Source organism: Ahaetulla prasina, chromosome 7, assembly GCF_028640845.1.
Source record: "Ahaetulla prasina isolate Xishuangbanna chromosome 7, ASM2864084v1, whole genome shotgun sequence".
NCBI classification, from domain to species: domain Eukaryota; kingdom Metazoa; phylum Chordata; class Lepidosauria; order Squamata; family Colubridae; genus Ahaetulla; species Ahaetulla prasina.
Window position 1 is genome coordinate 52,274,322 of NC_080545.1, and position 837,829 is coordinate 53,112,150.

The following is an 837,829-nucleotide window of genomic DNA, read 5'->3' on the forward strand; positions in this document are numbered from 1 at the left end:
TTTGAGTATTTGATCAAAAATATTCTAGAATTCTAGATTCTAGAATAAATATAGTAGTGGACCATAATGGTTGCTCAGTAAATTAAGATTCCTGCACAACTAAGATTATAAACGCTGAAACATTGGCATCATAGTCAAACCAGATGTTAATGCAAATGAGTGTCTAAATACAAAGCTTTGAACACTCATTGACAGGTTATTTAAAATTGACAGGTTATTTAAAAATTGACAGGTTATTTAAAAAACTGCTTTAAGATTGGAATACATGCGGTAGCTAAGGAAAAGCAGTCGCCTAAGCCAAGAGCTGTTTCACAGTAAATGGTAGCATTTTAAGTTGTGCCTTAGAAAAAGGGAACCCTCTCTGTGCCAAATAACTAATGTGTCACTGAGCGTGAACAAGAGCACCAGCGCCTTGGCCATAGCCAAATCCTTTGGGGCCAAAGTTCTTTGCATAACAACCTGAAAAGACAAAGAGTAAACTATTAGTTCCATTCAACTATAAATATGGTGTTTTTAAAAATAAAATCAGGTGCATAGAATATTAGTTTACAATGTGCTTTTACAGTTGCTGATGTGTACCAATCTCCCTACGTGTGTATCTTGTGCAGATGTTACATAGAATATACATTATATAGAGATTTCTCACCATTCAATAAAGCTGTCTCATATGACAGTGACTGGAGCATACTGTCACTTACATTTTCATCTGCTTAAACTAAATCAGTGTGATAAATGACATTAAACTAGTGGCAATCCCATCTCCTTTTTCGATTTAAAATTACATATCTTACACCAGAACAATTCTAATATTCTACCTTACCTTTGCAATAGATTTCACCCTCCTTCTCTGTCAGAGTTGTTGATTCAAGACTTTTACCACACTTGGCACAGCGAAAACAATTTTTGTGCCAAGGCTAAAAAGAAAACAAACTATTTCAGACTTCTGTGTTTTATCATTTTCAGTAGATGCAAATCGTCTTTTTCATGGAGAAAATCTATGTAGTCACTAAGAGGTCTTGATACCAACTTGATGGCACATAATTAATCACTCTAGTCTTCTAGAGATAATTATGTTTTTCATGTTAGATAGCTTCTTTTTAGTAGAAAGCATTTACCACAGATACAGGTTTTCTTTTTTACGAAATTCATTTTAAAACCAATCCAATTCTAACAGGTCAAGGTCATCACTTTCAATTAAATCACCAAGCAAGTTCAAAATAGTTTGCCAGGGCATTTGCAAACTATTGCATGTCACCTTACCTTTCCAGCTCCTATTACTTTCTCAGCTGCATACACAGAGTCACCGCATCTGGAACATTTTTCTGCCCCTCCAAATTTCTGAGCAAATTTTGAAGTATTTGGACTTGTTGTCGGTCGATGAGAAGGTACGCTAGAATGAAAACTGCTGAAATGAGTGCCTTTCTGAATCAGCAACCAACAAGTAGGCTAGACTGAGCTCTCATTAACAGGGTGCAAAATCATGTTATTTCTTCCCCTAAGAGCAACTATAGCTTTACAAAGAACCACGGCAAAGGAAGGGTATATTGTTGAAGTCTAGCTGCCTTTATCGGCCCCAGGAGGGCCATAAGTTGACTTCAATTGTGACAAGAGAAAAAAGGAATCTTTAGATCTTGAGCAAAATGGGCGGCAAAGGATATAACACATTGATCTCTTGACATAGTTCAGTAAATCTTTCCTCAATTAGGTTGTTGTTGGCAAAATTTAGTGAAGACACATTTCCATTGTGATATCCTCTCTGGAAATCACTTTTTCCACATTAAAGCTTAGCTATATCACTGCATAACTTTTAGAAATGGTTTTGTTTTTTATTTTTGTATCAGTTTTTGTTCAGGTACTTAAATTGGATTCCATGCTTCAATTTAAATTATTTTATATAATACCATAATTGTGTACAGTATCAATATGTTTCAGACTTTTCTAAGATACTATCATGTTTCCAATTTTGAAATTCATTGGATTTACCAATTATAAGTTGAACAGGGAAACTCTTGAGCTCAATTCCACACTTAGAGAAGCTAAATTATGTATTCCTTCATCACTGAGTATATTCTGTATATTTTAGAAATGTATTCCTTCTTGATGTTCAGTTTTGTAAAATGTGAAGAAGCAATCCTGAAAGCAAACTATAAAACTTGCTTCTATTTAAATGTAACTCATAAAAATTCCAAATTCAACTTTCTGTTTGTTTTTTTTCCTTTTCTTTTATATCAGTTACAATTAGCATTTATCAAATGCTGATGAGGTGTCATGAACAGTTCTGTACTGTACTGTACTGTTCATGATACCTCATCAGTCAATTGTTTGAAATAATTAGAAGATACAAAAATTCAGCATCTTAACAATCTGCTAAGCTGAACAATTGTATCAACTTTGTTCTTAAAGACATTCTACAACCTCTGGCAAAGCCCAAGAGAATTTTGTCTCCATTAGGCTAAAATGAGAAAATTGATTACTGTAGATCACATCATTAAGTTACTTGATATAAGCATTGAATGCAATCAAACTAGTGAATAATTTCTCAAAATGATATTTAAAATGTAGATTTCTAAAATAGCGTGCCAAATGAGAACTGCATCTTGATGGAATAATTCTGTATTCTGCTAGCACATTTTTGTCAAGAGAATAAAGCTGAGTTAATAAGCTTTTTATTTCAAGTTGTCTAAATGGATCAAAATGACAATCTTGTGTATCATTAGCAGGAATGATGATCTATTTAAAAATTATATTCTTTTAAACCTGCCAAAGTTAGTCAGAGCTAAATGACTATCTGAAAGCATTCTTTTAACCATACATTTGTTCTGCAAAGTTAAGAGTCTGCATGAATCACACAGGAGATATGGAATACGAACTTGCAAAATACAACCTTATATCATTTTACATTCTGACCTTTGTTCTTTGAAGCTTAAGGTGGCAACTGTATAGCTCAATGCTAAATTTAGGTTCTTGAGATTTATAATCTTATAATCCACACTGCTCAAATTCTGGCAATTCATTGAAAAAAAGTTTCATAAGTACTTACTATATATATATATATATATGCTTATACTTCCTTGTTTCTCCCCATATATATGTTTATATATTATATAATCTTTTTGGGTGATGCTTGTGTATATTGTTATGACAAAATTAAATAAATAAATAGCAGGAACTGATCTTGGCAAAAATATAACCTTACTTTTTTGAGCTTTGCTCTCACAGGATGTAACAATCCATTACATACAAATAAAAAAAAACTGGCAATTTTCTAGAAACGCTGGTCTCTTGAACAGCCTCAGCTCATGAACGCTCAATACAGAACCAGAGTGATCTTTCCCCCCCCCCCCATTTTTATTTAAGGTGGTCTTGATAGTTTGTATTTAATAGGTAATACATCTAATGTCTCAAGATAGACCTAAGGCAAAGAGATGGCTATTTTCTACATCCAGTTATTTGCTACAGTTCAAACTGCAGCCAGCTAGAGGTAAATAACTGCTGTACCTACTTGTCATGCTTTATGCCAAGCCTTTCTCCTCTGTCCATGTTGAGAGTGCCTGCTCCTTGCCCATAGCCATATCCTTTGGGGCCATATTTTTTCCCATAACAAGACTTGCAGTATATTTCTTCATCATGCATGGCCACAGTTGTGCTATCCAGGTTTTTCCGGCATACCACTAAGGAAGAAATTAGATATGTTTATTACTAAAAGTAAGTTTCAGTAGCTATGTCTACTGAAAACTGAGGGGGCTGGTTCTTTGAATAACAGTATTGAATTCTGTTCTATTAATACGTTCTGTCCTCTTTGGCTTTTATGATTTGCATTTGCAGAAGGGAAACTTGACTAAATTTAATTTCATGAGGCTATGAAAGAAACATTTTTTTCTTTGTTTCAAACTTCATAGAACTATTTAAGTCAGTGCCAATAAGTTTAATCATGCAAGAGTTTCTAAGGACACATTACCTTTATAAAACATCTACAACTTTATGCCAAACAAGGACTGTTTTCCTAGCTCTTTCATTAATACTTTTGTATGAAACAGCTAAAATATATAGAGAGCCAATTTACACCCATGTCCATACTAGCTTATTACTTATTCCTCTTTTAGATGTATATTACTTGTTTAGTTGGCTGGGAAACAAGCAAGTATCTTAACATTAATGAGCAAATAAAAACAATCACTTTTATACAATCACCTATGGTTTGCATTATACACATTTTATGAAAATTACGAGTAATTTTCCATTTAGACTTGTTGAAAACAGTATTGCTTTGAGTATTTGATCAAAAATACTCTAGAATTCTAGATTCTAGAATAAATATAGTAGTGGACCATAATGGTTGCTCAGTAAATTAAGATTCCTGCACAACTAAGATTATAAACGCTGAAACATTGGCATCATAGTCAAACCAGATGTTAATGCAAATGAAGATCCATTCTAAATTTTCAAGCTAAGGGGATGGAAATAAGTGGTGTGAAAGAATTAACTCTTTATGGAATTAGATCTATCTCTGTCTCCTTTCCTCAATTAGGTTGTTGTTGGCAAAATTTAGTGAAGACACATTTCCATTGTGATATCCTCTCTGGAAATCACTTTTTCCACATTAAAGCTTAGCTATATCACTGCATAACTTTTAGAAATGGTTTTGTTTTTTATTTTTGTATCAGTTTTTGTTCAGGTACTTAAATTGGATTCCATGCTTCAATTTAAATTATTTTATATAATACCATAATTGTGTACAGTATCAATATGTTTCAGACTTTTCTAAGATACTATCATGTTTCCAATTTTGAAATTCATTGGATTTACCAATTATAAGTTGAACAGGGAAACTCTTGAGCTCAATTCCACACTTAGAGAAGCTAAATTATGTATTCCTTCATCACTGAGTATATTCTGTATATTTTAGAAATGTATTCCTTCTTGATGTTCAGTTTTGTAAAATGTGAAGAAGCAATCCTGAAAGCAAACTATAAAACTTGCTTCTATTTAAATGTAACTCATAAAAATTCCAAATTCAACTTTCTGTTTGTTTTTTTTCCTTTTCTTTTATATCAGTTACAATTAGCATTTATCAAATGCTGATGAGGTGTCATGAACAGTTCTGTACTGTACTGTACTGTTCATGATACCTCATCAGTCAGTGTTTGAAATAATTAGAAGATACAAAAATTCAGCATCTTAACAATCTGCTAAGCTGAACAATTGTATCAACTTTGTTCTTAAAGACATTCTACAACCTCTGGCAAAGCCCAAGAGAATTTTGTCTCCATTAGGCTAAAATGAGAAAATTGATTACTGTAGATCACATCATTAAGTTACTTGATATAAGCATTGAATGCAATCAAACTAGTGAATAATTTCTCAAAATGATATTTAAAATGTAGATTTCTAAAATAGCGTGCCAAATGAGAACTGCATCTTGATGGAATAATTCTGTATTCTGCTAGCACATTTTTGTCAAGAGAATAAAGCTGAGTTAATAAGCTTTTTATTTCAAGTTGTCTAAATGGATCAAAATGACAATCTTGTGTATCATTAGCAGGAATGATGATCTATTTAAAAATTATATTCTTTTAAACCTGCCAAAGTTAGTCAGAGCTAAATGACTATCTGAAAGCATTCTTTTAACCATACATTTGTTCTGCAAAGTTAAGAGTCTGCATGAATCACACAGGAGATATGGAATACGAACTTGCAAAATACAACCTTATATCATTTTACATTCTGACCTTTGTTCTTTGAAGCTTAAGGTGGCAACTGTATAGCTCAATGCTAAATTTAGGTTCTTGAGATTTATAATCTTATAATCCACACTGCTCAAATTCTGGCAATTCATTGAAAAAAAGTTTCATAAGTACTTACTACAAAGAAAGCAACATCTATGGAAGCTTCTCCCATCACACTGGACTTCTTCTGCATGGTACACTATTCTGCCGCAGGCTCCACATTTGTTTCCACCTCCCCAGTTTGGCATTTTGAGTCTGCAGAATAAATACCAACAATTAACAATAGAATAGAATAGAAATAGAATAGAACTTGATTGTCACTTTAAATGTACACTAATCAGCATACGTTAAAATGAAATTTAGTTGCATTCAGCTCTTACAAGATAACCATTATGCATATACGCCCCCCCCCCACCTATATGACACTGAGAAACATCACAGTCTAGTTCAAATGTATATAGGGGTGTGGAGGAAAAAGAATCCTGTGAATTTACAAGACAGACGGCATAGGGAGCAAAGCTGTTACAGAATCTAGTAGTCCTGCTATAAATACTTCGAAACCTCTTCCCAGAGGGGAGCCACAGAAACAGGCTATGAAGTGGGTTTGTGGGGTCTCTAACAATGCTTCAAGCTTTCAGCACATAGCTTAAAATGTGCCTTTCTGCCCTAACCCCCAAACATTATAATCCATGCTGTAAACTGGCTTAAAGAAGTGCTGACCATACTTCCAACCCTTATTCAGTCTCAGTAACAGAGAAAGTGGCTTCTGTCTACAAAAGACATTGAGGGAGGAGGGAAAGTGTTGATCAATACCTTTTCTGGTGCCAATCAATTACTGGCTGCTGAAAACCCACTTGATAGATGGGTAAAGATGAGTCCATGGGAGACAGAGGCTTTAGTTACATTTGCCCACACTGGTAGGTTGTCAATGGAAGAGTGGTAAATTTGTCTCCTATTCATTTGGAAGACTGGTAAACCTTTGTCATATGGTGAGTGCAAATGTTAGGATGAAGGAACAGTGCTGGATGAAGCTTCCAGCTATCCTACACTCAATTGTTCTTTCAGCACAGAGGCTCACCAGTATTACAGGCATCTGGTAGACATGTTTACTGTTCTTTCTGTTGCTTAAGTGAAAAATAATAGACTAGTCTGATAGTGAGGTTCAGTTTATGATTTACTTTTCCTGTAGAACTTATATAGAGGAGCTGCTAAGCAATGGTTGCTTAGATGTAAACATTATTGGAATATGGCTAGGATTAATAATTAATCCCAAATAAAACATATTCACCCATTTGTTGCATTGCAGCACATGCATAATTTAGTAGTAGCATGCCAGTAGTGCTATATTTTTGAGACTCTTAGATAACAGCATAGTTTTTTGCATTATGTAATGATTAAAAGGAAGTGAAAAATGACAAAGTGCTATATACTTCAAATACATGTACTTTTTCATAACTTTACATTAAAAATGATATATTTATCCTAGTTAGTTTTGTTCTTATCCTTATTTATCCTTATATTTTTGTTTTACAGTATTACTCTTCAAAAACTATTCAAAGTATGAGCCAAGACAGGCAAATGTGTTTCAAAATCTTAACATTAAAAGACTCCTACATTTCTGTTCTGGGAAGTCTCAGGGGGAAAATGGGGAGGAAGGAAGATTATAAATTGATTGACTGCCATTGTACAGAAATAATGGTAGAATTAAACAAGTTGGAATGGTGTAAAGACGGGGCTGCTCGGTAACCACTCCCGAAGGGAAAGGGTAGAAGAGGAGTAAAGAAGGAAGAAAGTATGTAAGTAGGTAGGTAGGTAGGAAAGAAGGAGGAGAAGAAAGGATAGGAGGAGAAGGAGGAGGAGAAGATAGAGGGTTAGAAAGGATGGTAGTGAGAAGTGGGGAAGAGGAGGGGAAGTAGAAAAGTGAGGAGAAGGATGGTGGGGAAAGTTGAAAGGATGAGAAGGGTAGAAAGGATTAAGGGAGGGAGTGGCGGTCGAGCAGCCCGGATTGAGCATAATTTGAGTATAGGATCGATTGTTGTATAAGTGATTGTATTGTACACTGGTTAAACTGTGGGAACTATTATGGAAAATAAAAAAATTTGTAAAGAAAAAAAAAGACTCCTAAAGATTAGCAGAAGCTGTTATTTGTTTTGACAACAAAGTAACCAAGAATTATAAACAAGTTTTACTTTCGTTTGCAACAGTAATTCATTGATATTATTACAAATAATTAAAACTGGTGTTCTTGCACATTTGCTGTTTTTATTAGGAATATTTGTTCCTTTTTTTGGCAAGATATCACAATCTCTCTAATTCTTCAGAGTCTAAGAATCTAGATATTTAACACTTTAGAGATCCCTTAATCCGCAGCAGTGTTTCACAACCTTGGCCACTTGAAGAAGTGTAGACCTCAACGCCGTTGAAGTCCATACCTCTTCAAGTGATCAAGGTTGAGAAATACTGATATACAGTATTCCCCGGATGGTTTATAAATGATTCCTTTCATTTCTGTGACACAGGCAAATGCATGTTAGATTTAGTGATCCAGTCTGTCTTGGTGTGTTTCAGAAAACTGCTCTTCATGAAACAATTTAGAAATACTATGATTGCTCCTTATGGTGTTTCACTGCAGAATCCATATTTATGTTTCACCTTTTAAAATTAATATAGTATGACAACTTGAAGAGTTTAACTTTAAATGCAGTTGACCCTCAAATTTCATGTAATACATCTAATAGCTTGATTTATATACAAGCTTCACACTTATAGTAATGTGTAGTCTGTTTCCATTTTAGACTTGCCTTTGGGTTTAGCATCATAAATGACTTGTCAGACTTTTCTGATTTAATCAGAAAATTGTTATCACCAAAAGCTTTCTATAAATAGGAAATATCCAAGTTGTAAGAGGCAACCAAGATGACAAATGCTTTAGTCAATGAACTATTACAATATTGTATCCAGGTTCCACGTTACCATTCACCTAAAAAGTCAAAGTCCAACAGCATTCTGTCAAGCAGCATTTAGTACAATTCTGCATGAAACAAAAGGACAGAATTGGAAACCCTTTCAGTGGCATACCTAGAATCCCTTAGAAGTATTTTTTTTTAAATTTTGTCTTTGGTGCTGCCTGATTCCAGACAACTCACAGTGTAAAAAACAAGACAAATACAACAAAATAAATAAAAATACAGAAAGGGAAACATAGAAGCAAATCCAGAAAACTTTATCACAGTTGTCATTATGTCTTATGACATAAGATAAATGTAAGATAAGATAAGCGTATCTAAGAAGAAGGTTCTATTCCCTGTATCCCCAGGCCTGGGAGAACATCAGAGCTTTTATAGCTTTCTGGTATACCATCATGGTGGGACCTGTCTGGATCTCAGGGAGAACCTCATTCCAGAGGACAGGTGCCACTTCAAAAAAAGTGTGCTTCCTGGGTGCCAGACTGAGAGGACCTAGCATGTGCCCACTCTGTTGGCTCCTACTAGCTGGACAGAAATCACAGGAGACAGGCAGTTCTTCAAATGACCAGGCCCTATGCATATAGAATATTATAAGTGATAATCAGCACTTTGATTTGCACTTGGAAGCATTCTGGCAAGCAGCTCACAAATCAGGAGTATTATGTAGGCATGCTGAGTAGGCCCAGCACTGTTCATTCTGCTGTATTAAGGGCCAGGTGAAATTTCCAAGTGATTTTCAAGGGCAATCTCCTGTTGTTTTGGATAATAAGATAGTAAGCATATAAATTTAATGAATAAGTAACAGTTGAGCCATGAGGCAACAAAGGTATCAGTGACCATCTATAGCTGTGATGAACCTATGGCACATATGCCAGAGGTGGCACGCAGCGCCCTCTCTGTGGGCACACGAGCCATCGTCCCAGTTCAGCTCCGACGTGTATGGACGCGCACCTCCTGCCAGTCACCTGGTCTTCAGGTCTCTGCCATGTATGCACGGGGGGACGGGGCATGCACAGGTGGCCGTGTGTGCATGTTTGGGGAGGGCAGGGTGCATGCAGGAGCCGAGCATGAATGCATGGGATGCACAAATACATGGGGGCTGCATGTACATTGGAGTTTGAGGGCACATGCATACATGCGTGCATGTGTACAATTACGCATTCGCACACATGAGCACATGCTTTGGACACTCAGTCCAGAAAAGGTTAGCTATCACTGGTCTATAGAGTGACCAGTGATTCAGGAAGGGTTGCAACTAGTGCACTACTTGAAGTTGTGCAATGTCTGCCTTGGCTATTGCTGCTCCTTGAACAGGAGTGGTAAGTCAAGGAATACCTCCAGATTGCAGATCACTTCTGAATGGGGAAGTGCAACTCAGCCAGAAGTGAGGATAGAAAAATCTCACTTTAGGTGATCCTAAGAATCATAGCCATTTGGTTTTAGTAGAATTGAGACAAGATCAATTCCTTCCCTACCAGGCCCACACATATTCCAGGCACTGAAACATTACTTCAACAACCTCACTTGGTTGTCCTGGAATTAAAAGATATTATTGGTTATCATCAAAATACTGAAATTAGACACTAAGATGGCAGATGCCCCAGCAGTTTCATGTGGATGTTAAACAAGAGGAGAAAACATTGAAACTTGTGGCATTCCATAAAGGTATGAGGAGCACACTCTTCCCCACCTCACCAACACTGACCGAAACAAGCCTTGAAGAAAAAAGAGAACCACTGCAATATGGTGCCTTCAATTCCCAAACCCCGGGGTCAGCCCAGGAGGATACCAGAATTGACAGTATCAAAAGCTGTTGAAATATGAAGGATAGATTCACTAACTGCTTTCCAGCTTTGCTCCAGATCAACAATATATGTGACCAAGACCACCTCTGTACTGAATCTCAGCCTGGAACTCAGATTTATTTATTTATTTATTTATTTTTTCATATTTATATACCGCCCTATCTCCCTAGGGACTCAGGGCGGTTCACAGGCAATTAAAAATACATATAAATACAAACTAAAATGACAATTAAAAAACTTATTCTATAGCCGAATTATTAAAAAACAGTATAAATAATAAAAACCCATTTAAAATCAGTAAATTTAAAATCTAATCCAGTCCCGCGCAGATGAATAAATGTGTTTTAAGCTCGCGATGAAAGGTTCGGAGGTCCGGAAGTTGACGAAGTCCTGGAGGGAGTTCGTTCCAGAGGGTGGGAGCCCCCACAGAGAAGGCCCTTCCCCTGGGTGTTGCCAGACGACACTGCCTAGCTGACGGCACCCTGAGGAGTCCCTCTCTGTGAGAGCGCACGGGTCGGTGAGAGGTATTCGGTAGCAGTAGGCGGTCCCGTAAAGATTAGAATGAATCTAGCTTTCTTCAGTTATCTGCAACCACACCATCTAGTCAACAACTGTCTCTAAGAAGCGAAGGTTGGTGACTAGAAGGTAATTGCTAGTTGGGTCCAAGATTAGTCTTTTGAAGATGAAACTTCTTCAAGGTGGAAGGCACCACTTCTTCTCTCAGAAAGGTTGACACTACCATGTACACCCCATTGCTTGGCTGCCTTAATGATCTCAGAGGGATTTGGGTCCAAGAATCAAGTGACCAAGAAATAGTGCAAGGGGCCCTTATCTGTTTCTTCAATACTTAATATCATACATTCATCCCAGATAATACCAGACTAAGCCCATAGCACTTCTGCCAGACACGCTTAGTTCGAGTCCAACACATTGCAGATTTGATTAACTTTAATTATCCAAAATAGTCTGTGGCCCCTGCCTGACAGAGAAAGGTCACCCTAAAAATGATTGCTTTTAATCTGACATACAATCATTTAACATTCTAGCATTTATTCATGTTTCGAAAAAGGAAGTTTTGAAAAATGTTATGAAAAATGACAAAACTGATTCTGGTCATACTTGAGTAGGATCTAAACTTTGGGATTAGCCCTCTAACTCAATCCTCAATGGTACAAAAAACACACAGCAATTAAATATGAAAGGTAACCTTGTAACATAGTGAGTCACCAGTTCAGTTCTTTATAGTTTAATAGATAAGAAATAACTAGGCTCAGATTTTACATCATGAGAAGAAAATGTACACATACCTGGAGAATGACAACACAGAAAGGCTGTGTTCACACAACACTCCGTACCCATGCTTAATGGAATTAATCAGATTTTCTAGGTTCTCACACCATACTGAACCATAAACTAATGACATTGAACCACAAACTGGTCAACACATTTTAACTTACAATATTTTGTGAATCCAGGCAAGAAAACATATTTATTTATTTATTTATTTATTTATTTTATTTTATTTTATACCGCCCTTCTCCCGAAGGACTCAGGGCGGTGTACAGGCATAATAAAAAACCAACAATACAATATACAGATTTAAAATACGATTTAAAAAACTTATTTAAATTAGCCCAGTGATTAAAATTTACCATACTAAAACCCCGTTTAAAATTAATAAATTTAAGATTAAAATCCCGATTTAAGCCAGCCCTGTCAGGATAAAAGGTGAGTCTTGAGTTCGCGACAAAATGTCCGAAGGTCAGGTATTTGGCGTAAACCCGGGGGAAGCTCGTTCCAGAGTGTTAGGCCCCCCCACAGAGAAGGCCCTTCCCCTGGGGGCCGCCAGCCGACATTGTTTGGCGGACGGCACCCTGAGAAGTCCCTCTCTGTGGGAGCGTACGGGTCGGTGGGAGGCGTATGGTAACAGCAGGCGGTCCCGTAAGTACCCATAAACTGTAAAACAATGCTTGAGAAAGAGAAAGGTTGATTACATCTGAAACAATATCTTACTAAGTATTTGTTATTGTTCAGACTTCACTACTTGCTGTTTTAAGGCATTTTGAAAGTACAGGTAGTCCTTGATGTATGACCACAATTGAGCCCAGAATTTATTTTGCTAAGTGAGAAATTTGTTAAGTGAGTTTTGCCCCATTTTACAACTTTTCTCGCTACATTTGTTAAATGAATAACTGCAATTGTTAAATTAGTAATATGGTTGTTAAGTGAATCTGGCTTCCCCATTGATTTTGTCTGTCAGGAGGTCACAAAAGGGGATCGTGTGACCCTAGGACACCACAACCATCATAAATATGAACCAGTTGTCAAGCATCCGGATATAAATCACAGGACCATGGGGATGTTGCAACAGTCATAAATGTGAAAAATGGCCATTCATTGCCACTGTAACTTCAAATGGTCACTAAATGAACTGTTGTAAGTCGAGGACTACCTGTACTATATTAAATATCTTTAATCTTTAGTCAATGACAATCTTCATTTTAAATTTTTATAATTATCTTAAATTTTAAAGCACACAACCTAATAATAGTGTATCACGTACCGGTACTTTGGCCCTAAATCTCAAAGGCTCTTTTAGAAAAGTAAATCGGTGCATGGCATTCCATAAATTGTAATGAGCTATAAAAGTATACATAGCTAATGTACTATATTTCTCTTAATATGGATTTTTATGTTATTCCATCTACTTCAAAAATGACTAGTTTACTAGTTCTATCTGCCTAAAAACGTGTTCAGGCCATGTTTTTTCCAAAGTTTGATAAAGTATTTCTATAATAGGATACTTTCATCATGATTGTAAAGCAAGATAAAATGTATTTACATACTACACAATTTTACCTTGAATATAACTCATCACAGTAAAGGCAAATAGGATAAAATAAATTTTAATAAAATATCTAAAATTAGCTTCTATTATCCAATCTTTTCCATGCTATTTAACCCTCCAGCCTATAAATTTTTTCTATAGCCCAATTTGGAGGCTGTAGAACAAGTTCTGTGAATCAGATAAGACGGCTACATAATTTTTGGGATCTACCGTAGGAAAGCAACAGCATTAGATTTTCCATCTTTCCTCATTTTACCTTTATGACAAAACCTGTGTGTTAAAGAGTAAAAATTCAATCTAAAAATAAAATAAAATAAAATAAATATTTTGATGGAAGAAATTATAAAACAGAATATATATTGCTTGTTTGAGACTATTCAAGATTTCCTGAGAAGTTTGTAAAAATTGCACAGACAAAAGTTAAACGAAACTATTTTGAAATATAGATGACAGCGTCAGATTTACAAATCCATCCAACAATGGACAGCCATTTTCAGTAAACATTTAAATTTTTTGTTATATTCTCAATGCGTTCTCATTCATTTTCAAGACAAGAATTTCCATTATTGCAACCTTTGAGGACAGGATAGTCAACATCAGCAAGCCAACCGTGTAGACCAAGAGTGTCAAACTCGTGTCGCCACAGTGGCACACCGTGACGTATATGGACTTTTTCCCCCTTCGCTAAACCGGGCGTGGGTGTGTCCAGCATGTGATGCATCCGGCTCATGGGCCGGAAGTTTGACAGCCCTGACATAGACTGTCAATGAATGTAATTAAGCTACATTACATGCATCAATTAGTTTTATATTAAGAGGTTTACCACTCATACTTTTACTAAGGATCATTTAATGTAAAAAAATCTCACAAAAGAGAAATATGGGAATCTCCAGCAGATAGGCTGCATTTTTTTAAAAAAGGACAGCTATCCTGTAATCACTTCCATTTTAAATTAATATTTAACCCCAGTGGGAATCCATTATAAACCAAGAAATCTCAAACATTTCCTTACTAGCACACCCACATGCACTAAAGAAGATGGTGTTTTATTGAACTTTTAACATGTCTATTCTCAATGATATAATCCAATATAATCTATATTATATGAGCAGTGTACCTTTTAATACCAATATGCTGGCAGACATAAACTTGATGAGCAACAGTTCATGAAAGTGGATGCCTTTTAATAAAAAGTTTGATTCTGAAAAGGTGTTACTAAACTCTCATTTTTTAGCTAGAGGCTAAAATTTCATATATAATCTCATAAGCAACAGAGTTTACGGCGATTTCATAAATGGGATCAAGCTAAATTAGAAGACAGAATAGCTCGGAGGTCTTTTAGTCCAACCCAGTGATCAAGCAGAAGACCCTATATACCATTCCAGACCAATGGTTTGTCCAATCTCTTCTTTAAATTTTTGTTTTTTCATTCCATTAAGCTATATATTCATAGCCTTCAGGTCAGGATACAATAGATTCCTTTAAGCAGATTACCACTTCTCAATTAAAAATGACATCCCCTAAGAGCTTGATCTAAGAGAGCTTGATCTAAAAGCCAACCAAAACAAAAGTTCAGCATCCTCTAGTCTAGAGCAAGTGGGGCCAGGGAGGACGCTGAGATCCTGCAAGCTTTTTTGGAAGGCAAGCTTGTAGGAAAAAAAAAAAAAGTTAAGCAAGACATCTGGGTTGAATGAGTTCCTTATTAGTACAATTAATGAAAGGTGGGAGCCGGAGAGAATGCAGGAAAAGGAAACAAAGACAATTACCTACTTAAGGGAGGAGACAGGATGTAGAAAGATCAATCCTAGACAAATCACGAAACTCCACAGACACTGATGTACAGAGGTTCTTTCAGCACCCACCCCGTACTTGGTTACGAGGGTGTCAGTCTTCCAAGCTAAATAAGTAATTCATTTCAGCAGACGCTTAAAAAAAAAACAACCCTCGCAAAACCTTCCATTTTGGAATAAGCACCTTTGGAAACGCCCCCGCTAGAGGTGGTCGCGTTTGACGGCCTTTTGCAAAGGCGATTCCGTCATTGCCACCGGTCTGAGCCGAGCGAAGCCTCCCCGCAGAATCCCTGGGATTGGCCAGGCGGGTGGCAACTAATTTCAGGAGCCTCCAAGCAGAGCTAAGGCACAAAAGCGAAAGATGGTCGAGGCGGCTGAGAAAAGCAAATCGCGGGGAAAATCCCGGCATTGTTCCACTGGCTTCTCTATGTAGCGCGCTACGCGCACCTCACTTCGCCACTTACCTGCCGGTTGCCGCGAGAGGCCCACCCCCGTAACTCAGCTGCGGGTCTCGAATAAACGAAGCTTAGAGCCTCCTTGGTGGCTGTTTATAGGCTTTCGCAAGGAGGTGGAGCAATCGGACGGCTTCTCCAACCGAGTCCCCGCCTCCTCCTGACGTTCGCCAGCTGCAGTAAAACAATTCTCTCGTGCTGTCTTTCGTGGTCTTAGTGGCTTTGGGTCGCCTTTTTTTGTTTGGCCGCTTCGTATGTCCCCTCTGGAAGGCCACCCCGCTTGCATTTCATCAGAAGAGTAGGCAATCTTGGAATTCAATAATCTTGGGTAAACTTGAAATATGAAATCCCTAGCTAGAAATATTTCTAGATATTCTCTCAGCATCCCAAATAGGAATATATTTAATAAAGGCTATTTGGCAGTGGTGGGATTCAAGTAACTTAACAACCGGTTCTCTGCCCTAATGATTTCTTCCAACAACCACTTTGCCAAACTGCTCAGAAAGTTAACAATCGGTTCTCCCAAAGTGATGCGAACTGGCTGAATCCCACCACTGGTATTTGGGATATACTGGTAAGCTTGTATTTATCTTTGAACAGTGATGGAATACGGAGATTGCACTAATTATTAGAAAGCAATTACAAGGAAGGGGGATATAAACTTCTTAGTTGTATTTAGCAATGATAAAGTAGACCATAACCTACTACTAGATAAAGTAGAAAAATGTGGGTTAGACAGCACCACCACCAGATGGATTTGTAACTGCCTGACCAACCGCACTCAACGTGTAGTCCTCAATGGAACTACATGCACAGGGAGGGAAGTATGTAGTGGCGTACCCCAAGGCTCTGTTTTAGGCCCAGTATTCTTCAACATCTTCATCAATGACTTGGACAAGAGGATAGATGGGGAACTCATCAAATTTGCAGATGACACCAAGCTGGCAGGAATAGCCAACACTCCAGAAGATAGGCTCAAGATACAGAAGGATCTTGACAGACTTGAACATTGGGCGCTAACTAACAAAATGAAATTCAACAGTGAAAAAAGTAAGGTTCTACATTTAGGCAAAAAACCCAAAATGTACAGATACCGTATATGTGGTACCTTGCTCAATAGTAGTAACTGTGAGAGGGATCTTGGAGTCCTAGTGGACAACCATTTAGATATGAGCCAGCAATGTGCAGCAGCTAATACAGTTCTGGGCTGCATAAACAGGGGGATAGAATCAAGATCACATGAAGTGTTAATACCACTTTATAATGCCTTGGTAAGGCCACACTTGGAATATTGCATTCAGTTTTGGTTGCCACGATGTAAAAAAAAATGTTGAGATTCTAGAAAGAGTGCAGAGAAGAGCAACAAAGATGATTAGGGGACTGGAGGCTAAAACATATGAAGAACAGTTGCAGGAACTCAGTATGTCTAGTTTAATGAAAAGAAGGACTAGGGGAGACATGATAGCAGTGTTCCAATATCTCAGGAGTTGCCACAAAGAAGAGGGAGTCAAACTATTCTCCAAAGCACCTGAGGGTAGAACAAGAAGCAATGGGTGGAAACTAATCTAGGAGAAAAGCAACAATATATACTTCCTTGTTTCTCCCCATATATATGTTTATATATTATATAATCTTTTTGTGTGATGCTTGTGTATATTGTTATGACAAAATCAAATAAATAAATAAATAAAAACTTAGAACTAAGGAGAAATTTCCTGACAGAACAATTAATAAGTGGAACAATTTGCCTGCAGAAGTTGTGAATGCTCCAACACTGGAAATTTTTAAGAAAATGTTGGATAACCATTTGTCTGAAATGGTGTAAGGTTTCCTGCCTGGGCAGGGGGTTGGACTAGAAGATCTCCAAGGTCCCTTCCAACTCTGTTATTATGAAATTATGAAATGTCCATTGTGACAATCAGGTCCTGAACACAGATAGATCTTTAACTTAACCATTACAGCCTTCCTTCCTTCCTTCCTTTTATTTATTTTTTGTTCTATGTATTGCCTGCCTTGGAAGTGTATATGGTATCAACCATTATTTATTTCCATAGTCCTAAATCAGATTAAAGAAGTAAAGATCACTCCACCTAGTGAACATCATTATCAAAACAGCATTACTTGAAGTGCCACTATGCCTTCATCTATCCACAATATCCCCAGTTAAAAAGTTTCTCTTATCCTGGCTTGCTCCATGTCAGAACATGGAAAGCCACTGTAGCATATTAACCAAGTTGTATGTCCTGCTACCCCTCATCCACAATGGACATATCTCAACCTACATGAGAAACTATAAACTGCCATTTTGGTCTGCAGAACTAAAAACAAAGCTGCTCATTGACTGTTCAACTGGAACCGTTATACAATCTTGTGGTAGAGAACAACCTGCATTGGTTCACTTTATACAAATGTTAAGTGTGCCTCTTGGCAGCCCATGGTTATGAGGGCTGGGATGGCCTCCCTATACAGTAGAACCTCTGGTCATGACCATATTTTGTTCCATAACTTTGGTCGCAACCTGATTTGGTCATGATCCGAACCTAATTTTGAAAATTTGGTGCTTACAAAAAAATAGTGCAGAAGAAAAAATTGGCTATGAAAATTTTTTTGGTGAATTTTTTGGTTGGAACCCGATTTGGTTTGTGACCAGATATATTTCCTTCATCCCAAGTAAACTTTTCTAGTTAAATGTGAGTTCATGGTGGCTCCCCCATACCCCATTCTTGGCCTTAAGCTTTTTAAAAGATTTTTTTTAGTTATAATTAAAACACAGAACTTTCATTGTGGTCTTTGGAAAATGGCAACTATTAGCAAGATTATTTTTCTCCCCCTGAGAAAAAATTTGCCTTATTATTTTACAAGTCTTTTGCTAATTATAATTTAATTTAGTTTTGTGAAACATAAGTCTCTATCCATACTAGATTAAAGATTTGCAACAGAGAATTGGTTTTATATTCTTCCTTGACTATACATTCAGAAAAATACTTTCCTGTAGCAAAGCTGCCTTCTTAATTAGACTAAAAAGCATTAATTCAGTTTGCAAGGGGAGTGCCAGTTGAACTTTTGAGGATCAGTGTTTGTATCAGCTGAGTAGTACTTCGAAACACAAGGCTCTCTTTGTTTTGTTTTGTCATTTAGGCATAACTTCCAAATAACACTGTAATAGAAAACCATTGTTTTGATTTGAAGGTAGGCTTTCAATTACTTTCTATTTTTCTGTTGTAAGTTTGAATTGTAAAGTTCCAAATATGCATAGTATATACACAATTGCATACTTTAAAGTTAGCCAGTTTAAAATTAATATTCAAAAAAATAAATATTGTATAATTCAAAGGTCCAAAATGAAGCTGTTCATTAGTAATCATCAGCCAGGGTCAATAGGAACCAGTGTAAGGACCAGAGCCTTAAATCAAGAAGTTTTAAAAAAATAAATATTGGAAATTAGTGAATAGGGCTTACTTACGAATAAGGCTTATAGAAGTTTGTTGACAATTGGAAAGGGCATTGCTTTTTAATATAAATCAGCATTCTTAAACATGGTACTCTTATACTGAATTATATTTCTTTCTTTCAAAATTCCTGTCCGTCAGAGCTATTTGCCATACATTCTACAGATTGTAAATATTGAAAATCCTGCATTTGTGCTGGATACCAGTTTGGAGAAAATGTAGATTGGGTTCACACATCTTATTGAGTTATAATATTATTTGTTTGATCTGGGCCTAGTCTCTTTATTTATAAATGATGATTTATGAAAGCTTGTAGATATAGGACTACAACTAGGAAAACTCAGGTTTAGGACAAGAAGCTAATAATAATGCTTTTGGGATAGTCATTATCTCTAATCCATACATCTCACAGGGTTTCTGATGGAAAAAAATTAGAGGAAGAAGTGTTAGGTTTTCTTTACTTCCAGAGTAAAAGTGATGTAAGAGAAAAATAATAATATGTGAACTTAATCAATTGTAGTTTATTCTCTATATAACAATTTCAGTATGATTTTAAAGTTCATCAATTAATGTGATGTTGTGATTGTAAGGTACTTGAATGTTGTATTGCACAGTCTTTGATTAACTTGCCGTATATCTAATTACTTAAAAATTGTGCTAAAATTTCTGCTGTGGAAATGTGTAATAAGAAATTTGAAGAATTTTAAATTGGCATTGGCTCCAGATTGTCTTACAGTTTTGCTTATATTAATATGGCACTCCTTATATGTATTTAATTTCCTCCATGAACTATTATGTATGATAACAGTGTCTAATGAGTTTAAAGGGACTCTTAATATAACCTTAAAAGTGAGTGATTACATAATGTCTAGTCAGCAAAGTCTACAGTCTTATTATGAAAGTGGTTGTTCATTAGATAGGTGAACATAGAAGTTTTTTTTTAAAAAACCTTTAAGCAATTACAAAAACCACAATCAGAAACATAAGATCTCTTTTTTAAAGCAAGTTTCTTTTACTCATAGTTATGACTATATGGAGGTGTTAAGCAGATGTATCTAAAGCAAGGACAAAATACACAGTTTCAATGTAGTCCTAAATGTAATTAGTGAAAATGTGCAATACAAACCACTGATTGCTGATGCTTCTTTTCCCTGGTCATCAGTATGACATGCTATATTTTTCCAAGGAAATCTGAGCCAAGATAGACCTTTTTATTTTTGCCATTTCTAGGCTGTTTTAATGGGCTATTCAGATTCTTCTTTTCTAGCTTTCTGAATAATACCACATGAAAGTGCTGTGTTGTTGCAGCCAACTAGAGCTGCAGGTACAACTGAGCAGAAAAGAAATGTGGCTGTTCACCACCACTAAATAAACTGACCTTTTATGTGCACTGAGAGCATATCCACCAAGACAAATTCCTTGTGTGTCCAATCACACTTGGCCAATAAAAATTCTATTCTATTCTATTCTATTCTATTCTATTCTATTCTATTCTATTCTATTCTATTCTATTCTAAAGATATAATCAATGGAGAAGGAATAGAAGAAGAGAGAGGCTAGAAACAGAAGAGAACAAACAAACCTTTGCTAGACAAGTTTTAAAAAAGGCCAGGTAGGAAATTTGGGATGAATCTATGAAGAGATTCATCATTCTTAGATAATAATAATAAACTTTCCTCATGCGCCAGAATGAAGGCTGTAACAATTGAAGTCCCATCATCTGCTGTATATATCATCCCAAACTAATGTTTATCTCAGGCAAGACTTTTTTGCCCTAATACTTAAACACCTGTGGAACTTTTTTAAATCATTACCCCACATAGGTCATTCAGTTTTTATAGTGTTTGTAATTGCATCATTCTCCTTGCCTCCACTACAGTGCTGAGAGACAACAACTTTGTACCTAGTGGGCTACTTGTTAAAACACAGCCCTGGTAATAGTCCCCTCTCCCTGAATAGTAGAAGAATGACAAAGACACTAAGAATTTCTTAAATACCGATGACAATCTGTTATCAACATTTGCTCAGTAATTGTCCCCAGCAATGCCACTTATAAAAAACATGGTTATGTCACACAATGACAGCATCCTCAGACAGACAGAGAGCATAGATTAAATTTCTCTTCAACTGGAAAAACTATATATAGAAAAGTAAAGTCAAACTGTGCCTGAATTCTGATTTGACTTAGAATGTTTAAACTAATCAGAGAGAGAGAAGAAAAAAATAGTGGTATTACATGCCAGGAAGCCCTGGATTAGTGCTGAAAGAGAACAATTTAAAACATGCAATTCTTTGCCATAGGCTATGCTTATTATCTACCTGTCAATCTACTTGTACTTGGCGTGGCCTTTTACAGAATACAAGTCCCTGTTCCTGAGAACTTTTAGTTTTCTGAGAGCTTACAAAGTTAATATAAGTAGTGTTTGCTTAGCAGTAGTAATAGCAACAATACTTAGACCTTTATCCCACCCCATAGTGCTTTACAGCACTCTCTGGGCAGTTTACAATGTAAACACATTACCCACAACAATCTGGGTCCTCATTTTACTGATCTCGGAAGGATGAAAGGCTAAATCAAACCTCAAGCCCAGTCAGTTTAAACTCCAAGCTGTGGACATACTGCATTTTAAGTATTGCAGTTAAATACTTAAGTACTTAAGTACTACAAAAACATATGGACTACCAACCTTGTTCAAGGAAAAGCAATAAATGCAATCTACATAGACTTCTGCAAAGCTTTTGATTCAGTAGTACATGATAAACTACTCCTCAAACTAAAATCCTACGGCATTTCGGGACCTCTTCACAATTGGATAAAAGCCTTCCTGTCAAACAGACAATAAGTAGTCAAAATTGGCAACGCTATATCAAATCCTGTTTCTGTCAAAAGTGGCGTTCCCCAAGGTAGCATTCTTGGACCAACACTCTTCATACTATACATAAATGATCTCTGTGACCTCATCTCAAGTTATTGTGTTCTCTTTGCTGACGATGTCAAACTATTTAATACCACTAATAATACTTCTACCTTTCAAGAAGACCTCGACTTAATTTCCGACTGGTCTAAAACTTGGCAACTCCAAATCTCAACCAGCAAAGGCTCAGTCTTACATATTGGAAAAAAGAACCCTAACATCAAGTACAAACTTGATGGACATTACCTTACTGACGACCCCCACCCTGTTAAAGATCTTGGAGTTCTCATATCAAATGACCTTAATGCCAAAGCCCACTGCAACTACATAGCAAAAAAGGCCCTAAGAGTTGTAAACCTAATTTTACGCAGCTTCTTTTCTAAAAACTCTACACTACTAACTAGAGCATACAAAACATTTACCAGACCTATTACAGCTCATCCGTCTGGAACCCATACCCTGTCTCTGACATAAATACAATAGAAATATTGAAATATCCAGAAATATTTTACTAGAAGAGTTCTTCACTCCTCTGAAAACAACAAAATACCTTATACCAACAGATTTGAAATCCTGGGATTAGAAAACTTACAACTCCATCGACTTCGACATGACCTGTGTTTAACACACAAAAACATCTATTGCAATATCCTTCCTATAAAAGACTACTTCAGCTTCAATTGCAATATTACAAGAGCAAAAAATAGATTCAAGCTAAATGTCAACCGCTTCAAACTTGATTGCAGAAAATATGACTTCTGTAACAGAGTTGTTAATGCTTGGAACTCACTACCTGACTCCATAGTCTCTACTCAAAATCCCAAAATCTTCAACCAAAAACTGTCTACTATTGACCTCACCCCATTCCTAAGGGGACTATAAGGGGCCTGCATAAGAGCACAAAAGTGCCTACCGTTCCTGTCCTATTGTTCCCTTCATTATATCAAATTAATATAGTTGATGCATATTTTTTTTACACACACACACACACACACACATATATATATATATATATATATATATATATATATATATATATATATATATATATATATATATATATATATTTCTTCAAGTTGTTTTATCTATGACAATTGTTTGTGTATACTGTTGTGACAAAAAGAAATTAAAAATAATGATAATTGGGACAAGGAAGTCCACATATATCAAATGAAATTTTACACATACACACACACACACACACACACTGAAAGTATAGAAATACATTGACATGCAGGCAGAACAAAGCTTTTTTTTAAAAAAAAAAAACCCTTTCTTAACTGCTCTATTATTTTTTAATGTCTTTTAGAACCTTACCACAAATTTTGTAACTACACAATGATTACAATACTTGTATAACTAGAAGCTTGCTAATTGCTAACTTGCATATTTTTAAATTACTATTTTAAAGTACCAAAGGGATAGCGTGGAAAAGTCCAGAGAAAAGTGTGGTAAGTGAAACCCCTTCCCTGCATTTTTCTGGACAATTCTACTGAAATATGTTCACTTTAATAAGAAATATATATGGACAGCTGTATAAATAGCAATAGCACTTAGACTTACCATATATACTGCTTCACAGTGCTTCACTTAGAGACCATACTGCTCTCTAAGTGGTTTACATATTGCCTCCAACAACCTGGGTCCTCGTTTTACCAACCTCGACAGGATGGAAGGCTGAGTCAAACTTAAGCCACTAAGATTCGAACTGTCAAACCCCTGGCAGCCACAGTCAACAGAAGTCGCCAAAGAGTGACTTGTGTCCTTGCTTGCTTTGTTTTTGTCCAATGCTCTTGTTCTTGCTCTGGTGTTTTGAGCTTCTTATCTGAAAACAACAAGGTGGTCACTTAAGTCCCGGTTTTATTATTTTCTATACATGAGGAATAAATGTTTTCTTTTAAAAAAAGAATACTGCATTACAAAGGATTGAAATAAAAACTAATAAATCCAACCTAAGATAAAGCTGGGTTTATTGGGGGGAATGGCTAAAAATGTTTTTCAAAATAATAGACAAATTATAAAAATGTTTTAAAAATTAACATATCAATCAATATGCAAAAATACCCTCCTTTTTTGAATTAGGTACAATCAATATTTCATTTTTGTTTTACCCAATCCTCCAACTTAACTTTTTTGATTGTTTTGACAAATAAACTAATATTTCCCTTGTCCTATTACAGGTAGTTATTGTTTTATGACCACAATTGAAGCCAAACTTCCTGTTGCTAAATGGAACATTTGGTAAGTGAGGTTTGTCTCATTTTATGACACAGTTAAGTGAATCACTGCAGTTGTTAAATTAGTAACATAGTTGTTAAGTGAATCTGGATTCCCCATTACTCTACTTGCCAGAAGGTCACAAAAGATGCCCATATGACTCTGGGGCAATGCAAGCATCATAAATATGAAGTTAGTTGCCAAGCATCTGAATTTTGATCACGTGACCATGGGAATACTGCAATGGTCGTAAGTGTGAAAAACAGTCATAAATCACTTTTTTCAGTGTTGTTGTTACTTTGAATGGACACTAAAAGAACTGTTGTAAGTAGAGGACTATCTGTATACTACAGGAGAATAACTTTAAATGGTTCATTTTTGTTTTGCAAAGACAGTACACAGAAGAGTTTTTATTTCTAATTCAGAATTCTGCTTGCTTGCCTCAAATCATTTGAGGTTCACCTCAAAATCTGGATGGCCCCTATCCTGCTGGCATTCTGAAGAGCCATAATGAGAAGAAGTGACCACAGAATTATGAAAACAACAGATTCTTAGTCCACCATGTTAAACAGCCTGGGAAAAAGAAATGAAAAAAGTTTCAAAGAAACCCATCCTTAAAGGTAAAGGTAAAGGTAAAGGTTCCCCTCACACATATGTGCTAGTCGTTCCCAACTCCAGGGGACAGTGCTTATCTTCTTTTCAAAGCCGAAGAGCCAGCGCTGTCCAAAGACGTCTCCGTGGTTATGTGGCCGACATGACTAAATGCCAAAGGTACATGGAAAGCTGTTACCTTCCCACCAAAGGTGGTCCCTATTTTTCTACTTGCATTTTTTATGTGCTTTCAAACTGCTAGCTTGGCAGAAGCTGGAACAAGTAACGGAAGCTCATTCCGTTACGTGGCACTAGGGATTCGAATCACTGAACTGCCGACCTTTTGATCTACAAGCATTGTGTAGCTGTAACCTGAGTCTAGCTGTTATACATACAATTTCTATATTTATTTCTCTACAAAGATATGTGTTTTGTTAATTCCATAAAGTTAATTTTTATTAATTGAATTGATACATTCCAACTTTGATATATTGTTATTAAAATTATCTCATCCCAATGTTGCGCTTTGATTTTATTAGCAAGCTATGGCTCAATTCTACAGGAAGCTGGCAGAGCTGTTATTTGGTGCCTCAGTTATTCTTCCCGAAGGAGGAAATAAAATGTGTCACTATGGATTTTGCAAAAAAATAAAACAAAACTCTCCATCACCTTCACTGTACAATATTTTGTGAATACTTGCTAGTTGTGAAAATGGGAGTATTTGACTTATGCAAACACATGTATACTAGCTTTAGTCTTTAAGATTATTTAGCATTCTATTTTTTTCATTCCTGTGCTCAGGGTTTTACCTTCCTTTGAGCCAAAATTAAAAGCTGTTTTTCATTGCTGAGAGGATTAAGACATTACATGAGGCTATAATGTGGCTGCTGGTTTGTTGTTTAATGAGACATGTCAATCTAATCAATTGTAGTTTGTTCCACGAAGTATACTTAAACAAAACATAGCTTAACAATGATTTCTGAACCAAGCAACGCATTGATTAATGCAATTTGTAAACCAAGTCCTTGTTTCTTCTCTAGTAACTGTTATTCCATAGTATGTAGCGATTCCTCTAATTTATTTTTAAATATCCTGATAACCGTGTGATATTAAAACATAGATTTTGGATTGTGTTTGAAATCCTATGCATGCTTTCATGAATTGTTCACCCACTGGATCAATGACATTTCCAAATTAACACGCATAGAGTTCTGTCATAACTAGTGCCCTTCAGATAATTGAATTTCAGCTCCAGGAATTCCAGCTAGTGTTGTGTTTGATCAGGGGTATCAAAGTGGTGGCCTGTGGGCCGGATGCATCATGTGCAGGCCATGCCCACCCCAACTTCGCAAAGGCAAAAAACATCGTAATACATTGTATTACAGGATGTCATGTAATACAATCAAGTGTGACACTTGTGTAATAACAACAACAACAACAACAACAACAACAACAACAACAACAACAGAGTTGGAAGGGATCTTGGAGATCTTCTAGTCCAACCCCCTGCCCAGGCAGGAAACCCTACACCATTTCAGACAAATGGTTATCCAACATTTTCTTAAAAATTTCCAGTGTTGGAGCATTTACAACTTTTGCAGGCAAGTTGTTTCACTTATTGATTGCTCTAACTGTCAGGAAATTTCTCCTTAGTTCTAAGTTGCTTCTCTCCTTGATTAGTTTCCACCCATTTGCTTCTTGTTCTACCCTCAGGTGCTTTGGAGAATAGTTTGACTCCCTCTTCTTTGTGGCAACCCCTGAGATATTGGAACACTGCTATCATGTCTCCCCTAGTCCTTCTTTTTGTTAAACTAGACATACCCAGTTCCTGCAACCGTTCTTCATATGTTTTAGTCTCCAGTCGCCTAATCGTCTTTGTTGTTCTTCTCTGCACTCTTTCTAGAGTCTCAACATCTTTTTTACATCGTGGCGACCAAAACTGAATGCAATATTCCAAGTGTGGCCTTACCAAGGCATTATAAAGTGGTATTAACACTTCATGTGATCTTGATTCTATCCCTCTGTTTATGCAGCCAAGAACTGTGTTGGCTTTTTTGGCAGCTGCTGCACACTGCTGGCTCATATCTAAATGGTTGTCCACTAAGACTCCAAGATCCCTCTCACAGTTACTACTATTGAGCAAGGTACCACATATACGGTACCTGTGCATTTTATTTTTTTGGCCTGAATGTAGAACCTTACTTTTTTCACTGTTGAATTTCATTTTGTTAGATAGCACCCAATGCTCTAGTTTGTCAAGATCTTTCTGTATCTTGAGCCTATCTTCTGGAGTGTTGGCTATTCCTGCCAGCTTGGTGTCATCTGCAAATTTGATGAGTTCCCCATCTATCCTCTTGTCCAAGTCATTGATGAAGATGTTGAAGAGTACTGGGCCTAAAACAGAGCCTTGCGGCACTCCACTGCATACTTCCCTCCATGTGGATGTAGTTCCGTTGAGGACTACACGTTGAGTGCGGTTGGTCAGGCAGTTACGAATCCATCTGGTGGTGGTGCTGTCTAACCCACATTTTTCTACTTTATCCAGTAGTAGGTTATGGTCCACTTTATCAAATGCTTTACTGAAGTCCAAGTAAATTATATCGACAGCATTCCTCTGGTCTACTAATTTTGTCACTTTGTCAAAGAATGCAATAAGATTAGTCTGGCATGATCTGTTTTTGACAAACCCATGTTGGCTTTTGGTTATTACTTTGTTTGCTTCTAGGTGTTCAGTGATTCGTTTCTTGATTATCTTTTTCAGAATCTTCCCTGGTATTGAGGTCAGGCTGATAGGTCTATAGTTTCCTGGATCTGTTTTTTTTCCCTTTTTGAAGATGGGAACTACATCAGCTCTTTTCCAGTCCTCTGGAAGCTCCAGGATCATTGAAAGATATAGTTCAGTGGTTCTGAGATTTCATCTGCCAGTTTCTTCAGAACCCTGGGGTGTAATCCATCTGGTCCTGGTGATTTGAACTTGTCTAGGGTAGACAGATGTTCACGTACCACTTTTTTCCCTATTTGTCTTTGATCATACTGGAAGTATTTAGTTTGACATATTTTAAAGCTCTTAGTTGAGAAGGGCAGCACAGTGGCTCAGTGGTTAAGACACTAGACTTTTCGGCTGAAAAGGCGGTAGCCCAGGTTCGAGACTCAAGTTCCATGTTACCGAGTGAGCTCCCATCTTCGCCCCAGCTCCTGCCAATTTAGTAGTTCAAAAACATATAAATGCAAGTATATAAATAGGTACTACTTTGGTGGGAAGGTAACAGCACTCCATGACAACATGCTGGCTACATGATTACAGAAACATCTTTGGACAGTGCTGGCTCAATGGTCTTGAAATGGATATGAGCACCGTCCCCTACAGAAAGCAATGACTAGCAGGGTAAAACCTGCAGGGGAATCCTAGATCAGAAAGGCAATGCTTAATGTTTAGTAAGAAGTACTAGTAAAACCAAGAAGTTGATTTCAATAGGACTTATTGTCATGTGTACATGAGATCAAAGTATGTATTGATGATAGTGTAGACAAAATGTCTCCCTGAAGCAGATGGGCAGTTAAGAAATATGTAATATAAATACATAAAGTGGAAACAAGGTTAGCTCTTGAAGGAGAAAATGCATGTTCATTAAAAAAGGCTGCTTTTTTATTTCTGTTTCCTTTCTCTTCATGCATTCTTTTTCCCAATGACATTATTTCCTGCTCTATCTCAAGTGACCTTTATTTTGTTTGAAAATGCTATTGGTTTTAGGTATTTTTTATGTAGGCGTCCACTGCCATCATTTTTTGTCCTCACTGCTTTAGCCAAATGTACCATATTCACAGATGCATTGGAAGAGTGTTCCCATGGAGGGTTTTTTTTTTTTGCCTCAGCGAAACTGAGAGATTATGCCTAAAGAAATTTGAACATAGTTTTTGTTTGGATAAGGAATTTCCCTGTCTTGTTGGATAACAAGAAATAAATCTTTATTGTCATAAGGATTCAGTTACAACTTGAATATTCTTGTTGAAGAATGTCGGTAATGAATCTAATAATGAAATCTTACACACATCTACTTTGAAATATATCTACATAGCACACAGAGCCAAAAATGAACTCTTGAGACTTAAGAAACAGTATGAATCCAGCAGTAGATTTTATAAATACAATTTATTGCAACAATTCATGGTTCAAATGAACATAGTTTAGTATGGCATAATCAAAGGTTAATGTAACTGATATCTAGTAGAACATATAAATATCATTATATAGTGGTACTTGACTGCTCCAACATTTGTTGAATTTGGTTCACAATGCATTTTGATGTGAAAATGTTGTCCCAGTACTCATCCTTTGTTTAGCAGTTGATGTACTGCTATAGGAAGAGTCAGCCATGCTGGGAAGGTCTCTACAAAAGTAGTAGGACAGCTACAGAGGACAGATAGGAAGACAGCCATGCTGGGAATGTCACTGACATAGGAAAATGAAAAGATAGAAAGTTCTTCCGAGCCATAACAAACAGTTACATGTAAGTCATATGGTTTGTTTGGGACTCATCCTTTTTAGTACCCATTGCACCTCCCAGAATGAATTAATGCTGAGTATTGTGGTACAACTATATTGTGAAGGAAATATATGAACATTGGCTCACCACATAGATAATTTATGAAAACCTACTGCAGCTTGTATTCCAAAAACAATTCTTTATTCCATTGATTTCTCACAAAGCCAGTTCTTGCTTTCTTTTTTACTTAACATTCTCTTTTTCTGATACACTAAAAGATTGATAATCAATCAAAATCTCTGGGTTGTATACATTCACTTTAGCAGCACATTATTGATAAAAATGTATGGTTTTTTTTCAGATACAAGGATTCAATAATCACTGGACAAGCAAATACATTATGAAAAATATTATGTATGGAAAGTATTATGGAAATATTATACAATAGGGAATTGTTATATAATTAATGGTTATGTAATTAAACCTATACAAATTCACAGCATTTTGTTGTAAGTAGTCATAAGATAAATCTGGGAAGACATACTTGATTAAAAGTTCATATTATTGTTGGCAAAAATTGTATGCACTTTTCAGTACTGCTCAAAATATAGAGAAGTTTGGAAAAATAGATAGTTTTCCATAATTTTTTGGCATCAATCACAGCTATTTAAAAGTCTCATTTTCTCTTTCTATTTTGTTTAACTTTCTATGGACTTTAGCTTTATTATGATATGTAATGGTTCTAGTTATTTTAAAAATAGCCCCTTGCAAAGTCAAAAGCATGTATTTATTGAACTGAAATGAAATTTCTTTGTTCTCATTTAGAACAATATAACAATATATCTAATTCAAAAATGTCTACAATTATATTGCTCAGTAAAGGTATTTGGCAACCTAGTGTCCCTTAAAAATACTGAACATCAAACTTATTTGTATGGCCTTGCCCTCGCATCCTGGACATAAACTGTTTCAACTCCTACCCTCAAAACGATGCTATAGAGCACTGCACACCAGAACAACTAGACACAAGAACAGTTTTTTCCCGAAGGCCATCACTCTGCTAAACAAATAATTCCATCAACACTGTCAAACTATTTACTGAATCTGCACTACTATTAATCTTCTCATAGTTCCCATCACCAATCTCCTTCCACTTATGACTGTATGACTATAACTTGTTGCTGGCAATCCTTATGATTTATATTCATATATTGACCATCAGTTGTGTTGTAAATGTTGTACCTTGATGAACGTATCTTTTCTTTTATGTACACTGAGAGCGTATGCACCAAGACAAATTCCTTGTGTGTCCAATCACACTTGGCCAATAAAAATTCTATTCTATTCTATTCTATTCTATTCTATTCTATTCTATTCTATTCTATTCTATTCTATATAAGCTATTTAATTGGGTTCTTGGGGATGTTAGGTACAAGATGTTCACATATCATATATAATAATGTACTTGCTTTGTTGAGCATCAGTATTTAATGCTTGTAAAGGAGGGACTGTCAGTCTTGTAATCACTTCTCAGAATCAGGGTTTCATTTAAAGTATTTGCAGATATTTTAGCTGCTATTGCTTTAGCATGAAACTTCGTAGGTGTTGTTTTCTATTTCACATGCAGTATTTTCATAACTTTCAAGGAGCGTTAAACCTGAGAAGTAGAACAGACAAGAAGCACAACCAAAAATATTAGCTCTATCTTTATTGTAAAGTTCTTTTTGACTTTTGTTCAGTAGTGGGTTCCACTTACCTTCGCTACCGGATTGGAACTGTGAGCGTGTGCATGCGTAGAACTTTCTGTGCATGTGCAGAGCGCCCGTGATGACGTCCGAGCAGAGCCCTGCTGCCACCACTACCAGTTCACCTGAACCATGCTGGATTCTTGGAGACTACCTGGACAAGTTTCTGAAGTTTCTTTGGCAAGGTTTATTTAGCAGTGATTTGCCATTGCTTCCTTCCTAGGGCTGAGAGAAAGTCACTGTCTCAAGGTCAACCAGCTGGCTTTCTGCCCAAAACAGAAAAATAAGAGGGTGCCTTCTAAAATGCTTCCCATGCTCTCCCTCCAGTGGTCTTAGACAGAGCTGCCCAGTCTATGGCTTTCCCTACTATCTCCCAAGGTTATTCCCACATACTATTACAAGGAGAACATTCAGATAAGAACCTACTAGTATGATGAATATACTTGGACCTTCTTAGCTGATAATCATTATGGAAAATAATCCATAATGCTAACTAAAAACTATTTCGGAGTGTCTTTGAACTTTGCCTTGCAAATATCAGCCAAGTACTCATTATTATTACTATTCCCAACTATTAATCATGGATATCCAAGCAAAAAGCTGTTTATATCAAATCAAAGCAATATATAAAAGTTATAGAAAAATACATATCCAATTAATCATAGGTGTTAGCAATAGCTATCTGCTTCTGTCCCCTTCCTGATAAGATGCTAATTAATTAATAGTAGTTTTCCTACATACATGTTCTGCCAATGACCAGAAATATGAAAGTTATGTAAATCTCTGAAATGTCAGCAGGAACATGCACTTCCTTCCTTCCTTCCTTCCTTCCTTCCTTCCTTCCTTCCTTCCTTCCTTCCTTCCTTCCTTCCTTCCTTCCTTCCTTCCTGTTCTTCAACAATTCCAACAGTGCCCTTATCACCACTGTAAGTGAGTCCATCCACTTTGTGGGTGGTCATCTGCACATCTCTTCTGTTTTTCTCAGCATTAGAGCCTTCTTCAGAGACCTAGGTCTTCATGAAATATGTCCAAAGTAGGATAGTCTGAATTTGGCTATTTGTGCCTCAAGTGATTCATTATTCAATGATCCATTTGTTTGTTTTCTTGGCCGTTTATAATATGTCAGGAGTCTTCCTCAACACTGAAGTTCAAAAATGTCAGTACTCTTCCTATCCTGCTTCCTACTATGGCTTGCCTGATTCTGGTCTTTGTAGGTATAGACACATCATTGGGTTTTAATACCTTTTCTCAGGTCTTCATGGCTGCTCTACCAACTGTGAGTCTGCAGTGTACTTCTTAATTGCTTGTTCCTCTACTGTTGATTATACCTAGATAATTCTTACTAAAACTACAGCAAACATGTTTTAACAATGTTCACTCAGAGTTTATAATTAATGAAGTCATTTCCTATGTGACTCACCTTTTAAACTGTGAATATTTTTTTTTGCAAAAGAACACCCAATTGCTTGAGATTACATTGTTATTGCTACAGTGGTTATAATAACTAATTATGTACTTTTGGATTAACATTCATTTTTTTATCATTTCTTTTCTCAAACTTACTGTTGAACTCTTCATTTTAAAAAACATCATATAGTTTGCATTGATTTTAATCTAAATATTAGTAATAATATATGTAAATACATTTTTAGAAATGAAAATAATTTTACAATTATGTTTGAAAACTATATTTTGTGAAATTTACAGGACTAAGCTTCACAGATTCATCCATCTATAGTTTAGCTAAAGAAGATAGACACAGTGGCAAATTTAACCGATTCTCTATTGTCTATATTCTGTTTTTCTTTGCTTTTTTAATAGTTATAGGGATAAAACATTTCAGCAAGGATTGATTAAATGATAACGGTTAAGATCAGTTTTTGATTTCTATACAGTGTGTGTATGTATTTTATGCATATATGTATGAATAGAGACTAAGAAATGAGATGGCAAAATTACCATATGTGTCTGTCTGTCTGTAATTTTGCCATTTCATTTCTTAATTTTTATTCTTAATTTCTGCAAGCATGGACTCTTATTTGAAATTAGATAATAGGGTTATCCTCTTAGTCATGAGGCATACTCTAAAGCTAAAATATTGCCATGATCAGATGATGTTGCATGCTGTTTTTATGGATGTTCCATCAGTTTATTCCAAAGCACAAAATGAAAGGTAAACAAGTTCATAAGTTCCAGAGTCAATTATTTTGAAAATTGTTATTTCAGGGCTTTTGAGAGGAGATTCAATTTGTATCCATAAATGGACACATAACAAATCAATTATCTAATATGCCATCATACAATCATGTGTTACATAATTGTATCCAATTACTACCAGAAACTCATTCTGATTAGCAGCAATTTTTTATAAGTTATTACCATTCATTAATTTTGAAGCTTCAGTGACAGCTAATCAAGAGTACTTCAGTGCAAGAGTGCAAGCCTATTCTGGATTACATTGCTGTCCTTTTTTCACATACATTTATAGTCCATGTACCTCAGATCACTGTGTATAAAGAGTGTATTCCGAAATACTGAAAATAAATTCATTTTCACTTTGATTTGATAAAGCAAATACCCCCTTCTATTCTGCAGTGAAAGATTGAATTGCTGGCTTTGAAAGATGTGGGTAAAGGGATGAGGGTGGAGAAATTATTTCAAAATCACACCTCATCAAATTGTACAATTTTCTATTCATGGGTCTGCACATATGCTCTTCTTGAATAACACACAGAAGGCTCAACTAATCTATGTAGTAACATATAATCGAAATTGTGAAAATTGCTCTCCAGGCCAGTAGTGATGCAGGATTTCAATTCTACCAGTTGAAGATTTAAATTCTGAGCAGAGTTTCAACCATCCAACATTATGTTATTTTATGAAAAACAAGATGGCAGAGTGACAAAAAAGGTATCTCAGTAAAAAAAGAAGACAAATTTGAAATTATAAATTACAAATACTTTTATTGCTGCACCAGTTAAATCCTTTTTGACAACTCATTTTTTTCTGTTCAGTTGAAGTATTGAATGTAACTTCTTATGTAGAAATGCATCTTAAATTTATTTTAGTGTTTTGATTCCAATTAATTAATTTTAAATTAAGTCTCAAGGGAATCCATGTTATAATCAGCAGGATAAATGTTGGGTAATTTAATTTATTCTTGATTTTATTTATTGTTTTGCATGTTGAGATGTAGAGTAGATCATAATTTCAGCAATCTTCAAACACTGAATTTGCTCAGCATAATTTACTCCACTGATTTCTCTTTGCCTTCAAGCTCAATGGGTCATCTTAGGCCAGTTATACATTCTGACTATACCTATATCATAAGCCGCAGATAAATAAAAACTTGGAAAGAATATGTGTGTATGTATGTACATGTGTTTGTAAACAGATGCAGGTTTAAAAGTGGAACTGCCATTGGCTTCCTCCTTTATATGTATGACATTAAGCTGTATGCTAAGAGTAAACAAGACATCAACTCACTGATCCATGCAACACAGGTCTACTGTAAGGACATTGAGATTTCATTTGGACTGGAGATGTGTGGCTGGATGGTACTAAAGAGAAGGAAGGTAGTTAATAAGCACTGGGCCACATAGCAGACGTATAAACCACCTGAAAATAAATCTCACAGTCACATGGGAACCACAGTGATGAATCAAGGAAGACAACAACATCCAAGTACCACTAAAGAATAAGACAGGTCCTGAAGACCCAGCCTAATGAGAAGTGCAAGGTCCATGTCATCAACATGTATGACCTGCCAATCACCAGATACTCTGCCAGTATAGAGAGTTAGTCAAAAGAAGAGATGGAGGCTGCTGTTGTGAAGACCTGGAAGCTCCTCTCAATGCACAGAGATTTTCAACCCAAATCTAACACCCAGAGACTGTACATCAGCTGGAAAAACAGCAGGGTATGTGTGTTCTGGTGAGTGTCACTGTCCTGGACAGCATCCAGGAGTACATCATTAAGAGGCAGACAGTGATGACCTGCTGTGAGAATGCTTGAGGCAACAGCAGACATGGGAGGAAGATCAAGCAGAGGAAGTGCCATGGCAAGACAAGACCATACATGGGAAGTACTATCAATAGATAGCTGAGGTGGCTGACATTGGGAAATCCCACCAGTGGCTGGAAAGGACTGGACTAGCACCGAAGCATTGATTATAGCAACACAAGGACAGACATTACGTACCAGATCTATAGAAGTAGGGATCTCTCACACTAGATAGAATCTATACACTGTAAGCTGCCCTGAGTCTTCGGAGAAGGGCGGGATATAAATGTAAATTAAAAAAAAAAGTTGCAGACTATGCAGAGAGATCTCAGAGTCAGTCCAACATATAGTGTTAGGATGTAAAATGCAGGCAGGTACAGCATACATTGAATAGCCCAACCAAGTAGTTGGCATTGTGTACAGGAACCTCTGCACAGTGTATGGGCTACACTTTCCCAAGTGTAGCCCAGATGGGAGATTGCAGAAAAGGTCAAGGAGAATAATAGCCCTGTGGGACTTCCACATTCAGATAGACAGTACTAGACAGTACTAGCCAATCAACCAGACCGCATACTAGTAGGCAAAGGCCAGAAGACAGAGGTGGTGATAGATGTAGCAGTACCAAGTAACAGCCAAAAACCAATTCTTGATTATGGCCTGAATTAAATCACTTTGCTTCCTAATAATCACTGTCCAAATGCTAGTAATTCTAGAACTCTACATCTATCAGTCCAAGAAGAGTTGTGTACTTTTATTATACACTACAGAAATTTCCCAAACCCTGACTGCAGCCCTTGTACTTTTTGCTATAGCCACAGAAACAATACTGGATAGGAATTTAATGGATTGAGCAGAAAATGATGGGTGAGCATCAAGGTTAACAGATTAGCTACTGGGTTTAATTTACTTAGAAATATAAATTGCATTAGGTTTGTTGATATACTTCACAGGATACGGACTATTTCATTCATTTCAATTTGTCAGATTCTAAGCTGATGGCCCTTTTATTACACAGGGCAATCTTTCTTAGTACAGTTGCTTAAACAGTAAATGCTGGCCTTTAGCATTCACTGTGAGAACAGATTTTCCATACATGACAGATTTTCCATGTCATAGTTATATTCACAATGTCCAACTTTATTAATAGTAGTATTGTTACATAAATTCTGAGGGAGTTAATAATAATTTGCCACAAACTGTAAAGTGCCCCGATCCAAATACATTGATTCTCAGAAACATATTTTCCATAGACTAGATGGTAAATTTTAGTCAGAAAACAATATGACTATTAACAGTAATGTCAAATGCCATCTATAGTAACTCATTTCACAGCTCCATTTGTACCAATTTTTATAACTGTTTGATGCTTCAGTTGATGGTACTTTTAAAGGTAAACATGCTCATGAAAAGGAAGTGAGATCAAAGTACAGAGTCTTAAGGACCATGAACTAAAATTATGCTTATTTCATTTGTTGTTTATGTCACTTCAAAGATGGCATTCATCATTACAGACATTCATATAAGAAACGGAATAAAGTGAGACAATATGTGTTTTTTAAAAAGTGACATTTAAAGCGTTAATTTTGTAAAGCACCCATTGGGTCATCATATTCTCTTACCATATTCTCTTCCTGAATGCTAGGGGTGTCAAACTTGTGTTGTCATGGTGACATCATGTGATGTATCACAACTTCCCCCCCCCTTTGCTAAACTGCGCATGGGCGTGACCAACTTGTGACGCATCTGGCCCATGGGCCACAGGCTTGAAAAGCCCTGCTCAATGCCTTTAATGGTGGCAAAGCTTTTTATGTACTTGGCTAATTCTTGAAAATTCAGGGAGATATTCATAGATATATCTGCCTTGAAAGTACTGTTGAACTGCACAGCACAATCAAAGCTCAGCAATTGACCACAGCAAATGTTTTATGGCTTTTTATATTATGTCATAAAATACTTTATGACAATTTTTATGTTAAAAATTTATAAATTATAAAATTTTCCAAATTTAAATTCTACACATGAGCTATGGATTTTGGATGCATTGTATAAATCATCCCATTTGAGGTATTTGATTGAAAAGGTTTTCCCTATGATACGCCTTTTTGCCAGTTATAGACTCAAGAGCTTAGTAATATATAGATATATATAAGCACAAATGCTTATATGTATGCAAACATGCACACTTAAATTCCATTGAGTTCAATGGGACTTATCCCCAAGTGTGCCTGATCAGATGCAGACATGAGATAAAATTCAATGCCATTTGTGTAGTTATACTAATGAAACTATATTTTTCTTTTCTGTCCCTGCATCCCTTAAAGAGTTATTGTGGAAGAGGTTTCAACAGTGAGTTGGCAGGAAAAAACCAAACCAAACATTTATTTAGTATATCTTAGAAGACATTTTCTTTTATGGAAAGTTTTTAATGAGATTCTGCAAAACTGTGCCTATTTATCTATAAATAGATACTGTATACTCTATAAATCTATAAACGTAATCTGTTTATTTAATGAAGATAAACTTATGGTTTTTTAAATGATGTGTTTTGAGTAGGTTTCCATGTAGACAAAGAAACATTTTTAGGAAGTAAAGATGATGGGCACTGGCAGCTTCCATTTCACCACAGAAAGCAACAAGATCCCATTATCACTATCTGGTAGGAGGAAAGGCTTAGAAATGACTGGGGAACTTAGTGAAAAACTAAAAATCCAGCACAGTGGTAGGAAGAAGAAGAGTTAATATGAATGCAACAAAATAGGATAGGAGGAGGAGGAGGCAGAGACCAGCTTGGGCATGGGAAGAAGTGGCTAAGGGTTACAGAGAGCAGGAGGATAGACCTGGGCATAAGAGTAGGGGTTCTGTGAACAACTCAAAGTTGTAAGGAATATAAGTGTCTTGGCTGTGTGTCTGTAAGATACCAGGAGACTAAGAGGGTGAGTGGGAGATCTGTTTCCAGAAAAAAGAAGAAAACAATTAGTATGAGTGGGTTGAATGTACCAGAAATGAGATGCAGTGAGTTTGGGATTTGATTCTGAATGAGAGTTAGAACTTTATTCAAATATTGTATGAACATTATATCAATTCTAGTTCTGTTACTGTATGAGCTGAGGAAATACATAGGAAGCATTATATTCCTAATGGAGAAGTGGTAATTGGACAAATTTCTTGAATTCTTCACAAAAAATAAGTAAAAAAAATATTAAATTTTGGAATACTAACTTTATTGTACTCTATTCCATGAATTATAGTCTCCTAAAAAGATTAGTTGATGTTAACTAAATTTTATTTGTCATTTTGCATAGATTCTCCTTATTGTAATAGAACAGTAATCATGTGACAACTATTACAAATATGAATTGTTGGCTTTTGAAACTCTGAATTTGACAACCATCCAACTTTCCTTGCCTTTGGCCTTTTCCGACCTTCAGTGGGCTCTTTTAAAACGGAGATAACTGAGAAAGCCATAGGAAGCAGCGGATGTCAAATAAAAAGATCAGAGTGGAAAGTCCTTCAGGATCATACATTGAAACTCTGTTTAGGGAAATATCAATGACAGAAAGCTAGAAAAGGTTCTGAACCAGATTCTTTATAAAACGCTAGAGGACTTATATGTCCATCTTGATTAGCAGAGTCCTACACTGAGTGCCAGGAAATAGTTATTCAGGATTTCAGGTGGGAAGCTTTCTGAGTTCTGGAGATTAAATAAACTGGACTAGGAACCTAATATTATGTCATCTACTATTAGCTTGCTTTTGCAATGCCTCTTTTGCAATAAAATTTAATATATTAATCTAAACATTCATTGCATCTCACTAAAAAGACATAACTCATGAAATTACTAGCTTCTTTTTTTGAGTGTCTTTTGATGGTTTTTAATAGATGTGTATAAACTATAAGTAGCAGATGAAATTTATTGATTTTCTGCAGTAGAAGATATAAGTTTTGCCACAGAATAAGCAAATTCTGTTTCTGTAATTTGGCCTGCATAATTTCTCATGTGGAACATTTGGGAGCTTATATATTTTTGGTGAGAGTTCACCCCCCCTCCCGCCTACCACATTTGCTTAGGTGTGGTTCAGGTTAATCTCCTTAGTCTGTGTTGAGTATAGCCTGTTTGTTGACATAGAATGCTGCTTTCATGTACAAGTTTTCTTGACAAAGTACAGATAAATAAAAAGAGGATGAAAGAGATGAAAAAAGAAATGGTTTAATTTCTATGGCCTTGAAGGCTCCATTCCACAAGTGCTAAAGTTGCAATAAGATGCTTCCACCCTTTTGTGGCTTGGAAAAGAGAATATGGTATAGGCCTGTAGGTATTTCTAAGTCTTTACTAAAGAGGCTTACTATAACCATTTGTCATGACTAAGAGTGAATTCTTGGGATCAGACTTTGAAATGATAGGCTACAGCAATTTCAACCTGTGATATTTCTCTCATTCTAGAATAGTGATTCTTAAACTAGGGGTAATTATCCTCAAGGAGGTAGTTAGGCTGTATCCTAGAAGTAATGGAACAATTTGTATTTGCTTGTTTGTGAATCGAAGATCCAGTATGGGACTGTGGCTGCTAGATGTTCATGTAGAATAACATAATTTGATTTTTTGGTAAGGATGATGACATTATTTGAGACCAAGGAAAGGAGTAATTGTATCAAACAGTTTCCACTGGTCTAGAGTATCTACCACGTCTCAAAAAACATTGTTCATCAGATGGTTTTTATGCATATTGAAATCAATATCGTCCTGTAGGATATTTACTTACTTACTAATTCCAAAGTGCAAAACCAGGGAAATCATTGAAAAAGCAATCAAAAACACCAAAACAGTCATGGTAAAAAACAAAAGAAGACTACATGTGATTTCTATCCCATCTTGTGAATAAGCACTATATATCAGGCCTCTTTGTCAGAGCAGTCATCTCAGGTTGTAACCTGTGCTTTTTCTCAAAATTGCCGAAGTAGACCCTTCCATTCTCCAATTGACAACTAAATAAACCAAGGCAATATCTTGAAAGGAAAGATTCTGGAGACTTTTCGCCGTGAGCTGAAAACGCACCTATTTATTCAAGCGGGACTGGCTTAGATGTTTTACTAAATTTTAACTGGGGCTATTTATATTTTAGGGTTTTAAACTGTTTTAAATTTTGGCCATCTGTAATTTGTAATATGTTTTGTTTTAGTCTTGTTTTAAAGTGTATATTGTGGATTTTTAGTTGGCTGTACACCGCCCTGAGTCCTTCGGAAGAAGGGCGGTATAAAAATCGAATTAAAATAAATAAAAAATAAAATAAATATAAGAGTAAACTTGGCTGGGCAGCTGCCTGAGTTCAAATATTTTATGTTTATTCATCACCAGTGTCTAGTCCTGCATTCTCAGAAGATACATCTTCAAATAATTGTCTTCCATCGGGTAAGGCACTGACTACTCAGCAATATACAATGATTACAATGAAGAAAAAATTGAAGTTTTTCAAATAGCCATCTGTGAATCAGGGGCGGGTTCCAAATCCGGTCACTACTGGTTTGCTCATGTGCGCTCATGCATTCGTGCAGAACTTCTGCACATGCACAGAAGCATCCCAGCGGGTGGGTAGAGCCTCCCACTGCCACTGCTACTGGTTCTCCTGGTAGCAACCAACCACTGTTGTGAATTCATGTAATGTGTCCCGCATTCCTTTTCTGGTTTTGGTTACATTAGTTATTGTGATTTAGGGATATTCTTGATATTCTCAGAAGCTAAGAGGGTTAGTGGAAACTTCACATGCTATGCATGACATGTAGAGAAGGCAAAAAAATCTGTAAACTCTAGAAAATTCTGAATATGGTTTTGTGTAATTGCACAAGTGACCACTTAAACAATGTCAGATATACAGAAGGAATTAACTCTCCTTCAATATGGATTTATCTAGTTTGCTTTTATTTTAACTAACACTTTCTTCTAAAGTGGCTTTCTTCTGAATATCCTAATAACAGGATATCACTGTTTCTTATTTAATTTAATCTCTGTTAAAAGGATGTATTGCTTTGGAGATGGATAGAAGTTGTAGCATAGACCAACAGCTGCAGAATTGTCCTTTAAATTTGTTTGATAATAATATCTCTTTTGATTAGCTCTATCAAAGCATTCTTTTCTGCATTATGATACAAAAAGACACACAAATCTCCTGTGGTTATATGAAACCAGTCTTCTTATGGTCCAGTTAACAATGCTCCTAATGCTGTAACCATTTACCTCACAAACTGCTAAAATTTCCCCAAGATGTGCTGCTGAAATAAAAAACTTGGATGTTAATTCATTGGCATCCTTCAGTCTCAAAAGACTATGGGATCGTGCTCTAGAAAGAGATCCTAAAACAGCATTTAGTGTGACTAAAAAGGCCAATTTGAGAGTGGCAATTCCTTCCACACTGAGGACAGATACATTCTGTCCCCTGCCAGCCCCCAGATTTCGCTGGTTCCGGGACTGCCTCTTTACCTCAGCCTGCTGAACAAATGTCTCTTCGAATTGGAGAAGGCCATGCTGTGTCTTTAGCCTCCAAGCTGAACGATTGGAGGTCAAGATTTCCCAGTTGTTAATGTCCATTCCTAGGGCCTATAGGTCCCTCTGGCAGATATCCTTTTATCGCAGCTGTGGTTTCCCTCTGAGGTGTTTTCCCTGCACTAATTCTCCATACAGGAGATCTTTTGGAATCCGACCATCAGCCATTCTCATGACATGCCCAAGCCAGTGTAGACGTTGCTGTTTCAGCAGTGTATACACGCTAGAAATTCCAGCACATTCCAAGACTGTGCTATTTGGAATTTTGTCCTGTCAGGTGATGCCAAAAATACGTCAGAGACAGCGCATATGAAAGGTGTTTAACTTTCTCTTCTGCCATGCGTAAAGGGTCCAAGACTCACTGCAGGACAAGAGTGTGCTCAGGATGCAGGCTCTATAGACCTGGATCTTTGCATGTTCTGTCAGCTTCTTATTAAGCCATACTCTCTTTGTAAATCTGGAAAATGTGGTGGGTGCTTTACCAATACATTTACTCAGCTCAGTATCTAAAGAGAGAGTGTCAGAGATAGTTGAGCCGAGGTACACAAAGTCACGGACGACCTCCAGTTCTTGTGGAGTTCTTGTTCTTGCAAAGATTGTAGTACAGGGAGGTGAATCCACGTCCTGACCCATGACTTGTGTTTTTTTCAGGCTGATTGTTAGTCCAAACTCTTGGCAGGCCTTGCTAAAACTGTCCATAAATTGTTGAAGGTTAATTACACACTTGAAATATACTAAAATATTCAGTAATGCTAGAATTTTGTATGTTATTAGCAAAATTGCATTTTATATATATGGAAAGTGATTTGAAGCTTGTACTAAATAAACAATAAGAATTATTATCTTTATGAACCACATTTAATGGCAAGCTCTTGAAACAAAATTTGAAACAAAATTTGTAGGTTTGCGAAGTGTACCCTGTTTTAACATATACACATATAAACAGACTTTCTATATAAAGTAACTTTCCTTTGCCTAAGTTTGATCCTTTCCACAATATTCTTAATTTTCTAATTAGATTCCCCCACTGCATGTGTAATTAAAGACAAGCCAGATTAAGCTGATTAGCATAAATTACAGCCATTTTACTAATTTGTGAGGGCATATCCCTTTAAAGGATAACGGATACATTAAAGGCTAATTAGGCCAAAATTGTTTGCTAATGAATCTTAGCATTAAATCCTCTTAAGAAGGGACCTTTTTGTATAATAAGTGTGAAGGTGTAATTCATTTTTAAAAAGTGAGCTAGCTATAAATTCTCAAAATTTAAAGATTATACAAGAAATTTTATCTTGATTTTTTTTTCTCTAGGTATAGAAACATAAATTAGAGAACACTTTTTAGTTGAAAAACAAATATGGTAAAGGGAAATGGGGAAATGGGTGTTGTTTAAACACTGAGAAGACAAAATTAATGTCAACCTGCATGTTCAATTAACTCTCAGTTAATGGCAAAGAAATGTAGTAGATAGTTAATTTTCTTAGGCTTAAGAGCAGTTAAAGTATGCTGATAAAGTAAAAAGCAGATTAATCCTAAGAAGGACAGCAGTATACACAGGGTCTTGAAGAACAAAGATGGTTCTATAATGAGAAATAGCATAACAGTTAAAGCTATGTTTTTTCCCCCTATATTAATGAATGGCTGTGGGTACTAGGCACTGAGAAAGATCTATAGAAAGAAGATAAGTACTTTGGAATTGTGGAACTCTGGGCAGCTACTAAAAGTACCCTAGAGTGAAAGAAGAATCAATCAATTGTTCTTGGATGAAATAAGGGTTATTTGCTTCCTTGAGGTAATGATCAGCAAACAACAGAAACTCACATATGTTGGCAAGCATATGATAAACAAAAAAACAAAACCAAAAGCAAACCAAGAAACTGTATGCTTGGTAAGGTCTAGGGAAGAAAAGAAACACTAGATAACTGGATGTAGTGGTCTACTGGATCTTATCCACTGAATAAGGTAGACAAACAAGATCAAGGAAAACATAGAATGACTTTGGAAGAAGTAAGGATTATTGCCTATAATGGGTCAAGATGACAAATATTGGTCTACATCAGGGGTGTCAAACTCAAGGCCCGGGGACTGGATCTGGCCTGTGGGGTGCTTAGATCTGGCCTATGGGACTGCCCTGGAAACAGTGAAGGACCGGCCCACGGTGCCTCTGCCAGTGAAAATGCATCTAGCAGAGGGTTGCAGGAGGTCACTGCAGCCAAAAACGGAGCTCATGGGGGCTGCAGGTGACCTTCCAGAGCTCCATTTTCACTGGCAGAGGGTTGCAGGAGGCAGTCACAACCAAAAACCAAGCTTGGGAGCCCATTTTTGCTGGCAGGCACCTCTGGCACGAGAGACGTTGAGCTGGCCATGCTCACCCCAGCCATGCCTACCCTGGCCCCTCAAGGTCAAACACAACCTTGATGTGACCGTCAATGAAATCAAGTTTTACACCCCTGGTCTACATAGTAGAGGTCTGGCTTGATTCAATTGCACCTAAATGAACTAAAGTGATACAGTGTTTCATCTCTATTCATTATGCAGCATTAAAATAGAACTCAACAACCCCTGCTTTTACTTCTTTCCCTGGCGATGCTCACATTTAGCATATGAGACCCTATAAACGTGTTTATGTATTCTTAGTTGATGCATCATAAACTCAAAATCTAAAAGTTTGTTGTAATTATAGGAATTCATGTACTACCCATTAGATAAATAGGCAGTCTTTCTTAAGAATGACTCTACCCAGAGTTTTCTAAATACAATAAGATCATATTTTAAAACAGCAAATCTAACATTCTAGCTACCCAACAGGAACAGCCTGGGACCATGAACACAATTTTGATTTAATGGAAGAATGCCATGGGATAATAGGGAAACAAACCTTTAAAGCAGGGTTGTCAAACTCATGGCCCATGGGCCAGATGCATCACGTGCTGGCCACCCACAACCCCAGTTTAGCGAAGAGGAAAAAAGTCGCAATATGTCATGTGACAATGCTAACCCTAACCCTAACCCTAACCTTGCCCTAAAGGAATTCCTCTGATTGTACAAACTGTTATTTAAGACTAAACATACAGAAGTCCCTTACAACCTAAAGAAATATCAGCCAGCCCATTTGACATGTATTCTACGCAATTTCTCACATTTTAATACAATTCCTAATAACACTAGCAATAGACTTATATACCTCTTTACAGTGCTTTACAGCCTTCTCTAAGCAGTTTACAGAGTCAGCATATTGCCCCCAACAATTTGGGTCCTCATTTTACCCACCTCGGAAGGATGGAAGGCTGAATCAACCTTGAGCCTGGTGACATTTGAATTGCCAGATTGCAGGCAGCCAGCAGTCAGCAGAAGTAGCCTGCAATACTGCACTCACTAAAAGAGGTTTGTTCTAGTTTTCTCCCATTCAAACGTTCACAAAGCAGTACTTATACGTTACAGCTCACACACTGTGCTGAATCAATGTAAGCAACTCACAGTGCCGCCCATGTAGAAAATGGTAAGCAGCACTGGAAATTGTGATTTTAATGATATGAATGTACATTTCAAAGTTAAAATCAAATGGCCTGTGAACTGAATGAACTAAATGTCAAAACATACATGAGAAAGGGTTCTGCTAAATTTTCTTATGTAAGGGTTTTCAAAATCATTTCATTTTTATTTAGATTATGTGATACGAGTTCTGGCTCTGTAAGCCATGATGAGTAGGGTAACAGATCAGTCATCAATTATTCATAATTATAAATTAATAAAATTGTAAGGCCATATGCCCAATCTGACGTGATCATTTGCATGTAATTTTCATAGGGTGATGACAAATTTGTCTGTCTCTGTGTGTATAAATATATATGCTAAACATAGTTACATAACTTCATAAAATGATAGAAACAAGAAGCAAGTTTTCCAATCATGTGAGACCCTGAAAATGTAGACTCTATTAGCAACATGTAGGCTGGGATTTAGGTATAGAAAACTGATATATGTAGAAAAACCAAGGCAAGGTCTGTCAATGTAATTCCAGTGCCATTTTGATGCAGTTTATTTCCTGTGTTTAATCTGTGAATAGACCTTTTGTCTCCTGTGGGCTTGCAAATTATTTTTAATTACAGTGGGAAAACAAAATAGAACCTGCCAATTGGTTATGCTGAAAACTTGTTTTGAAGAACAAGTGTACTATTTAAAAAGAAGCTTGAAAATCCAAAGAAATGAGTGTCAGGTGCCTGTGTGATTTCACAGATCTAAAGGAACTAAATTACAGGCAAACATGCTCCTAAATTCAAAAAATTGAATATGTTGTTGGAGCTACAGGGGTACAGGAAGAAATTGAGCCAACAAAGGTAGCTCTGTTAAAAGGCTTTCAGACGAAAAAGTTAGGTTTTCCTGTTTTCAAGCTGCAAGAAACCTCATATATGACGGTAACAGATTTTTGACTACCTATAGCAGTGAAGGCTAACTTTTTTGCCATTGCATGCCAAAAGCAGGGGGAGCACGGGGCAGGGGCGGTGTCACATGCATGCGTGCCCACACCCATAATTCAATGGCCCCATGCCCCGCCCCCCCTGTACATGAGTGTGCAACACACACACCCCACGCTCCCTCCGCTTTTGGTATGCAATGGCAAAAAGATTACCGGTGGGCCAGGTAGGCCCGTTTTTTTACCTTCCCCAGGCTCCAGAGGTTTTCTTGGAGCCTGGGGAGGGTGAAAACAGCCTTCCCCACCCCCTGGAGGCCCTCTGGAAGCTGGAAAATTCCGGTGGGCCTGGAAGGCCCATTTTTCGCTCTCCCCAGACTCCAGAGGGTAGGGAGGGTGAAAACAGCCTTCTCCACCCTCCTAGAGACCTTCCGGAGGCTGGAAACGACCCATTTCCCAACTTCCGGTTGGCCCAGAAGGCCGAAAATCAGCTGGCTGACATGCACATGCATACTGGAGCTGACCTTTCTGGTCTCTAAATAGTTGGAAAACAAATAGTCTGAAAACAACCTGCCTGTAAATTTCAAAAACTGCAATTCTGCATATTAATAAGAACAGACCAAAGAGCTGCAGTATTTTGACTATTTGTTTAAAACATATTTTTCAGGATATATGGTATTTCTCTGTTCTTATGACAAATTACATATTACTACTGCAGTTTACAGTGCATTTGAACCATATTTTCTTTGCTTACCAAATTTATATTTTTAATTTTTAAAATAACCTCTGTTAATAGAATAAACTTCCGTTCTAAGTCTCTTTTATATGTTTGTTTAATTAAAGTGTGAAGCTGTGAGAGACAATAAAAAACATGCTTGATTTTCTTTTAACCCTCTTCGTTTGCTTCCAATTGTTAAGTGTTTAACTAAAACTAAGGCAAAGAATAATATTCCCCCTCTCCTTCATTCAATGGTTACAAGCTGACCAGACCGACAATTGCATCATACTTCAATACAGATGATGGGATGGCATCTTCCATCATACTTGAATCTATCTCTCCTTGGTTTTGATAATCCTGAATTGGTTGCCTGGAATACTCAGAGCTGTCCTTGAAAAGTGGGAATGTGTAGCCACTTTGTCATGAGCTATGTGTGACCTTCAACAGCACATTTCTGGCTTCCAGAGCACAAGTCCACACATCTTAAAGTCGCCAAGGTTGAGAGACACTGAAATGGAGAAAACTGGAGGTACATTGACCTGCTTTAAAAGAAGGACATTCTATATTCTCCTGCTAGATTATTTTATAAGGCTGCTCCTTTTGTGTACTTAGTATACACATCTTTGGAGACAAATTTCCTGTCTCCTGGTGATGCTTTGATTCTTCAGACAATGAAAGAGGAAGAAAAAGGTCCTTGGGATGTATTTTCCTAAGATCATATTGATTTGTTTGTATCTTCAGCCACAAAAAGGTCACTGTATTTAACACTGGTAATTATTATAACATCAGCGATTTATGAATGGTTATAACAGAAAAAGCTGGTCAGGAAAATTCCCTGCAAGAGTATGACTGCTTTAAGTGGAGGAAATGTTTGTGGCTGTCCACGTCAAGAGCTCCTGATGACATCAGGGACTTGTATTTCTGCAATAACATTCCTTTCTGTCTTCTGTTTCTTTTGTCTGACAATAGCAGGAGAAACACCTTAGCTAAAACAACAGTATGAAGACAACAAAGAAGTGAGGGAGTGGGGAAGCACATTCAGACTTGCGGGATTGATATCAGCCCTTCAAGAAGGACCAGGTTAGAAAACCAAAGTCATGCATGCTAAGACTACTTTTATGATAAGGTTATAGCAACATACTCTTGCAAAATTGTGTTCTCGTCAGTCTGAAAATAAGTCTTATTAACATCTGCTGAAAATTCATCACTACTCTGTAATTTCCAGACTGAACAAAACAATTATGGGTCAGTGACAAAAGACAAAATATAAATGACATATACTACCCAGCCCCATGTTTCTTTGTCACACATCTTTGGAGACAAATTTCCTGTCTCCTGGTGATGCTTTGATTCTTCAGACAATGAAAGAGGAAGAAAAAGGTCCTTGGGATGTATTTTCCTAAGATCATATTGATTTGTTTGTATCTTCAGCCACAAAAAGGTCACTGTATTTAACACTGGTAATTATTATAACATCAGCGATTTATGAATGGTTATAACAGAAAAAGCTGGTCAGGAAAATTCCCTGCAAGAGTATGACTGCTTTAAGTGGAGGAAATGTTTGTGGCTGTCCACGTCAAGAGCTCCTGATGACATCAGGGACTTGTATTTCTGCAATAACATTCCTTTCTGTCTTCTGTTTCTTTTGTCTGACAATAGCAGGAGAAACACCTTAGCTAAAACAACAGTATGAAGACAACAAAGAAGTGAGGGAGTGGGGAAGCACATTCAGACTTGCGGGATTGATATCAGCCCTTCAAGAAGGACCAGGTTAGAAAACCAAAGTCATGCATGCTAAGACTACTTTTATGATAAGGTTATAGCAACATACTCTTGCAAAATTGTGTTCTCGTCAGTCTGAAAATAAGTCTTATTAACATCTGCTGAAAATTCATCACTACTCTGTAATTTCCAGACTGAACAAAACAATTATGGATCAGTGACAAAAGACAAAATATAAATGACATATACAACCCAGCCCCATGTTTCTTTTTGAAGGGATAACTTTTGGGACTCAGGATTTGTCCACACATCCTCTAAACTGCAACTCAAGCATGCCTCATTGATTGTCCTCCCATTGCCTTCAACTCACCCCAACCCATACTTAACACATTTATCTATCTATCAGATGTTAAAATCATGTTTTCTATCTTTTCCTGGTACAAGCCTTGCCATATGCATGATATCTAATGCTTTGGTGATGACTATGGTGACAGTGTGGTCAGGAATTGGAATCTGTCCAGCTCCTATTGGCTGTTTGGGTTGCTGTGGACACCCTTTTTTCAGTTCAGAAGTGCACTTTCATAAAGTGATTAATGCTACAGCTTTTGATTGTCATTCTGGCAGTGGGAGTAGCAGAGATGACAAGCTATAAGGCTAGGATTGGTGTGTGTGTGTGTGTGTGTGTGTGTGTGTGTGTGTGGCATGAGGAGTAGGGAGTCCACCCGACAGCTTTTGTGTCAGCTGCTCTGGGGAATGAAAGATTGAGGGAGATAGTGTGCAAGAGACACAACCCTGAATGACTGGGTGAGAAATAGAGAGGAAAGGCTGTCTAAAAGAGCTTATAAGTGTGAGAAAGACAGAAATGACCCAGGAAAATCTTGGTGTATTGGTGATGGAGTTTCACAGTAAAGCAGGACAGGCAGACCAGCTCCCCAACTGTTCATGTTCTGATAGATGACTTGCATGCAGACCTAGTCATCTGCCAAATCTTTCCTCTTCCATCAGCCCTACCCTGCATTAAGGAAAATAACTGTCTTTCCCACCCACAGAGAATCCATTTATTCTCTCCTTAAAACTGTCAAGACAGCACCATTTTCTGTTTGATAGAGCAGAGTCAGAGGCATTACTGACAGCAATCAGATACCATGGACCAGGATTCAGATTCTCAATCTGATTTTGAAGAGGCTGTTCCAGGAGTACCTGTGGAATGACAGCCTCAGGAGATACAAAGCCAAGAATCACCGGAATAATAGAATAATAGAGTTGGAAGAGAGCTTGGAGGTCTTCTAGCCAAACTCCTTGCTCAAGTAGGAGATCCTAATCTATTTCAGACAAAGGCTGATCAAACATAAGAGCAGTCAGTTGATGACAATTCCAGGCCTCCCAACTCCTGCATCCAGTGAGAACAGAAGAGCAAAACAAAAACATTCTATGAAGTTCCTTCCAAGCAAGGGAATAAATGTTTTGATTAAAGACAGCAGGGTGTAGCATGATTTAAGAGGGAGCTCTGGCCCATGTTTCTTTGTCATACCTGTAAATCCTGCCTATGAAACTCTGACCTTGGGCTGGCGGGACAAACCTGACTTCCCTATCTGAACTTCAGACGAGATTTGACTACTTTGCTGTAGGTTCCTACTAAAAGAAAAACTACACCCAGGCAAGGGTGTAGTTCTTTCTCAGAGACTTATTTTGATTTACATTCATTGGCAGCTGGTATCTCCTAACCTAAAGTAAATTGCTAATCTCCATAGCAACTCTGTTTCTGTAATGAAACCTAAAGCAGGACACTGAAGTCCAGTGACAAAGGAAATTATTCTGGGATTCTTTAGTGCCAGGTCAAGGACTGGAGAAAAGCCTATTCAAGCAGCTGCTTGGATGATTCCTAATTTGCTTGGGAAATCCTGGGTTCAGGTCCTTCCTCAGGCTTTGGAGTTTCCTGGGTGCTTCTTGTGGCCCACCAGCTGCCAGCGGAGCTTTGGCAGACTCAGATGATGAGCGGGTTGGGGAGGAAATTGGGCCAGTCCTGGAGTCTGGGGAAGACTCTGATGGATGCTCTGTGCTGGAAGCAGAGATAAAGCCAGGGCTGTCTGACATTTCCAGACTGAACAAAACAATTATGGGTCAGTGACAAAAGACAAAATATAAATGACATATACTACCCAGCCCCATGTTTCTTTTTGAAGGGATAACTTTTGGGACTCAGGATTTGTCCACACATCCTCTAAACTGCAACTCAAGCATGCCTCATTGATTGTCCTCCCATTGCCTTCAACTCACCCCAACCCATACTTAACACATTTATCTATCTATCAGATGTTAAAATCATGTTTTCTATCTTTTCCTGGTACAAGCCTTGCCATATGCATGATATCTAATGCTTTGGTGATGACCATGGTGACAGTGTGGTCAGGAATTGGAATCTGTCCAGCTCCTATTGGCTGTTTGGGTTGCTGTGGACACCCTTTTTTCAGTTCAGAAGTGCACTTTCATAAAGTGATTAATGCTACAGCTTTTGATTGTCATTCTGGCAGTGGGAGTAGCAGAGATGACAAGCTATAAGGCTAGGATTGGTGTGTGTGTGGCAGGAGGAGTAGGGAGTCCACCCGACAGCTTTTGTGTCAGCTGCTCTGGGGAATGAAAGATTGAGGGAGATAGTGTGCAAGAGACACAACCCTGAATGACTGGGTGAGAAATAGAGAGGGAAGGCTGTCTAAAAGAGCTTATAAGTGTGAGAAAGACAGAAATGACCCAGGAAAATCTTGGTGTATTGGTGATGGAGTTTCACAGTAAAGCAGGACACTGAAGTCCAGTGACAAAGGAAATTATTCTGGGATTCTTTAGTGCCAGGTCAAGGACTGGAGAAAAGCCTATTCAAGCAGCTGCAGACTCAGATGATGAGCGGTTGGGAGGAAATTGGGCCAGTCCTGGAGTCTGGGAAGACTCTGATGGATGCTCTGTGCTGGAAGCAGAGATAAAGCCAGGGCTGTCTGACATTTCTCAGCCTCTATCATTGCCCCACCCCAGTGCTTGAATGTGACTTGGTGCTTGCTGCCTGGTTAAGCTAAAGTTGAGCTCGTTCTTTCTGTGACCCTGACCTATCTCTTCAACTTCCGCTGCACCCCCTTTGCTACAAAGTAATTCCTGCCATTGCAGCCAGCCCTTCCTGTATCTCTGCTAGCCAACCCTTACTTCCGTCAAAGGATCTCTTCTGCAGATCTCTGCCAGCCAGATTAGAAGTCGCTCTGTCACCATCTCTTAATGACCTGCATTACATGACCTAGTAGTTGAGTGCCATCTCCTCTAGACTGCTTGGCATCTGACATTTGGGCCATCTGACATTTGGGCCATCTGACATTTCCCAGCTGCCTTCAGAGTCAGAGGCATTACTGACAGCAATCAGATACCATGGACCAGGATTCAGATTCTCAATCTGATTTTGAAGAGGCTGTTCCCAATGTCTTCCACATTGATTCTTCCTACTCCAGCGATCATGACTCTACCTAAAGCTTGGGCTTATCTTAGCTATCCCTTTCCTCCCCATCTTTTACCCTATCTTTTACTATCTTGTTCCAGATCTGTCTCTTGCAGGTAGCCTTTGCTACCACTGGGGAATGCTGGGGTCAGACTAATGACTAGTTTATTTCTTTAGACTTTCTCTTCCCTTGGACCATAACTCTGGGAAGGAAGAACAGTCTGAAACTGCTGCTGATCTCTGCTGCCCCCTCTATCATTGCCCCACCCCAGTGCTTGAATGTGACTTGGTGCTTGCTGCCTGGTTAAGCTAAAGTTGAGCTCGTTCTTTCTGTGACCCTGACCTATCTCTTCAACTTCCGCTGCACCCCCTTTGCTACAAAGTAATTCCTGCCATTGCAGCCAGCCCTTCCTGTATCTCTGCTAGCCAACCCTTACTTCCGTCAAAGGATCTCTTCTGCAGATCTCCGCCAGCCAGATTAGAAGTCGCTCTGTCACCATCTCTTAATGACCTGCATTACATGACCTAGTAGTTGAGTGCCATCTCCTCTAGACTGCTTGGCATCTGACATTTGGGCCATCTGACATTTCTCAGCCTCTATCATGACTCTGAACTGGCTGCCACAACCTCTCCATGTCTATAAGGCATACCGACATGGCAAACTCAATGGGCACAGTTTCTTGTCTCACTTTTTTTCTTTCTGCAGTTATGTTGTGTTGTTGGGACAGAATATTTGCAACACAGCCACATGTTTAAAGTCATTTTGTTCCTCCAAATTCTTTCCATAAGAGCAGAATTAGCACACTTTTTCTCAGTCTTGCATGCAATCTGGCTACATTGGGCGTTAGCACACCCAGAAAGAACTTTTGGATGATTTTTTTGCGTTCCTAATTGGAGGGCCTGGATGTTTGCAAGATCAGCTAAATCCATATGATTATGAGGCTCAAGGAGTTTAAAGGAAAAGATTGGAACTGTAAAAACTTGATTATGGTATGTCAAGTTATTAATCAATTAAAAAGATATCAGTATGATGATAACAGTTCCAAGAAGGCTGAAATTTGGCTTACATTGTAAACATTCCATACCATTGTATATTTTTCTTATAATTCACATTCAATATGTTTAGTGGGAAAGTATTATAAAGCCATAGGTATTTGGAAGCCTAAATGCATTCTCTTATTGATTCAAAACATAACTGCCTATTTCATGGTGGGGCTATTTCTTTTAATGGCTTCATGACTATGGACTCTTAAAATACATGTCAGAAAAAGAAGAAGATAATTTTGAAAAATTGAATGTTGAATTGTTCACAATGGCATATTTCTTGTGAAATAGAACGATAAGAAGGAACCACTGGGATATGTTCTCGTTACTGGTATGTTCAGAGAGACATTAATGCTTATAGGAATATTTTACCTTAGTAAAAGTAGCATATTCATCATCAGAATGTGTCCACACAGCCAGACAATGGAGTTCACATTCGTTTGCCTCTTGTTCATAATCTAGAAAAAGGTCTGGGTAGAAAATGCCTGTATGTCAGACAGCTGTACAAAAATGAAGATAAATATAGGTAATCCTCAGATTGCAGCCATTTGTTTAGCAGCTGCTCAAAGTTATAATGACAATCAAAAAGCTGATTTAGGACCAGTTCTCACACATGTGACTGTCACAACATCCTCATGGTCATGTGATCACAACTCAGGTGCTTGGCAACCGGCATGTATTGAAAATGGTTGCAGTATCCTGGGGTCATATGGTCACCATATGTGTCCCTCCCAGTTGGCTTCTGACAATCAAAACCAATGGGGGCAGTTAGATTTGCTTAATGGCTATGTGATTCACTCAATAATTGCAGTGAATTACTTATCATCCATGGCAAGAAAGATCAAAAAGGTCATAAAATGAGGTGCTACTTACTTAACAATGGCTTTGTTCAGCAGTGGAAATTCTGGTCCCAATTGTAGTTGTAAGATTTGGATCCCATCGCCATTCAAGATGAACATGCCTATCTTCATTGCAGAACAATTGAAAATGTTGCCTTTACATTTCTGTTTTTTAAGTGGCTCTTTCTCAATAACTAGTTTTAGCTACAGCTTGGAAAACAGTTACAATACTTGGTTAATTTATTATATTTCTGTCCTGTATTAACTCTGAAAGATGAAGGGAACTCTGCAGGATGAAGCGTTTTCCCCAATTCCTTGCAAGAACTTGTGACATAAATTGGCTAAGAGACAGTGATTGGTATCAAGTACTATCCACTTCCTGTTAGAAGGCGTAAACCATGCCTGCATAAAATGTGCTGCCCTGATTGCTAAGCTCAATTCTGTGACAGTAACAAAGCTGAAGACTTGTACTATCTTTAGTGTTTTAATGTTAAAAAGGTTAAGGGAAAAGATTGGTTGATTCTACTGGTATTGTTTCTTCCTGTATGAAGCATGGAAAATCAACCATGAGCCACTTTCCTTAATGTGGGATGGATAGGGTCAGGAAAGTGTAGGTGTGCGCTTGGAATGGCATGTTTGGCAACTTGTTGAAAATGAAGATCACATGACCACAGCAGCAACACAGCAGCAGCCAATGACACTGAAGCAGCCTCGACTCCCCCAAATTTCATTCCCTTGGGAGTCATGGATCCCAGATTTTGGACACATTCTGCAAGTCAGCCCATTTGACATGGTTCAAAAATCGGTGTTCTCTGATGCACCATTTTGTTAAAGATCATAACAACAAGAGTTTTTGTAGCATGAAGATGGAGATACAAAATTCCCTATTGTAGAATTGGCAGAAAACCTACAATGAAGCCAAGGTTGACATAATCAGGAACATCCAACAGGCAGACCTCACTGCTTTCCTGATTTCAATTGACCTACTGTTTGAGACAGGCCTAGCATTATATCAAAAAAGCTCTTTTTGGCAGCCAAAGCCAAAATGGTCATAGAAGGTGGTTCCCAGGACCACATATTGTGCTATAGTATTTATTTCTTTTAAAAATGTACTAACTCATAATTCAGTAACCTTTTTAACTGGTAACCTCCTAGGACAATAATTTGAACCAATTTGGTGAATAGTAAAGTTTAGAAAAAGTGCACTAAAGTCTGCAACAGACAGTCTTGCAGTGGTTTGGGGATGTAGTCTTAAGGTATCTCATGTATATGTGTCAGGAAATGAGGAGATCACCCGAAAAGAAATCTCAAAATACAAACAGCAATTTGTCCATGCATTTTTAAAAAAGCATGCAATTATAAGTGTGTGGTTTGTCACATAAACACTACTGCCATCGTGTGGTGAGTCCAAGCACATCCTTTGTATGGGAATGGTACAACAGAATGGGAACCACATTCTTCAAAAATTTGTATTTGAGAATAAGACAAAAGAAACTTTTTATTTTTGCTTCCAGTTTCTATAGGCACAACAACAAAAACTTAGCCTTGATAAAGACTAGGAGACTTTGGCTTTGTACTTTGTACTTACAAAAATTAACCAATTTAATTAGAACTTTAGGTATTTTGAAAAACTACCTTTGGATATTCCTAAGGAGGAATGATGCAGAAGCTGCATAGAATAAAGTAAAATTAATTATGTTCCAAATTACCACAGAAATCTCAAGTACCGTATTTTTCGGAGTATAAGATGCACCTTCCCCCCCTCCAAAAGGGTGAAAATCTGGATGTGTCTTATACTCCAAATGTAGCCCTCCCCCAGCTTCTCAAACGGAGGTTTCAGAGACTGAAAAAAGCATCAGAAACGAAGCCCCCAAACAGAGCTTCAGAGGCTTTTTTCTGAAGCTCTGTTTCAGAGGCTTTCAGAGGCAGAGGCAAAAGTTTTTTCTGAAACAGTTTCAGAGGCAGAAAAAAAAGCAAGGCAGAGAGCTAACAACCAAGGAACCTGTTGCTAAAATTCACCTCTGGGAACAGCTGATTGGGGGGTATTCCGGGAGGCCAATCTACCTGCCAATCAGCTTTTTATTTATTTATTTATTTATTTTATTTTATTTATTTATTTTGTCACACAGTATATATAGGCATAAGCATGAAATAACTATACAATATATAAGCATATATATAGGTAGTATGTAATAACTATATTAATTGGATATAATGAAAAGAAACAATAGGACAGGAACGGTAGGCACGCTTGTGCTCTTATGCACGCCCCTTACAGTCCTCTTAGGAATGGCTTTTTTCTTATTTTTCTCCCCAAAAACTAAGGTGTGTCTTATATGCCGAAAAATATGGGTAGTTGTGCTAATGGGAAATATGTACAAATAATGATTGGTGGAATTATGAAGTGAATTTATTTATTTATTTAATTTATATAACAATGTGGTAGGTATGTGAGTCTCCAATATGAAAACCATGTTTGTTTTTGTTCAGAAGTGGAGGTAGAATCTGTTTCATAGTGCTGCTAAAATGACTGTGGTACAACCTGTGGTAATTGTAGTGTTTCCAATTGTTAATAACTTCAATTTCCATTATAATCAAAGGCTATCGCTCTCTTTTTGGATGAGCACTCTCCAAAACTGCAAATTTTTTATCAATGTTATAGCAATTATAAGCCAGCTGGTTTCTCCCTCATGCTATCAATTGTTAGCTGTTAATTCTCATAAGTCTTGGAATTGTTGATTTTATTTACTGTATTTTTTAATATATTTATTGTATTGTTTGTCTTTTTGTTCAGTTTGGTCTTAGAGTATAAACAAACTTTGTATGTTGAAATTGGTATGGGTCAGGATCAAAATTTTAAACTAATATAAATAAAAGTGAATGGTTGACAAAAAAACAGAGAAAGCTATCACAGGCAAAAATCAATGACCTTGGAAAAGAATGAAGTTTAAGAACAAAAGGCAACATGTGTGGTAGGATTATATAAATTGGAGACAAAGATGGTTTGCAAGGATAGAAAATATGGAGAATATTTTGGTGGAAACTAAATTTAGATCTATTTTTTATTCTATGTTGCAGTAAAACTGCTCACCTCAAAAGTGAATAGCTCAATATATTTGTCAGGTGGTCTCATTTGAAAATAATTTCCTTCATTTATATCTGAGTGAAGCCATGCTGACCTCCAGCTCCGATTGTCCTTCAAAATACTTGGGGGTGTGTGTGGTGGCAACACGGGGACATTTTCAAGGCTTTGTACTACCCCGTTTTCCCCAAAATAAGATATCCCCTGATAATAAGCCCAGTCAGGCTTTTGGGTGCATGGCAATAAGGCCAAGTGCTTATTTCAGGGTTCAAAAAAAATACAAGACAGGATCTTATTTTCAAGTAAACACGGTAGCCAAGTGATAGCCTTCCTACCTTAAACATTTATGATTGATTTCATGAATCCAGAGGATTAATTAGTAACTCAAGTTATTGTAAATGGGGACAAAAATGTAGATTGCTTCTTTGGATATTTTTTCTTAAAGAGAAGCTGATTTGGATTAGAATAATAGATGGCAGTTTTATTTTGATTTGTATTGTTTTCTGGATTTTATATTGCACTTCATTGTTTCTCTCAGGTGGTTCAGAAATACGGGAACTCTTGGGATTAAATCTGTGCACTAGCTCTTTCAAGCTTTCTTACACTTAGGCAAGAAAACCCAAAAGTACACATATAGTCTGGGTGAAACCAGACTTAATAGCAGTAACTGTGAAGGATCTAGGAGTCTTAGTGCCCAACCAGTTAAATATGAGCCAGCAGTGTTTGGCGGCAACCAAAAAAGCCAATGCAATCCTAAATTGCATTAACAGAGGTTAGTAAAACCACATCAATAATACTGCATCCAGTTTTGGTCACACTATAAAAAAAATGTTGAGACTAGAAAAAGTACAAAGAGCAACCAGGATGATTAGGGGACTGGAGATTAAAACATATGAAGAACAGTTACAGGAACTGGGCATGGCTAGTCTAGTGAAGAGAAGGACCAGGAAAGACATGATAGCAGTGTTCCAATATTTGGGGGGTTGCCACAGAGAGGAGAAGGTCAAGCTGTTTTTCAAGGCACCTGAAGGGCAGACAAGGAATAATGGATGGAAACTGATCAAGGAGAGATTCAACCTAGAAATAAGGAAAAATTTTCTGACAGTGAGAACAATCAACCAATGGAACAGCTTGCCTTCACAAGTTGTGGGAGCTCGATCACAGAAATGGTGTAGGGTCTCCTGCTTGGGTGAGGGGTTGGACTGGATGACCTACAAGGTCCCTTCCAACTCTGTTAATCTGTTAAGGCACAGCTGTCTTTTTGTAATCAACCTCCATTTGCAAAATATTAAAAACACAACTTCTTAAATTCTTGGCTTTATTTTTTATTATATTATAAAGATTAGTTCTATAACTGAAAGTATAAAAATATGCTTCCCCAACAATAGTGTGTGTTCTTAATAGTCTTATATGCGGAGTGTAGCAAGGAACCTAAGAGAGAAGTAATTTCTGTTCAGTGAAGGAAATCCATAAGCAGTTGTAAAGTTAATATCAAGATAATAAACTAGCAGTGCAATGTTATAAACATAAAGCAGCTTTACATTATAAAACACACACAGCTTTTAAATACAGGAATAGCACCTTTTACATAAGTTGAGAAATGTAAACGTGGTATGTAGATTCAAGTATATAAGTTATACATACCCTCCTTCCCTCCACATCAAACCCTTGTGTACCAGAACATGGTTTTAAAAGCCCTGAAATCCTGTATGCAATACAGTGCTGTACGCATGCCCTCGTATCAGTCTTAAGCTATGGAGCCCTTTATCTTGAAGCGGTTTTGCCATACCTTTATGGGAAATAGTTATTGCAATCATAATCACCTTAGCATCCTATTAAGCAAGTCACCAAGCTGCATTCCTGCATTTCCGCTTAAGAGTTAATCTTACCAATCCTTTTGATAAAAAGAAGCCTCAGTGTACATTTCACCTTCCACTATTAACCTGGCTTCTGCTTTTGCTCACTATATGTGAAAATCTTCAACCTCCTTATTTGACTGAACAGATAGAAACTGCAAGACCAGCAGAGATTGTGTTGCTGGTACACTTAGGAGAGGGTGAAACAGTTCAAATGCAGAAGGAATTTCCCATCTCTTCCTGGGAAATGATGCCCTTTACTCATTCAAATGTTCATGGCAGCATTTCACAGGCGTGTAGGCCCCCGAGGTTCATTCCATTTGCACCTAAGAGTTTTGCGAAGCTGGATGTTTTGAATAAATATAACTGAAAGAAGCTGTGCCAGTGAAATTATTTCACTTTCAGTTTCCTTATTTAATTAGTTTAATATAACCAACTTGTTCAAGAAGCAGGAAACATAAAGAGATAATCAATTATGAAACAAAATAAAACAAACACATTGACATTATATCTGAGAGCTTTAACCCACCCTTGGTCTTTCTCTGTACTGAAAGACTCATAAAGAACAGGGGTACTGCATTGTTTTCTGCTAAAATTAAGTCTATTTTGAGTTGTCTCCTGCTGCAGTAACTGGGAAAATTCATTCCATTGGGCCACACTTGAATGCACACATATGTACCAGGATCAAGGCATATAAGCCTGCGAATTCTGTAGTGTAAAGTATTTTTAAAATTAACAATAAATCTCCCAAAATGATTTTACTATTGAGATTTAAGAAATGTAAATCTTATCAAATACCTTCCATGTAAGGTTCTTACTGATTTAATGTAACAGGAAGTTATTATATTCTCAATTTCAGCTCCACTAAAACTGCTCATCTTTAACCTCCTTTTGGTAACATATTCCATTATTCAAAATTAAACACACTAAAGCCATAATTCCTTCTAAAACTTAATGAAATGATAGATCAGAAAAATGTGTCTGACCTTAAGAAACATACATCATGAATTCAAAGTCATTCCAGGTTAAAAAAGGCCATTTACTTGATTATAAACTCAAAAGTAACATGATAATTTAAAAAATCCAGTATCTGTGCCATTTAAAGTATTTTAATCTATTAATTTTTTGAATATTATAGTAATTACTTTGTGAATATGAATTGCCCTCAAGTGTCAATTTCATAAACCTGCGGACTACAAGTTTTTCCTTCTGTTAATTAAAAAATGGTGCATTGATTAATTTAACTCATATTTAGGCTGCAGGTCATCCATCTCCTACATATGTTCCTTCTGACCTCAATGGTCACTCATGCCATAAAATACTGTGCTTAAAGTGTTTCTTAATGAACATTTAGGAGTATTAATTGTGAAATTCATACAACTATACAATACAGTCACATCAGTCAAAGATAATTCTTTCAGTTCCTTTGGCAGAATTGCAGTTAAGATGAGCTCTGTATAATGCTGTAAAAGAAGTCCTGGCTCAAGAATTGCAGCTTCCTCATATATTTAAACTAGGGAAGAGCTACAGTTTACTGTAAACATTTTAGAGGCTGATGATTCTTGAAACAACCTTTTTGCCTCTACAATTTTAGGAAAAAAAAGTTTTTGTGACAATTACTAACAACCTGAACATTTTGTGCAGGAAAAAACGCACAAGAGAAACTACAAAGTTCATTAATACAAAAGTAAGTTCACAGTTATTTTGGCCTTAAAGTAATTTATGTGAATACATTCGTTCATTACTGTAAATTAGGCTTTTTCTTAACAAGTGCAGGAAAAAGTGTACATCTGTCAGTCACATTCAAGCATTCTGGAAAAGTCTGCTTTGAAGTTACAAATGTAATTCGATTAAACCAGTCTCAGCAGACTACGCTGTTTCTTGCTGCCCTTCCAGCCAATCCCCCTTAACACAGGATAAATAGAACCCTTGTAAAGAGTGTCCCCACTATTTAAGTGCTAGCCAGCCCCCCGCCTCCAAAGTTTTGGACTTTGGGTCACAGTTAAACTTGTTCAACTCTTTGATACATTATATTTCTTTTTCAACCCTGGAATTAAAATGTTTATATTTGCATAATTAGAATTCTACTCAAAATTGGTATTTACACAACTAGGGTATTCATGAAGGAGAAAGATAAGTAACGGGCAAATGCACAGTGGACAAATGTACCTATGGAACAATATTTAACACATTTTCTCTTTTTAATGCAATAATTGGGGTTTTTTTCTATAATAAGCAGAGACTCTTTTCTTAGCTACCCATATTGCAGTAATAGGCTGCATTAATCAGAGCTTTTGCTGGAGATTTCTAATCTTCTTTGAACAGAACTTGATGTTCTGCTCTGGTTGCCTTCATTTTTCCTCCATATAATAGGATCTTCTAGACTGCCAGGTGTCTTGAACAATGTTTCTTGAGTTGTTGGACGCATATTCTTAGGAGTTAGTGGAGTTGTAGAAGGCTATGCACAAAATGAGACAGTACAATTTAACAGAGATTTTTATATATCATTTCATTCCTACTCAACAAAACATTTAATATTGTAAAACAAAAATTAGCATTGTAAGAGATGCTCAGTCCCATAATAATGAATGCAGTGCTGATTTGTTAGACGTGAAACAATGGAACAAAATTCTTACTAGAGAAATTGATTTGAGAGACCTTACTCTGGTGGTAGAACATCTTCAAAGATCACTATCTGAAGCTCTTGTGTTAATGATATTAACAAAAACATTTCCATTGGACAATTGCAAAAGGCCACAGTACTTGGATCCACCAATAGATTATGACATCCTGGATTCTTGGGAAGAACTACATCCATATGAACCCCAACACCACCCAAAGAACTGGCAGCTATGATTTCAGTGATAACGATAGACTGATAAAAATGCCAAATCCTATCTAAACATGTAGCTGATTGTGCAATCAACCATAATAATAATATAAGAGTGTCCGCAGCAGTGTGGATATACATGCACTGTGGAATGCATGGATCTAAAAATGAAATATTTCAAATATACACAACTAAGTTCAAGTTTTGGCCTTCATATATGAGTAATCACCTAAATGGAGGCCTTGTAATAAAAACTTGTTTACAACATAACAAAATACTTAGCAATAACCTTATGAAAGTATCTATCTTAAGTAGAATTGATACTATTCTGCTCTATCTTCTTGTGAATGTTTCCTCCTTGCTTTATGATAAAAATTCCCCTTCTTACCTGTGGTAGATTGAGAAGGGTGACTGGATGTCCCATGCAAATCGATGAGTCTGTTTTAACGGAGTTGCAAGCAGATCCAAGGAGAGGATTCAGATGTACAGCTGAATGAAACTGCTGGTGTGGCTCCAGTGTAGGTAACTGAGATGAATTTGGAGTTAGCACAGTAGGGGTCCCAATGAAAACAGGAGTTGTAGAAGTCAAGCCAGGCATACTAAAATTCACACAAGCGACATTTGGGAAAGAGGCAGAAGATGAAGAATGAAGTTGGCTTGTTCCTGCTGAGGAATAGATAAGAGGGAATGGTGCCAATGCAGTAGATGGAACCATCATACAGGGAACATTAAGTGAAGACAAGCGGCTTGAAGGTAGGCTGACAGGAGCAGGGGCTTGGTTGGTAGGAAACAGGAAATTTAAACCATTTAATCCTAAAATAAAAGAAAGAAAGAAAAAGATACCAGATACAGCAAAATCCTGTCTTCTCAAGGATAAAGACAAAATAGCAATGACCTGTAAATTTTCGCATTCAACACGTTGAGCTCAAAATACCATTTGAACTTCACTGAATATCACTGGATGTGTTTGAGCCTTCTCAGAAATAGCATAGAGCTTCAGGCATGGTTGTATCAGAATTAGAACACTCCTGGAAGCGTTACGCTGAAATGTATCAAGACATTCAGTTATATATCTGCCATATTTTATATCTATCTGGACTTTTTATCATTTTTTAAAAAAGGGTTGATGGCATTTTACTGAAAATCTCTCTCGGAATTCATGGCTGTGGTGAAAATATATTTTATCTAAATGCCAAGTTAACATGCATGTTTTTAGTTTAGCCCTTACCAGCTGCAGGTTGTACGTAGAGATACTGTGGTAAAAAAGAGGGTTTGCTATTTTCCTGAGAGGTTTGTTCCTTTTCTTTCAAGTTTTCTTTTACATTTTTATTCCGATGTGATTCTTCATGGTCCTGGGTTTCTTTTATGACAGTTTCCAGAATTTCAGAAGTCCCTGATTCAAACTGAAAGCCTTTCTGTTGGTCAAGGGAACTGCAGTTATTGTCTGAAGAAGACTTTGTGTCAGCTGGCTGAATGGTTTTCTAAAAAACAAACAAACAAAAAAAACCCCACAAACAACTTCAGCTTGGAATATACATTATTGTGTGAGACTCTGCCACAAACACTCTGGATCTAGTTGTGAAAGGTTAAACTGCTCCTTTTGGAGTCTTTCACCTTAACTTTAAGGAAACTTTCATAGAGTGCTAGACCAGCAGCAGTTAATTCAAAGAACATGAAGAAAGGAGTAAGAGCCAATATTCCCTTTCTAAATAAAAAATCAGCAAAGATAGTTACCATAAAAAGACAACCACGTGATATATGAGGGAGATGGAATATACTATTCATAAATACAACAGCTATTCTTTCGGATGACTCCACAAAATAGTTTCCTACAGATTCTGAATTTCTCTCACCTTGGATACTACTAATGAAATGGGACCATCGCTCTGCTCCAGGCTTTGTCTTTTGGCTATAGGTGCCTCTTCAGATGGAACTGCAGTGGGAGATACACACTTCTGGGAACTCCGTTTGCGAAAGTTAACTGGAGATTTTGCGGTTTCTAATGAGCAGGGAGAAATGTCGCCTTCTGCGTCTTCACTTCTTTTTTCTGGAAAATTTTCCCGTGAATGACTTTCAAGAAGTTTGCCACACAGCATATAAAGGGATGGAGATGGCAAGTAAACAAAAGGTTGGCTGGGGAGTGCATTGGTTTCCCCAGTCTCAGTTTTGGAAGCTGATACAGCAGAAGATGATATATTTTGATTGCTTATTCCATTTGGTAAAGACCGATGTGATGCATCTGAGTTGGTCTTTTCAGGAAAGCAAGGGAAGACATTAGCACAGTAGTCTGAATCTTCTGGAACAGGAAAAACTGAGAAGGAAGAAATGATGCCCAGATTTCTTGCTGCTTCAATATTTCTATTAGAAAGATGAAGGAAAATTGAAATGTGTTTGAATATTAGTAGCTCGGGTTGGTAGCTAGGCTGTTGGTCTGAGCTTGGCAATTTGGTTACAAACATTTCGTCAGCATTTGAGTCATCGTCAGTGCGTTTTGAATTGTGACAATTCAAAACACACTGACGATGTTTCCTCAAATGGTGATGAAATGTTTGCAACCAAACTGCCAAGCTCAAACCAACAGCCTAAATGAATGAAAATAATTAGACTACATTAAAGTATTCCTATTCTAACATCATCATAGAGTGCTGGACCAGCAGCAGTTAATTCACAAAACATGCAGAAAGGAGTAAGAGCCAATATTCCCTTTCTAAATAAAAAACCAGCAAAGGTAATCACCATAAAAAGACAACCATGTGATATACAAGGGAACCATTTTACTCTCCACGCGAGTTTTCCTCATTTCTACTAATTGATGTTTATATCCCCTCCACAAGCCTGTGTAAACAAGGCATTGCAAACTCTAGCTGACCAAATTATGGAGGCTGAAGCCAAATACCCTGATTCACTGTCCATTATTATGGGAGATCTAAACAAAGCAAACTTAAGGAAAGAGCTACCAAAATTCTTTCAGCATGTCAATTGTGCCACTAGAGGCAAGGATACTTTAGACCATTGCTATACAACACTAAAAGATGTTTATCGGTGTTTACCACAAGCAGCTGTGGGACACTCTGATCATTGCATGATTCATCTCGTACCTGCTTAAAGGCAAAGACTTAAAACCACAAAACCAACAATTAAATCAGTGAAGACTTGGACTGAGGAGGCAAAGTTAAAACTACAGGCCTGCCATGACTGCCATGACTGCACTGATTGGAATGTTTTTTAAAGTACCTCTGCAGACTTAGATGAACTCACAGATACTTTAACATCATATGTCAGATTCTGTGAAGACCTATGTGTACCGACCAGGAACTTGCAAATACACAGTAACAACAAACCTTGGTTCACAGCTAAACTTCAGCAGCTACATCGTTCCAAAGAGGAAGCCTTCAGAAAAGGTAATAAAATGCTGTACAATCAGGCCAGAAATGTATTAACAAGGGAGATCAGAGCAGCAAAAAGAAGCTATTCTGAAAAGCTAAAGAATCCGTTCTCAACAAATGAACCAGCAAACATGTGGAAAACTCTTCAAAATATCACCAGTTATGGCAAACCTTCTTCCCAGGCTGAAGGAAATCAACAACTGGCAGACGACCTGAACGTTTTACTGCAGGTTGGAAAGGAAACTAAAGCCACCTACCTCCACAACCCCCATCTCAGACACACTAACAGCCAAGCCTCCTACAACTGACCCCATCTCAGGCACACCAACAACAGCCAAACCTCCTACAACTGAGTTCTGCTACAATTGGGTTCACAACCCCTAGTTCACAACCCCTAGTGATCATAGAAAAGGAAGTTCAAGACCTATTTCACAGACAAAAACCTGGAAAAGCTCCAGGCCCAGACAAGATAACTCCTTTTTTGCTTAAAGGTCTGTGCTGACCAATTGGCCCCCATCTTCACCCGTATCTTCAATAAATCGCTAGAGATGTACTATGTTCCTTCTTGCTTCAAACGCTCTACGATCATCCCAGTGCTGAAGAAGCCCACCAACAAGGAACTGAATGACTACAGACTAGTTGCTCTAACATCTGTAGTTATGAAAATGTCATGTCCCACTCCTCCTCTGACGGCCGGGTCTGGGAAGTCTGTATCAAGCGTGGCCACAAAGCCTCTGCAGCTTTGCCAAATTCCTGTCAGAGTTCTCAGGGCAGGCAGGAATCCAAGGTGTGACTTCAGCAACCAGATTAGACTTTGCCTGACTCAAGGAATGCCAGAAAGCAGATCGTTTATATAGGACATGGGGTGTGGCTCCATGACTCAGCACTTATCCAGGCCTGCCCCTCCCTTCCTTTTGCTGATGTCGCCTCTCCATTTCCGGAAGCGGGGATCTGTCCACGTTTTGTCAGCTGCCGGCAATTCTAGCTCGTGGCTGGCTTCTTGCTCACACGCTGGGGAGTGGGTGGGTTATTTGCTCAGTCTGTCCGGGCATGGTGCCAGGGCTGGGGGTTGGAGGCATGCCAGGCCATTCTTCTTCACTATCAGTCTCTGGCTCAGATAACAGGAGATATGAGGGGCCCGGCTGCGGAGAGCGGGGCGGGCGAGGCACAACAGAAAACCTTTGAAAGGCTAGTGCTGTCCCACTTGAAAACCATCATGAATCTGCTGTTAGACCCCCTGCAATTTGCATACTGAGCAAATAGATCAACAGATGATGCTGTTAATATGGCTATGCACTACATCCTACAACATCTTGAATCTCCAAAGACCTAAGCAAAGGTCCTCTTTGTAGACTTTAGTTCAGCATTCAACACCATCATTTCAGACATTCTTCTAACTAAGCTAAACCAGCTACAGGTACCTGAACAGACTTGTAAGTGGATCATAAGCTTCCTAACAGACAGGAAGCAGCAGGTGAAGCTAAGCAGAATCACATCAGATACCTGTACAATTAGCACAGGGGGCCCACAAGGCTGTTTGCTCTCTCCACTTCTCTTCTCTCTATATACCAATGACTGCATCTCAAATGAAGTTAAACTACTGAAGTTCGCAGGTGACACAACAGTGATCGGTCTCATCAAGACAATGATGAATCCGCATACAGGCGGGAGGTTGAACAACTAGCCTCATGGTGCGACCAGAACAATCTGGAACTGAACACACTCAAAACCGTAGAAATGGTGGTGGACTTTAGGAGAAACCCTTCCATACTTCCACCTCTTACAATACTAGACAACACAGTATCAACAGTAGAGACCTTCAAATTTCTAGGTTCTACCATATCGCAAGATCTAAAATGGACAGCTAATATCAGAGGGCTGTGAAAATATTTACAGACCCATCGCATCCTGGACATAAACTGTTTCAACTCTTACCCTCAAAACGATGCTATAGAGGACTGCACATCAGAACAACTAGACAAAAGAAAGGTTTTTCCCCAAACACCATCACTTTGCTAAACAAATAATTCCCTCAACACTGTCAAACTAGTTACTAAGTCTGCATTACTATTAATCTTCCCATTGTTCCTATCACCCAACTTCTTCCACTTATGACTGTAACCTTGCTGCTGGTATCCTTAAGTTTTATATTGACTGTTTCCCTATGACTATCATTAAGTGTTGTACCGATGATTCTTGATGAATACATCTTTTCTTTTATGTACACCGAGAGCATATGCACCAAGACAAATTCCTTGTGTGTCTGATCACATTCGGCCAATAAAGAATTCTATTGCTATATCTTTGTCAAACAGCTTTGGATGCAACCCAAATGTCTAGAGGTTTACATAAATGAGACTTTTTCATTTAGTTTATGATGGGAAGAAGATATGAGGAACTGAAAGAGATTCAGATAAGTAGCATTTAAACAACCGAATTAGGCCTGAAAAGGGCCTCTGGTAAATTGCAGACACAATGTGAATTAATATACCTACTAGTAGAACAAATCAATTCTTTCACACAATGGTTAATCACCCTAATTAAAAATATCTCATTCATGCATTACATCTTTATGTAATTGACGTGGTTTCTATATATCATAAATATAGTTAGAAGTAAAATATTCTAGGAGTTCATTTCATTCTAAAGACACTTTATGTTATGATATATAGCTACAGTACTCCAATGCTTCATCAAACACAGACATCTGCCCTTTCCACAGTAGATTATAAACAAGTTTAAAACAGAATGTTATTTTTTTATAAGACATGAGATTTGAATTTCTATGTACCTTTTGTTATCTTCCAAATTCTGGCAGCAAACAGATGCTAGGTTTATCATTTTGGAACAGTAATCATCTAAGGAAAATCAGAAAATCAAATCAATTATCAATGTATCACCGTAATACAGTTTTTACATCTATCATCTATGCATCTATCATCTCTCTCTTTTTATCTATTAATCTAATCTAATCTAATCTATGCCTTTTTTAGTTAAACATGGGGAACATATAGGATTAGGATTGTTATCTTCCAAATTCTGGCAGCAAACAGATGCTAGGTTTATCATTTTGGAACAGTAATCATCTAAGGAAAATCAGAAAATCAAATCAATTATCAATGTATCACCGTAATACAGTTTTTACATCTATCATCTATGCATCTATCATCTCTCTCTTTTTATCTATTAATCTAATCTAATCTAATCTATGCCTTTTTTAGTTAAACATGGGGAACATATAGGATTAAGTGAAAAGTCAGAGAAAAACATCTCACAATCTCTTTGGTGAGCTCTGTCACTAAGGATCTAGAATATAACATTTTATATATATTTTCAAGACTTGTGTTTATAATGTGGCATTCAAGAATGCCAATACACCAGTGGTGGGTTTCAAATTTTTTTACTACCGGTTCTGTGGGTGTGGCTTGGTGGGCATCGCAGGGGAAGGAAACTGCAAAAACTCCATTCCCACCCACTCCAGAGGAAAGTTACTGCAAAATCCCCATTTCCTCCCGATCAGCTGGGACTTGGGAGGCAGCGAATAGATGGGGGTGGGGCCAGTCAGAATTTTTACTACCGGTTCTCCGAACTACTCAAAATTTCCACTAGCGGTTCTTCAGAACTGGTTAGAACCTGCTGAAACCCACCTCTGCAATACACCCATAAAACACTTCTGCATTTAATCCACCTGACTTTTTGTAATTTAGGAAAAATGTTTAATTGAAGAAATTTCAGATTCCTGCATCCATTTTATTTTCATGAATGTCTCTGGGCCCTGAATAGTTGTGTAAACATGTTTAAAAAATAGAAATAGTAGTTGACCACCCCATGCTTTATTTGGAAATATGTCCAGTAACTTGAAAAAAGGATAGAGATAAACAAAGATAGGATATAGAATTGCAAAAGGAGAGAGATGGACTATTAATAATATATTAAGGTAACATATATCTGGTTATGTTACTCAGGTCAGACATTTTGGAATCAACCAAGTATTTTATGACATGCCCATAAAATGCCCTCCCTGCAAATTTCCATTTGTCCATTTGGACTCCAAACTTGCAGATCATCATTTCTAGTCTTTATGACATTCTTATTGTCATTTATTATCCTTCTTTTGAAATTTCACGATTCAATTTCTAGGTAGTTTCTGCCCCTTTTCACCATCATCACTCCATTTCTAGATCAGTATTCATTGATCAAATTTGCATGCTGCTATAATCTGCAAATATAGATATATTGTTCCTTTATCTGATCCTTCTCTTACAATTTCATTCATTCAAGATCATATGCTAAGACAATTTAAAACATTAAGTTTAGCTTTACTAAATATCTAGAGAAAAGTATTCATACATTTTATCTCTATTAGTTAACTAGTACGTGTGGTTCCTAGAATACTCCAACAGGGTTTGAGACAATCCAAGCAAATTACAAATTATAGCATGAAATGGAAGTTTCAATGGCTTTATTCATCTCAAAATTTGTGAAAAATTGCACATATACTCCTGAAAATTCATATAATACTATATATTATGCTGTATCTTGGTTTTTTTATGAAACAATGAAGGAAATATATAGTATTGCCCTTGAAGTTGCCCTGTACTTTATTGATGCTTACGGTAGCTTACTTCTTTTCCTCCAAGTTCAGCAGTAGGAAAGGATTGCTGACATTTGTCATGTCGTGCTAACTACCAAAGGAATGAACAATCAATATGTGGATCTTTCTGAAGCTATTGCCTTAGCATTCAGAATAAATGTTCCATTTCTATCGCTCAGGCTCATTGTATCTAACTTCAGTGGAGATTTGCATTCTAAGATATGTAAAATACCCAGTTTTCTCTAAGGTCAGTCACTCTCTCTCAGCCCTAGGAAGAAGGACATCGCAAACTACCACCAAAGTCTTGCCAAGAAAATAAAAACTGTATAAACTTGCCGAGGTAGTCACCAGGAATCAACACTAATTTGAAGGCCCAAATAAATAACATTATAACTAAGAATTAAAATCAATCAATCGTGGGGTTCGTTGTTCTCTTTGAACTTGGATGTTTGCTTTCAGACATTTCATTGCCCAGCTAGAGAACAGTAGATGATTATGTTGCCTAGTTGGGTAATGAGATGTTTGCAAACAAACAACCAAGCCAAGACAATGGCTTCTGAGTTTTTTTTATGCAGAAGAGGTTTTTCTGGAACCTTGACACTCAGATAGCACCAAGGACTCCAAAGTTCAACCTTGAGCTACAAATATTCTGTTTATTAATTGATGGTCTAATGTTCGTTTATAGACAGAAATTGTGTTACACAAAAATAAACACACAAACATTTAGCTATTAATTGAAAGCTATTAGAAGAGCTAAAATGCTTGTCCCAATATTTACCTTGTCTCTCTTTGTGTGGGCTGCTTGGTTCAGAACTAACTTTCCTCTTGACCATTTCAGAAGGCTGAGGAATGCTAAAAGAAGCATGGCGTGATAGTCGATCTTTTCTATTAGAGCAAGCTTGATGTGGAATACGGGTTGGTCTTTTCACTTCAGTAAGAGTAGCACAGGTTCGAACTTCCATTTTTATATCACCTAAACAAATACACTTGTGTTAAATTGGTTACTCAAAGGATAACCTACTTAAGTATTTACTAGACCATGAGTCCTATAGCAAAACATATAGTTGCTTTATTGCTTTTTCTGCTACATTGTCTTTAAGGGAAAAAAATGAACTCCCCCTCCCTTAACAGTCTTTTTACCATAATTCATAGTTCTGCTTCCTAACTATTTGCTCATCATATATAATAGTAAAATTAAGGAGTAATTTTCAGAATGTCATTGACGTGCTAACAACTTATTTAGTAGAAGCATATTTACTGAACAGTGTGTGTACATCATTCCTCCATATCGGTTCTGTCATGTCTCGTTTAGAGATTTCCATGTTAAATATTTATATGTTCACAAATTATTCACCCCTGATGTAGCCTTGGCACATCATGTGGACACTAAACCAGTCAGATTAATAAATAGATACTTGGCAAAATAAAATCATAGGCAGAACTGTTTCTATCACCTTATAATGCCTATTGAATTTTTTACAGGTTCCTCTGGATATCCTCAGTTTTCTTCATAAATCCAATAATTGATGTAAGGCTATCTGAAAAATGAGTTGTTGGTAATGCAAAAACAGAAAAGTACCATTATTTCCAGTGAATTCCACAGGCCCAATCCATTTGAAGGCTGGCTTACGACCTCTTTCTTCTGTTACATGCACTTTCTTGATGAGCCCAAGACTTGTCAAGACATTAGCAATATCATACAGTCTTCTTACCTTTGCTGAAAGGAAAACAGCTTTAATTCAAATGTAGTGAACTATATGTCCTCATTCATTACATACAAATATGTAACAAATTAGAAGAAAAGCACTGTTGCTGAAAAGCTAAAATTATGGGGAATTGGCACAAAGTAAAATGTCCTGCAAAATGTTGAGGGTCATTTGAATGAATAAGTAAGTGGATAGAATCTCTAAAAAAAAATCAATATGGTGTATATATTAAAGGATTTATCAGTGAGTAATGACAGTTGGATACTTTTGGACTTAACCTCCGTAGGTTTTTTTAAGTTTTATTGATAGCAAATCATCTCATTTCAGTAAATATCACTAGTTATTGTTGCATAACAAAGTTCGAAAGAGGTTTCCTGATATTTGTATATTATACTTCTTTTCAAATTGAAATTGCTCCAAAGACTTTTAAAAATTATATATGTTCTCTAGTTCTGCCAATATAACCTTTTCTTGCTGACTCAGAACATTTATTCCCCAGAAGTGATTCTTACTTTTAAACTTGCTGTGATCAGCAGTATCCTGGCTTTCTTCTATCAATATTTTTGCTGCTATGTCAAGAGTGACTATCTTGGTCTTGGAGACAAGGAACAGCATGACAAATTTCTGGCTCATAATCCTCAATGACTTGTCCTTTCTGCTGTTTGCAGACGCTGTATTACAAACAAAACCCAAGTCTCAACATGTTACAATATTAACAGCCAAGAAAATATTATGAAGACTTATGGAAGAAAAAAAAGTGAAAGAAACAAAACTGTTGTTGAAAAGCATGTTTTTAATGAGCAGAAAATAATTGCCTATAACAGATGGATAGCTGCACTTTAACTATCTCCAGGACAGATGAAAGGATTATAAAATTATATTTTGAACAAGTGAAGTTGGAATGATTATTCATTAGGGATATGCAATGCTTTGAATCCAAAGCACCTTGTCATTTTCTTGCTAATTCCTCAATTCAAACATATATTTCTCTGGGATGACAAAAGTACTGTACATGCCTATGAAAAATCTTCATTTCTTGAAGGAGGATCTGAAGGTGTCCATACCTGTTTAAAAACACCAGTTCTGCTTCAGATCTGAATTACTGCCCTTCCCTATTCTCCATCAATTGTACCAGAACATAGAAGTATGGTATCAAGTTATGAAGCAATAGCCATATATTGTATGGGTTGCATCTTGAGGGCAAAACACAAGAGTTGTTTGACATGTGATTGACCACTTGAATCTAAAGAAAACGATTATTTGGATCTAACGATTTATTTAAAAATGTAAAATAGAATAATACAGCATATCTTCTTACATACATTTTTAAAACATTGCCAGTTCTCTTCCTTAACTTACCAGATGGACAATCTGTCTCTGAGAAGTCAAGCAGCTGTCGATCTTGGAAATCTACAAAGCTCTCTTTTTTGTGTTCTCCAAATCTACACTCAAAGTCAAGTTCTTTCTGCTGGAAAGAAGTCATGAGTTCTTCATATTTTTGAAGCTCTCCTATTTCTTGAAGTTTTTTCAGAGTCTGGCTCAAACTGTGGCGACCATGCCAACAATACTGATTCTTAGCCACTCGGCTAACAAGATTAAGAGATTCCAGGACATTCACTATATCATAAATCCTCCTGCGTTCGACTCCTAGATGTAGGAAACCAAAGCATAAGACAGAGAACATAATCAAGAAATTATAGCAATAAAAGTTCTGAGAGGAAAGACAAATGATGGCATTTTACTTCTAAATGCAGGGATCCCAATTTTTTGTTCTTAGTATTTATTACTTCTGTAGATAAGAACTAACAGAAATGTTACAATTTTGATGAGACTGAAATTGCAATAATTTATATAAGACAAAAAATATGGTAATGTGATAGAAACGTTTTAGGAACTATTTGTGGCACTATAAATTTTAAAAAATACTTCTTAAATATTCCGCACTACTCAACAGAATGTGCAGAAGATGCATCAGAAGACCTGTAGATCATAAATTGTCCCCATACCACTAATACCGGTTGCAAGAGAGAGCTACAGTAAATTCTAGATTATGCCTTCATATCAGAGTGGCATTTTGATTTCTCATGCCCAGGAATTTTATAAATTCAGAAGATCTGGCAGTAATTCTATTTATGTCAATAAAGGTTTATATCATTAATAAGAAGTGATGGGGAATCAAAAACTGCAGAAGTTAATGTATTTGTGAGGAACATTGTAAGGAGCTATAAATATGAAGGTGCAAAGGCATTGTTGTTGTTGCGAAGTCGTGTCCAACCCAGCATGACCCCATAGACAATGTTCCTCCAGGCCTTTCTGTCCTCTACCATCCTCTGGAGACCATTTAAGCTCACGCCTACTGCTTCAGTGACTCCATCCAGCCACCTTGCTCTCTGTCGTCCCCTTCTTTTGCCCTCAATCTTTCCCAGCATTAGGCTCTTCTTCAGTGAGTCCTTCCTTCTCATTAGGTGGCCAGAGTATTTGAGTTTCATTTTCAGGACCTGGCCTTCTAAAGAGCAGTCAGGGTTGATCTCCTCTAGGACTGACTGGTTTGATCGCCTTGCAATCCAAGAGACTTGCAGGAGTCTTCTCCAGCACCAGAGTTCAAAGGCCTCAATTCTTTGGCGCTCAGCCTTTCTTATGGTCCAACCTTCACAGCCATACATTGCAACTGGGAAAACCATAGCTTTGACTATACGCACTTTGGTTGGCAGGGTGATGTCTCTGCCTTTTAGTACGCTGTCTAGATTTGCCATAGCTTTCCTCCCCAGGAGCAAGTGTCTTTTAATTTCTTGGCTGTAGTCCCCATCTGCGGTGATCTTGGAGCCCAGGAAAATAAAATCTGTCACTACCTCCATTTCTACCCCCATCTATTTGCCAGGAATTGAGAGGGCCGGATGCCATGATCTTAGTTTTCTTAATGTTGAATTTCAAGCCAACTTTTACACTCTCCTCCTTCACCCGCATCAGGAGGCTTTTTAGTTCCTCTTCGCTTTCTGCCAGTAGAGTGATATCATCTGCATATCTGAGGTTGTTGATATTTCTCCCGGCAATCTTAATTCCAACTTTTGATTCATCCAGCCCTGCCTTTTTCATGATGTGCTCTGCATATAAGTTAAATAGGCAGGGCAATAGTATACCTTACTAACCTTGTCAGACTCCTTTCCCAGTTTTGAACCAATCAGTGGTTCCGTGTTCCATACTAGCCCTCTTCTCTTCCCCAGTAGCATATTGGACACCTTCTGACCTGAGGGGCTTATCTTTCAGTATCATATCTTTTTGCCTTTTGGGGTTTTCATGGCAAAGATACTGGAGTGGTTGCCATTTCCTTCTCCAGTGGATCACCTTTTGTCAGAGCTCTCTGCTATAACCTGTCCGTCTTAGGTGGCCCTACGTGGCATAGCTCATAGCTTCATTGAGCTACGCAAGCCCCTTCACCACGGTAAGGCAGTAATCCACGACAGGGCAATAATCCATGAAGTGGGCAAAGAAATTATTCTTCCTTAATAATAGCCTGTAAAGATGAAGTGAGGAAAGCTAAGGCTCACAATGAACAAAGGCTAGCAACAAAAGTAAAAAATAAAAAAAGCTTCTTCCAACATGTTAAAAACAAGAAAAAAGTCAAGGAAACAATTGGCCCATTGCTGGGAGAAAGTGGCAAGAAGATGACAAGCAACAGGGAGAAAGCAGATCTACTTAACTCATATTTTGCATCTGTCTTTACACAAAAGGAAAAAACAATCCAACCTATCAAAAACAGCACTACAAAAAACAGATTAGAAACACAAGTTAAAGAGGGAAGAAAATGGTAAGTGAACACCTGTCTACCCTAGACGAGTTCAAATCACCAGGACCGGATGGATTACACCCCAAGGTTCTGAAGGAACTGGCAGACGTGATCTCAGAACCACTGAACTATATCTTTCAAAGATCCTGGAGCACAGGGGAGCTGCCAGAGGACTGGAAAAGAGCTGATGTAGTTCCCATCTTCAAAAAAGGAAAAAAAACAGATCCAGGAAACTACAGACCTATCAGTCTGACCTCAATACCGGGGAAGATTCTGGAAAAGATAATCAAGCAACGAATCACCGAACACCTAGAAGCAAACAAAGTAATAACCAAAAGCCAACATGGGTTTGTCAAAACAGATCATGCCAGACTAATCTTATCGCATTCTTTGACAAAATGACAAAATTAGTAGACCAGAGGAATGCTGTCGATATAATTTACTTGGACTTCAGTAAAGCATTTGATAAAGTAGACCATAACCTACTACTAGATAAAGTAGAAAATGTGGGTTAGACAGCACCACCACCAGATGGATTCGTAACTGGCTGACCAACCGCACTCAACGTGTAGTCCTCAACGGAACTACATCCACATGGAGGGAAGTATGCAGTGGAGTACCCCAAGGCTCTGTTTTAGGCCCAGTACTCTTCAACATCTTCATCAATGACTTGGACGAGGGATAGATGGGGAACTCATCAAATTTGCAGATGACACCAAGCTGGCAGGAATAGCCAACACTCCAGAAGATAGGCTCAAGTTACAGAAAGATCTTGACAGACTTGAACATTGGGCTATCTAACAAAATGAAATTCAACAGTGAAAAAGTAAGGTTCTACATTTAGGCCAAAAACAAAATGCACCAGTACCGTATATGTGGTACCTTGCTCAATAGTAGTACCTGTGAGAGGGATCTTGGAGTCCTAGTGGATAACCATTTAGATATGAGCCAGCAGTGTAGCAGCTGTTAAAAAGCCAACACAGTTCTGGGCTGCATAAACAGAGGATAGAATCAAGATCACGTGAAGTGTTAGTACCACTTTATAATGCCTTGGTAAGGCCACACTTGGAATATTGCATCCAGTTTTTGCCACGATGTAAAAAAGATGTTGAGACTCTAGAAAGAGTGCAGAGAAGAGCAACAAAGATGATTAGGGGACTGGACGATAAAACATATGAAGAACGGTTGCAGGAACTGGGTATGTCTAGTTTAACAAAAAGAAGGACTAGGGGAGACATGATAGCTGTGTTCCAATATCTCAGGGGCTGCCACAAAGAAGAGGGAGTCGGTGTTGTGACCCAGGTTCCTGGACCCAGACTCCTGGACTCGGATGATTCAGAAAATGAGGGAGAAGACCTGGCAAGCCCTGCTTCTCTTGAGCCCTCTCCCTCCCTGGCACCCACTCAAAGGGAGGGGCCGGCAAGGCCTGATTCTCCCGGGCCTTCTTCTGATTTGGCAACACCCCAAGAACAGTTTTGGAGGGACGCAAGATTACGAAGGCTTGATCGGCGTGCGCAGCAGCGGAAGAGTTGGGACAAAGCCAAGTCATAATTGTCATGCAGTGACATCTGCAGAGACTATAAATAGGAGGCGGGACTTCCTGGTTTTTTGTCTTGGACAAAGCAATGAATTTGGCGCAAGCTAATTCATGGAGGGAAGAATATATTCGTGAGTAATTCTGGCCTTATCTATAATTTCCTCGTTATCTCCAGAAACTTGGCAGGCCCGTGGGTAGACGTGGCCAGGACATGTATCTATGTAAATAAATAGGAAAAAGGAAGGCCTCTGACGGACTCTTTGCTGGGAGTATTGGGGGAAGGGAAACAGAACATTTTGTCCAAGACCTGACTAAAACATCTTCCACCAAAGATGGATCAGCAGCAGGTACAGCAGCAGTTAGAGCAGCTACAGCGGCTAATCAACAGCTCCAGCAGCAAGTGGCTCACTTGGCAGGCCAACTTGCTGCCAGGAATGTGCCTGCAGCCCCCCATCCTCCCACCTCCTCCTCGCCGCAAGTGCCCGATAACCGTGCGGATAAGTTTTCTGGGCAGCCTGAGATGTTCCCGACCTTCTTGGGACAGTGCCAGCTCTACATGGCTATGAGGCCAGAGGATTTCCCAGACGACCGGGCTAAGGTGGCCTTCGTGATTAACCTTCTTTCCGGCTCGGCTGCTCGATGGGCCACGCCCTCTTGCTCCAGGACAGCCCCTGCTGGCGGACCAACAGCGCTTTTGGCAGCACCTCGCACCATGTATGAGGACCCGTTCGAATGCTGACGGCAACCAGGCGCCTTAAGGAACTCCGTCAAGGGAAACGCCCCTGCAGGAGTACATCGCCAATTTCGTCTTTTGTGCCAGGACTCTGACTGGAATGATGCAGCGCTGGTGGGCGCGTTCAGGAGGGACTCTCAGAGGAATTGCAAGACGAGCTGGCCCGCATGGGCGCGCGGACCCTCGACAACTTGGTGCCCTTTGTCTCCGCCTCGATGCCCGTCTGCAACGGCGACCGTCCGTCGCACCCCGGGACCCTCCGTCGACATCTGCACCCCACTTCCTGCACCACCAGCACCCAGGGTCGCCCCACGTTTTGTAACCGCTGCGGAAGAGCCCATGGAGTTGGGAGCGGCCAGACCTCGCCTAACAGCCCAGGAGCGGAACCGAGGCGCCAAGGGGATTGTGCCTGTACTGTGGGGAGCCCGGCCGCCCGCGCTTCTTGCCCCAAGCGAAGTGGGGCACGACGCCGTCCCGAATCACAGCGTGACCAATCGGAAGCGGGCAGGCCCGACCTTGGGGAAACCCTAGGTCGGGCACGTACTAAGCCCCCACTGGACGTTGCGGAAGTAGACTCTGGGCCCCCTCGGCATCTGATTCTGGACACACGGATATGGTTGGGGAACCAGTCGGACGGGCTCCAGGCGCATGCACTGGTGGACTCAGAGGCCACAACAAACTTTATGGATCAGGCCTTTGTGACCCAGTTTGCGGTCCCCATGGTTCCGGTGGACCCTCCGATGCGGGTAGAGACAATTGATGGACGAGAACTGGTGTCCGGCCCCATTAAATTCACCACCCAGTCTTTGCGCCTGGCTATTGGGGACCATGAGGAGGTGATCCAGTTTTATGTCACGGCGGACCTTCATTTTCCCTTGGTCCTTAGGTTGGCCTGGCTTCGGACCCACGATCCTCAGGTGGCCTGGTCGCGGAACGCCATCTCTTTCCCGAGTCTGCAGTGCGTCAACCACATCCGCCACACCTGTGCCGGCCAGAACGTCCCCACCGCCGCCATCATCTTGCCTCCTGAGCTGATGGACTTCGCTGACGTGTTCAGCGAGAAGGAGGTGGACCGACTACCCCCCGCATCGGCCCTACGATTGCCCCGTGGACCTTCTGCCCAACGCATCACTGCCTGTGGGACGCCTGTATTCCATGTCAGAGCCCGAGTTGGCCGCCCTCAGGGACTTCCTGGACAAAAATCTGGCCCGAGGGTTCATCCGGCCTTCAAAGTCCCCTCTCTCGGCCCCAGTCCTCTTCGTGAAGAAGAAGACAGGGGACTTGCGCCTGTGCTGTGATTACCGCCGGCTAAACGCCATTACGGTGCAGAATCGCTACCCCCTGCCGCTCATCCCGGAGCTGCTGGAGAGGTTGCGGGAGGCCACGATCTTCACCAAGCTCGATCTCCGAGGGGCCTACAACCTGGTGCGGATACGAGAAGGAGACGAATGGAAGACGGCATTCGGCACCCGATACGGACACTACGAATACACTGTCATGCCATTTGGGTTGACCAATGCTCCCGCCGTTTTTCAGCACTTCATGAACGACGTGTTCCGAGACATGTTGGATCGGTTCGTGGTTATCTACCTCGACGACATCCTGATTTACTGCCGGTCCAGGAAAGCCACCTTCGACACGTCAGTCTGGTTCTGCAACGCTATGGAGCAACAACTCAATGCGAAGCTGGAGAAATGTCTTCTTCCGGACTTCCATAGAATTCCTCGGGCATATCATCTCGCCCGAGGCATAGCCATGGACCCATGTAAAGTAGAAGCTTTGTGTAGCTGGGAAGCCCTCGTCGGGTGAAGGATGTTCAGCGCCTGCTGGGCCGCCAACTACTACCCGACCTTCATCCCGGGCTTCGCCACACTGACAGCTCCACTTACCCAGCTCCTCAGGAAGAAGGTTGCATTCCGGTGGGAGCCCCCGCAGCAAGAAGCATTCACAGCCCTCAAGAAAGCCTTCGTCACGGAACCCGTCCTGAGGCATCCCGACCCGCTCCGGCCTTTTGTGGTGGAAACGGACGCGTCAATGTGGCTCTGGGAGCGGTGCTGCTACAGGCTCCGGCGAATGGTGGCACACTTTTCCCTGCGCTTACTACTCCCGGAAACTCAACCTTCCGGCGCAACTACACTATCTGGGAAAAAGAGTTGCTGGCTATCAAGGCTGCATTCGAGGCTTGGCGACACCATCTGGAGGGGCCCGACATCAGGTGGAGGTCGAGCGGACCATCGGAATCTCGAGCACCTCACCACAGCTCGGAAGTTAAACCAGCGGCAGATCCGGTGGTCGTTGTTTTGCCCGGTTCAACTTCCGCGTGACCTACATTCCCAGCGGTCACAACCGGAGGGCGGATGCCCTGTCCCAAGCCAGAGTACCTCTGCGCCAAGGACCCCTTCCTCCACGGACAGTGCTGCGGCAGAAGCCTTGGCCGCACACGGAGCCAGTGGACTTGCGGGCCCAGGTGCGAGGCGCAGCGCCAGGACGCCTGGTCGCAGCAAAGGAGAGCGGAGGTGGGCCCCACGCCTCCTTGGACCTTGGAGGAGGACTTACTCAAGTTTCGGGCGATTATATGTGCCCACAGGACCACTCCGAGCCCTCGTCATGACCCAGTGCCACGACAACCCTGCAGCAGGACATTTTGGGTTCTTCAAGACCCTCCACCTGGTGACACGGACCTTTTGGTGGCCCAGTGCGGCATGATATACATGCCTACGTGACATCCTGCGTGCCGTGCCGGCAAGCCAAGACCGCCACGGGGCCCCTCCGGGCTCCTCCAGCCCTTGCCGACACCCGACAGACCCTGGGGCGATCTCTATGGATTTCCTGACAGACCTGCCGCCGTCCTCTGGGTTCACCACGGTGCTGGTGGTGGTGGACATGCTCACCAAGATGGCACACTTCATCCCATGCCGCGGACTGCCCACAGCCGCAAAAACGGCCCGTCTCTTTCTGCAGCACATCTTCCGCCTCCATGGTCTACTGGACAGGGTGGTTTCGGACCGCGGAGTTCAGTTCACAGCCCGCTTCTGGAAGAGCCTGATGAGGTGCAGGTATGTCTGTCGTCATCGCACCATCCGGAGACCGACGGGGGTACAGAGAAGGTCATCGGTATACTGGAACAGTATCTCCGTTGCTTCATCAACCAGCAACAGGACAACTGGGCCGACTACCTGTCTCTGGCGGAGTTTGCTTTTAACAACTCTCAGCACACCTCTACTCAGATGACCCCGTTCTTTGCCAATGTGGGGTACCATCCGCGGCTCTTCCCTCTGGCACCACCGGACTCTCCTGTTCCCGAAACGCAGACCTTCCTGACGGAATTGCATGCGGTCCAACAGTTGGTACGTCAGCAGCTGAATCGGGCAAAGGAGGACTACAAACGGTCCGCTGACCGCTCCCGACGGGCAACGCCCCCGCTGGCAGTTGGAGACCGGGTGTGGCTCTCCACCAAACACCTCCCGTCCGACCGGCCGGTAAAGAAGTTGGACCACCGATTCATCGGCCCGTTCCCTGTCGAGGCAGTCATCAACCCGGTAGCCTACCGACTGACCCTGCCACGATCCATGCGGATCCACCCCGCTTTCACGGGTCCCTTCTGGTTCCTGAGGCCACACCGAGTCCCCTTCGGTGCCCAACAGCACCCGTCACTGTCGCCGAGGACGGGTCGGAGGAATACGAAGTCCACAGCGTACGAGACTCTCGCTGGCTAAAGGGTCGTTTCCAATATTTGATCGCGTGGAAGGGATACGGGACTGATTTCTCCTGGGTAGATGCCTCCGACGTTCATGCCCCTGACCTGGTGCAGGCCTTCCATGAGCAGAACCCAGCCCGACCGCATCCCGATCGTCAGCCCCGGGGGAAGGGCCCTGCGGTGAGGGATAGTGTTGTGACCCAGGTTCCTGGACCCAGACTCCTGGACTCGGATGATTCAGAAAATGAGGGAGAAGACCTGGCAAGCCCTGCTTCTCTTGAGCCCTCTCCTCCCTGGCACCCACTCAAAGGGAGGGCCGGCAAGGCCTGATTCTCCCGGCCTTCTTCTGATTTGGCAACGCCCAAGAACAGTTTTGGAGGGACGCAAGATTACGAAGGCTTGATCGGCGCGCAGCAGCGGAAGAGTTGGGACAAAGCCAAGTCATAATTGTCATGCAGTGACATCTGCAGAGACTATAAATAGGAGGCGGGACTTCCTGGTTTTTTGTCTCGGACAAAGCAATGAATTTGGCGCAAGCTAATTCATGGAGGGAAGAATATATTCGTGAGTAATTCTGGCCTTATCTATAATTTCCTCGTTATCTCCAGAAACTTGGCAGGCCCGTGGGTAGACGTGGCCAGGACATGTATCTATGTAAATAAAAGGGAAAAAAAAAGGAAGGCCTCTGACGGACTCTTTGCTGGGAGTATTGGGGGAAGGGAAACAGAACAGTCGGGCTGTTCACCAAAGCACCTGAGGGTAGAACAAGAAGCAATGGGTGGAAACTGATCAAAGAAAGAAGCAACTTAGAACTAAGGAAAAATTTCCTGACAGTTAGAACAATTAATAAGTGGAACGACTTGCCTTCAGAAGTTGTGAATGCTTCAACACTGGAAATTTTTAAGAAAATGTTGGATAACCATCTGACTGAGATGGTGTAGGGTTTCCTGCCTGGGCAGGGGGTTGGACTAGAAGGCCTCCAAGGTCCCTTCCAACTCTGATGTTATGTTATGTTAATGTCTCTAAGTTTTCGTCACAGATTTTATATATTATAGTTATATCCTGAAACCAGCTGTTGTTGATATATAAGCATAAACCTCCTCCCTTCTTTTTACCAGATGTTTCTGCAATTCTGTCTGATCGTTGAATCTGAAACCCTGGGATATGCAGGCTGCTATCTTCAATTGATTCATTTAACCAGGTTTCAAAGAAGCATAGGGCTGCTGAATTGTAAAAATCAGAATTGTATCTGTTTAAAAGAAGTAGTTCATCCATCTTATTAGGAAGTGAACGTAGGTTGGTTAGGAAAATTGAAGGCCGAGGAGTTTTATTTCTCCTATTTCTTAACCTTTTAAAAATTCCCATCCTTTTACCTCTCCTTCTCAATTTCCTCAGGTTTTTTTTGGTAATCCATGGCTCAGGGGAAATTGCTTCTTCCTGTGTTAGAATCTCCTCTGCGTTTGTAAAGATGGGGGGGGAGGGTGAGGTCATAGAAAGCTGCTCTTTAAAGAAACATTGTTTAATTTTTAGCAGATTGTCTCGTATGAAATCCATACGCAGAGAAGAGTCGCAGAGAATAATAAAAAATAAAAAACCCATTAGAAAGCATTTCAGTGAGGCAGCCTTCGGCGGTGCTATCTTGGATAATACTGTGTCAATAAAAGTAAGTATTCACCTGGAAACCAGTAGTATATTCAGTTTCTGAGATACTTCATAACACTAGTTAAATTTTGTTAAATGTTTTAAAAGAAAATAAAAACAACCCCTATTTAGATTATACAATATAAAAGGTAACGGTAAAGGTTCCCCTTGCACATATATGCTAGTCCTTCCCAACTCTAGGGGGTGGTGCTCATCTCCGTTTCAAAGCTGAAGAGTCAGTGCTGTCTAAAAACGTCTCCATGGTCATGTGGCCAGCATGACTAAACGCCAAAGGCGCACTGAACATTGTTACCTTTCCACCGAAGGTGGTCCCTATTTTTCTACTTGCAATTTTTACGTGCTTTTCGAACTGCTAGCTTGGCAGAAGCTGGGACAAGTAATGGGAGCTCACCCTGTTATACGGCACTAGGGATTCGAACGCTGAACTGCCGACCTTTCGATCAACAAGCTCAGCATCTTAGCCACTAAGATGCTGACATTATACAATAGGTTAAAAAAACGGTGATTGTAGAGTTCCGTGTTGTATTTTTTTCACTTTTTAAAAAAGTACTCTGTATGGGGCTTTTTTTTACATTGTATGGGGCTTTTTTTTTACATTGATTTATTGTATTCAAATTATTCTTGGGTTTCTGTTTTTTCCCTTTTTGTCATTATTTTATAAGTAATGATGATAACAATAAAAAAGAATTCAACTGGGAATACATTACTTATATATTGTGGTATATAAACTTACTATTTATTCTCCAAGCAGATTTACATTTGGAATAAAAGCATTCTTTCTATGTTTCACTATCCATGAGTTAATCTGAAGATGGTTGCATTAATGTGAGTTTGGGGAACTATAAAAAGTGTAAGTTGAGAGATCTGTAGTTACTTTGCCTTAACAGCAGATCTGGGGGATATAAGTCTTCACTGAAAATAATTTACTGCTCTTATCATATTTCTTGAGACTTTATTCCTCATTATATTTTTCATTAAACTTCCTACAGAAGAGAAATAAGTTTGCTATGCAAAGCAACTATTTTAAGGAAATATGCTATACAAAAATGAAACAAAGCATATAATTATGAGGTCAAAATTTACATCGATAGTCTAGTAATACCAGCTCATCTATAAAGACTTAGTAGCCAATTTTTGTTCAATATAGTCTCCCTGGTTTCCTCTTGCTGGATATGACTACAACTCAAGCCAGCAAGGTGTTTCCTATTCAGTCTTGGGTGGCAATATATTTTGTGGAAAACTACCAACCTATCTTTGCCCTTATTATTGGTGTAGGCCCAAACTAGCTTCATATCCCCATATAAATACATTCATTCCTTGTCTTTTGCTAGCATTGTATAAGTGATCACTGCTGCCCTTTCTCTCTTCAGTAAACGAAGGGGAACCCTGGAGTACAAGTAGTTCTTGATTTGTAACTACAGTTGAGCCAAAATTTCTATTGCTACATAAGGCAGTTTTAAAGTGTGTTTTTCCCTATTTATGATCTTTTTTGCCACAGTTGTTAAGTGAATCACTGCAGTTATTAAATGACTCACATGGTTGTTCAGTGAATGTGGCTTCCTCCATTGACTTTTCTTGCTGAAATTCAAGCTAGGAGGGTTACAAATGGTGATAAGACCCCACAATAGTGCAACGGTCATAAGTACATTCTAGTTGCCAAGTGCCCGAATTTTGATCACCTGAACATGAAGATGCTGCAACGCTCTTAAGTGTGAAAACTGATGATAAGTAACTTTTTTCAGTGCCATTGTAATTTCAAACAGTCACTAAATGGATGGTTATAAGTTAACGGTTACCTTAATGAACAGAAAGCTTCTCTGGGCCAACCTCTAGGTATAAAACTCAAGGCCTGTGGGCCGGATCACAGGAGGCGGGTGCATGTGTGCACGTCAGGATGGTGTGGGTTGGGCCTGTGCATGCATGCACACACCACCTCCTGCACACATGTGCGCCCCCCCCCAATGAGCTGGGCTGAAGCGATGCGTGCCAGTCCCTTACTGTTTCCAAGATGGCCGCACTTACTGGTCTTTCAGGTGTGTGCGGCGGGAGGTGTCTGGCAGCAGGGGCTCTGCAGCTGGCCATCCAAGAAACAAGCGGCAGCGGCACTAGGCAGAATTGGGGGTGGAGGCAGGTGATGCATATCACTGGGCACACCTGCTCCATCCCATATGGCCAGGACAGGGCAGGTGGCTGCCCAGCTACTGCTGCGGGTTAAGACAAGGTTAGGAGGGTGTGGGGCAGCTGCTGCCAGATAACATCGGCCCGCCTACACTGTCCCATCTGTTTTTGCTTGTGGTTGGACAGCAGGTCGCCACTGGTCATCTCTTCGTCCCCCTTGCGGGTCTTGTTGTTCCCCTCACACTCCCGACACACCTCAGCATCTGTGGGCCACTGCCACCACTGAGGCTGCCAGCAGCTCGTGCAGGTCAATTAGGCCTCTGCAGTTGCCACCCAGAGCACCAGACCTGCCCAGTCTGAAGGAGGAGAAGCGGCCAGCTAGAAAGGGATCTGGTGGTAGAGTACGCCCAGGCCCAGCAGGCAAAAGACAGCCACCCTGAGCAGGGAAAGCCAGATCCTTATCAGTGCCATGGCCACCCAGGCAGGATTGTGTGCCTCACCCCCATCTCTGCTGGACCTGGGCAGCCATGGTGCCGATGAGGATCTGGCTTTCCCTGCTTGCGGTGGCCGCCTTTTGCCTGCTGAGCCCTGGAGCGCTCTACCACCTGCACTTGGCCTTTCTAGCTGGCTGCTTCACTTCCTTTGGGCTGGACAGGTCTGTTGAGTGGTGGTAGCACAGGGCGGCCGACTGTTTCTGGCTGTAGCTGCTCCGGAAACTACAACCCTTCCCTTCCCAACCCCGCCCGGTCCCCACAGGCACCACCCATGTGAGTGACATCAAGCTTGCCATGCCCAGTTGGCTGTCGGCTGTCCCGACCATGGGCACGGAGGACAACTAAAATGCTGATCTGGCCCTCAATTAAATCGAGTTTGACACCCTTGCTCTAGAATATGGAAGAATACAAATACTGAATATAATACTTTGGTTTCTTCCATACTCTAGAGCAGGGGCGCAAACTCACGTCGTCACATGATGTATTGGGACTTTTTCCCCCTTTGCTAAACCAGGCGTGGGCATAGCCAGCATGTGACACATCCAGCTCCCTGGCAGGGAGTTTGACAGCCCTGCTCTAGAATTTGACCAACTGTGTGTGTGGAACTGCTCATGAAATTTCTGGCATATTTCCCAATGATCCATAGGCATACTGAGTGCCCTAATTTAATGGGTTCTCACCCCTGCAGAAGCTGGTGATGTGCACAAGCCTCAAAGTTATGAGAAAGAGATCTTTTTTTGACAAGAAGCTAGTGGCAATATCCTCCAGAAGATCATAACTCTGAGGTAAATGCAAAATCAAGTGTGGGCTATGATTACCTGAGCTTAACCCACTTTTGTCATGGTGGTTATGAAGTTCTGACTGGATTCTTTTGGGAGAAAGTTAGAAAATCCTCAGCACTTCAGTTACAGAAAACCAACTACATATCCAGCAATGATTTTAAATGGCTTGGGAAGGGAGGCTGATGAGAATCAGGCAGGCCAATATAACAGCATCATTTCAAATTTATCACTCAACTCAGCTTTCACAAGTGGCAATTTGTGAAGCTGATCTTTTGTTGACAATCAAAATACTCTGCAGCACTATTTCAATGACCTCTCCCCAGTCTTAGAATTATAGGTAGCAGAATAATTTCTTTCATGGTTTTACTGATAAAGAATATTCTGAAGACTAAAGTTTGCATCAAGAAATAAGGAGATATTAATTGAGTTGGCTTAAACATGAACCATATGAAATCCCACCCCACAAAGAAATTTGCTAGTTCTATAACTGATTATAAACAAATTATGTGATTCACATTTTAAAGCAAACCACCCATTTCATATTTTTAAGGTATTAGGTGGGTTGAAATAGTTTGGTTTTAATGCTTGTCTAAATTAGCAATGCACTTATTAATTTCAAAACATACTACAATTCACACTATATAATGCATGATATTATGTGTTGAAGTGGAAGCGAGGCGGCATGGACGTAAGAGTGAATACATGACTGTGAAACTAACACCATGAAACAAACTGATCTGATACAGACTGTTTCAGCTATGATGTTTCCTACTGGAATGCGTTTTTGGATCAATTCCTGTGAAGGAATCACTTGGCAGCATTACAAAACAATTCAGCAGCACCTTCTGGGAAAGCTAAATGGAACACATGCAAATTACACAGTAGCACAATACATTTAAATAGGGCATATTTACAGCACTATGTCTCATGGACTCACATTAAGGTCAATATTAAGTTTATTAGGAACATTCATTTTCGCAATCAACCTTATTTTACTGGCATACATACCAAGGCTGGAAGCCACTTCATCCAAAGAAATTGTTGTCTTCTCTGCTGATAAAGGGTAACTAGGATAGCGAGCTAAAAATTTTTGGCACAGCAGTCCTAAGCTTTTCTGTTTTCTGCTGGGTCTTTGCTTTTCATATTCATCTGCAGTTCCATCATCTGCGGTATCACACTAGAAACAGAGAGAATGGTTCTTTATGGCCATCTGTTACATTATGACAAAGCAGTCATTACATATAGCTGTTTACACATACAAACTATTATATATGTTTTAGAAACTCATTTCTGAAAACTAGATAACCTGTATTGCTTTCTTATTACAAACTGTATTAGTATTCAGAAAAATATAATTTAGAAACATGTTATTATACTTCAGATAGTAAATGATTTGGTTTAAAGAAGTGCTGTTTGAAACAAAACCTTGCTCTGAAAAATCCAGGGATAATACTTCAGTAAGAGTAAGAACCATCAGCTAATCTGGTATTCATATATTTTTTCTTTCTTCTGTGGAAGCTTCTATGTTACACATTTTGTTCTCACTAGAATGAGTGAATAATGTTTTTAATTCAACTAGTTACTTCTTTTGGAGCAACTGCTCAAATATTTCACAAGTAGGTCCAAAGTTTAGGGACCCCCCATTTAGACTGTGTTGGGGAAGATACCTATGCAATGCTTGAAAATCTATATTGCATATTAAGTTGTCTTTACTGTCTGTTCCTGCTCAACTTCCTAGTCTCATATCCATATCCATATCCATTTATTATTTATTTATTTATTTATTTGTTTGTTTATATTTCTATACCGCCCTTCTCCCGAAGGACTCAGGGCGGTTTACAGCCATATTAAAACAATTTTTACAAACATTAAATTATTTAAAATGAAATATTTAAATTTAGGCTGACTCCTTAAAACCCATTTAAAATTCCCAATTAAAACTATCAGGCCAGTCCTGCACGATGAAACAGCCATGTTTTCAGCTCGCGTCGGAAAGTCCGGAGATCAGGGAGTTGCTGAATACCTGGTGGTAATTCGTTCCAGAGGGTTGGGGCCCCCACAGAGAAGGCTCTCCCCCTGGGGGTCGCCAGCCGACATTGTCTAGCCGACAGCACCCCGAGGAGTCCCACTCTGTGGGAGCGCACTGGTCGCTGGGAGGCCGTCGGTCGCAGTAGGCGGTCCCGTAAATAGCCAGGTCCCATGCCATGAAGCGCTTTAAAGGTGGTAACCAGTACCTTGAATTGCACCCAGAAGATCACCGGAAGCCAGTGCAGCCTACGCAGGAGTGGTGCTATATGGGAGCCTCGATTTGCTTCCTCTATCACCCGCGCGGCTGCATTCTGGACCAGCTGAATCCTCCGGGTGCTCTTCAAGGAGCCCCATGTAGAGAACGTTACAGTAGTCCAGATGGGAGGTGGCAAGGGCATGGGTGACCGTGCATAGGGCATCCTGGTCTAAGAAGGGACGCAACTGGCGAATCAGGTGGACCTGATAGAAAGCTCCTCTGGCAGCCGTCGTTTGTTCTTCCAACGACAGCCTTGCATCCAGAAGAACGCCCAGATTGCGGACCTTCGCCGTGGGGGCCAATGACTCGTCTCCCACAGTCAGCGATGGAGTCAGCTGATTATACTGGGATGCCGGCATCCACAACCACTCGATCTTGGAAGGGTTGAGCCGGAGCCTGTTTCTCCCCATCCAGACCCGCACGGCCTCCAGGCAGCGGGACATCACTTCGACGGCTTCATTGGGGTGGTTTGGGGTGGAAATGTACAGCTGCATATCATCAGCGTACAGATGACACTGCACCCCAAAACCATGGATGATCTCGCCCAGGGGCTTCATATAGATGTTGAACAAGAGGGGTGAGAGGACCGACCCCTATGGCATCCCACATAGGAGGTGCCTCGCGGTCGACCTCTGCCCCCCCACCAACACTGTCTGCGATCGGCTCAAGAGGAAGGAGGAGAGCCACCGAAAAACGGTGCCTCCCACCCTAACCCCTCTAGCCGCCGCAGCAGGATACCATGGTCAATGGTATCAAAAGCCGCCGAGAGATCCAATAGGACCAGGGCAGAGGAACAACCCGTCCCGGGTCCTCCAGAGATCATCCACCAACGCGACCAAAGCCGTCTCTGTGCTGTACCCAAGTCGGAAACCGGACTGGAACAGGTCCAGATAGACAGTTTCCTCCAGGTACAGAGGGAGCTGGTATGCAACCACACTCTCAACAACCTTCGCCACAAAGCGAAGGTTGGAGACCGGACGGTAGTTCGCTAAAACAGCCGGGTCCAGGGAAGGCTTCTTGAGGAGGGGTCTCACCACCGCCTCTTTCAAGGCAGTCGGAAAGACACCCTCTCTCAAAGAAGCGTTAATAATTCCCTGAAGCCAGCCTCGTGTAACCTCCTGTGTGGCCAATACCAGCCAGGAGGGACACAGGTCCAGTAAACATGTGGTTGCTCTCAACCTCCTCAGTATCCTGTCCATGTCCTCGGGAGCCACAGGATCAAACTCCTCCCAGCTTACAACCTCAAGACCTGCCCCCGTCCACCCGTCTGAATCTACCCAGTCTGTGTCCAGCCCCTCCCAAATCTGAGCGATTTTATCGTGCAGATACTGTCCAAAATCCTCAGCACAACCTTGCAAGGGGTCCTCCCTAGCCCCCTGAGAGACAAGGGAGCGGGTCATCCTAAACAAGGCGGCTGGGCGATTATCTGCCGATGTGATGAGAGCAGCGAAATATTCCCGTTTTGCCGCCCTTATCGCCACTAGATAGGTCTGAATATGAGACCTTACTAGTGTTCGATCCGAGTCAGAACGGCTGGCTCTCCAGCCACTCTCCAGGTGTCTTTTCCGGCGCTTCATCTCTCTCAGCTCCTCGGAAAACTAAGGAGCCGGTCGAGAACAGCGCCGGGTCAGAGGCCGCAAAGGCACGACACGGTCCAAGGCCCCCGCCGCCCTTTCCCAGGCGGCGACAAGTTCCTCAGCTGAGTCGTGGGCCAGGGCCTCAGGAATAGGCCCAAGCTCCGTCAGGAACCTCTCCGGGTCCATCACGCGCCTGGGACGGAACCAACATATTGGTTCCGACTCCCTGCGATGGGGATAGGAGGTTCAGTTGAAGAAGAGAGTGATCCGACCATGACAAGGGTTGAACGACTAATTCCCTTACATCTAAATCACTCAGCCACTGTCCAGAGACAAAAATTAAGTCCAGCGTGTTTCCTCCAATGTGAGTGGGACCCTCAACTAATTGGATCAGGTCCAAGGCCGTCATGGAGGCTCTGAACTCCTGCCGATGCCTCGCTGAGCGATGGCAGGTTGAAATCCCCCATAACAATAAGTCTGGGGTATGAACCGCCAGCCCGGCTATCACCTCCAGCAGTTCAGGCAGGGCCACTGTCATGCCGCAAGGAGCCAGGTACGTGATCAGCAGGCCCACCTGTATCCCTCGACCCCACTTCACAAAGAGGGATTCACAGCTGGCTATCTGTGGTACAGTGGCCTCCCTCGGCCGCAGACCCTCATTAATAACAACCTCCACCCCCCCTCCCCTACCCTGGGTCCTCGGCTGATGGAACACACAGAAACCCGGTGGGCACATTTCTATAAGGGGTACCCTCCCTTCCGTGCCCAACCAGGTCTCTGAAATGCCAATAAGGTCCGTACCCCCCTCCTGTATGAGATCGTGAATGAGGGGGGCTTTATTTACAACGGACCTGGCATTGCATAGCATCAGCCGGAGAGCCAGGCTCTGAGGCTCCTAGCCACCCGGGATCCATATCCATCCATACATATGTATTCTACAGTACCAAAATTATTAGTTAAACTATTGATAGATATCATGAGACACTGATACAACGTAAGCAGGGATGTTACAGCAAGTTGAGATTTTATTGAAACGATGAAATGTTTCCCATAATGTCACAATGCAAGCTCTACCTCTTATACATTTGCATGCAATATTGCAGTACAAAAGAGGGAGACTGATTTTTGACTCTACACCACTAACAGTATATATCTATCACAGTAAGTGGCGATTCCTAAAATATCATTGAAGTAAAAGTGAAGCTTTGTCAGGCTTAATTGAATCAATATGTTAATTATTATTGGGAATGTTTTGTTTGACCTAGGGGGGCTGGGGTGGGCATGGCTAGTTTGAGGTCACTCATGTCAGGGATGCCTGTGGGGGCCCAAGTGCTCTGCCAGTGAAAACGGGCTCCCAATCTCTGTTTTCAGCTGGGATGGCCATCTGCAACCCTCTGCCAGAGAAAACAGAGCTTGGGAGGGCTGTGCAAAGGGCTGCAGGAGGATGTCCCAGCCTAAAACAGAGATTGGGAGCCCGTTTTCACTGGCAGAGGCACTGGGGATGGCCCTTCACTGTTTCCAGAGCGGCCCTGTGGGCCAGATCTAAGCACCCTGCGGGTCGGATCTGGCTCACAGGCCTGATCTAAATTGATCAAGCTTTTTATGACCTTCCTTATACTTAAATTTTACTTAGCATTCTACACCAATTAAATATGAAATACAGGAGGCATTGGTCGGTTTGCACAGGGGAACTTGCAGTGAAACAAGAAAGGGGAGAAATTAGAAATACTGGAAGTCTTTGATTTACAACCACAGCAGGGATTGGAATTTTGGCCATAAATTGTTGCAGATGTACGTCAAGGCATCATATCACCGTTGAAGTTTTGACAGTTTTTTATGGTGGCCATTAAATGAATCATGCGGTTGAAAGTCCAAGTCCAGTTGCCCAAATGGGATTTTTTGGCTGGAAATTGGCAAAAAATGAAATAAACTGCAGAAACATTATGGTGAGACAACACAGTGGTTATAAATATGAGATAGTTGCCAAGTGCCCAAAAGGGGATCACATGACTGTGGGAAAGGGCACGTTTTACAATGACTGTAATCATTTTAACTTCAAACAGATATTAAATGACCAGTCATAATAGGAGGATTATCATTATTCTCAGCATCAAAATTCCATGTTTAGTATCAAAAGAAAGTTATGAGATCTTCACCCAGGGATCCTGCAATGCATTTAAAGGCTTAAAAAAAACCCTACTTTCATTTTCTTGAAAATTTATTAATGCATTTCTCACAATGGGTGGTTTGGGAGTGACAATTCTCAATAGGTTTAACTACTTATAAATCATTACATTTAATAAAATCTATACAATATAGGTTGATTGGTTAATATCATTTCATTTTAAATAAATTATAGAATAAGGACCAACTTTGAAATTACCATTCGTGAATATAGTGACTGACATACGGTACATAATTTATTATACAGTGTTAATAGAGTATCCACTATATTTTAATCTTTAAAAAATGAACTAATTCAGATCAGTTGGGTTTGCCTTTTCTGACAAGTACTTTTGTGTTATAGTTTACATTCAAATCTATCACCATGGTGTCTGTGACATCAGTTGAAGAGTCCCCGGAGTATTCCACCCATTTTAAAGAACATAAAAACATAGATTACTTAAAAAAAATTAAAGATGGTAAAATATCTATGAGAAAACCAAGACTTATTAAGTCAACACATTCAGAACTTGAGATCTCCTTCATTTGAACCTGAAAAGGTTGTTGCCCATTGTTCTAAAAGTGTTTTAGGTCTTTCCTAGACCATCTATTGTATTGTTAGGATCATATTTATCCTAGGCTCACAAGATAGTTATATGCCCCAGCTTTGAAGCTTTAAGTTCAAAAAGTATTCAGATGGCAACAGGTTGTCATTGTCCTATGATTTCCTTAATCACACATATTTCTGACCCTCCCATGAAAGCCCAAGAAAAGATAAGATTCCTTTAAGCAGCTGTCAAGAGATACATCAAAAACATACTAGATACTCCTGAAACACACTTTGCTTGTTTCAGATCTGAATACTGCTGGCTAATAATGTAAAATAAACTATATAGAACTAGAGAGAATAGAATGCAAATGAAGGTTACCGAGATTGTGGATCTTAAACAACAGCTATCTACATGCTTAAAGAGATGTTTATATCATTAAAATAGGTAGCCGTTTAATTGTGACAATTTTCCCTGTGAGAGGTGAGTTACCTGTGAGGAATCGGGGAGAGCATCGCTGAATTCATTGTTCTCAATTGGTCTGAAGAGTTCTTTTTTCTTTTCCCTGTCCCGCATGTCAGGACTAGCAGCACTAATAAGCATCTTTAGGTTAGCTGTTGGAGTCCATGGGTCTGCAAGAGGCCTATCTGTCAGCTTCACAGGTGTAATTGGGTTTCTCTCTGGAGTACAGGTTTTTTGCTTGGACAAGTCAATGGGCTCATTTTTCATGGGAGTCTTTGGGGTCATTCTGGGTCGATCAAATATATTTTCCTGTTAGAAAGAAGGCAGCCAATTAACATATAAATATAGAACAATTCCCGGGTTGTATAACACTTCAGCTTCACACCAAGAATTACCTGCTCAGGACTCAAGACTATCAATGGCTCCTAGCCAAGATGACTAGACATTGCTTTAATATCAAGGGTAGTATACCACTCAGAAAGGGTGATACTGTGCTCCTATATTTCTCATGGGAACAAATGTGAAATAAGATAGTTCTAACCACATAAGGCTCTTCAAATAGCTTGCCTTGACTTTTATAGGAAGGAAGAGATTACAATTTGGAAAGGTGAAACAGAACTGACTCAACCTAGCCATCAGAACACTTAAGTCACAAAGATTGAGAATCAAGTTTATTCTCAGAACAGCACTTTTCTTTATCTATATTGGGAAGGAAAGAAACTTCAAAGAGTCAAATAAGAGCAAACCACTATTTAGCGTCTTAGACTTTCTAGCTTCTTCTTCATAGAGGAGATGCAATGTGTAAGGGAACATCACATAACTTTCAGATACAAGATGACCCACGACTTACAACCAGTTACTTAGTGACTGTTCGAAATTATAACTAATCTGAAAAAGGGAATTTATAACCCAGATTTGAGGTTCCAATGGTTGGGTCCCTTCCACAGAGACATAACTGAACTTTGGATGGTTGGCAACATGGCCACATTTATGACAATTTGCAGCATCCCATGGTGACTTGACCACATTTTGCAATGGTTTGCCAAAAAACCAGCACTTCTGGTTTTCAGCAAAACTGCCCCATAGGGAACAACTGTGGCCATCGCTTTACAGCTGTCACCAAAAAGATAGTAAAAAACATGTTATATTATGGTTGTATGAATTATGATCGTATGTTAAGGACTACCTGTATATGAAGGCCTATATTTAACAAACATGGGACTTACTCAAGCGTTGTGCTTGATCATAAATTGGCTATAAACCAATTTACTGTGATTAAAGTGGTAGGCACCAGAATATTTATAATGAGAGAGCAATGATTAGTCTTTCTAAAATTAATGCCATATTTGAATAAACAGTAAAGATTCAATGACTTATTTTTTAATAAGTACTGTTACAGGTAACAGTTACAAAAATATGCATAGATATCAACAAAACATTCTGATGAAACTCTCTGATGTAGTAGAGACTCATTCTTGTTATATATGGCATTCACATCACATCTTGCATTATTTAATGTTTGTTGTTGTTAGTTACGAAGTCGTGTCCGACCCATCGCGACCGCATGGACAACATTCCTCCAGGCCTTCCTGTCCTCTACTATCCTCTGGAGTCTATTTAAACTCATGCCTACTGCTTCAGTGACTCCATCCAGCCACCTCGTTCTCTGTCGTCCCCTTCTTCTTTTGCCCTCAATCTTTCCCAGCATTAGGCTCTTCTCCAGTGAATTGTCTTTCTCATTAAATGGCCAAAGTATTTCAGTTTCATCTTTAGGATCTGGCCTTCTAAAGAGCAGTCAGGGTTGATCTCCTCTAGAACTGACTTGTTTGTTCGCCTTGCAGTCCAAGGGACTCGCAGGAGTCTTCTCCAGCACCAGAGTTCAAAGGCCTCAATTCTTTGGCACTCAGCCTTTCTTATGGTCCAACCTTCACAGCCATACATTGCAACTGGGAAAACCATAGCTTTGACTATACGCACTTTGGTTGGCAGGGTGATGTCTCTGCTTTTTAGTACGCTGTCTAGATTTGCCATAGCTTTCCTCCCCAGGAGCAAGCATCTTTTAATTTCTTGGCTGCAGTCCCCATCTGCGGTAATCTTGGAGCCCAGGAAAATAAAATCTGTCACTACCTCCATTTCTTCACCATCTATCTGCCAGGAATTGAAAGGGACGGATGCCTTTCATGTAACCTTTTAGTAACCTTTAATTTGTATAAATTGTATATTCAGTTTGATCTTAAGGACAGAGATGTGTAGAATAATCACTTGATTTGCCACTTCTTCTATCCAAGAAGTTGTTTTTTCTTTAAAGAGTGCAAATCTTTGAGGAGATATGAATTAGAAGTTCCATTTTTCCTATCCATCCTTTTGTGATTCAACTGCTAGCAAGACATCTTCGTTTAGGCTGAGCCTAAGTACTAAATCTTATTTATTAAAAACTCACATTAGTACAAGTGGCAATTGCAATACAATGGCTTTCACTTAAGTATTATGCAACTGCTTAGAATGGTGGAACTTTACAAAGACGAAATGTGGCTGAATTATTCTTATTAAGATGTCCAGCTTTGTTGAAGGGAACATTGCACAGCAGTGAACAAGCATTTAGACTTGTTTTGCCTGCTTAGTTGGTTAGAGATCTAGAGATTTATTGAAGATAACGAGTGTGTCAAAGGACTCAAATCTGCTTATCTAATCTGAATGGGTTGAATAGAAGCAGTTTGATAAAGAAAAAGCAGATTATGTCTGCATTTTTATATATTCATATTTTTGTTTTTTTTCCTCAGCTTTACAAATAATTTTCTGAGCTAATAGTTCCATCAGATATTACATATTTTTAAGTACTACTTAAAAGGAGTGGCTTATCCCTCCTCTTGAAATTTAAAACTATTTATAATTGATATTTTATTACAAACACACACACACACAATTTGCCTATGTTACCTTGCATAACTAAAAGCGTATTTGTAAAATCAAAATAATTCCTTTCATTGGTGAAAAGCAACTTCAAATACCAAAACAGGAAAAAAGTTACGCATCCAGGTTTCAACACTACTGAATCAATAAATCTTACTAAATCAATCAATCAATCAATAATCAACAAATCAATAAATCTTACTGAATCAATCAATCAATCAATCAATCAATCAATCTTACTAAATCAATAAATCCAGAGGATTCATGTCATTGCCCAAAGGATCATTGGTTGCCCTCTCCCCTCTTTGGAAGAGCTTTATAGCTCCTGTTGCCTTAAGAAAGTTTAAAACATTCTTAAAAGATCCATGGGCACTCTTTTTTTGAACTATTACCATCTGGCAGATGGTACAGGATAATAAAAACAAGGACAAATAGACTGAAAAACAGCTTCTATCCCAGGGCAGTAACTATATTGAATTCTACTATTTAGTGCAATATTATTGCAATATCTGGTTTTCAATTCAATTGTATAGAATGTGAAGGATGTGTGTTTATGTTTTATTTTTATAGTTATAATGTACACTGAAGATGGCATTTAATTTCATTGTACGAGGTGCAATGATAATAAACTAAACTAAACTAAATACAGATCCCCATGCACAACCTTCATGAAAACATTGGTATTTCCAGTTTGGTCTGGTTCAAAGAAACTACTAATTAAAACTCTTGTTTATCAGGAGAGCACCAGGAAGCCTTCATCTTTGGTTCGTTAAGTTTTACATATAAATTGGAATTTCAAGTTGATTTTTTCCAAACAAGCCAGAATCAGTTCTCAAGTCTTTTGTTACACAGTGCTCTTCCACACACAGTTGGGTCCAATATTTTCAAATAAGCAGCACAGCAATAAAAGAATTATAGAAACAAAGAGCAATGTTGTGTAAGTTTATTGAACTTAAAAATCTTACAACTCATAACACTGAACATATTATTGGGCACAATTTAGAATCCATTAGTAAAACATAACTCAAAATCAACAAATTAAAAGATTGTATGATTAAATGGTTGCAAAATTCGAAAACAGTAGAGATGAGGCAGTAGGAATTTCAATAGAAAAACAATAGTACATTCACCTTAAATATTATATTTAGAAAGAACTGGTATGTTTCATTGCAATATATTACTTCAGTCATGATTGCTAAAATGACTAGTTCCTTTTCTCTAAAAAGGTAAAAATGCAATAAACAAAGCAGATCTTCCATTTGTTGTAGGAATGTTGTAACACTCAACAATTTTAGAAATTAATTTATGGTAGAATAAAATAATTTTTGAAACTTGTAATATCAACTTTTTATAAATTTTACCAAATAACATTTTCCTTTCAAATATGTCATACTGACCATATGTAATATATAATAAGAGCTGCAAGGATTTTTATATGTTTTTATTGGAAAAGATCTTTGACCCTGTCTATGGAAGAATGGTTAATTAAACCATGAGAATATACTTCGATATCAAGAATAACTTCGGTCTAAAAACTGATGTACAATTTAATCTTATTGGAAACAATTTCTAGATTACAATACTATACATGGATTTGTGCCACACCTAACTTAATCTGACATATAATCTATACATTATTTATATTATTTTCCAATTTATTGTTTATTATTTGTGGCCTTTTCTTATTATTCATTTAAATTGTAATAAAGAGACAGGTCTTAATTAGAAATTGGGTATGAAATATTTGTATTTTAAAGTATCTATTAGCCATTTGATATTTTAGATTTGCTGGTTATTTTAGATTTGTTGGTTATTCACCCATTTTCTATTGCTTACAGGTAGTTCTCAACTTACAACCATAACTGTAAGAGAAGAATAGATAGAATGGGGAGGGGAAGGGCAGAGCTAAGCATGTCATTAGAATAGTCATTACATTGCCAGAAACGGTCCAAGTCCAATCTCTCTTGAATTCCATTGATCCTTATCTGGTGCCAATTTAATACTGAAGTTTAGTTGGCTAGATTCTTGTGTATAGGCTTCAGCAATACATCTTTTGAATTGTACCTTAACATGTGCCTGACATAATTAGGACCAGAATTTCCATTGCTAAGCAAGGCAGTTAAGTGAGTCATTCCCAATTTAAAAAACATTTTTTTTTGCCACAGTTAAGTTAGTCACTGTAGTTGTTAAGTGAATCCTGCAGTCATCAAACAAATCCAGCTTCTTCTACTAACATTGCTTGTCAGAAGTTGACTGGGAAGATTGCTAATGGCTATCACATGACCATAGGATACTGTAACTGTTCTAAATATATGCTGTTTGCCAAGTGCCCAAATTTTGATCACATGACTGTGGGGTGTTGTGATGATTGCAAGGATTATTGTAAGACACTTTTTTCAGTGCTGCTATAAGGTGAGGATTACTTCATATTGCTTTCCCTCACTTCCTTACTATATTTTTCATATTCTTTTAAACATGCATTTGTATCAGTACTTTACCTTTTTTTTAAAATAATAAAAAATTAAGAATAAATAACTCAAAATTATCTGCTCTGCTTTGTTTTCTTTCCTTAACTTTCTTTAACTAAAACTTTCCTTTATGTTTGCCAGAAGCACCTCTGTAGATTCATTTTTATTAAAATTGCCTCCAAATATTGGTCCACAAAGATTCATTTCCCAAATAATGGAAAAATTAGTGACTGCATTTTAATAATAAGAACAATACAACATTAAACTTGTATATTGCCTGATTTCCAACAACTCTGGGAAGCTCATTTACAATGAAAGAAATTACAATAAAACAAATAAAACATAAAAAGCAAAGTTAAAAGTTGACCCTAGGCTTGGGTGAAGAACCAGATCTTCAGAGAATTTCTGAACAATAGCAGAGTGGGGTCCATCTGGACTGGAGTAGTGGTGGCCTCATTCCAGAGATCGGTCACTATCCTGCCCAGCCATGATTATTGAATAACCCACAATGGCCCAATTCACATGTTCCACTTTGTCAGGTTAATTATGTGATCTGCTATCAACATTTGGTAGCAAATTATAGTGCTTTGTTTTGTATTATTTTAAAAAAATTGACACAACAAATATATTTTATTTAACCCATAATCCTTTGACTCACTCCCAAAGTGCTGAATTTTACTTTACTCAACTATATAACTTCCAGACTTCAAGTGGCCTTTGGAACCTCTTCAAAAGTTTTTAAAACGTCCTTCCTGGTTGCAATAGTTGTATCATTCCTTCACTAAATCACTAGATGTGTTTAGTTAACTCGGTAAACCCAAACCAAACAAAGAATCTCAGCCTGGAGTAAATTATTTCCTAGCTCCCTAATAGAGTAGAGATGGCAAACTGATTAAAAATACATAGAGCTAATGCCAAGCTGAGATGCATTTTAAGAGAAATGTACCCAACAGAAAAACAGTTGCTGATATATGTGGTGGATTAGGACTACTCTTCCTTATTTTAATGGTAGAGATAGTTAATAATTTAATGTAAGAATAATTATCCACACAATATTGCTATAAATCCCTTCCTCTAGCTTTTTTGTTTGGTTTTTTTCATTTCTGAATGTATCAATCTCACTAGAATTTGAAACTTTAGAGTATAAGAAAAACAATTTAAAGAAAGCCTTATCACTGCCAACAGATTTTAAAGTCAAGAACTCCAGGTTTTGGAATCCAGCTCTGCCTACTTACCTTTTGTGCACTGTCCCCATCTTCGTGTATGTAATCTATCTTCCCATGTCTCGGGCTAATCAGGTCTTTTAGTGTTAAACAATTCAACTCCATCTGTAAAAGTAAAAGTTGCTCAACCTCTTCAGCATCTTACAACACTCCCCCTCCCAATAAATTTCAGGTCCCGTATCCCACCTCCTCCCGCGAAATTATCCGAGCAAAATTTAGGAGAAGGCGCGCTCCCTAAACGCGCAGGATTTATAACAAACCGACCACAAAAAGTTTTAACTTCAGCAGAAGACGGCCGAGACTGAGCAGCCTTGGCGAATCTGTCATTGACGTTCAGAGTTACTCAGCCGGGATCGGTTACTTTTGGCGCAAAGAACCTGGACGAGGAATCCCGGCTTTGAAAGGAGCGGGATTCCCAAGGACTCACCTCCCAGATCAAGGCGGGGACAACCCAGCTCGGCCCCGCGCCCTGGAGCGGGAGAAGGACCCCTCTCCCGGCTTAACCCCTCTCCCTGGGGCAGGAAAGGCAATTCCCCGCTCTGCGAGATGGGAAAGTTGTGGGGGGGGGGGGAAATCAAGGTAAGAGGGCCCCGTAAAAACAACTGCAGAACTTCTCTCTGCAGACCCCCTCCGCTCCTCTCTCCTTCCCGCCCCCCCCCCCCGGATTGTAAAGCCTTACGTTTCTCGACATTCTTTCTCAAAGGGATCCCTGGGTTTCGGGCTCGGCGTCTCCAGGCTCGCTAAGGTCACCCCTGAGGGGCATCGGAGGTATTCCAAAGGGAAGAGGGACCCCGAATCCCACCTGCAGCTTCTACCTCTGGCAGCAACTCGCCTCTACCGGCCACTTCGCTACTGCCCTGGAGACTCCACTAGGCGCTAAAGCTTCTATTCTGGCGCCTTGGAACATATTTTTACAATCCGACCAATCAGGACTTTACAGTGGGGGCGTCCCTCTAACCTTCCCGCCAATCAGCTTAAAGCTCTGTTGGGAGAATTGGCGCTAGACTCGGCGCGCTCTGTCTCAAGGTCCCGCGTCTTAGTCCTGGCATCTTGGGAGTTGTTTCCCCGCCGCCGCTGCCGCCCTCGCCTCCTCCTCCTCCTCCTCCTCTGGGGTACCTGGGAAGCTCGAGGCGTAATTTAACAGTAAGGGGGGAGGAAAGGGCCGCCCAGCTGCTTTGTTCGCCAGGAGCGGGTAGCTCAAGTGTAGCGCTGCAGAATAGGAGGTGGGGGGGAAATGAAGCGCACAGATGGAATTAAGAAACTTGAAACTCCAGGACGCTGTGGAAGGTGGCGGCGACCCTCTGGTTTCCCCCTCTGCTGAAGTCTGCTATTTTGGCTTAACTTTTGCGCTTCCTGAAAATAGCTTCGGAAAGTTCAGAAAAAGCACGCCCGGACACGTCGCGCTTTGCCAGAGGCGTGCCTGTTCCCTGAATAACCCTTAATAAATGCTAATCTCCTTTACTGACGAGATTCCTAAAAGAAGGGAAATTCATGCATGCATTAGTTTTATGAGATGATGGAGGAGAGCAATTGCATTTAGATTTATGTACTGCCTCATAATATATAAAAAATGTACAGCACTTTTTGGGTGGTTTGTAATGTTGGCATATTGTCCCAACAATCTGGGTTCTCAAGCTGATGGGGAAAAAGGGAAAATAACCTTCAAAATAGACCCATGATTTTATTTCTTTCATACTTAGGGAATAATATTTACTTCACATGCTACCAAGTTACATTGATTGGAAGAAAAAAGCCATGAGTTATAGACCAGTGATCAGCCTGTTGTGTGGGCAAGTTTCATTGGAATATACTAGTTGTGCTTTCTGAACACCTGCATATTGTGTGTACTCAAATGACAGAAACTAACTGAACTGCCACAATTGCAGTTAGTTCCCAGTAGTTTTCCAAATGGCCATTCAGCAGTTAAGTGGCAGATCTGGTTTAGAATGGATTTGGGATGGGGTAGTGGCCTCACTAAGGACACGCGGTGCCTCAGTGGTTCAGACGCTGAGCTTGTCGAAAGGTTGGTAGTTCAGTGGTTCAAATCCTTAGTGCCACGTAATAGGGTGAGCTCCCATTACTTGTCCCAGCTTCTGCCAACCTAGCAGTTTGAAAGCACGTAAAAAATTCAAGTAGAAAAATAGGGACCACCTTTGGTGGGAAGGTAACAGCGTTCTGTGCATCTTTGGTGTTTAGTCATACTGGCCACATGACCAAGGAGACGTCTTTGGACAGCGCTGGCTCTTCAGCTTTGAAACGGAGATGAGCAGCACCCCCTAGAATTGGGAACGTCTAGAACATATGTGCGAGGGGAACCTTTACCTTTACTACTGGCTTCCACTGAAGAATACAGTAATATGTTTGCTAATCATTTGTATAAATTGGAAAACAAAGTCTTCAAATAAGTGTGAAGTAATTCCAAAAATTAATTACATGGGTATTTTAGAAACTCTATACTGCATGCGGTATCCTGATATTATCAAATTGTCAGATAAGGGCCTACTTCTATAGGTTCTATAGGTCATTTAAAGATAAAATTTGCTTTCCAACTGTATTGGTAAATCAGACCAAAAACAGTAGTGACTTAATGCATCATAATGACACAAGGTTGAAGACAGTTACACTGTACAATAAAACAAATGTTGAGTCTTAAGTTCAATAACTGAAAGACATTATAAACCTGGACAATGCCAAGCAGATTAACATTTAATGGCACTTCTACCCACTTAGGCAACATTTGTTCTTCTGCCCATGGTATGTAGTGGATACGAGATATCTTACAGTCCCCTCTTCTCAACTTTGTTTCTTAACTCATTTTCAGTCTCTTAAAAAAACCCCTCTTCATTGGGAATCACTGTAAAGTAAATCTCAATATTTTATCTGGTTGAACTTAAATTTCTAATTTAATTTCTAATTTATTTTTTTAATTAAATTAAATTAATTAATTAAATAATATTAATTTAATTTAATTTTAATTTAATTTTTAAGAAACTTAAATTTCTATTCTATTCTATTCTATTCTATTCTAATGGTAGAAACAAATGTTAAAAGTAAAGCCTCATTTATGATTTGATTGATTATGTACCATCAAGTCATTGTTGACTTTTAGCAACCACATAGATTTTTTTCTTCATGTCAGACCTCTAGTCTGGCCCTAACCTGGTCCTTCAGGTCTTCTAAAAGTGCATCTATCATCAATGTAAATTGAGTTCATCTACTAGATGCTGGTAATCCTTTTTTCTTCCACATTTTATTTTTCTCCATTTGCTTCTATCTGTGCTGGTCTTGCTAATGTAGTTTCTTTTAGTCAGCAATTTACAGTACAATATTTATTGTACAATAAATATAAACTATTTGGGGAGGAAAGGTGGATGTCTGTTAAAATCAATTGTCTGCTAAATCCAAATTTACATAACTGATATCATTTGCATCATTCCTATAATGACATAATAGATGTTTTTATACCATTTGCACCAATTTGATCATGTATGTAATAGCATAATTGACATTTTGATGTTTAATTATGCAGAAGATATAAATCAATGCAAATGACAAAAATCAATTGAAATCAAATTTACATTCTATTTACATCATGATATAATTGGTACTTTTACATCATTTGCATCAGTTTTGTCACTTGTGTAATGATGTAATTGAAATTTATGCAAAAGACTCAGATTGATGCAAATGACATTAAAGATGTCAATTATATCATTACACAAAAAACAAAAATTAACACAAATGCACAAATGATATAAATTATATAATTACATAATAAATAAAGTTGATTGTCCAGTCGGACCTTGGAAACAATTAATTCTATTATTCTACAAAATTATATATTATTTTATTATATAATATCTATTATTTTGTAGGTGTACTTGAAACTTCAAATCCATTGATTAAATATCATTGTAGAGAAAACAGATTTAAATTTTTTTTAAAAGGAAACTGAAAAAAGAGAAAAATCAGTAAAAACAATATTGGGAAAACTGCATAGTCTTAATTTCCCTTGGATTGCACCTGACCAATAATTGCATCACCATATTTATAAAGACAGAAACAGAAACAGTTTCTAATTATTATCTTTATGTCACTTATTTCCCCCTTTTAAAAACTAGTCTAAGGTCTGAGTTTGCCTTGCTGTGTGACATAGGATACTATATATAGGAGAGATATTTCTGCTTAACTTCTGGATGTTCTGGATATACACTTAAATTTGCCATTGCTGCATATTTTCCAAGTTTGGTTTTCTAATCTGATATTGTCTGTAAAGTGTTTCTTTTCCAATGTTGAGCCGAATTTGTCCTTGTGATTTTTTTCATAAGTCTTCCCATTGTATTGTAAATGTTTCTTTACAATTTTGTATTCACTTCAAAAAATTTTCTTGTTCTCTGTGCCATGATTTAACAGTTCTCTGTCCGTCTCTCTCTCCCTTTCCGTCTCTCTCTCCCTTTCCCTCCCTCCCTCCCTCCCTCCCTCTTTCTCTCTCTCTTTCATTGTGTTTGTGTGTGTATGTGTGTACTAGTAGGTAACCTTGGCCTCCTTTTTAAATATTGATTTTTTTCTTTCAGATGATTTTTAATTGGAATTTTTACATAAGTGAATTTTAGTGATTCTTAATTAATGAATAAAAGATCCTATCACTTAAAATTTCAACTAAATCAAAAAATTATTCCAGCTATATTTTAAGCGTACTGAATCCCAGGTACTGTTACCGTGGCTTATTCAAGGTTGCATAGTTAAACATTGTCAGCATATTTAACATATTCTATTCTATTTTTATTTTTTAATGTAGTTTGTAGTGGTATGAAAAGGTTTTAATGTTGGGGAAATTCAGGATGGTTACAACTAGAAAGTGGCCTATGCTCGAAGAACAATGATTGCACTTCATCATTTGGAAGATGGTGAAGACAACTTAATTGTGGAATGAATTAATGAATTATTCAGTGATCAAAAAGTAAGTTTATGACCAATCTTCTCATTTCCCACTTTTGCAGGAAACAGCATAGTTTTTTAAAGAGCTTATTTTCATGTCTTCTTTACCATTTTGCAAAGATGCTTTATTATTTCTGAGGGACATTGCCTCTTTCATGCAATGTGGTAGAGGCAGCCTTAATTTGATGGCTTGGGCAGTGCTCTTTTCTATCTTCTGATAGCAAACATTCCATGCGGATAATTTAGGATGCCTTAGTGCGGACCTTGCAATAATGCAGACAGGGTCACCTAACTCCTCACTTGGAAGGATTATCTACTTCCTGTCTTTGATAGCTGGTTTCCTACTCCAGGAACTGGGGATGGATGTAGGCCAACCTATCCCTGCATTTCCTGAAAAAGGTGAAGTTTATGGATGGAGGGAAGAGACAAGGAGGTGATAGACATACCACAGGGAAGGTGAAGGCTCAAGCAAAGTAGCTGCCGCTCCAGGCTGGCATGGGTAGAACTGGCATAATTACTATGTTATATAAAGTTCTTCCAAGTGACCAAAATCATTAGGAGAGACAGCCATTCATTAGCTCAAAAGAACAGGAATAGCTCTTTCGTTAGCTTTTAGTCACAATGCTTGCTTTTCAATGAGGCATTGATACAAAATAAATGGTACAAGAGGAAAAGCAGGACCGAAACTGTTCACCCCACCAATGGGGAAAAGTACCACAATGAGGAAATGTGTCTCCTGCTCCACACTTCCCGCGTTTCTCTGGGCTGATCATTAATTTTTATTTTTTCCATATTTTCCTTAAAAATAGATTGAAAGAAGAGTAGGGACTGTGCGCGGCACCTCTGGAAAGAATATTGATCTCTTCATCTTCCGTATCTTTCAAGAAAACATCCATAAATATATAAAGACAACAATATTCCCACAGCAAATGTAATAAAAAAAATCAAGCCTCATACTTCAAATAAATAATCACTCTGAAAGACCCTTAATCTCTCCAATCTATCCCATCACGTGCTCACGTGATCAAATGGTAATTGTTTTTGCTGGCAGAAAATCTGAGTAGGAGGGGAAAAAATGCCACTGAAACCACTGAAGCTGCCCTGAACTATAGTGCATGAAAAAGGGTAAGGACACTCACAAAGTCCTGCCTCATTGGTGAGGTGCAGTAAAGCTCAGCCATGGGTGCAGTGCAATTTATACCAATGTATTTTTCTGCTAATGACAGGAAGAAAGCAGTTGAGAGTGGTGCTTATGGCAGCCAGTCAGTAATAGTCTCCCTAAGCCTAATGCTGATTGGGCATTCCTTCAATTCAAACAGCATCTGGCCAGCTTTGAATGTAAATGCTCTGCTTCAAAATCAGCATGGTCTGCTTTGGTGCCAGCCCCAAGTCACGTAGCAACCCTAGGGCACTTCGACTGATGGCACCATCTCTCACCAATACAAAGATTTTCCTTTTTAGAGTGATTTGGAAAGAGAGGTGGTATTGGTGCCCCCTAAGCATTGGCAACCTAGGTCCATCCCTATTTGTCCTTCCCCTAAAGCCAGCCCTGTTCTACTTTCAACAGGCCAGGGCAGTGGATTGTGTTCCTCTCCTCCATTGTAAACTGTAATATCTCTGTTTCTTGTGAAGCAGCTGAATTAATCGAATATTACAAAATTACCAACCTAGCCAATCCATTTTTCCATTCCTGACGCAGCAGATGGATTGAATGTTCACCCCTGCAATCTGAGTATTTCTGGCTAGTAACTGAGTAAACAATTGAATTCGTTGAGTAATAATTAAACAACTGTGATGGGATAGTAATTAACACAGCTGTGCTACTAAATAAAATATTGCACTTTAGGGTTTTTTTTTGAGCAGCAGGTGATTACACTGAATATAAATCTAATAAATAAGGTAGTTAGCATGACTAATGAAAAGCATAGAACAGATAAGTTTTTGGTTGGCAGAAACAGAAGGAGTTATGCTTGTCAGCAAAGCAAGTCAGCACAAGTGTAATATATGTATCGGGTGGGTCCCACTTACCTTTGCTACTGGTTTGCAATGGGAGTGTGTGTGCGTGTGCATTTGCTTTGCTCATGCATGGCGCTTTTGTGCATGTGCAGAAGCTTCTGCGCATGCGCAGAGCGTCTGTGATGACGTGCAGGCGGGTGGACGGAACCTCCCGCCGCCATTACTGCTAGTTTGCAAGATCCGGACCAAACTGGTAGCAGCCCAGCACTGATATGTATTACATATTTATTCATTTAGCTAATTTACGTTTATTATTTATTTATCTATTTTATGTAGCCATCCATTTAACAAGAAAGTGACTCTGGGCAGCGTACATTAAAACTAAAACAATAAATACATAAAATGTCCTTCAACCACTTCTGGATTGCACCAAATATCTCCTTAAATTTGATATGTTATGAATTTATCTGTATATCCTGAATTGTACTACATATATGTGTGAATTTTTAACTTACAGCTAGAAATGTAACGTTTGATTGTCTATTATAATGTATCCATTGTATAATGATATCAGTCTGGTTTTTATACATGTAAGTTAATGTTTTCTATGGATTTCTAAGTAATACTTGAGATTTGCAAAATTGTTTCAAAATATATCCTGAAAGAGGTCCAAAAGAAATATATATTTCTCTCCCTCCCTCCTTTCCTTTCCCTTCCCTCCCACTCCCTCCCCTCCCCTTCCCCCTACCTGTCCTCCAGAAGCTTAAGTCAATGTCCATAATACTTGTCTTCTAATTTTCCTAGAGGTAGCCTAATTGTGGCTGCCTCAAGTCTTAACAATTAAAAAAAAATAACTAAAGCATGATGAAAAAACTTTGAGTCTAATGTGTGCATTCTAAAAATAGCTTAACTAATTAACAGATATAAAGGGTATTAAGCATAGAAGCCAGTTTAGAGTTATTTTATACCATTTGTCCTTCATGGAAAAAAAAGTCCCAGTATTATAGTTTTCTACTTTATTGTGATTTCCTATCTTTTCTCCACTTGCCCTTTATAAAATCAAATAAAATATTTTGTAGCATTATATTGTAGACCCCCTGGATGTGGGACAACAAGTTTCGACTGACCCCTGGCAAGACTGAATGGCTTTGGGTACATGGGACCCTGAGATCTGGGACTTTGTCATCTTTGACTCTGGAGGGGTGGCACTACCCCAGACAGATAATATAATAATAATATAATATAATATTTTAATTTGTATACCGTCCTTCTCCCGAAGGACTCAGGGCGGTGAACAGGCAGATAAAATACAAACATACACAATAGTTAAAAACAACCCTTAAAAAACTGATTTAAATTTGCCCAAAAATTTAAAATAACAATACACCCCATAAAATTACAAAAATTTAAAAACCCATCAAATTCAATTAAAATTTAAAAGTAAAATCAAGCTAGTCCAGCCATACGAAATAAATAAGTTTTAAGTTCGCGGCGAAAGGTCCTAAGGTCAGGTAGTTGTCGAAGCCCGAGGGGAAGTTCGTTCCACAGGGTCGGAGCCCCCACAGAGAAGGCCCTCCCCCTGTGGGCCGCCAGTCGACACTGTTTGGCTGATGGCACCCTGAGGAGTCTCTCTGTGGGAACGCACCGGATGATGGGAGATAGAGGCCGGCAGTAGACGGTCCCGTAAGTAGCCCAGTCCTAAGCCATGGAGCGCTTTAAAGGTGGTAACCAATACCTTGAAGCGCACCCGGAAAACAACAGGTAGCCAGTGCAGTCTGCGCAGGATAGGTGTTACGTGGGAGCTCCGAACCGCTCCCTCAATAACCCGCGCAGCCGCATTCTGGACTAGCTGAAGTCTCCGGGTGCTCTTCAAGGGGAGCCCCATGTAGACAGCATTACAGTAGTCCAGGTGAGAAGTTACGAGAGCATGAGTGACCGTGCATAAGGCATCCCGGTCCAGGAAGGGACGCAACTGGCGGATCAGGCGAACCTGATAAAAAGCTCTCCTGGAGACGGTTGCCAAATGGTCTTCAAAGGACAACCGACCATCCAGTTGCGTACCTTCTCCATCGGGGCCAATGACTCACCCCCGACAGACAGCTGCATCTGCAGCTGACTGTACCGAGGTGCCGGCATCCACAGCCACTCCGTCTTGTTTTTTTTTTTTTGTTTTTTTTTTATTACTTTTTTTACAACAAACAAACAAAAAAAAATACATTATTACACCCTTGTGCTATACATAAAAGGAAGATTTGGGTCTTCGGATATATCCTCATGATTGCCAAAATCCACGTTCTCGAGGTACAGGTACTGAAGCGTCCAATGTTCCAAGCGCAAAGTCCACAAATGGTTTCCAAGTCTTCCAGAAAATATCTTCTTTATACACACCACTTCTAATTTTAATATCACATGTCATTTTATCATTTAAAGCTAATTTCCACATTTCAGAATTCCACTCTTCTATTCTAAAAATCACATCTAGTTTCCAATATCTAGCTATTATAATTCTACCTATTATAATCATAATTCTAATCAATTCTTTTTCATATTTTGTTAATTCTATTTCCTTAATTACCAACAATAATATAGTTTCCACTCTCAATGTTATTACTTTCCCCATCATTTCAAATATCATTTTCTCCAATTGTTGCCAAAACCTTTTAACCTTATCACAATTATACCACATATGTTCATAAGTCCCCAATTCCATCTCACATCTCCAACATTTTTTACTAATTTTTTTATCCATTTGTGACAATCTTACTGGAGTCAAATACCATTTCCAAACAACTTTATAATTGTGCTCTTTAATCCTTATAGATAAAGTTCTCATAATTCTACTCTTCCAATTCACATTCCAATCTGACTCTGGTATTTCAATATTAAGATCTTTTTCCCAATTTGTCCTCATCACTCTTTGTAATTTTTCATCAGAATTTATAATCTTATAAACCCTACTAACGAGTCCCTTTAGCCCAATTTCATCTTTCATAATCCGAGATACTAAATATTCAAATTCAGTTTCACATCTATTTATCGAATAATTTTCCTTTAGTTTTTTTGTCCATTTTTCTATCTGTATTTTTTCAAACCAACTTAACCCTAATTTTTCAATAATTTCTTTATTCCTCCTTTCATTTCCCATAACTTTTATCCAATCTCTAATAATTTCTATATTTTCCTCTTTAATCACTTCATTACGTTTTATATTATTTTTAATCGCCAAATTCCAGTTGTCTCCCCAAAAGATTATATCCGAATTAAAATTTTAACAAATTTGTTCCACATTTTTACTTAATCCCTTTAACCAATAACTTCTACTTACACATTTTAAATTTGCTTTATCTAAAAACCACCTTGATCCAAATTTCTCTATATCCCTTAACTCTAAATCTCTCCAATAGTTATCTTCACCTTTAAGTATTTTTACCACTATCCGGATACCATACGCACAGTAATAATTAAATAATTTGGGGATTCCTAATCCACCTTCCTTTTGATTTTGATACCACATTTTCTTCACTAATCTAAGTCTTTTGCCACCGTTGCAAAATTTATCCAGTTTTTTCTGATATCCTTCAATATCTTTCTCTGTCAAATTTAGTGGTAGCATCTCGAATAAAAAGTTGAACTTGGGCAGCAACATCATCTTACACATTGCAATTCTACCAAACCAAGACAACTTTAAAATTTTATATTTATCTATCTTCTTCTCAATTTCGTTAATCACCACATCATAATTAAGTTTTTTCAATTCTTTAACCTTAAGTGAAAGCACTATACCCAAATATTTCAATGTGTTTTAATCCTTATCCCAAATTGCTCTTGCATATTCTCAGACTCATTACCATTACTATCCATCAATAATTCTGACTTTGACCAATTTACTTTCAATCCTGTCATTTCCTCAAATTCTATCAAATGCTTATATATCTTTTCAGATCTTTCTCTACATTTTCAAAATAATTAAAGTATCATCCATACAAATTTATCTTATACCCTTATATCCTTCTAATTCTTCATCTTTTCTATCATTTTGTCAATATTTCCATAGCCAATAAAAATAATGTTGGGGACAGGGACATCCTTGTCTCGTACCAGCTTCTAATTTTATCTCTTCAGTTAATATTCCATTCACCTTCACTCTTGCACTGCTCTTTTGGTACAATTTTGAAATAACATGTATAAACTTATTACCAAAGCCTAAAGCCTCCACAATTACTTTAATTGTTTCCCATTGTACAGAATCAAAAGCTTTAAAAATATCCAATGATACTATACCAATTTTATCACCATTATATTCAGCTACATCTATAATATTTAATACTCTTCTAACAATATCACTCATGTATCTACCCTTCACAAAACCTACTTGATTATAACTTATATATCTATCTATAAATCTATTTAATCTATTACTTATAATAGCAGTAAATATCTTTGCATCCTGATTAATTAAAGAAATGGGCCGATAGGACTCAATCCTTTCTAAATCTTTATCTGGTTTAGGAATTAGGGATATCACCGTTCTATTCCATGACGAAGGTACTTCCCACCATATAATATTCCATTGAATAATTTTTGCAATCTTGGTATTATTAATTCTTTAAATTCTTTATAAAACTCAACAGGTAATCCATCCTCACCTGGAGCTTTCCCTAATTTTAATTTTTGTATTATTCCATTAATCTCATCTTGTGTTATATCTTCTTCCATCAATTCCTTATATGTTTGATCAATTTTCACCACATACTTTTCTAAATAACTTTGCAATTTTCCCCGATTAATTGGTTTCTTTGAATATAGATTCTGAAAAAAATTTCTAACCACTTCACATTTCTCTAATTTTTTATAACATCTTATACCTCTATCATCTATCAAAACTCCAATTTCTCTCTTCTCTCTTTTATCTTTCGCCATCTTTGCCAATAATTTAGAATTTCTATTACTAAATTCAAAAAAATTCCTATTTAAAAATCTCAAATTTCTTTTACTAACTCTGTATCTTCTTCTATCATTTTATTTCTTAACATATTAAGCTCCTGAAGAATTTTTTTCTTTAGTAAGCAAAATTGATTTTCCAATTCTTTAATCTGATTTTATCTCTTTCCATTTTAATTTTATAATTTTTATATTTCCTACTTGATAATTTAATACTCTCCTCTAAACACCGCTTTCATCGCATCCCAAACAATTTCAAATTTAACCTCCCGTTATCATTTAATCTCCAACTTTCCTCCAGTTTTTAAGTATCCATTTTTATCCTTTTCATTTTTATACAATTTCGTCATATCTCCAATAGCTTCTTTTTCTCAAAATTAAAATCTAAGTCTACCATAACTTCTGCATGATCAGAATCTTTAAAAATTCCCACATCTACCTTATCCACATTATTCAACAAATCTTTAGAAAGAAAAATATAATCAATTCTAGAATATGTATTATATATCTTAGAGAAAAAAGTGTATACTCTCTCAATTCCTTTAACCTCTCTCCACACATCAACCACGCTTTGAAGCATCCACATATTTAAAATCCCCATTTTATTTGCTCCTCCACAGCGGTGGGATTAGTACTATCTATTTTATCTCTGATTAAATTAAAATCCCCAGCCACAATTACTTTCCCTACACTTTCATTCTCCAAAATTTTGTTATTTTTCAAGAAATTCTCTTTGTTTTCATTCGTAAATATAAATTAACAAGTGTCACTTTTTCCTCATTAAGATTTCCAACAATTATTACATATCTTCCATCTTCATCCAAAATTACCTTATGTTTTCAAAGTACACCCTATCTGATATCAGTGTTGCAACTCCTCTAGCTTTTGAAGTTCCAAATGCTTTTTCATATATTTACATACCTTTTATATACATTCTATTTGAATCTTCAGATTTCTGATGGGTTTCTTGTAAAAATAAAATGTCTGGTAAATCCTTTTAATCTTAAGCTCCAATCTTCTTCTTTTAATCTGATTCCTGTACCCTTCACATTCCATGACATTATTTTTATAACTCCCATTTAAAATATAAATTTTTAATCCTATCCCGCATCTTCCTTTCTGTGCCCACCACCCGACATTAAACTACCATATTTAACATATAAACAACAATAAGAAAACAGAAAAACAAAACAAAACAAACAATAAAGTACAAACAATCTTCTTCCCCACATCCTCATCGATTTCGCCTCTATAAAGAGAATGGGGAGAGGGATGCCAATGCCCGGCCACTTCTTTCGGGCTGTCTATTTAAATTCATCACTCAAAAAAAAGATAGCGATGACCCGCATTCAGCTTCATATTTTCCAAGACTCTTATCTGCTTCTTCTCTTACTGTATCCTCACGACTCTTCTTCTGTTCAACCAACACAGGTGATATTTCTTTCCTCTTTAACCCTTTGGAGTCTTGCCCTCCAATAGCCCCTTTTTCTTCTTCTGGGATTGATGTTTCCGTATGTTCCACCCATCTGAAGCATTTGATCTTTTATCTCCATTAAATCCTCCATCTCAATCAGTCCAAGCTCCGTAAATATAATAATGCATCTATATCTGGGGTGATTGTACGCATCCTTCCTTTATAAAAAAATTTCAATTGTTGTGGTGGCCTCCAATTGTATTTAATTCCATTATCCCTCAAAACTTTTGTGATTGGTTTTAAAAAAAATCTCCATGCCCTTTCTTCTCTTGATATATCCGGGAAGACTTGAATAGTCTTCCCTTCAAACTTCAAAGCATCTCCCAACTCTCTCACCTTGGCCATAACTTCCAACTTATCACCAAGATTTGCGAACCTGACAAGCACATTCCTGTTAGAACCATTTTGCCTTCTATATCCAATTCTATAAACACTTGCCAGGTCTGCTATTGTGAACGTAAGTTGCGTATCCAAATCATTAATCCATTTCAGAACCCGCTGTTTCAATTTATCCTCCTTTTCTTCTGAGATTCCTCTGATAACTAAATTATATTTCCTCATCTCTTCTTCCAAAAGACAGATTCTCTTATCTTGCTGCTCATTTTTATAAAATATTTTACCAATTTGCCGATCTACTTTTACCTCATGCACATGCATCTGCTCCATTTCATCTTTAATCATTATCATTTCCTCTTTTTGTTTTGCAAAGTTTTCATTCATCTCTTGCTTTAAATTCTGCATTTCAGATGTCAGTTTCAATGTCAAATTATCTATACGCTCTGATAGTCCTGCTATTTTTTCCCCAATTTTATTTAAAGCTGCAGCAAGTTGCTGCGTTTCTGAAAGTTGTTGAGTCATTTTGAAAAAAACCAAAAAATTTCCCAAACTAAGATTCCAAACCAATTTTACAGAGGGTCTTAGTTTACAATTTTACAGAGGGTCTTAGATCAAAGGACGACTGTCTTTTAATTGAAGCGAAGCGGCTTATTTGCACTGTTATCACTGTTTTAAGTTCGCGGCGAAAGGTCCTAAGGTCAGGTAGTTGTCGAAGCCCGAGGGGAAGTTCGTTCCACAGGGTCGGAGCCCCCACAGAGAAGGCCCTCCCCCTGGGGGCCGCCAGTCGACACTGTTTGGCTGATGGCACCCTGAGGAGTCTCTCTGTGGGAACGCACCGGATGATGGGAGATAGAGGCCGGCAGTAGACGGTCCCGTAAGTAGCCCAGTCCTAAGCCATGGAGCGCTTTAAAGGTGGTAACCAATACCTTGAAGTGCACCCGGAAAACAACAGGTAGCCAGTGCAGTCTGCGCAGGATAGGTGTTATGTGGGAGCTCCGAACCGCTCCCTCAATAACCCGCGCAGCCGCATTCTGGACTAGCTGAAGTCTCCGGGTGCTCTTCAAGGGGAGCCCCATGTAGACAGCATTACAGTAGTCCAGGTGAGAAGTTACGAGAGCATGAGTGACCGTGCATAAGGCATCCCGGTCCAGGAAGGGACGCAACTGGCGGATCAGGCGAACCTGATAAAAAGCTCTCCTGGGGACGGTTGCCAAATGGTCTTCAAAGGACAACCGACCATCCAGTTGCGTACCTTCTCCATCGGGGCCAATGACTCACCCCCGACAGACAGCTGCATCTGCAGCTGACTGTACCGAGGTGCCGGCATCCACAGCCACTCCGTCTTGGAGGGATTAAGTTTGAGCCTGTTCCTCCCCATCCAGACCCGTACGGCTTCCAAACACCGGGACAGCACTTCGACAGCTTCACTGGGGTGGCCCGGGGTGGAAAAGTACAGCTGAGTATCATCAGCGTACAGTTGGTATCTCACCCCAGAGCCACTGTCGTGTCCCACTCCTCCGCTGACGGCTGGGTCAGGGAAATCCGAATCAGGCTTGCCTCTGCAGCTCTGCCCAAAGTCCTAGCAAAGTCTGCAGAGCAGGCAGGAGACCAGTAAGTGACTTCAGCAAGATAAGTTCGACTTTTGCCTGACTCAGAGACTGCCAGAAAGTAGATCCTTTATATAGGCCATGGGGTGTGGCTCCATGACTCAGCACTCATTAAGGCCTGCCCCTCCCTTCCTTCTGTTGCCTCCGCCTCTCCAATCTTCTGATGCGAGGGTCACTCCAATCAGCTGTTGTTGGGAGTAAACCCTCCTCAGGCTCACCTGCTGTGGAGGAGGGGGAGGGGTCTAGCTGCTCCGTTTGCCTGGGCATGGAGTCAGGGCTGGGGCAGGGAGATGCTCCTTCTTCTGCAGTTTGTGTGGGCATGGAGCCAGGACTTGGGCTGGGAGGCATACATTCCTCCGTGTTCGGGAGCAGGTAAGAAGGCCCCGGCTGCTCTGAGGGCGGGCAAGACACAACAGCCACTGATGATCTCACCCAGTGGCTTCATATAGATGTTGAACAGGAGGGGTGAGAGAATCGACCCCTGCGGCACCCCACACATGAGGCACCTTGGAGTCGATCTCTGCCCCCCTGTCAACACCGTCTGCGTCCGGTCAGAGAGGTAGGAGGAGAACCACCGATAAACGGTGCCTCCCACTCCCAACCCCTCCAACCGGCGCAGCAGGATACCATGGTCGATGGTATCAAAAGCCGCCGAGAGGTCTAATAGGACCAGAGCAGAGGAGTAACCCTTATCCCTGGCCCTCCAGAGATCATCCACCAGTGCGACCAAAGCTGTCTCCGTACTGTATCCGGGCCGGAAGCCGGACTGGAACGGGTCTAGATAGACAACTTCATCCAGGTGCTGGGGTAGCTGACATGCCACCGCACTCTCTACAACCTTCGCCGTGAAGCGAAGATTGGAGACTGGCCGGTAATTCCCTAAAACAGCTGGGTCCAGGGAAGGCTTCTTGAGGAGAGGGCTCACCACCGACTCTTTCAAGGCAGCGGGAAAGACCCCCTCCCGCAAAGAAGCATTTGTAATCCCCCGGAGCCAGCCTCGTGTCACCTCCTGAGTAGCCAGTACTAACCAGGAGGGGCACGGATCCAGTAAACATGTAGTGGCATTCAGCCTACCCAGCAGCCTGTCCATGTCCTCGGGAGTCACAGGATCAAAATCATCCCAAACCACCTCAACAAGACGGGTCTCGGAACCCTCGCCTGGATCTACCCAATTTTGATCCAATCCGTCCCGAAGCTGAACGATTTTATTGTATAGATAACCGTTAAACTCCTCGGCACGCCCTTGTAGGGGGTCCTCCTGCCCCTCCTGTTGAACGAAAGAGCGGGTAACCCGAAACAGGGTGGCCGGGCGGTTATCTGCTGACGCAATGAGGGAGGAAACGTAGAAACGTTTCGCATCCCTCAGTGCCACTAGGTAGGTCCTGCTATAGGACCTAACTAGTGTCCGGTCAGCCTCAGAACGGCTGGATCTCCAGACACTCTCTAGGCGTCTTCTCCGGTGTTTCATCTCCCTCAGCTCCTCGGAGAACCAAGGAGCTGGTTGAGACCGACGCCGGGTCAGAGGCCGCAAAGGCACGACACGGTCCAAAGCTCCAGCCGCGGCCTGTTCCCAGGCCGCAACTAGTTCTTCAGTCGTGTCGTGGGCCAGGTGCTCGGGAAACGGCCCAAGCTCCGTCAGGAACCTCTCCGGGTCCATCAGGCGCCTGGGGCGGAACCAGCGCATTGGTTCCGTCTTCCTGCGGTGGTGGGTAGCGGTCAGAAAGTCTAGACGAAGGAGAAAATGATCTGACCATGACAAAGGTTCGACAACTAAATCATTTAAAACCAGATCATTCAACCACTGGCCAGAGATAAAAATCAGGTCTAGGGTGCCTCCCCTGACGTGGGTAGGGCCGTCAATTAATTGAGTCAGGTCCATGGCCGTCATGGAGGCCATGAACTCCCGAGCCGCCGAGGATGCCACGCCGGTTGATGGCAAATTGAAATCCCCCATGACCAGCAGTCTAGGGGTTTCAACTGCCAACTCGGCCAGCAGCTCCAACAGCTCAGACAGGGCTGTTGTCACGCAGCAAGGAGCCAGGTATGTGATCAGCAAGCCCACCTGAGTCCTACGACCCCACTTCACGTAGAGGGATTCACACCCAGCTATCTGAGGCACAGTGGTCTCCCTCGGCTCAAGACTCTCCTTAATAATAACCGCCACCCCGCCACCCCTACCTTGGGCCTCGGCTGATGGAATGCTCGGAAACCTGGTGGGCACATCTCCAGTAGGGGAACCCCCCCTTCGGTGCCCAACCAGGTCTCCGTAATGCCCATAACGTCCGCGGTCCCCTCCTGAATAAGATCTGAAATCAGGGGGGCTTTATTAACCGCGGACCTGGCATTACATAACATCAGCCGAAGGCCCAAGTCCCGAGTACTCTGGCCACTCGGGTCACGGGAAAATCCTGGGGGGCCGGAGCACGCAATCTCTCGAACCCCCGAAACCTGATGTGCCCCCCCCCTCCGTCATATCTGCCTCTCCCACTTACTGTTTTAATAGCTCGACCCTGACAAACTGGAACGACACCCCTCTCCACAACCTTCGGACCTATTAAGTTACCGCCGCGAACACGTGGTGGACCTAGCACCCTCCCTGACGAGTTCATAACTTGGGTTCATAACTTGGGGTTGGCAGTCGCAGCTAGGAGAGCCTTTCCACAACTTTGGGTTGTGTGCCAGTTGTGGCCCTTCCTAGATCAGGAATCCCTCCATTCAGTTGCTCAGGCCCTAGTCATCTCACAGTTGGACTATTGTAATGTGCTCTACATGGGGCTACCCTTGAAGACCATTCAGAAGCCACAGCTGGTGTAGAGTGCAGCAGCATGGACAGCCTGAAGAATGGCTCCTGTAACATCACTGCTCTGCAAGCTGCTTTGGGTGCCAGTGTGCTTTCAGATGCAGCTCAAGATGTGGGTAATCACCTTTAAAACCCTTCAAAGCATGAGTCCAAGCTATTCAAGGGACTGCCTCATCACAGTGAAGGTGATTGAGTTAACAACAGATCCAACCTCCTCCGATCCTACCCCCACCCTTCCCATCCGTAATTGGATTTATATATATAATTGTAAGCCACTCAGAATTACCCTGTGGTAAAATAGGAGGCCAATAAATTGTATTAAATAAATAAATAAATAAAAACATACATACATACATACATACATACATACATACATACATACATACATACATACTACAGTGGGGAGATGGAATGAAGGACATAAAGGGTTTAAAGAATAAAATCATATATCATAAATTAATTCCATAGCTATTATTCAACCTGCCCTTTCCTAACTAACATTTTCTAAAGTGTATTCTTTATCATTCATGATTTTTGTACAAAAAAATCAGGTTGTATAAACTTTTGTACAAAGGTTAATATATAGGAAACTAGCCAAACCTGGCATTTTCCAGTATTTGTAGGAAACATGGCAAGTCACCTGAGTGCTTAAATGTATAGTAGACTCAATTTTGGAATTAATGAAAATCTCACATATCATTGATGAAAGACAATCTGGGAAACAGCAAGAATTTTACCTTCAGATTTGGTTCCATGAGTTCAACAATGTTGTTTCTATGTCAGTGGATATTAAAGTTAGATGGGGGAGGGATTGACACAAAAATATGTTTCATTTCAAATTTGAAAGAAAATTGTTATATTTTGGAAAGTTCTGCTAAATCAGTGGAAACTGAGTGAGGTTTAGTAGAATAAAGCATGAACTGTTTTATCAAAAGAAAACTTAAAATGACTTATGGTTTTGGTTATAGCAATAGCAATAGCACTTAGACTTATATACGGCTTCATAGTACTTTTGCAGCCCTCTCTAAGTGGTTTACAGAGTCAGTTTATTGCCCGCAACAATCTGGGTCCTAATTTTACCCACCTCAGAACGATGGAAGGCTGAGTCAACCTTGAGCCGGTGAGATTCGATCTGCTGAACTGCAGCTAGCAGTCAGCTGAAGTAGCCTGCAGCACTGCACTCTAACCACTGCAGCACCTCAGCTCTATTATGGGAAATCTTGGGAAGTCAGACCCAGTTTATTGAGTTATGGTAATCCAAACATTACATTGCAAAAAAGAGACACAAAATCTCATTCTTTCCTGCCATCTTGTGGCCACCCTAATTTTTTACAGCCCAGATATGGTAGCCCTAGCTCTAGCCTTCCTTAACTCAAAGCAACACTATAGAAACATATTAATTGAAAGAAATAGGAAGCTAGAGATTACTACTTGGCTAAAACTTGAAATCTCAGATTAATTTCCCTTTGCAATGCAGAAGACATCCTGGTAGAAAATACAAAATACCAGTCAATCCTTTTCATATGGCTGTAAAGTAAGAACTTTGCCTTTGAAATCTCACCCCAAACTTTTCCTTAGACTGTTCCTAGTTTTGCAAGAATGAGTTCATGGTTTTTCAACCTTAGCAACTTTAAAATCTGTAGACTTCCATTCACATTTGCATGATGCCTACACGATGCCTCAGCATTACTTTCCAGAGTTTGTAAAAAAAATAAGATTTGAATTCTAGGTCTCACAGGAAGATGTTGATGGAGTGTGTGTGTGTTGATGGATGTGGATGTGTGCAGAGATTATAAACTGAGGCTTCTCCTTGTGTAGAATGCACGTCCTAAATAGCTAGAAAGCAGATGACTAAGAATGAAAATTGAGAAAGCAATAAGCAGGGAGAGTTTCAGGGAAGAAAGAAGGCAATGGTTGAAACTAACCTGCAACCTAAGTTATACTCAATGAAGACAACTGGACAATGCTGTATATACATATTTCTATAAGTTACAGAAGAGGCCATTCATTTCCCCAAACTATAGCTATCAAGCTCAATTGTGAACTGAGAGGATTATCGAAACACAAAATGTTACACTTAATGGGAAACTGATCATCTATTTGTTTGTGTTAAGTATCTTCAAATGCAAAGTACATATTATCCCATCTCTTCTGTTCAATAAATTTCTGCTAAACTGTGTATGATGGCAGCCTGATTCTCCCTATTCCAATCGATTGAGGCTGCAACTTGAGCACATTTGAATTATGAATTTGACTGACAAGAACAAATGCTTTTGTTTTAAGGATACAAAATTGGAAATATAGAGGACATTCAAATTTCTTGATCTTCTTGACACTGGATGTACAATTATTTCATAACATTTTCATAATGTTCTTTGTAATGTATCTTTAAATATTTTGGCGGGAACCAAGCACGTTGCTGATTGGTTAAAGCCGCCGGCCAAACTGTATATAAGGAGAGGTTTTTCCCCAGCCAGGTTGCTGGGTTCACCCTATATTAAAGAGCTGTTGTCACTACCCTGGGTCTCCAGCCTCGTTATTGCCCGAACTTAACACTGGCGACGAAGGTGGGATCTCGAGGCTAAGAGCACCAGGTACGAGCTGAACGCACGAAAGAACCGAACCCAGCAAACTCAGGGCGAAAACACAGCGATGGCCAGCTACACTCCGCCCGCACCGTTTGACCCATCCAGGGAGAAATGGGGAACGTACATGACCCGTTTCGAGAGCTTCCTCGAGGCAAATGAACTGCAAGGAGTTCCAGACAACCGCAAAAGGGCATATTTCCTGAGCCACTGCGGTCCCAAGGTCATCGACATCGCGGAAGCCCTGGCAGAGCCAACGCCGGTACAATCAGTATCGTGGCAAACTCTGCAAAATCTTTTGAAGAACCATTTCGCGCCAACACCGTCCAAATATGTACGGCGTTTTGAATTTGGAGAGCGCAGACAGCAAGAGGGCGAATCCATCAGCGATTACATGGCCGCCCTGAGGAAAGCCTCCAAGGATTGTGGGTACCGAGACTTGGATGAGGAGCTGTTGGAGCAACTCATCCGTGGGGTCAGAGACATTCGGTTGCGGAGGCGACTGCTATCAAAAAGCAATCTAACGCTGGCAAACGCTCTGGACGAAGCCAGAGCCCATGAAATGTCCACCCAAGCGGCGGAAACCCTACAAGCCACTCACGCCACGGCAGCAGCAAAACCCGGTCCAAGCAGAAGAAATCCAGACCGAATCAGACGGCGAGGATGAGGAAGGAGTTTGCCACACCGGGAGAAGGGGCAAAGAAGACCGATGAATGCGGAAGTTGCGGAGGGCAACACCAGCGCCAACAATGCAAGTTCAAGGGCGCTACATGTCGGCGGTGCGAGAAGGGGCACCTGGCTCAAGTCTGTCGAGCACCCCAACCTTCCCGCCGAAAATTCAAACCAACCAATCAGAGCGCAGGATCGGCTAGGCGACCCGTGATTGGTCAAAACAAAAAAGGCGCAAATTCAAATCGAACGACCGTGATAGTAGGTCGAGCAGCAACCCGCGTTGAGAAGAAAATCTTCACAAAACCGAAAATCGAAGGAGTGCCGTGCCGACTAGAAGTGGACACAGGGTCAGCAATCACAATCATGTCCTGGGACACTTTTAAGCTTTGACGAAATCGCCAAACGCAATCTGCAAACACAGCGGCTTGAAGTCCAAGACTACCAAGGGAATCGCATCCCTGTTCGAGGGACCACCTCCGTCCGCGTCGAGTACGGACCACACAAGAAGACCCTGCCCATCACAATAGTCGAAGGGACCCTGCCAAGTTTGTTGGAACTAGACTGGTTCCGTGCGTTGGGCATGGGAGTGACTGGCATCTACCAAAATGACTTTAACCTAAAGGACACACTCATGGTCGAATTCGAAGATGTCTTCAAGGACTGCCTGGGCAAGTACAAGGGGACCCCTATTTCTTTCAATTTAGACCCCCAGGTAGCCCCTATACGATTAAAAGCAAGGTGGGTCCCTTTTGCCCTTAAACCCAAGATTGACAGGGAGATAGACAAGCTCATCAGTCAGGGGATACTGGTGCCAGTCGATCACGCAAAGTGGGAGACGCCAATCGTCACCCCAGTGAAACCAGATGGGTCAGTTAGAATCTGCGCTGACTACAAGGCAACGTTAAACAAAGCCTTGCAAAAAAGCGCCTACCCGGTCCCCGTGGTGCAACACTTGCTGCACTCGCTGGGGCAAGGGCAAGTTTTTGCCAAATTAGATTTGGCCCAAGCCTATCAACAACTGCCGGTAGACGCCAACACAGCCGAAGCCCAGACAATTGTGACTCACAGAGGGGCTTTCAAGTGTACCCGGTTACAGTTTGGAGTGAGTGTAGCCCCTGGTCTTTTCCAAAATTTAATGGAGCGACTTCTGCAAGGGCTCCCGGGTAGTCCCTATTTTGATGATGTATTGGTATCAGCGAAAATTTAGAAGAATTGGGGCGTTTGAGAAAAGTTCTGGGCATTTTCCGGTCAGCGGTCTAAAGGTTAAAGTGAACAAATGCCAAATAGGGGTAGAATCCGTAGAGTTCTTGGGCTACAGAATAGACAAGGAAGGAATCCACCCACTGAGAGCAAGGTCAAGGCAATAAGAAAGGCTCCAGCGCCCAAAAACAAAACAGAGCTACAGGCATTCCTGGGTCTAGTGAACTTTACGGGTCTTTTTAAAAATAAGGCAACCGTTGCCGAGCCGCTACATAAGTTACTGGGAAAGAATACTGTTTGGTCTTGGGGAAAGACGGAAGCTAGGGCTTTCAAGGCAGTAAAAACCTACTCTCGGCGATAGCTTACTGATCCAGTATCATAGCACAATGCCATTGGTATTAGTTTATGATGCTTCCTTACGGGTGGGGCTGTGCTCAGCCACAGGCTTCCAAATGGCACAGAAGCCCCAATAGCCTTCTACTCCAGAACGATGTCCTCGACAGAGAGGAACTATAGTCAGTTGGATAAGGAAGCTCTAGCTATAGTTTCAGGGTAAAAGTTTCACGAATCGTTTTGGTAGAGACTTTGAAATTGTTACAGACCATAGACCACTGTTAGGTTACTGGCTGGCGATCGCCCAACGCCTGTGGCACTTTCGCCCGATTGACCCGATGGACTATCTTTCAGCCGCCTACTCCTATAAACTGCAGCATCGGCCAGGAAAAGAGTTGGGGCATGCGGACGATTAAGCAGATGCCCACTACCAGGGCGATCGAGACCCCACCCGGGACGCCCATACTGTTAATTGACTCTCTGGACTCTGGCCCAGTCACATCTAAGGAGGTGGCTCGGGCGTCATACCGGGACATTATTTTGAGAACTGTACTTGGTTGGGTACAAGAGGGTGGCCGCTGCGCCGCGAGCGCTTTAAAGAGTTTGTAAAGAAACGTGGGGAACTTCGGCTCAAGGGGTGCCTGCTATGGGGGATCGAGTGGTGATCCCAGAGAAATTGAGGAAAAGGGTGTTGGATCTCCTCCACGAGGGTCACCCAGGGATCGTAAGGATGAAGGGTCTAGCGAGAAGCTATGTGTGGTGGCCTTAATGGACTCGAAATTGCTGAAAGGGTAGGGAAATGCCAGGCCTGCCAGGAGTCCAGACCGCTACCCCAACGGCCCCGGTTCGGGAATGGGAGAGACCCCAAGGGCCCTGGTCTAGAATCCACATTGATTTTGCCGCCCTTCCACGGCCAAACCTTCCTGGTAGTAGTCGACGCCTACTCCAAATGGCTGGAAATCATTCTCATGAGATCCATGACAGCCGAGGCCGTGATCTCAGTCCTACGGCACCTATTTGTAACCCATGGGTTGCCCGACACGTTAGTATCCGATAACGGCCCGCAATTCACAGCAACCCAGTTTGAGGAGTACTTGGCAGAAGGGGGCATCCGGCATGCCCTCGGCGCCTTTCCACCCTGCATTTAATGGCCTTGCAGAGCGTCTCCGAGCGCAAAAGAGGCATTGTCCAGACTCAAGCCAGGCGACTGGCAAACAAAATCGATGTTTTCCTGGCCGTCCAACATAGAACCCCCTGTGTCACAACCGGCAGAAGCCCAGCAGAATTATTAATGGGCCGGAAGCTCAGGTGCCCACTAGACCGCTTAAATCCAAACTATACACCGGAGGGTTACAAGGGGGGACTCGAAAAACAAGAGAAATGGACATAGGCGACCAAGTGTGGGCACACAACTATGGTGAAGGCCCAACCTGGGTAGCAGGAAAAATCCTAAACATAACAGGTCCAAAATCATACTTGGTAGAGATAACAGACGGCCGAGTATGGAGGTGACACATAGACCAATTAAGAAAACGCATAGACAAAAAACCCGAATTAGACGAAACAGGCCCTGACTATACAATGTTTGAATCCACAGCTGACTCAGACCCGGGAAAAGCACAGGACTTATCTGAGTTCCCGGAGATCCAGCGACGCCAACAGGTTCCATTAAAAAACAGCAGGGACGATTCTGCAAATAATCCAGGGCCAGATGGCCTAGAGGAGGAGCTGAGAGGAGCAAACAGCCCCTCCGGTCAGCTCAACCCACTCCCAGGGAATGAACTACGCAGGTCTGAAAGAATCAGGAGACGCCCAGTCTATTTGCGTGATTACGTTGAAAAATAATATGTAAATATCATGTAAATAGGGGTAAAGTGTTTTCTGGGAGGGAAGGAGTGTAATGTATCTTTAAATATTTTGGCGGGAACCAAGCACGTTGCTGATTGGTTAAAGCCGCCGGCCAAACTGTATATAAGAAGAGGTTTTTCCCCAGCCAGGTTGCTGGGTTCACCTGTTGTCACTACCCTGGGTCTCCAGCCTCGTTATTGCCCGAACTTAACATTCTTAAACTAACATGTATACTCCCCAAACCCGACAATCTTTTTCATTGCCAATCGCTTTTAAACTTCATGAAAGATGGCAAAAGCATATTGAAAATCTGTTATTTTATTAATGCTATGAGGAGTCATTGCACTAGTGAAATATTTAGAGAAACAATAAAGAAAAAACAGGTTCAATTAAGTTCCACAATATTTTAATATTAGTTAATTATCACAGCCTACAATTCATGTATTGGCATAGCCGTTCTGACCAGCAGCATCTGCAAGTTTTTCTTCTTCTTTTTTGGTCAAAAATAGAAAACAGTGTAGTAATCTTGTACCACAAGCTCCACCCCACAATTGCAATTCCTTTCATGTAGAAAAGATTGAAGATTGTATGGTGATGGTGTTTCTTTTACTGTGCTCCTGCAGAAGTTGCTGCCTCTGAATTTATGCCTACGCTCACACTTTGCATTAAAATGTGAAATGTTGATTATTTCACTATGACTGGGTACACACACACTGGTAAACCATAAATTTGTTTACAAGCCACAATGGTTGGGTTTGCTCAATCAAAATCAGCTCACACCTTAGGTCTTAGAGTGATATGTGAATGCAGCTTATCTCATCTAATTTGGTTTTAATATGTCTTGATTGTATGCTTACTTTGTAGGGCCTGATTATATGGCTAGATCATATCTTGATATGACCAAGTGAAAAGGATATTGTTTTAAATGATAACCTTTTCATTGAAAGCTGTTTAAATAGAACTTTGTGTTTTATAATATATTGCTGTAAGATTTTAATTTAATAGAATAGACATAGAATGATTATGAAAAAGCTAATAGCTGCAAAGCATTGGCAGCCTGTGAGTGATTAAATTCGTATATCTTAAATTCGTATATCACTGTAATATTAAGAAAAAGAAACTTTTAGTGAGTCTCGTCACAATATTACCAGTGTTGTGGTTGCATGTATTTTCTGGTGTGTGTAAAAGGCGTTGATAGTGGTATCTTTTCATTAGTCACCCAAGACACAGTTCTAGCCATGTTATAATGTAATAGATAGGTATATTATGTTTAATTGGCTGTCCTCTCCTCATCCTTAACAGAACATAAGCATCTGATTTGACCAGCTGTGAAGCTTTTCTCTTGTAAGGCTGTTATTGTAAAACCATTTCACACTGAAGGTTATTTGTAGTAAGGTTGGAAAAAATAAGGGTTCATGTCTGGAATTCTGATCTAGGATTTAGCCTCTAGGGTGCTAAGGCTACCATTTGAATTGCAGATATAAACTGCATAATTATGCTACAATCGTGTTTTTTCTAGTCTGAGTGGATGAGCTGTAGAATGTGCAATCCAATATTCTAAGTACCTTGGGGAATTGGTTTAGAGCTTAAAATTAATCTTTTACAGCTGCTTTGCTAAAGCAGGTGAAATGTAAAAATAATTATGAAGCTCTGTAACCTCCAATAATTGTGTGAAATCTTCAGAATATAAGCTGACAGAGGTCACTAAGTAAGTTGCAGTTTTCTGGGGGAAAAACTTGCTTCTCGAGAAGAAAGCACTGTCTTTTTCTTTTGAAAAAGGGGGTAATGAATTTTATAGGCTCTTTTCAACCTATGCCTTGAATGAATGGCTCATGAAACAAAACCAGAATGTTAAATTCAGTCAAGGGTCTCCAGGCATTTGGAGGCATATTTCAAATTGGTATAGAAAAATCTGAAGTTGGGAGAAGACTTCAATATGATCACAGGAATTAGGGAAAAATGAATATTTTAAAAATTAAGTGAAACTGTTCACTATATAAACACCTGTAGAAAGACTCTAGAAAGAGTGCAGAGAAGAACAACAAAGATGATTAGGGGATTGGAGGCTAAAACATGAAGAACGGTTGCAGGAACTGGGTATGTCTAGTTTAATGAAAAGAAGGACTAGGAGAGACATGATAGCAGTGTTCCAATATCTCAGGGTTGCCACAAAGAAGAGGGAGTCAAACTATTCTCCAAAGCACCTGAGGGTAGAACAAGAAGCAATGGGTGGAAACTAATTTTTTTTTTAAATTTACATTTATATCCCGCCCTTCTCCGAAGACTCAGGGCGGCTTCAGTGTGTAAGGCAATAGTCTCATTCTATTTGTATATTTACAAAGTCAACTTATTGCCCCCCAAACAATCTGGGTCCTCAATCAAGTCAATCAATCAATCAAGGAGAGAAGCAACTTAGAACTAAGGAGAAATTTCCTGACACTTAGAACAATCAATAAGTGGAACAACTTGCCTGCAGAAGTTGTGAATGCTCCAACACTGGAAATTTTCAAGAAAATGTTGGATAGCCATTTGTCTGAAATGATGTAGGGTTTCCTGCCTGAGCAGGGGGTTGGACTAGAAGACCTCCAAGGTCCCTCCCAACTCTGTTATTATGTTATGTTATGTTATTTAGCAAGTGAAAGAATTAATATAGTATATGTGAGATTATGAATAATCACTCAGAGCTTTACATATCATTCCAATAGATATGGATCCAATTCAAAAATAAGCTATTTGAATATTAATTTAAATTAAGAATTGCAAGTATACCGCAATCTCTGCAGGATCTTTCTGATTTATTAGAAGGATGAAAGCAGTTATGCAAGTTCCACTTACAATTAATTTCAATCCACCAATGAAAGACAATTTTTAATGAGTGCTCAAGAGATTATAGTCAAAAATGATATTCCATCTTTGGTGGCACTGTGATAACTTTTCAAAGTTTTAGAGGAATGATTTATCAAAATTAGAGGACTGGAAAGGAACCAAATGTTTGGTTCGTTTTGTCCATTTTTTTCAGGCTGACGTTTTATACAAAATAGGATCTTTAAGTATTGCAGAGGCACAACAATTTATTTCAAGCTAAAACAAAACAAAACAAAACAAACCGGCTTTGTGGCTGTTGGAGTGTCAGGGGGAAGTTTAGATACCACAAAATGGATTTTAAATATGGCTTTCAGGTTGTCCCCTGTGGCCTTTTGTATTATAGGAAACGGTTTTTCAAGTGACCAAGGTAGCAATGGACTAATGTTTTTCTCCCATCCAGGATTTAATGTGTGACAATCCTCCTCTTTCCCATGTCATGTTGACAACCCAAAGGACTGCTTTCTCCTAGTCACACAATCTCTTCCTTCACTTCACTTGGCAAGAATCCATCTGCAGTGTTAATCAAGGCTCTGGGTAGCAGTGAAGGAGGTGGTGGGTACACCTGGTGTTGCACTGGGCACCCAAATTCCTTAAATTAGTACTGTATGTATTGAGACAATCATCTCTTGGGCCAAAGTACAAATGTTGTGTCTCTTTGAGGTTTACCCTGTTAGGATATTGTAAACCATGAGTCCCACACATATATTATCAAAAGAAATAAAAGCTGCGCAGCACCACTGTTGGCTGAATTGCATGCTTATGCTATCCAATTTCATTACCCATTTTGTATTGAACCAAATAAAGGGAAAAAATGAGAAATCAATTAGTCCTTTTCAGAAAATCTACAGAACTGCCAAATACACATTCAGTAGCATAATAGATGTCCTTAATATAACTCTGTGAATAAAATATGAGTCAATAATAAGCAAAATAAATGTTATTGCCTCCAATCAGCCTTTTGATTCTGAGCACTAGCCCTCCCCATCTCACACTGACCTAAAGAGAGAAATTTGACTGAAGTGTCATTAACTTCTTATTTTCCTGAATATTTTAAGGGAAAGCAGTTATCTTTTATAACAGAAAGTAGTCTCTTTTATATTTCAATTACTGCTCTTGAATTGTCTGATTGCAAATATATGAGATTTACAGAACAGGTAACAACTTAAATTAATCTTACTTTCAAGATTACAGATCAATAATTCCAACAATAAAATAAAAAGTAAAGTTACTTCTATATAACATACAAAGAAGATCTTGCTGGAATTTGAATGGTAGTTTTCCACTTGAGGTTTTTTTTTCCAATTGTACGAAATTACAGAATAAAATCTGTGTATTTCTAGACTTAGTATTGAAAAACCTTAGAGTCATCTTCACTATTTCCACATCATCTTACTAAATAGATGCCTTACTAAGACTCACTCTCCTCCCATTTAATCTTTGGTAATACATTCCTCATCATGGCAATCACTCTTTGATGACCAATGCACACTGTAGCCTTTAGGGAAATATTAATGAATTTCCAATTACAAGTCGATCTGAAATAACCTTCCTACTAATTAAAGGGGTAAAAGTAGGAATCCCACAGATCACTTGAAGAGAAAAGTTTTTATTTATGGCTATACTTCATTGGGCCTCATTGATGGAAATGTATTTCATAATATACTCTCCCTCAAGGATTTTAAGCCTTGATTGGCATTACTGTTCATTATGATACTCTGCCTTGAATGAAGTTTCCTTCCCAAAATCATTATATGATCACTATCCTAATTTTAGAAATAAGTTTTCATGTATTGTAAATACATATGAAGTAAATAAGGGGTAGGGAAATTTGTGGTCCTATTTCCTAGACCTTGACATTACTACAGGCCATTGTTGCTGAAAATGAGATAATGTATGTGATTTTTTTTTTATCATTGTGGTAAGAATCACAAAACTGAACAGGGAGGTCTCAGATAAACTTAACATAATATTAAAGATGCTTCCCCTTCTTAAAAAAAATCAGTTTTTTTGTGCATGCAAAGTGGGAGCACTGTTAAAACTCACTCTCTGCTTTGGTCGTCATTTTATCTGCCCAACCCTGCAATAGGCCTACTGTATATTGTACTATACTATATATTGTACTATGCCGTTATCCTCTCATCTTCCTGGATGACCTCAACCTACCTCTTATTAATTGAAAAACAAACGAATATACAACTGAACTCATCCATACTACTCTGTACAATGCTGTTACAAATCTAGGTCGATCAACTAGTAACTAACAATACAAGACTCAACAACTGCCTTGACCTGATCTTCTGCAACAACGCAAACTCAATTTATGGACTACAAATAAAAGAACCCTTTTCCAACAGTGACCACAGCATGATAGACTTTTGTCTCAATATATTCCCTTACAAAAATCTCCATAATAATGGTATACCAAACTACAATTTCAAAAAAGCCAACTATGATCTTATAGACACCGACCTCTCATCTTTTGACTGGCAAATTCTATTCTCTAATTGTATCACTGCTGAAGACCACTGTAGTGTTTTCCTACTTGAAATCAATAGAGTCATTAAACTACACGTACCACAAATCACCACCAAAATCAAGAAAAACAAATTACCCATATCAATAAAAAATCTCCAATCCAAAAAAAAATCCCTCTGGCGAAAAAACAAAACTGGCTATGTAGCCAACTTTAAAAACTACTACAAAAATATATGCCATCAAATAAGGATTGAATGCACCAATTACCACATCAAACAAGAAGAAGACCTTCTGCGCACAAAATCTAATTGTGCTTTTTATAATTTTGTAAACAACAAACTTAAAGACGTGAGAAAAAAAGCCAAAAGACGTAAAAAAGCCAACACAGTTCTGGGCTGCATAAACAGAGGGATAGAATCAAGATCACGTGAAGTGCTAGTACCACTTTATAATGCCTTGGTAAGGCCACACTTGGAATATTGCATTCAGTTTTGGTCGCCACGATGTAAAAAAGATGTTGAGACTCTAGAAAGAGTGCAGAGAAGAGCAACAAAGATGATTAGGGGACTGGAGGATAAAACATATGAAGAACGGTTGCAGGAACTGGGCATGTCTAGTTTAACAAAAAGAAGGACTAGGGGAGACATGATAGCTGTGTTCCAATATCTCAGGGGCTGCCACAAAGAAGAGGGAGTCGGGCTGTTCTCCAAAGCACCTGAGGGTAGAACAAGAAGCAATGGGTGGAAACTGATCAAAGAAAGAAGCAACTTAGAACTAAGGAGAAATTTCCTGACAGAACAATTAATAAGTGGAATGACTTGCCTTCAGAAGTTGTGAATGCTCCAACACTGGAAATTTTTAAGAAAATGTTGGATAACTATCTGACTGAGATGGTGTAGGGTTTCCTGCCTGGGCAGGGGGTTGGACTAGAAGGCCTCCAAGGTCCCTTCCAACTCTGATCTTATGTTATGTTATGAGATCCACCCCACCCCTAAAAGGATCTAACGGTAAAGAATGCAATGATGAAACAGTTAAAGCAAACCTCTTTAACACATTCTTCGGCTCAGTCTTTGTTAACAGTAGTGGCTCATACCCAACATTCCCCAGTCGTACCAACAATGATTACAACGATCTAACACAAATAGATTTCACAGAAGATAATGTTGAAAAGGCACTTCGCAGACTGAAACCATCTCTATCTATTGGACCTAATGGTCTATGTGCATACTTCTTAAAAAAGCTTTCCACTGTTATAGCAGAACCCCTAAGCATAATCTTTGAAAAACCTTTCAGGACCAGTTCCCTTCCCAAACTATGGTCACTAGCCACGGTCATCCCTGTCTTCAAAAAAGGAGACCCCAGCCTAGTTGAAAATTACAGACCAATTTCTTTGGTGCGTCACCTGCAAAGTAATGGAATCAATCATCAACCAATCCATCACCCTCCATCTAGAAACAAACAACCTACTCTCTAATAAACAATTTGGTTTAAAAAAAAAAATCCTGTAATTTACAACTTCTTCACTGCAAAAACATATGGACTACAAATCTTGATCAGGGCAAAGCAATAGATGCAATTTACATAGACTTCTGTAAAGCTTTTGACTCAGTGGTACACGACAAACTTCTTCTAAAACTAAAATCCTACGGCATCTCCGGACCCCTCCATAATTGGATAACTGCGTTCCTGTCAAACAGGCAACAAGTGGTCAAAATAGGCAGTGCCCTATCAAATCCTGTTCCTGTTAATAGTGGTATCCCCCAAGGCAGCGTTCTAGGTCCAACACTCTTCATATTATACATTACGACCTCTGTGACCATATTATAAGTAATTGTGTTCTCTTCGCCGATGATGTTAAACTATTTAACACTACCAACAATGTGGCTACCCTTCAAAAAGACTTTGACTTTGTGTCGGAATGGTCAAAAATTTGGCAACTCCAAATCTCAACCAACAAATGCTCTGTCTTACACATTGGAAAAAAGAATCAGAAAACTAAATACAAGCTTGATGGACATGACCTTGTAGATGACCCTCACTCAGTCAAAGACCTTGGAGTTTTCATATCAAATGATCTAAGTGCCAAAGCCCACTGCAACTACATCGCCAAAAAGGCTTTAAGAGTTGTTAATCTTGCGTAGCTTCTTCTCCAGAAAGATTACACTACTAACCAGAGCATACAAAACATTTGCTAGACCAATTCTCGATTACAGCTCGCCTGTCTGGAACCCACACTTCATTTCGGACATTAATACAATTGAGTGTGTCCAGAAATATTTTACAAGAAGAGTTCTCCACTCCTCTGATCACAACAAAATACCTTATGCCACCAGACTTGAAATCCTGGGTTTAGAAAATTTAGAACTCCGCCGCCTTCGCCATGACCTGAGTATAACTCATAAAATCATCTGCTACAATGTCCTTCCTGTTGAAGACTACTTCAGCTTCAACCACAACAATACACGAGCACACAATAGATTTAAACTTAAAGTGAACCGCTTCAATCTTGATTGTAGAAAATATGACTTCAGTAACAGAGTTGTTAATGCAAAGAATGCACTACCTGACTCCGTGGTATCTTCCCAAAATCCCCAAAGCTTTAACCAAAGACTATCTACTATTGACCTCATCCCATTCCTAAGGGCGTGCATAAGAGCACCAGCGTGCCTACCGTTCCTGTCCTAATGTTCCCTTTGGTTGTATCCAATTAATATGGTTGTTTCATGCTTATACTTATATATATTGTTGTGTTTGACAAATAAATAAAATAAAAAATAAAATAAAAATAAAATAAATAATGTGGGAGAAATTTTATGATGCATTGATTAAAAATAAATTTCTAAATATTTCTTGCCTGATTCTTAAATAATTAGTTGTGCTCCTGCAGATGTCAACTCGCGAAGCATTCCTGACCTGCTCTTTAGTTGCTATAGGCAGGGGATGGGAAAACCGAGCCTCACAGCTGCATCGAGGAACTTGCATTTCAGTCAAAATAAAACACATCCCAGCAGCAATGTCAAGGTCATCTCCAGGAGGAACCACTGTAGCCAGAGGGAGTGACTTCTACAATAATAGGGGCCGGTTTAGCTCAGGCTGGTAAGGCCTGTTATTAAGAACACAAAGCCTGCAATTACTGCAGGTTCGAGCCCGGCCCAAGGTTGACTCAGCCTTCCATCCTTTATAAGGTAGGTAAAATGAGGACCCAGATTGTTGGGGGGGGCAATAAGTTGACTTTGTAAAAATATACAAATAGAATGAGACTATTGCCTTATACACTGTAAGCCGCCCTGAGTCTTCGGAGAAGGGCGGGGTATAAATGTAAACAAACAAACAAAAAAAAATAAATCCACAAAATTGCTTCATTGGCGAATGTGACTGATGACACCTTGGGGGGAGGGCAAAACAGGGTCAGAGCCAAGGCGCGAATTAAGTGAGGTCAGAGTTGGCTTCACTTGGATCCTGCCGACATAAAGCTCCTAATAAATAACTGGATTTCTTTTGAAGCTTGGCTTGATTTAATTAGGGCATCGGTCGGAACCCTGACAGCAGATTTATTATTTTAGGGGAGCCCATTGCCACAAAGTTTGAGAATCACTTTTGAATGGTTCAAGGCATATGGGAACTTTCTCTGAAGTCACTGGTCTGAAGCATAAATGGATTTGATTAATCATCCCAAATAAAACATGAGAAATATTCAGTTAGTATAATGAGAAGTAAATCAGTAATTTTAGTAATTTTCTTGCCATTTCAGCAAAATTGAAGAATTTAAATGTATGTGTTTTTTAACCTGGAGTTCCTAGTCTATTGCTACTTATATTAATTATTTATTTGTTTATACATTCAAATGCATTATACTTATCACTCTCAACTGCATAATCTTTTTTTTTTATTCAAAAAGTTTTACAAAAAATTCCTCCCCTTTCCCCCCACCTCCCCTCCCCCTCCCTTCACAACCTCTCCCCCTCCCCCCCCCGACTTCCCGGAACGAGCACAAGGTATAGTTAAAAATAAAACAAACATATGCTAAAAAATTTCATCCCAACTTAATTATACTCCTACAATTCTCATCAGTTCCTAACTTCCCCCGAAAACAATCAAAAATAATACATCATAATCATTCAAAAGCAGTCTGATAACTCTTAGTCTGATATCTACTTTGAATATAGTCAATCCATTTTTTCCATTCCTTTAAGTATCTTTCTTGCATATTGTCTTTCAAAAAGGCTGATATTTTCGCCATCTCAGCCAAATTGGCAACTTTCAATATCCATTCTTCTATTGTAGGTACTTCTTTTTTTTAATTTATTATTATTATTTTATTATTATTATTTTTCACATTTATATACCGCCCTATCTCCCTAGGGACTCAGGGCGGTTCACTTTTTTCTTCCAATACTGTCCTATTAGTAATCTTGCTGCTGTTATTAGATTTAAAATCAATTTAGTCTCAATTACTGTACAGTCCATAATAATTCCCAACAGAAAAAATTACGGCAGGAACTTTATCTTCTTTTTCAGAACATTGTGTAAAATCCACCAAATTTTTATCCAAAAGGTCTTTATATCCTTACAAGTCCACCAAATATGAAAATATGTAGCGTCATCACAATTACATCTCCAACATTTTGCTTGCATATCTGGATACATACACGATAATTTCTTTGGATCTAAATGCCATCTATAAAACATTTTATAAAAATTTTCCCTCAAATTCTGTGCCTGCGTGAATTTAACATTTCTAACCCAAATTTTTCCCCAAGTTTCCAATAATATTGGCTCCTGAAAATTTTGTGCCCACTTTATCATACAGTCCTTTACCAAGTCCCTTTCAGAATCTATTTCAAGTAACACATTATACAATCTCTTTATATGTTCCTGAGACTGATTTCTAATTTGCTTTACCAAATTTCCCTCGTTCTGCTCTATACCAATTTTCTGATCTTCCTTCCATTTAGCACGTAGTTGCTCATATTGAAACCAAGTATAATTTTTCCCTTCTTCTTTTAATACGTGCAAAGATTTTAATTGCAAATTACCTCTTTCAGTATACAAAAGATCTTTATATGTAATCATTTCCTGATTCTGTTCTATATTTATATTCTCTATTGTAAGTCTAGGACTTGCCCACATAGGAACCTTATAATTTAGTTTATAAGAGTATTTTTTCCAAACACGCAGAAGAGCAATTCTTAACAAATGATTTTTAAAGGCCTTATCCACTTTTTTGTCATAAATTAAATATGCATGCCATCCATATAGCAAGTCATAACCTTCTATATTCAGGATTCTTTCCTCCATTAAATTAAACCAATCACTTATTGCAGAGAGAGCAGCTGCTTCATAGTATAATTTAAAATTGGGCATTTTTAAACCTCCCCTTTCCCAAGAATCTTGAATTATTTTCATTTTAACCCTAGCTTTTTTACCTTCCCATATAAATTTGTTAATTCCCATCTGCCATTCCTCAAGATTCTTATCTTTCTTAATTATTGGTATCATCTGAAAGAGGAATAAAAATCTAGATAAAACATTCATTTTAATAGCAGCTATTCTCCCCAACAATGATAATTGCAATTTTTTCCAAACAATCAACTCCTTCTGAACTTTTTGCCATAAAACCTCATAGTTATTCTTATACAATTTCACATTTGACGATGTAATAAATATTTAACCTTCTTTACAATTTCAAATCCTGTTATTTCCTCTAATTTTTCTTTCTGTTGTCTGGCCATATTTTTTATTATCACTTTTGTCTTTTTCTGATTTACCTTAAACCCTGAAACCTTCCCATATCGATCAATTATTTCCAACAAAGATATACTAGAATTTATAGGGTTTGTTAAAGTAATCACCAGGTCATCTACAAAAGCTCTCAGTTTATATTCATGTTGTCTAACTTTAATTCCCTCTATCTCCTTTACTTCTCGTATTTTATCCAATAATGGTTCTAGAGTTAAAATAAACAATAATGGTGATAAAGGACATCCCTGTCTTGTTCCTTTCGCAATCTTAAAAGGTTCTGTTACGCTACCATTAATTATAATCTGTGCTGTTTGCTCTCCATAAATTGCCCTAATTATTCTTGTAAAACCATCTCCAAATTGCATCTTTTCTATTAATTTAAATAAAAAATCCCAATGCAATCGATCAAAGGCTTTCTCTGCATCAAGAAAAATAAATGCTGCTGGAATAAAATTTTTATTTTCTAAATACTCCAATAAATTAACAATCTGCCTAACATTATTCCTCATCTGTCTCCCTTTTATAAATTCAGATTGATCATTATGAATTCTTCGCTGCAAAATTAACATTAATCTGTTAGCTATTATTTTAACAAAAATCTTATAATCATTATTTAAAAGTGAGATTGGCCTGTAATTCCCAGGTTTAGAACAATCCTGTTCCTCTTTTGGTATCCATGAAATAAAAGAAGTTCTCCATGAGGGGGGGAATTCCCCCTCCTAATTGTATCTGATTAAATAATTCCTTAAGTGGACCTAACATCTCATCCTGTAAATTCCTATAATAACTAACTGTAAGCCCATCCATACCAGGAGTTTTCCCCATTTTTAATTGTTTAATTACCAAAATAATTTCTTCAGAGGTTATAGGCCGGTTCAGTTCATCCTTTTGTTCTAAAGTTAAATTTTTAACCTTATATTCCTTCAAATAATTATCAATATCCCTGTTCAATATATTATCTTTAAGGTATAAATTTGTATAATATTCTAAAAAAGCTTTTTTAATTTTATCCTGTTGATATCTCTCTTTGCCTTTATATTCTATTTTTTCTATAGTACGTTGTTTTTGTTTTTTCCTTAAGGTATGCTAACCACCTACCAGGTCTATTTGCATTACAAAAAGTATTATGTTTGGCATATTGTATATTTGTTGCCACCTGATCAGCCATTATCATATTAAATTGACTCTGTAATAACTTTATTGCATCTTTAAGTTTTTGATCATGCGGGTTATGTATTAATAATTGTTGTTTCTTATAAATTTCCTCTTCTAGATACCTACGCTGTTTTTGTTGCTTATTTCTCTGTCTATTATTAATATATATTAATACACCTCTCATAAAAGCTTTACTGGTGTCCCAAACCATTTCTATCGATGTTTCCTTATTCAAATTATAATCAAAAAATTGTTTCATCTGCTTTTTACATTGATTTACATTATCCTGATATCTAAACAAATTTTCATTTAATCTCCATGTTCTTTTACCTTCTTTTCCATATTGCAATTCCATCCAAACAGGACTATGATCAGACAAACATCTTGGAAATATCTTAATTTTCTTCACCCTAGAAAGCAAATCATTAGAAGTTAAAATAAAATCAATATGTGAGAAGGATTGATGCCTATCAGAGAAAAAAGTATAGTCTCTTTCCTCCAAATTCCGCAGTCTCCATACATCTCTCAACTCAAAATCTTCTATCATCTCAAAAAAGGATTTAGGCAGCTTTGCATGTGCAGGTATCTTCTAAGAAAAAATTCTCTTGTCCTTTCGTGTATCTATTACTCCATTCCAATCTCCTAATATAATCTTTATAATCTTTAAACTGCATAATCTTTACTTTTAAATCAGCAAAGATTATTCTTGGCCATATTATATTATAAAAATATTTTTAAAAAATTCTTCAAAAAAGTGTTCTACTGCACAGCTGGTTTGTGATAAAGGGCACCAAGGAGAAGCAATTGCTAATGTTTCATTGGATGAGTCTTTGATTCCTGCTTTGGTATAACACTTTGCAAGTAGAAACGGGCTTGCTCATTATAATGGTTCTCTTATCTATCTACGGCACTTTTTAGATTTTCCTTAGCATTTATATTAGAAAGATAACTGTTAACTAACCTATCCTAAGAATATTCAGCATAATTGCAGCAATTTTGGAATATTCAGATCATTTCAGAGGCAAAAATAATGTGTTCCCTAAGGATAATCTTAAAATATAAGGAAGGCAGTGCTGTTATAATTGCATTTTGGACAGAGGTAATAAGGCTGAGACATGAGCCAGATTCCCACAGCCACACTGGTTGTTATTTAGGATGACTTATATGAACTCAGCTCCTATGATTTGTAAACCATAGTTTATAGGCTTTACATTGTAGTTTACAAATCCTGGTTTATGGTATAACTTGTTATGAAACCATATCCAATTGATGTACACAATAATAATTAACTAAACACATTTGTGAACATAGTTGTAGTGGCTGTAGGCATAGATTCAGGCAAAATTTGGTTTAGGAACATCTTCATAGCTGCTTTCTCAGAAGTCCTTTTAACATGCTTTTTTGATTATCTGAACAAATGAGTACCAATAAAGCTAATGTGCTGTCTCTGCTTTCAAGAAATTGCTATGCTTATATGTCTTCTCTCAAGCCATTGATTTTATAATCCTTCAAATGTTGCTGAATGGAAGCTTCCAGCTTTCTTCAACACTGGCCATACTAGCTTAGTATGCTGACAATTTGACAACATTTGGCTACTGGTTCCTTATTTATTTATTTATTTATTTTATATTGCTGCCTATTTGCCCATGGCGAACCAAAGTGGCTTACAGAATATAAAACCACATTTAAAACAATAAAACTAATAAAAAGAATAAAATAAATTAATATTATAATAAAATCACCCCCACCCCCTGCCCCGGTGACAGCAGATCACACGAGCCATTTAATGGGCTCCATATCGCTCTGGGTTCCCCAGGCCCGCTGGCAGAACCAGGTCTTCAGTGCCTTCCAGAAGAGAATTAGAGTGGGGCCATTCTAATCTCTGGGGAAATGATGTTCCAGAGAGAGGGAGCCACTATGGAGAAGGCCCTTCTGGGTCCCACCAGGTGTATCTCCCTTGGGGATGGGGCCCACAGCATTCCCTGCCTCCCCACTCTGATGGGTCAGGTAGATGTGACTGGCAAGAGACGGTCTCTCAGATAACATGGGCCCAAGTCATGAAGGGCTTTAAGGACCTTGAATTGCACCTGGAAACAAATCAGCAGCAAATGCAGTTCCCCCAGGAGAGGTGATACATGTGCACACCGGGATCTGCATAAAGCCATGTGGGCCAGTGCATTTTGCACCAACTGGAGCTTCCAGATGCTCTTTAAGGGCAGCCCCATGTAGAGCGTGTTGCAATAGTTAAGACGGGAAGTGACTAGGGCATGAGTGACTGTGCGTAGGGATTGTTGGTCCAGGAAAGGGCGTAACTGGCGCATAACCTGCAGTTGTGCAAAGGCCCTCCTGGCCGTGACCGCCCCCTGCTCTTTGAGCAGGAGTTGTGAGTCCAGGAGAACCCCAGGAGATTACGCACAAGGTCTGTTTGGGGTAGTGCGGCCCCATCCAAGACGAAAGATGGCAATTTTCCCTGAGCCAACAAACCCCAAACCCAGAGCCATTCAGTCTTGCCAGAGTTTAGTTTCAACCCATTGCTCCCCATCCAGCCCATTGCTCCCCAACAGCCTCCAGGCACTGTGACAGGGAGGACATGGCATCACTTAACCCAACACGGGCTGAGACACACAGCTAGGTATCATCAGCATATTGGTGATACCTCAGTCCATGGTGATGGATGATCTCACCCAGCTTCATATAAATGTTGAACAGGAGTGGTGAGAGTACTAAGCCCTACAGAACTCTGCAAAGCAGTGGGTGGGACTGGATCTCTCCCTTCTATCAACACTAATTGAGAGCAGCCGCAGAAGAAGAACGTGAACCAGGATATCACAAGGCCTCCCACTCACATCCTCTGAAGCCACTGCAGAAGAATATCATGGTATCAAAAGCTGCTGAGAGGTCAAGTAGAGCAAGGATGGATGCATTACCCCATCCCGCTCCTGCCAGAGATCAATGCTTCTTTCTGTCCCAAATCCAGGCCTGAATCCTGACTGGTAGGGATCAATATAATCCATTTCATCCAGAAACCTCTGGAGCTGCCATGCAACCATCTTCTCAACCACCTTCCCCAAAAAGGGAAGATTGGACATAGGTCAGAAATTATCCAATTGGGTGGAGTCCAGCAATGGCTTCTTAAGAAGACAGTGGACCACAGCCTCCTTAAAGTGCTGGGGCACTGCACCCTCCTGTAGGGAAACATTAATCGCCACCAGAGTCCACCCGCCTGTCACCTCCTCAGAAGCTTTCACAAGCCAGGAGGGACATGGCTCTAAAACAGAGGTTCTTGCATGCATACTCCCTAGGATCCTGACCACTTCCTCAGGAACAACAGGGTCAAACTGTTCCCAGATAACAGGGCAAGAACCTGCCTCAGGGTCTTCCACTGGACCAGCAATTATGCCGTCATCTAAGTGGGAACAAAGTAGAGTGATTTTGTCTTCCAGAAAATCTGAAAATTCTTCAGCGCAACCCTTCAGGAGGACCTCAATGTCCTCCTTCCCCAGGAGGAGGAATTCTTATTATAGAATTCATGGAAGTTCACATTTACTTCACCATATATGTGAAGAATTTGAAGAACTCTGTATTAACTTCAGTTTGTGTATACTGTCCAAATCGGAATAGGACAACTCACTGTGGCCATTTTGCCATGGCCAACTTGCCATGGTATGGTAAATGATCTTGGTATAAAGTAGATTATTTCTTTATTTTATAGTAGTTATTACCCAAGTGAATCCCATAGGTTTCTGGGCACTGTCAAAGAAAAGAAAAACAACATTACCACAAGAAAAGCAAAGGTAAAACCCAAAATAAGCACAGTCAGCTTCTTATTATGAAGGCGGCTTGCCAGTTGAGTCCCACCCATTTTTTCTTACTATTTCTTGCATCATTTCTTTTCTTTTTGTGTGTGTATGATTTTGAGTCGGTCTTGACTCCTAGCAACTACATAGCAGTTCCTTTGACAAGATTTTCTGAAATAGTTTACCACTGGCCTTCTTTCTGGGGTGGCAATGATCACCAGCTGGTTTCATGTATACTACAGGACTAGAACGCAGTCTTCTGGTTTTTAATGCAGTGCCTTTACCACTATATCAAACAGGCTCTCCTCACTTTCTGTGCTTTTTGCAAAGGCAAATAACATGATGGGTATGCTTTCTTTAATTCATCATATAACAATAGTTGATCAAAGGAAAACAAAATGAACACACTTTCCTCCCTTAAACATGCTGGTAGAAATTATGTCTTTCTTAGGTAGTTTTAAATACATTCTGTAATCTCTATTATTTTGCATACAGTATATTTCAGAATAAACAGATTGCATAGCAAGACAGATTAAGACAGAGCAGAGTAAACAATCGTTCATGTAAAATATAAAAGTAATTTCAAGGAGATTCAATAGCTAATTTGGCAAATACAAAGTGTGTTGCTCTAAATATTAAGATGGAGGATTGGATTGAGGTCCGTTTAAATTCAGTTTTGCAACTGACAAAATCCATGGTAGATTTGTTGTCTGATTCATACATTGCACTTAGTTGATTAAGCCATGGTTTTATCACAATTGTTTAGATTATCAAAACAACTTTTTTTTTTTGCAATTTACAATAGTTAGCGTGCTGTCAGCACGCAAAGACCAAACCACACAATCTACTTGATTTAGACAATGTATGACCTGAACTATAGTCACTGGTGCCAAATTAATAATAATGTTTATAAACCATTAAAAAAATAAATGAAATTTAGTTTTAAGGAGGAAAAAAGTGTTTTACATTAACTATGTCTTCACCACATTTCAGGTGTGATAGTAATCGTACCATGTTATTACAGCAGTTCATTCAAGTTTAATGGCACTGAAAAAATTGACATGATCTCCTATGATGCTGTAACATTTACATGTCCAGTTCCGTGAAACTTTACTTCCTCCACTTCAAATCACTTAATCAGAACCATCATGGGGGAGCGGGGGAAAAGAGAATTTGGCCTTTCTTGAGCAGTAATGAAATTTTAGCTATCACAGTAATAATAAAACGAAGCCTTGGAAAAGTAGTACCTACAACACAGCTGTGATGTACACAGGCTCCCCAAGGACTCTTGCTTCCTGCAACTGGAACTCAACCAGTTTCCTATATTAGTACATACTGCCACCATCTGACAAATATTATTAACTCAAAGCCACATCAAAAGGTTAGTGGAAGTTGTAGATTATGAGAAACAGACTAATCACTAAACATATTCAAGAAGACATGTCCCACAAAGGCCACACTCACTGACTGCAACTGATCCAACTTAAATTCTTTGAATCATGTTTAAATATTTAAATGGAATGTTTATCATAATTATAATTCCACCTTTGCAGTACTACTAGAACTCCAAATATAATAGTGTTATAGATTTAAACATTGGTCAAGATGATCTCAGCCTTCAAAATTTTTCTGTGAATAGAACTTTCCTTGAGAAAAGCCTCAAGTGGTCCCTATTAAGTCTTGAAACAAGAGATGGCTACTAGTATCCTGGTATACTTTGGAAAGCTGGATTTTTGAAGAAAGCATTAGAGATAAGCAGATACAATTCATTTCTTTATTTCATATGTTTTTAAATTTTTGATTGGAAACCACCCAGAATTAGTTGAAGATGGGCAACTATATAAATGTTTTGAAAGAATAAATAAATAACTAAAATCTTCCTTACTAGTACAGGAGTGAGTGGGTGAAATATATATAAAAAATATTGGGACAGATGGAATGAAAATCTGTGCTGGAATTTTGCTGCTTGCAGGAAATCCTGTAATACTCTGGGTTCCCCAGAAACTTGATAGGAACAGGAACCTGTTAAGCTGTAAATACTTATCCGTCAGATTGCTTATGAGTACCAAAAAAACCAACAAACCTTGCATTGCAAGTGTTTCTTCTAGGAAAATTAAACCTCGTTAACAAGGCTTTTAATATTTAGTTTAAATTAGCATTAAGTTGGCCTCTCTTATCTGAGGCAGGGATGAAATCTAAAAATTTTCCCTACCGGTTCTGTGGGTGTGGCTTAATTGGTGGGCATGGCTTGGTGGTCAGATGATTGGGTGGGCGTGGCCAATAACAATAAATAATAAAAATAATAAACAAAGTATAAAAAATAATAAGAGGTACCAAAAACCAACTTTCACACTTTACACACATGCAACACAACACAACACAACTGACTCACATACAATGTACAAGCAGCTGCATTTCACACTTCACACAGCCACAAAAAGCTCAAAAATCAACTTTCACACTTTACACACACACAACTGACACACACACACACACAGACACACAAAATGCCACATACAGCTTTCTGAGATTTTGTGTGTTTGTGTAGTTAGAGTGAAACACTACAGAAATACACCAAATCTCAGAAAGCTGCACAAATATTTTATTTTATTATTTTATTTTATTTTATTGTGGACTTCAATTCCCAGAGTTCCTCAGCCAGCAAAGCCAGCCAGAATTAGTTGATCACGAGGAAATAGATTAGCTAAGCAATTGATTCTGTCTGGCTGAAAGTGAAACTGGGGCTTTCGGGCTGGAAAAAAAGCCATGTGCTCATCAGTAATCAGGTAAATGCCTTAGAATCTCCACTCTTACTTGTAGAAAACATGTTTTCTACAAGTAAGAGTACAAGTAAGTTTCTGCTGATGAGAAACTCAGGTGAGATCGCCAGAGGGGACTTTAATTTTTTTTTTTAAGTTTAAAGGCTCTGCCAGTCTTAGCTGAGGGACAGGATCCTCAAAGGCTATTTTTTACTTTTAAAGGCATTTTTCGGCTGAAGAAAAACCGGCTTTTAAAAGTAAAAAAACCCCTCTGCTGATGGTGTGGCTCAGCAGAGGTGGCGGGGCGGGCCAGGGATTTTTGCTACCGGTCCTCCGAACCGGCAGCCGCCATCGCTACTGGATCGCGTGAACCGGTCCAAACTGGGAGCATTTCATCCCTGATCTGAGGCCACAAGAAGCTGAAAGCAGCCGTCAAAAATTTCTCACCAGACATGTCTTGGTTTTGTTGGGTCAGAGAAAATAACCTTTTTTGAGTCATTTAAAACAATGACAGTCACTGATGGAAGAACACAGCCTCTGAAATCACTAGGTTCCAAGTTTATGTTATAACCACTACAACTGATTGGTGTCTTGAAATAGAACAATATATAATGAAGTTATAAGAAAGAGTAATATCTTCTGTAGTAACACTGGCTGAAGAAGTTGGGCAAATTGAAATTACTGAACACAGTTTAACAGCAACTCTATTGAAAGTGTTAACAGAGAGGCAAGCAAGATATTGATCATATAGCTTTGTCCTTTATTTCTAAGAATGGGTGCTATAAACATACTAATACCAAACCCATCAGATCATGACTATAATATTGGCACTGCTGACCCTTTATTTCTACTTGTTACTATTACATATTACATATTGAGAGATAGTTTGGTGTAGTGGATGATGAGCTAGTTTGATGTAATACATGAGGAGCAGGAAGACACCATGCAATCAGGAGATCATGGGTCCTGCCATAGGCTGGGTGACCTGGGGCCATCACACCCATTTAGCCCCAGGAAGGAGGCAATGGCAAACCACTTCTGAAAAATCCTGCCAAGAAAACCTCAGGGATTTGTCCAGTCAGTGTCCAAGAATCAGATATGATTGAACAGAAGAAAACAAACAAACAATTATAGAACCCAAAACATCCTTGATCAATTATAGATCTCAGGGGCATTTCCTTTGATAATGTCACCAAAGTAGGGTATTCATATCTTCAGAACATTACAAGAAGCCAATAAGGATGGCAGTAATTTCTTTTGGCGATTTTAATTCTTTACTAATAGTGCAAGGATACATTTGGCAGATTAGTATATTTTAGCTTGGAAATTATTTCATAACATTACTGCCCCAACTGAGCAGAAACCTCACAGTGAGATTCAGTGACAGACTGGAGGCACAATATTATATATTGTATGTCCTGGCAATTGACTGATCAGCTAAGCTCCCAAGTTTTATTGTTGGCGCTGATTCAGAACTGTAATATTGTTTAAAATCTTTCCTTTTCACCATCAAGTATCAAAGTGCCGTGAACATTACCCTTTCAATTATTGTTTATAGAATCAGGTATGAGGTCACAATCTGTTCAGAGCTATCACATTTTAGTGTGGGGAAAATATAAGAAGTAGTAAAGTCATGCACAAACATACAAAATCTAGCTCTTGAAATACCTTAAAAAGTTAAGATATGAGATATCAGAGACTATATTCTGGTTGCTATGTATTATTCAAACAATTATATCACTCTGCCTTCTGTTACCTTTTTTCCCCTTTGGTGCAATTAGAATAAAAAATTTGGGAGGATTCTGAGCTTTTGGGGAAGAACTGCTTTCGAAGAAGAAAATTGCAGGCACCTGAGAAAAAGAGACATCAATTTGAAAGCTAGTTTATATAGGTAGTCCTCAATTTATGACCACAACTGAACCTGGAATTATGGTGGTAGGTTGTGTCAGTCATCATCACCTAATTGATTTCACTATATATATTTTTTGGTGATTATTAAGCCAATCACCATGGTTGTTAATTGAACCCGTTGTCTGCAATGGACATTTTTGCTGGAAACTGAAAGTAAAAGCCAGTTTCCAGAAGCAAACACCATAAATCATAGTCATATGACCACAGGATGCATATGCATATGACCTAAATGCAAGCTGGCTATCAAGTGGGATGACGGTGATGGCCATCAGAACTAATTGTAGTAATGTATTTATTCTTTAAATAATCTACCCCTACTTTGTATAGTTTCTTGTCAAATTGCTACTGGTGTTTTTTTTAAAAAAACACAGGAAAATACCTGCACAACAACATATGAATTATAGGAGAATGTAATGGTATGTAGGAACAACTTTGGGAGACATGGGAAGATATGTTGTGTAGGGAAGGTCAGATAAGAGGAAGCAGAGCCCACAGGTGCATAATGATAAGAGAAAGAGTTTAGGCAGAATCCTCCCTAAATTATTAGGTTGTAAAGATGATGGCGGAAGAATTGTATTTTTAGACTTGCAAGATTCTGTTACGGTAGCTTTACAATAAAGTAAAATTTACCTATCTCGCTGTATTTCCAATCTGATCTACCTGATAAAGGAGAAAGAGCGAGTGAAAGTGTGTACAATGTATGCAATTTTATCTGTGATGACCCGGGACAAGGCATGAAAATCACTCAGCCAGCTCCTTTTTTTAAAGTTTGAAGGGAGTTTGAAGGGAGCTTCAAACTCCCTTTTAATGCTCCAAATTTTCCCCCAAACACTCACATGTTTTGGCAAGTCCCAGAGCAACATGCACACACACACACATATTGCAGCCTCTGGCTGCACCCAGTCCAGCAAAACAAGGGAACAGGGAAATGAGTCATGAAACAAGGAACAAACAAGAAGTCCACAAAGTAGCAATAGCAATAGCATTTAGACTTATATACTGCTTCACAGTGCTTTACAATCCTCTCCTAAGCAGTTTTACAGAGTCAGCATATTGGGTCCTCATTTTACCCACCTCGGAAGAATGGAAGGCTGAGTCAACCTTGAACCTGGTGAGATTCAAACTGCCAAATTGGAGTCACCTGGTAGTCAGCAGAAGTACCATGTTTCTCGAAAATATGACCTACTCAGAAAGTAAGCCCTAGCTTGATTTTTACATGTGCGCCCAATATAAGCCCTACCCCCAAAATAAACTCTAATTAAGATCCCGCCTACTCCCGGGTGCATGGGTAAAAATTATGCTATGGTGCGGATGGGTGCGTGTGTGGAGCTCCCCTACTACTTACGTTTAGACAGTTTCAGCCAGGCCTCACCCACCTCGGCCCATTTCATCTGCAGCCAGCAAGGCTTTCCTGAAGGCCTCTGTAGCCGATAACAGAGCTTTGGATTGATCCGGAGCTCTGTTATCAGCTAGAGGTTTTCCTAAAGGCCTTTCCTGAAAGCCTCTAGCTGATAACAGAGCTTCGGATCAATCTGGAGCTCTGTTATTGGCTGCAGAGGCCTTCAGGAAAGCCTTGCCAGCTGAAGAAGTTCCTGAAGTCCTCTGACAGCAAAAAGGAGGCCGGGGGTGATGCTTGCAAGTGAGGTGAATCAGTGGATGACATCCCCCACTCAAATAAGTGCCTTTTTTGGTGGCAAAAAAACAATAAGACAGGATTTTATTTTTGGGAAAACATGGTAGCCTGCAGTACTGCACTCCAACCACTGTCCACAGTCAGGAAGAAGCAAGCAGTCCTGCAAACTCCTCAGTGCAATGCCTGTATTGGCACACCAAACTCTACCAATTCAGCATTTGTTCCTGACAAATGCTCCTCCCCACAGTGTCTCCTTAAATCTCAGTCCCAGGTGTGCCTTGTGAAGATGGGTGAGGCACTCTCCTCCCGAATCATCGGGTTGGCCTGCATTATTCTGCCCTTTTTCCACTCTCAGTGCTCAGGGATCAGGAGGGGGCAGTCCTTGCTATTGCCTGAACTCCATTGTTCCTCATATCCACTGCTTGCCCTCTTCGGTCATCCTGCCCCCATTCCTCCCTGCTAACAAGCCATTCCAATCCTGTGGGGCCCTGGGCTGCCTCAGCTTACTCCTCCCCACATTCCTCCAAAGCCAACAAAGCCGCCTCCTTGATCTCTGTCAGCTCCAGTTCTGGCTCATCCTCCTCCATAGATTCAGGCTCCAACAGGGGCATGACATTATCTTTCTGTTAGTGGAGAGGAGAAAGTGTTTAATTATTAATTGAATTATATAGACACTTCTCTCAATATATGACACTGGATTGCTAAAAACAACTAAAAACAATATAAAACCAGGCAAACAATGAAACAATTCAAAACAATAAAAATTATATTAAAAAAAAATTACAAAATTCAAAATTCATAGCCCAGGTGAACACATCCACCAACAGTAGTCAATACAACCATTGTATGAGCTTTAGTATACTTTTAGATCTCCATCTCCATTGGCAAAGCCATATCTTCAGGGCCTTGTGAAATGCCAGCAGAGTTGGGGCCATTTTGATCTTCAGGAGGATGGTGTTCCACAGGACAGAAACCATGACAGAAACATTTTCCTCCTGGCCATGACTCTCCTGAGGGGACCTGGAGTACTTAATTGTGGAATAAATTTAATAAAAATTAAGAGGGCAGGACAAGAAACTCAGCTGCTGGCTGCAAAAGTATATTAAATGAAATTAAATTTCTGATTCAGTTTCCATTTTTTTAAAAAGTGATGCCTAACCATAAAAATGGCTAGCCTCTGAAATTCAGAACACTGTTTATTTGTCATAATATGCTTAATAGGGGTTTAGCCTATATGAATTGCAATAAAAAAGTATCACATTAAGAAACTTTCAGTAAGTTTCTGGTGTGTCATTCTGCGAGATAAATCTCTAGTGAATTTTGTTTTTCACCCACTATCCATATTCTTATTTTTAAATGATCATTGTGGCTTATGTCCTGAGGGTGAAAAAAAAGGAAGAAAAACTATTTGGAAGCTTGTAATTCAACTATTACAATACATAATTTTGCACTGCAGATGCAGTCAACAAACTACGTTGATTCCCAGTGTTCAAAACTAAAAAAATTTATAATCCCACTGTGTGTTAAAGGAATACAGATGCTATGATAAATCCATTAACTGGATCATAAATAATTTCATGATGGTGCATATTTAGTCTGTGCACTTTCCTATTTGCATGAACATAGTGTTATAATAAAAACAAATTTCAGATTTTTTTCTTTAGGGTTTGCAAGCTAGATAAGAATGGTGGATTGTTTACTGGGTATTTCATCAACCTGATTTATCCTCATGAAGAATCTTTTGAAACTAAAACAATTCGAAGAGATCAGTTCAAAATCAGGTAAGACATCTCATTCCCTGTTTATGTCAAGAGAAATATTTCTCTGATGAATGTCAAATGATTAGAGAGAAATGTTGCACCTGCCAGTGATCTAGGATAACCGGCAAGAAAGGACTACCAAAATATCATTGAATCACATAGACAATGTTTATTATGCAACCTAAAGATACTGACTCCAACTCATCCGTGTGTGTGTTTGTGTGTGTTTGTGTGTAAATAAATACATTTGAAAGGAGCTAAATATAAATCTTACATATTGTCCAACATTTAAATATTTTCTCCCAAATAATCTAAATCATCTCATTCCCAGTGGAAGCCGTTTCTGAGCTAAGGGACAAAAGATGATAAATCATCTTGCCTTTAACAGGAAGTTCAAGCATCAGCATGATTCTGACTGCTTTGAAGAAAGCAGAGAATTAATCTTCCTGTAGCTCTGTATGCAAAGCACCAGCAGAGAAGGATATGCTGAAAAGCTTTGTCTTGACAGACTATAAATGTGGGGGTCACATAAAGATTTGGAATCTTTGTCTCAAGGGAGCTATAAGATGGTTCAGGTCTTTCTGGCATTTAGCGATGGCAACAGGCAGAAAACAATACAGAAATGCAAATAGGCGTATGAAGGGCCAGCGCTGAGGATTAACAGACAAGGAAAATACAGATAAAAATATACAAGCTCAATTCTTGTACATCTTTGGTTCCTTTTTCTCAGAATGAATACAAGGTTGCACCAGTTACTCATGTGACTACATATTAGGTTATTAACAGCATTTTTATACCACTCATGAACAACTTATGATTTAATGATGTATACTAAAAGAAGCAGGAAATATAGAAAAAATAAAAATAGCAATTTTAGGATAAACATGAGTACATCTTAATAATACAAAACAAGCATAACATTCAAAGTAAATTAAAACAAAATAAAAGTAAATGAAAGTAATGGTAACATTCAAAATCTAGCAGCCCACGTAACATGCTTTTAAAACTGAAAAGTCAGAGAAATTACAATAGAACATCTTCATCTGGTGCTGAAGAAATATTTACACAGGATTCAGATTTTTGTTTCTGTACTGTGGACACTCCAATTGGCATGAATGTTATACTGCAATAAAGAACAAAACTATCTGAGTTTTTGTTGTGTATTGCAGTATAACACTTATACTGCATACTGAGTTCCAATATATAACAAAAAGTCTATCTGAATTTTTCAAGTCTTTTATGGATTGCCTTTTGTTTCCTTATTTTATGCCTTTTTAAATTGCATTTTTATATAGCAATGCTAATAAAAATACATCACTAAAAATTTTGATATGATGGTTTATTTTAGTAATTGTTCAAACCTAGGACAAAATTTAAAAATAAATAAATAAATAAATAAATAAAATAAATAAAACTCTCTTTACTATTTGGTATGGTAATTTATGAAGATTATTCTAAGAGCTATTTTTCAGAATACTGTTAATTGAACTGACCTTTACAATAAAAACAGCATTCTGTTGTTACAAATAGGAATATTCAGTGTATCTATTATTATTATTATTATTATTATTATTATTATTATTATTATTATTATTATTATTTGCATTTATATCCCGCCCTTCTCCGAAGACTCAGGGCGGCTTACAATGTGTTAAGCAATAGTCTTCATCCATTTGTATATTATATACAAAGTCAACTTATTGCCCCCAACAATCTGGGTCCTCATTTTACCTACCTTATAAAGGATGGAAGGCTGAGTCAACCTTGGGGCTGGTGGGACTTGAACCTGCAATATTGCAAGCAGTTGCTGTTAATAACAGGCTGCATTAGCCTGTTGAGCCACCAGAGGCCCTACTTGGAGGAAAGTTTGATTTTTCCCCTCCCCTGTGCCATCAAGGATCGGAGCGCGTGATCTGCCCACCTCCTGGGGTAGGTTAACAGGAACACAAACCGAGTTGGGAGGTACCTTGGAGGTCATCCAGTCCAACCCCCTGCTCACGCAGGAAATCTCTACTAAGGATTTGAACCGCCAAACTGCCGGCCTTTCTGATCGACAAGCTCATCATCTTAGCCACTGAGCCGCCTAGTCAGGCATTAGGTTGAGGAAGAAGAGGAAGTCAGGTTGAGGACGAAGAGGGAAAAAACGAACCGTTTTCAGGAAAGACACATGAAAAGAAAAACCACTCCCGGGCACACTCACTAATTCTGAAGTTTGTTGATGCAAACAGTAAATTGCAGCCGAAGTTAAGGAATCGCATAATGCTTTTATTAAATCAATAAATTACCATGAATTTTCCCATTATTTTCTGTTTTCTTATTCAAAAATATTGCAGCTTGTTCCATGTAGGCCATTCCTATCCTACATCCAATTTTCAGTTCTAGCTTCCTATTTCTTCTTTATATGGATTCCTTAAAGCTGTTAATAAGATTTAGGCTCTATGAACAGATTTATACATAGTAATATTTTGGATTTAACCATTATATCAACCATAATTATCTTCCTAGAGTGCCCAAGGTAGTTGTCAAAGGGTACTTCCCACCCGTCCATCCATCCATCCATCCATCATCTTGGAAATCTTAGTTATCATAGCTGAGTATCAATTTTATTAGAAGATACAACTCCCATGCAAGCTATGGAATAATGTTGCTATAACCCTGAAGCATGTAAACTCTCTAGAAAATGGAAAGAAATCCAGAACATGAAATAAAATCTAAGTGAACCACAATGGATTTGAACATAGTATATTGGGTTTACTATAGTAGAATGCATACAGAATAACTCCATGGTCTAACTGGATTCTCAATAGATAACATGGGAAAGAAAAAAATAAGAAAATGGTAAATGTACATTATGAAGTGCTTACCTAGGAGGGGCAGATAATCACTCAGTCCTGTAATCTACCAAATGAGCACTTAGAAAGCACTGTGGGTAGTTCCAGGTGCAAGGGTCTTCCTATACAAAAGACCCTTCCCTTTTTAAAAGAATAGAACAGAATTCTTTGTTGGCCGAGTGCGATTGGACACACAAGGGATTTTTTAAATCAGAACAACAGTTCCATCTTGACTTTGGGACTCTTCACAAAGTAGGAAGTGGATATATGACTTCACATGTGGAAAGTATCAGACTCAATATGCCAGTACCAAAAGTCAATAAATTATTCCTGTCTTGAAAATGTAATTGAGAAAGAATATCTAACTTTTTTAGAAATTCAAGATATGTATTATATTATATGAGAAAAGTACAGTCAGTGAGGCTTGCGAAGAATTAATTTGTGATTGAAGGGGAGAAGTAAGGGAATAAGAAAGAGATAAAACAAATAGTAATTTTAACTGCAAATCCAAATGAACTTGACCAGGATTTTTACTTTGCAAGGTGAGAAAGGAATGCACCACAGCAGCTCTTTAAGAGAATATTCTGTATAAATCAAGTAAAAGAGTGTTGCTGGTTCCTTTTCCTTTATTTCTGGTTCTTCTTCACAATATCCATGTCTCTGGCTATTAAAATAAAATCTGGCAGGAGCACAGCATTAATGCAGTATATTGAATATAGTTCCAAAGCAAATAGTTTGATTTGCTGCAGTCTAATCCAGTTGCATAGAAGAATTGTCCACAGAATTATAGAACTGGAATTCGAATTAACTGCAAGCTCATTCAGGCCAAGATCCCGAGATCCCTGACAGGCAGCTGTCTGTTAGTCTGTATCTAAATACCTCTAAGAAAGGAGTCTTACCATCTCTCTAAGTGATAGGCTCTGTGGTCAAATCACTTTTACTGTTAGGAAGTTTTCTCTGTCAGTCGATATCCGTCTTCCTGTAACTTAAATCCATTATTCTATTCTGAATGTTGAGCAGATACAGTATCTTAAAGAACAGATCTTGATCTTCTTTTATAAGATATCCTTTCAGGCACTGGAAGATAGTATCATGCCCTCAAATTTCGCTTGTCAGGGCTAAGCAATCCTTTTCCTTTATTTCTGGTTCTTCTTCACAATATCCATGTCTCTGGCTATTAAAATAAAATCTGGCAGGAGCACAGCATTAATGCAGTATATTGAATATAGTTCCAAAGCAAATAGTTTGATTTGCTGCAGTCTAATCCAGTTGCATAGAAGAATTGTCCACAGAATTATAGAACTGGAATTCGAATTAACTGCAAGCTCATTCAGGCCAAGATCCCGAGATCCCTGACAGGCAGCTGTCTGTTAGTCTGTATCTAAATACCTCTAAGAAAGGAGTCTTACCATCTCTCTAAGTGATAGGCTCTGTGGTCAAATCACTTTTACTGTTAGGAAGTTTTCTCTGTCAGTCAATATCCGTCTTCCTGTAACTTAAATCCATTATTCTATTCTGAATGTTGAGCAGATACAGTATCTTAAAGAACAGATCTTGATCTTCTTTTATAAGATATCCTTTCAGGCACTGGAAGATAGTATCATGCCCTCAAATTTCGCTTGTCAGGGCTAAGCAATCCCTTTTCCTTAAATTAGTTCCTGGCATTCCGATCATCATCTTGTGTTTCTTCAAAACTAATGCAATTTGTCTAAACTATTCTTAAAATATATTGCCCAGAACTGGCCATAATATCTAGGGTAGAGTTTGACCAGAATAAAATAAATTTATACCGTTACTTTCCCATGATTTGGACAAAACCTGAACATTTTCTTTTGGGCAACAACTTCACACTGCTAACTAATAGCTGATTAGTAATCAATTGCTATTCTAATATCTTTTTCATGAGTGCTTTTGCCAAAGCAAATAGTTTGATTTGCTGCAGTCTAATCCAGTTGCATAGAAGAATTGTCCACAGAATTATAGAACTGGAATTGAATTAACTGCAAGCTCATTCAGGCCAAGATCCGAGATCCCTGACAGGCAGCTGTGTGATCGCAGCTGTTTCTTCCTTTTAACTGCTAGTGGGGTTTGAACTGATTGGGTGGGAGCTTGGCTGTGCTCTGATTGGATGGGGTTTTTCTGTGCTCTGATTGGCTGGGGTGTGTCCTGTGTTGGTGGGGGCTTGGTTGTGCTCAGTCTAGTCTGTGCTGCAAGGATTTGAGCTGGTGAGCTGCATAGCTGTTGTTTGGCTTTGTGGTCGTGCTACATCTTCATAGTGGGTGTCAGTCTGCTGCATGAATGGATTGGAGGGGTTTGAAATGGCTAATGTTGCAGCTGTGGTCTGGCTTCTGGTCCTTGGTCGTGCTTCATGATCAGTGTGGGTTTGGGTCTGCTTTCTGGGTGGATGTGCGGTGGTGACATCCTGTGTGGACCTTGTGAGTGTGGGTCTGGTGTCATTCCTCGTGTTAGGGACTCGTTTGTCAATAAGGGCGGGTTTCCAAATGGCTGGTAGGCGGGAGGTGTCATCTCGTTTGTTCATGCTGTGTGGGCGTTTTTCTATCTCAATGGCTTCTCTGATTATTCTGTTGTATATATATTTATATATATATTTGTTTTCTGAGGTTTTCACGGGTGTTTGTATGTAGGTCTTTGGTTGTTCGGGTTTTCTCCCGTGTAAAACACAACATCAAGACAGCATTCTGCACAAATCAAAAAATATCCACCATCCTAAGAAACCCCAAAGACAAAATTGAGTTAGAAAATCAAGGAGTATATGAAATCCCATGCACCGCCTGCCCTACCACATACATCGGACAAACCAACAGAAGAATAAGTACACGCATTGAAGAACACAAGAACTCAGTCAAAAAAGAGGAACCAACTTCTTCCCTGGTCCAACACTTTAAAGTCACAGGACATGATATTGACTTTAAAAAGACCAGAACTATCGCCAAAACTGAACACTTTAACAACAGAATAATCAGAGAAGCCATTGAGATAGAAAAACGCCCACACAGCATGAACAAACGAGATGATACTTCCCGCCTACCAGCCATTTGGAAACCCGCCCTTATTGACAAACGAGTCCCTAACATGAGGAATGACACCAGACCCACACTCACGAGGTCCACACAGGATGTCACCACCACACATCCACCCAGAAAGCAGACCCAAACCCACACTGATCAGGAAACACGACCAAGGACCAGAAGCCAGACCACAGCTGCAACATTAGCCATTTCAAACCCCTCCAATCCATACATGCAGCAGACTGACACCCACTATGAAGATGTAGCACGACCACAAAGCCAAACAACAGCTATGTAGCTCACCAGCTCAAATCCCCCTGCAACATAGACTAAACTGAGCACAACCAAGCCCCCACCCAAACAGGACACACCCCCAGCCAATCAGAGCACAAAAAAACCCCCCATCCAATCAGAGCACAGCCAAGCTCCCACCCAATCAGTTCAAACCCCCACTAGCAGTAAAAAGGAAGAAACAGCTGCGATCACACATTGCTCCCAGAAGCACGAAGCTGAAGCCTGAAGATGAAGAATGAGACTTCGTCGAAACTTCGCCAAGACACTTCCAATTTTACACGGGAGAAAACCCGAACAACCAAAGACATATATATATATATATATATATATATATATATATATATATATATATATATACCTCCTAATATTTACTCATATATATGTTTATATACTATATAATCTTTTTGTATGATGTTGTGACTAAATAAATAAATAAATAAAATAAACTTATTCCTTAGCTGTATGTGTGATTTCTGTTTCATGAGTGAAGAACTTTGCATTTTCCTCTGTAAAATTTCATTTTGCTACCTCCATCCCATTTCTATCAGTATCATTTTAAAATTTATTTGTGTCAGCTGGAATATTAATCATCTTCTTGACTATTGTGTCCTCCAAAAATTTCCTTGTCCTCTTTGTCCATATCATGAATAGGAATGTTGAAGAGCACAGGATGAGCCTGTATAACATTCCATTCATTACCTGCCCTCTTTTTGATAAAGAAACATTAATGAGCATTCTTGGCTATTGTTCTGAACTAACTATCTGTCTACTTAATTGGCCCATGCTTTACTAGCCTTTCAGTTAGAATGTCATGCAGTCCTTTGTGGATACTTTGTTAAAATAATTATGTCTATAGCATTCATACAATTTATCATGGAAGTTATCTAATGAAAATATGAGATAAGGAAGGCCTGGCAAGAACTATCCTTCACAAAACTTTACTTAGTTTTTGTAATAACTCTATATTGCAAGGTGAGTACAGATTGATTGCTTTATGAGTTGCATGAAAATTTTCCCATGTATTTGTATCAGATTGACTGATGTATAATCCCCTCGATATTCCTTACATCCCTTTAGATAATATTTGTACTTCTCCAGTTGTCCCGCACTTAACCTATGCCTAAGATCTTTCAAAATAATGGAACGAAATTTGACTGGACCATCTGCTAGCTCTTTTAGTACCTTAAGATGCAATTCATCTAACTCTGATTTTAACTTATTCAAAGTAAAGAAATATTCTCTGACTGTTCTATTCGTTTTAAGTCCTTTTTTAAAAATTTTGTTCTTGCAATTACTTGGTAGAATGGAAATATTCTTCTGGAAAAAGATTGAGGCAAAGCACAAGTCTACTGATTCTTCCTTTTCTTTCTTATGTATTAGAACAATACAGTCTTCAGTGAGATGCTAGGACTAAATTTTACTTGCCTGCCTTTATTTTGAAAATTTCTGAAGAAGCCCTTTATATATTTTTTAATAATAAGCACCAGATGAAGGATACTTCATTCTCTTGTTCCTTCTTCCACCTTCTGAAAAAGTTGTGAGCACACCGAGTAAAGATTTTGTAGAATGGCCATCCATGATTAGCAAAATTATTTTCCCAACAGATATCAGATCTTTTTTCTTTCATGCCTCTCTGAAAGACCTTTATAGGTTAAGGTCAATTCTTTGGTGCTGGGTTACATCTCTTTACTAAAGTTGGCCTGAATCACTTCAGGAGAAGCAGCTGGTTCTCTTCCATTTTCAGGGTACTGCAGGGCCAAAGCCTGGAAGCATTGTTTTTCAGTGATGGGGCCAACCCTCTGGAATGTCCTTCTGTTGGAGGTTCATTTCTGCCATTATCTGTTTTCTGGGGGGGGGGAATGCCAATACAGCTTTTCTGGAAAGTTTCTGGGGTTTGACATCATATATTATTTTGAATTTTTAAAACTTTTATTTACAAAATATACGCATTCCATCTTCTTACTGTACATTTGTAAGTCACTCATAGTCTTTTGGCAGGATATAAATTGGATAAATAATTAAATATAAGCAAAGCATATTCTATGCTAAACTCCTTTATGTAGAACCACTAGATAGCAGCCACATGTGAAAAAATGTCAGTAAAGTGATGCTTCAGAAGCATACAAATTCTCACTTCTGGGGCAGCAATGGTGGACTGAGTTTGTCTCAATGTTTTGTGGAGCTGACAACCGTGGCAGAAATAGGAGCCAGTGAATGAATTAGTTCCTGGGAATTCCTCTCTAGATGGAGAGAAAGAGTTGCCCATATGTTCCACACATATAGTACAAAATCCACACAGAATATTCCTGCAAAGAAATAATACCGCATCGTTCTCTCTGGTGGGCTTGAGAGGTCTTAGACCCAGGGGAATAATCATCTTGCGTAAGCCACAATTCATCACCTTTCAAAGAGACACTGAGCTACTTCCTCTCTTAAAGGACTTTAGGAAGCTGCTTATTACTAACTTCTTCTTTTTTTTAATTGAAAAAGTTTTACAAAGAACAAATTTTTAAACCATTGTTCCCCCCCACTTCCCCCCTCCCTCCTCCCTCTCCACCCCCCAACACCCCCCCCCCCCAGACATCCCAGAACAAAATGCAGGGTATAACACTTATTACTAACTTCTTTAAGAACCTTCCAAAGGCTTCCAATTATTACATCATCAGGAAAACATCTGTTAGCTCCTCAGGTAATCAGGCAGGAGACATAACTATATGATCTAATTCTACTTTATTGTAAGGCTACATTAATAGAATTTTGCAAGTTGGAAAGTACAAACCTCCTGCCATCAGTTTTAACCAGATGAATGGGGTTTTGAAAAACAGCAAAAGGTGGATTAGAACGTGGATTTTTGATAGTTAAGGGGCTAGATAGACTCAAAATAATATTTCCTGTGGAGAGTTTAACATTTTATATGAATATTTTGAAATTAATATGTAAAAAAAATTCTCCTGTGAGAAAGTTTAATGGATTTGAAAATAAACATGATAAAAGGGGACTTGAAGGTTGACTAGATGGAACAAATAATTACTCTAAAGGAGAACAAACCCAATAGAGCAATAATATTTGGCTATAGAAGAAATCAAGGTTGCTTGGGAACAAGTACTCAGAAGCCACTTACAAGAATGTTTGATACCATAGTAAATGATATAGAGGGACAATAGATTTTACTGAATAAAACAGAAACTGTTGTAAATATGGATTTGGAGTAAAAAAATGCTGGGTTAAAGAAGAGATATGGAAAAAGATGACATGTATCTGAAAATGATTTTAAAATGCCAGAGGATAAGAGTGATATAGAAAAAGATGCCAAAATGAAACCATCTTAATAATTAAAGGGGACATACAAATAATAAATCAGAAGAGGGAAAGCCCTTTTTATCTCAGATTTACAAAAGGAAACCAAGGAAACCATTTATACTTGTTTGTAGCGAGGGGGAGTAATCAACTTGGGGAAATAGTGAAAATGGGACGGGTCTTGCTTGTAGAAGGAGGTATATATGATTTTGGAACAATAAATAATAATTTAAATAATTTCAAATAATAACTTGGACAATAGCTACCCTATCACTTACGTTATTTAACTTAAGAATCTTAAGCACATTTTATATCATACGACCAAAGGGATGGAAGGAAGCTTATTTGATTTTATTAAGTTTAGGATCATATTTGTGCATTCCTACAATCTCTCTCCTGCTGTATATTCAAATTCAGTCATCTCTGTGTTTAGTGTAAACATATGCAAATACACAAAATAAACTTAGTCTTCTGTAATTTAGTTTTATTACAAAAGAGGAGGATATTAATTATTTGGGAACCAGTTACTTTGCTATTTTGTAAGAATCAGTTCCTCACTTGAAAACATTGATAACATTCAGAATCTATTGTATAAAATATGCACAAAAGCGGGTAGGCTATTAAAAATAATGTAAAAAGGAGGGCTATGTGGTGCCTTTAACATAATATAATTAGATTTTATGCAGTTTAAACATGAAGGAGCTCATTTTTGACAATACAGTTTTAAAATTCAAGTTCTACCTGTTTCAGTTCTGTCAATTTATTTCTGCATACAGATAGGATGGATGCATAATTTGTTGCTAGAGAAATTTAATGATGGCTTGAGTTCTAGAAATAAGCTTCTGCTGTTTCCACTAGCATGCATCCAACAGTCTATAGCAGTGATGATGAACCGTTTAGAGGCCGAGTGCTCAAATTGCAACCCAAAACCCACTTATTTATCACAAAGTGCCAACATGGCAATTTAACCTGAATAATGAGGTTTTACCACCTAGAATAATGATAAACAAGGCATAGTTCAACTAATTGTTCATTTTTTCCTGCTTTTGAAATATTACATTTAGCAACAATAAGAAAAACTTTCTTATAAGAAAGAAAAACAACCAAACAGAGGAAGTAGATGAACTTTTTGCTAGTCAGCTAAGGTATGTAGGAAGCACATACAGTAGTAATGGGGGATATTAACTACCCTGACATCAACTGGGAGACAAACTCTGCACCAAGTGGAAGATCCAACAGGTTCCTAACAAACCTAGCAAACCTGTTTCCCAAAAAGTAGAGAAGGGAACAAGGGGATCAGCCATATTGGACTTAATTGTCACTAACAGAGAGGAAATGATAGAAGGTGTTGAAGCAACAGGAACCTTGGGGGCAAGCAGGGGCAAGTGATTACGCAATATTGGAATTTGGCATTTAGCAAATACAAGTAGTAGAACAAAGTCAAACTAGAGTCTTGGACTTCAAGAGAGCTAATTTCAATAAACTCAGAGAGAGCTTGAGAAGGATTCCATGGATGAGAATCCTCAAGGGGAAAACAACTCAAGAAGCTTGGGAAATTTTGAAAAGTGAGATTATAAAAACCCAGTCTAGCACAATACCATTGAAGAAGAAAAATAATAGATCTCAAAAGAAACCAGCATGGATGCATAAAAAACTATTTGACAAATTGAAAGACAAAAAGGACAAGTATAAAAAGTGGAAAGAGGGGCAAATAACTAAGGCAGAATATCAGCAAATAGCCCGAGCCTGTAAAGATGAAGTGAGGAAAGCTACGGCTTATACCGAACAAAGGCTTGCAACAAAAATAAAAAATAACAAAAAAAAAGCTTCTTCCAACATGTTAAAAACAAGAATAAAGTCAAGGAATCAATTGGTCCATTGCTGGGAGAAAGTGACAAGAAGATGACAAGCAACAGGGAGAAAGCAGATCTACTTAATTCATATTTTGCATCTGTCTTTACACAAAAGAAAAAAACAATCCAACCTATCAAAAACAGCACCATAAAAAACAGATTAGGAACACAAGTTAAAGTAGGGGGAAAAATGGTAAGTGAATACCTGTTTACCCTAGACGAGTTCAAATCACCAGGACCGGATGGATTACACCCCAAGGTTCTGAAGGAACTGGCAGATGAGATCTCAGAACCACTGAACTATATCTTTCAAAGATGCTGGAGCACAGGGGAACTGCCAGAGGACTGGAAAAGAGCTGATGTAGTTCCCATCTTCAAAAAAGGAAAAAAAAACCAGATCCAGGAAACTACAGACCTATCAGCCTCACCTCAATACCGGGGAAGATTCTGGAAAAGACAATCAAGCAACGAATCACCAAACACCTGGAATCAAACCAAGTAATAACCAAAAGCCAACATGGGCTTGTCAAAAATCATGCCAGACTAATCTTATTGCATTCTTTGACAAAGTGACAAAATTAGTAGACCAGAGGAATGCTGTCAATATAATTTACTTGAACTTCAGTAAAGCATTTGATAAAGTAGATCATAACCTACTACTAGATAAAGTAGAAAAATGTGGGTTAGACAGCACCACCACCAGATGGATTCGTAACTGCCTGACCAACCGCATTCAATGTGTAGTCCTCAACGGAACTACATCCACATGGAGGGAAGTATGCAGTGGAGTACCCCAAGGCTCTGTTTTAGGCCCAGTACTCTTCAACATCGTCATCAATGACTTGGACAAGGGGATAGATGGGGAACTCATCAAATTTGCAGATGACACCAAGCTGGCAGGAATAGCCAACACTCCAAAAGATAGGCTCAAGTTACAGAAGGATCTGGACAGACTTGAACATTGGGCACTATCTAACAAAATGAAATTCAAGAGTGAAAAAAGTAAGGTTCTACATTTAGGCAAAAAACCCAAAATGCACAGGTACCGTATATGTGGTACCTTGCTCAATAGTAGTAACTGTGACAGGGATCTTGGAGTCCTAGTGGACAACCATTTAGATATGAGCCAGCAGTGTGCAGCAGCTGCGAAAAAAGCCAACACAGTTCTGGGCTGCATAAACAGAGGGATAGAATCAAGATGTTCCTAATCTGTTTTTTTGTGGTGCTGTTTTTGATAGGTTGGATTGTTTTTTTCCTTTTGTGTAAAGACAGATGCAAAAAATTAGTTAAGTAGATCTGCTTTCTCCCTGTTGCTTGTCACCTTCTTGCCACTTTCTCCCAGCAATGGGCCAATTGTTTCTTTGACTTTATTCTTGTTTTTAACATGTTGGAAGAAGCTTTTTTTGGTTATTTTTTACTTTTGTCGCTAGCCTTTGTTCATTGTGAGCTTTAGCTTTCCTCACTTCATGTTTACAGGCTCGGGCTATTTGCTGATATTCTGCCTTAGTTATTTTCCCCTCTTTCCACTTTTTATACTTGTCCTTTTTGTCTTTCAATTTATCAGATAGTTTTTTATGCATCCATGCTGGTTTCTTTTGAGATCTATTATTTTTCTTCCTCATTGGTATTGTGCTAGACTGGGTTTTTATAATCTCACTTTTCAAAATTTCCCAAGCTTCTTGAGTTGTTTTCCCCTTGAAGATTCTCATCCATGGAATCCTTCTCAAGCTCTCTCTGAGTTTAATGAAATTAGCTCTCTTGAAGTCCAAGACTCTAGTTTGACTTTGTTCTACTACTTGTGTCTGCATAATGTTGAATTCCAATATTGCGTGATCACTTGCCCCCAAGATTCCTATAGCTTCAACACCTTCTATCATTTCATTTCTGTTAGTGAGAATTAAGTCCAATATGGCTGATCCCCTTGTTCCCTTCTCTACTTTTTGGGAAACAAAGTTGTCTGCTAGGTTTGTTAGGAACCTGTTGGATTTTCCACTTGGTGCAGAGTTTGTCTCCCAGTTGATGTCAGGGTAGTTAAAATCCCCCATTACTACTGTAATGTTTCAAGATCAAATTTCAAGATCAATGTATTCAAATCATCAAATAATTTCTTTTCAAGTTTAATAGGTACTGTTTGGAACAAGAAAAGCTGGGCTGCTGCGATGGCACGCATGCCCACCAAGAGGGCTCTGTGTGCCACCTCTAGCACGTGTGCCATAGGTTCGCCACCAGGGGTCTATAGAAATATTATGATGTATTTATGTATGGGTGATGGACGTTATTCCAATCTTCCACATACGTTTCCCAAGTTTTCTATCCTTGTCCCTTACATTCTGTTTTCACAGTGAGATAACTACAGTCATTTACCCTTGTTCTTATCCTTTACCCATTTACTCTTAATTCTAATTATTCTGGATGGTTAGAAATTACAACTAAGTGTGCTTAGAATAGCAGCTGAAATATTTTTTTTCCGACTCTAATTTACAATTATTTTGCATGGCGAAAAATAAAACAAAGCTAAAATCCAAAAATTTATAAAAAGAAATTTAGAAATGTTCCATGTTAAAGTTAATTTTAAGGTAAAGTTAATTAAGATAGATTGTAACCTAAGTTTCTAATACAGTGATTCTGAAAGTGTGGTCTCAGGTTCCTGGGGTTACATAATCAATTTTTTTTGCTAGATATTAAAGATACGAATTGTTTTTAAAAATGTCACTCCTCTTAATATTTTTATTTGTTAAAAAATAGAGTTTTTCATGAAAAATACTTATTTATGATAATATTTAATGGATTTGATATTGTTGTTTTTACATTTTAACAAATAAAAATTCTATGAATAGATCAATTTTAATTATTAATATAGTAAATGCTGATAAATACTACATATACAAATGAAAACTCATTTGGAGTTCTACATAATTTCTAAAACTGGAAAGGTGTGGTGGACTCACTGGTTTAAAGAGAGGGGTTCCTTTAGATTAGAATTGTTTATCATCTTACAGTGATTACTTACATTCAAGTATAAGTAATTATACTCAAGTTTTTACATTATGTCAATTATTAATGTACTATGTCAATTATGAGCTAAAATAGATTATTCATTCTTTCTTTAATTTAAATGTCAGTTATTTTAAAATATGTTTAAATTATACACAATTTACCTCTTTTGAAATAATGATTATTTATTTATTTATTTATTTATTTATTTATTTATTTATTTATTTATTTATTTATTTATTTATTTATGACATTTATATAGTTGCCCAACTCACTCATGGTGATTTTGGGTGACTAGAGGAATAAAACTCTAAATAGAAAACCCAATACATTCCTACCTCCTGGTGACAATTTTCAAACAAACCACTTAATTGTGCTCCATATGATCGTAGGATCCACAGACCTTCTAGCAAAACCATCTCTTCAGCACCTTTTAGAAGAGTATCAAAGTTGGGGCCAGTCTCCATCTCCATAGGGATGATATTCTACAGGAATAAACTACAATGGAAACTGTCCACCATTTTGTGGTCTCACTAGATAGACTTCCTTGATGAAGGGAACATGTAACATACCCTGCCTCCCTGATCTGGTGGATGGGGTTATGAGTAAATCCTTGAGTAACCTAAACTTTGGATAACCATGTCAGGATTTAATCACCAGCATCTTGAATTTGACCTGGAAGTGAATTGGCAACCAATGCAGTTCCTGCAAGTGAAATGACACATGTACAAATCTAGATTTGCAAAAAACCATGTGGGCTGTTGAATTTTGAACCAACTGAAGCTTCCTGATATTTTTCAAGGGCAGCCACATGTAAAGTGCATTACAGTAGGTAACTAGGGGCATGGGTGAATGTGATTAGGGCCTGTTTGACAGGAAAGGGTAAAAATGATGCATAGCCCACAGGTGTGCAAAAGGTCTCCTGCTATTTGAATGAACCCCAAGATTAAGCATCAGCTCTGTCTGAGGTAATGCAACCCCATTCAAGACCAAAGATTCTCCAGGGGTAAGAAAACCTCAAATCCAAATATTTCAGGTAACCCTACCTAGCCTTTAACAGGGGATTAGATTAAATTATGAGGAAAATATTAAAACACCATAGTCTGTTTCTTGTAGCTGCTGATCAGTAGCTTCAAGAATATCCACAGATACAGTGAGAAGACTGTCAAATTTTTAGAGAATCAGACAATGATAACTATTTATATTTCAGCAGCATTTGATTTGTAATATAATCAGGGGTGGGCTTACTGCATGTAAGTACACATTTGTATAGAACTTAAATATGCATCTAGCATTTGTTTAGCTTCACATAATATGACAATCCATAATGTTTCATTTTGGCTGGAAAAAATCTGGATAATCTGAATATGGCTACAAATTAAATTCTAACTTTATCTAATGTGCCAATAAAGGAGAATATTTGTAGCTCTGGGTTGAAATGTGGAGTCCTTGGTGCTTTCTGTATTTTTTTGTTTTCTTGCAGACATTTCATTACTGAAACTAGGTATCATCATCAGTTTGGGTAATGAAACATCTGCAAGAAAACAACCAAGCTCAGAGAGCACCAATGACCTCCCGTCTAATGTTTTATAGCCCAAATATGATTCTATTGGAACAGATGATATGGCTGTTAAAGTGTGGTATATGAAAGCAGAAAAATTCTATTAATTTTTGTAGCTCATAGTGCATAGCCAATGATTGCTGGCTGCCAAGCAATTTTAGGGTATCAACCTATTTTATATATTACAGCACTAAATTCAATTAACCATATTAGCTTCGTTTTAAGTTGCTCCCAGCAGTTTCTTTCATCAGAGAGACAAAAGCAGCATCACACCTCAAGCCCTTTTGTGTGTGAATACAAAAGGAATGTGGCTTCTGTGAGTACAGTAATACTGCAATGCTGCTGTCACCTTGCCCCCTCTTGCCCCCCTCCAAAGAAGCTTAGAGACATCTCATGCTATTTGATCCCTTTCCATCAATTAACATTGCACTGACAGGATTCAAGCTCTCCTTTAGTCCTATATGTTTTGTGTTGTCACATGTACATATGAAAGGAGGAGCTTGTATGGAAGAGCTGTTTTTCGCTGTTTTTCACTGTTTTGACAAAATGACAAGTAAAAACTTTGTTTGCAGGAAGCTGTCAGTAAGCATTGGAAATGACAATCACATGGCCACAGCTGATTGCAGCAGTGCTGAAGCAATTAGCATCACAGTGGTGCTGAAGTGGCTATAACTTCCCTAAATTTCATTCCCATGGCAATAATGGATCCTGGAATTCTGTAAGTTATCCCATTTGAGATGCCTTGGTTGAAAAATATTTGCCCTATGATGCATCGTTTCATCCAGTTGAAGGTATCAAATAAGCAAAGAGACATGAGAGTTTTAGGAATATTTATATGGCCACCCATCTCATGGAAAGTGACTCTGGGTAGCATGCAACAATAAATAAATGAGTAAAATAAATAAAATAATCATTACTTAAAACATGTAACTATTATTAAAAGAGCATTAAAATGATAAGAACTGAAGCAGGAAAAGAGAATAATAGAAGGAGAGGTGTTAATAATAATGGAGCCACCTCATGAATTCACTCATCCCCTAGGGTCTCCAAGCCTGCTGGTATAACAAAATCTTGAAGAACCTTCAAAAGCCCAGGAATGATGAGGTTAACCTCATCTCTAAGGGGAGAAGATTCCACAACGTGTATATGTTGTGTACACACACACACACACACACACACACACAAACAGATACACAGATACATAAACAGATTGAAAATAACATATGTCTATGTCACCCCCGCATACAGTAGAACCTCTAGTCACGAACGCTTCTGACCATGACCAAACTGGGTTCCGACCAAAAAAATTCACATTTTTTTCCCAGCAGCCAATTTCCCCTTCCGCGCCATTTTTTTTTGTAAGCGCCAAATTTTCAAAATTAGGTTCGGGTCACGACCAAATTGTATTGTGACAAAGTTATAGAACGAATTATGGTTGTGACCAGAGGTTCTACTCTGTGTGTGTGTGTGTGTGTGTGTGTGTTTGTTTGTGTGTGTGTGTATATATATATATATTTTCTGAGGTTTTCGCGGGTGTTTGTATGTAGGTCTTTGGTTATTCGGGTTTTATCCTGCGTAAAATTGGAAGTGTCTTGGCGACGTTTCGACGAAGTCTCATTCGTCATCTTCAGACTTCAGCTTCGTGCTTCTGGGAGCAATGTGTGATTGCAGCTATTTCTTCCTTTTTAACTGCTAGTGGGGGTTTGAACTGATTGGGTGGGAGCTTGGCTGTGCTCTGATTGGATGGGGTTTTTTTTGTGCTCTGATTGGCTGGGTGTGTGTCCTGTTTGGGTGGGGGCTTGGTTGTGCTCAGATTAATCTGAGTTGCAGGGGGATTTGAGCTGGAGAGTTTATTATTTATTTATTTATTTATTTATTCGTATTTGTATACCGCCCTATCTCCCGAAGGACTCAGGGCGGTTCACAGGCAAATAAAAAACATTTATGTACAAATTAAGATAACCATTAAAAAACTTATTCTAAAAGCCAAATTATTAAAAATAATATAAATATTAAAAGCAGTTTAAAACCCCTATAAATTTAAAATCTAGTCCAGTCCTGCACAGATGAATAAATGTGTTTTAAGCTCGCGACGGAAGGTTCGGAGGTCCGGAAGTTGACGAAGTCCTGGGGGGAGTTCGTTCCAGAGGGTGGGAGCCCCCACAGAGAAGGCCCTTTCCCTGGGCGTCGCCAGACGGCACTGCCTAGCTGACGGCACCCTGAGGAGTCCCTCTCTGTGAGAGCGCACGGGTCGGTGAGAGGCATTCGGTAGCAGTAGGCGGTCCCGTAAGTAACCCGGCCCTATGCCATGGAGCGCTTTAAAGGTGGTTACCAAAACCTTGAAGCGCACCCGGAAGGCCACAGGTAGCCAGTGTAGCCTGCGCAGGATAGGTGTCATACGGGAGTTATAGAGGGGCTCCCTCTATAACCCGCGCAGCCGCATTCTGAACTAACTGCAGTCTCCGGATGCCCTTCAAGGGGAGCCCCATGTAGAGAGCATTGCAGTAATCCAGGTGAGGCGTCACGAGGGCGTGAGTGACCGTGCATAGGGCATCCCGGTCTAGATAGGGGCGCAACTGGCGCACCAGGCGAACCTGGTAAAAAGCTTTCCTGGAGACGGCCGTCAAATGATCTTCAAAAGACAGCCGTTCATCCAGGAGGACGCCCAAGTTGCGCACCCTCTCCATCGGGGCCAATGACTCGCCCCCAACAGTCAGCCGTGGACTCAGCTGACTGTACCGGGATGCCGGCATCCACAGCCACTCTGTCTTGGAGGGATTGAGCTTGAGCCTGTTTCTCCCCATCCAGACCCATACGGCTTCCAAGCACCGGGACAGCACTTCGATAGCTTCATTGGGGTGGCCCGGTGTGGAAAAGTACAGCTGGGTGTCATCAGCGTACAGCTGGTACCTCACACCGAAGCCACTGATGATCTCACCCAGCGGCTTCATATAGATGTTGAACAGAAGGGGCGAGAGGATCGACCCCTGCGGCACCCCACAAGTGAGGCGCCTCGGAGCCGACCTCTGCCCCCCTGTCAACACCGTCTGCGACCGATCGGAGAGATAGGAGGAGAACCACCGATAAACGGTGCCTCCCACTCCCAATCCCTCCAACCGGCGCAGCAGGATACCATGGTCGATGGTATCGAAAGCCGCTGAGAGGTCTAATAGGACCAGGGCAGAGGAACAACCCCTATCCCTGGCCCTCCAGAGATCATCCACCAACGCGACCAAAGCCGTCTCAGTGCTGTAACCGGGCCGGAAACCGGACTGGAACGGGTCTAGATAGACAGTTTCATCCAGGTGTAAGGGAAACTGATATGCCACCATACTCTCTACAACCTTCGCCGCGAAGCGAAGGTTGGAGACCAAACAATAATTACCTAAAACAGCCGGGTCCAGGGAAGGCTTCTTGAGGAGGGGTCTCACCACCGCCTCTTTCAAGGTGGCCGGGAAGACTCCCTCCACCAAGGAAGCGCTCGTAATTGCCTGGAGCCAGCCTCGTGTCACCTCCTGAGTGGCCAGCACCAACCAGGAGGGGCACGGGTCCAGTAAACACGTGGTGGCATTCAGCCTACCCAGCAACCTGTCCATGTCCTCGGGAGCCACAGGGTCAAACTCATCCCATAAAATGTCACCAAGACCACCCTCAGCTGTCTCACCCGAGTCACCGCAATTTTGGTCCAGACCATCCTGAAGCTGAACGATTTTATCGTATAGATAACCGTTAAACTCCTCAGCACGTCCCTGCAGCGGGTCATCCCGCTCCCCTGGTGAAGGAAGGAACGAGTCACCCGAAACAGGGCGGCTGGGCGGTTATCTGCCGATGCAATGAGGGAGGAGGCGTAGCTACGCCTCGCTTCCCTCAATGCCACTAGGTAAGCCCTATTATAGGACTTCACTAGTGTCCGATCAGCTTCCGAACGGCTAGACCTCCAGGAACTCTATAGGCGTCTTCTCCGGCGCTTCATCCCTCTCAGCTCCTTGGAGAACCAAGGAGCCGGTTGGGACCTGTGCCGGGTCAGAGGCCGCAAAGGCATGACACGGTCTAAGGCCCCCGCCGCGGCTCGTTCCCAGGCCGCAACAGTGAGCCAGCCACTCAGGAAGTGGCCCAAGCTCCGTCTGGAACCTCTCCGGGTCCATCAGGCGCCTGGGACGGAACTAACGTATCGGCTCCGTCTCCCTGCGGTGTTGAATGGCGGTCAGAAAGTCCAGGCGAAGGAGAGAGTGATCTGACCATGACAAAGGTTCAATGACTATTTCCTTCAAGTCCAGATCTCTCGACCACTGACCAGAGACAAAAATCAGGTCCAGAGTGCCACCCCCAATGTGAGTAGGGCCATCAACTACTTGGGTCAGGTCCAAGGCCGTCATGGAAGCCGTGAACTCCTGAGCTGCTATCGATGACGAGCCGGAAGATGGCAAGATAAGGCCCCCATGACTAAAAGTCTGGGGGTCTCAACTGCCACCCCCGCAAGCACCTCCAGGAGCTCGGGCAGGGCAGCTGTCACGCAGCAAGGAGCCAGGTACGCGACCAGCAAGCCCATCTGACACCTATGACCCCATCTCACAAAGAGGGATTCGCACCCGGCAATCTGAGGTACAGTGGTCTCTCTCGGCTCTAGGCTCTCTCTAATCACAACCGCCACCCCCCCACCCCTACCCTGAGCCCTCGGCTGATGGAATGCACGGAAACCCGGCGGGTACATCTCAACAAGGGGCACGCCCCCTTCCGTGCCCAACCAGGTTTCCGTAACGCCTATAAGGTCCGCAGCGCCCCCCTGAATAAGATCGTGTATTAGGGGGGCCTTATTGACTACGGACCGTGCATTGCATAGCATGAGCCGAAGGCCCAGGCTCTGAGAGTCTTGACCATCCGGGGAACGGGAAAAGGACGGGGGATCGGGGCACGCGATTGCTGTTGTTCGGCTTCGTGTTCATGTTCGTGCTACATCTTCATAGTGGGTGTCAGTCTGCTGCATGTATGGATTGGAGGGGTTTGAAATGGCTAATGTTGCAGCTGTGGTCTGGCTTCTGGTCCTTGGTCGTGCTTCCTGATCAGTGTGGGTTTGGGTCTGCTTTCTGGGTGGATGTGTGGTGGTGACATCCTGTGTGGACCTCGTGAGTGTGGGTCTGGTGTCATTCCTCGTGTTAGGGACTCGTTTGTCAATAAGGGCGGGTTTCCAAATGGCTGGTAGGTGGGAGGTATCATCTTGTTTGTTCATGCTGTGTGGGCGTTTTTCTATCTCGATGGCTTCTCTGATTATTCTGTTGTTAAAGTGTTCAGTTTTGGCGATAGTTCTGGTCTTTTTAAAGTCAATATCGTGTCCTGTGGCTTTAAGGTGTTGGACCAGGGAAGAAGTTGGTTCCTCTTTTTTGACTGAGTTCTTGTGTTCTTCAATGCGTGCACTTATTCTTCTGTTGGTTTGTCCGATGTATGTGGTGGGGCAGGCGGTGCATGGGATTTCATATACTCCTTGATTTTCTAACTCAATTTTGTCTTTGGGGTTTCTTAGGATGGTGGATATTTTTTGGTTTTTGCAGAATGATGTTGTGTTTGTGGAGGATCTTGCTAATTCTGTCTGTGGTGCCTTTTATATATGGGAGGAGGGCTGTGCCGTTTTCTTGTTCTCTGTCTTGGATTTTAGTGGGAGGCTCTCTTTTTTTTTTTTTTACATTTATATCCCGCCCTTCTCCGAAGACTCAGGGCGGCTTACAGTGTGTAAGGAAATAGTCTCATTCTATTTGTATATTTACAAAGTCAACTTATTGCCCTCCCAACAATCTGGGTCCTCATTTTACCTACCTTATAAAGGATGGAAGGCTGAGTCAACCTTGGGCCTGGTGGGATTCGAGCCTGCAGTAATTGCAGGCTGCTGTGTTTTAATAACAGGCTATCTTACAGCCTGAGCCACACCGCGGCCCGTTCCGGTTATGGATTAGTTTGGTAATTTTATTTCTCTGGAATCCATTGGATGTTAGTACGTTAGTGAGAGTGTGTAGTTCGGTTTTTAGGTGTTGTTCATCAGCTAAGCGTTTTGTTCTGGAGATGAGTGTCTTGGCTATGGAGTTGATCTGTGCTGGGTGTTGGTGTGAGAGTGCGTACAGATAGCAGTTTGTGTGTGTTTTCTTCTGGTAGATGGTGTGTCCTAGGGAACCATTGGGTTTCCTGTAGACTAGGACATCTAGGAAGGGAAGTAGGTTGTTAACTTCTGTTTCCATGGTGAACTGTATTTTGGGGTGTAGGCTATTGAGGTGTGTGAGGAAGTTGTCAAGTTTTTCTTTCCCGTGTGGCCAGATTATGAAGGTGTCATCACAAACCAACAGAAGAATAAGCGCACGCATTGAAGAACACAAGAACTTAGTCAAAAAAGAGGAACCAACTTCTTCCCTGGTCCAACACCTTAAAGCCACAGGACATGATACAAAGACCAGAACTATCGCCAAAACTGAACACTTTAACAACAGAATAATCAGAGAAGTCATTGAGATAGAAAAACGCCCACACAGCATGAACAAACAAGATGATACCTCCTGCCTACCAGCCATTTGGAAACCCGCCCTTATTGACAAACGAGTCCCTAACACGAGGAATGACACCAGACCCACACTCACGAGGTCCACACAGGATGTCACCACCACACATCCACCCAGAAAGCAGACCCAAACCCACACTGATCAGGAAGCACGACCAAGGACCAGAAGCCAGACCACAGCTGCAACATTAGCCATTTCAAACCCCTCCAATCCATACATGCAGCAGACTGATACCCACTATGAAGATGTAGCACGACCACGAACACGAAGCCGAACAACAGCAATGCAGCTCACCAGCTCAAATCCCCTTGCAACATAGACTAAACTGAGCACAACCAAGCCCCCACCCAAACAGGACACACCCCCATCCAATCAGAGCACCAAAAAACCCCATCCAATCAGAGCACAGCCAAGCTCCCACCCAATCAGTTCAAACCCCCACTAGCAGTTAAAAAGGAAGAAACAGCTGCAGTCACACATTGCTCCCAGAAGCATGAAGCTGAAGCCTGAAGATAATGAATGAGACTTCGTCGAAACGTCGCCAAGATACTTCCAATTTTACGCGGGAGAAAACCCGAATAACCAAAGACCTACATATATATATATATAACCTTTACCTAGAAGGTAGAGAAAAACTCAATGTTTTACCTGTAGAGTGAAATAATCTTATCTGTGGTTGCAGATACAGACATTTTGAGGGGATGTGAAACATAACCTTTCTGCTACCACTGGTATCTTGATACCCATCTGCCTTTGCCACATCTGTGCAATTGTTTCTTTTTTGTAGAAAAATGTATTCATAATTGCTGACTAAAGTCATGAAAGAAAATTAGCAATATAACTGGCAACTAGGTGATGGGCAAAGTGAATGACAGCTGCATTGCTTTTCTATTTGTTGCTTGCTTTTCACTCCTAAAAAAATATCACTGTGGTTCCTATTTGAGAAGACCATTCTGTCAGAATCAATTATATCTGTGCAGTGGACCATGTCCCCATCTGAATAAAGAGGAAGTTAATTAAAAAGGTGTGATTACCGAAAAGAGAAAATTATGTTTTGTCACACAACAATAAAAAGGCTATGTATTTTGTCAAAAAAGATGCTTTGATTATTCCTGTTCCATATGCCAACATTATGAGGGTGCATCTGCTGAATATCTCATGAACATGTTTCTATTTCTTTAGGGTAGGAGATTTAAAAGCTTGTACAAATGATATAGTGATGGTTCTGGGGAAATGTTCCAATTTCTTTGACAGTCAAACTTCATTCCCAGACACTAAAATATAGATGATAAACAGTGGCTTGGTGAACCTCTCCTGGCCTGAGGTTAAGTGGACCTGAATCAAGGAAGTTGGAGAAAGAGATGTGCCTAATTACCACATCTAGTATGTAAGCAATTGTTTGTTCAGTCTGTTTTATGAGTAGAAATTGCACATCACATAAAAGTCCAGGTTATGGTAGTGGGGAAACCTTTGAGAGCTGAAGGCAACTTACAAGTCATGCTTGATGCTGGAATCACCCACAATTTTATTCAATTTTATGCAGCCTGTCTTGACAAAAACTTGTGCCTTTAGACAATGTCAACAGTGATTCAGTTCTTACTATTCCTGCCTGAAGCCAGATGTCGTATTATCAGTCAAAAAAAATAGACTGCTGTATATTAATGCTGATTGAATTTTCATTTAGAAAAGGAAAGAAGGACACAAAGAAGCCTTTTTCCAGAATTATTTGTGGCAGAAGCATCTCTCATCTTTATCTCTCAACATTTCATAGAATATAGAGAATATTTTTGTGTTAACCAATTTTAGTAGTCTCACTTTGTTTTTTATGTCTTACCAGCTATGTATCTGTCAAGAGATTGAAGATGGAAATAAGATTGACACCTGCAGCTTAAACACTAATTTGGAACAAGTCTCACTGAACTTCACAAGAACTACTTCTGAAAAGCCTTGCAAAGGATAACTGGTCAAATGTTATTATCCTCTGCATTTTCACCAGGTGGAAATGCTACTTGTGATTCTGCGTGAAACATTATGGAACTTTTGACTTAGGATCTGTTTTAGCAGTAGGAATATTATAAAAGAGAGTCTTCATTAATTTTAACTTAATCTATGTACTGATCCAGGCACAGTGATTAGCTGGATAAAATAATTATGTAGGCATTTTAGAACAGGATGACTTCACCATGAAGCTTCTTTGACAACAATAAACCAATTATGGTCTGTATCAGCCTGATCCTATCATAACATCATCATCATCATCATCAGCAGCAGCAGCAGCAGCAGCATCATCCATCAAACTGTAGAAGAAGAAAAACGAAGTTTGAACGATTATGTGAACCAAAGTACAGAAACATTGCTGCAGGCTGTGAAAATGGAGAACATTATAAAAACAACAGAAACAAAGGAAGAATATAAGGAAGAACAGCTAGATGACAGATTAAATAGAAGGAAAACCAAAGCTTTGCATGGACAGCACTTGAAAAACACTGAAGGAAAATGTGATTGCAACTGCACCTGGGCATGGCTTAAAATGGGAACCATCAAGAAAGAAACGGAAGGTTTAAGACTCGCTGCTCAAGAACAAGCACTAAAAACTAATGCCATGAAAGTGAAGATACAAAAATCCACCGACAATCCAAACTGCCGACTTTGCAACAACAAAGTCAAAACTGTTTCACATTTAATATGTGAATGCAGCAAAATTGCACAAACTGATTAGAAAGCTAGACATGACCGAGTTGCTAAATTAATCCACTGGTCATTATGTAAAAAATACAACTTACCTGTATCCAAAAAGTCATGGGAACATAAAGTGAAAAAAGTTATAGAAAATGAGAAGGTGAAGATCTTATGGGACTTTTGAATACAGACGGATCATCATTTGGAACACAACACACCAGATATCACAGTTGTCAAAAGCCGAAATGTACAATTTATTGACATCGCAGTACCAGGAGATGCCAGAGTCGAAGAAAAAGAACTGGAAAAAATCATGAAATATCGCAACCTGGCCATTGAAACTACACGGCTATGGATGAAACATGTAACAGTGATATCCATTGTCATCGGGGCACTTATTTATTATTTATTTATTTTATTTATTTACATTTATACCCCGCCCTTCTCCGAAGATTCAGGGCGGCTTACATTATGTTAAGTAATAGTCTTCATCCTATTTGTATATTATATACAAAGTCAACTTATTGCCCCCAACAATCTGGGTCCTCATTTTACCTACCTTATAAAGGATGGAAGGCTGAGTCAACCTTGGGCCTGGTGGGACTTGAACCTGCAATAATTGCAGGCAGCTGTTGTTAATAACAGGCTGTTTAGCAGCCTGCGCCACTCAAGGACCCATCAAGGACTTGATGCCATGTCCATGAATTTTATAAGATACATCAGCAAATTGCAGCTTCCTGCAATAATGTCAGCAGAACTGCAAAAAACTGCGCTACTTGGAACATCGTACATCTTAAGAAGGTACTTGGTTGATACCTAGGATGCTGGCAGCAACCCGTATCAACCATTAGCACCAGTCAATGCTATTTGTGATGTATTTTTGAATGTTCAGTTGACTGAGTTTCATGTTTAATGAATAAAGTAAATAATAATAATATCTCTGAGTCTCTGAAGCACAGAGTGTAATAGTGATGTAAATGATATTTTTTTCCTGCCCTTCTTTGAGAAAAATGTATTTTCAGAGAGGGAAGAAACAAAGAACAATATTTTCACTGTAAAAATTGGACATAGATTTTCAGCCAAAAATGTATCTTGTAATGTGATTGTTCTTTAAGTATGCTTCCGACATCAGTGGCATACTATAAAGAACATACTTCTGTTCCAGATGGAAATATAGCTAAATCCTATAAGAGAGGAAATCTTATTCTGCAGCTTCCAGTATGTAAATACTTCAGACATATACAGAATGCCTTTTGTAATGGTGAACTTCTGCAATGAATATACTGAACGCCATCATTTGGAGCTCTGCCACACAATGAAAAAAGACCCAGAGACCCAGAGGCCTTTGTTTATGGAAGATAGTACTTGTCTCCATCATGCCTTCAGATTTAAAGTGATGCAGAAGTTTCACCTTGTCATTACAGTATCTTTTCCATATCTAGTTTCTTTTTAACATGTATTTACAGTAGAGATCTTCCTTCCAATCTCTTTTTCAAAAAAAGGGGAGGTAGAGAAAGAGATTGTTTAAAGTTAGGACAACTACTAAGGATTAAATTTAACTGCACCACCTCTTTTAAAAGTAACAAGTGCATATTAAAATCCTCTTCAAAGTCCTTATTTTGAAAAAAACCCAATAACACTAAAAAGAAGCTGGAAAGTAGGGAATGGAAATTAAAAAAGAACAAAGCACCTGGAATTTTATTTGCACTTTTGGTGATGAAAGGAGGACAAATTTGAATTAAACTATAGGTAGACATTCCACAATCAGATGTTATACTAAGAATCTTTTTTGATCCTTGGATTCTTGCTTTTCTTGTTGCTTGTTGTAAGAAAATTCAGTCTGATCAAACTTGACTTTCAGCAATGGGAGGTTTATACATCTTCGCAGGTAAATAATATGCTAGTGGGGCTTCTTCACATATTGCCTGTGTGCTTAAATTGTCTCATATCACTTGGAAGTAGATTGCCAAAACTTGGCTAGATCTATTAGCTGCTGCGTAAGTAATGGCAAGAATGTTAAATGAGAGGTTGCTAAGTTACAAATCAGGTAAAATAAAAGCATGTTACCAGATGCGTATAAATATTCTGTCTTAGTTTCAACAAAACGATGTAATGCATCCTTAACTGAAGATGCTACCCCATAGTTTAATTTATAATATGGATTTATCCCTTGCTCCCTGCTGGGCCTTACCTCCAGCTATATTTCAGGGAGGCATTACTGCATTCAAATCTTATTACGACGTATCATGTATGAGAGAAATAATGTCTAATACCCAGCATGGTTTTTTTTTAATGGTAATACGCTTATCGTACAAGCTCCTCCCAAGACAAGCTGTGCTGGCCTAGAGTATGAGCTCCTGGCAAATACACACAAATCTTAATATCCCGACAAGGAAAACAGCTTCCTTTTTGCAAGTCTGTAGGACAGAGATGCCTTCGTATGCTCAGATAATGTAGACATTAATCCACTGGCTGTGGGAATGGGATTTGAACTGTGCAAATTCTAGTTCAAAGGAGAAAGCTTTCTTAGTCATGATGTCTTTGTTATTGGTGTTTAACTAATACATGATTTAATAAAAACTACACGGCTCTGATTGGCTTACTAAATGGATTTAGATTCCTTGAAAAATGCAGCTGGCACCATGCAAGGCTGATTGGGAAAAAGGCTCAGCATATTCAGGACTGAAAGTCAACCCGGCTTTTAATATAGGCACCAGTCATCTGTCTTCCTTTAGAACATAGCCTTAAAGGCTAGCTAGTGGCACTAGGTTATATGCAAGGCTATCAGTGTCCACCATAGTTACTGGCTTCTTGATGATGGTATCAATGCTGAGAATTTTAATTATTCTTAATTGCCAATTTCTGCATCAGTCTATGAAATACCTTGACAATACACAGATCTCTAATGCTATAAAATCATGAATAATTGTAATGCATTAACATAATCTTTATGGTTAGTCAAATTCATGTAAGTGTCTACACAACTTGGAAATCCTTTTTAAAGGCTAGAAATACAGGCAAAAGGAGGACTTAGGTACAAGTAGTCCTCAACCTATGACCACAATTGAGCCCAAAATTTCTGTTGCTAAATGAGACAATTAAGCGTGTTTTGCCCTACTTTACAGCTTTCTTGCCACAGTTGTTAAATGAATTCCTACAGTTGTTAAGTTAGTAACACAGTTGTTAAATGAATCTGACTTTGTTTATCAGGAGGTCCCAAAAGCGGATCATGTGACCCCAGGATACTGCAACTGTCATAAATATGAGTCAATTGCCAAGTGTCTAAATTTTGATCATGTGACCAGAGGGATGCTGCCCAACAGTCATAAGTGTGAATAACAGTCATCAGTCACTTTTTTCAGTGTTGTTGTAACATCAAACAGCGATTAGCTCCATTTCAAAGTGCTCTTTTTGCAAGGAGACAAAGCTTCCAGTCTCCCTCTGGGCAAGAAGTGCACTGCGGAGCCAGGCAGAGACAAAGGCACGGGGAGAGGCAGGTGATCCCAACACAATGTCCACTTTATCCCACCACCTCTCAGTTTTCCTGTGACTGTTGGGGCAGGTGCTCGCGTGGCGGATTGGAATAGCTTGCGTCCCCCTTATGTCTTTGCCTCTGCCTGATCCCAGTGCCACCGCACAAGCCTCCCACAGGCAGCCATGCAGCATGTCCAGATCACCTGTATCCCCCCGACTCTGCCTCTGCACTCAGACTTATCTGCGCTGTGCCAAGGGGCCACACCCATCCCCGGGTTTATTTTTGGGGTAGGGCTTATATTAGTCCCACCCCCAAAAATCAGACTAGGGCTTATTTTCAGGGTGGATGTTATTTTTGGAGAAACACAGTACCCATATTTTATTTCACAGTTTTTTGCTTATACGATGCTGCTATTTATTATTCTATTTCTGTTTTAATTTAAAGTTCGTCTGGGAGAAGCCCTCATTTAGGATAGTTTGGACACATATTTCCATTCTAAGGACATTTCAGTTCTAAATTACACAAAATATACTTTACAGTTTTGGAAGACAGAAAATGTAAGGCAATAATCCATCTTCCCTCAACAGTGGAAAAATCTTTGAAGGGAGTAAGGGATGGCTTGCAGATTGAATGAGCTGTGGTATGGCAGGCTTAGGAGCCCAAAAATCCTACCCTATAATTTTATCAGAAGAAACGCAACAAAACTATTCTGATGGACCAGCCTCACTCCTTATTATCCTGGAAAAGATGTACAATTAGCTTCATCTCACCTGAGGCTTTGCCTCCTTCTCCCCATGTTGCTTATACATAGAAGAAGTACATGTGCTTGGCAAAGCCAGGATTATCCATGTATTTCATATCAAGCTTTCAGCATAAACAGCTCACCCTCGCATTGTGGTCACAGCCCCAGCCAAGGAAACCTTGTCATAATTCCCATGTCTCCTAAAGCAGAACAAATGCAGTTTGCTTATCCAAATCCAATTTGATCCAATGATCCCAAGCTGTCATAGAGAAATTGCTGCTGCATGTGATTTTAGGGTTCTAGGCAGAAATCTGTTAGAGTCTCCTTAGACCAGCTGCTTGATTCAAGCTGCATCCCATATGACTTTAAATCTTGTTTTCAATCAAATCAATCAAAATCTTTTCTGGCTTTAGGCCAGAGAAATCTATAATACAAGTGCATAAATCTGTAATTAATAATAAAACTAGAAAGGCAGAGAGTCTTCATAAAAATCATAAAACTTCATAAAAATTAATATAGCAATGATCACACAGATAACAGCACCAATCACCAAAATTTGTACTAATCTTCACTCATAGATAGAATGGATAGAACAAACTGTGGTCAAAATCTGGCAACTTAGATATTTAAAATTTCAAGGGCACTTGAATATCATGTTTAAAATACAGTACAGGGCACTCACCACTATTAATTATATGTTAAAATACATCGCTAATAATATAATCAACAGACATGGTCTCATTTAGACACCTAATTTCTTCTAGCAAGTCAGAATTCTAAATCCTTTTGCAGTTCATAAATCAGTTATTATTTTAGAAAACTTTTTTCTTATGAAGTGTATGTAACTTTAAAAACTGTTTCAGAGATTTCATTTCCAAGAATATCTTTCAGCAGCTTTCACATATCTCTAGTGCCTCCTTACTGAGTTATTTGCTGGAAGGAAAGGAAAATCTTCTGTAATTTTAATCCTTTTGCTCATGGTTAATAGAGCTATGACGGGCAAGAAAAAGGTTTTGAATTTTATCCCGTGTATATATACACCTATATTACATTTCCCCTTTCAAATCAATCCTGTATATAGCCTGGATGTCTAGCTGAAGGCTTAAATGCAGTTTAAGTCTTTTAGTTTATTTGTAGTTACACAATGTCAGTCAGTTGGTGTTTATATGATCAACAATGAATAACCGTCCTCTTAGCTATAGCAGCCTATTACACATTTTCTCCTTATATTCCACTACTGGAAATCACAGTTCTGTCTATTTTTTTGCATCTGAAAACTTTCTATAAGCATTATTTCACTTGAATTTTTCATTTTGATTATAATCAAAACTCAACTATTATTGACCTCCAGGGCCTCAGTTCAGCAACTCTACAACCTGGGGGGGTCCTATATGACTGCCCAGGCAATAGCAGCTAACAGGACAATAGCAAACACACCTAGCTTCAGTTCCTAGATTGATACAAGCTTATTAGCCATTTTATGGCAACCAACATACTCGTGCTTGCTTTGCTTTGAAGTGATACTCACTGTTTCAGAAAGAAATGTGAAAGTACACATTAATGTGGTTAGATTTCAGGGCAGGCACTGAAGGATACATGCTGAATTCCATGTGCCTTGGATTGTTAAACCAAGAATTAAGTACTGAGGAAAACATTTTATACCATAAAGTTATGTTTCGTGGCTTACAGCAAGACAGGCTGAGCTAACTGCTTGACTTTTCCCCAAAGAATAAGTATATTCTTAGGGGTAAAGAAGATGATTCAGTTGAAAAGACTGTTTTCATCTCATCTCCTAATTGCTACCTTTCATATTTTGAAGCAGTGCAGTGAAATATGCCAATAAGAAAATAGATCCCATAGTGTTGTAGTAAGTCTTTCTTTAAGTCTTTCTTTCTTTATTCTATACTGTTGTTACACTAGTTTATTAATATTATTGTGGTATAGTCTATCAATTAATATAATGCAGGAACTTTTTCCACCAATCAAGCAATATAATTTGTGCTCTATATTATGATACTGTACATGGAATTGTATAGAAGTGCATTTTACTGAAATTAATGGGACATTTTTTCCCATTATGCAACAGACTTTTAAAATTCTCCTTGAAGAATTAGGGGAAAGCAGTTGGTATTCAAAAAGAAATATGTGGGAATCAATTAACCTATATTAGAATAATCTGTGGGAAGATGGGATTGATAAGCAAGACCTAGTTCAAATAATTGGTAAAAAGATGGAAGTGTTTACAAGTAAATTATTCTTGGATTCCAGTTTTTACCAATGTGTGTTTAATATGAAAACTCTGTTCACTTAAGCATTGATACACTCATCATGAGGAAAAAGTTATTCAAGAAGTGTCTTACCTTGGCAACTTTAAGACTTGTGGACTTCAACTCCCAGAATTCCCACTTGGCTGGAAAATTCTGGGAGTTGAAGTCTACATGTCGTAAAATTGTCAAATTTTGATATCTCTAGGTAGTTCTCTGCCTCTAGGCCCTACATATGTTTGCCATGAAACGGATTATACTTATGCATAGACAGTACCCAGTCTAATACTGTTTCAGGTAGCTCTCAGAATTTTATCTAGCATGTCTACAGAATGATTGATTCAGCCACTTTTGAGATAACAACAACAAAAAAATTGCAACTGTTCACTTGTCTGTTATTAGAAGTCTATGTTCTCAGATTCCAGCCTGCGTTTATTTTGTAAAATGAACATCTGCTGAATTGCTTATATTTTCATTCCTAAACTCTTACTAACATCCCATACTAATATTCTTTCCCCACTGGATCGTATATTGAGTCTTGTGTTATTTCTCTGCTATGAATTCTGTTTGCCACTACCATGCATCATAATCTCAGCTGTGGTTATGCAGATATGACATGGGATGACTATCTTCTCTGCAGGACTATGATTGACTCTCAGAAGGAGTCTCTGCACTATTGATATATTCAGTGTGGTCACCTCCTGTGTGTCTTAAGAGCTGCTTTCATACAAAAAAGATATCGTGTCTATAAAACTGCCAGTAAATGTGTATTTGGTCAACAGATTTATGTGGAAACTTGTTTTATATTACAAATTATCTAAAAGATGAGCAGATAATTAAAAAGGAACCCTTTTCTTTGATCATTTCTTTAGTAAATATGCTCACTTACCTAGTGTACTGACTGAAATCTCTTAACATGTGGTCTTTAAGAATCATTTCTTTTAAGAACTTTCCTATTGCTAATGGCCCTGTTCTGACCTCATCAATGTAGGTGAATGGAATAGAAAGGAAACATATCTGATCTTCTGTAAATGAATCTGGTTACTAATGAAAATTTCATACTGATTCCTCACTTTCTTCTGTAGGTGAAGCTGCTTCTTCAATTTTGCTGTGCATTTCAGGTAACCAATTAAAGTCTCTTTAGAACTCAGTGTTTACATATAGGTAACAAAGTGCAACTGCCTTAGCTGTAATGTGTAAATCACTATAGATTTCAAAAATGAACTAGATTGTAAATATATGCTCAGCATTATATGGATCTCACAAAGCTGGATGGAAAAGGGAAGTCACATTTAGATCAATGATCAGCTTTTTTCATTATAAAGAGTGTGTACATGTGGGAAGCGATTTTATATCCCCATGGAATTCTTTTAACAGTTTGGTAAACACTAAAAATCTGTGTTAACAGTTTGGTCAACCTAGCCAGCATAGGTCTCAGTACTGGGAATTACATTCCTAACATATCTGCAGGATTCTTGTTAGGAAGGCTGACCTAAAGCTAGAACAAGATAGCAATCCTGCTGTTACATGACCCTAACCAAAGCATTTTACATTTCAATAGATTCCAGGTTTCATATAAAACTCGCTGTTCCAGGATGAAAACTATCATTGCCATCCTGATGAGCCTGAACTTCTCTTTCGTCTGTGCATTGTAAAGCATCAACTATTCCAGACCCAAGCAGGGTGATGGAGCTGTCTTCTGAAGTTCATTGTTAACACTAAAAACCTAAATTTTTACTGCGCACTACTATGAGATGGGTCTGCAGTGAGAAATAGAGTCGTAATTCAGTCTCAGATAGCACAACTGGGCCCCATTTTATCTCCTCTATACAAGAAGGCCATTAATCAGGCAATTGATAGGTTATAGAGGATTTCATATATGTTGAAATAGATGTGGAGATACAGATGACAAGAAGGAGGATTTTGTGGCTGTACTCAGTAAAAAAATCAATTTGATATCGTTCTTCCACCTTAAGGTTAGGAAGTTTAATTTCCAGTAGGTATTTAACATGCCAAGTTAAAAGCTTTTTTTCTCACCCTCTGTTTTTAAGCTTGTTTTTTTTAAGCGTATCTTGCTTTGTAATTTGAATGTTTATGATATTGATCTACCAACTGCCAGATGTAATGGATTTTAATTCACATAGCTTCAAGCATACAGATTAAAAATAATTCCAGAGTCAATATCCAGTTGTGCATATCTTTTTACCTGATGATATTATGGCAGCTGTCTATGGTGGCCTTGGATTCCACAGACTTTAACTTTTGTAAATAGGAATGTTTGCTTCTCCACCAATGTGCCAATACGTCTTAAACAAAGAATAAAGTAATATAGTAATTGTGCTACAACTAATCATATTAATTTACTTTAGCATGAACAATAAATACCAGTATTATGGATGCACCTATGCTTATTATGTTAATTTAGTTACAATTACTTCAATTTCAAAATATCTTTTGGGCTAGACTTTTTGGTTAAACACCAGTTTTGAACTAAATTCATCAGTATGTATTTATTCTCAGAAAGGAAACTTTTGAATTATGCTTTCCCTTCATTTGTTTTTAGAAATATTATTCAGTAACACTAACAATTAGAATTTGGTGGTGTAGCTTGAGGAGAACAGAGAAATTAGTGTGCAATATTCTGAGAAAATAATAGAAAATGAATCTTTGCCCATTGTTGGGTGAAGAGAATTCAGAAAACTGATTTTAATAGCTCGTTGCAGGTGCTTAGTCCCCAAACAACACTGCCAGATTATGAGAATTTCCAACAAAACTCAGAAATGCTTGTTGATGTTTACATTCAAGGTTCATCCAAATAAATCAATCCAATTTTGCCGACAAACAAGTTTCAAGGTACTTAGTAATTGATGGAGAAAATAACCACTCAAGTATGTATATCTGCAATTGGAGATTCTATAGTGTTTTCACTGTATTAGTTCCCAGAACTGAGGACTAATTCTTAGAAGTCATTTTTAAAACTGTCATGTTGCATGGAGAAAGCATATTTTGGAATTGACAGAAGGGGATTTAAATGTTTTTACGATCATGGAATGACAGGAGTGTAACATTTCCTATATATTAGTCTGAAGAAGTATAAATGCTGATTTCTAATATTTCTAATTGCCAACCAGTATGTTATATCTATATTGAAGATGAACCATTCAGTATAGAAGAGACAGAAAAGTTGGCAGCACTAATGCTAGTTACTGGTATTTGTTAATAGTTAATTGCTATTTACGGCATGCCTTCATATCTGTCACAATGGATATGTACTATACAGTCATGCAGTCTCAAAAGCCCCCAAAGAATGAAAGTAATGTTCCTATTGAAAATAAGTTCTTATTTATTCATACGTATATAATACTGGAAACTGAACTGAATCGTATTTGCCATTGAAACTGCTTTGAATGTCACCCATATTTTTTTCCCCTCCCCACTCAGAGTGCCAGATGTAAGTCTATAGGGATCATACTTTGTGCTGACATAGTTTTGAGAAAACATACATTTCTGAATACTGTTACATTCATCTCACTTCTTGTCTTGATGAGATATTCCTGAGAATGTCATGTTTTTTTTTAACCAAATAGCACTTTCAAAAGTATAGCTTCCTTAAAAATATATCAACTGAGCATAAATAAAAGCATCAAGAACCATAGGGTTCAGCTTCACAACAGCTGCTCCATATCATAGCAGCCCAACCCTGCTAGGATTTCAGAAGATCATCAAAACCTGGATTTTTTAATTAATTAATTAATTAATTTATTTATTTATTTATTTATTTATTTTGTCACAATAGTATATATAAGCATAAGCATGAAAGTAACTATATAATATATAAGCATATATATATATATAAGCATAAGCATGCAATAACTATATTAATTGGATATAATGAAAGAAAACAATAGGACAGGAACGGTAGGCACGTTTGTGCTCTTATGCACACCCCTTACGGACCTCTTAGGAATGGGGCTCTTAGGTCAATAGTAGACAGTTTTTGGTTAAAGCTTTGGGGATTTTGAGAAGAGACCACAGAGTCAGGTAGTGTGTTCCAAGCATTAACAACTCTGTTACAGAAGTCATATTTTCTGCAATCAAGATTGAAGCGGTTAACATTAAGTTTAAATCTATTGTTTGCTCTTGTATTGTTGTGATTGAAGCTGAAGTAGTCTTTAACAGGAAGGACATTGTAATAGATGATTTTATGAGTTAAACTCAGGTCATGTTGAAGGCGGCGGAATTCTAAGTTTTCTAAACCCAAGATTTCAAGTCTGGTGGCATAAGGAGTGGAGAACTCTTCTTGTAAAATATTTCTGGACACGTTCAATTGTATTGATGTCTGAAATGTGGTATGGGTTCCAGACAGGCGAGCTGTATTCAAGAATTGGTCTAGCAAATGTTTTATAAGCTCTGGTAAGTAGTGTGGTGTTTCTGGAGAAGAAGCTACGTAAGATTAGGTTTACAACTCTTAAAGGCTTTTTTGCGATGTAGTTGCAGTGGGCTTTGGCACTTAGATCATTGGATATGAAAACTCCAAGGTCAAGACAGAGCATTTGCTGGTTGAGATTTGGAGTTTTCTAAGGCATGATGCAAATTTTCGTTACTGTTGATTGTTGCATTGTAAATCTGATTGTTATGTTATGGTAAGTGTGTTTCTGTACATTTATGTGTGTGTGTGTGTGTGTGTGTGTGTGTGTATGTCAGTTTTGACTGATTATTGAATTGTTACTCTGGTTGTTACAGTACATTATGATATGTAATATTCCAGTCAAAACAACTCTGATAGCTTACATTTTACATATACATATATAGATGATCAGAGTTATTTTTGATTGGGATGGTTTTAAGATGCAGCAAATAAATACATAGCAGACTATAAAATTAATTGATATTCTGTCAGTAGTAAGAATCAGCCGATCTGCAAAATACAGAAACCAGATTTAGTTTTCTGAATCTCTGTGCCTGATTCAGCATACTTCTATTATTTGTTATTAGCTATAGATAATTTGCACCCTGGCTAAAGAAAGACTATCTGGATGCATCACATCTTCCCATAGCCCATTTGGCTACCAGAGAGATTCAAGCCTTGCAATATCATAGGCTATCAGCACCCTATTGTTAAATTCTAGTATTCCCTATTTATAATAGAAAGGACAAAGAACAGAAAAGGATAAGGTAATTCAACTGTGTATTGTTTAACTAAATAAACAACCCAAGACATTTTACTGCTCCAGTAAAGGATGAGACAGTTTCCATCCCATTTACAGATGCTGACCAGACCAGCAATGAGTTTTATCTCAACAGAAGAGATAAGGCAGCATTCTCAACCTCTTCTGAATGCAACAGGTTATAGGAGGGTCCAGAACTCTGGTCTGCAGCAAAGGAAGGCTTGCTGCTTCATCTTTCACATTGCCTATCAACCAGCCTTGGAATGAAATTATGCCATTGTAATGAACAGTATTTTTCAAATGGCTGTGATCCATAAACTGAACATTGAGATAGGACTACTAAGAACAGCATTGAAATTAATAACTTTTGACAACTTAGATGATGAGAAACCATCCTTGTTGACTGCATTGTTTGCCAAGGAAATTTCAAGCAACAGCAATCTGTTGTTTTTGCTGCATTGTGTTATTTAATATGTGAAAGACATGGTGATATCCAAAGGGGGGGAAGGGCTACAGTGTTCTGTGATTGCTGTGCATTTGGGATAATTAGCTTAATCCCACTAGCCTATTTTTCTATATTAATTGTTTTACCTCAGTGTGAAACACACAAAGAGTGAGACATGCCATTGGCTGCTTTAAGTAGCCCTTGAGTAAAAAGGCCAGCTGATCATAACTATTCCATCATTGATTTCATTCAGATTACATTTTATCAGGCTCTAACTAAGGGGCAAGGGACGTAGTGGCTCAGTTCCCTGAGGTTGACAGTTCAGCGGTTCGAATTCCTAGCGCCACGTAATGAGATGAGCTTCTGTTACTTGTCCCAGCTTCTGCCAACCTAACAGTTAAAAGCACGTAAAAAATGGAAGTAGAAAAATAGGGACCATATTTGGTGGGAAGGTAACAACATTCCATGCACCTTTGGCATTTAGTCATGCCGGCCAAATGACCAGGGAGACGTCTTCGGACAGCGCTGGCTCTTCAGCTTTGAAACGGAGATGAGCACTGCCCCCTAGAGTCAGGAACAACTAGCACATATGTGTGAGGGAAATGTTACCTTTACTAAGGGCCAGTTTGGTGTAGTAGTAACATACACCAGTATGGTGCTGGCAGAGTTACCAGAAGATTGAGTTATTGTGCCTGCTTTAGGCATGAAAGCCAGCTGGTTGATTTTGGGCTGGTCACTGTCAGCCCAATCCCAAGGGTTGTTGTAGGGAAAATAGGAAGGAGTATTTTGTGCATTGCTGCCTAGAGTTATTTAATAATAAAGTAATAAATAAATAATAAAGGCAGGATAAAAATCTAATAAATAAATCCTGCTTGATGGTTTGAAACATACTACTGTATGTTTTAGTACGAACAAACGGGTTGTGTTCTGAGGAATGAGAGTAAGGAGCACAGATATGAACTAAAAGTCTGTTGCAAAAGACAAAAGTGCTGGCAGAGGAAGCCGGTTCACCAAGAGCTGTGATTTTTATCTACAGTTGCTGTTGCTTTGACTGATATCCCATCTCTAGAGGTTCTGGGAATGAGTCAGTGAGTAAGAAAGGACTAGTAAGGTCAAATCATAATTACTGCAGCTTTGCATAGCAATGATTAATCATTTAGATTTGCAGAAGCAGCAAAATTTCTTCACTCTGTGTGTCCAGTCTGAGACACACACATCATAGTAAGCACGCCCAAAGAAGCTTGCATCATAAATAATTCATTTTCAAAATTGCAATAATTATACAAAGTATTAATAATAGTATATCTATGATGCTTCATTTCTGGGTTGTAAGGTAGAGTGTGTACTATGGCTGGGCAAATTAGATTTAAAGTTAGCCACAGGAGGACTGAATGAAAAACAGTGACAGAACAAGGAAACAAAAACTAAGAGAAATAAATGAAGGGACAAGAGTGATGTGGAGGCTATAGAGACAGATAGAAAAAGGACAACAGACTATGGGTAGTAGAAGATGATGTGGGGTTTCAGTCAGAAAAAGAAACTGGGATGGTAGTGATGTAAATTGATGATGATCATGGTAGCAGATTGGGTTGATATCCATGACAGAGAAACAGCAGCAGCAGAATTTGTTAACAATGGTGGTGGAGGAAACATGGAGGTAAATATCAGAGAGAGATGAGTTCTGAAATAGTGACAGACTGGAAGAAGAAGCTGGAGGAATGGGAAGAGGAATTCAGAGAAGTGATAGGAACAGAAAGAAACTTGAGCCAGAGGAAAAAGAAAAGATGCAAAAAAAGAAAAGAAAAAAGGAAGGGGGGCTGTTGCCTGGACCAAAGGGGTTTGGAAGAACAAAAAAGGTATGAAAGGATCAAAGGGTCCAAAGGTATTGGAGAATTATTATGGGTAACTTCCAGCTTAATATGTCCCTAGTGCAATTAGTCCATGGTTCTGGATCAGAGCAAGTATATGTACCATTCAGTTAACTTATTTACTTATTAGTGGCCCATGTATATAGGAGTATCAAAACAGAGATGGAAGGTAGAATACCAGATGATTCTACCTCTATTGAGGGAACAATTTGATAAATGGGTTTATCAACAAAATGCACTAACAAATACGACAAACAGGCAATCTTTATCAGAATTCATGGATAACATAATTCTCAAACCCAAGGACTTGAAATTAATAGAGGAGTTATATATGTACAAAGGAACATGGGTAAATGCACATGCACAAGTGCACATACAATTGTTAACAGTCATATCTATTAAAATACAGAACTAGGTTTTGGTTTTGTTTAAAAAAATAGTTTGAAATGCTAAAGAAAGAATTATATCCGCAGAGTTGATTAGAACACACATATGATAATTGTTCACACTATAACAAGCATTTTTTGGATGATTATAGCATATACTTAGATAGCTTCAAACTCAGGCTCTTTACACAATCATGTACACTAAGTGCACGAAGTAGTTGGAACTAGGTTGGTTATATAGTGTGAGACTGACTATGGTTCCAAGTCTTGTGCAAGTCTGCAAAAGTGGATTAATTTGGTAAACCATAGTTCAGTTAATCACAGATTAATGTGTTTTGGTATTATAGTGTAAGTACTGTAAATCCATAATCACTCCTGTAATAAACTAATCCATTAATGATGAGTGAGAGGGTAGCTGAGCCAAATCATATTTAATTGATTACATTTTTCCCTTTACAATTCTTTGCTTAAAGCAACATGGCGAAAGAAAGTTACAAAGAACAAGTGCATTTAGAAACAGGACAATATCAGTCAATTTCACTGAAATCTTGAGGATCCACATATTATCTTTTTCATTCATAGCAAAATAAATTAGCAGAGGAAATTATTAATAATTAGTATTAATAATTAATAACAATTAATAATTCATACTTAGGAATTATACAGAACACAATATCTTCAGTATCAATAAATATTTTGGCTCTGTATTAAGCTTAGAGATAATTTTTTCAAAATAATTCATATTTTTGTGAGTTGTGAATCCTGGTTTTTAGCATAATCTACTGTCTTTATTTTAACTGAGTTTGTATAAAGACAGGTTTGTAATGGGAAATAAAAATATAAAGGTGGTTAAAGTTACATTTGCCATAATAACCAACTCCAGACAGAAGATAATATAAACTGATTATTAATGAGCTGTCTTATTTTCTTATTTTCTTTCTTGTCTACAAAATTGCACAAAGGATGGAAATTTTCCAGAAAAGTTCAGATCGTGTCAGTTTATTTTCTTCCATCATTTATCCTAAGATTATATCAAAGAAATCAATTGTTTTAACTGGAACACATGAAAATAGTTGATAAAAAAAATTAAATACCTCATCCTCCACCTATTGACTGTTGACATTAAAGCGAGCCTAGATTCTGAAACAGAAAAATAAAATAATCTAGCAACATTGTTAGGTTTTCTCTGATATTTGCCATATTATTGTTTGAGAAAAGGTGCTGGGAAGTGATTTCATTTAAAATGCAATAATTCTGCCAACAGATTTGTCATGGAAATTTACTGATTTAATTTTATGAAGTAAAAAAAATAATAATCCAGTTGCTTCAATTTATTTGGCAAAGTTATGGCAATGTTATTCCCAAATACTTTACTATTTTAACCCCTATCTTATAGTGAGTATATACAATTTTGACTCTCAGAATTAACAATAATATACATAATTTCTGATTTATTCAAATTAATCCTAAAGTCATTTCTCCAAAAATAATATTTTGATTACTGCAGAAATGTGTATGACTATGCAGATCTAGGCTAAGAATTGCAAATATAAGAATCGGCTATCAAAGTTTCTCATCAAAATTGTTTGAAAAGCCCTCATATATTAAGAAATGGGAATCATACAGTTTCATGGCCTACTGTATACAGATCATTTTTGTATCAGTGGTATTGATTCAATCAATATCACTGATCCAAAAAATCATCTGTATACAGTAGGCCATGAAACTGTAGTTTTTCTAATTCTTAATATATGAGGACTTTCCAAACAATTTTGATAGAGAAACTCTGGTAGCCAATTCTTATATTTGCAATACTTAGCCTAAAACTGCACAGGAATAGATACAGTGATTTCTGAATAAGTTATTACAAATTATGGGCAATTTGCCAATATTTGGACAACACATTTTATAAATGAGATGTGCTTGTACTTCTATTATTACTGTAACTAATATGTGGCAGCTAAATTAGCACTTCAATCAGTATAATGTGTTTATTATCTTAATGACACAACATTAATAGATCCTACCATGTTATCAACAATTTCAATTTGCAATAATTTCTTAATCTGACTTTATTTAGATTGACCATATATCTTCCCATCAAATGCTTCTTCCATGTACAGCCAAAGCAAGGAAAAGCTAAAAACTCATTGTAATGCTTTCTAGCATTGACCTGCAACAAAAGAACATGAAAAAGCTGGAGCTAGTATAGAAGCCAATTTGATCTAGTGGTTAAAGTGGTGGCCCAGAACCCAAAAGACTCTGAGTCTAGGCCGCCTTTAGGCACGAGAGAAGTTCGTTTCCACAAGCCCAGGTGCAAATGGCAGATAAACCCTCCAAGCTAGGAATTGTGAGTGTGACTGTGAGTGTGTAAACAATGATTTCTGTTCAGCCCATCTTTCAATGGCAGGGAGACACTTGAAAGCAAGGTGAGGAAGCCTTTGGAGAAAGAGTCGAAGCTGGTGGGAACGTTTGCCTCCCTGAAACTGGCCCAGCCTTGGAAACCAGAGTGGAAGGCCCAGATTCACAGTAAGTTGTCCCCATGACAAGTTGCCTATGGCCCTAGGCTAGCTACAGGAGTGCCTAAGGCAGCGGTCCTCAACCTTTGTGGCTTGGCAGCCCAGCTGGGGGGGTGGGGGAAGGGGAATTGGGCCTTGCACAAACGGTGGGCTGGCACACATGCATGCATGCACACCATGTGAGCTTCCTGAAGTTTGGAAGGCTTTTACCTTTTTAGCTTTCTGTAAGGCTTTAAAGAACTGCTTTTCGACTTCTGAAAAGATCTCCACCGGCCAGCCAGGGGACAATCCAGTGCCATATTTTGCAGCCAGCCACCCAGCCAGCTAGCTACGAGGTGTGGCCCTAAATAGGGAAGGTTAAAGAATCCTTTGTGTAAGGACAGATTGGACATCTTCTCACCATGGCTTCTCAGGTCAATGATCCAGATGACTCTGAGCTTGACTTCCCACTGCATCCATACAAGGTTGGAGATTTGGTTGTTGTGAAGTGGTGGTCAGATGATTCCACTCAGCACAGATGGAATGGTCCTTTCAAAGTGAAGGAGTTCACCTATGTGTCCCTGAAGGTGGATGGACTGAAGAAGTGGGTCCACCACTCCCAAGTGAGGAGATATGCTCTACCCCCTGAGGAAGAGGAAAAAAAAGAATCAGAGTGACCAAGTGTCAAACTTGTATACCAAAACGATCAATCGTTTTCCTTCTTTCTTTGAATATTATATAAAAGGATAACGTGAAGAGCAGTTAACATGCTCCCAAAAATCGATACTTCTTTATTGCTGCAATAATAAACAATTGGATTGGCTTTAAAAAAAAAAAAGACCTGCTTTTCCACTCATGCATTGGGAGACGATTAGATGATGGGAGATTAGCATGGATTGGTGCGAGGTGGGTTTTTTTATGTTTTAATTGGTTTTGTTTTAAAGTTTTTAAAATGATTTTATATGTCTTTTCATTTTTGTTTGGGAGCTCCCAAAGATGGTTGAAAGATGGGCAGCTATAGAAATATTTTAAATAATAAATAAAATATTTAAACTGAATGAAAAAACAAAATCAAATGTTTGTGTGAAATTGTAATATTTTCTTTCATATGCCAATATAACTCTTACATCAGCAGTCCTCAACCTTGTGGCTTGGCAGTCCGGCTGGGGGTGGGTGGCAGAGGCGAACTGGGCTGCACGAGCAGCGGGCTGACATGCATGTGCCCACATGCCCACACAGCCCTTGCTCAAGCAGCAGGCTGGTGCAAACGCATGCAGCATGTGGGTGCCCACTGGCCAACTGCTTGTGCAATTTGAGATGTGTGTGTGCATGTATGCTCCAGCCAGCCATTTGTGTGGCCCAATTCTGAATAGGCCATGGCCAGTAATGGGCTGCAGCTCAGGATTTGGGGACCCGTCTTACAATATTTCAGATTCCTGTTTAAGACTCTGAAAACTATTTCTTTCAACCTTTGTTCCTCTTCTTTCAGAATAGTCTTATACAGTGGTGGGATTCAAGTAATTTAACAACCGGTTCTCTGCCATAATGATTTCTTCAACAACCAGTTTGCCAAACTGCTCAGAAAGTTAACAACCGGTTCTCCCGAAGTGGTGCGAACTGGCTGAATCCCACCACTGGTGTTATACCATTTGCAGCATAGTAATTGACAAGAATGCCATGATAACTTTCCAAAAAGACCTCTCATGTCATGAACCCATTCCTAGAGACAACATTTAAACTGCCAAGGGGAAAAAGATAAATATGTTTAAAAAAATTTCACACCACAATAGGTAGAATAGAATTTGCAACCTCTTGCTGGTAAATTGAAATCTTCCAAATTCAATAATTGTAGCCAGAAAAATTGCAACAATCTCATACAATTGCTCCATCTCTAGAATGTTAAGTGAAAGCACATGAAATTTCAACATTTTCATATAAGATCTCAGAGGCCTAGAATATTGACTAATCTCTGGGTCTCCCATTTTATGGAACTGTCTCATCAGCCAAAGTAGACAATACAGGTAGTCCTCAATTTATGACCACAATTGAACCAATATTTCTGTTGTTAAGTGAGACATTTGTTAAGTGAGTTTTGTCCCATTTTATGATCTTTTTGCTACAGTTGAAACACTGCAGTTGATAAGTTAGTAACTTGGTTGTTAAGTGAATCAGTCTTCCCCATTGACTCTACTTGTCAGAAAGTCGCAGAAGGAATCATGTGACCCGGTGATACAGCAATGGTCATAAGTATGAACCAGTTGCCAACCATCTGAATTTTGATCACATGATCATGGGGATGGTACAAAGGTTGTAACTGAAAAATGGTCATAAGTCACTTTTTTCAGTGCCATTGTAAGTGTGAGGCAGATAAATAATCAATTGATTAATCTTATGACCATATAAAAAAAATAAAACAAAAATAAAGTACATGATCTACTTTCAGTGTAAAATAGATAAAAATGCAATAATAAAATATATCTGTGATAATTACAAAAAAAAAAGCTTTCAGATAAATATATTATTTTTACATGATGCCCCAATTTGTTTGGTGTAATAGGTTCTTAGCTCAACTGCCTTAACAATACTGCTCACAATGTATCAATTAGAACCCAGGAGGGAATAGGACAATCTGCAATTCATATTCCAGGGATTGTACTTGCTCTTTCAAGTAGGGATGTTAGATATCTAAGCCTGTGATGTCTCCCTTGGACGACTCCTCAGATTCTTCCTCGGAGGTCAGCTCAAGGGAAGATGAGCTCATTCCTGGCACATCAGGAACTGGGTTAATTGATGATTCTGAATGGCCTGCTGAGATTTAGGGGAGGCTTTGGCTGGGGCAGAAGCTTGCAGGGATGGACGGTCAGTGAAGAGGAGGAGGAGCTGCCTTCTGTGGTGGATCTGAGAGCACACAGGGCGGCTAAAAGATAAGAGCAACAGAGATCTGCCAGCTGCACTGGAAAGCTATTTATTGCAGCAGGCAGAGGAAGGCATTGCTGGAAACAATGAGTTGGGTTTCTGGCTGTGTGTGTTTCCTGCTTGACTTTGTGCCTCGGAGACGCTGAACTTCTCTTGCCAAGTGAGCTTTCTTGTGTGCACTTTAGTTTCACCTGGTGGATTTAAGTTTGTTTGGCTGACTTATTTGTTGGAGCAACTTTCCATTGTTGTTTCCATCCATTCCCTTACATACCTCTTAGGAATGGGGTGAGGTCAACAGTAGACAGTCTTTGGTTAAAGTTTTGGGGATTTTGGGATGAGACCACAGAGTCAGGTAGTGCATTCCAGGCATTAATAACTCTGTTACTGAAGTCATATTTTCTACAATCAAGATTGGAGTGGTTCACTTTAAGTTTAAATCTATTGCGTGTTCATATATTGTTGTGGTTGAAGCTGAAGTAGTCTTCAGCAGGAACGACATTGTAGCAGATGATTTTATGAGTTATGCTCAGGTCATGCAGAAGGCAGCGTAGTTCTAAATTTTCTAAATCCAGAATTTCAAGTCTGGTGGTATAAGGTATTTTGTTGTGATCAGAGGACTAGAGGATTTTTCTTGTAAAATATTTCTGGACACGCTCAATTGTATTAATGTCTGAAATGAAGTGTGGGTTCCAGACAGGCGAGCTGTAATCGAGAATTGGTCTAGCAAATGTTTTGTACGCTCTGGTTAATAGTGTAATCTTTCCAGAGAAGAAGCTACGCAAGATTAGGTTTACAACCCTTAATGCCTTTTTGGTGATGTAGTTGCAGTGGGCTTTGGCACTTAGATCATTTGATATGAGAATTCCAAGGTCTTTGACAGAATGAGGGTCATCTACAAGGTCATGTCCATCAAGCTTGTATTTAGTGTTCTGATTCTTTTTTCCAATGTGTAAGACAGAGCATTTGCAGGTTGAAATTTGGAGTTGCCAAATTTTTGACCATTCCGACACAAAGTCAAGGTCTTTTTGAAAGGTAACCGCATTGTTGGTAGTGTTAAATAGTTTAACATCATCGGCGAAGAGAACACAATTACTTATAATGTCACAGAGGTCATTAAAGTATAATATGAAGAGTGTTGGACCTAGAATGCTGCCTTGGCGGACACCGCTATTAACAGGAGCAGGATTTGATAGGGCACTGCCTATTTTGACCACTTGTTGCCTGTTTGAATGCAATTATCCAATTATGGAGGAGTCCGGAGATGCTGTAGGATTTTAGTTTTAGAAGAAGTTTGTCGTGTACCACTGAGTCAAAAGCTTTACAGAAGTCTATGTAAATTGCATCTATTGCTTTGCCCTGATCAAGATTTGTAGTCCATATGTTTTTGCAGTGAAGAAGTTGTAGATTACAGGATAATTTTTTTCTGAAACCAAATTGTTTATTAGAGAGTAGGTTGTTTGTTTCTAGATGGAGGGTGATTGATTGGTTAATGATTGATTCCATTACTTTGCAGGTGACGCAGCATAAAGAAATTGGTCTGTAATTTTCAACTAGGCTGGGGTCTCCTTTTTTGAAGACAGGGATGACCGTGGCTAGTGACCATAGATTGGGAAGGGAGCTGGTCCTGAAGGATTTTTCAAAGATTATGCTTAGGGGTTCTGCTATAACAATGGAAAGCTTTTTTAAGAAGTATGCACATAGATCATTAGGTCCAATAGATAGAGATGGTTTCAGTCTGCGAAGTGCCTTTTCAATATTATCTTCTGTGAAATCTATTTGTGTTAGATCGTTGTAATCATTATTGGTACGACTGGGGAATGTTGGGTATGAGCCATTACTGTTAACAAAGACTGGGCCAATTAATGTGTTAAAGAGGTTTGCTTTAACTGTTTCATCATTGCATTCTTTATCATTAGATCCTTTTAGGGGTGGGATGGATCTCGAGTCTTTAAGTTTGTTGTTTACAAAATTATAGAAAGCACGATTGGATTTTGTGCGCAGAAGGTTTTCTTCTTGTTTGATGTGGTAATTGGTGCATTCAATCCTTATTTGGTGGCATATATTTTTGTAGCGGTTTTTAAAGTTAGCTACATAGCCAGTTTTGTTTTTTCGCCAGAGGAATTTTTTGGGGGGGATTGGAGCTTTTTTATTGTTATGGGTAATTTGTTTTTCCTGATTTTGGTGGTGATTTGTGGTACGTATAGTTTAATGACTCTATTGATTTCAAGCAGGAAAACACTACAGTGGTCTTCAGCAGTGATACAGTTAGAGAATAGAATTTGCCAGTCAAGAGATTAGAGGTCAGTGTCTATAAGAATATACTATATATTCATTAGCTCTTCTCCTATCAGGTATTACTAAAGCTAAAGACTGGGGCAGTGATAAAGAGAAAGTAATTCTATTCAAAACATCAGTATTGATGTCAAAGGTTAAGAAAAGGTTAAATATCTCCTTAATTTGGATGGAAATTATTAAGATAGCAACCATGTCCATCTTGAGATGTTTTACAGTCAGAAGGTGAGATTTCCCTACATCAGCTTCATATAAACATCTGTCTTGTTAATAGGACTGTAATTATATTTTCCCATCTGATCGTCTTCTGATTGGTGGTAGCAAGACTTTAGAGGACTGAGCTGTGTGTGCCATTCAGTCTTCCATTTATATAGCTCAGTCCTCTTGCTATAGTGGTTTTGTGACCTTCTTGATACTACAGCAGGTGAGCCAAAGGAGATTACAGGCTGACAATTTCCTCATTCCCCATGACAAACTATCCTTATCGTTTTGAATGTCCTGTACTAACTGCTGGTGCCAAGTAAAAAAAAGAGCCAGTCTGGCCTAGAAACTGGCAGACTGTGAGTTCTAGTCCTGTCTTATCCATGAATATCAGCTGGGTGACTTTGGGCCAGTTGGTCTCGCTTAGCCCTTCCCACCTCACAGGGTTGTTGTTGTGGGGAAAATAGGAGGAATATTTAGTATGTTTGCTATCTTGAGTTACTCCCAAGGCAATAAAGGCAGGCTAACAATAGAAAAAATCCAGAGCTGTATCATCTATTTGCAATTCTTCCCTAGCTACTACCCTCTCCACTCCACAGAGAAGGCCAGTAGTGGCTACTTGCCAGTCATCTTCCCAGGGGTGAAACCCAGCAGGTTCTGACAGGTTCTGGAGAATCGGTAGCGGAAATTTTGAGTCGTTCGGAGAACTGGCAAATACCACCTCTGGCTGACCCCAGAGTGGGGTGGGAATGGAGATTTTGCAGTATCCTTCCCCTGCCATGCCTACCAAGCCACGCCCACAGAACCGGTAGTAAAAAAAATTGGATTTCACCACTGCATCTTCCCCCTGTCAGGCCACCCCGCTCTTCCTAAAGATAACCAGAGAACTATTTTTTTGGCTTTCTCTAGAACTATGTTATTACTACTCAGAGCACTTCCACAATGCCACTGCTTTCATTCTTCATCTGTGTCAAGGAGTGTGAAGGTGATATGTGATTGTTTTATTTCTGCTTATTTAAAATGCCAAGAATACGGACTGAACAATCACTCTCCCACCCAAAGCTGTTAAGGTTCCTGAGGCTGTAAACTTCTCCTCATCTCACTGGTGTACACAATAGAGAAACAAACAAACAAAAGCATTCAGATAATGTGTAAAAATTTACATGCCTGTTTTTGTGCAGAAGACAGGATGAAACTGACAAAATTCCTGTCACTTTCATAACGACGGTTTTGAACAAAGGAACTATGAGCATTTTCCTGTAAATGTGGAAGGATATGAAACTCAAAAGATGGGGGCAGATATTCCCTCTAATGGGAAAAATTTGTTTTTCAGTAATTTTCACTACACTGCAGCTGTGTTGGACATGCATCAGCTCAATTTTCAATACAGATAACATCTTAGGAGCACTGAAGTCTGGAACCACTTGCAAATTGACACAGAAACCTTATCTGAAAGCTCTCTCACAGGAAATGGAGGCATTGATAGTATATTCCTATGCATGCCTCATTGAACTCAGTGGGGCTTACTCTAAACTGGGTGAATATATGATTACAGCCATCATAATCAGAGAAAACAAGGCACATCCTATGATGATACTGACTTCTTGGTTTTTTAATAAGCCTCATATCTATTGCACAATCTTTTTTTATAAGGAAATGAGCAGTTAAGCTAATATGCTCAGGAGAAATAAGACTAAAAGAAATATTTGAAATTGAGAATCCATTGCTGACATCCTGAGGGGCATCTTATTTTCTAAGATGCCAAGAGGGCTTTTTTTCTGATGGTATTTTATGTAGCTACAGTATTTTATAGCTAATTTGTATTTACCTATTCTTGTCTCTTTCTAGAACACTGACACCTCAATTTTCTAATAATTTATGAAAATGTGTGAAAAAGGGAAGCATGTGTAGTAAGTAGAACTTCCAATTAACATTTGCCTTTCAGCAGATATATTTTTAATAGTTTGGCTTGTAATACCAGGCCAGAGGTCAGCCTTTCTTTTGCCTTGTATTCAATTTCCCCCCTGTTAATATTTTTTATTTGCTCCAGTGTAGATTTATTAATATATTACAATAGGGCTATGACTATACAGTTTTCAAATGTCCATGGAGACAAAATAATAATAATAATGATATATTTAAGCTTCACAAAGTTCTCCTATTGGCTGGTGTGGGTGAATAGTTATAGGAGATTTTATTAGTATATAATAAAAATTTACAATCCCTGCTATAACTACCAATATACTGCAAAGTAACAGCAAGATCTTGTATTAGGTTTCTGGAATTTTGCTTTTTTCTATATTCTTTAGCTGAACAGCAAATATTGTAAGTGCAAAACAGTAAGACTTTATCCTCATTAATTTCATAGTTATAGGCAAATGAGGACACATGAAAGTTGCCATCCTACAATATTACAGTTGTGTTACATGATGGTGGTTATACAATAAATATTTATTTTATTTTATTTATTTATTTATTTTGTCATACAGTATATATAAGCATAAGCATGAAATAACTATACAATATATAAGCATATATATAAGCATAAGTATGTAATAACTATATTAATTGGATATAATGAAAAGAAACAGGACAGGAACGGTAGGCACGCTTGTGCTCTTATGCACGCCCCTTACAGACCTCTTAGGAATGGGGTGAAGTCAATAGTAAGCAGTTTTTGGTTGAAGCTTTGGGGATTTTGGGAAGAGACCACAGAGTCAAGTAGTGTATTCCAAGTACTCTGTTACTGAAGTCATATTTTCTGCAATCAAGATTGGAGCATAAATACATAATATAATTTACCCAACGTCTGGCCAATCAGTTCAAAAGTCCTGGGACACTGAAAACTATTTCAGTCCACTTCAAACTGTTAACTTGCTAATGTATAATACAGTATAAATATGGCAGAAACCATAGTAGATGGAGCTCCCTTCCTCCCACAGAAATCCAAATAAACAAGATACATTGAAATAGAGTTTCCTTATTTGTTACAAAAAGGAAAAATGAACTTGGCATCCTTCAATTTGATGCTCAGATTGTGGAAAGAAGATCTAGCTGCTAGGAAGAAGAAAAGCCAGTTTTTACCCTTTGTTTTTTTCACTTGTATGGAAAGGATCATTTCATTAGGGACTGGCTGAAGAGCTAGTTTGAAGTTTATGGCTTTGTTGCTCTTAGTGAATTGTCTGCACTCCTTGATGATGACAAAGCTTTAGAGTTATTATGACTGAATCCACCAGAGAACCACACATTTTCCACTTATCATAGTCATGAGAGACTCTATAAAGGTTTTCTTACCTATGAATTAATGGGAATAACCATTCACTGTGGCTAATATGTTAAGAGATATGGTTGTACTGCATGCCTTTTTATATGTACATCTTACAGCAATGCAACTATTTTAGGCTTAAATGTTATAACTGGATCTCTCTTAGCTTTTAAAGCAACATTTTTTACAACTGAATCAACCTTGTGGAACAATCTTTCAAATTATAAGTGCTTATATACATTAACAGAAAAACTAAAATTATTTTTTTTAATTTAAATTAAAATTCAGTCGTTCAGAGGCTGATCGGACACTAGTTAGGTCCTATACTAGGACTTACCTAGTGGCAATGGGGGAAGCGAGACGTTGCTACGTCTCCTCCCTCATTGCGTCGGCAGATAACCGCCCGGCCGCCCTGTTTCGGGTAACTCGCTCCCTCCTTCAACAGGGGGAGCGGGATGACCCGTTGCAGGGACGTGCTGAGGAGTTTAGTGGTTATCTATACGACAAAATCGTTCAGCTTTGGGACGGTCTGGACCAAAATTGGGTAGATCCGGGTGGGATGTCTGAGAGCCGTCTTGTTGAGATTGTTTGGGATGAGTTTGACCCTGTGGCTCCCGAGGACATGGACAGGTTGCTGGGTAGGCTGAATGCCACCACATGTTTACTGGACCCGTGTCCCTCCTGGTTGGTGCTGGCCGCACAGGATGTGACACGAGGCTGGCTCCAGGGGCTTACAAATGCTTCTTTGTTGGAGGGGGTCTTTCCGGCCGCCTTGAAAGAGGCGGTGGTGAGGCCTCTCCTCAAGAAGCCTTCCCTGGACCCAGCTGTGTTAGGTAATTATCGTCCGGTCTCCAACCTTCGCTTCGCGGTGAAGGTTGTAGAGAGTGTGGTGGCATGTCAGCTGCCCCAGTACCTGGAGGAAACCGTCTATCTAGACCCGTTCCAGTCCGGCTTCCGGCCCGGTTACAGCACTGAGACGGCTTTGGTCGCGTTGGTGGATGATCTCTGGAGGGCCAGGGATAGGGGTTATTCCTCTGCCTTGGTCCCATTAGACCTCTCAGCGGCTTTTGATACCATCGACCATGGTATCCTGCTGCACCGGTTGGAGGGATTGGGAGTGGGAGGCACCGTTTATCGGTGGTTCTCCTCCTATCTCTCCGATCGGTCGCAGACGGTGTTGACGGGGGGGCAGATGTCGGCCCCGAGACGCCTCACTTGTGGGGTGCCTCAGGGGTCGATTCTCTCGCCCCTCTTGTTCAACATCTATATGAAGCCGCTGGGTGAGATCATCAGTGGTTTCGGTGTGCGGTACCAGCTGTACGCTGACGACACTCAGCTGTACTTTTCCACACCGGACCACCCCAACGAAGCTATCGAGGTATTGTCCCGGTGTCTGGAGGCCGTACGGGTCTGGATGGGGAGAAACAAGCTCAAGCTCAATCCCTCCAAGACGGAGTGGCTATGGATGCCGGCATCCCGGTACAGTCAGCTGCAGCCGCGGCTGACTGTTGGGGGCGAGTCATTGGCCCCAATGGAGAGGGTGCGCAATTTGGGCGTTCTCCTGGATGGACGGCTGTCTTTTGAAGACCATTTGACGGCCGTCTCCAGGAGAGCCTTTTACCAGGTTCACCTGGTTCGCCAGTTGCGGCCCTTTCTAGACCGGGATGCCTTATGCACGGTCACTCATGCTCTTGTGACATCTCGGCTGGACTACTGCAATGCTCTCTACATGGGGTTCCCCTTGAGGAGCACCCGGAGACTCCAGGTAGTTCAGAATGCAGCTGCGCGGGTGATAGAGGGAGCCCCTCGTGGCTCCCATGTAACACCTCTCCTGCGCAGACTGCACTGGCTGCCTGTGGTTTTCCGGGTGCGCTTCAAGGTTTTGGTAATGATCTTCAAAGCGCTCCATGGCATAGGGCCGGGTTACTTACGGGACCGTCTGCTGCCACCGGATGCCTCCCACCGACCCGTGCGCTCTCACAGAGAGGGACTCCTCAGGGTGCCGTCGGCCAGGCAGTGCCGACTGGCGACGCCCAGGGGAAGGGCCTTTTCTGTGGGGGCTCCCACCCTCTGGAACGAGCTTCCCCCAGGACTTCGTCAACTTCCTGACCTTTGGACCTTCCGCGAGCTTAAGACACATCTATTCATTTGCGCAGGACTGGACTAGGGTTTTAAATTTTTAAATGACTAAATTTTAGCTTTGGTTTTAAATTGGGTTTTATTATTTATATCTTATTTTAAATATTTGGCCTTTATAATAAGTTTTTTAGATGAATGTTTTATTTTGTATATTTGTATGTTTTTATATGGCTGTACACCGCCCTGAGTCCTTAGGGAGATAGGGCGGTATAGAAATACGAATAAATAAATTTAAAAAAAAAAAGCTTTTATAAGCTTTTGAACAGTAACTCTGGTCATGGGCAAATGTATTTGGATGTTCTCTAATCTGCAGTGTCCTGGATCTTTATCCTCTTTATAAAATTCAGCTGGCTTATATAAAAATAGATTAATAGTTTTGACAATAGTTTTGTCTTAACCTGCAGTTAGAAGTTGATAGAGATTAACAAAAGATAAAGGCACAAAGATAAGGAATGACATAAATAAAGCTTGACTAAAATAATCTCAGCGGGACAATCATAACTGGTGACATAGAGATCTTGTACATTTGCAGTTACAGATGTTAAAGGTAAAGGTAAAGGTCAAGGTTCCCCTCACACATACGTTCTAGTTGTTCCCAACTCTAGGGGGCGGTGCTCATCTCCGTTTCAAAGCTGAAGAGCCAGTGCTGTCCAAAGACGTCTCCATGGTCATGTGGCCAGCATGACTCAATGCCAAAGGCGCATGGAACACTGTTACCTTCCCACCAAGGTGGTCCCTATTTTTTCTACTTGCATTTTTATGTGCTTTCGAAACTGCTAGGTTGGCAGAAGCTCACCCCATTACACGGCAGCACTAGGGATTCGAACCTCTGAGCTGCCGACCTTTTGATCAACAAGCTCAACGTCCTAGCCCCTGAGCCACTGCGTCCCTTCTTACAGATGTTAGAACATAATTATTGAAGTATTATTGCCCTCTTTGATGTATTTTTTTTAAAATTTAAGCTATATTTTAAAGCTGTGTTCTGTATAAAAGATAAGAGGTAATCCTAGGTAATCCTAGATTCAGAATAAAATAAGAAAAGGGTGAAGAGTCCAAGAATATTTTAAATTCTAAGTAGCTTTTCTTTCCTATTCTATTCTTCTTCTTAGGACAAAGGAATAGTTGTCTGAATTCTACATTTTGAAGTCAACACTGAACCACCCATCTCAATAACTTCCTTTGCTTCCTATTTGGTGGAAATGGATTCGTCTTTACTAGCATTCCCTGTGGTTAACCAATGATAAGTTTTAGTCCTTTGTCAAATATTTAGCTATAGTCACCTTATATTACATTTACTAAACTCTCATAATCTGCAAAAGAAGTTACACAAATGAAATGGAATAAAGTTAATCTGATAAAACAGAGTCAAAAGAAGAGTTGAGCAGTTCTGCTTTTTTACTTGTTAGCATTTTCTTATCTTCACTAAACAGCTGGTATAATAGTGCTTCATTATGTATATCTGTGGAAGGCCCTTTTGTTGTGCTTAGTATTAATTAACAATATAAGCCCATTGTAAGATTTCATTATTCTAATGTCATCTACATAATTCCACACTACTTCTGGGTGCTCTGATTGTATGACCTCTGCTCTTTCTACCTCTTACACGTACAACATCACTCCCCCCTTCTTGCTTCTCCTATGGATGGACTCAATTGTTGTTACCCACCAGGATCTCTTCCTGATTTAGCCTCCAGTGGAGGATTCCTCATCTGAAGAAGAGGAAGTGGAAGATTAAAGTTAAGAGAAATCTGCAGGCTCACAAAACACCAGGCAGGGAGGAAATCAGATAAAGTGGTGCTATGGAGAATACAATATTTGAGTCAAATGAACTAGTTATTATGGATTAATAATGCACCAAGGACTTGAACATTCAGGCTGTGATGTGCACAGCCCACTAGAGGAAGAGATTTTATAGGCTCAGGTATTCCCATTGTTAAATAACTAACACCTGTGTCAATAAGGAAAATGCATAAATCTCACAATTTGAGATGAGTTTATAGTTTGAGGCTTTATCACTCTCAAATACTGGAAGTAGTTAATATATTTAGTAGGAATATTAGATCTGGACTGCAAAAATCCAGTTAAGTCTGATTTACTGTGGCAATATAATAACTTTCTGAATTTTTGCAGCCTAGATATGAAAGTTCTTTACTGCTCAGTCTCTACTTTTTCTCACCCCTTTTTGATTTTCAGATTCAAGATTTAACTTGAAGAGTGACTAATGTCTTGACTTTGTCTTGGTGCTTATATACCTGGAACAGATTTACAATCATATAAATATTGACTGCTATCTAAGGACTATAAACAGGATACTGTCTCCCTTTCAAACATGTAATGCAGGGGGGGCGTGGCCATGACCGTGGTGGGGTAAGGACCTTTCCTTCACTTCACAGGGCTTATTAATGAAGATTTATGAGAATTTATGCCGTTTGGAATGCACTGTTATGGATGAAAGTTAATAAATCATGAACTGAAAGTGTTAACAGCCCAGCAGATTGAATTTAAAACTGGTAGGTCATCTGAAACGGCTTGAATTAAGGAGTTTCTACAGCGTGGGTTGACCGAGCCGGCAGACAAGATAAGTTGGAATAAATTGCTGTGTTTTGTTTTTCCAAAATTAACTATCGTGTTCTGTGTTAAAAAATTTTTTTCTATTGCTGAGGCTAAGGAGTGAATATTAAGGCCTGAATTTGATAATGAGAAGAATTTTTTTTTGACTAATTCAGCCAAGAAGAATTTAATTGAAGAGAAGAGAAACTGACTTTTATTGGATTGTTTGGCAGTAAGAGGATTTTACTGATAATTTTTCTTTATTTTTTTTTTTGAGAGCAAATTAATAGCTTGTTTATATTACAGAAAAAAAGGATTTTGTTTTAAGTTGGTTTGTCTTTTTCTGCTTTGCTGACGTGGAGGAAAATGGCGCTGATTAATGTTAGCTGTGAAGTTTTGTGTTTCTTTGTGGAGTATCCTTGAACTTGAGAGATAACAGTGCAAATAAGCCGCTCGCTTCAATTAAAAGACAGTCGTCCTTGATCTTCACTAAGACCCTCTGTAAAATTGGTTTGGAATCCTAGTTTGGGAAATTTTTTGGTTTTTTTCAAAATGACTCAACAACTTTCAGAAACGCAGCAACTTGCTGCAGCTTTAAATAAAATTGGGGAAAAAATAGCAGGACTATCAGAGCGTATAGATAATTTGACATTGAAACTGACATCTGAAATGCAGAATTTAAAGCAAGAGATGAATGAAAACTTTGCAAAGCAAAAAGAGGAAATGATAATGATTAAAGATGAAATGGAGCAGATGCATGTGCATGAGGTAAAAGTAGATCGCAAATTGGTAAAATATTTTATAAAATGAGCAGCAAGATAAGAGAATTTGTCTTTTGGAAGAAGAGATGAGGAAATATAATTTGTTATCAGAGGAATCTCAGAAGAAAAGGAGGATAAATTGAAACAGCGGGTTTTGAAATGGATTAATGATTTGGATACGCAACTTACGCTCACAATAGCAGACCTGGCAAGTGTTTTAGAATTGGATATAGAAGGCAAAATGGTTCTAACAGGAATGTGCTTGTCAGGTCCGCAAATCTTGGTGATAAGTTGGAAGTTATGGCCAAGGTGAGAGAGTTGGGAGATGCTTTGAAGTTTGAAGGGAAGACTATTCAAGTCTTCCTGGATATATCAAGAGAAGAAAGGGCATGGAGATTTTTTAAAACCAATTACAAAAGTTTTGAGGATAATGGAATTAAATACAATTGAGGCCACCACAACAATTGAAATTTTTTATAAAGGAAGGATGCATAATCACCCCAGATATAGATGCATTATTATATTTACGGAGCTTGGACTGATTGAGATGGAGGATTTAATGGAGATAAAAGATCAAATGCTTCAGATGGGTGGAATATACGTGAAACATCAATCCCAGAAGAAGAAAGGGGCTATTGGAGGCAAGACTCAAAGGGTTAAAGAGGAAAGAAATATCACCTGTGTTGGTTGAACAGAAGAAGAGTCGTGAGGATACAGTAAGAGAAGAAGCAGATAAGAGTCTTGGAAAATATGAAGCTGAATGCGGGTCATCGCTATCTTTTTTTTGAGTGATGAATTTAAATAGACAGCCCGAAAGAAGTGGCCCGGCATTGGCACGTCCCTCTCCCCATTCTCTTTATAGAGGCGAAACCGATGAGGATGTGGGGAAGAAGATTGTTTGTACTTTATTGTTTGTTTTGTTTTTGTTTTTTCTGTTTTCTTATTGTTGTTTATATGTTAAATATGGTAGTTTAATGTCGGGTGGTGGGCACAGAAAGGAAGATGCGGGATAGGATTAAAAATTTATATTTTAAATTCTAAGTAGCTTTTCTTTCCTATTCTATTCTTCTTCTTAGGACAAAGGAATAGTTGTCTGAATTCTACATTTTGAAGTCAACACTGAACCACCCATCTCAATAACTTCCTTTGCTTCCTACTTGGTGGAAATGGATTTGTCTTTACTAGCATTCCCTATGGTTAACCAATGATAAGTTTTAGTCCTTTGTCAAATATTTAGCTATAGTCACCTTATATTACATTTACTAAACTCTCATAATCTGCAAAAGAAGTTACACAAATGAAATGGAATAAAGTTAATCTGATAAAACAGAGTCAAAAGAAGAGTTGAGCAGTTCTGCTTTTTTACTTGTTAGCATTTTCTTATCTTCACTAAACAGCTGGTATAATAGTGCTTCATTATGTATATCTGTGGAAGGCCCTTTTGTTGTGCTTAGTATTAATTAACAATATAAGCCCATTGTAAGATTTCACTATTCTAATGTCATCTACATAATTCCACACTACTTCTGGGTGCTCTGATTGTATGACCTCTATCTTTCATCTTACAGTACAAATCACTTTCTTGCTTCTCCTATGGATGGACTCAATTGTTGTTACCCACCAGGATCTCTTCCTGATTTAGCCCAGTGAGGATTCTTCTGAAGAAGAAAGTGGAAGATTAAAAGAAGAAATCTGCAGGCTCACAAAACACCAAGGAAATCAGATAAAGTGGTGCTATGGAGAATACAATATTTGAGTCAAATGAACTAGTTATTATGGATTAATAATGCACCAAGGACTTGAACATTCAGGCTGTGATGTGCACAGCCCACTAGAGGAAGAGATTTTATAGGCTCAGGTATTCCCATTGTTAAATAACTAACACCTGTGTCAATAAGGAAAATGCATAAATCTCACAATTTGAGATGAGTTTATAGTTTGAGGCTTTATCACTCTCAAATACTGGAAGTAGTTAATATATTTAGTAGGAATATTAGATCTGGACTGCAAAATCCAGTTAAGTCTGATTTACTGTGGCAATATAATAACTTTCTGAATTTTTGCAGCCTAGATATGAAAGTTCTTTACTGCTCAGTCTCTACTTTTTCTCACCCCTTTTTGATTTTCAGATTCAAGATTTAACTTGAAGAGTGACTAATGTCTTGACTTTGTCTTGGTGCTTATATACCTGGAACAGATTTACAATCATATAAATATTGACTGCTATCTAAGGGCTATAAACAGGATACTGTCTCCCTTTCAAACATGTAATGCAGGGGGGGCGTGGCCATGACTGTGGTGGGGTAAGGACCTTTCCTTCACTTCACATGGCTTATTAATGAAGATTTATGAGAATTTATGCCGTTTGGAATGCACTGTTATGGATGAAAGTTAATAAATCATGAAGTGAAAGTGTTAAGGATTGAATTTAAAACTGGTAGGTCATCTGAAACGGCTTGAATTAAGGAGTTTTACAGCGTGGGTTGACCGAGCCGGCAGACAAGATAAGTTGGAATAAATTGCTGTGTTTTGTTTTTCCAAAATTAACTATCGTGTTCTGTGTTAAAAAATTTTTTTCTATTGCTGAGGCTAAGGAGTGAATATTAAGGACTGAATTTGATAATGAGAAGAATTTTTTTTTGAGCCTTGAAGTTCAAGAGAATTTAATTGAAGAGAAGAGAAACTGACTTTTTATTGGATTGTTTGGCAGTAAGAGGATTTACTGAGCTAATTTTTTTTTCTTTATTTTTTTTTCTCTTGAGAGCAAATTAATAGCTTGTTTATATTACAGAAAAAAAGGATTTTGCTTCGTTTTAAGTTGGTTTGTCTTCCTTTCTGCTTTGCTGACGTGGAGGAAAATGGCGCTGATTAATGTTAGCTGTGAAGTTTTGTGTTTCTTTGTGAGTATCCTTGAACTTGAGAGATAACAGTGCAAATAAGCCGCCGCTTCAATTAAAAGACAGTCGTCCTTTGATCTTCACTAAGACCCTCTGTAAAATTGGTTTGGAATCTTAGTTTGGGAAATTTTTTGGTTTTTTTCAAAATGACTCAACAACTTTCAGAACGCAGCAACTTGCTGCAGCTTTAAATAAAATTGGGGAAAAATAGCAGGACTATCAGAGCGTATAGATAATTTGACATTGAAACTGACATCTGAAATGCAGAATTTAAAGCAAGAGATGAATGAAAACTTTAAAAAAAAAGAGGAAATGATAATGATTAAAGATGAAATGGAGCAGATGCATGTGCATGAGGTAAAAGTAGATCGGCAAATTGGTAAAATATTTTATAAAATGAGCAGCAAGATAAGAGAATTTGTCTTTTGGAAGAAGAGATGAGGAAATATAATTTGGTTATCAGAGGAATCTCAGAAGAAAGGAGGATAAATTGAAACAGCGGGTTCTGAAATGGATTAATGATTTGGATACGCAACTTACGTTCACAATAGCAGACCTGGCAAGTGTTTTAGAATTGGATATAGAAGGCAAAATGGTTCTAACAGGAATGTGCTTGTCAGGTTCGCAAATCTTGGTGATAAGTTGGAAGTTATGGCCAAGGTGAGAGAGTTGGGAGATGCTTTGAGTTTGAAGGAAGACTATTCAAGTCTTCCCGGATATATCAAGAGAAGAAAGGGCATGGAGATTTTTTAAAACCAATTACAAAAGTTTTGAGAGATAATGGAATTAAATACAATTGAGGCCACCACAACAATTGAAATTTTTTATAAAGGAAGGATGCGTACAATCACCCCAGATATAGATGCATTATTATATTTACGGAGCTTGGACTGATTGAGATGGAGGATTTAATGGAGATAAAAGATCAAATGCTTCAGATGGGTGGAACATGGAAACATCAATCCCAGAAGAAGAAAAGGGGCCATTGGAGGGCAAGACTCAAAGGGTTAAAGAGGAAAGAAATATCACCTGTGTTGGTTGAACAGAAGAAGAGTCGGAGGATACAGTAAGAGAAGAAGCAGATAAGAGTCTTGGAAAATACGGTTGAATGCGGTCATCGCTATCTTTTTTTTGAGTGATGAATTTAAATAGACAGCCCAAAGAAGTGGCCGGACATTGGCATGTCCCCTCTCCCCCATTCTCTTTATAGAGGCGAAACCGATGAGGATGTGGGGGAAGAAGATTGTTTGTACTTTATTGTTTGTTTTGTTTTTTGTTTTTTTTCTGTTTTCTTATTGTTGTTTATATGTTAAATATGGTAGTTTAATGTCGGGTGGTGGGCACAGAAAGGAAGATGCGGGGATAGGATTAAAAAATTTATATTTTAAATGGGAGTTATAAAAATAATGTCATGGAATGTGAAGGGTACAGGGAATCAGATTAAAAGAAGAAGATTGGATTTAAGATTAAAAGGATTTGCCAGACATTTTATTTTACAAGAAACCCATCAGAAATCTGAAGATTCAAATAGAATGTATATAAAAGGTATGCAAATATATGAAAAGCATTTGGAACTTCAAAAGCTAGAGGAGTTGCAACACTGATATCAGATAGGGTGTACTTTGAAAACATAAGGTAATTTTGGATGAAGATGGAAGATATGTAATAATTGTTGGAAATCTTAATGAGGAAAAGTGACACTTGTTAATTTATATTTACCGAATGAAAACAAAGAGAATTTCTTGAAAAATAACAAAATTTTGGAGAATGAAAGTGTAGGAAAGTAATTGTGGCTGGGGATTTTAATTTAATCAGAGATAAAATAGACAGTACTAATCCCACCCGCTGTGGAGGAGCAAATAAAATGGGGATTTTAAATATGGATGCTTGAAACGGCGTGGATGATGTGGAGAGAGGTTAAAGGAATTGAGAGAGTATACTTTTTCTCTAAGATATATAATACATATTCTAGAATTGATTATATTTTCTTTCTAAAGATTTGTTGAATAATGTGGATAAGGTAGATGTGGGAATTTTTAAAGATTCTGATCATGCAGAAGTTATGGTGGACTTAGATTTTAATTTTGAGAAAAAAGAAGCTATTGGAGATATGAGAAATTGTATAAAAATGAAAAGGATAAAAATGGATACTTAAAAATTGGAGGAAAGTTGGAGATTAAATGATAACGGGAGGTTAAATTTGAAATTGTTTGGGATGCGATGAAAGTGTTTAGAGGAGAGTATTAAATTATCAAGTAGGAAATATAAAAATTATAAAATTAAAATGGAAAGAGATAAAATCAGATTAAAGAATTGGAAAATCAATTTTGCTTACTAAAGAAAAAAAATTCTTCAGGAGCTTAATATGTTAAGAAATAAAATGATAGAAGAAGATACAGAGTTAGTAAAAGAAATTTGAGATTTTAAATAGGAATTTTTGAATTTAGTAATAGAAATTCTAAATTATTGGCAAAGATGGCGAAAGATAAAAGAGAGAAGAGAAATTTTTGATAGATGATAGAGGTATAAGATGTTATAAAAAATTAGAGAAATGTGAAGTGGTTAGAAATTTTTTTCAGAATCTATATTCAAAGAAACCAATTAATCGGGGAAAATTGCAAAGCTATTTAGAAAAGTATGTGGTGAAAATTGATCAAACATATAAGGAATTGATGGAAGAAGATATAACACAAGATGAGATTAATGGAATAATACAAAAATTAAAATTAGGGAAAGCTCCAGGTGAGGATGGATTACCTGTTGAGTTTTATAAAGAATTTAAAGAATTAATAATACCAAGATTGCAAAATTATTCAATGGAATATTACATGGTGGGAAGTACTGTCATGGAATAGACTGATATCCTAATTCCTAAACCAGATAAAGATTTAGAAAGGATTGAGTCAGACGACATATCAGCGGAGCAGATCTGGAATTTGCCTCAGCGGAATAAATAGATGTTAAAAGGACACCTGAGAATATAGTCTAAGACATACAGGACTGTGGGGACCGATGCTGGCGCGTCTAGGCTTAGGTACACAGCCATTATTTTAAAATGCCTGGGCGCTGTGATGAAGCATTATTTATCTGCAGCAGCCTGGTGGTGAACAGAGCGGAGAATAGGAGAAAGAATATACTGGTGGACTGCTCCGGATTTTTCTCCCCTGCGGTTGGAAACATTATTCTGGAGGAGAACTTAAAATAAGAAGATTACGGTTTTGGAGCTCTGGAGAGAAGAGGTGATGGAGAAATTTAGGAGGGAAGGTTTGAGGCCCCCTCCTGACAGTGGTGGCGTCCCTTGCCTTCACTATGAGAATTTTGATGACATCACTTCCCTTGACTTCCTGGTTGACTAACTGTACTCTGGACTCGTTGCTCCTGTGAGTGCCCCTGGTGGATCCAGAAATTACAAGGATATGCCTGCCTGAGGATTTTGTATTTTTTTCCTTAATGGCAAAGGTCAGAGACCAACTGCTGGAGAGATGGAAGAATTTTGGAAAAGTTATCTAATATGGACAAGAAATTGATGAAATAAGAGCAGAAATTGTGACTATCCAAAAGGATTTAAAGGATACTCAACAAGTTTCAGCAGAAAACAAGCAGAAAGTGGAAGGTTTGGAGGGTGAGATCGGGCAGTGCAGAAAAGAGAGAGCGACAGGCAATGCTGTGCTTGGACTACAGATGGATAAAATGTCTTATTTCCTTAGGTTTCAAAATTTGGAAGAAGTGGACCAAGAAGACTTGAGATGTTGTGACTAAATTGTTGGGAGAATTTCTTGGGAGAGGTGTTGATTTCATGAATTGGGATGTGGATCGAGTTTATAGAGTTAATTATATGTACGCATATGCAGTTCCCAGAGAGGTTCATGTCAAATTTGTGAGAAGAGCGAGATGAAATTTAGAAAACATAGGAGTGGGGCACTGATTTACAGGGGCAGGAGATAGCCATTCTGAGGCAGATTCCAGACAGGTACGTGAAAAAGAAAGAAATATTATTTTGTCAAGCAAATTGTATTTTCAGATGGCTGATGCCAGAGGGATTGATGATTCAGGGCATGAAAAAAAAAATCAGTATAACATGGAGGCTACGGCCTATGTGGAGGAACACAAAGCCTTCCTGGAATCAGATGACCCAGGAATTGAAGAAGGAGGTTATAGATCATGGGGCTAGCGGCTGCCGCTGTTATGCCCTGGAGTTGGGTCATTGAACCCAGAGTTCTGAGATCCAAAACTAGGAAGTGATAAAGATATTTGGGATTGTGTTGGTTTTATTCTCTTTGAATATTCTGTTTATTTTGACTCTTCTATTACATTTAAAATTTGCAAACTTAGCTACCAGGTCACCTGCTTGCCTTATGGCTGTTGTATGTGTTAAAAATTTGAGTAAAATTTTATTTTAGATAAGAAAATGAAAATTTATACCTGATATGTATTTGTATAAACCTTTTGACTAATAAAACTTTTGAATAAAAGAAAGGATTGAGTATCGGCCCATTTCTTTAATTAATCAGGATGCAGATATTTACTGCTATTATAAGTAATAGATTAAATAGATTTATAGATAGATATGTTATAATCAAGTAGGTTGTGGGTAGATAAATGAGTGATATTAGAAGAGTATTAAATATTATAGATGTTGAATATAATGGTGATAAAATTGGTATAGTATCATTGGATATTTTAAAGCTTTTGATTCTGTATAATGGGAAACAATTAAAGTAATTGTGAGGCTTTAGGTTTTGGTAATAAGTTTATATGTTATTTCAAATTGTACAAAAGAGCAGTGCAAGAGTGAAGGTGAATGTTATTAACAAGAGATAAAATTAGAAGCTGGTACGAGACAAGGATGTCCCTGTAACATTATTTTTATTGGCTATGATATTGACAAAATGATAGAAAAGATGAAGAATTACAAGGATATAATATAAGATAAATTTGTCATGATACTTTAATTATTTTGAAAATGTAGAGAAGATCTGAAAGATATATAAGCATTTGATAGAATTTGAGGAAATGACAGGATTGAAAGTAAATTGGTCAAAGTCAGAATTATTGATGGATAGTAATGGTAATGAGTCTGAGAATAATAAATTTGGGATAAGGATTAAAACACATTGAAATATTTGGGTATAGTGCTTTCACAAGGTTAAAGAAGAAAACTTAATTATGATGTGGAGATTAAGAAATTGAGAAGAAGATAGATAAATATAAAATTTTAAAGTTGTCTTGGTTTGGTAGAATTGCAATGTGTAAGATGATGTTGTGTTCAACTTTTTTATTCGAGATGCTACCACTAAATTTGACAGAGAAAGATATTGAAGGCAGAAAAACTGGATAAATTTGCAATGTGGCAAAAGACCTAGATTAGTGAAGAAAATGTGGTATCAAAATCAAAAGGAAGGTGGATTAGGAATCCCCAAATTATTTAATTATTACTGTGCGTATGGTATCCGGATAGTGGTAAAAATACTTAAAGGTGAAGATAACTATTGGAGAGACTTAGAGTTAAGGGATGAACTTCGCACAGAACTTAAAAGAAGACAAGACAATGGTGAATCCAACCTATACATCGACTACCATGCTGATTGCATAAAAAATAAAACCTGCAATCAAAAATCATAAAATCACCCATAACAATCAACCAGCCATCCAAGCAGCCATCCAAACAGCCATCCAAACAGCCATCCAACCAACCATCCATCCAAACAGCCATCCAAACAGCCATCCAACCAACCATCCAAACAGCCATCCAACCAACCATCCAACCAACCATCCAAACAGCCATCCAAGCAGCCATCCAAGCAGCCATCCAAACAGCCATCCAACCAGCCATCCAAACAGCCATCCAAACAGCCATCCAACCAACCATCCATCCAAACAACCATCCATCCAAACACCCAAACTACCATCCAACCATCTATACAACCATCTATTGTCCACAAAACCTACTAACACCAAAACTAGGTATGCACGCCTTACCTCTTCAACACCAATCATATCAGATCTCAAATGCAAATTGATAAATGCAAGAAGCATAGTCAACAAATTACCTGAATTTATCCTCTTATTAAACAGTGGCACATTTGATATCATTTTGTTTGTGAAACATGGCTGAATTCATCCTTCCTGACTCCATTATCTCAAACAAAGAATATCAAGTCTATCGATCAGATCAAAACCAAGAGGTGGTGGAGTGGCTATCTTTACAAAAGACACTGAATCTAAAAATATCCAAGTAGCACAAACTCTCTCTTCCTGAAAACTATAGTATGACCTATCCCTTGACACTATTTTGATTCTTACTATGCTACAGAGCCCCGACTATGACATTACCCACGCAAATATGCTAACCTCAATGCTAACATGGACTACCTCTTGCCCATACCTCTTATCTTCCTTGGTGACTTAAATCTACCTCTCATTAACTGGACAACCAATGAATGTTCAACTGACCCAATCCATACTACACTATACAACGCTGTTACAAACCTAGGTCTTGAACAACTTGTAACTAACAATACAAGACTCAACAACTGCCTTGACCTCATCTTCTGCAACAATCCAAACTCAATTTACGGAATACAAATTAAAGAACCTTTTCAAACAGTGACCACTGCATGATTGATTGAATATACGTCCATACTTAAATCCATAACACCAGAACTCCCAACTACAACTTCAAGAAAAGCCAATTACGATTTTATAAACAACGATCTTTCACTTCTGAACTGGCAAAATCTGTTTGCAACCTGCATAATGATGACCTCTATAGAATCTTCCTACTTGAAATCAATAGAGTCATTAAATTATATGTACCACGAATGACTACCATGTCCAAGAAAAACAAACTACCCATATCAATAAAAAGCTTCAATCAAAAAAAATCCTCTGAAAGAAACAAAAAGGCTATGTTACAAACTTCAGAAACCGTTACAGAAACATATGCAACCAAATAAAACTGAATGCACAAATTACCACACCAAGCAAGAAGAAAACCTTCTACGACAAATTCCAATCGTTTTTATAATTTTGTCAACAGTAAACTTAAAGATTCAAGATCCATCCCACCACTAAAAGATTCTAACAACAAAGAATGCAATGACGAAACAGTCAAAGCAAACCTCTTCAACATTTTCCTTGGCTCAGTTTATGTTAACTCCGATAACACATATCCAACATTCCACAAACGAACCAGCAATGACTATGATGATTTAACTCATATAGATTTCAGAAGACAACGTTGGTAAAGCTCTTCACAACTTAAAACCATCGCTTTCTATTGGACCTGATGGTCTATGTGCATATTTCTTAAAAACTTTCCATTAATATAGCTGAACCCTAAGTATTATCTTTGATAAAGCTTACTACCAGTTCTCTTCCCAAACTTTGGTCACTAGCCACAGTCATCCCATCTTCAAAAAGGAGACCCCAGCTTAAAACTACAGACCGATCTCCTTTGCTGCGGCCACCTGCAAAGTCATGGAATCTATCATCAATCAATCCATTACCTCACACTTAGAAACTAACAACCTACTCTCCAACAAACAATTTGGTTTCAGGAAAAGTTATCATGTAACTTACAACTTCTCCACTGCAAAACATATGGACTTCAAATCTAGATCAAGGCAAATCAATAGATGCAATCTATAGACTTCTGCAAAGCTTTTGACTCAGTAGTACACGATAAACTTCTCAAACTAACATCCTATGGCATCTCAGGACCCTCCACAAATGGATATCTGCTTTTCTGTCTAACAGACAACAAGTGGTCAAAATTGGCAATGCTTTATCAAATCCTGTTCCTGTCAAGAGTGTCCTCAAGGCAGCCTTGGACCAACACTCTTTATTCTATACATTAATGATCTTTGTGACCATATCTCAAGTAATTGTGTTCTTTGCTGACGATGTCAAACTATTTAACACCACAGACAACACTTCTATCATTCAAAACGACCTTGACCATCTAACCGCTTGGTCTAAAATTGGCAGCTCCAAATTTCAACCAGCAAATGCTCAGTCTTACATAGGAAAAAGAACTCTAAAACTAAGTACATACTAGATGGACATTACCACAGACGAATCCCGTTAAAGACCTTGGAGTTTTCATGTCAAATGATCTATGCCAAAGCCCACAACTATAGCAAAAAGCTCTAAGAGTTGTAAACCTAATTTTGCGTAGCTTCTTTCCAAAACACCACACTACTAACCAGAGCATATAAAACATTTGCTAGACCAATTCTAGAATACAGCTCACTGTTTGGAACCTCACCACATCTCTGACATCAATACAATTGAACGTGTCCAGAAATATTTTACAAGAAGAGTTCTCCATTCCTCTGAAAACAACAAAATACCTTATCCCACCAGACTTGAAATCCTAGGCTTAGAAAACTGAACTCATTCGACAAGACCTAAGTTTAACTCACAGAATCATCTATTGTAATGTCCTTCCTGTCAAAGACTACTTCAGCTTTAATTGCAATAATACAAGAACCATGATTTAAACTTAATGTAAACCGCTTAATCTAGATTGCAGAAAATGTGACTTCAGTAACAGAGTTGTTAATGCCTGAATGTGCTACCTGACTCTGGTCTCTTCCCAAAATCCCCAAAGCCTTAACCAAAGACTATCTAGTATTGACCTCACCCCATTCCTAAGAGGACCATAATGTATAAGGAAAAAGTGATCCTGTCCTATTGTTTTTCTTTTCTTCTTCCTATATATGTTTATATGTGTATATACTATATAATCTTTTTGTATGATGTTGTGACAAAATAAATAAATAAAAATAAATAAATATAGAGAAATTTGGATCAAGGTGGTTTTTAGATAAAGCAAATTTAAAATGTGTAAGTAGAAGTTATTGGTTAAAGGGATTAAGTAAAATGTGGAACAAATTTGTTAAAATTTTAATTCCGGATATAATCTTTTGTATGATGTTGTGACAAAATAAATAAATAAATAAATAAATAAATAAATAAATAAATAAATAAATAAATAAATAAATAAATAAATAAATAAATAAATAAATATAGAAATTATTGAAAATTATTACCGATACTCGAGTATGATCCGAATATAAGCCGAGGCACCTAATTTTACCACAAAACTGGGAAAACTATTGACTCAGTATAGAGGTGGGAAATGAGGCAGCTACTGGTCAATGTAAAAATAAAGATAGAGCCAAGTAAAATAACATGAATATTTATTTGAACGAAAACAATAAAAGTGCAAAAGGGGAAGGAGGATTCCCAGCTTTAGAAAATTTAGAACTACGCCACCTTTGGTATGACCTGAGCATAGCTCATAAAATTATCTGCTACAATGTACTTCCTATCAATGACTACTTCAGCTTCAACCACAACAATACACGAGAACACAATAGATTCAAACTTAAAGTGAACCTCTCCAATCTAGATTGCAGAAAATGTGACTTCAGTAACAGAGTTGTTAATGCCTGAATGTGCTACCTGACTCTGGTCTCTTCCCAAAATCCCCAAAGCCTTAACCAAAGACTATCTAGTATTGACCTCACCCCATTCCTAAGAGGTCTGTAAGGCGTGCATAAGAGCACCAGCGTGCCTACCGTCCCTGTCCTAATGTTCCCTTTAGTTGTATTCCTTTATGTATTCAATTCATGCTTATATTTATATAATTATTTAATATGTATTTGACAAAATAAAATGAATGAATGAATGAATAGAATAGAATAGAATAGAATTTTATTGGCTAAGTGTGATTGGACACACAAGGAATGAATGAATGAATGAATGAATGAGTGAGTGAGTTACTTCAACAACATTGTCTCACAGAAATTGACAATACAACTGCAAGCATGAAAATGAGTCCTCCTTTAGCTTCCAAGGGACCAGGGTGCCTCTGAAGGTCAGTGCTCTAAGCACTAAGAACCCAGCACAAATCTAAGCCTGTATGCACACCAATAGTGAAAATACCCTGCACAGTGTCTCTTGGCAGAGAAGGTTAATTTTCATAGACGTTGGGTGGCTCTTTTTTTTTTTGGCAGGGCAATAAGGATCTCTAATATCATTAAACCCAAGTGTGAGGAAAAGACAGCAGCTAAAATGTTAAGGCCAGTTGTGTGACCTTCTCCAATACAGTTGGCCTGGCTGTTTGCCAAAACTTAAAACACCCTCCCATCCCCCTCCTGCTAAAGCTTCTTTCTTAAAACAATTGTGGTCTTTGCCTTCATGTCGCTCAACCTTTCACCTGCCAGGTTCCTAGCTCTTCACCCTTGACCCACTGCTGTGTTTGCTTAGCATTGTGCCAATCGACTTTAGAAGTCTGTGTGTGTGTGTGTGTGTGAGAGAGAGAGAGAGGAGGGAGGAGGGAGTGCAAAGGGGAAGGAGGATTCCCAGCTCTAAACAAAGGAAATCCCGGAATGCCAGCCTTGAAAGGCTCGCGTTCCTCCTCCCTTGCTCAAAAGCCCCAATAACCTTCACCAGCAAGGCAGACCCCACGGAAGGAAGGGACGGCTGACTCACCGAGCATCTGGCTGAAGAGCAGCTGCTCCAGGTCGCCCAGCACGGTGAAGCACGGAGGAGAAGAAAGAATGAAAGAAGGGAGGAACGGCCCTCCTTTCTCTCTCTCTCTCTTCCAGCGCCACGGAACAGAAGGGGACTAGGCGCACACACGCCCAGCTTCTGAAGCACGGAGGAGAAGAAAGAATGAAAGAAGGGAGGAACGGCCCTCCTTTCTCTCTCTCTCTCTTCCAGAACGCTCTTCTTGGGGGAGGAGGAGGAGGAGGAGGTTGGCTTGCTTATTCAACCCTTCCCGGCTAGCCATCCAGCCCTTCCCAGGAGAAGGCGAGGAGTTTTGGGCGAGCGACCTTTTGCTAGAAAGCGCAGCTGCTGCCCCAACACCACCAGTTGGGGCGGGGTGAGCTGCAGTAACTCCGCCAGGCTATGCATGCGGTGCAGTCCTTGGCTGAGGAGGGTTTCTCTCTGTTGCCTGAACATCTGTAGCAACAATGACGACAGGAGAATTTTTTCTGGTTGACTTGGCCATTGCTCTGAGTTGCTGCATTGTTTGTTAATTAAGAAAGCAACATTTGATCATATCGCGACAGATTAAAGCAGAAGAAAAGGTCATTCCATGAATCTTTAATGCTTGAGCTGGCTGCAATGGTTCCTCAGCCTTGTTCAGAAGCTCAGGCACTGGCAGTATCAGATTTGAGGATTCAGGAATCTTTGTGGCGGTGGTGGCGGCGGCGGCGGCGCCACCGCCACAGAGCGAGCCCGACTCCTCCTGCCCGAATCGCGCGCGCGTGATGAGCTGCGAGTCGGCCTGAGCGGCTGCTGCGCGGCCCGGAGGCTGAGGAAGGAGCGGCGGCGGCAGCAGCCCAGCGGGCTCAGCAAGCGGAGAGGCGCCATCTCGATGGAATGACCTCTGACACTGAGCTCTCAGCGCGGCGGTGATCGGAAACCCTCCCTCCCTCAGCCGAGAAGGCTGGCGGCTCCCTGCCCAGCCCTCTCACTGCACCACCAGGGCTTCCCGCCAATGCACAGTCCGCCAAGTTTGCGCGTCCGCCCACCAGACACGGGAATGGGGCGGCCTGGGCGACAAATCCCGCGAGACCTCGGCGGGCCCGCTCCCGTCCTCCCATGGGAGTCCGTTCGGTACCCCTCCTGTGCGGGGGTTCCGAGGCGTGAACTCAGTATAAGCCGAGGGGCGTTTTCAGCACAAAAGCGTGCTGAATGAAAAAATACAGATAGAAAATGGACAAAAACTAAAGGAAAATTATTCGATAAATAGATGTGAAACTGAATTTGAATATTTAGTATCTCGGATTATGAAAGATGAAATTGGGCTAAAGGGACTCGTTAGTAGGGTTTATAAGATTATAAATTCTGATGAAAAATTACAAAGAGTGATGAGGACAAATTGGGAAAAGATCTTAATATTGAAATACCAGAGTCAGATTGGAATGTGAATTGGAAGAGTAGAATTATGAGAACTTTATCTATAAGGATTAAAGAGCACAATTATAAAGTTGTTTGAAATGGTATTTGACTCCAGTAAGATTGTCACAAATGGATAAAAATTAGTAAAAATGTTGGAGATGTGAGATGGAATTGGGGACTTATGTACATATGTGGTATAATTGTGATAAGGTTAAAAAGTTTTGGCAACAATTGGAGAAAATGATATTTGAAATAATGAGGAAAGTAATAACATTGAGAGTGGAAACTATATTATTGTTGGTAATTAAGGAAATAGAATTAACAAAATATGAAAAAGAATTGATTAGAATTATGATTATAATAGGTAGAATTATAATAGCTAGATATTGGAAACTAGATGTGATTTTTAGAATAGAAGAGTGGAATTCTGAAATGTGGAAATTAGCTTTAAATGATAAAATGACATGTGATATTAAAATTAGAAGTGGTGTGTATAAAGAAGATATTTTCTGGAAGACTTGGAAACCATTTGTGGACTTTGCGCTTGGAACATTGGACGCTTCAGTACCTGTACCTCGAGAACGTGGATTTTGGCAATCATGAGGATATATCCGAAGACCCAAATCTTCCTTTTATGTAAAACACAAGGGTGTAATAATGTATTTTTTTTGTTTGTTTTTTGTAAAAAAAGTAATAAAAAAACAAATAAAAAAACAAACAAACATGTAATGCAGAATTAGGACAGGGTCCTTCTTGGACGCACATAATATGGATAGTGGAGCCACTGACTGTGGTACAGATTTATGTTTTGAAGTTTAGGTCTTTGTCTTGTACTTTTGTTCTTGAGACAATTATTTTTCTTTTATTTTCACCAGTTTCTCTCTTCATAAAGGAACATTTTGTGACTGGTCATATATATTTTGACTGTGAGTTTGTGAACAGGCAGTCCTGTTCAGTAGACCAGCCACTTTGAGTGTCTAACCAGGATAAAAATTTGAAATTCTAAATATACCTATGACTCCCAAAAGTTGCTTTATTTATTGCATTGATTTCATTTACATCCCACCTTTTCTCTAGGAAAAAAGCATATTAGTACTTCCTCTGTGTTTCCTCCCCCACCCCAGCTATCAACTTTGAGGATACATTAAGCTTAGTTTGTCACTACATCAAGGCTAATAATTCCTGTCCAAAGCAGATAAGCTTCCCCTGCCTTTTCTTTCCATGATAAGGGATAAATGGCTCAGTTGCATTTCTATCAATCTATTTAAAAATATTATTCAGGAAGTCAGTGTGGGACAAATGAAAGTAAAAAATGGTAGACAGGTGTATAGGAAGGGATGTACCTGGAAATAATCTCTTTTTAGTTAGTGGTACGTGTGTGTGTGTGTGTGTGTGTGTGTGTGTGTGTGTGTGTTTGTGTGTGTGTGTCTTTTTAAATGATTCTTGCATCAAGGTATCTGCATATGAACAAGAAGATAAAAAACAGCTACATTGTAGCATGGGCCTAGTTCACAGAACACAATTAATTATATCAAAGATAATGGCACAATAATGGATAAACATGCTAGTTCATGCTAACAACATCCTAATCAAGGAACTACCAAGGAGAAAAACAACATTTTACCAACATTGGCAAGGGAAGCTATAAACAGAGAGCAAACCCCACTCTTTTTTTAATACTGAAGAGCTTATCTACTTGGATAATGAAATGTCTGCAAGCAAGAAACCAAGCTCACAGAGTATGACAATGTTAACTCAGTCAATATTATGGTAGGACAAAATTGTATTTGGCCACTAGTGCAATTCTGTCCCTCACCCTCAACCAATTACACTATGCAAACCTGAAAATCTGGTCAATCAGAATATAGAATTTGAATGTTGCCCACTCAGAAAACAGAGGGAAAATTTGGAAAAGCCAAGTGTACCACAGCACTCTCTGCAAGTGTCTGCACAAACACTGCTTAGCTATATTGAGCAAGTTAAGCCCATTTCCATCTGCCTAAGGGTGAAGGGACCAGTGATATAATTATATCTTGCCAGGATTCTCCTGGTTACAAAGACTGAAAAAAAAACCAGGCAGAATCAGAAGAATTTCAGAAGGATTTTTATCTTCCCAAATAGCAACCTTTGACCTCATCTGACTCCCTTAGGATTATGATTTTTGATGATCTGTCATTTTATTATATTGCATTGATTAGATTTTATTCCGATTCTGCTTTTGGTGTGCCCCCCCCCCCCAAGTGACATTGGGTATGTCGGGAGAAATGTAAAAGCAAATTGAATGCAAGAAAAATGGATTATTTAAGTATGTAAGATAAAACAAAAAGAGATAGGATCAAGAATGAATAGCTAATAAATGGATGTGGATTGAATCCAAAAATGAATAACTAGTATAAGTAATACCGTGTTTCCCCGAAAATGAGACCCTGTCTTATATTTTTTTGAACCCTGAAATAAATGCTTGACCTTATTGCCATGTGTTCAAAAGCCCGATTGGGCTTATTATCAGGGGATGTCTTATTTGGGGGGGAAACAGGATATACATTACTGGAAAATACAGGAAAGAAGAGCACATGTGTTCAGTGGAAAGGGGAAACTGAGACAGTTGCAACTATATGAAATAGAAGAGATTCTGAAAGAGAACAAGAGGAAGAGGAAAATGAGAAACCTGACTCTGTGGTCTCTTCTCATAATCCCAAAAGCTTTAACCAAAAACTTTCTACTATTGACCTCACCCCATTCCTAAGAGGACTATAGGAGGCGTGCATAAGAGCACAAACGTACCTACTGTTCCTGTCCTATTGGTTTTTTTTAAATTCTAATACATATATGCTTATACTTCCTCATATTTCCTCATTTATATGTTTATATACTATATAACCATTTTGTGTGATGTTTATGTATATTGTTGTGACAAAAATAAATAAATAAATAAATAAATTTAATGAATGAAAGGTATTATCTGAATCCATATATGGATGTAAAAGAAACAAGCTTGTTCTAAAGGTAGAAAAGTATAGAGAAGTAGTTTTGGTGTAGCAAAATTTACATTTACTTTCCTTTACTTTACAACACCGATGCAGACGGTGTTGACAGGGGGGCAGAAATCGACCCCGAGGCGCCTCATGTGTGGGGTGCCGCAGGGATCGATTCTCTCGCCTCTCCTGTTCAACATCTATATGAAGCTGCTGGGTGAGATCATCAGTGATTTTGGGGTGAGATACCAACTGTACACTGATGATACACAGCTGTACTTTTCCACCCCAGGCCACCCCAATGAAGCTGTCGAAGTACTGTCCCGGTGTCTGGAAGCCGTACGGGTCTGGATGGGGAGGAACAGGCTCAAGCTTAATCCCTCCAAGACGGAGTGGCTGTGGATGCCGGCACCCCAGTACAGTCAGCTGCAGCCGCGGCTGACTGTTGGGGGCGAGTCATTGGCCCCTATGGAAAGGGTGCGCAACTTGGGCGTTCTCCTGGATGGACGGTTGTCTTTCGAAGATCATTTGACGACCGTCTCCAGGAGAGCTTTTTATCAGGTTCACCTGATTCGCCAGTTGCGCCCCTTCCTGGACCGGGATGCCCTATGCACGGTCACTCATGCTCTCGTAACTTCTCGCTTGGACTATTGCAATGCTCTCTACATGGGGCTCCCCTTGAAGAGCACCCGGAGACTCCAGTTAGTCCAGAATGCAGCTGTGCGGGTGATAGAGGGAGCGGTTCAGAGCTCCCATGTAACACCCATCCTGCGCAGACTGCACTGGCTGCCTGTTGTCTTCCGGGTGCGCTTCAAGGTATTGGTGACCACCTTTAAAGCACTCCATGGCTTAGGACCAGGATATTTACGGGACCGTCTACTGCCATCTTCTATCTCCCAGCGACCAGTGCATTCTCACAGAGAGGGACTCCTTAGGGTGCCGTCAGCCAGACAATGTCGACTGGTGGCCCCCAGGGGGAGGGCCTTCTCTGTGGGGGCTCCTACCCTGTGGAACGAACTTCCCCCTGGACTTCGTCAACTAGCCGACCTTCGGACCTTTCACCGCGAACTTAAAACCTATTTATTCCGTTTAGCTGGACTGGCTTGATTTTAAAATTTTTAATTTGTTTTTATGGGTTTTAAATTTTTGTAAATTTTTTATAGGGTGTTATTATATTTTAAATTTTTGGCCAATTGAATAAGTTTTTAAGGGGTGTTCTTAATATTATATGTATTGTTTTTCTTTGTATTTTTATTCTGGCTGTGCACCACCCTGAGTCCTTCGGGAGAAGGGCGGTATACAAATTAAAATATTATTATTATTATTATTATTATTATTATTATTATTATTATTATTATTATTATTATTATTATTATTATTATTATTATATTACTTTTTTCTTAAAACCATTTTTTCTTACTACCGCTTACTATTTTCCTATACTTTGCATATTGTTACTTAAGCTGAAATGGAATAGTGCAATGGCATGTATGCTCAATTCACACTTTGTTTTAAGCCTCTGCTGGTAGATAACATATGAGTAATGAAATTTATTTATTTATTATTTATTTATTTATTTTATTAGATTTTTATACCGCCCTTCTCCCGAAGGACTCAGAATATGCAGACTCACCTTTAGTTTATAATTGCCTGAGTAAAAATGCAAGTATAAATAACTCCTTATATCAAAGAGAACAGTATTTTCTCTGTAAGATAAGATTTTAAAAATTAAATATCACAAATACCTAACATCCCTGGAGTTTTAGAAAAATCAAGGAACCAAATACCAAATTGGTCTGCTTGTAATAATCATCCTGGCATTTGTAGAAGTTACAGTAAAAGTGCATCTAAAGTGTTTCAAAAAAGCCAAATCAAAAAGTTATCAATTTGTATTGATACAAATTTTATAAAAGTTATTGCCTTTAATGTATATATATGTGTATACAGGCAGGCAGGCAGTTCACATATCTGAATAGAAAATAAAACACCTAATATGGCTTTGTCTCTTATTTAATCATCATCATCATCCTCCATCATCATCATCATCATCATCATCATCATCATCATCTAACAATATCTCCCAATCCTAGGTCGTTAGGAAGGATTCAATAGATGGATAAAAATGTCAAATCCAGTCTAAACATCTAGCAACGAATTATAATAATGATAATAATAATGTGGACAGGTCTCATCAGTGGAGCCAGATGAAGAGTATCTCTCCCATAAACAATATGGTAAGATATAAGTTATAAAAACAACTCACAGAAACTCATACCAAATCAGTTGTCACCTGGGTCACCAAGAACTGTGCTTGGTGTTGGAGGTCCTGGGCATCTGATAACAAACAGACTGCAAGACTCAGGACTGCTGGCTGAAGCAGGATCAGGAAAAACTGGAAGAAAAATTGTTCAGCTGTCATACATATATAAAGACTGAAAACCAAGAAATAATAATGTATTAAGTTTGTATGCTGCCTGACTCTCAATACTTGGAATGGCTCATTATAATTAAACAAAGAAATTACAATAACATTAATAAAACAAAAAAGATAAAGAAAAATGATGACAAGCCTGATGGAATGAGGGGTTTTACTCTTGACAAAGGCTTGAATAAAAGGCCAGGTGTTTACAACTCTTTCAAACTTTTCCAATATCCAGGGGGTCATCCCACAGGGCAGGGACTGCTATAGAGAAAGTGCACTTTGGGATCATGATAGCTAACATTTTTTAATTGAAGGAATCCAGAACTCACCAATCCCACAGGATCAAATTGGTTAGGCAAGTGCTATGGGAGATAGGTGGTTTTCAAGTAACCAGGCCCTATGTCATGTAATAAAGTAAAAATTATCTTTGCTTAGATTGATGTGAAAAATTAACACCTGAATGTGCTGCACATATGTATATTCGTAATGGTCCTTTTAACCCAATGTCAGATGCACTGACATGACTATATAAAGTATTGAAGGTTTATAATCTCATTATAAACATTATGTTACTGATGCATTTCATAGGTGCTTGCTTTATTCTGAGAAAAAACCCCATTCTATTACAGATATTGCATATTTGGAATTGAATGCAAGCATTGGAATAGTCAAGATAATTATATGCCAAATGGAAATCTTTATAAAGATATCAGACTCAACTCATAATTAGGAAGGTTCTAACCACAGTATAGGGACTCCAAACCATTATGGTTGCTAACTCACTTCCCTTTTGCTACAGTCATGTATTAGTAAAATACATGATACACTACTCTATTCAGCTGACATTTTCATATTTTTCTGTGATGCTCTGCTAGAATATTATATAGTTTCAGATGGTTGATTTTTTTTGCTCAACAAATAAGTAGCTTTTTTTTCAGATTGTATGCTGCAGAGGCAGATTGCTCAACTCCAAAATTAATCATCTTTGTCAATTTTCAGTTGCCAGTTCAAATTCCTTTCTCCTTTTTACTTAATGCAAAAGTAAAAGGATGAAGAGCTGGTGTGTTTGTCCATTCTGGGACTTAAACTGTAGTTCCCATCCACCCTAGCAAGATCATTTTCTACTGGTAATTATGGGAGGCAGAGTAGAATGAAGGCAAAAGTTGTTGGTCAGAATTTACAATCAAGACATTACAATCAAGTATTAGGGGAGAATTAGGCAAAGTGGCTTAGTTAAGATGAATTGCAACCTCCTTTCAAATTCTCCTTGCAGAAAATTAGCAGGAATAACACATTATTGGGATATCATTTTCTTTGGTGCGTATTTCCTTTGTTATATATTGTCTGTTTTCAAGCTATATTAAAAAGAAAGCTTCTTATCACATACTATATATTTTTTACTATTTTTATTTGCTAGTTCTTAAAATCTAGCATATGATTGTTGTTTACAAAGACATTAATTAAAAAATGTTTTTGGGATTGGGAATCTTGAATGTATTATACATTTTGCTAGAGATTATTAAACTGTCATTGTATTTCATCAGATAACTTGAGGATAATGTCAGTCAACCATTTCAACAAGCAACTGAGCCATATGAACCAAATTATTGAAGAACCCCAGGCGAACTGTGCTTATAGCTTTTGAGAAACAGGCACACTGATTTAGAATTTTGTCTTTATTACCTCTCATTCTGTAAACAAAGAAGAACCAGTGACATTATTAATGAACTATGGATTATGTAAGGAAATACAAAATCCCTGAATTTGCTAAGCACCTCTAATAATGCACTCTTTCAGAGATCCCTGTTAAGTCAGAACATGCACACAATTGGCCTGCAAACCAATCCCTTCTTTCTCTAGTCTAGAGTAAAGCCATTGAGACCTGTTATTTAAAGTTTTGAGCATGGACAATACTTATTCAGGTTAAATAGAGATTTTGCTGGAGGGTTTTTGTTACTCTGCATTGCTGAGAACCAGCCTGGAAGGAATAAAAACCCTTCCCAGGTTATATGACTAAATTTTTGAGGACAGAAGAAAGAATCTAATCCATATAGACTGTAAACTGATAACTTGCCTCAGAAGGTCTAGGCAGATTGACTGCCCTATTGATTACCAGGTGCTGAGCTTAAGGTGTCCTTGGTTTCTCCGTTAGCAAAAAAAAAAAGAAACCATTTTTCTTATTTTAGTTTTGTTTTTGGTTGAGAGTAGCAGGAAACACCAGCTAAAGGCAATAGCTGCTGTAGCACTTTGGGATGTCCTGGTTGGATGGGAAAAGGAAAGGAAAGGAAAGGGGTGGGGGGAATCCCAACAATTTGGCAAATAAACATCAGCAGAAAAAAACCTGAGGGGAATGGCACTGACAATGGCAACTAACATTAATAGAATTTGAATAGCTTTCCTATGAAGAAGGATTCATAGATTTGTTTAAAGGTAAATACTATTTAATTCAGTGGTAGCTGCTTTTGAGAAATTATGCAAATAATACTATATAAATCTCTCTAAACAGATGGCAACAAGGTTTTAGAACATTAAATAGTTGTGTTGTTGACAGATGTAAGATATATAGTAATTCTTTCCATGCCGTTTTAAAAGTGTAAGGGCTCTGTCCTCTATCCTCAATTGTATCATAAAATTACAGAGCATTTTAAAATCATGAAAGAGAAAGAAGTTCAGGATTGACTTGATACCCTCTGGAATTCTCCAAGCTTGGTTGTTTGCTGGCAGATATTTCATTACCTGAATAGGTAACATAATCAGAGCAAGTGGGGTTTTCTCCCTTTTTTTATATACAATATTATAAGTAATATTATATATTATATACCATATTATAAGTAATTGTGTTCTCTTTGCCAATGATGTTAAACTATTTAACACTACCAACAATACGGCTACCCTTCAAAAAGACCTTGACTTTGTGTTGGAATGGTCAAAAATTTGGCAACTCCAAATCTCAACCAGCAAATGCTCTGTCTTACACATTGGAAAAAAGAATCAGAACACTAAATACAAGCTCGATGGACATTACCTTGTAGATGACCTTCACCCCATTAAAGACCTTAAAGACCCCCACCTCATTTCGGACATTAGTACAACTGAGCGTGTCCAGAAATATTTTACAAGAAGAGTTCTCCACTCCTCTGTTTACAACAAAATACCTTATGCCACCAGACTTGAAATCCTGGGTTTAGAAAATTTAGAACTCCGCCATCTTTGACATGACCTGAGTTTAACTCATAGAATCATCTGTTACAATGTCCTTCCTGTCAAAGACTACTTCAGCTTCAATCGCAACAATACACGAGCACACAATAGATTTAAGCTTAATGTGAACCGCTCCAATCTCGATTGCAGAAAATATGACTTCAGTAACAGAGTTGTTAATGCCTGGAATGCACTACCTGACTCTGTGGTCTGTTCCCAAAATCCCCAAAGCTTTAACCAAAGACTATCTACTATTGACCTTACCCCATTCCTAAGAGGTCTGTAAGGGGCATGCATAAGAGTGCCAGTGTGCCTACCGTTCCTGTCCTAATGTTCCCTTTGATTGTATCAAATTCATATAGTTATTTCATGCTTATGCTTATATATATGCTTATATATTGTATAGTTATTTCTTGTTTATGCTTATATGTACTGTTGTGACAAATAAATAAATAAATATCTTGCCCTGCCAGTGGGAATGTGGTTTTCTCCTTGATAATTCCTTCATGAAGATATTGTTTACTGCTTGATTATATAGTATGTCTGGTGTTAATCCCTGCTTATCTGGGTGTGGGCTTCTGAAGAACATATGTTCTGGTTTTTTTGTTTCTTAGCTTTTTATTGCCTCTTTTGAATGGTATATAAATGTGATTTATCTCTATGTGTCTATAGATGGCTGATTTGAATGCCAAACTTCGAGGACTTCCCTAGGGTTTTTGAATTTAGCTTGATCTAGGATGCTCACAGTTTCCCTGTTGAAACTAGGTTGTGAGATTAAGTTGTTTTCATTGAGTTTCCTGAGTGCTTGTTGGTATTCATGGATGTGCTTTGTTAGCTTTCTGCCTATTTGTTCCACATAGTGGCTATTGCTGTCCTTACATTCATGTTGTAGATGACCCTTGTTTCTTCTTCTTGGACTATTAGGTGTTTTGCTTTAGTTAAGATGTTTTGGAGGGTGTTAATAGGTTTGTGTACTATAGTCATGCTGTAATACAAGTAGTTTGTTTATTATGAAAATAAAATGGAATGAGCAATCAGGATTAATGTTGACAAAGAAGTGAAGGAGGTAAACAATTTTGTTTTCTTGGATTGAAGAATAGATAGAAATGGACAGAGTCCTGAAAACTGGAAAAGGCATCAATAAATTTAGAATACTTCATGAAAGGCAAAGCTATTTCTAAGAAACAACAATCGGAATAGTTAAAGCATTGCTTTATCCAGTGCTATCATACAACTGTGAAACCTGGACTTTGAGAAAGGTTAACATAAATTATGGATTTTGGAATGGTTAATAAGAGTACTATAGACTGCTATAGTACTATAGAAGACTCAATCACTACCAATGAAATAAAGATTGAGAATTCCCTTGAAGGGAAGTAAACAGAAACTTGTATATCTCTGGCATATGATTACAAGTTCAAGTTCAAGTTTCAGTTTATTACAGCCATAGGCCAGAACAAATAAAAAACACTCAGTAAATAAACAATTAAAAATACAAGAATAAAATAATACATAGCAGATAAAATCTATGATAAAAACCAGTTATCTGTTATGTAACTTAAAATTAAAATACTACTGACATCTATCGTGTATAATACCATTCCTATAATTAAAATACATGATTTCAACCAATGGGGTCACTTCCTAATTTACATGTGTGGAGACCCGTCAAGTATGTGAGTAAATGTATTTTTCCCATAACTGTTATATATATCTCCAAAAAGTTGGCATCAGTTGACATCTATAATTCGGTAACCATTTTTTTTCTTGTGGACATTGCAGCGACACAAAATTTTGCCACTGCACGTGTGGTAACCAGATTTGAATCTTGGAGGAGAAAGTCTACATAAAAGTCGTCTATCCTCCCTGGCAATCTCTCTAGTAAGGGGAGAATATATATATTGACCTATGTATTACTCACAGTACAATAAGACATGTGAGATATCTTCGACATCTCCTTTACCACATATACATAGCCGTTCTGCTATTGGTGTTTTCTTGTACCTACCCTGGAGAAGTGCTGAGGGGAGAATATTAAATCTGGCTCTGAATAAAGTTATTCTTTGTTTTGGGGAGGTCAGATCATTCAGATATCCTGCTGATTCCCACACACCTTGTCTGATTTTGTTCCTATTGTGGAGAGGCAACCTATTTAATTCTTCTTGGAACTCCATATCTTTCGTTCTATCGATTACCACTTGCTTTGCTTTGTCAAAGCCTAGGGATATTAAGAATATTGGTGGGAGCCCGTAAGAGCCCAGCTTGTGATCTATCGCCTGTTTCCAGGGGGAGGGGAAGTTGTCTATCAGCACTAGCAGGGGCAGTGCCTCTGGAAAGAAATGAATCTTTAGCCAATAGATGATCATCATCTTCCAGGCTCTTACCTGAATATGAGGCATACCTGATGATATAAAAAACAACAACTTTTTTCAAATTGGAGAGAATTAGAAGGGGACGACGATGGAAAATGTAGATAAAATCAAAATGTTCAGTGCAATGTTTTTGGAATAACTGAATTATTGACAGATAAAATTTGAAATATTAGTTATATGTCTTTACAGTCACTAAAGTTAACTTATCTATCTTTATATAGATATCTCTATCTCTATTCTTTCTATCTATCTATCTATCTATCTATCTATCTATCTATCTATCTATCTATCTATCTATCTATCTATCTATCTATCTATCTAGGCTCAAACTTAATCCCTCCAAGACGGAGTGGCTGTGGATGCCGGCACCTCGGTACAGTCAGCTGCAGATGCGGCTGTCTGTCGGGGGTGAATCATTGGCCCCGATGGAGAAGGTACGCAACTTGGGCGTGCTCCTGGATGGTCGGTTGTCCTTTGAAGACCATTTGGAGACCGTCTCCAGGAGAGCATTCTATCAGGTTCGCCTGATCCGCCAGTTGCATCCCTTCCTGGACCGGGATGCCTTATGCACAGTCACTCATGCTCTCGTTACCTCTCGCCTGGACTACTGCAATGCTCTCTACATGGGGCTCCCCTTGAAGAGCACCCGGAGACTTCAGCTAGTTCAGAACGCGGCTGCGCGGGTTATTGAGGGAGCGTCTCGGAGCTCCCACATAACATCTATCCTGCGCAGACTGCACTGGCTACCTGTTGTTTTCCGGGTGCACTTCAAGGTATTGGTTACCACCATGGCTTAGGACCGGGCTATCTACGGGACCGCCTACTGCCGGCTTCTATCTCCCATCGTCCGGTACGCTCCCACAGGGAGGGACTCCTCAGGGTGCCGTCAGCCAAACAGTGTCGACTGGCAGCCCCCAGGGGGAGAGCCTTCTCTGTGGGAGCTCTGACCCTGTGGAACGAACTTCCCCTCGGACTTCGACAATTACCTGACCTTAGGACCTTTCGCCGCGAACTTAAAACTTATTTATTTCGTATGGCTGGACTAGCCTGATTTTTATTTTTATTGGATGGGTTTTTAAAACTGTGCTATTTTAAGGGGGAGTACGTTTTTTAACATTTTGGGCACTTAAATTAGTTTTTTAAGGGATGTTTTTAATTATTGTGTGTATTTACATTTTATCTGCCTGTTCACCGCCCTGAGTCCTTCGGGAGAAGGGCGGTATACAAATTAAAATATTATTATTATTATTATTATTATTATTATTATTATTATTATTATTATTATTATTATTATTATTATTATTATTATTATTATTATCATCATCATCTATCTTTAGATGAAGAGGGAGAGATTAGTGGGGGTGTTGTTTGGCATAAATATGTATCAATATTATCAGATTTCTGAGTGTCCAGGAAATCAAAACGCAAATGATATTATAGATGGTGCCTTCTAGAGGTAGCCCTCATTACTGAAAGAGTGACAGTTCTCTCAAAAGCATGGAGTAAATAGTAAAAAATAGGCTAAATAAAAATGTATGTTATTATAAATAATAAATATTAAGACTTGGAGCATCATCATTCTAACCTGACATATGTTCAGATAAGCAATTGTTGGATGGTACTCCTACTAGTATGTAATACTAGATTGGAAGTGAATTTTGACAGGAATCCATGGACTGCTATCCTGAAATTGTATTGCAATAAAAACTAAGGGCAATTACGTCGTCCAGCATAGTTACTCAGATACGGTAAAGTTCAGGCACAAGGGTAATATAATTTAGGCCTATAGATTTTCTTCCTTACTTAAGGATGGGAGGAAAGTATGTTAAGAGCCTTTGAGCCTCTTTCTAGTTTTCTATTTCTTCCCAGAGATTTAATGATGTGCCATCTTCTTTGCATGATTAAAAGCAGAAAATATCTGTAATTTGTTTGATGAAGGGTTAATGGGAGATGTAGTTAGTTTTGCCTTTGGGTAAATGTACTGTTCTAATTTTTTCTGCTGGTTGAGGATTAGATTGTGACCAGGTTGTATCACTATTAGCTGCAGCAGAGCAGGCACCATAATTATTTATGTCAGGGGTCCTCAAACTTTTTAAGCAGGGGGCTGATTCACAGTCTCTCAGACTGTTGGGGGCCCTGGATTGATTGGGTGGGCGTGGCTTGGTGGTCATGTGACTGGGTGGGTGTGGCTTGGTGGTCATGTGACTAAGTGGGCGTGGCCAATTTAACAGTCCATTTTTTTCCTTTCTCCTTCCTAGCTTCTGTTGAAATTGTTTTCAAAGACTTTTAATTTAAAGCACTACTTTAAAAGCCAGAGCTGCTTTTCAAGGCTGCACCACCCTCTCCCCTATTCAAATACGGGCCCTTGGTTCACATGGCTGTGAAAAAGACTTTTAATTTAAAGCAGTACTTTACAATCCCAGAGCTACTTTTCAAGGCAGCACTGGCGAGATCACCCCTCAGCTGGCCCTCAGCTGGCCCACTGGAAGATAAGGCCCACAGCAAGGAGGCGGGGCTTAATCACCACTCTGTGGGCTGGATACTTTGCATTGGTGGGCCATATCTGGCCGGTGGGCCGTAGTTTGAGAATATCTGCTTTATGTATTCAAGTTGATCTAAAAGTGATCTGGAATGGGCACTTGACACTCATTTACACTCTGGTTATGTGCCTGGAGAGGACATCAAATGATCCAGTCAATTACTATGAATAATTATATGAATAAATAACCACACCTGCAAACTTTTCCTCTACTATAACTGCCTAAATGTCACTTGAATTAGATTCAATCTTTTGTTCATCCAACTGTTCTTGATGAAGTAGTCCTTGATTTGCCCTGTGGCATATGCAGTTTTAGCTACCTTTGGTGGTTGGAGCTGCTCTAGAATTTCATAAACCTATGCAAGCAAGGCCATATAAATTGGAAATCTGAGATGGGCTACCCAGAATTCTAATGTGGCTTCTTTCTATTACCTTTGTTTGGTTTGGTTTTCATTCTGGTAATTGGTAAAGGATGCATACTTAAATGACAGTAAATTTCTGTAGAAGAAGGAGACGAAAAGAAAGAAGAAAAAGATCTCTACTTTTGACTCAAACCAGGAACTCTTTTTTAAGATGTGCTGAACACTAAGATGGTGTGTTCAAATGTGGATATGTACTGTATGCGTATGTGTGTAGGGAGAGGAGGACGAAGATGGAAAAGGATCTTGTGTCCTTGGTTTCTACATTTTTACTTTACCCAGAAAGGTATCTTTCAAAACTGAGTTTAATAATAAATACAACCTTTTCATTTTGTTTATGCCAACTCTGATATCTCCCCTATGTATTATATTTTAGTAATTTGCAGTAGAATACACAGACTCTTCATTACTGAAGTTTTGTAAAGAGATGTTGCCAGTTTCAGAAGCTAGCAAGTAGAGCACACAAGATTAGATGGTTGTTAAGACAGTTATTAGTTTTGTAGTTTCAAGGGGAGTTGACATAGGATTCCTGTGGATTATCAAAATCCAGGATTCAGTACTGATTAAAAAAAAACACCCTATAGGCTTTTGGTTTGAAAAAGGTGAGGTGACCAGTGATGATAATGGTTTATTGCTCTAGGTCAGCAATTCTCAAACATTTTGGTCATAGGACCAATTTAAAATGATAAACCAAAGTTGTATATTGGCTACATCTATCAATATTTAATGTCATAAAATTAAAATTGAGATTTTGAAATATATTTAGTATATTTTAATATATTTATTTGACTTTATTGACCCTCTGAAAGACTCCCAGGGATCCCCAGGGCATCCCAGCCCATATCTTGAGAGCTATTATTGCAGGTAAAACCTGAAATGAATTTTGAAACAATGATCAATGCATGTTCAGCTTTAGTTTCTAGAGCAAGTCTGCTTATTTACTTGAACCAAAATATAGAATTATTGAATCATAGTATTGGAAGGAACCTTGGAAATTTTCAAGTTCAATTGCTTGCCCTGTGCAAGAATCCCTGCACCATTCTGGACAAATATCTACCAGTCTTTTCTGGTACATTTAAAATTTTAACTCAGCTCCTTGGAAATAAATCTCACTGAACTGAACTGAAGTAGATTTACTTCTAAGTAAATATGTACATAAACCAATTGTGTGAATGTAATCTTCATGCTTCCTTAGTAGCAAATCTGTACTGAATCCCACATGAGCTACATAGAGTCAGGCTATAGAAGGATTTGCAAGGATCTGACTGTAAAAAAGGATCAAAAGGATCATTTAGTATATGAACTTAAGTTGATAAAGGTAGTTCTCAATTATCAACTGCAATTAGGACTGGCAACTTTGTTGCTAAGCAGTGTGGTCATTAAGCATGATGTCATGTGATTTGAAATTGTCTGTTGGTTTCCCCATTGACATTGCTTATCAAAATCTAGCAGTGAAGCTTACAAGTGCCCATTGCATGACCATGGGACACTGCAATGGTTTTAATTGTGTACTGGTTGCCAAGCACCTGAATCACAATTGGATGACTGCAGGGATGCTGCAATGGTCCAACTTTGAGGACTGGTTGCAAGTCTTTTTCAGCATCCTCATAACTTCAAGCAATTGCTAAAATGAATGGTTGGTAAGCAAGGACTACCTGTATTTACATATCACATTTTTATGCCTGCCAAGTGAGCTTAGTGTGAACATATTTTGAATAATCTTAGAGCTTTGGAACTGATGGAATTGCAAATGACAAGCATAATAAATCACTACTACCATACTCACAGTCAAAAAAACATCCACAGTGAGCCTTGCACAGGTGATTGCTAGTCTATACAAGATCTCAGGTTCAGTATATACCACATAGGAGCCATCACAGAAAAGTGAGGGTAATACTAAGCTCTTGCATTAGAAGAAAATGTTTATAGACCTGACCCTTATGCCTTTAAACTATTGTATCAAAGAATCCCACTTTTCCCAGGTAAAATCCTTCCAAAGAGAGTGGCTTGAAGACTCCGATTTGTAAGTATTTGGTATAGCAGAAGGAATGATATATTGAGGAGGGTTTGACTTAGTCTTTTTTTCCTCTAAGGATTCCTGTTTTGCATTTCCATGCTCTAACGATAGCAGGCAATGCAGAAATAAATAATCCTTTTATTCTTGTATGCTGTACTACAAATGCATTTATATAGAGGTTAGATTAACTGACATCAGTATAATTTTATAGTAAATATGTTTTAAGAATCAGATCGAAGACAAGGTGTTGTTTAGATAATATACATTTAAAAAAATACTTCGGTGTCATCAGGAAATCCATAGCGTAAGAAAAATATTACTAATTATATCATCCCATTTCTGCATTTCCTCTTCTGTACTCAGTTTGATTGCAGTGGTGACTAAGGATGTTTTTACTTTCCTAGTTGCTGTTTTCATTTCAGGTTTTGTTTGAAATCATGTTTTTCATAATTTAGGAAGGGATGGATTAATATATATAGAAAGTAATGCTAATCTTGCTTTTATGCTTTGTGATATATTCCTCTAGGATTTGAGAAGAAGGTCACATGTTGAACCACAATGATGTCATTTGAACTGAGTTGACTGTATCTTCTCCACTGGGATAGATTTATTATTTTGTAATTGTAAGGTTTTCTTTGTTTTGCCACTCGACTTACACAAGTATATATCGTCGATGATGCGTTTGCTCTTTTAAATATCCCAGAAAAGTACTGAAATTTTATATTAAAATATCATTCTTACTCACCCAAAATGTTGCATGACACTATAGCCATGTAAATAAATTCCTACTTTGCATGAAATATTTGCAGTTTTTATCTCATGGGAAAGACACACATTGTAAAATCTGCTTAATATTTTCCTATTCAGAACTTTGTACAGTTGATTTACAAATGTGTCAGGAGAACCTGGAAATGTGCTTTGCCCTGTTCTGTTAGGTAATTTTTCTTGTTAGAAGAATAAACTTTAAATCAAAATTGCCTGCTTGTGTAGCATTTTTTTATTTTAAAATGTTTTAGAAGTACATTACTCTTTTAACAGAAATCCATATCGTTCATTTAACATTTTACATATAAAAAGAAAAGAATTACTTACTGAAGAGTTAATCTCATTACAAATTTTGGCTGGATAAACATTTGAGAGAATGGCAGAAGATGCTATAGTACTTGTGAAAATAATGTTGTAGACTCCAAAAGCTATCATTCATTCGTTAGGCAGAAATGAAATAGAAGCTTAAATAAGTAATTTTAAAAAATCTGATGATTACAAATATTCAATAATAGCTCAATAATATTGTATTTACAATGTTATAGAAATATGTATATCTGTATTATTAGTGGAAAAATATTATGCTCATAAGTAAAGAAGCTATTTATTTTTGAGCAAGGCAGCTCTAGATCATTTACCATAGATTAGTTTCCCCTAATGATTTTTAACTATCCTGTTGTCACAATCAGGATAATTAAGGAATGGCTCCGGTGTTACTTAGCTGTGTAAATGCCAGTATTCTAACCTCTACTGGTGATTACATATTTGATTTGGACTAATGCAAAATATAAGGTATATTTATATAACAAGAGACTTGTGAAAAAATTTTCTCCTTTAGGGCCAAACTAGAGAAAATATTGTGTTCTTGCATTATCCATACAAGGTTTTTTTCCCCTCCAAAATACTTTGCATCAAATTGATTGGCATTCCCCAAGGCAGGAGTTGCCGCAAAGGATTGTTAGATTACTATTTTGTTTGGCCATACTAGCTGGAAGATTATGAGAACTGTAGCCAAAAATATCTGGAAGGCACCATATTGGGGAAATCTGAGTAAAAGTGATTCATATCATTCTTCTCCCAGCTATTGTTCTGGAGAAAAGCAGTCTTTTGAAACTGTTATTTTCATTGTAGGATAACTCACAACCAATATATTTTGCATATAATATGTGCAGATAAAACATACTTTTAAGATCCTATCAAACTGCCTACATATTGTACAGTATAAATTTATTTTGCAATTTTTATAACTTAATGAGATCAAAGGTCCTGGGTAAGTTATAATGTCTTAAATGTAACAGCAACAATACCCATAAATCATGTTGTAGAGAAAGCAACAGAAGCAATCAATTATGGTAGCAAAAAATCAACCTCCTCCAAAATGTCACTAATAAACCTAGCTAGGCTTGCAGATCTTTAAAAAAGAACCATAAGTGAGGGAACTTTATGCACCTCTAGTGGGAAAGCAATCCAAAATGTGGTGCAGCCACAAAGAAAGATATGTCATCATCTATTGTCCACAACCCCCAACCTACTAACACCCAAAACTAGGTATGCACGCCCCTTACCTCTTCAACACCAATCATATCAGATCTCAAATGCAAATTGATAAATGCAAGAAGCATAGTCAACAAATTATCTGAATTTATCCTCTTATTAAACAGTGGCACATTTGATATCATTTTTGTTTGTGAAACATGGCTGAATTCATCCCTTCCTGACTCCATTATCTCAAACAAAGAATATCAAGTCTATCGATCAGATCGGGAAAACCGAAGAGGTGGTGGAGTGGCTATCTTTTACAAAAAGACACTGAATCTAAAAAATATCCAAGTAGCACATAAACTCTCTCTTCCTGAAACCATAGTATGCGACCTATCCCTTGACACTACTCTTCGATTCTTACTATGCTACAGAGCCCCCGACTATGACATTACCCACGCAAATATGCTAACCTCAATGCTAACATGGACTACCTCTTGCCCATACCCTCTTATCTTCCTTGGTGACTTAAATCTACCTCTCATTAACTGGACAACCAATGAATGTTCAACTGACCCAATCCATACTACACTATACAACGCTGTTACAAACCTAGGTCTTGAACAACTTGTAACTAACAATACAAGACTCAACAACTGCCTTGACCTCATCTTCTGCAACAATCCAAACTCAATTTACGGTATACAAATTAAAGAACCTTTTTCAAACAGTGACCACTGCATGATTGATTTTCGACTCAATATCCGCCCATACTTAATTCGCCATAACACCAGAACTCCCAACTACAACTTCAAGAAAGCCAATTACGACCTTATAAACAACGATCTTTCACTTCTGAACTGGCAAAATCTGTTTGCAACCTGCATAACCGCTGATGACCTCTATAGAATCTTCCTACTTGAAATCAATAGAGTCATTAAATTATATGTACCACGAATGACTACCATGTCCAAGAAAACAAACTACCCATATCAATAAAAAGCTTCAATCAAAAAAATCCTCTGAAAAGAAACAAAAAAGGCTATGTTACAAACTTCAGAAACCGTTACAGAAACATATGCAACCAAATTAAAACTGAATGCACAAATTACCACACCAAGCAAGAAGAAAACCTTCTACGCACAAATTCCAATCGTGCCTTTTATAATTTTGTCAACAGTAAACTTAAAGATTCAAGATCCATCCCACCACTAAAAGATTCTAACAACAAAGAATGCAATGACGAAACAGTCAAAGCAAACCTCTTCAACATTTTCTTTGGCTCAGTTTTTGTTAACTCCGATAACACATATCCAACATTCCACAAACGAACCAGCAATGACTATGATGATTTAACTCATATAGATTTCACAGAAGACAACGTTGGTAAAGCTCTTCACAACTTAAAACCATCGCTTTCTATTGGACCTGATGGTCTATGTGCATATTTCTTAAAAACTTTCCATTAATATAGCTGAACCCCTAAGTATTATCTTTGATAAAGCTTTCACTACCAGTTCTCTTCCCAAACTTTGGTCACTAGCCACAGTCATCCCCATCTTCAAAAAGGAGACCCCAGCTTAGTCGAAAACTACAGACCGATCTCCCTTTGCTGGCCACCTGCAAAGTCATGGAATCTATCATCAATCAATCCATTACCTCACACTTAGAAACTAACAACCTACTCTCCAACAAACAATTTGGTTTCAGGAAAAGTTATCATGTAACTTACAACTTCTCCACTGCAAAACATATGGACTTCAAATCTAGATCAAGGCAAATCAATAGATGCAATCTACATAGACTTCTGCAAAGCTTTTGACTCAGTAGTACACGATAAACTTCTCCTTAAACTAACATCCTATGGCATCTCAGGACCCTCCACAAATGGATATCTGCTTTTCTGTCTAACAGACAACAAGTGGTCAAAATTGGCAATGCTTTATCAAATCCTGTTCCTGTCAAGAGTGGCGTTCCTCAAGGCAGCGTCCTTGGACCAACACTCTTTATTCTATACATTAATGATCTTTGTGACCATATCTCAAGTAATTGTGTTCTCTTTGCTGACGATGTCAAACTATTTAACACCACAGACAACACTTCTATCATTCAAAACGACCTTGACCATCTAACCGCTTGGTCTAAAATTGGCAGCTCCAAATTTCAACCAGCAAATGCTCAGTCTTACATATAGGAAAAAGAACTCTAAAACTAAGTACATACTAGATGGACATTACCTTACAGACGACCCCATCCCGTTAAAGACCTTGGAGTTTTCATGTCAAATGATCTAAGTGCCAAAGCCCACTGCAACTACATAGCAAAAAAGCTCTAAGAGTTGTAAACCTAATTTTATGTAGCTTCTTTTCCAAAACACCACACTACTAACCAGAGCATATAAAACATTTGCTAGACCAATTCTAGAATACAGCTCACCTGTTTGGAACCCTCACCACATCTCTGACATCAATACAATTGAACGTGTCCAGAAATATTTTACAAGAAGAGTTCTCCATTCCTCTGAAAACAACAAAATACCTTATCCCACCAGACTTGAAATCCTAGGCTTAGAAAACTTGGAACTCCGTCGCCTTCGACAAGACCTAAGTTTAACTCACAGAATCATCTATTGTAATGTCCTTCCTGTCAAAGACTACTTCAGCTTTAATTGCAATAATACAAGGGCAACCAATAGATTTAAACTTAATGTAAACCGCTTTAATCTAGATTGCAGAAAATATGACTTCTGCAACAGAATCATCAGTGCTTGGAATACTTTACCTGACTCTGTGGTCTCTTCCCATAATCCTAACAGCTTTAACCAAAAACTTTCTACTATTGACCTCACCCCATTCCTAAGAGGACCATAAGGGGCGTGCATAAGCGCACAAACGTGCCTACCGTTCCTGTCCTATTGTTTTTCTTTTCTTCTTCCTATATATGTTTATATGTGTATATACTATATAATCTTTTTGTATGATGTTGTGACAAAATAAATAAAATAAAATAAATAAATAAATAAAGGAAGGAAGGAAGGAAGGAAGGAAGAAAGGAAGGAAAGAAGGTGTCAGCTGCCCATCTTCGCTTTCTTTGAAGCTCACTAGCAACTTCCATAACTGGGGGAATTTGGAAGGGGAAGCACACTCGAGATGTGAAAGAATGCTGTGGGAAATTAGAGTATGGACAATAACACAAAACCAGAGGTGTCAGACTGAGCCATCTTCCTGCTTTCAAGGACGCCAGTCCTGGAAAAGGAATTTACAGTGGCGCCTGGGGCTCTGGGTTCCCAAAACATTGGAACTGTACCCGATTGGAATACTCTCACAGGGGGACAATTTTGGACATTGGGGATTGCTTTCAATATATGATTTTTTTTTCATGTTTTTCTTGCCTCGCTTTGCTGCACTCAGCATCTCTACTAAAAGTACCTTTTCTCTAACACCTATGGAGTCAAGGGTCGTTCTTTCCTAGGGAGTAAGCTGTGGCCAGTCTGACAGAAGGGAGGAAGGGATACCAGTATAATCTTATTGAATAGAGAGATTCAATTCTGGGACAGTGACACTTAATGTATATTGTTTAAGTTGGAAATAAAGCTACCAGTATTAGCTTTATTTCCAACTAAAACAATATACATTAAGAGTCACTTTCCCAGATTTGAATCTGCCTGTTCAATAAAGTCATACTGAAATCCTTCCCTCCCTCCCTCCTTCCCTCCCTATTATTTTAAGAAATCATATTTATCATGAAATTAGTAGAATCAGAACTGCAAACATCATTCATAAGATCTCTCACACATGCTTACTTGTGTATATGCTAATTTAACCACAGTATTTTCTGAAACCACTGTCTTCATGATTTAAACAGATTTTGTCAGATTATTTCTCAATTCATAGTTCATAAAAACACTTAATCGATCTGTTGGCAATCTTAATTTTGATCTGTTGGCAATCTTATTGCAACCCTAATTATCATAGGAGCTTTTTTTGCAAAAAGATAGCTATTTTAGTCTTCAGATGTCTTTTTTTCCATTCTCATGTTTAGAAAAAATTAATTTCATGTGAGCTTGAGAAAATAATAATTTATAATCAAACTCAATAATCAAGCCCACAATGCATACTAATTTAAAAAAGTAACCATATGAAAGGAAGTCTATCATGAGTAAAGACATAATAGTTTATCCTTTCCAATTTGTTTGTCTTATTCAGATGTTCACTGACATCTTTTGTGAGGATTGAAACTCTAACACATCTGGAACTAATAGCTTGGGGAAATAGTTCCTTCCCGCCATGAATGAAGAAAAAATAAAAAAAGGAACAGAAAAAATAGACCTCCAGTCACCCTTCTCTAATCTGGTCCCCTTCAGGAATTTAAATCCCATTGCTTCTGGCACTATGATGGGAGTTATCCAATATATCTGGAGAATACCTGGTTGGATATGACTGCACCAAAAGTTCTCAGCTCTGTTTTTGATCATTTCATTTTTTTCAACTACTTCATCCCCTTCAGCTAACTGCTTCCAAAATATTTCTTCTAGCTTTAATTGCATAACACACTAAGGCATAAACTTTATATAATGAAGCAAACATGGCACAAATGGAACCATTCAACTCAGCTTCACATTATATTACAAGCACTCCAAAGAGTTTTCACCTTGTATTTCTTTATGCCAGTGCTATAAACAACAATGTTCAGCATCCAGCTTAAAGGGATTCAGACCGGTAGGGTTCACTTCATACAGAGAGCATGAAATCTTGGCTCAAAAAGGGTGCTGTTTATAGGCTTGTTATTTAATTTTTTTCTTCTCTCCGTGTCTTTTCCACACATGTGCTTTTTGCTGCTCTAAAGAATTGACCTAGTGATCTCCATTCTAGTAACAGCTTCATCTGCTATAGTTCTACAAACAAGTATTCTGTACAGCTCATCTCAGATATGCAAATTCTGCATATTACTGTTTTTTCTCCCCTTTCCTTCTCGTAAAAAAAAAGTCTTTGTGTGACTTCCTTATATATTTCCTTTCTCCTGGGACAGTTTTGATGCCATACTTTTTGGCCTTCAAACTTTAGCATTGTATTTAAGGAAAACCTCCCCACACAGATTAACAACAGAAATACTTCCTCTTCTTTTCCTGTTTTAGTGTACAGTACATGCAAAAGGCCAACCCTTTTGAGTTTTGGTTAAAACAATGGTTCTGTTTACATAATGTGTCAAACTATAGTTTAACAATCGTTTTATGTCTCGGCAGGCTGCATTTCCATCCCCTGAGTGTTACTGTGTAAGACTCAAGCTTAGGTTAGCTCACAGTGCCTGAAATGGAATATTAATTGATAAACATATTATCTTCCTAATCTATAGCCTTTTTGAACTGTTTCTTTTCTGAACTTCCCCAGTTGCTGTTACTACTGATTTCATTTTTTTTTTTTTAGGTAAGAGGGGGATCCTGGTAAGCGCTTCCCCTTTAAATTCCAGTTGTGTGACTAGGAAACAGCTCCTCTTATTGCAAAGCATTGGGCTGGGGCTGCTGGTGTGAGATTGTCCTTTTACTTCCTGGCTCTGGCAGCAAGGAGAAGATCTGATCGCCTGCTGAGTCCTCTGGGGGAGGAAGGCTGGCAGGCAGGCAGCGTGACTCCATCACTCAGAGCACAACCATCCATCTATCCATCCATCCATCCATCTGAGTCTGGGCTTGTTCTGACTCCTGATCCTTGGATGAGTATCCTTCGTGGCCGTGGGAGAAAGATAAAGGTGGCTTGTTTCTAATCTTCCTGAAGAGGATTTCCATAGTAACCTGATGAAGTCGTGCAGTTTAGCTGAGGATTTTTCTTAATACTTCTAGGATGATATCTGATAGGTAAGGCTCCTGGCGAACCCTTGGACCTTTTACATCTCTTGAGTGTTTATAAATATGAACCTCTCTCTCTCTCTCTCTCTCTCTCAATTGCCACTGATGACTCAAAGTTCTCTTATTAAAAACACGCTAATTTTCCATTTGTTTTATCTATATTAAATAAATGATGTAATTTCCTGGAGTCAAACTAGCTCTTTAACCCTTTATTATTGTCAACATTTTAATTGATGGCAGCAGCCAAATTTCTCTCTCTCTCTCTCTCTCTCTGTGTGTGTGTGTGTATGTGCAGTAAGGTATATTAATGTGGCTCTTTTTAAAAGCTTCTGTTCTTTCATTATTGTCTTCCAAAAGAATGACGTTGGCGAGCATCATTTCATTGCAGTGGCACTGGGTGCTGAGCGTTGTGCTCTGTGGTGGCGGGAGTAGACTGTGGACTAGTGACTTTAGGGACTCCAGAGGCTTTGGCCAAGAGGCAGCATCCTTGGCCCAGGGCAGCCTTTGCAGCCTTTGGATGGATAAGAGGTGGCCAGGGGCTGTCTGGCCGATGAAAGCACAGGGCTTCCTTACCTTCTTTGTTTGTCCCTTCCTAGATTTTTTCTTCCCTCCGCCCCATTTTCCAGTTTTTCTTCTCTCTTCTCCCGCCCCCTGGTTTGTTTGCCGGTTTCTCTTTCCCCTCTTTCTCCTTCTTTTGTTTCGGGGGGAGGGACGGATGGAAGAGAGAAGCTCTGGGGAAGGAAAATGCGTGGTGTAGTTCTCCTTAAAACCTGTGATTCTGGCAAACCTCTCTCCCCCACCCCCCAGCAAAAGCGAACATTCATTCCCAGTCTTTTCTCTCGCTCCCCCTTCCCTCTATTAGAAGCTGGCGTGCGGCTGACAATCGGCACGTTTTTTTCTTCCGCCACTTTATTGATCTTTTCTCAGGGTTGTGTAGGTGCAAATGCGCGTTATCTCTCTCTCTCTCTCTCTCTCTCTCCACACACACACACACACCCGCCGCCTTGACAGATGAGACAATGTTGTAACGACCAGCGTTTTCTCGGCGAGGTGGATGGCATCTAAATCTCCCCAAAGCGATCGTTTAAAAGGAATTAACGCTTCTTCTTGTAAGACAAGAGACTGGCAGCGTTTAGGGGCGTGTGAGCTGGAGGAACCGGTGGCTAAGGGTGGCGGCGGTGGAGGAGCGGTCAAGCAAGAAGCTGACAGTTTGTGTGGGTTTGTGTCCATGTTTTTGGGGTGGGGGAAAATTTCGCCTGGGTAATAGGGAGGGCGAACTGGAACTGGGAGGGGGCGAAAGTAGAAGAAAGCAGCCTGTTGTTAATTGCCTAGGTTACAGTTCCTGCATCCCCTGCGTGAGCTCCTCCGAGTCCTAGAGCCTGCCAAGTTTCTAGGTGGTTACATCAGGTGCCGGTAGAGCTTTCGATCCGACTTTGAGCGAGCGGTCTGATGCTGAGAGGGGCCGGGGGCGTGGTCGTGGGAGAATTTAAAGACTTCAAAATCGCCGGGCAGCTTAAAAAATAAATAAATAAGCAAGCTTACGCTGACTGTAAGAAACGGGGCGGGTGTACACATTCACAACAGCCTGGTGCCCTAACATTCAATATGCACAGCTGGGTAATCTTTTTATTTGGGCTAAGGCGAAATGACACCAGAGAGGGGGACAAGCTTTTGAGTTCTCCATACTCTTCATCGGGCAAGGTGCTACCTCCAGCGCCAGGGACAGGGAAGAAGCCGGAGAAATCCTGCGCTAGGCCAAATGTTAGAGCCATGAGATCTGCAGTTCAAATACAGCCTCAAGATGGAGACTGTGGACTTGAATGCATTTGTGCAGGGTAGGTGTAACTAGTGTCACGTTTCACTTTTGCTTCAGGAACAAAGAAAATTGTTGACTCCCTCCAGTTCTGCAGATTTCAAAGCCATTAGTTCCGAATCTGTTTTTTTCCCCTACTAGCCAAACATAAAAATTTCTGGCCTGACAAAGAATAGAAAAGGAAAAAAAAAAAGAAAAGAATAAGTTGTTAGCCTTTGAGATGCTGCAAAGTTCTTTTTTGTAAGAGAGGCTGCTACTTGTCAGTTAAAGGGTTTTCAAATAGAGATAAAAAGTTGTAGAATTTATTCATGTTTTCTCTCAAGGATCTTGTACTACTTTTAACAAAAGGCAGAGTTCTTCCCATTATTACATAACAATAACTCTGTTGTTATATTATATTTTGTTCTATAGAACACATCTTCCTTTTCAAGATTGTCAATCAATTTCTTCCTGTCAGGCAATTGTTTATGTGCAAAAATCCTGCCAACTAAAAGTTGTTCTCTCAGTATCAAGTAAATATGTTGGACTCTTTTGCTTATTTGTAAATTGCCGTATATGAGCATGATCTGATTCTATGGAAGCACCTTTCTAGTTAAGACTCAGGAGTATGCTATGTCAGGATGCTATCCTGAATTATTCTTTTGCTCCCTCTGTTTCCTCTGGATAAGCTGTTTCAATTCATGAAATGACTTGTAAAAGAATAATTATTAGAAATAATAGCCTCAAATTAGTTAACAACGGATGAATTGCCTTTAAATGAAAAAGACTTTCAGTGAATCAGTAGAACTTTTTTCCTAGATAAGTGTTCATAAGGTTTCAGGCTTCAATATCTAGCTCATGTGTAAAATAATCAGTAATTATTTAGCTTGTGTAATTTTAAAAGATCCATTTTATGTTGAGCAATGAGTTTGATTGTTCTGCAAATAAAGACTCTTAGGTCATTCATAAGTAAACATATCTCCAGAGTTGGAACATAAACATACAGACCCATTTTGTGTATTTCTTTTTTCAGCAAGTGCTGATGAGTTTGGTAGAGGGAAGAAATAGCCTTGTAAAAGAATGAGGGATGGACATAAACTGATGGCAGAGCAGAAAAGTTGAAAATGCCCAATTGCGATCCTACAAAGAAAGACAAAAAAAGAACTGTTAATATAAACAGGCCAATATATTGATTCCAAACTTATGTTAGGAAGGGAGCCGTAGGGGTTATTAGAATTAAATAAATTTATTTGGTTAGAAATGAGCTTTTGTTAACATTCCTGTCTAAGACTTTTCAATACACTTATTTGATACTTCATCTTAGATAGCTACTAAACCATTGTTATTAATTATTTGAATGAATATGTGTGTCTTAAGAAAACAGAATTGTTGCATAAACAGAAATGAAATGCCTGAAAATAAGGTTTTAATGATTTTCAAGAAGTCTCCTTGGCAAAATATTCAAATTTAAAGAACATAACAAGTGACAGAATGTTTAATTACAATGAGCCCTGGTGCTGCAGTGGTTAGAATGCAGTATTACAGACAAACTTTGTCCACAGTCTGGAGTTTGATCATGATGGGACTCCAGATTGACTCAGCCTTCTATCCTTCCCAGGTTGGTAAAATAAGGATCCAGATTGTAGAAATTCTCAGTCATCCAGGTCATGATTGTCCCAAAGGTGCTTTTTTCAGGAGGCAACTGAACTTTCTTGTTTTTTCTTTTGAAGATATTTCACTTCTCATCCAAGAAGCTTCTTCAGCTCTGACAGGACAGCTCTGGGTCCTCTCAGAGCTGAAGAAGCTTCTTGGATGAGAAGCAAAATGTCTTCAAAAGAAAAAAACAAGAAAGTTCAGTTGCCTCCTGAAACCTTTGGGACAAGGTTCCAGATTGTTGGCAGCAATATGCTGACTCTTGAAATAGCTCAGAGAGTGCTGCAAAGCACTATTGGGTGAGATATAAATGTAAGTGCTATTACAATTGCTACAATAGCTAGCTTCTGATATAGAGGATATACATTCCATGATCATTTGAGAACAAGGCAAATGAAGAAGTTGACTTTCATTCAGTTATTTTTTTTTTGTTAAACTGAAAACCTAGTCCAAAAAGAGTGTTGCATTTGAATGACTTCCTATAGGTAAAACTTTATGTGCATAGTCATTACTGGGCATCCTTGTGTATCTTTCTTATTATCAGCTGCTGCATTGTTGCAACAAGACAGTAACATTAATGAATTTATATTTTTCTACTGAACTGGTGGCCATCATATTCTAAAGAAAGTTAAGTTATATGACATCAAAATGGTAAAACGTGCATCATGATGTCATCAAATAAATGATTCATTTATGTACTTGCATCATGACTAACAAAAGTACATAAGTATCATTATACTCAGGTTGTATGCTTATTACAATGACCCATTATTATCAAGTCAAAGTTTATTATGGATCACTGACTCAGACTTTAAAAAGTATGTAATCTGGATTACAATGTAATATGCATAATAAAATGGCCTCTTACAATGACCACCACTAAGTGATTCAAACTGAATTTGCTTAGTCAACTCTTTCTTGTATATTATAGAATATTATTTATTTATTAATATTATGTTCTCTTTAGGTTGCTCTACTCTGAGGGAGGCCATAAAAGGGATATTTTTACAATATTTAATAAGAATTAAACCATATCATTTCCCCAATTATAAAAGATATATGTTTTTCAACAACAAATTACATATTATAATATGACCTCATGGAAATGTTCTGTTTAGTCCTTCCATTGAATCTATTCTTCAATCTAGAAGTTTACATTTAGGTTTATAATTTCTTTATAGCTGCACATTATTCTCTTCTTTGTTACACTACCAGCCAATTATAGCTATTATTTCTCATAGATCAATAAATTCTGAATATTCTGTACATAGTTTGATATTAACTTTATCTTTAAATCATTATTCTCTTCCCATAAAAATACAGATATAAAACAACATGACGTAGCCAAGAAGCTAGTGCAAAGCATGTGTGCTAAAGATTCTTCATATTTATTGTTTTTCCAGCATTAAAAAATTGAGTGATGGTGAGATGTGTTGTGATGTATGTTAAACATGAATAAGAAATGTATTATTAATGTAATCTTAGACCATAAGACATACGCCTGACATTCTTTAAAACATGGCGCACTGATTTATTAAAATAAGATATTCCAACCTTTCATTTCAAAATGCTTGTAAATTATCAATATTTATTGATTTTCCTCTGCTGTTTATATAATTTAACTAGAGATATAGACTTGACTGAAGCCTGTAATATGCCTGATGATTCTAAAACAACAGAAATGGTAACAAGCTGCCAAATAATCAGGTCCCATGTTGATGCAACTTAACAACATAAATAAGAAGTCTGAACCTGTGCCTCTCCACATGTTGAACTTGCTGGCTGAGATGGTAGAATTTAGAATATAGTTTTATTGGAATTGCTAGGTTAAAAATAGTTGACAGATGATTCACATATATCTTACTATTTAGCCGAGATGTAATTGCATGGGATAATTTTATTTCAAAGTTTCATAAAATATTGAGAAAGTACATATTCACAATGGAAGTAATGGTGTGACCTACCATTGTATGCATCTATGAACAAACAAGCAAAAAAGAAGCTTTGTTGACCCAAACATAAGGGATTTCAAGGGCAATAGAAAGAGAGTCATCTGTGATGTCTACTTGATGGTACTTTACTAATAAAAGTAAATAATTAGATGAAGCTGTCAAGAGATTCACATACTTGCTTGACTTTGGATATTTATAGAGAAGACTATTGGACTAGGGCAAAACATATTTAATACAAGAGATTGGGCAGCATGTTGTGTCTGTATATAGTTTTATCTATATATAATATGCAATGGTGTTAGATCCTGAGACAGGCAATATGCTATTGGTTTAATTATTTTAAACCTACCCTTACTTCAAGTGTCCCAGGACAGTCTATATGTTCCTCTCACTTTTGCGTAATAATGGCTGCTCTGGGAAATTGATTTAGCTGTGAAATAATGGCTGGATTTGCACTTAGCCCCTTCACAGTAATGTACTTTCTTTTGTTTTGATTTAGTCTGCTGTATGGACCCAGAATCTGTGGTACATAAACCATGGTTTATGGCTTAGTATGTTTGTAAATAAACCAATAAGCTGCACTAAATGTCGTAGCATCATGTATGAACTTATCCAGAGACCATGATGAAAGTACTTAATATGGATAAGAAGCTGGAATTTATGGGACCTAATCTGAGATTCATACAGAGAAATCAGGAATACGGAAGAAGGGGCAATATTTTCAGAATGGAATTTGAAGGTTTTTCTGAAGGTGAGAAATAACCTGACTTCTTCAGCAACTTTTCCAATTAAAACAATTATAAGACAAATGAGACTTCCTTCATAGTTTGTCCATGCTCTTAAGCAATAGTGCTTTAGTTGATGTCACATAGGACTACCTTTAAAGCTATATAATACTGAATGGATAAAAAGTTGAGGCTTCTAAGTCTTCAGTAATAGCACTAACATTTCTGGAATGCAAAAACTGAATGACCTCTAGATTGTAGCAACAATATATTAAAAAGTCTTTCTGAAGCCATGTAGTGGTCTTTCAGGTTTTTGCAGCCTGATATGGTAGCTGTGTCACTAAGTCATTGGATGTACTACTGCACATGAAATGCATATCTGTGTCGGAACAGAAAGCCTATGTGCCTTAAAGTATCAGTGAAGAATTGCAGTATGATATCAGCATAGCAGTATTGCATGTAACTGTATTTTTAACTGAATATCCATGGTTTTTGTTTAGCATTTACTATTTATTTAACAGTCTCAGCAAACTAGTTTATAATAGTTAACATTATAGAAGAAAAACCTGGGGAAAAATCATTGACTAAACATGAATATTATGAATATTATGAAGCAATTTATTTTAAACTAATCTAATTAGGTATAAAAGGGATGTGTGTTTCGATAGAAATTTGCTTGGGAATTTATATTCCCAAAATGAATGATGTATATTCTGAAAGTCATTCTTTCCTATTCTGTTGTCCTTTTCACATGTATTTTATATCTTTAAAACAGTCTGGAAATAATTTGCAATTGTCCAGATAAAATATGCAAAGCTTATATTGCACCTCAATACGTGTAACTTCATGCTTACTATTGATTTGCAATGAATCAACTGTTTATTTCCTTTCTCTTCATTATCCCAGTAAATATTAGAAATGCTAATACTTGGTATACCCACATGTACCAAGACACTGAATGAAACTGATCATTCAATGGCTTCTTTTAGGGTGTTTCTAGACAACTCATGGCCCATTAGGTTATTGTTTTAGTTTCATCCTTGTTGTAAACCCTCCTCATGTCCTCTTGTACTTGCTTGTGTACCCTCCACAGTCCGTGCTGTGCTCTCAGATATCATCCTGATCCTTGCTGCACTTCTTGGGGATCCCCTTTGCTTTGGGAAGCTGGCAGGAAGTGTCAGAAATCACAGTCAAGTTTAGATTCCCTACCAGCTTTCTCACTGACTTGGGGGGAGCTGTACGGAATATTAGAAATGACAGTCACATGACCATAGTAACATGATGGTTTGGAAATGCTGAAGCAATTACAATTTTTCCAAATTTCAATGCCACAGGTATAATGGATTGCAGATTTTGGATGCATTCTGTAAGTCCATTTGATTAACAGCTTTACAGAGTTGGAAGGGACCTTATAGGACTTCTAATCCAACCCCCCTGGCCAAGCAAGAGACCCTACTTGAGATATCTTCCAAAATTGTTACCGTATGATGCATCATTTCACCCAATTGAAGGTTACAGACAGACAAACAGAAATATAAATTTTAGTATATAGATTTGGCATGGATGAATTAAGCTGGGGAATGTCTTTTAGAATAACACAATTTCTAACTTTCTCCCCTATATCTATATGAAAGTCTGAAACTATTTCCTTTTTAAAAACAGAACTTTGTACGAAATACGATACTATTTTTTTTAATAAGGAGGTCACTTTTTGATCAAAGGAACTCCTACGCTGTAGGCCATTTAAATGCTGATAAACATGTTAATGTGTAGTAACTATCTTCACTTTGTATGTGGGAACATTATCTCCTAATTCTCAGCAGCATTTCAGGTAGAAAATTATAAAAACTAAAGTTCACACTTTTGGTAAGTGTCTAGATTGACAAGGGCTGGAATATATTATTTAATTTCTTGGTCTTTTTGTTAGTTTATCTATTATAATCTTATGTGCTCACATTTTCCAAGGCAAGCATGTTAATATATTTGATGTATTTTTTTAAAAAGAAATTCACTGATCTTTTCACTATCTGCAGGGAATGTTGTAAATAAACCTTAAGAATCTTTTTCTTAAGGTTCTTTCAAATAAGAAAAGGGTTAATTTTTAAAAATGAAATAAAAAACATATTGGTCACACAGCAGAGTTTGTACTGCAGCACCAGTCAAGTGAGAAGATTTGGCTATATATCCCTGTCCACCCTTATGCATATATATCGAATTTCTTCTGTAATGTCAGTTTTTATAGCTTAGTCCAGGAGACACAAGCTGCTGCCTTGATAACAAGATTGACTGGATCTCCGTAAACTGATTATCCAAATATTCTCTGGATTAGATAATTAATCAGTGTATTTGTTAGTAGAAATATACTGAGAGAATTTTGAACCATCTTAATGGAAATTGATATTATTTAGTTTCTGTGAAGGACCATGCAAAGGTACCATTATTACATTAAAAGTTATTTCTTATCAGATATTATCATGCTGAGGCTGTTGCTGAAAGCATGGAAAAGACTGATTAGTCATTGAACAAATAAGTACAGTTCAGTTTAAAATAGAGGAAAGGCATTTTTAATTTGTAAAATCTGCAGGAGATTAATTTTGCTTATAAGTAAATCATATGCTCAAATCAAGTAAATCATATGCTCAAACCATACTAATCATTTTAAGAAAATGTTGGATAACCATCTGACTGAGATGGTGTAGGGTTTCCTGCCTGGGCAGGGGGTTGGACTAGAAGGCCTCCAAGGTCCCTTCCAACTCTGATGTTATGTTATGTTATGTTATGAGCAATATTGAGCTATTTCCAGAAGTCTTTAGTTGCAAGAATTCTTAGGTACTACTATATAAACTCACTGGAGGGGTTTTCCCCCCATATACACCAATAGAAATAAGAGGAGTTCAGACAGATAAAGATGGAAAAAGATTCTGAACGTGCAAAAGTTTTCAATGAAAGTCAGGGTAGGTTTTTGTGCAGGGGACATAGTACTCAGAAATAGCATTGTGAGAGGCTGTTGTTTTCAACATTTCTCTTATTTTTCATTACATTATACAGTATATATTAACCAAAGTAACAGGATGTTTGCATTATCTTACCCCACTTTATAAATAGTCATCAGTGAACTTCCGTATGTTTTTGTCACAGTTCTGTTCTTAGTATGTATTGGTGAAGCTCACAAAAACTTATTCCAAAGCACTTAAATTGGTGAGATATAATGGATTAAAAAAGAACCCTTTTGAAACTATTAACATTGTATCTCTGTCTGAAAAAGATAAATAATATTAAATATAAATATTCTGATGGCAAAAGTCCTCTTCTGATCAATATTCATACTACTTTTTTCTTCTTTTTACCTGATTATAATACTTCTTATAAATGATTCTGAAATATTTGGCATAATATAGATATTCCACTATTTGATCTTTTATTATTGTTAATGTTCCATTTACCATATAAGTGTAATAAAGTCACTGGACTGAATTTTCCTTTGTGTGTGAAGTGAAGAAGCTATTGTGGGTTCCTTTGATGCAAAATATTTGTGGATTACCATCCCCCCTGTAATTTGGTATATCACCATAATCCATGTGAATTCCAGTAATTTACAAAACTAACCTGTTCCCCCAAAGACCAAGGAAAAAAGATGATGTTGAAACATCATTCAAATACAAGTCCACCAAAATTTTATCTAGCAATAAAAGCGAAGAGGATCCTATCCACATTTAAGGAGAGGAATATATTAGGTTGATGCTACCAAATTTGAACAGAGTGTAAGGTAATTTTATCAAGTGCATCTTTCAGCCATTTCTAATTTTATGGATGTTGTATTTGGGAACTATAGGCATTTTTCTTCAAGTAGGTAGTAGAGAACATTTACATTTATGTTGCCATACTTGTTCTTCTAAGTTGGCCTCTTAGGCAATGTTGTGGTTCCTCTATCATTACAATTTAAAGTTAATGATGCTGAGATTCCTGTTGAAATGATGAAAATATTGTGACATAGCACAAGGAATAGCTTTCAGCCCTGAGGTTAAAACTCTAATCTAGAATTCAGCAGCTTCCCTCAGGTGTATCTTCAGTACAAAAACAATACTAAACATAGTCAGTTGTGTTTAATGAGGTTATATTAAAACATTACATTTAAAATTACTGAGAGAAAGCATAGAGTACCATAAATAAGTATTCCATTCCTTCTGATTTCACAATGCTAAATACATTGGCCAGGATAGAAGTAGCAGTTTAAGGATACAACCGCTCCCCACTCATTGTGAAGCTAGTAAAATACAAATATAAAACAGAATATTTCTATGAGTGATTATATGTAATCTTTACATAGGCATCTTTTTCTGGGAAGATATTTCTGCTTGTCACAGCTGCTCACAATTCTAGAAAAAGATCTTTTTTGTTTTAAACATTGCTAACAGGTATTATATAAACACCTGCTTAAAATACCTTGCTCCTTCTGAATTCAAAGCACTGCACAGCCCTAATGTATGCATATGTACATTTATTTTACACTTGAATAATGGGTAAACCAATGATAAACAGTGGCTTATCTATCAATGTTATTGTTTGTACAGAAATATTTGGTCCAGACACCAAACAGTGCAAATTATTCTCATCAGTATGTGCTCCAGGTAAATCTCCTCATGTGCTATACAATTTAAAAAGTAGCTTATGTATAGGAATGATCTTTCTGTTGCTCATTTACAGGGCTGTCTCATTTGTCAGTGTAATTGAATTTTATATTGCTAAAATGGATCAGACAATCTTTTAGCTGTTTCTCTAATTTTCTGTTTTTCCTCTATCTTTGGAAGATAGTAGAACAATATAGCTTTATTGGAAGGTTTCTTTCATCCCAATACTCTGTTACACCAAGTGTTTGGCTATCATTTGGAATATTAAGTGAGAATTGGGTCTGATGATGTTCGTCCATCGCGTTCGAAGAGGACCTTGACATCTAACAGATTGTGGACTATCCACAATGTGTCCGCAGATGGCTGGTAAGGCCTATACTGGCACAAAATGTTCTGCCATATGTCGAGTAGACGTGTGGGCATCATTGTTGCAGCATTTGCAACTCTGGCTTTGTGGAGTGCTCGCTTCTCTTGCGCTATGGTGGTTCTGTCCTCTGATGTCTGGCAGCCTTGGTGGATCAGCGTGCGCCATATTGATCGATCTTGTGGCATGGTTTCCCAGGAGGTGGTGTCACTATCCAGGGACTTGAGAATTGGGTCTATAGCTAGAAAGAAGTGACAGGATTGCCCAAATTCTTATAAGTAAATCAGATTTGTGATTAAAACCTGGTGATAAATTTCAAAATCAAATAAATCTAATTTATAATTGTGGATTATGCCTATTAATTTTGTTGAGAGCGGAGTAATGATTTTTTTAAAAATGTGCTCAGTTCTGCTTTGGTCACACTCCAGTCCTGAGTATTTTCTTGAAGTACCATAACTACATTCCTTTTCTTCTGGTGAAGGTTATAGACTTTGGATTTTTTTAAAAAAATTCAGAAATAATATTTGTGTAGGTAACAGCTGAAGTTTGTATAACTATATGCAACAAGAAACACTTTGTTTGTATTACCAGAATTTGCTAATCAGAAACTAAAATTGGTTGGAGATTTGCTACACTGTGGTTTCTCCAGTTTTTGGAGAGCAAAGAACTCTCACAAATGCATGTCTCTGAAACAACATATGTTATAAAACAATTTGAATGTCTTTGTTTTTTTTAATGTAGCATTCCCTAGTCATATTTTCCTTGTGTATGAGGCAAGAACTAAAGCAAATGTTCATCTGAATATAAATATAGTATACTTTAGTTTATAATGGCATAAATCCAAATTTTCTACACATATCATTTAAACCTTGGCAACTTTAAGACTTGTGGACTGGCTGAGGAACTCTGGGAGTTGAGGTCCACAAGTCTTAAAGGTGCCAAGGTTGGAGGCCCCTGGTTTAAACAATGTTCTAGATATTATTTTTGTTAAAAGTTTGTTAGGGTTGCATTTGTTAAACTTAAGTCAGTTTTGATTAGGGTGATTATAATTTGCTTTCAAAAGGTGTACTGTGTTAGGGACACTATATAAATTTTTTTCCATTTATATGAATGAAATTTCCATTCTCACTTTTTTTTCTATCTCCCTCAATCGTTAAGGACAGTATTTTTTTTTTAAAAAAATTGATCTAAGTATTGGATTTTGAGAAATAGCAAGAATCTTAGTTTTTAGCCACAAAACAACTTTAGGCAGTCACAGAAGCATAAATTTATAATTTATAATTTATTTATAATTTAATTTCTATACTGCCCTTCTCCCGAAGGACTCAGGGCGGTTTACAGCAATATTAAAAACACCAAATACAAATAACAATTTTAAAAACGAATTAAAACCAAATATTTAATGGCCAGATCAACTAAAATGGTCGAAGACCGACATAAAACCCATTTAAAATTACAATTAAAATTAAAATTATACTTAGGCTAGTCCCGCATGATGAAATAATAAAGTCTTCAGTTCATGTTTGAAGGTCCGGAGGTTGGGGAGTTGCCATAATCCCGGAGGCAGCTCATTCCAAAGGGCCGGTGCTGCCACAGAGAAGGTCCTCCCCCTGGGGGCCACCAACCGACATTGTTTGGTCGACGGAACTCTGAAGAGGCCCACTCTGTGTGAGCGCACAGGTCGTTGGGAGGCTATCGGTGGCAGAAGGCGGTCTCGTAAATAACCCGGGCCTAAGCCATGGAGCGCTTGTAACTAACACCTTGAAGTGCACCCGGAAGGCTACCGGTAGCCAGTGCAGGCCGCGCAGGATAGGTGTTATATGGGAGCAACGCGGTGCTCCCTCTATCACCCGCGCAGCCGCATTCTGGACTAGCTGGAGCCTCCTGGTGCTCTTCAAGGGAAGCCCCATGTAGAGAGCATTACAGTAGTCCAGGTGGGAAGTAACGAGGGTGTGAGTGACCGTGCATAAGCAGTCCCGGTCAAGGAAGGGGCGCAACTGGTGAATCAGGCGAACCTGATAAAATGCTCCCCTGGCGACGGCCGTCAAATGTTCTTCTAAAGACAGCCGATCATCCAGGAGAATGCCCAAGTTGCGCACCCTTCCCCTGGGGGCCAATACTTCACCCCCAACAGTCAGCGATGGCGTAAGCTGACTGTACCGGGATGCCGGAACCCACAGCCACTCTGTCTTGGAGGGGTTGAGCTGGAGCCTGTTCCTCCCCATCCAGACCCGCACGGCTTCAAGACACCATTGGTGCAGAGTAAATGATTACTCTGCACCAATATATTTATTGTATCTGCTGATTCCCCCCCTCCCATAAATTAGCAATATTGGTGAATTCTGCCTTAATATTATTGGATTTCTGTACATTTGTATCACCATTTTTTAAATTGATGGGCAAGGTTTTCTGAAAATAAATGTTATGCATTTCAGAATTAAATTAATAGGATTGTCATATTTGTCGGTGTGATATTCTTCACTCTGGCTTTATCATTTGCATTCCTTCATCTTAGTCACTGATTAATGAGAATATCTGGAAAACTGGTCAACAGTTCCCTTCAAAGCAAGGCTTTATGAGACAAACAAAGTATATTCCTACAGATCTACTGTTTGTCTCACCTAAATAGAATAGAATAGAATAAAATAGAATAGAATAGAATAGAATAGAACAGAACAGAACAGAACAGAACAGAACAGAACAGAACAGAACAGAATTTATTGGCCAAGTGTGATTGGACACACAAGGAATTTGTCTTGGTGCATATGCTCTCAGTGTACATAAAACCTCCGGACCTTTCTCCATGAGCTGAAGACGTATCTATTCTTCCGAGCAGGACTGGCTTAAATAGGGTTTTTAAATATGGATTTTATTGGGGTTTATTTTATATTTTGTATTGTATTTTTAAATTTTAGGCCATATTGAATAAGTTTTTAAAAGAGTGTTTTTATTGTATATATGGGATTATTTTATCTGCCTGTTCACTGCCCTGAGTCCTTCGGGAGAAGGGCGGTATAAAAATTAAAATAATAATAATAATAATAATAATAATAATAATAATAATAATAATAATAATAATAATAATAATAATAATAATAATAATTATTAAGAAAAAAATACCTTCATCAAGGTACAACATTTACAACACAGATGATGGTCACAGGGTACAATTTAACCCTTAATGACAGCAACAAAAAGTTACAGTCATACAGTCATAAGTAGAAAGAGATTGGTGATGGAAATGATGAGATTAATAGTAGTGTAGATTTAGTAAATAGTTTGACAGTGTTGAGGGAATTATTTGTTTAGCAGAGTGATGGCCTTTGGGAAAAAACTGTTCTTGTGTCTTCTTGTTCTGGTGTGCAGTGCTCTATAGCGTCGTTTTGATGGTAGGAGTTGAAACAGTTTATGTCCAGGATGTGAGGGATCTGTAAATATTTTCACAGCCCTCTTCTTGATTCATGCAGTACACAGGTCCTCAATGGAAGGCAGGTTGGTATAGCAATTATTTTTTCTGCAGTTCTAATTATCCTCTGAAGTCTGTGTCTTTCTTGTTGGGTTGCAGAACCAAACCAGACAGTTATAGAGGTGCAAATGACAGACTCAATAATTCCTCTGTAGAACTGGATCAGTAGCTCCTTGGGCAGTTTGAGCTTTCTGAGTTGGCGCAGAAAGAACAGTCTTTGTTGTCCTTTTTTGATGATGTTTTTGATGTTAACTGTCCATTTTAGATCTTGCGATATGATAGAACCTAGAAATTTAAAGGTTTCTACTGTTGATACTGTGTTGTCTAGTTTTGTGAGAGGTAGAAGTATGGAAGGGTTTCTCCTAAAGTCTACCACCATTTCTACAGTTTTGAGTGTGTTCAGTTCCAGATTGTTTTGGTCGCACCACAAGGCTAGTCGTTCGACCTCACGTCTATATGCGGATTCGTCATTGTCTCGAATGAGACCAATCACTGTTGTGTCATCTGCGAACTTCAGTAGTTTAACAGATGGATCATTGGAGATGCAGTCATTGGTATACAGAGAGAAGTGGGGAGATCACACAGCCTTGGGGGGGCCCTGTGTTAATTGCACAGATATCTGATGTGATCCTGCTTAGCTTCACCTGCTGCTTCCTGTTTGTTAGGAAGCTTGTGATCCACTTACAAGTCTGTTCAGGTACTTGTAGCTGGTTTAGCTTAGTTAGAAGAGTGTCTGGAATGATGGTATTGAATGCTGAAAGTCTACAAAGTCTACAAAGAGGACTTACATAGGTCTTTGGAGATTCAAGATGTTGTAAGATGTAGTGCAGAGCCATATTAAAAACATCATCTGTTGATCTATTTGCTCGGTATGCAAATTGCAAGGGGTCTTACTTTGGCCATTCTGATAACCAGCCTCATTGTGAAAAACATCTATCCATGGCTAAAGATGAAAATGTATGGTCAAACTAGGTATTTTGGTTGCTCGTCTTACTGATTATTCAATTTAAATCATCTTGCTATTCATTCAAAGCCTTTACTGCAAATTCTTCCAACTTAAATGAGTTTATATGCCATTTGTTTGCAAAAATCAAAGCTGGAGGATATTTTCATTAACTTTGCAAATTGTGTAATGATTCTTCAGTTTTCTAGTACATAAAAATACGAAGTCAAAGGGAACCTTATTGATTTCAGTGAACTTTGGCACTCATAAAAACAATGTTTTTCTTCATGTATACTTACGGATGATGACATTTTGCTATGGACACATTTTTAATGAACCTGAAACAAACAATACACGGAAATAGTTTTTATGTGTTGTTTCAGGAGAACTGCCTGCCCTATGACTTTTCTTTCCCACTTCTAAATAAATGCATGAATGTATTTAAAGTTAAGAAAAGAGTAAATTTGGAAGATAGTATTTACTTATTTTATGTTTCTAGTTTGCAAATAAATATAACACTGAAATATATAGTACCTTGCTAATTCCATTGTTAAATAAATGCTTTTATTAAAATCTTTTCTGTTATGTTCTACTATAAAGTAATTGAAAATTAATCATTTTCAATGATTAAAAATATCAAAACTCTTTTGGGAAAAATGGGAATATTTTCTTTTTTTTTTCGTCTAAAGTGAAATAAATATGATACTTAAGGTGATGCTTGAAAGCTATAAAGATACAAGCTATTGGAGTGTTGATCATTTTTATTACTTAACTTCATTGTGGTCATTAACCAGTGCAAGAGAATTAGTATTCAAATATTTTAAATATCAAAAACCTAATTTGCATTGTCAGGGTGGTTAAGGAAAGTACCTACAGGAAATTTTTTTTTGGCTACAAGACAATATTAAATCAAATATGATAAGGCTTGCTCAGTCTACACATACTGTATGTGTAGAGAAGAAATTAAATTTAGCAATCTGGGTAATATATACTTAGAATAGCAGTGTAAAATAGAAAGACACACACATATGTGCATATACAAATAAGGCAAGAATGTTATCCAAAAGGATTTAAGAATCATAAATTCTCTGACAGAATTATCAAACCTGAGAAAAATATAATACAGTACATTTTGCATGCCACTGCACAAAATCTTGTGTGTTATTTCAAGGTTCAGGTCAAACCTTGTTTATGTTGCTTATGCTGTTGATTATTGGATCCCATTTTATTAGTTAGAAATGGGGTAATTAGAGTGTTTTGAGGTTCTATATAAAACTGGCAATATAGAAGGACATGATTAATAGTTTCTACCTATCTTGAGCCAGAAGGTTATACTTGTAATGTTTGTCTATGTTGGGCCATGTGTTTATGAAGCGGTTGCTTTGTTTCCCCAATGTACAGCCCTACACATGGCTCACTGCATTGTATTGCATATACCACGTTGCTCAGTTTGTGTCTTGGTGTTTTATCCTTGGGATGGACAAGCTTCTGCCTTAGTGTATATTCCTGGGTTTGAAGTGTGCGTGTATGTTGTGTTGGCTGAAGAGCCTCCTGAGCTTTTCCTATATTCTTGCAAAATATGGAATGACAATGCTATTTTATTGTTCTCTTCTTTGCTCCTCTGTTATGAAGGAGCTCCTGTTGGATCTTTTTTTAATGCATGGCACAGCACAGGACAAGATTCAGCAGTCCATTTGCATTTAAAGGACAAAGGCCACTCTTTTGAAGACAGCAAAGTCCACATTTTAGACAGAGAGGACTGCTGGTTTAAAAAAGAGGGGTCAAAGAAGCCATCTGTGTCAAAATTGAACGACCCTCTCTCAACAATCTCTAAGCTTCCAAGATGTCTTAGATAAAGTTTATAGGTTGATGATTGGCAGGATGAATCTTACTATCTTTCTTATGCATAGGCACAATGACCAATCCTTAAATATATGGGCAGACCTCAATCCTTAGATATACGGGCAGATTTGTGAGTTCTATGAAGAGTAATGCCAGTAAAGGGCTCAACATGCTGCACTGTTTTTAATTAACTCAGGTGTAATAGAATCTGCACCTGCTGCCTTCCCTGGCTTCAGTTTGGAAAACAGATCCATAAACTCCTTAGGCTTTACTGTTTGCCGAAAAGGCAGCTCTTCCATATCAATATGTTGTGACCTGATAAGACACTGAACTTCTGTTGTAAAGTTCTCAGTAGTGATTTCACCATATTTCTGGTGATATAAAGTTGTTCAGCTGACATAGGCCATGGACAGGAATCCTGTAGCGATGTGCCAGAAAAGGGATGAATTGTTTGTTTTGACTGACTAAGAGAAGTCTATAATACTTTGATGTTCCTCCATTTTCTTTGGCCGAATTAATTGCTTGTGTCACTTCTAGTGAAATGGATTTTGTAATTTTGCTATTATTTACTTTATATAGATTATAGTTAGCTACTAATCTTTTCCTGGCTGCTGTCCAGTCTGTGTCAAAAAATAGTTTTGATGGATGTGAAGGCTCCTTGTAAGTCTTCATCTTATATTGAAGTAGATGTTACTAAGCTCCTGCACAAGATTATTATATATAAGGTTATTGTAGCAAAGACGGCATATGTGTGAAAAATATGTACTAGCTAGTTGTTCTGTAATTAAGTTATTAAGTTGAATAGTCCATTTTACTCAGCAAGATAATGTAGTTGGGAAAACATTACACTTGTACATTAAATTGGTGAAGGTCCATTTGGGGTAATAAGGGTAGAATGAGTGGGAAATTATTGCTATCAACTTGGGAAACTTTAAAATAATCAAGATACAATTCCAGATACAATTACATGGTCTGTAAGGCTACTCTTAGATCCATTCCAATAAGTAAGCTCTGCAGGAGGTTGAATATTTTTATGTAAGCTACCTATACTGTCATGATTCAGACCTTGCATTTTTCTTAACACCTCTGAAGTGCACTACAGGTAGTCCTGGCTTAAGAATCACAACTGGACCCAGCAATTCCATTGCTAAGTGATGTGGTTGTTAAGAGAGGCATGACTTGACTGTGACAGACTTATGACCTTACTTACACTGCAATCATTAAGCAAACCATCAGCAGTTGTGAAGCAAATGTCATGTAGCCATGATTTGTGATTTTACTGCAGGCTTCTCCATTGACTTGGCTTGTTAGAAGGCAGTTGTTACAAGGGTACAAAAGGCAGTCATGTGGCTGTGTGATGCTGCAATGGTCATAAACTCCGCTGGTTGTGAAGTGCCCAAAGTTTAATCATGTGATTATGTGGATGCTGCAACAGAAGTAAATGTGAGAACCAGTTATAAAATTACTTTTTCAGCACCATTGTAATTTCAAATGGAGTTTTCCATTTCTCCCTTTCTCGTCAGCAGCTCTTCCCTTTGTCCCTCATGGTCATCCCCACATATCCTTACACCTATTGTGATATACCTATAGTATATCAGAATGTAAATTCATAGGGATGGTTTATTTGTAGCTGTGAGCGTATGAGTATGGTATAAGTCTAGACCATCAGAATGAATTAAAACGGAAGCTTTTGAATGCTGGGGGTGATAACTGTTGAAAATACCTTGGACCATGAGAAAAATCAGTATCAGAATGAGACCAATTTGTTGCATGGAAGCAATAATAATGGGGCCACATCTTAAAATATGGACACAATGGGAAAGCAAGAGTGATTGAGGATGCTTGAGATGATGCTTGGAGAATTGAAGACAACCGAAAGAGGCTGATAGAAATTGCTAGATGCCATTATTAATACTACAGTAGTGTATACTGTTGTGAATATTTAAAATCTGTTCATTATTCATTATTTTATAGAGGAACCATGTTCTTTAGAAATATAAATCAACTCATTTGCATATATATATACAATGGTTAATTAGTGAATATTTGCAAGTGTATAGGACTTTGTTACTCATTTCAGCAGTTCCTGACATGACAGCAAACTCAGTACAGATTTAAAGGTACACAATTGGATATGCAAGTAGGGATTTAGACAAGTACTATTTTAGAGGGATTTTTCATTTTTTTAAAAAAATAGTAATAATTAATTTTCTTCAATCAATTAGCAAGATTGAAAAATAATTCCTATAAATGAATAAGTAGCCTTATTGGTTTATAAGATTATTTATAAGAATAAGTAGCCTTATTGGTTTATAAGATTTATTGCCAAACAATTGTATATATGGTATATGACAGGAGCTTGAAATATTATCAGGGAACAAGTCTTTTTTAGATAAGAATATCAATCAGAAGAATTGTTAACTCGTGTTACACTCAAGTTGCTGCTGAAACTACATGACCTATTTCTACCTACTCTGGATTCTATGGACACCAAAATATGTATATATTACTAAAATTCTTGTTTGTAACCTTCAAACAAGCCGCTGGGTGAGATCATCAGTGGTTTCGGTGTGAAGTACCAGCTGTATGCGGATGACACCCAGCTGTACTTTTCTACACCGGACCACCCCAACGAAGCTTTCGAAGTGCTGTCCCGGTGCCTGGAGGCCGTACGGGTCTGGATGGGGAGAAATAGGCTCAAGCTCAATCCCTCCAAGACAGAGTGGCTGTGGATGCCGGCATCCCGGTACAGTCAGCTAAATCCGCGGCTGACCATCGGTGGCGAGTCATTGGCCCCGATGGAAAGGGTCCGCAACTTAGGCGTCCTCCTGGATGAACGGCTGTCTCTAGAAGATCATTTGACGGCCGCCTCCAGGGGAGCGTTCTACCAGGTTCGCCTGGTACGCCAGTTGCGCCCCTTTCTGGACCGGGATGCCCTATGCACGGTCACTCACGCACTCGTGACGTCGCGCCTGGATTACTGCAATGCTCTCTACATGGGGCTCCCCTTGAAGGGCATCCGGAGGCTGCAGTTAGTCAGAATGCGGCTGCGGGTGATAGATGGAGCCCCGTGGCTCCCGTATAACACCATCCTGCGCAGGCTGCACTGGCTACCTGTGGCTTTCGGGTGCGCTTCAAGGTGCTGGTGACCACCTTTAAAGCGCTCCATGGCATTGGGCGGGTTACCTACGGGACCGCCTACTGCTACGAATATCTCTCACCGACCCGTGCGCTCTCACAGAGGGTCTCCTCAGGGTGCCGTCAAGCGGCAATGTCGTCTGGCGACGCCCAGGGGAAGGGCCTTCTCTGTGGGGGCCCCCACCCTCTGGAATGAACTACCCCCCGGTCTTCGTCAGCTTTCGGACCTCCGGACCTTCCGCCGCGGGCTTAAAACACATTTATTTAATTGTGCAGGGCTGAGCTAAATTTTAAATTTTAAATTACTGGTTTTTAAATTGGCTTTTATTTTATATTTTTAATTTTAAATTAATAGGTGTTTAGAATAAGTTTTTTAACTGTTTTTATATTTCTTACATTGTATTTATGTGTTTTAAATGCCTGTACACCGCCCTGAGTCCTTTGGGAGATAGGGCGGTATATAAATTTGATAAATAAATAAATAAATAAATAAATAAATAAAGTGGGCAAAAATGATGTATCACAGTTTTTAAATCAACATACCTCAAATATGCTAATTTACAGAAAGCAACCAAAATCTGGGATTGACCACTCATGTGGGATTGAAATTTGGCAACATTGTGGCCATTTCAGAACTTCCAGGCCTTCCAACTACATTCCCAGGAATCTCTATGCAGCAAGGAAATGGGGAAGGAGAATATCTCTATCCTCTTTCCCATCTTCCTCTGGCCTCTATGCCCAATGAGCTGGTGGCAAGGTCCGACAGGCAAGAGACCACTAGCTGATTTGGAACTGAGGCCAAAATCTGAAATCTCTGAATGGCAATGGCTGGTGAGAGAAGCATGAGAGGGTGATTTGGCAAGTTAGGCCAGCTAGGGGGCACTGGCAGTTGACACGTGAGCCTTCTTTCTCCTTGGAAGGAGGCGACTTTTGGTACATCAGGTATATCAAATTGGGAAATGGGGTGCAGTTTTTCTCATGGTCTGTCTCTCCCTTTGTTCCTCAACCCCCCCCCCCCAAAGTATAAGGCAATTCATGGATTTGCCATGGATAGAGGATGCTTCACTAAGGGTTTTCTGAGGGTTTTTTGGGGGGAATGGTGCATGCTTATAATAAATGTGAAAAGAAAAATGACCTAACAGCACAGGTGGTTGAGTCATTTTATATTTACTACAGTGCTTGGAATTTCCAATAAAGTACTGGAAAAATTTAAATTAGCAGCTAGTGAATAGACTGTGATTTTCTGGTTTCCATCAAACAAATGTCACCACGCAATGTGTCTGCTGGGTGAGTGGGCTCAGTATTAAGTATTTTACAAGCCTGGTGTTGGTTACTGTTTTAAATAAGTAAAGTTGTGTCTACAAGAGAATAATTGGTTTCACAATTTACGTAGTTTATATACATTTACATTTTTCTTTATCTTTCTTTGGGCATTTTAACCAATATTTGGGTTAAACTGTTATCCCTGCAGTATTATTTGGATGCTTCTTATGTGGGTTGTTTGTTTACCAAAAAGGGGAAGATAAAAAGGCAGTGTTTAAACTGGCAGTCCCTTGTTTTGCATTTGTAGCAGTGCTGCCTCTCTTGTTTAGAGGCTATACAATTTTCATTTACAGCATAACACATGCTGCATTCATCAAGAGGATTAGCTGCATTGTTTGAATTAGGAGGACAGCCTTTCAAAAAATAATACATGTGACTGTGTGAAATGCTTCCAGTCTGTTCTCTCTATTTAAAATCTATTTTCTTGAAGTTAGCATGTTTGTCCAGATCCTCCTCAATTCTGTCCTTCAGAATGCATTTTCTTAAGAACATTGGATGTAGTTCAAGTTTGCATGCAAGCACCAGTCTTCTTGCCAGAGTTTTCGAATAGTGTAGGATTGTGGCCAGTGAGTCAATAAAAGAATTGCTTTGCTTCAATTGCTTGGACTGAATCTTTTCCCTCCCTATAATGGTGGCATTTCCGCCTCCCCTTCGTGGTAATTTTCTGACTAGCAGATTACTTTCATATGTGCCTGGCCATGTTGTTGTTCCAAGAAACAATAGCAATTTTTATTTTATTTTTTATTGGATAACTTGTCTTTTATAGTCAAATCTGAATGTGGGGATTTTAAAGTTGTCAGGAGTACTTGGATATCTCTTGCAATTACTGTCTGTCCAGATTTTGCTGCCAGTTTTGGAAGATGATGTTGGCAAAAAATGGTGAACATGTGTGTGTGTCTTGAGACTGAGTTGTCATGTTTCCCCTCTAAAACTGAGAGGATATATAACTGACAGTACAATCAACTCTTTTGCTTGTATCCTAATTTTTTTCCCCAATTTCATGGTTTGTTATCTATTAGAAATATTAACAGTTGTCAAACTCTCATCAGGTGTTGGGTTAGGGCAGGGCTGGGAAACAATGGCTCTTTTATGACTTGAGTCCTGAGTCAGAATTCTGGGAGTTGAAGTTCACAAGTCATAAAGGGATCATCATTCCCTAGCCCTGTGTTAGGGCAAAAGCATAGTTATGACTTATTATTAACAAAAAGACAACATAGCTATGACACATTATCCAAATATATTGTAGACATCGTGGGCTGTCTTTCTGTTTTAGGAGTTGGGCACTGTGATTTGATTCTGTCGCTCACTATTATTGAAAAGGATCCAACTGGCTTTTAAGGGTAAATACACAGGACAAAACTAGAAAGATCATATCTGAATACTGCTTTCTTTCACAGTATTTACTGTAAGATTTAATTGAATATGAAATCCTTGATGCGGAACTCAAGAAATATGTCAAGATTTAAAATATCAGTGTCTGTAAGGTGTGTGGGTCTTTGCTTTAATGAAACAAATTCTACAAAGTTAAAATGAACCTAGCTGGTTGAGGTAAAAATCTATTAATTAATTCAGGTTTTATATAATGTCTTATTTAGGTGAGAACAACAATATTGCAGGATATATATAAGGTGGAAAACGGCATAATGTTCTATAAGTATATAAATAAGGCCCCATGACTTTTTGAATGAGAACAATCCTTTAGATTATATCAAGCACAAGCATTGCACACTCCACTGGTTCTGCTTGCTTGAAGCTATACTAGATTTCTGGAGCCATTCATAAGCCTGCTTCATTTCCATTTGAGTTTGTTTTGCATCAGTAAAAGTAGATAAAGTTGACTGCTAAGACTTTTTGCTCAATTTGTTTCAGTAGAGTTCAGCAGAGAGCTAAGGGTTGATATACGGTATTTATGCACTCCTAATGTTTTGAAATACATATTCCATAATGTTTCATCAATGCCTTGGTGAATGGGGCTTTGGAAACCTACAGCCAAAAACTTCTGGAGGAATCCAGGTTGGGTGGTTTCCTTTGAGGATAATTCAGGCAGCTTTCTTCAAAATCATTGAAGAAGCAAGAGTAATGTTACCATGGGTAGTAGCTCTGAAATTTTTTATTGCTCTGTTTCCTATTGCAATCAAATGTGTTATACTTACAATGATCTTCTAAATTTCTCAACTGTAATATGGAAAAAAATGTTTAGGAATTTTGAGTTAGACATAATTATTTAGTGTCATCATAATGCATGCTAGGAGATCTAATTCTTAACACTAAGAGAAATATATATTTGTGTATGTTTTTGACTTTTAGTAATAACAATTTTACTGATGATATTAGCTAGTTTGGTAATGAAACATATGCAAGAAAACAACCAAGCTCAGAGCATACAAAGGACTCCTTATTTCAGTCCTGATCTACAAATATTCTCCTTATGCCATCATACTACAATATATAAACAAAGACTGATGACATCTGATACTAACAGGCTTCTTCTGATAAGTTTTAGCTTATCAAAAAGTTCAGTGTATAAAAGTAGCATAATTATTGTTTTAATGAAATATAATGTTTAAAAGAAACAAGTGTTAGTTCCAAAGAAATAATAAAACCAAGAAATAATTTCAATTATCAGCCTGATGCAAACATGGCTACCAAGGAAAGAGTGATCTAGGAAATTTCATTCATGTATTTTTGTGTTTATAAACAAATTGAATAGTGCTTTTATTCTTTTTTATTTTTTTATGAGTTAAAGTTATCTGTTGGGAGTGGATATTTTGATCCTTTTTAAAGCTACATTTCAAATACATTTACTGTTTGTTTTTTTATTTATATTCCACATTTGTTATTTTTACAAAACATACCTTCCTCCTCCTATTTTCCCCACAAGAGCAATGCTATGCGACCGGTTGGGTTGACAGAGAGTGAGTGTCCCAAAGGCACCTATCTAACTTTCATGGTTAAGATGGGATTTGAACTCAATGACCTTGGCTACATTGAAGCTTGTACAAAAAGTACTTTAATTAAACTAACAAAAATGAAAAAAAATATTAAAAATAGATTAAAAATAATCTAAAGATTTTGAAGATTAGGGAACTGGAGGCTAAAACATAAGAAGGACTAGGGGAGACATGATAGCACTGTTCCAATATTTGAAGGGCTCCTACAAAGATGAGGGGATCAAACTATTTTCCAAAGCACCAAAAGGCAAGACAAGAAACAGTGGCTGGAAACAAACCAAGGAGAAAAGCAACCTAGAGAAGCAATGTAGGATAAATTTCAGTGAGAGCAATTAACCAATGGAATAGCTTGCCTGCAGAAGTTGTGGATGCTGTATCACTGAAAATTTTCAAAGAGACTGGACAACCATCCATCTGAAATGATACAGAGTCTCCTGCTCGAGCAGGGGGTTGGACTAGAAGACCTCAAAGGTCCTTTCCAAGTCACCTATTCAATGTTCTAAAGTAGCATAAGAAGTATGTAACATAAATTGTTATATATTATGATGCTTCAGTAGTGGAATGATTATGTTACAAAATTTAAACTGTTTAGGCACAGTTTCTGTGGGTGCCTTAATTCATAGAATATGTCATTCAGACATAAGAGCAGAATAAGACTCTAACTAGAACAGATTCCTATTTAGACAAGCACTGAGCAATCAAGCCTAGATCTATGGGAAGTCCAGAAGGAATTAAATGCCCCTGAATTCATACTGGAGGGATGGTTGTAGAAATGTATTGTCTCAGATAAAGAAATACTACACAAACACAATTAGAAACCACTATAAATGTTTATCTTCCATGAAGTTGTCTATTTATTTTTTAATGCTTTCCATGTTGGTCAATATAACTATATTTTGTGATAATGCGTTCAGTCATTTACTATGCTTTGTGAAGTAGTGCTTCCTTTGGTTCATGACTAATGTCCTGTTCTACAGTTAAATAGGATGAACTCAGATTCTACCATTATGAGGAAGAAAAATGTCTCCTTTGCATTTTGTCCTCCTTTTCTCAGAGGAGCTGCTTGAACACTTTAGTTGCCATTTTTTCTATTTATTGATTCTGACAGATTGCGATCAAAATTGTAAACAGAATTCAAACTTTACTTGGTTACAGTATATATTTGTTGAACAGTTTTATAATTGAACAGGGTTATTTATTTGCTAAGTATCATCAGCATAGAATTCATGGTTTTCTCAGCATCCATATACTGGATTGGGGTGTCAAACTCTATTTCATTGAGGACCACATCAGGGTTGTGTTTGACCTTGTGTGTGTATGTGTGTGTGTGGGGGGTCACCAGGGTGGGCATGGCCAGCTCAATGTCACTGGTGTTGGGGGTGCCTGTGGTGGCTCGAACGCTCTGCCAGCGAAAATGGAGCTCGGGAGGGCCATGTACGGCTCTCTTGAGCTCCCTTTTCACTGTCAGAGGGTTGTAGGAGGCCATCACAGTTGAAAACGGAGCTCAGGAGGGCCATGTGCAGCCCTCCCGAGCTCCGTTTTTGCTGGCAGAGGCACTATCGACCAGTCCTTTGCTGTTTCCAGGGTGGTTCTGTGGGCCAGATCTAAGCACCTGGTGGGCTGGATCAAGCCCGTGGGCCTTGAGTTTGACACCCCTGTACTGGATCATTTTTATCATTATCTACCACAACTTTTCTTGCTCACTTATTGCAGTTTAGATTCCACCAGCTGCTATTTTGGTTCAGTGTGCATTGTCTTTTCTTTGTTTTATAAAATCATTGCATTTCTCCAATAGGCGAAACCCCTTGGGAATTCCATTCTTTTTAGTTTTGGCTATCCTTAACAATTTCTCAGCAGCAATAAACTTGGCTACCTCTCTTCTCATTCTGTTGTGACTCTGGCCCCCGAGCCTGTCCTCATGGAGGAGGATGACTCTGAGAGTGATGGGGAGGAGCCGACAAGGCGTCCCTCTCCAGGACCCTCCTCCTTGGCACCGCCCCAGTTTCCAGCTGCAGGCCAGGAGGAGGAACTGACTAGGCCTCCCTCTCCCGGACCCTCCTCCTCCCTGGCAACGCCTCAAGTTCCAGCTGCTGAAGATCAATCCTGGATTGACCTGAGGCAACAACGAAAAGATAAGCGTGCGCAGCAAAGGAAGAGGTGTGGCAGGCCCGGAGATTGCTGAGTCACTGAGCCACACCCCACAGGGGATAAAAGCGGATGGAGTTGCCATCTGGCCCTTGTGACAGACAAAAAGCTACTAAGTGTGAATTGATCAGTTGTTTGGGAGTTAAAAGGCCTGGACTGTGCAAAGGATTTTTCTGGTGAGCTCTTGGCAATGGATTTTGGACACGTGGGCTTCTGTCTCTGTAAGAGATAAGGAACTCGGAACTTGGCAGGCCTTTGCACTGTCGCTGCCAAGTCTGTCATCCACTACAGAAAGTCAAGTCTGTTGTAAATATAAATGACTGAGGGACACGTGTCTTTGTGTCTTCTCTGTGAGGTGGGGAGTGGGACAGAACACATTCTTAGCTCCAGACATTTATGAACACATTGAAAAAGATACCACTCTTTTTTTCACTTCTTGAGTTTCTCTTCATGAATTGTTCAGTTCGAGCATCTCTCTTGTAGTGAAAGCAGAGAGAAAAACTTTATTCAATTTCTTTGCTATTTTCTCAATCTCTTTTAGGACTTGTTGCTATCCAGTGGTTTAATCATTTTTCCTTGGCATTTTTTGTTGTAGCATTATGAAACTCAACATTTATTTTTATTTTTGTAAACTCCATTTTCTTCTTTCTTTTATGCGTATGTATGCAAATGGGGAAAAAAGAGATCTTCCTGACATCACTAATAATGTCTTCATTTACCATAATGGTGTGAATCTGAATTAGTGGCACCTCAGTTAATTACAATTACCATATAGTGAACTTGTGCTGTTATAAATGTAATTAATCCACAAATATTCTGGAGATATTTAATCCTCTTGACTTTCCATCTGATTTTAATTTTTCTCCTTAAGTTGAGAACTTTTTCTTCTTGTAGAATAAAATCTCTATGTTGGTCTTCCTTGGCAGTTTCCATTTTATTTTTTTATTTATTAATTTATATATCAGTCATCTTACTCTGAGAAGTGGCTCTAATATGTAATTTGTATATATATTACATTTGAAAGTATGTTTCCAATAATCTCAGCATCAGTTTTCAGCAGGGTCTAAATGTCTTTTACAATTACAATTACATCTAGCACCAGATCTCTCTTTTGATCCCATCTTTGTAGGAGACTGTATGTATCATAATATTAAATTATGGTTTGAAGATGGTTTAAGATCCTATTTTCTCATAATGAGTAACTATGAGTTTATTGATTCATAAGAAATGATAATTTATTTAAGTTTAAACGAGACTTCATTTAATTGTAGTTCTTGTAAAAATTTAAAAGCAAGCACAATTCCTGTGCGTATCATAATTTAAATCAAGATGGGCAGTAATAAAATTCATAGATTTTTTTTTCTAAAATAATGATGGGTAATAAACCCAACAGACAATCCTGTACACAATCAGAAGTAAGTCCTACTGGGTAGGGTGGTGTTAAAGACAGCCAAAACCATGGAAAGCAGCTTTCTCACTGACTATAAGCTATGTGGTCTAAATGAAGTGTCTGAGTTCATCGGGGGTGGGGTGGGAGGTGGGGTGGGGTGGGGCAGGAGATCCCAAAAAGTATTACACATAATTGTGGGTGATAAAGTATATAGTATATAAAGTATACTATACTTAGACAAATGCTGTTAAGCAATTGGAAGTTCTCTAGTATAATTGTTGAGCTACTGCCCTAGATCACCTTCAACTATGGAAGCTCACTGGGGTATTTGGTCCGAAGGCTTTCACTCAGCCCAGCCTGCCTCACAAGTTGTTCCTGTGAAGTTAAAATTGGAGAAAATAGAATTGGGTCTATTACTTTGAGCTCTTGGAAGAAACATGGTACATAAATCAAACAGAACTTCTATTATCCAATAGAATATATCTTATGTATTTCTTCTTTAATAAAATAAAATAGAATGGATGACAGACTACTCTTTTTTTCTCTATTTCAATCATGTAAATTGCTCTCTCAGGTAATGATAGTGCTGGGCATGATATACTTTATGTCTATTTTAATTCAATCTTTTAGACAAAGAAATATACTGTTTTGTTTTAAATTTTGCCCTTTGCTATTCAAGGGACTGATGATTTTTCTTTGGGAATGGAAGATATACATTTTGTTTTTGTACTGCAAAAATGCCTTTGTGTAATAGATACAACAAATTTAATAGAAGTGAAAGTTATTAAGGTACAATACTTTCCTTTTTGAATTAGTTTCTTTCCAAATACGAGAATGGCTGAAAAATAAGCAAAGTTATAATTTTTATTTGTTCTTGTAATACCTATAATAGGCAGTTCTGATATATGTGGTAATAATGTAAGGTATTTTAATTAGTTAGCAGCATGATATCTTTTTGTGCTTTCAAGATAGTGTTGTCTCCTGGCAACTGCTTTGACAAATCCCTGCAGTTTATCCTGTAACCTGATGCCTTACCCACTACAGAAACTGGCTCTCTAGTGTGATAAAGACATTATTTCACATAATCTTGATGCTCTCATCCTGAGAGGTAACTGTAAAGTGAGTTTTAATTATCTGCAACACGGTGTATTGCATAGTGAATGTTGTGTGGAGTCTCCAACATCCATGAAATCCTTATTAGTAGGATGGTATTCCTAATCATCTTTCTATACCCAACTTTTTTAAAAAGTAAGCCAATAAATAGATCTAGTTACCTTGGATTTGCAAATCAGTATCTTCATGTGAACTTTGAAAATGTGAAGCCCTCAGCACTTTTCTCCTAATGGTATTTGCATAAATAAATATTTTAGAAATGAGTCTGCAAGACAGCTTTATTGACTCAAATCCCTCAGTGGGACCAGTGCTACTTAGCAGCAGACAGGTCTATGCCACCATAGATTTCTGTTGATTATAGTTGCTACCTGCAATAAATTTCATAGGAGAATTTTAAAAGTCTGTTTATTTTATTTATTCTTCGCATTTTTCCCACGTCTACAAGGAATTAATTGAATTTATAGGGAAAAGAAATGACTATAGGTTTGCTTCTAAGGTTACCACCCTGATGCCCTTTTCTGCATATTTTTAGACTTGAGACCAAAAAACTCCCATAAGTCAAAATTCAAATAGAGTTTCATTTTTACTATATTATTCTAGGAACTCTTTTGACTGAAGAGTAGATTAGAAATGCTTTAATTACCAATAAATAAATCAACAAACCCTCAAAGAAGCAAACAAAACCTTAATAACTTTTCAGAATATAACTTTATTCAATTAATAATAATTACATAGCCAGTGTTGTTTGGGTTTCATACCATACCCTGTTAAATAATTATCATTCTTTATTAGCAGTAAACATTATTATTAATATAAATGTGAATTCCCCCCCAAAAGCAAGTATGCTCCATTTACAAGTAGAATGTAATGTTAAAAAGTACTTAGGAAGATGTCAAACTGGCCTCTGATGGCACATATCAATAATCAAAATCCTGCAATACAGCAATTTTTCCACAATATTATGGAATTTTAATGTCTGCCATTGTGTCAACAGATAAATGACAATAAAGGTTTTCCTAATCCTATCCTATCCTATCCTATCCTATCCTATCCTATCCTATCCTATCCTATCCTATCCTATCCTATCCTATCCTATCCTATCCTATCCCTTAGTTTGTCTCTTGTCTTGTCTTGTCTTCTCTCTCTCTCTCTCATCTCATCTCATCTCATCTCATCTCCTCCCCTCCCCTCCCCTCCCCTTCCCTCCCCTCCCCTCCCCTCCCCTCCCCTCCCATCCCATCCCATCCCTAATCAAGAAGCCCTCCAGATAATCATTCCTGCCTTGGTCAGTTTGTATTTTGATTATTTCAGGGTGTTCTACATAAGGCTTCTCTTGAAGACCACTTGGAAGCTTCAGTTTTTCTGAAATACAGTGGCATGGGCTGTTATGAGCATGCTGAAGTATGGTTACATAACACTTGTTCCAAGAACACCACTGGTTGCCATTTAGGTGCAATTCAAAGTGCTGATTACTATTTATAAATCCCTTCATGGCACATAACCTATCTGAGTGACTGCCCATCTCTGATAGTTTCTGCCCATCCTGTTTGAACTAACAGAGTTGCCAATCAGATGAAGTCGTCATCTGATGGACCTCAAAAGTGGGCCTTCTCTGTTTTTGTGTCTGCCCTCTGGATCAGCAATTTTCCAGGGATTTGTAAAGACAGTACCTTGCCTTTATTTGAAATGTCTCATAGCTGTTTTCTAGGGCTTGGTTTGGTGGTGGTAGTAAATCTCTCATAGGGTTTTCTCTGTTGAGTTGAATGATGGGCTCTTCCAAGTGTCTTTTCTGCTTTGCTTATAGTTTTGTATTGTTTTTATTGTTGTAAGCTGCCCAGAGTTTGTATGGAGTTGTGTGAATTTATAATTCTTATCAACAGAATAATAAATAAGAAGAAATGTGAACAAATGCCAATTCTTGTTTGAATACTCACCTTCTTAATTAGCTGATTCTCTGAAGTGATTCTGTTCTTGCTTGTCAAATCCTCCATGCAATTTTGAGGCTTGTTTTCATGAGCATCTGTTTTAAAGCCTATGAGCTTTTCCATTAGGCTGAGCTCATGGGATACCCATGCATACCCAATAGAATTGAACATTCAATTAGGTAGGACAGAGTGCTCAGTTGTATTGCAACTGTCCACTGTAGTGAATTGTCTTCCTTTATTAATTTAGATAGAAGCATGATCCATATTATTTCAAACACTCTTGTTCTTAAATAACCTTTTAGGTATCCAGAACTCTTCATTTCAAACAGAGTCCAATTATAAAAATAACCTTGCTATAAAAGCCAGATTTGGAAGTATTGCCTTCTATAATGATGCCTAAAAGTGTTCTGCTTTAAATTACTAAACATTTGTAGAGATAGTATATCTTTTTCTCCTTCCATGTAATGATAATAATATATTAACAAACTTGCAATTATAAAACCATTTAATGTGACAGTGTTTACGAAGTAGCCTTATAATGATCAAGAAGCACTATAAAAAAATAGTTGACAAAAAGTTTATACGTGCCAAGAGTACGTATATTTCAAAATGAAAAGCTTTTCAAACATACTAGTAGATAACCTACTCTTTAACAGTAATGATTGAAGAAATCATTTTATTAAATTTACACACAATTTTCTTACTGTCAGTCTGAAGAATGTGGATAGGAAAATCAATAAATATGCTGACCACTTGGGACCTGCTAATATATAAATTAGTATATAGTGCTTATGTATGTGAATACAAAAATCCTGTTTTCTCATCTTTTTCATTAGATACATATAAAAAGAATTATGGACAAAAACAATCTCATGTATATATGTGTGTGTATGTAATGAATATTACATATTGAAATATGTAATATTTCAATAACAAAAATGTCTTTAACATAATACAGTAATGTGCTGTTTGATTGTTTCAGATTTATTTAAAAAGAATAAAAGGCACAATCAAACCACTATTCTTTTGAATCCTTGTCACAAGCAGTCTCACTGTTTTGTAAATGATGTATCACTCAGCTTTCTTTAGAAGAATTTATTGCATCTTTTTTGTATTTCTGGCAGAAAATTAAGAGTTCTGTAGCAAAGAATCATGGTGTCAGAGGTGGAAGCTCATCTCCTTCATGTGTTTTTAATGTTCTTGGAAGAGCAAGAAACCACATAATTTGCATTTATAGCACTGCTCTTGGCTGTGGCATTCCACTGAGTACAGCTTTCAGATGGCTGACATTCATCATGGCATTGCTTTCGAATTTCGAAACGCCACAGAAGGTAGCCTGAGAACCTTTACAATCGTGCAGTCAAGGTAATAAATCAGAAGCTGTCACATGATTACTATGGTAACCATCAAGCCTGCTGCGTTGCAAGCACTGCAGAAAGCAAGGTACAATTTTCAGCTCCTCAAGTGTTCAGAGTGATTTACTTGTTGATGCTGCACATTGGATGCAATGGGTGTTAATTCCCTCTTGAATCATGAGGTGATAATCCTAACCCACTCTCCCCATTTCATAAGACAATATGGCACAATGACCTCAGGGCAGTATGGAAATATTGCATCTTTGTCAGTGAAATGTGCCAAGCAGCATAAATTACTGGGTTTCAAACATTTGTCTTTAAGTTGTTCCAAACTTGAGTAATATTAGAATATAATATGAAATTCTTTAATATATTTTATAAGCTTTATATACTTTATATGAGGATAGCTGTATCTGTATTTATACCCTTCATGGACATTATATTCACTTCTATTTATCATCCAGTCCAATTCCGCTTTACAGCTGATGGTGGCATTAATAGAATTCTAGTAGTTTTTCTATGATGAAATAGATGCTTAAAATTTCATTAGCTGTATGTGTGATTCAAAACAGTTGATAGTTATTCAAAATTGGATTCTAGAACTGGATAGCTAGAAACATCTGAATCCTGAAATTAATATAGGTTCTTGGAATTCTACCTCCCTCTCTTTAAGTCACTTTTGCACTTCATGTTTTATTCCGCTGTACCTAAATTAACTTTTGATGAATCAATTGCTAATTATAACCAACATTGTATAAGTGATCAGTCTTAATAGGGAAATGAAGTATATTTGAATCTAATATTTAATAACTGGTTCTTACTGAAGGACAGTAGATCTATTACACTGGCTCAAAGTCCGAGACTTATGGATTCCATGGCTTTCAGCCAGTCTTGGAGGATTCCTTAGCTAGCTGTTTAAATGTTACATAAAAAATGTAACTCCTAGAATATGAAGTGATAATACGATAGCTTTTTTTGGTCATTTTTTACAGTGTTCTTACAGGTTCTTACAGTGAAATTCCTCTCCTGGGTTTAATGAAGGGTAGGCTGAGGTTACAGCAACATCTTGAGAGCAGACATTAATAAATCTGAGAGATTGAATGTTGGTTTGAGCTATTTCTTGACCTTTCTACATGTGCAATACAAATAGAATTTTTACTGTATTATTACAACTATATTTTTGCAATCTTGTGCAGTTTTAATCTCAATCAAATTAATGGAGTGTAAGTGGAAGAAAACAAAATTGAAGTGCAAAATTATATACACAATGAAAGTTATGGTATGTTACTAACACTGGCCATTCACCAAATGGTTGTTAGTGATCATATTGTAGCCATAATATTATTGGTAATTTTTTTAACATACAGTATAGTATTTATATTTAAAATATTGCTTTATTCTTATTTAAATCACAAATAATAGACCTTAACAAGTGCACCTGATTCCATATAATATTTTTTACTGCAATTGTTATTTTATAGTTTTAGTTTGTTTCAAAATATATTTTATCTGCAGTCCTACATTTGTGGAAAAAACTCACTGAACTCATTGGGACTGGTTATCACACAGACTTATCTACCATATCAGTGTTTTTGATGCTTTACTATGTGTTGTTCTACAAAAGTTAACTTAATAGAAAAAGTATGGTATACTTCCCTGAAATGTATTCTAAAACAATTCTAGCATAGCCTGTCCAGTAAAGTAGAAATTTTCTGATATTAAATGCATATATCTGTTTATTTGAGTTCTTGTAAACTAATGCATGTGTCATTAATAAAAGAATTTAGCCAAGTCATTCTACATTCATCTCTTTACCTATTGCCTTCAATTTTTCCAAGCACCAGGGTCTTCTCCAATGACTCTTGCCTTCACATTATGTATCTAAAATAATTACGCTTTTTTACTGTTTTTACTGTTTTTACTGTTTTTACTGTTTTGGATTTTACTGTTCTTGTAATCCAAGTTTATTCTTAACAATTTTCTCTGACATTCATTTTTTTTTATCACCTTTCTCTGATGATCAATCTTTTATAGCCATATTCTACAACTGGGAAATCTATGGCCTTGTTAATTTATATCTTGGTTGTGAGTATGATTTTGTCCAGTTTGTAATAGCCTTTCTTCCAGGTAACAGTAGATTTATTTAACTGGTAACTACCATAATGATCCTTGTGAATTTTTCAGTTAAGGAAGATGTAGTCTGTTACCATTTGAACTTTTTTTGGTATACTTCCAGTCCCAATTTAAAGTATTAGTTATTACTTTTAAAACTGTATGTGGCACAGTGTCAGGATATGTCGAGCAATACCTTGCCAACATACATGAAACAAGCAAGCAAGGAAGCAAGTTCCAGTTACCAGGATCCTATTATCATATGTGTGATATTCTCAGAAGCTAAAAATCATTGGAATAAAATTAAGACATGGCTAGAAGAAATGACACAACAACAAGATATTGCAAACTCTCCATTCCCACCCTACTCTGGGGCCAGCCAGAGGTGGCATTTGCTGGTTATCCAAACTACTCAACAATTTCCACTACCTGTTCTCCAGAACCTCTCAGAACCTGCTGGACTTCACCCCTGGTCTAGAACCCTAGAGAAATTAGCTGAGATTTACACGATATAGACCAGATGATAGGAGAGCAGTTTATAGTTCTCAGTGGTGGCCCTCACTCTTTAGAATCTTCTTCCCTAGAGTTATGGATGGCTCCAGCTGTTTTGATTTTTTTTTCAGACATGTTCAAGCAATACTGTTTGAATGTGTTTTGAGTTTCTCATACGCCCTATATATGTGAATTTATTTATTGACTTTGTGCCTACAGTAGAGTCCAATTAGATTAGATCTATAAATACTAGAAATAAACAAACACAAATAACAAACAAGCAACTTCTTCTTTTGCACCGAGTTGACATTATCTTTTAATAGGGTAGAACCCTACAATAAGTAATTTGATCATTCCCTAGTGCCACGTGTTTTTGATACTGAGTCTTTCCAGCTTCTTCGCCACCACTGTGTTTTTCTTAGCTCCTGGCAAATTCCATATGGCACTTTGACTACATAATTTGTAATATTTTAAACAATATTGCTTGTAGCAGTATTTTAGGGTCTCCTTCTTTTCCCCGGATGCCTGGCTGTAGTTCAATGAGCAAACGTTAACACATTTAATCAATTTTGGAATTTAAAAAAAAATCCATATATTTGTGACATCTCTTTAAAGCTTCTTATCTCAGTAAAATTTTATTGTCTTTTATTGGGCCCATTATTGCATAATTTTTTCCTTGTTTTTTGTCATTTTTGTTGAATTATTATCTTTAATTTCAAGTTCTTTGCTTTTTTCTGGAAATCATTTACACTTTTAATAAAATGAACTAGTATTTAGTTAGACGTCCTCTTGAGTTCGTTTCAATGTTTTAGCAGGCAGCAATTGTATTTACTTTTGCTTTTTTCATTTCATTTTTTCATTTTGAGATACTTTTGTTTCACTTTTAAAGCTATAGACATTACAGTCCACAGTTTTAATCGAATAAAATAGATATATTTTATCTATATCTATTTACCACTTAATTACACTGAATATTGCTGAGGCCATAGATTTTTGGTCTGATGATTTGTTTTGTTTTGCTTTAAGTTCTTAAGAAATTTTAAAAAGGGGACTTTGTGATCTGAGCTACAGTCAGGATTAGGTCTAATTTGACTGTTTCATTTTTGATTATAGTATATATAGTCAATTTCATTTTGCCATTTTCCAACCAATAATGCCCACTTCTAGATATAACTGAGATCATGGAAGTCCAACCTTTTGGCTTGCCTGGCTCACACTGAGTAAAGAGGAATTGTACATATAAAATATGTAATATAGTTAATGCATATAAATCAAATAATAATGTTAAAGTTTATGATCTTGTGTGGCCACCTTACTAGCTGTCTTAGGCTGCATGTGATCCATGGCCTTCAGGTTAGATGCAACTGATTTAGATTGTTGGAATGAATTGTTAGTAAATATCAGGGTTGAAATCTAAATTTTTTTGCTACCTACTCTGTGGGTGTGGCTTAGTGGGTGGGTGTGTCTGTGACTGAGTGGGCGTGGCCAACTCAGTCACTCACAGCCATGCCCACTCAGTCACAACCCCCCCACCAAGCCACGCCCACAGAACCCAGTAGGGAAAAAAATATTTTCCCTTTCCCTCGTCACCTGTTCTCCCTTCACCTAGGCCCCGGAGCCGCCACCTGCCTCAACGGGGTCGGGGAATGTACCATTCCCTAACTCCGGCCTTTCTCCAGAGCTACCGCCCACTCACCGCCCGTTCGCCGCCTGCTCGCCCTTCGCCTTTGGTCAGGGGCCGGGGCCCAGGGACGCCCCATTCCCTGAGGCCCCGGAGTCACCCCCTGCTCGCCGCTTCCTCAACCAGGTCAGGGAATGCACCATTCCCCGACACCAGCCTTGTCCCGGAGCCGCCGCCCACTCTTCCTTCGCCACGTGACATATACTTACTTTCCTCCAGCGGCTGGCTGCCGGGAAAGGCAAGCATCCAAAAGTTACCGGAGTTCCTCTCCTTGAATATGCCGTCTTGTTCTATGTCCTGGCTGCGCAAGCGCACACCCAACCTGCCGCTGATAAATAAATGAAATAAACGGGTGTGCGCTTGCGCAGTCAGTGCATGGAAAATGCAGCAGATTCAAGGAGAGGGACTCTAACTTTTGGACTTTTGCCTTTCCTGGCAGCCAGCCGCTGGAAGAAAGTAAGGTAGGTAAAATGAGGACCCAGATTGTTGGGAGGGCAATAAGTTGACTTTGTAAATATACAAATAGAATGAGACTATTGCCTTATACACTGTAAGCTGCCCTGAGTCTTCGGAGAAGGGCGGGATATAAATGTAAAAAAAAAAAAAAAAGTAGATGCTGCGTGGCGAAGGAAGAGTGGAAGGTGGCTCCGGGACAAGGCTGGTGTCAGGGAATGGTGCATTCCCCAACCTGTTTGAGGAAGGCGGCGAGCAGGGGGTGGTTCTGGGGTCTCAGGGGAATGAGGTATCCCTGGGTCTGACTGACCAAAGGCGAAGGGGGAACAGGCGGCGAGCGGGCAGCAAGTGGGCGAAGGAAGAGCGGGCGGCGGCTCCGGGGAAAGGCCAGAGTCGGAGAATGGTGCATTCCCTGACCCGGTTGGGGAAGGCGGCGGCTCCAGGGCCTCAGGGAATGGGCCCTGGCCCCTGACCCGAGGGCGAGCATGTGGTGAGCTGCCTTCCCGGTGTTTCAGTGTTGCGAAGGCTGGACTTCGAGCCGTGGACTGGTTCGGGGGCATGGCCAGCCAGCGATTGCTACCGGATCGGCGAACCAGAACCAAACTCCACTATCTACTCGCCCGATCCGGTCTGATCTGGTAGCATTTCACCCCTGGTAAATATTGAATTTTATTGGGAGAATGCTATTAGACTAGCTTCTGCTTCATTTGAGTTTTTGAGCTGTCATTTTGTTTTTGTTTTTGCAGGAATCGTTCTTGGTCTGATCCCTTGTTACAATTTGCCACAAGGAAGAGATTATTGCATTTTTAAAAGCTATTAGAAATTTTGATTTGCAACAGTGGGATTTTCTGTCTAGAAAAGAAATTACTTTAAACTGAGAATGGAAAATAAATGCAGTAATGTAGAAAGGGGAGAAGCTATTTGCACACCTGTAGCAGATGAATTTTAGATCTTATTTGGCAAAAAGTTTTAAGCACCAAAGTGATTCAGTTTTAAATCGGACGCATGTATAATTTGAATTTTTCAAGGGATTTATGTGGAACTTTATGAGCAAAGATCCCGGGGATGAAGAGCTGATTTTGGCTAATGATAATATGTAGGAGTTAACTGTTCTGAGAACAGACAGATGGCTTGTGGGTGCATGTGTGTTAGAATAGTGTTTGTAATGAACTTGTTATGTGAAGGAATGTGAATTCTTCATATGAGTCTTGGCACTCTCAAAACTTTCCAATGCTGCTTTGCTAATCTTGCATTTTAAAGCATCCTTTCCTAAAGGTTCTATGGATTTTGAATGAATTATGGATTTATGCCATTGAACATCAATATATTTGTATTACCATAGCTTTATTTAAAAGAACGTTTTTCAGCTCAAGTAAGTTGAATATGCCAATAACTAGCTGCCATCTAACATAGTGCATGAGAAAATTAAAAAATATTTTTGTTAAGCTATAGAAAGAATAAGAAGAATGAATATCTATTTAAGTCCAAATGGATATAAGATTGCACAAAATTGCAACATTAGTAGACTGTCAAAATATACATGCTTTGCATATTTAATTTTGATAGAATTATGTTTTTAATATACAATTATGCTTGTAACCTACAAATTAAATCATTGAAGTCTTAGTTCATATATACAAACCTAAGCTCTTAATTGGGGAAAAAAATTAAGACTCTAGGTCAGGGGTGTCCAAACTTTTTTGAGTGAGGGCCAAATACAGAAAAATAAGCAAAGGCCCGGGCCACGGGGGGGGGGGGGGAATGGGCGTGGCTTATTTTGGGGTGTGGCTTGGTGGTCATGTGACTGGTGGGCGTGGCTAACTGCTCGTGACTGAGTGGATGTGGCTATGGGCATAGAAACTACTCAGAGGGCTAAAAAAAGTAATTTTTGACCAGTCCTCACACTTATGACCATCCTCACATTTATGCCCATTGCAGCATTTTTAACAACCATATCACTCATTTCACAACTGCTTCTCTTCACCACGGTTACAAGATAGGGTGCAAAATGTAAAGATAGTTATGCGTGTGAGGACCAGTCAAAGTGTGAGAACCTGTCAGAAATCACTTTTTCAGCCGTCTGGGTAGTCCCTATGCACAGTTTAGGCTTAAGTATACTATATGTGTGTGAGTTATATATATGTGCATGTGTATCTCTATGTTTGTGTACGTGTGTGTTTGTGTTATGTTGATTTTAATGTAATATTTGGATTGAAGGCGAACTCGGCCTCGGGATGCTCCGGGGACAGAAACGCCGCAAAAGAGCGACGGCTCAGCTGCCCCAAGGGAAGGAGGACCCGGAGAAGAGCCCGACGCCGCCGCAGCCACGCACCTGATCGGCCTCCCAAGGAGCTACGGCCGGGTGCCCGTCAACGGCTCAGCTGCCCCAAGGGAAGGAGGACCCGGAGAAGAGCCCGACGCCGCCGCAGCCACGCACCTGATCGGCCTCCCAAGGAGCTACGGCCGGGTGCCCGCCAACGAGCTCAGCTCCCACAGCCAGCCCGGCCTCGCATTAGCCGGGCCCTTTCCAGCAGCTGGTGGGCAGCGGGCGGCGGCTCCGGGGAAAGGCCAGAGTCGGAGAATGGTGCATTCCCTGACCCGGTTGGGGAAGGCGGCGGCTCCAGGGCCTCAGGGAATGGGCCCTGGCCCCTGACCCGAGGGCGAGCATGTGGTGAGCTGCCTTCCCGGTGTTTCAGTGTTGCGAAGGCTGGACTTCGAGCCGTGGACTGGTTCGGGGGCATGGCCAGCCAGCGATTGCTACCGGATCGGCGAACCAGAACCAAACTCCACTATCTACTCGCCCGATCCGGTCTGATCCGGTAGCATTTCACCCCTGGTAAATATTGAATTTTATTGGGAGAATGCTATTAGACTAGCTTCTGCTTCATTTGAGTTTTTGAGCTGTCATTTTGTTTTTGTTTTTGCAGGAATCGTTCTTGGTCTGATCCCTTGTTACAATTTGCCACAAGGAAGAGATTATTGCATTTTAAAAGCTATTAGAAATTTTGGCGGGCGCAGCTACGCCTGGGTGCCCGCCAACGAGCTCAGCTCCCACAGCCAGCCCGGCCTCGCATTAGCCGGGCCCTTTCCAGCAGCTGGTGGGCAGCGGGCGCAGGGGCGCGGCCGGGCCTCCAAAGCAGTAGGGCCGCCCGGACCTTGAGTCCGCTGGCGTCCTCCGGCCCTTGAAGCAGCAGCGGGCGGCGGCCTCCGTGGCCCTTCGCCTCTAGGCGGAGAGCAGGTGGCAGTCAGTGGCTCCCAGGCGGCGATCCTCAGCCTCTTCCCCCACTCCCGCCTCCCGCCTGACTCACCAGCCCTGGGCCGCCTCCCGCCTGGCCCGGCCTCCAGCGGAACTTGGCGGAACCACCAGCGGCTCTCCGTCCGCCTCCCGCTGCCTCTTCCTCCCGGGCAGCCGAGGGGCACCGCCTCGCTTCAGTCCGCACTCCGGGGGGATGGGGGACGGGGCGGGGGGGGGGGCGGCGCCTGTGCCTATCCCGCGCCGCTTCCCCGCCGCCCAGCGGATCCCGCCACGAAATTCATCCTCAGAGTCGCCCATTTTGGCGGCGCAGCTACGCAGGCGCCACCTTTTGTTGCTATAGAAAGAATAAGAAGAATGAATATCTATTTAAGTCCAAATGGATATAAGATTGCACAAAATTGCAACATTAGTAGACTGTCAAAATATACATGCCATATTCAATTATATTTTCAGAATTTGCTGCGGGCCATATATACAAACCTAAGCTCTTAATTGGGGAAAAAAATTAAGACTCTAGGTAGTAGTTATCAAAATAATTTATGTGAGCAGAATGCATATTAAGCCTAAATGATTGAGCTCAATAATAATACATGTACAACAACAAGAAAAAGACAGTGCTTTGTGTGATAAAGAGGACCATGTGTTGATTAGTATGCTTTCTGAAAGGCAAGTAAAAAGATCTATGAAAAATTAAAAGAGAGCTGAAAGAGATATGGTAAATAGAAAAATCAGTAGGATTGGACTCATAACTATAGAAAGAAAAATAATCTGGTAGGAGGGGTCCTTGATGCTCTCTGAGCTTGCTTGTTTTCTTGCAGATGTTTCATTACCCAAATTAAGTAACATCATGGGTCAGTTAATCAATACTGTTGTGTAGTAGGTGATTCCTGAAGATGGTGAGCAAGATCATATGTCCACTGAAAACTGCATGTAATTTGTGTTGATTCTTTTCAGGAATTTTGGATTTACAGTGTATTAATTACATAACATTACTCTTAAATCAAATCCAGAAATGGAAAAGTGAATAGGGGGTAGAGTAAAACAATAAAAATAAAATAATAAATGTCTACACAAGCCCAAAATATAGTACTTATTAAAACTAATCTTGTAACAAGTAAAGTAGTACACATGGAGAAACAGTATTCATAATTTACTTAAACAGAATGAAGAATGTTTGAATGTTTGACAAATGTGCCTCAGCTCTGATTCAGTTCAGACCAAAGATTCAAGCTTCAAAGTGAACATAATTTAAGTATAGAGTTTGAGATTTCATGACAACACACTTCAGTTCAAGACTTTATTTAGGGAAAATATATATTCTATAGGGTATAATGGGAGAAATTCAAAGCTTCTGAAAGAGCTTCATTTGGGAGATGAGAATATAGCAGACTTTTTACTAAAGTGTAATCTGCTAGCTTTAAACTGGATACGTCAAGGCTTTTGCCACAATAGATTTTTGAAATATATTTTTGAAACATCACTTTTTTTAGGGCACAACAAAGTTAGGGAGAGGATAAAACAAGCTTTCACATTTTTAAATAAATAGTAGAAACTTAGAAATAAACTTTTTGAACCAATGTGATGTCCTATTCTAGTTTATAAAATCCAAACTTTCCAAATCCACCTTTTCAAAACATTTGAAAAAAAATCAATTGTAACCTTTTCACTTTTCCCAAATGCTTAGCTGCTTTCAGTAGTCGGGTTTTCTGAGGTACCAGGAGGGCTGGCATACTTGCTGAACAACCTTGGTTTCTTGATGTAGTTTTTCTGCCTCTGTATTAGGAGAGCTGACATAGCTTCTGCACATCCTTGTCCCTTCCTGGAAAGGATTTCCTCAACCCAGGGTCGAGTTTCAAAACCCATTGCTACTGGTTTACTCATGGGCACCTGGGTGCACAGGCGTGCAACACTTCTGTGCATGCACAGAAGGTCTGGGTGGGTGGGCGGAGCCTCCCGCTGCCGTCACTACCGGTTTGCCAGATCTGGGGCGAACCGGTAGCAACCCACCATTGCCTCAACCCTGTGAGAACTTGGTTATATCAAAGCTGATAGCTTTCTGGCACTATCTATGCTACTTAGTAGTGATAACATAAATAGGCTTGTAAAAATAAACACAATGCCTTAGAAATAGATATGTCACAGAGGAAAAGGCAGCATAGAACAAATGGAATGTTTTCTGCTTTTCCTTCCTTTTATTAAAGGCAGCACATTCTTAAGAAGATTTTTTAGAAGACCAATGCCTATATTAAAACATAAAAATTCATATCCCATTTGGTCCCAAAGTCTGCTCTCATTGTGACAACGTAAGCTTTTTTTCCTCTCATTGTATTGTGGAAGGACTTCAATTTACCTGAGTCAACCAGAATATAATACAAAAAGATTTGATCCAAGAGTTTGACCAATTTTGTTGGACTGATCAGTCTTGGGCTCAATGTTGAGAGCTGACCTGATCTTCCAGTTATATTGGCAGGACCAAAACAGAAAGGTCTACTTTCTGTGGGTACTAGTATTCCACTAGTACCAAGGACCACTGCCACATTAAAGAAACTGAGAGCTGAAAAAATGATTGAATCCATTCAGTTTGGTTCGAACTGTGAGATAAATCGAGGATTCCGGTGAGCACGAGAGCAACAGAAAAAGAGAGAAGCTCCTCTGAGTCCAAAGGTCAAATGACAATTATTGCTTAAATATCCCTCGCTACCAGGACTAACAGGTATCCCCACTTTGACGAAGTCCTGAGGATCCTGAGGATATATTCCGTGAGTGATAATTCCAGCGTACCATTCCTCCATAACCACCGGCAACTACTGCTCAACTGCCGTTACTACTGCCATCTTGTAACTGCCACTCTCAGAGGCCTGACCACAGGCCTGTCACCACCATAGCAGACACCACCACCGGAGCCACATCCGAGAGACTCAGTCGCTCAGGACTGGGTGAGTTGTTGGGTAGGATTGGCACCACCCCCGCTGCACCCCACCCGCCTCCATCATCCCAAGCCTAAAGGACTTTAACTGCCCAGGTTCATCTTTTTAAATTTTCCGCCAAATCTCCACCGTTAACATAGTGGATTGCCAGGCGAAAGTGAAAGAGTGAGAGATAGCAGTTGAGGAAGATTGATTAAGAGAAAGATATTGAAAAGAGTGAGAAATAAAATAAAAGAAATAAGAAATATACTTCTTCAATACCAATTACATAATAAATTTAAAAAAATCACTATGCCAGCCAAAAAATCCAACAGATCATCCATTGACGCTGATAAAAATTTAGAAACAAGAATAATAGCAGCTATTGAACAAAACTTAGAAAAAAAATTCTAGCTATTGAACAAAATCTAGAAAAAAGGATACTAGCTATTGAACAAAGCTTAGGGGAAAAAATCCTAACAGTTATTGAACAAAGTTTCACAAATCTGGTAAAACAATTTACAACACAAAAAAATGAATACTCAACAGATCTAAATCTCTTCCCAACTCATCTAACATTACATAATACTCATCCTTCAACTCAACCTTAACAACAAATAACTACTGACCAACTAATTAGAGATGCCATGGAGAGAGGACAAAAAATAAATAATGCAATATTATTTGGACTAGAAAACACAAACGAACCCGATATCACCAAAATTCACAACATAATTGGAAATTATAATTCATCATCCATCTCCCCAAATGAAATAATTGCAGTCTCCAGAGATGGACCAGAATATAAAAACAGTGACGGATCAATAGCACCAAGATTCTGCAGAGTCATCTGCATAAACGAGAACAGCAAACGCAAGTTCATACATACCATCAACTCACTTGCTAAAACAAACCCTGCCTACAGTAAACTTAGATCACGCCCTGATCTATCTTTCTTGCAGCGGATACGTTCTCATGAACTCCACACTAAACTTAAACGAAGACAAGACAATGGTGAATCAAACCTATATATTGATTACCGTGCCAATTGCATAAAAAATAAATCCTACAATCAAAAACTCACCACCAAACCACCCATCACCCAAAACTTCCAACCAGCCATCCCAATGTTCAATCAAGTACCCATCACCCAACCATCCATCAAAACTGCCATCCAATCAGCCATCCAACAAATCATTCAACCAGCCATCCGAACAGCTATCCAACAAATCAGCCAGCCAGCCATTCGAACATCCATCCAACCAACCTTCCAAACAACCATCCAACCAGCCTTTCAACCATCCATCCAACTAACCAACCAACCATATCAACAAACAGTCAAGTACCTAACATCCAAACACTCACCACCCAAAACATCCATCCACCCATCCAACCTCCTATACAACCACCAGTTATACATATCCCTCAACCAACTAATATTCAAAACTAGGTATGCACGCCCCTTACATCTTTAACACCACTCTCTACAGATTTTAAATGTAAACTGATGAATGCAAGAAGTATTGTTAACAAATTACCTGAACTTATCCTCCTGCTAAACAGTGGTACATTTGATATTATATTTATTTGTGAAACATGGCTAATCTTATCCCTCCCTGACTCCATCATTTCAAACAAAGAATATCAAGTTCATCGATCAGATCGTGAAAACCAAAGAGGTGGTGGAGTGGCTATTTTTTACAAAAAGTCACTGAATCTAAAAAACATTCAAGTTGCACACAAACTTTCTCTTCCTGAAACTATTGTATGCGACCTATCATTTAACACCACACTTCGATTCATACTATGCTACAGAGCCCCTGACTACGACATTACTCATGCTAATATTTTAACCTCACTACTAACATGGGCTGCCTCTTGCCCATATCCCCTCATTTTCCTGGGTGACCTAAATTTACCTCTCATTAACTGGACAACAAATGAATGTACAACTGATCCAATCCATACTACAATATACAACGCTGTTACAAACCTAGGTCTTGAACAACTTGTAACTAACAGTACAAGACTCAGCAACTGCCTTGACCTCATCTTCTGCAACAACATCAATACCATTTACAGACTACAAATAAAAGAACCCTTTTCCAACAGTGATCACTGCATGATTGACTTTCGTCTTAATATACGTCATGACTTAAATCGTCATATCAATAGCATTCCTAACTACAACTTCAAAAAAGCCAACTATGACCTTATAAACAATGATCTTTCATCTCTGGACTGGCAAAATCTGTTCTCAATCTGTATAACTGCTGAAGACCACTATAGAGTTTTCCTATTTGAAATCAATAGAGTCATCAAACTATACGTATTACAAACTACCACCAAGATCAGGAAAAGCAAACTACCCATATCAATAAAAAAGCTTCAATCTAAAAAAAAAATCCCTCTGGAAAAGAAACAAAAAGGGCTATGTAGCAAATTTTAAAAATCGCTACAGAACTATATGCAACCAAATAAAAACCAAATGCACAAATTACCACACCAAGCAAGAAGAGGATCTTCTGCGCACAAATTCCAGTTGTGCCTTCTATAATTTTGTTAACAATAAGCTTAAAGACTCTAGATCCATCCCACCACTAAAAGATTCTAACGGCAAAGAATACAATAACGAAACAACTAAAGCAAACCTCTTTGACAAATTCTTTGGCTCAGTTTTTGTCAATAGTGATGATACATATCCGACATTCCCAAATCGTACAAGAAATGAGTATGACGACTTAACAAATATAGATTTTACTGAAGATAATGTTGGAAAAGCTCTTCGCAACTTGAAACCATCTCTATCCATTGGACCTGATGGACTTTGTGCCTACTTCTTAAAAAAACTTTCTTGTAATTTAGCAGAACCCCTAAGTATAATCTTTAATAAAACTTTCACAACCAGTTCCCTTCCCAATCTCTGGTCACTAGCCACAGTCATTCCAATTTTCAAAAAAGGCGACCCCAGCTTAGTTGAAAATTATAGACCAATCTCCCTATGCTGCGTCACCTGCAAAGTAATGGAATCCATCATCAACCAATCCATTACCTTGCACTTAGAATTACACAACTTACTCTCAAATAAACAATTTAGCTTCAGAAAAAAATTATCTTGCAATTTACAACTTCTCCACTGTAAAAACCTATGGACTACAAATTTTGATCTAGGTAAAACAATAGATGCAATATACATAGACTTCTGTAAAGCTTTTGACTCAGTAGTATATGATAAACTTCTCCTAAAATTAAAATCCTATGGCATTTCAGGACCCTTACACAACTGGATATCTGCTTTTCCGTCGAACAGACAACAAGTGGTTAAGGTTGGTAGTGCTATATTAAATCCTGTTCCTGTCAAGAGTGGTGTTCCTCAAGGTAGCGTTCTTGGACCAACTCTCTTTATAGTATTCATAAATGATCTTTGTGATCACATCTCAAGTGACTATGTTCTCTTTGCTGATGATGTCAAACTTTTTAACACCACTGACAATACATCTACAATTCAAAAAGACCTTGATCATCTAACCGCTTGGTCTAAAATTTGGCAACTACGAATCTCAACCAGCAAATGCTCAGTCCTACATATTGGAAGAAAGGACCCAATCACTTAGTACATGCTTGAGGGACATTACCTCACAGATGACCCCCACCCAGTCAAAAACCTTGGAGTTTTTATATCTAACGATCTAAGTGCCAAAGCCCACTGCAACTATATAGCAAAAAAGGCTCTAAAAGTTGTTAACTTAATTCTACGTAGCTTCTTTTCCAAAAACACCACGCTACTGACCAGAGCATATAAAACTTTTGCTAGGCCAATTCTTGATTACTGCTCGCCTGTCTGGAACCCATACCATATATCTGACATCAACACAGTTGAGCATGTCCAAAGGTATTTTATGAGAAGAGTTCTCCACTCCTCCGTAACCAATAAAATACCTTATTCCACCAGACTTGATATCCTGGGTCTAGAAAACTTGGAACTTTGTCGCCTTCGACAGGACCTGGGTTTAGCTCATAGAATCATCCGTTATAATGTCCTTCCTGCCAATGACTACTTCAGTTTCAACTACAATAACACAAGAGCTACCAACAGATTTAAACTTAATGTCAACCGCACCAGTTTAGATTGCAGAAAACACGATTTCTGTAACAGAATTATCTATGCTTGGAATGCATTACCTGACTTTGTGGTCTCTTCTCATAACCCCAAAAGTTTTATTAAAAATCTATCCACTGTTGACCTCACCACATTCCTAAGAGGACTCTAAGGGGCGTGCATAAGAGCACAAATGTGCCTACCGTTCCTGTCCTATTGTTTCTTCCTATATATATATATATATATATATATATATATATGTATGTATGTATGTATGTATGTATGTATGTATGTATGTATGTATGTATGTATATATATATATTTAGGTCTTTAGTTGGGAAGTGTCTTGGCGGCGTTTGACGAAGTCTCATTCGTCATCTTCAGGCTTCAGCCGTGCTTCTGGGAGAAGCACGGTTGAAGCCTGAAGATGACGAATGAGACTTCGTCGAAACGTCGCCAAGACACTTCCAATTTTACACGGGAGAAAACCCGAACAACCAAAGACCTATATACAAACACCCGTGAAAACCTCAGAAAACACATATATATATATTTATTTATACTACCTTGTTTCTCCTCATATATATGTTTATATATTGTATAATCTTTTGTGTTATGCTTGTTATGCTTGTGTATATTGTTATGACAAAATTAAATAAATAAATAAATAAATAAATAAAAAATAAATGCAGCAGATAAATGTAATAAGTAAGTTATAGAAGTTTTTCACTCCCTCTCCTAAAAGCTTTCAGAGATACAGAATTTAATGAACTTATCATTTTCTCAGGTCAATGGGAGAGTCCATCACACCCCTCAGCCCTCTCATCATGCTTCATATATGGACGTGAATTGTACATTGTCAGAAGGAGCATCTGATGCATCAGATCTTAAATCTGAAGCCTCGATGTCATTTTATGATCTCAATTCAAACTTAAATAAAATTAATCTTAGATAGGTCTACTTAATCTCATTGAACTGCTTTCCCCCCATAGATTGCAACTATATGTTGGGTTGCTGGTTGGATCTCTGTGTTCCAGTCTTTTTATCAAAATAAAATATTGCTCTTATATTGAAGATATATAAAATTGAATATTCCAGTACATTATTAATTCACTGCTAGTAAATTTCTGGTACTTATCATTATAAATTCCTGGTACTCGTAAATGTGAAGTAGTTTAAAATTATAGCAAGCTCAAGATATGTACGGAGCATTAATGCTGAAACCTTTAGGCAAAAATGGTGAAATTTGAATGATAGTTTGTTAATCACTTATGTGATCTGGATTGACACAACAGGAACTTTTTGCAAGATATTGTGCTGTCATCTATCGCTGGGCTGACAGACTTACTGTCACATATTTCAAAATTATGTTTCTTTTTTAATTTAAACAATTAAATTGTTATTCCATGTAAGTAATATAGTTCAGGAATGCGATTTAGCAAATGATGATCCATTGCAATAAATGGGGCCATTAAAGCAGATGTCCAGTTAATGACACTTTTGCTGGATAAGAAATAAATCATGAATAATGTATGACTTAAATAAATATTCTTTTTTGTTCATGAACATGCTATTTTTGTTTGTATAAGAAACTGCATCTTATTCTTCTGTTGCTTTTACAGTTTTCAGAACAGTTGCTAACAGAATTAAGATCAAAGAAAATTAACATTTAAAGTCTCCAAAGAAAAAAAGCATTTTTATAATAGGTAAAATGAAATATTAGAAAAAAATGTACCCTAACATGGAACATCTATGGAGGTTTACAATGTTCTAGGTCATTGTTGTTCCAAAGGTGCTTTTTCAAGAGGCAACTGGGCTTTCTTATTTTACTTTGAAGATGTTTTGCTTCTCATCCAAGAAGCTTCTTCAACTCTGACTGGATTATGGGTAATGGAAGGATTTATACCTTTCAGACAGCTGGTCATTTGCATTCTTTTAGAGAATCGCAGCCACCTGGAGGTTTATCTGTATCATCAGGGTCACCTGAGTAGTGCAAATGGGTATGGAGCCTTCTTGGAACAGTTGAAAGGACTGGAGATAGATGATGTTCTATCCCTCTCCCTCTGTTGAGAGAGGGCTGTTCAATTTTTGACATAGTTGGCCTCTTTGACCCCTCTTTCAAACCAGCAGTCCTCTCTGTCCAAAATGTGGACTGCTGTCTTCAAAAGAGTGGCCTTTATCTTTTAAATGCAGATGGACTTCTGAATCTTGTTCTGAAGGGTTTGTTCTCCTATGCTGTGCCATGCGTTTATGAAGTGGTTGCTTTGTTTCCCCAATGTACTGATTTGCACATGGCTCACTGCATTGTACTGCATATGCCACATTGCTCAGTTTGTGTCTGGGTATTTTATCCTTGTGGTGGACAAGCTTCTGCCTTAGTATATTCTTGGGTTTGAAGTGTGCATGTATATTGTGTTGGCTGAAGATTCTCCTGAGTTTTTCTGATCTTGAAAAAGCACCTTTGGGACCTAATACATTTGGAATAAATGCCTTGCTAAATAAGTTCTACCTAGCTAATGGAACAACAGTTTTAAAGGTAATAATGTGTAACTGTTATACGCATCTGCTCCCGCTGGTGATTTTTATACAGTATTTTTAATTGCTTCATTTATTCATTTAAGAACTGATAGCTATATTTATGGACTGTCCAATTCACAGGCTGCTTTCACCATTCACTATACTTACAGAGCTTTCTGAATTGAATTAATTCATTAAATTAAATTTAAAGATTTAAATTGCAAATACAAGCCTCTGCAAATAAATTTAATAAATAATAATTAAAATAATCTACATCATATTCTTGTGCAATTCATTCCACTTCTAACAATCTTTGTTCTGCCTGTTATCTATATAACTTACCTACATCCTTGAAAGATTTGGGAAGCACATTGTAACATTATGTACTTCACTGTAGACTCTTTTAAAGGGAAGACAATGGTATTTTTTCCATTGCATAATAGAACTATAATAGAAATATTGCATACTTTTTCCTAGGCAGTTAGGCTACTGAGATCATATTTAATGCAAGAATCCAAATTATAGCATCCTTATACGTTTTTCCAAGCTTTGCCTATTTGTATCCAATGAACGAAGCCCAGTTTTACCATTGACCTGCTTTTATCTTTAGTTTTTTCCTTTGATTGGAATGAAGGCTTGTGAAATTTAAGTTGATTATTCTACAATGTACATAAATGTTATATAACAATTTGTGTTCTTCTTTTTCTCAAAGCTAAACATAACTTTATAACGTATCTTCTCATACAAAATCTTCCCCAGTTTGTTTAATTCTTTTTTACTAAATCAGTGTATTTAAAATAGGATTTTATCAATACAAAATAGGATAGCCCTATTATTTTAATGAGGTGGCCTATATTTCTGTTGATTAAGCCTGAAATTATGTTTTCAGGCCTGTTTTGAAGCCAGACCACATTATTGACAAGGTATAATGGTATGTGGAAATGACTTTGGAAAACAGAAGGAAGAGCTGCAGCCTAGACAATGTCTGGTAAAGGAAATTTGAGTCTGAAAAACGAGGGTTGGTGAAGGAGTCTCAGCAGCTACCCTCCCTAGTTCTTGGAAGAATAAAAATGAGGGGTGGGTGGGATACTTGAGAGTTTCTTTTAATATAATCAATAAAGGGCGTCCGGTGGCACCGTTTGAGTGCTGAAGATGGTCTTTTTAGACAGACAGCCCCACGATCACATAGAGCTAGTAAGACAGCGTAGATCAGCAGTCTAGCGGCTCGGAAACCTCTCCCTTGGGAGAAGAGGGGAAGGTGAGCAATCAGGCAGAGGTAGAGCCTGAGTAATTCATGGAGTAATTGCCCAGAGTAATTCATGGGGCTTGAAAGGTGAGATCCCTAGAAGCCTGAAGAAGCTCCAGATCAGGGAGCAGAGCAAAGCACCATGACCACCTGTGGGATCAATATTGGACTTTAATCGGATTCTAAACCAGACGGAGCAAAAACAGGAGCACCAGTAGCTGGTATTCTAAACCAGACGGAGCAAAAACAGGAGCACCAGTAGCTGCAAGTAACAAATCCTAACTCCTTTGATACATTGTTTTTTGTTGAAGTGAAACGAACTGAGAAGGCTAGAGGAAATGGTTAGAGGAAATGGCACCTGTGCTCTAACAGGGTGTGAAAGTGAAAGTTAAGGAAATTTTTATTACTGTTGCTGGCGAGTAGCTCTTTTAAGGCTGCTGGATTTTACGTTTAATTGAAGATTAATAGTGGGAAAAGGCTAAAGAACATTGAAAGGAAAAGTTTATAGAACTGTGTCTAAGAAAAGAATTAGAATTAGAATAAGAAAAGAATTAGAAAACTGTTTTTACTGACTTTATTATTGCAAAGTACAAATATAAAAGATGGCATCTAAACAAATAAAACCTGCTCTTTCTAAAAACCTGGAGGTTCCCCAGCCCATACGGCTGATTCAAAAACAGTGAATTTGGAAGCCTTATAAGATTCTTTGAAAGAATCTATGAAGGAATCTCTAAAGGAAACGCTAGAGCTGCAAACATCAGTTATTGAGGAGAAATTCAAGGAAATTACAGAGGAGATATTAGAAGTTAAAAATCTGGTTGAGGCAAGAAATAAAGACATTAGAGATGACATTGTGTTAGCATTTCAAGGTTTGGCAACAAATATGGTCCAGCTGGATGAAAGGGTGGAAGAAATTAGTCAATCTAATTTGAATTTGGAAAATAAAATGGAGGAAGTTCAGACTAAGGTAGACAGGGCTGATGAAGAAATGATTTTGCTACAATATAGATCTATGGAATTTGCACTGAGAGTGAGAGGCCTGAAAGAAAATAAACAGGAGAATTTGAGAGAGATTTTTGCAGAGGCCTTTGCACATATTTTGGAAGAACAACCAGCAGATCTTGCATTTCAAATTGACAAAATTTATTGCGTTAACTCCTGGGTTGCCAAACAGAAAAATTTGCCAAGAGATGTAGTGATTTATTTTACAACCAGGAGGATTAGAAATGAAGTGCTACAGGCAGCGTGCAAAAACAAGATTCAAATAACAGGCCAAGAGGTATTAGTGCTGAATGAAATTCCACCCAAAGTGTTAAGAGCTAGGAAGGAGTATGACTTTTTGGTGAATGAACTGAGAAATCGACAGATGTGGTTTAGATGGGATGTTCCAGCTGGAATATCATTGATATATATGGGTCAAAGATATCGTCTCAATACAGTTTGGAAGGCAAGAGATTTCTATGTTAATGTATTAAAGGCTGGAAATCCATCATCTCCAGAAGCCAGGAGGAAGATGGAGGGAGAAGGAATGCAGGCACAAGCTCAAGCTGTGGACGTAGCTGTTGATGAAAGTTTGTTGCAACTTCCGGATACATTTCAAATATCAGAAACCCAGGGAAAAATAGAAGAAGCAAAGGAACAAAGAATGACTCGAGCAGCTACTAAACGTAGAGAACAAGAAACAAAGAGGCACCAATCACAAGTGACAATCCAAGATTTCACTAAAACAGAAGCTGTGGGGGGAGCAAGGCCTAAAAGGAAGATGGGGGAAGATTTCCAGGTGATGCTCCAAAAGCTTCAAGGAACCAAGAATGGCAACTAAATTTTTAACCTGGAATGTTAATGGTTTAAATTCACCACAGAAAAGAAGGCAGATATTTCATTATCTGAGACAATTTAAAAATGATGTAATTTGCCTGCAGGAAACACATATTAAAATATCTGATCAGAAATATTTGATAAACTCTAGACTTGGCACTCATTTTGTTGCATTGGCACCAGAAAAGAAGAATGGTATAGTTATATATTTAAAGAAGGAATTAATAGCTAAATTAATAGAGGCAGATCCTCAAGGAAGATATATTGCAATTGAGCTGTTAATGGAAGGGAAGAAAATACTTAGCAGAAATGGCAAAAATTTCAGCATATCTGAAAGACTATTCACAAGAAAGATATATAGTGAAATGGAAAAGATGGATAGAATATATTCAAAACAAATATCAGACTAAAAAGTATCAAATAGCATATGAATGATTAGAAAGTTATAATTGTATTCGTATACAGTATTTCGTTTTTTGTTAAAAAAATTTTATATGAAATAAGGGAGTTATGGTTCTAGGGGAGGGATGAAAGTTTATGAATAATTAGCGTATTATAGCTTATGATTGGTAAATGCTATACCCTGTATTTGCTCTGGGAAGTCAGGAGGATAGGGGGGTTGGGTGAAGGGGGGGAGGGCTGGAAGTTGGAGGGAGGAGGAGGGTAATTATTTGTTAAAACTCTGGTAAAACTTTTTTAATTAAAAAAATATAATCAATAAAGATAGAGCTAGTCCTCCTGAGAGTTCTTATCTGAACTATCCTGCAAGGCTGACACATATTCAGTTTATGGTCAACTATAATTCAAAGGAATGTTATACTTTCTATATCAAAGTATTTTCTTTTTTCTTAACTAAAGAATCTTACATTTATTTCTATTAAATTTCATTATGTTATTTTAGATCCTTGCTCTAATGAGATAATTATGAATTTTATTTCTGCCTTCTAGAGTATTAGCCATTACTTCCAATTCTGTTTTATTGCTAATTAAGAAAATTCTGAAAAAATATTGTGGAGAGATGAACATTATGGTAGTGCCCCTTTACCTCCCTCCAATTCAATAAGGAATTGTTTATGAAAGACAGACTTGATTCAAATGTATATTTTCTGGAAATACGTTGTTTTAATGTGTACTGTATTCTACAATTCCTAACTTTGAATAGTTATTATTAATTTCTGATAAGAGACTGGCAAAACTAACAAATTAATAATTAACAGGATGGAAAAAAACAGTGATAACAAAAGTTGTTGATGACTGTGATAGTAACCCACCCATTTAAAGCAGTTATTTTCATGTGTTCATATTTATACAGGCCATATTCAAATGGTAGTTTTTCCAATGACTCTATGGTGCTGCCATTTCAGTAGTCCAGCTGTGTGTTTTTTGTGTGAGAAATTAATTATGACAAGGTCCCAAGATGCTTTTTTTCAAAAAAGTTTTTTGTTTTATAGACAAAGAAACATTTAGTACATCAATCATTCCTTCCGTGTGACATCTCGGTGTTTTCTTCATGGCTCCATCTTTTTGTTGTTTCTTCTTTCTTCACTTCAATTTAATCTATTACCATTTTTTCACCAGCACAGTATTCTAATTATACCTTTCTTTTACATTATTACCCGTTGCTATCTGTCTTTTTTCTAACCAATGATAAAATTTATCCCATATCTTAAAATATTCTGAATCCTCTCTTTCTTTGATCATCAAAGTTAATCTATTCATTTCTGCACAATCTAATGTTTTTTTAATAATTTCCCAAGGTGCTTTTTCAAGAGGCAACTGGACTTTTTGGTTTTTCTTTGAAAAAGTTTCGCTTCTCATCCAAAAAGCTTCTTCAGCTCTGAAGAACAACCATGACATGGATGACTGAGAATCTCTCATAGACAATTATGGTTTTCAGAAATTCTTCATCTTCAGTATTCTTTTCTTTCAAGACTGGCATATTAGCATCAATTTTTTTTATGAGCAACAAGGTTGTAATGAATAATGACATCCATTTTAGTTGCAGCTCTATAAGAAATGTTATCCACTTACTATGCAGTCTAATAAACAAAGTGCTACAAATTTTATGCTGTTTGTCCAAAATTGTTTGTTTGTATCATAAAGAAGATGTTTGATCCTTTGTTGTTCTTCCACCCAGGAAACTAAACAAGACAAAACTTGCTAGAAAGCAATTGTAAAGCTTGAGGCTTTTTTTGAAAAGTTTTTCATTATTTTAGGAAACTGCTATTCAGGGCAGCACTAGTCACGTTGCCAACAACTGGTGCCTTAAGTGAACTGTGCAATCTGGTTTATTTGTCTTTGTTTTCATCTTCATTTTTATTTGTTATCCTTCAAAATTTAGTGTCGCACTTAATTTGGCAATCTAGGAGACCACCTAGTTTGCCTGTAAGAGCAAGCTACTGTACTCTTGTTACAATTTTGCAAACTGAAGAAAATTTGGATGCTGCATAACCAAGATTGAAGAAATGCCATAAAAGGGGGATCAAGACAGGCATATCTATTGGGAAAGTTAAATTTGCACTGTTTAGCATTCGTGTAAAATTCTATTACAGCTCACTGTCATAAAATAATTAAATACACTTTTTTTTAAAAAAAAAGATGGCACTGAGTTGGGATGCATAAAAGATGGGTGCTATTGATTAGTTTTAGTATGTTGTGGAGATTTAGATGTATGGAAACTGGGATTATATTGTAATAGCACTTGGTACTTAGACTTATATACCACGTCCCAGTGCTTTACAGCCCTCTCTAAGTGGTTTACAGAGTCAGCATATTGTCCCAACAAACTGGATCTCCTTTTACTGACCTCAGAAGAATCAAAGGCTGAGTCCACCTTGAGCTGGTGAGAATCAAACTGCTGTCAGCTGGCAGTCAACAGAACTAGCCTGTAGTACTGCATTCTAACCACTGCGCCACCACGGCTCTCATGTGGAGTTCCCTGGAGACTTTTCCCAATTGGATTGAGGTGATTTTTCGTGTGGTCTTGCTGGTCTGCAATTCAAGCCAGGTTGCCTGGAATGGGATCATGAATGGCATCTGAGGCCCAGGCCTTTACCCATATTGTGGGGTTGACAACTGGCTATTGGAGATTAGAAAAGGCAATGGCAATTGGATTGTGAGACCACCAGCTGTGTGAATTGGCCATTTTTTTCCAACTGGCTATATTGAGGTGAGGGATTTTTCAGTGGTGGAGACAGGGCTGGAACAAGATGGATGTGGTGACAGAGCCCTGGGTCTTCTTTCCCCATGTAACTGGGTAGTCATCTTGCCTTCTCCTGGGACAGATCTAGTAGGCATTATGAACAGCCATTAGCATCAACTATTTAATCTGCAGTCATTGTGACCCAAGAGAGTTTGACTGGATGGATTTAAATTGGAATGGGACTCCATATGCCATTAGAAAATTTGGTGCTGGTACTGATTCTTCTTACCTTTCCTATGAATAATAGATTATGTAATTGGGGCTACAGGAATCTGGTGAGAGAGGATTGACAGTTAGCATGATAAGGTTGGTAGACAGGCAAGTAGGTGAGATGACCCTGATTAATGGGAGGTGCTGAGTGCAGAATACTGCAGAAGTGCCTCAGGTACTAGGGAGTTCTTATTGGAATATTGAGGTTGTGTATGTGAGGTGGGGCATGTGGGCTTGAGTGTGGAACCTTATGAGCAGGGAAAGGAGAGAACTCTAAAGAGATGAGGGCAGATTGTGATTTTCTGACAGATATGTGATGGCATACGCGAGGCAAGATGTTCATGGGAACAGGCCACAGGCATATGGGGAAAAAGAGACCAATATGTAACTCCAATATAATTCTATGCAAGGATTTGAATCACACTTTGAAAATGATTTAGAAGAATAGCTTCGGATGTTGCCAGAAACCAGCACCACTCATGATATGATGATATTAAAATAGCCTGTCATTTTTCAGGCTTCTAAACAACCCTAGGGAAAAAAATGGTTGTCCAGACATTAACATCAGTATAACTTGTTGCATAAGAAGTGCCCCATATTCTGTCCCCTGCATTTCTAAAATGGAGTACCTCCAAGTCGCTTTGTGACAGCTGCTGCTCATTCACACTTCTCTTTCCCTCTTTAATTGGAAATGAACAGACAGATTGCACAGTCTACAGGTTAAATTTTGTTCAACAGCTATTTTACAGTTTTTGTTTGTCATGTGTGTGTGTATATATACATACAGAAATACAAGATTTAAAATTGTCAGTATAGGTGTCATTGTTATGGGGAGTTGCATGATATGGGGTTATATAAAGCTGGAGTTTTGTTGCTGTTGTTGTTATGGGGATATCTTCATTATTTAGTACACAGTGCTTTTTATACATGAAGCAATATTCAAAACAATATTTTGAATATTTTGAATATTCAAAACGATATTTTGAATTTGTACTTCACTCAAATACTTCTATAGCAATATAGCAAGGATTGTTAAATAAAAATTAAAATTTTTAATTTTAATATAGTCAAAATCTGTTTTTAAAACATTGCATGGATCATACAATTTAGTATGACTGTCAGTTCACAACAACAAAAACTTTCTAGCCATCACATTTCATCAAACTTATCAAAACCAATCACTTTTCTCCAGGAATGTCCTCCTCACACGCACAGTCTTATTTAACTAACCAGTCCATTAACTGGACAGAAAATTCTATTTCAAAATATGTTGATAGTGAATTGTGAAATCTACTGAATCAGTAGACTGACTCAGCATGGAAAGCAGTGGTGGGTGCCCCCGGTTCAGACTGGTTCTATAGAACTGGTAGTAAAACCAGCGGGAGGCTCCACCTACTGACCCCAACATCATCAAAAGCAATCTGCACATGCGCAGCGTGGACACGATGCGAACCGGTAGTAAAGGTAAGTAGAACCCACCCCGATGGAAAGCAAAATGTTTCAATTATGTTCATGAAATTATGAGTTCACTACTTCTTAATAAATGACTGTAGCCACATGTTCACCTTGCCTGCTTGCCTTCTAGCTCTGCCCTCTGTTATTTGCCATCAGGGAGAATATTTCCCTCCATATTTCTCTCTCTGGATGCATACAAATGCTTTCCCCTTTAACAGGCACCAAATGCTTTCCCATGCCTCCCACCGATCCGTACGCTCACACAGAGAGGGACTTCTCAGGGTGCCGTCCGCCAAGCAATGCCAGCTGGCGGCCCCCAGGAGAAGATCCTTCTCTGTGGGGGCTCCTATCCTCTGGAACGAACTTCCCCCTGGCTTGCGCCAAGTACCTGATCTTCGGACCTTTCGCCGCGAGTTGAAAACGTATTTATTTACTTGCGCGGGGCTGGCTTAAATTTCAAATTTTAAATTTTTAAATTTTAAATTTCTAGATGAATTTTAATGGGTTTTTAGATTTTAAATGTTTTTAAATTTTCGGCCAATTATATAATAAGTTTTTTAATTTTGTTTTAATTGTATATTGCTTGTGTTCTTATTCTGGCTGTAAACCGCCCTGAGTCCTTTGGGAGAAGGGCGGTATAAAAATCTAATAAATAAATAAATAAATAAAATAAATAAATAAATGAAGTGGCAATTTTAATAGCAGGTATAGCATTTGTATGTGAAAATATTCATCTCTGCTTTCCAAACTAATGAAGAAAGAAAAGAAACTGGATTAGAAAGAAAAGTAGAGACATGTTTTTTTTTACAGGGTTTCTAGTAATTTATAGGCTGACCTCACCCAAATGGGGAACATGGGTCTCTGATGTTGCCTGCCTTCAGTCACAAATTTAAGATAGCCTTCTGCTAAAATAAGTAGAGGTCTTATGTGGTAATGCTTAATTTTTATGCCATTATTACTATTCCTATTAGAGGCACTTGAAATATATCTTTTTTTATTGAACTCACTGTTTTAGTGAGATGGGCTGTGTAGAAATTTAATAAAAATAATACATACTGTAATACTGCCTTTTTCATTAATTTTTCCACTTGTTTTATTCTAGTGTCACTATAGAGTTCATGATGTGCAGAAAAGTGGAACATATTTTAAAAGTATGAAAACCTTTGAGAAGATTCCTTTGATATCTGACTTTCTCCAAGTAATAATATATTGCTCACTTATTTAAGATGTTACTGCAGTTACTGCAGATAATTTGAATGATTTGATTCAGAGAGATGATTAAACAGTTAGACTAAGATGTGGTAGGTTCTACTTACCTTTACTACCAGTTCAAAATGGGGCTGCGTGCACACACATGTTTTTGCACATGCGCAGATCACCCATGATGTGGTGGCGGGTTGGCGGAGCCTCCCGCTGGTTTTATTACCAGCAGTTTCTATAGAACTTGACCGAACTGGGAACAACTCAACACTGGACTAAGACCATAGAAATCCAATGCCATTTCTACTTTTAACCCTGCTGACTATGTGATCTTCAGCCAATGACGATCTTTCATTGCAGGATTGTTGTGGATTGGAGAAGAGAATGTATTGTATCTTGAACTCTTAGAGAAAAAGTGGAATATAAATCTTATCAATAATGGTAAATGATTGTTCAGCCCTGAATCTGATTATTTATTTATTACAAGCTTATTTATAATGTATCAAATTTTTCAACTTTCAATTTCCAAACATTAAGAGCAGTGGTGAAATCTGAATTGGTTTACTACCGATTCGGTTGCTGCACATGCACTCTGCGTGCCGAATGCGCACTGCACACACACATGCATTGTATGCACCACACCACACACCAAATGCCAGGTGCGTACGCATGTACATGCAAAGCACAACAAAAGGAGGCATGGGAAGGAAGGTAAGTAGAACAGTGCACGGGGTGTGTGTGTGTGTTGTGTGTGTGTGTGATCAGCTGTGGAACGCGATCGTCTGAGCCATTTTTTACTTTTCTTAAAGTATTTTTTTATTACCTATTTGGGCGAATAGGTAGTAAAAAATGCTTTAAAAAAGTAAAAAAAAGGTTCCGACCACAGCTGAGATCGTTGAACCTTTTTTTTTTACTTTTTAAAATGCATTTTTTACTACCTATTCCGGCGAATATATAGTAAGAAATGCTTTTAAAAGATTAAAAAAAAAGGCTCCGATGATCACAGCTGAGGCACGCGATCATTGGAGCCTTTTTTTTAACCTTTTAAAAGCATTTTTTTACTACCTATTCAGCTGAATAGGTTATAAAAATGCTTTTAATAGTAAAAATAAAGGCTCTGACGATTGCGTGGTTCAGCTGTGATCATTGGATTTTTGCTACTGATTCTCTGAACCACCTGCCGCCATTGCTACCAGATCGGCTGATCCAGTCCGAACTGGGAGCATTTTACCCCTGATTAAGAGTGCTCAAAAGTTTTGACACGCCTTGGGTATTGTAAAGATATTTTGGTTACTTTAATATAATTTAGATGTGCTTGGTAAATAACTACATAAATATCATAACTTTTTAGTATTTTTTTTCCTTATGGTAATGGTTTGCTACTAAAAGAAAGCTATCATTAATGTGGTAAAATACAGATCAGGCAATGGCAGAATGATGTCTGAACCATCTTTACGAGGTACAATATCAAAATATTAATGAATAAAACTGAGTTCCTTTATCTTCATCTCTTTTCTTCTCTTCCTGCTGTCTAGTCCTTCATACTCCCCTCTTAAATGAGAACTGTGGTTGTAATGAGGCTGCAGACTTCGTTATAATTGAACTGTGTCAGTAGTGTCTATAAAATCTGCAGCAGCGGTAGCAACCTCATGTGTGTTTGTGTGTTGATTTATTAATCCGGGCAGTTGTGTTTGCTTCTGCATTGAATGCCTCTGCCCCCACCCTTTAAATCCTTTTCCTCCAGATTGTAAACTCTTTTACTTTATCTCATGAGATATAGGAATGAATCACTGATTGTCTGTATCAGGTTGGCTAGTAATGTACTTGTCATATTGAGTCATGTGGTGGTATCTGATTTTTTTTTTAAGGACTTCCAGATAAAAGGCTTTATTTTTATGCCACAACAGGCTAGGCAGTGCAGAGACCTATTTAAATGCACACAAAGCATATATACTCATCCTTTTCCCTATGAATGTGTAACTTCTTCAAAAATTCTAATTTCCTTAAAAGATTCTGCTTCATTTTTATTGTTTTAATTTTTTGTCTATTTACACTTGCCTAAATGGAGGCTACTGTGCTGATGCTGCTGTGATTGCGAGCTGTCAAGTGTTGTTTGAGACACCAGAGAGTAACAATTGTATTGTGGCATATGTTTTTATGGATTGCAGTCCCTTTATTACAGGCATGGAATGTGCAGGTGTGTGTATTGTGTTGTAAACTGAAAAAGAAAAGGTAAAAGTTTTCAATAGAAGCAAATCCCCTCAAAAGTCATACATAAAACAGCTCTTAGGTGTGACATCAATATTATTATATTCATAGACTAATTAACAAATGGAGAGTGGTAGCAATGCTGTTCTTAATTCTTTCAGCAGAAATTGGGGTTGAAATATGCTGATTTAAACCCCCGCCTCCCAGTTAAGTAGATTAAAACTAGTCAAACAAACCTTTTAGACAGTGGTGGGATTCAAATAATTTAACAAACGGTTCTCTGGCTTAATGACCGGCTTGGGTGGGCATGGCCAGGTGGCGGGACAGCACTCAGCTTCCTGCAGTCAAAACGGGGCATGGGGTTAATTACAAAATGTAATTGATTCATTACACAATCCATTTATTTGCTTTCTTGGATATTCATTGTATTTTTAAGAGGCTTTTCCAACACCAAATTCAAACTTGTCCATATCATTTAGTCCTGCTTCTGCAAAGTTCAACTTCCTTATCTAGTAGCATTTTTGGGAAAATTACTGTTTGCACAATTCTAATATTTGTAGGTATAGACACATCAAACTGTTTATATTGTTTTTCAAATAATTTTCAGTTAGGTTTAAAATTAGATTTTAAGTTCATGTAGAATGCGTTGGTGACACTTTAAAGTTGGACTATTATTTTATATTCTCTTTTGCTTGATCTTGCTTGCATATGGATATTTTGGATGCATTAAGCGTTTTTTGTCTTTCTCAGTTAAAAAGCTAGTTGAACTGGAGACAGATCAGAGAATCAGTTTCCTTTGTTTTATATATATTGGCAAGACTTTGGATGACATGTAGGCAAGAATTTCTTGTTACATATCATAGGTCCAAAATGTTGATAATTGATTTTTTTTCTTATAAATTGGATGATGATGATAAGGTTTATTTCCATAGAATATAAACTTCAGATCAAAATTTCATGAAGTATAACTTTAAACTATGATAAAGTCTGATTATTGTTTGTTCAAAACATGACAATCTATAAGTGTTGCGAACGTAGTGGTATTAGATAAGTTCTTCATTCCAGCAGTTTTAGACAAAAGGCAAAAGCTTTTATATACTATTGTTCAGTACCTGATAATTTTAAAGACATGATAGCACAGATTTGATTATTTATAATCTATATTTTCTTCAATTCAGAGATAATTATAGTTCTTTCATACCTAAAATAGCAGGTCTTTTTGTACTTAATAGAAGAATCAGTGTAATAGTTATGATATGATCGTGAAATTACCATTCTTACTTTTGTTAACAGAGCCAAAGCAGTGCATGCAAGGTGAAGTGGGGAACTAGCACTTCCAACTTTGCTGTATACAGATCAGCTTCATTCATGCCTTCCATCATTCTAGAAAGGGCATGGTGGCCCAAATAAGCAATCTCTTGCAGGTTTTTCAACTGTAGATGTTTGCTGTATCATAAAGTTAGTCAGCATGAAGTTACCAAGTCACAGACCTGCAGTTCCAAGTCTATCAGGAAATGCAAGTGTGACATTTACTTCCAGTTAGAACAGGGAGTGGGATAGGGCTTTAAGGAGAAGACTTACTAGTGAAAAAGATAATCTGGAGAGCTGTGAAGATCTGGCGCTTCTCCAAGTATTAGACTAAGATGGGAGTTGGACTATGAAGATGTTCTAGTGCTGGAAGGAAAGTGTCGTGTCCAACCCCCTACTCTGACGAACGAGTCAAGGAAGTCCGTGACAAACTTGGCAACGAAGCCTCTGCAGCTTGCCAAGTTCCTTCAAGGTTTATCAGGGCAGGCAGGAGCCCAAGTTGTGACTTCAGCGATAGGGTCCGGTATCAGCAAACTCGATAAGACTTTGCTTGTCTCAAGGTTGGAATGCCAAAAGCAGGTCCTTTATATAGGCTGTGGGGTGTGGCTCCATAACTCAGCATTTATCCAGGCCTGCCCCTCCCTTCCTTCTGCTGGCGTCGCCTCTCAGATCTCTGGAAGCAAGGATCCTCCCACTTTGAATTGTCTTCAGCTGGATCTTCTGTCTGAGAAAGGGAGGGGTCAGAAGGAGTAGGCCCGAGCAATTCCAATACCTGGCTGGCTTCCTGCTCTGATGGCTGAGCCAAAGGAACACACACTGTATGAGTGAGATTTATTGGGCAACTCCTTTCACTCCTGGAATTGTCTCCAGGCATGGAGCCAGGGCTGGGTGCTGGAGGCATGACAGGCCATTCATCTTCATTATCAGACTCGGAGTCTGATAACAGGCCCGGTTGGAGACGGGGAGAGGCCCGGCTGAGGAGAAGAGGGAGGACGAGTCACAACAGAAAGGGTATCTTTGATTTTGACTTTGTTTGATGGATTATTGTGATCTGCCTAGAGTCACTGTATGAGATAAATAGAATAGAATAGAATTTTATTGGCCAAGTGTGATTGGACACACAAGGAATTTGTCTTGGTGCATATGCTCTCAGTGTACATAAAAGAAAAGATACGTTCATCAAGGTACAACATTTACAACACAAATGATGGTCAATATATCAATATAAATCATAAGGATTGCCAGCAACAAAGTTATAGTCATACAGTCATAAGTAGAAAGAGATTGGTGATGGGAACTATGAGAAGATTAATAGTAGTGCAGATTCAGATTTCTGAGGTTTTCACGGGTGTTTGTATGTAGGTCTTTGGTTATTTGGGTTTTCTCCTGCGTAAAATTGGAAGTGTCTTGGCGACGTTTTGATGAAGTTTCATTCGTCATCTTCAGGCTTCAGCTTCGTGCTTCTGGGAGCAATGTGTGATTGCAACTGTTTCTTCCTTTTTAACTGCTAGTGGGGGTTTGAACTGATTGGGTGGGAGCTTGGCTGTGCTCTGATTGGATGGGGTTTTTTTGTGCTCTGATTGGCTGGGTGTGTGTCCTGTTTGGGTGGGGGCTTGGTTGTGCTCAGATTAGTCTGAGTTGCAGGGGGATTTGAGCTGGTGAGCTGCATTGCTGTTGATTGGCTTCGTGGTCGTGGTCGTGCTACATCTTCATAGTGGGTGTCAGTCTGCTGCATGTATGGATTGGAGGGGTTTGAAATGGCTAATGTTGCAGCTGCGGTCTGGCTTCTGGTCCTTGGTCGTGCTTCATGATCAGTGTGGGTTTGGGTCTGCTTTCTGGGTGGATGTGTGGTGGTGACATCCTGTGTGGACCTCGTGAGTGTGAGTCTGGTGTCATTCCTTGTGTTAGGGTCTCGTTTGTCAATAAGGGCGGGTTTCCAAATGGCTGGTAAGCGGGAGGTATCATCTCGTTTGTTCATGCTGTGTGGGCATTTTTCTATCTCAATGGCTTCTCTGATTATTCTGTTGTTAAACTGTTCAGTTTTGGCGATAGTTCTGGTCTTTGTAAAGTCAATATCATGTCCTGTGGCTTTAAGGTGTTGGACCAGGGAAGAAGTTGGTTCCTCTTTTTTGACTGAGTTCTTGTGTTCTTCAATGCATGCACTTATTCTTCTGTTGGTTTGTCCGATATATGTGGTGGGGCAGGCAATGCATGGGATTTCATATACTCCTTGATTTTCTAACTCAATTTTGTCTTTGGGGTTTCCTAGGATGGTGGATATTTTTCGGTTTGTGCAGAATGCTGTTTTGATGTTGTGTTTGTGGAGGATCTTGCTGATTCTGTCTGTGGTGCCTTTTATATATGGGAGGAGGGCTGTGCCGTTTTCTTGTTCTCTGTCTTGTATTTTAGTGGGGGGTTCTTTTTGGATTAGTTTGGTAATCTTATTTCTCTGGAATCCATTGGATGTTAGTACGCCAGTGAGAGTGTGTAGTTCGGTTTTTAGGTGTTGTTCGTCAGCTAAGCGTTTTGTTCTGGAGATGAGTGTCTTGGCTACGAAATTGATCTGTGCTGGGTGGTGGTGTGAGAGTGCGTGCAGATAGCAGTTTGTGTGTGTTTTCTTCTGGTAGATGGTGTGTCCTAGGGAGCCATTGGGTTTCCTGTAGACTAAGACATCTAGGAAGGGAAGTTGGTTGTTAACTTCTGTTTCCATGGTGAACTGTATTTTGGGGTGTAGGCTATTGACTTTAAAAAGACCAGAACTATCGCCAAAACTGAACACTTTAACAACAGAATAATCAGAGAAGCCATTGAGATAGAAAAACGCCCACACAGCATGAACAAACGAGATGATACCTCCCACCTACCAGCCATTTGGAAACCTGCCCTTATTGACAAACGAGACCCTAACACGAGGAATGACACCAGACTCACACTCACGAGGTCCACACAGGATGGCACCACCACACATCCACCCAGAAAGCAGACCCAAACCCACATTGATCATGAAGCACGACCAAGGACCAGAAGCCAGACCACATCTGCAACATTAGCCATTTCAAACCCCTCCAATCCATACATGCAGCAGACTGACACCCACTATGAAGATGTAGCACGACCACGACCACGAAGCCAAACAACAGCAATGCAGCTCACCAGCTCAAATCCCTCTGCAACTCAGACTAATCTGAGCACAACCAAGCCCCCACCCAAACAGGACACACCCCCAGCCAATCAGAGCACAAAAAAACCCCATCCAATCAGAGCGCAGCCAAGCTCCCACCCAATCAGTTCAAACCCCCACTAGCAGTTAAAAAGGAAGAAACAGCTGCAATCACACATTGCTCCCAGAAGCACGAAGCTGAAGCCTGAAGATGACGAATGAGACTTCGTCGAAACATCGCCAAGACACTTCCAATTTTACGCAGGAGAAAACCCGAATAACCCAAGACCTACATACATATACATATACATATACATACACATACACATACACATACATATATACATATATACATATATACATATATATATATATATATATATATATATATATATATATATATATATATATATATATATATATAATATATGTATATATAAATTATATATATATATGTATATATAAATTATATATACATATTACATTATGTATGTATATATATATATATATATACATTATATATACATATATTTATATACATATTATGTATATATAAATATATATATATATATATAAATATATAATATAATATATATTATTTAATGACTTATATATAAATATATAAGTCATGTAAATAATACATACCTACATACCTACATATATACATACATACATTCTGCCTGGTAGGCAGAATTGGATTTATGTTTAGAAATTGTCTATTTCTTATATAATAGATACCGGGAAGGGGTTATCTTCTGGATACAATCTCCTTTACTAATCGAAAACCATCTATTTTACAGAATTGTTTTTAAGAATACGTATTGATACATACTAATTTAAATTCTTTGGAAGAAAAGCATATCCAAATGTAAACATTCATTTTTATTCTAATATCAACATATTTGTTTCCTTTGGTTAAAATAAGTGATAATAATCACAAAAGAAAATTAGAACCTTTAAAACCTGTTACAAAACAAGGCACCCTAAATTCTAATCTAATACTAAAACCATGTGAACAAAAACAATTTTTATAATTTTACAAATGTCACGGATAGGAGAACTGAAGAAGCTTCTTGGATGAGAAGCAAAACGTTTTCAAGGAAAAAAATTAGAAAGTTCAGTTGCCTTTTGAAGAGCACCTTTGGGACTCATTGGGCACTGGGTACAAATGAAAATTAGCAGCAGAACACTTTTAGTCTTGTTTGAACTTCATGCAGCATGTGATTAAATACACTAATAATTAAAAGTTAGTTTCACGTTTCTCAAGATTTCTATGTGATACAGTCATTCTGGTATCATATCTGCATTTAGTTTGATAGGGATCTATCACAATCGCTAACAGTTTTTCAGGGAGCAAAACTTTTGAAAAAAATAGTTGTCCTTGCACTTTTCCTGGCAAAATTTTTGAATTGGTTTGACATTGCCTCTGCTTCCTAAGGTTAAGATAAAAACTGTTGGCTTTTGCCTAAATGAAAGTAGAACTTACAGCCCAGTTTTAGACTGAACCACTATATCAAACTGGCTCAAATTCTGATGAGGAAGTTCTAACAATTCATGTGTCTCATGAATCTTTGAAATAAACAGGATCATAGTTTCCCGTGACAAACAAAGGGCACACAGGTTAAATGCTCTTTAACAGCAGGTTAAAGGTTTTGCAGGTTATATTACCAGATAAATTATGTTTACAACTTTTATTATTCTAGATTCATTAATACTTCCAGCCCCATACATCCATTCTAAACAACACAGTTGCTAGAAATAAGTGGAATCATCTGTATATAAAAGAGTTGCTTCTACTTCTTCCTTTCCCCTATTTAAGACAGTTAGCATGTTCCTGCAAATGGGATGGGAGAGGATGGCTGTGCTTCTGTAATTATAGCAAATAGTCTATAAGTAGGAAATCCCTGATTCGATCCCATTTGTTTTCCATTAAGCCAATCTGGAAAACTTCTTGCCTGAATTAAAGGGAGCTACTTTCAGGGTCTACAGCACTGGTTGCATGAAACAATGGCTCAACTTGTAATGCAGTAGTTTTACATGTCCTTATGTTAGCTGTATCAATCACTACCTGGAACATCACAGATAGTCAGTTTATTCCTGTAAATGTGCTCAACAATTGAGCCTGTTACCACAATGCCATTCAATTCTCATCTGCATTTAGCTTACCACTATGGATAACTGTAACACATTGCCTTTGTGATAGCCAGATGTGAATTATTGTTGAATGAAAGACTGAATATCTGCAGAGCCGATTGCCATTGCAAATTGCTTGTTTTAGTGACTATAGAGATTTTGTCATGTTTTAATATACATGAATATAATTGGTTGCTGCATGATAGTTACTGTGCATTGGGAATTTTTAAAAGCTCTCTGTAAAGTTATTTTTATTAGTTTCCTTGTATTCTCTTCCTTTGTCCATGGTTTAAAATGCAAAATACACTTCTTGATCTTTGTAAATAGTATAGGATGCTGCCTAAGTCTGCATCCTGCATAAAAAGCATTAAAATGTGCTTGAATAATTAGATGCAGCATCATAAAGCTCTTGAAAAAGCTTAACAAATAATCTGGATATTTGCTGCTTAAAAGATTGTAATGCATTTTGCAAAAGTGTACCCAGCTTCCTTTAATATCTATAGAATTTGAATGCTTTAAAATAATTTGCATAAAGCTTGGGGTGCTGTTAGGAATATGTATCTCTTTTACGCGTACATTTTAAACAACATTACTCAGACTTCTGAAATATTTCCCCTAATATGAATTTAAAAACAAACCTAGGCTTCTCTTTTACATTTAAACACCTTGCTTTTCTTAAGTCTCAAAGCAGAGATGAGAGTGATAACAGCATCCTGAGGGTACAGCAGCAAATGTCTGAGATTGATAGATTGGGCTTTGAATTAAGTTTTAATGAATGAATCTGATCCCTCAGAAACTCCATTTCGTATGAAAGAAACAATTCACCTTGCAACACAAACATCTTATAATGTGGTAATCTGTGTCTGGGCTCACAGGCTTTCCATTTTTTGTATCTAAATTAACATATCTCTGCAAAGGAAGACAAAAAACTTAAATATTTTCCTAGGTGACAAATACTAGGAAGATATATTTTTTTTAGTTTCTCAGATAAAGCAATATTATTTGGGGTGGGGTGGACTTCTGGGGAAGAAATGGTGGATGGAAGATAGTTCTCTGAAAAGTAGATCAGCTCTTTGTAATTCTTCTTTGGTCAAGGACAGAACTTGAGATCACCCACAAGTGCTCCATACAGTTGCTCCATTTACAGAGACTGCAAGAAAGTGGCCTGTGTGGGTTTAAAGTTTTGGGAGATGTGGGAATTGCCATCTTGCTTAAACCTTGGTTGGTGGCTTTCAAAGGGGCACTAAATTCACATATTTCTTTTTCTAATCATTTTAGGAACTTGCTAGTTAACTGCATTTCAGCTGTTAGAAACATTTGAATTAAATAAGTATGACAGCACCAAGTGAATTTCCTTCAATCCATAACAAATGAAATTTTAATTATGAATTTAAGATATTAAAATGTTTGTTTAAAATAAACAGCAAAAGAATGATTAAAAGTTTGATCCTAGAAAGCTGGAAATGGGCTAACAATCCAGATAAATAGGAAATAAGATTTTGGAATTAATTATAAAGAATCTTTTCCATGGAAAATGCTTTGATTGTTTAAAAAACAGAAATAAGATTTTAGAAAGATATTAAAGTGAACTAAAGATTACAATGACTTACAATTATGGAACAAAGCAAAATATTTTAACATTGGATATATTAAAGGTATTTTTGAGCAATTGACCCAGAAGTTAATTTTAATACTGTCTTCCTCTACAGATGTGTCTTAAATATGTCATGGAACAGGAACAAGCTCTACCTGACAATATTAGACTAAATTGAAAGTGGAATTTCTACACTAATGATATGAAAAAGATCTTAGATCAGATATGCAAAAGAAACTGCTGGTATATTAATAATTAAAAACAATATTCAAACAATCCCATTGAGTGACCTGAATAATTTTTTTATGTTGGATTTACTAAAGGAGCTTGTTGAGATTTTGAAGAATTTTGTGAGAAGTGACAAAAATGAAATCAAATTCTGTGAAATTATTGAAAGATGAAGATAGGAAGGAGGATAAAATTGGTTTATATGATGGAATATAGCAAGGATGTGGATTCTCAGGAGGGAGAGAAGTCCAGAGGAGTAAGAGGCAACTCAGCACAGATATCATGTGTGAAAGAAAGAGGTTGAACAGAGCCCCTCACTAATAGTTTACTGTGTGCGTAGTTTACTGTGTGCATAGTGATAGTAGAGACCTGAATCTGGCAATATTTTTTTTATAGGTGTGAAACCAGTGGTGGGATTCAAATCTTTTAACAACCAGTTCTGTGGGCGTGGCTTGGTGGGAGTGGCTTGGTGGTCATGTGACTGGGGTAGGCATGGCCAAATTGACATCACTCGTCAAGGGGCGCCTCACCCGGCCCCTCCCCTCCCAGCCACTCCTTGTCATGCCCAGCCTCAACATATCTATATTTCTGTAAAAATGTTGTTCACCTTTTTTTGACTTTATTATCTACATCTACATACTATAGATGTACTTTCATGGACCACTGAAAGGAGGAAATAGCTCACATGCTTTGCCCAAGAGTGTGATTGGCAGGTCACAAAACAGGCTTTTGAGGGGCTGCCACAAAGAAGAGGGGGGGGCAATATATTTTCCAAAGAAGCAGAAGGCAAAACAAGAAGCCATTGTTGTAGATGGAAACTGAATAAAGAGAGAAGCAGCCGAAACCTAAGGAGAAACTACCTGACAGTGAGAACAATTAACAATTAATCACTGAAAGTTTTTAAGAAAAGACTGGACAGCCATTTCTCTGAAATGGTATAGGGTTCCCCCCCCCAAAGTTTCTTCTAAGTGTTATTCTGTTATTCTGACACCTTTCCCAGGCCCTTCACTCAGATTTTGGCATCCTCAGTTTTCCTTCCTGAGCAGGGAGTTGGACTAGAAGACTTCCAAAGTCCCTTTTAACTCTGTTATTCCATTATTCCTGAAATACATCCACACACAGACTCAATTTAAGCAAATTCTCTTCTTTTGGAGACTTTAGAATCAGAAGGCTTCCCCACCACACACTTCTTCCTCCTGCCGCACCATGGAAGGCAGGAGGCCTGAGACAAAGCACCTGGTATGGGCACACAGCCCTCCACAATGGAGCCCTTCCCAGGGAAGACAGCAAGAACTTACTGATTCATCCTGAAGGCGAGCTCCAGAGTGGCAGCGGTGGCAGCCAAAGAGCCAAAGAGCAACTGAAGCTATGCCGTGATGTGACTCTGACACCAGCCAAGGTGTGCGAGGCCAATCAGTGGCTGGGTGGGGCCAGCCAGTAATTTAACAACTATAATAAATTATTCTCTTGTTATCGTGTTCAGTTTTGGAGAAGGAACCAAATTAATCTCCAAAACTGGACACTATAACAAGAGAATAATTATGGAAGCCATCGAAATAGAGAAACGTCCCCACAACATGAACAAACGGGATGACATCTCCTGCCTACCAGACATCTGGAAACTGGCCTTAGTCAACAAATGAATCCCAGCCACGAAAATTGACACCGGACCCAGGATAACACACAACGCCACCACCGATCATCCTCATCAGATTCAAACCCAAACCCATCCCACAGATGAAACACAACCACGACTTCCTGTTTGGCACCGTAGGTGATGGCGGTGATCTTTACGATCACCAACCTCTGGATTATGTGGAATCGCTAGGACAGTTTAAATCTGCTGTCCAGCGGTTCGAAAAACCCTCTTTTCAGGAGAAGAAGAGATGGTGAGCTGAGGGCAGAGGTTGAATTTCCCTAAAGCCCCTGAGAAAAAAGGGGTTTGAAGGGTTAAGTTCCCTCCAGTAACCCGAAGTGCTCCAGATCCGAGGATTTTTCTGCTTTGGCGGAACCAATCACCACGACCAAACACCGAGATTTATTTTGGACAATAAAGGATTATACCGGACAGAACGAAAGTGGGAGAACTTTATGCAAGTAGCCAAGCCAATTCCCCGATACTTTGTAACAAGTTTGAAAACAGCAAGAAAATGGAGGCGAATTGTTAACAAGTTAATGAGTGGAAAGCGAAAGTGATACTTTCAGCGTTTGCTGTCTGCCCCTGGTAAATTGCATGTTATTTGCTACTTCAACTCTTTAACTCTTTGCTGCCTAGAATCTAGGGGAGATTTTCTTTTTAAATATTGCTTTAAAAGACTGTGTTTCTCAGAGGTTAAGAAGATTTAAAGTGAATATTAAGTTGGAAATAAATAAATAATTTTATAGAAGATGGCAGCCAAACAATTAAAGTCTACTGTAACAAAGGGCTCTGGAATTTCATCAGCTGGTGCCTCTCCAGCTCATACAGCAGAGACTAGAACATTGAATTTAGAGGCGGTACAAGAGAACTTAAAAGACTTTATGCAAGAAAAATTTAAAGTAATAACTGATGAGATGTCTGAAATGAAAGAGCAGATATCAGAAATTCAAGTGGGAAATAAAGAAGTTAAGGAAGGATTTGTAATTGCAGTACAAAGTTTGGCAACAAATGTGATTTTATTAGAAGAGGAGATGGAAGAAATTAAGCAACATAATTCAAAATTAGATAATAAAATGGCTGAATTTCAAAGTAAAATGGAAAAAACAGATGATGAAATAGTTTTGATACAATATAGAAATATGGAATTTGCTCTAAGAATCCGTGGTCTGAAAGAAAATAAAGAAGAGAATTTAAGGGAAATTTTTTCTGAAGTATTTGCTGAGGTATTAGCAGCTCGCCCAGCTGATGTGGCTTATCAAATTGATAAAATATATCGTGTGAATTCTTGGATAGCAAGGCAAAAAAAGTTGCCAAGGGATGTTGTTATTTATTTTACAAATAGAACAGTGAGAAATCAGATTTTGCAAGCCTCATATAAGGGGGAGAAGATTCAGATTGCTGGTCAAGATATTTTAATATTAAAGGAAATTCCACCAAAAATGTTAAGGGCTAGGAAGGAATTTGCCTTCCTGGTGAATGAACTTAAAAAACGTCAGATTGAATATAGATGGGATATTCCAACTGGTATAATAGTATATTATGCAGGGAAAGTACATCGTCTCAATACAGTTGGAAAAGCAAGAGAATTTTATGTTGAGGCATTAAAAGTTGGAAGTCCTCCTCCATTGGAAGCTAGAAGAAGGGAGACTGAAGTGAAGGAAAGAGAAGTGAAGCAGGTACAAGAACAGATTGTGATGGAAGAAGATTTATTACAAGTGTTGGAAATACCTACGATGGGGTCAGACTCAAAAGAACAAAGGCTGACAAGAGCTGCTGCTAAACGCAAGGAACAAGAGATGAAGGCACAACAACAACTGGCAACTACTACAACGGAAACAGTGAGAGGAGCAAGGCCTAAAGCAAAATGTGATCTGCGGCTAGTGTTCCAAAAGTTTCCTTTGGCCGATAATGGCAATTAAACTATTATCTTGGAATGTTAATGGTTTGAATTCACCGCAGAAGAGAAGGAAAGTATTTCACTATTTGAAACAATTTAAAAATGACATTACCTGTTTACAAGAAACACATATTAGATCTTTAGACCAGAAATATTTGATAAATTCAAAACTGGGAGTACATTTTGTTGCCTCCTCTTTGGAGAAAAAAAATGGTTTAGTTATATATATAAAGAAGGATATATCAGCAAAATTAATTGAGGTGGATAAGCAAGGAAGATACATTGCTATTGAACTTTTGTTGGAGGGAAAGAAGACATTATTAATAGGAGTTTATGCTCCGAATCAACAACAAGAAAATTTTTTCAAGTTTTACATAAAAGAATAGTATTTTGGGATTATAAATCATATATATTAATGGGTGATTGGAATGGTGTGTTGGATACTCAAAAAGACAAAAAAAGTTTAAGGAAGATATCAAGCCGGGCGAAATTACCAAAGGCTTTTTTTGAAATGATGGAGGACTTGGAATTAAGAGATATTTGGAGAGAACATAATACAGAAGAGAGGGATTTTACCTTCTTTTCTGACAGGCATCAATCATTTTCGAGGATTGATTTTATTTTGATTACTAATGATTTGTATTCTAGAGTGAAGAAGACTAAGATTTGTTCAAGAACTCTATCTGATCATAGTCCAGTTTGGATTGAATTTGATCGGGAAAAGGAGGCTAGGAGATCATGGAGGTTGAATGAGAATTTGTTTAAATATGAACAAAATGTAAATGAATGTAAAAAGCAAATGAAAGAATTTTTTATTATGAATATGAAAAAAGAGACATCTATAGAGATGATTTGGGACGCTAGTAAGGCTTATATGAGAGGAAATCTTATACAAATGAATATTAAATATAAAAATAAATTGCAGAAAAAGAAAAAGGAATTGGAAGAGGAAATTAAAAAGAAAGAACAGTTATTGATAAATAGCCCAGGAAATAGTAAAATAAAAGAATCAATAAATATATTAAGAGGTCAGTTTAATATGTTGATGGCAGATCAAGTAGCAATTAGTTTACAATATGTAAAACATAATACGTTTAATAATGCCAATAAGCCAGGAAGATGGCTTGCCTATTTAATAAGGAAAAAACAGAAATCACGAACGATTGATAAAATAGAATATAGGGTAAGGAAGTTTATCAAAAGAACTTGATTAAAAAGCATTTTAGAGTATTATAGTAAGTTATATTCTAGGGATATGATTGATGATACAGAGATAGAAAGATATTTACATCAACAAAATATTTGTGAGCTTACAGAAAACCAAAGAGAAGAACTGAATCAATTAATTACTTCAGAGGAAATTTTGTTAGCAATTAAACAACTTAAAATCGGTAAAGCACCAGGAACAGATGGTTTAACAGCTGTTTATTATAAAAATTTACAAAATGAGATGGTTGAACCACTTAAAGAGTTATTTAATAAAATTCAAATGGGAGGAGATGTTCCCCCTTCATGGAGGACAGCCTTTATTTCGTTAATACCGAAGGAAGATCGAGATGGTATTAAAGCAGAGAATTATAGGCCTATATCACTTTTAAATACTGATTACAAGATATTTGCCAAGATACTTGCTAATAGATTAATGCCAGTGATGAATCAAATAATTCATAATGATCAGTCAGGATTTATTAAGGGTAGGCAGATGAGATATAATGTGAGGCAAATCGTAAATTTACTTGAATATTTGGAACGAAACAACCAAGTCTCAGCGTTTTTTTTGGATGCTGAAAAGCTTTTGATAGATTGGATTGGCAGTTTTGTTTAAAGTAATAGAAAAATGCAATTTGGGGATTATTTTATCCATGCAATTAAAGCAATATATCAGAAGCAAACAGCACAAATAATAGTAAATGGTGGGTTAACAGAAACTTTTAAAATTGGGAAAGGGACGAGACAGGGATGTCCCTGTCTCCATTACTTTTATTTTAACTTAAGAAATTCTTCTGAATAAAATACGTGGTTCCGATCGAATAAAGGGAATTAGAGTTAAACATCAAGATTATAGATTAAGAGCTTTTGCAGATGACTTGGTTGTTACTGTATCTCAACCAATATACTCAGCTACTGGTTTAAAAGATATAATTGGTCAGTATGGTAAAGTATCTGGATTTAAGGTGAATCAGCAAAAGACAAAGATGATAACTAAAAATATGAATATACAACAAAAGAAGAGTTAGAAAGAACTACAGGTTTTGAAATCGTTAAAAGGTTAAATATTTAGGAATATATATTACAGCTTCAAATGTTAAATTATACAAAAATAATTATGAGGTATTGTGGCAGAAGGTATGGAAAGAAATGGAGAGTTGGAAGAAGTTACAACTATCCCTGTTGGGAAGAATAGCGGCTATAAAATGAATGTTTTGCCCAGGTTTCTATTTTGTTTCAAATGATACCGGTGCTTAAGAATGATATTAAATTACAGGAATGGCAAAAGGGGTTAATAACTTTGTATGGATGGGCAAAAACCAAGAATAAAATTAAAAATAATGCAGGATATAAGGGAAAGCGGGGGTCTTAAAATGCCTAATTTAAAATTGTATTATGAAGCAGTTGTCTTATCATTAATTACTGATTGGATTAATTTAACTGAGGAAAGAGTTTTGAATATAGAAGGTTATGGTTTGTTATATGGGTGGCATGCCTATTTATTATATGATAAGAAAGTAGATAAAATATTTAAAAATAATATAATTAGAAATGCATTATTGAGGGTTTGGAGGAAATATCAATATAATTAGATGGAAAGATTCCAATATGGGCAATCCCGAGACACATGATAGAAAATATAAATATATATCAAAAGATGGAGGTAGTTACCTATAAAGAACTTCTTTGTATGGAAAAGGGGGAATTACAATTAAAATCTAGAGAAAAGATGGGGGAAGAAGGGAAAAATTATACATGGTTCCAATATGGACAATTACAAGCTAGATGGAAATTAGATCAAAAAATAGGTGTTAAGCAAACTGAGGATAATTTGTTAAAACAAATGAGAGATCAAGGCCAACAGCATATTAAGAGGTTGTATAATGTATTAGTAGAAATAGACTCAGAGACTGAACTGGTTAAGGATTGTATGATTAAGTGGGCACAAAATTTTCAGCAACCAATAATGTTGGAAACTTGGGAAAGAATTTGGGTGAGGAATGTTAAATTTACACAAGCGCAAAATATGAGAGAAAATTTTATAAGATGTTTTATAGATGGCATTTAGACCCCAAAAGTTGTCATGTATGTATCCTAATGTACAGGCTAAATGTTGGAGATGCGATTGTGAAGATGCCATTTATTACCATATATGGTGGACTTGTAAAAAAGTTAAAGCATTTTGGATTAAAGTATGGTGGATCATGCAGAATATTTTGAAAAAGAAGATTAAATTTACTCCGCAGTTCTTTCTACTAGGAATAATTATGGATTGTACAGCTATAGAGACTAAATTGATCTTGAACTTAATAACAGCCGCAAGACTTTTGATTGCTCGATATTGGAAGAAAGAAGAATTACCTACAATTGAAGAATGGACACTCAAAGTATCAAATTTAGCAGAAATGGCAAAAATTTCTGCTTACTTGAAAGACTATACACAAGAAAAATATATTTTAGAATGGAAAATGTGGATTGATTATATTCAAAATAAGTATCAGATAAAAAAATATCGAATAGCATATGAGTAAATTTAGGAAATATTTTGTATTAGATATATTTCTGAAGGAGAGGGGAATTGAGAGTGTGATTAAGTGTGGAGTGACTAGAGATTATAATTTAGGAATTATTTTAGATTATGATTGTTAGTTTTGATACCCTGCATTTTGTTCTGGGAAGTCGGGGTGGGGGTGGGGGTAAGGGGAGGGAACTGGGGGGTTGAGGTAGAGATGGAGTGATGGTTAATGTACAGGGATTATTGAAGAATTAATGTAGGGTCGGGTCTGCCCAGTTACCATTTTAGAACGGTGGGGAGGGAGAAAAGAGAGAGTAGGAGGTAGGAAAGAGGAGAAGAGGAAGGAAGAGGGGTAGAAGAGGGAGAAGGAGTGTAGGGTGGAGGGAGGAGAGGATGTAGATAAGAGAAGGAGAGGAAGGTTTGGAAAGAAGGCAGAAGAAGGTAGAAGAGGGAAGAGAGTTAAAAAGGGGGGTGGTGACTGGGCAAGCCCGACTAATTGTATATAATTGTACATTGGATGAATTATTTGATATGATTGTAAAAATAAAACTTTTTTATTAAAAAAAAAAAAGATGAAACACAACCACCATCCAGAAGCCAGACCATGCTGACACCACTGTCTGCTGTGCCCCCCGCCCCCCGATCCCCATGCAAAGCAAGCTGACACATGCCAGGAACACATGACAGGACCTTGGACTCGGAGCCAGGCCAGGGCCCGGGATGCTGCATCACAGCCATCTGCTCAAGACATCACATCACAGAACTCCAGAGGCCACAACACCAAAGCTCAGGAACAAAAGGTTAGGACCACACCCACACAGGATGCTGCGAGGCAGCCGGCCAATCTGCAAACACCCATTCCATCTACCAGTCAGGATGCAACTACACAGCCAACCAACTTGCTCACAGCAACACTCCCCACCTCAACCAATCTGCAAACACCCACTCCATCTACCAATCAGAATGCAACCACACAGCCAACCAACCCGCTCACAGCAACACTCCCCACCTCCCCACCAGTATTTATAGAGAGACGGCAGCTCCGACCACGCTTTGCCCACAGAAGCTCGAAGCCGAAAGCACCAGCCTGAAGATGATGAGTGAGACCTCGTCAAAACGTTGCCAAAATACTGTCAACCTTACATGGGAAAAGACCCGAATATGCCAAGACCTATATATATATGTAGGTATATACACACACACACACACACACACACACACACACACACACACATACTGTGAAAAGGCAATGGAGAGTAAGTTACCCTTTTTCTGGATCCCCTGAGATTGTTTATCCGTTACTATGTTCAATGTTTTAATGATGATTCAATATACTGGCATATGCCACAATTGTTATTGTGTTTCCATGGGATTTCTGCAAGCCTTGCTAATATCTCTAGCCTTATTTATATAACTGGGTTTTTTTATCAGACTATACTGAGCTTCAAAGGCCTCTTTTTACACTATAAAATGTTAATCTCTAGGGTACTGACGCTATATTTCATTTGATTTTTGGAGCTTTCATTTTTTTTAAAAAATATATCCTTGAAGGAATCTGCAGGGCTATGTTGTTGTTTAGCTTTTACTTTTACATAATGGACAATCACTTAAATATGACACAACAGGGTGCTACAGCTGCCAAAAAGGCAACACAGTCATAGGCTGTGCATTAGTGCATTAACAGACGTATGGAATCAAGACCATGCAAAGTGTTAATACCTCTTTATAATGCCTTAGTAAGACCACACTTGGAATATTGCATCCAGTTTTGGTCACCACAATATAAAAAAGATATTGAGACTCTAGAAAGAGTACTGAGAAGAGCAACAGAGATGATTAGAGGATTAGAGGCTAAAAATCTGAAGAATGATTGGAAGAATTGAATATGTCTAGTTTAATGAAAAAGAAGGGACTAGAAATGACATGAGAGCAGTATTTCAATATCTAAGGGGCTGCCAGAAAGAAGAGGTCAACCTAGATTCACCAAAGCAGGCAAATGCATGGAAGCAATGCATGGAAATTAATTAAGGAGAGAAGCAACCTTGAACTAAGGAGAAATTTCCTGACAGTTAGAACAATTGATCAGTGGAACAACTTGCCTCCAGAAGTTGCAAGTACTCGAACACTGGAGGTTTTTAAGAAGAAATTGGGCAATCATTTGTCTGACATGGCATAGTGTTTCCTACTTGAGCAGTTGGACTAGAAGACCTCCAAGATCCCTTCCAACTCTGTTATTCTGTTAAACTTGCCATTATGATAGTCAGAAATAATCACTTAGTTGAGATTTGACTATCTATTTTCATGAAAATGCACAGGAACCAATTTATTGGACATTAATATTAACCTGAAGTATGACAGTTCTGTCAACCCACTCATATGCTAAGAAGTGTAATATATCTACAGCTGGGATGATGCTAGTCAAATGTTATAAAAATATAGCATCCTAACTGAAACAGCAGAACGAATCTGGTTACCACCTGTGAGAAAACTGGTCAGTAAAACTGTTGCATATTGCATGGATCTCCAACTTGTCTAGTAATAGAAAGCTTCATTAGGCACACACAATTAGCTGGAAAGCTGTAGCAAATTTACATATTGTAGTTATGCATAATTAATACAATTTAAATAACATGTATAAAGACCCTGAATTCGGGTCACAGCTGGTAACGTACTTTTTCTGTGGTGACATTTGAGCTATTGAGAGACTGGCTGCAACAGATCTTTGGATGTCTCCTTTTTAAGATTATTGTAATGAATATATATTCTATAACATTTATTTTAATAGGGTTCAGCAATTAATCATTTGTTTACAAATGTACCTTTAAGTGGATTTTAATCTTCAGCAGCATACTTGGTTAATGTTGGTTATTTGGACACGTTCCAGTCTGACTTTGATAACGAAACAGCTTTGATTTCCATGGGAGTAATTTTTCTTATTTTGGGAGCAAGATGGTATCTGTTGGACTTCTAATTTAGTAGCTAATTGGTGACCTGAGGAGTAATGTGGATACATTATTTGATGATGATTCCAATCCTGTTTGGCTAAACAGTATTGGGAACTGTGGGTAGAAAATTACTTTTCAATCTTATGGCTATTAGTTTATGGATCACGTATGGCTGACAGTTCTTCTACATGCACAGTACACCCATAAATAATGTGGACCCTCAAGTTCATATACATCATATACTGGCCAGACAAGGCTTTTAACATTTCACAGAAGTAAGTTTTAAAGAGCAGCTCTAATTTTGTTCCCATTTCTTGTTTATGATCCAGCAATTGTAAAATTGTATTTTTCAGTATAGAAAGAAAATATTATACCAAAGGAAATTTACTAACCAAATATCTAAGTATTAAGCCTCTTTACTATTGACAATAAGGATATATCACTTATCTAAATTAAACTGCAAATTAAGCTCATTAGGAAATGTTTCATGATAAGGTAATAGGGTTTTCATGCTATTATCCTAATGTCAGGGTTAGTTTGTGGACAAAAGTGAGTTCTATTTTCTAGTCAGGCATTAAATACCAGAACAATGCCTTATAGTTAATGGATTTAGAACCTAAATAACATTTAAACAAAATAAAATCTTGCTGAACTGGAAGAGCCCTAAAACTATTTATACCACAGGCAATATTTAATTAACATTCATCAGTATTCTACAATTGTCAGGAACAGTGAAGCTTTAAGATGCATTATTGAACAGTGTAAGGAAATCTTTGATTCTCATTGAAAAAAGAGAAGGCTTTTTATATGCCGACTTGTTTGTGCACAAGTTGTACACGAAGTGCCATCATATTAATAAATATTTTCTAATATCCAGTGGGGTTATGCTTAATGAGAGTAGAGAGCATCCAAGCCTTAGGTTATTTAAATTAATGAGATTTAAATTCACTTAATTGTATTGGAGGGTAAGCAGGTTTTTAATTTTTGATTAAGTGGCATCAAGTTTTTGTTGACTCTTAGTAACCAGATAGATTTTATTTATGATAGCTATATCTGATTTGATCCTTCAGCATTTCCGACAGGACCCACATTGCCCTTTTAACCGAGTTAATCCATATTGCTGTTGATTGTCCTCTTCTCTTTCCTTCAATTTTTCTAGGATTTTTTCTAGAGAGCTAGCTCTTTGCATAATTTATCTAATTATGTCACAATAGATCATAAATTATTGTGTACATTCATATCATCAGTGAACCTGGCTTTTATAGCAAGAAATACTGAATTTTTAAAAGCAATAGAATTAAGTTTTAAATTTATATACTTTAGAATGTAATGCAGTTCTATCTGATATACATATATTTCTATCTTTTAAATATGGTAAAGATTTACTATCGCTAAACAAGTTAAGGAGCAAAATCCAAATACAATGCATTAAATATAGTATGATTATTCTGCAGATCCTGTTTAGAATGTAATCATGGAAAGAATATTAAAAAGCTATCAAACCCACTGTGATCCTTACCTAGAATACTTTGCAGAATATAAATTTGAAACCTGTATCCAAATCAACTGAGGTATGCTGATACACACACACACACACACACACACACACACACACACACACACACGTAAAACAAAAAACAGAAATTCTGCAAGCTCCAGAACTAAAACAATTAAAATTTTAATTAATTAATTAATTAAAATTTTTATTGTATATATATATATATATGTGTGTATATGTACATATATACGTATATATGTGTGTATATATATGTGTGTGTTTATGTATATATATGTGTACATACAGACATACATACATACATATATATTATTTCTAATTCTCTCAATGCAAATCAATCCATTTTTTCCCATTATCTATTATACACTTTTTAAGATAGTGAAATGTGTGCCCGAGTCCAGGTTGTAGGTATTATAGTAGTATAATTCACATAGATTCCACAAATATATGTAGATCTTGTAAATGAATGCATGTGGGAAGGGTGATAGTATGTGGAAGTTGCCTCATCCTGTCAGCAATATAAAATTATCACAGCACCATTTTTTAAAAATGCTTTTCCCCAAAAAATCCTAACTGCAAAATTTAAATCCCATAATGATTTATGACTTTCATAAATAGATGAAAAGATGCTTGGTGAGGTTTCCACCTGAAAAGTTAATTTAGATTGACTCACTTTTGTGTTACATATACACATACACGCAAACTTCAATACAGAGAATATTTGCAATTTACTTATTTCACAGACCATAATAGCAGACAACCTTGAAAAGTAACTGTCAAACAACATTGTAGAAAATATGAGTATTTTAACATTCAATTTTTTTCAGGCCCTTGTCTGCACAATAAAGGTAATTGCTTCAAAAAGAGACAATGGACACATTTCCATTTGTGAGGATATTTAGGATATTGCAATCTGTAAAGCACAAAGAACATGATTTTCTATCTTAAAGACAAAAGAGAGAAGGAGCTCAAGGCCTGGTGACTGCGTTCATGCAGTGCTTTTGGCTATAATATGGAAATAGTTTGCCATTACTATAGTACTTCTGGGATATTCTTTTGATTTCCTATTTTGTATCAGCCCTGGAATTTCCAGGTGGTCCAGAAACCAGGACTGACTTTGTTTAACTTCTGAGATTGGCTAGCTATGCATAACATGTTAATCATGATTATTAACTGCTGCTTATTTCCAACTTTGATCAAGGAATCTGCAGTACGTTCTGTAAATGTTTGAGGGCAAAGTGGTTTTTTGTTTGAAGGCTGTACTTTTGACAGCTGCAATAATTATTCCAGCAGAACCACTATTTTAAGACCAAGTTGCTGGAACACCTGAAGTTCATGTTCTGGGATAACTGTAATTTTGGCCTCCCTAAATTTGATTCTGCTATGAAAAATACCAGGTTTGATAATAGTTAAAGTTGCTGGAGCTGCATTCTCTTCATTTCAGATTGAAGTCATTCATCTATGCTATGAAAGTATTTTATGTATTTATTTATTCAATAAAATTTATTGAGATCAGAGGAATAGGAGATTAATAAATAAGCAAGTCTGTCCTATAACAATATCTGGGGTTGGAAGCAATCAAAATAATCAGGATTGATTTCAGAAGCAATCAATTACTATGTCAACTTGCTCAAGAATGGTAAAGTAGGCACTGAGTATAATTGTAGGAACTCATTGAACTAAACTTCTTTTTTTTTTTAAGAAAAAGGCTTTCTTTAAAATAGTTATCCCTGATTCATTGGGAAAAAGACAATATACAATAATAACAAAATATCTAGCTAATTGAAATACAGTGAAGGTCTCATGTCTTAAGTTTGTACAAAATTATAAAGTATCCATCACTATCACATCATTTTTAAATGCTGTCTTCCACTTTTAAAGTAATAATACTCAGCCAATAACCATTAATTGCCTCATTTCCAGATCTCACATTTAATTTAATAATTTGGGTTGGGGTTTTTTTCTGTATCTGCATCTTGTGTTCAACATGAAAAATAGGAATGGACCTCTCTGACTGGTGGATGTGGCTTGGCTATGAAAATTTTCAATGGACCTTTTGTCTAAAGCATGGGTAGTCAACCTTTTTATACCTACTGCCCACTTTTGTATCTCTGTTAGTAGTAAAATTTTCTAACCGCCCACCGGTTCCACAGTAATGATGATTTATAAAGTAGGGAAGTAACTTTACTTTATAAAATTTATAAAACAGAGTTACAGCAAGTTAAAGCATAAATTAATAATTACTTACCAAATGACTTTATGTTGGACTTTCTCTAAGTTTGGCAGAATAAATCTTTATAAAACAACTTACTGTAGTTAAATCTTTTTTATCTATACTTTGCATACATAGAAGCATAAATTATGAAAACCTAATGAAAATGTTTTTAAATAATGCTATGATTTTGTTTAAAAAAGTCAATTAAATTAAAAAAAAGGAAAGTGCTTCAGTATCGGACAAAACCTCTACCACCCACCATGAAAGCTGGAACGCCCACTAGTGGGGGGTAGGGACCAGGTTGACTACCACTGGTCTAAAGTAATAGTATCAAAATAAAATTATTACCAGCAGTGTAAAATACCAAAATGTTTTACTTTAAGATACACAATTCTCTGTCTGTAGGAAAAGAACACATAAATTCTCTGATTACATGCCATTAATATGATGTTGATTCATAGCAACCATATAGCTAGATTGTTTCAGAATCTGTCTCCAACTTTGCCTTTCATTTCTTCCAATAGTTCATATATCACTGCTAAAACTGAACCCATACTTCTTGTTGCTGCTTATCCTTTTCTTCTCTTTCCTTTCTACTTACCTCAACATTATGGACTTCTCAAGGGAGATCTGTCTTCACATGATATACACAAAATATGATTATTTTCAGCCATGACATAATGGCCCCATGTCTGAGTTTAGTCACTGAGTTGGTTTGTTGAATAAATCATAAAGGGACTAGTTTGTAACCCAAACCCAAACAAACTACATACATTATGACTTATTATTCTATTTGAATCAGACCATACAGATTCTGGTCTGCATTCTGGCACGTTTGTTTTTTTAAAATAGGGGTGCATTCAAATGTGTGATCTTGAACTACAAAGACATTCCATCATTCAAATTTCATCTATCATGTGAATATCTTCTTCCATGAAATTTGTTTTTAAGCAGTATGAATCTGATTTATGTATTTTTGTATGCATTTTGATAATTTCTAAATCAATTATTTAGCTTTTTCCAAGAGTGTTAAAAAGAGCTAGTGTTCTTGTTTAATTACACTTATGATATAAACAGTATGTGCATATGTGTATGCGTGATTTCATGGATGTATAACATCAATCATTTAGTCATTTCACTTTGCTAATAATTTTGTCTTTTCAACTTTAACCAACAATTCCTGGCCAAATTATTGCCAGTAAATATCTTTTGGAAAAAAGAAGAGGCTACCAACATTGAGTTGATTTTCATTGGTGCGATAATGTCAATCGTTTAATAGTGTTCTAATGCCTGATTTTAACATTTTTTTCTGTAAAACAATAAGAAAAGTGATAGGCACTGTAACACAACTAATTTTTACTGTTTTTCAAACAATGCTACTGTTCAGCATTGCTACTGCCTGTTAATAGTTCTGTCATTAACAATATCTCCAAAACGAAATTAGCAATAATTTTTCCCAGTTACCAAGAACTTAAACCACAAAATTAGTAAACAATTGTCCCTAAAGGTGTTAACATTACAGGGAAACATTACAGGTTTCCCTGTAATGTTAACACCTACTTCAGAAGTACTGTGTGAGAGATAGCAACAGTAAATTTTGGTCATACTGAATCACACAATGTGTGTACAGATGTCAAGTGACAATTTTATGTTCAGTCTTCTTGCCTATTAGGTCAATGTGTTTGAAGCATAATAAGCATAATTCATTTCTATATGGATGTATAGTTTGAGACTTCAGGATTAAACACAGTGCCTGAAAGTCTTGTGTGTAGAGTCTTCCAAAGGTTGCCACTGAATGGGACAGAAAAATGAGAGAAGGACAAAATGATTAAATATAGAGAAAGTGAGCAGCTGTATTGCTTTTAAATGTATTCATATTACATTTAAATTAACTTATATCAGTACCGGATCTGACTATTTTGGGAAGTACATTTCTGAAAATGTACTCTGTATTGATAAGGTATAGCATTGCCACTCAAATGTGAGTATCTTCCTTTGTTCATCAGTAGGCGTCCCAGATATAAGCTCTTTTCATAAAATACATGAATGAAATTGGTGAGCTTCTTTATCACTCAACTACAGAAGTGGATATAGATACCAAGTAATTTCCTAATGTCCTGCCTAGATCTTCTAATGTCGCAGATGGGCAAAACAAACATTCTCCTCTAGGAATATTTCCTCTGATTTCTACTTTCGCTACAACTGTGAAATGATTATTTTGAAGAGGAACAGAAATTGAAGGACAAAAATGGTATATCTAATAACAACCATGCAAAGTATTCTCATTCTGCATATACGGTATATTGAAACCCAGGGTCCAATTCAAACAGGTTATTACTGCATTTATTTGGAAACCTTTTTTTTATTTCATGTTTTTCCCCTTTAAACTTGTTTTTATATCACATTTCATTTTAAAGGAAGATTCTCCTAAAAGATTTCTTCATCTTTTAGATTGCATGATTGCACCATTACCGTTTATGTTTTGGGGACCATTACAAAAGTACATTAGGAATTGTATTTCCTAGGTGATGTTTCTATTATAGGCTTCAGGAAAAGTCTTGGAAAGAGGCTATGAGAATGACTCAGACAAACAGACTAGTAACAACTGCTGATCATAATAATTCTTCCCCACCTTCCCCATCTGGGGAAAGTAATAAAAATCTGTTCCTCTAATATCTATAATAATGTCCAGCATCCTATTCAAAGAAAAGGGACACTATACTGATAAACGATCTGTCAAATGGAACCCCATTAACTGGAAATCCCAACATTTTTTTCTCCATAAACATATAAAATGTTTGAATTATTTCCCTGTTCAGTTTTATTTTTGAAAATAAATAGATTCCTTGAGGACATTAATCATTTTGGCAAAATATTTTCCACTTTTAGGATAGTATAATATACAGTAGTATTAAAGAGTCTAGACTCACTGGGTGTCATGTGGAATACATGCTTAATAAATTACTATGGTTGATTGCATAGTTTGTCAGATGTTTAGGATGGATTAGAAATTTTATCCATTTATCAAGCCCTTCCCAAAAACCTGGGAAATATTGTTGTTTGATGGTGTTAAAGGCACTGTTGCAGGATGTAATATTCCAAGTAAAGCTGGCTTTTGCATCTGAGTGATGGTGATTTGTCTATTTCTAGTTGAATTTGAATTTTGTGATATTCTCTAGAACGTCGTCTTCTCTTCTACTGTCTCAAAATATTGCAGCATTCACTATTGCCACTTTTTGTCTTCCTTAATGACAATCGTTAAGTGTGCTGTTTGATGTGGGGTTGCTTGTTTATTTGAATTCTAAAGTTCTAGAACACTTTAGCTTCTTCATTTTCTAATACTTTAGTTATTTAGTTAAAAACCACCAGTTTTTGCCTGCAGGCAAATGGTATTTCTGGCAGAACTTCCAATAACCATGGTTGCTACTTTCTGATGCCATTGTTCGTAGTCACCTGGGTAATCTAGTTTTTTAGCTTATTTGAAGAGATGGGATTTGCTGTATGTTTCTGTCTTCTCAATTATGGCTTTGTATGCATTTGTTATTAAGGGAACAGGCTGTGTAATACTTCGCTTTGCCATATCTCATTTCTATTCTTCACTTGGTCTTTCTTGCAGGCCAGTTTGGTCTTTTTGTAAGCCTTCATTGCATACTAGCTTCAGTTACAATGTATGTAATGTATTTATTTATTTATCACATTTATATACCGCCCTATCTCCCTAGGGACTCAGGGCGGTTCACAGGCAAGTAAAAAATACATATAAATACAAACTAAAATAACAGTTAAAAAACTTATTCTACATGGCCGAATTATTAAAAAAACAATATAAATAATAAAACCCATTAAAACCAGTATAAATTTAAAATCTAATCCAGTCCTGCGCAGATAAATAAATGTGTTTTAAGCTCGCGACGGAAGGTTCGGAGGTCCGGAAGTTGACGAAGTCCTGGGGGGAGTTCGTTCCAGAGGGTGGGAGCCCCCACAGAGAAGGCCCTTCCCCTGGGTGTCGCCAGACGGCACTGCCTAGCTGACGGCACCCTGAGGAGTCCCTCTCTGTGAGAGCGCACGGGTCGGTGAGAGGTATTCGGTAGCAGTAGGCAGTCCTGTAAGTAGCCCGGCCCTATGCCATGGAGCGCTTTAAAGATGGTTACCAAAACCTTGAAGCGCACCCGGAAGGCCACAGGTAGCCAGTGCAGTCTGCGCAGGATAGGTGTCACACGGGAGCCACGAGGGGCTCCCTCTATCACCCGTGCAGCCGCATTCTGAATACTTCAGTTCTTGGGGCAGCAAAAAAGTAAGACTTCCCATAGAACAGAATGTAGCAATGAAATTCTAATCAATAGCTTTAAAATGCTTCTTCCCAATCAATATTCTGCTCTGTCATAAGTATGTTTTCTTAACTTACATAGATTTATATTATCATGTATTTTTCATTTGAATCGCAGCAAGAGAGTTACAATAGATATTTGAATTAAACTGTCGTTATTATAAAGTAGGCAAAGTTCAGACAGTGTTAGCCACTATAAAATGAATAAATTTATAATAAAATACTGCATAATTTATTAAAGCAAATGTATTTTAAATATTCACAGGAGCTTCATTAAATAGATTTGTCTGAATGTTGGTGAAACTAAATTTCATTTGAATTTATAGAATACCCTTTTAACGGGTAATTATTTTTCATTTCTCATTCCAATTTGTGAGGATTAGCTTTTACTATTAGTCAGTGATTATATCCTCCGCCTTCTTTTCCAAGCTAAAACATATTGATCTTTTAATCAGTCCTTGTAAAAATCCAGAAGTGAATGAACAGCTCTAATTCTAAGTAACAAAGTACTTAATGACATAAAGTAATTGTTGTTGCTATTGTTCTAACCATTTAGTCGTGTCCAAGTCTTGGTGACTTTATAGGCAAGAGCTGTCTATGCTACCCTGTCAAGGACAGACTCTTTCAATTGTTTTATTTTTATCTTTGTACCAGTTTTGATGTTATCAAACCAGTATGTTCTTTGCTTGCCTTTTCTAGCATCACTGATTTCTCCAATGAATTTGTACTTATGATATGGTCAAAATTAATCAGACATAGTCTTGTGATTTAGGCTTCTAATGATGTGTCTGGTTTTATATGATTCAGTAGCTCACTGTCGGTTGCTCTGGTTGTCCATAGTATATATGGGCAATAATTTACTCCAGCACCACAGTTCAAAGGCATCTATTCTTCTTTGATAAGCCATTCTTTGTGTCCAACTCTCACACCTATTCATCATTATAGGGAAGATTATTGCTCTAACTAGCCTGCTTTTTGCATTTACATCAATATCTCTGCTTTTCTAAATCCTATTCATGTTAACCATTGCAGTGCAGTCTAAGGTTATCATGTGTTTGATTTTAGGAGTAGAAGTGCCATCATGAACAATTTTTGATCCAAGGAAGATATATTAAAGTTACTCAATTTCCTCCTTGTTTTTTTTATATCCATCTGCAGCTATTGTCATTGTTTTTCCTGATGTTAAGACTCAATCTTAATTTTTCACTTTCATCCTTGATTATCCAGATCATTTTTCCCCAGGCCTTCCTTATTTTCAGCCAATAGTGTTATATCATCTATGTATCTAAATTATTTGTGTTCTTCCCCAATCTTCACTCCAACATCAGGCTGTTCCAGATCTAATTTATGCATGGTCACTTCAGCATACAGATTGAACAAAAATGGTGATAGAATACAACCCTGTCTAACTCCCTTACTGATCCTGAACCAATCTGTGTTGCCATAGAGTGTTCTTACTCTGTGTTGCCTTCTAATTAGTGTACAGTAATCTGATAAGTCTGATCAGGTGGGTTGGGATACCAAGATTATGCAAAGTTGTTTATAGTTTATTGTTTTCTACACGGTCAAAACTGTCTACACATACTGTATATAGATCCTTTTGATAAGCATGTGCCTTTTCCATAATCCATCTAATATTGACAATGGGATCTGAAGTCCTGTGCCCCTTTCTAAAGCCAGCTTGTACATCAGGTAACTCTTGATTGATGACATTCTACAGCCTCTTTTTAATGATTGGTCAACCTATTCTCCAAAGCACCTGAAGGCAGAACAAGAAGCAATGGATGGATGGTTGTTGAGGACGGTCTTTTTAGACCGCCAGCCCTGGATTGCGTAGAGCCACTAAGACAGCGAAAATCAGCTGTCTAGCGGCTTGGGAACCTTTCCCTTGGGCGAAGAGGGAAAGGTGAGCGATCGGGTGGAGGTAGAGCTCCCCCCAAAGCCCCAGGAATGATCCTGGAGGCTTGAAGGGAAGAGCTCCCTTGATAGCCCGAAGAGCTCTGGATCCAGGACGCCTCTGTCTTTTTTTTGGCAGAGCAAAACACCACGTCCACATCTGCGATCAATAATGAGTTTAAATGGATTTTTGACTTAACCAGACAGAGCAATGTCAGGAGGCAAGGTGGATGTAAGTACCAGACATCAACCCCCTGTGTGGATTTTGTTTGAGAAGAAAGGAAATGGCGTCTGAAAGACAAGGTGGTGCTTATTAACATTGTTACCATTTGTAACTTTGCTTAAACTTGCTGGATTATACGTTTATATGAAGAAACTATAAAGTGAAAGCCCGAAGGATTATACAACCAACCTAATTTATCTTAAATACTGTATTTATGGAAAGATTTTGACTTTGTTTCAAATTATAAAATTAAAGTAAGATGGCTTCTGTACAAATAGCCTGCTGTTTTCAAGGAAGTCGGAGTGCCATTAGTTCAACTATATGAATTACAAGAGGAGTTGAAGGAATTTCTGAAGGCTCAAATTTCTGTTTGGGATAAAAAAATTAAAGAAATTGAGGAGAAAATATTGAAAATTAAAGACTTTGTTGCAGCTGAGGATGAAGAGATACGAGAAGAAGTGCTGGCAGCATTTAAGACTTTGGTTCAATACACAAAACAATTGGGTGAAAAAGTGGATCAAGTTAATTCGAATTTAAAAAGCAAAATAGAGGAGTTTCAGACCAAGGTAAAGAATATAAAGCAGTTGGATGACAGAGTTGAAGAAATTAATCAAATTAATTTGGACTTAAAAAAATAAAATAGAGGTGCTCCAGATTAAGGTGGAGAGAGCAGAAGAAGAGAGGGTTCTACTGCAATACAGAGTTATGGAATTTGCATTGAGAGTAAGAGGTTTTGTAGCAGCAAAGTCCAAGTGTCCAGTCACTGCCACATGTTACCAATAGAAAGACTCGAGACCAGGAAGGTGAGAGAAACAGACTTTAATGATGCATCAGAGCCCAGTGCGTTCAACCAGCAAAATCTGGACTGCCCGGGATACGCCCGGGCAGGTGTTCTTATAGACCTTAATTCAAAAAGCAGAAGTAACTATGGAAAATTACAGAAAATACAGTTTCATGTCAAACAATACATTGCGTGTAGCAAAAAGCACCTAATATCCTAACATGGTAACGGTTGAGCAAATATCATACACCACCCACATGGCTTCCTGTTATGTTCCATTTCTTGTAAGTTTCAGAAATGTTCCGGTACAGCTGGTACCTTTAGTTCCTCTTTTATATTGAGGTTACAAAGCGGCTAATCATAAGGTATATAAAATATAAGGCAATTGAATATCAAGAGATAGGTAAAAAGTACAGGTAACCTATTAAAGGGAGAACAACTTATGGATTTAGGGATCACTCGGCCATTCCCGTCTCATTCCCCCCTTTTGAAGATTCAATTAGACCAATCACGTGAAACTTCAACATAGGGAGAGTCACTTTCCACATCCCAAGCATACAACACAGTAGTTGAGGGGGGGCGTTTCTTCAGTCTGAACCGGGGCCTGAACAGAGATAAGAGACCTGGGATACACTGTATGCAGCAACAGCAACCCACCAAAGCAATGATGATAGAAAAAGCAATGGGTATAATACGCTTCACCCACCCAAAATCAGGAAGCCAAGACCATAGCCAATCCCAAGGGGACTGTAATACAGTAGTATCAATAGGGTTCTCAGCAACCACAGTTTCCATGTGGTGCACAGTAGCGGAAATATTAACCTTGTAGTCCGTGATGTACACACAGCAATGAGAATGAATCAAAGCACAGACTCCCCCCTTTGCAGCTAAAATAATATCCAAAGCATACCTGTTCTGCAAAACAACTTCCCTGATTTGTGCAATTTCCACATTAATCATTTTCAAAGCCTTGATAGTATCATTAAACAAAACAGTAGTCCAATTTGACAAAGCATGTAGATCCCTGTAATTCATGGCCACCCCCAAAGGGGGAAGAGCAGCTCGGGAAAGTTGGGTTTCAAGATAGTAATTAATGGGCTGTTGAACATCTGTATCTCTACGATTCCTTAGCCGGCCCTTTGGACGGCTGTCAGATATTATAACAGACGGGGCAACATGTCCTAGAGTACAACGACCAGACCACCATGGCGGGATACGTTGGTATGCCCTCCTCCCACACAACATCCAAAAATCACCTATTATATTTATTGTGTGATTCTGCTCCGCAGTGACCTGTCGGACCATGGCCCTTATAATATTACAAAGGGGAAAGGAAGTCCGGACTTTAGCCAACTCCCGGGATGTTTGGTAGTTCGGACAGCCTATACTTATTGAGCAGCCACCAGTTAGCTGGTTGGTGCAGGCAAACTCAGTAAAGTTATGGAGGTATTCAGTGTATGTGCCATTGAGATAGGTGTTGTTTCTATACATAATGGGAGTCAGTACAAATGTGGTCCTACAGTTGGGGTATTTTCCCACCGCCAGCGAAGCAGTCCCGGTAGTATTAGTAAATTCCCAACAGAATGCTGCCTCCTCTTGGATTCTGCTGGCAACAGCCAGAACGGGAGCTGGCACATCATCACTTTGCAAAATGCCTGCTCTACCCCGATACCACTTCCAATTGTTCTGGAGCCAGATGGTTTTATTAAATGGAATGGCATGTATTATAAGTCCTCCTTTTGCATGTGGAGGAACATGCATACAAATCCAACAATCCGTCTTGTTCACTATACGGGATATATTTTGTACGTCCAAAAAATAAGAATTACGGTCCCAAGCAAGGGTCAAGGGTGATGACACAGCGGACACCGAGGAGGTGAAACTTACTGAACGCGCCCTCCGTGGGGACCGTCTCGGAGTCCAAGGGATGTCAAGCACATGGCACATAACGGTAGAATTGTAACCATCCCAAGAATCCCAGAGGGTCCCATTCAAGGGCAGCCTACAACGCCAAAACCGCCGCCCCTTGTGTTCACACGGGGAGAGGCCTTCCTCCATTTGGCAGTCTGGGATCCGCATTTGACTATATGTAAAGTGAATAGAATTAGGGAGATACAGAAAACATTGGGAGCAAGGAGGAAAGGGCCCATGGCCATCCACCGGGACCCCATTCCCCCCTGGCGAAAAGGAGTCATCCCAACCAGTAAGGTTGACCGGATCAGAAATAGGGGACAACCCCGGGTGCCGATCAAAATAGAAAACCTTAAAAAGATACATAGTATTAATAACAATGCATAAGAAAAGGAGTACTGTCATAAGCCATACAGAAGGCACAAGGTAACGCCTAATGCGTGCAGTGTCCCGTAATCTAGAAGCGGAGTCCATGTTTGTCACCGGAGCGAGCACCGGAACGAAGATTGTAGTGGCCCGTGCAAGTATCAGCTTCCGGAGTGATACCCACAGGGGAGATGTCAACTGCGGGGCGAAGACGAGCCGGGCGAGAGGGAGCCTTACGAAAAGCCAACTTCAAGGGATGTGCCGGATCAGCGGTGACGGACCAGGAACCAGGAGCAGCCAATTTCACGCGCGTCCAGTGGATCCACGACTTGACCTCAGCAACCTTAACAGCAAGGGGAGAAGACATGACAACAGTATACGGTCCTTTCCACTTAGGGGCCAAAGGCTCCTGCTTCCAATGTTTGACCCACACCTCTTGGCCAGGTTTAATATTATGAACTGGAGTGACAATAACATGGGGACGACAAGACAACACATACGTCTGCAAACGGCGGACCATGGCATTAAGGGCTTGCAATTGTTTCCATTTGAGAGTATCACCCAACTGAGGAGTCGTCAAATGAAGGCCTGTAGGAGCAACCAGATTCGGGATTCTGCCATATAAAAGTTCAAAAGGGGAAACATTGAGGGTCTTACGAGGTGCACAACGAACAGCAAGAAGGGCCATGTTGAGGGCATCCGGCCACTTAAGATGAGTCTCTTGACAAATTTTAGCTACCTTATCCTTAATGGTTCGATTAAACCTTTCAACAAAGCCTCCAGAAGACGGATGGAAGCTACAGTGCAATCTCCAGTTGATACCTAACATACGAGAAATCTTCTGAGTTGCCTGGTGAATAAATTCAGGGCCATTATCAGATGAGATGCGTGTTGGAAGGCCATAACGTGGAATTACAACTTGAAGTAAGGCCTTCGTAACCTCAGCCGCCTTTTTCGTTCTAGTGGGAATAGCCTCAGGCCAGCCGGTATAGGTACAAACAATAACTAACATAGCAGTATAAGACCCTGATCGTGGCATGTCTGTAAAGTCGATCATGAGGGACTCAAAGGGATAACAGCCCTTAGGTTGGTGGCCCTGGGGCAAAGAGGGTCCCTGCCGAGGATTGTTGGCGGCACAAGTAGAACACCGAAGAACCACATTAGTTGCCAAACTGTGGACCTTATCAATATACACCTCTCGGAGCAAGGCTTGTGCTAAGGCAGACTTCCCCAAATGTAGTTGTTGATGCAAGGAAGAAGCAACGTCCCACGCCAACTGTTGGGGAACAAAAACACGATCATCCGGCAGGATAAACCAACCGTCAACCAAGGAGGCCTCTAACGATTTAGCCTGAGTCACTTCCTCTGGAGTATACGACGGGGATGTCGTTGACGGAGGCGTCCACAAGGGACAAAGAGTCTGAGATAGCAAAAATGCAAGAGCAACAGAGCGGGCGGTGCGATCAGCCTTATTATTACCACAATCAATATCAGAAACCCCTTTCTGATGACCTCTACAATGCATTATTGCAACTTCTCGGGGAGCCCATACACTGTCCAGGAGCCGCAGAATGTGAGATCCATATTTTATATCCTTGCCACCTGCTGTTAACATTCCCCGCTCTTTATAAAGGGCCCCATGAACTTGGACAGTTAGAAAAGCATACTTAGAGTCCGTATAGATGTTGACCCGCAAATCATAGGACATTTCAAGGGCCCTCGTTAAGGCGTGTAGTTCAGCCAATTGGGCACTAGTGCCAGGGGGCAGTGGTTGAGCCTCCCAAACATCCTCCAGTGTCACGACGGCATATCCAGCCTTCCGAACACCATCATGAAGAAAACTGGAACCATCAGTGTAGAGCGTGTAGTCCGGATTAACAAGGGGCACATCTTTCAAGTCCGGGCGACTCGAGAAAGTCTCCTCAATCGTCTGCAGGCAATCATGGGACGCCTGCGAGTCAGGTTCCGGAAGCAGGGTGGCCGGATTCAATACATTAGAATGCACCAGGCGAATTGAAGGGTTATGAGTAAGCATAGCTTGATATTTTAACATTCGGGGGTTAGTAAGCCAAAGGTGTCCCTTATTGTCCAACACAGCACGTAAAGTATGTGGAGTATGAATTTCCAAGTCATGGCCAAAGGTCAACTTATTGGCCTCGTGCGTGAGAAGGGCTGCCCCCGCAACTGCCTTCAAACAGGTGGGCCATCCTTTCGCAACATTGTCCAACTGCTTAGACAGGTACGCGACGGGGCGAAACCATGTCCCCATCCTCTGCGTGAGCACACCAACTGCCATGTTTTGTTTTGTGTCGACAAAAAGTTGAAAAGGTTTCTCCAAGTCAGGCAAGGCGAGAGTAGGTGCTTGAGTTAAAGCGAGCTTCAAAGTGGTGAAACTTTGTTGTTCCCCTTTCTCCCACTTCAATGGTTCCTTATCCGCCCCTTTGGTGGCTTCATATAATGGTTTGGCCAGAATGGCGAAATTGGGAATCCAGATTCGACAGAAACCGGCTGCCCCCAAAAAACCCCGCAACTCCTTGCGATTCTTAGGAACTGGCAATTGACAAATAGCTTCCTTTCGCTCATGGGCCAAGGTGCGGCTGCCTTGCTGAATATCATAACCCAAATACCGGACCTTGGGTAAAACCAACTGGGCCTTCTTCTTGGAGGCCTTGTAACCCAAGTCTTGTAAAAGATGTAGTAAAATGGAAGTGTTCTCCCAGCAAACGTCTTCAGAAGTCCCAGTCACAAGGAGATCATCAACATATTGTAAGACAACATCAGGAGGAGGGATCTCCAAAGCCTCCAAATCCCGAGCAAGTGCAGCCCCAAACAGTGTGGGAGAATTCTTAAACCCCTGTGGTAAACGAGTCCAGGTATATTGTTGTTTCCGTCCGGTTATAGGGCTTTCCCATTCAAAGGCAAACAGGTGCTGAGATTGGTGGTGAATAGGTATTGTGAAGAAAGCGTCTTTTAAATCGATGACCGAAAACCAAGAAGCAGTAGGGGGTATTAGTCCCAAAAGAACATATGGGTTGGGCACGGTCGCGTGAATGGTAACAGTTGCGTCATTAACACGTCTCAAATCCTGCGCCATCCTAAAGTGGCCATCTCCTTTTGGGATTGGTAGAATGGGAGTGTTCCATGGTGAGTCTATTGGTATCAGAATGCCATAAGTAAGGTAAGTCTCAATAACTTTCTGAATGGACGCGACAATGTGTCTGGGATAGGCTCTTTGACGAATCCGGACTGGATTCCTTCGGGGAATTTCCTCAATCACAATAGGAGGATGGTGGCCAGCAAAACCTGGAGGATTATCTTCCGCCCACAGGTGGGGAACAGCAAAGTCCATCCACTTCCCACCCTGCGGGGCGTCCAAGGCCACCATCAATCTCCACACTTCCTCCCGGGGAATGTCCAGATTAACTTTGCCATATTTCAAATGCATTGGGCCATCTTCTGAAAAGGAGATTTGCGCCCGCAATTTACAAAGTAAGTCACGACCCAAAAGAGGCATAGGGCAGTCTGGCATATAAACAAATTGATGACTAATGGTGTGGCCCCCTGCAACACAATGAAGGGGCTGTAGAAAAGGTCTTTCAACTGCCTCGCCACTCACACCTTGGATATTGATAGAAGAAGTGGACGGCTGAGTCAAGGGTAGAGTTAAAACAGATCGAGTCGCACCAGTATCGACAAGGAAAGGGATCGTCTTGCCTCCAACTGTCAAGCGGACCACAGGTTCGGGGAGGCGCTCCAAACCCGGTCGGCCTCATTGCCACTCCTCCGCCTCGGCCAAACCGAGGAGGGGAGATCTCGGGAATAGGCCACGGCGACCTCGACCCCTTTGAGGACCTCTTGAACACCTCGCAATCCAGTAGGGGGACTCCAGGGCGGCTACTAGGACGGGCAAAATCTTCCTTATTGGGACATTCACCTTTCCAATGGCCTTCCTGTTTACATATGCCACATTGATTAGGCCCCAAAGTCCTTCCCGTCCCTCGGCCCCGGAGACCTCTGCCATCTCTGGGTCCACTCATCATGGCAGCCGCCAACAATTCAGCCTTCTTTTGCATCCTCTGGTCCTTCTTTTGTTCTTCACGAACTTCCCGATTAACAAAAACCTTTCTAGCGACCTCCATCAATTCACTCAGTGGCTTGCCCAATGCCCCTTCGAGTTTCTGGAGTTTTTTCCTAATATCTGGGGCGCTTTGTGAAATAAAGGCCATTGCTAACATTCTGGCATTTTCTGGCAGAATTGGATCAATGGGGGTATACATACGGTAAGAATCAATCAGACGGGAGTAAAAGGCTTCAGGACTCTCATTGGGTTCCTGTATAACCAAGGAAGGTTTTGACATATTTGTAGCCGGTTTCCCTCCCGCTCTTACTGCCTGAACAAATAGTCTCTGATATTCTTGTAATTCAGCCATGTGACGGTTGTCATACGGGTCCCACTTAGGGTCGGCAGACGGGAACCTTCGCTCAACCCAGTCCATGAGATTATAGGGAACTGGCACGTCCGGCTTTAAAATCTGAGTGGCAGCAACTCGGATCTTTTCTCTCTCCTCAGGATTAAACAAAGTCCCCATAAGTTGTTGCAAATCCATCCAGGATGGATTGTGAGTGTCAATGATTGTTTTGACAAGATCCGCCACTTCATTGGGTTTGTCACTATAAGGGCCATAGTGGAATTTCCAATTCAACAAATCCGAAGTGGAAAATGGGACATGTTGGAAGAGAGGAGTAGTTGCCACCTTATTTGGATCGTCCCTATCCACTAATAACTGATCCACTTGTCTCAAAGGAGCCGTGAAGGCAGAGGGCGACGGCGGGTCAGTCCTGGACCTAGTTCGTGTAGCCACCGGAGACTCTTCTCTTTCTGGAGAAGCCACTGTCGCCTCAGTCCCCTTTTCTTCCCCTTCCTCTGATCCCTCAAGTGGAGGCATATCTGGGTCATGTGTTAGGGTCAAGTCTTGGGATCCTTTAAAGGAACTCACAGGGGAACATAACATCCGTCTCTCTGCTCCATGGCCACTAGATGTCAGGGACCGGACAGTCACGACAGATCCAGTAACTTCCCTTCTGCCATAGGACAGGTGACTTGAGGGTGAAGACTTCAAACGCCTTCTTGGAAAAGTATCCAAACTATGAGGAGGCATATATGGTGGCGGATGTGGAAGTTCTTCAGGGGCACTTGGAAGGATTGGGGGAGTTGGCAGTCGTCTCTTAGTCTCTTTTTCAGACAGATTCCGGGACACCATCAGAAGGCATTGTTGATTTTTGCATTTCAAAAGCCAAGGGGGGGGTCTCCTCAGAAGATTGTACCAGACATCAATATAAGGAGCCTGGTCTGGATGGCCCTCAGTTGGATGAAACACCAATTGGTGGACCTTAAGGGCAATATTAGCATCTAAAGTGCCCTTGTCAGGCCAGCCGAGGTCAAAGGTCGGCCATTCTGCCTCACAAAAACGCCTCAACTCGCGCCTACTCCACTCAATGCCATAGTCCTGAGTCATATAACCTGCCTTAAAATTCTTGAGCATACATTGTAAAGGTGTCAAGGGAACACTTTCTCCACCTCCCATGATCCACCCAGGGTCCCAGACAGAATAACAAGGGGAAAGGGATGAGAGAAAGGTAAGGGGTCCTTTTCTCTCAGAAAAACACAAGGATGTCCTGTCCACACAAACTCATCCGACCCAAGGACCCGGACGATCACGGTCTCCTGTGGGAACTGCGGATGACACGCACACACACAAACACACACACCTAAAGACAAGCCACCCACCTTTTTCTACCACTACGTATTACCCTGGAAAGAGAGGGAGATCAGGCCTCTCTGTCCGCTCTACCTTCTGAGCACGGATAAATACACCAGTAACCCCAGATACTTGCCTTTTGGGGTTCCCACCACCACGTAACTAGTTGTTAACAGGGCCTGGTCTCTGCGCCTTCTCAACTGGTTCTTGGAGATGTCAGCCGCCGCTGCCGGAGTCACCCCGTCCCCAGGAAGTCCCTCGGATCAAGTGGTCCGTGCGCGCTTGGGAAGTTCCTCTTGACAAGATGAACCCCGACACCGGGGTGGACAGTCCAGAGGGTCCCAAGACCCCTCAGAGTCCTGCCGCGGTCGCCAGAAATGTAGCAGCAAAGTCCAAGTGTCCAGTCACTGCCACATGTTACCAATAGAAAGACTCGAGACCAGGAAGGTGAGAGAAACAGACTTTAATGATGCATCAGAGCCCAGTGCGTTCAACCAGCAAAATCTGGACTGCCCGGGATACGCCCGGGCAGGTGTTCTTATAGACCTTAATTCAAAAAGCAGAAGTAACTATGGAAAATTACAGAAAATACAGTTTCATGTCAAACAATACATTGCGTGTAGCAAAAAGCACCTAATATCCTAACATGGTAACGGTTGAGCAAATATCATACACCACCCACATGGCTTCCTGTTATGTTCCATTTCTTGTAAGTTTCAGCAATGTTCTGGTACAGCTGGTACCTTCAGTTCCTCTTTTATATTGAGGTTACAAAGCGGCTAATCATAAGGTATATAAAATATAAGGCAATTGAATACCAAGAGATAGGTAAAAAGTACAGGTAACCTATTAAAGAGAGAACAACTTATGGATTTAGGGATCACTCGGCCATTCCCGCCTCAGTTTGAAAGAAAATAAACGAGAGGACTCGAAAAAGATTTTTGCGGAGGCTTTTGCACAGCTGATCAGACAAAAATCAGTGGACTTTGAAATTCAAATTAAAAAAAATTACCGTGTTAATTCATGGGTTGCAAAGCAGAGACATTTGCCAAGAGATGTAGTAATTTATTTTACATCTAGGAACATTAGGAATGAAATTTCACAAGTTTTCACAAGATAAAATTCACAAGATAAAATTCAAATATTGGGACAAGAGGTATTGATACTGAAAGAAATTTCTCCTAAAATGTTAAGAAATAGAAAAGAATATGCTTTTTTGGGGGATCAGTTTAGAAATTTCCAGATACAGTATAGATGGAATGTACCAGATGGATTAACAGTAAACTATTAGGGAGGGAGATATTGTCTTAATACAGTTTTTAAAGCAAGAGAATTTTATACCAAAGTATTGAAGGTTGGAATTTTGTCATTGTTAGAAGTTAAGATGAAAGGAGAGGTGGGAATGCTTTAAAAAAAGGGGGAAAAGGAAGCAAAGCAAATACAACCTAAAATTGGGACTGTAAATTTGGGAGAAGAAACACAGAAAGCCGTAGGGAAGGATCAAAGTATGATTGTAACTACTAAACGTAAACAGCAAGGAGTAAAGAAGTAATATTTTCAAATGAAAAGACTTTCCTTTCATGGGATAGGGTAAATTATAAGCGATATTTCTGAATAGAAAAAGTAGAAAGAAGTTATGAATTGTATGATAAATGGGATGTAAATTGTTTAGAAAGTTATGGTATGGGGAATATGGGGAAGAATATGAGGTAAATGTTAAATTCATATAAGGAAAGATGATGTTTATTATTAAGTATGATGGAGATATAAATATGATGGATTATAAGGTATACTGAGGAATAATTTTTGATATTACAACATTGGAAGATGGGATATTGTTTATTACAGAAGATTGGACTTTAAATTTAATGGACTTAGATGAGAAGGTAGAATTATCACCATATTTGAAAGATTATTTTTGAAAGATATATATAATGGAGATTGAAATAACAAAATACTAAATAGCTTTTAAATGAATAAAGATAATTGTATTAGTATTAATATTTTCCTTTTTCTTCTTTTTTTATGGAAAAGGGGAGTTGAGGTTCAAAAAGAGGGATGGGAGTTTATGTTAATTAGCATATTTAGTTTATGATGGTTAGATACGATACCCTGTATTTGCTCTGGGAAGTTGGGGGGAGGGGGGAGAGGGGATGGGGGAAGGAGGGAAAAAAAGAAGCAGCAGCAATGGATGGAAACTAATCAAGGACAGAAGCAACCAAGAACTAAAGAGAAATTTCCTGACAGAACATATATTTAACAGAACCTTACTTGCATGAGAAATCAATGCAATTGTGCGATAGTTGGAGCAGTCTCTGGCATTGTCTTTCTTTACTAGTGGGATAAAACAGATCTTTTCCAGCCCTGAAGAAAACTAAAGTAACTAATTTTAAAGTAAAGTAAATAATGTAACTAAATATTTTAGTGATCTAAGAACAGACAGTTGATCCTGGGGAAGTAAAATGCTTTTTTATTTAAAAAAAAGCATATATTGTTAAAACAAGAGACTACCACGAGTCTGAAATAATTGGTCAGCACAAAAATAAATACTTTTTTAAAACGTTAGCTTTGGAAGCACAGTTTCAAGTTTCAGCTTGAAAAAAAGCTCTTCAAAATAATACTCTGAATTGAAGCATTTATTGTATATAATGGGAAATCTAAAATACACATAAAATTTTGAATTGGCAAAGGCACAAGCAAGAGATAAGTCAAATGTGCTTATATGTTGTATTTAGCTAAGTCATGAATCCTGTTTTCTCCACTGTACCTTACTACAAAATGCATTATGTTGGAGAAAACATTAAACTACTCCCGAGCCTTTGATTTAATAAATGATGTACCAAGATGATAAAAGTCTAAGGTGTCAGTAAGAGATCTCTGCAATTTAAGCTGTTGATGTTGGAAAAAATCTATATCAGCACAAACTCATTTTACTCCTTGTAGAGCATCTGACAATTAGGCTAGTTCACTAACCTAGGCAATAGAACTCTTTTTCCCTTAGAGACTTTCTGAATGGCAGTGTCAAAACCCCCACTAATGGTGGAGGGGATGGGACTAAGCCCTATAGAATTTGATTCCACAAACTAATGAAAGAAACTGTAAAACTCAGAGCAGAGCATTTAATATATGAATACTGAAAATTAGCATATTTTGAATATTGATGTTGATTAGAGATAATTGAATGATATGAATGGCTGAAGGGAACTATAGAAGGGTGGGAAGATTAAGGATAAGACTAAAAAAGAAGTAAAACAAGGTCTTGACTCCATCTGAAGCCATACAAACTGCTAAACAAAGGCTCACATGGTTGGTTACCAAGCTAAGCAGAAGTCAAGAAGCATTTGCCCTATTCTCCAAAGAATCATCCAAAGTGTCCTCCCAATTGGAGTGCAACAACACCTTATTAACAGAGCCACAACCAGCAGAAACTGAATAGTATGAATATATGTGAGAAAGAAGAATTTCATACACTTCATGTTAGTTTCTTTAGCCAATAGGTAAGGATTCTGTCCACGTCAAGTGCTATTCTCCTCTTCTTGTTTTTTTTTCCTTCTTCTTCTTGACTTCTTGTTCTCGATTTCTTGTTGTATGTCTGCTATCTTGATGCAAATGAGGTGAGGTGCGGGAGGGTGGAGCTGCCTCATATGGCCCGCACTGGCTTATCTCAGGATACCCCACAGCCAGGTTGCCCTGTAGCCCGATACCTGTCTCACCTTGTGGCCATGGCACTGGTGTATCACTCAGCCTCCTCTGTTGTGGCCATGAACAAGCAGAAGTGGGCCAGCAGCCCCATCTCATCTTGCTGGACAGGGCTGTTGGAGCTGCTACCGCGAGGTGAGACAGTTGTTTGGGCATAAATGGCCTGGCTGTGGGGGTCCTGAGATAAGCCAGTGCAGGGCATGCTCCAACCCCCTGTCTTGCATTGTGGCCATGGCACATTGCTCCTGCTCTGGTGTTGCGCCAGTGCCAGAGGAAGTGGGCCGGCAGCCACATGGGCTCCTGCTGCTCTTCCTGTGGGAAGAGAGAAGACACCTGCAACTGGCTGAAGGTGGAATATGGAGTCACCAGGGAGTTGGACTGATAATTGATTGGAGGTTGTGACTCAGGGGGAAGTTTCTAATTTATGCTTTTATTAGGTATAATTCCAGATCCGGTTCAGAGTCAGAATTACCAAGTCCATGCCAATTTAATGTGTTCCTAATAAATGGATTTGAAAAGGAAGATGCCTTGGACTTTATTTTTTGGGACATGTTACTTGGAGACTTGACACATGGCTATTGGTGTTGCCACTGTGAGGCAGTTGTCAGGGCATGGATGGCCTGGCTGCGGGGGCCCTGAGGTAAGCTGGTGTGCATGTGGAGCAGCTTCACCCCCCCGCCTCACTTTGCCTCACCTCACCTTGTGTCGGCACCATGAGCAAACAGATGGAATGGGTGGGCGACTAGCTGCTCAGGCTCAAGTAGTCGCTCAAGTAGGGCTTATTTTGTGGGTAGAGCTTATACTGGGCACACACAAAACATGAGGCTTATTTTCGGGATAAGTCTTATTTTCAGGGAAACATGATAGCTTTATATTTCAAACTTATGCATCTTGCTTAGAAGTAAAACATACAGTACCATGTTTACTTGTGTAGGTCAGCACAAGAGAGCCAATTTGGTGTAGTATTTAAGGCATCATACTATAAATCAGGAAACCATTAGTAAGCCCTTGCTTAGCATGAAACCAGTAGGGTGACCTTAGGCCACTCACTTTTGCAATTCCATTTTATGTCCTCTTTTTTATTCTCAGATCTTCACCACTGAATAGTAATATTGGCTTCTTTTATTTTCTTCTTCTCCCTCATAGAATGATTTATAGTTTAGTTTTAAATTCTTCCACTGTGGGATTAATAGGTTTGTGTGTGTGCATCAATGAAATACTATTTTGTATAGTTAGTATAATTTGGTAATTAGTTTGAAGTTATTGATCTGCTAATGCTAGTCAGAATCCTAGCGTAATGTTTTTATGATGAGTGAGCATCTATTTTTCCCTAGTATTGCTGCAGTCAATATAAACTTGCTTTATTTATAATACTCACACCTGCAGTGCAAATCTTTTCACTCAATCAGAAATCATGGCAGGCCTGAAGATCCAAAGAAAAAGAATGTGGGGGTGTTACTTGGAACCCTGACAAATTGCTTATTTAAACATATTCATATATGCCTTTCGAAAGCTTGAGGAAGATAAATAATTCCAGATTATATTTCATAATTTATTAAATTACGAACCATGTATAGCATGTCCTTCAGCAAAATTGAATCCTTGCATATTTTATACTAGAGTTATCCAGTGGTGGGATTTAGCCAGTTTGCACCACTTCAAGAGAAACGGTTGTTAATTTTCTGAGCAGTTTGGTGAACTGCTGGTTGGAAGAAATCATTAAGGCAGAGAACCGGTTGTTAAATTATTTGAATCCCACCACTGGAGTTATCCCATTATAATTTCTCCCTGTTTTATAATTATTGACATCTGATATCTTTTTGACCTTGTTTTGACATGAACTACTCAAAAAGTCTTGTTTCATAATATTTCAATGCTATTATTTAATTTGGAGAAAACCAAGGGTAGAAGCTTTTGGGATCCAGTGAGTGCCAGTTCGTCAATTCTTGGTTTACAGTGTTTAAAAAATTCAAATTCTATCTTTTTTAAAAAGATGCATTATATTCAGTAAATGCAAATGATCATACTTTTCTGTTTTAGTAAAATTCCTTTAGAGCAGTGTAATGAAAAACTTTTGAATAGGTTTTCTATTTATATTTTCATTACCTTCATGTATTAATTTAGCACAAAATGCATTAATTGCATACGGAAAGGACAAGACTATGGCCCAACTCTGCAGGTGGGATTTTCCTTTATTAAATGTGTATTTGTGCAATCATTATTGTAAGCTTGGATGCAGAGATAAGAACATTGACAGCAAGCCTTGGTATTTAAAATAGATGCTGGAGGTTATTGGTAGCTAACTCCTTGAGAATTGTCATAGCATAATGCTTGCCTGTGCTATATGTGGCTCATGGCTAAAGATTGTTAAAGCAGTTCTGAAATCTGTGCTGGTTCCCCCACCCCCATAACTTCCTTTGATAGCTCTGACTGCAAGCTCAGCATTCATATTTGCTTTCTATTCAACTAGAGTATAGTGAAAGTAGAAGAAAAATGCTTTAAGTTTGGGTATATTCGAACATGCTTAAACGGAAACCATTCTCAATATTAGAACACAATAGGTTAGAAATGATATCTTATTTAAATCCTACATACAATCAACATTGGATGATAAAGAAAGAAAATGTACAGTGGAATTCTATCCTTGAAAATTTAAGATCCTTCTAAGCAATCTGAAATCCCTATTTCCTGGTCTCTGCACAATATGCTAAACTGTGTGCCCTATTAAAATTTAAAGGCATTCATATGGACTTCCTGAAACCAAAACCAAAACCAAAACAAAGTAATCTCCAAAGCATTTCCCCTTTATTAATAATATTGTTTTCTCTGAGTGAAAGTTAGGAACATATTACAAACTACAGACTTTACGTCTGATCATGAGAACCTCCCTAGCTGATAATGCCAATTACTATTTTAAATAGTGATACACTTGTAATTTCCAGAATAACAACTTATGTGAATCATATACACTGCATGAGCTGTCTGCTTATTTTATCTCTGTGGCGATTGTTCATTTTCAGTATATCAGCAGAAGAAGTAATTATAGAACAAATATAATTCAATCAGCAATAAAAATACTGTTGCACTGTTTATTCATCTGCTGTTCAATTATTTTTAGTTCTTTCTTTTTTTGAAAGAAGCTATCACCTTTGGAGAAACAGTAATGTTGGTAATTTCTAATAAAGCAAGTAGGATGATGAGCATCACCATTATTTAAGGAAGACACATCATAACATTGTACTCCTGTCCCTAAATAATGAGTACTGTCATTCTCTACTACAGGAACAGGGATAAAGTCTCCATTATGTGCACATTAGTTAGAATAAGATATTTTTAGGAAAGTAAGTATAGCACATATTGAAGAAGTTCTGGTATTGAAAACAAGATTTTTGGCTGTATGATGCCTTTGCATCATTTTTAAAATTCTCATACTACAGAGTAGCTGTGTCCTTGGTAAGATTTGGAATACTTTTGTTAAAAAAATAGGGGTGAAAATCAATTAAATTATCCAAATCAATTAAACCAATCTGTCTGGAAATATTGGTTGGCTCTTCAAAAAGTTCCATCTATAATTGTAACCAGGGATGAAATCCAACTGGTTCTATCTGGCTCGGGCGAACTGGTAGCAGCAGCTGTGGGAGGCTTTGTCCACCCGCGCGGACATCATGATGTTGCTTTTTTGCGACATTTTAAGCCTCTGTGCATGCGCAGATGACAGCATGTGCACACTGGTGAACCGGTAGGGAAGGGAAATAAATATTACTCCTGATTGTAACTGAATTTCTTCTACTGAAAAATCAGTAGAAAAAGAATTAGTTTTTTTCTCATTTTTTCAATATTAATTCTTAAGAATTTTAATTTTTTTTAAAAAAGAATGGTATTTTGCTTTCATTTAGTAAAAGTGAAGGTATAGGAAGAATTACCAGGAAAGGGAGCGGGATTGAAAGATTTAGCTTCCAAACAAGATGTAATTTAAACAGGGCTTTTGAGGAAGATATTGAGACTTTACTTCAATCTGTTCTGCCGTATAGGGGCATCAGAACTGGACTGAAGAAAAAAATTAACTATGCAATGGTAGCAGAGTTAGAGTATCTCTTTGCTCCAATCTAGTGCCCCTGATTTTAATAATATGCACTTTGTTAGTTCTATACAATTTGAACAGAAGTATTTTGAAGTACTGTAATGGAGTAAAAAAGGAATGATTTATGATGCACACTGTAATGTATCTTTAAAGTTTTGGAGGGAAATTTGGGCGGGAACAAGCACGTTGCTGATTGGTTGAAGCCTCAGCCAGAACTGTATATAAAGAGGGGTTTTGCCGGATGTCTTTTGCTGGGTTCACTATAAACTAAAGAGCTGTTGTCACTCACTGGTCTCCTGCCTCTTTATTGCCCGAATCTAACATTGGCGACGAAGGTGGGATGTTGAGGCAGTGAGATCGGGAAAAGAGCTGAAGGAGCAAAAGAAGGCGCGAACCCAGCCAGTTTCGAGGGTGGATAGTTAGCAATGTCCAGCTACACGCCGCCAGCGCCATTTGACTCAGCCAAGGAGAAATGGGGGTCGTACATGGCTCGTTTCGAGTGTTTCCTCGAAGCAAACGAACTACAAGGGGTCTCAGATAATAGGAAGCGAGCGTACTTCCTGAGCCACTGCAGTCCAGAGGTTTTCGATACCGCGGAGTCACTTTCAGAGCCAACGCCGGTACAATCGGTACCGTGGCAAACACTACAAACGGCACTTCGAGCGCACTACGCACCGATACCCTCAAAGTTCGTCCAACGGTTCGAGTTGAGGCAGCGGGTACAGCGCGAGGGCGAATCGATAAGCGCATACATGGCCGCCTTGAGGAAAGCCGCGAACCACTGTGAGTACAGAGATTTGGAGGATTCCTTACTCGAACAACTCATTTGTGGGGTCAGGGACATTCGACTGAAAAGGCGGCTGCTGTCTAAAAGCAACCTGACTTTGGCAATAGCCTTGGACAAGGCCAGGGCTCACGAGATGTCTACCAAAGTGGCAGAAACCTTGCAAAAGCCGAACACACAGGGTGCCAGAGCGAAAACAACACCGGTCCACAATGAGGAAGCCCAGGCCGAGTCGGAAGGTGAGGAAGAGGAAGAGGTTTTCCACACCGGGAGGCCAGAGAGAGGGGACCAGAGCAAATGCGTGAGTTGTGGGGGCCAACACCAACGACAACACTGCAAGTTTAAGGACGCGATTTGTCGGCGGTGCGAAAAGAAAGGTCACATAGCGCAGGCCTGTCGAGCCCCCCAACCTTCCCGCCAAAAATTCAAACCAACCAATCAGAGCGCTGGAACAGTGAAGCGGCCCGGGATTGGTCCATTCAAAAGGTGCGAAGTTAAACCAGACCACTGTGAGAGTGGGCCTCGCATCGACGCGACTAGAAAAAAAGATTTTTACCAAGACATACATTGAAGGGGTGCCATGCAAAATGGAAGTGGACACCGGCTCATCAATCACAATTATGTCCTGGGACACCCTCGTGAGAGACTTGCCAGCCATCGCGAAGCGCCAGCTACAAACCCAGAAGCTGAGAGTGCAAGACTACCAAGGAAATCGAATCCCTGTTCGAGGGGTAACGTCAGTCCAAGTCAAGTATGGACAGTTCAAGAAAACCCTGCCAATCACCATAGTAGATGGAACCTTACCGAGTTTGCTAGGACTGGACTGGTTCCGAGCTTTGGGCATGGGAGTGACCGGGGTCTTCAGAAATGAAGTCGACCTCAAGGGTGAACTGCTGAAGGAGTTCGAGGACGTTTTCAAAGATTGCCTGGGCAAGTACGAGGGGACCCCTATTTCTTTCAATCTAGACCCACAAGTTGCCCCTATCAGGTTAAAGGCTAGGAGGGTTCCATTCGCCCTAAAGCCCAAGATTGACCGGGAATTGGACAAACTAGTAAGCCAGGGAATACTAGTGCCCGTTGACCATGCAAAATGGGAGACACCTATAGTTACCCCAGTCAAACCGGACGGATCGGTCCGGATTTGCGCTGACTACAAGGCAACGCTCAACAAAGCATTGCAGAAGAGTGCATACCCCGTCCCAGTAGTGCAACACTTGCTGCACTCGTTAGGACAAGGGCAGGTTTTCGCCAAACTCGATTTGGCTCAAGCCTATCAGCAGTTACCCATAGATAGCAGCACAGCCGAGGCGCAGACAATTGTCACGCACCGGGGTGCTTTCAAATGCACCCGGCTCCAGTTCAGAGTTAGTGTGGCTCCGGGGCTATTTCAGAACCTAATGGAGCGACTATTGCAGGGTCTACCCGGGGTGGTACCACATTTCGACGATGTATTGGTATCAGCGGGGAACTTAGAGGAACTGGGGGTAAGACTAAGGAAGGTTTTGGGCATTTTCCGGTCTGCCGGGCTTAAAGTTAAGCTGAACAAATGCCAAATCGGGTAGGATCCGTAGAATTCCTGGGCTACCGAATAGAAGGGAAGGGATTCACCCCACTGAGAGCAAGGTACGGGCCATCAGGAAGGCCCCAGCTCCCAAAAATAAAACGGAGTTACAGGCATTCTTAGGTCTTGTCAACTTCTATGCGGTATTCTTAAAGAACAAGGCAACAATAGCCGAACCGCTACACAAATTACTAGCAAAGAAAGCTGTGTGGTCCTGGGGGAAAGTGGAAACTAAGGCATTTGAAGGGGTAAAAAACCTTTTGTCCAGTGATAGCCTCCTTATTCAATACAATGGTACGTTGCCATTAGTACTAGTCTGTGATGCATCTCCCTACGGGGTGGGGGCTGTGCTCAGCCATAGGTTACCGAATGGAACAGAAGCCCCTATAGCGTATTATTCCCGAACAATGTCCTCGGCCGAAAGGAATTACAGCCAGCTGGATAGGGAGGCATTGGCTATAGTCTCAGGGGTAAAGAAATTTCACGAATACGTATTCGGACGAGATTTCGAGATAGTAACGGACCATAGACCCCTACTGGGACTCTTAGCGGGCGACCGCCCAACACCCGTTGCACTTTCACCCAGGCTGACCCGATGGACTATCTTCCTGGCGGCATACTCTTACAGATTGCTCCACCGCCCTGGAAAAGAACTGGGGCATGCGGACGCTCTGAGTAGATGCCCGTTACCAGAGACTATCGAAGACCCAACCCCGGGGACACCCGTCCTGCTAATTGACTCTTTGGACTCTGGCCCAGTCACATCCAAGGAAGTGGCTAGGGCATCTTACAAGGACATTACCATAAGGACTGTAATTGGTTGGGTGCAAAGGGGATGGCCCGCTGCGCCGGGCGAGCGTTTCAAAGACTTTGCGAAAAAACGAGCGGAACTATCGGTTCAAGGGGGGTGTCTGTTATGGGGGGATAGGGTGGTTATCCCGGAGAAATTACGAAAAAATGTATTGGAACTTTTGCATGTGGGCCACCCGGGGATCGTGAGGATGAAGAGTTTAGTGAGGAGTTATGTGTGGTGGCCCCTGATGGACAAGGAAATTAGCGACAGGGTAGGGAAATGCCAATCCTGCCAAGAGTCAAGGCCACTACCCCCTACGGCCCCAATTAGAGAATGGGAGAAACCCCAGGGGCCATGGTCTAGGATTCACATAGATTTTGCCGGGCCATTCCATGGGCAAACCTTTTTAATTGTAGTAGATGCCTACTCAAAATGGTTAGAAATCATCCTCATGAGAACCACGACGGCAGAGGCAGTTATCTCAGCCCTGAGGCACCTATTTGTAACCCATGGTTTGCCTGACACCCTAGTTTCCGACAACGGCCGGCAATTCACGGCAACCCAGTTTGAGGGGTACTTGGCGGAGGAGGGCATCAGACATGTCCTCTCGGCGCCTTTCCACCCGGCGACGAACGGACTTGCAGAACGTTTCGTTTGGAGCGCCAAAGAAGCGCTATCTAGGATAAGGCCAGGCGATTGGCAAACAAAAATCGATACCTTTTTAGCAGTACAACATAGAACCCCCTGTGTGACAACTGGCCACAGCCCGGCGGAACTATTGATGGGTAGGAAGCTCAGGTGCCCGTTAGACCGACTAAACCCAACCTACACCCCAGATGGGTACAAGGGGGCACACGGTAAAACTAGGGAAATGACAGTGGGTGACACAGTGTGGGCGCACAACTATAGCGAGGGCCCAACATGGTTAAAAGGGACAATTCTTGGAATAACCGGGCCGAAATCATATCTAGTAGATATGGAGGATGGCCGGGTTTGGAGACGCCACATAGACCAAATAAGAAAACGAATAGCAAGTAAAACAGAAACCAATCAGCCAGGCCCTGACTACCAAATGTTCAACTTCACAGCTGACTCAAACCCGGGGCGAACGGGGGACTTATCTGAGTCCGATGAAGTCCAGCGACACCAACTGGTTCCTCCTGAAGACAGCAGGGACGACTCTGCCAATAATCCAGGGCCGGATGGCCCAGAGGAGGAGCTGGGAGGAACTAACAGTCCCTCCGGCCAGCTCGACTCACTCCCAGAAAATGAATTGCGCAGGTCCGAAAGAGTTAGGAGACGCCCTGTCTACCTGCGTGACTACGTAGAGAAATAAGATGCTAATTTTATGTAAATATGGGTACAATGCGTTCTGGGAGGGAAGGAGTGTAATGTATCTTTAAAGTTTTGGAGGGAAATTTAAGGAACAAGCACGTTGCTGATTGGTTGAAGCCTCAGCCAGAACTGTATATAAAGAGGGGTTTTGCCGGATGTCTTTTGCTGGGTTCACTATAAACTAAAGAGCTGTTGTCACTCACTGGTCTCCTGCCTCTTTATTGCTCGAATCTAACACACACTTTCCTGATTCTCCTTTTAACTCTCACATTCTTTATTCAACTTTCTCTTTTTCCTCCCCATTCCAGTTCAGGGAAGAAAAAGATGTATGTTCTTTCCCATTTATTACATAGCCACCCAACTAAATGAGATTGTGCAGGAAACAAATTGTTTTGTTTTCTCCCTATCTGAAACAAGCTTTTTAAAATAAGCAATATTGTATTTCTATATTTATCTGTATTTTTCCTTTCTGAGTGATTTCACTGAAATATAAGAACTTTAGGTATTTGGGAAATTCAAATATTACTAATGTCTTACATCTGTTGTCAAATATGGGGTTGATTTGTTTTATATAAAGATTTTTTTCTTACATGCTGAAATCATAGTACAGAAAAAATCAGTTTCCTGTAGCTTTAGATGTGTATAACAACTATAATTTCTAAAACATTGTCCTACCTTAAGAAGGCAAATGCCCAGATATTTGAATATATATTATGTAGTAGTGAAAAGAAAGCAAGGTTTGTGTATATTTTAACTTCTCAGTTAAAAAGAAAAAATCTCTTCTGAACTCAACTGATTTCATTCTGATATCAATAACCTTCCTCTTCTCAAGGAAAAAGTATTTATTCATAGTCATAAAAGATGTAGCTGACAGGAAAGGGCTAACTCTACCTTTCCTAGGTAGAAGGCAAGGCTTAAAAAAGAATGAAACCTCCTCCCTTCAGACTGTGATTTTTCACCCTAGTGGAAGGAACTTCGGACCTTCCGCCGCGAGCTTAAGACACATCTATTTATCTGCGCAGGACTGGACTAGATTTTAAAATTTTAAATGTTTAAATTTTAGATTTGGTTTTAAATCGGGTTTTATTATTTATATGTCTATTTTAAATATTTGGCCTATTTAATAAGTTTTTTAGATTAATGTTTTACTTTGTATATTTATGTGTTTTTTATATGGCTGTACACCACCCTGAGTCCCTAGGGAGATAGGGCGGTATAAAAGTATGAATAAATAAATAAATAAATAAATAAACTGCCATGTCATTTTCTGAAGGGCTGGGATTTCCTTTCTCAAAGCCCAATTCTATACCTGGACATACAGTAGATTGGCTGAACTCATTTTTTAAACTAGCATTTGTTTGGATCTATCTTATTGGTTCCACATTCTATAAAGCTCTTAGCTGTTCTTGTGAAATTAACATATCTGTAGTAAAGAGTTACCATGGTGAGATGGAGGACAAAACAAATTTAATAAATAAAAATAAAGAGAGTAATATTAATATCTAAAGTGTTTTCTGTATTTTGATCAAAAACTTCACACATGGTTAATGGAATTGAAATAAGAAGACACAACTTCATCTGTGCGTGAATATGCAAGAAGGAAAGGAATTCTTTTTAGATCTGAACATCACCATAGCAACAGAGCTTTGGTAGATGCAATGAGATTTTTAATTTTTTTTTGTTAGAATAGTTCATTATCTGTGATCTTGCAAATTTCTGTGTGAAAGTAAATATTCACACATCAGCATTTATTACACTGACTTATTAATAGAAGATTATATGTCAATTCAAAGCTTGACCTAGGTTATTTATTTATTTATTTATTTATTTATCATATTTATATACCGCCCTATCTCCCGAAGGACTCAGGGCGGTTCACAGGCACTTAAAAAACACATAAATACAATATAAAAACAATCAAAAAAACTTATTCTATAAGCCCGTTAATTAAAATATAAAAACAAAACCCAATTAAAACCCATAAATTTAAAATCTAGCTCAGTCCTGCACAATTAAATAAGTATGTTTTAAGCCCGCGGCGGAAGGTCCGAAGGTCCGGAAGTTGACGAAGTCCGGGGGGGTAGTTCGTTCCAGAGGGTGGGAGCCCCCACAGAGAAGGCCCTTCCCCTGGGCGTCGCCAGACGACATTGCCTCGCTGACGGCACCCTGAGGAGACCCTCTCTATGAGAGCGCACGGGTCGGTGAGAGGTATTCGGTAGCAGTAGGCGGTCCCGTAAATAACCCGGGATGCATTATTGTGCATCCACTTTTGAATCCATTTTTATCTAGGACTTTAAAAATATTTTTATAAGACTACAATATAACGGAATCAGTGCCTCTGATTTTATCTTGTTTTCATATTAAATTATAATGATTAAGAAACCCTGATGGTCAAATGCATTCTAATGCATCCATTAGACTGTTGGTAAAGATTTTACAGTTTTAGATTTTGTTGTTGTTAATTGCGAAGTCGTGTCTGACCCATCGCGACCCCATGGACAACATTCCTCCAAGCCTTCCTATCCTCTACCATCTTTGGAGTCCATTTTATTTATTTATTTATTTATTTATTTATTTATTTATTTATTTATTTATTTATCATATTTGTATCTCGCCCTTCTCCCGAAGGACTCAGGGCGGTTAACAGCCAATTTAAAAACACAATATCCAACAAGTTAAAAACAAGATAAAATTAATATAACTTATGGCCGAATTATCTAAAAACTAAACAGTAGCAATCTAAAACCCCATTAAAACCACATTTTTAGGCTAGCCCTGCTCGATGGAATAAAAGAGTCTTCAGCTCGCAGAGGAAGTTCTGGAGGTCGGGGAGTTGGCGAAGCACCGGAGGCAACTCATTCCAGAGGGCAGGAGCCCCCACAGAGAAGGCCCTCCCCCTGGGGATCGCCAGTCGACATTGTCAAACTGATGGTAGCCTGAGGAGGCCCTCCCTGTGAGAGCACAGAGGTCGATGGGAGGCTGTTGGTGGCAGTAGGCAGTCCCGCAAGTAGCCTGGTCCTAAGCCATGAAGCGCTTTAAAGATGACAACCAGCACCTTGAATTGCACCCGAAAGACCACCGGGAGCCAGTGCAGGCCGTGCAGGAGAGGTGTCACATGGGAGCCACGAGGTGCGCTCTCTATCACACGTGCGGCCGCATTCTGGACCAGTTGGAGCTTCTGAGTGCTCTTCAAGGGGAGCCCCATGTACAGGCGGGATGTAATGAGGGCATGGGTGACTGTGCAAAGGGAAACCCGGTCTAGAAAGGGATGCAATTGGCGAATCAGGCGGACCTGATAAAAAGCCCCCCTGGCGACGGCTGTCAAGTGATCTTCTAGAGACAGTCGTGCATCCAGGAGGATGCCAAGATTGCGAACCCTCCCTGTGGGGGCCAACCACTCGCCCCCAACAGTCAGCAATGGAGTAAGCTGACTGTACCGGGAAGCCGGCATCCACAGCCACTCGGTCTTGGAGGGGTTGAGCCGAAGCCTGTTTCTCCCCATCCAGACCCGTACGGCTTCCAGACACTGGGACATCACTTCGACGGCCTCGTAGTAGGCCTCAAGCCTACTACTTCAGTGACTCCATCCACTCCATCCACCCACCTCATTCTCTGTCGTCCCCTTCTTTTGCCCTCACTCTTTCCTAGCATTAGGCTCTTCTCCAGTGAGTTTTAGATTAGAATCAGAAAAATTCCACAATTTTTAAATTAGATAATTTCTCATTTTTTTTTGCAATGTTTAATTATCGATCTTTATTGAATGCTGTTGTGTTTTCATCTCATTGTGTCCCTTTATAGTTTTAGAAAAATATTATTTGTAGATTATAATTCCTTGATTAGGATATTTTTAGTCATCAATAGACACTCAGAGATAAACCACATTTACATACTATTCAAAAGAAGCAATAAAAAAAAAAAAAGGAAACAGGAAGAGCAGAACGGATCCTCTCCAACAATAAAACCCAGGTAAGCAGCAATTAATACAAGATAAACAAAATATGCTGCTCAAGGACCTACCAAGGAGAAAACCACAACTCCATCAACACTGGTAGGGCAAAGCTACTGGGATGGGAGCAAACTCCATCATTAGTAGTACTGATAACGTTACCAAGTTGGGTAATGAGACATCTACAAAAAAATATCCAAGTTCAGAGAGCAATGAAGGTTCCATAGTTGGACTCTACATATTGGAATTATTAACAACTTTATATGGCACTAGGCAACACATGCTCCGCTGGGTCACTGTTTCAAAGATATTTCCTTACCTAACCCGAGACACAGAATCATTGTTGGCCAAAAAAGTAGTGGGAGCGAGAGTGACTTCTAACTTCCTGCTAGTGTCCCCATTGACTTTCCTTGTGGGAAGCTGACATAGAGCATTGGAATTCTCCCTCCCTCTTTTTCTTCCCTCACTTCCTTCTTCACTGTTTCTTCCAGCAGGCAGACAAGCAAGCAAGTAGATAGGTGGCCGTTGCTGGGGGGAGAGGGAACTAGGAACGTGTCCAGAAATATTTTACAAGAAGAGTTCTCCACTCCTCTGAATACAACAAAATACCTTAGCCACCAGACTTGAAAACTTGAATTTAGAAAACTTAGAACTCCGCCGCCTTCGACAGGATCTGTGTTTAACTCATAGAATCATCCATTGCAGTGTCCTTCCTGTTGAAGACTACTTCAGCTTAAATTATAACAATAGAAGAGCAAACAATAGATTTAAATTCAATGTTAACTGCTTCAATCTTGATTGCAGAAAATATGACTTCTGTAAAAGAGTTATTAATACTTGGAATACACTACCTGACTCTGTGGTCTCTTCTCAAAATCCCCAAAGCTTTAACCAAAAACTCTCTACTGTTGACCTCACCCCATTCCTAGAGTTCTATAAGGGGCGTGCATAAGAGCACAAATGTGCCTACTGTTCCTGTCCTATTGTTTCCTTTCATTATATCCAATTAATATAGTTATTACATACTTATGCTCATATATTTGCTTATATATTATATAGTTATTTTCATGCTTATGCTTATATATACTGTTGTGAATAAATAAATAATAAATAAATAAATAAATAAATAAATAAATAAATAAATAAATAAATAGGGAGACAAGCTGGGAAACTGTCACAGAACATTGAAAATGATGTGACTGCAGTAGCAGGCCAGCAGCAGCCAGAATCACTGAAGCTGCCACCATTTCCCCAAACTTTATTCCCTTGGGATTCTGGATTTTGGACACATTCTATAAGTTAGCCCAATTGAGGGACCTTGGGTCAAAAATTATTGCTACATGACGCACTCTTCCACCCAATTAAAGTTCATAACAATAAGAATTTTAGTATTATATAGATTTAGGATTTGAAAATAGGGTTATATAAGTGGGGAGGGAACGAGGGTGTGAAAGAGGTATGATAAGGAATAGGGAGAATACATGTTGGGTGCAAGATGCATAATATAAATTTTGGAGGGTGCACAGAAAGTGTACATATTATGAGTTGGGGAGAGTACACAGAGGTGCAGCAAGGATTGGGGAGGGGCATAAGGCTGTGGTACATTCAGGGTGTGTGGAAATTGCATGAGTGAATCATGCAGTGTAAGCACAGGGAGGGTATATGGAAAGGACACTTATCTCAGTGATTTGCGACTTTTCCTGCTGGCTTCCCCAGAAACTAGTAGACAAATTGCAAATGGCAATCATTTGTAAATTGCAAATGGCAATCAATTGCAAGATGCTGCAACCAGTCATAAATGGAAACCGGTTACCAAGCATCCAGATCTCCAGACCTCTTATAACTCCAGATCTCACATAATTGTGAGGGTGTTGGAACAGCTGGAATTCAGAAGACAGGTCGCAACTACTGTTAATTTCATTCAATTCATTCAGTCACCTACCCCTCATATAAATTAAAATAATAATCCACTGTTCACTTTTGAAATATGTGTTTAAAATACATTTGTACATCAAGCATAATTTATTAATTGCAACATATATAGTTTTATTTACTTTTGTGTAATTGGTGCAATGCAGTTTTTTGTTCTTAATAATTTGTTCATTTGAACTGGACTTGTTTGCTGTGTTCACAACGTATCAGTGATTAACTGATCAGAAATGCATTGGCAACTAGCATGCATGCCACAAGCTCTGCAGTTTTGTTCTTACATCACAGTGTTACATGTAAATATGTTAAGGACAGGATTATACTGAGGCTCATGTTTTATCACTTCTTCCCTTTGCCCACTCATGAATACCCAAAATTGATTTTATACATATTTGTGTGTCTGTACACACATACACACAGACACATATTCTTTTTCCTAGTGGAGCTAATTATTCACCAAGGACTTGTGAAATTCTGTGCTAATGAAAGAAAACATAAAAAGGACAAAATGTCTGAATAATAAAGAGCTGCTGTAAGCAAATGTGAATGAGATTTTAAATGGGAACAAGCCGCTGGCTACGGTGTACAACTGAACTAATGAGTGCAATAGACAGCTGGAAGGAATAATTTGATAGGAAGTTAAGAGTCAAGCACTCAGAAAAACTTAAAATACTCAGGAATCCCAAATTATTGTTAGATCAAGATAGTGCAAATGCATAACAGGTATAATATAGTACCTATATTTCAGCCGAAAGGCTTGCATTCAGAAATAAAGTCACATTAGCAAATGATTGATGTAAGCAAGAATTGATACAATAGTTCAGAAAACAATGGAAGCAAAGTAGAGATGAGAATTGTATCACAGTCCAATATGTGGCTTTTGCTAAATTCCTACGCCGTACAGGATAGGATAAAGATGTTTAAATATAAAAATGGGCAAAAAGATGCTATCCTTTCCATCTTGAAAATATTTGCAATTTTTCACAAGTTGAATAAATTTTCTCCTTCAGGAGAGGAGAAGGTATGTTTGGGACAAAGATATAGATGGAAGGTTCTGGAATCCTTTAATGTTCATTCAGTATAACTCATGAAATGGTGCTCCTGCCATTTCTTTCTTGTCCCTTTGCTCCTTTTTAAAATGATCTATCCTACTTCAAAGCAGCCATGTCTGACAGGAATGCAATTAAGTCAGCAGTCTGAATTCCCTATTAGCACTGACTGAACTTAATTGCAGATTGAATTTCAAGATAAGGTACCTTCAGCAAAGAAGATACTGTCAATATAACTAGACTACAGTTTTGAAACTGTTAAAGGAATATTTCTGACAGCCAGCTTCCTATAACAATATATTTAGAAATGTGTAACCTTGTCTACTTTTCATCATATTGTTGTAAGAGTTTTCTCAGTGCAAGAATCAATTGCACATCGATGACAACTTAGCAGTGTACATTTAAACACTTCCAGGGAAGGAAACACTACTACCCTGTTTACATATTTAGTTCTAAATTCAAAACCACAACATGAAAACAATTGTTCTGATAGTTAGGAACATTTTCTAACATGCATCTGAAACATATCTTCCTAAAACTCAAAGGTTCTTGACTCTCAATATGATCAATGAACTTGTATGAAGAAAACTAAAGTTGAATTTATGCTTGAAGAAATCAATATGCCATTTACTTTTAATAGTATAATTATGGTCTGTATATTGCTGAATTCTCCAGAGTAGCAGTACTTCCAATGCATCCTGGAACGTGCCCAAAGTGTCTTCTCAAGATTAAGCATAACTTGAATGTTTCCTCATAGGGTCTAGTTTCAAATCACTGACCATCCTTCTTACCTTCATGATATTTTGTTTCCATTCTACAATGCAGGACCCAACAGAACATAAAATTTAAGGTGGAATCTTATTAATGCAAAATATTATGTAATTATTATTTACCATGAAACTTCTGTTAAGGCAGTCTTAAATTGCAGTTCATTTTTGCAGTCATCTCACACATTTCTGGTTCATAGTCAGTTTGTGATCTTGTTAAGTGTTATTCATATGTTGCCACAACTGGTCTTGGAAATTAAGGATAGGCTGCCTGGTTAGTAATTACATATGAAACTACTGAAGAATCCTTGGGCTGTTGGCTAGAAATTCACATTTGAAAGTCATAAAGAGTCAAGGTTGGTTTGAGGATATCTTTATCTTTATTGCTAAGCCATTCAGTTCTGCATTAAATTTCTGTTTCATAACTGGAAAATCCTACATTTTCTTATGTGCAATTTCATACGGTTATTTATAGGCTGATCTTTTATTCTCTGAAAATAATCTTGCTTTTAATTATTATCTTTTAGTGTGACAACTATTTCACACATTTTTGTATTTTGGTAACGTGTTCCCTCCAAGTGAAAAATATCAAAATAAACATTTTAAAAATACCAGGTCTTGTGGTATCTGACTTGATAAAGAATGAATGATGAATATTTTTAGATTACCTTTTTTGAGCCAGCTATAAATTTACTTAATTATTCATAATATCTAGCCCACAGATAGCTAGCTCACTAATGGTAATCTCATGGGTAATTTGTCAGATCCATTGCTGAAATCTGTGTGTATTATTTTTATTGCATTTCCATAGCCAAACAAACAAGAGATATGTTTACTTTGGCAAGGCTTGTTCTTGACAAGTTAATGCAGATATCCAACAATCATTGCATTGTTTTGAAGCTGCTTACTGATCTATTGATCTGGAATGTTTCCAGGTATTGAAAGTCTGTTTAACTTGTAATTTGTCTGCTCTGCTCTGCTCTGCTCTCCCCTCTCCTCCCCTCCTGTCCCCCTCACTTCCCCCTCCTTTCTCCCCCTCTCCCCCCTCCTCTCTCCCCGTCTCTCCCTTCCCTCCTTCCCCCTTTAACACAAACAATACCTTTGTCTGGAGCTTCACCTGTTGTCTGGGATTTCATATGTTAAGCCAGACCTATCAGTAAGTTCATTCAGTACCTAGGAAGGGAATTATCTTATCCTGGAAAAATAAATTCACTCAAATTTAGAATTTAAATCTACATAATGATTCTGTCAAACTCAACTTGTAATTCTGCCTCTTCCATCTGCTCTTATCAATCATCTGATGGTACAATATTCTCTCCCCACCCCTTGTTGCAAAAACTATGTTGAAATGGAGTAGCTAAGTTATTTCTTCTTACCTTTCTTCCTTTTATTTTAAACTTATCAGAACAAATTTTGTGTTAGCTCATTCTGAATTTTATTTTATTAACCATAATTTATTTTAATTTAATTTAATTTAATTATTTTTGTACCACCCATCTCCCCTATAAGTTGACTCTGGGCGGCTTAAAATATTAGTCTTTCTTGCACAATTTATAGAATTCTAGGTTATCAATGAATGGCAGTTTCATGGTTAAGTAATTAAGGTATAAAGCTAGAAATATGAGACACCATGAGTTCTAGTCCTTTGTTAGACATGAAGATAGCTGGATGATCTTGAACCAATCATTCTTAGCTAGGAAGCAGGCAATGACAAATATCTTATGGTAAATCTTGCCAAAAAAATAAATAAATTGGCAGCGAATACTCTGGGCAGTCATTAAAAGTAAAACTGACTCAGAGGCCCAAAAATATTATAAATATTTTCTTGACCTGTCCCTTTTCTGATGCCATTTTATGTCCTCTTTTTATCTTCACTACTAAGCAGTAACATTGGCTTCTTTTATCTTTTCCTTTGCGTTTCAATGAAATGGTTTGTAATTGTGTTTTAAACATGTTCTAGTCATGTTGACTTCTTTATCTTATTAAATTCTCTTCCCAATAAATCCAACTTAATTCTACAATGGTGCCACTGCTCATTATATTCCAATCTGGATTTTATCCTATCAGATCTTGGTTATGCCAAAATTTTTCTACAATTATAATCATAAATTATAAATAATTTTATAACTATATATATATAATTATTTATAAATAATTTTATAATTTATAATATGTATATTCTTCAGTGCCAATAATTTAGATCCATCTTGCTTCATGTTCTCTTAGCATTACAGAAACAACACTGGCCTGAATCTTGTTAGCCAATATTCATCTTAGCTTTTCACTGACTAAGTTTAATATATTTCTTATAGTGATTGTTGCTTTTACAGTGCAAAATCCTTATCTGAGGTCCTTAGTTCAAGCTTTGATTTTCAGCCATTTAAATATTCATTTAAAACTGTCTTTAAAAAGCCTAGAAAACTCTTCTTAAGCATATTCTTTATGAACTACATTCTTATAGTTTATCAGCCAGAAAATACAGATCATAGTCACAAAACCAAAATCTCTCATGTACCATATGTATATTTTGTTTTAATTAGGAGGCTGTTATTTCAATCTTGGGTAGTGACAAATATTTTTTCCTCTGGACGCACAAAGAAAATACCTGCTCTGTATTCCAGGTAGACATCAGGAAGGGCATCCAGCTAGTAAACGCTCTGCTCCATTCAGTTCCTTTGACTCCACCCCGATGCAAGGGATTAAAGGGTTGTTAAAAGAAAAAAAAAATTAGCTGCCTAGCTTTAATGCATACAAAATTAAAGAAAACATAAAAACAGGTAAAACATCAAAACAAATGGACAGTGCAATATTTTTCTATTCTTTCTTAGTTGTCTTCTACGATGTGAAAAGATGAGTGAGAACACAGCAGAATTTTCAGCTTCCTCCCCACAGATTCAGAATCTAAAGTAATACATAATGTACCTCAGGAGGGATAAGCAAGAAGATAAAACTATGAATGGACCTGATGAGACTAAAATGTATTAACTTTAATCAGTGAACTTTAATGGTAATATCCCTTTGATTGCCATAATAATATGGTTGAGGGAATATTCTGTTTATCATTGCACAGGGTACATAATTATTGATCTGGTTAGTCTGCTCAACAGTCTGTGTTCAACATACCAATTGTAAAATTATGTTTCTAACAGGTCTATAGTATATATATTTTGCCAGATAAGTACTAAATAAGAAAATTTCATGTTTTGACACTTTTTGTTACACATTTCTCATTTTATTTTATTTTTTTGAACAAACAAACCTATAATTATCTGTTCTTCATTTAGATAGATAGATAGATAGAATTTTTTATTGGCCAAGTGTGATTGGACACACTATCGGTTCGCAAGATTTCAGATTTCAGAAAGGAATTTCTTTTTTATTTTCATTCCATAATGAGTTTTATTTCGCTCTGTCATCTCTCTTTGTTTTGCATGTCTTTCAGGTCAGCTTCTTTGCTGTCCACTCTCAGTCATCTATTGAATTTATACTAGTTCACAAATTCACTCATATGATACTCAAAACCTGTCACCCATGCACATGCTCCTTTGGTCAATTTATAACAACAAAATAAGTTTTCCTTGTTGATAGTAGTGATCTTTCAACATTTAAGCTCTCTTGCATTGTAATATAGAACCTGCCCTTGCAGCCCCTGTCCTTAAGTTTATGGAATGTGTATACCCAAGGAACAGCTTTCTGAATAGTTAATAAACTTTTAATAATTACTTAGATGGTATTAAACATTCTTAACATGCCTTTTGCTTTTTAAAAAAGTTGCTTTTTTAAAGTATAGGAAAGATTATTAAATATATTTATGTGTGGAACAGCTGAAACTGTGTATGTGTAAAAACAGCATCAAACTTACACCTTTGTTTTACAAGTTTTTTCAAACTCCTACCTAAAATGAGATCTATCTTGGATACTTTAGAAGAATAGTTGGAGGGACTGAATTTGCCAGATGTTAGTGCAGAATATACCGTTTAATATTCCATAACGAAAACTTTCAGTTTAAGATGACAGCATTAAGTTGATTTCAGTTTCACTAATGCTTCAAAAAGTAGGCAAACTAGAAACAATCACACAACATGAAGTTTGGTAAACCTTGTTGCTATTATGGTTTAAGAGTTAATACTCCTGCTTTGCCTATAGATTTACAATATTTTAGTTTTTATTTATACACTCAAATGTATACAACATTCTTTGTAGATTTACACTGGTAGAATATTTTAATTAACAAGAGGAGTATCAGCTTGATAGCCTGATTTCTGTAGCCATAGTTTTTAAATTAACATATTTGGCTAGGTTTATTATTAAATCTAAATCCTAATTTCAAAACCACAAAGTTTAGCTTCATATAGCAGCTAAAATTAGATTCCGTTTTCCTACTAGTGTTACTACAAGCAGAGATTGCAGGGAAAATTTTTGTTCTGTACCAAATGGATTTATCCCTACTAGTTTAACTGGCACTTGACTAACTCTAATCTATTTTTAATCAGATCATTAATGATCCCACTTATTAGTTAATGAAGTTTAAAGGGTGGGAAAGAGACTGAAGTAATTAGACCAAATTCAATTATTTCTGCATGAAAACCAGTATAATGGTATTTCACTCTAAGGATTAAGCATGATATGTAATATCTGGAGTAGCTGGAGGAAATATATGCAGTTCATACTAGAATTTGAATTAGGAAAAAAAAGGAATTCAATAATAGATGAGAAAAGATATATTTAGCACTCATAGACAGATTTTCCTTTTTAGTAATGTACACAATTAAAATTAATGTACACATTTTTGTATTTTAAAACCAAGTAAGAGTTGTTAGTGTGGCAGAGATAAACTCTATCACATTAAACCTGCTGTGTGTGTTTTCTTTCTTCTTTCATCTGCTGATGTTAATGAGATATTAATAATCTAGTCAGTTTCTCTTGAAAGAGTAACTGAAAATGAATGAAAAAACATGAATTGTATTCCTAAATCTGCTATAATCAAAGTATGCCATTTCTTCTGTTTTAGATATTGCCAGTACATAACTTTACTGGACTTTTCTTATTGCTGCTGATAAATTTAATTATAGTATTCATGATTGAGAGATCTGATATACAGTTTAGATATACAATTTAGACGTAGAGATGAACTTTCAACAATAAAATTTTTGAACTCTGAATGAACTTCATAAAAGTAATTTGTTTTTCTAAAAGAGGATGGGAAAATTATTTTCAGAGTAAGAATATATCATCATAGATGGTGACTCAGTAGTACCACTGAACACTGAAATATTAGACAAGGCAAAACCTGTTAACTTGAGTGATGGGAGAATTTATTTCCATTTCAATGTCCAATGCCTGTCTTCTATTTGTGGCATAGTGAAACACATTTTTCACCATTTGATCTTCACCAAATATAATTCCTCTTTTTCCGTAAAAGTCATGGCCTTTGGTTAGAAGAACTGAAATCCAATTCATTTGGTGGACACAATTTTTCATGTCAAATTTATTCTGTAATTCTTTCATGGACTGCTAGTACAGGTGTCCCCTGATGATGTTGATTTATACAACTGTATTATTTTAATCTTTAGATTGGCTTTGTGATAAAAGAATATCAGCTTTTTATGTTTAAAACAATAGAAATTGCTTGACTGTTTTCTTTCAATAAACATAGCATAAAAATCTTATACATCTTTTAAACTTGTATTCTCAATAACTTTACTGATGATTCAAATGCAAGAAAGAGCAAAATTAAAGACAAATCAATGTGATTTTGGAAAAATACTTATTTTAATATATATTAATCATAGCAAGCAAACACCTTTATATATATATATATATATATATATATATAGGTCTTTGGTTGTTCGGGTTTTCTCCCGTGTAAAATTGGAAGTGTGTTGGCGACGTTTTGACGAAGTCTCATTCGTCATCTTCAGGCTTCAGCTTCGTGCTTCTGGGAGCAATGTGTGATCGCAGCTGTTTCTTCCTTTTAACTGCTAGTGGGGGTTTGAACTGATTGGGTGGGAGCTTGGCTGTGCTCTGATTGGATGGGGGTTTTTCTGTGCTCTGATTGGCTGGGGGTGTGTCCTGTGTTGGTGGGGGCTTGTTTGTGCTCAGTCTAGTCTGTGCTGCAGGGGGATTTGAGCTGGTGAGCTGCATAGCTGTTGTTTGGCTTTGTGGTCGTGCTACATCTTCATAGTGGGTGTCAGTCTGCTGCATGTATGGATTGGAGGGGTTTGAAATGGCTAATGTTGCAGCTGCGGTCTGGCTTCTGGTCCTTGGTCGTGCTTCATGATCAGTGTGGGTTTGGGTCTGCTTTCTGGGTGGATGTGTGGTGGTGACATCCTGTGTGGACCTTGTGAGTGTGGGTCTGGTGTCATTCCTCGTGTTAGGGACTCGTTTGTCAATAAGGGCGGGTTTCCAAATGGCTGGTAGGCGGAGGTGTCATCTCGCTTGTTCATGCTGTGTGGGCGTTTTTCTATCTCGATGGCTTCTCTGATTATTCTGTTGTTAAAGTGTTCAGTTTTGGCGATAGTTCTGATCTTTTTAAAGTCAATATCATGTCCTGTGGCTTTAAGGTGTTGGACCAGGGAAGAAGAATTTTACGCGGGAGAAAACCTACATACAAACACCTGTGAAAACCTTAGAAAACATATATATATATATATAGATAGATCCTTTTCTACCAAGTTTTGAAGCTGTTTTCAGGCTATGAACTCTGGAATTACAGCAAAGGTAAGCTTTTCCATAGATTACTGGATAGTGTTTAAAGCCAATGATTGGTAGTGAAAAAAAAAATCTTGAAAAAGAAGAATGGATCTTTTTTAGAGGCCACCAGTATGTGTGTGGGATAGGAAATAATTCTTAATTGTGAATATAGTATTGCTGGAGCATCAGCTGTACTTTTCCACACCGGGCCACCCCAACGAAGCTATCGAAGTGCTGTCCCGGTGTTTGGAAGTCATACGGGTCTGGATGGGGAGAATCAGGCTCAAGCTCAATCCCTCCAAGACAGAGTGGCTGTGGATGCCGGCATCCCGGTACAGTCAGCTGAGTCCACGGCTGACTGTTGGGGGCGAGTCATTGGCCCTGATGGAGAGGGTGCGCAACTTGGGCATCCTCCTGGATGAACGGCTGTCTTTTGAAGATCATTTGACGGCCGTCTCCAGGAGAGCTTTCTACCAGGTTCGCCTGGTGCGCCAGTTGCGCCCCTTTCTAGACCGGGATGCCCTATGCACGGTCACTCACGCCCTCGTGACGTCTCGTCTGGATTACTGCAATGCTCTCTACATGGGGCTCCCCTTGAAGGGCATCCGGAGGCTGCAGTTAGTCCAGAATGCGGCTGCGCGGGTGATAGAGGGAGCCCCTCGTGGCTCCCGTGTGACACCTATCCTGCGCAGACTGCACTGGCTACCTGTGGCCTTCCGGGTGCGCTTCAAGGTTTTGGTAACCACCTTTAAAGCGCTCCATGGCATAGGGCCGGGTTACTTACGGGACCGCCTACTGCTACCGAATACCTCTCACCGACCCGTGCGCTCTCACAGAGAGGGACTCCTCAGGGTGCCGTCAGCTAGGCAGTGTCGTCTGGCGACACCCAGGGGAAGGGCCTTCTCTGTGGGGGCTCCCACCCTCTGGAACGAACTCCCCTTAGGACTCCGTCAACTTCCGGACCTCCGAACCTTCTGTCGCGAGCTTAAAACATATTTATTCATCCGCGCAGGACTGGATTAGATTTTAAATTTTAAATTTATATTGGTTTTTAATGGGTTTTAGTATTTATACTGCTTTTTAATAATTCGGCCTTTTAGAATAAGTTTTTTAATTGTTATTTTAATTTGTATTTATATGTTTTTACTTGCCTGTGAACCGCCCTGAGTCCTTCGGGAGATAGGGCGGTATATAAATGTGATTAATAAATAAATAAAAAAATAAAAAAATAAAATTCAGTCAAACAAATTCAGTTCATTTGTTTCAGAAACTTTTAATACAGCTTTAAAAATACTTAACTTTAGAGGTAGCCTTCTAGGAGCTTCTCTTTTTCTTTGTTGTTTGTTTGCATATACACCAATAGTAGTGTAGAATTCCTTTCATTGATTGATCACATTAATACCAAGAAAAAGGCAATGATGTGATCTTTCCTAAATTTGAATTTTAGTAAAATTTCCATCAAGTTGAACAAAATTTCATATATTTTACACTGGACTGTAGAATGAGATAACAAACAATATTCATTCCCCCACAACATTAAACCATATATAATACTCTATGTTGTGATAAATACCATAACAGAAGAAACAAGACTCCACTGAAGTGGTTCCTAATGCTTGAGGGAAAAGTATTTGTTATGTTCCTCAGAGAGCTACAAACCACAAGATTTTCTTCAGGTCTTGTTATGAATTTTTTCCTCTCTGGTCCCTGCATTCCAATTCCTTATTCCTTGAGTGGAGTGGGAGGAATTATTTTTCAAATTGATATGCTTTCCTGGTGAGCAGTCATGTATTAAGTATTGTTAATCAGTGGTGGGTTTCAATTTTTTTTACTACCGGTTTTGTGGGTGTGGCTTGGTGGGTGTGGCATGGCTTGGTGGGCATGGCTTGGTGGACATGGCATGGGAAGGATACTGTAAAATATCCATTCCCTCCCCAATCCAGGGGAAGGTTACTGCAAAATCCCCATTTCCTCCCGATCAGCTGGGACTCAGGAGGCAGAGAATAGATGGGAGTGGGGCCAGTCAGAGGTGGTATTTACTGGTTCTCCGAACTACTCAAATTTTCCATTACCGGTTCTCCAGAACTGGTCAGAACCTGCTGAAATCCACCTCTGTTGTTAATGCAAAACTTTGATCAGCCTGGATATAGAAACCTTGTTCTGGTAGGGAAAAAAACTTGCTAAAGTAAAAACAAGTTTCTCCACCTAAGCAACAGCAGAAAATAGTCAATTTTCAGTTGGATGTAACCATATGTTTAAAAGGTGCAGAGGAACACAGCTTATTATAATGCTATTCCACTATAACTATAGAATAATATAATGCAATATGACAATTAATACATTGTAATAAATAAATTAATAATAAAATGATAAGATATGATTTAATTCTGCAATAATAATTTTCAGTACACAGTATTTTGGATTAGTGATGTTTATCTATCCTTTTATATTAGGGGTGCACTGCATTAAGTTCCATCAAACCTTTGGATGTGGCCTTGAAAGCCCCTCAACTTTTTAATAAGACAGGTCATGGTGCGTAATCATATTAACTGTTCAGTTTCACTTTAAATGACTTATAACATAAATAAAATCCTAATTTTTATTTCTCCCCCTTTTATAAATCTAGGTGCTCCTCATTTCCATTCTGCATCTCTGAATCTTGAGCCCCACCTATTTTATAATATATGTCTTCTCCTTTTATGCTTCTTAAAGACAGAAGGGTACTTTTGGATGAAAAGGGACAGCATCCTGGATTCATAACGACTTAGGGGTGTTCAATCTGTGCACCTCAGTCTGCCATCTTGTTCTGTTTGTTGGATTGCTATAAATAAAGGCAACCCAATATTCTGTAAAACTGAAAAACAAATCCTAAAATCCAGCCATGGTGCTATCAATATTCTCCATTTCTCTAGTTCTTGCATAACCTGTTATTCCCATTTAAGGTGGACTTTTTAGCTTTAAAGATACTTCTATTCCAATATCTACTCTTGCAAATAAACAAAACATTACTGGATGGTTCACTGATCTAGCATGAAACACTATCTGAGCTGTAGCAAAGCAATTTGACAGTTACTGTTCCTAAGTTATATACCTCTATTAACTAGTAACTTCCCCATGGTGATTATAATATGAAATATATATTTGTATATAGTCCAGTTATATTACATTACATAATTTAATCAAAAAGTATTGGGCATCCTTACAAAGAGATTGTGTCCACTATTGTAATCTAAAAGAAAATGTATTCTGATGTTTGCATCCAGACATACTGAATTTGATAGAAGCATTGCATTATGCCTTCAATTGTGTTAACAATATTACAAACAATACAAACAATAATAGCTGCAACTGCTGATAAAAATGAAAATCATCACTACTAACAGAAGCACATTCTTCTCTTGATTGCTTTTCAAGAGAAGATTGATTTAGAAACCATTTGTCAATGTCGCAACAATATTTTTTTAAATTAATCTTTTTCATTATATTGATCATAATACACCAGCAAACTAAATGATGAACAGTGACAGCTGAACGAAGCAGAAGAAAGGCATAAGTTTTTAACAGTAATGCTATAGAACAGTGATGGCTAACCTTTTCTGGACCGGGTGCTCAAAGTGCGCGTGTGAATGTGTGCATGCTCTACCCCCATGCATGCATGCGTGCCCCCCCACTTGTGCCCTGCCCCCGTGCATGTGTGGCAGAGACCTGAAAACAAGCTGGCCAGCAGGAGGCACATGCATGCTCGGAGCTGAACTTGGGCGACGGCTTTTGTGCCATCAGAGACGGTGCTGTGTCTCTGAGGTTCGCCATCATGGCTATAGAAGCACGTTGCTGGGTGAGGTTTTTTTTATGACATGTGGGCACACTCTTAGTTTACATTTAGCTAATTAACAATTCACTGGGAGTAATTTTCATCTATCACCCTTCTGTACTTTTAGAGGATGATCTAATGTTGGCAGAATTTGGGAAACTCACCTTCTCCTTCTCCTTCTCCCCCTTCCCCTCCTCTCCAAATGCTTTTCTGAGGGAATTCTCCAGTATTGGATGGACAATGGCATGAGACCAGACAGTCTCCTTGCACATGGTTTGCTGTAGCCAGTGCTGAATATTTCTCCAAGGTGCAGTTGGTTGGGGAAGATGGAGTTGGGGAAGCTTACCCCAACACAGTTTTTGCTTGTGTATCTCTAGTTTTGTTGAGTCTTAGAATTATTTCAGTGCTATCCCAGGCAAATGTGTAATGGAACATACTTCATGGCATGGCATGGGTCAAGAAATCATTAGCATTATTATCTGTAGAAGAGCACTGTAACATGCATAACTTGAAAATTACAACTAGGAAAGAGATATCCATTTGTTGTACTATGAAACTTATTTATCATAAATCATTTTAACTGTTCTGTTCAGCTAAGTCTATTCAATGTTTCCTTAGTAGGCTGATACAGACCAGCTTTCTGCAGTGATTCAGAAGGATCTAATTCAGTGGTAGTCAACCTGGTCCCTACCGCCCACTAGTGGGCATTCCAGCTTTCATAGTGGGCGGTAGGGGTGTTGTCCGATACTGAAGCACTTTCCTTTTTTTTAATTTAATTGACTTTAAAAAAAATTCATAGCATTATTTAAAAACATTTTCATTAGGTTTTCATAATTTATGCTTCTATGTATAAATAAAAAGATAGATTTAACTACAGTAAGTTGTTTTATAAAGATTTATTCTGTCAAACTTAGCGAAAGTCCGACATAAAGTCATTTGGTAAGTAATTATTATTATATGCTTTAACTTGCTGTAACTCTGCTTTATAAATTTTATAAAGTAAAATTACTTCCCTACTTTATAAATCACCATTACTGTGAAACCGGTGGGCAGTTAGAAAATTTTACTACTAACAGAGATACAAAAATGGGCCTTAGGTATAAAAAGGTTGACTACCCTTGATCTAATTAAAAACAAAGGGAACAATCCAGTGATGGGTTCTAACCAGTCGTACCACCGCTTCGCGCACACACTTTGCACACAATTCTTTTTTCCTCATCTACTTTTTCCTTTTATTTTACCAACAAATAAGGCTGATTTTTCAAAATACGTTAAGTTAAAAGCTTACATTCCCTGGTCTAAATCTATAACTAAGGACAGAGTTATATTGTTGATAAAAAAAAGTAGAAAACTGATTATTATTTATTTTCATTGATGTGGCAAGTTAAAGATTTTCAGCGTTCTCCTTTTGAATAAGATATAACTTTAAAAAAAGTTATATCAATATGTTTGAATATGGATAAGGCTATGCTCACTGCTTTCAGTGGGACAGTCGGAACACACAGGAGACATATTCCAAAAGAAAAAGAATCTTTTTATGAGAGAGTTTCATCACAAAGATAATCACAGATGAAGATCTTTACAATCATCAGTTTGATTATCTCTGACTCTCTCTTTTTCTCTTTGGGTTAGAACATTTCCTTACTCCTCAAAAGGATTATTTTTTCAGCTATAAATAATATTTTAAGAAAAAAAAACCCATTATTCAAATAGTGGTGAATTAAATCAAACAATAAAAACCAGAGATAAGGTTTTTTGGGGAAAAATGATGTTAGAAGAGACATAGTATTGCAGACAAAATGATATCAAGAAGTTTACTTAATAAAAAGGAAATCAGGGATTTTCGTATGGTATTGCTGAGGAGGGTATGTGTGTGGCAAAGGGAATGATTATATGATCAAAAGGTTTGGACTGTATTCAGGAGTAGCAAATAGGGATTAGAGGTTAAAAGGATGAGTTCATGCATCACATTATAAAGAATATGATATTAGTACAAAAAAGAAAAAAAAAGGCAGGCCTCTTGGGCAAGGATTAAAACTGAGAAATAATAATTGAGGTTGAAAAGAATACAAAAAGGATTGTCTGTTGAAAAGGGATAAATTTTGTTAAGCTGAAGCAAAATCGGATTTAATAAAGTGTATGCTATTTAATTTTTCTCATAATTCATGAAAATATCATACAAATGAATAATCCCATTTTGATTTAAGAGTTCCACTTTTGTTATGGACAATGCCTCAACATATGTTCCAGAAAGACTGAGAAGGAAGTCATGGTTGTGTTTACATGCATGCATTAAATTACACGCATTTTGCCTGGAATAAAAATAATAAAACAGTACTGAGTACCGATCATCACACAAAACAAAGAATTTGCTTGCATCAGAAAGATAGCTAGACAACTTGAGGAGAAAGTTATTTGAGATCCAGAAAGCATTATTTATTTTAGAGGCATCAATTCTGACTTTCAGCAAAAATTCAGAAAATTTGCATCATTCAATTTATCTTAATCATCCAGAAGCTTCTTTACATAATATGGACTTTATGATCATATCTTTATATTTTATTATCAAATTATTGCAAAAGTTCCTGTGAAAGATAATTCTACAATTAAAATTCAAAATTTTTCAGTACTGTGGTTCAATACTTTGAGATTAATCATAAGGTCATAAACCTATCCCTGATGTCGAATCATCGAGAAGATGTGAGCCCTTGATAAAGAAGGTTCTCTCAGTTTTCCCAGGAAAAGTATCATGATTATGAAAATAATTATCCATAGTTCCTTGGAGAAAGTGCAAAACAAATAATGTGTTCATAATATGACTTTTTTTCTCAGTAGTAATTCTTCCTCCCCCCCCATATATATATGTGTGTGTGTGTGTGTGTGTGTGTGTGTGTGTGTGTGTGCGCGTGTGTATGTATATGTGTGACACGGTGGCTCAGGGGCTAGGACGTTGAGCTTGTTGATCGAAAGGTCGGCAGCTCAGCGGTTCGAATCCCTAGTGCTGCCATGTAATGGGGTGAGCTCCCGTTACTTGTCCCAGCTTCTGCCAAACTAGCAGTTTCAAAAGCATGTAAAAATGCAAGAAGAAAAAATAGGGACCACCTTTGGTGGAAGGTAACAGCGTTCCGTGCGCCTTCGGCATTGAGTCATGCCAGCCACATGACCACGGAGACGTCTTCGGACAGCGCTGGCTCTTCGGCTTTGAAACGGAGATGAGCACCACCCCCTAGAGTCGGCAACGACTAGCACGTATGTGCGAGGGGAACCTTTACCTTTATGTATATGTATGTATGTAAATTCTTTTTTAATGCCTTGGAAGTTTCGACTGACTATTCAAAATTTACATAAGAAAAGGAATAAGAGAAAGGAACGAAAGGAAATATTAAATTGACTTTGATGGAACATCTCAAATCCCTCTAACCTCTGTATTTTTGGACTGAAATTATTAAAATGTGAGAAGATTTTGAAAAAGAGAAATAAGTGGAGATAAAGTCAAGGTGTGGGTTAACATCATAGAAATAAAATGGAGATTGGGCAAAATGAGACTGTAAAAGGACATTGAAAGGCAGAGGAAGAAAGGGAAGAAAGAAATTGTCTTTGTGAGTTTAAGACTATCCTAAGAAAGATTGATATACTTGTGTGATTTTAGGACATATTAAGAAAAGATTGTGGACAAGAAAGCTGATTTTTATGATTTAAAATCTTCAAGAATAAAAGAAACTAAATTCTTATTTAAGCACGACAGAAACAAAATGGCCACTTTGTTATTTGTAAATTGTAATTGTAACTATAGAGTGACATCCAGATGCAGAGGAAGAAATGCAAGAATTGAATAGTTTTTATGATTTCAAGACTATTCCCAAGAAGATGGATATATTGGTGTGATCACACAAAGGTTTAAAGAAAGAATTTTGGAGGGCCGACCTCAAATTCAGAGGCAGAGGAAGAAATGCAAGAATCGAATAGTCTTTGTGATTTCAGGGCTATTCCCAAGAAGATAGATATGTTGGCGTGATCGAGAGACAGCTTTAAGAAAGGACCTTGGAGGGCTGACTCAGATTTAAATATATTAAAGAATTAAGCAGAGAACTTTGTCATTAAGTAAAATATAAATGATAATTATAGAATAATTATTAATGATTTCTTGGGGAAGGGAGGAAAGGATTATAGAAAAAATGGGGAAAGAGGGAAATGAGTGTTAAGGAATTTATGTTGTGGAAATAAGGTTTTATCTTTTATTTTTTATTTTATTTTTCTTTTTTTCTTTAAAGAATATGCAATGGAATTTGAAATGATTTGTGACAAAACTTCCAAGGGAACAGTTGAATATAATGAGGGCAATTATTTGGAGAAATAAGATACCTACCCCTTTTAATCTTTAGAATAGAATAGAATTTTTATTGGCCAAGTGTGATTGGACATACAAGGAATTTGTCTTGGTGCATATGCTCTCAGTGTACATAAAAGAAAAGATACGTTCATCAAGGTACAACATTTACAACACAATTGATGGTGAATATATCAATATAAATCATAAGGATTGCCAGCAACAAAGTTACAGTCATACAGTCATAAATGGAAAGAGATTTATTTATGTTTCTTATTGAGAATTGATTATATGACTCTTTAGCATATGTTAGTTAGAGGAAGAGTAAGATGTAAGAGGGAATAGTCTTTGTGATTTCAGGACTATTCCTAAGCAAGATGGAAATGTCTATGCGATTGCAGGGCAGCTTTAAGAAAGGATTTTTAGATGGTCTGACCTCTGATTTAAAAGCAATATAGAATAATTTCAGTTCTGTGAAATTTAAGAAGCTAACAGAATAATTACTAATGATGTATTGTTATATTTGGAATATAGCTGGGTAGGGTAAAAAGCGTTTAAAATATGGGGACTAGACTTGATTTAAATATGGATTTCAGAATGGGGGGATGGAACAGATTTTTTTTATTAGGTATGTGTAAACAATAATGAACTCTAAGAGGGAGAAGAAAATATATTGATACAATACAATGGGGGGTGAAATTTGAAATACGTTTAAGGATGTACCTGACTGATAGCCTGTTCAAAATGATTCTTTTTTTTATGTGTATAAAAAAATAAAAAAAAATTGCAAAAAAAAAATCTGCCTCTGCCTCCCAGCAATTTGCCTTTTTGCAGCAAACAGCCCATTTCAATTTCAGTTTCAGTACAGCCTGATTAGCACAAGCAGCTGATTGTTGGTTGGATCAGCCTCCCGAAGATCAGTTATTTCAGGCTGCAGGGATTGCCATAGCCTATTGCCACCTCCATGTGCCCCATTTTCCAGGGGGCCAGCGGGTGGGCGGGGCTATATTTGATGTATAAGATGCACCAAAATTTTCACCCTCTTTTATGGAGGAAAAAAGTGTGTCTTATACTCCCAAAAATATACTGTATGTGTGTGTGTGTGTGTGTGTGTATGGTATTTATTTATGGAGATCATAGTTACATGTGTTTACTTGAATGCTTGGTTCATAAACATGTAATGTTAAAGATAACACAATTTTATAATCCCCAGATATTTTCATTTAATCAGAAGCTGATATTTCATTACTTGAGGGGTCCTTGATGTTCTCTGAGCTTCCTTGTTTTCTCGCAGACGTTTCATTACCCAAACTAGATAACATCATCAGTGTTAGTAGGGAGTGAGGTTTGCTGTCAGATTATATTTTGGGTGGTTTGCTGTCAGTATTGGTGGGAGTGGTCTTAGAGATTCTTTATTTGGCCTGTTTACTGTTGGCTCTTCGGTAGTTTCTTGATTGGGGCATTGTTTACTTGATTGTTGGTCTGATGTTAATCTTTGAGTTAGTCTACAGTATGGTGATGTCAGTACTGATTGCTGCTAGAAAGGTGTTTGTTTCTTTTTGTTCCCTTTTGGGATCTTTTGCATAGGCTATAGATGTTTCCTTCATTACTTGTTATATATAGGAGCTTTCTATGATCTAAATCAAAACGATTAAATCAGTTTTGATGCAATTCTGCTAGGTATGAATGGGTAATATTTTTGTGGCCTGTTGAAAAGATGAAATATATTTTGAGTGAGGAAGTACTTGTGGGTTCTATAGGTACTTCTTTTGCTGAAATGAGAGTTAGCTGCAGATTTTTTTAAATGAATCCAAAAACAGAGGATTGAAATGAAATGTTAATCCCCAACATACTGTGGTAGAATTTGCCAGCTCAATACAGAAGTGGAGAGTTAATAAATTATATTGCAATAGATAAAGTAGATTAGAAATAATACAGTATTGGCAATATAAAGCAATGTAAAAATATTTTCTTTCCTAAATTGTATTTTCCTAAATTGTTGCAAGCATCACTTTCAATATGCATACTCTGTATTCATATTATCATTTATTAATTGTGAGAATATAACATTTTAAGGATAGGCATGTTTTAGTCGCATTCTAAATCAAACAAATTCATGAGCAATTTGCTCAGATATATGCCATAAGTATCACTATCCTTACACTGTAGACAAAGATGCGGCTGAAGTCAGGCTGATATCCACAGGAGACGTGGGGAAGGGGTTGAGGGTTAGGAATAAAGCATGTGTATGTTGCCACAATCCAAATATCATCATCTAAAGCAGGGGTGTCAAACTCAATTTTATTGGGGGGCCGCATCAGGGTTGTTTTTGACCTTGTGGGGACTGGGGGTGCATGATCAGAGTGGGCATCACCAGCTCAATGTTACTCATGTTGGGGGCTCCTGTGATGGCCTGAACACTCTGCTAGAGAAAATGGGCTGCCAAGCTCCATTTTTGGCTGCGATGGCCTCCTGCAACTCTCTGCCAGTGAAAATGAAGCTCAAAAATGGAGCTCCATTTTCACTGGCAGAAGGTTGCAGGATGCTGTCACAGCTTAAAAAGGAGCTTGGCAGCCCATTTTTGCTGGCAGAGGCATTTTTGCTGGCCAGGTCCGTTGTGAATAAAGCCCCCCTCATTTTCGACCTTATCCAAGAGGGGGGTACGGACCTGAAGGGCATTTCAGAAACCTGGTTGGGCACTGAAGGGGGGGCACCCCTTGTCAAAATGTGCCCACCAGGCTTCCGTGCATTTCATCAGCCGAGGGCCCAGGGTAGGGGTGGAGGGGTGGCGGTTGTTATTAATGAGGTTCTGAGACCGAGGGAGGTCACTGTACCACAGATAGCTGGCTGTGAATCCCTCTGTGTGAAGTGGGGTCATGGGATACAGGTGGGTTTGCTGCTCATGTACCTGGCTCCTTGTGGTGTGACAGCTGCCCTGCCCGAGCTATTGGAGGTGATAGCCGGGGTGGCAGTTGATACCCCCAGACTTATGGTCATGGGGGATTTCAACCTGCCATTGACCGGTGAAGCATTTGTTGCAGCTCGGGAGTTCATGGCTTCCATGATGGCCTTGGACCTGACCCAAGTAGTTGATGGTCCCACGCACACAGGGGGAAACACGCTGGACTTGATTTTTGTCTCTGGACAGCGGCTAAATGATCTTGAATTAGGGGATTTAGTGATTCAACCCTTGTCATGGTTGGATCATTCTCTCCTTCGGCTGGACTTTCAAACCGCCAACCCCCACCGCAGGGAGACAGAACCGACTCGTTGGTTCCGTCCCAGGCGCCTGATGGACCCAGAGAGGTTTCTGACGGAGCTTGGGCCATTTCCTGAGGACCTAGCTCATGGCTCGGCTGAGGAACTTGTTGCTGCCTGGGAACAAGCGGCGGCGGGGGCCTTAGACCGTGTCGTGCCTTTGTGGCCTCTGACCCGGCGTTGATCTCGACCAGCCCCTTGGTATTCTGAGGGGCTGAGAGAGATGAAACGCCAGAAAAGATGCCTGAATCTGATCAAACACTAGTTAGGTCCTATATTCCGACCTATCTAATGGCGATAAGAACGGCGAAACGTGAGTATTTCGCCACTCTTATTGCATCGGCAGATAATCACCCAGGGTGACCCGCTCCCTTCTTGTTCAGGGAGCTAGGGAGGATCCCTTGCAGGGACGGGCTGAGGACTTTGGAAAATATCTGCACGATAAAGTCGCTCAGATCTGAGATGGGCTGGACGCAGTTTGGGTGGATCCAGATGGGATGACGGAGGCAGATCTTGGAGATGTTGTCTGGGATGGGTTTGACACTGTGGTTCCTGAGGACATGGACAGGATACTGAGGAGGCTGAACGCAACCACATGTTTATTGGACCCGTGTCCCTCCTGGTTGGTGCTGGCCACACAGGAGGTTACACGAGGTTGGCTCCGGAGAGTTGTGAATGCTTCTTTGATGGAGGGTGTCTTCCCTACCATCCTAAAAGAGACGGTGGTGAGGCCCCTCCTCAAGAAGCCTTCCCTGGACCCAACTGTTTTAGCAAATTATCATCCAGTCTCCAACCTTCGCTTTGTGGCGAAGGTTGTTGAGAGTGTGGTGGCGGATCAGCTCCCTCGGTACCTGGATGAAAACTGTCTATCTAGACCATGCCAGTCCAGTTTCCGGCCTGGGTACAGCACGGAGACGGCGTTGGTCGCACTGGTTGATGATCTCTGGAGGCCCTGGGACAGGGGTTGTTCCTCTGCCCTGGTCCTGTTAGATCTCTCAGCGGCTTTTGATACCATCGACCATGGTATCCTGCTGCGACGGCTGGAGGGGTTAGGAGTGGGGGGCACTGTTTTTCAGTGGTTCTCCTCCTTCCTCTCCGACCGATCGCAGACGGTGTTGGCAGGGGGACAGACATTGGTCGCGAGGCGCCTCTTATGTGGGATGCCGCAGGGGTCAGTTCTCTCGCCCCTCTTGTTCAACATCTATATGAAGCCACTGGGTGAGATCATCCGTGGTTTTGGGGTGAGGTGTCATCTGTACACTGATGATATGCAGCTGTACATTTCCACCCCAAACCATCCCAGTGAAGCCGTCAAAGTGATGTCCCAGTGCCTGGAGGCTGTACGGATCTGGATGGGGAAAAACAGGCTCCAGCTCAATCCAGCCAAGACCGAGTGGCTGTGGATGCCGGCATCCCGGTATAATCAGCTGAGGTAATCGCTGACTGTGGGGAGTGAATCTTTGGCCCCCACGGAGAAGGTTCGTAATCTAGGCATTCTTCTGGATTCACGGATGTTGTTAGAAGAACATATGACAGCCGTCGCCAGAGGAGCTTTTTATCAGGTCCACCTGATATGCCAGTTATGTCCCTTCTTGGACCGGGATTCCCTATGCACAGTCACTCACGCCCTCGTCACTTCCCGCCTGGATTACTGCAATGCTCTCTACATGGGGCTCCCCTTGAAGAGTACCCGGAGGCTCCAGCTGGTCCAGAATGCAGCCGCGCGGGTGATTGAGGGAGCGACTCGAAGCTCCCATATAACACCTATCCTGCGCAGGCTGCACTGGCTTTCAGTTGCCTTCCGGGTGCAATTCAAGGTGTTGGTTTTCACCTTTAAAGCGCTCCATGGCTTAGGACCGGGTTACTTACGGGACCGCCTCCTGCTACCGGTGGACTCCCATCGACCAGTGCGCTCCCACAGAGAGGGTCTCCTCAGGGTGCCGTCGGCCAGACAATGTCGACTGGCGACCCCCAGGGGGACGGCCTTCTCTGTGGGGGCTCCAGCCCTCTGGAACGAGTTACCCCCAGGGATACGCCAACTCCCTGACCTCTGGGCCTTCCGGCAAGAGTTGAAAACTCTTTTATTCCATCATGCAGGACTGGCCTAATAGTTTTAATGGGGATTTTAATCGTTTTTAGTATATTCAGCCCATCTAAATTTATTCTTTTAAATCTGTTTTTAATTTTTGTATTTGCTGTTCTTAGTTGGCTGTAAACCGCCCTGAGTCCTTTGGGAGAAGGGCGGTATAGAAATTGAATAAACATAAACACATAAACATAAACATTGCGGGCCAATCCTTTGCTGTTTTTTTTTGGGTTTTTTTTGCATTTATATCCCGCCCTTCTCCGAAGACTCAGGGCGGTTTACACTATGTCAAGCAATAGTCTTCATCCATTTGTATACTATATACAAAGTCAACTTATTGCCCCCCAACAATCTGGGTCCTCATTTTACCTACCTTATAAAGGATGGAAGGCTGAGTCAACCTTGGGCCTGGTGGGACTTGAACCTGCAATATTGCAAGCAGTTGCTGTTAATAATAGGCTGCATTAGCCACCACCAGAGGCCCTTTCCAGGGTGGCAATCGCAGTTAGTAATAATGAGCGATCAATATTTCTAGCAACAGCACTAAAGAATAATTCAACTATGGATTTTTGGCTCCTTGTGATTCTTAACTGGAATACTATTTTCATCTTCAGCAAATCGGACTGAAACATTGTTTAACTTTGCCAGAAAACTGTGATTTTAAACATATGAACAACAAACTAGATAAAGCTGTTAGAGAGAACAATTACTGATCAGAAATCAAAGGACAATTTTCATACATAATATAATGTAGAACATAGAGTCCAGCAATGCTCTGTGCCCTGCTTTTGAAGTTCTCAATCAAAGCATTGTTGTAATGGATACATGTGGGAAACCAGCGGATAAAAATCCTCCTTGAGTCATTAGGATTGCCTAATAACATGGAAAAATTAAGAAAATATTATCTATATAGGCACTTCATTATTTTGAAAATGTGCTTAGACTAACTAACTGTAAGAGTCTTAAGAAAACTAACATAATTTACTTATTAAGGCTTGTATGTATGTATGTATGTATGTATGTATGTATGTATGTATGTATTTGTTATTTTAGTAAAACCACAATAGGATATTTGGTTACTTCTATTTATTATTTCTTCCTCAACATGAGTGGTTAAGTGGTTTATATTTTATATGATCTGATAAAATGAAGCTACAATTTAAGTATACATAAATTCCCCACCTAATAAGTAAAACATCCAAAGTGCAACATGGAATGATACAAGTAATAATGCAAGAATACCTTGAACAATCAGTCATAATAAATATAGCAAATACAATATGATAAATACAGTTGATTACCCCAAGCTATCTATTATAACTGCTACAGGAGGAGGAAATTCTTTTGGTTTCATTTCCCATTTTAATATGTTGTGCTTCTCAATAAGCTGTAAAATTGAATGTGAATCTCAGAAGTTAGGTAAGTTGTTAATGAATGTCTGCTTTCTTGTGACTTCTTCAGTTAATAATTCTAAGTTGAATTTTTTGACCATCATCATGTTTAGAAGGAAGGGTTCTAGTTGCATTAAATTGGAATCCTCCATTGAGCTCAAGGTGATTGAAGGTGATTAAAGATATGAGTACTGGTGGTAACAGTCTCCCTATCCTCTTTGGGTAAACCTTTTCACAATTTTGACATGCAGCTACTTGACAAAAGGGACTGATTTTCTGTCTGAATATATTTAAAGAATGTCTTATAGTTTTCCTATTGTTTTTTCCAGTAACAATTAACAATTCTCCTTTCCCTTTTTGCATTCCTTGTCATCATTAGAGTAGATTAGAGCAGAAGGAAAATGTTAATGGTTAAGGTTCATAGTCAATACTAGAGGGCCATAACTATAACAATTATAATAACTATAACAATAACTATACGATATACCAAATCGTATAGTTATTTCATACTTATGCTTATATATATGCTTATATATCATATAGTTATTTCATGCTTATGCTCATATATACTGTTGTGACAAATAAATAAATAAATAAATGTTGATCTCCTAATAGATTTGCATGCACTTTTCTTAATGGGAAACATTCCAGTTGAGCACAAGTTACCATGGAAATAGTTCAGCATTTGAGCATTCTTGAGCAGATACTCAAATACTGAATCTCATGGGCTGGATAAACCAAATCTGTACTAGAGTCAGAACTATGGGTGCTGTTAGGAGACTCCCATGGCAAACTAGTGGAAACCAAATAACCCAGAGGAACAACTTTCTCTGCTCTTGGGTTAGATCAAAGCAATAACACATGAAAGCAGACTAGTTTTCAATCAAGAACCAACATATACTCTATTCCAGCTATAATATCATTTTCTTTCTCATGCAGTTTTGATGCAAGAAAGAAAGAAAACCTCTCTGGAGGGGAAATTTGTACCTTCGAATTTTTGACAAATAATCAGCAGCCCATTTACCATAACGTGAAACAAATCTCAGAAGTACATTGTGTTTTATTTGAGTTCTGGTATTCCTTTTTCTTGGATAAAGTTCTGCTAAAAAGCTATGACACAATTACTGAAGTACAAAAAAAATTATGGTGGGTGTGGACTGATGTATATAGTCATAACATTATAAGAAAACTCTTTCTTATAGTTAAATTAAATTGAAAGCTGAAATTAAGCCTGTGACAATATATTTAGCAGATCTTTCATTCTAGCAGAGGTAAGTGGGCCCCATTACCAAAGCAAAAATGGGTCTCAAGTCCAAAAAAAGCAGAAAGTGCAAGTGGTTCAGACAGATACTAATTCACATCATTTTAACAAGGGGAGCAGACACAGCACAATCAGATTGCCAAGATTGTGTTTTTACAGCTAGTCCCACCAAAAGTAGCCTTAGCTTTTCTGTTCTGGGCTATCAGGTAGGCATAAGGGTTAGGGCCATGGCTTAGGGCCGGGATATTTACGGGACCGCCTACTGCCACCATTAGCCTCTCACCGACCAGTGCGCTCTCACAGAGAGGGCCTCCTTCGGATACTGTCAGCTAAACAATGTCAGCTGGCGACCTCCAGAGGGAGGGCCTTCTCTGTGGGGGCTCCTACCCTCTGGAACGAGCTCCCTCTGGGGCTTCGTCAACTCCCCGACCTCAGGTCCTTCCGCCGCGAGGTGAAGACATTGCTGTTTCGAAGAGCAGGACTAGCGTGAACGTAGTTTTAAATTGGGGTTTTAAATCAGGGGTTTTAAACGGGGTTTTAAATTTGTATTTAAAAGTTTTAGACCATCAATTGAATTAATTTTCTATTCTTTTTGCTGTTTTATATGTATTATATATTTTCTGTTGTTTTATAGGCTGTGAACCGCCCTGAGTCCTTCAGGAGATGGGCAGTATACAAATATAATAATAATAATAATAATAATAATAATAATAATAATAATAATAATAATAATAATAATAATAATAATAATAATAATAATAATAATGTGAAAAAATTGAGTCACAAGCAGAAGGATGCATTTCCCACAAATTTCCATAAAGAAGTATTTTTTTGTGCAGGAATTCTATAAGACATTAAATGATCCCATATCTTAAAGTAGAAATGGAATTATGATACAATAATGTATTCATCCCTAAAGAGGGAAATAAATATATGCCTTTCCTCATCAAAGTAACTTTGAGAAAAACAACTCTTTTTCTTTAGGGGTTGAATGCCAATTAGTTTTATAAATGGTAGCTGTGCTTTCCCACCCTACCCCAATTCTATTGCATTCCTGGTTGCTTTATCTTATGCATTTATCACACTTATTTATTTTATTTTTATTTAATTATACCCCACCTTTTTCATTATTTTAATAAATAACTCAAGGTGGTGAACACACTTAGTACTCCTTCCTCCTCCTCTTTTCCTCACAACAGCAATCCTTTGAGGTGATTTGAGCTGAGAGAGAGTAATTTGCCCAGTTGGCTTTCGTGCAATTGGAATATTGAATGTATTGCAGGGATGGTTAATCTTTTTGGTGCCGAGTGGCCAAAGTGCCTGCATGTGCCCATACCCCCCCAAATGCAATGTAAGTGCCTCACCCCCACCCTGTGCCCTGCCTCTGTGCCCTGCCTCCCATGCCCCACCTTCTGTGCCCCGTATTGTCTTCCAGGTTGGTGCAGGAGGCCTTCCAGGCCCAAAATGGGGGGATGCCCACACGTGAATGCCCCAAAATGCAATGTGAGCACCCCATGCATGTGCCTTGCCCCCATGCGCAACAGAGATGCGAAGAGCAGCTGGCTGGTGGGAGGTATGTGCACATGTGCAATGGACCTGGGCTGGGACAACAGCTGGTGTGCCAAGTGACATGGCTCCACGTGCCACTTCGGGCATGCATGCCATAGGTTTGCCATCATGGCTGTATTGTATAGTTGACTTCTATTTAAAATTTGATATTGGAATAGACAGATAAAAGTACAACATATAATTATGTCATAACATGGAGTAAATTTAAAACAGTATGGAGATAGATGCGTGGATTTATATTCATAGAATCATAGGGCTGGAAGGAACCTTGGAGGTCTTCTAGTCTAATATTTTACAAGAAGAGTTCTCCACTCCTCTGAATACAACAACATACCTTATGCCACCAGACTTGAGATCTTGAATTTAGAAAACTTAGAACTCCGCTGCCTTCAATAGGACCTGTGCTTAACTTATAGAATCATCTATTGCAATGTCCTGCCTGTTGAAAACTACTTCAACTTCAATCATAACAATACAAGAGCTAACAATAGATTTAAACTCAATGTTAACCGTTTCAATCTTGATTGCAGAAAATATGACTTCTGCAACAGAGTTGTTAATACTTGGAACACACTACCTGACTCTGTGGTCTCTTCTCAAAATCCCCAAAGCTTTAATCAAAAACTATCTACTATTGACCTCACCCTATTCCTAAGAGGTCTGTAAGGGGCGTGCATAAGAGTACAAAACGTGCCTACTATTCCTGTCCTATTGATTCCTTTCATTATATCCAATTAATATAGTTATTACATACTTATGCTCATTTATATGCTTATATATATGCTTATATATTATATAGTTATTTTCATGCTTATGCTTATAGATACTGTTGTGACAAAATAAATAAATAAATAAATAAATAAATAGAAATAAATAAAATAGGATGAAAGCAAAAATAAAAAATAAAAAAAATCTGCTCAGATCAGTAGCCTTATACTATTCCAGTGAAATGGTTGTCCAATCTATTTTTGAAAACCAGATATTAAGAGTATTATTGAGAGTAAGTCATACTTGTGATGTGTTATTCTGCCCTTTGATCCCAAGGGAATGTTTCTATGTGGAATCTATAGCAACTTTTATCCATCTGTACCTTTCAGTTTAATGGATAATAGCAATATATAATTTATTAGAGCAAGTTCACAATTAGGATAAGAACTGTGAATCAATAAAAATAATAAAATAAATATAATTTTGGATCAATAAAAACATTTTATCAGTGTGGAACAAGTAAGAATGGTAATTCAGTGAGACACTCGTAATTTTACAGCAATAAAATAAGTGCAAAATCGGGGTGAAATGCTACCGGATCGGACCGGATCGGGCGAGTAGGTAGCGGAGTTTGGTTCTGGTTCGCCGATCCGGTAGCAATCGCTGGCTGGCCACGCCTCCGAACCAGTCCATGGCCCACAGTCCAGCCTTCGCAAGCTGGACACCGGAACACCGGGAAGGCTGCTCGCCACCTGCTCCCCCTTGGGTCAGGGGCTGGGGCCCATTCCCTGAAGCCCCGGAGCTGCCTCCTTCCCCAACCGGGTCGGGGAATGCACCATTCCCCGACTCTGGCCTTTCCCTGGAGCTGCCGCCCGCTCTTCCTTTGCCCACTTGCTGCCCGCTCGCCGCCTGCTCCCCCTTCGCCTTTGGTCAGGGCCCAGGGATACCTCATTCCCATGAGACCCCAGAACCACCCCCTGCTTGCCGCCTGCCTCAACCGGGTCGGGGAATGCACCATTCCCCAACAACAGCCTTGTCCCAGAGCCAGTTGAGGAAGCGGCGAGCAGGGGACGACTCCGGGGCCTCAGGGAATGGGGCGTCCCTGGGCCCCAGCTCCTGACCAAAGGCGAAGGGCAAGCAGGCGGTGAGCGGGCGGTTAGTGGGCGGCAGCTCTGGAGAAAGGCTGGAGTTGGGGAATGGTGCATTCCCCGACCCCATTAAGGCAGGTGGCGGCTCTGGAGCGTAGGTGAAGGGAGAACAGGTGGCGAGGGAAAGGGAAAAGAATTTTTTTCCCTACTGGGTTCTGTGGGTGTGGCTTGGTGGGGGGGTTGTGACTGAGTGGGATGGCTGTGAGTGACATTGAGTTGGCCACGCCCACTAAGTCACAGGACACACCCACCCACCAAGCCACACCCACAGAGTACGTAGCAAAAAATTTTAGATTTCACCCCTGGTGCAAAATGACTAAATTTTGGCCTATACATGCTTTCAAATTTTAAGAAAATTTGAACAGAATTTAACAGAAAACAAATTAAACAGAAAATGTTGCTTACTAATATATAAAGTTTTTAAGAAGCAGATCTTTCTATAATTAAGTTGTGTGTTCTTTGTATGGAAGATGGGGCTATGCAGCTATGGAAGCTGCCTCTGGTTCTTTAAAGATGAAAAGATCAGTATCTCTATATGTCATAATTTGGTAGATTTCTTTCTTTGAAAGTATACTCTCCACTGAGTTATTGTTCTTAATGGTAGTAACAAGATGAAAAATTCTGTTTCACTGACATTTTATGAAATGCTGTCTCTGTGAAGTAACATAAACTAAATGTATCTGTATCTCTATAAATAGAAATTCTCTGTCTAAAAAACATGTTTTAAAGGTTTCTTTTGGTGAAATAGATTCTTATATAAATACAAGATTCATTTATCTGTAATGCTAATACTATGCCAACCATGAAATAAAACTTACTTTGGTATTATTGATGAATTCACTTTAGAAATCTTCCTTCCTTCCTTCCTTCCTTCCTTCCTTCCTTCCTTCCTTCCTTCCTTCCTTCCTTCCTTCCTTCCTTCCTCTTTTCAGATAATTATAACCTGTATCTGAAGTCTCACATTTTTGAAAGTTCATGAACAAGAAGTTTGTTTTTATCCAATGCTTTATTTAGAGCTTATGGCTTGTGGCCTATAATTAGTTTATCATTGTGGATGTTTTAATTGATCTGTCTCTCAGCTCAAAATAAAATGTACCATATAATATTTCCAAAATACTACTAAGGAATACCTGACTATTTATTTGAATTATATCCTGCCTTTTTTGCCCCCTTCTGTTTTTGCCCAGAACACTCCTGTGAGAAAGAATGACTGCCATTCAACCATTGTATAGCTAAAAGTGGAATTGAATCTGGGTCTCCCATACCAGTTGAAAATCCTTACCATATAATATACTGTTCCACTTTCGAGATTGTATTTGTATATTATTCAGTTTCCTTAATAAAAGAGTATAGTAATTGTAGAGATGTACAATGTTTCATTAATTCTGTAGAAAATGCATTGGTTACCATTTGATCAGAGACGCTGAGTGATCAATTTGATCTCCCAAAGTGATATCAGTACCTCAAAAGAATATGGTAGAAGCCCAACAAAGTAAACAGAAATTTTATAATTGCTACAATGATAAAAAAAAATCCCACAGGCTACTGAGATACACAGAATGCCATTTATACATCAGTTTACATACATAATAATGCTGAAAATGTTATAATCACAAATTGCTTTGTAAACTCTACTCTTATTAAATTAGGCAATGACAGAATCAAACAGAAACAAGTAATGTTATAACATATTGAAATAATTTAGGAAGAACATGTAGAGATTCTTTCTGAAACACTTTTCTACCCTGTCAACAGTGGCATAACAAAGTAATGTATGTGTGTAACTGTATATGTGTGTGTGTGTGTGTCTTTCTGGTCTACTATCATTTCCTTATATTTGCTGATAAGAAAGATTCAACTGTAAAGCTTGGACCATTTAAAGAGCTTTTGCCTAAGAGGAGCTATTTAGACAAGTTCCCTGGTTCTATGACAATTTTTGTAGTATGTTATTTTAAATACATGGATCTCTTCCTTTCAGGCAAATACAGTATTTGAATAACAAATAAGGATAACCAATGAATTTCATCTTTTAGGATATTATGCTATTAAATGCAGTGAGAAAAAAAAAAGTAACTGATTTGCTGACCAATAGGCTAAGGCAGTCTGCAAAGTAGGGAAATAGATTTGGGGTGAAAAAATTAGACTATTATAACTCAATTCATTGAATCAATATATAAAATTAGTTGGATCAAGAAAAAAGAGATATTTAATTAATTATCTCTATTTTTAATTTAAAAGCACAAATAACAATAGCACTTAGACTTATATACTGCTTCATGATGCTTTACAACTCTCTCTAAGTGGTTTACAGAGTCAGCATATTGCGCCCAACAATTTGGGTCCTCGCTTTACCAACCTCAGAAGAATCAAAGACTAAGTCAACCTTAAGCCGGTCAGAATCAAACACCTGGCAGTGAGCAACGAGTCAGCCTGCAAGACTGCATTCTAACCACTGAGCCTTGGCTCAGTGTAATAACAGTAGTAATAGTAACCAATCAATTGCACAAAATGTTCATTAATCTCTAGCTCAGAATCACCCATGCTGCCATCAGTGTTAACCTCAATTCTTGGCACAATTCTAATAATTTCATATCTCATGAGTAACCCTAAATTAAATACCTATTCATTTAGGCAGAGATTTTCAAAACATCTATATTTCTTCTTAAAACCTAATAGAGTTTTATGCATGAAGACTAGAAAAGTTAATTTGAATAAACAATTTGCTGTTAATTCACATTGGTAAAGTTGTATGCATACCTTAAAAATCTGTTGGACTTTTATATTGTCTGGATAGCCTTAGAAGTAATTATTATAAGAGAGTGGCACTAAAACATATAATTATGACTCTCAGTTGTGAACTTTTAAAACAGGCAAAGAATCATGTTTCTCTCTCTTTACTACAGAGAATAATAGGAATTATAATGGCTATTTTATAATTATAATTTAGAATTATAATAACAGGTTTGACAGGACCAGGTGGGTTTATTTGAATCCTTGGTAGAAGAATTTTGAATAAAAGTTTAAGGACTTAAAAATTCTTTTGGAATAAATACAAAAGGGTGTTTATAACTTTGTTTTTTGAGAGGTGCACATTTTTGGAAAATGCTTTTGTTTTCAACTCTCTTAAAACATGATAGGATTAGACTTTGGAAGTTGGAAAATAAAGGCACCAAAAGGAACTAAAGATTACAATTAAAGGAGAAAAAACTTAAGATTTACAGATACAAAATGAAGCAAACTATTTTAACACTGGACATCCTACTGAAGGATATCTTTGAACAATGGAATAAGTTCATATTGAGAGTATCTGATCTTATAATAGATAGACTGTTTAAAAAACAATATATCTGAAAAGAAATGAAGTTCTAGGACATTGTGTTTTTTCTTTAATAGTTCTTTTACTTTTTTTGTAAAGTAAATACTTTTGTAAAAAAACACTTTTTATAAGTTATTTTTTTGTCTTTAATGATACATGCATCTCTATTGCTATTATTTTTGTGTTTTGGTCCTTTTTTCTCTTTTTTATCAATTAATAAGCAATAAAAATAAACAAGTTCTAGTGTATTATTTGAGGGGAATTAAATATCAATATTGCCAAAAGTAAAATGAGGGACTATATAATTGTTTATGTGATCAAATTTAAAATAGATATTTTCTTATCTCTGGTATCTCTTAACGGACTTTTGCTGATCTGCACTGAAATGATTTTGTTTATAGATAAAAGAGGTATGGGAAGAAGAGATCATTTGTTTTAAGAGAAGCTGATAAACTAAAACTGTTTATATTTGTGAGGAAGGTGGGAATTCACTTCTTTATATAACTGTTTTCTTATTCTTTATTCATTTTTTCTCTTCTCTATTTTTCTATTTTTTTCTGTATCTTTTCTGTTTGTATTTTTATCTTTTTAATTGTATTTTAATAGAATACACTCACACACACACACACGCATACATACATAGAGGTATAATGTATACCAATTTTATAATGTATTATGTCTGCTTATAGTGTCCAACTGCTTATTAATTTGGCTGAAAGATTTTAAGGGATTTAAGGGAAAATCTACAGTGTTTTTAATAATTAATACTAGTGTAGCTTTTTGTCCATTTCCTCCAAGAAAATGTACTAGATCTTTACAGAATATCTAGTAGATTTGGATAAATTAGATATCTATCCTTAAATATCTAGATATTTAAAGAAAAAAATATGGGAAAAATCTAAGAATTCATTTCATTGGCTCAGCAAATTAACAGTGGCTAAAGATTAACTGACCAGGAAAGTTTCGAACAAAGTTTTAATTAAAACATTTTTATTTAAATAAGCTTATCATTTAAGAAGTTGCACCCTCCTGTTAGAAATATACTTCTAAATTGATAAATTATTCAGTTTTATTTTGTGTTCCATAGGTTTTTTAAAATTTTGTTTCCAGTGTTTTGTTGATCACTGAATGTTTGAACAGAATATGATTTTACTTGATGCAGCATTTCTATGTGCAGATTCAAGCAGCATAGCTTGTTGCAATCGATGGATGTAAAATTGTGTCATCCAACATTTTTGGTATGGCACCCAGTGTGTTGGTAATCACTTGGACTGTTGGCTGGTTTATACCATAATCATTCAGTTTTAATTTTTAGATGAAAGGAGAAAAAGTCTTCTCTTCCTAATGGGGCAATGACAATGAGTACCCTTAGTAGACAAGAAGAATACTCTATTCTACTTGCTTGTGATATAGCGTACTAAGCTTTTCATAAAACTAGTTGAACTGAGATGAAGCAGAAGTATGCTAAATTTGTGCCTCTGATCTTTGAAGACAAAAAAAAAAAACATGTAGAGAAAATAAACTTTGTGACCTGAGAATCATTAATAAAATGATTGTGCATCATTTTTATTTCTTCATCTGTTATGAACACATTATTGATTGGGTTAAATAAGGAGAAAATGTTTTAAACATTGATTTTAAAACATTGCAGAAGATGGCAATGACCAATCATTTCCATACTTTTTCCAGGAGAAAAATATGTTTGTATCCATATGATCACCTGTAACTGATTTTTACTCATGGAAAACCTTCCTTGTTATTTGCATATAGAATTTATATTTATTTGATGAAAACTACTCTTTCTTCAGCCTCAAATAGTTCATTATAAATAATGCTATGAAAATATTTTGAATTCTCTGGAGAGATGTAGAATAGGATAGAATTTGCACTTTTAATTTCATAACCATGTTTCTTCCTCTACCATTGTTCATTTAATAGTCCTAACTACAAAATCTTTCTAACTACTGCCTTTCAGTCTTTGTATTGTTGACAAACACAATCCAGACTTTCCTTCCCCATTTTTACTATACTGATAATAAATGAAGTTGACACATGTCATCATAATATCTGGAAGGCCTGTTCTCTCAGCTTTGTCTATTCAGTCTGGCAAAATGAGACTCAGAGTTATGCATCAAGAGGGCTTTTGCCTTAATTTTAAGACATTTTTAGACATTGGTTAAATGCACTGCATCTATTCATTCTTTTTAAGTTCAGGGTGACTTTAAAATCATGTTTGAGAGAGAGTATTTAAGGATAACTGGGAAAAAAAATGTGTACATAATTTTGGCAGGAGGACACAAAGGATGTTCACTTTTCTTTCTTTTTTTTTAATTTGAATTTATATCCCACCCTTCTCTGAAGACTCAGGGCGGCTTACACTGTGTTAAGCAATAGTCTTCATCCATTTGTATATTATATACAAAGTCAACTTTTATTGCCCCCAACAATTTGGGTCCTCATTTTACCTACCTTATAAAGGATGGAAGGCTGAGTCAACATTGGGCCTGGTGGGACTTGAACTTGCAGTAATTGCAAGCAGCTGTGTTAATAACAGACAGACTTAGTCTGCTGAGCCACCAGAGGCCCTTTTTGAAATGTTAGTACCAAAGTATCACAAGATTAATATCTTTGTCTTGTCTAAGCCTACTACATCTGCAGTATAAAAGTCCAGATAACCAGTAGATGAAAGAAAGAGATATAGAGGTATAGATTTGTTGCCTCTACTGCTGGTCCAGTTTTTTACAGTCCTGTTCAAGTACATAGAACATTGAATAACAGAGTTGGAAGGAACCTTGAAGGTCATCTAGTTTAACCCCCCTGCTTGAGCAGGATACCCTATACCATTTCAGACAAATGACTGTCCAGTCTCTTCTTAAAAGCTTCCAGTGACTGGATACCCACAACCTCTGAAGGCACGCCATCCTACTGGTTGATTGTTTTCACTATATATAACCTTGTTTGAGTCTATATATTCAGATATATTGAAGCATTTAATGCTTACCTTTTCAAATTGGTTAGTGGCTAGGCTAAAAGTTTTAGAAAAAATAAATTTTATAGAGTTGTCTATATTCTTTATAATTTTGAGAATTAGTTCATGCTTGAAAAATGTCCCCCACTTTTGTTGCTTTTTTTGATTTAATGTTTTAATGTTTAAACAATATAGAACACTCATAATTCCTTAATCTATGTTAGAAGAGGGAATTGGTAATTCATAAATATTTGAATATTATGTCTCCTGGATGGGGAATATATCTATCCAAAATGGTTTTGCTATCTGCTGCTATGTAGTAGTTATCCAGAAATGCTAATTTTACACATGACGTTTATCATAGAAATCTCAAACAGCTGTAAAATGTCAAAGGGGTTCCAAACTTTGTCTTATCTGTCTCTACTGTCATTGAGTGATCCTCTGGATTTGCAATCTGGATATGGTAATCCTAAACAAATGAATGCATTTTTTTGATATGTCAGTGTTGGATTATTATGCTCTGTGAAATATATCGAGTGTTGTTATGTTCATAAAATATATTGCTTTTAATCATTTCATTTTAGAGATAATATATAAATGGCATTCATTAATTCTAACCGTTGGTTTATTCCTCTTAACAAGTCCTCTAAATATGGTCAGCAAGACATAACTGAATGCAATTCTATCGGTTAATTGAGATGTAAAGCAATATAAAGCTACTGTAAATCAGGCAAAGGTTAATAATGAGGGAAATAAAAGTCTACTTGCCTTGAAAAATAAGTAAATCACATTAGGTAATGAATTTAGTGGCAACAGAGAAAGTCCTGTTCAGAGGTACATCTAAGTAAAAGGATTTGGATTAATACTATCAGTCTTATCTTGCCTTACCTGTTTTTTTAGATATATTAGTTTTCTGCTTTTTACGTTGGACCTCTGTGCCATTCACATAAAATAAATTTATGTAAATGGGAAACTACATTTCCCAAGCATTCTACATAATAGGATAATATTTAAAGTGACTGTATATGAAATGGCTATATCTGAAGATCTTTCACAGCCAATGAATTGCTGATGATCATATCAATGTTTACAGATCTACTTTTATTTGTAGATCTACTTTTATATGATTCTCATATAAATCTTCTCAGCTCAAGCAGTTTCATAAGAACTAAGTTACAAAATCCATCAGTCATGGTATTTCACTTTATCTGATTATACCCAATTGCTTTTGTAATTTACATCAAGATTGGTACTCTTCTTATGCATGTTGGTACTGTTCTATTTGAGTGCCATCTCGTCATTTCCTTTTGAGAACTAGTTTGAAAAATGTTTCCCACTCTTGTTGGGGTTTTTTTTTTTTCATGCTGAGATTTTTCCAGAGGCTGAATAGATCAAAATATTTTAGAAGAAATCTTTTTCACTTTTTAGCTTTCATCTTTGATGCATTTCCAATCACACCTCCATACAAATATACAACCATGTGCATGCAAACACAGACACATATATACATTCTATAGGGTTAGTTTGCAACAGTTTACTGAACTGATTACATACCTATTAAATAGTCATTCCATGAGCAAACTACACCTGCATTTTGACATTTCTTTAGTTACTATATCTACACCTAAGTACTATTTTTCAACATTTTTTCAACATTCATTACTTCCTTTTCATAATTTCTTTGGGGACACTTAAGTTTATAGTATTTGTTTCAATTTTACTCTTCAACATATCATTATAATTCCCATAGCCATGTCTAAAATACTGCTTCTGGAACTCTTCCATTTGCAATTCATGCCAAATTACTTCATTCCTTTTATTTTTAATTCCATCTACTCTGCTAGAGGCTACTTATTAGCCCTCTTCACCCACATATGAAACACATTTTTATATCCATTAAATCACTAAATTTTGGTGGTACTCTGTAACATTATAATTTTCTCTCTGTTCCAAGCAGCTTCCAAATCTTCTATTAGTAGATTCATTTGTCTTCTAATATGTTTTCATAGAAACTTTTCTCTTTCTGAAATCATTCTACTTTCACACTTAACTTCTTCTACTTGTTGTGTATCAGTCCACTGTAGATTCTCCTTATTTAGTAACAGTATGCCGTCTTGCAAAGAAGTATCTAGATTAAAAGCCTTAGCTTGCACAGAATTACCTGAACAAGTTTGGTGTGATAAAAAAATGTGCTAAATATGGCTACTATAGTTGTTACAATTAACAGTGAATACTGCATCTGGCATGGATATAATTAAGACTATTAACCTAACCTCAGTGGTGGGATTCAGCCAGTTCGCACCACTTCGGGAGAACTGGTTGTTAACTTTCTGAGCAGTTTGGCAAACTGGTTGTTGGAAGAAATAATTAGGGCAGAGAACCGGTTGTTAAATTACTTGAATCCCACCACTGCCTAACCTATACCTTTTCTAACGAACAAACTTTATGTGAACAAGTCAATTGATTACTACTTATAGTATAAAACTGTAAATAATGTTAGAGCAGAAGATTCTGCTCCAAGCAGTATGTGTCATTTAGCTTCAGATCAGCCATTTTTGGTGGCTGTTTGATTTAAAGAATGCTACTCCATTTTAAATCTTACTATATGTTTTCTGCTTCAGACACACTCTAACTTGTGTATTAAATCTATAGGAAAATTGTGATGAATAACAGGAATAAAGCACTGTTATTGACTAACTGTCTAGTGTACACCATAGATATATTTTCTTTCTCTTCTGCTCAGTGACCAATAAATTGAATGATAGAAGAGGTAAAAGGAAGGGCATACATGTCTGGCAGCCTTTCTCAGATTGAAATAAAATGATAAAAGAGCTGGCCTGGCCTTGCTTGGCATCTCAGTCTGTACAAGGAAGCTGCTATTAATTTAAAAATGAGACAGGAGGAGGAAGAAGAGACACAGGGTGTTCATTAGAGCTTTTGACAGGCTCAGAAACAGAATCCAAGACAATTTGAGCAAGGGATACAATTCAAATGATGCTCTCTGTGGAAATAACAAATTATAATATCAGCGATAAGTGGCCCTTGAGACAATCAAGAGTTTCCAGAGTATTTTTTGTACAGAATGAATGCTAATAGCCTTCTCCTTTTAAAATGGCATTACATAATTGAAACTGATTTCAACCCCTTCTCTTTTTCTTTGTTTCAACTTGGTTTTGTTATGTCTGTCATTTGCTTTGCTTCATGTTGGTTTTTTGCTTTAAATGTAAAGAGTCATTTCGATATGAGACAGGCAAATAAATGACAGGCAAGTAAATCTAATCAATAAATAAAAACAAACAAATAAATGTTTTTAATATTTTGTAAACCACCCAGAGTCAACAGAGTCAGGCAACATAATAGTAACAAATTAATTAATTTGTTATGTTATTTTATGCTATGATAAAATACAGCCTTTGTATTTTCATCTGTTTGTTACTGTTTTGACTTTTAGGCCAATTAGCCATGATAGTGATGACCTAACCCTAAATCCACTATCTGCACCTAAGTACTATTATGATGATTGCATGTTGTTCTCTGTCCAATAGTCTCGCCTCCACTCTACTTTTCTACCAATCAATTTCTATCTGGTATCAGAATTTAACTGATGATAAAAGCTTTACATAAACTTTACAGAGGGGTATGCCTAATGTATGAGGGAATGCTTAATGTGCAATACAAATTTAACCTTCTCTACAAGTTTAACATTCTGGTGGCTTTATATGTGACTGAGGCAGTACTAGATTTACAAAGCAACACCTTGCCTTGTCTAAATTCAGAAAGATAAGTGTGTCTGGATCAGGTTAATACTTGGATGAGGACTCATTGTTATCATATCTTATGTGATAATTGCCCTAACAAAAGTATTTTTCAAATTGAATACATAATATAATAAATATACTCTACTCTACTCTACTCTACTTTACTCTACTCTACTCTGCTCTTAGAAACATGTAATATATAATCCATTAATTATAATTTATATTTCTTTCTCAATAGGTTCGCCAACAAAATTGTAACTTTCAAAAATGGAATTTTGTATAGGAAGAAACAGATAAATTGGAATTAAAGGTGTGAATATTCACTTCCCTTTGGAGGTATCTGCTTTTAAAGACGATATGTTGATTCAGAAGATCCAGAGAGAAAATTGTGAAATTTATTTCATCTACTCAGTCCATGGAGTTTTAATTTACTTCTTCAAGGCAGCAAATTTCCACAAAGTTGTGTGATGGATATAGCAGTGTATCTTTGTGCCTGGAAACCTTACATTGTGGATTAGTCTGCTATCAATTCCATTTCGGGGACAGGATTGGATGTGATGGATTTATCTTCAGATATGAGTAGGCATGGAAGAAATCCATTCAGTCACAAGCTGGAAGATCAGAAGAAGGTAAGGCTATTTTTGGTCATATTATCACATGTATTCTATTTAAAGTATTATTTTACTAAAAATTTTATCATTTACAAAATATTCTGCAAATATGCTATTATGTACTATATGATTTTTACTCCACAGTAGTTATTTGTGGAACTAATTTTATTACTACCTGATCACTGACTTCCAAAAAATCTTGAAATTATTGAGCAAATATGATTGGCAAAACATTCACTCTTCTGCCATTTCTGACTTTGTGCCAAGTGTTTCTGTAATAATGACTATTATTAACTTTCAGGCTTAGCTTGTTTGAATGTTCGATAACTTTCTGGGAAAATAAATGCTTCCCCATGGCTTCTAATATTGGTTTATGAAAAGAACATCACCATGTATTAATTAGTATTATGTATGGAATGAGCAAATGTTGTTGAATATCTATGTTTTAGAAATTATAATTTATTTGGGATGAATATAAGAGTTATTTATTTAACACAGATTCTTTTAAATTTTTCCCAAGATTGCATAAGCTGAATAAGAAAATATTTCTATTTCTTTTAAAGATTTCATTTGCAGATGAACAAGCTTGCCTAGGCAAGGTTTAAAAGTTCATCTCTCTGAATAGATGGCTATTTCTGTAATCATTTCTGCACTGAAATGTCTGATGACAGGTTTTAATTGGAACTGATTGAAATGCATGTTTAACCATGTAAATTAAATGAATTAATGAATAAATAAATCCTACAAATTTCTTGATCAGTATTTCTATCTTATTAAAGTTTCTAGTTGCAAGGAAAGTTTATAAATGCACTTTGATAGATTGTGATGAAGTATTTCTATAAAACTTAACTTTCAATTAACATAAAGAGTTCTGTACATAACAAAATATAAATGGTACATTTAGATTATCATACCTAGTATATTTTTAACTGTTAAATGCTCAGAATTGAATGTTTGCTAGAAAGTTTGTCTAGAAAGTACTAGTGATTGGGGTTGAAGTCATACGTTCAAACTACTTATATCGCATGGAGATCAGTGCATACTTAATCAGCCTATGTGTGAAATAGGCAGCTTGATTATGGTTCATTCTCAACTTCTGTCTATTACCTTCTCGCTTAATTGCAATGATAAACTGAATGGTCCAAACACAGATTTTTAGGATTACGTTGTCAATTCTCTTTGGAACTCAATGTGATTGCTTTGAATGGAAACAGCTTTCAGAGATCTTTGGCAAGAATCTTTCCAAGCTGTTGGCTGATATTCTAATGGCAGAAATTGAATGTAGTTCCTTTTGCAAAAAATATAAAACACATACTGTACCTCTGAATTTTAAAACAATAATAATTTCAGGATAATAAGTATATATTTATATAAACAGAACATTTTCTTAATAATTTTTCTAAATTATATAAAACAGAAATAGTAGGTGACAGAACATTAAGAACGTATGTTGCCCAGTTTAGCCCATTTATTATTAAATAGGGACTATAGGTTGATCCTATGCTTTCCATCATTGTTATACACTCCAGCAGAATTATGTAAATTGCAGAATTGTTGTTACTTTTCAAATATTTTTTTCAAGTTTAGCTATAGTGTTTCACTATTTTGTTGACATTGTTTTTTATTGCTTTGTGTTTCTAAGCATTAGATATATGAAAATTTGTTTTAGTGTTTTATTGGCTTGCTGAAGGCTTTACATGAAATGGGCAATCATATTCATTTGGTTAATAAACAAAAATAAATGATATTTAAGAAAGGTATTGTTCTACTGTTGGAATGTTATAGATTACATTTGTCTCTCTGTGTGTATTACTTCTTAGGAAAATTCCTTGCCATATGGATTTTATGGATTTCAGTATTACTATACAGTTTAATATAATCTATTTTGAATTTGAGTACAAGTTGATAAAACAGGAGTTATTTCTTCTACTGAGTAAGATACACCTGATGGTGTATGGTCATTTCAGACAAGGTGTGTGCTGTGTGTGTGGGTTTTTCTCCAGTGATATTTATTTGATTTGCTAATATCGATTTGTTTGAAGATAGCGGAATGTCCAAGGGGTTGTACAAAGCACTTGAAGAAACACTTTGCTAAGGGTATTCCTTGCCTGGAAGAATGCAAGTAGCTACATCTTGTAGTAAGTTCAGAGGCCTTCCCAGGTTGTTATTAGTTATGTATTTATCGACTGCCTTTCTTATGTTAAAAAATAACTCTAGGCAGAAAACATGATAGTACTCCTTCCTATTTTCCCCACAACAACAATCCTGTGAAAGATTGGGCTGAGAATGACTTGCCCAAGGTAATTAGCTGGTTTTCATGATTAAAATGGGACTAGAATTCACAGTCTCCTGGTTTCTTTGCATCCATATGCATAAGCACAGACACTTTGTTTTGTGAAGATAACCTGGGAAAGCTTTTGAAGCAACTGTCTTAAGCTTTCTAGGGATGCAGTTGCCTCAGTGCTTCATGGATGATCACCTTGCACAGCCCTTTGAAATGTTTTGCAAAGCCTTAATATTAAGTATTTAACTCATTTATTTAACTAATTTAAAAAATTTAACTAATTTAACTCATAGAATTATCTATTGTAATGTCCTTCCTGTTAAAGACTACTTCAGCTTTAACTGCAATAATACAAGAGCAACCAACAGATTTAAACTTAATGTTAACCGCTTTAATCTAGATTGCAGAAAATATGACTTCTGTAACAGAATCATCAGTGCTTGGAAAACTTTACCTGACTCTGTGGTCTCTTCCCATAATCTTAAAAGCTTTAACCAAAAACTTTCCACTATTGACCTCTCCCCATTCCTAAGAGGACCATAAGGGGCGTGCATAAGCGCACAAATGTGCCTACCGTTCCTGTCCTATTGTTTTTCTTTTCTTCTTCCTATATATATATATAGATGCTTATACCTCCCAATATTTACTCATATATATGTTTATATACTATAAAATCTTTTTATATGATGTTGTGACAAAATAAATAAAATAAATAAATAAATAAATAAATAAATAAAGTAGTATTTCAGACTTCAGAGAATATTGCATCCTATGGACAGGGCACCAGTAAGGAAAGCTTCCTAAAGTTGTTAAAAAACTACTACAATGTCTGACAAACTGAAATAGGTGGGCAAACTAATTTAGCTAATACAAGATTTTAGCTATATATGTATTTTCTCTAAGCCTATCTGACTACTGGTAGAAAAGCAATGTGTTTTCCCCCTCCCATTATGAGAACAAGAGAAGGCAGCTTTCAGAGAATATTTAAATATATTAAAACTTTAAGATGCTTTGGAAATCACACAAAAACATTTGCCTATTACAAAGACATATTTCAGGAAATGTTTTCCAACTTCCAACTACATAGCAAAAAAAGCTTTAAGAATTGTTAACGTAATCTTGCGTAGCTTCTTTTCCAAAAACACTACACTACTAACCAGAGCATATAAAACATTTGCTAGACCAATTCTAGAATACAGCTCGCCTGTTTGGAACCCTCACCACATCTCTGACATCAATACAATTGAACGTGTCCAGAAATATTTTACAAGAAGAGTTCTCCATTCCTCTGAAAACAACAAAATACCTTATCCCACCAGACTTGAAATCCTAGGCTTAGAAAACTTGGAACTCGGTCGCCTTCGACAAGACCTAAATTTAACTCATAGAATCATCTATTGTAATGTCCTTCCTGTTAAAGACTACTTCAGCTTTAATTGCAATAATACAAGAGCAACCAACAGATTTAAACTTAATGTTAACCGCTTTAATCTAGATTGCAGAAAATATGACTTCTGTAACAGAATCATCAGTGCTTGGAATACTTTACCTGACTCTGTGGTCTCTTCCCATAATCCTAAAAACTTTAACCAAAAACTTTCTACTATTGACCTCACCCCTTTCCTAAGAGGACTATAAGGGGCACTCCATAGTGTTTTGCAGCTGTCTCTGAGTGGTTTATAATGTCAGCATATTGTTCACAACAATCTGGGTCCTCATGAGTGAAGGTCTGGATTTATTTGAGATTTTTAAGGATGAAAACCCATATTCAATTTGTGTAATAAATAATGTTGACAGCTTCAGTTTTTTAATAATCTGAGTCCCAGATCTGTTTAAAAACTTTTAGCTAATCCAGTCAAAGTTGAAATTATATAATATTCAGCATGCCTGAGTCCTGTTTGATGATTATTCTTTACCAGTATTGATAATGATGGTGAATACAGAGCGGATGAACTTCTCTTGTTTTAATAATAACAATAATCTTAAATATTTAAATAAATATTAATTTATTAATACCTCAATGATTACATTGAAATCTATTTGTATTCCTATTGTATGGTCAGCAAGCAAGGGGGGGGGATTCAACTGGTTCGGACATCAGCTGCTAATTTTACATCTGGTTCACCAAAGTTGTAAGGACTGGCTGGCCCCTCCCCTCCCAGGAGTCTCCATGTGGTTTTGAATGCCAGGTAAGTGCAGGACCGACGTGGAGGCTCTGGGAGGGTCAAAAACGGGCCTCCCGGAAACAGGCCCATGTCCAACCTCTGGAGGGCCTCTGTAGCCTGGGGGAGGCTGTTTCCGCTCTCCCAGAGGCTCAAGGAAAGCCTTCGGAGCCTGGAGAGGGCAAAAAAATGGGCCTACCAGAAGTACCGGAAGTCCAGAAACAGCCATTTTCAGGCCTCCAGAGGGCCTCTGGAGCCCGGGGGAGGCTATTTTCTCCCTCCCAGAGGCTCGAGGAAAGCCTCCAGAGCCTGGGGAGGGCAAAAAATGGGCCTACCAGAAGTCCAGAAACGGTCCCATTTCTGGCTTCCAGAGCCCGGGGAAGGTTGTTTTCACCCTCCTGGAGCCTCAAGGAAAGCCTCTGGAGCCTGGGGAGGGTAAAACGCCTCCCCCATTGTGGTTCAGGAGGCCAAGTAGGTCACGCCCACCATGGCCACGCCCACCAAGCAACTGGGCAGAGAACCGGTTGCTAACATTTTTGAATCCTACCCCTGTCGGCAATTTATATATATATATATATATTTTCTAAGTTTGGAAATATCCAGTTAATGCAGGATTAATTAACTATGTAAAACTGTTGATACAATTTTCCAGATAACTTTGCATCTTTAAAAGTCATGCTAATTTTGGAATGTCACAGCATGTCAAAGATTATTTCAATTGTACTTAAGTCAAGTACAAGATAATGCAGCAAATATTCCAGTATGATAAATTTACTTTTCCTGAAAAGCCCACATTCTTTACTTAAAATCTTTTTGAACTGTGGTATGGTTATTGAATATTTTTACCCTTATGTATCATCACCTCTTCCCTTTAGTCGTGAACTGTCAGGACAGTTGCAGAAAGTTAAGAAAAACTGGTAGCAGCTGCACATACTATCCCATCACAGTCAGTATTTGGATAATCTTCCGGCTTCTCAAAAACTTAACCATTGTCATATTAGAAGGCATAATTTTGTTTGTTGGTCATCAATACATGTATACATACATGCAAGCATGCATGCATACATACATACTGTCATGGCTTGTTTCACAAACCCTGCTCACAGCCAGACAAGAAGCAATGGGGGAGGGAATGGTTTGGAATGCAAGGGAGGGGATTATGGAATACGAACACACATACACACACATGTACGTCTTACATTATACATATGTGAAACAATAATATATTGTAGTCCTTCTCTAGCCTCTATTTTGTCTCCATAAGACTTGTGGTTTGCTTTTCCAACATTTTTCCTGGTTTCTGAGCTGAAAAGGGAGCTCTACATTTAACTGATTGAATTCATGCTCAGCAAGAGCAGGACTCGTGAGCTTTAAATCAGGGCAAGAGAGTGATGGTGTTTGACTTTCCAGACACAGAAGAAAAGAACAGACACTACAGAGAATGGAATTGATGTGAAAAGAAAGAAAAAATCCAAGAGTTCTCCAGCAAAGATATTAGATATATCAATAACTAACAACTGCTTCATTTTAAGGCCAATGAACCATGGGGCAAAAGGTCTATTGAAATGTTGGAGACACTAGCTATGGAATTAGACTATCATGTATCAGAACATAAAAGAAACTGCAGTCTCACACTGTCAGTAAGTAATTGCTTGAGGTGGCTTCAGTCTAGATATAGTAAAGTGTTTTTTTTTTAACCTAGCTGTTCATGTTGAGTATGTTTGGAAGACTTCTGATGAGTTGAAGATCTGCAAAGAGAGATGGTGGAGATTTACTGTTCAGGAAGCCTGAGATGGGAGATGTGCTAGCCTCTCTTCAAAGTCCCTTGTGTGTGTGAAGAGAAGAGAATAATTCCTATTCACTTCTATTCAGTGAATTCTATTCTGACTATTCAATTCTGATTGGAAAAGAATAATTTCACTGAATTATTCATTAGAATAATTCCTATTCCAATGCATAGTATGCTAATCTGTAAAATTATGAAAAGACATAATATTGAACCTGGCAATAAATCTTGTTCTAAGTTATACAAAATTATATAAATAGTATACAAAAATAAATTATATGCAATATGCAAAATAATTGGTATACAAATTATTTAGAAATAGCGCATCATCATAGGTGATGGCAAACTCTCATACTCTCACAGAGGAATGTTTATTTGAATGTACATTCAATGGGAAGACAAGAGCTTCCTATTATTCCATTGGAAACCAGTGGATCAAAAAGCATCTTGGTAAGTTGGAGCCTCGCTGAAGCATAAACTTAAAACTTTGGAAATCTATTGAAGCAAATCTGAATATCCTAACTTTAGTTTATTCAGAATGGTGATTATGCTTTTGGTTTGAGTTCACCTCAGAGTTGAGAATGCTGAGGATATGATGTTCTTTTTTATAATTTATTTGCAAGTTATAAACTGCAATTGTAATTTTTTAGATTTAAAACTTATATATTTCCTGATAAAATAAACAAACAAAAATTGTTTTTTTTTCATAGTAAAGGACATATATGATCCAAAATGGTCCTGAAAGATACTGCCTTTCAGCAGAACTCTCATTAGAATTAAAAAGCTATAAGCTGTTTTCCCAGGGGATCATAAAATACTGAAGCTTATTTCACAAAATCTGTACCATCCCTAAGGGTTATCTTTGCTCAACATCACAGATAATATTGCTTTACACTTTGATAGTCAATTTGCTTTGAAGTTTGGAATGTATTGGTTAAATTTTACTTCATAAATACTGTCTATGTGGCTTCAGATTTTTACATGGTAAAAATATAGATGGTTTTGATATAACAGTTGTATTCTGTGCCAGAAACATACAGTAAAATTGAAGCTAGATCACGATTCTGGAAAATTTTTAATTCTTTAAAAATATATAGTATTTTAAAATTTGCAAGGATTGTCTTCTTCTGTGTCTCAGTTTAAGAACAAAAACATATATATATATATTTATAGCATATAAACATTTTCTACATAAAAGTGTCATAAAAACATCACTCTATGAATGATGCATATCTTACTATTTTTAATAAAGGCATAGTAAACAGGAGTGAGAATAATTAGTTTGTAACCTACATGTAACTGTTTTTCAGAAGACTCAAATCAAGGGCTTTTCCAAATATTATAAAAATGGAGAGCCTGTGAAGCAGTTGGACCCCACTTTTGAATATGTGATAAGCCTCTTTCCCATTCATCTGTATGTAAATGCATATTTTTGTAGAAAGACATGCTCTGCATGAACATCCTTTACTATTGAGTCACACCCTGGTGACCTTGTAGAGAGTTTTATAGACCTTGCTCATCTCTTAGTCTTTGGGTGCTGTTGGGAACCTCTTCTTGCCTGTATGATATATGCTGTGAAACATCCATAGTTTATCATAGCCAGGGAGCATATATAATAATATCATGATATTTTCTCTTTCTGTACAATAGCAAAAGTAAACATTTTGTCTATATTCATGTTTATATTAAAATCTATTTATCTATTTTTCAGCAACAAATTAAACTTGAATCATACAGAATGATATGCATGATTTTGCTTTCCATTGATAAACAGTGAAGCCAGGAGACAACCGGAAGTGTCATGGCGAGACTGGATAGAAAATAGCAGACAGTGAAAATCCAGCCAGACAAACTGCTGTTGGGGGGCGGGTCTTCAGACCGGATCCATCTTGTAGGGACGGTGAAGAAGGAGAGGCACCTTGGATGACCAAGAAGAACAAGCAAGCTCCTCGGAGATCGGAGGAAACTCTTTGATCTGGCGGTGGGGGGCAACAGCCATCATGACCGTCATGAAGCTGGGGCAACCGGAATAAGATTTGTGCAGGAGCGGTGTTTTGGACGGAGTATTGGTACCCGGTGAGTGATTGGCTAACTCACAGATAAAAAAGAGGTATTTTAAAATTTTCAAAAGAAGTCCCGGCAAGAAAATAGCAGCTAATTGACATTGGGGAATGTTAATGAAGGGAAAAGAACAAAAGAGAAGTTAAAGCACTAAAACCCAGAATGGAGCTTGATATTTGGATTGGAAATTGGATTTGGAGATATAAAATTATTATAAGAAAAATAAACCCGAAAGAAAATAGTTTCTGAACAAGATTGGACATAATTTTAAAAGTTTTGAACTTTGAAGGAAGAACAAAAGAGAAGTTAAAGCACTAAAACCCAGAATGGAGCTTGATATTTGGATTGGAAATTGGATTTGGAGATATAAAATTATTATAAGAAAAATAAACCCGAAAGAAAATAGTTTCTGAACAAGATTGGACATAATTTTAAAATTTTTGAACTTTGAAGGAAGAACAAAGCAAAATTCAAAATAGAAAAGCCCTTTAAAGGAAACTTTTCACGTGGATTTGAAATTGGATTTTAAACTGGAATTTGGGATATATAAAATGAAGAGAAAGAAGAAACTTGAAAAGCATTTGATAAGCAGATTTAATACACGAATTGGATATTTTGCAGCTTGTTGATTTGAAACTTGTGGATTGGAGAGAGACATCTGCTAGTGGAAAAAAACACTACAACAAACAATTTGAAATTTGGAAAAAATTACAGTGACCTTGAGTACAAGAGCCGTGGGAAGTGTGAAGGAAGATTTGTTTTCTTTTAAGCTGTTTGATCTCGACAACCAAAGGAGGTGAAAAATAACAAAACTGTAAATTGGACTTAAAAACAAACCAGAACATCAAAATGTGGCAGGAACTAATTGAGATGGTTAAAATGATGTGTGATAGAAAATGAGAAATTGTGTCAGAGAATATTCAATTGGATAAAGAGGCTAAGAATGAGAAGCAAGAAAACAGCACTGAAGATAAAGACATTGATGATGAAAAATTAAATGATTACATTGGGAATTGGCATTGGCATCCTTCAATCTCAAAAGACTATGGTATCGTGTTCTGGAAAGAGGTCCTAAAACAGCATCTCTTGTGACTAAAAAGGCCACACCAATTCAGTGTGGCAATCCCTTCCATATTGAAGGCAGATACATTCTGTCCCCTGCCCAGCTCCCAGATTTCGCTGGCTCCTGGACTGCCTCTTTGCCTCGGCCTGCCGAACAAGTGTTTCTTCGAATTGGAGAAGACAATGCTGCATCTTTAGCTTCCAAGCTGAATGATCAGAGGTCAAGGTTTCCCAGCTGTTAATGTCCATTACCAAGGCCTTTAGATCCCTCTTGCAGATATCCTTATATCACAATTGTGGTCTCCCTCTGAGGCTCTTTCCCTGCATGAATTCTCCATACAGGAGATCTTTCAGAATCTGACCATCAGCCATTCTCAAGACATGCCCAAGCCAGCGTAGACATCACTGTTTCAAGTGTATATATGCTAGAAATTCCAGCACATTCCAAGATTGCACTATTTGGAACTTTGTTTTGTCAGGTAATGCCAAGAATACGTCGGAGACAGTGCATATGAAAGGTGTTCAACTTTCTCTCTTGCCATACATAAAGTGTCCAAGACTCACTGCAGTACAAGAATGTGCTCAGGACGCAGGCTCTATATACCTGGATCTTTGTATGTTCTGTCAGCTTCTTATTAAGCCATACTCTCTTTGTAACTCACTTTACCAATACGTTTATTCAGCTCAGTATCTAAAGAGAAAGTGTCAGAGATAGTTGAGCCAAGGTATACAAAGTCATGGATGACCTCCAGTTCTTGTGCAAAGATTGTAATACAGGGAGGTGAATCCATGTCTTGACCTATGACTTGTGTTTTTGTCAGGCTGATTGTTAGTCCAAAGTCTTGGCAGGCCTTGCTAAAACAGTCCATAAGTTGTTGAAGGTCTTTGGCAGAGTGAGCAGTAACGGCAGCATCATCAGCAAAGAGGAAATCCCGAAACTCCCAATTACATTGGGAGTAACAATGAAAAAAAGAGAAGGGATAGGAGGAAACAACCTACAAAAAAGAAGCAAACTAAGGGAAGAAAAGGAAAGAGGAAAAAACTAGAGGAAAATATTTTTAAGGATTACACTGGGATTAACAGTGCCAAAAATAGAGAGGTTGGATGAAGCAAGAGAGAAAAGAAAAGGGAAAAGGATTAGGCACAAAAAGGTTAAATGATTACACTGAGATCAACAGTGGGAAAATAAGAAAAGTGAGAGGAGAAAAGGGGAATAGATCAGATTGGAATTTAGGACAAACTAGACGAGTAAAGGATTTAAAAGTCAAAGGAAGGATACAGAAGAAAAGACATAATAATTATAAAAAGAAAAAAAGAAAAAAGAAAGAAAATGAGATAATGGGATAAAGGGAGGAAAATTTTAAGAGGTGGGTTGCTGGATGGACCAAGAGAAAATAGTTAAAATGAGTAATTATTTTCTTTTCTTTTATGTACACTGAGAGCATATGCACCAAGACAAATTCCTTGTGTGTCCAATCACACTTGGCCAATAAAAAATTCTATTCTATTCTATTCTATTCTAATTAATGGAAAGGAGGAAAGGTAATATGATGTTTACCTATAGTAATAAGTGAACTTTTATTCACTTATTATTATTAACATTTGTGATTGTAATATGAAATATATTGCGTAATATGAATGGTAGAATGGAGAAAAACAAGGGAAAGGAGGAAAGGAAATATACTATATATCTATAGAATTTAATGAATTGTATTAATATCAGTATTGTAAAAATTGAATTATGATATAAATTGAATGGTGTATTTAGAAGTGGTAAAGTTATGGAAATTCAAATGAAATTGAAATTAAATAAGATATTAATAGAAATTAAGAAGAAGATGATTAAGAGATTAATCTTAATCATCTTTGTATCTGAAAAAGGTGGTATGAAAAACAAATCTGAAGAAATATATAGTTTTTGGTAAAATGGTAAAATGATTAATAGGGAAATAAGAAATGATAAATTGGTTCACCTTAGAAAATAATTGACATTAAGAGACAAATGTGAAATATCAAGATATAATAATAAAAAAAAGAAACTAAGGATGGAAATGACTGTTTAAATTAAAGGATTTCAATGGAAATAAGGAAATAAGAGAAAACAAATTGATGATAATTTACAAATGTGGTGATTTTGAGAAATATATGTGATAAATAGAGAAATAAAATAATGAAATGAAATAAGATTAAGATTGGAGATCAGGGCGGATAGTAATATTGAGTATATATTAAATATTAAGTAGAGATGAAAAATAAAGTAGAAAAAAAGAATATTATGGCAGAAATTGAAATATATAAATTATATTTGGGAAATACTTATGTTATAAGCTGTATAAATTTTGACTCGGTCAATACTCTATTCAGAAAAAATGCACTGTTTGTATGTTTGTTTGTTTTTAAATAATAATAATAATAATAATAATAATAATAATAATAATAATAATAATAATAATAATAATAATAGATAGATAAAACAGCGAAGCCTGAAATTTGACAGATTTTATTAAGCGCTTTTAAAGTTTGGCAGGTATCAGGCTAGAACTGAGGGTTTGACTTGCGTTAGATATGAAGCTAGCTAGTCACTATTTTCAGCCCTAGGAAGCAGGCCATGGCAAATTATTTCTGAAAAACTATGCCAAGAAAACTGTAGGGACTAATTTAGGAAGTCATAGGGAGTCAACAATGATTTGAAAGCATAAAAACAAAAAACAACTCTCCCACATGCATAGTTATTTGGTTCACCATAGTAACAATTTCTTACCAAAAAGGAGCTATTAGTAAACTAAAGTATGTATATTAATAGTCCTTTAAATTTATTACATCTGTAGCATAAGAAGAACAATAACCAACCATTTCTACACATCTGTTGAGATATATGAGGCTATATATACAAAATAACAGAAAGGGAAAAGCTTTTTATGTATGCTAAGAAATTTCTTATTTTTTGTTATTGTCTGAAAAAAAGGCTATGACCCTGATATTGGCAAAAAGTCCCTATAACTCTTTGTTTTTTTGGAAGTCAGCATCATTCTACAGGTAGTCTTTGACCTACAACCACAATTGAGCCCAAATTTTCTGTTGTTAAATGAGATTTTGTTAAGGGAATTTTGCCCCATTTTACGACTTTTCTTGCCTCAGTCGCCACTGCCGTTGATAAGTTAGTAAATTGGTGAATCTGGCTTTGCTTGTCAGAAGGTCACAAAAAGTGATCCCATGACCTTGGGCCAAAGGAACGGTCATAAATATGAATCAGTTGCCAAGCATTCGAATTTTGATCATGTGATCATGGGGATGCTGCAAAGGTTGTAACTGTGAAAAATGGTCATAAGTCACTTTTTTCAGTGGTGTTGTAACTTTGAATGATCACTAAATGAACTTTTGTAAGTCAAGGACTACCTGTACAACTGTCTAAGTATAAAAATAATTATTGCAGTTTTATGAAACCAGGTGTGTCTAGGAGGAGCTCTGACAACCTCAAAATGGTGCAGGTACTTAATTTGATTCGTCTGCATGATAATGTTATGATGACTCGGTCCTACTTTTGAGTATGCCCATATGTGAGGTCAGTGATCTTATGAGATTTTTGTGATCTCACACGTTCTAGTGACATAGCACAAAAACTTTGTGAACTCTCTTGCTAAATTTCAGTAATGTGGCATGAGAACCCTAGCAAAGCTTGATAATCTTGTGAGATTTTGGCTATTTAAAAATGTTTGTTGATACTGTTTTGAGGTAGTTCTTATTTTGCCAATTCTTGGCACGTAATTATGTATCCCTTTCTCCTCATATGTAATACAAACAAAGTGATTTTATTCAGAATGCAGTGAATGAAGAGAGAGGCTTACTTGCTAACTTCTTAACAAAAATTGGATCCTTCTCATGCAGTTCAATTAGATTAACAAAATCTCCATTTTGTCTAAGCATTGTAGCCATATGGGGAACTGAGGGATTTGGTCTGGGAAGGACAGAGATAAGTCTCTATTCATCCTGCTGAGTTTCAAAGGAAAATTAAGTAAGTAGCAGCATGCTTGAAATTAAGAGAACATCTAGTTTGCCTCAACTTGGTCCACCTTAGAAAGTAATTGACATTAGGAGATAAATGTGAAATACCAAGATATAATAATAAAAAAAGAAACTAAGGATGGAAATGACTGTTTAAATTAAAAGGTTTCAATAGAAAAAAGGAAATAAGAAAACAAATTGATGATAATTTACAAATGTGGTGATTTTGAGAAATATATGTGATAAATAGAGAAATAAAATAATGAAATGAAATAAGATTAAGATTGGAGATCAGGGCGGATAGTAATATTGAGTATATATTAAACATTAAGTAGAGATGAAAAATAAAGTAGAAAAAAAGAATATTATGGCAGAAATTGAAATATATAAATTATATTTGGGAAATACTTATGTTATAAGCTGTATAAATTTTGACTCGGTCAATACTCTATTCAGAAAAAATGCACTGTTTGTATGTTTGTTTGTTTTTAAATAATAATAATAATAATAATAATAATAATAATAATAATAATAATAATAATAATAATAATAATAATAATAATAGATAGATAGATAGATAGAACAGCGAAGCCTGAAATTTGACAGATTTTATTAAGCGCTTTTAAAGTTTGGCAGGTATCAGGCTAGAACTGAGGGTTTGACTTGCGTTAGATATGAAGCTAGCTAGTCACTATTTTCAGCCCTAGGAAGCAGGCCATGGCAAATTATTTCTGAAAAACTATGCCAAGAAAACTGTAGGGACTAATTTAGGAAGTCATAGGGAGTCAACAATGATTTGAAAGCATAAAAACAAAAAACAACTCTCCCACATGCATAGTTATTTGGTTCACCATAGTAACAATTTCTTACCAAAAAGGAGCTATTAGTAAACTAAAGTATGTATATGAATAGTCCTTTAAATTTATTACATCTGTAGCATAAGAAGAACAATAACCAACCATTTCTACACATTTGTTGAGATATATGAGGCTATATATACAAAATAACAGAGAGGGAAAAGCTTTTTATGTATGCTAAGAAATTTCTTATTTTTTGTTATTGTCTGAAAAAAAGGCTATGACCCTGATATTGGCAAAAAGTCCCTATAACCCTTTGTTTTTTTGGAAGTCAGCATCATTCTACAGGTAGTCTTTGACCTACAACCACAATTGAGCCCAAATTTTCTGTTGTTAAATGAGATTTTGTTAAGGGAATTTTGCCCCATTTTACGACTTTTCTTGCCTCAGTCGCCACTGCCGTTGATAAGTTAGTAAATTGGTGAATCTGGCTTTGCTTGTCAGAAGGTCACAAAAAGTGATCCCATGACCTTGGGCCAAAGGAACGGTCATAAATATGAATCAGTTGCCAAGCATTCGAATTTTGATCATGTGATCATGGGGATGCTGCAAAGGTTGTAACTGTGAAAAATGGTCATAAGTCACTTTTTTCAGTGGTGTTGTAACTTTGAATGATCACTAAATGAACTTTTGTAAGTCAAGGACTACCTGTACAACTGTCTAAGTATAAAAATAATTATTGCAGTTTTATGAAACCAGGTGTGTCTAGGAGGAGCTCTGACAACCTCAAAATGGTGCAGGTACTTAATTTGATTCGTCTGCATGATAATGTTATGATGACTCGGTCCTACTTTTGAGTATGCCCATATGTGAGGTCAGTGATCTTATGAGATTTTTGTGATCTCACACGTTCTAGTGACATAGCACAAAAACTTTGTGAACTCTCTTGCTAAATTTCAGTAATGTGGCATGAGAACCCTAGCAAAGCTTGATAATCTTGTGAGATTTTGGCTATTTAAAAATGTTTGTTGATACTGTTTTGAGGTAGTTCTTATTTTGCCAATTCTTGGCACGTAATTATGTATCCCTTTCTCCTCATATGTAATACAAACAAAGTGATTTTATTCAGAATGCAGTGAATGAAGAGAGAGGCTTACTTGCTAACTTCTTAACAAAAATTGGATCCTTCTCATGCAGTTCAATTAGATTAACAAAATCTCCATTTTGTCTAAGCATTGTAGCCATATGGGGAACTGAGGGATTTGGTCTGGGAAGGACAGAGATAAGTCTCTATTCATCCTGCTGAGTTTCAAAGGAAAATTAAGTAAGTAGCAGCATGCTTGAAATTAAGAGAACATCTAGTTTGCCTCAACTTTGTCCCATTTTCCAAATAGTTTTATATTGAAGGCTAATTAAAGTGAGTCTTTGAAAACTACATCAGGCTTGCTGACCCTTTCTTTTCTTAAAAGATATTCAAAATACTTTCTCTAATTTTACTTTTGGAAATGTATCCAGAGGAACATTTCAATGCTTTGGAATTATTATGCTAGCACAGGGAGTAATGGAAATTTCTTTAATTTTTCAGGTAAGTATTAATTAATTTCTTCCTCCTGATTGGAACCACATGTAATATATCCCTCAGGCTGAATTGTACATTAGTATTTTTCTACAATAATTTGAGTTGCACATGATGAAATACTTGACTTTTCACCCACCTTTTCACATGGTCATCTCTAAATTTAATTTTCCATGTAGGAATGGAAGTTCTGATTAAGAAAGCAAAATGAGCTTTCTGTTTCATGTAACTGCACTCCAAGGCAAGGTTTGCAGTTCTGGCATCCACTATAGCAAATGCAGCAAATACCCAATCATTGACTAGCATAATGTTGCCTTCTGAACTGTATCTTGTACATCCCCTGAATGACAAACATTCTTGGAAAGATGCAGACAACTATTCTGAGTGAAGGGAATCAATTTCAGACATCCAGACATATTCCTTCTACTTCAACAAAGCTTCCACTGGATACAGCTGCTGGCTTCTACATTGGATTCCATTTATATGCTGTCTTGCTTTCCAATAGGCAATGAAACACAGTTTTTGTGAATTTGTGTATTTTATTGGCTGATGGAATATAGTGTATGTACCTCAATGATATTGATGGAAAGCAGCTACTTTTGAGCTGGATTGCTACAAGAGAGAGAGAAGCTTCATAATTTCCCCCTATCTGGTAATTTCTGCTTCAAATCAGTCTTGTTATTAATAGTAAGGAAGCAGTGATCTGTTTCCGGTCATCCAGCTGATTAGACAAAACCATGAAACAGGTGACACTTCCAAAACTTTCTGGCAGGAGAGACAAACATTTGTCAACTCAGTGCAGATTGTGTGCATGCATTTTACTATGAACTTTATGGCTTGTAATGTACAGCTGTACCTGGAATTCAGTATCTCCTTTTTTTCTAAAAGACTTGAGGGGGTAACATGTCCAAATGCTCTCAAAAGACCACTGAGGATCTGCACTCAGTTCAGTCTGGGCTCAGGACAGCTTGAAGATAGATTCACCCTTGTTCCCTTTCAGAGACAATCTTCTCTTTGTCAGAAGAGAAAGTTGAAGAGTATTTTTCTCCTTATTTTCCTTAATCTTTCATTGGCTGTGATACATTGGACATTAGATTCTTTGGAACTGGTGGAATTAGAGGCTGATCTTGCAAATGGTTAGTTTCCTGATGTACAATTATCTTAAGAGAAAAGTATTGTGGCACATGATTCAGCTCCTTGGCAAACATTTTGCTTCTAATGCCTATATAGAACTGTTCCATGGAATCATTAGGATGTTTGATGAGATTAATTATTTTTATACTTATTATTCATATCACTTTTCTTTGTTACAGCTGGATTGGGTGTGACCTTGCATAACTAAGACTGGGACTTGGAGGTAGTGATAGTTGGATTTTGGCAAATCAATTTAGGCTGAATTTTTAAAAAATTCTTTAGGACTTAAGATTCAGGGGGAGGTGGGGAGGAATGGTTCCAAAGTCTGAAATGTGGGTAATTGAACTGGTTTGCATTTTTGCTTCAGAAATAGATGTGCCAGTTAGCTGAGATTGCTTGCAAGGTGTTTTTTTTTTTTGTCATTAAGTTCAAGGGCAACGGGTACCTATTATCAATATTGGCACTATTTGGCTGATACAAACAGTATGAGATTTGCTGGACATAGATTTCTGATATGGCAATCCATGTGTTGATAATCACAAAATTGTCTTATTGTAATTACTTTATGAAGCATTGCTCTTGAAAATAGTTCAGAAGCTATAACTAGCACAGGAAGACGTTGCTAGGTTTGTCCTTGTTGTATAGGTACTCTATGCCTGTGTTGGATGCCTTATATTGGCTGCCAATTATCTATGATTGGTTTATAAAGCTCTAGCAATTTAGTTCCATTCTTTCTGAGAAACTTTCCCCCTCCCCAAGGGTTAAAGCAGTAAATGCAAAGGACAACTTAATTAGTCAGAATTATCTCTGTGTACATTTTTATCTTGCAGGCCTCATTTATACAGTCTTTCCATCATTAATTAGATGTATCTTAATGGAATTTTAACCTGGGGCTTTCATATGTTTTTGATAATAGAAGTACTGTTCCTTATGGTTTATTCTGGTTCAAAGGGTCATTGATTTTTAAGTTTTTATCTGTATTGAAGAAAGTTGGAAGTTACTTTTTTCTATAGCTTTCCCCCCCTTTTTTGTTTGTACGCCCCAATTTTGCTTTTCCCTATCCCTTTCTTTTTCTATTTAAGTCTTTTTTTCTTTGCTTTACTGTATGTCGTACTGTTTTTGAAATTTAATACAACTTTGAAGAAAAATAATTAGTATCTTTTTCTTTGGTATTCAGCTGTCTACTGCTGCTGATAATTGTTACATACACTTTTCATAAATTATTGTGTATTTTTTTTCTACTGTGTTATTATATGTTAATTACTTTTATTATAAATTATATTGCAAGTATGGTTTGTCAAGTTATATTCAGCCATAAGAAGTTAAATATTTGAAACCAGTGTAAATTTATGTGTGTTTGACAGTCTACTTAGTATCTTTACTAGGAATTGACTTATTTTTTAAATTAATTCCTATTTATTTTGAATTCACATGAAATTGTTGCCATTTTGTCCTTGTATCCATGTTGTACTTGAGCTTAATAACGTCCACTTACTCATGCTTGATCTTTTTCAGACTTGCCAATGAAGTTACAGTTATGTAAGCTAACCAAAATGAATGAAAGGAAAAAATCAAGTCTTTTTTAAATAAAAAAATACATGTAGAATTTGTTGTCATGGTTACAAATGCTTTACAATAGACCACTCTCCTTTTAAAGTGCTTATATTACATATATTTCTCTCCACCCTTACTGTATGGCTGTTTTATCTGTAAAAAGAAAATTAAGAAATACAGAAAATAAAGAAAAGGGTTATTTAAAAATACAGAAAGATTACAAAATTCATTTTTCAGGCGTCAAAGGAGGATGATATGAAATTATCAGAAGAATTTGAGGGAACAAATAATTGGAAATGTATTTTGTTTCAAGCTCAGTAGCAAAGAGGTGCTGATTAAAGTGGTTAACATTTCAGTAGTGAAACAAAAAAACCTACCCTAGGCTATACACTTAAATGAGCTTTGAAGCTCAACAGTAGCAACACAAACACACAAAAACTCAACAAATCCTCCCAACATAGTTCTAATAGTAGCACTTATGTTTACAATATAGAATTTCAGCAGCATTAAAAGCAGATTTCTGTGGAACACAGTAGTACATTATATACATAATTAGATTTACCTAAAGTTCAGCCTAGCTACAGTTGGTTGGTGGATTGTAGAAAACCTGGACTTTTCTCACTAGTGTTACAAACAATTTCACTTGAAATGGTCAAGTATTTGTTTGTTTGTATCCTATCTTTATTATTTTTACAAAGAACTCCAGGCAGGAACACAATACTCCTCCCTCTTATTTTCTCCTCAACAACCCCCCCATGAGGTCAGCTGGATCTAGAATTGACTGGCCAAAGGTCACTCAGGTGGCTTTTATGGCTAAGGTGGGACTTTGACTCATGGTCACCTGCTTTCTAACCTGATGCCTTAATTACTAGATCAAACTGACTCTCTTTTCCCAGTACAATTATTCATAACTTTTGGAATACCCTGAGAGGAAACCAGGGGTACGTTTCTACCCGTTGCCCCGGTTCAGATGAACTGGTAGCAGTGGTGGCAGGAGGCTCTGCCAACCCACCCAGACATCATCAAAAATACTCTGCACATGTGCAGAAGCTTCTGCGCATGCATAGAAGTGCTGCATGCTCGCTTGCTACCAATAGTGAACTGGTAGCGCTGGGATTTGAATCCCATCTCTGGAAGAAACATTATATTGTTTCCTGATCTTGCCACATGGTGGGAGGGTAAGAGATCAAAGTTTTCAAAGCATTTATGGTTCTGTTGAGAATTAAAATCTGTTAGTGCTGGTGTTTGTAAAGAGGGAATTGTGTACTTAAAAAGAGGCTGCTATTACAGCTTTCCTAGAACATTAGCGTTTCTACCATATTGCTTTTTTTTTGGTCATAATTATTTTTATTGTAATAATTACCTTTTTAGTCAGTTCTTTTTTCACATGGAGATTTACCTGAAAAAAGGAAATCCACTGAGAAAAATAATGGCACAAGGGACATGTATTAATATGCCAGCACAGGCTATATAGTCTTAAGCGATAGATTATTCTTTGATTGCAAAAAATGTATGGAAAGAAATGGTCTCAAATATGTCTAATTGATTTTCTATAGTTCAGTGAATAAATGTGTGTACCAGGGTGCAAAATTGCAGCTGTAAGTGCCTGACTAGATATAAGTAAGGTGCACCTTGATATGTATTTTCTTTCTATTCGAGCAGGATTTCCCCCTCTACAAATATGCTATTATAAACCAGCAAGTGCTTTCGGATGTACTGTAATTGGCAAGACAGTTGCATTGAGTGGAAGAACATTTTGAAGAGCATCATTTTCCTAGAGGCGACAAAAAGGTTATGCAGATGCAGGTTACCTGTGAGGCAGATTACAAGTGTCTTTATGATATAGACAGTTATCCAACCAGAAATAGATTCTTAGGATCAATTAAACCCAAGGCCATAATGCTAACATGGAAACAGGATCCTGCAATAAACCTAGATGTCTATTTTGACTCACATTTATGCATAGAAGGTCTTAATAAAAAGTTACAGACATTGATGCATTTATTAAAAACTTTGCTATTCTGAATAGGTGCTACTAGATTAATTCCAATTAATACATGAGGCTGCTTTGAAGAATAGCATCTTTTTATAAAGTCCTGATGAAGTGATTATGTATGTACATCATGTCAACTACATACATCAATGGTAGCTCTCAAGTTCTTTTTTTTTCATGCAAAATTGGTGATTTTGATCTTTAAACAGTATCTGGTTGGAAACCAGAGCAAATGCAGGGCTGCCATTTCCAGGTACACTGGTTTCAAAAAGTGGATATTTGGATTTTTTTCAACTATGAAAATGACATCTGGATTAAGGAGCAGCATCTACAATTATATATGTCTTGTTGCTTTGTTTTTGTGCAAGCTTTTATTGCCAATTAACTTTGAATAATAACTGATATTTCTTTAGAAGGTAAGGCATTTTTAACATGTATGTTCCCACTATCTATTACCATAGTTGAAACTAGAATATAGCTGATAAAAATAAATCTTGCACTGATTCTAACAGGCAATATTTCTAAAATATTGTTAACTTCTTGACTAATAAATGTTGTTTGCAAGTATTACAATTATAGACCTGAGACAGATTAAAACAATTTTAAAGTTGTGAAGTAAGTTCTTCCATGAAATGATACTTTAAACGAACTCTTATCAATCTAATACATTGGAGAATGATGTAGGGCAGGGGTGTCAAACTCAAAGCCCGTGGGCTGGATCCAGCCCATAGGGTGCTTAGATCTGGCCTGCAGGGCCATCCTGGAAATAGCAAAGGATCGCCTAGGGTGCCTCTGCCAGTGAAAATGGAGCTCAGCGCACAGCCCCATTTTTGCTGGTAGATGGCTGCAGGAGGCTATTGCAGCCAAAAACAGGGGCTTGGGGGGGGGCAGACATGGGCCTCCCAAGCTCCGTTTTCTCTGGCAGCAGGCTAGCAGAACAAACTAAAAACAAAATAAAAGAGAAATGTTTCCCCTTTTGCATTTGAGCATGCAAGAAGGGACAGGAAAAGACTAAAGGGAAAGAGGAAAGACAAAGAAAAAGAAAAAGAAGGGAAGACAGGAAGAGAGCAAGGAAGGAAAAATAAGGAAAGAGGGGAAGGAAAATGAGGTGAGAATGAAGAGGAAAGGAAAAGGAAGAAAAGAAGGAGATTATAATGAGAATGGAGGTATCAGGCCTGGAAGCCATCTTTTGTATTGGGCCTTCAGACCTGCCACATTTACTACTGTGGGAAATTGGGAGGTGGGATTGCGTAGAGCATGGGGGATATAATAACATTCCTTTCTCAGAGGCTCAAGGACATCTTGCTCTGCACCTGGGAGGTTGGAGCTGGGAAATATATCCAGTAGGGATGGTGCTCGGATTGGACCATGTGATGGACTTGTAGGTGTTGGGCAGGGACTTGAACTCTCCTTTCGGTGGGGAAAACCCTGGAAACTTTCAGATTCAGGTTTTCCCAGATGTACCAATATGACATCTCTAATAAAATGTGAGGAATCTGAGGAACTTCAAGCCTCGGAATTTTATTTTGTTGGGGATGTTACTTGGAATTCTGACATTAATCTGAATCTGACAGAGGGAGAGTCTGAGGGAAATGGTGGCTTAGGCACCACCACAGGTGCCCCAAACATGAGTGGCATCGAGCTGGCCATGCCCACCCTGGCCATGCCTACCCTACCCATGCTCACCTCGGGGCTCCAAGGTCAAACACAACACCAATGCGGCCCTCAATGAAATCGAGTTTGACACCCCTGATGTAGGGGGATGCCTTAGAAACTGGAATTAAAGAAAGACTTGGTAAAAACTTATTATGGCTTAATATATTCCCCAAGGATGCCATAAACTTATATAACTGGTAGGTATAACTAATTATTTAAAATATTTATATGTAGGTACATTTATTTAAAAAAATATTTTACTATAAGAGTAATAATTCATTTTTTTAATATTTTAAAAATATTTTTAAAAAGAGTAATAGTTCTTTCACAGAAGAAATATATTACAGGATTATCACTGGAAATGTTTCAGTAAGGAACCAAGAGCTATAATAGCAAGACAAGGTTTATTGATTTATTTGAACATTTAAGAGATCTTATAGTGGTGTTTATGACACATATAAAGAATGACAATTCAGGAGTGTAAATTTGAACTGCCATCCTCCATAACTTACCACCCAGAAGCTACAGTTGGTCCAGAAGGCAGTGGCACAGGTAGTTATGGGAGTATCTCAATTCACCAGTTAAATACCACACTGGCCTTCAGTAGGTTTCTGGATGCAATTTGCAGGGGAGTGATTGCCTATAAAGCTCTGCATGGCACAGAATTTGGCTATTTGACTTGTTTGGTCTAGCAAAATTAATGCACCAGGCTGAAATGCAAGAGACTCTGAGTTCTAGTCCTGTCTTAACCATGAAAGCCAGCTGGGTGACTGGCTGTTGTCAAAAAAATAGGAGAATGTAGGAGTATTGGCTAAGAACATTAGCTTGAGTTATTAAAAATAACGAAGTCAGGACAAAAATAAAAAAAATAAAATTTGGAGACTGCCCTTTGTCAATGATATTTACCCATCCCGAATGCTCTACTAGAGTGACATGCTTTTGATCCCTTTCTTAAAATAATGTGTGTTAGGCTCTAGGATGTGTGCCTTTTTCATTGTGGCCCTTGTCCTCTGCAATATTCCCTCCTCCCTGGACACACAGTTGGCCTCAAAGTTGTTGGCCTCTAGAAAAATACTACAAACTTGACTACTTTTTCAGGACTTAGGGTCATAGTGATTAGATTTCTTGTCTGGAGAAATGTAGTAAATGTAATTTCCTGACTAATTCTCAATTGTTCTTTACTGATTTTAACTGGGATTTTTAATTTGGTTTTTGTATATATTTTGTGATGTATTGTATGTTACTGAGAATCACAATGTTCAAATTAGGCAACTATATAAATGTTAGATAAATAAATGTACAAAAAATGCACTTTCCCTTCTCTGTAGAATATATATAAATCAATTTGAAAGCGAGAGAGAGAGAAAGAAAGAAAGAAAGAAAGAAAGAAAGAAAGAGTGAGTGAGTTACAAATTTTTCTTTTCTCTAGTTTCTAAATAAACAGAAAACAATTCACTTGGCATACTTCTATTTTGTCTTTCCAACTCTTTTGACTTTCCATTTCTGTAAAAGATTCCCTTAATCAAAACAGAAAGTTGGTATGCATGGGATGTAATACTTAAACCTTCTGAGTAAATGGACTTAGCTTGATGACTGGGCTAGTTATGTGATTTGTTTACACTAATATATAATTATCTTAACATGGAAGGGACCTTGGAGGTCTTCTAGTCCAACCCCCTGCCCAGGCAGGAAACCCTACACCATTTCAGACAAATGGCTATCCAACATCTTCTTAAAAACTTCCAGTGTTGGAGCATTCACAATTTCTGCAGACAAGTTGTTCCACTTATTGATTGTTTAACTGTCAGGTAATGTCTCCTTAGTTCTAAGTTGCTTCTCTCCTTGTTTAGTTTCCACCCATTGCTTCTTGTCCTGCCTTCAGGTGCTTTGGAGAATAGCTTGACTCCTTCTTCTTTGTGGCAGCCCCTGAGATATTGGAACACTACTATCATGTCTCCCCTAATCCTTCTTTTCATTAAACTAGACATACCTAGTTCCTGCAACCGTTCTTCATATGTTTTAGTCTCCAGTCCCCTAATCATCTTTGTTGCTCTTCTCTGCATTCTTTCTAAAGTTTCAACATCCTTTTTACATCATGGCGACCAAAACTGAATGCAATATTCCAAGTGTGGCCTTACCAAGGTATTATAAAGTGGTATTAACACTTCACGTGATCTTGATTCTATCCTTCTGTTTATGCAGCCCAGAACTGTATTGGCTTTTTTGGCAGCTGCTGCACAATGCTGGCTCATATCTAAATGGTTGTCCACTAGGACTCTAATATCCCTCTCACAGTTACTACTATTGAGCAAGGTACCACATATATGGTACCTGTGCATTTTGGTTTTTTTTGCCTAAATGTAGAACCTTACTTTTTTCACTGTTGAATTTCATTTTGTTAGATAGCGCCCAATGTTCAAGTCTGTCAAGATCCTTCTGTAACTTGAGCCTATCTTCTGGAGTGTTGGCTATTCCTGCCAGCTTGGTGTCATCTGCAAATTTGATGAGTTCCCCATCTATCCCCTTGTCCAAGTCATTGATGAAGATGTTGAAGAGTACTGGGCCTAAAACAGAGCCTTGGGGTACTCCACTGCATACTTCCCTCCATGTGGATGTAGTTCCATTGAGGACTACACGTTGAGTGCGGTTGGTCAGCCAGTTACGAATCCATCTGGTGGTGGTGCTGTCTAACCCACATTTTTCTACTTTATCTAGTAGTAGGTTATGGTCTACTTTATCAAATGCTTTACTGAAGTCCAAGTAAATTATATCGACAGCATTCTTCTGGTCCACTAATTTTGTCATTTTGTCAAAGAATGCAATGAGATTAGTCTGGCATGATCTGTTTTTAACAAACCTGTTAGATTCGGGCAATAACGAGGCAGGAGACCAGATGAATAACAACAGCTCTTTAGTTTATAGTGAACCCAGCAACCAACAACAGAAAAACCCCTCTTTATATACAGTTCAGTCGGAGGCAGCGGCCAATCAGCAACGTGCTATTTCCCGCTCTAATTTCCCTCCAAAACTCTTAAAGATACATTACACTCCTTCCCTCCCAGAAAACATTTTACCCCTATTTACATCAAATTAGCATCTTATTTCTCTACATAGTCACGCAAGTAGACTGGGCGTCTCCTAACTCTTTCGGACCTGCGCAATTCATTCTCTGGGAGTAAGTCGAGCTGGCCGGAGGGACTGTTTGTTCCTCTCAGCTCCTCCTCTAGGCCATCCGGCCCTGGATTATTTGCAGAATCGTCCCTGCTTTCTTCAGGAGGGACCGGTTGGTGTCGCTGGACCTCATCGAACTCAGATAAGTCCCGCGTTTGCCCCGGGTTTGAGTTAGCTGTGGATTCAAACATTGGATAGTCAGGGCCTGTTTCTGGATTTTTGGTTGTTCTTTTCCTTAATTGGTCTATGTGGCGCTTCCAAACCCGGCCATCCTCTATCTCTACCAGATACGATTTGGGTCCGGTTGTTTCAAGGATTGTCCCCTTTACCCAATTTGGGCCTTCTCCGTAATTGTGTGCCCATACTGGACTTCCCACTGTCATTTCTCTTGTTTTACCGTTTGTCCCTTTGTACCCGTCTGGGGTGTAGTTTGGGTTTAACCGGTCTAATGGGCACCTAAGCTTCCTCCCATCAGTAGCTCTGCTGGGCTGCGGCCAGTTGCTACACAGGGGTTCTGTGTTGTACTGCTAGGAAGGTGTCAATTTTAATTGCCAATCGCCTGGCCTGATTCTGGACAATGCTTCCTTTGCACTCCGTGCGAAGCGTTCTGCAAGGCCGTTCGTCGCAGGGTGGAAAGGCGCCGAGAGGACATGCGGATGCCCTCTTCCGCCAAGTACCCTCAAACAGGGTTGCTGTGAATTGAGGCCGTTGTCGGAAACTAGGGTGTCGGGTAACCCATGGGTTACAAATAGGCGCCAAACGACTGAGATTACGGCCTCCGCTGTCATGGGTCTCATAAGAATGATTTCCAGCCATTTGGAATAGGCATCGCCTACCACTAGGAACGATTGCCCATGGAAGGGCGGCAAAATCGATGTGGATCCTAGACCATGGGCCCTGGGGTCTCTCCACTCTCGAGTTGGGGCCGTTGGTGGTAGTGGTCTGGACTCCTGGCAGGCTTGGCATTTTCCTACCCTGTCACTAATCTCCGTGTCCATCAAGGGCCACCACACATAGCTCCTTGCTAAACCCTTCATTCTCACGATCCCAGGGTGGCCCTCGTGCAGGAGTTCCAAAACTTTTTTCCGCAATTTCTCCGGGATCACCACTCTATCCCCCCAGAGCAAACACCCTCCTTGAGCCGACAACTCCCCGCGTTTCTTTACATATTCCTTAAACCGCTCGCCCGGCGCAGCGGGCCATCCTCTTTGCACCCAACCAATTACAGTTCTTATTGGAGTGTCCTTGTAAGAAGCCCGAGCCACCTCCTTGGAAGTGACTGGACCAGAGTCCAAAGAGTCAATTAGCAGGACGGGTGTGCCCGGAGTGGGGTCTTCAATAGTCTCTGGTAATGGGCATCTGCTCAAAGCGTCCGCATGCTCCTTTCCTGGCCGATGCAGTAATTTGTAAGAATACGCAGCCAGAAAGATAGTCCATTGGGTCAGTCTAGGCGACAGTGCCACGGGCGTTGGGCGGTCGCCTGCCAGCAGACCTAGTAGGGGTCTATGGTCTGTGACGATTTCGAAGTCACGGCCAAATACATATTCATGGAACTTCTTTACCCCGGAGACTATGGCCAAGGCTTCTCTATCTAGCTGACTATAGTTTCTTTCAGCCGATGACATTGTTCGGGAGTAAAATGCTATAGGGGCTTCTGTGCCATTTGGCAACCTGTAGCTGAGCACAGCCCCCACCCCGTAGGGAGATGCATCACAAACTAACACCAATGGCAGCGTGCCATTGTATTGAATCAGTAGGCTATCGCTAGACAGAAGGTTTTTTACTGCTTCGAATGCCCTAGCTTCCGCCTTCCCCCAAGGCCACACAGCTGTCTTCGTTAGTAATTTGTGTAGCGGTTCGGCTATGGTCGCCTTATTTTTTAAAAATACCACGTAAAAGTTGACCAGACCTAAGAATGCCTGTAACTCCGTTTTGTTTTGGGGAGCTGGGGCCTTCCTGATTGCCCTAACCTTGCTCTCAGTGGGGTGGATTCGTTTCTTGGCTATCCGATAGCCCAGGAATTCCACGGATCCTACCCGATCTGGCATTTATTCAGTTTGACTTTGAGACCGGCGGACGGAAAATGCCCAAAACTTTTCTCAGCCGTACCCTAAGTCTCCTAGATTGTCGGCGGATACCAGTACGTCATCAAAGTACGGTACCACCCCGGGGAGTCCCTGCAATAGCCGCTCCATTAGGTTCTGAAATAACCCTGGAGCCACACTAACCCCAAACTGTAACCGGGTGCATTTAAAAGCACCCTGTGCGTTCTGATCATTTGTGCTTGGCCGTGTTGCTATCTACGGGTAACTGCTGATAGGCTTGGGCCAAATCTAGCTTAGCGAAGACCTGGCCTTGCCCCAAAGAGTGCAGTAAGTGTTGTACTACTGGGACGGGTAGGCACTCTTCTGCAACGCTTTATTAAGCGTTGCCTTGTAATCAGCACAAATCCGGACCGACCCGTCCGGTTTGATTAGGTGACTATGGGTGTCTCCCACTTAGCATGGTCAACTGGCACTAGTATTCCTGGCTTACTAGTTTGTCCAGCTCCCGGTCAATTTTGGGCTTTAGGGCGAACGGAACCCTCCTAGCCTTTAACCGGATAGGGGCAACCTGTGGGTCAAGGTTAAAGGAGATCGGGGTCCCCTCGTACTTGCCCAAACAGTCTTTGAAGACGTCACCGAACTCCTTCATTAGTTCGTCTTTTAGGTCGACGTCGTTTCGGAAGACTCCGGTCACTCCCATGCCCAATGCCCGGAACCAGTCCAGTCCCAACAAGCTCGGCAAGGTTCCGTCGACCACGGTGATGGGCAGGGTCTTATTGTGCTGTCCATACTTGACTTGGACAGACGTTACCCCTCGGACGGGGATGCGATTTCCTTGGTAATCTTGTACCCTTAGTTTCTGTGGTTGCAGCTTGCGCTTCGCGATGGCTGGCAAGCGTTTCACGAGAGTGTCCCAGGACATGATCGTGATCGATGAACCGGTGTCCACTTCCATTCGGCACGGCACCCCTTCAATGTGTGTTTTAGTAAAAATCTTTTTTTCAAGGCGCGTGGCTGCTTGGCCTACTCTCACGGCAGTCTGATTAAGCTTCGCGCCTTTTTTGAATCGACCAATCACGGGCCGCTTCGCCGTTCCCGCGCTCTGATTGGTCGGTTTGAATTTTTGGCGGGAAGGTTGGGGCGCTCGACAGGCCTGCGCTATGTGCCCCTTCCTTTCGCACCGCCGACAAGTCGCATCCTTAAACTTGCAGTATTGTCGTTGGTGTTGTCCCCCGCAACTCGCGCATTCGCCCCGGTCTTCTTTCTCTGGCCTCCCGGTGTGGAAGACTTCTTCCTCTTCCTCACCTTCCTCCTCGGCCTGGACTTCCTCATTGTGGAGCGGGGTTGTTTTCACCCCAGTCCCTGGCGCGATCGGCGTTTGCAGGGTTTCTGCCGCTTGGGTGGACATCTCATGAGCCCTGGCCTCGTCCAAGGCGACTGCCAGTGTTAGGTTGCTTCTGGACAGCAGCCGCCGTCGCAATTGGATGTCTCTGACCCCGCAAATGAGTTGGTCGAGTAATGCGTCTTACAAGTCTTGATATTCGCAATGGTTGGCAGCTTTTCTCAGCGCTGCCATGTACACACGAATCGATTCGCCCTCTCGTTGCATCCGTTGCCGTAATTCAAACCTTTGAACGAATTTTGAGGGCGTTGGTGCGTGTGAGCCCGAAGGGCGGTCTGCAGGGTTTGCCACGGTACCGACTGTACCGGCGTTGGCTCCGAAAGCGACTCTGCGGTGTCGAAAACTTCCGAACCACAGTGGCTTAGGAAGTACGCTCTCTTCCTGTTGTCGGAGACCCCCTGGAGTTCGTTCGCTTCGAGGAAGCACTCGAAACGAGCCATGTATGACCCCCATTTTTCTTTAGCTGGGTCGAATGGCGCTGGCGGTGTGTAGCTGGACATCGCTGCTATCCGCCCTTATTTTGCTGGGTTCGCGTATTGCTGGTTAGCTCAGCTCTTTCCTGGCGCTCTTTTGCCTCAAAATCCCACCTTCGTCGCCAGTGTTAGATTCGGGCAATAATGAGGCAGGAGACCAGATGAATAACAACAGCTCTTTAGTTTATAGTGAACCCAGCAACCAACAACAGAAAAACCCCTCTTTATATACAGTTCAGTCGGAGGCAGCGGCCAATCAGCAACGTGCTATTTCCCGCTCTAATTTCCCTCCAAAACTCTTAAAGATACATTACAAAACCCATGTTGGCTTTTGGTTATTACTTTGTTTGCTTTTAGGTGTTCGGTGATTCGTTGCTTGATTATCTTTTCCAGAATCTTCCCTGGTATTGAGGTCAGGCTGATAGGTCTGTAGTTTCCTGGATCTGTTTTTTCCCCCCCTTTTTGGAAGATGGGAACTACATCAGCTCTTTTCCAGTCCTCTGGCAGTTCCCCTGTGCTCCAGGATTTTTGAAAGATATAGTTCAGTGGTTCTGAGATCTTGTCTGCCAGTTCCTTCAGAACTGTAATCCATCCGGTCCTGGTGATTTGAACTTGTCTAGGGTAGACAGGTGTTCACAGGTGTTCGCAGGTGTTCGCAGGTGTTCACTTACCATTTTTTTCCTATTTTAATTTGTGTTCCTAATCTGTTTTCTGTGGTGCTGTTTATAACAAATGATATAGAATGAAAATTTGCAATAGAAACATTAGATGATTGTGATAGCTTAGAGAACAATGTGTGCTATTTTTATTCACTCTTAACTTCCTTTCTTCAATTCATAACCATATAAAATTAAAATTCAAGAGGGACAGTTTGAAGATTAAAATGCTAATTATTATATTTATCTATGAAGAAGATACTCTGAATGCGAGAAGTGGCATCCACATGACAAAAGCAGTATCACATTGCTTGCTCAGCTCCTTTTGTATGCATATACTGTATGTTGTTGTGTTGCACTGCAGCTTTTGTTATTCTGAACACTCTTTTACCTGTCTTCCTCCAGGCATCCCTGAATAAGAATTGTCCCTGCAATTTCTTGTAAAAGAGTAGAAACACAGACAGACAGACAGAAAGAAAGACAGAAAGACAGCATAGCTTCTTCCTATATCTTTAATGAACCTATGATCTTTTACTCTTAAAATTATTTGTGGAAAAAAATCTATTTTTTCTTTCAGAGGAACACAAAATTTTACAAGTTAGGAAAAATATTTTATTTGTAAACATGATTTGAAGATAAACTTTAATCTTTAACAGATTTGGAAAAAAACACAGTGTATATATTAAGCAACCAGATATTTTGCAGAATATTTTAAACATTGTAGTCAATTTTCTTTTCTCATATGACTAAAGGATTCAATTATATAAAATTGATTGTTCACTCAGCGTTCAGTCTGGCATCCAATATTATGTTCAAGTAGAGCAGAATTATCTCATTCTATTTTATTCCCGGTGGGTGCAACTGTATCTTTGGGAAGGGAATATGACATCACAGAACCCTGATCCAACATCACCACTTTGTGTTCAAATTAGCACTCCCACCCCATGCTCTCATTGTGATGAACAATATGTCTTCTTATATTACTTATGTCATTTGGCAAGATAGGCCTGCCCAATTCATTTTATTCCTTGGAAATGCTCTGCAATCCTAGTTTTAACCATTTTTTATTCCAAATGTATCATTGGTTCATCGGGAAAATTATATATTTTTTCCTTTATTGGGCTATTTTAATAGTTATGGAAGCATCGGAAACTTTGCTTAGCAGCCTGGTATTCTAGATTTTGGATTAAAATTGTACTCTTTTCACTGAAATGAGGAGCTCCGCATATTTCTCCCTTGGTGACTAAGTTATTAATCTTCACTCCGGTAAGCATTTTTGAAACATACACATTTTTTGAAGTTTGATAGCAGTCTTTCAGTCCTATCAATTACCTTGACAATTATTTATAACTATAATCTTCCAGAATTTGCTCTGTAACTGTTAATATGCCTTAGTCAGAGATGGCAACATATTCTTTTATCTTTTCGGCAGGTGCTCTATATAATTCTAATGCTGTTAACCTATTTGCATTTGGACTGACCTTTCTTGTCCACCTTTTCAGCAGTGGGTTGTTGAATTCTGAGCCATTATTCTCCTGACTCAGGAAGCACATCGAGGGACATCTAATTAATATGCTGAGCCACTCTTGAAGAAAAAGAAATAGTACTGGCTATTTTAAATCCTGCCATTTACCATTGCCATTGATTAAGCAAATTGAATTTATATGAAAGATATCCTTTATCTGAAATCAATTTGTGCAAATATTTTTGCTGCATATTAATACTATTAATCATCATTGCAAATGTCATTTCATTAACCACATACATCTCTTCTGACGCTTTTGGAAAGCTATCCAATAACATTTTCCTATGTTTGCTTCTATGTGCCCATGTTAACAATTCATTTGGATTTATACAACTCTAATTCTGAATTTGCCACTCGCATTTTTATTTATATATCACTCATTAGGTAAAAGGTCAACATTTATATTTATTACCCACTTCTTTGTTAGATTTATATATTTATTTATTAAGTATCTAGGCTTAATTAACAGCATAGACACCCATAAAGCAGTGACTGAAGAGGAACAAAACCTTTACTCCATATTTTCTGAAGGAAATATACAGCATTTGAGATGCTATAGACATATTGGCTCAAAACTACAGCTCATTTTAATTAAAATAAATGTGTATTTTCATTTTGCTTGAGTAATAATTTTAAAAATTTCTTTATAGTTTATCAAATTCTCATATTTTCAGAAGTTTCATTTTTGGTCTTACTCATCAGACAAGGTTGATCTTAGCTTTGATTTTCTGCATCCAAAGAAATGAAAATTCCTAAGAGAAAAGTTACCTGCAACATGTAGTGCCTTCTTGAACTATAAGTCTTAATTATCTTGTGTTAAGTGCTGTTGAATTTTTATGTTCTTGCATTAATTTCTTTGATTGTGTGTAAGTTTATGGATGGAGAATATAGATATAAGGACCTATGTAAAAACAACAACAACAACCAGAAGAATAACTAACCTTGACAATTGAAATCTGAGACTATTTTAGAGGCATATTTCTAAACAAGAGGCTCAGCAAGCAAAATGAAGTTTATTAAAGATGGAAGATTGAATATTTCTCTGTCCATGCAATATTGGTAATGTTGCACTATCACTTGAAATCAGTGGTGAAATCCAAATTTTTTTTACTACCGGTTCTGTGGGCGTGGCTTGGTGGGCGTGGCTTGGTGTGGCTTGGAGGGTGTGGCTTGGTGGGCGTGGCAGGGATAGGATACTGCAAAATCTCCATTCCCACCCCATTCCAGGGGAAGGATACTGCAAATTTTCCATTCCCACCGTACTCTGGTATTTTCTGGTTCTCAGAGCTACTCAAAATTTCTGCTACCGGTTCTCCAGAACCTGTCAGAGCCTGCTGGATTTCACCCCTGCTTGAAAGTTTGGAAAGCTTAGTGACAGGCTTCTAGAACAAGAATTCTAAGCATTTAGTGCTGATTTCTAAAATATATTTAAAATGTATGTATTTTATTTTTTTTTCTGTTCAGTCGTGTCCAATTCTTGGACACTGCAGTTTTCTTGGCAAGGTCTTTTAGAAGTGGCCTCTTTTCTAGGGCTGGGAGAAAATGACTAACCAGCTGGTTTCGAGCCCAAGGCAGGATTAGAATTCCCAGCCCCCTTGTTTCCAGTCTAATGTCTCAACCATTACAACAAACTGGCTCTCATGTATTTTATTAAATATACTGTATATGAAAAGGTATTATGTCTATTAAAATAAGTCATTTTTCAAGAGATTTCAACACATTAATTTTAAAAACAGAATGATTCTATGGGACAGAACAGTATGTGTTATGTCTCTGCAATTCTGTCTTTGCACTATTCATCTGAATCTGTTTTAATAAGATTATAAATAAAAAATAGAACTAATGTCAATGGCAGCAGCAGCAGCAGCAGCAGCAGCAATGGCAGCAGCAGCAGAAATCAACACTACAATAAATGTTATTTATATTTATTTATTTATTTGTCACAACAGTATATATAAGCATAAGCATAAAATAACTATATGATATATAAGCAAATATATAAGCATAAGTATGTAATAACTATATGAAATTGGATACAATCAAAGGAAACATTAGGACATGAATGATAGGCACGCTGGTGCTCTTATGCATGCCCCTTACAGATCTCTTAGGAATGGGGTGAGGTCAATAGTAGATAGTTTTTGGTTAAAGCTTTGGGGATTTTGGGAAGAGACCACAGAGTCTGGTAGTGCATTCTAGGCATTAACAATTCTGTTACTGAAGTCATATTTTCTGCAATCAAGATTGAAGCGGTTCACATTAAGCTTAAATCTATTGTGTGCTCGTGTATTGTTGCAATTAAAGCTGAAGTAGTCTTTGACAGGAAGGACATTGTAACAGATGATTCTATGAGTTAAACTCAGGTCATGTCGAAGGCAGAGGAGTTCTAAATTTTCTAAACCCAGAATTTCAAGTCTGGTGGCATAAGGTATTTTGTTGTATTCGGAGGAGTGGAGTACTCTTCTTGTAAAATATTTCTGGACATGTTCAATTGTATTGATGTCAGAAATGTGGTGTGGGTTCCAAACAGTCGAGCTGTATTCAAGAATTGGTCTAGCAAATGTTTTATATGCTCTGGTTAGTAGTGTAATGTTTTGGGAGAAGAAGCTACGCAAGATTAGGTTTACAACTTTTAAAGACTTTTTTGCAATGTAGTTACAGTGGGCTTTGGCACTTAGATCACTTGATATGAAAACTCCAAGGTCTTTAACAGGGTGGGGGTCATCAGTAAGGTAGTGTCCATCAAGCTTGTACTTAGTATTTAGGTTCTTTTTTCCAATAAGTAAGACTGAGCATTTGCTGATTTAGATTTGGAGTTGCCAAGTTTTAGACCATTCAGATATGAATTCAAGGTCTTTTTGGAGGATAGCTGTATTGTTGGTGGTGTTAAATAGTTTGACATTGTCAGCAAAGAGAACACAATTACTTGTAATATGGTCACAGAGATCATTAACCCGGAGGCTCCAGTTAGTCCAGAATGCAGCTGCGCGGGTGATTGAGGGAGCCACTCATGGCTCTCATATAACACCCCTCCTGCGCAAGCTGCACTGGCTGCCTGTGGTCTTCCGGGTGCACTTCAAGGTGCTGGTTACCACCTTTAAAGCGCTCCATGGCTTAGGACCGGGATACTTACGGGACCATCTTCTGCTACCACATGCCTCCCACCGACCGGTGCGCTCCCATAGAGAGGGCCTCCTCAGGGTGCCGTCAGCCAAACAATGTCGGCTGGCGGCCCCCAGGGCGAGAGCCTTCTCTGTGGGGGCACCTGCCCTCTGGAATGAGCTTCCCCCAGGACTTCATCAACTTCCTGACCTCCGGACCTTCCGCTGCGAGCTGAGGACTTATCTATTCTTTCGCGCGGTACTGGCATAACATGGGTTTTATTTGGATTTTAATGGGGTTTTATATTGCTATGTATTTTATATTAATTATCAGCCAATTTGAATAAGTTTTTTAAGTTTGATTTTATTGTATTATATTTATGTACGCTATTTTTACCTGGCTGTAAACCGCCCTGAGTCCTTTGGGAGAAGGATGGTATACAAATTAAATAATAATAATAATAATAATAATAATAATAATAATAATAATAATAATAATAATAGTTGTTGTTGTTGTTGTTGTTGTTGTATAATATGAAGAGTGTTGGTCTAAGAACACTGCCTTGGGGAACGCCACTTTTGACAGGAACAGGATTTGATATAGCATTGTCAATTTTGACTACTTGTTGTCTGTTTGATAGAAAAGCTGTTATCCAATTGTGAAGGGGTCCTGAGATGCCGTAGGATTTTAGTTTTAGGAGAAGTTTATCATGTACTACTGAGTCGAAGGTTTTACAGAAGTCTATGTAGATTGCATCTATTGCTTTGCCCTGATCAAGATTTGTAGTCCATATGTTTTTGCAGTGAAGAAGTTGTAAATTACATGATAAATATTTTCGGAAACCAAATTGTTTATTAGAGAGTAGGTTGTTTGTTTCTAGGTGGAGGGTAATGGATTGGTTGATGATAGATTCCATTACTTTGCAGGTGACACAGCAAAGAGAGATAGGTCTGTAATTTTCAACTAGGCTGGGTCTCCTTTTTTAAAAAGAGGGATGACCGTGGCAAGTGACCAAAGTTTGGGAGGGGAACTGGTCGTGAAAGCTTTTTCAAAAATTATGCTTTAAGAAGTATGCACATAGTCCATCAGGTCCAATAGATAGGGATGGTTTCAGTTTGCGAAGAGCTTTTTCAACATTATCTTCTGTGAAATCTATATGTGTTAGGTCATTGTACTCATTGTTGGTACGATTGGGGAATGTCGAGTATAAGTCATTACTGTTTTACAAAGAATGTGTTGAAGAGGTTTGCTTTAACTTTTTCATCATTATATTCTTTGCTGTTAGAATCTTTTAGTGGTGGGATGGATCTCGAGTCTTAAGTTTGTTGTTCACAAAATTATAAAAAGCACGATTGGAGTTTGTGCACAGAAGGTCTTCTTCTTGCTTGGTGTGGTAATTGGTGCATTCAGTTTTTATTTGATTGCATATATTTCTGTAGTGAATACCTTATGCTACAATTTGTCCCACTCAGGCAAATCAACATTGTGTAATTAACCATGGTACACATATACATTGCCATTCTATTTCCCCAAATTTCTGTTTTGAAACTGGGTTTGTAGTGGAGCCAGGAAGCCCGTCTTAGAAAAGCTATTCCATAGCAGCAATAGCACAATTACTAAGACTTATTTAGTATATAGCATACTTACTGTACTTACATATTTCTATATCTTCAGGAATACAGGAGTTTAAACATGTAAGTGATAACTTGACCAAAACATTATAGGCCCTACAAGCATTATCAGGTTGACAGGATCTCTGAAGACCCAAGCACATATTATTGTTTGCTAGATCCTTACTTATCTTCCCTGCTTGAAAAATAATATTCAAGGACACTATATAATAGTTCAGACAATTTTTTGCCAGGAGAAGGAAGTAGGTGGTGATGCACTAGTCAAAGCAAGTTTAACATTTTTATAATTCTTATGGATACCTAAGAATATAAAATTATGCCTGGGGATTGAAAGAGTTCCCCAGTTATGAAAAATAATATAAATATTAGAAATTGACTGCCATTCTTAATTAGTAAGTCTATTTCTAAATCAGTTGCTAATTTTTTTTTTATTGAAAAAGTTTTAAAAAAACAAAAATATTTCCCCCCCTTTTCCCCCCTCCCTCCCAGAAAACCCCCTTCCCCCCTCCCTTCCCCCCCCCCGAATTTATTTTCTATTATGTCTATGGAGATTCTCAGTCATCCAGTTCATGGTTGTTCCAAAGGTGCTTTTTCATGAGGTAACCGAACCTTTTTTTTTTCATCGAAGATGTTTCACTTCTCATCTAAGAAGCTTTTAGATGGTAGGAAATGGAAAGATTTATATTCCTTGTAGACAGCTGGTCATTTGCATTCTTTTAAAGAGTCATTGAGGCCATTTGGAGGTTTATCTATGTCAGGGGTGTCAAATTTTATTTCATTGAAGGCCGTATCAGAGTTTTGTTTGACCTCGGTGTGGCCAGGATGTGCGTGACCAGCTGGACATCATTCATGTCGGGAGTGCCTGTGGTGGCCAGAGTGCTCTGCAAGCAAAAATGGGCTCCCAAACTCTGTTTTCAGTTGGGGTGGCCTCCTGCAAAAACGGATTTTTTGTGTGACCTTCGCGAGCTCCATTTTCGCTGGCAGAGGCACTGGCAGAGGCAACAGCTTTTCACTGTTTCCAGGGCGATCCCAGGACCATATCTAAGAACCCCACTGGCCATATCCAGCCCACGTGCCTTGAGTGTGACATACCTGATCTATGTCTTCAGGAACACATGAATAGTGCAAATGTGTGTGGATCCTTCTTGGCTGCAGGATGTTTTCCATTATATTTTTTTTCTTTTGTATAGATAAGTACCAATTATGAATCTAATTACACCTTCATGTGAAACAGAGAAAGTAGTATCCTTATTGTAATGTATATTATCATCACTATTCTTTCTGATTTAGAACTAAATAGCATAAGAAAAAGCAAGTTTATGAAGAACATATTTAATAAATTACTTAAGCACTATATTCCTATTGTGATTCCTTTACTTTTTAAATATAATAATCTTAAGTCTAATAACTAAAATAACATGGAATGTTATAGAAATGCAATATATAGTCACCCTGAAAATACACTTGCAGTTTTTATATTCTATGTCTCCACTATTATGTCATTTGGACTAGTATAGTGTATATTAACAAAAGTGCCAAGAGGATTAGAACAAGTCAGGATCATTTCTGTTGGTATCTTTCTGTGGCTGTAAATCCTGGAAAGATCTCATTTTCCTGTGAATTCGTCACCCTGCAATTTCTGCCAAAAGGCTTTATGGTGATAAACCTTATTATAACTAATCTCTGGTGTTGGCTGTGATGTTGTTATGCCTGTGCAAGTAATTTAATGAGATGAAGGCACCCACATGTTTAAATGTTCGTGGTTTATTGAAATTCTGGTACTGAAATTTTTGATACAATGAACTGCTGATGAGGGAAAATTGGACACTAAAAGGTCTTTATCTGTACCACACAATTTTGTTTGGCCTGCAAAAATGTCTGTTTAGGACTGTGTAGGCCAAGCTATAGGAAGCTAAATTGTAACTCTATAATAGATTTCTTGAATTTTGCATTAGAAAGCTGGGCATTAACACATATTAGTTAGCTTTGATTATCATGAAAAATATTATTTATTTATTTATTTATTTATTCATACTTTTATACCGCCCTATCTCCCTAGGGACTCAGGGCGGTGTACAGCCTTATAAAAACAACATAAATATACAAAGTAAAACATTAATCTAAAAAACTTATTAAATAGGCCAAATATTTAAAATAGACATATAAATAATAAAACCCAATTTAAAACCAAATCTAAAATTTAAACAATTAAAATTTAAAAATCTAGTCCAGTCCTGCGCAGATAAATAGATGTGTCTTAAGCTCGCGGTGGAAGGTCCGAAGGTCAGGAAGTTGACGAAGTCCTGGGGGAAGCTCGTTCCAGAGGGTGGGAGCCCCCACAGAAAAGGCCCTTCCCCTGGGCGTCGCCAGTCGGCACTGCCTAGCTGACGGCACCCTGAGGAGTTCCTCCTGTGAGGCGCGCGGGCGGTGGGAGGCATTCGGAGGCAGCAGATGGTCCCGTAAGTAACTCGGCCCTATGCCATGGAGCGCTTTAAAGATCATTACCAAAACCTTGAAGCGCACCCGGAAAACCACAGGCAGCCAGTGCAGTCTGCGCAGGAGAGGTGTTACATGGGAGCCACGAGGGGCTCCCTCTATCACCCGCGCAGCCGCATTCTGAACTACCTGGAGTCTCCGGGTGCTCCTCAAGGGGAGCCCCATGTAGAGAGCGGGCCATTCCTGCGAGGCTGCCTGGGAAGAATTACTGTTTATTGTTTTGCTAATATAACTCAATTAAATGAGAAAATTGAATTAAAGGAATAGCAATAGCACTTAGAGTTATATACTGCTCCACAGTACTTTACAGTCCTCTCTAAGCAGTTTACAGAGTCAACATATTGCCCCAACAATCTGGGTCCTCATTTTACCGACCTCGGAAGGATGGAAAGCTGAGTCAACCCTGAGCTGGTCAAGATCGAACTCCTGGTAGTTGGCAGAATTAGCTGCAATAACTGAGATGCATCCAAATTACAAATATTACAAAAGGCCATTCCTGTACAACTTAAAGCTACGTATAAAGAATGTAAATTGCCATAGCACAATTATTGTAGTTTTTTCCCCCCCAAAACAATTTCCTCCTGCTTCAGCTTTGTAGATTCAGTGATACATGTTCACAACAGAAATATTTTTTTCTACACTGAAAACCAAAGTGGCTGCTATACACATTAATTGTTGAAGCTTGTGCGAAAGACTGCACTGACTTCCTATTGACTATGATATAATAAATCACCTGTTTTGCTGCAATATTTTAAGAAAAGATTATATTGTTCTTACCAGATATCACAGCATTTCTCTTTCTTTTCCTCTAGAGTCTAGACAGTAAGTAGTCAAATAAACCTACAAGTGGCACTTCTCAGCCGCAGGAAGCACTGAAGGACTAGGACTTTCAATTAGCAATCACGTTGCTTATTGCTGCTTTCTTTTTTGGGGAGCAGGTGTTAAGAGTGGATTTTTAAAAATCCAGATGATGTGCCTTGTTTAAGAGATTGAAATGCACGGAAGAAAAACCACATGAGATGGAATGAGAACTGTATTAAGACAAGGCAAGTTGAAAAAAACTGAAGATAATCTTTAGATGAGGCAGTACGTAATTTTATTTATAAATACACAATTCTATAATTTCTATATATTTTTTTAAAAAAACATTTATTCTATTCTGTTTGTATCAGTATGGGAATGACAAATAGCTGCAGATACACCCTTGTATGTTACCTAAATTCATATTCTTTTGTGAAAATCTTCAACACTGTATACAATTTTCTGTACATGTTGACAAATGTGTCAAGGCTAAGCAGAACTGTAGTCTGTAATTCCTTTATGAAAGTGGCATTCACTGCTTGGTTAGATGTGGAGGTTTGGAAACAATAGCAGGGAATTTGTGAGAGCTGGCAATGAGTATGAGAGTGTCTACTTTGATGAAGTGTCTTGAGACAGAATTGTGAAGCAACTGAATTTGCCTTAGGAGAGAAACTTCTCTCTCATTTATATTTGCAAATAAAATAAAAATCAGTTCAAATAGAATTAGGAAAAAATGTAGGCATGTTGAAGAAGCATTTTACAGTAATTTGTGTTATTGGAAGTTTTGAGAAATCTGCCAAAATTGTTTATTTTGTAAAATATATATGATAAATTGAAATAGAATTAGTGTCAGGGTTCCAAGTAACACCCCCAACAAAAGATAGGGGGAAATAGGGGGAAATAGTATGTGATGGTAATTATAATCTGCAGGATAAATAAATTGTTATCCACAATAATTGATTTTAAAAAATGCAAGAATGAAGCATTAATTACTGGACATTTCAATAAATATATACCGAAAGGACAAGAACATGAATGAACTAGCCACTCACAAAGATAAAAAGCAGCCATATATTTTATCTAAACACAAAAGCACTGGGATAGAAGAAACATATTGGAACACCAGACCCAGTGGTGGGATTCAGCTGGTTTGCACTGGTTCAGAAGAACCATTAGCTAACTTTCTGAGCAGTTCTGTGAACCGGCTGTTAGAAGAAAGAACCTTTTGTTCTTCTCACTTTACAGAATTAATCCTGTCAGGAAGGCAGGAAGGAGACATTCTGGTGTGCTTCTGTGTATTGTTTCTAGCCTAATCCTTATCTTTATTGCCCTGCTTAAGTGTTTTCAGAAACTGCCTCTCCAGTTAAGCCTTGTTGCATTGTAACAGCTAATGGTTCTTGGCAGTAAGCTCAGATTTTCTCTAGCCTGAGCTGCTTTTCTGGCGTTTTTTCTTTTTTCTTTGGGACTTGACTTTCTTAAAGGGGAAGGGTTGTTTTAAACTTTTTACACTGATTTACTGGTTTCTGGCACTGTCCTTTTGGGGTGTATTTCCAAGAGGCAGGATGCAAGCTCTGTCTGATTTTATTTTTACTGCCTTTCTGGGGGCATGTGATCTGCCCTTAAATCTGGATGATTTCCTTAGGATATCTTGTGAGGTGAGTGAGACCAGCTGGTATGTTTAAGTGGTGCAAATGGATCTAAGGATTGCTTCTCCTGGGTGGGAAAGGGTGCTTTGTCACTGAGCATAGGAGTCTCTTGTCTATGGGGATTCTTCAGTCATCCAAGTCATGGTTGTCCCAAAGGTGCTTTTTTCAAGAGGCAAATGGACTTTCTTGGTTTCCAGAAAGTCCAATTGCCGCTCAAAAAAGCACCTTTGGGACAGGAGTCTCTTCCATTGTTTCTGAGTGGCCAAGGCACATGATTGCTCACTGATAGTAAGATTTAAAAAAAATAGGAGGTAGGGGTGTGGATCCTCCCTCCAATTTATTTTAGTTTTCTCTCGTGATAATAAGGCTTAGTAACATGGCTCCAGGCTTGAAGTTTATTTAGATATCTGTGGCATGTACTAATTTTATTGTGATCCTGACAAGCTTGGGAAGGCAGAGGCTTGAACCTGGGTCCCCTATATACTTCATTAATTTGTCTCTTTAGCTTGGCATTTTGTACCCCAAGTGTGCCCACCCAGCTTCTGGAGAGTTTAAATGAACTCTCTGCAAAAAGGTTCACTTTATGAGCAAGAGTTGGCTGCTGATAGTTATTGTTGTATTTTAACTATTTTAATTCTTCAAGGTGCTCTGGCACCCTGCCTGATTTGTATCTCCGGGTTTCAGGTATTGCGATGAAAAGGAACAAATTCAGACAGAATAGTTTAAGTTTCCATGATGGCTGTGTGACTCTCATTGATCTTCAGTGTGTATCCCCACATTTCTAATCTAATGATTGGTATTTAGGGCACCTTTTTTGCAAGCAAAGAAGTTTTTTGTATTTTTGTACAGGTAATCCTTGACTTACAACAGTTCATTTAGTGACCATTCAAAGTTACAATGGCACTGAAAAAAGTGACTTATGACCATTTCTCACACTTAGGACCATTGCAGCATCCCCACGGTCACGTGATCAAAATTCAGATGGTTGTCAACTGTCTTATATTTATGATAGTTGTAGTCTCCCAGGATCACGTGATTATCTTCTTCTTTTGCGCATGTGCGAATGGCAGCGCTTTGAATTCATGGAGATGGTAGGCAGGGCTTTCCCCGGCCGAAGGGGCCGTATTTACCGACCGCTGGGCTGCCTGAATCCTCCGCTCCATTAGATTATCATGCCGGCAACCAAGGGTGAGGTCTCCGGGCCTCGTTGGACCCTTGGTTGCCAAGAACAGAGCCGAGTTCTGGGACGGGCAGCGGATGGCAGCGGCCATTTTCTGGGGCAGCCTGATTTTCTGGGGCGCGGGTCGGCGTTTCTTCCAACCGGTTTGGCCTGCTATATAACATCTAGGAGCATTGAAACATCGGCGGCTGGGATTTTGGCCGCGACTGATGCTGGCGGCATTAGCGGCAGTAGCAGGCGGAATTTTTTAGCGGTCGGAATTATCGGCCTGACTATCGGCCGTCTCCCGGCCTTGCTACCGGCCATCTCCTGGCCTTGCTTCTGACCCCGGCCTTGTTTCTGACCCCTGGCTGGGCTTTAGACCGTGACCTGGCCCTGGGTTTTTTGTAATCCGCGATATCCACCGGCGGTGCACCGGTGGCCTGGTCTGCGTTCTCCACGTTCTTCACCATCGTTTTTTACCAGCGGCATTTCCACCAGCCGCATTTTATATTAGCCGTGCTTTCCACCAGCGGCAGATTAAGGGTGATAAGGATGGTGGCGGAGCGGCACACCAATGGCCTGACCCCTTTGTGCTTTCCATCAGAGGCATTTCCATCAGAGACATTTTTTCCACCAGCTGCGGTTACCATCAGCGGCATATTAACGGCGGTTATGGACGGCGACGGTATTGGCGGCACTAGTGGCACTGGAGGGCTGTGTGAATTCCCTCCTCTGAGACATTGGACCTTTGGATCTCTCCGGTTTCTTGAACCCTCTGGCCTTTGACTGGTTTTTTGTTTGTTTGTTTGTTTACATTTATACCCCGCCCTTCTCCGAAGACTCAGGGCGGCTTACAATGTATAAGGCAATAGTCTCATTCTATTTGTATATTTTTTTTTTACAAAGTCAACTTATTGCCCCCCCAACAATCTGGGTCCTCATTTTACCTACCTTATAAAGGGTGGAAGGCTGAGTCAACCTTGGGCCGGGCTCGAACCTGCAGTAATTGCAGGCTCTGTGTTCTAATAACAGGCTTCTCTACTGCCTGAGCTATCCCGGCATGGTTTTGTTGGCCGTGTCGTGGTATGGGTCGACATTCCGGCCTGGTCTGGCCCAATTCCCTTGCCACATTTGTCATCAGCGGCTCCAGTGGCAGGCCTTGACTTGTGGCCATGATATTCCATCAGTTGTTTCCCAACCGATTTGGCCAGGACCTGGTTTCTGGTTGCTTTTTTCATCTGCGGCATTTGCCATCAATGGAGGGACGGTATTATTGGTCCTAAGGATGTTGTTACGGGCCATGTTGGCCTTTGATAAGTCAACAATAAATACCAATGACAATGATAACAACTAATAACGACAATAACATCGCTGAGGACAGGGATGAAGCGGGCAGTGGTGCTGGTTCATGATCTGAGACTCAATATTTTGTGGCATTTCACCCGGTGACTTTATTTTGACATCTATTGTCTGACGGAGAGCGATCTGCCCGAACTTTTTACCATCTTATATCGGGTCCTGTTTTTGGATTATTTAGAATGACTGTAACATCTATGCCGGCTAGGGATGGCCCCCCCCTCCCTTTTTTCTGCCGTTTTTACATTTTCCATGAAATATTCACCTACCGAGCTCTTACGACTGTGGGGTTCCCCCACCTTGCAGGAATGGCCCTCCATATTATCGAGGGCCTGCCTTAATGAAGGGTCTTGGGATCCAGAGAGGTGGCATGTGTCGAAGAAGAACCTTTGGAGTTTTTTAAATAGGTTTTTAGAGAAGGGTTTTTTAAGGGGTGGGAAGGAAGAGATGGGTGGAGAGAGAAACCCGTCGGGGAGGGGTCCAGCCCCTGCGCCCGCTCGCGGCACTACTCTACCTGGTCCAAAGGCAGGGGGGAAGGGTTTGTTCCAGTTTTAGAGGATCGTTCCATCTGTACGGTAAGTGGGAGAGGCAGATATGGCGGAAGCAAGGGGCCGTATCGTTTCCTGGGAGCACGTGCTTGCTATATAAAAGCAATCGTGTGCTCCGGCCCCTTAGTCATTACCCGTTCCCCGGACGGCCAAGATTCTCAGAGCTTGGGCCTTCGGTTGATGCTGTGCAAAGCTCGTTCTGTGGTTAATAAAGCCCCCCTGATTTGTGACCTTATTCAGGGGGAGTCCGCGGACCGCATGGGCATCACGGAAACCTGGTTGGGCATGGAGTTGTGCCCTCCGGGAGTTGTGCCCTCCGGGTTTCCGAGCATTTCATCAACCGAGAGCCCAAGGTAGGGGTGGCGGGGTGGCGGTTGTTATTAGAGAAGGTCTAGAACCGAGGGAGTCCACTGTACCTCAGATAGCCGGTTGTGAATCCCTCTTTGTGAGGTGGGGCCATAGGAATCAGATGGGCTTGTTGATCATGTACCTGGCTCCTTGCTGCGTGACTACAGCCCTGCCCGAGTTGTTGGAGGTGCTTGCCGGAGTGGTGGTTGAGACCCCCAGACTTATGGTCATGGGGGACTTCAACCTGCCATCGACCGGCTTGTTATCGATGACAGCCCAGGAGTTCCAGGCCTCCATGATGGCCTTGGACCTGATTCAAGTAATTGATGGCCCTACGCACACGGGGGGAGGCACACTGGACTTGATTTATATCTCTAGTCAGTGGCTAAATGATCTGGAATTAAGAGATTTAGTAACAGAACCTGTGTCATGGTCAGATCATTTTCTCCTTCGCCTGGACTTTTGGACCGCCACCCAACACCACAGGAAGACGGAGCCAATGTGTTGGTTCCATCCCAGGCGCCTGATGGACCCTGAGCGGTTCCTGATGGAGCTTGGGCCGTTCCCTGAGGATCTGGCCCACGGCACGGCTGAAGAACTAGTCGTGGCCTGGGAGCAGGCTGCAGCTGGGGCTTTGGACCGTGTCGCGCCTTTGCGGCCTCTGACCCAGCGTAGGTCTCAACCGGCCCCTTGGTTTTCTGAGGAGCTGAGGGAGATGAAACGCCGGCGAAGATGCCTAGAGAGTGCCTGGAGGTCCAGTCGTTCCGAAGCTGACCGGACACTAGTTAGGTCTTATTCTAAGGCCTACCTAGTGGCAATGAGGGAGGTGAGGCATTCTTACGTTTCCACCCTCATTGTGTCGGCAGATAACCGCCCGGCCGCCCTGTTTCGGGTGACCCGCTCTCTCCTTCATCAGGAAGTGCGGGATGACCCCTTACAGGGACGTGCCGAGGAGTTTAGTGGTTATCTATACGATAAAATCGTTCAGCTCCGGGATGGTTTGGACCAAAATTGGGATGATCCAGGTGAGAGGATGGAGACGCGTCTTGTCGAGATTATTTGGGATGAGTTTGACCCTGTGGCTCTCGAGGACGTGGACAGGTTGTTGGGAAGACTGCATGCCACCACGTGTTTATTGGACCCATGCCCTTCCTGGTTGGTGCTGGCCACACAGGAGGTGACACGAGGCTGGCTCCGGGGGATTATCAATGCTTCTTTGCAGGAGGGGGTCTTTCCTACCGCCTTGAAAGAGGCAGTGGTGAGACCCCTCCTCAAGAAGCCTTCCCTGGACCCAGCTATTTTGGGAAATTATCATCCAGTCTCCAACCTTCGCTTTGTTGCGAGGGTTGTGGAGAGTGTGGTGGCTCGGCAGTTACCCCAATACCTGGATGAAGCTGTCTATCTAGACCCGTTCCAATCCAGCTTCCGGCCTGGATATAGTACGGAGACAGCTTTGGTCGCGTTGGTGGATGATCTCTGGAGGGCCAGAGACAGGGGTTGTTCCTCTGCCCTGGTCCTATTAGATCTCTCAGCGGCTTTTGATACCATCGACCATGATATCTTGCTGCACCGGTTGGAGAGGTTGGGAGTGGGAGGCACCGTTTATCAGTGATTCTCCTCCTATCTCTCTGATCAGTCGCAGACGGTGTTGACAGGGGGGCAGAGATCAACCGCGAGGTGCCTCACTTGTGGGGTGCCACAGGGGTCGATTTTCTTGCCTGTCCTGTTCAACATCTATATGAAGCCGCTGGGTGAGATCATCAGTGGCTTTGGGGTGAGATACCAACTGTACGCTGATGACACACAGCTGTACTTTTCCACCCCAGGCCACCCCAACGAAGCTGTTGAAGTGCTGTCCCGGTGCTTGGAAGCCGTACGGGTCTGGATGGGGAGAAACAGGCTCAAGCTCAATCCCTCCAAGACGGAGTGGCTGTGGATGCCGGCACCCCGGTACAGTCAGTTGCAGTTGCGGCTGACTGTTGGGAGCGAGTCATTGGCCCCAGTGGAAAGGGTGCGCAACTTGGGTGTTCTCCTGGATGAACGGCTGTCGCTGGAAGATCATTTGACGGCCGTCTCCAGGAGAGCTTTTCACCAGGTTCACCTGGTTCGCCAGTTGCGCCCCTTCCTCGACCGGAATGCCTTATGCACGGTCACTCATGCTCTCGTTACCTCTCGCTTGGATTATTGCAATGCTCTCTACATGGGGCTCCCGTTGAAGTGCAGTCAGAGGCTTCAGTTAGTCCAGAATGCAGCTGCGCGGGTTATAGAAGGAGACGCACGCGGCGCCCGTGTAACACCACTCCTGCGCAGACTGCACTGGCTGCCTGTGGCCTTTTGGGTGCACTTTAAGGTGTTGGTTACTACCTTTAAAGCGCTCCATGGCTTAGGGCTTGGGTACTTACGGGACCACCTGCTGTTACCTCATGCCTCCCACCGACCCGTACGCTCACACAGAAAGGGACTTCTCAGGGTGCGGTCTGCCAGACAATGCTGAATGGCGGCCCCCAGGGGAAGAGCCTTCTCTGTGGGGGCTCCTACTTTCTGGAACGAACTTCCCCCTGGCTTGCGCCAATTACCTGACCTTCGGACCTTTCGCCGCGAGCTGAAGACGTATTTATTTACTCGTGCGGGGTTGGCTTAAATTTTAAATTTTTTAAAAAATTTTAAATTTTAAATTTTTTGGATGTATTTTAATTGGGTTTTAGATTTTAATATGTTTTAAATTTTGGCCAATTTTATAATAAGTTTTTTAAATTGTTTATTTTAATTGTGTTTTGTTATTGTTTTTATTCCGGCTGTACACCGCCCTGAGTCCTTCGGGAGAAGGGCGGTATAAAAATCTAATAAATAATAATAATAATAATAATCTTTTGCAACCTTCTGACAAGCAAAGTCAATGGGGAAGCCAGATTCACTTAACAGCCATGTTACTAACTTAACAACTGCAGTGATTCATTTAACAAATGTGGCAAGAAGAGTAGTGAAATCCGGCAAAATTCACTTAATAAATTTCTCACTTAGCAACATAAATTTTGGGCTCGAATTGTCATCATAAATTGAGGAGAGGCCGGTATGACAAGGAGTGGCTGGGAGGGGAGGGGAAGGGTGAGGCTGGGCCGGGTGTGGTGAGGCACCCCTCGATGTGATTGATGTCACATGACCACCTAGCCATGCCTACCCAGCCGGTCATTAGGGCAGAGAACTGGTTGTTAAATTATTTGAATCCCACCACTGACCAGACCATCAAGTTATATTACATGAATAATCAACTAATCTCAAGCCTCTTTTGCTCTTCCTGAGCATGGTGATGGAAGGAAGGAAGGACTTTCTAATTTTCCATCATTTTTCTACCTCCTAGGGTGGTTTTTTCCTATTCAAATATTAAACAGAACTTCATTGCATTCCAAGTTCGTCTGTCATTATTCTCAATTTCGAATGTCCTGTCTTTGTGTAACTCTAATCCCTTTGTATTCAGACTGTCTATTCAAACTTTAATTAGCAGAATATTTATCTTGAAATATTTGGAGGTAAAAGTTCATCTTCTAGAAAGGATTAAATGTAGTTAAAGACTATATATTTCTTTCTAATGAGTCAGTTTTTGAAACTAATGGCTTTTCGTGCAGATTGCTCTAGAAAGTAAATATTATTTCCTGTCAGTGTATAAGGAACAAAGAAAGCACAATAAAAGCTTCTCCTTGTGCAAATAAATGCTCATCTTTTCTCCTTAAAAAAGTATTGCCATCAGTGATTTCTCTTCCAAAAAAGTGTACAGATAATTAATTTTACGAGGGAGCTGTGGCTTTGATAGATGGCAGTTTTATTTTCTGGTTTTTCCTCCTGTGGAGGGGAAATTCGCCTGGGTGGTACAGTTAGGAAGAATTAAGTGTTTTATTTATGCAGAAACACACACACACACACACACACATACAGAGAAATATATCTTAAACGAAAAGCTATATGTTTTGAAAAATAGAGGCTGTTAGTAACTTGATGTATTTCATGATAGGGCCACATATTTCATTATTTTTGCTCTTAGTGGAGGATATGGAATAGCTCAAATGTTTCTTGCTTCAAACCTAGAAGTATGAGACACACAGACACACAACTATTACTATTATTGTTGGCCACACAGTCTGCCAGAGCTTTAGACTGGATTTGAAATTTTTATCCGTCCTTCCCAAGAACCTGAGATTTGCAAATGCTTTTATTTGATGGTGTTAGAGGTATCATTACAGGATGTAGGTTATTCCAAGTAAACCTGTATTCTGCAATTGACTGATGGTGATTTTGGCAGTGCCAATGGTGTTCAAAAGGTGCTCTAGTCATTTTGGGGTTGTACCCAAGGCACCTATTATTATTGGTATTTTGCTTTCTCTTTCTAGTCTTTTACTTCTATTTGCAGGTCTTTATATTTTGTAATTTTCTCCAGTTCTTTCTTTTCTGTTCTGTTGCAATGTCCATCATCCAGACTTTTTTTGTCTTTTTTGTCAACAATTATTAAGTCTGGGATGTTGTTTCAGATACTTGTCGATTTGAATTCTAAAGTCCCAAAGCATGTCTTTATTTTCTATTACTTTGTCTATTTTGTGATTTTACAAGTTCTTGTTTGCAGGCAAGATATTCCAATGTGTTATTGTTGCTAATTTGGCATGCCATTGTTTGTAGTCAGTCTGTTCCATCTACTTGTAGCAGCTAACTAAGTGGTCCACCAATTTTTCAACTTCTTTATAAAAATGATGTTTGCTGACTCTTGTCATTTTTTCAATTCTGGTTATACACATTGTTCTTAAGGCTTGGTATTATACAGCTTTAGTTCTTCTGTTTTTATTCAACTTTCCTGCTCTCAGCCACTGCCCAGTTTGCTTTGTCTGCTTGGTTTTTTTTTTATGCACTTCATGTAACAATTTGACTTGCTGTGTCTCTTTTCTATTCTTTATATGGTATTTCTTGCTCTCTGCAGTACTCAGTAAGCTTTCATGGTGTACCAGCTTCAGTGCATTTTCTTTACTATCCTTCAGCTATTCTTCTAATGTCCTTTTCTTCTTCTTCAATTGTCTGCTGTAGCTGCAACATTCTATGCTGGAATCTTGGTCACTAAGTGGTTGTTTAGGATAGCTTAAAAAAACTTGTAAATCACATTATTTTATTTTGCAAGGAAAAAAGATCTGCTGTAAACCTCTAATAAGATATGAAGAAAAATGCACAACCATATATCATTTCCTCACATTTAATTTTTCACACTGCTAACACCTATGGAGAAAATACACTCAGCTTATTCACTGTTCAGTTAACTTTGTAAAAGAGATTTTGTAAAAAAAAAATTGCCATGAATTTCTCAAACACAGAATCCTATACATGCATTTGTTGTGTATACATAAAGCAGAGTACGGGGCCTCAATAAATGGGATAGAGCTATATATAAATGAAAAATATCACAGCAGATGGCAGCATCTGCCCAACATTAACTCATCTGAAATAAATAAATTAAAAAATAAATAAATTCTAGGGCTGTAGCCTAGATTTAAAAAGATCAGAATCAGGCAATAGAATCACTTCGTACCACAAGGGAGTCATCTAGAGCTGCATTTGATTTGTCTGCTAAATTAAAAATAAACAAATAATTATCTGTCTATTTCTCTCTTCTTCCTTCCTGTCTTCTCACAGAATAGAAACAGTTTGGTTAAAATTCCCGTATTTCCCGTATCAATAGGAAAATTTGGGAAGGTATTGATTGAAAAATAAAACAGGGTGATGCTATTAAAATAGATGGTAGTGAGCTCCTGTACCTCAGGAAAAGGCATGTGTAAAAATGAGACAGGGGGAAATAGATTTTTTTGGAAAAGAAAAAGAAGTAGTAGAGGGTATAAGATTATTATTACCTGTTGTAGATTCACTAACTGATGAGGCCTGCATGAGAATTTGAGAAGGGACTTCCTGTTTGGCACCGTAGAATTTGAGAAGGTAGTTATGTCTTTGCTGACAACTTTTTAAAAACGAATAAATTAAATAAGAGCCTGCAGGATTTAATTCTAAGAGGGCAGAGCTGTAATAGCATAGACTATGCAATGTTCGAACCGAGGCAATAATGTTCATTTGTGTGTCAACATGCATGATTCTGGAGGAATAGCATTGATATATTTCTCACATGAAATATAGCCAACATAGTGTGGTTTATATCGTACTGATATTCTGATCCCAATATGGGTGGTCATAGACAGGTTGCCAGTAACTAGTGCTCTCACTGCAACTAGTGCTCTCAATGAAGCATAGAACTCCCCTCCCCCAAATGTATTTGTATTTGATTCCCCCCTCCCCCAAGAATTTGGCATTCAACTTAATTTAGCTCCATAGGCAATTGCCTAGTTTGCCATCTGGATGGGCCACCCTTATTTTAGTGCAACTGATAATTGTTATTTAGTGTGAAACTAAATGTCGTACTGTGCTTTTCAAATATGTAAGATAAAAGTTATATATTTTAAGTGGAGAAGACCTATTGGGATTAGAAGCTCATAAATCTTATCTAGTCATATAAATTGGAAGTTTTGAAACTTTGTTCCCTACTCAACTTTGTTACTTATTTAAAAAAATCCATGGGGATAGTGTAATAAAACAAATATAATACCAAGAGCATGGAATGACAAGCTATTTGTCAGTGGTTGTACCCTGCTCTGATGCTGACTGTGCATAGCTGCCTAAGTTTTATTTTTCATAGATATATGTAGAGAGGAACAGAAGTGAATTTTCCTCCATAATCAGATTACAAATAATTCTACATCAAGTTCCTCTCAGCAAATATAACAATAGTTCTATAACAGTTATGGCAAACCTTTTCAGCACCAAGTGCCCAAACCAGAATGCATGAATGCACATACGCACCAGAGTGCTGGAAACCCAAACACCAGCTGGAAATCCAAAGATCAGCACGTGCAGTAGCCAGCTGGTCTTTGTACATGCTGGAAACCTGAAAACCAGTGGCTGGTGCACATATGTGCACCAGAAACCAGAAGAACAGCTGGCGACAGCATGCATGCCTGCAGAGAGGGCTCTGTTTGCCACCTGTGGCAGGCATGCCATAGGTTCACCATCACGGTTCTATAACATTGCATAGAAATTCTATAGAAGCAATATAAGCTCCTGAAGCAAAATGTTGTGTGTTTGTGATAGAAAGCCTGAATAATGTGAAGTGAAGTAATGTTGGGAGGTGGGGCCAGCTATCAGGGAGAGCGGGTGTGTGAAGCAGCTTCTCCAGCAACGGACGCTGTTTCCACAATCGGTAAAAGCCACTCGGCTGACTCTTCGGGCTCCGAGGTTTCCTGGAGGGAAACTGGATACGGAGGCAGCCTGCTGAGTTTTGACAGTGGTCAGGGCTGAATTTCAGCAGGGAGAGCCTCGGAAAAGCCGGGCAGAGAAGGAGACAGCCCAATATGGTGGCTGCGAAGACCTGACAGGCGGACGAAGATCGGCGGTGAGATAGCGAGACGAAGATGTGGCTGAGACTGGAAGAAGCAATCCCAACAACTCCATGTGAGTGCTTGGGGGCAAACATCTCTCTGAATTCCAGGGCAGTAGTAAAGAGAAAAGGAGCCTGAGAAAGAAGGAGGGGAAGATTTCCCTCTGGGTGGAATAGCGGTGAAGAGAGACGTATAGGCAAAGAAAGGGTGCTCCACAGAACTGTGGACTAAGTTGGTTGGAAAAGGAAAAGGAATAGAGGAAGAGAGGAAGTTCTCTTCTGTGCCAAAAAATCTTGAACTTAAAAAATCTGGACAGTCTGGACAAAGGAAATTATACAACGAAAGGGGGAAAACCCATACCACTTTTTAAAGTCTTATAAAAACCCTTAATATGCCATTCTTTTTCTGGATCACTTGATTTCCTCTTTTATTTTTTGTGTTTTTGTGTGAGAAATTTAAGTTTATAGATTTTGTATTTTAAAAACTATTTCAAATTTGTTTCATAAATATTTTTCTTTTCTTCCTATATTAAAGAATAAAAAGAGGGCAAATCTGTCTATGCATCCTAATCTGTCCATCCATACATTTCATGGAACTTCAATACTCTATAGCAGAGGTGTCACACTCAATGTCATTGAGGGCTGCATCATGGTTGTGTTTGACCTTGGGGGCTGGGTTGAGCGTGGCCAGGGTGGGCATGGCCAGCTCAATGTCACTTGTGTTGGGGGCACCTGGGGTGGCCTGAGTATGCTCTGCCAATGAAAATAGGCTCCCAAGCACCGTTTTTGGCCGCGATGGCTTCTGCAACCCAGAGAGTTGCAGAAGGCCATTGTAGCCGAAAACGGAGCTTGGGAGACCGTTTTCGCTGGAAGAGGCACTGCCGGCCAATCCTTCACTGTTTCCAGGATGGCCCTGCAGGCCAGATCTAAGCACCCTGTGGGCCAGATCCAGCCCCTGGGCCTTGAGTTTGACACCCCTGCTCTATAGCACAAGAAAAATAAAGATGAAGTGGAATAGGAAAATGAAAATGGCTATGTGTTTTAGGAATATTGGAAGCTCCCTTGCAAAGTAATCTACCAACTTGACTACTTGGTTATGATCACTTGGAATCACTTGCGTTTGCTTTTAATATTTATTTATTTATTTATTTATTTATTAATTAAATTTTTATACCGCCCTTCTCCTGAAGGACTCAGGGCGGTGTACAGCCAAAAATAAAAACACAATACATATACAATTAAAACCAACAATTAAAACCTAGCAAATTACAAAAGGCTAATAATTAAAAGTTTAAATTTAAAATTATAAAAGATTTTAAAAAACCCAATAAAAACCCCAGTTTAAGATTAAAACTATTAAAACATTATGCCAATCCTGCTTGAATAAATAAATATGTTTTTAGCTCACGACGGAAGGTCCGAAGATCAGGCACTTGACGTAGGCCAGGGGGAAGTTCATTCCAGAGCGTCGATGCTCCAACAGAGAAGGCCCTACTCCTGGGGGCCACCAGCCGACACTGTTTGGCAGACGGCACCCTGAGGAGACCTTCTCTGTTAGAGTGTACAGGACGGTGGGAGGCATAGGGTAACAGCAGGTGGTCTCGTAAGTACCCGGGTCCTAAGCCATGGGCGAGCGGCTCCCGTTACTACTCGCGCAGCCGCATTCTGGACTAACTGTAGCCTCCGGGTGCACCTCAAGGGCAGCCCCATGTAGAGAGCATTGCAGTAATCCAACCGAGACGTGACCAGAGCGTGAGTGACTGTGCATAAGGCATCCCGGTCAAGGAAGGTACGCAACTGGCGGATCAAGCGAACTTGGTAGAAAGCCTTCCTGGAGACGGCCGCCAGATGTTCATCAAAGGACAGCCGTACGTCCAGGAGGACACCCAAGTTGCGAACCACCACCTTTGGGGCCACTAATTCGCCTGCGGCTGCAGCTGACTGTACTGGGGTGCCGGCATCCACAGCCACTCCGTCTTGGAGGGATTGAGCCTGAGTCTGTTTCTCCCCATCCAGACCCGTACGGCTTCCAGACACCGGGACAGCACTTCGACCGCTTCGTTGGGGTGGTCCGGGGTGGAAAAGTACAGCTGAGTATCATCAGCGTACAGATGATAACTCACCCCGAAACCACTGATGACCTCGCCCAGCGACTTCATATAGATGTCGAACAGGGTAGGTGAGAGAATCGACCCCTGAGGCACCCCACAAGTGAGGCGCCTCGCGGACGACTTCTGCCCCCCACTCCCAATCCCTCCAACCAGTGCAGCAGGATACCATGGTCGATGGTATCAAAAGCCGCTGAGAGATCTAATAGGACCAGGGCAGATGAGCAACCCCTGTCCCTGTCCCTCCAGAGGTCATCCACCAACACGACCAAAGCCGTCTCCGTGCTATAACCGGGTCGGAAGCCGGACTGGAACGGGTCTAGATAGACAGCTTCATCCAGGTGCCGGGGAAGCTGCCATGCAACCACACTCTCTACAACCTTCGCCACAAAGCGAAGGTTGGAGACTGGACGGTAATTCCCCAAAATAGCTGGGTCCAGGGAAGGCTTCTTAAGGAGAGGTCTCACCACCGCCTCTTTCAAGGCGGCGGGAAAAACCCCTTCCACCAAAGAAGCATTTATAATCCCCTGGAGCCAGCTTCGTGTCACTTCCTGAGCAGCCAGCACTAGCCAGGAAGGGCACGGGTCCAGTAAACATGTAGTGCATGTAACCTCCCCAGCAACCTGTCCACGTCCTCGGGAGCCACAGAATCAAACTAATCCCAAATAACCTCAACAAGACGTGTCTCAGTCATCTCGGTTGGATCATCACAATCTTGGTCCAAACTATCCCGAAGCTGAACGATTTTATCGTATAGATAACCGTTAAACTCCTCAGCTCGTCCCTGTAAAGGGTCATCCCGTCCCTCCTGATGAAGTAGGGAACGGGTCACCCAAAACAGGGCGGCCGGGCAGTTATCTGCCGATGCAATGAGGGTGGAAACGTAAGAACGTTTTGCCTCCCTCAATGCCACTAGGTAGGTCTTAGTAAAAGACCTCACTAGTGTCTGATCAGCTTCGGAACGGCTGGACCTCCAAGAGCTCTCTAGGCGTCTTCTCCGGCGTTTCATCTCTTTCAGCTCCTCGGAAAACCAGGGAGCCAATTGAGATCTACACCAGGTCAGAGGCCGCAAAGGCATGACACGGTCCAAAGCCCCAGCCGTGGCCCGTTCCCAGGCTGCAACTAGTTCTTCAGTCGTGCCGTGGGCAAGATCCTCAGGGAACGGCCCAAGCTCCGTCCGGAACCTCTCAGGGTCCATCAGGCGCCTTGGATGGAACCAACGCATTGGCTCCATCTCCCTGCGGTGGTGAGCGGCGGTCCGAAAGTCTAGGTGAAGGAGAAAATGATCCGACCATGACACTGGTTCCGTCACTAAATCTCCTAATTCCAGATCATTAATCCACTGTCCAGAGATAAAAATCAAATCTAGTGTGCCTCCCCCCGTGTTACTTGAATCAGGTCCATGGCCGTCATGGAAGCCATGAACTCCTAAGCTACCGTTGATGACAAGCCAGCCGATGGCAAGTTGAAATCCCCCATGACCAAAAGCCTGGGAATCTCAATATAGATTATATTATATTATAGACTATATTATATCTCTAATATAGATTATATATATTTATCTATTTAACTTTTTATGTTTACACCACATATAACCTGATAAAGACAGATGGATTTAAGGGACTTGCTCCAATAAACTGACATAGAACAGTAGTTTTAGATATCAGTCTGAATATTGTTAAACATGAATGCATAGGATAATTAATAATTGCTGCCAACCTGCCTTCCATTGAGGACCTGTATACTGCATGAATTAAAAAGAGGGCTGTGTATGAAGTGGTTTTGTTACAATACAGATTGAATTCGAATCCAAAACTAACATGCAGCTAATGTTCTATGCTTAAATATTAAAAATCTTAAAGGAATCCTCTTTGATTAGGAATCTGTAATAATGAATTCTATTAAATGAACAGATTGAACTACATATTATGAAATCAAGTTTTCCAATCTGAAGAAAATTTCCAAATCTCATGAATTTCTGGTGATATCTGAAAGTCAGCAACCTCATGGAAGACTTTAGCTTGTGGTAGTTGTATAGGTAGTTCTTAATTAAGTTCTTAATAAAAAAGGAAGGAATGAGAAGGAAGGACTCACTGGAGAAGAGCTGAATGCTGGGAAAGATTGAGGGCAAAAGAAGAATGGGACGACAGAGAACGAGGTGGCTGGATGGAGTCACTGAAGCAGTCGGTGTGAGCTTAAATGGACTCCAGAGGATGGTAGAGGACAGGAAAGCCTGGAGTAACGTTGTCCATGGGGTCGCGATGGGTCGGATAGGACTTCGCAACTAACAACAACAAAATTTCTTAATTTACAACCATTTATTTCATGGCCATTTGAAGTTACAACAGCACTGGAAAAAAGTGGCTTATGACAGTTTTGCACACTTACGACCATTGCACCATCCCATGGTCATGTGATCAAAATTTGGATGCTTAGCAACTGGCATGTATTTATGACTGTTACAGAGTCCTGGGATCATGTGATCACCTTTTGTGACCTTCTGACAAGCAAAGTGAATGGGGAAGCCAGATTCATTTAACAACCATGTTATTAACTTAAGAACTGCAGTGATTCATTTAACAACTGTAACAAGAAAGGTCATAAAATGCTTAGCAATGGAAATGGGGCAAAACAACTGCTTACAGTGGAAATTTTGAACTCAGTTGTGGTTGTAAGTGAAAGAGTATCTGTAATTTTAAGTTATTGAATGGCAACCTGACCTGTATGGACTAGTGTTCTTATGGCATATCCCCAAGTTATAGATAAAAGGATATCTTTTTTTTACATCTCATTAAACCTCTTTGTACAAATGAAGAATGGCCATGCACAATTGTATTATCTAATCAGTTTAATGCAGTTGATTGCAGTTTAATCTGGTTGATTAAAAAGTTTGTAAAATTTAACAACCAGGTAGAGGAACTAACTTGAGAAAGATATGAAGCACATTAATCTGAAGCAACATTTCCTGTTCCCTATTCACTTCCACATCTTGATGATGACTCAGTGCTTACAGTGGCTTTCCTTTCAACTCAGACATGTAACTCTGGCTGGTATTTGAATGGGAACCAGAAGTGTAATGTTTTTATTTATTGTTCTTTCTCTTGCCTTTGTGTTCTACAGAGCAGATGCATGTAGCAATGATTTTTTGTTGTTTAGTTTATTAGGCAGGGAGATCATCAAAACTATTGGAACAACTATGGGGCAGGAGAAAGGGTAGCTTGCAAGCTCAAGGCTCATTCGGAAAAGGAAAGTGAATTCTGAGCGCAATACTTCCAGATTAGGGGTGGCAGAGAAATCAAGATCTTCCTCCATAATGGAGGAATCCTGTAATCTTACTCTTATCTTCCTGGGAGCACAATCACATTGCACCTCATGGATTTCCTTTTTTGAGGAACCTTCACAGCTTCATATTATTGTCCAGCTGGTTGCAATTAACGACAGTAACCTCTGTTTCAATATATCCAACAGAGACATGCCCAGATTCTCCAGAGCCCTCTTGATAATATGGGCTGCTGCTGAAGAGCAGTGATTTATCTTAATATTTAAATATTCAGAATTATTTATTTTAAATGAAATCTAAAGCCCTGCTTTCTGGAACAACTAATAAAAATGTTTCATCTTCAGTATGGTAGTTTTTAAATATTTGAAGACTGTTATTTTATCTTCTCTTAAATTTTATTCTATAAGGTAAATTATTTATTTCAACTGTTTCAGTTCCTTCTTTTGTGTGCCAAAGTCCCATTATATTTGACAAAAATACTATATTATGTAAAAAGGTGTCAGAAGCTAGTTCATGAGTCAAATAATTAATAGATTATGATGATGATGTTGTCCATTCAGTCCTGTTTAACTCTTGGCAATTGTATGGGCCAGGTCTCTCCACATCTTCCAATCTTGGAATACTTAAAGAAATAATAATAACAATAACAATAATAATAGAATGCAGCAAAATCGCACAAACTGATTACAAAGCTAGACATGACTGAGTTGCTGATGGACCCGGAGAGGTTTCTGATGGAGCTTGGGCCACTTCCTGAGGACCTAGCCCACGACTCGGCTGAAGAACTCGTCACGGCTGCCTTTGCGGCCTCTGACCCGGCGCCGGTCTCGACAGGCTCCTTGGTATTCCGAGGAGTTGAGAGAGATGAAGCGCCAGAAAAGACGCCTAGAGAGTAATTGGAGGGCCAGCCATTCTGAACCTGACTGAACACTAGTAAGGTCTCATATTCAGACCTATCTAGTGGCGATAAGAGCGGCGAAGTGTGAGTATTTCTCTGCTCTTATTGCATCGGCAGATAACCGCCCAGCAGCCTTGTTTAGGGTGATCCGCTCCCTTCTTACTCAGGGAGCTAGGGAAGATCCCTTGCAAGATCGTGCTGAGGATTTTGGACAATATCTGCATGATAAAATGGCTCAGATTCGGGATGGGCTGGACACAGATTGGGTAGTTTCGGATGGGATGACGGAGGCGGATCTTGAGACGGTCATCTGGGAGGAGTTTGACACTGTGGCTCCCGAGGACATGGACAGGATACTTAGGAGGCTGAATGCAACCACATGTTTATTGGATCCATGTCCCTCCTGGTTGGTACTGGCCACACAGGAGGTTACACGAGGCTGGCTTCAGGGAATTGTTAACGCTTCTCTGAGGGAGGGTGTCTTCCCTACTGCCTTGAAAGAGGCTGTGGTGAGACCCCTCCTCAAGAAGCCCTCCCTGGATCCAGCTGTTTTATCGAACTATCGTCTGGTCTCCAACCTTCGTTTTGTGGTGAAGGTTATTGAGAGTGTGATAGTGCATCAGCTCCCTCAGTACCTGGATGAAACTGTCTATCTGGACCCATTCCAGGCTGGTTTCCGGCCTGGGTACAGCACAGAGACAGCGTTGGTCGCGCTGGTGGATGATCTCTGGAGGGCCCGGGACAGGGGTTGTTCCTCTGCCCTGGTCCTATTAGAACTCTCAGCGGCTTTTGATACCATCGACCATGGTATCCTGCTGCGACGGCTGGAGGGGTTAGGAGTGGGGGGCACCATTCTTCGGTGATTCTCCTCCTTCCTCTCTGACTGGTCGCAGACGGTGTTGGCAGGGGGGCAGAGATCAACCATGAGGGGCCTCTTGTGTGGGGTGCTTTGGGTCAGTTCTCTTGCCTCTCTTGTTCAACATCTATATGAAGCCGCTGGGTGAGATCATCCGTGGTTTTGGGGTGCGGTGTCATCTGTACGCTGATGATACGCAGCTGTACATTTCCACCCCTAACCACCCCAGTGAAGCCGTTGAAGTGATGTCCCGGTTTCTGGAGGCCGTGCGGGTCTGGATGGGGAAAAACAGGCTTTGACTCAATCCTGCCAAGACCGAGTGGCTGTGGATGCTGGCATCCCGGTATAATCAGCTGAGGCCATCGCTGACTGTGGGGGACGAGTCATTTGCCCCCACAGAGAGGGTCCGCAATCTGGGCGTCCTTCTGGATGCACGGCTGTCATTGAAAGAGCATATGACGGCCGTCGCCAGAGGAGCTTTTTATCAGGTTCGCCTGATTCACCAGTTGCGTCCCTTCTTAGACCGGGATTCCTTATGCACAGTCACTCATGCCCTCGTCACTTCCTGTCTTGGCTACTGCAATGCTCTCTACATGGGGCTCCCCTTGAAGAGCACCCAAAGACTTCAACTGGTTCAGAATGCGGCCGCATGGGTGATAGAGGGAGCGCCTCGTTGCTCCCATATAACACCCCTCCTGCACAGGCTGCACTGGCTTCCGGTGATCTTTCGGGTGCAATTCAAGGTGTTGGTTACCACCTTTGAAGCGCTCCATGGCATAGGACCGGGTTATTTACGGGACCGCCTGCTACAACTGGTGGCCTCCCATTGACCACTGCGCTCCCATAGGGAGGGTCTCCTCAGGGTGCCATCGGCCAGACAATGTCGGCTGGTGACCCCCAGTGGGAGGGCCTTCTCTGTGGGGGCACCAACCCTCTGGAATGAGCTACCATCAGGTATTCACCAACTCCCTGATCTCCGGACCTTTTGACGCGAGCTGAAAACATTTCTGTTTCATCGGGCAGGACTGGCCTAATGGTTTTAAATGGGGTTTTTATTGGTTTTAATTGGTCCAGCCAACTTTGAATTTTTACTTTTAAATTGATTTTAACTTTTATATTGACTATTTTATTTTGGCTGTAAACCGCCCTGAGTCCTTCGGGAGAAGGTCGGTATAGAAATTTAAATAATAAAATAAAATAAAATAAATAATCCACTGGTCATAATGTAAAAAATACGACTTGCCTGTAACCAAAATGTCATGGGAACATAAAGTGGAAAAAGTTATAGAAAATGAGAAGGTGAAGATCTTGTGGGAATTTCAAATACAGATGGATTGTCACTTGGAAGATAACACGCCAGATATCACAGTTGTGGAAAACCAAAACGTACAATTTATTAACATCGCAGTACCAGGAGATGCCAGAGTTGAAGAAAAAGAACTGAAAAAAACCCACGAAATATCGTGACCTGGCCATTTATTACTATGCTACTTTTACTTATGGCTTGGAGTTTCTTTATGAAGGTTGTAACTTTGAGTTTGGTAATTTACCCTTAAACTTTCAATTATCTAAAAAAGGTCAAAAACTTCTTAGCTCCACTGAAGTTATTTTGAAAAAGCCACAATATTTATATAGAAAAGCACAGCTAGAGTTTTATTACCTAATTTATAAGAATGGGATTATTTTCTAATTAGGTATTTTAGCTTAACTACATGTAGGCTTTAAACAAAAAGGAAGCAAAATACAGGTTTTTGATCTTTGTGAGTTTGAATTCTTATCAGATAATCAATGCATACTGTCAATCTAATCTGCATTGAAAAATTATCATATAATATCTTGATCAACAGTAATGATTTCTATTAATGGAATTTTTTCAATTGAAGCTATACACAGAAACTCTTATAGATTGCTCCAGTAGAAGTTGTCTAGAAATTTACTGTACTAAAGCCAATGTATTTTTCCACAAAAATATTGTCTTGCTGAACAAATGCAATCTCTTTCCACATACAAATTAGTCTGAAGTATTCAATAAAGTAAACAAAAATCAAGAAGATCAGATACTTTTTTAAATGCAGGCTGTGATAGAATTTCCTTGGTCTTCAGGGTAAGTAAAATGACTGTTAGTACTAATATCTTCCAATCCAATTGTGCATTAAATAACTTTATCTTAACCCAGTCTGATCAACAAATTCTACTAGTCATCAAGACCAACACTGGCAAAGTCTTTTCAAAGCTGAATTAAATATAAATGTAAGGTTCTGAGGCTGACTACGTATAATGTGCAAAACATTATAATTTTTTTTTTAGATTTGTCAGAATTAAATGTGGTCAGAAGTTTTGTTATATTTTTAATTAAACCATTAAAATATTTTAATTGTATTAAGATGAGTCAGGAAAGAAGACCAGCTATGCTGTAGATTTACTTTATAATTTTTTCATCTACACCTTTATTGGAAACTGAAGAGATAGTACTACATCATTTAGAGTTTTTTTATTTATTTTATTTATTTATTTATTTATTTATTCATATTTATATACCGCCCTATCTCCCTAAGGACTCCCTAAGGGTAGGCTGAATGCCTATCTCCCTAAGGACTCAGGGCGGTTCACAGGCAGTTAAAATACATATAAATGTTTGATAAATGTAAACAACAAAAAAATACAGATTAAAAACGACAATTAAAAAACTTATTCTATAGCCAAATCATTAAAAACAATATAAATAGTAAAAACCCCTTAAAACCAGTTACTTTAAAATCTAATCCAGTCCCGCGCAGATGAATAAGTGTGTTTTAAGCTCGCGACGAAAGGTTCGGAGGTCCGGAAGTTGACAAAGTCCTGGAGGGAGTTCGTTCCAGAGGGTGGGAGCCCCCACAGAGAAGGCCCTTCCCCTGGGTGTCGCCAGATGGCACTGCCTAGCTGACGGCACCCTGAGGAGTCCCTCTCTGTGAGAGCGCACGGGTCGGTGAGAGGTATTTGGTAGCAGTAGGCGGTCCCGTAAATAGCCCGGCCCTATGCCATGGAGCGCTTTAAAGATTGTCACCAGCACCTTGAAGCGCACCCGGAAGGCCACAGGTAGCCAGTGCAGTCTGCGCAGGATAGGTGTCACACGGGAGCCACGAGGGGCTCCCTCTACCACCCGCGCAGCCGCATTCTGGACTAACTGAAGCCTCCAGATGCCCCTCAAGGGGAGCCCCATGTAGAGAGCATTGCAGTAATCCAGGCGAGACGTCACGAGGGCGTGAGTGACCGTGCATAAGGCATCCCGGTCTAGAAAGGGGCGCAACTGGTGCACCAGGCGAACCTGGTGGAAAGCTCTCCTGGAGACGGCCGTCAAATGGTATTCAAAAGACAGCCGTTCATCCAGGAGAACGCCCAGATTGCGCACCCTCTCCATCGGGGCCAGTGATTCGCCCCCAACAGTCAGCCGAGGACTCAGCTGACTGTACCGGGATGCCGGCATCCACAGCCACTCTGTCTTGGAAGGATTGAGCTTGAGCCTGTTTCTCCCCATCCAGACCCGTACGGCCTCCAAACACCGGGACAGCACTTCGATAGCTTCATTGGGGTGGCCCGGTGTGGAAAAGTACAGCTGGGTGTCATCAGCGTACAGCTGGTACCTCACACCGAAGCCACTGATGATCTCACCCAGCGGCTTCATATAGATGTTGAACAGAAGGGGCGAGAGAATTGACCCCTGCGGCACCCCACAAGTGAGGCGCCTCGGGGCCGACCTCTGCCCCCCTGTCAACACCGTCTGCGACCGGTCGGAGAGATAGGAGGAGAACCACCGATAAACGATGCCTCCCACTCCCAATCCCTCCAACTGGCGCAGCAGGATACCATGCTCGATGGTATCGAAAGCCGCTGAGAGGTCTAATAGGACCAGGACAGAGGAACAACCCCTATCCCTGGCCCTCCAGAGATCATCCACCAACGCGACCAAAGCCGTCTCCGTGCTGTAGCTGGGCTGGAAACCGGACTGGAACGGGTCTAGATAGACAGTTTCATCCAGGTGCAGGGGAAACTGATATGCCACCATATTCTCTACAACCTTCACCGCGAAGCGAAGGTTGGAGACCGGACGATAATTACCTAAGACAGCCGGGTCCAGGGAGGGCTTCTTGAGGAGGGGCCTCACCACCGCCTCTTTCAAGGCGGTCGGAAAGACTCCCTCCAACAAGGAGGCACTCGTAATTGCCTGGAGCCAGCCTCGTGTCACCTTCTGAGTGGCCAGCACCAGCCAGGAGGGGCACGGGTCCAGTAAACACGTGGTGGCATTCAGCCTACCCAACAACCTGTCCATGTCCTCGGGAGCCACAGGGTCAAACTCATCCCAGAAAATATCACCAAGACCACCCTCAGACGCCTCATCTGAATCGCCGCAATTTTGGTCTAGACCGTCTCGAAGCTGAACGATTTTATCGTATAGATAACCATTAAAGTCCTCAGCATGTCGCTGCAATGGGTCATCCCGCTCCCCCTGGTGAAGGAGGGAACAGGTCACCCGAAACAGGGCGGCTGGGCGGTTATCTGCCGATGCAATGAGGGAGGAGGCGTAGCAATGCCTCGCTTCCCTCAGTGCCACTAGGTAGGTCCTAGTATAGGACCTAACTAGTGTCCGATCAGCCTCTAAACAGCTAGACCTCCAGGAGCTCTCTAGGCGTCTTCTCCGGCGTTTCATCCCCCTCAGCTCCTCGGAGAACCAAGGAGCCGGTTGGGATCTGCGCCGGGTCAGAGGCCGCAGAGGCACGACACGGTCTAAAGCCCCAGCCGCAGCCCGTTGCCAGGCTGCGGCTAGTTCCTCTGCCGTGCCGTGAGCCAGACCCTCAGGAAGTGGCCCAAGCTCCGTCCGGAACCTCTCTGAAGGTTCACTGAAGCATTTAAGTCACTTGACGAAATATGAGCCACCTTGAGAAATGAAATAATTATTTTTTACAATGTATGCTTTACTTTTATGCCAAGTCTCTCTTGTTTGGTTTTGTAAGCACTTAAGGAAAAATATGTATTTATTAAATAGTTATACAATTCTATTTTCAGGTTTTCAGCCATGTCAGTTTTGTCATAAAAAATAAGTTATACTAAATGCTTAGGGCTCCAAAATGAAAATATTGAATTTATCTCCTTTACACTTGAGTTAATACATTGTAAACTCATTCAATTCTAAATCCCTTTGTTGTTAGATTTCTTGTAATATTATGATGTCATATGTAGTAACAGAGTCTATAAGGAAAGGATCTTCAGTTTTGGCACCCAATATGTAATATTCCTAAAGGTAAAGGTAAAGATTCCCCTAGCACATATGTGCTAGACGTTCACGACTCTAGGGGGTGGTGCTCATCTCTGTTTCAAAGCCGAAGAGCCAGACATCTCCATGGTCATGTGGCTGGCATGACTAAATGCCAAAGGCGCATGGAACGTTGTTACCTTCCCACCAAAGGTGGTCCCTATTTTTCTACTTTCATTTTTTATGTGCTTTCGAACTACTAGGTTGGCAGAAGCTGGGACAAGTAATGGGAGCTCACCCGATTATGCGGCACTAGAGATTTGAACCACTGAACTGCTGACCTTTCAATCGACAAGCTCAGCATCTTAGCCACTGAGCCGCATCCTTGCAGTAATGTTCCTAAATATTACCAATTTTCCTATTTTATCTCAAATCCAATTTTTTCCCTGTTCAAAACTCCAACTATATTGAACTACACCATGGATCTCCAACCCACGGGCCATGGGTCACTACTGGGTCACAATCTTTTTGAAACTGAACCATGAGAAAAATGAGCAAGCACATGCACGAAGCTCCACTTGCATGTATGGAGAGCACTTGCACTCCTGTGCGAAGATCCATTCATGTGAGTGTAGGGCGCTTGCGCTCATGAAATGGAGCTTCACACACAAGTGCAAGTGCCTGCCATTCATGCAACTAGAGTTTTGTGTATGAGCGCAAGTACATACAGACAAAGCTCCATTTGTGTGAGTGGAGGGTGCACACATGCCGTTCACACAAATGAAATGCCTATGTGCCCACCACTCACAAGCCCCCTCCTCTGCCGTGCCACCAAACTGGAAAGGTTGAGGACTGCTGAACTACACCAGTAACAGCTGATCTACTTCCTAGATGAAGGGGACAGAATAATTTATCTCTTGTGAATCTTGCTTATTAGATCTAAAGAATCTAGTGACCTAATTATATGCATTTCATTGGGATATGTAATAATTTACTCTTCTCTTGTCTAGATTCATTGAATGAATTTAACTAAAATATTTTCTAAAAATGCTTCTTCTATACTTATTCTAAAACACTTCCAATACCTTCACAGAACAAGGTAAACCTGAAAAACTAATGCTAAAAGTGCTAATGCTACAAATCAATTACAATGTAAGCTTAAATAAAATTGTTATAGTTCATATGGAATTCCATTTTTCTGGGTTTTAATGGAAATGTAAACTCATACTATCACTTTATTTTCCTTTTAATAATACTCATACAGAGACATACTTCATATATTGCACATCAAAACATGGATTAAAGCATTAATTTTATTGCATCTCCAATGACTCAGACTTTTTTATGCAAATGCAATGTCGTTTCTGCAATATTTAACAATTATTCCTTTTGGGGAAAATGTTATTCAGTGCATTAATTCAGCTTTGAGATTCAGTATTTTCAGAAGTTCATATTCATTTCAAATTTTTGCTATCTCATGGGAGTTGACATCTGGACAAAGGAACACAAATTTTCTATATTTTACTTACAGCTAAAAGACCTGTTTAGCATTTGAAAGCCAAACATGTTTCTCCAGCTATGTAGTGCTCTGCAGAATTAATGTTATCAGCAATTTATGAGTGAATAACATCAATATAACTAGCTGTGGATGATAATAATGAATTATGGTTTCAATTCATTGAAATGTTTATTATATAAATTTACATATGTGTGTATGTATGTATGTATGCATATGTAAGGGATGTGGTGGCTCAGGGGCTAAGACTCTGAGCTTGTCGGTCAAAAGGTTGGCAGTTCAGCGGTTCGAATCCCTAGTGCTGCCGTGTAACGGAGTGAGCTCCCACTACTTGTCCCAGCTTCTACCAACCTAGCAATTTGAAAGCATGAAAAAATGCAAGTAGAAAAAATAGGGACCATATTAAATTAGAATTTAAACAAGTGTAGGATTATTTCCTACTCTTGTATGATACAGGGATGTAGTGGCTCAGTGACTAACACACTGAGCTTGTTAATTGAAAGGTTGGCCATTCAGTGATTTGAATCCCTAGTGCTGCGTAATGGGGTGGGCTCCCATTACTTGTCCCAGCTTCTGCCAACCTAGCAGTTTGAAAGCCCGTAAAAAAATAGTAGAAAAATAGGGACCACCTTTGGTGGGAAGGTAACAGCGTTCCGTGCACCTTTGGCATTGAGTCATGCCGGCCACATGACCACGGAGACGTTTTTGGACAGCACTGCCTCTTCAGCTTTGAAACAGAGATGAGCATCGCCCCCTAGAGTTGGGAACAACTAGCATGTATGTGCGAGGGGAACCTTTACCTTTTTATGGATGCATATATATGAATATATATATTTTATGTTTTACTTCTTTTTAAAATTCTCATTATTTTCTTCTTTTTATTTGTTTTTTGCATTTAGTCTATAAAACTGAGAAAAATGTAAAACATTGGAAGAACTGTTTTAATCTTAACTACCATATTGGCATTATAGGCAGTTCTCGCTTAGTGACTGTTAACAGTTAAAGCGGTGATGAAAAAGTAACTTTACAATCAATCCTTGAATTTACAATATTTGCTGGTCTCTAAAGAAAGCTGAAATAAGATCATAAGCACTGTGATGGTTCCACTTAATGACTATTTTACTTAATGAATCTATTGTCCCAATTTTGGTCACTAAATGAGGACTACCTGTACTGCTTTAGAAAAGTTTTATGCTTTATGAACTATCTTATCTCAAATATTTTCCTTCAGAGAAACCAGCCAGCTTGAAACTTTTATCAATGAGAGACAAAAAGGACAAGTATAAAAAGTGGAAAGAGGGGCAAATAACTAAGGCAGAATATCAGCAAATAGCCCGAGCCTGTAAAGATGAAGTGAGGAAAGATAAGGCTCACGATGAAAAAAGGCTAGCGGCAAAAGTAAAAAATAACAAAAAAAGCTTCTTCCAACATGTTAAAAACAAGAAAAAAGACAAGGAAACAATTGGCCCATTGCTGGAAGAAAGTGACAAGAAGGTGACAAGCAACAGGGAGAAAGCAGATCTACTTAACTCATTTTTTGCATCTGTCTTTACACAAAAGGAAAAAATAATCCAACCTATCAAAAACAGCACCACAAAAAACAGATTAGGAACACAAGTTAAAATAGGGGGAAAAAATGGTAGGTGAACACCTGTCTACCCTAGATGAGTTCAAATCACCAGGACCGGATGGATTACACCCCAAGGTTCTGAAGGAACTGGCAGATGAGATCTCAGAACCACTGAACTATATCTTTCAAAGATCCTGGAGCACAGGGGAACTGCCAGAGAACTGAAAAAGAGCTGATGTAGTTCCCATCTTCAAAAAAGGGAAAAAAAAACAGATCCAGGAAACTACAGACATATCAGCCTGACCTCAATACCAGAAAAGATTCTGGAAAAGATAATCAAGCAATGAATCATTGAACACCTAGAAGAAAGCAAAGTAATAACCAAAAGCCAACATGGGTTTGTCAAAAACAGATCATGCCAGACTAATCTCATTGCATTCTTTGACAAGGTGACAGAGTTAGTGGACCAGAGGAATGCTGTCGATATAATTTACTTGGACTTCAGTAAAGCATTTGATAAAGTAGACCATAACCTACTACTAGATAAAGTAGAAAAATGTGGGTTAGACAGCACCACCACCAGATGGATTCGTAACTGGCTGACCAACCACACTCAACGTGTAGTCCTCAATGGAACTACATCCACATGGAGGGAAGTATGCAGTGGAGTACCCCAAGGCTCTGTTTTAGGCCCAGTACTCTTCAACATCTTCATCAATGACTTGAACGAGGGGATAGATGGGGAACTCATCATATTTGCAGATGACACCAAGCTGGCAGGAATAGCCAACACTCCAGAAGATAGGCTCAAGATACAGAAGGATCTTGACAGACTTGAACATTGGGTGCTAACTAACAAAATGAAATTCAACAGTGAAAAAAGTAATGTTCTACATTTAGGCAAAAAACCCCAAAATGCACAGGTACCGTATATGTGGTACCTTGCTCAATAGTAGTAACTGTGAGAGGGATCTTGGAGTCCTAGTGGACAACCATTTAGATATGAGCCAGCTGCTAAAAAAGCCAACACATACACACACACTGGGCTGCATAAACAGAGGGATAGAATCAAGATCACGTGAAGTGTTAACACCACTTCATAATGCCTTGATAAGGCCACACTTGGAATATTGCATTCAATTTTGGTCGCCACGATGTAAAAAAGATGTTGAGACTCTAGAAAGAGTGCAGAGAAGAGCAACAAAGATGATTAGGGGACTGGAGGCTAAAACATATGAAGAATGGTTGCAGGAACTGGGTATATCTAGTTTAATGAAAAGAAGGATTAGGGGAGACATGATAGCAGTGTTCCAATATCTCAGGGGTTGCCACAAAGAAGAGGAAGTCAAACTATTCTCCAAAACACCTGAGGGTAGAACAGGAAGCAATGGGTGGAGACTGATCAAGGAGAGAAGCAACTTGGAACTAAGGAGAAATTTCCTGACGGTTAGAACAATCAATAAGTGGAACAACTTGCCTGCAGAAGTTGTGAATGCTCCAACACTGGAATTTTTAAAGAAAATGTTGGATAGCCATTTGTCTGAAATGGTGTAGGGTTTCCTGCCTGGGCAGGGGGTTGGACTAGAAGACCTCCAAGGTCCCTTCCAACTCTGTTATTATGTTATGTTCTTTTCATGGTAATATAATTACATGAGTGAACTGATTGCTTTCCTAACAATCAATGAACAGTTTATAATTAGAGTTTGATAACACTGCCAATATCTCAATACTTAAAAATAATGCTATGTAAAACTAAATATAGACAGTTGGAAATAAATTTTATTTATAGAACTCCATCAATAAGCCATCTATTATTTTTCAGGATAATAAATTATACTATGGATATTTGAAGAACCAAAATTTAAATAATTAAAAGAAAGAAGTAAATAAATGAATATGGACAAAATATTAATTCCTCATGTTTAGTGATCTAAGGAAAAAGTAATTTTAAAAAACTGAAAATAATTTATCCAGGACATCATGACATTAAAAATGATGGTTTTAGACTCATTTTTCCATAAACAAGAATAAATTGTTTTTAATGACATGATTTTGTTTTTCATCCTTTTATTAGGATTGATACATATCCACGTATTCTTTCATTTAAAAAAAAATCATCCTAATGGAATATACTATGGAATACCATTATGATGTGCAGACCAAAACCAAAAATGTTTACATAGAACAAAACTATGCAGAAAACCATGAAGCTGTAGGACTTTTTCCACTAAATAAAGAAACCATAAATAAAGTTACCAGTAAGATATTCAAGATCAAACCAACCAGGACTAAATTTAACCAGGCTCTGGCAAAAGCTTTCTCACTTTGAACTTTCATGAGAAGTCAAGCAAACCACTCAGGAAACTCTTGGTAATTAAGATCTCTGTCAAGAAGATCTGCCTTTCAAATCAGTATCAAATCAAATCAAATGAGAATTCAAGCAAAGTAACTCCTTATCATCCTGCCAAACTCACTGACACCATTTCCAGCACACAAAAGATATCTGCATATTCAGAGGATCTCATATAATTACAAGTTTGAATTTCAGTAATTTGAATAGTATGCTGTAGTGGAGAATACTTTTAATACCTTCATGTCTACTTATGCAAAATGGGGTTCAGAATTAGTCAGGTTTTAGTCTGGATATAAGTGACTCTTCTTATAAATATCTGCAATAACTTGGACCTTCCATAGGAGATCCTTTTTTTGGGTTCAACAGGATATGGAGTAGGGCAATCATATTTTAAAGCTTCATCTCTTTGCAATACAGTGTTTATTTTAACATAAAATGTAATTTTCCCACATAGAATAAATTAAGAATACATTATGAAGAATATATTATCATGAACTTCTTCTTTTGGTACAGTTTGGATTGTGCAGTCTTCAGATTCATTCCAAATCACTGCAACTGATAAGTTAGCAGCCCGGTTGTTACATGAATCTGGCTCCCCCATTGACTTTGCTTGTCAAAAGGTTGCAAAAGGTGATCATATGACCTTGGGACACAGTAGTGGTCATAAATACAGTATGAACCAGTTGCTAAACATCTGAATTTTGATCACATGATCATGGGGATTCTACAAAGGTTGTAACTATGAAAAATTGTCATAAGTCACTTTTTTCAGTGCTGTGGTAACTTTGTACAGTCACTAAATGAATTGTTGTAAGTCGAGGACCACTTGTAGCCTGGGGATAACTTCAAATGTTATTGTTCCCTGCATACCATGCCAAAACTCTTTAGACCATGTCATTCAGAAATTTCTGGAAGTAAAATTTCCGAACTGGAAGCAGACTGATATGTTACAGACATCATTCATATTTCGAAATTGATCACTCTCATAGCATAAAAAACTCTTACTATATAGGGTAATATCCATTTTTTTCTTTATAATGAATGACAGATCCAGAGGAATTTTGGAACAATATAGTATTTAGTATTTATTGATTTTTTATACCGAAAAACCCCATAAAATTTGTATCAAATATTAAAATATTGAAAATATTAAAACTATTTAAAATTCCTAGGCCAGTCCTGCGTGAATAAACAGATACGTCTTCAGCTCGTGGCGGAAGGTCCGAAGGTCAGGCAATTGACGAAGTCCAGGGGGAAGTTCGTTCCAGAGGGTGGGAGCCCCCACAGAGAAGGCCCTTCTCCTGGGGGCCGCCAGCCAACATTGTTTGGTGGACGGCACCCTGAGAAGTCCCTCTCTGTGCGAGCGTACGGTCGGTGGGAGTTATTCGGTAGCAGCAGGCGGTCCCGTAAGTACCCTGGCCCTAAGCCATGGAGCGCTTTAAAGGTAATAACCAAAACCTTAAAGTGCACCCGAAAGACCACAGGTAGCCAGTGCAGCCTGCGCAGCAGTGGTGTTACATGGGAGCCACGTGTGGCTCCCTCTATCACCCGTGCAGCTGCATTCTGAACCAACTGGAGCCTCCGGGTGCTCTTCAAGGGGAGCCCCATGTAGATAGCATTGCAGTAATCCAAGCGAGAGGTAACAAGAGCATGAGTGACCGTGCATAGGGCATCCCGGTCAAGGAAGGGGCGCAACTGGCGGATCAGGCGAACCTGATAAAAAGCTCTCCTGGAGACGGTCGTCATGTGATCTTCAAATGACAACCGTCCATCCAGGAGAACGCCCAAGTTGCGCACCCTTTCCACCGGGGCCAATGATTTGCTCCCAACAGCCAGCTGCGGCTGCAGCTGACTGTACCGGGGTGCCGGCATCCACAGCCACTCCATCTTGGAGGGATTGAGCTTGAGCATGTTTCTCCCCATCCAGACCCGTACGGCTTCCAGGCACCGGGACAGTACTTCAATAGCTTCATTGGGGTGGCCTGAGGTGGAAAAGTACAGCTACATATCGTCAGCTTACAGTTGGTACCTCACCCCAAAGCCACTGATGATCTCACCCAGCGGCTTCATATAGATGTTGAACAGGAGAGGCGAGAGGATCGACCCCTGTGGCACCCCACAAGTGAGGCGCTTCGTGGTTGATCTCTGCCCCCCTGTCAACACCGTCTGCGACTGGTCAGAGAGATAGGAGGAGAACCACTGATAAACGGTGCCTCCCACTCCCAAACTCCCAAACTGGTGCAGCAGGATACCATGATCGATGGTATCAAAAGCCGCTGAGAGGTCTAATAGGATCAGGGCAGAGGAACAACCCCTGTCCCTGGCCCTCCAGAGATCATCAACCAACACGACCAAAGCCGTCTCCGTACTATATCCGGGCTAGATAGACAGTATAGACTGAAATGAAACAGTACAGATATTCCAGAAAAATATATCCAATTCAACCAATGTTGCATATTGTTACACATAACACTGGCAACAATTTTTGCATATCCCAGCATATAGATATTTTTGACTTGGGAGCTCTATTATTACTTTTGAATTACTAATGAGCAAATATAGGAGACTTTTGAGATTAGTAATTATGAAACTAGGCTGTGTTCTATATTAGAGCAGTAGAAAATTATTTGGGCAGAAAGCATTCTGTAGACAGCCTTCTTTTTGAAAATTTTGCACAAGGACATTGTTTTGCCAAGTGTTAAGGCCATGATCAGATGCCCAGGCAATTGATTTTTTTTGGATCCAGAGATAATGAGCTCTCCAGTAAATAAAGGGATTTTAAGCTTTATAGCTTTTGCTCAAGCAAACAGAGCTAAAAGCATAACATAAAATACATACACACCAAGCAAGATAATACCCAATTCTCTTATAGGCTCCCAGGAGCGACTTAATAACAACAGCAGAAATGCCCCAAAGGGTGGCCAATTTTTCAACAATATCCATCCCTAGTCCCATTGTAGAGGTGCCCTTAAACAACACTGAAGGTTTTTATCAAAGCCTGGTACCGTGACTTCATGGTCGTGCTATGTTCAGGAGTCCTGACTTTGACTGGGTGGCAAATGATTCTGGGATGGGAACTGAAATTCTGAGACTTTCACAGCAAGAGAAGCTTTCAAGCTGCATAAAATTTCTCCCCACCTTCTCCCTTGAAAGTGCTCTAAACTTATAGGCTTTTCTAAATATGAAGAAGACATGAAAATATGTCACCAAGCTCCCTTGCATTGCTACTACAAATGTACAATTCAGGTCTCAAAGACAAAAATTTTCTTCACAAATTGCTAGTTTTATGCTAACCAGTGATGGCTTAATATCAAAGTACATATAAGACCATGTTTTCCACCTAGATGTAGACTGCCTATCTTGCCTCAGGCTTTGATTTATCAATAACAGGAGGGCATGTCCTCCTCTTGGCTCTCATGTCTTTTGTCTGGCAGACATAGCCTGAAAATAAATTATTGACAGGCATTTTCAGTGCCTTGGTTATTTTGATTGTTAGTTTATTTTGAACTGTTTTCACAAGAGTAGTCATTCAAATGTTTGTGTATTGTGACCTTTTAAATTGCCCCCATCTTTCTTTTCCCTGTCCAACAGCAGTAGTGGGATTCAAATTCAGGTTTTGTGGATGTGGCTTGGTGGGCATGGCATGGCATGGCTTGGCTTGGTGGGTATGGCTTGGTGGGCATGGCAGGGGAAGGTTACTGTAAAATCTCCATTCCTTCCCCACTCCAGGGGAAGGATACTGTAAAATCTTCATTCCCTCCCCACTCCAGGGGAAGGATACTGCAATATCCCCATTTCTTCCCCATGAGCTGGGACTCAGGAGGCAGAGAATAGATGGGGGCAGGGCCAGTCAGAGGTGGTATTTACTGGTTCTCCAAACTACCCAAAATTTCCACTACCAGTTCTCCAGAACTGGTCAGAACCTGCTGAATACCACCTCTGATCAACAGACTCAACAGTCTAGATTTGAAGTATTTAATTCATTTCCTGATTCCAGCAACTGGCTTCAGTCCAGCACCTTCAAATCTATTATTCTAGTCTGTAGATAACAAAGCCCATCATATGCTTCTATAGTGAAATTTGAAGAATAAATTGTCATCAATTTCATATTATCACTAGCACATGTTCTTGAAAATAAAGATTTGTTGGAAATCAGTGTTTCTGATATTGGAAAAAGTAATTTCATATACATGTAAGCCAAAGTACTTTTTTGCAGGTTTTCACTGTAATATTTTGTCACAAATGGCAATAAAGTTAAAAATTAATGTGACCTGCTTTTTCTTCCGTTTGCTCTCCTTTCTCATCCCCCTTGTGTCAAGGTTCCAAAAAAACCTCTTCTGCATAAAAAAAACCCTCTGAAGCCATTGTCTTTCAAAGTTCTTTACTAGCATAAGGAAACTGGCACACGATGAGTGAAATTCCAAAACTGAAACTTTCGGATTCTTTTCTCAGTTATACAAACCCCAAGAGTCCCACCCCGCTAACCTCTTTTCCGGTCACATGGTCCAACGTTCTTCCACTTTATTCGAAACCTCCTCTTGCCACTCCTTCTGCAGATGCGAACACAATCCGGCCTTGACCACTTGAAGAATGTAACCATACCCATCACCTCCCCTTCTTCCTCTCAGGGGAGAAATGTGGCAGTGTCTGGAAACCTATGCCCTAGTATGGTTTCCAGGCGTGACACCTTGTCTATTCTAGTACTTGGTAATCTTAGAAAGTATTACTTCACAGAAAGAGTAGTAGAAGCTTGGAACCATCTTCCAACAGAGATAGTTGGTCAACCATTAGTAACTGAGTTTAAACATGTTTGGGATAAACACATATCCATCATTCAACAAAAATTAAATGATAAAATAAAAATAAGTAAATAATAATAATAAATTAATTAATTAAGAAGAAAACAACAAAAAGAAACCCCTCAAAGGGCAGACTTGATGGGTCACTAGGTCTTTTTCCATCACTGTTCTGTGTTTCTATGTTTCTAACCATACTCAAAATACTTTAATGATCACTGAGGTAGGCTAGAGGAAGCGGGGATGGGAATTGCAGGCAATGGAGTTTGTTTGGAGGTTTTTTTGGGTTGCAGTCTGCATGTTATGGAACAGGAACATATTCTCTCAAGGTTGACCTTCTGGAAATTATTAAAAATAGGGCTATTCTGGAGGGCCTTAGATTAAAAGTTTATAATTGAGGCTGTTGCACTATACTACTGTAGATTTCTATTTTTATTGCATTTTACACTTACAATTGATATTTCTTGTATCATTTCTAAGCTTTGTTTCATGAAAGAAAATTACAACAGGAACAAGATGGAATTTCCCATGATTAGTTCTGTATATGAAAGGGAAAATGCCATTTGCTTAGAGTAGATTACACGTTCAATTATTTTATTCTTCTGGAGTGATAGAGCACATCATTGTTGTCATAGCAACTGTTAAGTCGGTTTTATTAGCTGCCTTATGTTGATTATGAATGCAAGTTTTGATGCATTAAAAATAAAAACTGAAAGCAGTGTGACTTATCATCTAAAATATATTATTGACCAATTAGACCTTTATTTTAAAATACATAAAACTACATTCTTTTCATTAAAATTCCATGTGAATAAAATACTTATATATGCGGGTATGTGTATTCATAGTCTTATGGCCAAAGGCTATCAATAAACCGTGATTAGTTTGAGGCTTAAGGCAAAAGATAACTTTAGCAAACATAAAACTTCCTTTCCCTCTGTGACTTTCATGTCATATTACATATTACAATTCTACTGTATGTTTTCTGTTAAGCTTTGTTTGCTAAAACATCAGTTTGTACTCTGCATACATGATCTACCCATTCCATTTCACACTGTTTTTTACTGTATATATTAAATGATGCCAGATTTGCTAATCTTGGCAAATCTTTCTCTTTATCGTCTAATTAGGAGTTCCAAAGTGCAAAAGCTCATCCTTATTTTTCTTTCCTTATTTTCCCCCAACATTTTATGAAGTAGTTTAATATTACGGTTTAGTATGTCATCCTTATAAAATGGACATACACAAAATTTAATATCAAATAATGCTCATTTTATAATATATGAAGACTTATGAACTTTTGTAGAGAAGATATATATACGTGTGTGTGTGTGTGTGTGTGTGTGTGTATGTATCAGAAGTGGTATTCGGCAGATTCTGACCAGTTCTGGAGAACTGGTAGCAGAAATTTTGAATAGTTTGGAGAACTGGTAAATACCACTTCTGACTGGCTCTGCCCCCTCTATTATCTGCCTCCCGAGTCCCAGTTGATTGGGAGGAAATGGGGATTTTGCAGTAATCTTCCCCTGGAGTGGGGAAGGAATGGAGATTTTACAGTATCCTTCTCCTGCCATGCTCACCAAGCTACGTCCACCAAGCCACGCCCACCAAGCCATGCCATTCCCACCAAGCCACACCTACAAAACCGGTAGTAAAAAAATTTGAATCCCACCACTGATATGTATATATGTATATATATACTATCTGTCATGGGAAATCTTAAAAGAGTAAGATTGTGAGTTTTCATCCATACCACAGAAGATGAAATGTATGCTGGAAAAATGATAATGAGTGCACATTTTGGAAAAATGGAACATAACGGTAAACTTGAATCTATCCAAAATTACAAAATTAATTAACACTTGAATTAAAATGATACCTATGTGTAATAGTAAGAATATATTGCAAGATTATATTCTATTCTGGTTAATTTATTTTAAAAAAATTAAAAAGTAAGATTTATTGATAAAAACTGTAATGGTAAATAACTAAAGGTTAACAGTGCAGCTGTAAACTACAAGGGCTGATAAGTTCTGATCAGTTCTCAATGAATTTTGAATTCTACTGCATGAAACCTAGCAACATAGTAAGAAGTAATTATAGTCAAATAGCAATGCAGAGACATACAATTGACCTCTGTGGCTAGACAACCAAGAAAATCATGAAAAATAAGAGTTACAAATGTTTCTAGAAAATCAACAGTATAATTATGGTTTCAACTCACATGGAATTAGAAAAGCAGAGTTATTCTGAAAAGTAAATTGTCCTCCATCCTCCATCTAATACAGTGACAGAGAAGGTAGCGTAGAATGCAATGAAAGGCCTGCCCATAATTGGGAACTTCTGACTGTGGAAAATACATAATAGATCCTACTGTGTAGCTTAGGCTATCAGCAATTGGGTGATTTAGAACCCTGGATAAATCTGTCTGGTGCTCTGCATATGGAATCTGTCAAGAAATAGTCTTGTTTGCTTTTTATGCAGGGATGAGAGAAGGAAAAATAACATTACTTGTAGAGATTGCTTCCATAAAGATCAATATTTCCAACCTATACTAATGGAGGAACTAGGCCCATTGGGAAGACAATAATCTTGTCATCAAGCTAGAAATTGAACATGGAGATTCATACTCTGGCTTCAACTTTTCTCAGAATTGCCTCTAAATGTAGGTTGGTAGTTTGAGGCAAGGTGAAATTTACTTACCTTTGCTACTAATTTGGAAATGTGAGTGCACACACTTCCTCCACGCATGAGCAGAGCCTTCTGTGCATGTGCAGAGGGTAAAAAATGGGACTTGATGATGTCCAGGTGGGCAGGCAGATCCTCCCGCCACCAGCACTACTGGTTCACCCGAGCGGGATAGAATCAGCTGAATTTCACCACTGGTTTGAGGGCTAACGTTATACTGTGGCCTCTTTCTGATTAAAAGAATCTGCATCCAAATTACCAGGGAAGAAGACAACAACTCACTACCCTTCTTAGAGATCCTGATCAGCAGATACTAGAATGGCAAACGTAAAAAGAAGTTACCAAAAAAACTATCTACATCAAAAAAGTGGTCCACTATCAAAGCGATAATCCAACCTTCCACAGGAGAAGCTAAGAACCCTATTTAGATTGGCAAAAACACATTGCAGCAATCCTGAACAGCAGAAAAGGAAACATAGCATCTATATATCTTCCAACAAAATGGATATCCACACAACTTCATTAAAAAGTGCCTGACTACTAAACCCAATATAGCTCAATCAATATAAACCTTAAAAAGGGGAACACTGCCATACATCAAAAACATATTAGAAACCACCAACAGACTGTTACAACCACATAGAATCAGTTTAGCACACAAACCAATTAAGTCCTTCAAAACAATCTAAGTAAATGAAAAGACCCAGAAGAAGAAAAAATAGAAGTCATCTACAACATACAATATAATGGCTGTTACATAGCCACTACATAGGACAAACAGGCAGAAGATAGCAGAATGCATCCACGAATACCAACTATCAGTCAGAAGGCATGATGAAAACTCTTTAATTTCAGAGCATATAGGCAGACTTAACCATAGCTTCAAGTGGTAAACTGAACATCCTAGACTAGGCCAAATCCAAAAATGCTAGAGAATTTCTGGAAGCCTGGCACTCTGACAAATTGGCCATCAATAGACATGTAGACATAAACAACATCTACATAGTGTGCAAAAAGGGAACAAAAAGACCAAAATGGCTCCCCTAATAGTCTAGATGAGCATAACTCAATACTAAGATTAACATCAGACCAATAATCAAGTAATAAACAAAGCCCAGTCAAGAAACTGCTGAACAAACTAATAGTAAACAGCCAGCCAAAGAACCTCCAAGATAAGAATGAGAAACAATGGATGGAAACTAATCAAGGACATAACTAAACTAGAACTAAGGAGAAATTTCCTGACAGTTAGAACAATTAATCAGAGGAATGGCTTGCCTCCAGATGCTGTATGCTCCAACACTGGAGGTTTTTAAAAAGAGATTGGACAATTTTTTGTTTGAAATGGTATAGGGCCGTGATGGCGAACCTACGGCATGCGTGCCAGAAGAGGAGCCATCTCTCTGGGCAATCCAGCCATCACCCATTTCCGGGAGTGCTGAAAACCAGAAGAGCAGCTCCCTGGTGCACATGTGCATATTAAGAAGCTGAGCTTCTGGTTTCTAGCGCACATGGTCTTTGCATGTGGATGTGCACCAGAAACTGGAAGACCAGGTGACCGGCATGCATGCACATGCCAGAAACTGGAAGCTCAGCTTATCAGTGTGCGCATGCATGCCAGGGAGCTGCTCTTCTGGTTTTCAGCACTCTCGCGCCTGTTGTTGTGCCTTGCTCGCCCCCCTCTCCGCAGCCAGGCCCTCTCATCTCCTGTTATCTCAGCCAGGGACTGATAGTGCAGACGAACAGCCTGGCATGCCTCCAGCCCCCAGTCCTGGCACCATGCCCGGACAGATGGAGCAAGACGAATGGCCTGGCATGCCTCCAGCCCCCAGTCCTGACACCATGCCCAGACAGACCGAGCAAATAAACCCCTCCCCCACAGCATGTGAACATGAAGAGCCTGAAGCCAGTCATGAGCTGGAATTGCTGGCAGCTGGAGGATGGACGGATCCACGCTTCCGGAGAGCGGAGAGGCGACGTCAGCAAAAGGAAGGGGGGGCAGGCCTGGATAAGTGCTGAGTCATGGAGCCACACCCCATGGCCTATATAAAGGATCTGCTTTCTGGCATTCTTTGAGTCAGGCAAAGTCTAACTTGGATTGCTGAAGTCACATCTTGGACTCCTGCCTGCCCTGAGAACTCTGACAGAACTTTGGCAAAGCTGCAGAGGCTTTGTGGCCACGCTTGATACAGACTTCCCCGACCCGGCCGTCAGAGGAGGAGTGGGACACGACACCTGTGAAGACCAGCTGGCTGCCACACATGTTCACGCTGGAACCCAGAAGTATAACGGGCAACTACTGGTGTGCCTGGAGAGATGGCTCTGCATGCCACTTCCAGCACACGTGCCATAGGTTTGCTATCAGAACTGCTCTTCCAGTTTACGATGCTCTTGCACATGCATGCTGGGGAGCTGCTTTTCCGGTTCCTGGTGCTCCTCCCCCTGCCAGCACACTCCCATTTCAGCACTCAGCACTGAAACATTGCCAACATTGGTATAGGGTCTCCTGCTTGAACATGGGAATGGGCTAGAAGACCTCCAAGGTCCTTTTCAACTCTGTTATTCTGCTATTTTGGTTTTATTCTGTTACTTGTTCAGCACAGACATAACTTAAGTTACTGAACAAATGGCTGGTAACAAGACAACACCTTCCAACACTGACAGGGCAAGCCACTAGAATATATATTGAAAGCAAACCTCACTCCTTATTAGCATTGATGATGTTACCTACTTTAATGAAACATTTCTAAGAAAACAAGCTCAGAGAGCACCAAAGAGCCCTGAATCAACTCTGAGCTACAAATATTTTCTTTTATCACAATCTGCATATCTTTGAGCAGCTTTTGGCAATACTGTCTTCCTATTAAGCTTGAAAGCCATTGCCAGGAAACTTGCTCAGTGGCTTAACCAACTTTATTCCATGAGGGTATCAGGTCTTCTGAGGAAAAAATGTTTCCAGATCATCCTTTTTACAACATTATGCAAATCTCTATCCTCCCTCTCCACTGATATTCATTTAACTCTTCCTGGGACAAATCACTGTATGTCTGCATGAAGATAAATGGGAATGAATTACTGTACCTTCTTAAGGAGATGTAACTCCCTATTGTTTAGATAATCCACAAAAGTGTTTAATTAGAATTTAAACAAGTGTAGGATTATTTCCTACTCTTGTATGGTATAGGGATGTAGCGGCTCAGTGATTAACACACTGAGCTTGTCGATTGAAAGGTTGGCCATTCAGTGGTTTGAATCCCTAGTGCTGCATAATGGGGTGAGCTCCCATTACTTGTCCCAGCTTCTGCCAACCTAGCAGTTTGAAAGCCCGTTAAAAAAATGAAAGTAGAAAAATAGGGACCACCTTTGGTGGGAAGGTAACAGCGTTCCATGCACCTTTGGCATTTAGTCATGCCGGCCACATGATCATGGAGACGACTTTGGACAGCGCTGGCTCTTCGGCTTTGAAACAGAGATGAGCACCGCCCCCTAGAGTTGGGAAAAAACTAGCACATATGTGCGAGAGGAACCTTTACCTTTAGGATTATTTCCTAGCCTTGTTTAAAGACCTTACACTTCGATGCAACATGAGATGTTGATGCAACATGATGTTATGGTTACGTCTAGCCGTCATGGCTTTTATTCATGGAAAATAAAAATAAGAAATTATAGACAGTGATCAATGAAGAAAACTTCTAATTTTTCCTACAATCAAATGGAAACTTTTGCAGAAGGATTCTATCGTTTCTCAATAACATGTTGCGATGCTAGACATTGATAAACAATAAATTGTTCTTTTTTAAGAAGAACAATTCTTCAATTATGAAGGGTGTTTTTTTTTTGTTTAAGGTAGTCCCTGAGATTTCTGGTGTAAAGTTTATTAATTTGCTAAATAAACTGATAGAATTTATAATTTTTAGAGTCATCCCTTCTATCTTTTTTCTAAAAATGTGAACAGCAGATGTTATTTCCCACTTGCTAGGATTATAACCATGCTTCCAGGTTTTAATTGAGCAATCGAATCTGTGTTTTCTGCAGTCAGTGCCTAGGAAAGTCTGTTCTTTATAAGATAATGAGAACATCTGTCAGTCCACTATACCATATCCATGAATTTTTGTGAAATGCCTATGGTAGCACATAATTTAACACTTAGAAACCATTTAGACAACTGCCCAGCCCAAAGTAAGGGAAATCAACAATTCAATGCATTACTTATAAAATAGAAATTCAAAGAAATAGCATATAAAGTGTTGTGTAAATTGATATTCTCTATATGTTTAGAATAGAATAGAATAGAATAGAATAGAATAGAATAGAATAGAATGCTTTATTGGCCAAATGTGATTAGACACTCAAGGAATTCTGAACATCATCAGAACATTGTTATATATGTTCTGACGGTGTTCAGCTGACTATAATTATTCTCAGGATGCCATGCAAGCTGAGGGGAAAGGTGTATGCTGAGAGAGCACATTGGATTTAAAAGATAAGTAAGTATTGCGGGAATATACTGGATGAATCTTCTAACAAAATTAGAGTAATTTTAAAAATGTTACCTTGAAAGCAATTATTTTGAGGACAGAATTGTTACTGTTTTTTCCAAAATGTGTCTTATCTTTTTATCAAGACTAGGCTAGATTATACCCTGACTTCTCCTGTAGTCGATTTATACTTTTGAAGTTATTGCTGCATATATATGTCTGCTGGTGGGTAGACTTATACAACATATTCCATTGAGGACCTGTATACTGCACGAATCAAGAAGAGGGCCGTGAAAATATTTGCAGATCCCTCGCATCCTGGACATAAACTGTTTCAACTCCTACCCTCAAAACGACGCTATAGAGCACTGCACACCAGAACAACTAGACACAAGAACAGTTTTTTCCCGAAGGCCATCACTCTGCTAAACAAATAATTCCCTCAACACTGTCAGACTATTTACTGAATCTGCACTACTATTAATCGTTTCATAGTTCCCATCGCCAATCTCTTTCCACTTATGACTGTATGACTATAACTTGTTGCTGGCAATCCTTATGATTTATATTGATATATTGATCATCAATTGTGTTGTAAATGTTGTACCTTGATGAACATATCTTTTCTTTTACGTACACTGAGAGCATATGCACCAAGACAAATTCCTTGTGTGTCCAATCACACTTGGCCAATAAAAAATTCTATTCTATTCTATTCTATTGATATTTTATCTATAGAGGAAGCCTCAGAAAGAACTGATGTTATAAAGGTAATCTTCAATTTATGATCAGTTGCTGAGTGACTATTTGAAGTGCAACTGTCCACCCTCCCACAAAAGGGACTTATGATCTGGATTCAAAATTCCAATGATTGGGCCTCTTCTACAGTCACATGACTGAACTTCGGGCATTTAGCAACACGGTTGCCTTTATGGTTGGCTGCAGCATTCTATGTTCATGTGACCACATTTTATGATAGTTCTGTAGTAAAGTGGAACTTCTGGTGTTCAGCAAAACTGTGTCCCATAGCCAACCATTGGTTCCGTTAATCATTGTAGCATTCCTTTAATAACTGCCACAAAAAAGTTATAAAATCAGTTTGGTCACATGACTGATCAGTTTTATGACTGTTACAAATAAGGCCGTAATGGGAGGCTCCATTACAGTTATCTGCTGAGGACTATCTGTAATTTCACCTGCTGTTCAGTAGTGCCCACTATTTATTGCTGCTATAAATTGGCAGAGGAGCTCTGATCTATTTTCCACTAAGGAGCCAGCAATTACAGCATTGTGCAGTTTGGCTAGATACAAATCATTCCTCCAATACAAAGTGTTCCTCTGCTGGAGTGGTAGCATGTGGTACCATCATACCCTTCTACATTCCTTCATCTCCTGAGGATTTCTATGCATAGAAGTTATGGTATTTGGGAGATGTGCTTTCTGCTGTCATGTTAGATAAGTGAATGCATCACTAAGGGTTAGGGTTGCTATTCACTCATTAATAAGAATCACACAGACTATGCTGAAGATAATCTCATTGCTTCTGTGGAACTGTCCTTTTTGATCCGTCACCTGTCATTTCAGTTAACTTGCTTACCTTCCCTAGATGGTACAATACGGCTGATATATTGGTTTGGAAGAATTGAGAATATTAAGCTTATGTGTATTACCAGGTTGCCCCATTGCTAGAATGGGAAAAGATGACTTTGGCCGATTTCATAATGAATGAGAATGCATTCCCATTTCACTTTTGTGGTATACTATTTCCTGTTATGTTACTTGAAGTTTTGTTTCTGAATTTAAAAATTTTTTAAAGTCAAGGGTTTACAATTTTTCCAATACCTGAAATAATTTGGCAGCTGGGATGAAACATTATTGCTTCACATAACTAAAAAATGGTAAAAGCCTAGATTACATGTATACATTCACATACAGAGACAGACACCTTGGAGTCAGTGTTAATGCCTGACAAGTATATGGATAAGTTTGTGTAGCTTTTTTGTAACCTTTTAAAAAAATGTTTTGGAATGGTTCTCTTTCTAGGGCTGAGGAAGAGTGACTGGCCTCAAATCAACCAGTTGGCTTTTTTGCCTAAGTCAGAAACATAATTCATGTCTCTTCACTCCTATTCAATGCTTTAATGTCAAATCAAGCAGATCAGAAAATTAGATCACTGGTCTAGTGGTTAAAGAAAGAAACCAGAAAACTGTGAGTTCTAATCACACCTTTGGCATAATAGCTGGCTGGGTGACTTTGAGCCAGTCATTTTGTCTGAGCTCAACTTACTTCACAGAGTTCCTTTTGTTCAGGAAAATAGGAGGAAGCAGGAGTGCTGGATAGCTTCGCGACCTTGAGTTATTTATAAAAATAAGGTGGCACAAAAAAACCTTAACCCATCCCTGATCATTTCTTTTATTTTTTACACCTAACCACTAAATCAAACTGGTTTTTACTCATTCATGAGTACACACATATGCACAGAGTTGGAATGGACCTTGGAGGTCTTCTAATCCAACTCCCTGCTCAAGTAGGAAACCTTATACCATTTTAGACAAATGGTTATACAATCTCTTCTTAAAAACCTCCGGTGATGGAGGGAAGTTGTTTCGCTGATTACTTGTTCTCATTGTCAGTAAAGTTGTCCATAGTTCTAGGTTAGTTCTCTCCGTGATTAGTTTCATCCATTACTTCTTGTCCTGCCTTCAGGTGCTTTGGAGAATAGGTTGTCCCACTCTTCTTTATATATTTATATTTATATATGTACACCTCCCTACATATACAGTTTGTGCATGTTTGGAAGAACCTTTTTATAGGAAGAAAGAAATTGGCAACTACTTTCCGAAAAGAGAAAAGTGTGAAGACATAGCAGCAGGGATTTTCCAATGGCAGAATATGTAGCTGAGTCACAATGAGTAACTTGTGATCAAAGTGTTTTAGACTTCAGGCCGATTGCTTTAAATTGGCTTAGAGTCAAGCTTGCATGATTACAGGACAGCAGCACTTTAAATACACTAAATGTGATATGTTTTCAGTATTAGAGGCATACAGATGATTTTAATGGGTATCTAAGACATGTTAATTTTCAAATATGGCTTTGCACTGGGATAGAACCTAATAATTAAATTCGAATTTGGTACTTCAAATAACTTCAGCAAGGAGAAATTAAAATAAGAAAAAGGACCAATTTGAAAAATAATTATTCAAAGGAGATTACTCCTTATCAGATGGGAAATAAAGAAAAGTAAAAACAGCCCAATGTAGACAAAAAAAGGATAATGTTTACAGCAATGAACATACACGAGGAACAAATAATTCTGCTCAGTAGGGTGACAAGAGAAAAATCAATAGAAATGAATTAAGATAGTATTAAGATATTGGAATCTGTAGTGATACAAAGATGAAGTAAAGTAGCTATCTAAAATTATTAACTGAAGTCTCCTTTAATCAAATGAAGCTTAATATGACAGACTGCATATTTAAAAGCAAGAAATAAAATATGAGGAGTAAAAAAAGTTCTGATGTGTAGATAGGTATTTTAATTATATCTTTCAATATCAACTTAGTTATGGGGTGTTTTTGTGAGCATGCCTAGAACGTAAACGTTTGGTTAATTTACATTATCCTATAAAGTCTTATAATAAACTAATTCCTAGACACTGCCAAATTCCAGAAGAAAATTGTTTGTACTATTTAATAAAATGAAAACTCAGCAAAATGTATTTTGTTTTCAATGCAATTAAATGTTTCTTCAACTCTTTTATCATTATTATTGTAATCATTTATAGTACAGCAAAAATATATGTTTTATGTCTTGTTTGCTATTCCTTCAATTTATTAAAGACATGTGAATATATTCCATGTGTCTTGAGAATTTCATGAAGAAGAATAGAATAGAATAGAATAGAATAGAATAGAATAGAATAGAATAGAATAGAATAGAATAGAATAGAATAGAATAGAATTCTTTATTGGCCAAGTGTGAGTGGACACACAAGGAATTTGTCTTTGGTGCATATGCTGTGAGTGTACATAAAAAGACAAGATACAATTATCAAGAATCATAAGGTACAACACTTAATGATAGTCATAGGATACAAATAAGCAATCAAATCATACTAGGAAACAATCAATATCAATATAAATCATAAGGATACAAGCAACAAAATTACAGTCATGCAGTCATAAGTGGGAGGAGATGGGTGATAGGAACGATGAGAAGACTAATAGTAATAGTAATGCAGACTTAGTGAATAGTTTTATAGTGTTGAGGGAATTATTTGTTTAGCAGACTGATGGCGTTCAGGAAAAACTGTCCTTGTGTCTAATTGTTTTGGTGTGCAGTGCTCTATAGTGTCATTTTGAGGGTAGGAGTTTAAACAATTTATGTCCAAGATGCAAGGGGTCTGTAAATATTTTCACAGCTCTCTTTTTGACTCGTGCAGTATACAGGTCCTCAATGGAAGGCAGGTTGGTAGTAATAGTTTTTTCTGCAGTTCTAATGATCCTCTGAAGTCTGTGTCTGTCTTGCTGGGTTGCAGAATCAAACCAGACAGTTATATAGGTGCAGATGACAGACTCTATAATTCCTCTGTAGAACTGTATCAGCAGCTTCTTGGGTAGTTTGAGCTTTCTGAGTTGGCACAGAAAGAACATTCTTTGTTGTGCTTTTTTGATGGCGTTTTTGATGTTAGCTGTCCATTTTAGATCGTGAAATAAGATAGAACCTAGAAATTTGAAGGTCTCTACTGTTGATACTGTGTTGTCTAGTATTGTAAGAGGTGGTAGTATGGGAAGGTTTCTCCTAAAGTCTACCATCATTTCTACGTTTTTGAGTGTGTTCAGTTCCAGATGATTCTGGTCGCACCATAAGGCTAGTTGTTTAACCTCCCATCTGTATGCGGATTCATCAATGTCACACAAATGGCATTTTCATAATTCAAAATTCATTGAAAGAAGGGCATTAGGTATCTTTTTGATACCTGTCTTGCCTTGGTTAAAAACAATGACAGAACTTTAAATTATGATAAATTTAAGTCTTTCATCCTGCAAATATTTACTTGCCCCATAGAAAATGGAGACGGTTATTTATCTATCTATTTATTCATCTGTATTCTATCTTTATTATTTTTACAAATAACTCAAGGCAGTGAACACATCCCACACATGTTCCCTCTCCAATTTTCCCACAATAGTAAGGGGTAATGATTTAAGATAATATCTGGTTATTATTTCTCTGACTTAATTAAATGTGTAGTAGACTAGAAAGGCTTTTTTCTTGAAATACTAAAATCTTGCTTTCCAAATAATCAGATGTATTTTTTTCTCCCACAAAGGTATTAGCTCATAATGAAATAATATTAAAATATTGTTAATAAAATAAAACATTCCATACTATTAGGTTCATAACTGAAAACCTCATTATCTAATAGATGATATATGAGGTTAGTGATGTAACTGATTTTTAAAAAAGCAAGATTACTTTAAAATGCCATTTTTTAAACTACTATGTCTTCCTCCCTCCCCCTGTCTTCCTCTCCCTCCCTCTCATCTATTATTGTTGTATTTTGCAGGTCTCCTCTACCTATAAAACCTATATCCGTACCAAACCATTCAGTTCTCTGTGACTTATGGTTTCACTGGGAATCCCCCAGTCATCTGCATGAATTTGTGCAGCACTTCAGATTCAAGAATACAGGGTTGCATATATAGCACCTGTCTATAACTCTTTAAAACAGCTTTATCTTTTCCTGTGATCATTCACATGCTGTAACAAATTGCTCTCGTGTGCTTCAAAGCATATTTTTGGAAGCTGATGCAAAGTGCTCTATGGTCCTAATATCCTCATACCTTAAGAAAATATTCCATGCATCTCATTAAATGAACTGTAGCTTACAAATGATTATACCATAATAAATGTGTTAGTCCTTAAGGTGCCATAAAACTCTTGGTTATTATTTCTCTGCCTTCCTTAAATATATAGTAGACTAGAAAGACTTTCTTCTTGAGATACTAAATTCCTGCTTTCCAAATAATCAGATGGTTTTTTTCTCTCCCTCAGAGGTATTAATTGTAGTCTATTAAATCATAAAGAAATAATGTAATTTCATTATTCAAATAATTTTGAAAATTTCCATTGGGTACCCCCACTTGTCTTTTCAACAAGTGCATTAAATTGGTGGTAATTTAAAGTTTAATACATTATTATGCATCTGATGGATTGTAGTCAACAAAACCTATATCATAACAGGTTGTTGAGATGCTACTATACTTTATGATGCTTAGAATTACAATGTTGAAAATTTGGAAAAAATGACAAAAAAATGTGAAGTAGCTATGCAACTGGATGGTAGTATAAAGTAGGTAAATTGTCATTGTTTATTTCACTGTTCTTTTCCAGTTAAGTGATTTTGAAATATTGACATAAACCTAATTTTCTGGTTCTTTTACTATTTGCTACTAGTGCTATGACACCATCCCATCACCATACTTACATAGTTTGGTGAGCCAAACCATTAAATCTCTTTTTCCACTTGTTGTATATAAACTCTCCTATGTATCATGTGGATCAATGACATTATGAATACCAATGGTTGTAGAGGAAGAAACATTCACAGAGCAATTGTAGAGATCTGTGTGGTGGAAAGCTTTGAACCAGGAGGCCAGGTAATAATACCCAATTTATGTTTTTCCCTTATATTGTATAAATATACATCAGCCTTCTTTCAAGTATCAAATAAAGATGTTTCTTCAAAAGCAATATACTGAATTCAAATATCAACTTATTGTTTTAGTTTTTAAAGTATAATCTAAATAGCCAGATACATGATACATTTCAAACTAATTCTGATACATTATAATATGATCAAATATGCAATTTGTTGAAGGAAGATATTTTCAAATGTATTGGAAATGACTCATTATTAAACAAAGTGAGTTGGCAATTTCAGTTTCTGAAATGAACAGTCTTGGATCGCTGTCTAGTGAAGGATATTATGCAATCATCCATGTGAAAGTATGAATCAACATTCAGTCATTTGATTTTGTACAGGGACATTGGGGTCCATTTTGTTCTTTTCATGTCACAAAATGATTTGTTTGGCCCTGAGGTTTGTTTAATCTGTTATGGAATAAGAATATATTTAATTGTCCTCAAATTTAGCACATGGAAGTCTTTCAGTGAAATGTTAAATCAGTTTATAATTAACATGTTTGAGTTTTATTCAACCAGTTTCTTATTTTTGCTTTTTACCTAAAATGTGGATATTCTCTCTTTTCTCTTAAATGAGAAATGTGTGGTAATAAAGCCAACATAAAAATAATACATTATCTACAATCTTCCTTATACAGCAGTAGCTGTATACCAAGGACCAGTGGAAAATGAAATTATCTTCTACTTGCTGTGTCAGCAGTAGGATATTTTATTATATCTTCAGATTGATACTGCAAGATGAAAGTGCCCATATAAAATCCTGATGTTGCTAGAATATTTGTATTTTGTTTTGTATTGTATTTTAAAACAATATTTGGTAACACTAAATAAGAGCAAGAGTATACTATCCTCTTTTCAAATCAATGACCTGAATGCTAAATATAGTTTGCTTTTTTCCAGAGACAGTGAAGTGTTTACCATTGTGGTAGTATCGATTAATTACAACATAAATTTCTTAATGGCAGATCATCTTCTTTTCTCTACCGTGCACCATATGCTAGCTTTTGTTGATAAGACTAGAAACTTAGATTTATATTCCAAAATTGTTTAGTTTCTTGTTAGTCTTGTGCAACGATGATAAGAAACATTTCTGATGAACAAGCATTAAATAAGGTAGACTTGTGAAGGACCAACTGTTCTACTCACCTATCCCTGACCTGTCTTATCATTCCGCTCACTGGGCATACTATATTGTATTGCCTTGGGTGAATTATGAAACTGTCTATTTGTACACCTGAGAAACATTCATGTTAACATTACTCCCAGTAAAGAACAATGAAATTTAACCCAATCCTGTATGCAGAAAGAGGATCTCTACCAGTTGTTGATAACATATATGGATATTTGGGTAGGGACTGCTGTTCAGTCTTTTGATCTTCATCTTCTGGAGGGCCATATGAGTGATATGCCAATCCTGGAGGGATAATATATTTTAGTCTGTTTTGGAAGTATTTAAGGATGGCAGTAGGAGTGGAAATCTTTGAGAAGGCATTCCCGCCTTTAATTTCTAGTAGAAAAAGGTTATTGATATTTTCTGGTAAATTACAGTTAACTTTTCTTAAAAGCCTTTGTTTAATGTTAAATATCAATTTCACTATATAACTAGTAATTAGATTGTATATTATTGTATAAAAGATGACATACTTTAAAAATGAAGCATAATCTATTATGTTTAAAATCATGAGACTCTAAAGATAATTTTGATGAACTTTATAAGTTTCTAGTCAGAAATGATGAGAATATTTGTTGTTCAGTGTCGAACCTTGGTGCTCCCTGAGCTAGGTTGCTTACTTGCCAGTGTTTCATTACGAAAGTAGGTAACATCATCAGTGCTAGCAAGAAAACCAAAATAAATAATTATCAAAACTTGCCTGCTTTTTCTTGCTAGCATTTTGGAACAATGTCAGGGCAACTTGGTGCTACTTATTGCGGTAACCACAAAGAACACGTGTCAGTGTTCACCTCTACTCTTTGTAGTCTTTTTGGGGAGGACGGTACGTGTTCAGTGATTTAGGAACAAGAATAGAAAGAATTGTACGGATCTGTAAATCTGATAATCTTTTAACAATGTTGTAGGTATAGAATACAATGGGAATTAATGAGTTTTAGAGCAAACATGAACATCAATAGAACATCACATGCTGACATGATGGAAGTGTGAATCATGATTTCCCACTTGCTAAGGTTCTAATTATATTTACTAGGGAACATGCTGATCTCTGAGAAATCATGTATAGGTTGGTTATTAGTTCAGCCTGAAACGAAAGACTCAGTTGTTGCAGGTGCACTGTTTACTGATCTGCACATTACAAGCATATTGAACAGAAACGTAGTTGGAATGAATAAATGCTAGCAGCATTTTCCTGGAAAGTGAGAGATAATATCTTTCTATGTCAGGTCACACAATACATAGAGATATGGCAATAAACATTAAAGATGCATTTTTAAAAAAATTCTGATTGCCTTTGCAGTTCAGCAAGAAGAGGAATGGCAGCCATTTCTATAGATAACACTGCCCTCTTGGGTTTGAGAGTATAAAAACTAGGTTAGGATTCAGGACATTTTTTTCTGAGTTGCCCTTTCAGTAACACACATACAATTTAAGTAGCTCTGCACAATAATTTTGACAAACTGTAGACAAAAATGTATTTTTGTCTATTATCTTTGTTCCTGGGATTTTTCATTGTGACTATAAAAATCAATGACACAGTGGAAGTTTTATCTTCTGATATTAATTAATTAGGCTTTTAAGGAAATTACTGATGAAGGGATCTGTTCCAGGAGTGAAATTCAGCAGGTACTGACAGGTTCTGGAGAACCGGTAGCGGAAATTTTGAGCAGTTCAGAGAACCGGCAAACACCACCTCTGGCTGGTCCCAGAGTGGGGTGGGAATGGAGATTTTGCAATATCCTTCCCCTGGCATGCCCACCAAGCCACACCATGCCCAACAAGCCATGCCCACAGAACTGGTAGTAAAAAAAATTGGATTTCATCACTAATCTGTTCCTTATGTTTGAAAACTCTTACTCACTTTTTTGGAAAATTTATCTCAAGTAGCCAGCTAATTTATACAATTTGAGACCCTTTAAGAAAATGGTTAGAATATTAGCACAACTGATTAACCCAACTACTATACCTTGTGAAGAGAATTCTGCTCCTTAGATATGAAAAAGATCTGCTAAAATGAGAGGAGGATCCCTAGACTGAAGAATAAATAATTTATCATTCTTTACTGTAATCTTCCACTCTAACTCCTCCTTTGATGGTAATGATGTCACAAACTCATTCTTTTCAATGAATTGGCTATCCATCACATCAGCATTACTCTGATAAATTCTTCAGAAGGCTGTATTACTATAATTGCATATTTATGAAAGTTTCATCAATCCTTTCTGGGCAATTATACACCTTAGGCACAACGAACTGCTAAATATGGGCAGTGGGTTAGAACAACCAATGGAGGTTTGATTCCAGTTCATTGGACACTTGAAATTATGTACCTATCAACATCGTGTCTAGAACTATGGTAGCTCTGAATGACACACACAATATATTATTGTATATTTATCGGTATACTTTTTTGAATTTATTTTATTATAACATAATGAAATGCCATTACTTCCAGTTTGTTGAAAAGAATTGAAACAGAGATGAAAAGAAATTTATGCAATATTGCATGTAGTAGAATGATTTAATTTTCACCATTCTTTGGTGATTTGATTGGTTTGAAATGAATGCAGCTACAGTAAATGTGATCATATGCCCAAAATGTATGCTTTAATTGCCTCTATTATGTGCCCAAAACAAGTTGCAAAATGTTGCAGACTTTTCCAGGTCTTAAATTTTAAAAAAAATAACAGCACCAATCACACATTTTGTCTAATATCCCAACTAAAAGCTTTGAATTCTTAGCATTTTTCTTTGATGAAATGTATCTTAATTTTAAATGAGTTATTGTAATGCATGTATATATGACTATTTGAGGCTAATGAGTTATTTCTATTTCTATAGTGTAGTTTAATGATAATTACTGTTAAAAGATTTCATAGAAATTTATTATGAATATTCTGTAGCATTCCTAGGAAACAGAGGTTTTGAAGGTTTTCTGTTGGCAAAACCTCCACATTTATATGAATAATTTTCTTTATATGCTATGCTTGGGAGCTCCTAACTACAGTAGATATATATGATATAAATCCAATAAATATATGTTAAAGGTTCTCCCATCTAAAATTCCAAAGGAGTTATTTTTTATATAACTTTCATTTTATAGAAAGGTACCTTTTAGATTTACAATTCAGCTAAGTGGAAGATATTTTTTCATGAACCAAACTGGCAGCCAGACATGCAGATGTTTCTGTTCAATAATTCTTTGCACAGAGTTTATTGTCTGCCAGAATAGAAGATGATAGTTTCCTAGGAATGGCTTAGGGCTAGAGGTGGTGCCTACAAGATTGATTTTTAAGGTGTAGTTCCTGCCTATGTGTATCCCAACACATAAATAACTCCTGGGAACTTATTTACAAGACAATTAGAAATCAAGCAATTCTTTATTTATATTTATGCCTATAGTCATAGTATAGTTTCACATTTGGAAATAGAATTTCCTAAAGTAAAAATGACTTAGGAGATAGCATTATGATAATTCTTGATCTTTTGTTATTTTACTGATATGTCCTAACACACTTGAACATTAGAACGAGAGTATCCAAAAAGCTATTGGTTGAATAAATATTTAAGTCATACTGAAAACAATAGGCCAATTACTCTAACCAATTTGCACCCATTGATTTCATTGAATTTCATATATGCTGGCTTTTCTTTGAATTTGGGCCAATATGTAATTTACAACTTATATATGTTGGGCAACATTAATGTACTGTTATTTATAATGTAGATGAGGTATCTAAAATTGGAGCTCAGAAGAAAGTCTTTGTTCATCAGGTATTTTCAGTTTGTTTTAAAGCTATACTTCCATCTTTGTTGCATCTTCATTTTCTAATAAAGATGGTGAGAGATTTTGAGCCATTTGCAGGATTCCACTAGAGGCTATAATATATTACAATGAACATATGACTGGATCTGTTCCTTTTAAAAATCTTATATTTAAATTAAGACAAGCAACTTAATTTCTCTGTTGGCTGGTACTCTCATTCATGATCCATCTTTGAAAAAATGTTTTTATCTGGCAATTACCATAATCTCAAGGCCATTCTGCAGGGTCTATGGATGGAATTAGTCTTCCTTCCTTCCTTCCTTCCTTCCTTCCTTCCTTCCTTCCTTCCTTCCTTCCTTCCTTCCTTCCTTCCTTCCTTCCTTCCTCCCTCCCTCCCTCCCTCCCTCCCTCCCTCCGAATACAAAGATAAAAAGAAAACAATGGCTAAAACTGATTTAGCTCATCCTGCCTAAAAATGATTATGGTGATTCTTCTGTTGAAGGAATGACAGGGGGAGGGTTAAGCTGTATAGAAGTAACAGTCCTTATCTTTTCTTATTAGCCTAGGTAGAAATTCACAACATATATGTATGATATATGATACAGAATCTATTGAAGGCAGATTCTATTAAGAAAAGACAATGTAGTTAATAGCCAGCACTTTGAATCATATTCAGAAAGTACATGCAACCAAAGGAAATGTCATGAAGGATATATTGTTCTATTTTCTGTTAGCCAACAGAATGGGCTAACAATGGGCTCATTTGTGTTATTTACAGTTTCTGAATAGTCTTCAAAGTAGTCTCAAATAAAGCATGTTATAAAAGCATGTTATAATAGCCAAAGTACAAAGTGATGAGGGAACAGCTATTGCTAGGACATCTTGCTCTAAGAATGACTGTGACTTGGTCATGAGCCATAGTTGTGAGAAAGGTCCATCTGTTCTTCCAAGAGGAGCACCAATCTGGATGACTATAATAACATTGAATTTCACCTTCAAAACAACTCAACCCCATCCAAAGCCAATGTGAGAACTTCTTAGGAACCTGATGGTTTGTGGGAAAAATGCCATTCTATCTTACAAGGATTAAACTTGGATTGTTTTGATCCATTTGGTCCCTGACAATTTTAGATTAATAGATCAAGTTGTCCATTATTCTCCTTTTTGCTTCATTTTAGCAAAGTACAGTTGAATATCACCATCATGGTGGTTACTTACCATTGAAGCTACTTTACACAGTATACTATATATTGTTTCAAAGTATCAAATAGATATTAAATAAAATGGATGATAAAACATAAAAGCAATGTGTTAGCGTCTGTTCCATATCTTGGGCTGAAATTAGACTGAATGAATTGCTGATACGCCATAGGATTCCAACCAAATCATCCAAATCTCTTCGGCTGAATAGGTTGTTTAAAAAATGCTTTTAAAAGTAAAAGAAAAGGCTCTGACGATCATGCGGTTCAGCTGTGATCGTCAGAGCCTTTTTTTAATTTTTGAAAGCATTTTTTAAAAGAAGCGGGAAAGCGGGAAACTGGGCATTGGGTATGGGGGGGGGCAGGGATTTCTGCTACAGATTCTCCAAACTACCCATCACCATCACTACCAGATTGGCCGATCTGGTCCAAACCAGCAGCATTTCATCCCTGATTTAGTTCTATATGAACAAGCCAGCGCATGACCAGGAACACAATCTGCATTTTCCCCTATGATTGCTGATTGTTGTTTAAAAAAACCAGAAATATTCTTAAACAAACTCTAGATCATTTGTTAATTAATTTATTAGAAACTGCCAATTCTTTCATATATCAAATCAAATTCCTTAATGAATCATTGTTACTTTATTGTATTTCTACATTCACAAGAAACTGTTGCCAGGTCCTACATGTGTATACTCTATAACACTTTCAAAGTTTTGTCAGTTGTTATCACCTTAGCATTTTATTAAAAAGTTAACGTATTCGTAGAAACTAGCTTTAATCTTTTATAGTATGTCTGCTTGCAGATCCACATCTACTTGTGCCTCTTGGTGAACTGGTGATTGGTGTGCCCAGTTCCTCTTAACAGAAATTTGCAAGTCTGAAAGTTGATCTTGTTTAATTGATTGGGCTGAAAGCATGCAATTTGGAAATGACAAGAAGATTAGAATTCATGGAAGATAGGCAGTTCTTCTGTGATTGGGCCCTATACCATGTAAGACTCTATATAACCTGCATTTTGAATTTCACCTGAAAGTTAACTTCAGAGGAGTACAACAGAGGTGGACTGCTGGGGGTTCGGGAGAAACTCTAGCTAAGATTCTGTGCAGTTCAGAGAACCCCCAAATCCCACTCCTGGCTGGCCTTGCCCACCCCGCCCCTCCCCTCCTAGGAGTTTCCATGTGGCCTGTTTTGGATGCAGATAAGTGCAGGGTACGTACGGTATAGTGACCAGATGTCCTGCTTTTGGCGGGACAGTCCCGCTTTTTAATAATTTGTCCCGCTTCCCGCGGCATTTCAAAAAAGTCCCAATTTTTTTTCACTCCCATTCTGAAAATGGGAGGCGGCAACGCAAGAGGAAGAGGAGGAGGCAGAGAAGGGGGAGTGGCGGAGAAGGGGGCGTGAGATTGCCCGCTGCCTGGAAGAGCCGAGAGGAGAGCCGAGGAGAGCCGAGCCTGCCTGGAAGAGCTGAGAAGCAGCAGCCGCTTCTCCTCCTTCAGCCAGGTGGCAAGACTCAGGGTGCATGCGCAGCCCCCCCGTCAATGGTGTCCCGCTTTGCCATCGCTGAAATCTGGTCACTTTAACATACGGAGGCTTGGGGAGGGCGAAAAATGGGCCTACCAGAAGTTCGGGAAGGCCGGAAACAGGCCTGTTTCTGAGCTCCAGAGGGCCTCTGTAGCCTGGGAAGGCCGTTTTCGCCCTCCTGGAGGCTCAAGGAAAGCCTCTGGAGCCCGGGAAGGGCAACCCCCCCCCCCGTGGTGCAGGAGGCCGACTAGACCATGCCCACCTTGGCCATGCCCATCCAGCAACTGGGCAGAGAACCCCTTGCTAAACTTTTTGAAGCCCACCCCTAGACCAGAGGCCTTCTGTGTCAGTGCACTTGCCCTCTGGAATAGCATCTGCTTGATGATCCATATTGCCTTCACTTTGTCCAATGTCAAGAGGTTTCTAAAATTAGTTTTTTCCCCTCTGGGCCTTGAGTTAAGATGTAGCTGAGAGATGATGTAGAAATATTTTGCTCCCTTACATTATTTCTGTGTTTTAAATATGTGATAAATAAATTGTGTGGTGTGTGATAAATAAATTAAACCAATTATTAGCCAGAAAGGTTTTTTGTTTTTCCTTAATATTTAGTCAACATGTATTGTGAAAGATGCCGCAAAACCTTTCTCTATTGATTCAATGTTTACTGAGTCTCTCATTAGATGTGGTCAATATTCTCTTTCCCTATTCAGAAAGGGCAATATATAATAGAAATATTTGGTGCAGATCAATATTTAACAACTTTATATGAATGAAGTCAAAGTAAGAGAGGCAATAGCTACCAATTGCTGTTTTTAGTATATATAAGCTGATATTTTTGTTTCATCCTTTACTAATACAAAAAAAGAAAAGACTTTGGAATGTTACAATCACTGAAGAAAAATATGACAGAGAGAAAAGATAATAAAAACTAATCATAAATATATGTTCTAAAAGAAAATAGCACTTCTTAAATTATAATGAGCTTGATACAGTTCAGGGAATGAAGTGGCTTCAAAGATCTGATCTTTCAGCAGGACAGGCTGATTGGCCTTCCTTCAGTAGGATGGAAAGAATGTCGCTTATTCCTCTGAATAGCTGCTGGTATTCTACCAGATATATTGCAGTATTGTAGATGAAAAAATAAATCATATATACTAATAAAAATTGATTGATAAAGTATATAGGAATCAAGCTCTCTTTATATGTCAGAGACAGAGTTTAAATTCTATATCTTTTTCTTTCATCTGTTGAAGTCAACAAGACATTGACCTTTCAGAGACATCTCTGTTTAACTACAGTAATAATTCTGCATAGCTTGATTGATTCCTTGATTGATTTAATGGATTTATTGGGCTACCAATTCAACAATGTGACTCTGACAGGCATATAACCAAAACAATAAATAAATAACCTACCCACATACCCACCCACCCACCCACAGGGGGGGGGAGGGAGAGGAGAAAATCACAAAATACAAAGTTCTGCAAATATAAGTAGAATGCCTATAGCAAAAAAGCAGATAGTACCAATCATAATATTTGCCTTAGATCAGAGGTGTGATTCAGCTGTCTCAGTCTAGTTTGGCCAAACCTGTTGTTAATTTTGTGTGCAGTTTGGAGAACTGGCTGATCCCACCACCAGCTGGCCCTTTCCCTCCCATGCACTCTTCGTCTCGGCCAGCCTCTTCTGAGGACATTTTGGCATCTTGACACTCCTTCGTAGGCGGCGGCCTACACGTGGGGGGAGGGGGAGGGGGACCCTTCTTCCATGGGCCTGACCCAGTGCCCTTCCTCCTCCTATTTCTCAGAGCTGCTGCCATTCCTGCACCTGAGCGTTCTCTCACCCTGCAGGCCTGCATCTGCCACCTGGGAGCACTCTACATCTGCCTGCACAAGTTCATCGAGCAGTTTACCAAGCATGCCCCTCCTGCTGCCCCCCATCCCATCACAGGTGCACCCTTCCCGGCCTGTGTGGTGGACTGTGGCACCTGATGACCCCAGAGACACAAACAGAGAGAGATATGAATGGACATGTGGGCATGTGGCTGGCACTTGGCTTCCAGCGCCAGAAAGGACAGGGAAGCCTGGGCTGTTCTAGAAAGCTTCACTCACAACATTTTGGAAGATGCGGCTCCCATGTGAGCAGTTCCTCTCCCTGCCTCTTTTCCCCACTTGGGCTCTTAGAAATCCTTTCTTAGGGAGCGCAGAGTCAGGTACTTCAATGCCCTGGAGGTCCTCTGCCTGCCTAGTCTTCACCTTCTTCCTTCACAGCAAAATGAGCTTTTTATCTGTGTGCATAGAGGCTGGTATTTTTCTGCAAGGTGCATTCTTACACATTCTCATTAAGGGTAATCCTCGATTCATGGACACAACTGAGTTAAAATTTCCATTGCTAAGCAAGATTTAAGTGAGTTTTGCTCAGTTGTGTGATTTTGCTTGCTACTGTTAAGTGATGTTCAGACCTCTTGTTGAGGCCTTTGAGGCAAGCTGTCAGAAGGTGGGATCAGGTGTGATGAGTGATGCGAGTTGGCCAAGCCCACCCAGTCACATGACCAGCTATGCCTACCCAGCCAGTCATTAGGGCAGAAAACCGGTTGTTAAATTATTTGAATCTCACCACTGCCTTAGAGGCAATCCTAAAATATCTGGAGAACCGCTTGAATACTGTCAACATTGACAAATTCACCACCAGTCAGTTGCAAAAGGCAGCTTTACTGGGAACAGTTTATATTCTACAATGATACCTTTGTATCCCACAATATTTGCCTATCCCGGGTCCTTGGGAATGACTCGATACAGTAGGTGGATAAAATTGCCAAATGCAGTCTAAACATCTGGCTGACTGTACAATGAAACAGAATAATGTAAAAAATAATTGATTATATTCACACACACACGCACACACACACAGTATACAACATGGTATTAATTGACACATATTGACTCCATTGTAGAAGGATATGGCTTCTTGAAACAGCAAAACCATTGTATGCTTTGGATATTTTTTTTTAAATGTGGGTTTTTTTTATATATCTGTGGAAAGCCACAGTCCTGTTGAATTATATGGCTTGGCGAACGTTTGTTCCTATGGTTTTGTTTCATAAGACATTGTGCAGTTTCTGCCAGCTCCTACCGCAATATGCATATATTCCCCATGCATTTTCTGAGGGTTCAGCACTTTGAAGAGGAAAAAGGCAGGAAAGTCCTGCTCTGTGAATAAGACCCACTCTCAGCTGGAAGGTTAAGATATAAGCCTATACATTTTATATCAGTAACAGATACTGTTTTCTCAAAGTTCCATTACTTTGTTATACATTATGTCAAAATTTATGATATGGTGATACATCTGCCTTTTAAAATATTGCTTTTTTTTTAAGTGGTTCTCATGTGAACAAGCCTCAGTGAATCTTAGAAATGTAGTGGTGTGCCGCATTTGAATTTAGATTCAGTTTTTATGGAGCCAGTCTTAAGATTTAGGTATGCTTCTCCCATAGAGACCATCATTGTGACTCCCAAGACTGTTATGTGATCATATCCTTAAACAGACTGAAAATGGTATTGTAATCAATTACCTTTTTTCCTAGTGTTCTGATCATTACTCTTTTTTAATTTATGGGAAACCCAAAACAAATATATAGTGTAAATGATTCAATTTTTTTAAAAAGTTATTTAAAACTATTTTTCCACTTTTACTGCTTTCCACATGTTACAATTATTGCATGTGTATGCACACTATGTCTGTGTATGTGGCAATTTCCCAATTCCTAGCTAAACTTTAATTAAACTGTCTGATTTACATCCCATCTGGATACATGTTGGTTCAAGCTGTAAAATGAAGGAAACAGCTGGAAGATGTAGGGACATTATATCCATTCTATTCTTTGAGGAATTTCATCTATCATATAGTAACCCAGGTTCATAATTTTTATTTTACACATTGTCCTTCCTATATGTCTTGACTATGGTTTTAAAGCACATCTGGAAATATTTTATAAATGCGATGGTAATCTGAAAAATGCATTATTTTAGTAAGAGTTAGATTATCCTAATTCAACATTTAATATTTTTGTAACGCTCTAGGAAAAGAACCCCTTACTTCCTTAGTTTTTCCTGACTTTTTTCTCAAGGAAAAAAAAAATAAGTATAATTTCATTGGTTGCTGCTACGTTAAGTATATTTACATAGGTATACAAATTCAAGTAGAAGATAAACTACAAATGCAAGGTTTTTTTAAAAAAAAATCTATATTTTTATTTATTTTATTTATTTATTTATTTTTCATATTTATATACCGCCCTATCTCCCTAAGGACTCAGGGCGGTTCACAGGCAGTTAAAATACATATAAATACAATTAAAAACGACAATTAAAAAACTTATTCTATAGCCCAAATTATTAAAAACAGTATAAATAGTAAAAACCCCTTAAAACCAGTTACTTTAAAATCTAATCCAGTCCCATGCAGATAAATAAGTGTGTTTTAAGCTCGCGACGAAAGGTTCGGAGGTCCGGAAGTTGACGAAGTCCTGGAGGGAGTTCGTTCCAGAGGGTGGGAGCCCCCACAGAGAAGGCCCTTCCCCTGGGTGTCGCCAGACGGCACTGCCTAGCTGATGGCACCCTGAGGAGTCCCTCTCTGTGAGAGCGCACGGGTCGGTGAGAGGTATTTGGTAGCAGTAGGCGGTACCGTAAATAGCCCGGCCCTATGCCATGGAGCGCTTTAAAGATTGTCACCAACACCTTGAAGCGTACCCGGAAGGCCACAGGTAGCCAGTGCAGACTGCGCAGGATAGGTGTCACACGGGAGCCACGAGGGGCTCCCTCTATCACCCGCGCAGCCGCATTCTGGACTAACTGAAGCCTCCGGATGCCCCTCAAGGGGAGCCCCATGTAGAGAGCATTGCAGTAATCCAGGCGAGACGTCACGAGGGCGTGAGTGACCGTGCATAAGGCATCCCGGTCTAGAAAGGGGCGCAACTGGCGCACCAGGCGAACCTGGTGGAAAGCTCTCCTGGAGACGGCCGTCAAATGGTCTTCAAAAGACAGCCGTTCATCCAGGAGAACGCCCAGATTGCGCACCCTCTCCATCGGGGCCAGTGACTCGCCCCCAACAGTCAGCCGAGGACTCAGCTGACTGTACCGGGATGCCGGCATCCACAGCCACTCTGTCTTGGAAGGATTGAGCTTGAGCCTGTTTCTCCCCATCCAGACCCGTACGGCTTCCAAACACCGGGACAGCACTTCGATAGCTTCATTGGGGTGGCCCGGTGTGGAAAAGTACAGCTGGGTGTCATCAGCGTACAGCTGGTACCTCACACCGAAGCCACTGATGATCTCACCCAGCGGCTTCATATAGATGTTGAACAGAAGGGGCGAGAGAATCGACCCCTGCGGCCGATTTTACTGTTATTGCTTAAAACGTTTCATACTTTTCTATCAAAAGAAACTTAAAGTAGCTATTATAAAAGCTAAATACAATACAAATCTTCACTAAAGCAGTGGCATAAGAATCAAAATCAGCAGTGAACTATTTTAAAGTGTTGTAGGTCAATTTTAGATCCTATATAATCCCCATAATCTGGCAAAAGACATGGTTCCAAAAATAAGTCAGTCAGTAATACAACACAACACAACACAACACAACACAACACAACACAACATGAAACCTCTAAAATGGGGGAAAAGTGATAACTGTATTGTCACCAACTTTGTTTCAGAAGTGTATGTTTAAAAGAAGTCATTTTAGCAATTTTTAATGGCTGAAATCATGTGGGAAAAGGCTTAAAAGCCTCTTAGGGATTTTGATTTCATGTTTTAAAGATCACAATTGGTTAATATAATGATAGCATTCTGTGTTTTCTTCTCTTAATCAAGTCAGCATTCTAGTAGATGTATGTAGCTTTTGAACAATCTTACTTTATTACAGTGATAAAATAAGCAATAATAAATAATTGAGAGTATTTCTATGTGGAATTAACACTATAGTTACTATAGAAGCTACAAGATCCTGGACGGTACGATAAATACCCTATAATTATTTTCTCAATGTATCACTATGTCTATTAGACAACAAGACAATCCCTTTGATTGTGATTGTTGACTGTATCACATCTTCCTTCGAGTCTAACTCTTGATACACAATAAGGAAAGGAGGGAAGGAAGGAAGGGAGGGGGAGGGAGGGAGGGAGGGAGGGAGGCAGGCAAAAGAGAACAGGAGAACATCCAAGAATCATTGAAAACTTTGTAATGGACATTTGTGGTTCCTCCCATTCTCTTTTGTTTAATTTAAGAGACAGAATGCTATTGCTGTACAATGCCAGTACATTTTTATTCCAGTTTTACTTAATGAATAGAGTTGAATAGAGTTACCATTTCATTAAAAAAAATGAACTTTGGAAAAATGAAGTAGTCGCTATGTGAAAGCTGTTAAATTTATGGCGTAAACTAGTAGATTGAATTTTAAAATCCCCTGTTATTCTATTGTAGGGATATGTATTTCAGGTTACATCAGAATTTAATGTACTAACTCATAGATCAGAATTAAGACAGTTTTAAGATCAAATTCAACTTTTTAAAGATACGATGCTCAGTTTTTAAAAAAGAATAACTTATATAATGTTAAGGATAAGCCTAAACAATTTTACTTTGATGTATTCTCCATTCTTAGAATAATATTTATTTTTCAAACTTCACCTAATTACATGCATTTCATATCTCTCTCTCTCTCTCTCTCTCTCTCTTTCTCTCTCTCTCTCTCTGTGTGTGTGTGTGATAGGTGTATTAAACTTATAGTTCCTTTTTCCTTTTTTATGCTGCAGAATTTTAGTTGTTGATATACTCATTTTAAAAGTAAGCTAATTCTTTTGGATTAAAATAAAATAAACAACTTTATTCTTGGTTCACGATTCAGATTAACATCTCTTTTATTTCTATACACCCTGATTTAATTTTAGCAAGATGTATCTAATTGTTAAAACCACATCTTTTTAACTGATTTCCCTGCCCCCATCCTTAGTTCAGTTTTCCTTTTTTCAAAGAATGAGCTTCTGTCTTCTTCGGAAAGTTAAGCTTCAGTGATACTGAGTAATTACTTTTACAGCTCACATGCAGTTTGACTTTAAAGTTTAATCTGCTCAAATCAGCTCGCATGACAAGTGATTGTGCTTAGCATGTTGCATGAATGATTCAGAGGATCATAATAGCTACCTTAATAATTTCTTATGAATGATTAAGAGTGATTGCATTACTAAATAGAAGTAGTTAATGGGTTTTTAAGAACCAGCATTCCATGGTAATTTTTTTCTAGATCATCAGAGAAAAATTCATAGTCTTTCTCTCTCTTTCTCTCTCTCTCTAGTAACCCCAGAGAGATGGAAAATCCTTTACAGATTTACTAAGTAATAAATAAGTACTAAGTAATAAAGTAGTAACACTCTCAATAAAGAATCATTGACCTCATTATGAACCAAAGTGCTGTAACTTTCTATATTTAGTAGTTTTAGGAAGAATGAGAATTATTATTTGCATCTACTTTATATACCTAAAATCAGCTCTGACTGATAAATTCAGACTGGTAAATTCAGACTATGTGAGTCTTGATTTCTGAACACATGAAAAATGTACCAGTAATTATAAAGTTTCTTTGTTATACAAATTAGGCGGCAAAGACCATAACTCTCATTTCAGCACAATATGAGATGGAATACATTTTAGTTTCCTATATGTGTGCATAACCTATTCATTAATGGAGTTATATAATTATAGTTCTAGTTACATATAATTCGTTTTGATACCCAATAGCATAGGAATAATTTAGTTCAAAAATCAAGTGATACAATTGTAGTTCTTTCAAAAACAAAGACCAAGAGCCTAAATATAAATTAATCTTTCTGAATTATCATGTTGTCATCTTTGATTCTGAAGAAGTCTTCAAGGAAAGGTTTCAGGTTTTTTTTTTAAATATAACATTCATTTCAAAGTAGTTTTCTAGTTTGCTTCCATATTTCATGGTAATTAGATGTATAGTGTATTTGCAGAAGCCTTCTTTTAATTGTAACTAAGCAAAATTTATGGACCATAGTATATATTTTTTTCCAGTTTAATAGCCTAGCAGAGCAATGCTCTAGATTTATATTAAATTTCATTTTGTTAAATATACTGTTTTATTTTGAATTAACTATGCATACAGATAGATATGAAGAGAAGAGAAATACTATTAAGATCTTCACAGCTCAGAATGATACCCAATTCTATGGCATCTTTTACTTGTATTCTCAGTTGTAGGGTTCAAGAGTAATGCAAACTACTTTTTGCACAAGCTCTATAAATGTAGTCTTTTCATTGAAAAGTCCCATGAGCATTTATGTTACAAATAGTATCACCAACCCCACACAATATAGAGGTCAGGGTCAGGGGTGCAGCCCAGATTTCCTTTCACATGGTGGGAACATGAAGCAGTTTATTCTTTTAACTAGATTCAGGTTACAAGGGCAATGTATATTTAGGCTATGGCTGGGTCAATGGATGAAATAAAGACCAGTAACCTTGAAGTTTAACTTAGACAAAACAGGCTGGCCTCCTAAATTGAGCAAGTTGCAGAAGTGGCTCATCTGCCTTATCAAATAGCACACATCTTGTGCAACATAGGGTTGAGAATTCCCCAAAGGAACATTTCATAATACAAATGCTCTCAATCCATTGCTCAAAAGGAACAGGTCTATAGGTTGTATTCTCTTCATCCATAATATATGGCATAAATTCCTTGCATACATTTTACAACCATGATTCTAGTTGGGTAGATACAGCCTGACCTTAATGAGTTTATTAAACTTTAAATTAGTCTATTATAATGGGCAATATAGGGTAGAGCATTGGAGGATTGTGCATGTATAAAACCTTCAAATGACAGAGCTTAGATTTTTGACCCCAGTATTTATAAATCCATGAATCATCCTTTCCAGATGATGGATCAACCAAGAGCAAACAGCAACAGTTCTTCCAAAGTATTTTCCGATCCTTTGGCAGCATATTTGTAGAGTGTAAGTGTGTGATACTATATCTTTTAAAAGTATATTTTTAAATCAGCCCTTTGCAAAATTCAGCTTATGAAACAACTTCTCAGTCAAAATTGTTTTCTGCAAACTTCTAATACTATTACAGCATCTACTTTCTAGTATTGGTAACTGTTTCTGATCTAAATTCTGCTAGCAAAATTTTGTTAGCAATCTTAGAAACTTTAGATTTACTCTAAATAAGAAAAGCAGGATTAAGGTCATACAGAAGTGAGTGATTAATAATCATGCTTAACATACAGAAGATAACTTGGTTCCAAAAATCTTGTTGGATTGAGCAATGGAGCTATGGAGATATGCTATTCTTTGAAACATCTCAAAAACAGATATAGCTATTTATTCCATCCTTCCTCAGTAGGGTGCCCTCCAGAATAGTATATATAATATATAATAATATCCTACTCCTAGCATTCCCAGCAAGGATGACCAAGTATTGGCAGATTGTACTGCTTTCATTCTTTCTGTATAATAAAGATCCTTTATGATATATTGGAAAGTTTCAGACAAATTTGAGATAACTCAGACAGGAAGCTTGATAGGAATGCTGGTTTATTCATTTTCTATATTTTTGCAGATTGTATTGCCATCTTAGCCATTGCTTTAGTAACATTGTGGGACTTTTGAGTATATAGATAGTCTACAGTTATTTTTAAGCATTTTTTAGATCTCTGTTCTCTACTAAGTTCTCCATCGTGCTGACAGGATAATACAATTCGTGGGTGTTCCTCTGCTTCCTTGCTTAACTCTAATCCTAACCCTTCAGCACGACGAGAACAAGCGTTCAGGTAAGACCAACACTCTTTTCCCTGGTTAATCCCACTGCAATGTTATATTATATGCTGTATCTAAAAGCTAGTTGTAAATATTACAAACCTAATCTGTGCTACTGATTCATGGTTTCAAAATTGAAAGCCAGTTTAATCTAGTGATTAAGGCACCAGGCTAAAACTACATTGTGAGTTCTATTACTGCCATGCCTTAGGTATGAAAGTAGGCTAGGTGACTTTAGAAGAGTCATTCTCTCTCAGCCCAACCTATCTCATAGGGTTGTTTTGTGGGGAAAATAGGAGGAGGAGGAGGGAGTATTGTATATGTTAATTGCTTTGAATTATGTATAATTAAGTTATGATAAAAATATTAAAAATCATTATGTGATCTAAGAGCTGTATTTTAACTTTTATTTTAAGTTAACCATTAAAATGTGGGATTTATGCACAAATCTATGAAAGTGTTTTCAGAAATGATTCCTGAACTAGAACTAATTCTCAAGAGTGCATAGGATTTTCTTTTCTTTTTAATGTTGTGGACATTTAAAAAGTAAGAGGAAAGCATACATTTTTCAGTTATGCAGCATGTTAAAATCTACATGGAAATACAGAAAAATCTTATTGGCAATCTGCTTGTTTCTTTAGTATCCTAATTAAAGTGATAGAATAGGACTCTGTGAAACATACTAAATGGAACAACTGCATAAAAGTATGGAAGTAATCATCCATTTTAACTGAGTAAAAACAGAAACACATCATATAATTTTACAGTATCACTTGTAAGAAAAAACTTGCAGATATGGGTTTTTTTTGAACACATATTATTTGTGAACTTTAAACTGATATTGATTTTATTATAACCATTGGGCCAACAGTGCTTACAGAAATGCCAAATAGAAGCAGTTGAATTTACTAATAATATTTTTTTTATTTTCCCAGAGTGCAATTGCCTGATGGATGTGATTGCATCATGGGACATTTAGAAAGTGGTACTGGTAGTCCTTGATTTACAACCATAATTGAGCCCAAAATTTCTGTTGCTAAGTGAGATAGTTGCTAAGTGAATTTTGTCTCATTTTACAATATTAATTGACTCACTGCATAGTTGTTAAGTAAATCTGGCTTCTCCATTGACTTTGCTTGTCAGAAGGTCACAAAAGGGGATCACATGACCCTGGGACACTGCAGCTGTCATAAATATGTGTCAGTGGCTAAGTATCTGAATTTTGATCACATTACAGTGAGGATGCTCAACGGTTGTAAATGTGAAACATGGTCATAAGTCACTTTTTTCAGTGCCATTATAACTTCTAACAGTTATTAAATGAAAGATTGTAGGTCAAGGACTACCTGTACTGGCAAATCCATCTACCTACTCTGAAAGTTCTTTATGTCATGGTGTTGTGGGAGGGGAGGAGGGAGAAGATAGGTCCAACTCTAATTGTCTGTTAGTATAAAGTAGTCTTTTATTGATAAAATTTATCATGTGCTAGCAATGAAGCGTTCTATGTAACTGTAATAAAACAACACTTGCTTGGAATGAGACGGTTTATTTTATTGCAGTGATTTGAACCACCTCATAGCATGTATTTTTCATTTATTCTTTACATTGTAGCTCTATAGCATTTTATCCAATAAAATGTAATAAAAACAAATATTTTTAAACAATGAACATTCAGTCCATAATGTAACTCTATAATGGATTTTTTTAGGAAAGCCATAGATACGTTACAAAGGATTATGACGGGAGGAAAGATAGATAAAATTTCTGATGATAGATTTAACCACTCCCTCCTCAGACACACACACCATAATACACTTTCTAGGTCCTGCATCAAATCAGGGCTTTCTCAAAGTCCATTCCAGGCAGGAAAGGACAGGATACTTATAATAAATTAAGAGAATCTCTTAGGTAGAAAAACATTCCCCCCCAAAAAAACATATTATGGGGCATATACCTAATAAGCTATTCAGACTTTTAAATAGCTGATCAATATTCTTCAGCTCTTCTGAAACAGATATTAAATCTCAACTACTCTATAGTATCATCAAAAGCTTCCATTGAGTAAGCATCCTGTAACTCTAGTTAGCAGGTGCTTTTGCTGTAGTTTTATTTCTAGGTCATGCAAGTGTGTATAAAAGAACATCAGGCTGTACTTAAACATTTTGACAAGAATATTCACAGTTGTCAGTGAACTGATATTTGATGCCTGGAGGACTATGACACATTGTATCTTCAAATTTTAATTCACTTTTGTTTCTAACATTAGAAGTAAGGAAAGTATTATTATGTGGTCATGAATACACACACATTCATGATATGGTCATGAATACATACATACAAATTCACACTTTAGAATCTTTTAAGAGAAAAAAATATAATTAAAAAATAAATTAAAATCCATCACATTAATACTAATAGCTTTTCTTTTTTTTTTTGCTTTACCTGGAAACAATTTTATATTTTAGTATTAACTTTCCTCCCAAATATTTTTCTAATCTTGGCTTCTTTGAAAAAACTTCTTTCATTCCTTCTGCTCCCCATACACACTTCATCTGTGAAAAGCAGCAATATTGTTCTTATTTATCATTGTAATAAGTGAGCAAAACAATTCAATAATGACCATGGCTTCAATATAAACAAACAACAAATTGAATTTTGCAGGTCTTTTCTTTACAAGTATTCTTTGCAAGTACTATGCAGACAGTGATATATTTAAGACTACAATTTTATAGTCCTTGACTCAAATTAAATCAATCATGCCATGAAAAACTTTGCAGATATGGATAATGTACCTGCTTAATTGGGACAAATCTGGCTACTTGTTCACACCTCGCTATTAATACTTTGTGGGGGGAGGTTTTCTCTAATAATATAGTGATTGTTCCTTCCCTAGGTTTTCCATAGGGCAAATCATCTGCTTCATTACTAATATACAATGCCTTGACCAGAGGACAATATGGATGTTTATAAATGATAAGCAGATAGCATTAAGATCCAACTATTTTGCCTGAGTTTCAAGGAATATTTTAAGAAGGCCTGACAGGTATTCAAAAAGCTGGTATAATATGATTCTATGAAATTAACTTTATAGTATATCACTCATTCAACATTACACCCTGATCACATGAAAGCATTTTTGCAGGGTCTATTAGGCAGCCTATAAGTTGAACTTAACACTGCCCATAACTAGAATTTCTGTTAGATGTGGTTTAATAAGGAGTGAGCTCTGTCTGAAGAACTGGAAAGCATGCCCGGCTGTGATAATAATATTTGACTGGAACACTGTCTGATTATTCTTTCATTTTTCCACAATTCCTCACTGCAGCTCACCAAGAGAAACCAAGATAGCGATTAGATTCTGCTCAGACTGCTGAAGAGGAGAAGCAAAAGACAGTGTAACCATTAGCCACAGATCCTAACTATTATTTATGGATTTCAAGTGCTCTTAGTGTCTGTAATCAAAGGATAATCCAAAAAAATTAAGATTTATATTAAACTGAGATAAAATTAATAGCTTTATATTGCACATTGTAGCTTATTATTAGAAAATATATTCTGAGAAAGTATTCTTATTGATATTGAAAGTTTGGAAATAAAAAAATAGAAAAGATATTGAAAATGTGATATTGATATTGATTTGAAGACTAGCAGAGCAGGGGTGAAATCCAGCAGGTTCTAATGGATTCTGGAGAACCGGTAGCAGAAATTTTGAGTAGTTCGGAGAACCGGCAAATACCACCTCTGACTGGTCCCAGAGTGAGGTGGGAATGGAGATTTTGCAATATCCTTTCCCCAGGAGTGGGGACAGAATGGGGATTTTGCAGTATCCTTACCCTGGAATGGGGTGCTGGAGTGGGGTGGAAATGGAGATTTGACAGTATCCTTCCCCTGCCATGCCCACCAAGCCACACCACACCCACCAAGCCACACCCACAGAACCGGTAGTAAAAAAAAATTAATTTCACCACTGTAGCAGAGCACATCTATGAACACTATCTACAAGTCAGACTACACAATGAAAACTCACAACATGCATAGACTTAATTGTAGGTTCAGCTGAGAAATTGTGAACAACCTACATTCAGCTGAATCCAAGAATGATAGGGTATTCCTGGAAGCTTAACACTCAGACAAATCAGCAATCTATACATATATAGAGATAAACAACATTTATAAACAATTGAAAAGAAATATAAAAAAAGCTAAAAGTGAAATAAAAAGATCAGAACCATAATACATTTCAAGGAACTACCAATTTAGACAAACAATTAAGCACTAAAGAGCAACCTAACCAAGGAGAAAACAATGACATCACCAAGAGGTGATGTCATCATCATTATCATCATCATCAACAACAACAACAACAACATCACCAAGAGGACTATAAGAGCACAAACGTGCATAAGAGCACAAACGTGCCTACTGTTCCTGTCCTATTGTTTTTTCTTATATATATATGCTTATACTTCCTTATATTTCCTCATATATATGTTTATATACTATATAATCATTTTGTGTGATGCTTGTGTATATTGTTGTGACAAAAATAAATAAATAAATAAATAAATAAATAAATAAATAAATAAATAAATAAATAAATAAAACCTGACAGGGAAAGTTACTGAATATAAACAGAGAGCAAACTCCACTCTTTTCCAACACTGAAGATATTATTTAGCTTGATAAAGAAATGTTTGCAGGCAAACAACCAAGCTCAGAGAGCACCAAGGACACCACATCTCTTTGATATATATATAGTGTAGGAATTTATCTTCCTACCCTAACTTTGATTAGAAGGGGCAGATATCTGTCATAGATTAAAATAAATCATTTTCACTGAATTATACTGTGGGAAGTGAGATGATGTTTCCAATTAGATGGTGGCTGGATATATAGCAAATATGCTGATTTTTATACTGTTTCAAGCTGTTCCTATAACATAGTTGGAATAGGCATTGCTTAATTTAAAATAAGTAACCAAATAGCAGAATTAATTTGAAACAATATTTCAGATGTTTCAGCAGTTGAACCATGACCTTTCAATAGTTAGGTCCTCAAATTGCATGACAGATGAAGTAAAAGGTGGTATTATAAGAAATTCAATTTTAAAAGAAAGGTTCTGAATGTAAATTTTATCAAACATGTGTACCTAATATTCTGTACCACAAGCATCTGAAATATCCTATGAGTGTTTCTGGAATTTTCTGCTTTCATGACACATCTTGTCTTTCTTTGAAATGTTGAGGGCAGAATTGGATGAATTGATATTGCCCCCATGTTGCATCTCCTCCTTTGAAAATCCTGGTATGATAATTGTCTCACTGAGGAATTGTGGGAGATGAAGCAAGTGGCATGTGAACTTAGAACAGCAGTGAAAGAAATGTATAGTTACACACTGAGATTGGGAATCTATGATGGCAATAAAAGTGGTGAAGTGTGCTAAATGTGAGAGGCTTATTGCATTTGCACGTTTCAAGTTATTTATGTGACATCTTGGGAATTTATCTGGAATTCTATTGAGCTTGCAGAAATCAAGAATGTGGATAGAGCCCTTTGTGGCATGACCCCTATCACCTATAGTCTGAATCCATCTGACACCTGGCTTATTTGAGAGGCTGGGTAGAATGTGTGGCTGGATTTGGGAAGTGGTTAATACGCATTTTGAGGAGGAAGTTGTATCAATTGCTCTGAAGGAGGTAGTAATGCTCCTTTTTGCATGGCCATCTCTTGATTCAGCTATTTTGGACAATTACTGAACAGTCTTCTATATTCTCTATTTAGGAAAAAATCAGAGAAGGTAATGGCGCCTTAAACTAAAAAAAATTCCAGAGGAAATTGATTTTTTTGAACTCTTTTCTGTCAGGATTCAAGTTTGGGTATGGGCAGAAGTGGCATTTATGCATGGTGGAGAATCAATTTGAGACATGGATAGATATCAATAGAAGAGAGTATATGTAGCTTAAGGTTGAACTGCGAAGTCCTGAATGCTCTCTGAGCTTGATTGTTTGCTCGTAGAGATTTCATTATCTAACTAGGTAACACCCTCCATGCTAAAAGGGAGTGAGATGTGCTCTTTGTTCATGTACAGTAGCTGCCCTATCAGTGTTGCTGGGAATATTTGTTTTCTCCTTGGTAGTTCCTTGATTAGGTTGTTATTTACTGCTTGATCGTTTATCTCAGTTGTTAGTTATTTGATTAGGGCACTGTTTACTATTTACCTGATGGTTTCTCTGGTATTAATCCCTGCTTATCTGGGTCTTCACTGTTGGCAAGGGTGTGTTCTGTTCTTATTATGCCCTTTCTAGCTTTTTTATGTTACCTGAACATGTTACCTTGTCTGGTAATGAAAGGCCTGCAAGAAACAATATTGCTGATAGAAAGTTACTTTATCTTTAAATTTGTCATGCTCATCAGTTAATACAAGTTAATATAAGTTATAGGTTAGTTAAGGATTAATATATAAATCAGGCCTATTTTTCTTTTTAACATCTGCTAAAGTTAAAGTAAATGTACATTTAAGGAATCATCATGTCAGGAAGCCTGTTCTTAAAAGTATGGAATAAATATACACTTATATTCTATCCCAAAACACCTTTGTGTGTTTAATATCAAGAACCCTTTTATAGATGAGTAATAAGTAAACATAAATGGTTAACTTATTGTGATGTATTCTCTCAAGGAAATTATAAAAGAAAATCAAGACTTAATAATGGAAGGATACTCTTATCAATTGTTTTCTTATGTACAATTAATGGAAATATTTTACATGGATAAAAGACTGTGGTTGTTGTGACCCAGGTTCCCGGACTCGGACTCCTGGAGGAGGATGATTCAGAGAGTGAGGAGGAGGAGCTGGCAAGGCCTGCCTCCCCTGGGCTCTCTCCCTCCCTGGCACCGACCCAGGAGGAGGAGGAGGGGCTGGCAAGGCCTGATTCCCCCGGGCCTTCTTCTGATTTGGCAATGCCCCAAGAACAATCTTGGCTTGACGCGAGACTGCGCAGACGTGACCGGCGTACGCAGCAGAGGAGGCGTTGGGACACGGTCAGAGAATGATGAGTCATGGAGCGACACCCACAGGGGATAAAGCAGGAGGCGGAGCTTCCTGGCTTTTTGTGTTGGACAAAGCAATGAATTTGCACGGGCAAACTGTTTGATGGATAGATGTTCGTGAGTGACTCGTGCTTTATCTATAATTTTCTGGTTATCTCCAGGGATTTTGGCAGGCGTGTTGGGAGACGTGTCCAGAACATCTCTGTACCAGAAGGAATCCAGCCAAGTGTAAATAAACTTGGAGAAGGCCTTTGACTGACTTTTTGTTGGGAGTGGTAGGAGGGGGAAACAGAACAGTGGTTTTGAAAAGAAAAAGGCTGAGTTTGTACTAAAGATGAATATGTTATTGATAAAATGCAGAAATATTTGTTGAAATATGGCACGGAGAAACAAAGTGAAAAAATGTATGACAAAATGGGATAAAAAATCAACTATATTGTTCCTATGGACCAATGGGAAAATTGAAATTTGCATTAGGTTCTGGCTTTTAAGAGAATTTTTTAAAAATAATCTATTATTGGTATTTGTCATCAGAGAAATTGTCAAGAATGTATAAAGATACTTCAAATCTTTGTTTGAAAAATATTTTTTTATCATAGCAACCTGGTCTACCCAAATATGGGACAGAGCATACTGCTTCTGCTTTCACCTTTCAGCCCTAATCCAGGAGCTTTCACTTAGAGGTTAATACATTTACTGAGGGAGATGAAACGCCGGAGAAGACGCCTAGAGAGCACCTGGAGGTCCAGCCGTTCCGAAGCTGATCGGACACTAGTTAGGACCTATTCTAGGACCTACCTAGTGGCAATGAGGGAGGCGAGGCGTTCTTACGCCTCCACCCTCATTGCGTCGGCAGATAACCGCCCGGCCGCCCTGTTTCGGGTGACCCGCTCCCTCCTTCATCAGGAGGTGCGGGATGACCCGTTGCAGGGACGTGCCGAGGAGTTTAGTGGTTATCTATACGATAAAATCGCTCAGCTCCGGGATGGTCTGGACCGAAATTGGGATGATCCAAGCGAGGGAGAGGAGGCACGTCTTGTTGAGTCTGTTTGGGATGAGTTTGACCCTGTGGCTCCCGAGGACGTGGACAGGTTGTTGGGGAGGCTTCACGCCACTACATGTTTACTGGACCCGTGTCCTTCCTGGCTGGTACTGGCCACTCAGGAGGTGACACGAGGCTGGCTCCAGAGGATTATCAATGCTTCCTTGTTGGAAGGGGTCTTCCCTGCCGCCTTGAAAGAGGCGGTGGTGAGACCCCTCCTCAAGAAGCCCTCTTTGGACCCAGCTATTTTGGGTAATTATCGTCCAGTCTCCAACCTTCGCTTTGTTGCGAAGGTTGTAGAGAGTGCTGTGGCGCGACAGCTACCCCAATACCTGGATGAATCCGTCTATCTGGACCTGTTCCAGTCCGGCTTCCGACCCGGATACAGCACGGAGACAGCTTTGGTCGCATTGGTGGATGATCTCTGGAGGGCCAGGGACAGGGGTTATTCCTCTGCCCTGGTCCTATTAGACCTCTCAGCGGCTTTTGATACCATCGACCATGGTATCTTGCTGCGCCGGTTGGGGGGATTGGGAGTGGGAGGCACCGTGTATCGGTGGTTCTCCTCCTATCTCTCTGACCGGTCGCAGACGGTGTTGACAGGGGGGCAGAGGTCGACCGCGAGGTGCCTCACTTGTGGGTGCCGCAGGGGTCGATTCTCTCGCCTTCTGTTCAACATCTATGAAGCCGTTGGGTGAGATCATCAGTGGCTTCGGGTGAGATACCAGCAGTACGCTGACGACACCCAGCTGTACTTTTCCACCCCGGCCACCCCAATGAAGTTGTTGAAGTGCTGTCCCGGTGTTTGGAGGCCGACGGGTCTGGATGGGGAGAAACAGGCTCAAGCTTAATCCTCCAAGACGGAGTGGCTGTGGATGCCGGCATCCGATTCAGTCAGCTGCAGCCGCAGCTGACTGTTGGCGGCAGTTATTGGCCCCAAAGGATAGGGTGCGCAACTTAGGTGTCCTCCTGGATGAACGGCTGTCGTTTGAAGATCATTTGACGGCCTCTCCAGGGGGGCCTTCCACCAGGTTCGCCTGGTTCGGCAGTTGCGCCTTCCTTGATCGGGATGCCTTGTGCACAGTCACTCACGCCGTTACGCTTGGATTATTGTAATGCTCTCTACATGGGGCTCCTTGAGGTGCACTCGGAGGCTTCAGTTAGTCCAGAATGCAGCTGCGGGTGATAGAGGAGCTACTGTAGCTCCCACGTAACACCGCCTCCCGCGCAGACTGCACTGGCTGCCTGTGGCCTTTCGAGTGCACTTTAAGGTGCTGGTTACGACCTTTAAAGCGCTCCATGGCTTAGGGCCTGGGTACTTACGGGACTGCCTGCTGTTACCTCATGCCTCCCACCGACCCGTACGCTCTCACAGAGAGGGACTTCTCAGGGTGCCGTCCGCCAAGCAATGCCGGCTGGCGGCCCCCAGGGGAAGGTCCTTCTCTGTGGGGGCTCCCACACTCTGGAACGAGCTTCCCCCGGGCTTACGCCAAATACCTGACCTTCGACCTTCCGCGAACTGAAGACACATCTTTTCATTCGCGCGGGGCTGGCTTGAATTTTATTGAATTTTATTGGTTTTTTAAATTTTTAAAATTTTAATATTAATCTTAAATGGGATTTTAGTTTTTTATATATTTTAAAGTTTCGGGCTAATTATAATAAGTTTTTTAATTCACATTTTAAATTGTACATTGTATTGTCTTTTTTATTTCTGCCTGTACACCGCCCTGAGTCCTTCGGGAGAAGGGCGGTATAAAAATCAAATAAAATAAATAAATAAAATAAATAAATAATATTTAAGCAGCCTGGGTTCGAATCCCAGAAAGGTATGGCTAGCTGACAAGAACTAAATAGCTTGAAATAGATCTATACTAGTCTCCCTTTATTTCTTTGTCGGTAAATATATATTTAACAGAAAAACTTTACTGGAAATGTAAACAACATTGTCATAGCTGGAGGAAATGTTAAAAAGTTATTTTTACACACACACACACACACACACACACACACACACACACACACACACTTGTATTTTTTAGATACAAATTCAAAAGATTTCAAACGTTAAAATATAACTGAAACCAGAGATCTTTGTTTGGAGACTAATTGATAAAAAGATAACTGCAGCAAGACTTCTATATGCTAAAAGTGGAAAAGGTCAATAATAGCCACAACTGAGAAATGATTGAAGAAGATTGAACTTGCAGAGACAGCTAAATTAACTTATTTGCTTAGAGAAAAAACTATCTGCATTTATGGCTGACTGGAAACCCCTTCTAGACCTTTGGCATAAAATGGAAAAAATGTACTTCTGATTTGTGGTTTTGATCATTAGAAGAAAAAAAAACTTGGATAATAGAAAATAGCGAGCTTTCTTTTGCAATCATAGATACATGTTTTTCTAAGTGTACTTATATTTTCTGCAAAGGAAACTGGAAGCTTCTTTGTAATTCTTTTCTTCTGCCTTTCTGTACTTCTGTCCTTTTTTTTTTCTATTTTTCCTTCCTTGTCTTATTATTCAATTGTCCCAAAGGTGCTTTTTCAAGAGGCAACTGGACTTTCTGTTTCCATTATTAAATTGTGTTAGTTTTTATGTTCCATATATACTGTACAACTTTTAATTAAAAATATTAAAAAAGGGGGAAGAATAATTTAAGTGTTAAATAGATTGTTGCACACTTTATTTGTAAGCACTTGCCAGCATGTTACCTACTTCGTATCTACTTCTTTTATAGAGTTACCAGTTTAGTAGATCAGGAAATGTCATAAATATAGTATACCTGGACTTCAGCAAAGCCATGAATCCCTCCCTAATATTCTCTTTCATTGAACAGTTAAATATAAACTAGATCAGTATTGACAAACCTTTTTGGTACAGAGTGCTGAAAGGGGAGCGCACGGGCAGGGGAAGCACTGGCAAGCGGAAGAGCAGCTCCCTGGAATGCATGCGCGGGAATGCCAGAAACCGGAAGAGCAGTTCCCCGGCATGCATATGCACATCAGGAAGCTGAGCTTCTGGTTTCCAGTGTGCACATGCGCACTGGTCACCTGGTTTTCCGGTTTCTGGTGCACATGTGCACCCGAAGACCAGCTGTCTGGCATGCATGCATGCATTGGAAACCGGAAGCTCAGCTTCCCGGCAGACACAAGTGCACCAGGGAACTGCTTTTCCGGTTTCCAGCACTCCATTGTTCTTCTATGGAAGAACAATGGGTAATGACTGGCATGCCCGGAGAGATGGCTCTGCATGCCATTTCCAGCAGGTGTGCCATAGGTTCACCATCACAGAACTAGATTGTACTACTGTTGGATGTCATTACAATTGATTGAATGATCAAACTTAAAGAGTGTTCATTGATGGATCTATTTCAGCTTGGGTGAAAGTACAGTACTAAATTTTGAGTCTTGAAGTATTGGACATTCTATCTTGGTTTTCTTTTTTCCCCCTGTTCAGTGTTTTTACCAGTGTTTGGATGGGAAGCTGATAGGGTCTCTTTTCAGTGACTGTGTCTGAAAAGTCTTGCTTCCTGACATAAGAAAAAAGTTTAGGCTATTTGGATAATGAGAGTAGAAGGTCTGCCATTAATTAATTTTTTGTGGGGAAAAATTTATTGTATTTTATTTTTTCTGTATAGTATTCCTTGTAGTCTAAGAAGTAGGCAGTATATAAAACTGAATTACTTAATCTATTTTTATAGGATCAGATGACATTTGAATCAATTTTAGTCAGGGTTTTGACTTCTGCTGTAAATATTTTCCTGGCAGAAAAGAGGGTGTTTTTTTTAAATGGCTATCAAGTGTTACACTGAAGAGAGATGATCCATTACTGATTATTGATTATTGTTTTGAGATTCATAAAGGAAGAGTCATTATGTATCTACACAAGTGGATTTACATTTTTTTTCACATTTCTTGGGCTCCATTTCTATTATTTTAGCTTGTATGTGACACATGCCATCTACTGGTGGTTTTCAGAGTTGTCGGTAGATAAAAAAATGTGTTTTTGAAAAGCTGAGCTAGTGAATTTGAATGCCTACTGATGCCATGGAGAAGGTGGTATAGAATAACAATGGAACTGAATTTCTAAAGTACTTATAGCATTTGAAATGTAACCTGATTTATTTTTATTATGTTGGGTTTTTTTAAATGATTGTTTCTGCTGTAAATAAGGGGTGTTACTAATTACATCATTTAGGGAAACATCATTAGTAACAAAATAAAGAATCTAAACAGTGATATTGAGCCTGTGACAACCATATTTATTGTATAACTTTTTGGATAACGCTAGTATTATATAAAAGTAGCAATGATTAGTGAGGGAGAAATACTGGCAAATGTAAGTCTTTGCTTAATATAAATAATTTGTCTTCTATGGTTATAAGAAGGGCTTTAATGCAGAATGTTTTGTACAATTCAGAACCCCATAGAATAGAAGAATAGAATAGAATAGAATTTTATTGGCCAAGTGTGATTGGACACACAAGGAATTTGTCTTGGTGCATATGCTCTCAGTGTACATAAAAAAAAAGATACGTTCACCAAGGTACAACATTTACAACACAATTGATGGTCAATATATCAATATAAATCATAAGGGTTTCTTACTATAAAATTTAATATATTCCTTACTTTTAAACTAAATAATATATATATATATATGTGTGTGTGTGTGTGTGTGTGTGTGTGTGTGTGTGTGTTTTCTGAGGTTTTCGCTCAGGAAAGGAAGAATCAGCTGCAATCACACATTGCTCCCAGAAGCACGAAGCTGAAGCCTGAAGATGACGAATGAGACTTCGTCGAAACGTCGCCAAGACACTTCCAATTTTACGCGGGAGAAAACCCGAATAACCAAGGACCTACATATATATATATATATATATATATATATATATATATACATATATCCCATATATATATATATATATATATATATATATATATATATATATATATATATATATACATATATACATGTATATATATACATGTATATATATACATGTATATATATAAATGAATATATATATATATATAGTCTCTGCATAAAATCCATATATCAGCAGAATATACACTGATTATAAATGAGAAGCAGGATTTATTTCTGAAAGAAAGCAATATCCTTTTATACTTATAATATTTTATTAAATTAGATTTAAATTAACTTCTGCCCAGTGTTTGGTTCCTAAAGCAATCCCTAGTTTTATATAATGTATATTTGTATATATTTATATATATATCTAAGTATATATTTATATAGTTTTTGTTCTTCTAGGACAGGGGTGTCAAAGTGGTGGCCCACGGGCTGGATGCGTCATGCGCAGACCATGCCCACCCCAGCTCCGCGAAGGGAAAAATGCCGTGATATGTTACATGACAGCAACATGACGTGGCGAGTTTGACATCTGTGTTCTAGGATAGGGGTCTCCAAACTTGGTCCCTTTAAGACTTGTGGACTTCAACTCCTAGAGTTGAAGTCCACAAGTCTTAAAGGGACCAAGGTTGGAGACCCCTGTTCTAGGACATTATGGAAAGTAATTGGGTCTGACATTTAGTAATAAAAATTAGGAGAGAAAAGATATGTGTTTTATATTCCATGCTGTTCTTTTAATAGGATTAGAGGATTTAACATAATGTAATTGAAATATATGCAAATCCTAGAAAATCATTTGGCACACAATGCAAAATCAGATTGAAATATTGTCATGAGAAAAGAACACAAGAGGCTGTGCATACTATACTGCACAGGCTGTAATACTGTGTTAGATCTAATGCAGTGGTAAAATCCAATTTTTTTTACTACTGGTTCTGTGGGCGTGGCTTGGTAGAGCTGGTGGGCGTGGCTTGGTGGGCGTGGCTTGGTGGGCATGGAGGGGAATGATACTGCAAAATCTCCATTCCCACCCTACTCCAGGGGAAGAATACTGCAAAATCCCCATTCCATCCCCACTTCTGGGAAAAGGATATTGCAAAATCTCCATTCCCACACCACTCTGGGGCCAGCCAGAGGTGGCATTTGCCGGTTCTCTGAATTACTCAAAATTTCTGCTCCTGGTTCTCTGAACTGCTCAAAATTTCCACTACCGGTTCTTCAGAACCTGTCAGAACCTGCTGGATTTCATCCCTGATCTAATGTCTCAGTGTCTTGTGTTTATGATGTTCTAGTGATATAATACTAAATTCTTAAACCAAAGGATTCTTTAAATTTGGATTAAGCAGACAAAATTAACCCATCACACTAAATTATTTTTATGTTTAAGCCCAACCTGTTTGAAAAGTGTTTTCTGCCTATTTTTGAATAACTAGCATCCATATTCCCATGTTTTGCTTCCTTTTAACTATCATTTTGGAATATATATGTATATATATAAAATATATATTTTCTGAATTATTGTTTGACGTATCACTGTTTCAACAGCTTTTTGGTGCAAAACTTCAGAAATAGAAGCTATTCCCATAATATGGACACCTGAAATTAAAGTTTTTTTTTAAAAAAAAATGTTACAAACATGAATAAGTTAAAAAGAAAATCACAAGTAACCAAATAAGTAATATTTTGTATTTTTAGTCATTATTCACCACAGAAAACCGTAACAGGGAAGCATCACAACTACCGTATTTTTCGGCGTATAAGACATTCCAGACTATAAGACGCACCTATCTTTTTGGGGAGGAAAAGAAGAAAAAGAAATCTGCCTCTGCCTCCCAGAAATTTGCCTTCTTGCAGCAAACGGTGGAAGCCCACACAGCAATAGGCAATGGCAATCCCTGCAGCTTGAAATAGCTGAGGGTTAGGAGGCTGATCCATCCGACAATCAACTGCTTGTGCTAATCAGGCTGTGCTGAAGCTGAAACAGGCTGGTAAAGAAGGTAAAGAAGGTAAAGAAGGTAAATTGCTGGGAGGTGGAGGCCAAAGGGTGGTGGCCAGCGGGTGGGCAGGGCTACATTCAGTAGATAAGATTCACCCAAATTTTCATCCTCTTTTAGGGGGTAAAAAACCTGTGCCTTATAATCTGACAAATACTGTAAATATTAGGAAAAATTAAGAATATCAGGTTATTATCAGTGGAATTAATATATTGTAAACCAACATAACTCATTAGGGAATTTCAGGGTTGCAGTCCATGCATCTTAAAATTGCCAATGTGAAAAATACTATCCTAAACATTGATCAAGTGTTGTCATATATTTTGCTTGCCAATTGTGGACAAAATTTAGCTTTCTGCAGCCAAATACATTGCTCTACAAAGTTAGATGGCCTTTAAGATTGCAATTCTATAATAAAGAATTTTGATTATTTCAGTTTATCAGTTCAGTGAAATTATTGAGATCTATTTGTGAGCAATTAAGCTCACACAATGCTGTAAAATAGCATTGTGAGCTTTTCATACTGATATTTTACATTTGAATGGCATTTCCTATGATCAAAGAGAATTTTGACTTGCAAGGCCTTTTTTCTCTATAATACTTAATTCTGAAAAATTAATGTAAATAGAGAATTAAGTCTTAAAATTTTCCAGGAGACAGGACTGATTTAATCAACCTCATCCTTGGGTACATAGCTGAGTGAAACAAATCTTCTGATTCCATCTGTTAGACATAAAGGCTGTCAGAGAGCCATGACATTTCAAAGGAGTTTAAAGGAAGCAACTGTCTTCCCTTGCCCAGAAATCTCTTAATAATCTGTCTGCCCAGAAATATTCTTACTGTTAAGGTGGCTCCATAAAGACGGGCAAGAAATATAATCTCTGCAACCTAGACATATGGCAACAAAGGAAAAATTAATAGTCAATTTAAGGGCTAGATTTTGAGAGTTTCTTGTATATGCATATTTAAATGAACAGATATACAACTTTTTAATGCCAGAAGTGTGAACAAATAACTTTTAATGAAACTATATAACCTGAAGAAAATCTGGATAGTCCTCACTTAAAAACTGGCTTGTTTAATAACCATTGAAAATTATACAGTGCTGAAAAAGACACTTTATGACCAATCTTTGTATTTACAATCGTTGCAGTATTCCTGTGGTCATGTGAACAACATTCACGTGTTGTTCCAAGTGCAACAACATTCATTGTTGCACTTTGCAACAAGTAGGTGTTTATGATATTTGCAGCATCCGCAATCATATGATTGCCATTTGTGCACTTCATACCTGGTTTCTGGTAAGCAAACTCTTGCAGTGGACCATCTGATTAGCTGCTGCAAGAAGATCACACAGACTGATTATAAACTATGGCATGACACAGTAGCAACAATGATGCATTGGAAGATCTGCAAAAAACACCTTTTGGCTATAACTAAGAACTGGTGGGACCATAAAATTGAGAAAAAGAATAGAAAACAAAGAAACTAAAGTGCTCTGGGACTTTAAAGTTCAAATAGATAGGCACCGGCCAGATTACACCCCAGATTGTCAATAAGAAAAAACAAAAATATCTGGATTGTGGACTTGGCAGCACCTGGAGACAGCAAAACAGATGAGAAAGAAGTAGAGGTGGTAACAAAATACAAAGACCTGAAAATAGAAGTAGAACAGCTGTGGCAAAAGAAAGCAAAGGTACTACTAATAGTAATAGGTACCTTGTTTTGTCCCAAAACAACCAAAATACCACTTGGAACATGATCAGCATTGGCAAAATCCCCATCAGTTAATTGGAAAGGGCAGCTTTACTAGGAACAGCTTACATCCTGTGACAATAACCTGAAGTCTATCAAACATCCATATCTGCTTATTCCAGGTCCTTGGGAAGGACTTGCTAGGTTGATAAAAATGCCAAATCCAATCTGAACATCTGGCTGACTGTAAGATGAACTATAATAAATTATATTAGTAGTGATATGCATCTAGGTTGAGGTTACCATGGGATTTATATATCAAAAGAAATTTAATAATTTGAAAGTATTTTTTACATATTTTTATATGCTGCATTTACCTCTGATTAGTGTCCATTTATCAGTAGTTATTTTAGGATTATTTTGTACTATAGCTTTTCCCGTGGATCAACAATTTCAAATTAATAATGTGAACTATGGAAAGCAATAATATCAGCTTTTTAAAAATAACAGTCCAAATATATTTCAATTATAACTCTCCTTCAAGAAAATGAACTTTTAAGACCTCTGAGCTGCAGATCAAAATGGAAACAAATATATGTTTATTGGAAACAAATATATAGTGCAAATTAATATAATAATAGTGCAAATTAATTTTGAGTCAAAAGTCAAGTTATTATTATGAGGAAATATTTAAAAGCAGTATTTTTTTTTATTTTTAACTTCCAATTTGGACTATATTCGAATACTATGACAATATTTCTGTGAACACTTTTTATTGCAGTCTAGAGCGCATATGCATTTTTCTGATCCTCATGTGTATTCTGTATCGTATACAATCATATAGATCAGGGTTGTCAAACTGGTGGCTGTGGGCCTGATGAGTCATGCACAGGCCATACCCACCCTGGGTCCACAAAGGCAAAAAACATTGTGATACATTATGATACATCACATGACACGATCGAGTTTGACACCTGTGATATAGATGAATGGAAAAACGACAAATATTAGATTTGTCTAGTAGTTTAGTTTACACTAAGCTTGCATCCTCCACATATGCTGAGTTTGCAATTTTTAGAATGCCAAACTAGCAAAAAATGTAACCATGTCAATAAAATTTCTTGGTTGTAACTCTGATGTGAATAGAAAATTAATCACATTAAAATACAAAATGCAAATATGAATATAATTCATACAGCAACATTATACTGATAAACTGATATTATACTGGCACTTTCTTTAGAAGCAGCTAGACATGTTGGTATGACCTGACATGCACTCTACAAATGTTTAACTTCTATGATTTCAATATGACATAGGCACACAATTTTCTCTTTGGTCCACCCCATTACTGAAATAACCCACTAACCATAACTTAAACAACCAATTTGTGTTTGTACAAAAGTCCTAATAAAGATCAACTTCAATCTTAATATACTGAATGAAATGAGATCGTATCTGTCCCAGTTCAAAATAGCATATGAACACAGGTTATAAAAGATTCACATATCAGTGCAACTGAAAAGAAATGCCTTAAATAATGGAGAAATAAATTTACAGTAATAATCCCACTTTCATATATAATTAACTTTTTATAAAGATGTGACTGATGAATCCTGAGCTTAATAGAAAATGTAATTTTTATATCTGACTTTTAATATATTATTAGAATAATTTATTTCAATAGCATTTAAATTAGATGTAATTTTACTGAGGGATAAAGTAAAGGAGTCTCTGCGGATTTTACTCTGCTAGACATTACAAACTATAGGAGGCAGTGCTTATCTCCATTTCAAGGCCATTGATCCAGTGCTGTTTGAAGACATGTATGGCCAGTATGATATCATGGAGTGCTATTACCTTCCCACCAAAGGGCACCTATTTATCGATTCATCTTTGCATGCTTTCAAACTGCTAGGTTGGCAGGAGCTGGGGCAAGGACAGGAGCTCAACCCGTTGCATGGCACTTGGGTCTCAAACCTGGGCTGCCAGCTTTCCAGCCAACAGTTTCTTAACTGCTGAGCCACCCTGCTTCCCTACTGTGGGATAAACAGTTCTAAAATTATATTTTATTCCATGACATTGATTATTTTAAATTATTATCCTGCTTGATTATTTGTTTAGAGTTTTAGGGACAGAACTGAAACAATTACAAATTAAATCCTACATTGCCAACAGACATATGGGCTTATCTTGTCCAAAAATACAAAATCTATGACTCATTTTCTCTTTGCATTTCCACTGTAAAGAATGGGTGTCAGCTTCCTATGTAATTTGATTTGTTTTTCCATGCAGTTTTGTTTGTCCATGCAGTTTTCTGCATGCCAAGTGTGGTCAATATTTGGTTTCCATAAAAGGTATGTGTTTGCTTTGAGGCTATCTTTTTTCTCTCTCTTGCCAAATCCACAACTGATGCACGATGTAACTTTGGCTTTTGTTCTTAATTTAAACTTGGCAGAGTGCTTCCCTTTGGTGTAAAGCATAAAACAGCTTGCTCATGACACTGAAGCTAAGCGGCAATTCTGCTGCTTGTGAAGTGTGTGGTTTACGTTTTATGGAAAGGACTTCTGTGCTTTAGTCAGATTCCAGAGCAGTGGTGAAATGTGCTTGGCTCTACCTGTATCTCTCTGTGAAAATACATTGCTTCATGGACTAATGTGTAAATAATGGAGAAGGCTCTGAAGATATTCTCAAAAGATTGTTCCAATTTATTTTTGAGGCTAAAGTTTCTCAAAACATAACTTTTTGATGACACCAAATCTTGAGCCAATGCAAAGCAGAAGCAAAAACTGCAGTAGCAGAAAGAGAGGAAGGAAGGAAGGAAGGAAGGGAGGGAGGGAGGGAGGGAGGGAGGGAGGGAAGAAGGAAGGAAGGAAGGAAAAATGAGATGAGATGAGATGAGATGCCTTACACAATGTAAGCCGCCCTGAGTCTTCGGAGAAGGGTGGGATATAAATTCAAATTTTTAAAAAAAAGATGCAATTTCCTTTGCTAATGGTGGCTCGCAACTTACACCAAAGAATCTTATGAGATAGACTGTGTTCTGAAATTTATTCTAACTGAAAGCAAACCTTAAAAAGGCAGAGAATCTCCACAGATCTAGAAAGCTTTCCTCCTTCTATTTGTAATGCTTACATGTCAGGTGGATGTATTTATACATTTTAAAATCTTCAATATCCAAAGCTTTCCAGTACAATCATAGCACGCGTTATAACAAAATCAAAAGTAAAGCAACAGTCAGAGCAGTTTGATGCTCCAGTTAAGTTGTCAGGCTAGAAACCCAGAGAGTTCTACTCTCTGGAGAACTCTCTGATGTTCTACTTTTACCTTAGTCACAAACCCAATGACCTTGGGCCAGTCACATTCTCTCAGCCTTAGGAGGCAATGGCAAAACACTTTTGAAAAACTTTGTCAAGAAAGTTGCAAGGACTTATCCAGCAGTTATCCAGCAGTTGGAAACAATTGAATAGGAAAAATAACCCTCTAGCAGTTAAGGTAAAGAAACTCAGAGCATTAACAGTAAGTTATAGTTTGGAAAATAAGAGGCCTTCCTTCCTTCCTTCCTTCCTTCCTTCCTTCCTTCCTTCCTTCCTTCCTTCCTTCCTTCCTTCCTTCCTTCCTTCCTTCCTTTCATAGGGTATGACAAAAGTGGTGAACTAGTATTGGAGAGGCACCTACTGTTTTGTAATACTTGCCTTAGTTTATCTGACCGAAAGAACTAGACTATAGCTTTAATGGTAGTTTTACATGTTGCAGTGTAAAAGAGTTTGCACAGGGTTTGTCTATTGTTTTTATGCTTCTACTTGTACAAGTAAAAATAAGCAAAACAAAACAGTTCTCTTTAGTGCTTTCTAGTGCAAATTTAATACTTTTAGTGGTGCCTTCCTACATGAGAAAGGACACTTTAAGGATCCTTCCCATGACATGTTCTACTTTGTTTTTCCCAGTGTCAGGACTACAGAGGGTTTTCATTCTCCCAATATTCTCATCATTTCTCTGTGGTATGCACAACTACTCTTCTTAAGTGCAGATTTAGTTTCACATTGGCTGCAGGTTATAAAATAAATGCAAACCTACTGCATACAGTGAATTGACATAGAACATATGTCTTACAGATTATTTAAATGAATAAAATGTTAGTAAATCAAAATTAAGTGTCATTAGTGTGATCATAGAAGCATTTTACAGCATGGGAATCTAATACCAGTGGTGCAGTAGCTCTTTCAGATATAGTTCTCCTACTTATCAAAGGCAGATATTGCTGACTTATTTATATTTCTTGATAGTCAAAGGCCTATCATCTACTTGCTAATGAAGAATCAATTTTGGGATAGTCTTGACCACACATCAGCTGAAGTCTGTATCAGATATCTGAATGGGGAATTTGAAAAGCAATATATGTATGATCTTCAGTTTCTTTCCTGCCACAAAAATGCTGGACATCATGCTATGCAACAAGACCAAGTTTTCCTTTCAAAACAATAGTTATTTATTACATTAAATTTTCAGTAGCTGAAATTTCAGCTACTGAATACAGCATCTTCTTAATTGTGGAGTATTTTAACCTTGGCAAATAATGATGCAATTTAATTTTAATGAGTTTTTTTTTCAATGTGCTGTTTCCTAGTTAAATATTATTATTCTATTATTGAGATTTAGAATTGATAGAAAAACTAGCACAAGCACTTCAGCATAAAATTTGCTTGTATTAGAGCCCAAGGGATTTCCTGGATAGCATCTATGACACTGTTACAGACATTGCTATAACCACAGTTTTATAACCCCTTTAGTATTTATAACTTAAAACCATCACTGTATAATTCTACAGAAGTGCTCAGATATATCTTGAAAAATCAGATATGGTAGTATTAATAGCTAAATGTACTATTGTTGAGCTGAATTGAGGGGAAAGAAAACTTAGCGTTCCATATGATTCAGATATGCAGAACTTAACTGAATTGCCAGGTGCCTTTTTTAGTCCCATCACTGGGGAAACATAAATCAGCAAGCTGGTTTTGAGAGCCAGAATAGGCTGTGTGGTATCCCAGAGAAGTCCATGAAGAGCAGTGAAGCTATTGTCCATTGTACTCTAACACGGGCTGCAAAAAATGACTTCTTCCTTTTGCCTAGTGCCTTTACAGTATAATCATAGAATGGTAGCATGGAAAAGGGCCATTTAAGCCCCCATGTCCAACTCTACTCTTCAGCATGGGAAGCTATCTAGTTTCCATTTAAATATATCCAGGGAAGAGACTCCTACACTGTTCTAGATTAGTTGTATGGCTTTGATTGTTGGGTGGGGTTTTTTTCCACCCTTCACACAGTTTTTCTGCAACTTAAAACCATTATTTGATTAAGGGGTTACCAATAAAAAGGAGATAAGATAAATATATTTTGACTTCTGGTAATTACTTCATTGTTTGCTTGTAGCTCAAACTGTGGTGCATACAATAGGTCTTGGTCTTGTGCATGACATCATTTCAGTTTTTTGAAAAATGCAGTCATATGTCCCTTTAGTAGTCTTTCCTCAAAGCTCAAAGTATTTAGCTATTTAAATTTCTTCATATAATAACTTTCCTGCTCCCTTAACCAATGTTTATCTCATTATTTGAATCTGTTCTAATTTCTTTGAAACTTTCTTAAAGTATAGTACTCAACATAGTTCTTGAAATATGATCCAACCAATGCAGAATAAAGTAGATCAATTCCGTTGGTCTGTCTTTTTTGCAACCACATCACACATTGCTGACACATTCAATTTCTAACTAGGACTCAAAAATTGTATTAAGACAGGTATCATTACCAAGCCAGCTATCATTTATGCCATAGATTTGCTTTTCATTTTCATTAAGTGAAGAATTTTGTATATGTCTTATTAAACTTCTTTCTGTAACTTTCACCTCATTTCTCTAACTTACCAACTTCATTCTGACTTTTATGCTTAGTTGAAGTTAGATATATTTATGTTATAAAATTAAAAGTGAAATGCATTTGTCTGAAAATGATACCCTGTTTCCCCCAAAATAAGACATCCCCTGATAATAAGCCCAATCGGGCTTTTGAGTGCATGGCAATAAAGCCAAGCACTTATTTCAAGGTTCAAAAAATACAAGACAGGGTCTTATTTTTGGGGAAACACAACATGTTTGGGGAAACATGCTGAATTCTAGTAATTACTGCATTGTTTGAAGTTTATGGTCTGCTCTAGATTTCTTTCTCTTTTGATAATAAAATAAAATTGACAAGGCAGTAGTTCACTATATCTTCTCATTTCCTCTTTTTAAGAGAAGAATAATATATACTCTTCTTTAGTTACAGTATATGGCACTTTACTATTTATCCAGGATGCTTAAAGATAATCCATAATTCAGTTAGGCGATTAGCTACTTCCGTCAGTTCAATAGGAAACAATATATCTCTTATGTAAGAGCTGTATGTGCTTTCCCCATTTTTTACTTTTCATATAATTACAGTATAGCCTAGGTACATGCCAAATATGCTGAAAAATGTTACTAATCTTGATAAAACTTCATTTTCTTGTTGTTCTTGAATTTATATTATTTTAAATCTAATTTAATTTAGTTTTTTAGTTTAAAAGTATCCCACTTTTTTTTCCAGCTTCTCTTTAATAACAATGTCAGAACCCTTGCCTTACAAAAACGAGTTTTTCATATTTTCTTAAATGCAACAGATTCCCTGTATCTACAGCAGAACTTCCAAATAGAGGCAATTCCCTATTTGGAGGAGATTTGGGAACCATAACCAAAACTGAAGTTTCATTCAGTTTTTTGTATGAAATAAACCTTTATTTTATTGACATTGGTTCCAGATCATTCCAACAGATATTGAATTGCAATTTTAAAGCTATTAACATATGTCTAGCATGTTCACATGCAACTGATCAATAAAAAGTTAATTTGGCTAATGTGTTCTAAGAGCTATAATAGCTTTGGGCATTCAACTTATATTAATCATTGAGCAAATGCTTGAATGCCTCAATTAATGTCTGAGGGCATTATCAGAATCCATTTTTAGGTGTCTTTGTCAAGTAAGTAAAGCAAGTTTATTTCATACAACTATATTTTTACATTACTGAAAGCTTTCCTTAGTATTACTGCATATCAAATTTACTATGAAGTCTGGGAAGGAAAAACATTGCTTCTCATCTGGACTATTTAAGAAAGTTTCAGAAGTTTTCCAGCTGAGGGGAAAAAAATCTCCAATTGTCCATTGTAAACATATAATTCTTACTGAGTTATTCTAGTTGGTAATGTAACTTTTTTGTATGAGAGATTTTATTTTAGATTCCATGTTTATTTTTTAAAGATTACCATCAATGAGTAATATGTAAATATTGTTAGTAAATATTAATGCTTTTTGTTATAGATCGGGGTGGGATTCTGCCGGTTCGCACCAGTTCAGGCGTACCGGTAGCTCTGATGATCAGCTGAAAGCGAATTGGTTCGCTCCGACGATCAGGTGGGCCCTGCCCCTGCACTATACTGACCTATATTTCCTGTGTTTGAAGTCCAGCTGATCAATGCAGCAGAGGGGATTGCTGTGCCTCAGCTGTTCTCCAGTGTACTGGAAGGCTAATCCAATCGTGTGGGTTGTAGACTTCTCTTCCACTTTGGTGACTGAGTCAATCAGATCCTTGATCCCGCCTTCTTCTACTGAGCATGCCCAGAATTTGTCTCAGTCATTGAACGAAGAAGATGTGCGAGGGTGCTAGTGCATAGAAAAGTGAATTCAACAAACTGTAAGCCCAGCTGCAAGAGAAGCCATTTGCATACTGCAAAAGGCTAATAGTTTCTGCCTTGTAAGAGCTGCAACAGTGCAGCCCACAGGTCCTTGTTGTGGGAGGAGGGGCAGCGGCGGCACTGTTATAGATGATTGAAACACATGCATGATATTATTTGGCTACATCTTACGGGGATCTTATTCCTGTTGTGTGTGAATGGGTAAGAATGTGTAATACAGTATAGTCTACATGTAATGTAGAATGTTCAAGGTAAAATAAAAACAGTGCATCCTTTTGCCAGTTTTACCCCCAGACTTGTTGCTTATCTTTTCTAGAATGGGGCTAACAACATTTACAATAGTTATCAAATTAATTAAAACAAGTGAAGTATTTATGAATATTTGTTATTCTTTTTTATTGCATTTTATTGCTGAAAGTAAAATATGTATTGGACATCTTAATGCAACAATAAAATTATTGAAAGGCTTGTAATGTTACTGTATTTTTATTTATTTTTATTAATTTAAAAACAAGCATATACATCAAGATTACAACAACAATTTTGTATATATATTAGGGTAAACAAATTATGTTTACAAAAAAGGATAAATCCCAAATTGAGCCAAAGATAATTTTTCTGATATATCCCAACACCTCCCATCTTTATATACCATTCCATAAAAACAATTTTACATATTTTTCATACCAGAGAACTAAAGATAGAGACTCTAAGTTTTTCCAAGTATTGTGCTATAGTCAACTTTTGTGATATCTATATTTTTATTATCTTTAATCACTTCTGTCCAAAATCTTTGTAAAATCTCACAGAACCACCATATATGCATATAAGTATCTTTTGCTTCACCAACCCTTCAATATTTATGTGAGTAATTACTGTACAGAGGAATCAGAATTAAAGCTACACACATGTTTTGACTGCACTGATTGGAATATTTTTAAAGATACCTCTGCAGACCTGGATGAACTCACAGATACTGTAACATCATATGTCAGCTTCTGTGAAGACCTATGTGTACCTACAAGGAACTTGCGAATACACAGTAACAACAAACCTTGGTTTACACCTAAACTTAAGCAGCTACGACATTCCAAAGAGGAAGCCTACAGAAAAGGTGATAAAATGCTGTACAATCAGGCCAGAAATGCACTAACAAGGGAGATAAGAGCAGCAAAAAGAAGCTACTCTGAAAAGCTAAAGAATCAGTTTTCAGCAAATGAACCAGCAAACATGTGGAAAACTCTTAAAATATCACCGCTATGGCAAACCTCCTTCCCAGGCTGAAGGTAATCAACAACTGGCAGATGCCCTGAATGAGTTTTACTGCAGGTTTGAAAGGAAACTACAGCCACCTATCTCCACAACCCCATCTCAGACACACCAACAACAGCCAAGCCTCCTACAACTGACCCCATTTCATTGGGTTCACAACCCTAGTGATCACAGAAAAGGAAGTGCAGGACCTATTTCACAGACAAAAGCCAGGAAAAGCTCCAGGCCCAGACAAGATAACTCCTTCTTGCTTAAAAGTCTGTGCTGACCAATTGGCCCCATCTTCACCCATATTTTCAATAAATCACTAGAGATGTGCTATGTTCCTTCTTGCTTCAAACGCCTACCATCATCCCAGTGCCAAGAAGCCCACCATCAAGGAACTGAATGACTACAGACCAGTTGCTTTAACATCTGTAGTCATGAAAACCTTTGAAAGGCTAGTGCTTTCCTACCTGAAAACCATCACGGATCCGCTGTTAGACCCCTTGCAATTTGCATACCGAGCAAATAGATCAACAGATGATGCTGTTAATAAGGCTCTGCACTACATCCTACAACATCTTGAGTCTCCAAAGACCTATGCAAGGGTCCTTTTGTAGACTTTAGTTCAGCATTCAATACCATCATTCCAGACATTCTTCTAACTAAGCTAAACCAGCTACAGGTACCGGAACAGACTTGTAAGTGGATCACAAGCTTCCTAACAAACAGGAAGCAGCAGGTGAAGCTAAGCAAGATCACATCAAATACCTGTACAATTAGCACAGGGGCCCGCCAAGGCTGTGTGCTCTCCCACTTCTCTTCTCTTTGTATACCAATGACTGCATCTCCAATGATCCTTTTGTTAAGCTACTGAAGTTCGCAGATGACACAACAGTGATTGGTCTCATTCGAGACAATGACGAATCCGCATATAGACGAGAGGTCGAACGACTAGCCTTGTGGTGCAACCAAAACAATCTGGAACTGAACACACTCAAAACCGTAGAAATGGTGGTAGTCTTTAGGAAAACCCTTCCATACTTCCACCTCTCACAATACTTGACAACACAGTATCAACAGTAGAAACCTTCAAATTTCTGGGTTCTATCATATCGCAAGATCTCAAATGGACAGCTAACATCAAAACATCATTAAAAAAGGACAACAAAGAATGTTCTTTCTGCGCCAACTCAGTAAGCTCAAACTGCACAAGGAGCTGCTGATCCAATTCTACAGAGGAATTATTGAGTCTGTCATTTGCACCTCTATAACTGTCTGGTTCGGTTCTGCAACCCAACAAGAAAACACAGACTTCAGAGGATAATTAGAACTGCAGAAAAAATAATTGCTACCAACTTGCCTTCCATTGAGGACCTGTATACTGCACGAATCAAGAAGAGGGCCGTGAAAATATTTGCAGATCCCTCGCATCCTGGACATAAACTGTTTCAACTCCTACCCTCAAAACGACGCTATAGAGCACTGCACACCAGAACAACTAGACACAAGAACAGTTTTTTCCCGAAGGCCATCACTCTGCTAAACAAATAATTCCCTCAACACTGTCAGACTATTTACTGAATCTGCACTACTATTAATCGTTTCATAGTTCCCATCGCCAATCTCTTTCCACTTATGACTGTATGACTATAACTTGTTGCTGGCAATCCTTATGATTTATATTGATATATTGATCATCAATTGTGTTGTAAATGTTGTACCTTGATGAACGTATCTTTTCTTTTATGTACACTGAGAGCATATGCACCAAGACAAATTCCTTGTGTGTCCAATCACACTTGGCCAATAAAATTCTATAGAAGGCAGCAAAAAGATAGAGAAAGCAGTAATTTCTGTATCATGATCTAGTAACCTATGTTATTCAACAAAGGGTTATATTTAATATAACTTCCTAACATCTATAATTTTAAATGTATTAAACTGTGAATCACTTATTACTCAATTAAAGATAATTTAAGCCAAAGTATTCAAATTCTTAGAATATTGAGGTTTTATTTTCCAGTCTGTAAAGCAGGTAATTGCTGTTAAAGAAGGGTTAGGATTTAGTAATAGGCTCTCACAGCTGGAATCTCAACCATCTTCAGTTCAGGAGAGGCCATCCCTCTGTATGGCTCCTTAGCTATAGTATGCCATTCTCAGGATAATGCATTTGAATTCTACTCTTCTAATATTTAGAGAAATAGCAAACATATTGAAGGATAGGAAGCACTGGGCTTCCATGCATTCTTATATTTGCAACTCATTTTAGCTTTAATTATGTATAGGCAAACTGTTCTGCAGGTGATAGTTTTCTTTTATATCGATTAAGGTAACATTTCCCTATAATGTTTTATTGGGTTGGAAAGCTATTCTGATGCCATAAAAATTTTACAAAACCTTTGAAGCTGTGAAAATCTATAAATCCAAGGCTGTGTTTGAGAGGTGTTGGTCATTTTCATTCCTCTTAATGTTTTACCTAGTACAGCCACACTGAAGAAGTTATACTCACCTTTTATCTTTGATTCTGTAATTTGGTTTCACCAAACCAATATATTTTTAAACAAGGTACATGTAACCAATACATTAAAATTTAAGACTTTTCTGCCAATGAAGTCAATAGAATAAAATTTGATATTTTATTCCTTTGATATCAAAGGAAGAAATACCTATATTAGCATTAATAGGCAATGAAAATAGAATGAGAAATCTTACACATTTTTCCATTAATTATTTTATAACCGTTATCAAAATAAATTAAGCGACAAAAATATATAAGCTTATATTTAAATACTTTCTTTTCAACTTCTTCTCGTCTACAGTAAAGCAGTAAATACAGTAAAGCTGAATGACTAAAATTATAGACAATTTACTTCAGAAAATTTATTTTGAAAATATATTGAAATTACAACAGCACCCAAATACGTTTAAAGAGTGGAATGGAAATTGTTTTTAAAGGCATTTTGCTCTGAATGAGTTGTTGAATTATAATTTTGTACTTTGTGCAACTTATTTTATACGAACCTGCAATGTTTGGATGGAACATTAATGGTAACCAAGAAGAAACTTTTGACAAAGCAGAATTGCAACAAAGAATGTGAAAGCTGAGTCTTAGTAAAGCTTGGACACAGCCCTTGCAGTAGATTTATATTTTCCTAGGAAACATCTACCCCAAAAAATAGATATTAGGTTTTCATTTTAAATTATAGTTGCTTTGGACTACCATTATTATGAGCTTACCGTTTGATGGATATACGTAATTTGAGAAAGGTTATAGTTAAATTCCCTGACTCAGTTCAAACAATCAGTAAGAAAGTGAAGATTTTTACTGGCTTTTAGGATTATAGTTGATGTATAAAAAACTATTTTGTGGCATCCAGTTTAAGCAGTATTGGATAATAGCAGTCATTATTTGATCCTGTATACTGACTATAGTGCTGGTCTTTTCTGCCAGCTGTTTCTGTTGAAAGTTTATATCCTCCAATTCATGCCTAAAAACCTTATCACAAATAAACTGAGCTGGTATTTTACTGCCTCCAAGAAATGGGAGGGTGCATTCGTGAATGGCTTTTCTTCCTGAAAAGTGTGCTTTCTTTTTTCAAAGACGTATCAAATTAGAACTTTGAGAACAGCTGACCTTCTCTCCCTTTCTGTTGAAAAATTTTGGCTGGGGAGATTTGATTCAGTAATGAACAGTATGTATTACTAAGAAAAAACTGAAATGTGGTTCTTAAAACATGGAATATGTTCATTGATCCTAAAGTTTCTTGATACTTCAATTCTAAATAGATTTTTTACAGGAATTTTGGTGATTACCTAAACATAAGACTTAATTTTTAAATCTATGCTTACTTGCTATAATGCAAAACCTAGTTTTTTTTTTCTTTTAATAAGGAAGGTTGGAACTCAGAGGTTAAATATTAGTTAAAGTATACTTTGGCATTTTAAAAAAAGCTACAAAGATACTCCCAAAGGTGCTTTTTTAAGAGGCAACTGGACTTTCTGGTTTTTCTTTGAAGACATTTCACTTCTCATTATGATAAGAATCAATTAAAGATTAAGAGTATGTATGTGTGTGTGTGTGTGTGTGTGCGTGTGTGTGTATATGTATATATATATATATATATATATATATATATATATATATATATATATATATATATATATATATATATATATATATATATATATATATATATATTATTAGGTTTTCATTTTAAATTATAGTTGCTTTGGACTACCATTATTATGAGCTTACCGTTTGATGGATATCGTAATTTGAGAAAGGTTATAGTTAAATTCTGACTCAGTTCAAACAATCAGTAAGAAAGTGAAGATTTTTACTGGCTTTTAGGATTATAGTTGATGTATAAAAACTATTTTGTGGCATCCAGTTTAAGCAGTATTGGATAATAGCAGTCATTATTTGATCCTGTATACTGACTATAGTGCTGGTCTTTTCTGCCAATGAAGTCAATAGAATAAAATTTGATATTTTATTCCTTTGATATCAAAGGAAGAAATACCTATATTAGCATTAATAGGCAATGAAAATAGAATGAGAAATCTTACACATTTTCCATTAATTATTTTATAACCGTTATCAAAATAAATTAAGCGACAAAAATATATATATATTATTTGTAGGTTTTCACGGGTATGGGTATGTAGGTCTTGGCATTTTTGGGTCTTTTCCTGTGAAAGGTTGAGAGTATCTTGACGACGTTTCGACGAGGTCTCACTCATCATCTTCACACTGGTGTCTTCGGCTTCGTGCTTCTTGAGCAAAGAGTGGTCAGAGCTGCTGTCTCTCTATAAATACTGGTGGGGAGGTGAGAAGTGTTGCTGTGAGCAGGTTGGTTGACTGTGTGGTTGCATCTTGATTGGTAGATGGAGTGGGTGTTTGCAGATTGGTTGAGGTGGGGAGTGTTGCTGTGAGTGGGTTGGTTGGCTCTATGGTTGCATCCTGATTGGTAGATGGAGTGGGTGTTTGCAGATTGGTCAGCTGTTTTGTAGCATCCTGTGCTACGAAACAGCTGCTACGACACACACCAGGAACACATGACAGGACCTTGGACTCGGAGCCAAACCAGGGCCCGGGATGCTGCATCACAGTCATCTGCTCAAGATCACAGAACTTCAGAGGTCACAACACCAAAGCTCAGAAACAAAAGACCAGGACCACACCCACACAGGATGCTATGAAACAGCTGACCAAACACCCACTCCATCTACCAATCAGGATGCAACCATAGAGCCAACCAACCCGCTCACAGCATAATCAGGTGATTCATAGATTTAATAATTTTGTTTTCTTCCTAGCATTTTCCCACACATGCAAGGTTTGCTTTTCAGATCAATTGAGTGTGGATCCACTGGTTGTGACAAGAATTGGCCAACTGGCTTGCCTTCTGAACCTGATATTGTTGGCTGAGAGAGAATAGCCATAACAATAGCAATCACACTTAAACTTATATACCACTTCATAGCGCTTTACAGCCCTTTTTAGCGGTTTATAATTAGCATGTTTCCCTCAACAATCTGGGTCCTCATTTTACCAACCTCAGAAGAATGGAAGGGAGAGTCAACGTTGAGCTGGACAGGATTGAACTTCTGGCAGTCAGCAGAATAAGCCTGCAATGTTGTATTGTAACCACTGTGCCACCACATGTCAGCGTTCCAGAAAACTCCTCCTGCAGAAAAGAATCTGAAACCAACATCTTTCAAAGTTCTTTTACTAGCATAGGTAAACTGGCAAGTTGGAGAAAAACCGAAACTGGGGATTCCAGTTCCTCCCTCAGTAATACAAACCCCAAAATCTCCACCCTCATGACCTCTCTGCCGGTCACATGCTCCAATCCTCAATCGTCCCATGTCGAAGCATCACTCCAGCCACTCTTTCTCCAGATGCAAACCCAGCCTGACCTTGACCGGCAGAAAATGTTATTATGTCTAATCATCCCTTGCACTACCACCCTCCTCCCCTCCTTTCCCACAGAGGAGAATTGTGGCAGCGCATGAAAGCCTTCGGCCTAGTATGGCTTCCAAAGTTGACACCACAGCTCCTTGATGTAACTTGCCCAAAGTCACCCAGCTGACTTTCATGGCTAAAGTGGAGATAGAAAAATCTCTGTCTCTAATTCTCTCTTCATTCTCATAAATACTGAGAGAACAGGAGACAAACACCCTCTCTGAAGAAAATGTATAGCTTGAAAGCTTAGTTCCCAAGTCTATTATTGAGATTATTATTGCGATTTGGTAATGGTCAGTGCTACTAAAGGTTTCCATGGAGTGAGTTAGTAAAGAGCAGAAGATGAAATCGGCATACTGAGGGCATCTCACTAAAGATCTGAACAAAGTCTCCCAAACTAAACAAAAAGACTAGATTGGTGCTGAACTATAATTCTCTAGCACAACAATCTGAGTGCTTCTCAATTGGAATACTGCAAACATTGCTCTCCCAATTCACAACCTTGCTAAGTTTGTGCATTTTCTGATTTCAAATTCAGCATAAACACACATTGCCTCTTTTGCTTTCTCCATTCTATCTATATGTGAGAAAATTTTGTCTCTGCTTATTGATGTTTCACATTCATACATTTGTGATATTATTCTGAAATCCCATACTTTCAAAATACCAAAAATAAGATTTTGAAACCTGTTCTGTACATATTTTTGTATGCTGAGAAAGGAAAACAGATGTATGAAGCAAATTCAAACTTTATAGAAAATCCTGCTAAATGATGGTTCTCCTGGGACAATTCCTTCACACATTAATCTATTGTATTTTAGCTTACCTCATCAATTCTGTAAGCAAAAAAACATGCTGTGATTCACAGCCACCATTATTTTTAGAAGACACAGAAATAAAGGCATTACAATTTATTGATTGAAGGGATATGCACACAAGAATATTGGTACAAGGATCACTCAGCCAAAAGATATACCAACCCTGGAATAATTTATATTTTTGTAATTCCATGTTTTTTATATGGCTGAGACATGTGCAGCTATATCAATCCTGCAACAGGAAATAAATAGAAAATCACAGATGAAGTGTGAAAAAAGGCTTAATCTTAAAGACAGTCTAAATTTCTATCTTGGAAAGTTTTTTATTAATACACTTTTTTCTGATTATGCATCACCTAGTGTTTTTCCTAAGCTATGATTAAATTGTATTTATTTATTTATTTATTGGACATAAATGCCACTCCAATCATTAACACTATACAATTTACAGATCTCTAGACATTAGTAATAGGATTAAAACTAAAATACAATAATACAAGTTGCTTAAATGTCTACAAAAAATTATGTCACGTAAAAATATTCACTCTCTGGAGGGAACTGATACAACTGGTTGGAACAGTGAGATATTGGTTGCTTTCTAAAAATTTAATCGAGAGGCCTCATATGATATCAGGAGAGATACTATTACAGAGTAGTGGGATAGTGATAAATATTCCAAGATCCTGCAGACGACACTTCCCAACATTCAGGACTTGGAGGGAACTCACTTTTACAGATCTACAAGGAGAGACAGAGAATGGAGTGATTCATTCACTCTCTGGCTTCTTCCAGGAAAAAAAAAAGCAAAACGATATCATTTGGTTTGGATTTAAAAACTGAAAGGAACTCATGACTGAATGTGAATCAAATATATGACATAGCTGCACCATCATTCCCAAAAGCCTAATAATGCATTTGCTTTGTGAAACGTATAAAAAACGATTGGTAATATATAAGAATTCTGCAAGTACCTTCAGATTTGTTTGTTTTCATATATCCCAGCCTGCCAGAAGCTGGGCTGTAAAGCTCAAGATTCTATTGTATGAAGACATTTAAACCTCAAGATTCTATTGTATGAATGTAAACCTCAAGATTCTATTGTATGAATGTAAACCTCAAGATTCTATTGTATGAAGATGTTTAAACTCAAGATCCTATTGTATTAATGTAAACCTTGTATTGTATGAAGACATTTCAATGACCTACGAACATGACGGTGTCCCATGTTGCTTCCCTAGTTGTCATACAGTTGGAATGTGTAATAATAGCAGTATGAGGGGCTTTATCCTACCTTGGTAGTTTAACAACTATCAACAATTTCTCACAGATTCCATTGCAGGGATATAACAGTTTTGATTCATTTGATTCTGATAGTATTAAATACTTGTTTGATTAACTAGTCATTGGATTAACTTAAAAGTAATCAGTGGGTGGTCTTCTAAAATCCCAAGTTGTACTTAGTTCATTTATACTTATTTTGCTAATGCAAAACTTCTGTAGTTTGGTATTTCACTGAACAATTATTAACCATTCTGTCTTTTAAAGAACATTGTTTTATACATATATATTCATAATGTATCCATTTGTCATTCAACAAAAATATGAAATAGCATAGTGAAGTTGAATCATTACTATGTATGATGAGTAATCAAGATAATATAAACAAATTTAAGTCCCAATAAAATTCAAATTGAAAGTTAGGTCTGATGAGCAGAGAGCTGTTTTGATTAGAATGGGAATATATTACTTTTATTTTAGATCTTATTTATTAACTGTGCTAATGAGAAACAATTAATGTATGAAAAGGAATTCAGATTGAGCTTTTTGTGTTTTTATGGCTATCATTTTCTTTTAGAGATATGTCTGTTTACTATATGGTACTGGAAAGTATTTTACCTTAATTTATATAGGCAAGGATGCCTCTTCATTTAAAGTTAAAACAAATCAAAGTTGCATCTTTCTTTCATAGCAGAAGTTCTAAAACAAGATATGTAATCTACCCTTTTATTTTTTTAAAAAATTCATGCTCTTAATTGCTTTGAAAACAATAAAACATTCATATTGTCTACTGACTGCTAATGCCATATAAATAAGACAAAAATAGAAAGAATGAAGGTCTTTATATATCTTTTGTGTTTTGACAATTAATCTTTGCCTGGGTGAGTTTTTGAGGGGAGACATGATAGCAGTGTTCCAATATCTCAGGGATTGCCACAAAGAAGAGGGAGTCAAACTATTCTCCAAAGCACCTGAGGGTAGAACAAGAAGCAATGGGTGGAAACTAATCAAGGAGAGAAGCAACTTAGAACTAAGGAGAAATTTCCTGACAGAATAATCAATAAGTGGAACGACTTGCCTGCAGAAGTTGTGAATGCTCCAACACTGGAAATTTTTAAGAAAATGTTGGATAGCCATTTGTCTGAAATTGTGTAGGGTTTCCTGCCTGGGCAGGGGGTTGGACTAGAAGACCTCCAAGGTCCCTTCCAACTCTGTTGTTATGTTATGTTATGTTATGTTATGTTATGTTATGTTATGTTATGTTATGTTATGTTATGTTATGTTATGTTATGTTATGTTATGTTATGTTGTTATGTTTTGTTATGTTATGTTAAATGTTAACATTTATATGCTGAAGTTATAAATTTTGCTTATGAATCCGGAATTCCTTTGACAAACTTTGAAAGGACTCTGGGGAATGGTTAAAAGTTAAAAAGAAATTTGTTAGATTACAATGTTATAAGAACTTATTGAGTTTTTGCTTCCTAAGCCAAGAATTGCCATAGTTGGGCAATCTTTGTAGTGTTGTGGTCCTAAATTTCCTTGCTAACCAGCTAGAGGTGGCAGCTGATATCATAGAAAGATAGAGAAGTTGAAAGAAAAAAAAAGGTTAACTTTGTGCATCCTTGTTTACACTTCAGGTAGTTAAAAAAGGGAAAGGCCAATGGACCACAAATATTACAGGTTAGGATCTCACGACCTTTTTCAGTTGAGTTTTACAAAGCAATACATCTTCTCAAGGGCCTACTCAATAGTTAACCTATGCCTTTAACTTCTTGGAAAGAAAAATATACCAAAGAAAACACCTCTTCTGCATTCTATAAGAACAGAAATTCATACAAAATGTTAAATTCTTTTTTTTTTTTTTTGCTATACATTCCATTATTATTCTTTGCTACGCTTTCCCCTTTGGCACATATCTTCTGAACTTGTATTAAAGTCTGCTTGTAAAAGTTACTTAATGGGCTGCATATCAATTTTATACTTAAAACTGACAGGATTTATATGGGACTATTTAATGTACCTTGATGTCGGCTCTTATGTGCTCAGAAGCAATAACTGTGTTGCCAGATATTTCTATTGGCTTTTCCTTTTAAATGCTGTAAAAACATTAGAAAACATTCACATGTAAATCTATCAAAACCAGATTAGAGTATAGTCTGTGGAATAGCTTGATGAAACTGCTATTTTCTGTTTTTATTTTTAAGAAGTAAGCCTGACAAATAGCATTTCAAATTTTTATTCAGAAGTATGAATTGTGTGCTTTGAAATTCAAAGCTTATTTCTTATTATTTTGCAGAGAAACGCCCTTTAAGTTTAAAAGGCAAAAATCAATGTTTCTCATAAACAAAGAAAGCTGTTCTTTATACTTGAAATTCTAGTGCAGGACAAGTTTATGGGCAGTATTGCAGCAGGTGTTAGCTAATGTACATGGGCTAATATCCTATAAGTAAACAACAGATGGGTTTCTAACTAATCTATGAAAAAGTTCCAATAGGAAGCTACACCCAACTAGGCAGCACATAAATACAACACACAGAATAGTACATTCTGGTAGACAGAAGTTGCCTGGGGATAGGATCCAGCACGAATCCAAAAGCTCAAAAGACTAAACCTCTGGTCCCAGTGAATGACGCAGATTGGATTCTGCAAGAAAATATGCATTCTGTACCGATATCAAATCTTGGTAGTCTTCACCAGGATCTGGTAAACAATAAAATTTGAGGCAGAGATGGTACGTAACACTATTTAACTACGGTAAGGGTATCCTATTATTATATGTGCAAGAACAATTCTTCTAGTTCGTCTCAATATCTTAACACTGTACACCTTTCCCATTTCTCCATCCAGAAGGCCAGCATCCAAAGGAAAACATGACTTTAGTATTGTTGCAAAGGGTAATTGATGAATGCTGTTTTTCAGTAATATAGGACACATTACATTTCATGGTAAATGATAAAATCAAAAGATCATGGCAGAAAGATTAGCGAAAAGGGCAGTCAAGATTTATATACCCTCTGAGGAAGCTTCAACTGGTTATTACAAATTGGCCAAGGATATTGAAACTACATTCTCAGTACTGAGAAGGATAACTATGTGATGGATGGCAATTAACATGCATGTCTCCTGAGGGAAAAGAATAAATCAAAGGGAGGAAATTAAAACTGATTATGCATCAGTGAGCCAAAAAAACTCTGTAAGGTCCATAGTCAACAAGCTCCAGGGCAGACATGTGGTTAAGTCAGTCTACACTGTTTCTCAAGGGCTCCTTTGCGTACCAGGGTAATACAGTACTTGGGAACAATTGGCTAAATAAAGCAATGGATAGGAAAAACATGTTTGAGCTCCTTTTACATTCTCATGTTACCTCTCTTAAATGGTTGAAAGCTTATCTTATACAAAAGATGAATGTTCTACTTTGAAGGTAATGTCATGCTGCTGCTTCTTTTTAAAAAAAAATCATCTGGACCATTTTAAATTTTGTCATTACAGCATTCTATTATAAATTGTATTGAAGACAGCTAACCTTTATTGCAGCTTTATTTGAAATCTTTGGGGGGAAAAGGAAATATAAATATTTCAGATATTGATTTATTTATTTAAATGATTTATACGGGTCCCCTTTTAAGCAACTTCGGGCAGCTCTCAAGAACCATTAACCCAAGGGTGGCTTTTGATTGTGCAACCTATTATTTTATATGAGGAAGGGATGTAGAATTATTATTATTACATTTACTTGCTGCCTATCTCACTATGGGGCTACTCTAGGCAGAATTGGTTAGAATTTGCTTTTGATTGGAAATGGTAAACAGTTAACCTTGTTTTGAGCAACATGGATTATTAAAATTAGAGACATATATTTTTTTAAAAAAAATATTGCCTTTAATAAAATTGGAATATTATTTGTGTTTAGCTGTCTGAAATATAATTTAGTGGGTAAGGATTTTGAGATGACCCACAATGGTGCATTATAATTTTTTTTAAAAAAAACTTCAATTGCACTAATTATGACTTTTTTGACCACACTCTGCAGACATCCTTGTTTGGTGGATGTATCCTTTCAACCTTTCAACCTTCTTAGCTATGTTTATTGCTAGTAGCTGCTGTATTTTCATTAGATTGCCTGGAGTAATTTCAATTAAGTAATGAAAGTGATGGTACTCCAGGGCTAGAAATTAGGGAGAAGGTGAAAATGTCAATATGCAGTATTTTTTAAAGACCAATATAAAACAACAAGTTAATGCTGAGCATTGTTCTAGCTTTTGGTAACAGGCAACATATCAAAGAAGATCAAAAGCTCCATTTGATTCTGGAGCTATCTGAAAATCTGATGCATGATTATATATATCATATTATATATATGTACCACCTTTCTAGATAAAAATAGCTCACTGTGATAAGAGAATATTTAAAAATTGAAACAGAGAAATAAAATTATTAAAATATACTTAACTTTTTGGGAAAGCTGTTAAAATTCATCAGTAGAAGTAAACTCATCCAGTTAGTTCATAGCCACCAACTTAGCTAAATATAGCATGCCAAAATAATGAAACAAAAAGTTTAAGCTTCCCTAAAAGGTGAAAGGAATTGAAGCCATTTGAAAATCCTGGAGATGATAAAAAATTCAGAAGAAAGTGGGATATGACCCAACACTGCAAATGTGAATTTTTCAAAGACTCAGCATTAAATAGTGAATACAGAGTAGACGAAAAAGACATACACAGATATCAATGAAAATGCAAGCACATGTGGATGTTTCATAGCCAAATAATGCATCTTTAAGTTTAATAAATGTTAAGGTTTAATAACTTTTTCATAGCTACATTCCTTAGAAAGTCTCCAGATGATTGACCCAAGCAACTATTTCTTTGTGATCAACAATTGTAATGGTCAGCAATTTTTTAGGTGTGGATTCTGATGCAAAAATCACATAATTGCGGCAATACCTCCCCAAATAAAGAAGGTCCTGTAATACTGTTGAACTCTTAAATTTCCTAAACTTTAAAATTCTGACCTCTGAGGTTATATTATTATCCAGAATATCATGAGAATTTGGCCTTGTATTTTGTTATTTCCTGAAAATTCATGTCAGAGCAAAGACTTGACACTCCTGCCAGATGTTATTTGATATTGGGAATCCATTATCAATGGGAAATTATCCCCTTGTAGTAATAGTAATATTTCAGATGCTATACTGTATGAATGCTATTTTGCTAATTTCTCCCTTAGTAAACACAGAAGACTATGCAAGAGAAACTCAAGATATTTTGGTGAACAACTGGTAGTGTTCCTGTTTGCCAAATCAAGATGGGTGCATCAAAAGTGACCTAAGGATGTTTGTTACATGAACAAGAAAATTCTCATAAAAATCTTTCTCTGGCAGTAACAACAACAACACCACCACCAACAACAACAATAATATGTAAATGCATCGGTAATTTCATTGCACATGCGATGAAGCACTGGAAAACGGAACTGTTTATTGGAAGTGAAAACTACAGACTGGTCAACATCAAAAGAGGGATTTTCCAGGGTGATTCTTTGTCACCTCTGCTGTTCATCATTGCTATGATCCCCTTGTCAACAATTTTACAGAAAACTAACCTGGGTTATCAAACTGATAAACATTCACAGAAAATCTCTCACCTGCTGTACATGGATGACCTGAAGCTATATGGAAAATCAAAAATTGAAATCCAAACACTGACCAATACAGTTTGAGTTTTCAGCACTGACATCAGCATGGAGTTCGGCCTGGACAAATGTGCCACAGTGGCACTGAAGAAAGGGAAAATCATAGAAGGTGATGGAATTGAAATGCCCAGTGGAAAAACCACCAAGTGCAACCAACCCGAAGCCTACAAATACCTGGGCATACTGCAGCTGGACAATATCAAGCATGGGCAAGTGAAAAATGTGGTCAGCAAAGAATACACGCAAAGGGTCAGGAAACTTCTAAAAAGTAAACTGAATGGCGGTAACACCATCAAGGCTATAAACAGCTGGGCCATACCTGTTATCAGATATACTGCTGGAATTGTAAACTGGACACAGGCAGAGCTAGACAGTCTGGATAGGAAAACAAGAAAACTGATGATCATACATTATGCACTGCACCGGCGTAGTGACTTTGACAGGCTATATTTGCCCAGAAAGGTAGGCAGCAGAGGACCTTTGCAAGTGAAGCAGATAGTTGAAGAAGAGAAACATGCTCTGGCAGATTATGTGAAAGACAGAGTTCAACCAGCTTAATGGAGGTCAGCAAGAGGAAGCTGCTAAAAGTATAGCAAACCAAGTATCCATATAGGAAAACAGCAATGGAAGCTCGAGCTGACAGCTGGCGTAACAAAGCACTGCATGGACAGTTCCTTGAAAAGTTCCAAGGAAAAGTAGATAAGGAAAAGACCTGGTTATGGCTGACCAACAGAACATTGAAGAAAGAAACAGAGGGCCTGATTATTGCGGTCCAAGAACAAGCCATTAGAACAAATGTAATCAAAGCCAGAATAGAAAAATCTGCTGATGATCCCAAATGCAGACTCTGCAAAGAAGCAGATGAAACCATTGATCACATACTGAGCTGTTGTAAGACAATAGCTCAGACAGACTACAAACAACATCACAACACAGTTGCTCAGATGGTCCACTGGAACTTGTGTCACAACTACCATTTGCCTGTAGCAAAGAACTGGAGGGATCATAAGCCTGAAAAAGTGATTGAAAATGAGCATGCAAAACTACTGTGGGATTTCCGAATACAGACTGATAAAGTTTTGGAACACAATACCCCGGATACAGTGGTGGGATTCAGCCAGTTCGCACCACTTCGGGAGAACCGGTTGTTAACTTTCTGAGCAGTTTGGTGAACTGGTTGTTGGAAGAAATCATTAGGGCAGAGAACCGGTTGTTAAATTACTTGAATCCCACCACTGCCCAGATATCATGATTGTGGAAAAGAAAAAAGTGTGGATGAGAAACAACTTGAAAAAGTCACCAGATATCAAGATTTGAGAATTGAATTGCAGAGACTCTGGCATAAACCAGTGCAGGTGGTTCCAGTGGTACTCAGCACACTGGGAGCTGTGCCTAAAGATGTAGGCAAGCACTTAAAAACGATTGGCACGGACAAGATCACCATTGGTCAGCGGCAGAAGGCCATCTTACTGGGAGCTGCTCGCATAATTCGCCGATACATAACGCAGTCCTAAACGCTTGGGAAGTGTTCGACTAGTGATCTTTGATACGAAATCCAGCATAGTTATCTTGTTTGCTGTGTATACTGTCATTTTGTGTAAAGAATAATAATAATAATAATGATGATGATGATGATGATGATGATGATGATGATGAAGAAGAAAATATTGAACCAGGATGACCTTGTCACTTTGCCAAGTAGTAGGACCATCCCTGTCCATTAAATGACCTTCCCTTGCAAAAAACATAAAGTAAAATATAATATTAAGTATACACTCACAGGAGCATACATGTTGCATCTGTTAGTACTTCCTTACATTAAACATGTATTTTCATGGGATTCTACATCAATAGTTGTGTGATCTTAAGAAAAGATGTAACTTCTTTCAGAAGAAATGGTCAAGTGCACTCTAAGCTCCCTGAGTTCTAAATCACCTTCCCTTTTAAATCCAGTTTAATCTACATATTGTCAGGGTTCAAAATCCAGCCAGCAGTATATGCCTTCGCTAGGTGTTATGGTGTAATGGACACCTTTAAGTCTATGTTTTTGGTTTGTTTGTTTGTTTTCCCCCCAGCAATTACTGGACAATATGAATTCGGTTTTTTATGTTTGTGTATAGGTAGACATATGCCCTAGCCTGCAGGCTGAAAATTGTAAATGGAAAAATTACAGTAGATACTAGATGGATGAAAGATCAAAAGGGCTGAGAAGTTATGTGGGCAAATGCTATTTTATATTTTATAAAAAGCAAACAGATAGAAATTGAAGGTCAAAATGTTATGTGGGAGGAATAATGTGTTTTTGAAAGCATCATTATCATGCCTCATAGGTTTACAGTAAAATGAGAAACTCCTTGAAAGTTTTGACAAGTTTCAGAATTTGCCAGCCAGTTATTTAAACCTTTGGAGATTGCTAGTATCTCAGTATCTAAAATTAAGAAAAAGATCAATGGGTCAGCGAAGGGATGAAACCTCTGAAACAATTTACATTAAAATCAGTGGAATGCATAAGGTCAGGGCTTTTAAAATCTGGAAATATCTGGTCCATAGCTTGTGGCTCTTTTTTGAACACAGTCAGAAGCCACAGGCAGTTTGGGGTTAGGAATCTTTTTAACTTTGGCTGGCGTGTGATTTGCGACCTTACCTGCAAATACTTTGAGAACAGCAATCAAACCATGAACTATTGCAATGCCTTTTAAGATGATTTTATAACTGCAAGTAGCATAGAATCTGATGGCCAGCCTGCTAGTGGGGGAAACCTGCTACTGCAAAATTATACCCATAATGATGTTGCTGCACTGATAGGCTCTCAAGACCCATTTGGTCTAGTTATCATTTATAGAGACTAATAAAATATAGTAGTGGTATTTATCAAGAACTGACTTCTGCCATCTGATCCAAACATCTATAGACATTTTTCCTGAGATCTGTCAGAGCTAGGTTTCCCAAAAGCCTTGAAGACCTACAAGTAGTGGGGCAGTGTGTGGCTGGAGCTCACGAAAATTGTTTGTACCTGAAAAAAGTGTTTTCTTTTGGGAGACATATAAAATTTTTATATTGCTTTTTCTGTTCCTAATATTGTTGATAAGCTTTCCAAGGTTATACTACATAAGATGTGTGCCTATATAAATCTTAATTATAAGTAAAATAAAACAATTCCGTTCTACTTAATTTTGTATCAGGTGATAGTTACCAGTTAGTTTGGTTAGTAGGTAGTATGTATGTATATTAGGGAATGTTGATTTTTTTTGCACTGAAGAACATTAGTTCATTAGAACAACTAAACATTCATTAGAACAAACATTCATTCATAAACATTCATTAGAACAACGAAAACAAAAATCTTCAAGGGTTTGTACTCCTTTGGGCTATTTTCCAATTACGTACTGTACTGTCTGATTTCAGTTATAATTCTAAATCTTGTTTTTTTCTTTATGTTTTGACTTAGTGGATTAAAGGAAACAGTAAAGGAAACAATAATTAGGATTAGGGCCAGTAAACCGTAATTGGAACCCTAGGGGAAGGAATACAAGGTTGGCTTATTCAACCAAGGCTAAATGAAGAGCCCAGTTATATCTGGTTGCCTTTATTGGACTTTTGCTAACAATGATTTATGAAGCATTTGGATTTGGGTTTTTTTTTTCAATTAACAGATGAGCTGTGGTAAAAAGCAAAATGATGTAATTGATGGCGATAAATTATTAATTATTAATGAATTATTTCACTTGTTAAGATGAAGGGGAAGTTACTTTTTCTTTTTTCCCACTCATACTTTTTTTCTTTTGTATTTTTCTGTCTGCATTTTCTATTGGTTTTTATTTTTTCCATTTATATTCCTTAATAAAAAATATTTGAAAAAATGTAAATCATAATTGAAACTTATACTTTGCAGCTTAAGATAATTATTTATAATTATCTTAAAATGTGATGTGATGAGGACATTTGAGTGATTCTTCCCTGACTTAGTATCCTCAAACTTTGCTGTTGTTCAACAATTATTTTGCTAATATACAAAATTGGCTCTAGATTACTGCAGAGATATTATTAACCATGGTTAAAGCAAACCTTGGGTTAACGTGATGCCCTCAGTAAATTATTTTGAATATCTGTTTGAATTTAAACAATGGTTCATAAATAATGTATATACACCGGTAAGTGTAAAAGGCAGAAAATATTATTTTTCATAGAAGCAGATGTTGTGTCTCTGTAAATCTATTTCAGGGTTTCCCAATCTTGGCAACATTAAGATACAGGAACTTCAACTCCCAGAATTCCACAGCTAGCCATGGGAAATTCCCCATACTGGCAGGGGAATTCTGGGAGTCCAATTCCATATAGAATAGAATAGAATTTTATTGGCCAAGTGTGATTGGACACACAAGGAATTTGTCTTGTGTGTCCAATCACACTTGGCCAATAAAATTCTATTCTATTCTATATGGATTGAACTCCCAGAATTCCACAGCTAGCCATGGGAAATTCCCCATACTGGCAGGGGAATTCTGGGAGTCCAATTCCATATATCTTAAAGTTGCCAAGATTGGGAACCCCTGATCTGTTTGTCTATCAAAATAGACTTGCTTTGAAAGCATATACACTAGACATAGACACTAGATGATTCATATTGCTATTTATTTTCCAGTTTGCACTTTAAAGTTAGCCAGCATAAGAAATTGCTTTAGCATTCGTTCACTGAATGGCACATTTGTAAGGTGATATCTCTGATCTGAGGTGCTCATTCAGCAAGAATGGAAACGGAAGAAACTAACATGTGCAGGATCTAAAGTTTTCTTCCCCAGCTGTATGCTATTCATATCTTTCTCATTTATAAGGAATAAAAGCATACAAGGTGAATTGACAAGAAAACAGATTAAGCATACTCATGGGAGCCAGAGAGAGTAGTTCACAAGATGATTAAGCAGAAATAGTCCTATTTCCTCAGCTTCGCTATAAAACTAAATGTGATTTAAAACCAAACATTTTGACTAAATTTACATGTGAGTTTTAGGGAGAGTAGAGGAAAGAAAGGATAGCATGTTTGTTTTGTTTTTTTTAAAAATCGTAGTTATTAAAATTTCAATAACTTATTCCTTTGCTTGATTATAACTTACTGTAAATAGAGATGGAGATTGCTTTTTAAAATGTTGCTGATGTATGAGCAAGGCAAACAATGCTTATTATTTGGGTATATATTTCCTAACATAATTCAATACAATGTCACTGAATACCTAGCCTCTCTGAAAACCCTGGTCATGCCCACCCAGCCCCCCGAGGTCAAACACAACCCTGATGCGGCTCTCAATGAAATCGAGTTTGATATCCCTGTTCTACTATCATCTAATGGAAATCTGGATATTCTCTTCCACAGTTAGACTTAGCTGGAGAATAGCTGTTTATTCTCAAAATATATTAAGACAAATTTAAATATTATCACTTAACAGGATATGTGGATCCAGGAAACATGCCAGGTGGAACTTCATACTTGCACTCTAATATGTTACTGTATCCAGAAGCATTAAACTGATGTTATTTATCATTATTTGGAGGTTGTCTGTAATAAGGAACCATAGTGGATGTTTTGTAGAGAGTAATTAGAGATAGTGCTTTGAAGCAGAAATTATCCTAACTTTTAAGAAACAAGTTAGCTATGTTGGAATGTGTTGGAATGGCAAAATATTCACCTATAAAAGTGACTTTCATGCCAGTCCAATAATGTATTATTTTTCTCTTAAGTATTGATACAAAAGTATTGTGTTTACCTGCATATGATTCAATGTAGAGGTGAATATAGATTAATCTTTTTACAAAAAAATATTTTGGTGCAAACAAGCTTACTGGATATTGTCATCTATTTTTGCTACCTATATTGCCCACGTTTTGTATAAATGGAGCATCATAATAAATAGACTGCAGCTTGCAGAGCAAACTCCCTTTTCATTTTTGAAGGTCACTTTTCCATGTTTTGAAGCCATTGATTCATAGAGAATAATAGCAAACAACAATTCATCTGCCTTGACATAGTTGGACAAAGAAGAATTCTGTAGACACTCATGTTGGGAGAGCCATTACTTAGTTTACCCAACCATATAAATCAATAAAATCACTGTATTTGCTTAAGTAGGCATTCATACAGGTCAAACTGCAACTGTGTGATTTTTCAGCCTTCAATATTGCTGATATCATTGGTGAGTCTTTCATGAATTTCAACAACTAACATGAGTTGGCAATAATTGCTTGGTTTAAAATAAATGAAGTGGTCAATTTGGACCACATCAAAAGAGATTATCCACAGGCATAAAAATGTGCAACATAAGAACATTGTTGGTGCTATCATTAAAAATGGGACAATGATTGCATAAATATTTGCAACTGAGCCATTCACAGTTTTTCCCCCCTGAGGGAAGGTTGAAATGTCATAGTGCTGCATTTGTGATTCTCTTCTGTTTTAATTTTTTTCCTTATTAAGAAAAGCTTATTTTAAAAATTGTTAAGGACAAGGTAGGACAGCTATATAACTTTTTCTTATTAGTTGCACTGATGTTTATCTGGAACTACAGTTGATTTCTTTTCTTTGGTAATTTCACCACTGATTATTTCTAGTAAGGACTCTGTTTTGTTTGGTTCCTCTTATTGTACTGCTAGAATTTTAAGAACTGGACTTGGTTGGGAGCAGCCCAGAATATGATATAAGAGAAGTGGCTCTATAAATGTTTTAAATAAAGTTGTGGAATATTTGGTAGAATGGGAAGGATCATGATAGAGGCTACATTATTCTATCTCACTCTCGTTACTTCTCAGTTTTATTTTAATTGTGAATGTGTGACTGTTTAAATATATATAATTGTGCTTTGCTATTTACTGATATTTGTTTACTGATTTAGTGGTTAAATATAAACTAATTTCCTTGAATGGTGTGTTACAATTGCTCTGTTCTAGTTCCTACTGTGCCTTGGTGAAGGTGCAAAAATCATCACCATCATGATTGGTGAGGAAAACTGACTTGATTAGGTTTCCCAAAGGAAGTGTATTCTGTTTGAAATTTTGCCAGCCCTTCTTTAGTGCATTTATATACTACATTGTTCAATCATACATGGTCCAAGATTCTCTCTTGTGATTAAATGTAGAAGGAAATGCCATAGGACTGTTAGAACAATATACTACTTGAATAACCACAGCGTTCCTACTGCTGCTTCTATTGTGCTGGGTTAATATTATGGTGTGAAAACCAATGTTTTCATGGTATCAGGCTGTCACTTACCAATTGAACGGAGAATGATCCCTATCTTGATCGGTAAGTAAATAAACAGGTAGAGGATTTAATTATATTTCTATCAGAAATAGTGTAGTTCCAATTTTTAATACATCTTTTCATATGATCATACATATTTTCTATATCAGCATATGCTTGTGGGAGTGTTATGCATCATCACATGGGCAATATTTTAATGAAATTTATAATTCCTGAGATTGTAAAAAGGAAGCATGAGAATGTGTTTATATCTAGCTAACGTTTTATTGTCTCAATGATTGTGTATGTAGAACCAGGGTTTATATATGGAAAAGCTAAATTTTATTTTTTGAGCTAGCATATATTTTCCCATTTAGATTCATTATTATATAATGCATATAACTCAATTCATAATGCCAGTAATCATACTTGTAAATTTCCAAGTGTCAAGCTATTAAAGTAAATTGAACTATTCTACATCTGTACTAACTATTAAATTCTCTCAATCTGTTTTCTTTTTCAATAAGCTGAAATGATTCCCTTCACCTGTTGTTTTGGATGTAAGCTTGTATGATTTGTCTTGCAAACTTTCTGCACTGGAATTTCCATTGACAGTTAGATTTAACTGCTGTTGATAGCAGAGTTGATTGTCTTCAAAGTATTTAACTGCTGTTGCCAAACTTGGCTAAGACTGTATTCATGACTGCAACAGATGTTTCTTTCTTTCTTTTTTTTGGAATATGAATGGAAACCTTATGGAGCAATTTTGTGAACTATAGTCCAGAAATAAATGGTAGCATAGTTGTGATTCTGAACCTCTTAAACTAACCCACAATAACAAAAATTGATCAGCAAGCTTTCTCCAAGATAATTAAAGATATATGTATTAGTTTGCTGCCTTCCAGATTTTTGGATAATAGTCAGCAGAATCCTTTTCAGCCTCACATCTTTTAAATGGGTAGCTTGGTGTATGGAGGTGTTTAGATTATTTATAATTCATCAAACATTCTTACTTATGTATTTCTAAAACCAATGGGCCCTTCAATATTAGTTACTTTGTCAAAGAAAGCTTTTTCTGTATTATGGCTATAGGGAGGCTACAAAATGTCTCGTACTAATGATGTCTTGATGTCTTGTCAAGATATTCTTGATATGTTAATCTTTGATTATACATATAATGTTGTGACTGTTGCATATACTGTATCTCTTAAAAGCATAATTTCATTAAATTGTACATCATGAAGCTTTCGTAATAAAAATGCTAACAATTACAAAAAGAATGGGTATAAAAAAAATGCAATCAATGCTGAAAGGGATGAAAACACAAAGCAGCATTTTCCTAACTTCTACTACTAGCTGGCATTTTAATCTGCTCTAGTTTGCATGGAGGTGATGAAATTGTGAGATTTAATACAATGCTGAGACTGCATTAAGTTATCTAGATAATCTTACTTCATAAATTTATTGAGAATTTTCCAGTGACAAATGACTCTAAATGTAAATATGGTAAAACAATTGTCAGAGGAAAGTGCATAGATAGATCTGATATTTGAATTTAGCACTTTGTATTCAGAATGTTTATTTTTTTTGTACTGCTTTAGCTCTTACAGTTGTATTTTCATACCTATGACTAGTTCTATCTTTAAGTTGCTAAATCACAATAATAAAATATTGAAATATTTTTGTCCAGATCACACTACAGATCAAGATAATAGATGAAGTTTCAGAAATCTAATCAAATATTGACCAGCTAATCAAGCACATAATATGACATCTCTTAGAAATATTACTTTCATTTTGTAGGCAAGTAGAACATGCATTAACTAGTCTTTTGTGAAGACCACTATCTTCATTATATTTATTTTTAAACTGTCCATCTACCTCAAGTCTTAGTGAGATTAGATTTTTAAATTCGAACATTCATTTATCATTAATTACTGATCCTGTAACAAAAGAAAAAAAATCTCTTGTTTGCATTGGGAAAATTCACTTCATCTATTCCCCTTCCAAAAGCAAATTACTTAATTTAAACATTTTAAATAAAGTCCTGATGCGAATGATTGTGCAGTCCTACATAATTTGAAACATACCACCCAAATTAAAACAGGATTTAGAAAAAAGACTCAAAGTAGAAATGTAACAACTGGGCCGTTTTAGCATTTGATTTGTGTGCCTGTGAGCTGGGGAAAAGTACTGATTAAAGTCGTTAGAAGTTTATTGACCTGTGTAATATGATTTGGATTAGATTTTTTAGATTCCCAGTTTTCTTAATTTCTGTTTCAAAGCTTTATTCAGTCTTTGTTGAAAGTGTGCACGTTCAGCCTACTGCCTGCATTTTAATCATCTACTTGTACTGATATATCCCAGCTGCTTTGTACTTCTCCATATTCTAAGCAACCAGATGGCTAGCCAAGCTTCTCATTCTCATTTTGTAACTATTAGTTCTCACAATGAAAATCTGATTCACGCTCATTCCTTTGATGGATTCATCAAGGTGATTATAAAACACTCAATATCCTGTTCTTGGCCAGTTTCAGTACAGCTTGTTGAAATGGCACTTATACCTGCAAAAGACAGTTGTGTAAACTGATTTTTCAATTTGATCTAATTCTCTGGTCAAAGTAGCCCACTTTCCTATCCCCTGAAACCTAAGGTGTGGAATAATGCTGTGGATAATAATTCCACAATAATTCATGGAAGAGCTATATTTTGAATCCAGTATCAACCTACAGAATCACAGCATCAAAGAGTTAGGTGGAGCCATTTAGGCTAATCTAAAAACAAACATATTTGTCTCTTCCTTTTGTTGAAATAGAATAAGCTCATTTTATTTGCATGGTCCCCTCTTTTTAAAAAAAATCAGTACTCAGATTCTTCTTAATGTATAGCAGATCTTCTGTACTTTATCTCTGTTTAGAATGGTTACATTTACTGTTACAGTTTATATGCTAGTTATGGGAATATTCGCCTAGCCATTTTTGTAATTGACTCTGGCTGTGTACATAAATTAAAAGTTTGCCTTTTTGATTTTGAATAATAGTTTTATGGAATTATTCATAATTTTTTGTTAATCTACATGGCTATTCAATTTCATTATTCTCCATTATAATTAAGAATTTGCTATTCTCCAAATTACTGAAATCCCCAAAGCATACAATAGCTATGTGCATACTACATTTCTGGAAAAGATCCCTAATTCTGATACTTGTTTGAGTTCAAGTATCTGTTCATATGTATGAACAGAGAATATTTGGCAACATTAGGTCTTCTGAGACTTTGAGCCCAAATTTTCTTTAAAGTCAGCCATATGCGTTATTTTAATTGTGCACTTGCATAATAATGTCACTGCAAGAATATACAACTTCATTTATACTTAACATGTAGCTTTATATTTCTAGAATCCTTATGTTGTATTTGTGGACCATATAGGGAATATAGTATTTCTTGGTAAGGTTTAGAATAGTTTTAATATTATTATTATAGGCAATCCTCAACTTTTGACCACAATTGAGCCCAGCATTTCTTTTGCTAAGCAAGGCAGTTGTTAAGTGAATTATGCCCCATTTTATAACTTCCTTGACATGGTTGTGAAGTGAATCACTGTGGTTGTTAAGTGAATCATATAGTGAATTAAGTGAATTGTATTAAGTGAGTCTGGATTCATGCATTGACTTTGCTTGTTGGAAGCCATCTGGGAAGGTTAGGAAATGGCAATCACATGATCCTGGGACAATCACTGCCATAAATATATGCCAATTACTAATTGCCCAAATTTTGATCACATGACCATGGGGATACTGCAACAGTTGTAAGTGTGAAAAAAGGTCATATACCATTTTTTCAGTGTCATTATGATTTTGAACAGTCACTGAAGAAATGGCTGTAAATTGAGGACTACCTGTATTATTATTTGTAAATCTTTCTATAGCACATAAATATTTAATAGTTTTACTCGTAAGCAATACCAAAATAAAACTAGGGCGGATTACAGTTGTTATAGTGTTTATTAGTTTTGATCAAGGCACTCCTCTACATATTAAATACTAAACTGTTGATAACTAAATTTGTCATTATTTATACATAAACCCAAAGTAAGTATAGTATTTTGAAATATAATTTGAACAAAATATAACAATGAAGCATTCTTTATCTTAGTGTTATATTTAAATGAGTTCATATTAACAGAGGTACTGGTAGACATTATCAGTGCTGGAATTCATTTTCAATGCTGGCTTGGGTGTATTTAATCTGTTTTTATGGGAGAAAGAAGGAATGAGTATTGTAGTTTATGGATGTCACTAGTGAAATATTACTGTGAACAGGACAAACAGCTTCATTACTCTGATTATTTCCAGCTAAAAACACGTTTAACAGCTGTTTGCTTTGGCCATTGCACTGGCTTTTTTTATCTTTCAAAATGATTTTTTTTTTAAAAAATGTGGGTTGACCATTTTTGTAACCAGGAAGAGGTCTGCAATTCTAGTGCTATAGATTCAGCAATGTTAGATAGTTAATATCTGAGAATAATTTTCTTACTCTCATTCTCACTGTTTCTTTCTCATTCTTTTGATTAGTGTAAGGAGATGAAACAGAAAATTTATGAGTTCTTTAATCCCAGACAGGCAGCTTTGCAGTAGTTATATTCAAGAAAAGTTCACACTCCAAAGAAATGGTTAGCCTGACACAGCCACTGACTCAGTCAGTATGGTTTGTGTGGAAGAGCAAGAATAGAGACGAACAAAAAGACTTGCCTCTTTTGGAAAAACTATTACCTTATTTTTAAAAGTTTAGAAAGATGACTGCCGTTTTTGCTTAAAGCATTTGTTCTGGAATGCGTTGAAGCTAACGTCTACAAGGCTGAGGTCAGGAGCAATTTTCTTCTTGGCAGAAAGCAGAGACATTATATAAAAGCCATGCCTGTGTTTGGTGTTGCCGCAAAGCTAAGGCACGAACCTATAGGGTCACAGCCTGCTGATACTGTCCACACAATCCCAAATTTTGGCACAAGCGGGTCACAACAGTATTTATCAAAATCTCTAGAGCTTTCCAGGACAGAGAACTCAATGATTTCTTGTCAGATTACGTTAGAGTCAGCCTCTGATTTTGGAGAAGTAAAAGCACTTCCAGGAAAAGGCTGGGATACACAAGACAGCAAGGTTAGTGCTAAACTTTACCTGCAGATTGGAACTCTGGAAAGAATGGCCTAAATATTTATCTTATGTTGGGATGAGTATTATTGTGTACAATAATAATGCAAATATTGGAATCATTCAGAGGGTAAAGGATCTTTTATTTGATGTATTTATTTGATGGCTGGTATTTATTCTTTTTTTAAGAAACAGTTTGTTCCCAAGCATACCTTGAATCCCCCAGGGATGTTTTTCAAAACTGTCTTGATTTTTTTTTTATTTGTGTATTCTTTTGTATCCTCTATACTGCTATTTTTTCTGGTAGAATTTAAAAACTGGAGAAACTAGGTAAGTTCCAGAAGATGTTTACTACTGCGACATTGAATAATTCTAATAACTATGAGCCATAAATGCAGTAATTCTTGGTAGTATCGTTTGGATAACTAAAATACTTTCAATTTGTTAATTGAAGAGATTAGCTATTGCTCTGGGTTTTTTTACTTAGGTACCAGCAGAATTTTTTTTTTACCTTCTGCTATATGTTTTTAAGAATAAGGAGTTAAGCAAAATTAAAAGATGACATTAAGTTGCTTGAAATCTGCTCACTCTCTCAGAACTCCTGTGTTATGCTAGGTACATAACCAGAAAAATATTTGTACAAACTTAATTTCTCTAGTTTGAGTAAAGGACTTTTCAGGGCTTGATATTACTTGGCAGGCACATAAATATTCCTTTATCCAAATATTACTTGTGTTTATTGTAATTTTTATGAGGATATCTGAAAAGGCATCCTAGCCCTTCTTTTACTAAATGCACCTAGGAGAGTGAATAATTTTTACAGTTTTTACCCTCAGGCTCAGACATGGAACTACCAACATAGTAATCAATTTATAACTTCTTTAGCAATATAAAATTTCTATATTTTTGTTTGTTTGTTTTCTGTCCCCCAGAAACTGAGAATCCTCCAGAGATTTGCATTGTTCCTACCCTGGAACAATGTAACACTCAAACAGGTCCTTAAAATCTGACTCGTCCAAGGTCTTGGGTCAGATTAAGTGGTACGTCCTTATGGAATGTGATATGTGTGAGAAAATCAGACTCTCGTGATACTTATTGTGGTATTTGTCCTTTGTTAATCCAATTTCTGTTAATTTGTTTTAATTTTTATCACTATGGACTCGTATGGCATTTTTCATATGAAAATAGATTTATATATTTTTTAATGTTTTATAGCCTTCTTATTAAAAGGGACGTGGTTAAAAGGGATGCGGTGGCTCAATGGCTAAGACACTGAGCTTGTCAATTGAAAGGTTGACAGTTCAAAGGTTCGAATCCCTAGTGCCGCGTAATGGGGTAGGCTCCCATTACTTGTCCCAGCTTCTGCCAACCTAGCAGTTCGAAAGCACGTAAAAAATGCAAGTAGAAAAATAAGGACCATCTTTGGTGCGAATGTAACAGCGTTCTGTGTGCCTTTGTCATTTAGTCATGTCGGCCACATGACCATGGAGATGTCTTTGGACAGCGCTGGCTTTTCAGCTGTGAAACGGAGATGAGCACCATCCCCTAGAGTCCGGAATGGCTAGCACATATGTGTGAGGGGAACCTTTACCTTTACCTTGGCTTCTTGTTGTTTCTGTTTTCTCCTGCAGGCAGTCTTTGATAAACTATAGCTGCTGGCAATGAACAGACTTAGGGTGAGGCTTGGCTTTCCTCCTAACTGCATAGTGTCAGGGTTCCAACAGATTCCCTAATTAAATCATGAGGTTTGAGCCAAGCCAGTTTCCCATCCCGCCATCCCCCTGGCCTATGGCAACTCGAGAGCAGGCCAGGGATGCTTTGCGAGTTGACACCTAGCGTGGAAAAACTTTTTTACCTCTCTTTTTTTCCACCTTCAACCACCACTGTCTTCACTATCCTGGTCACTGGAGTAGAAGCCAACTATGGGATGCAGTTAGGACTTCAGTGTCTCTGTTTGAAGTATACCTTAGTACTTCTGCATCCCTTACTTTGGCATGGGAAGAAGGGCTGCTTTTATTGTTGTCTGATTCAGTGGTGAAATCCACTTACATTTGCTACCGGTTCGGGAACAGGAGCACGCATCTCTTCTGCACATGTGCAGAGCCTTTTGCGCATGCGCAGAGGGTAAAAAACAGGATGTAATAATGTCCTGGCGGGTGGGCAGAGCCTCCTGCTGCCAGCATTACCGGTTCATGCAAGCTGCGTAGATCCTGCCAGATTTCACCACTGGTTTGATCACCATAGTATTATAAGTATTGCTGCTACTGGGCTCTACCATTGCTCCAATTATAATCAGTATAAAATATTTACATATTAATTATGCTGTTCTCCTCTTTTTCAATAGAAAATGTATGACTGGCCATCTTAAATACATAACTCTGCGTAATTAGTAAAAATCATATAGACACATACAAAAATCCTAAATATGAAAATAACTCCATAACCAAAGTTAAAATAAGCCAATATGAATCAAACACAAGATGCTGTATAACAAGTTCACAAACCTCGTTCAAATATTTTGGGTTTTCCATAAAATCCTGGCTTTAACACCTGGAAAAAAGTCAAGTCTTACAGGTCTTCTTGAATGTCAAGATATTTCTTGTACTCAGTATTAGCTTAATTCCGAAGTGTGAATATACCCACAAAGTAAGATGGGTGCTAGCAATAGCACTTAGACTTATATACTGCTTTATAGCCTTCTCTAAGTGATTTACAGAGTCATATTGCCCCCAACAATCTGACTCATCATTTTGCAAACATTGGAAGGATGGAAGGATGAGTCAGCCTTGAGCTGATAAAAATTGAACTGCTGGCAGTTGGCAGAATTAGCCTGCAATACTGCATTCTAAACATTACGCCACCACAGCTCAGATGTATTGAATATATTCTTTCTTTATCTTTGATTTAAAAAGCATAACCAGCTAATTTCTTTGCATACTGTGGGGATTTAGAACCATAAAACTGAACTTTACTGCATACTATTATGTCTAATGGTCCAGGAGATGTGCAAATTCCAATCCTGTCTTCCTATTCATTAATATTACCTTAAAAGGACTAAAATGATTAGTTCTAAGATCCTAATTTACTGCTATGGATGCTAAAAACTTCTGCCAGATTATCTGATAGTCACTTAATAGCTATGTGATGCCGATCAAATACAACCCCAACAATGGTAACCCATATATGTAAGTTATTACAACAAATAGCCACTGCAGACTCCTAGTATGGATATTCTTTGTATTAGATGCAAATGTGTTTTTTAAAAAGGCAACTGGACTTTTCTTGTTTTTCTTTGAAGATATTTTGGTTCTCATCCAGAAAGCTTACCAGAACTGAAGAAGCTTCGTGGATGAGAAGTGAAATGTCTTCAAAGAAAATCCTATTGCTTTTTGAAAAAGCACCTTTGGGACAATCACGACTGGATGACTGAGAATCTCCATAGACATCTTTGTGTAAGAATTAAACTGCCCCCAGTTATTTATTTATTTATGGCCACCTATCTCATATACATGACAAAATGTGGATTTTGGACTATTGCTGACCAGACCTTTGTGTAACTTCTTGTGACTTTCTTAGGATCAGCAATGATTCAACGTATGGCATGCTTAGCTTAAGGAATGTTTCCACATGCAAGATAAAAGACCTTGCATTCAAAATGTAATGAATACTTGTCAGAATTTCCAAATGCAAAGAAAATCTGCTTGTCTTTGAACAATTATTGAATATAATTGGAAATGTGGGAACTCTCATTTTTAGGAAAAATGATGACTATATTTGTTATAGATAATGGAAAATATGAATTAATCATCTGGTTTACATTTATGCTTGGCTGCTGCTTTCAATTTCTACTTCAGCATTTTACATGAACTGGGAATGTAGTTCTAGCACTTGCTGTGCTTAATTTTTCCTGTCCTATCAGAAAGATGTTATGATTGACATATGGGAAATTCATTTTATAATGTACAATTTGAGATATTATGATTCCAACATGAATTAACATTTTCCATAGTCAATACTGCAAGCCATTATACCATTCTCCTGATTGTTAAAGATTTTTGGCTTCCAATTTATTTGTATTGCCAAATAATGTCTTAGAATACAGCTGCAAAAATCAATTCACAGCTCCCTAGATACTCCTTTTTTTCTAGCTTATATCTTCTGGCCTTGGAGGATTTTCAGGTTTTGAAACTATAGAAAATTGTTGGTATCAGGCATTGTTCTCCATTCAGTCTCATCTATAAATAGGGTCCTTTCCCTTGTAGCCGCCTCCCCAGCTTCAGGAGGGATCACTTAAGATGATCAAAATACTTAGGTTTCTGTAGAAGGAATCATTCCTTGATAATCACTAGTTTATTCAGGGATTTAAAGCTTAGTATGAACTAGGGCTGGAAATAGACAACACAACTGATGAAGTCTATGTTTCAATCCCAGTTAGCAATTTTTTCTGATATTATAGTGATTGGAAATATTTTCCAAATGTGTGGTGGGAGACACCCTATACAGAGGAAGGCACTCTCATAGTAGGCTGATAATGGATTTCAGAATATGAATGGGTTCAATGATATATAACAACTCTAATAGTGAAGACGTAGGAACCAAAGAAGGAATTTTGTAAAAACAGTGATAAATAAGAATCTATGGTAGAACAACCTGATAAGAAAAGAAGCCAAAAGGGAGAGAAAATCCTTAAAAACGAAATGTTAAAAGTACAATCATAGACAATTCTATCAAAGAAAACACCAGAAGACAATATGGCTGCATACAACAATTTGAAAATAAAAAATGGATGCGAGGAAAAAGGAATAAGTCACCAAGACAAGTACAAATTTGGACAGAGCTCAAATTTATTGAGTTAGTGTCAGCAAATGGAGATTGCAAAGGATGAAGTACAACAACTTGAAAGTAAGAAAAAGGAGATATATATTACTGGCTCATAAGAGTAACAGATAATAAAAATAAGATTCAATGACTTAACTCTTGCTTTGGCATAATCTATTAGAAGAGGACATCTATCCTACAAGCAATTATAACGTGTTGTTATCAAGGAGCAGGATTCCTATATGAACTTTATAGTTAAGGGGATATGTGCTGTCCCCCCACCTCAGTCTGGGAGACACGTGAACTCTGGTGGGGCCTCTGGTGGCTCAACAGACTAAGCAGTCTATTATTAACACAGCTGCTTGCAATTACTGCAAGTTCAAGTCCCACCAGGCCCAAGGTTGACTCAGCCTTCCATCCTTTATAAGGTAGGTAAAATGAGGACCCAGATTGTTGGGGGCAATGAAAGTTGACTTTGTATAGTATACAAATGGATGAAGACTATTGCTTAATGCAATGTAAGCCACCCTGAGTCTTTGGAGCAGGGCAGGATATAAATTCAAATAAAAAAAACTGACTCAATTAGCCGGCAATTTAGTCCACGGCAGCTATCAGCTCTGGCAGCGGACCAGCGAACATCTGCCAAGGTTTTCCCTGATGTTACCGGAGAAACCAGGAAGTCAGGAACAAACAGCAATCCAGGCCAAATGCTCAGTCAAATAGTTCAGCTCAAGTTTTCTCCAGTCAGTTTGTTTTTCCGTCACGAAGTAGTAGAGCAGCCCCTCCTTCTTTTATACCCTGTGGGGTGTAGCTCCGTGACTCAGCATTTTCTAGGCCTGCTCCACCCCTTCTTCTGTTGTTCCCGCCTCTCTTGTCTACGAAACCAGAGATCTAACCAGGACTGATTGTCCACAGCTGGGTCTGGAAGCATTGCCTGGGTGGGGGGAGATACAGGAGACAGAGGCCTCATCACCTCCTCCACCTGGCCTGCCTCTGGCTCCTGGAGCTGAGCCAGAGAGGCCGGCCCTGCAGAGGGGAGCCCCAATGGCCCTTCCCCCTCACTCTCTGAGTCACTTTCTGGCAGGGGGCCAGGCCGGGGGGGGGGGGCTGGAGCCACAACAGGATATCTACTGATTTTGAATAGGTAACTTGGAAATATTAATTAACAGTGAACAGCAGGGAATATGTAAAAATCAATTACATTCTGATTAGTCAATCAGTCACACTAGGATTGGATAGCATGTGTATTACGGTCATTCCTCATGGCCACTTTAATGTGTCAGTTCTGCCTGTTTCTGAACCAGGAGGCCTTGCTCAAAATCAGTCATGGCTTGGTTATTTTCTAGCTGAATTAGTGCAGTTCACTCCGCATGGGGCTGCCCATGAAAGACCATTCTGGAAATTACAACTGATCCAGAGTGCAAGAATGTATATAGTCTCATGTGATCTTTGATTGTCTGATACTGTACTACTACGGTGAGAGTTGTAGTAGCTTCCAGTTCCTTTCCATGTACACTTCAAGTTGCTTTTTGTCATATTTAAAATCCTGCATTGATTTGGTGCCAGTGTTTCTCCCTGGCTGTTCTACTAGGTCAGATGAGGTGAGCATGTTGAAGGTTTCCTCCTTTACATATGGTCATATCTTCTCAATAGCAGTACCTTCACTATGGAGCCCCTTTCTACTGAGATCCAGAAGGCACTTAAACTTATAGCCTTCCTGAAGGACTTAAAAACCTGGCTCTTTCTCCAAGCATTGGGATAGGGAAAGTCTAGAACCCTTTGATTATTGGAGAAATTTGTCTAGGGCTAGTCCCAAACCGTTTTTGGGAATTGGTTTTTATTGTTTCTTATATATTTTACTATTGATTCTATGAGCTACCCAGAGTCATAATACATAAATGGCCATCCATACAAGTTTCATCAATCAATTAATTTGAATATAATCATTAATTGCTAGCTGTTTTGGTGGCTGCCTCAATTTGATGCTAATGTTTTGTTATGACAGAATTTCTTTTCTGGGTTCCCACTGCCAGTGTTCCTAAAAAGTGCATTTTATATCCTGAATGCATTTTACATTTGCTTTGATGCTTACATAGGAGGTTTCATGTTTTTATTGGAATGAGACATTTGCTGAAAGATTGCATAACTTATTGAAATTCTCAGTCAAAGTTTTCACATTGTTTAGTCTTGGTAAGGCAAACAATTATTCCCATGTGAAAAAAGATTTTTAGTGCCTGTTGGGAAGAATTGCATAAACCAAGAATACAACACTTAGAAAATACACAAGGTAAATAAAAGAGAACCTGTTGTGAAATAGTTAAGGCAGGGTCCTACAGGCTGTGGTGATAAAGGCTGAAACTTTGCCAGAAGACAGAGAAAAAAAATTAAAACTGCAATATTAATTGTAACAACCTGGTATATCTGAGAAGGAATGGTACATTATTATAATAAACCTTGTTTGGTATAACTTTATGTTTCAGTTGATTTCAATATGTTTGGACTGTGGCAGGAAAAATGTATGTGTGCATTGTTTAATGCGTTTTTTAATACTTTTATCTAGTTTTTCAGTCCAAAGAACTGCCACAACAGTTTATAAATGACCAATGAAAGAAAGGTAGAGAGAGAAAATTGATAAAACTGCACTTTGAGAGGAGCTGATAGTAAAAGTGTTTGAAAGAAAGCTGTCAGATATGGAAGACTATGCTTTCTGAAGAAGCTGTTGTGAAAAGTTTACATGACTTGGGAAGGAGATATTTGCCAGGCCATATTTTTCTGTTCTATGTTCTATGTTATCCAGTTTCTCAAATCTGAATGTGATTTGAAATAACCTTGCCTGCTGAAATTACTACTTTTCAGAACATGGCCCAAATAGGAATAAATGTATATATTTAGGAAAAGCACAAAGGAAAACATGAAAATTGTACATGTTTGTAAAACAAAAGTTCAGATGAAAGTGCACAAAATAATTTTTTTGTGCCAATTGTTCTTGATTGGAATTTGCAGGTAAGTTTCCCACAACTGTTTCTGCTCTGCTGGCATAGCATTTCATTCACTACTATCTATTTGGTCTTTCATTACAACAGAATTTGTGTAGGTGTCCTCACGCAATGCAATTTGGAACTGTGAGAATTCAAATTCCTAAGACTTATTTCTGAAATCTTCAAGGTAAACTTACTATCTTTAGAATCTGCTTTTCCATGTTTGTTTTCTGACTGAATTTCTCATTAGAAAAGTTTACTTTTCAACACTTGTTCAAAATCATTGTTTAGCTGAAAATATCCAATTAATGCAGCTGCAGTTGATATGGAAAATGAGTTCAAGGGGAGTCTCCTGAGCATTTTGTATCCTTTTCTCTCCAAATGTTCTTATCCCAAGCTTTATTCCATATTTGTAGCAATTTGCCAAGATCTTAATGATGCTGTGATGGACTCCCAAGGTTTTGGCAGCTCTTTTTTCCTGTTGTGCATTATGGTTTGATATATAGGACATCTGTAAAACCACCAGATCTTAGTAATCCGGATGGTCATTCATAAAAACCAAACTTCCTAAGAGTGCGGTTGAATTCTTTTGTCCAGTAATAAAGGTCTGTGTGCTTCATATATAATTTAGAGTGAGTAAGACATAAATCACCATGCTGAACTTTTATTCTAGCAACAGTGGGATTTCCTGGCAACATATGCCAACCTCTAAGCAGGATGTTCTTTTGTTAACATGTGCTAATTTAAAAGAAATTCTAAATACACTCTAAGGCCTGATATAGTTTTTTTTTAATTTTTTTAAAAATTTTTAACAAAAAAGAACACCAATACATAACATAAATTGACATAAAACATATATTCCTTCTTTACATCAGTTTCGGTTCCTTATTCTTTTCATATTTACATCCTTATTCCCCCTCTCGTTTCATTTAATTATACTTTTTTTTTGTCCCATTCTCTCTTATTTCTTTTTATTTTCTATCCTGTCTATCCTCTAACTATTCATTTCTTTCATATATTGCTATTTTATATACATGTATATATAAGTTTTCCACCTTTTTTCATCATCTAGTGTTTCTAGTCTCTAGCCAATTCCCTAGTTTTACATTTTCTAGCAATTTTCTGTAATCCTTTTTGATGTGGACCTCCTATAAACATATCGTATCTGCATCTATTTTTTTTTAATTTGTTGAAGGTTTGAGCTCTCTTCCTTGGTATGTTTAGACAATTTATGTTTACTGAAAACATCTTAAGTGCCTCTCCCTTTTTTATTTGTTCTGCCTTTTTTGTGCTTCTTGTCTCTCTTACTACCCTTCCTCCTTCTCTTTCTAGCCGCTCTTTTTCTTGTCTCTTTTGTGTTTCTCTTTCTTGTTCTATTTCCACTAATATCTCCTCCTCTTGACTTCTGCTCTCAAGTTCCTCCTTACTTTCCTGTTCTTCTTCCTGTGCAAAGTGTTGTTCAAAGAAATTCTGCACTTTTTAAATTGTGTCTACCTTATATTTTTTTGCCTGCCATGTTATTAATATGCCTTCTGGTACTAACCATCTAACCTGACTTTGTATCTCATTAGTTGTGTTGTGAGAAATTGGTATTGTTGTCTCTGGTCTCTTATTCTGCATGGTATTTGTTTTAATACTATAATTTCTTTACTTTTGTATATTATAGGTTCCTCTCTTGTTTGTTTATATATTTCATCTCTCGTTGCTCTTTTAATAAACTTTATATGTACCTCTCTCGCCTTTCTATGTCTTGTGTAGTTTGTGTATACTCGGTAAACTTCTTCCAACTTTCTTCTTATTTCTAGTTTATCTTTTCCTAAAGCTTCTGCTAATATCTCTGCCATTTTCTCTCCCAAGTCTTCATCTTTTTCTTCTGGAATGTTTTGAAATCTTAAAAATAGCGAAGCTTTTTTCATTTCCAGATGAGCAATTGACTCACTTAACTCATTATTTAATTGTAGGGCCTTCTGCTCCATCTTTTCTATTTTATTATCAACTTGCTTTTAGATTCCACTTTTTGAATTCTTTGTTCATTTTCTAGCATTACTTGTTGAATATCACCAATTTTATCTTTCATGTTTTTAATTTCCTCCTTCATTTCACCAATTTCAGTCTTTAATTCTTTGTGTAGCATTTTTGTTTCTTCGTGATTGTTTGCTATTGCTTCTTGAGTTTTATTCATTATTTTCTGTATTGTTTGTAACATTATTTACATATTTTGCAAGTTCATTGCTGGATCTGATTTATCTTTACCAAGTGCGGTTGTTGTCGATTTTTGACTTGTTGGTGAAGCTGTAATAGGTGAAGGGATTGTCACTATTTTTTAACCTACTTTAGTGATAGTTGCTGTAGTTGTCATCTTTATCGTTTGGGCAAAATTCTCCCTCCTTCGCATATGAGAAAGTATATCTAGGTATTGTCTTTTTAAAATATTTCTCACACAGAGTATTCTATATTTAAATACACTAATATATCTTATTTTTTACAATCTTTGTATCTGTATTGTTCTTTATACAATTGTCCCCTTTCTTCTCCCACACTTGTCTAATATACTGAGTATTATTCTTAATATTTTTTTATATATATTATAAAAAGATAAAGATAAAGGTTCCCCTCACACATACGTGCTAGTCATTGCCGACTCTAGGGGGCGGTGCTCATCTCCGTTTCAAAGCCGAAGAGCCAGCGCTGTCCAAAGACATCTCCGTGGTCATGTGGCCGGCATGACTAAACGCCAAAGGCACATGGAACACTGTTACCTTCCCACCAAAGGTGGTCCCTATTTTTTCTACTTGCATTTTTATGTGCTTTCAAAACTGCTAGGTTGGCAGAAGCTGGGACAAGTAACTGGAGCTCACTCCATTACACGGCAGCACTAGGGATTCAATCTGCTGAGCTGCCGACCTTTCGATTGACAAGCTCAACATCCTAGCCCCTGAGCCACCACGTCCCTTCAATATATATTATACATATATATCTTTTTATAAAAAAAATAGAGAACTGTATAAATATATGTATTACATAGGGTGATTAAGAATTATATATATGTGTGTGTGTGTGTGTGTGTGTGTGTTTATGTATATGTATATATTTCTTTTAAGAATTAAAATTAAAATTAATTTCTTAAATTATCTTTAACTATATTTCTTTACTAAACATATATATAGAGAGAGTTGTCAATATAGATCCAATATTATTCCAGTTAATCCAATAATAGACTTAATTCAGTTTTATATTTCATTCAGTTCCATTTGGTTTATCATCTGTACCCTTTTTTTAAAGATCCTATGTGTTGCAATATTACATCAGTCTTATTTCCAATTTCTACTTCAAACTCAGCTGTTAATATATCCACAATTCCACCAGATGGCTCCTCTTATTTTTTCTTCTGCTTCTTCTCCTCTTTTTGTCCCCCCCCTTTTCTATAAATCCAATCAATCCACTATTCCGTTTTGCACAAGTGTTTGTCCACCAAAGTTCAAATTTCACAAATTCTTTGTCTTGCCAAATTATATTTCATTAGCCAGTATTTTTAGTCTCTATTTTCTGGTTCAAATTTTAATCTTTAGTTCTAATCAGTCCTTATTTATGTTTTCAAATTCTCTTCATCTCCTTTTATTATCTCTGCTTGTTTTTCTTTAAGTCTCTCATTCACCAATTGTTGCGATTTGTGAATTTCAATCTGGACTTCAAACTGTTGTGCGCTGTTCTCAGTTTATTTTATCTCTCTGATCTCCAGTTTACTCCATTTTAGCTGCCTTCCCAGACACACTGTGTCACTCTCTCTCTGCCTTTTCTCTTCCGCGCCTTCTCTTTATCACACGCTTCTCACCTTTCTTCTGGGGTTTTTCATCTGTTGAATGCTGCTGCTGCTTTTCACTCTTTTCTTCTCACTTATGCAGCTGTCATCGCTGCAGGCCGGCCATAAAAACTGACTTCCTCTCCGTCAGTTTAAGAGTGCTGCTCCTGACTACTCAGGTGGTTGCTTTCCACTGCCAGCACCTACAGAGCTTCCTCTTTAGTTTATCAATCCCTCCAAGATCAGTAATGCCCTAAAAGCGGGCTCTTAGCGAAGATTTTTCAGGGTTTAGGGACAGAGGTCAGTTCCCTTACTCTGCTCCATGATGATATCACTGCCAGAAGTCTGGCCTGAAATAGTTTTTATACTGTATAACACTTGTTGTAAAGGGGTTACAAAAAGGAAATGTGAACAAACTATTATTTTATTTCTTGTATTATGGATGTAATATCTATATCAGTAATTGTTAACTTATTTGGTGCCAAGTGTCCAAAGTGCAGATGCACGTGTGAATGCACGCGCACGTGCCTGAACCCCCAAAATGCGCTCCACCCCCATGCATGTACCCCAGGGATGGGTTCTAATTTTTTTTACTACCGGTTCTGTGGGTGTGGCTTATTTTGTGGGCGTGGCTTGATGGTCATGTGACAGTAGGTGTGGCTTGATGGTCATGTGACTGGGTAGGCATGGCCAACTCAATGTCACTCACATCAAGGAGTACCTGGCCCCTCCCCTCCCAGCCATTCCTTGTCACACCCAGCCTCAACGTATCTATAGTTCTGCAAAAATGTTGTTCACCATTTTTCAACTTTATTATCTACATACTATAGATCAGGGTCTCCAAACTTGGGCACTTTAAGACTTGTGGACTTCAACTCCCAGAATTCCTCAGCCTTTGCTGTCTTAAAGTCTTAAAGTGGCCAAGGTTAGAGACCTCTGCTATAGATGCACTTTCATGGACCACTGAAAGGAGGAAATGGCTCACATGCTTTGCCCAAGAGTGTGATAGGCAACGGGTTTTAAGGGGCTGCTAGAAAGAAGGGGGGGGCAAAGTATTTTCCAAAGCACCAGAAGGCAAAACAAGAAGCAATGTATGGAAACTCAACAAAGAGAGAAGCAACCTAAAACTAAGGACAAACTTCCTGAGAGTGTAAACCTATTTCAGTCGTAATTTCACATATAAAATAGCCATTCATGTAATACAACCTGCATATTGTTCAAAACAGTCATTAGTATTATGGCTGATGTTTGACAGCAAGCCTAAAATCCCCATTCCCTCCCCACTCCAGGGGAAGGTTACTTCAAAATCCCCATTCCCTCCCCACCCCACTAATCTGTTCTGGGAAGGAATCAAACTCCCCCTTCTTCATTTCCCAAATAAAATATTACTAGATAATTAAGAAATAATTAAGCTGTTAACAAGGAACCTGCCTGGAATTCCACATTCCTGCCAGCTGCATAAAGGAAACTTTGTAAGCAGAAAACAGCTACTGGTGCTTAGAGTGTCAGGCCTGGAAACCATATTAGACTTTAGGACCAGACGCTGCCATATTTTTCCCCTGAGGGGAGGAAGGGGGGCTGAGGGGTATGGTAACATTCTTCAAGCGGTCAAGGTCGGATGGTGTTCACATCTGCAGGAAGAGTGGCAAGAAAATATTCGAATGAACTGGGAGAACGTGGGACCATGTGACCATCAAAGGGTCAGGGGGGTGGGACTCTTGGGGTTTGTATAACTGGGAAAAGAATCCGGAAATTCAGTTTTGGAATTTCACTCATCGTGTGCCAGTTTCCTCATGCTAGTAAAGAACTCTGAAAAACAATGGCTTCTGAGTTTTTTCTATGCAGAAGAGGTTTTTCTGGAACCTTGACATAGAGGTGGAAGCTGGAATTGGTGTCTATGCTGCTGATTGACACCAATTTCTTCTATGCAGGGGTGAAATGTAAAATGTGTTACTACCAGTTCTGTGGGCATGACTTGGTGGTGGTGGTGGTGGTAATATGATTGGGTGGGCAGGGCCAACTTTTTTTTTAACTTTTAAAAGCATTTTTTTGCCTTTAAAAGAAAAAAAAAGCCTCTGACAATCAGGCAACTCAACTGGGATCATCAGAGGAGCCTTTTAAAAGAATTTTTTCTACAACCTCTTTGTCTGAAGAGGTTTCAAAAGCCTCTAACGATCCCAGCTTAGCCGCGCGATCATCAGAGGCTTTTTTTAACTTTTAAAACCCTCTGATGATCGCGTGGCTCAGCTGGGCATGGAAGGGGGGGGCAGGGATTTTTGCTATCAGTTCTCCGAACCACCCGCCACCATTGCAACTGGATCAGGCAATCTGGTCCAAACTGGGAGCATTTCACCCCTGCTTCTATGCCAGAATTAGTCTTTTAAATTTAGAACCTCATTTTAGTTATTTATTAGGATCTGATAAAGTGATTTGTCTTCTGTTTCCCCCACCAGACCATTGCCAGCTTTTGTGAATACAACTAACAACAAAATGTCCTGCAGGGATTCCCAAACCCTCTTCCATGTTCAAAACAACAGAGGAAAACTCCAAAAGAAGGATTTGCAATGAGTCTTATTTATTTAGCTTTATAGCTAAGAAGTTAAAGTTTAATACATAGAATCTTGGAAATTGGGCAAGATAAAGCTAAGCTAGCACTTATTTATTAGAAATTTATTAAGGTGAGTCTCCCAGTATGCAAAACCAGAGATAACCTTCCTTTCTGCAGGTGAGACTGGCCTTGAAACATCCATCTGCTCATCATTATTAATATTTTGAGATACACCTGTTTCTTTCCTAACTCCAGAAATTTCTCTTACATGGTCTTAAGCAGTGGTGGGATTCAGCCAGTTCGCACCACTTCGGGATAACCGGTTATTAACTTTCTGAGCAGTTTGGCAAACTGGTTGTTGGAAGAAATCATTAGGCAAGAGAACCGGTTGTTAAATTACTTGAATCCCATCACTGGTCTTAAGTGTTCCATTTCTGAAGTCTTTGTCTTGGGATTTGCTTTCTTTAACTCAGAAATGTGTGTATGTGTGTGTGTGTGTGTGTGTGTAGTTTGTGTTATTTTTCTTTCTCCTTTTATCCTTACCAAACAGCATCTCTAAGACTTGTCTTCTCTTTTTCCTCCAAATTTTCTCCAAAAGTTTCTTAATTGCAATGGAGAAACAGTTTAATAAATAAATAAAATTAATGTTCTTGTAAGAACAATTATTCAGTGTCTTTTCTTTGTAAAAGTAGTCTCAAAGGGAAAGCTGAAGGTAGAGGGACACAGAATAGAATTTTTTTTTAAAAGTAATGAATTTTCAGGTTCTCTAAACCAGTGGCATGTTGGATGCTGGACCAGTGCCTAATAGACAGCTCCACTGGCTCCACAGAATATCTGCCTTTGCTTCTGTTCTTAAGACTGACCTGGGTGCTCAGGGTAGTCTTTGACAGAAGCATTTTATGAGACCCCTGAGAATCCTATGCCTGAGAATTTAAAGGATTTGGCAGCTAGGCTTCACCTTCACCTGCTCTCTGTTTCTCTAACATGCATATAGTTTGTCTCACAGGAAAAGGAAGCAGAGGAACCATAACAACAGCTGAAGCAGTCTGCCTTCTTGCCTAAAGGCTCAGAAAGTGCTACCACACATCTGGGATCAGCAGAGATGTTATTCAGAAATCCTTCTCAGAATAATGTCTGTTATCTAAGGCCAGAAGCAAAACAGCACGTAAAGAGTCAACTTCAGAGATATGGCTTTGCTATTTTATTTCATTGGCATCAAGCATTCTAGAAGGTTATGGTTTGATCCTACAGTAGACCAATAGTACAGCTGGAATTGCAAAATGGATGGTCCAAAGGAGAAACTCACACTTCTAGTAGAATATGGGCTGTCTGCTCAGTCAAAGGCTCCTTAGTCAAAGGCTTCATTCCTGCAAGTCACCTTGTTGCAGCAACTGTAGGGCTCTTAGCGAAGATTTTTCAGGGTTTAGGGACAGAGGTCAGTTCCCTTACTCTGCTCCATGATGATATCACTGCCAGAAGTCTGGCCTGAAATAGTTTTTATACTGTATAACACTTGTTGTAAAGGGGTTACAAAAAGGAAATGTGAACAAACTATTATTTTATTTCTTGTATTATGGATGTAATATCTATATCAGTAATTGTTAACTTATTTGGTGCCAAGTGTCCAAAGTGCAGATGCACGTGTGAATGCACGCGCACGTGCCTGAACCCCCAAAATGCGCTCCACCCCCATGCATGTACCCCAGGGATGGGTTCTAATTTTTTTTACTACCGGTTCTGTGGGTGTGGCTTATTTTGTGGGCATGGCTTGATGGTCATGTGACAGTAGGTGTGGCTTGATGGTCATGTGACTGGGTAGGCATGGCCAACTCAATGTCACTCACATCAAGGAGTACCTGGCCCCTCCCCTCCCAGCCATTCCTTGTCACACCCAGCCTCAACGTATCTATAGTTCTGCAAAAATGTTGTTCACCATTTTTCAACTTTATTATCTACATACTATAGATCAGGGGTCTCCAAACTTGGGCACTTTAAGACTTGTGGACTTCAACTCCCAGAATTCCTCAGCCTTTGCTGTCTTAAAGTCTTAAAGTGGCCAAGGTTAGAGACCTCTGCTATAGATGCACTTTCATGGACCACTGAAAGGAGGAAATGGCTCACATGCTTTGCCCAAGAGTGTGATAGGCAACGGGTTTTAAGGGGCTGCTAGAAAGAAGGGAGGGCAAAGTATTTTCCAAAGCACCAGAAGGCAAAACAAGAAGCAATGGATGGAAACTCAACAAAGAGAGAAGCAACCTAAAACTAAGGACAAACTTCCTGACAGTGTGAACCTATATAGGTTTCAGTCATAATTTCACATATAAAATAGCCATTCATGTAATACAACCTGCATATTGTTCAAAACAGTCATTAGTATTATGGCTGATGTTTGACAGCAAGCATAAAATCCTCATTCCTTCCCACTCCAGGGAAGGTTACTTCAAATCCCCATTCCTCCCACCCCACTAATCTGTTCTGGGAAGGAATCAAACTCCCCTCTTCATTTCCCAAATAAAATATCCCAGATAATTAAGAAATAATTAAGCTGTTAACAAGGAACCTGCCTGGAATTCCACATTCCTGCCAGCTGCATAAAGGAAACTTTGTAAGCAGAAAACAGCTACTGTGCTTAGAGTGTCAGGCCTGGAAACCATATTAGACTTTAGGGTTCCAGACGCTGCCATATTTTTCCCCTGAGGGGAGGAAGGGGGGCTGAGGGGTATGGTAACATTCTTCAAGTGGTCAAGGTCGGATGGTGTTCACATCTGCAGGAAGAGTGGCAAGAAAATATTCGAATGAACTGGGAGAACGTGGGACCATGTGACCATCAAAGGGTCAGGGGGGTGGGACTCTTGGGGTTTGTATAACTGGGAAAAGAATCCGGAAATTCAGTTTTGGAATTTCACTCATCGTGTGCCAGTTTCCTCATGCTAGTAAAGAACTCTGAAAAACAATGGCTTCTGAGTTTTTTCTATGCAGAAGAGGTTTTTCTGGAACCTTGACATAGAGGTGGAAGCTGGAATTGGTGTCTATGCTGCTGATTGACACCAATTTCTTCTATGCAGGGGTGAAATGTAAAATGTGTTACTACCAGTTCTGTGGGCATGACTTGGTGGTGGTGGTGGTGGTAATATGATTGGGTGGGCAGGGCCAACTTTTTTTTTAACTTTTAAAAGCATTTTTTTGCCTTTAAAAGAAAAAAAAAGCCTCTGACAATCAGGCAACTCAACTGGGATCATCAGAGGAGCCTTTTAAAAGAATTTTTTCTACAACCTCTTTGTCTGAAGAGGTTTCAAAAGCCTCTAACGATCCCAGCTTAGCCGCGCGATCATCAGAGGATTTTTTTAACTTTTAAAACCCTCTGATGATCGCGTGGCTCAGCTGGGCATGGAAGGGGGGGGCAGGGATTTTTGCTACCAGTTCTCCGAACCACCCGCCACCATTGCAACTGGATCAGGCAATCTGGTCCGAACTGGGAGCATTTCACCCCTGCTTCTATGCCAGAATTAGTCTTTTAAATTTAGAACCTCATTTTAGTTATTTATTAGGATCTGATAAAGTGATTTGTCTTCTGTTTCCCCCACCAGACCATTGCCAGCTTTTGTGAATACAGCTAACAACAAAATGTCCTGCAGGGATTCCCAAACCCTCTTCCATATTCAAAACAACAGAGGAAAACTCCAAAAGAAGGATTTGCAATGAGTCTTATTTATTTAGCTTTATAGCTAAGAAGTTAAAGTTTAATACATAGAATCTTGGAAATTGGGCAAGATAAAGCTAAGCTAGCACTTATTTATTAGAAATTTATTAAGGTGGGTCTCCCAGTATGCAAAACCAGAGATAACCTTCCTTTCTGCAGGTGAGACTGGCCTTGAAACATCCATCTGCTCATCATTATTAATATTTTGAGATACACCTGTTTCTTTCCTAAATCCAGAAATTTCTCTTACATGGTCTTAAGCAGTGGTGGGATTCAGCCAGTTCGCACCACTTCAGGATAACCGGTTATTAACTTTCTGAGCAGTTTGGCAAACTGGTTGTTGGAAGAAATCATTAGGCAAGAGAACCGGTTGTTAAATTACTTGAATCCCATCACTGGTCTTAAGTGTTCCATTTCTGAAGTCTTTGTCTTGGGATTTGCTTTCTTTAACTCAAAAATGTGTGTATGTGTGTGTGTGTGTGTGTGTGGTTTGTGTTATTTTTCTTTCTCCTTTTATCCTTACCAAACAGCATCTCTAAGACTTGTCTTCTCTTTTTCCTCCAAATTTTCTCCAAAAGTTTCTTAATTGCAATGGAGAAACAGTTTAATAAATAAATAAAATTAATGTTCTTGTAAGAACAATTATTCAGTGTCTTTTCTTTGTAAAAGTAGTCTCAAAGGGAAAGCTGAAGGTAGAGGGACACAGAATAGAATTTTTTTTTAAAAGTAATGAATTTTCAGGTTCTCTAAACCAGTGGCATGTTGGATGCTGGACCAGTGCCTAATAGACAGCTCCACTGGCTCCACAGAATATCTGCCTTTGCTTCTGTTCTTAAGACTGACCTGGGTGCTCAGGGTAGTCTTTGACAGAAGCATTTTATGAGACCCCTGAGAATCCTATGCCTGAGAATTTAAAGGATTTGGCAGCTAGGCTTCACCTTCACCTGCCCTCTGTTTCTCTAACATGCATATAGTTTGTCTCACAGGAAAAGGAAGCAGAGGAACCATAACAACAGCTGAAGCAGTCTGCCTTCTTGCCTAAAGGCTCAGAAAGTGCTACCACACATCTGGGATCAGCAGAGATGTTATTCAGAAATCCTTCTCAGAATAATGTCTGTTATCTAAGGCCAGAAGCAAAACAGCTCGTAAAGAGTCAACTTCAGAGATATGGCTTTGCTATTTTATTTCATTGGCATTAAGCATTCTAGAAGGTTATGGTTTGATCCTACAGTAGACCAATAGTACAGCTGGAATTGCAAAATGGATGGTCCAAAGGAGAAACTCACACTTCTAGTAGAATATGGGCTGTCTGCTCAGTCAAAGGCTCCTTAGTCAAAGGCTTCATTCCTGCAAGTCACCTTGTTGCAGCAACTGTAGGGTTCTGGGCAAAATGTCACACCTCTTTTCTCATTCTGGAACAGTTTTGTTAAGTGTTTATTTATTTAGCAAATGGCATAACATATGTGGATTAGCAATATATATTAACATTTCACCTAGATTACTACGGCACAATGAAATATAAATGTTAAAATGATCTATGTTCAAATACCAATGTCTAGGCCCATGATAGCGACAGGTGGCACACGAAGGTGGCACACGAAGCCATATCTATGGACACACGAACATTGCCCTAGCTCAGCTCCAGCATGCATGCTCATGCTGGCCAGCTGATTTTCAGGCGTTCGCCACCCCCCGGAGGCCCTTCAGAGACCAGAAATGGCCCATTTACCGACTTCTGGTGGGACCAAAAGACTCATTTGCGCCTTCCCCAAGCTCCTAGAAAGCCTCTGGAACCTGGGGAGGGCAAAAAATGTGTCTTACGGTTCCACCAGAAGTCGGGAAATGGACCATTTCTGTCCTCCAGAGGGCCTCCGGGTGTGGGGGAGGCTGTTTTTGCCCTCCCCAGGCTCCTAGAAAGACTCTGGAGCCTGGGGAGGGCAAAAAACGGGCCTACCAGGCCCATTGTGGCATCACATGCCAAAAGTGGGGAGAATGTGGGGGGGCAGGGTGCATTGAATTATGGGTGTGGGCACACATGCGTGGAACCCCCCCATGCTCTCCTCACTTTTGGTACGCGACAGCAAAAAGGTTAGCCATCACTAGTGTAGGCCATCTAACCATTGAAACACAGAATCTTTTATATTTAAAAAAATCAAGATGTTGGACTGATACATGCCCTCAGTTTACAGCCCGTCACAATGTGACCTACAGTTTGATGTGGGACCTCGCAGTCACACTTGAGGGGAGGATAATAAGCTCCATTTACACAGAGAGCCTTGGCTGTGTGAGGTGGAAATCCTATTCATTGCAAATCCATTGCTAATGTAATTCAAAGCCTGGTACCTTTTTTGTGGGGTCATTTATATGTTGTCCTATGTCTGGACCATCAGCAACCTGCTTGGCTTTCCATTGGGAATCATGAATTAAGCATCATTAAGTATTTATGAAGTTAATAAAAATGAAATAAGCTTGCAGCTAATGTTGAAATTAAAAGGGTGTAGATTTAACTTTTGAATTTTATAACAAAACAAATTCTGTTGGTTTGAATGTTTAAAATATGTTGTAAGGACATGGCTTTTAAGGGCTTATGTGTACTGGCTCTTTGCTCCATTGACAACAAGAAGCAAATAACAATTTCTGGATGGCAGTAATGGACAACCTTTGTGTGTCTATGTATGTGCAGGTGCTTTGTTTTCTTGACACATTTTTGGAAATGGCTTGCCAGGGCTGCCACTGATCAATTAGGTGCCTTTGTGTAAGAGACTTTTTGCTGCCCCAGGCAAAAGAAGATTTAGTGCAGCTCATCTTTGTTCAGATGAGCTTTGTGGAACTGCAACACTATGCCCACTGGAAAATGTTAGGGAAAACTGATAGTTTCAGATGGTACAATACATATGGATTCTCTGGACTAATATACAGCACTTGTTTCTGAAGAAGTGAAGTCTGACATTAGAAAGCTCACACAGCCGGTATTTCGAATAGAGAACTGGATTTTAAAATTTGTACCCCCTCCATGTCATGGAACCTTTGTGCACTATTACGCATGTTTGTGGTGAACTTGTGGTTTGCACTTGCCTTCTTCCTGGGCCTGAGCATGACTGGTCGAGGTCACCCAACTGGCTTCATGCCTCAGGCCAGGCTAGATTTCATAGTCTTCTGGTTTCTAGACTGATTCCTTAATCTCTGCACCAAACAGATGTCTTAATCTCCTTTTCACCATCAAAGCAATATATTTTTCTGCTCTACCTACTAAAGGGCCCTTTTCATGTTTTGTCTGTTTGAATGCTCCACTTTGTTTGGAATAATGAATTTCAGTTTGTGGCAGACTAAGTGCAGTTGTTTTTGGCTACTTTATACAGAAAAAGGGACCCAAGAAGGATTTGGACACACACACACAGACACACACACACACACACACACACACACAGACACACACACACACACACACACACACACACACAATTATATATGTCCACAGGAAATATCCTGGTAAATGGAATAGAGACGGGGGAGTGTCTCAGCACAGGTATCCCATGGAATAATATGGTAGCTTGCAATCCAGTCTGACTGCTTTGCAAGCTGTTGCTACTCTTATTCCATGCTCATGCTGGATTAAACTAGCTTTTAAAAATAAAATGTGCACACATGCACACATTTGTTAAATGTATATCTACAAGCATTAAAAAATAGAAAGCTTTCACCTTAACACTCAAACGGTCCATAGATGATTTAGGCTATTTCAAAACTGAGGGTGAAAGCCTTCCATTTCAGTTGACTGGAAAATCAGTGAAATGATGGAAGTATGCTCATAGGGTGGGGGAGTGGGAGGGGGGAGAGAAGCAGCAAGTGGAAAATGAAGACGCTTGGAAAGAAAAACAACAATTTAAAAAATACAAAATTTTACTGATTATACAGTTGTAACAAAAAAGGGAGGTACTGGATAGTAGACCTAGTGGTAAGCATTGACTCTTCTGATAAATAGCTAACAAAGTGCTAAGTTAAGGCTGCAGAAATGACAGCACTTGGTCCAAATAGGAGCCCTTGTTGAGCTGATATATGAAGGAAAAGGCTACTTTGGAAATGGAACACTGAGGTGCCCATGGAGGAGGCTTTCAGAGAGAGTCGACAACAACATTGCTCATTTCAACCCTTCGGAAACAGTTGCTGGCTAATTCTGCCAATTGGGTAAGAGATAACATTTGTTTATAGGTAGCTATTACTTAAGTCGGACTATTGTTCATGCTGTGAATTTGATGAACACGATGCTACCTATTCCTAAATCAAAGTGTCTATGAATATATTAAATATATGATTACATTTTCTACTACATGAAATATAATGCATAAGTTTGTATGTGGAAATAATTCTGATTTTTTTTTCCTACCAAGAAAAGAAACAGTTTGTTAAAGATTGCATGAATTAGTTTGGTTATCATGTGGAGTTTTTAAAAAAAGGAAACACATCAAAAGTGTAGCTGTTAAAACAATGAATATTTAGATTTTCCCCCCCTCTTTCAGTTTTGTGAGTATGTATTTTTGTTCTGCATATGCTATATTGCTATATTTTCCCTCAGCTGCTGGGAGTGCAGTAGACCTTAGCTTCCTAACTACAATATGGTTTCTGCAGTATATATTTTAATACCTTTATGAATATATAGCAAATGAAGAAACAATATTGCATCTAACTATATGAACATTCAGAGGAAATGCTGATCACTAAAGCAGTATTCAATGTTAAAAAATATGAAATCTGTTTTTAAATTCCATTCACAATGACTTCATATGAACAAATATTAAATCTTTTTATTTTACATTAAAAAAACATAGCAATTAAATCCCAATATTTATGAAAGATTTTAAAACATCATTATTCTTCTTTCTAAGAAACAATCATAGAAACAATTAAAATGTTTTATCTGTTTCTAATCTGAAATATTTACTTGTCCCGTAGTCCATTAAATTGGAGATTAGTTAGCCATCTAGCTAAAGATGTTATATGTAAGGGCATAGTTAGGTATAGTTCATGTCTATGTTATGGTGATAGTGATATTCTTGTCTAGGAATATTATAATGCACAGTGGGCAAAAATGAAAAAAATATCAATGAACAGTTTATTTTAGTAAGCAGAATCATGAAACTGAGGCCCCTGGTTTAGCTTAGATCACTGGTTAATGGAATCAGTTGCAACTGGTCATGTCCGTGACATGTTCATGCAGTTTCATGGGCAACAAAGGGTGTTTGTCATTATCTCCTCCTCAGTCTTGCCAGAGTTGTATTTCCTGGAAGTCTACCATCAAAGTTCTGAGTCCAGAAAACTCTGCCAGGAGATGCTCCCTCCTGAGACAAATAATCAAGCAGCCTAAAAATATTTTTGGTCGGCCGTTGAAAGCTTTTAAGAAAATAGTCCAAAAGTACTACCCTGAGGAAGACAGGTTGCCTTATTGCATGATTAGACAATTAATTTTCTAAAGGGGCCACATGAGAAATTGGGACTGTTGTGGAAAACCGCTGCCTTCCTTCCATTCCCTTGACATCCAGCTGCCCCTTCCCACAGAGGCCGCCAAGGCCTCATCACTGCCACTGCCCCTCTGATGCCACTGATGCCCCTTAGTGCCACCCAACCCTCTGCTGCAGATGTTGCTCTTTTTGTGTGTGTCTGTATGCCTTTGTATCTATGCATATACATCCACTTAATAGTAGAATCTGTGTGCCCAAATTTGTTTTTCGGGATTTTTGAACATGGCTACCTTTTGATTGTATTCTGCACTGAAGGTATTTTTAAAAACCTTTTAAGACTCAGGTCCTTGTCTCTTCCAAAACAAGATTTATCTACTTTTTCTGCAGCTCTCTTGCTATGGATTGTTAAATTTGCTAATCTAAGTGCACTTAGAACAGAAATGTTGGGATCAAGAGAGATGTGTACTCCTATATCTGTAATGTTCAGACAAGGGCTTTAGTGATGTTTACAGTTTGAATCAGTTTTAAAGCATGACATTTAAAGTGATTAGTGAAACATAAATAAATATTCAAGCTTCGGGCTGATTTAAATGGGTTTACTTTTATTATATAGTGACTAGACGTCCCGCTTTTGGCGGGACAGTCCCGCTTTTTAATAATTTGTCCCACATCCTGCGGCAATTCCAAAAAGTCCCGATTTTTTTTGTTTCACTCCCATTCTGAAAATGGGAGGCGGCAATGCAAGAGGAGGAGGCGGAAAAGGGGGAGTGGCGGAGAAGGGGGCATGAGAGGGAGGAGAGACGCCGCTTGACTTCACCCGAGAGGAAGAGAAGAGCCGAGAGGAGAGCCGAGCCTGCCTGGAAGAGCGGAGAAGCAGCAGCCACTCCTCCTCCTTCAGGCAGGTGGCAAGACTCAGCGCGCATGCGCAGCCCCCCCCCCAGTCAATGCTGTCCCGCTTTGCCATCGCTAAAATCTGGTCACTTTATTTTATTACAATCTTTTTCTCACCTTTAGCTTCAGCACGGGTTAACATATCATTAATTTAAGCTATTAATAGCATGAGGTCAAGTCAGTGGTTCCCAACCTTTTCTTGTTTGAGGCACAACCTTTTCTTGTTTGAGGCACCCTTGGAAAGCCTTTCAAAAGTTCCCGGCACCCTTATAAGGAAATAGATATTTAAAATCTCTGTAGCTCAAAAGTTCCCGGCACCCTCAAAAGATCTCACGGCACCCCTTAGTGCCGCGGCACACTGGTTGGGAACCACTGGGTCAAGTAATAGAAGAACACTGCATGAGAGCATTATCTAGTTGTTGTCAGCTGCACATTATGCTTGTAAATTCAAGTTGAATTTGAAAATAATTATTCCAAAAGGCTTAACCGTAACTCATCCTGATGTTTGGAACTTGAAGATCCTTGTTCCAACTGTATCATCTCTATTGCAAAAGTGGTTTTATACCACTTGTGCAAATTATTGCCAGAAACAGAAAAATAATGCTGTTGTTGCTTGGGTGTTTTTCCAAAGGAGCCATATTCCATAGCACTTCTCATATTGGAGCAGCCAAGTTCTCAAACTGAAGAATTGGGTTATTTGAAGTTGAAATATTTATAAAATTATTCTCAAATGTTTCTGAAGGGCAAACCGCAGTTTGAAAACCAGCTCCCTTTTCATTCCCTTTTCATTCATTATATGCATACTCATGCCCTGTGTCCAAAGACTGTTTCGGTGCCAACGATAGATACTGCTTACTTGGATAAATTGCAAGGCAATGATATGATTATAGCTTCTTTTGGTGTAACTTTGAGATACTTTTCTACAGAGCATGAAGAATAAAGTAAAACTGTTTTATCCATTTCATGGAGGACAGAGATGAGTTGGCAAATTTGTCTTTTGTGTTATTAAACACCTAAGGTGAAAAGATGAAATGTTGTACAAGTGCAATTTTTTACTGGTTCTGGAAAACTAAGAAAGAAGATTATGTCATCAATCAAAGACAGGAATGTTAAGCCATCACTGTGACCAAAGAAATTTCAAAAGGAATTTCTAAACCAGCTTCATTTCCAAGTACTGTATGCATGAGATTCCATACAAAAATGTCCTTAAGATAAATGAAATTCTGTTTGGTTCTATGAAATATCAGCAATAATTTATTACAAGTATCTATTTAAGAGGCACTCATGATACCTCAGATGTCTTGGAGTGGAATTGGCTACAATCTCAAAATTCTAAGCTATATTGTGATTGGGCCAAACTAAACTACAGTACCAGTTATGTTTCATAGGCATTTTATGAATGTCAGTGTATCTTACCTGCTTGCATGCTTGCCAGCTCATTGAGCATCTGTGCATAAGGTAGGCAGTTAAATATTGTATGAGGAGGAGGGGCTTTGCAAATTATTGCTAGCAATCATTTGCCATCTCATCTTAAGACCTCAACAAAATTAAAGCAGAACTATGTTTAAAGTGTGTTGTGCTGTCTGAAGGCTTTTTTTAATCAGTTTAGAAACAGTTTCCAGAGTAACACTAAGCTATTGTTTTTGCTATTAACAAAAATGCCTGGCTGTAATAACGTTAAAGTGCTATCATTGAAGTCTACAGTTTGCAAGAGGATTTCAAATGTGGAAGAGGGATGGCTTTCCTAGTAATTCTTTCTGCAAATGACTGGATGCAAGGACACAATATAAATTGAATTTTGTGTTTGTGTTTCTGAGCAGTAGAAATTCATGGTCTTCTGTGAAGAGGGAATTGTGGTGCATGAGGTAAAGGACACCAATTGCACGAGAACAATTTCTCTCTTCCCTTGGTCAGCTAATTGGCTCATGGTGATATCTGCATGTTCTCAACATTTCAAGGGCTGCTAAAGTGATCCTATTGGCTGACCACTTTTGAATGGATTGATGAGAGATTCGGGAGCCAATGTGGTTTGGTGTCTTTCAGTAATTTTGGGCTATGGTCCTGTACATATTTTGCTTAACAGCAAGGAAGTTGGACAGCAATTTGGATGGCTCAATCCATAAGAATTTTTCTGAAATTCCCTTCTCCTTTGGAAAATATTTAAATGAACTTCTCTTTTATTATGTTGATATAGAACAAATATGAAAAAAAATGCAGAACTATTTCTCTGCCTAGTTCTAGTGCCAACAATATTGTTGTTAACAATAAATTGAACATAACTGATTAAAACTTCATCTTAAGTTTTCTAGAATAGAATAGAATAGAATAGAATAGAATAGAATAGAATAGAATAGAATAGAATAGAATAGAATAGAATAGAATAGAATAGATTTTTTATTGGCCAAGTGTGATTGGACACACAAGGAATTTGTCTTGGTGCATATGTTCTCAGTGTACATAAAAGAAAAGATATGTTCATCAACAATTCTAAGGTACAACACTTAATTATAGTCATAGGGTACAAATAAGCAATCAGGAAACAATATCAATATAAAGCATAAGGATACAAGCAACAAAGTTACAGTCCTACAGCCATAAGTGGAAGGAGATGGGTGATGGGAACGATGAGAAGATTAATAGTAGTGCAGATTTAGTAAATAGTTTGACAGTGTTGAGGGAATTATTTGTTTACCGGAGTGATGGCGTTTGGGAAGAAACTGTTCTTGTGTCTAGTTGTTGTGCTGTGCAGTGCTCTGTAGCATCGTTTTGAGGGTAGATCTTCTAAATGAAGATCTGCCTATAGCAGGGGTGTCCAAACTATGGCCCGCGGGCCAACTGCGGGCCAGTTTTTATTGGCCCGCAGCAAATTCTGAAAATATAATTGAATATGGCCCGCACATGGCGCTTGAGCTCAACTCTGTTGCACTTCTCAACCAGCCCCAGTACTAGAAACTCAGCAGCTGCCTGGAGCTGCCGCCTTCACCATTCTGCCCGGCTTCCCAGGTGGGGCGGCCTGGTGCAATAGAAGGTTGCGCAACGTCTCGGGTAAAATATGTAATAAAAATCGTAGATGGCTCCTGTTTCTGTACGTGACTCTTCCGTCCCGGCACGGGGCTGTTGCAAAGAGGGTTGGGGCAGTTCAGCTGCTGAGTGGCAGGGGGAGCTCGCGCAGCGACGGAAAGTGGCGCCTGCGTAGCTGCGCCGCCAAAATGGGCGACTCTGAGGATGAATTTCGGCGGCGGGATCCACCAGGGCGGTGGCGGGGGGCACAGGCGCTGCTCCCGCCGCCGCCCCGTCCCCCGTCCCCCCGGAGCGGGGACTGAAGCGAGGCGGTGCCCCTCGGCCGCCCGGGAGGAAGAGGCGGCGGGAGGCGGACGGAGAGCCGCTGGTGGTTCCGGCCAAGTCCCGCTCGGAGGCCGGGCCAGGCGGGAGGTAGCCCAGGGCTGGTGAGTCAGGCGGGAGGCGGGGAGTGGGGGGAAGAGGCTGAGGGGATCGCCGCCTGGGAGCCACTGACTGCCGCCTGCTCTCCGCCTAGAGACGAAGGGCCGCGGGAGGACGCCGCCCCCGCTGCTGCTTCAAGGGCCGGAGGACGCCCGCCGCGGACTCGAGGCCTGGGCAGCCCTACTGCTTTTGGAGGCCCCGGCCGCGCCCCGCACGCCCCCGCTGCCCGCCAGCCGCTGGAAAGGGGCCCCGGCTAATGCGAGGCCAGGCTGGCTGTGGGAGCTGAGCTCATTGACGGGCACCCCGGCCGTAGCTCCTTGGGAGGCCGATCAGGTGCGTGGCTGCGGCGAAGCGTCGGGCTCTTCTCCGGGGTCCTCCCTTCCCCTTGGGGGCAGCTGAGCCGTCGCTCTTTTGCGGCATTTCTGTCCCCGGAGCATCCCGAGGCCGAGTTCGCCGTCAATCCAAAGGACAGCATCACCGCTCCCACTGAGAACAATGTTCTTCACATTATAGGTGAGTTAGAAATACACACAGTAATCATGTGTCAATATGTCACCTCTTGTGTGTGGCCCGGGCCTTTGCTTATTTTTCTGTATTTGGCCCTCACCAAAAAAACTTTGGACACCCCTGGCCTATAGTGATGCCAATGTGTATCTAAATATTGATATATGTTTTTTACTGGACCTGCTGGATATATCTGATTTTAGTGAGAAAAAAACAACAGTGTTCAGCTCAAGACAGACAGTTTTAGTATAGCCACATTGTTCACCTAGGGTTCCTCCACACACTCGTTTGTCATCACAAATGTTAGAATTTCTCAGCTATTACAGCTATTATTATTGGTTGCATAGTCAGCTAGAGGTTTAGACTGGATTTGGTGTTTTATCCTTCCATCAAGTCCTTCCCAGCAACCTGGGATAGGCAGATATTGTTGTTTGATGGTACAAAGGTGTCTTGGTGCATATGTTCTCAGTGTACATAAAAGAAAAGATATGTTCATCAACAATTCTAAGGTACAACACTTAATTATAGTCATAGGGTACAAATAAGCAATCAGGAAACAATATCAATATAAAGCATAAGGATACAAGCAACAAAGTTACAGTCCTACAGCCATAAGTGGAAGGAGATGGGTGATGGGAACGATGAGAAGATTAATAGTAGTGCAGATTTAGTAAATAGTTTGACAGTGTTGAGGGAATTATTTGTTTACCAGAGTGATGGCGTTTGGGAAGAAACTGTTCTTGTGTCTAGTTGTTGTGCTGTGCAGTGCTCTGTAGCATCGTTTTGAGGGTAGATCTTCTAAATGAAGATCTGCCTATAGCAGGGGTGTCCAAACTATGGCCCGCGGGCCAACTGCGGCCCGCGGGTCAGTTTTTATTGGCCCGCAGCAAATTCTGAAAATATAATTGAATATGGCCCGCACATGGCGCTTGAGCTCAACTCTGTTGCACTTCTCAACCAGCCCCAGTACTAGAAACTCAGCGGCTGCCTGGGGCTGCCGCCTTCACCATTCTGCCCGGCTTCCCAGGTGGGGCGGCCTGGTGCAATAGAAGGTTGCGCAACGTCTCGGGTAAAATATGTAATAGAAATCGTAGATGGCTCCTGTTTCTGCACGTGACTCTTCCGTCCCGGCGGGGCTGTTGCAAAGAGGGTTGGGGCAGTTCAGCCGCTGAGTGGCAGGGGAGCTCGCGCAGCGACGGAAAGGTGGCGCTGCGTAGCTGCGCCACCAAAATGGTGTCTCTGAGGATGAATTTGGTGGCGGGATCCGCGGGCGGCGGGGGCCAGTGGCTCATGGGATAGGCACAGGCGCTGCTCCCGCCGCCGCCCGTCCCCGTCCCCGGGCGGGGACTGAAGCGGCGGTGCCCCTCGGCCGCCCGGGAGGAAGAGGCGGCGGGAGGCGGACGGAGAGCCGCTGGTGGTTCCGGCCAAGTCCCGCTTGGAGGCCGGGCCAGGCGGGAGGTAGCCCAGGGCTGGTGAGTCAGGCAGGAGGCGGGGAGTGGGGGGAAGAGGCTGAGGGGATCGCCGCCTGGGAGCCACTGACTGCCGCCTGCTCTCCGCCTAGAGACGAAGGGCCGCGGGAGGACGCCGCCCCCGCTGCTGCTTCAAGGGCCGGAGGACGCCCGCCGCGGACTCGAGGCCTGGGCAGCCCTACTGCTTTTGGAGGCCCCGGCCGCGCCCCGCACGCCCCCGCTGCCCGCCAGCCGCTGGAAAGGGGCCCCGGCTAATGCGAGGCCAGGCTGGCTGTGGGAGCTGAGCTCATTGACGGGCACCCCGGCCGTAGCTCCTTGGGAGGCCGATCAGGTGCGTGGCTGCGGCGAAGCATCGGGCTCTTCTCCGGGGTCCTCCCTTCCCCTTGGGGGCAGCTGAGCCGTCGCTCTTTTGCGGCATTTCTGTCCCCGGAGCATCCCGAGGCCGAGTTCCCCTTCAATCCAAAGGACAGCATCACTGCTCCCACTGAGAACAATGTTCTTCACATTATAGGTGAGTTAGAAATACACACAGTAATCATGTGTCAATATGTCACCTCTTGTGTGTGGCCCGGGCCTTTGCTTATTTTTCTGTATTTGGCCCTCACCAAAAAAACTTTGGACACCCCTGGCCTATAGTGATGCCAATGTGTATCTAAATATTGATATATGTTTTTTACTGGACCTGCTGGATATATCTGATTTTAGTGAGAAAAAAACAACAGTGTTCAGCTCAAGACAGACAGTTTTAGTATAGCCACATTGTTCACCTAGGGTTCCTCCACACACTACGTTTTGTCATCACAAATGTTAGAATTTCTCAGCTATTACAGCTATTATTATTGGTTGCATAGTCAGCTAGAGGTTTAGACTGGATTTGGTGTTTTTATCCTTCCATCAAGTCCTTCCCAGCAACCTGGGATAGGCAGATATTGTTGTTTGATGGTACAAAGGTGTCATGGTAGGATGTAAGCTAGATAATCAGATTTCCACATCAGGGATTTTTTTAAAAAAAATGTAACATAGTATTTTTAGTAAATACAAAATGGAATGTTTATAATTACTTGTAGACCTGATATTTTTTGATACATTTGTCAGCATTCAGTCAGGATGGATTTTTTATGGTCATTATCAGTGTGAATGATGTATTCGTTACTTGGTTTTGTTTTATGTGCACATGGTTTTTTATTTTTATTATTAGTGTCAGCTGGTTGTTAGTTTGTTTTGCTCCTTTTTTTCTTTATTTTGTATTTTAACTTTGGAAATAAAAATATTTTTTAAAAGAAACATGTAAGAGTGTATCTTTTAAGAAGGTATGATTTAGGGAAAATGTAAAACCCATGATGTAGTTTACAAAAATAATTCCCTGTGCTTTTCAAGACCAGCTGCAAGGGGAAAAAAGCTGACAATTTCAGTGGAAATGTAGGCAGCATTCTACAAAGGTCTTTGGTTCTAATATCTTGAATAAATTCAGATTCCTACATACAGTAGTGACTGTTCGAATCCATTAGATGTTTTCAAATTTTAAAAAAATATGTTTGGGAGATGGAAAACTTGCTAAGCTGCAGTTTTGGGGTGAATGTTTTGGGTTAGAACAAATAGAAGTGACATAACGTGACCATTGGTGTTTGTTGCTTAAAAAGGAGAAATTCATTCTACTTGATTATGACCTATCTGTGTAGTTGAGTTGGCAACAATATGGATGTGGCCTCTGACTGCCTTTTTCAGGATCTTTTTTCTTCTTTCCTGTCTAGAAATCCAAATACAGTAGTTTATGTAAACAATGTGTGACACAGAGAAAACTCATGACCTAAATTATCATAATGATAATCATGTGGCTCCCTGAATTTTACACAACAACTAGTAAATGTTGTTCCATCTACTGAAGTAAAAGAAAATAGTAGATGATAATAAATCAAAAAAGCCATAGTACTGTATTTTTATCATGGTTTTGTTTTTCTTTAACTGTGGCTTTGCTATTTGATATTTTAGTTGATTCAGGGTTATATTTTATTCATTTATTTATTTAACAAATTTATATAGATGCCCATTTCACAAAACGTGATGCTGGGTGGTGAGAGAGATATATATAAAGAACAATAAGCATCATAAAACATTACGTCCGCCTTGAAAGAGGCGGTGGTGAGGCCCCTTCTCAAGAAGCCTTCCCTGGATCCAGCTATTTTATCGAACTATCGTCCTGTCTCCAACCTTCGTTTTGTGGCGAAGGTTGTTGAGAGTGTGGTGGCACTACAGCTTCCCCGGTACCTGGATGAATCTGTCTATCTAGAGCCGTTCCAGTCTGATTTCCGACCTGGGTACAGCACGGAGATGGCCTTGGTCACGTTAGTGGATGATCTCTGGAGGGCTCGGGATAGGGGTTGTTCCTCTGTCCTGGTCCTATTAGATCTTTCAGCGGCTTTTGATACCATCAACCATGGTATCCTGCTGCGACGGCTGGAGAGATTGGGAGTGGGGGGCACCGTTTTTCATTGGTTCTCCTCCTATCTCTCTGACCGGACGCAGACGGTGTTGGCAGGGGGACAGAGATTGGCCATGAGGCGCCTCATGTGTGAGGTGCTGCAGGGGTCGGTTCTCTCGCCTCTCCTGTTCAACATCTATATGAAGCCGCTGGGTGAGATCATCCGTGGTTTTGGGGTGCAGTGTCATCAATACACTGATGACACTCAGCTGTATATTTCCACCCCTGACCACCCCAACGAAGCCGTTGAAGTGATGTCCCAGTGTCTGGAGGCCGTGCGGGTCTGGATGGGGAGGAACAGGCTTCGACTCAATCCCTCCAAGACTGAGTGGCTGTGGATGCCGGCATCCTGGTACAGCCAGCTAGTTCCATCGCTGACTGTTGGAGCCGAGTCATTGGCCCCTATGGAGAGGGTTCGCAACTTGGGCGTTCTCCTGGATGCTCAGCTGTCATTAGAAGAACATATGACGGCCGTCGCCAGGGGAGCTTTTTATCAGGTGCGCCTGATATGCCAGTTGCACCCCTTCATAGACCGGGATTCCCTATGCACGGTCACTCATGCCCTCATCACTTCCTGCCTGGACTACTGTAACACTCTCTACATGGGGCTCCCCTTGAAGAGCACCCGGAGGCTCCAACTGGTCCAGAACTGTGTGGGTGATAGAGGGAGCTACTCGTGGCTCCCATATAACACCTCTCCTGCGCAAGCTGCACTGGTTGCCGGTGGTCTTCCTGGTGCAATTCAAGGTGTTGGTTACTACCTTTAAAGTGCTCCATGGCATAGGACTGGGCTATTTATGGGACCGCCTGCTGCCACCGATAGCCTCCCACATAGGGAGGGTCTCCTCAGGGTGCCATCAGCCAAACAATGTCGGCTGGTGACCCCCAGGGGGAGAGCCTTCTCTGTGGGAGCACCTACCCTCTGGAATGATCTTCCTCTGGGGTTACGATTACTCCCTGACCTCCGGACCTTCTGCCGTGAACTCAAGACTTTTCTGTTTCACCGCGAAAGGGCTGGCCTAATACTCTACGATTTTTAATTGGGGTTTTATCATTTCTTATTATAGTTTTAAATGGGGTTGGCCAAATTGAATAAGATTTTTAAGATTTTTTACTTCTATTTATAAAATTGTTTTATGTTGGCTGTAAACCGCCCTGAGTCCTTTGGGAGAAGGGCGGTATAAAAATAAAAAAAAATAATAAAAAAAAATTACGTAAAATCAGAAAAAAACCCACTCAAGATAGCGGGAGAAGCAACCATAATTTAACATCACACAATTATTCCACAGGACCCCCAAGGGGTCAAGATAGGAACAGTGGTGATGTCATCTTGGGGGAAATTAAGTTTCATATGGCAGGGGCCACAGCAGAAAAGGCATGACACCTGGGTTCCAAAGATATAACTCCTTAATAGATGGGACCTGCAGCATACTCTTCCTTCCTAACACGATGGGATGGTAGATGTAATTGGGAAGAGACAGTCTCTCAAATAATCTGATTCTTTATTGTTACAAGCCAGCATCTTAAATTGTTCCTGGAAGCAAATTGGAAACCAATGCAGCTTGTGGAAGAGAGACATTAATATGAGCATCTTAGGATCACATGTAACTTCTGCACTATCTGATACTTCTGGATAACTCTTCAAAGGCAACCCCCCTGTAGATCACATTACAGTAATCCATTTTAAAGCTGACCAGGGCATGAATAAGGGCATGAGTAGAGCCTTATGTTCCAAGAGAGGACACAACTGACACACAATATGAACTTGCACCAAGACTTTCCTAACCACAATTACCACCTGTTCCTCATCTTAAACAAGTCCAACAGGTGACTATCTATAGAGCCAATTAGAATGGAGAAGTTTTGATGCTTCACCACCCTCACCACAACAAACAGACCTAAATAATGGCTCTCACTCATGTTCTGAAAGTTCATCCTGTGCTGACACCAGCAACCCTCTCACTGTGACTTCTCCTGTTTTATTTCCCTAAACTCCTCCTTGAACCATGAAGAGCAGCAGGATCCATGAGAAGAGAGAGTTCATGTGGGCACAATCCATATAAAATCCTGACTACTCTTTTACTCCAGGCAACCAAGAAATCAACTGTACTATGTAGCAGATCAAGAATAATCCCCAAATCTGACTGAAATCCATTTGGATGTATTAATCTATTAATTAAATCATGATTCTGCTATTATATTTCAGTTTTGTGCCATTTTAGGAACTAAAAGATAATGTGTTTATGTGTGTGTTGTATGTGCACACAATTATATATAAACACACACACACATTTAATATTTATACATATCTCAGTGGCTAAGACACTGAGCTTGTCGATCGAAAGTTTGGCAGTTCAGCGGTTTGAATCCCTAGTGTCGCATAATGGAGTGAGCTACTGTTACTTGTCCCAGCTTCTGCCAACCTAGCAGTTTGAAAGCTCATAAAAAATGCAAGTAGAAAAATAGGGACCACCTTTGGTGAGAAGGTAATAGCGTTCTGTGTGCCTTTGGCATTTAGTCATGCCGGCCACATGATCACAGAGACGTCTTCAGACAGTGCCGGCTCTTCGGCTTTGAAACGGAGATGAGCACCACCCCTAGAGTCGGGAATGATTAGCACATATGTGCAAGGGGAACCTTTACCTTCACCTTTACCTTTACCTTTACTCTATCTATCTATCTATCTATCTATCTTCTATCATCTATCCTTGCATTGGGAATCTGTTAGCTAATATATACTTTTAACGCCTTTTGTAAATGTAAAATGTGAAAATTCATTTCTTATTATTAATTGTTTCATAATTAAAATTGAAATTCTGGGAAAAAAATCATTCTTTAAAAAGGTAATTAGGGTGGCTTGTCATGGATTCTGTCAGTGGTTGTATTAATATTGATGAATAGTTGATGGAGTTCAGTAGATAGTTAATCATTTCTGTGGTTTAGTGGATACTTGTTGGAGGCTGATCTCACAGGTCCTTAAATGTTGGAAAATAAATAAATAAAATAACAGCTGTTTTGTTAATTTCTTAAGAGGCACCTGTTTTGCCCTCTCAATGTCAGTTCAAGGTGCTTGAGGCAGAAAGTTTAGGAAAGGAATGTGATCATTCCTGGAGAGCATATCAAATTCTCATAAAAATTAGTTACATTTTGTTTTATTGTCTTGAGAGAAAGAAAGATGTTGTATTGTGAGAATAGGCTTGTACATAAATGGAACTGAGCTTCTCCCCAAAGATATCTGAAATAGTTTCTGCCTGGTTGGATTACTTCAACTTGAAATCTTCCATTAGTGTAATATCTTGCTACTGGGGGAAATGCTGGCAAATGTTCACTTCATTATATCATTACTCTAGTTGACAATATATTTCTGAACGTAATTTAAACTGCTGTTTATGGAATTGTGGTACCTAACAAGTTGAGACAAGGCTGCCTGAAGGACCAAATTTTATATTGAAAACCTGCCCTTTAAAATAGGCTATGCCCTTCTTTTTATGTACCATTGTCTTCAGCAGGATAGTTTGTACAAACTCAGTTATGCTATCTTAATTAGGGAAATCCTCGCCCTCAAAGGAGAACGTTTGTATTTTCAGGCAACTGAGCACATGTCTATTTAAATAAACCTTTGATTCTTTAGTTTGTTGATTGAGTGGGTTACCCCTAAGTATGTGGAATTATAAACTATTTTTAAAGATTCGCTAACATTTTATTTTATAATTTTAAATGAACTCATATTTTGAAATACTATATACTAACTAGAAGATAACATGGGGTTGCTTATTTCATCAGAAGATCAGGTAGTTTAGGGAAATAACCATTCTGTAACAATGCTAACAATGTTTCTAAAGTTGCCTTAATTATTTTGCCCATAATAGTCCATAGAAATAGATTTTCGTAGATTGTAGAATGCTTGGGCACTCAAAATGTTAAATGAAAATGAACAGTAGAACTCTATTAGTTTGTCTGAAAATACTTTGGTTTCATTTCAGAAGATGAGCTTGAATTTGAATTTGAGATGTAAATTCTGGAATTATTGTTAAGATGCACATTTCTGAAAAGGTATGAATAATATTGCATTATTGCCACTGGTATGCACATCTTTCTCTTGTTTCACTTTCACAGAGAAGTAATGCCCCATAAGTTAATTAAAATATGTTTCATTAATTGATTTTTTTCAGAGACGATGTTACAGTATTTATGAATGGTCACAGGACATTTATCAAATAAGTAAGGAAGTGTTTAGAAGAAAATGAGATAAATTCAAATATTCAAATTTATATAATAAATTGTCTGTGGGGACTAACTCCTGGTACACCCGGTATGTATGTATGCAAATTCACTTACGTTAACAAGTGAAGAATATTTGATGCGTCCTTCTATCCCATACAATGGTGGCATATATTGGTTAAAAATGTATAAGTGTGAAAGAAATTAATGATATTTGCCTCATGATGTCAAATACCATGACTTATGTACTTGGATCAGCTATCAGAACATAGGCACACAATTTGCCTCATGATATCAGCATGCTTATAACATTCTTTTTTACGTAATATTCATTTGCTGTAAATCCCCTAGTATGATAAATCAGGAAACAAATTTGATTAAGCCAAGAAGGTGTAATCTCTTCCCAGGTCTCTCTAACAATCTTTTCTATGGACTTACTACTAGAAATGTATAGCTAATAAACAGATATTAAATAATTGTTTATATATATATATGTGTGTGTGTGTGTGTGTGTGTGTGTGTGTGTGTGTGTGTGTGTGTGTGTGAATCTTCTCCCCTTCCCAGTCATCTGTCAATGGAGCAGTGCCCTTGACCGAATAAATCACAAGGACATAATAATATTTAAACAAATAATCCTTGCTAGTCCCTTTGAAAAATGACCTGAAGTTATATATAGCATTTGCATCTCTTTCCTCTGCTGTTGAGTTGGATTCCTTCTATCTATCAGATCCATCTCATCTCTCTCTTCCTGTTACTCTATGTCATTCTTCCACATCTTGATCCTTCCCCAATCAATGTACTGGGTGATTCTCTCTTTGATGAAGGCTGTTAGCTTGCTTTTTGTCTGTCAACCAAACACTGCAAATGAGATTCTTTTGCATGCACCAGCTGTTCCTTCTCCCTGTGGCTACAGTAAGTGGAACCCTGGCTAGACAGATTGCAACATTGAGAAAAGCTTCAGAAAGCCTTTTCCTTTTTGCTTCTTCCTGATTAGTCATTAATGCTCTCTTATTCCAGAGATAGTTAAAAGGCTACCCAACCGTGTTTCTTATTTCATAATCTTTTCAGGATGCTTTGTCTTGTGAGACTAATCTTTTCCTAGCTATGATTCTAGTCTAATCTTCTTCAGCTCCTTTTCTTTCTCACCTGGGTATCTCAATCTTGCACAGGTCACTTATTTCATATTTCCTTATTCTACTAAATTCCTGAATATAATTTATTCCTTTTATGCTTTGGGACAGCCATTCACTTATCGTCTCCGGTCTGTCTAATCTTTTCATCTGCAGCAGCAGTTTATATCCTCTTATTGTCCATCCACTACTTGGTTTCTCTGTAGGTTTGTATCCTCTTCCCATTCTGATTTCTTGGGTACAGACCCAGTCCTTTTGTAATCACATTTTCTTTTTATTTCTTTTCCAGGCATATTCTACCATTTTGCCTCAAACTCTGATTTGATTTGTTATTTATCTACTCTGATATAATTTGCTAGACTGAAGTTGTAAAATTCACTGTAGTAATACAACTAGGCCTATATCATGAATACTGATAGCTGATTTCATTATCCATCCTAAACTGATAAAAGAAACATCACCTGTGCTTCAGTGGTAAAGATGGATCCAAGAGCAATTTTATTCTATTCTTGATTAAGAGAGCAAAAGTCCTTCTAGACCAGGCTGAATATAACTCAGCTGGGGGGATGAACCGTTCAGGAGCAGAAAATATTGTACAGGTAGACCCTGACTAACAACTATTCATTGAGTGACCATTTGAAGTTACACTGGCACTGGAAAAAGTGAATTATGACCATTTTTCACACATGAGATCATTGAAGAATCACCGTGGTCACATGATGAAATTCAGAGGCTTGGCAATTGACTCATATTTATGATGGTTGCAGGGCCCCGGGATCACCTTTTGCAGCCTCCTGACAAGAAAGTCAATGAGGAATCCAGATTCACTTAACAACTGTGTTACTAGCTTAACAAGTTCTGCGCATGCGCAAGATGGCGCAGCGTTGAAGATCCGGCTCCGGCGTTTGTGGGGCCCTCCGAGGATGGCTTTATCCAAACCGCCGGTCTAGCCGCCTGCTGCCCCGACCTGGATTGTCATCAGAGCGGCAGCCGTGGAGAGAGGCTTTTGGTCTCTTTTGAGCCCACGGCTGCTGAGAACGGGGTCGGGTAAGCAGTCGGCGAAGTTACGGCGGCCATGTTTTTTCGGGCCTGAGGGCGGGGACGTTGATTCGGCGTTTCCTCGGCCGTTTTTTTTTCCGGCCGATTTTTTAATTTTTCAGCTGGCTCCTGCGGTTGGCGTCGGTCTTGGCTGGCTTGGCCTGGCTTTTCATAGCTAGTCTGCCTCCCGTTTTCCACATCTGACCTCTACATTTTCATCTGACTTTTACATCTCATCGGCTTGGTGGCGCTGTGCCGTTCGGGTTCGGACCTTTGTTCCGACCTGGACGATGGCAACAGCGACTGAGAAGTTCCATCTGTTTCCGCCCAAGTCGTCTGTGCCTTTTCCCTGCCGCCAGATTGTGACCATGGCGTCTCTCCTATCCTCCAGCCTCTCGGGGGGGCTCAACCTGTGGGAGAGGTTGGGCCCCTCGGTAGGAGAGGTTTGGAGCGTCCGGGCCTCTGCACCGGGTGAGGATGCACTAGGGGGTGCTGGATTTGAAGGGACCCCTGGATTGTGTGTTCTATCCTGGATTGGAGGTGGTGGTGGTTGGAGGATAGCGGGAAGGCGATGGAGGTGCGATGGATTTGCCTGCCTGGAGACCCCCGTTGGACGGTTAACATCTGCTACGCCTTTTCTGGCCTTATTGGTATCCTTGGCCGGTCGCTGGCCCTTTAGGCCTATTGGAAGATGCAGGAGACTTAACAGCAGCCGATATTGCCTATGACTGGAGTAACCCCTCTCCACCTTTTCTATCCCAGGATGTTTGGTCTCAGACCTTGACAGACTACCATCTGGACTGTTTGTGGTTTTACTCTGGGTCTGCCCTTATTGGGATTACCAGCATGCTGGTTTAGTATTATCATCATTTATCATCATTTTAGGCCTATTTCAATCTCTATTTGGATAACATTTTAATCTTTGCCATCTTTTTATCCCTCGGAGTTTGGACCCCTTTCACGATCTTATCTTCTATTACGACGCTATTCTTCTGATGAACTCTTGCAGCTGCGAGGTGCCCCGCCGCAGAAATGGCCTCCACATTATCGAGGCCGGCCTCTATGACGGGTTTTGGGACCCACAGAGGTGGCATGCGAAAAAAAGAACCTGTGGGGTTTTGTAGATAGGTTTTTAATAAGGGTTTTTAAAGGGGAGGGTAGTGTCAGGTAGGGGAAGAACCTGTCGGGGTTTTTAAGGGGGTGTTAAAGGGTTTTAAGGGGAGGAAATCGATAGGTTTGGGTTGGGGTGGTGGGAGGGATTTAAGGCGGGTGTTGGGGAAACCCGCGGGTGGGAGTCCAGTTCCTCGCATGCTCGTGGCGGGGGTTGGTGGGTCCGAGGTCATGGGGGTTGGTGCTCCATTGGTTGAGGTGGTGACATTTCCACGGTTGGGGAGGGGCAGATATGGCGGAAGTGGGGACTCACATCGTGTTAGGGGGGCGCGCGCTCGATGTCTGCAGGCGATCGCGCGCCCCGAGCCCTCAAACTTCTCCCGTTTCCCGGATGGTCAGGACCCTCAGGGCCCTGGCCTTTGGCTGATGTTGTGCAACGCACGGTCCGTGGCCAATAAGGCCCCCCTAATTCACGATCTTATTCAGGGGGGTGCCGCGGACCTTATGGGCGTTACGGAGACCTGGCTGGGCCCAGAAGGGGGCGTGCCCCTTGTTCAAATGTGCCCGCGGGGTTCCCGAGCACTCCATCAGCCGAGGGGCCAGGGTAGGGGTGGTGGGGTGGCGGTTGTGATTAGAGAGAGTCTAGAGCCGAGGAGACCACTGTGCCTCAGATTGCGGGTGTGAATCCTTTTTGTGAGATGGGGTCATAGATGTCAGATGGGCTTGCTGGTCGTACCTGGCTCCTTGCTGCGTGACAGCTGCCCTGCCTGAGCTCCTGGAGGTGCTTGCTGGGTGGCAGTTGAGACCCCCAGACTTTTAGTCATGGGGGACTTTAACTTGCCATCTTCCGGCTCGTCATCGACAGCTGCTCGGGAGTTCACGGCTTCCATGACGGCCTTGGACCTGACTCAAGTAGTTGATGGCCCTACTCACATTGGGGGTGGCACTCTGGATCTGATTTTTATCTCTGGTCAGTGGCTGAGAGATCTGGATTTGAAGGAAATAGTTATTGAACCTCTGTCATGGTCAGATCACTCTCTTCTTCGCCTGGACTTTCTGACCGCCACTCAACACCGCAGGGAGACGGAGCCAGTACGTTGGTTCCGTCCCAGGTGCCTGATGGACCCTGAGAGGTTCCGGACGGAGCTTGGGCCATTTCCTGAGGGTCTGGCTCACGACACGGCTGAGGAACTGGTTGCGGCCTGGGAACGGGCCGCGGCGGGGGCCTTAGATCGTGTCGTGCCTTTGCGGCCTCTGACCCGGCGCAGGTCCCAAACGGCTCCTTGGTTCTCCGAGGAGCTGAGGGGGATGAAGCGCCGGAGAAGACGCCTGGAGAGTTCTTGGAGGTCCAGCCGCTCCGAGGCTGATCGGACACTAGTGAAGTCCTATACTAGGACTTACCTAGTGGCACTGAGGCAAGCGAGGCGTTGCTACGCCTCCTCCCTCATTGCGTCGGCAGATAACCGCCCAGCCGCCCTGTTTCGGGTGACTCGTTCCCTCCTTCATCAGGGGGAGCGGGATGACCCGTTGCAGGGACGTGCTGAGGAGTTTAACGGTTATCTATACGATAAAATCGTTCAGCCGGGACGGTTTGGACCAAAATTGCAGTGGCCCAGGAGGCGTCCGAGGTGGTCTTGGTGATATTTTATGGGATGAGTTTGACCCTGTGGCTCCGAGGACATGGACAGGTTGTTGGGTAGGTTGAATGCCACCACATGTTTACTGGACCCGTGCCTCCTGGCTGGTGCTGGCCACCCAGGAGGTGACACGAGGCTGGCTCCAGGCAATTCTGGCGCTTCCTTGGTGGAGGAGTCTTCCGGCCGCCTTGAAAGAGGCGGTGGTGAGACCCTCCTCAAGAAGCCTGCCTTGGACCCAGCTGTTTTAGGTAATTATCGTCCGGTCTCCAACCTTCGCTTCGCGGCGAAGGTTGTAGAGAGTATGGTGGCATATCAGTTTCCCTTACACCTGGATGAAACTGTCTATCTAGACCCGTTCCAGTCCGGTTTCCGGCCCGGTTACAGCACGGAGACGGCTTTGGTCGCGTTGGTGGATGATCTCTGGAGGGCCAGGGATAGGGGGTGTTCCTCTGCCCTGGTCCTATTAGACCTCTCAGCGGCTTTTGATACCATCGACCATGGTATCCTGCTGCGCCGGTTGGAGGGATTGGGAGTGGGAGGCACCGTTTATCGGTGGTTCTCCTCCTATCTCTCCGATCGGTCGCAGACGGTGTTGACGGGGGGGCAGAGGTCGGCTCCGAGGCGCCTCACTTGTGGGTGCCGCAGGGTCGATTCTCTCGCCCCTTTTGTTCAACATCTATATGAAGCCGCTGGGTGAGATCATCAGTGGCTTCGGTGTGAGGTACCAGCTGTACGCTGATGACACCCAGCTGTACTTTTCCACACCGGGCCACCCCAATGAAGCTATTGAAGTGCTGTCCCGGTGTCTGGAAGCCGTACGGGTCTGGATGGGGAGAAACAGGCTCAAGCTCAATCCCTCCAAGACAGAGTGGCTGTGGATGCCGGCATCCCGGTACAGTCAGCTGCAACCGCGGCTGACTGTTGAAGCAGTCATTGGCCCCGACGGAGAGGGTGCGTAACTTGGGCGCCCTCCTGGATGAACGCCTGTCCTTTGAAGATCATTTGGCGGCCGTCTCCAGGAGAGCTTTTTACCAGGTTCGCCTGGTACGCCAGTTGCGCCCCTTTCTGGACCGGGATGCCCTATGCACGGTCACTCACGCCCTCGTGACGTCTCGCCTGGATTACTGCAATGCTCTCTACATGGGGCTCCCTTGAAGGGCATCCGGAGACTGCAGTTAGTCCAGAATGCGCGCTGGTGATAGAAGGAGCCTCGTGGCTCCCGGGTGACACCTATCCTGCGCAGACTGCACTGGCTACCTGTGGCCTTCCGGTGCGCTTCAAGGTGTTGGTGACCACCTTTAAAGCGCTCCATGGCATAGGGCCGGGCTATTTACGGGACCGCCTTCTGCTACGAATACCTCTCACCGACCCGTGCGCTCTCACAGAGAGGGACTCCTCAGGGTGCCGTCAGCTAGGCAGTGCCGTCTGGCGACGCCCAGGGGAAGGGCCTTCTCTGTGGGGGCTCCCGCCCTCTGGAACGAGCTCCCCCCAGGACTTCGCCAACTCTCGGACCTTAGAACCTTCCGTCGTGAGCTTAAAACACACTTATTTAGGTGCGCAGGACTGGACTAGGTTTTTTAGATTTTTAAATTTTTGAAATTTTAAATTTTATATTGATTTTAATTGGTTTTGGTAATCAGGCTGGTTAGAATAAGTTTTTTATTTGTGTTTTAATCTGTATTTATATGTCCTTTTTATATGCCTGTTAACCGCCCTGAGTCCCTCGGGAGATAGGGCGGTATACAAATGTGATCAATAAATAAATAAATAAAAAGTGATTGCAGTGATTCACTTAACCTGTGGCAAGATAGGTTATAAAATGGGGCAAAAATCACTTAACAACTGTCTCACTGAGCAAGAAACATTTTGGGCTCAAATGTGATCATGCCTGTATATAATAATCAGAACGGAATTTCAGGTTATTTCATCTAATATTTTTCCATCTTAGACATCAAAACAAGAGACCCAGTGCTTCATTTGAATGAAATAGAAAAAGCATTATTGGTGAGCTGGTTGAAGTCTTACTGTCAAACCAAAGATCACTGTGTATATGTGATATAGAATTCAGACAATGCCTAGCAAAGAAAGAGTGTATCATATTTATTACAGGTACCCATGTTTCCCTGGAAACAAGATCCTGTCTTATATATTTTTTGCCACCAAAAAAGACACCAGGTCTTATTTTCGGGGGGGGGGGGATGTTGTCCATTCACCTCACTTGTACACATTTCCCCGTGCCTGTCAGAGGCCTTCAGGAACTTTTTTGGCCAGCAAAGGCCTTCCAGAACTTTTTCAGCTTTTCTGAAGGCTTCTTCAGCCAATAAGAGTTCCGGATCAATCCAGAGCTCTGTTATCAGTTAGAGAAGCCTTCAGGAAAGGCCTTTAGAAAAGGTAGTTATTGATTTATAGCTAAATTGGGTCCAGAATTTTTGTTGCTAAGCAAGGCAGTTGTTAAGTTAATTGAACCCAATTTTACAATCTTTTTGCTATGTTGTTAAGTGAATCATGTCGTTTTGCAGACTGAGCTTGCCCCTGGATTTTGCTTGTTGGAAGCTGACTGGGAAGGTCACAGCTGATGATCATGTGATGTCAGGACCCTGCAATCATCAAAATACATCCCGGTTGCAAGCAGCCAAATTTTTATCACATGACTGTGGGGATGCTGTGATGGTTATAAGAGTGAGGATCAGTCATAAGTTATTTTTTTCGGTGTAGTAACTTTGAAAAGTTGTTAAACAAATAGTTATAAATCGAGGCTTATCCATGTAGATACTCACCTATTTATGTGTGACTATTATCTGCTTTCTTACCAGAACCAATATGATCTTTACCTGATTTGTAAAAATAAGAATTGGTCCCTCACCATTTTAAAACACCTCATTCATTAAATAGTTTGAGTTTGAGAGAAGAAAAACATCTATGCAGAATGTATGTTGATTAAAAAAACCCCAAAAAAACCCCCAACATGACATGCTGGAGTGCGGTTTAATGCATAAATGCATGTCTTTGCAATGGCACACATGCTGGGAACTGCAGATGTCGTTCTTTTAACTATGCATGCATGTAAAGTAAGATCAAGTAGTAATACAATCCTGCACCTATGCAGGATTACATAAATTTATAGAGGTGTGGTGGGTGAATGAATGTATGTCACAGCAGTTCATCTTTTTACATTGGTTTCTAATTTATGTTATTATCATAAACATTGAAAATATTTACATTTTTGCACATCTATTCCTAATTGCAGCTTTTAATTTTGAGTCTAACATTTTTCTTCCTTTAATACTGAGGGAGAAAAAGCCTACATGTAAAATGAAAGTTAGAAATTTCTTTACTACAGAAAAAAATCTATGGAATTAATTAAATTTAAGATCACCTTAATATACATAAAAATTGAAACCCTGAGTATTTTTAATAATTTAACAAAGAGTCTAATCCTTTCTGAGGGATATATGAATATTTCCACATGTGATTTATATGTTAATCTTGCAGAACAGAACTAACAATCTTATTTTATAGTTGATTTTTGTCTTTTATAAACCTGTAATGTACTGCACTGCATACACAAAAATTGAAATGAATGCTTTTATAACGAAGTTCCTAACGTAAAACATGCCTTGCAATTGGTTATGCTGTTTGCCACAGGCATCCATTTAAAATATACTGTTTGTGAATGAGAAGGGGGAGTTGTTTTATGTGTGTAACTGACATGAATAGTTCTGCTTCATTAGTTCAGTTGCTTAGAAATCTTATAATGTTGTAGTATCAGACCTCCCAAGTTAAGAAACGAAGCACTGTAAGCCATTCTACATGCAATTAAAGGCTGATTATACTATTCATATGGAAACTAACTGTTCACAATGTGATAGGGAACCTATGCAAGCAACCAAATTACTCCATTGTATTGTCCCATCAAGTAGCAAGAAGTCTTCAGCTTGATTTAGCTGTAATCCCCCAGCAGCCTTCCCATCCTGCTCAATTCATAGAATTCTGTTCAGTTGGCTTTCCCTTCTAGCAGTGCAGTTGTAGCACATTGGGAGAGCACATACCAGGGTAAGGCTACCCCAGGCTATATTTTGGAACTGTATGTAGAAACCATATTTTTTCCCCTTGATGTAATTCCTTCATCTTTTCTTGATCCGGTGCAACCAAATTACTACAATCTCATTTGTAGAGAGAAATCTCAAGCAGTATTTTGTCACATTTAACAAAATAGGAAGCTACTAGTTAGCTTCAATGATAAAAGCAGGTAAGTAATTTCCCTTAGGTGCAAACAGAGATGGGACTGTATATATGTATACAGTTGGTGTTCTGTTTCCCTTCCCCCAATACTCCCAGCAAAGAGTCCGTCAGAGGCCTTCCTTTTTTTTTCCCTTTTATTTACATAGATACATGTCCTGGCCACGTCTACCCACGGGCCTGCCAAGTTTCTGGAGATAACGAGGAAATTATAGATAAGGCCAGAATTACTCACGAATATATTCTTCCCTCCATGAAATAGTTAGCTCGCGCCAAATTCATTGCTTTGTCCGAGACAAAAAACCAGGAAGTCCCGCCTCCTATTTATAGTCTCTGCAGATGTCACTGCATGACAATTATGACTTGGCTTTGTCCCAACTCTTCCGCTGCTGCGCACGTCGATCAAGCCTTCGTAATCTTGCGTCCCTCCAAAACTGTTCTTGGGGCGTTGCCAAATCAGAAGAAGGCCCGGGAGAATCAGGCCGTGCCGGCCCCTCCCTTTGGGTGGGTGCCAGGGGGGGAGGGGGCTCAAGAGAAACAGGGCTTGCCAGGTCTTCTCCCTCCTTTTCTGCATCATCCGTGTCCAGGAGTCTGGGTCCAGGAACCTGGGTCACAACACTATCCTCACCGCAGGGCCCTTCCCCGGGCTGACGATCGGGATGCGGTCGGGCTGGGTTCTGCTCATGGAAGGCCTGCACCAGGTCAGGGGCATGAACGTCGGAGGCATCTACCCAGGAGAAATCAGTCCCGTATCCCTTCCACGCGATCAAATATTGGAAACGACCCTTTAGCCAGCGAGAGTCTCGTACGCTGTGGACTTCGTATTCCTCCGACCCGTCCTCGGCGACAGTGACGGGTGCTGTTGGGCACCGAAGGGGACTCGGTGTGGCCTCAGGAACCAGAAGGGACCGGTGAAAAACGGGGTGGATCCGCATGGATCGTGGCAGGGTCAGTCGGTAGGCTACCGGGTTGATGACTGCCTCGACAGGGAACGGGCCGATGAATCGGTGGTCCAACTTCTTTACCGGCCGGTCGGACGGGAGGTGTTTGGTGGAGAGCCACACCCGGTCTCCAACTGCCAGCGGGGGCGTTGCCCGCCGGGAGCGGTCAGCGGACCGTTTGTAGTCCTCCTTTGCCCGATTCAGCTGCTGACGTACCAACTGTTGGACCGCATGCAATTCCGTCAGGAAGGTCTGCGTTTCGGGAACAGGAGAGTCCGGTGGTGCCAGAGGGAAGAGCCGCGGATGGTACCCCACATTGGCAAAGAACGAGGTCATCTGAGTAGAGGTGTGCTGAGAGTTGTTAAAAGCAAACTCCGCCAGAGACAGGTAGTCGGCCCAGTTGTCCTGTTGCTGGTTGATGAAGCAACGGAGATACTGTTCCAGTATACCGATGACCTTCTCTGTACCCCCGTCGGTCTCCGGATGGTGCGATGACGACAGACATACCTGCACCTCCAACGCGGCCATCAGGCTCTTCCAGAAGCGGGCTGTGAACTGAACTCCAGCGGTCCGAAACCACCCTGTCCGGTAGACCATGGAGGCGGAAGATGTGCTGCAGAAAGAGACGGGCGTTTTGCGGCTGTGGGCAGTCCGCGGCATGGGATGAAGTGTGCCATCTTGGTGAGCATGTCCACCACCACCAGCACCGTGGTGAACCCAGAGGACGGCGGCAGGTCTGTCAGGAAATCCATAGAGATCGCCCCAGGGTCTGTCGGGTGTCGGCAAGGGTTGGAGGAGCCGGGAGGGGCCCCGTGGCGGTCTTGGCTTGCCGGCACGGTACGCAGGATGTCACGTAGGCATGTATATCATGCCGCACTGGGCCACCAAAAGGTCCGTGTCACCAGGTGGAGGTCTTGAAGAACCCAAAATGTCCTGCTGCAGGGTTGTCGTGGCACTGGGTCATGACGAGGGCTCGGAGTGGTCCTGTGGGCACATATAATCGCCCAAACTTGAGTAAGTCCTCCTCCAAGGTCCAAGGAGACGTGGGGCCCACCTCCGCTCTCCTTTGCTGCGACCAGGCGTCCTGGCGCTGCGCCTCGCACCTGGGCCCGCAAGTCCACTGGCTCCGTGCTGCGGCCAAGGCTTCTGCCGGCAGCACTGTCCATGGAGGAAGGGGGTCCTTGGCGCAGAGGTACTCTGGCTTGGGGGACAGGCCATCCGCCCTCCAGTTGTGACCGCTGGGAATGTAGGTCACGCGGAAGTTGAACCGGGCAAAAAACAACGACCACGGATCTGCCGCTGGTTTAACTTCCGAGCTGTGGTGAGGTGCTCGAGATTCCGATGGTCCGCTCGACCTCCACCTGATGTCGGGCCCTCCAGATGGTGTCGCCAAGCCTCGAATGCAGCCTTGATAGCCAGCAACTCTTTTCCCAGATAGTGTAGTTGCGCCGGAAGGGTTGAGTTTCCGGGAGTAGTAAGCGCAGGAAAAAGTGTGCCACCATTCGCCGGAGCCTGTAGCAGCACCGCTCCCAGAGCCACATTGGACGCGTCCGTTTCCACCACAAAAGGCCGGAGCGGGTCGGGATGCCTCAGGACGGGTTCCGTGACGAAGGCTTTCTTGAGGGCTGTGAATGCTTCTTGCTGCGGGGGACCCCACCGGAATGCAACCTTCTTCCTGAGGAGCTGGGTAAGTGGAGCTGTCAGTGTGGCGAAGCCCGGGATGAAGGTCCGGTAGTAGTTGGCGAAGCCCAGTAGGCGCTGAACATCCTTCACCCGACGAGGGGCTTCCCAGCTACACAAAGCTTCTACTTTACATGGGTCCATGGCTATGCCCTCGGGCGAGATGATATGCCCGAGGAATTCTATGGAAGTCCGGAAGAAGACGCATTTCTCCAGCTTCGCATTGAGTTGTTGCTCCAAGCGTTGCAGAACCAGACTGGCGTGTCGAAGGTGGCTTTCCTGGACCGGAGTAAATCAGGATGTCGTCGAGGTAGATAACCACGAACCGATCCAACATGTCTCGGAACACGTCGTTCATGAAGTGCTGAAAAACGGCGGGAGCATTGGTCAACCCAAATGGCATGACAGTGTATTCGTAGTGTCCGTATCGGGTGCCGAATGCCGTCTTCCATTCGCCTCCTTCTCGTATCCGCACCAGGTTGTAGGCCCCGGAGATCGAGCTTGGTGAAGATCGTGGCCTCCCGCAACCTTTCCAGTAGCTCCGGATGAGCGGCAGGGGTAGCGATTCCGCACCGTAATGGCGTTTAGCCGGCGGTAATCACAGCATAGGCGCAAGTCCCTGTCTTCTTCTTCACAAAGAGGACCGGGGCCGAGAGGGACTTTGAAGGCGGATGAACCCTCGGGCCAGGTTTTGTCCAGGAAGTCCCTGAGGCGGCCAACTCGGGCTCCGACATGGAATACAGGCGTCCCACAGGCAGTGGTGCGTTGGGCAGAAGGTCCACGGGCAATCGAGGGCCGGCGCGGGTAGTCGGTCCGCCTCCTTCTCGCTGAACACGCCGGCGAAGTCCGTCAGCTCAGGAGGCAAGGTGATGGCAGCGGTGGGGACGTTCTGGCGGCACAGGTGTGGCGGATGTGATCGACGCACTGCAGACTCGGGAAAGAGATGGCGTTCGCGACCAGGCCACCTGAGGATCGTGGGTCCGAAGCCAGGCCAACCCAAGGACCAAGGGAAAATGAAGGTCCGCCGTGACATAAAACTGGATCGCCTCCTCATGGTCCCCAATAGCCAGGCGCAAAGGCTGGGTGGCGAATTTAATGGGGCCGGACACCAGTTCTCGTCCATCAATTGTCTCTACCCGCATCGGAGGGTCCACCGGAACCACGGGGACCGCAAACTGGGTCACAAAGGCCTGGTCCATAAAGTTTGTTGTGGCCCCTGAGTCCACCAGCGCATGCGCCTGGAGCCCGTCCGACTGGTTCCCCAACCATATCCGTGTGTCCAGAATCAGATGCCGAGGGGGCCCAGAGTCTACTTCCGCAACGTCCAGTGGGGGCTTAGTACGTGCCCGACCTAGGGTTTCCCCGAGGTCGGGCCTGCTCCGTTTCCCGATTGGTCACGCTGTGATTCGGGGACCGGCGTGCGTGCCCCACTTCGCTTTCTGGGGCAAGAAGCGGCGGAGTGGCCGGGCTCCCCACAGTACAGGCACAATCCCCTTGGCCCCCGGTCCCGCCCCTGGGCTGTTGGGCGAGGCCTGCCCGCCCCCAACTCCATGGGCTCTTCCGCAGCGGTTACAAAACGTGGGGCGACCCTGGGTGCTGGTGGTGCAGGAAGTGGGGGTGCAGATGTCGACGGAGGGTCCCGGGGGGTGCGACGGGACGGTCGCCGTTGCAGACGGGCATCGAGGCGGAGACAAAGGGCACCAAGTTGTCGAGGGTCCGCGGCGCCTCCACGCGGGCCAGCTCGTCTTGCAATTCCTCTGAGAGTCCCTCCTGAACGCGCCCACCAGCGCTGCATCATTCCAGTCAGAGTCCTGGCACAAAAGACGAAATTCGCGATGTACTCCTGCAGGGGCGTTTCCTTGACGGAGTTCCTTAAGGCGCCTGGTTGCCGTCAGCATTCGAACGGGTCCTCATACATGGTGCGAGGTGCTGCCAAAACGCTGTTGGTCCGCCAGCAGGGGCTGTCCTGGAGCAAGAGGGCGTGGCCCATCGAGCAGCCGAGCCGGAAAGAAGGTTAATCACGAAGGCCACCTTAGCCCGGTCGTCTGGGAAATCCTCTGGCCTCATAGCCATGTAGAGCTGGCACTGTCCCAAGAAGGTCGGGAACATCTCAGGCTGCCCAGAAAACTTATCCGCACGGTTATCGGGCACTTGCGACGAGGAGGAGGAGTGGGAGGATGGGGGCTGCAGGCACATTCCTGGCAGCAAGTTGGCCTGCCAAGTGAGCCACTTGCTGCTGGAGCTGTTGATTAGCCGCGTAGCTGCTCTAACTGCTGCTGTACCTGCTGCTGATCCATCTTTGGTGGAAGATGTTTTAGTCAGGTCTTGGACAAAATGTTCTGTTTCCTTCCCCAATACTCCCAGCAAAGAGTCCGTCAGAGGCCTTCCTTTTTTCCTTTTATTTACATAGATAGATGTCCTGGCCACGTCTACCCACGGGCCTCCCAAGTTTCTGGAGATAACGAGGAAATTATAGATAAGGCCAGAATTACTCACGAATATATTCTTCCCTCCATGAAATAGTTAGCTCGCGCCAAATTCATTGCTTTGTCCGAGACAAAAAACCAGGAAGTCCCGCCTCCTATTTATAGTCTCTGCAGATGTCACTGCATGACAATTATGACTTGGCTTTGTCCCAACTCTTCCGCTGCTGCGCACGTCGATCAAGCCTTCGTAATCTTGCGTCCCTCCAAAACTGTTCTTGGGGCGTTGCCAAATCAGAAGAAGGCCCGGGAGAATCAGGCCGTGCCGGCCCCTCCCTTTGAGTGGGTGCCAGGGAGGGAGAGGGCTCAAGAGAAACAGGGCTTGCCAGGTCTTCTCCCTCATTTTCTGAATCATCCGAGTCCAGGAGTCTGGGTCCAGGAACCTGGGTCACAACAGTTGGTTAGTTTTTCACATACTGTAATTTAGCATTCTATCTATATTGTCCATTGGGCTTTATCAGAACATGAATGAAATTTTACTTATGTGAAAAAAGAAAGGTGTTTATGCTAGGACAAATAGTTTATTTGTATATAGTTGTGCTGTCTAGTGATCTCTTCAAATTTATACATCACTCTGCTAAACAAATAATTCCCTCAACACTGCCAAACTACTAAGTCTGCACTACTATTAATCTTCTCATCGTTCCCATCACCCATCTCCTTCCACTTATGACTGTAGGACTGTAACTTTGTTGCTTGTATCCTTACTATTTATATTGATATTGTTTCCTGATTGCTTATTTGTACCCTATGACTATCCAAGTGTTGTACCTTATGATTCTTGATGAACATATCTTCTCTTCTATGTACACTGAGAGCCTATGCACCAAGACAAATTCCTTGTGTGTCCAATCACACTTGGCCAATAAAAAATTCTATTCTATTCTATTCTATTCTATTCTATTCTATTCTATTCTATTCTATTCTATTCTATATCACTATATGCCCAATAAACACAAAGTATATCTTAGCTTAGACTTTTGTACCCATAGGATTATTTTACTTAGTAATTTTTGATATTTCTTAACATATCTTTTGATAAACAGGATTTCTATTTTGTATAAATAGTGCCTAGTAGGCATCCTGTGTTTATCATGCTTAGTGAAGATCTGTAGAAGTCTACTTGTCATAAGAACAAGGTAGCCTATATGTTGTCCGGATAAATATCATGTTGGCTTAGTTCTGTGAAGTTTGAATCTAATAATAGATGCTTTAAATAGATCAATAAATGGTTTAAAAATAAGAATTTGAACATCCTTGTTAGTTCCATTGCTTGAAAGTTTCTTTTTGAACTGAAAAAAAAAACACACTCCAGTGTTTCCCCCAAAATAAGACCCACTCTGAAAATAAGCCCTAGCCTGAATTTTTGGGGTGGATCTAATATAAGCTCTACTCCAAAAATAAGCTCCAGAAAATGGGCATGCCCAGCCCAAGAGGTGGTGAGTGCACGAGGACTGACTGTGTCTGGCAGCATTTGCAGCCAACAGCCCCTTGGCACAGCATAGAAAAATCCAAGTGTGGTTGGAGAAGTGGGGGGGGGGTGCAGGCAATCTGGATGTGGTGCACAGCTACCTGGCTCGTGGGAGTCTCGCGGGAGGCTTGCAATGTGGCACCAGAAGCAGGCTGAGACAGAGGCATGGTGGGGGTACCCTGGTGATCCTGATGCCCTGTGTGGGTGCCTGGTGCGGCATAGCTGCAGGCAAGCTGAAAGATGTTGGGACAGAGTGGGAACAGAGCAAATCACTCTATTACTAAGCACCTTATAGGCGCCCAAACACTTTTCATCTGGAAAGTGTTTCACCCCTTAATTTCAAAGTGCCCCATTTGCAAGCAGGCAAAGCTTCCAGTCTATACTGGAAAATAAGTGTGTCTGCCCTGGGAAGCCCTGTAAGCTGTTGCAGTCACGGGCAAGCAGATGGTGGGAGGGAGTGGGCGGGCAGCTGCAAAATAAGGCATCCCCTAAAATAAGACCTAATAGTTTTTTTAGTCCAAAAAAATTATAATAACTTGTCTTATTTTTGGGGAAACACGGTATATAGTTTCAAACATTAAAATACTTTACCATAATATTATTAAAATAACCATAATAAAAATTTGGAATACGTATGAGGATATCAGCTCTTGGTGCTGAGCTGTCACTGTTTTTGAAAGGAAATTTCTTGAGGTTAAGAAAAGGATCATTTGTATAGTCAGCAAATTTATGTCTGTCAATAGGACACTGCTTTAAGATTGTTATTTTGTTCTCAGAAAATACATTCACAGAATAGAAAATGATGCAGATTTGGAATAATTCAGAATTTGTTTACCAGTGTATAAAATAGCAATAGATATAAAGTATGGATTTTATCAAAGGATTCCAAAAGTTTGCTGCCAAAACTGAAAGTTACGAGTGAACTATTTCCCATACAAACAACACTCCAAACCTTCATGTTACAAATCAATAAGCACTTGAAAGGCACCAGAGCTTTAACATGGTTCATATTTAGCATTTAACTTCAGTAATAGAGTATCATCATAAGCAGTATCCAATGGAATATCTTGAGTGACCTATTATGCAAAACTTATCTCCTTGTCTGATAGCAGACAATTGTTTGATTGAAATCTTATTCACTCTTGTATGGTGTATTATATTTCTTTTAAGAATCACTTTTTTCAGTAGAACAGCAGCCTCCAACAGAATGTCACTACTTGTATAGCTGTATAAAAATGGCCTTGAAGAAGGTGTTCAATAGTCATCTGATTAACACCAATTTATCCCTGAAAGGGAGGAGGGAATGAAGAAGAAACTCAAGATTGCCCTGCCTTGATACTCTTAGTATAAGAGTCAGGAGAGAAAATCTCTGCAAGATTCTGAAAATTCTGTTATTATACTTTGAAGGAAGAAGTAGAGTTACCCTAGTTGAGTATGGGGCCTGTTTTCTGATCTAGCCTATGTCAAAAGACCGATATCATTGCATTCAACATATTCACCTTATATTTGCATATATCTATGTAAATTGAGCAAATACAGTTTTATTACAAATATATTATTAAATTTGATAAATAACACAATAAAGCTGAATGTTATCTAATCCAATCTCTTGCAATATTTAATATAGGATCTGCTGTAGCATCTTTGACAGATGACCATTCAAATAGTTTTGAAGACCTCTAGTATAGGAAAATGCAGCACTACATATGGTAGTTGTTCCATTTTCTGACAGTTATATATTCTAAAAATGCAAAATTCGTAAAGCCTCAGTGTTATGGACGCATAAGTCAACAACTCTTGGATATAGTAAGAACATTTTGAATTCTGTTGTTTAGCAAATCAATCCAGACAGTGTTCAAATATTTCACTCAATTTGTGTATATTATATGCCATTTTCAAAAATGTACATAAATATTGTAAAACTACATAAATCTTATGTACATGATTCTGACATGATAAGACATCTAACGTTAACTGACACCCTTTCCCCAACTTGGCCTTAAAATGAGTTTTATTGTTCTAATATACTTTTTGTCTGATAATAAGAATATATTCCAAAACATAAGTACTCTATTAAATTTTGAGATACGCATAGGATTTAATGTCTATCAAAAACTATATAGCTAAAGTTGACTCAGTAGCTTGGTTTCATGATTGTAACTTAATTGACTGTAGAATCTGGTGGTTCTTTTGCTTCAGGGCTGAATTCACAGCAAGTACTAGTTTTGAGGTGGGAAGGGAGCATAACTTGTATATTTGGTTTGTTTTTTTTTACTGCAAACTAGTTTTAAAAACAAAAAGCCATTTACTGAGCAGTTGCTTAAGGCAAGAATGGACATAGTACATTAAAAAAAAAACATCTGTTTTATTCAAGAAGGCAGAATGGTGTAGTGAGAATGGACAACTTTCTTTTACTATATGCAGAAACTGTTTGGTAATTAAATACCCAACAGAGAGAAACTTGTGTACGGAAGTGTAGCAGTGTGTAAAATATCTTGAATCTGGACTTCTTTCCAAATAAAACAATAGAATAAGAGAAGAGACATTACATAATAACAGAGTTGGAAGGGACCTTGGAGGTCTTCTAGTCCAACCCCCTGCCCAGGTAGGAAACCCTACACAATTTCAGACAAATGGCTATTCAACATTTTCTTAAAAATTTCCAGTGTTGGAGCATTCACAACTTCTGCAGGCAAGTCGTTCCACTTATAGAATAGAATAGAATTTTATTGGCCAAGTGTGATTGGACACACAAGGAATTTGTCTTGGTGCAGATGCTCTCAGTGTACATAAAAGAAAAGATACGTTCATCAAGGTACAACATTTACAACACAAATGATGGTCAATATATCAATATAAATCATAAGGATTGCCAGCAACAAGTTATAGTCATACAGTCATAAGTGGAAAGAGATTGGTGATGGGAACTATGAAACGATTAATAGTAGTGCAGATTCAGTAAATAGTCTGACAGTGTTGAGGGAATTATTTGTTTAGCAGAGTGATGGCCTTCGGGAAAAAACTGTTCTTGTGTCTAGTTGTTCTGGTGTGCAGTGCTCTATAGCGTCGTTTTGAGGGTAGGAGTTGAAACAGTTTATGTCCAGGATGCGAGGGATCTATAAATATTTTCACGGCCTTCTTCTTGATTCGTGCAGTATACAGGTCCTCAATGGAAGGCAGGTTGGTAGCAATTATTTTTTCTGCAGTTCTAATTATCCTCTGAAGTCTGTGTTTTTCTTGTTGGGTTAGGGTTGCAGAACCGAACCAGACAGTTATAGAGGTGCAAATGACAGACTCAATAATTCCTCTGTAGAATTGGATCAGCAGCTCCTTGGGCAGTTTGAGCTTACTGAGTTGACGCAGAAAGAACATTCTTTGTTGTCCTTTTTTAATGATGTTTTTGATGTTAGCTGTCCATTTGAGATCTTGCGATATGATAGAACCCAGAAATTTGAAGGTTTCTACTGTTGATACTGTGTTGTCAAGTATTGTGAGAGGTGGAATTATGGAAGGGTTTCTCCTAAAGTCTACCACCATTTCTAGGGTTTTGAGTGTGTTCAGTTCCAGATTGTTTTGGTTGCACCACAAGGCTAGTTGTTCGACCTCTTGTCTATATGCGGATTCGTCATTGTCTCGAATGAGACCAATCACTGTTGTGTCATCTGCGAACTTCAGTAGCTTAACAGATGGATCATTGGAGATGCAGTCATTGGTATACAGAGAGAAGAGAAGTGGGGAGAGCACACAGCCTTCGGGGGCCTCTGTGCTAATTGTACAGGTATTTGATGTGATCTTGCTTAGCTTCACCTGCTGCTTCCTGTTTGTTAGGAAGCTTGTGATCCACTTACAAGTCTGTTCTGGTACCTGTAGCTGGTTTAGCTTAGTTAGAAGAATGTCTGGAATGATGGTATTGAATGCTGAACTATTGATTGTTCTAACTGTTAGGAAATTTCTCCTTAGTTCTAAGTTGCTTCTCTCCTTGATTAGTTTCCACCCATTGCTTCTTGTTCTACCCTCAGGTGCTTTGGAGAATAGTTTGACTCCCTCTTCTTTATGGCAACCCCTGAGATATTGGAACACTGCTATCATGTCTCCCCTAGTCCTTCTTTTCATTAAACTAGATATACCAAGTTCTTGCAACCATTCTTCATATGTTTTAGTCTTTAGTTTACAATTGCATGTTTTAATTCTGCAAAATGTAAAAGGAATGCAGTCAGAAACAAGGCTGAATTTTAAATTTTTAAATTTTTCACCTGATGTATAGGATAGAAAATTGGAACTGACTTCCTGTTGTTAGACACAAAAATATGATTTGTTTATTACTGCAATATAGTAGTATATTAATTGCAAGATCAACTTTGTATGTTAATCAGGAAAAAAATAAGAAATGTTTTAGATATTTAATAGGAAAGTTTTAATTCTTTTAAATTTATTGTTACCTCCTGGTGACTTCAGAAAACCTGGTGCCTTTAGATGATTTAGGTTTCATCAGTGCTAACTAGCATGATTGAGGCAAGAGCGTTTTTGCATTGTAGAAACTAAATCCAGAAGGGTTGCCTATCTGCATATTATAATGTCTAATGGGAGCATAAAATTACAAGAAGCTCCTAGTGAAAACATGAAGATTCTTTACAGGTAGTCCTCACTTAATGATGGTAATTAGGGCAGCAACTTTGTCACTAATTGATAACAGTTGGGGCAGTTCGAGTTGATCTCGCATGGTCATTAGATGCACCATCATGTGATTGCTATTTATAACTTCTTAAACAGTGGTGTGTGTGTGTGTGTGTGTGTTTAAATTTATTTATTTATCAACTTTAGGGAAGACAAAAATGTATACAATTGAAACCAGTCTCTACAATCTCTTCAAAATGGTTGATCTTGGACTTAATAAGAGCTTTAGAACTCTATATGACACATTGCCAACAATAGGTTTTTTTTGCTCAGTTTATTTAACAAGTTAAAGATTGAGTGCATAGTCATTGTTTTACAAAAAGAAACACTGATCTTCTACCACAATGATCCCAAGTGTAAAATGCCTATGCTGTATGTCAACTGGAATGAGATTTTATCAGAAACTGCTTAGTTATTGTTCCAAGGGAATGCTGGATCTTGACTAAAGCCAATCTGTTTTATATATTTTTAAATGACCAGTTAATCACAGCATATCTCTGCTTAAGATCAATTTGACAGCTAGTATTCTTTCCTCCCCCCTTTTTAGCTTTATACTTCTGACACGCAGTATCACAGTTAACAGTTGTGTGATGTGTCATTGCCTGAAGAGTCATTATTTATATCCACACAAAATTGGGAATTCTCAGCTATCAGCTTCTTTGATTTTTTTCAGCTACAGATAATGATCTAGCTCCTTCTTGTGGCGCTTTGCTAGACCTGCAAAATAAAAAAGGTTAGTCTGAGTTTTCTAATGTAGTGAACAGAGTGCAAAGAAAATAATCCTTCTGCTCGCGAATAATAGAATGAAACCCTTATTGTCTATACCACTTTCCTCTAATTTCACTGGATTCTAATACTCAGTCACCACGATAGACTTACGTATTATGAGGATCATAGAATAGAATAGAATAGAATAGAGTAGAATAGAATATTTTAATTTATAGACCGCCCTTCTCCTGAAGGACTCAGGGCGGTGTACAGCCAGGATAAAATACAGGGGAAAAACAACAACACATACAAAGCTAAAAACAACCCTTAAAAAACCTATTCAATATGGCTACTTTAGATAAAATATTTCCCTATAAAATTTACAAAAAGTTTAAAACCCATAAAATCAATTTGATAATTTTAAAATTTAAGCGAGTCCAGCAAGACGAAATAAGTAGGTTTTAAGTTCACGGCGGAAGGTCCTAAGGTCAGGTAGTTGTCGAAGTCCAGGAGGAAGCTTGTTCCATAGGGTAGGAGCCCCCACAGAGAAGGCCCTCCCCCTGGTGGCCACCAGTCGACATTGCTTGGCTGACAGCACCCTGAGGAGCCCCTCTCTGTGAGAGCGCACTGGTCGTTGGGAGATAGACGTTGGCAGTAGATGGTCCCGTAGGTATCCCGGTCCTAAGCTATGAAGCGCTTTAAAGGTAGTAACTAACACCTTGAAGCACACCCGGAAGACAACAGGCAGCCAGTGCAGTCTGCGCAGGATAGGTGTTACATGGGAGCTCTGAACCGCTCCCTCAATAACCCGCGCAGCCGCATTCTGGACTAACTGGAGTCTCCGGGTGCTCTTCAAGGGGAGCCCCATGTAGAGAGCATTGCAATAGTCCAGGCGAGAAGTAACGAGAGCATGAGTGACCGTGCATAGGGCATCCCGGTCCAGGAAGGGACGCAACTGGCAGATCAGGCAAACCTGATAGAAAGCTCTCCTGGAGACGGTTGTCAAATGGTCTTCGAAAAACAACCACCCATCCAGGAGCATGCCCAAGTTGCGCACTCTTTCCATCGGGGCCAAGTTCAATTTATCTGGACATAGCCAATGGATAGAGTTGATCTTTACAATAGAGAAATCATGTATGCAGAGCATGCAGTAGAAAAATATATTTTCCTCTCTCTTTCTCTGTCCCATCCATCCATCCATCCTGTCAGGGCAGTTTTTAGTTTGTTTGTTGTTTTTTTTAAAAAAGCCTAAATAAGTATGATACTATTTTATACTGTCCTGATTGCTTATTTTTGCCATGAATTTATAAGAGGAAAAGCAGAAAAATAGCCACATGCAGAATGAGACAAGAATATTAAAAATGATGTAGAAGATGGGGTTTTAGCAGTGCCTGAACATTATCGAGCATTGGAAAGGCCCTGGACATGATGCCTGTTTAGGGGCCAAGTTACACTCCTAAAAACAATCAATATTTTCTCGATATTTTCATTTTCTTTATCACCCAGTTTATATTTGCTCATTTTCTTTCATGAATGCATGTTTTCTCCTTAGCTTATGCTACCATTTGTATCCAATTTGAAAATAAATCAATTTTAATACAATTCTTTTTCATGAATGAAAATCTTGCAACATGATATGAATGGCTTGAGTCTAGAAATAAAGGAAAAAATAAAGGGGAGAAACTAGAAGGTATAGAATGTATTAAGAATGTATAATATGTAAATAATAAATATATAAGAATCTAGAAAAGTAAAACTATTAATATTAGATAATTTAAAGTAAATAAAGAAAAGGGGGTAAGAAAGAAAATAAAATAACAAATGTGATATGGAGGGAAAGGTATAAAATCGAGAGAAGACCACTAAGAAACTGTTTAGAAATAGGAAATATTTATATGTTATACGTTGTGTGTCTGTCAGATTATGTAAAATAAAATAAAAAAATAATTTAAAAAAGTTCAAAAGAAAATCTTGCAACAATTCTTTTTGTTGGGTACAATATAAACACTATTTTTTAATTCCCAAGATAGTTCATGAATACTATATCAGAAATAGTCCATTCGTTTTCATTTAATTATCTTGTACTTAAATGGAATATAGTATAGATTGAAAAATTTCAATTATAGAAGACATGGTCCCTCTTGAATTATGGTATAGTTTGTTAAATAAAATGAAAGACTCACAACTTTTGTGTTGTGACAAGAAGTTTGCTTCCTTCTTGTCTCTTCTTTCCACTTAGTTCAGGGTCAACCATCACAAAAAGTTTTGATGCTATGGATTAGTGACAAGTGACAGCGCCAAATAATTCAACATTTCCTATGATTTAAAATTATTTTAAGCTGCCATACACCTAGGAACCATTTGATCTTAAATAATTGATTTGAGCTCAGAAATGTTACATTTATTTTTGCCAATTGACTATATTATTTCATATAGTATTCATTCCCAACTATGTAGATTTACTCAGACATAAACTCCCTGGTGGCATGAATAGGACTCTAGTCTTCATTTAATTAAATGAATTTTTTGGTTGATTCCATGAAATATAAATAAGACATCTAGTTGGTGTATAAATTAATATGGATGTATAATACAAATTACAAAAATTATATTTGTGCTATAAGCTTATTAGAGCTTTCTAACATGCATAACAAGCATCATAGGACTATACTGTTTCTGCTTACTGATATTAAGAATACATCACCAACTCTGTAGGGCAAAATCCAATTCTTTATCCTCTATTCTATCTTCCCAATGTTGCTTTCTAAAGTTGGAAAATTCCAACCACCCCTCCCGTTCCCCACAAAAAAGGATGGTGTGAAAACACTAAGTAAAGGATCAAGGATCTAAAGGTTTTTAAGCAAATTCTAAAATCACGAAACCCTCCAACTATTCTCTGTGTGCACTTGGATAATTTTTTGTTGTTATTTCAATTCTCAAAAAAATGGAGGTTGGAATCCCTTTTGGGACTTATTATAATCACTGTCTCTAATATCTATCAATATATCCTTCATGGTTGTTTATAGGACTGGAAGAAAGGCAGGAATTGTTCCAGGAGTCAGGCTTAAGAAACAAATACACTCAAATTGTTTTTTTTTTCCCTTCATGATTTAAACCAAAGAGAAACACCAACAATCTTTTTTTTTTTTACGGGAAATACAGTCCAGTTTATTTTCCATCAGTAACACACACAAAAGAGAAACCAATCTAATTTACACACATCGTCTTAGCATGTGTACTTCAAAACATTTCTAAAAAATAATCAAAATATGAGTTAATGAAATATATTATTATCAGTATGGTATTTTCCTTTGTTGACTATGAGCCAAATTATCTATGTAAATAATTTTTATTTCCATTTTCCAGCATCATATTTATGTGCAAAATATTATCCATCATTAATCATTAATTTTCATTTATTACTGATTCAGGCCTGCCCGATTGCCACTTCCTTTCTTCACAACCTCCCTCTCTACCCTCTACTACTTTCACATCCTTCATCTCCTTCGCTTTACTACTTCCTCTCCTCCTTCTCCACTCCTCCCTTCTTACCCTATCTAACCTTCTTATTCCCCTCCTCCTTCTCTACTCTTTCCTACCTACTTTCTTCCCTCCTTCTACTTCTCTCTCCTTTTCTTTCTGAAATGGCAGTCGAGCATCCCCAATATCATTTTAAATTTTATTTTCATATCTTCAAAAATTACTGTATATTAATAATCAATCCATGTATCATTTCCTCCCCCCCTTTCCCCCTCCTCCCCTTCCCCCGACTTCCCAGAGCAAATACCAGGTATTATGACCAACAATCACAAGCTAAAGTATACAAAATATACATAATCTCCCACCTTTAAAAATTTAAAACTTTAGATCCCCTCACAATAAAAATAAAGAGATAGGAAAGAATAATAAAAAGAAAAAAAGAAAAGAAGCAATACCAACTTTACATATTACTTCTTCTTACAGTCCATTTTTAAAATTAATCCATCTTCTCAAATTCAATTTTTTTTCCACTTGTATATTCCTTCAAATTTCATAAGTCCATTTCTCAAATTACAATCCATTTTCTCTAAATCAAATTTTCATCACTTATATATTTCTTCAGTTGCCATAACATTTAATGTCCATTCTTCTTAGAGTCCATTTTAAAAATTAGTCCATCTTCTAAAGTTCAAATTTTTTTTCACCCACTTGTATATTCCTTCAAATTTCATAAGTCCATTTCTTAAATTACAATCCAGCTTCTCAAATTCAAATTTTCATCACTTATATATTTCTTCAATTGTCATAACATTTAATATCCAATCTTCCAATACTACTCAATTAAAACAAATAATCATTTAAACTACATCCACAATATAACAGTAAACAGTTAAAATCATTACATCCACATTATCTAAATTCATAAATTTCACTTTCCATCCGTCACAATTAAATAATATCATCCCATAGATTTATACCATACAAATAACAAATAATAAAAATCCTATAATTTATATCCTAAACAAATCAATTCCAAAAATTAACCATAATCATCATATTCACATCTTAAACATTCCTCCCCTCTCCCATTCTATTTTCCATCATTTCCAAACCAATTAACTTAGCATCTAACAACAAAGGATTCCCACTCTTTAAAACATTAATATAAAAATGTCTCGCTTTCATAACTGAATTAAGAAAATACTTTCTGCCTCTAAAAGTCACTGACAAACCCATTGGAACTTCCCATCTAAAATATATCTGATGTTTCTTAAACTCATCCACTAAAAAAGCAAATTCTCTTCTCTTTCTTAACATTTTAGGAGGAATTTCCTTCATCATTTTTATATCTTGTCCCAATATTTGAAATTTATTTTTATAAAAGGCTTGCAAAATTTCATACCTAACCTTTTTAGTTGTAAAATAAATAATCACATCCCTCGGTACTCTATTTTGTCTTGCCCACCAAGAATTAACACGATAAATTCATTCAATATTAATCTCAAAATCTTCTGGCTCCACACCCTTTATCTGAGCAAAGGCTTGCGTAAAAATCTCTTTTAAATTTTCCTTCCTATTTTGCTTCAAACCCCTCACCCTTATAGCATAGAGAGCATTGCAGTAGTCCAGGCAAGAAGTGACGAGGGCATGAGTGACTGTGCATAGGGCATAGGTCTAGGAAGGGGCGCAACTGGCGAACCAGGCGAATCTGGTAAAAAGCTCTCCTGGAGACGGTCGTCAGATGTTCCTCAAAAGACAATCGCCCATCCAGGAGGATGCCTAAATTGCGCACTCTCTCCATTGGGGCCACTGACTCAAAAGTCACTGACCCCCAAAAGTCAGCCGTGGTTGCAACTGACTGTACCGGGATGCCGGCATCCACAGCCACTCCGTCTTGGAGGGGTTGAGCTTGAGCCTGTTTCTTCCCATCCAGACCCGCACAACCTCCAGACACCGGGACAGCACTTTGACAGCACTTCATTGGGGTGGTCAGGGGTGGAAATGTACAGCTGGGTGTCATCAGCGTACAGCTGGTATCTCACCCCAAAACCACTGATGACCTCGCCCAGCGGCTTCATATAGATGTTGAACAGGAGAGGCAAGAGAACCGACTCCTGTGGCACCCCACACATGAGGCACCTTGCGGTCGATCTCTGCCCCCCTGCCAACACCATCTGTGATCAGTCGGAGAGATAGGATGTGAACCACTGAAGAACGGTGCCCCCCACTCCTAAGCTCCCCAACCGTCATAGCAGGATACCATGGTCGATGGTATCAAAAGCCGCTGAGAGATCTAAGAGGACCAGGGCAGAGGAACAACCCCTGTCCCGAGCCCTCCAGAGATCATCCACCAATGCGACCAAAGCCGTCTCCGTGCTGTACCCGGGCCGAAAGCCGGACTGGAACGCATCTAGATAGACAGTTTCATCCAGGTACTGAGGTAACTGATGTGCCACCACACTCTCAACAACCTTCGCTACAAAGCGAAGGTTGGAGACTGGACGATAGTTTCCCAAAACAGCTGGGTGGCTTCTTGAGGAGGAGTCTCACCACCGCCTCTCTCAAGGCGGTGGAACAACATCCTCCATCAAGGAAGTGTTAACAATCCCCTGGAGCCAGCCTCGTGTAACCTCCTGTGTGGCCAGCACCAACCAGGAGGGACACGGGTCCAATAAACATGTGGTGGCATTCAGTCGTCTCAGCAGCCTGTCCATGTCCTCAGGAGTCACAGTATCAAACTCGCCCCAGATGATCTCCATAAGACCAGCCTCCGTCATCTCACCTGAATCTACCCAATTTTGGTCCAAACCGTCCTGAAGCTGAGCGATTTTATCGAACAGATACTTACTAAAATATAGAAAAAATAACTTTTCTTCTTCTTAATAAGCTGACTTAATTACTACATGACTATTTCTATTAAAAATAAAGAAGTTAAAGTGTGTTCAGTGGTAAAACAGCAAATAGTTCAATTTGCAAGCCTTAATTATAAAAGTATAAAATCTTTTGAGAATCATATTTCACAGTGGTCTAGTTACCTAATTGCTTTCAGTATGTTCAAGTAAGTAGAATATCACAAAAATAATTGCAGAAACAAAGGGGAATATTGAGATTTTATAGAATTTAAAAACTTATGTGTATCTATTATAAAACTTGCCTTTAATTTATAAACTATTATTGAAATATAACTCGGAAAGAGGTCAAGGATTGCATTGATTAAATGCAACAATGGAAATTTCAATAGAGGAATAACATTAAATTTACTCTGAGTATTATATTCAGAGAAATTGGTATAGGATATTTTATTGGTAGTTTATTCCAGTTTTGATTTCTAAAACAATTCATTTTCAAAGCAGTAACAACAACAACAACAACAACAACAACAACAACAACAACAACAATTGTTTCATTCTGTTTGGTATAAGTGGGAATACACAGGTACTCTTTCAAGATTCTATTATTACATTTTACAACAGTAAGGTAGCATTCCAGAAATTCTTGTGTTATCTCTTCCTTGACCTGGCCTACCTCAAAAGGCTGAATCACTGATGAAACAGAGCAGTGCTACATAATTGTAATTCTGGTTATTACACAATGATTTTTCTCAGGCACCTTTGTATTAGCTGAAAAGTCTTAAACCAAACAAAATTTAAGTGATGGGCGTTCCAATTCACATGGCTTGTTTATAAGTAAATAGTGATTCTCCAATAGAGATTGGTCTACAGCAGGGGTGTCAAACTAGATTTCATTGAGGGCCGCATCAGAGTTGTGTTTGACCTCGGAGGGGGGGCAGAGTGGGCATGGCAGGCTCGATGTCACTTGCATTTCAAAGATAGTATACTTTTCTTTTGTTATTTTACAATAGAATTAAAAATAGTTTAAAAATGATAGATGTCAAATCTATTGAGAAATTACTTCTTTGTACAAATAATTTTGACTTATATGGTACTTAATGCACGTCATTACGTCTTGCATATTTGGGGGCTTCACAAATGCAGAACATACTGTTATACTGTCATCTTGTTGAGATTATTTTAATAGATAAATTTGGCCATAGACAATGTAAGCAATTTGTGGTCAAAGCTGTTGTTTAATGGAGAATATAGATGAGGAGAGAGATCCCTCTAAGGAAATGAGCAATGTGATAGTTGGTTCCGGAGTTCAGTATGTGAGATACATCCACAAAGTTCATTGATGACTCCGTCCTGACAGTTGTCAGTGAATAATACACAGAATGTTTTTTTATAGAAGTGACACTTAATAGAATTTTTCTGTTTGTATAAAATTTTTAATATCAAACTGTAATTGAAACATGTATGGGAAACTGATGAAGGCACCATGCTTTGCTTCTCAGCAATTTCTGTTCAGGCCCAGTCTCACACAGCGGTTGGCATTCTAACAAATTCATAACGGTTTTACTAAATTCCTGTATCTGCATCATCGTTCCTGTTATTTGCATGCTAGATGTAGGAGTGCACATAAGTTTATTTACGTATTGGCTTGCAAGGAATTTATTTCAAAATAGAATAGTAGCAGAGCTCACTGGAATTCACAAAGCCATGTTCTCACTTTGCTTTGCCCTATTATTTCCTGCACTATAACTGGAATCTGAAATATAAAACTGTAACTTAAAAGCATTAGGCAATTATCAGCTGTTGCTACTGATAGTTCTGTTTTAAAATAGAAGCCAGAAATGGAAGATACTTATTAAACAACCACCACATCTGGAATGCAAATGACAGCAGCAATGAAAAGTCAACAGTGAAATAGTTGAAGAATGTATAAGAGGCATGGAAGTGCTTTTTTCAAACTGCACAAGCTATTATAAGTACCTTACTTTGCATGAATGAGTTAGTAAAGCATGGAAACAAGCAACATATTTTATAGTCTTGGACACAGGTTATATGTTAAATTATGAAAGTCACTAGGAACTCCAATTTATTTATTTATTTTTATGAGATGGCCACCCATCTCAAACAGATGATTCTGGATGGTGAACAAACAAAATCAATTAACACCAATTAAAATCACAATACAGGATTAAAAATTGTTATGTTCGACTCAGGTGACAAACCCATGCTTAAACCCATGCTTAAATTACTGAGAGGCAGAGATACTATTATACAAATCTAAGAACAATCAAATGATAGCAAATCTTGAGAAATGCAAATGTTTGCAAACTCAAACATAAAGCTGTACTGTTTAACAACTGGTCTTCTCACAAGTTATTCAGGGATAGAATCTTACAAAAATAAGGATTTCTTGATCCAACAGCCGTCAGTTCTGATTAGCTAGTAATTGAGGTCTACTAACCTATGATTTGCTTGATACGCAGCTGGGCTCTGGCACAGTGACTGGTCCTAAATAACTTGTGATTGTGAACCACCCAGAGTTACTTAAAATGGGTAGCCATATAAATCTTTTAAACCAACCAACAAACCAATGAACTAATTAATCACCCAGTGAACTTCCATGGCTCAGAATAAACATGAAGTTGGGTCTCTGTTCTGCAAGCCCAGCACCTTAAGCATTATTATATCATTATTTGGACAATGTATTATTTAATTCTGGGAAGCTCAGAATAGCTTACTCCTCCCTGTTTTAATTATTATTGCTAAAAAAATATGCAGTTAAATTCAAAGACATTGTCCAAGGGAAAGTTTAAAAGTTGCTATAAATATAAACGTTGTGAGCCATTGTGTGAAGTCTTGAGACAATACTATTGATGGTTTTTCTTTGACTTCTGTTTTTTAGTCCAGCCAATTGTTTACTATATTTCACTTTATTTGAGACCTTGTTGCTACAAATAGTAAATAAAACAGAAGCCTGTTTTCTGAAAAGGGTAAATGTTAACTCACTGTATGTGTTCATTTGGTTCTGTGTATCTTACATGGGACTAAGATTTTAGTGAATGCAGTTCATTATGCAAAGTTTGCAAGATTGGTATATAATTTTGTTGTTGTCTTTGTCCCTTTTCACTTACCGTAATTGAATTTTACTCTATATAAGTTTATGCTAAAATACTTTATTTTTTTTAAGATGACTAAAACCTTGTGTTTTTCTTGAAACAAGAAGGCACACAACCACTCTCATAATTCTTATCTGACAGCAATGTTTCTTTTTTTCTAAAAGTCACCTCTGGTTCACTTTATGTCCTTACCAAACTGCCATTGTGTTTCTCTTGTTCAAGCTGCCAATGTACTCATCGTTGCTCTGTCTGTATAGTAAAGAGTTCTATAATAGAAGCCATTATTTCAACATTGTGACTTTTTTGTATGTGTAATTTTTACAGTCCTCCATAGACATTTCAAAACATTGAAATGTAAGGCAAGTAACAAAGCAAATTGAACTCTTACTGGAACAAACAGTTTTGTGACTTTTTTTTCCAAATGCCCTACACAAATGTCTTATCACTTTTGAAATTGCTTCAAAATAGGACATTTTAGAAATTTCCTTATGAAATTTATATCTGTCACAATCCAAACATTCTCTTAGCATCCCACAGTAATTATAAGGGGGAGCACTCAAAGTAAAACATCCATGATAAAACCTAGAATAAAATAATAAACAAAATCCTGACCTCAGTAATTCAAGATCATAAATCACACATAGACGTCCTATCATTCACCCTAGACTCTGTGGAGCAACTTTATTTTCAAGTTTCCAGACAGCCAAAACTACAAGGGCCAACTTGATTTCTCATGGGAAATTATTCCATAGCAGTGCCAATGAGCCTCTGTTTCATATCCATTCAAATGCTGGTGATTGGGGATCAACAGCAGTTTCTCAGTTTCAGCAGAACATGGAAGCTACATGTGCTGCTTGTAAGTGGAGTCCAGAATGCCAGAGTTAGAAATATTGCCCAAGGATCTGCTGATATAGTCTAGAGAGGAATTATTTAGTCTGTCATTTGTATCTCAACAACTGTCTGATTTGATACAGCAACCAATCAGGATAGGTACAGATTTTAATGGATAGTTAGGACTGCATAAAAAGAATCTCAACCAGCCTGCCTTCCATTGACAATCTGTATACTGCATGAACCAGAAAGAGGGCAGAGAAAATATCTACGGACCCCTCACATCCTGGGCATAACCTACCTTAACTTCTCCCCTCAGGATGCCGCTATAGAGCATTGCATCCCAAAACAGCTGGACACAAACCTAGTTTTTCCTCCCATACCCATCACTCTGCTAAACACATAATTCTCACAGCACTGTCTCATTTCTCATCTTTTCTCATCTTCTCATCTTTCCTACTATCTTCTTATGATTTATCAATTTCTCTTTGTAACTTGTAATTATGATTGTAGTTATGATTTGCTGTTTATATATGCACTGTGAGCTTATGCGCTGGAGACAAATTTCTTGTGTGTCCAATCATACTTGGCCAATAAAGAATTCTATTCTATTATTATTATTATTATTATTATTAATAATAATAATAATAATAATATTAATATTATTATTTGCATTTATATCCCGCCCTTCTCCGAAGACTCAGGGTGGCTTACACTATGTCAAGCAATAGTCTTCATCCATTTGTATATTATATACAAAGTCAACTTATTGCCCCCAACAATCTGGGTCCTCATTTTACGTACCTTATAAAGGATGGAAGGCTGAGTCAACCTTGGGCCTGGTGGGACTTGAACCTGCAGTAATTGCAAGCAGCTGCTGTTAATAACAGACTGTCTTACCAGCCTGAGCCACCAGAGGCCATTCTATTCTATTCTATTCTATTCTATTCTATTCTATTCTATTCTATTCTATTCTGTTCTATTCTGTTCTATTCTATTCTTCTTATAGAGCAAATATTGTGGTGGAGGTGAGGGGTAGTGGTGGTGGTATGGCCACCAATCAGCTGTTCTAGCTGCCTATCACCACCAATTGCAGCCCTGCCTATTGCTGCCATTCGTCCCATGGCCATGCAGAGGTGGCAATTGATGGCGATTGACAGTGGCAACGGTGAATGGCAGCAACAATTGGTGGCTAGAACAGCTGATCAGTGGTATTCCAGGAGGCCGATCCAACCGTTGATCAGCTGCTTGGCAGCAAAGGCTCCAGTGTTCCCCGGCAATGGTGAACAATGGCAGCAGTGACAGGCAGTGGTGGTGACAGCCGGCAGTGGCAAACACCGTTGCCACACCAATTCGCCTCCCCCCACTGCAATATTCACTCTATAAGATACACAGACATTTCCACCCACTTTTTTGGGGAAAATAGTGTGTTTTATAGTGCGAGAAATACAGTAGTTTGGCTTAAAAAGTAAAGCAAGAAAATTATTTATTAGTTTTGGCCAATCTATCAATTTATTTTCATTACTGTTTTCTAGTAACCTAGTAGCTTTCTAGTAGCTTCTTTTCCATGGAAGAGCAAAGTCACCCAAGTTATTGGAAGATTACAAAAGTCATCTAAGCAGCCAACAACGAAAATTTAATTAACTGCATTAAATATCCATTTCTAACATAGTCAGTTTAAGCTAATCATACATTTTTAATGACTAGTTATATTATTGGGATGGGAGGGATAGACAGAGTTTATTATGTTCACAGACAAGAATTCAAAATAAAACACATTAAAAATAAATTCAGTACAAATACACAAAACAGAATGGGAATGCTATAATTGGCAGTGGATTTACCAGTGGGAAGCATCTAATTTTACAGGCAGTATAAACATTAGGTATGTTCAAGGAAAGTAAATCTTTCTGATTTGATAACAATATATACATATATTATATCAGCCCTCCAAAGTTGATGTGGGGAAAATATTGAAGCATTCCAAAATTAATATTCTTTGAAATTTGGAAACAGTTACATGATGCAAATATCTTGTAGATTTGAAATTGCAGGTGCGGGGTTTGAATGTTCAGGAAAACATTATTGTTGGGATTTGACTTTGACATAGACATTGAACATGATTTTATTTAAATAGGAAGCTGTATATAGGCCTACGAACCATATTTATATATTTCTTATGACTATTGGAATTTAGTTAAGCAGCATCCACTAGTATGTATCCGTGAATACAGAGAATGACAAGCCATTCTCACATTTCTGTCCAGCTATCTTTTCAGTGATTGTAACATATGTGGGTATATTCCTAGTTTATTTCCTAGTGTATTTCCTAGTTTATTTCCTAGTTTATTTGTGGGACAAGAAAGCAATTAATTTAAAGACATTCTTTTCTCTGAGGGCACCTCTCCAGGTTGCCTTACTGCTAGAGTCTGACTGGTGTAATCCTATAAGAGTTGGCACTAAGTTTAGTTAGCTAAAGAGCTGCTTGCCAAGACTTTTGGCTGAACTTCTGCTACTGTGTCATTTAGCTTGTTTCTGTCATTTGTTGTCATGCTGCTACTATATGGTTTTCATGTTTGTAATTTAGTATATAGTTTTAATTTTTAAAAGGTTTGATTTATTTATTTGGTTTACTCTAATCCACTTTATTTCTGAGGAATAGTGAACCAAAAATGATTACTTATAGGTGTATAGATTGCTCATTTGCTTCGAGGAAGCAAAGGCATGTACATCTGACATTTGTTTGCATACTCTGTATGGATAAAATGTTTGTTTCCCTAGAAAACGCTGGTACAATTGTTTGCACATGGTTCTTATGAAAATAAACACAAGAAGCAAAATGAAACAAGTAAAAACATTACATGCAGTGTTTCCAGCATAAGTCTCAGATCAGACTGGAAGTGATTTATGACAAGAATTTTCTTGGCAGTCCTGAAGGGGCTTTTTTCCTGATCACAATGATAGTGATGTGTCATTGTATAATAAAATGAATCATTCAAGGTTTAAATGCAGAAAAATGGCACAGAGGCTGATTAAAAAAAGTAAAGACCATTCAAGTTTTACTTTTTGTGGTGACTCCTTAAATTGGAATGTGCTTTATAGAGCTCTACTCACATGTAAGCCAACATAAGTCTTTCTAAATGTTATTGTTTCTCTCTCTTTCTCTCTCTCTTTTCCTGTTTCCCTTCTCTCTACTCTGCAGATTTACACTGACTGGGCTAATCATTATCTAGCAAAATCTGGCCACAAACGGCTGATCAAAGATTTGCAACAGGACATTGCAGATGGAGTTCTACTAGCAGAAATCATTCAGATTATTGGTAAGTCCCATGCATTTAGCCATAACCTGAGAGATGACTTCTGGGTCAGGATATAAAATACAACAGAACTAGAACAAAGTGTTGTGAGAGATGATCATTAGATAGTTATGTTTCAGTCTCTTTATTTCTCTTCTCTATGCTTATTTTCAGAAATAAAGGCAATGCTTCCTAATATTTTTAAATGTTCAGAAATTTTGATAAGGGTTTGTCTGAATCTATTTGTATGTGGTTCATCCCCTTTATAGCCCAAGGACTGTGTTTCACACACTTGGCAGACTAAAATGAATGCTTCATTAAGCCATGTGTCTCCAATGTGTGCATTTTATTAACTGGAGCGGTTTATACTTTCTGAGATGACTTGAAACTGTATCTTGATCCCACAAAAACAATTGTGGAAGATTTCATGTCAGCAGGCGTTTGGCGAGGTCTGGAGAATTAGCAGCAACGTTCTCTGCACTTCCCCTTTGCATGAGGGAAGGAACTGCCGCTAACAAGAAAGACTGTTATTGTACATTTCAGCGTGCTGAGAGCAAAGTTCAGTATGTGCAAAATACTTGTGTGCCTATTTGCTTTGTCTCATCTTGTCTTGTTGCCTATTCTCAGACATGATTTTTTTTTAAAAAAAACTTTACTGCTTTCTTTTAGCAAATGAAAAAGTTGAAGATATCAATGGTTGTCCTCGAAGCCAATCTCAAATGGTAAGAATTAAATGTATGTATGTATGTATATGGCTGCGTGCATGTACACACACTCATGTTATATATATTTATATTATAGTATATTGATAACTGTCACATTTGCATTATACTGAATGTATACTTCTGGAAAATACAAATCAGAAAATTGTTTAGGGGATATCAAGAACTTAAGGAAGAAACATCATTGATACTTGCAAATAGATTGCCAGTGTGCTCTTTTCCTAAATTTCTGTGTCTTTCAGATTTACACAAATCATTTCATTTCAGAACACAGCAAATGGCAGAACCAATTTTAAGTGGTGTCTTTGTGTCTGGACTACTGGTTTGAAATATGGGGCTTGCCAGCTTTTAATGAATATAAATAGTCTTTTTACTTGTCCACAATATAGTCCAGTGAAATAGCCTGACCGCAGAGCATTTTTTGAATCATATGCTATTCCTGCTGGAAGAAATGAACCTAAAGAATGCATTGAAATACAGTTTATCATCTGAGGAAAATTCATCTACTATCCAGAATGAGTTTTAATTTTTGGAGCATTTAAATTTATGACTATAAAATAATGGAAATGATACTTGGATTTTTTTTGTCACTCAGTTCCTTCAGTTAATCTACTTTATATTGTTGCTGGGTTTTATTTGTTTGATATTTTTAAGCTTCTATTGATTAATTTTAATTGCTTAGATATTTCATCTGTTAACACTGCTTAGGTAGATATTTGAGAAAGGAGCCTGTTACATTCATTCTCTCACAGGAAGCTGGTAAAATTAACTCTTCATTGCAAGAAAGTGAAGAGGTACTTGCTTGTTAAAGCAAAATCAACAGTAGCTGTTATCTTTTTTTAAAAAAAATATTTATTCATTTTCTGCAACCTTGCTTTTTATGTCATTTGTATTGTTTTCAAGGAGTCTTACAAAATAGGTTTTTCTCCCACTGTAACACTGCATTACATCAGAGGTCAATAATATATTGCCAGTAGATGTCATTAGCAACCTTTATTATTATTAAACCATTTAAAAAATAAAAACAGCTAAACATTGATAAGACTCGAAATCTCATAAGATGTGAAAAAAAATCTCTCTTCACATAATAGGAATAAGGGATTTCAAAATACTGAGATATTATCGTGAGACTCCCAAAGGTGCTTTTCAAGGAGCAACTTGACTTTCTTGTTTTTCTTTGACATATTATTGTGAGAGATTTTGGATGGGAGGGAAAATTGCTGTAATTTCAAATATCATGAAATTTTGAGTCCCTGTCCTATTGCGTAAGCATTATGTAAAACTTCCTGGTATCTGGAGAAAATGCCAAATTCTTGCTTTTCTGAAAATGTAAGATGATCTCTGCAAATAAAGAGCTGGTTTAATAGACTGATTAAAGTGTAGGGAAATAGAATAGAATAGAATAGAATAGAATAGAATAGAATAGAATAGAATAGAATAGAATAGAATAGAATAGAATAGAATAACAGAGTTGGAAGGGACCTTGGAGGTCTTCTAGTCCAACCCCCTGCCCAGGCAGGAAACCCTAAACCACTTCAGACAAACGGTTATCCAACATCTTTTTAAAAAGTATGATTGGGAACATCTAGTTTCAAGTCAATCTTAATAACAGAGGCTTGCTGGGTTACTGTAGACAATCATTCATTGTCAGCTAGACATGCTATTGTACATGTTTTTTGCTATGTATACCTTCATACAGTCTTTTTTAAAATAAAAAATCTTAAATGATATAATATTGTTGTTCCTGATAACAAAAAAAGATTTTTAAACCTTCTGCATCAAAAAGGTCCATTTTCCTGCCCACCATGATCCTATTCTTTAAATTGTTTTTCTATAGATGTGGATTACAGTTACTAATGAGCTATGATGCTGCTGGATAACTTTGATTAGATTATGTATTAAGATAGTAAAATTAAAAAGGAGAAGAGGGATTTCAAGAGAAGATTCCCGGACTTCCTGGTTGGCTCCGTTGGCAATGGAGGTGATCTTTCTGGTCACCAACCTCTGGATCATGTTGGACTGCTAAGACAGCAACAATCAGCTGTCCAGCAGTTCGGAAACCCCCCTCTTCGGGAGAAGAAGCGGTGGTGAGCAAAAGGAAGCAGAGGTAGAGCTTCCCTAGAGCTCCTGGAAGATACCAGGGGGCTCGAAGGGTTAAGCCCCCTCAGAACTTCAAAGTGCTCCAGATCTGAGGCTTTTTTCCTGCTTCGGCAGACCTAATTGCCGCGACCAACTTCCGGGACCAATTTTAACTTAAAGAAGATAATACCGGACTGAACAGAAACAGGAGAGCTCTAATTATAAAAGCAAGTAATCAATCAATTCCCTGTTATTTTTTTTTTTTAAGTTTTGGATTTGACTTCAAAGTGAAAATGGCGATCGTTCTTTAATGAGCTACGCAGTTGAAAACGAAAGTGTTACAATTCTCTGTCTGCTGTTTATTGCTGAAGGCCAGCTGGAAATTTTTTTTTAAACATTGTAATGAGAAGGGAGAAGAGCTCGAGATACTGAGACTGATTTAAAAAAAAAAAAAAAAAAAAAGAAAGACTTAAAAGGTTTATACATAATATTAGCCGGGACCAATTTTAACTTAAAGAAGATAATACCGGACTGAACAGAAACAGGAGAGCTCTAATTATAAAAGCAAGTAATCAATCAATTCCCTGTTATTTTTTTTTTAAGTTTTGGATTTGACTTCAAAGTGAAAATGGCGATCGTTCTTTAATGAGCTACGCAGTTGAAAACGAAAGTGTTACAACTCTCACTGTCTGTTGTTTATTGCTGAAGGCCAGCTGGGAATTTTTTTTTAAACATTGTAATGAGAAGGGAGAAGAGATACTGAGACTGAAAAAAAAAAGACTTAAAAGGTTTATACATAATATTAAGTTAAAGAGAAATTTTAAGAGATGGCAGCAAAACAATTAAAGTCAACTGTTACAAAAACCCCAGGAACATTAACACCGGGAGTCTCTCCAGCACATACAGCAGATACAAAATCACTAAATTTGGAAGCACTTCAGGATAACCTGAAAGAATTTATGAAAGAATCTCTTAACGATGCTATGAATTGGCAAACTTCCCAGATAGAGGATAAGTTTAAATTAATTACAGAAGAAATGTCAGAGATGAAAAAACAGATGTTAGAAATTCAGACTGGAAATAAAGAAGTTAAAGAAGGTTTGGTGTCAGCAGTACAGGGTCTGGCATCAAATGTGATTTTATTGGAGCAGGAAGTAGAAGAAATAAAGAAAGTTAATTTAAAATTGGAAAATAAGATTGAGGCAGTTCAAAGTAAAATGGATAAAGTTGATGATGAAATTGTTTTGGTACAATATAGAGCAATGGAACTTGCTTTACGAATCCGTGGACTTAAAGAATGTAAATGAGAATTTGAAGCAAATTTTTCGGAGGCCTTTGCAGAGATTTTGGCAGTTCGGCCAGTAGATGTGGCATTTTATATTGATAAAATTTATCGTGTGAATTCCTGGATAGCAAGACAAAGAAATCTTCCCAGAGACATTGTTATTTATTTTACTACTAGAACAGTGAGAAATGAGATTTTACAAGCTTTTTAAAGGAGACAAGATTCAAGCGGCCAAGATATTTTAATACTAAAGGAAATTCCCCAAAATGTTGAGAGGTAGGAAGGAGTTTGCTTTTTGGTGAACGAACTTAAAAACGTCAGATTGAGTATAGATGGGACATCCCAATTGGTATAATAGTTTACTATGAAGGAAAGCACATCGTCTTAATACAGTCAGTAAAGCACAAGAGTTTTATGCTTATGTGCTTAAGGCTGAAGTCCACCATCTCCGGATGGTAGGAGAAAGGAAGGTGAAATTAAAGAAAAGAAGTGATAGTAATGGAAGAAGACCGTTTACAAGCGTTGGATGTGTCTAAGATGGGATCAGAGATTCCAAAAGAGCCAAGGATGACAAGAGCAGCTGTCAAACGCAAGGAACAAGAAGAAAAGGCTCAACAGGCTCAATCTGCTATTACCAAGACGGAAACAGTGGGAGGAGCAAGGCCCAAAGAAACATATGATTTGCGGCTGGTGCTTCAAAAGTTTCGATTGCTGATAATGGCAATTAGACTTTTATCTTGGAATGTCAATGGATTAAACTCACCACAAAAGAGAAGAAAGATATTTCATTATTTGAAGCAATTTAAAATGACATTGTATGATTACAAGAAACACATATTAGAACATTAGACCAGAAATATTTGATAAATTCGAAATTGGGAATACATTTTGTTGCATCTGCTACAGAAAAGAAGAATGGACTAGTTGTTTATATAAAGAGTAATTTATCTGCAACATTAATTGAAGCGGATAATCAAGGAAGATATATTGCTATTGGACTTTTATTGGAAGGGAGGAAAATACTTTTAATAGGAGATTATGCGCCAAAACAACAACAAGAAAAATTTTATAAGTTATTACATAAAAGAATAACATCTTGGGATTATAAAACTTATATATTAATGGGTGATTGGAATGGAGTGATGGATACCCAGAAAGATAAAAGAAGTCTTAGAAATATTTCCAATCGTGTAAAACTGCCAAAGGCATTCTTTGATTTGATGGAAGATTTAGAATTGAGAGATGTATGGCGAGAACGCAATGAAAAAGAGAGAGATTTTACATTTTTTTCTGACAGACATCAATCTTTTTCTAGGATTGATTTCATTTTAATTACTAATGATTTGTTTTTCAGAGTGAAGAAGACAAAAATTTGTTCTAGAACCTTGTCTGATCATAGCCGGTATGGATTGAGTTAGATCGGGAAAAAGAGGCCAGGAGGTCGTGGAGGATGAATGAGAACTTGTTTAAATATGAACAAAATGTAAATGAATGTAAAACTCTAATGAAGGAATTTTTTTCTTTGAACATGGATAAAGGGACACCTATAGAGATAGTTTGGGACACCAGTAAAGCTTATATGAGGGGAATTTTATTAGAGATGAATAATAAATATAGAAATAGACTGCACAAAAGGCGAAAAGAACTAGAAGAGGAAATTAAAAGGAAGGAGCAGTTATTGGTAGGCAATCCAGGAGATAGTAAAACAAAAGAGTCAATAAATATATTAAGAGGTCAATTTAATATGTTAATGGCAGATCAGGTGGCAACTAATTTACAATATGTAAGACATAATTTGTTTAATAATTCTAATAAACCTGGAAGGTGGTTAGCATATTTATTAAGAAAGAAACAGAAACGACGTATAATTGATAAAATAGAATATAGAGGTAAGGAAGTATATCAGCAAAATTTGATTAAAAAAGCTTTTTTAGAATATTATACTAAGTTATATTCTAGAGATGTGATTAGTGATAAAGATATAGATAGATATTTACAGGACCACGGTATTTTAGAAATTACAGTAGATCAAAGGGAAGAGTTGAATCAATTAATTTCTTCAGAGGAAATAGTGTTTGCAATTAAGCAGCTTAAAGCGAATAAAGCACCAGGTACAGATGGCTTGACAACTACTTATTATAAAAATTTACAAAATGAGATGATTGTACCACTTAAGGAGTTATTTAACAGAATACAAAGGGGAGGAGAAGCTCCTCCTTCATGGAGGACAGCTTTTATTTCATTAATACCTAAAGAAGATCGAGATGGTGTTAAACCAGAGAATTATAGGCCAATATCGCTTTTAAATACTGATTATAAGATATTTGCTAAGATACTAGCGAATAGATTGATGCCACTGATGAATCAATTAATTCATAATGACCAATCAGGATTTATTAAGGGGAGACAGATGAGATATAATATGAGACAAATTGTAAATTTACTTGAATATTTGGAAGGAAACAGCCAGGTTTCAGCAGCATTCCTCTTTTTGGATGCCGAAAAAGCTTTTGATAGATTGGATTGGCAGTTTTTGTTTAAAGTAATAGAAAAAATGCAATTTGGGGATTATTTTATTCAAGCAATTAAGGCTATATATCAAAAGCAAACAGCTCAAATAATAGTAAATGGTGGATTAACAGAATCTTTCAAGATTGAGAAAGGGACTAGACAAGGATGTCCCTTGTCACCATTATTATTCATTCTAACTTTGGAAATATTATTGAGTAAGATACGTGGTTTAGATCGAATAAAAGGAATTAGAATTAAAAATCAAGATTATAAATTAAGAGCGTTTGCAGATGATTTGGTTGTTTCTTTATCTCAACCAATACATTCAGCTGTATATTTGATGGAGACAATTGATCAGTATAGTAAGGTATCTGGGTTTAAAGTGAATCAACAGAAGACAAAATGATAATTAAAAATATGAATACACATCAGAGGAAGAATTAGAAAGAATAACTGGATATGAAGTAGTTAAAAAGGTTAAATACTTAGGAGTATACATTACAGCATCGAATGTAAAATTATATAAAAACAATTATGAGGTATTGTGGGGAAAAGTAATTAAAGAAATGGAGAAATGGAAGAAGTTACAATTATCATTGTTGGGAAGAGTGGCAGCTATAAAAATGAATGTTTTGCCTAGATTTTTATTTTTGTTTCAAATGATTCCAATTTTGAAGAAAGATGCAAATTTACAAGAATGGCAAAAAGGGATTAATAAATTTGTATGGAAGGGTAAAAAACCGAGGATAAAGTTAAAAATAATGCAAGACGTTAGGAAAGAGGGGGATTAAAAATGCCTAATTTGAAATTGTACTATGATGCAGTTGTTTTAACTTTAATTTCTGATTGGATTAATTTAACAGAGGAAAGGATTTTGAATATAGAAGGTTATGGTTTGTTATATGGATGGCACGCATATGTAATATATGACAAGAAAATTGATAAGACATTTAAGAATAATATGGTCAGAAGTGCGTTGTTGAGGATTTGGAAAAAATATCAATATAAGTTAGATGGAAAGATACCAATATGGACCATCCCCAGACATATGATAGAGAATATAAATATATTACAAAAAATGGAAGTTATCACTTACAAAGAGCTTTTGACTATGGAAAAAGGGGAATTACAGTTGAAATCTAGGGAGAAAGTGAGGATGAAGGAAGAAATTATACATGGTTCCAGTATGGACAATTGCAATCTAGATGGAAAATAGATCAGAAAATTGGTATAAGGCAAAGTGATGATAATCTGGTAAAACAAATAAAAGATCAAGGTCAACAGCATATAAAGAGATTATATAATGTATTGGTTGAAATTGATTCAGAAATGGAGTTGGTTAAAGATTGTATGGTAAAATGGGCACAAAATTTTCAACAACCTATAATGTTAGAAACATGGGAAAAAATTTGGGTGAGGAATGTTAAATTCACGCAAGCACAAAATTTAAGAGAAAATTTTCATAAAATGTTTTATAGATGGCATTTAGATCCTAAAAAACTGTCATGTATGTATCCAAATGTGAAAGCAAAATGTTGGAGATGTGATTGTGAGGATGCTACCTATTATCATATATGGTGGACTTGCAAAAAAGTTAAAGCCTTTTGGATTAAAATATGGTGGATTATGCAGAACATTTTGAAAAAGAAGATCAAGTTTGTTCCACAGTTCTTTTATTAGGAATAATCTCAGATTGCACTGTTATAGAGACAAAACTGATTCTGAATTTAATAACTGCTGCAAGATTATTGATTGCACAATATTGGAAGAAAGAAGACTTACCTACAATTGGAGAATGGATTAGTAAAGTATCAAATTTAGCAGAAATGGCAAAAATTTCTGCCTACTTGAAAGACTGTACACAAGAAAAATATATATTGGAATGGAGGAAGTGGATTGATTATATTCAAAATAAGTATCAGATTAAAAAATATCAATTAGTTTTTGAGTGAAGTTAGGAATTATTATGTATTAGCTTAAGAAAGACGGGAACTGATAGTGTGATGGTGTGAAATGGAATATGTTTTATGTTATATTTTAGATTATGTTTGTTAGTTACAATACCCTGTATTCTGTTCTGGGAAGTCTCGGGGAAGGAGGCGGGAAGGGAAGACTATAAATTGATTGGTTGCCATTGTACAGGAATAATGGTAGAATTAAACAAGTTGGAATGGTGTAATGTCGGGACTGCTCGGCAAACACTCCCGAAGGAAAGGGTAAGGAAAGAGGAGTAAAGAAGGAAGAAAGTAGGTAGGTAGGTGGGTAGGGAGGAAAGAAGGAGGAGAAGAAAGGATAGGAGGAGGAGAAGAAGGAGATAGAGGGTTAGAAAGGATGGTAGTGAGAAGTGGGAAAGAGGAGGGGAAGTAGGAAAGCGAGGAGAAGGTGGTGGGGGAAGTTTAAGAAGGATGAGAAGGGAAGAAAGGATTAAAGGGGGGAGTGGCAGTCGAGCAGCCCTGACTGAGTATAATTTGAGTATAGGACTGATTGTTGGATAAGTGATTGTATTGTACACTGGTCAAATTGTGGGAATTATTATGGAAAAATAAAAATTTTTTGCAAAAAAAAAAAAAAAGAGAAGATTCCCAAAGGATCTGTCAAAAGTAGATTAATGAATGTCAACATTTTAATGCAGCTAAGGAGGAGAAGAAGAAAGTATTCAGAAAATTTTGGAGTCATAGTAGATAAGTCAAGGAAAATTGCCCAATGTCTAGCCGCCATAAAATTCTATGTCTGGAAACATTGAAAGAGAACTAATAGAAATGCAGCCAATATTATGATGTCCTTATAAATCTATGATGAGACCACATTTGGAAATAATGTATACAGTTTTAACTATCACACTTGAATATTGTATTTAATATTCTACAAATTCTACATCAGTATATTTATTGAAGAGTTGAAAAGAACCCTTCTCCCAAAAAGGCAATCAAAACAATATCAGTGATAGAGCAGCTTATCCACTGAGAAAGACCTATAGCATCAGTAATTCTTAATTACAAAGGGGATATGAGGATATTCAGTAGACAACAGGAAAAGGGAAATACAGATTTTGTCCAGCAGTTCTACTGACTTTGTAGTATTCCTGGTAATTATTATTTTTTTTGCTACCTTCAGAATCAGAAGTGGCACATGTTGAATATTAGATGCCAAGGAATAACAGTGATAAGAGATAATCATCTTTTTATTAAGTCTTCTGAATAAAGCTGATTAAGTATTAAGAGATAGATTGTTGGCTGTTCAAGCAGGGTTTTTATGAACCTCTGGCTTTCCAAACATTGCCGAGCTACGTTCCCAGCAGCCTTCACATTTTATTTGCTGCTAGCTGCGATACTAGTACAGAAATAAGACTAGTTTTATAAATATTTTTCATAGCAAATTAGCTTTAGACACATTTTTTACTTTTTACATCTTTTCATGCTTTACAGTAATTTAAAGTAATCTTTTCAATTTTAGTATCTTTGTGTACAAAAATAGGTTGCTGGGTGGGAACTATGATACCAAAATGGCATACAGCAATAGGCATATTAACACTAATATTGTTGTCTTTTTTGGCTTAAAAATTGAGCAATTAACATATTTGGAGAAATATTTTGGGATCTGGAAAAACTTAAAAATATAGTGTGACTTTTATGCAGTGAGTCTGCTTCTTATTAAAGGAATATTGTCAAAGTTAGTCATCCTTAGAACACGTTGTTTTTTAAGGAAACATTTAGCTTCAGAAAAGCCACATGTTCAAAGTTCTGCAGATTAAAGCAGGAAATGGCCAAATTTCAAGTTAACCTTCTTATATTGATGATGCATTTGCCAAGAGGGTTACCTTTTGTTCAGCAACAGAATTACAAAAATATATCCTATTTATCTCAGTGGTGGTATTCAATTTTTTTTTACTACACGGTTCTGTGGCCGTGGCTTGATGGGCATGGCATGGCTTGGTGGGTGTGGCATAGTGGGTGTGGCAAGGGAAGGATACTGCAAAATCCCCATTTCCTCCCTATCAACTGGGACTCGGGAGGCAGAGAATAGATGGAGGTGGGGCCAGTCAGAGGTGGTATTTACTGATTCTCTGACTTCTTCATAATTTCCACTACAGGTTCTCTAGAACTGGTCAGAACCTGTTGAATACCACCCACGCTATACCTACGTGCACACAGAGGTCTGTCTCCATATTGAAATGGTTCTCTGCTGAATGAGAATGGCAAAACCAACTAATGCTGTTTTTTAAACTTTATGCTTTCATTAATTAATTTGATCCTCTGAATTTCCAACCAAATTATAAATTAAACAATTCAAAATGTAACATCCCAGAAACCTTATTAATACAGTCCAAATCTGCTCTTTTTCCCTTAGCTTTTTCTAGGCAACAGTACCATCCATCATACAAAGCATTTTCAGATGCAGCCTCTTTGACAGCCTCTCCCATCTGGTATCCTTCAGATATGGTTGAACTAAAACTCCTTATATATACCCAGCCAGCATTCTTGGTGATAATTGCAAGACATCTGAATTTCCACACAAGGCTACTCTTTCTGGATACAGGATAGATATAAAAAGGCAGTGCAATCTCTCCTTTAGTTTTACTGCAGATCTCAACGTGCTTTACACAGGATTTGGGTCATATAGAAATCCCTTTGTAGTATTGTATGTCAGTTCTTTCATGTTTCAGATGAAATTGTAAACTTCATAAGTGTGACCAGAGAGTGTACCTTCATTATAAACTTGGACTGACTTCTCTTTCCATCTGTTGCATGTATTTCTCAATCTGAAAAAGATTACTAAAGGTGATATATTCAGATTCATTTCAGTGCATAGAATTTGAATTAAAAAAACAGTTTTTCTAGTTTGTATCACTTCTTCTTTTCCCTCCCATTCAGCCGTGCTCTTTTTATGTATTAAGCTATTATATCCATATATTGTACATCAAAATATGTACAACAATCTATTTTCACTTTGAAGTTGTCATGGATGAGTAAATTCTTGAGAAGTATTTTTAATAAAAAAATTGGAATGGAAATTAATAAATTATTATATGTATTATACAGTACCTCTTTCAATTACATCTTGCAGAGTTGAATGAGGGATGCATTAAATTCATTGGCATTAGAGCTATGAGACTTATTGCTAATACGTGTTGTAGGAGTTTAGTATAAGTAGTTGGTATTGATATTTAATTCAAAGCATACCCAGTGTTGGAAAAATAGATAAAATAAAATGTCAGTTTTTGTTCGTGTTATACATTAACTAGTATTCAAAGTTCATTGAAGCAGTAAATATAAAAAAGATGTAAATACTCTAGCAACACCTGTTTGCTGAGGTAATAAATACATTTTTGTCAACCAGAAGGATTAGAAAAAAAATGTTAGCCTAGAATGGTATAAGGGAAAAATGAGAGCATGCTAAATATACAAGAATGCTGAGAATGCTTCCCACTATTAAAAATAGCATCAATAAAAGCATCTTCCTCACTGTGTATGACTAAGAGAAAGATACAGAACCAACTGGAATCTATAACTGGATGAAATTGTTCAATAAATAAGATGCTGCTAAAACAAACATTTAGCTATTGTAAAAGTGCTAAGGGAAAATATTTAGTATGGCCTTTCCCAACCTATGTCTGTCTAAACTCAGTCCCAACATTTTCAGCTGGTGCATTTGATTTCTCTGCTGGTTGGAAAATCTTAGACCTTGTTTTGCAATTCATCTAAGGGAAGAATGACCTATACATATTTATTCCATTTGGAAAAAAAAAGTAAGGTTCTGGAAACTGGTAAATGGCAACAGTCAACATATAGCAGCAAAAATTCTGTTCATGTGGAAAACTGAGTGTAGTTTCTGCCTCATAATCTGCACAAAATATTACATTTTTGTAATGTATTCCATAGTGTACTGTTTTGTAATGTATTCCGTAGTGTACTGTTTTGTGCAGGGGCAGATCTGAGACACGCCTAGATTCTTCCATTCATGAGTTCTGTCAGGTTTATTTGAAAGTAGTTGGGTAGCATCTCTCTGAAAACTACTAACTAATTGGACTAGTCACATTTCAATTTCAATGCCAGGAAAAAGTTCTATTCAAGACATTTGAGTCATGTCAACAGATGTAATGGTATGAGAAGGAATGGGAGGCAGGGCAAAGAAATGCAACCAAGAGAATGTTCAGATAAAAGGCAGCTGAGCCTGCAGCAGTAATTTGTGTGGGGCAAGGAGCTCAGAAGGGAGTCTCCCTAGTTTCTTGGGCTGTAAAATGGAGGAGAGGGAGATACTTTCAGATGAGCAAGAGTCTCTTAATGTAACCTTAAAATAAAATAGAGTTAGCTGATCTGTCTGGTCTATCTCATAAGGCTGACTTTCTAAAATACTGTGTTGCTTCTGAAGGGGCAGATTGGGCAAGGATCATGATGGGTCTGGCAATTGTCCAAGAATGCTCAATGTTAAAGCCATTTGAAGACATGTTACCCCACCCACTTTCTAGTGTGCTAAAGATGTGTGCTACATTCTTTGGAAGAATATTTAGTTTAATATAGTATAATTTAAAATATTTATCTCTCTCCTAGACTTCGAGGCAAATAATGAAATGCTTTCCCCTTCTTTCCTTCCGTTCTTTATATGCTAGTATTTTGAACAGGGAAAATTAAAAGAACTTGTCTGAAACTATGTTGATGTTCTACCATTCATTATAGGTGGTACTTAGCTAGATGCAGCAATAGTATGACTCATGAAGTAGTTTCTTATATTCAGTGGAAGAGCCAAGCCATCTTTTAACCTCAGAGAGCTATAAATCTCTCTAAAATGAAAGCCAGCTTATCTGTAGCCACAACTATGTCAAAAACATAAAAAGGAACTTGGTACTTGAGGATTGTATTCACTGTTTTACATAGTTGGTTTAAAATATTAGTCAGAATTAAAGTTGGACAATACTATTATATTTCTGCAAACACTTCCTGAAAAAGGAATCTCTGCAGTAAATTGATTTTCCACTGTTGTAAAGATGTTAAAGAATTCTATCTAGAACTAATCAAATCCATTTGCCTGCCTTTGATAGAAGCTAGGAAAAAGAATATTTTTATATATAACAGTAAGGAAAATAGGACATAGTAACTCCAAGTCCACATAAATTCTGGTGGTTACAAGCTTCCACAAATTTTAATGGTTACACTCACCAAGCTTTAGTTTGACTTAAATTTAAAGAACCCATTGACTGGACAGTTTGAATGCAGGCAACAGCATCCCGAGTACTGATGGAAGCAGAAAGAAACTGATGCCTAGAATGGGAGATTCAAATAAAGTGGCCCCATTATTTTCCCTGTGGGTCAGGCAGCCAAGATTGGCTTTTAAGGCAAACCCTGTATCCCCAAATTATCCTATTCAAGTGCTTGTATCATAAAATAGACAGAAATATTTTATCCTGCTGTAAAATGAATTAAATGATTATGAAACAAAAAGATCAATTAGGGTAAGTTCTTCCCCCTTGGTTCTTCTCTCAAACTTGGCTCCTAGGAACCAATGGATTTCTACAATGAGAACTTCAAACCACACTAACCACCAAGATTGTATTGATACTTTCCACCTTTCTCAAATAACAGCTACAAATTGGTTCTGCCTTCAGCCACCATAGTGAGGTGCCAATGCTTCAAATCCCAGCAAAGCACACATGAAGTTCAAAGAAAGCAATCTCTCTTGGTAGAAAAATGAAGGGTATTTTAACTTAGAGGCCTAACTCCAAATTAAATCCAGATGAATATAACAAGAAAGAAGTATCTCTCTTCCATCTTTAGCTGTCTCAGTCTGAAAAAGCTGCTCAAGATACTTGACACAGGATAGCTATGCAAGAATTGTTACTGCATGGTAGGATAAAACCACATAAAACAGTTCATTCTTGCCTATCAATGTGAGAGTTAAAAGCTCTTTCTTCTATTCACAGAATTTAAATCCAGTGCTTTCTGCCTTTTTCATGAATTAGCAAACATCTAACTTCACATTTTTCATCCTTTGACCTAGATGTTAATAATTGAAATAATCAATAATCCTGCACTGAGAAAAGCTGACAATTATAGGACTGATGCTTTGGAAAGTGAGGTTTAGCAGCAACCATAATATAAAATGATCTCCATTCCCATAGTATAAATATAGCTGGGTGACATTTGCTCTAATTTTAAAATTCCTTTTAAATGGCCTTTTTAAAATGAACATTGTTTTAAAACTTGCATTTTAAATATTTTCTTAAAGGATAGGTGGCTTTGTTATTTAAGTGTTGTTGTCATTAGTTTATTTTATTTATTTTATTTATTTAATTTTGTCATAACAATATACACAAGCATAACAAGCATAACACAAAAGATTATATAATATATAAACATATATATGAGGAGAAACAAGGTAGTATAAGCATATATATATATAGGGGAAGAAACAATAGGACAGGAACGGTAGGCACATTTGTGCTCTTATGCACGCCCCTTAGAGTCCTCTTAGGAATGTGGTGAGGTCAACAGTGGATAGATTTTTAATAAAACTTTTGGGATTATGAATAGAATTTTTTTTTATTGGCCAAGTGTGATTGGACACACAAGGAATTTGTCTTGGTGCAGATGCTCTCAGTGTACATAAAAGAAAAGATACGTTCATCAAGGTACAACATTTACAACACAATTGATGGTCAATATATCAATATAAATCATAAGGATTGCCAGCAACATGTTATAGTCATACAGTCATAAGTGGAAAGAGATTGGTAATGGGAACTATGAAACGATTAATAGTAGTGCAGATTCAGTAAATAGTCTGACAGTGTTGATGGAATTATTTGTTTAGCAGAGTGATGGCCTTCGGGAAAAAACTGTTCTTGTGTCTAGTTGTTCTGGTGTGCAGTGCTCTATAGCGTCGTTTTGAGGGTAGGAGTTGAAACAGTTTATGTCCAGGATGCGAGGGATCTGCAAATATTTTCACGGCCCTCTTCTTGATTCGTGCAGTATACAGATCCTCAATGAAAAGAGACCACAAAGTCAGGTAATGCATTCCAAGCATAGATAATTCTGTTACAGAAATTGTGTTTTCTGCAATCTAAACTGGTGCGGTTGACATTAAGTTTAAATCTGTTGGTAGCTCTTGTGTTATTGTAATTGAAACTGAAGTAGTCATTGGCAGGAAGGACATTACAACAGATGATTCTATGAGCTAAACCCAGGTCCTGTTGAAGGCGACAAAGTTCCAAGTTTTCTAGACCCAGGATATCAAGTCTGGTGAAATAAGGTATTTTATTGGTTACGGAGGAGTGGAGAACTCTTCTCGTAAAATACCTTTGGACACGCTCAACTGTATTGATATCAGATGTATGGTATGGGTTCCAGACAGGCGAGCAGTAATCAAGAATTGGCCTAGCAAATGTTTTATATGCTCTGGTCAGTAGCATGGTGTTTTTGGAAAAGAAGCTACGTAGAATTCAGTTAACAACTTTTAGAGCCTTTTTTGCTATATAGTTGCAGTGGGCTTTGGCACTTAAATCGTTAGATATAAAAAATCCAAGGTCTTTGACTGGGTGGAGGTCATCTGTGAGTAATGTCCATCAAGCATGTACTTAGTGAAGTATTAGTACTAGATTCTTTTTTCAAGATAAAAAGTGGCATAAAATAATAATATAATCAGGGGTGGGTTTCAAAAATTTTAGCAAGGGGTTCTCAGTTGCTGGGTGGGCATGGCTTACTCAGCCTCCTCCACCAAAGGGGGGTGTTTTGCCCTCCCCAGGCACTGGAGGCCTTCTGGAGGCCAGAAACGGGCCTGTTTCCAGCCTTCCTGAACTTCTAGTAGGCCCATTTTTTGCCCTCCCTGAGCCTCCATGTGTGCCTTGCACTTACCTGCATCCAAAACAGGCCACATGGGGGCTCCTGGGAGGGGTGGGGTGGGTGAGGCCTGCCAGAAGTGGGATTTGGGGGTTCTCCGAACTGCACAGAATCTTAGCTAGAGATTCTCCCCAAACCCTGCGAACTCCCAGCAGCCCACCCCTGTATATATTGTTTACTATGTAGTGATTACTGGGTAAGCCTCGACTTGACTGTAATAGAGCCCAGAACTTCTCCTAATGGTCATTAGTTGAGGCACTCACATGACTGAAGCCAATTTTATGACTTTTTTGCAGCAGTCACTGAACAAATCAATGTATTCCTATGGCTATTCTTTTGCTGGAGATTGGGCAAAAGGCTGAAAACCAGCAAAGAAAGTCATAAAAAGCAGTCACAGGACATCTCTAAGCCACGTCTGTCAAACTCATGGACCATGGACCGGGCATTGTCCAATCACGCGTTGCCCATGCCCACGCCCGGTTTAACAAAGGGGAAAAAAAGTTGCAATACGTCATGTGACACTGCCATGACAATGTGAGTTTGACATTCCTGTTCTAAGCTGTTGCATAACTCACTTAAACTGCTATTAAGAACTAAGTTAGTAAAAGAAAATTCTAGATTGCTAAACAGAATAAAGGCTATTTTTTTCTACTCTATTTTTTTCATGCTCTATTTGGTATGTTTTATAAATATTAATGTTTAATTTTATGAAAACAAAAAGGTTTTATTCAAGCAAAAATAGCTGAATTTTTTAGAATAAAATAATATATGAACCTGTGCTCCATTTCTCCATTGTTACATTGTCATTTGATATTTCTAAAGCTTTACACTGTTGTACAACAACATAATATACAGGTCTTTAGGAGTCAGGCAGACTTGTCAATTTGACTAACAAAATAAATGAATGAGAAGATTTCATTTTCATTTCATAAATGCTTTGTTATGCAGAATTTTGACTGTTGTCATTCTCTGACACTAATTATTGGTTCATAAATATTAAATATTTGACTATGGGGTAACATATGAATTTTTTGTCTAATGCACATACATAAAGGTGCAAGCACATCAATATAAACATGCAATCTAATGCATGCACCAGAATCCCTCAGTTTTTTTTTTATTTTTAGTTGTCTTGTACTATACCTCAGTTCCCAGTCATAAAAGCAGTGAACATTTGATGGGAAAGATCAGAGTCCATTGTCTCTGAAAGGTGGAAGTTGGGGAAGGATATAATAGATGTTTTAAATGACATTTCTTTCTGAGTAACTCTGCAGAGCATTGCATAAAAGTTCTTATTTTGCATCTGGAAGTTTCTGTATTGATGCTATATTATTGGCAGGGCTTTTTTTTTTTTTTTGCTTTTTCTTATTTGGATTTTAGATCAACAATATTGATTGCCAGTGAAGCAGTCCATTATATGGAACCAAAAGAATTACAATCATAGACTGTTTCTAATCTCTGGAAGATTAAATTCACCATCTTGATAAACTCATCTTCAGACACACACTCTTTCTTAATAATTACGGTCTGCAATTTGGAAATTATTACAATAGATTAAAAACTGCTTCCGTTTTTATCACTAACAATGTATTTGTTAATTATTTCCTTAGTTCTGCTTTTCTATAAGATAGTATCTTTGGTTGGAGGAAGCTAGTCATTTTGATAGTAGGAAGAAAAAAATAGATATCAGCAGTGATAGAAATCTTAGAAGATCAATTGTTCTTCCTTTGTTAATTATTAAGAAGTTTACCTACAAAATTGAAAATGGACTTTATATTTTATCTTTTGGAATCCAATGCTGGCTTGGATTGGCAGTGCTAATTTTTAGAATCACTACTTCTAGTATCCTTAGAGACTAAGGATATCTGCATAATTGATTCATCAGATTCATCAGAAATAATTATGCAGATAACTTTATTCAGTTTATTTTTAAACTCCTCTTTAAAAGCCAAGCATAATATCACAATATTTTTCTTTCTTCTACTTCTTCCCCACCCATTGAACTCCTACATTACAATGCAGATGGTATCTCCTGGCATTCACAATTCTGAAAAGTAATTTAAAATGAATAGTTAAAAAATTCAAAACTTTCAAAATTATTTCAGAATGATTGATTTCACTCCTACAAATCATTGCAAAAGTGATTTTATAGTTCATTATGAATTATACTCCGTGTACCTTTATTAGCTGGTCTGTTAGCAATCATGGAATCCCTAACCATTAGAAGAATAAGTTCATTTTTAGTTTATAGTAATGTATCAAAGAAAAACATAAGCCCAGAAATGCAAATAAAAGGAAAAAGACAAAAGACAAGACAAAGAGGAGTGCTGTGAGTCAATGATGCTTTTATTACTCAGTATTAATTATCATATGATCATTCTATAATTAATTATATTTGGAAGAAGGATAAGTAATGTCTACCAGAGAATGGAGATCAAAGCTACTTTTAGTAATGCCAAGATTAATGATAATAGACATTTTTAAGACAAGCCAGTAGAATTTCTGTTTACAAATGAATTGTTCATGTAAGCCTATTAATTGAAAATCATACAGCATTGACTTCCAACCCTTCATTTCATTTAATGGTTTCCTTTTGTAAAATATTAACACAATGAATTCACTCACCACCTTGAATATTCAAGGGTTTAAGCATATAGAGCATATAGACATGGGGAAAAAACAAAGATCTTTGTGTATATTTTTCTGATGCTTATTACCAAGATTTGTATTGTTGGAATTAAAAAATCACTACTTAACATATTGCAATGGTGGCATGGCTAACCTTTCACGTGTGTGCAAACCCCCAAATGCAATATGCACATGCCCCAATGCATGTGTGCACATCCCATTCACATGCCCCATGCAGGTGCACACACCCCTGTGCATGCGCGCATGGCCTCCCTGCATGCACCCTTCCCCCCGTGCATGCATGGCAGAGACCCAAAGACCAGTTGGCCGGCGGGTGGCACGCACGCATGCGCAGCAAAGCTGAACTGGAGTGACAGCTCTCATGCCATCCCTGGCACGCATGCCATAGTTTCGCCATCATGGACATATTGCTTATATCTGACCAAAATATGCTAATATATTGATTGGTTTTATACTCTGGCTTTTTTATGTCATATACACATGGTTGCATATGCAGAATTCATTAATGTCCCTAATCACCATTCAGATTACCTTCAATAAAATTTCTGTGTCACCTTTCTTCAAACTACATACTGGTCTTTTAAATGTGAATTTTTTACATACAATGATTTAAATAGGTAATTCTTATACTCAAAAGATTGGAAGCATCCTGAACTCTCAATGAATGCTAATGCATAAAATCATCAACAAGCCATGTATGTGTGCTAGTATAGCAATAGATCTAATATACAGATCTATTGATAATGTTTCTCTTAATGGCATTAGGCTCTTATAATAGTGTAATTTATAAGATTTTTTTTTGCCTGGGAAAAACTCTTGTTTTCAATTTTAGCAGCAAACAGCCATATTTTAGTTTCAGATAGTCACTTTAAATAGAGTGCCTGTAGAGATTCTCATATATTGATACATATATTTTATTCACACTATTGATACTTTTTATTCTTTAGAACTGCAAGTAAAGGTTCTTAAATTCAGACTTTTTTTCTGAATAGTTACCCAGAAGATTATACTTTTATTGTTGCATTAGCTATAGTATTGCAAAATAAGTATTTCTTTCCATATTTATATTGCTGACATTTGCATTATGAGTTTTATAGGTTTGATTTAACCAAAAAGTTCAAGCTTAATTTTAGTTTGCAGTAAAAGAAATATAAATTTCAACATTTATTTATTTATTTATTTATTTATTAGATTTCTGTGGCTGTCCACCTTAATCAACTCTGGTGATTCACAACAATAATAAAACCAATAAATAAAACAATGTTAAAACCATAATTGTCTCCTTGAGATGCCCTACAGCAGACTTAGTTACTTTCCTTCCATATTATCTACTTATGCAATCTTATTCTAGAACCTTAATAAAAAGTCAAGTCTTAACAGCCAAATTGTTTTGGACAACTAGAAGGTGAGCCTGTTGAATCATCAGTGGCAAGATGTTTCATAAGGTACGGGGAACTTCAAAATGGCCAATTTCCAAATATTCACAACATTGCAAAATTTTAGGTACCTAATCTATTCCTAAGAGGTCTGTAAGGGGCGTGCATAAGAGCACCAACGTGCCTACCGTTCCTGTCCTAATGTTCCCTTTGATTGTATCCAATTCATATAGTTATTTCATACTTATGCTTATATATATATATGATTATATATCGTATGGTTATTTCTTGCTTATGCTTATATATACTGTTGTGACAAATAAAATAAATAAAAATAAATAAAATAAATAAATAATAAATAAATAAATAAATAATCTAGAAGGATGAGAGATTTTTTTAGGGAAAAGTGGTCCTGAAAGTAACCAAGTCTTGCCATGTATGGCTTTAAATGTGATAAGCAGCATCTTGTGTTTGGAAGAAAACTGAAAGCCAGTGCATCTCACAATAAAGATGAAACATTGATAATCTCTGTGTAGAGCTGCATTCTGGACCATCTAGTGGTCTTTGAATGCAGTCCTATGTAAAGTGCATTGCAATAATCCAGCTGGGGGTGATAAAGGTGCAAGTGACCTGATCAAGGATTTCTGGTCCAGGAAAGGATGCAATTGGCATACAAGACCAAAGGCCGCCTGACTGAAGCAGGATCTGTGAGTCTGAGTATGCACCAGCTTGGTCCAGTGGCTGTAATGATAAATCTACCAACCTTGAGGTGGGGAAACAAAAACCCTAAGCCACTCTGTTTTGTCAGGGTTGAGTTGAAGAATAAGTTGCTCTTATTCAGATCCATACTGATGATACCACACCCTATGCTGTTGGATGACCTCACACTGCAGTTTTATGTGGTAGTTAAAGAGAAGTGAAGGAGCATCCCATGCTGCAATTGCTACCCCTCCTCACCTACCAACTTGAACCAGCCATGGAAAAGGAGGAGAGACACTGCAAAATGGTGCCTTCCATTCCTAACTCCTGAAGCCAGTTCAGAAGAATACCATGGTTGATGGTATTAAAAGATATTGAGAGATCTGGGAAAGCCCAAACAGTGGCATCATGCCCATCTGGGTCCTCCAAACATCATCAAATGCAACCAGTGCTGTCTTACTGCTACATCTTGTCTTGAATCAGACTAAAAAGAGTCCAGGTAATCTGCTTCATCTAGGGCCTTCTGAAAATGCATGCCCAACTATCTACTCAAACACTTTCCCCCGAAAGGGAAGGTTGAAGTTGGACAAAAGTGACCTAGCATGCCAGAATCCAAGGAATTATAAAGTGGTTAATATTTCTTCCAGAAAACTGCTATTAACTATAGCTTGTACTCATTCATATATGACCTGCCAGGATGCCTTAGCTACCCAGGATGGCCAGGGGTCCAGGATACAGTTAATCAAGATCATCATCTGGAGGACCCTGCCTTCTTTCTTGAGATTAACCCACTCCTTCCAGATAAAAAATGTACCTCAGTCATCTCCAAAGGATCTAGCCAGAGTAAAATTGAGTAATGTTATCTGCCAGATGTCTAGAGTATTATTCACAGTGGTCCTACAGGACTCTTCCAATTCTTCCTTATCTTACCTTACCATCTGACGATGCAGTAAGGACAGCAAAGTAATTATGTTTCTCTGCATTTTTTGCCCCAAGGTAAGTCTTAATAGAGGCTCATACCTGTGTTTAGTTGCTTTTGATGCTTTGTCTTCCTTCAGCAACATTCTAGACATCTCTTGCATTGCTTCATCTCATAAAATACTCATTAAATCAAAACCCATTAAATCAAAACTTTTTATGAGATCCATGTGCATAGAGAGTCCACATAGGCACAGTTCAGTCCAGAGTTGCCTTCTCATTTCAAGCAGCAATGAGGCATCTGCTGAACTACATGCCAGAGCTTCAGGAAAAACTCTTAAGTTCCTTTGAAACTTCATAGTGTTAATTGAGGACCTAGAACAAGCCATTTCAAAAAGTTCCTGAAAAGACAAATCTACCTTCAACATACAGTATTTTCTCAGAAATAAATCTCTAATTTCTGAATTTGGAAGTTGAACTTGTTAGTTTTGATTTGACAGAATAATTTGGGGGGGGGGGGAAATGAAATAGAAATTCCAAAATACACATTTTTTATTCTGCTTATTCCAATTCCTAATATGAATGGCAATATTACCAAGCAACATTGTAATTAGTCAAACTTTACCCGATAATATATTAGCCTCATAATTTGTTAGTTATTATTGATTTCAGAGAGCTATTCCAATTTTGATTGAAACAGTATTTTTTTTATTATTATTGAAAGAGTTTTAAAAAACAAAAACATTTTTCCCCCTTTTTTCCCCCTCCCTCCCAAAAAAAAACCAAAAAAAAAAAACCCCTTCCCCCCTCCCCCCCCCCGGCTTCCCGGGTCAATCACAAGGTATTATCACAATATAAACTTATGGAAGGAGCTCTTAGAATTCGTGGTATGCAAGAAGAGCGAGGAGAAGACTTAAGAAAAATTATATCAGAAGCATTGGCTGAATTTATTGAAGTGGACCCCCAAGAGGTAGCTTACCAAATTGATAAAATATATAGAGTTAATTCCTGGATTGCAAGACAGAGAAAGCTTCCTCGGGACATTGTGGTTTATTTTGTGAAAAGGACTATGAGAAATCAGATTCTGCAAGTTTCATATCAGACAACTTTAAAAATTGGAGAACAGGAGTTGAAGGTGTTGAAAGAGATTCCTTCAAAGATGTTAAGAGACAGGAAGGAATTTGCTTTTTTTACACAAGAACTTAAAAAACATCAGATTCAATTCAGATGGGAGGTGCCAGTTGGACTGACAGTATTCTATCAAGGAAGGAGATATAGAATTGACACTGTTTTAAAGGCAAAGGATTTTCTTTCTACAGTTTTGAAAGTCGAAATAGAAGTGATAGAAAAACTTCAAGAGACTCAAGAAGGCGTGGTGATCCAAGAGTCTTTATTGCTGCCAGTATTAGAGGAACCACAAGAGCAAAGGGTGACAAGAGGAGCCCTTAAGTGTAAAGAAGAGCAACAGTCTCAAAGTAAAAGTCAGGATCCCAGTATGGAAGCTGTGGGAGGAGCTAGACGGAAGATACCGGAGGAGGAGCTTCCGTTGTCTGCTTCAAAGCTTCAGGAGGCCAGTAATGGCAAATAGAATCTTGTCATGGAATGTTAATGGCTTGAATTCAGCTCAGAAAAGAAGGAAAATATTTCACTACTTGAAACAATTTAAAAATGATGTGATTTGTTTGCAAGAGACACATATAAAATTATCAGACCAAAAATATTTAATTAATTCAAAATTGGGTAACCATTTTGTTGCATCAGCTTTGGAAAAGAAGCATGGAATTGTTGTATATATCAGGAAGGATATACCAGCTAAGTTAATTGAGGCAGATATTCAAGGAAGATTTATTGCTATTGAACTGGTGATAGATGCAAAAAAGACTTTGCTGATAGGTATTTATGCACCTAATCAGCAACAAGAAAAGTTTTACAAAATGTTACATGAGAGGTTGACCCTCTGGGATTATAGTTCGTTTATTTTATTAGGAGACTGGAATGGAGTAATTGATACAAGAAGGATAAGAGAACCTCCTCCAAGAAGATACCTATACATGCAAAATTACCAAAATCCTTTTTGAAATGATGGAAGACTTTGAGTTTAGAGATATATGGAGGTTACGGAATCCAGATGAGAGAGATTTTACTTTTTTTCTGATAGGCATCAATCTTTTCACGTATTGATTTTATTTTAATTTCTAATGACTTGCTTTCTAGGGTGAAGAAAAGCGAAGATATTTCCGAGGTGTTTAACTGACCATAGCCCAGTATGGATGGAATTATTACAAGGGAAAAAAGGTGGTAGAACATGGAGGTTGAATGAAAATCTGTTTAGATATGAGGATAATGTAACTTATTGTAAGAAACAGTTAAAAGAATTTTTTGATTTTAATATGTACAAAGGGACACCTATAGGAACTGTGTGGGAGGGGAGCAAAGCGTTCACTAGAGGATATTGATTTACTTGGACAATAGGCAAAGGAATAATAAACAAAGGCAGCGTAGGTATTTGGAAGAAGAAATTCAAAGGAAGCAACAGTTATTAATTCAAAACCCACAAGATCACAAACTTAAAGAGGCTATAAAAATATTACAGAGTCAATTTAATATGTTAATGGCAGACCAGGTGGCAACGAATATACAATATGCTAAACATAATACCTTTTGTAATGCAAATAAACCTGGGAGATGGTTGGCATATAATTTAAGGAAGAAACAGAAAGCACGTGTCATACAAAAAATAGAATATAAAGGTAAAGAGATATACCAACAGGATAAAATTAAAAAGGCATTCTCAGAATTTTATACTGCACTATATGCAAAAGACAAAATATTGAATAGGGACATTTATGATTATTTGAAAGATTATAAGGTTAATATTCTAACATTAGAACAGAGGGAGGAGTTGAATCGGCCGATAGCTACTGGAGAAATAGTGGAGGCAATTAAACAATTAAAAATGGGGAAAACCCCTGGTACAGATGGTCTTACAGCAACTTATTATAAAAAAACACAGGATGAAATATTAGGCCCACTTAAAGAATTATTTAATCAGATACAATTAGGAGTGGGAATACCCCCGTCATGGAAAACATCTTTTATTTCACTGATACCAAAAGAGGAGCAAGACTGCTCTAAACCTGGTAACTACAGGCCGATTTCACTTTTAAATAATGATTATAAGATTTTTGTAAAAATAATAGCAAATAGATTAATGTTAGTTTTACAACAAAGAATTCATACTGATCAATCTGGTTTTATAAAAGGGAGGCAGATGAGGAATAATGTCAGACAGATTATTAATATATTGGAATATTTTTATTTTTTTGGATGCAGAGAAAGCCTTTGATTGGGATTTTTTATTTAAATTAATAGAGAAAATGCAATTTGGAGACTGTTTTATTAGAATAATTAAAGCGATTTATGGAGAGCAAACAGCACAGATTATAGTAAATGGTAGCTTGACAGAAGTTATTAAGATTGCGAAAGGAACGAGACAGGATGTCCCTTATCACCATTATTGTTTGTTTTGACTCTGGAACCATTATTAGATAAAATACGAGAATTAATGAAAATAGAGGGAATTAAGATTAGACAATATGAGTATAAAGTTAGAGCTTTTGCAGATGATGTAGTGGTTACGTTAACGAATCCTATAAATTCAAGTAGATTTTTGTTGGAAGTAATTGATAAATATGGAAAGGTATCAGGATTTAAAATAAATCAGAATAAAACAAAAGTGATAATTAAAAATATGTCTATACAACAGAAACAAAAACTAGAGGAAATGACAGGATTTGAGGTAGTAAAAAAGGTTAAATATTTAGGGGTCTATATTAGCTCATCGAACAAGAAACTTTATAAGAATAATTATGACTTGCTATGGCAAAAAGTTCAGAATGATATGAGTGGCTGGAAGAAATTGCAGTTATCCCTATTGGGAAGGATTGCGGCTATTAAAATGAATGTGTTACCTAGATTTTTGTTTCTGTTCCAGATGATACCAATAATTAAAAAGGATAAAAATTTGGAAGATTGGCAGATTGGGATTAATAAATTTATATGGCAGGGTAAAAAGGCGAGGTTAAAATGAAAATAATACAGGACTCACGGGAAAGAGGTGGTTTAAGAATGCCTAACTTTAAATTATATTATGAAGCAGTAGCCCTTTCAGTAATAAGTGACTGGTTTAACTTAACAGAGGAAAGAATTTTGAATATAGAAGGTTATGACTTGTTATATGGATGGCATGCGTACTTATTTTATGAAAAAAGTGGATAGGGCTTTTAAGAATCATGTGTTGAGAAGTGCTCTTTATGGTCTGGAAAAATATTCCTATAAATTAGAATACAAGATTCCTATATGGGCGAGCCCTAGACATGCAATAGAGAATATAAATATAGAACAGAAACAGGAAATGATTACTTATAAAGAACTTTTGTATGCTGAAGGAGGTAGATTGCAATTAAAATCATTACAGGTATTAAAATGAAGAAGGAGGAATTATACTTGGTTTCAATATGGGCAAATAAGTGCTAGATGGAAAGAAGATCAAAAATTGGTATAATGCAAAGGAGGAAAATTTAATAAAGCAAATTAGAAATCAGACCCAGGAGCATATAAAGTGATTGTATAATGTGTTGCTTGAAATAGATTCGGAAAAGGATTTGGTAAAGGATTGTATGATAAAATGGGCACAGAATATTCAGGAACCAATAATGTTGGAAACATGGGAGAAAATTTGGGTTAGAAATGTTAAGTTTACACAAGCACAGAATTTAAGGAAAATTTTTATAAGATGTTTTATAGATGGCAGTTAGATCCCAAAAAATTATCATGTATGTATCCTAATATCCAAGCGAAATGTTGGAGGTGTGATTGTGATGATGCTACATATTTTCATATTTGGTGGACTTGCAAGAAAATTAAGGTCTTTTGGATAAGAATTTGGTGGATTATTCAAAATGTACTGAAGAAGAAGATAAAGTTCCTGCCACAGTTATCCCTATTGGGAAGGATTGCGGCTATTAAAATGAATGTGTTACCTAGATTTTTGTTTCTGTTCCAGATGATACCAATAATTAAAAAGGATAAAAATTTGGAAGATTGGCAGATTGGGATTAATAAATTTATATGGCAGGGTAAAAAGGCGAGGTTAAAATGAAAATAATACAGGACTCACGGGAAAGAGGTGGTTTAAGAATGCCTAACTTTAAATTATATTATGAAGCAGTAGCCCTTTCAGTAATAAGTGACTGGTTTAACTTAACAGAGGAAAGAATTTTGAATATAGAAGGTTATGACTTGTTATATGGATGGCATGCGTAGTTATTTTATGAAAAAAGTGGATAGGGCTTTTAAGAATCATGTGTTGAGAAGTGCTCTTTATGGTCTGGAAAAATATTCCTATAAATTAGAATACAAGATTCCTATATGGGCGAGCCCTAGACATGCAATAGAGAATATAAATATAGAACAGAAACAGGAAATGATTACTTATAAAGAACTTTTGTATGCTGAAGGAGGTAGATTGCAATTAAAATCATTACAGGTATTAAATGAAGAAGGGAGGAATTATACTTGGTTTCAATATGGGCAAATAAGTGCTAGATGGAAAGAAGATCAAAAATTGGTATAATGCAAAGGAGGAAAATTTAATAAAGCAAATTAGAAATCAGACCCAGGAGCATATAAAGAGATTGTATAATGTGTTGCTTGAAATAGATTCGGAAAAGGATTTGGTAAAGGATTGTATGATAAAATGGGCACAGAATATTCAGGAACCAATAATGTTGGAAACATGGGAGAAAATTTGGGTTAGAAATGTTAAGTTTACACAAGCACAGAATTTAAGGGAAAATTTTTATAAGATGTTTTATAGATGGCACTTAGATCCCAAAAAATTATCATGTATGTATCCTAATATCCAAGCGAAATGTTGGAGGTGTGATTGTGATGATGCTACATATTTTCATATTTGGTGGACTTGCAAGAAAATTAAGGTCTTTTGGATAAGAATTTGGTGGATTATTCAAAATGTACTGAAGAAGAAGATAAAGTTCCTGCCACAATTTTTCCTTTTGGGAATTATAACGGATTGTACAGGGATTGAGACTAAATTGATTCTGAATTTAATAACAGCAGCAAGACTGTTGATTGGACAATACTGGAAGAAAGAAGAGATACCTACAATAGAAGAATGGATATTGAAAGTTATTAATTTGGCTGAGATGGCTAAAATCTCAGCGTTTTTAAAAGACAATACGCAGGAAAAATATTTAATTGAATGGAAAAAATGGATTGATTATCTACAAAACAGATATCAGATTAAGAAATATCAGATTGCCTTTGAATAATTAGAAAGTTATTTTATGTAATGGGGAGGGGGTTGGGAGATGAAAAGCTTTGGATGTGGTTATTTGGATTGGAAGGGAAAATTTTATTCTATGCTTGGTTTATGTATAACAATACCTTGTGATTGATTGAAACAGTATTTGAGGCTAGAAGGCTGGCTAAAATATAATGGACCTTATGTATGCAACCACAAATTTTAAGTCATTTTCATCCATTTTAAAGTAAAAAGTGTTTGGAACTATTGAGATTTGAATTCAAAGAATAGTTGTGAGTTGCCAAAGAAAAAAGAAGGTAATTAAAGCAAATGAAAATTTGTTGTAAAATTGCAAATAATACATTAACAGTTTTTTTAAAAAGCTGAGTGAGAATAAAAAGGGGGGAGGCAAATAGAATGTATTGACCAATGATTTATTAAATCTTCTAATGACATTCCCACTTCGTGTGTTCAGATGATACATCTACTGTACATTATTTCAGTGATGTTTCTTAAATGAAGCTGATGGAATACAATACTATTAGAAATGATAGTGGAAATTAAGCAACAATGATTTGCTTTAGATCAAAGAATAAGTTCATGTTTAAACTAAGAATTATGTGTGAGGACTAGTAAGCCAATTCTTGTATTATTATGTGCTTCTCACAATAAATTTTAAATATAGTTTATTAGCAGAAAAGTCAAAGTTATGAATGCCTTTCACTTAGTATGGTTTTCTGGTTCTGATATCTGCTACTTCCCATCTTCAACAAGATAATGGAAGAAAGGAGTCCTCAACAGAAAGATAAAGGTCAGTGAAGTGTCAGTTCCATTCATCTCAAAAAGAAGATAGCACAAATTGAAACTGGAGCTAATTTAAAAAAAAATATGACTGAAGGCTTGCATTTCTTAGGCTCTTTTGTCAGCTGCCTGAACTGAGTGATTATTTTCCAAGCCCAATTTCCACATACTAGTTTCAAAAGATTTATTGAGATGAAAAGAATAGGTATAAAAGAATTTCAGCAAATCCACTATTTTCAGGTGAGATTTATCACATTTATGTACATTAAAATTAAGCCATTAGACCAGAAACAGAAGATTCTGAGCCAGCTTGGGATCTTCAGTCCTAGGAACAACGCAATGGCAAACCACTTCCAAAAAACCTTGCCAAGAAAACTGCAGGGTAGACAAGTGTCAGGAGTCAGAAAATGACTTGAAGACACAATAAAATACATTAAGGCGAGACTCTTTTTTTCATAGTCTATCTTTGGTGAATGACAGGTCTATGTCAACAGAGAAGTGTTTAAAAGCCGCTGTTTACAAATCAGTCTCTTAACTTCTGTAATATTTTGGGCTGCAATCCAGTTTGAATACTCTACTAATACCTTGGAGAAAATTTATTTTGATATTTAACTAATGTGTCAAAGAAATATCCAGTTTAGAAAATCTTTGTTGTTGCATCAAAACAACAAGGATGCCCTAAACTACATTGGGAGTTTTTAAAAATATTTCTTCAGGTAAATAAAAATATAGTTTTCATATTCATGACATTGCAGCTTTTAATCTACTCCAAAAAACTAGGTTTGTTCTTAATTATTTCAAGTAAATACCATTTAACATGAAAACGACAGCCTTTCATCTCTCAGGCAGTAGGACTATTTTGAATTCAGTCTTTGTACCGGTAGCTCAGGAAAACTAGTCTATTTTTTAAAAAATAAAAGCAACATTAAAATATAGACCAATGTGTTTATTTTAAAATGTTAGCTATCATATTATTTACATTTTGTAGGTCTTAAAAAAATAAACTGGGGAGAGGTGTTTTACCCACTATCTGATAGATGATAGTAGTCCTTTAGACACTGTGTTGATACTATATGAAGAACTACTTTGATAAATGTTTGTTTTTTACTGCATTAACTGAGTGTGTTTCTTTTCTGCGTAAATATACCTGTCTAGACTCTTGGCACATTCCCTTAGCTCTTAAAGAAAGAGCCCATGTATTAAAACCAGATTTGGTGTAGGTTTGGAAATGTTTTTTTTTTAATATGCTGTATTGGAGAAAATATTTCTAGGTTTTCATTTTGCAAAGTTAGTTTTCAGTAGCACCATAAAAGAATTCTCAAGTATCTTTCCCTTCTTTGATTTCAATTTCTATATTCAATTTTGCTAGAAGATCCAGTTGTGGAACCATGTATAAACGAATTGTACTTTCAGTTCATTTTTATTGTTTTATTTTCCAACAAATATTAATAATTATTATCAATACAATTAAAGATGTACCAACATAATGAACAGCAAGTAATAGGAAATAAATAAATAAATAAATAAATAAATAAACAAACAAACAAACAAACAAACATATAATATCAAATCAAATTAAGATTAAAGGCAGACTTGCTGGAGCACTAGGTCTTTTTCTGCCATCAGTTTTCTATATTTGTATAAAGGGTGGGGGTGGGAGAAAACTGGAGAAAGGAAGAAATTAAAGTAGATATTAATTGCTGGCAGATTCTGCTTACTGTAACTGAAAATTTGTTTGCAGTGAATAGATGAGATTTTGGTGGGCCCAAAGATGGTGTTTATAAATTTTTCAAATCATCCAGAAAAATGTAATAAAATAATTATTAGACTATTCTGCAAGTCTTTATAGAAAATTTAGTGGTAAATTGTTAGGCAATGATTCGATTATTCCATTACCACAAAGTAGAATATTTTGGCATAGGGTATCTTAAATCTGCCCTCAATCAGGGTAAAATGTTAAAGCATAGTAGCATGAAAGCTTTTTGATATTTAGGTAGAGCAATTTCATTTAAAAATTCATTTTCCATTTATGGATTTTGCCAGTGCATTGGCTTCAAATGATGCAGAAATTAAATAGCGTTAGGAAAAAATGCAATGTTTTGCGCTCTTAATTCTTGCTTCCAAGAAGTGCCCTGCAGTGTTCCATTTACTCCCAAACTAGTGTTGTTGTTCAGTTTATATTTGAGGTTATGAGTGTAAGCAGATCATTTAAGACAATTTGTACCAAAGGTTGTCCCTGAAGAGACTTGTCTGAAATCACAAATATTATGACAGGGATGATGGATATTTTTGGATATAGTTCTCTCCTAAATTGCTTAAAAACAAACTTTGATTTTATGTGGAACATTCAGCTTTTAAAAAATTGAATGAGGGCAGTTTTTCAAATAAGTAGAAATTGTTTTACACAACCACCTTATGCAGGAAATTCTGATTTTGACCAATTTTGACCAAATTGAACTCTTCAGAAATGGGTCTTGGAAATTGGTTTCGGACTCATGATCATAGACCACTTCTAGATGGTCACTATTTGGGCAATTCTTAATTGTGAGATTCACAAATTAGTTTAACAGAGAGCAAGGTATATTTTAGTGTATCAGGTAATAAATACAGGAACATAGTATCATATGCCCTTTCCAAAGGCAAAAAAACAGATGTATCCATTGGCAGAATGCAAGACAGATTATCTTCTACTTTAATCTAATAAGATTCTTCTTGTGCATGTAAATAAAGTTAAAATCTCCTATTGGGGAGTAAACATAATTTGTGGACTGAAAAGACATTTGGAATATATCAATGAGCTCCTAACTGCTCTTTTGACTCAGCCATGATTTAGTTGAAAGATTCAAAGAGATCATGATTTGATTTGAGTTTCAGTTTGAGAATTAAAGATAAGGCAGTTCACTTTGATCTTTCTGAGATTTTTTTTAAAGCTATACTTGGGAATCATCAAAACACCCTTCATTTTTGGTAGAATGGGATGAAAATGATATGGATGATTGATTCCTTAGAAGACCAATTCTTTGTGGATACCTTTTTCTGCAATAAACATTTGAAATATTTCTCATGCACATCTTTTAAATTAAAGAAAGCAAGGATAGAATAAGGATAGTCCATACATCTGTATGGAAGGAAGTAAGCAGTGGGATATCACAAGGTTCTATCTTAGGCCCAGTACTCTTCATAAATGATATAGATGAGACAATAGAAGGGGAACCCATCAAATTTGTAGATAACACTAAGCCGGCGGGAATAGTCAACACTCCAGAGGATAAGCTCAGAAGCCAAAAAGATCTTGACAAACTTGAATAATGGGCCCTATCCAACAACATCAAATTTAATGTGGAAAAAAGGCAGGAAAAATCAAAGGTACACATATAGTTTAGGTGAAACCTGGCTCAAAAACAGTTACTATGAGAGGTATCCTGGAGTCCTAGTGGATGAACATTTAAATACCCTTAAATATTCTAGTGGATGAACACCCTCTGGAACGAACTTCCCCCAGGACTTCGTCAACTTCCTGACCTTCGGACCTTTCACCGCGAGCTGAAGACATATTTATTTATTCGCGCAGGACTGGCATAGAATTTTAGATGTTTTTTATTCAGTTTTAATTTTATTTAGTGGGTTTTATTGTTTTAAATACATTTTAACTTGGGGCCATATCTAATAAGTTTTTTAATTACGGTTTTATTTTGTATTTATTCATTGTTGTTTTATCTGGCTGTGAACCGCCCTGAGTCCTTCGGGAGATGGGTGGTATAAAAATTTAATTAAATAAATAAATAAAAATAAATAAATAAATATGAGCCAGCAGTGTGTAGCAGTAGCCAAAAGCTAATAAAATTCTTGGTTGTATAAACAGAGGACTAGAATCAAAATCAGATGAAGTATTAGTACTGTTTTATAAATTCTTAGTAAGACCACACATGTCATGCTGCATCCAGTTTTGATCAACACATTACAAAAAGATGTTGAGACTTTGGAAGAAGTGCAAAGAAGAGCAACTAAGTTAATTAAAGACCTGGAGAGTAAAACATATGAAGAATAGTTGCAGGATTTGAGTTTGGCTAGTCTAGAGAAAAGAAGGACATGATAGCAGTTTCCAGTATCTGAGAGGCTGCCACAAAGAGGAGGGGGTCAATTTATTTTCCAAAGCATCAGAAGACAGGACAAGAAACAATTGATGGAAACTAATCAAGGAGAGAAGCAACCTGGAATTAAGGAGAAATTTCCTAACAGTGAGGACAATTAACACTGGAACAGCTTGCCATCAGAAGTTGTCTGAGATGGTATTCTGCTTGAGCAGGGGTTTGAACTTTAAGATCTCCAAGGTCTTTCCAGGTCTTTCTGATTGATTGATCAAGATTTCTTCAATACCTTTAAAAGAACACTTTGCAGAAACAGCTTACTTTCCACTTGCTTTTCTTAAATGTCAGACAATGATGAATCATCACCAACACACTCTTATGGGAGTTATAGTCAAGGCATGTTTAGTGGAAGACCAGGAGGTCTGGCATAGGTGACTTGCAATTTTGATACTCTTGGGATCCCACAATACTCATTTTGTAGATGTGGAAGTTTAGGCAGAGCACATTGTCAAAGCTTCTGGGCTGGACTCAGAAGAATGACATTGATTTGCTCTTAAATTGAGGTTTATTTTTTCAGCTTTTCTTTTTTTTTTCTTTTTTTTTTGATGGCTAAAGGCTATAATTAAATAGCACAGAACTGAATTAAATTATATTACTGCCTTTGATCATTATGTGATAACTGACAAGGTAGCTGCCAGTTGGTCCTCTTGGTCCCTCTTAGGAATAATTCTTTAACTAGTACTAGAACTAAAATGTGTCAGATTTGTTGCCTGCTACAAAAACATTTTTTGTTAAAATGAAGCAAAAGAAAACCATGAGAGGGATTGGCATAGACAAATACCATTTGGACCTCTGCTACCTCTTATTCCTAAACATAGAGGTATGTGATAACTTGACATATCATTGTTGGAAGACTTAAAAGAACTTCTGATCCAAGATGTCTATGGAGATTGTCAGTCATCCATGTCATGGTTGTCCCAAAGGTGCTTTTTCAAGGGTCAACTGGACTTCCTGGTTTTTCTTTGAAGATGTTTCAATTCTCGTCCCAGAAGCTTCTTCAGCTCTGACTGGATGGTGGGGAATGGAAGGATTTATACTCTTGCAGACAGCTGGTCATTTGCATTCTTTTGAGAATGATTAAAGTACTTTTGATGACTTGCTTTTTCTTTTGAAAATGCAAATGACCAAGTATGTGCAAGGAGTATAAATCCCCACCATCCATCCAGAGCTGAAGAAGCTTCTTGGATGAGAAGCAAAATGTCTTCAAAGAAAAAGCAGAAAGTTCATTTGGCTCTTGAAAAAGCACCTTTGGGTGTTGATCCAAGAGTGTATAGGACACTAACCCTTAAGTCGGTATTTAGAGACTGACTTCTGAACTGAATTCCCAGTTGTCTTTACATCAATATAAAAAAATATAGAAATATTCTGATACAATAAGAACTTGAGAATGGAATGAAACTAAATGAAGTGCAAGCAAAGTTACTCCAGCCACCCAAAATATCTCTAACAGGTACAGTAGTTAATTACACATTAAATACACTGGCTAGCTATTCAATATCATTAGCATTCTCCATACGTGTGAAGTTATAACATTAAGTATTCTCAGTAGTACCAGAGGGGTCATCAAATCTGCAAAACATTTGAAAGATTATTAAGTGCTTTAATCTTTAATCTGATAAGTTCTAAAATTTGTCCAATGGCATTTAATAATGAACTGAGCTTCAAAGCAGTTAAAACTGTTGACTTAAAATGTATTTATTTTATATCATTAAAACTTTGAGACATAGAGGAGAATTAAAATTTCCCCAAATTATATAAATCAACAAATCAATAATCAATTGTAGCAGGTCATAAATCCAAAATAGCTATTCTGCATTCATTTCATTGGTGGGACGGGAGCAATTTGATTCACTGAGCATTTAATTTTATACTTCAGCAATTTTTCCATATGTCTCATCCCTTTGGTTCTGTCTCATATTATCTGTCACTCTTCTTTTAGAATGTATCTTTCGAGATATGTAGAACATTTCCTCAATAGCGATTGACAATGTCTTTTAATATCACTCAGCTATCCCTGTTCTGAAATAACAGTAATGAGGAGAGATTTTTAATCAGTGCACCAATTTTAAGTGACATTAGAAAGTTCTCCAAATCACTACAGCGGTGGAGAAATGGCTCTAGTTTCTTTCATGAGTATGACTGGTTCTTAAGCAGTGGAAGGCCACTAGTTTTTTAAAAATTGTATCTTTCACAAAATGAATATCATATCCACAAAATGATATATTTGTATATATTTTAAAGTTATTGTCAAGTAGGGTTCTAAGTATAACATAAGCAGGCTTTGAGTTTGAGGTCCAGAAGCTAGAAGGCACAATTGGTACAAGACATCTTGTCCTAAAAGTATTCCTGTCTTTTATCATCTCTCTGCCCAGCACTACCAAGATGCTACCGCCTACCCCGTGACCTTAAGTCCATATTATCAACTCTTATACACAATTGAAATAAGCAAAGAATTATCAACTACTTTGTAGTCCTGATGACACCATATGAAGAAGAAAAGATGGTTCCTATCCTAAGTATAGACTTTGCAGACAATGCTTGTGGATGTTCTCGAGCATTTGATTGAACTTTAAGCATTAGTCACCTTTTGGAATGAGAAACTGGTTATGGGCCTAGACTGAATTATAGCTCTGTCTCTGCACAGAGAATCCGGAGAATCCCTTGGTTTTCAAAGAAACCATCCATCCTGGCCTCCTTTGATCTTGGTCTTCAATACTACTAGTCATGGTATTCTTCTGGACAGATCAGAGTGTTGAAAGTGAGAGGCATGGTGGTACAATGGTTTTCCTCCTTCTTCCAAGTCATTTCCAATTAGTATTGATAAGTGAAGAAGTCCAGTCTTAGGTCCCTGCACTATGGAGTATCTTGAGTTTCAGATCTCTTCCTGCCGTTAAGATCTTCATGGAGCTGCTGGATGAGATCATCTATTCTTCTGGAGCTTGGTAGCAATTTTATGATAATATGCAAGTTATACATCTCAGCACTAGCAGAACTGAAAGGATGTGTATTTGGGGGCCATCTGGATCCAGGGAATTTCCATATTTTGTTCATGTTAGTATTACTCCATATAGGGTTCAATTTGAATCAATTTTTATTGGGTTTTTTTCCCCTCACACCCACCCACATATTTTATGAACAGAGTATTGGCCATATCATATTTTATACAACTTAACATATCCAAGTACATTTTACTTAGTTACAATTTCTGCCAAAATGTTCTTTTTCCATATTTTTAATCATATCTTGATATTTCTATGCTTATTTATGTAAGCCGCATCTTCTTTCGCCCTCAAGTTCTAATTTCTTCATTTTTACTAATATATATTCTCTTTTATTATTTTTTAAATAATTCAATTTTTATCCTGATATATTCAAACATGTTCAGGGTTGCCTTTCTTCCATTTCATCTTTTTCGTTTTACAACAATCTTTCTTTTCTTTTTCATTCTTCTCCCTCCCTTCTTTTATCCTTCCTCCTTTCTTCTCTCCTCTCCTACTCTGTCTGTACTTCCCCTTCCTTTCTCCCCTTCCTCCTTTCTTTCTTCCTATCTAACCTTCTCTCCTACTCTTATTACCCCTTCCTATCTTCCTCTCCTCTTCCCTTTCTTCTTTTCCTCTCTCTCCTTCTCCCTTTCTTCCATCTCTCTCCTCCTTCTTATCTCTCTTTATTGCTGTATTCATTTTCAGTTCAATATTTTTCACCATGGTGTCCAGAAAACCCCGTTTTTTTCATTTATTGAGTGTATTTCTCAGAATTCCCCTCATATTTTTTAATTATTAACATTGTCTTTCAACTTATTCCATTTTTACCTTACAGCCTTTTAGTTATTTCAGCCTTCCACCTCTTATTTTCTTTACATTCTTATTCCCAATTCAATAGTTATTTTTCTCTTTCATTAGCATACATCATTTACTAACATTTCAATTTTGTTCAATTTTATATCTCACTTTCAATTATTTTCATCTATAAACCATTCTATCTTTCATATTTCATCTGCTGGTCTATTTTCCTTAAACAGTATGCTTCTTCCTTTTTTACTTCTTTTCAGTTTTATATCTTAATTTAAATTAGTTTCTTTGTTCTTTTCAATATTTAAAACATATTTCTTTACCATCCACTATAATTCTCTCCAATCCATGCATCCTCAGACAACAAACATATAACCCATTTGATCTTTCACATTTCATCTACTTCTCCATTTTACATTAAACAGTATATGTCTTCTTTTTTGCTTCTTAAATACACTTCATTTTATTCTTGCTTGCTTCTCTTTTATAATTTATTTTTTTTATTTATTTATTTTGTCACAACAATATACATAAGCATCACACAAAAAAATTATATAGTATATAAACATATATATGAAGAAATATAAGGAGGTATAAGTATATATATATATATATATATATATATATATATATATATATATATATATATATATATATTTGTTTTCTGAGGTTTTCACGGTGTTTGTATATAGGTCTTTGGTTGTTCGGGTTTTCTCCCGTGTAAAATTGGAAGTGTCTTACGACGCTTCGACGAAGTCTCATTCGTCATCTTCAGGCTTCAGCTTCGTGCTTCTGGGAGCAATGTGTGATCGCAGCTGTTTCTTCCTTTTAACTGCTAGTGGGGTTTGAACTGATTGGGTGGGAGCTTGGCTGTGCTCTGATTGGATGGGGTTTTCTGTGCTCTGATTGGCTGGGGGTGTGTCATGTGTTGGTGGGGCTTGGTTGTGCTCAGTCTAGTCTGTGCTGCAGGGGGATTTGAGCTGGTGAGCTGCATAGCTGTTGTTTGGCTTTGTGGTCGTGCTACATCTTCATAGTGGGTGTCAGTCTGCTGCATGAATGGATTGGAGGGGTTTGAAATGGCTAATGTTGCAGCTGCGGTCTGGCTTCTGGTCCTTGGTCGTGCTTCATGATCAGTGTGGGTTTGGGTCTGCTTTCTGGGTGGATGTGCGGTGGTGACATCCTGTGTGGACCTTGTGAGTGTGGGTCTGGTGTCATTCCTCGTGTTAGGGACTCGTTTGTCAATAAGGCGGGTTTCCAAATGGCTGGTAGGCGGAGGTGTCATCTCGTTTGTTCATGCTGTGTGGGCGTTTTCATCACAGCATGAACAAACGAGATGACACCTCCGCCTACCAGCCATTTGAAACCCGCCTATTGACAAACGAGTCCCAACACGAGGAATGACACCAGACCCACACTCACAAGGTCCACAGGATGTCACCACCACATCCACCCAGAAAGCAGACCCAAACCCACACTGATCATGAAGCACGACCAAGGACCAGAAGCCAGACCGCAGCTGCAACATTAGCCATTTCAAACCCTCCAATCCATTCATGCAGCAGACTGACACCCACTATGAAGATGTAGCACCACCACAAAGCCAAACAACAGCTATGCAGCTCACCAGCTCAAATCTGCAGCACAGACTAGACTGAGCACAACCAAGCCCCCACCAACACAGGACACACCCCAGCCAATCAGAGCACAGAAAAACCCCCATCCAATCAGAGCACAGCCAAGCTCCCACCCAATCAGTTCAAACCCCCACTAGCAGTTAAAAGGAAGAAACAGCTGCGATCACACATTGCTCCCAGAAGCACGAAGCTGAAGCCTGAAGATGACGAATGAGACTTCGTCGAAACGTCGCCAAGACACTTCCAATTTTACACGGGAGAAAACCCGAACAACCAAAGACCTATATATATATATATATTATTTACATTTCTATACCGCCCTTCTCCAAAGACTCAGGGCAGTTTACAGCCAAGTTAAAAAGACATATACAAAAATTAAAACAATATTTGAAATTTAAAAATCTGAAACCATAAGGTCGAATATTAAAATAACAAGTAATAAAACCACTCAATTAAAAATTACTCTTAGGCCAACCCTGCTCGGTGAAACAAAAAAGTCTTGAGCTCGCGCTTAAAGGCCCGGAGGTCGGGAAGAAGGCGTAGCCCCAGAGGCAGTTCGTTCCATAGGGTAGGTGCCCCCACAGAGAAGGCTCTTCCCCTGGGGGCCGCCAGCCGACATTGTTTAGCTGACAACACCCTGAGGAGACCCTCCCTGTGGGAGCGCACAGGTCGATGGGAGGCTATTGGCGGCAGTAGGCAGTCCCGTAAGTAACCTGGTCCTATGCCATGGAGCGCTTTAAAGGTGATCACCAACACCTTGAATTGCACGCGGAAGACCACCGGCAACCAGTGCAGCTTGCGTAGGAGAGGTGTTATATGGAAGCTCCGAGACGCTCCCTCTATCCCCCGCGCAGCCGCATTCTGTACCAGTTGAAGTCTCCTGGTGCTCTTCAAGAGGAGCCCCATGTAGAGAGCATTGCAGTAATCCAGGCGGGAGGTAACGAAGGCATGAGTGACCGTGCATAACGAATCTTCATATATATATATATATATATATATATGAAGAAAAAAGAAAAACAATAGGACAGGAACGGTAGGCACGTTTGTGCTCTTATACACGCCCCTTATGGTCCTCTTAGTAATGGGGTGAGGTCAATAGTAGAAAGTTTTTGGTTAAAGCTTTTGGGATTATGGGAAGAGACCACAGAGTCAGGTAAAGTGTTCCAAGCACTGATGATTCTGTTACAGAAGTCATATTTTCTGCAATCTAGATTAAAGCGGTTAACATTAAGTTTAAATCTATTGGTTGCTCTTGTATTATTGCAATTAAAGCTGAAGTAGTCTTTAACAGGAAGGACATTACAATAGATGATTCAATGAGTTAAACTTAGGTCTTGTCGAAGGCAACAGAGTTCTAAGTTTTCTAAGCCTAGGAAACAATGTTAGAAAACTTAGAAAAATATGTAGATTATTAATAATAATCTACATATTTCTTCTAATTTACTTCTTACATACAGTTTCTACTACTAATATCTTCCCTTAAATCAACCTATTAATATTTTACTTTCCTTTCTACTATCCATTCTTCTTCCCCTTTTAACCATTTTCTTTCGGCCTCTCCAAAATTCCATTTCTTAATGTTTTCCTCCCTTTCTCCCATTCTCTTATTTTCTTCTTTTTCTCTTTCTCATATCTTCCTCCTTTCTCTAGTTTTTACTCTTTTGATTTTCCCCCTCCATCTTTTCCCATTTCCTCCTCTTTTCTTCTTGTTTGGGAGATACTTCCCCCTATCCATTTTTATTCTATTACTGTCAATCCCAGTGTAATCATCTATATATTTTACTTTTTTAGTTTTCCCCCTCAATCTTTTCCCATTTCCTTCTCTTCTCTTCTTATTTAAGAGGTATTTCCCCCTATCTATTTTTAATCTGTCACTGTCAATCCCAGTGTAATTATCTATGTTTTTATCTTCAATTATTTCTTCAACATTATATTTTTGTTCCTCTTGCTTCTCACTCATATTTTCTTTTTCTTTTTTACGTTTTAACCAGTCCTCTGCTTCTTTATTACCATTAAATGATTTTCAAACCATTTGAAGCATCTCCCTTAATTCCTCATACTCATACTCCCAACTCTCCATGTTATCAATTTAAAGAGAAAGGATTTTTTAAATTTATTATTTTAGCTTATATATAGTTCAAATTCGAGTCCATATAATGTCTCTTTTTTCTTTTTTTATTTCCAAATAATGTCCAGTTCAAATATTCATTTAAGCCAATCCATTTTGAATCTTTGTTCTTTCACTCCTTTTTGAAGTCGTGGTCCAGCTGTTTAAACAAAAACTCCTCTGGTCGTTTCCCACCGTAGTCTATGTAATGCGATGCTTTCTTTCCACCAGCAGATGTCTCTTTCCAATTCACAAATCCCCTGGCAACAAAATGTCAGTTGTTAATCCACAAAGATAATTACTTCCTCTTCTTCAATTAAGTCCTTTTGTTAGTAAAAAATGCTTTTCCTCAATTTTCTTTTCCTTTTATTATTTTTAACTTCTTCCAAGTCTAATTTTAAATCCAGATGGAAAGTTTTCCTTTTAGGGCTTTGATCTTAAAGTTCCTCTTTGCTTTTTGTTTTCCTTCACTTTAAATTCCCACGTGCCAATTAGCCGCTAATTTTGTGTTGGGACTTCTTTTAAGCTTTAAAATATTTCCTTCTTACCTATGAGTTGGCCAATTACTCACAATACTCTGTTCAATCACAGCTCCTGCTCAATTCTTTTATGTGGCCGCCCTGGCTTTTGACAACTCCTAATGGCTGTCTTCCCACACCACTGGGTCAGAGGCTAATGCCGGCGCTCCAGGGAACTTGCAACTTCCCTGTTCACACCAGCCAGCACCTCCCTTCTTCACTGTCTCTACAGAACAGCTATGATCCACTAGGGATCCCCTATTGGGCTGAGATATCGGCATTTTTCCAGAGCTCCAGAATCCACGCCGTACCGCCGTGACACTGGCCATGCCCCTCTTTTCCATACAGGGTTCAATTTGGATTAATGGCTCCTGCTTGAACTGCAAATGGCAGTCATGGTTGACTACGCAAAGCTATCTTGTGTGCCAATTTTGTTCATTTCTGGATCAGGAAGTCTTACTAATAGTCTGCCACACATTTGTCAACTTTCATCTAAATTACTGCAATACAGTATACATAAAAGTGTCCCTGAAAACTACCTGGAAGCTACAGCTGGTCCAAAATACAGCAATACAAGTAATTCTAAGCATGCCTCAAAATGTTTATGTAATACCTTACTACGTGAGCAATACTGGTTACCAGTAAGCTTCTGGGTCAATTCAAGATGGCCTATGAAGCCATTCTTGGCCAGGGACAGGCAAGATGTGGCTTCCCTCCAAAATAATGGGTTTTGTGACAGTCTGTCCTGATGGTTGCCCTTGGATGGTTGGATGAAATTGCCTCAAAAATAATATGTTTTATTATTTGTTATGGTTGTGGTTGTTTGTTATATGTCATTTTACTTATCTACATATTCTGATTTGCATGTGAATTGCGTAGCTATGATTACAATAAATAACATTTCCAATTTAAAACAAACCTCAAATGTTACCATAGTAGTAACTGAATTTGCTTACAGATTCTATGACAAATTTGAAGAGATCTCTTTCAGGCAAAATTTAAAAATGAGTTTATTTACAAAATCACATTTCATTACACACACACATGCACACTTTGCTCTGTTGATGTGTTTTCACTGAAGCAGTCAGTCTCCCACAATTTAGGACATACCACAGTATTCAAGCTTGTATGGAAACTTTCATTGTTGTTTGTGTGAGTGTTCAAAATCCAGTTTTCTCGTACGTAGGTGGCTTGATGATTTGTCAGCATGCCATTCTGGATCAGCTCTTTATGAATTGTTTTTAAGCACCAAAATGGACAATGAAAGCTTTTATAGCAGCTGCCTAATTAGCAGTAATCATTCTTGTTAACTTTGCTAAAGAACTGGACTATGTGATGAATGTAAACTATTCATTTTGGGTTTTTTTTCTCCCCCATACCCATTTGCAGCAAGCAAGTTCATCTTGTAAAATAGCCTTTAACTGCTTTGCTATTTCATGTTCATTTTGCAGATTGAGAATGTTGATGTCTGCCTTAGCTTTCTGGCAGCCAGAGGAGTAAATGTCCAAGGTCTTTCTGCAGAAGGTAAGAGAACCACATATAAACCAAGAAAGTAAAATATCTCTCTGAAAAGTTCATGAACTCTATTTTCAACTTGCCATCTTGAAAAATTTTTTATTATGAATTACCCACTTTATTTTTTTGGAATCAGTTGTTTCTATGTAAGAAAATAAATATTTCATTTGGAAGTCAAATAAAATACTCAACTTATTGATTTATTCTTGGGTATATTTTGTGCATTTAATCTCTTACCTATATTTCTAAACAGATATACGATGTAATTTCCAAGTACATTGCTGAACATAGCATGAATATGATACAGTATTGCATTGTGTAAATCACTGAAATTTAGCACGGTCAATAAACCTATAAATTCAGAAGAAATCTCATTTTAAAGTAACAGATCTAACGATTTTATTGCCTTCATCGGTTCTGTTAACAATTATGTGCATTCATGTCACATTGTAATCAAATGCTTTAAAACTTTTGTCGGTTTGTTTAAATTTGTTACTCTTTGCATCACATATTATATTATCCCAGGGCAAATTAGAATTTTTTTTTAAATTGTTTTTTTACCTTCACCATTAATATTTAGTTGAAGTGAGGTCAGAAACAATTTTATTAGAATGCTCAATTACTATTTTTGAATTTCTGTTTTATATGAAATTAATTATACTAGTGTCAAAGATTTCAGACGCATTCAAATGTTATTGTTTATTTCTTGAGAAACCTGAAATAAATTATTTCTTGATAAAGAACATAAAATATTCTATTTTTTTTTGTAAGAATGATATAGTCTCAGTTTTTATCTTCTTTTAGAATATTTATTTTTTATTAATAAATTTCTACACTGCCCATCTCACCTAAGTGATTATTGATAGTCCTAGTCAGAACATTCAGTATAGCTTTTTGTGATTCTGAAAGAGGATGTACTCTCAAAAACAGTTCTTAAAAGAGATTCTCACATGTATTTTTATTGGTATCATGTAGATACGTTTCAATTACCTTAAGTCAGGGAAGCCTGAATGGCAAAAACAGGCCAGTAAGAAATCAGATGGAAATATTTTGATATATTACTCAAATATTTTACAAAATTTGAAATGGTTGATTATGTATTTCTGTCTTTCAAATGCATATCAGTATACATTTCCTTTTAAATGTATATCATATTGATATCAATATCAATAAACATTTCTTATTATCAAGAAAATAGTAACAATTTTATATATTTAATGGTTTTTAATTTCAGTTAAAAATGCATAACCTTGTATTATTTTTATAACCATATCTGTCATAAGTCTTTTTATCAGAGAATTAAAAAAAAAAAGTCCAGATTCTGGAACTAGAAAAAGTGCCCTACAGATTTTTGTTGTATCTTCTTTTGATCATAAAAAAGGTGTGATTAAGCATAAGAAAAAATTTAAATTATTTTTATTTTTTTCTGAGAGGAAGATGAAATTCTCAAATATATCAGCTGGTATAATTTCAGAGGAACCAAGAATACTTTTTTGATGTAAAAACCAGAGCTGAATAAATAGAAGGAAAATAATTATTATACCAATATAATAATTAATGAGAATGTAGTGAGTTTTGGCACTATCATTAGACACAGTGAGGCAGTTGGTTTCCATAGTTAACGCTCGAGAGCAGGAATTAACAGAGAATATACGTTGTGATCTCAAAGCAGTTCTTTCCTCTTGGAAGCAACTTAGATAAAAATCAGCTAAAGTTAAAGATTTAACTACTTCTCTGGTCATCCTCTGTACACATAAATGTGTAGGTATTAAGTTTGAGATTGGATTTTTACTGGTTCCAAAATGAAAACTCCTCTTTGTTGCAAAGTTAAATTCCTTTATCTTGCAATTCTTAAAGTGTGAAGAGATTGGTTCAGACAAAGGCAATCCGTGACTTGGTCTCCAGTAACTTAAAAAATCATAAGCAGCACTTTGACTTGGGCTTGGAGATACATTTAACCAGTATGTCTACAGAAACAGCCCAATATAAAAATGTATGAAATAGTCCAGCAGAATTTAGCATTATATATATAGTTGAAGGAAGGCACAATACCACTTTAGTTACAGGATTATGAAATTATCGGCCAACATCAACAAATGTAAATAATCATCACATTGAAATTATTCAAAATTGTTACCTTTTGAGTAGTGATTATGTGCTATTAATGTGTTTGAATATATTTATGGTAGATAAATTTGGTGTTAATGGCCAGTAAGTACTTTAAAAGAGTTCAGTATATGATATAAAATTTATGTCTAATATCCAGTATGAAACATGAGATTCCATCATAAAAATCTCTAAAAATCTTGTCAGATTAAATTCAAATATAAGGCAGTTTGCAGAACTGAAACAATGGATAATGTCCATTAGGCACATCTGTGAAGGAAAGCTAATTTCGATATTTTCATTTCCTTCTTTTTGTCTGTGCAGAAATAAGAAATGGAAATTTGAAAGCCATTTTAGGACTGTTTTTCAGTTTGTCTCGTTATAAACAGCAGCAGCACCAACAACAGCAGTACTATCAGTCCTTGGTAGAGCTACAGCAACACATCTCTCATTCTCCGAATCCTCCTGAGAGTGGCCAGTCCAAAACTCAGCAAGATATGCAGTCCAGGTAGGTCAGATTAGTTCCTTAATCAAATTGATTAGTTCCTTAATCAAATTGATGGCTTTCTTTATGCAAGAAGTCTTTTCAAGCTCTGCAAAACAAAACTGAAACTGTGACACCAATGAAGCCTTATGTGGAAGGAAGCCTTTTATAAATATTCAGAGAATTGTAATTGCTTAAAACAGTTTATAAACTATTATTCAGATTTTTTTAGGCATTTAACTCCCGCCCCCTATTGTCAATGAGATGAAATGGGATGTTGGAAACTCACTGCTTACACTGAAGCCCGATAATGCTTCATCTGAAGGAAACTCATTGTAAGGACATTAATTTCTGAAATTAGTAAGGAAGAGAAGATAATCTTGGGTTTTTTTCTTGAAAGAGAGTAAATTCTTAATTTTATCATAATTTCTGTTTGATGAACATAATAGAAAAAAGTCTTTTGTTCCTCTGTTTTTAAATTGATTTTATTTCAAACCTAAAATGAAGTGATCATGTTTTTCTCCAGATAGTTTTTTCATCAAAGAGGTTTGGGTGTTACCACTGTGGATGAATGGTATATGTTGTATGAGAGGTAGATTACAAAGCAAAACATTTTTTAAAAATCATGAAGCTCCCCACGGTGAATGCAAACCAGCTATTGCTTATCTAAATACGACAGGAATGGAGCTGCTATTAAGTATCCTAGCACTTAGTGGATTAGATTTTTAGAAAGAGAAAGATAACTATAAAATAAAGGAAAGATCATTGGTATAAAAAAACAGTGTTTCCTCCATCAAAAACAAATTTCTTGTTTTGTATAATTATACAATTAGAGGTTGAATATATATATTTTAGCTAACTTCTTTTTGTGCTAAGCAATAACACAAGCTATAATTTTTAAAATTATGTTTTGTGACATTCAAAATGATGATTGTGGACCTTTTCTTCACATTGAAATCATTCAGATAACAGCATGGATTAAAAATAAACATATTTTTTTTGTTGGTTCTACTTATAATTATTTATATAAAAGATTGTGATGTGATTTGAATAATAATGTGGCAAGCTTGCTGGACTGTGGTGGGAATAAGAGTTTTAGGAATTTTAAGTTCATGGTTCAATGAAGAAAAAGAGTGTTGCAAAACTCTTACGTGTATCTCTTGATGGTTTTCAATTCTTAGTGTATCAACCTTCCTTTAAAATGTGTGGAGCCAAAACATACATGTCAGAATGTATGTTTTGTAGGAATTGCTTTGCTTTTTAAAACTAACTTAATATATATATATTTCCATTTACCATACTATTTTCATTTATTTTCCCACCTGAAATGAACTATTTCTTCAATATTCTTTAAAACAAAATCCTTTTAAACTAATTGTTTTCTTTTCAAAAGACAGTTACGTATTATCTCTGGCTTGCCAGAAGTTTTCTTTTAAAGTTCCAGGTAGATAAATTGGGAGATAAATGGAGCGCAGGAATTTGGGAGAGATCAAAAGGACTCTTGAGTGATGCAAAAAAAATGGAGGGTGGAACTTTAAGTTCATTCACTATATGTTTAAAATGATCGATGTGTCAAATTAAATTGCTTCCTCATTAACATATTTTTTTTATATTCATACAATCTATTTCCCATAATGTTTATGTCGGTGTTTCTCAAACTTGGCAACCTTAAGCTTTATTACACAACCTGTGATCTAGTGGGTCACTGTTTCAGAGAGATTTCCTTACCTAAACAAAGAAACAAAATGAGTATGGGATGGCAAAAAAAAGCAGTGCAAGGAAGGATTAGAAATCCTTCCTTCCTTCCTTCCTTCCTTCCTTCCTCCCTCCCTCCCTCCCTCCCTCCCTCCCTCCCTCCCTCCCTCCCTCTTCCAGGTGGAAAATGAGTGAGGGGGAGTGTGGATCAGAAATGGTACCTGGGATGAGTTAGGCTGAGAGAAACTGTCTGGCCCAAGGTGGTTTTCATGGCTTTCATGACTCATAGTAAACAGATGACTTGCTGCCCAGGCAATTCTGGAAATTGAAGTCCACACAGTTTAAAGTTCTCAAGGTTGTCAAACACTGGTTTATTTCAATATTTTGCTTGTATAACCAGCACCTATACGAATGTATATACTATTGGAAATAGGTTATGTTAGAATTAAGTAAAATATAACAGCTAACACTATATTGCACTTTTTCTTTAAAGGTGTAATGATTAATGTTTAATGTGGCTTTAATTATTTTTCTCAATCAGGTAATTTAATTTAATAATTAATGAACCACAACTTTGCATTGTGGTTATGCTTTTGTATGAGAAATTGAAATGCTTACTTTTAGTGATTGCTTCTAGTTGGGTTCTTGTAAGCATAGCTATGCTTTTGCTTCCACCATAGATAGAAATAGCCTATGCTTTTCAAAGGACTATGTCTGTGATAACTGGAAATATCTTTCTTTGAGACACTATCATCCTGGATGCTAAAAGAGAGAATGATCAATTCATTGTTTCTGTAAAATTAAAATCAGGAATTCCTCCCCACCCCCCGTTTATCTTTTACTGATATCTGTGATGAAATTAGATTTTTCATTGCATTAAGAAAGTTCAAGAATAATGAACAGCATGCATTCTTAAAATGACAAATGAAGCATTCAGTTGAGACATCATCACTTAATACAAGAATCTACCAGAATCTGACCAAAATGTCTTAAGAATTATAATTCACAAAAGTATGTACAACTAAAGCCTTACTACCCTTGGAGCTTGAATATTATCAGCGGAGGGCTTTGTATGACAACAGTAGTCTTCATTGTGCATGAGCAGACATTCTCGAAATACATCGAGTCATACAGTATTTTTAAATATACCAGATTGATACCCACTGCAATCATGATATGTCTAGCTGTCCAGCTGTCCATCTCATGATGAGAAAATGTTGCATAACATTAAAAGACACAATAGCAAGCTTATTTGTAACTGTATTTCTTGACAGCTTCTCTTTCTATCATATCTAAAGGCTTCTTGGACTATACCCCTAAGCTGCCGTTCCTTATGTGTATATCGTCTCCCACAAACACCATTACTTCACAGCTATATAATTGTGAGCTACAGTATATAATTGTTATATCTATATAATAAGGCTATGTATACTGGAACAAACATATAGTAAATAAAATGCTTTCATTTAAACAGCTTAACACCTTAATTGCAAAAGATTCATAAAGTAAGACCTCCCACAAATGATTGTTTATCCAAGGAAATGTAAAATACAAATTTTACCACAGAGGTATCATATTTGAAAATGGAAACCACAGTGGTTTGGAATCCTGGCAGTCATAATTCTAAGAAGCCTCAAAGACATCAAAATATGAATCTTAACTAGCCGGCTGCTTTGTTGGCAAGTTCAATAATATTTAATCTATGCAACAGAGATAAAAACACAGATAAATATATAGAGACTGATATATAAATAAAAGCTCTATTACTATGTGATGACTTTCCAACTACCCACACACTGAAAGAAAAACACACATTTATGGGTTAGACAGAAACTGATTACAGAGCTGTCAGCAAAATCCTAAAATATAGATATACTAACATTATGACCTGTAGACATAGTGGTAACAGCTTGAGATTCATATGGATCTGATTAATTCATTAGTTTACTATGTATTACTTTAAATATGCAATGCATTTAGTTTGTGGAACTAGAAGTCAGTTTTTCAATGTAGTTGATATGCTGTTTTTCAGACAGAAGCTACATGATTGCTAAAAACCACTGGATCAGCAGCTTTGTGAAGTTTGTCATGTTAACAGCTAGCAATAATAAACTTAATAAAGTTATGAAATGGAAACAATCTTGAAAATATTTTATATATACTATACTTTGAGTACAAAATATCATGTGTTCAGCCATACTAGTAGGGCCAGAATAATGTCATAAATTAAGTCTTCCATTTCATTACTCTGTGAGCAACAGTGGTGGGTGTTGTTATTGTTTTTACAACATTCTTGCTTCAAAAGCAAGACTTGTTTCACTCTTCCTACATCCCTGGTTTAAATTGTGAAGGTAGAGTGAAAAGTAATGCCTCCAATATATAAATTGCCAACAGATGGCAGTACTGATGTGCTAGCACAGGGGTCTCCAACCTTGGCAACATTAAGCCTGGTGGACTTCAACTCATTGGACCGGGATATTTACGGGACCGCCTGCTGCCAACAGTTACCTCCCATTGTCTGATACGTCCAGTACGTGCCCACAGGGAGGGTCTTCTTAGGGTGCCGTCGGCTAGTCAATGTCGGCTGGCGGCTCCCAGGGGAAGGGCGTTCTCTGTGGGGGCCTCGGCTTTATGGAATGAGCTGCCGGTGGGACTCCGTCTCCTCCCTGATCTCCGGACCTTTAAGCGCGAGCTCAAGACTTTCTTTTTTCACCAAGCGGGGCTGGCCTGACTGATTTTAGTATGGGGATTTTAGTGGGTTTTAATAGGGTTTTTACCAAGGTTTTAGTTTTGATAAATTTTAGCTAATATTTTAAGTTACAGCGATTGAATCAGTTTTTTAAATTTGGTAGTGTATTTTAAATTTGTTGGGATTTTTGTCGTTTTATTGGCTGTACACCGCCCTGAGTCTTTGGAGAAGGGCGGTATAAAAATACGAATAAATAAATAAATAAATAATTAAACTCCTAAAATTCCCCAGCCAGCAAAGCTAGAAACTTTGTCATGATATTCATGCTTTTTTATCCACTTCAGTTAGCAAGGCAGTTTCTTTGAGAAAAAGTTGTCTTGTTATTGTTTATGAAATGGAAGCCTACATGACCGCTGTCAATTCACCTTAACTAGCATATTGTGATTGAATTTTTAAAAGCTGAAATAGTCTTTCCAGTTCAAATCCAACATCAGATGCAGATTGTCTATGACATTGGCTATGTTGACATGAATACTGTGCGATACTAAGTCAAAAAAATTAAAGTTGATGAACGGGCTCTCTGCCTCTCTCCTCCCAATCCTGCCCTGCCAAGTTCTGGCAGGCCTTTGGGTTGCTCCCCACTCACATGTCACTAATTGCACTTACCTTTTCAAGACCTCTGGATGCCATGTTAGGAAAGGAGGGCAAGCTAATCATCATTGGGCTATGTGGCTGCCTCCTGGAAGTGGCCATCCGTGGAGCACTCACAATTCCTTGCCGAAATGGTGGCTACTTTCAGGAGGCTGCTGTAGGAACCAGGATGAACTGTTTCATGCTGCTTCCCTAATTTGATCTGCACAGTGCTGCTCATAAAGTTATGATTTTCAGTAACATTCTGCCAATGAATTTCTTTTCCATAAAAAAAAATATCTTTAAGTTTCAAGGGTCTTTAATTATTACAAGGATTTTTATACCAGTCTTTTAATCTTTTTCTTAATTCTACAAATACATCAAACAATAGCAAATATTAATACTATTATAAATAAATAGGAATTACAGTACTGAGTTACAGGATGAAATCCTTATTAAATATTATTTTGTTTATTCTCCATCTCTATTTTGTTTGGGACCTGAGAAAACATCTCCAGTCAATACTTCTAGGCTAATTAAGATAGATTGAAATCCTCTCCATTCTAGGTAATTTTCTTACGTTTCCATTATTTCTAGGGATGAAATCCTAAATAGACGTAGAAAAATTCACTGAATGTTGTAAAACATCCATATAGAGAAAGGTGTATGCTGAAGTGAGTGTAATACCTCAAACAACACCCCCCCCACGCACACACACAACCTTTATGACCATTGTAGGTCTCCAACAAGAGTGACACTATCGTTCTTTTATGTGCAATTCTGATAGAACAAATTATTACTTCTGTATATAATTCTGAGCAATATATTTTTCATTGGGTTTTTTCTGCATTGTAGTTTTAATAGCTAAACACAAATTTATTTATTTATTTATTTATTTATTTATTTATTTATTTATTTATTTATTTATTTATTTGATTTTTATACCGCCCTTCTCCCGAAGGACTCAGGGCGGTGTACAGGCAGAATAAAACAAACAATACAAAATACAATTAAAATGCAATTTAAAAAACTTATTTAAATTAGCCTGACAATTAAAAAATTTACCATACACTAAAAAACCCCATTTAAAATTAATAAAATTTGACATTTAAAATTCAATTTAAGCCAGCCCCGCGAGGATAAAAAGGTGTGTCTTCAGTTCGCGGCGAAAAGTCCGAAGGTCAGGTATTTAGTGTAAACCTGGGGGAAATTCGTTCCAGAGTGTGGGAGCCCCCACAGAGAAGGCCCTTCCCCTGGGGGCCGCCAGCCGACATTGTTTGGCGGACGGCACCCTGAGAAGTCCCTCTCTGTGAGAGCGTACGGGTCGGTGGGAGGCATGTGGTACTTGGGAGGATCTGGACTTGGGAGATATAGTCACAGAGCCTTTGTTATGGTCAGATCACTCTCTCCTTCGCCTGGACTTTCTGACCGCTACCCAACACCGCAGGGAGACGGAACCATTACGTTGGTACCGTCCCAGGCGCCTGATGGACCCAGAGAGGTTCCGGACGGAGCTTGGGCCATTCCCTGAGGGTCTGGCTCACGGCACGGCAGAGGAACTGGCCGCAGCCTGGGAACGGGCTGCGGCTGGGGCTTTAGACCGTGTCGTGCCTCTGCGGCCTCTGACCCGGCGCAGATCCCAACCGGCTCCTTGGTTCTCCGAGGAGCTGAGGGGGATGAAACGCCGGAGAAGACGCCTAGAGAGTTCTTGGAGGTCCAGCCGTTCAGAGGCTGATCGGACACTAGTTAGATCCTATACTAGGACCTACCTAGTGGCACTGAGGGAAGCGAGGCGTTGCTACGCCCCCCCCCCCATTGCGCCGGCAGATACCCGCCCAGCTGCCCTGTTTCGGGTGGCCCGCTCCCTCCTTCACCAGGGGGAGCGGGATGACCCGTTGCAGGGACGTGCTGAGGAGTTTAACGGTTATCTATACGATAAAATCGTTCAGCTTCGGGACGGTCTGGACCAAAATTGTGGCGATTCGGACGGGGCGTCTGAGGGCGGTCTTGGTGATATTGTTTGGGATGAGTTTGACCCTGTGGCTCCGAGGACATGGACAGGTTGCTGGGTAGATTGAATGCCACCACGTGTTTACTGGACCCGTGCCCTCCTGGCTGGTGCTGGCCACTCAGGAGGTGACACGAGGCTGGCTCCAGGGATTACGAGCGCTTCTTTGGTGGAGCCAGTCTTTCCGGCCGCCTTGAAAGAGGCGGCGGTGAGGCCCCTCCTCAAGAAGCCCTCCCTGGACCCGGCTCTTTTAGGTAATTATCGTCCGGTCTCCAACCCGCTCATGGCGAAGGTTGTAGAGAGTATGGTGGCATATCAGTTTCCCCTGCACCTGGAGGAAACTGTCTATCTAGACCCGTTCCAGTCCGGCTTCCGGCCCGGTTACAGCACTGAGACGGCTTTGGTCGCGTTGGTGGATGATCTCTGGAGGGCCAGGGATAGGGGTTGTTCCTCTGCCCTGGTCCTATTAGACCTCTCAGCGGCTTTCGATACCATCGACCATGGTATCCTGCTGCGCTGGCTGGAGGGATTGGGAGTGAGAGGCACCGTTTATCGGTGGTTCTCCTCCTATCTCTCCGACCGGACGCAGACGGTGTTGGCGGGGGGGCAGAGGTCGGCTCCGCGGCGCCTCACTTGTGGGGTGCCGCAGGGCCGATTCTCTCGCCTTCTGTTCAACATCTACATGAAGCCGCTGGGTGAGATCATCAGTGGCTTCGTGTGAGGTACCAGCTGTCGCTGATGACACCCAGCTGTACTTTTCACACGGGCCACCCCAATGAAGCTATCAGTGCTGTCCCAGTGTCTGGAAGCCGTGCGGGTCTGGATGGGGAGAAACAGGCTCAAGCTCAATCCTCCAAGACGGAGTGGTTGTGGATGCGGCATCCCGGTACAGTCAGCTGAGTCCACGGCTGACTGTTGGGAGCGAGTCATTGGCCCGATGGAGAGGGTGCGCAACTTGGGCGTTCTCCTGGATGAGCGGCTGTCTTTTGAAGACCACCTGACGGCCGTCTCCAGGAGAGCTTTCCACCAGGTTCGCCTGGTGCGCCAGCTGCGCCCCTTTCTAGACCGGGATGCCTTATGCACAGTCACTCACGCCCTTGTGACGTCTCGTCTGGATTACTGCAATGCTCTCTACATGGGGCTCCCTTGAGGGGCATCCGGAGGCTTCAGTTAGTCAGAATGCAGCTGCGGGTGATAGAGGAGCCCTCGTGGCTCCCGTGACACCTATCCTGCGTAGGCTGCACTGGCTACCTGTGGCCTTCCGGGTGCGCTTCAAGGTGTTGGTGAACGTCTTCAAAGCGCTCCATGGCATAGGGCCGGGCTATCTACGGGACCACCTGCTGCTACCGAATATCTCTCACCGACCCGTGCGCTCTCACAGAGAGGGACTCCTCAGGGTGCCGTCGGCGCGACAGTGTCGTGTGGCGGCGCCCAGGGGAAGGGCCTTCTCTGTGGGGGCTCCCGCCCTCTGGAACGAACTCCCCCCAGGACTCCGTCAACTTCCGGACCTCCGAACCTTTCGTCGCGAGCTTAAAACTCACCTATTCATCTGCGCTGGACTGGGTTAGTTTTTAAACTTATGGGTTTTTAATGGGTTTTATTCTAAATTTTAATCATGGCCAATTTAATAAGTTTTTTAATTATATTTTAATCGTATTTATATTGTATTATTTTGTATTTTTTATCAGGCTGTGAACCGCCCTGAGTCCTTCGGGAGAAGGGCGGTATAAAAATTTAAATAAATAAATAAATAAAATAAAATAAATGTGGTAACAGCAGACGGTCCCGTAGCTACCCAGGCCCTAAGCCATGGAGCGCTTTAAAGGTCGTAACCAACACCTTAAAGTGCACTCGAAAGGCCACAGGTAGCCAGTGCAGTCTGCGCAGGAGCTGTGTTACATGGGAGCTACGTGTAGCTCCCTCTATCACCCGCGCAGCTGCATTCTGGACTAACTGAAGCCTCCGAGTGCACTTCAGGGGGAGCCCCATGTAGAGAGCATTACAATAATCCAAGCGAGAGGTAACGAGCGCATGAGTGACTGTGCACAAGGCATCCCGATCAAGGAAGGGGCGCAACTGCCGAACCAGGCAGACCTGGTGGAAGGCCCTCCTGGAGACGGCCGTCAAATGATCTTCAAACGACAGCCGATCATCCAGGAGGACACCTAAGTTGCGCACCCTGTCCTTTGGGGCCAGTAACTCGCCTCCAACAGTCAACCGCGGTTGCAGTTGACTGAATCGGGATGCCGGCATCCACAGCCACTCCGTCTTGGAGGGATTAAGCTTGAGCCTGTTTCTCCCCATCCAGACCCGTACGGCTTCCAAACACCGGGACAGCACTTCAACAACTTCATTGGGGTGGCCCGGGGTGGAAAAGTACAGCTGGGTGTCATCAGCGTACTGTTGGTATCTCACCCTGAAGCCACTGATGATCTCACCCAACGGCTTCATGTAGATGTTGAACAGAAGGGGCGAGAGAATCGACCCCTGTGGGACCCCACAAGTGAGGCACCTCGCGGCCGACCTCTGCCCCCCTGTCAACACCGTCTGCGACCGGTCGGAGAGATAGGAGGAGAACCACCGATGCACGGTGCCTCCCACTCCCAATCCCCCCAACCGGCGCAGCAAGATACCATGGTCGATGGTATCAAAAGCCGCTGAGAGGTCTAATAGGACCAGGGCAGAGGAGTACCCCCTGTCCCTGGCCCGCCAGAGATCATCCACCAATGCGACCAAAGCTGTCTCCGTGCTGTATCCGAGTCGAAAGCCGGACTGGAACGGGTCTAGATAGATAGACGGCTTCATCCAGGTATTGGGGTAGCTGTCGCACCACAGCACTCTCTACAACCTTCGCAACGAAGCGAAGGTTGGAGACTGGACGATAGTTACCCAAAATAGCTGGGTCCAGGGAGGGCTTCTTGAGGAGGGGTCTCACCACCGCCTCTTTCAAGGCGGCAGGGAAAACCCCTTCCATCAAAGAAGCGTTGATAATCCTCTGGAGCCAGCCTCGTGTCACCTCCTGAGTGGCCAGTACCAGCCAGGAAGGACACGGGTCCAGTAAACATGTCGTGGCGTGAAGCCTCCCCAACAACCTGTCCATGTCCTCAGGAGCCACAGGGTCAAACTCATCCCAAACCGGCTCAACAAGACGTGTCTCCTCTCCCTCGCTTGGATCATCCCAATTTCGGTCCAGACTGTCCCGGAGCTGAGCGATTTTATCGTATAGATAACCACTAAACTCCTCGGCTCGTCCCTGCAAAGGGTCATCCCGCACCTCCTGATGAAGGAGGGAGCGGGCCACCCAAAACAGGGCGGCCGGGCGGTTATCTGCCGACGCAATGAGGGTGGAGGTGTAAGAACGCCTCGCCTCCCCCATTGCCACTAGGTAGGTCCTAGAATAGGACCTAACTAGTGTCCGATCAGCATATTGATTTAATGCTGATTTAATGACTTAAATTTACAGCAAGTTTTTTTTGTTATTCTACCTCCCAGCAATTGGTAACATTAATAGAAAATTTACTGTATTTATCTGTCGTATATTACATGAGTGGGATTGCAAGGTTGATACTTTTTGAAGAAACAAAACCTGAATTCCATTAACTCAGGCTACTCAACATGAAATCAATTTATTAGATGATTCCAAATAAATTATTGTGCCATACCCAAATTAGGAAATTATCATTCTCTTTATTTAATCTCTTCTGTAAGTAGTAATAAATGACATATCGTTAACAGTAAATAAAATATTCAAATACTTATAAATCTAGAATTAATGAGGCAACTACTTAAGGAAATTGGGATCATTTTACTAGCCTTAAGGATATTATATAAAAACTTACATTTATTTAGAATTAATTTAACATTTTAAACAAGCTCTCTATACTTTAACTATTTAGAAGAAATAATACTGGGTTAGGTATTATATTCAGATAAGTTAAAGGCATTAGATGGTCTTCTATGTTCTGCAAAATAAAACAGGCAGCAGTTTAAAATAGTTAAAATTACACACTGAATACTTAATATTCAGCTAGTAGAGGCTAAACCAATGTCATTGTATAAATGATGTACAATGACTATGATGATAATGATGATGATGATGTCACAGTATTAAGTGTTTAATGACGAGTTTATGCAAGAATCAAATAAGCCCTTTGCTATGTTTCTATATTATTGAAAATCCTGTATAGAAGAAGAAAAGGAAAGTAATTTTGCTCTCCATTCATGTACCTTGACTTTGAGATGAAGTTAAATTAAAATATTACGACATACCCATACCTTAATTATTTCTATATGTAGGTCTATCTTTATTACCTATGAAGCTATAAATATGATTTCATTGAATATTTGGAAAGGAGAGATTACTTTTAGATAGATAGATAGATAGATAGATAGATAGATAGATAGATAGATAGATAGATAGATAGATAGATAGATAGATAGATAGATAGATAGATAATAGATAGATATCTTTATTTATTTTTTATTTTAAATACAAATAATATAAACAACACAAACATAGTACATATACATCTAAATACAAAAACAGGGGAAAAATACAAATATTACAGTCCACCCCCACCCCTGGAGACCATTTTTCCCCTTATATTTCTTCTTCTATAACATAATATAATATATATACAATATATTCTAATTGTGCCCTTATCTCCTCCAAAACAACATATATTCTTGAATAGGTTTATTCCCTTTGCCTTCCACCAACATCGATTTTATAAAATCCTCCCATATTTCATTATAATTGTTTGCTCTGACCATCCCTTTTTAAAATTTAATTTCTGCTGTTAATTTATCACTTGTTGCCATACTCCAAATTTTATTGGAGTATTGGAGTAAATTTATTTATACCACTCATTTCTTTGAATATCCCAATTTCATCCCCAATATTTAGCCATCACTAATCTAGCTGCCATTATCAAATTTACAATCAATTCCTTTTTTGTTTCATTTATATCCTGTTTTCCCACCAGCAACAGTAATGCAATTCTCGGTGACATATCTAAATTTACATTCAAAAGTGCTCTAATTTCTCTAAACACCATATCCCATATTTTTTGTGCACTATCACAATCCCACCACATATGCTTATATGTTCCAATCTCTTTCTTGTACCTCCAACAAATATTTGTACATTTACCATTTATTTGATTTAATTTATGTGGTGTTAGGTACCACCTCCATATCACTTTATATCCATTTTACTTAACTCTGACACATTCTTATATACTCTTCTATTCCAAATATTTTTCCAATCATCATTTATTTCTCCTAAATCTGATTCCCAAATTAATTTTAAATCTTTTGCCTGCTCTTCTAATTAATATTAGAATATTCTATATATTTTCCAATTCTTCCTTTACCTATATATTCTTCATTCACCTCACATTCTTTTATAATCATTTCAAATATTGTTAATTGTCTATTTTTCCTCAAATCTAGATAGATAGATAGATAATTACAAATGATAAAATAACTTTTTTGTTTTTACATTGAGGAAGCTACCTACCTGTTTAGTTTTCTAGCATATGGGATTAGCACTGCATGCTGTTTCAATCTAATTTATTTATTTAGTGCATTAACCTAGTCTAAAAATAATTTGTAGTGTTTACAATCAATATTTTCTTCCCTTATGTCTTTTATGGCCTGAGTTTTACGTTGAAAATAGATTATTTTATTGCAAAATAAGCTGTATCTCTACCGCCCTCAACACAGTTATTTTAGTCCCCTTCTCCAATGCATAGCAATCCCCTTGCTGCTTAACTTCAATTCCACATGGAAGTATTTTCTGTTCCCAAAAGAATATAGAGAATCATGCCTTACCTATCACACTAAAACTAAATGTCAGCTTTTGCTGATGTGAAATGTGATCACATGAAAGTGACTGAGTTATATAAATTGTTTGTCATGAAACGGGTTTTGTGGTTTGTCTTGTTTTGATTGAGTAACTGTCAAGGAAATAAGCAAATTAATGCTGAATCAAGCTGCATTCTGTATTCTTCACTGTTGTTTCCTACTGTTGCACTGTTACTTCAGGAAAAAATACCAAAGTTTAAATAGTTCTTTAGCCAAGTCCTGTGAATTTTTTCATGACATTTTCCAAGCTTTTGCCTATTTGCTTAATGCTAAGTATCTACACTATAGCACTGCTCTGTTTGCTATTTCTAATAAAAACAGAATTTGCCAACCCTAGGCATTAAGTCAAAGCAATCTGGATAAAGTTCAGCAGAATTTTTCTGCTTTCCACTTCAGTCCTTGCCTGCCTGCCTGCTCCTTCTGTATATCTCAGCCAAATTTCAATCAGCTCTCTAGTGTTTTTTTTAAACTTTTTAGAAGAGTGAAATGTTCAGTTTGACTTTTTTTTAAACCAGCATTCTGATACGGTGCAAATAAAAAAGTTGACCAAAGAATGAATTGTCTGTTCATATCACATCCTTGGTTGTTTAATATATCAAACAAAGTCATGTCATTTGTCACTTTCATCACTTTCCAATTAGCTTTATTACATTCTTGTCAATGCTAGTCCAGCACCTGTTTTCATCTTTAACTTTCTATCTCACTGTTTGCCATGTTGCTAGGATGAGATGTGCTTACAATAAATAATCATCTACTTGACTAAGGATATTTCCACAGCAGTAAGAGTTGGATTATTATGGATGACTGGTTTATTTTATAACACTTTGGCTGTGGAACCAAGTGCTTTAAAAGGTGGTGAATGTACTCAAATTTAGTTTGCTCAGTGTGCTATAGTGGAGTTTGGATAGTCTTCTGATGCTTTAAGTTGGATTCCTACATTGAGCACAGAATGGATTTGATAGTCTAAATAGCTTCTTCTGACTCAATTAATGTATTAAATAGTTGGAAAATGATCTGCAGAGTATTATAATGAAGATTCATAGCTACCTGCTTATGGGCAAAGTCATACTGATTTTTTGTCATTTCTAAAATATGCCCAGTCTATAGCCTTAAAATGCTATATAACATTCTCAATGATCTGGAAAAGTCACAGTCTATTAGTGATCTTTTTTTTAAATTTGAATTTATATCCCGCCCTTCTCCGAAGACTCAGGGCGGCTTACAATGTATTAAGCAATAGTCTTCATCCATTTGTATATTATATACAAAGTCAACTTAATTGCCCCCAACAATCTGGGTCCTCATTTTACCTACCTTATAAAGGATGGAAGGCTGAGTCAACCTTGGGCCTGGTGGGACTTGAACTTGCAGTAATTGCAAGCAGCTGTGTTAATAACAGACATCTTGAATGGATATCTTTTAAAATATTTTAATCTTCACTTTATATAAACAATAGAGTTATACACTGAAGGATCCTTTGACCATAAAAGTGGAGCAGGTAGAGAATTCTGCAGTGATTTCAGAAGTGTTTTAAAGCAATTACAACATTTGAGGGGATGTTTCTGTATAAGCTAAAGTAGAACGAAGAGCAGCTCATTACAACGTAATTTGTATTTTAGAAACTGTCTATTAACATTACATTTGATTCTTTAATTTTGCTTTCTACTCATGTTCTATCCATGTTCTGCATTAACTCATCAGTTGGTGGTAAGTTTGTGCTTTTTATGCATATTCAACAACATTCTTTAATTCAATTTCTCTGTTTCTTCTCATGCAGTCTGACAGCCAGATACACAACTCAGTCTAATCACAGTGGAATTGCAACCAGTCAAAAAAAGCTTTCTAGGTCAGTTAACATCTCTAATTTATTGCTTGCTAGTGATGCTTAATAGAGTCACTGCCCACTGGCATTTTTATTCTCTGAGCCACAATAGATATTAAGGTATTTTATTATAATATTTAAGATGTAGATTTTACAGGATGTTCTGTTGGTTAGTGGAAAACTGGCCATGACTACTGTAAAGAATCTACAGTAGGATAGTTGTAGAGATATCCTTATGATGCAGCTTAGCAATGTAACATAAATATTTCAAATGTCTATTGGCAATTGATATTCAAAAGCTCTGACTTCAATTTAAATTGAAGGTTAAATTTGTTTAACCTAAGAAGCTTTGGTCTTTATGTTCTTCAGAAGTGTTGAATCACTGCAGTATGAGCATTAGCTGGGAGGAATAGCAATTTAGACTACAACCAATTTTCCAGATAGAGACTAAGGTCCTCTCAATGAAAGGTGTCCAAGTGCAAATTGTATAGCCACGTGTCTAGGATGCAGTAATTTGATTTCATATACCAAACAAGGTTTAGATTTTGCTTCCTAACTGGCTACATCCAAGTATAGGATTTAGAATTTTAAGTTGTACTCTAACACCTTTGTGAAAACAGTTGGGAAAAGGCTTGAAATATATATCTATTAGCTGTGCTTCAGAATCATGTTTGCAACTGATAGTTGCTTGTTAGTCTCATTTCTAGGTTTGTCTATTCTGCTCACAGTGCTTGGGTTTTTACATTTCCACATTGCATTAATTCAGATAATTGTTTTTTCTTTTACCTTGGTTTGTTGAATAAACTATGTATGTTCAATTTTGCACCTACTAACAAACCAAAATGGTAGGTGCACACATTATTTTCAGTAAAAAAAATAAATTTAGTTAATTGTCTAGTAGAGTTTTCATCCAACTCAAAAAAAACACCGCATCTTCTTCATTTATTGGCCTAGCCTGAAAGAAGAGAAAATTGTGTACTAGTACTTTATTCTGGAACACTACAAAAAGAAACCAGCCCTGTGCATAATAGAACAGTCTGTGGGCTTGGAAATAGAAGTGCACAACTGTCTTCTAATTTGTTTTCCATTATCATTTTTCACATAAAGGAAGAGCTGTTAGAAAAGATTCTGGCTTTGCACTAAAGCAGGGGTCTCTAACTTCTAACTTTAAGCTTGGCGGACTTCAACTCCCAGGCTTAAAGTTGCCAAGGTTGGAGACCCCTGCACTAAAGCACACATTCTACAAGTAAAACAGATTGAGATCCTGAAGTGTCTGAGATAGAATAGGAAATACTCCTTGACTCAAGAATCCCTGTCAATCTGTGTAGATAGGGTATTTATGTTGACTATTAAAAGTGTACTGGAATAAAAAAGAATTCGTACTTTTCTAGCGCATATCAAAGACACTTAAAAAGGTTTTAATGAAATAAATATTTGGAGGCAAGCATAACTTCTGTGAAAGTGTCTAGAAACAGAACATATTTTCAGTAGAAACGGTACAGCTCTTAATAGCCTGGATATCAACGTATAACTCTGTCACTCTGCCAAGTTTTGTGGCTTTCTTACTTAGAATTACTACTTGCAGTTCATTTATTTCCTAAAGGAAGACACCTGGTTCCTCCTTTTGTGTTCAGTCTGTGTTGATTATGTGTATTCCTTGAAAAACAGTTCATTACTGGCAATGAACTATCAGTTGGGGAGTCCATGATTAAGTCATTCTGTCTGAGTTGGTAAGATAACACGAAATGAGCTATACCAGAGTGCAGTTGTTGTGCACCTGTGGTAGTAGGTTTTCAGTCTCATTTCTTACAGACTCTCTTGTCTCCTTCACAATTTGTTCTGTCTGGAAATTAACAGTTGTTGTTTGTCCAACAGTATAAATTTATAAGGGTGTTTTGCAAACTTCTAATCAAAAGTGTGTTTTTGTAAATTATTGTTTCTTTAAACTTTGCATTTCCTTGGTTGCGTAAAATGATTCCATGGGTGGAATATCTATAAATGGAATTAATATATTTATTTATTCAATTTCTATATTGTGAAAATGCCCTTATATTTTATATTTCACATGGATTTTAACATAGCCAAATATAATTGACTTGGTAGTTAGAGATCGTTTTCATAGGTCATAAAATTACTGTATCTAAAAAAAATTCTAGAAATGAAACAATCTGCTCTTCTTGTAGCATAGACAAAAATAACTCAGAGTAACTACTAGAACATATCCTCCTGAACGCTGAACACTGAGACATATAAAACTGCAGTTTATATCATAGCAATCAAATATGAAATGGAAATATTAGATAAGTAATTGCAATTCAAGACTATTTTTTTATAATGTATAATTTCTATGTAGAAAAATGTCAGGGTTTTCTGGAGGGAATATAGTTAAAAGGCAAACACACAGAAATATTAAAAGTATGCTTTTTTCTATTTATGCTGTATTATCTTTCAGTTATTGCTAATTGTGATAGGGATTTTTTATGTTTATTTTTAACAAAAGTATCTGACTTCAGTATCAATAAAATTCCATTGATGCTGCAAAATCTCTTGTTTATGTCTATGGACATAATCTGAAGTTGTCTAAAAAGAATGATCACTAAACCAGGTCATGAAATATACATAGCATAATGTGAATGTATAGTCAGTGGCATTTTTATTAACTTTATTAACCAGGAAGTTTCAGATGGTGGCAGCAAACACCAACAAATGCACTATTTGACTGGAACTGTGTTGGATGGCTCATTTTAATACAGCAATTTTTATTTCCAGACAAAAGCTTCTCAACCACAGAAATCAGTAATCTCATCATCAAATACCTACCTATAAACAAGATAAAGAACAAAGAGTATTATTGTGCCTTAAAGCTTACATATTTATTATTTATCAATGCCACAAGTATCTTTGTTGTTTTTGCCATCGTAGCTACCCTGCTGTCATACCTGTATTTATATAAGAAATGGTTTACACAGTGTATTCCTTAAATAAACTCTCCAGTAAGATTGACTTTTATTATCTTAGAAAAAAAATGGGAAAAATTTAATTGCAAATAACAATAGCAATACCACTTAGATTTATATACTGCTTCATAGTGCTTTTACAGCCATCTCTAAGCAGTTTTACAGAGTCAGCATACTGACCCCAACAATCTGGGTCCTCATGTTACCCACCTCGGAAGGATGGAAGGCTGAGTCAACCCTGAGCCAGTGAGATTTGAACTGCCAAACTGCAGCTAGCAGTCAGCTGAAGTAGCCTGCAGTACTGCACTCTAACCACTTGGCTCTTATGAAGTATCCAGGGACTCATTTATGCACTGTGGATGGAAAATGCAAAGGGTCCTTATGTGTTTGTGATCCTATACAGCATCTATCCTCCATTTGTGTCTTTTGAGACTAATAACTCCATGGCAGTGGCTAACTAACCTTGAAGCATATGAATGTTTGTTGTTGTTAATCAGGTTTATGAATTTATTTATGAAACCATGTTACCTTACACATGTTTGCAATTGCAACACATTTATTTCTGACTGTACTGTTCTAGGCTTCCTGGGCCTTCAAGGGTGCCAGCTGCAGGCAGCAGTACCAAAGTCCAGGGAGCTTCCAATTTAAATCGAAGAAGTCAGAGCTTTAATAGCATTGACAAAAACAAACCTCCACAATATGCAAATGGAAATGAAAAAGGTGAGTGCTTAATAGACATTGTCTTAATGAACCAGAAGTCTAAGGAGATGCCTCCACAATTCCTGACATTGCCCTGGCCTTGAGCTTTATAGAACTTTAAATTAGCATACAAAAAGCCTGGGCTGTTTCAAATATAGTAACCAGAAAGCTCATTTTTTGAAAATGGGATCCAGAGTAATCATAAGGTGCTGAAGTAATGTTTCAATGTTTCAATGATGTTTCAATGTTTCAATTTGAAGAAAACTGCATCATGAGCGCACATTATTTTTATTCTCGTTGTCCTCATACCAGTACTGTACATATGGAAATATTCTTCAGAGTTAAATTTTGAACATAAAAATTGGATATGATCATGAGTCTTTAAAAGTTATATGGTATTTTATTCATATATTATTTATTCACATGTTCAAAGTGAGATATTTAGGAAAGACTTACCTTTTTTAAAATTCTAAAAGCAGTGTTTGTAACATTACATTCAAGATGTTATTCTTGATCTTAACCAAAAGTCAGAAAGTGACTATTCAGGAATATAGAGTAACATCCATAGATTTTAAAGTTATCTTCAATATTTTTGCTGTTGAGAAGCAACCTTATCTGAATAAATACAATGTGCCTTCTGTTTATGGCAATGGAAAATCAGATTCAAAACTTGATTTTCTATGAGTCTAAATAAATGCTTCTTGAATAGTCAATGAAGCAACCATTTTTTGTGAAAATATCCTATTTAAAAATAAGAAATATATAGGTATAGTAAATATATACTGTATGTATAGCTTATAAGCAGTGAACAATGGGAAAACGAAAGCTGATATGCAAATATTGACACATATTACCTTCTGGTAAATTCTATATCTTTCACTTTTAAACACAACTAGTTATAGAATTATATTAATAAAGGTATGCTAATTAATAATCTTAATCTTCAAGGTAAAGGAACATGAAATTTTAAGCATACATTTTTAAAACAACACATACTATTCTTACCACAAGGTGGGAGTAGATGTCTTCAAATAATGATATTATCTTGGAGAATTCTTGGTTGGAAAATAACTATTACTGCTTCAGAATTGTTATTTGCTTGGAAGGTATGCATTTTTGCAGATGGGTTTTCATACACACACACACACACACACACACACATTCTCTTATTCTGGATGTTGTCTGTACCTTATGTTTCACTAAGAATTTTGGTGGCCTTCAGCAACATACAGATTGAATGAACGACTTAATAAGCAAGCAAAGTATATTGACTACATAATTATTATTTATATAATCATAGTTATGACAACTTGTTTATGAAATCTACTTACATGTTACTAATAAGAAATATTATTAATATTTTAGATATTTGGATTTTAATTGCCAATTAATACTCCATTAATTGGAGTATTTTAAAATATATTTGTCTTCATTTTTATTTACATCAGTTAATTAGTTAATAGTTAAAAATGAATCAGGAACAACACAATGCTCACAGGAAAATTAATTTGCACAATTGCCCATAATTGATTATTTGTTTTTGTGTCTTTAACAAAATTCTTAAAATAATTATATTATTTGAATATAACAACAATTTGAATATTTTATTTAATTTGTGTTGAATGCAGCTTAACCTTATAGCAACAGATTTTTTAAAAAAGAGTATTAGCGTTAGGAAAATCAGTCTCACAATAGCAAGTCTCTCCTATATTCTAGAGATAGATTTGCAGTACTTTCCCAAACCATTTGCAGGAGGGAAGACTAGCTTTGTTGTGAAATTCAATTATAGCAACAAATCAGAGGAGTTTTTGGTGTGTTTCATCAGCAAATCTAACCTTACAGGGCTCTGAAAAAGTACACTTGATACTGAAATCAACCAGATACTTTAATTGTAACTTTAAAGGATTTTGAAGCTTGACCTAGGAATGGAAATTAGTTCTTGAAGCTAGAACTAATTGTCATAAAATATGGTTATGTGAATAATAATACATAAATAAAAATAAAAATAAAATATACCGTTATGAATTTTTTCACAATGAATTTTTTTTATCTAAAAAAAGTTTACTACTTTTAAATAGCACCAATAGTAATATACAGATAGTACTCATTTAGTGGCCACAATTGGGACCAGCAACAAAGATATTACACAAATAGTCACTACATGAAATTGTGGCTGTGCCTGTGAACTTACTTCCCCTTTCCTTTCCTTTAGAGACCTGCAAAGGTCATAAATGCAAGAACTGTATGTAAAGTTATCTCTTCATCATTATTATAACTGCAAATAGTCACTATACTTGCTAAATCATGACTACATGTAGAAGACCAAACAATGCATTAAGTATATTGAACATGATATATTCGAGTCTCATTTGCCATTTTGTTTGGAAATTGCAGTAATTGAACTCTCACCTATATGAGGAGAATGTAAAATTGGAAAAGGCTGCTGAATAGAACTTTCCAAGATCTCAGCTTCTGGTTCAGATAGTGTAAATTGAAATTAAAACTTTATGAATGCAATCATGTGCTTTTCTATTCTAATCTAAGTCATTGGCACAAATCCTTGTACTGAATAGTTGTAACACTTTCCTGGCAAATAATGACTATGTATCACATAAATTGAATGTGTGGAGATGTAGTACAAATCAAATTCCATGTAATATCATAATTTCCATTACTTCCAAATAAATGTTAATTTCATTTTTTTATTGAATATATCAAATGAACATGTTATATATTCATGAGAATTATGATATTCCTTCTACTACTGGGGATGGAATTTGGTTAGCAGTAGAGAACACTATATATCAAAAATACTAAAAATACATTAAAACTGTAAAATATACACACCCCAAGCCCCTGAAACAATACATATTATGTTGACTAACAATGATTGGTTTTTAAGTAACAAACATGCTCATATAGAAAATATTGCTCAATCTTTAAATTTCATTGAGAAATAGTAAATTCAATGTCTGAAATTGACCAATTGTTTTTAAAATGCCTTTCTTGTGGAAATTGTTTTTGCTGTTATTTTTAGTTCTGGCCGTCTCTTGTCAGATTGCTTTAATCATTTCTATATTAAACTGTTTCTGGCTTTGGCTGCTGATGCAGCTGAAGTTTTTTACAGTGACTTTTACAATAGTTTATCAAATTTGGCAACTGATTGTTCATTAAGAGTACTATAGCAATATCAGTGCGTCTGATTTGGTAAACATAAAAGTGCAGGTAGATACGGCTGGCATCAGCAGAAGACCCTGTTGCTTCTCACATCCTAAATGAGAGGGCAACTTACAATATTAATCCTTTAGATTTGTATGAATTTGGCACTAAATATTATGAGTTTAGTTATCAAAACAACCTCTGGAATATTACTATTTTTTCAGTTATTCAGTTATAATAATAATAATAATAACAGAGTTTAGTTTTTAGTTTACTTTTATTTAGATTTTTATACCGCCCTTCTCCCGAAGGACTCAGGGCGGTGTACAGCCAAGTAATAAAACCATACAATATACACATTAAAACAAAAAACTTAAAACCAAGCATAATTATATAAATGGCCGAAATTTAAAACAGTCAATTTAAAAACCCTAAAATTCATACATGGCCCCAATAAAATTTAATAAAACTTTTAAGCCAGTCCCGCTTGAATAAATAAATAAATAATAAATAATAATTTATTTATAAATAAATAAATGTGTTTTCAGCTCACGGCAAAAGGTCCGAAGATCAGGTAATTGGCGTAAACCAGGGGGAAGTTCATTCCAAAGAGTAGGAGCTCCAACAGAGAAGGCCCTACCCCTGGGGGCCGCCAGCCGACATTGTTTGGCGGACGGCACCCTGAGTAGACCCTCTCTGTGTGAGCGTACAGGTCGGTGGGAGGCATAAGGTAACAGCAGGCGGTCCCGTAAGTACCCGTAAGTTGGAAGGGACCTTGGAGGTCTTCTAGTCCAACCCCCTGCCCAGGCAGGAAACCCTACACTATTTCAGACAAATGGTTATCCAACATTTTCTTAAAGATTTCCAGTGTTGGAGCATTTACAACTTCTGCAGGCAAGTTGTTCCACTGATTAGTTGTTCTAACTGTCAGGAAATTTCTCCTTAGTTTTAAGTTGCTTCTCTCCTTGATTAGTTTCCACCCATTGCTTCTTGTTCTACCCTCAGGTGCTTTGGAGAATAGTTTGACTCCCTCTTCTTTGAGGCAACAGTTATTTACTTGCATGGGCAGATTTTGTTACTAGGCCACTGAGCATGCTTCTTTAGTGCAAAAGAATTTTGCACTTCTAGTTTTCTTATCCATATGAATCATAGAACGGATGGTGTAATTACACGTGTTTAATTTTAAATCACATTTACTCTCCGTTTATAGTAGAAGTCATCAGACAACTCTGTAAATAGTATTTTCTCTCTCTTACCAACTAGAATCACCCAAAGGTCCTCACCCATCTGCAGGTATAAATGGAAATGTACAGCATCCCACCACCACTGGGCAGCAGCCGGTCTCTGCCATCCCCTCTCCAAGTGCCAGCAAGCCTTGGCGCAGCAAATCAATGAATGTGAAACACAGTGCCACCTCTACTATGCTGTCTGTGAAGCAGCAGAGCCCTGCAACCTCACCTACACCACCTGCAGACAGGCATAAACCTCCTCTTTCTGAAGCTCCCAAAACACCTTCCTCTGGGCAAAAATCTATGTTAGAGAAATTCAAACTGGTTAATGCTCGGACTGTTTTACGGCCCCCTCTGTCATCATCAAATTCAGGCCCCGCTGACAGTGGAAAAGATGATGAAGCTTTTTTAGAGTGTAGTGAAATGGATGGCTTCAGTGGTGGGCTCAGTACTGCTGGATCTACCACCAACAGCCCCAAAATATCCCCTAAATTAACTCCTCCGAAAGCTGGAAGCAAAAATATCAGCAATAAAAAGTCTTTGCTGCAGCCAAAGGATAAAGAAGAAAAGAGCAAAGATAAAAATAAAGTTTGCACTGAAAAGATGGTAAAAGATGAAAAGGAACAGATGCCCGAGACACCCACCAAAAAGACCTCAAAAATTGCAAGCCTGATTCCCAAGGGGAGCAAAGCAACTTCAGCCAAGAAAGAAAGTTTAATTCCTTCATCTAGTGGTATACCAAAACCTGGATCAAAAGTACCTACATCGAAGCAGAACAGTTCACTAGTATCTTCAGGAAGTAAAGAGACAGAAAAACTGAGAAATACAAAAGGAAACCATCCCCCATCTACAGCAAAATCCCAAGGGAATGAGAAAAACTATGTTCCTTCCAGTCTCTCAGCTTCTGAAGGAAAGGAGGCCAGTACTGGTCTTAGTAGTATATCATTTTCTTCTCCTTCAATGGCTTCAGTCAGTGGGCAAGTCCCGGGTAGTGGTGTTGTCCAACTTCCTCAGCAGCAACAATACAGCCATCCAAATACAGCCACTGTAGCACCATTTATTTATAGGTAAGTAGGATTTACTCACACTTTATCATTTTAACAGTCTTTAATGATAGATGATAGATAGATAGATAGATAGATAGATAGATAATACATATATAATACATATATACATACATACATAAATATTTGAAATAGTGGAAAAATGTAAAATGGATCACATGGAGACATCTTCCTAAGCAATTTAATTAGCACAACAGACTTGAAGTTTGAGTTGCTGGATTTGTTTTTCCTGCTGGCATATTTATCAAATATGTTTATGAAAAGGCTGTGACTTTTTTTTCTTTTCCCATCTCAACAATATTGAGAATTATAGTGTTGTATTACTTCCAAAATCAGATATATTACTTGTACTGATTTCACCTTATTATTTATGATTTTACGGTAACTAGTTTATAGATGGTCTCTATGCAACTAGTTAGCCTCATTCTATAGCATCAATAGTGCTATGTCAATAAAAATGACATAGCAATTTCTGGATAAACTTGGAGAAAGTGTCTTTTAAGTGGGAACCTTCTGTATTATTGAAGCCCAGTGTTTGCTTAATTTTATCAGATTTTGGTTAGGGACTTCCAACAATTATTCAACAATAAGTTGACTTTGTATATAATATTCAAATGGATGAAGACTATTGCTTGACATAGTGTAAGCCGCCCTGAGTCTTCGGAGAAGGGCGGGATATAAATGCAAATAAATAATAAATAAATAAAAAAAATTTGCAAGCAATACGTCAATAATTGACATTTCCGCCCCTAAGATTTGTTTTGCTGTCATGAGATAAAGTAACAATAAACTTACATGTATAGCAAAAATATGGTCATTTCACAGAATAAACAACATATTCAATTTTTTAAAATCTCATAAATACATATTTACGTTTCACATGCTTTCTAAAATTGTATATTGTAAAATTCTATTTTAACAGACAATTTGCCTATTAATATAGAATATCCATTAAACAGAAAGTAATGATATCAATTATGTGATTTTCATGTTACGTTAATGCTGCAAATTGGCCAAATATCAATCAGCTATAAGGGACTGAAGTTCCCTATTTATTATGGAGTATATGCTAACATCTTCCTTAAAAGAGGAAAAAGCTTTATATAACTAAAGTCTATTTAGATTCCTGTTCTGTTCTTGTAATGGCCAATTAGATGACTATATGAAATCTGTCAATGGAATTTCATTGCATTGTATCCTCTGCATTGTGTTCCTCAATAAGTCAAAAACAATGAGTTTTAATCTGTAACTATCTTGACCAGTAGCCATTCAGCCTTAAGAAAACAAATCTTAAAAAAGACCTAGGCATTCTCTAACATAATTTAGATATCATTAAATCTGTATCTAAAGTAATGCATTTGGATATATGCATCCCATGTAAGTGTGGAGAAATATGTCTTTTGTCAGGATTTTCATACTTATGTCAGAATTTAAATAAATAACATATTTGTCACCAAGAATTAAAATCATGTGTTTTTTTCAAATTAAGGTTGGATCACAGATTTTGGCACAATTAGCAATGGTTTTATTAAAATGAAAAATAGCAATAAAGACTCATGGCTCCTTTTAGGCTATGGAAAATGTGACCACTTGCATTCTGCTGTCATTTTTCTTGCCATGAATTCCCCCAGCCCCAAGGAAATGTTCCAGTATGGGATTTCACTTTTAATTAGAAAAAACTCAAGAAATAGATAATTTGGAAAACAATTTATTTATTTATTTATTTTATTTATTTATTTATTATTTAAATTTTTATACCGCCCTTCTCCCGAAGGACTCAGGGCGGTTTACAGCCAGATAAAATAAACAGTACTATTACAAAATAAATACTATTAAAATACCACTAAAAAACTTATTCAATTTGGCCGCAATTAAAATTTAGCAAATAATAAAACCCATTAAAAACCATTAAAACCCATTTAAAACCCTTAAAACCCACGAATTTAAAACTAATCCAGTCCTGCGCAGATGAATAAATGTGTTTTAAGCTCATGACGGAAGGTTCGGAGGTCCGGAAGTTGGCGAAGTCCTGGGGAGTTCGTTCCAGAGGTGGGAGCCCCACAGAGAAGGCCCTTCCCTGGGTGTCGCCAGGCGACACTGTCTCGCTGACGGCACCCTGAGGAGTCCCTCTCTGTGAGAGCGCACGGGTCGGTGAGAGGTATCCGGTAGCAGTAGGCGGTCCCGTAAGTAACCCGGCCCTATGCCATGGGCGCTTTGAAGATGTTCACCAAAACCTTGAAGCGCACCGGAAGGCCACAGGCAGCCAGTGCAGTCTGCGCAGGATAGGTGTCACAGGAGCCACGAGGGCTCCCTCTATCACCAGCGCAGCTGCATTCTGACTAACTGAAGCCTCGGATGCCCTTCAAGGAGCCCCATGTGAGAGCATTGCAGTAATCCAGGCGAGGCGTCACGAGGCGTGGTGACCGTGCACAGGGCATCCCGGTCTAGAAAGGGGCGCAACTGGCGCACCAGGCGAACCTGGTAAAAAGCTCTCCTGGAGACGGCCGTCAAGTGATCTTCAAAAGACAGCCGTTCATCCAGGAGGACGCCCAAGTTGCGCACCCGTTCCATCGGGGCCAATGACTCGCCCCCGACAGTCAGCCGAAGACTCAGCTGACTGTACCGAGATGCCGGCATCCACAGCCACTCTGTCTTGGAGGGATTGAGCCTGAGCCTGTTTCTCCCCATCCAGACCCGAACGGCTTCCAAGCACCGGGACAACACTTCGATAGCTTTCCCTATATCTTTCCAGTAATTTTTTTTTTTTTGGCTAATGCTGGATTTTGAGTTTTTCCCAGGTTATCGCTATTGAAGTTACTTCATCATACCAATTTTATGTCCTATAACTCAATTTTTCCAACCCATGTGCTAAAATAACATTATGCTATTATAGGTGTTCAGGCTGTGAAAATACTATTCCAGAGCTCATGACATTCTTCTAAGGTGTTTCTAGGTTCTAACACTATTTTCACATATAAGGCTGAAAATTACTTTTGAGCTTCTAAACTGTTAATTTATGAGAATGAGTGATCATTGATTATTTATGTATTTGTACGTCAAATAAGCAACCGGGCTGATATAGTTTTACTGACTGAAACTAAATTATCTGAAAATTCATTTTAGAAGCCCACCTTTATCTAAATATATAAGTCAGCTGCTTGCGTATGTCAATTAAAGAACTAAAGAGATTATTGATAGTAACCAGAATTCTTGGTATAAGTTGTTACTGACTATGTTACTTAGGCATGTAAGTGGTACAAAGTCATTTCATTCACAGGTGGAAGGACCACAGTTTTCTAAATTTGCTGCTTTTTTATTTCGATTTGCTGTTTTTTCCAGTAAATTGGAAAAAAGTTGGACTTTTTTCCTTTAATATTTTGATATTTTTCCTGTGTTCTAGATTGAATTTGAAATGGAAAGAAATATCTATTCATTAAAGGACACAGTCTGATTTTATAGATATTTATGTGCTCAGATTTATGCACATGGATCAGTATAACCAAAAACCAGATTGGTATGAAAAAACATGTGTGCTGTTTAAGTGAAATGTTCCACACTGAACTCAGAAATTGGTTCATATCACTCAATTGTCAATGCTAGTACTGAAAAGATGGAAGGTACCTGTGAGCTATGCTGTTTGATTGATGTTTAATCATCTATTTTTTCCTGCATAAATCTACTTTATCTCCTTTCAAGACCCACTATAACTTCTGTGACTTTTGATATATAGTTGACACACAAGCTCTGTAATTCTGAGCTTTCTGCAAGCTGTTCTATCCCTAAAATGGCAAATTAGAGACACCATTATGCTAGTAAATTTAACAGTTTGTGTCACTTGCAGTCATTGCTGTGAAATTAAAGTGGCAACATGCCAAACTCTGCCCTCAAAGCTAGGATTCTCAGCAAAACAGGCTAAATTATTTCTCTAGATATATTTTTGGTTAAAATATTTATCTCAGATTATATATGCTATAAAGATGTACAGATGCAGGATATAATAAATGGAAACATAAATTTAAAAAACAAGAAAATAATCAAGGGTCCCTGTCCCCTGTCCTAACTTCTTAACTCATCTGTAAGTAGCTGATTTCATTTCCAATTTTCCTAGTATTCTTTACTGTTATATTATTATGTAAAGTATGTTTTTATAGTAATGTACATTTGTGAATACTAAAAAAAGCCCTACCCAATTTTATTAAACCTTTAAAATCCCCAAAATGCAGCAACATATGTTAACAAGGCTTTTGGAATATGAGAGCAATGGGTAAGATATATTTGTGAGAAAGATAGTTCAAGAAAAATGGATTTTCAAAATAGATGTATAAAGCCAGATTCTTGCTCAATCAGTGTAGCATCATTTAGCAACAATAATCATTAAGTTATGGAGGTAAATTGGGGACAGACTACAGAATATGTCCTAGAAATAATATGTCAAAGTAGTAACTAGATAAAAGGAGTAATCAAAATTTTGATTTGATGGAACAACTTGTTAAAAAAGAAAATGAGAAAAGCAAAATATAAGCAATATCTTGGCTTGTGGTATAACCAGAGTTGTGTAGAACAGACACTCATAAAAAATCAAAATAGATTTTGCCTACCAACCCAAGAGAGTTTCTGGTTAGTCATTCATTGGGAAATATAGCTGAGTTTTATTGAATGTAACACTTAATTGGTAGGCGACATTATAAAGAACTAGACAATAATAACCTTTAAAACTTAGATGAACCTACAAATCTGTTAAATGAAGTTATCTTTGCACAATAATATTTAGTCATGCTTCACATTAGTAAAGCAGAAGTGGGGGGAACCACCTTTGAATTCTGTATATTGCCTCCAAATTTGCCCAATTATGATTTATTCCAATTACTTAAGTTAATAAGGATAAATGAACTTGTGTGGTTTTTTTTAAAAAAGAAAAATACTGGGTTCCTAGTTCAAAACTTATCAGAAACTTATTTATTCATTTATGAGAGGATGTGTAAAGGATGAGCAAAACAAATCATTTGAGCCTGCTAACCAAGTTCATGCTTAGAGCATGATGCCAACCTTAATGTTACATCTGAACCACAATTTTTTGCTTCAGATACTGCCTGATGCAATACAAGCAGATGCTAAAATGAGAGAAAATATCTGCCTTCATATTTTCTTGGAGACTTAAAGAATAACTCAAGCACATTATATTCTACAAGCTTCTGTTTATGATGCCATTTTTTTAAAAAAAAAATATTAGCATGATCATGTATATCAGAACTATGTTTTCCCATTCTTTGCAGATGGTTTTTGAAAAAGAAAAACAATAGATAAGCAACTTGGAAGTCATAAATATAGCAGAACTGACAGGTTGTTATTTTGCAAAAGACACATTTTTAAGAAAGCTTTCCAAGGTGCCCTCTAGTTGGTTGCATATTATTTTTTTAAATTGGAGACTGTAAATAGTGAAATTTCTTTTTCTGAAAATAAATTAACCTCATGTGAACAGAGATTAAAAAAAATTTGTGAATAAAATGATCAAAAAAGCTAAATTCAAATTATTAGGAATTAATATTATAAAGAGAATGGAAGAAAAATACCCTTTTTCTCATAATTTTAACCTATTCTGGGTTATTGGGTAGTGTCCTCATGAGTTGATACATTTTAGCACAATTGTGAATCTGGGATCACAGAATTTATTGTTTATACATTTATATTTTAAATTTTCCAGAGGAAAGCTATGGTTATAATGAGCTGTCTAATAAAATTATTTTTGTGACCTTGTTAGCATTTTTTTAAAATACACATTTGTGTAATCTTATCAAAAGGGAATCCTACCGGTTAGTATAATCCCATATAATAGTTGTAATGAAAAAGGGTTCAGTGGTGACAAGCTTCAAAGGCATCTTTTAGAAGAAGTGTCTTCTTTAGACATATTAGATTACACTTCCCATCAACTGCAACTCTTGATTTTTTTTTCTTCCATTGATAATAGTCTACTAACCAACATATCTGAGTTCTTATTTGCAATATAGGTCTCATTTCACTATTAGTCTTAACTAGCAACATATTGCTGTTTTCCTGTTTAGTATTATTATTAGTAATATAATTCCTAGAATCAATCATTTGAAACATATGCATGCCTATTTGTGGTTAAGCGGTAGCTTGATTTACTTATTTTCTTCTGTCTCATTTCCTATCTTGCAATGAAAGATGTTAGAAACATTTTGTTTTTGACACCTTGACTGAATTAATCTAATCAAATACATCTTAATGGTATACTTTCTTTATTTATACCATATGAATACAATATTCTGTCTCATGATTAAGCGTTTAGCACTTTATCCTCTAGATCCATACAAAGAAATGCTAATGATATTTCTAATTTTGATTATATATTCTGAATTATAAGTCATCACTGTTATGATTTTATAGATGTTACCTTCCATCTCTTTTAATTCCAGAACTCATTCGGAAAATGATAGTTCTTCTATCCCATTTTCTGACTCTTGTATCAGTCCTACAAAATTGGATTTGGCATACAGTAAAACTGCCAAGCAATGTCTAGAGGAAATATCTGGTGAGTAATATATAATCATTGCTTAATAGTGATATATTTCAGATTTATTATGACCATACTTAAATAAAAAAACTACATGAAAATAAATAAAATATAAAATGAATACAATGTACAGCTAGTACTCTACTGACAACCTCAACTGAGCCCAACATTTATGTTGCTAAGTGAGACATTTGTTATATGAGTTTTGTCCCATTTTATGACCTTTATTGCCACATTTTTTAACTGAATCATTGCAGATGCTAAATTAGTAACATTGTTACTAAGTGAATCTGCTTTCCTCATTGACTTTGCTTGTCAGAAGGTTGCAAAAGCTGATCACATGATTCTGGGACACTGCAACTGTCATAAACATGGACCAGTTACCAAGCATCTGAGTTTTGATCAATGACCTCTTTGACCCTCTTTCAAACTAATGGTCTTCTCTGTCCAAAATGTGGACTTTGCTGGTTTGAAAGAAGGGTCAAAGAGGACATTTATATCAAAATTGAACAGCCCTCTTTCAACAGAGGGGGAGGAATACGACATCATCTATCCCCAATCTTAAACACAACGCTTTCAACAGTTCCAAGAAGGCTCCACACCCATTTACACCACTCAGGTGACCCTGAGGACACAGATAAATCTCCAGGTGACCTTAATGACTCACTAAAAGAATGCAAATGTTCAGCTGTCTGTAAGGAATATAATTCCTTCCATTCTCCACCATCCAGTCAGAGCTGAAGAAGCTTCTTGGATGAGAAGCAAAATGTCTTCAAAGAAAAACCAAAAAACCCAATTGCATCCTGAAAAAGCACCTTTGGGATAATCATGACCTGGATGACTGAGAATCTCCATAGGCATTTTTCACAGTTAGATGTCTGAAACAATTACATTAATATAATTATTTTCCAACTTTATAGTAATATATAGGATTAAAAAATTTCATCATTTCCCAAACTGGGTTTTTTTAAACTCATGTTTGCCTGAAAATAAGACCCGGTCTTATTTGGGGAGGGGGTTTCTGAAATAAACACTAGGGCTTATTTTTGGGGAATGTCTTATTTCTTTTGAGTGCCGCTGCCACGAGGTGGGAGGATGGTGCTGCCCCATGTGTCCTGCAGTAGCTTACTTCAGGGTCCTCACAACCAGGCCATCCATGCCCTGACATCAGCCTCGCAGCAATGGCACCAGTGCGTTGCTTGGCATCCTGCTCTGTTGTGGCTGCAAGCAAACAGAAGTGGTCCAGCAGGCCTAAGGAGTCTTGCTGGACAGGACTGTCAGAGCTGCCACCATGGGGCAGTTGTCGGTGCGTGGATGGCCTAACTGCAGGGGCCCTGAGATAATCTGGTGCTGGCTACATGGGGCAGCTCCACTCCTCCCGACCTTACCTCATGGCAGGGGCCCTCAGGTAAGCTGGTGTGCACACGGGGCAGCTCCACCCCTACCTCTCCTTGTGTTGGCATCACAAGCAACCAGACGGAATGGGTGGGCCTCTGGCTGCGCAGGCACTTAAGTACGGCTTATTTTAGGGGCAAGGGCTCATTTTGGGTGCACCCACAAAAAATATGCTAGGAGTTAGGTCTTATTTTTGGGGAAACACAGTACAAATTATCTCCACTTCCTAGACATTCATGTAGTATGTGAAATTTCTGGTGCTCTCTGAGCTTCATGGCTTGCTTGCAGATATTTAATACCCTAATTCAAAGTTCCCCAATATTTCTGGGTTGGAGAGGATGGTTTTGTGGAGGATACAGATGCATGAGTGAGCACCTGGTATTTGCATGAGCAGGACCGGGAGCACCTGCGATGCTGGTGCAAGTGGGGCTATATGTGCACAAATAAGCACATGCACCAACTGACCACTCACATGGCCTGGTTGCGAATAGGCCATGGACTGGTAGTGGGCTGCAGCTCACAAGTTGGGGACCCTTGACCTAACTACTCAGTATGAGATGTTACCTCCGTATGTTACATCTGAAGTTTGGGGAAGTAATAGCATAGTGACACAGGTGAAGACTTTCACCTAAATCTGGCAGATATGCTTTCTAGAACTTAGTCTCTATATTTTTATTTGCAAATAATTATAAAAAGAATTCTGCAGAAAAAATATACAAAATTATCAAAAAATGAGAAACTGTTATATGAGCAGAGGCTAAATTATATTTGGCTTTTAGTGTTAAAAAGTCACTACACACGAGCAACAATAGATTTTAATAATTTGTAGTGTGAAAAATTAGGATGTTATTCCTTTTATATTTTACTAGAATTAGGGGAACTAAACAGTAGATTTCAAGACAGAAATTAGCAAGAGGAGCTATTATTTTCAAGCTGAGTTTGTGAGTTTCCATGGAGTTTCCATGGAGTTTCCATCTGCTTGGCATTGTGTGAAACAGGTTGCAATGCCTTTTAAAATGGATTTAATTTAATTTTTTAAAAAATCATTACAATATTTTGTGTCTTCAAATTACATTTTAATCAGATTAAATCTACAAATTTACCTGGAGGATGCATTACTAAACACAATGAGTTTTATTTGTTAAGTACCCATGCATAGATTTGCCATATAAGGGTAGACTTGGAAATGGTTGACAATCACTTCTTTTCCACCATTAGTGTTTATATGTGTATTCTTCTACTCCAAGTTCTGTTATCACTGAATTTGTAGTGACTAAAAATCAGTAGCTACTGGATTTTCGTTAAAGATTGTTCTTTCCATTAGTAATACAAGGGTGGTCTAACCTAATGTATATCAGTAAAATCTGATTCTACAGTCTGATTCTGATATTTTTTTAAAAATATTTATTTAAAATTGCTGATAACTTCATTAAAAATTGAATGTTCTAATTGGCTAGAATTTGAGTATTTTCCCCCTATACAACTAATATAATTTTTATATTATAGTTTAAACAAATAGTCGTCAGCCCACCAAGAATTTACAAATATGCAATATGTTCATAGGAACTTGCATTACACACAACATTTCTAGATATAAAAGTGCTTACAGCATTCCTGTGTGTACTCCATTGCCACACTGAAATGTACAGACATCATCAGGCTATTAGGCTATTGAGAGAGTCTTCTTTCTGTAATGGGTTTCCCATTTCTGCTCCAGTCTATCACAGAAAATGTAAAAAAGAATAACGGACTTTATAGGAAGCTTATTACTACTTTAGTGATAGTGAGATGCTCAAGGTAAGTAGAAATTACTGGAGGTAGGAAACAGATGTCTGAGTCAGAAGAGACTAGAATGTGAAATCTTTGCTAAAATAGGTTGATATTTTACTTAAAAAGCAGGTTGCAAATATCCACATGTGGTATCTAATGAACATTGTTTTTTGAATAGTTCACTTATGGAGTAGGTGATTTTTATGTATATGAATATTTTATCATCAGGGAATATTTATTATTGTTTCCTGTTTGTATGCATGTTGTCATGCTGATTTTGATATTATCTGCAGGGTTTTTTTTTGGTTGTTCCTTGAATAAATTGTTGTGCAAAAGCAACAACAAACAAAATATTTAGCTATTTGGCATCTTACCATCATGATAATGGAATTTCTCATGAGATATCATTATTTCTGATGACAGTCACAGTGGATTTAAAGATTCCTGCTTTCTTAAAAAGGATATACCAGAGTGGATGCAATGTTTAAGCATTCTTATTCCAATCATTTTATTCCAGGCAGTGGATGCTGTGTTTATAGTCCACCATGAAAGATAAGAGACTTGAAGGGTGTACATAAAAAGAAAAGATACATTTGTTAAGAATCATAGGTACAACACTTAATGATAGTCATAGGGTACAAATAAGCAATCAAATCATACTAGGAAACAATCAATATAAATTGTAAAGATACAGCAATAAGTTACAGTCATACAATGAGATTGGAACAATGATAGGAACAATGAAAAGATTAATAGTAATAGCAATGCAGACTTAGTAAATAGTTTGACAGTGTTGAGGGAATTATTTGTTTAGCACAGTGATGGCCTTCGGGAAAAAACTGTTCTTGTGTCTAGTTATTCTGGTGTGCAATGCTCTATAGCTTCGTTTTGAGGGTAGGAGTTGAAACAATATATGTCCAGGATGTAAGGGGTCTGTAAATATTTTCACAGCCTTCTTTTTGACTTGTGCAGTATACAGGTCCTCAATGGAAGGCAGATTGGTAGCAATTGTTTTTTCTGCAGTTCTAATTATCCTCTGGAGTAGTGGTTCTCAACCTTTATAGTGCTGCAACCCCTTTAATACAATTCCCCACAATGTGGCGACCCCCAACCGTAAAATTATTTTTGTTTTGAATTTATCGCGCCTGATGCCATATTGGCTAGTGATCTGAACTGCTTGCGATTGTCTTGAGGATGGAGGCATTAAAGTGGAGACTCCTCCCCTATTAAGTTTATCACGCCTGAAGCCAGATTAGGCTAGCGATTGGGAGTGATTGCAGCTGGCTTGAGAGGGAGACATCAGAGCAAAGATTTCTCTCTTTTTTAATTGATCACGCCTGAAGCCGAATTCGGCTAGCGATTTGAAGAGCCTGCAACTGGCTTGTGAATTCAACCATTGGAGCGCGATTCTTCAACTTGCAAGTATACTTCCCATATTTTCAATGGTCTTAGGCGACCCCTGGCAAATCATCATTCGACCCCCAATGGGGTCCCGACCCACAGGTTGAGAACTGCTGCTCTGGAGTCTGTGTCTGTCTTGTTGGGTTGCAGCACCAAACCAGTTATAGAGGTGCAGATGACAGACTCAATAATTCCTCTGTAGAACTGTATCGGTAGCTCCTTGGGCAGTTTGAACTTTCTGAGTTGGCGCAGAAAGAACATTCTTTGTTGTGTTTTTTTGATGATGTTTACATGCTCTGTTAGTAGCCATTAATATTGGACTGATGTTTTTACTGATGCATTTTGTTTTTACTTTATATCTTTCATTGTTTTTCTTTCAGTATATTACATGGCTTAAACCCATTAAAACATAAAGAAAATAACTGACTGTTTTGCCTGCTGATTTACACAAAATCCACCCATGGTTAATTGACCCTGACTTTTCATGAGCCTGGTATGTGTGTGTATGTATGTGTGTGTGTGTGAGAGAGAGAGATAGAGGGAGAGGGAGAGGGAGGGAAGGAGGGAGAGGGAGAGGAGGAGAAACAGACAGACAGATGGATAGTAAAATATATATATTTGTGTGGATAGATGTTTGCAATCTATTATTGCTTCTGTTCTTTAAAATGCCAGCACTATTGCTCAACTCCTGACTACTATAAATGAGTGTCTATTTAAATATTATGCTATGCAGTTATATTCTCTTATTTGAGAAAATATGCTACAGTTTTGTGTATTTAGCTATTATTTATTCCACCCATGTGTGTGTGTGTGTGTGTGTGCATGGAGCACTATTTTAGATTAAAGGCAGCATTCTGGTAATATATAATTAAAGTCTAAGGTTCCTTAAAATGCACTTCCAAATTCTTTTTTTTTTTTTAAAGATATTTAGTGGTCAATTCAGGTCTTTTTTTTTTTCAAAACAAAATATAATTTGTGTTGTAAATTACCCCCAAAAGAATAAGTTTTTGGTTAATTACACATTCCTATTTTTTATACTTGCCAGATGGAGCCCTATTTGTGCCTTTATACTGCAGATGGATAGAATGCTTGATGAGGACCTATAAAATTATTTTTTAAAAAATATTTGCAATATCTTGACATAAACAACATGCTACATTTAGTCATATATTTTATTTAAGACATTATGTGGGTAACAGAACAAAAGTTATAGCCTAAATAGAATAAGATTACTTTTTTGAGCATGCTATCAGAGTAGTTGCTTCAAATGTTCTAAAATTCTCTACGAGGAGAAATCCAAAAACAATTGTCATTTTGGAAGGTAGATTGCATTTTATGAATTATGACTGAATGCAATTGATTCCTAAACTAGTTACTTCATCTAAAGTATATAACATGAATACAAAAAGTATCAATGAATTATATATATGATTTTCAGTATTATTGAGAATTAATATAAGCATGTTGCTTCTCCCATCATGTTTATTGGAAAATTCCAAGATCACACATTATTTCTAATATCTTTAAATCAGAAATTAATTATTAGACTCAGAACTAATCAAAATGCAAAGCATGGTTTAAGCAAGTTTTAAATAATGTTTTAAGGCTGAAGTTAGCAAGATAGAATATTCCGTAGAATGTAGTTCTTCCCAAAATTTAATCTTGCAGCTAAAATCTGCACAGAAATATATGTGGTATGAAAGGATGCATATGTGATTTAAGATTACTTTTGATTACTATGTAGCACAAATTTAAAAATAAATCTTATCTGACAAGCTGAAATACATTTGTAACAATCAAATGTGTTACAAATGTATTTCAGCCACACCTATAGATATACAAAACTTTCAGAACAAAAATAATACTAATAAAAATGTTCCTACAAATGAAAAAAAGAGATAGGAATGAATTTTCATTAGCTTCTTGAAAAATTGTGTAATTTCACCCAAAAAATATTGGCTTTACCCCAAGGTGCATGTATATACCTAACCTATAATATAAAGTGTGTGCCAATTTTCTGCCAAACCTCAGACCAAGTACAATTATAAATCTCTATTCTCTCTTCTTAAACTACCTTTATGCACATATATTTTATGCAAATGTATATACTTTTTTTCACCTACCTAAGATTTCTACTTTATGACTTGGTAGTCAGTTCCATCTGACGTTGATATTTTCAGCAGATTCCAAAAACTTACCATTTTCTTAACATTTCTAATTATTTCATAATGAATCAGAAATTAAAAGCTTTACTGTATAAATGGAAGGAAATCTCTTTCTCTTTCTAGCATTTCCATATAAAGGGATATTGCTTTTTCTTCAAATTCTCTATTACACTATAGGAAGAGACCTCTTCAGTATATTGCAAGATTCAAAAGCCACTTCAACTTTAGCTAGGGAAGGAAGGGAGGAAGGGATTCCAGAATTAAGTTAATGTTCATCCCATTTATCTTATGCTGTATCCTTAAACTCAGGATTTGTAGAATTGCAGAGGGTTGGGTGCTTCTGTTTTAATTTGCCAAGCTGTTTGCTGCCATGGCAGCCAGCAGCATTCACTGCAGTTACAGAGAACAGCTATAGATCTGGGAATGCATGTTGAATACTAAAATGCAAGGAAGCTTTCACAGAGCTTTGCTTCCTTGGTTAATTTGGGTCTTATTGAGCTCTGATGTGCTTGGCTGCACTTGCTTTTCTATCAGCCATCCAAAGTAAAGATCTGCACATAGGAATCAGTCATGATCTGCTGAGGGAGCCTGGGAGAAGACGATCTTCGGCACTTGCAGTTTACTTTTGGATTTCAGGAAACAGCAGCCACAGAGAGGGATGCAGTCCTATCAATCCAAAGGAGGAGGAGGATTGGATGATAAAAGGGAAACATCACTGGCTTTTACGTTTATTTCTGGGCTGGAGTAGATTGTTTAAGCAACTATCTTCTGCTTGAAAGAAATTCCTCTAAAATGATTATAACATTGTAGATTAACAGGACTGGAAAAGACTAGCTTAGCATGAAAAGAATCAAAATGACTGTGCCTGTCTAGTCCTTAATAGCCTGCACTCTGGAATGCTTATGCTGTGCTTTTTTGACACCGGAGGAATGAGGAGCTACAGGGCATGTAAACTGGGTACTGCTGAAAGGTTAGTTCTATTGCTGAAAGATCTTGCTTTCTCTACAGCTAGAAATGTGAAATCTAATTTGTGTTGAGCCTTTAGATAAAACTATGCAACGATCTGCTGAACTTTCAGTGTTCAGAGGCAAGGATGCAAGAAACAGAGGTACTCGTCTCCAGAAACAGAAATCTCTGACTAATCTTACTCTCCTAAATGAAGCCGAAAAAAGGAGATCTTCATGCAGAGAAAACTGGTTTGGCAGTGCTTCCAAGTCTAGCCAGGTTCTTCATCAGTCAGAGCTTGGGAGTAGAGGCTTACTTTCTAAAGCACTGTCAAAATCAGCACACTCCCTTTACCATGCCAGCAACAAGTCAGCATGGGAAATGGAAGAACTACCACCTGTTGGACCCAGAGCCTCATGCAAAAGGCTCAGAGGATACCTGGTTGATGAAGCTGTTCAAGGAGAGACAAGCAAGTTGAGTGAAAAAGATGTGCCCTTTAAGTCAAAAATTACTAGCCAAAACTGGGTGGTGGAAGAGGAAGGTTGTTTACGTGAAGGAACTGCACAGCTAGATGAGGATGTTATAAGAACAATGCTTGGAGACTTAGAACAAGCACTTTACAATGATTATTTGGGTAAGTTCTGTTTAACATGATAAAATAGTTACTAAGCAATAATGTATTGCATGGAAGAGGCTTGGTTAATAATAATAATCTTACTATTCTTTGACAATATACTCACAGCACATTTCTGTCTATATAGTATGATGAAGCAGGGTGTATCACATTCTTTTTTCTGTTAGATTCATAGACTTCATTAATTAAAAACTTTTTGGCATTTTGAAGCCACGCCAGATATGACACACAATTTTCTTCTTAAAATATAGCTATATTAAACTAATCTTGAAGTAGCAAAATAGGAAAACTTTAGCAATTTGATTTTGTTTGAGCTTGACAGATGGGAGTATTTGACAGTCATGCTTGCTTTCCCTTCTACCTCAATTTGGGAAGGATGGTATGAAGATGCCACCTTGGGTTTTTTCTTTAAATATTAATGTGAATTCTATCTTGTCAGAATAACTGCCAATTCATTTACAACCACTTCTATTTATATTAATAATTTTTCATTTCATTAACATAAAAAATTAATTATCAAACTTACTAAAGCTTTTTTTATTTAGGCAATATCATGGTTTACCTTCTACTCTACTTTCAAAATATTTAATTCAAAAATAAGATCCCCGTGTAATGTCATTAAAGCAGAATTTTGTGTCTGAAGGCTTTACATCTGATCTATATTGATGCAAGCAAGTTGCTATGATTTATCAAAAAAATATAGGGGTTGTAAAGCACTTATTTGCAAGCCATTCAGATACATGTCTTTTCAAAATGATAGATTCAAGAATTTTATAGCAGTACATTTTTGGAAATCTGTATTACATTGCTAAGGTTTTTTCTTGCAAGTTTCCTAGTTTTACATAATGTTCAGATTAAAAGTCTGGAAGAAAATATATCTTTAATTTTGTTGCTGATATATGAATCAGGGAAAAAACTTGTTTCTAACTTTGACTTTTTCTATACAGCATACTTCCATAATACTGATATAATTGGATATGTGTTTTATGATTGGGATGATTGATTGATTATATTTTTGCAGACAAATAATCGTGTTGCTATTCAAATATATATATTTAGGTATATCCAAGTGATGCTGAATGTTCCTAAGAAGGAAACATTTTATGTCATTCCAGTGTAGTAGGGCTCAGTAGATAATCTAATATTAATGTGTTATAATACAAAATAGTGGTGTTATATTTTTAATGAGAGAATGTTGGAACAAAATATGGTAAAAATAGCTGACACAGCTGCATATGTCTCAATTTATCCATTTGAAATTAAGAAATTACATTATATTTCACTTATATTATATTATTAATCCATAGATTATAAAGAGAAATGTGACCTCTTGTCTCTAAGCTGTCTGAACATGAAAAAGAGTCCTTCATGAGTGTTGATCACTATTCCTATTACTATGCAGTGGATATAAAATGTCTACATACCCCTGTTAAAATGCCAGATGTAAAAAAACTGACCAAGATAAACCATAAAGCATTTCAGAATCTTTTCCACTTAAAATATAAGTTGTACAATTCAACGGAAAGACAAATAAATCTTTTTTGGGAAAAATAGCAATAAAAACATACAATCACCTGGTTGCATAAGTGTGCACATCCTTAACCTAATGCTTTCTTGAAGCTCCTTTTGATTTTAAGGACAGCATTCAGTTTTTTGGACTGGGAGCCAATTAGCATTGGAAATCTTTGTCTGCCCTTTCTTTCAAAAGTGTTACAAATCTGTCAGGTTACAAAGGCATCTCCTATGCATAGTCCTTTTCAGGTCACCCCACAGACTGACAATTGGATTCAAGTCTGGGCTGTGGCTGCGCCATTCTACAACTTCAATCTTCTTCTAGTTGAAGCTAGTCTTTTGTTGATTTGGAGGTATGCTTTGGGTCATTATTGTGTTGAAAGATGACATTTGTCTTCATCTTCAGCATTTTAGCAAAGGCCTAAAGGTTTTGTGCCAACATTGACTGATATTTGGATTGGTTCATATTTCTGTCCATCTTGACTAAAGCAGTTCCAGATGAAAAAAAGCATCTTCAAAGCATAATGCTGCCGTCACCATGCTTCACTGTGGGTATGATGTACTTTTGGTGATGTGCAGTATTGTTTTTGTGCCAAACATACTTTTTGGAATTATGGCCAAAAAGTTCAACTTTTGACCATAACACATTTTCCAATGTGCTTTTGTCAGACTTGATGTAGGTTTTTGCAAAATAATGTAGTCAGGCTTGGATATGTTTCTTTGTAACAAGAAGCTTCCATCTTGCCAATTTACCTCACAGCCCATTCATATGAAGAATATGGGAGAGTGTTGTCACAATCAGTTCTTGCCAGAAATTCCTTCAGCTCTTTTAATGTTGCTGTTGGTCTCTTGGTAGCCTCTCCAATTCTTTATCAAATTTGGAGGGACATTCAGTTCATGGTAAGGTCACTGTTGTGCCATATTTTCCCCACTTGTTGATGACTGCCTTCACTGTGTTCCATAGTATTGTATATCCAAGACCTTAGAAAAATTTTTGTATCCTTCTCCTGACTGATACCTTCAAACAATGAGATCCTGTCAGATCTCCCATTGCATTGCTTCAGCCCTGCTTCTCTTCAATTGCATCCTGCCATAAAGGGGAGAAGGGAGGAGTAAGGAGATATAGGAGATATAGGGAGGGAGATATCAGGATGACAGGATGAACAGAGGTGCTGGGTTGGAAGAGAGCTGGAAGATCCAAGAACACAAGTATGAGAAGAGAATGCAAACATCCACCAAAAGGCACCCAATTTTAGGACTGTTACAGAAACTCCTAGTTTGAATACCATTGGACATTTATAAAAGGAGCAAGTGGGGGAGGGCTTGGGAGAAGGGAAAAGCGGTGGGTTTATGTAGGTATATTCAGATCTTGCTTTACTTACTCTGTCACCATCTGGCTTTAGTAAAAGGATATATTTCTCTACAAATGGAATCGAGGGTATTTCTTTCCTAAATGCCCAAACTGGGACAGCCCTGACAGATCACTTTGATCCTTGCAAACAATTTTCAGACCATGGTTTTTGCTGGGAAAGAAAACTGAATAAATGTCACACAAATCTTACTGAATGTTACATGGTCTTGGTCAGAATCACTTTAATTGATGGCAGATGTGTACTGGCTACGATGTAAAATCAGTTTGAATGTGATTGGTTAATTCTGAATGCAGTCATTTGCCTACTCATAAAAGGGTGTGCACAAACATGCAACCATGATAGTGTATATATTTATTAATTTCTCCCTAAAAGATTTCAGTTTGTTTTTCAACTGAACTGTGCACCTTATATATTATATTAAAGGTGAAAAGAATTTTGAAGTGCTTTATCTTCTGATATTTTTTTTACATTTGAAAACCCTGATATTTTAACAGGTATGTGTACACTTTTTATGTCAGCTGTATGGTATTGCACATTATATTTGCAATTAAGTTAGGATGTACACATACAAACACCTATATGCTTTGGATGTAGGGAAAAATACAAACATAAACAAAGCTATATATTTCTGTAATCATATATAGTCATATAATGTCAAGGTCATTCACAGATTAATATGATACAAAAGTGTCATTTTATTAAATATTATATTTATGATAGGTCCTTGATCCCTAAAAAACCAGAGATTGGACCTGTTTATTGCTAATATGTAGGAGAAGGGAACAAATGACAGGAGGGCAAATGTTTTGTTCAAGTTCAAGTATCCATACATTTTTGGTTTTGAGGATTCATCTTCTATTTGTGCAGGAAGAAGACTCCTGTTAAGAAAACATTAGCAAATGAGATTAGTTCCAAGATACACAGATGCAAGTGTAGAGCATATAAAATGCATAATCATTCCTCAGTTTAAACAGATTGCTGTCAAGCATGAAAGACCAGTTCGACAAATGAAGCTGATTTATTGCTCAAGGACTATGAACAGGAATCTTCTCAACTAACAGTCAGCAATTAGTTAGAGATAATAGAAGTAAATGAAAGATTTTCATCTGGGACACAGTCAAATTAGATAAGGGTCAATGGCACTCAAGTGGTGATTGGATTTAATTCTTCTGTGGCTATGTAGGGATTCTAGGATGATCACTCTTTTCACTCCACCACCAGGTTCTGCTCTTCTTTGTCCTAGAATTGCAAGCATATGAACACTAATTGTCAATAACTGTTTTATATAGTAATTATTTATACAAACATAATTTCATTCCAGTGTTAAAAGTCTTCTTTCTGATCTGTTTCCATTTTCATAGTGTTTTCAAGCAAATACTTATCTTAATTAATAGCATGTTTTATTATAAGGAATATAATTTTGATCTAAAAAAGAGGAAGATTATGATAAAGATTAACTGCGTTAAAGCTACTTAATCACTTACAGAGAGAATTCTGTAGAAATTAGAAACTCCATTTATATATCAACAATTCCATTTTATATCCTTTTAGTTAGAAGATATGGTGAATCCCCAGCCATAGATATAATTTTCATGTTGCTAAAACTTGAAGAAACTATCTTTAAGAAATATAGACCACATTAGTGTTTCAATTCTATTCATTAAAAGTATTTTATGTGATAGCAGCTGAGGGCATCCAATGACATGCTGATAAGCAAGTTAGTTATGTGTGGGCTGAATATAATGACAATTATATTAATATATAGCTGGCTCACAATTTATTCTCAAAGAGCTCCCATCAACTATTTTTCAACAACTTGGAAAGAGGACCAAATTATTATTCAAGTCCACAATTATCAATTCCCAAGACAGATTTTCAATATTTCAATATTTTTATAATAATCAGATAAAAAGCTAAAGAGAATGCTTCTCAATTTTCAAAAGCTACAAAATTGAATAGCTTATATTGTGGAATAAAAAATAAAATTCAAAGCAATCTTGACAGGTTGGGGAAGTGGATCAAAAGTAACAGAATGAAATTTTATGTGAAGTAAATGCACTAGAGTGGGACACAGTCAAGTGCACAGATATAAGTTATATAATATCTGGCTTGATAATAGTACTTGCAATGAAGATATTACCATAGCAGTAAATTGCAAACTGAGTCAGCATTATAAAGAATGAATTTCCAAATCATAAGAAATATTTTTTCAATTCTATTCTGATTTGGCCACATCTACCTTGACTAATGGGTCCATTCTGGATATTATAGTCTAAGAAGATTCAGTGAAATTACAACCCATTTTGAAAAGGACAATGAAAATGATTAGGACTTTAAAAAATATTCCCTGAGGGTGATTGACCCAGCTAGATACTGGAATGTTTAGCCTTGAGCAAAGACGATGGTGGATAGGATAACCATCTTTAGATAACTGAAAAAAGGTCGCATAGAAAACTATCAAGGTATCATTTTCACTCCAAAGCACAGGACACGAAATAATAGATTTTAAATTATTGAAAGATAGATTCCAATAAAATATTAGGGAAAAATAATAGGAACAGCAGTCTGATGGTGGAGCCAGAAGCTTTCTTTCATTGGATGTATTCAGGTGGATGCTAGACAACCATATGTATAGGATGCTTTAATCTGGATTCTTTCACATAAGTAGAAGAATAGACTCAATATTCTTTTCCAAATCTGTGGTCCTAAAGTAGAAGAAACCAACCTACTCAGATTTTATATGAACTGTCCAAGGTTCTGGTTTCATGTTCTCAGATTTCAGGTTATGTGATTATCCAGACATGACTGTACCTACTGTTACTACTTCTGATTCAGCTTTCTTTTGAAAATAACTTTTGTGTTAAAATGATTGAAAAACCTTCTCCTCTGGAATTTTGGGTGCTTGTGATACAGTGCCCAAAATACAGCAATTTAGTGCAATGTTTTGTACCCAAAGCACTGATGTATAGGTTATTTAACCCACAGGATTTATTATTTATTACAGGCTTTATTTATATAGCGCATAAATGCTTCAGGACTTTCCCCCCCTATTGTATATATCCAGAGCAGAATAGGACAACTCACCACAGCCAACTTGATGCAGTCAATGAATCGCTGCGAATTCGCCACGACTAACTTGACGTGGCCAATTTACCACAGGCCAACTTGCTGTGGCCAACACACTGCAGGGCAATTCAACAATTTTGTTTAATTATTTAAAATAATTTAAAAGTATTTTAATTTTTGTGATTCACATTTCATTTTGTCCCTCTTTTTGCATCCTTTCTTTAATGATTCTACTCCATCATTTCTTTGATGTTATGTAACTTGTCCCACCATGAATTGTTCTGTGGTGAGTTGACTGTGCTGAGTTGGCTGCAGCAAGTTGGCTATGGTGAGTTGGCTGTGACAAGTTATCCTAGACCCTATCTAGCACATGGGTCCTCTGAAATCTGCCAAATCTCAATATGCAGAAAGTGTCTATGACCCTGACTTCTGATGACTACATAGACACATCCATGCAGTATTCTTTGGCAACGTTTTTGGAAAGGGCTTTCTCTGTTATTTTTCTAAGGCTGAAAGAAAGGAAGAGCTCAGATTAACTCAGGGGGCTTCCATACATAAGGCAAGATGTCACATTTTCTGCCTTCTAATAAAACACCTTAACCTTCCCCCAAACTGGTTCTTACATATCATATTATTTCTAGTAAAATATTTTTTTCCTTGATCTAAAAAGCAAATAAAATCCTATTGTTGTATATATCAGTTTATTGCAATCTGTTATTTTATTAATTTATGTATTAATTACAGTAAAGTCTATATTTTTATAGACACTTTATGCCAATTTCACTACTATAAAATTACAGTTGATTCTCTATTGCATAATCAGAAATAAGTTGGACACGTTGGACAAATTACTATAACCAAACATCATTATAGTTAGAAACAGAAATAGTATTCTGTAATGTATAGACTTTACTTTGCTACATTTCTATATGTTCTTAAACAATATATGAAAGTCAGCTGACTGCCCCACCACCTTTTTTTTTCTGAATTAAATTTACATGGCATTGGGCCGGGTTATTTACGGGACCGCCTACTGCGACCGAATACCTCCCACCGTCCCGTGCGCTCTCACAGAGAGGGTCTCCTCAGAGTGCCGTCAGCGAGGCAATGTCGAGGAAGGGCCTTCTCTGTGGGGGCTCCCACCCTCTGGAACGAACTACCCCCCGGACTTCGTCAGCTTTCGGACCTTCGGACCTTCCGCCGCGGGCTTAAAACATACTTATTTAATTGTGCAGGACTAAGCTAGATTTTAAATTTTGGGTTTTAAATTGGGTTTTATTTCTATTTTTAATTGGACGGGCTTTAGAATAAGTTTTTTAAATGTTTTATATTGTATTTATATTCTATTTATCTGTTTTTAGTGCCTGTAAACCGCCCTGAGTCCCTTGGGAGATAGGGCGGTATATAAATATGATTAAATAAAATAAATAATAAATAAATACATGGTTTAAAAATGCATCATAATTTTCATACAGAAAGCTTGACTTTTAAATAGGTTAATAGTATTTAGGAATTGCTTCATTATTCCATCAATAGAGCAAAAAAGCAGAAAAGTATGAGAAGCAGAAGAAATAAGTGAAGGTGCATTCAAGGTTATGGCTCTACCTAAAAAAAACTAAGGTCACCATATGCACTAGTTCATCCTTATCAATACATTGCAAACTTAGAGTTTTAGTCAGTGGTGAAATCTGAACTGGTTTGCTACCGGTTTGCTTGCCGTGCATGCGCGGTGCACGCCTAATATGTGCTGGTTTGTGTGCACACCGAATGTGCACTGCAGGTGTGCGCATGTGCAGTATGCACCAAACAGCAGAAAAAGAAGGCTTGGGAAGGTAAATAGAATGGCAAGGGGGGGGGTCAGCTGTGCCGCGTGATTTAGATTCACCTCAAAGCAGGATTTCCTGCTTTCTAGCAATTTTAAATTGCGCGGCAGAGCTGATCACCAGAAATACCTGTTCGTAGGAGCCAGTAGCTTTTTTTCACTACTAGTTCACCTGAACCGAAAGTTGTTATCACTACTGGTTTGCCCGAATTGGTGGGAACTGGTAGCATTTCACCACTGGTTTTAGTGAAGTTCTACTTTCTACTTAGGCAGCAGCAGAAGTTCATGAAATAAGACTTTCTTCTATTTGAAATGATGAGTAGATTAGAGCAGGATATATAAAAGATATAAAGAAATATGTTATAATTTAGAAATACACTTATGCTATTGATGGTGGTGAATGAAAACAAAAACAGAACATAACCACAAAGCATAGGCATAGCTTTGTTTATATTGTGATTAAATTGCTAGCTACTTAGAATACAGTAACAGTTTATTCTGATTTTCGGATTAGGAAGGAAACAAGAAAAATAAGAACAAGCATTACTCAAGAAGGAAAGTCTACTTTATTTCTTCCCTGTCCTCATAAGCCATTAGTTTCAATACTATATACAATTTGTTTATAGATGGGATCTTAATTTGTATTATGTGGTCATTCAAACTCAAGATGAAAAACACAGACTTCAGAGGATAATTAGAACTGCAGAAAAAATAATTGCTACCAACCTGCCTTCCATTGAGGACCTGTATACTGCACGAATCAAGAAGAGGGCCGTGAAAATATTTACAGACCCCTCGCATCCTGGATATAAACTGTTTCAACTCCTACCTCAAAACGACTATAGAGCACTGCACAACAGAACAATTAGACACAAGAACAGTTTTTTCCCGAAGGCCATCATTCTGCTAAACAAATAATTCCATCAACACTGTCAAACTATTTACTGAATCTGCACTACTATTAATCTTCTCATAGTTCCCATCACCAATCTCTTTCCACTTATGACTGTATGACTGTAACTTGTTGCTGCCAATCCTTATGATTTATATTGATATACTGACCATCAATTGTGTTGTAAATGTTGTACCTTGATGAATGTATCTTTTCTTTTATGTACACTGAGAGCATATGCACCAAGACAAATTCCTTGTGTGTCCAATCACACTTGGCCAATAAAAATTCTATTCTATTCTAAAAAAATTCTATTCTATTTTTACTCATTTTCATCATGGTTTTGATTATAACATTGAAATGTTCTAGTTCATATTGTCTTGCACAGATATGGTATGCTTTATGTATTTTCCATACTCATATTCATTGGTTGGCTGGTTGATTGCAGGAGAAGATCCTGAAACAAGAAGAATGAGAACTGTAAAGAATATCGCTGATCTGAGACAGAACTTGGAAGAAACTATGTCCAGTCTCAGAGGAACTCAAATAAGCCACAGGTATTGTTTACTAGTGCAGTTGGATACATGGACCAATAAAGCAAAAAGAGTGAAAAAGTGTATTGTCTAATCAGAATCTTCAGAGTTTCAAAGTCTGGTCAATAAATGTTCTTAACCTTTCAGTAAATGTTTTGTTTCTTCTTTTTGTTCTTCTTCATTTTGAGGGTCTGGCCACAAAAATGTAAGAAAACATTAGATAGTAGCACACCAAGCCTCAAGAAGTGAATTTAGATCATTGTTCTTTAAGCAATTTAAAATGTATCATATGGTTAAAGAAATAAATATAAAAAAGTGAAATTTAATCATTGTAAAAAAGTGTAGTATTTCAGAAAACAAAATATAAATTGTCTTTAAAATATGAATAAAATCAACTTGTATGGTTCATATTTAAACAATGCCAATCCATAATAATTGTGCTGTATAGATGAGGCCATTCTGAATGATAAAACATTGTGTGTTACTTGTAATTTGAATCTTGCCACTTGGGTTAAAGTAAACAGTTTTAATAGAATTTAGTCTTGAGACTGTTTAAGGATGGAGAAAGCAGGTTATTCAAAGGAATAGTATTTGTTAATGGTAATGACACAGCTGAGTGACACTGTAGTTGCCAATTCTATTAAGAATATTGTGCTTATTTTTATTTAGAATGTATTTACTGAAACAAATGGGAAACATTTCAAACTTAATCTCATTGTCATATTGCAATGAAAATATAACTTATATTAATTTTAGCTACTGGTATGTATGAGTGATTCATTACATTTTACAAGAAAGTCCCTGATTTTTAAAAAAAACACCTCAATTTTATTTTACAGTACTTTATCTTTTCTACTCGTATCTTGTCACTGCATGTCATTTGGTGAACATTTAACAGGTTTTATTTTCCATTTATTTTATTTTATTTAAATCTTATACATTAACATGGTTTTATCTCAAAGCCTACCATCGCTAAAAATATAGAAAATCTGAGAATGGAAATTGGCTTGTTGCAGAAAAATGTCAGCCTTAGAGTGACATCTTTAAAAACAGGTGCTATTTTTTCCCCTAAGACATGTTTATTTAAAAGTAGAACTTTCCTTTGTCTACCTTTCATTTCATCCCATGTGCATAGAAATATGGACACCATGGTTCAACAGTTTTTGTTTTGCTTGACAGCACATTGGAAACAACATTTGACAGTACTGTGACAACTGAAGTGAATGGACGAAACATTCCTGGCTTAACAAGCCGATCTTCTCCAGTGACCTGGAGGCTTGGACAAGCTAGTCCTCGACTCCAGGCAGGTGATGCTCCTTCCCTGGGTGGAGGGTACCCTCGCAGTGGTGCTAGTCGCTTCATCCATACTGACCCTTCTCGATTCATGTACACCACACCTCTTCGTCGTGCAGCCATCTCTCGTCTTGGGAACATCCCCCAAATTGACATGGGTGAAAAAGGAAATAGTGACCTGGACATTTCCTCTGATGTTGATGTTGGAGGGTACATGAGTGATGGGGACATTCTTGGGAAGAGCCTTCGAGCTGATGACATCAACAGTGGGTAAGTTTTTCTTTTTTGTAAAAATGAGATTACAAAGAATTGTGATTTTTTAAAAAAAGTAATTCACAAATCTGTTCATAAACAGAAAGGAATGAGGCAAACATCTGAAAAATATGTTGAATTTATTCCTGGCTGATTAGAACTATAATAATTTATAATGAAAGTTATTAGCAAAAATAAATTAACCAATTAACTAATCAAATATTTTACTGTTTAAAGTCTCATTTGAATTCATAACTGAATTAAATTAGTTAATTAAATTATAGTTATCTCCAGGCCTTTTTTTTCTTGTTACTATTTTATGGAGGCAAATATGCAACATGAATTTCATGTTTAATTTTTCTGATGCAGATAAACACATGGCTTACTCTTTGGTAGTTTTTAGAAAGGCCTTGTCTTTTTGAAGACTTATTATAATGAATTTATAATCTTAAATGATATGGCTTGAGGTTTTATAGCTTATGTCTTCTAAAATTGCTTATTATTTAGATTATACATAAAAATGGAAAGATGAATATCCTGAAGAGAATAAAGGAAACTTGTTTAATAAAGAATATGATATATACCTAGTAGAAAGGAGCCAACTGCTTCTGTGAAATAAGACTCCTTGTTAAATTGTTTACCGTTAGAAAATGTCTCCTAATGTTCAACCATAATCTGCCTTCCTGATTCCATGGCTGGCTTTTTGGAATGGCACACAATTTTTGTTCACTTTCTCCACAATGCTTTTCAGACACTTGAAGATTCTGCCATATTCTCCTCTTGTTATTATCAAAGTTAAACTTGTATAATACCTTCAATCTGTCTTTCTAGAATTTAGATACTAATTTTCCAATACTTTTATGACTGCTTTTTCTGAACCTATTCCGATTTATCTAATTCTACTGGACATAATATTCAATGTGACATCTGTGAAATGTTATCTTATTTGCTTAATATATTGTTAAGCATTACATACCTATTATATATGTATAAAAATAGTTATGATAATGTTAGAGATGTGTTGTTTGGGTAAATAAATGTACAGGTACTTTTTTTTTATAAAGACTTCTAAAATACAAATGATTTGTGCTGAATGTTAATTTGATATATGAGGAATATTATTTTGAAAATTAAGATACCAACAATCAGGATAGTTATTTTGATTGGGAAACTGGAGTGACTCACTTCAAGCTAAAATTAGAGCAAGGAGATAAATTTGCGATCTTTGGTAAACTCTTTACCAAATACGGGAAAAGATTCTAAGAGGTGTGAATATCTATAGCAAATTTGTAATAGATGTTCCATTAAGAGGGATGAATATTGCTCTTACTATAAGTGTGCTTCTACTTATTTTTTATATGAGAGAAAGAGTTGGGTATGACAGAAGAAACATGAAAGTAAGTTTCTGTGGAGATTATCAGTCATCCAGGTCATAGTTGAATCAAAGGTGCTTTTTCAAAAGCCAACTGGACTGTTTTTTTGCTTGAGGAAGAAGAAGACATTTTCCTTCTCATCCAAGAAGCTTCATCAGTTCAGACAGGATGGTGGGAGGATGGAAGAATTGGTTCTGATAGGAATGGGAGGGAAAGGATTTTGAAGGATCTCACTTCTTTGCAGTCATGTGGTCATTAGCACTCTCCCTGAGGTACCTTGACACCACATGGGGGTTGAGTGGTGCCGTCAAGGTCATCTATATCAGAATGCAAATGGGGATGGGATTTTCTTGGAACTGCTGAAAGGACTATGTTGTAGACAAGAGATAGGCTGTGTGTTATATTCTCTTCCATTGACAGAGGGCTGCTCAATGTTAACATAAATGGCCTCTTTCTTTTTTTAAAAAATAATTTTTATTAAACATTTTTCAAAAAACAAAAAATAATCTTTAAACAATAGTTTCTTTCCAACAATTTCGCAATGGTTAATCATTTCTTACTCGTCCATTTTTTCTCCCTTATTTCGATGTATCCTTTATACATACAAGGATAAAGGATACATATCCTTTATGCTTTCTATATTCTGTCCACATTGTGGATAGGGAGTACCATTGATTTGAGAGGGCTAAAAGATAAAATTTATGTTAATAGGATAAAAATAGGATAAGGGATGCAGTGGCTCAGTGGCTAAGATGCTGAGCTTGTCAATCGAAAGGTCAGCAGTTCAGCAGTTCAAATCCTAGTGGGCTGCGGGGTGAGCTCCCATTACATGTCCCAGCTTCTGCCAACCTAGCAGTTCGAAAGCACGTAAAAAATGCAAGTAGAAAAATAGGGACCACCTTTGGTGGGAAGGTAACAGTGTTCTGTGTGCTTTTGGCATTTAGTCATGCCACAGAGATGTCTTCAAACAGCGCTGGCTCTTCAGCTTTGAAATGGAGTTGAGCACCGCCCCCTAGAGTCAGGAACAACTAGCATATACAGTATGTGCAAGGGGAATCTTTACCTTTACCTTACCAAGTCTTTCAGAAGACTAAATAACCATAATAAAATAAAATTAGTCATGGACTAAATAGCAATATTTATGATATTTTAAAAGACTTTTGATAGTGAGGTTACAGCAAATCCATGGTTTCCTCACTTGGAATACAATTTTGCCATCTCATAATGCTGTAATGTCCTTGGAATATAAAATAAAATTCTAAGCAGGTACCATGTACTTTTTTGGTTTGTTTGAACCAAAACTATGTGATAGTTCAGATAGGGGCAATCAGCTTTCAGAGAATTGCTTAAGTCTTCAGAAATCTTTCAATAAGTCTAGGAATCTCCAGGATTTAGCAGAAAGGGTTTTGAGGAATCCCAAGAATTTCACATTAAAAATTCCCTATATAATCAGGGTTGAGTCAAAGCTGAAATCTAAACATTGTAAATCATATTTAGAACCAACTGAGTTATGCAAAATTTATTTCTAAGCAGACCAGCTGAGAACTGAGTTATATTTGTACTTGTTCATTGATTCCAAGCTCTGTTTTGGCATTTAGTATGTTAAAAGTTCATGAAAGGGTTAAACAGCTAGTGAGAGCAAGTGCAGGGAAGCTACACTCAATATCACTGGACACGCACTGGTTCTGAAGATCCTGAGTGTTGACACAGGAGAAGATACACATACATTCGCTCAGTTGTGAAAACTTGAATTGTATGTATTTTCATCTAAATGTGCTTTGAATTCCTGGTGGATGTTAACTTTTATTGCACAAATATTTGTAAAGGATGCAACAATTTGACTATTTGCAAAGTGTGGCTTATATATGTACATGCCTTCATCACACTACTAAGGTTTCCAAATGTTTCCAAAAAGGTTCAGGCCTTGTACAATCACAGCCCCCTTGTAATTTATTTAAGTAAACCCTGTTGTCAAAGATAAGTCTGAAAATAAGCCATACCTTATTTTCAGAATAATGTAGAAGTTTGAGAAAAGGAAGGCTGCTTTAATGAATAGTGGTGAGATGCTGTGTTTTTTCGTGTGAAAAATATAAATACTTTTTCAAGCATGCCAGGCCTACTAACTTTCTTCTCAGACTTTGCAGATGATTTTGTTGCTGATGAATTCTTAATAAAATTAATATGCAAAACTTGTTATTTTCTTCTATAATTGTTTTTACTTTACCCTAAGACTGGTTTGTTCAAATTAGATAAGTATTTAATTTTAGATTTATATTCCACCATTTATCAGGACACGTATCATAAAGTGGAGTAGTAGATGCTGTCTAGTGTTATTCCTGTACTCCTAGGGTTCAGGCTAAAAAGAGAGGAAAAATCACTGTACTCTCTAGCCTGAAGTCAGGACACTCTTGGCATTAAAAGCAAAAACATATTGAAAATGTTAAAAAAAAGGTGACAGCTTGATTAAGAAGGTAGATTGCTGATTTTTGTTGAATACTTTACTGCTAGTAATCCTTGACTAAAAATGTAAAAAAGTATTAACTGGTTTATCAAAAGAGAAAATAAATTAGGTTGCCTTTCTTGAATGGAAATGATCAAAATGGCAGTGTCTTAGCTAGAATATTTTAAAGCACTGTTTCCATTTTATATTAAATAAGAAAAAAGGCTAATAAGCACTAAAAATACATGCTTCACCCAAGCATGCCAAACCTTATCTCTTTCATTCTCACTTTAATTACTTTAAACCTTGAGGACAATCATCCAGGAATAATTAAGAATTAATATGAGAGAGTACTCTGTTTCATATGTGTAGTTTCTCAAATAAAAATTTTACCCACCTGAGACTAAAGTACCTTGAACTCTTAAATATGATTTTCACCTTCTTTTTCTTAATTTTTAATTCTATTAAAATGGAAGTTGCAATAGTTTTACCAACCCTCACCAAATGCCAAATATATTTCAACTTACAAAGCAGTGTGGTATCTCAGAAATTGCAGATTCCTGCTAGAATTCATATTAGGCATACAGTTGCTTCAAAATATGTTCCTAGCATGTATGCTCCTGAAATGTCTAAGAAATGGCACTAAGCAAAAATGAGCTTTTCATTGATCTAATGTAACAAAGCGAATGAACAATAGTTTACTTAAGGCTACTAAACTAATGTTTGAAATCACCGTTTATTATTTGTTTATGGATTGCAAATATACATGGAATAAACCATGAAATACACATGGTTTATATCTAATGTCCTGGTTTATTTCCAGTTTGCTTTTCAGTAATGTCTAGGTTCTGAACTATTCACATATGCAATAGAAACTAAAAAGTTTGAAAAGTAAATAAGGCATGAGCTAATAAACCATGACTATTTTGCCTAAGGAATGGAACAGAACAGAACAGAACAGAATAGAATTTTTATGGGCCAAGTGTGATTGGACACACAAGGAATTTATCCTGGTGCATATGCTCTCAGTGTACATAAAAAAAAGATATGTTCATCAAGAATCATAAGGTACAACTTATGATAGTCATAGGGTACAAATAAGCAATCAGGAAACAATCAATATAAATCATAAGGATACAAGCAACAAAGTTACAGTCATACAGTCATAAGCAGAAGGAGATGGGTGATGGGAATGATGAGAAGATTAATAGTAGTAGAGATTTAGTAACTAGTTTGGCAGTGTTGAGGGAATTATTTGTTTAGCAGAGTGATGGCGTTCGGGGGAAAAAACTGTTCTTGTGTCTAGTTGTTCTAGTGTGCAGTGTTCTATAGTGTTGTTTTTAGGGTAGGAGTTGAAACAATTTATGTCCAGGATGCGAGGGGTCTGTAAATATTTTCACAGCCCTCTTTTTGACTTGTGAAGTATACAGGTCCTCAATGGAAGGCAGGTTTAGAATGTAAGAAGGTTATATTGGCATTAGATTAGAATCCTAGCTAATCCTACCCACTGTATCATTGTGACCATACAGATAATATCAAGCTATAGTAAATTCACTACAGTAGGAATAAATATTATATGTCCTGACCAGAATAGATAGAAAGAGGATACATACTGGAGCCATAGTTCCTCTCCTACCCTTGGAACCATAGGAGAGCCTCTCCTACCCTTGCAGGATGTATGATAACATATCGATGTAGCCTCTGAAATGCATATCAGTTTTGTGAATAAGGCCATTTTAATCAGCAATACAATGCAGTATCAAATCATAAATACTTCTCCTTTTGTGGTATAGCTGGGAAATAAAGAAGAGGGAAGTAAGATAGCTTCTAGTAGGAAAATATCTATCCTTTTAGCTGATTATTTTCTACCTTGTCAGCAGCAGCAGCTTTCCCAAATATCAGGCAGAGATACTATTGGCAATCTGAGATGCCAAACATGGAAATTTCTGCATGCAGAGATAGAGGAGGGAGAGGGGGAGGGAGGAGAGAGAGGGAGGGAGGGAGAGAGAGAGAGAAAGAAAGAGAGAGAGAGAGAATAGAAGGGAACTAATCAAATTTACAGATGATACTAAACTGGTAGGAATAGTCAAAACCCCAGAAAACAAGCTTAGGATTCAAAAAGAACTTGACAGAACAGCAATGGGCTCTATCCAACAATATGAAATTTAATGTGGAGAAAAGCAAGGTTTTACACCTAAATAGGAAAAACCAAAGGTATTAATACAGATTAGGCAAAACCTGGCTAGGTTAAAACAGTAAAACTGTAAGAGAGCCCCGGGACTCTTAGTGGACGATCAACTTAAACATGACTCAGCGAGTGTGTGTTTAAGCAGCCATAAAAGCTAATAAATTAATTGGTTGTATAAATCAAAATCACGTGAAGTATTTGTACCGCTTTATAAATCCTTAGTAAGACCACTCCTGGAATGCTTTATCCAGTTTTGGTCACCACATTGCCAGTTGCCAAGAAGAGCAACTAAGATGATTAAGGGCCTGGAGACAAAAACTTATGATGAATAGTTGCAGGAATTGAGTATGGCCAGTCTAGAGAAAAGAATGACTAAGGGGGACATGATAACAGTATTCCAGTATTTGAGGGGCTGCCACAAAGAAGAGGGAATCAACTTATTTTCTAAAGCACCAGAAGGCAAGACAAGAAACAATGGATGGAAACTACTCAAGAAGAGAATCAACCTGGAATTAAGGAGATACTTCCTAACCGTGAAGACAGTTAACCAGTGGAACAGCTTCTCTCCACAAATTGTAGGTGCTTCATTACTGAAGGGTTTTAAGAAAAGACTGGACAATCACCTCTTGTATCTGAAATGATATTAGGGTCTCCTGTTTGAGCAGGGGGTTTGGCTATAAGATCTCCAAGGTCCCTCTCAGCTTTATTCTGATTAAGACAGACAGACAGTCAGTCAGTCAGTCAGTCAGACAGACACAAATAACACATGTGATTAGCATATTTAAATTAATAAGGGATCTTAATTATAGAGATGTTATTTTGTCATTTGATTTAACAAGGTTCACTCTGATCAAGATTACATATCCTTAGATTATTAAATGCAAAGAACAAAAAGTTTACCTTTAATTCATATCAATAATAGTTGCACTGTATAGCATAACAAAAATGTCTATAAGTGGTAGCCTTTCCTACTAATTCATTTTTATATTTATTATTTTTAGTTACATGACCGATGGAGGGCTCAATCTATATACAAGAAGCTTGAATCGAATTCCTGACATAGCTGCCTCTCGAGATGTCATTCAAAGAGGAATTCATGATGTGACAGTGGATGCAGACAGGTAAAGCCTTCTTTTTCTGTACGAAAGAATGTCAAATTACAGAGGTTTGGGAAAGTTATTCAGGACAATTAATTTTCAAATAAGTAAATATTGGGATCAGTAGCTGTAAGTTGGGGAGCATTAAAAATAATGGCAGCGAAACCTAAGTTGGAGTTGGAGAGTTATGTAAAGAGAATTGTGTATTCTTGAAATACACAATGACCTTCCCCCCAAAAAAATCTCTTGTATCAACATCCACCAGACAATTACTATCAGAATGACCAATAAAGTTGTGATTTATAATGTGCTGCAAATAAATTGTCCTGTAGAATACAAAGGCAGAGCAGCTGTCTAGCAATAATGCCAGCATTTAAGAATGTGTTCTTGTAAATCAGATGGTGGTTAAAAATAACAAATTTCAGCATAACAGAATTTGTGCTGTAATTTTTATTTTGTATTTTAGACTATTTTCTGCTTTGTGCCTATACTGCAGATTATGCTTGTGGAGTGCAGCCCAATTACTAGTTTACAGTGAAATTGTAGCCTTCACATTTCAGATCGTTTCCCACCACTTGACCAAGTTCCTGTGCCATCTGCTAAAGCAGAGAGAATTTGACAGAACTGCCAGCTTCAGCTCAGACTAATCCAAAGAGTTTTTCATCCAAGTCACGATCAAAGAAAAATGTCATCAAAAATATGAAATGGATTCTGAGTCCATGTCTGACTTGTTAAGTAATGTCTGAACTCCATCAAGCCCCAATTAGTACATATTTACTTTAGCAATAGATGGATCTATCTTAGCTACCTAGAGTAGAATAAGAATAGGTGGAAGGTTTGCAGAGGGTGATTCCCATCTGAAATAAGGAGGAATTTCCTGACATAATTGCTATTAAGCAATGGAATATCTATCTCCATGGGTTCTCCATCATGAAGATTTTAAAGAACAGGTTATCAGACATTTGTCTGAGATGATACGAGGATTACTGCCCTCAAGATCCCATCCAGCCAAGTGATCTTTATTTACCATGCACATTTTCTGTTCTTTTTTGAATGGCTCCATCTCTCCCTCTCCCATGATTTTTACAAGCCAGTAATAATGTTTCTTTACAATATGCTTCTTCTATACTTGAGTCTATTTGTACTTGAGTCTAGTATGGAATAGTTTTTGAACATTGGAAAAGGAAAACTCAGGCGTACCACAGACAAGAAAAGAATGATTGTGTGCTTTAACAATCAAATAAACTGGCACTAAAATCATAAAATGTTAATTTTCTATAGCTAAAATTTTCTTTGTACTTTGTACTAAGGCTATTTACTTTCTGGACCGTTCCATTCAGTTGCCTAAATATATTTGTATGCACAGGGGTTGATCAAACAGTTACAGAACTACAGGAGAATACAAGAAAATCCATTTATTTGTTTTATTCATGCAATTGCTTTATTGTATAAGTTTCAAAGAAAATAGAACCTTCACATTTCTAATTTTTATCTCTTTGCACCAATTGGAAAGACCATCATTTTGAGGATTTCCTGGTGTATTTAACTTACAGGTACTATAAGGAAAATTATTTTCTTTTCTCAAATCTAAAATATTGCATTTAGTTTGGGCCTACCACATTTAGAAAGAAATTGAAAATTTGAAACATGTCCAGAGAAGAGCAGTCAAGGCAGGAAGGGACCTGGAAGGACCTCCAGCTACTGTTGGAAATACCAGGTAACAGTTGGTGGTACTGAGTATGTGTAGCCAGAAGAAAAGAAGTCTGCGGGAATATATTATAGTCGTCTGTCTTCAAGCAGTTAAGGGTTTTGTTTAATTAAAGTCTCTCTGTGTATGCATTAACCAAGAAAGAATTATTATGGGAATAATAAATGAGAATATTTATCTCTTTGCATCTGGTGTTCTTTTGATCCCTTATATTTCTAATTTTGCAAATACTAAAATTCTTAAAACAGGTAATAGAGTTATCCTGTTTGCTACCTTGGTTTTTGCTTCACTCCCATGTAAATGGCTGAAGTACGTGTTTAGGAAGTAGAATTTTTTTTTTTAGTGTTGATTACAGCTGGGAAATATAAAAGTGAGTGTCATTTGTATCTCATTATTATAGGAGGAAAATTTCAGCATGTGCAGTGTAGCAGACTGTCCTAAATAGGCACTGTGTTTTAAATACACCTGCAGAGCGTGCATTTTCTCTGATTTCACTGCAGCTAATTCTAGGAAGAAAACAAATCTATACATAGACTGCTTTTAATTAGACCAGTAATTTTGTACAAAAATTTAAGCCATGTGCTATGTTAATTTTCATTTCAATTTATATAAAGATTTTGTACAGCTCTATTATCTGTGAAGATATTTATTTTAATCTATGGATATAAACTCCTAAGCTTTTAACAGTTCTAGTGCTATGCAACACAAAATGCTATTGTTAATATAAATGATACTGTGCTTAGCCAGAAATATATTTTAATACATTTTTTATTTTATTTTTTATTTTTATTTTATTCAGTGAATAAACTAAAGATATCTAACAATATTTTTAAAAGAATATAATTTTTAAAACTACCGTATATACTCGAGTATAAGCCGAGTTTTTCAGCACGTTTTTTGTGCTGAAAAACGTCCCCTCGGCTTATACTCGAGTCCCCAGTTTACCCCAGTTTTTGGGGTAAAATTGGGGACCTCGGCTTATACTCGAGTTTTTTTTTTTTCACATTATACCGGATGGTGCAAACTTGGCGGGCTTTTGCATTAGCGCGGGGAAGCCCTGCCGGTGCAGTGAGAGGGCGGGGCGGGGGAGCCGCCAGCCTTCTCGGCTGAGGGAGGGAGGCTTTCCCTGACCGGTAGCTGCCTCATTTCCCTCCCTCGGCTTATACTCGAGTCCCCAGTTTACCCCAGTTTTTTGGGGTAAAATTGGGGACCTCGGCTTATACTCGGATCGGCTTATATTCGAGTATATACGGTATTTAACATGAACAATAACATAGTGCCTAAATTAATTTTTGAATTTATGACAAATATGGCAAAGTTGTGTCTTTACAGATTTTCTAAACACTGAAAAATTAGAGGCCAGATATAACACTTTTTGTCAGAAAGTTAATTTCTAAAGGGCCTTTCCTGGACATTTTAGTAGCCACTCAGTTAAGTAACAGAAATGTGATTCTTTTGATAATCTTAAACAATTCAGGATTTTAAAGGGAATTACAAACATTTTAAATTTCACCTAAGAGGCAAGTGGCAAACACAGATTTTTCAGAACAATATGATTAGGAAAGCTTACACTGTTTAACATCCTGGCTGCTGCTCTTGTACTTACTGCAGCTTCTAAACAGTTTTCAAGAATAATCTATGTATAACTTGTTGTGGTAATCTAGAAAGGATGTAGATAAATATATAAAATCTGACTCATTTCATGTCACATGAAAAGTAATTATTCAAATTCACTCTTAATCATAGACACCATCTTCAAATCCAGTGACAACCGAGGACCTAGGTGGGCCCCAGTGTGTGAAACTGCTAGTCCATGGAATGTAAAACCCCATTCAAAATAGAATGAATCTCAGACACCAAAACCCTATTTCAATATCTCTATTTGTATGAATTTAATTTCAGCTTGTTCCCCCTACTTACCAGTAGTTCAGTTTCAAACTTTGGAAACATGTAAATGAAGATTCTAAAAAGGTTCTAAAAAGTATCTAAAAAGGTTAAATCATGGCAAACTGGATCAAAGTTTATTAATCTGAAATGTTTCTTTACTCATCCAAGTAACCTCATCAGTCAAAATAAAAAATTAAGTCAAGAGAGTTGTTGTAATGTACACTTGTCACACCAACTGCAGGAGTTTCTCCCCAAAATATATTGCAATATTATACATCATATAATATATCACAGTAAAACAGTGTTTTGCTATCAAGAATGGTATCTTGAGGCAATGGATAGGTGTCAGAAAATTTTGAAAAGCAGTTCTTATAATAAAACTACACACTGTGGAAAAAAGCACTTAAAGGGAGCTAAAGATTCTTAATGGTTGAGAATAATTCTTTGCTCTTTTTATGGTTTCTGAATTGCTTTGAAAAAAATTCTTATTTATAATATAAATGAATAAAATCTTCTGAGAGAATGAGAACCTTTGAACTGGTGATAAATTCTAAGTGGCTCCCTCTCACTTACGAGTGAAAGCAGCTTTTTCCTTGAATTTGAAGAGGGAGGGTGTGCTTAAATCAAAATTCCAATGAAATAAGAATGTGTTGAAAGAACTTTTCAGTGAATTAATCAATTGTTGCTGAAATAATAACCCAAAAGGAAGGAAACTGGCAAAGTGTAGCTGGCCTCAACAATTCATGTTATCTGGGTATTTTTTGCTGTTAAATAACTTAGACATGGTAAGAATTAATTCATGTGTTGTATAAATATGCTCAATATAGCCAATATTCAACTAGGGAAAATCAAGATGCAAATTTACAGTAGTCATATCATGCCTGATCCTACACTGCTTGGAAAGAAAATTCTGATATGAAGCAATGCTGCAAAAAAATAACATCGACAGAAATGCATAAATATTTGAATTAGACAAAGTGATTGACTTGTAGTTCTGTAACACTGATCTAAGCAAGACTGCTCGCAAATAGTTTCTCATCACTCTAATAAGATGAAGCAAATGTCTCCATGGGAATCTTTATGCAGACTGATACCCTAACTTCAAAGTTCCTGTGAAGCAAAAAAAGTTCCTCACAGTAATTACATCCCAACTCATAGATTTTGCTACATCCATAAGGTACTGAAATTAGAATAAAAATATTATGGAATGATTAGCTAGCAGCTTCAAAGTAACATACTAAAGGGTGGGTTGGTGGTTTGGGGTTTTTTTTGTTTTTTTGAGGACTAGAGTAACTACTTTTGTTCTGTACTACAAACATAGACTTCAACCACTGTCTCATTCCAAATGCTATCTTCCTTTTTAAATGAAGCAAAACATTAATTACGTTTGTACCAATTATGAGATCAGAGGAGGAGAAATCCAATTATGTCTTTTCCATATCATTCTCACTCTATATCAAATTTAATTCCACATTAAAAACTGCCACAGTCTCATTCTTGTCCTCTTCTATCACCTTTTAAAAAATCATTTTTATGATATTAGATAAACTCAAATGTAACTTCTGAATGCAGCATTCCCAAATATTTTTCAAAGTTAGAATGTTTTGCTTCATTCTGTATTAGTGGGATTCGTCTCCTTTATAATTAACTATAACTTTCTTGTTTCCTCTAGTGTCTAACTTTCTAAGTTCCTTCTTATCATGCTTTCCCCCAATCAACAACATTTTCTCACAGGAATGTTTCTTATTCTTAGTTTCAAAATATACATATATTTTATAGAATTTTAAATAATCCACAGGAAGGAACCTTGTATTAATGTCAAAAATCCAATTTCAAATCCATGTGGTCTCTTAATCTGTTTACAACTTTACAAAATCAATGTTTTAATCATCCTTTTCCTATTTTCCAATTTCCTATTTTCCAAAGTTATAAGTGCTGTTGTAACTTTGAATGGTCACTAAAGTAAGTCAAGGACTAGCTATATACCTTATGAATCATTTTGAGTTTATAATACCAACTACTTAATTCAAAATAAGTTTAATAATTGTAATAGGTAATTACTTTACATTTTTTGCTTTTGAAACATTTTAATTTACATTGTTTCTAAATTTTAAGTAGTGAATTATAATTAAGGAATGTGTTAGTTTTGTTGTTGCATAGTGAATGCTATTAATATTTTCACACATTAATATAAAATATGCAATAAAAGTTTGATACAAAAAATAAATATTTTGCGATATGTATCAGCTCCTAAAGGATAATAAAGAAACAAGACTAACCACTGTCATGATAACTTGCTGATAAATGCATTTTATCTTTAATTAATTACTTTTTCATATGTAGGAATTATTGCTTTGTTTTTTAAAACAAGAGCAAAAACATTTGTTTAAAGTTGATATTTGTAATCTTGAGCTAGAACTGCATAATATTACAAGCATGGATTAAAATTAAAAAAAAATATTTAAGAAAAATAGTATTATCTAATATAAAGTTCATTAGGCAATATTGAGCATTACATAGGTGTAATCAGATATTATTTAATTATTTTGCTCCATTTAGATTTTTCTTACTCTCGTGTTACTATCCAGCAATATGCTGGATGTAATATTTATTTAATACGTTTAATAATAACTAACAAGAGATTCTTTTCAGCCTATTCTTCCATTTCATATGTTAGTATTCAGTCCTTCATTTTATCTTTTGTATGTTCAAATAACAGTTCTCTGTACATACAACAATAATTTTTCAAAATGATGTTCAAGTCATTTGACAGAATTTATACGACTCTTTATTGTCTTATCTCTTCACTCCAATGCACTTTTTTCATGCATGAAGATACATTGGAAAAATGGCACTTTATTTTTCCAAGTTTAGTTTTTATACCAAAAAATTATTTAATCGTAGTATGTGAAATGAGTAATGAATTTTATATCTTGCGTCCTTGCCTGACTATAAAAATGTGGATGGGCAATGAAAAGATATAACTAATGTAGAGTCAGTAACAGAATGCCAGATGCCATTTCAAGATACAGCTATTACCTCTGATATCCTCTAATGGATTTTATAGCAAATAAGTGTCTTTTGACAGTATTTTTAAAAAACTATGGTGTTCAGCTAATTTGATGAATGAAGGAAGATGCTTAACTCTTTTACACAAAGTCCTCTAAGTAAACAAGCTAAATGTTTCTTGCAAACTTAAGAAGGAGGGCCGGACCGCCAGAGCAGCCTCGACTCACCTGGGCCGCCGTCGCTTCTCCACGCCAGCACTATTGAAACTGTACTATGAATGGTGAAACGAGAGCGGAGGTGGTAACTTCACTACCTCCAACAGCGCCACATAAAGAGAGATATTTTGACAGAGTTGATGAAAATAACTCTGACTACTTGCGAGAGAGGAATATAGCCCCTGATCTTCGCCAGGATTTCAACATGATGGAACAGAAGAAGAGAGTATCCATGATCCTCCAAAGTCCAGCATTCTGTGAAGAGTTGGAATCCATGATCCAGGAACAGTTCAAGAAAGGGAAGAATCCTACAGGGGGGTAAAAATTTTTGTAAAAACTTTTTCAATAAAAAAAAGAAAGAAAGAAAGGGAAGAATCCTACAGGCCTGCTGGCTCTACAACAGATTGCAGACTTCATGACAGCTTACGTTCCCAATGTCTACCCACCAGCTCCGCAAGGAAGCATGACTGCCTTAAACATGAGCCTCGGTATGGTGACCCCCGTGAACGATCTGCAGGGATCAGATTCCATCGCTTACGAGAAAGGGGAGAAACTACTATGGTGCAAATTGGCTGCTTTTTATAGGCTGGCTGATCTCTTTGGCTGGTCGCAGCTTATTTACAGTCACATCACTGTCAGAGTAAATGTGGAGCAAGAGCGTTTTCTGATTGTGCCTTTTGGACTTCTTAATAGCAAAGTTACCGCTTCCAGCTTGGTCAAAGTCAACTTCCAAGGGGACATCATTGATTGCGGAAGCACTAACTTGGGGATCAACCCAGCTGGCTTCACATTGCACTCGGCCATCTACGCCACCTGCCCAGAAGTCAAGTGCATCGTTCACATCCACACTCCCGCAGGAGCAGGATGCTCCTGCCCATCTCACCAGAGGCCCTGTCTCTTGGAGAAGTGGCCTACCACGATTACCACAGCATTCTTGTGAACAAGGAGGAGAAAGTCCTGATTCAAAAGAATCTGGGCCCCAAAAGTAAAGTCCTCATACTCCAAAATCGCGGCTTGGTATCCGTTGGAGAAAGTGTGGAGGAGGCTTTCTATTATATTCACAATTTGGTTGTTGCATGTGAGATACAAGTATGAACACTGGCCAGCACGGGGGGTGGGGCAGACAATTTGGTCCTGTTGGATCCCAGCAAATACAAATCCAGGCCTCACTGCCATGAGTCTGCTGCGGGGGATGGCACAATGCCTCACCCCAAATGGCAAACTGGAGAACAAGAATTTGAAGCCCTCATACTAATGCTTGACAATTTGGGTTACCGGACTTGCTACCTGTATCGATGCCCTGCTCTGAGGGAGAAGACTAAAAAGTTCAGTGAGGCGGAGATCCCCGCTGATGTCACCGGCTTCTCTTTTGCTAGTGACGGGGACTTGGGCACTTGCTCTCTTCTGAGGCTTAACTTTCAGAGACAATGAGAAAATAGAGGATTACCATACTCACATGATATAAGAACAATGTCAGAATTATGCCTTCATCCTTTCTTTCACTCTACAATTTCTACTTAGGCACCAGATAGCAGAGGTTCAGAATGCCCCCCCCCGCTCCTATTAATTTTGTTAAATTGCCAGATATGACTATAATAAGTATTTCTTCATTCATGATTTGATGTTATTTGATGTTATATTAGAATACGGATCTGATATATACTGCTAAGATCTAAGTGAGTGATGAAGGGGATACTCCTTGTGGTGATATATCAGTAAGAAAACGGCCTTGACAGAGATGTGCATGAACTGTTGCCTAGAAAAAAGGTGCTGACATGTTTTTAAAGTCCACAGTTGGTCTCAGTATCCAAATTTGTTTAAAAGTCAGCCTTCAAAGCAACTCTTCAAGTGTAAGAGGCATAATGATAAAGGACAATGAGCATAACTATAACTTGGACAAAAATCATTTGTGTAGTGCCACTTTAACACATGTCACCTTAGGTTTCCCGGAAATAAAACAGATAGACAGGCATAAGAATATAAATTCTTTATAATTAATTCCAGAATCTTATTCCAAATTTATCTAGATCCTTATAACATTTGTAACTTTCTAAAATCTAAGTTTTAATCATCCTTTTTCTGATAATTCCAAAAAACATTTTTTAAAAAATGTATGGTTAAAACTTACTTTCACTAGGTTTTGAAGGAAAGTCACATAGAAATGTAAAATATCAATATAGAGGTTTTTGACAGGAAAAATGTTTAATAAACAATTTCTGAAAGTGGTTAGAAAATGAATTATGCAAACCTAGTGTCCTTTCAAAGGTGCCAACTATGGTTGGAGCAAGATAGCTATTTCCTTATCTATAAACCTGCTGGAGATCACTATCTTCTTATCTCCTCACATGGAGCAGTTGTTTGGAGCACTTGCAAGCCATCTCAAGGCCTCTCCATGTCCTGAGAGGAAATATCAAGGAAGCTCACTTGTTTTTCATTCTGCCATGGTCAGTAGCTCTGCTTTTTGGAGATGTCTTAAGTTTACTCCAGAAGTCTCTTCAAATCTGTGTTTTTCAAATTTGGCAGCTTAAGAAATGTGAATTTCAATGCCCAGATTTCCCCAACCAAGTTTGAAAAAGCACTGTTATAGATGCTAAGGGCCAGAAAAAATTGGCAATTATCTTGCAAATATTCTAACAAGTCAGCAAAGTAGATTTAGCAGCTTGGTCTCTGTATATATCACAGAGCTTTTACATTGACCTAATTTAATATTCTTTCTTAGCAATATTGGAAAATAGATTCAGGAACATCTGCTGCAGTGATGAAAGCAGCCCTTGAGGCACAAGGGCCATTGAACTGCAGGTATATGTCTTGCTCTATATTGGATTACTGCAATACACTTTATGTGGCTTTAAAATGGTCTGGAAATTTCAGCTGACACAAATGCATCAACAAGATTTTGGCAAGGTAATACATGACAGGAATATACAATTTCATCTCCCACCTCACCCTCCAGGAGTGAAGTAAGAAATAGAGCTAGTGCTGATCTGTTTTGGGGTTTTATGTTCCACCATATGTTAATAAATAATATTGACTTAAGAGTAAGCAATAAGCTGTCCATATTATGTGTATGATAGTCAGGATAATTTATAAAAGGTTTCTTTAAACTAAGTAGTGAATAAATAGCATCAATGGTTTAATAAGTGTTAATACCAGAATCTCAGTATTTTGGTAATTTCTTGCTTCAAGCATTATCTTCCTATCCAGGAAGATCTAAGATGGCAGTTTTGAAGGACTACCATATTTGGGGACCACAAAGGTGGGCATTTGTCCACTGGTGCCCTGTTTCTCATTGGGACTAAAGCCTGTTGAGATTTAACCATTAAGACTTGGTTGGTTTGGGAAACCTTTGAAAACTAAAAATGGTATGGGCAACTAATGATTTGTAAGATACTAGACATTTTCATTTCTAACTCAGAAGAAAGAGATCCATGGATGAAAGAGAATCACTGAAATACTTTTTAGAATAGGAAAGGAAAATTGTTATGGTATTATACTGTATGGCTGACAGAACACCATTCAGGCAGTGAGGATCTATGGGATTTTTAGTGCTTTCCTATTTCCTGCAGTGTTCAAGGTCAATCTCTGTGGGAGCACCTACTCTCTGGAATGAACTTCCCCCCGGTTTACGCCAATTACCCGACCTTCGGACCTTTCGCCGGGAATTGAAAACCTATCTATTTATCCAAGCGGGACTGGCCTGAATTTTAAATTTTTAAATTTTTAAATTTTTTCAATTTTAATAATTTTATTGGGTATTTTAATATGGTCAATTTGACGGTTTTAATTTCGGCCTTTATTGAATAAGTTTTTTAATTGTTATTTTAAGTTTGTATATTTAACTGTTTTAATGTAGACTGTACACCGCCCTGAGTCCTTCGGGAGAAGGGCAGTATAAAAGTTTAAATAAAATAAAATAAAAATCTTGGTTCTACGTTAGTCTACAACAAATATATTAAATATGCTCACATTGCAACATATAGTGATGGGCCATTAAATTATCTGAATAATTTCTTCAGCAGGCTGACGCAACAAATAATGTGGATTTCCCAATTATCACCCTCTATATGATGAGTCTATAAGCATTTGATTAAAAAGTTGCTGGATAATTTTTGTTTTGTTTTGGGTTTTTTAGAGCTATAAAATTTACCCCAATAAAATCCTGGAGTGCATTAAAATGATGTACACAGATAAAAAGTGTGGGATATTTTAAATTACTTGTATACAGATTTCAAAATACTTTAGTCTCATAATAAAGCTTCAATTTTTGGAGGATACAGAAACAAAGGTAAAAGAATTATGAGTCTTTCCTTAATAATGGAAAACAAAAATGCATTTTCACAATGTTCAAAAGCTAATGAATGGAAAATTAGATCAGATAGTTAAGAGTTATTGCATATTGGCCTAAATTTAAACAAAGTTAATTGTAAGCATCGGGGTATAAACTTTGTATAATCTTGGATACAAGCAGCATGTTTGTAACTAACAAAAAGCATTTTAATTTTAATAATTTTTAATAATTTTAATAATTTTTAAATTATTTTAACAGAAGTGTCCCTTTAAGTGATTATTGCAGCATTTCTTGATGGAATTATTTTTATGTACATACAATATATATCTTGATCTAAAACTTGAAAAGCAGTTAATTATTATGCTGCTTATTCACTTGCATAAGATGGAACAAATCAGTATCATTTCCTGATTCTTTTAAAAAAATAACAAGCAAATTATTTTTAGTTATGCTGCCTTTCCAAAAATGCTTTCCTTTTTAAAAAATTAAAAAGCAAGTATCTTGAAGCTAAAAATGTCTCAAAATATTATATTTGTATCTCTAGAGAGTTTAGGAGTAAAATTCTAAACCAGTTTCAGTTCAGGATATTCTTTGACTGCTATATGAAAAATGGCTTATTCATTTCATTTACATATTAAAAGTTATTTCCATTTTTATTAAACTTTTTGAAAAAGCTATGCTAAGAAGTAAAACCCTATGCAATGCCATTTGTTGATAAGTTATTTATATTCTTAGTAGAGAATATTTTTGCTATGAAAATGCTGATTAAATCTGTTCTTTGACCCACAAGTAATACAGAGTTTCTGCCACAGTAGTTGTCATGCTTGGAAATGACAGGTAATCCATTATACTTGAGGTAGAAAGAAAATAAAGTATGGGTCTTGTGGCACTTGTGGGCATTTCCCTATGGAGACTGAATATATAGAAAATTAATGGCTCTAGGGGAGTTCCAGAATATTCATTGTCTAGTTTTACTTGCACTGCCCATGGCTTTATTTTTGTGTTGTCTGTGCTATTTTGAATGTGGCTAAATAGGTTTAGTGCTGTTGTTTATGATTTATTAGCAGACATGCCAAGGACAGTCCATTATAAAACAAGTGATGGATTGATTGCAGTGGGAGCTGGGCAGGCTTTGACGATTTGTTTGTTATTTTGCACAATTAAAAAAAAAAACTATGCCATTTTTCTAAAACAAAAAAATCTCCTTTTGGAAGAACCCAATTCAAAAGGAAGTTTGTGAACAAAATTCAACACTCTTTTTGTTGTCCAGTTTGCCTAAAAAGCATCATTTAATTTGATGTTTGATGAAGAAAGCTGCCAGAAAGTTTAAGAGTCCTCATGATCTATAAAATAGTACATTCAGCTGTGTCATGTTTTTGTGAACCACACCACGCTAAACAGGAAAAACTTCCAGCATATTCTATTTCAAATGGATATGTTTTAGTGATTTTGTCATTTATGAAAGTTAACTCAGGATTGGAAAGAAAAAGAATAAAATTAATGTCAATTGTACCTTCTATTGAGAAGTTCAATATGTAAAATGGAATCAATGGAATTAGCCTACAGTTCAAACTATCATGTATAAATGTATAAGTATAGCTATCTCTATAGCTCTCTATAGCTAGTATGATATCTTAATAAAACTACTATTGAGTAATATTTTGGTTACTAGTGTACTATGAGCACTAGTGTTCATAGGCAGTAAAATTAGGCATATTGATTACTAACATCTGCACTATATTAGAAAATACAGAGCAGATTGTATTTCAGTTTGATCCCATTTGGGTTTATCTTGATAATAAGTTTGGCTTGTGAAGTTATTCTGCTGTTTATCTCTTCAATGATGAAAGAAGAAACAAAACATTTCCTAATTCTAAATATAGGGGGAAAATCTTAATTATAGAACACTTTGTTTATATCTAAAAATATATTTATTTCAAATAAATTGAAAACATATCTTGGTAAAAATAGTAAAGTATCACAAAATGAATTCATCCCAGGTGTTTTCTTTCAAATAAAAAGAAACATGCTTTACCATTATCTTCTTCCAAAACATTATTTCAAGTTAATATTTTAGTCTATACTGTAGCTCTGGGAGCTGTTGATATTCTTCCATCCAAGTGTAACTTGGTATTTTTAAAACAGGCATCATTAGCTATACTAACACTACCTGCTATAAGATGGCTTTAATTTAGAAATATCTTCCAAGTTTGTGGTAAGAGTCACTTTATGCTGATAGTAAACCTGCCATCTGTTATTTATTCTGCTCAAGAGCTGTAAAAAGCAGTAGCATATGCAACCATTAAGATCAGCAATTATCTTCCATTCAGTGATGGGCCAGCCTTAAGGACTTTTGATGGTGGCAGTAAATGCTGCTCTGTCAATCTTATATAAGATAGGCTGTGGCAATGTGAAGCATAAACACATAAGGACACCACAGTTGCTGCTATCTTCCTGAAAGTAAGAAAGGTTGGTTGCATCCTTCCAGGTCTTTTCTGGTGAGAGAAAAGCAGCTGCAGGAATGTTGGGCTATAAAAAAAAAAAAAAGCAAATAAAATCATCAATCTTTGTCTTTGCTCCTTTTGGATGCTCCTGTTTAGGCAGACACACCAGTAATGGTTTTCACTTACCTTAGCTACTGGTTTGGAATTGTGAGCGCGCTTGCACGCAGTGCTTCTGCACATGCGCAGAGTGTCCATGATGACATCTGGTTGGGAGGGTGGAGCCTACCGCCGCTACCGATTTGCCTGAACTGGGGCAAACCAGTAGAAACCCACCACTGAGACACATCATAATCTTTTAGAAGACTTTTAATTTCATTATGCTCAATTATGTTTTTTTTTATTTCATTTTGTCACAACAGTATACACAAACATTGTCATTAAAAAAAACATATCATGAAGAAAATATATATATATATAAGTAAAGAATATGCATCAGCTATATTAATTTGATATAATGAAGGGAACAATAGGACAGGAACGGTAGTGCTCTTTAGTGCTCTTATGCACGCCCCTTATAGTCCTCTTAGGAATGGGGTGAGGTCAATAGTAGACAGTTTTTGGTTGAAGATTTTAGGAGATTTTGTTCTTGTGGTCTGCCATGACCTCTTTTTAATTACGGATTGTTTTATCTGTACACTTCTCAGAGTCATCAAGGTGTCAAAAGGGGCCTTGAAATGGGATGGAAGGCAAAGAAAAAAGGAACAGAAGATGGTGGCTCACATCTTTACAATTCAAATATTGCCCCCTTTTTTAGATGCACTGCAATGCTGCTAACCACTCAGGAATTTGGGGGATGGTGAACAGTATGAATGCCAATTTACATACCATAAAGAATGCTAAAGCTCATTGTTTCAATTTCAGGAAAAGCTGAAGAATAATTTTTAAATTTGGAAATGACATCCTTCTTTCAGACAATTAGTTTATTTCACAGCAAAAATTTAGAGATTTTCATAACGATGCTTGTCATTTAACATGTACAAAGTACTAGAAATAAGATTCTAAACAGGAAAGTTTAAAAAATCATGAAGTTGATTTCCTTAAAACTGCAGCTGTTCAACATTCCTAAAATAATTGGGTTTTGCCCTGTCAGAGTATTTCTAATGACTATTTCTTAGTGGCATGCAGTTTCTTTTAATACACTGTAGAGAGTTCACTCTTCATGGAACAGCTGGGTGGAAGAGCAATAGCCTTTTTCCTCTATACATCAAAATAGATAGATGGAAAGACAGACAAATACTCTATTGCAGTTATATACCAGCTCAGAAACAAAAGAAAAATGTATGACAAGTAAAAACCACAGTAAAAGCCAGTAATGATAAAACTGGTGCAATTGATGTGACATTTTTTTTTTACATATAGTAAAACAAACTTAACCATATTAAGAAAAATTGGTTCCCAGCCAGTTATATTGTACAATTAAGTTGCATAATATAGTGTCCGTTGAAATGTTGAATTATGACTATACAAATCACCTGAAAAGATCACAAGTTCAACTCCATTTATCAAGTAACAGCTGGGTACTATCCAGAAGCATGTCTAATGTGAACTATTAAAAATAGTTTTAAAAAGCCCCCCAACCTATACTGAGCCTGAATTGCCTACATGCAAATGCTACTTCCTCTCAAAACTGTATAATAGATAATTAACTGTTCTAATTAATTGTGTGGAACCTAGTGCAGATGGTTTGTAATGTAGGGAGAGGGAACAACATGAAGTCAATATCCAAAATGCTGTTACTATTTATTTGTAGGACAGCTAACAATGAGTAGGAAACTAATACAGTTCAGTAAAAGTAGATAGAAATTCCTTACAAATCCATTACAAATCCATAGCAGTACTGGCAATATTTTTCATATGCACATCACTTGTATAACAGACTATTTAAATCTGAGGAAGGTTCCTCAAATAGGCCCTCCATGAAAGATAGGAGAGAATGATGCTGGGAGCAATTAAGAGTGGCTGTCAACTGTTTAGGTTAGGATTGCCTTTCACCGTCTTTCACTCAAGACCATGCTGCCAATTTTCCAAAGTGCATTTAAACATTATTTTGATACTTTTCTTCCCTGGGGTGGAGGTGGGAGGTTCTGTTCCATGTATCACTCTTTTTAAAAATGGTGGTGAAGAGCTAAAAATAAGTTTATTCTTTCTTATGTTGTTAATTGTCACCAGAATATCATTTACTTTTTCATGTATTACCAATTTCAGTCAACTCCAGGTGGTTAACCGCATCACCTAATCTAGCTGATACAGTGACATTTGTGTGATATAGAAAGCCTGATCAAATCAATAGATTCAGTGTAGTAGTCCAAACATAAGACTTCAGTGATTACCAATACTACCTTATCCAAGGCCTATGTCTAAACTGTGTAAAAGCTCTCCTGACTTAACTACATCTGAGCATTCAGGAGCAAATCTGATTTTTAAAGAGAATTCAATTATGTCCAATACAGGTTGATAATCTGAAAATTCTTCATGTCTGCCAACATGTCTGTGGAGTTTCTCAATCATCCAGGTCATGGTTGTCCCAAAGGTGCTTTTCCAAAGGCACTGGATTTCTTTAAGAAAGTTCAGTTACCTTTTGGAAAACCACCTTTGGATGTCTGCCAACAATTTTCTTTTTCTTATGGATTAGATTAAGGTTCTGTGCTTCATTCACTTTATCATCTTTTTTAATTTATTAGTATTTGATTTATTTCTAAATACTATCAAACACAATGCTTATCAGATTATTGTTCTTCATTCTGAACCAGTTCACCTTTTTAGATAGACTTCAAAAGTATCTCCTTGAGGTGTGCATCAATCAAGAATTCCAAAGGCAAGGAGGACTTCCGGTTTGGCTCTGCTTCGTGCAGAAAGCAGCTATGATTTAGCTGCTGACTCCCTAGTCTGTAAAAGCTGTTAGGACATCGTAAATCAGTCCAACAGCTTGTATTCTTTCCTCCGGGCGAAGGAGGAAAGCTGAGCAATTAGATTTGAGGTTGAGATGCCCTTATCTGGTGGGAAGTTCTCCTTCTATAATCTGATAAGCTCCGGGCTAGGAGAGGCACTTGCCTTCATGGCAAACAAACGAAGCATCCAACCGCCACGACAAGAATTGATTTAATGACGGATTTAAACGTGGACGGAGCAAAAACTGGAGTTCTAACATCTGCTTGTAAGAAGATTGTGAAACCCTGAGGATTTATTGGCTGCGAAGATAGGAGAGAAGAAAGCAAATGGCGGTTTTGTGGAATGTGTGCTCTGAAAACGAAAGTAGAAATGCTTACTAACAGCTAGTGTTGAAGTAGAAGAAAGAAGATACATAGAAACATACTGACTAAACGGAAGATATGAGAATTTTATGATTTATATTTTTTCTCTTTTTGGGCTTGACTTGTTATATATATTTTAAATGGCTTTTAAGCAAATAGTGCCAAAAGTGTGTTGAAAAAGAAGATATATAGGAAGATACTGACTAACTGGAAGAAATGAGAATCTTATGATTTATATTTTTTCATCTTCCTTGGGATTATAGACTTAAAAGATAGGGTTTTTTTGAAATTTTCTTTTAAAATTTTTTCTTCTTTCTCTTTTTTGGTTTATTATTAAGCTATCCTTTTTTTTTTAAATGGCCTTTAAGCAAATAGTCCCAAAAGTTATTAAAATCTTTGAAATTTCAGCTGAAATTTCTTCAGCTCAGATTCAAAAATTAAAAGAAGAAATCAAAAGGAAGTAAGAAATTTTTACAGGAGTTTTGGAGAGTCATTTTTAGAAATAGATCAAAATTTGATGAAATAGAGAAAGAGATGTTGGATTTTAAGGAAATGGTGGAAGAGCAGAAGAGGAAATGAAAATGGTAAAGGATGCAATTGCAAATATTAAGTTCTTGTATTCAGATGCAGGATGATCTTGCAGAATTTAATAAAACTAATTTAGAGTTGCAAAGGAAAATAGAAGATATTCAAAAAAATCAAAACAATTGGAACTTAGATAATAAGATGGAAGATATAAAGGCAAAGGTAGATAGGGCAGATGAAGAAAGAGTAATATTACAATATAGATTAATGGAATATGCTATAAGGGTGAGGGGGTTGAAACAAAATAGGAAGGAAAATTTAAAGGAGATTTTTACGCAAGCCTTTGCACAGATAAAGGGTGTGAAGCCAGAAGATTTTGAGATTAATATTGAAAGAATTTATCGTGTTAATTCTTGGTGGGCAAGACAAAATAGAGTACCTAGGGATGTGGTTATTTATTTTACAACTAAAAAGGTTAGGTATGAAATCTTGCAAGCCTTTTATAAAAATAAATTTCAGATATTGGGACAAGATATAAAAATGATGAAGGAAATTCCTCCTAAAATGTTAAGAAACAGAAGAGAATTTGCTTTTTTGGTGGATGAGCTTAAGAAATATCAGATATATTTTAGATGGGAAGTCCCAATGGGTTTGTCACTGAATTTTAGAGGTAGAAAGTATTTTCTTAATTCAGTTATGAAAGCGAGACATTTTTATATTAATGTTTTAAAGAGTGGGAATCCTTTGTTGTTAGATGCTAAGTTAACTGGTTTGGAAATGATGCAAAATAGAATGGGAGAGGGGAGGAATGTTTAAGATGTGAATATGATGATTATGGTTAATTTTTGGAATTGATTTGTTTAGGATATAAATTATAGGATTTTGTTATTTGCTATTTGTATGGTATAAATCTATGGGATGATATTATTCAATTGTGAAGGATGGAAAGTGAAATTTATGAATTTAGATAATGTGGATGTAATGATTTTAACTGCTTACTGTTATATTGTGGATGTAGTTTAAATGATTATTTATTTTAATTGATACGTTTATAGATAGTAAAAGTTATGAAGTTAAGCTGGAAATATTATATTTGAGAGATTTTATTTGAAATGATATTTGATTGATGGAGTAGTATTGGAAGATTGGATATTAAATCTTACGACAATTGAAGAAATATATAAGTGATGACAATTTGAATTTGAGAAGCTGGATTGTAATTTAAGAAATGGACTTATGAAATTTGAAGGAATATATAAGTGGGTGAAAAAAAATTGAACTTTAGAAGATGGACTAATTTTTAAAATGGACTGTAAGAAGAACGGACATTAAATGTTATGGCAACTGAAGAAATATATAAGTGATAAAAATTTGAGTTCGAGAAGATGGACTGTAATTTGAGAAATGGACTTATGAAATTTGAAGGAATATACAAGTGGAAAAAAAAATTGAATTTGAGAAGATGGATTAATTTTAAAAATGGACTGTAAGAAGAAGTAATATGTGAAGTTGGTATTGCTTCTTTTTTTTTTCTTTTTTTTATTATTCTTTCCTATCTTTTTATTCTTAATGTGAAGGGATCTAAAGTTTTAAATTTTTAAAGGTGGGAGGTTATGTATATTTTGCATACTTTAGCTTGTGATTGTTGGTTATAATACCGGTATTTGCTCTGGGAAGTCTGGGGGAAGGGGAGGAGGGGGAAGGGGAAATGATACATGGATTGATTATTAATGTACAGTAATTTTGAAGATATGAAATTAAAAAAAATTAAAATGATATTGGGGATGCTCGACTGCCATTTCAGGAAGAAAAGGAGAGGAGTAGAAGGAGGGAAGAAAGTAGGTAGGAAAGAGTAGAGAAGGAGGAGGGGAATAAGAAGGTTAGATAGGGTGGAAGAAGGGTGGAAGAAGGGAGGAGTGGAGAAGGAGGAGAGGAAGTAGTAAAGTGAAGGAGATGAAGGAGGGTAGAGAGGGAAAGTAGTAGAGGGTAGAGAGGGAGGTTGTGTAGAAAGGAAGTGGCAATTGGGCAGGCCTGAATCAGTTATAAATAAAAATTAATGATTAATGATGGATAATAGTTTGTACATAAATATGATGTTGGAAAATGGAAATAAAAATTATTCAAAAAGAATTCCAAAGGCAACAATGGCCACATAGTTTTTCTTGAGAAATTCTAGATTATATTAAATCCTTAATCCCCATCATAACAAACCACCATAGACAATGAACAACAATAATACTGGTTATGAAGAAGTCTACTGATTATGGATTACTGAAAACTATTCCCCTCACTTTTAGGCAAATGTCAAAAGATCATAAAAAGCAAGATGAAATATGGTCTTGAAACACACATGGCAAGATACTGAATTGCACTGTGTTAATTTATATTAATTTATATCATGAAAACTGCATGCAAAATGCAAAATGAATGAAAATAATGTATTACTTATATATTATTAATGTATAATGTATTAATGTACATTATTAATATACTTATACAAATAATAATGTATATTATTTTCACTTTCAGTGTTCTTTCTGAGAAGACTCGAAGTAGTGCAGTTTTATATTCTTTGAATCTTATTTGATTTATGCTTATTTCCTTGAAGAATAACCAACCTAACCTTAACCCATATCATTTTCTGAAAAGCCTTGAAATAATCTAAACTAATACTGGAATAAAATTTAAACCATAATCCAAGGTTGGTTTAATGCAGCTGTTATGATATCTTACAGAATATGAGTCCAACTACAAATCAGCCTATTGTGGACATTTATACTAGATCTTGATAAAGATAGAAACTGCATATTTCAGTAAATTATTTACAATCAAAGCATTTTTAGCAATATGTGGATTGCTAAAGTTTATATTTAACAATATTTTTATTGAGTAAAAAACCCATGAAATCAATGACATCAGCGAATTTCAGTCGAATAGATGAAATATCAATTTCTTTTTTTCCTCTGTTGTTTTTATCTCCAACAGTTGGGATGATAGCAGTTCTGTTAGCAGTGGCCTCAGTGATACTTTGGATAACATCAGCACAGATGACCTCAATACTACATCATCGGTCAGTTCTTATTCTAACGATACTGCTTCTTCAAGAAAGAATATACCTACCCATGTAGGTCTCACCTTCCTAATTTTCTGTCTAGGGTAGGATATTTATTCCAGACAGCCACTTGGATGCTTTGTCATTTTTTCTTAACATACTTGTTCAACATGTAAATTCTTTACTAAAATGATTTCGGGGTGGAGGGGTGAGGCATTTGTTTATTTCTTTGGTTTTTTTATGTTTTCTTTGTGGGAATTATAACAGTCCTAAGTCTCTTCTGACATGTTATAGTTATAATTAGAGCTTCTGGTATAGCCATGTCATAAAACCACGATGAAACAATTAATTGAATCAAAGCAACTAAGGGACACCTTCTGTGCACAATCTTTCTGGGCGGGGGGGGGAACGGATAACCTATTTCCTGATCAAGGACCTGTGGAGAGTCATAAACACTGCTGGAGTTTAATGACATGATTACATTTTCTATTGATCACAGCACGGTGTTGCCAGCAACCCAAGGCAAAGTTCTGTGCTGCATATGGAGGCAAGATTGAGGGTTAAAGATATAGCCAAGTTCTTTCTTAGCATATCACACTCTTGGTTATAAAGAGAGTGTGAAATAACAACTAATCTCTGAGTAAACACATTTAGTCCCAATCACGTGACCTGTCAGTTAAGAATCATATTCCTGTCAAGCCACTTATTGTAGTACTGACAATTTTGTAGGCAAATTGAAACTCTTTCACAATTTGAATCTGAAACTTGCCTATTAATTAAATATATGATCCTCATATTCTTAGATGTAATGAAGAAAACAATCTCAAGAATCAGCATTAATTTTTGTTATATATTATTAGTTTATCTAAGTTAATTTACTTAGCACTAGCTATACAAATACCAAATACCAGTCAAAGTAGAATGATCATCATTTTGAGGGCAAGACGTTAAGTATATAATGTGTATCCTACATTGCACTGATTGAAATAAAAAATACTTGATTAATTTCATTCCATGATATTTATTTTTGGTAGCTGAAGACAGATTCTGAAAAACGTTCAGTAACTGATGGAGAACCTTGGGGAAGCAGTGAAGAACTGAAGAAGCCAGAGGAAGATCTTGAGAGCAATCTTGACAACAGTGGCAAGTGGAGGAGCCATCCTCCTGGGTTGCTTGAGGAGGCTGAGAAAGGAGGGCAAAAAACTCCTCTTCCCATTTCTCAGACAGGCTCTTGGAGAAGAGGCATGACTGCACAAGTGGGAGCAACATCATCTAGGCACAAAGCTGGAGGAAGTACTATCAAGACACCTGGTAGGAAAGGCATTGAGAGTGTTTCATGTAAGACTAGTAGTTCCCTAAGTTGCCTTAATTGACCTCAATAGATGGAAAAACTCTACGTTTAGCTCCTGGGCATAGAAAACCAGTAATACTGTAATATTAGATTTATTACACAGATAATTTGTATAACTGAATTGTATCACTTGGACAATAATTCAGAAGTATTTGGTGGGGAATAATGATAGAGTGTAATACTGCCATTATTTCCTTTGCAGTTGTGGGATGGGTAGATTGGTTTTCCACGAGAGTGAACTCTCATTTCATCCTTTATCATCAATTATTGGGTCTCCCTCTCCTCAAGGAGTCAAGACTCCATTGTGTCTGGCTATTTCCCTATGAATATCTTCAAACAGAAAGTTTGTTCTGCCTTCAACTTTCCCCCTGGCATGTTGTTTACTGCCCAGTTATATCCTTCACCTTGAGAAAGGTGAAGGTGCTTTGCAAACCCTTCAAAAGAGGTGTTTTGCAGCATTTGAAAGGCCATATGGGGCTCTGCTCTTTATATAAAGTATTACTGAAAAACTGAAATCTACTAGACATGGATTTCTGCAGCAATTGTCCTCTTCTTTAGGAAAAACAGATGATGCCAAAGCTTCTGAAAAAGTAAAAACTCCCCTGAAAGGAGCTTCCATCCAGCGTTCCCCTTCAGATGCAGGAAAAAGCAGTGGAGATGAAGGGAAAAAACCTCCTTCTGGAATGGGCCGATCAACAGCCACAGGTTCCTTTGGTTTCAAGAAAACTGGGGTCAGCTCTTCAACAATAATCACTGCAAGTGGAGCAACCATAACAAGTGGCTCAGCAACTTTGGGGAAGATGCCTAAATCTGCAGCCATTGGTGGAAAATCAAATGCAGGGAGGAAGACCAGTCTAGATGGTTCTCAGAATCAAGAAGATGGTGTCTTACACATGAGTTCAAAGACCACTTTGCAGTATCGAAGTTTACCACGTCCTTCAAAATCAAGCACAAGTGGGATTCCTGGCCGAGGTGGACATAGATCTAGCACCAGCAGCATCGACTCTAATGTCAGCAGCAAGTCTGCTGGTGCTGCTGCCACTAACAAACTGAGGGAACCTACAAAGATTGGCTCAGGACGATCTAGTCCTGTAACAATCAACCAGACGGACAAAGAAAAGGAAAAAGTGGCAATATCTGATTCTGAGAGTGTATCCTTGTCTGGTTCTCCCAAATCAAGTCCAACTTCAGCTAGTGCCTGTGGAACATCAAGTCTCAGACAGCCAGGTTCAAAATACCCAGATATTGCCTCACCTACATTTAGAAGGTAAAAATGTTTTATGTGAAAATTGTGATTCTTGCCCTCTCTACCCTTCTCAGAAGAGATGATATTCCATAGATATATTATGGAATTGGCTTCCTTTGGGATTCTTGGAGGATTATGGTACTTCATGCTCCAACAGCACAATAGATTTACACTTCCAGGGAAAGGCAGATACAAATATCTCTTTCTCCTTGCATTTCTTTCTTCACTTACAACAAGCCATTTCATCTAATATGCAACACCAGTATCCTAAAAATGCAAAATCTCCAGTAAAAATTGAACATGGTAGATATGTACATGTATACATATAGGTGTGTGTGTGTGTGTGTGTGTGTGTGTGTTTCAAAGTCATACAGAGAGTAATCTATTGGACAATTAACCAACAACAGTCCTAACAAAAACTATAATTAGCAATTTTACTGTTTAATAGCTGCGTTTGGATTTTCCCAATTGTTTGATAATAATAAAACTTTTTCCATTATCAAGAAATATGTCTTGCATACTGTAACCCACCATTTAGAAACATTTGGGCTCCCATCATGGCCATTAGTCATGGTTGATGGGCATAGTAGTCCAATTCATATGGAGATGGTAAAAGCTTCACTAAGCTTTTTATAATTTTTCTCAGTTCCCACCCCCAATATTAAAATTTAGGATTCTCAGTTGTGGGTGGATGCAGGACAGATACAAGTAATTCTTCATACGTAGTCAGATTTTGCAATTTCTAATTTCTCTCTACTGGAGAGTATAGAGAGTATAGCAGTGACTATGAACCTGAGTGGACGACATAACTGTCAATAGCTAGCTAGCTAGCTTTCTTTGTTTCTTTGTTTCTTCCTTCCTTCCTTCCTTCCTTCCTTCCTTCCTTCCTTCCTTCCTTCCTTCCTTCCTTCCTTCCTTCCTTTCCCAAGTGTGATTGGACACACAAGGAATTTGTCTGGTGCATATACTTTCAGTGTACAAAAATAAAAATAAAATATATTCATCAAGAATCATAAGATACAACTTTTAGTGATTGTCATAGGTTACTAATAAGCAATCAAATCATACTAGGAAACAAAACAATATAAATTGTAAAGATACAAGCAACATGGTTGTAGTCATAAGTGGGAAGTGTTAGGTACTAGGAAGGATGAGAAGAAGAATAGTAATAGAGTCTTAGTAAATAATTTGACAATGTTGTGGGAATTAGTTGTTTAGCAGAGTGATGGCATTTGGGAAAAAATTGTCCTTGTGTTTTGTCTAGTTGTTCTGGTGTGCAGTGCCCTATACTGTTGTTTTGAAGGTAGAAGTTGAAACAATTTATGTCCAGGATGTGAGGGGTCTGTAGATATTTTCACAGCCCTTTTTTTGACAAATGCAGTAAACAGATCCTCAATGGAAGGCAGGTTGGTAGCAATTGTTTTTTCTGCAGTTCTAATTATCTGTTGAAGTCCGTGTCTGTCTTGTTTGGTTTCAGAACCAAACTAGACAGTTATAGAGGTGCAGATGACAGACTCAATAATTCCTCTGTAGAATTGAATCAGCAGGTCTTTGGGCAGTTTGAGTTTTCTGAGTTGGCACAGAAAGAACATTCTTTGTTGGGCTTTTTTTGATGACTTCGATGTTAGGTTTCCATTTTAAGTATTGAGATATTAATACTTAGAAATTTGAATACCTAGAAATTTGAACGTCTCTACTGTTGATACTGTGTGGTCTAGTATTGTAAGAGGTGATAGTATAGAAGGGTTTCTCCTAAAATCTACCACCATTTCTACAGTTTTGAGTATATTTAGTTCAAGAATGTTCTGGCTGCACCACAAGGCTAGTTGTTCAACCTCCGTCTGTATGCAGATTCATTGTTATCCCAAATGAGACCAATTACTGTTGTACCATCTGCAAACTTCAGTACTTTAGGAGAGGGATCTTTTGCGATTTAGTCACTGGTGTATAGAGAGAAGTGGAGAGAGCACAGAGCCCTGGGGGACTCCTGTGCTAATTGTACAAGTATCTGATACGATTTTGCCTAGCTTCACCTGCTGCTTCCTGTTTTTTAGGAAGCTTATGATTCATTTAGTTTAGTTAGAGGAATATCTGGAATGATGGTATTGAATGCTGAGCTGAAGTCTACAAAGTCCACAAAGTCTACAAAGAGTACCCTTGCATAGGTCTTTCGAGATTCAAGATGTTGTAAGATATAGTGCAGAATCATATTAACAGCATCATCTGTCGATCTATTTTCTATTTGGTAGGCAAATTGCAAGGGGTCTAACAGTGGATCCATGATGGTTTTCAGATGGGCATATGCCTATATGTTTCTTCAAGTACTCCTTATAGTATTTCTAAGGAATTTGTTTTACTCTTTTTAAGTTTACAAGGCTTTTCAAAAGCAGTTAGAAAAAAAATTAGGTACTTCTTTTCATGTTGAGTTTTAGTTATATCTGTTCACTGTTTTCTTCCAAAATAATTCTGAAATTCAGAAATTAACACAGTGTACAGTGTTTTTCTTAAGGAAAGATCACGAAGATGAAGAAATGACATAATAGTACATTTAAATAAATCATTTTATCAGAATATATACATTGCAAGTTGCTTTATTTCTCTATGCAGGCCCATGAGAAATTCCTGGAAAATAGCTGGCTAGCAACTAATGCTTTGCTGTGAAATATGTTGAAAACTTAGGCAAACTAATTTTATTTTACTTATTCATCAAGTTTGAAACTACCCATCTCCCTTTCAGAGGGAGTGAAACTATGTCTGTCTTCCAACATTATATCTCTACAACATTTAAAATGAAATGTTGACTAACAAAATAATTTTGGAACTTCCAATTAGGTTGAAAGTTGGTCTGACATCTATAAATGGTTGCAATCAATTTTCTCTTTTTGGACGCTATGAAATGCTCATCAAATGTTCAGTAGGCAGAAAAATATGAAAGAATGTCTAAATCTAATTATAAACAGCTGTTGCCAGTCAAAATGCCTGGTAACAGAATACAGGACAGAAGGAGACCTGTATTAATATAATTTAATTGGCAAAGTCTATTACAGAATAGTTATCTATTCAAGAAAATATAAGCGGAAGCCTGCTTTTACTTGCTTCTGTGGCTGATAATTGACTAGGAAAAGCATAGTAGTAAGGATCCCATATGAGCTAGGGCTGAAATTTCATAATTGCATAATAGCTAACTAGTGCTAGTGATGAATGTTCATTAAAAAATAAATATCTCTTTATATTTATGGATTATAAATGATCTTCTAAATATCTTATTAGATACACGATGAAAGACAAATTATACATTTTACAATATGCTATGGATGCAGTCACAAAAAATGCTTCATAAGAAGCTTTATGTCTAATTACAGTTAGACATAACTGTTATTGTATCGTTTTACTGGATGCTAAAGTCAAAGATACTTTCTGTGACCCAAACCTTTCTATTTATTTTATTTCCTTTTTTCTGGACAGATGTACTAACTTTTTATTTTCTGAGAAGCCTTAGTAATTAGTGATGAAATCCAATTATTTTTGCTACCGGTTCTGTGGGCATGGCTTGGTGGGCGTGGTGTGGCTTGGTGCGGATGGCTTGGTGGACGTGGCAGGGGAAGGATACTGCAAAATCCCCATTCCCTCTCCACTCCTGGGGGAAGATATTGCAAAATCTCCATTTCCACCCCACTCCAGGGGAAGGATACTGCAAAATCCCCATTGCCTCCCCACTCTTGGGGGGAAGGATATTGCAAAATCTCCATTCCCACCCCACTCTGGGGCCAGGGAAAAGTGGTATTTGCCAGTTCTCTGAACTACTCAAAATTTCCACTACTGGTTCTCCAGAACTTGTCTGAACCTGCTGGATTTCACCCCTGCTATTAATCTAGATGGGGCACACAAAGAAACTGAAGGGTAGCATACTGGTTTCATCTTTTTAACTTCTCTTTTAAGAAAATGAATGTATGTTTTAAACAACATATATTAGTAAGTTAGGGAGAGAGTTTTGTAGAAACCAGGGCAGATGCCTGAGATATCTAAATATGATGTTCCTTACCTTCAATCATTCTATTATGTTGCAAATTGTGCAAAAATATGCAGCCCACCTTGATTTGGAGATTTTTGAAACCACAGCATTTCATCAGAAAAAACAAGAAGGAAAATTTTAAATCATATTGGCAATCTCTGGATATTAAAGCTTGACTCAAGTTAGCAGGATAAATTGTTCTATCAAAAACACTCAATAATCTTGAAAGAAAGCTGGGACTACCCTCTTGTGGCCAGTCACCAATACAACATTTTACTTAGAAATTGTTTACCACCGTGGCTTTTATTACAGTATAAATAAATATTATGTATATTGTTTTTCATTATCATTCAATAAACTGTAAATTTAGAAAAGCCTTCCTTATAGAAGGGCAAACTATTTTAGATCTTTTAGAAATGCAATTTTCTGCAGTTCACAAAAGAAATTTTATTCTGCTGGAGATTGCTGGAGTGGTCTTGGAGAATAAATTTAATGAGATAAATACAGATACATAGATACACAGATACATAGATACATATGGAAAGAAACTGAAATTAGAATTTTTCACCTAATTTCAGATTTGAGAAAAATATTGATTTGGTGGCTATCCATAATCATGCTATAATACTTTAATTATTAAAATATCTTCTGATTAAGCTTTTGAAATACTTGTTAAGCTTTGATGAACATTTAATCTATTTAAGCATCTACATAAAGAGCAACTGTTGATTTTATTATCTCTATGAGAAGATCCATATTTCTTAAAAGACAAAGTTTAAATGAGTGCTTTTGAATTATTTAAACGACATCTAACAATGCATAATCAAAATGGATTTCCTTGTGAGAAATGTAAAAGTAACTTGTGCTGATATTCCAGATATTATGATGTGAAGCTTTGGTTTCTAACATTTAGGTTGTTGGTTTGCTTCTAGGTTGTTTGGTGCCAAAGCCAGTGGCAAAGCTGCCACTGCACCAAATACAGAAGGCATGAAATCTACATCTGCCATGCCCAGCCCTAGTACCACATTAGCTCGGCAAGGCAGTCTGGAATCTCCATCTTCAGGTACAGGTAGCATGGGCAGTGCAGGTGGGCAGAGTGGAAGCAGTAGCCCTCTCTTCAATAAGCCCTCGGACTTAAATACAGATGTTGTAGGCCTAAGTCACTCCTTGGCTTCAAGTCCAGCCTCAGCCCATTCTTTCACATCAGGTGGTCTTGTGTGGGCTGCAAACCTGAGTAGTTCTTCTGCTGGTAGTAAGGATACACCGAGTTACCAATCAATGACTAGCCTTCACACCAGCTCTGAATCTATTGATCTCCCTCTTAGTCATCATGGCTCCCTCTCTGGATTGACCACAAGCACTCAAGAGGTTCAGAGCCTGCTCATGAGGACTGGAAGTGTCAGATCTACTCTTTCAGAAAGGTGAGTTAATCAGAGAGAGAGAGAGAGAGAGAGAGAGAGAATCATAACTGAGCTTGGGGGTACGGGGAAACTCTGAAAAACTAAGGATTGAAAAAAAGTCTAAGAATTCTTTATTTCATTCAATAGATTCCTTCTACAGAATCTATTAAATTATGACTGAAATTAAGATACTTGGGAAACATTTAGAAAATAGTAATGACATTAATAAAATTAATAGTCGTGATGGCTTCAAAATAGTGGTTCGTATGTGTTCCTTCATTTGCTTAGATCATTCTCAAAATAGCAAAAAGAGGATAATCAAGTAGTTTAACCCGGCCAATGTATATAATATATAACAGTATAATTGTGCTTAATAAATTATAGCTTACTTTATATTAGTGCTTGTAATTTGGGCAGAAGCTACAAAATGCTTGTCTTCTGGGGTAGCATGATATAAGTAATCTCTTTCCTTCTCTCTGAAGATTTCTCTAGAAAGTCTCCTTTTAAGATAATTACACACTGCCCAAAGCTCACAATTGTTTAACTTTAATTATGAATAGTGTTAAATTTGTATGTAAAAGTTTTAACTATAACACTTTAATATTTATTTTTATGAAAAGAAGTATGTAATAAATTTGTATGGAAAGATCAATACATAAACAACTCAGTTTCATAAAGTTCAACAACCTTCTCTCACTCATGACATTTAGAAGTGTTGAATTGCAAATCTCTTGTCAGTTCTAACAAGCAGGGTGATTTAGCCTTTTGTGTATAGTTGATTGGAAGAGACCAGCTTGGAAAAGGCTAAATGTAGTATTTATATGGTTCGTTTGAAAGTAAACATAGTTAAGAATTTTTTTATTTATTTTTTTGTTTACATTTATACCCCGCCCTTCTCCGAAGACTCAGGGCGGCTTACAGTGTATAAGGCAATACAGAATTAATACAGTAGGAGACTTTTTAGACATCTCCTTGTGGTTGTGCTAAGAAGTGAATAACTTGTGTCAAGTCTTTGTGAGCCCAAAACAAATTGATGTGTTCTTGGCAAATATGAGATTCACATTAGAGTCATCATGAAACTATGTCCTATGTACTCAGTGCTTCACTTCACAGTATTTCTATGTACTATGTTGCATGAATTTGTGTGCATATGTACATGCATACACCAATGCTTTGTTTCTTCTTGAAATATCTCTGTTTTTCAGACTATTGATTATGTTTGTAGATTTATGCTATAATTGTCTTCACAAATGTGAAAGAACAATGAAGCAAGCAAAATCTGTGTTAAAGTAACACAGATCCACAGCAACAGCTGCATAAGCTGTCCAACACAAGCAGCAATATTTCTTATAGACATATCTGAAGACATACTGGGGGAAAAAAAATTATCTTCTGCTCCAGGCTGGAATACTTCAGTATTCAGCAAATGGATGACAATTATATTGGACTGAATAGCTTATGCTCTAGAAAACAATTATTTAATTGTTTGGGTTTTTCCCCTGACCAGATATATCAGGAATACATATTGCTGAATATTTAAAATATTTTCCATAGTGTAATAAATTATTACTATAGTAAATATTTTAATATTCAGTTGTATTGCTGACATATCTGGTGTAATATGGTGTAATCATGCATCATTTACTGAATCTGTTTGATTTACCTTTTACTAAAAAATTGCAACCTCATGTCATGTTTTGTGAGTTGCACAGCTATATAAATTTATTAAATAAATAAACTAATAAGATGCTGTAATGAATATTTTTAATAATTGGTCATATTCCTATGATTTCCTCCAATCAGTGAAAAAGGAATCTTGTTTTAGTTGTATCCCTGTTATGTCCATTTTAGCATCATGAACATAAGATGCACCTTCAAAACTTGATGGACACAATTAACTGTTTGTGATCCATTCCTTTGACTTTGTAAAAGATATTCCCAATGTAGCAAATTTATTTAATTAAAAGTTTATTTCAATCAGCCAGGCCTAGTGATCAGGGTTGTGATCTATCTCCGTTCAGATCTTAAATAGGTTCTTTATCCTAGATTTTGTTACAGAGAATTGTCCTGTCATCTCTGCAGGTTTTCCTCTTTCTACAGGTTTTTATGTTATCTAAATGCTTTAGGAATTCTGGATGGGTGGTTTCATGTATGTCTTCCTGTGGTACCTGCCCTTCTACCTTGCTGATTAATTGGAGCCCTGAGCTTAGTATGCTTTTTATTTTCCAAGATGGACTCTGGTCAAGGCCTTAAGTCAATATTAGAAGATACTTTTTGGCTAACTTCTGATCCTCTTCTGTGGGAATATCTGCCATATGTGTTATGCTACATCTTCTCTTAATAAATACATAGGGACAATCCTCCATCTCTACAAAGTTCATCTCTCTTTCCTATCTTTCCACTGAAAAGTTTAAATAGGGTATTGGCATTCATACCCTAGGCCAAGTATTGGTCAATAATGGACAAAGTACATGTATAGATTATGACTTCTGTATCCAGGCAATTACTTTTTCCAAACACCTGCTCACATTTTTTTATCTGGCTCCACCCCTTCTTGGCGGGGTTCCCTCCAAATGTTAAGCACAGTTCTTGATCCCTTCCTCTCATGCTATCAAGAAAAAGATATAGCATTCGGCAATATGAGAAGTTTGTCTCTTGACAGACAGGTATTCAGATTTAGTGGTCACTTGTTCATTGCTATTCAAGTAAAACACAAATATGATTTATTTAGTTATTGCTCATGTACATTGTGAAGTAGTCCACAGCTCAGGACACAGATTTTATTACTTCATTTGTCAATTTGTCTTTGCATTGTCAAACCAAGTCTGGAACTATGGATACCACAGTAATCCAACAGATTCATTTTTTGATATGGGGACTGTAATTTATTTTCAGCTGCTCAAATAGAAGGAAAGCTTTACTTGTGTTTACATGATGACAGATAGTTGTTGTTTTAGCAAAAAAAGAAAAAAAGGTAGCTTTTGTATTTGTTATGTTAGGAGATCCAAGAAAGCAGATATCATAGAATTAAATCTTATGTTTACCTACAAAATTAGATACTAAGAATGAACCCCTGTTATAGTGTGTTTTGAAAAAAATACACTGACATTATCTTTTAAATTGTTTTTATAAATTAAAACTGTAAGCTGTTAGAAACAATGTAATGTTAAAACATAAGAAAAATCTATGGCACTTTTAATAATACAACTCTATATTATTGTTTTCAGTAAATATTTGTTTTTGCTTTCTATATGAGGTTTAGCTTTTGCAAAAAATATTTATTGATTTATTCATTAGGTAGAAAATTCATCACAACAAAAATTAAGACTTTTCCATTAGTCTTCAACTTTCAACTAATTCTTAGTGTTATTTGTGATCCTGGTTTTCAAATGTTGGCATTGTGCGCTTCATAACTACAATATCAGTAGCCAACAAAATACAATGATATATGGAACAATACATGACCATAGTTTAAGCATCAAAACTGAAAGAAGCTAAAATTTCAAATCCTCAGGTGCTAAAAGCAGTCCTTTCTTAACTAATAGTCAAGGAAAAAAGTCTTGGGCAGATCTAGAGAGAAAAGAAATCTAGACTAAGAAGAAAGTAGTATCCTGAGCTTACATTAAACTAATATCTGAGCCCAGTTCATTTGTTTAGGTTCTCTTGCCAACATAACTACATTTTCAGCTATTTTCTATCTTCAAATTTCATAAAAATTGGAGATGGCAAGATATGTTCAACATTTTATACATTTACATATGAATGAACTTGCCTTTTGAAAAGTCCTGACTTAGATACTTAACTATGCTTATGGAAAGAAATCACATTAGCACAATAAATTGAAATCAAACAATTATACCATCTGTATTATCCAGACATTCCTCCCAAAGAATATAAGAATCTGAATTAGATAATAACTAAAGCTAGATATGATTTCAACACTGTAAAAATGTAAGAATAGACCACTGTTACTGAAAAGTGAAGAATAATCTTTGTACAATATTAACACACCTCATTTACAGATTTGACATTTTCCATTAAAAATAGTTTTTCTAAAATACAGTATCTGCAATTCAAACCTTTTTAGACCTTTTAATTTTGAAGTATTCTGTTTATTGTATGTCTTTAGGGTTTTTCTTTGTTTTAACAGCATGCAGCTTGACAGAAATACACTGCCCAAAAAGGGATTAAGGTATATAATATTTTATTCAGCATGACTGCTGTTTCTCTGTTGTTCTGTAGCTTCTCTCTATAATACATCATCCTTTTCTTGTTATTGTATAACCTGTAGCGAACAACTAATATAGTACTTCCATTTATGTTTAGAAATTAGATTGTTAAAAAGTTAAAATATTTTATCTCTTTGACAATGAGAAGAATAAGAATAATTTGTAGGCTGCATCCAGCAATTGTAATAATCTGTATATTTGCCTAACAAATTTTCATAGTTGAAATTTTTTTCTCTCCCAGAATTGCTCAACTGTTTCACAGGAACTTCCTGATAAGTTTCAAATTTTGCTTTGGGTGGTATCTTCTGACCATCTAAGTCAGTAATTGTCGAAGTATGGTCCTTTGACTACCAATCATTTGCAAACAATCCATCAAGTGTTGTTCCACAGCTTTACACATTCACTGGGCAGGTCCTGTTTTTGATCTAGGGTCCACTAAAAATGCCATTTGTTTGATCAAAACAATTTCACTGATTCCTCAAATTAATCTGAAACGAGAACCCAGAGTTTGCTTCAAATGTCACTTTAAAGGTATAACTTCCCACTGCTCATAGTTTTCTGTTCTTTACAGATTGATTCCTTACAAATTGATTTCTTATTCAAATAAAAAAATACCCATTTACCACACAATTATGCTGATTATTGAATCCTACAGTCTTACTTTACTTCTGACTTTAAACTGACTCTCAGAGAGCAAGACTGCTTAGTTTCCAAAAGTTTTCAATAATATTATTTTCAAGTAGAAAGGATACAACGTTCTTCTGCTGCAGTGAAGGTATATTTCAATGAATTACCAGCCCCTTGAAGCTGCATTTGAGGTGGGTTTTCAAAGGAGACCGGTGGGGGGAAAAGATTCTTAAAAAAGAACCAGTTATAGTTTTACCTACACTTTTGCTTATTGAAAAGAATTACGCTACAATTGGTAGAACCATATTAAGTCTTTTAGAATCCAAGGAGAGGGTTTTGCCATCTTTCTTTTCCTTTATCTTCAATTCTTTTAAAGAAAAGTAAATAGTCAATTCCTGTGAAAATTATCAGGGTCAGTACATATGGTGTGTTCCTTGTTTTTGGGTGTCAGTCAATTAAAATCTGATCTCAAGACCAACATTAGCAGTGGACTGTCAAGTAACTGAAATATTAGATTGCAGTGAAATATTTTTTTCTCGAGATGCATATTACTAAGTAATAATCAGTTGAGCTTAGTAAATCTCAAGTAGATTTGACAGTAGAAAAATAGTATCAATCCTATTTGGTTGTCTAAATATACCCACCTCAGCAAACCTTGTTCCCACCCATGGATCAAGTATTATCAAAGTATAGCAGCCCAACAGTCTGTTTCCACATATATAAAGAAACAGGTCTGATTATGACAGCAAGAACAAGCTTTATTTGCAGGCAAAGGACAGCAAATGCAAAGTCTAGTTTTAAAAATAGGCTTCGGAAAAATCATAGCACCCATTTTTAAAATCTTCATTTTTTAACTTTGCAGATATATGTAAGCACTACATTGCAAATTGACTACCTAAAAGGACCTTATATACTTATCACTGAACACTTTCTAAGCCTTTGTCACAATGTGGGCTGTTATACTGTTGGAGATACATTTTTGTCCTGAGCAGCAATCCCCCAAAGTCTATGGAAAATTCAGTTTCCCAAATCTTAGTTTCAGCAACACAGTTCTTCACAAGAGAGTATTTTTTGTTCACCTCTTATATCTATTTAGTGGTAAAGTGGTATCCCAGGATCACTCTGTGGACAAATAATGCTTTTTTCCCATAAGATGTCCCATCAAGTGTCACTTACAAACCCAAATCATTTCTTTTTATAGGTTGATCTATTCTCATTGTTTTCAACTTTATCTGTGCATTTTGCTCCTCTAGCTATCATTATATAAGAACTGACCACTGTTCTCTTTTCACCAATTACTTTTTAAATGTATCATTTTGCTTGAATTCAGATTCTGTTGTTTTTTTCTTCTAACGTTTTTAAATGTTTCCTGAACAATTTCCTCTGCATGATTTTCTGTTAGATGCCAATTGTCTCTTTGTTAATGAGTTGTCTGTCTTTTTCTTGGGTAATATTTACCTCAAATATTCTATTAAAAATCATCTGAACTGAAAGTGATACTTGATAACAGAGTCTAATCTTTGGGTAAGTGTTGCGCTTTAGTTGAATACAGCATCTGAATGTTTTTAATTTGTCCATGGACATCTGTTTCAGGTATACTCCATCTTCTCGCCAGGCTGGTCAAGAGGAAGGGAAAGAATGGCTGCGTTCACATTCTACTGGAGGGCTCCAAGACACTGGAAATCAGTCTCCCCTGGTGTCGCCTACAGTTATGTCTTCCTCTGCAACTGGCAAATATTTCTCTAATTTAGGTAAAAAGGAATAATTTGCATTGTTACTTTATTCTATTTTGGTGGAGTCATAGCCTCCATTGATTTGTCAGAAGTAATTAATATGTGTTTCCAGATTAAGTTTTCTCATGTCAGTTACAGATTTTGCTGGGTTTTATTTCTTTCTTTCTTTTGTTGTTGTTGTTGGGGGTCTTTTTGCAAAAATTTTTCTTTCACCTACCTGCCTGTGTGTCATTTTCCTATAAGTTGAGTCAGGAATGTTGAGTCAGGAACGTTTTAGCTATTTATTTCAAAGCAAACACTGCTGATAGTGGCTTGGTTTAACAAATTATGTGACACACTGTGAAAAAAGATGATAAATCTTGTTTTCTCTAAATAAAAGGATCAAAAGTCTTCCCCTTAAGAGCCTTGGAAACCGACTTTTCAAATGATAATTCCCTGTGTGTGAGGTAGGAAAGGAAAGGAAAGGAAAGGAAAGGAAAAGGAAAAGGAAAAGGAAAAGGAAAAGGAAAGAAAGGAAAAGATAAGAAAAGATAAGAAAAGAAAAGAAAGAAGCACATATTTCAAATCATGGCTAAAAACAGCTCTGTATCATGGAATTATCAATTTAAGATTATAAATACATTTTGGTGTACTAGATAATTGTAACTGCTGCAACTAAGAAAAAATTGTCAAAGATGTGCAACTTTACCTAGTCCAAGACATTTATTTGAAAATGGCCCATGGAAAAAATAAAATTTTATTTTCCTTTACATGTAATTAAAATTATTTATAGGAAGTAATATAATTCCTCATTTAATAATTTACCATTCAATTCTGGGGAAAAAAATCCATTTTGTTAAGAAGCTCTGGAACCACATCTAAAAATGTGAAGCCACATTTAACCCTAAAGCCACAATCTATACTATACTATCCATGAGGTTAAATTTATCCTAGAAATGGTTTTAATTGTTTATAAAACATAGTCAATAAGTCACTTCATTCAATAGATTTTCCCTAGAATATACATAGCATTTCACTCAAACATTAATGTTTTTTGTTTGATATTGCAGTAAGTCCAACAAATTTATCCCAGTTCAAACTTCCTGGACCTAGTATGATGAGGTCAAACAGCAATCCTGCACAAGATTCTTCATTTGATCTCTATGATGATTCTCAGTTGTGTGGTAGTGCTACATCCTTAGAGGACAGACCACGTGCAATTAGTCATTCTGGTTCATTCAGAGATAGCATGGAAGAAGGTAAGAGGATGTGTGAAGCAATGAACAATTATTGGATTACTCAGAGTTTAACCCATGCCATAATCGGAGTTTATAGATATATTAGAAGCAAATCATAGGTTTTAACTGATTTTTGTTTTCTATCTGCTTCGAAATTCACTCTTATTTTAGTAGTTCAATAGCCTTTGGAAACATAATACTCTTAAGCTTTTCAATAATTACAATCACTATATTCTTAAATACAATAGGCCTATTCTGTCTTTCATGAATATTTTCATCATTTGATCGCTTTCCTTTGTTAAGTTGTAGCAATTGTTACCTTTTCTGATTTTTCCTTGGACAGTTATTCATAACCACACCTGTTACCAAGTTGCTGAAGACTTTTAATCAAATCAAAATCATATAAAATGAAATCAATCTCTATTATCAACATCAGTCTGATGTTCATCAATCTGATGTTTTCATTATGAATGCTGATTCCTTATACATACATTGTACAAAGCATTGTTTTTGTTGACACTAAGGTGTTCCTTCTGTTTTTCTGTATAGATCTGGCAGCATCCCAGATTTAATACTCACTTGATTCTGGCACCTGCAGCAATCCAAGCTCGTTTTGTTCTGTGCTTTCAGCAAATTGAATTGTCTAACATAGCACAGAGAAAACAAAATTTAAAAATCGCATCATTTCAATGACCCAAGCGGCTTTGCTTATTAGAGGCCTAATAGTATGCAAAAAAGTAGCAATACTCTAGGTCAATTTGTGTTAAAAGAGCAGGGCAACTTGCAATAGGGGCAACCCTATGCTCCTCTTATAGTTATCATGGGCCTCAACACTTGCTACTTGCATTGCAAAAAATTCACACCAATGGATGCTTTATTCTCTGAAATAAATAACAGGCCCGGGAATTCAGTATAAACCAAGATTCAGTGAGGTATGAAGGATTATAGCCCTCCCTGTTCTGCAATGTAATAATTCCAACCTGGACCAAATTCTTAATCCAACAAAATTCTCATATTGAATTTTTGATTTTACTTTTTTTAAATGCTAATTGTTAAGTGTGGTTGCTATGTCTTATTTTATTCTAAGCTTCGCATACAAGTTAAAATTGTTTCATCTGGTATGTTATCAAAAAGATACTTTTAAAACAGAATCCATCTCACTTACAGTGGAAGCTGCCTGCCTAGCAATAACAACTTTTATCTTCCATGAAATGTAGGGTCCATTCGGCAATTGAAACTTTCTGTATTTGCTGTATCAAAAATTGCTTTGCCAAAGGGTGACATTCAGATGCTGTTTTCCTATCAGAACAAAATAAATGATGATGTTGTTTACTGGCAAAATTGCAATGTATTACTAAAATCTCTGTGTGCAAGTGTTTTTTTAAGCATAGAAAAATCATTTTGTGGAATAAAAATATATTTCTAAACAGGCAGCCTCTATTATAGTTTTCTCTTTGGAGACAATTACTCAAATTTAAAAAGAGATGTTCTGTTATTGAATTTGACAGGGAATCACTCCTGTTGCTTTATCAATGTTATTCTAATACCAACTTTGGTATTTCTGTTTTAGTACATGGATCATCATTATCATTAGTTTCCAGCACTTCTTCTCTTTACTCCACAGTAAGTCCTAAACATATATTTAAAATCTTGGATGTTGTAGATTCTGTGTATGGTTTTTAAAATTGGCTTGAAAACACATTAACATCTGGATTGATAACTGCTTTGATATTATTATATGCACAAAAATTTAAAATTTAAAAAAAGGTTCTGATATATCCACTATGGAGGAATGAATGGCTGGTAAAGGTGACAGAATTAGCAGAGATGATAAAAATTACTTGTTTGATTATAGGAAAGACAATAATATATTAGTGACAATAATATATTAGTGACCCTTTATGAACATTTTGCTGAAAAAAAAGAAACGAATGAACTTCTTATTTATGAGTTTGATTAGAAAGCATCGACTTTAGAAAGAAGGAGAATATTTTGTAGCCTTACAGAGAGAGAAGATAAATTCAAATGTACTTGTAACTGCTGTTAAGAAGAGTGGAAGACATTTTTTTCTTCCCTTCCCTTCCCTTCCCTTCCCTTCCCCTTTCCCTTTCCCTTTCCCTTCTTTTTTACTTATTACTTTATTGTACCATCATTAATTTTTTTCCTTTTTTTTCAAAATTTGTTTTGCTTTTAAAAAAATAAACTGCACATGTAACCGGAAACATATTGACACCTGACAGGCTAAGAAACAATAAAAAAATTCTTACTGCTGTTTGAATGTAACGCCTTCTTTATGGTTTCAGAAGCAGATTGCCCTTGCTTTCTTGAACTTTCTGGAAACTTTTGCTGTTTTCCTTCGTTCCCTTGACAGCAAATTGTTCAAAATTGTTTGTGCTGCTTTCTGATGTGCTGTACCTTTCTGGCTTGTTTTTGTGCACTTTAAAGGTTAAGTGGCACAGTAATTGGTCACTCAGTGGATTACTTTTCCTGTACTGAAACAGCTTTCCCAATGCAGGAAATTGCAGCCTTGCTTTGACAGCCCAATTTTCAAGTCTGGTATAAAGTGATTTATGGTGAGCCAGGTTGTAGGTGTTTTTAATTATTAGTAATACATTTTTTCTTATGGAGGAAGTTTGTTTTGAGTTTATGTGTATCAAGCAATATGAAATTATGACAGCTAATCATTAAAATTTCATTATACACTTCATTCTTTAAAACTTGAGTATTTCAGGATTAAAAGTTTACTATATACCGTAGATTAATTGCTTGGTTATATCAAATGTGAATGTACATTTTAATGTAAACTGGGATCCAGTCACTGGACAAAGGATGCTTTTGTTCATGCAAGCCTTCCTTGCATATTAGAGTCACTTGTGTGGTGCCCAATTTTTGAAAAATATGGTTACTGACTCCTTAAGGTTACAAACTTGTTAGAAACATATACAGTGTAGGACCGTTTGTCTATGAATTTTTAGATCAATATGGATCAAATTACTTTTTCTAAATGCAAGTTTTATTTTTATTACCTTTTTCCCATGTATTCAGGCCATCAAACAAATTCTTCTAGTAGTTTCTCATGTAATAATGATTTTATAATAAGGCTCAGGGTAAGAATGTTTAATGTAGTTTAAGAATCACATTCTAAAAGTTGAATGTCACAATATTTACACAGTAGTTAACCTATTTTAGTTGTAGTTTAAAAAAAGAGTCCTATGCTTATTTTGGAATATTTATTTTTTCTTTTGTTCAATTGTGTCCAATTCTAAGAATCCCTGTCTGATAATTGATGGTTTTAAGTGCAAAAATACTGTGCTTGAAATATCTAGATATTAATATGTTTAATAGGGTTTAATATAAACTACTAATTCCAGTAAACAGTTTCCAAAATCGTTACTGCACCAATGTCAACTCCTGGCACCTATAACTATAGTTCATCTCCATGGTAATTTTTTTAATAATCGGACCTTCCACTAGTTTACTCATTTCTACTGTAACTAAAACCATCAACCTTCTGCTGGTCACCCTCTTGTTATATTCCAGCATTACAGCATTCTCTGGAGCACTAGATATTCAAATAATGTGCTTGAAGTAGAATAATTTGAGTCTGGTCATTTGTGTTTAGAGTGAAAACTCTTGGTTAATTTGTTTGCTAACTGTCCATAATATTCTCAAGACTCTTCTCCAATAACAAGGTTTAAAATCATCAATATACTTCTTATCATGCTTCTTCAGTTCAACTTTCACTTCTATAAAATGTTTCAGGCAATACCATGGTTTGCACTATTCTGGTTTTTTAGGTATAGGCATATCAACATCGGAATACAATTTCAAGGCCTTCATAAATACTCTACCAAGTGCTAGTCAAGAGCATATTTCTTGTTTGACTCCTCCTCTACTTTTAGTAGTTGATCCTAAAAAGCAAATATTATCTATCTATGATATATTCATTAGCGATTTTAAGCTGATTATTGTACTGTCATTAATTTGGTTTTAGCTATATTTAATTTAGTCTTAATTTTAGTCTTTTTTACTGTGTTCCTTGGCTGTTATTACTAGAACTTGCAGATAGCAATAGCAATATACAGCTTCATACAGCTCTCTCTAAGCAGTTTACAGAGTCAGCATATTGCCCCTACAAACTGGGTCCTCAACCTCGAAGGATGGCAGGCTGAATCAACCTTGAGCTGGTGAGAATCGAACAGCTGGCAGTTGGCAGAATTAGTCTACAATACTGCATTCTAACCACTTCACCATAATGGTTCTGCACTTTCAGCTATTATCATCAGCATAGTGCAGAGATTATTCTTTCTTCCTACGGCTTCTTTAATTAACGAAGCCCATGTTGATTTCTGTTAGGCATTCTTCCAGTTTCTCAGTTATCCAGTGTGCATCAGGATATCTAAAACCCATTTTTGAATTACTGGGTTGTGCTCCTGTAAGTTGTGTCAAATTCTAGAATTTTAGTAGTGCAGGTTTTTTTACATTTGAGGACAAATAAATTAGAGCTTTGCATACCTTAACACAAACTATTATGTATTGAAAGAAACCCTAACATATTATAAATGTATTGAAATTATCAAACCAGTTATTGTAGACCCTGGATTATTATAGATACATATTAAAAATAAATAAATAAAAAGAAAATACAAACTTGAAGGAGAAAACAATTTCCCAACCATAATTTACACTGACATGATTATCAGGTTTTTTTCTCAGAAGACTAAATTGAAATTAATGAAGCAAGCTCACAAGAATTCAAGTGTATTTAGAATAATCAATGTGTAAGGGTTTTGTTTTTTTTGATAGCTTGTTTTGCACTTTTTTTTTGCCCCTTTTACATAGGGGTCTAGAAGGAATTCTCTTTTAGTTGAGAATACAGTTGTCATCTCTTCTTTCATTTGGCAATAGCCAATATATAACCCAGCTGTTTACCTTGGACAGTGTGAAAAGCTCTTTTATAATAACTTGGATAAATTAAAAAGTTCAGAAGTTCACAATCTATACTTACATCATATAATTAATAATAGCATTAATTGCATTAATTGATACTACTAAGAAAGTTGTCAGCATACAGCCAACATAGCCATATAGTTTAATCAAATAATAAATAAATAAATAAATGTAATAATAGACACATATCATCACATCAGTTTAATCAGCCAAAACAACCATTCTGAGATTTCAATATCTTGACCCTCTCCTATCTCAATTTTCAGCTACTTGACAAGGCTTTTTCATCATCATTTGAAGAGCTAGCTGTGATAATGGAATTTGAAGTAATCTTTATTATGGCATGCATGGTATTCTCTTGGTTTTAAAATCTTCAGCAGGATTTGTTCTTGAAGGACATAATCATTGATCAACAATACCCCTGCTGAGCTGGGTAAAGCTCATTCAATTGAGTAGTTCCTAATGAAGAAATAGTGATCAAATGGAAATATTATACAAAAGATTTAAATTTAAATTGTACAAAAATATTTATTTATTCAGAATAACAGAGTTGGAAGTGACTTTGGATGTCTTCTAGTTCAACTATCCGCTCAGGCAGGAAACCTTATACATTTCAGTATCCCCACTTCTGGAGGCAAGTCATTCCATTGATTAATTGTTCTAACTGTCAGGAAAATTCTCCTTAGTTCTAGATTGCTTGTCTCCTTGATTAGTTTCCATTCACTGCTTCTTGTCCTGCCTTCAGGTGCTTTGGAGAATGGGTTGACTCCCTCTTCCTTGTGGCAGCCCGTGAGATATTGGAACACTGCTATCATGTCACCCCTAGTCCTTCTTTTCATTAAGCTAGACATACCCAATTCCAACAACCTTTCTTTGTATGTTTTAGCCTCCAGTCCCCTAATCATCTTTGTTGCTCTTATCTCTGTACTCTTTCTAGAGTCTCAACATCTTTTTTACATTGTGGCAACCAAAATCATATTATTTGTTAGCCTACTGTTTCTTCCATATATGTTTTAAAGTGCCCTAATTCTATGCCATTATAGTGAAGGATATGTTTCAAAGTACAGACCATCAGCATAAGAGGTAAAGGATTATTTTTTCTTCCAATCTTTCAATGGTACATTTGGTAATAATCCATCACTGTTATTCAATATAACAATATATAGTTATGTAAACTTTGGTAAACTTTGATAAAAGCTTTTCCCCCTTTATTTTTTATTCTGCTTTTATTCATTTACTTTAAATATTATAATTTAAAGTTCATAAAATATCCTTTTGATAGCATCATAACTTAAACAGCATGCAGGAAGGAGTGCTTTTCTGCCTGTTCCAGAATTAACTGATCCAGTCTTAACTGAGAGCAGCAGGGATATGAGTGGTCTGGATGGGAAAGAATTGGGGAAAAAAGCAACCCAATTACAAGCCATAAAACATTAGTCCAATTGCAATATTCAGAATAGCTGGAACACTCAACATGGCAACACTTGAAACTGCTCAATTTTGTTTCATGCTTCACACTGTTTTGTTTTCTACTAGAAATAAAATTCTCAGAATTTAAGTGTTTTGTTTTATAGAAGCGTATTCAAAATGGCTTTTGAGGTTAAATGGTTTTGCACATCTCTATTGTTTGTGATTTGGTGTCAATATTCACTAAAGCAGGGGAAACAACTTCAGCTGCCATAACTATAGCTTTAAGAATAATAATGTTTGTAATAGAGATTAGATTTCTATTTCTCTTAGACATCATTTTGTCAGTCTTTCTAAAAGGAAGCTATTCAACATAATATTAAAACATTTATGTTTGTGGTAGCATGGAAGGCTTTAAAAACATATTATACTGATATCTTCAAACCTTTATTCAGAATAAGTATATTACATTTATTTAGACTTGTTTCCAAGTGAATATTTATTGAATTGCAGCCAATAATCCAAAACTTTGATAATACTCCAAGTTATTAAAAGATTTAGAAATATTTACAATTTATATTCTCATTCTAATTCTTATCTACAATTATACCTGGGAATTAATTTTTAGCTAAGCCAAAAGTCTAATGCTTTGATATTTTTCTTTTCTTTTGTTGATAATCATGTAGATTCCAGACATATGTGTGACTTGAAGAGTGAAAATAATAAAAGAGAATGTGGCAGAAAAAGGAACCATACACTATTAAAGCTTTGCTAATGTAAACTTTGCATAAATAATTTAGAAAATATTTTAAAATGTTTATAAATAATTACTTTATTGTCCCACTAGGCTGAAGAAAAGGCACATTCAGAGGTAAATATAAATATACTTACTATTTAATAATCAATATATTAAAATAGTTGTGATTGTGGGGCATTTTTTTTTATACTTACCAACCTAGCTTTGAGATGTTCTCCTAAGACATTGTTTCAAGAGTTTCAGCATCTGAGGCAAATGTCTCTAGACAAGTCCTTTTCAGTAGTGGCATTCTGATTGTACAGTGATCTTTTCTATGATACTTCCTTATTATATGTTCATAAAGCTCTCAATATTTACCACAACTTTTTCCTGGGTGTCACAGCCTAATCACATCAATTTCAAACATATACTGGTGTTTTATTTTGAATAATGTTTACAACACTGTACTGTATTTTTATGGTACATTTATCTGTTTATTTACTGGATAAGTACGGTAATAAATATATTTCTGCAGCATCATGTATGATTTTTAATAAGGATATTAATGACAGCAATTTCTTAATTATCTTGTCATCTGCCCAGACCAATCACCACTGTATTGAATCTATTTTAAAATGGTGAACTACATTTTAGAGTACCTTTTTCTTAATCAAATATTGTAGGTTTGTTAAAGAGTAACTTTTTGAGGGAATTATTTTGGGGTATTTCACCAAGTATATAAATTATTAAACCTGTTTTGCACAAGTTTAAAAGTAACATTTTGTTTCGGGGTATAATTCAGCATTCACTAACGTCTGAAAAAAATACTTCTGAGTCCTTAAAATATATGTTTATATATTTGTGTATTAAACAGTGAGCTGCATATCATTCATTTTATGAATATCAAAACAGTGGAATTTATTTGCATAAATGTGGAATGGGCAACGGATTAGATAGCTTTAAAAGAAGTTAAGTAGTTTTGCAACTGATAAACTATCCCAAAGTACAGTTTAGTCATGATAGCTATGGATAGAATGCAAGTATGATTGCATGATAGAATGCAAGATAGTTTTCTTCCACCCTAATATCCAGCATAAGTATGAATAGTAGTTATTGGGGAAGAGTGGGAAAATATTACTGCTCACATTATTTCCAAGGTGGAAGGAAGATGGCTGTCTATTCCAGGAAGCATTTGCTTTGCACAGTACTATAGTTGTCTATATTTGATTGTCTATGATATTGGATTAAAGAAGTCTTTCATCCAATGTAGTCCCTGTGTTCTTTAATGAAATATTTATATACCATTCAAACACACAACCGGGAACAGAAAACACAGTTATATTTTGTGTTCTAGATCAGGGCTGTCAAACTGGTGGTCCATAGGCCCGATGCATCACGCGCAGGCCACACTCATCCCAGCTCCGCGAAGGGGAAAAACGTCGCAAAACGTCACGTGACAGCAACGTGACGCCGCGAGTTTGACACCCGTGTTCTAGATTATTAAATGGTCTTTAGTCAAAGCAAGTGAATAAAATGTCATATTTTAGAACTGTTTGTATTTGTTGTCATACCTAGCAAATTCATAAATTACGACGGGAACTGGTTGCATCTCAGGAAAAAGTGGCCACCCTAACATCACAACTGTCAGCAAATGTAAGTTATTTATTATCATAATAATTTTGATATAGTTTTATTCTGCATATATATCCACAGTAAATCTGTGAGAAAGATTGCTGTCATTGCCACTTAGGGGAAAAAAAGTATTAGAGATGATTCTGAGTTTTAAATGAGCTATGTGTTACATCACAAACAATTGTCAACAGAGTTCTTCCAACATGAGTATATTAATAAATTCTGCTTATAAACCATGAAAGTGTATTTAAGTACCAGCTGCACAAAAGCAGAAGCATCAACAAAACAAAATAAAAAAGGAAGGCAGCATTAAAACACTAACATCCAAGAATGCATAAAAATAAGTTAAAACTTTTCTACTCTTTTTCTAATGAACAGAATTCCATGCAAAAAAAAAAGTACTTTGTCGTTTCAGTCAGTGAAAACCTCTGGGAGCACAATGATTACTGGTTGCTTTTATTTAAAATATTTTAAAATGTTTGAGTTTATGAATAAATATAATTGTTGAGCATAGGAAGTCATGGAAAGGCTGAAAATTGATTATGTGCTATCACGCCTTAGCAATTACATAGATTTTATCCAAATTGTTTTCTTGGTTAAAATACAAGTATGGTTTACCACTGCCTTGCCCATGCAATATGAATTGATGCCTTTGCCATCTAAAGTCACATTCTTTTATTGCTGATGTCCAGTGTAGATGCCTGTTGCTTTAATTGGGTGACTCTTCTGGGAATATCTACTCTTGACATACACTTCCAATAATCTTCATTCATTCATCCAAGGAAGCTCCACACCATGTTGAGACCGCATAGCAAGACTTGTAGGAGGAAGAAGGGGAATACTGAAAAAGGAAGTTCCAATATGGTGTTAATTTACAGAGCTGAGATGGGGAATTGTATTTGTTTGTTAAACTTTATTGGTTAAATTTATTTGCCACTTATCTTGCCATGAGGCTAGTGTAGGTGAGTCTAAAGTGTATGTAGGCGAGTAAAAAAAAAAAAGGATTAAAGTAAGGAAATTCCTTTCCCAATAATCCATGTAGAGGGACAATATTGGAAATCATCCTTATTTATTTAGTAACGGTACCCACTCAAACAATATGACTTTGGGCAGCATACAAGAAAAAATACAACAAATTCAACATTTTGTACTGCAAATCATTCATACTTGGATTCTACTCAACCTGACTTAAAAGCCTGGGGCAAGAGATAGGTCTTGACTTCTTTTCTAAAGGTATATTTAGAGGGGGAAATGTGTGTGTGAATCTATCCTCCTTCACTTTGCTAAACCTCTGGCTTATGCTTTATCCAATGGGGAAAGACTGAGGTGTTTCCTCAAGCAAAATAGAGAAGGCAATAGATAAACTGGACACTCTGCCTGCCTTACCCAAAGGGAGAAAAATATGGATATGGACTGATTCATCACTCATGGTTGTGGAATGCATATGTCAGAAATACAGATATGAAGATAGAAGGTTGGTAGTGGTGGAGATCAACAGTGACTATATGACAGTGCAGCATTATGTTTTTATAGAAAGGGAGTGTGTGTTCATAATAGTGAAACAGAACCTGCAAGGACCTTTTATTTATTAGAAAATAAGTCATGTTCTTTCTTACATTCAAACTGTATTTTTTTTCCTGTGGATTTTCTCCAAATTAGAACTTATTCTAACTATGATTCTTATGCTACAAATAGTTGTCAACTTAAAACCAAAATTGAGTCTAAAATTTATGTTGCTAAGTGAGAAATTTGTTAAGTGAGTTGTGCCCCATTTTACAACTTTTCTCATCATATTTTTTAAGTGAATCACAGTTGTAACGTAGTAAAATGGTTGTTAAGTGAATCTGGTTTCCCCATTGACTTTGCTTGTCAAAAGATTGCAAAAGGTGATTGATTGTATGACCCTGGGACACTGCAACTGTCATAAATGAGTCAGTTGCCTAGCATCTGAATTTTGGTCATGTGGATGTTGCAAGGGTCATAAATGTGAAAAATGGTCATAAGTCACTTTTTGCAGTGCTGTTGTAACTTCAAATGGTCACTAAATGAATTGTTGTAAGTCGAGGACTACCTGCAGTTTTAATCATTTTTAACCTGGACAAATCACTCCTAAAAGTATCAAGAATGGAGAATTCCTGAGAAACAAAACTTCAGTTTTCCTCATAACTTTGGTCATTTATAAAAGGCAGCTGGGTGCAAAATATTTGCTGTTCTCATGCACCTTTGCCAGGGAAATAGAAAGATTTAATATCTTACAGATCCTATATCTTTCAATGTTTGCCCCTAGTACAAACCAGATGCCTTGTTTCTCCTGCTATGGCTTCCAGAATATTAAATATGCATCGGTAGGCACAGTGAAGATTTCACCATTTTTCCAATATATATTTTCATAGACGATTGTATTCTGCTTTATTTATTGTTTTGATGTTACTCTAGGACAGCGGTCCCCAGCCTTGGTGGTCTGGCTGGGGTGGGGGGTGGGGGGAGAAGGGAATTGGGTCATGCAAGAGATGGGCTGGCACACATGTGCACTCATGCAAGTGGCAGGTCAGTGCGCATGGTAACCCAGTTTGACTTCAAGTCAAGTTGCACACATATAGACGTGTGCCAGCCCTCCACTTGCACGAGTTGAGCTGCGTGCCTGCTGCTCCATCTCTCACATGGCCCTATTCAGAATAGGCCAGGGCCCAGTAGGGGGCCACAGCCCGGGGTTGAGGCTCCCTGCTCTATGAGACCTCAGGGAATAGGGAATTGAACCGTCTTGAAACTATTCTGTATAAATGCAGGAAGTCCCCGTACCATTTTTTATTTTACATATAAAGAAGATGCTCTCTAAAGCAAATGGGGGAAATTTCCCCTTGCCTCACTCACTATGATTTCCATCAGTATTTTCGCCTCAAGGCAATATTGAAATGCATGCAGCTTGTTTAGCAAACCATATCATTTACTATAGATCCTCTCCTTTAAATCTTTCATTGAAAAAATTTGGTATTATTAAAACAAAAAAGCAAAAATGGTAATGAAAACTGGCAATCTAGTGTGGAAATGTTTCCATACATTTGATACATAAATGTAAAATTACATTTAAAATATATAGTTTTGAGCAGGTAAGTATGATTGAAGAAATTACTGTAAGTAGAAACAGACCTGTTGAAAATAATGAGATGACAAAAATGCATTCAACCTTCTTTTCTGGACTATTGAATCCTTTTAAATCCTGATTATATTGAATGTTTCCTCCTTTGTCACAGGCCCATCTTGTAGCCGCATTTGAAAAAAGCTTAGGGAATATGACAGGCCGGTTACAAAGCCTAACAATGACAGCTGAACAAAAGGTATGTTTGAACCAGCAGATGCTGTAATGTGGAGAATCTAACTTAATCCAATGGCACTGACTTATATTAGAGTTTGCATTGATAGAGGAGTACAGGAATAAACAAACAGGTACATTTTTCTTTCATGACCCATGCTATCAAATCTTTACAATAAGACTCTATAAGAATTGCACTACTCATAATTACAGTTAGCAAGCTGTATCAGAAAGAAATGGGATAATAAAATCTTACATTTTCAGGTTTTAATTAAAATATTTGTGACTCTGGATTTAATGTGTACTAAAAAGTTAACAACAAAAGCTGGTTGTAAACCAACAGACGTTGACAATGTTTCATGTTTTTAGCCTTTCAGTCAGTGTCTTGAAGGGGGTAGGACAAATAGATTTTCTTGACTTCACTGTTAAGTATATTTAACATAATAGTTGACATGTAAATTTAGGATATAATTTTGGTTTATGTTGCATCACATGGGGTGGCTAGTTCTTGACATTGCTGTACTCTAAACTAAACTATTTTTCCAAGGAACTCACAAAAGATGGTTTCCAATATGTTTTTCTAGCCACATAGTATTTTTATAGCCTTGCCTGTGTTCTGCCATTGAAAAAAGAAAGAAAAAAGCAGTCCCATTTGAAGTATTTATAGCACGGGTGTCAAACTTGTCACGTCACATTGCGGTCACATGACATTTCATGACTTTTTCCCATTTGCAGACCTTGGATGAGCGTGGCCTGTGCATGACACATCCGGGCCACGGACCGCCAGTTCAACACCTCTGATTTATAGGAATACAAATTTGTTTTAAGAATCAATGAAAAATTAACTGAATCAAAATATTTCCCTTTACATTCATTTGTGCATATGTGTGTATGTTCATGTGTGTGTGTGTGTGTGTGTGTAATTTAGAATGCTACATAAGATTAGCAAGCATTTACAGTGTGAAAAAAAGGGAGAGCAGTGAAATTGGATAGAAAAAAACTACATTTTATGTCAGTAGTTTAAAATTGCCCTAAACAAGAGGTTATTCAGTGCTAAAAAAAAAGGTGAGTCTTCCATCTAAAGTTATAACAACTTTATAAGAATGTGTGTTTTATCAAAAAAGAAAATTATACAACAGAAAAAAGAAACATTTTTTCTTGTGTTCTATCACAATTTACTTGGTAGATCCTGCATTCAGAATTCTGGAAAAAAATGAATGGATTCATTTTGGGTACATGGAAAATAAAATGTTTGAAACCTTAAATATGAAAATGAATGAAAAATGAGGGATGGGGATATTCTGGTAGCTGATGTCCACATATATTAAAATTGCTGGGGCTGAGTTATAGTGATATCAGTGACAAATGACTAGACTATAAAATGACACAAATGATGTAGATTTAAACAAATGGTGTAATTTTGGATTTAATTGAATGGAACTGTAAGATTCCCCAAAGGTGGTTTGAATGAAGATTTTACTATACTGATACTGACCTTGATAAGCTTTTTCTAAATATCCTAATATGCACATTAAAAAAAACTTTCTTGATTTGACTAGCAATAAATGTTTTAAAGGATTTAAGTTTCAGTATATAAAATGAGAGCTGGAAATTGTAATGGAAGAAGCAGTTATAGTTTCAACTGTACATTACACTTACTAAATAATTTCATACTACATTTTCTCCCTGCATTACATTACATGTGAAATATTGTGCATGTCTTCACAAATTTTTATATTTTTCTCTAAAACTTATTTCTTGCAGCAGTTGTACAGATGAATAACTTCCAACTTAAGGACTTTACATTTGATTAGCAGAGATGAGAAGCAAACATGAAACCTAATTTTCTCTTTAGTTTCACTTGCATTTTTCACACACACCTTATTTTCATTCCATTTTGCATGTTTTTACCCCAGAGGATAAAACCTAATTACTGTGACACATTTTGAGCTTTTCCCTCCTGTTCCCAAAGGAATCAGAACTCATAGAACTACGGGAAACCATTGAAATGCTGAAAGCTCAGAACTCGGCTGCACAGGCTGCTATTCAAGGAGCTCTGAATGGCCCTGACCACACTCAGAGAGGTATGGTATTCTGTCACACTTTTCAGGGCTGTAATGGTAACTCATTACCAGCTCTCTGCTTTTTCAAAAGAATGGGTTTTGTGCCACATTTGTAGAACCTTCCATATGAAAATGTATGTTTGCAATGTTTCCAAATCTTAAAAAGTTCAACTTCAAAAGTTTTATTTATTTATTATAATTTGTGAAACAGAAACAAAAACAGGAATAATATAAAAATGCAATGACAGGGATGATAGGCACGTTAGTGCGCTTATGCACGCCCTCTACGGACTTCTTAAGTATGAAGTGAGGTCCACGGAAGTTAATCTGTGACTAAAAGTTTGAAAATTTGTAGCTGAGACAACTGAATCAGGTAGGGCATTCCAGGCTTTGACAACTCTATTACAAAAATAGTATAAGAGTTTGCTTCTTCTGAGAAACTACTAAGCACTCCTGGGTTGACAAATAGCACCTTAGTACTAAAATCACCCATAGAGCTCAAGGCAACAATGTGGAACTGAAGGGCAGTTCTGCATTTTTCAATTTTCTATCCATTTATATTAAATGGGATTGGAGATGGCATAAACTATGCCAACAACAGACAGGCATAAGCAGGATCATGCTGCCTTTAAGAGGCAACCTTCAGATCTCTAGTTCTTTATTCACTTCTGTTCCATTTCTAGATGTTTCTAGGTCCAATGAGTTCTCTGTAAAATCCACGTCTATCATATTTTAACCACCTATAGCAATATAAGGGTTTTTAGAATGATTTTCTTAATTATCAAATACACTTTTTGACTTCTTTTAGGATGTATCATATCTTCAAGACCTTTCAAATCACATTTATCTCAGGAAGAATGTGAAGTATATATCTGCTTCAATTTAAAACATTGGCTGAATTACACATACAGACTTGGACTTGATTGTTCTTTGTACAATAACAATTTTCATTAATTTTAATCTGTAATCTGTAAACCATTCAACATGTTGTTTCAGTAGAAATGAGCAGAAGAAGAAAAGGACATTTCAAAGGAGAACAGAGCTTAAGAAAGTATTGTTCCATTAATTTATACTCTGTTCTGGATTTAGTAAAAACAATCAAGAATAATCAATCACAATAATCAATCACAATCACAATTATAGACTGGATAAATGATGTAGGAGAGTTTAAGATAATATTTGAACCACTAGAAAAGGAGTTACGTTGGGGAAAAGGATATGTCCACACTATTTCATTTCTCTTTATATTATAGAGTTGCGAATAAGGCGACAACATTCGTCTGAAAGTGTTGCCAGCATCAATAGTGGTACAAGCCATTCAAGCATGGGTAGCAGTAATGATGCTGATTCTAAAAAAAAGAAAAAGAAAAATTGGGTAAGTATTAAGTAAAATTGACGGCCTGTCCTTTTGTATAATTCTTTATTTCATAAATAATATAATGAATGAACCATGTAAATCACTGTTTTAATGCCCTTCATAAATATAGTTGTTGATGCTGATATACTAGATAGGTATAAATTTTTTTGCATCTTGCTCTATTGTTTATGTACCAAGATCACATCATATTGTTGATGTAAATGAATATGACTACATAACAAAAGGCTTCACAACTTACTATATTTGTTCACTATATACAATATATTATTTTCCAAAGTTTTATAGGACGATCCATGAAATATGGGGAAAAAAAGTCAAGATAGCAGCCACAAAGGTGCAATTAAAGTTTGTACTTTTTTAAAACGTTTGTCATGCATTAAAAGCAGGCATAACTTTTATCACATTCTTGCTGATGCTATCTTTTTTTTAAAACCACACTCTGTAGACATTCTTGGTAGTTTATTGTTCCATGAAAGAAATGTAGTAAATATCTTTAAAACATAAAGAAAGATAAAGGTCTTGAATTGAGACACATACCTCAAGAACTCGAATTTTACTGACATAAAAGTAGGAAAATACTTTTTATTGTTTAAAATATGTTTATTACACAGGTAATATTTTAAAAATACTGATTCCAACGTCATTCCCTTGATTTGTAATTGCACACTCTTTCATGTTTCTGCAAGGTGAACTCTAGAGGAAGTGAGGTGAATATAAAATCCTGGAAAATTTGGCATGCATCTCAAAGAATTCTATCTTGGCATGATTGCTATTCATTTTGGCATTAGGCTTTTGTACCCTTCTGAAATATTATCCTTTATGTCTCCTTAATGTTTCTCTTCATTTTACCTCCAACTTTAAAATCTGGAAAGGGGAAGTGTCGCCAAAATCCATTTCTTTCTCATTAGAAAACATGAAACGGCGAAAATAAATGCTGGATATGGTTAACCAGCTCTTAGCCTCCCAGTTCTTGAACAGGGATGGAAGTGAAAGTTGATTCAACTTCATACAAACCAATCTGTGCTTTCCAAAGTAACATGCCAACTGGAATGCAATATTTTCCTTCTATTTTGGCCCTTCTCTAAATAGTGCAATGCAGTTCTTCAAACAAAATATCTTCCAAAATACACATGTTAGAGAAAACTGCATATGAAAAGGTGGATACTAGCAGATATTATTACAAAAGTGAAGGTAATATTGAAAATCATGTACAAAGTGTATATGTTAAGAAAAAAATATACAAAATATTTTTACCAACAGAAGTCAAAAATTCTGATGAGACAAATCTATATATACTTCAAATAAATTGAAGTTCTAGCAAATAAAACAGAGACGTATATCCAGTTCTATTTTTGAACTGATTCTTATGAAAGAAAATATTCCAAAATTTAGATGAAGGTAATAAACAACTACTTGGGAACCATATTTTCCCCTTGGTTTAAATAATCTGCTTGCTCATAAAATGTCTTTGACAGCTCAGACATAAAAGATATAGTGCTTATTAGAGACCTAGCTTTTGCCATCTCAACTATTGAAATAAATGGCTGTTTGGCTATTCTGAACCTTTCAATAATGGATAAGAGCTTTTAGACAATAAAGGCCATGCTTGCATACATGAACTTGCTTCTTTAAAAGAACTTAAGCAAATGCTTTCTGTTTCCCAACCCTTTCAGCTTCTTGTCCGTGGAAAAGCAAATACTGCAGCTTCAAAATGCTTATTTCTGATCAGTGGAAGTTATAAGATCTAATATTTCTAGGAGAAAATGTCTCCTCCCTCAAATAATGCACAATATCATATTGATTGGAATTCAATGGATTTTATAAGCCAGTAGCTTGTTTTTTAAAAAAATGTACTTATTTAAGACCGATCATCTTAAAGTGAATGCCAGAAAGAAGGTGTTTCACAACAGGTGTGGGGTTTTAAATCAGTATCTGTTTATCAATACAATTCAATTGTGCATATTTCCTATAACACAGTCCTCAGTTAATTTTAAAAAGCACCCTGTCATGTTTCTAAAGATACGGTGTTGCACATATTAATGCCCTGCTTTGTCTATACACTTACCTCAGATAGTAGCTAGTTGGCCTCTGCAAACTAACGTCATACAAGAACTCTCTCAAATATGAGGAGAGCTAAATTGTCAAAGATATTGATGTTCCTTTCTTTTCTCCTAGCTAAGGAGTTCATTCAAACAAGCTTTTGGGAAGAAGAAGTCATCAAAACCTCACTCCTCCCATTCTGACATAGAAGAAGTCACAGATTCATCTCTTCCATCCTCACCTAAATTATCTCATGGCTCTGGAGACTGTGGATCTACTTCAATCAGGCCATCCCAATCAACTTCACTGTATGTTTATTCTTTGAGAAAAGTCTCTTTGCGAAAGTGTCAATTTTTTATGGGATAGTTTTGGAAAATAAGTCACTATTATTTCTGAAATATGGTCGTGAGCTACCAAGAAGCATTGTCTCTTTTTTAAGATTCCAGCTATTTTAATTCTATACAGGTAGTCCTTGCTTAATGACTATAATTGGAATCATTGCAACATGGTTGTAAAGCAAAACATCACTTAATTGCACCTGATTTACAATGCCACTTCCATGCTGTTGTTAGGTGAATTAGCCATGATTTTTAAGTGAGACATCACATGACTTGCAATTTTACTGCTGGCTCTGCATTGCCTTTGCTTGTGAGAAACAAGCTAAGAAGCATGAAGATGGCAATCAGATAACTGCAGGATGCTAAAATGGTTATATGTGAGAGAACTGGTCATAAACTTACTTTTTTAGTACCATTGCAACTTTGATAGTTGCTAAACAGGGCAGTCATTAAGCAAAGTCTACTTGTATTTAACTCATGGAAACAGTATCTTTTAATCCTTCTGTTATTCTCACATTTCATATTAAGTTGTTGCTTTTTAAAATTAGCTGCCACTTTGCTATGCTTTTTTTTTTAAATATTCCTTTCTTAACCAAATGTTCAGCTATTGTTATTTGTTGTTTTTTTTCTATTCTGCCTTAAATAATTTCTAACAGCTTGTTTTAGTCACATGGCTAAATGTGAAGCTAAAAATCTATAGGAAGAATAACCTGTATATATTAGATCTCCCCTCTACATTTTTTTACAGACACCTCTTTCCAATAATAAGCGAAAAAAGTCTCTAAACAATAATTCTCCTTGGTTTTCTCAAACCCAAGCGAAGGAAGTCTGCTAAAACACATAAAGTACTTATGAATGCACATGAATGTAAATGAAATCCAATCAATAGGGTAGGAGAGAAGGAGCCACTCCTGTTTAATAATGAATTGCCAAATTAAAATGAACTGTGTAAAAATAGTGTGTTTCTCATAATAGCCTGCCAGTTTCTTGAATCGCTAGACACATGCCTCCTTTTGTTCAATCCCAGAAACTCTTTGACCATGAATACAATAACTTTGATGATTGCTGCTAATAATGAAACTGGTGTAGCATGGCCCAGCAGTTCCCAAGCTAATAAGGACCATTATGACATATCCCAGCTGCCTTCTGTAACCAGTAAGAGAAAGCAGCTTAAAATGTAAACCTTGGAGCATTGGCATTTACATAGCTCTGACTGTGGAATACTGAGGTAGGCTAGATCTGTTCTAATACCCTTCACCAGGGGTCAAATCCAGCAGGTTCTGACAGGTTCTAGAGAACCAGTAGTGGAAATTTTGAATAGTTTGGAGAATCGGTAGCGGAAATTTTGAGTAGTTCGAAGAACCAGCAAATACCACCTCTGGCTGGCCCCAGGGTGGGGTGGGAATGGAGATTTTGCAATATCCTTCCCCTGGAGTGGAATGGGAATGGAGATGTTGCAATATCCTTCCCCTGGAGTGAGGTGGGAATGGAGATTTTGCAGTATCCTTCTCCTGCCATGCTGACCAAGTCATGCCCACCAAGCCACACCACACCCACCAAGCCACGCCTACAGAACCAGTAGTAAAAAAAATTGAATTTCACCATTGCCCTTCACCCTTGACTTTAATAAATACTTGTACAAGCTGAGTCAAATAGATCAATTTCTGGACAGATGGAAGTTTGTAGAGTTACAGTTACAAACATGCTGACATGAAACATGCCACTTGCCACTCTGCAAAATATTCTGCTGGTTGTGGATCAAGAAACACTACCCATTTCAACATATATATTAAACTGCAGTGATGTGTTAAAAGGGACTTCCTTTCTTTCTAGTTCACTATTTTGCACCATAATAGTGCAAGTGTGATTCCTCATGATACATCTGTTTGCTGAAGTGCAACATTTCAAATTACCAATTGGGCAGAAGCAGATATCAACTATCGGAATGTTTTGACGTGCTGAAATAATATTTTTGCACATTGCGAATCAGCCTATGCGGAAAGATATCCTGTCCTAGGAGTTTCTCTTAAAATGGTAAATTAAACCTGCCTTAAATATATGGCATAAAATAGCAATCTTGCCTGTAACGACTGCACTCCAAAGCGTCCTGGTAAAAATCACACTGAATACTGTAAAACCTTAAAATTGTACCTTAAGCCTTTGTACGTTTAGATTTTGGTTTTGATCATTGTGGTTTATGTTGTCCCCACATTCAACAGAGTTGTTTAAACTGTGACATAATCTTCATATTTAGTTATCATCCCCTCTTAAAGCTTTTACTTTTTCATTCTACTGCATTTTTTATTCTGTTTCTTTCTTGGTTTCTTATCTTCTAAACCATTTCCTTTACTTTCTTTCACTTGCATCTGTCTGTCTAATGCGTGTATATGCAGGTCATCTCTATTCTGGGCACCAAAGAAAAGGCAAAATGGTCCCGTGATCTACAAGCATAGATCCCGGTAAATTGGCACAAGGGGCTTGCAGTTATTTATCCAAGAACTAGACGGATGTTCTCTATTTTCTCCCTAAACGTCTTTGCAGGCATGCTTTGAAAATACAGTATATCGATTATATGTTGTAGAAAAAACTAGAACTAAAAGAGTATTATGTGAACAATGGTGTAGTTGCTATTGTACATCAGTTTAATAATGAGCAGAAAGGACATGGGTTTTTTTATGCTCCAAAGGAAAGAATTAAAAATTGAATTTTCGGTTTTAATTCACTATTAAAGTTTAAATGTTCTCGATTTCATCTTATATGGTGTCAGAAATAGAAGCATGATGTCATGTATATGTATTTACTGCTGTCTGTTATGCCATGCACAAAGTTCGATATGGAATATACTCGGCGCAACTTATGGAAATATTGAATATTAGCATTTTTGAAATTGTTACAGATTAAATTCTACAGTCATAGAATAGATATTTTGAACACCATAAAAAAGAAATCAATTAAGATGAGTTCACATATGCTGATATTTAATATAAGCATTGTGCAACCTCATTATATATGAGTTGGACTGAAAGACAAATCATCTGAAAAATCATATCAAAAGAGAAAAATAATAGTTTAATAGTAGCAATGAAGTTTTAAATTGTATTATTTTGGAAATCGTTTACTTTTAATTAAAGCAGCGGTACTATTTAATATAGGAATGATTTGTAAAATGCAGTCCTATTGAATTTGGAGTATAAAACATCATTGTTCTTATAAAAGGAAATAAGTAGAAAAGTTGTAGAAACATCCTTATAACTTTAACCTAGGTACTGTTTCCCCTTTTCACTTTTTTCAATTGAATCGATTCATACTGGTTTGATGAAACTCTCCCTCCTGCTCCTATGAATCAGCAGCAGAAACCTTTTCTGATTCTTGGATATACTATAATAATAATACACACACACACTCCGTGAGAAAAGAACCTTCCTTCAATTTTCTGCCTCTTTATCTTCTCCACTTTTTTTTAGGATCTGTGAATGCACAGAAGCAGAGGCAGAAATAATTCTGCAGCTAAAAAATGAGCTCAGGGAGAAAGAGCTCAAGCTTACAGATATTCGTCTTGAAGCCCTCAGCTCTGCCCATCATCTTGACCAAATTCGGGAAGCCATGAACCGTATGCAGGTCAGTTCTGTGGAGCAACTGATTAGGGCATTATTAAAAAAATAATAATGCTGTATTGTAATCACCATGAACTGAACAGAGCCATGAAATGGGATCAAAGCAAGCAGTCACTAATGGGATTGAAAATAATTCGATGAAAGACAAATTAGATTGAACCATTCCTTTCTTTAAAAAAAAAAGCATTATTTTGCATCCCTGTGGTAGTTATAGGCAAAAATTCTCTATAATTGTCAATTCTTTTGCAAAATGTTACAACTTATTCAAAAAGCAGAATGACTTCTGAATATTTTAGAAGTATTTTGATTGCTTCAATCAGAACTACATCAATTTTTAAAGAAAATCTTCATTGTTGCTTATTTCAACTCAACCACTCAAACTCTAACCACTCAACATTACCTTTTTGTTCTATGACTGTCTTGTTCATCAGATAAGGGTAGCCAAATCTGTATATTTCACATTTATTTTACTTCACCTATTAATTCCAAGCATTTAATATGATTGCAATGCTGTGTTCAAAGTGAAAAATTGAAAGGGAGAGAACAATTTAGACAAACCTGAAATCAAGTTCAAGAATTTGATAGAATGTTCTTGTACTTGTGGATCTATGAGCTTTTTGTATTGAAATAATACTACAATACATGAGCACACAATAGATTTAAGCTTAATGTGAACCGCTCCAATCTTGATTGGAGAAAATATGACTTCAGTAACAGAGTTGTTAATGCCTGGAATGCACTACCAGACTCTGTGGTCTCTTCCCAAAATCCCCAAAGCTTTAACCAAAAACTATCTACTATTGACCTCACCTGATTCCTAAGAGGTCTGTAAGGGGCCTGCATAAGAGCACAAGCATGCCTATTGTTCCTGTCCTAATGTTCCCTTTGATTGTATCCAATTTCATATAGTTATTACATACTTATGATTATATTTATGCTTATATATCGTATAGTTACTTCATGTTTATGCTTATATATACTGTTGTGACAAATAAATAAATAAATAAAAATAATAAAAAAGCTGAATTGATGTGATTCAGTCTTCTAAACAAAGAAAAGAAAATAATTCAGTGGGAGAAAAAGATAAAATGCATTGCTTAATTTGTGAAATACCAGAATAAAAATAAAAATTCAGAACTAAATGTTAAAACAATATTAAGGTAAAGGTTCCCCTGCAAATGCGTGCTAGTCATTTCCCACTCTAGGAGCGGTGCTCATCTCTGTTTCTAAGCTGAGGAGCCAGCACCATGCAAAGACATTTCCGTGGCCGGCATAACTAAATGCCAAAGGTGCACGGAGCGCTGCTACCTTTCCACCAAAGGGGTCCCTATTTTTCTACTTGCATTTTTTACATGCTTTCGAACTGCTAGGTTGGGAGAAGCTGTGACAAGTAATGGGAACTCACTCCATTACACAGTGCTAGGGATTCAAACCACTGAACTGCCAACCTTCTGATCGACAAGCTCAGCTTCTTAGCCACTGAGTCACCGCATCCCTTTAAAACAATATAGATAGCAGTTAATATCTATCTATACCAATTGAAAGAGGGAATAAAAATTTATTGATTGTCTATACTTCCCAAATCCGAACCACTCTGGTCTTCACAATCTCTATACTTGTATATTCTTGAAAATATGTACAGCAATTTTCAATCTACTGCAAATACGTTGAAATATATTTAAGATAGAGTGCAAAAAGAAAAGCTAACAATATTTCTGAGTTAGAAGAGTTCAGCTATAGGAACGATTTGAACGTTCTTATTCCAACCAAAGAACAAATTACATAATATTTACTGAAAGGGTAATTTATCCAAATTTATTTCTGCACTTGCCATGTTCACTGTTTTTTTATCCTGAGATTGCCAACAACTGCACGTAAAGTAGATAAATATGCAGAAAGATTTCATTATGTACAGATTTACATAAAATTCAAATTAGTAAAATTTTTGTATGCAACTGTATTTGTATTAGGTCAGATCATCTGGTTTCTAAGTTTTGTGATAACTTAGCAAGGTTTTTTTTATTTTTTTAAGGAGGTATTACTCCTCCTGCACTCCTCCTCACTCCAGGACTCCTGCTCCAAATTTTGCCTCAAGGTTGACTCCTGAAGCCTTTCCCATAGATGGGTATAGCCACAAGGCAGTGGAGATTTGAGATTGGAGTTTTTCTTCTCTTACATGAGTTGCCTTCCAAGGCTAACAGACACCATCTAACTGGTTTTTTGCCATGCACACAACTAACAAGACTTCCACTTACACTCAATCAAACAGCCACTCTCCCCCACCCATTTAAAACAAGCAGATTCATTCATGAGGTGAGCTGGAGTGCTTTCCTCCCTGCAGTCACATGATTCACTCACTCAAACAGACACTCTCTTTGCCTCTAAAAACAAGCAGATTTACTCATGAGGGGAGCTGAAGCACCTTCCTCCCTGCCTAAAAAAACCTTGGCCCAGCTGGCCCAGCTCATAGCACCTCGTAAGGGCCCCTTTCCAAGGTTACAGGAGAAGACGGTCAACTGTTTTGAAGGCAGAAAAGGACTTTATGCCCCAACAACAGATAAACGGCAGAACCGTCTTCTAGGAGAAGGGAAACTCTGATTTCAAACCTCCACTGCCTTGTGGCTATATCTAGTACTGGAAAAGGCTTCAGGAGTCAACCTTGAGGCAAAATCCAGAGCCAGAGTTCTGGAAGCAGTTCATGACTGTGTATAATCACGTTCTGGTAACTCCTGCTGGAACTAATCGTATCGGCTCTGCCATTCCATTGGACTATTTCAGCAACGTGGAGAGGGGGGATCTGCTGCTTGGGTAACAGTCTATCCTCCATATTAATCTACCCAGGCCTCGTGCTCTGGAGAGGACACTCCAGCTTTGCATACAGTATTGAAACAACACGGGAAGTGGCAGTTACCGGTTATAAGTCTTTGCTTGATTGGCATAGAGCGTGATGCTAGGGGCCACTTTTGACAGTGGGAGTGGTTATTGTACCTCATTGAGCAGCTACCGCCTGCCTTAAGCTGGGCAGCCCGCAGCCAGCAAGGTGCTGCCCCATCACGGTCTGTTAACCTCACAGGGTGCATGGCGTTTAGGGTCAAAGCTGACAAGCAGATTGATAACTCTGCACCATGCAACAAATATAAGAAAACTTTAGCCCTAAAGTTGGGCACTTGGAATGTTCAGACAATGACCCTCTGCCTTTCTGATGAGTTACAAGAAATAGATGACATACGTAAGGCAGCTGTCATTGACATGGAGCTGAGCAGACTGCAGATGGACACCATTGCTCTTCAAGAGACAAGGCTGTCAGACTCGGGATCTGTTAAGGAGAGAAACTTCTTCTGGCAGGGAAAACCATCAAACAAGTCTAAAGAATATGGGGTTGGCTTTGCTGTCAGAAATACCCTACTAAGATTCATTACTCCACCTGTTGCAGGAAATGAAAGACTTCTGTTCCTGCAACTCTACTCATCAGCTGGGCTGGTTAGTCTTATTAGCGCATATGCACTGGCATTATCATCTTCAGCAGAATCCAAAGACAAATTCTACAACGATCTGGCTGCTACTATCAAGAAAATTCCTGAGAAAGAACCACTGTTTATCCTTGGCATTTTAATGCCAGAGTTGGAGCTGATTATAATTCTTGCCCATTTGTTTAGGTCAGTTCGGCATCGGGAAGGTGAATGAAAATGGCCAACGCCTGCTGGAATTTTGCTGCTACTACGGTTTTTGTGTTAGCAATAACATACTTTAAAACACGCTCCAACCTTCCCAATATTATAATCACATGCAGCTATCAGGGTGCTGATTGTGATACAGACCACTTCTTGGTGTGCAGCAGAATAAAACTGCAAACAAAGAGATTGCATCACTCAAAGAAGGAAGACCACAAATTAACATCAACCAGACCCACAATCAGGGCAAAGTGGAGGAATTTGCACAAGCACTCAAGGAAACTCCCCCAGCCCAGCTGAAGCAAATGCATCTAAACGATGGGAATATTTCAAGAATGCTGTTTATAACACCGCCTTATCAGTATTTGATAAGGAGATCAGAAAGACAGCAGATTGGTTTGAAGCCCATTTGGTGGAACTGATGCCAGCTATCGTGGAAAAAGGGAGAGCTCTAATTGCATATAAAGCCTGTTCCAGTGAGCACAGCCTACAAGTTCTGTGAGGTGCTCATAAGCAAAGTCCAACAGATTTTTTAAAATTTGAATTTATATCCCGCCTTTCTCCGAAGACTCAGGGCAGCTTACAATGTGTTAAGCAATAGTCTTCATCCATTTGTATTATATACAAAGTCAACTTTTATTGCCCACAACAATCTGGGTCCTTATTTTATCTACCTTATAAAGGATGGAAAGCTGAGTCAACCTTGGGCCTGGTGGGACTAGAACCTGCAGTAATTGCAAGCAGCTGCTGTTAATAACAGACTGCATTAGTCTGTTGAGCCACCAGAGCCACCAGATTATTGGCTGAAGCTTTGCTCTCGGATCCCGATAGCAGTTGACAGAGGCAACATCAAGGGGATGTATGATGGCATCAAGCAGGTGTTAAGTCCAACACAGAAGGCTTTTCATAGCCTTCATAGATCTTACAAAGGCTTTTGACTTGGTTAGTAGGGTTAGGCCTTTATAAAATTCTCCCCAAGATTGGATGTCCACCTCAGCTCCTCAACATTTTAGGTCCTTTCATGAGGAAATGAAGAGCACTGTAGTTTTTGATGGCTTAACATCAGATTTCTTTGACATCCGAAGTGGAGTGAAGCAGGGCTGCATCTTTGCACCAACTTTATTTGGGATCTTTTTTGCTGTCATACTGAAACATGCTTTTGGAACTGAAACAGACGGTATTTATCTCCATACCAGATTAGATGGAAAACTCTTTAATCTCTTTAGATTGAGAGCAAAGTCTAAAGTCCAGCTGAAATGCTTATGGGATTTCTTCTTCGCTGACAATTCTGCCATTACTGCGCACTCTGCCGAAGACGTTCAGGACTGTTTTAGCAAGGCCTGCCAAGACTTTGGACTAGCAATCAGCCTGAAAAAAACACAAGTCTTGGGTCAGGATGTGGATTCACCTCCCTGTATTACAATCTCTGCACAAGAACTGGAGGTCGCCCATGACTTTGTGTACCTCGGCTCAACTATCTCTGACACTGTCTCTTTAAATACTGAGCTGAATAAATGTATTAGTAAAGCGGCCACCACATTTTCCAACTTACAAAGAGAGTATGGCTTAATAAGAAGCTGACGGAACATACAAAGATCCAGGTATATAGAGCCTGCATCCTGAGCATACTCTTGCACTGCAGTGAGTCTTGGACCCTTTACGTACAGCAGGAGACAAAGTTGAACACCTTTCGTATGCACTGTCTCCAACATATTCTTGGCATTACCTGGCATAACAAAGTTCCAAATAGCGCAGTCTTGGAATGTGCTGGAATTTCTAGCATGTATACACTATTGAAACAGCAACGTCTACACTGGCTTGGGCATGTCTTGAGAATGGCTGATGGTCGGATTCCAAAAGATCTCCTGTATGGAGAATTAGTGCAGGGAAAGCGCCTCAGAGGGAGACCACAGCTGCGATATAAGGATATCTGCAAGAGGGACCTAAAGGCCCTGGGAATGGACATTAACAACCTTGAAAACCTTGGAAAACCTTGATCTCTGATCGTTCAGAGGCTAAAGACGCAGCATGGCCTTCTCCAATTTGAGAGACATTTGTTCGGCAGGTTGAGGCAAAGAGGCAGTCCCGGAACCAGTGAAATCTGGGGGCTGGACAGGGGACAGAACGTATCTGCCCTCAGTGTGGAAGGGACTGTCACTCTCGGATTGGCCTTTTTAGTCACACTAGATGCTGTTTTAGGACCTCTCTCCAGAGCACAATACCATAGTCTTTTGAGACTGAAGGATGCCAATGATGATTACTTAGGGAGTGGGTAAATTTTCCTTATTCTGTTTCCAACATTTAATTATAACATTTGTCTACTTAAGTAATAGTTGTAATTGTCAAAATATCTGAATGACTGATAGCCAAATTAGAACCTTAGTAGTTTTTTTAAAAAAGCACTGGGATTAGTTTGATGAGTTAATGAATTTGTCATTGCAGGAGACTTAAAGAAAGACCTGAACCCTTTCTTTCCTTACCACGATATAGAGAGACATCCTTCATCTGCAATTGGTGTTTTCAGTGGAAGGAAAGAGATCCTTAATTTGATTTTGGTTTAGTTCTTTAAGTCTATCTTTAATTACCCATACATGAAATCTCCCACAAAAACTACTACTTGGATTTATTTCAATAATGCAATTAAATATGAGGTTAATTGTCATGATATTAGATAGATATTATTTTGCTCCATTGCTATAATTATATGATATACTTCAAAAATATGATAGCCTCAAGTTCTAGCTGCTATGCCAATGAAAAATTTTTCTATAATTTTGCACCTCTGTTAACTGTTGGTCTTAATGGTTAAATTATTATTATTATCCATATTATACCAGAAAGATTAGAAATCTCTGCTTCATTTATTTACTTGTTCCTTACTTGTATTTTATATGTTAGAATGAAATTGAGATTTTGAAAGCTGAGAATGACCGTTTGAAGGCTGAGACTGGAAACAGTAGCAAACCTATCAGGCCATGTTCAGAGTCCTCAAGCAGCACATCTTCTTCCTCTTCACGACAATCTCTAGGTCTCTCTCTGAATAACTTAAACATCACAGATTCAGTTACATCTGGTAAGTAAAAGCTTTATTCTCTTTATAAATATTCTTGCATTAAGGAACACTTCTTTTTCTCTCACCTCACACATTATCCCACACTTACAGACTTCTTGCCAAATATAATTTTATTGTCAAAGTACAGAGAAATGTAATTAAATTTGGAAAGGTGCTCATTATGTAAATGAGGTTTACAAGTTTGAAAATTAATATAAAATGAAATAATCCTGTGTTGTATAAAGGAAAATTGAAATACTGCATTTTTGTTGTTTCTTTCTATTGTATTGCATGCAGTAATAGCAACAGTAGTATTGGCTGGGTGTTTCCTGCTTTCACTTGAGGAAGTTTTCTATGGGGGAAGCTTCTTCCATCAGCAGAATATAGTTCTGTATAAGTTTATGTGTATACAATACATATACAGCAAAATACTGTATATAGAAATGGAATAATTAAATGTACATTTATATTTTTTTCTTATATATGTGTGTTATGCATGTGTATCTATCGGTGGCATTCAAATTTTTTCCCTACCAGTTCTGTGGGCATGGCTTGGTGGGCAGATCATGTGACTGAGTGGCACCTTGCTGTGAGTGACATCTATTTGGCTACACCCACTCTATCACATGACCACACCACCACCAAGCCCGCCCATAGAACCCGGTAGGAAAAAAATTGAATTAATACCATATTAATAATTAATACTCACCTCCTCCCATTCACCTCCTGCTCTCCCTCAAGCATGATGCATTGCCCCATTTTCCCTCCTTCAGATGCCCTGGCCCTTACTCAATCTTCCCACTTCCTCCTCCACGACCACCTCTTTCTTCGTCCTACAGCCACAACCTTACCTTCCTCCCATGACTGGCTGCCAGGGAAGGCAAGCCAGGGCTGAGCCATTGTCACTGGGCTCCCCTCCAGCCTGCATCTTGCCCCCCTTGTCGCAAGATGCTTGCAGTCTTTTTTTCGGTGTGAGAAGCCTCCCAGCCTCTGCTTTGCCAGCTGGAATTGAGCCAGCAGTGGTGGCTGGCTGCAGGCTTCTTGCAGCGAAAACTACCGACCTTCACTTCTCAAACATGCCAAAAAAGAGCTTCAGTGACTGGAGTTCCTATACCTTTAAACCCAAACCTTTAAATAGGTATGCAACTACTGTTTTATTTTATTTTTCTAAAAGGATGGATGTTTTAAAAATACAAATGTTAAGGATTCAAATATTTGACATCATGCAAAATAGGCAACCAAAAATAAGGAAATTAAGCCAAAGGTGGTTTTTTTTTTTGCCTAAAACAAATGGATAACTCTGATTCAGAGTCATTTTCATTCAAGAATATTGTAACCATTTTGTCATACTTGAAAAATGATCTTGCTTTACTATACTCCTTATCAAACTGAAACTATATATGACTGTATTTTCATTTGATTCATCCTTGCTAATACTTGAAGAGAATTGATGAATTTTATTTGTATTATTGATTTCATCTTGCATGTGATTCTCATCTTTCCTCAGTGATGTAGTATCTGTTTAACAAAATTCTTCCTTTTTTTCCTTGTCTTCTACTCTCAACCATATGAGAGTATCATTGAAATGTTGATTATTTTTGTCTTTGCACTCAATGGAATTCTGCAAATGGATGCAACATGCTGATTTATTTATTTATTTATTTATTTATTCAAATACATATTAAATAATATCTATAAGTATAAGCATGAATTGAATACATAAAATGAATACAACTAAAGGGAACATTAGGACAGGGATGGTAGGCACGGTGGTGCTCTTATGTATGCCCCTTACAGACCTCTTAGGAATAGGGTGAGGTCAACAGTAGACAGTCTTAGGTTAAAGTTTTGGGGATTTTGGGATGAGACCACGGAGTCTGGTAGTGCATTCCAGGAATTAACAATTCTGTTACTGAAGTCATGTTTTCTGCAATCAAGATTGGAGCAGTTCACTTTAAGTTTGAATCTATTGTGTGGTTGTGTATTGTTGTGGTTGAAACTGAAGTAGTCATTAACAGGAAGGACAATGTAGCAGATGATTTTATGAGCTATGCTCAGGTCATATCAAAGGCGGCGGAGTTCTAAATTTTCTAAACCCAGAATTTCAAGTCTGGTGGCATAAGGTATTTTCTTGCGAGCAGAGGAGTGGAGGACTCTTCTTGTGAAATATTTCTGGACGCGCTCAATTGTATTAATGTCCAATATGCAGTGTGGGTTCCAGATAGATGAGCTGAATTCGAGAATTGGTCTAGCAAATGTTTTGTATGCTCTGGTTAGTAGTGTAATCTTACCAGAGAAGAAGCTATGCAAGATTAGGTTTACAACGCTTAATGACTTTTTGATGATGTTGTTACAGTGGGCTTTGGTACTTAGATCATTTGATATGAGTACTCCAAGGTCCTTGACAGAGTGAGGGTCATCTTCAAGGTCATGTCCACTTAGCTTTATTTTGTGTTCTGATTCTTTTTGCCAATGTGTAAGACAGAGCATTTTAATATTAATATCTTAATACTATAACCAGTTTGAACAATCAGTCACACAGGGAGATGGCTTTCAATCCAGTCATGATCCTCGTTAAGTAAATAAGTACTCAGGTAGAATTGGAAATGTTTCTTTACACATAATACACATAAAAAATAATTCAGAGACCGTTATAATCGTAGCCTTTTACAGTACATATTCACCCAAATTTAACTTTATTTTTAAAGATCATTTATTTATTGTTTGCTTGCTCGTTTAGATATTTTACTGGAAGATGTTGCAGATGGAACTCTCCATAAAGAAGGCCAGAACGTTAAGATTATTGTCACAATAAACAAGGGCTATGGTCGATCAAAGGTATTCTGGCTTCCCACTTTTATTCCATATGATTATCTTAATTATCTTTCTATAAATGCTACTGTTGCTATAAAGGCTTTTCTGTTCTAATCAGCAGTTTATTCAGTTTAGACCACAACAAATAATATTGCAAGAATTTCTTTTTCTCATGCTGTACTTACATTGGCATGATTGACATTTATTGGCATTTTGGTATAATTATGTGTGACTTATAGAAATGTGAACATTCATAATTATATCAGAAGAGCTGTGGTTAGAATGTAGCATTGCAGGCTAATTCTATTGACTTCCAATTGCCAGCAATTTGGCAGTTCAAGTCTCACCGGCTGAAGGTTGACTCAGCCTTCCATCCTTCCGAGGTCGGTAAAATAAGGACCCAGATTGTTGGGGGCAATATGCTGACTCTGTAAACTGTTTAGACAGAACTGTAAAGCACTGTGAAGCAGTATATATAAGTCTAAGTATATAAGTGTTATTGCTATTGCTATCAAGAAATATTTTAATATAAAATCTGCAACATATTTGGTATATCTGTAACAAAAAAATACTATTTTTCTCTGCAGAAAAACACTCAGAGAAGCTTGACAAAATAATTTATCAGTATTGAAGTGACTTCTTTCTTATATCATTTATCTCCTGTCTTTATAGGACCAAAGAATACAGGCATATTTGATAGGTTCTATCAGGGTCAGTGGTAAAACAAAATGGGATGTATTAGATGGTGTAATTAGACGACTCTTTAAGGTAAGATTTTGCAAGTTTAATACAATGAGCATCAAGCAGATTTTGTGAGAGATTTGGAGTTATCATATCCCAGCTGCAAAAATCCAAATGATTACAAGATGTCAGCAAAGAGATTCATAAAGCTCTACTTGTGGGCCAGGTTTTTAACAAACCAAATATGTTAGTCCTATACCTGCAACCAGTGAATAGGATAGTTCCTTATTATCTATTTGCATAAACAAATAGATAACAGGTAAATAAAGGAAAAATGTATATGAGGAACCAGGCCATTCCCCACAATCAGTTAAATAAATGGATTTCACATCTTAGGCTGATTAGGGTCCATGAAATCAGTGTTTGTGAGGGTCCTTGGTGTTTCTGAGCTTGGTTGTTTTCTTGCAGATATTTCATTACCAAACTAGGAAACAACATCAGTGATAGAAGGGAATGGAGTTTGCTCTCATTTTATGTGCAAGTGTCTTGCCCTATCAGTGTTGGTGGGAGTGGTCTTGGTGGTTCCTTGATTTGATTGTTTACTATTAATTCATTTGTCTGAGTTGGTAGTTTTTTGATTGGGATGTTATCCAAGACCATGCTAGAAAATATCTTATTTGAGTTAGTATAACATGCTGTATGTGGCCCTGCCTTTGAAGATGATTTGAAAATTTGACTTCTGTGACCCTAGAATACAGCTACATGACTGTGATGGGCAAGAGTCTTTTAAGCAGGATTACACTATACTCCTGGTGCGGCTTTAGCTACCTCTTGTTTCTCATTCAAGGTGCTTCTGATCACACATAAAACCCTATATGGCTTGGTTCCAGATTATCTTTGAATTGTCTGATCTAAATGAAATGTTTCTATTTTATGTGGTCCAATCAGGAGTAGTTGCTTCACATTCCCACCTTCCATAAATTAGACAGAAAGGAACAACAAAGCAAACTTTTTCCATTGCTGTGCAGTTTCCTAGGAAAAAACTGCTTGAGATTTGAAGGTCCTTACATCCTGAGCTTTTAAAAGGCTGGCTTCTAAGATAGCCTCTAGATCAGAGGTGTCAAACTTGTGGGCTGCAGGGTGCATCACACACTGGACATGCCCATCTCTGTTTTAGCGAAAGGGAAAAAGTCATGATATGTCACATGACACCACAAGTTTGACACCCCCTGTTCTAGATTAAAACTTGTTCCTTTCATAGGTAAAGGTAAAGGGTCCCCTCACACATACATGCTGGTTGTTCCTGACTCTAGGGGGATGGTGCTCATCTCCGTTTCAAAGCCAAAGAGCTAGAGCTGTCCGAAGACATCTCCATGGTCATGTGGCCAGCATGACTCAATGCCAAAGGCGCATGGAACACTGTTACCTTCCCACCAAAGGTGGTCCCTATTTTTCTACTTCCATTTTTTACGTGCTTTCGAACTGCTAGGTTGGCAGAAGCTAGGACAAGTAACGGGAGTTCACCCTGTTACACGGCACTAGGGATTCGAACCACTGAACTGCCAACCTTTCGATTGACAAGCTCAGTGTCTTACCCACTAAGCCATCACATCCCTTCTGTTCCTTTCATAGAAGTACCTAATTGCAGCTGGGGTAAATTGAGCTTCATTTACACATGTGATAAACTGGCCAAATGCCTAGATTTATTTTTTTCTTCAAAAGTTAAGAAGATTGAAGTTTCTGGTTTTCTCTAGTTTTTAGTTTTTATGATGATGTTTTTTAAATACTTGTGCTTTATTATTATAAACTGCCTACAATCTAGGTAGCTGACAAGATAGAAATCAAAATAATTATAGTTATTTCTTATAAAAACCAACAAGAAATACTAGACATTTTTGAGTTATTGTTTTTTAACATTCCCATTTAAGGCTAATGTATATTCTTGATCTGCAAGTTGTGGTAATGAGAATGGCTTATAAACTAGTAGATTGATAATTCATTCATTGATACTGCAAACTATGAATGTTTCCATTTGTTGTTCTTTATTTTAGGAATATGTTTTCCGAGTAGATCCAGCTACTAGCCTTGGTTTGAGCTCAGACTGTATAGCTAATTATTGCGTAGGTGATATAATTAGAGCCCATAACCAAGAAGTGCCTGAACTGCTACCTTGTGGATATCTGGTTGGAGATAATAACATAATCACAGTGAATCTTAAAGGTAAAACACACCTTTAATTTATTACCTTTTTCTTCTGCATACTCTAATGTTGTTTTCATAATATACTGTCCAGAAGAGTAGAAAAAAATATAACTACATGATCAATTGCACTTTTAAGAAGCATAAAAAGTCAGGTAAAAATAAAAGTAATGATTTAAAATAAAGTAATACAATTGTTGGATACCAGTTTGAAGGAGAACATTTTAGAAATAACAGACTATAAGTATTAAATGACCTGGTACAGATTAGAATAGTTTAAATATTAAGCAACCTGGTATATCTGCCCTGGTATACAGTAGTTGAGATTGCTGTTTTTTAAAACAAGTCTGAAACAGGTAATGCCCACTTTCTTCTACACAAGATTTCCACCAATTAGTTTTCCAGTGGTAAATGTGATAACTATAACTTATGCAGTTTCATAAATTTATCTTGGTTCATAAATGCATTCTATCTTTATCAGTGACTAAATATACATACACAAACATAGAATGAATTCAAATGAAAATAGACATTTCATTTCTAATACCTTTTTATGAGCTAAGAATTATATTGTAAAGAACAGAAACTTAGAATCAGGGGTGAAATCTAAAAATTTTCCTTACCAGTTCTGTGAGCGTGGCTTAATTGATGGGTGTGGCTTGGTGGTCAGGTGACTGAATGGGCATGGTCAATAATAATAAATAATAAAAATAATAAAGTATACAAAACTTGGGAGGCACCAGTCTACCTTTTTTAAAAATAGAGGGCCCGGTCTACCAATAGCCTTTTATTGAGAGGCACCGGTCTACCAAGTGCCTTTTTTTGGCAGGCACCGGTCTACCTTCTTTAAAAATAGAGGCACCAGTCTACTAGCTGCCTACAGTGCTGATCAGCTGTAGTGCGGCCCTTTGAAGTGCCACGGCAGTCATTTAAGGCCGTTTGCAGCTATATCACCACTGAGCGCTTCAGGGACAGAGAAGAGGAACAGCGAGACGTGAGCAGTGGTGGGGGGCAGGGATTTTTGCTACCAGTTCTCCGAACTACCTGCCCCCATCGCTACCGGATCGCACGATCTGGTCCGAACCGGAAACATTTCACCCCTGCTTAGAATCCATATACTGATTTAGGAAATTCAAATAAAAATAACATTAACCAGTCCAAAGGTATATTTGGGACAACCACAAGCAAATATGTTTGCCGTTAGTGGACTGGATATAACAATATAATATGAGACTGAGCTGATACATCCTTTACATTTCAAATATAGGCCTTATCGTCTCAACCACTTCACCACTGATGCTTCCTACTTTAACATCACCTCTCTCTTTTTTTTGGTAGCATCTGAAATTTCATATTAAATTGATTGAGAGAATCTCATATATGCATAGTAATATTTTTATTATTTTTAAATGAAGACAGATTTATAAACAGGATAAATAAATGTTGAAGAATGAGGAGTTAGGATTCTGAATCAAATATTTCAACCATATTTCAAGTGTAGTGATTTCAACCATGTAGACAGCCTGGGGGCCTTCAAATGAATTGTCTGTGATTTACAGTGATATTTCTGATCTGCTAACTCATGCTGTAATCAGTTTGACCTTTTTAAGTGTCTCAGACATTTCAGATATGCCTTGCTGCCTCACCTAGTTTTCACTTCACATTTGCTTTGATTGCAAGTACTTATCTAATCAAGTTGCTACATTAATATTCAATGAATTGACTTTTTTAAAAAGTATGAAAAATATTTCTCTGAATGATTCCATACTTTCTCCAAAACAACATAATCAATAGGATTTTTTCCCCTGTTTTACTTCTTGTTTTTTGTTTTGTTTTTGTTGTCAGGAGTAGAAGAAAATAGTTTGGATAGCTTTGTGTTTGATACGTTAATTCCTAAACCAATTAGTCAACGGTACTTTAATTTACTGATGGAACATCACAGGATTATCCTATCAGGACCTAGTGGGACTGGAAAGACCTATTTAGCTAACAAGCTTGCTGAATATCTGATAACTAAATCTGGTCGGAAAAAAATGGAAGATGCCATTATTACTTTTACTGTTGATCACAAATCAAGCAAGGTAAGATCTCAGAAAAAGAGGCATCAATGTTATACATATTAAAGAATAGCATGTTTCATTCTTTATATTAGAATTATGTAATAACTGAATTTTTAAATAGTTTACTGGATAATAACTGTCATTTTACTTGCTACTTTAATATATTCATATCTTTAATGATTTGCCATAGTATATTTGTATTCATTTTGCCATTTTGTGCTAATTTTGTCCTTCTTACCTGATATGTTGTTTGGCTTGATATGCCTAACACAAAATAGGGATATGATACATCTTTGCTGTTCCTGCTTTCTTGAGTATCCACATTTATGCTTCACAATAAGACATGATCCAGTTGGTTTATATTTGACTTTTTATACAGTTAGACATAATACTATCTGGGTCATATAAGGAATGCATTGTCCTTGTAATCATCATATGTTCCAACTAATCCTGAAAAATACAGAATAATAGAGTTGGAAGGTCTTCTAATCCTTGGAGGTCTTCTAATCCAACCCCCTGCTCAAGCAGGGGACCCTATAGCATTTCAGACAAGTGGCTGCCCAGTCTCTTCTTAAAAACCTCCAGTGATGGAACACCCACAACTTCTGAAGGCAAGCCATTCCACTGGGTTGTTTTCACTGTTAGGAAGTTTCTTCTTAGTTCTAGATAGATTCTCTCCTTGATTAGTTTCCATCCATTGTTTCTTGTCTTGCCTTCTGGTGCTTTGGAAAATAAGTTCACCCCCTCTTCTTTGTGGCAGCCCCTTAAATATTGGAACACTGCTATCATGTTATCTCTAGTTCTTCTTTTCTCCAGACTAACCATATCCAATTCCTGCAACCATTCTTCATACTTTTTAGCTCCAGGCCCTTAATCATCTTAGTTGCTCTTCTCTGGACTCCAAAGTCTGAATATCTTTTTTATAATGACTTAACCAAAACTGGATACGGTATTCCAGATATGGTCTTACTAAGGGTATAAAGTGATACTAATGCTTCACGTGAGCTATCTTCTGTTTATACAACCAGGGATTGCATTAGCATTTTTGTCTGTTGCTGCACACTGCTGGTTCATATTTAAGTGGCTGTCCTCTAGGACTCCAAGGTCCCTCTCACAGTTACTGCTTTTGAGCCAGGTTTCACATACCTTGTACTTGTATATTTCATTTTTACCTTACTTTTCTCAACATTATTTTTTATTTTGTTGGATATGGCCCAAGTCTATCAAAATCCATTTGGATCCTAAGCCCATAATCCGAGGCATTGTCTATTCCTGTCAGATTAGTGAAGTCTGGAGTTTTTAATCAATTATTTAACAGTTATATATGGAGTTTTTACAAGGTTCTGTTTTCTTTTACATACTAAAAATTATTTAAAACTACTGAGATAAATTTTTATAGGGATTTGGAGTAAGATATTGGAGTCAGTTTTATATCTTTTTCACATTGGATTAAGATTTAGCAGTTAACTCCCTGAGAGACTGCAGTGGACTGGATGAGGGAGAATAAACTAATGGCCATCTATAAAACAGAATTACTTATAATGAAAGAATGAAGAACTCAAGAAGTTGAGGATTTACTTTAAAAAGAGTCACATTCTCCTAAAACTGAATTTGCCTCACTTGATAATTTAGGATCCAATTGTAATCTCAGATTTTCAGATATAGTAGTTGCCTTGATTTAGATTGTAGGAGATTAAAAAGTTTAAATAACAATCCAGAGCGACACTTCTTCCATATGTTGTTTAATGTCTATATATAATATGGTATTGTTAATTCTTCAGAAACCTAAGTCAAATAGATTTAGCAAGTTATATTTATTTCTATGTGGGATGATCCTTGAAAAGTATCCAGAAATTGTAATTGTTGAAAAAATTAGCAGCTAGGTTGCTAATTATTGCAAGTCCTGTGCAGGTATTATATTATGCCTGTACTGAATTTCCTTGCCTACAGCTCCTGATTGACCTTTAAAATATTAGATTAGATTAGATTAGATTAGATTAATTAGATTACATTGGATTAGATATTAATTATTTGAGAACTCCATTCCCCCTCATAGCAGCTTGCCTGATTATTCAAATTAGAAGAAAAAGCTTGAAGGTCCCTCATATCCATAAACTCACTTACCTGGTATGCCCAAAGCTAGAGAATGTTCTTTCCAAAAGACTGACTCTCTGGTTTTTAAGTATTTAGGAAAATGATAAAAATCTTGTCGCAAACTGTCAGTTTTAGTTGAATTTTTATTTTAATGATTCTGACTTTAATTTTAAGTAAAACTGTTTTTTTATTTTGCATATTTAAGTGCTGTGAGGTGCTCAAATAGTCTATAAACAAAAAGTATAGAAGGAAGGAAGGAAGGAAGGAAGGAAGGAGAAAAGAATGACAAAGACACACAAAAAGAAAGAGAGAAGGGGAGAGAGAGAGAGAGAGAGAAAGAAGAAAGAAAGAAAGAAAGAAAGAAAGAAAGAAAGAAAGAAAGAAAGAAAGAAAGATAGATCAGATTAGAATTCCTGAAAGAATGGAATAAATATGCAGTTTAGGTACATAGGTTCTTCTATCCATCTCATGATCAGGGTTTGTTGATCACATGAAATAGCCTTCCTGCATTTGAATAAAATCAAATAAAAGCTCCTAAATATTTTATTAAATTTGTGAAAGCAGGGAAATCAGATTAGTATAATTCTATTGTATGCATTCAACAATATATTGTAAATATAAGCTCTGAATAAAGAAGATATTTAGGCAAAACTGTTTTGCTGGAGACTGCCAAAATAATTTCATGACACTTAGTTTTAATAATGATACATAAATGTGAAGTTGGCAATAGAAAATACACCTGTCTTATTACATTCTTCTCCTTTTTTTGAAGGATGTTCAACAATATCTTGTTAATTTGGCTGAACAGTGCAATGCTGATAATAGTAGTTCTGACCTTCCTGTGGTAATAATTCTTGACAACCTGCACCATGTTGGTTCTTTGAGTGACATCTTCAATGGTTTCCTTAACTGTAAATATAACAAATGGTAGGTTGATTCTTTAGTCATTGGTACTATGCAGCCTCTCCCAATCTGGCAATCTTCAGAGATACTGAATTGAAGCTCTCATAATTCCAGGTTCTTATGACCTGTTTATAAATGCAGGAAGTTGCATTTATACAATTCATATACAGGCGGCTGCGTTGAAGATAGAGTGTGGCAGAATATGAGATGAGTTTATGAATAGACCCAGTGAAGTTTGAGAAATGTTTTGATTTCATATTTTAAGGTGAATAGTCTGTTATTATACATTAAATGTATTTTTGCTCCTCCAGCCTTCCACTCCTCAAAATTGGTAATGTTACAAAACCAGCGTAAATCAAAAACATAAAGCAGAAATAAAGATTTTATCATATCAGTTACAAAATGAGTTGCGCACAATAGTCTGCAGTTGCTCTAGATCTAGTCTTTATAACACACATATCCCTTTGTGATTTTAAGAAAAAAGGAAACTGCATAAAACTGTGCATTGAGTTTTCATAAATAGGTTCCTATGAACAGATACAAATTATGTAATTTTTGTTATTCTGTGTGTGCATAAAATATGCAATTTTAGCCAAGAATTGCACTAATAAATATATAAATATATAATGTATTGTATTAATCTGGAAAAGTGAAAAGTTTATTAATAAGTTTATTAATTAGTAAAATTCTAATTATTTATACATATTTACATGCTTAAGTAAAATATTTTATTACAAAATGGCTAAATTGCTTTGAGTAAACATTTCATCTTTCTCAATAAAGTAACAATTTCATATCATACCTACAGAATCATTGAAATAAACTTTAAAAAATCACCCAGATGAAGAATTTTATAAAAAGCTATGCTAATCTTGAAAGAAACAAAAATTAATAAGTGTCAAAATTGAACTGAGAGCCAGTTTTGTCTAGTAGTTAAGGCCCTGGACTAGTCTAAACCAAAGTGGAATTCTAGTCCACCTTAGCCAGAAAGCTAGCTGGTTGACATAGGGCCAGTCGGTCTCTCTCAGCCCCAAGAGCTTTTTAAAAAAATTGCCAAAAAGCTGAAGAGACTATGCCAGGCAATTGCCAGGAGTCCAAAATCTGAACTAAAGGGGCACACACCCACACACGCCCCATATGAAAGAGCTTCAGTTTAATATCTGACACTTCCTCTAATGGTGTCTATAACATAGTTCAAGAATACATTTAAGCAAACATTCGAAACCTAGCATAAGTGCTTTCAAAAGGTCTTTTTTGAAATATAAATATACATTATTTTATATTAAAACAATGTTAACATTAGTTTTCTTAAATGTCAGTTTACTTTGGCATTATGATTACTTCATAAACTCTCTCTTTTATATATTCAGAGATTAAGGGAGTAATGTTTTCTTTTTTTCTTTCGTTTGTGGTCATCCTTGCTGATTTTAATACTGCTTTTATGTTGTTTTGTTAATATTTTGTTCTTATTCAATTTTCCTGGATAGTTTTTTAAATTCATATTTGTTTGTTTTAAGTCCCTATATTATTGGAACAATGAACCAGGGAGTTTCATCATCCCCTAATCTAGAACTGCATCAAAATTTCAGGTAAAGATTATTTCTGTTTCATATCTATCATATGACTCAAGTTCAGAACTTTCAGGCTAAAGTTTTAGTTTTAGTAAGTTCATAATTGTTGCACATTTGGTTATATAAAATCAGAAAGCATATAAATCTTTCAATTTTTTTAATGAGTCAAATGGAATGAAAATATAATATCACCATGTTTAGGATTGTTTCTGTCACCATTTCAAAAGGGATGTGCCATTTGGCTTTTGTCATAAGATAGCAGAAATGACTAAATATATTAAGTTCTAATAGCAATTTTCTTCATCATTGACCTCAAGACATACAGTTGAAAAGAAACAATTTATTATTAGCTAGAGATATAAATGTAATCCTGTGACAGAACAATAATCTAGCTCAAGTCTGTTTACTGATAACAGCTAGCCAAATGCCAAAGGCAAGTTCACAAACAGGACATACAATCATTATCCATCATCAGTGATTAATTGCTAACTTCAGGCACTGAAAGAGATGGTCTGTGAACAAAGAAGATTTTCTTTGGCCTTATAAAAGTCTACAAGCTACTGTATATCTTAAATGCAGTGATCAAATATTTCATTTTTAGCAATTTATGATAGTGGCTATCACATCAGCTCATGGAAACAATTGCTGTAGGTTAACAGTGAGTTTAAACAAGCACATTTTTTGGAGGTCAACTGTAAGACTTCATTGGATGATTGCAAACTTTGCATTTGGATTCCATTATTTTATTGTTTTGTGTATAGATGGGTGCTGTGTGCTAATCACACAGAGCCTGTTAAAGGGCTGTTATCCAGATATTTGAGAAGGAAACTGATTGAAACAGAGTTGGAGAAGAATACCCGCAATAATGATCTCATCAAAATTATTGACTGGATTCCCAAGATATGGCATCATCTCAACAGCTTTTTAGAAACCCACAGTTCTTCTGATATAACCATCGGTAAGATGTTTTACAGTTAAGAATGCAAATTAAGGGTTAAAACTGATCTTTGAAGGTTATCTTACTGTGTAAACTTACTACGAATGTGTCGGCAAAATAACTAGTAGGTTATCTTTTATGACCAAAGGAAAAAACAGAGGTGTTTGCAAACATGGTATTCTTGGATATGAATTGGATTCCTGGAATGAAACTTAAAAGAAGAACCAAAAACCATTTAATGTCATTGATCTTGGTCTACTTGACTAAGCCTTGAATTTACACTTTCTTATCACATTCCACTGTCAAAAGACTTAGTTCTAAGCGTGAAGAGAAAATTCGGAACAAAACAAGAATATTTTAAAATAAAAAAATAAATAAAATGCATGTTCTTGGAGAACATATTCCGTCACAGTTTTTCCTTTTTTTAAAAAAATTCTGGATTTTCACATTTCTTGATCCCATTAATAATGTACATTCTAATGTGGCATCGGATTGGATTAGCAAGCAGCAGTTATAAGAAGCAGAGAAGGCAGAGAGATCTAAAACTCTTTCAAATCTCTCAAGAAATCCAAGATCAGGTATTCCTGTTTCAAAAGCCCTCTTCCTTCACAACAAATCTCTGTTAAGGAATCATGTGAGAAATGGTGTCTTAAGAGCAGTGGAAATTCCATCTGCATGTTTTGCAAACAACAACAACAACAACAACCCAAGCCAAAACCCTCCCTGAAGAAGAGATCAAAGAATCTGTCAGATAATTTTATGTTTCAAAAATATTTCTTTTAATTGCTTTTTTTTCTATAAACATTCCTAAGTGGCACAACTTGTTTTGGCAGTTGCCACATAACAGCTGGCAGTTGCTACAACGTTGACAAGCAAGGCAGAGAGCTGGGGTTTAGTGTATCTAAGAAACAGTCACCTTGTTTACAGATGAAATATCTTCAGAATTATTTCTGCCATTTAAACAAAGGCCATCTGGAACCAATGAAGTATTTGGTCTTTAGAAATACATTACCTATATTTCTGTGTCTCAGCATTTACAAAATGCCAGATATTATAAATGTATTTTTCTAAATCCTGTGGCTGAAAAGGCTAATGCAAAAAAATGTCATTGTGCTTTGTGAAAAAATGGCTGCCATCACTAAGGTGAAGTAAATAGCATACAAACAGTATATCTGTTGTATCTATCTGACAATAAAACAATTTGAATTAGATGTGCCCTTTCCTTGTATAATACTCTTTTTTTTTATAAGAAGGAGACATAATGTTTCTGTACATTACACTGAGCTGTGGTGACGCAGTGGTTAGAATGCAGTACTGCAGGCTACTTCTGCTGACTGCCAGCTGACTGCAATTTGGCAGTTCAAATCTCATCAGGCTTAAGGTTGAGTCAGCCTTCCATCCTTCCGAGGTGGGTAAAATGAGGACCTAAATTGTTGGGGGCAATATGCTGACTCTGTAAAAACACTTAAAGGGGGCTGTAAAGCACTGTAAAGCGGTATATGAGTCTAAGTGCTATTGCTATTGCTATTAAGTCTCCCTCCCTATAAAGGGAGCAAAAAACTATTTATGACACTGAATGTAATCTCTCTCTCTCTCTCTCTCTCTCTCTCTCTCTCTCTCTCTCTCTCTCTTTTAAAAAAATCTTATTTTAGGTCCTCGCCTTTTTCTACCTTGTCCTATTGATGTTGATGGTTCTAGAGTGTGGTTTACTGATCTCTGGAATTATTCTTTGGTGCCATATGTAATAGAAGCTGTGAGAGAAGGACTTCAGGTAGGACTCTAACCAAACAGCAATCTGAATCCTTGGGGCATTATTATTCATTATTGCTTCTAAGAGTTGATTTACAGAAACAATCATCATTTGCCATGAATGGGAAGCTTAATCTAATTTTTAAATATTCCTATAATCTGTGCCCTATCATTGCAACCATGGTCATCTCTGTGCCTATAAATAATTTCCTTGGATCAGAAAAATGCCCAAAGGAATGTAAAAATATTCTGGCTATTTAATTTTCAGTGGGATTCTCACTTGTAGAATTTTGCAATTCGTTAATAGAAATACCTCACTTGAATGTTGCTAATCAGTGAGATAGTAAACCAATTTTAGTATAACCTTGTTATATATTGTCAAGTGAAATATATAAAGTGGAGGAGGGGGTAAACCAGTTACAATGGCTTAGAGTCTCGAAGCAAACACAAAAAACATATGTGTCTTAACCATTTCTTGCTATCACTATAACTTATATAAATCCAAAAAAAAAAATTGACCAGATGTTGTTCTTATACACTGAACAGATTATTTGTTAATCATAACGTATTTTGTAGCATGGTGGGGCATTCAGGGTGAATACTTTCTAATAACTTGGTTCATCATGGCCATTCTAAAATGTCTTTTAATAAAATAAGTGTAGACATGTATATTTTTCTTTTGGGATATATATTTAGATGTATGGTAAACGTGCACCATGGGAAGACCCCTCAAAGTGGATAGCAGAGACTTGTCCGTGGAGTTCACTGCAACATGATTGGTCATCATTACTTCAGTTAAGGCCTGAAGATGTTGGTTATGAAGGTTATGCATCTGCCAAAGAAGGAACCACTTCAAAGCACATTCCACAGATGGAATCAGAAGGAGATCCTTTGGTAAAATAAAAGAATGCTTATTGCTTTTTAAAATATGCTTTATTGAGTGATGCTTTTTGATTCTAATGGTTTATTATAAACAACAGCTGAATATAATTTGGTTACATTTATTCTACTTGCTGCTTTGGCTGCTCAGATAAATTGGTACTACCCTGTTTCCCCTAAAATAAGACATCCCCTGATAATAAGCTTAGTCAGGCTTTTGAGTGCATGCACTAAAATAAGCCCCCCCCCAAAAAATAAGCCCTTCCTGAAAATAAGCCCTCTCTGAAAATATTTAATCATATGTGCAGCCAGTTTCCGCCATTTCCTCTAGTTAGGGTTAGGGAGACAGAGCTGGAAATCAGGAAAGAGGAGCCCCATCTTGCTCCATATGCCCCAAAGTAATAAGTCATCCCCGAAAATAAGGCCAAGCACTTATTTTGGGGTTCAAAAAAAATATAAGGCAGGGTCTTATTTTCAGGAAAATGGAGTAGTTTGCATATACCCTTATACCACAATGAAAAAAAAATCCTTAATATATAATTCCCATTGTATTAAATTTAAGACCCTCATTAGCTTTGCATTAATTCACTGAATATGTAAAATAAATCAATATATGAATTAGATTAAGAAGTTATCATCTCAGACTATACGAGCAAATTTATATGCCATATCCTAAATTCTGATCCACTCTTAACTTTTAATCACATTTCATATTGAACAAGAATGAGAATATTTTGTTGGGATCATAAATATCTGGGCATTCATTTACCTTAATGGTATCCCTTGAATATGTTTCATTACTTTCACTGACAAAGGTGAATAGCTATGAATGAGAGAGAGGGCTCATATATTAGGGGTGTTAGGAGACAGAAGCAAAAAAACAGAAGAATATTAGAGATATGTGCATGTGAAGTGACAGATATAAAAAAGATTTATCTAGTAAAATATTCAGAAAACAAAAAATCTACAGAATAAAGGGATAGGCTTACAGGTTGAAGTCCTTCCTCTATTAGATCCTAAAAAGGTCCATGCTGCATCAAGCCATAAAAGCATTTTATGGCCAGCAGGATATATCTGGGGTGCTCAGAAGTCTCAATTGGAGGATGAGCTCCTTTCCATGACCAAGACTAGTATCTAACTCTATCTATGGTTCAACAGCTTCTAGACAGCTACCTAGCATGAGTAGAAGCTTGACCTTTCATATATGTCAACAGTATCTTTTAAAAGCTGTTGTGATGCTGTTGCTAATATCACCACATTTTAATTATGTGCTATTTTAAAAAATCTTTACTTTCAGTTGCTAAACTGAACTACTAACACTGTTAGGAAGACATAGAAAATATTTTATGTTATTCATGATTTAATATCCCTCTACCATGACTCCCCATACATTCTTCCCTTTACTCCCTAAGCTACAGAGTTCCAATTGCTATAGTCTTTCCTCATAGGAAATTGCTTAATTTTGACTGAATTTTTCTTCTACCCTACTAAGATGCATTGAGCAAATCTGTATACGAGCGTCTCACTCTTCTCCATACATTTTTGCTGCTATCGTAAGCAAGGCTTTTTCAAGCAACCATTTTCAATTTTAATGAAATGAGGCTAAATTCCTATATGACAGTAATAAAGCTACCTTGAATTTTCAAGGCTTAGTTAAATATGAAAATATGATTTATTCTGGTTTTCTTTTTTAAAAAAAACATATTTCGGATCAGAGAAACTATAGATTTGCACTGTAAAATTGGGTTATTTTAAAATGTCACCAACAAAGACCATTCCCTGAACACCAGTAACAGGAAAGTTTTATAAATTCTATATTTAATTATGATAATTTCAGTATATAAACATCTTAGAAATTTCCAGTGCTCTCAAAGTTAGATAAGATGTGCTTAAGGTTCTTCTGGAATCCAGCCACACAGCAGTAACACAATAATATGGCATTGTTTTGTGAAGGTCAGCTCCTGGACAGCAGATGGTGCTATTGCATTTAGCCATTGACTTTCACCCATTCCATTCAATATGTATGCAAAACAAATTAGGCTTCGTTTTCTGCTCCTATCATGCCAAAAAAAAAAAAAAGCCTGTTTGTTTGTTTGTTTCCTTATCCTTGACTAGAAAAATGAATCATGGTTTAAATAATCCATTCTCCTTTATACTTTGAAGGTCTTAGCTGTTGTTTTTCTTTTATGTACACTGAGAGCATATGCACCAAGACAAATTCCTTGTGTGTCCAATCACACTTGGCCAATAAAATTCTATTCTATTCTATTCTATTTTCCCCTTCCGTTTAATTGTTTCTCTGCTTTTAAAAACTTAAACATAATTCAGCAGGGACTTTGGTATTATGGCTGCACATCCTTATGATGTGGAAATAGAATGTTTCTTAAAACACACACACAAAGGCTAACATAGCATGAAGGCCAATACTGGATGGAATCTGGTAGCATCTCTTTGCCTCCATGCAAATAGCCCCAAAAGGTTTGTGAAACATGTATTCAAAAATGTGCACAATGAGCTTTAAAAGAGCTTAAGGTAGGAATTTCTCATAACAGTGGATAATCATATAGGTACAGAAGCAAATATTCAAAGGGTTGAGAAAGCTCATATATAATGCTATGTAAATCAAAAGAAAGTTCCTTACAAAGGAAAACATTTTCTGTAAATGTTTTCTAAAACTGGCTCTAACAAAGGACTTGAAAACATAAATAGCTGCACATTTTTGTTCAGTTAAATTAAAAACAAGAGGTGAAATTTATTACAGTATTGCTTTGCAAACGCAAACTGTAAAATGAACTGGATTATTATTATTCTAAATCATCTTAACTCTTGTACCAATAACACATCATCCTGTATTTCTTTCTCAGATGAACATGCTATTGAGGCTCAAAGAAGCTGCCACTTACTCAAGTGCCCAGAGCTGTGACAGTGATACTGCCAGCCACCATGATGATATGCTGGACCCTTCACTTGAATCAACGCTCTAAAGGGGGCATGACTTTGGTTAGAAGATGCTGATAAACTTATACCTGTGTTAAGGGCTGCTGAGGTGGTGTGTATCTGTGCTGAAATAGCATGTGTGTGCTGTGTCATATATGGAGGCACCTGATTTAAGCAGTAAAGCAAATCAGAAATGAAAGTTGGATTTGTTCAGTTTCAAGTGGAAAGAACCTTTAACAGGGAGGCTATGAAGCAGATTGCACACATAGTAGTCAAACTGGAATCACTTAGAGTCTTTTGTTTTCTATCCCTGTCTTGAAAGTTTACAGTGGAAGCATTTTATGTGATATTTCAATATACTTGGAGGTGCTGCATTCATAGTTCTCCTGCTCTTCCTGCTCCTGCTCCTCTTCCTCCTCTAACCTCTGTGGTGCCTCATAGCACATATTCCAGATTATATTATGCTGTCCTTTCCAAAATGAGGTGGATGCAAAATAAAATAAAAAGAATGAGAGGGCGTATAGACTCAATAAGCACAAAACAGTATTGTGCAATGACCTTAAACAAACAATACTGTGATATGCTGGATAAGTGCCAATTTGATACTAAACTGCCATATTTGCAGTGATGTGGTTCACCAAGTTTTCTGTTTGCGTGTGTGTGTGTGTGTGCGTGTGTGTGTATTGAAAAAAGTCACCCATTTTTATATCCAAATTGTTTTTAACCACAGTGGTATTTTTTAAATACCTGCCCACCTCTTAAGGTTGTTGCTGTTGTTAGGCAATTCTGATGCTGACTCAAGGTTTTGGTTAGGACTTTAAGTTTTGAGTCTTTTGGGAGGGGGAAAAAGAGATCTTTTCCTATGGTGCTGTCTCACTGCCTTAAAACCGATTTCTAGACAATGTTACTCTTGGTTTAATTTGTTTAAACCATTGGTTATTTACACTGTTTCCTTTCTTCATTTTACTAATGAGAGAGCATCAGTGAACACAGTAGCCTTGTGTTTATATATCAAGATTTTTTTTAATTAGGTGGCTAGAAGGATGAATTATTAATATAGATATAGATATAGATATATTATTTTTAATCTTCTGTGAATCAATGACCTACCATCCTAAACCATTCAAATGACCCAGAAGCTACTCCTAGTTAACTATGAATGAAAACAAAACAAAAAAAGTCCAACATAGTTATTTCTATCCCATTAGGAAAAGCACTTAATTAAGACAGAAACAGAGATGTGTGACATTTTATCCAGCAGAGCTGGGTGTGCACCTGAGTTAGCATGAGCACAAATCGTTCTTGGTTTTCGTCCCTTCTCTTCCTTCCCCCATTTGGAGCATGCTATTTTAATTGCAGTTGTTGTACATGAAGAAAGTCAGCATTACAAAAACACTGACACAGTGCTATTCACTGTGCAAGACAGAAATGTTTTTACTGTAAGAGGGGAAAGTGGGGGGTGATTTTGCACAGTTTATTGGGAGGGTATTGTAAATACTGAAAATAAAAAGTGTTGCACAAATGAAAGCAAACAAAACAGTGACAGCAGCAAAAATACAAAATTATACTTTATTCTATTGATGTGAAAAAATGTTTCATTTATGGACAATAACCATATGTTGTAAACAAAGCAAGAGGGCAATCAGTACTATCTGTTTTTTTAAAAAAGACAGATAAACCAGGTATGTTTGTCCTGTATTTAGAACTGCCATCACAAGTCCTGAGCTATTCTTGCTACAATGAATATTTGCACTCTTTAAACCAATTTAACTTTGCAGGAAAAAAATAGACATTATCTATCCTGGCGGGATACACCAAAAACCCAATCAGAGTAATTGGAGATATTGGTTAAAATTAACATAAGATATCTAAGGGCTATAGCATTATATAGGCATATACTTCAACCCTTATCTTGAAAGGGCTCATGTGGAGCATGTCTACTCATAACCATAGGACATGTGCCAATGAAACACTTTCAGGATACACATAGCCAATGGATAACTTCAGGACATGTAAGTGGTGCTACTAACTCCTGCAACAATATATTTTGCAAAACGAATATCAAAAAAATCAATGCAATTTTCCTTCTTGCATCAGCCGCAGGTCTCCTGCATGGTGCTATTGCCCTAATGAAAAAGTCTGCTTTTATGCACAAAAAATGTACTCAAATTTATTTCCAGCAGCAAATATTAGCTGAATGTCTCATACTGTTAAACAGCATGCCACTCTGGAAAATGACTAAAACAAAAGCTGCTCCTTAAAATTGATGTAGTCTAAAACAACATCTAAGCCCAGGAACTCCTGCCATTTTCAATACACATGCACACATCCTGTATGTATATACTACATAATACAATTTTCCCTGCAATACATTTCAGTGAATTCACCTAGTTTACAACTTTAACAAATTTGTTTGTGAAGCATTTGTCTGTATACATTTTATATTTTGTACATTTTTAATGTAACATATTGTGTAAATAGACAGAAACAGTGAGATAAATCATCTGAAAAGTTTTGTAGTCTTTGTAAAGCCCTAATAATAAGTATTTGGTGTCATCAGACTTAACTGGATGATGTATTTTATATTGATTTATTGTTCTTCTAGCTTGTAAACCAGCTTGCATATATTTTTTGCAGGTGTGCACACTGTATCTGTCTAAATTATTACTTTGCCATTAAAGTGGAATTATTTATTGACAACTGAGTCTGCTGTTTTTAAACTCCAGAGGAAATCAGCCTTTGATTCCATTGTTAGTTGGAGGTTTATGGGAATAGCTTGAGAAAACCATTACAAATATTAGACACATCAGGTTATTGATTGAATTGCTTTCTTACCTTACTACAAGGATATGAGCTGGCAAACTGGAGATCCTTATCTGACCCTATTTTAATAAATGGGCCAAACAGGTCTATTTATTTACTCCCATCACATTTAATTTGCATATCAATTATAGTGTTTCAGCCATGGAATGAAAATCATTTTGTCTCCTGGCTTAATAGGTACAGAGCACTCAATTTAATATAGGTTGATAATATATGGTGTTTATATCATGATGTATGTTGAAATTTAGAAAATTGTGGGCTAGGCTGGCTGATTATTATGAGAGGGAAAAGCTGAGGATTAACTACAAGCAAGCCACACAGCAGAACCAAACATACATTGCCAGTTAACATCCAGTATTGCCTGTTCCTTAAATATAGTATTTGGATGTCCCCTTCTAGAAGCCATAAACCTGGAAGGTAAACCTTAATCCACTTTTAACTCATTGGGTATATTCTAAAGTTTTTCTATTTTAGTGGAGATCAGGAGTTAAATTACTCCTGCAATCAAAATATTCCAGGAAAAATAAAATTCCACAGTTTCTGTGGAATTGGAAGGAGGTTTTGGAATAGAATTAGAATGTATTTGTGCAATTGGAAATAGTCCAGAATATGTTAAGGGAAATTCCAAGTCTTCCACAGGGCTCACATCGTGCCACTCATCTAAAACTCACAACTGTCAATCTCTATCAGAGCACAGTTTGGTTCCCAGATAATTGTTTTGTTAAATTTTGCTACTGGCAAATGAAGGGTAAATTGTAATATTATACTCCTTTCTATCTAGAGAAATTAAATTAAATCCTTGAATAAAGGATTTCTCAATGACTTTTGGAATGGAATGCTAACAAAGACACAATGTTGTTCCAATGCTCAAGATTCCAGCTTTGATATCCTCAGTTTAAGCAGTTATTCTTTTGCAGGTCTTAGACTCACTAGCAGACCATAACATTTCCAAACTATGTCCTTAAATCTAAATTCCACAAAAGTCAGGGAAGGGATTTATATGTAGCAAGCATACATACCAAAAAAAAAAAAATAGAATATTTTTTAGAAAATAGAAAATAGACTATGACATTCTTTCTGTGGCTGAATTGGACAAGAAATTGCTACAAATAACATATAATCTGTCATTTTAACAGCACTTTAAAAAAAGCTGGTTTTAGGCAAGGAACATTGCTCTGTCTGGTATCATCACTGCCAAGACAAAAGCGACATTCTTATCGCTGTCCTTTTCCCGACATTGCTCAGTGACAATAATTGTACAATAAGGAACAGGGAGTTAATCAATTTAGAGTCCCCATCCCATTCAAATTGGAATCAGCTATTTTCTGTATCTTGTCTTTTCTTTCAAAATTAAACTACTACCAATATCAATGATTGAAAATATTTCAAATTTCAAATGCATGTCCACATTTTTAATTACATTTATTAGAAGTTTTCCAAAAAGTAAAAATCCAATCAAAGTTTAAAAAATGATGAAAGGAAAGACATACAAGAAACAAAAAGGAGAAGGAAAATATATTTAATTGAAGAAAAGTTATGATTTGCTAACTTATTTTCAATAGATAATTACAATTGAGTATTCCTTCCTCTCTGTCAGATATTATCTAAATTCCTTCTGCACTTCATTTAATCTACATCTTTATTAACCTTCAAACTTGTAAATCTTCATGTCATTTTTTCTTCTTTCAGCAAAATGTTGTTTTTTTCCATGACCAGAAAGGTTTGTTTGCCATTTCTGCAAATTATGTATACAATTTTTAAAATTTTGTTTTGTCTTCTAGTACTCAAGTTTTGTGTTAGTTTCAGGGTATATTGTTTCCATTCTGTTGTATTTTATTACGCTCTCATTTTATTTTGTTTTGACCTTATTATATTTCTGCTCTAAATCATGCAATTCCATTCTTCAGGCATTCACTGCAAAGTTTTTTGCAAAGGAGTCTGCAAAGGTTGTACTCTTCAAAAACATAACAAGAACTGTATTGTTGTCTAAAATAGACATATTTCTGATAAGTGTCAAGAAAAACTGAGGATGCCAGAGTTACTAGTTGAGATGCAAGTACGTAGAACACAAGAAAGTACAAAAACAATAGCTTATCTCTTGACTTCAGAAGGGTCTTGCAAGTCGTAATAAGTTATTCTTTTTCCTGCAGAGTATATAAACCTTAACAAATTAAAATAATATTTAGTAACAATTTATATTGCAGCTCTTAGGTAGAGTGTACACCTAGCGAAAGATACTTATAAGCAAGCTGAACACAATCATAGTCCTTTGATTTCAACACTTCCTACCTGAAAGCAGATCACAAGCAATTTATGTTACTTTTCAAATAAACAAGTTATGGCAAAATTATATGGCTAAATGCCCTCTGATATTTTAGATTTCAACTGCCAAAAGTGCCAACCAATTTTTGAGAGGTGAAATTTTGTTCTTTGCTATAAATCCCCCACACAAATCTTATCAACGTTAATACTAGCAACAATGAAACTTGGACTTCTACACTCAAAAAATTGGAAAGGCTATGAAATACATTAATCAGAAATCAGGAAAGAAAGATGGAAACTTTTATATCTGGAATGCAGGCCAATGAAAAATAGTTGCTTAACAAGTCAGCTCATAGTTTTATTATTCCTATTGTCAGAAAAGTTAAGGAGGTGCTCCAATAACTGAACAGCAAATGATCAGTTTTCTGGGAAATAGCAAAATGAAGAGATTTATCAAAAAGGAAAGGAAAACCCTTAAATGATCTCAATCACTGACAATTACAAGAAACTGCAATCTATGAAACTGGGGAAAACTAAATTTGGACATTATGTGTTTTTTATGCTGGTATTATAAAAAATGTGATTCTTTTAACCTATATGTTATAGTGTTGACAAGCTCATTATATCACTACAATTTCAGTACAAGTTGGGGAAGAAATATTACAGTTAAGGATTTTAATGTGTTGTTAAAATGTTTCCAAAAGTTGAAAATTGTCATCTCATAAATTGCTTTGTGAGCCTGTGGCACAGGAAAAAGGCTAATTCTATATAATTAGAAAATTACCTTCCTGATTTTGAGGAATGGCTCCAGGATGTGAGTCTATTATTTATTTTTGAAAAATCTGTGTGTTCTAAAAACAAAAGATAATGCAATATGTTGCTATATAGTTTCAATGATATGTTTTAAAGATTGAATAGGCTTTTCATTATTTGTATTTATATTGTTATTTTTCTATTAATTTTATTTAACACACAAACGTACACAAACACATATATAAGCATGCATACATACTAGTGTGTGTGTATGTGTGTATTTCATTGTACAATGTCTACAAATATGTATTTTTCACTGTTGATATTTTTATTGGTAAGTTTTAAAAATATAATATAGATAAAGGAACGTACATGTCTCTACAGCACCTCTAAAATATTACAATTGTCCAATTTAATAGCCAATTGTCCAACTGCATTTGTATATCTGCATATCTACTTTGTTACTTATTTTACTGTCTTTGTATATTTGTTTGATATTGCACATATTGTAAATTCATCTATAATCTGGATACTGGACAATAAAAGTATTTTTCTACAAAATAAATATGTCATATTTTTTTTGTTCTCAGATTTGCATATTCTGCCAGAATTAAATATAATTCCTTAGATGATGGGATAGTCTTCTTAATAATGAAATGTTTTCAGTGTTAAATATTGTTTCAACATGCTATATATTCAGAATATATTATGCTCATGTAAATGTAGTTTTGCAAAAAAAAGGAATCAGAAAATAGAATCTATCATAGAAAATAAAGTAAGTAAGGAGTAGGCCATGCAAACTATTTATTACTTTGAATTACTTTTTGTATATTCATTTAATTGTATTTTAAAATGAACACTGTCAAACATTAATAAAGCATATTGTTGCCAAGGGTAGGCATACCATATCTGCACCACCATTAGATAGTAGCAAAAATATTAAGAGAACTAGCTTTCTCTGCCATCTAGTGATCATCCATATAATTGCAGGTTAGATAATTGTAGTTATAACCAAGAATATCCTTCTTCTAGGTCTCTGATTGTTCAAGCAATATAGCAGTCAGATATGGCAGGCAATATACTACAGAAGTATTTTCAGATTTTAAAATTTGGTCAATTAGTTCTAATTTATAAAATTACTAGAATAATTCAGTGAAAGGGGCATAAAGCTATAAAAGACATGAAGAGTCAATGCTGGCAACTGTCCGATCTACAGATCAAACCTGGCTGCTCAAACTTTGATCAATCATTATCCTATATTACTTTCAGAGGTGGGTTTCAGCAGGTTCTGACCAGTTCTGGAGAACCGGTAGTGGAAATTCTGAGTAGTTTGGAGAACCGGTAAATACCACCTCTGACTGGCCCCACCCCATCTATTCTTTGCCTCCCAGGTCCCAGCTGATTAGGAGGAAATGGGGATTTTGCAGTAACTTTCCTCTGGATTGAGGAGGGAATGGAGATTTTACAGTATCCTTTCCCTGCCACGCCCACCAAGCCATGCCCACAAAGTTTCACCCATAGAACCAGTAGTAAAGATTTTTGAAACCCACCACTGTATTACTTGGCATATAAATATTGCAGCCCTCAATAATCTTTATATTTATTCCATACCCAATATCGTACCCTCTAAATTGAAATTCCACTCTCAGATCTTAGACAACAAATTTGTAGCTATCAAAATATCAATTTTGTTTCCATCAACTATAATAAATGCACTTCTTTGGTTGAGACTGGATTACTATTACTGTGGAGTTCTGCATATAAATTTGTCACTTGAAATAGGATCTAAAGTTACATTTCTGGTGTGTTCTGGTATTGTTTTCATCAATTCTTTCCTACAAATTTACTTCCTCCTAGGAAAAAAGTATAGCCTCAAATTGATCTCACAGCAGACTCTTAGCACAATCTCTTTTAATGTCTGGATCAGAGAAAGTCAATAGAATAGAATAGAATAGAATAGAATAGAATAGAATAGAATAGAATAGAATAGAATAGAATAGAATAGAATAGAATAGAATAGAATAGAATTCTTTATTGGCCAAGTGTGATTGGACACCCAAGGAATTCTTCTTTGGTGCACATGCTCTCAGTGTACATAAAAAGACAAGATACACTCGTCAAGAATCATAAGGTATAACAATGATAGTCATAGGATACAAATAAGCAATCAAATCATACTAGGAAATAATCAATATAAATCATAAGGATACAAGCAACAATGTTACAGTCATGAAGTCATAAGTGGGAGGAGATGGGTGATAGGAACGATGAGAAGACTAATAGTAATAGTCATGCAGACTTAATGAATAGTTTGACAGTGTTGAGGGAATTATTTGTTTAGCAGAGTGATGGTGTTCAGGAAAAAAACTGTTCTTGTGTCTAAATGTTTTGGTGTGCAGTGCTCTATAGCATCATTTTGAGGGTAGGAGTTGAAATAATTTATGTCCAGGATGCGAGGGGTCTGTAAATATTTTCACAGCCCTCTTTTTGACTCGTGCAGTATACAGGTCCTCAATGGAAGGCAGGTTGGTAGTAAAAGTCAAACAGTGAGTCCTTGAGTTGGATATGCAGAACAATGGATCCAAATCTCAACTTTGTACATAGAAGCCAATGTAGCAGAGCTTTTGCCATATCTAATTAGCTTTACACCATTCTCTCTGTTCCATAAAGAGAAGCATTTATGTGGTAAGGCTTAAATATTTTCAAGCATATTGGACAGAAAGTTAGATACATTTCTATGTTCAAATGAGATCAAGGAGAAAATTCTACATGTATTAGTTATGCCTTTCTTTATACTATACTTGGTATTCTGGATGAATCCATCTCTTCCTTACAAAATGCATGGGTTGGTCTGAAATTGAGTTTGTGTGCTTTTTCGTTAGGAGATTGATCTAGAGAGATTGCTATGAGAGGCCCAGTTCTGAAGTCTCCCATGAAAGTTTATCAATAGTAGCCATAAAAGAAAGAGAGCTGTTGCAAAAACAACTACAAGGAATCGTATATGTTCCCTCACTCTGTGTCTTCAAAAGAGCTCTGAAAACTGTTTTTCTTTTTCTTCCTAGCATCTACACTGGAGCCCCTTTGATCCGTACCTTTTTAAAGGGAGGCAGAAAATGTGACGCTTTCATAATTTGAAGATGTGGGCAAGATATAACAATGTTGTTAATAAGCTTTTGGAACATTAAAGCTGCGTAATCAGTCAAACATTTTAAACAATTCACATTTATTTGATAAGAGGTGGTGCAGAATGATCATTGATGTGGGGTTTGAAAAGGAGATTGAGAGATTATTTGGGAGCATTACAAGTTGTTGATCTTCTGCTATAGACTTCACAATGCCAGAACAATGAACACTACCTAACAATACCCGGAAAGTACCAATGCCTCGGTTTCAGCAACACAAACATTTTACAATCTTACACTCACCCTTTCAGTCATTCAGAGCACAAATACATACACAAAGACTTTTCTTGTCATTGTCTAAAAATTGCAGTGTCACATTAATTTTGTTGTAGTGATAGGCAAGACTTATCTCTAATTCTCTTTTATAAGCAAGTAGACAGTCTGTAACCTACTGTGTTATTTTTTTTCAGGGGTATTTTGTTACCGAAATAGAGAAACAAATAACCATGGGGGTGGGGAGGATGGTAGACGCAGGACAGACTTCCAACTTCCTATTAGATTTCCCCATGGAATTTTCTTGTGGAAAGCTGACAGGGAGCATCAGAAATCTTGCCTGCCTGACTGCGTGACTGACTGCCTTCCATAAATACATACATACACACACACACACATACATACTGTACATACATACATACATACTCGTTTGTATTTATAGGTTGTATTTGTTTAGGAATCTATTTTTCATAGGTGCTCAAGGATAAAAAAAAAGTGTGTGTTCCATGTTTTAATTGCAAAATAAGTGGCATCTATTCACCATCACCTATAAAATGACCCAAAGAAATTAATGTGTTTTATTATTTGAATAAAAAAGCTATTGTTGAATGTTTTGACTGAAGGACTATTCAGAATTTGGATTCTTTATTCCACATTATGTTTAATCTTCACTTTTTTGTCTCCCCCTTAGGTGATATAAATATGGTGTGTGTGTGACATGAATACATATGTAAGACGAACCGAATAATGTATGATTATCAAATTTTATATAAATAAATATAGCTTTGTATATATGGGGCCAAACTGCAAATAGATATGTTTATAATTGCAATTTACTTCTGCAATCTATGCAAATATACAGCCAAATATCTGGAAGCTTATTTATTACCAAGCTCCTTTTGTGATAAATTTTAAATGGAAAGGGCAAAATTGTTTGATTACATAGTTATAAGACCTTGGCCAAAAATAATGAAATATGATACTGTACTTGAACCTCTAGGTGACAGAATCTCTAATACATACTGGAAAAGTAAATATTAGTAGTGATATTTTTTTCTTAAAAAATCAGCCTGGTGGAAGAAATTACCTATTAAAATGATAATTCAAGTTTAGTCATGCTGGAAAAATGTCTTCAATCCAAGCTACTATGATTAGTTCCCAGCATAAGTATTTCGTGATCAATTTCATTTATACAAATCTTCATGATACTTCCATACAGGTTGTGTTTTGTAATGTTAAAAATGACCTTCAAAGTGCTCATTTGAATTGCTTTTCTTGATGAACTGAGGCCTACAACTGAATTAATCCATATCTTAATCCTCACTCTTGTTTTTCTATATTATCAGCTTGCAAGATATACAAGGTACTAATACTGAAATTTAAAACTTTAGGTTTAATATTTTGCATTTCCTTGGTTAAATGGCAAAGAAACAAAAAGAGATAAAAGGAGTGAAAAAAGTGATAAAAACAGAGTGAATGTATAGGAATGAAATGCAATAAAGGCAGTCGTGCAGTTTTTCACTTAAGAAACTAAATCAAATATGCAAGTACAGAACAGGTATCTCGCTTGTTATCATATTTGAAGAGACAGGAAGAATTGTGACCAACCTGCCTTCCATAGAAGATCTGCATATTGCACAGGTCAGAAGGAGGGCTGAGAAGATATCTGCAGATTCCTCACATCCTGGACAGTTTCAATTCCTCACCTCAGGACAGCGCTATAGGGCATTGCATGCCAAAATACAGGTAGTTCTCAATTTACAATAGCTTGTTCAGTGACTTTTCAAAGTCACAACAGCACTGAAAAACGTAACTTCTGACCATTTTTCAAACTTATCACCATTGCAGCATCCCCAGGGTCATGTGATCCAAATTCTTATGCTTGGCAATTTACTCGTATTTATGACGATTACAGTGTCTCTGAGTCATGTGATCCCCTTTTGCGACCTTCTGATAAGCAAATTCAATGGGGAACCTGTTTCACTTAACAACAGTTTGACTAATTTAACAACTGCAATGATTCACTTAACAACTGTGGCAAGAAAGGTCATAAAATGGGGCAAACTCCTTAACAAATGTTTCTCTTAGCAACATAAATTTTGGGGTCAATTGTGGTCGCTAATTAAGGACTACCTGTAACTAGAAATAGGGACAATTTTTTCCCTTGTGCCATCAGTCTGCTACACACTTAATTCTCAAAGTGCTGTTTAATGTCTATGTATATTTATCCATTTAGTGTGGCTGTAACATTATTATTTATCTTCCTTATTACTTTATTTAGTCCACCCATTTATTGATATGATGATGATTCTGTTGCTTTGCATCGGGGTGAAATCCTACCGGTTAGGACTGGTTGGAGTGAACTTCCAGGGATTATGGGCATCAGTTCGCTGAACAGGTAATAATTACCCCTCCTTTTCCCCACCCATGCCCGGCCGGTCACCACTCACCTCTTCTGGCCACTCAATATTCCACAGAATGTTAAATGCAGCAGACAGAATGCTAACTTTTCTCCCACCATTCAGAACGGAGCTGCTGCAGCCTGCCCCTTTAAGGTAGTCCCCAGGAGGGAGGGAACTGGAAGGAATCATAAAGGGAGCAGCAGCTCCATTCTGAAAAGTTAGCATTCTCTTTGTCACAGAATTCAATGCTAACTTTTCTCCCTTTATTCAGAATGGAGCTGCTGCAGCTGTCCTTTTAAGGTAGTCCCCAGGAGGGAGGGGACAGGGTGGGAGTAGCTGGAATGGAGCCTTTTTTGTGAAAGACAGGAAAATGGGGAATTTTCCTGCCTGTCATCCATTCCTCAATCTCAGCACAGACTGAGGAAAGGATGGTAGGCAGGAATATTCCCCTCCCCATTTTCCTGCCATTCACGACAAGGAGTGGCTGGGAGGGGAGGGGAGGAGCCCCTCGATGTGAGTATTGTTGAGTTGGCCACACCCACCCCATCACATGACCTTCCCCCCCCAAGCCATGCCCACAGAACCAGTAGGGGAATTTTTTTAATTTCATCCCTGCTTTCCATGTGCACTGAGTGCTTCTATACTAAAGACAAATTCCTTGTGTGTCTAATCACACTTGGCCAAATAAAGTTCAATTCAATTCAAGAAATAATATTTGATGGCAAATATGAAACAGAAATAAAACTACAAAATATGGCAGAAACAAGTTTAAGCTGCATCAAAGTGCAGTTTCCAAATGATGAGAAGTGGTCTTTTCACTTTATTCTGCTTTAGTCAGGCCCCCACCACAAAAATTTAATCTAATTCCTGATAACTATATCTTAAAATTTTAGAAACCTGCCACAGTTTTAAAGAAAGTCTAAGAAAATCAGCGACTACAAAGTTATATAAAGAAAGATTGGATGGATGTAGGAATGTAGTTAGCCTTAAAAAAATAGATGACTGACTAAGGATATGAAATCATGCTTCCACTACCTCAAAGGTAGTTATACAGAAGGCAGTTGAAATCTGATCTTGTAATTCCAGAATAGAAAAAACACACAGAGTGAATTTCAGTTATAGGATTTATGATTAATGATCGTACCTAATAATACAATACTATAATAACAATTAGAACATTTTAAAAGTGGACTTAATTACCCAGGGAGATAACAGATTCTCCAATCACACTGTCTCGAGTGCTTTGATTCCTACATTGAGGTCTGAATAGGCCCTCTCAATTCAATTATTTTAAATTTGGTATGTTAGTCTCTTCAAAGGGTGACAAAATTGCTATGAGAATCTTTTAAGGCAAGCTTTTTATATTGTAATAGCAGTGATGGAAAAATATCAGAGAGAGAGGTCCACAGACCTAAGTGATCCTCTCCACCTTCAAGTTTCTATGATAATATTGTAAATATTTATTTAAATGTCTAGAACAATGATAGCTAACCTTTTTGCCATCGCATGCCAGGATGGGGGGGAAAGGTTCGCATGTGCCCACACCCATAATTCTATGTACCCCAACCCGCACATGTGTGTGCAACCCCCCTCCCTCCCGCTCATGGCACGCAATGGCCCAGCAGGCCCGATTTTTCTCTCTCATCTGGCTCCAGAATCCTCTCTATGCATTCGAAGAGGGTGAAAACAGCCTTCCCCACCCCCTTGGAGGCCCTCCAGAGGCACGAAACAGCCCATTTCCCAACTTCTGGTTTGAAAGAAAGTGACTTTTTTTGCTGTTCCCAGCCTCTAAAGCATCTCTAGGAGTCTCTGGAGGCTGGGGACAGCAAAAAAGTCACTTCTTGTCCAACCAGAAGTTGGGAAACAGACCATTTTGGGCCTCCAGAAGGCCTGGGGAAGGCTGTTTTCACCCTCCCTAGATGCATAGAGAGGATCTGGAGAAAGAAAAATGGGCCTTCACCACCCCCACCCCAGGCACTCCGGAGGCAGGAAACAGCCTGTTTCTCTACTTCTGGTGGGCCCGGAAGGCCCAAAAATCATCTGGCTGGCATGTGCATGCACACCGAGGCTGAGCTGGTATGCCCACTGATATGGCTACATGCCACCTGTGGCACTCATGCCATAAGTTCTCCATCACGGGTCTAGACATTTAAGGGATGGGGTTATGGTTAGGGTTAGGGTTAGGTATGGTACAAGTTTGCTTGTTTTTATTTTCAGCTTGTAAGTAAAGCAGTTAAAACATTAAAACCAATACCTGATCAACTAACTTTTAGGAATTTAATAATACTTCTAAATCATATTTTTGAAACCATGTTACAATGTTAAAATAAGCAGCTAATAGTTGAAATATTATGGTAATAATTTATTAGAACTAGATCAGAATTTTTTGAATCTGTTAGTGGGAGAATGCAAATTAGTCATAATTATTTTTTATTGTTTAGGTTCATGGTTAAGAAATAGTTTTTTTAGAAGCTTCTATTGATCATTTCTTTTGGAAGTTCTGGACATCGAACGATGGTACCACTTCTGTGGCTGATGTTGGTTTAAGAGAAGGTCCATTAAGAGAAAGTTCATCTTCAAAATAATATATACAAGGAACTAGCTGTATCAATATTGCTAGACAGCTGGTAGGAATAAATATTGTTTATATCTGTTGATAGCGGACAGGAGAAATAATTTGTACAAGGATAGAGATCAGCTGATTAGTAATCCAGAACAGAAGTTGCTATGGGCGTAGAATTAAATTCATCTAGGGATGCATGATTGGCGTATTGATGGAGAAGGATCAGAATCAGGTATAGAAATCACAATAATAAAGAACAAATCGTAAGATGCTTTAACAGATCAAAAGAAGAAGGAAGGAAGGAAGGAAGGAAGGAAGGAAGGAAGGAAGGAAGGAAGGAAGGAAGGAAGGAAGGAAGGAAAAGATTTCATCTCAAACTAAAAGGCTGCATTACTAGATCAGATTCAGTTTTCTGTGCAGACTTGGCTGATTGCCAGAACGTAAATTAGATGATCAATATGCTGCAACCAGAGATAAGTAGGCTCAGGCAGTTTCACAGTGAGTAAAGAATAAAGTAAAGAAGCAGCTTTGAAAAAGATTTTCAAATTTTCAAATCTTGGGACTGATGGCACTCATGATCAAACAGGTCAAGCAAGACTACAAAATAATCAACAACAAGCCCATAAGAGAAGCAAGGCACGACATAACTAGGTCCAAGACATGGTAAAGCAACATTCATGCAGGTCAGAGCTAAGTTTTGAACAGTTATTTTCATCACTTTTTCCAAGAAGAGAGTGCAAAAAATTTCCTGAATTTCCACTCAGTGCCATATAAAAAACACTACATGGGAGTTGCACTCTCTTGTTAGCATTCCTATTCTTTCTAGTTATCCTCTCAGATTTTTGAAGTTCTGCTAGTTAATCTTCACTAGGATTTAGACTTAGATTTAGACTTAGAATAACTTTATTGTCATTTTGAATTTACACTAATTGGGATATATTAAAATGAAATTTCATTGCATTCAGCTCTCAAAGAGTCTCCACCTCTAATATACATTACATAAACATGACAAGGTAAATAAATAAATAAATAAATAAATAAATACCCACATATATGACATGGAGAAACAACACAGACTAGTTCAGATGTATACATGTACATGGCAAGAGAAACAAATATTGCGAGTTTATCAGATGGATGGCCTGCTAGAAATACTTCGAAATCTCCTCCCAGAGGGGACCAACAGAAACAGACTGTGAAGTGGGTGTGTAGGGTCTCTAACAATGCTTTGTTGTAGTATCCTGAGTAGTATCCTGAGTAACAGGAAGTGAGCTTCTTATAATTTTCTCGACTGTCCTTTCCACTCTCTGAATGGACTTTCTATCTGAGGCACTGTAAACAGTGATGCAGCTTGTCAAAACACTCTCAGTCGTGCCTCTGTAAAAAGTGGCCAGGAAAGAAGAAGAAAGATGTGCTCTCCTCATCAGATGCAGAAAATGCAGATGCTGGTTTGCATCCTTCACTAATGATGACGTGTGGAGAGACCAGTTCAGATTATTAGTTATCTGCACTCCCAGATACTTAATACTGTTGACCACCTCTACAGCTGCATCCTTGATACTAGGACTACATCTCAGAATATCAGTGATGTGTGTTTCTGGATACTTGCTGTTAGAGTTGAGTAACTAGCTTAAACAGAGTTGAGTCTCCAGGAACAGGTCTGCTGTGAAACTCTACTCCTTCTCATCCATCCATCCATGGACATGTTCTCCAGCAGGGTCATTCTCATATGCATAGAAAAATATCCACAATTCTTATCAAAATAGTAAAAGATAAACAATGAACAAAATTTGGGAAGTATGTCTTTATGCCAGTCAGAGGATGTACAGATCAGACTTTTCTGGATAACCAATCTATATGAATTTGATAAAAATGTTTATTATTTGTTCATTGAGCTACATAAAGTGTAGGATAAAAAGGCTTTATTTATACAATGTATTATAAAAGCATTTGTTGCCAAATATGATAAGAATAGGAAAAAGTACAGTGAGATTATTTGATATAAACAGAATGAATGATGATTAGTGCAAAACAAATATAAAAATGAAGAATTAATGGATTGAGAAGAACAAAACAAATGTTTCTTAATACAGTAGAATTAATGATATCTTCACAAGCAACACAGCTTAGCATGTCAACAGAATGATTGTATATTTGTGTGTGTATATGTACTATTATTATTTAGCATAATGATGAGAACATGACAGAAGAAAAGTAAACATATACTTGTATATGTATGTATGTATGCATACATTCATATATATATGAATAAAAGGACAGAAAAGAAATGGAGAAAATCACTTGAGTGCTTCTGTTAAGACAGAAAATACCAAAATGATCCTGGATGTTCTCAATTCAAACTCTAGTAACTAAAACAGCACAATACTTCAGATTTCCTTGGGAAGAGGTATCTTATAACACCTTTTTTCTTCAAGAAACAAAATAAAATCTCAGGAATGAAGAAGGAGAATAGGAGGAAGGAAGCCTTGGAATAGAATGGTATTCCCATCATAAACACTGTCTGGCTGTCTTTTTTTTTTTTTAATTTGCATTTATATCCCGCCCTTCTCCGAAGACTCAGGGCAACTTACACTATGTCAAGCAATAGTCTTCATCCATTTGTATATTATATACAAAGACCAGGGCCGGTTTAGCTCACGCTGGTAAAGCCTGTTATTAAGAACACAGTAGCCTGCAATTACTGCAGGTTTGAGCCCGGCCCAAGGTTGACTCAGCCTTCCATCCTTTATAAGGTAGGTAAAATGAGGACCCAGATTGTTGGGGGGGCAATAAGTTGACTTTGTAAAAATATACAAATAGAATGAGACTATTGCCTTATACACTGTAAGCCGCCCTGAGTCTTCGGAGAAGGGCGGGGTATAAATGTAAACAAACAAAAAAAAACAAAAAAAAAAGACAACTTATTGCCCCCAACAATCTGGGTCCTCATTTTACCTATCTTATAAAGGATGGAAGGCTGAGTCAGCCTTGGCCCTAGTGGGGCTTGAACCTGCAGTAATTGCAAGCAGCTGCTGTTAATAACAGACTGTCTTACCAGTCTGAGCCACAGAGGCCTTGTGTCTTCCTGAAGTATGATCAGAAATGGGAATTTTAAAACCTATTTTAAAATTGTTTCCCTGCTAAGAAATTGAACAATGGCTCTCACCTGAAGTAGACCTAGCAGAGCTTTGTTGGCAGGTGATATGATATTTTTAATTTCTATTTAGTATAAGCATTTGGTTGGAATAGTGTCCATAAGATATGGACACTATTCTTTTTTTTTAAAAAAAAGTTCAAAAGTCTCATCTCTGAAAAATGAATTTTATCTCTACATATCTATAAAATTTACAAACCCATCATTACAAAATTCCAAGGCACTCTACTGGGCCATTTCAATAAATCTAAATTCACCCTATCAATTTAGATTTAAGAAATGTAAGAAATGTTCCTGTGAATTATTTCTTTATCATAAACTTAATCCAAAGATGCTTCCAAAGTTAAGATAAAATTTGTGGCTCATTGTATCTAGAAAGTACACCTTACAAAAAGAAGGCTGTCATAGGTAGATGACAAACAGATACAAGAGATTAAAGAGACCCATAAGCACAATTTCATAAGATTGTTCAAATGAAGGCTGGACAGCTGTCTATCTGAAGTGCTTTAATTTTTAATTTCTTCGGTGAACCAAGATTGGAAACAATGATCTAAATGGCTCTTTCCACTCAATGATTCCATGTTTTATGATTTAAATTTGGAACCAGTGATAGCAGTGATTTATTTGTTACAGGAATGCTTGCCAGAATAGAAAAGTGGAATATGATTTATTAAATATTCTCTCTCCCTTTTCTCTAGGCAGTCAAGGCAGGATACAGAACATTCCCTCAGACCATTTTATATTGACAACAATGTGTTGCATGGGCAAGATTGATAGCTGCTAGTCCGGATGATGCAGGGAGCCTGTAAGACTAAGAAAAGACTTGAATCTGGGTCTTCCAATAAAATGCACACTTGGAAACAGGTATAACTTTATGAATGAGGTCTTTTCTACTGCTGAAACAATACTGATACTTTTTACTTTTTTCTTCAAAAAAGTGGGGGGGATGGATCCAAGAAACTATAGACATATCAGCATGACATCAATACCTGGATGCAAGGGTGAAATCTACTTACCTTCCTTACCAGTCCAGAAGTGCATGTGCCACACGCACATGCAAGCATGCACAGAAGGTAAAAACACATTACTTCCTGGTGAAAACAATGACACCCGGGCGAATGGGCGGAGCTTTGCTCCGCCATCGCTACTGGATCGCCAAAATACTGGCCACAATTGCTACCGGATCACGTGATCCGGCCCGATCCAGGAGCATTTCACCCCTGTCTGGATGTCAATACTTCCCCATTGTTTGATTATCTTTTCCAGATTATCTTCTGGAAAAGATAATCAAGCAATGAATCTGTGAACACCTAGAGGCAAACAAAGTCATAACCAGAAGACAACATGGTTTGTCAAAAACAAATCATGCCAGATAAATCTTATTATGTTCTTTCACAAAATGGGAAAATTAGTGGACTAGTGAAATGCTGTGGGTATAATTTATTTGGACTTCAGTAAGGCATTTGATAAAGTAGACCACAACCTACTACTTGATACAATAGAAAAATGTTGGTAGGACAGCATCACCAACAGATGGATTCTTAACTGGCTGACCAAGCACATTCAATGTGTAGTTCTTCATAGAACTGCAGCTACAATCAGTGCTTCTCAAATAGTGGGGCGCGCCCCCCAGGGGGGCTCGAGGCTCCGTAAAGGGGGGTGCGTTTGACCTCGGCAAACACTGTCATAACAAGCTAAGCCCCGTATTTATGTCTCTGTATCCAATCAGAGAACAACGGGAGCATCTGATTGGCTGTCCAAAACCCTTGTGACACGAGCCTGTCGGAGCCATCTTTAGTGTGGGACGTCCGTCCACACTTACTTTGTTGCCCGACGGATGTGCGCCCAATTGATGTTTCGGGGGGCGCGAAAAATGTTTTCTTCTTCCTAGGGGGGCATGACAGAAAATAACTGAGAAGCACTGAGCTACATGGAGGTATGCAGTAGCTCTTCAATATCTTCACCAATGATTTAGATCAGGGGTGTCAAACTTGATTTCATTGGATCAGCATTGTGGTTGTCCTCTAGGGGCCAGGGAGGAGGGGTGTGGCCAAGGTGGTCACAGTAGACAGGGCATGGCCCTGGGACAGGGCCAGCTTTATGTCGCTCATATAGGTGGTACCTGTGGCAGCCAGGTGAGATTGGGGAGGGAATCCAGGTGTCTCTGGGGGCTTGGGCAGTGGGTGTGAGGCTCGTCCCTGTCAGATGAGGTGAGGCGAGGCAGGGGGCAGGCCAGCTGCAGCTGGAAACTTTGTGTGCAGAGAGCGCATCGTCCTTTGTGGAGGGTGATGGTTTCTGGATGCAGCTGCAGCCTGCTGGCCCCTCAGTTGGTGCACACTGCAGCTCCAGAGCCCGCTGCTACCACTGGGCTGGCTGTCCAAGCAGCAGGCAGAGGGGAGAGGGAGGCATGTGATGCAGACTGCTGGATACACTTATTCTGTCCCATTGTCTATTTTGGCTTGCCATCTTATGCGCATGTGCGCCTGCTAGGATTGGGTGGGCCAGGCCTGTGCATGCCTCATGCCTCATGCCTCCTGTGTGTAAGCGCACCTGCCGGGATGGGGTGGGCCAGGCAAAAGAAATGGGGGCCAGCCACTTACAGTTTCCAGGATGGCTGTGTGGGCCAGATCCGACCATATCACGGGCCGGATCTGGCCCCCTGGCCTTGAGTTTGACACCCCAGATTTAGATGATAAAAGGGAAACTCATCAAGTTTGCAGATGACACAAAGCTGGCAGAAATAGCCAACACTTCAGAAGGTAGGCTTAAAATATAGAAGAATCTTAACATACATGGAACACTGGGCCCTATCTAAAAAAAAATGAAATTAATGGTGAGAAAAGTAAAGTTCTATATTTAGGCAAGAAAAACCAAATGCAGAAGTATAGAATAGGTGGTACCTAGCTTGATAGTAGTAACTGCAAGAGGAATCTTGGAGTCCTGGTGGGGAATCTTGGAGTCCTGGTGGGCAATCATCAATAAATATGAGCCAGCAGTGTGCTGTAGCTGCTAAAAAATCCAAGGCAGACCTAGGTTGCATTAACAGAAGGCTAGAATCAAGATCACATGAAGTGTAAATACCACTTTATAATACCTTCATAAGACTATTGGAATATTGCATCCAGTTTTGGTTACCATAATGTAAAAAAGTTGTTGAGACTCTAGAAAGAGTGCAGAGAAGAGCAACAAATATGATTAGGGGACTGGAGGCTAAAACATATGGTTGCAGGAATTGGGTAAAAAGGTAAAGTTTCCCCTAGCACATATGTGCTAGTTGTTCCCGACTCTAGGGGGCAGCGCTCATCTCTGTTTCAAAGCCGAAGACCCAGTGTTGTCCAAAGATGTCTCCGTGGCCATGTAGCCATGGCATGACTAAATGCCAAAGGTGCATGGACCGCAGTTTCCTTCCCACCAAAGGTGGTCTCTATTTTTCTACTTGCCTTTTTTACGTGTTTTCCAACTACTAGGTTGGAAGACGCTGGGACAAGTAACAGGAGCTCACCCCGTTACACAGCACTAGGGATTGGATATGACTAGCTTAATAAAAAAAAAGGACTAGCATCACATGATAGTAGTATTCTAATATCTATAAGACTGGCACAAAGAAGACGAATCAACCTCTTCTCCAAAGCCTGAAGGCAGAACAAAAAGCAATGGTTGGAAACTAATCAAGTAGAGAAGTTAGAACCTAGAACTAAGGAGAAATTTCCTGACAGTTAGAACAATTGATAAGCGGAATGACTTGCCCCCAGAAATTGTGACTGTTCCAACACTGGAAGTTTTTAAAAAGAGATTAGACAACCATTTGTCTGAAATGGTATAGGGTTTCTTTCTTGAGAGGGGTTGGACTAGAAGACCTCCAAGGTCCCTTCCAACTCTGTTATTCTGATAAATGCTTTTCTCAATTTCTTCTCCTTGCATTCCATAGAACTGGGATACCACAAGATCAAAGAAAGAGAGAAATCAATTCTGATTTCATTCAGACATTTTAAAAAAATCCAAATCTTGATACATAAGATAACATATCCATACTTTGTTGTTATAGAAAACTGTTTAGACAAAGATAAAACCTCAAACATTTAGCTGTAATTCCACACCAGGAATAACCGTGTTTTTCTCTCCTTTTCCTCCTGGAGAAGTATAACTAACAGGATAGATGAGCCTAGGTATGTGCCTTTCTGTTTGCAAAACGTAGTTTGTTTTGGAGGCAAACTGCCTTGAAATAAGCAGATATGACATATTCTCCTTGCCGTGAGGGGTTATGGAAGATCAGTCATGCATATATGCTACTGTGAAAAGAGATGGGAGCAAATGTTTCCAGGGAGGGTGTCCCCAGACTATTTTAGGTAACAAAAAGAAGACAACTGCAAAAACAGCAAGCCGCCTATTAATCCAGTGGGCTACAGCAATTCTCTGGAACAAAATAGCTTTCTTCCAGTGTACTTTGCAGGAGGCAGGAAGAAAACTATATAGATAGAGATTCTGGTGAGTTTTCAGTTATTTATTTAGGCACATACATATTGTTATAAACATGAGCAAATGCAAATCAATATTTGTCTTTATCGTGACTCATCTCAACACTTCTGTCATTTCTTTTTCTTTCAAAAAGAAGAAAAATTGTTAAGGAGTAAAAAACAACAAGAACCCCCCTCCCCCCAAAAAAGCTACATAATGCCTGCTGTCCAAAGCATCCCTGCAGGTAGACAAACTGGACGAACCACTTAGTAAATATGTACAGGGCAGTGGTGGATTTCAAAATTTTTTACTACCAGTTCTATGGGTGTGGCTTGGTGGGCATGGCATGGCTTGGTTGGTGTGGCTTGGTGGGCGTGGCAGGAGAAAGGATACTGTAAAATCTCCATTCCCACCCTACTCCAGGGGAAAGTTACTACAAAATCCCCATTTCCTCCTGATCAGCTGGGACTCAGGAGGTAGAAAATAGATGGGAGCGGGGCCAGTCAGAGGTGGTATTTACCGGTTCTCCGAACTACTCAAAATTTCCACTACCGGTTCTCCAGAACTATCAGAACCTGCAAAAACCCACTTCTGGTACAGGACTGTACTCTGAGGTCCCACTGAACATAATGGAATTTCCTTCTGAGTGAACATAAAACTGCACAATAGCAAGGATGGTTAAAATTATATTGTTTCTCATTTGGAATACAGTTTTCTTCATTTCATAATTCTTGAATACATTATAAATCAAATATAATGCTACAGGTTTATCTCCTCCTGTTTCCAAAATTAAGCAAAACTCCCTGTGTAAAGTGGTAGCAGTCAAATGTCCTCCAGTGTTAATTCTACTAAGTAATTGCTATGAGATTAGATGTTAAAACCATCTTTGGCATAGTATTTGCTCTATATGGTCAAATTGAACTTCAATAAGAGCTGCTTTTGATGTCCTCTCTGAGCTCTCATTGCATAACTTGGAATTACACAATTGTTCTTTCAGTATTATAGAAAATCTGATTGCTTTTCTTCCTAACTATGTATGTGATTGTTTTGAAGTTTTCAGTTAAATCTGGGGCTTCACAAAATCTATGAGCCTTTAGAAACCATTCAAATGAAAACATCCACTTACGACCACAATTGATCCCAGAATTTATGTTGCTAAGTGAGAAATCTGTTAAGTGAGTTGTGTTCCATTTTACGACTTTCCTTACCACATTTGTTAAGTGAATCACTGCAGTTGTTAAATTAATAAATTAATTAAATTAGTAAATTAGTCAGTTGTTAAGTGAATCTCTCTTTTCTATTTACTTTGCTTGTCAGAAGGTTGCAGAAGATGTTCACATGACCCCAGGACACTGCAACCATCATAAATATGAACCAGTTATTAAGAGTCCTAATGTAAATCATGTGACAAACCTGTATAGCTATTGTTTGCATACACAATTTTAGCGAAGTTAATTACATGCTTGTTCGTGTTTCAGGAATTTACAACAGACTTGCTGCTTATAAATGGTTTATATTGCTGAAGCATGAAGAAGCATTTAATTAACACCCTCCAATGGCATCTATCCTTAAATATTCAAATCAGTATCTTATATATATATTATATTTGAAAGAAAGTATTTTTTTAAAAAAGGTTTGGTAGTTGAGCTTGTTACTCAGAACAAAAATCTATATTAGAAAATTTGTTTACAAACATGGTTATTTTAGGAAAAGTTCTGTCTGATGATACCCAAAAACATGAACTCTTACCCTGACTAAATAGATTAATATAGAATGTCTACTAATGCTGGTACATTTAAATAATTTTAGGCCTTGGTTTAAATCCTTTTTCAAGGATTGAAAAAGCAGATTTCATAGGCCACATATGTTATTTCATTTTTAAAGCACATAATTTTAAAGTTCTACTTTTTTCCCTACTGCAATTTCAGACTTCAAAATTATTTCCTGTTTTGTAATTTCAGACTTCGTAACTTTGTATAAGGGAGAAAATAATCGCAAACCCTTAGTTTTAAAAAAGACAATACTCTCAGCAGGTGCATGTGTATTTTTAGAATTTTTATAAATCATAGCACCATCCTGATTAAGGAAATAAAATGGAGCTTATTTCTGAATGATTTTATGGTTGCTCGTACAGTCAGCCAGATGTTTAGATCTATCGAGTCTTTCCCAAGACCTAGGACAGGCAGATGGTGTTGCTTGATGGTGTTAAAGATCTCGCTGCAGGATGTAAGGTGTTCCAAGAGAAGCTGCCTTTTGGAACTGACTGGTGGTTATTTTGTCAGTGCTGATTGTGTTCAAGTGGTGCTTCAGATGTTTTGGGCCTTTTATTATTGTTATTATGGTTCATCACACAGTCAACCAGATGTTCAGACTGGAACTGGCATTTTTCTCCATCTATTGAGTCCTTCCAAGAATCTGAGATAGGCAAATGCAGATATTTGATGGTCTTAAAGGTATTGTTGCAGGATGGAAGCTGTTCTGAGCAATACTGTCTTTTGCAATTGACTGATGGTGATTTTTTTCAATGCCAGTGGTGTTCAAGTGGTGCTAAATAGTGTTAGAGAATTTAAATAGGGCATCATTTAAGGAAACTATATATAGAAAAATATTAAGTAAGTTCATTCAAGTACTTCTTGACTTCTGTAACAGAATCATCAGTGCTTGGAACACTTTACCTGACTCTGTGGTCTCTTCCCATAATTTCATTTATTTTATTTATTTATTTTATTTTGTCACAACAATATATGTAGGAATAATACAAAAGAT

General features: G+C 37.9%; 4 protein-coding genes and 1 pseudogene across 8 annotated transcripts; 2 read left to right on the forward strand and 3 right to left on the reverse strand.

The window, feature by feature from the left end:
• Positions 1-213: 213 nt before the first annotated feature.
• On the reverse strand, positions 214-15,742 carry LOC131202320 (cysteine and glycine-rich protein 2). Of its 3 annotated transcripts, none has more exons than XM_058191196.1 (6): positions 15,600-15,742; positions 5,863-5,981; positions 3,503-3,671; positions 1,261-1,390; positions 821-914; positions 214-459 (listed from the first exon to the last, which is right to left on the reverse strand). In XM_058191196.1, the coding sequence occupies exons 2-6, from the start codon at positions 5,972-5,974 to the stop codon at positions 383-385; spliced, it is 582 nt and encodes a 193-aa protein (XP_058047179.1). In that variant the 5' UTR covers positions 5,975-5,981; positions 15,600-15,742; the 3' UTR covers positions 214-382. The 3 variants fall into 3 exon arrangements, with proteins under 3 accessions (XP_058047179.1, XP_058047177.1, XP_058047178.1); XM_058191194.1 differs by having other exon boundaries at positions 1,261-1,402; XM_058191195.1 differs by lacking the exon at positions 15,600-15,742 and adding an exon at positions 15,116-15,250 and having other exon boundaries at positions 1,261-1,402.
• Positions 15,743-58,130: 42,388 nt separating this feature from the next.
• E2F7 (E2F transcription factor 7) lies at positions 58,131-100,502 on the reverse strand. Of its 3 annotated transcripts, none has more exons than XM_058191450.1 (13): positions 100,307-100,502; positions 99,640-99,732; positions 93,057-93,335; positions 87,001-87,169; positions 72,545-72,832; positions 71,698-71,856; positions 71,059-71,196; positions 70,258-70,452; positions 67,677-67,743; positions 63,353-63,857; positions 62,728-62,980; positions 61,888-62,165; positions 58,131-61,127 (listed from the first exon to the last, which is right to left on the reverse strand). In XM_058191450.1, exons 1-13 carry the CDS (start codon positions 100,316-100,318, stop codon positions 60,951-60,953), a joined length of 2,613 nt encoding a protein of 870 aa, XP_058047433.1. In that variant the 5' UTR covers positions 100,319-100,502; the 3' UTR covers positions 58,131-60,950. The 3 variants fall into 3 exon arrangements, with proteins under 3 accessions (XP_058047433.1, XP_058047432.1, XP_058047434.1); XM_058191449.1 differs by having other exon boundaries at positions 61,888-62,312; XM_058191451.1 differs by lacking the exon at positions 71,698-71,856 and having other exon boundaries at positions 61,888-62,312.
• Positions 100,503-243,011: 142,509 nt separating this feature from the next.
• Positions 243,012-819,620, forward strand: NAV3 (neuron navigator 3). The gene is made up of 41 exons (XM_058190061.1): positions 243,012-243,317; positions 398,967-399,357; positions 627,896-628,013; positions 628,659-628,711; positions 670,831-670,903; positions 673,325-673,508; positions 688,152-688,220; positions 691,734-691,873; positions 696,275-697,307; positions 703,739-703,854; positions 721,260-721,368; positions 722,524-722,907; positions 729,892-730,011; positions 750,360-750,444; positions 751,461-751,737; positions 752,336-753,044; positions 757,968-758,456; positions 762,586-762,627; positions 764,885-765,042; positions 766,074-766,262; positions 767,812-767,864; positions 773,446-773,469; positions 774,910-774,987; positions 778,218-778,301; positions 780,249-780,360; positions 781,593-781,714; positions 782,404-782,424; positions 783,893-784,065; positions 786,489-786,554; positions 787,560-787,713; positions 794,279-794,453; positions 797,173-797,270; positions 797,919-798,014; positions 799,979-800,147; positions 801,972-802,207; positions 805,053-805,207; positions 806,701-806,772; positions 807,516-807,712; positions 809,344-809,462; positions 810,137-810,334; positions 813,184-819,620. Exons 2-41 carry the CDS (start codon positions 399,286-399,288, stop codon positions 813,301-813,303), a joined length of 6,942 nt encoding a protein of 2,313 aa, XP_058046044.1. The 5' UTR covers positions 243,012-243,317; positions 398,967-399,285; the 3' UTR covers positions 813,304-819,620.
• LOC131202547 (uncharacterized) lies at positions 334,565-342,316 on the reverse strand. Its single transcript, XM_058191652.1, has 2 exons — positions 340,666-342,316; positions 334,565-340,292 (listed from the first exon to the last, which is right to left on the reverse strand). Exons 1-2 carry the CDS (start codon positions 342,314-342,316, stop codon positions 336,823-336,825), a joined length of 5,121 nt encoding a protein of 1,706 aa, XP_058047635.1. The 3' UTR covers positions 334,565-336,822.
• Positions 736,822-747,193, forward strand: LOC131201818 (alpha-adducin-like; annotated as a pseudogene).
• Positions 819,621-837,829: the final 18,209 nt, after the last annotated feature.

Coding starts and splice junctions, on each gene's coding strand:
- E2F7 (XM_058191449.1), bottom strand. Junction 71,197..71,697: donor TGATCACAGCAAGTTTAAAA/GTAAGAATCACT, acceptor TTTTCCTTTCAG/CAAAGGTAAGAAGACTGTAT. Junction 62,981..63,352: donor TTTCATTAGTAGTATCCAAG/GTGAGAGAAATT, acceptor TTTGTTTTTTAG/AAAACCATTCAGCCAGCTGA.
- NAV3 (XM_058190061.1), top strand. CDS start 399,286: ATGGATTTATCTTCAGATATGAGTAGGCATGGAAGAAATCCATTCAGT. Junction 781,715..782,403: donor AAAAGAAAAAGAAAAATTGG/GTAAGTATTAAG, acceptor TGTTTCTGCAAG/GTGAACTCTAGAGGAAGTGA. Junction 794,454..797,172: donor CACAGATTCAGTTACATCTG/GTAAGTAAAAGC, acceptor TTGCTCGTTTAG/ATATTTTACTGGAAGATGTT.
- LOC131202320 (XM_058191194.1), bottom strand. CDS start 5,974: ATGCCAAACTGGGGAGGTGGAAACAAATGTGGAGCCTGCGGCAGAATA. Junction 3,672..5,862: donor TAGATGTTGCTTTCTTTGTA/GTAAGTACTTAT, acceptor TTTCTTCCTTAG/TGGTATGCCGGAAAAACCTG. Junction 460..820: donor GGGTGAAATCTATTGCAAAG/GTAAGGTAGAAT, acceptor TTGTCTTTTCAG/GTTGTTATGCAAAGAACTTT.
- LOC131202547 (XM_058191652.1), bottom strand. CDS start 342,316: ATGGGAGGTGGAGAAAGTGTTCCCTTGACACCTTTACAATGTATGCTC. Junction 340,293..340,665: donor ACAGGAAGGCCATTGGAAAG/GTGAATGTCCCA, acceptor ATTGTGTTGCAG/GGGGCCACACCATTAGTCAT.